Source organism: Rhopilema esculentum, chromosome 18, assembly GCF_057945365.1.
Source record: "Rhopilema esculentum isolate cy_ngs chromosome 18, ASM5794536v1, whole genome shotgun sequence".
NCBI classification, from domain to species: domain Eukaryota; kingdom Metazoa; phylum Cnidaria; class Scyphozoa; order Rhizostomeae; family Rhizostomatidae; genus Rhopilema; species Rhopilema esculentum.
In genome coordinates this window covers 2482471-3633794 of record NC_142832.1, presented here as the reverse complement: position 1 = coordinate 3633794, position 1151324 = coordinate 2482471, and the positions used below count along the sequence as shown (strand labels likewise).

Below are 1151324 nucleotides of genomic sequence, written 5' to 3'. Positions count from 1 at the left end.
GAAAACTTATATCTTCACTTTCCTTTCAAAAATAACTCCCCCTCCCCCAAATCAATGTTGAATGCATGATTTTGAAGGAGAAGTGATAGAACTACAAACCCAACATTGTTTCGGGGGGGGGGAGGAAGGGGAGGATTCGAATTGATTGGGGCGACATAAAGTAGAAAATTTTAGAAATTGCATTTTGTCTCAATAATTATGTCCGGGATTGCAGCTCATTCTTCAATAAAGACGTTTGTCACTTTTCCATAGCTTTCACCTGAAGGTGTGACCCAGGGCAAGATAGCAACATATTGTACTGCACTAATTTCTATAGAAATAACTTTAGTCGTGTATATAAAAGTATTTGATTCTCTTCTCGGGGCTGTCTACTTCTACTGTCACAATATATGTGTTCTGTGACAATATCTCTTGCGCCTTCTGGGTGACCCCATGACACGGTTCTGTAGCATGAAAGAGGTGGTGTGGCATTGTTTGTTCCCCTATTTATTGTATATTCGCTACAGACTATATTGAAACTCTGACGATGTACAGAAAAGGTGAATGTCTGGCCTGCTTGATCAATTTGTAGTTCTTTCAATTCAATCTGCAGCCTTTCTCACGCCCAAATGTAAATAGATGTCAGGGCCAATTTTACATTTTCCAGCTTTAACGATCATGGCAGCATAGTTAATATTCAATGCGTGTTCATCGAACCTCTCGATATTACACTGTCGTTTAAAAACAAGTACCCTGAAGGGCTAATTTCGCTTCTAAATCAACTTGCCGAGAGAGAATAATCAGGAGCTGTAACCAAACATTTTTTGATTATTTTAACGGGACTGGGGGCGGGGCAAGCTCACTGCTGATAGACATAACATATTTGTTTTCCACGACACTTGCCTCGCCTCCACAAAGGCTACCTATTTGAAAATACAAGGCAGTGTCTCAGGCTATCAGTACAAAAAAGACATGCCAAAACCACAATCATTTTGAAGAAAAGTTTCCGGAAAACCACTATGGAGAAAATCTTTTGGATGCATTCTCGAAATATTTTGACAAAAGGCATCTGTAAAAACATTGTTTGAATGATCTACCAAGATTTATGCTGATATCGAGAGTCAATTTGCGTCAGTTATTCATCGACAAACAATTTATATAGTTGTCATAGAATAAAAAAACTCAACCAATTGCGAAAATTTTGAGCAACGAAGGAAACGAAAGTTACAAAATTTTTTGCAAAAAAAATGAATTAGCTAGTCTTTAAGCTTTTTTTATAAAATGGGGAGGATATGCTAGTCTCTTAACTTGGAACCAGAGTCCAGGACTGAAGAGGCGATTGCCCCCTCCAATGTTAGTATGTCAGAAGCGCTATGTTCCACTGTATATCGATTCTAGCGTTGTTGATTGAAAATGTCTTGGATAAAGTTAATAAGTCTACGCCACGGGGCAGGGGGGTGGCTGGGGTGGCCATGCCCCCCACTTTTTTGCGAAGCAAGTAGTTTTAAAGCTGCAGTAAAAGGGGAAAGAAGCCTTGACCCGCCATTTTCAAATTCGTGGCGTAGGCCCTGAAATGTTAACAAGGGCGTATTGATAAGAAAAAGGCAGTGAAATCCACTTTTATAGAGGCAGTTTGAAGCTTTGGGGTCTGGAGCACATGACTCTGCAACTGTGAGCGATCTTCGCCCAGAAGCCTAGGCAAAGTCTGAATTTCCCTGCATCACAGATCAGAGACTTTGCAGTCTAAACATACGAAGGATAGTGGTCACACCGTTATCCCACCAAAGTCAAATAGGCTTTGATTGCTTGCTCTGTTCGGTACCTGCTAATTTTACTTCGATTAGTTGGCAATCCTGATCCTTAGTGCCAATTCACTGAACAAAAACTTGGGTTAAAAAAAACCTACACTTTGCAAAGTGGTCAAGACGCTTTTGCCAACACAGAGACAGAGGCAACCTGGTACGGGAGGCAACCAAGGTCTTGATGATGCAGAAAAATTACCTGATCTTCTAAGTCTTTGCATCGCTCTCCTACAAAAAGTCAGATAAAAAGGCCTTTTGTTTAACTTATAAGTAAATACATGGATAGGTGTCCAAACTTCCAGTTAGAATATTTAAAGGTGTCAAGGAAGGGACCACATAACATATAACGGATTACTGGAATATAAAGCTAAATTTATTTTAGACCTAGCTGAATCTGTTTCTTCAAAAAGTGTTTAGCTTTGCTTAAGCAAGGTGTGGGGCTTTTGAGGTCACAAATATATCGATTTCATTGCCAGAAAAGGAACCATGTTCCGGCGTTTTGATCCCTATGCACTGACGGTTTTTCTTAGTGGGATACAATTCTCCGAGCATAAGCTTTTCATATCGTTTCTTGACTTATTATCAGGGTCTTCTTGAAGATCGCTTGCATAACTCTCAAGCCAATCTAGCAGTAAATGCTACCAACACGATGAAAGTTACCTGTTTTTTAACAAATAATTTAAGAGATAGATAATTATACGAGTATACTTATCGCAAGAAATATAAAACAATGAGATTGATGGCTTCGGCTAGATACTTCTAACGGACTGTGCTGGAAAGCTCGTTTTACATTCTGTGCTGGAAAGCTTGTACTGAACCTACGAAACTGTTAACAATATTAGAGTACCTACAACCAAGGCCGGGGGGATCCAGCTCGGGCCCAAGGGTGATTCAAAATACTGGACTCCTTTAAAAAATTTTTCTGTAGCAACCCCCTTCGGTCTCCCGGAAAATTTCTGTATAAAATTTTCTTAAGGACTTTTCAAAAATGTGCAGAAATATTTTACATGAATCAATAACATGAGGACATAGTTTCCCTCTGCGATAAACTTACAGGCGTTGATTCCATATAAATAACTGAAATGGTAGCTTTTTTGCATTGTTAATCGATCTTATTACATTATTACGGGCCCCATTGGAGCAGTGGCCTCGGATCTTTTGCCCCTCCTAACCCCCTCCCCTACCTCTCGATGCCTCTGCCTATAATAAAACCGTTAGAGCTAAAAACCAAATCCCTGTATCGTAGTGTCTGAACCTAGAATCAATGGTCGTATTAAATCGTTTCGGCACTCACTTGGTATTTGGATTTAACTGCTTAAAATACGAAATTTCAATCTCAAGAGAATGGAGGAAATTTATCATGTTCTTGATAAAACAGAGTTTCCAAGGCAACTTTGAAAAGTATTTGCTTCTAGCTTCAGCTCTTGGCAAACGTTTAAAGGTCAAGATATTTTGGATGTCTCACACTTTAAATGAATAAACTTTGTAACAGATAAAGGGAAAATATTATTTGATTGACCAGCATTTTTGTTACTAAACAATGCAAAAGGAAAGATAAAACTATTGGGAGAGCACCATTGTTTGGAAACAACACGAAAAATAAGTTTTCATGAGATTTTTTGGGGGACAGTACCCCCCCCCCCCCCCAAAAGAAAAAATTGCTACGGCTCTGCTAAAGATTCTTTCACAGCTATGAGTTCAAAGTATTTGCTTGATTAGAGCCAAAACATTGGTTGGCTTTTGCCCCAGACTGTCCGAGAGACAATTTTGCGCTTCTAAAATCTGAAAATAAAGATAAAAGCAGCGCCAATCTTCTGATAATGACGTGAAAGCCAAGTGAATGATGGTTTCATATTTTCAATGTCTCGAATGTATTGTTCCATTGCCCATGTGACTCAAAGTATGATTTTAGTCGGGATCAAAATCAAATTCTCAAAGTTCCCACGTGTTTTCACAACAAAGTCGTAAATACTTCGATGATCTTAATAAGCTCACGTCAATTCTTTTCTTCTTTTGCTTCATAATAACATTTTACATAGCCATACCAACTAAGCTATTTGAATTCATGCCTTTTTCGTTGTTTGTTTTGGCATAACTGCAAAACAAATATTAAAATTAGCCCATTAATCGTCGCTTTCTTTCAAGTAAACCAACGTTTATTGCGAATAAAATCACCTTGTTTAACCTATAAACCGAACGCCTTAATTATTGTTGCATAGTTTTTCAGTTTTTCGCCTGGCAAAAACTTCGACGAATTGAGACCTTGAAGCAGTCACATGACGGCCATATTTTAATTTATTTGAAATCTGGAAGCTTAAGAGTATATTTCATACATGCCAAAGATATAAAGTAGAGATCTAAGTAAAGCAGAGAACTGGAGGCTCAAAGTACTTTTCCCTTTCTTACATTGATAGAAAAATCAGAAAAGTTCTTTAATAATACTTGTGAGCCTTCCCTCTGTTGTCACAAGTTATTCACTCAAAAACACCTTTAGACTGTTTCTAACATAGATATGCAATATGATTTAATTTTTTTTTCATTTTTGCTATTTATTTTCGAATAACTCTTGTTTTGTAAGTAGGTAAAATCTATGGGAAATTATTTTTCGAAAAATACCAAACGAGGATGATAATTGACACCGAGGCTCCACTTAAGGCGGTATATTCAAGATCGAGATTCAAGACAAGTGAGTGTCCTAAAAAAGAAAAATATATTAAAATTAAAGTTATATTTTTAAATCCATTTTCGGGTATATATATATTGTTTGTCAATCGTCAGTCAATATTTCAATTAAAGACCACGAATAGCCAAACTCCTTTCCTCTACCTGAACATGACTATACTGGGAATCAGGAATTTTCCACGCCATATTTGCTGTGGAAACAAACAAAAATTGTTACGATGATCAGCTAACGTTCCTTACACTCATTGAGTCGTGTTCTCTTTACCCATCATTTATATTTCTGGAACAATGAATTTGTACAGCATCAGTTCTAATTACTCCAAATTATAATGTTCCTGTATTTTGTGGATGCATTGAATTTCTGGCAAGGAAGCTTTCCCTTGTAACAGGGAGGATGAGAGGCAAAGAAGACATCAATAGGCTATATATCCTTTTAGTCTGGTTTTTATCAAAGACTTGAATCTTTTTGGATTACGTACAACATAATGTTTTGTCACACCAGAAACCTGTCAGGACTGTCAGGAGGAAGTACCAATTGAAACTTTGGCTAGTGATATTAAATGCTTTTCAGGTCCTTGATATTGACACATTGCTTTCATTTTGTATTTACAGGTCAAACATATGATCAGACCTTACACATATAATGTACTTCTTGGGTCATCATTCAATTGATTATCAATGTCATATTTCATATCTCTGCGAAACTGTCAAAGTATCATCTAACAGGTCAGTTATTATGTCTGTTCCCTATGTTGACTTTGCTATTTATCTGACATTAAGTTTCATATTTATGTAGCCTAAGTGGAGCAGCCTTGGTTTTTGTTTGCTATCAAAGCCTAATCTATATACGGCCAAGTAACTATGCTCAGTCTTGAGATCAAAGAAAGGCCTGTGGAACAGGGCCTGCTTCAGCCCTGCCCCCTGATAATGCCCAGGTGTACTTTTTTGCTTTTCAACCTTTTTGTTCATCAAAACTTCTAATCTCTCATTTATGCTAGCTATAGTTTTAGGACATAAATTGTGTACAGTATATGGTTGAAAATAAATGAATTTGCAGCACTACTAACACTACCATAAAAGGATTTTGCAAATTTTTACCAGAAGGGAAGGTTGGGATCAGGAGGTAGAAAGCAGCAGCAGTTTCTCAGTTTTACCCTTAGAGCATTCATCAGTGCTATTGAGGGGGTCGGTTCAGACCTTAGATTGTTTCTTGAAATTTTCACCAGATACAAATTATCTAATGAAAATTTACTGGCATAAATTTTTGCCATCCCTTTTTGGATCTTGGCTGTGAGAATTTTACCCTAGGTTTGCATGTAAGAAACTCCAGGAATTCATTTTTTAGCTTGAACCCCTTTCCAAACTTCTTATCATCTCATTTTTCTTATTTTAATATAGTCCATATTGTTTATCTTTATTTTTCTCTTTTCCTTCTTTTTGTTTATTTGCTTAGTAAGAAATAATAAATGTATCACTTTAAAAAAGCTAATCGTAATTGATAGATGCCTTTTGTATCTCAAATGAATTTATGACAGGTTTTGGCTTGGTAGCAGATCCCTCTAGTGAACTATTTCACAACACACATCTTTTAAAATTAAATTCGTATTATAAAGTATAGGAGAATCAATTTGATTTCGACCAATAGAAAACTAAGCCATTTGATTCTTTATTTTACTGATATTAAGGAGGAAAATCAAATTCAGTTTAATTTGAAAAATTCAATTTCAATAAAATGTTGTGAAATAGACTTAAGGTCATGATCTGCGACCCTTGTTAAGTTTTTCTTTGTTTTTGGTATTTGCTGTTTGTATAGGATAACATACAAACTATGCCTGGAGAAATAGAATCAATAAACCATCACAATATCGTGACTCAATTTTAATTTCAACAGAATTTATTTACTCCCTTGTTGCTCTTTATTTAAATGCCCCATGCAACAACTGTGAAAATGTAAAGTGAAAGTTATTCAGTGGTGAAGGATGAATGGTGAGGGGTCAGGGCTTTTTGAGTTTCAAATCTTAAAAATGAAGCAATGAGATTAGCCTGCTGTTTCAAACTTACATTTGTTTTCCAGATGCTCTAAGGAACCTACCTAGTCTCTCGTATTAGAGAATATAGGAACAATATCAAAGTATAATAGGGACAATAGAACTTTTTAGGTATTATAATTCTAACGCATTTTGGAGCAAAAATCATTCAGGTACTGTTCTTAATCTATACAAAACATGCACTAAAACCAGCGAGACTAGAGTGATGCATATGTTATACTGCAAAGTGTACACTGGTGGAAAAAATGAGCCTTGATAGAACTAAGGAAGATCACCCTGCCTAATCTTTTTACTGTCACATCTGTCCAAAGCATACTCTTGGCGTTTCCAATTTTGGTTTTTCCTTCCCATTCTTCAAATTTCCCAGCTATCAACAGCTACCCATTTGCCCTTGCCTTTCCAACTTACTCCTGCATAGTATCGTTTCTTGTAATTTTGCATTTCTTCTGAAACTACTAGCACGGCAATGACTTGACTCTGTATAAAATTGATAAATGGATTGAAGGGTAAGCTCTTGTAAAAGGCACGAAAAAGTGTTAGCATAGAACAGTGGTGGATTAAAGAGGGGGCAACTAGGGGCAGTTGCCCCTGCCTCGACCAGTCGAAGCAAGTCTGGCACCCCTTTTTGGAAATTGTGTGCCCCTTGTTTGGAAATTGTGTGAATCAGGTAAAATCCGAGTTTCAAAGTTACGTTGTTTATTCCGAAAATGGATCTGAAATTGTTGTTTACAGCGTACTCTAGTGACCGATCTTTGAAATTTTTCAGCTCCCCCACTACCAACTGCCCCTCCTTCAAGTTTGCTCTGGATCCGCCCCTGGCATTGAATGGTCTATTATTTCTGGTTATAGATAATTCTGCATATTTCGCAGTGTTTGTTTTGTTGGGGTGTGGGATTTGAGTGGCTTTTACCATCCTGACCATTCTAGACTCCGGTGTTAAAATTGTTTTCCGATAGATAAATATAAAGCGAGCACTATTTTCCATTATCATCCTATACCATCTCGTTTGTATGTCTGGGTGGATGATTTATCAGAAATTTTCCCAATACATTCTTCGCAAAAAATCTATAAATACACGCAAACAAACAAGAGGTTAATGAAGAGGTTTCTTCCAAACTGTTCACGGATTTGCCCCTGCCTTTCACTAGTTTTCCCGTAGTTTCATAAATTACCCCTCCCTCATAAGCTTGGATTTTAACGTTTAACGATTTTACCCCCTCCCACTTTTTAAATTCGTGTTTACTTCTGATTTCCTGGATATGTAAGTCAAATTCCATATTTCCTTGGTGATTAAAGATTATCAGGAATTTCTTCTAACTCACTGATTGAAAAATTGACTGAAAGTTTTTTTCATCATTTATTGCCTTAACTTGAGTATATCACGTTTAAATCTAGAACTAGTCCTACCATTCAGCATGATTAATACAGAGAGTCAGAGTGTTGTGATAACATGAGATAAAGTTTTCCGTTTTGATTGTCTTTAGCAAACTTAGTAATGATGTCAAAATAGCTTCTGTCATTGCGGAAAACTAAGAACCAAACAAACTTAATCTAAGTTATTTAATTTATAGAACATCGAATCTGGCCATAAAATACAGGCAGAGTCATGCTTTTTATGCATCAAATGTGACAAATTACTTATTAAATTTCAAAGCTTCCTTGAAACTAATGTACAAATAACGTTTTTCATAGTTTTCAACTACTTGATAACGAATAATGAGAATTTGTTTAGGCAGCTAGCAAAAAAGCTTCAAAAGTTTTCGAAAGGATTTGGGCACTAACTGTGATTTGCACGTCACATTCCACCATTCTCATCTCCTGAACTCCAAAGATGCTCCTCTAACTAATTTTATTTCACTTCAATATCTTTGCAAAATATAGCCACATCAAGAAAGAAAAAACATTGTGCCTCTGTCGTCAGAGCAGGCAATGTTTAAAATACGAAATAATTCACTGCACATTTTATAACATTTTATCTGATTTAATCTTGTGAAATTGTTTTTAGATGTTTGAACATAGGCTCCTGTACCGAGTTTTGAGGGCCAAAAATAGCCTAAAAGTAAAAATTAAAGTCTTTCATATATTGAATCAAGAACATGTTAATACCATTTTAACACGGAAAATTTATGTTTAAGGACAAGTTTAAGAATTAATTCCATGGTTGCAAAATATCGCAATATCGAGTGTTGAAATTGCTTAACAAAATTTTGGAATAAGATTTGGCCTTCCATTCATTTCATTTTAAATTCTGTACCCACCGTAACCCTGTCAGAAAAAAAGACTGTTTTTCAGGGAGGCTTTGCATAAATCCTGCAAATTCGATAAATATTATAGCGCTAAACCATAGCGGTGTTTCTCAAATTTTTTCATATTATATGTCGAATTTTTGTGAACATTTTTATGTAAACGTAAACAATTTGAACATCTGTGAATTTCTATTTGAACACAAAAATAATACTTTGGACAAAGGCTACACAAAATGTTGCACCTTAAAAGATTCTGAATGTGAATGGAATGTTCTTGTAACTGGAGCGAAAACAGGTAGTATTGCATGTTTTGTCAAAAGTTTTGTAAAGGGGCTGGTTTTCAAATATCACGCTATTTTTTTAAATGTTTCAAATATCATAGTTAGTTTTCAAGCATTTTAAATCTAGGCAAAGCCACGCTTATACTGATCCAAGTCAGACCCAAGATGTATTGACCCGAAGGGGGGTGGGTGGGGGTACTCATTTAATTTTGGGATAGAGTTGCTCAGGTTGTTTTTTTGTGTCTAGAATTCGAGCAAAGCGTACCTTTTAGGTCAGTCATATGTACAATTACTTTTATGGGTTTATGAAATTTTAGCTTATTTTTGGGTCTAGAATTTGAGAGAAGTTTAACGAAATCAAAAGGAAATTGCAAACTTTTTGTGCAGGGGGAAGAGAAATTATTTTTGAATCATTTTTTATGCAAGAGATCATTATTTTGGGTTGATGGTCTGTAATCCAGTCTAAGCACCCCTCTCTTAAATATATTTGAGTACTCGCTGGGGATTAAACCAAAAATATTAACGTAGACACAAGTCAGTTAAATTTTTTTGTTGCAGTCCAAGATGTTTAATACATTTTGAGGGGGCCCAACCATTGCCCTAACATATAATCATAGACCAGAAAAATATTACCCTAGATCCAGTTATAAAACACAATTTAGCTAGCATCAATGTCTGTCTTGGATCTCCTTATGAAATGCCTCTTCAATATAATCACTGTAGTGAATAATTGGAATATCAAATACCATAAATCCTCTAATTAGCCCCTTTGGGGGCTTGTTTATTTTTGATATTTTTGGACGGGGGTTTATTCGAGAGGGGGGCTTATACGAAGGGGGGATTATAAAATTATTGTAGACAAGAAGAAGACATTATTAAAAGACCTTGTTTAACTTAGTAGAAATTTCTTTATGAGCATTTAATTAATTACTACCAAAAGTACGAATTTGTCGTGGTACAATCTTTTTTATAAGAACCAGTAAATTTAATTTCAGGCTGACTGTTCTTAATTTTTTCGAAAATCTGAGGCTGGATTGTTCTTAAATTGCTCTTAAATTAAGAGAGTGTAAGCAGTGCTGTTGCTTGCTTATTCAATCTAAGGAGGTGTTCAGGCCTCATTTGCCAACAAAGTGAGTGAGACAGCCTTAATTTGCTGACAAATTTGAATATTCACCAAAAAAGCACCCACACATCGCTAAAAATTCTCAATTTTGAGAAAAACGTTGTTCAAAATTGCCTTTTGCAGAAACTCAGCCTCAGCTTGTTCTTAATTTGTTCTTAACTTTTGACCAGTTTTGAGGTTCGTGTTCTTATAAAATTGTTCTTATAAAAAAGAGTGTAATTCAATAAAACGCCATAGCCAACCTCAGATGGCAAAAACCGTCAAATTGAGGGGTCCAATTCGATAATATACGGTAGCAGTGGGGGCTTATGCGAGGGGGGGGGGCTTTTTTGAGGGTGGAGGGGGGGTGGCAATTCGAGGATTTAAGGTACTTTAGTTGTGGCACTTTCCTGGAGACAATGCCTCCTCACACCTCATATGCTTGATCGATATTGAAATCGGAGTATTTGGTCTGGTAGATTATCCATACGGGTGACGATATTCTCCTCCCTCTGGACTGTAACAATTACCAATTAAAAAGTTGAAATTATGTGTTGATCAGCAAATATGTAAGAATGGGATTGTCTCGTTAGAGGAGGATGTAGTGGCAAGGTTGTAGACGTGTAACACCGGTCTAATACAAGTATGGAAATTGTAATACTGGCATAGTCATGAATGAACTAGTATTCAACGGAAGCAAGGTTTATCGGATAATTTGAACAGTTTAAGAAACAGACGAACGCAACATAGATTTTACGAATGCAACATTTAAAAATTCCCTCTTTTCATATAAGAACCAGATAATTTTTCCAGCGGCTCAGTTTTCTACTTTTTTTTAATTTCCGGCTTGGGTGCTCTTAATTTTGTTCTTACACCTTCTTTTTTTATAAGAACAATTTTATAAGAACACGAGCCTCAAAACTGGTCAAAAGTTAAGAACAAATTAAGAACAAGCTGAGGCTGAGCTTCTGCAAAATGAAATTTTGAACAATGTTTTATCTCAAAAACGAGGATTTTTAGCCATAGTGGGTGCTTTTTGGCTTTTTTACGGTGAAGATTCAAACACGGCGGCAAATTAAGGCTGTCTCACTCACTTTGTTAGCAAATGAGGCCAGAACACCTCCTTAGAGCGAAAAAGCTAGCAATCGCACTGCTTATACCCTATAAATTTAATTACAAATTAAAACAATCCAGCCTCAGATTTTCGAAAAAATTAAGAACAATCAGCCTGAACTCAAATTTACTGGTTCTTATAAATAAAAAGAGCGAGGGGCAAATCACTCCAAGAAGATCTCGTACACCTTTCATGAAAATTCTATTGTTTTATCTGAAAATCTCTAGAAATCCTTTTGTTTCAGGTAAAATCTCGTACGCTATTTGCAAGAGTGAATTGCCCCTCGAAAAAGAGTGTATGTATCGGCCATTTATAGTCGTGATTTTATCAGTTTTTGGGTGAATCTAGCAAGGAGCAGTAATGCCAACGAGCTTATTAATGAATTAAGGCAATCCCGTATACCTATAAACTCCAGTTGAAAATTTTGGATCTTATGGCCCCGACTCAAAATTTCACCCGAAAGATATCACCAGTGTCTTTTCAAGGGGTCTAGGATCCACGTATTCAGAGGTGATTGCTCTATGTCTTCTCTTACAATAGGCAGCTGTCTGTTGAAGGCATTGAAGACTCTCTTCTAATCTTTTTTTCATCATCTAAACGATATTTGCTAATAGGCCCTGAAGTATCAATTGCAAACGTGCGAAAATGATCTCTTATATATACAAGCCCACAGTGACTTACTAATCTTCTTCTCCAGACAAAAGACGCTAAAACAACAAAGTGCTAACCTATCTTCAACCAATGTTTATGTGGATCTGTGACGAGTATTCCAAAAGGCTCATGCGACCTCCTTTTAGAAGCCCTTTGTTAGCCTTGTTTGACATTTTCTTTATAAGCTGATTGCAAAGCTAACAGATTTCTCGACCAGGCCGCATTTCAATGTCGTTACGTGTTTTGATTGTTCAGGCGATGATTTTCACATGTTTTTCAATCGGATGTTTCTTTTATAGGCATTCAATACGGGTTTCCGTCTCGGATTCATTCATAAATTTTGCCAGATTTCCAGAACAATGCTCACGCAAAATCAAATGCCTAATGGAAGTTTCAATTCAGTTCATTAAAATTCAATTCAATTTCATTTAAGAAACAAGTAGCAATTTTCCGTCCTTCCTGATCATAAACAAACAATACATAACTCACACACAATTTTTATAAGAATATATTCTATAAGAATATCAAGGCTCGAAATTGCTGAAATTTAAGAATAATGCAGGGCCCAAGCTTCATCAAAAACTAAGTTTTTGTTTCTTTGAGTTTTTTTTTGGAAAGCAAAACAAATGGGAGTTTCATGCTTTATGTTTTGAAATAGACGTATCTGGCCCCCCTGGAGTCATTTAAACTATAATGCAACGCGGTTGCACCTTGTGTAACTTAATAATAATTTAAGAATAATCTTAGACCTAAAATGAAAAAAAATTAAGAATATTGAGGCCCAGCAAAAAATTAGGTATTCGCAGAAAAAAGTGTGTATACTATTTTCACAAAACTTTAATTATTTTCTGCTAAGTAAAATTGCCTCCTTATATATATATATAAAAGAACCGATTCTTTACGACCTTCGAGGGTGGTTCTTGATGCCTCCTCTTATACGTTTTTCTGCAAGGTTCGTATGATAATAGCGTCCTTTTACACGTTTGGAAAAACTGATTTGTATTAAAATTACTGATTTATTTATATTTCTTATTCACAACTAAGATGGCAGTTTCACTATTACCATAATTCAAAACGTTTGAGGATCTGTAACAGGTAGCTTCCGTGTTGAGACAAGACAATTTTTTGTAAGAACCTCTACGTGCTGACTCAAATTCTCGTCTAAAAAATTCTCTCTTTTTTTTGAAACTTCTATTACTTAAATAAACAAAATTGGTTTTGCAAGAAGAAACTTGCTCAAAGTAACTCGTGTTTGAAGTGATGGAGAAAATTTGCTATACCGAAAAGGGGCACAGTGCCATAAATTATGCGATAAAAGGGTGTGGGGCGTGGTTAGGGGGAAGTGTGTGTTGAACTAGATACGCCAGTTTGTTTGTCGTTTCGAGGAAAGCATCGATATGAGCCTTCCAGGGTTTTTACGGTACTCGAAGTGGCCCAGCAACTGAACAGAAGGAAATTTTTCACAACTACCAAACTTGAAAGAAAGAAAAGTAGGCAGGTGACGTCAGGGCTTTAACAGTATTTCCAATGGATTTAACTACGTGTTTTTGCTCATACCCCTTTGCTGAAGCAAGTAAGCTCCGTGCGTTGCTTTTTAACTGACCTGCTTTTGCAGCGAGTGAATTGGTGGAAACAGTAAAAATACCCTGAGAACCAAGATATCAATCACGCGAAATAGAAATTGCGATACTCTATTACTGGGTGACAACATATCGCTTAGCGCCGGGGTACGGGGTATAAAGTCTGCACCGCAACAAGCAAAAGATAAACACTACGATTTCTAGAGCCGCACCTTTTTCATGATGTCTATTTAGATTAAAGGCTACAGACTATGTTGATAAATGTTATGGAATTCGATGCCTCGTAAAAGGGGATTTTGCCTGTTAGTATAAAGCGTCTGAAGAGAGGGGAAATAGCCTCCCCGAATCCCTAAGTTTTTTGAAAATGCTATTATTTCTTGTAGAAGTTCTTATTAAAATTTGTTTAAAGAAAAAATATCTGACCCCCACCCTACCCCTGGAGGATTGCAGGCATTAGGGGCAGGATCGGGCAGGGTGGGGGCTCCTGACCCCTGAACACATTTTGGGTTGATGATGTGGAAAGGCATGGTTGCTAAAGTTTGTTTAAAATTCAGAAATCTAGTTTGAGTATCATTCATCTATAAGGGAGATCAATTTAGCCCGTCTGTCGCTAGAATACTGCAAATGTATTGCAAAGAAACCTGGTCTTTTGGTCGTTTCTTTAACACCCCCGTGATATTAGATAACCAGCTTGAAACTATTAAGTAACCAGGCGCCTATAAAAATACCCCGAAAGCTTGCCCGCACATGCTAAAAATAATTGCCCACCATGTCTGTCAGCGCTGACAACTTCATCATATTAACACTGTCCGTTCAAATTAGCAATCAACCACTTCGTATGCAAAGGTTTTTGCCCTGATTTGTTGATTCATCAGGCTCTAGGTACGTATAAACTCATCACTTCAAATGTACTGCCCCCTATATATCAGCCCATGCACAAATCGTCCTTTTGGCTTCAAATTTTCACAATCTGAGTTTTCATCTTGAAGACGACAATATTTACCTTTACATGTGTCTGTTGATGTTGCATGTTCGAAGTTGTCTATATAAAACAATATCGTTATTGCGTTATTTATTAGAAATTCCGTCTACTAACTTGTCTTGCTATCTATATTGAATTGTAAATGTTTGTGTCTGTGCACTGCAGGCATACTTGTATTGCTGCAAGGGTGTACCCGAGATTGGAGTCAGTCCCAGGCCCCGTATGGCATAGCCACTACACAACCCTGGATACCAAAAGCTCGAATGAATCGAGTGGAAAAGCTCCATGTATTCATATGTAGATTACTTTACTATGGCTTGCCACCTCGAAACACACAAATGTTGTAGCTGCTAATGTCGTTTGGTACTAATTGTAGGTGCCTCGTACTTTTGGAGCATTTAGAAGGGCCTGATAAGTGCACCTTAAAGAAACTGGTGTTATTTGGTTACCTGTGTTTTTTTCAAAGGAGCCTCGTCGCACCCAAGATCTAAGCAAAAAGTGCTGCACATCCCCATTTCACACAATTTTTCTTAAAGCAGCTTTTCTTTAGTCTGTGGCGTCCTGCAAAAAATATCGGTCTTCTTTCTGCTGAATATGTCAATCTAAGACACAAGAGAACGATAATGCTAGGAATAGTATGAAAACCTCAATAAATTGCGGAAGAAATGTTTTCCAGCATTTGTTTTAAAAGTAAATTTGTTTGGTGATGAGTTAAAAAGATACTGACAAGAAATGTTATCAATTGTAAGCAAAGTGGTTGAGAAGTAAAGAAAGCTAATTTGATCTCTACTTGTCTGGAAACTAGCCTTTGAATAGTGGACTATATGCTTTTTCTCGTATTCAAAGAGCAAGCAGCCTTGAGACGATTGCAGTATTCAGTCAGTCAGGGGTCCGCTAACCAAACGGTGCAAGTTGCAAAATCATGCATGCAAGACAATCATGTCAGATATCTTGGACAGGTCTCTGCTGTTTGTCTCGTGCCCACATGTTGTCACATGACTATCTTCCTTATTCGAATGGAGCCTACGCAGCATATATTTTTTCAACATTGCTGTGACGGAATTCAGATATCTCATGGATTTTCGATTACCCAAGCATCTTCATGTTTACTTCCAACGTTTGCCCACTGCAGCACGGGGGGTGTGGTATCTGGTTACCAAACGATGCGTGCCACATTGCAATACGGTTCATAGTCTGAAACGCCAAGCAATATTTTTCACCACCTAGGTGTCATGGCCAAAGGCTGGCGAGAAATCGTCTTATTCCAAAGATCACGCGAATTTCAAACGATGTAAAACATATCGTTGTCTACAGGTATAGATTAATGCAGCAGCCTTTTGTTGGTGTCTTTTCTCTAAAGGGTAAAATTTTCTTAAATGACAAGAAAGTGCAACTACCTTTGTATAAAATCAGAGAAAAATGTTAAATTAAAAGGTATTACCAAAAAGCTTTGCTCTATTGATCGTGTCATAAATTTTGCAGTAAAACTATTTTTTTTACCTCTTCGTATTTTGGAGGATTACCGTTTTCATTTTTTATTACCCTTATATCCTTTATACTTTCCTTTTTTTCTTTTGGAGAAAAAAAATGCGTGGCATCTTAGACGCAATCATATACGATTTATATACGCATATACAAAGCTGTTTATTAGAAACTTTAAAAACTTTTTAAAACTGGACGAAACTGTTTGTAAGAAACTCTTTCGAAAGAATTTTTTCTTAAAGATTAGGGTATAGGATAAATACACTCTTTTTTATAAGAACCAGTAGATTCAAGCTGACAGTTCTTAATTCTTTCGAAAATCTGAGACTGGATTGTTCTTAATTTGTTCTTAAATCAATAAGGTGTTAGCAGTGCAATTGTTCCAGGGGGTGTTCAGGCCTCATTTGCCTACAAGTTTGAAAATTATCTGGAAAAGCACCCACACATGGCTTAAAATCCTCATTTCAAGATGAAGTTGCTTAAAATTATATTCCACAGTAGCTCAGCCTCAGCTTGTTCTTAATTTGTTTCTTACTCTTGACTTCCTATAAAATTGTTCTTGTAAAGAATTGTGAAAAATCTAGATACAAGGCAGAAAAACATTGGATGTGTATTACCGCAGGTGTTGTTTTTAGTAATATTAGAATAAGTAAATCATGTCTTTTGAAAAATATATCCTCAAAACATTTTTTGCATTTTCATTTTATCCAGCACCTCAGCCACAGATTGTTCTTAATTTTTGCGACGTTTGCGACCAAATTTATGGCTCGTATTTTTATAAAGTCATATTTATTTAAAAGTTGTATTTTTTTGTTAAATTTTATTTGTTTTATTATAACTCTTGGAAACACACTTTTTAAGAACCAGCAAATTGAAGTTCAGGCTGGTTGTTCTTGAGTTTTTAGAAAATCTGAGGCTGGATTTTTCATTTCTTGTTCTTAAATTGTGAGGGTGTAAGTACAATTGCTAGCTATTGCGCTCTAGAGAAGTGTTCAGCCCTTGCACCCCTAGATTGTAAAATCTCCTCGTTTTTGAGATGAAACATTGTTCAAAATTGCATTTTACAGTAGCTAGGCCTCAGCTTGTTCTTAATTATTCTTAACTTCTGACCAATTTTTAAGTTCGTGTTCTTATAAAATTGTTCTTATAAAAAGAATGTACTTTGATAACACATTTAACTGCTCAGCCATAGAACGGTTGTATTATCAGAACCGCACAGGTAACTTTCGGAGTCAAATTAGCTCGAAAGCATATCACATACAGATGTGTTTCTGAATTCCAGCCACTTTTCTAAGATTCCATGTATTTGATAGCCTCTCGGTTGTTGCTATCTTGGGATTAAGTTGGAAACTTGAGATATTTCGTTCAAATTTCAAAATATTTGAATACGGAGTTGAGAAGCTACCCAGCATAAAAGAAAACTAGGGCCAGTTTAGACTTAGAGTTAGGATATGCCTAATCGTGATGCTTGCTATGTTTATAAAACCCCGTCTTGTTAGATAGATGCTAGAAAGCATTTAGAGGTAGGTAGAGCTACCCCCGTGTTGGCGCAATCAAGATCAGGTCACATGACTAAGAGAGTTGACTTTAGACAGCAAGTCAGTTGTCAGGGTTGGTATTAAGAATCTCCGCGTGTTGATACGGCTGCAGAAAACACAGAACAGAGGCACGGGAAAGATTACAAGAAATATGGTTGTTAAAGTGTCTACAGATAGCGACTCCGATCAAGATATGTCATCGTTGAAGGGAGAGCAAGTGGAAAGAACAGGCAAGGACGCTGTTGCCGGTGCCCCGAATGAAAAAGCTCTTCTTGAGTTGATGGAGCAAACTGGTTATCCAATGACGCAGAATAACGGACAACGGCGGTTTGGCCCACCGTCGAATTTCGTTGGACCAACTCCCACACGTGGATGTGAAGTTTTCGTTGGCAAATTACCACGAGATTGCTTCGAAGATGAGCTAGTTCCAGTATTTGAAACTGTAGGGAAAGTTTATGAAATGCGTTTGATGATGGACTTCAACGGTCAAAACAGAGGGTATGCCTTTGTCGTATATTTCACGAAAAAAGACGCTCAAAAGGCCGTTAGAACTCTAAACAACCATGAAATTAGAAAAGGCAGATTACTTGGTGTTTGTCAGTCTGTTGATAATTGCCGACTTTTCGTTGGTGGAATACCGAAGAAGGTGAAAAGAAATGAAATTTTGGACGAAATATCCAAAGTTACTGATCATGTTATTGATGTAATTGTTTACCCATCTGCAACAGACAAGACGAAGAACCGAGGTTTTGCCTTCGTTGAATTCGAAAATCATAGAGCTGCAGCCATGGCAAGGCGAAAGTTAATGAGTGGAAGAATACAGCTATGGGGGCATCCAATTGCTGTTGACTGGGCAGAGCCCGAACAAGACGTCGACGAAGAGATTATGGAGCAGGTATTTGTTTCATTTGCCATGGCCTAAATATACTAGAGATTTCTCATTAGGGACCTGCGATGTGATTTCCAGTTAGTTAACCTCGCGTACGTTTGGTAATAAACCACGGGAATCAGCAGCGCTAACAAGGTCCCACTGCGCTGTAACTGTCACCGCGGCATCGCGTATTTGTACGTTTAGTTATTTCTATTCGTTGATAATACCTAATAAACAATACGTTTCAGCCCCCAGGTTGTATTAATACCAAGGCTTATTAACAGGACTAAATTTCACCACTGAACTGGGAAGTGTTTCGTGTTTATTATCCCCTTGAATGATATCAAGTAACATCACATGTTTGTGCAATATTTCTTGTAGAAAATGGCCATTGACTGAGACCTCGTGCGCTTCCGTGTACAAAGGTCAGTGAAATGCCTAAAGCCATTCAGTAGTGAATATCCGGCACAAAGCGGGAAGGAACTCAGAAATCTGCTCTCCTCTTGCCAATAAATATCGATATATAACACCTGGAAACCTTTTTTTAATTACCTCAAGCTGCATTCACCATATGACGATTCTCCATCAAAATAAAAAATTGTCATATATAAATAATGTTATTTAAGTTGTAAAGGTATGGGATGTTGTCGTTTCCAAATAAAACAGCAAAGTTAAAAACATGTGTAGCATTCCCAAGAAAACCCCAGTTTTGTGATGGGGACACGATTTTCATAATTTTGATTTAATTGAGCAAATTTCAAAATTTTTCTGTTTTCCATTTTCCAAATTTTGTCAAGTTTGCTTCCAGTTTACAAAGTGCAAAAAGTTATATTAGAAACTAAGGAAATGCCTTAATTTTCAGGTTAATAGATTATTTAGAGTTTTTATCAAATTTGTTAATCCAAAAAAAGTAGATGGGAGATTCAATCTTCATTTGAGTTGCTCCATGTGTATATTTCAAACAATCCAAAAACAGAAAACTAAATACACAACGAACTTTGAAATACGTAATAAGTTTTTCTTTTGAAAGTACTTCTTTTGATCCATCAACACGTTCTTGTGTAATATAGTATTTGATGCCATTATTGAATTCGATTCTTAGTACAGACTGGACCATTCCTGCCATAAAACCTTCGGTTCACTGTTTATGATAATAATTTTTGGAGGCTGTACCAGCAAAATATCAGCTGTCATTATTAGCTTCATTCTTATGAACCAGTCTCGTATCAGAATCATATGTTTCAAACTTTCCTCCCAGTGGAACCTTTTCCCTTTCAATGTCCCAACAAATTTTTTTGTTCCAGCAATAAAATTTCTAAAATATTTGAAGAAAGATTGTAACCCTCGTTCTTCAATTTTATATGAAGAATCTTTGATTTGCTCTTCAATAAGTTTTTTTTGAGTTCACCCAATCTTTTCATTTGCTTTGCAAACAGTAGCTTGATGCAGTATCGCTATTTCTACACGTGATGCAAACAGTTTGTCAGACGACATGAAAATACACTAATTGATTATGATCATGCCCTGCCGTAGACTCCCAAAACATAGCGGAAGTAGCCCGTGTAAACATAATGATAATGACCGAAGTTGTTTGTGATGGGAAAATGTAGCTATATATCTAAATGGACAGTTAAATACAGATTGGTCTGTATGAATTGCAGTTACATGCCCGTTCGTTAAAACTGCCGATTAAATACTGAGGAAGAATCAGCTGTTCTGTAACTTGATTGGTTAAAGCAAGTTTATCGTATACGTTGATTGGCTTAGACAAACCTTCTTGTTTCTGCAATACGATTTGTTCAAGCCCAGCTACAACCCCTCGAAGCATGCCACTTGTACAGTCCCACTGCCTTGAAATTAGGATCAAATAGATTATACTTGTGTCAGATAATGGCCATCGCATAGACAGCTTTCTTGTTCAGTACCCAAACTCTCAAAAAATGGATTTTTAGGAAGCAGTTCGAGCGCTTATTTTAAAAAACATCCTTGTTTGAAAATACCTTGCTTGATTTGCACTGGACATACGAAAGGGTCAAAATTTGTTTCGGTTCAATATTGTTTTGGTGAGAACTGGGAGCAAAAATCCCCATTTTGTCTAATGTATCATGGGCTAATCTTCACCCTAAAAGTCCCGCGACATCGTATTTTAGTTATAATGATCGAAAAATTCCTTTGTTCCTATATAGTACATATCTTCCTTGCATAACAAAGCTATTTTTTTTAATTTGCAAAGCAAACAACACTTTTTTACTGCATCGATAAATTTGTGATCATCATGCCACCACCAGCAATGCAAAGCAAATAAACTGAATGTTTGAGGGATGTTTGAATGTTTCGGGCTCGCTAAATGTATGAGGAAACTGGGATTTGCTGGTTGTTTTGCAGATCATATACATGTCACTGTTTGGAGCTGCTGAACGCTTCCTAAAATGGAGCATGTGGAAAGATATTTTAGTTTCCCTACCACCAGCATCAGTTATAACTTTGTAGGTTGTGCTCTTAGCCATCGCTTTGGGATGTAGAAACTAAACAGTATATGTATATGTATGCTTATATACGATTAACTGGTATCAACACTTTCCAACATGAGCATAAACAAATGCCCTTTTTGCCAAAAAGAATAATCCCTCGTAAGAATTCCTGGCTGCAGAATTCCTTGTTTTCTTTCATCTATCGTAACAAGAAAATTTATGTGAAAGTACACTGTCAGTCATATTTCCGTGTACGAAGAAGAGAAAGTTTGTTAAGAACAGCTAGCAGCCCATGAGCAAGGTAGCCTGATAAGATGTTTAGTACAATGCGGGGGACATAAACTACGTTTAGCACCAACAATTAATCCTACGCAGATTTGTCTTGATTTCTTAAAACAAACTCTTGCTTTTCCTAAAATTTGGGCCATTCTCAGTCAACTTTATTTGTAGTCGATAGTTAAAAAACGTGGCAATGAATTATTTATTGGGGCCGAATTTCGAAGCCAGCCACGCTTGTCTCATGACCAATAACACCTTTGTCCCACGAAAAACCCTGCTGACATCCTTGTCCCTCAGAGCAGAGAAGATGGGTCCAGACAGGCCAAACCACAAGTTTCACGTGACGTAGCATGAGCTACCCGTGCACCGATTTTCTTTTTCTTGGAAATGCTGTTAATTCAAAAGTCTCTTGGTAAATTGTTTTCCTTCCTCTCACTTGTTCTCTTTGTTTGAGCAACATTTTTAACCTTGGGGGCATCTTCGCGCACCAAGAACTGGAAAGACATTAATTTTATGCAATGTTTGTGTACTTTGTGCAGTAGTATCCAACTGAAATGACAAAATGCCTTGGTGGATGTCTATAAGAAATCAAATTTGCATTGGACAGCTTCTTGCGTGATGAAGATGCCCCTAAAAATTCTTTGAAGCTATCAAAACAGTTTTCAGCAAGCTTTACAAATTTTCAACAAGGTCTTAGTTTTTGTATTTTTTTCAATTGTTCCGTACTTTCTTTTTGTTGTTAATTGCTTTTTTAACCGATGGCAGCTGGCCGTAAAGGTGGTGCTCTGAATATCCTTGATGAGTATCTTCATATTTTTTCTTGACATGCTTCTTAATTCTTCTTGATTACTTTCTTCCACTTCCGAATAAATCCCCGCACCTCTCCCTCTTTGCTCCGTCATTTGCCCCAGAAATGCCCCTATTTTTCTTTACACCCAAGTTATTATTGACGTGGTATCAAAGCTTCACGTTTTTGGAGCACATTGTTATAAAACAACTTTTGAAAGTGTTTATAAAATGAGTTTTCAAGTCCATTTGGCTGAAAATGGTAGCTTAATTTTTCTGTAACACAATGAAATAAAAAGTAGCTGTAAATTCTGATGTAATGGGGAGCTAAAAGCGATTTGAAAACTCAACCATTTGAGACGAAGAATATCATCCCGCACAGCGAAGAATATTTTTTTCTTAGTGGACAGAGTGGACAGAATACTTTCTCGAAAGCAACCACCTGACTACAGCAGCTGATGTGCTAGCATTTCTCAAACCCGTTGGTTATTAAAATCATTTCCTCGGATTGCTCGTCTTCGCATTTTTTAATCCAGCTTAATATTGGCACATTATTGTGTAGGATTTTCGCCATCTATCTTTGAACAGGCGTGATCTTCTTTTTTATTTCGGCAGTTTTTATTAGGTGAATGTACAGTTGTGTATTTGCGCGTTTTACTGCTATCGCGGTCTCCTTTTATAATACCATGATCCGGACAGCTTCGTTTGTTGACAGTAGATGCTCGGTTCGTGGTTGCCGGTCCGTAAGATTCCTGTCTGCATAATTCCACATCTATTTCTAAAAGATATTAAAGAATAGACGTCATTTCAACTGCAGAGGATTGGATTATCGAATCAGTTCAAAGACCACTTTATTTCTTTCAAATTGTTCTTCATGAGCTCAAATATCTGGAAATCTAACGTACAGCTTTCGATTAATAAAGTAGCAAACGCCAATAGATATTCATGATAAAAAGGAAGTGTTTCCACGATGCTGCAAACACAAACTATTATTCAAAGTTAGTTCCAACTTTTATTTTTAAGTAGCGAGAAGTTGTTTATACCGACAATTCACTGATGTACTCCAAAGACTGAAATAAAACTTTTTTTTGGGGGGGGCAGCCCTGGTAATAAACAGCCATATTTTATAAAGCAAAAGTATGCCCCCCCTGGCCCCCCGCTATCTCGGTCCTCGCTGTACCTATTCTCTCTGACCCCTGAGCCAAACATTTTCCAAAAAAGCAAAACAAATTAGAGCATGTCATGGATGTAGTAGCAGAATTTTTTAGTCTTGATATCATCCCTCGCAATCGTATGCTACACGACTCAATTTTTGTTTCTGCTGATTAACGAAAAGCTGAAAAATCTTCTACTGCCTTTTTTCAGTTATTACTTTTCTGCAAGGCAGCAAAAACAACTCAAATCGTTTAAATAGGCCTTAGCCCCCATATGTCGGCGTTCACACAGTTATGGAATTTTCAGGCAGTGTTGTGTTATTTTACAAATCAGCATCAGGTCTTGCATTCTGGAGCCTAATGTTTGACATAGGCCTGACTCTTTATACGAGTGATTCTCTCCGTGTTTACATAAACACAATTTATTGTTTCTCCAGTTTACACATGACAAAAAGTGTTTTTTCAGCATGATCATAAGGCAATCCTTGTTGAAGCATATTTGCATGTGTTGTTTTTAAAAAAATTCCATTCACTATCCCGCTCTAATGAAAACGGTAATACACTGTGAGGATTAGTGTTACCCCCGTGTGTTTAAGAAGTGATACTGTACTTGCTGAAGGAGCCCCCCTGTGCTATGCAGTTATACTTCAATGTTTAATACCTGTCTGTCGTCATTAACCGTAATGTGAAGAAGCTGCTCAAACGTGATTGTGGTGGCCCTAAAAGATACGCTGGTTAAAATTATAATAGAGTACCGAAGTGATGACGTCATAAAAATATATTTTTAGAATTTTTAAAATTCGTTTCCATAACCTCATAGAGTATCATAAAATACCTCTAAATCTGCAAAATCAGTTAAAGGTATTACGAATTGGCTGAGATATGGCCACATGAGCACAGAATCTTGCCCCATCAAACCTCTATAATTTGGTCTTGGATCATAACTTTATGAACCAGGCCAGAATACCAGTAATCCGTTAGCAAACTTTAAACCTTCCATTGGCCATATCTCGCCCAATTTTGAGCATATCTAACTGATTTTGCATATTAAGAGGTATTTTATGCTGTTCTTTCAGATTATGTGATCAAATCTAAGAAATTCTAAAAAATATTTTTGATGACTTCAAACTTCGGTACTCTATATCCTCGAAGCGATTGGGTCCCAGAAACCCCAGTCCAAAATAGCTTTCAGGGACCTATTTTAAATGGACCTATGTTGAATTTTATTTAGTTTGCCAAACTATGTAACTGAACCGATTTTCTTATTTGTTTCGCCATTTGTAGCATAGTTTTTAAGTTACATTCGCCATTTGTTTTTAGTAGACTGGACTCCAGAATCCTAGTCTAAAAATTGCATTTTCTTTCAAACATTTTCGTTTTGTTTAGATCGGAACAATGTCTTTATACTGTTGCTAATAGGAGGGAAAAACTGTGAAAAGATTGGTAATACTTCACTAATATCAAGCAACGTTAAGACTCGCCAAGTTTAAGAACAATTTTGAAAATAGAGCCTCAAAGTTTTGAAAAATTGTAAGACCAGCCAGTTTTTTTTGTAAATAAGTGTGTAGCTGACTAATTAACTGACTGCGTAACACAAATTGCTAATTTAAATCATATAGAAACATTATTACAACTAAATTATCTACTTCACGAAGAGTGAAATGACAAAAAACAATGATTATGTTAAAGAAATTATAAAACAATAATTATTCTAGAATTTTGTTCTTTTTATTTCTTTTTTATGCTACCTAGCGCTCGAAAGTAGCTTTGGGACACCAAGGAGCTATGCTTATCGAGCAGTGTCTTGTCTTTTCCTCTCGGCGTGCCAAGCCTCGTGATTCCTACGCCTGGAATTACAGAGAGCCGGTGAATCTCCGTTCTAAGTATCTAAGAATCTAAGTAAAAGTTTGGTCATGCCAGGGACTAGAACCATGGACCCTTGGGTCTGTATAGTCTACGAATCTTACCAATGAATCATCCCCACATCTTATCTAAGGCAATTGAATTTGAGTTATTTTCGTATTTTACTAGTTACTTTTCGTATTCAAAGTCCTATTAGAAACTGCATATTTACTGCTGTTTTTTTTTGCTTTAAAGGTGAAGGTATTATATGTGCGAAATTTGCTGCTAGACACAACGGAAGATACGATCGAAGAAATTTTTGGACAATATGCTGAAGTTGAAAGAGTCAAGAAAATCAAGGATTACTGTTTCGTGCATTTTGCGACAAGAGAAGGAGCCAGGAAAGCGCTTCAGGCCATGCAAGGTATTTTTTTATCACGTTAGACTTTTCATTTAACTGATTTTCTTAATTACTAATCAACCTTGCTTGAATCAAGCCTTTACACATAGATTTGTGGTTACCCTGTCTGTCGATAATCAGTGTAGAACAGTCAATAATCAATGTACAATACAGGGGATTTACTTTACATGAAGAAAATTAGTAGATAAATTTTGGACACGCCCAACGGACCTTGTTTAATAAGAGTTTGATTTAACTGACGTAGAAGAGTTTCTGGTAAATTAACCGTGGCCTCAGGGTTGTCAAATGGCTCGGTTTTTCCTGTGATCTGCCGTAATCGGTGTAACTATGTTGTCAGGTCGTTCATGTCCAGGCAGATCTTTTTGCATGTAAGAGGGACGGTTTATAGGGCACTGTTGACAACTGTTATCTTCAACCGATAAGAATTGTTTCAAATATTTCGTTTCATTTCTGGCAAAGGTTCATTCATTTTCATCCAGCCCGCTCAGTTTCACCGTTGGCTCTCTCTAATCATTAAAGTTCATGAGATAATACCTCCTTGATTGGTTAAAGCTTTCGATGCCGTTTGCTGCTGTGTAATTACAAATCAAACTTTAAGTTTCTTTTGATCAGTGATGATAAACATAATTGCTCTTCTCTCAGAGATTTGAAAATCACAATTCATTTGAAGGGACACAGTTCTCAAAAGGCAACTCTCTAGAGCTAAGAAGTCATCTTGAAACGTTAAAATAAGTGGAAAGGTGCCCGTTCGGGGTTAAAAAGTGACTGTTTGCGAAATCTTGTAGGACCATGATGCCCCCCTCCTAATAAAATCTTCTTGTCAAACCCGCCAAAAGAATAAATGATTTGCTTGCAATGCCTTGCAAATGTTCGAAGAATAGATAGAGCAAATATAGGAAGTGATTGCACATTCTTTTATCGATGTCATTAGTTTCTGGTCATCCTTTTATGTTCCAACACTTTTTGGAAAATTAAAAAGTCTGGGTGAGAAATATGTGCACAGTGTCGCATTGAAGTTGATGCCCTAGCCTGAATGGCCTTTTTCATTCTCCAGCCTTTTCTGTGATGATTTATGTAACTCCTTGTGTTTCTTCAACTTTCCTACCAGAACCACAATTTGACATTTACTCCTCTGTTGTTTAAGACGAAATGAGAAAAGATTCAACAATATCACAAAGACCCCATCTCTCATTCGCGCTGTTCTTGAAAGTGGCTTGGCCTTGTCAAGTATTGCAATGAAGGCTTCTTGTTCGTTCAGCGCGTATCATTTTCTTGCTAATGGGGTGTTTACATAGACCTGAAAACCATTGGCTTTTAGGGCGTCCTTTATGTCAGCTCGAGTGGATTTTCAAGGCAGAAGGGTATCCCTAACAGCTGTTGATGATATTCTTGGAGGCAAACGATGTTGTGATCTTTTGAGCAAGTCGTTATGTCAAAGGAAACTTACGATTTATGAAAGGAAAGGCAATGGCACCTCCTTTGGTCACTCTCTCCATTCGAAATCATTGACTTTATAATGACACGTGCCAGATATTGTGATAGGTTTAATATTTCATGGATAGATTCATTTTTAACCAACTTTTAATTCTTTATGATATATTAGGCAACGGTTTATTTTGCAGAGCATCAAATTCTAGCTTTGAATGGTCGGTTCTAGCAACTGTGAGGGTGTGCCTTTGCCATCCATCCACCCAAAAGCGGATTGGAGTTTTAACTGGTATCTACTCGTTGATTTACAAAAGCGAATAGTCCAGTTTCGCCTCTTGGGTGTATGGGTCTAAACAAGCTTTGCTTACTGGAAGTAGTCTGTGCACTAGAGCCCAGGCTGTTCGTCTTTAGGACAGTGACGGGAATGGTGATAATGAAATGAAGTTTGGTGCGCATTGTTTTAGTTCGTATGTACTGCCACATAAAGTTTCAAGAGTTGAGATAGTAACCTTACCTCAATGAAATCTTACCTCAAACTCTACTCTGATATACGACTGTTTCTATAAAGCTCAAAGCCTCCTTTCCCTCAAAAAACTCTTTTATATATGTTGAACTAATTGATCATTTTTAACATTGGTTTGAAGGTATTTTACATTTGCTCCTAAAGGGTTTGTGCTTTGACACCCAGGGAGAAACCGCTGCATGGAAATCTTGTACATCTTTGGTGAAAATCATGAAGTTCTCTATAAATCATTCAATTTTGGTAGAGATTGTACATTGCCCCTCGGAACCTGCCTTTAATTTGTCGACCAAAAGACAACCATTGATAAAAACCCACCTGTAATAAATAAGACTTAAAGGTGAACTGACACGCAAAACTATTTTTTGATATAATGTAGAAAACGATGCATGGAATCTTAATTTTAAGTTTTCGATTAATTATTATTGTCCGTTTTGACGCAATTCCGCTCTAAATTTCATGAAATTATCGTCGAGTGTTCGACCATTGTCGGCATTTCATGTCACCCAGTGCGTGTGACGTCACAAACACCATGTTTTTATTCTTGAATGGAAATCACGCATGGACTGGACAGTTCAGTTCATCTTGTTCAATTACTATTCGAGGAGATCTATGTAGCCTTTGATCCAAGATAATGAAAATTCGATGCTAATGAAATATATGAAGGATATGTGCTGGCTGGTACTGCGTTATATTAGGAGGGAATTTATATTTGGAAGGAATAGGCACTTTTAGCTGCTCGAAGAAATTCTTAATTCTGAAGTCAATCATGCGGACGAATGTGGCAAATGTAAGAATCTTTTCATTTTATCATGAATCTAGCTCCTTTTCGAATAAATTCAATATATATTATTACTTCGATATACATCCATATAAATCATGTACGTTATTTTATTTTGGGTTTGCAAACTCATCGGTTCACTCGAGTTACAGGAGGGCAGCGGCCTGGGAGTTGAAAATTTTACTAAGTTGTTTTCCTGCAAATAGCGACTCGATCGTATCAGGTTCTTAACCCCTGAAAATTTTTCATGTGATGGAATAAAAAATATGCCGAAAATGAGTGAATTAAATTCGAAATATTTACTGCGTATTTGAAGTTAACCATGATCAAAGACCGAAATTAACTTTGGGGGGGGGGGATGGGTGCTGATAAATTAGTCTAACAGCAGCCGTATTTAACAAAATAAAAGTATTTTACTTAGGTTTCCAGAAAATAAAAATCCTGTCAATATATTTATCGCTACCTTTATTGATATGTTGGCCCGCCACACACTGGGTCCTGCAAGACGGAGGAAGGGCCCCAAACGCGTTGAATAATACGATATTCTTGCAAATCTTATTTATGAAAGGGTTGTAAAGGAGTCATAATCTGTTTTCTAATTAGGTTGCCAAAATGGAGCCAAAACCTACTCAATTAATGTATCGATGCTCATCTGCAAAGTCATAAAACTACGGCCTTTCAGACTGTCGTGTTGCTCAAGTGATGTGAACATGGTGTTTGTGACGTCACGATTATGCGGAAGGCTCGGGCAAACTCGTCCGTGCTCGGAAAATGTTCGGTGGCTAACTTTGACGCTCAATAACTCCTAAACTGTGTTGAATATTAAAAAATGATAATGTATCAGTTATTTATGCTCGATATGCTTTCATTTGAGGTCAAGTTAATTTTGCGTGTCAGTTCACCTTTAAGGTGATGTATTAATGCAAAAACGTCACTTTAGAGGATTCTGCTGCATGTTCAAAGAGAAAAGAAGCCGGGGCGATAAAACATGGTAAGAGGATTTCTCAGCCTATGTCACTGCGTAGCTTGTGGTTGATTGGATGCTGCGTTGGAATGTGTCCTTGCAAGTAAAGGTCAGCGTTTGCGCGCCGACTGGATAAATTTCATTTCTGGAAAGCGGGTGGTAAACCTAAGGTACTATTGAAGTCGAGTGCAGAAGACCACACATCTTTGAGTTTAAAATTCTGGTTGGCAGATTGGTCTTCACACTGATTAGTCCTGGTGACTACTGGAAATGATGACGACGGCTGACTTGTTGATTCGCGTGGAGTAAGGTCATTTCTATTGTAGCTACAGTAAAACCCTCATAACTCGAACCTCCAACGGAACTATGAAAATTGTTCGAGTTAACGAATCGGGGGCTCGAATATATCTCACTCTATATACGATGTCTTTCTTGTGCCACCTTGTCCGTGCGAGATCAGCGATATAGCCCCGTCCGGACGAAATCCTGTCTGTCCAACAACATGGCGAATTGGCATATTTTATAATCAAGTCTGTCCAAGGCCTAATTGGCACTGAAGCGTTTGGAAGACCTGAGTTAGCAAATCTCTCTGCTTTTACCAAATTATTTGTCCACACCAATTGGTCAGTATGTAAATGCGCCTTCAAATGTCTCCACTGCAAATTTAAATTCTCTCAGATGTCGCAGCTTTCCATCATCGCATTTTATTGTCAAATAAACGAAATTATCTACGAAATATTGTTTTGTAAAATTACAATTATTTGCTGCACAGGCCCAGGCACATTTCACTTTTTTGTCAACTGTCGTCATGCAAATTAAGATATAAAAAGGTGTAATCCTACAAAACATTTTTCCTCATAGTCCTTAGACGTTAAAGAATCCGAAAAATTCTTCAATTTCAACGCGTCGAAAAATGAAGGTGTCCTTGGAGTGAAGCGCTAGTTCCAGGCTACCTTGAGTTGTCGTTGTGATCTCCGTCATGAATCATAAGATCCCTGCTGACAAGTCTATGAAAATCTACCTGACGTATGGTTTCTCTTCAGAGGGGAATAAAAATTTAAGACGCCTCAGTTCGAAAGCGAAGGGCCATCACGAAAGTTTTTTAGGAAAGGGTTTTTAAGCTCACACTCGTGTGATTGTCTTAAAAAGTTCTTTCAACTTATCCCCATTTTAGAGAGTGTTTCGCACCATCATGATGAGTTAAACAGTTTAAATAGACTTGGTTCATTTGCATCTACAGGTCCTGCCCCGGACTCTCAGTTTCAGACTGATTTTAAATTCGGACCTTCGCTAAGGTGGATGTTTTCCTTACCGCCCTTGATGGTCCAACTTAACGGGATTCAACCGTAGTTAATCTTAACCGGTTACCTCGACTGATGTGGTATCTGTTGGTTTGTGTTCCTGCTGCCATCCACTCTGGACATATGGATTATCACTTGCTTGTGCGATCTACCATGCAAACACGAGCAATGGTGCTAAGTCTGAATGACAACACCAGTGACATCATCAGGCATTCAGCTGAATCGATATTGACTCACATTTGTGGCTATCTGCATTTCCTTGCGATTTGCGGCACATTTAGGTTATGTGTAAGTCTTAATCTTTTCCCATCGGGGTATGTACCAAATCTCTAGATCTTCTTTGTTTTTTTATTTTTAGAGCCTAGAAATGCAAGTAGTCACTTGTAAATCTTTGAATGGGCCTCCATCTCCACTTTCTATAAGCAATCACCTAAACATCTTTGCAAACGCTCATCCTTTGATAGGGGATTCTGTTTGCACACTGTTTATAAGAACACGTAAATTTTTGCAAAGCCACAATATTTTGAAACATATTCCCAGCCTATAATTGTTCTTAAGTCATTCTTAAGTGATACAACGTGTGAATTTGGTAAGAATCTAGAGTATAAGTTACAATACAAGCTTGAGTTTTATTCTTCAAACTTTTTGCATAAAATTCACGCTGAAAAATCTCAGTTGGATAGAGAGTCAAACTGTTGATTGAATTCAAGCCTGGCTATAATTCTAAGTTGATTCTTAAATTCCCCTAATCTTGAGACTTAAAATTATTCTTAAATCTATTCTTATGAAATCATGTCTTTGGAGGTTTGGGTGTCTATCGTCATGGATAGTTGTTAGAAACTGCAATATCGAGTATTATTACAATCGGTTCAAGTTCAGCTACACCTCTGCACAATCTGCTGAGCCCTTGAGCTTAATGACTTCTCTTTGAATGGGTAGCTACATTCATACTAGTTGGCTACATTACTCGTCATAGGCACAAAATATTGTTTTTTGGCTGTTTCAATTTGTATCAAGTGTGACCGTTGCCTCCTTGTAGCGTACGTGTTACTTGCATCTTTTAGTTTTTGCTGCAGGGGGTGTTTGTCCAACCCTTGCCCCCTAGCTCTCTAAAAGCTGCCACTGGCGCTCAGACAAGTCAAATCGCTCGTTATAAATTAGAGAATTAAAGAAAGACACACGATGCCAATGACCTGGATCTAATCATGCATTGGATTTGCTTCTTGAGGCATTTGTAAATTAGGCTCCATTTATCGCTAGTACAGGGCAACGGTTGAGGTAATCATTAGTCAAACTGTTGTTACGGCCAACGTAAAGTCGTCAGAATCTAGCCTCATTAAAACTTGCATTCCTTTACCAACCTTTGCTTTGAATAGAATCTCATCGCGGTTGACACATTACGGGTATGAACTGGTGCTGCTTGAATCTTACCTAAGTGATGATGCAATTTCTCAACTCTAGCAGCAATTCAAAATCTTCTCAACTGCGCCACTACCCTTGATATCCTACACTAAGCTCCTACGACCATCGCTACCTTTGAAGATATTTTCTACTGTAGAGATGCTCATCCTACGGAATGCCTAGCAGCCACTGAAACATGTTCCCCTTTGTTAAATATAGTCGTCATTCAGTAGCCTTTAAGACAAGAGCCAATGACAGCCCTTAGTGGTCTTTTGTCATTATGTAAAGCCTTGTCTCTTCTATGGTGCATGTTTACTTTAACAATAAAACATTAGCCACAGTTTGAATGCACTGCTAAATAAAGGATCAACTCAGAGTAATTACTTCAGTTTGCGTTGGTTCTTATGTTGATCATTTACTTTTTGTTTAATCTCATCTTCGCAATGAAATACGAAAGATTATCCTCATTTAGGCCAGCGTAGGCCTGTTTCATTTTGCCGGCGTCGCTACAATTTTCGGCCTATTTATACTTAAAGCCAGTGTGAAGGTCACTTGATAAAAAAAATGGTAATAAAAAAAGAAACAGGCATGTAAAGATGCACCAAAATTTCTACACTATCGAGAGCAAATGGAAGTTTCGTACAATTTAAGTGGAAATCATTTTGTTTTATCTGACAAACACCAGAAATCTTTTTATTTTGGTAAAAATCTCGCACGTTTTTGCAAGAATAGATTGCCCCATCCATTATACGACAGGTTACACTTTTTTGACAGTTAAAATTTATCATTGCTACCAATTTCAGGTCGCAAGATCGACGATGCAGATGTCGAAGTTACGCTTGCGAAACCAGTCGATAAGGAGCATTACAGGCAACAACGGGCATTGTCAAAGCTCCTGCAAATGGCACAAAATTACCAGAACTATTCGGTGGTACCAGAAATGCCTGCATCTCCCTATGCATTTGGGGGTCAATACCCTTCAGGCATGGTGTACCCACCCGGATATGCCCAAAGGTAAGAGCTACTTGTTTTGTTGAACTTAGAAAATGCCCAAAGAGCAGAAATCTGGTTTTGCGTTGAAATTGTGCAATCTCATGACTGGCTGCCCCTTCATTTGATTTGGTACTTTGAACCCGAATAAATGTGTTTGACGCAACCAGCAACATGTGACTGATTTTAATTAATTTCGCCTTAGCATTTAATCCGTTTGAGAAAATCAGCCGAAAATATAAGGCCATGAAAGTTCCGGTTTCTACATCCCAAAATGTGTTTGTACGGTTAAGTCCTGTTTAAACTATCCAGTATTTCATAGGTGTTGGTTGAAATGATGGATCGTTCAAGAACCGTGTTGGGTCACCCAACTTCCATGTTTCAAATGTTGTTCATGTCAGACTCGTGATAGTTCAAAAATATTAGGTGCTTTAAAAATGTTGGTTTACCAAACGGGGTTAGTCTTTTTCTTGCGTCTGCAATTGGCAAATTCCAAACGTACTCCCCGAAAATTCTCTAGTTCTGCTGGGCTTTTCTTTAAGGAAGAAGCCTTGAATTTTTGACAACACCAACAAATATATCTTTAGGGACGTTTTCTGGTAGCCGTTTCTAGACCGGTTGTATAACTGTACCTCTGCAATGAAGATCTCTAAGAAAGCTATGTTTCAAATGACCTTTTGCGGGTTTTTCTGTCTTACTTTCTTATACATGGCCAAATTTAAGCTTGCCCTCTGTATCTAGCCATAGAATTTTTGGATTACCCCCCATTAGCCAGCTAAGTACGAATTTCTTGGGTTACTGCCTATGGAATATAAAAGGAGTCGTGAAGAATTGAAATTGTATCTATGATGTATTGTGTAATAGTGTATTTTGGCTGTGGGAATAGAATCTATCAGGACTTGGGATACCAATGAAAGAAATAGGAATTAAGTTCACTCGCCTTTTTTAAAAGAGTTTTAACCAAAGCGAGCGAGGTTTATTCTTAAAAATGGCTTTGAAAAAATCAAACATTTTGAGGCATACTAAAGCTTTTCGTCCGACACCTTCGACCTGTGTTCTGACGTTTTATACTCTGAAGAGTGTCAGACGAAAAGCTTTAGAATGACTCAAAATGTTAGCTCTTATTAAAGATATTTTTAAGTTTCGCACCACCAAAAGATTATTTGAAGTTTATTTTCTGCGATCCAAGCGATCTCAAAATACGCATACCTACGCCCGGTGCGCGTGCTAGCATAACGGTCTCTAAGCTTCCAATCTCCCATGTAAACGTTTTCTGATATAGCTGATTGGCTTTCAATGCCTGTCATAAGTCGACAATCTGGCGTGCTATAACCGCAGGATGCTCTTTCTCTTGTCTCATTCAAACTCTGGAGACACTTGCTTCTCGGTGATCGTTTAAATATTTGACGAAGTTGATACCCAATACAAAAAAAGCCATCTTCTTATGCAATGTAATCCCATTTTATGATCTTGATTTTCAAAAGCCACAAAACGCTCTGGTGGTACAAGCACTGAGTACTCGGTAGCCGAGAAAACGAGTAATTTGTCACTGAAAATTAAAAGGGATCGAGGAGTAAGTTTACAGAAATGTTCTGGCTGCACAACGCATCATGGCTTTTGCAAAGTCTGTGATGCTTTATTTTCACCCAAATTCGAGCGGTCTTGTTCGCAGAATGCTGTACACCAACCAGCTATAAGTAACACAGGGTCAGTCACTGAAAGCGTTTATGTCAGAATCGAAGGAAAATTATTTTAGTTTTTAACAGCGGTATTTTCGTAATTAGCAGTGTTGGCAATAGCCGGATTCCACAGTATTAGCACCGTCTTCCGTCTTTGCTGACTAAAGCTTGCGCAAGGACTGGTCGCGAGTAACATGCAAGATCTAGCCTGCGTCACAGACCAAAAACTTCCGTGAAGTTTTTTGGCCTGTGACGCAGGCTAGCAAGATCGAGCTGCTATAATGTATCTTAACTTTACAGGACAGCATGTTGTCAGATGTTTCATAATCTGTATGTACATGAGCAGACAACATATATGATGTGACGATTTAGAGAGAGTTCATATATATCATGTTGCACAATATTGCTGAACAATATTGCTTTAGAACTGGTCTATTGACAAGCTTTCTACGAATTGACAAACCCAATTTTCAACATCAGTTATATAAACTCCAGACTTTGTCCATAGAACTGACATTTTCTGCGCGGAGTATTTGATGCAAGCAATCTGCCAAAGAGAACCACAATCTCGTTCATACGAATCTCTTAGCCATTATGTGTTCTTCAATCCAGGATATTCTCCGAAATTTACATTTTTCTCTTTTTTCAAATGAACAGTCGGGTTTTGAACCGGGCTACCAAATTCCGGATTCGTATTAACGGTGTTCGTTTTCTCTTGCTCTAGGAGCCCAGTTGGCGTCAGGCCCGTAATGCGGGGCCGTGGTAGAACGGCAGCCGGATCAAGATCCGCAGGCGGTCGGGCCTATCTTCTGAATGGATTTTTACCATCACTTACCCCAGTTTCTCCGGGCTATGTCAATGGTCCTAATTACCGGATTCGAAGGCGTCAGGTAATTTAGTTTAGAGATGAAACCCTACTTAACAGATAAGGTATCAATTGATTTCTGTAGAAGGCTTGATTAAACCTGGAAATTTCACATCATTTCCCGTCTGTTATCATGTCTTTTTGAGCTTAGATTACTTTTAAAGCCATTCGACTGTTTACTAAAGTCTTGTTATTCTGAAGAAGTAGCTACTGTTAAATCCGACCAATTTTACTGTTTTTAATAATCAGACAATGATACTCAGGCAAAGATTGATGTAACTTTTGAAGAAAAATGCAGGCCAGAGGCTCCTAAATCGGAAAGAGGGGAATTATTTTTAATAAAAGGATAACATTTTAAGGTTTTTTTATAAGAAGTGGGATAGCACTTCAAAATTAATTGAAGTCGCACATGTACAGTTTTTGTGAAATACAAATTGGAAAACAAACTAATCTTGTGGGTATGGCTTGACCAATTTGCGAAGCTTTAGAAAAAGCAAGCAAGATTTTAGCACTAGAGCAAGATTTGAATGCATCATTTTACTATAAACGGAAAGAAGATTTTCAGTTCCACTTTAATGTGATTCCTCCAGAATGCACCTTCTAAATATTATCGAAATATGGCCAATAAAGAAAACATAACTGGGGAAACTCTAGATAAGATGTTGAATCTGAAGAGCATTCCTCAAAGCTTTCCTTCTATCCAAGCCCAACTTTAAGCAAGTGTTAGCGTTCTTATCTAGTTCGAATACAGTCCTTAACTTTTTAAAAATTTTTAGTGATAGAGGTTGATTTTTACTTGTGCTGTAAGCCCGTTAGTATTACCTGTTTAAATCGACACAGTTTGTATTTGTATCTTGAGATCTCTTTCTTTACTTTATTTCTTTTTGCATTAGGATGGTTTGTATGATTTGATACCTGGCATGGAGTTGACACCCACAAATCCTTTGACTTTGAAACCAGAAACAAATCGTTCACCAATCCAGGTAATTTTTTTAGCTGAATTGTCAAAGAAGCCTTAAGTTGCCCTGTGACTTTTTCATTGAATCTAAAAACGACCTGACCGTATTTCTCGTCTCCTTGTGCTTTACTAAAAACAGAAAAATCCAAAATCCAATTGATATGGAACCAACATCTAAGATCCGGTTTCATGTATTAGGCAAAGCAAGATCATTTTCTGCCTTTGTATTGTAAAGGCAGTCGCATCAGACATCATTTATCCAAGTATTAATAAAATCGCATGTACACCACACATATGGCGTTCCTTGGTGACCCAGCCAAATTACAGGTTATTTTCTGCCCTTATGTAAAGGAATCTCTCTTAGATGAGATTTACCAATGGATCCGTATTGGATTTCCAGACAACCACCATTTTCAACATCACGAAAAGACCTTTATTCCGATTGGTCTTTTTGTAGAACTTTCATTCAATGAAAGTTGAAAGTGCATGCGCAATGAAATTTGATTCATGAATAATGAGCAATCTGTCCATGCAGATTCTGCATTCGAAATAGTATAACGCAGTTTTCAATTACGCGGCACTGATTGGTCAACTTTAGGCACGCGGCACTGATTGGTTAACTATACCGGTCTTGTGCTTGCGTTTTTCTGATTGGCCTATTTCGATCCACAGCTGGGTATATATTTTTCATCATGTTATTTCGGATCCTTATTCTGACGTTTTATGCTCTGAGGAGTGTCAGACGAAAAAGCTTTTAGTTAATATGTTGTGAAATGTTTGCTTTTTTCAAAGCCATTTTCAAGTTATGTACCGCCAAAAAACTGTTATCGATTACTGTTAGAAAGGCCCAATCATAGACAGAGACGTAGGATGCATGTGGACAGGGGAGGAGCACGCCTGTTTCTACCTATTAGAAATGTAACCGCGCGTATAATTTTTCTAAGGAGACCCCTGCAATCAATTTTCGATTACTGTGTTGGAATATCGTAACTGGTCCATAACCTAGAAGCTCATCTGCAAGCACTGCAAGTTTTTCAGTAAATATCTATTCTATATTTAAAATAAATTTAAGTATATACTCAGGGGCGGACGCTTAGTGAAATATTGGGGGCAAGCCTATTCTTTTATTAAGGTGGTCGCCCCCTTGCCCGCCCCCCCAGATGTCCGCCACTGTATATACTGCGTTTTGCCAAATTGAGCCTGTCTTAATGTTTTCCATCATGTACACAGCTGCTTGAGGAACTATGCCAGAAGAACAATTGGGGAACGCCCATTTACACTCTCCACAGCACTGTCATTAGTGACGGCCAGCTCTTCCTGTATAAGGTAAAGAGTTAATATATTCTACTTCAAACATTAATTTAAAGCCAGAAACCACTGTCTTGCAGGTTGATTATTAGCCTCATAAGCTAGATAATTTAAACACAGGTATATTCAATACAGAACGTTAGCTTTAAAATCAAAAGTATTATTACTATTAATAATGCTAGGACTTTATGTTGTGTGTTATAAGCAAATCCTTCCTTAAAGCAGTTCTGCAGTTCTGCAAGGAAAGCTAAGAAATGTTATACCTGATATGCAGCTGCCATCCCCAGAACCCAGATTCTTAATGTCTGCGGTTTCTTTCCACATCCGTTCTTTTGAGTTGCCAGACTTTTAACCTGCTTTAACCTGCTTTGAAAATAGGTCACCTTGCCTCTTCTTGGCACCACGTACCAGCCTCCCAAGTTGTGTCGCACTTTGGAAGATGCAAAAAGATATGCTGCAGAGTATACAATAAGCCAACTTGGTATGTACATTTGATTTTGAACTCAGATTCGTTGCGAAACTTCTGTTTGTAATAACAAGCTAAAACATTTTAAATTATTAAAAGTTGTCACGTTGACTGTTCAGTCACGCCAGCGGTAAGAAGACACCGGTCGGAGAGAAGATAGCGAGTCAAGCATAAGTCAAGACTTGTTTGACCCTCGTTTATTCTGCATTAGCCTTAGTACGTTTAAGTTATCATCTAAAATATCCCAGAGTTAAAAGACGGTACCAATACAACTTGGAACCCGAATGACTTGAATTGATTCACCATTCCTCTTGAACCTTCCTCAGTACATTTCTATTACCTCTATTACTCCTCGATTCCCCTCTTTTACCGGAGCCCCCAGAAGGCTTTAACTTTCCTTCACTCGAACCATTCCCCTTTTCCAATATGCTCGAACATTCGCTAACTTTAAGATTTTTGAGTTTTTTTTATACTGTATTTTATCAAACTCTACCTGCTTTAGATGTTACATTGCCTTGTTTCCTGCGTGACATAGTTTGTCAGTTACTATAATGTGTTTTCAGTTACTATAATCAATTTTTACCTTTAAAAATTGAGATGGCGCCAAAAATAAAAAAACCAAAATCCTGGATGTCAATGTTGCTTCCATTGGCCTACAACGATAGAAATTCAAGTATTTGTGGATGCAAATACTGATTTCTCTTACAACTTTTCACCCTGGATACATTTTAACCCGGCTAAGTGGGAATGATCTAAAACGGATTAAAAACGGGTCGAAGAAAATTGCCGTTTCCATTGACTCACTTTAAAAACATATAACTTTTAACCCGGATATGTTTTAACCCGGGCTAATGGAAAGGCTGCCTTAGAATCGTCCAAATGCCAATGTTCGTGGCACTGATGTGCTGTCCTTGTGAACATAATCCCATCATTTAAGTGTCTAAGCGTTTTCTGACTTTTCAAATCTCGTTTTGATTTTAATCCCCAGGTGAATCAAGTACTTCTCCACAGCTTTCCCCCGTGGTAACCACTGCTCCTTACCAAGTTCGTGCTATTGCACCAGGTACGATGAAAAATCTTTTCTAATTAATCTTAATTAATCTAATATATAAGAAATCTTATTCAACAATCATAGCCTTTGCGTTTCCTATGACGAGTCAATGGTTTGAAGAATTTCAAGGTTTAATTTTTTTTCAAAATATATCAAACCTGGCAAGGGATTGAGAATTTTTGTCCTAATTACTTCGAGGGACAGGAAGGCCCACACTTTATGCAGTATTCAGCACCACTCGCTATGTCAATTGTGTTATGATAGCGGTCATCACCAAATTGACGTTTGCGCCCCGCTCTTTCTCTCAAAAAAGCCATCTTTGTTCTAACCCCCTTTTCTATAATATCCCAAGCAGTCCGGGTTTTAAGAGCTTTACGATGACTCGCACAACTCATTTTACTTAACGCATTGTCGTCTTTCAAGGTCTTGCAGCTGTAACCACTTCAAGACCAAATGACGGCAACTATCCAGCAGGCTATGCACCAATTACAACTGCACAGACAATGGTAGCCAAAGTCTCGTGGCCCGCAGGAATGCCCGCAGGACACGAGGGAGTATTTGGAAATTTTGAGTATCCAGAGCAAGCTGCATACGCAACACAGAATGTCTATTCGCCTTACTGAGGTAATATTTATGCGTTCTTAAATTCTCAAGGACATTATTTGAATTTTTTATATAACTACTCCAAAGGGATGTATGTTTTAGTGTAAAGATATGCATTTGCATTTGATAATGGAGACATTGTTACGTGGCAAGTCCAGATTTACATTGATAATTTTACTTTGTGTTTGTTTTGCCATTTGAAAACGGGGGGAATTTATTGTTGATGCTCGTTGACAAATATATTTACGTATTTGGTCTATTGACCCATGGATGTTATCTTCCTCAACGGTATTGAAGAATTGGCAAAAGTTCCTTAGTTTCAGCATAATTCAAGAAGATACAGTCAGCTTATGAGCTGATTCTAAAACCATCCTTGTACTTAATTATAAACTGATAAGTGAATTAAAACTCAACTAGTTACTTGATCTTCTGGATCCGGATCTTCTCGTTTTGAATGGCACTGCAACCAAGAGGATCCTTTTTGTACTTATCAGTGAGGCAATATTATATACATTTGGCTCATTTTGTCTTGGGAGCCTATTTTGCTATGTTGCATAGCCAAATAGGTTGAGAGAATTAGCCGTTAGAGTAAACAAGACAGGATTAACCTCCATTGAAACTGTAGTATTATTACATTGCCAGGATGTTGAATTTCATTCATTTGGAGTTTATTTACCATTTTTCTTTATTTGTTAAATTATTTTAGCTTACATTTAGGTACTATCTACGCGTCACTCAGTGGTGTTCAAAACTTTAATCAAATTAATCAGACAAAAGCCAACAATTCGATGCTTTTATTTGGATTCCCCAACTTTGTTCACCATATATGCTTTTTATGAATCTGATTTTCATATATAGTTTCCATCATTTTATACTTTAGACACAAAATAGAAATGCCATAAGTATAGCAACGGTATCCAGTTTCCTGTATTTCTAGTTTTCCAAGCGCTTTCTTGTGTCAATCTCTGCCCCCTCCTTCCCCCACCCCCTGTGATCAGTTCTTAGTCTCATTTATAACTCGTTTATGTTTGTCTCTTTTGTGGTTGCCTCTTACTGGCTTTGCCTCCTTTGAAAGTGACAGTTTAGATAGTCTAGCCTATTTTAATAAATGACAAAATAATGCGAATAAATTTGATAAGAGCTTGAACACCACTGTACTTTATGCGTAGGTTTTTTGAGACTTTTAAACTGCGAGTCAGTTAAAAATATGTTGTTTATTTCTAAGACATTTTTGCTTGGAATTTTGAGTGGTGAGACTCTTCGTTATTAGACTTTTGAGATATTTTATTACATAGTTTATAAACTGCAGAGTTTTTCTTGACAATGTTTGGCCGTATTATAGTGTATAAGATTTGTAGTTGATACCAAGGACAAAAAGCCCACAAATTGGCAAAATGTACTGTGATTTTTACAATCTTACGTAGCTGTCGTCTGGAGGGTATGCTAGGCCACTAGATTGGGGAATTTTTATCCGTTTCTATGATTATGATGCTAATTGATTCCATAATCTAAATAGAATCGTGTGCACAACGAGTGAAAAAGAAATTTTTACGTCAGGTTAATTTTAGAGCTAAATTACAATCCCCATTGCTAGAAACCTCATTTTTAAAATTCCTGATAACCCGAACTGTTAATGCATTCACTGCATTGTAAACTTGAATCGATCTTCCCATCGACACAATAGTAACATAAATGATCCCTTCAAGTCACAAATTGTTACGATAATGATACAAATTATCCCATACCCTTCCAGATATAACAAAAATTCATCAAATTGTTTTGCCAATTGGCTTTTGCCCTTTATATATAACATTATTTACTTTATAAATTTTGAACGTAGCAGAATTTAAATATTTCTCTGAAATATTGTGAGTTATTCACTTTTCTTCTTGCTGGTTGAACAGCCTCAGATATTACCTAGAGTATTTTCTTCAACAGCTGATGTATTTGTCACTTATTGCCGTTATTATTGTTAATATTACTATTACATTATTTTTCACATAAATCTCAGTATCATGGTTTATTACGCATCAAGTAACATGTTCGTTCTTTGAACATCATACCCTTTACCATGCTCCTCCACAAGACCCCTATATGACTAGACGTGCCAGGAATTATATCCCTGTGCAGGTAAACAAAAGGCTCCTTGGAGGGACATATTGTCACCTTACTTTCAGGACTTAACTAATTGCTAGTCTAAAATTTTTTAGTTCTTTTCCAAATAAAGTGTTTTCATCCAAAGAAGTGTCTGCATCCAAATAACGATTTTTTATTCAAATATAGTATTCTAATCCAAATATAGTGTTTTCACCCAACCTTATTTCGAAAATGTATTGACTATCTTCGTAGAATCTTTCTTTCACATTTGCCATATGCACGAGGAAACGTTACTTTCCCACGAAAATCTTGAAAAATAGAAAACTCAAATACTACTATGAAATATTTTTATTTATTGATATTTGCTTTTTCTCATTAGAAATCCTTCGAAAAGCGATTCGTTTGTGCTTTCCCGTAGAGTCCATTCAATAATTTTTCGATCGTCACCACTAACGCACAAAAACAGGCTCGACTTTTACTGTGTCAAAAGAGTTACCCTATTGAAAAGCCCAGGAGATTTTCCCCACCACCGTTTTTGCCTAAATAGATCATCCGGTATTTTTGCAATTCACATCACGAAAAATCACCACACGTAATTCAAAGAGTATATTTTTTTCGTTATGCCCCACAGTTCAGCCTTTGTTGTTTGATATTTCAACGCTACGTGGTGTGGTTTTGTAACTAAAAAAAACAGTATGTTCGTCTGTTTTCTTTACTTGGAATCCTCGTATTCTAGCACCCCCTCTCCCTAAAATTTTATAGTAGAAACAGAAATATTTGTTTTTACACGCGTTTTGTTTACATAGCTTTCTACTGTGTAGGCTTAATGGAAAACTTGATTGCTGGACAACACGTAATATTCCACCCCTTAAACTTTGAGTAGATTTATATAGTATTTCGTTATTCCAAGTGTTATTCAAGGGGGTCGTTAAGACTGAGACTTGAAATTTTTTGCCGCTGTCGTTTAAGAGTATGTGTAATACGAGCTGGTTTCTAAATATTTTTGCTTGGGATTTCAAAGAGAATTGTTGTAATAACTAAGCTATATCGTGACAATTTCTTCACCTCTTCTGCCTGGTGTGTTTCGCTGCCTCTGGTATTGTTTGATGGCATTACAGTCAATATCTGATACCATGGCGTAACGCAGTCGAATCGACTCGAATCATCAAAAGTTAGTCTAAACAGAGATAAGGAGACCGAAATTATGAAGCATTCAAAAAAATCAACTTTGGCTTTAACTGTTTTCTGGTATAGTATTGATATTAAAAAGAACTTTGTATTTCATTTTCACTTTCCATATCACTAGAAGCTGTTCGAATGTTTTTATATAAATATGCAATACTTGCGTAAAGGTTACGTACAACTTATATTGTTTAATATGAATAAGTGGCAATATGAAGGTTACCTCTAAATTTCGCTAATTTTTTCATTTAGAATGAAATAAGAATGCAGATATCTCATAACATGGTTAATAAAGAATATTAAACCGTAAAGTCATTTCCATTAAACACAACGTATAAAAACTCCTTCAAATGCCCCTTCGAATAAATGCTTCCGCTAAGCTGAACCCGCTTGGTTGAGTTTAGGAAACTGATAAAAATTTGGAGAGCTAGAATTAGTTCAAAGCTACGCAAACTTCATCCACTGACAATTGTCTTTGAAAACACATGAGTTTCAAAGGTTGAATCGGTCACCCTCCCTTCCCCCACCTGAGGTTATGCTAGTCTACTGAAAAATTATGTAGAAGATGTAGGTTTTTCAATGTAATTTGTCTGATGGTTACCAAAATAAAACTATCAATGGTGCTCTAAGACAAGATGTATTCAGGGAAAAATTGAAAGCTACAGGGTGCTTCGGGTAATTTTGGCAAGCGATGCAAGTGCTGACCATTCCTCCAGCGAGAAGGGGGGAGTCCAAATGTGCCAGTGATTCTTTTCAATCATGGAATAACGAGTAATGGCAAAATGAAATTACACCACTGTGCTATATTGTAGCTTTCAAGAAATCCCTATAATTTTCTTCGTTCCAACAGTGTCTCACAACAAAGAGCTCTGAATTGGTACTTCGTTAGGCAGATCTCAAGGGTGAAGTGCTCACACAAAACAAATTGGCAAAAAACAACAGAAAAGTTATAAACTTGTTCTCGGCATCTACGAGGAGAGCTGAGCCCCCAGCACTACCTTCATGGTCTCTCCAAACACCTACCCCAAAACAGTTGTGGCAGTGCATCGTCTCAGGGTTGGCCTAAATTTACCGTATCAACAAATTCTTGGTTAAGGCCAACAATATGTTTTTACTTGAACATTTCCTACTAGTCATAAGAAAAGTTAGTTTTTTGCTTTTCTACATTTCAGACCAGTTACCTCTTTATTACTGAAAAATAACACATATCGATTTCTCTTTGAACTGATCACACCAAGTATGCTGTCTTTTCTTGAGGCAGTTAGATGATATTTTCTTCGTCTGGGATGCAAAAGAAGCAGATTAAAATGACAAACAGTGCTAGTCCAGCAATGGAGCCAAGGGCAATTCCAATTAGTGTCGATTCAGGCATTTTTAGGTCCTGGGCTCTGATCTTTTTACAGCAACAGCACTTAAACATCAGTACAGAGCTTCATTCATTCTTCTGTAGTATAGAAGTACGTAACAATGACAATTTACAACACTTCTATCATTTGACGACGATTCCGATTTCTAAACAGGTATCAAGCCAGCAACCAATAATTAATAACTTTGCCTTGATGATCCAAACTTTTTTCAGGCGCACAGACTCTTCAAATCAACACATCCAGGTTCCTCCCAACTTGTCTTCTCCGAATGCCCACATTGTAAAACTTTTCGTGATGTTTAACCATTACACTGGAATGAGTCAAAATTTCCCGGCAAAACGCCTTCAAAAGAAACTGTTTGATATTCCAAAATGAACACAGATACGCTATTTTTAAACCTGTAGTACGCAGCTAATGATGTTGACAGCTTTGGTATTGCCAGCCCACACTCTGTCCTCTATATTAACTATCTTTTCATAAATAAATTCCTGCTGGCTGATAGAACGTACAAGGGCACTTGAAGATCTTCTGTGTGTTCTCTATGCAAGCAACCGATTCAATGATAGAAATCTCAAACGATTAGCCTAAACCATGGATTGACAAACCATGGGGAGCGTATCAGTATTCCAGACACGCCTACTTTATATTTTTATCATAATAACCGTAATTCACTGTGCAAGCCAGTTAATTCGAGAGGCAGTTTAATGTTGGCTAACCAATGTAAATTCCTCGACGTTCTTGTATGAATTAATTGTGGTTGTAACAGTTCTCGTTTCAAAATGCCAGCCGAAACTTGAGCATGCTGAAATTCCATGAATACATAGGCAGTTTGAATGTATTTCAAGACAATGAAGTATCTCCTTCTATTAATAGTTTTACTTTACTTCATCCGTTATCAGTTAAGATTATCTAAAAAGGAGGAGATCTCCATACAACTAACTGAAACTTGCTCAAAATCTCTGAATACCCATGTTTGATAAGAAGGATGTTTATTTCAAAGTCATTGAGTGGCTGTAACTACCTTTTTCTGTCAACATATTTCAGCTATCTGACGAGTTAAAAATGATCAAATGAGAAAGTGAAAAATTCAATGCCTAGTTAGAGCTGTTGGTTATATTTACTGATAAGTGTCCAGATCTATACCTTATTCCAGTGGCGTACCAAGGGCTGCAGCAGCGGGAGAGAGGTCTGAGGCGAAGCCCAGAAAATATTTTGGACCACGCCGTTCAGACACTCGCAAATGCGGGGAAACGCCCTTTTTGCAAATTTCCCCCCATTATTTGATTAATGTTATCTACGGTAAATAGCAATGTATTTTATAATTGTTATTGACACAAGCATCCAGTATACTACATACCCCCCACCCCCCAATGAGTTTTATTTCATTTTTGGACAAATCTCGAGGATCATATTTTAGAAAAGTGGGGGGTCCGGACCCCCTATTCCCCCCCTTGGGTACGCCACTGCCTTATTCCTAGTTGCGTAGCTAAGAAGAAGAAAGGGATGTTCAGCACTCCCTCTGGAAAACTCCCACAAAGAGGGTTTGTTCCATCTCAGGAAAAGATACGGTGGAGAAGAGGGGTTATGGTACCTTCTAATAGGATCACAGCGTTCTGCAGAATGTAAAGCCAGTTTTAGGAAACAGTTTTTTCTCGAGTTTTAAATGACGTCATCCTTCAACGTCTCCCACTGACAAGCTTCAATATTTAGATCTTCTGTTCGCCCTAAGAAGAGATGAAATCTTGGCAAGAAAACATGTATTTTGTTCATCAAAATAATTATAAGACTAATAGTTTTGCAAAGCTGCCTTAATCATGAAAGATTCAGGCATGCTCAAGTCCATGTCTAAGTATCATTTATTGTTTTATTTTAGAAATTGGCGACAAGTACTCTGAAGAAACCACAACACCGTTTGAAATTTCTATTCTCTTTAACCCCTTCAACAAAGCTGGTTTTGGTTAAAGTCTTGCAGTTGTTCCTTATTTTCAATGTCTTGCCAAACCTCAAATTCGAGATAGTGCAGGCTATATAACTATTTTCCTGAGAAACTCTGGCTCGTTGCATGCATGAGTCCTCGTGAAAAATTTCAAGCTTGATACGTGTAGGTTATAAATACACTTATTGCTTCAATAGCATAACCAAGATTTATTGAAAGGATTACTGATTTCAAATGTAGATTGTTATTCAATACCTACACTGTGATTCATGTTTAGTAAATACATAGCCAGAGGCTCAATTTTATGGCTCTCACTAAAAGGAAAGGGATGAGTTAAATTTTCTCTTTTGCATTTCTCGCCAAATAGATTTAAAACAAAAATTGACTGAATTGGTAGGGGGTGCTGTCTTATAGACGCACCTTGTCTGGTAAACCCCATCGTACTTCCATTTTATTTACCAATCTTATCTTTTGACAATAGATCATTTCTTCTCTTTTAATTTGTTAAAGTTTGACCCCAATGCTGAAGTTCCTAACAAAAGGCTTATGGCTGGCCTTGAGAAACTCCTGTCTTAAAATTTACAAAGATTTAGTCTTTTTACCTTACCACTGCCTTTTATGCTTTCTAATAATCCGACAACTATTTTACGAAGTGATGGAGAAACTTTTCTAGATACGATAACACCTTATTCCGTGTATATTAAATTCATTAGATGACCACCAACAACCCTTGCAAGTTTTGTGTATTTTTTTAGTTGGTGATGCTAGGGAATGGCCCGAAAGCCTATAGCATTTGTATTTTGTATTTGTATTTGTTCTACTTTAATTCTATTTCTACTTTTGGAATGTTCCAAAGGGTAGAATGTTCCAAAGTCTACAAGATCTGGGGTGGAAGTGTGAGTCATGCTTTAGAGAAATAACCCTTAACGCGCTAGTCTTTATAACTGTAAAAATCTCTGGAGTAAATAAAAGTTCTTTAAAGTAGCAAGTTCCTTATCTAACTTAGCTCCAAACACCTTTCAATACGGAGGGGCTATAGGATCAGTCAAATCTAATGGTTGGTATGGCACCGTGGGGTCCTTTTTGGGTAGTTCCTTTTGACGCGGCCACTCAGAAGGAGCGATATTTCCCGCCACCATTTTGGATCTGTTTACGCCATGTGTTATTGTCACATGGCTGTTCCTTGAAATGAAAGCAAGATGTTTGTAATGATTATTCAAGGTAATTGGGAGACTAAACGTGGTAAGTCTTTACGTAAAGCAATATTTATAGACATTTATCGGAAAATAGCAAAAAAGGGCTAATGAAAACATCCCTGACTATAATTTGCTCAAATGTTTTCAAGAGATGTTTTAGGCCACACACCCCCTAGAGACTTCGGCCAAACTATAATTGAAACTATTCATTGGATTAGGGTTTTGTAGATTAGATCTCTAAATGTCATTGATAACTTTTTAGCTGAAACTTAGTGGCAAATATTACCCGGGACGTAAGTAGCGTAAATAGCGCCCCAAAATAGTGGGGTGGACAATGAAGGTGTGGAGCTGATAAAAGGGTCTGGGTGAGACACTGGTACAACACCGTACGAGAAATCGCGCTCGTTTGTTTTTGATAACAAAGTTTGACATATTTTGAAACCCTCAATAGAAGATTTAAATTTCATAGGCAAAGGTTTACACACATAAAAGCTAATATCAGGGTGGTATTTTTTGGCTAGCAATGGTTTTAAACTTATTAAAGAGGCCTCCATTGTCTAATGTATTTGTTATATCTCGATCGATGCTAATTTGTACAAGGTTTTCCAACCTTTCGTCTGACATTGAGGCTCAAAGGTGAAGCAGCTGTAACAGGTGGGGCTGCAATAAGAAAGTCTGGGTACAAGTTTTAGAGTTTTAGAATTAGTTATTGCCAAAAACCTTTACCAAGGAAGAAAGACAAATACCATGCTGTCACTAAGACCTTAGCACCATAAAATTGTGTTTTATAGATCATCTTCATTTTAGTTTCTCACTATTTATGGAACTGATGATCCAACACACCATACTCTATGTCAGCTAGGATCTGAAAAAATCCATAATAAACTGACCATAAAAATGAAAAAAGGTCCGAACTCAGAGAAGAAAACTAATATCCCCCATATGTTTTAATCCAGTTTTAGAAAAATTAGAAAGTCGATTTTAAGAAAAGTGGGGTGGACATGTCCTGTGGCACTGCCCCAGTTTGAAAGGCACTTTTATCATGACAACTTCTATTTTATAAGTATATTTTTGCTTAAGTGTTTTCTTAATTTAAATGATTGACTCATTAAATGCTGCAGTTATTTCAATTATTTAACCCTATGTTTATGTTATAAGTACAATAACATCTCCATGGCTAAATTTGGTTAGGGGCTGTCTCATCATAGAAAATTGGATGATGTTGTCAAGAAACTTGATAAAGATGGTATTTTGATGATGCACATTATAAATCAATATGGGAATGAGAGAGTGTTAATTTGAACTCAATAGCGTCTTGTAAATGGTACAATTTATTTAAGTAAATTAAAATTTTAACAAAAGCAAAAGAAAAACTGGATTTTTTTGAGTAAGTGAAGTAGGAAATGTTTTAAATATTTCTTGTAAAAGGGCAACTGCATTGGTAAAAAATCAAGCTAAACAAAGCAGGAAATCATCTGAAACAAGTCTTAGGGGCACTGTTCTGATTGTTTCTTTTGTCTCTGTTTACAACTCATAATATAACTCAAGATATTGTGTGACAACCCTTGTCATTAGAATCCATCCGGCCCTATTTGTTCCTTGGTTTCTTATTCCAATTGTAATTGCATGGTTCAAGGGCATTTGTTTACAACTTAATTTTATCCCCATATCAAGCAAAAGCAATCAATGTTTCCCTTCATTTTTTAAACCTAAACCTAATTGCTTAAAGCATTAGCCCTACATCTGATGATTATCTGGAACTGAGTGTATTTCTAAGAAAAACGTTTTTTCCAACAGCCTTGTCATACCACTCCTTGGTAATATAAATTCTATTGAATATCCCAGAGTAGATGATTTTCAGGCATCAGTATGTTTGCTGGCAAAATCTTGATAGCATATAGTTTATAAATATAGATATATATGCATGGTTTTAAATACTAGATCTTTTAGGTTTCAGGACTCCTTTACCATAGAAAAATTATTGGACTTTAAATTCCCCTTACAGGTTATCTTTTCTCATCATTTCATGATTATAACCACTTGCGTTTTCCACATCTGATATAAGGCATTAACATGAACATGGGATATCTGTCCCCATAATTGTCTGTCTTCGGTAACTTATTTCTGTATTCTCTGCAAAGTTTGGTCACCCAGTTCAAAACCATAAAAAGAGAAGATAGAAATGGTTCAAAGACATGTGACTCAGTTTGTAACAAATTATTACTGTCCAAGGTCTAATAAAGGTACTACGAAAAGGCAGTTGAACTGAGAATCACTGGAATCCTGAAGGACCCTTCTCCAGTTAGAATATGTCCACAGAATGTTTACCAATCAAGTTGCCTTAAAACTATTTGACTATCTTGAAAGAAATATTTATATCAATTTATGAAACACTCACTCTAAGAGAACTGCATCAACATTTGATTGCATCAGCACTGTCAAGTCTTTATTCATTTATTCTGCTGTACCAATATGGAATAGTTTACCAGCTAATATAGTTAAATGGACAAATTCTGATACATCCTTGAGCTTATACAATTTGTATTTGTATTTGTTGCTACCTAGCATCCAAAGGTAGTTTTTAGGACACTGAGAAGCTATGCTTATAGAGCAGTGTCCGGGCTCTTCCTCTCAATGTGACCACACCTCGTGATTTTTACGCCTGGAATTACAGAGAGCTGGCGACTCTCCCCACTCTGGGTGAAAGTTTGGTCATGCCAGAAACTCGAACCACGGACCCTTGGGTCTGTAGTCAGCGCCTCTAACAACTGAGCCATCTTAGCACCTTCCCCTTGATGTCATCCTCGCACCTCCCTCGCATGCAGCTTATGCAAGACACTACTCTCAACAAATTAATATTGTTGTTGGCTTGCGTAGACCTCCGAGTCGTTAAATTAAACTTTTAATGAAGATGATGATGATGATAAGTGACATCAGGTTTCCTTCAGTCTGTTGACAGATGACAATTTCCATTACAGTATATCTTTTCTCATTTTTTCATCCTTTGTCTAGCCAACATTTTTTCGCTTCTATCATTTTTGATCTAGGCTACTACCACATGCTTCATATCTTTTCACCAAGCCTTTTCCCTCTTGCATCCAGGTTAAGTGCCCCATAAAATTTTTCATGTCGATTTTTCATCTCCAATTTGACAAATAAAAATATATTTATGTGTAAACCTTAGAATTGACCTACGAGTTATTAATATTTTTCAATTCAGTCTGGCAAGTTATACAAAAATTGTCTATGATATCTTAATTAACTCATTATCTCTTAAACTTGAGTTGTAAGTTTATATCATCCTGAAAATACAATCTATATTCTCATGATTTATATAGTTTCTATTTTATTTCTGGTTATGGAAGAATTTTATATTTTATAATTATGCAATTTATTCTCTTTGTATGATTTTCCTTGCTGCAAAATCTTCTGAAGCTTTCTCTTTTCTGCTGTGTACAAAATCATTTATTTGAAACAAAGTTCAGTGTGCTGGCAGTCATATTTTTCAACATTTTATTTCTAGAAAATACAATAAAGTAGAAGTCAAAAGAAAAAATCACTTGTTTTCAAGCCTCTCAGTTTTTGTTAATCACTAGATGATAAAGAATTAGATTCTCAAAATCCATGCAAAAGTTAAAGTTTTACGTCATCTAGCATGTCTCCTGATATGGGCCTGTCTTCATTTAAAAATTTTATTTGCATAAAAGTAATGGTTGTTGTGTCATTAGAAATTCTTGCAATGATATTAACACTGTAAGCAAATTATATCAAATTTTACACTGGATACATAAATACATCTTATATACGTTAAAGCAGGCTATCACTTGTAGAAGCATATATGCAGATGTTCATTTTGAACTCTTGCTATAACCAGTGGAATAAAGAGAACAATTTGTGGGGCAATAACATTTAACAGGAGATTGGATATTTTGACAGCTCGAACACCAAGTCTTGGTTAGAATGTCGTAGTAGGCTGTTTGTATAAACTTTGGAGAGAATATGAGTGGAATCGATCTAAAAGATTATCAATTTTGTAAATTGAAAGTATCAGGGAATTTTGTCATTCAGAAGATTAGGTATTGTAGCGTACAGTTGTCGCAGAAAAGTAAAGTGGAACAATGATGTTAGATTGGATTTCTCGTTTACCATTTGAAACCATTTTTTCAACAAAACCTCCGACAGGTTCTTTACTTTCAAGGTCTGTGAATCAAGCCATAACCAATTGTTTTAATCTTGAAACTGAAACTACAGCAACCCGACGTCATGACGTAAGCTTTCTGTAATATAATGCTTATTCAATTGGCAGAATTTATAGAGATTCGGGGGGCAATTGCTCTTTCCAATTCGGCATGCCTCGAACTCGAAAAATTTAACTGGAAAGGCTAATGTCTATTGTATAGGAAGGGAAAGGACTGCTCAATCAAGAAAATCAGAAAATACACTGGGCTTGTCCCATCACATATAAGACCAATGCCCGCCACTGGCTACTGCAACTGGTTATTAAATATTTAAAAGAACAGTGGTCAATCTCTGTTGCTAAATTTCATTATTTTCAAAAAAGTATTTATATATGCCTTTTTTCATATGCTTTGTGTAATTTTTTAAAAATGCAATGAGTTGAAATCTCTTTTATTCCATGTTGACGTGTGTAAATCTTTATGCATGTCTGAAGCTTTGATTAATGCATATTTTCTCTTTGCAGCGCTATCATGGCATCACATGGAAATGGGCATTCTCGTTACCCTGTCCCATCAAAAAGCAACTGCGACACAGGACTCCGTTGATTGTCAGCAAACTTGCAGCAACTGCAATGAAAGCCACCAATGTGACACAGGAGATAGTCATTGCTCCGTTGTAAGATTTCTCTGTTTTTTATTTTCATTAATTTTCTTGGCAGTACCTGGACAAGGCGAGCTGAAATAATCCTCTGTTTTTAGCTAGCAGATGTCGTTTTTCTCCACTTTGTCATGTGACTTTTAACTTTCATGGTACCTGAATTCATATCTTCCAAATATATTTCAAACATCTCTACATGTTACCTGTTTATTCCATTCACTCCTTCTTATCCACCTTTCAATCGACCTTTGTTTTTCGTCTGAATTGCGTCGTGCAACTATCGTTAGAGGCTTGAAAAATAATTTTGATAAATGATTAAATCTTTATCTTTTCTCCTAAGTAGATAGTGGTGCTTGCGTCATGTTAATATTTATAAATATTATTTTTTGCTTATCACTTATATATTTTGTTAATTTTACTTACCATATGACTTGCTTTCTTAAATTTGCAAACAACTATTCATCAATTTCCACATGTCTGTTCACTATCTTATAGAATTAAAATTCGGAAAAGTTTTGCCTACAATCGTTCACAAAAATGGTGAAACTGCACTGATTCTTCGCCTGTTTTACAACAATATTGTCGGAATGATTTGAGTAGGATGTGGTTGGTAGATAGCTTCAAACAACGTTGCTTTGTAAGAGTAAGGTCATTAGAATTAATGTCGTTTTAGTGACGTTTAAAAGATTTTTAAGGAGAAAACATTTGAAAAATCTGGTACCTGGGCTCAATATGTTTTGTGAAGAATTGTAGGCACAGTTTAATGCATCTTGAACGAAGCACAAGTTGTGCTAAGCAAGAAAAACTTATTTGATTTATTTGATTATTATTTCAACTTATACTTGTAGAAATAAAGGAAAGCAGTCCTTTGATAAAACCAAAATTTGTGCAATTAGAATTTGTTGCTATTGTTTTGGATACCATAAAATCTGACTAATGGCATGTACAGCATGTGCAATAGATTCATCTCCTGCAAACCATTTCTATTGTATGCCAGTTGACAGTTCACTGCCTGAAATAGTTAGCTTTAACATTTTTCATAGCATTCCGATAGTCTAAAGAGCACGGTTTTGCACTTAATAAGGTGAAAATTTATATTCAGGTGTAGATTGAAAGTAACGTGACGGGAAGAAAAACGCGTTTCTTTCGAGTCACATCTAGGTATGAATTTTCAGCTAATTATCGGTAATTATCCGACGTTTATGCTCTGAAGTGTGTCGGGTGAAAGGTACTTCAATTTGCTATATTTTCGCTTTTTCGTGCCGTCTTCAATTTTTTTCATAATAAACGCTACAGCTAAATGCACTGAAACTAAGCATAGGGAAATATTTACCGAAATATTTTGGACTTCTTCGTTTTTAGTTTTTTTTTCGTTGTCTAAAAATTTACTGAATAATCGATCAACTAAGAGCAGGATGTACTAAGAAAATCCAAATGTAGAGTTTTAATTAACCCATCTTTGCGTCTCAGATACTGATATATTTTTAAACATTTTGGTCCTTATGTCTTTACATTCTTTAAAGGTTGGTAGAGGGTTGAAGAGAGACTAAGAGGAAATTTTGATTAGGTTACAGAACCCAAAACTATAAAGTTAGTTGCAGCAAAAGATTTTCCTTACGCCATCTGACATTGATGAAAACGTTAAACATCAATCAAGTGCAATATTATTTCCTTAATTGTTTTTGTTTTGTTTAACTTTTGTCTTTTATCTATCAAGTGCAACACAGTGCAAAGTTGAGGTAGGCAAACATTCCATAGGGAGAAAGTAAAGTTCCAGTCTGAATCTTGCGAATATTTTGTACCGAGTTAAAAAGTACCACTTTCTTGAAATTGCAAAGACCCATCTGCCTCGTATTGGTCTAGGCATCCATGATGGCCTGGTCTCACACAATCATTGAACTCTCCAGGTTCATATTCATCGTATCCAGAATTCATTCTCTTGCTCATCCAGTGCTCCGAGTGCTTGTATATTTCAATACCATACCTAAAAGGCATTTTTGAGCTTGTCATTGACGTATTCACTCACTGAAATAAGGTAAAATTTAGATACAGGGGCTTAGCTTAGTGCAAAACTGTTTAAGAGTAGCTAGCAGTTTTGAAAAAATTATCTCCTTTGCACAAATAGAGATTTGAGTATTTTATTGAGATTTGAGTGGGAAAGATTTTGATGAAGAGGAAAAACGTTCTAGCCATTTAGGCCTAAAGTGAAATCCTTGGTTCTCGGAATGGGGGCAAGATCAGGAAGATAACCCTAAAACAGACAGTGATTTGTATAGGTTTCATGCAAATTGTTGCTTGCATATAATGTTGCTTACATAAAATGATGCTTGCTTGTATATTTTAATATTATCTAGTGTTTGCTGTTTTTGTATACCAATTAGTCTGAGTTGGCTTTCAACGACCCTGTCTATATTCGTCGTAAAGAAACCCATCAAATGTACTACTTTGTACAAGATTCTCATAATTCTCCACTTTACTCAGTTCAGAAATCGTTTAGCCCTTTGAATCGGAAGCTTCCAGTCAAACTACTTTTTTCCATACTACCCATGGCGATTCATGTTTCTCCTATTTTAAATGTTGTGCCGCTCATTTGCAGTCTCTTTTTCTCGTTTTCTCGGGTGCCTTAAGGATGTCGTTAGAAACATCACAGATAGCCAACCAAAATAAATATTCCTAGAACTAAAAAGTATACCTGTTTCTGGAAACTTTTCCAGGATTGTCCGGTACATTTGCCATCTGCCCTGCAAAGTCGATTTTGGTTGGCTTTTCCCCGTGGAGGATCTTTTGATGCGAGTCAAGTGACTGGCTTCCATACATCTCTATATTCCATCCATCTGCTATAACAAGTATGGACCCGCCAATCTTGGATTCGTTTGATCCAAGACGTGGCCACTCTGAGATGCAAAAACAGAGCTGTTGGTGTTCAGTCAATTTTTTGTTGGAATTAAAAGGACTACAAAATAGATACATATAGCATATTCTGTCTTCCATAACAGACGAAGGAAATGACGTCATCTGTATGAATGACACTTGATATTGTCTCCTAACAAAAGCCTTATGACACTTTAACCGTCTGTTGTTTTTCTGTTATTTAAAGTAGAAAAATGTCTATGCAAGAAAGAGAGTTGATAATCGTGAATTTCTTTATTTTTGTTAGATGTTATGAAATAGCAACATTTGAATTTTATTAAGAAGTTTTTAAAATTCATACTGATAAAGGCAACTCTAATTTTGTAAAACACAAGATCAATACAAAACAAGTTTCCTTAATGGGTAGTCATACCCTTGAGCATAAATTTATTGGTACTTGGAGATTTTTATGCTTAAGAAAATACATTATCAAAAAGCCTTTCTCTGTACATAATTTTAAGATTGCACAAAAGTGGAAACATTTTACTGCAACAAAAAGTTGATTTAGGATATTATGAATCGTCGTATTATGACCAGAAGGTGAGCGAAACTTGAATGTTGCAATTTGACCAATAGATAATTAAGATTTACCAATCTGCTTGTTATATAACGTTTTATACTCTCTGAATACAGTATGCAGTAAGGGGCTATCTTAGTGTGCATTGTGCACCTTCCTTTTCTTCATGCAGTTTAAGGCCCGCTGTTAATTGAATGCCAAATATGTTTAATATATTTTCCAGTACATTTCTTTCTTCCTACAAACATTAAAAGCATACCTTTAATTAAGAATGAGTATCCCTTGTTTTTGAAGTCGTCTTTCAAAGCAATGAGCCTTTCAAAGTGACTAGAAAGAAACAAAATGTCTGCGTCCTTTTCCCAAGGAAGCAGCTTTTGCAATTTCACTGCCCCGAGAAGCGTCCCCTCTGTTAGCTCACAAGAAATCTTGTTTAGTTCACATGTCCTTAATACGAACTTTATGCCTTCTGCAAGGGTTTCTAAGCAACATGGAGGCACCGCCATACCTCTGCCTACCCAGCACCCTGGAGTGGCATCATCATTTTTCCATTTGCAGTCTAACCATTCAACTCTGTCGTTAGGGTCAACAATTTTCTCTATATCCCATTCGTCAGCTACGTATTTGGAGATCAAAGTAAAATCTACAGATTTTGAAACCGTGCTCATGACGTCAGGACAACTGTACACGCTTTTCCCTATGATACTTGTGACCTTCTTACGTTGCTTTACATCTTTGTTAATAAATGTCTTTCTAATATATTTTTCATGTTTGTCACCACCATTCAAATTGTTTATTTTCAAATACCAGTCCTCGTAATAGCCATTCACAAGACCTTCCTTGAACGGAAGATCTCTCAGATATTCTAGTTTTGTCATAAACGGTCCTTCCAAAATATCGCATTTTATGCAGGAACCCTTTGATTCGTGATAGCCTCGCTTGTAAGCGAATTCGTAGTTTTTCAGCCTCGCTTGATAACATCCATGTGACCAGTGTCCATTACGACTGTTTACTAAAGCGTTGCCAACAGCAACAACATCTTCGTTTACCGAAATGAAGTCAACAAGCCTCTCTAAATCTGCATGTGAGTTCCATGTATAAAGATCTCGAGCTAAATATACAAATGGCGTAACAATTTCATCCATGACCTTGTTGATCATTGTAGACCTAGCATAGTTTTCATCATTACTTTCCATTGTCAATACTTCAAGTTTATTATCAAATTTTCTTATCTCTTTTAACAACTTAACAGTTTGCCTTCTAGTCAAATTCACATTGTCAATAATTACCGTAACAGATTCATGCAAAGGAACTTTTGAGCAATTGATTCTTTCAAACTTTCTGTTAAACTTAGGCCCTGTACGTACTTCAGGACAAGAGTATATCGTACTGTTTTTCCTGCTCTCGGCTTTATAAGGCTTTCCCAGGTCTAGTTTGGTCTCAATATCAAGCAACATTCTCTGGAATTTGTCGTATTTTTCTTCGATTTTCTCAGCTGCTTTACCCTCAACCGAAACACGAATATCAATCAAATCTAATACCAATTCCCGCAAACTCTCGACGACCTCATGATTGGTCACACAACTTTTTGCCTTTCTGGTATTTCCATTAAGGCCCTTTTCAGTTATAGACTCGTTTAAAGAGTCATCTCGTAGGTCAGGTATGTAACGCGTGAGTGGATGCTGATAGTCTTGCAGAAGCGTTGTATCCTGGTTGAAATCCCACAAGACTCCTTTCTGTTTATAAGCACACATCAACATTAGTACAGCAATAAGCAAAACCAAGAGAAAGTGCCTCCTATATCTGGTCCTATGAGGCATCGCAATCCATTTCGTACCTTTAAACTTGTGTATCCAAAGACTAAATTACCTTTGAGTTTGCTTCTTGCAAAGAAAGATACCTGTTGATACTTTTCCTGCAAAAATTGTATTTCTACAACATATCAAGACTCTGATATCTTAGGCCGTAAGATCAAAGACCAGCATGCACGGAACTTCTGGTAGGTGAATGAGCAGGTTGTCCGAAAATTTCTGCAATGCCACAAGCAAAGCGAGGCTTTAGCTAATGGCAAGATAGAGGCAAAACAAAAAGGAAATCATTCGAGTAAAAGCAGGCCAAATCTTTATGACTTATTACAACTTAATTTTCTATCTGACCATGTAGGTTTGTTTTCCTGACCATCTCACCGGCCATTTTCTCCACTTCTGACGACCCTGTGCTGTCCTTTCGTACTCTCTGTTGTTTAGGCTAGTCCAGCTTTCAATATTTATCAACCTTTTTTTCCCTTGCCTCGTCCGTCACTGATTCATCTCTTCTAAACCTGTTTCTAGATGTTGTTTTGTTAAATTGACATAAGTACCCATGAATTCTACTTTTGTTCCTATTATTCTCAAAACCTTTTCATTGATAAAGTTCTTTCTACTATATTACCTTAATTTTTTTGATGGTCATTATTCCATGCATGTCCACCAAATGTCTTTGTCGTATAATTGTTCAATAGTTCGTTATAAACTTAATATGTTCTTTGTTATATCACAAACTACTTAATCAGCCACTCTAATTTTCCCCCTTTTAAACATTAGTCTCATTTTGCCACAGCTGTCGTGTTTGCGAGAACTTAACAATGAACAAGTAACAGTCAAATCTTTTTGACCTGGTTAAAGTGAAAATAAGCTTAGAATGTTTAAGGTACAGGGATTTGCTTATGGGGCGTTTTTAGTGGTGAGTTGCACCCGAAAGCATTTCGTAGGTGGACGGTTTAAAGTGATGCATTCCTGTTTTGATTTTTCAAATTTCAGAGTTAAAATGAATCATTTGGCCAATTAAATAACAATAGAAATATGCATTATAAGAATAGACCTAATATCAGCCAAACGAATACAGAAACATTGGCTCATGGTTGAGCGAGATAACGAATAAGATTTTTTTCAGGATTGTGCAGCATGTGACACTTACAAAAATATCGCTACACATACATTGTTTGAAAGTTATGTTACTACAACATATCTTATTTAAACTTTCCAGCTAATGACAATGGAGATTTACTTGGACAGAGTGTTGCCAAAGCTATCTTGATATTGAGACTCCATGAATTTTCCCGGTGCGTTTGTCTTTTTAGAAACATTTTAGAAATTATTTTGTCTAGGGACATCGTATTTGGTTGTTGACTGTAGGTACGATGAAAACAAGATATTGTTTATGTGTCATCTCGCGCATACAAATTTGAATGGAAGAGGTCAAATGACACATTTAAAAAGGGACTTTTGATGTTTAGAAACCGAGACTTTCTTGATATTTTTTAACAAAAAAGGAGGAAAATATCCTGAAATTTAATGACCATCACTTTATTCTATTTTTGTCCTTACTGTTCTCAAAACGTTCTCATATATCATGTATTTTCTATGATATTTCCAAAATTATTTTGCTGGTTTAAATTCTCACCCACATCAACTGAAATTTATATGTTCTTTGTTTTTTAAGAACTAGCAATCCTAATTTTCCTCTTTTGAACACTAGTCTAATTTTGCCACGCGGACTGTCGTGTTTGCAAGTCTTTAACAATAAACAAGTAACAGTGATATCTTTTTGACCCAGTACAAGTGAAAAGAAAATTACTTTGTTTGATATAGATGGATTTCTATTGGGTGAATTTTCGGTGGTGCGTTGCACCCGAAAGCTTTTCGTAGGGGGATAGTTTAAAGTGCATTCCTGTTTTGATTTTTGAAACGTCAGAGATTTTAATGAATCATTAGGTCAATCAAGGAACAATAGAACAAGCCTGTTGAAGATACACTGGCAGTGACTCTTTAAGAGAGGAACGAAGTGACGTCATCAACAAATCTATTTTTAGAATTTTAGAATTCTGACTCCATGTCCTGTAAGAACACCGCAAAATACCTTTGAATATGCAATATCAGCTCAATCTGTTCATAATAGCCTGGGACATGGTCAATATAGAACGCAAGTTTTGCAAATGGATTGCTGTTGTTTCGGTCTGGTTCATAGATTTAAGAACCAGGACCAAATTACAGTGATTTAATGGTGAATCAGCCAGTGCTTATGTGGCAATACCTCGGCCGATTTTCAACAGATTTAAAGGATTTTGCACATTCAGAACTGTTTTTAGTTTATGGGGTCAGATTGCTATAATTCTAAATATAAATTTTTGATGATGTCGCTTTGTTGCTGTATAATCCAAACAATTTCAGGATTGTGTAGAATATGAAACATATAAATATGTCACTGCGCATGAATCATTTGAAAGTTATGTTAATACAAAATATCTAACATACATACGCCTGTAAACGACAAATGAGGTTTACGTGGACAGAGTGTTGCCAAAGCTTTCTGGACATGAAGACTCTTTGAAGTTTCCCGATGCTTTTTGTCTCTTAAAAACCATTTTGTAAATTTGTTTTTTTTCACATTTGGTTGAATGTTGTTTTGTCTAGGTGCATACAGACGGTTTGATTTGAAAAAGATATTGTTTGTGTGTCATATCGTGCATACCTATTTGAATTTGAGGGGTTTAATGAGAAGTTTTAAACTGGACTTTTGATGTTTAGAAAACTAGATTTTCGAAGAAACTTCAGTTGAAGTTTTATGGGTGTGGCGCTCAGTGAGGGGATGTAAAGAGCCAAGTTTTTATATATGGCAGATCAAAATGTGAAGGGGAAGGGAGAACAGACAAGGGAGAAAGGATTTTCTTCCCTCATTTTCCTGGCATAACTAATACGGAGATGGCTCTCCCTTCCTCATTTTGGCATAACCACCGTGATTTACCGAGACTTAGGCAAGTAAGGTTACTGCAAAAAAGCTGCAACAAAACTAATGCTAATTTGTAAAGCAGATGTAGCTAGCAGCACACAGATTAATGATATTTGTGTATAAATCAATAGAGTTATAAAATGTAAAGACACAAATATAAATATATAAATATAGACCAAATAACAGTGATTTCATTAGGAAGAGGCCTTGCTCATGTTGCAATGTCTCTGCCCTTTAGTACCACATTATACTGACTTTGCACATTTAGTGCTGCTCTTTGATGATGCTCATTTCATGATGCTCTTTAATATTATGGGATCAAAATCAAAAGATCCTAGATAAATATTCTTTTGAGACGTCATCTCTTGAGTATTCTGTTTGTAAGAATGTTGATATTCTATAAGTAATATATTTTTAATACTTTTGGCTGATAGACAGAAAAACGCTTCTAAATCAATAATCCTGTTAAGGATATCAGTTATATACATTTTGCTTCAATGAAATATTCTTTTTGTAGCTGTGTGAGAGAAATATGTTAAAATGAAAATGTATTATAATCATAAATAACATCCAGTTTATCATTGAGACTATTCAAATGTCATGGAGCGAGTTGTTGCCAAGGACGCTAAAAGTGAAGCGTCACCAAGGAAATATATTCTAACCATCAGCAGGGTAAGTGTATACAATTAGCAATGGCTTGCAAATGGTCTGATTTCATTAAAATATTAGTGCTTCCCGGTTACCGAAGTATAACAAGATTACCTTCACGAAGGAATTTTACAAGATTAGCGAAAATATTCTAAATTCTCTTTTGGGAATGCGAGTTACCAAGCCACCCTACGTTGTCACTAGGTACTAGTTAGACGGATACTGGGTAATGTTCTAGTGGCTCACAAGGGTTGATGTCCTCGTGTCTCAGTAAACCGAATACGGAGATTATTCACCGGCCTAATCTCTATTTTCAAGTGGCCAACCTTGAGGGTTCATCTGCTCAACTTTTCCTGATGTTGATGTAAACATGCGTATTGGTGTATGTCATTAGTCCATCGTCCGACCTGGCATTACCAATGAATAGTCCATTAATCTTCTTTTCCATTCTTCAATAAGATAAAAGATAGTATCATCTGAACCCTTTAATACCCAGATTTAATACCTCTAGTCACCCTGCCCTCATGCTACTCTGCTCTTCATTCACAATTTTTTCTTTTCTACAGTGGCATTTTTGCCGTGTTACATTATAAGAGTTCATCATGAAGTTCAATGAGCTGTTGTGTGTCTATCTTCACTACTATGATGAGTGTCTGAAAATTTTATCAACTGTATGCCGCAGTCAACTTCTTCTAACAGCCTGAGCAGCAACTCAGGCCATTTTACTATGTAAACATTTTTTCTTTCATAGTTAGAAAATTTCTATTTCTTTGCATAACTCGCTCCGCTTAGAACATGCATGTTTGGAACTTAATTTGTTGATTTTGACATGTAAGCCTGTATTTGAATACATGAAGAAAATTGTGTGCCTTTCTCGCAAACTCAAAGATTTCATTATACGCAAATACGTTGTTATGACATAAAGACTGAAGCTTCTTTAATAGTGCCGTCGGAACGAAATTCATATTGGGAGGGCTGCCCATTGTTTCATTTCTCATTCATTACACTGTTATAAAGGAAACATGCTGCAGTTTGACAATTATTGGGGCCTCCAGCCCCCCCAGCCCCCCGGTTCCAACGGGCCTGCTTTACAAGATTTCAGAGTACTGGGTGATACGTCACTCTTCTACGTGTAGAAGAAATCTTTGACGTTTTCTGATTTCGGTACCGCTTGCGGTTATTCAATAGATATGTTGTATCACAAGCATATTTCCTCATGCCAATTCTTTTCACAGCTGCCACATTGTTTTATACGTTTAACACCTAACACCAGCATTGCTGCAATTTCAAAATTATGCCCCTGTCAGTATTCTGATATTGTATGTAAATGGAAATATCTTTTAGTTGGACGCAATGCTCCAGAGATCCTTTCGATAGAAGCCATCTAACGTTTGCTCTCAATCAATATTGACATCACAGTATTTGCTTAGTTTTCCACCTCAGCTAGTCATCTTATACATTTAGCTCTTGAACAAAGTTTATAGCTTTTAAAGTACACAGATTACTCCACGTCTGCGTAAATTTCTCATCCGTTATCAAATGTCAAGTGTTCGATAAACGTCCGATTTTTCATCCCATTTTAATTTTTTATGTCCCTTTTCAAAATAATGAAAATTGCCAGATTTTATGATTACATCTGAAATATATCATTATATCTGAAAAACGTAGACACAAAAGGAACCATTATTCCATTATCAAGATTTGGCAAGTTCTCGCTGAATAGCGCGTAAAACCGTCTATGCCCGTAATAAATAGAAGTGTGCCTTAAGAGGAGCCTTGGGGTACCACGTATTTGGCATGTTCAGTACAAACTATTGAACAAGCTTCATTGAAAACGGTGCCCAAGTGTTGAAATCTTCAGGTTTTTGATTGAATCTTATCACTACTAAGTATTAATATGAGTCTGTCTTTACCGCATCAATAAAACTTACCAATCAAACCGACCAGCAAGAAAAACAGGCTTTGATTTTGATAAACCTAATTGGTTTTCTGTTTTCTAATCTTTTCACGTGTTGCTTAAGGTACCCATAGTTTAAGGTACCCACGGTGTTTCACGTGTTGCTTAAGGTACCCACGGTGGTTTTCATGTTTTACTTTTTTGACGCTAGCATGCCTGCCAGTAATCATGATTTAGGAACAGAAGCAATTTAATAATCAAAATCTAACAGAGTCGAAATTCCTTAGTCTAAAAATAATGCTTAAATATTATAATCCACGACAGGACACGCAGCTCAATCCCACGCAACAATGTTTCATGTTTTCTGCCTATCTCGTTAACAAGCTTAAAGAAATGCTGAAAATATTATCCTACAGCATCGTTTAGTCTTCTGGATCCCTGCATGGGAGGTCCACGTAATGTTTTGCAAAGAAACATTCAAGTTGATGCCAAGATAAATTTTGACTGATGTTTTATTCTGGTTATTCATTCTTATTTTCTAACAACATGAGGTCTACAATAACTGATAAATAATTTCTTGGTAATGAAATCTGAAAGGCGGACTGTCAAAATAGAACACAAGAATTCAGCATGCACGTTTTTAGCTGTCAAGTCCTCTCTTTCTGTTTTTCTGGTGTTTCTACATATCTTAATGTTTTTATATGTGGTTCGATTTGAATTCTGAGAAGGTAGAAACTTCTGAATGAAAAACTTGTGTGGTTTATCAAGACGATATAAAACTTTTGGATTCTTTGATCATATTTATATACAAGCTAATTTGCATTGTAACCAGAATAATATGCAATATATATGGTGAAAAGTCTAAACGGATCGTCACATATTGCTGCCTCTGTTATTGCTTCAGCAAATTTGTAAGGCGTTTATCTAATTTTCTGGCCCAGCTTTTTAGTCTCAACCAAAGTTTTTTTCCAATATTATGTCTTACAAAGACGAAATTACTAAATTCCCTACTTACGAGATTACTTTAAAACATTGCAAGGGCGATACCAAGGGCGGTAAAACATCATGACTATCTCAATGACATTACGTAATGTGAAGATGGCTCAATGGTTAGCGTCTTTCGAGTCCCTGACATTACCAAACATTCGTCCACAGTAAGGGGAGTTCCAGGAATAGGAATCACGAGGTGTGGTCACATCGAGAGGAAGGACCAGGACACCGCTCGATAACCATAGCTTTTTAGTGTTCTAATACTACCTTCGGTTGCTAGGTAACACAAATATAAAAATAAAAACGATTATATAAAGAATATACAACTAAATTACAAAAAATGTCAACTAAAATAATCTAGTGAAAAAATTGGGTGCAGTTTCACATTTGTTGTCAGGTTAGCATTATACCGAGTTTCAATGATTTTTAATTTACTTCATAAATGATTGTGATCAAACACGAAGCAAGTATGAATATGATTAAAGCCCTCTCGATTAAAGCTTTCCTTGTTATAGGTGTGGTGGAGGAAGTGAATGTGGAGTATGACAGTCCTTTGAAACAAGTCTCGAGAGAATCCACCATTTTTCTACCTAAGGCAAGTTATCCCTTCCTTCAATCAACGATCTACGATTTTCAAAACCATTCTCGATAAACTGTAAAAACAGGGCGTGTCCTGAGTGTAGTACTTGCGATTCCTTTATTTTCAGTGACCTGTCTGTAGGGCATCAGACCTTTGACAACAAATTTTCTGGTCTCTGTCTTGACATTGAATAAGGCGATATTTTAATGCGCAGAAAATAATTTCTTTTTGCAACGTAACAGTTGCAACCGCTGTTGCAAAAACTGACTTCATGTCCAGACGTTTGAATACAGAGTTGAAACTCACAAAACCGCACAGAAACAAATCACTCAAATGAACCGCCTATGACCCGATAGAAAGAAATTTTTAGACGCAAACTCAAATGACAGTCCCTTTCTTTTATTCTAATTACACCGCAGATTTCGTACTTAATGGCACCTTCAACCCCTTTTTTATTTTAATTCTACCACAAATTTGTACGAATTTTCTTACATGATGAGAGATAACCTTGTAAGTTCAATTGAAGTCTTTATCGTTTCTGTTGGGCTTCTGCAAGGAGACGCGCTCGCTCCTCTGCTTTAGATTGAATTGTTTGATGTTCAGTTCAAATATGCTGGCAAAAGAATAACATTTTTTTGTAACAACATTAGAATGGTCAAGTCCTAGACTCTTGGAAAAAGCTTTAAAAATTCTTATTGTGTTCTCAATTTCACAACGACATCGACTTCATATGACTCGATTTTATGTCATCATTTTACATTAGGCATTCACACATCTTTTCCATCCAGTTACTGTAGTGTTCTCATCATTCAAACTATGTCATGTTTTTAGTATTATTGTCAAGCCTAAGCCTTCCCTGGAATTTTTAAGGTTCGCGTTCTTTCAAATTATGTTTTTTTAAAGAAAGTCGCGTTTGTGAGTATCAGTAAGTCGGATAAAAAATCCCAGTTTCATCTGTTTTGCTCAAGATATACAATTTGCCTATGTAGAAGATGTTCCTAAAATTGGCATGTTCTTTTCATCTCCAAGCTTATCGTGACCTATAATATTGTCTTTCACATTTGTGCCTGCTTTTGATAACTTAGCTTTTGTTCGTGGATGAACTTCTAATTGTTTTCCTTATCAAGAAAATGGAAACACAAAGAATAGCGCGAAACGAGAACCCTCGTGTCAGGAGAATTAGTTCCAGCATTCTTTTCAAGGATTTTCCAGAAAATCCTCTTTAATCTGATTACATTGCAGTATTCATAACAACGAGGTTTGGAACGCTGCAACTAAGACGATCGAGTTTCTCACAGAGTTTGTTTTTATATCGTACTAAGTTTAAATTCATGAAGTCAGAAATGACCAGGTCATTCTATTCGAAGTAATTGGCATAAAGAGACCGAGGTATCCTATCTCGTTTTGGGTTTAAGCCTCTCATTTGATGCTACACTATGATTCGTTGCTCTTTTTTCTAGATATTACAACCAGACAGTGATGATTGAATTTTCGTACCTTATCATAAGACCATTTGTCAGTAATCTAATATTTCAATCCTCTCACAAGGTAATCCTTAGCCCCGCTTTGATTTGACCAGCGATTCAAAGATAATTTCATTAGGTACTTATAAGTTGAGTTCAAAACAGAGTTGAATTCAGATCATGTTTTTTTGCCCCTACCATGGGTGCTAGCTCTTCTAGAGGCGAGTCCAACAACAGTGGACGGAAGACCCTCTTCTGTCGGGCCTGCTTAAAAGCTTTGCTCCACTGCTTAGAGGCTCTGATACCCATTGTTCTTGGCCTATATCTAATCATTCTCATTTTCCATAAATGCCACCACAAGCAGCAATTTGCGAGAGTTACTCGAATTATTGTGTTCCCTTCTAGACGAAGTCGCTGTCAACAAGGCATTTTTACCTGCCTCTTCACTGCAGTGCACTCCAAAGCCGGGACTTTGTTTGTAAATACGAACAATCCTGTCGTGAGATCCAAAACTAACGTCCCTTAATAGGTCTAGCTCCCTTTCCAAGCCGCCCAAATTTTCACCCTTTCTCTTTTCTCTAACATATGGCGATTTCCAGCAGGAATAAACATAAGACTTATTCGTGAGTTCTTCCTTTTTCTTTGTTAAGGCCTTTCCCATTTCCTTAGCACGAAACTCTTAGAAGTATTGAAATGTTTTTCATTGTTGTCCGAATTGCAGTCTCAGGAAACCTAAATAAACTTGACTTTACCTTCAAGATGAAGCACATAAGAACAGCCTCTCAGTAGTCTATAATCTCTTCATTGAATTCTTTACGAACGCTGCATTTTTAGTTTAAACAGGTTTATAACGCACGGAAACATGCAACTAACGAAGGACAGCGATAACAAAAGAGTAACAGACTATTTCACGTTTTGGATCAATATCTGGCCTCAGAAGGAGATTATCGTCCTCCCTCTAATCTTCTTCGAGAATAGCCTCGTCAACATATTGAGAGGACGAGGCGGGTATATTATTTAATTTCTTGGGCCATCTAAAATGACTTGGGCAGGATAACATTCTTTTTAAAAACTGTCTTTAGGTTTTAGAATATTCTTTACTAAATACTTTCACTCGAACAAGAGTGGTAAGGAAACGTGATAGTTCATCAGCATTGACCTTTGTTTTATTTTCTTACTTCTAATTATTCTTGACACTTGCACCACTTGTTCGTCTACTGTACCACTTGTTTGGGACTTGCACCACTTGTTCGTCTACTGTACCACTTGTTTGGGAATGGCACCATTTGTTCGTCAACTGTACCACTTGTTTGGGAATGGCACCATTTGTTCGTCAACTGTACCACTTATGTGGGACTTGCACCACTTGTTCGTCTACTGTACCACTTGTTGGGGATTTGTGCCTCTCCTTGTTGACTTGGTCGACATGTTTGTGACTTGCACCACTTGCTTATGAGGTTTACAATTTGTCCTTGCGTTAAGCCAGAATTATGTTTCATTTTAAGTTCTTCTGATTACTAACATTCGAGTAGACGTAATGAGTAAAAACTCTGAAGGCAATATTTTCCTGCCGAAGTAGTAACCAAAACTCATTTTCTTCTTTTTTAACATTCATATGTTTATTTTTAGTTGCATTGTTGCCTTTTTATACAAGCCAAAATTAATATACTGTACCTCTTGCAAAATCGTTTTGTTTACAAACTGACACCTCCAACCTACGTAATACAATAAATTATCTTCCTGTTTCTCCTGATTCTTGATTGATTCGTTGGTTAAGTCAGACTTTTTGAAAAAGTAAAACTTTAAAGCTAATCCCTTTAGGGAAAAAATTCTAATGAAATATATGAATCTATGACGCTACGGCAAATAGGCTTTCGAGATAATCAACGTTATGTTAAGCAGTATTATTGACAGGTCAATCTCATCAGTGGATTTGTTACTGAAGTATGATACGTCGAGGTTTATCGTTTACTATTTCATTACCCTACTTTCTCACATTGAGATCATAAAAGGGGATCTGCAATCCGTAGTTCCAGTCATGTTTTTGAGGACATAAACTTTAATGGCAACACCAATTGGTCAGTCTGTTTTGGTTTGTTGTCTTTCCATTCCTTTTCCAAACCAATCCTACTTTCAGTTTTAGCCTCTCACAGCGTTGACATCTTCCTTGCAAAGAGAACAAACATTACATTTATTTGGCTAAAGTATAAAAATGAATGCCACTATCTCTTAAAACACTCAGATGACGTTGCAATATGAAGCGAAATGTCATTAAAAATAACGAAAACACCAAGCATGGTTCTAAATTTGTTGTCTTTAATAGAAATTGGTGTCATATTCAAATATCGTGAGTTACTACATTTGTAGTTTATGGAATATAGTTTTTCTATCAGATTACTTTGGAGATTGAAATCAGTGGTTAATCTCATCGTGCTCAGTGGATATATCTTTCTATTACTGAAAATTACGCAAAATACCAAGCATGATTCTTAATTTTTCGACTTTTGTAGAAATTTGTCCAATGTACAGTCAGTTTATCCTGCCATGATAAACATTACCTTATTACAAGAAATGTCATTTTGAAGTAGCCTCGGCTAGACTGAAAAACTTTGCTTACGCTACCTGCTTATTCTGATGTTTTTCGTTAAAGTTTTCTTCTTTGAAGCCAAGAAACATTACGTCTGTTTATTAAAAAAAACAACAGTGTTTCCAGGCAAGGCAGAATGATTTTGCTGATAAATTGTGAAGTGTGACTGACACCACACCCTCACTCTTTCGTTCTACTGCAACCTTGCTAAACCGTGACAAGCTTCTATTCTATGTCATGATTATATTTCACCCTTTTTACTGTAGATTTTACCTTTGCTGGCAAGAACTACTTTGTGAAAAATTATACCTTTTTGTCCTTCTTTTCAGAACTTTTAAAACCTCTCTGTTTTGTTGGCATCCTTGTTGTGAAGTACGTAAAAACTTGGGACAAGTACATAACAACTTGGGATTTGAGGTAAGTTTCAAAATCTGTATTTTGCAATATGCTGCAACGTATAGTATAAACAGGGCCCACGCTACGGGAGGGGGGGGCGTTGGGGGACATGGCCCTTTTCTGGTAAGCAAAATTATTCCAAAAGAGAACCTGTTTTGGAGCACTAAATTCAAGTTCGATTTATTGAACTTGTCTCCTCCACCTTGAAATTGGTGGCGTGGGCCCTGATAGATACAGGAGCTTTGGGCTAAGTGAAAGTCGAACGAGAAAGCTATCGAACTTTGAAATAGCCCTGAGTTACCCCTACAAAATAACTGTAGTATAGGTATTCCTTGGCATATCTACCAGTATCTTTGGCCCGAGATTTTGGTTTTCATGAATTTTGGTTATTTTAAAGCAGCTATGAGTTCTCTGGGAGTGTCTGGTCACAGTCAATCTCTGACACTAGGAATTGTGAGTGCCACTCATTGGCATTATTTTCATCATTCATCACTTTCTTAAAAGAGCACCTGAAGGAAATATTTTCATGAAGCATTTTGTTAATGAAGTAATTCGTATGAAGTTGGAAGTTAAGGAAATGCATACGTTCAATGCTGAGAAAATTTGTTCAAAATGAAAAACAGGTAGAAATAATGGGTTAGCCACAAAGAAACAACTTCTTTAAGATTTTCTGTGTGGAAGAATGTTTGTTTACAAAATTTGTAAGCTGGGAATAATCTTACAAAAACCGGCATAAAGAGTTCATGGCGCCAAGACAAGCCAAATGTCTGTAGAATGAAAGGGGGATATGCAACCTAGTTTTGCAACCAAACTTCTGGGAAAATTAGACAATTGTTTCTTGCATCGAGAGGTAGCTCGGGCCCAGGAGTAATTCACAAAACTGGACCCCTTGAGAAAATTTGCCATGCCTGTCAGTTTGCCGTTTGCCGGAGAACAGGGGAAACGCTCTTTTTAGGTACAATTGTGGAGATAAATTTTTAAGGATTTTTACAAGAATGTGCTAAATCAACACTTTACACTTTACATGAATCAAGGGCATGTGGAAATTTCTCTCTGATAAACTTACAGGCATAGATTCCATATAAGTAGCTGAAATAGCAGCTTTTTTGCATTGCAAGTAGATCTTGTTACTTTATTACGGGCCCATCGAAGCACGGGCCCCGTACCTATTGCCCCTCCTAACCTCCCTTTCGACGTCCCTGGTTTCTTGTATCAATAAAAGTGATCAAATCTTTCTCCAGGGTTTTCATTTTTTGCCGTTGACATTAGAATATTCCGCTAATTGAACATTTAGAACCAAAGAAATTATGAGACTGGTCTTAAAACTAAACTTGAATCCATTTATCTCCTAAACAGAAAAATTTAAAGTTCAAATTAGATGCAGTGTACGGGAAGCTTGTTTGTAGTGCCAAATTAAGCTCAAGTTGGGTCTGATACTGCAGCTCAAAGAGGGTTCATTTTAGGGCCTATTCAGTTTCAGAAAATTCTCATCTGTTTTCATCAGGCCTATTTTAGGAATGAGCTTAATGCTGCAGCACCAACAGCACTCGATACAATCCTAACCAAGAGTTTTTGCTTCAAAACTTCACATACTGAATTTATATTTCCAAGTTGGACCGTTCCTTTGTAGAAAGTAAAAATTTGTTTCCCTTGCTCTGTACTTAGTTTCCTTCTTTCCATGGCACCCAGGGGTAACATCATCGTTGCTGGAATCAAACCCTAATTTTGCATAGATTGTATGAACTGCTTGCCTATTGATCGTATGCATTTTTCCAATAAGAACCAGTAAACCTAAGTTCAGGCTGGATTTTTCTTAATTTGTTCTTAGATTTGGAGGGTATAAGCAGTGCAATTGCTAGCCATTGTGCCTTGTGGAAGGTGCTGAGGCCTCTTTTGCCAACAAAATGAGTTAGACATCTTTATTTGCCGACAAATTTTTAAATTCTCTGAAAAAGCACAGTTAGATGGCAAAAACCTCGTTTTTGAGATTAAAAATTGTTCAAAACAGCATCTCACAGTTGCTTTGCCTGAGTTTGTTCTTGATTTGTTTCTAACTTTTGACCAATTTTCAGGCTCGTGTTCTTATAGAATTGTTCTCATAAAAAGAGTTTAGGATACACAAAATGGTCGACAAATATTTTCCCGTAAACTCCTTTTTTATCTCATTTGAATCTTCAAGTCCAAAATGCAAAACGATAACCATTTGATGATGGAAAACGTGTTACAGAAGGATGTTGTTGTATTCCATAACAATTTTTCGTTTCCATGCAAAATTCTATTGGTTGCGTAGGTTATTGTCTATGTTTTGGTTTTATGTTCTATATTTCAATAAATGGGAGGAAGTATCGGAAATAAATAGTGATTCTTCTGTAAATGAATGTTGCTTAAAAGAGGATAAAACACAACGCAGTTTGTTTAAATCTTAAGGTTTTTCTATAACTTGTTTGCTAAGATCTTAATCTGGTTTGTACAATTAATTGTTATAATTAACAGTTTCAATAACCAAGTATAAAGAATTAGAAGTTTAAGCATAGATAATTTTGTTATCTCCTGAATGTTGGGATGTATCATCTCAAATGTGTTTTTGACAAATGAAAAACATATTTGCTCTTAAGAAATTGTTTGAAAGGAACATTTGATTTCCAACGAGCTATATAATAATAACAAAACATTATTGAAACATTGAAAGGATTTTGTTTTAGCCAATGTAACAAATTAACAAGGTTCTTATTGTGTTTATACATCTTTTCAAGCCAATGTTACTTGCATACATTTTTTCCCACCTCACTGCTGGATTACTCACAGTTGATGGTACTGAGGATGTTTTTACCACCTCCGTGAATCCATTCATTGGGGATAGGAAGTTATCATTTGAGATATCAGGCCCTGAATAATGTCTTCGTGTGCTAGATGAAAAGATTTGGATGGAAATTATTTTATTAGTTTCATTTGGTCTCAAAATAATTATTCATCCAAGGGAGAAGCATCAATACAAGATACTGCCTTACAACTTGCCCTGTAAACTAAAAGAAATGGAATAAATTCCCTAATTACAACATGAAATCCAGATCAGCTTTTTAAGGATTAGAAGCAATCTCTCTGTGCTTACATTATTTGAAGATTGCTTGCTACAAAGTTATCATTGCTAAGTATTCGTGCAAAAGACCGGAATACGCGCCTAAATATCTGCTATGACGTCACCAATGCTGCTAAGTGCATATTGCGAATAGGGCACATGTGTACTGACTATAACATCAGACGATAATTGGTTGAATTATCAGAATAATTTGTTTCTTTTTTAAAACAGCTTATTGATGTCTCAACCTATACGGAACTATGTTTGTTTTTATGAACCTATATATCTTATTTTATTGGCTTTGCGCTCTTGCTTTTCAATTTTGTGTTTGAAAATTTTGCACAATTGCTAAAGGCAATCTGTATGTTAAAAAATATTGCTTTTGGTGTCAGTAGAATCTTATTATATCACCTAGACTCACATAAACGAATTAAAGAAATGGTTCCAAGGTACTACTTCCTCTTTGTTTTAGCCACAACAGGTTGTGAACAGTTATTAGCAGAAACATAATTCCATTGCTTTTAAGAAGAATCTGATAAAAACTAACAAGGTAGATGATGGTACACGAAATAGTCGGTAATAACCATTCTAATTCAGTAATTCTGTCCGCGGCTAGCTTTTGCACGATTTCCGAGGTCATATGATGCACAATACACTATTTGCGAGCCCAGGTCAATTCAATTGACGTTTTCAGAAGCATAGGCAGGAGATCAGAATAAATTCACTTAGTTGTTGGGGAGACGAACGAGAAGAAGTTTTCGATGTACGAGGCAACCCTCCGTCTTGGAGTCAGAACGCATGCGTAATAATGACTTAGAAAAATCAAACTTAGAAGCTAATGTAAGAAACTAAGACCCAACAGCTCCTTTATGCAACTTTCGAGCCAGAACCATGAACAATCTGTCTCTTGAAAAAGTAGGGTGCTTTTTGCTGGGAGTTTCTGTTCGCAAATGGATTTCTTGGTCTCGTTTACCATGCGAGGGCTGAGCGGACTGATTGGTCAAGACAAGGAACCAATCAAATCGATAACACTAATTTTCTTTGATTAGCAATTAAGATTATTTTCCGTTCGTTGGTTATTTTGTATTGACCAATCAGCGTGGGCCAGATCCTTACATGGTTAAAGATTGAAAAACGACTTTTTGTGTACAATAGATCACTGCAAAGAAAACAATGCTTTTTCAGGAGTCAGACTCTTTCTGGATCTTGTTTTAAAGGTGCATATGTAAGTTGCTGGGTCCAAGTTACTTTAACTAGGTGCCAATTTTTATGATGATTTAGCTGTCAATTCTTAGTTATATAGATGTCTTCTGGTGACTCCAGATGGTTTAGGATCAATTTTTTAACTAAAATTAAAACAAATTACAAATTTTTATACTATTTTAAATGCTTTTAAGTTACGCAGGTTGATTTAAAGAGTTGGTATTTTTCAAGAATGAACGATAAACAGCAGCAAAATTATTTTGCAAAATCCAAACTTGTTATCACGGAGAAAAAGTCTCTGCAACGATATATCTAAATGTCAATTCTAATTTCTAGACTATTTTATAATCATTATCCTTCCTTTAGAAGGTATGCCTGCCTCAACTCAGTTCTAAAGCCTTGGGGTTCTAGATTTCTATTTTCCCACCAATAGTCACTATCGAATTCTTATACCTTTGCAAAGAGAGGTTTTCATTCCTATTATAATTTGCCGGCATGAATAAGCCAGTGTGATCATTCTTTTTAACCAACTACGATAGAAGACTTTAAAATTAATATCATCTCTTGAACTTGGTTTCGATCAACCTAGGGGCCCATCATATTCCATCTTCACTTGGTGTTACATAATCGAAAATTCCCTGATAGCATTTTATCATTTTCTGTTGGTAACGGTTGAGAATTATTTCGCTTAGTTAAGCTCAACAGGAATAAGAATTTTAATGTCGTAGTAACATCTACATGTATGAAGGTTGGGTATAGTTGCGAAAACTCTGGGATTTTTTCTTAGAGCTAACGAGCCTCTGTGATTTTTTAAGAATCAAATTATGCTATTGAAAACTAGGTTTTTATAGGTAAAATTTTATATAAGGAAATAGTTATATGAAAAGAGCTTTTTGGTTGATTTTAAGATAGTTTACTCATGAAATCATCCCATCAGCAACATTTAAATGGAATTCTGCTTGTATTTTTTTGGATTTCAACAATACCCCTTCTACAAGGTCGCATTCCCATTTTCCAAGGCTGGAACAATAATCGGATTTCTCCTTTTAGTTGTACGAGCTTTCATGCAAAATAACGAGAAAATTAGCATTGAATAAAACTTCTTTATCATCATGTTTCAGAAGTTATTTTATCAATAAAAAAATGGAAATACTCCGAATGTTTCAATTGATAATGTCAGATTAAGGTTGATTCTTCATCCTTTTATATGTGTAACAAAAGTTAGTTGAACATTCTCGAATCCATCATACAATAATTGTTCATCTATGGTCATTCATATTAAAAATGAATTTGTTTTGATTGTGTTTCACCTTAGAAATTGCTGCGGTATCTCAAATCTCGACCGTAATGTTTTTCGCTTAGAAATGACAGAAATGCTTATTCCTGAATTAAAAGATTTAATATATGTTAAACAATAATTAAATTTCACATTAGGAATCTGCCCCACTCTTTTCCTTATATTTGAATCAGAAATCTTCTAATAATCCAATTTAAACCACAACATTTGATTCTATTTGACAAGGCAATCTTCACTGCAATATGCTACGCCCCTTTGTTTTGATATTTATCCACATAGTTCCGTATCTATTTCCAATCAATGCTTTTTCTTCCCTACACGACAAATTGCTTTTAATTGCTTTATTTTATATTTTTATGGATACTTGTTTATCCTGTACTTTCTTACGATTGACTTGTGTTTGTGGTTTCAAACCCCCGGCAATCAAACAAAAAGGGCTAGCAAGCCGGGGCCGGAGTGCCTTAACTTCAGATAGCGTGGTTGCTTGCTAGCCGTTAGTGACTTACTGTAAGTCGGCTATTCTAGAGCTGAGATGATATTTCAATAACCTAATCAATGCTGTATACATGATATGAGATCTTCAAGTTGGTAAGAACCCTGAATACAAGCTGAATTCGAACACCTTCCTGAATTGGAATCATATAGAGAAACCTGTTCCGTGTGGGTTTCACTCTTCAAGTGAGGCAAGCTTTACCGAAGTTATTTCGCATGATTATTTGATCGATAAAGATTAGGATCAGAAATACGAAGTTTTCAATCAGGAAAAAGTCATGTAAACAGCCTCGAAAAGGTTTTGGTTTATTTTTGGAAAATTCTGACTCAAATGGTTCTTGTTCCACGTGCGCAAATCATTCTATATTCGAGAACGGTACCAAACGAACTCAGATTGTGATTGGGTCTTGGCAACAAAGTGTTACAGGTGAAAGGAACTATAAATTGGTTTTTAAAGGCATTGAGTCATGATAAAATGGACTGGGTATACCCCAATGGTATACCCTAAGTGCCAAAATCCGCTGAGTCATGATTTTCATGACTGCGTTGCTACCTTGAACTGGTCACATGAACTCCCCTCGTACTGATTGACAAAACAATTTTCATTAATAGCAAGTTGTCAACAACGGATGCCAATATCACATGAAACAGCAGCGATCACGCCGAAACCAAATGACCCCCTATAGAGAAAGCCTATTTTTCCATGACTCAAAGGTGCACTTTAATACGAAGTTCAAGTGTGCGAAGTCAAGGAAAGAAAATGAAGTTGGCTGTCTTCATTATAATTTCTGCATCAATTGCTTCTCTATGCGGTGAGTTGTTTAATTATTTGTAATGTTATTGAAAATTTCGATGCAACTTCATCACACAACTCAACAGCAATCAAAATTCAGTCAAAGATTGTTTATGTAGTCTCAATATATCCCGCCTTTTCAGCTGTAGGCTTTCTTGAAATACTGTCTCAAGTTGATTATCTAATCTCAAATTTCACATGCTTTTGGATTAACTTTCTCTTGGGTCTAATCGGGCAAAAACCATTTGTTTCAGCTTGAGGCGTATAAATGATTTACTGTCGTTCTAGAAAGGATCTTTGCACGAAGAACAATCTCAGAAACAGTGGCGGATTTAAGAGGGTAGGGGGTAACTAGGGGCAGTTGCCCCTCCCTCGACGAGTTGAAGCAAGTCTGGCGCCCCTTTTTTGGAAATTGTGCGCCCCTTTTGAAGAATGAGAATCAGGTGAAAAAGTTTCTGAAACCGATAGGTTAATTTGCTTCAAGGTGTAATGTTGGCCCTAGCTGGGTTTTGGTGCCATGTCAGTATGTGTTAATTCATTACTTTGATTTGCTGTCCTGTAACTATGTTGTCTAGCTGTGTCTGTACAGTTTGTGTTTGCTATGTTGATTGATGTAAACCAGAATTACATGTTATATCCAACTTTTATGTAAATTGTATTCAGTTGGCGACGTTGCTAAAACGAGGAACTAGCGGAACGTGCGCGGAATTAGCTGAACGACCGAGGAATGATCGCGGAACTAGCGGAACGACTACGGAATGAAGAGAGAACTAGCGGAACGACCAGGGAATGACCGCAGAAGGAGATGATAGGCGGAAAGATCCAAGAACAAAACAGCAATTCAACTTACTTCAACTTCAACATTTATTATCAGTATATTTAAAATAATTACAAGTGATACGACAATACTAACATAAAATATTGTAAGATTAAAAAGCATATTTTACATTTAAAATGAAATACTGAAGGACACGTAGAAATAACTCAGAAGAGATTTCGAGCTTTTGTGATTCTGAAAGTTACATGTTATAAATATAAAGAAACAGAATTAAGGAAAAATGCAAACATGAAGTTTTGTCAATAGCAATAACAGCAAGAATCGATAAAAGAGAGGAAACAACTTAAAGACAGTAAAAGTAAAAATAAAAAAGGAACTGAAATTAAAAGAAAAAGAGAGAGAAAGAAAATAGGAGTGCAATTCGAAAGTGTGATCATAAAATACAAGAGTTTTTTTTTAGGTGCTTATTAAACATTTGTTTATTTTTTGTATTACGCAATTCAAGAGAAAGAGAATTCCAAAATTTAGCAAGCTGATAAGAAATAAATTTTCGACTATAGTCTGTAGCTCCAAGAGGAAGGGAGAACAAACCCAAAGAGGATTGACGAGTATTGTGATGGTGTAGTGACCTATCTCTGACGTAATCATGTCCTCCATCGTCTCACTGTGATTAACACCTTTCATTGCCTCCGTACTCAAGTAACGTTACGCCCAGTTTTGTAATTATTTACTTAGTCAGTAAATTTATTAAGTTAAATTCATCAGTAAATTCGCAACGGTCACGCAACAACTTTCAGGGGGTGGATCCAGTGGGGTGCGAAGGGGCTCGAGCATCCCTCAGATTTGAGGAAAACCTTTTGGGGATAAAAGCTTATTCTACCGCAATTTTGTTTATTATTATTTGAACCATTACCGAGAAGTATGCACATCTCCTGAAATTGTTATATCCGCTTCAATCAATGCCCCGTCTCACAACTGTTCAACATTGTTATTTCAGTCCCAAGGATTAACTTAAGGTGCAGTGATGACCAATTTTTCAGTGATGAATCGAAAATGTGCAGTGATAAATTGAAAAATGTGCAGTGATGAATTACTTCACTTTAGAAATGCTCCAAATACTACTGATTTGGATGTTTTAAGAATAAAGACAAATGAATACAAACTATAATCAAGAGTCAAATGAGATAATAGAATCAATCTACGTGTAAAACTCAACTAAAACCAGCTTTAACAAAAAAATAATATACAGTTAATCACAAACGCACTTCATAATGCAAAAAGTGTTTTTAATAAAATAGAAATATTATTGGAAAAGAAATAGACAAAAAGAATAGTGCAATAAATCCTGTAATTGCTAAGACTCCAAGGAATAAGCCAAGGTCTGTGGGGTCTTATAAAGTAATTATCTGAATTATTTTCAGACTGGAATTAATCAAATGAAATAAAAGCATGTTTAAAATGATTGCAAGAAAATAACTGCTAGAAATATTCTGAAATACATTTTAAGATAGTCTAAGGGGCGTGGTCACAAGATATTTTCTGCTCGCTCCGCTCGCAGGCAAGCTTCTTCTTTCAGATTATCCTAAGGCCTCCGACAACCTGGGATTACTTGCATTGCATGGCCAAAAGACCCAATGCCACTACCACCATCAAATGACGGCCTGTTTCTCTTCTTTTGTATGAAATACAATACGCCACAATTATTGTAGTGAATACCATTTCTATCTTTGTTTTATATTAAGGTGAAAAATTTTTTTGGTTTGGGTATCCATAAAGTTAGCCAGGTATAGTTTTGAAAGATTAGTAGCAGTTACAGATTTGTATCATATAAACAAACCTCATATTACATAAAAAGTATGTAATATCAGCAAGGCTGTGTTTTGGACAGTTCTTAGAACACTGAAATATGTAACATAATTAGAGATCAAGTCCCTAAAAACAGCATTTTATGAAAAGAAACAGCTAGAAACAGTTGATTTGCCTTTTAAGGATCAATCAATAACTGACAAACACAGTAATTGCATTCCACACCATTTCCCCCATTCACAAAGAAATACTATATTGACTCCATAGGGTGGAAATGAAGAAAAAAATTCCCTGTTATCAGGTTTGCTACTCTGTTTTCTTTTGGCCAGGTTTGATATGTTCTGGTAAGATTTATACATAATCAGTAGCAGCTGTAGTTAGGCCAAATTACACTGAAAATAACAATGTAAAACTGGTCCGTCCAAAAGAGGTTCAGTCAAAACTTAGCCACACCCTTAGCCACACCCTATTAGCCCCAAAAATCTGCATTTTACGCTGTTTTGTGCAGTGATGAAAATTCCTTAAATTAATGCCTGTTCAGTCCATGCATTGAAGTGTTATCGAACTCCCCTGGTTGTACTGTATAGCATTCTACAGACTCGGAAAGCATTGTCTCCTCTTATAACCAGCCACTTGAGGAACCGGTGGCCTGTAAACTATACGGGTTTCTGCACCCGTGGAAGTGAATCTAGCCAATCACGGTGTAATGTTGGCCCTAGCTGGGTTTCGGTGCCATGTCAGTATGTGTTAATTCATAACTTTGATTTGCTGTCCTGTAACTATGTTATCTAGCTGTATCTGTACAGTTTGTGTTTGCTATGTTGATTGATGTAAACCAGAATTACATTGCAGTATTTCTTGGCCTAAGTCTTCGGAACCCGAACACGCCACAACGGTGCCAGATCGAGGGGTTCTAAATTTTGGTGCGAGAACCCATGAATTTCAAAAATCCAAAACATCAGTTAAAACGGGCAAGGGACTATTTTTAGATAAAAAGAGGTTCGGGTTTCACAAGTTTTCTTTGAGAATGGCCCGTCATTAGCTACACATTAAAAGATTTTGAGCAGCAGAAATAGAGAACAATCCATCCAATAGATAAAATACACGAATAAAAATTATCACGTGATCTTTTCTCGCTACTATACTAATAATTAAAATGATTAAAAATATGTTGCACATCCATAACAGAACTTCTCAATATCAATATCAATTGTAGGAACATCATTATCAGCGTTCCTATAATGGTATTGCTCACCTATAATGGTATTGATTTTCTAACGAGATCAAGATAAACATTTTATAAGGGATTTGACCGTGATTGCTGACTATGGGCGTGATTTCTGCGGTCAAATCCCTTACAAGTTTTCAAACTTCATTTCTCTGTAAAATCTAAAATACAAGCACAAACAATATGATAAATTATAACCAGGCTAAAATTATGGTGATAATACCAACTCTGAGCTTAAAAAAGTCGTATAATAAAGTTTCCAAAAATTTCCAAAACGAGGCCGTACGTCGAATTGGTGTATGGATCGACCAGACTAGATAAACATAAAAAAAACTTCAATAAAGATAATTATGAAATGTAAGATAAAAAAGAAATTCTGTCAGGGCCCTCGAAATTTTCTTTGCAACAAAATCTTTTGCTATGGGAGTTTAAATTGCACATTATATGGTATGGGGGCTTATTCCAGCCGATCTAAAAAAGTCTTTCATTGAGATCAGCGGGTTGTTCCGCGGTCATTCCCTGTTCGTTCCGCTAGTTCTCTCCTCATTCCGTGGTCGTTCCGCTAGTTCCGCGGTCATTCCTCGGTCGTTCCGCTAGTTTTGCGCACGTTCCGCTAGTTCCTCGTTTTAGCAACGTCGATTCAGTTGGTGATTGAGCTTGCTCTCGATTTTTGTTGAGCGTTGTCGAGCAGTGTTGAGTGTAGTCGAGCGGGGGGTGTTCAAACGCTCTCGACTTTTCACTCGATTTCTGTTTGATTATAAAATCCCTCCTGCGAAGTGGCAAGATGCTGTGAAAGCATACTGACAACTTGGCGCTTCGTTGAGTCCATTTTTCCCCGTGTTTGTTCATTAAGCAAGTTCATAGGATGTTTTTGTTTGTTCAATAAGCAAGTGGAAGCTTTTGACAATAGTTCTTATTGGGAGCTATCTATGGATCGAAGGAATCTGGCCATCTGATTCAAGGCCGCTTTTGAATCGTCTCTACACATGAGATATGAGCCTTTGGTAATTGTCAGCAAGGATTGGCGCCAATTTTTTCCACTGATGCCTCCCATTGTTAACATTGCAAGCAGATCATGAAGATGCTTCTAATTTTGTTTGCCCATTTAGATTTTTGCTAGCAGACAGCATAGAAGCGAGTGCTAACGCGCTTTTCATACTCTTGAAAAGGCAAATCCAGTATTTCCGTTTCGACGAATTCACGAAATGTATTAAAAGCTAGTTTCTTTTCATGAAAAAACAAAATCCTCTGTTCTTGTTTTGTTTCAACCTTTTGCGCACTTAATTTGCGTAAATCTAGTATTAATTCTATCAACTATTCAAAAGTTTGTACAGAAATGTATTTAGAGGATCTACGCCATCTTCCCACAATGCATTGTAAAACTCTAGCAACCGCTGTTCGTTTTTTGGTTGCTCTCTGCCTTGGTTAATTTCAGGATTGATATTCTGCCAAATGTCTTGCGTTTTCTTGCATAAGTATTTGACATAATGAGATTTAGATACGACAAAACAAGGTTATTTTGAACTTGAAACTCAGATAAGACTTCCATCGCAAAAGTATGAGAATGCGTCATCTATTGCTTTGGGTTTATTAAAGATTAAATGTTATTATTTTCTACTCTAACTTGGTGACAGTAAAATCTAGACGCCTGTAAAAGCACCAACGGAGACACCTGTAGGAGCGAGTCGGCCTGTCGTTTGACATTTGCTTACTCCGGCTCTTGGAGTCAGTTTTTACAATGTCTTGTAGTGTAGAAACGCCGACACCCAGAGGTCACCTTTACTCTTTTTTCAGTACTCTTTCAAACATAATGATTTCTCTAACTCCATACATCTACCTCCATTAAAATATTCGAGATTTTGTTTTCCAACTCATTTGTAATGCTGATTTTCTTAAGCCAATTTGCGAAGGAAATATTTACACAATACAATATTGATAAAGTAAATTTATGTTTATTCAATTACAACCGAGGTTTGTCCAACAAAGACCAACTGTAACAGCAAATCTTTCTTTGAAAGCGCTGTTTGCTGTATTCAGAATGTCCCTGTTAAGTGCACCAAAATAAAACGGGCTTTTATCATTTTAAGCAGCTCTGCATGTAGTCGATTCTGGCTTAGAAGAGCTCTTGGTCAAAAAAGTCAGTTAATTCCAATGTCTTCAACCTAAGGCTCTCGCGAAGGTTTCGATGAAATAATTGGCTCTTCCGAATAATTTTATAAAAAGCAACAGTAGTATGTAGAAACTTGTGACCTTTCCGGCCACTGATGGTTCCTCCCCAGCCACTGATGGTTCAGTCCAACCCCCACTTCTTTGACCCTACCAAGTAACATGAACATAGCAAAGGCTTGAATACATGACATCTCTTTAAAGCAAATCTCCAAAGATCGTGAATTGCGAACTTTAAGGCCTTCCTTGTCGTCACTTTAAGGCCTTGTAACACCACTTGTAAGTTCTTTGATTTAAGTAGTAAGATATCAAGAACTTCTTTCTTTCCAAGTCATATTAACATTGACTTTCTTTGACAGAGAGAAGCTTTCTATTGAATCACAGGGGACATTTTGTCACAGCCTTAGAATGATCAGTCTTTAACCTGCATGTTGAACGTTATAAGAGTAAATACCTTTTAAGGGGCTGTTTGCCGAGACCAATGTCAAGTTATTCCAATATTCTTCCCAACATGTCTGCTTAATTAGATATTATATTAAAACCAACGCAAGTACCCATGCCAATGTATTTAGTTGGCAAATTTCACGCTGTTTCGTCGACTTTTGTGCTCCGAAATTCAGATTTAAAAAAAGATACGGTTATTTGATTTATTAGTTATTTCGCCTGCTATAATTAATTATTCTTTGGTTACAGATTGTGCAAACCACAGACCAAGATTTGCTAATACAATTCTTGTGGTACCTACTAAAGAAGGCACACCTGCTGGTAAGTTTGTTGGTCCGTGTTTTGTGCTGGGGTTTGCTTGTTTTAATCTGTTTCTTCTATAGCAGATGTTATCAGCCGAGGAAACTCCAAACTGCAACAGATCGCAAGACTTGATACCGAAATGTTCTTTTCATTTCTTCATATATCATGACTGTTAGGTCTTCCTTGGTAAAAATATCCACATTTCTCAATTATTAAGGTCAAATCATGTAGCATTTATATATGACTTTGTCAACACATAAAGCTTGCGTATATATTCTCAATACTGATATATGCTTATAATCACAGCTCGAATTTGTCCTTAAAATTTTACATAAATCTTTCAACGAGTCTATTGAATGTCTGAATTGAAAAAATTCCCCAATAGACTGTAAATCCAAGTTGTAGTAATTATAAGTAGTGTTTAGACTTGCAGTGTGAGTGAATCACTGTGAATCATGATGAATCACGCAAAGCAAGTGACTTCGCTTACGTCTCCTTTTCATTTTACTTTTACAACGTTTTGGGGTCAAACGCTACACTGATACATATTCAAACGCTAATCCGCTCGACCGCTTTGGATATCGCGTATTTATGGTAGATAAGTAGGCCTTTTCCTTGGAGACAGCAATAAGCCTCGAAGCAGACTTTGTTTTCCCAGCACAACTTTTTGTTTCGATTTTTTGCAACGTGCCTCCTTTGCCTGAGCGGATAACCGAAAGCTTACCGGTGGCGCGAGGTCGAGGTTTAAGGGGCGATTTTGCCTGAATGAATAAGCGTAATCTGAGAAGAACAGCAAATGGCTGTTTTTCGCGGATATCGTTAACCGTCCTAAACCCCTTGTTCAATGTGCCGACGTATAAACATATCTGCTGAAGGGGAAACTCTCTGATGTTACCATCACTGAATTTCGTGCCAAGAGAATTAAAGATGATGTCATTAAATTGCTCCCGTTTGGGAGAACGCAGACTATTTTGTTAATATACTCCTTAAATTAACTACAAAGTGTACTTTAAGTCTGATTCGTCTATCAAACAAACTTTTCTTTTTTAAAACTGCCCCGATTCTTAGATTTTTATGCCCCAGAGTTCACCAGCCACCGTCACTATCAATGATGCTCAAAATGACTTCAAAATGTCATACTTGTGCCTGTTGTGATACATTCACCATAACTCCCCCCCCCCTTGGATGTCCTTTTCTCTGACACCATTCTTGAATTTTCAAGGGTAGCAAAGTTTTTTTTCAATTCAAGCACCCATTTATTAGTATTTCTTTATTGCCCCTAGCCTTTTGTAATAAATGTTTCCAAGCAAGCAAAACTTTCTTCAGATTTCGCCTTCGTCAGCTGAATTGAAATTCTCTCAAGAACCAAAACACATAGTTGATTATCGAGTATGCAGATGAATTGCTATTTTTCTGTATTCTTGTTAGGCTTATTGGTGGAAAACCTTACTTTAGAGACCCTAGGCTGTTATAAAATTACACTTTGCCCTTTATTAGGCTGATCGGATTCTCAATCTAATCTTAAATTGTTATTAAAAGAAGAATACATAAGACTAGAATCTGTCTTAGGCAAGCAGTTTATTGCACCAAGTGCAAATTAAAGTTTTACTTGAGCTGATCTCCTCCAGTCGCTGTTTCCGTATTTTCGAAAACGTAGCATTTCTCTATTCGTGTTGCCATAAGGATCTCAAATGGAGCCCAAAAAAGCAAACTTGCTTTTTTCTTGATTCTGTCTTTTCTAATTTATTTTGGCCTCCCCTCCAACGCAAATAAGTGGCTCGTTTCTAAACACGCCCACGTTGTTGCCAGTGACCCTGAATATCGAAAGGAAACCCGAAAGAAGCTTATCTCTGCTGCCATTAATGCTCCTAGACACTTCTGTGAATTTCCATTTGGATGATAATACCCGAAATCAAGTGGTCCAAACGCATTAAAAACTGATGCACGTCTTTATAGCATCCTTAGTTCTGCTCATCAAAAATTACTTCATAACTTTACTTGACGTATCTTCCTTCAATTGGCCTCAGCTATGGTCTGCTTTTTGAGTTCTTGCCAGGATAATTATTGCTTTCCCACTCTTGGCCCTACATCTTATATTTGACTATATGTGATTGGGGTTTTAAACTGGGAAACAGCATTTTAATCAGCTAGTTTGTTAGGTTGTAAGTTTTATAAAGAGCCGATGCATGTGACACGAGAGCCGTGTTAGTAACTCCCCTTTCTTTGAAAGAACTTTAAGATACTTTTTGAAGAGGCAGGCTGCTCTTTGGTCTTGTTTTGATGGCGCGTATATGAGTTGCTGTGTTAACGATTCTCACATCCGGTCTCTATCTAATTGATGTATGTCGATAATTAACTCTGTTAGTAATGCCTGGCTATAAGGATGTTTCTTGACAATGGATAGTTCAGGTGACAGTGCTGTTTAAAAAAGACCTTACGGTTTTTCAGGCAAAAATAGGTTCTTAAATACAAATTCTTAATCTGAGAATGACAACCTGTAGGTTTTTGAATTCTTAGGATCTTTTTTGCGGGAATTCACTGTAGCCCATTTACATGCACCCTAATCCCTCTCTTGATAAAGCCATTGCTATTCCTCTTGGCCATCTCAAATTACGTCAAATACCTTGCTGTGATTCTCTGGTGGCTTAATAAGAATCTTTTCTGGTAAGCTCTACTCTGTGATGATACCTTGCATGTCTTAATAGTTGATCTATTCACGCTTGACACGGCATAAAAGATTTTCATTAATCATCAATCGCGGCTTCTTATTCATTCTTGTGATTTAAGATTCAAATAATTCCCGTGTGATCATTGCAATTCTCGACGTGTAATTCAGTTTTCTGTTTACGCTGGTGCCTGCGGTGGGTTAACTGAATTGGCATTCTGTTGGGGTTACCACCGTAAGAACTAGTTCTCACAGCTACCATCCCCCGCATATGGCTGAAGATAATTCCCAACTCAAGTTCTGCTAGCGCGATTGACTATTTGATTAATAACAAGCTGAATTGACATTTGAATTGCTGACACCTTTGCAAGCCTTTCTTTCCCGTTGTGTTATTGATGATGCGATGCGATGCCGTCAACCGCATTCGCGTGTATAGTCAGCAAGGCAGATACACAATATTGCTAACTAATACATTAACTCGAAGCAGGACCTCTGATAAGTCGTCTAAACTTAGAGTTTCACTCCATGCTCTCAGTGTGCCTATCAAAATACAGGAAATCTGAGTCATAATTTGACTCTTGTCGATAATTATTTGCTGATGCCATACCAGCCTCGCTTTCTATGTGATATCCCATGCAAGACTATTCTGTAACCAGGGTTTCATTTCTGTATACATTATTTCAATGCTTTTTGTTTTTGATAACTATTTATTCCTGCTATTAAACTTTCCTTTCTTTCTTGTCTTAAAGTACAAATTACAATGCTCTTTACATACATGTAAGCAAACTTTGAACTATTACATCAGTTCGTAATGTGACAAAGAGCTTTGTAACATTAAACAGGTTCCATAGAGCTTTTTTACCATTTATGTCGTTCAATCTAATGGGTGCTTCTTTTATACATTCGAATATTCCATTTTTTATCTTTATCTTTTTAGAATGACTTTTTTCTTACCAGGCTCTAGAATAATGTATACTATTTGTTCCGCTGCTGAGGCATATCTTTTGAAACCTTACTAAGGAATGAAAACCATTTTTCCTGTTCTGGGCGTGATAACTGAGTTTCCTCCTCCAGCTTTCTACGTTTTGATCAACAATGTGCCGTTTTCTGAACTCAGCTTCTTTCTTTGTCTTATTTTGTTATCAACCAAGTTTGCTATGTCTATTAAGGAACGTGGCAAAAGGTATAGAGAGAAAAAGCTAGACAGTGGCAGAATGATATTGAAAGATATTCCTCTGTAGCAGCGATATTTCTGACTGTTGTATTGAGCACTGAAGAAGGCCTCTATATTTGGACGACATGGTGACAAAAATTTCTAAGAACCAAATAATACCCTTTATATTATCCTGGGCACCAGGTCATCAAAAGAGTAAAAAGAGGGATAGGGACGCCCCTTGTTCTACCTGTTACTTTTATGTTATTATTGCATGAAATGAAAGGCTTTGGTACCCAGAGAAAGGCTCTGAGCCAATAGTTCTTGCCATTCTCTATGTTTTTGCACCTAACTGTTAGGGTGCTATTCTAACGTCTATTTGCAGTCCTACGTCCTATTTTCTCAGTACCTTGTCAATATTTTTCCTTTTCCTTGCAGCCTTGGTCACGTTATTCACTAGCAGTTACAATGTTTCTTTCAAAATTACATCGGTTTGTTTGCAATTTACTCTCGAAACGTCTTGTTGAGACAGACACAGGTTTGCACGCTCCATCGATAAGATTATATCCAACAACCTGCTGTCAGTCCACCAGCTTTTCACGGAGTTCTGTTGCTCACGGCTTTGCTAACAATCTTCATTCACACTCGTATTCAAAGGCTGGCCATTACGGTTGTATTTATCTAAATACCTCCATGTGGCTGCAAACACATTTTGTTCTCCAGCCTTTCATATCGTATATAAGGCGGGACTCACAAACTTCTGCTGATGTATATACATGGCAGTGAAATTTGTTTTTAATATTTAATATTGTGGTTAGTATCTGTCATGTGTACATCCCTGAGCTTTCCTATTCAATGTCCATGGAGCCTTCGCCCAAGTGACGCCGGATTCATACCATTTGTCATATACTATCTAGCTAAAATACATTATACTATGGTATCTCTTACCCTGCATCAAGACAAGAGATTATCAAAATTTTTCTCAAATTTGAAATGTTTTTCGGTTTGCATTGAGAATCACGTGATGTTCTGCGATATTCTTTTATCCACGAGAAATGATAATCACAGGGAAACATTGAAATGGTATCATTAGTTCTCGCTCAGTGGTATAATGTCTTGGGTGAATGAAAACGAAAGAAAATCAACTACCAACAAAGGGCTGTACGCACTCAGGCCTGCAGCTTAACGCCACTTCATGGTGCAGGTCGCCTCTTATAAAAAGAAATTCAACTTTATGAAGAAGAAAAAAAATGTGTCCATTGTTATCGTTAATATATTATTTCCTATATTATAAGCAAAAGAAAGAAACTAATTTGCAATATGTAGGATCAATTCAAAGGTTGTAATATCCTTTTTATGGACGCCTTTTTGCAAAGATTTCATCTTGTTTCCCAATCGCAATCAAGAAAGCAACTTTTTCACAATGCAAGTAGAACATTTTCATATTCTCAAGTTTCATGCAATGTTTCCCTTTTTTATTTCAATATATTCAACCCTTCTCTTCAAAGCTCAAAAAATCAATTTCAAAGGAAATCTTTGGTAAGGAGAATTGATTTAAGAGACAAAATGTCGTATATGCGAATGCAAGAGGGTGATAATGATCTGGATTTTTTGGACAAAATGTGCAGATTAAGAGATCAGCTACTCGAAATGGGGGGCTCAATGCCCGAAAATGATTTTTGTGAAATAGTGCTAGGAAAATTGCCTACATCTTATAACAGCTTGCGTACAACATTGGATACCATTGGAGAAATGGACTTATCATGGGAAAAAGTAAAAGGCCTAATTTTGACTGTTGCTGATCGTGCACAAATTGCTGGTAAAGGGGAATCCTTTGATAATGCTTTAACGACTAGGCCAATAAAGAATTGGAAATCAAAATCTGATGGTAAGAAATGTTTTAATTGCCATAAAGTTGGTCATTTGGCTAAGGATTGTTGGGGTAAACCACAAAATCAAAAAGGTCATGCTAAGGGTAAAGGTAATGACAGCAGAAATGTAACACACACCAAGCAGACCTTGGTATCATCAACTATGGCACTTACTATAGATTCCAATAATCTTGAGACTTGGATTATTGATTCAGGTGCAACTCAGCATATGTCATCACAGGATAAAAACATGAGAAATTATGAAACAATACAGGATGGAAAGAAAATTTATCTGGCTGACAATAAGACAATTGAAGCTAAGGGTCAAGGAGATATTACAATGAAATGCATTATACCTCACGAGGAATCTAAAGATGTTACATTTGGAAAATTTTTACATGTTCCAGATCTGCAAAAGAACTTAATTTCTGTTCCATCTAAAACCAAGAATGGAGGATCTGTACAATTTTCATGTGTATAGTTTGAAATTTCTACTCAAGAAGGTCTTGTGGTTGTTGGCCACAAAGAAGGAAATCTATATGTTCTGGATTGTGAAGAAAATAGTTTTCCTGCTACTGCTACTACAGCAAATCTCACAGGAAGTCAGTCTTTGGAAATTTGGCATTTATGTCTTGGACACTTAGGCTATGATAGTGTGAAAGATATGGCAAGAAATGACATTGTCACAGGAATGAAAACTGACTCATACAATTTTGATAGAGACTGTGAGGGATGCTCCTTAGGCAAGCAGGCCAGAGAACCGTTCTCCAAGAAGGGAACAGAACATGCCAGTGATATTCTACATTTGGTACACACGGATGTCTGTGGTCCTATGCAAATTGCATCAGATGGTAGTGCCAGATATTTGCTAACCTTTATTGATGACCATTCAAGAATGACAGTTACATATTTCATCAAGAACAAATGTGAAGTTCTGGAAAAATTTAAGGAATATGTAAGAATGGCTGAAAACTTCACTGGGAAGAAACTGAAATGTCTGAGATCAGATAATGGTGGTGAATACATCTCTAAAGAATTTGACAACTTTTGCAAGCAACATGGAATAATTCAAGAGCCAACTATTCCAAGAACACCCCAACAAAATGGTGTAGCAGAACGCATGAACAGGACATTGTTAGGAAGTGCAAGATCAATGTTATATCATGCGAAAATGCCACTACGATTTTGGGCAGAGGCCATCAATACTGCAGCATATATAAGAAACCGTTGTCCTACAGCTGCACTAAAAGGGTGTACACCATATGAAGTTTGGTTCAAGAGAAAGCCTAATATTTCCAATTTGAAAGTATTTGGCTGTAATGCTTACGTTCATATTCCTAAAGAGAAAAGGCAAAAATTGGATGCAAAGTCCACCAAGTGTATTTTCATTGGATATGCGGATTCACGAAAAGGATACCGGACGAAAAGGAAATCTCACAGCAAATGCTTTTCTGTCCATTATTCCAGAAGCAAGCATTGCAGAGCCAAGATCAATAAAAGATGCTTGGAATGGTGAATATGCAGAGAAATGGAGAGAAGCAACTGACTCAGAGTATGAATCATTGCTCAAGAATGAAACATGTACACTTGTTCCATTGCCTAAGAATATAAATATTGTAGGCTCAAAATGGGTGTTTAAAGTGAAACACAGAGCTGATGGTACTGTAGACAGATTCAAAGCCAGACTAGTGGCACAGGGATATTCCCAACAACAAGGTGTAGATTATAATGAAGTTTTTGCACCAGTTACAAGAGCAAATTCCATTAGAGTAATTCTTTCCATTGCTAATGCCATGAGCATGGAAATCCATCAAATGGATTTGAAAACAGCCTTTTTGAATGGCAGTTTAGATGAAGAAATCTACATGAAGCAGCCAAAAGGTTATGTAGATACAAAGAATCCAGATTATGTTTGCAAATTGCAAAAGAGTCTGTATGCTTTAAAGCAGGCTGCAAGATGCTGGAATAGTGTGATTGACCAGTATTTTAAAGACTCTGGTTATGTTCAAAATAAAGCAGATCCATGTGTGTATGTGAAAAACATTACTAGAAATAACAAGAAGAACATCATGATTATTGCTATACATGTGGATGACCTTATTTTAGCTTGCAATGATGCACAAATGATGGAAGCTGAGAAGGCAGACTTACAAAGAAAGTTTGAGATGAAAGACTAGGGAGAGGCACATCATATTCTCGGCATGAGTATCTCAAGAAACAAGGAAGAGCGTACACTGACCATCTCACAAAAGATGTACTTAGAGAATGTTCTGAAGCATTTTAACATGCAGGACTGTAAGCCAGTAGCAACACCCATTGATCCTAATCAAAGTCTTATCAAGCTGAAGGATGATGAGAAATCCGTTAATTTGCAAGATTACCAAGCAGTAATTGGATGTCTCACATATGCCATGACGATTTCAAGACCAGATTTAGCTACTTCAGTAGGGATTTTAAGCAAATTCATGTCAAAACCGGGTCAGAATCATTGGAAAGCTGTAAAGCGTGTACTGAGGTACATCAAAGGATCTCTAAACGTAGGATTGAAGTTTGATGCATCATGTCAGATATCTGTTGATGTAATCGGTTTTACGGATGCTGATTGAGCAGGAGATGTTGTTGAAAGGAAATCCACCTCAGGATATGTTTTTCAAATTTGCGGTGGTACAGTCAGTTGGCGCAGTAAACGTCAGGAAATTGTTGCACTATCGTCTACCAAAGCAGAATACATAGCTCTTTCTTTTGCTGCACAGGAGCTCATGTGGCTGAGATCATTCCTCAAGGATTTGGGATATGAGCAACAAACTAATATACTGAATGAGGACAATCAGGTTGCCATTGCTCTTTCAAAGAATCCTGACAACCACTCCCGGACAAGCATATTGACGTTGATATCACCAGAGACCTTGTTGAAAAGAAAAGAGTGGAAGTAAATTATTGTCCTACAAACAATAATTTAGCTGATCTTATGACAAAAGGACTTCCTCGTCCAAGATTTGAAGAACTTTGCAAGAAACTTGGAATTATCAAGGTTTGATTAACATTATTGTATGGTTCTATTATTATTATCTTTTATAACTATTATTATCATTGTTCTGTTCAGAAGACTGAGAAAAGACTCAACGAGTGGGATTGTTAGAAATGATGTTTCATCTTTACATGAAGTACTTAACCTATTAGATTTACCTCGTGCTTTGTAAATGCAATATGGCTGATTTCGTTTCATTGTTTAATATGTTGTGTATCATTTTCGCATATCTACAACAATCTTCCGCGTAACTCTAACACTTTCCACAAGATAACGTTTCAGGCGAAGATAAAAACTAAAATTGTTCACGTCATGTTGTTAGTCTCAAAAAGTATCTAAGTCACCGTAATTATATCTAGTGCAGAGCGAAACGCAATTTTCTATTTGAGAGGGGGCTTCTTGTAAGTGGATTTCCAGCTTGACTAAGCAGCACATCTGCCAAAAGAGAAAGCGAGAGATAGCAAGAGTGACGTAAAACCTGTAGTGACAACTTTCCTGTCCATTGCAGAGAGATGTCTGTTTTTGAAGGTTACTCGCACATGTTTTTGAGAGAAGGAAACAATTTAGAAATAGAACTATTTGTGTGCTATTATTGGGTAGTGTTCTTGAACTTACGTTTCTCTATAGATTTTAGAGGTGTCTGCAAAGAGCGTCTGCCATGGTTGTGGTGGTTGTTTTGAAATGGCTGCACCATATTTGTTTAGTGTTTACTTCAATTTTAGTGTCCATGGCATTCTAGATAAATTTACCCTTAGCCTCCTGTTAAAGTTGCCTTACCAACAACCATCAGCCAGGTTAAGCAATATGATTCATTCCTAATATAGTTATCTTTTTCAACATGTGTTTGCTGCAGCAACAACATGTGCTTGTTGCATGTGTTTCAACAAGAAATTAAGCGTTTGCTGCAGAAAGAGATGGAGCCCGATATCATAGAATTTCATTTTGATGCATAAGCATGCTGTAAGAGAGTCTTCAAGAATTTCCCGAGATTTCAGTTGCGAAATCTAAGTATAATGTTGCTTGCAGTAATTGCTAGCCAGTAGAAAGAGAGTCAAAGTCTGATGAAAAGAAGTATGCACTTGCTCAGGGTGTTCTTCATTTCGATTTGAATGGAAGAAATCGATCATTCTTACCTCTGATTACAGTAGGTTCCCGCATATAAGAAACCACTTTTTAAATTGAAGCCTCAAAAAATTTCTTATTTTAAGATACCTTTTTATAATCAGGGTAAAAGTTTCTTATATATAGGTTACACATTTTTTAAATAAGCAACTAAGCTTTAAATGTTGGGTTGCATTACAAAATTTAGGGGATTATTTCTTGGCATACAGGAATAAAGTATGACGGATCTGAAAAAAGAAACATTTCGATTTCAGACCTTAAATTGTTTCTTATAAAAGGAGCCCTTTGGAAAGAATTTGAGGCTGGTTTCTTATACAAGGGGGTTTCTTATTTGCCGGAACCTACTGTAGTTCTACTAAAGTCAACTTGCAACATAAAGAGGGTCTTTTGAAAACCGTAATTTTTTGTTTTCTGATTCCAGGAGCAATTATTGCGATTATCCAGGCCTCAGATTTGGATAATGACGTCATCTCGTATTCCCTGGGAGATGATGCCCGTGGTTCAGGATCAATAAAGACACAGGTGAACTTACTTTGAACAAAGTGCTGGACAGAGATGTGAGTAATCATGCTTTGTCGAACGAAAACCATGGATTTCCTTTTCTTTGCTTGTTATAAACAATAAAGATTATGTTGCAATTATTGTTATGCTTATGATTTGCTTTAAGTTTATTGAAGATTAGTGAAATAATATAATCTTTGCTTGGGAAATTCTGAACATATGGTACTCGGTCATCTTACAATAATGATTTGTTTTGAACACATTTTTATTATACTATTCTAATGCAAACACATTTTTATTATTCCATTTTGATGAAATATGAAACTACGACTTTAGAATGAAAACTGATAGAGTTTTATTGTAAGTCTAGGGTTAGTGCCTGTTAGTGGCCAGATTTGATTTACAATCTTAGAAATTATTCAAGCATCGGTAACTAGAGGAGACAAAGTGCAAGTTCCTTCCACTAAATACTGTTCACAAAAATGCTGATTAATGTTTATGTGTGTGCTTTGTACATAAAATGAGTCACGTCTGTGAAAGACGACTTTTATATAAACTTTAAAAACTGTGTTGATGTTAGTAAGCTGACTGTTCTATACAGCATTCTATGCCTGCCAAAAATACTTAGATCACCCAACAGTCGGAACTTGGTTTTTTATTTGATAATTCTTTTTCTCGAGTACTGCTACTTTATCCACGAATCCTACAGAACAGTGTTAAATGGCGACTCAAATACGATAAAATCACACAAAAAAGGCTCTTAACTCCATTCTTAATCTGACAATGAACCAGTTTTTTTAGACAGGAAAGGGGCTGGCTGAATTCGCCTTTAAAACTGACGTCAGCATACCAAGACCTTTGGCAATGACTGTAGGTCAAGATATTTAAGTTTGCAATTTTTAAAGACTTTATTGAAAAATGTTTGACTTGATTGAATTTACTATCTCTTTTCAGGACATCATCACCTTCACTATATATGCAGCAGACAATGTGGAACCAGATAAAAAGGTACTTTTATCCACTTGATTGTTAAAAACTCATTATCCACCCAGTAAGGCTCATTTGTCAGTAAATTGGAGCCATGTGGAAAAAGAAGGAATAGTAGGATCTGAAGACCATGCTGAATTTTATTTTTATCCAAATTCAAGTGTTTTGGTGATTTATAACATGACCTGTTGATGTCTTATGTATGTCACAGGAATCACAATCTAGTATTGATCTCTTAATTGCTAAAATATACACTTTTTTGGGTTGATCATTTGAATGATTCAATGATTAAGAAATCAGTAAAATCATTATTTAATCATTTGACTATTTCAGACAAGCATTCGTGTAAGTGTACACGTCAAGGATGAAAACGACAATCCTCCAATTTTCACTGGAACACCTTACGTAGCCAAAGTCAACGAGGTAAACTTTTAGCTCAAGCTTTAATGCTTAAAGATATCTGAATTCATTCAGAAAGATTTCCAGACATAAATTCTAGGTAATGGTAGTCATTTTATTCTAAATTTTGCTTGTCATGATTTCATTGGCATTGTTTCTCTCTTTTGTTTATTAGACTTTGGAAATCGACTCATTTATATTCAGAGTAACTGCTTCAGATGCTGATCAAATGCAAGAATTGATCTATGATATTGTCGATGGCAATATTGTGAGTAAAAACATAGCAGTTGTTGCTAATCTGCTGTTTGTTACCTATTCCGTTGTTTGTTATCTTGATTAAATTGTACAGAAATGCGACTAGATTCGTTGATCTCTGATATGTGGAAATCACGAACTCCAGAGTCTAAGGCTCCAGTCCCTGCCTTGACGAAACGTTAGAGTGGAGAGATTAATCTTAAGAAGACACTAATCTAAATGCTCCGAAAACTGTGATGATATAAGAAACAAGTTTATGCCTGAAGCATAATTGCCAGATGAGCATATATAGAAATGCACTTCATTGTTTACTTCAGTTCATCTTTAAAGTGAGATTTGGCTGCAATAGTCAGCCGTGAAAATACAATTTCAAGATTTGGTTATAGAGACATTCTTTTAGATAATGTTTCTAGGGACAGTGTGAAATCATTTAATGGACAGGGTTAGAATTGTTCTGTGTACAGTGTTGAAATTGCTTTAGGAAAGTTTTGAAGCTGGCAAAAAGTCTAATTTGAGATTTTTTGTAAATAACGCGGGCGCTGTTTTGTTTATCAAGCACTAGAGTATGAAACACAAATACAAGCCCATTTAGCGTTGTTATTGATTGATGTAACTAGCTTTTTATGGCACTATGAGAAGCAAGGTCGGTGTCTTCAATAAAACGGCCTAAACGCTGTGATTATCATAAGATTGTTTAGCACCCATTTGAATACAGTCAATGACTATTGACCAGTAGCTTCCCTAAGACGCCGCCGCCTTGAATTTCAACCAATCAGCAGCAGGTACCGTCCTGCAATTGACCAATAAGATTTTAATCCTAATTATCGGGAAAGCATTCGTCTGAAATATCTTTTTAATGGCGGATTGATCATTTTGAGACGTAGATCTTAGCGTTTATATTAGGATTCCTGCAGTTTTAATGGTTATTCTATTTGCAAGCATCTTTAAGGCTGGAATAACAATATGACCGGTTTTGGAGCATAATTTTTCCGTAGCTTTATTCGTTTTTGGAACGTTAAACCCTTGTCAGAGATTTGATTAATTTTTTTATGTTTCTAACTATAAACAGTTTCTGTCGTTTACGAATTTATTCAACAGTTGGAAACTTTAGTAAAAAATTGCTTTTCAATGATGCATCGCATTTAATTTGATAAATTAACATCGAATAAAGATCCCAAGAACAACCAATAAAATGATTTTTTGTTAACAACCAAGGATATTCTTGGTTTTTATCGAATGGAGTTTCAATAACAGCAAATTTTAATCAACATATTATTTCCTATGCATTTGTGACAGTAGCTTTTTTGTACTGGAAAGTGAACAGTGAAAACAGCAATTTTTTTGCAAAATTTTGACCTTTATTCAGAATCATTTGGTTTTTAATAAAGCTTTGATGCGGATGACAGTGTTTTACTGTTTAATCGTAAAGTGATCTTTAATTTACATCCCAAATATTTAAGCAATATTTATTTTACGTTTAAAATGTTTATTTTATGAGTTTGATTTAGAGCATAACATTTTATAAAGTATTCACGAAGAAGGAAGAATATGTCAAATTATAAGTGATTGATTATTTGAAGCCACAATCATTTCAAAATACTTTTTTGTTTTAGGGGAATGTTTTTAAGATTGACAGCTATGCTGGAAGAATAACTACACGAAACAAACTTGATTACGAAAAAGTACAGCAGTATATTCTTAATGTTTCTGTACAGGTACGTTAGTGTGTTTCAAAACTAACATTATTTTATAAAAAATATGCTTTATCTTGTTTGCTTCGAATTTCGAATAGCTATCATAATTTTCATTTTATGGACGTTAATTTAGCATATTCATCTCTTATATGCAATTTGATGTTTTTCCTCACTTTACTCAACCAATTTTTGTTATGTTCTCTGGATCTTAAATATAAAATTGACATAAACAACTATACTTAATTAAAAATATAAACTGGATATTTTATTTCGGAATTTCTTGATAATTTAATCAAGATGTTCTTTAAATACAGGGGAAGTTCGGGAGAGGAGCCCTCAAAAGACATCATTAAGAAAATAACTCATCTTGAAGATTGTGAATTTTCCAGAGTCATAATACTTTACCTTTTTGCTTGTTGCACGGGTAATGCTCATATTTTTCTTTTGTGCGATAACTACCATTAAGGGGCATTAACCAAGACGTGCACTAGTGTAAAACCAACAGAATAAGACGGGGTGAAGATCCCCTACATTAATACTTAGTGATTAATTAAGAGGTTACTTCATAAGGGTTATTTTACTAAGAGTCAATTTTTGATCTATTTGTTCAGGATGCCAGACCCCGTGCTAAGATACGACACATTACATACACTACCCTCACCATCAATGTTCTGGATGCTGATGACAATGGGGCTGCCTTCACAGCATCCAATTTTACATCGCATATCAGGGAAGGCATGTTTAAGGTAAGGCATTGGCAATTATGGAAGAAGCTTTAGGCCGATAGGGGTATCAAACAAATGATGTTACCGATCCTTTTCCCTGGCTACGGTTCTGTTTTTAATATTCCACATTTACAACTTCAGACCCCACTGGTAACTATTCAACTAATACCATCAGGTTTCTTGAAACTTTTTTGCTTTAATATTCCATCACAAGGTTCACCAGAGATGTCTTTGCATCTATAGCCACTGTGTTAAGAGCTGTCTGTTAAGATGTGAAGGAGATAGAACAACGCATGGGTTCGCAACAAACAGAACGATAATTTGATTATTCACTTCAACGGCCTACACACATAACTAACTGTAATGTGAAACTGATAGCATATTATATCTACATGGGTCACATGAGCTAATGCTCCTGCGCATAATGTTTTGCTACACAGTTAGGTTACTACACTGTCTATATGAAACATGATATAGAATATATTTTCACATGTGATATTTTACATCCTCCCAAATTGTCTTCATTGAAATGGCCTTCCTATGTATTTTACTAAAGCTTGTCTATGATTCATAGGCGAATTATAAACATTATTTTCAAATGTTGTATTTTTTTCAGAATTCGTACGTTAATCGTGTTTATGCTTATGACATCGACCGTGACCTGAATGCCCCTGTAACATTCTCCTTGAATCGAGGTATTTTATAATATTTTGCTACTTCAGCAGCATTATCTATGCGAAACCTTTTGATTGCATTTGTTGTTATGAAACTTCATCGTTTATAGTCTCTACTCTCTTTGCAAAATTCCTGCAAACTTTTTCCAAAATTCTATTCATTTGTATAGTTAACTGTGACCAGCTTTTGAATAAATCGTATATTGGGTCTTTTTAGATGCTTTTCATGAAAACACCTCGTCTTGTTGCAGATTATCTAAAATTTCATTGAATTTTTTGGCAGACGGGCCTACAGATGCTCTGCTGCATCTTAAAGTTGGATAAGTGCCATAGGTTTTGGCTTAGCAAGGAAAATAAGTAAAAAGTGTAATCAGAAGTTAAAAAATTCATGATAAGAAAATTCATCATAAGGAAATTCATCATAAGGAAATTTTATATATAGTATTTATCATCTTTATTTGATGTTAGTATATATTTATCTATTATTAATCAGCTGCTTATCAGGTCCATATTCGTTACTCTTTGTTAGGCAACTTTCTATTTCTCCACTTGGCATGAATATTGAAATACTATTTTTAATTAGTTGTTTTGCATTTATTCACAGATAATGATCCCGAAGGCATCTTTAACATCGATCCAAAAACGGGCGTTGTGACAGCTAATGGGAAAGTGGACCGTGAAGTCATTTCAAAATACGTCATCGAGATTTATGTAAGCTGATGTAGAAATTTCTTAAAGCAAAGAAAAACACTAATTTTCTTATTCATACCAATTTACTTTTTTTAAATCAACAGCTGAATACGATTTAGTTTTTCATAATAAGCTTAGGACATTTTTTCAAATTATATTATCAAACTTTATTTTTTAGATATTGCTGTCATATATAATTTTTGTAGTTGGTTTTTGGTTATTGTATAGTCCTGAGCATTATGCTTGGTGATCGTAATGTTCAAGGCAATAACTTTTTTCTAATTTTCAACGATTCTTTGTAGTAGCAGTGAATAAAACAACATTAATCAAATATATATTATTCAAATATCAATTATATACAATTGTTTTAAGATTTTCTCTGCCTTTCTCGATCAATCTTTGTTCAAAATTATTTCTTTAAAATACCGTCTTGTCAGCATTAGCTTTTTTCAATTAATACCCCATTTCAAGAGAACAAATTTTTTTAAAAATAATATAGTGTCGTTAGCATCGGAAGTTTATCACAGGAAATGTGTTTAGTTAACTTCTGTCTACAATCTTAGGCCAAATCGACGCATCATAAACCAGCCAAGGCCTTGCTGATTATTTACATCGATGACATCAACGACTATGGTCCACAATTTGTCAAATCCGCTTATTTTGCTGAGGTCATGGAGAATTCAAACATCGGCGTAACGGTACTGAAGGTCTCTGCCACTGATGCTGATGCAGAGGTAGGAATTCCTAATTTACGAGCAATATGGTGTAACTTGTAGGCTTTGGGACGTAGCCTAGGAGTTACAGGACGAAACTGGTGGGATAGGGACGAAGTTTACGTGTGGAAAAGCGTAACTTGTGGGCTTTGGGACGTAGCCTAGGAGTTACGGGGCGAAACTGGTGGGCATTGGGACGAAGCTTGCGTGTGGCAAAGCGTAACTTGTGGGCTTTGGGACGTAGCTTACGTATGACAAGGCGCAACTTGTGGGCTTTGGAACGAAACTTATGTGTGACAAGGCGTAACTTGTGGGCTTTGGAACGAAACTTATGTGTGACAAGGTGTAACTTGTGGGCTTTGGGACGTAGCTTACGTGTGACAAGGCGTAACTTCTGGGCATTGGGACGAAACAGGGTCAAAAGTTCTTACATTAGGCTCTTGTCATTAGGTTCCAGGACTATTTTGATGATAACTTTGTCAGTGATCCCTGGCAATGTGGGTGTTTGCTCGTGACGACGGGTGGTTTTGGGCTTTAACGGTAAAAGGGCGTACCTTGTAAGATGGTCGTATATTATTTGTGCCAAGAGTCATAACATCTTCTACATTTTACAGGGTGGCGAGAAAAGCTTGATATCCTACGAAATATGGAGGGATGATGGAACCTTTGGTATAAAAAGCGATGGGGTAATTTTTGTTAATGCCACGGTTGATCATGAAGAAAACGCACTTTACAACTTCGTGGTAAGAAACTGTTTGAAAAATTCACTTTGAAATCAAAAGCAACTTTAGGTTTAAGAAAAGTAACAGCTATAATAAGGATGAGAACTAAGCAAAAATTGAAGAGTTAAGAAGGTGTACATGCTAGATTTGATGGAAAGTACGGCAAGTTTTGAGTTGATTAAACTTAATCAATAACAGAATTTCTATTGACATGCGGCATCCATAATGTGCTCGCCTTTCTGATTGGACCTTTTCGATCCACAATTAGGTATATATATTATCTAGCATTTTCGATCATCATTCTAACGTCTTGAGAAGTGTCAGGAAAAATCTTAAGTATGTATAAAAGCTGTTACAAGTATGTGTGAAGAAGTATAAGAAAACGGAAATCATGCTAGGGGCCAGGAAGGTCTAGGTACCTGGAACCAAAAAAAATAAAATGTGTGGTTTTCTAAGCCATTTTCAAATTCTGTACCATCAAAAGTTTTTTGCAAATCATATGGCGTAATGTAAAAGATTTTTCTTAGCAGTATTCCCAACCCTGCTGGACGAAGCAGAAAGTTCTATTATAGGGAAAAAGATCCAAGATTGTCATTTGTAACTTGTTATTAAAATGTTTTATAGCAAATAATTCTACACTTATGTCTCTGCTTTCAAGGTAATCGCCAGGCAGGAAGACAAGCCACCTACTTTCGCTCATGTTACAATTCGTGTTAAGGATGAAAATGATAACAGCCCACAGTTCATTTTCAAAAAGAAGCAGGACAAGGAATATTTTGGCACAATTGAAGAAGGAGCTCAGGCTGATGTACAGATATTACGTGTAAGTCTCCAAAGTACAGACTTTTTTGTTATTAATACTTGTCTACACAATATCAAGACAGTATATTTAAGAAAGTATAATTTATTGATGAGTACATTTAAGCGCAAAGTATTATGATAATGATGATAGTATAATAATAATAATGATAATAGTAGCTTCAACAATTATTTGCTGGTTTCCCTGCTTTTCCTGCCTACAAGAAAAGAAAAAATGTTAAAAACCTAATTTACAATTTGCAGCTCAAATGTGTAAGTAATAATGATAAAATATGAAATAAAAATCGTGTTAAAAGAACTAAAAATTCTGTGATTGCCATTTCCCCTTACTTTGTCATAAAAACACCCCCACATCGTTTGGAATCTGTTTTCTCCCCGACCTCTGCTTCAACTTCAGTAGCACGTAATGTGATCACTCAGAGAAGGGATGCAAATGACCAAGTCAAAAGTCCAGTCATTACCTCATTAAGGCTACAAATAGAATCGCCATAGCGAGGGGCAATTCACTTTTGTAAATAGCTTACAAGATTTCCACGAAAACAAAAGGATTTCCAGGGATTTCAAGATAAGCAATAGGATTTCCAACGAAAGTGTAGGACTTTTTCATGAAGTGATTTCTCCCTCGGTTTTAGAAACACTTAGAAAGGATTTTACCCACTCCCCCCTTCCCCAGACAAATAGATTTTCTTTCCACTGATCGTACCAGCTGATCATTGTGCAAATGAACTTCTGGGTATAGAATATGACATGACAATATGAATAGATTTGTTTTAGCTAGACTAAATTTCAATATATTATTACTTACTTTACCGATATCCGCCAACAGGTTCTGGCAACTGACAAAGATGCTGATGTGAACTCTGTTGTGACGTACAGTATTGTCCCTGATGCAAGTGGCTACTCTAAGAAATTTCGCATCGATGGCAGTACGGGATGGCTGTCGACGGCTGTGTCTCTAGACAGGGAGGAAGATTCTAAAATCAAGTTGCTAGTCAGGGCCACTGACAATGCTAAATGTTTTGAAGATCGACGGTAGGTTTCTTGGCATTAGGTTCAAAGTAACTGAATCCTCAATATGATGATAAACCATTCATAACTCAAAAACATTTCATTCACAGCAATAATTAACTACTACATTTCTATTTAATACTTGAACCACAAATAACAATTATTTTTTACAAAAAAGGAAAACTACGTACAGTAGAAAGTTTGGTATGTTTGCTGTCAAGTGTCTAAAGTCTTCATACAAGTGTCTAAAGTCCTAGGACACGAGAAAGGCTGCTGTTTGAACACATAATATTTTATTGAATGTGTAAGATATACAAACAAATTTGCTGTTCACTATTTTATGCTTCTTCATTTTCATTTAGGTCATTTAGGAACAATGCTTTGAAATAGTTGTTTTTGTTATGCTCTAGATTTGAGTTTTTTGATGGCCTTTGTTACGAAACCATGAATTCAACAAGCTGGAGCTCTGATGAAGTACCGCGTTGAAAACCTTTTCTATTGGTGTCAAACGTTGGGAAAATTATCAATTATTTTGATAAAATTGTTTGATAAAAGTTCTCGACTTAATTAAGCGTGACTTTTGGCAATCACGTAGTTTGCCTTTTCATCAGAGTCATAAGTCATCCCGTGATAAACTGTATTTAAAGGACTTTTTTAACGTCTTTTTACAGCTCTGCTGATGCAACGGTCGAAATAGAGGTTATTGATAAAAATGACAATGCTCCAATCTTTGAAGAGACTAAAATTGTTGTGAGGTTGTTTCAAGATGTCAGACCACATACTGTTGTTGCCAATGTCAAGGTAATTTTTGCATGCAGGAATTCATTCAATTTCAATTCATATTCATTTTAAAAGTTTCTTATAACTGAAATGTATTCAGAAAGGAAAAACACTTCGAGAATAACATCCTCACTATTTTGAATTTTTAAATTATAAAAGAAAACAGTTGTTACCAAAGTATTTCCAGGTAAGATCTCCAGTGCCTATATCTCCAGGGCCTAGAATTTATAAATGTCATCTTGCTACCGTCAGTATAAATATTCAGTAATTGTAATTTTTCATTCGAAATTCTTATTATTTGAAATGTTTTTCCTTTTTTCCAAAAGAGTGGGGGTAATGGCTCTTCTTACATTCCAGGAAACTCTGCTCTATTTTTATCAAACCAACATAACCCTTCTCACTTCAAATTTTTTAGTCATATTTCTCTTTTACGAATATATCAATCATCATCATCAACCGCCATCATCAATCCAATCGAATCAAGTGTATTCTTGCTCCAAGAAACTTAGTTTTTTCCTTACCATACCAATGTTATCCATCCCCTCTTGAAATTTGTGGATTTTTATTCCTCCCTACAATGCCTGCCAAAGTCCTTGGAACACCCTCAGATCTCTGTGAATTCGCGTGTCCCCTTCTATTTCCCATGTCAGCAAGGAGGGTGTTGCCCCCTTTCCCCCTCATACATAGTGGTTCGCTAGCTGAAAACCATAGCTATGTAAAAATGTATCACTTGTACATGTAAGATTATTCATATTTCCGTGGCACAACATTGTACAAGGAGGGGAGGGGATGTTGCAGCTCGTGCACAACGTAGATTATAGCAAGTGTTCCAAGACTTTTGGCAGGCATTGTAGTTTATATTTCAAAAATACCCCCATGATCACGGTCCTCTTTCTCCCTGCAGGCAACCGATCGTGACGCAGGTCGTTTCGGTACTCCAAGATACTACATGATATCAACGAACAGCAGATCATTGTTTCTACTCAATACAAAAACAGGAGCAATAACAGTTGCGTCTTCTCTTATGCCGTACGCTAACAGTACGTTCAATATGGTTATCGGAGCTAGGGATGATGATGGTGGGGTTATGTCGAACAAAGCGAAGCTGAGTGCTACAGTCATCTTCAAGATCGAGCCTGCAAGTGCAGATGTGCTATGTGTTTCACTTATGAGCGCATATTTGATGGAAATTAAGTCAGCACAGTTTAAAAGGTATGTTTATTAGGTATATACGTAGTTTATTAAATAGAAGACTTTAGAGTATATATAGAGTTGTACATGCTTTATGAGTTGAGGAGTAGGCCTGTTTTAATTGCTATGCTGTGTTCAAACCCTGTACGGTTATTTAGTAACCCTCTGAAAGTGCTGATCGAAAAGGCTTCAGACTCAAAGCATAAACACAGAACTCTCCTTGTGAGTATTATTAACTAAATTGTATCATAAGACTTAACTAAAAATCTGGCAACTAAATTTGATATTAAGAATTGAAGTCTTAGATAAGAGTAAAAAGTTATATCAAATGTCACAAACTATTTGTTGGAGTTTGATTATACTTGCAATGTATGCCTAGGAATTGCCAAGTTTTTGTTATAATCTGTGCGTGAGTAATACAATTAACGATGTTATGATATCTTCCAGGAACCTTCAAGAGCTGATTGGTCTGGACATCGAGATTGTTGAGATTCTTCCTCGAGAAACAAAAAAGGGGTACGTTGATGTATTCCTCCCCTCATTTGTTTTTAACTTGAAATTTTTGTATTTTAGTATTTTTAGATTGTGGTAACTATCAGCCGAAAACTCTCACTAGAGTCCGATATTTTGGCAGATTAGCTATTTCAGAGAGGGTGTCCTTTTAATACTTTTAAAAATATTGGACCCATCACTTTAAGTGGGTATCACTCTGCACGAATCAAAATAAGTACATATAAGCTGTAATTTGTTTTAACCAAAACAAACTTTTTCTGCATTTCAGAGGTATTTTAAATTGTACAGAAATATACTATGGTACATATATTTAAATAAGTATAAATACTCTCTCATACTAAACTTTGTTGAGTCTTCTGCAAGATCTTTCTGATTTCTATGTAGCTGTGAAATCAAATTCAATGCTTACAACAAAACCACCAAGACGGTTGTCTCCAGACCTGCTGTCTTAAGGTAAGCTTTTTGATCAATATTTCTTTAGTTATGAGAAACAGATTGGAGGGTGTAGTAAATGAAACATCAAAACGTGCAGAGTCCAAAAAACGTTATGGTTCCACGGCTGTGAGCGGGGGAAGGTTATCAAACGGTGCAATAGTTTGGGAAAGCCAATACATAATGCCGCCGTGAAATTGTTTTGTATGTGAGCAGTATTTGAATTATTTTTTTCAGTAATTTCTTCTAATATACCCTACTAAAATTATACTTTACATGATTTCGTTAAAGGATTTATCACAGTCTTGGGGAGAAGTTAACAGATGAATTCAACTCAAAATGGAACATAACAAGATGGAAAATCCCCGAGTTCTCAATTGAATGGAAGATCTCTCAGATATTCTAGTTTTGTCATAAACGGTCCTTCCAAAATATCGCATTTTATGCATGAACCCTTTGATTCGTGGTAGCCTCGCTTGTAAATCGCTTGTAAACAAATTCGTAGTTTTTCAGCCTCGCTTGATAACATCCATGTGACCAGTGTCCATTACGACTGTTTACTAAAGCGTTTCCATCAGCAACAACATCTTCATTTACCGAAATGAAGTCAACAAGCCTCTCTAAATCTGCATGTGAGTTCCAAGTATAAAGATCTCGAGCTAAATATACAAATGGCGTAACAATTTCATTCATGACCTTGTTGATCATTGTAGACCTAGCATAGTTTTCATCGTTACTTTCCATTGTCAATACTTTAAGATTTTTATCAAATTTTCATATCTTTTTTAACAACTTTACAGTTTGCCTTCTAGTCAAATTCACATTGTCAATAATTACCGTAACAGGTTCATGCAAAGGAATTTTTGAGCAATCGATTCTTTCAAACTTTTTGTTAAACTTAGGCCCTGTACGTACTTCAGGACAAGAGTATATCGTCCTGTTTTTCCTGCTCTCGGCTATATAAGACTTCCCCAGGTCTAGTTTGGCCTCAATATCAAGCAACATTCTCTGGAATTTGTCGTATTTTTCTTCGATTTTCTCAGCTGCTTTACCCTCAACCGAAACACGAATATCAATCAAATCTAATACCAATTCCCGCAAACTCTCGACGACCTCATGATTGGTCACACAACTTTTTGCCTTTCTGGTATTTCCATTAAGGCCCTTTTCAGGTTTAGACTCGTTTGAAGAGTCATCTCGTAGGTCAGGTATGTAACGCGTGATTGGATGCTGATAGTCTTGCAGAAGCGTTGTCTCGTGGTTGAAATACCACAAGACTCTTTTCTGTTTATAAGCACACATCAACATTAGTACAGCAATAAGCAAAACCAAGAAAAAGTGCCTCCTATATCTGGTCCTATGAGGCATCGCAATCCATTTCGTACCTTTAAACTTGTGTATCCAAAGACTAAATTACCTTTGAGTTTGCTTCTTGCAAAGAAAGATACCTGTTGATACTTTTCCTGCAAAAATTGTATTTCTACAATATATCAAGACTCTGATATCTTAGGCCGTAAAATCAAAGACCAGCATGCACGAAACTTCTGGTAGGTGAATGAGCAGGTTGTCCGAAAATTTCTGCAATGCCACAAGCAAAGCGAGGCTTTAGCTAATGGCGAGATAGAGGCAAAACAAAAAGGAAATCATTCGAGTAAAAGCAGGCCAAATCTTTATGACTTATTACAACTTAATTTTCTATCTGACCATGTAGGTTTGTTTTCCTGACCATCTCACCGGCCATTTTCTCCACTTCTGACGACCCTGTGCTGTCCTTTCGTACTCTCTGTTGTTTAGGCTAGTCCAGCTTTCAATATTTATCAACCTTTTTTTCCCTTGCCTCGTCCGTCACTGATTCATCTCTTCTAAACCTGTTTCTAGATGTTGTTTTGTTAAATTGACATAAGTACCCATGAATTCTACTTTTCTTCCTATTATTCTCAAAACCTTTTCATTGATAAAGTTCTTTCTACTATATTACCTTAATTCTTTTGATGGTCATTATTCCATGCATGTCCACCAAATGTCTTTGTCGTATAATTGTTCAATAGTTCGTTATAAACTTAATATGTTCTTTGTTATATCACAAACTACTTAATCAGCCACTCTAATTTTCCCCCTTTTAAACATTAGTCTCATTTTGCCACAGCTGTCGTGTTTGCGAGAACTTAACAATGAACAAGTAACAGTCAAATCTTTTTGACCTGGTTAAAGTGAAAATAAGCTTAGAATGTTTAAGGTACAGGGATTTGCTTATGGGGCGTTTTTAGTGGTGAGTTGCACCCGAAAGCATTTCGTAGGTGGACGGTTTAAAGTGATGCATTCCTGTTTTGATTTTTCAAATTTCAGAGTTAAAATGAATCATTTGGCCAATTAAATAACAATAGAAATATGCATTATAAGAATAGACCTAATATCAGCCAAACGAATACAGAAACATTGGCTCATGGTTGAGCGAGATAACGAATAAGATTTTTTTCAGGATTGTGCAGCATGTGACACTTACAAAAATATCGCTACACATACATTGTTTGAAAGTTATGTTACTACAACATATCTTATTTAAACTTTCCAGCTAATGACAATGGAGAATTACTTGGACAGAGTGTTGCCAAAGCTATCTTGATATTGAGACTCACTGAATTTTCCCGGTGCGTTTGTCTTTTTAGAAACATTTCATGAATTTGTTTTTTTTCAAGATCGATTTAAAATTATTTTGTCTAGGGACATCGTATTTGGTTATTGACTGTAGGTACGATGAAAACAAGATATTGTTTATGTGTCATCTCGCGCATACAAATTTGAATGGAAGAGGTCAAATGACACATTTAAAAAGGGACTTTTGATGTTTAGAAACCGAGACTTTCTTGATATTTTTTAACAAAAAAGGAGGAAAATATCCTGAAATTTAATGACCATCACTTCATTCTATTTTTGTCCTTACCGTTCTCAAAACGTTCTCATATATCATATGTTTTCTATGATATTTCCAAAATTATTTTGCTGGTTTAAATTCTCACCTACATCAACTGAAATTTATATGTTCGTTGTTTTTTAAGAAGTAGCAATTCTAATTTTCCTCTTTTGAACACTAGTCTAATTTTGCCACGCGGACTGTCGTGTTTGCAAGTCTTTAACAATAAACAAGTAACAGTGATATCTTTTTGACCCAGTACAAGTGAAAAGAAGATTACTTTGTTTGATATAGATGGATTTCTATTGGGTGAATTTTCGGTGGTGCGTTGCACCCGAAAGCTTTTCGTAGGGGGATAGTTTAAAGTGCATTCCTGTTTTGATTTTTGAAACGTTAGAAATTGAATGAATCATCAGGTCAATCAAGGAACAATAGAACAATCATCAGCCTGTTGAAGATACATTGGCAGTGACTCTTTAAGAGAGGAACGAAGTGACGTCATCAACAAATCTATTTTTAGAATTGTAGAATTCTGACTCCATGTCCTATAAGAACACCGCAAAATACCTTTGAATATGCAAAATCAGCTCAATCTGTTCAAAATAGCCTAGGAAATGGTCAATATAGGACGCAAGTTTGCAGATGGATTGCTGTTGTTTCGGTCTGGTTCATAGATTTAAGAACCAGGACCAAATTACAATGATTTAATGGTGAATCAGCCAGTGCTTATGTGGCAATACCTCGGCCGATTTTCAACAGATTTAAAGGATTTTGCACATTCAGAACTGTTTTTAGTTTATGGGGTCAGATTGCTATAATTCTAAATATAAATTTTTGATGATGTCGCTTTGTTGCTGTATAATCCAAACAATTTCAGGATTGTGTAGAATATGAAACATAAATATGTCACTGCGCATGAATCATTTGAAAGTTATGTTAATACAAAATATCTAACATACATACGCCTGTAAACGACAAATGAGATTTACGTGGACAGAGTGTTGCCAAAGCTTTCTGGACATGAAGACTCTTTGAAGTTTCCCGATGCTTTTTGTCTCTTAAAAACCATTTTGTAAATTTGTTTTTTTTTCACATTTGGTTGAATGTTGTTTTGTCTAGGTGCATACAGACGGTTTGATTTGAAAAAGATATTGTTTGTGTGTCATATCGTGCATACCTATTTGAATTTGAGGGGTTTAATGAGAAGTTTTAAACTGGACTTTTGATGTTTAGAAAACTAGATTTTCGAAGAAAACTTCAGTTGAAATTTTATGGGTGTGGCGCTCAGTGAGGGGATGTAAAGAGCCAAGTTTTTATATATGGCAGATCAAAATGTGAAGGGGAAGGGAGAACAGAGAAGGGAGGACATTTTCTTCCCTCATTCTCCTGGCATAACTAAGATGGGGATGGTTCCTCATTTTGGCATAACCACCGTGATTTACCGAGACTTAGGCAAGTAAGGTTACTGCAAAAAATCTGCAACAAAACTAATGCTAATTTTTAAAACAGATGTAGCTAGCAGCACACACGTTAATTATATTTGTGTATAAATCAATAGAGTTATAAAATGTAAAGACACACATTTTTTTGGATTTTTTTGACGTAACACTGTGGAATACGTCTAAATATACAAAATCAGTTCAATTTGTCGAAAATTGGGTGAGATATGGCCGATAAAAGATTTGCAAACTGCTATCTGATTACTGTTTTCTGGCTTCGTAAATAATATATAAATATAGACCAAATAACAGTGATTTCATTGGGAAAGAACCCATGCTCATATTGCAATGTCTCTGCCCTTTAGTACCACATTATACTGACTTTGCACATTTAGTGCTGCTCTTTGATGATGCTCATTTCATGATGCTCTTTAATATTATGGGATCAAAATCAAAAGATCCTAGATAAATATTATTTTGTGACGTCATCACTTGAGTACTCTGTTTGTAATGATGTTGATATTCTATAAGTAATATATTTTTAATACTTTTGGCTGATAGACAGAAAAACGCTAAATCAATAATCCTGTTAAGGATATCAGTTATATACATTTTGCTTCAAAGAAATATTCTTTTTGTAGCTGTGTGAGAAAACTATGTTAAAATGAAAATGTATTATGATCATAAATAACATCCAGTTTATCATTGAGACTTTTCAAATGTCATGGAGCGAGTTGTTGCCAAGGACGCTTAAAGTAAAACGTCACCAAGGAAATGTATTCTAACCATCAGCAGGGTAAGTGTATACAATTAGCAATGGCTTGCAAATGGTCTGATTTCATTAAAATATTAGTGCTTCCCGGTTACCGAAGTATAACAAGATTACCTTCACGATGGAATTTTACAAGATTAGCGAAAATATTCTAAATTCTCTTTTGGGAATGCAAGTTACCAAGCCACCCTACGTTGTCATTAGGTACTAGTTAGACGGATACTGGGTAATGTTCTAGTGGCTCGCAAGGGTTGATGTTCTTGTGTCTCAGTAATCCGAATACGGAGATTATTCACCGGCCTAATCTCTATTTTCAAGTGGCCAACCTTGAAGGTTCATCTGCTCAACTTTTCCTGATGTTGATGTAAACATGCGTATTGGTGTATGTCATTAGTCCATCGTCCGACCTGGCATTACCAATGAATAGTCCACCAATCTTCTTTTCCATTCTTCAATAAGATAAAAGATAGTATTATCTGAACCCTTTAATACCTAGATTTGATACCTCTAGTCACCCTGCCCTCATGCTACTCTGCTCTTCATTCACAGTTTTTTCCTTTCTACAGTGGCATTTTTGCCGTGTTACATTATAAGAGTTCATCATGAAGTTCAATGAGCTGTTGTGTGTCTATCTTCACTACTATGATGAGTGTCTGAGAATTTTATCAACTGTATGCCGCAGTCAACTTCTTCTAACAGCCTGAGCAGCAACTCAGGCCATTTTACTATGTAAACATTTTTTCTTTCATAGTTAGAAAATTTCTATTTCTTTGCATAACTCGCTCCGCTTAGAACATGCATGTTTGGAACTTAATTTGTTGATTTTGACATGTAAGCCTGTATTTGAATACATGAAGAAAATTGTGTGCCTTTCTCGCAAACTCAAAGATTTCATTATACGCAAATACGTTGTTATGACATAAAGACTGAAGCTTCTTTAACAGTGCCGTCGGAACGAAATTCATATTGGGAGGGCTGCCCATTGTTTCATTTCTCATTCATTACACTGTTATAAAGGAAACATGCTGCAGTTTGACAATTATTGGGGGCTCCAGCCCCCCCCCCCCCCCCCAGCCCCCCGGTTCCAACGGGCCTGCTTTACAAGATTTCAGAGTACTGGGTGATACGTCACTCTTCTACGTGTAGAAGAAATCTTTGACGTTTTCTGATTTCGGTACCGCTTGCGGTTATTCAATAGATATGTTGTATCACAAGCATATTTCCTCATGCCAATTCATTTCACAGCTGCCACATTGTTTTATACGTTTAACACCTAACACCAGCATTGCTGCAATTTCAAAATTATGCCCCTGTCAGTATTCTGATATTGTATGTAAATGGAAATATCTTTTAGTTGGACGCAATGCTCCAGAGATCCTTTCGATAGAAGCCATCTAACGTTTGCTCTCAATCAATATTGACATCACAGTATTTGCTTAGTTTTCCATCTCAGCTAGTCATCTCTTACATTTAGCTCTTGAGCAAAGTTTATAGCTTTTAAAGTACACAGATTACTCCACGTCTGCGTAAATTTCTCATCCGTTATCAAATGTCAAGTGTTCGATAAACGTCCGATTTTTCATCCCATTTTAATTTTTTATGTCCCTTTTCAAAATTACTGGAAATTGCCAGATTTTATGAATACATCTAAAATATATTATTGCATCTGAAAAAAAGAGGATGAAATATATCATTATATCTGAAGGACGTAGACACAAGAAGATACAGTTATTCCATTATCGAGATATTTTTAGCAAGTTCTCGCTAAATAGTGCGTAAAACCGTCTATGCTCGTAATAAATAGAAGTGTGCCTCAAGAGGAGCCTTGGGGTACCACGTATTTGGCATGTTAAGTACAAACTATTAAACAAGCTTCATTGAAAACGGTGCCCAAGTGTTGAATTCTTCAGGTCTTTGATTGAATCTTAACACTACTAAGTATTTTTATGAGTCTTTCTTTATCGCACCACTAAAACTTACCAATCAAACCGACCAGCAAGAAAAACAGGCTTTGATTTTGATACGCCAAATTGGTTTTCTGTTTTCTAATCTTTTCACATGTTGCTTAAAGTACCCATAGTTAGACGGTTATTTTCATGTTTTACTTTTTTGACGCTAGCATGCCTGCCAGCAATCATGATTTAGGAACAGAAGCAATTTAATAATCAAAATCTAACAGAGTCGAAATTCCTTAGTCTAAAAATAATGCTTAAATATTATAATCCACGACAGGACACGCAACTCAATCCCACGCAACAATGTTTCATGTTTTCTGCCCATCTCGTCAACAAGCTTAAAGAAATGCTGAAAATATTATCCTACAGCATCGTTGCGCCAAACCTGTTTTTAGTCTTCTGGATCCCTGCAGGGGAGGTCCACGTAATGTTTTGCAAAGAATCATTCAAGTTGATGCCAAGATAAATTTTGACTGATGTTTTATTCTGGTTATTAATTCTTATTTTCTAACAACATGAGGTCTACAATAACTGATAAATAATTTCTTGGTAATGAAATCTGAAAGGCGGACTGTCAAAATAGAACACAAGAATTCAGCATGCACGTTTTTAGCTGTCAAGTCCTCTCTTTCTGTTTTTCTGGTGTTTCTACATATCTTAATGTTTTTATATGTGGTTCGATTTGAATTCTGAGAAGGTAGAAACTTCTGAATGAAAATCTTGTGTGGTTTATCAAGACGATATAAAACTTTTGGATTCTTTGATCATATTTATATACAAGCTAATTTGCTTTGTAACCAGAATAATATGCAATTTATATGGTGAAAAGTCTAAACGGATCGTCACATATTGCTGCCTCTGTTATTGCTTCAGCAAATTTGTAAAGCGTTTATCTAATTTTCTGGCCCAGCTTTTTAGTGTCAACCAAAGTTTGTTTCCAATATTACAGACGAAGTTACTAAATTCCCTACTTACGAGATTACTTTAAAACATTGCAAGGGCGATACCAAGGGCGGTAAAACATCATGACTATCTCAATGACATTACGTTATGTGAAGATGGCTCAATGGTTAGCGTCTTTCGAGTCCCTGACATTACCAAACTTTCGTCCACAGTAAGGGGAGTTCCAGGAATAAGACTCACGGGGTGTGGTCACATCGAGAGGAAGGACCAGGACACCGCTCGATAACCATAGCTTTTTAGTGTTCTAATACTACCTTCGGTTGCTAGGTAACACAAATATAAAAATAAAAACGATTATATAAAGAATATACAACTAAATTACAAAAATGTCATCTAAAATAATCTACTGAAAAAATTGGGTGCAGTTTCACATTTGTTGTCAGGTTAGCATTATACCGAGTTTCAATGATTTTTAATTTACTTCATATATGATTATGATCAAACACGAAGCAAGCATGATCATGATTGAAGCCATCTCGATGAAAGCTGTCCTTGTTATGGGTGTGGTGGAGGGAGTGAATGTTGAGTATGACATGTCTCGAGAAAATCCACCATTGTTCATCCTATGGTGACGTTTTTGCAGTGCCCTATAATCTATTTACATCTACAGTTAGCAAGTTCTCCCTTCCTTCAATCAACGATCTACGATTTTCAAAACCATTCTCGATAAACTGTAAAAACAGGGCGTGTCCTGAGTGTAGTATTTGCGATTCCTTTGTTTTCAGTGACCTGTCTGTAGGCCATCAGACCTTTGACAACAAATTTTCTGGTCTCTGTCTTGACATTGAATAAGGCGATATTTTAATGCGAAGAAAATGATTTCTTTTTGCAACGTAACAGTTGCAACCGCTGTTGCAAAAACTGACTTCATGTCCAGACGTTTGAATACAGAGTTCAAACTCACAAAACCGCACAGAAACAAATCACTCAAATGAACCGACTATGACCCGATAGAAAGAAATTTTTAGACGCAAACTCAAATGACAGTCCCTTTCTTTTATTCTAATTACACCGCAGATTTCGTACTTAATGGCACCTTCAACCCCTTTTTCATTCTAATTCTACCACAAATTTGTACGAATTTTCTTACATGATAAGAGATAACCTTGTAAGTTCAATTGAAGTCTTTATCGTTTCTGTTGGGCTTCTGCAAGGTGACGCGCTCGCTCCTCTGCTTTAGATTGAATTGGTTGATGTTCAGTTCACATATGCTGGCAAAAGAATAACATTTTTTTTGTAAGAACATTAGAATGGTCAAGTCCTAGACTCTTGGAAAAAGCTTTGAAAAGTTCTTATTGTGTTCTCAATTTCACAACGACATCGACTTCATATGACTTGATTATATGTCATCATTTTACAGAAGGCATCCACACATCCTTTCCATCCAGTTACTGTAGTGTTCTGATCATCCCAACTATGTCATGTTTTAGTATTATTGTCAAGCCTAAGCCTTCCCTGGAATTTTTATGGTTCGCGTTCTTTTAAATCATGTTTTTATAAAGAAAGTCGTGTTTGTGAGTATCAGTAAGTCGGATAAAAAATCCCAGTTTCATCTGTTTTGCTCAAGATATACAATTTGCCTACGTAGAAGATGTTCCTAACATTGGCATGTTCTTTTCATCTCCAAGCTTATCGTGACCTATAATATTGTCTTTCACATTTGTGCCTGCTTTTGATAACTTAGCTTTTGTACGTGGATGAACTTCTAATTGTTTTCCTTATCAAAAAAATGGAAACAAAAAGAATAGCGCGAAACGAGAGCCTTCGTGTCAGGAGAATTAGTTCCAGCATTCTTTTCAAGGATTTTCCAGAAAATCCTCTTTAATCTGATTACATTGCAGTATTCATAACAACGAGGTTTGGAACGCTGCAACTAAGACGATCGAGTTTCTCACAGAGTTTGTTTTTATATCGTACTAAGTTTAAATTCATGAAGTCAGAAATGACGAGGTCATTCTATTCGAAGTAATTGACATAAAGAGACCGAGGTATCCTATCTCGTTTTGGGTTTAAGCCTCTCATTTGATGCTACACGATGATTCGTTGCTCTTTTTTCTAGATATTACAACCAGACAGTGATGATTGAATTTTCGTACCTTATCATAAGACCATTTGTCAGTAATCTAATATTTCAATCCTCTCACAAGGTAATCCTTAGCCCTGCTTTGATTTGACCAGCGATTCAAAGATAATTTCATTAGGTACTTATAAGTTGAGTTCAAAACAGAGTTGAATTCAGATCATGTTTTTTTGCCCCTACCATGGGTGCCAGCTCTTCTAGAGGCGAGTCCAACAACAGTGGACGGAAGACCCTCTTCTGTCGGGCCTGCTCCACTGCTTAGAGGCTCTGATACCCATTGTTCTTGGCCTATATCTAATCATTCTCATTTTCCATAAATTCCACCACAAGCACCAATTTGCGAGAGTTACTCGAATTATTGTGTTCCCTTCTAGACGAAGTCGCTGTCAACAAGGCATTTTTACCTGCCTCTTCACTGCAGTGCACTCCAAAGCCGGGACTTTGTTTGTAAATACGAATAATCCTGTCGTGAGATCAAAAACTAACGTCCCTTAATAGGTCTAGTTCCCTTTCCAAGCCGCCCAAATTTTCACCCTCCCTCTTTTCTCTAACATGTGGCGATTTCCAGCAGGAATAAACATTAAGACCTATTCGTGAGTTCTTCCTTTTTCTTTGTTAAGGCCTTTTCCATTTCCTTAGCACGAAACTCTTAGAAGTATTGAAATGTTTTTCATTGTTGTCCGAATTGCAGTCTCAGGAAACCTAAATAAACTTGACTTTACCTTCAAGATGAAGCACATAAGAACAGCCTCTCAGTAGTCTATAATCTCTTCATTGAATTCTTTACGAACGCTGCATTTTTAGTTTAAACAGGTTTATAACGCACGGAAACATGCAACTAACGAAGGACAGCGATAACAAAAGAGTAACAGACTATTTCACGTTTTGGATCAATATCTGGCCTCAGAAGGAGATTATCGTCCTCCCTCTTATCTTCTTCGAGAATAGCCTCGTCAACATATTGAGAGGACGAGGCGGGTATATTATTTGGTTTCTTGGGCCATCTAAAATGACTTGGGCAGGATAACATTCTTTTTAAAAACTGTCTTTAGGTTTTAGAATATTCTTTACTAAATACTTTCACTCGAACAAGGGTAATAAGGAAACGTGATAGTTCATCAGCATTGACCTTTGTTTTATTTACTGTACTTCTAATTATTCTTGACACTTGCACCACTTGTTCGTCTACTGTACCACTTGTTTGGGACTTGCGCCACTTTTTCGTCTAATATACCACTTGTTTGGGAATTGCACCACTTGTTCGTCAACTGTACCACTTGTTTGGGAATGGCACCATTTGTTCATCAACTGTACCACTTATGTGGGACTTGCACCACTTGTTCGTCTACTGTACCACTTGTTGGGGACTTGTGCCTCTCCTTGTTGACTTGGCCGGCATGTTTATGACTTGCACCACTTGCTTATAAGGTTTACAATTTGTCCTTGCGTTAAGCCAGAATTATGTTTCATTTTAAGTTCTTCTGATTACTAACATTCAAGTAGACGTAATGAGTAAAAACTCTGAAGGCAATATTTTCCTGCCGAAGTAATAACTAGAACTAATTTTCTTCTTCTTTAACATTCATGTGTTAATTTTTAGTTGCATTGTTGCCTTGTTATACAAGCCAAAATTAATATACTGTACCTCTTGCAAAATCGTTTTGTTTACAAACTGACACCTCCAACCTACGTAATACAATAAATTATCTTCCTGTTTCTCCTGATTCTTGATTGATTCGTTGGTTAAGTCAGACTTTTTGAACAACAAAAAAACTATAAAGCTAATTTCTTTAGGGAAAAAATTCTAATGAAATATATGAATCTATGACGCTACGGCAAATAGGCTTTGGAGATAATCAACGTTATGTTAAGCAGTATTATTGACAGGTCAATCTCATCAGTGGATTTGTTATTGAAGTATGATACGTCGAGGTTTATCGTTTACTATTTCATTACCCTACTTTCTCACATTGAGATCATAAAAGGGGATCTGCAATCCGTAGTTCCAGTCATGTTTTTGAGGACATAAACTTTAATGGCAACACCAATTGGACAGTCTGTTTGTTTTGGTTTGGTGTCTTTTCCATTCCTTTTCCAAACCAAGCCTACTTTCAGTTTTAGCCTCTCACGGCGTTGACATCTTCCTTGCAAAGAGAACAAACATTACATTTATTTGGCTAAAGTATAAAAATGAATGCCATTATCTCTTAAAACAATCAGATGACGTTGCAATATGAAGCGAAATATCATTAAAAATAACGAAAACACCAAGCATGATTCTAAATTTGTTGACTTTAATAGAAATTGGTGTCATATACAAATATTGCGAGTTACTACATTTGTAGTTTATGGGATATAGTTTTTCTATCAGATTACTTTGGAGATTGAAATCAGTGGTTAATCTCACCAGTGCTCAGTGGATATATCTTTCTATTACTGAAAATTACGCAAAATACCAAGCATGATTCTTAATTTTTCGACTTTTGTAGAAATTGGTACAATGTACAGTCAGTTTATCCTGCCATGATATACATTACCCTATTACAAGAAATGTCATTTTGAAGTAGCCTCGGTTAGACTGAAAGACGTTGCTTACGCGACCTGCTTATTCTGATGTTTTTTCGTTAAAGTTTTCTTCTTTGAAGCCAAGAAACATTACGTCTGTTTATTAAAAAAACCAACAGTATTTCCAGGCAAGGCAGAATGATTTTGCTGAAAAAATGTGTAGTGGGACTGACACCACACCCTCACTCTTTCCTTCTAATGTAACCTTGCTAAACCTTGACAAGCTTCTATTCTATGTTTTCATGATTATATTTCATTCTTTTTACTACAGATTTTACCTTTGCTGGCAAGAACTATTTCGTGAAAAATTATACCTTTTTGTCCTTCTTTTCAGAACTTTTAAAACCTCTCTGTTTTGTTGGCATCCTTGTTGTGAAGTACGTAAAAGCTTGGGATAAGTACATAACAACTTGGGATTTGAGGTAAGTTTCAAAATCTGTATTTTGCAATATGCTGCAACGTATAGTATAAACAGGGCCCACGCTACGGGGGGGGGGGGGACGTTGGGGGACATGGCCCTTTTCTGGTAAGCAAAATTATTCCAAAAGAGAACCTGTTTTGGAGCACTAAATTCAAGTTCGACTTATTGAACTTGGATCCTCCACCTTGAAATTGGTGGCGTGGGCCCTGATAGTTACAGGTGCTTCGGGCTTAGTGAAAGTCGAACGAGAAAGCTATCGAGCTTGGAAATAGCTCTGAGTAACTTCTACAAAATAACTTTAGTATAGATATTCCTTGGCTCTTTTACCAGTATCTTTGGCCCGAGATTTTGGTCGTCATGAATTTTGGCTATTTTGAAGCAGCCTTGAGTTCCCTGGGAGTGTCTGGTCACTTAAGTCGTGAGAAAGCCAATGGGTAAGATAGCCAATCTCTGACACTAGGAATTGTGAGTGCCATTCATTGGCATTATTTTCATCCTTCATGGCCTTCTTAAAAGAGCACCTGAAGGAAACATTTTCATGAAGCATTTTTTTAATGAAGTAATTCGTATGAAGTTGGAAGTTATGGAAATGCATACGTTCAATGCTGAGAACATTTGTTCAAATGAAAAACAGGTAGAAATAATGGGTTAACCACAAAGAAACAACTTACTTAAGATTTTCTGTATGGAAGAATGTTTGTTTACAAAATTTGTAAGCTGGGAGTAATCTTACAAAAACCGGCATAAAGAGTTCATGGCGCCAAGACAAGCCAAATGTCTGTGGCATGAAAGGGGGATATGCAACCCAGTCTTGCAACCAAACTTCTGAGAAAATTAGACAATTGTTTCTTGTAGGGCCGTCGAGAGGCAGCTCGGGCCCAGGAGTAATTCACAAAACTGGACCCCTTGAGAAAATTTGCCATCCTGTCATTCTGCCGGAGAACAGGGGAAACGCTCTTTTTAGGTACAATTGTGGAAAGAAATTTTTTTAAGATTTTTTACAAGAATGTGCAAAATCAACCCTTTACACTTTACATGAATCAAGGACATGTAGAAATTTCTCTGTGATAACCTTACAGGCATAGATTCCATATAAATAACTGAAATAGTAGCTTTTTTGCATTGCAAATAGATTTTGTTACTTTATTACGGGCCCCATCGGAGCACGGGCCCCGGACCTTTTGCCCCTCCTAACCTCCCTTTCGACGTCCCTGGTTTCTTGTATCAATAAAAGTGATCAAATCTTTCTCCAGGGTTTTCATTTTTTGCCGTTGACATTAGAATATTCCGCTAATTGAACATTTAAAACCAAAGAATTTATGAGACTGGTCTTGAAAATGACCTTGAATCCTTTATCTCTTAAACAGAAAAATTTAAAGTTCAAATTAGATGCAGTGTACGGGAAGGTTGTTTGTTGTGCCAAATTAAGCTCAAGTTGGGCCTGATACTGCAGCTCAAAGAGGGCTCATTTTAGGGCCTATTCAGTTTCAGGAAATTCTCGTCTCTTTTTTTATCAGGCCTATTTTAGGATTGGGCTTAATGCTGCAGCACCAATAGCACTCAATTCAATCCTAACCAAGAGTTTTTGCTTCAAAACTTCAGATACTTAATTTATATTTGCAAGTTGGACTGTTCCTTTGCTTGCGTTCAGTTAGAAAGTAAAAATTTGTTTCCCTTGCTCTGTAGTTAGTTTCCTTCTTTCCATGGCACCCAGGGGCAACATCATCGTTGCTGGAATCAAACCCTAGTTTTGCATAGATTGTATGGACTGCTTGTCTATTGATCGTATGCATTTTTCCAATAAGAACCAGTAAACCTCAGTTCAGGCTTGAATTTTTCTTAATTTGTTCTTAGATTTGGAGGGTATAAGCAGTGCAATTGCTAGCCATTGCGCTTTAGGGAGGTGCTGGGGCCTCTTTTGCCAACAAAATGAGTTAGACATCCTTTATTTGCCGACAGATTTGAAAATTCTCTGAAAATGCACAGTTAGATGGCAAAAAACCTCTTTTTTGAGATTAAAAATTGTTCAAAACAGCATCTCACAGTTGCTTTGCCTGAGCTTGTTCTTGATTTGTTTCTAACTTTTGACCAATTTTGAGGCTCGTGTTCTTATAGAATTGTTCTCATAAAAAGAGTGTAGGATACACAACGTGGTCGACGAATATTTTCCCGCAAACTCCTTTTTTATCTCATTTGAATCTTCAAGTCCAAAATGCAAAACGATAACCATTTGATGATGGAAAACGTGTTACAGAAGGATGTTGTTGTATTCCATAACAATTTTTCGTTTCCATGCAAAATTCTATTAGTTGCGTAGGTTATTGTCTATGTTTTGGTTTTATGTTCTATATTTCAATAAATGGGAGGAAGTATCGGAAATAAATAGTGATTCTTCTGTAAATGAATGTTGCTTAAAAGAGGATAAAACACAACGCAGTTTGTTTAAATCTTAAGGTTTTTCTAAAACTTGTTTGCTAAGATCTTAATCTGGTTTGTACAATTAATTGTTATAATTAACAGTTTCAATAACCAAGTATAAAGAATTAGAAAATTAAGCATAGATCATTTTGTTATCTCCTGAATGTTGGGATGTATCATCTCAAATGTGTTTTTAACAAATGAAAAACATATTTGCTCTTAAGAAATTGTTTGAAAGAGAAATTTGATTTCCAACTAGCTATATAATAATAACAAAACATTATTGAAACATTGAAAGGATTTTGTTTAAACCAATGTATCAAATTAACAAGGTTCTTATTGTGTTTATACATCTTTTCAAGCCAATGTCACTTGCATACATATTTTCCCACCTCACTGCTGGATTACTCGCAGTTGATGGTACTGAGGATGTTTTTACCACCTCCGTGAATCCATTCATTGGGGATAGGAAGTTATCATTTGAGATATCAGGCCCTGAAACATGTCTTCGTATGCTAGATGAAAATATTTGGATGGAAATTATTTTATTAGTTCATTTGGTCTCAAAATTCATTATTCATCCGGAGGAGAAGCATCAATACAAGATACTGCCCTACAACTTGCCCTGTAAACTAAAAGAAATGGAATAAATTCCCTAATTACAACATGAAATCCAGATCAGCTTTTTAAGGATTAAAAGCAATCTCTCTGTGCTTACATTATTTGAAGATTGCTTGCTACAAAGTTATCATTGCTAAGTATTCGTGCAAAAGACCGGAATACTCGCCTAAACATCTGCTATGACGTCACCAAGGCTGCTAAGTGTATATATATATTGCGAATAGACATTCCAATTGGCACATGTGTACTGAAAATAACATCAGACGATAATTGGTTGATTTATCAGAATAATTTGATTCTTTTTTAAAACAGCTTATTGATGTCTCAACCTATACGGAACTATGTTTGTTTTTATGAACCTATATATCTTATTTTATTGGCTCTTGCGCTCTTGCTTTTCAATTTTGTGTTCGAAAATTTTGCACAATTGCTAAAGGCAATCTGTATGTTTAAAAATCTTGCTTTTGGTGTCGATCGAATCTTATTATATCGCCTAGACTCACATAAACGAATTAAAGAAACGGTTCCAAGGTACTACTTCCTCTTTGTTTTAGCCACAACAGGTTGTGAACAGTTATTAGCAGAAACATAATTCCATTGCTTTTAAGAAGAATTTGATAAAAACTAACAAGGTAAATGATGGTACACGAAATAGTCGGTAATAACCATTCTAATTCAGTAATTCTGTCCGCGGCTAGCTTTTGCACGATTTCCGAGGTCATATGATGCACGATACACTATTTGCGAGCCCAGGTCAATTCAATTGACGTTTTCAGAAGCATAGACAGGAGATCAGAATAAATTCACTTAGTTGTTGGGGAGACGAACGAGAAGAAGTTTTCGATGTACGAGGCAACCCTCCGTCTTGGAGTCAGAACGCATGCGTAATAATGACTTCGTTCCATTTGCCTGCTCTTTGACTCCAGGAGGGAGTCGATCAGCCGTTGCCGCACGCAGCAGAAGACCCACCCTTGCTCATCTCCACAACAATTAGAGTCTTTTGATGTTATTTTACTCTGCGTAGTTTTAAAAGCAACGCTAAGGAAATAAATCTAACAAGTAAACTCACCTATGACACATATTCTTAGGAGGGTTTTTTGTTGGTGCTGAAGTCATGGATTCAACCAGGCATTGAAAATAATTGAGTACCTAATATATGAGTACTTCCAGCAAAAAATCAAACTTAGAAGCTAATGTAAGAAACTAAGACCCAACAACTCCTTTATGCAACTTTCGAGCCAGAACCAAGAAAAACCTGTCTCTTGAAAAAGTAGGGTGCTTTTTGCTGGGAGTTTCTGTTCGCAAATGGATTTCTTGGACTCGTTAACCATGCGAGGGATGAGCGGGCTGATTGGTCAGAACAAGGAACCAATCAAGTCGATAACACTAATTTTCTTTGATTAGCAATTAAGATTAATTTCCGTTCGTTGGTTATTTTGTATTGACCAATCAGCGTGGGCCAGCCCTTTTGCATGGTTAAAGATTGAAAAACGACCTTTTATGACAACAGATCACTGCAAAGAAAACAATGCTTTTTCAGGAGTCAGACTGTTTCTGGATCTTGTTTTAAAGGTGCATATGTAAGTTGCTGGGTCCAAGTTACTTTAATTAGATGCCAATTTTTATGATGATTTAGCTGTTAATTCTTAGTAATAGTGATGTCTTCTGGTGACTCCAGATGGTTTAGGATCAATTTTTTTAACTAAAAATTTAAACAAATTACAAATTTTTATACTATTGTAAATGCTTTAAGTTACGCAGGTTGATTTATAGAGTTGGTATTTTTCAAGAATGAACGATAAACAGCAGCAAAATTATTTTGCAAAATCCAAACTTGTTATCACGGAGAAAAAGTCTCTGCAACGATATATCTAAATGTCAATTCTAATTTCTAGACTTCATTTTATAATCATTATCCTTCCTTTAGAAGGTATGCCTGTCCCAACTTAGTTCTAAAGCCTTGGGGTTCTAGATTTCTATTTTCCTACCAATAATTACTATCGAATTCTTATACCTTTGCAAACAGAGGTTTTGATTCTTATTATAATTTGCCGACATGAATAAGCCGGTGTGATCATTCTTTTTAACCAACTACGATAGAAGACTTTAAAATTAATATCATCTCTTGAACTTGGTTTCGATCAACCTAGGGGCCCATCATATTCCATCTTCACTTGGTGTTACATAATCGAAAATTCCCTGATAGCATTTTATCATTTTCTGTTGGTAACGGTTGAGAATTATTTCGCTTAGTCAAGCTCAAAAGGTATAAGAATTTCAATGTCGTAGTAACATCTACATGTATGAAGGTTGGGTATAGTTGCGGAAACTCTGGGATTTTTTCTTAGAGCTAACGAGCCTCTGTAATTTTTTTAAAATCAAATTGTGCTATTGAGAAGTAGGTTTTTGTTGGTAAAATTTTATATAAGGAAATAGTTATATGAAAAGAGCTTTTTGGTTGATTTTTAGATAGTTCACTCATAAAATCATCCCATCAGCAACATTTAAATGGAATTCTGCTTGTATTTTTTTGGATTTCAACAATACCCCTTCTACAAGGTCGCATTCCCATTTTCCAAGGCTGGAACAATAATCGGATTTCTCCTTTTAGTTGTATGAGCTTTCATGCAAAATAACGAGAAAATTGGTATTGAATAAAACTTCTTTATTATCATGTTTCAGAAGTTATTTTATCAATAAAAAAGTGGAAATACTCCGAATGTTCCAATTGATAATGTCAGATTAAGGTTTATTCTTCATCCTTTTATATGTATAACAAAAGTTAGTTGAACATTCTCGAATGCATCATACAACAATTGTTCATCTATGATCATTCATATTAAAAATATATTTGTTTTGATTGTGTTTCACCTTGGAAATTGCTGCGGTATCTCAAATCTCGACCGTAATGTTTTTCGCTTAGGAATGACAGAAATGCTTATACCTGAATTAAAAGATTTAATATATGTTAAACAATAATTAAATTTCACATTAGGAATCTGCCCCACTCTTTTCCTTATATTTGAATCAGAAATCTTCTAATAATCCAATTTAAACCACAACATTTGCTTCCATTTGACAAGGCAATCTTCACTGCAATATGCTACGCCCCTTTGTTTTGATATTTATCCACATAGTTCCGTATCTATTTCCAATCAATGCTTTTTCTTCCCTACACGACAAATTGCTTTTAATTGCTTTATTTTATATTTTTATGGATACTTGTTTATCCTGTACTTTCTTATGATTGACTTGTGTTTGTGGTTTCAAACCCCCGGCAATCAAGCAAAAAGGGCTAGCAAGCCGGGGCCGGAGTGCCTTAACTTCAGATAGCGTGGTTGCTTGCTAGCCGTTAGTGACTTACTGTAAGTCGGCTATTCTAGAGCTGAGATGGTATTTCAATAACCTAATCAATGCTGTATACATGATATGAGATCTTCAAGTTGGTAAGAACCCTGAATGCAAGCTGAATTCGAACACCTTCCTGAATTGGAATCATATAGAGAAACCTGTTCCGTGTGGGTTTCACTCTTCAAGTGAGGCAAGCTTTACCGAAGTTATTTCGCATGATTATTTGATCGATAAAGATTAGGATCAGAAATACGAAGTTTTCAATCAGGAAAAAGTCATGTAAACAGCCTCGAAAAGGTTTTGGTTTATTTTTGGAAAATTCTGACTCAAATGGTTCTTGTTCCACGTGCGCAAATCATTCTATATTCGAGAACGGTACCAAACGAACTCAGATTGTGATTGGGTCTTGGCAACAAAGTGTTACAGGTGAAAGGAACTATAAATTGGTTTTTAAAGGCATTGAGTCATGATAAAATGGACTGGGTATACCCCAATGGTATACCCTAAGTGCCAAAATCCGCTGAGTCATGATTTTCATGACTGCGTTGCTACCTTGAACTGGTCACATGAACTCCCCTCGTACTGATTGACAAAACAATTTTCATTAATAGCAAGTTGTCAACAACGGATGCCAATATCACATGAAACAGCAGCGATCACGCCGAGACCAAATGACCCCCTATAGAGAAAGCCTATTTTTCCATGACTCAATGCTGCACTTTAATACGAAGTTCAAGTGTGCGAAGTCAAAGAAAGAAAATGAAGTTGGCTGTCTTCATTATAATTTCTGCATCAATTGCTTCTCTATGCGGTGAGTTGTTTAATTATTTGTAATGTTATTGAAAGTTTCGATGCAACTTCATCACACAACTGTACAGCAATCTAAATTCAGTCAAAGATTGTTTATGTAGTCTCAATATATCCCGCCTTTGCAGCTGTAGGCTTTCTTGAAATACTGGCTCAAGTTGATTATCTAATCTCAAATTTCACATGCTTTTGGATTAACTTTCTCTTGGGTCTAATCGGGCTAAAACCATTCGTTTCAGCTTGAGGCGTGTAAACGATTTACTGTCGTTCTAGAAAGGATCTTTGCACGAAGAACAATCTCAGAAACAGTGGCGGATTTAAGAGGGTAGGGGGTAACTAGGGGCAGTTGCCCCTCCCTCGACGAGTTGAAGCAAGTCTGGCGCCCCTTTTTTGGAAATTGTGCGCCCCTTTTGAAGAATGAGAATCAGGTGAAAAAGTTTCTGAAACCGAGAGGTTAATTTGCTTCAAGGTGTAATGTTGGCCCTAGCTGGGTTTTGGTGCCATGTCAGTATGTGTTAATTCATTACTTTGATTTGCTGTCCTGTAACTATGTTGTCTAGCTGTGTCTGTACAGTTTGTGTTTGCTATGTTGATTGATGTAAACCAGAATTACATGTGATATCCAACTTTTATGTAAATTGTATTTAGTTGGCGACGTTGCTAAAACGAGGAACTAGCGGAACGTGCGCGGAATTAGCTGAACGACCGAGGAATGATCGCGGAACTAGCGGAACGACTATGGAATGAAGAGAGAACTAGCGGAACGACCAGGGAATGACCGCAGAAGGAGATGATAGGCGGAAAGATCCAAGAACAAAACAGCAATTCAACTTACTTCAACTTCAACATTTATTATCAGTATATTTAAAATAATTACAAGTGATACGACAATACTAACATAAAATATTGTAAGATTAAAAAGCATATTTTACATTAAAAATGAAATACTGAAGGACACGTAGAAATAAACCAGAAGAGATTTCGAGCTTTTGTGATTCTGAAAGTTACATGTTATAAATATAAAGAAACAGAATTAAGGAAAAATGCATACATGAAGTTTTGTCAATAGCAATAACAGCAAGAATCGATAAAAGAGAGGAAACAACTTAAAGACAGTAAAAGTAAAAATAAAAAAAGGAACTGAAATTAAAAGAAAAAGAGAGAGAAAGAAAATAGGAGTGCAATTCGAAAGTGTGATCATAAAATACAATTTGAAGGCCTATGAATTTTTTTGAGTTTATTTTTAGGTGCTTATTAAACATTTGTTTATTTTTTGTATTACGCAATTCAAGAGAAAGAGAATTCCAAAATTTAGCAAGCTGATAAGAAATAAATTTTCGACTATAGTCTGTAGCTCCAAGAGGAAGGGAGAACAAACCCAAAGAGGATTGACGAGTATTGTGATGGTGTAGTGACCTATCTCTGACGTAATCATGTCCTCCATCGTTTCACTGTGATTAACACCTTTCATTGCCTCCGTACTCAAAGTAACGTTACGCCCAGTTTTGTAATTATTTACTTAGTCAGTAAATTCATTAAGTTAAATTCATCAGTAAATTCGCAACGGTCACGCAACAACTTTCAGGGGGTGGATCCAGTGGGGTGCAAAGGGGGCTCGAGCATCCCTCAGATTTGAGGAAAACCTTTTGGGGATAAAAGCTTATTCTACCGCAATTTTGTTTATTATTATTTGAACCATTACCGAGAAGTATGCACATCTCCTGAAATTGTTATATCCGCTTCAATCAATGCCCCGTCTCACAACTGTTCAACATTGTTATTTCAGTCCCAAGGATTAATTTAAGGTGCAGTGATGACCAATTTTTCAGTGATGAATCGAAAATGTGCAGTGATAAATTGAAAAATGTGCAGTGATGAATTACTTCACTTTAGAAATGCTCCAAATACTACTGATTTGGATGTTTTAAGAATAAAGACAAATGAATACAAACTATAATCAAGAGTCAAATGAGATAATAGAATCAATCTACGTGTAAAACTCAACTAAAACCAGCTTTTACAAAAAAATAATATACAGTTAATCACAAACGCACTTCATAATGCAAAAAGTGTTTTTAATAAAATAGAAATATTATTGGAAAAGAAATAGACAAAAAGAATAGTGCAATAAATCCTGTAATTGCTAAGACTCCAAGGAATAAGCCAAGGTCTGTGGGGTCTTATAAAGTAATTATCTAAATTATTTTCAGACTGGAATTAATCAAATGAAATAAAAGCATGTTTAAAATGATTGCAAGAAAATAACTGCTAGAAATATTCTGAAATACATTTTAAGATAGTCTAAGGGGCGTGGTCACAAGATATTTTCTGCTCGCTCCGCTCGCAGGCAAGCTTCTTCTTTCAGATTATCCTAAGGCCTCCGACAACCTGGGATTACTTGCATTGCATGGCCAAAAGACCCAATGCCACTACCACCATCAAATGACGGCCTGTTTCTCTTCTTTTGTATGAAATACAATACGCCACAATTATTGTAGTGAATACCATTTCTATCTTTGTTTTATATTAAGGTGAAAAATTTTTTTGGTTTGGGTATCCATAAAGTTAGCCAGGTATAGTTTTGAAAGATTAGTAGCAGTTACAGATTTGTATCATATAAACAAACCTCATATTACATAAAAAGTATGTAATATCAGCAAGGCTGTGTTTTGGACAGTTCTTAGAACATTGAAATATGTAACATAATTAGAGATCAAGTCCCTAAAAACAGCATTTTATGAAAAGAAACAGCTAGAAACAGTTGATTTGCCTTTTAAGGATCAATCAATAACTGACAAACACAGTAATTGCATTCCACACCATTTCCCCCATTCACAAAGAAATACTATATTGACTCCATAGGGTGGAAATGAAGAAAAAAATTCCCTGTTATCAGGTTTGCTACTCTGTTTTCTTTTGGCCAGGTTTGATATGTTCTGGTAAGATTTATACATAATCAGTAGCAGCTGTAGTTAGGCCAAATTACACTGAAAAAAACAATGTAAAACTGGTCCGTCCAAAAGAGGTTCAGTCAAAACTTAGCCACACCCTTAGCCACACCCTATTAGCCCCAAAAATCTGCATTTTACGCTGTTTTGTGCAGTGATGAAAATTCCTTAAATTAATGCCTGTTCAGTCCATGCATTGAAGTGTTATCGAACTCCCCTGGTTGTACTGTATAGCATTCTACAGACTCGGAAAGCATTGTCTCCTCTTATAACCAGCCACTTGAGGAACCGGTGGCCTGTAAACTATACGGGTTTCTGCACCCGTGGAAGTGAATCTAGCCAATCACGGTGTAATGTTGGCCCTAGCTGGGTTTCGGTGCCATGTCAGTATGTGTTAATTCATAACTTTGATTTGCTGTCTTGTAACTATGTTATCTAGCTGTATCTGTACAGTTTGTGTTTGCTATGTTGATTGATGTAAACCAGAATTACATTGCAGTATTTCTTGGCCTAAGTCTTCGGAACCCGAACACGCCACAACGGTGCCAGATCGAGGGGTTCTAAATTTTGGTGCGAGAACCCATGAATTTCAAAAATCCAAAACATCAGTTAAAACGGGCAAGGGACTATTTTTAGATAAAAAGAGGTTCGGGTTTCACAAGTTTTCTTTGAGAATGGCCCGTCATTAGCTACACATTAAAAGATTTTGAGTAGCAGAAATAGAGAACAATCCATCCAATAGATAAAAAGCACGAATAAAAATTATCACGTGATCTTTTCTCGCTACTATACTAATAATTAAAATGATTAAAAATATGTTGCACATCCATAACAGAACTTCTCAATATCAATATCAATTGTAGGAACATCATTATCAGCGTTCCTATAATGGTATTGCTCACCTATAATGGTATTGATTTTCTAACGAGATCAAGATAAACATTTTATAAGGGATTTGACCGTGATTGCTGACTATGGGCGTGATTTCTGCGGTCAAATCCCTTACAAGTTTTCAAACTTCATTTCTCTGTAAAATCTAAAATACAAGCACAAACAATATGATAAATTATAACCAGGCTAAAATTATGGTGATAATACCAACTCTGAGCTTAAAAAAGTCGTATAATAAAGTTTCCAAAAATTTCCAAAACGAGGCCGTACGTCGAATTGGTGTATGGATCGACCAGACTAGATAAACATAAAAAAAACTTCAATAAAGATAATTATGAAATGTAAGATAAAAAAGAAATTCTGTCAGGGCCCTCGAAATTTTCTTTGCAACAAAATCTTTTGCTATGGGAGTTTAAATTGCACATTATATGGTATGGGGGCTTATTCCAGCCGATCTAAAAAAGTCTTCCATTGAGATCAGCGGGTTGTTCCGCGGTCATTCCCTGTTCGTTCCGCTAGTTCTCTCCTCATTCCGTGGTCGTTCCGCTAGTTCCGCGGTCATTCCTCGGTCGTTCCGCTAGTTTTGCGCACGTTCCGCTAGTTCCTCGTTTTAGCAACGTCGATTCAGTTGGTGATTGAGCTTGCTCTCGATTTTTGTTGAGCGTTGTCGAGCAGTGTTGAGTGTAGTCGAGCGGGGAGTGTTCAAACGCTCTCGACTTTTCACTCGATTTCTGTTTGATTATAAAATCCCTCCTGCGAAGTGGCAAGATGCTGTGAAAGCATACTGACAACTTGGCGCTTCGTTGAGTCCATTTTTCCCCGTGTTTGTTCATTAAGCAAGTTCATAGGATGTTTTTGTTTGTTCAATAAGCAAGTGGAAGCTTTTGACAATAGTTCTTATTGGGAGCTATCTATGGATCGAAGGAATCTGGCCATCTGATTCAAGGCCGCTTTTGAATCGTCTCTACACATGAGCTATGAGCCTTTGGTAATTGTCAGCAAGGATTGGCGCCAATTTTTTCCACTGATGCCTCCCATTGTTAACATTGCAAGCAGATCATGAAGATGCTTCTAATTTTGTTTGCCCATTTAGATTTTTGCTAGCAGACAGCATAGAAGCGAGTGCTAACGCGCTTTTCATACTCTTGAAAAGGCAAATCCAGTATTTCCGGATCGACGAATTCACGAAATGTATTAAAAGCTAGTTTCTTTTCATGAAAAAACAAAATCCTCTGTTCTTGTTTTGTTTCAACCTTTTGCGCACTTAATTTGCGTAAATCTAGTATTAATTCTATCAACTATTCAAAAGTTTGTACAGAAATGTATTTAGAGGATCTACGCCATCTTCCCACAATGCATTGTAAAACTCTAGCAACCGCTGTTCGTTTTTTGGTTGCTCTCTGCCTTGGTTAATTTCAGGATTGATATTCTGCCAAATGTCTTGCGTTTTCTTGCATAAGTATTTGACATAATGAGATTTAGATACGACAAAACAAGGTTATTTTGAACTTGAAACTCAGATAAGACTTCCATCGCAAAAGTATGAGAATGCGTCATCTATTGCTTTGGGTTTATTAAAGATTAAATGTTATTATTTTCTACTCTAACTTGGTGACAGTAAAATCTAGACGCCTGTAAAAGCACCAACGGAGACACCTGTAGGAGCGAGTCGGCCTGTCGTTTGACATTTGCTTACTCCGGCTCTTGGAGTCAGTTTTTACAATGTCTTGTAGTGTGGAAACGCCGACACCCAGAGGTCACCTTTACTCTTTTTTCAGTACTCTTTCAAACATAATGATTTCTCTAACTCCATACATCTACATACATCTACCTCCATTAAAATATTCGAGATTTTGTTTTCCAGCTCATTTGTAATTCTGATTTTCTTAAGCCAATTTGCGAAGGAAATATTTACACAATACAATATTGATAAAGTAAATTTATGTTTATTCAATTACAACCGAGGTTTGTCCAACAAAGACCAACTGTAACAGCAAATCTTTCTTTGAAATCGCGCTGTTTGCTGTATTCAGAATGTCCCTGTTAAGTGCACCAAAATAAAACGGGCTTTTATCATTTTAAGCAGCTCTGCATGTAGTCGATTCTGGCTTAGAAGAGCTCTTGGTCAAAAAAGTCAGTTAATTCCAATGTCTTCAACCTAAGGCTCTCGCGAAGGTTTCGATGAAATAATTGGCTCTTCCGAATAATTTTATAAAAAGCAACAGTAGTATGTAGAAATTTGTGACCTTTCCGGCTGTTATATTCTCTTAATTCCGTAGGCCAATTCATATAGAAGACACTTCGTTTACTTTCATATTCGAATCCCAAAACACAACTCCCCTAAAATTCCATAACACCCTTATTAATATAACAAAGCATAACAAAACAATTGTTGCACAGGGCAACCAAAGCAAGGTTCAGCATATTACTCATAATAATAATAATAATGAAGGTTCACTTTATGACACCGGCCACTGATGGTTCCTCCCCAGCCACTGATGGTTCAGTCCAACCCCCACTTCTTTGACCCTACCAAGTAACATGAACATAGCAAAGGCTTGAATACATGACCTCTCTTCAAAGCAAATCTCCAAAGATCGTGAATTGCGAACTTTAAGGCCTTCCTTGTCGTCACTTTAAGGCCTTGTAACACCACTTGTAAGTTCTTTGATTTAAGTAGAAAGATATCAAGAACTTCTTTCTTTCCAAGTCATATTAACATTGACTTTCTTTGACAGAGAGAAGCTTTCTATTGAATCACAGGGGACATTTTGTCACAGCCTTAGAATGATCAGTCTTTAACCTGCATGTTGAACGTTATAAGAGTAAATACCTTTTAAGGGGCTGTTTGCCGAGACCAATGTCAAGTTATTCCAATATTCTTCCCAACATGTCTGCTTAATTAGATATTATATTAAAACCAACGCAAGTACTCATGCCAATGTATTTAGTTGGCAAATTTCACGCTGTTTCGTCGACTTTTGTGCTCCGAAATTCAGATTTAAAAAAAGATACGGTTATTTGATTTATTAGTTATTTCGCCTGCTATAATTAATTATTCTTTGGTTACAGATTGTGCAAACCACAGACCAAGATTTGCTAATACAATTCTTGTGGTACCTACTAAAGAAGGCGCACCTGCTGGTAAGTTTGTTGGTCCGTGTTTTGTGTTGGGGTTTGCTTGTTTTAATCTGTTTCTTCTATAGCAGATGTTATCAGCCGAGGAAGCTCCAAACTGCAACAGATCGCAAGACTTGATACCTAAATGTTCTTTTCATTTCTTCATATATCATGACTGTTAGGTCTTCCTTGGTAAAAATATCCACATTTCTCAATTATTAAGGTCAAATCATGTAGCATTTATATATGACTTTGTCAACACATAAAGCTTGCGTATATATTCTCAATACTGATATATGCTTATAATCACAGCTCGAATTTGTCCTAAAAATTTTTACATAAATCTTTCAACGAGTCTATTGAATGTCTGAATTGAAAACTCCCCAATAGACTGTAAATCCAAGTTGTAGTAATTATAAGTAGTGTTTAGACTTGCAGTGTGAGTGAATCACTGTGAATCATGATGAATCACGCAAAACAAGTGACTTCGCTTACGTCTCCTTTTCATTTTCCTTTTACAACGTTTGGGGGTCAAACGCTACACTGATACATATTCAAACGCTAATCCGCTCGACCGCTTTGGATATCGCGTATTTATGGTAGATAAGTAGGCCTTTTCCTTGGAGACAGCAATAAGCCTCGAAGCAGACTTTGTTTTCCCAGCACAACTTTTTGTTTCGATTTTTTGCAACGTGCCTCCTTTGCCTGAGCGGATAACCGAAAGCTTACCGGTGGCGCGAGGTCGAGGTTCAAGGGGCGATTTTGCCTGAATAAATAAGCGTAATCTGAGAATAACAGCAAATGGCTGTTTTTCGCGGATATCGTTAACCGTCCTAAACCCCTTGTTCAATGTGCCGACGTATAAACATATCTGCTGAAGGGGAAACTCTCTGATGTTACCATCACTGAATTTCGTGCCAAGAGAATTAAAGATGATGTCAGTAAATTGCTCCCGTTTGGGAGAACGCAGACTATTTTGTTAATATACTCCTTAAATTAACTACAAAGTGTACTTTAAGTCTGATTCGTCTATCAAACAAACTTTTCTTTTTTAAAACTGCCCCGATTCTTAGATTTTTATGCCCCAGAGTTCACCAGCCACCATCACTATCAATGATTTCAAAATGTCATACTTGTGCCTGTTGTGATACATTCACCATAACTCCCCCCCCTTGGATGTCCTTTTCTCTGACACCATTCCTGAATTTTCAAGGGTAGCAAAGTTTTTTTTAAATCAAGCACCCCTTTATTAGTATTTCTTTATTGCCCCTAGCCTTTTGTAATAAATGTTTCCAAGCAAGCAAAACTTTCTTCAGATTTCGCCTTCGTCAGCTGAATTGAAATTCTCTCAAGAACCAAAACACATAGTTGATTATCGAGTATGCAGATGAATTGCTATTTTTCTGTATTCTTGTTAGGCTTATTGGTGGAAAACCTACTTTAGAGACCCTAGGCTGTTATGAAATTACACTTTGCCCTTTATTAAGCTGATCGGATTCTCAATCTAATCTAAAATTGTTATTAAAAAAAGATTACATTCTACTAGAATTGTCTTAGGCAAGCAGTTTATTGCAGCAAGTGGAAATTAGAGTTCTGCTTGAGCTGAACTCCTCCAGTCGCTGTTTCCGTATGTTTGAAAACCTAGCTTTTCTCTATTCGTGTTGCCAAAATGATCCTTAATTGAACCCAAAAAAAGCAAACTTGCTTTATTCTTGATCCTGTCTTTTCAAATTTATCCTCCCCTCCAACGCAAATATGTTTCTAAACACGCCCACGTTGTTGCCAGTGACCCTGAATCTCGAAAGGAAACCCGAAAGAAGCTTATCTCTGCTGCCATTAGTGCTCCTAGACGCTTCTGTGAATTCCCATGGTTGCTGTCCACAGATGCACCACACTAAAAAAGAACCACGCTTTTTACCTGCTATTCAAACCAGGTTGGATGATAATACCCGAAATCAAGTGGTCCAAACGCATTAAAAACTGATGCACGTCTTACGAGCATCATTAGTTCTGCTCATAAAAAATTACTTCATTACTTTACTTGACGTATCTTCCTTCAATTGGCCTCAGCTATGGTCTGCTTTTTGAGTTCTTGCCAGGATAATTATTGCTTTTCCACTCTTGGCCCTACATCTTGTATTTGACTATGTGTGATTGGGGTTTTAAACTGGGAAACAGCATTTTAATCAGCTAGTTTGTTAGGTTGTAAGTTAGGTTAGGTTAGGTTAACTTATAAAAATGCCGATGTGCTAGGTAATAAAAATGCCGATGCATGTGGCACGAGAGCCGTGTTAGTAACTCCCCTTTCTTTGAAAGAACTTTAAGATACTTTTTGAAGAGGCAGGCTGCCCTTTGGTCTTGTTTTGATTGTGCGTATATGAGTTACTGTGTCAAAGGCTCTCCGGTCCCTATCTAATTGATGTATGTCGATGATTAACTTTAGTAATGCCTGGCTATAAGGATGTTTCTTGACAATGGATGGTTCAGGTGACAGTGCTGTTTAAAAAAGACGGTTTTCAGGCAAAAATAGGTTCTTAAATACAAATGCTTAATCTGAGAATGACAGCGTGTAGGTTCTTGAATTCTTAGGATCTTTTTTGCGGGAATTCACTGTAGCCCATTTAAATGCACCCAAATCCCCCTCTTGATAAAGCCATTGATATTCTTCTTGGCCACCTCAAATTACGTCAAATACCTTGCTGTGATTCTCTGGTGGCTTAATAAGAATCTTTTCTGGTAAGCTCTACTCTGTGATGATACCTTGCATGTCTTAATAGTTGATCTATTCACGCCTGACACGGCATAATAGATTTTCATTAATCATCAATCGCGGCTTCTTGTTCATTCTTGTGATTAAAGATTCAAATAATTCCCGTGTGATCATTGCAATTCTCGACGTGTAATTCAGTTTTCTGTTTACGCTGGTGCCTGCGGTGGGTTAACTGAATTGGCATTCTGTTGGGGTTACCACCGTAAGAACTGGTTCTCACAGCTACCATCCCCCACAGATCGCTGAAGATAATTCCCAACTCAAGTTCTGCTAGCGCGATTCACTATTTGATTAATAACAAGCTGAATTGACATTTGAATTGCTGACACCTTTGCAAGCCTTTCTTTCCCGTTGTGTTATTGATGATGCGATGCGATGCCGTCAACCGCATTCGCGTGTATAGTCAGCAAGGCAGATACACAATATTGCTAACTAATACATTAACTCGAAGCAGGACCTCTGATAAGTCGTCTAAACTTAGAGTTTCACTCCATGCTCTCAGTGTGCCTATCAAAATACAGGAAATCTGAGTCATAATTTGACTCTTGTCGATAATTATTTGCTGATGCCATACCAGCCTCGCTTTCAATGTGATATCCCATGCAAGACTATTCTGTAACCAGGGTTTCATTTCTGTATACATTATTTCAATGCTTTTTGTTTTTGATAACTATTTATTCCTGCTATTAAACTTTCCTTTCTTTCTTGTCTTAAAGTACAAATTACAATGCTCTTTACATACATGTAAGCAAACTTTGAACTATTACATCAGTTCGTAATGTGACAAAGAGCTTTGTAACATTAAACAGGTTCCATAGAGCTTTTTTACCATTTATGTCGTTCAATCTAATGGGTGCTTCTTTTATACATTCGAATATTCCATTTTTTATCTTTTTTAGTCTTTTTAGAATCACTTTTTTCTTACCAGGCTCTAGAATAATGTATACTATTTGTTCCGCTGCTGAGGCATATCTTTTGAAACCTTACTAAGGAATGAAAACCATTTTTTTCTGTTCTGGGCGTGATAACTGAGTTTCCTCCTCCAGCTTTCTACGTTTTGATCAACAATGTGCCGTTTTCTGAACTCAGCTTCTTTCTTTGTCTTATTTTGTTATCAACCAAGTTTGCTATGTCTATTAAGGAACGTGGCAAAAGGTATAGAGAGAAAAAGCTAGACAGTGGCAGAATGATATTGAAAGATATTCCTCTGTAGCAGCGATATTTCTGACTGTTGTATTGAGCACTGAAGAAGGCCTCTACATTTGGACGACATGGTGACAAAAATTTCTAAGAACCAAATAATACCCTTTATATTATCCTGGGCACCAGGTCATCAAAAGAGTAAAAAGATGGATAGGGACGCCCCTTGTTCTACCTGTTACTTTTATGTTATTATTGCATGAAATGAAAGGCTTTGGTACCCAGAGAAAGGCTCTGAGCCAATAGTTCTTGCCATTCTTTATTTTTTTGCACCTAACTGTTAGGGTGCTATTCTAACGTCTATTTGCAGTCCTACGTCCTATTTTCTCAGTACCTTGTCAATATTTTTCCTTTTCCTTGCAGCCTTGGTCACGTTATTCACTAGCAGTTACAATGTTTCTTTCAAAATTACATCGGTTTGTTTGCAATTTACTCTCGAAACGTCTTGTTGAGACAGACACAAGTTTGCACGCTCCATCGATAAGATTATATCCAACAACCTGCTGTCAGTCCACCAGCTTTTCACGGAGTTCTGTTGCTCACGGCTTTGCTAACAATCTTCATTCACACTCGTATTCAAGGGCTGGCCATTACGGTTGTATTTATCTAAATACCTTCATGTGGCTGCAAACACATTTTGTTCTCCAGCCTTTCATATCGTATATAAGGCGGGACTCACAAACTTCTGCTGATGTATATACATGGCAGTGAAATTTGTTTTTAATATGCAATTCATGGTTAGTATCTGTCATGTGTACATCCCTGAGCTTTCCTATTCAATGTCCATGGAGCCTTCGCCCAAGTGACGCCGGATTCATACCATTTGTCATATACTATCTAGCTAAAATACATTATACTGTGGTATCTCTTACCCTGCATCAAGACAAGAGATTATCAAAATTTTTCTCAAATTTGAAATGTTTTTCGGTTTGCATTGAGAATCACGTGATGTTCTGCAATATTCTTTTATCCACGAGAAATGATAATCACAGGGAAACATTGAAATGGTATCATTAGTTCTCGCTCAGTGGTATAATGTCTTGGGTGAATGAAAACGAAAGAAAATCAACTACCAACAAAGGGCTGTACGCACTCAGGCCTGCAGCTTAACGCCACTTCATGGTGCAGGTCGCCTCTTATAAAAAGAAATTCAACTTTATGAAGAAGAAAAAAAATGTGTCCATTGTTATCGTTAATATATTATTTCCTATATTATAAGCAAAAGAAAGAAACTAATTTGCAATATGTAGGATCAATTCAAAGGTTGTAATATCCTTTTTATGGACGCCTTTTTGCAAAGATTTCATCTTGTTTCCCAATCGCAATCAACAAAGCAACTTTTTCACAATGCAAGTAGAACATTTTCATATTCTCAAGTTTCATGCAATGTTTCCCTTTTTTATTTCAATATATTCAACCCTTCTCTTCAAAGCTCAAAAAATCAATTTCAAAGGAAATCTTTGGTAAGGAGAATTGATTTAAGAGACAAAATGTCGTATATGCGAATGCAAGAGGGTGATAATGATCTGGATTTTTTGGACAAAATGTGCAGATTAAGAGATCAGTTACTCGAAATGGGGGGCTCAATGCCCGAAAATGATTTTTGTGAAATAGTGCTAGGAAAATTGCCTACATCTTATAACAGCTTGCGTACAACGTTGGATACCATTGGAGAAATGGAATTATCATGGGAAAAAGTAAAAGGCCTAATTTTGACTGTTGCTGACCGTGCACAAATTGCTGGTGAAGGGGAATCCTTTGATAATGCTTTAACGACTAGGCGAATAAAGAATTGGAAATCAAAATCTGATGGTAAGAAATGTTTTAATTGCCATAAAGTTGGTCATTTGGCTAAGGATTGTTGGGGTAAACCACAAAATCAAAAAAGGTCATGCTAAGGGTAAAGGTAATGACAGCAGAAATGTAACACACACCAAGCAGACCTTGGTATCATCAACTATGGCACTTACTATAGATTCCAATAATCTTGAGACTTAGATTATTGATTCAGGTGCAACTCAGCATATGTCATCACAGGATAAAAACATGAGAAATTATGAAACAATACAGGATGGAAAGAAAATTTATCTGGCTGACAATAAGACAATTGAAGCTAAGGGTCAAGGAGATATTACAATGAAATGCATTATACCTCATGAGGAATCTAAAGATGTTACATTTGGAAAAGTTTTACATGTTCCAGATCTGCAAAAGAACTTAATTTCTGTTCCATCTATAACCAAGAATGGAGGATCTGTACATTTTTCAGGTGAAAAGTGTGAAATTTCTACTCAAGAAGGTCTTGTGGCTGTTGGCCACAAAGAAGGAAATCTATATGTTCTGGATTGTGAAGAAAATAGTTTTCCTGCTACTGCTACTACAGCAAATTCCACAGGAAGTCAGTCTTTGGAAATTTGGCATTTACGTCTTGGACACTTAGGCTATGATAGTGTGAAAGATATGGCAAGAAATGACATTGTCACAGGAATGAAAACTGACTCATACAATTTTGATAGAGACTGTGAGGGATGCTCCTTAGGCAAGCAGTCCAGAGAACCGTTCTCCAAGAAGGGAACAGAACATGCCAGTGATATTCTACATTTGGTACACTCGGATGTCTGTGGTCCTATGCAAATTGCATCAGATGGTAGTGCCAGATATTTGCTAACCTTTATTGATGACCATTCAAGAATGACAGTTACATATTTCATCAAGAACAAATGTGAAGTTCTGGAAAAATTTAAGGAATATGTAAGAATGGCTGAAAACTTCACTGGGAAGAAACTGAAATGTCTGAGATCAGATAATGGTGATGAATACATCTCTAAAGAATTTGACAACTTTTGCAAGCAACATGGAATAATTCAAGAGCCAACTATTCCAAGAACACCCCAACAAAATGGTGTAGCAGAACGCATGAACAGGACATTGTTAGAAAGTGCAAGATCAATGTTATATCATGCGAAAATGCCACTACGATTTTGGGCAGAGGCCATCAATACTGCAGCATATATAAGAAACCGTTGTCCTACAACTGCACTAAAAGGATGTACACCATATGAAGTTTGGTTCAAGAGAAAGCCTAATAATTCCAATTTGAAAGTATTTGGCTGTAATGCGTACATTCATATTCCTAAAGAGAAAAGGCAAAAATTGGATGCAAAGTCCACCAAGTGTATTTTCATTGGATATGCGGATCCACGAAAAGGATACCGGACGAAAAGGAAATCTCACAGCAAATGCTTTTCTGTCCATTAATCCAGAAGCAAGCATTGCAGAGCCAAGATCAATAAAAGATGCTTGGAATGGTGAATATGCAGAGAAATGGAGAGAAGCAACTGACTCAGAGTATGAATCATTGCTCAAGAATGAAACATGGACACTTGTTCCATAGCCTAAGAATAGAAATATTGTAGGCTCAAAATGGGTGTTTAAAGTGAAACACAGAGCTGATGGTACTGTAGACAGATTCAAAGCCAGACTAGTGGCACAGGGATATTCCCAACAACAAGGTGTAGATTATAATGAAGTTTTTGCACCAGTTACAAGAGCAAATTCCATTAGAGTAATTCTTTCCATTGCTAATGCCATGAGCATAGAAATCCATCAAATGGATTTGAAAACAGCCTTTTTGAATGGCAGTTTAGATGAAGAAATCTACATGAAGCAGCCAAAAGGTTATGTAGATACAAAGAATCCAGATTATGTTTGCAAATTGCAAAAGAGTCTGTATGGTTTAAAGCAGGCTGCAAGATGCTGGAATAGTGTGATTGACCAGTATTTTAAAGACTCTGGTTATGTTCAAAATAAAGCAGATCCATGTGTGTATGTGAAAAACATTACTAGAAATAACAAGAAGAACATCATGATTATTGCTATACATGTGGATGACCTTATTTTAGCTTGCAATGATGCACAAATGATGGAAGCTGAGAAGGCAGACTTACAAAGAAAGTTTGAGATGAAAGACTAGGGAGAGGCACATCATATTCTCGGCATGAGTATCTCAAGAAACAAGGAAGAGCGTACACTGACCATCTCACAAAAGATGTACTTAGAGAATGTTCTGAAGCATTTTAACATGCAGGACTGTAAGCCAGTAGCAACACCCATTGATCCTAATCAAAGTCTTATCAAGCTGAAGGATGATGAGAAATCCGTTAATTTGCAAGATTACCAAGCAGTAATTGGATGTCTCACATATGCCATGACGATTTCAAGACCAGATTTAGCTACTTCAGTAGGGATTTTAAGCAAATTCATGTCAAAACCGGGTCAGAATCATTGGAAAGCTGTAAAGCGTGTACTGAGGTACATCAAAGGATCTCTAAACGTAGGATTGAAGTTTGATGCATCATGTCAGATATCTGTTGATGTAATCGGTTTTACGGATGCTGATTGGGCAGGAGATGTTGTTGAAAGGAAATCTACCTCAGGATATGTTTTTCAAAATTTGCGGTGGTACAGTCAGTTGGCGCAGTAAACGTCAGGAAATAGTTGCACTATTGTCTACCGAAGCAGAATACGTAGCTCTTTCTTTTGCTGCACAGGAGCTCATGTGGCTGAGATCATTCCTCAAGGATTTGGGATATGAGCAACAAACTAATATACTGAATGAGGACAATCAGGTTGCCATTGCTCTTTCAAAGAATCCTGACAACCACTCCCGGACAAGCATATTGATGTTGATATCATCAGAGACCTTGTTGAAAAGAAAAGAGTGGAAGTAAATTATTGTCCTACAAACAATAATTTAGCTGATCTTATGACAAAAGGACTTCCTCGTCCAAGATTTGAAGAACTTTGCAAGAAACTTGGAATTATCAAGGTTTGATTAACATTATTGTATGGTTCTATTATTATTATCTTTTATAACTATTATTATCATTGTTCTGTTCAGAAGACTGAGAAAAGACTCAACGAGTGGGAGTGTTAGAAATGACGTTTCATCTTTACATGAAGTACTTAACCTATTAGATTTACCTCGTGCTTTGTAAATGCAATATAGCTGATTTCGTTTCATCGTTGAATATGTTGTGTATCATTTTCGCATATCTACAACAATCTTCGCGTAACTCTAACACTTTCCACAAGATAACGTTTCAGGCGAAGATAAAAACTAAAATTGTTCACGTCATGCTGTTAGTCTCAAAAAGTATCTAAGTCACCGTAATTATATTTAGTGCAGAGCGAAACGCAATTTTCCATTTGAGAGGGGGCTTTTTGTGAGTGGATTTTCCAACTTGACTAAGCAGCACATCTGCCAAAAGAGAAAGCGAGAGATAGCAAGAGTGACGTAAAACCTGTAGTGACAACCTTCCTGTCCATTATAGAGAGATGTTTGTTTTTGGAGGTTACTCGCACATGTTTTTGAGAGAAGGAAACAATTTAGAAATAGAACTATTTTTGGGTAGTGTTCTTGAACTTACGTTTCTCTATAGATTTTAGAGGTGTCTGCAAAGAGCGTCTGCCATGGTTGTGGTGGTTGTTTTGAAATGGCTGCACCATATTTGTTTAGTGTTTACTTCAATTTTAGTGTCCATGGCATTCTAGATAAATTTACCCTTAGCCTCCTGTTAAAGTTGCCTTACCAACAACCATCAGCCAGGTTAAGCAATATGATTCATTCCTAATATAGTTATCTTTTTCAACATGTGTTTGCTGCAGCAACAACATGTGCTTGTTGCATGTGTTTCAACAAGAAATTAAGCGTTTGCTGCAGAAAGAGATGGAGCCCGATATCATAGAATTTCATTTTGATGCATAAGCATGCTGTAAGAGAGTCTTCAAGAATTTCCCGAGATTTCAGTTGCGAAATCTAAGTATAATGTTGCTTGCAGTAATTGCTAGCCAGTAGAAAGAGAGTCAAAGTCTGATGAAAAGAAGTATGCACTTGCTCAGGGTGTTCTTCATTTCGATTTGAATGGAAGAAATCGATCATTCTTACCTCTGATTACAGTAGGTTCCCGCATATAAGAAACCACTTTTTAAATTGAGGCCTCAGAAAATTTCTTATTTTAAGATACCTTTTTATAATCAGGGTAAAAGTTTCTTATATAAAGGTTACACATTTTTTAAATAAGCAACTAAGCTTTAAATGTTGGGTTGCATTACAAAATTTAGGGGATTATTTCTTGGCATACAGGAATAAAGTATGACGGATCTGAAAATAAGAAACATTTCAATTTCAGACCTTAAATTGTTTCTTATAAAAGGAGCCCTTTGGAAAGAATTTGAGGCTGGTTTCTTATACAAGGGGGTTTCTTATATGCGGGAACCTACTGTAGTTCTACTAAAGTCAACTTGCAACATAAAGAGGGTCTTTTGAAAACCGTAATTTTTTGTTTTCTGATTCCAGGAGCAATTATTGCGATTATCCAGGCCTCAGATTTGGATAATGACGTCATCTCGTATTCCCTGGGAGATGATGCCCGTGGTTTGTTCAGGATCAATAAAGACACAGGTGAACTTACTTTGAACAAAGTGCTGGACAGAGATGTGAGTAATCATGCTTTGTCGAACGAAAACCATGGATTTCCTTTTCTTTGCTTGTTATAAACAATAAAGATTATGTTGCAATTATTGTTATGCTTATGATTTGCTTTAAGTTTATTGAAGATTAGTGAAATAATATAATCTTTGCTTGGGAAATTCTGAACATATGGTACTCGGTCATCTTACAATAATGATTTGTTTTGAACACATTTTTATTCTTCTATTCTAATGCAAACACATTTTTATTATTCCATTTTGATGAAATATGAAACTACGACTTTAGAATGAAAACTGATAGAGTTTTATTGTAAGTCTAGGGTTAGTGCCTGTTAGTGGCCAGATTTGATTTACAATCTTAGAAATTATTCAAGCATCGGTAACTAGAGGAGACAAAGTGCAAGTTCCTTCCACTAAATACTGTTCACAAAAATGCTGATTAATGTTTATGTGTGTGCTTTGTACATAAAAATGAGTCACGTCTGTGAAAGACGACTTTTATATAAACTTTAAAAACTGTGTTGATGTTAGTAAGCTGACTGTTCTATACAGCATTCTATGCCTGCCAAAAATACTTAGATCACCCAACAGTCGGAACTTGGTTTTTTATTTGATAATTCTTTTTCTCGAGTACTGCTACTTTATCCACGAATCCTACAGAACAGTGTTAAATGGCGACTCAAATACGATAAAATCACACAAAAAAGGCTCTTAACTCCATTCTTAATCTGACAATGAACCAGTTTTTTTAGACAGGAAAGGGGCTGGCTGAATTCGCCTTTAAAACTGACGTCAGCATACCAAGACCTTTGGCAATGACTGTAGGTCAAGATATTTAAGTTTGCAATTTTTAAAGACTTTATTGAAAAATGTTTGACTTGATTGAATTTACTATCTCTTTTCAGGACATCATCACCTTCACTATATATGCAGCAGACAATGTGGAACCAGATAAAAAGGTACTTTTATCCACTTGATTGTTAAAAACTCATTATCCACCCAGTAAGGCTCATTTGTCAGTAATTTGGAGCCATGTGGAGAAAGAAGGAATAGTAGGATCTGAAGACCATGCTGAATTTTATTTTTATCCAAATTCAAGTGTTTTGGTGATTTATAACATGACCTGTTGATGTCTTATGTATGTCACAGGAATCACAATCTAGTATTGATCTCTTAATTGCTAAAATATACACTTTTTTGGGTTGATCATTTGAATGATTCAATGATTAAGAAATCAGTAAAATCATTATTTAATCATTTGACTATTTCAGACAAGCATTCGTGTAAGTGTACACGTCAAGGATGAAAACGACAATCCTCCAATTTTCACTGGAACACCTTACGTAGCCAAAGTCAACGAGGTAAACTTTTAGCTCAAGCTTTAATGCTTAAAGATATCTGAATTCATTCAGAAAGATTTCCAGACATAAATTCTAGGTAATGGTAGTCATTTTATTCTAAATTTTGCTTGTCATGATTTCATTGGCATTGTTTCTCTCTTTTGTTTATTAGACTTTGGAAATCGACTCATTTATATTCAGAGTAACTGCTTCAGATGCTGATCAAATGCAAGAATTGATCTATGATATTGTCGATGGCAATATTGTGAGTAAAAACATAGCAGTTGTTGCTAATCTGCTGTTTGTTACCTATTCCGTTGTTTGTTATCTTGATTAAATTGTACAGAAATGCGACTAGATTCGTTGATCTCTGATATGTGGAAATCACGAACTCCAGAGTCTAAGGCTCCAGTCCCTGCCTTGACGAAACGTTAGAGTGGAGAGATTAATCTTAAGAAGACACTTATCTAAATGCTCCGAAAACTGTGATGATATAAGAAACAAGTTTATGCCTGAAGCATAATTGCCAGATGAGCATATATAGAAATGCACTTCATTGTTTACTTCAGATCATCTTTAAAGTAAGTTTTGGCTGTAATAGTCAGCCGTGAAAATACAATTTCAAGATTTGGTTATAGAGACATTCTTTTAGATAATGTTTCTAGGGACAGTGTGAAATCATTTAATGGACAGGGTTAGAATTGTTCTGTGTACAGTGTTGAAATTGCTTTAGGAAAGTTTTGAAGCTGGCAAAAAGTCTAATTTGAGATTTTTTGTAAATAACGCGGGCGCTGTTTTGTTTATCAAGCACTAGAGTATGAAACACAAATACAAGCCCATTTAGCGTTGTTATTGATTGATGTAACTAGCTTTTTATGGCACTATGAGAAGCAAGGTCGGTGTCTTCAATAAAACGGCCTAAACGCTGTGATTATCATAAGATTGTTTAGCACCCATTTGAATACAGTCAATGACTATTGACCAGTAGCTTCCTTAAGACGCCGCTGCCTTGAATTTCAACCAATCAGCAGCAGGTACCGTCCTGCAATTGACCAAAAAGATTTTAATCCTAATTATCGGGAAAGCATTCGTCTGAAATATCTTTTTAATGGCGGATTGATCATTTTGAGACGTAGATCTTAGCGTTTATATTAGGATTCCTGCAGTTTTAATGGTTATTCTATTTGCAAGCATCTTTAAGGCTGGAATAACAATATGACCGGTTTTGGAGCATAATTTTTCCGTAGCTTTATTCGTTTTTGGAACGTTATAACCCTTGTCAGAGATTTGATTAATTTTTTTATGTTTCTAACTATAAACAGTTTCTGTCGTTTACGAATTTATTCAACAGTTGGAAACTTTAGTAAAAAATTGCTTTTCAATGATGCATCGCATTTAATTTGATAAATTAACATCGAATAAAGATCCCAAGAACAACCAATAAAATGATTTTTTGTTAACAACCAAGGATATTCTTGGTTTTTATCGAATGGAGTTTCAATAACAGCAAATTTTAATCAACATATTATTTCCTATGCATTTGTGACAGTAGCTTTTTTGTACTGGAAAGTGAACAGTGAAAACAGCAATTTTTTTGCAAAATTTTGACCTTTATTCAGAATCATTTGGTTTTTAATAAAGCTTTGATGCGGATGACAGTGTTTTACTGTTTAATCGTAAAGTGATCTTTAATTTACAACCCAAATATTTAAGCAATATATATTTTACGTTTAAAATGTTTATTTTATGAGTTTGATTTAGAGCATAACATTTTATAAAGTATTCACGAAGAAGGAAGAATATGTCAAATTATAAGTGATTAATTATTTGAAGCCACAATCATTTCAAAATACTTTTTTGTTTTAGGGGAATGTTTTTAAGATTGACAGCTATGCTGGAAGAATAACTACACGAAACAAACTTGATTACGAAAAAGTACAGCAGTATATTCTTAATGTTTCTGTACAGGTACGTTAGTGTGTTTCAAAACTAACATTATTTTATAAAAAATATGCTTTATCTTGTTTGCTTCGAATTTCGAATAGCTATCATAATTTTCATTTTATGGACGTTAATTTAGCATATTCATCTCTTATATGCAATTTGATGTTTTTCCTCACTTTACTCAACCAATTTTTGTTATGTTCTCTGGATCTTAAATATAAAATTGACATAAACAACTATACTTAATTAAAAATATAAACTGGATATTTTATTTCTGAATTTCTTGATAATTTAATCAAGATGTTCTTTAAATACAGGGGAAGTTCGGGAGAGGAGCCCTCAAAAGACATCATTAAGAAAATAACTCATCTTGAAGATTGTGAATTTTCCAGAGTCATAATACTTTACCTTTTTGCTTGTTGCACGGGTAATGCTCATATTTTTCTTTTGTGCGAAAACTACCATTAAGGGGCATTAACCAAGACGTGCACTAGTGTAAAACCAACAGAATAAGACGGGGTGAAGATCCCCTACATTAATACTTAGTGATTAATTAAGAGGTTACTTCATAAGGGTTATTTTACTAAGAGTCAATTTTTGATCTATTTGTTCAGGATGCCAGACCCCGTGCTAAGATACGACACATTACATACACTACCCTCACCATCAATGTTCTGGATGCTGATGACAATGGGGCTGCCTTCACAGCATCCAATTTTACATCGCATATCAGGGAAGGCATGTTTAAGGTAAGGCATTGGCAATTATGGAAGAAGCTTTAGGCCGATAGGGGTATCAAACAAATGATGTTACCGATCCTTTTCCCTGGCTACGGTTCTGTTTTTAATATTCCACATTTACAACTTCAGACCCCACTGGTAACTATTCAACTAATACCATCAGGTTTCTTGAAACTTTTTTGCTTTAATATTCCATCACAAGGTTCACCAGAGATGTCTTTGCATCTATAGCCACTGTGTTAAGAGCTGTCTGTTAAGATGTGAGGGAGATAGAACAACGCATGGGTTCGCAACAAACAGAACGATAATTTGATTATTCACTTCAACGGCCTACACACATAACTAACTGTAATGTGAAACTGATAGCATATTATATCTACATGGGTCACATGAGCTAATGCTCCTGCGCATAATGTTTTGCTACACAGTTAGGTTACTACACTGTCTATATGAAACATGATATAGAATATATTTTCACATGTGATATTTTACATCCTCCCAAATTGTCTTCATTGAAATGGCCTTCCTATGTATTTTACTAATGCTTGTCTATGATTCATAGGCGAATTATAAACATTATTTTCAAATGTTGTATTTTTTTCAGAATTCGTACGTTAATCGTGTTTATGCTTATGACATCGACCGTGACCTGAATGCCCCTGTAACATTCTCCTTGAATCGAGGTATTTTATAATATTTTGCTACTTCAGCAGCATTATCTATGCGAAACCTTTTGATTGCATTTGTTGTTATGAAACTTCATCGTTTATAGTCTCTACTCTCTTTGCAAAATTCCTGCAAACTTTTTCCAAAATTCTATTCATTTGTATAGTTAACTGTGACCAGCTTTTGAATAAATCGTATATTGGGTCTTTTTAGATGCTTTTCATGAAAACACCTCGTCTTGTTGCAGATTATCTAAAATTTCATTGAATTTTTTGGCAGACGGGCCTACAGATGCTCTGCTGCATCTTAAAGTTGGATAAGTGCCATAGGTATCGGCTTAGCAAGGAAAATAAGTAAAAAGTGTAATCAGAAGTTAAAAAATTCATGATAAGAAAATTCATCATAAGGAAATTTTATATATAGTATTTATCATCTTTATTTGATGTTAGTATATATTTATCTATTATTAATCAGCTGCTTATCAGGTCCATATTCGTTACTCTTTGTTAGGCAACTTTCTATTTCTCCAATTGGCATGAATATTGAAATACTATTTTTAATTAGTTGTTTTGCATTTATTCACAGATAATGATCCCGAAGGCATCTTTAACATCGATCCAAAAACAGGCGTTGTGACAGCTAATGGGACAGTGGACCGTGAAGTCATTTCAAAATACGTCATCGAGATTTATGTAAGCTGATGTAGAAATTTCTTAAAGCAAAGAAAAACACTAATTTTCTTATTCATACCAATTTACTTTTTTTAAATCAACAGCTGAATACGATTTAGTTTTTCATAATAAGCTTAGGACATTTTTTCAAATTTTATTATCAAACTTTATTTTTTAGATATTGCTGTCATATATAATTTTTGTAGTTGGTTTTTGGTTATTGTATATTCCTGAGCATTATGCTTGGTGATCGTAATGTTCAAGACAATAACTTTTTTCTAATTTTCAACGATTCTTTGTAGTAGCAGTGAATAAAACAACATTAATCAAATATATATTATTCAAATATCAATTATATACAATTGTTTTAAGATTTTCTCTGCCTTTCTCGATCAATCTTTGTTCAAAATTATTTCTTTAAAATACCGTCTTGTCAGCATTAGCTTTTTTCAATTAATCCCCATTTCAAGAGAACAGATTTTTTTTTAAATAATATAGTGTCGTTAGCATCGGAAGTTTATCACAGGAAATGTGTTTCGTTAACTTCTGTCTACAATCTTAGGCCAAATCGACGCATCATAAACCAGCCAAGGCCTTGCTGATTATTTACATCGATGACATCAACGACTATGGTCCACAATTTGTCAAATCCGCATATTTTGCTGAGGTCATGGAGAATTCGAACATCGGCGTAACGGTACTGAAGGTATCTGCCACTGATGCTGATGCAGAGGTAGGAATTCGTAACTTACGAGCAATAGGGCGTAACTTGTAGGCTTTGGGACGTAGCCTAGGAGTTACGGGGCGAAACTGGTGGGCATTGGGACGAAGTTTACGTGTGGAAAAGCGTAACTTGTGGGCTTTGGGACGTAGCCTAGGAGTTACGGGGCGAAACTGGTGGGCATTGGGACGAAGCTTGCGTGTGGCAAAGCGTAACTTGTGGGCTTTGGAACGTAGCTTACGTATGACAAGGCGCAACTTGTGGGCTTTGGAACGAAACTTATGTGTGACAAGGCGTAACTTGTGGGCTTTTGAACGAAACTTATGTGTGACAAGGTGTAACTTGTGGGCTTTGGGACGTAGCTTACGTGTGACAAGGCGTAACTTCTGGGCATTGGGACGAAACAGGGTCAAAAGCTCTTACATTAGGCTCTTGTCATTAGGTTCCAGGACTATTTTGATGATAACTTTGTCAGTGATACCTGGCAATGTGGGTGTTTGCTCGTGACGACGGGTGGTTTTGGGCTTTAACGGTAAAAGGGCGTACCTTGTAAGATGGTCGTATATTATTTGTGCCAAGAGTCATAACATCTTCTACATTTTACAGGGTGGCGAGAAAAGCTTGATATCCTACGAAATATGGAGGGATGATGGAACCTTTGGTATAAAAAGCGATGGGGTAATTTTTGTTAATGCCACGGTTGATCATGAAGAAAACGCACTTTACAACTTCGTGGTAAGAAACTGTTTGAAAAATTCACTTTGAAATCAAAAGCAACTTTAGGTTTAAGAAAAGTAACAGCTATAATAAGGATGAGAACTAAGCAAAAATTGAAGAGTTAAGAAGGTGTACATGCTAGATTTGATGGAAAGTACGGCAAGTTTTGAGTTGATTAAACTTAATCAATAACAGAATTTCTATTGACATGCGGCATCCATAATGTGCTCGCCTTTCTGATTGGACCTTTTCGATCCACAATTAGGTATATATATTATCTAGCATTTTCGATCATCATTCTAACGTCTTGAGAAGTGTCAGGAAAAATCTTAAGTATGTATAAAAGCTGTTACAAGTATGTGTGAAGAAGTATAAGAAAACGGAAATCATGCTAGGGGCCAGGAAGGTCTAGGTACCTGGAACCAAAAAAAAATAAAATGTGTGGTTTTCAAAGCCATTTTCAAATTCTGTACCATCAAAAGTTTTTTGCAAATCATATGGCGTAATGTAAAAGATTTTTCTTAGCAGTATTCCCAACCCTGCTGGACGAAGCAGAAAGTTCTATTATAGGGAAAAAGATCCAAGATTGTCATTTATAACTTGTTATTAAAATGTTTTATAGCAAATAATTCTACACTTATGTCTCTGCTTTCAAGGTAATCGCCAGGCAGGAAGACAAGCCACCTACTTTCGCTCATGTTACAATTCGTGTTAAGGATGAAAATGATAACAGCCCACAGTTCATTTTCAAAAAGAAGCAGGACAAGGAATATTTTGGCACAATTGAAGAAGGAGCTCCGGCTGATGTACAGATATTACGTGTAAGTCTCCAAAGTACAGACTTTTTTGTTATTAATACTTGTCTACACAATATCAAGACAGTATATTTAAGAAAGTATAATTTATTGATGAGTACATTTAAGCGCAAAGTATTATGATAATGATGATAGTATAATAATAATAATGATAATAGTAGCTTCAACAATTATTTGCTGGTTTCCCTGCTTTTCCTGCCTACAAGAATGAAAAAATGTTAAAAACCTAGTTTACAATTTGCAGCTCAAATGTGTAAGTAATAATGATAAAATATGAAATAAAAATCGTGTTAAAAGAACTAAAAATTCTGTGATTGCCATTTCCCCTTACTTTGTCATAAAAACACCCCCACATCGTTTGGAATCTGTTTTCTCCCCGACCTCTGCTTCAACTTCAGTAGCACGTAATGTGATCACTCAGAGAAGGGATGCAAATGACCAAGTCAAAAGTCCAGTCATTACCTCATTAAGGCTACAAATAGAATCGCCATAGCGAGGGGCAATTCACTTTTGTAAATAGCTTACAAGATTTCCACGAAAACAAAAGGATTTCCAGGGATTTCAAGATAAGCAATAGGATTTCCAACGAAAGTGTAGGACTTTTTCATGAAGTGATTTCTCCCTCGGTTTTAGAAACACTTAGAAAGGATTTTACCCACTCCCCCCTTCCCCAGACAAATAGATTTTCTTTCCACTGATCGTACCAGCTGATCATTGTGCAAATGAACTTCTGGGTATAGAATATGACATGACAATATGAATAGATTTGTTTTAGCTAGACTGAATTTCAATATATTATTACTTACTTTACCGATATCCGCCAACAGGTTCTGGCAACTGACAAAGATGCTGATGTGAACTCTGTTGTGACGTACAGTATTGTCCCTGATGCAAGTGGCTACTCTAAGAAATTTCGCATCGATGGCAGTACGGGATGGCTGTCGACCGCTGTGTCTCTAGACAGGGAGGAAGATTCTAAAATCAAGTTGCTAGTCAGGGCCACTGACAATGCTAAATGTTTTGAAGATCGACGGTAGGTTTCTTGGCATTAGGTTCAAAGTAACTGAATCCTCAATATGATGATAAACCATTCATAACTCAAAAACATTTCATTCACAGCAATAATTAACTACTACATTTCTATTTAATACTTGAACCACAAATAACAATTATTTTTTATAAAAAAGGAAAACTACGTACAGTAGAAAGTTTGGTATGTTTGCTGTCAAGTGTCTAAAGTCTTCATACAAGTGTCTAAAGTCCTAGGACACGAGAAAGGCTGCTGTTTGAACACATAATATTTTATTGAATGTGTAAGATATACAAACAAATTTGCTGTTCACTATTTTATGCTTCTTCATTTTCATTTAGGTCATTTAGGAACAATGCTTTGAAATAGTTGTTTTTGTTATGCTCTAGATTTGAGTTTTTTGATGGCCTTTGTTACGAAACCATGAATTCAACAAGCTGGAGCTCTGATGAAGTACCGCGTTGAAAACCTTTTCTATTGGTGTCAAACGTTGGGAAAATTATCAATTATTTTGATAAAATTGTTTGATAAAAGTTCTCGACTTAATTAAGCGTGACTTTTGGCAATCACGTAGTTTGCCTTTTCATCAGAGTCATAAGTCATCCCGTGATAAACTGTATTTAAAGGACTTTTTTTAACGTCTTTTTACAGCTCTGCTGATGCAACGGTCGAAATAGAGGTTATTGATAAAAATGACAATGCTCCAATCTTTGAAGAGACTAAAATTGTTGTGAGGTTGTTTCAAGATGTCAGACCACATACTGTTGTTGCCAATGTCAAGGTAATTTTTGCATGCAGGAATTCATTCAATTTCAATTCATATTCATTTTAAAAGTTTCTTATAACTGAAATGTATTCAGAAAGGAAAAACACTTCGAGAATAACATCCTCACTATTTTGAATTTTTACATTATAAAAGAAAACAGTTGTTACCAAAGTATTTCCAGGTAAGATCTCCAGTGCCTATATCTCCAGGGCCTAGAATTTGTAAATGTCATCTTGCTACCGTCAGTATAAATATTCAGTAATTGTAATTTTTCATTCGAAATTCTTATTATTTGAAATGTTTTTCCTTTTTTCCAAAAGAGTGGGGGTAATGGCTCTTCTTACATTCCAGGAAACTCTGCTCTATTTTTATCAAATCAACATAACCCTTCTCACTTCAAATTTTTTAGTCATATTTCTCTTTTACGAATATATCAATCATCATCATCAACCGCCATTATCAATCCAGTCGAATCAAGTGTATTCTTGCTCCAAGAAACTTAGTTTTTTCCTTACCATACCAATGTTATCCATCCCCTCTTGAAATTTGTGGATTTTTATTCCTCCCTACAATGCCTGCCAAAGTCCTTGGAACACCCTCAGATCTCTGTGAATTCGCGTGTCCCCTTCTATTTCCCATGTCAGCAAGGAGGGTGTTGCCCCCTTTCCCCTCATACATAGTGGTTCGCTAGCTGAAAACCATAGCTATGTAAAAATGTATCACTTGTACATGTAAGATTATTCATATTTCCGTGGCACAACATTGTACAAGGAGGGGAGGGGATGTTGCAGCTCGTGCACAACGTAGATTATAGCAAGTGTTCCAAGACTTTTGGCAGGCATTGTAGTTTATATTTTAAAAATACCCCCATGATCACGGTCCTCTTTCTCCCTGCAGGCAACCGATCGTGACGCAGGTCGTTTCGGTACTCCAAGATACTACATGATATCAACGAACAGCAGATCATTGTTTCTACTCAATACAAAAACAGGAGCAATAACAGTTGCGTCTTCTCTTATGCCGTACGCTAACAGTACGTTCAATATGGTTATCGGAGCTAGGGATGATGATGGTGGGGTTATGTCGAACAAAGCGAAGCTGAGTGCTACAGTCATCTTCAAGATCGAGCCTGCAAGTGCAGATGTGCTATGTGTTTCACTTATGAGTGCATATTTGATGGAAATTAAGTCAGCACAGTTTAAAAGGTATGTTTATTAGGTATATACGTAGTTTATTAAATAGAAGACTTTAGAGTATATATAGAGTTGTACATGCTTTATGAGTTGAGGAGTAGGCCTGTTTTAATTGCTATGCTGTGTTCAAACCCTGTACGGTTATTTAGTAACCCTCTGAAAGTGCTGATCGAAAAGGCTTCAGACTCAAAGCATAAACACAGAACTCTCCTTGTGAGTATTATTAACTAAATTGTATCATAAGACTTAACTAAAAATCTGGCAACTAAATTTGATATTAAGAATTGAAGTCTTAGATAAGAGTAAAAAGTTATATCAAATGTCACAAACTATTTGTTGGAGTTTGATTATACTTGCAATGTATGCCTAGGAATTGCCAAGTTTTTGTTATAATCTGTGCGTGAGTAATGCAATTAACGAAGTTATGATATCTTCCAGGCACCTTCAAGAGCTGATTGGTCTGGACATCGAGATTGTTGAGATTCTTCCTCGAGAAACAAAAAAGGGGTACGTTGATGTATTCCTCCCCTCATTTGTTTTTAACTTGAAATTTTTGTAATTTAGTATTTTTAGATTGTGGTAACTATCAGCCGAAAACTCTCACTAGAGTCCGATATTTTGGCAGATTAGCTATTTCAGAGGGGGTGTCCTTTTAAAAATATTAGACCCATCACTTTAAGTGGGTATCACTCTGCACGAATCAAAATAAGTACATATAAGCTGTAATTTGTTTTAACCAAAACAAACTTTTTCTGCATTTCAGAGGTATTTTAAATTGTACAGAAATATACTATGGTACATATATATAAATAAGTATAAATACTCTCTCATACTAAATTTTGTTGAGTCTTCTGCAAGATCTTTCTGATTTCTATGTAGCTGTGAAATCAAATTCAATGCTTACAACAAAACCACCAAGACGGTTGTCTCCAGACCTGCTGTCTTAAGGTAAGCTTTTTGATCAATATTTCTTTAGTTATGAGAAACAGATTGGAGGGTGTAGTAAATGAAACATCAAAACGTGCAGAGTCCAAAAAACGTTATGGTTCCACGGCTGTGAGCGGGGGAAGGTTATCAAACGGTGCAGTAGTTTGGGAAAGCCAATACATAATGCCATCGTGAAATTGTTTTGTATGTGAGCAGTATTTGAATTATTTTTTTCAGTAATTTCTTCTAATATACCCTACTAAAATTATACTTTACATGATTTCGTTAAAGGATTTATCACAGTCTTGGGGAGAAGTTAACAGATGAATTCAACTCAAAATGGAACATAACAAGATGGAAAATCCCCGAGTTCTCAATTGAATGGAAGATCTCTCAGATATTCTAGTTTTGTCATAAACGGTCCTTCCAAAATATCGCATTTTATGCATGAACCCTTTGATTCGTGGTAGCCTCGCTTGTAAATCGCTTGTAAACAAATTCGTAGTTTTTCAGCCTCGCTTGATAACATCCATGTGACCAGTGTCCATTACGACTGCTTACTAAAGCGTTTCCAACAGCAACAACATCTTCATTTACCGAAATGAAGTCAACAAGCCTCTCTAAATCTGCATGTGAGTTCCAAGTATAAAGATCTCGAGCTAAATATACAAATGGCGTAACAATTTCATTCATGACCTTGTTGATCATTGTAGACCTAGCATAGTTTTCATCGTTACTTTCCATTGTCAATACTTTAAGATTCTTATCAAATTTTCTTATCTCTTTTAACAACTTTACAGTTTGCCTTCTAGTCAAATTCACATTGTCAATAATTACCGTAACAGATTCATGCAAAGGAATTTTTGAGCAATCGATTCTTTCAAATTTTCTGTTAAACTTAGGCCCTGTACGTACTTCAGGACAAGAGTATATTGTCCTGTTTTTCCTGCTCTCGGCTTTATAAGGCTTTCCAAGGTCTAGTTTGGCCTCAATAGCAAGCAACATTCTCTGGAATTTGTCGTATTTTTCTTCGATTTTCTCAGCTGCTTTACCCTCAACCGAAACACGAATATCAATCAAATCTAATACCAATTCCCGCAAACTCTCGACAACCTCATGATTGGTCACACAACTTTTTGCCTTTCTGGTATTTCCATTAAGGCCCTTTTCAGTTGTAGACTCGTTTAAAGAGTCATCTCGTAGGTCAGGTATGTAACGCGTGATTGTATGCTGATAGTCTTGCAGAAGCGTTGTATCCTGGTTGAAATCCCACAAGACTCCTTTCTGTTTATAAGCACACATCAACATTAGTACAGCAATAAGCAAAACCAAGAGAAAGTGCCTCCTATATCTGGTCCTATGAGGCATCGCAATCCATTTCGTACCTTTAAACTTGTGTATCCAAAGACTAAATTACCTTTGAGTTTGCTTCTTGCAAAGAAAGATACCTGTTGATACTTTTCCTGCAAAAATTGTATTTCTACAACATATCAAGACTCTGATATCTTAGGCCGTAAGATCAAAGACCAGCATGCACGAAACTTCTGGTAGGTGAATGAGCAGGTTGTCCGAAAATTTCTGCAATGCCACAAGCAAAGCGAGGCTTTAGCTAATGGCGAGATAGAGGCAAAACAAAAAGGAAATCATTCGAGTAAAAGCAGGCCAAATCTTTATGATTTATTACAACTTAATTTTCTATCTGACCATGTAGGTTTGTTTTCCTGACCATCTCACCGGCCATTTTCTCCACTTCTGACGACCCTGTGCTGTCCTTTCGTACTCTCTGTTGTTTAGGCTAGTCCAGCTTTCAATATTTATCAACCTTTTTTCCCTTGCCTCGCTTGTCACTGATTCATCTCTTTTAAAGCTGTTTCTAGATGTTATTTTGTTAAATTGACATAAGTACCCACGAATTCTACTTTTGTTCTTATTATTCTCAAAACCTTTTCATTGGTAAAGTTCTTTCTACTATATTACCTTAATTCTTTTGATGGTCATTATTCCATGCATGTCCACCAAATGTCTTTGTCGTATTATTGTTCAATAGTTCGTTACAAACTTTATATATTCTTTGTTATATTACAAACTACTTAATTAGCCACTCTAATTTTCCCCCTTTTAAGCATTGGTCTCATTTTGCCACAGCTGTCGTGTTTGCAAGAACTTAACAATAAACAAGTAACAGTCAAATCTTTTTGACCTGGTTAAAGTGAAAATAAGCTTAGAATGTTTAAGGTACAGGGATTTTCTTATGGGGCGTTTTTAGTGGTGAGTTGCACCCGAAAGCATTTCGTAGGTGGACGGTTTAAAGTGATGCATTCCTGTTTTGATTTTTGAAATTTCAGAGTTAAAATGAATCATTTGGCCAATTAAGCAACAATGGAAATATGCATTATAAGAATAGACCCAATATCAGCCAAACGAATACAGAAACATTGGCTCATGGTTGAGCGAGATAACGAATAAGATTTTTTTCAGGATTGTGCAGCATATGACACTTTCAAAAATCTCGCTACACATACATTGTTTGAAAGTTATGTTACTGCAACATATCTTACCTAAACACGCCAGCTAATGACAATGGAGATTTACTTGGCCAGAGTGTTGCCAAAGCTATCTTGATATTGAGACTCCATGAATTTTCCCGGTGCGTTTGTCTTTTTAGAAACATTTCATGAATTTGTTTTTTTTCAAGATCGATTTAAAATTATTTTGTCTAGGGACATCGTATTTGGTTATTGACTGTAGGTACCATGAAAACAAGATATTGTTTGTGTGTCATCTCGCGCATACAAATTTGAATGAAAGAGGTCAAATGACATATTTAAAAAGGGACTTTTGATGTTTAGAAACCGAGACTTTCTTGATATTTTTTAACAAAAAAGGAGGAAAATATCCTGAAATTTAATGACCATCACGTCATTCTATTTTTGTCCTTACCGTTCTCAAAACGTTCTCATATATCATATGTTTTCTATGATATTTCCAAAATTATTTTGCTGGTTTAAATTTCCACCTACATCAACTGAAATTTATATGTTCTTTGTTTTTTAAGAAGTAGCAATTCTAATTTTCCTCTTTTGAACACTAGTCTAATTTTGCCACGCGGACTGTCGTGTTTGCAAGTCTTTAACAATAAACAAGTAACAGTGATATCTTTTTGACCCAGTACAAGTGAAAAGAAGATTACTTTGTTTGATATAGATGGATTTCTATTGGGTGAATTTTCGGTGGTGCGTTGCACCCGAAAGCTTTTCGTAGGGGGATAGTTTAAAGTGCATTCCTGTTTTGATTTTTGAAACGTCAGAAATTGAATGAATCATTAGGTCAATCAAGGAACAATACAACAAGCCTGTTGAAGATACACTGGCAGTGACTCTTTAAGAGAGGAACGAAGTGACGTCATCAACAAATCTATTTTTAGAATTGTAGAATTCTGACTCCATGTCCTATAAGAACACCGCAAAATACCTTTGAATATGCAATATCAGCTCAATCTGTTCATAATAGCCTGGGACACGGTCAATATAGGACTCAAGTTTTGCAAATGGATTGCTGTTGTTTCGGTCTGGTTCATAGATTTAAGAACCAGGACCAAATTACAATGATTTAATGGTGAATCAGCCAGTGCTTATGTGGCAATACCTCGGCCGATTTTCAACAGATTTAAAGGATTTTGCACATTCAGAACTGTATTTAGTTTATGGGGTCAGATTGCTATAATTCTAAATATAAATTTTTGATAATGTCGCTTTGTTGCTGTATAATCCAAACAATTTCAGGATTGTGTAGAATATGAAACATATAAATATGTCACTGCGCATGAATTATTTGAAAGTTATGTTAATACAAAATATCTAACATACATACGCCTGTAAACGACAAATGAGGTTTACGTGGACAGAGTGTTGCCAAAGCTTTCTGGACATGAAGACTCTTTGAAGTTTCCCGATGCTTTTTGTCTCTTAAAAACCATTTTGTAAATTTTTTTTTCACATTTGGTTGAATGTTGTTTTGTCTAGGTGCATACAGACGGTATGATTTGAAAAAGATATTGTTTGTGTGTCATATCGTGCATACCTATTTGAATTTGAGGGGTTTAAAGAGAAGTTTTAAACTGGACTTTTGATGTTTAGAAAACTAGATTTTCGAAGAAAACTTCAGTTGAAATTTTATGGGTGTGGCGCTCAGTGAGGGGATGTAAAGAGCCAAGTTTTTATATATGGCAGATCAAAATGTGAAGGGGAAGGGAGAACAGAGAAGGGAGGACATTTTCTTCCCTCATTCTCCTGGCATAACTAAGATGGGGATGGTTCCTCATTTTGGCATAACCACCGTGATTTACCGAGACTTAGGCAAGTAAGGTTACTGCAAAAAATCTGCAACAAAACTAATGCTAATTTTTAAAACAGATGTAGCTAGCAGCACACACGTTAATGATATTTGTGTATAAATCAATAGAGTTATAAAATGTAAAGACACACATTTTTTTGGATTTTTTTGACGTAACACTGTGGAATACGTCTAAATATACAAAATCAGTTCAATTTTTCGAAAATTGGGTGAGATATGGCCGATAAAAGATTTGCAAACTGCCATCTGATTACTGTTTTCTGGCTTCGTAAATAATAAATAAATATAGACCAAATAACAGTGATTTCATTGGGAAAGAACCCATGCTCATGTTGCAATGTCTCTGCCCTTTAGTACCACATTATACTGACTTTGCACATTTAGTGCTGCTCTTTGATGATGCTCATTTCATGATGCTCTTTAAGATTATGGGATCAAAATCAAAAGATCCTAGATAAATATTCTTTTGAGACGTCATCACTTGAGTACTCTGTTTGTAATAATGTTGATATTCTATAAGTAATATATTTTAATACTTTCGGCTGATAGACAGAAAAACGCTTCTAAATCAATAATCCTGTTAAGGATATCAGTTCTATACATTTTGCTTCAAAGAAATATTCTTTTTGTAGCTGTGTGAGAGAAATATGTTAAAACGAAAATGTATTATGATCATAAATAACATCCAGTTTATCATTGAGACTATTCAAATATCATGGAGCGAGTTGTTGCCAAGGACGCTAATAGTGAAACGTCACCAAGGAAATGTATTCTAACCATCAGCAGGGTAAGTGTATACAATTAGCAATGGCTTGCAAATGGTCTGATTTCATTAAAATATTAGTGCTTCCCGGTTACCGAAGTATAACAAGATTACCTTCACGAAGGAATTTTACAAGATTAGCGAAAATATTCTAAATTCTCTTTTGGGAATGCGAGTTACCAAGCCACCCTACGTTGTCATTAGGTACTAGTTAGACGGATACTGGGTAATGTTCTAGTGGCTCACAAGGGTTGATGTTCTTGTGTCTCAGTAATCCGAATACGGAGATTATTCACCGGCCTAATCTCTATTTTCAAGTGGCCAACCTTGAAGGTTCATCTGCACAACTTTTCCTGATGTTGATGTAAACATGCGTATTGGTGTATGTCATTAGTCCATCGTCCGACCTGGCATTACCAATGAATAGTCCACCAATCTTCTTTTCCATTCTTCAATAAGATAAAAGATAGTATTATCTGAACCCTTTAATACCTAGATTTAATACCCCTAGTCACCCTGCCCTCATGCTACTCTGCTCTTCATTCACAGTTTTTTCCTTTCTACAGTGGCATTTTTGCCGTGTTACATTATAAGAGTTCATCATGAAGTTCAATGAGCTGTTGTGTGTCTATCTTCACTACTATGACGAGTGTCTGAAAATTTAATCAACCGTATGCCGCAGTCAACTTCTTCTAACAGCCTGAGCAGCAACTCGGGCCATTTTACTATGTAAACATTTTTTCTTTCATAGTTAGAAAATTTCTATTTCTTTGCATAACTCGCTCCGCTTAGAACATGCATGTTTGGAACTTAATTTGTTGATTTTGACATGTAAGCCTGTATTTGAATACATGAAGAAAATTGTGTGCCTTTCTCGCAAACTCAAAGATTTCATTATACGCAAATACGTTGTTATGACATAAAGACTGAAGCTTCTTTAACAGTGCCGTCGGAACGAAATTCATATTGGGAGGGCTGCCCATTGTTTCATTTCTCATTCATTACACTGTTATAAAGGAAACATGCTGCAGTTTGACAATTATTGGGGGCTCCAGCCCCTCGGTTCCAACGGGCCTGCTTTACAAGATTTCAGAGTACTGGGTGATACGTCACTCTTCTACGTGTAGAAGAAATCTTTGACGTTTTCTGATTTCGGTACCGCTTGCGGTTAGTCAATAGATATGTTGTATCACAAGCATATTTCCTCATGCCAATTCATTTCACAGCTGCCACATTGTTTTATACGTTTAACACCTAACACCAGCATTGCTGCAATTTCAAAATTATGCCCCTGTCAGTATTCTGATATTGTATGTAAATGGAAATATCTTGTAGTTGGACGCAATGCTCCAGAGATCCTTTCGATAGAAGCCATCTAACGTTTGCTCTCAATCAATATTGACATCACAGTATTTGCTTAGTTTTCCATCTCAGCTAGTCATCTCTTACATTTAGCTCTTGAGCAAAGTTTATAGCTTTTAAAGTACACAGATTACTCCACGTCTGCGTAAATTTCTCATCCGTTATCAAATGTCAAGTGTTCGATAAACGTCCGATTTTTCATCCCATTTTAATTTTTTATGTCCCTTTTCAAAATTACTGGAAATTGCCAGATTTTATGAATACATCTAAAATATATTATTGCATCTGAAAAAAAGAGGATGAAATATATCATTATATCTGAAGGACGTAGACACAAGAAGATACAGTTATTCCATTATCGAGATATTTTTAGCAAGTTCTCGCTAAATAGTGCGTAAAACCATCTATGCTCGTAATAAATAGAAGTGTGCCTCAAGAGGAGCCTTGGGGTACCACGTATTTGGCATGTTAAGTACAAACTATTAAACAAGCTTCATTGAAAACGGTGCCCAAGTGTTGAATTCTTCAGGTCTTTGATTGAATCTTAACACTACTAAGTATTTTTATGAGTCTTTCTTTATCGCACCACTAAAACTTACCAATCAAACCGACCAGCAAGAAAAACAGGCTTTGATTTTGATACGCCAAATTGGTTTTCTGTTTTCTAATCTTTTCACATGTTGCTTAAAGTACCCATAGTTAGACGGTTATTTTCATGTTTTACTTTTTTGACGCTAGCATGCCTGCCAGCAATCATGATTTAGGAACAGAAGCAATTTAATAATCAAAATCTAACAGAGTCGAAATTCCTTAGTCTAAAAATAATGCTTAAATATTATAATCCACGACAGGACACGCAGCTCAATCCCACGCAACAATGTTTCATGTTTTCTGCCCATCTCGTCAACAAGCTTAAAGAAATGCTGAAAATATTATCCTACAGCATCGTTGCGCCAAACCTGTTTTTAGTCTTCTGGATCCCTGCAGGGGAGGTCCACGTAATGTTTTGCAAAGAATCATTCAAGTTGATGCCAAGATAAATTTTGACTGATGTTTTATTCTGGTTATTAATTCTTATTTTCTAACAACATGAGGTCTACAATAACTGATAAATAATTTCTTGGTAATGAAATCTGAAAGGCGGACTGTCAAAATAGAACACAAGAATTCAGCATGCACGTTTTTAGCTGTCAAGTCCTCTCTTTCTGTTTTTCTGGTGTTTCTACATATCTTAATGTTTTTATATGTGGTTCGATTTGAATTCTGAGAAGGTAGAAACTTCTGAATGAAAATCTTGTGTGGTTTATCAAGACGATATAAAACTTTTGGATTCTTTGATCATATTTATATACAAGCTAATTTGCTTTGTAACCAGAATAATATGCAATATATATGGTGAAGAGTCTAAACGGATCGTCACATATTGCTGCCTCTGTTATTGCTTCAGCAAATTTGTAAAGCGTTTATCTAATTTTCTGGCCCAGCTTTTTAGTGTCAACCAAAGTTTGTTTCCAATATTACAGACGAAGTTACTAAATTCCCTACTTACGAGATTACTTTAAAACATTGCAAGGGCGATACCAAGGGCGGTAAAACATCATGACTATCTCAATGACATTACGTTATGTGAAGATGGCTCAATGGTTAGCGTCTTTCGAGTCCCTGACATTACCAAACTTTCGTCCACAGTAAGGGGAGTTCCAGGAATAAGACTCACGGGGTGTGGTCACATCGAGAGGAAGGACCAGGACACCGCTCGATAACCATAGCTTTTTAGTGTTCTAATACTACCTTCGGTTGCTAGGTAACACAAATATAAAAATAAAAACGATTATATAAAGAATATACAACTAAATTACAAAAATGTCAACTAAAATAATCTACTGAAAAAATTGGGTGCAGTTTCACATTTGTTGTCAGGTTAGCATTATACCGAGTTTCAATGATTTTTAATTTACTTCATATATGATTATGATCAAACACGAAGCAAGCATGATCATGATTGAAGCCATCTCGATGAAAGCTGTCCTTGTTATGGGTGTGGTGGAGGGAGTGAATGTTGAGTATGACATGTCTCGAGAAAATCCACCATTGTTCATCCTATGGTGACGTTTTTGCAGTGCCCTATAATCTATTTACATCTACAGTTAGCAAGTTCTCCCTTCCTTCAATCAACGATCTACGATTTTCAAAACCATTCTCGATAAACTGTAAAAACAGGGCGTGTCCTGAGTGTAGTACTTGCGATTCCTTTGTTTTCAGTGACCTGTCTGTAGGCCATCAGACCTTTGACAACAAATTTTCTGGTCTCTGTCTTGACATTGAATAAGGCGATATTTTAATGCGAAGAAAATGATTTCTTTTTGCAACGTAACAGTTGCAACCGCTGTTGCAAAAACTGACTTCATGTCCAGACGTTTGAATACAGAGTTCAAACTCACAAAACCGCACAGAAACAAATCACTCAAATGAACCGACTATGACCCGATAGAAAGAAATTTTTAGACGCAAACTCAAATGACAGTCCCTTTCTTTTATTCTAATTACACCGCAGATTTCGTACTTAATGGCACCTTCAACCCCTTTTTCATTCTAATTCTACCACAAATTTGTACGAATTTTCTTACATGATAAGAGATAACCTTGTAAGTTCCATTGAAGTCTTTATCGTTTCTGTTGGGCTTCTGCAAGGTGACGCGCTCGCTCCTCTGCTTTAGATTGAATTGGTTGATGTTCAGTTCACATATGCTGGCAAAAGAATAACATTTTTTTTGTAAGAACATTAGAATGGTCAAGTCCTAGACTCTTGGAAAAAGCTTTGAAAAGTTCTTATTGTGTTCTCAATTTCACAACGACATCGACTTCATATGACTTGATTATATGTCATCATTTTACAGAAGGCATCCACACATCCTTTCCATCCAGTTACTGTAGTGTTCTGATCATCCCAACTATGTCATGTTTTAGTATTATTGTCAAGCCTAAGCCTTCCCTGGAATTTTTATGGTTCGCGTTCTTTTAAATCATGTTTTTATAAAGAAAGTCGTGTTTGTGAGTATCAGTAAGTCGGATAAAAAATCCCAGTTTCATCTGTTTTGCTCAAGATATACAATTTGCCTACGTAGAAGATGTTCCTAACATTGGCATGTTCTTTTCATCTCCAAGCTTATCGTGACCTATAATATTGTCTTTCACATTTGTGCCTGCTTTTGATAACTTAGCTTTTGTACGTGGATGAACTTCTAATTGTTTTCCTTATCAAAAAAATGGAAACAAAAAGAATAGCGCGAAACGAGAGCCTTCGTGTCAGGAGAATTAGTTCCAGCATTCTTTTCAAGGATTTTCCAGAAAATCCTCTTTAATCTGATTACATTGCAGTATTCATAACAACGAGGTTTGGAACGCTGCAACTAAGACGATCGAGTTTCTCACAGAGTTTGTTTTTATATCGTACTAAGTTTAAATTCATGAAGTCAGAAATGACGAGGTCATTCTATTCGAAGTAATTGACATAAAGAGACCGAGGTATCCTATCTCGTTTTGGGTTTAAGCCTCTCATTTGATGCTACACGATGATTCGTTGCTCTTTTTTCTAGATATTACAACCAGACAGTGATGATTGAATTTTCGTACCTTATCATAAGACCATTTGTCAGTAATCTAATATTTCAATCCTCTCACAAGGTAATCCTTAGCCCTGCTTTGATTTGACCAGCGATTCAAAGATAATTTGATTAGGTACTTATAAGTTGAGTTCAAAACAGAGTTGAATTCAGATCATGTTTTTTTGCCCCTACCATGGGTGCCAGCTCTTCTAGAGGCGAGTCCAACAACAGTGGACGGAAGACCCTCTTCTGTCGGGCCTGCTTAAAGGCTTTGCTCAACTTCTTAGAGGCTGTGATACCAATTGTTCTTGGCCTATATCTAATCATTCTCATTTTCCATAAATGCCACCACAAGCAGCAATTTGCGAGAGTTACTCGAATTATTGTGCCAAAGTTCCCTTCTAGACGCAGGTCGCTGTCAACAAGGCATTTTTACCTGCCTCTTCACTGCAGTGCACTCCAAAGCCGGGACTTTGTTTGTAAATACGAATAATCCTGTCGTGAGATCCAAAACTAGCGTCCCTCAATAGGTCTAGTTCCCTTTCCAAGCCGCCCAAATTTTTACCCTTTCTCTTTTCTCTAACATGTGGCGATTTCCAGCAGGAATAAACATGAAGACTTATTCGTGAGTTCTTCCTTTTTCTTTGTTAAGGCCTTTTCCATTTCCTTAGCACGAAACTCTTAGAAGTATTGAAATGTTTTTCATTGTTGTCCGAATTGCAGTCTCAGGAAACCTAAATAAACTTGACTTTACCTTCAAGATGAAGCACATAAGAACAGCCTCTCAGTAGTCTATAATCTCTTCATTGAATTCTTTACGAACGCTGCATTTTTAGTTTAAACAGGTTTATAACGCACGGAAACATGCAACTAACGAAGGACAGCGATAACAAAAGAGTAACAGACTATTTCACGTTTCGGATCAATATCTGGCCTCAGAAGGAGATTATCGTCCTCCCTCTAATCTTCTTCGAGAATAGCCTCGTCAACATATTGAGAGGACGAGGCGGGTATATTATTTAATTTCTTGGGCCATCTAAAATGACTTGGGCAGGATAACATTCTTTTTAAAAACTGTCTTTAGGTTTTAGAATATTCTTTACTAAATACTTTCACTCGAACAAGAGTGGTAAGGAAACGTGATAGTTCATCAGCATTGACCTTTGTTTTATTTTCTTACTTCTAATTATTCTTGACACTTGCACCACTTGTTCGTCTACTGTACCACTTGTTTGGGACTTGCACCACTTGTTCGTCTACTGTACCACTTGTTTGGGAATGGCACCATTTGTTCGTCAACTGTACCACTTGTTTGGGAATGGCACCATTTGTTCGTCAACTGTACCACTTATGTGGGACTTGCACCACTTGTTCGTCTACTGTACCACTTGTTGGGGATTTGTGCCTCTCCTTGTTGACTTGGTCGACATGTTTGTGACTTGCACCACTTGCTTATGAGGTTTACAATTTGTCCTTGCGTTAAGCCAGAATTATGTTTCATTTTAAGTTCTTCTGATTACTAACATTCGAGTAGACGTAATGAGTAAAAACTCTGAAGGCAATATTTTCCTGCCGAAGTAGTAACCAAAACTCATTTTCTTCTTTTTTAACATTCATATGTTTATTTTTAGTTGCATTGTTGCCTTTTTATACAAGCCAAAATTAATATACTGTACCTCTTGCAAAATCGTTTTGTTTACAAACTGACACCTCCAACCTACGTAATACAATAAATTATCTTCCTGTTTCTCCTGATTCTTGATTGATTCGTTGGTTAAGTCAGACTTTTTGAAAAAGTAAAACTTTAAAGCTAATCCCTTTAGGGAAAAAATTCTAATGAAATATATGAATCTATGACGCTACGGCAAATAGGCTTTCGAGATAATCAACGTTATGTTAAGCAGTATTATTGACAGGTCAATCTCATCAGTGGATTTGTTACTGAAGTATGATACGTCGAGGTTTATCGTTTACTATTTCATTACCCTACTTTCTCACATTGAGATCATAAAAGGGGATCTGCAATCCGTAGTTCCAGTCATGTTTTTGAGGACATAAACTTTAATGGCAACACCAATTGGTCAGTCTGTTTTGGTTTGTTGTCTTTCCATTCCTTTTCCAAACCAATCCTACTTTCAGTTTTAGCCTCTCGCAGCTTTGACATCTTCCTTGCAAAAAGAACGAACATTAAATTTATTTTGCTTAAGTATAAAAATGAATGCCATTATCTCTTAAAACAATCAGATGACGTTGCAATATGAAGCGAAATGTCATTAAAAATAACGAAAACATCAAGCATGATTCTAAATTTGTTGACTTTAATAGAAATTGGTGTCATATACAAATATCGTGAGTTACTACATTTGTCGTTTATGGGATATCGTTTTTCTATCAGATTACCTTGGAGATTGAAATCAGTCGTTAATCTCATCAGTGCTCAGTGGATATATCTTACTATTACTTAAAATTATGCAAAATACCAAGCATGATTCTAAATTTGTCGACTTTTGTAGAAATTTGTCCAATGTACAGTCAGTTTCACCTGCCATGATAAACATTACCTTATTACAAGAAATGTCATTTTGAAGTAGCCTCGGTTAGACTGAAAGACGTTGCTTACGCGACCTGCTTATTCTGATATTTTTCGTTAAAGTTTTCTTCTTTAAAGCCAGAAAACATTACGTCTGTTTGTTAAAAAAACCAACAGTATTTCCAGGCAAGGCAGAATGATTTTGCTGATAAATTGTGAAGTGGGACTGACATCACACCCTCACTATTTCCTTCTACTGCAACCTTGCTAAACCGTGACAAGCTTCTATTCTATGTCATGATTATATTTCATCCTTTTTACTATAGATTTTACCTTTGCTGGCAAGAACTACTTTGTGAAAAATTATACTTTTTTGTCCTTCTTTTCAGAACAGTTAAAGCCTCTCTGTTTGGCTGGCATCCTTGTTGTGAAGTACGTAAAAACTTGGGATTTGAGGTAAGTTTCAAAATATGTATTTTACAATATGCTGTATGGTATAAACAGGGCCCACGTTACGGGAGGGGCCATGGCCCTTTTTTGGTAAACGCAATTATTTCCAAAGAGGACCTGTTTTGAAGCACTAAATTCAAGTTCGATTTATTGAACTTGGCTCATCCACCTTGAAATTGGTGGCGTGGGCCCTGATATATAAAGGAGCTTTGGGCTAAGTGAAAGTCGAACGAGAAAGCTATCGAACTTGGAAATAGCTCTGAGTTACCCCTACAGAATAACTTTAGTATATATATTCCTTGGCTTATCTACCAGTATCTTTGGCCCGAGATTTTGGTTTTCATGAATTTTGGTTATTTTAAAGTAGCCTTGAGTTCCCTGGGAGTGTCTGGTCATTCAAGTCAATCTTTGACACTTAGAATTGTGAGTGCCATTCATTAGCATTATTTTCATCATTCATAGCCTTCTTAAAAGAGTACCTGAAGGAAATATTTTCATGAAGCATTTTGTTAATGAAGTAATTCGTATGAAGTTGGAAGTTATGGAAATGCATACGTTCAATGCTGAGAAAATTTGTTCAAATGAAAAACAGGTAGAAATAATGGGTTAACCACAAAGAAACAACTTACTTAAGATTTTCTGTATGGAAGAATGTTTGTTTACAAAATTTGTAAGCTGGGAATAATCTTACAAAAACCGGCATAAAGAGTTCATGGCGCCAAGACAAGCCAAATGTCTGTGGCACGAAAGGGGGATATGCAACCCAGTTTTGCAACAAAACTTCTGAGGAAATTAGACAATTGTTTCTTGTAGGGCCGTCGAGAGGCAGCTCGGGCCCAGGAGTAATTTACAAAACTGGACCCCTTGAGAAAATTTGCCATGCCTGTCATTCTGCAGGAGATAAGGGGAATAGCTCTTTTCAGGTACAATTGTTGAACAAAGTTTTTTAAGGATTTTTACAAGAATGTGCAAAATCAACACTTTACACTTAACATGAATCAAGGGCATGTGGAAATTTCTCTGTGATAAACTTACAGGCGTAGATTCCCTATAAATAACTGAAATAGTAGCTTTTTGCATTGCAAATAGATCTTGTTACGGGCCCCATCGGAGCACGGGCCCCGGACCTTTTGCCCCTCCTAACCCCCTTTCAACGTCCCTGTTTTCTTGTACCAATAAAAGTGATCAAATCTTTCTCCAGGGTTTTCATTTTTGCCGTTGACATTAGAATATTCCGCTAATTTAACATTTGGAACCAAAGAAATTATGAGACTGGTCTTAAAAATGAACTTGAATTAATTTATCCCCATAAACAGAAAAGTTTGAAGTTCAAATTAGATGCAGTATACGGGAAGCTTGTTTTGTAGTGCCAAATTAGGCTCAAGTTGAACCTGATACTGCAGCTCAAAGAGGGCTCATTTTCGGGCCTTTTCAGTTTCAGAAAATTCTCGTCTCTTTTTTTATCAGGCCTATTTTAGGAATGGGCTTAATGCTGCACCACCAATAGCACTCAATTTAATCCTAATCAAGAGATTTTGCTTCAAAACTTCAGATACTTAATTTATATTTGCAAGTTGGACTATTCCTTTGCTTGCGTTCAGTTAGAAAGTAAAAATTTGTTTCCCTTGCTCTGTAGTTAGTTTCCTTCTTTCCATGGCACCCAGGGGCAACATCATCGTTGCTGGAATCAAACCCTAGTTTTGCATAGATTGTATAGACTGCTTGCCTATTGATCGTATGCATTTTTTCAATAAGAACCAGTAAACCTAAGTTCAGGCTGGAATTTTCTTAATTTGCTTAGATTTGGAGGGTATAAGCAGTGCAATTGCTAGCCATTGTGCCTTGTGGAAGGTGCTGAGGCCTCTTTTGCCAACAAAATGAGTTAGACATCTTTATTTGCCGACAAATTTTTAAATTCTCTGAAGAAGCACAGTTAGATGGCAAAAACCTCGTTTTTGAGATTAAAAATTGTTCAAAACAGCATCTCACAGTTGCTTTGCCTGAGTTTGTTCTTGATTTGTTTCTAACTTTTGACCAATTTTGAGGCTCGTGTTCTTATAGAATTGTTCTCATAAAAAGAGTTTAGGATACACAAAATGGTCGACAAATATTTTCCCGTAAACTCCTTTTTTATCTCATTTGAATCTTCAAGTCCAAAATGCAAAACGATAACCATTTGATGATGGAAAACGTGTTACAGAAGGATGTTGCTGTATTCCATAACAATTTTTCGTTTCCATGCAAAATTCTATTGGTTGCGTAGGTTATTGTCTATGTTTTGGTTTTATGTTCTATATTTCAATAAATGGGAGGAAGTATCGGAAATAAATAGTGATTCTTCTGTAAATGAATGTTGCTTAAAAGAGGATAAAACACAACGCAGTTTGTTTAAATCTTAAGGTTTTTCTATAACTTGTTTGCTAAGATCTTAATCTGGTTTGTACAATTAATTGTTATAATTAACAGTTTCAATAACCAAGTATAAAGAATTAGAAGTTTAAGCATAGATCATTTTGTTATCTCCTGAATGTTGGGATGTATCATCTCAAATGTGTTTTTGACAAATGAAAAACATATTTGCTCTTAAGAAATTGTTTGAAAGGAACATTTGATTTCCAACGAGCTATATAATAATAACAAAACATTATTGAAACATTGAAAGGATTTTGTTTAAACCAATGTATCAAATTAACAAGGTTCTTATTGTGTTTATACATCTTTTCAAGCCAATGTCACTTGCATACATATTTTCCCACCTCACTGCTGGATTACTCGCAGTTGATGGTACTGAAGATGTTTTTACCACCTCCGTGAATCCATTCATTGGGGGTAGGAAGTTATCATTTGAGATATCAGGCCCTGAAACATGTCTTCGTATGCTAGATGAAAATATTTGGATGGAAATTATTTTATTAGTTTCATTTGGTCTCAAAATAATTATTCATCCAAGGGAGAAGCATCAATACAAGATACTGCCTTACAACTTGCCCTGTAAACTAAAAGAAATGGAATAAATTCCCTAATTACAACATGAAATCCAGATCAGCTTTTTAAGGATTAGAAGCAATCTCTCTGTGCTTACATTATTTGAAGATTGCTTGCTACAAAGTTATCATTGCTAAGTATTCGTGCAAAAGACCGGAATACTCGCCTAAACATCTGCTATGACGTCACCAAGGCTGCTAAGTGTATATATATATTGCGAATAGACATTCCAATTGGCACATGTGTACTGACAATAACATCAGACGATAATTGGTTGAATTATCAAAATAATTTGATTCTTTTTTAAAACAGCTTATTGATGCCTCAACCTATACGGAACTATGTTTGTTTTTATGAACCTATATATCTTATTTTATTGGCTTTGCGCTCTTGCTTTTCACTTTTGTGTTTGAAAATTTTGCACAATTGCTAAAGGCAATCTGTATGTTAAAAAATCTTACTTTTGGTGTCTCGGTAAAATCTTATTATATCGCCTAGACTCACATAAACGAATTATAGAAACGGTTCCAAGGTACTACTTCCTCTTCGTTTTAGCCACAACAGGTTGTGAACAGTTATTAGCAGAAACATAATTCCATTGCTTTTAAGAAGAATCTGATAAAAGCTAACAAGGTAGATGATGGTACACGAAATAGTCGGTAATAACCATTCTAATTCAGTAATTCTGTCCGCGGCTAGCTTTTGCACGATTTCCGAGGTCATATGATGCACGATACACTATTTGCGAGCCCAGGTCAATTCAATTGACGTTTTCAGAAGCATAGGCAGGAGATCAGAATAAATTCACTTAGTTGTTGGGGAGACGAACGAGAAGAAGTTTTCGATGTACGAGGCAACCCTCCGTCTTGGAGTCAGAACGCATGCGTAATAATGACTTAGAAAAATCAAACTTAGAAGCTAATGTAAGAAACTAAGACCCAACAGCTCCTTTATGCAACTTTCGAGCCAGAACCATGAACAATCTGTCTCTTGAAAAAGTAGGGTGCTTTTTGCTGGGAGTTTCTGTTCGCAAATGGATTTCTTGGTCTCGTTTACCATGCGAGGGCTGAGCGGACTGATTGGTCAAGACAAGGAACCAATCAAATCGATAACACTAATTTTCTTTGATTAGCAATTAAGATTATTTTCCGTTCGTTGGTTATTTTGTATTGACCAATCAGCGTGGGCCAGATCCTTACATGGTTAAAGATTGAAAAACGACTTTTTGTGTACAATAGATCACTGCAAAGAAAACAATGCTTTTTCAGGAGTCAGACTCTTTCTGGATCTTGTTTTAAAGGTGCATATGTAAGTTGCTGGGTCCAAGTTACTTTAATTAGGTGCCAATTTTTATGATGATTTAGCTGTCAATTCTTAGTTATATAGATGTCTTCTGGTGACTCCAGATGGTTTAGGATCAATTTTTTAACTAAAATTAAAACAAATTACAAATTTTTATACTATTTTAAATTCTTTTAAGTTACGCAGGTTGATTTAAAGAGTTGGTATTTTTCAAGAATGAACGATAAACAGCAGCAAAATTATTTTGCAAAATCCAAACTTGTTATCACGGAGAAAAAGTCTCTGCAACGATATATCTAAATGTCAATTCTAATTTCTAGACTATTTTATAATCATTATCCTTCCTTTAGAAGGTATGCCTGCCTCAACTCAGTTCTAAAGCCTTGGGGTTCTAGATTTCTATTTTCCCACCAATAGTCACTATCGAATTCTTATACCTTTGCAAAGAGAGGTTTTCATTCCTATTATAATTTGCCGGCATGAATAAGCCAGTGTGATCATTCTTTTTAACCAACTACGATAGAAGACTTTAAAATTAATATCATCTCTTGAACTTGGTTTCGATCAACCTAGGGGCCCATCATATTCCATCTTCACTTGGTGTTACATAATCGAAATTTCCCTGATAGCATTTTATCATTTTCTGTTGATAACGGTTGAGAATTATTTCGCTTAGTTAAGCTCAACAGGAATAAGAATTTTAATGTCGTAGTAACATCTACATGTATGAAGGTTAGGTATAGTTGCGGAAACTCTTGGATTTTTTCTTAGGGCTAACGAGCCTCTGTAATTTTTTAAAAATCAAATTATGCTATTGACAAGTAGATTTTTATAGGTAAAATTTTATATAAGGAAATAGTTATATGAAAAGAGCTTTTTGGTTGATTTTTAGATAGTTTACTCATGAAATCATCCCATCAGCAACATTTAAATGGAATTCTGCTTGTATTTTTTTGGATTTCAACAATACCCCTTCTACAAGGCCGCATTCCCATTTTCCAAGGCTGGAACAATAATCGGATTTCTCCTGTTAGTTGTATGAGCTTTCATGCAAAATAACGAGAAAATTAGCATTGAATAAAACTTCTTTATTATCATGTTTCAGAAGTTATTTTATCAATAAAAAACTGGGAATACTCCGAATGTTCCAATTGATAATGTCAGATTAAGGTTTATTCTTCATCCTTCTATATGTATAACAAAAGTTAGTTGAACATTCTCGAATGCATCATACAACAATTGTTCATCTATGGTCATTCATATTAAAAATATATTTGTTTTGATTGTGTTTCACCTTAGAAATTGCTGCGGTATCTCAAATCTCGACCGTAATGTTTTTCGCTTAGAAATGACAGAAATGCTTATTCCTGAATTAAAAGATTTAATATATGTTAAACAATAATTAAATTTCACATTAGGAATCTGCCCCACTCTTTTCCTTATATTTGAATCAGAAATCTTTTAATAATCCAATTTAAACCACAACATTTGATTCCATTTGACAAGGCAATCTTCACTGCAATATGCTACGCCCCTTTGTTTTGATATTTATCCACATAGTTCCGTATCTATTTCCAATCAATGCTTTTTCTTCCCTACACGACAAATTGCTTTTAATTGCTTTATTTTATATTTTTATGGATACTTGTTTATTCTGTACTTTCTTACGATTGACTTGTGTTTGTGGTTTCAAACCCCCGGCAATCAAACAAAAAGGGCTAGCAAGCCGAGGCCGGAGTGCCTTAACTTCAGATAGCGTGGTTGCTTGCTAGCCGTTAGTGACTTACTGTAAGTCGGCTATTCTAGAGCTGAGATGATATTTCAATAACCTAATCAATGCTGTATACATGATATGAGATCTTCAAGTTGGTAAGAACCCTGAATACAAGCTGAATTCGAACACCTTCCTGAATTGGAATCATATAGAGAAACCTGTTCCGTGTGGGTTTCACTCTTCAAGTGAGGCAAGCTTTACCGAAGTTATTTCGCATGATTATTTGATCGATAAAGATTAGGATCAGAAATACGAAGTTTTCAATCGGGAAAAAGTCATGTAAACAGCCTCGAGAAGGTTTCGGTTTATTTTTGGAAAATTCTGACTCAAATGGTTCTTGTTCCACGTGCGCAAATCATTCTATATTCGAGAACGGTACCAAACGAACACAGATTGTGATTGGGTCTTGGCAACAAGGTGTTACAGGTGAAAGGAACTACAAATTGGTTTTTAATACGAAGTTCAAGTGTACGAAGTCAAAGAAAGAAAATGAAGTTGGCTGTCTTCATTATAATTTCTGCATCAATTGCTTCTCTATGCGGTGAGTTGTTTAATTATTTGTAATGTTATTGAAAATTTCGATGCAACTTCATCACACAACTCAACAGCAATCAAAATTCAGTCAAAGATTGTTTATGTAGTCTCAATATATCCCGCCTTTTCAGCTGTAGGCTTTCTTGAAATACTGGCTCAAGTTGATTATCTAATCTCAAATTTCACATGCTTTTGGATTAACTTTCTCTTGGGTCTAATCGGGCAAAAACCATTTGTTTCAGCTTGAGGCGTATAAATGATTTACTGTCGTTCTAGAAAGGATCTTTGCACGAAGAACAATCTCAGAAACACTGTGCTCGAATTTTGTCCTTGTTCGATTTTACTTTAATAACGTTTTTGATAGCAGCGCAGTAAATCGTAATGCAAGACATCCTGGCTTCCATGCTTTAAGCTTGAGAGAGCTCTATTTTTTTTTCTTATTTTGAAATCTTGATTTTAAGACCTAGCTTTAATTGAAAACAGCCTTAAACTTGACACTAAAAACAGCCAAGACTATACACTAAAAACAGTCTCGTGTTGCAGATCTGTATAGTAGCTACAATGCAACAAAATCATGTTCACTTCTCCGAATAATATTCGAAGAAAGAAACTGTTAATTCCAGTATTTTAGAAGCATTTGCAAAAAGCATTGCTTGAAGAATGGAAAAGGCATTCTCTACATTAATGGGAAGAATTTGCAGTATTGTAAGGAGACTCGAGGAAGCGCTTTCCGTTGAACCGGTTATAAAATAATCATCGATTTTCTTGTTTGAACACGTGGATCAGGCAACTTGAAATTAACTGTACTGATCAGCATTCTGTTTGAATGTAATTCGCAAATAGTTGACTGTTACAAAATGTCCACATGCCCCTGAATTATCAATCATTGTGTTTCCGATATCGCTAGAATGCGAATGTTTGTTCTCGCATATACATGCCGCGCTCGTTTTTCAAAATTGATGTTTGCAAAGATAGGGAACTGTTTGATCAGATGCTGCCCTAGAGCAAGCAGGTCGTTCTAATATACGGCAATTACTTTCCGTTTAAGAATCATCAGCTTTGAAAACAATAATTGCACATAACAATCTTTTGCTACAAAAAACCACATTTCTATTCCCCCACATTTCATCGCTAGGTATCCATGCATTCAGTCTTGCAAAGCTACGGTTACAACTAGCTCTGTCAAATATGGTTTTGCCTTCTTTGATATCGTGACTTCATTTTTTCTTCATGAATATGATCCCTAATGACAAGTCCACAGATGATCAAGAAATTAATGCTACAAAAATGTGAGGCAATATAAAAGCTGATCTGAACGGCAATGAGATTTTTGTTACAAACTTCTCGCGCTAGAAAAAATCCTTTGATTGCTTATTGATAAAACTTGCCAGTTGTCAAACATATCTTAGCCGATGTTTTCAATGAGAATGCATTTTGTTATTAAGGATCTTTCTCAGCTCTGTGCATTTCAAAAAATTCAAAGGTTTGAGGTTATGCGAAACCTTTTGAAGAACGGATTAAGAAGCTCAGACGGACTCCTCTTGGACGAGACTTGTTATTTCCTAGTTGTAAGCAAATTTGCTCATCCGTTATATACTCAGATTATGCTGTTCTATATCGATAGGATCCTGCCTCTAATTTTTGCAATAAGACTTTCTTGAACCTAAATTTAGGTACGTTTTTCAGGATCGTTTCTCAGTTTAACGCGGTTTTGGTTTCAATCAAATATTAAGTATTGATGTTGTTCGTCTCATCCTGAATATAGTAAAGATTGCTTAGGAATTAATGAGTTCCCTCTAGAGTTTTTCAGAGTTTCATGAATTTTTTTCGCTAGAATCAAGTATTTCATAATAAGACAAGCTTATCCTTTTATTTTCATTGAAAGGTAAATAATCCTTTAGAGTGTAAAGGCAAGAATTGCAGTGCAAAGTGAAATGCTTTTGTTCCAACTTTTTCTCGAATAGATATATATATATCTGATCTGATAGTTTTCTCACTTAACATGCCTCCTCCCGGCCCAAAAGCTTAAATAAGTCTACTTTTGGTTCTAGGAATCGATCTTTTCTTTCCTATTTCATCTCTATTGTGAGAGTTTTCATCAAAAATCGCAGATTGTACTCATATTGAGGGAACTGTGATTTTAGAAATAGCTATCGGTTCAAAGAAATTTGAAAATCTTTTGGTATTTCGGCCTAAATTCACCGCTCCAAGTCATTCTGAAACCTTTGTGGTGCTAAGGCTTCTCTAATCTCGTTTTCAAAGAAGCTCCTCCCAACTGGGCTAGTGCTAGCTGTGTTTTTATATTGCTGCAAGTTTGACCCATGTATTTCATTAGCAAGGAATTTTTTTTTCTTTCGGTAGGATTTAAAGATCTAATAATGACTAAAAAGAATCGAATTCCCAACAAGGTTAGACTAATTTTAGGGAATGCTCTCTCTGCAGCAGCTCCTGTTATTGAGTTACTTCAAACAGCTATGGCAAGTTATTTCGACAATTCTATTTTTGGGCCAGAAAAGTGAAATGATGGTACAAAAGCAATTTTGAGTTTAGAACTGAGTCAGATCTGCAAAAGGAGGGCTCCATTTTGCGTTGGGATCTTGATGTGTGTTGAAAATTAATCAAAGATGATTGGTGAAGAAGTTGCGTCGACTGAGTTTATTCACTTTAAAAGTGGATGTTTTTGTTTTTATTACTCTTTTGGCGTTATCTCGTATCATGGTTGTTGTGGCTTGTAGCCATGTGAGCTAATTCCATGCGAGCGACCGATTTGTCGGAAAATTTAAAAAATTTTGCTACAGAGACGGAATTCTAAAGAGAATACTGTCTTCAGCCCCTCCCAAAACTGCCACTTTGCCTCTGCAATTCATTTTGATGTTTTGGGAAATATTACCCAGCGTCGAAAAAGCCGGGGCAGATTTGCAGACAGGCGTAAAACTAAACCGGTGTTAAAAAGGACTGGTGCAGTGTAATCTAAAAATCACAAGATTAGCTCAAAATTGAAGGCTTGGGATAGGAGAATAGCAAAATCTCCGTATAGGATGTTTTTGTTTGTTCATTAAGCAAGTGGAAGCTTTTGACAATAGTTCTTATTGGGAGCTATCTATGGATCGAAGCAATCCGGCCATCTGAATCAAGACCGCTTTAGAATTGTCTCTACACATGAGCTATGAGCCTTTGGTAATTGTCAGCAAGGATTGGCGCCAATTTTTTCCACTGATGCCTCCCATTGTTAACATTGCAAGCAGATCATGAAGATGCTTCTAATTTTGTTTGCTCATTTAGATTTTTGCTTGCAGACAGCATAGAAGCGAGTGCTGACGCGCTTTTCACATTCTTGAATAGACAAATCCAGTATTTCCGTTTCGACAAATTCACGAAATGTATTAAAAGCTAGTTTCTTTTCATGAAAGAACAAAATCCTCTGTTCTTGTTTTGTTTCAACCTTTTGCGCACTTAATTTGCGTAAATCTAGTATTAATTCTATTTACTATTCAAAAGTTTATACAGAAATGTATTTAGAGGATCTACGCCATCTACCCACAATGCATTGTAAAACTCTAGCAACCGCTGTTCGTTTTTTTGGTTGCTCTGCCTTGGTTAATTTCAGGATTGATATTCTGCCAAAAGTCTGGCGTTTTCTTGCATAAGTATTTTCCATAATGAGATTTAGATACGACAAAACAAGATTATTTTGAACTTGAAACTCAGATAAGACTTCCATCGAAAAGTTTGAGAATGCATCATCTATTGCTTTGGATTTTTTAAAGATTAAAAGATATTATTTTGTACTTTAACTTGGTGACAGTAAAATCTAGACGCCTGTAAAAGCACCAACGGAGACACCTGTAGGAGCGAGTCGGCCTGTCGTTTGACATTTGCTTACTCCGGCTCTTGGAGTCAGTTTTTACAATGTCTTGTAGTGTAGAAACGCCGACAACCAGAGGTCATCTTTACTCATTTTTTCAGTACTCTTTCAAACATAATGATCTCTCTAACTCCTTACATCTACCTCCATTAAAATTTTTGTTTTCCAACTCATTTGTAATGCTGATGTTCTTAAACCAATTTGCGAAGGAAATATTTACACAATACAATATTGATAAAGTAAATTTATGTTTATTCAATTACAACCGAGGTTTGTCCAACAAAGACCAACTGTAACAGCAAATCTTTCTTTGAAAGCGCTGTTTGCTGTATTCAGGATGTCCCTGTTAAGTGCACCAAAACAAAACGGGCTTTTATCATTTTAAGCAGCTCTGCATGTAGTCGATTCTGGCTTAGAAGAGATCTTGGTAAAAAAAGTCAGTTAATTCCGATGTCTTCAACCTAAGGCTCTCGCGAAGGTTTCGATGAAATAATTGGCTCTTGCGAATAATTTTGTAAAAAGCAACAGTAGTATGTAGAAACTTGTGACCTTTCCGGCCATTGATGGTCCCACCCCAGCCACTGATGGTCCAGTCCAACCCCCACTCCCTTGACCCTCCCAAGTAACATGAACATAGCAAAGGCTTGAATACATGATCATCTTCATATCAAATCTCGAAAGATCGTGAATTGCAAACTTCAAGGCCTTTCTTTCTTTTACTTTAAGCCTTGTAACTCCACTTGTAAGTTCTTTGATTAAAGTAGAAAGATATCAAGAACTTCTCTCTTTCCAAGTCATATTAACATTGACTTTCTTTGACAGAGAGAAGCTTTCTATTGAATCACAGGGGACATTTTGTCACAGCCTTAGAATGATCAGTCTTTAACCTACATGTTGAACGTTATAAGAGTAAATACCTTTTAAGGGGATGTTTGCCGAGACCGATGTCAAGTTATTCCAATGTTCTTCCCAACGCTTAATTAGATTTTATATTAAAACCAACGCAAGTACTCATGCCAGTGTATTTAGTTGGCAAATTTCACGCTGTTTCGTCGACCTTTGGGCTCCGAAATTCATATTTCAAAAAAGATACGGTTATTTGATTTATCAGTTATTTCGCTTGCTATATTTAATTATTTTTTGGTTACAGATTGTGCAAACCACAGACCAAGATTTGCTAATACAATTCTTGTGGTACCTACCAAAGAAGGCACACCTGCTGGTAAGTTTGTTGGTCCGTGTTTTGTGTTGGGGTTTGCTTATTTCAATCTATTTCTTCTATAGCAGATGTTATCGGCCGAGGAAACTCCAAACTGCAACAGAGCAAAAGACTTGATACCTAAATGTTCTTTTCATTTCTTCATATATCAAGACTGTTAGGTCTTCATTGGTAAAAATATCCAGATTTCTCAATTATTAAGGTGAATTCATGTGCAATTTATGAATGACTTTGTCAACACACAAAGCTTGCGTATAGATTCTCAATACTGATGTATGCTTATAATCACAGCTCGAATTTGTCCTTAAAAATTATACATAAATCTTTCAACGAGTCTATTGAATGTCTGAATTGAAAACTCCCCAATAGATTGTAAATCAAAGTTTTTGTAATTATAAGTAGTGTTTAGACTTGCAGTGTGATTGAATCACTGTAAATCAGGAAAATCACAGTTTATGATGATAAATCACGCAGAACAAGTGACTTCGCTTACGTCTCCCTTTCATTTTCCTTTTACAACGTTTGAGGGTCAAACGCTACACTGATACATATTCAAACGCTAATCCGCTTGACCGCTTTGGATATCGCGTATTTAGGGTAGATAAGTAGGCCTTATCCTTGGAGACAGCAATAAGCCTCGAAGCAGACTTTGTTTTCCCAGCACAACTTTTTGTTTCGATTTTTTGCAACGTGCCTCCTTTGCCTAAGCGGATAACCGAAAGCTTACCGGTGGCGCGAGGTCGAGGTTTAAGGGGCAATTTTGCCTGAATGAATAAGCGTAATCTGAGAAGAACAGCAAATGGCTGTTTTTCGCCGATATCGTTAACCGTCCTAAACCCCTTATTCATTGTGCCGACGTATAAACATATCTGCTGAAAGGGAAACTCTCTGATGTTACCATCACTGAATTTCGTGCTAAGAGTATTAAAGATGATGTCATTGAATTGCTTCCGTTTGGAAGAACACAGACTATTTTGTTGATATACTCCTTAAATCAACTACAAAGTGTACTTTAAGTCTGATTCATTTATCAAGCAAACTTTTCTTTTTTAAAACTGTCCCGATCTTTAGATTTTTATGCCCCAGAGTTTACCAGCCACCGTCACTATCAATGATGCTTAAAATGACTTCAAAATGTCATACTTGTGCCTGTTGTGATGCATACACCATAACTCCCCCCCCCCCCTTGGTCCTTCTCTCACCATTTCCTGAATTTTCACCATTCCTGAATGTGACACCATTCCTGAATTTTCAAGGGTAGCAAAGTTTTTTTTCAATTCAAACACCCCTTTATTAGTATTTCTTTATTGCCCCTAGCATTTTGTAATAAATGTTTCCAAGCAAGCAAAACTTTCTTCAGATTTCGCCTTCCTTTAAGAACCAAAACACATAGTTGATTCTCGAGTATGCAGATGAATTGCTATTTTTCTGTATTCTTGTTAGGCTTATTGGTGGAAAACGTACTTTAGAGACCCTAGGCTGTTATAAAATTACACTTTGCCCTTTATTAAGCTGATCGAATTCTCAATCTTATCTAAAATAGTTATTAAAAAAAGAATACATTCGACTAGAATCTGTCTTAGGCAAGCAGTTTATTGCACCAAGTGCTAATTAAAGTTCTACTTGAGCTGAACTCCTCCAGTCGCTGTTTCCGTATGTTTGAAAACCTAGCTTTTCTCTATTCGTGTTGCCAAAAGGATCCTTAATTGAACCCAAAAAAGCAAACTTGCTTTTTCTTGATCCTGTCTTTTCAAATTTATTTTTGCCTCCCCTCCAACGCAAATAAGTTTCTAAACACGCCCACGTTGTTGCCAGTGACCCTGAATCTCGAAAGGAAAACCGAAAGAAGCTTATCTTTGCTGCCATTAGTGCTCCTAGACGCTTCTGTGAATTCCCATGGTTGCTGTCCACAGATGCACCACACTAAAAAAGAACCACGCTTTTTACCTGCTATTCAAACAAGGTTGGATGATAATACCCGAGATCAAGTGGTCCAAACGCATTAAAAACTGATGCACGTTTTACGAGCACCTTTAGTTCTGCTCATCAAAAATTACTTCATTACTTTACTTGACGTATCATTCTTGAATTGGCCTCAGCTATGGTCTGCTTTTTGAGTTCTTGCCGGAATAATTATTGCTTTCCCACTCTTGGCCCTACATCTTAAATTTGACTATATGTGGTTGGGGTTTTAAACTGGAAAACAGCATTTTAATCAGCTAGTTTGTTAGGTTGTAAGTTTTATAAAGAGCCGATGCATGTGACACGAGAGCCGTATTAGTAACGCCCCTTCCTTTGAAAGAACTTTAAGATACTTTTTGAAGAGGCAGGCTGCCCTTTGGTCTTGTTTTGATGGTGCGTGTATGAGTTGCTGAGTTAACGGTTCTCACATCCGGTCTCTATCTAATTGATGTATGTCGATGATTAACTCTGTTAGTGATACCTGGCTATAAAGATGTTTCTTGGCAATGGATGGTTCAGGTGACAGTGCTGTTTAAAAAAGACCTTACGGTTTTCAGGCAAAAATAGGTTCTTAAATACAAATTCTTAATTTGAGAATGACAACCTGTAGGTTCTTGAATTCTTAAGATCTTTTTTGCGGGAATTCACTGTAGCCCATTTAAATGCACCCAAATCCCCCTCTTGATAAAGCCATTGCTATTCCTCTTGGCCATCTCAAATTACGTCAAATACCTTGCTGTGATTCTCTGGTGGCTTAATAAGAATCTTTTCTGGTAAGCTCCACTCTGTGATGATACCTTGCATGTCTTAATAGTTGATCTATTCACGCCTGACACGGCATAAAAGATTTTCATTAATCATCAATCGCGGCTTCTTATTCATTCTTGTGATTTAAGATTCAAATAATTCCCGTGTGATCATTGCAATTCTCGACGTGTAATTCAGTTTTCTGTTTACGCTGGTGCCTGCGGTGGGTTAACTGAATTGGCATTCTGTTGGGGTTACCACCGTAAGAACTGGTTCTCACAGCTACCATCCCCCGCAGGTCGCTGAAGATAATTCCCAACTCAAGTTCTGCTAGCGCGATTCACTATTTGATTAATAACAAGCTGAATTGACATTTAAATTGCTGACACCTTTGCAAGCCTTTCTTTCCCGTTGTGTTATTGATGATGCGATGTGATGCCGTCAACCGCATTCGCGTGTATAGTCAGCAAGGCAGATACACAATATTGCTTACTTATGCATTAACTCGAAGCAGGACCTCTGATAAGTCGTCTAAACTTAGAGTTTCACTCCATGCTCTCAGTGTGCCTATCATAATACAGGAAATATGAATCATAATTTGACTCTTGTCGATAATTGTTTGCTGATACCATGCCAGCCTCGCTTTCAATGTGATATCCCATTCAAGACTCGCTTTCAATATGATATTCTGTAACCAGGGTTTCATTTCTGTATACATTATTTCAATGCTTTTTGTTTTTGATAACTATTTATTCCTGCTATTAAACTTTCCTTTCTTTCTTGTCTTAAAGTACAAGTTACAATGCTCTTTACATACATGTAAGCAAACTTAAAACTATTACATCAGTTCGTAATGTGACAAAGGACTTTGTAACATTAAACAGGTTCCATAGAGCTTTTTTAGCATTTCTGTAGTTCAATCTAATGGGTGCTTCTTATATACATTCGAGTATTCCATTTTGTATCTTTTTTAGTCTCTTTAGAATCACTTTTTTCTTAGTAGTATATAAGGAACACCGCAACGCGACGAGAATAAACAACAAAAAACACAAATCAGTGATGGCTAATATTTCGCCCCGGCATACGGGGCTTCATCAGAAAAAAAGTAAACGAACTAAAAATTTACAAATTTCAAAGAGACGATGATGGTGTCGGATTGGTTGATGTGGAATGTTCGTGGCCTAGTCCTTTATTTGCACACTTTTTTTTTACCAGGCTCTAGAATAATGTACATTCTTTCTTCTGCTGCCGAGGCTTTTCGTTTGGAACCTTACTAAGGAATGAAAACCAGTCTTTTCTGGGCGTGATAACTGAGTTCCTCCTCCAATTTTCTACGTTTTGATCAACAATGTGCCGTTTTCTGAACTCAGCTTCTTTTTTTACCTTTTTTTGTTATCAACCAAGCTTGCTATATCTAGTACGAAACGCGGTAAAAAGTATAGAGAGAAAAAACTAGACAGTGGCAGAATGTTATTGAAGAATATGCCTCTGTAGCAGCGATATTTCTGACTAATATATTGAGCACTGAAGAAGGCCTCTATATTTGGACGACATGGTGACAAAAATTCCTAAGAACCAAATAATACCCTTTATATTAGCCTGGGCACCAGATCATCAAAAGAGTAGAAAGAGGGAAAGGGACGCCTCTTGTTCTACCTTTTACTTTTATGTCATTATTGCATGGCGTAAAAGGCTTTGGTACCCAGGGAAAGGCTCTGAGCCAATTGTTCCTGCCATTCTCGATGTTTTTGCACCTAACTGTTAGGGTGCTATTTTAACGCCAATTTGCAGTCCTACGTCCTATTTTCTCAGTACCTTGTAAATATTTTTCCTTTTCCTTGCACCTCTGGTCAAATTATTAACTAGCAGTTACACTGTTTCTTTTAGAATTACATCGGTTTGTTTTCAATTTACTCTCGAAACGTCTTGTTAAGACAGACACAAGTTTGCACGCTCCATCGATAAGATTATATCCAACAACCTGCTGTCAGTCCACCAGCTTTTCACGGAGTTCTGTTGCTCATGGCTTTGCTAACAATCTTCATTCACAATCGTATTCAAGGGCTGGCCATTACGGTTGTATTTATCTAAATACCTTCATGTGGCTGCAAACACATTTTGTTCTCCAGCCTTTCATATCGTATATAAGGCGGGACTCACAAACTTCTGCTGATGTATATACATGGCAGTGAAATTTGTTTTTAATATGCAATTCATGGTTAGGTTCTGTCATGTGTACATCCCTGAGCTTTCGCATTCAATGTCCATGAAGTCTTCGCCCAAGTGACGCCGGATTCATACCATTTGTCATATACAATCTAGCTAAAATGCATTATACCGTGGTATCTCTTACAAGATACCACGACAAAACAAGAAATTATTAAAGTATTTTTCAAATTTGAAATGTTTTTCGGTTTGCATTGAGAATCACGTGATGTTCTGCGATATTCTTTTATCCACGAGAAATGATAGTCACAGGGAAACCATGAAATGTTATCATTAATTCTCGCTCAGTGGTATAATGTCTGAGGTGAATGAAAACGAAAGAAAATCAACTACCAACAAAGGGCTGTACGCACTCCGGCCTACAGCCTAACGCCACTTGATAATGAATGTCGCCTCTTATAAATAGAAATTCAACTTTATGAAGTAGAAAAATAAAACTGTGTCCATTGTTATCGCTAAAATATTATTTCCTATATTATAAGCAAAAGAAAGAAACTAAATTGCAATATGTTGGATCAATTCAAAGGTTGCAGTATCCTTTTTACGGACGCCTTTTTGCAAAAGATTTCATCTTGTTCCCAATCGCAATCAACAAAGCAACTTTTTCACAATGCGAGTAGAACATTTTCATATTCTCAAGTTTCATGCAATGTTTCCCTTTTTTATTTCAGTTTATTCAACCCTTCTCTTTTTTCTTGCATTTGATTCATACAAAGAACATGACTTTGCAAAAAAAAGTCGGCTAGCGGACGAGGTTCTGTATATAAGAGGTCCTTGCATAAAGGACGGTAAATGTAAGTTTAAGGTCTATCCGGAATCGAAAGTAGAAGCATTCGGGATTTCTTTTAGAAGAAACAAAGTTGTTCTTAGCTAGTAGAATGCGTCCTAATCGTAGGTCAAACAAAGGCTCGTCCTCAAGCTTCCTACGCAACAGTCAAGAGCACAAACAACTCAACTACTTTGTAGCCAGTTCATAGTTAAAAACAAAACCCCTCTCAACCGTTTTTGCTATTCAGTACCACTTGATTTATCAGTCTCTGTACGCCCCTTAAGGGCGTTTCGTGACGTCATTCTCATGTTTCAAAATAGAGTATAAAAAGTCATATAACATTCTTTCTTTATTCGACATGTATTCTGAGGGCACTATCTTGTCCCTACCTTTGTGCGATTTGTTTTTCATAAACAAATTATATACACAGACATCTGTTTACAACGATGCATGTTGTTTACTTGTTTTTTGTATACATCAAGTAAAATAAACTCTAAAAAGACATAACCAGTTACATCAAACGGTTGCGGGGCCGGCAATTCAAGGTCGGGAGCCGCCATATCTCCCGCCATCGTCGACCTTGAGCCTCAGCTTTACTGGTGGCAGGCTTTCAGGGGGACAACTGCAGTAAATGTTCCTAAAATTGCTTGGAAAATGTCAGATAATTGGGTAACTGATCAAAATTTTAGGTATATGAAACCTATTTTGAAAAGTGATTATAAATATCTGGAAAGATTCTTTCATTGAGGTATTTCTATGAAGAGCAGAAGCTCGGTGTTCTTCAAAAAGACAGATTCGCTCCCTTGCTGCTTAATTAATTTCAATGCACACAAAAATTTATTGATTGCTAGAAGTCAAAATGTGTATTTGCACGGAAATCTTAGAGATTATTGAGTTAATTTAGGTTTGAGCAATTATCAACAATGTTAAAATGTATGACGCCATGCAAACGTCCCAGATACATCTAGATTTTCTTTGCTGTGAGGGTTTAGCGATGGAGCGTGTTCGTGTTGTCGTTCCTGACATAACGCACGTAAACCATTGTTCACGAAATATCAGGATCTGAACAATTTCGTATCGATTTCTTTGGCAAACTATTGCTATATCTTAGAAAATAACGACTTATGGTGTGTTTACTCCTTCGCAGCTGTACAGCCAAATAAAATCACCTGTGCAAACATGCCCATCAAAAACAACCGACATCTCACTGCCATCCATGCCTCGCTCTCTCAGGGTTATTTCAGCAGACCATTTATTCCTGGGAAATTAATCTTTTGTTTACACCCTAAATTTATTTGCTACAAGAATTTTTAAGTTTTTGTCTGATGCACGTTGCTCTTTATGATGTTATCTCAACATCGAAGCCTGCATTCCTGTTCAATCCACTGATAGTTCAATGTATTTAAGAAAGTAAAATGGAGTGATCTTTTAAGCTTTCTACCTAACCACGTTGTTATCATCCAGGTTTTTCCTGTTTTTGAGATAATATACATCTACTTTACAGAGTTTTTGCTATCAGCATCGCCTCTTGAAAGCTTTCAGGGCTGTTTTAAGCATTAAAGATTAACGAGTTGATAAAGTCTAGTTTGATTGTAAATTTTAAAGAGATTTACTTGCAATGTATTGGAGATGGTGTGTACCCAACAGGATTTGAATTTTAACTGAATTTCCACATGATAACGTTTCAAGCGAGGATAAAAAATAAAATTGTTCACGTCATGTTGGTAGTCTCAAAAAGTATCTAAGTCACCGTAATTATATCTAGTGTAGAGCGAAACGCAATTTTCTATTTGAGAGGGGGCTTCTTGTGAGTGGATTTTCCAGCTCGACTAAGCAGCACATCTGCCAACAGAGAAAGCGAAAGCAAGAGTGACGTAAAACCTGTAGGGACAACTTTCCTGTCCATTGCAGAGAGATGTCTGTTTTTGGAGGTTACTCGCACATGTTTTTGAGAGAAGGAAACAATTTAGAAATAGAACTATTTGTGTGCTATTATTGGGTAGTGTTCTTGAACTTACGTTTCTCTATAGATTTTAGAGGTGTCTGCAAAGAGCGTCTGCCATGGTTGTGGTGGTTGTTTTGAAATGTCTGCACCATATTTGTTTAGTACTTATTTCAATTTTAGTGTCCATGGCATTCTAGATAAATTTTACCCTAGCCTCCTCCTAAAGTGGCCTTACCAACAACCATCAGCCAGGTTTAGCAATATGACTCATTCCTAATATAGTTAACTTGCTCAACATGTGTAAGAAATTAAACGTTTGCTGCAGAAATAGATGGAGCCCGATACCATAGAATTTCATTTTGATGCATAAGCATGCTGCAAGAGAGTCTTCAAGAATTTCCCGAGATTTCAGTTGCGAAATCTAAGTATAATGTTGCTTGCAGTAATTGCTAGCCAGTAAAAAGAGAGTCAAAGTCTGATGAAAAGAAGTATGCACTTGCTCAGGGTGCTTCTTCATTTCGATTTGAATGGAAGAAATCGATCCTTCTTACCTCTGATTACAGTAGGTTTCCGCATATAAGAAACCACTTTTTAAAATGAGGCTTCAGAACGTTTCTTATTTTAGGATGCCTTTTTATAATCAGGGTAAAAGTTTCTTATATATAGGTTACACATTTTTTAAATAAGCAACTAAGCTTTAAATGTTGGGTTGCATTACAAAATTTAGGGGATTATTTCTTGGCATACAGGAATAAAGTATGACGGATCTGAAAATAAGAAACAATTCAATTTCAGACTTAAAATTGTTTCTTATAAAAGGAGCCCTTTGGAAAGAATTTGAGGCTGGTTTCTTATACAAGGGGGTTTCTTATATGCGGGAACCTTCTGTAGTTCTACTAATGTCAACTTGCAACATAAAGAGGGTCTTTTGAAAACTGTAATTTTTTGTTTTCTGATTCCAGGAGCAATCATTGCGATTATCCAGGCCTCAGATTTGGATAATGACGTCATCTCGTATTCTCTGGGAGATGATGCCCGTGGTTTGTTCAGGATCAATAAAGACACAGGTGAACTTACTTTGAACAAAGTGCTGGACAGAGAAAAGAATGTGAGTAATCATGCTTTGTCGAACGAAAACCATGGATTTCCTTTTCTTTGCTTGCTATAAACAATAAAGATTATGTTGCAATTATTGTTATGCTTATGATTTGCTTTAAGTTTATTGAAGATTAGTGAAATAATATAATCTTTGCTTGGGAAATTCTGAACATATGGTACTCGGTCATCTTACAATAATGATTTGTTTTGAACACATTTTTATTATTCTATTCTAATGCAAACACATTTTTATTATTCCATTTTGATGAAATATGAAACTACGACTTTAGAATGAAAACTGATAGAGTTTTATTGTAAGTCTAGGGTTAGTGCCTGTTAGTGGCCAGATTTGATTTACAATCTTAGAAATTATTCAAGCATCAGTAACTAGAGGAGACAAAGTGCAATTCCTTCCACTAAATGCTGTTCACAAAAATGCTGATTAATGTTTATGTGTGAGCTTAATATAATAAAAAATGAGTCAAGTCTGTTGGTGTTAGTAAGCTGACTGTTCTATACAGCATTCTATGCCTGCCAAAAATACTTAGATCACCCAACAGTCGGAGGTTGGTTTTGTATTTGATAATCCTATTTCTCGAGTACTGCTACTTTATCCACGAATCCTACAGAACAGTGTTAAAAGGCGAGTCAAATACGATAAAATCACACAAAAACCTCTTAACTCCATTCTTAATCTGATAATAAACCAGTTTTTTGGACTGGCTGGCTGGATTTGCCTTTAAAACTGACGTCAGCATACCAAGACCTTTGGCAATTACTGTAGGTCAAGATATTTAAGTTTGCAATTTTTAAAGACTTTATTGAAAAATGTTTGACTTCATTGAATTTACTATCTCTGTTCAGGACATTATCACCTTCACTATATATGCAGCAGACAATGTGGAACCAGATAAAAAGGTACTTTTATCCACTTTATTTTGATTGTTAAAAACTCATTATCCACCCAGTAAGGCTCGTTTGTCAGTAATTTGGAGCCATGTGGAGAAAGTAGGAATGGAAGGATCTGAACACCATGCTTAATTTTATTTTTATCTAAATTCAAGTGTTTTGGTGATTTATAACATGACCTGTTGATGTCTTATGTATGTCACAGGAATCACAATCAAGTATTGATCTCTTAATTGCTAAAATATACACTTTTCTGGGTTGATCATTTGAATGATTCAATGATTAAGAAATCAATAAAATCATTATTCAATCCTTTGACTATTTCAGACAAGCATTCGTGTAAGTGTACACGTCAAGGATGAAAACGACAATCCTCCAATTTTCACTGGAACACCTTACGTAGCCAAAGTCAACGAGGTAAACTTTTAGCTCAAGCTTTAAAGCTTAAAGATATATGAATTTATTCAGCACGATTTGCAGATATAAATTCTAAGTATTGATAGTCATTATATTCTAAATTTTGCTTTTCATGATTCCATTGCATTGTTTTTCTCTTTTGTTCATTAGACTTTGGAAATCGACTCATTTATATTCAGAGTAACTGCTTCAGATGCTGATCAAATGCAAGAATTGATCTATGATATTGTCGATGGCAATATTGTGAGTAAAAACATAGCAGCTTTTGCTAACCTGGTGTTTGTTATCTATTTCGTTATTTGTTCTCTTGATTAAACTGTACAGAAAAGCGACTAGATTCGTCGTTCTCTGGTATGTGGAAATCACGAACTACAGAGTCTGAGGTTCGAGTCCCTGCCTTGACAAAACGTTAGAGGAGAGATTAATCTTACGAAGACTCTAATCTAAATGCTCCGAAAACTGTTGATACAAGAAACAAGTTTATGCCTGAAGCATAATTGCCAGATGAGCATATATAGAAATGCACTTCATTGTTTACTTCAGTTCATTATTAAAGTGAGATTTGGCTGTAATAGTCAGCCGAGAATATACGATTTCAAGGTTAGGTTATAGAGAAATTCTTGTAGATAATTTTTCTAGGGACAGTGTGAAATCATTTAATGGACAGGGCTAAAATTGTTCTGTGGACAGTGTTGAAATCGCTATAGGAAAGTTTTGAAGCTGGCAAAAGTTTAATTTGAGATTTTTTGTAAATAACGCGGGCGCTGTTTTGTTTATCAAGCACTAGAGTATGAAACACAAATACAAGCCCATTTAGCGTTGTTATTGATTGATGTAACTAGCTTTTTATGGCACTATGAGAAGCGAAGTCGGTATCGTCAATAAAACGGCCTAAACGCTGTGATTATCATAAGATTATTTAGCATCCATTTGAATACAGTCAATGACTATTGACCAGTAGCTTCCCTAAGACGCCGCCGCCTTGAATTTCAACCAATCAGCAGCAGGTACCGTCCTGCAATTGACCAATAAGATTTTAAACCTAATTATCGGCAAAGCATTCGTCTGAAATAACTTTTTAATGGCGGATTGATCATTTTGAGACGTAGATCTTAGCGTTTATATTAGGATTCCTGCAGTTTTAATGATTCTTTTGTTTGCAAGCATCTTTAAGGCTGGAATAACAATATGACCGGTTTTGGAGCATAATATGTCCGTAGCTTTATTCGTTTTTGGAACTTTAAAACCCTTGTCAGAGGTTTTATTATTTTTTTTATGTTTCTAACTATAAATAGTTTCTGTCGTTTACGAATTGCTTCAACAGTTGGAAAATTTTGTAAAAGCTACTTTTCAATGATGCATCGCATATAATTTGATAAATTAACATCGAATAAAGATCCCAAGAATAACCAATAAAATGATTTTTTGTTAACAACCAAGGATATTCTTGGTTTTCATCGAATTGAGTTTCAATAACAGCAAATTTTAATCAACATGCTATTTCCTATGCATTTGTGACAGTAGCTTTTTTGTACTGGAAAGTGAACAGTGAAAACAGCAGTTTTTCTGCAAAATTTTGACCTTTGTTTAGAATCATTTGGTTTTTAATAAAGCTTTGTAGCAGGTGACAGTGTTTTACTGTTTAATCGTATAGTGATCTTTAATTTACATTATAAATAACTAAGCAATATTTATTTTACGTTTAAGACGTTTATTTTATGAGTTTGATTTAGAGCATAACATTTTATAAAGTATTCATGAAGAAGGAAGAATATATCAAATTATAAATGATTAATTGTTTGAAGCCACATTCATTTCAAAATACTTTTTTATTTTAGGGAAATGTTTTTAAGATTGACAGCTATGCTGGAAGAATAACTACACGAAACAAACTTGATTACGAAAAAGTACAGAAGTATATTCTAAATGTTTCTGTACAGGTACGTTAGTGTGTTTCAAAACTAACATTAGTTTATAAAAATATGCTTTATTTCGAATTTCGAATAGCTATCATAATTTTCATTTAATGGACGTTAATTTGGCAAATTGATCTCTTATATGCAACTTGATGTTTCTTCTTACTTTACTGAACCAATATTTATTATGTTCTCTGGATCTTAAATATAAATTGACATAAACAACTATACTTAATTAAAAATATAAACGTGATATTTTAATTCTGAATTTCTTGATAATTCAATCAAGATGTTCTTTAAATACAGGCAAAGTTCGGGACAGGAGCTCTCAAAAGACATCATTAAGAAAATAACTCATCTTGAAGATTGTGAATTTTCCAGAGTCATAATACTTTACCTTTTTGCTTGTTGCACGGGTGATGCTCATATATGCCAACAGAATAAGACGGGGTGAAGATCCCCTACAGTAATACTTAGTGATTAATTAAGAGGTTACTTCATAAGGGTTATTTTACTGAGAGTCAATTTTTGATCTATTTGTTCAGGATGCCAGACCTCGTGCTAAAATACGACACATTACATACACTACCCTCACCATCAATGTTCTGGATGCTGATGACAATGGGGCTGCCTTCACAGCATCCAATTTTACATCGCATATCAGGGAAGGCATGTTTAAGGTAAGGCATTGGCAATTATGGAAAAAGCTTTAGGCCGATAGGGGGATCAAACAAATGATGTTACCGATCCTTTTCCCTGGCTACGGTTCTGTTTTTAATATTCCACATTTATAACATCAGACCCCACTAGTAACTATTCAACTAATACCATCAGGTTTCTTGAAACTTTTTTGCTTTAATATTCCATCACAAGTGTTCACCAGAGATGTCTTTGCATCTATAGCCACTGTGTTAAGAGCTGTCTGTTAAGATGTGAAGGAGATAGAACAACGCATGGGTTCGCAACAAACAGAACGATAATTTGATTATTCACTTCAACGGCCTACACACATAACTAACTGTAATGTGAAACTGATAGCATGGGTCACATGAGCTAATGCTCCTGCGCATAATGTTTTGCTACACAATTAGGTTACTACACTGTCTATATGAAACATGATATAGAATATATTTTCACATGTGATATCCTCCTAAATTGTCTTCATTGAAATGGCCTTCCTATGTATTTTACTAATGCTTGTCTGTGATTCATAGGCAAATTATAAACATTATTTTCAAATGTTGTATTTTTTTCAGAATTTGTACGTTAAACGTGTTGATGCTTATGACATCGACCGTGGCCTGAATGCCCCTGTGACATTCTCCTTGAATCGAGGTATTTTATAATATTTTGCTACTTCAGCAGCATTATCTATGCGAAACCTTTTGATTGCATTTGTTGTTATGAAACTTCATCGTTTATAGTCTCTACTCTCTTTGCAAAATTCCTGCAAACTTTTTCCAAAATTCTATTCATTTGTATAGTTAAATGTGACCAGCTTTTGAAAAAATCATATATTGGGTTTTTTTAGATGCTTTTTAGGAAAATACCCTCGTCTTATTTTGCAGATTATCTAAAATTTCATTGAATTTTTTAGCAGACGGGCCTACAGATGCTCTGTTGCATCTTAAAGTTGGATAATTGCGATAGATATTAGCTTAACAAGGCAAATAAGTAATAAGTGTAATCAGAAGTTAAAAAATTCATGATAAGAAAGACTTATCATAAGGAAATTTTTATAGTATTTATCATCTTTATTTGATGTTAGTATATATTTATCTATTATTAATCAGCTGCTTATCAGGTCCATATTCGTTACTCTTTGTTAGGCAACTTTCTATTTCTCCACTTGGCATGAATATTGAAATACTATTTTTAATTAGTTGTTTTGCATTTATTCACAGACAATGATCCCGAAGGCATCTTTAACATCGATCCAAAAACGGGCGTTGTGACAGCTAATGGAAAAGTGGACCGTGAACTCATTTCAAAATACGTCATCGAGATTTATGTAAGCTGATGTAGAAATTTCTTAAAGCAAAGAAAAAAACACTAATTTTCTTATTCATACCAATTTACTTTTTTTAAATCAACAGCTGAATACGATTTAGTTTTTCATAATAAGCTTAGGACATTTTTTCAAATTATATTATCAAACTTTATTTTTTAGATATTGCTATCATATATAATCTTTGTAGTTGGTCTTCGGTTATATATATTCCTAAGCATTATGCTTGGTGATCGTAATGTTCAAGGCAATAACTTTTTTCTAATTTTCAACGATTCTTTGTAGTAGCAGTGAATAAAACAACATTAATCAAATATATATTATTCAAATATCAATTATATACAATTGTTTTAAGATTTTCTCTGCCTTTCTCGATCAACCTTTGTTCAAGATTATTTCTTTAAAGCACTGCCTTTTCAGTATTAGTTTTTTCAATTAATACCCCATTTCAAGAGAACAAATTTTTTTTAAATAATATAGTGTCGTTAGCACCGGAAGTTTATCACAGGAAATGTGTTTCGTTAACTTCTGTCTACAATCTTAGGCCAAATCGACGCATCATAAACCAGCCAAGGCCTTACTGATTATTTACATCGATGACATCAACGACAATGGTCCACAATTTGTCAAATCCGCATATTTTGCTGAGGTCATGGAGAATTCAAACATCGGCGCAACGGTACTGAAGGTATCTGCCACTGATGCTGATGCAGAGGTAGGAATTCGTAACTTACGAGCAATAGGGCGTAACTTGAAGGCTTTGGGACGTAGCCTAGGAGTTACAGGGCGAAACTGGTGGGCATAGGGACGAAGTTTACGTGTGGCAAAGCGTAACTTGTGGGCTTTGGAACGTAGCTTACGTATGACAAGGCGCAACTTGTGGGCTTTTGAAGAAAGCTTACGTGTGACAAGGCATAACTTGTGGGCTTTGGAACGAAACTTATATGTGATAAGGCGCAACTTGTGGGCCTTGGAAGGAAACTTACGTGTGACAAGGCGTAACTCCTGGGCATTGGGACGAAACAGGGCTCTTACATTAGGCTCTTGTCATTAGGTCCCAGGACTATTTTGATGATAACTTTGTCAGTGATCCCTGGGAATGTGGGTGTTTGCTCGTGACGACGGGTGGTTCTGGGCTTTAACGGTAAAAGGGCGTACCTTGTAAGATGGTCGTATATTATTTGTGCCAAGAGTCATAACATCTTCTACATTTTACAGGGTGGCGAGAAAAGCTTGATATCCTACGAAATATGGAGGGATGATGGAACCTTTGGTATAGACAGCGATGGGGTAATTTTTGTTAATGCCACGGTTGATCATGAAGAAAACGCACTTTACAACTTCGTGGTAAGAAACTGTTTGAAAAATTCACTTTGAAATCAAAAGCAACTTCAAGAAAAGTAACAGCTATAATAAGGATGAGAACTAAGCAAAAATTGAAGAGTTAAGAAGGTGTACATTCTAGATTTAATGGAAAGTACGGCAAGTATTGAGTTGATTAAACTTAATCAATAACAGAATTTCTATTGACATGCGGCATCCATAATGTGCTCGCCTTTCTGATTGGACCTTTTCGATCCACAATTAGGTATATATATTATCTAGCTTTTTCGATCATCATTCTAACGTCTTGAGAAGTGTCAGGAAAAATCTTAAGTATGTATAAAAGCTGTTAAAAGTATGTGTGAAGAAGTATAAGAAAACGGAAATCAGGCTAGGGGCCAGGAAGGTCTAGGTACCTGGAACCAAAAAAAAATAAAATGTGTGGTTTTCAAAGCCATTTTCGGATTCTGTGCCATCAATATTTTTGCAAATCATATGACGTAATGTAAAAGATTTTTCTTAGCAATATTTCCAGCCCTGTTAGACGAATCAGAAAGTTCTGTTATTGGGAAAAAGATCCAAGATTGTCATTTGTGTCTTGTTATTAAAATGTTTTATAGCAAATAATTCTACACTCATGTCTCTGCTTTCAAGGTAATCGCCAGGCAGGAAGACAAGCCGCCTACTTTCGCTCATGTTACAATTCGTGTTAAGGATGAAAATGATAACAGCCCACAGTTCATTTTCAAAAAGAAGCAGGACAAGGAATATTTTGGCACAATTGAAGAAGGAGCTCCGGCTGATGTACAGATATTACGTGTAAGTTTTCAAAGTACAGACTTTTTTGTTATTAATACTTGTCTACACAATATCAAGACAGTATATTTAAGAAAGTATAATTTATTGATGAGTACATTTAAGCGCAAAGTATTATGATAATGATGATAGTATAATAATAATAATGATAATAGTAGCTTCAACAATTATTTGCTGGTTTCCCTGCTTTTCCTGCCTAAAAGAAAAGAAAAACATATTAAAAACCTAGTTTACAATTTTGCAGCTCAAATGTGTAAGTAATAATGATAAAATATGAAATCAAAATCGAGCTAAAAGAACTAACAATTCTTTGATTGCCATTTCCCCTTACTTTGTCATAAATACACCCCCACATCGTTTGGAATCTGTTTTCTCCTCGACCTCTGCTTCAACTTCAGTAGCACGTAATGTGATCACTCAGAGAAGGGATGCAAATGACCAAGTCACAAGTGCAGCCATTACCTCAGTAGGGCTACAAATAGAATCGCCATAGCGAGGGGCAATTCACTTTTGTAAATAGCTTACTAGATTTCCACGAAAACAAAAGGATTTCCAGGGATTTCAAGATAAACAATAGGATTTCCAACAAAAGTGTACGACTTTTTCATGAAGTGATTTCTCCCTCGGTCTTAGAATCACTTAGAAAGGATTTTACCCACTCCCCCCTTCCCCAGACGAATAGATTTTCCTTCCACTGATCGTACCAGCTGATCATTGTGCAAATTAACTTCTGGGTATAGAATATGACATGACAATATGAATAGATTTGTTTTAGCTAGACTAAATTTCAATATATTATTACTTACTATACCGATATCCGCCAACAGGTTCTGGCAACTGACAAAGATGCTGATGTGAACTCTGTTGTGACGTACAGTATTGTCCCTGATGCAAGTGGCTTCTCTAAGAAATTTCGCATCGATGGCAGTACGGGATGGCTGTCAACGGCTGTGTCTCTAGACAGGGAGGAAGATTCTAAAATCAAGTTTCTAGTCAGGGCCACTGACAATGCTAAACGTTTTGAAGATCGACGGTAGGTTTCTTGGCATTAGGTTCAAAGTAACTGAATCCTCAATATGATGATAAACCATTCATAACTCAAAAACATTTCATTCACAGCAATAATTAACTACTACATTTCTATTTAATACTTGAACCATAAATAACAATTATTTTTTACAAAAAAAAAAACTACATACAGTAGATAGTTCAAAGTTTGGTATGTTTGCTGTCAAGTGTCTAAAGTCTTCATACAAGTGTCTAAAGTCCTAGGACACGAGAAAGGCTGCTGTTTGAACACATAATATTTTATTGAATGTGTAAAATATACAAACAAATTTGCTGTTCACTATTTTATGCTTCTTCATTTTGATTTAGGTCATTTAGGAGCAACGCTTTGAAATAGTTGTTTTCAGGGGCGGACACTTGATTAAATATTGGGGGGCAAGCCTATTGTTTTAATAGGATGACGTCACATGTCCCATTGTTCTAGAACGAAAGACCATTGTCCTCTAAAGTATTGGCGGGGGGGCGGTCTCCCCCCCTCGCCCCCCCAAGTTTCATCAGAGTCATAAGTCATCCCGTGATAAACTGTATTTAAAGGACTTATTTTACATCTTTTTACAGCTCTGCTGCTGCAACGGTCGAAATAGAGGTTATTGATAAAAATGACAATGCTCCAATCTTTGAAGAGACTAAAATTGTCGTGAGGTTGTTTCAAGATGTCAGACCACATACTGTTGTTGCCAATGTCAAGGTAAATTTTGCATGCAGGAATTCATTCAATTTAAATTCATATTCATTTTAAAAGTTTTTATAACTGAAATGTATTCAGAAAGGAAAAATATTTCGAGAATAACATCCTCACTATTTTGAATTTTTAAATTATAAAAGAAAACAGTTGTTACCAAAGAATTTCCAGGAAAGATCTCCAGGGCCTATATCTCCAGGGCCTAGAATTTATAAATGTCATCTTGCTACCGTCAGTATAAATATTCAGTAATTTTAATTTTTCATTCGAAATTCTTATTATTTGAAATGTTTTTCCTTTTTTCCAAAAGAGTGGGGGTAATGGCTCTTCTTACATTCCAAGAAACTCTGCTCTATTTTTACCAAACCAACATAATCCTTCTCCTTTCAAATTTTTTAGTCATATTTCTCTTTTACGGATATATCAATCATCATCATCAACCGCCATCATCAATCCAATCGAATCAAGTGTATTCTTGCTCCAAGAAACTTAGTTTTTTCCTTACCATACCAAAATTATCCATCCCCTCTTGAAATTTGTGGATTTTTATCCCTCCCTAGTTTATATTTCAAGAATACCCCTACGATCACGGTCCTCTTTCTCCCTGCAGGCAACCGATCGTGACGCAGGTCGTTTCGGTACTCCAAGATACTACATGATATCAACGAACAGCAGATCATTGTTTCTACTCAATACAAAAACAGGAGCAATAACAGTTGCGTCTTCTCTTATGCCGTACGCTGACAGTACGTTCAATATGGTTATCGGAGCTAGGGATGATGATGGTGGGGTTATGTCGAACAAGGCGAAGCTAAGTGCTACAGTCATCTTCAAGATCGAGCCTGCAAGTGTAGATGTGCTATGTGTTTCACTTATGAGTGCATATTTGATGGAAATTAAGTCAGCACAGTTTAAAAGGTATGTTTATTAGGTATATACGTAGTTTATTAAATGGAAGACTTTAGAGTATAGATAGAGTTGTACATGCTTTATGAGTTGAGGAGTAGGCCTGTTTTAATTGCTATGCTGTGTTCAAACCCTGTACGATTATTTGGTAACCCTCTGAAAGTGCTGATCGAAAAGGCTTCAGACTCAAAGCATAAACACAGAACTCTCCTTGTGAGTATCATTAACTAAATTGTATCATAAGACTTAACTAAAAATCTGGCAACTAAATTTGATATTAAGAATTGAAGTCTAAGATAAGAGTAAAAAGTTATATCAAATGTCACAAACTATTTGTTGGAGTTTGATTATACTTGCAATGTATGCCTAGGAATTGCCAAGTTTTTGTTATAATCTGTGCGTGAGTAATGCAATTAACGATGTTATGATATCTTCCAGGCACCTTCAAGAGCTGATTGGTCTAGACATCGAGATTGTTGAGATTCTTCCTCGAGAAACAAAAAAAGGGTACGTTGATGTATTCCTCCCCTCATTTTTTTTTAACTTGAAATTTTTGTATTTTAGTATTTCCAAATTTTGGTAACTATCAACTGAAAACTCTCAGTAGATTCCGATTTTTTGGTAGATTAGCTATTTCAGAGAGGGTGTCTTTTTAAATCCTTTTAAAAATATTGGACCCATCACTTTTAGTCATCACTTTTAGTGAGTATCATTCTGCACGAATCAAAATAAGTACTTATAAGCTGTAACTTGTTTTAACCAATGCAAGCTTATTCTGCATTTCAGAGGTATTTTAAATCGTACAGAAATGTACTCTAGTACATATATATATATAAGTACAAATTCTCTTTCATACTAACTTTTGTTGAGTTTTTTGCAAGATCTTTCTGATTTCCTTGTAGCTGTGAAATCAAATTCAATGCTTACAACAAAACCACCAAGACGGTTGTCTCCAGACCTGCTGTCTTAAGGTAAGCTTTTTGATCAATATTTCTTTAGTTATGAGAAACAGATTGGAGGGTGTAATAAATGAAACATCAAAACGTGCAGAGTCCAAAAAACGTTATGGTTTCACGTCTGTGAGGGGAGGAAAAATATCCAACGATGCAGTAGTTTGGAAAGGCCAATACATAATGCCAACGTGAAATTGTTTTGTATGTGAGCAGTATTTGAATTATTTTTTTCAATAGTTTCTTCTAATATACCCTACTAAAATTATACTTTATCGATTTCGTTAAAGGATTTATCACAGTCTTGGGGAGAAGTTGACAGATGAATTCAACTCAAAATGGAACATAACAAGATGGAAAATCCCTGAGTTCGCTGCACCAGTTGCTAGATCAAAATCAATTGAGAGCTCAGGCTCGAAGAAAACCAACACCACTTTGTACATTGTTATTGGTGTCTCATGTGCGGTGGCACTCTTTGGCTGCATCGGAATTATCTATGCTTGCATGGCGAGGAAAAAGTACGTGAACTCATATTGCCTCTTACGCTCGTTTTATGTCTTGTGCCACCTGTGAGATCACACCTTGACTTTCTTTTCTTGAGGGAGCAGTAGCAAGAAAAATTACCATTGTCGGGAATATTTTCACCATTATACCCAACCCCGTGCAATTTTATTGGTGTCTTAACGATTTTGCCATCCAATTATAAGTAGGAAAGCCTTTATTAAACAAACTCAATCTATCCCCATCCAATATCTCCTTGGTTCATCCAGAGACCAACCTTTTTGACTACCTTCCAGAATATTTCACGTTGTCAACCTCTAGTGACTTTTTGTGGCTCTTCTTTCTTAAGCTTTCTTTATTTTTGGATCAGCTTAGAGTATGTAAAAATTATGACAGGGAACTTGCTTTTAAATAAGAGATCCTTCATATGTAGCAATTTATCTTAAATTTTAGTCCAAAATGTATCACAGTTTTTACGTTAATCATAAGTTAACGACTATTAACCACCTGCAACCCTATAGCATAGGTTTCAAATCTTAGATGACCGGGATTGAAATTCTCCATACCTTATTGACCAATCAGAATTCAAAAATATAACAACAAATGTGTATCATTGCCAGATTTAGGTCTAACTCCTATTAACACAAATTTATCCGTTGACAGATATTATGGTGAAACTAATTCTAACCAAGCCGAGAGTATGCTGAAATTTAAAAATAATTTCGACAACAACTCATACTGGTAAGCTTTTACATCCTGTTCTTCAAATGTGCCACATTAATGTACCAACAAGTATGTACCAATACCAAATGTCCCAAATGTACCAAGTGTACCTTATGTACCAATTGTACCATATGTACCAGTATCATTAAGTGATTTTTATCGCCGAACATTAAACGAAGGAGGAGCTGATCTGAAAATTATTGGCTCTGACGCCCCAAAATAAGTGTAAATGGCTTTGAAAAAAGCAAACATTCGAGTAAACTAAAGCTTTTCGTCTGACATTCTTCAAAGTTTAAAGCGTCAGAACATAGATCGAAAATTCTACGCTAGGAAATATATATTCCCAGTTGTGGATCGAAATAAGCCAATCAGATTTGTTTAAGTTTCTTTAAAAATAAATGTGGAAGTTTTTTTTTGAGATGGCTAATTTTTTTCACTGATCTTTGAGACTTTTAGTTACAATTTCATATTCTCACTCTTCTATATTATTTTATTTCGGGTTTGAGATAAACGTAAATATTTTTGCAAGTAAATTCATGCTCTTAATTCCATCATAAATGCCTATCCTCTATAACAACTAATCTTAAATTCTGGCTTTTGAAAACACATTTCCCCAAGTAACCTTACGAAAAATGAAAGACCCTTCTTTTTTTTGGTAAATGTTTAATAACATCGCTATTTGATGTATGAAATAAATTTTCTTTCCTTTTTAGGTGTGGAAGTCAAGATGACTTCGCTAACACTTCTCATAGATTGACCATTACGTCAGAGCTGCCTGATTTGATTGAAATGTATGGAGATCAGGATGAGGTAACTTCAGCTTTTTCTCATCTGACCATCTTCACTTGAGTAGTCTGAGATAGGTGCAGCGAATTTATTTTTGTAGCTAAAAAATTATTAAAATCCAAAACACACCTGATCTTAAAATTGGGCAAGTTTGTTCATTTTGGTTAGAGATAATGAATTTCTAAGCTTGAAGAATACTTTTGATTATCTGATGTGACTCTATAGGCGCTGAACACATGCTACCGATTCATATCTATTGCCCTTAATATGTTAAATATGTTTATTTTCTGAAATAGTAATCTTTTGACAAGCTTTAAGTCTTAATCAACCTCAACTCAAACACCTGCATTCCATAACATTCTTAAACATTTAATGATACGTCATTGAAACGGTCCCTTTAGAAATCACCAGAAGTTTGGTCCAACCTTATTGATTCCTTCAAACTCATTCACCATGCATAATCCCATTTCTTAAATACACTGCCCTTTATAGCCAAAATTTTGATTTTATGCACCGTGCACGTTACACCACTTCGATTACATAAGCGGTTTTAGATATCCTCTCTCTCTAAACCAGGACGAACCTTTGGCAAACAATAACACCACAGAAGAGGAGATCGTTATTGGTAAGCAGTTGTCGAGATTCGACTCGAAAGCATCGTCAATACCGTTTGCGAATTCAAGTTGCGGTACGATATATCGAGCTCCATCGCTAGCAAGCAACTGCAGCCAGCAGCAAATAGTTGCCTTGAGCGGCAAAACGTCACGTGGCTCAAGGGGTTCCCGAAGAAGGCGAAGACGGGGTAACATGGGAAGGATGTCGAGGTCAGAGCCACAGTTGCTCGTGCGAAGACTGTCGATAGTTTTAGACACTGATATTGATATAATTGGTGGCAGAAGGTACCCTGGTACATCGAGAAGGTTCTACATGGGTGGTGGAACACAGGGTACTTGCTAGCCATCTCCGGAACGAGCAATTTGGCATCAAAGTGCCAAGGCTGCCAAGAAAATGCTTTAGTGTTGCAGCCCGAAGAGATTTGAATCTAATGCCCCTAGAGATGCTGGGGTGGGCTGGTTGTGTAATTACCACGAGACAGATAGCAAAACCTCTGAATTGTATGCACAGACTCGATTCCATATTGGTAAAAAACATAGACCTTGAGACACTAAAAAGGTATAGTGGTTGATTGCTTTTAAGTTGAAGCTAACAGAGTAGTAAGTTGGTAGTTAAATGTCAGATAGTTTAATTATTGTAAAGAGATGTTAAATAACTGAGAATCCTTCTTCAATTGCAAACATTGCTTTAAGGGCAAGGATCCGAGTTTATTGATCGTTTGTACGGCAACAGACATTTGTTTGAACAGAACACACCTTTAAGTTATTATAACGTTGAGATAGAAGCAAATACATACCAAAGAAAGTAAAAATAACAGTTATTGCAATTGGAAAACAAAGTTTGAGTATTTGGTTGTACCTTCTATTCAATTGTTAATTTTCTTGTTTTTATTGCCTTGTCTATCAAATCCATTCTGATTGGTATTGGACGTAACCATTGATTTTGCTTCAAATTCTTCTCATCCTCAAATAAGGACTAGCTGTGCAGTCTTCCTACGCACTCTATATTTTCAATGTTCGTTTGAAGATTCCCTTTTTATAAAGGAAACCCCCTAACCCTTTGCTAAGCCTTCTTTTAAAGCTTCGCATCGATCTTTAATATAATGTAGGAACCCGGGGGCAATGTTGGCACGTTCCTCGTACTTTTTAGGAATAGAGATAGAGTGCCAATTTGCAGGTCATAGGGGTACCCATATTATGCCTGATGTGCCCCTCTCACGCACTTTTAAAATGTTCCCCACGTCTTTGCCCTTTGATAACTTCTCGACTGCTTCTATTCTGTTTTTCAGTAGCAGAGTCTTGAAATGGTATTCACAGATAAATTTATTTCCTTTAAGTCCAATCCCTTTTAGAAAAGGGTATGATGTTTTAAATTATTGCAAGAGAAGTTTGGAGATATTGCAGGAATATTAATCAAGACTCGATGTAAATATGTATTATTTAGTAGGAGTAACTTTGAACACATTTAATTAAATTTTAATTCAACGCATCTGACGCTTCAACTAACCGAGATATAAAGAGTAGTTTTCGTTTCGATTTGATGGCAGTATTATTCAAGGAACGGTTTTCGATGCAAAGGGATTTTGTATTCAAATCACAATCTAAAGTTATCGAGACGAAGATAGCAAAGTATAACTGTTTGCCAAGACGTTCTTTGAAACTTGATTGCACATTAAAGTTTCATGACGGAAGATAACTTCAATGATGACTTTAATCCTCTCAAAAGCAGCTCGAAAAATTCCTTGAAAAATTTGCCATCACTGTAGATTGTGTAGATATATATTCAAGATGTAAAAATTTATCTTTTAAGTAAGCACATTATCATATGTTCTTGTAAACTGCTTAAAATTCCAAAATGGTTTTCTGTTTTTATGTCAATTGAACGATTGATCGATTGATATTGTTTCAAAATGGATCCGACAAAACTAGTTGACACTTTGTTGACACAAAACTAGACGACAAAACTAGTTGATTGGCGAATTAATTGAGTCGTTGATTAAGCCATTAATCAATCCATTGATCGAGACATTGATTAAGCCAATGATCGAGCCTTTGATCAAGCCACTGATCAATGATTCATTTTATGGTTATTGATCAGATAATGACTGATTAAATGATCCAACTAACAGATGACTTTAAAGTCAAAGAATACTATCAATTTTATTAGCTTGATGTGCATCTTTGCAGATTTTATTAAATTTATGTTAGAGATAGATGGTAACCAAAAAGTGACGATATATTTTTTCTTTTGCCATCAACTTCTGCATCGGTTTCTCTTGTCATCGAGGCTTACTGATAAAATAGCTAGCTGCTAAGATTTTGTAGACTTGCCTTGAAAGACAAGCAGTTGCAAAAAAGGAAGTAAAAATTGACAAAACCGCTAAGAACGCTTAAGTTTGTATGAAACAAAATTGCTTATCGTTTTAGGGCTAATCATTTCATCTATTTTTTGCAAGATCAAAGGCTCTGAAAACTTAAAACTCCGCAGCTAATGTCCATTAAAAAGGGTATGATCGAGTGTGAATGTTTTTTGTGGTTTGCATTTGAAAATTTTTCAATTATTTGATTGTGCACTGTCGATAACAAAAACAGCTATTGTTTCTAAACAATACCCATTGTTAAGAATCACCAAGTGCTCTTGAACTTGAGGTCTTCTGGGGGAAACGCGGGCAGTTTGAACGACCACGATGTTGAATTGTTTGCTTTTGGAAACAGGAGAAAAGTAAAGTTTTGAGCTTCCAGAAACTTAATGAGACATATAGAAAGAAAAAAGATCTTCAGGAAAAAGTAAGTACCAGAACTTATTATTTGCTTCAATTGATCTACAGTTGTTTGGAAGGGTTTGTAGTACTTTGTGTCAGGAGATGACTAGGCCTGTTTTTGTTGCAACGACAAGAACCTAAGCAAAGTGATTCCCATTTTAGGATTGACTCTCAGACAGAGAGTTCAAACTGCTTTTGTAAAGCAAGGAAAATGGCGTTATCTTTGGTATTAAAACTGAAATTTCTTACCCATAAACTGGGCACTAGGAACGAATAAGGATAGCGACTAAAAAGCCTAGCAAAGGCCTAATCATGTTTCAAAACAATTCGTGCCAAATTTTAGATAAATTAAGTAGATTTTGTGCTTCTGTGACATGTTGTTAACATTGTATCGAGAATATAAAAGTTGTTTTGCAATTTAGGGATTATTTGCGTTGCTTGAAGTAAGTTACCCAGGGGTGCAATTTCAAGAGGGGCAAGGTCCCAACCCTGCTTTCAGAAATTTATTTGCAAACGTTTTTCAATATTATTTGAAATCAACTTATTCAGGCAATAAGAATTTTTTCCCATTCTAAGTTATAGGATCTACTGTGATTTTGGAATGACCTCAATTTAGATCTTACGTTGAAAGATGCAATACCTGTTTGTGTAGCACATCTGGTTTAATCTGCAGCATTTTTGCAAGAGGTTTTTCTTTTTTCACAGGTGCCACAATGATCCTAGAAACATGATCATATATGAGATACTAAGTTTATTCTTTTTATGGAAGTAAATCATATTGACTTTACCAAATTTATGCAAGCATGGGGTTGAAATAGTTTTTTGTGGATGCAGTTAAATTTGAAATAACATCCCCTTCAATCTGAAAAATGCAAACAATGAAGAAACCTTTAAAAGGCAAATAAAACAATCTGAAGGTTTTATGAATAACAAAAACATATTTTCATTAACCAGCTTTTTTTGATGCAGATCTCTGCTGCAATATCGCAATATCAACAGCTAGAAGTTAAGGACTGTTTAATTTTAGGGCTGATACTGGGCAATATTTAATTTCCTTTCTATTCGAACATGTAACTTTAATCATTAATTTTCACCTGCATTAATTCGTAGATGCCACTGACCAATCCATTACCATAATACCCTCTCAATGTCCCCTTTGATTTTCAGTCGCTTTTTGATTCGGTCTTGCTGACAAACAAAATTACAGTTTCTCATTTGACATGTAAATGTTCAATCAATCTAATCATTGATCAGTGGCATCTTCTAGCACGTTTTATCCATTAAACTTTTATTTCATTATTTCTTGCACTCTGAGCATTATACCGATACTCGGTCCTGCCGGGTATTAATGTAGATGTAGATGATGTAGAATATTGCAAATTTTTTAACTTTGTAAGTATAAATTACAGTATAAACGCGATCATGTAGGAGTCAATATAAACATATGTACTCCTTTCTCATTTTCCATGTGTAACTCGGTTACCTGATGTTTTCAATTCTACCTCTGATTTAGAAAAAACTTGACTATATTGACATATCGTAACTATACTGCTTTTATTCTTTAATAATATAATAGACACAATTTTAGATTTATTTGAGTACCTTGGCCCTTCTATTATGCTTGCTAGTATGATGGTTTTAATTTTTAGAAATTTTCTTTCACAAATGAGATATTCTTAAATTGTTTGCTTATTGCTGTGGCAAATGCATTCATAATTTAAAGGTAGCTTTGGTATTCAAGGATTGAATTATGACTCAAGACAGGTGATAAGTTTTAAAAGCGTTCAAAAAAATTCGACATTAGTTCAAATATATGATTGTTTTAAAGTCAGAAGTCGATAGGTTTCAAAACCAGCAAATGAAGAACAATTGATCAAATGCTAATAGACCCTATCTTGGAAACGCCCATATAGCGAGTAAATGAACAAAACAAGAAAAACGAGAAAAAATTTTGACGTCATCGAATTCCACATCTATTTTGCAAAAAAATATTATTAAAATTTTGATTGATTATGCTCGACATTATAACAATTTTGACAGGAAATCATTTTAAAATCATCTTGTCTCATCAATTGCTTTTCTGCTTGAGGATATAGTATCATTTAGATCTATCTCTGTATAATCTTCTTTCTAGGAAAAAAAATCAAATGATCAAATTCCATGGAAGATACTATTCGTGTCCTCCTTTTGTGGAAAAAGTTGCAATCGAATGGCAATCAAATCGCATCACGGTTGAAAGAAATACGAAAGAAGTTCCATCAATGATTGTCAGTACCAGGTATTTCTCTTTAAAATTAATTTTATTGAGTTTTACGACGCTCGTTGATTAAATCTGTTAGGCTACCATTTGCGCTTGTTCTACATATAATCAAAACCTCAACTGCATGAGAAACTGCAAAAAATCTACTTTTTTGTATATGACCTTAAGTAATTAACATACTTGTATACATTTCTTATGGCTAAAGAGCTGAAGAGATATTGTGTATGAATAAGCCCCCCCCCCCCCTTCTCTCCAATCTCCCTGAAAAAATGTTTTTGGAGAGCATTGCCAGTTTTCTTAATCAAGTACCAAGGGAAGGGTCAAAGGTGGAAACTTCATTGAGCTTTGAAAGTTTGGGGGCAAAATGTCTATATTGCTCTAGGGATTAGTGAAAGTCGCCCACCAAGGTTGGCGGCTAGAAAAGTTTTGAAATACAACATTTTAAGAAAGGCCAGAAAAGGCATCTAAAATATTTGCAACATCGATAAGGAAGAACTTTCGTAAAGGAAGAATTTTCGTAAAGGAAGAATTTTAATAGTAATCACCCATTGGTTGGATTTTGAATTGATACATTTTCTCTCGTGGAGATTTTATCAGCTACTAAAAGCTATCAATTCATCCGCTGAACCATGCTACTAAAAATGCCATGCAATGCAAAACTGTTATTCAGCAGACGTAGAAAGTATTCATAGTTTGCAGATATAGAAAAATTGATTTTGAATAAAGAATAAAATTAAGAACACCCAAGCCTGAAATTATCCAAAAAAAATAAGAACATCGAGCGTCGGCGAATGTTGTATTGCTCTTATACAGTGTGTAGTGCATCATATATTTAAAGTAGGCAAGGCAAATAATAGCAACCAGTTGTTGATATAGGCAATTAACCCCATTTCTAAAACCAATAATAAACAACCAATTGTCTATACAAAACTGTAACTACAAACTTTATGATAAGAATATAGTCTAAAGAATATTAAGGCTCAAAATTGCTGAACCAGGGTTGGCTTGTGTTTACACAACGAAAATTTGGCCTGGCTTAGTTTTGACTTGGGCTAACCAATGTTAGTTTGTGAAGTTTGAACAGTGCTCTTGTTTGTAGGATATTTGACCGTCTAAATATTATGATTTGCTCGTTCCATGACTTTTCCTGGCCGCTAGTTCTTATCCTGATCGCTTACTCTAAAGATACAAGAAACTCCAATTAAATAATTAGCATAAATTCTTTATGTCAACGCTACATAACCTATAGTCATTGCAAGAAAATCTTGGAAACCTCAATCTTCAACTTTTAATTCAACCAAACCGCTAAGCTAATCCCTATAGATAATTCAGGCTTCGTGTGATGGGACGTGTGATATTAGAAATCATTTGTCAAGTTATATGGCATAGCTGACTGCTCTGTTCTTTTGAACATACTTCAGTTCTTGAATAAGCCGTAGTTAGGAGGGGGGGGGGGGGGTGAAGGGAAGTAGAGTTGGCTGGACTCATAGTCTACAGGAATCAGACTCAAAGTAATATTCCATGGGCATGCCAAGTATTCCACGAGCATGTCAAGTAGTTTTGAGAGGCACTGCAGGTCAATTCAGATGACGAAGCAAATTTTCATTCCGCTGATGTCACAAGTCCTTATCAACTATGCATTTTAAGCAACAGTTTGCTTGCATGATTGTATGCTGTATTCTCTAATGTAATTTTAATGGTTTCCGGAAATGCTAAAAACCCGGCAACCAGTTTCCAGGTAGTGGCTACTTACGTCAATAAACACAATTAAATCGTAAGAAAGAATTGTACGGAGGTGTTCAATGACGTTGATTGCCAAAAGGAACAGCTTTCTTCTAAGGGACTTTGAAATTTTCCTTTTCGGAGGCAAGCTTGTATTGAAAGATAAAATTAGTTAAATCTTAAAAATGTCAAAATTTGGCTTTCTAGCCTTGCGATTTTCTCATCAAATCTAGTTTTTTGTAGTTGGCCTTCCAAAGCACCCCTAAAACGGCCTAAATAGCTGTTGTTGAAGAAATTCATTGATATCTACTGCCAGCAATAAATTGTTATTTCTTCAAATATATCATTGAGAAAACTACTCGTATCACAAATATTGCATAATATTTAACATAATGCAAAGATATTCAGTGGTTACTTAAAAATATGCCAATAATTTCACCAAGATAATCTGGAATAGCAATTGATTAATACTCAAACTAATAGAGAATTATTTAGAGTAAATGAAAATCCTTTGTAAATTGACACAACAATATGTATCTTCTTTCAGATTCAAACATACAATCATTTTATAAATAAAGTAATGATTCATTTGCCTGTGTTTCTCCCATAGCGATAGAAATAGTTTCTCTGCAAACATCATTTTCTGCATTACAGGCGATAGAAACTAAAAAATAAGGAATTAGAAACTATATGGGCACCTGGGACAACTGCTTACTACTTTTTGCAAACTTGCAAGAAGTTTTCTGGTCTCTGGTTACAAGACACACAGCAAACAAGATTTGTTCAAATATTCTTTCAACTAAGCACAATTCTTTAAATACAATCATAATGATCATTAGAATAGAATAGCTGCATTATCTATACGTGTAAGCACTTAGATAAATCATACAACATTTTTTCCTTAACAGTTTAATATTTCAGCTTTTTAATAACATGCAAAGTGCAATATTTCAGCTTTTTAGTAACATGCAACGTGCAATATTTTAGCTTTGTAGTAACGTGCAAAGTGCAGTATTTCAGCTTTTTAGTAACATGCAAAGGGTTATATTTCAGCTTTCGTGTATCGGAAAACGCCTATCGTGTATAAACGCATGATAGTATTCCTCGAAAATTTTATGAGACGTTTATGAGAAAAAGTACTGGTATCTGATTTGCATTTTAAAAGAAGAAAAGGGGTTTATGGCGAAGACTCTAGCAAACCTCTGTCTGTAAATGGGTGTGGCCATGAACCATAGCTTGTCAATCCACTCACCATTTGCTTCAAAATGCTTGATGTTGAAAGTTTTTTTCAGTAGGCAGTAAGTGGTTTGCCTCAAGAGCTGACAGGCAGGGGCGAAACTTCACTATTTTCATTAGGGGGGTATGAAGCTTAGATGCCCGACGAAAGGGCGTGGCATGCTTGATGAAAGGGCGTGTCATACATGAACTTCATTTTTGAAGCACATCGCCTCAAGAGCTGAAATCATCGGCCCAGGCTGTTTGTTTAAAGTCAAGAAATATGCCTCTAGTTTTTCTGGTGTTGGCTATAAACATTTGTTTCCAAAAAACAAGCATTTGTAAGGCCTGTCTTTTTTATAAAAGGTCTAAAAAAAGTCTTCACTTTCTAAATCACCTAGCTATTAAGAGAGCAATTCAAAAAGAGATTGAAGTAGGGTCTCAATTTTATCAAAGTGGAACCAAAACACAGCTTGGAAATATCGGAATTTAGAAACAGCTACGCAGATTACAATGTTTCAGCAAAAAAAGAGCTTCAGTTGCATTTTCTGAGTTTCATTTTCAATTTTCGGTTGCTCCGGAAGCAATTTCAGCAATTTCAACATTTTTAGACACCCAAGCACTAAGTACGTATCTCTAAATTCACCATAACAAAATCCCTCGAGCAAGGGAAAGTTTTTATTGGAGGTATTTTACAGGTACACCTATCATCAAAGCTCAATTTTCGTGTTTTTGTAATCATGGATATTTTTCAGAAATAGAATAAACTCGAAAGTTTTTTGCAATTCATATCTTAACTACAATTTCTTGATAAATTTTATATTATTTCCCGCTTGAACTGATTAAAACTTTCTGTTACTTGTTACGGTTATTCGAATTTTTTTAGTTAAAAAACTTTGGCGTCTGTATGACCATTTTATAGCGAAGGGTGCAATATTTTCGAACCGTAAGTGTAAAACCTTAAGGGAATTTTGGGGCATAACTCCTTATGAATGTATGATGAAAGTTTCATACATTTAGAAAAAAAATTATTGCTTGATTTTTCTCAACAACGTATTTCTAGATGGTATTTCCATAAATTTGCCCGACAAAATCTGCTTTTTTGAAGATTGGGGGGGGGGGTGCAGCACCCCCCATACCCCCCAGTAGTTTCGCCCCTGCTGACAGGAGACAGTTGCTGATAACTACCCTTAATTTTACTACTGGTTCAATGATAATTACATCTGAATCAATGGTAATTATCTTATCAATAGTTCAAATATAATAAGCACTAAAATAAAGAGATCTAAAGATTGTGTTTTCTTAAATCTGAACTTTAATGAACTGTATCATTGAACATTGGAGTTAAACATCAAATTATTTCCGAATATATTATTTCGTGTTTCCAATATTTGTATCCTTATTCCACAATTTAAAATTTTTGGAGTCCTTTTTTTTTAACTTTGTTAAGCATATACAGCGAATTCGTTCGAAATTTGTTACTGAATAGATTAGTATTGTCCATTAAAAAACTACGAGGGTACAGTAAGTATGGGTGATGTACCATCGAAGCGGCGTATATTTGGCGGCATACTGTCTCATTAGGGATGGTTGACGCTGGTCTCTAATGGTGTGCCTTTTTATGCCATTATCTAAATTGTTCATTTGAACAGAAGAAATAAAGCATTTTTATTGCGTTGGTGGTCCACTCATATCCGCGTAGTGCTTTAAAGTATTCAACCTACAGACGTCAAATATATGGAGACAATAGGCCTTAGCTCAACCAGGAACTTAAAGAAAATGTATAAAATGGATTGGTTTGCCAAAGGAATCAGCAGTTTCGTTGCAAGAAGCACAAGTTGCACTTTTTGCCGAGGAAAAGACGTCATCTAAACAGCAAAACTTGTTTTTCAAGGTAAGCATCAGTGGTTAACATTATTTTATGATGCCTTTCACGGTGATCATCATATTTCAAAATATCTATCTTGTTGAAACTATTTAAAGAATAAATCATACTGAGCTGTCTTTTCACTGTAGAATTTAGGTTAAAACCTGTTGCCATAGTTTTGTTTATGTGTATTTTTAAGAAGAATCTTTCTTCTTGTTTAAAAAAATCTACAATAAAGGAATGTTCAAAATATTGGCTTAAAAAGGTACTGTTTTCTAGACATGCGTAGAAAATAGAACAGTGATTGATTGCAAGGGTTGAAAAAGCAATGAAATGACCAAAGGGTTATTTTGATAAAATTTTAATTTAATGAAAACGAACAATTATGAATAACCCTTTTATCTTTTTATATCTTTTTAGACCAATAACCTTTTTAGTAAAATAACAAAAGTGGAGGACCCCATTGCTTTTATCAACTTTTTCACCAGAGTAGAAGAATTCATAAGATTTCATAACCAGTTCTGATTTTGACATGAAAGAGGTTTTGTTCAAAATCCTTCAAATTTTCCTTATCAAAATAAGCTGCAATTATGTTGCAGTCTTCTTAACTGTTATGGGACTCGTTTGCTATGATGTATGAGCTGCAGCCCCCGAAGTAGTCGGTGATCTAGAACCCCGCTCCCTTTCGGTCCAGCTAGCCTGAAAAGTAAGCAAACTGGATGAGTTACGACATTGACAAAGACATATTTTCTTCCAGGAATTTGCAAAGATGTATGGTCAGGTCATTGCACTCCTGTCGCTCATTGCATGCACACAATTCGTCGCAGCCAACTATAGAACATGTATGTGTGATATCCGAACTGAAGATGAGGCAAACGCTCCAGTTCTGACAGCATGGTCGAACAGATTACGGTCATGCGGCCTTTTTTGTGGTTTTCCCGGTGTCCATGTTTCTTGCTCTGAAGTTAAGGGATGGTGCCCTGGCAATTGCTTCAGGGGAGCCAAATCTAGGATTCAAAACAATCACCAGTTGGATAACATGTGCAGAAAACACGGCAAGGTAGTTCACCCTCCCAATGGCATCCGCCTCTATGCATATAGCAAAGTGATGAACAACTGTGGAGGAGCTTGGAACCATTACAACCTACATATGAAGTTGTGCTGTTTTGTCCTGCGCCCACACAACAGATGGATCGGGTATAAGTGCTAGATGACTCAGCGACCAGCCTTGTCCTCCTCAGTGGATGTAAAGTGGCTCTGGCCTTAAGTGACAAAAAAACGAACCGTCTTTCAAAAGACAATTTTTCATTTGATGTTTCATACGTTAAGTTTTGTTAAAACACAAGAGATTTTAAATGAAATTTGTATTTTCTTCTTCCATGTCTAATGTGATATCTTTGTAAAGTCTGTTGTCACCAGTACGTGATAACTCTAAAGCTAATCGGTTTCAGCCTTTGTTGTTGAAATAGCAAAAAGTTTTTAAGCTTATTGGCATGAATGTGTGCTTCAAATATGCTGGGATTGCTGGAGAGCCATTATATTTCCATTTGTGTTAGGAGAGTTTTCTACTCAGTTGATCAGAAAAATAGTACCTCTTTCAGTCACCAACGACACATTAAAAAATGCTACAAAATACCTCTCTTATGACTTTAGGATGGAGACTATATGCAAATTAATGCAATATAAAATCTAAAAGACAGACAATTTTGACTGAAGCTACGATGCAAATTATATCGCATACTCCAGTAGCTTTAAAGATAGAGTCGAGCTCTTCACAGCCGTGTCGTCATTTTAAGACTCGGTTATCTCATCAAACCAAACACATCGTCTAACTAACAGGTGTCAGTAGAGACGTCAGACATTGCAAACAGACTGGGAATATTTTGACCCAGGACAGAGCCTCTATGACAGATACCGTTCCCTAACAAAAGTCCGGGCTCGATTTTTCAAAACTACAGATGGGGGGTCTTATTTGAAAGTAGGGGCTAAATCGAATAATTTGGATATGGCACATATCAACTTTGATAATTCCTTCTTAATGTAACGGAAAAACTTTGTTTAAAAACCTTCCACTTCTTGTAACTTTTTCTTGTCGAATATGGAAAAAATCTGCAGTAACTTGCAAAAGTTTACCAAAAGACTTTAGATACTGCATTGATGAATAAATATATCTTGAACTTTTTCATTTTGAATCTTGAATCTTAAATCTCCATCATTGCTTCAACTCAGTTTATTATATTCTTATGGCTTATTTTCAAACATACTTGTAAATCCCCCATCATGACTCTAAAAAAATTAAGCTTTAAAAGAACAGAGATTTAATGAAATGAATAGAAGTATAAAAGGAGCAGAAGGGAAACATGCCAAGACCCTTTCACCGACCACTTCCTCTTAGAATAAAACGCTCTCTTATTAAATCGCTCTTATACGTTTATGAAAAGCCTTTCCTGCAAGCAGCTGACTCTTAATAACTGTTTACTTTGACTATCTTTAATAAAACGTTATTTACAAAAACTGTTAAAAATAGGGCGTGGTCATGCTATACACTATCATTAAAAGCTATCAAAATGTTATCAGATCCATCGCATTGCTTTTAAAAGCTTCATTTATCTTTGAAAAATAACATGGAGGTGTCTTTAGAGAATATTTTACCATCATTCTATCAAGAACATGGCTAGGAAATTATCCATTAAAGATGTGTGCATTTCTTGAAGAAGTCATTTTGGCCCTTACTTATAGAAATAGTTGCAAATTAAGAGGATTGTCCTCACCCTGCATAATTGTTAAAATGATTTGAAAATGCTGTAGACATAAAGCATCATAGTCGACCTCATATGCCTTATCCCGGAATGCACTAAATAAATATATGATCTGAAAACAACATAAGCTTAAAGAAGATATCAAAAAACTCACATATTGATTATTTCTTGATTCTGTCAAAATTTATTGACCACCAGAATTAATTTTTTGTCAACGAGAACTGTATCTAAAAATATCTATTTACTTGTTAATAATTATTGATTTCGTTTTAGGACCAGGAATCGTGAACAATTTCAGTGTTGGTGGTATCTGCACTCAACTGGATAAATTGGATCCCAGCAAAAGCAGCTTGTAAAATGTCTGCTCTTATATAAAGGAAGCACCTAAGAAAAACATGACCTTTGAAGTTCGTGGAAAACCAGTTTGTTTAAAGGAAATATTGAAGGTAAGAAATATTTGGATTTATTTAGTTTTTTTGTCAGCAGCATTTCTATCGTTAACTTGTAAACTTACAAGAGATCGTAATCTTCAAAAACAATGTTATCAACCTGGACAAGGAACGAGAACTTCATCGATTTTACAAGCAACCGAGCTGCACCCTTAATCAATAGCGAACCTTTTTCCAAGTTAAAAAATAAAGTTCTGTATAACATTGCAAAATATCCCATACAGTAGACTTGTTATAAGTTGTGAAACAGATACAATAAACAAATCTTGGAATCTGCATGAACGAAGTTCTGTATCACTTTCTTGGTATTCGCTTAAATATTGCAACGAGTATTGAAAATATGATACACTGACCCTAAAGGATATCATTTTCCAAAAAGCCTTGATCAAAAAACATAATAGTTTTTCCCTTTTTTAAATAACTGATTTTAAATAAATAACTTCACCATCCTTTAAAATCGTGTTTGTATTAAAGTAGGAGAGGGTAATAGGGGCTCACCTTAAAGATTCAATCAGGACGTTGTTTTAATGTGTTTTTAACGTTGTTCATTCTTCAAAATTGATTTCTGCATTTTCATACTATGAATCGATTTTTCTAAGACCACTAAATAGTTTTTGCATGACTAGTTGATGGAATCTGCTCTGTTTTGTTAAATATAAGCAAATTTTCAAAAAAAACAAGTAAATTTTCAGAAAACAAATTTCTTGTTTTTTATTTTTCGTATGAAGCTGGGCAAATTTTAGGCTTTTTTGTTTTAAACAAGTCGAGTCTTTTTTGTTTTGTGTGTTCTCATAAAGAAATATCATTTACTGTCCTTGTACTTAAAACCAAAAATAATACTGGCGGATAAGAACTTCCAGAGTATGCACAAGTTCCCTTTTCACTAAAATGGTCAACCAGCAAAATATTTTGAAGATATTTCACGTTGTCACCAATCAGGTACAATAAAAATGGGGGAAGGGGTTGTTTGCGATTCGCAAAGACTTTTGAACACTTTCTGAAATAATGAATACCGTAATAATTTAGAAAGCACCCCCCGTCACATTAAATAAGCCCTATCCTTGAATATTCCTCCTTTAGCACTTTTCGTTTAAGTTCCCTTATGAGTTTCCCCTCGTTTGCATAAGCCCCTTTATTACGATCTGATATTAAAAGAAAAGCAGCAAATTGAGTACAGCTCTTGAAGTGTGTTTTTGCAGCTGAACACCTACTGTATAGATAGCTTCATTTAATACAACTTTCAGAACTTTTTACACTCTCCTACTTTTTGTATACATATTATGTGTATGTAAACAAATCAGCCCCAGCCCCTCCCCCCCCCCCCCCCCGTCTTGAAAGGTCACGTTTGATAAGGTTAACTCCTGATAAAGAAGATCAAGCAAGCTCCCTTTTGCAGCATCGAGATTGAATAAAAACCCCCCACCCTCTCCAGGGTCTTATTGGATGATCTACGGAATCAAAATTTATGGCTTCTATTTGCTAACGATATAAGAGCACCCTTTAAATTGTTGATTTTATCTGGATGCAATTCCTGTCAAAGCAGTTTTGTGAACAGTTCAATGTCAGCCTTTCTCTCTTCCTCCAAAAATTGTGGTTGTACATACTTTTCAGAGCTTTGGTGTTACCTTGTAAATTGCTGTTTGATGTTTATCAAAGTTAACTCTACTGCCGACTATTTGGTGAGGAAATGCAATGTCACGTTTTTTAACATAAAAAAATTTGATTTTTTCAAAAGAGTCGTTTAGCAAATAGGTTTTGAAGGATCTGTGATAAGATTTGTACTATTCTTCACAAGATTCATCTCTCTACCATTCTAGCCCCTCCTTGGCCCTGTGGGCTACTTGAATTTTTATCCTTTAACAATGCTTATCATTTAATGAAAGTTTTTGAACGATAGCAAATAAGTAATGAGTAGATACAACAGGATTCTAAATATTGTCCGAATAGAGACAAAATTGCGGAAAAGAAAAAAGTTCCAGGACAACTATGGCTACAACTAAAAAGGAGTGGTCTAGCCTGGCTCTGCATCTTTGATCCTTGTATTAGGAATGTAGAATGACCCTAAACAAAGCTTTACAATGTTTTGCATAAAGTCACCCTTCCTCTTTTCAGAAATTATACGTATTGGAATCCAGTCCCTGTCCCTTTTGTAGTACTTTTGTCTAATTTTTTTTGCCTTTTCACAAAGTACGAATATTTGCTCAGCCTGCCCCCAACCACCCCAGTTAATCATTACAGGTAAAAAATTCAATACATAATGTAATCTGGACCACTGAAATATTTTCTCGGTGCATGGTCATCAGAGAAGAAGAATAAGAAAAAGTACGACAAGGCAGTAAATTAGCGATCTTTATGGCCATAGACGTAGCAAAAGTGAAATTGTTTTGGCAAAAGAGAACCACGAGTAGCATTTTCTAAGAGGCCTGGAATTTTTTTTATTACTTCTTGCTTTGCTCTGTTTTCTAAAACGCTAACTAAGCTCAGATCAACCTACGATCAAGGTTATTTAAAAGTATTTTACAGTGAAATAGCTGATAATATTTTCACTCTAAGTTTGTTATTGCTTGTGTTACGAAAATTTAACACGACAGCATCTATCAAGGATAAAGAATTTCTATTAATTCTTTAAATTTTCTTCGTTAATCCAAACCTGCTAAATTTTTTCATGTTTATTTGGGCTTTTGCCTATGCTATGAGCAGTCTTACCGAGACCCTTCAGAAGCCCAGGAGAAGATAGTTAAGAAAAGGCTCCTGGTGGCAAAGTTCGAACCCGGCAATTCTGAAAATGATATATGAACATTTTTTAAGGCTGATTGTTTTGTCGGGAAAATTTCAAGCACTGTCAAATTAAGCAAATAGAAATCAATGCAGAAAAGTTTCAAATTTTTCGGAGCCTTCTGAACTTGGGGTAAGGATTACTTTGCTCCCTGCCCCACCCTTTCAACAGACATAGCAAATTTTGATGAAACATTTGTTAAAACCATAGAAATGAGAAGCTGAGATCTATTCTGTGGCTGAAACCTTTCTTAAATTTGCTGAAATTTAGGGGCTAAGTGTAGTAACAGCCGATGTAACTAGCGGCTGCGGGAACGTCTCTTCGCCGCTGCTCGTGGTGTTATTCTGGAGACCCCCATGGTAGGGGGCAAGTGGAAAATTGATATCCTGGCCACAAGTCTTGCTCTAATGATAATGACTAGCATCCTGGTTCTTGTATATCAAATATTTGCAATCATAAATGGAGAAAACATTTAATTTACAATCGATCAAAGTACATCGAGTTCTGCCCATTCAAAACATTAGCCATATGATCGCAGTCACGTTATCCCAGACACCTCTCCTTTCTTTTCCAAACAAAACCTTTTGAATTGAATCAAAAGAGACAAGTTTCACGCTTTGTTATTTCGTAAACAGGCCACTCCACTGTCAAGATGAAAACATGTTCCTGAGCTGTATTTTGATACTTTTCATGGACAAGAAAAGGAATTAATCAATGCAAATCATACTGGAAACATTCATCTTTCATGCAAAGGTAAGGGTTTAGTAAATGTGATTTTTGTTTATGCCGCATAGCTAGAGGAACTTTCGTTTGATCAGAGCCCACGTGCTTTTTTCAACAGCCCCGTCGTCGGAATTCAGTTCTATTCTAGCCATCTGATATCCGTACTTGATACTTGATGCTTTAAGTCTTAATATTTTAAGGTAAAAGTTTTTTTGTTGTTTCGTTCTTTCACACCCATTTTTGGTTTTTTTAATTACGTTATCGGCAAGTACACGACGGAGATAAACTGCCGTTTTGTACCTCCGCTGCCTCTTTAACATGAACAAGTTATCGCGATGTTCTTTTGCAAATCGTAAATATTAAAGGTTTTGCATTACAAGTCAAACTAAAATTTGTCTATGTATTTCAGATAACACATTTCGCGGAGTCCTTAGCCGAGCCGATCAAAATGTCGATTCAGTATCGCGTTTGGTTCACTACACTGTCGTTTGCAGTCCATGCGGTTGCTTGAAGAACATTACAAAAAAACTGATAGAACTCTAAATAGTTGATAAAATAGATAAAACAACTGCTTCAACTTGAATTGGTATTTTTAACAGATCGTTGCCTTTGATTCCTTTTAGTATTTCGTGTAATATCACTACTTGGACATTTCTCCGCTTCCGAAATCGAGTTAATAAAGTGCACATTTGACAGCCAACTGTCTTTTTATTTTTATAATCATTCCCTTAGCCGAGCCACTCTAAGAGGTATTATATGAATAGCCAGTTAGGCTTATTTCATCGTAACAGCAGAAACCCCGACCCCCTTTACCGTTATCCATTAGATTACCCCAGTTAACACAACCCCCTGAATTCAATTGTTTTAGGATTCATTTGATACCACTTCACCCCGCATTATATATTGTATTTGCCCTCCACCTCTACTGTATTCTTTGTTCACTGTTGAAAACAACAAAAGATATTGAATTGTCCCGCGAATTTTCATTGTTTAAATGCTTTGAATTTATCAAATTCCCTTAGCCTTTAAATTTTTTGCCTGTCTTCATCCTTAAATAGATTCCTCCCGAGGTTTTATTTTGAATTTGCCCCCATTTTCTACTGTATTCTACTTGAAATTCAAATGAATTCACCCCCGATTTCCTACTGTATTTTACCTTAGATACAGTTCAATTTACCTTTGAATTTCTATTGTATTTTACCTTAGATACAGTTCAATTTACCTTTGAATTTCTATTGTATTTTACCTTAGATACAGTTCAATTTACCTTTGAATTTCTATTGTATTTTGCCTTAGATACTGTTCAATTTACCCCCGATGTTCTATTGCATTTCAACTTCGATACCATTGAATATGCCCCCGATTCTCTATTGTATTTTACCTTAGAAACAGTTCAATTTACCCCCGATTTCCTATTGTATTTTACCTTAGATACTGTTCAATTGACCCCCGATTTTCTATTGTATTTTATCTTAGATACTGTTCAATTGACCCCCGATTTACTATTGTATTTTACCTTAGATACTGTTCAATTGACCCCCGATTTTCTATTGTATTTTGCCTTAGATACTGTTCAATTGACCCCCGATATTTGATTGTATCTTTACTTAGTTTCTATTGAAGTTCCCCCCGATTTTCTATTGTAATTCACTTTTAATTCTATTGAATGTACCCCCGACTTCCTAGGATTTTGATTGTGTTCATGACAAAGACGCTTTGTATTTCTATGGTTATTCCTTTGTTCAATCCTTGAAACTTGGTAAAGATTTCAATGGAAGTCTCCAATAATTACAATGGGAATTCAAAAGAGATTCCCTCGGATTTCTATTGAAAACTCTTTAGAAATTGGTAAAAGAGTTTCGGAGATTCTGGTAGCAAAGTCCCCCGGCTTTCTATTGTCTTCAGCCAAAAATCTTGGCCGCGACCAGTGGCTGAACTAAAGGCGGCTTGGTGCCGCGAATGATTGACAGCTCATTGTTTTCAACCAATCAAAATGCTCTATTTCAGCCCTTTTGGTGGCTGCGGGCGGGAGCCGTCACCTACAAATAAGCCAATTTTTAGATGGCCTATGGCCGCCGATGGCCACCATTGTTTATTAGCCAATCAGATCACGCTATGTTGGCCCCGCTCTATTGTATTTTTGACCAATCAGCATTCGCTATTTCAATTTTTCTATTGTTTTTTGACCAATCAGAGCTTGTTATTTCTTCATTGTTTTTTCATTGTTTAATAGCCAATCAGGTGCTTCTAATTTGCCCGCCTGGCCTCGTTTTCGTTCTACAGAAAGACGGGGGTTCAGTAGCCTCGTTTGTACCAGTAGAAAGACGGGGGGTTGAAAACAATTCAGTTCGATTTTCTCCACTTCATTCAAGCGATCTTACTCTACGTACAATTTAAGGTCTACTCTATGTGCCGAGGAGACTGTTTTCAGTTGGGGTTTGTCTTAGCATGGTGTTTTAAGCAAAGGGTTAACAAGAGGAAAAAGAAGTTCCCCTTGTTAACCCTCTGATTAAAACACCGTGCTAAGAAAACCCTTTCAATGTTGAGTTAGGGGTTATGTAAACATGGCGTTTTAAGCAAAGGGTTAACAAGAAGGACAAGGCCCTCTTGGTAACTCTCCGATTAAAACGCCGTGCCATAACCCCTAACGCAACACCGAAAACAGTCTCCTAAGCATACTACAAACTAATTACAAGCATAATAATAAACTACAAGCATACTAATTACAATGATTAATACTACGTTAAACGAAAAGAAACGGTCTACTCTAAAGACAGATGAGAACAGGCGCCTTGCTCAAATCCATCCAAAGAGTAAACCTTTCCATTCTTACATCGCTAAACTAAGTACGGTTACTCGGCAATATCTCGCAAAATTTAGACTTTAAAAATGCGAATTTATGAACCTAATGATATTCTAATAACATGAAAATGCTAAAATTGAAATTAATGATCGAGGTATGCAAAAGGGGGTATCTGGGCGGCCTAGACCTGGACACGTTAAATGGTATTCTTTAAAACATAGAATGTGTTGGTATCGCCTTATCTAAAGGGTTGGGTTTGCTATGAAGGGTCTTTAAGGTAACTTAAATTCTAATAAAAATAGATAGTATAAACTGCTGGGAAGAAAGCTCTTAGAAAGAGGGTTACTTGGAGGGTCTTGGAGCTACCTCAAAGCCTTGGTTGAGCAAGTGTACTGGGAGTATTATGCTGAAATCCTAACAAGTTCTATCTGAATGCTAAAGAGACTTCGGCCGAGGTATTCACATGTGCTAGGGTCATCGAGTGTGCCTAAGAGATTAAGAGAAACCCTGAAAGTTGAATAATTTTAATGAAGTTTACCTTGGGATCCCTACATCCTCCTGATGTTCTAATCTCCAATTGCACGATGGCTTACTTATCGCCTAAATAATCCTTATCGATCATAAAAAAATCCAGTACTGCGAGATGCTGCCAGTTAACGAATTTTCTTTAATCTACCATAATAATAAGTTCGATTGTTCAAAGAATTGTTCATAAATCTTCAGAATCTTCTGATTTCTGTCCTGCTTCTCATGCCTCCTTCCCCTCTTGTTCTCCAAAATCTGAAACGACGAAACAGAAGCCAGCAAACTCGAACGCAAAAACTTTCCAATGCAAGATTTAGTTTCCAAGTTTCCAGGATATAATTTATGCAAAAAATCTTCAAAGTTTGCGTATGTTTACATAGTGCTTAACGTTCTTGATTTTCTCAATCGACAGAGCGACGAAACCAGCCAAGCCTGTCGTAAACGAACCTTACACTTAATTTCAATGAAGGTAAAGAAATGCAAAGGTATTCAGGTATTGCCTTGCTTGCCTGGCACCCATGGGACTCTCTATCTCCAAGCAAGCCATGTTCTACCCTTAAGAGTTTATTTTGTTAACTCATCGAACGCAAGTTGATTTTGGCTAAACTGTGGTATTGCACAAACAAATAATGATCTGTAGCATTGCAATTTGCAACTAGGTGTTTGCAAGATTGCGATAAAATTTGTAATTGAATGGTTTAGCAAGCATTACTGAAATTATACAATTAAATTTGTAATGCCAGAAAGATACCAAACAGTTATTTTAGAAAACAATATAAATATTTTGAATTTGTTTTTTTGAGTTTCCAGTTCTCGCAAACATGTTTCATGGAAGCCAAAAAAAACGAGCGATGTTAAATGGCAAGCTTTGCGATTGAAGTAAACAAGTATCCCAGGGGCATGGCTCTTTCGCATGTTAACAGAGGCACGGTTTTTGCATCACGCTTTTGTGTACATATCTCTTGGGAATTATGCAAACGTTGAAAACTGCCCCAGCCCTTGAGATGAACAATTTTAGGATAAGTTTGACAAAAGACTAAAGATCAAGCCAACCTGAAGTTTATTCCAGTAAATATGACAACTTATTAGCATAACGATGTAAACTTATTGGCTTACAAAAAGAATTTTTTTAGTGACTTAGAATAAACTTATGATAAAAAATCCTAAACAATCTACAAGCTAATTCTTTTGAGAAAAATTAGCCATTTAACTTTGAGGTTTTTCAGAATTTATTGTTTGAAGAAAGACCTGACGTAAAAAAATTTACAAACTTGGGCGCAATTTAAGATCTGGTTCTGAATGCCAATATAGACAAATGAAATTTGGAAAAGTGTTCACAAACTGCTTGAAATCAAAATGATAAAGTGATTGGTGTAAACCTTTGTTCCTCGCTTGCAGCTTAATGAAGTTTACATTCAATTTCGTTGTCCAGATCAAACCAACCAAAAACTTTCATACCACATCAAACATCAACCAATCAATCAACCACCCAAACAGCCAAATCATCAACAGACCCTCAAAATCACGAACCAACAAACAGTGAATGTAAAAATCAAATAAGCAGCAAGCATTTTATAGAGTTTTTGATAAACGTTTCGGTCAAACCCAGTAAATCAACCACACGAGTTTTGGTGCAGATAATTGTGCCAAATTTCTTATGTTTGAGTTAATAGAAAGTTGTTGACAATTTTAAAAAAGCTCTTAAACTCATTGCTGAGATTTTGGCTTTAAATTTTTGTCTCTATTTGTTGAAAACACCGCAATTTTAAAACATTGACTACCTGCTTATATTGAATAAGCCTTTTGCATAATTTATTTAATGTTCTTGTCCCTGCCCTGTTTCCTGGAGGTTCCTTGTGTCTAAATTGTTTTTATGCCAGTGCACTAATACGCTAATTTTCTTATTTCTTCAGAATTTCTAGCTAGTGATTGCGTTTGCAAAGTCACCGTGAATGTACAGATCTTCGTCTGGCTGGCTTACTGGTATGAATTGTGACATTGAAAATAAACATATTTTTATATAGAAAAGCCTAGCTGTGTTGTTCCATGCACAATTCTATAAAGCGATTTCTTACTTTACAGATGAAGGAATACATATTATCACGGTTTTGCTCAGCACTTTTTAGAAATTATTCCTTGAAGCAATAAGAATTAACAGCTAAGTAATAAAACACCCACCGTTTCAAACCAAACTTTCTTTTCTTGCAACTGCCTACAGTTTACCATCTAAGCCAATCTAAAACAAATACATTTAGAATTGTTCATCTGTTGAAAAAAACTTAAGCATGTATTTAAAATTAATGGTTTTATTAAAAAATGTTTATAAAGCAACATGTGAGTAGAGGTTCATTATAGATGTTAAAATACCTCAAAGGATAACCTAGAAGTTATCTAAAAAGTTTGTAAGTTATAAAAGATAATTTTAAAAAGAAAAGCAATGCCAAGGCCTTTGAATTAGCACAAAGAATCTTTTAAATATTGAAGGAGATTTCATACACTCAATTTAGGTAAGGGATGAAATCAAATAAATCTATGAAAAGGGATTTATCTGTTGGTAGAAAAAACTGTCTTAATATTGCAGAAATCACTCACTTTTAATCTACGATTTTGATCTTTCGCCACATTTATAAGCCAAAAGGCCAAAATTGTTAATAGGCTGAAAAAGACCAAATAAAGTATTAGGGGAAGGAATGTTTAAGTGGAAATTCAAAATGCCATTTAAGATATCATGTCATGATAACTTGTTATTCTTTGTGAAGTTTTCTGCTAACTAATTTGTATATTCATTTCTATTTTGTAGTCAATACCTGAGGGCTGAGGAAAATATTAGGCTAAAGACCATTTAAACACACATTCAAAATTACACTTAAGATTTCATTTTAAATTAATTTGCTTTTCATTTAATTGTATCCAATATTTCATTAAATTAACATTTTCCCAATATTTGTCAAAGCCGTATGTATCTAGCTTCAAACCAAAATAGTTCAACGTTAGGAGAAAACTCACCTATTGCTGAATGTCTTTGTTCTGCAACCTTCTTGAGTTAAAAGCCATGAAAAGGAAAGATTAGTAAGAATTACAGAAAAAAGATAAAAAATCTCCAAAAAAGCATCAAAAAAGCAAGACTGGAAAAAACCATACCTAAAAAAGAAAGAAAAACGTTGGAAAATTCTGTGTACATTGAAAAGAGATTACTAATGAGTGGACTAGAACTAAATTAGCAATATTAGTAAAATGAAAAAGTTGTAGAAATCCAACGAAATTGAAATAATATTAGAGACATGGTGAGTCTGTGGGCTTACTATCTGATCCATACCTATATAAATCCATTTGTGGCTATTCTAATTGATATTTAAATAAAGAATGGTATCTATGCTATAAAAAACGTTTCATAAAAAACAGAATTTAATTAATTTGGAGCCATTTTATGGTAGATTGAAAAGTAATAACATAAAATAAACAACTCACCGATCACTCAAAAAAGAATTTGCAGTTGAATTCAATTTCGAAGGTGTAAGGCTGTAAATCTAAAAACATGTTATGACAAACGTTTAAGATTAAGTCTGATAAAATGTGACATGTGTGAAAAACTTGAAGAATGCCAAAACGGACCTGGAAAAGAAATAATGAATAACTTTAAAAAATAAAAAAACAGAATATAAACACGACTAAATTGAAAAAAGCAACATTCAATTGGTATGATATTCTAGCAATAACTTCTAATTATGTAGAAATATTTTGTGCATTATCGCATTAAAAAAAAGCAATCTTTTAGGTTAAGACCTATGGATCAATTGATGTGAAAATGTGCACACTATTCTCTTGAATTCAAGGTTATCTGTTGAGCTTTCAGCATAAAAAATAAAGTGCAATATTCAGAAATTTTATTCAATGTTTTGACAAAAAGCCAATGGAATGAATACCAATAAGCAACTAGTAGCATAAAACTCACTCGTCGTAAAATTTTCTTTTCAGGAAACGAAAACTGAAAAATGGAAACAAAAAGTGTCAAACAGAGTTAAATAAATGTAAATGTAAAGGGCTGAAAGAAAATTTAAAAAAAGGGCTGAAAGATTGAGAAATTATGAAGCAGGATAAAAGGGCAAATTGAATAATTGGAACAAAAGTTAACAAGCAGAAATTTATTCTATACATGAACTTTAAGTAACCCAACAGCGTGGGTTATCGTGTGAAATAATTAAGCAAGTAAATTAGGTCTCAAACAATAAACAGTAACCTTTGATCTTGTAAAAGTTTCTCTAATTTACACTTTGGTATCCAAACTTGTAAATCCGTTCAAGAAAGAACAATAAAAATAAAATTATGAATATCATCTTTAAAATTGCACGAAACGTCTAACAAGAATTAATTGACCTTAATTTATAGAACCTACAAAAAGAAATAATTAAATCAATCACTCACTATTAATCCATGATCTTCATGTGATCTTTCACCATTGTGAAAAGCCAGAACGCCATACTATGCAAATGCTGAAAGTTATGAAAATAGGAGTAAGTAATTTTTAAGCAGGCATTCATAATATCATCATAAAAATAATGTCAAAAAGTTTGAGATTCTTGATTAACTTTTTGCCAGAATAAATCCTTTATTCACCTCAAGCTTTTAAGACAATAACAAAGACTTGGATTTAATACCCAAGAAAAAGGCCTTGTCAGGTTAACCTATAGTCTGCTTCAAATATAATTTTTAGAATTACATTAAATTTCTAAGCTTGATATTTAGATACAATTTATCAAGAAACATACTCTGTTCAAACCTAAACTTTACCCTCAAACAAGAATTTAATGTATTTAGGTAGCCTTTTGATTCAAATGTGTGTGGATATAATATGAAATACTGAAGACAGTTAGCTTGAAAGCAAAATAAGATTGCAGTACAAGATGATTACAAAAAACTTACTTTTTGATGAATTCTTTTTCATTGCAGCTATCTTGAGATAAGACGCTATAAAAATATAATATCAGCAACAAATAAAGAAAAAGGAAGATCAAAAGTTCTTCCAAAAATCGACTGAAAAACTACAATGCGGTGAAAAAAATTAAGAAAAACAGGAACCCTACCTACAAAAAAGAGAAATATGTTAGAAAATTCAATGTACAAAGTAGAACAATGTCTACTTACAAAGATGAAGTGAAAATTACTAGAACTAGAACTAAAATGACTTTAAACAGTCCAGGCAAAAAGAATAAAAATGGTTTTGCCAAATATGTAGAGAGCAAAGATAAAGATAGGCCAGAATAGAGAATAAAAACAAATAATCTATTTATGACGAGTATGAAATATCAAAATTATAGAAATTATCCACAATTTAAAACAATCTTCGAAATACTGGGATTTTTTATCAAAAATTTTTTAATAAAGTTGTTTGAATAAAGTAGTTGTTTTTCTTTGCTTAGTTGGAAAAAAGTAGCATATAAAAAATATTTTTCTTTATCGCTGTAAACCTCAGATAATAAAGCATACCTTGAAGGGTGCTTTTGAAGCCAGAATAGTCATGTCCTTTCTATCCAATCAAGCGGAGTCTAAAAAGATATAATTGTTAAAATATAGGAGCAATAGAGATGATAATTTCATTCATAAAAAAGGAAAATCAATTTTGTACATAGCTGCTAGAAGATCGATAAAACTTGAAGCAAAGATCAAAATAATGTGATTGCAATCGAAGCAAAGATTCATTATCAAAGAAGTAGATAATGCTATGCGTATATGTTGCTAAACGTAGAAGACCGTTGCTAGACGGTACAAAGATGTATTTGAAAGCTCAATATTATGCAATTTGCGGTCATTCTAATCAACATGTATACAAGGGATGATATCTTTACTATCAAAACATCTTATAAAACAAGAGAATTTCATTACTTTGGAGCTGCTTTATGGAGACTTAAAAAAAACAATAAAAAAGTAAATGACTCACCAATTACTCAGTTTTCAGCTGAATTTTATCTCAAAGCTGTGAATCTAATAATATGTTATGATAAATTGTTTGGAATAAAACTGCTCTAAAATCTGACAAAATGCGTCATGACTGAAAAACGTGTAGAAACGGACCTAGAAAAAAAGAATAGCTTTAATTAAAAAATGAAAATTTTGAATATAAATACGACTAAATTGCTAAAAAGCAACAGGAATTGGTATGACATTTTGGCAATAACTTCACCTTATTGTGGAAACATTTCTGTGCATTATCGGTGAAAAGGAAACAAGCTTTTTAGACAGAGAACCCATGGCTACTTGCCAAAACCAAATCAATTGGTAAGAAAATATTATCTTGAATTCAAAGCAATTAAGTCCAATTAATCCATAAACAAAAGCATTTGACGTGTTCTTTGAGAAAAAAAATTTCGTTATTGAAAAAAACTAACTCACTTTTCTTGATTATAATGTGATCATTCGTCATCGTGGAAAGCCAAAATGCCATAATTATTCAAATGCTGAAAATTATGAAAACTAGAGTAAATAATTTCTAAGCAAACATTTAAAATGCCATCAAAGATATCATGTCAAAATAAGCTATAATTCTCGGCTAAATTTTACCCTGATTAAATGCTTTATTCACAAAAAAATACACGAGAATGAAAAAGCCGAGAATGCAAGTAAAAGGCTTTGACAGGTTAACCCTGGTTTTCTTTAAATATAATTTCTAGAAGCTTGAGTTTTAGAAAAACATTTATCAAGAAACTGTAAATACTATTTCAACTTTAACTTTGACTCTTAGACAAGAATATAATGTATTTAAACATTGTCTTTATCCATATTTGTGTGAATATAAAATCAAATAATTTGGAATTCCCTATGTCACTAGTTTTAAGGCAGCATTGAAACACGATATCAAATGGTTACGAGAAAAACTTACCCATTGCTAAACTTTTTGCTCTTCACCTCTATGAGGAAAAATGCTTTGAAAAGGAAAGTTCATTAAAAATATGGGCAAACAAAGATAAAACGCTCTTCCAAAATCGACTAACTGGAAATCGATGGAAAGATGTAAAAAAGCAAAAAAGCGGAAACCAAACCTAGAAAAGAAAGAAATATGTTAGGAAACATTCAATGAAAAAATTGAAAAAGCTTAACTCACAAAAGCAAATAAAGTCCCCTTTCATTATCACAAAAAATTAGAATTTATTTTTTAAGACAAATTGATATAAACTTAAGAAAAGTGTTAAGTATTTTTCTTACTTTTTTCACATGTTGCTAAATGAAATGCCAAAGGAAAAAACAAAATCTTAATTTGAATGAAGCTTAAATTGTCTCTGGATATGAATATAATTCAAGTTTAAGAAAGCTGACTGGCTATAAATTTTTTCAAAATATTTAAATTTGATTTGCAGTTCAGGAACAAAATGAGATAAGAAATATTTTCACTATTGTGATTAATAAAAAGTAATTTGCATAAATTGTTGCCACTTATATTATTGAGAACCAAGCTAGCAATTTCTAGATTTTGAACGTTTCTTTATAAAAAGAAAATTGTAATGCTTAGAGAGTTATACAAATTCTAAATACTCAATTGGTACTGTTTTTATGCAAGCAAATTTTTTCGTTTATTTTTACTCTCGAAGCTACTTCAATTACTTAAGGCTGCTTGAAGATTGAATAGAGAAACTGAAAATTTGAATGAACCTCAAGACAGAAAATAAAAAAAAGCCTCTAGAAACTCTTATGTTTTGTGAAATAATTCCAAGCAAATTTGCAAGTTGAAATTGGAAGGAAAATTTCTAAGTATTGTGTGAACATTTAGTTCAAAGAAAATTTTTGTATTTTGCTATATGGCTCTACTCAGTTGCAAAGCATTAGTTTCAAAGAGAATATAATTGTATGAAACGTTTAAGCGCAAGTTTGTGTTGAAAATTTCTAATCGTGTTTTTGGAATAGTTGGTTTGAAACAATATTTCACTGATTGGCTCTATAAAATCTCTATCAAAGGCTTTGCTTCCGTTGCAAAACATTAGTTTCAAAGATAATATAATTCTAAAAAAAATTTGAAAGTTGAAAGGAGAATTTTCGAGTTTTGTTTGAAAATTTGATTTGAAACAAATTTTTATAATTTGCTAGATGGCTCTTTCAAGTTTCGATTAAAAGCTTTGCTTCAGTTGCAAAACATTAGTTTCAAAGATAATATTAATGTTATACTGTGTTTTTAAGAGTCGAAACCTGATTTAATACTTTGTCCGAAAGATTAATACTGGGTTTGAATTTGGATTAGCTTCATTTAATCCCCTTGGATAGCTAGAGATGTTTTCAGACCTCAACCACGTCACATCACCACCACATCCTCCTCCTCAACAACAAATCCAACCCAACAACCCTGATCAACCAGCCCCGACAACCACAACCACCACGAAAAACATGCTCAGCTTTCCAAGGAGAGATGAAGCTGTTTCTTACAAAATTGATTGAAATTCTATGTTCTTCATTTAAGCCCATTTGTGGAATGTTTTATTTTTAAATTTTCAATAAGTCAAGAATAAAGAAAGATCTTTCAATTAATACTTCAGCTTCAGCTAGCATGATTCTTTTGTTGAGTTTTAAGGATATTTTTGAGATTTTTATAGCAACTGTTTTTGATAAACCAAGGACATTTGAATAGATGCGAGCATTATGCCTAGCGTATTTAAATGAGTTGCTTTGATACAGAACATGCAAAAATTTTCATAAAAAGGAAATCGACAAAAACATTCTCCCATCTATCGATATTTTTTCATACTCTTGCAAATTTTATACTTCCACGACAACCTTTTACATTTTTCAATTATGGTGCACTCTTTTGCTGCGAAATATGTTCAATATAGGCACATGTTGATAATGCTAAAGATTTTATCATCAAATGTCGTTCTACTTAAAGACTTTAGAAATGTCTTTCTAAACTTCTGAAACAATTTGTTTCTGTGCTAGATTTTCTTTATTACTTAAGTTCTCATATATAAAAGTCATTCGTTAAAATTTTAAGGTTCACTCACAAACATAGGAAATCTAACAACACATTGAGATATTTAATGTCATATAAAAATTAATTGAGAAAGATTGGATAAAAATACTTCTACGGAAAGCTGATATATAATAAATTCTAGCAAAACTAATGCATGCATTTGGGTACTTACATTTTAGCCATCTTTAAATCAGTATTTTGTTTCGTCAGTGAAATATTTCACATGAAATGCTGTAGATAAATAAAACAGGATTTAATGAATGAAAAGTTGCAGTTCAATTAACATCTTTGGTTTTCTATGCCAAACATGAGACAAAATAGAGACATAGATTATTTTATAATGCATTTTGAGCAAAGATAAATACACAGTTTTGTAATAACATGCACAAAATATTGTAGAATGTTCAAAGTAAAAAAAAAGTTTCTAAAGTGATTTTCATAATTCCAAAGGACTATGGAGGCAAATGACTATTTTTATTTTGCTACATATCTCATTAGATATTATTTCAATTTCTTTTCACAAATAGAGCTTCTAACTTTATGAAAAATCCACACATCTATTGAACATGCTAGCATTGGGAAGCATTAAATTTTAGGTACAGAGATTAGCCCTGTGCTATTAAACGCAGGTGGGAAGAAATATCTTTATTATCAAAAAGGTCATGCATTCAGTCCAAATACTTCTTAAACTTTTAATTTTCAAAAAATTTACGGAGAAGCCAATTGCCCAGCCTATCCTCACCCAGTGCACCTATAAAGGTGAAAATACACTGCATCATTTAACGTTATAGCACTTTTTCAGCAGATAATTTTGCTGAAGATCATAAAATGTTTAAGATATCATCGAGCTTAAAATAACTTCTTAAGAGTATGAAAAAACCAACCCCCCCCCCCCCCTACCAAAAAAAGCTTCCCCGACTTTGGACCAACATCTTGATTATCCCGCGCTTAATTTAGTCGGATTTAGTTTTGCTTCTTAAAGTTTTTGGTAAATTTATCTCCTTTAGCACTGGATTAGCGCACATTAATATAAGCACTCTTTTAAGAAATGTTCACATACTTCGACTTGTAGTCAATACCAATCTTAGAAATGATCAATGAATTAAAATAACGACTTACAATGGGCCTTCGAACTAGCGACTGTCACTTTAATATCCCACACCACATGTTTTCGTGAGATCTGCTTGGATTCTAAGTAAAGGAAAATCAAGAATTAGACTATATGCATTTGATGAATTTATGTAGTCACAATTTGCTAATGAAACTGGTTGCCTAAACTTCGTTATGAAGCTTCAATAAATTAGACATTTTGTAAAGCAGAAAATCAAGAATTAGACTATATGCATTTGATGAATTTATGTAGTCACAATTTGCTAATGAAACTGGTTGCCTAAACTTTGTTATGAAGCGTCAATAAATTAGACATTTTGTAAAGCAGAAAATCAACAATTAGACTATATACACGGACGGATAGTAGTTTTAAAACATAAAATCTTAGATTTGATAAATGTATGTAGACACAATTTGCTAACGAACCTGATGGCCTAAAACTTTGCAATCAAGCATGTTACACAGAGGTCATCCTGCAAAATGATCTCAACAGGCAAAGGGCGAATATTCGGCGGGGAAAAGCTTTTATACCATAGCATTCCATTGGGAAATGCATGCTGCTTTGGGAGTTAAACGCACGATCATTGTCTGGTGGGAATTGAGAGAAAACCTCTCATTAAGTGTCACCTCAATAAAGGAGGTTATTTACTTGGCTATTGACATTTCTCAAATGACCAAAGAGGAAACTTTCCAAAAAGGCATTTGAAACAGAGTGTCAATGCTTTAAACGCAAATTGAAAAGTTTGGGCAGCAGCATGAAGTGCAGTCTTGTCACAAAAGATTTGCCTGCAGTATGTTCCTTTGTTTTGCTAAAACGTGGAGCTGGGCTGGTCCTTGTTGATTTAGGCCTGTTTGATATTAAAGGAGAGATATCAAGCACTGGTGCCCAGAAGTATTTTCAAACCTCTTTGTCATTCTATAGACCTGTCGTGTTACTAGTAGCTCGTAGCTCGTTCGTTTTCGTTACAGTCTGGCCTCCAAATCACTTCCAAACACAACTTGTAAAATGCAAAACAAAATATAAAAGCACGATTTATTCGCAAACAGCTGCTGTGTCTCCAAAGCAAGTCTACTTCTTTGAAAATTAAAGAATCAAAAACATCTCCTATCATTTATTTAGGGTATCTTTAGGATAGAAGCTTGATTATGGGGGTAGGGAGGGCTGTTAAGGTTCGGGCTACGTTTGGCAAGTCATGCTGTTAATCTTGAAAAGGCATCGAAGATCGATGGCACAGTTTGAAACTGGATTCGAGGATAGACTTTTAGAACTGCCATTTATAACTGATAATTTCTCTAATGCAAATATTTTTGCCATTGAACGAAAGCCTCAGTTTCTCAGTTTATCGTTACTTGCCTTAGTGATTCCTTTAATAACAAGCCCTCGAAGCTGATTTCCCTGCAAATCTAATGTCTAAAATTTTTAAAATTATCAAGTTGTGAATGATAAGGATTTGCTGCACAGTCAAATGTGAATGGGTTTTGGTCTTAAATCCACTTGAAATGGATACTCAATGATCTAGGGTTTATCCGTTATTAAAAAGAAAGCAATGTTTTTCAAAGAGTCTGTTCACAACTAAAATGTTGCTTTGAAGTTGCAATTATTTTATGCAGTTGGAAAGGGGCTGTTGAGGTTGACAGAAAGCTTAAGATAGATTGTTCCAGCGTTTTCAGGTTTCATAAATACATGACATTTAAATGCTCAAACATCAAGTATTCAACCATTTGTGGATTTTATGGGCAGTATTTCCGAAGTTTTAATTATAAAAAGCTCTAAAACTTCGCAACTTGAGAACAAAAGAAAAAATATGACCTGAGAAAATTAAGATCAGAAACAAGTGTGCTTTGGAGGACATATGGTCGAGAATACATATTTGTTACGTGTATCTTCAAAATTAAAAAATAGTCGAAGAAAAGAAGCAAATCAGCCTTGAATCCCTTCTTATAATTAAGGTTTATTAAAGGAGAATAAGCACCATCATGACTTTCATTTCGTTGTAAGTTTCGGAAACAAAATTTCTATACTTGCTGAGGTTATCAAACAAATATTTACATCGCAAAGTGTAATTCAAGAACCAGCTGTATTCCAGTTGTAATCCAGTTATCTAGACAAGCGAAAATCAAGAATTTATGCTTCCTCGAACCTTTTCTCTCAAAAAACTGTCATAATCACACATTTCCAAGAATTCAAAGTTTGAGTTCGATATGACAGCCTGGTTCATATCCAGAAAAGATTACATGACATGTAAATGCTCAAACATCAAGTATTCAACCATTTGGGGATTTTATGGGCAGTATTTCCGAAGTTTCGATTATAAAAAGCTCTAAAACTGCGAAACTCGAAAACAAAAGAAAAAATGCTGTAGACTTTCTTGATGACCTGAGAAAATCAAGATCAGAAACAAGTGTGTTTTGGTGCACATATGGTTGATAATACATATTTGTTATGTGTATCTTCCAGGTTTTTCACGAACATATTAATTGGCACGAATTACTGCAAACTTGACTCTGTAAAAGGTGGCATTCACCAAAAGGACAACATTACATTTTCGGCTAAACTCTTAACTTCTGATGGCATTTTATATGATCATGTAACATTTTGTTTTAGACATTAGGTTTTAGGTTTTAGTTTTTCAAACTGACATTGTTAAGAATTGTAGATTGTCAAGCGTAACGCTATACAAATTTGGGAGCGCTATACAAATTTGCCTTTAATGTTGATAGCGACGAGGATTTAAAAAGAAGCACATGTATATGGTGCAATAGAGTATTTAAGCCCCATTCAAAGTTTAATCTGCTGAGAACAGATGGGTCACTTTGAGTATATCTAACCCTCCCTCAGAGTTCGTGGACTGGTACCCATGTCAACCTACCCATGTGTATCTAGTACCCATGTCATCTACTACCTATGTGTATCTAGGACTGGTACCCATGTCAACTTACCTACGTGTATCTAGTACCCATGTAATCTAGTACCTATGTGTATCTAGGACTGGCACCCATGTCAACTTACCTACGTGTATCTAGTACCCATGTAATCTAGTACCTATGTGTATCTAGGACTGGTACCCATGTCAACTTACCTACGTGTATCTAGTACCCATGTAATCTAGTACCTATGTGTATCTAGGACTGGTACCCATGTCAACTTACCTACGTGTATCTAGTACCCATGTAATCTAGTACCTATGTGTATCTAGGACTGGTACCCATGTCAACTTACCTATGTGTATCTAGTACCCATGTCATCTACTACCTATGTGTATCTAGGACTGGTACCCATGTCAACTTACCTACGTGTATCTAGTACCCATGTAATCTAGTACCTACGTGTATCTAGGACTGGTACCCATGTCAACTTACCTATGTGTATCTAGTACCCATGTCATCTACTACCTATGTGTATCTAGGACTGGTACCCATGTCAACTTACCTACGTGTATCTAGTACCCATGTAATCTAGTACCTATGTGTATCTAGGACTGGTACCCATGTCAACTTACCTATGTGTATCTAGTACCCATGTCATCTAGTACCTATGTGTATCTAGGACTGGTACCCATGTCAACTTACCTATGTGTATCTAGTACCCATGTCATCTAGTACCTATGTGTATCTAGGACTGGTACCCATGTCAACTTACCTACGTGTATCTAGTACCCATGTAATCTAGTACCTATGTGTATCTAGGATTGGTACCCATGTTAACTTACCTATGTGTATCTAGTACCCATGTCATCTAGTACCTATGTGTATCTAGGACTGGCACCCATGTCAACTTACCTAGGTACATCTTAGCTCAATGATAGGACAACAGGCTACATCTATATCATTAACATCAAATGTAGCTTTTTCTCCAACCATTCCCCAATACCCTACGTACCAGGGTCACAAAATTTCAAGCGCAGAAATTAAAAATAGGAGTGGAGAAGCGGAGGAGCAACGGTCAAAATTTTGCGGCGCTGGTACCCTGGTACCCAGGTTTTGCCATCTCTGTCCAATTCGTTGCATAAAATTCAATTCTTCCCAAGAAACACTATGAAACGCAGATGACTTTTTACACGAAACTCAATTTCTTCGCAACACACAGCGAATTAATTATTCAATGAACTGAGCGGAGACGAGTTGTCAATATTCTTAGTTTGAGGAAATATGAATCGTTCCATTAAACATTTAGCAGTATCGAAACGAAACAAGCTACATCCAACGTGGACACGGGCCATGTTTTTCGAAAAATCTGCCAGAGACCTGATGCTTTCAATTGGAACTCTCTTGACCCATAATTGCTGTTAATTTACAATAATACAGTTCCAGACAGAAACGTGCTACATCCAGCAAGCACGTGGGCAATGTTTTTCGAAAAATCTGCCGTATAACTGGCCGTCCTGTTGAAAATCTTCTAATACATTTTAACAAAAAAAAGTGCTATCAATTCAACATTTAATATCTCCATACTTAATATTTGCTCAAAATCTCAAAAAAACCTTGTGATGAACATGATATATTAAATGGTTACAAAAAAGACCAGAAATAGATGATTCTTTCGATGAAGAAAAAGTTTATTCTTTCGATGAATATCGATAAAGGTAAAGATATCGGTAAAAGAAGCCTGAATATAAATAATTTTGCGACACTATTCAGCGTAAAGCTAGCAATGGGTTTAATCATCTTATATTCAGCTCAAAACAGAACAACATCATTCAATTTTTTGGATAGCACAAAGAGACTAGCTTGAAAATAATACTACTTGACAACAAGTTGTGAGATTAAGTCATTGTCATTCAGTCTGTCTAATGGTTTCGATTCTCTTCAAAACTGATCGTATATCTAAAAATTAAATAACAACATATCAAAAAACATTGAGCGATTAAGTAACTTTAACCTGACTTGAAGCTGAAGCTGGACGCGGCGAAATGAGTGGGGTTGGTGTTGTTCTTTGAAGGAGTTAAACTTGTATAAATACACGAGAAGTTGAGAGAAAGTCTGCGTTTGATAGCAGCAAACGTCTACTCTGTATTGTAAGTTTCAATCATAAAAATTTTCTTCCTGGCGATTAACATGGTTTTGGTCTTAAAGACTGCGTACTGTCTTTTAGCAATGCTTGGGTCTGTATCAATAAATAAGTCCTCGTTTTAGATGCAATTTACCATATTTTGTGAGTGGAAAGAGGTGTTGTGAAAGAATTGATCACATGATATGGATCTATTTGATCCATTTCAGACTAGCTACTTCTATTAACCTCAACAGCAGACCAATGAGATGGTTACCCTCATATGTTGGGAGTCTGGCCCTCTCGCTTTTGAAAGGGCAATCGTCCAATAGTGCAATGTTTGACAAATATTTTCATGGATTGACATATCATGTGATATTACTGAGCCCGCCAGCTGGCTACAATCCATGCCAAAACCTCTTGAAAAAACGCAATACAGCGTTCTTTCTACTTCTCTAGACCCCCTAACGTCTTACACAACAGCCTCCCCCTCGCCCTTAAAACAATGTTGATTAGCAAATTTTCATATTTATTTGATTGCAGCAAAATTTGGCACATCAAAAAGCATGTTTATGATGCATTACCATAAAAATCATCAACATTTCTTCGAGGGAAGAGGGGGGGGGGGGAAGCTGCGTGCAATATTTAGGGAAGATTTCCAAGTGTTTTGGCAAAGATTGCGTGTTATAAGTGAAGTTTTGATAGCTGCAGGGTGCAGAACTGGTGTATATAGTTCTTCTTTTCTACTTTAGGACAACATTATAAGTAGATAAGTGCACGCTCTGCTAACTATCATGAGTATAATAAAGTTATCAATGGTTTAATTAAATATCATTTCTTCGCATTGTTTATCATCCTAATAAGCAACCACTAGTGGTGATGTATCGTGGCAAATTCGTCACACCTGATGATATGCTTGTTAGAGCCATACAAATTTCAAATTATTGCTTGTTTCGGCAGAAGCATTTAAGAGCATATAATAGTTAAGAATATATACAATGACTTCTCGCTACGTCCTGGATAATTGCATCTACAAAGCTGTTTTATTACAATAACACAGTCTTGTGGTGCGGTACCTATCTAATTTGCAGAATGCACTGTTTTCCCGAAGATCTCTAGTCCCCCTATATAAAGCTCGTTCGTATTGGAAGCATTTGGTCCGGTTATTCTTATCCTCAAATAGCGGAATGGACGATGATTCTTTGACAACTGCCAAGATGCTACCATGTACCTAAAAAAGGGTAAAACGACATTATGCAATTTTCATCAACCATGAAATCAACATTGTCTCACAAGACTCAACTTGGCCTTTTAATGGTTGGCTGTTTGTCATATAGAGAAAAACATGAGATTTCATGATTTCTATAAAAATCACCTTACCAAGCATAAAGTTGAAAGAAAAAGTTTCAAAATCCTACTAAAATCAACGTGTCTGGCAAAAATTTGAGAATTCAAGAGCTTAATTAGTCAATAAAGGCTCTTTTTCAATAGAGTGATAATTTGAAGTTTTAACATGATGGGAATGTCGGTTATGACTTACCTGTCATTTAAACTGGTGTCCATGAAATGCTTTTTGAGAATGTGCCAATGGCTTGCGTCTAAGGAACCCTCTAATACCCAGGTTCGCAGGCAGCCATCCCCAGACAGCCAACCATGACAAAGTGAATAGGATTCTGGGATAACTGTGATGTCATGGCCAAAGTCAAGTTGAAACCAAGAATTTTCAAGATTTTCTGTACTGCATGGCTTGGGCTAAAAACGAGGCAAATAATATGATCGAAATGATATTATATTACAAAATATTTTACGATTTGATCTTATATGATATAAAATTTTATGATATTAAATAACCTAATATTTTACGATTTGATCATATATAATATGAAATTCTTAAGATATGATAATATATGATATGATAATATATGATATGATAATACATAATGTGATATAATAAAATATAATATACTAAAATATAATATAATTCATAACATATATGATTTAAGACATGAGATATGATAAAATATAGAATTAAGATGATATTATCGAATTATTTATGAAATCTCATATAATATAATACCTTAATATCGAGAATATCAGAAGCACTGCCAAAACCAGCAGAGCTTCTTGATACCTGCATGATACCAACAGATGCAAGGTTTTGCCATTTTGTTTTTCCATTCTTGGTCGCCAAGTTGTAAATGATACCTTCTTTTAAAGCTCGAAGTCCTACAAAAATGCAGAATGTGGCATTAGCAAATCACCGTACAAGCAAACTTTCTGACCCTTCTATTGCGTTAAGTGGTGCAACGGGGGGGGGGGGGGACTAGGGGGAGCACATCCCCCCAGTTCGCAGTAGAATCGATTTTGTATTTTGTCTTACTTCGATAAGAAAATGTTGTGGAGGGGTAAAATTTTGACACCGTACTTTTTGTGATGTAATCCCATGATTTTCAAACTGCCAATTTTCAAACAAAAGTTAGTCATAGGCGTTCCCTTCGGATAAAATTGGCGTTACCTGGTGGTTAAAAGGGCATGGCTTGAATTTTTTCTATTTATCCCTCCCCCCAGAGCTTTGTTGCTGGCGCCGCCATTGTTGCTGCCCTTTGAAAATATGAAACAATAAAGTGTTATGATAATCATATATTTCATTCAGATCATATAACTCGGGTTGGCACCAATTAAGCTTTAGCTCAATATAATTCCCAAAAAGTTTGTCAAAGCCAATTACTGAAACAGCTTCTCGTGAAAACTTCCAGCCCGCCACAACTCCTTATTCCATTATTGTCTCATCAGCACTCGAAATCCGAAATTGCAAGATAGACACTCACAGAATATGAAATGTCTATTAAACTCCACAGATCATTTTTAGCTATCACAACATGGCAAGCCTATATGACAATAGAAAATTTCCCATAAATTTCACGTAGCTACCATCCCGACTCTACCAGCGAAAATTCCAACCTTATTTAGTTTCGAGTCAAGTGTATGCATACAAACATATTACAAGCATAAAAGCATAAAAACAAAGCATATAATGTTTCTTTCATTGTCATACCTCTGCCTTGCTTAATCTCTTCGTCTTCGTTTCCACTGCTTCGTACTTCGTTTTCTAAGTCACTCATTCGCTGATCCTGGATGCCAATCTTTTCTCTGTAGGCTAGCACTTGTTTCTCTAATCTAGAAATGGCATCTTCTTTCTTTTCCAACTTTATTTTAAGCTCTCCAACACTCTGCGTTGCCTGCTCTAGCTTATCTTTCAGAATATTGACCCGTTTATCTGCCTCTTCTTCGACCAATCTCTTTATTTTCTCGGCATCTTTTGACAGAATTTCTGGATTCTCCATGCCAACTTTTGCAAGTAAAGCTTCATCGTTGCGAAATTGAAAATTTTCTTCCATTACCTTGATATCTGTTTCCAAAATATTCGACTTTTCTAGTAAAATGGCAATCTTATTTTCTGCCTGTTCTTTTTCTTTTCTTTCATGCTTCAACTGGACGTGTAAATCTTGCAATATCTTTGTCGTTTTACTTTGCATGTCTTCAATCTCGATTTCATACTGCTTCATAATTTCTGCTCTCAATTCTCTTTCTTCCATCAACCTTTTTCTTATGACGTCATAAGCTTCACTCAAACGAGTCTCAAGTCTTTCGTATTCTTTCTCGTATTCCATGATGGCGTGGTTTCGCGCTTTCTTTTCTTTCTCCAAATCCAAGTGCAATCTCTTGCTATGTTTTTGCATTTCATCCATTGTCTCTTCTAAAGCGTTTATCTTCGAAATCTTCTCTGCTTTTTCAGTAGAAATTTTGTATCGAAACAGTGCGACATACTCGATAAGAAAATTCAAAGTTGAGATACTGGTATTATCTCCAACATTTTTCATGTTTATATCACTGTCACAAATTTCCTGCAATCGAGAAACCTCAGTTGTCAGAAAGCCAATCACCTCTTCCATATTAGCAATAGCTACAAGCTCGGACTCTTTACCTCCTTTCGAGTCTTGGCCTTCCAAGTTTGGCGTGTTGTTTCTATTTTCTATCAAGGTATTAAAATTCTTCACATCAAGTAATTCTTTAAGTTGCTTTAGCTCAACTTCTTTGGCTTGAAGGAGCTCTTCCTGGCGGGTAAATTTCTTCTGTAACTCTAGTGATTCATTGGCTGGCACTTGGTCTAGTTTACCTGTGTCACTTCGTGTTATAATGTCTCCCTTGCTCGCTTCCTTCTCTATTATAACTTCAGCGCTGCTTTCATCTACAACAGCTTCTTTTTCCTTTTCTATTGGACTTTCTGGACGATATTCTGGAAGTGAAATAGAGCCAGTCTTCATTTCTGGTTCTTGATGCTTCAAGTTTTTAAGGTTCTCGATTCCTTCTGTCAAAATTTCATTTTGTTGCCCTTCTGACTTCCTGACTTTACTGTCATGTTTCTCCCCCAAATAGTCAGGATCTTTCTGAGGCTCAGCAGACTTTTCAGTTCTTCTATTCATCTTCTTGCCTCTACGTCTACCCCGGCTTTTCTGGGCTTGCAAACCAGCTCCTTCAAGAGTATCTAGAATAGCGTCGTCCATTACAGCCTCCGGGGCATAAGCTGCCTGTGAGACCATTTTCTCACTGATTAGCTCTTCATCCATATAATCTATACCCCAAGAAGAATCACCACCAGATCTACCAGCTGACTTTTCAGAAGACACATCCTCCTTCTCAGAAATTTCTTTCAATTTTCTCACTTCCTCGTACAATTCAATATGTTTTATCTGTTCCTTCATCAAGTCATTTTGCAGCTCCCGCTTCTGAGTTCTTAGAGACGAAACTTCTTCACTCAGGTATTTTTCCCGACTCAGAATGTCTTCTAGTGTATTTCTCACATGGTCGTATTTGTTCTTCGTGGTTGCTGCCTCAGCCTTGAGCTCATCGTGTTGCTTGGATACCTCGATCAACCTGTCAATTACACCAGCCACTTCCTCTTTCGGTATCCTTCTCGTTGAAGCCGGCTCCTTCAAACTTGCAACTTCCTTCTCTAGTCTTGCAGAAAATTCCCTTTCAGCAGCCACAATTTCGCGCAAAGCTCCAACCTGTGCGCGGAACAAATCACTATCCTGTTGCAACTCTCGCAAAATCCTAGCATTTCTATTTCCTGGGGCGTGGGCTTTTCTGCCAATGAATTTCCAAAGAAAAGCAAGTATTCCTAGACCAACAAAGATGCTATATGCATACGGTTTCATATCAGGTGCTACAATTTGTCCTTTATAGCATCCATATAAAACAGAAAAGGCAACACCTAATAAAGAAATGCCTGAAAATTTCAAGAAAGCAATTGCTACGGTCCCCAAAACACTGTACTTCGGAGATCTGCTGTTGCTATGTGATCTCTCCTCAGTTAAAAGTGATTCACTAAAGCTACCAATGTATTCTTCTCCAAGAATATTTGACTTTGAATCAGAATGACTTTCAATATTCCACTCTTGCAACCAAATAACTTTTCCTAGGGCTCTTTTCTTTTCTGTGTATTTGTTAATAGCCCTATTGAGTTGTCTCTCAAGCCGTTCTATTGCATTTCTTTGCTTGGATATGATTTCGTAATCTTTGTCGACTAGCGCTTCCAGCTCTTTCACTTCACTAGAGATTTGCTTTTCCTCTTTCTTGTATTCATCAACTTTGCAAAGGAGATCTTGAATCGTTATCTGGTATCCTTTGTTGATACTAAGAGTCTGAATCAACTGCATGTCAGCTCTGTAAACCAAACCAATTAGCAAAGCAGACAGGAATAAAAAGGGATACACTATCGCACTGTTGCCGACTGTCAAAACAACACAAACATCAAGGACGATAAACACCAGAAATTTTGCATACGTCAAACCATTCACTTTAAAAGTAGGTCTTTCGTCTTTATCTTTGCTTGATTTCCCTTCCATTTTCAGATTTCCTTCTAAAGAACTTATCTCATCTTTTAACGATCGTATGACTTTATCTTTTTCTTCCTCTTCTTCAGCCCTTTTTGCTCTAAACTTTTCGATATCTGCCTTCATTTCCTCGTATGTGATATGAATACTGTGATTTTGGTCTTTATACTTCGCCAGTTCCTTTGAAAGCACATCTTTAGCTGCAGTTAAATAGATTACCTCATCTTTGAGATTATCGGACAAACTTGCTTGCTCTTCTGCAAAGGTTTGGTCGATGTACTTTTCATAGGTTTCACTGAACTGCTTAAAGTCATCATCGCCAAGGCGCATAATCAAATCTTGCATTGCTCTTCGCAGGGTTTTTGTATTTGAGTCTGGATACACTGTAGCGCCATTCTTCTGGTGCAGTTGCCTCTGTGGCGATAAGATTCTCCATATATTGATAAACACGAAGTATGCTACAAACATACCTGCAAATGCGTTGACAATTGACACACCAAAGTGGACATGCATTGTCGAAACAGCGACAAATGTCGTTGCAACTAGCAGCAGAATCTTAAATAAGCTGGTGCTCAAACTTAAGAATAACTCACTCCACCGTGGACGACTGTCTTCAATTTCAACTTCAGACGATGTCTGTTTTTTCAGTTTTGCCCTCTTTTTCTTGCTTAATTTTTTCTTCCCTTTTTTCTCCTGTCCAGGAGATGATGCTAGGTCTTCACCAGAACACGACATCTTACTTTCAGGACTTTCATCTTTGTCCAAGCTTCGGGTAGACGTCTCAGTACAGGGTTCATCTACCTTCGAATCTACTAAAGAAGATATACTGTTTTCAGAGTCTCTGCTACTGATATTTTTGTCATCAGTTTCAATTGCATCATAACCAATAATCTCATCATTAGCATCGTCTTTGTCACCAGCATTTTCTTTTGTTACAGCATCGCTGTTCGTGTTATTATCATTTGTCGGAACTGTAGCATCTTTTCGAAGACCACTGAGCCCTTTGACCCTTCCCTTCTCTAATTCTTCACATCTACTGTAAAAAGTATCATATAGCGTAGAGACTTCCAAGATCTGTTTATTCAATTCAGTGTTCTGTTCTCTCTCCATTTGCAATTTCTTCTTTGTTTTTTGAAGTTGACGCGCGAGAGTTTCTTTGGCAGCTTTATTTTCTTCAAGAATATTTTTCATTTCAGAATTTGTAGTCTCTAGATGCTCAATCTTGTCTTCAAACTTCTTGCGTAATTGTTTTGCTTGGTTGTATTTCTCAATATCGGTTGTTGCATCGCCAACCTCGACTGCAGAACTGAGCCTCCTTATCTCATGCTTCTGGTGCTGAATTTCAGCTGACTTTTCTTCTAATGTGGTTTCAAGGTCTGTGACAACACTTCGCTTGTCCTCAAGTATGTTTACTTGCTCCTTTTTCAATTTTTCGACTTCTTCCTTCAACTCTTCGTTCTTTTTTATCAGCACAAAAAGATCATTCATAAGCACTTCCATGTCAGCTTTGTACTCTTCATTCAGTTGAGAATCTAGAAAAATAAATTGAAAGGTAACAAGTTATTATTTGTCTAGAACTACTTTTAAAGTATCATATACAATATAAATGAACAAATGATCACCATAAAAACACAGAATCTTCAAGTAAAGTGATATCAAAAAGAGGTAGCAAGAATGATATGACGTTTTGGCACAGATGAAATTTCATTTGTGAGACCTTAGGCCATTCAAATCAATTGGGGATGAAAGCCATTCAATTCAATGAACAAGATAATCAAGAGCTACTTTGAGCCTTCTCTGAACGCTACGAGACTGTTATTCAGTGGACTTGAAGGCTTTTCAAAGTATGAATATTTCCAAGTAATCTCAATCAGAATGAGCCTCAATGTTGTTTGGATGAACACAGATGAAAAAGCACCTAGCAAAATATGTGCATTGATCTGACAAGCGTACGTTTTTCCACGATAAAAATTCATTTATTATGGTTTCAACAGAAACAAGAACACTTGCTATATTTCTAACATATTCATAGCCAAGAACTCAGTAAAAGAGCACAAAATCAGCAAGAATAATTCATGATTTGAGAATTAAATTAGAAAGGTTTCCTTCTAGGGTCTAATATTCAAGATAAAGTTGGCAGGGTTTCAATCATAATTGTGAGGCCAAACGTGGCTTTCAAGATAGCAAACAATATTTTTTTAGAATGAATTTAATATTTTAGAAGCCAAACAGTCTTCGCAGTATGAAACGATAAGTAGTCACTGTAAATTGAAGATTGTGAAGATTATCTTCCTATGCAGGCGTTTAAGCTTCCTGGAGTATATTTGCATGAGCAAAAATATCTTGATATCTCCATTAATGAGTGTTTAATTGTGTTAGAAATTAGAGGACGCTGTATTGGTGAAAATAGATGAGATATGCAGTTATCCCAATAAGAGAATTTCTAGAAATGCCTGAAGTGATTTTATTTAGCTTTCCATCATCATCTATTCATACTCTTGTTGTACATTCTTTGTAAGTACCATATTTTCAAACTCATGCTCATTGTAGTAAGCACTGAAACTGGCCTTAAATTTCGAAGTTATCAAAACATTTGGTTGCATTACGATTATTAGCATCTAATATCTTAATGATTCTTTAGGTCTTTACTAAAAAATTCAAGCATACCTAATACTTTTGAGTTTTCTTCCTTAACTGGCTTTTCCTCATTTTTAATGTCTAATGTCTTGCCTTCGTTTGCAGTTTCAGCTTGAGTATTTGTAGGCGTTAAAGAAAGCATCGCCTCAACTTTTCCCTTCTTGTTCTCCTCTTCCATTCTTACAATTCTTCCTTGCAACTCTTCAATCTTCTTTTCCAAAAGTTCCCGTTCTTTAATATTTTCTTTACCAACCTGAAATTATGAATTAATGATGGGAAATTTTAACGAGTTTATTTCAGGTAACGCCGCTAGCAACCAATGCTAAATGACATAAAAAAGGACCTATATCAGAAACAAAAGTTAGATGTTTTAAAAACTTTCTTTTTAAAAGGAAGGGAATATTCCAAAAAACTAAAGATTTAAGTTCATATTGCAAATTCTAAGCCCATGTTCAATGATTAAACAGAAACAAAGGCGCTAACTGGGAAGGGGCAGTCTTTTGGGCTCGAGCTATGTTTTGGGAATTTTTCCGAGAGGACACAGCCATCCCAGTAGCTTTTGAAACAAGAACAGATTTCGAGAAAAGGAATAAAGCAGGCCATTTTATGAATCGCAAAATGGCAACTTAAAAACGGTGATGTTAGCTGTCACAATTTTCTACTAAAAGGGCCTATTTGTACATTTACTTGTAAATTGTTTAAGTCAAATTTTTTGTTAACCCTCGGTAAAAAGCATTGAACCTTTTAGAAAACTTCAGTTTTTAATCATGACACACACCTGAGAAAAATAAAAAGTCTGTGTTCATAATGGAAAAGTAAATAGTAAGAAAAGTTTAGAACGATTTATGATACCAATATGAAGGCTATAAGTCTAAAACAGTCTTTGATTTGGACCAGTTGTTCAACAAAAGATGAAAGCTAAATTTAGTTTTTCAGAAAAAGATATTCCAACAACCTACCTCCATTGTCATGTCTTCTAAATCTCGCCTCTGCTGTTTCTCTATGTTTAAAGTTTTCTTAAACATTTCAATTTCACAGTCCTTCTGCTCCAGCACTTTATCACAGGCCTCCGACTGATTTGTCCATTCTTCAATTTGATCTTCAAGGTTGCGAATCTTTGCATCCTGCTCCTCTACCTTGTTTTTCAAATAGTCAATTTCCGAAGATTTTTCAGTGATAATGTTCGTCAAAGAATTACTCAAAATAAGTTCTTCTCGCAATTCCTCTGCCAGAATTCGTATTTTCTCTTTTTGATCTTCTACAGACCCATCGTTATCATCGTTCGGGAGACTTAGCTCCATCTCGGATGCATTGTTGTATGATTCTCCCATTTCTAAATGTCTGATAGACGCCATGAAATAATATTCTAAAAGAAAATAAAGAAAAATTAAGCTTTTTGTACGTCAGAGTAGGGCTATGGTATCTATAAGTAACCTTAGTTTTGTTTAGGGGTTTCTTCAGGGCAAGAAGGAAAGTGAGGCAAAAAGACTGTTTGCCTTGTCTGGTTTATAGTCTTTGTGTCGCCGTAGAATGGTATGGTGGTTGATATCTTGTAATTTCTTGAAAGCTGCTCTAAGTTGATAATCACAAAATCGTGATTATAATCACAAAATAGTCTAGTCTAGTTGATCACAAAATCACAAAATAGTTATAATCACAAAATAGTCTAGTTGATAATCACAAAATCATGATAAAAATAGTCGGAAAGTAAAGATTGGAATAATCGCAAAATCAAGATTACAATGATCACCAAATCATGATTACAATAACAACAAAATCGTGATTACAATAGTCATAGACATTTTTTTTAATATCTAGCATTCAATCTTCTCCTTCATGCAGCATGCCGAAAGCATAAGCAATTGACATAATCATTAATAAATCATTCGAGCAAATTTGTCTATATATCTTGCCAAGCCTAAAAGTTAGTCTGGGAGACAATCCATTTTCAACAGGTACATGAAAGTCTATTGGTGGCATCTTTTCAAACAGAAATGAATGGTACCAAGAGTCCACCTGGTATCACAAAATAATCACAAAATTAGATATGACTTAGCACTGTTGTTTTCCTCTATTTGACTGATCCCTATACAATGGGAGTTAAATTGCAATATCTTGAAATTCAGTTTAAGTAGAAGACCTTAATCAAATAGCGCTCGCCTAATGTCAGCTTATAAAGACAACAACAGAGCTATTATGCTCTACTAAATCACAAAAACTGTAGAGTTACTGATAAATTTGAGATCGACAGATCTCGAACAAGAAAGTTTTCATTTATAATTAATTCAGCGAAATGCATTGACATTTGAAGAAATTCTGAGTTTAAAATCCACCGATTACATAAAAAGGGCAACTACGTGAGGTAAGGTAGTGTTAGAAAGGAGTGTCAATGTAGAAAATTGCGTTTTATTTAAGATTGGGATTAAAGACAGTGATGAAACGCAAGTCACTCAATTCAAACGTCATTGACTAAAATAACGTTTATACACTTGGTATTGAAGACATTAGAAATCAGCAAAAGGAACACAGTAATTGAAGCAAGGATACAGTAACGATATAAAATACGGACTGTGGATGTCAAAAGCAGGACAGCCATACCACAACAATATAGCACAAGATGTCAAACTTTGCATGGGACATCCTAGCATTTTGCACAACCCTAGCATTCAAGCATTTCCATTCATTTGCCATGGTTTAAGAAAACTATTAATACCAAACACATTCTAGCCTTGCTAGCGTCAAATTGTCAACAAAAGCTTATTAATCAAAAGAACAAATACAAAAAAAGATTGCTTTGCTTATCTATCTTATGAGCAGAAGTGATACCATCACACCTCATACAGCTTTAGTTCCCGCCTCCAGTTGACATACTGTCGGAAAACTCCAGCTTTTCGATGCTAACAATACCATGCATCGTGAATACGAATTAAGTTTAATACCATAAAACTAAGGAAAACACTTACTTTATTTGCCAAATTAATGCAGCATCTAAGCTAGAAAGATGTCGTTGAGCTATTTGACAGGAAGCATTGCACGTAAGCCAAATTTTGAAGGTAGACCAGACAGATCTTCTTATGAATGCATATCTCATCAGGCATTTCATTAAGCTTCTCTGGTACCAGTTAGAAGCTCATCAATCTTTCACATTGACATTCACGTCGGCTTGTTTTCACACATAAACACTGCAATCAAAAAATAAGTACGTGCAGAGACCTTCTTCCCAAAAGCACCTTATACAGCTGTATACAGAATCTACTAAACTTTTAACGTATAAGTTTTTTTCAAATTTTCTTGATTCAAATAGAAGCAATACCAATCTTTGGGGGAAATGGAATGACGGTATTTTAAGGTAAAAAGTTTCCTGCATTTTAATAAAAATTTTGCAAAACATAAGCTAAGTTTGAAAATAGAAAAAATTTTGGTTGACAATAAACAAAATATGTTTGAAGTGAGGAATCCAAAGAGCATCATTAGAGGCTAGGTCACACGTTTAATAGATGCAAATCAAACTGTGTGGGTGACAGACAGTGAAGTTCACTTTCGTGACAGTGAAGTAATCCTGTTTACCTCAAAGATTGATGTCAGAATGCACATGGAACCTTGACATGTAGGATCTACGTCTGAAACCAGCTGTATAGGGGAAGCAATCTACACTAAATTCAATAGTCATAATTTAAATATGACAAAAATGGCAAACAGTAACGCGCAATGAATCCAAAGGAAGAGTACCTGTTATTAACGGATAAGCACCATTATTTACTACTGATCTATGTTGAAGGCATTGAAATCTTCGATCAATTTCTTCAATTGTCTGTTAGGAGTTACGTTCTCATTTTCGAGTTTTTGATTGGTCATTGGGCTCTTCTGATTAGCTTTTAGCCACTGTTCTATAGCACGCCTTTCATATGTGAATCCATCACTTAAAATAACAGGATCCTTCATTGTTGTCATTGTAATGGGACATAAGTATTCATTAGGTGGTTCCCTTCTTGTCTTTATCTCTTTGACACTCTCGAGAAACCGTTTACGAGCACCCATAGGAAGCCCAAGCTTTTTAAGGTCTTCTTCGTCAAGGGTATGAGCTTCCTTGAAAGTTATCTTTTCCCGCTTAAATTTTTCGCTGTATTCATCCAACTTGGCCTTTGAAAGCCACTGCTTCATTTTGTTATTTTCCTCTAATTTTCTGTCTATTTGCGGTTGCAGCTGCCTACCTTTCATGCTAGTGGCTCGGTGCGATTTTGTAACAGTCTTCTTCTTGCTTGTTCTACCAACTTCTACATAATTTCTGCTGCCGATATCTCTTGTAGCAGATCTTCTTTCACCATATCTTGACCATTCAGAAACTCGAGGTGTAGAGACTGTGCTTAGTAGGCCACTTTCACCTAGAATATCAAGACCGTCTTCATAGGCACTAGCGTTTGCTCTAATTCTTGATCTCTGACGACCTGAAGGAAATAGCTCCCAATCAAGTGTGCCATAGGCTCTGTCAGCAGTCGTAGTTACATCTTCATTGTCATCTTCATCAAGGGCAAAGTTCCATCCATTGCTGGAAAATCTATTTTCTCGTCCATAAAATCGTTCTACAACGCAGAGTAAAAAACTGGACAATTAGCGCCAACCTTTGAAGATATTTCACATTGCTCAATTTCCAGCAAAAATGTAACTAACATGATACTGATAAATATCAAATCCTTCTACCGATCATCTTCTTTCATACTGTCATGCCTTTTAAACATCATACATAACCCTTCTAACGTCAATAGATTCCAGTTTAAAGTGTCTTAGGCAAATCTTATCATTTTTTATGAAAACCATTAATTCTCAAAAGATAACTTACCCACTCTTTGCAGGTGCTGTCACTCTCATCACACAAAATTTTAATAGAGACTTAGCATTAAAAGAAGACATCAATATGAAATATAATCAATTCAAACAAATGAACAGTTTTTAATTTGTTTTCCCAAACCTTTAAAACAGTTTTGTTTCATTTAAGTTGTCCTCATAAATAAAGTAAAAAAGCTGCATAAAAATTAACCTCAAATTAAATCTGAGAAGCAAATTGTGCCATAACCAAAGCAGACATAAACAGTACATGTTGACATGGTAACATGCGCTTCTCTTAAAAAAAGTTCCAAAATACAAAACCTACTTGATTTTCTATGAATATCATAGGTAGTTAACAAGTCCAGTTCTGGTGTCCTTCGTATTCTTTTCCCGGCACCAGTTTTCATGTTTACCATTTGCATGCAAGTCAGATCCACAGTCTGCATAAAATGTATACTGTCAAGAAATGGGATAGTTTTTTGCCCTGATTGTGATGCTTGCTCAAGTCTTGATTGCTCATCTTTCTCAAAAGGCTGCCATGTTTCATCGTCAGCTTGCCATTCCCAAAGTACTGCTACATTAATAAGACTACTATAAGTATAAATGGAATTAGGAAGTTTGAGTGACTATTAGAGAATCAAAAAACAGTTGATTGAAGTACAAACAAGCAAATAAGCACAGAAACAAGCAAGCTAAACCACAAACCATTGAAAAGATAACAGTAAGCTGAAACAATGAGATGCAATGCAATACAAATAGGTGAAAAAGTGCTTAACACTCCACTCTGATAAATCCCTGTCTGTCTGAGTGTAATGATATTTGATTTCTTTTCAAATTGCATGGTTCCACATCAACACAAAGTTCTTGCTAAGTGTTTACTGTCATCACAAAATTCTGAAATTTCTGCAGATGGCCAATTTAGCTTGCCTTTCTTCTGGTACATTTTGCAAGATGTTATGATCTGATAAACCTACCTAGTTAAAAAATTTCAAAATCCAACCAGTTTAAAACTTTGGAGATTTCCAAAAAATTGCCTGCTTATTCTTAACCAATTAAAAGAAAAACAGCTATAACTGGCTTTTCAAAGATCTTTAAGGGTTGTTTATACAAGACCTGGACCAGATCGGATCAAAAAGTATCCAGATACTTGTGGATCTGATCCCAGGCCCTTCATGGGATCAAATCCAAAACCATTTGCTTTGGCTTTTCAAATGCTGGCTTTTAAAAAATTGGCATGCATCAGACTTTTGTCAAACAACTGAGATGAAAACAAACAGTCCAAACTGAACATGGGGGTGGTAAATTCAACTCTCATTTTATCCTGAAAGAGCTGTTCACAAAAGACAGACTCACAGCAGAAATAAGAATAAAAAACATACTATAACATATTTCTAAGACTTTTGAATTCAACTTATTGACTAACTAACTTGAAAGTCAACTTCATGTTTGGTTTCCTAATGCCAAATCCACAAAGTACCTCAAAATGATAATCATTCTGGCTCAAATTTGAATAAAAAAGGTAAAAGGATCTGACATAGACCAGATCCAACTGTTTACATAAGATCCCGTCCAGATCAGATCCATATGGGATCAACTTTGTTTGGATAGCAGGTCCAAAACTTGATATCCATCAGTTCCTGTGTAAACGCAAGACCTATCTGAGTAGATTGGATCCACTCTCATGTTGTCACTGCCCTTGTGTCCGTTTTTACACAGTCACTTCTACAAAATCATTTAACAAAGGTCTACATGACTTGCAATAATTTATGTAGCAAGTTTGAGAGTTAAAACATTTTGGTAGTTTTCAGAATGATAAACTATAGAATACAAGCAAACCTTGCTTTTGGTTGGCCTTCTGTAGTGGTTTGTCAAAACTTGGCTGCCTTTCTTCTTCTATAGAATCACAAAGATCTCTAAGTCTAGCTCTCTCTAACTTCTTCAAAAGAGGCAAGTTTGATCTGATTCTGTCATCCATTTGACTTGCAATTTTACACTGAAAGCTGAAAAAATGAAAATAAATTGAGATTTGCAACCAGGATGCTTTTAATGAATAACTTATAGTTGCTGTCAAGTGAACTATTGCAAACAATTAGAAATAGAAGGTCACAAATGAAACATGCTTTATTAGAAAAACATTTCGACTACTGTAAATCCTCAAATTGCCTCCTCCCTTGAATAAGCCCCCAAACTAGAACGAACTACAAATTTTCAATAAGCCTCCCCCTTGAATAAGCCCCCACTGCTACTGCAAATTCTCGAATGGGACCCCTCAATTTGATGATTTTTGCCATCTGAGGTTGCCTCTGGCGTATTATTGAATTACCACAACAAATTCATACTTTTGATATTAATTAATTAAATGCTCATAAAGAAATTCCTACTAAAATAAACGAGTTCTTTTAATAATGGCTCTTGATGTCTACAATAATTTTATAAGGCCCCCCTTGTATAAACTCCCCTTGTATAAGCCCCCATTCAAAAATAGCAAAAATAAATAAGCCCCCAGAGGGCTAATTTGAAGATTTACGGCAGAGGCTTTTATGACTTGACACAAGCTGGTCTGGCAGAGCTTATTCTAAGGAATATTTTCGGCTCCACAAATCATAAAAATATTTCTTGGTGCTTTTCACCCTTCAAAGCCACTGAATATTTGTATTTTAGTAGATCAACTTGTTACAAGTGTTGTAAGGGCCGCCAATAGGTTTTGGAGGCTGTGGTGCAGAAGAAAAAGCAAAGGTCCCTGCAAGCATTGCAAGCAAAAAACTTTTGGCACCACACCCCCCCCCCACCACTTTTCTGCTAAACTATGATGTCATAGTTGTGGCATCAAAGGTAATGGTGGCAAAATACGATTTGGAGCATCAAACTTGTCTAGAGCCCCCCACTCAAAAATGTGCTTTGGCATCTCTTGAATACATTTCAGAATTTTTCTTGCAGTCATTTTCTTACATCGTTTAAACGTCTTCCATTCTTAAAATTGAATTTATTACTTTATGAGGCCATATGTCCCACATTTGCAAACAGAGACTTTCCAGCAACAGCCAAAATACAGCCGAACTGTTTTATTCCAATTAAAAAAATAATTGAATAACAAAACATTTTTTATCGTTTTTTTTAATTTTCCAGCTCTACAGATATCCAGTTCCATATTTCGAATTCCAGCTCCATGAAAAGGGCCCAAATCCAGCTTAGGATAAGTATTGCGGTCTGGATTTCATGCTGGCGATTGAGTGGCGAAGAGAAATGGGAACAAACAATTTTAAGGCCATAGAAACAATAATTGGGTTACTATCTCGCAACTGTCTGTATATCAAAGTTAATTGGGTCACTCAATTGTATCAGACTGGCCCAATTAAAATAAACAACGGTTAAAATATTAAGAAATGCTAACCTTGATTATGCTGATCAACAAACTATGGCGGCCATATTTCTTCCGATGTGGTTGGCATGACAATACTCCTTCGCAGAGAACGGAGGGCAAAAGAATACGGGGTTACAAAAATTTCAAGTGACCGAGAAATGGCTTCATTCCCACCACATGGAAAGTCCCTCGCGCAAATTTCATTCATCCATCTTTAGCATGCCTTTCATGGCCAAAACTTCCCATATACTATCCGTCCACATTCTTTTCAATTAATCCGTTGCCCATCTCCTCCCAAACAATCCATCAGCAACATTTATTATTCCCCCCTGACATGGAAAAACCATTTTTTGAGCTACCTGCACTATGCTTTCTCTCAACTTCTCCCATTGCCCCAATGTTTGCACTTTTAATCCTTAATGTCTCTCAAGATTAAAAAAATAAAAATCTCCAGAGGTCCAATGATTAGCAGACTTAAGCAGAGACTATACAATAGAAAGCACTAAATCTCATTCGCTTAATGATATACATCCTAATATCGGGAAATTCGTATAAAACCTTTGTGATTAATCATCTTTGAGTGCAGCCATACCATACCGTAGCTATTGGAAAGTAGCCCCCCCTCTCGTTCAAAAGAAATCCGCATCGAAACGAGGAGTTTTTTGCTGAAATTAAAGCAACATTTATGTAAATGCAAAATCCAAGCGACATAAAGAAGCTATGAATAAAAAGCTTCCCAATTTCATTTATTAATGGTTACGTGTTGGCGACTATCAAAACATATACAATGCGATGCGACCTTCATTAATGATTTCTGCGAGACTTGGGTTATTGTCCGACGTAGGAAGGTGTCCGTAATTAAAATATAATTTTTACATAGCTTTGATGACAAAATCATGGGCAGAAATTCTTTATGTCTATTATTGGGTGTTAATTTTGTCCATGTTTTCCTTTTGTGGGGTTTAGATGTAGAAAACCTGTGATGTGGCAAGCAAGGCTGATATAGAGATAGATGTTTGGTCCATAACTTTATTCGCTATTTTTAGTTTCAGTTTTTTAATTTAGTCTCTGCCATCATGACGAAGCTGTTTTGAAGTATAATTTGTTTTAATTAGTCCACGAGGTCTGTAAATGGTGACAATTGCACCAGCAATACATGCTTTTTATAAGGAACCACTTTATAAGGAACCTACAAGTAGAAGGCCGAAATATTTAAAGAACTTATACTACTAAAAACGAAATCCCTAAGGAACTTTTCGATTTGAAATTTTTTTATAACTGCAAGCATCAAGAACTAAAAAGCTGGTTCCATTCTTTAGCAACCAATACTCGCATAGGTTGTTTGCTATTCGTGTGTCAAGTGCTTCCTCGCCCCTCTCTCTATTAAGTGTTAAGGCTTGTTGTAGTCAAAACAAATTAGGGAACTATTAAGGAACTTTTGGTACTACAGTTTGATGATTCAAAGTCTACGAATAAGGAACTTTGGGAACTAGGCCTTGAGGTAGGTTCCTTCTAAAAAAAGCGTGTACAAAAGTAATAGAAACTTCAGTTTATAATGTTAATTTTATAATGTTAATGCTGTTGAGGCGACATGCCAAAGGTTTACATAACAAAAGAGTCCAGCGCATTCTTATATAAAGCAACATACAAAAGAATTTTACAGTATTGTTTTTAGAAACCTTTTCCTACTTAGAAAGTTAAAAAACATCTTTTTTTAAAATACTGATACGCCAATCCGAAAGCTTTTGATATTTTGTTTTCTAAGGTCATAGTCTTTAAAGTTCAACTTTATAAATGAAAGATGAGTTTATTCTTGCAATATAAAACATTTTTGCTTTATCTACAACAAGTTATTTTGCTTAAGTAAAAAAAATTTAACATGTGATTCTTAGTGGGGTTCAGTTGGGCTTCGATGCCCCCTACTGTACCCTACACATACCTAGAATGCCACGGTGTTGCGAAGGAGCAGTGTTGAAAGGTCATGCGCAGAACGGTATACGCAAGGATCGCCCCTCAGCGAAGGAAAGGAAAAGAGGAAATTGTATGTAATTTTTGCTTGCGGAACCTGCAGCAAAGCTAGCCATTTAAGCCTTCATTATATTTACAGCTTATGCACTATAAAGTATTTGGCAATTTCACCAGAATCGAGGACTTCAGATGCATCCCAGATTAACCAGGCAGGAACAGGCCAGAGTGGAAAGCTAAGGAGCTGTCAATCAGGTTGTAGGCCCAAATCTGAGCCAATCAAGAAACTGGACATTGCCAGAATTGAGTAGACGTTCTCCGTAAGAACTCTGGATCTTTTAAATCAGTTGAAAGAGAGAAGGAAATGGGAGACTCCATGAACTCATATAGGTATAAAGAAAAACAATTATTAGGGCGTCTGCCTAATTGTTCTTTTGTTATTCCCCGCTGGATCATCAACCTTTATCATTTATACCATTAAAGCATTTAAGTGCTCAAGATTATATGAAATATCAAGAAAAAATTAATTACCAACCTCTAAGATATAATCAAATTTTCGGATCTTAAATCTGTAGTGCCCAGTAATGTGATGTAACTGTAATATAAAACTGTAGCGTTTTGATTAGCATTTGTAGTGAGAAAGGTTGTCTCACTGTTATTCCAAAACACTTGCCTTGGAAACAGATTTACCTGAAGAAAAGAACTGACAGCCTAAAAATGTCTCATGTTCATTGCGAACATGGTGTTGATTGATAATAAAAGGTCTCTGTTATTAATTTGTATTATTATCAGAGCAGGAGATCTAGGAGTCAATTCTAAATAATATACACTGATTTTTTCAAAGAACCTATCTAAGACATGCTGTAAGGTTTATCAATAGGCCCAATTCTTTTAGCAAGGTTTCTTGTAGAACTTCTCAGTATTACTTCTTCATATGAAACAATTTTTTTCATCAGGCAAAATATAAACATTTTCATGAATTGAATCTTTAGTACAAATTGTTCTATATGTCAATCTTTGCGCTGACATCAACAGTGTACCAAAATAATCTATTAAGATAATGTTAGGAAGTTTTTGACATAAAATCCCTTCAACTGATTTTCTTTGTTTTCAGAAAAAGATTGTAGGGTAAATAATTGAATTTAAGCATGTGGTAAGAATCAAACCAAGCCACTGCATGTTACACTAGTGATGTTCTGATATTCTGATACTGTTTTGATTCTGCGTATGTTTGCAGATTCATTTCATGAATCAGATATCTTTATATATATATATATAGTTATATATATAGAAATTTGTCTTTTGATACTTCCGTAGCACAGTGCTCAATACGTTAGCATGTAGAGCGAGATATATCATAGATTGAAGAAAGTAAAACTACAGTTATATATATATACATATTTTATTATAGTTGGTACCATGGGAAGGTTTCCAGAAACGAGTGTGAACAACTTTTGAATCAGAGGGATCGCCCAGGCCTGTTCCTTGTCAGGGATAGCAACACAATTCAAGGAGACTATGTCTTGTCTGTCAGGTAAAATGCGGTACATTTGTTGACATACTTGCTATAATTGATGACGGTTTGCTTAATTTGCATGTCACTTCAACAAATTTGCGTAGAGGCTAGGTAACTTTTTGGTGAGAAATCAGCAATTTGCATCCTTTATTTTTGTTTTAATTATTTTTATAAGAATAATTTTATAAGAACACAAGCCTCAAAATTGGTCGAAGTTAAGAACAAATTATAAACAAACTGAAGGATCAGAAGGGTTTGTAAGAACCATCTAGTATTGGGGCAATATGACTCAAAGTCTTTGGGTATGATACTGTAAGAATAAACACAATTTACTGTTTCCTACCTGACAGAAGGTTCTTTTGGACAGAATAAGCACCTATAAATTATTCTTTGATCTTGGGGTGCATACTCAACAAGGGGCATTTATTGGGCAGGGGCAATAATTTAGAACTGGTCATAACTGCAAGTGAATATACAATTTTTAATAAAAACGAAGAATTTCTGACAATTTCTACTACTGCTTCCAGAATAATATGGTATTTATTCAAGTAAGTGCCCCTCTCTTTTTTTGGGGCTGTTTTTTAGCAGGAGGGTGTCTATTTAATCATTTACTCTTAAACATTTATTAATGAAGCAACAAGTGCTTAACTTAAAAACTTTGTTTCTTTAGCAATGTCCAGACTCATCAGAACAAAGACATTGTTTGAGGCATATACCATGATCTTTATATGATCCTATGTTACCTACTGCTTCTAAATCATCACTTTTATCAAAGAAATCTTGAACAGCCCATCATTTGCATAACCTTTGAATGTTTATAAACCACAACAGGACTTGTAAACAATTGAGTGACTTTTTTTTCATCCTTGTAGTGCTAATTACTTTCAAATGTTATTTCATAACTCAAACATGACAAGTTTATAAACATTTTCCCTATTACAATATTTGATTTACCTCATATAATGTCTCTTATAGGGAAGTGGGCAAAGTGAGTCATTATATTATCAATTTTAACCGAGCAAGCAGAGTTTACAAGATTGGCGAACAAACTTTCGATGACCTTCCATCTATTGTTGAGTTTTATAAAAAACATTTTCTGGACTCTACAACTTTGGTTGAGCCTGTAAGTTGTTGTTGAATATACAATAATTTCTTGTGTGCTAACTCAACCAATTTTGAATAACTTAATTCCCAAATATGTATAGTGCTAACCAAGCAGATTAGTTGTTTATACTTCTATTTTGCAAAGTTAAGTTCACTTTTTAAAATGGGGATGTTATTTGACCAGTGTGAGTGACTGTTTAAAAATAATCCAAGCAAGGTATCTTATGTTAGTTTTAAGATTTTACAACATTTGTCCACACAGTATTGTTACTGACTAATCAAGGCATGTTCTGGCAGCTTGTAACTTTTTCATAAAATACTCTCTCTATTTTGTTCTGTCAATATTTATCAGCATTCACACAAAAATAAGCATTTCCTGACATGAAAATGGTTGCCTGAAAACTCATTATTTTTCTTTCAAATGCCTATGGTTCTGAATTTAACATGTTTTGTGTTGCCTTAATAGGCAACTAGACCTGGATTTCAGCCCCCAGGTGGGGGAGGTGGCCAACCCCCAAGACAAGCACCAGTCAATTCACTCAAAGTTAAAGCAAAATACAACTTTGTTGGCAGTGTAAGTACATTAATTTTATACTTCAGCATGCATCAAGTATTTTTGGATCTAAAACTTTGTTTTGAAAAGTAGGTTACATTGTGAAAAACCACTAGAATGGAAGTAGAGACCTAACATATTGATTTGAATTTCTCCTTAACTTCTATGTTGTTTGAATTCATGAACCACGCATTTGTTGTATCTTTGTTTCTGTTATAAAATCTTTTAAAAAGCATATCATTTTAAAATGTTATATAATTTTAACAAGTGTTTATATGAATACATGCTTTTGTGTGTGTATTCACTAAGCTATATGTGATCACACAATCTGCCAAAAATCAAGTAATTTATATATGATAGATCGGTTAACAGTAATCTTTTTGTATTTTAACAATGTTAAATGTAGTTGTTAATTTCATTTTAGGATCTGGAAGACCTTTCATTTAAAAAGGGTGATATATTAACTATTTTGAAAAAAGAAGAGGATGACTGGTGGTTAGCTCGGCATAGCAATGGTCAAGAGGGGCTTATACCTAGACCCTATGTAGAAGAGGTATGCAAAATTCCTTCAAGATCTTTTGGATTCTTGGGAGCAAAGGATTTTATCTACTAATAAGGAATATCATCTTATCTATGAAATTGTGATCAGCATAGAGAATAGGAACCACATGTAAGGAAATGTTTTTATAGTCATGCAGGCCATCCTCGGAAAGTCATGTGATCCATGCGTCCATCTTAGCACAAGCCTTGTTTCCCCAAGATGTGTGGTTTATGGCACACCTTATCAAGGCTATGAGTTTTGATCTTTACAGGAAACATTTTTAGGCCCTGTTTAAATGATTATGTTTTAATTTCATATTGTATTAAGTTTACAATCAAGCACAAAGATTACCTTTTTAAAAAATGGGTATAAATTTCAAATTTTGTACTTCAAAATTCTTCATCATGCTAAAATACAAAAAAGGGCCTCATTACACACTTCATTTTAAAAAGCAGATATATGCCCTAGGAAATGTAATGCAGCAGGATAAACTTGGTCCACTGAATTTTTCTTAGGGAAGTTACTTATGAAACATGCATAAAAGAACAAGTGATTTTCTGTAGCAAATTAAGATGATCCCTTCTGTTATATGTGTGGTTATTATGTCAAAGATGCTTCATTAGTACACATCAGCTTAGGTTCTTAATTTGCAGTTTCTTTTCATTGGTATTTTATCTGTTTATTACTTTCTTCTTAAGATATTTACCCCTTTTTAAGGTCTAGTCTAGGTGCATATATAAAAAAATTCATAAAATGTATATATTGCTGATTTGTGGATAAAATAATTGAAAAAGGCTTTGAGGCAGCAAGAGTGATGGTTGCAAAGGGAATGGAACACTCCGGGGCATTGACACAATTTCTAGATGGCTGCACTTTGTTAAGATGGACAAATGGTGCATTAGATAGATTCAATAGATATGTTGTTGATTCATGTTGATAGTCCACTTCAGTTCATTTGGCTGTTGTGTGCAGCACAGAAGATAGTCAAAGTCTCAGTCAAATTTGAGTTTATTGAAAATTCTTATTTGTTTACAGATGCCAGCAGTGGCTATTGGGCCAAGGATAACGTCTTATCCACCTGTACAAGACCGTGCAATGCCAGATCGATATTCATCTGGACCTGATTACAGTCAGCCAATGGTACTTTTATATATTTTATGTTATGCTTGAAGATAAATTGTTATATATAATATGATATTGTTTTGTATTTTATCTAGCATATTCTATAAGACAATTAAAGTATATAAAAGTTTAAAAGCCAGTCTTCAAAAGATACATCCTTCACCTTCCATTCTTTGATAGAAGTCTGCAGAAGTCAGGTTTAATTGGCATTGCTTGAAAGGGTTACTACTGATTTTATGGCTGCTGCTTTATGCTTATGGTGTCTTCAATTAATTTCATATCAACAAATAATATGCCATTTGTTTATTCATGTTTAAGTTTTGATCAGCTTTAAGCATTTTGCAATGTTTTTAAAGGGTACACCCAATACACGACAACCCCAAGAGCCTTCGATCCCGGCTCTTCCACCTGGTCCAGTAATGGCAAGAGCAATTCAATCCAGGGACCCAAGCTTCTATGATCCCACCGAATTAAAGTTCCAGGTAAGCTTTCAAACATATGTGCGTGTTATTTATACGACCTTGATGCGATTAGGAGGCTTTTCAAAATGGCATCCAGTATGGAGATAGGTGAAAAGTTGATTTTGCCAGATTTTAAGACAAGTTTAGCAATTTCATGGCATGTCCGAGTTTAGAAAAATTAAAGTTTGAATTTTCCTTAAGGATTCTTGCATTATCTCAATGAGCCTCATTGTCATGCATGGAAGTCAAAAATTTACAGTTAAAATTCTGGGTTCAAATTCTGTCCAGTAAAAGCCAATGAAATATCCTTATATCCTTGAAAGGTAAAGAGCGTTTTAGCCTTAGTCCAATAATCAATGATCTAATATAAAATATGTTTAAATACATAATTAAAATGTTCTACAAAGTCTGAACATGATCACTGTTGCATTACAGCCTAGGAAAGCAGTAAATTCTTTGCTTAAAGCTAAAGATTTGTGCAAAATTCTTCCCCCATAAGAAAGGTTGTTATACACAACAAATCAGAGCTTCTGCCTTTAGATTTTATACTTTGTTCTTCCATGTTTATTACATCTGTCTATTACATTTACATCTGTAAATACTTTTGTTTGTAGAATCTGCCCTCCTTCTTATTGATTTTAAAAGTTAGTTCCATTACCACCCCACCTGCTATTACATCAATGTAGGAACAGCCGAGTGTAGAGAACATGAACGAGATTTGTTTGAAATTCGTGAAATTATTCTCCTGAAAAACAAGGCCTAATTTCATTTCAGTACCATTACAGATTTTCAAATATCTTTAACCTGAGACAGCAAACGTTTTTTCTGAATTCTCTTGAAAACCGTGTAACTAAACTAAGCAATTCCATTATTTTTTAAGAAAAAAAATGTTAACTGTTGAAAATAAAATTAGCCCCTCAGCTCTTACTGGAAATCTTTTTTATCCAACATAAATTTGTGTGATTATTATTCAAAGCCGAAACTTTTGTACATACATGCCTTAATTATAAGAAACAGGGACTAAAACGATTTCGCTGGTTGGAAGATTCTTACAGCTAGTTTTTCCTACTTATCTGAAGCAATGTCAGGCGGTTATAATAAATGAATTCTATTTTTATTTGATATAATCACTGCACCAAGAAGCCCTTTCTACGATGATAAGAACTAATTCCAACCATTATCAGTGCTTGACCATCAGAACACGAATGTACTTTTGATGACACCGGAGATAATCGAACTTATAAAGAGGCATAATCTTTGCTTGTTGGTTTGAACATCACATCTAGGCCTGAAAATAGACCAGGTTGTTTGCATCCAGAAATCAACATGCGATCTTTTTGAAACCAGTGTTCTTTTTTACATTTTCAATATGTCCAACTGTAAAAAATATTTATCTGTGGAAAAAACATTGTTTTTCCAAGTAAACTGGTTTGATCTTTTTGGCAATTTTTGTGTCAAGAAAGGGCCCTAATACTGATCGTATAAATTTCGGACACTGGAAGCACTTTTGCCCCCGATTCTTATGATGATTATAATAGCTTTTTAACCAGACTTAAACGTAATGGCCTTCAGGAGCTGTTGATACTCTTAGGAGAAATGTCTGGTGATTCAGTTCTTGAGTTAGGGTGACAATCTATTCAAGAATCTAGTCAGAATACCTATGGCAGCATGTACTGATGTTGTTATCGCTAAGGATACCGATACCAAGGGAACCACGTTCCTTTTTGATGAAGTGCGTATGTTTTTGATGCGAAATGTATGAATAAATAAATAAATTAATAAATAAGAAATGAGTAGACGATAAGAGGTTTCCTCAGTCACTATCATTTGCGTCACGTCGGATTATTTGTCGTTTTTTTCGGCGAAAGCAATGTTTTGATCATTGTTCGCAGTTGGAGTACCAACACATGGAAGAGAATTTTCAAAACATCAGAAATGTACACACACAGTGGCATGCTAGTTGACAAAAACTCAGACTTAAAAACAAAAACCAATGTATGAAAAAAGCAAAAGCCTTTTGTTTGGGCTACATATGAAAGAAAATAGTTATTGATAACATTGAATGTCTATAATGAAACAATAATTAAGTTGGCTTGTCCACTTCGAAGAGTAAGAGTTCTAGGGTGTGTTCAACACGTGCAATTCGATTTCTCGCCATTTAATTGTCTGTTAACGGAAGGGCATATGGCTGAATCTTGACTTGTATGAAACCTTTCAGGCAATCCCGCTAATGTTAAGCCCTGGTCAAACGATCCAACATTTCATCTGACATTTCGTTCGTCATTTTTCTTCGATGTTAGAAAGTGATCCGACGTTGATGGTCAAACGATCCAACATCACACTGAAGGTCACACCGAAGTCTACACAGTAAGATTCGATCAGAGAAAACGAAAGGCAATCGGCGCCTTCCCTATAGATTTTCTCTTCAAGGAAAGCGACTGCAGATATTGTTCATTTTTGTCGCGGTCCTTCAGGACAAGAGTCGAATCTCCCATCAAAACGGTGGCTTAATTTCATTACCCTTCACTTTATTTAAACTCGTCTGTGCTACAGCCTCTTCATTGACGCTTGATGCCTCTTCTTGTGCACAGAATTGGCTATCTTTCATCATATTGTCCATAATTTTAGTGTAAGCAAAGGCTAAAATCGAAACGAACGAAACCAGCCCAAGAAAACAACAACGACGAGATGATTGATTTTTGGCGTTCTTTAACCAACTGCGCGTACGTAGAGCTCACAATGTTGGCTGAGGTGGTGAAACGATCCAACATTTCACCCAACATTTCAAACAATAAAATTGTTATATGTCGGCAGCCAACATTTGTGACCACAGTCAAATTGTATCCATCATCGAAAATGACAATTTTGGATTACCCAACGTGGGGTTACGAAGGCAGCCGGGAACCCTAAAGATTTTTCTGCTCGAGGTCCCCTAATAATAAGCATTTGTAAAACAATATAGACAAACATAAGTTGGGAATGAACATTCTTTCCATTCAATTAGACTGAGATATCATGCTGGGCTCCTTGAAATCATTTATCACATCCAGAACACCAGCTTAACGGTAAAATAACATAAAGGCATTTTTGCTGGTGGTCCCTAAAGGTTGGGGCCCTTAGTCTATTACGCTACTGGTTGAGAGTGGAAAAGATTCATTTCATTTGAGATATCCTGCAATTCGACTTCTTCTTCTTAGTTTGTCGTTATCTTAGTTTGTTGGTATGTCCGGTGTTCACAATATCTGATAGATCATGCCGTCAATCCGTTAACTTTGCATCTCCGCGCGATAGAAATTTCAAAATGCAGAATATTGTTTACTACGTTTCAATTTTTAGAAGATGCAGGTATTCTTTATTTGAGATTATTATTTGCAATAAAATTGTATTGTTGTTCCTTCCCAGTCCAAAGAATGATGTTGTTACTTGTTACTATATTCGTAAATTTTAAATCGAAAAAAAGAAGCATATAAGAAGTGCAAATATGATCTAAACGGTGTTTAAGTCTTGTTGCAGATTCTACATTATAGTACCGAAAAAACTTTTGGAAATCTCAAGCAGGTGTCACTAGAACAAGAGCTGTTATCTTATCAGCTATCTTATCGTTGGCTGCCACTTACAGATTTGTTTAAAAACTCACTGTCAACAGTAATGTCGTGGTTTTGATGCGCCAAACGCGAATTCCTGCTGAAATGAGGAGAAAACTTTGCCTGATATTCTACGTGGGTGGCTTATGATGATTTTCGTCGCTATCTCCATAGCGAAAGAAACTCTATAAATTAATTTCTTTCTATTCATCAACAACAGTGACTAGGTCAGTGGTAATGAATATTTGCCTCATATATGGCCATAATCAACAGAAATATGTTAAAATGCGGCACTAAGTACTTTGTATTCAACTGATTTTGCGAAACTCAAAGCGGAAGTCTTCAGTTTTAAAATGCCTTTTGCCACCATTTCCTTTGTAGGCCAGCGCAGACATTTTGTATTGACTTGCAGCTGTTTAGCCTTTTTTCCAGAATTTCCACCATCGATGAAACAGAACAGTCTGCAAATCTTGCCGAGAAGCTTCTCTGTTAGCTTCTTTTCTAGATTTCATCTACAACACGTCACTCACATGTTTATTAAATTGTAAATGAAAAAGAAAAGGGAATTAGCCTTGCTTGGAATCGCACAGATACCCAGACTTGACAATACACTTCTACCTTTTTACTTCTAAGCATCACGACATTGTCATTTTTGCTAGAAATCGGTACGGATAAGAATCTATAGTTATAGCTGGGCTTGTACCTGTTTTTTAGAAATATTCAATTGTGTTGGAAGGTTTCCTTTTGACCCACTGTTGGTATTTTCAGGATTCGAGTGCAAGAGGGCTCGGGTGACATGCTTCCTTGTTAGTGCCTCGTTAAAAGGATCATATTTCTACTTTTTTTGGTTTTGAGACATTTTGGCCGAGCTTCCCGTGAAGCCTGGTTTCCATATAGCCGTAAGGCTGCCTGCGACTGCCTGCGACTGCTTTCTGCCATCTTCCATCTTCCACCCTTACAGCAGCGCCGGCAAATGGAAACGTTCTGTTTTCAATTGCCTGCGGTATCGGTAACTATGCCGGTAACTAGGTAAAGTTTGAGCGGGAAAAACTGGCGGGCAAAATTCAACAACAAAGCCCTGTTTCAATTGGTTCTTGCACATCACATGATCCGTTCGAACAAAAGAATGCCGCAGGCAGCCGCAGGCAAGGCGTTTCCATTTGTAATTTGTCTGCCGGCGGTACCGGGAGGCTGCCGTAAGAGCCGGGAAAAGTTGAACTCGTTCAACTTTCTCCCGGCTCTCCCGGCAGTCTTACGGCACTTCAAACAGCTGCCTGCGGTACCGTTAGAAAGCGTTTCCATAAAGAATTATCTGCCGGCGATACCGTAGGGATGGAAGATGGCAGAAAGCAGTCGCAGGCAGCCGCAGGCAGCCTTACGGCTATATGGAAACCAGGCTTGAATGTTCATTGTACAACACCCATGAGTACCATGGTACTACTTTGGTAGAGTTGGAAAATCTCGTCAGAGAAAAAAACGTAGATCAAGTAATTGTTCGCTGAATACTAGTTGTCTTGTACATTAGTGATTGAAACCCAAACTAAGGAAAAAGCTAGGTTTGTCGATCAATTCAAAAAACACGGTGCATCAAATTTTATTAAAAAACACGAAGTTCAAAGGAAGGCTGAATTTAAGGAGAAACCATTGAAACTATGCCTGTCTTTTCTTGTTAAGAAAAGTTTCAAGACTTTGATAAGCGCCCTCCAAAAATCATCTGTAGCAAACTGGCTTTACTGGGCTAGATGAGATAGTAGATGGCTCAAACTGTCAAAATTGATGTTTTTATTTTAGTTCTACGAAAACTCTGCCTTTTATGTTCCATCGATAAATTGCTATTTCAAGTTTAGCGCTAAATAAGAAACAGCCAGGAACCATTCTGTTGGCTATGTTTCCGCTACTTCGTGCCATCTTAAAATTTGCGGTACCAAATAATTATTTAACCATTCTGTTCCACATGCCAAAGCATTTGCCGCCATATCTGCACAGCCTCGAGCACTCCTCAATAGACTGGTAAATAGCTGTCGTCATAATTACTCCATTTAACGCGCTTTATGTTTACTTCGTAGAAAGACGATCGAATCAGAGTGCTTAGACGCAATGAAAACGGAATATGGGAAGGCGAAAACCTGGAGAATGGCAACAAAGGACACTTTCCGTTTACGTTTGTGGAAATACTGAAGGACCAGTCGTGACCAAGATCGTGGTAATAATTCGTTCGTGAGAAAGTTTTGCTTGGCTCTCTGTAGTGCAACGCGTCAAGCAATATACCGCCCCTAGCTGATGATTACATTTAATTTTTTGATACAGTCAAAACGTATTTAGATTACTTCTGTTCCTTCCCGTTTTGAGACTACGTGTTGCAATCGTATCAATTGAAAAGTAAGCTTCATGCTCCCCCTGTAACCCATGCTTGGCATTTATGGTACCTCCTCTCGTAAATCCTTGACAGCTTGCCCCTCTCTCCCTACACCCTTGTCCTAACTTAGTTACGAAAAACGTTTTGAGAAAATCATTGGACGTTTGTGTTAAAGATGTTTTTACAGCAGTTTAGTTGTTTACAAGCTGGAGGGTTTTTTAATGAAGTTCAGAAAAGGCTTTTATGTGGGTTATTACGAAATTAGGGATCTTCTGAGGGCGTACCAAAGGATTTACGATAATCGAATGGGGAATTCTCCATGCCAGGGGCTATCTTAACGAAAAATCTTTTACACAAAATGCTTCATCAACTGACTTTTAGTATGTATCTACATGTTATATGTTACGTAACGATGTTCAGTAGTTTTAAAATTCGATCTAGGAACAGGACTCGTGATCCCTAATAAAATTTAGCTAAGACTTGCTTATGAAAGGAATTTAGCTATTCCACTAGTGAAGTGGCAAAACTTCTTTGTGACGGTATATTTCTAGAAATAGTTCTTCTCCACACGCCATCTTTTGAAGGTAACAATTTTTGTATCTTTCTTTTATCTATAATTCCTATGATAAAGTTATTTTGTTGCTATTTGCAAAATAAAATCACATAATATCAGCAGTTTTTGATTCATGGCTAAGGCTTGTATCAGGAGTAATCTTCGAATAAAGATTTATTTTTTACATCTTGCCATTATGTCCGCACCATTTATCTGTGGTGCTTAGAATCTATCGGATAAGAATATCATGGTATATCTCTTGGACAATCTTCACTTTGTTGGGATTTTAAGAAACATTTTCCACAATAAATAACAGCTTCACCCCCAAATTAGTCCTAAACTGTCACTTCACTGCCGTATATAAATCGATTTAATAGATGCATCTATAGTAAAGCTTTTAAACCATTTGACACAATTTCCCTTGATAAATTATACCACTGTAGATTTCGAAGAAATTTCTAGCCCAGCCAGTTGGAAGTGTGCTAAAATGAGCTTCCTATAATCAAATGCTGAAATCATATCTCAAAATAGCTGAGATGGCAATGTTTTGATTTTTGTTCAAAAAAACCTTTGCATCTTGCAAGCTGTGCCTAACATGACATGTGTATCATAAGATAAATAAAAAAACGATTCATCTGAAAACTCGTACACGTGTGATTTGCATTTTATTACAACATTAGGTGGGAAGCTGGCAGCTGGACAAACATCTGATATTCTCGATCATTTTTTTAACATTGGTGAATATTGCATGAAGTTTTATTCCTTTGTAAATCTAAAGACTGTTGATTGAGCATTGAACTTTCGAAAGGGAGTTTCAGAAACTGACCAACCCATTGTTCAATGATAAAATTCAAGGCAAACTTAGTCCAACTCTAGTAATTCTCAAAGTTCTTGTGACGTCATGAACAGTTTTTAATGCAGTTCAATTTTCTTTATAAGACACCTTCAAAGATGTTTTGAAAAGCTGTTAGAGGAGCTCTTGCGCGTCAAAGCATGTGTACTGTAAATCACATCTTTAAACCTTTCCCAGATATTGATGTGCAAAAAATGAAAGTTCTTGAACTATTAATTGAACAAGCTGTATTGATGATTAATGAAATGATAGGTTACAAATCAACGACGAAAATTATTCTTATATAAATGATTCGTGCAGATATTTTGTGATTTGACAACAAATAGTTCGATTGTTACTATACCAGAGACAATATGAAGCAGTGCGTTAAAATCGTTTAATTTTGACGAACATTTTTGTAAAAATTCAAATCGAGGCAGCCAAGAAGCATTAAAGATGTACGGTACCATTGGAAGTCCGCCTTTACATTGTTTATCATAACAATATCCATCTGTCATTTTTCGCAACGATTAATCAGTATTTTCACTATCTATAACGACAATAAGCCCGATGAGGGCTCTCGTCATATAAAATTATATGGAAATTCTAGTCGAGTAGCTTCCCTTTGATTTTTCCGTTATTCTGTCACATTAAGTACTTTTAATCGATACAGTAGGGACAGGTCCGACAGTTTCACTCAACGTATGGTGGGTACGAGCTAGGGGGAACACTCTACGTCATTAAAGTTTTTTCGTTTTTTACCGAAAGCATTTTTGTAGAAACGCGTAATTAGATTATTCTTAATCAGTCTCGTAAATGCAACACACATTATATCTCTGTGTTTATACTTCTACAACGAAATATTGCCGTTGATCAAAAATGACGAATTTTGGTGACTGACCTGTCAGAAACATTGACTACAATACATTCAACGTGATTTGCTCATTCCAAAGCTGCACGCCTTTGGCTTTTGTTATGATTCCTTTGAGCAGCTGATTCCTTTGTTTATGATTCCAGAGTGTCGAATATAGCGGTGTAATGAACTCTTTTAAAGACGCTTCTAATGGTGTTTCGCAAGAGTCATTATTAAGTCCTATCCTTTTTAATATCAGGGTCTATGTAAATTATCTTATAGTTTCTATCACAAACACTCAAGTTTGCTATTTTAATGAAGACATTACAATTTACGCAAGCGGTTAACAATTAGAAGACGTAATCTCCAGTCTCAAAAATGACTTGTGCACTTTGTAGATTGGTTTGAAGGTGATCGTGCTAATATAACCAATAAATTGTCAATTCCTAGCATTATGGGAAACGGGGCCTATCCATGACAACTAAAATTGGATATATATATATATATCTAAAATTGGATATATAGATAAACTGGACAGAACAATTTCATTTAACTTGGAATCAGCTTAGATGTTAAACGCACATTCGAATCACATGATAAAGATGTAGAATTGTACATACCATTTTTCGAATAGTTACTTTCTTCGTTTATTAGCACAAATTGAGATCCGTAATGAAGGCTTTTATAAATTTCTGATCCAATACTCTCCTTTGACTTGGATGTTCCATGGCAGGGAACTAAATAATAACACAAATGAAATCCATGAAAAGGCTTTAAGAGTCACTTCGAAGACAAGCACTCTGTAACCACGCACAACTTAAAATCTATTTCCACGAACAATTATAGACTAAGAAATGGCTGTAACTTTGTTTTGTCAAAGTTAAAAGTGTTCTCTACGGAAGAGAGTCATATTTGAAACTGTTACCCGATTTTTGAAAGTGATAGAAAAAGGACCTTTGAAAATTGTCCACGTAAACTATGCAGGCTATTCACCTCGAATTTGGGCTTTTTATCATTTATGATAATTTATGATAATAATTTATGATAGAGGATTATAAATTTCCTGGTTTTAGATAGTAACGCATTTTTATAATTTACTTGGCGCCAGTTATTGCGTTCTCCCAGACAGAGATTAGATATTTAAGGTTGGGGCTAGTCACATACGCTTGCTGAATCCTGAATTAGTAATTTAATGTTTAATTTTTAATTGCTTGTAATTTTTTGACCCAGAACGGTTTCCTCCTGGATGACTTGTAGTAGTTTTCCATCACATCAAACTTGGCCGCAATGAAGCTGCTATGTTTGTTTATACATTTTCGCGGGCATGTTCACTCTCGCTACCTCGAAGAAGCTGAAGTGCACCTTGCAGTATTGATATCGCAACTTTCAGACTCGGTTAGGCTTTGGAGTGATCATGACCTATGATGAGAGCGAGAATACTGTTTTTCGTATAACGACTGAAACAGATTCGGACTTAGCTTTCTTTATGAGCCTCTGTTTCGCTACTGCCTTACTTCGCAGATGCTAAAACAGATTCAGCGTCAGTTCAAATGAACAGCGAAATTTGTGACTCGTGGTGTAAGTCCGATTCAGACTTAAAAAATGACTTATTCGGGGAAGTCTTTTCCTACCTGGTTGCAATTCTTGAACAAGCTCTGCTTTCCACATTTGAGCTCACTCGAACAAACATTTATTTCTGGTTTTTTTGCTTATTTTAAATCATTTGTCCAGTTAGCTGTAAATGGCTAACAGCTGTGTGTTTGCTGTTGCTTTAACAACAGGTTACGCAAGCCATAATTCGTTTTGCTCATTGCAATCAGCAAGAGAAATTAACTTCAAGGCTTTAAGTTATGTATATATTCTCAGCAGAACTGCATGTACAACAGGAGAGTAAGATTTGGTCCGATGATTGTCCTCGAAACTTGACTCAGTCTCAACGTTAAACCGAGTTGAATTGGAAACAAACATCAGCCATAACAGAGAGCCTCGAAAGCTGAACACGTGATCTGCGAGAAACACCTGCGCAAGGTTCTCTGGAGTTAAATGTATGAATAACATTTTCAAATGTCAGTCTATGTGTAGGCACAGTGTTCAGCAAACGCTATTGACAAAGGTGAAACGACGGGTGATGAAAAATTTCGTGTAGGCAGGAGCGAATAGATAATTCACTGCGTGCAAAGAATAATTGCGAACATTTTAAAAGGAGTAAGTTCAAGGTGCAGTGTTGAGGACAGGCTAGTGAATTGCAAATACACACACGTATCGATTTGCCAAAGAAAGAGTTGGCAAACAAAAAGACATCAATTGGATGAAATTCTTTCTGATTCGTTGGTTTAGTGTTTACAAAGCTGCTGCATATTGCTTGGAAGATCAACGAGAAAGCACAACGTAAATTATCACATGAACTCAAATTGCGTTGAAATATAATGTATTACTAGCGATCCTGTTAACTCTGCTATAATGGGTACCACATCTTCTGTGAAACAGCGTCCTGAAGAAATTCATTTCTCCGCAGATGCAGAGAAAAGGCAAAAAACCACCGTATACTCAGCGCGAAAGACAAACAATGAAATCGAAAGAAGCATTGCCAGGGACAGAAAAAAGGAAAAGGGCACTATGAAGATATTATGCCTTGGAACATCTTGTTCAGGTAAAAGCACGATTCTTAAGCAAATGAAAATCATTCACCTTGGGGGTTTTGCTGATGATCAACACGAGATTCACAGTGATTCGTTTTTGTTTACATTTGTTGTTTCTGCAAATGAACTGTTATCAAAGTTACCGAGCTATGCGTGCGACTTGAAGACGCAAGAAGTTATTCAGAAAATAACGGATTTAACAAACGTCCCTGCACAAGCAATAAAAGAAGATCAAGATGTATTTACAAAGGTATTACCATTCTTTCGATCTTACCAGGGCACAGATATCCTTTCAAAATACGGGCATGGAGAGCAATGTGGAGCATTCCTGGTCTACTTTTTAGACCGGATGGATACCGTCTCGACTTACAAGAAATTCATACCGAACACGGAGGACATTCTGCGTATACGTGTACAGACAACTGGAGTAGTGTTCACCAAATTTCGGTACAAGAAGACCAATTTCTGTATGGTTGATGTCGGAGGACAGAAAACGGAACGACGCAAATGGATACATTTGTTTGATGACGTCAAGGCGATATTCTTTGTAGTCGATCTGAGCAACTTTTTTGGCATGAATGAGAGTTTAGATGTCTTCACCTCGATTTGCACAACTAAAGCTTTAATGGACGCGAGCGTGATCTTGTTTTTCAACAAGGCGGACATCTTTCAAGAGAAACGAAATCTCTGGGAGCTTGCTAAGCATTTCTCAGATTTTATCTCCACTCCCTGCAATCACAGAAACACTGGCTTATTTATCAAAAATAAATTCGAAGAACGTTTTAGAAAGCACCACGAAAAAGGTTCCATTTACTCATTCTTCACTTGTGCTACGGACACACAGAACATTGACAGAACATTTGCAGCTTGCAGTGACATCATCCTTAAAAGGAGCCTCAGTGCCGCTGGTTTATACTAAGTACACAAAGGTGACTAGCGTACATGGGGTTTTACATGATGATACATTTTCATGCAGCTCTTTGAGCTCTTTCAAAACTTACTTTGCGTTGCCACGGACAGCCAGTTTCAGTTACTAGTGGTGGAAACTTGAAAGATGCTTTTGTTCTTTATTCACACTTCGTTGTTTACAAGCGCTGCTAATTTTGGTATTAACTAGTACAACAAAGACCAAACTTCGAGGCATGCGTGTTGAAGTGTCAGGAATAATCTTACACTTAGCTCCTTTTGCGCTAGATTTTCACATTCAATTTCACTTCACTTGTCAGTATAAAAAGCTTTAAATTGCCAAGCTTTACTGAATTTTTCACATAAAGAAATAACAGTCAAACTTGAGGCCTCATAGAATTAGCATTGCCAGTGATCTCTGCAGCTGTTTTTTAGGTAAAGAAGTTAGAAAGTATTCAAGATTTGCTCATCCGGAATGGCTGAGGCCGAAAAGCGGGGATTTAGTTTTATGAAAGAACAAGGAGCCACAGGAAAAATTCTCAAATAACAAAAGCAAGATGTAGAAAGGGGTTACGCTTCAGCATTTAAAAGGCTTGTCTCTACATTTCTGCTCCTGTCTCTACATTTCTGCTAACAAGTTTTCGACGATAATTGTATATCTCTTTGTTTATCGGGACTGCCATGTGTGTCAAAGCCTTAGTGAAAGAGCAGGTCAGTGAAAGCGTTAGTGATAAGGCCCCTTGTCGCCCAGCCCTTTCAATGAGGCACTGGTACCCAGGGTAAGTCGGGACATGAGCTTTAAAAACAAACACAAGATAGGGTCTGCATTTGTTGAAGACCGGTTGTTAAGTCAACTGTCTTGGATACTTTGGGATTCTAAACTTTCAAATGTATGGGCATGCCCATTTGCATCGAAGAAGAGCAGACTTCACTCTCCTTGAAAAATGCAAAATAAGAAATTTGGTTGTACCGATTTAATGAGCCTTGATTTAATCTGTACACAAAGCAAATTCTTAGAATAAACGAGAACTCTTGATGAAATGGTAAGGCGAACTGATATAGAAATTCATTTAAGAAGGCTTGCTCTTCACGTCGCAGATCCAGCTTTTAAGAACTTTTTTTGCTCTGGAAAACACCTGTTCAGCTCTCGAAACTTTAAACTTTTGTCTTGCAACAAGCAACACCACAGTACAGCAGATATGCATTGCGGGGAAAGGCCTTGTTGAGTCGAACACAATGTGCAAAAATTATAGCTTTCTCACGGTATCCCTAGGACTCCTCGGTATACAGCCACAAGCCGTTGTATTACGATATAAAATGCAGCCAGAACGATTTTGCAATTCCCATTTTGAAAACTTGATAAATACAAAGAAAAAAGGTGCCCAAAGGTTGACTCTAAAATTTCGCAAAACGAATCAAAGATGGGTCTTTTGAGGAAAACCTGGAAAGCCAGAATTAAATGCGAGGAGCGTTTGAAAATGAGCGCGGAATAATCCTGATAACTAGAGTCCCCTTAAAATTTTCTGCGTACCTCTCGAGCCTACCCCAATACATCTTAGCCCCCGATAGTTCTAACTCGGACCACATTCGTTAACTCGGACCACTTTCGTCGATCATGGTTGTATTACACTATCCGCTCCTTGCCCCCCCCCCCCCCCCCCCGCTTTAGGAGACACCCACGAGCAAGCAGATTTTTAAACGCCCCCACCCTTTATGTTCTTCGGGGTCCTAGCTTTATAAATGTTTGTATGACCTGTTCTTATGCTAGTTTAATCAAACTCTAAAGATAAATATGAATAAATTTATTTAATCAACATAAATAATCATAAATAAAAAATACACTATACAAGGACATTAACAGGTATCTGGATTTGTATAAATGTAACGTAGATTGCTACAAAATTTCTTCCCAGTAATGGCAATATTGCTTAAGCCACCTGACAATAAAACACTGGCCAATTAGTAAGCGTGTAAGCTGTATGATTCTTATTGATTAAAAAACTATTGCTTGACAGATGACTTAAGCAACTTCAGTATCTCTCGAGGTGCAGTTTACTTCGAATCTAGCCTTCTTTAGCATTGTTGATCATTGGTAAAGACAGTGTTTGTAGTTGAACTTGAATATATCAAATTTTATGTAATCTACTGTACATAAAAAGCTTTGAATACCTTGGGTTGTGTAACTGTTATATATAACGTTAAAATTCTATTTGGAGGTATATTATGAAGATGAGAAAAAGGTACGAGATAAAACATTGATGCTTTTTTTTTCTGCATTATCGCTCTCGTGTTTGGTTCGACCAGCCTATTGAAAATAAATTGCTCGAACCTGTTGGCCTAAACGAAACAACATATTGGCTTTATTCTCGCAAACCAGAGACTTGATTTTTCAATGACATGTTTCTATTCGATACAGTTGCATGACAAATTTAACACACATGCTTAGTCACACCATGGAAAGCTTAACAAATCACATTATTTTTTCAAAAACTTGGCAGCAATTTGTTAGTAGTTCTTAAACAGTAGTATAAGCATTTCGTTCTACACAGATTTGTTGCCTTCAGTAGGATGACATAGAGCACTAGCTATTGCAGTAGTGTAGACATACTCCTTTTCCCATACACGCTTCCAAATATACAGGGACGCCGGAATGAATAGAGGGGCAAGGGGCAGGCTTCAGTAAGGGGGCATTTGATAAATAATTCCCAGCTTCTACTGATTTTTCATAGTTCTGTCTCGAATTTCTTTAGGCATCTTAGAAAAAGCCTTAATTTTGGCACACCAAGTTTCGAGAGATGAATCTCTTTGATAATCACAAAATGCTGATGTCGAGGGCTATTTGTTGAAAAGGGCACTTTGATACCCTCGCCCCTCCTATCAAAGGGTAGAAGAGATGGTTGACCCCAATGTTCCGACGTCTATGAAAACATATCCAGTGATACGCAATTTATCTCATCGCTCCCATTTCTTTGTGAAACCACATTCAGTTTTGCATGGCGAAAATGCTTAAGACACCCTCCTTTCCGACTCAGCTTGCCTCGCAAGTGTTTGATGCCGAATACAGGCCTGGTTGAATTGACTCTGGACTTGGAAATTGAGCTTTCATAATACTCAGAAGCAGCGAGACCTTAGGGGTACAACCCTACAATAATTGGCTAACAGCTAACAAGAAGCACAGAGGCCTTGCTTTTCTCCCAGCCACCCTCCTATACCCCCTACGAATTTCATTCCAGTGGCCCTTAGCCACTAGCACCCACCTAGATAACTGCTTCAACAACTGAAGGCCGATTTCCACTAGGCGAATTCTTTCGCGCATAAATATTCGAAGCGATAGAGTAGGACCGTGATCTACTTTCTGCGAATCGAATTTCTTCGCTGCAAAATCTGAGAACATTACACCACGCATGCTCACATTGGCAAAAATTCGATTCGCGCGAAAGAATTCATCTAGTGGAAATCGGCCTTTACTTTATTATCCGATTATTTTCAGATTTTGGACCAATATCGAGCGTGATAGTTTACTTATTCCAAGCTGTTTAAATATAAACTCAAGTTTGGCCTAATGAACCAACAGAATTTCGAGTAAACCAAACATTGCCATATGTCAATATAAGTGAAGCCAGGAAAGAATAACACAAGAACTCCAAGTCGGAAAAATGTTTGTACGCTTGGAAATTTGAGCATCGTCAACAAATATTTTTCTCTGTTTTTGGGCTTTTGACCACACGCAACAGACGTTTTGGCGGGCAGAATTTGAAAGTGACCCACGGTATGGTTTTTGCGAAATTGCAATTATAAACGGGGTTCTGTTAAAAGGTCTTCATAAAAGATGCCAAACAACCAAATAATCTGACTGATATACATGGACTGCGTGCAAAGAAAAATAAGGTTAAAGGGAAAAGCTGAAATGGCAAAATTTGGCACACGCTGTATGGATGCCAGGGTGCGCAGCCCCCGCTTTTTCAGTAAATTATACTTGCTTTTATTGAAAAAGAAAAGCATTTCTATTAGCCTCTCGCCCCCTTGAAGTTCGGCGTGAAGTTTGTGACAAGAGGTTTTGTGACGTTTCCACGGGCGTTCACGGTTGTGTAGGCGTCGTTGTGCAGGTGTCATTTCTGAGAGGCTTAAGAAATACACGTTCTGCTAAACAGACTATCTACTACAGTATCTTCTGTCACTGGGAAAAAAACAAAAACAACTTGCAGAGCTGCAAAAAGTTGTTGACCTTCCTCCAAACTTGAATCTATGCTCTCAACCTGCCTCATTTTAACACAATATATAATTACTCGAAAATGGCTCGACGGTGTTTTGTGAGCCAGACAAAAGCCTGTAATTAGGGATCTACCCATATCATTTGTCTGTTTGAGCGCAAGTGTCAGGGCTCTAACCAGGCTTTAATACACCAATTCGACTTACGGCCTCGTTTTGAAAATTTCTTTTAATCTAATTATACGACTTTCTAAAGCTCAGATTTGGTTTTATCACCATAATTTTAGGCCGGATGCAATTTTTCATATTGTTTGTGCTTGTATTTTAGATTTTACGGAGAAATGAAGTTTGAAAACTTTTAAGGGATTTGACCGCAAAAAATCATTCGGGGGGAAACTTTACCCCCCTAGTCGCCAATCACGGTCAAATCCCTTATAAAATTTTTATCTTTTTGTCATCATAAAATCAATATCGTGAGCAATACCATAATGAAAACTTCAAAGTATACTAAAATCATTGCTCGCAATTCAAATCTGAGGTCAAAAATTTTGTAAAAAATAGATTGAAAATTTTTTCAAAATGAGGCCTTAAGTCGAATTGGTCTATACAAGGGACGCCACAGTCTTAAGAAAGCGATCCATAAATTGAAATGTATTGGGGCAGGGAAGGGGGAAAACAAAGGGCTCAAGGTAAGAACATCTAAAATCTACTGGGAGTCCAAAAATGTACTCCCGTTTGCAAAATCGCCAAAATGATTCACTTAATTTAAAAACAAATTAAAAGATGAGCTTTGCCTGCAAAAATAATTTTTTTTGATCTACTAGCAAGAGAATGGAATTTGAAGATCTGCATTACGATAAAATTGTGATGATTTTGCAAACAGAAGTACTTTTCTGGGACACCCAGAAGATATTTATTTCTTGATTTTAATGTACAGGCTAACAAGCTAACAAAACATGTCCAAATGCGCTGACCTAATAATTTCATTGAATGTCTGGATTGCTAAATGGTCAGAAAAAAGGCAGCCGGGCGTTTTTCTCTTTTTAATCTAGAAATGACTACCGACTCTGTCTTATTTGCACGTGTGACAAACCTGCCATCAAGTGCTGCCTCTCCTATACGACCAGCTTTATCAACGGTGGACCACTCCAGTGTATAGTATCCTAATTGTTTACTCTGATGCAAAAGAGCTGATACCCAGTACATTTCTCAAAATTTTTCCTCACTGTCACAAAAATGTTTCCTCACTGTCCTCACTGTCACTAAAGTCTTTGCAGTAACTTCCACCATGTCATTTCACTTCAAATATAAAGGACCATATTTTAAGAGCTATTTGTTGGGATTTGATGTGTTGTGCCAGAAAAACCATCATTTTATGTTTTGATGTTCCTTTGAGAATGTTCATACGTTCTACAGTAAATCACTCTTAATTTATAAAAAAAATTAGAAGGTTATTACACATAATAACCTATCATTATGTTTACTTGTATGATTTCTATCCTCAGCTTCCCATGCAGTGATATGTCAGTTGTCTTGCTTGAGTCCTCAATCATTGCTAAAACCTTAATATCTTCCTAAGACCATTGTGCAAAGAATTTACTGTTTAATTTTTTCTGCACTTCAAATTAAAGCTTTACAAAGCTCACTTTCCCTTATTTTTCTTCTTTGATATAGTTTTGGAATATAACCTCACCAGCTGCATACAGTTGACATGATTCTTAATGGTTCTACGTATTTATTGATGATTTATTTTCCACACTTTTAAGAACTATACTAACAATATATAATTTAATTTTTGTCAACAAAACTTTCTCAATTTTTGACTAAAACCTTCCTCCAAACCAGGTTTGTAGGTGTGCAATGTTTTTGCGTCTCTGACAACTTGTGTGTCGAATTGGAGACGCCAGAGCTTACCACGCAGGAATTAAACAAATCTCACAACGCATTTTTGCGCAATATCTGTCTAGCTCAATAGGTGTCTATTGTCATTTGCGTTGCAAGTAATGCGCATATTCACTGCATGGTAATGAACGCAAACGTTTTATCTCTCTTGTGCCGTGAAGCGATCCCACACAAACTTGTATGTTCAAATACAACTATAAAGACATTTGGTCAAGTTATTAATTTAAAGGCAAGTATTCAGGAGCAGATGCAGAGGGCAGAGTCAATTTGTTACTATCCAGGGGCGTATTATCTGGGACTGTGTTACTAAGAGAAGAACAAGAATATTTTCCAGCTAGATTTATTCTGCAACTGCCCTGAAATCCGCCCTTTCTGCGGCATTGATTGCACTTTGCGTAGCCTGCGTTCAGACTCTTAACCCATTAAGGCGGGAGGTTAGGCCAGAGCTTGCCGAGCTGCACGACTCAAGCACGGCACGGTTTCAAGCGTCGAACTTGTCATGTACCGAACTCAATGCATAATTATATTTAGTTTATTTTCCTTCCCAGAATTAATTTCTTTCTTTGAGGGCGCATGCGTTTCAAACAAATATTTGAGATTGCGAGCCTTAACCAAGATACTTCATGTAACATTCCTAAAATCCATTTGGCCCGACATAATTAAGTTCGACGTTGGAAACTGGAGTCGCGCTAACCATGCTCAAGTGTCGCTCCAAACACAGTTAGGTTCGGCACATGAGAAGTGCGACGTTTGGACCAGGCCTAAGACATTGTATGATTCAGGAATCTTCAAATCAACAAGCTGCCATCTGCCATCTGCTATTCAAATCAACAATCTGCCATAATCATCATTTATACGGAAAAACTACGCACTGTAACGGAGCAGGTATATGTGGTACCTCAGTAGTTGGATTCCTTTTTCGCAACTAAGATCCTCCCTTTGTTGTATTTACATTTTCACGTATAGATTTAACATATACAGACTTTTGGAAAGTTTGGCCTTGGCAACAACTAAATTAAAGTTTTTCATTATCTCTCATAAACGCATCTTTCCAATTAATGCCTCACTCCAATTAATATCGGTCTCTCTCTCTAATAGGAGCCTCTCTCTCTCTCTCTCTAATAAATGCATCTCTCTGCTGTAAACGGATATCTCTAATAAATTCTTCTCTCTTATAAACGCCACTCGCTCTAAAAAATACCTATCTCTTCTCTCTCTTATAAACAGATCTTTTCAATAAAGCCTCCCTCTCATAAACGCCTCTCTCTAATTAACACCACTCATTCTAATAAACGCTTCTATCTAACAATTGGATCTCTCCAATAAATGCCTTTCTCTAAAAAACACCTCTCTCTAATAAACGGTCATCTCCAATAAATGCCTCCCTCTGATAAGTAATACTATTCTCCCTACAAAAATAGATGTAAAGCCTTCAGTTATAAATGTCTATCTCTAATAAATTCCTCTCTCTAACAGATGGCCAGATCCATAACTTTCTAACAAGGGCTATTCTGTAGGAAGACTCGGCAACCAGAATGTCCCAACTGCAATTGTTAACGAGAAATCAAGTTGTTTAGTTGCAGTGGATTTTGGAATTTATTTCATACTGAAATATTTATATTTTTCGCATTTATGAAGATAATTGTGGTTGTTCTATCTTTTGTTGCGTGTTATTGTACCATCTTATCCTCATAGCCTCAAAACATTCCATCCGTGAAGGTCACGGGGCTGGGAGCTGCGAGCAAAACACAAAATAGTCGGATGACTTGGTTCAATGCATTTACTTTTATCGTGAAGCACTTTGTTTTGAAATTGAAAAAACCATTATGGATTATGTCTTATTCATGTTGAGAATCAATTAATTATTTTCGTGTATGCCGACGGGTAAATCTGTTTTGAGGTGGTTTCAAGCCCCTCAATAAATTACAAGGCTTCGCATAAGCAGCAGATAAGGAGTAAATAGAAAATCATGGAACTTTCCTTTTTTATTTTAGTGTTCTTGTCGCTGCATTGTATTGGACTAAAGAGTGAAGACAGCAAGAATGAGGTTTGTATAGGAGTTTACAGCTTATTTCGTCGAGCTTCAAGTTGCATTTCTCACAAATATCAACATAATTTTACTGTAGTGTGGTTTGGCTGACAGATGGTAGCTTTCTGAATGTGAATTCTTCACGACTCGCATTTAAACAACCCCAGCTGGCACTCGAATGCACCGAAATAGATATATTCTGTTTGTAAAGTGTGTAATGTGTAAACAGAAAAACACATGTGATACACAATTTCCCTGTGAACTTGTCAACATTATGTTCTAAGCTAAGATAGGTGAACACCAGAACGCCAAAAGTGTTGAAAATAAGCAACTTTCTTCGATTGCTTAATAACTATAACACGTTGAGTATTTAGTTAGAAACGCTTTGACACAACATATGAAGGGTGAGATAAGAATGGGAAATGGCTTGGAAAAATAAAGGTTGCCCATATCGTCCAACTCTTCATCAGCTGCTCATATGAGTACCGTGAATCCTCAAATTGGCCCCCCTTGAAAAAGCCCCCCCCCCCTAAATAAGCCCCCACCCTAGAACTACAAATTGCCAATAAGCAACCCTCCCTCCTCGAATAAGCCCCCACTGCTACCGTAAATTCTCGAATTGGACCCCTCCATTTGATGATTTTTGCCATCTGAGGTTGTCTTTGGCGTTATATTGAATTACCACAACAAATTCATACTTTTGGTAGTAATTAATTAAATACTCATAAAGAAATTCCTACTAAAATAAACGAGGTCTTTTAATAATGTCTTCTTAATGTCTACAATAACCCCCCCTCGTATAAGCCCCCCTCGAAAAACCCCTTATCCAAAAATATCAAAAATAAATAAGCCCACAGGGGGCTAATTCGAGGATTTACAGTATTTCTCACTCACAAAGTATTTCTTTGTATTTGTTGCGAAGCTATGCTACAGATTGATGTTACATAACCAAATTGCTTGGAACTCAGTTTTCTGTGCTAAAACGGTTTCATTTCGCTGCATAATTTCTTAATTATATATATATAAAGGATGATACATCCAGAAACAAAATGATAACTGATAAAGTATGTTCACCGTTAAAAACCGTAAGAAACCTAAATAGAAAATACTGTGGTTCAGGGAAAGGAAAATGTTGGTGTTAAACTAGAACTTTCAGTTTAAAGAAGGCTGCCAATACTAACTAACCAGGGATGCACATTAAATTCTTCACATCACATTAAGGTTTTTGATGAAGCGATATGCTGAAGAGCAATGCTTGTCCTGCAGTAGAGGCACATTTCGTACTTCAGTTAAGCTCTGGTCGTGAAAGTGGTATAGCTACCCCTGCTTCAAACACTCGCATTCGGTTTTGATATCGCTTTGGTATAGGCAAAACTTTTTGATATTTTCTTCACCCGGAATCTCGAACAATTTTCCTTTTCCTGGCAAATATACTTCAAAGTAAAATATGTTCTTTCTGCATGTCTCACATAAATGGGGGCAGGGGTGTCACATTCCAACACCAATGCCGATCATTCTCTCAATTCTGGAAAGAAACAACCGAACCGTATAATTTTGGGGTTCTGTAAGAAAAGACTATAAGTACGAAATTACAGTTTACTTAACGTCAGACGGTAATTTCGCACCCTTCGCCATCGCAGTCAATTCAAATTTCTGCTTTATAACCAAAAATTTGAGGAGCACATGGATGTAGCGATAATAGAAAAACCGGCTGTATTCACAGGGCATGAATCAACAAGGCCCTGTGATTTTTTTTACAGTGGCCACTACCAGCCAGATCCTCCGAGAGCTTTTCTAGGGCCTGGGGCGAAAAGAATGATGGGAGCCGTTATGACGTCATTTAAACTGAGGAATTTTACTCTCGTTGTTAAGAACTCTGTTATATCTCTTCGGGACAATCAGCCCTTGCTCCACCCTCTTGGCGGGCCTGGTACCAACCAGAACCACTGATCAGTGACCAGAACGGACCATGCCTGACTGGATATCCTGCTTCTATCTGTCGATTTTAACAAAAAAGAATTTACTGACTTTTTGCCGACAGACTGGATGGCTGCGGTTAACCTTTACACTCTGTTAAAATTGTGCTTTTAGTAGCTTCAAGCTTGACGAATAGCGATTTGTCGTTTCCGTGTCCTCTGTAGACTGCGTCATGGTCGATTTCGTGTACCGTAAAAAGGAATTTTAAGATTAATTCAAGCTTTTAATCGCGACACTGTGTACCCTGGCGATGCTTTCATTCGATTTACACTTATGCATAAAAAAATCACAGAGCTAAGCGTCTAGAATAATAAAAAACACAGTGAAAAGCTTCCAAAATCGGTCATTTTTCGCTCATCTTCAAGAGGAACTTTGTTAAAAAATTGTAGTACGTTCGAAGACAATTGTTGTAGAAACATTGTTTTCCAGAGTTTCAAGAGTCACCGCACTAAGCTTCAAGTTTGCACAAAAAATGACAAACGTAGCTCAGTATACGTTTTCAGATTCTTAATTTTTTGGTGGTTTAGTATAAGAGAATCTTTGTTAATTACCAACGGGCTAGCCGAAAGCTTTTCCGGGGCCTGGGGCAAAAAAAGATGGGGCAGGTGATGACGTCATTAAAATTGTGATAAGTATTGTTAGTGACTGGATCTCCTTATAACTTTGAAATACACTTTGAAAATCAGAAGTTTTATTTTTGGAAACTAGGATTGGTAGCTTGAATCTGTAATAATTTTATTCATGATGTGAATTAACTATTTTGATCTGTACCGCAAGAGCAACTCGGTTCCTTACTCTAAGGAAAAATGGCGGATAACCTATTTATTTTCTTGTCATTCCCTATTTATCATTTTTTAGGACCCAGAGCAAACCAGAACGAGACTTTACAGATCTACACTAGCAGCCAGGGGAAGTGGGCCCGAGACACATGATCAGTTTGATGTAACGGAAAGGACAGCAGCCAGGTCTCTCAAGCGGCGACTTGGTCGACGAAAGATATCACCTCGCGTATGGGCCTATTTGCTGGCTTGTAGCAACTATTCCTTTTAATTACAATTTACTTATTGTACTTCGGAGTGCCGTTGCTCTTAGCTCAACTAATTCTAAATCTAGAAGTAACAAAATAATTCTTATATGATAATAATTGATCAATCTAAAATTTTCTTGATGATAGCTGCGAGCTAATTAAAGCAAGCCATTAACAGAGATATGCAACAGAAGTGTCCACTGAAAATTATTGGTCAGCGGAACAAAACTTTGTTAAGGAACCCTTAGAAATCTATTGAGGGAGTTCAAGTTTTCTTGCAAAAGAAGTAAAATCTGCTATACACCACGTTAGAAGCTTGGACCAAAGGAAGCCTTTTAAAGGATGACGTAACAATAAAAGTGTCTTTAACGACTGATGTTTTGAGAAATCAATTTGGATTTGCATAGCATTACCCAGATCACATTCAGCTAAAAACGGCAAAGTGAATAGCTTGTACAAGATAATCTGAGAATAAAGCCATATGAGGAATAAGCCAGAATAAAGATAATCAATGATATTTCCTGCACTGATTTACTTCTAATTCAAAATTTTGTTATTTTAGTGCTTCATCACAGGGAGTACGGTATACTGCGATTCTGGACTCAAGGTAGACAAATAAGATTTTAGATCTACAAGTTGAATATCTTTAAGAATGTCGGACGAAAAAACCACTTCAGAATGCTATGTTTCCGCTATTCCATGCCTTCCTCAAATTTTGCAATACCGAAAACTTAGTTTGGTATTTTTGTGTATATTACCTCCAATAGAATTTACGTAGATGACGCAATTATATAATTTCAACTTTGGGCTAACACAAAGTACATGCTCCAGATAGAGGCTCTAATTGATCTATGAATTTTTCGCAAATTAGACTCGTAGCTGGGTGTCAAATGGCCAATTCAATGTAAAACCTTTAGCTTAATAGGGTTTCAGCTTTCGATAAGCCGAGATACAAAATCTAAGCTCAATTGACTGCCAAAGAGGACAATTTAGCAATGAATAAGAAGACATATTGAACTCGGTGTACATAATTTTTTAATAACTTTTAATTTCTTGGCTGCTATGTGACCAGAGTGTAGAACAGGGGAAAACTTAGGAGAAACAGTCCCCTTTTGAGTGCCAGATAGAAGCTCTTACCTACTTTCCGCTATCTTTTCGAGACATTTTTAACGAGGGCCCCTTTGTTCTTTTCATAGCATCATACCCCTGCAAATGACGTATAAATCTAAACCAGCATATGTGCTATAACAATAGCTTTTGACACACGCTTGTATTCCTTTTTTTTCCATTTTCCAGTTTCGAGGTGAAGGTCCAGTTGGAAGGCAAGGAAGCCCTGGCTTGCCAGGCCCAAAGGTAGGTAAGGTATGTATGCACCTCTGCACTTGGCACAGTTAATAGTACAAGAAATTGTCTTATTGCTACGTCTAGGATTGACGATTAAGATGCTTCTAATCCAAATTTACAAAAATTGGCTTTTTTTGAACTTGATGATATATGGCTGGGACCTTAACGTTGATGCACTTTAAAATTTTATCGTAACCAGGATTCAAGTGAATTCTTTTCTTCCCAACATGACATATTCTCAATATCTTTGAATCGTCAATGGCTTCCAGTCAGTGGTGTAGTGCTATCAAAATAACAAGGGGGGCTCTTGCCCAAAATGTTGCGAAAAACAATAGCAAAAGTAGTGATCTGCCAATTTTCGGCATCAACAAGGGGGGCTTAGCCCCCCTGAGCCCCCCTTGCTCTACACCCCTGCTTCCAGTATATTATAAGAAGGCATAATAATCATTTTCTTAGTAAGTATCATGGAACTCAAAGAAATCTTCCCAACACTATAGCACGGGTTGGTCAGTTAATAAAAGCTTTCTCTAGCCTGCGTCACAGGCCAAATCAATTATCTTCGATCTTGATTTGGCTTAATTTAGCTATATCCATAAATGAATTGGTGTGGAGGATTATGAAAACCTGATAACTCTGGTGAAACGCCTCGTTTTCCTTTCACGTTGCTCTTATACGTTTTTATTGTATTCAAATCCAAATTTAAACTGAGCATGAAAAAACCTCGCTTGCTAAATGCACCACTGAAATTGCTCAATCGGAATGTCACAGCTGCGAAACGAGCAGCTTAGAAGCCTAAAAGCAACCAAAAAATAGCTGAAGTTGCTATTTTGAGAAGCAGTAGGAATCTCATTTAGCTTATTCCCTCGTGTTTCTCTCAAATGTCATAAAAAATGCAAAACTACTGTTTTATTGCAAATAATTGAAATATTGTGAATTTGCAGGTGTAGGGACTTTGATCTTAAAATGCGATTTCGTGTTTCACGAAAAAGAAATTTTGTATTCCATTCATTTAGTATTTTCTTGAGGAAATCTGAAACATTTCAAAATTTGTTGGGGTATAGGAGGAGAAGGGCACTGGGTTACAAAAAGGAGCCAACTTTCACAAAGTTCTTAAGACAACGCTCCTAAGAAAAGGGACATATCTCCAAATGTTGGTGGCATGTTTTCCCCGAGGGGTAATTCTCTCTTGTAAAAAGCGTACGAGATTTTCCCCAAAACAAAAGGATTTCTGGGGATTTTCAGCTAAAACAATAGGATTTTCACAAAAGGTGTACGAGATTTTTGTAGAGTGATTTGCCCCTCGATTTTCCCTGTGCCGCATGAGTCTGGGCAGCTTATATGAGGACGAAAAAATTTAATAAAGCAACATATGCTACATGGGTGTTTCTAAAAAGACTCCCGAGGGTAAAAATTAAAGGCATTGAGTCATGATAAATAGAGTAATGATTCCATGACTGCGATGCTATTGGTTGAACTGGAACTGGTCACATGAACTCACCTCGTACTGATTGACAAAACAATTTTCATTAATAGCAAGTTGTCAACAACGGATGCCAATATCACATGAAACAGCATCGATCACGCCGAAACCAAATGACCCCTATAGAGAAGGCCTATATACCATGACTCAATGCCTTTATGTATTTTATGTATGATCATTTCTGTATTAATTAATAAGATGTGTTCTTATTGCTTTAGGGAGACAAAGGATTCCGCGGAAGCCCGGGACGACCAGGACCAGATGGACCGGTAGGGATTCTTCAGTTTAAAATACGAGACAGCGGCAGAAGTCGTGGTGAAACTACAACAAAATTATTTTGTGTAAACAGGACATCAAAATTACTGTTCAAGGTCCTGAAAACAGTCTTCGAAGAGTGAAAGAAAGTAAAAAATAGGGAGGGAAATTGCAAACTCCCCAGTTCTTACTTTCTTTTAACTCTCTGACGCTCTTGTACCAAATGCATATTGCCAAAAAGGACCGCGCACCAGTCAAAAGGCGAGGGGCTAAAATGGGGAGTTTACGATGAAAAATGGGGAGGGGCTGAAAAATATTTGAGGTCACGCCCACTAGAAAGCCGATAAACGCACCTTTAAAAAATACTTGATTATTTCTACTGAATTTTTATAAAGAATCTGGTTTAGAAAAGATATCAATAACTATAAAAATAGACAAAATTATCTTGAGAGTAACAAAACACCAAGCTAACCAAGTTAAAAATACTTCATATCGTTAAACAAGATAAAACTCATAGAAAATGAAAAAAAAGTTAACAGTCAGGAAGAACTGCTAATACAAAGGAGTTACCTATCCAAAGTTGCGTTAGAGTCAACCTTTCAAAAACGTGTCTAGCCTTTTATTGCAAAAAAGGGGGCTTGCTGGTGTGCCACGAGAAATTGTCTGGGGTTTCCAATTTCACCTAATTGGCCTAAAAAGACTTAGGTTCACATTGAGCGAATAGAAATATTTCATCGTATATAAAACTACCTTTTCTTTGTAATTTTTTTATTCTTATCAAGACAATTCGATGATAATAACTTTTTATTGTGAATTTAGGCCACAAAGTTTCATTTGTTAACATTTTCTGTTGGTGTTATGCAGGCCCGTAGACAGTTAAACTGGATTGGAGAGGGGACATTGATAAAAATATAGCTTTTTCTATACCTGCCTTACGAAATACTGTCAGATCAAGCTGCGATAATAAGATCTTCAAACACAATTTTTGCAAATTATTGGGGGCATTGCCCCCTCCTGTCCCCAGTGTCTACGGGTCTGGTGGTGTGCCTCTGGATATTTTGAATGAAAAAAAGGGACCATGGTTGAATAAGGTTGACAAACACTGATCTAACGTATGTTATTAGTTAGTTGTAACTGCATATTAGTTTCTGAAAAACCAAGTAGGGAAAACCACTTTATTCTATGTCTAGTTTTATCCCCCTGCTCTCGAGGTTGGTCCAATTAGAACTTTCAAAGAATGGTATAAACATTGTTTTGTCACTTTGTATAACGAGGGTGTTATCTGCAACTGAATATTGGAGTGTAGAGTGTTTGTCTCTGTTTTTTTTTCTTCAATTAAAAGCACAGAGGATGCTTTCCTCCTATATAACAAAAAGGCAGGGCATAAATACACGCACATCCAGCAAACAAAAATTTTCCAGCATTTTGTTTCCTAGATTTCTTTGGTTTTAGTATCAGGGCACAAATATTTACTTGGGAAACTAAAATCAATCTTTACACTATCGTATAATGAAAACATATCATTGTTAAACTCAATCCATTGTTGCAAATAACAATATATTCTATTCAGCAAGGAGAACGAGGCAAGCGGGGACCTGAGGGCGTTCAAGGAAAAAAGGGCACGAAAGGGGAAAAGGTGAGCTACAAGTAAAATTTATTTTGAATTTTAGCAGCATTCAAAGTTAAACTAGAAGTATCTATGACGCAAGCAATTACGTGGCCTCTTGATTAGTCGTAGCAACCATGGCAAGGCTCTTTCCTAAAGTACCTTCTAGCACGACGTTGGTCTAGCATTTTCAAAAACAGGATGAAAAGCAATGAATAAAATAGCTAAACTTTGAAATCTAGTATTGATAAATTTGAGGGGGTATTCTGAAGAAAAGGGAGTTATTTTCCTGCTTTTCAAAAGGAGGCTCACTAGAGAAGGTTGAATTAGAAGAAAAAGGGATTAAAGAGAAGGCTTGTTTAATACAGAATTTGCGTTGACATCTTCTTAGAATTTCCTGGAAGAACATGATAGTTCAGTGACATTTTCCTTTGCACCTAGGGTGATCGTGGTCGGATGGGGCCGCAAGGGCACCCAGGCATACCTTCAAATTGCCGTCTGGTACCACCAAGAGCTTACAACTGCCCTAGAGGCGAAACCGGGCCTGCTGGAATCAAAGGCTCTCAGGGGATTGAAGGCAACATCGGTGAAAAAGGTGATAATGGGTATACTGGAGGAGCTGGAGATAGGGGAAGCAGAGGCTCTCCTGGCATCCCAGGAGGTATTGGCCTTTATGGAGCGTTGAGATTGAATGGATCGTGTAGGCAGTTACGCTCGCAATGGGTAATCCCCAACCTATCACCGATTGGCCGTTTAAAAACTGAATGTGCCTTTCGGGAGTATCTGTTATCTCTTCAAATTGAAGCAGATGATAAAAATGAAAAAATACGGTACAATTACAAATGCTGCCCTTTTAAGGCATCTGATGTGCGGATGACTTCATTCTAAGATCTTCGATGTTTGTGAATTATTATAACTGGTTAATTCGCAATCGAGAGGTTTGGGTATCACCAAGATGTCTCTTGGACTTGGATTGGAAATCTTCGAACCGATAATGAAGGCTGTGATGCAGTGAACAGTTGAAGGCAAGCTGTGCGAGGAACAGTTGCAAGCAAACACATTCATGGCGTATATAGGATAAAATACTGAGTTCCCATTCTCAGTGGTGGCCTCACAATCATGTTTTGTGCAAAATATAGATGATGAATCTTGATGGAAAATGAAATACAAACAATAAGATTACAACATTTGACTTCGTCATGATTCTTGAAGAGCTCCGGTTGCCAGAAGAGACTTGTATGTTAATGGTGACATTCTTTATTTGCTACATCTCAATTTTCTATTCAGAAACCTTTAAGACGTTTTGACTTAAATCGGCTTTAAATTGTTCAACCGGAAAATGAAAACCAAAGATCAAGTTCTATTGCATCTTTTTATTCTTTCATAACATGGACCATCTAAGCATGTCCGATCAACAATGTTGACATGTCCCATCTATGCACGTCCCACTTAACTATGTCCCGTCGATAAAAGCCCCATCTAGGCATGTTTCATTAAAACATTCCCTAACTAAGCATTTTCCGTTTCAGTATGTTCAATCTAAATTGTCCCATTTAAAAATTTCTAATCCAAGCATGTCACATCTAAGCTGGTCCAATTTAAAACATGTCCTATTTAAGAAGGTCTCATTTAAGACATGTCCCATCTATGCACGTACCCCTTAACTATGTCCCGTCGATAAAAGCCCCCATCTAGGCATGTTCCATTAAAACATTCCCTAACTAAGCATTTTCCGTTTCAGTATGTTCAATCTGAACTGTCCCATTTAAACATTTCTAATCCAAGCAGGTCCTATTTAAAACATGTCCCAACTAGGCATATTCCACCCGAGCGTGTTCCCTCATAACATGTTCTATCTAGCAAGTCACATTTTAAAGTGTTGATTAGTATTCTAAAGTAACAGTAATAGCAATCGATGCCATTTTTTGCCTGTCAAAGGGTTTCGTATGTTTTTTTGACTGGAAGAGGAAAATGCAATCTTATGGTATGTTGATTCCACAGTGTCTTGAAAGAGCCACTGGTAAGATCAAAAATATACCTTAGAAAACTATAAAAGGGCGCCGGCCCAACAGCCTTACGAAACTATTTCATTTCTCGAAACTACTGACAATCATATTGGCATTAATGGGTTTTTGAAGATCCTTCGGCATCTGCTTGCAGGTCCAAATCGGACTAGCTGTGCTACACCTGCGCAAAAAAATCTTATTAGAGCGGCAGGCTTTTCTTGCAAACAACAAAAAGGGTCTTGCTCAACATAAATCGAGGTTGATATTTGCTTCGATGTTAACGATTTACAATAACGTGTGTTTGTACTGCGAAAAACCACCTGAAAGAAACTGCAGATTAGGAGCCTCGAGTATGTTTTTTTGCCAATTAAGCACATTCAGTATAAGAACCATGAATCGACGAAAAACCATTGGTCAAACGGGTTCAATTAGGCCTACTTGGCGAAACAAATCTGCCTTGACCAGGACACGGGAGAGTTTCTTAAGGAGCACTTCTTTGCTAAATTGTTCAAATTAGCAAGATTCAAGAAAACCTTATCTAAAAAGCAAGTTGAGCTTCGAGCTTTTTGAAAGGAGCAAAGAACGAAAGCCAACGTTAAGTTTGAAAATTGAATTTTGGTTTTGAATAGAGAATTCCTTGCAAAATACACAAAATATCGTGGTTGCTACTGGATTTTTACAAACCAGGCAAAATATTTTCGATACAGAGCACTTGTTTCGAAAATTGATAACATTCCGACGTACTTTGGGATAGGAAAGCACCAAAGGAAATGAAAAGTTTTATAAATAAACAGTTTACTGCTTAGGAATTTATCTAATCCTTGTTTTGAGTAAGCAGATCAGGCAAAGTAAGAAAAACATAACAAAATGATAGAAGCTTGTTGTGTGATTTAACTAAAAGCAAAACAATTTGTCGAAAGGCTGTACCCGCTATGGACCAACTGAAAGGAGCCCTTCGACCTCAGTGAATAAAGACACGGACAATGTCAACAAGCACTACACATGAAGCAGATTAGTTGTCAAACGATTGCATTATTTGTTGCTGTGAAGAACCTTATAACTGGTTTCGTTACGCTCCTTTGTCACAGGGAAAATTAGCTCCTGAAATTTGTGGATGGGTTTCTTTTGTTTAGGGACAATTAACAAAGAGAAGTTTTACTCCATATTGGCTTGACTCTTGGAACTCTTCACAACAAATCTTTCTTCTTTTGAGCTTATGCAGTCCAGGATTGGCACGTTTTAAGGACTATTCTTACTGGCCCTCGATTTTTCTAGAAGCATCTCCAGAAAAAGGCTACTAGATTTTCTCATGAACAGCTTCTTACAAACAAAAGAAATGTATTGTTGGTATCACTTGGGTTCTCTGTTATTTTAGGTGACAGGATTAAAAGGGCAGCGACAAATTTACAATCAATTCCTCCGCAATTATTAGAATTCCTCATAGCATTAATTTATTGTATTAGGATGAATAAAAAAAAATTATTCAGAGAAAGAAACCTTTAACCAAAGGTTTGTGTATCAAAATGCAAAAGATGAGCTTGGAAGCGCTTAAAATCAGAACATAAATATCGCTTTGATTTTTGAAAAAATTCTACATGCAAGAGCCATGACAGATTTATCTTGACTTAGGAGCCATTTGGCGCTCACGAGTTTGAAAAATTATTAAATTAAATTCATGGCTAGCCGGATGAAAAACTGCAGAGATCCAGGAACCGAAAAAAATGAACAAGGATACGTATATTTCGATGTTAAATCGTGGACTTTACAGCTTTACTTTGAGTTGAATGCATTTTCCCGAAACATCTAAAGTCTTGTGGTCATACACCACGCTTTAAAAATTGCTATCTATGGAGACGGAGATGTGAAATTTGCGTTTCAGATTTTCAAGCTTTTTTGCGCTTGTCGCAGAAAATTGTTTGAGTATAAAGTAAATAGTAATGAATAAGGGATTTAAGATCGAAACTAAAACAGAACGGCATAGTAAGGCAGTTGATTGGCTGTTCTTTGACCAATCAAAACCCTCTAACCCGTGATGATGTCGAATAGAATAGCCAAACATATGAAATTTCCTGTGCTTCATATTATAACCAAATTTGGATAAAAAATATCCTTAGACATAAACATGACTACTTGGAAATATAAGTGTAATTATTATAATTTGCACATATAATCAAACATTTTGACAACAGCATCGCTGAAAGTGGGCTTTAAAATTTTGTTTAAGAACTCTTCAATTAAAGAAATTTCATCACACAGTGACGAAAACAAATTGAAAGATCTACTCACAGAGGTAAAAGGGCGATCAAATTTCGCCAAAATTCGTGTGGCCGGTTGCCTTTGCATGTGATTGTGCATCCGCTTGGCCAACAAGCACCTTCTGACAGGCGAGACATCGCAATTTGAACCCGCCCAAGTCAGTATATTGTCGATTCTATAACAAAATGTGAAATTATCTTTAGATGATTAGTGGCATAATACCAAATATATACCATCCAAGAACTCACATCATACAAAACATTTTGCTTCCGCTGTCCTGCAACACTTTAGAAGCTATCCGCACGGACTAAACAGGATTTTGGTATAGCCTTTGGTGCTACTGTACTGTTTTTTGTTAAGGTCAATGGGTAGCCATGCCTATCATGCTCCCATTGGCATCGTCTTTGTAATCTTGTTCTTGTAAAATTTACTTTTTTAGACTGTGTATAAAAAACACACACTTTGGAATTTAAGAAAGAAAACTTTAACCCAGTCAAGAAATCAAGGAAATCCTTCGGAACAACGTCTACACGGAGGATGTTATTTCCACTTCTGTGAAGGAAAAGAAACTTTAGTTGAACAGAAAAATTTAGAGCCTAATTTAGATTGGTCTTTGCAACCGGAGCGGAGCCAGCTCACACAAAAGTGGCCATAAAAAAGGGAACCAATCAAACACACAATTCTTCCAATCAAACACACAATTCTTCCAGTCACATCATTTCGATCCCCATCTGGATATAAACGTCTGCTTACATTCAGTCATTTTCCGTTGATTATACTCCGAGGTTTGCTGGATAGAAAGCTACTTAAATATACTATGTTTCCACTTTTGCTTGCAATTTGAGAAGAATAAGGTAGAATGGGTATTGATAGAATGGGGAGGAATTACCCCCAAAAGCCTCCTTGATACTGTAACTGCTTTGCAACTTGATGAAAATCGACAAATTATGAAAATGAAAAGATTGCCTTCATAGAAAGTGGTTATACCAAGGTAATAATGTTGATCGTTTGCAGCATACACCGTAAATTAGATATAAAAGCTGCGAACCCCAGAAGCTGTGATACAATATTAAGATGAAATATTAATGAACCTGTGATACAATATTAATGGGTCATCTTTATAATGGGTAATAAGTCGAATCCTGGGATCACAACATATAAACTAAAAATTGTCTAAATATTCTATCTTAACTTTTGATAGACAATAGTCTCTTCATAAGCTAAATAATCAAATACTCAAAATTATTACAATAAGACTCTTTCAATCAGTCAAAAATGATATTCTTTTCAGGAATCTAGATGCCCTGGTGGCACCCAACGAGGATTTTCTCAGAAGAACTATAGCCTTACGTTGTGTCTGGATTTGCTTGATAAGTTAGACTGTGTGTTCATAATTCCTTAAAATACACATAAACCGATACCTGTCGAGCTTCGCTTGATATTGATAGTGCTTCCACAAGAACTGTGTCGTCATCACATGGAAAGATCGTTTGCACAGGCAAAGTGGGGTTGGTTTTACAGTCCTTGACAAGGGGGTCATAATGTATTCCATCGTATATCAAGAAGACTCTATTTTTGTAATTCTTGTTTTCACCTAGAAGTAGGAAACGTTTAGAAGCAAAATATAGAAAATAGAAGGAGTTTTTTGCATTAATAGAAGAAAATGTATAGAAATATTAAATGAAAAATATAATGATATTTTTCAAATAACAGGAAGCATTGCCTAGAGTATATTTTGACGGATAACCTGCAAGAATCATAAGAGCGTGGACAAAATATTGTTATGAAACAAGAATGAATTTCAAGCAGGAAACGTCCAAAACTTTGTATCTACCCAACTTTCTTTCACTGAGAGATGCAAAAAAGAAAGGCACTTGGAGGATGATCCAGAGTAAAAGGGTTGGTTGTATATACCCCGATCTACGGCTTCGGCAATCGATCAATAATTACTACATCATACAAGAAACTACTTACCAAATTTATCTATTCTTCCTGTTTGTATATCAACAACATCAATTTCAGTTTCGTAGTATTTTGACAAACTAGTTATCTCGATCGCCCCTAGAACAAAAAGCAACTCCACATCATAGTGCTTTTATTTCTACGTTTCATTAAGGGGGCTACAGTATAGAAAATGAAAACACAGTATGCACGATTGGTGAAATTTTTGCTGACATATAGTGTAGATGAAACTACAGGTAAAAATAAAATCGAAATTCAACTTCACATTTATTGTTTGCAATTGCAGACAATTAATAACTAAGAACGATAATAAACAAGAGCAAAAAACAATCAACACTGAGCAGTTGCCAATAACTATTGCGTTATAGCTACAGAAGTCTGTGACGTATACCAAAAGATAAAGTCATCAAATCATCAACCGATCAAGTTGTTTTGGACGAGCAGATTTAGAGAGGCAGTGGAAGAGGAGCAGTAGGGGAACAGTAGGGAGAAGCAAAGATAGAAGCAGGAACCAGAAGATAGCAGTTTAAGTAAGCATTAGGGGGGCTCTGTAGGGGAAGCAGTAGGGGAGCCAGTAAGGAGAATCAGAGGGGGGGGGGTAAGCAGACTAGACCAAAAAGTGGGATTGCATCACAGCAAGAAAAGAAGCTATGGCACAAATTTCTAGCAGGATTTTGGGGTGTTCCAAAAACAATGCAGAATATGTTTTCTTATCGAAAGCAAAAAATCTCAAAATTGCACAAAATTATAAACGTTTGCAACATGCTGAAAGCCCATTTTCGTACCCAGGACGGGATCAAAATCCATAGAGTGGCTTTTATTTATCAGAAAGAGGGACTCAAGTTTAGCAATCTGTTGATGCACCAATTCACTTCTACAGCATTGCATCAGTTGAAACAAACAGCAAAGAGGGGAATGATGGCGAAACTGATGGCTATGATTATTATGGTGTAAAATAGACTATATAATCATGATGATCATAATGATTAACACTATCGGTATTAATTTGATTAGGCCTTCAAGAGATCTCACCTCCCCAATTAGACGGATTTAACAGCCAATCGCAATACTCTTTCACGGGCTTTCCGAGCAGTGCTTCATTGAAGTTAGCTGGATCACTAATGATGCAGTTAGCAGCAAGACTTCTCATCTCCGAAGCAAGTGAGGTATCACCACCAAACAACAGAAAACTACACAGAGACAACAATAACATCTCAGAAAGCTTTTCAAAAATGGTTAAAGCATCTTTGCAATGGGTCTTTGCAATGAGCCTTTGCAAGTAAGTCGAGAAAATTTCGACCAGACTGTATTTGCAGAAAACAACTAAAGAATATATTATATAAACCAAAAGGTTCCTGATACCCCATCAGCAGTTTGGACTTCGACTTTCAGTATTTCAAACATTTCAAAGTAGCAAGAAAAGGGTGCATCTATTCTTTTTGTTAAATTCCAAAACAAAAGGTCAGAAAAACATTGCTAAACTTGAGTTATTGGTCCTACTTGAAAGACTTATGTTTAGCCATGTTTTTCACATGCTAAACAATTTTGGCACCAAGCTTTTCCCAATCTTTGCCACTGTAATGTCTGTGATTTTCACCATTATTATGTCTGAACCCTAGCACCACCCCCAGGCCTTAGCTTGTACAGTATTTTGAGTTTTACTTTATTTTAGCTACATAAACAAAGAATAGGTCCATATGAACAAAGCACATGTTTAAAGACAATTTTTTATCTGCATAAAAACAGGAAAATGTTGCATAATTATTTACCTTAAGCTAGCAAATAAACACGAGTTATCTGCTGGCACCACACTGAAAGGGAAAACAACCAAGCTATAATTGGTGAATGCCAAGTGTATCATTTTGCGTTTGAAATATCATCCATATCATATGATACTGAAGGATCATATCTATGCAGGAAATCAGCAAAGCCAAATACAAAAGTGCTTTTGATTATTAAGATGATAAGTAAGTTATCTACTTATATTAGATAGTGATACAAAATAAGGTGCTAAAAGCCAAAACCAAATGTAATTGTAATATGAAATTAAATGCTGTCCTTTTTTGTTTCATCTTAAAGCTTTATTTGTGAGCATTTTATGTTTGCTGATATCTGACTCTGGGTCAATGTTATGCCTCTCAAAATTCTTAAGTTTTAAAGGGAGAAATAAAAAAATATGAGTGTTAGCAAAACCTTGGTAACTTACTGTCTTCTTAAGGATGATTTTTCGTATTTTTGTTGAGGTACTGGAGAAACTTCTACTACAGCTGGGACCTCTTTATTTTCCTCAACAATTAGGGTGTCACCTGATTTTACCTCAAGTGCCGGAATGGTCTGATTTGTGTCCTGTATCCGCAGTTCCTTTGGAGGAAATCCACATAAAACTGGGGGAAAAGAATACATAATCACATAGAGGATGGGAGAAGTATAAAAGAACAAAATCCCCTTTCATTTTAAAAAGAATTAAGTCCATCTATTGCTTCCAAAAAACACAGAGTATCTTTTCGCAGTAGCAGGCGCCTATGCTATTCTTCGTTGTCAAAAAATCAATTACCAAATTTACTGTCTAATTCAATAATGGGATGCCCGCTACACATCTAGTTTAACTTTCAAGAGTTTCTCCTTTAAAAGATTCTCACTAACAGGCCCCATACTTATTCATATTTCTCTAGTTCTTGACTTAGTACTCTATTGTATTCTATGTTGTGTTCAATTTTTTTATTGAAAAATAAGAAACTGAAACTGAACTATTGACAAGTTAAAAGTATTTTCAGTGCAGTATGAAATGTTCTCTTTGATAACTCATTACACATTTAACACTCTTTTACATGCAATACATATCTCTATAATTCATACCAGCAGAAAATGATCCCATCTTGAATCATTTGATAAATCATTTGAGATTGAATAATTCTTCTGGTTTTAATAAATGCATGAGTATACAAAGACCTAAATTGACATGAATTTGTTGTTTATATTTGTGTGCTATTTTTCATTGAATCTGCTTCAACTTCAACGTCTTTATCTATGTTTAGGTAGTTTTGAGGCCATTATCAAACCCTATTACTGTAGGCCTTTAAATGGGCCTTAATTTTTGTCAGAATTTAAGCGTAAAGTGGGAAGCTTGAACTAAAAAATGTTCAAAAAGACCACACAAAAATTTAGGCTTACTTACTTCTTTGCCTATGTGGTGCAACCCCAGTAATAATAAAAAGCTGCTCCTGCAATTGTGCTATGGATGATTTACTTGTTAAACCACTGACAACTTTTCGTTGGCCACCTTTAAATTGACATCTTAGAACCTAATTCATAAAAAATGAAGAAATTATTACCAGTAAACCAATCATAGGTTAGAATCTTAAAAAAGCTCAAATGGGGAGAAAGATAAGCTAAACACTAGAAAAAATTCAACCTGGAAGTGGTGTTTCTAAACCTCGGCAGTTATTAATCAATTTTAGTGATTGTTGCTTTAAGAATGGTGTTTATAAAGAATGTTGCCTTTAACTGTATTTTAGTTTCTTTTTTCTTACTGTAAGATACGATACATGTAACCTTTATCATCAATTTGCACCTGCATTCATTCGTAGATGCCACTGACCAATCCATTACCACAATGCCCCCTCAATGTTCCCTGTAATTTTCAATCCATTTTTTTCATTTTTTTCAGCTTCTCATTTGACACGAAAATGTTCAATCTAATCATGGATCAGTGGCATCTTCTAGCACTTTTTATTCATTGATCGATTATTTCTTGCACTCTGAGCATTATACGGATAATCTGTCCTGCTCATCCTTCATTTCTTTATGAAGCAAAAGAATTGTGTTGCATTTGCGAATTCTTTGATCTTTATGTCTGACCCAATCCCCAATCCACATTCCTTCCTGTGTATGGGGAAGATATCCTCATCCCCAACATGACTGATTTCAGTAACCCCCATACAATAACTTTTAAAACTCTACCTGTGGCAGTTTCTTATAAAATCATTTCAAAGGTCTCTCTTGCAAAAATTGTGTCCAAATGCAAAAATTGCTATCATATTGGAAATTGGGCCAAAGCTTTCAGTTTATTTAAAGCATTAAAAAGTTTATCCTGTTTGCCTAGCTCTCAAACCATATTTCTGGTGACATTTTTCTTCATAATGAACTTCCCTTCACAAAAAACAAAGATGCATTCTGGTTGACTTTTTAATTCTGACGATTTCAGTAACTTTGTGAGGGATGGAGCTTATTAGCCTTGATAAGATCTATCCACATTGATTTGCTGAGCTTTGTTGATAATATTTTCTTGAAGCTATAACAATATATATGAACAAACGTAAACTAAATGTACCCCTTTCTTTGCTATCCTGATTCCAAGTATTTAGAAGAATAAAATATATTGGTCTAGCTGCTTACGCAACGCATGCTGTTCATCTCTATCGAACACAAAGGCACATATGACATAGGACTTTGTCAAAAAAGCAATTTGTAATTGGAGGCTGTAATGTAATTTCCACTTTAACACCGCCCTCCTCTTCTCTAATTTCAGACTTGTTTTCAAATTCAATTCATATTTAGCAACAATTTACAAAATTAGATGTCAATAAAGCGATTAATATTGAAGTATAATTAGCAAATTACAATAGCATAACAAATTTTAAGTGGCGTGGCGTGGCCATTCTCGCTGGTGGGGGGGGGGGGGGTGTAAGAGATGCAAAACCATATTTTACCCAGAAATTCTTTTGCTTGCTACATTAATATTTTGTTATAAATTTAATTCTACCGACGAGTTCTCTGAAAGTTGAGGGGCTGTACACTTTCCGCACGCTACGCCCCTGCTTGTTTTGCACTCTTTTCTTACGAAAAGTGTATCTGAAACAACATTGTCGTGACTGTGCTAAAGAAGAGAAAAAGTGGCCGAATTTGGGCTTACCAGATTGTCCGCCATTGTTGTTTCTTTTCACTTGCAAAAATTGTTTTTCCCGCCTCGATTTCAAATTTCCGTCCAATAAAAGCAACCACAACAACGAGTTGGAACCTTCAGGGCGAAAACAAACACCTCAACCCACCCCCCTCCCCCATGTAACTTTTCAGAAATCTTTAAACTCTCCGCTTTTATCGACGGCCTTGAAAATCACGATGGGTGTATTTCAAGGGGTCAAAAGATGAAGGCTACAGCATAACTTCAAACATTTGCAGTGGGATCTTTTCATAGATACAGTTCGGATAGGTGCTTGCTTGAGTCAAACATGACTTATCATAATTATGTCTATATTTGGATCACTGCTCTTATCACTTTTTAACAGCTTGACTAGATATGTAAACAGAAAGTAAACTTTTGCGTCTAAAGGAACACGAGTGTTATATTAAACCAAAAACAAAATATTGGTAGCAAGACACCCGATTCATTTGAGCCTCCCATTAGTAAGACCTGGATATTGTTTTACTGGTAATCATATGTTCCAACCCTCCCGATATGACCGGGAGACTCCCGATTTCAGACGTCATCTCCCGACCTCCCGACAATTAAAAAATCCTCCCGATTTTTGAAAAAAACTTATATTAAAAATAAAAAGCTGGTATAAAATAAAGAAGAATCAAGATCACTGTCAACAGTGCAACCTTCTCATAAAGGACGAAACGATTCGATTTATTCACAACATTACAATAGTTACGACATCGGATAAAGCCAGACGCCAAACTGCCAGAAGCCAGACGCCAAACATTTTTACATTTGTTGTTGATTATTCATCATAAAAGATAACCTTTCTTATAATTTCAAACTAATCTAATATCTGATCAATTGATTACGTAGAACTGTTTTTCTACTAACATATTACAAACAGAGAAATTAAAGAATCCTGAGCCATTTTGAGGCCTCAGAAATGACAAAATGTCAGGAGCTTCCGGGGGCTTCGCCCCCTCTACCCCTTCCATCGCGCTGCCCTGGACCCACTGGGGGGGTCAGAGCGTTCCCCAGACCCTCAGCTATAATTTTTAGCTCGCTCCGCTCGCGATGTCTCCCGCTTTTCCTTCTCTACAGGTTGGAAGGTATGGGTAATGTGTATCTGCTTAGACTGCTCCGTACTGAGGGGAGGGACTTAATCACCTGTCAAAACTAAAAAACCTCTTTATAAAATCACGGCGTTAGTTATTTTATCAGGGGCTATAGGAAATAAATCTGGTTGAGGAACGCAAATTTTCCTTGGACTGGTTGAGGATGAGTAAAATGTGAGCGGAGAAATGGGCTTCGGAGAAAACTACTCAAGGGAACTTCTGTGAATTTTTTAGTCAAAGAAACAAAACTTTACAGGAAGAAACTAAGTAGGAAACTGAAGACTGACTTGGGGCAAAAGGGTCACAGCTTGCAATTGTAGGGGATGGAAGGAAACGATAAAACGCTCGGGTTATTTTTGTTTTCTACAGGAGACTGCCAGGTCAGAAAACATCTTTCTGGGACGGTTTTCATCAGTTTTGCTACACAGGGGTGCAATATAAGGAGAGGTGTGGGAGTTTGAGAAGGAAAGGTTTGATAGTGGTTAATAACCAATAATTGTTATCTTGCAGACAAGACAGAAAAAGAATATGGTCTAGTATGTGCTAAAAGGAGCATGAACAATTCAAGTTTTGCTCCGTGAGGTACCATCTTTGACTGAGGCGCAACCTTACTCTGCATGTTGCCTAATGATTGTCCGAAATGTTGGGTGAAAAGGAAAGATAAACGTGAAAGATAAACAAAACAAACCACGATTTCTAAAACAATAAAACATGAGGATGAGGGCTTCAGCTTATCTGATGTCCTATTTTTTATCTCAATTCGAGTAAATCATTACCTACATACAAAGAGATTTTATTACTTTGCATTACATTGCACCATTATGGTGATTTCTCTCTGCAAAATTGATACTTTGCAGAGCAGATTATGTTGCCACCGTGAGAACAGGGAGTGTGGAAACAGTTTGAAATAAAATTACTATGATATCATATGAATACGGCTTGATAATGCCGGTAAACTTGCTTGTATGACTCAATTTTAGTCGTGACATAAAGTTTTAATTCAGAAAAACCAGCAAATGTGATCAAAATAATCGATTGTATCTAATTAAAAAACTTCACTTTAAACGATACATTTAATCCTCCTAAAAATAACCGAAGGTTGAAGGCAATTTCTAAGACTTGTTTTGAAGGTGCAAAGAAAAGCTGCAGGGCTATCAGTTCTTAGCTTTGATTCCCGTCTAAACGGTGCATTTCTATGATAAGTTTGGTTGGTATTGTCTGGCCATAAGGGTGCTTCGTGATAATAAATGCTTTGTGAAAAATAAAAAATATTCGTTGGAGGCAAAAGTCTTCTTCAACGAAAATGGGCTTTGTCAAAGAAAAACAGTCTGCGAATTCTTAAATTTTCAGGATACTTTTGAAAGAATTTACTTTGCGAACGTGTTTACAATAGTGTGTTAACTATGTGAATGTGTTTACGAAGAATTTGGCGCTAATAATTTGCAGCACTGAGAAGAAACTCTCTGTAAATAACTTAAGTTTAGCATGTAAAAACAATATCACGAAATCAGTAAAAAATAACCAAAGTAATTTGAATGATGTCACTAAAAACAAATACTTGAAAACAAATGCCCTGACGAGAGTCATAGGTACCCAGGCCATGTTCATTGAGACGACACACGTAAGGGTACTTGAGTGTTTCATCAAGACAAACACAAACATCATCTTCAGGGTTGTAGCGAGGGCCTAAAAAAGATGCAGAAGGTCTAAGAGGAGAAAAAAGTTTACAGCTTAATTGGGGTCTGTAACAATTTAAATTGGAGAAGTTAAATTGTCCGAAAAGACTTCTACATGCGATTAAAAATTTCTTGTTGTCACGTTTTTTGTACTGAACTGCACTTGGAGTCAGATCTTTTATAACTTGTTCGCGGGTTTGGAATGCTTTCCCTGCCAATTCATGGTAGAGACATTTCCATTAGAAGTATTCCCTGAGTTTAGGAGTCCGTGGGTCTTTTCTTTGTCACCTGCATTTCCAGCATTGCCTTATAGCTAGCTCGAAAGGCATCAAAATTCAGCTTCAGCTCAGAATCAATTGAAACACGCCAATCAAGAAGAGGAAAAATTTATATTTAGAAGCCTACGCGAGTCAGTGAGAGAGAACAGCACTGAGAATCACTGTTCATTGAAACATACTAAGCACTTAAAGAAGATGTATTTAATCATAACAAAATTTTAGAGAAAAGGCGCACTGAGAACCATATCAAAATACCTTTTGCGCTGTCGAACTTGGTGCAAAAGAAAGACTCTAGGTCTTCATATTCATTATTTCATAGTTATTCCGCAGTTAGGTAATTATTTCACAGTCTACGGATACGTCAATTAGGAAACTGCTCCATTCATTCAAACGCATCTATACGTTTACTTGCTCAGCAAAATATAACTTACCAAGGCAAATACTAGTGGGAGATCCCTAAAAAGGCTGATTTTATGAGCAGTTTGCAACTCTCCATGAATTATTATTAGCAAACACGCCAAAGGAATCTTCCATAATAGCAACCAACGCAGTACTGCTATAGCATGATTCTATAAGGGAAATATCATAATAAAACAATGGAATAGTTAGAGAAGAAAAAGATGAAAAATAGAGACTGAAAAGACCAGGCGAATCACAGAAGTTTTTATATACGGGGAGGTCCTTCCGCAGTATAAGTATTAAAAACAAATTCAACAGACCCAAAAATATCAGCTAAGGAGTGTCGATAAGACCCAAAAATACCAAAATACAGAATCTTGCTGTTTAAGCACATAAGATGTGGTATCTTATGTCATAGTTATTAAGACTGATTTCTATAATAATCAGTTTAAACACATCTGTTCTTTGATTACTTTTTGATATTTTTATGTCGTAGTTGAACCCATAACTATCAAAATGGTATGTTGTTAAATCAGGTACCCAAAAGAATCAGATCACAAGGAAAATTCTTATCTCCATTATTAGACCTGGCCTGAAAATAGAAAACCTAAGCATTGAATAACCCAAAAGTACTCTCCATTTTCAGATAAATAGATATACATTTCTTCTTCCAATAATTTACAGTTGTTACTGGAAATAAAACATTTATATGATGGCACACACAATGTAGTGCAAATGGGTTAGAGTATGCAGAGAGGCAGCCAAAAAAGGAACAATACTCATCTGTGAAAAATTGCTACGATTTCAAAAGCGAAAATTATTCTGTAGCACATTGGAATAAAGCCACCCTCTGTGGTGAGTAATAAACGTGGGATTGAAATAAACGGGGAATCATGTGGAGTCATGACAAAGTCCTAAATTTAATAAACAGGGGGATTTAATAAACAAATTGGGTCAATGTTTTTAGATAATCAATTGAGATAAAGTATTGCTTGAACGATCACAAGAAATTTCGAATTTTAGAATTTTAATCAAACATTTCTAACAACTTAATGTGAGGGTTCTTAAAAAATCATGAAAAATTAAATGGGGCCGTTTATTTCTGACCTCAATATGAGATTATGTACTTGATGTTAAGTTTTAGGGGAATTAAATAAGTGATTATCTGCAAAAAGGGAAAATGGCCCTACACATAGTAGAAGAAATAAATAGCAGAATTACCTAAGAAAAGCCCTTAATGTTACCAACAAAGAGATATACCTATAAATATAGAGGTCCTCAAGAGAGAAATTTACCAATGCAAAAAACAGGTGTTACTGATTATACTGAAAAATACATTAGAATAACAAACCAAATTACAAAACTGAAGCAAGCATGGCTTAAAATACCAAATCACTAGCAATTTTAAGAGCCTTTATTTCACATCCACCAGGAGCTATTTAAGAGAGAAACACCTGCTAGCATATGTCTGAAATACAAAACACAACATGGCTCTTTTTTGTGAGAATTGTAATTGGGATACTCTTTCAAATGAAAGCCGAGATTTTTAGAGAGATGTATCTTGTCATTTTGATAGAGCATAATAATTCTGTATACCAAAAACATAAAGTGAGATACCTTTTTAAGTAGTGAATTTATAAGCGAAAGATAAAAGCCATAAGCAGCTGACAGCAACAAGCAGGAAAGTGATCTTGACAACTGCAGTGTGTATGTAGGTGAGGTACAAAGAATCAGCAATTTAACGCCTGATACTGCAATAATGATACCCTCATGGCTTCTTGCTAATGAGCTGCTGCTTGACTGACAATATGTCCACAATATGGCAGATGGAACTGACAGCACTATGAACAGCTAGTGAAAAGAAAATAGAATTAATCACACAGGCCTTGCAATTAACTATGACTTGAAGATACAATAAAAGCTTGTTAGATGAAGGCATTATTAGATCTGTTGCTCCTTTCCTGCACACTCATTCCCTATTCCATTGCTAGTTTTTACAGGTAATAGTAAAGTTTGTTAAAGGGCCTCTCCAGCCAAAAATTGCAATTGCATTTTATTGGCTAATCTAAAGGAGTTGAGCCTGCTGATCACGAATTCGTTATTTTTTTCGATATTTTTTACAGTTTGTGAGATATAAGCTCTTGCATTTCAATAATTGAATTGAATTAACTGACAAAAATTTTTCGGTTTGGTGACACTGTGACGCAATTTTGACGTCACAGTGTATTTCGTTAGTCTCGCCTCAAACCGATTCGAACGTCGGCGATTCGCAAATTGAACACTGCAATTGTTGGTACTCTCAGTTCTGTTCCACCGGCTTTTAGTTTGAGCATTTCAGATATCAATTCTGAAGCCTTTAGTTGTTCATCGTTTCTGGAAAACAACTGAAGTGTTGATTAATTATATGCGAGAGAAGAGCTGGAACAGGAAGCTGGCTTTTGATTCAGTGATTTGATTTTGATTTTGATTTTGATTCGGCTTTCGTTGTTTTTTTCTCGGAATGGTGCAATTTTAAAGCCTTATAACTTCTAAACTAATTGAAACTTTGCAAAAACAACAACTTTGCCATAATACACGCAACCAGATGCTAACTTTTTAGTCAATAACAAAATTTTTTTTTTTGGCTGGAGAGGCCCTTTAACATTTGATGTCAAACGAAACGGAAATTTCCTTTTTATAACGATATTAATTTATAAAAACCATATATCTTGTTATTTGACACAACGTTATTCATAAATGTCCCACTCTTATCACGCGAGTTTTTGCCTGCTTGCGTTGATTTCTGAACGTGAAAGCCCTGAAACCCCCACACCACTATGGTATCTACATGCTTGCAGTTTCATCCCTGTTTCTACATGCATAACATATCTACATGCATAACAAAGGTGGTTAATCACTATATACCCTTAAGAAATCTCAAAACAATCAAGTATGAACTTTGTAACAGTCAAAGATAGTAATTAAAATTCTTACTATTGCTCTGATGAAGCCCTGTATGCCAGGGCAAAATATTAGCCCTTCCTGATTTATGTTTGTTTGTTTTTGTTCATTCCTGTTGCGCTGCAGTGTTACTTATTCACTACTAATTAAAATTTATATTCTAAGCATCTGGAACTTGTTTATTTTGGCATTTGAGAAATTGAAGAAGTCTAGAAAGGAATCTACGAAAAACAAACAGAACTTAATTCATTTGAAAATAGAAAACAAGGACCTACCTCATAGAAATCTGGACAGTGATTGTTACTAGCACTCTCTTTCCAATACCCTCCAATGAAGGCCATTACTAATGATTGGATGATAACTATCAAGACTCTACTTTTATTTTCATGCAAGCTAAAAATGAAATGGAGAACAAGTACCCTTAAAAGGGGAATTAATTAACTGTCACTAAGATGCTATGTTGGTGTTTATAAATACGCAATGAGTGTTGGAATTTTTTGACAATGACAGCTACATGACACTTGGCAGTAGAAAAGAAAAGATTGAGCATCCTTCTGATGTGGCCTTCGTGACGATGTACTGTTCAACTGGTGAAAAGAGAGAAGTTGAAGCATTATCATTGCTTTTGAAAGATTCTGTTACAATTGAGGGCATAACAATTTGAACTAAGACCTTGTGCTGGGAAGGCTGGTTCCCATGTAAAATCATCTGGAAATAAGATCTCATTAATAGGCTGGTTTGGATACTGTATCTATTTGATTATAGACCACCAAAGTAATTTATCCAGATCCTGCCAATCTTTCCTTCTACTTTAAAGCTGAGGGTGATAATGTAGAAGATAAAGAAGAAATACTTCTAGATTGATAATCCCATGCTGGGATTAGAAGAAATATTGATAATCCCATGCTGGAAGATATTCTTGTTGGTTGAGCTTCTAATGTATATTTTTTGGTTTAAGTACACAATCGGGTTTTTAACACTTTTTTCATCTGTCATTTCAAACAAAGTATTGCTGAATGATTTTGTGGATGCGGCTTATAATAAAGGGTGGCTTACATTTTTTATGAACCCAACTTGTTGCGGCTTATAACTGTAGGCAGCTTATAAACAGGGGTGGCTTATAATCAAATAAATACTGTAACGCTTTAGGCAAAAGAATGAACAAACATTTTCCTAATCCAAGCAAAGTATTAGAAGGAGGCCACAGGTTTCTTGGGAGAAATGTCACTAGCATTTGTAAAAAAAGAAAAATTATTGAACCTCGCTGTTTCCAGCTGCACCCACCCCTTGAATTGGATATTTTTTAAAAACGCTCCAGCGCTCTAGAGAAAACATACAGGATCTCGATTCCACTAACTAAGACGAAGCTTCATTTACTAATTAACATACCTGAAAACACTATCATTTCGGCCCTTGCCTTTCATTATTGGAAAAGCTTGGATAATTAAGAGCATGGCTATCGTTTCGCATAATGAAAGCATATAGTAACATTCTACTTTCACTAAATGCTGTAGCCAGTCCACACTGAAAGTCGAAACAAGTGTAAGAAAGACAGTCCCAAAAATGTTCAGCTGCGTTATGTCCGCTCTTTGAAAATTCTTTTCATTCACATCTTCAATGCCAAGGTTGATACTTTCTTCCGTGTCTAACTGCGTCTTCTTCTCGTGGTTTCTCATGCTATAAGTTTCAGTTAATTCCCGCTTGAAGAGTGTCGACATCTCAACAATAGTCGAAGCAAGTCCATGCATAATATTTAAACCATTACTCAAAACAGAACGTGGAAAAAATTGTGATACCATCTTAATTTATTCACATGTTAAAACTTGTTGTTTCCATCTTCCGATTTCGCCATCTTTGCCAATGGCCTCGTTCTGGTGGTTACAGCCTCTTTCGAGAATGCTCACAACAATACATTGCAAGTGATTGCAACATGCAGTGGCAACATGCAACGCTACAATATTTAAATAACCTTGAACTTGAAGTCCATGAAAAGAAAAATTTGCGCAAAATTTACTGTCTTTGCACCCATCTTCTCGTAAAAATATTTTGAGTTTTCTACCGTTTTTTTCTGTTTAGTGTCTTTCGTTAAAAAAAATTTGCATTAAAATGCTGGTGCATTTAAATATTTGTTGAACATGACAAACAATGGAAAAGGAAAACACATCATAAAGAAAGACTCAGGCAAATAAATGTTTGAAACAAGGACTAGAAATTGAAAGAACGAAGGGCTTTAGAATTAAAGCCTAAAAAATTCCGGGTATATCCAATCGCACTTCTAAAATCAGTAAAAACAAAAAATTTTCACAACTTCGAGTGAAGGTTCTCCCAATCAAAAACTATAGGCAACCAATCTTAATAAGAGTGAGTGATTGAAATAAAATACCTTGGTTTTAAAAGAGAGAAACAGCACCCTATTACCAAGCAAGTTAAATTTATGGTCAAATGGTTGAACTAAGAAAAGAGGTTTTATAAACATGGACCACAAAATAAATGGAATAAAGTTTTTAGTTCTATGGAGACAATTCCTGTTTTTCATAATGACTACATCGCGAACACTGATTGGTCAACAATACCGGTCTTGTGCTTGCGTTTTTCTGATTGGCCTATTTCGATCCACAACTGGGTATATATTTTCCATCGTGTTCTTTCGGAACCTTATTCTGACGGTTTATGCTCTGAGGAGTGTCAGACGAAAAAGCTTTTAGTATGTCGTAAAATGTTTGCTTTTTTCAAAGCCATTTTCAAATTCTGTACCGCAAAAAAATTGTTCACATTGCGAATAGTGAAGTAGAGTCTTTTTCTAAGAAAAAAACAGAAACTTTCCAATAATCTAACAGGCTATCTAGATTTCAATTGACAAACAAGCGATTCAACATACAGGCATGCAGAAAACTGTATTTACCCTTCGATATAATGCTAATTATAACTTTTACATAATAGACAAAACATTTTGAATACAAGATTTATCCCACGTGATAACATACAGAAACAATTCTAAGTGCGAAAATATACATCTAGGTATGAAAATGTCGCTATCCCCGATTATTCAACAGCTTCACTTGCTGCAGGTAACTTGGCTGGTTGGCTTTTTAGGAGAGACAGCTCCGCTTTAAGTTTCGCAATTGATTCTCTGATGTTGTTGTACTTCAATAAATCAAATTTGTTTCCCTCTGCTTCTTTGTGGAATCGGATTAAGTGTGCTCGATCGCGTGCATAGTTGTATGTGTATTCCTGGGAAATGTATCAATTGTTTAAGAATAGAGGAACAGAATATAGGTAAAGTCTACCTAACGATGCGAGGGCTTGTACATAGACTTCATTTTTCCGTAACAGAATACTAAAAACCTAACTGACTATTACCCGAAACTAAAGGAGATACCTATACAATGTTAGCACTATACAATTAAAAAGCTTTAACTTTATAGTGACGAAGAACAAAACCCTGAATCACAATGGTCTTTCTTTGAACATCACCAAACTTCCTGTAAACGTAATGAAACTGACAATTGACTTAACTAAACTGCTGAACCTTGTAAATGCTGGGATCGGTTTAGAGTAAACACATGGAAATTTTGCGTATAGCCCAGTCGAAGTCTTAGTATTTGAACTTAAGTCAACCTTGTCCGTTGTGTTCTGAGCCCAGAAAAATTGTGGTCATACGGTCAAAAACCGTGTAGAACGCAAAAGAAAACAACAGAAAAATTAAAAAAAGAAATTTTCTCTGTTTTCTGAGAGAAGTTTCCAAGGCCTCAGGACATCGTCTGAAGGAAAGACAAGAATTTTTTCTGGAGTCTGGTTGGACCATTGTCAAAGTGTGGTTTAACACTTGTATCGTGTATAATCAATGCCAAATTTCGGAAGGATAGGGTCAATTAAAGATAAAATGGGTTTTCCGCTTACACAAGATTGGATTTCTTCCTTACCCAAATAGATTTCAAAATATCCAGAAAAAAAGATTCTTTTGCAAGAATGATTATCAAAATACCTTCCCAAAAAGTAGTACGTTCTTGGTATAAAATAAGCAATGCGCCATGGTCGAGTCGAGGTTGATATTGGTTTTGAAAGAACCACGGCATAAACAAGATTGTGGTTGGCCTTTTCAGTTCGATGGTTAAGCGAAATGGGAAAAATAGGGAGTCACCCAGAGGGAGTTAGGGGGTTAGGTTTGGGTTCAGAGTTTTTCATTCGTAGGTACTGAATTGTATAATATAGTAGGCAGGGATGTAAGAAATCATACGATTTGGATCGATGGAGACAGTGCCATCGCTTGCTAATATGCCAAAAAAGGGGTGTCTAAGTCCCATATGCCGACAAGGCGGTGAGCCATTCCTTATTTGCCGACAAGTTTAAAAATTTGTTGAAAAACACCTTAGATGGTAAAATGCCTCGTTTTAAAAGGTGATTACTTTGAAAGATGGGTTGTCATATTCTCCATGCCCTGTAGCTACAGCCCTGGAAAAAATCTACCTACCTCTCGTGTTAAAACAAAATAGGCATACATTGCGATGCTTGATCCATATGTCACGAAGTATGTTACTGGTTCCATAATATCCCAAGAATACTCCCACCATGTTAAGCGAGCTAAAAATCCAAACTGGGCTGCCATATAAGCCAAGCCTCCCCACACCAATATATTCGTCCTCCTTGCCGCCTTTTGGTCTAGCAATGCTTTTGAGTCTTCTAGTGGCTCTAGCTCAGAATTAAGATGCTCTAGCATTCTCTGAATTTGTTCTTCTCGATGCTCCTGTGGTATAACATAGTAATTTCAGTTAGCAAAAGTCAAAACAAAGAAAAAAGGCAATAAGGAGCATATTGAGACAAACAGATTGCATCCCATCTGCCTATATCATTGCACTGTGTTAATGGATTTTTCCTTTCAATTTAGATTTTAAAGTACAGATAAATTAAAACATTACACAGGCATATACTTGGAGGATATACCAAACAAATAATTTATCACCAAAGCATAAAGTCCACATTTGTACATAACTATATTGAATACTGTCGTTTTTCACTCTTAAGTACAAAGTTGGTTGGGTAAGTCCAATACGTGTCATAGAACAATAGTTTCACTGCATAGACATATGTTTGAACAACTTAACTAGCATAAACCAATCTTATCAAAAGTAGGTAGCCAGAAAGTGAAAAAGGAAGCACACAGAAGCATGTGAATCTGCGAGACTTGGAAAATACTCAATTGTCTATGTCAAATTTCAATTTAAAAAAAAGAGTTTTTCACTTAAATTTCATTTCATTTTTCACTTAAATTCTTCAACTGTGTGAAAAAGTTACAAATATTATTGAAAACCATGGGCCAATAAAAAACAAAATTCATCCTTTTTTGTTATTTTAGAAAAGCAGCTAAATTTTGGCTTATCTTTGGGTCATTGGCTGCAATTATATTCTCTTATCTTATCTATTCGTGAGTCAAACGAAAAGTATTTCTAGCACTCAGTGTTATCATTCTACTTTTACTGCAATTTTCTGCCGTTTCTTTCCCAAATAACTTTATCTTTGCCTAGATCTCCCTATTGCTCCTCAACCAATCTACTTTATAAATAAACTGTAGCACAACAAGTGGAAATAGTTTAAACTTTACTGGTGAGAAAGATAAACATCACCATGAAAGAAATAAAGAGTTGCTCTGGGATGTGCAATGTCAAAATCTTTAAGTACTAAAGAATTTTAAAGCAGAAGTAGGTAAATGGGCATTATATGACTGCATACTTCAAGTACGCTCAATTTATTTGGATAATACAGATTTATTTGTAACTTTCTCTAAGCTTTTTCTACAACAATTATTCTAATCACCAGCTTTCAAAAGCTTTTATTGTAAACACAAGTTTTTTCACCTGATAATGTTGCACATGCAGATCAGAGTGCAGTCTTTGGACAAGGTTGCGAAGTTGAGAGAGGTGCTCTGATGGATCCTCACCAGGAAACTCTAAAAGAAAAAAAGGTCAAAACATGGAGGGAGAACCATAAAAATTTCGCACAAGGCTCTTTAGGACTTCAGCATGGAGCACTTGTCATATTCTGAAATGGTAGACAAAGACAATGTAACCACATAGACATAGGTGAATACTCACTATGGTATGCACAATTAATTCACAAAGAACAAAATATTTCCAATTACACAAAAGCAGTGCTGACTGCACAACTAACACAAGGTCAGTAGCAAAATTTTTGAAATTTTATAAGAATAAATTATTGTTGGTTATCATGATATACCTTTCTATACCTGCTTGATGAATTAGCTATTGTTTTATCTTAACAGCAATTTTATACCAGGTAGAAATTCAGAAAATCTTTTTAGGAATTTCGATTAGTAGCAAGGACTTATTTTGTTTTTTTTTTCAATAAAAAATAGGCATTGGGATTTAAAAAAGGCAACTGATAAGAAGGCAACTGATAAGAAGGCAACTGATAAGGTACTAGCCCTCAACTTCTGATAGAGGAAAGTAATCAAATGTGCATACATTATACAGTTACCTTCTTTTGGTGGTACTACATCATATTCTTTTTCATTCACTAAAATTTTGAAATCATTTTGCATCAAGAACTCAATGGGAGTTGAATTTGAAATTCGAATGCCTTCATTGTTATAAACAGCAGCCCTTTCCACGCCTCCATCTTCATCTTTTATAAACTGAACAAGATCCTTGACAGAATGCGTTATTGGCTTTAATGTGAATTCACAGAGCTCATTCCTTGATGGTAATGGGACTGACAATAGAACAATTCCATGCTTGAATGATGCTGATGCAGAATCTAGATGGAAATATATCTTGGTTCTGTGATAATATTTACATTTGTTCTATCAGTAACATTGTATACATAATATGATAAGCTAAAAAAGAGTAGAGCCTTATGCCTTTCCCCACTGTTTATCTTGTCAATAGGTAGCTGAACCGATTAAAAGATAAAGATGATCTTTCATTAAGAGCTTGTCTAACACCACATTTGATATTAGATACAACAATATGGGAGTAATAAAACTACCATTCTTTGGCATAGTAAAGCATCATTATCAAATGAACACCTGTCAATTTATTATGTCATCTATTCATCTATCAACACATGAAATTGACAGAGAAACAATTAGGAAACCTGCTGATCCAGCACTGCCAAAGTTTCTATTCACGACCAGCTGTAAACTTCCAAGGCTTGCTTTCTAAAAAATCAAAACAAAACAAAACACTTTTAACTAGAAAATGTTGAAGAGCACTGAAAAATGATTTAATGCATCACTTTGAATGCAATTTATATTCCTAATTTTGCCAGACTCAATTTTCTTGTCATATGTCTAAAACTTTTCTTCAAAATCTTATGATAAGTGGAGGCCTTTGTTAATAGCATCTACTCCAGAAACTCTTTGATAACATCTGTAATAGCATCTGATTTTTATCGTTGTTGGGGCAAACATAATGAATCTCATAAAATTGTTGTTTGGAAGATCTATTTTCTTCTATTTTCTATGTCAAAACTGGATAATTTATTGCATGGTGTGCTTCAAATTGCACTCAATATATTCTAAGGTACTTGAAAGATTTATAATTGATACCCTTTGACCAGAATCTTAGCCAGGATGGTAAGATTGGGGGCAAAAAAGTTGAGCAAGGAAAATCTGAAAGTCACCACCCTTTTGAATGCCAGGAAAGGCCCTTTTTCAAAGAGACTTTAACCCATTGGGGGGCATCTGCCCCCTATTGCCTCCCCTTCGCTACACCACTTCTTTTGACCTAGCTGGAAATATGTCTCATAAAAAAACTTACGGATGATGCATATTATCAGGTCTGCAAACTTATCAGGCCTAGCAAAGATTCTTTAAAGAGCAAATAACCTTGTGGTTCTGTGGAAGCAATGTATTATTGTAGGCACAGCTTTTTAAGAATTTTTTTTAAGAAAATTAAATTGATTTTTCCCCTTAATTCTAATATAGATTTGAGGAAACTGGTAAAAACAACAAAGATCATTTGATTGAAACTATTAATTCAATGCGACCATGATCTTATGGACCTTTCGGCATTTGTCTTGCATGAACGAAGTGAAAATAACATACTTTTCCACTGCAGTTAAATACCCACTAACCTAGGCCTTATTTAATTGCCTTTCTGTAAATCTTCCTTTGCAAATTCCTTTTATTCAACCACACCTATCAACTATTGAATTTGTTGTCTACCCGGCCAACCCCGAACCGCAAGGCTGGGCCTATCCCACAAAAATAGGACAGTTCGTATGCTAAAATGAGGCACCCTTATCAAGGCAAATTCCATGCTTGCTTACCGAGGTGTTATAAATAGATCGTGCTGCAACATTCCTTAACATGGACTGGATACAAAGCGCCATTTCTCGAACGATCTTTACCGACGGTTTCCCGCTTACCGAGAGTCCATTACATCCTCATAATGTTTGCAACATTGAAACAATACAACACAACAACATCCAGAAACGGGTAGGATTCAAATCTGCGGACTAGCGCCTCTAAAAAATTAAACGTGGAACATGGACAATAAAAAATTTAATGCTACTGATACACAATGGCTCCTTATTTGTTTCACCATGCAAAATTGTATAATAGCTACTACAGCTTGAGATGATAATCCTCTTTCAAGAGGCAGCTTGTTTTAATGCAGACTGACTTCCATGAGGTGGCTGACTTCAATGATGATCATTTCTTCAATCTGTTTTCCTTTGTCATTAAGCAAAAGCAGTGGTCTACTTACAACCCTAAGATTTTTGACTCTTTTATTTTTATAGGAAAGGAGGCAGAAAATGCCAAGGTCACCAAACATGGAAGATCGAAGGCAGGGACGGATTTTAGAGGCAACGATTGGGGGCGTGTTAGGTAATGATTGGATTTTAGTGCCGCAACTTTCGGGTGATTGGAAAATGACTAAAACACCCATTTTCAAAATTAAGCTTTAACTTTAAGGTAAAGAAGATAAGCAGATAAATAAAGTAATTTTTTGCATTATTTTATAACAGCAGACCACCAAAAATGCACTTTCACGAATCAAAGCAAAATTTACCGAAGGGCCGCGGAGCACATACAAATTGAGGGGGCTTAAAACTTTTGGAAGCAAAACATGCTAAAAACCGAGCGAGTAGGGTGGCCTTTGTATCATTTAAAGTACGTTTTGAATGTTATTGGAGGCTATAACTCCTCAGCCCCCGGTTCCGCGGTCCCTGATGCACCCCTACACCACTCCCGGTATAGACTATATCTATGAAACTATATAAACACATCAATTCTAGAGAAATAACATTCTTTGAACTTTAAAATTCGACGAAAGTTGTTTAAATTTTCTTTTTTTAATCGAGTAATTCAGTCACGGGATTTTAGACTCGGAATCTATAGGTCCGACTGTCCCCTCGAACGATGGCCAGTATTTTCCACAGCTGCATTACAAAGAGGTCGCTCTCCTCCTGGCAGAAAATTGGTGGTTTTCCAGTGACCAGCGAAGTGCTTGGATGAGTTAAGAAATAGGAATATGTCCGTCATGTAGAATACAGGATTGAGCTGCCTTAATAGAGATGAATTTTGCCAGAAGGCCTCTGTTGCAAAGTGTGACAAGGCTTAGAACCTTGGGATGTTATGCTAGGCCAAGGCCTATCTTGTGTGTGGTGAACTCGAATAACTCGGCAAATGATTTAAAATTTGCGAGAATAACATCTCGTTTTGTGACAACAAAGGAAGAAAACCCTCACAAAAAAGGAAGATTCCAAGAAGTTGACGATCATGGATTCCAAATACCGATTGAAGATTCTACTAGATACACAGATGAAGAGAAAGCACGAAGAAAAAAGATGGGTCAATACTACTCTATGCTAATTGCAGCTTTGGTTGGGTTGATTTCTTCTTCGTACCTTTTGTATATAAGAATGGTTAATGTTGAAGCAAAGGCCTTAGAAGATGGATCACAAGAGACATTACGAAATCAAGAGAGAGAAGAACAACAAGTCACACAAGTGAATACAAAAGCGACAGAAAAAGTTGCTCTGCACAAGAGCAAAGCAGGTTTCAGGGAGAGAAAAGTGAGAATGGCACCCTTTGGTACCTTCAGTTTGCGGCATTCTGTAGATCAAAACTTCTTCATTATCCAAAATTAGATCGAGCTTGCCTATTGCAAGATAGCCTGCTCAATTAATCTAGTCAACATTCTCTCCAAAAAAGTCAAACAGAATTTTGTAGTCCATTTAATCAGCCTTGAATAATGTGCCTGTTTTTACTAAAAGAGCAGAAACACAGGCCTGGTTAGTTGCAAGGGGTGGATATTAGGTTAAATGATATATGTTTGGTGGTTGCAAATAATCATTATTTTGTAAACTTGTCATGTCTATATTGCACATGACACACCTAAGAGAGCTAGGACATATGAGTAGAGCTGGGACTCTGTTAATGCAGTGCAGTTGGCTAAAGGTACATGGAAATCCCCAAAAAACAAGAAATTTGTCAACTTCAATCTTTTAGGCATTCCTGTCACCAAATGCCCAATAAAAACTGGAATATGATATTGCCTTTTCAGGTGTATTTGGCTAATCGCAACCCTATTTTAGGAAACGTGCAAGATGCCCTGCTAAATTTACTGCATTAAAAAATTTAAAGGTTATGACACCAGAAGCCTCTTGTGAAATATTATAACACACAATTTTTTCCATTTATCAATAATGATCTGTTTTGGAATTTTGTAGATAATTGAATATGAAAACAGAATCAGAGCTTACAGCACACCAGACAAGGTTTTCCGGTATTTCGCAACTTTACAAGATGCAGAAACCAGCACAATCTATATGAAACCAGAAGATTTTGTAAGGTCTTTGACTCCTGATACTATGCAGCCAGAAGGTAAAAGTCTATACTTCTAGTATGCGTTGAATTCCTAGATATTGATAAAAGAGATGGTTAATCAGTGTGACATTTTTCCATAAACATGGAAAATCTTGCTTTCATAGACTGTCAATTGTTAGCCTTGTTGTCCAAATTTTTCGCTAGAGCGTAACAACTGATCATATTTCTTTGGTTGGTATCTGGGTACATCCATTTCAGTTCTGTGCACCATATTTTTGAGAGATTTTTTCTCTTTCGATAATAGTTGTACTATTTCTCTGACTGGTAGAACTTATTATTAAAATCAAATTTTTGTAAGATCTTTTCTCATATTTTTATTTGAAACATTACCTGTGAACTAGTGTACCCTTTTTTGGCAAACTGAAACTGCTAATAGACCCATGAACATTGGAAGATTTTGAATAAGTATACTGAAAATTTAATTTTAAGACAATGAAGTATTGAAAATCCTAAACAAAGCCAATGACAATGCTGAAAATTGGCATGAAAATGGCTTTTCAAACTTGGCTTGATCATTGATAAGTGATCCATTTTGCTTAATTGTGCTCCCTTCATTTACTTCAATGTCTCTGTATGGTTTGATTATTTTTACAGGCCTTGGACTTGACCAGTTCCATAAATTTGATAGAAAGGTGAATATTGACTCTGATTTATTTTTATGAAAGTCAGTTTTCTTGAGAGAATGCATCTGAAGCATTTTGTCAAAATTTTTTATTCCTACTGTATTTTTAGACACCACTGCACAGAGACACTTTCTTTATTTTGCTATTGTTTTGGCTATTTTTCTTGGTGCTTTGCCCCCCTCCCCCTCAGTGGTAGACAATTTGGTCTTATTGTTCCCCAGGGTAATATTCTATGCTTAATTTTAGGGGGGGGGGGTCAAATTGCATATTTTGAAATTGTTCACCCTCAATAGCATTTTCAATGACCCCTCCCCCCAGATTAAGAATATGTAAAAGACCTCCCCCATTTAATTGTCAACTGCCAGGTAACCAAGTTTTTACTGGAAATATCCACCCTTGTCCCAGAATTCCGTTTTGGGAGACCAAGGTCATATGCAAGGAGACCACTAATACAGCTGCAGCTCTCCCACTGGGGGACCACTTTTTTACAGAAATTGTCTGACAAAACATTTACTATTATCACGTTTTGACTCATAGTATCATTGACTGACACTTTAAGTTAAGCCTTGCTTAGTCATGCTGTAAACACGCTAAATATTACTCTTACGCTGAATATGTAATGTGGCCTAATATTATATCCTGATCGTAGAAGTTGTTTTGTTATGTTCGTTCAACCAGTTTATCTTTCAAGGTACTCTCCGTGAAATTCTAATATTGTCCACCAATGCCCCTGCTTTACAGCACTTCCACCCCTACCCCATTGTCTCTGTTATCATATGTTTATGGCTAGCAAAGAACAATTTGAATGTGCATTCTAACTGTCAAATCATGGACAATTGAAAGTTGCCATGTGTAACAACCAAGTTTTTGGCTTTTGATGAATGAAGCTCTGAATGAAATGGTTAGTTGAGTTCTTGTTTGAGGGTCCAGCCAGTAGCTAAACCTTGAAACCATATTTGATAGAGAGATATTTACTAAAAGCAGAAAATGAATTATTTAAGAATACATTTGCCACTAAGCTTGTTTATATTTCTTGCAGAGCAAAAAGCTTAAATACAAGAGTAAATTATTTGGAGATGAAAGTGTTTTCAAATGCTTTGGTGAAGGTGGCCTAATCTCATTTTCTGATTACGTCTTTCTTCTGACAGTCCTTGGAAGTAAGTTTTCAATTTAACAGCTTCTCCTGTCCTTTTTGTTATATAATTATGACCTTTAACCAGTTCTGTTCTTTTTTTGGGATTAAAAGCACTACATCACAGAAGCAAAGCACCCTTAATTTTGCTTTGCAAATCATTTTCCATTTATATTGTATCATTCCTTGTCATTTTGCGATGTTCTTGCCCACTTTTTGATAAGCATATGGCAGGCAATGAACGATTGCTTGTTGCAGAAAAGGTAGTTGTTTTTTATTTGCTAATGTGTTGGATTAGAGACAATTTATTTTTATTCTCATTGCCTTAACTCTATGCCTGAAAAGATCCTTTGAATTTTAGCTCCAGAAAGGCATGTTGATATTGCATTTAGAATGTTTGATTTAAATGGCGATGGAGAGGTATCTTTGGAAGAGTTCAAAAGGGTTAGTAAAACTTTCTTCATTTTTCTATCTAGTTCTGTATCAACTGCCAGGAAATAGTTGACCTGTGCTTGTGGTTTAGGATAGGATAGTTGCATGGAAAGAATATTTCAAAACATCCTAGCCTTAAGTCAGCCTTTCTGATGGTTAAATAGAAAGTTTAGACTTTCAAGAATTCCCTAGGTGTAATAACATAATGAAATTGTCTTATAAATTCAAAGAAACCAAAGTAACTTTTGCTCATTTTCGAACTGTATAAATCTATATTTTCATGGCTGTTTGCAGGATGCATTTTAAGAGACAGCAGAATTTGTTTAAAAGATTTTATCTACCAGAGTACCTTATTTTTGTTCGTTGTTTCAAGGTCAAGAATGTGTTTTTGTCTATGACAACGACAGGAGCCAGACATCGCGACAGAAGCACAACAGGAAATGTGCTTGTAGAAGAATCTCATTCTGGTATTATGGCCTACTTTTTTGGCGAAAATGGCAAAGGAAAACTGACAGTTGATGCGTTTGTAAATTTCAAAAGAAAACTCCAGAGGCAGGTCATGAGGCTAGAGGTAAAAAATATTTTCCAGGGAAATTTTTATCTTATTTCTCTGCCCCCCTCCCCCTATTTCCATGCCCATTTGAGTTTAGGACCTATATAATGCGTTATTGTTTTTCTGGCAGTTTTATGTCGATAAAACGCAAGTAATTCAAAGCAATCATATGAAAATCAAACGAGAAATGAGGTGCAAGCATGGTACTCTTAACGCATGATTAGGGAAGATACTAATAAAAGAAACATTTACTTCAGAAAAGAGAAGTTTTGTAGATTTCAAGCATCGGTGCATGCTGAAAGGGGTCTTTCTGGACTTTGATTTGATTCAGAGGACATATCTGCAAACGTTTGATATCCAGCCATTGGTCGAAAAAATGTGATATACTTGATAAAGGAAGCCGCCTACAAGAAGAGCAATAACAAATGCGCATAAATTATTTCGTGTTTTGATTTCCTTTTTGCTATGGTGAAACAGGAAATAAACATGGAATTGAATTTGAACTGATAATCAAATACCTTTAGTTTTTCGAAATAATTTGCATTTTTGATATAATCAACCCTTACTAGGATATTTTTTGGGTTAATGATAAATTATCTTAGTTCTTGAAAATAAATTGGTATTTTGCTATAACAAAACCTTTTTCCGACGGAAAATTTATAAATCTCACTAAACTGTTTCTTTGTTTATTGCATATTTGAGTCAAATCTTCTTGCCTTGCCTGTTGAAGCTAATAGAATTGGAAAGTTAAAGGGGAAAAATTTTAAAATATTGAATACCCGTTTTTTCTAGTTTGAGAGCTACAATCCACAAAATAACTGCATAAAAGAAGTTGAATTTGCCGAAATTCTAATGACATACGCAAGTCTGTCTGATAAACAGCGAAAGAAGAAAATAAAGAAAGTTAAGAAGACATTTAGGCCGGCAGAATCTGAGGTTTGTTGGCTCAAACATTTATACTATGCCTCCATGTTTGTTTGGAGACATTTAACATGGAGCTATTCGATTCGGGTGAAAGAGGTTACGGGTACATAGTAAAATGCACGCATCTTGGATAACAAAAACGTTTATAAATCATAACACTGTTCACCTTAAACCCTGCTCAAACTGTTCAAGTTTGATTGAAACTGCTCAAAAATGATTCTACTAGAAACGGGATGGAAATGATTCTTATCAACGATAGAGATCTCCTGTTTAGTTGACATTGATAAATTGAAAGAAAAGCTCCTTGTGACTTTCAAGGTCTTCTTTTTTGGTTTTATATTTCTTCCTTTTCTTGTGTTCGTATGAAGTAGTCCACTAGCATTTTGTATTCAAGGAGCCTTTAAAAAGTTTTTAGTACCTAAACTGGCAAAGAATTTAGAAGCTTAATACTTATCCTAAACTTAGTTTCTTAAAAATGCCTGAAAATGCGTAGCCTTGAGGCTGTTGGTATTTCCAATCTAAGATTGACTGTCCGACAATATTTGCTGCAAAGTTTCTAAGGCCAATAGCTTTCACCAGAAATTATCTATTAACTTATTGACCTGTCTTTATTGTTTTTGGCGTCTTGTCAAGTCATAATTTTGTTGTTTTCAATAGCTTGCCTAGAATGCCAGTGGGTTATTTGGTATAAACGAACTGTACTGGTATATTTTGTCCCATAAGTAGGTATTTTGTCTTAGATGGTCCAAAACTGTGTTCTGATTCAAATTTCTTTAATTAATTTCCAAAGGGCATTCTGTTCAGTGACTACTTGGATTTCTTCAGCTTTCTGATCAATATTCGAGACGTTGACATGGCACTAAGCTTCCATACCGTCGCTGGACAAGCCGTAGATCCAGGTAACTTAGCCGTTCTGTGTTCAAAATGACAAATGAATTGATAGTCAAATCTCTTTACTAATTATACATTCCCAGAGGATAAAAACCTATCACGCTTTGCTTATTCTGTGGTCTGCGTTTTAACTTGATGGAGAATTTTTAATTGAGACATGAATACGTTAAAGCCAGGGCGTTATAGCGATGACCCTGCGCTTGGCTGTAGGATAGAAGGTGAAGCAGGTGGGACAAGTGATGATATTTGATATTTAAAAAAATCAACATTTATATATATCGACGATTATTTGTGGCCAAGTCTTGACGTTTTCTCCAGAGTCAAATTCAATCATTATTCAATTTTATTTTTGCATTTTCGCTTTCAAATTGTACTTCATCTATTTTGGGTCGTCCTCTGACGCTCTTTGTTGCTCCTACCTATCTTTTACTACCTACATGTTCCGCAGATAGGAACCTTTTTGTAACAGCGTAAAAGAAACTTAATTTTGAACATGTTACGTGTCTTTCGAAGATTCTGGCTTTTAAGACACGATTCTTGTTTGAGTATTTTTTCAAGTCTGAAATTCACAAGACGTGTATTCTATTTTGTAATTAAACAGTTCGTAAGGATTTGGCTACAATTTATAAACGGATTGAAATCAGTCTGATTTGAAGGAGAAGCGATCCAGAATGGCCTTCCTACAGCTCATTATCATGTTACCTTCGTGTGAAGATATTTCCAGCGAGTGTAAATTTGTTAAATCAAGGCTGCAGATTTTCCAAAAACTGTTTAATGAGATGTTGCCATAGTCAAATGATCTTCCTTAAGCTTTCTCGTGGTAAATCGTGGTAAACCAATTTTAATGTTAATGGACAGCTTCGAAGGAGCGGAGATTTGGTATAATATAAAAGGCATTTGTATTATATAACCATTTCATGGGAAAAATCATAAAAAGAGCTCTAAAGTTGCTTAAATAGACGAAGAATGCTAGAAAAGTACCCAAGAAATAACCACATTATTTAACAAACATTAATGAAAAAAAACAAAAAAAAATAGGTAAAAAACTTAACATGGCAATCAAAGTAGTCACAAAATGATCATGGATTTTAAAGGTTACGAGTGTAGGTTGCCCTGCGTTTGTTGCCGCGAGCGAGATGTGTCACTTCACAGCCTCAGACGTTTTATTAGGGTCGGGAGAACATATAACAACTCACCTTTTAACGTTTTGAAAAGTCTTTTGGACTACATCCACAATATTGATTGCAGTTCTGAATTTGTTCTGCTGTGACATATCTGTGACTAATCTTTGTAATGAATATAATAATATCTCGCCAAATCGCCAAATCTTGAGACTTTTCCACTTGCAGAAACTTTCAAACAAGTGGCCCAAACTGTAGCTGGTGTGAATCTTCGAGACCATCTCGTCGATGTTGTGTTTAAATTATTTGATGAAAACGGTAAGCCTTTTTCATTTATTAGAATATAACATGAGTTCTGCAATGTATTTTGAGTTCTGTATTGCCTAACCAAGCTAAAGATCAAGGAAAACTGCTGTGTCTTTATGGAAAATCATGCGATATAACGGTTTCATTTAATGCATTGATTGAATCAAATATCCTTACTCTCTAATGCTGAAGTAGAGCTCAAAATTATCAATCATATCAGAAGCAAATAGTGTGAGCTGATGATCAACAATGACGTGAATAGGATATGAGGTTCATTGATTGTCGTATAGATAGGCCAGTTGTCTCTGAAGAAGCTATTCATTGCAATATTTCCTGTGCAACATTTTGAAGCAAAGGTGCATTAGTTGCAATATTTGAAAAGTCAAACTTTCCTCCCAGCCGAGCGAAATTATCTCTTATAAAAACAATCTGTGGATCAAGATTTAACCAACGAAATTTGTATCTGAATATTATGTGCAAAAGTGTTAACAGTCGATCTTAAAAACCTAGGCAACAGAAAGTTTATCTTAAATTCGTGCTAAAAGAACCAGATAGTTTTTTTTGTCTTTTCTCGGATTTTTAACATCATTTTTACATTCACCAAATTTATTTGAGTTTATTTAACCTTTTATCAAACAAAATATCTTATTGATTAATTACGTCACTTCTTTAGGCCTTATAACATTCGAAGCTTACTTGTAGATGATGGTCATCTTAGCAACAAAGAATTCGTTGCTGTAATGAAAGACAAGTTATTCAGAGGATTAAACAAAGTATGTGTCCAAGGCTGTTCATAAATGTATTTTGCGCTGTTGTATTTTTTTTACTAATATGTGTCAAAATATGTCTTGATATCTATACATGATGTCTTTACAAAATTATATGAAATTTAGTCTAATCTTATACAAACCATATCTTTACGGAATGAAGCACATCATTTTCAAACAAGCTCCATTTAATTGCATTTGTTTCACCAAAAACTGGCTCTGAAATTTTTTAAATTATCTGTTTTTGCTGTAGCATTGTTCATAAGGGTTTTTACTAGGTATGGAAAACCATTTAACTATGTTTGGAGCATTTCAAGAAATTTTTCTCCCCTTTTCGAAAGTCACACTGTTTCTTAAAAAGGTGTATATTTTAAAACGTTTTTGCCATTCTGCAAAGCTTTGCTATATAAGGAGTCTCCTGTAACAACCGATCATAAAGAAATTGCAACTATATGCCTATGTAAGATTGCAACATCAATGCAAAAACCGATTATTTTACGCTATTCAACAATTCCAGTGGATAGGTTTGTTTGCTTAAAGGGTTTTTAATTTTTTTAAGTGCAGAAATTATTTCTATATATTTTTAAAAAAATCTTTGTCATGGTTTATATTTTAACTGTCTCACAGCCAGGAATCCTACGAATATAGAATAGAAATTATATGGAATTGAATATCGATTTTGTTGGAAAATTTGATTTGTGTATTTTGTCATGCGTTTCGAAATACCTGTATGAAATACTAAGTCAACATAGCTATCAGTTTATTATACTAATTGAAATGGCGTGTGCTATGTGGATACCAAGTGATGGTGATATTGGCAATGGATTATCTGGAAATTTATCAAAAAGGACAAAAAAAGCAAGCTACATGACCCGTTTTGTGACGCTGTTGCAAATATCCCAGCTTGCCATTGAACTATTTACTGGCATCAGCTCAAGCTTATATTTCAATGATATTTCTTTTTAAAAATCCAATTGCTGGGTTTTTGAACTGAACAATATGTTGCTTAGTATGCAGATTTATGCGTTTCTTGAGTGACTTATAATAACAAAATCTTATTTGTCACCCAAATACAACATCTTTGTATGAAATGTATCTAAAAAGATTCTTATTTTGTTCACAATATTTCGTTTTGTAGCCCAAAGACACTGGATTGACCCGTTTCCTGTCTTCCATACTCATTTGTGCCAAGCAACACATTCCAGATTATTGGACAAGCCCGCCAAAATAGGAACTTATAACATTCAACAGGGTTTATCTTGTTTGTCGCTGTAACCTTGTTACGTAATAACGGGCTGAATGTTAAATGATAGCTAATGTTTTCTGAGTCCTAGCTTTAATTATGACATATGTAGCTGGGGTCTAGACTTGCTAAAGCAGTGTGTTCTTACTTTCCTGTATGATTGCACTTCAACTGGATGTATTATTTAATACTTAAATTTATTCAAAAACGTTTAAATGCTAATAAAACTGTTTTTATCTGTCTGAAACCTTCATTGTCAAATTGATATCGCTTTCAGCTGCAGTGTTTATCTGTCAATCCAACTCAAGCTGATTTCCGCATTCTGTTTTCACGTCTTTTCAGTTTTCATTTGTTACCTCCGCTTGGCTGGCTTTTAAGTCGGCAAGGCTAGCCGAGAGTTTAGGCCCCGTTTACACGGGAACGGATCCGCATAGATCCGTACCAAAACTGGCTACGATAGGCCTTGCGTTTACACGGGCACGGTAGGATCCGTATCTTTTCTGGGAGGGATCCGTACCTTTTTGGGTACGATTCGAAAGCGAATCCATTTGGATCCGTACCTTCATCGGCGCCGTGTAAACGGGAAGATACGGACCCGCAAAGGCACGGCAGTAGAACGAGACTGTTGCTGGGGTCAATGGAGGCTATTTCAATTGTACGCAGCACTCATCATACAACAAAGAAACTACTCTCCCACCCCACTCTTTTTCCACAGTCGACAGCCTTTCTGAACCCTGTCTTCATCTTGTTTTATTTTCTTTTCACCTTTTCTCTTGTAATTTTTTTCTATTTGGAAAGTCCTCTGTTGCTGTTTCTGGATAGGTCTCGATAAATTTAAGTAGAATGTCTTCGTATTTCGACAAAACAGACCCCCAGTCTTCTCCATTCTGCATTTTAGCAGCATTGTAATCCATAACTACTTTCATCAACAAAGCTGTCTCCTCGTCTGTTAATGTAAAAATGAACGCTTATCGTTGCTTGCAAATGACGCCATCTTAGATATTCTCCCGCCAAAATTAACAATTACCTTGTCATTGCGCATGCAAAAAAGCGATTCGATTTTGGTCCGTTCCCGTGTAAACGCTTTATAATTTAGGATCCGATCTCGTGTAAACGCTTGTGGATCGTACCCATATCGTACCTAAAAGGTCCGGATCTTTTGGATCCGTTCCTTTCTCTCTCGTGTAAACGGGGCCTTAAACTTAACCAAGTTACTATCCAATGCTTGGGTTTTTCGATTCGCAGGTAAGTTAATCCTGAATTTATGTTCGAGTTTGGTGCGAGAAGCCTGGTTTTGGCGCAAGGTAACTCCATTGGCGAAATGAACCCCGTACAATCAAAGCAACTCAAGTATGAAATAAAAAAATTGGAAGAGGGTTTGCCCATCAACGGTCTTTCACTTGCCTGGAGTACGTTTAGATATAGCAGGCAAAATATTGCGAGGGGAATCGAAAAGCTTTATACTAGAACTCAAACCTAATGCAAGCAGCTAGGTTACAACCATAATGTCTTCAACTAAAAAAATTATTTCGTTTCAAATTGACGAGCAGTCGCACTGCAGAAGATCTCATTAATCAAATACCTTAGATGGCTTTCGAAGGAGCTTCCGTTTCGACTAATGAAGTCGACTAATATAAAATTTGCACTTACAGCTCTTGTAATTCGCAAGAATGTCCATGAATCTCCATCGGTCACTGCTTTTAGTTTAATCAAGATTTAATTTGATACCATATCTTTCACATCCAATTTATTCAAAGCCAAGCAAATATGTCGGATTGGCTGTTTAGGCCCTAAGGGAAACTCGCGGCGAGGATAAACATAATAGAGGGGATTGATCGCTTTAACCAAGTTACCCAAGAGAGTAAATCATTGAAATCGCAACAACTGCTACATGCCCCTTGGGAATGCAAGGAGTAAGGAAAATAGGAATGTAAGGTGACGAATTACAGGCGAACTCGTAATATCCTGGCCTAACGAACCACATTAAACACTACCCGGCAAATTAAATGATGTTTTATTATATTTAATATGGGGTCAAAATTCAGAAATATTTCGGCTACAGAGGAACCGTTCTTTGGAATAGTGACTAGATCGAGCTTCAAAAATAGCACATTCTCTAGTTACGTTCGAAAATCGGCTCTTAGGACTCTGGTTACGCAGCATTTTTGACTATATTTTATACAAATTATTATCTTTTATACACAGACAGTAGGTATTAGATGAAATTTTATAACTAATATTTACCCAAATTGAGGAGGAGGAGTGATGATAGATGTTTCCGAAAAATCGAATTCGATAGAATCGTTGGATTCAAAAGCTTTTGCTGATATGTACCCAGGGATGCCGGTATGACGAAGAGGCAAGGAGACCGGCTTCAGTAAAAGGGCATTTGTGATATGACTTCTAGTTTCTACTTATTCTGTAACTGTCATTTTATTTCGATGTTCTGTAGGCATATTGTTAATGGACTAACTGCTGTCATAAGAAATTTATTTACAAGATATGAGAAATTTCGTCATGAATAAGGGACTACAGTGATAATTTTATGAGTCCTATCAAAGGGAAAAAGGGCCTGTTGTCCCCGCGCCCCCTCTCCGGCGTCCCTGCATGTACCAGATTATCACGGTAAAGAGAATAGTTAAGCCCGAAATAATTCTGAGAACCAAAAACAAATAGAGCGGAGACAAGAAAAAATCACAGAAAGAAGCAGCAAGTGAGAAAAACCGAAAAAAACACATCAAGATAGAAAGGCCCTTAGATTTTAGAACATCAGATTTATTGGCGGTACAAAACTTCAAAATGGCTTTGAAAAAGCAAAAATTTTACAAGCGAAAAAATTCGGGATAAATACATTTTTCCTTGATCTATCTTGACCCTGATTCTTACGTTTCACACTGTGAAGCGTGTGTGAAGCGTGTCAGACGAAAAGCTTCAGTATGTTGTAAAATGTTTACATTTTTCATAGCCACTTTTAAAGTCATTTTCAAACTTCAGATTCGATTTGAAAAAAAAGCTATGGCCAACATTGTATATGTTTTTTATCATCACTCTATACTTAAGCACGAAACAAAATGATAAAATGTAGATAAAAGAACCTTATGAAGATAATGTACATTCTTAGTTTTAAATTCATATATAGCTTCATACATTTACTTCATCCATGTTTATTTTGCAATATGTGGTTAGTGAATTTAGCGTTCATAATGTGTATAATAATGTAAGTGAAATGTTAATATTATAAGCAAGTATGTACATAAAATTGTGCACTGTTAAGCGAATAAGGTTTCGCATATTACTGACATTGTGTTCCAAAGCATAAAACCCTTAGACTGCTGTAACCTTGGCAACTGGCCCAAGAGCAAGACCTCTGTCCTGACCTCTGCACAGGCTTGGGTTGGGCCCTGGAATTCAAAGCAAAGGCTTTTGTTGAAAGAGAAATGGGAAAAGGTGAAATGAAAAGGTTTGTCTTAAAAACCAAATCGAAATGTGATTAACTTTAAAGAAAACAAAAATGTAATTACAAACTGTAAAATACCTATTCTGTATATGAAACTTATTGTCACCATTTAATCTTTTATAGTTCATAGAAATCTTTCAATTTTATGGGGCTGACTTCATAAACGTGGGCCACCATCAATTTGCAAGCTTTTCTATCACAGAGGGCGACAGATATCCTTGTTGGAGACTTTATAATATGCGGTTCCCAGGGGCGTGGCCATAAGGTGGGTTTTAAACTATTGCTCCAATTTTTTAACTTATGAATAGCGATAAACAAATTTATTCAAATTATGTACTCCATTTCTGCCTTAAAAATTAGCTTAAGATTTCACTTGAAGACGTTTTATCATTGCCTACAGACACACCTTAAAACGGCAATTTTTTTCAGAAAGACTGGAGATCTGCAACCCCCAGCCCTCCCCCCCCCCCACAATTTCTTTTAGCTTTGCCCTTGGCCAATCCCCTATCCTTACTCAACTGAGCTATCGTCTCCATTTTGTTAAAATCTTGTTAATTTACTGATGTTGCACCCAGTCGTCTGTACTGTGAGGTGGGGTCATAAATAAGTATTATCTTGGCTACTGGCGTCTTTATGATACAGAATCCATGGCTGTGACTTACTATATTGTCATCACAAGATACAATTAAATGACGAGGGATAAATCTACTAAGAAAAAATTCCTTTGCTTACCTTGTGCCGCCACACGGCTAGAAATGCGGTGCACTCTGCTATGCGAAAGCAGATCTTTATCATGACCGCGAGCAAGTCTGGAGTCTGGACCATTTAAGGTCACTTCATTTTTCCTAGGTTCAAAGAAGAAATAATCAATCAACCCGGAATCACAGATAACATAATTCTTTACGAAGTTTTTTGCTTAAATACAGCTTAGATTAAGTCATGACTGAGATCTGCTGCGAAAATCGGTCTGAGTCAGTTTGACAGCAACGAAAGAACACGGTCTTCGTAAGAAAGAAATAGCTCGATTTTCCATTTGTACAAGTTCAACGTTAACTATGTAGAACATTAATTACATGACCAGGATGTTGACAGGATGAAATAAAGTGAATGGAGCATCCCTTCAAATATCTATGCATTCATCTTTAGTCACTATTTGACTATTCTTACTCTAATGATAGTACAGTCGCGAAAAGTGTCATCCTTCCTATGGTTAATGAAACAAATCGTCCAAAAGCCCCCTTTAAAAGACAAAAACGCAACCTAGGCGTGAAACTTTAGATGCCGTTGTCTTCAATAACCTTCCACATGGTCATCGACATTTTCAGGTTAATAGATGGGAGTTAAATCCCTTGATTGTCCAAAAGAGGGCGGTTCAACAGAGAGGGGGACCTTAATTTCATTTAGCTGAGGTTAATAAAGCCAATATATAAGAAGAGGCATTTAAAAGAGCCGAAGCCTCCTAAAGAGCATTGACAGTACGTGACAATAAGAGTAGATTAAATGTTGATAAACAAAGTAGTTAAATACGTACTTGCGGAGCTTAGTATCAGGACCCTTGACAAGAAGCTTGTTACGCCCACTGGCTAGCACTAAACTGCCTTTTGCGTAACTTTCCGCTGATGTCTGCGCAACTGAAGTTGACATGCTTGTGTTCTGCCTGTGATAAAAGGAAAATTGTTATTCGTAAGGGTGGTTTCTAAAAATTAATCAAAAATTTTTTCCAAGAAGGGATAATAAAGCTTTTTTTCAGAATTTTTTGTTGCTAGCTAGGCTCAGAAGGTAGTTTTAAAGATGCGCTTATCGAGCAGGGTCATGATCCCTTCTCTCAATGTAACCATACCTCGTAATTCCAACGCCTGGAACAACAGAGTGCTTAGAACTCTCTTCATTCTAAAGGAGAGTCTTGACATCTCAATGATGCAAACCACACACCCTTGGATAAGTAGTTTGCAGCCATAACCACAGAGCCACCTCACACCTTTTTCAGATAATGCCGACAAAGTGAACAGAAATTTAAGTCCAAGTGCGAATCAAAAATAAATGGAAAAGAACATTTCATCAGTTCCTTTTTGACCATTCAGCAACCGCTAACCCATTATGTACTAAAAGAAATCATTTGTTGCCTGTTTTACTTGAAAATGAGAACAATAATGATATTAATTTAATGCTGTAAAAAATAATGTTGCCATTGCTGGTGAGAAACCAGATCACGCTATGGACGGGGTATATTAAATATCGTTCCTTGTTTTGTAAGCTTGAATAGAAAACAAACTTACTTGAGAGCTGGTTGGTCATTTTTAGTACTGAGCAAATTTTCTAGAGCAGCACTCCTGCTTGATGAAGTTATAGCACTTGTGTTTGTATCCAGATTAAAATTTGCTTCAGCGTCCTCAGTTAACAAACCACCCAAGGGGGAATCCACAGAGATGTGGACATCATCTCTTGAAACAGTCACAGCCGTTGTCGGTCGGGATACTTCGCTAGATGATGCGTCGTTGAGCTCCTCCAAATCTTGAGTGTCATCAAGCACGTTTTCTACAAGATATGATTTTAAACCATTTTAGCAACACATTGTCTACCCTAAACTATATAGACTACTGTTTGTCAAACTCCACTACATTTTAGCTTGAAGTGAATGGCGAGCTATCTATTAGTGGCGATCACTGCACATGTCCTTTTCATACCGTTTCTTACTAAAAACCTGCGAACATTATTTAGTTCCGTTAATAATAAAGATTCCCGACTGAGTTTCCTTTTGCCTATACAACATAAAGATTACTTGACATTGACAGCTTTCATAGCTCACTTTAGCACATACTAACGGTCGATCACCTCTAATTATAGTCATATAAAATACGCCATCGATAAAATCTAAGAAACGTTGTCAAAGAAACGAGGCCAAAGCCAAGGCGAGCTAGAACGAGGCCAAAAACTAGGCGAGTTAGAACGAGACCAAAAACTGAAGGTTTAAGAACAAAGCTCCCCATTTATGGCTATGTGCAATGAGACTGCACTGTTACAATCGTTAACTGTCAACACCAGCTCTAGATGCTGCTACGATACTTAAACAGTACAAACCATCAACAACATTGTCCTCTGTTATATCCTCCTCCTCCTCAGTGGTTGCTGCCGTACTGTACATGGCACCGAAATCTGTATTCTGCATTTCAACATAACGCGGAGTGGAACTAATAGCAAATCAGATATGATCAATAGTGTGGAATACAAGCACAAAAACAGATTTTTTCATAAAACAAATTTATAGGGATGTTACTTATTTAGCATAAGAGTATGTTCAAAAAATTAGAGAGGAGACTTTCGACAAGCTTCCCATTTCATCCACTCACAAAACAAACGTCATCGGGTCTAATCGACATTAGGCTAATCCTGTGATCAAACGTGACAAAACAACCTAAAACAATTATGTTTCAAGCTGAAACATATCCTAAAAAAACTAAGACATAAAAAGGAATTTGTAATTCTTCAAGTAATTGGTAGGGTTTCTGGCCTGGACACTAGTTCTTTTTGAGCTCATTAGCAAAGTCTTTCGTTACTTTATCGAAGGTACAAAACTAGAAAAAGAAGAAAAATTAAAGAATGTTTGAAAGAAGAGGTGCTAGCTTGAAGCTTTGGAGCTTTGGAGAATCAAATAATAATCTTCTAGCATTTACAGAATTGATGATTGTCAAGGTTTCTTTGTTTAACGGAATACCTGGAATCCTCTGGCCCAGCATTAGTTGTCCCTGAAGATTCACCCGCTCTACCTGACGATGAGCTGCTTTGCTCTTCAAGGATTGTTTCTGAAAAAGGCGTTGTCGTTTCTTATTAAAAGCATGCAAACATTATCTAGTTCCGTTAAGGATAAAATATAATAGCAAAGGCCGGTGAAATTGTCTGTCAAATCCGCCAAAAATAAGATTCTAAACTAAGTTTCCTTCTGCCTATACAACATAAAGATTATTTGATATTTAAACAAAACGTTATAGTTTTGTAAAGACATCACCAAATATGAGAAAACATTTAATTATAGGAATATAAAAGTTGATATACATCCCCAATCCTCTGCATGGACAGGGAAAATCCATTTCGGTGGCTTTTCGAGAAAAACTTACCAGTCTAATCATTAATATATGGGATGAACTAGTGCAGCCAAGGCATGTCAAAAATAAGACAGCAGACCATCCTCTCTATATTATTAGTGCTTCATTATTGATAAGTTCATATTAAGTATTTGTACTTACTGTATCCCATGCTTCGTAGTAATTCTCTACTAAGGTTCTCATTATAGTCAACCTGAAATAGAAAGCGAAACAATTATACATTTTACAATTAACTATACTATATATAATATCTTATATTGTTTATATAAAAAGATAAAGGAATGATTTCTTCGATTGATTGCATTGAAAAGGATCGCATCCAGCATTAAACTCTATTAAACTCTACTAAAAGAAATTGAATAATATACATGGAATATAAATAAAAGTAATGCTTATCAACCCTTGACCAGTGAAGTAGAGAGGTCAAGTTCAAAAATATCAATTTCTGCTCAGAAGAAACCACTGTAAGCTTTGCAGATAAAACTTTCAAGTAGATCTGATGTTTGCACCCGTTTAATTCTCAATGCATCCTTTGTTTTAAGAAATTTTCATAAAACTTTTCCTGCATTGCAAAAACGATAGCATTACTACAATATCAAGATATAGATGATATTCTTACTGCTTGCAGTGCAGCTTCCAACAGAGTGTCTGGAACATCAAAGTCCTTCATCAGCTTTGTCATCACTACAACATGAAATTTTCACAATTCACTGGTTGTAATATAAGTTGCTTAAGACAAAAATGATAAAATATATAGGTAAAAATAAAATGCATGAATTATACTATTAGCATGACATGAAAAAATATTTCTAGTAAATAAAAAAACTGCTTGATTAACTTTAAAGTCAGAGACAGGGATATATGACTTAAACAAAACCTTTCGAAAGCTGTAAAAAAGTTTTTAAAAATGGTCTAAGAATAACAAGAAGATTAATATTAACAGGTCTGTTGTATAGTGTTTTATACAATAAAGACTGAGCTCTGCATACTCTGCCCACAAATTCATTTACCAATAAAACATAGCCCATATATGTTGCTATTTCGTGCTTCAATGTTAAAGTGACCATCAGAAAAATATTTACATGGCAACATACTAAGAGAGGTTTCCACTAAAAGAATCTAATATTAGTAAGGTTACTGATTATAACTAAATAATTTATGAGGACAACTTCCACTTGACTAAGGGTAGAATAAAGGTTTTTGTCAATGATATCATAGCTATTAGAAACAAAAAATGACTTTTCTCATTCAGTTTATGCCATTCTAATTTTCTAGCCTCACCAGCTTGCTTCTCTGCAGCTGTTTTACCACTAGCTGCACCCTCAGAGAATGATGTGGCTTGCTGCTGTGATTCCTGTATAAAAACAAAGGTTTTCCTATAATAGGTAATTCAAATAATATATCTAGAATTATTTGAAACCAATTAAAACATACAAACAGTGGCAGACACTTTGGAGGACAATGGTCTTTTGTTCCAAAACAATGGGAAATGTGACGTCATATAATTAAAACAATAGGCTTGCCCCCAAAATTTGACCAAGTGTCTGCCCTTGCATACAAAGTATTATCTAGACAGTACTGATATAGTTGACAGGGCCTATGAAAAAAGACATTCAAAGAAATTATTGCAAAACAAGTATCTTTAGGCAAGCAAAGGATTAAGAGCAGGATAACAAAACATTCAAGTTTTGAAACCTGCCAGTTATAATCAATTTATGAAGACAAAGTTTGGCTTTAACTGATACATCCCCAACACCAAAATATTCTCCTTTGGTATGCTTTCTTAATTATAAAAAAATTGAAAATGGAATGATCTGAAAATGAGACCTTTAAAAACAGAGTTGAAATGCCCCCAGAAAAGCTACCAAGATAACTCACACAAAATAAATTAAAAAACTAATTTAGAGAAACAAAAAATTAAAAGAAACAAAAGAGAAAAAGTATAGTCAATTTAAAATGTGGCATTGCATGTGCAATTAAATCATGTCTAGAGAGCTTTAGGCATGTGTGGAGGTGTGCATATTCGATAGCATGCCTAATATGAGCAACATCTTTGCAGGGTTTTCGTTGATTTTTGAAGGAGAAGGCTCAAATTTAAAAGTAGGTGTCTATAGGTTTACTAAAGATTGTGCAGTCTTACTAAAGTGAGAGTGAAAGTAGGTGGCAAAGGTTTAGTGAGCGAGTTTTAGACTTTTGTCGGAATCCCTGTCTTTGAATGTACCCTGTATACCTTCACTTTACTTATACCTCCACTGTACACCTTACACTCTACTTGGACATGTGCCAGGAGAGAGTTTTAAAAAAGGATAGGCAAGGCAAATTTGAGTGTTATCTTGTAAAAATAGCAATAATGTGATAAAAAGTAATCCAGCAGCATGTAAACAAAGTTAAGACCAATGCAATATGAAAAACAACCAGATGATTTCAGCAGAATTTGGTGATTTCAGGGATTTTGGGGATATTATAGAACATACACCATAATCTCAAATCCACAGAACTCGCTTTGCATTGAGGGGAAGACTAGCAAGCTTACTTTGATCTACCTTTCACCATATGGTTGTGAGTATAAAGCCCATTTTTCCCCAATTCCCTCAATATAGCCAAATTTCCAGGGATGTATCTAATTCTAATGTATGGTCTAAGATATCTAGTGTTGTGCGTTGCAATAACAATTATAAAGGAACCTGAGATCTATGTTGTCCCAAGTTCTGCATAGCAATACTTTCCTGCTGTTGATGTCTAGCAGGCTGTGATGTTGGCTGTGCAGGTTGCTGAAACTGCTGTTGTTGTCTAGGGGGTTGTGGCGATGGTTGCCCATATTGTACTTGTGGCTGATGCTGTCTTTGAGGCTGCGGTGATGGTTGTAAATGTGAAGGGCCTGCTTGATGAAATGCTTGTTGAGTAGCTGCTGGTTGCTGCTGAACTCTAGTTCTTGGATCAATCCATGATGTCTCTTTTGTGACATGGTTGATGAAGTAACTGCAGAATATTTTTAATATTATCACTTTATTGCCATATCTTTGAAGTTAATATTTAGTTGTCTTAGCTCATTAGTGCAAAGTTTTTGCAAATAAATCAGTAATATGTTTTCAAATGAGTCTGCAGTGACTATAACTGATTTTTGGGTCTATCAAAAAGAGGAAAACTGTTAGAATAAAATAAAAATTGTGAATAATGTATTAAACTGTGAAGTTGATCCTTTGAAGAAAACATATTTCAAATGGGCTGAAGAGTATGACAATTTCCAACAAGATCTCAGGTGTGCAAGAGTAAAATTTCACAGTGCACTTTGGTATAAACGCACTTTGGTATGCACGTCAATTATGCACATTAGTGCACACAAATATGGTAGAGCCCAAGGATACCAATAAGGAAAGAAAAGTGAAGTGATGATCAGAAAATGAATGTGATTGATAGTTAGTTTGTTATCAATACAAGATAATGTTGATCTAGAGGAAATTTGCCCATAGTAAAAGGACATCTCGTGTCACGCCCAAATCTCAAAATGCCACACTCTTTACAAAGTGTTGCAGGGAGGTTTTTCAGTCTGTTTGTAGTCTTACATTAGTTTGAAGTTGCGTACAGAACATTTAACAGTGGAGAAAATCTGTTTTTAAAAAATTGGAAGAGGGGGTTTGTTAAAATCTTAACACTATCTGGAAATCACCATCTGAAGAGTAAGTTATTTTTCATTCAGTTCTAGTTAAGTTGCGTGGCTGCGAGCCTTAATTTTTTAAGGTGCACATATGAGATCATGTAAAAGACAAACAGATTCGCTTTTGTCGGCCTAAAAGTGATGACACGGCACTATCTTTTTGGCAAGCTTTATCGCAGAGAAGATCAGAGTAGATTTGTTCAACATTCATCACGACAAAGCATCTTACTTACTATCTTTTGTACGTTGGCTCGTATTTTGCTTCCCATCCGGGTGGCAAGGGCTGCTGTTGGAAAGGATGAGCTGCGAAAGCATTTGGATACGCCATGGCAATTTTTTCAACACTCCACCCAGCCAAAATTGCGAATGTTTTGTGTTGTTGTTGTTGATGTTGCTGTTGTTTCGAGATTAAATTATGACTTCGGAATATTAATTTTAGAAATTTTGAATTTTGAAAATTGCTCCGTTTTTAACCTTTATGAATTCTCCACAGGTATGTTGATAATAAATAAGTGGATGATGTTGATAACTCTAACATTTATATGTTGATTGTGCTCTCCTTCAGAAGCATGTTGAATGCAATTAGCATCTACTGGGATTGTGGGGCACGCTCTTTTTGTTATCAACTCCTGTGTGCAATAATAAATTATTTTCAACGCAGTTTAGCTCTTCATCATCATCGGCTTATTAGCTGGGGTGGCCCTGGGTGGCCCTGGGTGGCCCTGGGTGGCCCTGGGTAGCCCTGGGTGGCCCTGGGTGGCCCTGGGTGTACCCATGAATGGACAGTCTGTCTCTATCCTTCTCGATCTTCAGCCATTCTTGTCAGAGTAGAACGAGCCTCCTTCTCCATTCCATTTTTTAAGATTGCCCATCCAATTTCCCCGTGGTCTCCCCTTTCCTCTCCTTTCTTGTATTCTTCCTTCCAGTGGCGGACTGGCTCAGAATTTTTAACCGGCCACAAATATCTAGAGGGGCCCAGGTGGGTGTGGTCTGAAAATCAGGGCGTGGTCAAGTGAGCATTTCATCAAAATCGATCAATTTCTAAGCAACATAACATATGTAGCACTAATAGAAAAGTTGAGCTGTCGATTACAAATGGGTGCTGAGTACACTAATTGAAATTTAACATTAGATAATAAAAATTCTGTCTGATTTGGATTTAAGTAATTTTGCACAAGAGACTTTCTCGAAGAAAGAAAGTTAAAAGTTATAAGAAAACTAACCTAAGATGCATAAAGGATAGTAAGTTTAAATCACAGAATATCTGAGGTGTGAGGAATCTTTACTGAAATTTGAACTAAAGATGGCAGACCTAAAAATAGCAAACTAGAAAGGTAGGTGCACTGATTCGATTTTTAGAAGTTGTGGCTCACATGCGGAATATATTGAACGTCTATTGGGTTGTACAAATTTCTTTCAAAAATTCAAAATGGAAAAACGTGCTCAGCGACAAATACAGCCAAAGCGAATCATTTCTGTATACGAAAATTTGCTATCTTAATCATGATATTACCTAAATCATAGCAAGAAGGTTCCCTGTAGTTTTTGTGTAATCATCCGCTAAATTGGTTTGCTGTCCGTATTTTAGACTTAATACGTGCTTACAAACTACATTTTTCACAAAACTTTTAGGTTTATCATTTCGAAGACCGTTTCAATCAAATGCTACCAGAAATTGCATTTCTTTAATTTTCTTTCCAAGAAACCAGTGATAAGTCCTGTTCCCTTTTTGCATCAACTTTGCCTTCCTTTCTGAGAACCATTTGCGATTCGAAGTTTATTCGTACATTATGTGCAATTTGGCTAATTCTTGCCATTTTATTGACATCTTTTTATGTCAATTTTTCATTCCATAAGGCAAACCTTACCTGTTCGTGTTTTATACTAGACAGTCCAGCGCAAGCAAAAAAACTAGATTATTCGGTAAACGAATCTTTAAGACGATGCAGCAACCCCCGTTGAAGTATCATTCACATCGCATTATCTTAATGCTATGGCTTGAGTCAAAGAAAAAGTTAACGCCGAGTTTGTTACTCAATCACTCCTTACTTTTTTGTAAACTGGCAAAAATTTAAGTGCACTCTACAGTTAATGCCGGGTAGATTAACTGAACCTGGGTCTATGAAAAGTAAAAATTTTCAGAAAATTCCATCATCTTAAAAAGTCTCTTATTAACCTCTCATAACCTAAAAAAGTCATTCTTTTTTTAGCTTCGACCCAATTCATTTTATAACCACATGCTATGTTGTTTATTTAACCTCAGTTTTGATTCGTAATGGGACATCTTAAGGCCCCATATTCCTAAAATGGGGCCCTTTTTCTGCAAAGATGGGGCCCTTTTTGCCAGATTCTAAATGGGGGCCCACCGGCCACGGGCCAGTCCACCACTGCTTCCTTCCATCACCGGTCTAGCTGTCCCGCCTCCCCGTACAAGATGACCAAAGTACTAAAAGTTCTTGGTAGTAAGAAAGTATTTATCATCTCAAAATATATCTCCTTGATAGCGATGACACAGACGACTTTAGAAATGCAGACTGCAATATCAAGCCACTAAAATGGATAATTTCAATTTCAAATATTTAAATACAATACATGTTTATACATTTTATCTCTCATACATTTTATATATTTCACGGTATAATTTGGTTTACTGCATAAATCCCCTGTGTAACAAGCACAAAAATTGATTTTCTGAACAAAATTTGTCTTGGACTTGCAGAGGATGGGTGACTTAACCTGGCAAATGAGGGTTAAAGAGAACTGTTAACGAGAGGGAAACTTTCAAAGGGGGGAGCTTAACACTAGCTGAGGACAGAAAATCTTGCAGGGGATTTTGGGAAATGAAAAAATCCCCTGATAATTCGATTTTTCGAAAAGGGATGCATAAATCCCCTGGTCATGAAATTCTACACATGGTTCGGTTTTTACCGAGCATGTTACACAGGGGTCTTGCATACAAACATATTCACAAATCGTGTTACAAAATTATTTTGTATCGAATTAAAGCAAATTCAACAATATCTCGGAAAATTTCAATCAAAAATACATCCTGATAAATTTGACTAAGCAAATATTGTGTCAATGATGTCATAATTTTCTAGATGAGCGCAATTTTGCATGCTTGATGCTATAGACTATCTATGCAAACTATCATGGTAATTTAAAGCAGAGAGTAAGTACAGGTCTACGACCTTTATGCTTCCTAACACATTCCGTCAGTGGCGCATGCAGATTTTGAAAACTTGGGGGGGGGGTTAATCTGATAAAAATAGGTCCTCAGGAAAATTATATGCAGCCACTTCCTATATAATTCAAAAAAGAAGGATAAAGTGTTGTTGTTGAATATGCTGGAGTAGGAAATCGTTGGGTCTTTGGACAATCTTGTAGGTCATATGAGGGACAAATCTGGGTTTCTTTTCAAAACTGCCTTTCATTTTTCATAAGATATTATATCCCAGAAGAAATTAATCTTTTTATCCAGCTTGATAGAGCTGTAATGAAGAGAAGAGACTGCCAAGTTATTGTTTCCATCTCTTTATTAAATCCTGTTATTCATTCTGACATTCGACCAGGCACTGCGGAGCTTTGAGAAAAGTAGGGGTCTAAAAAAGTTGGGGGCTCATATATTAATATTTTGCATATTTTGCAAAATTTGCAAAAATATATCAAATTTTGACATGTCCGTTGACGAAGGTTAAAGAATGTCTTTGCAACACTCCTGGGTGGGAAATGCATCTCTTTATAGCGCGGTATATTGAAGTCGCTATTCCAAGAAAAGCACAAAATACTTCTAATATTGTAAACCATATCCTGGATATTCAATTTATAACGTGAGTGTGGTACCCAGGGTAGCAAAACCAGTTGAATTAGTTACAAATTCACTGAGACATTTCTAACCACTATGATTTGGATTTGGTTCTAACTAAGAAAACTTGGGTCTTTGTCTGTCATTAGCCAAACGATAGCCAATTTACGACTGGTTAAATATCTAGAGGGTTTTGGCGTCTTTTAAGGTTATGCGGTCAAGTACAAATGTCTAAGCCGAGCCCTTAATGAAAGACAAAGAGATGAATAAAGCAATCAAGACTAAGCTACTAGGAGTACGGTCAAAAGCAGACAAGTTGAAGTTACTTTTTCCAGAAGGTGCGAGTTCCTTCTCATAGGTTATATTGCATGAATTTGATGGACATGACATGATGTTGCACCTTCGATGGCTGGGGCACCGTATGTTACAATTACCACCAAAGCAAAAGACCGAAGCTTCATAGCCACCAACAATTGAAATTTGGCAATAACCAGAAAAGCATAAAATGATACATGAATAGGAGCTGCATGTCATTTGGCAATGCGAGTCACAAGTAAGGCGACATTCCATGGGTGCGTCGCATGTCATTTTCGAGCAGTACCCAACTTCGCAGTTAGAATTGCACTGTAAAAAGGAGTAAACAAATCTTTTAAAAAACAGTTCTTCAATGATAATAAGTGCAGAGAAGTGCGTTTATGATACTGGAAAGCTCTTACCTCAAATCTTATCTAAAAGGGCACTAGTACTAGGTTGATGTTTTTTGCTTAATGCTTGATGATTTTGAATGTCAGTTACGCATCAAGGATGCTTTGGTTTGTAGTGGGAAAACGGAACTTTTAACTCTTCCCTGCGTAGAACCAATTACGGCTTTTACGTATGTCAGGATTTCCCAGAGAGGTCAGTCAAGGGCTTCGGTAAAGCTCGAGACAGATACTAAATACGTATTTTCTTGTACAAGTACAAAGACTATTTGAGGGCATTAAGATCTGCATCATAACTACGCCGCAATAACCCAATTAAAAACTATACGGTACTTGAGACCGAAGAGCTTACCATATTTGCTTTGCATGCCATAACGTCACAGTGTCCTTTAGAGCAGTTTTGGGAACAAATTCTAGCCGAATCACAAGTCATGTTGCATGGAAACCCGGAGCACTCCTGTTTGCAGAAGGTACTCTTGCAGCCCAGATTACAGCTTTTACATGTTTTGTCACTCAACGACGCCAAAGCAAGATAAGGATAGAAAACCAAAACCAAGATGAGCACGGGAAGGGCCTGGTGTAGATGTAGCATATTGTCTTGCTTGTATCTGAAATGACATATTCAAATACCTTGATTATCTTCAGACATCTACCATCTACGACAGGAACATAGTGCGTGATCCCGTAGGGGGGGATTGGCAGGCGCATAAGCCAAAACGAGGTCTTTCTTATCTCTTTCTGAAAAATAGGGGCACATTTCTCTATTAGTGGGGGCACGTTTCTCTATCGATTATATAGGAAACAGGGGGCTATGGCCCAGGCCCCACGCTTTTGATTGCCAAAAGTGGTCCTGCAGACCTGCACCTAAGAAAAAAAACAAGAAATTGAAAATAAAAAGGACCCCCAGCTTCTAAAACCGCCAGATCTATGTGCCCCTTGTCTCCTGGTTCCTACGTCTATGCACGACTAAATCAGCTTAGGATTCCCATTAAAGATTCTTTTTATCCTACCATCGGTTTGTTGTGATCACTTTCAATGTATATGATATGCATAGATAAAACCTTACGTAATATCTTATCATCCTGAAAAAGATGACAGCAACGCTTCAATTAATGCATTGTTCGCTAAATTTCTAAATGCAATTATTTGTTGGGCTCTGAAAATTTCATGCTTTTTTAGGACAATGTGCGAACTTGGTATCTGTTTCAGGACTTACACCCCAAAACAGCTTTCGATGGTCCTATAAAAATTGTACAAATAAACCTCCCAAAACACTATCTTATTAAAGTTAATAAGACTTTCTTTAATATTAGTTTATTTCATCAGTAGAAACTGTAATTAAATGCATGCACTAAAGACCAGGAGAAATGTAAAGCTACTGAAAAGAATAAACACGTGAGTGGAACATCAATGCTGATATCGAACCAAAGAATTAGCGCTGGAGCTATATCGAAACTGCATGACTAACTAAATAACGTACCTTCTTCAAAAATGTATCTCTTTACAGTAACGTTTCCAGGCAGTTATGGTTTTGTCAAAATTCAGATGCTAATATCTGGCTTATGAAAGCCTTCAGTTGTTTAATGTGATATAGCCGTACAAGCTTTTATTCACTTATCTACAAAAACAGTGGCAGTGATAACTCCCATGAAAAACGTACATTTAAAACCACGTGGCTCAAAGGCAATTAAAATTGTTAACTTATTGCTACGACTTTTCATTTAACGCATCCGTTGCTTACTGACGCGTAAGAAAAAACTTTAAAAATTCAACCCAAATCCAACTGACACTTCAACCGTCTCATGTCTAACATCCGGGATTGGTTGTGGATCACAGAATGTGTAATTATTTCGAGGAACCGAGCTATATCACAGATATATGAAACACGCAGAGGCGGAAATTCAAGTTTGTTTCATCGGGGCTCATCATCAGTGATGACTCATGATGACTTTCAAACAAGAAGAAAGAGACAACAAGATATATAACGAATGTATTAAAACCGAATAAACTTTAATAATCTACATTTTTTTAATTAAAATACGATTTGAAGAATTCCTTGCCCACTGAAACCAAACATGGAAGTTTGAGGCATTTGGTGGCGCCGGGTGTAAGTGGCACTCAACCCAAAAAATTTGGGACCACGCCCACTTTATATCAGAGAAACGTAATCGTCATCAATTTTAAAGTTTTAAAATCGGGAAGGCATAATTATCCACTGATCTGGTTAGACCCCCAAAAACTATCGACAGGTTTGGGTTGGTTGCAGTTTAAAGCGGTTCACAGTCCGCGAGCATTTTCAAATTCTTCAACTTTTACGCACGGAAACCAAGGAGTTAATACAGGGCCTCCGACGAAGGGGGGTTGAGGGGGGGGGCGGGGGCCATAGCCTTTTCATTTTTTGCAAAACAATAGAGCTTTTTTCAAAACCTTTTGTTATTAGTGTTATATTTTCCGTTGCCCCCCCCCCCCAACTTTCCATCCTGTGTCGGAGCCTATGAGAAAGCAAGAATTCAAAACTGAATCTGTCCGATTTTCCGATGACTAGCATACTGTCTTTGTAACGGCCATCATGTCCAATCAACTTGTGATACCCAATACGGCATGAGTGAATACTGTAATCCTTTATGTAAATTGCAAGCCTGGGCATGAAAAATAAAGGTATAGTTTTTCTTAACATTTCTCTGTGGTATTGTCATAGATATTGTCCATCATCTCTGTGGTATTGTCTGAAAGGGTGTGGTTTCAAAATGTTAACCTCTTGTGGTCTTGTCGCTAGCAATACTTCCTGTTTATTTTCAAAGTACTTCCGTTAAGTACTCTTTTATACCAGAGACAATAATTATCTCTTTGCGTCAAGAATGAAAAATAGGCGAATATTTCAAGAAAAACATGTTATCTAATTCTATCCATTCTATCCAAGCTGTTGTTTTCACAAAAATGTCCCTGAATTAATGATGTAATATTTGGCCTATTTGTTTCTCGCCAAAAACGTCAGCATTGTTTGTTTTTTTTATACATTTACGTATCCCTGTTCTGTTATTATTGACAACATAAGCAGAGCGAGCTTGCATTGCTATTTTAATACATCAATAACTTGGTTAGCTTTGCTATTCAATTCCACTAAGACTGTTTACTTAAACCCCAGCGAATGCTCAAATAAGCATGTACTCAAATAAAAACATCAGTGGGAGTTCAATGTCTTGATAACCCAAACATGGATTATCATATCTCAAATTAATTACACTTTTTTATAAGAATAATTTTATAAGAACACGGGCCTCAAAATTGGTCAAAAGCTAAGAACAAATCAAGAATAAGCAGAGGCTCAGCTATTGTAAAATGTAAATTTTTTTATAAATTTTCAATTTTGCATGCAAATGAAGGTTGTCTCAGTCACTTTGTTGGCAAATGGCTTATAAAAAAAGAGTGTATCTCGAAAGGAGAGCTACACAAGTCCGCATGAGTACTCGAAGCCAGAAAATTAAAAAAATTAATTGAAAAAAACAAAATGATCCATACTTTCAGGAAATTTCATCAAAATGTTTGGCTTGCTGGCATAAAAATTTAGGCAAAGAGAGTAAAAATATACTTGCCTCATGAAAGTAAAGCATTTATACGGAAGCGAAACACATGACAATGTCATGAACATTTGAAAACTAAAGAAACATCGACGAGTGACAATAATCTAATCTCCTAGCATAAAGAATTACATATAGGACTCTCTTAAACTCTCAAGTTACAATGAGTCTTGAATTCTCCCAACATTTGTTAGCTAACTGTCAGTACTTACCGAGATTGTGACACACCATGGAATGACGTCGGAAAAGTGACAGGTCACTCCACAAAGTAACCCAATTTAACAATACTCCCACGTGTCCACAGACTCAGTTGCCAAACCCAAATTTCTCTCTTCCGATTAAAAATAGTAACGAATTTACTTTCTCAATTTGGGGGTATCGGTATACCGCAACTATTTCTGTTTTAAGCAATTTTTAACAGTTCTAAGACTATATAGCTTCATCAGTGATAGGACAAGAGTGCGAATTACCCGTTGTCCGTGGAGATGACAATTTTAGTGGCTTTTCATAGTTTTGAACTTTGTAAACATTGTCACACTAACGTCACTATCTGATCGGGCCCAGAGGCCTATCCTATCCTATCTCATCGTATGTTGAGTGATGTTTTTTTTTATTCCCTCAGATGTTGTAGTTTCTCTACATACGTGTGATTTATATTTTGAAGGATAAACTGCGTTCAGAATAGCGTATTAAAATATTGTAAAAGGACAGAATTTCGTCAAGGAAACTTTTGCGTGGTTGCTGTTTGAAATTCATTTACGTGCTTGACATTCGTTCACACCTTGACCAATTTCCATGTAACAGCCTGTCTTGTGATCTGCTCCTTTGTTCTGTTTTGCTTGACTGTCCTAATTATCTTAATTGCTGTCGAGTAAAGTATTTGTTGGCTTTTTAAGTAATTCAGTCGTTGAATTTTTGTCGCTAGAGTTTAGACGTGATTTCAGATGTTCGGATAGCCGTTGTTATTTCGAGAAGTTTGAAGCATACCAGTTTTGCCGAAGTGACCCGTTTAGCCGTTGTTGAATTAGATGAAACTATAAGAACCGTCGAGCCAAGGAATCAGGACACCCTTATCAAATTCTGTACTTTCTATTACTGCCGAATCTGCGAACACAAGCCTGTAAAACCCTTGTAAATTCAGTGCTTTTACAATATTGCAGAAAGTCTTTGCAACGATTTTCTAAAACCTTCAAGCTTATATACACGATATACGCTATTCTCGTTAATTTTTCTCCTTTGTTTATCTATATTTGTTCTGTAAAAGTATCCCAATAGATACGATAAAATATACACAAATTTCTACTTTTGCTATTGATTTTCGCAACATTTTGTGCAAGAGCCCCCTTGTTATTTTGATAGCACTACACAGCGGTGTACGAAGCTGATTTTCACAAACCTGAGATTTGGCGATGAATCTGCTTCCAAGAATCCTTGAACACCCGTTGAAGCATCAATCTTTTAACTATGCAAACATGCTAAGGAATACGTATGCTCCTTTTAGACCGGCTCCATTGACAGATATCATATTTAATGTCATTTGTCCAGTAAAGTCATAATCTTTCGTTCTTATGGCAAGATAACCTAATACGCAGGGTCGCACATCTCACAGCCCCTCAAACGCCACAGGCGATGAATTTATGTGACTATTATCTACAGGCAGATTCCAAGCTCCATTTAAGTTTTCAGAAGAATACAAATAAGCTTTTTATTTAACCAAGCAGGGCCCACGCCAGAGGGGGGCCCTGCCTAGGGCATAACTATGAATAAATGGCAAACCAAAAATTTTGATTGGCGATGATGAGGACAAAATAAGATGCTTTCTAGTTTAAAGGAAACTGTTTCACGTTTTACGTGGGTGAAATATAAAATCTTGTCTTGTTTGTATCTTATGCAGGGGTGTAGAGCTGGAGGGAGTTAATGCAGTAGAGTTACCCTTTGCTACAATTTGCTATTGGATTTGAAATTTATTTGCAATTGCCCCCTTGTTCTTTTGATATCACTACTCTCCTGATTTATACAGTTTGCTTGTCCCATGCCCAAAGTGTTAGAAGCAAAGAAGAAAGATCCCCTACCCTCTTTTGAAACTCTTGTCCTTCAAGGAAACTTTGGATATGAGCTAAAATGCGAAATAACTTAAAAATATGATAAGTGCATGCCAGTGATAAGTCTTGCAAGCAGGAAATATATACCAGTTTAAAAACCACACAGTATCCAAACAAACTAAAGGTTTTGATGAGTAGTTTGAAGGGCCTAATTATTATCCGCTGTTTGACAAAAGCTGACAGTAACTAGTTTCTCCTTTCTAGCATGTGTGAATAGTTTTTAAAAAGGTATGAGGGCTTAGCTTCCTGAACATATAGGAAACATATATACGAGCTATGGATAGCATTTATACCAAGAGAAATGCTAAAAGATAAACAAATTTGAAAAGGTTAAAAATGAATAATACCATCAAACCATTATATACCAACACAATTTCTAAAAATAGCCACATCAATTGCTGAGCAACCAGGGTACTATGAAAAAGTTAATTCTGCTACTGAGAGTGTTAAGAGTATGAAAGTCAGTTGTTTCATCCTTTCCAAATCTACAATTCCAACTTCTTTGGCACTTCCCATGTAAAACCAGGTTTGAAATGACCATAAACACATGTGTCTCGGTAGATTGGCTTTCGCAATTCAAGCTCTCTGTAAAGGGAAAGGAAAGATAGAAGTAACAACCACTAGTTAAAGGATAGATTGGAGGATCAACAAATGCATCCAAATTTACCCAACTGAATTATCCCCTTGAAATTAGAGCTGTAATGAATAAATGACACCCTAGTATTGTTCATATGCAACACCAATAGGAATTGGCCATCTTGATGAAGACAGTAAAAAATAACACCAAGCAACAGTAAAAAATAACACCAAGCAACTGTAAAAAATAGCACTAAGCAACACAAGAAGAGCAAAATAAAACAATTTGCTTACTTCACAATAACACCAGGCCTAAGGTCAAAGTTCTTCTTGACAATTCTCAAAAGCTCGCTTTGTGTAAGAGTGGTAGTTCCATAGTCAAAAACAGTGATAGATAATGGATGTGCAATACCAATGGCATAGGAAATCTGGATGAGGCAACGTCTTGCAAGACCAGCTGCAACAATAGATTTTGCTATCCAGCGAGCAGCATAGGCAGCTGATCGATCCACCTGAAGGAGTCATATTTCTATATTTTCATATCTATACCATGTATTCATATTATGTTCTTAATTCATTAAGGTGTAAATTTAAAACTACTTTTTTACAGTATGGTGCTTGATGCCATATAGGCAGAGAAGTTGCCTGATATGTGCAGCTGGAAAATGAGTTGTAACCTATAACTATCCTGTTCTATAACCCAAATAAGGTGTAAATTGCATAAATATTGTCAACATGGAATAACACAGAAAATTAGCTGCTATTATGTGTTAGACATTTGTAGAACAAAGGCCCAAATTTTTTATCTTGGAGCTGGTTCTTAAGAAGGTAGCATTGTCTGTATAAAGATACAGCTTCTACACACAAAATTTTGATAGTTACACTAAAGAAAAATAGGCCTTTCCCGGAGACGCGCAAACCCCATGCAAAAATGTTTTGAGAGGGCTTTTTTCTGCCCACGCAGTTGTTTATAACAACGCTCTCATTGAATCCATTTTTTCTCACTCTCTAATGTTTTAAATAAATAACATCATGTCAAAGAGATATATGGTTTTTATAAATATTGGTATAAGAAGGAAATTTCTGTTTCTTTTGACATCAAATGTTAACAAACTATAGATTTACATGTTACAACTAGCAATGGAATAGGAAATGGTTGTGCAGGAAAGGAATAACAGATATCAGAAAATAGCAAGAATGAGAATAATTGTTACACAACATTGTCAAGTACGAAATTTGTGTTATGAATACACTCATTTTTTATAAGAAACACAGTATAAGAAACAACAACTGGGCAGTTGGAAAGGAAATTAAAAAAGTTTCAGAAATAATTCGTTTTTGCTCTTGACTCTTCAACAAGGTAAGAGATAAGCAGTTGTGATTTGTCCAAAACATAGAACCAATCATATACCCTTTCTGAACTCTCTTGTTAGTTTTCATCCGCATTTCTGCTTCCCTGTATGCTTTGAGGTTTATGTATGTTATTTGCCGATCTTTATCATGTTATTTTTTTTGCTTTTCTGTGCTTTTTTCAGACAAAGAAACTCTTAAGAAAGAAGGAGTACTGGAATTTCCTATACCATTGAGAAACTGGAGTACTTCAAGTCGACCTTCATTTCTTATATAAGAAGTGTGCTTCAGTTATTCTTTCTTGAATTTTAAAAGCGAATCAACTTTATTTTCCATTACCCTTTGAATAACATTGTCTTTCTTGCTCTCTTTCTTTTTTAATAGAGATGAGTTTCGTTAGATACTACTCAATATATCTGTTTTTCTACACAAAACGTTGCCATTTTGCAAAAAAACCAGATATCTCTTTTGTCATTTTAAGGAGTAGTGACGCACACAAAACTGTCTTCTTAATAAATCATAAATCATGTTTACAAGTAGAAAAGATAATTTATTTTTTGGCTTGTATATACTCAAATATAAATAGATAAACAACAAATCCTGCAAGGGCTAAATAGCCCACGCAGCCAAACCAGCAGAGGTCTTTTTTAGCCCGCATGCTTTTTATTCCCGAAGAGGCCTGGAAAAACCTCCCGTATCCACCTTAACAAAAACTATGATCTGAAGTCTCAAAACAGAGGTTGTGCAAGCCCGCATGCCTTTATTCACTAATATGTTTCATGTCACGCAAGCACAAGCTGAAGAAAGTTTTCAAGGTAAAAACTTAATATATTGAACACTGTAATATATTTTACACTTGCCTTGGAAAAGTCCTTTCCTGAAAAGGCACCACCGCCATGAGCACCCCAGCCACCATAAGTATCTACAATGATTTTCCTACCAGTAAGACCAGCATCTCCCTACAAGCAAAGTTAATATCTTCAAACATGAGAATTAACACACTTAGTGCAGGCCCTTAGAGACAGGGCACAAAAGCTAAATCAAACAACTGCTAGTGGGCCAAGAACATTTTAAGAGCTCCACCAGTCTAGTGCAGACCTGGGAATTTTGTTCTGATTATATTTTCCCATCTGACCTACACCACAATGTCATATACTTTTATAAACATTTGTGTTATAACTAGATGTTTCTAATAATCAATAGCAGCTGAAATATATATAGTATAAATTACCCTTTTCCTTTTAGTCTTACCTTTTTCCTCCATAAATCCCAACAGCTCTTTTTAATTTATTTCTTTCCATTACTGTCCATTTCTTATCAATGTTGCTTATTATCAATATTTGTCGTTCTGACTTATGAGAAACAGTCATCCGGTGTGAAGGTCATCAAAGGTTTACAGAACAATGGACTTTAAAGAAAATTTGTTGCGGATTGCAGAAATCTGGCAATTTCTGGACAGAACGAAAGAACTCTAGACATTTGCCGGATGCAGATTTTTTTTTCAAAAATGAAGATTTGGATACAGAATTTTTATAAAGTTTTAAGTGCTTATGGAATTCTTCACCTGTAACTTCACTTGTAAAAACATCTTTGAATAAGAGTCCTATCAACATTTTTAATAAGTTGAATTTTGGCTAAAAATGACCAAAACTGCAGTTTTTTATCCCCTTGGTGGCCTCCTTTTTTGATAGCACTGGTGTTCTGAAAAAATGTTCAGCTAGAAGGCCTTGAGGGGAATACTTGCCCAAGCTTTGAGAATATGTGAATTGAACAATAGTGACATCTGTTGCTAACTTTTCCCTAAGTGTTCTAACTTTCTTTTGCAGACGATTACATGTTTTTTGCAAGGGCAGTCAATAGCCAAGTTAATAATTTGGTGAGGGTGATGGCATGGGTGACCATTTGTGTGGATCGAAAAGGCCTGCTTTAGATTGAACTAGACAACTAATGTATTGAGCCATATTAATTCCTAGCAGTCAATGGGGCTAAGTATGTCAATCATCTATGCTACTGTTCCACTCAAGGGCAGCTAATTTGCAAAAAAGATCCTTACAGCATTTATTCCGCAGACATAAAAAATTCTCCTATCTTTTGAAGTTCATTTCTTTCAAGTTGAAATGAATTTGACAAGAAACATATAAAAGTTTTCTCATTACCTGTTAAGCTTTTGAGTTTAGCAGACTTTATCATATATATCTGTGTTAATCTGAATCAAAACAATGGTTCACCTGTGGACCTCCTTCATGGAAACTGCCAGAAGGTTGCATGTGGTAAATTGTTCTCTTATCCAAGTATTTTGCAGGGATCACAACCTGAAAAATGAGAATAAGAAAGTTTGGTCGTTCAAACTTCAACAACAGATTTTTAGAATTCTAGCTTGTTTCTTTACAAGAAGCTGCATAATAAGCAACTAGGAGAAAAAGATAAGTTTTAAGTAGTGGTTTTTATGTGTCAAAAAATGTTGTTCTAACCCTGAATTATAAAAAGCAGGGCGTAAATCTTGCTTCCACTTATTTTCCAGCTACAAAAAAGGGAGCACTGAGAAGGCTAAGACAAAATATTTTGGAATCATGGTTTGGTTAGTGTAAACCTTCTCACAGTGGCTCATGATATACATTGGGCATGCAATGGCTAAAAAAGATGCACAAAAATTAAATACTTTTGACCCCTTCCCCCTTCATACTTTCGTGGACACACCCTCTGCATGGGTACACTTGTTCAATTTTCTAAGGAAGATACTTGATCATGACTCCTGCCTTGTTTATAGGTTAGTCCTGAGCATTTCAGCCTTTTGCATAGATCAGCTTTCTTGGGGTTCTCTTGTAGTTATGATTTTTGAAATGGAACAAGTCCTAACTCATTACCTTGACAATTTTTTCCATCAACTCTTTTTTAATGTCTTCTAAGGTAATATCAGGGTCTGTTTGAGTAGAAATGACAACAGTATGAACTCTAAGGGGGACGCAGGCTCCATCATCCATTTTGTACTCAACAGTGACTTGTGTTTTAGAGTCAGGCCTCAACCAGGACATGGTTCCATTGCGGCGGTTCTCTGCAAGTTTCTTATTAAGTCCATGGGCTAAAACGACAGTTAAAGGCATAAGCTCCTCTGTTTCATCTGTTGCATACCCAAACATGAGACCTTGATCACCAGCACCAATGTCCTCTTCTTTATGGTTAATGTATACAGCCTCTGCGATTTCCTGACTCTGCTTCTCAATACCAACTAAGACATTACATGTTTTGTAATCAAAACCTGCAAGACAAGAAGTGTTGTGAGAGACATTTTTAAAGAAGATTTTTTGAATGACTAAACTAAAAGAAAATACCCACAAATTGTCTGCACAATTGGATCAGGGCCACAAACAAAAGTAAAGATTCAAATAACTGTGTTCTAATGTCCATAAATATGTCTGTGTTCAAATTATCCAATAATTATCCAAACAAAGGTACAACAAAGCCGAAAGCCCTATAAAATTTACCTTTTGATGAGTCATCATACCCAATATGTTGGATTGTGTCTCTTATTACTTTCTGGTAATCAACTGTAGCATGGGAAGTTACCTCACCAACAACCATAACCATTCCTGTCTTTGCAACTGCCTCTGAATATAAAATTATACTGGTTGTAGATATAAAACAAATGATAATTGAGTATACTAAGGGAAAAATGTAAATTTTCCTGGAAGAAAGAGGCCAACTTAATGCTGCAAGTTGAGTAGGTCAGCAATAGAGAACATAACTAGAGACGCTGGCCAATTCAATAACAAGGGTTACCAGAGACACTGGAAGAGCTGTAGAGCAGGAGGTTAAGTGCAAAGAAAGGGGAAACCAAAATATCAAGGTAAAGAAAATGGCTAAATTTTGCAGTTGCAACAGGGTAACTGCCCCCTGCTTTGGTGTCCCTAAGGGTCATTTAATATGAATGTTGGTATCAGCCAAGGACGACTGAGCACATAACAGATTTCAGGGGCTAAACATGCTTAATTCGAGAGCAAGGTGATTTTATATATGGTTTTAGGTATTATTAGGAGATTATTTGGAGCCCCCTAAGCCCCCTCCCCTCCCCCATGCTTCTATGGTCCATGATATCAACATATCATTGTATCGTGTCATCGTATCATCCTATCGTATCAACGTATCATGTTACAAAGTATCATGTGATCATGTAGGCAACAAATCCGAACAAACCCAAGGAGACTAGCGTGATGAAATCTGATACGAAATAAATCCATGTTTTCATGTTCACACTCTGACAAAGCTAATCACATGACATCTATGACAAGGTCTTCTGGCCCCATTAAAATGGTCACGGGGCATTGACATACATACCGCAAGCAACTTTGGCGTTCGGGTCCTGGGCAAGGTGAGCATCTAGGATGGCATCCGAAACTTGATCGCATAGTTTATCTACAAATAGACATCAAGACTGAATCTTAGCTCAAAACGAATGCACGGTTGTTGTTCAAGCCGGCGCGTAGGAAACTCCCCTTTCGCGCTTTATTCTAAGAAAAGAGCTCGCTTTTTAATTGCGACAGCTACGATGTACGAGGAATTTTCCCCAAAAAGCTACGGAAAATGGCAAAGTCATTTCGAAACCACACCGGCCTTTTCAGTTTACTCGTCACACCTTCTCAACCACGTGCCCACATGCCGGTAAAATGATATGAATTTCATCATCTTTAACTTGTTCAATAACAGTTCGATGCAACTACACCATCATGCAAAACAAAACACTAAATAATAGTTAGAATTATCATAAAATACTTTTCGAAATTGCATAAAGTTGTTAAATTTACGTTAATAACAAAGTGAATAAAAAATTGTAATCTAGTAACAAACGGTTCTACGTAAAGGCACAACAGAGTCGAGTAAAAGTAACTTGTGGCCAACTGTTATACCCTGTAACAACACATTTATAAAAGTAGCTAGCTGAAAAGAACTTTCAAACGTTCAGTCAAGAATATATGCGGTTCAAATAACAGTTATATCAGCATATCAGCGATTTATAAAGCTGCCAAGATACAGCCGCCACATGGAAGACTGTTACAATTTAGCTTAAATAATAACTTGCCTGGGTGGCCTTCACCAACCGATTCTGAAGTGAACAAGAAGGTTTTTTCTGAGTCGTTTTTTGTGTTATTATCCATCTTTCGTGTGTTTAGAGTTGTGTGCAGTTGTAGGTGAGGTTTGTATGTAGGTTACACCTCTCTTGCACCGACCCACCGAAGCCAAGATGCCCTTGGCTTATCAATTTATAAAGCCCTTAAACCGCATAATAAATTATGACATAAATTAGCATGGACTTCTTCATTTGAAATGAAGTGTAACTGTATTTAAATGAGAAGGCGATCACTTTTTGCATTTGAAACTTTGATATCAAACCTGGCTATATGCAAGGCTAGGGAGAGGTTTTGCAAAAGATGATTTTTTTCTCATCAAAACCTATCCATAAGGCCGACACGCATAGATCTTGCAAATATCGAATATGAAAAAAAGTTAATTTTCTGACTTTCATTCTTTGTTCTTGAATCAAAATTGATAGGAATTCAACAATTTGCTTCGTTCGCCTCAAAGTATCACTCTCAGGAAGATTGCAAATTTTAGGCCCTCGTCCATCGAGAAATAGACATGGCGAATGACTTCAGGTGAGAGGTGACTTAATTTGCTTCAATCAAACTTGCCTTTCAATATCTAAAATCACAATGCAAATTAAAAGTAAGTATTTGTTCCTCTGAACATTGGATTTTGATGTGACGGTAGATATATAGAGTTTGTGTAAACCACCCTAGCCCTAACTGCCTGTCATAAAATACAAGACTTCTCTTTTAGAAAATGAAAAGGTTTTGAAAGTAAATACATAATTTTTACCTGGATGGCCCTCTCCAACAGATTCAGATGTGAATAGAAAATGCTCTTCAGGATGCGAGTGGTCTGCCTCGTCCATCTTGTTCGTCAGTCCAGACACCTTCACAGCTTCTAGGCCACGTGAAAATAAGAGAGGCGAGGTCGGGGATGGCATTTAGGTCAGCTTCTTCACGAGATGTCTTTCACCAGGGCTGAAGACAATAGAAACATTTGATGTCCAGTTTTTATTGACGTCCTATTCTATTGATGACAACAAAAACTGCTGATGCCAATTCAAATTGCACAATAGGGTCTCCTATTGGCTGAAAAAGTTCCCGGCACTGCTCATTTGTTTCTTTTATGATTTAAATGTTAGAATATATCAAAGAAAAGCTTCCAACGATTCTTTTTTTGCACCACATGATATGTGTGTTCATTCTAAAAAACAGCATCAACACTTTATCAAATAAAATTTTCTTCAAATTCTAGCCAAAACACTGCGAGTTTAAGTTTTAATGACCAGAATTTCCATAAGATAAGTTTTTAATTAGAAAACTTAGTTAATGAAAACATCCAACCAAACTTTGGCCATAATATTCAAAACTTCCGCCATTTAGACTAAAATATACTGGAATTAACATATGCATTATTGCAATAATCTATGCAAGAATGAAACTTAACACTGAAATTCTAGATTCATACCTAAAATAAAGTAAAACTACTTTGGTTCTTAGTTTCAAGGCAGAATTCTAGAGTCTACGAATAAAGAAAGTCAGAAGCATTCATTCTGCTATTTATATTGATATTAAATGAGATTGTTAGGGAAAATCGAATGATCGGAAGCCGCAACAGTGTCGCGTGTTTAGCTAATTTCAATGGTCTAGCACGACCGATGTTATCAAAAACAAGTTTGACTAGTTTGAAGTCTAGCACAGTCCAAGGTGTGTCCTATTGATTATGGAAGTACAGACCCAGACTCGCCAAACCTGTTTAACCAGAAAGGTCAGACAAGTCCCCGAGAAATCTTGTCTTACTGGTTTGACAGGGTCTTTGATGGACCATTGATCCGTCCTGTTCATCGAAGACCAAAGTCCGACATGAAAACAAAGAACTCACGATTTTCTCATATTTACTTACGGTCTTAAAAATCTTTGCATAATCGCGAATGCTGGTTATAAATAACTCAGTTGCCATGCAATCTTGTGCACACAAATAACAAGCTTAATTTCCTTATGATTCTCAGTAATATTGCAGATTGAAACTGGGAAATGTATATATCGTTTTTTCTCTTAAGAACGCCGCGGCGTTTATTACAAATTCTAAATTTTGGATGCGCCGTTCAAAAGACGCGGCGTTTATCAGAGGCCGGTTTTCAACACAAAATGAAAAGTTTGTCAAGGAAAATTGCAGACTTTAAAAAATGTTTCCTTTTCCCAAAAATACGCAATAAGGATTTTATGAACAATTTTTTAAAGTTCACAAAAGATGTGTTCACGTTATGGAAATGTCAAGCAATGTCAATATCCCTGTGTCCGTCAGAGTCCTCGTCTCATGACAACAACTTTCATTGCTTTCGAATAGTAAGCGTATTAACTATTCGTTACTTCTTGTTTGGTGTGTTTTCTAACGAACACCGCTTTTCAAGATGCAGCGTTCAATAGAGGACGGCGTTTATCAGAGGATGGTACGCTAGTAAATACGGTACGCTAGTAAAATTAGCGTAGAGTTTTCGATTCATATTTGACGTTTTGTTTTCTGAAGAGCGTCGGACGAAAAACTATGCTATACTATGTTTCAAATTTTTCCAATTTTTTCTCTTTCAAATTATTATTATTATTATAAAACACCTTTTTCATAAATGTATCTACTTTGTGTAACTCACAGGGCCTCCGACGAAGGGGGGGGGGGGGTTTATGTAATGGTCTGCAACATTCTTTCTCATTTCTTTCAGAAAGATACAAATTAAATTGTATGCCATGCCATGCCAATATTCTATAAACACGCAGTTTTTCTCTAAGAAACTCGCTATAAGAAACGAATAAGAAACTTAAGTACACGAATAGGAATGGACCCTGAAAAATCAAAAACTGCGAAATTTCGTGAAAATCTATCGATATGATTGATTGGCTTGCGCAAAACTTGAAATACAGAGAATGAAAATATACTTCCTCATTTGAGAACGGAAGTGAAAATCTTGACCGCAAAGCAATGGAATCATATCATTGAACCACAGAATTTATATTCTGTGATTTGAAGAGTCTCATTTTTGCAGCTGCGAACAGGGCCGTCGCTACAGTGACGTGGGGATGTGGTACCCCGTTGGAAAATATTTCATTACAGGGCTGCTGGAGCCAGGGGGCCACGGGGGCACAGGCCCCCCTAATTGTAAAAGTATAAACAGGTGCCCCTTTTTCGATAAATATATTGTGTGTACTTTTTCAATGCCAAATGTTCTGCCTTTAGAAACTAAGTAAAATAACATAACTCTTGGCGTTTTTGGAGGACCATTCACTGAAATTTCCTTTAATTCTGCCTTGGTCTTGATGCAAAAAACTCAAGCTCCTTGAAGGAGACTGCCATTTTCACGAGAAAACGTCCTTAGTATGTCTTCAGCAACAAACGCATTTGTTAAAGTTCCGTATCAAGTCCCTGGCTGGCGCAGTAAGTTGGTCCAATGTATATCGTGTGTGTTCCTGAAAGTAGAAACTGGACCCCTATATCTGATTCTGGGTTGAGTAAAATGTACTCTTTTGTGTGACGTTGCCAAAATTGTGGAACTCTTTTCACTGAGAATATTCAAGCTTGAGCAGGAATTTTTTATACCAATTCATAGTAGAACCATTCCTTTTCTTAAACTTATGTCAAGACAAGTTAAAATGCAGAGTTCACTAAATTTGATTTTAACAACAATCCCTTATTTTTCTTAATATATATTAATAAAATCAGACAGATGTAAAACTATAGCTGCAACATATTGTTTTCTTCACAACACTGTGTTAAATGTTTTTATGAAGATATGAAAAAGTTGTGTCCCTGCAATGAGTACATGCTAGGAAAGACTTAAAAAAGGACTTAAATTTCTTATCTAGGATTAAAACAATTTACAAGACAAGATGTACTACAAAATTTGTTGTACTTCAATTTGCCATTGATTTACCTAAAGAATAGTCTAAAACATCATATCAGAAATTTCATGTCCTTTTGTATACCTCTGAATGATTAAAAAAGCAACCCTATTTTCAAGATTCTATGTCCCAGAATTTCTAGTTTTCAGACCATGCTTTCATAGAGTTTTTCGGAACTCGCGTGTACTACACTTGACCAACTGACTGAGCCCGCCAGGATCAAGTCTAAGGAGTCTAAGGAGAGTTAATAACTTATTTCGTTCATAGTCTGATGAGATAAACCTAATCAATGATGCAAATTAAATTTTGTATGGCAGTGAAAAATGTGCCCAAACCTCCAGCCGATGGCGTGAAGATGACTTAAATTCAAAATTTTGTAGCTTTTAAAAAATATATCATTGAGGTGAACAAATTTATGTGTTTAAGTGGCGATGGGAAGGCGCAAATACCAAGGGAGATTAAATTGTTTAAATATAAAAGAAAGAAAATTAAAATATTTATTCGAAAGGGCTTTCGATAATCATAGAGACTGAGGCCCTGTTCAATCGATAGCGGATTCATTTCATATCGGATTCACTTACCCAATCCGATACGAATATAAAGCTCTGTTCACTTTCAGCGAAGATAGTTCTCACTATGTCCAACGTGTGTAATTATTTTTATAAATGTCTAAATTGACATGAAATCTGTACCATTCTTGGCACTTACAAATATTTCGGAAAAAAGATATTCGTGCCCTTTTTATTTGTTTTGCCCCCCCCCCCTGTTCAAACCTTCGTCCGGCGGCCCTGCGTAGGGGTGCTTCGTTTTTTACCATGTAGGGGTGCTTCGTGAGCAAATTTTCAGATTTGTTGGCAAATGCAGGCTGGTTATGAGTATCAAGCCATTAATATTGAACAAACATTGACGTTGTGTACTCGAAATTCTTTGGAGCCCTTTGGGAAACTTCAATTCTCATTGCTTTTCAGAGCCATTTAAACATGACGTCAATACTTTTAATATTGGGCTCCTATTTTTAGTTCTTCATGCTAAGAAATTTCCAAATAGTAACATTTTGTTGGGGAAAGTTTCCGCAGCTGCAAACAATGAGACACTCCGCTTTTTTGTTTTCATGACAATAAAAAACATTTGGTTCATTTAGTACACTGTTATAAAGGAATTATACTACAGTCTGGCAATGGTTGGAGGGCTCCTGCCCCTCCCCCCCCCCCAGCCCCCGGTTCCAACGAGCCTGTATCTATAAGAATAATTCAAGCTAATTCTATCCTTACATTTAACGAGAAAGTAGGAAGCCAGGCACCCTGACCCCCCTGTGAAGCTGGCCCTGTTCTTGGGGGAGTGGGGAGGCAAAGAGTTGTTACATTTTGCTTTGAGAGTCACTGGTCTCAAAAAAAGACTGGATCGAGCAACCTATTGCTCGAAAGACTGGAGCATGCGATCGTTCGCAAAAAATCAAACCTTGCAAACAGGTCAAAATCGCATTGCGAACGTTCGCGTGCGAATTTCAGACAAAAGATCGCATGCGATTTGCGAATTGCGAATTGCGAATTGCGAATGATGTGGAAATGGGCCTTATCGATCTTTCTCAAAAATGGACTACAACATTGAAATCTTCATCTTTAGATTATTTTATACTGAGAAAGTCACGTTTTTTGGACCGTTCGGTCTACTTTGTTTTGAATATTTAGTTATTTCTTTAGATTTGACCGGAATTTGCTGCTGCAGTTAAAAAACTTCACTACAGCAACAAATCCCTCTGATGAAGCCCCGAATGCTGGGGCGAAATATTAGCCATCACTTATTTGTATGTTTGTTGCCCTTATTGCGATTTCATCCTGTACCGTATGAGGCGTAGCTGGAGAATGTCGACAGGGACACAGCTTGAGAATGGTGAATTTCCTTAATTTTGGTACACTGTCCTAAAGTTTTGATGCAATTAAAAAACCAATGAGTTGAGTGGGTTGAGTGGGTCTGGGTTGAGCCAGGGCTGGTTGAGTGGGCCAAGGTTGAAAGGGCTTGGGTTGATTGGACCTAGGTTGATTGAGCCCGGGTTGATTGAACCTAGGCTGCTTAATCCCAGGTTGAGTGGGCCTGAGTTGAGTCTGCCCGGGCTGAGTGGGCCCGGGTTCAGTCAGCCCGGGCTCAGTCAGCCAGGTTTGAGTCAGCCAGGTTTGAGTCAGCCCATATTGATTGATCTCAGTCTGATTGAGCCCAGATTTATTGGGTCAAGGTTCAGTGGGCGCAGGTTCAGTGTGCCTTGGTTGAGTCAGCCTGTGTTCATTGGGCCCGAGTTGATTGAGCCTGGGTTGATTGAACCTAGGCTAATTAACCCCAGGTTGAGTGGCCCTAGGTTGAGTCAGCCCAATCTTAGTGGGCCCGGGTTGATTGGGCCTAGGTTGTTTTAGCCCAGATTGACTAGGTCTATCTCGGCCCGGGCTGAGTGGGCCCGGGCTGAGTCGGCCCGTGGTTGAGTCAACCAGGGTTGAATAGGCCCGGGTTAAGTCAGCCAGGTTCGAGTCAGCCAGGTTCGAGTCAGCCAGGTTTGAGTCAGCACAGATTGACCCATGTCTAATTGAGCCCAGATTGATTAGGTCTATGTCCAGTGGGCCTATGTGCAGTGGGCCTTGGTTGAGTCAGCCCGGGTTGACTGGGCCTGGGTTGATTGAGCCCGGGTTTCTTAAGCCTGGCTTGATTGAGCGCAGGTTGATTGGGCCTAGGTTGAGTGGACCTAATTTTAATGGGCCTACAGTAGGATGAGTAGGCCTAGGTTGAGTTAGACAAGCAGAGCGCCACTAAAGCCCCCCCCAACCTTTAAAAGATTATTTCTTTTTAAAAAAAGAGTATGATTTTTTAGCTTTCTATCATTTGTCCATTAGGCAAAATCTAACGATTTATATTACAACATTTTTTTGGTCTTCCTACCGTATGATGGCGTTTTCACTTCAACTCCAACTCCTATCACTAGAGTTTTATCATATCTCCTCCCTTCCCAACTTTTCCCAATAAACGATGATCAGTTTTCCCTGAAAAACGTCAGATTGTATAACCTTAGTTGAGTGGTATAGTACTTTGTCAAATTTAAGACAAAGAGATGTACTTCCAATCATAAACAGAGATAGTACTTCGAATTTGCAGCTGCTCCTAACAGAAATATATAAAACCGTAAACAACTTGAATCAGTCTTTTATAGCAAAAATATTTTTTACTAAAGATGTGCCATATGCCCTTCATGGCGGTAATAACCTTGTTTTGCCGAGGGCAAGGACGAATTTATATGGTATTGATACTATCAGATTTATTGGTCAAAAATTGTGGCAGACTTTGCCAAAAGAAAATTAAAGAGTCCCGATCACTGAAATATTTAAAAGAAATATTAAGTCCATCAAAACTTTGGACTGCAGCTGCAAATTGTGCAAAGATTTTGTTCCAAATCTAGGTTTTTGTAGTCAATATATTTTGTAAATTGTACTTAGTACATTTTGGCCTTAATTATATAGTTGGTCTTAATTAGCTAAACGCTTTTTTCTCCGCCAACTCTAAATAAATTGTTTATTATCATATATGATAGATGTCGATGTCTTTCTAGGCAGGGCCGCCGCCAGACCACGCCCTACCTTTGCCCTCTATCGGAAATTGAAGGTGAAAACGGGCTTTATACAGCGCTTTGAAGCGTGGTTATCCCCGCAAACCTTCAGTCTGGTATATCCATGTAAATCTTCCCCGCAAACCTTCAGTCTGGGCTTCTTTTTATACAAAATAGGTGTGATTGACTGCAGTGTTTTGTGTCAATTAAAAGCGAGTGAACTTCTGAGCCCCTCTTTCTCGATATATCCTGTTCAAACTGTTACCCAAAGCCGTGACATATTAAAGCCTTCGTTCTATGTTATTTTGTTTTGACGGACCAACGTTGCTAGCCTGAGTTTAAGATTGTCGAGAAATGAATCAAACATTAACAACACAGAATTACTTTCACATATTTTAACATCAAATTTAGGGCCTTTTGGGGCTCTTTTGGGAGAAAGCATGGAATGACGACGCGTCATCGTTGAAGAATAAAAAAAGATAAATTTCCAATACACCAGTACTTGGGCCCAAGCAGGCACTGCCCCAGCTGTTGAGAGTGGTTCAGAGTTCGGTCCTTGCCTCATTTTCAAAATAATCCAATTCAACTAGAAAACGCGAAACAGCATTTCTTTTGCGAAAACAACATGGCGGTGTCAAAGAGTGCCAATACATATAATCGCCAAAACTGGGAGGAATCGGTAAGCAATTTCCACAATTTACTCATATATCAGCGAAAAAGTAAAATGCTATTTTGGGGTTACAATGATTTACCCTAAGGGGGGTAAGACCAAGAGCCCAGCCTTGCCGCAAGAAAGATGAATTTATGTTATCACAAGTCAATTCAGTTCAGTCCAGTTCAGTTTCATTTGTTTTAAAATTACTAAACATAGAATATTCAACATTGAAGATGAATTAAAACATTAAACACAATAATCATAGGTGAATCTATTTTAAATAACATACAACAATGAAACTCAATTATAATTTTAGTATGTGACACCGACAGTGTCAGTAGCTCATCTCTGTTTCACCGTGAACTCTTCAAAATTTTGTGGGAAAAATCGCATTTGAGATAATCTCGGGAACAAATTCATGTAAAAGTTTACTTATCAAGTCTTCATCAATTTGCAATTCCTGAGAATGTTTTATTCACACTTTTGGCGCGCAAAACATCAGTTGGTTTAAACACCTTTCCCACCCCAAACTTAATTCTGATTGATTGACCAAATTATTTTTTGAATGATATGCCGATTTTGATATGTTTTAAAGGGTGTTCAGCCCCTTAATAGCTTGTTCTTAGGGTGTTTGTGGGGTGTTCTTGGGGTGTTCACCCTGTTCTTGGAGTGTTCAGTCTTTTAGAATCGATGCTCAAATTTATCTCAATATCTGTTTCAATGAATCCAGGAGAAAGAAAATGTTAACTCCCATTTTTGTGGATATTTGATAAAAACCTGATTTGAGACATGAGTGAATTCTACATTTTCCCCTGGTGCTCCTAAGCAAAAAAAGATAATTGCATCATTTTGCTGATGTAGATCTAGGTTGATAGGACAATAAGGCATTCACAACAAAGGTTGTTATGTAATTTTTGTACTTATACATTTACTTATACTTATACAAATTTTGTATAGGCTCATAACTTGTAGCAAAATCCTACAGAGACCACACAGGAAAAATGGAGGGCTGAGGGGCAATTTTTGAAACAATGAAATCCAAGTCAAATGTATCACTTTTACTCAAGCAGAACCTGTCATTACGTTGGAATATCAATAATTTATATATGTGTTTTTGAGAAATACACTAGGGTCTGTGTTGAATATTTTGTCTTTATAATAGTTGTCTATTTGATTCTTGAAGCTGTTTATGCTTGATGCATTTACTATCTCCTCTGGCAAACTCTTCCAGTAATTGTTGACTCTGTTACTATAAAAACACTTATTTTTGCATTTTTATGATAAGGTAAAATAAACTTTATGGATTCGAAGATTAAAGGCCTTGAGTCATAATAAATAGACCTTCTCTAAAGGGGATAATTCGGTTTCTGTGTGATCGTGCAGTTTCATGTCATATCTGCATCCAATGTTGACAACTTGCTATTGATGGAAACTGTTTTGTTAGTTAGTTCTAGATGAGTTCATTTGACCAGATTAAGGTCAACTTGTTGCAGCACCAAAATCATGACTCAGCAGATCTGGATACGTTTGGGTATTATCATGACTCAATGCCTTTAAGATTTCTTGTGGCATTTTCAGGTATTTTGGGTCATTATTTTTGTTTAGGTTGTGGGACCATTGATATTTTTATCATATTATATTTATTTAAAACTGTTTTTAGAACTTATACATTAAGAGTATTGTCATTTTTTTCAGGATTTTCCACTGCTCTGCCAAACATGCCTTGGTGATAATCCATACATAAGGATGGTAAGTGTAGTCAGTATTTTTGTGAAGATAAATTGAGATTAATCAAAAACGGTTGTATAATTTTGTTGATGTTATATTTTGTTTTGCTTGATTTATTGAAAAGTGTCATTAAATTATAAAATATGTAGTTTGGAAAATGTATAAACCTATGATTTATGTCTTTGCTTACATTTCTTGTATTTGAAGGGTTGAGTTTGGATATTAACAAGCTATTAGCTTATAAAACCTTACCTATATGTGTAAAACTCAAGGCCCGCTGGCCACATCCAGCCCAGCCTGTAATCAGGCCTTGCTCTAAGTAAAATGAAGGTGCTCCATAAAAAGAGCCCCTTAGAAACTCTAGGCGCTCTATTTCGCACCTCTAAGTAAATTTCCTTGAGAGCATCCTTCGAGAGCTTTAGGAGATCGAGAGCTTTAGGAGATCGAGAGCTTCATATTGAAAGCTTCGGAAGAATGTTAAATATGAAATTCAACAGTGATACCAGAAAGCACCATAATATGAAATAACAAAACATGCAACAAACACTATGTTAATATAAATATAGAAATATAATAAAACAAAGTCGCAAAATTGTTCAGATTTTTCTAGATATGTAAGTTGCCATCATTCGATGAGCTTTTATCAGTGTCAGTATCACCACTGTTATGTTCAGTTTCACATATTGCTTCATCAAAACGCATGGCTTTGAATCGAACATTTAACTTTGTTTCCTTTTTTCATGTTATCCATTCTATAAGAAACGCTAGAACATCTACTACTCGCAAAAGCAAATGAAAAGCAATGCGAAAATTTGGACGGAAACGTGATCGCTGATTTGCACAGGCGATTTTAAGTTATTAAGAAAAACAGAAAATAATATATACTTCAAAAGAAGATTAATGCTTGTTCAAAAATCAAATAAATCTGCCGGAGAATACGCTTGATGGCCTGTGTCCTTTATGGCTATTAGAGGGTTATTAAATTAAAAATGATATCAAAAACCCAACGTTGAATTTGCTGAATTTTTTCTCAAGGGGTAATCTTACGCAAATCATAATATTGCGGTCTGTTGGGAAGATTGTTTATGCTTGATCAAGTTGATTCAACAAATTCCAAAAATTTATTTTGCTCCGTGTTAATATTGTTTTTACGTTTTGAGGGGCTCTAGTAATCGCTCTCCAATGCTTTTTTTGGGTCCGCTCTAGGCGCGCGCGCTCGATCGAGCGCCTTTCCGGGCAAGGCCTGCTGTAATTATATTTTGCCCGCAAGATCATTTTATATTATTGTGTTTATATAGTGTGTTCAATAAATTTTTACAAGGGAAGAAACACAGAATATGCTGTCTGCTGGATTCTGTGAATCTTTCAATAAAAACAAGATAGAATAATAGAATTATCATTTTATCTTGTTAAATTGGAAAATTGAAGTAATTTTATAGTATATTCAAAAAGTAAATTAAGTTTAATAGATGCTAATATTTTGTCTGACATACACGGCTTCATCAGATTAAATGTGTTCAATAAATGTTTATCCTCTTTGGTCTTCAACTGAGTGTATGTTTTGGAAATTTGGCCCCCTGTGTGATCTATTATGACACCCCTGATCTAACCAAAGAGTTCTCTTTATATAAATTTACAGAATTATTGCAAAATTATGTCATTAGCCACACACTCTATTCCCCATCCTGAATGCCCTCTATGTGTGGACTGTGATGTCAGGGAAGCGTTATATATTTGTGTGGTTTGCATAATTTTCTTGAGACACTTACAATCATAACATTGCATAAAATGAGGTTAAATGTAAAAAGGCACCATTTTGATCTTTTGCCCCCCTCCCCTCCTGTGATCTCATCCCTAGTACACCACTGCCCATTGCTTTCATAGTGGAGCAATATTAACCCAGGGCCAAGACAGTTACATTTCAATCTGTTTAATGTGAAAACAAAGTTCTGTGAGTGGGCCTAACTGGCAGTGTCTGACCAAGATTTGTTTTATCTTTGGGTTTCCAAATGTGTGGTTATCCTCACTTAGTAAACAAAGCGTTTTATATCTAAAGAAAAGCCAATTAACTCCAATAAATAACTAACACAAACAAATAAAAGTAGATTGTAGGTGGCCATTCCCTATGCGTTTGATTCCAGTATCCCAGTTTCTTGAAGTAATATTTATCTTTTCTTCTTGTTGTCCTTCTTGTCCATAGAAGGTAATTTCATAAGCTTTAATTTTTATTAGGATTTATATTCTTTCAAGGCTCTTTTCTTCTTACATCTAATGTTTGTGCCTTCATTTTATCATTTACCCAAAGAAAGTTTATAGTTTTAGCCTCTTTGTATCAGGTAAGCAGGTATTTAAGTAATAATAAAATTATAGTGTGTCTTAGATCTTAGATATATCTGATTATATTTACCTTTATATTTTAGTTGAAAGAAAAGTATGGCAAAGAGTGCAAGGTTTGTATCAATACACTTTTTATATTTCGTTTTATTCTTCAATTCCTCTGCTTTCTAATGCTAAAACATCTTGTTCACACTTTTATATGTCATGCAAAAGGTGCTAGTAGGAAGTGTGAGATAATCTTCTGAAAGTAAGTATGAGATCAGTTCCTTCTGAAACTGATCTTATGATACCACACCTAAAAAATAAGCAGTGGCCAAAAAGCTTTTTTTATCAAGGTACGAAACTGTGGAACAGTCTTGAAAGAGAAACAAAATTGACACCCTCCCTGAAAACCTTCAAAGATGTGATCTACTGCTACTTTTACTTCATTTCCTTTTAGGACAAAATCTTGTAAAATAATGTAAATTGGATTTCTTAGTCCTAATGTTTTTTAACAGGTCAGGTTGAAAAACATGATTTTGTATGACCTGTTTACCTGTTTAATTATTATAAAATGAAATAAATAAAATGAATGATCCAACAGTTGTGGAATTAAGATTAGCATTTGTCACTTTAGAGGAGAATCTCTTTTGAATACAGCAGTTTTTTAATAATGTACAAGGCTTAAGCATGAAGTATATTTGGATACCTTTGCCTCTCTCTATCCATAAGTATTATTGGCCCATAATTATGTGTGCTCTCTCTGACTGCACTCTGCTATATTTTGGGAAAAGTGCAATATCGGTAGAGTACACAGTTGATAATGTTGATAAATATTAAAGGCAGTGCATAATATAATATAAACAACAAACTGACACAAAGTACCTAAAACCTAATTAGGGATATAGGAAACAATTCAAGTGATATATCTCATGTTTTAATGTAGTTAATGGGAAAAGAAGCGGAAGTATTTTAAATTGTGATTTCATTTTTTATTTTGAAATATTTTTTACCAGAATGCCATTCGATTTACATAACTGGTTTATAATCGAATTAAATTTGAAATGAAAAGTTTTCTTTGGTTTAAAAGTTATACCTCTGAATTATTTTGTTGTCTTTTAGTAAAGTAAGCATTTTCTATTGTTTTAGATATGTCAAAGACCTTTCACTGTGTTTAAATGGTGCCCTGGTGCCAGAATGCGATACAAGAAAACAGAAATTTGCCAGACATGTTCAAAGATAAAGAATGTGTGCCAAACGTGCTTGCTAGATTTGGAATATGGTATGTGCATGTGGGACAAAGTTTATAATTTGATGATAAAAATCACCTGATTTTTGCAATCTTGCATAAGCAAAGGAAATTAGGAGCTGCTGGACCTCCAACACCCCTTCTCAAATGCTCCTTTTAAATGGATTTATATGCTTAAATTGTCCTTTGGTGTATAGACCGGGGTGGTTCTAAGTTGCTACTCCAAGTTTCACGCTAAAAGCGATCATCAGGCAATTGTTGAAACCAATCTCTCTATTACAACTAAATTTGATGACACCCCCATAGAGATAGATATATGTAGACATTATTCATTATTCAATAAATGATACCTGTGATTAACTATATCTTCACGTTGATAAATTTTGTTATGAAATTCAGAGGGTCATCCAGGGTCTTTGTGGACAAAAATATGAATCTATTTGAAATGTTCGAATCATGTCCCTAGGTTTGCCAGTGCAAGTAAGAGATACAGCTTTAGCTATCAAAGATGAAATGCCGAAATCTGATGTTAATAAGGAATTCTACACCCAGAATATTGACAAGGAGGTAAGCATACTTTGCTCTTTTTCGTGTTATCAAGGTGTATGTTTTTTGGCCTCTCGAGCTTTTTCAATCTAGGGAGGTGTTCAGGCCTCATTTGCCAACAAGGTGAATGAGACAACCTTCATTTCCCGACAGGTTTGAATATTCACCGAAAAAGCACCCACACATGGCTAAAGATCCTCGTTTTTGATCTGAAGATCTGATTTGTATTTTACAGTAACTCAGCCTCTGTTTGTTCTTGATTTGTTCTTAACATTTGACCAATTTTGCGGCTCGTGTTCTTAAAAAATTGTTGTTATAAAAAAGAGTGTAATGCATACTCTCCAAATGTTAGATAAAGAATGAGTTGATAAATGGTACTACATACGCATACTATTTTAAGCCATATCTCAACAGCGTCGTCTTGAGTTGTAGATGCTGAGAGCCATGGGGCGAAGTGTGTAAATAGAATAAAGAGGCCTCGCAAAAATTTTGTCATATCAAAAGTCATATCAAAAGTAGAAAATAGTTGTATTCTTCTTTAAAGGCGTTTGACACAGGTAAAAGTGGCTTACAGCCACTCGACCACGGGCGGTTGACCAATCAAATTGCACAGAGAGAAAAACACGTGAACAGTTTCAGTCTTTTTGCAATCGGTGAAATCCTAGAGCAGCGCGCAATGGTTTCACGTGAGCGGTTTTCAGTACCTTTCTTGTGCGCGTGCTCTGATCAATTTGGCCTAAGTTATTTTTGGATTCGCTGTACTTATGCATGTCAAATACCTTTAAGAGCTCACTGTAAGCATTGTTACATTTTATGCTCCTGCAAAGGAAGCTCGTTACGCTTCTGAACAGGAAGAAATGTATTGTATCACATAAAAATAACTTCATGAAATACCATTAAGGAGACATACATTTTTGGTCTATGCTGGCGTATTTTTCAACATTCCTCTTTAATTTTTTGTAATTATTTATATATTTTCTGTGTTTATCTCTCTTACGCTTTATATAGCTTGCCAACACAGATGGCACAAATGCTGGTGGTGCAGTTGGCAAGTCTCAAGCTGCAAGCGACCTTCTTATGAAGCTAGCAAGGACCACACCATACTACAAACGAAATAGGCCCCATATTTGCTCGTTTTGGGTGAAAGGCGAATGTAAGCGAGGAGAAGAGTGCCCTTTCAGGTTTGTTTTCTATCTAATTTGTGTGGTGATTGTGTAAGTAATCTACTTTTAATCTAAGACCAAGAATCAAAGATTTTTGTGTGTGGTGGAATAGACTGACCATTGGCCTTTGGTCTCTTGCTATGGAGACAAACACTGTTACGCACGACAAGTAAAATTGATTTTAACAAAACGGACTCAGTTATACCTAAACTTTCTTTTAACCTCTGATACTAAAAGAGGCTCTTTTATTTTACATAAGCGTGTTTTTCAAAATATTTGTATTCTCAGGCCTAATTTACTAATACGATTTATAAAGTCTTGCAGTTCCACAAGCTCATTTCTTGCTATTTTCGTCATTCAGACATGAGATGCCTACAGATCCCAATGATCCGCTTGCAAGTCAAAACATCAAGGACCGATTCTACGGCTCTAGCGATCCTGTCGCTGATAAGTTGCTAAAACGTGCTGCCAGCATGCCGAAACTGGAGCCGCCATCAGATAGGTCAGTTATGACCCTTTATATTGGTGGACTAGATGGTCGTGTAACGGATCAAGATCTAAGGTAAGAGGTGTTTGTCAGTACTTGGATAAGATCTCAGTCTTGGTATAGCGTGTCATTTTGGTCGTGATACTCAACCCAAGACCTCAAATCAGATCAACAGCCTTGAGAAAAGTTAAGACATTGCACTTTGTGATAATCAATGACAACTCTTTAAGTCACGCTATTTTGAGTGAAAATGTCACTCTGGAGGCTCGTCAACATTGCAAGAGGCTTCAGAATTCAACCTCCTCCTCTTCAGAATTAAACTCCTCCCAAGTCTTTAGGCCCCAAAAATTATGGTCACTACAAAGTCTTTGTTTCCTCAATAATGCGTTAAAATTTATGAGTCCTACCAGCCTGGGGAACATTCTCCTTGGGTCTCTGTTTTAGAGAGGAGTCACTAGAAACTGTATGTGCTCAAGAATTCCCCGCAGCTTCTTTGCGCTCTTTCGTGTTTTTCAGACAAAACAGTTGTTGAATATAGCACTAATCTAATTATGTTATGTTTTTTATCCATTGAGAATTAAAGTAAGACATTATTTTGTTCGCCATTTTTCGTTTCCACGAACGACCCAGTACCAACGCAACACTGATTTTTTTCAGGGACCATTTTTATCAGTTTGGAGAAATAAGACAAGTGACAATGGTCACTAGACAAAATTGTGCCTTCGTTACGTTCACTTCGAGACCTGCAGCAGAGACTGCTGCTGAGCGCTCCTATAATAAACTGATTATAAAAGGAAGAAGACTTAAAATATTGTGGGGAAAATCTCAAGCAGATAAACCAAAAGCTGGGAAGGATGGTGGTTTACAGTTGACTCCCGTCCCTGGACTGCCAGGAGGTAGGTTTCTTCAATTATAGCACTGAGTTGTGGATATCAGGGGTCCTCTGCAGAAAGGGGGGGGCTCCCTTGGTATGGTTTCATGTTTTGGTGGCCATTGCTGTTCACAGCTGATTGTTGATAAATTCCGTTTAAAAGTCAGCACAAGGTAAATTTATGTGACCAGTTCCAGCTTCAGTTCCATAGCATGAATATCACGACTCTGGCGTATTCTAGTATGACCTCTCTTTTTCCCATACCAATGCTCTTACTCAATGCCTTTAAAAGAGCCTGTGCAACCAGCAGCCTTTGCGCGCTCGCATTTGTTTTGTTTTTCTAACTGTGTTCTTCTATGCAAGACAAAAATGGCGAGGAGAATTCGATGGGAAAAATTTTGGCATCAATTTAGCGCTTCAGATCGTTTTGGAAGGCTTCTATTTAGTTTCATTTTGCACACAGCTTGTGCTAACAGCTTTCCACCATTTTCGTGGACCACGAAAATGGCCGCCTTCCCAGCTTACGCCCGCAAAGGCTACTGGTTACCCACGCCCCTTTATGATAATGACCGCATTAATTATTGAATGTCTGATTTTGTTCAAAGTATGCAGAAAATTTTGGCTCAGGAATATTTCTTTTGTATATTAATTCATGATAATTATTTTATGGCGTCATGAGGTTTCTTCTTACTTTTGTCTTCCCTCGAATTAATCCTGTTATCACAATATCAAAAAGCGTTTGTTTATAGAAGCTATATTAGTGGTTTATGCGTGGTACGTCAGCTTCAAAGAACATCCTAGTATTCACTCTTGTTTGCTTTTATATTTGTAGCGCTTCCCACACCGCCAGTAAACTTTATCAAAGAGAAGCAAGGTGACGAAAGCCAATCAAATGCCACTGAAACATCATCAACTGATCAGGCAGAATCAAGAACGGCGCCAACATCAAGTCACAGCATTCCCATGCCACCAGCATTGCCCCCTATGCCCCCTCCACCAAGACTCCCTATGCTTCCTTTTCCCCCTCAGCAGGGTGGTCCATCACACAGAATTCCACCCCCAAGGATTCCACCACCACCTCCAAGAGGCCTTCCTCCCAACATGCCACCTCGATTTTATCCCCATCCAATGGGTGTACCACCTCGAGGGGGACCCCCAGGGCCACCTCCTAACATGCCCCCAAGGCCACCTGGTCCTCCACGAGGAATTCATTACCCTTCACAGGATCCGATGCGGATGGGTGCGGGAGCTGAGGGCTAACTTCGGTTGATGACTGCATGAAACTGAGAGTCTGTGATCAATAACCTATAGCAACAGATGGCATCATAAACGATATTTACTGATGAAGCCGTAGAGCACTTGACGGATGCTGCCATCCACAAGAAAAAAGCCACGAGATTTTATATTTCTGTCAAGCCGTGTCTGTTTTTGCTTTCCAGTACAGAATTATTCAGGAGTACATTGGCTGATATCGTGCCCTAATGTCTCTTTTTTGAAACACCGTGTCAACTTCTGTATCATTAACTCTTTATTATTTCAAACTTTTTTAACAGTTATTTTAAAATGACATAGTATCTCCATGAGTTCGAAAATGATTGAAGAAGAAATTTGTTTTATGTAAAATCTACTTAGGGGACAGTTGGAACAGGGTTTTTACCTCCCTCTCTTCCTTATCCTCCTTAATTTTCCTATGCCAGGGCTTAGCTATAATGTCAGGGCTTTTCTCTAACATAACCTAACATTTATCTCAGGTGAAGATGATTGCTTGAAGTGCCAGTTATTCAAGGTAACCCTAAAATCAAGAGCTATTTGCATGGCGAAATTCCAATTAAGGCAAATGACTTAACATAATCATAATCTGGACTTTGTGAAATCCTGTTAGTGCACATTGTCGAGTGATAGCAGAAGAAAATTGAAAGGAAATGATATCACCAATATTTAATTTAGGTTTGATTGCATTGTACCTTAATTTTTTCTTATCTTTGAAATTTTTTTGTCTAAGTATTGAGTTCTGGAAAGATTATATGAAGCTGAGGTCTTGTAGTCACTTATTCGTTCTTCCTGATATTCTTCTGCTGGGATTCAGCTCTCTTGCGAGATTTACGGTGATTTAAGTAGACCCAGACCTCTTCTTATGTGCATATTGTATATTTGGTTGAGTTAACTCATTAGCTAGCAAATGCATCTAGGTGTAAACCCACTTTCTTTAGTTGATTTCCCGTATGTGGTTAGGACCTGTTATAAAAGCAATTAAAAACAAAAAACCACGGTGCATTCCACGGATTTAGAGGCTAAAATGGGGTTGGGGGGGTTTGGGGTAAACATACTAAAAACCAAGAGAATCGCGAATTTTTAAATTTTGAAAATGTTCAGGGAAGTCAAACCCCTTGAGTCCTTTCCCTGCCTTTGCTGTCCCTGAAGTCAACTGCCAGTTGACCATGGCAGGGCCCATGCCACGAATTTCCAGGTGGAGGGGCCAAGTTCTATACATCGGACTTAAATTTAGTGCTCCAAAACAAGGCCTCTATGGAAATGTTTGTGCTTACCAAAAAAGTGGGGGGCCATAGCCCCTCCGGCCCCTTTCCGGTGGCATTGGCTCTGCATGGTACCTAGCGAAAATTCACAGAACAAATGACCTTGCAGGTACTTACATTTTCTTCCTATAAATCGGTCATCAAGGTTTTCGAAAAGCCAATATTTGAATAAAGTTTTACAGTTCCCATCTTGCTCTTATCGCAATCAGAAGTAGATTTGCTTCATCTAAGCAACTATTACAAAGTAAAACTTGCAAAAGCTCAATAGCGTTATCAAACCCATATGTAGATAACCGCTGATTTGGTTTACGAAAGTGACCGATTTAAAAAAAGAAGCACTTTCCCTTAGTAGGTTCGCGCTAAGGTTTATTTTCACGAGAAACATTTATTCATGAGAAGAAATAGCAATTTTTCATATTCAATTCAATTTTTCATGATGACGTCATTTAACAGTTTGATTGAGTTGGATAATTTACGTCCACGAGTTGAATTGGATGAAATAATTCTTCGCTTAGGCCATAGTTAATGGCGGACGACAACAGCAGAAATGACGGCGTTAATGTTTTTCGGTTGTTCTTTTCTTGGTTTTGGACCTGCACTGGCACTGTTTGTATTAACTGTTGCCCCTGATGCACAGCAAGTAATCGTGATGATAACAAGGTGAGTATATTGAATCAAAACAGGAATAGGCTCTGCATGTCGTTTTGAAAATTGTAAAATTTCTTGATCCATACATAGATTAGTTGTTATGAAGTTCCCAACAGAAAACCATAAATAATTAAGTGAGCGAAACTGCGATTGTCTAAGTTGCCTTCCATTTCTATGAATGATTAAGACTTTTTATTAGATTATTTGTAATTTAGGCCAAGATTGTGTGTTTTACCAGCTTGGTATAGGCCTACACATGCTACACTTGCAAAATATGGCTTTTATTCTAATGAAATGGTATTTTTCGTCTAATGAAATGGTATTTTTTCTTGCAGTTCATTCTTTTGGCTTTTGGCTCTTTTTCTTTCCTCACTATTCTGGATAGCAGTTGTACCACTGAAAAGCTATTTGGTTTTCGGTGTTACATTTTCAGTTCTGTTTCAAGAACTTTTTCGGCTGGCATTTTGGAAGATTTTGAAGTAAGTGCTAAATTATAAGCTTTTCTGACACTAACTGTGAGCAATCAATTGCAACTCTTATTTTTCACTTTTGAAGTCCCATGCACACAGACAATTTTTCCTTGACAAGTTTCCTTGTCAGGCGTACTTGTTTGTGTTGATTGGTAAAACGTTTTTTGATAATTTTTGCTTTGCTTGTTTAGGTTCACCCAGCAGAGTCTGTAGCTTTTTTGCAAGAAAGATTTTCGGAAGTTAACACTGTTAACAAACAGGCAATTTTTACTGACTTGCATCATAGCAACAGCCCTGTACTAAGTATCACAGCAACAGCCCTGTACTAATTTTCTATAGAAATTTTAATGACAAAAACCTGAAAGAAAAGGATGTAGGTTTAGTGAAAGGCATTTTGTCATCATAGACAGACAAAGGACTGGTAATCAACATGGTTGAAGAGCTGACAGAAAATTTACCAATTAACTTTGAAGGGAAATTTGTCATGACTTTGGCTGCTCCACTGCAGTGTCAAAATTTGCCTCTCTCATGCAAAAATTGACAGCACTTCGTTGAAAGGAACTGGCAACTGTCTCACCATGTTATTATCTTGTGGAAAATGTCCTTGCTAACAGTCACCATGAGCATGTTCCATGAGAGACAAAGTTGTTTTAGGGGAGTATCCTAGAAACCAAAAGAAATATTATTCATTTATGGTTTTTAAGTAAACCTATTGAAAGTAATCCTGAGGACTAAGCCCCCTTTTCTTCCCCCTCTGATTTTACTGCTCCTTTTATGGAGCATATAGGATCCATTATTACAGCAAGTTTTAATGATCTCGTGATAGCAAGAAAATTCACTATCTTAACCTTTTTCTCTCTTTTGATATAATAGGAAAGCAGAGGAAGGACTCATCTCAATAACAGGATCACATTCTCCTTTGAGGAAATTGAGATTTCATTATGGTAAGCAAGTAACAATCATTCTTTATATCAGATTAGTTTGTAATCATTTGTTTATATTTTTATTATCATCAGGTATGATATATATAATATACATGTAATATGATGTTATAAACCAACTCATATCAGGGGTGGAAAATTCCATTAATAAGGTTGGCTCCTGGTGGGAGACCAGCGGCCCTTTCAGTGGTCTCATGCGTATGGCCTATGGTCTCCTAAAACGGAACTCTGGTGACAATGGTGAATAATTCCAGTGAAAATTTGGTTACTTCTTGGTTACCTAGTGTAACAATAAGTTGTCTTTAGCAGATAAAAACCAGTTGCCCCAGGGGGATGGGAGACTCAATTGTCCAACCCTCTGCATAAATGTATATTGCTACATAGGAAAATATATGTATGAATATATAAATTTTTTTGGGTAGTATTTTTTGCATAATTTTAATAAACCCTTGTTTGTTATCTAACTAGTCTGTGTGACTTATTTTGAAATTGACAAACTTTTTATCATGTACATAAGAGGTGAAGGTGGTCACTACCAGAAATCCAGTGATGGTTCAAAGGCTAGCTTTATTGTTGTTGATAGAATTGCTTAATTATCATAACACCCATGCTAAATAAGATTTTTTAGGCCCAATTTCTCTGATTGAAAGATTTACCATTTTCTAACACGATAACTCTTTCTCTATATATTCTAAAATATAATATATAGAGGAGGAGATTTGATGAGAGGTCCTAAATTCTTGTTTGCCCTACTTATCTTGTTTGCTTTCTATCATCCAAAAAAATTCTGTATCTTCGACAACAATGATAAAAGAGTAAGCATCTATGCAGTATTGAATGTGTGTTAAATGTATGTTTTGATAGATGAGTTTCATTGCTGCAAGCAATGGCAAACATTGGCTTTCCTGAAAAGTCTTTGTGAAAAGGGAAATCCACCAGTGAAGACAAATAGTATTTTTCAAATTTTATCAAACTCAAGTAGATTTTAAAGACTATCTAATGCTAAACAACTGACAGAAAATGGGGATCATGATGGGAACATGATACCTCTCAGATACACCCCTTGTTGCAAGGATGAATTTTTATGTTTTTTTTATAATGATAGTGTCTGGTCTTGGCTTTGGTATCATGAGTGGTTTGTTCGCGATGGTTAATGTAATGGCTGATATAACTGGTCCAGGAACTGTTGGTCTCTACGGAGATTACAAAGATTTCCTTGTTGTGACAGGTTAGTCTTCAAAACGTTTCTTTGTGAAAGCTTTATTTTAAGACAAAGATCTGTGATTTTTATTGAATTTTTCTAGTTTGTAGGTTTGTCCTTGATGAACTTTCTTATTTTTATGTTAAACAATCAATTTATTTGTTGGAGATAGGAATTAATTACTGTAGTTTTATGCTCAAGGTATCAATTTTTTGTGAAGGAATTATTTTAAAAGTGCTTTCATTGACTTCAAGTCACAATTTATTGAGAAAAGTTTCAAATGTGATTTGAATCCCCACATAGGTAGTTTTTTCGCCAACATTTAACATCATACATCCCCCAATAAATGTCAAGCCCTGCATTAAATGGTTTGTTGATAATAATATTTTATAGATATATTTATTGATAGTAAATTTGTTGATAGTAAATTTGTGGATCTATAATTTGGCAAACTTAACTTCAAAAGGACCTTCACTCAAATGATTTATTTAAACCTGATCATCTTTGTTTCAGCCTTGCTGACTAATTGTTTTGTGCTTTTAAACACTTGTTGGGGCATTCTGTTCTATGATGGCTTGGAGAAAAGGTGCTGGTTCCGCTTAACAAGTGTTCTTCTGTCTCATATGTTAGTCTCCTTGCTGGTAAGATTCATTTCTTAATCAAATATATTTTTAATCTTTTGAGATTTATATATTTATCTGTCAACAATAACCATCTGCTGATGTAAATATCTTCCCAAATTTCATTACATTATGATGATAGCTTATTATGCCCAACTAAATTGTGAAGTTTCAGAATTATGTCTTTGGACCCTTACTTTTCGTTGTTCCAGATTGTGGTATAGTATTAACTTGACTAAAACTCCCCTGCCTTGTTTTTTGTTCCATCACTTTAAAGAGTTGTACATCAAACATGCCAGTTGATCTGTATATTTGTTTCAGTCACATGATCTTTACCTAGTTTCTCCAAAATCCAGAAGTTTCTAATATACATACATACATTACATGCATGCATTAATTGATTTGTTTAAGCAAGTTTAAAAATTTGGTGGCAAACATGGACCTGATTCTTGCAAATATACCCACATTAAGCTATTTTCTATGTTCACTATACTTGGTTGTGTTGAACATCGACTGCTACTTTTTTAAATGAGAAGACACAATTATCCTGTGAGATTTGTTCATTTTTGACCATGGGTTCCGACACAGGTTGAAAGTGGGGGGGGGGGAGGGCAAGGGAAAATTTAACACTCATAACAAAAGATTTTGAAAAAAGCTCTATTGTTTTGCAAAAGAGTGGGAGGGGGAAGCCCTGTTGACAGAAAAATAAGCACTAAGGAATTGGAAATCACCTCCACGTTGCTAGATTTTTCCCAGGAAGTAAGAATGTAGAGAAGAATTATAAAAAATAATCTGTTGCATTTTACAAAAGTTGTAAATAGCAAAATTAAGTGTGATTTTTATGAGCTAGAAATGGTTGAGTGGGAAGGGTTATTTCCTCAAACGGGTAATCAAAAGATGATGTGTACCTTAAAGAGCATGCAAAACAGTGCTTTACGATGGATAATTATTTCACAAATGAACTGCAGTTCAGCAACTGTAAGCCATCTATATTAAGCAGAACCTTTCTTCATATGATGCTTTGTGTGTGTTTACCAATTCTAACTACAATTTTCATTTGCAGACCGTATTGAACTCTCGGGGATTGTATCTTGTTCCACTGCTTGTGAATTATGGTGTATTGGTTGTGTATCTACTCTGGGCTTTGAAAGTTGTTGGAGTAAGTTTTGCCAATGTGAAGAAATCGGTTTTCCCTAATTAGAATCATGACTTTTTTATATTGCTATTATGGTAATATCCACAATACTTGACTTGTAAACCTGTAAAAAATGTATGAGCCATTGTATAAATGTAGTTTTATGTCAGATTTACCAAATTCGATCTTATAATTTTCTTATATTAATTGGTGTTTCTTTTATTTAGTTTGGAATCTTTAGGACAAAGTCTGAGTAATTTTAACAGAGAGTTATATGCAATTGCGGAAATAATTAGAGAGCCAGAAAGTATATTTGATTTCTCAAATTTTGAACCAATCGGCTACCACTTATATAACTGTATTTTCATTGTATATATGAAGTATTGACCTTGACACAGTTTGATGATGCGTAACGTAAGTGTGCCTGTCCAAAAGCCCTTGCAAATACAAATTTGCTTGACTAACTGTACCAAAAAAGCAGGCCCCCCATTTTTTCTAGCTTACCCAAATATTTGACACTAGATGTTGGCAACTTTGGACACTACCTTCTCATACCACTAAACTATCCATTTTCTTTTTGCTGACTTGAGTTGGACTCTTTCTGCTTCTTCTATTACTCATACCTGTGCACTTTGAGTTGTTTAAAGAGTCCACTATTATCTTGTATTGGTTCCCAAGTACTTTTTTGCAATTACCCTGTCTTCTTTCATAACTGAAATCAAGAAACTTGATCTTAAATTTAGCCTTTTACAAAGGCCTTCGTAAAGGTCTTCAAGGGCGTAGCAGATGCTAACTGTTTAGGAAGGCTTGGTATGAATCTTGCCTGGATACTTTGCTTCATCTGCCCGAATGGAGCCTGAAATGTGATAAAATTAGACTCAATAGGGGCTTTAGCCCTTCCAGTCCCTTCGTAACCTACGCTTATGCAATCCCCGGGCGTCTTCCTAACATTTTTAGGTACCCACGGGAACTCTTTAATTGCCATTTACAAGGCATAAGCCTTGGCCGTGCCACTCCACTTTCTAGCCCCTCCACAGGTTATGTTACTGGAAATACTGATAAGTTTCTAAGGTAGTTGGGGGGTCCGAAAACATCCAATTTGATCGTAGCTCTTTCCTTAACACTTCAAATAAATAGTTACAGGCATGCTAAAATTAACAAATAACGAACAGGTCAGAGAATATTCTGATGATGACTGTCGCACCTTAACGGAAGTCTATTAAGGAATTTCTACTGTTGGGGGTTTAATGGAAAATTACCTTTTCTTACTGTGACGCAAATGAAAGCAGAAATGAGAACGAAAAAGGGCAATTCTGCACCCTTGATGATAATGGGTGGTGCCGAAAATAGATATGTACACAAGCAAAACAACTCAATTAATTAAAACTGTTTTGTACAAAATACCCTGCACCTTAGCGTAGTATGACCGATAGATAAAAGGGCTTAAGGTGGGGGGTGCCAAAGCCCTTTGGAAAAAAATCCGTTTCGAAAACAGGGAGTCACCCTCTTTGTCAGGAAATGTGATTCAAAGGGAAAACGGCACTGGCAGAATGCAAATCGAAAACAGCTTTACAGGAATGTTGTTGTTGCTGTAAAATCTGCATTATCTTTATATTTTTACAGAAAATTATTTTCTTGCGAGTTCTCACCAATTTTTCACACATCAGTTGTTGTTAACTATAGAAAATATTGCTAAATGCTTGTTTTTGACCACAATGGTGTTTCGCTATTGATGATAAACATCGGATCGACGAAATCACGCGTTGTATTTAGCAGATGTGCAACAGGAAGGATTAGGCCTACTGCAAATAAAGAAGGTAATGCCCTTTTGATTCCTGTAGGTAATCTCTACTAAGAACAAGCCGTCCTTATAGAGTATCACATATTATAAAAAAGCATTAAAGGGTGCAAAGACTGTTTATAAATAATTTTTATCAGTATCTGATCAGGGTTTTAGTTTTCATCATTCATCAATCAGTTTTCATCATTCATCAATCAAGCCTAAATACAATTCTACATAATACATTACACCTAAATACATACAAAATACAGCACTACACAAAGATAAATTAAAATTAAAGATTACAGAAAAAGAACTGTACATGATTGTATTTAAGATTGATTGATCTAGGAGGTTGATGGCATCACTGCAGGGGTGAGATGCTACTGTGAAGAAGGCTGAATTCGAATCAATATTGTTTTTACGTGCTTGCTATAGACTATGTCTGTCAAAGAAGGCAGAGTAAAGATGCCTACTAATGCTGAAAAAGTAAAAGTATAGTTTTTTTGGCAAAATTTTGCTTCTTGATACTTAATAACTTTCTGGGAATGGAAATTTCTAGGCGATGTAGCATCTAACAACATTGGCATTCCAATCACATTTTTGTCTTTTGAATCTATTCAGGGATTAACAAATGAGAATGATGTTATAAACTGAAATGTCTTCATTTTTACCAAGATATGGCTCAATCAATAGCCATTCATGAACTGACTAGAAAAGGAACAAACAAAACAGTGATGGGTAACTTTTTTCTTTCCATAGCTTCAAAAGAATGAAGTAACCTATCACCTGTAGATTGACTTTTCGTGATGGAAGAAGGAGTTCTTGTCTATGATTACAGTGACATTTTGCACCTGCATTGCCAGACATGTTATCAAAAACTTTGTCCAGAACAGCAGAATTGCACCCAAGCAAGGTGCCTTAATTGTGACATACAGATGCATAGCTGTAAAATAGATGACCACGAGACAATCTGTGCAATGATGCCTAGGCCATGCCCAAATGCTTATTACGGCTGCTCCAGCAAAGTTCCAACGCATGAGGTCGCAAAGCACCTGGATACTTGCCCAGCCAATGTGGTCCAATGTGCCATGGAATGGAATCGGTATCCTCTTTACTCAAGGGTAGGTTGTAATTATAAAGATATAAAATGTAAACATACATTTAATATCATGTACTCAAGTAATAAATAGTTTTTACATTAATAAGTAACATCAACATCAATTAGTAAAGCAACATTTGGTTCTGACAAGGTCAAGTTTTTTTTAAGAGAACCACTCCATCTAGAGAATCACATTTGTATTTGTTTCTACCTAGCATTCGAAGGTAGGTTTTAGGACACTGAGATGCTTATGCTTATCAAGCAGTTTCCTGGTCCTTCCTCTCGATGTGACCACACCTCAAGATTCCTATGCCTGGAATTACAGAGAGCTGGTGACTCTCCTCACTCTGGGTGAAAGTTGGGTCATGCCAGGGACTAGAACCACAGACCCTTGGGTCTGTAGTCAGTGCCTCTAACAACTGAGACATAAAGCACTTGGTTTTGGCCAGACTGATTTATTTTCATTTAAGTACATAATAATGGCACAAAGTCCAGTCTAGCAGCTGTTTTTTTCAAATGAACAATTTCTGATGGTAGAAAACTTTTGGTTTATCTAGAACTTGAATACCCAAATCTAACATGTGTCTACTACAATCCTACTGCAAACAGTAGCCATTTGTCTTGAATTTATATCATGTTAGGGCCATGTTATAAATGTTATAGCACTCCAAGAATGGTTAAAAAATGCCTTCAGAATATGGTGCTCTCATCTCATAGTCTTTGGACTAAGATGTGAGTTCTTCCTTTAAAAAATGCCAGACCGCATATTATGCAGATTAGTTATAGTTAGCTAATGTTTTATAATAGCTTTTATTTCTTTCTTGTACTGATGTGTATTACTTTGTTTTTGAGTACAATTTTTGCTCAAAAATATCTTTTGCAATTTATGATTCACAAATTAATTACCATTTTCACACATTGTTTCTGCTCAGAAAATGAAATTTCACAGATTATTAAAAACTCCAAAAATGAAGAAGCAAATTGTAATGATTTAGAAGTCTATACATCTATAAAACTTTGCATTTCACATTGTCTTCCATTCTAAGAGCTTGTCATGCACAGCTTCAATTATATGAATTCTACGAGAAGTATCTTTACTGAAGATCAGCTCGCACTTCTGATTTCCAAAGAACTAAAATAAGTCTTTCTATCATTTGTAGGAAAAATTCACTCTCACAAACCTATATAGTTTTGCTGAAAATAAATTTAAGCAGGTATGCACCTTTATACTTTCTTAGCCATTCACAAATAAACTGATTCTTGTAATGTAAGAGCAGCATTTGATTAACCCAGCAGTACTATAGGAAAATTGAATGATTGTGATTGCTCACTAGAAACAAAGGGTTTTTATTATATTAATTGGGTACACAAGCTCCCTTCGAGAACATTTGTAGATATGGCCTTTACGAGGCAATCTTATTCCAACTTATAGCTTTGCTTATATCACAGGCGTTACTCATTTTTTAACAAGTTCCCCGGTTGGAATCTTCACTGTGTTCTTTTGATATCGAAATGAAAAATTTGTATTAAGTATAAATCATTTTTCTCTAGAAGGTCTTGTGCACTTTTATTATCCTTTACTATCTAATGGCTTTTTTGTTTTAAGGCGATTGAGCACTGGATTCCTTTCCCTGAAATAAACCCTCCAAAAATAAAAGGACAACTCGACATTGAATTTGCTTTGAGCGATCAAAGGAAATTAGCAATGGAAAAGAAGAAGAAAATGATGATAGGGAGATGGAAGGTGTCAAGACGACGTGAGGTAAATAAGATAGATCAAGGCCGTATAGACCAGTTGGCGAGCTTGTTTGCGTCCAAAAACAATTTTGTCACTAACGGCCCCGCTCTTGTTGATTCTGTATTAGGTTCCGAACAATATAGAGAGGAATCTTCAGTGGCCAACAGCAATGAAAATGCGAATAAAGAAGCGGGGCCTGAACAAAATATTTTGGATAAGCCATGTTCAGACGATCGAACTTACACACGGGAAACTCCAGTCCAAGTAAATTTGCCATCCAAAGTTTCATTGGAAAAGCTAAAAGAAGAAAAAGAAAAGTATATAGAAGAAAAATTGAATAGCACTATAAAAGAAAGTAAATCAGATGATTTGGAATTTAACGGTTCCTGGAAGTCTAATCACAGGAGACCGATATTCGAGGAAACTGATTTAGTTGGTAAAGGATCAGAAAAGACGCTGCCAGAAATCGATGATAATAATGAAGTAGAGCTTGTGTTCAGTGTAGATGTACAGTCAGAGGATTTCCATTCCGAGAAAGAAGCGATTTTGATATGTAATGCCAAAAGTGAAGTACCGAATCTTCCCCGACGTTATTTGGAGCATTTGGAGAACGCACGAACGGAAGGTCTGGGTTTGAATGTTGTGATTGAAACAATTCCAAAGTTTCAAAGTACCTACCCTATGTATAGCATTCCATGCCAAGTTAGTCTCAGACGAGATCAGTATTGTTCACATTTTAAAAATGTTCATGATGATATTCATGGTGGCTTGAACTACTGGACGCAGCATCGTTGCCCCCTGGCCCAATACGGTTGTACATACATAAGAAACCGACTAAGGCCAGGTAGCAAGGAGGCTTCTGTTGTCTTTGATCACGATATAGATAATTTTGGTATAAGACCAACGAAAGTGCTTAATTGCGGAAAACAGGAGACTGGTAATGAGTTTGCATTGTTGTGCCTGCCAGTTGAACTGATTGAGAAAATAGCGATGTATCTTGATAGTTTCAGTATCAACCAGTTTTCGAAGAGTTGTAGAACCGCACGTGAAGTTTGTCGTAGTTTGCTTCAACAGAGAGGTATAGTTGTTTTCGACTGGGAACGAGGATATTACCCTGATGGTTCAGTAACTTGGCGTGTTCGTCGAAAGGTGAGTTCTGATTTGCTGAAACTTAGACAGTATAGGACAATGCCAGTCAGGTATTGAGCTTGAAATGCTACCACTGAGAGATGTCTGCTAATTAGAAGCTACAAAATGCGTTAAATCTGAACAAACGGTTTAAGGCATGTTTAAAAAGTGAAGCAGTTTCTTAAACCTCTTGCACTTATCATGAACAAAAGAAAAGTCTAAGTTTGAGAGTACATAATTTTAAAAAGCGTGCTTTCATAAGCATGATTGAGGCAAATCTGAATTAGCAAGCGTATTTTCAGTTATTTGCCAGTGGTGGGTCTTTCTGAAACTTAAACTATCTACCTATCATCCCTGAAAAGTTATTGCTCACGTTTCTCTTGGTTATTTCAGCAAAAGGCTTTAAGTGATGCTCTTTATTAGCGTTAAAGTTTATATTTTATATGCTCTTTATTAACAGAAACCTTTAATTTTGGTATAGACACACTTTTTGATTTACTTTGAATTTAGACTGAGAAACTTGATAACTTTAGAAACCGTGGGCTGAATATCAACTTTGGGAACGCAGAGCCCTTCATAGTGGTCAAAACAGCCTAAATTAAAGTGGCACGCCAAAGTTGCATTATCTTTGGTGTCCAAACTGCACCATTGTTTTTCTGAACGAGGCGTTCAATGTACTGTCCAGAGGAAGGACGAATATTTTCCAGTAATCTTTGGTGAAGATGCCATTCCGTTTTCCTCTTTAAATGAATCCACTTTATCATTTTAGCGTTGGTTTTTCACACCGGCTTTCTCAAAGATTGATACGTGGTGCTTCACTGATGAACCTCCTATTGGTGAACATTTGAAGAAGTGCCAGTTCTACAACAAGGTGTTGAGGAAAAAAGTGCTTAAACTCCCGATTGCTGATCCAGGAAAGATCAAGCTGAAAAGTGATTGGAGGGTTAGTCCTGTTGAGGCCGAAGACTGAGAATTCTAGCTACAATTTTGATATTAAAATGTGTTTGCAGACGAAATCTCTACTGTGGATGTAATGGCATGTCTAACAGGCTGGGGTAGAGTGGAAACCCTACCGTTTTCGAACTTTAGCAACGATTTTGGCTAAATTGCATGAAAATTTAGTATCCGAAAATTATGTTTTCGTAAAAAGATTGAAATTTTTCCACTTGCTTAGCTGGTATTGTATTCGTGCATTACACGATCATTTGGAGCTGAAAGCCGACATCTGCTTGGCTATTCATTAGCTGCGGTCCTAAAAGCCGGCCTTCATTTCTCAGGAATTAAGTCCTACGCATAGGACCCATTGGAAGTTTGCTCGAAGACAATGAAATATATTCTCGAATCCCAAAAAGACCTGACGAAAATACCTGCAACGGGGACCGGGGGCAGGGGGCATGACCCCGCTCATTTTTTGCAGAATGCTTCCAGCTCACCTTTGTCTGTGTTACCTGTTAGCCCTTCTGTTTGGATGCAGCAGCGATTTTTGATAGTTTTTTATGCATTTTTCTATTATTTAATAAAATAGTAATCTTTAATGTGAGTTACGGGACGAAATTTTTTCGGAGATCCAAAAATGACTTTTAGTTCTTAGAATTAAATTTTGTGGCTAATAAATGGATTTTTGCACATGTAATAAAATGGGACAGTTTTTCGTATTCCTTTTTTGATGAGCTGCAGATTTCTAGACTTTTGCGAGGTATATATTTATAAACGGCTAATAAATCTGGATGGCTTATATTTTTTTCTTGTCGAAAGATACTGTTCTCGAGTTGACCAAAAATTAATATACATAAATGAAGACTCTGCCATTTTTGAAGTTAAAAGTAATTTCAATGTTTCGGGCATAACTCTTCATCAGGTAAACAGAAAGTTGTAAAGAAGACAAGGAGGCTGTAGCAGCGACTTGAAGATCCTTTTTACGCCCTACGTTGGTCTGAATCAGATAGGACAACATTTACAGTGCTGTTTAAACTTAAAGAAACACAGTTTTCAACCAAAGTATACTTAATGCCTGCAATGAACACGACCTCTTCCCCCTAACGCACCATAACCTTTTACGCCATCAAATATTTAACACTCGAAATATTCCTTGCAGTTTTGTTGCGTTTGCTTTAATGCAAGTGTATTTACTTTTAATGATATCGTAATTATCTTCGTTGACTCAGTAAATTTTATTTGAATCTCAATAGTTTGATATAGTAACTATGTATAGAAGTTTCTTTGTTTTTAGTATGTCTATAGAAAATTGAATTTGACTCGCATTCCCCGAAAATTTTCAGTCATACAACCTTGCCATTGCCTTTGCCTGACAATTGGATTCTTGTTCATGCACTTCTGTTCAAATAGTATTTGGATACCCTTGAAATTTATTTTTTAAATCCTTTCTCGTTAGTTACGGATATATCTCCATAAAAACTTCATAAGATACTGTTTATTTTTTGTAAAGATATCGGGTACGCCTAAAAATTCGGACCCTAAAAATGGTCGACCCTAAAAATTTTGTAGGTCTTGAAACGTCAACTGGCAGTTTTCAGAAATGAATAAATAACTTACAATAATAACGTGAGAAAGTATCGGTAAAAATGGATGTGAGCCAAAAGTGTTTAGCATAAGCTCTATGAGAACTTCATTGGTAGGCTAAAGACGTTTGCGATGACGAAAGGTCTCATAGGTTTGAAACGTTGAAACATATATAAAGTAGTTTAAAAAAGGTAAATTTGTAAAGCCACGTTTAGAAAGATAAAGATTTTTGAGAGGCAAGAGAAAAATCTCTCACTGATAGACTTTGCCAGACCTACACATTGTCCTGGTAGTATAATCATTGTATTGCCTTCTCCTCGTGTTCTGCGATGTCTTTCGTAAGTTCAGTAAACCACATTTGTATCTCAATAGTTTGATATAGTAACTCTGTGTAGTTATGAATATAGCGGCAGAAGTTTAACTTGCCGAAAGCCCGAATTTTCCGCAAGAACGCTGAATAGGGGAGCTGTAACCCCCCCCCCCCCCATGCCCACATAATTTCCGCCACTGTCCCCCCCCCCATCAAAATTGGAGAGTATTTTTTCAAGTAGCAGCGATATTGATATTGAACCGGGGAGAAGGGATATAAAACCTGGGGATTGAAGTTCACCCCAAGACTCGTTGTAACCTTGGTAACCTGAACCTGATACATCATTGGATATAGCACCACAACAGCAACACAAACAGATATCCAATATGGCGGTTTTGTCAGGAGATATCACGGCAAATCTGCAAAGCCTTTCATTTGACGCTGGTTTAAATGCAGAAGAAAGGTATGAATCCAGAAATTATTTCAGTCCTTTCAAGCTAATTGCTCAAAACATGCTAGGGGCACACACAACCACTTCTCAACTGAGGCTGTGACCAGTGCTATCAAAGTAACAAGGGGGGCTCTTGCACAAATTTTTTCAAAACACAATAGCAAAAGTAGAAAATTGCCAGTTTCAGGCATTAACAAGGGGGGCTCAGCCCTACAGCTCTACACCCCTGGCTGTGACAAGGTACAGGCTCGTCGCAAGGCAAACTGGAAACTTTTTCTTTTGCGCGGACAAGTTTACTTTGAAAATTTGAAAATGTGTGCCTGAAATCATACACTGTTTGTTGTTCTAGGGACCGTTAATCTTAGTTAAGTTAATCTAGGGATTTTTTGCGGCCAATATGTAAAGGCGCGCAGTTTGTGTGTGGGCGTGTCACAACCCACGCCCGACCAAGGTGGTAGTGAGAGTCTCTGGGGAGGGGGGGGGGGTACTTTTTCCTGTGCTCCCTTTGACAAAAATAACCATTGTTCCCGTGTTCCTGTTGAAAAATGTCAAAAATTTCCCCTCATTCCCTTAAACTAGGAAAATGTTCCCATGTTCCCAGTGAAAAATTTAAGTTGTTCCCATGTTCCTGTATGTATACCACTTTTGGCATTTTTGTTCCCTTGTTCCAAAAACCCCTGGGGGCTTCTTGGTAGTGACTTTTCTTAGCTCCCCTTTTCTTGCTCGCCTATTTTAGGTTTTAGTTGTTATCTTCTATGCAGTAGCTTAGCAAGGTGGCATAGGAGGGCTTCAACCCCCCCCCCCCCCCCTTGCTCAGAAGGTTGGTTTCTGAAAAAAAGTGCAAATATGCATTGAAAATAGAGCCTGAGTGGGGGGGGGCTGATATTTTAGACAAAATTAAAACATTTTTAAAGACTGCAAGCTTTTAATGTATTTTGAGCTAATCTAAGGGCGCAGTCGCATAAATTTTTTGCTTGCTTAGCCCAAAGTGTACCCTCCTCTGTACCTCTACAGAAGTTTTTCCCTTCATTTTAGGGTTTATATAGAAAAATCCTTCAAATTCTTTAGACATTCCTGATATAAAAGAAACTAAAATGCTGTGGTGCTTTAATCCTTTAAAAAACTGCTTTCTGAAATGCTTGTCAGGGAAATTTTCACATTTTGCTCCAAGGAGAACGAACTCACTTTGAAATTTTTGAATACTTTTTATTATTTTAAGATATTTGCAAACAACTTTGGAAAATCAGTTTTTACATGTAGAACTTCTTTGCCTTACACAATTCAGAATATAAGCATGAGAGGCAGGGGCGAAACTACCGGGGGGGGTGTGGGGGGGTGTGACACCCCCCCCAATCCAAAGAATAGTCGATTTCCCAGGGCAATCGAAGATTTCGCAGGGCGCCAAGAAGAGCTTTGTTGCCACGCAGAAATGCCACCTATGAAGTTCGTAAAGGGCCGTTCACGAATTTTGAAATGGAAATATTATATTTGTTATAAACCTTCCTTCCTGACATTGCATTTTAGAGAACGGAACAGGTATGTCAGGAAGAGCTCCGTTATTAGCAAAGCGAAAGCATTCCTTACCGAAAGTCATAGCCAATGGATGCAATGATTGATGCATATGTTTATGAGGGCAAGATTGAGTCCATATAAATTAATTTAAGTTGTAAATTATTTTCATGACAAGCACAGCGTCACTGGGGAGGAATAAGGGGCTGAAGTCCCTCACTTTGGTCAAGATAGGATTTTTTTATCATTTTTTCTATTACTTTTTAACAGTCCATGAACTAAAAAACATAAAAAATTGTTAAGATACCGATTTTGTTTCATCGAATTGCTAACTTTTTCACGTAAATTTTTATTATTTTCTTTCATTTGCATTAATTCAGCAAATCATTTTCTGTATCATTGCAATGTTTTAATTTTGGATGTGTAAACATGGCCTTCTTGACACAAGAAACTGCACATTTCTGTTCAGGAAAAAAAAATTCTCCCAATCAAAACAACATCTTCCTCTGTCATTCACAACTACGTGCAATCTGAAACGAAAGGTTGCCGTTTCTTTCCTTCCCCAACGTCTAACACTAGAGTTTTAGCATGGCATCCCCCTTCCTATTTTTCCCAATCAACAATAATATTTTCAATAAACAATCAGTTCTTTTAGCACAATAGTATTTTGCTAAATTTTTGTCTGAAAGATGCTTTTCAGCCCTTTTACAAGGTATAATTTCAAAAAAATTCTTCACGTCGGACCCAACCATGGTGGGTCCTCCTACCTCACTAAACTCGACTTTTAGCCCCACTGGGCTAAATTTCGTTGCGCTGTCTACATCATGTACCCCCCCCCAATTAGCTCTTTATTAGCTTAATTTTGCAAACCAACACTAAATGAAGTGAATATAAAAAAACAATTTACGCTCACATAGAAAAATAGAAATTTCATAGGCAATGAAATTCCAAGTTTGTTTCTATTGCTTAGAAGTTTGTCCTTGGTAAAGACCAGTGTACACTGGTAAAGCTTTCACTAGTAACCTATAGACAAACCGTTGCTACTAGGTCTGCAGGGCACCACTCAGTTTTGCAGGGCAGAAACCCTTTTCACCCCCCCCCCCAAAACTATTGGCCAAGTTACGCCCCTGATGAGAGGAATTGTGAAGGAAATAGACAGTTGTAGAATGAGGTCAGCAACAAAAAGCTACATATGACTGTTATTTTGTTTGATTAGCTAGTAAACATTGCTAGTGAAAAAAGGCCATAGCCTTTCCAAATGCATTTACAAAATGGGGCATTTTCCTGAGTTCATAAAGGTGTGTTCAGCAAAACGAAACCTGCTGTATGACTCCTTGTCTATTTTCAACCTATTTAAAAAAGATACTTTAGTGCCATACTTTGAAAGTTCAACTGCTACAGAAATGTTTATGATTATTCTACTGGGTGAGAAAAGTTCTTCTTTTGCCCAACAAAATTTTTTGTGTGCTGACGGACAAAGTGTTGGGGGTGCAGTGCCTCTTTTACTGGTGTGTATTTATGCTTACCCGAGCTTTTCTATTTTTTTAAGGGATATACTTTACGTAAGGAAACGAAGCCATGCTGTTAGGACATGTATGATTGGTCAAGCGTAAGTTTTTGCCCTTTGTCTATTGTATTTTCTTAGGTTTTATTATTCTTAAAATGATCTTCATTCTTTGAGCATGCAAGTGTCATCTTACTTTTCAGCCTAAAGACCAACACAATGTTGAATAGCTTGAAAATCCTGTTTCAGGAAAGATTCACACTTGGCAATACCTTTTCACATAGTAACAAATGGCCTTTAGAAGATTTCTGGTATCGTTACCAAAATGCCACCAAATTACCATTGACTCTTTAGAATAAGGAGGTGCTCATAAGAATAATGGCTTATCTTTATCTTCTTATAATTCTATGTAGTATAGAAGATTGTTATTTATTTGTATCTGCTGCTTTTATTATAACAGAGAAAGTCCTTTTTACTTTTTTACCGACATTTAATTTGTTGCTTAACATATCTAGATGCTATCTTGTTGCTATCATAAACGAAGGAAAAAGGTTGATATATGAACAAGAGAGCTTGAAGACAAAAAAGGTCAGTTTTTAAAAGAATTTGCTTCTCAGCTTGAATTCTCTACCATAAGATAAAAAATTTTGGTTGTTATGAATCTTTCTGTTGCACTGTTTGAATTCAACAGTTTGGAGTTTAAATAGGAAAGAAAGTTGCATAGATATTATAGAAGGAATATTTGTATTTTGTTATTCCATATCTACAACTCTTTTTCAAAGGAAAAATTTGCTTAATTTGGTTAAAGGCAGTCTGTCTCATATTGTGCTCAATTTCATGTTCACAGGAGTGAAATTCACGCACTGTTGAGCTTGATCGATAATTAAATGATTTAAACCAATCAGAGACAACTTTGATTTCAAAGCTTATGAATCAAATGGCTTTGTCCCTGTTGTAGTGAAGTTGTGGCTAGAAAAAATTTGTTCCCTGTTTTGTTTCTGCGACATATAAGTCAACAGGGAAAAGAAATGCTTCCATTATCATCATTCAATTCCAGTAATTAAATCTTCTTGCCATTTCCAATAGCCTTTTTGCTCACGATCTCAAATGTTGTCCACTGCCAAAGCTAAGCCAGCCAAAGGGAGCAGTGTAATCCGTTAAGGCAGGATAAGCTATTGTTCATATAACCCAATCATTAAAGGGACACACTGCCTTTAAGATAGATATCACGAGAATGTTTGTTTTTTAGAATTTATATTCTGTTAGCAATTAATCACTACAATTAAAATTCCCGATCAAAATTTGTCACAACAGTCATTTATCATCTGGGTTGCGAAACTCCAATCCATTTTGTTTAGCAGGAAAGCCATTATTACTTGTAAGTTGTTTGATATCATGTAAGTCTTGAAGTCTTGGTTACTTGTAGGCTTGCCCAAAACCTTGGAAGGAAGTACCTAAACGAAGACCTTTAAAAATTGGTATTCTAGGATGTGGTGCTATTGGCAAATCTTTGGTTGAGAATTTTCAAAAGTATTGTAAGCCTTATTCTCATTTTTTGTAATTTGCTTGTTTATCAGTAGTTGTTTTAGAATTCCATATAGTAGACTCTGGTTGAGTTACACCAACTCTCTTCTGTCTTCTCAGACTCTGGTAAAGTTCAAGATATTTTGCTATTGAATGATATTAAATTTTCTGTTCCCTCCCCCAACTTTCCAACTTGTGTCATAGCCCATAAGTAAGTAGAGTATGATTTTAACCAGAGTTTTTTGAACAGTTTTGTATTTGGGTCTCAATTTTATGAATGTAAGTGGAAGTGTTGCTTTAAAAGGAATGACTTTAAGCAGAGTCAACTTGTCTTTTAATGATAATCTCTACCTTTTTGTCAAATGGGCCAAATTTTGGTGTCAGATTAGCAGTATCAAATTGGTATCAAATTCATCCCAGATAGATATGTTTTTTATGTGGACACTTTTCAAAATTTGATGGGAGAGCAAACTCTCACTAACTCTATATATCTTTACAACTAAATTAGCATGTTTCCAAAAATGATTTGTCTCATAAATTTATTTCTTGTCTCTATTGTAGATGCTTTTTGCTCTAAACATAGGTAACGGGCATGAAAGCTCTTTGAAAGAGTTAAACTGCCATTTTTGGTCAATTTGATAATTTCTTTATTTAGTTATTTTTCTTGGTTTTACCATAATCTTTTTTCAACTAATTCAGGTTATCCATCAAAATTCATTATCACTTCTTTTTTTTATTTTTTATAGCTGATATACACGCAGAAGAAATTCTGATCTCAACAAGAAGGCCTGAAAATTTAAGTGAATTTTCTGAAGTTGGAATAAGATGCTTCTTTGATAATAAAAAGGTACTTTACCAACACAAATATTAGACCTAGAGTTTGTCATTCAATAATTTTGAAATAACTTCAGCTTCCTGTATGATTTTATTGATATATTTTCACCAATTAGATCTGCTATTATGCAGCGTCCCTTTGCCATGTTTAGTTTTTAACAGATAGTTGAAATTCCCAGGCACCAAAATAAAGTAAATTGAAATTAGATTTGACACGGTATTACTCAGCTTTATATTCTTACATGTATAAAAGGCTTAACAAGTATAAAGAGTAATTTTTGTTTGTGACATTTTAAATAATATCACTTTCTGATGCATATAATGAATTCATAAAGTTTTGGCAATTAAATCAGGTGTGGGGTTTTTGCTACATCTTTCATTCAAAGTTCAAATTCAATTTTGCCAAATTTTATTTGATTAATCTTCATCGAATAATAAGAAAAGTATCATCAATTATTTAAATCATCATCGATGATGTAAATTGCAATGATAAAGATTTTTGTGAATATAGATTTAAAAAGTTAATGTGATCTTCTGTCTTAACAAAATATTATAACTACACACAGTCTTGATGATTTGTTGTGGCAAATTGGAATAAACGCATAAATTTTAGAATTGCAAGGACCTTTTAACAGTTTATGATGTTCTTTATCGTTTCTAGTTGGTTGAGTCAACTGATTTAACATTCATGTGCTGTTTGCCATCACAGATTGACAGTGTAATCGAGGTAGGATTTTGACTAACTTGAAATACCACCAAATATGATTTTTTTTCCCAGAGCTAGTGTTTTATGGTCATCCATTTAAAATAGTCTAATAAGCTATATTTCGTTTGCAGCGATGAAGGACATAGGGTCACCGTGTTGGCACTGCAAACAACACTTACAATATTACGTTACAAGGATTTCTTATAAAGTTTGCTCAAAAAGTGTACACTGCAAAGATTAGGGTGCACGACAGTTTTATGGATGGATCTCTAGTCTTATCTCTGTGGTAATTTGATGGAGGAGATGGTCGCTTCCATAACCGTTTTGTTCACAAACACATTTTCGTTTGGACTTTCACATAGTAGTAATAAGCAAAGTTCTCAGAATCCAAACTCTCAGTGTCAATGCCAGGAAGGTCCCGGAGCTGACCAAGGAGATCTCTACGCTGCAAAAAAAAAGGGGGGGGGGCAATGCAGGAAGAAATGCCCGTTTTCTTCAATTCCTGTGCCACAAGCCCAGATTAGGTCCAAACATTCAAAATTATGCCTAAAATTATGTTCATTTAGGGCACTAAAATTAGATATAGTTTGGACTATGATGCTCAAGAACAACGAATTTGCCCTTTACCCATAAGTTCTATAGACTTTCCTAAAGAACAATACCAATAAGATGGGTTTAAGCGTCTTCGACCATATGACTGCCATGTTCTTTGGGACTGAGCAAAGGGTCGAAACGTTTACAGTCCATAAACATTAGAAATGCATACCAGGACCCTCATTTGCCCAGAATTATGCATGAAAATGGTAACCAATTAATTTTGGAAGTTTTGTTCTTCAGTTTAGTTTTGCAAAGTCCATCCTCCTTCGCGCGTCAAACCCTGTCCTTTGAAAATCAAAAGCATTTCACTCCATATACCAAGTAAACGTTAATCATACTTTATGAAAGAAAAACATCAGCACACAAACACATTGAGGGTGGGGGCAAGGAAAGGACTGCACAGAAAGCAGCATTTCAGAATGAGTGCTAGCGCGATGTTGCAACTGACTATCTGCCTTTTTATTGTACATTTTAACAATATTGACAATATTTCCATGTCTATACTGATATTTTAGTCAATAGCCTACCAAGCAGGTTGTCCCTGATTCTTCTGGTTCTCAATCAGCTCTGAAGTTTCATTTGAACTTTGAATTTTAAGGTCTCATGTTGCTTTCTTTATTTAAATTTTGCAGGATATTAAAGGCAGTATTCGATGTCTCTTATACACATTTGTCGCAGGTGTGTAGCAATTTATTTGATTGCAAGCCTCTCATAATGTTTACATTGTGACAGTCACATCAATGATCTCTTGTGACTGGAGTGAATTCGCGCCAATCACATTTCTCCAGTCTCATTCCTACATTGATAGGAGAGCTTCTCTTGACTGGGTGCTATAATAAAGAGATGAAAGCCAAAGCGTAAAATTGAGCCCAAAACCTGCATTCCGAAGTCAAAAAAATGCTTGAGGCCGAGAACCCACAAATCTATACTAGTCTCCATCAATGAGTACATTCAACCGATTGAAAGTCAGTCCCTACATGGAGACATGTTCGGATACCTATGGAAGCCTAATTTGCAAAGTAAATGGTCTTGTGTTTAGTGGATTAATGTTTTACTTTACGTTGCATTGGAAAGCTTCAAGAAGGTTTTGTAAATAAAACACTAAGCTTTCTGTATATAAGTATATTTTAGATTTCGCTATACAGCTTAGGATATTGTTCCTATACAGCTTAGGATGCGGAAAGGGTCCACGAGATATGACCACATCGAGAGGAAGGGACAAGCAGTGCTCGAAAATCGTTGCTTCCTGATACCAAATCAAACATTCTCTGTATCAGCTAAGTGCTGGGCTAAATGGTGACCGGTGACTCAAGACATCCCAGTTTGGGACCTCTTTGTGGTCACCATACACATCTACACAAACCTGTTGTCAATAACACAAAATCGAGCTTTTCTCGGTTTAGATTTTTAGTCTTCTCAACAGAATTTCTTTGTTGGGCATTTTCTATCTTTGAGAGAGATACTTCTCAACCTAGAGGAGGATTTTCCAATTTGCCATTTTTGGGTAAATTTTGGTACCCCACAACATATCATTTCCTCGTGCCCTTTTTTTATTCTTAGTTGCTGCTAAATCTGGGATCGATCTTCCAGAATGTGTTTTTTATCAATTGCTTTATCGTATTTGCAGGAATTCCACGAATAAAGCTTTGCAAACTTTTGGAGAATAGTAATATAATTAAACCCGAGTTTGTATCCTTGTGTTGAAAATTGCTTAATTGTAAATCAATCTGTCTGAAGCAAGCTTCCTTATTTATATATTTCGATAAAATTTTTAGATAAAATTGAGTATTTGGGATTTTTAGATAAAATTAAAAAACAAGTTTGTTTGAAAATATAAAAACGTTTGAAATCTTGGTGTGATACACATTTGTCTTGAAGTTTGTTTTGATGTATCAGCACTATTCGACTATTTACAGAAAGAATCAAGCAATTATGTTTGACTTGCTTAAAGAAGTAGTCACATTTCATCTCTAATTCCTAATAACATAAATCAAAATACGAAGAGTGATACCAGAAAACTACAGTTCAGATCATATGTAAATTTTTGTTTCAGATTCACCAGCACATTACACTAGACTTCATTGCACGTTCTAGGTTGATCACTGCCTGAATAAGTTACCTCCATCCAGTAGAATTTTCCTTGATGCTTGTAGATAATTGGAGGCAAAGAAGTGACCAAAAAATCCCCTTGGAACTACAAGCAAAGCGTATGTTTTTATTCCATTTATAGCCATCCCATTTGAAGTCACACTGCCGTTTAAAGGAAAACAAAATTCTAATCCAAGTGTACGTGGGAGATCTTTAAAGACTCACTGCTAACAATGAGCCATTGCGCTACGTAAGCATCCCATAATGCATTTTTAGACTGTCTAAAATCAATTACTGCCATTGTTTGGACCGTCGCCACGCTCGCAAAGGCCCATTGTTAGCAATGAGTCTTTAATGAAGCACCTTCCAAATGGATAGGGAAGGGTTTCATAAAAGCGTACAGTCTCGTAGTGAAGGGGAGGTTCATGGAAAAACGAGTGTAGGCTATCAGGTTAGTTTTGCAAGTACATTAACTGAACATGCGAATGCAAAGTTTCCCTGCAAATTTTCAGCCAGCATAAAGAATATCATGTCACATTCTCTTTGTTCGTGTGCATTTCTCTATTAGTAAGCGAGAGATACTGGCCAACCTCAAACTGGGAGTAAGGGGACATCCCATGGGCCTTTGATTCTTCACAGCAGCAAACTAAAAGCCCGCGGGCCACATCCGGCCCGGCGTGTAATTATATCTGGCCCTCGAGATAATTTTAAATATTGTTTTTATAGTGTCTGTTCAAGTAAATGCTTATCCTGTTCGGCCCGCGATCTAACGTGTGTTTTGTAATTTGACCCCCTGTACAATCAAGTTCGACCCCCTGCTTAACAGCGTACGATTTTTTGAGATACCGTTCTTTAGCGAGGTTGCCTTTAGCCTCGTTGTTGAATTTGTTCATAATTTTCAATTTTAGGAAAATTTATTGATATATTTTAGATTTAAAAAAATGTAATTATGAAACTTAAAAATACGTATGAAAACAAAGCTTGAAAGTTTTTATAATAACCTTTGAACAGTTTTTTGGCGGTACAGAACTTGAAATTGGCTTTGAAAAAAGCAAACATTTTACAACATATTGGCTAAAAGCTTTTTGGTCTGACACTCCTCAGAGCATAAAACGTCAGAATAAAGGTCTGAAAAAACACGATGAAAAAATTGTGGATGATATATTCAATAATCTTTGGTTGTGACAATTCTGCTAGACAAGATCAAAAAGTGTATGTTAGGCAAAAGATAGGGAATTGAACTTCTCTTATTTGAATCACGTTTTCCAGTTTCAACTGTAAATACTCAAGAAGTGCTATGATTTTTATGGTTTTTAAACATTTTAGATATCACAGGCTTTGGAAAATTCTTCATTGTGTGAGGTCATTTGTCCAGGGAGTAAGGACGACGGTTAGCTCTATTTCAGATCTTTAACTTATCTTTAGTGCGATTAAAATATCATTTTGGATGAAGATGCAAACAGATTTTTAGTCATACTTATTCAAATCGTATTCAACACTCTAGCCGTCCAAAACTTTTTAAATGAACTCTGTAAGAAGATCAGAATTCACTTGAACTTTTAGTGTTTAATCTTCACTGAAATATTTTAATAAAAATGTAATAAAAATTTTTAAATCGTAAAAAATCAGCTTGAAGATTTGTTTTTAAGGGAATTTCGTAAACAATTTTGAATCATTTAGCTTACATATATATTTGCAGATTAGAAGTTCACAACAACTTACAGCAATGAAATTCTTATGTCTGGCTCATTAAAATCGTTAATGTTGAGATCCAGCTTCAATTTTCCATTTGGAATAGAATTTCTAACAAAATTTTAGCATTTCATTTATCGTAACGACTGCCTCATATATCTAAATTCAGAACTTGTAGTAGGTGCCTTTAGAAAGGGCCTTCTCTCTTGAAAGTATGTCTTAATTTCAGAAAATGCCCTGTGCTGTCATTTTAAATAAAGTTTTAATTAGTTTGAATATTTTTGTTTTTAATGCTTCATGTAAACTATGCTGTATTCTTTTCCTAGCTATCATAAGGACAACAAGCAAGCTCTCTGAATTAATGATTTACGTTCTAATCAACATGCTGGTCGTTAATGGATACTCAAAAAATGAAGTTACAAAGTGAGTTGAATAATTTTCGAAGAATTCTTCATCCTCTTCCCCTTCAAAAAACCTTCAAAAAGGAAATAGGGATTCAGGTCTGAAAGACGTTTTGGGGCATATAAAGATCTTATCTACGTTCAATAAATTGTAAATCTCTAATATTTAAAAGCAAAATAGAAAATTGCATAAGTTGAAAGCTAAAATTATTTGCTATTTGTAAGACTCAGATGTAAAATTATTTATGTTTCTTTTTGCTTAAAGAGTTGTCTCATGAACGGAGACATCCTTTTGAAAAGCTAAAAAGGTTTTCCATTACATAATCTTTACTCAGATCTTCCCGGTTATTTTAAACGTTGGCATCTACTTTTTTCTTTTCAATTTCTGCAATTTCTTGCTATTGTTGAGGCGCCTATGTCACGTGAGTTTTTACTGGAAGGTGCTGCTGCCGTAAGTCTTTTAGATATTTCAAGACGCGAATATTCTTAATGAGGGTCCTTTTTAACGAGGGAATACTTGTTGGAGCTTTATCCTGCATATCGATGCTGTCCAAATTTCGTGTTCTTGCATTCACGTTGGCCCGGTTGATCTCATTTTTAAATGCGCTTAAATATGACCTGGAATTTAATATCGCTTAAATATCTCTGGTTTAAACTGTACGATTCTCAGATATGTCAACTTGGTTGCATTTGGCCCGCCAACTGACGAAAAAAGTACGTCCATCACTGAAGACGACTTATGGCATGATGACGTCTCTTCCATACTCTGCCCTATAACTGTGAATGAAAGGTAAATCTTATTATTTCAGTTTTCTTCGTGAATTCCTTTTTCTAGTTTTGTAGAAGGGGGGGGGGGGGTATGTTGGAAGATAAAAAATTTATCGTTGAAAGATTAAAGGCAGTCTGTCCCCTCAATGATTGGCTAATATGAACAATAGCTTATCCCGCCTTAACGGTTACACTGCTCGCTTTGGCTGGCCTAGCTGCGGTAGTGGACGACTTTTGAAACTGCGAGCAAAAGGCTATCGGAAATGGCAAGAAGATTTAATTACTGGAATTGAATGATGATAAAAGAAGCATTTCTTTTCCCTGTTGACATATCTGTAGTGTAGTAGAAACCAAACAAGGAACCAAATTTTTCTAGCCACAGCTTCACTACAACGGGAACACAGCCATTTGATTCAAAAGCTCTGAAATCAAAGTTGTCTCTGATTGGTTTAAATCGTTTAATTATCGATCAAGCTCAACGATGCGTGAATTTCACTCCCGTTAAAGTTAAGTTGAGCACAATAGGGGACAGACTACTTTTAAGATGAAATTTAGCATTTTAATACTTATATTGATATTATTGTGTTTGTTTCTATTGAAAGTTAGCTAATCTTTTTCAGCCACCTTCCTTTTCTGGTTTCTTAGATATTGGCCACAACTTATTTTCAGCTCTTAATTACCAATCATTGTTGAGAAGAGATCATCATTGGACTCAAATACTTAAGTTTCTAATGAGTCACCCACTAACGATTAGCAGCCAGGGTGAATGGACTTGCTTTTAAAAGATTCTGATAATTTCTTGAATGGTTAAGTAATGGCATGATTAAGAAGTTTCTTTTGTCAGCCAGCTCCCAACTCTCAAAAAGTGTAATATTTACACACTGATATCTTATTAAGTACAGTGAAGAGGCTCGAAGAATTGACGGAATTTTGAAAATTGACATCTATTGTAGTGTAGTTTTGAATTAATTTCACTTTCAGTTACATGTAACAGGGGAGGTATTCACTAGATTTATATTCTCGTGTGCCTTTTACCTACTTCATGCTAACATTGCATTAGGACTGTGTTCTTATCAAAAAAAATTCTCAATAGATAAAACATGAATAAAAATTTCCATGATTTTCTTTAAGGATTTCTTTATTTTCCTTGACAGGACTTTTCAGATTTTCGATCTTGATAAACTTCACTCTTTTACAACCAAAGTCGGGAGTATATTGGAAAGTGATAACAATGTACTGGCAACGAGATTTCGGAAAAGACACGTTTCCCTGTTTGATAAGTAAATCACCTTTTGTTTATTTTTAAATGCACTTTAACTAGAGGAAGATTTGAGGCAGATTAAAAGGGAGAGAGCTTGGTTTCCTAAAATGATGATTTTTGATCTTCTAATTATCAACCAATAGTCGCGTGTTTTCTCAACTCTGTAGATGTAAATCCATTTCTTAAACTTCTTTTCAAGTATTCATTGCTTTTGGGCATGGAAGCTTCATTTCTAGGAAAAATATATTCTCATAATATATTTTCTGTGAATGGCCCAAATTACGGAACAACTCAGAGAGTAAAACCAAAGGAAAATAGTATTATTTCAGATATGGAGTTTCGTGAATGTGGTCAACAAAGATTTTCGTTATATGAAACAAAACATAGAGATTTCGTTCTTTTCCCCAGGCAAGCAAGACAAAATAATGCAAATTTACCTTGTTTGTACTCCAATCATCTCCAAAGTTGTGTACTCAAAAAGCTTTACACAAAAGTTATGTAAAGATTGAAGTTTTTTTATATGTTTTAATCATTACAGATTCAACTCATGGAAAGTACAGTGCGAACTTGTCTAAACCTGATTGTTCGGACATGGTACATGTGTATGTATATAACGGCAGTTTTAGTTATTCTCAAATCGTGTAAATAGAAGTTTTCAAGCATTATTTAAAGGAACACCCTAGGTTACTGGTTTCCTGTTCAGCCTGTCTTCCCGAAAATCTTTCGAATCATTTCATGAGTATTTACAAATCTCATCTATATTGAAATAGATTCAATATTGCTCATCCAAAATAGGTTTATTCTTTCACCATGGAATAATGTCATTTTTAGCTCTTGCTTTATTGTTTATAAATGTAATTTTATGATGTTTATGCTTCATACACGTTTTCCAACAGTGAAGAAGACTTCCGTTGTATCCCTCCACTTTCAACTTCTTAACAGAACTTATTCACATATCCTTGGAGATTTTTTCTTTAAGTTTTCAGTGATGGAGAATCGTTTCATCGTTGTGTCTTGCAGTGGGTACATTTTTCTGCTATAACTTTTTCCATACCTTGAAAGGTTTCTTATCCCAGGGTTCGATGATTTTACCCCCATCCTTCTATGCATGTGCACTGATCCCAATCTTCGTTGCTGCGAAAACCAGGCTTGAAATCGAGACTATCTGATCTCACTTTATCTGCAAACAAACCATATTTGGGAGACGGTCATTTGTTGCATGAGCCATCCTCCTGTCTTTCAGTTATGATCATGCATTACATCAACCTCAATCATTATTGCGCACATTTTTCTACTACAAGCACGGGGGTTGCCAAACGAGAAGACTCCACTTGCCGTCTTCTCAATAAGTACCTTTTATCACAACATACCCAACGGAGGTGAACGAAGTATTGATCTTCTCAGTAATGACATCACAATGCTTACCAAAAGTTTACTGGTGTTTTGATTTCTATCCGTGAAAAGTACAACGCTGATAAACAAGTTTGGCTGTAAATGTAAATCAGCGTTACTTGATTTGTGATCAAGGAACAATTGATGAAAAGTGTTAAAATTTTGATGTACAACAACCTGTCCTTTACTTGTAATTGTGTAGTGTAACGATGTATCTGATGTCATTTAACAGTGTCGTTCCTATATCAACAGAATTTATATGCTTTTGAATATCTGTGTTGCTTTACTTTCATGACACCTTTAGTTCATGCTAGCTGTTCCTAAAATTTTCAAATGAGGCCTCGTTTGGTAGCTTGTTTTAACCTGGATGTAAACTAGTATGAACAGTTTTGAAGTAGCTAGATAGAGATCATGCATCTGCTGATTTCGAGAAACTGCTCACTTATGTACGCTAAGAACCTAAAAAAGGACAGTTAAATATGGTTAATTTATTATAATCATCAGCAGAATTAATCAATCAATTTTCTGAAGACTTCATGGATCTTGTTGACACTAGCTCTTAGTATTTCTTTGCAGTTATTTGCCTGTTACGTTTTGATTCATATAACCAACCCACCCCCTTCCTTTATTAAGATATATGATCTATTAAGATCCTCTCTCTACTTTCTAAATGCTATCTTGTATTGTTGCTATCGCTCTGAATTTTGGCTAGCCAGGCGTAAATACATATTTTTATCAAATGTTTGTTTGAATTAAATGTTTAATGTTTGCAAGAAATGATTTTTGTTTTGACCAATGATCTGTGGTTTGATTTCAACACGGTCAGGAGTCCCTGGTAGTACCCGTTGATTATAAGCATCGTAGAAAATATGCACTGTTTCAGAATAATTTAAATGAAGTATAAGAGTCTGAGACACCAAAATGTTTGTGCTTCTTGAGACGGTAGTAACAGGTTGCCAGCCACTTAACAGGGGGGGAGCTCTGATCATAAAAGATCGATATTACCACCATTAGAATCATGTTAAAATTAAATACTAAATAGTTTGAAATAAAAACTATATCCAGCACCATCATAAAATATTGCACTCTTCAAATTTATACTTTTTTACATCAAATTGTTAAGCCTTTGTGGTTAAATGAAGGAGAGTGTGAACGGTTTGCAGCTACGTTCACCCCCTGTTGAATGTTTAGAATTTCAAAGCTGTAATTTGTATCTAAGTTGACCCTACCGGTTTTTGCTTCGTGGAATCACAAATCTCAGGCAATATAAGAAAGTGTACCGGAGTCAGTTTTGCGAGACGGACACTTAAATAGTTGTGTCGATTATTTCTTCAGCAGAGCAAATGAATCAGTTGTTTAGTTTTCTTTGAGAGAAGGTAAGACTGGTTACATTTTGAGACTTTTTTCTTTGATATTTCTTGTCTATGTTCTGTTTTGGTTATCGTTATCGATAATTGTTTCATATCAAAGGAAGTTATATCTGATAACGTAAAATATATTGAATCTGAAAAGTATTTATGTTTATCAATTCGTAGAATGTAACCTTGAGTTCATTATTGGTTATAGATTTATAAAGAGCTTGAAATATATTAGTGATGTATTAATTGAGTTTTCTCTCACACAAGATTAGACAAGAGAATCGTGACGACAACTCTTCTTTGTGAATTGACAAAGCAAATAAGATATATCTTTAAAAAGATAAAGCAAAGTGCCAAGTTAGTGAAATCCATAAATCAGGGATACTTTCCAGAAATGTGGATTTATCAAATTACATTAAACTATTAATTTTTATTCAATGAACTGTTATTATTTGCTATGAAATAGTGAGTTACAAAGTAAAAAAAATTACTTGAAGAATTTAGCTTCATTCAAACGGTTGTTTCAAGAGTTTACATTGAAATACAAAACTGAATTCAACATAGTTTTTCTTATATTAATATCTTTATTTCAATTCGCAGATCGATTCGCAAGATGGATCTTCTTCGGATTTTAGTCGCAACTTTGTGTCTCACGATATGTTTGGCATTTGAAGATGATAGCCTGATACCGTCTGATGGATTTCACGACATGCTGGGCCTAACACCATTCTGGCTCTTGGAACCTAACGCCAATGGCATGCGCCGGGGCTTGGAAGGTGAGTTTATCTAATTCTTTGAAACGTCTTTTATTAACACATAATATTTAACCCAATGAAGTTATTGAAATTGTGGTAGTTTCTCGAATTCGACAACAATGAAATCTGTTGCTGTTTCATCAGGCTCTTTTCTGGCTGCTTTTTTTGAAGACAAGTTGTTTGAACCTGTCAATATGAAAAAACTGTCAATAAGCCTTGTTTTATGCTGGTATACGCAAAGCCAATTTTTTTAATGTTATTTTACACCAGCATGTGTATAAGAGTGTCGTGATAGACGAAAGTTAGGAAGATGTATTATAAGATTCCATTTCTTAACCATGCTAGCTTGCATAATGTCTCAACGTACGGCAGAACCGTAGAGGTCACGCGAGAATGGGACGTTTTTTTAATTTTTGCCTATTTTTGCCTGTTTTTGCCTGTTTTTGAAACTCTCCAGCGTATAGCAGAATGGGGATGAATCTAAGATCCTCTTATTACGAAACAATTTCTTCTCACATAACCATTTGTAAATATTCAAAGAGAGAATTTAGCCAAGAAGTATATTTGAATTTAGTTATGATTTCTTGATCCCACTAGTATATTTTGAAAAATTTCATCTAAGCATTGTACATTAAATACAACTTTCTGTAACTTAGGCTTTCCTTTATTTCCCAAATTCAATTTGTGCAACAGTTATTTATTACTGAATTTGTAACCTGATAGATATTTGAAATTAAAATGAAAAAGAAATAGAATGATTCTCTTATAAAAAGTGAAAGTTATAAGCATAAGAAGAAATATAAGTTTTAAAGAGGGATAATCATTTTCATTTTCTACCTGGTGATTTGCACATATGCATCTGGTGATTAGGGTATTTTGCTCTTGACAGCATTGCACGCACTTATGGCCAAGCTCCTCAGAATATTTCTAACGCGCAGTTGAATCCCCTTAAGTCCAACCCGGGTGACCAAAGGCGGTGCCACGAGGAAAATGTGTCCTCCCGGATGATCGCCAAGTCGATTTTTTAATTTGTAGAAATCCGTTTAGAAAGTATGGGTGGGGGGGGGGGGGGTGTAAGGTGATAGACAATAAAAATCATTTGTTCATATTAGGAAATCTTTTTTCCACCTTTTTTCAAAAGCTTTCTATGATCTTTCTATAAACCTTCCTCGATTCAAAATTTTACTGTGTTAAGAAGCGTTGTTGTAACGGGGTTGACTTGTGGTCCCTTACATTGTCTTAGTTTAAACAGATATCCTACTTTTGAAAAGGGCATGGCCCCAAGAATTCTATCGTTTGTTCCTCTAGAGCGCCAGTTCTACCCATTTTCCGGGAGTTGGCGCCGCCTCTGCCGATGACTCGGACTATCACTAAGTCGGACTGATTTTCAATCCCTTTAAATGTTCCTATCTAATTCAGAACTAAAGTTGTACTCCGGATGAGTGAGACGTGGCTACGTCAGGCCATCTGTTTACCCATCTCTGAGGTTCTGCTTGACGAGGTTCAACTGCATAAAAATATTTTCTTCGTTTATAACGATTTTTAGATAACGTTATAAATAGTACCTACGACTGCTGAAGTCAAATTTGTTTGTTTGTTCTAGGGGCGAGCAAAAGAAACGCTTTACCCGACAGTTGGTCAAAAGTAACATCAGAATCGACTGGAAAGAAAGTCTATACCATTGCAGGGTTTTGCAATGTTGAAGTGAATGTGGATAGTGAAGGGGCTAAACTGACAGTCAAGGAAGCTGGTGGATGTACTGTGCCATCTTTGAATATCGTTTTTCCTAAGTTATTTCCTTCGGTCAATATTCACACATCAACTGAAAAATTTATTTTGCCGGAAAGTTTTAACGTTGAAGAAATTTTCATAAACAAACAGAAGTTTGCCAAGATCAAGGCAAAAGCAAAAGACACATGGTCAATTACCGAGAGGGAAATTCTCATCAGCAACGGAGAGTTGGAGCTCGGCTTTCATGCCGACAAGCCAGTTGCAGCCTTTAAGGACTGGAGTCTGCATGCTAAAGGTAAGCTTGCTCGTCAGACATGCCAGACTCTTTTCAAGGGTTTTATTTACTATAACACCTGCGTGGTTATACTCGGGCCAAGGCCTCTATTCACTCGTGTCTTCGAACCTGCACCTTTGCCAAAAAACAAGTTGGTGAGTGTGATAATTTGCTCTTTAGATCCACTACGGTTTGACTGGTTGATTGGTTCAACCAACTCAATATCATTGGCTGTGTTTTGTCATTTGCTATGCAAAAAAACGGAAATCAGTGATGCCCCTGTAATTTGGAACTAGCATTATTTCAGTATTTGTGAGTGATGCTATCTGGAACCCGTTCTCAAGCATGCATGTCCGTTATCTAAGCGAATGTTCCTAAAACAAAAATTAACTTCTAATAGCAAATACCTCCCAATGGAGGCCACTTCCCAATAGCGAATACCATCCAATAACAGATGCCTCCTAAATAACTGACACCTCCTAATAACGGACTCCATCTAATAACGGACACGTCCTAATGGAGGACACTGCCCAATAACAGACGCCTCCCAAATAACTGACACCTCCCCAATAAAGGAAATGTCTGTATTATGAACAACAAGTTTGTTTCAAAGGTATTCGTACTATCATGAAGCTTTAGCTATAGATTTTGATACCTAAAAATAGTCATTAAGGACCACTTGTCACTTCACACAGTTACTTGCTTGAGTAGGTATGACTTTAGATATTCCCTCTTCATTCCATTCAGGAGTAATCGGTATCTCTTCCCACTCAATGAACGTGCGTATTGATAAAGATCTAACAAAATCGACGATGAAGATGAAATGGAGCATCGCTAGTGTCGCAATGGCTGACCTGATGGGTTTGTTTGGTATCACGATGGATTTCTTCAAATTCAACGACATTGCCTTTGATAGCACAAAACTTGAAGGAATAACTTTTGCTGGGGCATCCATTGATGGTATTTTGAAACCTGATGAAACATACCAAATGGTTGCAAAAGCTAGCGTTTCCCATTCCAGAGCTTTTAAATCCGGAGACGTCTATTTGGTTTTAACACGAAACGCTGGCGAGGTTACCAAGGCTGCTCTTGCTATCGATATACGGGATGTGCACAACATCGGAGAAGCTTTAGAAAACCTCATCGATCAACATGACTTCATTAGTGATTTTGGACTACTGGGAAGGATTGAAAGAGACTGTATTATCATGCTGTCGAAGGAGGATATAGCGACGGCTGGTGAGAGCATCGATAATTTGCTCTCAGCCTTCATAACACCCACTGCTACTAAAATGATACCGAAAGGAGTCAACGTTAGAGTCAAAATACCTGTGAAAGGTTTGAGATTGTTATTCAATTAATTTTTTTATACACTTCTATCTGAATACTGTCATGATGAACAAAGTAGGTCCACCCAATCATGTTGCAGATATCATCCAAACACGCACCAGATATCACCCAATCATTTAGAGGACATCAAAGAACAAGGTAGCAAAAATCGCCTAGTACTGTAGCATATATCACCCTATTATGTTGCAGATATCGTTCAAACAGGTTGCAGATTTCACACAATCGCATAGCAAATATCGTACAATCACGTAGCAGATATCACCCAATAATGTTGCAGATATCACCTAATCATGCAACCCAATCAATTAGCAGATATCACCCAATGATGTTGCAGATATCACCTAATCATGCAACCCAATCAATTAGCATATATCACCCAATATCGTAGCTGATATCACCTAATCATGCAACCCAATCAATTAGCATATATCACCCAATATCGTAGCTGATATCACCTAATCATGCAACCCAATCAATTAGCATATATCACCCAATATCGTAGCTGATATCACCTAATCATGCAACCCAATCAATTAGCATATATCACCCAATATCGTAGCTGATATCACCTAATCATGCAACCCAATCAATTAGCATATATCACCCAATATCGTAGCTGATATCACCTAATCATGCAACCCAATCAATTAGCATATATCACCCAATATCGTAGCTGATATCACCTAATCATGCAACCCAATCAATTAGCATATATCACCCAATATCGTAGCTGATATCACCTTATAACTCAGCAGATGTAACTGAACGACATAGCAGATGTCACCTAATCATGTCACCCAATCACTTAACAGAAACCACACAAAAAATGTAGCTGATATCACCTTATAATCAAATATATCAATTGCAGATATTACTGAATATCACTTATTTCACGTAGATATTTCCTAATAGTAGCCTAATATATTAGCATATGTCACGCAATCATGTGAATTTGATTTTTTTTAGACAATATGAAGAAGAATTGCAGCGCGGCTGCTAAAATTGAAGGCGATATCCCAGACATTCTTCCTCTTACTATTTCAATAACAGCAGGTGGGCTAGGCTTCGATTTTCCAGAACAATTTAAGTCTGATCTACAGTCAATGCTGAAGTGCTTAGACCCACAAATCACTGCAGAATTACCGGTTCAAATTTTCAAAAGACCAGATGGACCTATCAACATCAAAGAAATCACCTTTGGTGGCAAGAACTACGCCAAAATAACCGTTACTGTCCATGGCCCGCATGAGTTCTTAGGGGGCAAAATTTCGATAGCAGATTTGGACTTGAGTGTTGAATGGAAAAAAGGCGAACCAATTACGTTGAACGCCGCAACGACTATAACTGTTGGAACAATTGCAGTTGCGCTAACCATTGAAAAGCAAGGGAGTGATTACATGCTTGCTGCATATATTGCAAGCTTAAAAGCGAACGAAATTGAAGCTCTTGTTGGTGAAACTGGATTTCTGAGATTTCTGAAGCTTCTTGGCTCATTAGAAAACTTTGGTATTTCTGATTTCAAACTTGTCAAAACATTTGGAGATGATGCAAGACTTAGGTATGATTTTCTCAAACGATATGATTCTGTCCAGAAACTCTTTCCACACCTAGAACTGAACGAACCTACAGCCTAAAAATCATGGATTATGATCCACATCTTTCAGAAGTCCAAAAAACAAGAATAATTTCTGTAGACATTAGATAAAAAACTTTGATATAAAGCTTCGGGCCTCAGATACTCATTTATGTACATATCTACTCTTTTTGTTCTCAGCTTGAAATTCTACAAGAAAGTACCTTTGTAAGAATAAATTGCCTGTGTTTCATTTCAAAGAGTTTAGGCTCGGTGTACCTGATCTGCTGCTTATCCTTAAATATTTTCTGTTATTCATGTAAAGATTTCTTTTAAGAGATAACGCAAATATTCCAGTGCGAGTCAAAATATTCAAAGCCGGAGCCATTGAGGGGCTGGAGATGCTGACCCCTAAATGATCCTCAAGCAATTTTTTTATCCCCGCCTCAAGGTATTGGATGGGTGTATCGTTCTTCTCTCGCTGCTTCGTTGAAAATTAATCAAAAGGGTAGAACATTAAGAAAAAAAATTTTTCACATATCTGTTGAAGGCTTCAATCAAAGGTATAACATCATCTACGCAACAAAGTTTTCCTTTACGAGTGGTTTGTTTCCTTTATGTATATTAGCAACAATTTTTTCTGAAACGCTTTTACCTAGAATGAATCTGTTGGTGGTTTGACTGACCTAGCCGAGTCTAGCTGTATTCTACGAATATTGAATTGAATTGAATTGAATTGTCAAGGAAGAATACATTGTTTTAATCAACGGCCTCGTCCGGGACATTTCACAAAATTCCTTGATATAAAAATTGTTTACCTCGGATGAGGATTTACCATCTAAACATTAGTCCGGCTACAAATTTGTATGCTGTTTTTGCAATATGCACTATATGACAATATGAAGTTCGAAAACTTAAAGGAATCGACGCCAGAATTCATTCTGGCTCTAATATTACACCACAGTGCTGAAAAATATTTTCTTTCACAGAATATCAGGCAAACCGATTCTTTGGGGCTGGGACGGAGCTTCAATCGAAGGGGTCATCTGGAAACGAAGCAGGGGGGAACCACAGATTGGAATGGCACTTGGTCTTGTTATTGAGGGAATACGGCTCGATAAATTGATAGAGAGAGTTGTCGGTAAAGGCTTCTTCAAGGCAGCTTGGTTTTCAGAGATGGTAGCAAGTATGTTCTGCTGTTTTTAAGTCTAAATATTTATACTAATTTGTGCTGTTTCATCCTCAAGATTTAGCATGGTCCATCAGAACAATTATGTTCTTCGAGGAGCAGGCTCATTGGGGCGAATACCCCAGACTTACAGTGGCATTAGGGTACACGCTGTGTATTGCTGTTTTAGGAAGCTTCAAATGTTTTCAAAGCCGATACATAATCTAGTACCACCATAGTCGTTTGAAAGCTCTTATTATATCTATAATTACTTTCGAAAACACTGTTTCTACAAGAACGTAAAAAGTTATGCAATAGATCCGCGAATGACTGATTGGAGCGTCTATGAAGTACGGTTCTAGGAAGCAGGCGTGAACAAGAGGGCTAGGTCCCCTATCACTACACCTCTGGTAGGAAGTCAATCGCAAGACTATTTTCTATTTTCTATTAACCTTGAACTGTTGCCTGGAGGTATGCACTTATTAACTTAGTTTACTGTATCTCTGATAGATGTTCTTGTTGTTTGCTGCATAGTATTCCTACACATTTTTGTTTCTTTTGTGCCTTGCTGTCATAAACACTCTACTCTGCCTAGATTTTTAGAGGGCGAAGGAGTTCCGTGTCTCTTCTTCTTTCAGAATTCAGCAGTAGTCAGCTTGATATGTAAGTAAGGTGTGTAAGCAATCAAAGCATCGTTTGAATTTCTCTACCCATTCTTTGTCCCCTTTAACGTCGTTTTTTCCTCTAGTTTTGATATGTAGCAACGCAGATGCTACAGTGGAACCAGAAGATAAGCCCGCGGAAGGGAAGAAAGCAAGCAACGACATTGGCAATGCTGACAAAGAAATTGGATCTACAAGTTCAGGCTCTTCAAAGAAACACAAGGCAGCTGCAAAGGCCAAAGGAAAGGCCGTGAAACATCGTGAGCGTAGACATGTTGACACAGGCATGCCTCTTAAGCCTATAAGGCGCTTCAACTACTACTCCCAGGTAAAGTCCAAATACCTATTTCTCATAGTTTTCATTTCGTTTTCGATTATACGCAGATCTATACGGAGTGGTGCAAATGAATTCTACAATAGAGTTATCAAGTGATGACGTCACAAAAATCTATTTTTAAAATTTCTGGAATTTTTTCCCATAACCTGAAAGAGCATCATAAAATACCTCTAAATCTGCAAAATCAAATAAAGGTATTATGAAATGGCTGAGAAATGACCAGATGAGCAAAAGCTCTGGCCCCATTTGACCTCTGTAGTTTGGTCTCAGTTCATAACTTTATGAACTGAGCAAAAATAACAGTAATCTGTTAGCAAACTTCAATTCTTCTGTTGGCCATAGCTCACCGGATTTTTGACAAATTTAACTGATTTTGCATATATTTGGGTTATTTTATGGTGCTCTTTCATGTTATGTGGTCAAAATTCGAAAATTCTAAAAATAGTTTTTTTGGTGACGTCACACTTGAGAACTCTATTGATTTCATATGAAAGGTTTCATTAAGTAGTTTTATAAATCTTCTCTCCTATGTAATTTGTCTTTCATTGTTCTTGTTTTGTTTCGTCAATGTAGTTTGTCCTTGTTTTTGTTTTAACATCCAAATTGTAAATGTCTTTAATTATTAGTAATCTGTAACATGTAATTTGCAACATTTAATGCAACCTTAATTTGAATCAAATATGTTTAATGTAATGGCCACAGGGTTGCTATGTATTTCCATGCTCCCTGTGGTATCGTCTTGTAGTTGTCTGTTTTGTAAAATTTTATGAGAATATAAAAAAAAAAAAAACTCTATTGAACGTAGCACTTGCTTTACTATAAATAAGTGGTTAAATTGTTTTATTTGCATTGGAGTGAGTTAAATATGAAATCTGTTCCAATACCTGAACCCCCACCTCCATTTCAATGACTTTAGATTACTTCAAACAGGATATGACTTTCAATGCCAAATCTAGCCGACCTTTCTTTCAGAATTTCTTATAAGTGTTATCAAGCAATAGATTTCTTCTTTTTGTTGCTTAAAGTGTCTCTTGTTTCTTGTTAAAAAGCCGGGTTTAGCAATTAATAGTATTCATCTTGAAATGTACTTACGCTACAATCTTACAATACTGTAATAATTCCACAATCTTATCCAGGGCCTCCGACGAAGGGGGAACTGGGGGGCCATAGCCCCCTCACTTTTTTGCAAAACAATAGAGCTTTTTTTAAAAAAATTTTGTTATGATTGTTACACTTGCTCTTGGCCCCCTCGCTTTCCAACCTGCGTCGGAGCCCATGTTATCATCATAATTTCCCAATCTTCTCTAGAAATCAAAGCTAGAATATAAATGGGTTTCTACTCGGTATTCGCAAGAAGGTGGTCAGCCTCCCTGAGCCCCCTATCTATAGACCCATTCCCCTACTGCGTATGTTGTAAGGCTTGCTGCTTCGTAAAGTGGAAGCTTTCCAAGACTTTTAACTTTGACATCATCAGTGATTTGTTCATATACGCGTTTCTCTGACTTGTTATTAATTCATTTTGCAGACACTCCTGAAACGCTCTAGAAGAGCGGCGAAACAGCAAAATCGTGAGGGCAATCGCAGATCTCGAACCAGAGGAGGATCAGATACAGGACGAACTGGAAGCACCGGAAGCACCGGAACCACCGGAAGCACCGGAAGCACCGGAAGCACCGGAACTACCGGAAGCACCGGAAGCACCGGAAGCACCGGAACTACCGGAAGCACAGGCCAAGGGGATCAAGAGGAAGATGAAGAGGGTGGCGGTGACGATGACGATGAAGAGAAAACAGAGGAGGGTTTCAGATTACCTTTCCTAAGCTCTCAAGAAATTAACCAAGGTGAATTGCCATTTGAAACGCATTGTCTGCCTTTACGCAGGAGACGGCCCTTAGAAATGATTGCTTTAACATGAGATTTTTCTCAAACCGTGAACAAAATATTTCTTATTCTTTATCGTGCTTAAAGCATTAAGACACGGGAAAGGCCTATGAAAAGAAAAATAAATGATAGGTTGAAAATTGTCTTTAGTATTTCTCATATTTTGTAGGTATTACAAATTAAACTTGGAGAAAACTTAAAAACATTGATGAAACTTAGCAATAGCAATTTAGCAATCACGACAAAGTTTGTTTGGGTGTAACAAGAGAATTGCAGTTTTTTCCCTTTAATTTTATATGCGCCCATATTTGCCACTTTTCCTGCCTGTTAAATTTTTAAATCCTACAATAGACCTTTGTACATGAAGAAATTTTTCCAATACATGCAAATTATTTCCAAAGTATTTGAAACGCATCTCGTCTTTCGTCATAGAAATAGTAAGGGTTCACACAATATTTCTGTTGATATTTCTAACATGGTGGTTCTGCTTTTTAGGTTCTGCGTTATTTTTAAACATGGTGGTTCTGCATTTTAGGTGTAACATTTGTTGGTATTTTCAACATACCACAAGACACAGGCTGCAAAGGCGACGCTTTATGTATGTGGCTTGGAGAGAAAGTCGGACGTGATGCAACCATTGAAATAGCTGGTAGAATCCACGACGGTGGTTTTGACTTTAAGGCTAGTTTTGCAGGAACTATACCGCTCATTGAAGGAAAACTGAATATGCAATCAATTTCGTTGGAAATCTCCTTCAGTGGTTTAGATTCCTCTGTCAAGTTAGAATGTGGAATGTACTGGGCCGATCCAGATATCTTAGGAACAAGTCAGCTCCAGTTTACAGGTAAGCCAGCGAGATCTCTATTGTTTTTAGATATTCTGCTAACCTTGCTCAATTTCTGAGAGTGAGTTCTTTAGCCTCTTTCTTACCTTACCCTAACATTCATATGCTTTCTTCTTTTTTCATAATCTCCACATTGTTTTAAACATTACTTCTGTAGCCTCGATCTTCTTTGTCTGAGAATCAATCTGCCTCGTACTTATTTTGCGCGAAGGTTCTTCTTTTGTCGCCTCAAAATAAATTTGACTCGGAAGTCAACGACCGATTTATTACTCGCCAGATTTCCATTTGAACCCGTCCCCGTTTCTTACGCTACTAGCACACTGATCTACTAACATTTTAAAATTAGTTTACTAACACTTCTTGGTCAAAACTAATATTTTAAGGACTGACAGTTATCGAAGATGCTGGATTTAGCGATATGTCTGAAGCTCATGTTCGAAGACCAATCTACAAAAATCTTAATTATTTTGCTCTGATTTAACTCTCATCTAGAGATAACTAGAGCCGTAGATCTCTCTATGCGTATAAAACCTATTCGTACTTACAATAGATTTCAAATGAATTGGAATCTGTTAATTTCATGGTTTTCTTGTATTTTGATAGATTCCGACCAAATACCAATCTGATCTGTCTGGTCCCAAGGTCCCCCGAAGATCCTGCATTTTCAAATATCAATGGCAGCCCTTCCACTAGCCCGGGTTAAAACAAAAACGGGTTAAAAGTTATCCGTTTCTGCGTCGTGTTCCCACTAACCCATTTGAAAAACGGATAAGTTTGAAAACGGGTCTCAGAGTGGGTCAGTTTTAACCCGGATTACTTCTGACCCACTTGCAACAACAGCAACGTTTAGGAATTGAGATGGCGCCAAAAATAAAAAAACAAAATCCTCGACATCGATGTTGCTTCCATTGGCCTACAACGATGAAAGTTGAAGGATTATTGATGCAAATACTGATTTCTCTTACAACTTTTCACCCTGAATACATTTTAACCCGGCATAATGGGAACGATCAAAAACGGATTAAAAACGGGTCGAAGAAAATGCCGTTTCCATTGACTCACTTAAAAAACGGATAACTTTTAACCCGGGCTAGTGGAAAGGCTGCCTATGCTTTTACCATTGTAGAAAATCATTTTCAATCCCAAGAAAAATACATTCTTGCTGTATGTTTATAAAACTACATGCTTCAAGCAGATTATCGTTCTTTTTCAGGAGCAATTGAAGTAAGTCTTACAGGAAAACTGAACCTCGAGTTTAACATGCTTGACATATGGAGAAAGCCTTTCGACTTTCAGTATCTTGCGTTTGGAAATCTTCATCTTGCGATTGGAATTTCAGTTGGTGTTCCATTACCATCCTTTGGTATGTATATGGCATCTATTTTAAACTTTTTGGAACACCTTGAAGTATTTTTATTTCAGGTGCATTAAGACCCAAAGCAGCATAGGAATGTTTAATGACCTCGCCTGCAATACCATTTGGATTGATATCCTAGGTTCCCTACCAAGTCTGAAGGGGTCTGGGGCTGATGACGTAAGAGAGAATTCGTTAAAGGAAAAACAAGTCTAGTGCATAATGATGTTTGATGTTTCTTTTTAGCATCTTAAAAGGAGACCAATAGAAGGCTCTTTAATCTTAACCTAAAGTAATTGATAAATTTTTCAAACCAAAAAACTGTTAAACAATGCAAGACCTCAAGTCTGCTTTAAACGGTCAAAGTTTGCCACAGTCAGGCTTGTATCTTTATTAGATTAAAACCTAAATTTTTCAAGAAATTAATCCTGTTGATTCGCAATGTAGCTATGACTAGATAGTTTTTTAGCTATGGTCATAGAATTTTTACTCGTACTAATGAGAGTGTCACTAAACCTGCTGTTCCCTGTTCGTTATTTAGCATTACTCAAAAGAAGGAGCACATATAAAAGCATGTGTCCCTTTTTCAGTCTGGTTACAGATGAAAGTGCTGTATTGACTGATTTGTGTGCGATTACTCAACCTTATGTCTTTAGTGTGAAGTTCAAAGTTAAATCAAAGTATCTCTTTTATAATTTTCTTTCACTTGCCTTTCATTTGCTTTGCATTTAGAATTTGGAGGAGAAGTTTGGATCGGAAACATAAGGGATGGGACGAATGACCATGCTATCAAAGTTTCTGCATATTTCGGTATCGATCCAAACAGACCAACTGATAACTACATCTATGCATCTCTTAGTTCCTTTACATTGGAAAGCTTTTTGAAAGCTTTTGAGCTTGGGTCACCAACAATGCCAAAATTCGTCGCTGAGAGCGGATTTCCAGATGGGTTGACTGTCGCCTACAGTTCGAGAGGTAAGGCTGATTTTACCATTCTTTTTTGGAGCTCCTTGCATTTTTCTGCTTAAAACAGTTGGAACGCACTAAATAGTGATAAGATAGTGATAAACTTTTATTTCACTTTTGTAATTGCTTCTTCTATCTTTTCCTCTTTGCTATTAAGATGAGAGACACATTTGTCTCTCTGAGTATTTCTATTTACAAGGAGTAAGGATCTTCTGACCAATTAACTGCATGTTTATGATGGATACTATTTGCACTCGCTATTTTGACCTGTCCTATAGATGCTCGAGAGTCCACCTGTCCCTTTGCAGGGTAGATTTATGATCTATTTACTTGGAATGCAAGGAGCAACTTTTTCAAAAGTTAGAGTAGTTTGTAGTTTAAGTAGAAGTTTAATACCTTTAAACACAGGCTCTTGAGATACGTAGAGGTCTAATACTTACAATGTATAAACAAAATTCTTTGTTGAGTTGCAATAGTTATTTTAAAGTCTTGGATGCTTTTTAAAGACGGGTTTCCACTTTATTCGCGCTGGTCGCGCGACTGAGCGAATGCACATTGGGGCATGCGCAAATTAAACTTCCTCATTCGCTGCGAATGCGCGACCATTCGCTTAGTAGTTCAACTCATTTGAACTACTGGGCGACTGCTCGCGTTCGCCGATTCGCTGATTTATTGATTCGATTTCGCTAAGTCGCGCGACCAGAGCGAATCAAGTGGAAACCGGCCTTAAGATCTGCAAAATCCTTGCTTCCTAAGGACATGCGAGTAACAAGACAATCAATAACTATGTTTCTGCAGCTGGCTGTAAGGATGCTTTTCAAATATCCCTTCCCCCTCTCTAAACCAAACCAAAACAGGTCAATAGTGCTGTTGGCCAAAGTGAAATTAATTGAACTATCTGGGATGAATGGCTCACTTGATGACGTCATTAACCTCTTGTAGCAACTTAAGTTAAACCCCAGGATGCTTCAGACAACTCGATAAACCCTGTTTTCATTTGAATTTGACTATCCACTTTAAAAAACATCAAAATATTAGTTTATTTATTTAAAACAAAACGGAAGACTTCATTGCGCTCTGCAACGGCCTCTTTTAGCACAGGGCCCTGGGCGATCTGTCTCATTGTCCCTTTTCCCATGCCCCTCGCTCCTTGTCCCATGCTCCAGATACAGTACCTAAAAAACATTGATCTTATCTCAAAGGGAAAGAAATTGAAGCCTTGGATATCGTTATTCAGCCTGGACTATACCTGAAAGGTACTATAAATTTCCTTGGACTCAAACTTTCTGCGGAGATAGCTGTCAACCCCCCAGAAAGACTATTTGTTGACATAGAAATGTCACCAATCGATTGGGCTGGAGGACTTATTGTTTTACGAAGAAGCAGAGACGACACCAAGAATGGTCCGAAGGCGCTCATCAACATAACACCTTCCTCACTGACTGTTCTGATCAGAGGATATATATCTTTATTTGGAATACAAAGCATGGCCGATATTGATATATCAGACACGGCCTTCAAGGTCCAGTTGGAAGGAAATTTCTGGGGTGTGCTTCAAGGAAAACTACTTTTGGACGCTGCCTGGGGCAATTTAGCGGCTTTGAACTTCAAAGTAAGTTCGTTTTTCCTCTGTATTGGTGATTGACAGTAAGTATTGATGATTGACAGTAAGTATTGATGATTGACAATAAGTATTGATGATTGACAGTAAGTATTTATGATTGACAGTAAGTATTGATGATTGACAGTAAGTATTGATGATTGACAGTAAGTATTGATGATTGACATAATCTAGTTTGTTAGTTACTATATTGGATCTGAAGTGTACTGCGCTCATAGTCAGAGGATGGTGCTAAAGCACTGGCAAAACGACTAAACATTTCACTAAACATTTCACTCAACATTTGTTTAGTGAAGTTGAGCGAAGTTTAGCAAGGGTGGCAAAACGTGACTAAACTTTTGGAACAATGTTTCTCACCTATCAGTACTTCATGTTAAATGTCGTGAAATTTTTTATTTTAAAAGAAAAGGGAACATCAAATGCCTAAAATATGAGTAAATTTCGGCAATATCTTTTCTGACGGAAAATTTCAGAAGTTTATAAACGAATTTTCCGAAGTTAAAAAAGTATTAAAAACACAGCAAATTGCACCTTATGAGGACCAAATTGCACTTAAATCTATACTTCCTTGATACAACAGCAAAAGTCACAAGCGTTCGAAGGAGTCTTCATTAAAAAAATTGCCATTCTCTCAACGAGAACTATGCCTCCTATTTCTAAAGCTGTCTAAATCATCTTACGATTGCCGCAAAGTTAATCGTAGCAGATGAGAAGGTATCTTGCCCACCTTGCAACCTTCAGTAAAGTAAATATTGGGCGAAATAGAAAAGCAACCGCCTCTATTACGGACGCCCCACGGAGCATTGAGAAAAGTGGCTGGTCTAAACAAAGTGGGGGAGGGCTAAAACAGAATAGAAAAAGAGTTGACTGGTGATTCATTGGCGAATTTTTCGCAATTGTGGCAAGAAGTGGGGAGCTAAAGCCCCCCAGCCCCCCGCTCCGTTGTGCCTGATAAAAAAGTGATAAACAAAGCGAAGATAACGATATATGTATGACAGAATACGATATATATTTATTATAAAGGATGATGGAGACTGTTTTTAATGCTAAATGAATTAAATTTAAAGATTTAACGTTGCAGCCAGTTTTTACAACACGTTCCCTTTATATGCTTAAAAGATTTTGAGCCAGACATTTTATCATCAAGTAGTGAAAATTTTGATTTGGTTTCTCTATAGTGCAAAATCTCGGACGCTCCTACTGTCCGAAATTTTTGGCATTTCGTGTAATTATTTTTTCTAAGCAGCAAGAATATATATCGTACCCTCTGACCACATCTGAATTTTGAGTGTGAATGTTTCTGCTACGATGATATAAACGAAAGTCACTGGCTGTATAAAAAAGGGGACTAAATCTTTGAGTAAGAGTAAGAATGTGTTTCTTATATTTGGTCAATTAATTTCGTTTTACTGTATTTAGAAGATTTACTCTTCAAAGTAGTTCATCGTTGGAGAAGTTTATCTATGAGAATTACTTATAAACTCATAATATTGATTTAACTATAGGTTTATTAAATGGTACAATAGTATTATTGTTATTATCCAAGGCTACGAAGAGCCAGAAATTTCCTTACAATTTGTCCTTAAATGTTTGATATCCTATAACATTGGATATCCTCTCAAATTTGAGTTTAATCATTTCAATTGTTTTCTTCTTTTTAGTTCGAGCTACAGGTGAAGATCGATCTTCATTTAAAAGAGTTTGCTCAAACATGCAAGGCATATATAAAAAAAGCTGCGGATTATGCTGATCAAAAACTGAGGTACGCCCAAGAAAGGGTCCAACAAGCCCAAGACTCTTTGTCTCACGCTCAAAGTAAAATGGATGGTTGGAGGAGGTCAATTGACGACTATAAAGCAAGACTTAAAAGGAGGTCTGACGAAATCGAGGAAGAAAAGAAGAAGTTTGCAACGGATTGTAAAGCTGAATGTGGCGAAGGTATATCTTCTTACATCGGGTGTTTGTTAATACAGTCAACATCACCTTATCTTCCTCACAACTATCCCTGTCCAGGCCAATCTTTGATAAACTGTAGTTTCATTAATCCAAAAAATTTAGCTTACCCTCGAAAATTGTGAAACAAAAAAGTTTCGGTTCTCGAACATTGGCTATATTATACCACATTACAAAAGTAAATCAACCTTTTATTCAAGTTGGAAATTTTGATCTGGATTGATTAGCGAACTTTTTATAAAAATGACCTTTATCGTATTCAATAAGGATGTCATAAAACAGAAGATTAAGTTGTTTTAAACATTTCTTGGCATGCAATCTTTGCAAAAATCTTGAAACAAGCTTATAACACAAATCCTCTTTTTATAAGTCTGTGTTCCATTCTTGGACTGGGAACCTGAATGTTTCAAAATATTTCATTGGTGGGTTGGTTGTCCGAAGTGGAATCCCTGTAAATGGAAGGTGGCTAATGTCATCTGCATTGCTGGCTGTGAAATCAGGAAATTTGGAAACAAATTTGTTGCTTGGGCTGAACAGACTGGTATCAAGGTATCGCTTTAATTTCTTGATTGTGTGAAAAGCTCATATAGCGTTATACTGAAGAACTATTTGTACGAAGATTCTGAAACTATAGATACAGGGGCGTAGCTAGCGAGGGTGTCTGGGGTGTGACCCCCCCCCTTATTCGTCATAAGTTGGTCGATAAATCTTCAATTGGCCTTGAAATCCTTAATTTAGAAGTAAAATTACTATTATAGGTGAAATAATACCTAAATTTTTCTTCATAATGTCTTCGTCGGCAAATGCTGCCCTGTAATACCACCAAATGCTTTTTCTTACTACTAGAATTTCGAGTTATCAATGTGGCCTTAGTAATTAAATATGTAGAGAAAGAATAGAAAAATTATTAGGCAGTTGAGATATCAGGCTTTTGCTGTAGTAGTGACGTCAGCATTTCAATTTCAAAACAGTATCAAAAAGCACAAGTAGCACAGAACAGTGGCTTTAATACATCATAGTAAGTTATTAGTTATGCGAAGCAGGTGTAATTAAGTACGTGTTATGTGAAGCAAATGTAAGAAGTTAAGTGTAATCAACAGCTTCAGAACACCAAGCAAGGATTTAACATTAAGGTCGATATTTTTTTGCAAAGACATCTATTCCACAAAACGTTAATGAGAAAGCGTCTAATCATTCTGCGACCCAGAATCAGTGTGATATAGTTTAAGAGATCACTGCAAACTAAGCCAACTATTTCCCTTTCCTCCATAATTTTTTTTATAATTATTTTCAAAAGTAGAATTGCAAAAAATAGATCCCTTTTTTCACAAACCTATATACATAACCGTTTTCCGTTATTTTAGTTCCGAAAATTAAGCATCACTTTTTCAGCCAAACTAGAAATATTGGAAATTTACAGATATTCAAGATAGTCCAACAAAATGACATAAAAGGCTTAGCTCGTCTTGATTATGGCCCAAATTTCAAGCAAAATCTCAATATAAGGATAGTGTGAGTACAGGTTGTAGAAGAAATTGCTTATTTTTATACAAGCATTATTTTTATGATAAAGTATGCATTGTTTTTCAGATAATGATGGGACTCAGTGAAATTGGAAAAGGACTTATCAAAGTTGGCCAAGGATTTGTTTCATTGGCAGAAGGTCTTGTCGCATTTGCCCAAAAATTTTTGGAAAATATTCGACAAATTGTTGCAGTAGGTGCTCAGATACTTAATGCAGGTATCAATTGGATGGGGGAAAATCTTTTCAAGTTAGATGAACTGAAGATTTCGGCCAGTCTTGATAACGATTTTAATGCATGTGCTGGTATAACGCTCAAATGCATGATTCTTGGCTTCGAAATTGACTATGAAGGTATAAGTATTCTTCTGCATTTACTTAAACTTAAAGCCATGTTGGGTGCCACCTTTATATCACTTTTCTGCCAATCAGAGTCTTAGAATGACAGCTTACCCATATTATTTTAATAATAACTTGGTCCACATATGCTTCTACCATGAAAACAGTCTATTTCATCTTTTGACTCTTGTTTTCCACTTGTTTTGGCCCAAATGTGCTGGCAAAAATCATTCCATATAAAGAAGCAGAGAACTATCCCACATTTGATCCGTTTCTATTTTGTTTCATTCTTTTGAAAACTTATCCAGGAAAATATATTCAGTTTCATTTAGTAATAAAAAGGCTGCTTTACAGTTTGTCCTGCTAAACACGTATCTTAATTAAAATATAAACTCTTTTAAGAAAAAAAGAATCTCTAGATTTGAAAAGAAAAAAATAAAACTGACCAACTGTAGTTTTGGTGTATGATTTTCGTCCTGATACATTATCAAGATTTTTCAAAAAGGTCCTTAAGCTTCTTTTTAAAAAAAATTGCCACTCATGGGCTATTTTGATGTCGGGCTCCATTGGTTTCAAACAGTTACTCCGCGACATCAAAGACATCACTGGAAATCAAGAATGAAAACCTAAGTCACCAGAAGTAGCAGGAATGTAATTCTTGGTAGAATAAAACTTTGCCTTACCGCAGTGTATTTTAGGGGAAAGGAGTCGCTTCTTAACTATTTATTTTTCATTGATAGTTTCTACTATAAGAATTTGTAAATTAATGGAAGGTCATGGGAGCAAATCTAGCAAGTTGCTATTTTTATTGCATCCTTCATTATAATGCAAATTGTTGGTATTTATTATTTGATAAATTAGCAAACTGAACATGTTCCATATGTAGGAATTCTTGTTGTCTGGGTTTCGGTTGTTTTACGTCTAACCTCCTCCAACTATTTTTCCCAGGGGAGGCTTGTATCAATTTGGCTTTCTGGGACCGTGTTGCTGAGGACACTGCAGAGAAAAAGTATCCAGGTTTGAAAAAGATGAACCAAGAAATACCAAAAATCGAGGCTCAAGAAGAAGAGTTGAAAAAAGACGAGAATGAACTGAAAAAAGAGGAGACCAAGATCGAAGAAGATGTTAAAAAAGAGACAGCTGACAGTCGAAGACGCCGCAAGAGAGACTACATCCCAAATGCAGACGAGGCCTATTACTGGAAACTAGCCACAGAGAGGCTGCCACCCGTTGTCACCAGAGGCGCAGCGACAGTAGAGGCATTCAAAAGTTCTGCACCATGGGTTTTGATACAAGATTTTGATGCAAAGAATTTCGACCATGCTCCCCATCAGGATGAAGGCGTACCAGCAGAGAAAAGGACATTGGACGAAGGCTGGTTTTTTATTAGATGTCTTTAGGTCTCCTCTTATTCGATCTTTCTTTTAACAAAAAGCTAGATGGTGAATACCAGCTATCTAGCTGTAGCAATTTTTCTAGGGGTCTTGCCTGAGAGCGTTCCCTGACCTAGGTGACCTGTGATTAATTAATGCAGCCAAAAAACTCCTCAACGTGTATGACACGAGGTTGATCGGATTATCCTGACCGGATTCTCAGCTTCGCCGACTAACTCTTACCTTTGCCCAATTTGTGCCAACAAAGCCAGTTTTTCGGGCACCCTATAACCCCATGGACAAAGATTTTCCCGAAAAGGCAAGAATTTTCCTTATTCGATCTCAGAATCGACGACGACAATTGTCATGTGATAATGAACAAAATTCTATATGCAAATTACTAGCATTCCTAAATAGATTTCAATCACATTCCTACAATAATCAATTGAAAAGGGAACCTCGTACCTTTACCTTCATTCAGGCCATTCCCCGATGCCCGATGCCTTTCATTCAGCATTTTAGGAAGGCCTTAATACTAAAATTACTAATGAAAAAATATGCGATAAACACCGCATTTAAAGCTCCGTTAATTTGTTACGAAATTTCTTTTAGATTGGGAAAAGCATGCATCGTCACCTTGCATTCAGTTGAAGAAGGTCATGAATAAATACTCAGACATCGCTGAAGGCCTCGCAGCAACAGCCAGCTCTTTGAAACAAGCAGGAGGCGGCTATCGAGCAACAAAGAGATCTTTGCAACTCCAAGTGCAAAACCTTGGAAACAAGGTTCGCGAAACTGGTATGATCATATCCCTGAATATTATATTGTGATTGATATATATTTCCTCCCTTTTGCTTTTTGTTGAATCTTAACAAGCAATCCATTGACGTAGAAATCATTTTTAAGTTGGAGTGGCACAGGTATGAAGGCAAACTTTATCCAAGAAGAGAATTAGAGAACACGGTGCTCCCCGGATTGGGATGTCCCGAAGAGAACACCCATACATCATTTATACTTGTGAATATTTCAATGTTCGTTTGCTAATGTTTCAAAAGAAATCTGCACAGCATTTGCTCCCTGTATTGATTACACCCAGAAACACTTGCAATCTGGGATGAACCAATCAAATAAGCTGAATCGTTATATCCTAAGTCAAAAACTTCCTCTCCTGTCAATCATTTCAGGTAAGAATCTTTGACAGGTCACTGATCTATACACCTTGTAAATATAATGGGCGAGATGACAGAATTGTTCTTTGATTTTGTATAGAGATGGCTCATAATATGACACACGAAGAGCGTGAAGATCTTTACCACTGGTACAATGAAGCACAGGAAGGTATTTGTTTTCTTGAATATTTAAGCAGTTATTTTGTAATTTAATGGAGCATCTTGGAAAAAATCCTATCCTTGCTTAGCTGTAGCCGCAAAATCGAAAGAAACCCTGATTTATCGTAGTAAACCCTAGAAAACCGTATTAAACAAATGTAAACCGTAGTAAACATAATAAATTACTAAAGAAATGAATAGTGAATATCTTGTAAAACTTGACTGTATCTTAAATATTTGTATGAATGCTTACCACTAACAACCGAAAGCCCCTCAGTTTCTAAAGTAAGGCACAAAAGTTAGTTTGTGCTCGTGCTAAACTTATTGGTAATTTGTGTCCGAAAGAGATGCGCTAGATACTTGCCAAAAAATATCTATTGGAATTCAAAAGAGGTTATATGAAAAATATTGGTTTTCATTGGCTATATATTAGGCTTCAAATTTTTCAATTTTGCTTTCTCAAAAAGTTTGAATGTTTTGCTACCAAGAACATATTTGCTTCCTAAAGGTTTGGATAAATGGGAAGCCAAGGCCGAGAGGATAATGTCTGACCAGCAAAACATTGCCTTGCCAGTATATAGAAGCCAGATTAATCATATCTTGCAAAAAGAGAAGAACACTGACTTCAACGGTTATGTGAACGAGCTCCATGCCATTGGTGAAGCAGCTTACAAGAGATCTAACATCCCCAAGCAGTACCTCAATGAAGCCGTAAATGAGCTGAAAGGAATCAAGAGGGTTTGTAGAGAAACTTCTTCATATATATCATTTGTACTGGCATGAGTCAACACTACAAACAGACATCACCAAATATAGACGCCTATTTTGTTGTCTTTTTGCTTGTAATGGCCACAAGTACATAACAAAATAAAAGCTTTGGCTGTATGTCACATGCTCCCCTGAAATAGAGAAACTTTTACTCACTGCCATTAAGTCTTAAATGTATCATCCAGTCATATTTTTCATAAAAGGGGCTTCAAAAGCAAAATTTTTGCGAAGAAAAAAACCCCAACTGCCTTTAAATTCTCCTCAATATAAAGTAACAACGAAATCGTAAAAGATGCTGGTGACAATTGGTGGCTTAATTTTCGTAGTTGACGTAACTTGAGTCATTTGCTTCTCTCTGTCAATTTGTTATGGCAGTCCTTGCAGCACTAAGAAAAATCATCATTTGCATGAAGTATAGAGAGGCTCAACTGCATCTGGTAGCATTAGTGTAATTTTTGCTCAAATTATAAAACTTTTCATGAAGATGCCTAGACTCATTTAGACGATAGAATGTCAATTCTATTATTCTGAAAATATAGAAGTCCAAAAGCATTCAAAAGCCAAATACACAATAATTTTTCTTACAGCCTTATATATTCCTACTTATGCCTATATTTTCAACTAATAGGCAGAACTTTTTCTTCCTTCAGGATCTTATCTCTTTGGTGAACAGCAACGAAAATGACCCTGTCATTTTCCATGACAACGTGAGACAGCTTAAGGCGAATGTAATGGGTGTCAAGCGATCCCTTGGAAATTGCCAGTAGGAAAACCAACAGTAGCAAGTGGAGGAACATGGGAAAAACTATTTTCAAAAGAATTTAAACCCAAAGTGGGTGAAAAATATGTTAATTGCGTTATAAGCAACAATTACAAATTCTGTCATTTATTGACTAGTTTTTGCATTCAAGAACAAGAAAATATTGATAGTGATGTTGGAGTTTTTTGTCGTTTTTATCTCAATCATAACATCTAAAGATTGGACCATCATATTTTTAGTCCGTTTACTTTTGCTCTGATGAAGCCTCGTATGCCGTGGCGAAATACAAGCCATTACTGATTTCTATGTGTGTTTGTCGTTGTTTATTCTCGTCGCGTTGCGGTGTTACTTATTTACTACTATTTAAAGGCAATCTGTCACAACGTTGATTGATTATAAGAACAAAGGGATTTTTCATTGTTTCCAGTCTTTCCTTTAATTTATCGCATTGTAAAGAATATGGCGGAGCGCTGGAACCGTGTTTAGGCTATTGTTCCAGCTATTGTTCTCGTTAACCAATCCACAACGAGACAGATTGCCTTTAAACGCTGGTTTGTCTGCCCAAAAGTCCTCGAAAGTTTTCAAAATACCTTTGTTACTGAGAATGAAAATAAATGACCGCTGGGAAATGAAGATCACTGCCATCAAGTAGAGAATATGTTCGTTATTTTGATATTTGTATCTTCCATATAGGAATATTTTCCATGACTTTGGTGTTAATACGCTGAACGCTTGGGTTTTTTATTTCTGAAGAAATTTTGTACCAATAAAGGCTTTGATTTGACGAAATTTGGCATAATTCTCCAAATATGATTAAGATCTATAGCATAAAAAAGCAAATAGGCAATCTTGACCGTTACTTTCTTGATACACCAGTTCTATTTGTGATCTCGTTTTGCAAAAATCGCAACTTCTTTGTACTGAATTTTTGACTTCAGATTCGATGAAAGTGCCAGAAACTGTTCGCATGCGCGTTTCTCTGATGCTGGTACGCCTGACATTGATCTTTGACGACAACAATAAAGTTAAAAATATGAACATGATTAGCGATTTTCACTCGGAGCGATTTTTGCTACCAAATCCGACTTAGGTTTTCAAACTTTCTATCATCTTAAAGTCTACATTCCATGACAAGCAATGCAAAAAGCACATCTGGACTCACAATATTGAGGTAGATCTTCATCTTAGCTCCTAAAATCGGACAATAGATATTGTAGTATGTTTCCAGGAAATTGATTGCTGGCGCATTCATTGCCACTTGCCAGTATACTAACGATCCCAGGTAGCGTTTCGAAAGCTCACAGAATAATACAAGAAATTCAACTCTCCCCCTTCTGCTTGTTACTAAAATGAACGTGTTTCTATGCTCCATTAAACCTCTTTAAAACCTCATCAATATAGGAGACTAGGCTGCCCCTGGCAATTTTTGCTGAACTCGCTAGCTCTTTTCAGGGGGTTTGTGGTGAATTTACAAGTGAAAATTTATAAAGATGCACATAACGAGACTCCATAGGCTCAAGAATTTTTAAATCAGAAGAAAAGATTTATAGTTAAGTAAAAATTGCCATTTAAAAAATGGCGAGGTTGATTTGGAGATTAAATGAAAAATATATTTTAAAAAGAAGGTCTGTCCGGTAATTAAAATGGCTGCATCGTTGTAAGGTCATATCTGCTTGGTAATGGAGGCATCCATTTAAGAGGACTTCGTTTTGCTAACTTAAATTTTTAGAGTTTATTAATCATAGTTTACGAATAAATAAACGATCTTGCACTTAGCTCTTCATTGTATTTGCATTGTACGCAACTTAGGAGACTTAAAAATTAAGGAATTCAAAGATGGACTTACTTGCTGCAAAAATAAAAACGATTAATTGCCAAAAACCAAAAAGCATTGTCGTTCCGATCGTGGATCCATGGCTCGTAACAATTAAGAGTCTGAGGACAAGTTCAAAGGACATCTAGTTGGAGCCCAGAATTTTCGGTTGCAATAAATCCGGATTTCTCAAGAAACAGATCCTCTCCTCATCGCTCATGTTGGGAAGGAAAGTACATCTGATGCACTGTTTTCATTCCCACCTTCATTTGCCATCATTTTCTAGACTCTAGACGATTTCCCACACTGTGAATTAGTTGTATATTTATGATCTAGCTAATACTAAGGAAGCTTTCTACACTGAAAAACAGCCTAAATAAAATAAGCAGATTCTATTTGATGATTTCAGTAAGTTTTATATTGTCAACGCTCTCTATATCTTATTGTTAATTAACTTTTTAATTAGTTTTACACCCCTGGTTCAAGCACCCTGCACATTTGCTTCTGCGCCTGTGCAGCAGTCTAGGTCATTCCCTCGCATCCTGCAGGAACAAGTCGTGAATGCTGAACAAGAGCAGGGAGGTGAATTTTTTCTATAAGAAACAATATAAGCATGTTTTTATTGCGAGTGATTATTCTACTTGTTGGTGTGCATTGCTACATTTTTCTTTCTGCGCTTATTTATCATTATCTGGAGCGACCGGGTCAACTGGAAACGGTAAATCACTTGGAGCAAGTCGTGGAGACGCATTTTGTCCCGAGTAGGCCAAAAAAGAGCAAGCAAGAAATTGTAGACGAAATCAAGACTGCTTTTGAGAAAGATGACCAAGTTGAGAAGCAAAGAGCTTTTAAAAGTCTTTGGAAATGCTACCTGTTTTCACTGACGACAATTACAACCCTTGGTAATTAAACATATTTTGCGATTTGCTTGTTTACTCGAGGGGGGAGATGGTTCGGGTGACATTGTTGAGTCTATAATAAACTGTAGTTTTCCTGAACGTGAAGGAGAAAGAAATCAAAGCAATAGTTGTGCAGAGTTTGAATTCTTTTACCAGTGGGTTATGTTTTTCCTCTAGTAACATTTTGTGTATATGTTATTTTATGTGATATGCCCCATGAACAAATGTCTAACTTTTTGTTTATTTCAGTGAACTGTGTTGTCATTTTCAATATTTCTGTTTCAAGTGAAAGTTTTGCTAAGGGCAGTTCTCAATAAAGATGAAAGTTACATAAATAATGCAAATTTCCTTTAAATATGTGCACCACAAAATTGTTGAAAAACAGTACTAGTCTCAAAAGCTGTACATATTTGTTCTGCAAAAAGCAAAGTTTCCCTCTAAGATAGTTTGGCCAGCTGTCTAGATTTCTGGTGTCATACTTGTTTTTATAGGCACTTGCTGCTGTTTGCTCTTTCAGAATTGAACTCAGCTACAAATGATTTTTCAAAAGTGTTATTTGATACCATTGTTGCATTGGCAGGTGGGAAATATGAAGACTCATTCAAAAAGATATTGCTTTAGAGATATAGAGCAGCTGGTTATCAAGGTATCCAATGTAAAAGGTGCTGGGATATACAGCGGACCCACCCTTCTTTTTGTATTCACAGGCCTTCTTTCATTCTATTAAGATTGGGCCAAAAAGGGGAAACAGCATACTGATCAGGGACAGGCACTTGGTCAAATATGGGGGGGGGGGCAAACATATTGTTTTGACAAAATGACATCATATTTTTCCATTATTTAAAAACAAAAGACCATTGTCCTCCAAAATATTGGTTGGGCAACTCCCCCCCCCCCCTCACCCCAGATGTCTGCCACTGATACTGATACCCCTTTGTCTAACACCCTTCAGGTTGTGAGACACTTTTTGATCTATGTTCTGATATTTTATACTCTTGAGTAGTGTCAAACGAAAAGCTTAAAAATGTTACAAAATGTTTGCTTTTTCCAAAGACACTTGACAATATTTTTATCGTCTGCAGTGTAATTTTTTTCTGATAAGTAGGAATAATTTTTGCATTAACTTCATGATCTAAAATTTTCTTTGTACTTTTTAGGCAACAGTGGCTTATATTTACAATCAGATGGAAGTCGTTTGTTCTTCATCTTCACAACTGCTATTGGGATCGTTCTCTATGTCAGCCTGGTTCATCACATTGGAATAATATTGTTCACAATTTTCAAAGACAGTGTTGAGTTTTCAATTAAACAAAGGTTTGATGAGCGGCATTTTATCCAATATAAATCTTTTTCTAGGCTTGCCATCCTTCTCTTTTCCTACTTAATTACATTCATGTCTCTTCTGGTTATTGGACTTGGGGCTGTTATGTCTGGTCATGGCTATCTATTTGGTTTGTATGTTGTCTTTGACTCTGCCTTTGCTGTGGGCAATTTCAGTATTCTTACCTATGTTTACCCATGGAATGAGATTGGATTTGCCTTATCAGTGAATTTGATTATTTTGATGTCTTTAAGTGTTATGTACACTTCAGTCTACCTGACATTCCAATATGCAAGAGGAAGTGATTTTGATGAGTTAGTTAAATATTGGTGGAACTCTGAGGATACTGGACATGATTATAAGATGATCAGCCAAGATGAAGAGAGGCCCTTTAAGAAGTTTATGAGTCAAAGCAAACCAGAGGCAACCAAAGCAAACAAAAAGATAGAGAGTGACAAAGCCCCCCTTATTATGAAGAATAATGAATATGATGGAAACCCCTTTTTAAGTGATGATGATGATGATGATGGTGAACAAGAATGTGGCACAGACAGCATTTCTGGGAAAGGACCAGACTCCTTAACACCAGCATTTCTGAGCACTGTATCAGAGAATGGAGAGAGAAGCAACGGGCTTGTAAAGGAAGCAGAAAGCGGAACAACAGAGGTACCTAGGGACTCACAACACTAAAGAACTATGACTGACTGCTCATTTATTGCAAGGAGTTAGTATTAAAGAACACTGTAAGTGGAGATATCTGAAAGCTATGGCTTTTTCAAGCCTTGTGCTGACCCTAAGTATTGAAAGCAAAGCCAGCCATGATGAACTAATCAAAATAGTATTTTTTGATGTTGCCTTAGATTATGCCAAGATATTATATCCTTCAGTTCTTAGACTTAAAGAATCCTCAAATTTTTAAGACAAAGTTTAGTATTTTCAAGACGAAGTATTTTCAAGACGAAGTATTTTCAAGACAAAGTATTTTCTTTATTGTAGTTTAGTATTAAAATAGTATGTTTCCGTTTTCGGCCTTAGTCGATATTTATGTTAATTTATATATAGTTTTATCAACAGTTTGATTTTAAGGCATGGCCAAGGAAAGCTGATCGTTGGAGAGTGCTGTGGATGAATAATATTATAATCATTATTTTCAATCATGTGCAATTTTATTGCATATCATTTTTGGCCTCAGTATTTAAACTGTGCAATATTTAAGAAATTTGTTTATGAAATTAGAATTTTAATCATTTAATCACATACAGCTCATACCAAAAAATATTTTGCTATTGACATGAATTGTTATCACTGCTTCACAGATTCTGCCATTTAAGAGGAACTAGCAAGGCAACTCTTGTTTTACCAAGTACTATTTGAACTCTTTTTAGAGTATTAAATATTTGGTTTAAAGAGTTTTCTTTATTTCCAGCAAAATATCTATAGGCAAAGCTGTACAATTCCGACTTCCATAACTTCAGTCCAGTTGCCAATAAACTGTTAAGGAAACCTCCCTAGTGGAATCATTTCTTCAAAATATTTGCACTTCATCTCAGGACTTTTCGGAGTTTATAAGTTTGCCTTTGGATATATCTGAAAATAATTGCTGTTATGTGCTCTGCCAGGCTAACAAGGATATTGTTATAACGAGAACCGAAGGGCTATGAATGCACCCAGAGCTTCTTGTATCTGGTGGTGGTAATAAGGACAACGTCGTCCTCCCTTCCTCAGCATGTGTCGAATCAGGGGCGAAGGTTTCATTGATAAATGGTTTTCTTGGCAAAACTGAGCTCCAGTTGCTCATATTAGCTGGATTTGAAATGGGAGAAGTTGATCCAGAACCCACTGTTAGCAAGCTAACTTTCAAGGATGACACAGCAGCTACAGGCAAAGATGGCGAATGTATCACTCCCCTACTTTTAGCGGCCATGTTGGTAGAATACGCGTGCGTCGCATGTCCATTTGAGGACATATTTGATTTTGGGGCATTCGATTTGCTCTCAGCAAAAAAGCTTGTGCCAGTTAGCAAGGTATTAGACCAACTACTTTGATGATCAGGTATAAGTTGAGTCGACGTGCGAGTTTGGTCAAGCGTTTCTGTATTGAAATCGTTTGTTTTGAGTGATTTTCTTAATACATATGACGGTCTTATCTCAGATACTTTGTAACTATGTGTAGTAGCCGTAGCAGCTCCATGGTTGTTTTCCCAGGACGTAAAAAGTGTCAAAGCTGATGCCTCGAGTGTGGAAGGATAATTGCTGTTGGAATCTAGCGCACTGTTTGTGACTAAGCTATAGAATTTCGTTACCGTCGTTCCCGCAAGCCTCAAGGCTGAAAACATTGATGTTTCGAGTGCGGTTACTGAAATGTACGGCTCAGCTTTTGAAACTTGCATATGGGTGTAAGGGTCTGTCAAAATAGATTCTTGGCTGGCTGGTTTTAAACTATATCTGTTATTGTTGTAGGTAACGCTAGAGCTTGCATTAATGGGATTCGTTAAGTTTGACAGACAATTTCTTCCATTCTCCTCACTCGACAAAGTGACTGCAGACGGCTTTTCGTTTTCAAGAAGACAAGATACCCAGTTGACGTAATTTGCCATCTTTGTGTACACCCCATATCTCATCTGTCGGCCGCACCCTCTTCCCCAGCTCGCAATTCCTTGCACTTCCCAACGATTGTTATCATTTGCACTTCTGCAATGTAACGGACCCCCAGAGTCACCTTGGCATGTATCAATGCCCCCTTGGGGGAACCCAGCGCATATCATATTGTTTGTTATTTTCGATCCATAGACATCTCGATGGCTGCAAATTTCCGTGTTTATTATTGGAACTTCAGCCTCCATCAGTAAGTCTGAAGCCCTGCCATGCTCCACAGTCGCCCCCCATCCAGCTACAAGACATCTCGTACCAGCGGAGGGGGCTTGATTTGGTAAACAAAGTGTATTTACAAACTCATTGATCACTGCTTTGCGCTCAAGCTGTACCAGCGCTATGTCATTGTCATAAGTTGTCATGTTGTATTTTGGATGAATTATTATTTTGGATATGTTGATTTCTTGTTCGTATCCGTCTTGTATCTTGATGTTATGGTCACCTACAGGAACAAAGTCATTATTTGCTGAGATCGTCAAGCTAAGATGATATTCAAGTAAATTATCCTTCAATTTGAAGATGAAAACAGAATGGAAATGCTACCGAAAAGTTGGACTAAGATTACTTCTAGTGCCAAAGCAATACGACACAAGTTTTCTTTCTTAGCCAATGACTGTTTATGGAGAGATAATATCTTCAGAATGCTTCAAATTTTTGCTATGATCACTGAGAATGAGTAAAAGTGATACTGTAAAACCCTGTACAAGTTGCACGCTATCGGTTGCGGCTTTAAGTTTGGCAAGGTTTTTAATCTGCGGGCAATAGGAAGCTTCAAGTTGAATTCTGTTCAAATTGTTCTTCTGGAATCTATATGATTGCAATTTGTATTGAAAATTGTATAGAATATATTATATAATTTCTGATGAACTTACCAAGGCGAACTTTGTACAGAGATGCTACCTTCCCGTTCACAAAACAGTGCGCAGCAGTCAAAACCCACTGAGAATCGATCAGGGCTCCACCGCAGAAGAACTTTCCAATTGCAATTCCAGTTCGCCAGAAAAACCCTGCTTGCCATGGGAATTCTCCGGCACTTGCGATTGTCCCTCCGACTATTCTGGTAGTTGTGTGGTATTTTCGACCACATGTTTGGTTACCTTGAAGAGGAAGCAACAACGTATATGTCTGTGTGCTTTTGGCACCAGTTGAACACGCAGGCACCGCGCACCAGTCTAAAAATAGGTAGACTGGGAAGGGTGTAACCGAAATTTTTTTGAGACCACGCCCATTTGAACGCCGAAAAACCCCCTTTTAGAAAGTACTTGCTTTTTTTAACTTATTGTTTTTAAACAGTCTGATTCAAAGAAGATAAAGATCACTAAGAAAATTGATTAACAAGATAATGAACAAGAAAGGTTTCCCAGTCAATGCTACTACTTAGGATCTGTTAGAGCAAAATTTTCAAAGTTGCGCTAGAGTAAACTTTCTAAATATTTGCTAACCCATTATTCCAAAAAAGTGGAGGGGAGGCTATAGCGCCTGCTAGCCCAAGGTTTCTGCGCAGTGCCTGTGAACACCACTGTGTCTACATCAATGTATTGGATCCAGAACAGCCACATATAGATTATTTCCATAAAAATACGTGGGATTATAAGGAGGACCTTTAAAGAAAGACCATTCATAAAGGCCTTTTATTAAGAATGACTTCGCAAGAATCTATATTAAGAATGAATCGAAAAATGCAGTGAATTCCTGTCAAAGTTTAGTAAAAGTTTGACATTTCAGAGAGCTTGCAATTTCTGGAAAGTTTTTGAGAGAATTTGTTTAAAATGGGTCCCAGATTGGTCCAGTTAAATCAAGAAAAATGTTCTTGCAGGAAAAGTAGCAAAAAACATTTGTCTCTACCAAATTAGCAAGCTCATTGTAATGATTAGTGCAAGATGCTGTGAATTTTTCGCACATGCAAAGTGATACATAGACAAATTTGTATGTTAATTTGGCTTGTGCAAGCACCATTTTCAAATATTTTTTGGGCAAACCCTTACTGTCACACTTCATTGCCCATAAGTGTAAAAAGTTTTTACCTTTTTCGCGAGATATTTCGTTGGATGTCCATGTTATGTTAAAACCTTTTCCATTAGTAGAGTCATCTGTCTTAAACTTTATTAAGACTTGCTTGCCATGAAAAAGTAGATCGCTTTTTGGAGGTTTATTGCCACAGAAATTACCTATCAAAAATGCATGTTTTTATACTATTTGATAAATTTTAATAAACTCGATTAAAGTATAGTAATAGAGTGATAAGATTTTTCATTCTATATAGAACTTATGTTAACGTTTATCAATTATTGAAAGGTACAACGTTATATATTTCAGAAAATGCTGGGACACTTTGAAGACAATACATTCATTTTTACTAAACTGAATTATATCCCAGGGTAAATATTTCTAAAGTGAGAAAAGGAAAATGAAAGATTTATTGACGATATTCATGTATTAATTTATTTGCTCTTGTACATGTATTCGAACTTTAACATGAGTCAAGAGAATTACATGAAACATTTTAGAATTGGTGTTTTCAAATGATTATCTAACTCCATCATTCTACTGTTAAAATGTATCATGGCTGCAATTTCCAGAAGTGCAACCTTGCAAAACCTAGAATGGCTGCGAGTTATGAATAGGGCTGCAACAAGTCTCACTGTACAGAAAAGATAATTTTCTTATCTTCAGAAATTCAGATTCAGAAATATCCCTTGCTTTCATTAATAAATGCCATTCATGCATGCTCAGTAGCATATATTACACCTCAAATTAATTGCAATCAGTGTTTAAAGATTTAAGGTTACCTATTAGGGATTTTCCAGTCCGTGTTATATCGTAGATCTCAAGTACGTCGTATTGACAGCCAGCATCGTATTCGATGTCCATTTCAGAAATTCTTAAAGACACTTGGTACCCTGGTGCAGCATGAATACCATAGCTGCAGTTTAGGTTGTTACTGTATGGATGTGGAAACTTCGGACTCGTCACGTATCCGCTTGTTGAATTGAAATCTTCTTTGCCGCAGTCTTTAGAAGAAGACACGTGGGAAAAAGTATTACAGCTAATGCCCTACTTGAAACATTTTGCAAACTTGTGAAGAAAGAGCAAGTGTATAATTCAAGTAGCACTTGATAATTAGGACACTGTGAAAAGAACAGGGGGTTCTCGAGAAAAATCTCTCAATGGCTACTTTTTTGACATGTTCAAGGAGGCTTAGCCCCTCGAGCCCCCCAGCCCTACATCGCTGTTAATAATCTAACAGAATCTTGCTATTTCTCCTTAGCCAGACGGTTTTCTCCGGGAATAACCTGTCCATGATGCATAAAAATTTTAATGATACAGAACCTACACTTCTCGCTATACAAAGCTTAAATTTTATACGGACATATTTTTCTTGAGAAAATATTGAGTTATTTTAGTTCTCTTATGTAAAACCCACGAATTTAGTTTATTCCGAAAGTTCAGGCAAATTCTTACCCTTTTCCTTTGAAATTGCTTTCCATGTCAAATTGAACCCTCGTCCATTCTCGCTGTCATCTGATGTAAAAAGTATTTTGGCGAGATTGGAGTTTGTCTGAAAAGGCTTTGGGACCTTTGAGCCACAGAACTTTCCAGTGGTCTTAAATTTTGACTGCAGTGGTCAAAAATGGACAAAAATTGACAAAATGGACAAAAATGGACAAAAATGGACAAAAATGAATAATTATCTCTAGATTTAATCGGTTTGGTAATTTTGATTATTAGATCAAGATTAATAGTATTTTTTTAGTTACAGATGATTCAAAAAAGACCATTATTAAAAAAAAGATTAGACTTATTATGATAGCAATCTTCTAAGGTTTTTCAATATTTGATACTGAATGCCCTTAAAGAATATAGAAAAATCCAATAGCGAATACAGTAGTTTGCTATTACCTATATTTCAGTAAGGAAAAGGCAAAAATGGAATTCTCAATATATCGTGGATCATTTTGATGTTATAAATTACGGCGGTTTTACTACTGGAAGAAAAAACTTGGATTATTCCATTCACTCTTGCCTTCCTCATAATTTAAGTAAATACATGTTAAAAACATGTTAACAATAATTGTATGAAGAAAGAGCATTTGAGTATCTCACCCCGTCGCTCTTCTCCTGTACAAGTAACTTATCATAGCTGCATCCACTGTCATTTTCAATATCTATGTCTTCAAACTGAAGCAAAATGAATTTGTTTTCATCAACAGTAATTTCCCATGTGCAATCAAGATTTGGAGGATAATTGACTGGATAGTTTGGGGACAATAAAACACCACCGCTTCCTGTGAGGGAACTTCCACAACCTGCAAAAATAAACAGAAAAAATTACTCTAGAATGTTCTATAAGGGCAATGAAAAAAAAACTATACACCCTAAAAACAATCCTGTTAATTGAACAGAATTTTTCTTTGAGGCTATTCCAGAAATGTACGAAATAAAGTATGGTAGCAAAATAATAGAAAAATTGCTTCAATTTAAAACTTTTTAAAAAGAGAACAGCAAGCGAGACAACAACGTGGAGTAAAATGAGGGTCTCCCAGGGGGTGATGGAAGTCTGCTGTTTTTTAAAGGGAACATGGAAACATCTTGTATCTTTAATGGGGACATTTTGCCAAAATCTTGAAAGGGAAGGTCCAAGAAATATGACTGGGAACATTGGAACAAAAATGCACTAGGAGTATCTAAGATAGAACAAACGATAATGAAAAATAGAAGAAATACATGAATAGTAATTGATATACAAAATGTGTCTTTGCACAATGTTTTATGAGGAATTTCATATTTTATTCTTTCAGAAAACATAAGAAAATGACTACTTTGCTGGTTGTGGCAAATATTATATGCCTTTTGGAACCTTCCTAAAGGGATGTGATCAAGTTGAATGTCTATCGATAAGGTAAAGCTCCCGAGTCTGCGCCCAAAACAAAATTTTAACCTAGATATAAAGCGAAGGAAACAGAAATTAATCTGTCAGTCAAACAGAGGCAACTGTCAATCAAACCCAAACTTTCCATGTATTCATATTATAGTCACAAAGTAAATTACAACAGAACAGCTAAAAATACCGGCAGGAGCAGGGACGCTGGGAGTGGTTGTTGTGCTGGAATTCTGAAAAGAAAAGGAAAGAGTAATAAGGCTAGATGGAGTTGCATGACGATGCCATGTTTTTTTGATAACGCATGAAGTTGCTTTCTTACCAGATGTATCCACACTAGTTTATTCAAGCAAAGGTTTTTTAGATCTACGTGCAAGCAGATTAAAAATGATTGTGAATTGGTTGTGAACGTAAGCAGTAGAGCCCTGAACGTAAAAAGAGATGGCCTTTAGTTTTTCAACTAAAACAGCACAACTTTATTTTGTGCACCGTAGACAATTCATCCAGGGTGATAAGATTGGGGATGTTTTTAAAGACATTGTCTGCCGTTTTGGGGGGGGCGTCCGGCCACTATTGCCTCCCCCACACTTTGTTATTTTACTGTTTATATCAAGCCTCCATTTACATCATATTTAGACCTAACTACGCAAAACTATACTACTAAGCTCCATTTACACACTCTGTTTGCTTACTGTCACAGATCTTCAAGTAGCATTTGATGTGACTTGATGTGACTACAACTGGAGTCTACTGTAATACTATCAAAAAAGGCCCTCATAGTACTTCTTAGTTAGAAGAGATGGATAAATTATTATTTCTCTTTCATTCATAAGCTGGATATTTTTACAGCATTAATTTTCAAGGCGATAAGGTATGATTTTCCTCTTCTTTATGTTTTATAGACAATACACAGTCTTAAGTCGAAAAATACTATACAGGCATAAAGCCATTCCTTGCTGTGAAAACAAACTACAGAAGTTGTGGCGATTGTGAAGATTCTCTGGAAAACTTTTCCTTTCATTAATGAGTTCTTATGGTTTAGGAATAGAAATACAAGATTGATGACGAAAGAACTTCTTCATCCTGTTGCTCTGGGTTTTAGGCTAAATATGGTCATAATTGAACGTAAGCCCACTGTTAGCACTGTTCAAGTATTTTACATTGTTTCTAAAAGGTTTCTCGTAAAAAACATCAAAACAAGCTGATAGAGCCTTTTCTTAATATGCATAACTCCTTACAGGCCCTTACAAAATGTACTCTAATATCAATGGTAATAAAGATTTTACCTGGCATCGAAGCAAATCAAACATGGTGTACAGCACTACACACAAAGTAATGGCACATCGTTTAAAATTGGCTTTCATTTTATCATCAATAAATCTAAGGGTTGCATCAAGCCTGTGTTGTCAACATTCATTGCGGTCATACGTCACATAAAATTGCTCTTGCTACTCAATTTACTAAAGGATACACAACAGCTATTCAAACATTGCATACGAATAAAGCCTTCAGCTGCTGAACATAAACAAATGCTTTATGTTGCGATGCAATGCTTAGCAACACTTTTTTGGATAAGAGGGTTGTAAATTGGCAGAAACATGTTAGTTGTTGGCTTAATGATTTCGACACAGTACGCAACACTAATAGCACATCTAAGGTGGTACCGCATTCAAAGGAGAGGTGTTTTTGACCATTTCATGTTCTTTCATGTTCATCCTCGCCTCAAATCTGTTCCAGTGCTGTGGCTGTAATTATAGGGCCGACCAGAATTTATTGTGAATATCTCACAGAAGTATTATGAAGCACGCCCATTGAATCTATTCACATTGGCTCATTCCCAATAAAATCATCAATGGTCTTCCATTTGACTTCTTCGACCAGTGAGTTCTACGTACTTAGGCACAGAGTAGGCAAATGAAAAGGCAAACTGGAAAATATAAGTAGATATTTTGTCAAAAATCAATTAAGTATTTATTTCAGTTATTCTATAGATTCTTATACTTCGTGTGAAAAATCAGTCTGATCAGTTAAAGCAAGTTTAATGTTTTTGAAACCTTTCTAGACTTCCTTTGTTTTTATTTTTATTGCGGCCTCAGTTGGAGATTAGAAGTCTGGGTCGATTGGCGGGCGAAATTCAAATTCTGTCCCAGGGTTCTTCTGGTACATAACGGGAGAAACATCAATGGCGTTGGGTTGACATGTAGACATCTTCTGGAATTTGGTGGAGAAACAGAAGCTTGCTTGTGGATTTTCCGTTTAAGATAGAAGAAATTACCCAACAGAGACTAACGCTGCCATGGATTTCACTCCATGCAAGTCTATGCAAAAAGATGACCTTGAAATCACACGGAATCCGTTCGACAGCCGAGAATTCGATAAAGAAAATCTACCAGCGTTTAGTCCATCAATTTTCGTTGTGTCAGGATGTAGAAGTTCAGAAAAGGTATTTTAGAATGATAAATATAATCTATATTAATTCAGTTTAAACATAATAAGCTTATATTTTCTGCCCAGCAGTCATTAAATCAAATATCTTTGGTAGGAATATCAATATTATCACCAACTAATTTATTTTTCAGAAAAATAAAAGCTTCAGATGGTCCATAGATCAAATAGCTGCTTTGGTGAGTGTTATATTTTAATACAAAGAAAGAAAGTTATACAGAAGAAGAAAACGTTGTGTGTCAGCCTTGCATTCCTTCTTCAATCGATCAGCTTATAAAAATAGGCCTGGTTTGGGCCATTACATGCTTGTTTGTAAATCTGTTAATGAATAAATGTTTCTCTTGCTATTTGTACAAGCAAATGTTGTTATTATGATTTTATTTGAGCAGAAGCCAGCAGAGATTGATGAATGTCCAAATCAAGAGTACAGTGCATCATATGAGAGGTGCTTGCTTTAAATTTGCTTCTCTAACCTTTCTCTGAAACAAAAAAGTTTTACAGGTTGTTGAAACAGGGTATCTTTGAAGGAAATCAGCTTTTTCTTATAAAAAGTACAAATACGTAGGGGAGACATTAGCCCCAAACTCCAAAACGGAAAGTTTGCCACTTTTGGTAAGGTATGCCTAAAGCTCGAAACAAAATTGTGATGCAGAAGATAGGCCAGTTGAAAAATGCTAAAATAAATTCAAGGATAATTGAATTTTTTTAGAAATAGTGTAAATATGATTTAGTAGTTTGGGTGCAGAAAATAAAACTAAATAAGCCTGGATGTTTCGATCAAGCTTTTCAAACGTAAAATACCCTCTAACCTAAAACAGGCTGATGGAATACAATGCAATAAATAGCCCAGGTGCATCCAATTTCTGTGATTTTTCCTATCTTAACTAGAATAGAACCTTTTAAAACTCATGAAATGTGTTTTATGTACCCTTCTTTCCCGATACCTGTTCACCAAAGAATTCATGTTTAGATACAAGTATTTCCTTCAGAAAATGATTACAGAGCTATGAATTTTAGAACATTGATCAGGAAAAATAAAAAGCAGCTTGTCTGATCAGTCAATCACAAAACAATTCTTGAAACCTAAGATATTGTACTTTGAAAATGAAAAGAAGGCCCTTTAGACAATGTCTCCAGGAACAATATCAAGAAATAGAAAGCAGACTCAGCCCCTAGCTCTACCTTGCTGCTTGCAAAATGCATCCTTGTATTTTTTATAGTTTATGTGCTTCAAGCTAATTTTTCAATCTGTTAAAAAAACTTACCAATCTCTTTATTTCAGAGAAGAAGATGAAATTGCTGCACAAAATGCTATAAATGAAGTATGTTTATATCAAATCAAGTTGTCTTTTATTAATATGCCTTCAGGTATTGTCAAGAATTGAGCATTCTCTGTTTGCAAGCTACTTGGATAATTTATGTTTCAGTTTCACCTCAGATCTAGTAGTTTTTTTCAACCAAGGCTTCTATGTTCAATGTGTAACACGAGAAAGTTCTTGGTATAAATTGACATATTAGTCATCATGAAAATATTTGCAGCTGTCCTTTTTTGTTCTTTTTTATTAGAATAATTTTTTATTTCTTTTTATTGCTGCCACCTTCAAATTCATTTCATTTTGTTTGTCTGCAGTCAATTTATTATTATATTGATCTGTTAACAGATAATCAAGTACCATATCTGATTTAGCCAAGTATAATTGAAATAAATTTCCTTATTCATCTTTCTTATCTCATTATAACACGAATCATTCTAATTTTTTAGTATTTCTCAAATGTCATATTACCATCTCCATGGACAAGAAATAGCAAAGAACACGCTTTTAAAAGGGTGACCTTTTCACCCCATCCACCAACATGTAAGTAGTTCAGTATTTAAAAATAAACTTGATCATTGCTCAGACAGGCAAGCAACAGTAGCACAGTGAGGAGGAGCAAGAGAGGTTGGATGCCCCCCCCCCCAATGGCAAAAAATATTTTTGAAAAAAGGCGTTTTCTGATGTTCCAAAGGGTTTTGACCCCCATTTTCCCCTCACTCACAGCACCTTTGCCCCCAATCTTACCACCCTGGCTACCCTACTGGCAAGCAGACCATGCCAAATTTGTCTAAAATTCGGCTTGTGGGTATGATATGCTCTCCATATTTTAACATGTAATATCTCTTTGAGACCTTCAATGGGTTTACTTTTTTTCAAGATAAGCCTATCTTACCTTTGACAGACACTTCATCAACATAAACTTTCATGGCAATAACAATGTTTTGGTCATTCCCTGTACCCAAGCACTGTTCAGCTACTTTTTATTAGCAGGCACTTTTTATTATTCTAGTCACCCTCACCCTCAATTGCCACAGTTTGATAAAAGCAAACAGTTTGATGAAATTTGTTTATAGAGCCAAAGTTATTTTACAAGTCAACTTGTTGAAAATCTGACTGAACTATGTATAGAATTTTTATCCAATGTATATTTCTATTTAATTCTGATTTTCATTGAAGATTTCAAAGAAGCAGCTTATGAGTCTAGCAGCAGTTCCTCTGCCAATAGCAGTCAAAATGACGGTGAAAAGAAATTTGTTGATGGTATGCCATCTTTTCTATTTACTTACAAGAGAAATAATCAAATTTTTAATATTATGTGATTCCAAGAGTTTGAATAAAGTCCTTTTCTTTCAGAAATTTTCGTTAACATTCTACAGATACCTTTTTAACTAATTTTCACCAGATTCCAGAGAGAAGTTCAGAGTTTTCCCCTTGCTTGTCAGAGCATGTTGTCAATTAGAGCGCTCTGGGCGTTGAAGTTTGAATTTCAGTAATCTTATATTGTGGTTGTTGGCAGTCTAGCCACCACTTTTACGGAACTTTGAAAATGTTGCTGGTAAAATTGGATTATCAATTATAAATCAAAGACAAATACGGAATTAGAGCTGTTGTTGGGAGGTGTCCCCTTTAAAGCATTTTGCAACAATATTATCTCTCCTATTTGATGTCCTTTATTGGAAAACCTTACATCTATTGATCATCGCTTCATTGTTGATACAGAATAAAGTCTATGAGCTTGAATTCTGCTCACTGATTCCATACACACACCCAATTCCATAGAGAAGTATTGAAAATAAATGGCAAATAGGTTGTCCCTTCCTTCCTAAAGACTCTTCTTCTCAATGTTCTTCTAATTCTACAGTTACCTGGTTACTAAGCCTCTAGCTCTGCATCTTACTTCTTCAAAATCTCTTTCAGTTTCTTACTACTTCAATTCTCTCTCCCCCCCCTCTTTCCTACTTAAACTGTCAACTCTCGTAATTCTTCCTCGATCTTGTTTTTTACTTAGCCAGTCACAACACAGAGTGTCAGTTTACTAACCTGGCCCTCCTTCTATCTTTCCCTCTAATTTTGGCAAAGCTTTGTTTAAACCCTCTCTTGCTTTCTTGAAGGCTTCTGTTCCGATACTGAGTTCATTATATACCTCTGCTCTTATGCATTCAGTCAATACAGCTCTACCTACACAGTATCGAGTGCTATACCTCTATCACTTTCTGAAGATCAGCGGATCCTGTAACTATTTTATTCATTTTACTTTTCATTTACTGCAGGTTCATGCCAAACAACGTTAACAATACCACCGAATTTCGATTTAATGAAACTTTTAGGTAAGTATTACTTGCTAAGCATTACCTAGTATTTGTTATACAGGAAAACAATCACGTTTTTAATGAAGTTTTGTTTAATCGTTACCATCCTTTCTTGAAACTGACAAACGGAGTTTTTCACTCAGAATTGCCTACTGTGGAATTCTTGACATCTTTTCATTTAAAGTCCTTTTGGTATTATTGTCGTCTAGTATTGATATCGTTTGAAACATAAGATTGTTAAAAAAATTAAAAAAAATTTTTCTGGTTTTTTGCTTTTCTCAGTCAATGCTTTACTCGCTTACTTACTTTGCTTTTAACAACTAACGCTATTTTTTAACATATATATATATACTATTCAAGCAGTAAACAATGGTTTTTGAGCGTGACTGGGGAAAAGAGAGGTAGTGGTAAAAATGGTTTGGTTTTTGCTTCTGATATTTCTGGGTATTGCGAAATTTCATGCCAAATTATGATTTATGTGATGATCTGTCTCGATTCTAGGAGATAAATTTTATACGTATGTAGAACAAGAGAAGGAACCGACTACCAAAGACATCAATGTAAGCACTCTAAGGCGAAAGCTGTTTTCTCAAGGAGAGGTATCACCAACAAGAAATGAGGAAGATGCTAAAGATAATGATGGATTAAAAGCAAGGTAAGAGATTACTGGTTTATGCTTACAGTGGTTGAGAATACAGTAAAACCGGGCTAGATTAGCTGATAAACAGAAACAAAGACAGGGCATTACCATGAAAAACTGTTTTTTGTAAGGTGTGTTTTGCCAAAATGTTTGCTAGTTCATGGAGAGTTCCAGGTTGACTTAAATATTGTATATCTTTGAACCTTTTGAAGTGTTCTCATTCATACAGGAGCAAAGTCCAGGAATCTTTTTTCGTGTAACTGGATAAACGCTCTTCTCAAGAATGAATGTTCTTCAGATCTTTCTGCGTATCTGACTGGAGTGTCATGAATTCCAAGATTTTGTTGCAACGGCAGCAATAATTGGATGAATAGACCAGTTTTTGGTTACAGTGCCAAATGAAGAATTTTGAAATTTTTTAATATTTTCTTTCGTGGTCATGTTTTTTATGGCCAAAGACTTGACTGAACCTTTGCTGAGTATGCCCTGCAGTCGTTTTTACCGGAAAAGTGATGTATTTAGAAAACCAAGATAAAACCTCCAAAGAAAATTGATCCCTTGGCAAAGAATTCTTAATCATAAAATACTAGACTAGATACTTTTCACGAAAATGCTGTTATAATTTGGGAAGCATTACTATTTTACGAAATGAAGATTGGAAGAAAGTTACAAATATGCTTGAAGAACATTTACGTTTGTGATAACGCTGAAGAAACATTGTAAGAAAAAATATACCTCCCAAAACCTTAAAGTGGTGTGAATTTGACAATTTATTGTAAATTTTTTAGAGCTTAGTGATATCAGAAATTTTTTGGTAAAATAATCCAGATTGATTTGCCAATTTTTGCATTGACTTGATTAGCTATTGTTTATGATTTCATATTCTCACATCATAGTATATTTGCAAAATCATTTTATTTATTTGAGTCTTGTTGTCATTCTGTTTTTGATAATATTTTTTGTAACATGATTTCAAGATTTTTGACTTTCTTCACTCTAATGTTGACAACTACAACTTATTTCAATTATTGGAAAAATTTTAAACATAGGGAAGATATCGATCTTATTTACAGATATTTCTTTAATTTTTTAGAATCAAGAGTGGCAGCACCCCGCCAAGAACACCTCGCACTCCAAACTGGGTATGAAATTTTATATGTTTTCTCCCTTTTTGTTTAAGGCTGCGGGCATTATATTTCAGCATCCATTTGCAAAAATTTCCCTTAATTTTGTTATTCTTCTGCAGTCCCTAAGTAGAGCAAAATCCCGATGCACAATTTTACTGTAACGCTTAAGTAATATAATACGGTGCTTCTTATCGAGATGTAGTGATATAAAGTACTTTATACGAAGACCACTTAAGAATAACTTGCATTTGATAAGGCTGATCCCAGGCTAGTGATGGGCTGTGTTTCCAAAGCTTGAAATATATTATCTTTTTATAGTGCTATTTTTAGTTTTTCATACACGAAATCTATTCATCTTAGTGCATTTGTGCCGCATTGATGAAGGTACCCTGCGAGAACATAGATTCACAAGAGAGAGCTCGGTTGTAGCAAATAAACGTGTATGATTGGACAAAACAGTACCAAATTCCCAAAAAATAACAATAATCAGTTTAAATGTGACGTTAAAATTCACATTCATCTGTATGTCAAAAAAACACGTGGATGCTTTCAAGAAAATATAGAAGGGCTGATTTTTGCCTAATCTTAAAAAAATTCATCCTCGATGTATTTTGCCTAAGAAGTGTAACAAATCTCCAAAATGGGAAATTCGTGATCTTTAGAAACATGCCACATAACTCCCATTAAAATCGTTTCATATGACACAAAGCGTAATTTGAAATATTTCCCTGGCTTTGTAGGTGACATCCAGCCCATTTCGTGATGGGACGCCACATAAGGGTCTCACATCAGATAACGACTCAGTTCTCCAGTCTTCTTTCGTCTGCGACCCATTGAACAGTCCCGTGTTGTCACCAATCAAAACAGCAGACGATAACAACAACAATGAATACGACGAAGATGACGACATCGACATCGCCAAATCTTTTACGAGACTCGATTCGTCTGATTCCTCATTTGACTTTTCTATATCTTCGATAAAAAATTCGCCGTTACGCGCAGAAAAGCTCGTAAGCTCGGATCTAGAGCTTTCACCAGGTGATCGTCGAGGTAAAAGTGTCGCATTCCATCCCAAAAGCTTCGCAGTTGAAACCATGTCTGCCGAACCATCAGATTCGTTCGCGGATATAATAGAATCAACCAGAGTTGCGCCCGTTGAGATACCTGGATTTTCGCCAATCAAACGTGAAGATGACATGGATGTTTCGATGATGTCTGCATCCAAGTTCGAACCCCATATGCACTATGATAGAAATTCGATAAAAGAATCGACAGCAAACCATATACATGGAATAACAGGACTGTTTTCGCCAATCAAAGACGGTCGCGAATCTGTTAGAGGCCAAAGCAACGAAAATGATGATATCTGGGAGGCTGCAGGTACTAAATAAGTTGCTCATTTTTTAGAATTATCCTTTATTGTTTAGATTTTAGACAAAAGATCAGTTTGCCTCAGGCCTTTTTTTCGGACCAAATTCCCAGCTTCAGTTTTTATATAAATGTTTTACTTTTTTAATAGCAAAGGTCCTAAAATCCAGTTTCATTATTCTGAATTTTTGATGGCATGATTGTCAATGATGAAGATAAATACTTGCCTTTCTTAGTACAATAATTTATTTGAATGTCATTAATGAATAAGTAAGAAACGATCTATAAGAAGGGTAAAATTATACGACTCTAGAATTGTTCTTTGACCAATAGCCCATTGAAAGCAATGATCGTAAAGAATGAGAGTTTGAAGGTTGCACAGAAAATTGGACATATTTTACGACATACCGAAAGAATTTGCGTCAGACTTTCTTTGGAATATGAAAGGTCGGATAGTGCTGACTTGCTGATAGAAAGTAGCCAGAAACAATAAACGATGAGTTTGATTTGCTTTTAGCGCTATGTTGAAAGTTAGCTGTATGAAAGATTTATAATAAAATTTGGCGATAGGAATTCGTATTAACAATTACAAACAAAATCGTGACACCACACGCTAGCAACCCTTTCCAAAAGCTCTGTTTCCTTAATTTTTTATTTGAGGTGTTCCTCTGTTCTTGATGTCTCCTCCCTTCTCGTTACAGATCACCATGGCAATGCTAATGACGACAGCGTGTATGACGATGGGCCTTTAGATATAACTGACTTAAGTTTACCGCCAGAACTTTCTAACGGAATCGAGAATCATGACAGCCAGGACACAACAAGCGAATCTGACGCGGCCTTCGAAATCGTGGTATCGTCTTTTCCAACACCAAAACGAGGCATCCTGAAACATACTTCGCAAAGAGACACGCCTATAGTTGTTAATCCAAAGAATACCTACGAAAATAGACTGGAAAATATTGAAGAGAAAATAGGCCTTGTGGAGAATGAAATAGAAATTGTAAAAAATAATTGTGAGAATGACATTAGAGAAATAAAGAGGTGTCTCACACCAGCAAAGAAACTCATCAATGAAAGTCAGAAAAGTAAAATAGCGAGTTTTATCTCACAAGATGGCAAAGATGTTGCGTATTTCAATAGACAATCTACTTCGCTAGTTAGGCCGTTAAATGATTTGAAAAGAAATGGATTTAGACAGCCATTGCAAGACTGCACAAATAGAAATACACATTCGGATAAAGGCACCCAGGACCGATCGTTGCAAGGAAGTGATGGCTCAAAGGAAGAGTCGATCGTTCGCAATGGATATTTTGCACTTGATAGAGCAAAGAGAGTGCAACGGAAGATTGACGAAGATTTTGATCTATGTCTTGACACGAGATCCAGAGACAAGAACAGTCCCGTCTTTGATAACAATGACATTGAATCGGCAGAAGTAGCCAAGATCTTAACGGCAAACACCAGTGAGAGGCTGACACGTGAAGGCCATAGGATTGACTTTATTAGGGCCAATAGTGACATCAGAGCACCCATGGAAGGAAAGTTTAGGGAATACAGGTTCCGCAATTTACGAGGTGTGTTGGCTTTTATTATCAAGTCTTGATTGTAAAGCTAGTTCCTACTTTTAGCGTTGCAAAGAAGAGCTTAGATCCCCGGAGATAAGTAATGAATGATTAAATATAAGAAGATTCATTGAAAGAAAATATGAGAGAATATTTGAATCAAAGAATAAAATGAATCTTTCTTTCATAAAAATCTTTTAATCTTCAAGTATCAATTTTTAATAAAAAATGACAGCACATGCACACAAAAAACAATTAGGTACATAATCAATTCATGAAGCTAATTATGTTCCATCACTTTCGCATAAACGAAACTGGTTTTCATGTTTTGCTCTGAATAGCACTCAGACAAATATTTTCTCCGTTAAATTTTCTTCAGGGAATTTTTCATGGTGAAATAATACACAAACATTATTGCCCAGATCACGATAGGTTCGCTATCAAATTTGATAAATTCAACTATCTCGTCCTTCCATCTTCTTCCATACTCTTCTCATCAAGATATCATCAGCCCCTTTTAAAGTTGGTTTTCCTTCTTACCAAGGGTTCTAAATGCCCTCTCCTTTAGCTCTTCCTTAGATTGATAAAAATTGCCAAATTACTTTTGAAGAATTAACACAGGATCTAGTTGCTGCATTTTCCAACTAAATTTCAAACTCTCTTAAAATATTATATTGTTTGAGATTAAAAAAATGTATCGCAACTCTCATTTGCTTTAATTTCCTAGAATCTCTAAACGATTCCTGGGATTTTAAATCCAAAAGAGGATCAGACATTGGTGAGATGGACAGTTCCGTGTTTTCTGTTAGCCACGGAGATAATGGCACGCCTACTCCTATCATGAACTTAGCAGGCCTAAGTATTTACAACGCACCAAAGGATAACAGAACGGCAGGCACATTGCACAAACCTATTCCAATCGACCGGAGATGGATTATTGAAAGTGGCAAAATTGAACGAAGGTTGGTATATATTTGCTGGTTTTGTACTTATTTGTAGCCCCATTTCAATGATAATTTCCTTCAGTAGGCAATGGTACGTAAGAACAGGAAGGTATATGATGGTATTTAAGGCTGTGATAGCCCCAGTTTTTCCAGAGGTTGGTCGGTAAGATTATTATTTGGCTGCTCAAGTCGCCTAGAAGAAGAAAAATCAGCAACAAAATTCCCTTCTTCTATGTCTATCAAAACATTTGTTTTTATGTTACAAAAATTTGTCTTTGTTTCTTCATTTTTGCATAAAAAAAACCTCAGAATGCTTTCCCAAAGGAGCTTGTGTCTAGAAGTGGCACAAATCGAAATATAATCGTTCGATACCGAATACCCTGTTTTCTTCTACATAAATGCATCACCATCGAATCAGTATTTAAACCTGGGCTCCAAATGTGTCAGGGACACTGTGGATTATGTCGAAACATATCGAACCACCTAATGTGTCGAAAAATGTTGTTAGTTTTCTACTTTTCTTCCTAAAGCAATTACTGTGCTCTAGCCTGTTTTGTATAATCTTGTTGAAGTTCTTATTCAAAAGTCTTTCTTTATTTCTATCTTTAGACATACATGGCCTAATGTAAAGCCGTACAAAGCATATTCAGGTAGAACGGTGTCTCCGACTTTTTCATCAAAACATCGAGCATCAAGGGGCTATTCGTTTACGAAGCAAGATGTTGTCAGTCGCTTAAGAGATGAGTGGAAGCTGAGGCCAAACTCTAGAACAAGTGGCTATTCAGCCTCTCGGTGAGAAATACTAGAGTCAAAACTTTTTTGAGTTAAAAAAGAATAGATCTTTTTCTTTATGTATATTTGTGTAATATATTTTCTGTCTTTAAATTACTCAAAGACGAGCAAGATACAAATTTTTCATGTTATATTGAGTTAAAGAGTTTGGTCTACTTTGAAGTAAATATTTGGAATTAAGATTCAATTTTACAATAGCTTTCGTAGAGTCATATGTCTTCGTCAGCACGGAAATGGCTGTCAAGTAAAAGGGGGAAGGTTTAGCGCATTTCTCAATCTCATTCAATCTCATGTCACAAAGTAACTAATAAAACTCGCTGATCTTTCTGACTTATAAATACTTGTGATTGTCTCGAACCCCTAAAAAGGAGATTTTTCAATTGCATCGCACAAAAGCACAGCTTGGATATGCCTCATTTTTAGAAAACCTAAATATCGTAAAAACAAAAAATCTACCGAAGACTGCCTTCCTTCCTTATTCCCTAGCCAAGTCCTGTTTAATATAAATAAGAGAATTCACATAGACTGCCTAATACAGCATTGTAAATGTTTACCACGAACAATTTTTTGTTTAGCAAGGATGCCTTGTATATGTTATCAAGGGGTATATGCATTATCACAGATAAGATGTGCATTCGAAAAATTTATGCCTGAATTTTCCATGTTGCTAGAGAATTATGCAGTTTTATTTATGCACGAACTTAATATTTTCTTCCTGATTTCACTGATTTTTTATAACGTTGTTAACAGAATCAAGTGAGTTGCCTATACTCCCTGTTTCAGCACATATGTTCCCCTTGCTCCTTCAGACAACATAACGAGCTACTCTGCTTTTCTCAAACCAAAAAATACAGTCAACTTATCACACTTCAGCATTATGTAATCGTGGATTCGATTTTATTGTTACAAATCTTTTTGCTACCTATAACGTGTATTTTTGACACAACTGGGTGCGCTTTAAACTACTGTAAATTGAATAATTATTTTTGTTTGGCCTAAAGTATCATGTAATTCAATTATAAGGCAGAGAAAATCAGAAATTTTTTACTCTCTTGCAATACCCAGCGAGCAGTAAGCTTTTTGGCTTCTTGATTTAAGAAACTGCTTTAGTTTTTGTCCTACGCCCAGAAAATTCTGCATGCGTGACGCATTAGTTCCGAGTCCGATGCTCGTTTCTGTATGGACACGTGACCGAAATTGCATATATTTGACTTAATTTGTTTGTGATATGTTTATTACTGTTAATTCGTAGTTACTAAATTCTTTTGCTTTTGTAAATTGTTTGGAAAGAAATGTTGTTAAGTGGAAAATTGTCAATATGAAAATATCTAGTTTTAATTGTTGTTTATTAATTATTGCAGCTCTTGGTTTTTCATACGTTTGTCCAGATGGATGATTAGCCACGTTGCTCAATTGCTATTTTGCTAACCCACAGCAAGCAAGAAATAATCTTAATGGTAGTTTATTGAGGAAGTTTTGACGGCATGTTGAGGTCTCTAAATAATAAGGCTCGTACATTAAAACCAAGAATTTTATGGAAATATGAACATAAATGTTGGTTTTCTTCTAGGGTTAAGGTTTCCAAAGGGAGAGCTGGTATAGAACCATTAATAGTTATATCCTTTGCAATATAGGGCATTGCCCCGTGGAAAATATTGTGCCCCAAGCAATGTTTATTTTAAGGGGAATAGGGGTGTTTCTGAGGGTGACGGGAATCACGCATACCCTTCACATTGGAGATAATACCCTTAATTTTTCATAAATATACCAGATTGCGTGCGGTACAATATAATGCTATAATAACAATGATATGTAAGTTAATTGCACCAGAAAAAGGTTTCTTAAAATAAATAACGACATTTCGAGCATAGCCCGCTATCAAGTAAAATAGAATTACTTGTTACTAAGGTTAATAAATAGGTTTTAAGTTGATAATGTGCTATGCTCGAAACGTCGTTATTTATTTTAAAAAATTTCTCCTGGTGCAATTTACTTACAAATCATTGTTATTATAGTAATTTTTCATGTAAGAGTATTAGGATGTCTCGCAGGATTCTGGGGGAGGTGCGTCGATAAAGTAACTGATATGTTGCAATGATGGGTTGCAATGGCGAAAGTTACGTTGAGATTATATCTGTCCAGGAATAAGAGTAACCAGAGCGATATCTGATTCGCTTGTGTGAGAGTGATAAAACTTATCTAGTAGCTTTGTGAATTAATCATGCAATCGTTGTCGCTTTAATGAAAAATTCGATACCTGTTTAAAAATTTAGATCCTTTACTTTTTGAAACAATTTTTCTTTCAATGAATCTACTTTATTATGTCCTCTAAGTACCTGCCCCTGAAATTGTCCTGATTTTTTTTAAAATCAGCGTTTTAAAATGATCATTATCCCGTGTTTTATCAAAGAAAAAGTTCACCCTTAATAGTGGGGCAAGGGGGCTTTACCCTGCATCGAACACAGTGTTTTCCATTTCCCTCCACCAAACTTCTAACATATTTCTTATTCTTCTAGAGTTGTTTCTCTTCTTTCCTATTTTTGTACAATTTAAAGTTTTTCTTCCGGACTTTTTCACCTATTGATTGAGCAAACTTTTGTTTACAAAATTCCAAACCGCAACTGGCCGGAAACAATAAACTTTTGTAACGAGGAAGTGACTGAATGTAATTTCCATTTACGATCAGGCAGTCTGTAGGCCAACATTGTGGTGAAAATGGAAGCAAATACCCTTGGATATGTCCATGAATTAAAATTCAGAGAACTCACTGCCAAAGGAGAGAATGAATCCATCAAAACTAATGTTTATTCTGTCATCAAGTTGACTAAAACAGGTAATATTTAATTTTTATTACTGGGTGTTAGCTTTTCATCACATTTCGGTCTAGGCCTAACCCAGAAGAGACGGCCGCGGTTGATGTTGGTTTTTAAGATTTCTTGTTTTTATACAAGAAACCACAAATTCGACTTTGAAGGGAATCTAATTTTTATTAAATCAAGAATATAGTGTATGTTTTAGCATCAAGATTTGAAATTTGCATGCTCTTTGGTATAAATAACATTGCTTGTTGCGGACACTTTCAACGTAGTACTAAAACATTTATCGTCTTTATGATTATTTAATTCTAGGTAAAAAGGCTTTGTTGTAGATCAAAAGTATAAACTGTGAGAAGTTTTACTCAGGCAGTTTTTCCCGATCCTCGGAGCAGTCATGATGTATGCATTGCCTCATTAAAAATTTTTAATGATCGTATTCGTGGAGTTCCAAAATTTATCAGGAACTTCGAGAGGAGTGGCCACAATAAAGTGGGATGTGGTACACCAATCATAAATCTCCACAACATAAATTAGCCAATACTGCACTGTTTTTGTCCTGCACAGAAGTGACACCCCCTCTATAACATAATAAAGATCTCTCTGTTAACATCATTATAGTTTTACTGTGAAAATGTTTTATCACGAATGTCAATGTTTTGTCTAATTAAACCCTTTAAAAACCCTGCTAGCAGCAATTGCATCAGGCATAGACAGAGGAGTAGGGGGCAGTGTGGCATTTAACCAATCCATTCTTTTATCTGAAGATGTTACTACTCATTTCAAACGCAAGACTGAAAAAAACAGCACTTCGTATGCTTTTCAAAATTTTGATCGAGGCCCCCTAAATTTAAAATTTAAGGGGGCCCAGGCCCAGTGGGCCCATGGGTAAATGCATCACTGATTTTTGTCAAAGTTCAAATGTCTCATGAGTCACTTAGCATCTTAGACATTATATTAATCCCATTTTCATGCTAGTAATCATCTCTTTCTTTATCAGTTATTTTCTTGAACCTTGAATGAAGTTTGTTGATTTTCCATCTATGCATAAGGTGAAATTATATGAGTGAAAAGGATACTGGTATGCAATCTTGATTGAATATTTTATATTGTCTTAGTCAGTGAATTTTGCCACAAGCTGGCTGGAATTAAGGAGCAGACTGCAGCAAGTTTGAATGCTCTGGTTGAAACATTCAGAAGGAAGACCATAGAGATAAGAAAAAGGTGACTCACTAGAGTAATGATTAAAAAATCTTTAAAATGATGACAGATCCAGAAAGTTTTTGAAAGACCTCATTCCTTAGTGATAACACTGTGATGTGATTCTATAGTGACAGCACAAAATATAGTTTTCCTTATATAGTAAGTCACCAATATCGCTCATGATGATGACTTCTTTAGTGACCCTTCGGGGTCTGTGATTGTGGTTGGTTCCCTTGATTTAGTAGATCATTTAGACCTGCCCATCAAACTGAAAATAAATGCATATATGATAATAACCCATCATTTTTCATAACAACTTTGATTGGTTTTTTGCTAGAAATCAATATATATAAATTGAAGCTGGCTTGTTTTTATTAAATGTGGTACGCCTATGTCCGTGCCCCTACAATATATCTGAAAATCAAAACAAACTACTATTTTATGCAGAATATATTGCAGATTTTTAAGTAGAGCTTAGCTCAAAAAAGGGTTTTTATTGTTAACATTGATGTTATCCATGAGACTGGCCAAATTTCTGGGCTCAATTCAAATATTTTCCCTTTAGGCCAGAATGTCAAAGCAAAACATTTTTAGATGCATGGGATGCTATCCTTGGTGAGGTGGAAAATGAAGCCAAGGTATAGATTGCTATGGCATAAAATGGTTTTCTTTTTGTGTAATGATAGGAGTCATTTTCTTATATTTTAGTTTCAGTTTCTGTTTCATATTTTGAAATTCCACTACATACAATTCTATAAACACTAAGCACTACACAGAGAATAAGGAAAACATTAGAAAGACAATAGGTTAAAGATTTAACTGACTGTATAATTTTGATAAAAGTGAAGTTATATGCAAGGAATTTCTCAGTAGCTAAGCTAATTAAGGAGAGAAAACCCTCCATATTAGTCTATGGAGAAACAAAAAGTAGCAGATGTTAATAAGGATGTGGTCACATTAAACAGAAAATGAAAGAATGGGTGTTGTCATCACACTTTTAACCTGTGAACTTTGATAACTTGCATAGCTAGTCACTGCAAAATAAATTTTATTGTTTACCAAGATTCCCCATTCAATACTTTCCACAACTTTTGTTTCATGTCATGTTATTTTGAAGAAATTTAAATGTTTTAATGACGGTCCTCTAAATATATTGCATTCTTTTTTATTTAGGATCTGACAGAACTTGGACAGCAGCTCCAAAGAAGTGTTGCTTGCCCATTGCTAAGAACAGCAGAAAGAAAAAAACACTTTTGTAAAAAGGTAAACAATCAAAGGTATATGAGTCAAAGGGACCAGGAGGGCTGCAGCCCCGTAATCTGGCAACCTTAATTTTTAGGCTCCATTCTGGCAGTTCCTGCTATGCCTGACAATTATTTTTTATAAGCTGCTGTTTTATAGGGTATGCTCATTAATTAAGGGCTCAATAGATTAGTTGCTAAGGGTACACATTTAAAACTTGAATGAAAATTTTAGTAGGGAACAATTTTTCTAGTTTTTTCATCTTTCTTGTCATCATTATCATCATCAAACCAATTTTGATCCTAGGGCTTCCACTTTGAAGCAGGTGGCTAAATGTATTTATTTCTTGTCTTATTTTTTCTTTTTAAATGGCTTTCTGCCCTCTTTCATCAGACCCACCTTCTTTATCTCCTCTCCCACCTCACCCATCCACATCTTCTTGGGCCTTCCCCCTCCTCTTTGACCATTTACCTTGAAATCCAAGACCCTCCTGAAGATGTTATCTTCTGGTCTTCTAAGTGTGTATCCCAACCTTCTCACTCCAGCCTTTGCCAGGTTGCCATCTTCATTGCCAAATAATTGGACACTCTGTGAAGCAGAGTTTATTTAAAGAAATTTTTGTCACTGCACATATTCAAAACTTTTGGAATTTTGGATTTCACCTTTTGAAGATTTTCATGATCACACCCTTCAATCTAACTGGATTATGATCACTGTTACTGTTATGTTTTCATTTTTAATATTGCAATGCTCTTTTGTAAGCTTTATGTGTCTACTGGCAGTTGCTTCAATTTTGCTTTTTCAATGGCAAATCTCTTTATTTTAGTTTTATCATTGCACAAAATTTTAGTCTATCACTGCACAATAACGATTTACCACTGCACAAATTGGTTATCACTGCACGTTAAAATAAACCCTGCTATGAAGGAAAATTATATCCAGGTTTTGGCGCATGTAGAGATTTTTGAGTGTGTTGAGACATTTTTCTTAAACTGGTACAGATGTTTTTGTGAAGTAGCAATGCCTTGCAGTTTTTAGGAATTGGCAATCTCCTGTAGTTTTCCTGCAGAAGGACTGCTACTGATAATACTTCAGAGCTCACAAGTTGCTTTCAATTTTTAGAGTTTTGCATATCGTGAATCCTACCAGATCCAGATAAGTAAATCAGAAGATGAACTGAATAAGGTAATTTAAATTGATGCTTCATATCACTAATGAAAATAGGAAAAGTTTGATTTACTCCATGTTAAGTCCTGATTTGATTCATAACATCAGAAGATATCTTCTATTTTGTGCCATTTTATAGTCTTAAAATATCATAGTCTTTTGTCTATCATCAAAATGCCCTCTATTTATTGATTTTTTTTAAACATTTGCCAGCCACTCTGAGCTTATTATGATTCCTGTCTGTTAAAATTTCGACTTTTTATTGGCTAGTATGTAATAAAAGTGATGAATAACAAATGTATTTCAATAGTTTGTGATTCATTAAAAACCGTTTTATTCAGTAGTGTAGAGATCTTCAAGAGGCACTGATCTTTTACTGTTTGCCACAAAGAATTATTTCAAGTCATATACTTGAAACATGAAAGATCTTTTATAAATTCTTTCAACTGCCTTTCTTTGTTTTGTATCCTGTTTAGTATGAGAACAAGACTTATTTTGCGGGTTTTAAATAGAGGGTATCATTATAAATATCATTATGATATGTAGCAAATGAGTCAATACAAAAAGATTATATAGGAATGTTAAGCAAGAAAATCCTTTAGAATGGTTTGAGGGGCTGATATGTTTCATGACTTCACCAAAATTGTTTAATGTAAACCAAAAACCACAAAATCCCGATTAAAGACTTTCCCCAAGACCTTTTGTTTCACTAATGCTTCACTTTACAGATGCTGTCTAGGTTCCAATCACTGTTGACCACAAGGAACACGTGGGGTATTTGGAATATGTTGGGGATTTTCTTGACTTGGAAACTAATTAGTGTGTTAATTTGTGTATTAATGTACATATATTATGATAACGTTTTCCTCTTATTTTTCAGAGGCATAAAGACTACTCAGATGCCTGGTACAAATTTAACACACACGAGAAAGAAAATTTAAAGGTAACGTAAATTTCGTTATAGTGATTATTGCCTTAAAACTCAATATTTTTTTCTGAAAAATTGGGTAATACATTTTTTATTTCGTTAGAATTGCCAGAAATCGTCACTTTTTCCAACAGTTTAAGTCACTTTGCCATTCCCCTCAATATCGTCCTACCAAATATTTTTCTTAAATTAGAAAATCTATTTCTAGAGCTTTCTGGCTTTGAATACAAAACTGAAAGAAAATAGATATAGTTCAATGGATATAGATATTCTAACTGATTTTAACCGAGTTTTTCTGTGGTTTTCTGAGTATACGCTTCAAAGTGAACATTTCCAAAATTTGCTATGTTGTCTTTTTAAAGAAAATTAAGGAAACATTTTCTAAAAAAGGCCATTTTTTTGAAATTGCAGTCATTGTATGAATCAAACGATATTATTGCTAGAGAATATGATTTTAAAAAATCAGAGTTGTAGTGTCCAGTTGTTTAGGGTATGAGTAAGAACCATCTTTTTTTGTGACATTCTTTCCGGATTTTCAATTTTCAATTTTATTATCTATTATCGTCTTGCAGAATGAGCAGAATAGTTTGCCAACTGTTGTTCCTCAAGCCTCAATTATATGTCCTCTGCTTCTTCTTATCTTCTTAATATAAGTTTTGCTTTGTAATCAAGATCACTTAGATGCTATTGCATTGGTTCATTCATTTCAGGATCATCATATTGCTGTTTATCACAACGAACACAACTCATTTCTTTTACAACTAGCCAATGTAAACAGTATGAACGAAACGCATTATAAACACACCGTTCCCGACATCCTTGACGTGAGTTTCTTTCATGCTTCCTCTTCAATAGCGTTTCCCTGTAAATAACATGCATTATTGCTAGGCAACATAGAATGGCATAAAGATTGCAAGTGTTTCTAAACCAGCCATTCTTTTGTCTCACTAGGTAGTAACTAAGATCCCAGACAAAAATAATTGAGACTTTTCAAGAAACGTTTATGTTTTCTCATTTCTTACAAAAATAACTCTGTGTTTTCTCTTCCCTCATTCAATGTCGAATGCATGTTTTTGAAGCAAAAATGATAAAATTACAAATCTAACATGGATTCTAGAGGAAAGGGGGATTCCAATTTACAGGGGCAACGTAAAGTAGAAAATTGCAAAAATTGAGAAACTTGTCTCAACAATTTTGTCCAGAATTGGTTTGTATCATTCAACAGATTAGTGATTGGATTGTCTGATAAAATTTTGTTCTGCCGCACATTTTCTCGGCCTAAATAGATTCTATCCCTTTGAAAGTTACTTTATATGTAATATTGACATACTCTTGATTCGAAAGTTTGAAAATACCTTTCTGCTTCTAAATGTTCAACTTAAGACTCAACAGGTAATTTTGTCTTTCTTATGTCTTATTTTGATAAACCACATTGAGCTTTCAAATGTGATTCCTAAACAACCTAGACCTCATTGTTAAAAAATACAGTTGTTACGTTCCCAGCAAATGAGAACTAGTGTCCCTCCATCTAATAACGTGAAGATAAACCTTTTCAACAGATTGTATCGCACTGCGACGAGCATTCAGATAGAAATTATTGTGCTTGATTTTGTCATCTTTGCAGGATGTAGAAACAATACACAAAGATATGAACGATTCTCTTTTGAAATATCTAAAACAGTTTCTTGGCATCCAGAAAGATACGGTAAGTTGACTGCGAAATAACGTCACAACCAAGACGGCCTATAATATTATATATTTATAATTTGAAGCCTCTTCACCAAAAGCTACCGTGATTCTAATATGAACTCGAGAGAATAAAAGTCTCCAACACATTTTTACAACCTTCTTTAGTTTATTTTATGCAGCATTTCGAAAGTAAAACAGTTGCTATTCTTTTGTCAAAATGAATTTCAGTGATAGCTGGCTCATCTTCCTGCCACGGATTATAAACAACTTCAGTAGTATTTTGTTTGTCCTTTCGTAAACTCCTCTAGAAGTTGTCTATTTGTAATTTAACAACCACTTTTGAAGCAAACATAAAAAGACTTGATTTAGTCAGTACTCTTTATATTTTTTGCTTATTTTAACAGCTAAATAAACTAATAACACGGATGGATAACGCTGTCGAAGTTGCGAAGAAAATTGACGTTGATGCGGATATAACAAATTTCGTAAAATTCGCGAATCACAGCTTACATGATCGCGAAATCCCGTTCAGACAGTTCTTCAAACCAAAAGCAACTAAGGAATTCAAGGATCAAGAGACAAAACAGCTAGTGTGTGCCCATTACATGCTTATTTATTCTTCTAATGTGTAGTGATGCCTTCTCAAAATATTGTGAAAATTTTTTGGTCGGTACTAAGTTTGAAATTGGCTTTGAAAATAAACAAACTAAGCATACTTGTCTGAGACTCCTCAGAGTATTAAACGTCAGAATCAGGGTCTAAAAGATCAAGCTGGAGAATATATACCCAGTTGTGGATCGAAATAGGCCAATCATGTGTTGGCAGTTCTCTGATTGGCCTTTTTCGATCCACAACTGGGTATATATTTTCTATCTTGATCTTGTGACTGAAAGCTTTAGTATGTTACAAAATCATTTTAAATAATTTTGTGAAGACTTTGTGCTTTTCATTCAAACCTTTATAACATGGTATCATGATCTAAGGATGTAGTTGGGTGATTAATATGTTTTTCCACTGTTTTCCGCTGTCTTCCAGCGGAAATTTTCACTTTGAATGCTTCAAGAAACTATATTGAATATCCTCCTTTTTGAATCTCGTTCATATTTTTATGCTTCACTGACAAACTCAATCCCTGTCTTTGCTATATGTGCTTCAAAATCTTTTATATTTTAGTTTCATTATGCTCCTTTGAACAGAGATTTGTCTTTAAACTATTTGTTACCAGTATATTTCAAATGACTGTATTAGCAACCCTTCTCCCAGTTTAAATCTTAAGAGAGTTCTTTCTTTGCAGACGTACCTTGACAAAGCCATAATTGTTGACCAATTCACAGAGCCAATGCTTAAGAGAACCGTTGCATATTCAAGAAAACGGGTAGGAATTTTAATTGTTTCATGCAATCCAGATCAGCTTACTTTTTACTTAAAACATAGCTCTTCTTACTGTATCAATTTCATGTTATTGTATTTGTCTACTACTCAATGCGTGAATCCCTAAAGTTTGGACACTTTTTTATCAACAAATTAACCCTAAAATGTCCATAAATTAAGCAGCAATGCTAAAAGTAATGCTTTTTATTTTTATTGATGTTCTCCCTAACATCAACCATAAAATGTATGGACGTGTGTAATTAAAATATATGGAGACAGTCTTAAAGTTTCCTATTGTTTACAAATGCCAGAGAAAGGAATATTGTTCGTAAATTATAGGGATTAAGCAGTGGACCGGAAGCTTTTATAAACTTTCAGATTTGAAATATCGATCTTGGAATTATGAGATGGCTGCACTTTGTAGATTTATTTGAAATTTCGGGAAACTTAGTACCAAAGCTATCATGTCAAATTCAAAACAGTCATTCGGATTGAATTATTGAGAATTTTCTTAGACTTTTTACAAGACTTCTTCTTACAGAACCTTCATTTTCCTGTTTTTTACTTTATGTGTCAGTTAATGACGATAATTTTTTGTGTAAATATACAGATAGCTGAACTTGATGCATCGATGCGAACACTGCAGTCACAAATCAACACATCAAAAGAGCTGCTGCAAAGGTAAAGGCTGTTATTTTGGCCAAAAATTGGGATAAGGCAGTCAATAAAACTGAAAAACCTCTTTTAGCTACTTGATGACTCGATATTAGCACCAGCTGACGTTGTATTAAACTAAGTTTTTTAGTCAAGGAGACTGGGGATGCAATCCTTAAAATTTGCCAAATCATGTCTTGTTACGTTCGCAACATGTGTGTATGGAAGGCAACAGATGCCTTCCACCAAATGAATTCTAACATCTCTGTGTAATCAAATGAATATGGTACAAATACAATGCATGTCTGGACAAGCTGCCTTGGAAAAAGAAGAGGGAGTCTTTCCCTGGACGTGTCTCAGAGTATCCTTTATATTTGAAAAATGCTTGGAGTAATTTCTTATTGGAATGGCCTTTGTGTTTTGCAGGGATAAAGAATCGAACGACAATCAAGAGCCATCGGTTGATGAGATCGAAGTACTTCACAAGACAAATGATTTCAGGGATCAGCGAAGTCTACAAAATACCCTCTACGCTCAGGTAGCCAAAGTTTACTTTCTGTGAAATATTTAGCTGATTACCAATATAGTATTGTAGAAAAAAACGCCATAATGTCATATGGCAATTTAAAGGAGTCCTGGAAAGTAATAATTACTATAAATGGATAAAATGTTTAAAAGCGCCAGGAGAAAGTTCGAAGCTACAATCCTGGCCAAACGTTATTGGACTGGCTGGCAATTGCAACCATTTGAAAAAATACACTCCCCACCCCCCAGCCAATGTCGATACGCTTATTTCTACTCGTTTCGATTGCTGTTACCTGGGTATTTTCCAGAAAACCAACATTGTAGCAGGGTTGGGGAGTTTTGATAATATTATTGGAGTAAAATCGCAATTTTAATGGTTATTTACTTCAATCCACTAACCTTTTGGTCAGGATTGTAGTTATGTTTATCAGTAACCAACACTTTGGAAGGCTGTAGCTGAAGGAGGAAGCTTTTTACTCTAGAGGACGCATTTTGAACGCCATATTGAATGGTTTGACATAATTAAGGAAAACGAGGTTGCCCCATCCTCAGCTGGCACGGCCCAATAATTTTCTCTGTTTTGTCTACTATTTTTCTGTTGCCCCTCTTCACAACACCTTTTCACGTATTTTCCACTGATGTAGGCTGTCGCGGAACGTGTCGTTACACTTTATTTTATACAGCTGTTTTTTCATCTACAGATGACTTTGTTCACAGACGAAATTTTGGAGCAACTGGGCCCTATATCGGATGATTATGCAAACGATATTGGAAAACAGAAAACAATAACAATTGGAAGACCAAATGACAAGACCATACTAACACGAAAAGAAAAACCGCACCAGTTTATAGAACATAACTTTCTCAAACCAGCTCAGTGTCATTACTGCAAAGGAATAATTGTTGGTGTGTTGATCGTTGATTTCAGCTTTTAAAAACAACGAATTTAGATATTAGAACGGCAAAACCATTTAACCCTTGGATTTTCTGTAAGCTTGTGGAGATGCACTGAATAGATTTCATTTTCCCTTCTCTGTTCACCACCAATACCCTTGTTTCAAATCAATTTTAAAGAATCAAATCCTCCCATCACAAAAAATTCGATTTTTAATTGGATGTAAAATCTGATCAGCAAAAGGGATAGGCATCCCATATCAGCAAAAACTAATAGAAACAAAAAACTGAATGTCTGTCAATTCAGATTTCAAAAACGTTTCTGTGACAGGAACCGATGAAATTCATAACAGTGCATCTTAATTCAAGCCTGGAAAACTATGCAGAATTTGCAATCAAATCATTTTCGATAAAATTTCAATGTTGATAAGAACGGAGATCTTTATGAGTGTGTTGTTGTGGGACCTAGTTCTTTTTTGTTTAAAAATTTTCATTCAATCTCTGTGCCGCTGGAAACGTGATTATAAGGTTTCTTGTGTTGGTGTTACAGCTGTGTGTAAGTTAACTGGTTGCTAACGGGTCAAATGTAGAGTAATGTGGGGTTGCTAACGATGTATGATTGACATAGTAATTTGGGGTTCCTTTGTGCTAGCTAAAGTTTGTGAGACACAGAAGCTTCACCTTAAGGTTCATCTTCAATATACCAATAAGCCACTCTGATTTGCCTCCAGGTCTGGTGAAGCAAGGATTAAAGTGCCAGAGGTGTAGAATGAACGTGCACAAAAAATGCAAACGAAACGTGGCGTTCTGTGTCGAGTCGCCGAAAGAATCTGTAAGTTATTATAAAGGACCTTAACTGTGTATTCGGGAAAGACAACGGAGGAATGTCGATCGGTCTCACCAATTATTATCTCGATAGGCTTAACATGACAAATAGTTTTGCTGAAGATTAATTTATTATACAAATGCTTTGGAGTAGTTTATCATAAAGATGGTTATTGGAAGTTGAAGGAATTTTGCAGATTGTGCTGTGATTTTCCTCAGATTATAAGGCCCTTGCCTTTAATCAAAGCGTTCACACTGTAGAACGGAAAACGAGTCATGCTTAGGCTTAGGCTGGCTTTTCACGCCATAAATTCATTTCTACCATGTAATTTGCGAAACTGCTTCTTAAAACGGGCCGAATTGGCAATTATTTCTCCACTGTTGGCATCTCGTGTGTATTTATATTGGTTTTGAAGAATTTGTTTTGGTTGGTATTTATATCAGACTACGAAACATAGGCCCAGTTTTATGTCCTTATAATTTTTTCTATCAAAAGTTATAAAACTGAATAAATCCATATCCAAATTTAAATGTGCCAGTCATAGCGAAAAAAGACAAGGTCATCAAGTTTATGTAAGAAACTTATTATATTAATTTGTGTTAAATACAATAAAATCAAATCCGAGAAAGATACGAAAAGCTGACTCCTTATCGAGTGATGAAGAAACGAATGATAAAAACGTTTGTTGATTGAAGCTGAACGGAAATGCCATAGCCATATCAGCTTCTCTCGAATAGCATTCTTTTTTAATCTTGAGGCCAGCCAGTGCCTCTTGTAATTATTGATTTTATTTGACAGTTCAATATAACCAGTTATTGTATTTGTTTTTGCCAATTTTCTAAATTGAAATTTCAGGATCACTCGAAGAAAGTTTCTTCACCTGTTATAGGGGATGATTCGCTACATGATGGTGGTGAGAAAACTAATAAAGTTTTTGTCATTTGTTTTTTGTCGTTTTTTGCCGTTTTTTGCTGTATGAAATTTTGTCAAACCAACAGAGAAAATAGCTCGTACATCTCAACTTTTATGTCTTTATCAAATCGAAAATTATTGTGCTGACGATTCTATTTTATTGAATATCAGTACTACTAAAATTTGTAATTTTTGATCGTCTTATTTAATAAAATTAAACATGATATAGCTTATAATGTCTAACTTCCTTTTTAAACTTCAGTTGTTAGGCAACTAATTGTTTTAGCAAATTGCTCAATAGTTCTTCTTTAATAATTTGAAATTTGGTCTTTTCTGTTAGAGAGTGTGTATGAGGAGATAGAGCCTGAAGATCTGGAGCGAATCAGAAGAGCATCACGGGTCTCAAATCAAAGTCAAACGACTTCTTCAGCAGATGATGATTATGGTACGTTCTGCTTGCTTTTTTCCTATTTCCATATTATTCTCAAAACTGGGACACTTTTGTATTTATATTTCTATTTCTAACTGTGAAGATAGTTAGTTTGGTACCTTTGTATTTGCTACCTCCAGAGATTTTAGAACACTGAGTAGCTGTGCTTTCTTAACAGTGCCCTAGTCTCTCCCCTTGATTGACCAAGTTTCGTGATTCCTACGCCTGGAGTAACAGAGAGTTGGCCACACTCCTCACTCTTAGTGAGATTTTGGTCACGACTCTTGGACCTGTAGCCCAAGGCTCAATCCACTGATTTATCCTTTAATGGCAGATTCACGCATCCTGCTCAATACGTCGTTTTAAGAAAAGGAAAAAATCATAAACCATTGTGTCGCAATCAGTCGCAAATCCATATATTTTCTCTAAGATTCGTAAATTTCACTGTTGATAGACGCTAAATCTGTTGTAAAAAGTCTGCTCATTATCAAGGTTTTCATGTGGTACTCTCTATGAGACAAACGATCTTCTTAAAAACATCTTTCCTACTATCCCAATTGTTTTATATATATACGCCTTTAAGATATGAACAAGGCAGAAGTGGCAGAATTTTTATTGGCTTTTTTGAACAAGTTTTTTGCAGCCAGTGCGAGACGAATTTTTACAATTACAAATCTCTTCAATATGATAGGAAGCTGTTTCTGCTGTGTTTTTTTGTACCAAATTTTGATAACAATTAAACGTGATATATTAAACTTTGATAGACAGTTAAAGAGAGGAAACTATGTCGTTTATCAGCTCTATGTATAACCCATGATCATTTAATTTGTCTTCATGTTTCCCATTCTGTCAAATATTTAGAGTTGCTTGATCAGAAATATTTCTTCATTCGCTTGCTAATTTTTTATTGCTTTTCTGTACAGAGCTGCCGCAAGATGCTGCAAATCACGCAAACCAGAGACCATTATCAAATGTTGTGTTAGCCAAGAGTTCCCCCAAATCTTTGCCCAAACAGGTGAATAACTTTTCCACTTATACTATACTCTATAGAATTGACTGCAGATAGTATTTTCAATAACTAGTATGTAGGAATTTTAAATTTTTTCAACTTTATCCATGGAATGTTACAAATGCACAGTTGCCGGCCTCTTGATGGTTTACACATATCTCTATGGCTTTACATCATACAAACTTGACCATTTTACTAACTTTTCTATTATGTCCTTTCTTTGCTAGTTTTGACTTGTGACTGCTCTAACTCCTTTATGCTAGAGTTACATTTTGAAAAGAGAAATGTTCCCATCATCGATCTTCCTGTTTTTCTTGCAGAATCTTCCTCTGTGCGTGGCTTTGTTTGATTTCCAAGGCCAAGAGACTCAAGATCTTTCAATGAAGTAAGTTTTCAAAAATTCTTCATCGTAAATTAATATATACTTCACATTCAACTCTGTGTATACTTTTTTTACTGCCTGATTTTATACTCTCCCTACATTTCTCTTGAATAGCCATTTAATTCTATGCTAATAACAAATCCGATCAGGAAATCCTTATTTCGCACAAATATCTCTTTCTTTTATATTGATAGATCAGGAGAGAAAATTCAAATAATCGATCAGTCCGGTGAAGAATGGTGGGAGGTTTGTAAATCATTTAATATTTTGTTTGACTTCTTTCTAAAGACTTGAGCAAAAATTTCATTCTTGCGAGAAAAAGGTAGAATTTTAATTGGAAATTATTTACTTATGTAAAAACAAAATAAGTAAAGAAAAAGACAGCAAAACGATAAATTTTCTGAGAAATCACTTTTTATCAATTAGAGTGGTTTGGTAATAATTTAATTAACGGTTTGATTAACTGGATCATACACTCAAATTCATTCATGCTTCAGAACGCTTCTAAATATTCCATTGCTGCACACTTCTATACATTAGCATCTACTTTTTGTCTATTTACTCTCTATTCGCAAAAGTTTACATAATTTTAGTTCTATTTATTTCTATCTTTTTTTAATGTTGTGCGTTTTTTATGTATCGGCCATGGGTTCGTTATTGTCTTTCGCTCCTCATGGTATCGTTCCCGTAGTGTAGTACAGTAATTAGGGTAGTATAGTCAATGTAAAATTGTATTGTTATTAATTTCTATGAATGAAAAAAAAACTGGATCATAGCAATGGTGTTTGGCAATGACAAAATATGCGTACGGCATTGAGATGCCGAGAAAAGCAAATATTCCTAGATCTTTCGAGATCAAGTATTCCTTTATAAACGCCTCAACAGCTTATTTATATGTTCATTAGGCAAAGAAATTGCTAAAGAGAAGGAAATCAAAGAACAATAAAGTGGAAATAGGAAATTCTTTTTTCGTTGTGAAAAAGCCTGTGCTTTTCTCATTATTCGAGGATATTCTTGAAGTCGCTCATCAACAAAAAAAGCGCCATTTTAAGTGTTCAGCTGCTGACCATTTCGTTTGCTTTTTGGAGTAGTTTAGATGTCTTTTAGAAGTCCAGTTTGCTCTTTGTCTTCAAAATGTATTTGATTTCTTTTCAGGGTATATGCAACGGAAACAGGGGATATTTTCCTTCCTCGTATGTCGAGGTAAGCAAAAAAATCAAACATAATTTGTTATTTGCGTGTTGTAGTTTTAAAAAGAAAACGACAATATAACGAGTGAACAATTCAAGTATCAAATATGAACAAAAATATTAAAACACGACATTTCGAGCATGTGCTCGTCAGCACGAACCCCTTCAAAAGAGCTATGTACCTGTATCCGTGCTCTGTACTGAAAAATTTCTTAGAACAGGAAAGGCTCCGGGGGTTTTTGTGCCCTATCGACAAGCTCGGATATAAAGACACTGGATCTGCTTTTTTTCTAAGCGTGATCCAAAATCATCGTTGAAATTTTTGTATTTTATATTTAGGGCACAAAATAGCATTTCTCTGTTTTTTGGTCCACTTTTACGTCGGAAATTCCTTATTATTACGACAATATTGAAAAAAAACATCTTTTGACGACACAGCTGATCATCTGTACCAAAATTGTGGTCAAACGCTTTATTTTACATGGGAAATAGCGTAGGAAATAGTTTTAATAAAGCAAAAATAGTATGGAGATTTTAACACAATGTTGAAATTGCTTTTAAGACAATGTTCATATCCAGCATTCATATCCATTTTTAGCTCACATATTTTTTACATATTTCTGAGAAAAATGCTTTTGAGAAATTTTTGTAATAACAATCCATCGCTTTTTTTTACTTTGCGTATAGAACAACAAGTTTTTGAAATGACCTATTTGTATTTATTATCTTTGTAGAATTAATGGTTATTATTTGTCTGTATCATACTAGAAAATTGATGAAAAGGACGTCATTGTGAGAATACTGTATGCTTTTGATGGCGAAGAAGACAGCGATGAAATCTCACTTGAGCAAGGCCAAGTAAGCTCCCACACTATCCTCTATTTGAATAGAAAGTAGTTCCTTCTATCTTAAGGTTTTTTAAGGCGAAACCGGATTTCTGGAGGCTATAAGTTACGTTACATAGTGGACTCCTTTTGAAATTTTTTATCATGGGTTACGATTGCTTCAATTCATTGTGGCTAAAAATAGCTACCATGGTTTTTTCTTAAAATTATTTTATTTGCAGTATCTTGAAATGTGACCTTCAGATAAGTTTACGATTAAAATAATGTCGTCTTTTTAGAGAGTAACTTAAAGTTGTAGATGCATGTCTGGACATAAACTATTTTGTTTCTAGATTGTGGTTGTCGTTGAAGATGAAGGAAATGGCTGGACTGTGGGAAGATCAAATGGTAAACGAGGTGCATTCCCTTCAAGCTATGCTAAAAGACTTTGATACCACTGAAGACTAAGATGCAAATCATAAGAGGTCAGGTATTTTTCAAGAGAAACTTGCTGGCCAGATGAAACTCCTCTCCAAAGTTCCGGTCAAACGACTTAACATCCTCTCTAACATTTCGTTCAATGCCATATTCAATAAAAAGATTGATAGCTTGATTTTTAGGCTCCTTGTAAATTTTTCATCTGTAAATTTTTCCAAAATATTTTAAAAACACCTCATAATTTTCTTACTTTTCCCCCGCCGTTCACGACTCCTAGCTGAGTCGTTACTCAGTCAAAAGAAACTTCAGATTTCCCTTTCTTGTGAAAACGTAAAATGTGTATCACTTTCCGGTATTCAGTCATTCAACCCTCATGCTAATGGTCTGAACTCTACAAAGTATTTGATGTTTAGTGCTAGGAAATAAGCTTATAATTATGCATATTATTTTGAATTATTTTGCTTCTGCTAAAGCCCTATTTTAAACAATCGCGATAACAAAATCTGTGGCTAGATATAGCTAAGATCGAAGTAAAATGTGATCATGCCTTTTAAAAGTACAAACATTTTGAAACGTACTAAAGCTTTTCTTCTGATACTCTTCGGAGTATAAAACGTCAAAACATAGATCGGAAACGCTAGGAAGTATATATACCCAGCTGTGGATCGAAATAGGCTTGTTAAAAACGTGAGGAGTATCAGGTGAAAAGCTTTAATATTTTTCAAAATATTTTCTTTTTTCAAAGCCGTTTTTAAATTTTGTACCAAAAAAAGATTGTTTGGAGATAACGAGCAAGATTTATAGGTCATTATGTTTAGGGTAACTTTTCATCTAACTATCTAGGATTTAAGTGATATTAGATATAAAGTTCATCCTCCTGTGAAAATTTAGAATATGTATTAGTTATGTTAATTAGCCAAATGTCGATGAACCTTGTTCAAGTTAAAACCTGTTTCAATATATGTTTCCAAAATCACCCAAATTTTGCAGCACCAAATGAAATTTTTGCTCATTTAGGATTTGTCGAGTTTATGTAACTTATGATATTCTTTGTAGGTTCATTTTAGTTTAGAATGTCCTATGAAATAAGTAATCTATTAAAGATTCTTAGATTGATTGTATTAATGTAGCTTTTTAAACGTTATATCAAGGATGGTTTGTTACTCTGCAAACAAGAATTTCGGTAGCAACAGTAATTAATTATAACATATAATAATTTTATTTTACCCGTGCAGTTTTGTATCTTATAATATTCCAGAAAACCCCCAGTTTCATACATCCCAGGGTTGTTTGTTCTTCTGCAGCCAATCAGAGTTTTTTAAAGGAATCTTAAATAACTAAAATAATTGAAATTGTTTCAAAGGCTGTTAGGATAAAAATGAAGATATGAAACCATATCAACTCTCCTTAACCTTCGAGATATCAGAGTCTGTCCAAGAATACATTTCACGGTATAGGAAAACATTTCTCGAAAGGAACATTTCTCGAAGGGAAAAGAGGGACATGCAACCCTGATGACATAGATTGTTACGAATTATTTTATTTATAAAATCATGTGTATAGTGTGTGAAAATTCAAAGCGAAACGTAATTTTGAGTATTTTTGGTTTGTATAAAAAAATAACCAACGGTGAAATGATCGTTTCTTTCGGAAGTCTGTTTTATCAATTCAGTTCGCTCAATGTTTCCCTCCGTTTTAATTTTTTCCAGGTTATATGTTAGAGACAATCCGAACAAAATTATTGTTTGCAAGAAACAATTCTTAAATTTCATAACTAAAGTACTCATTTTTTACTGACTTCAGAGCCTAAGTAGCATCTTCTATCTCAGTTACTTCCCTTTTTTCGTCTCCTCTTTGTGCTGTCCTTTGCTCCCTAGATCTTCCCGTACAGAGTCTCTCAAAGGTACAATAAAATTTGGGAGGGGGCTGAGGGGATTTAGCCCCCAGTAATCGGTAAATGTTCTCAAACTGCATGCTGAATAATGTTGCCCTAAAGTTTTAGGCCTATTACAGTTTGAAATGCACCCCCTGTGCCTGGACCTGTACATTTCAACTTCGTTCTACCTATTTCTAAAATTTTCATTATTTTCTGACCGTATTTAGCTTCTTTGGGGGTATTTATGTCTAAGAAACCTTTAAAGGTATAAACTATGTAAGTTGTTTGTGGAACTGTATTTAATTAACGACAATATAATGAGGGAATAAATTAAGAACCAAAATGAAGTACATTGTTAAAAATACGACGTTTCTTTAATAGATGCGAGGATAGCTCAGTGGTTATAGTCTGTGGCTCGAGTCCCTGACATGACCAAACTTTCTCAGAATGAGGAGCGTCGTCAGCTCTCTCTAATTCCAGGCGTATGAATCATGAAATGTGTTCACATAAAGAGGAAGGATCAGAACACTGCTTGATAAGCTTGGCTTTTCAGTGTCCTAAAACTACCTTCGAAGGCTAGGTAGTAAGCAATATAATAAAAGGTACTTTTCATGTCAACCCCAGTTTCCTCTTCCTGAGCTTGTCCCATTTAGATGTCGCAAGTCTAGCTAGAATAGTAGATTGTCTCCTCTGTCACCTTCACCTTTTTCTTGGCCATTCGTAGCAACCACTGGTGTCTCTTGATGTTCTTTCAGCCACGTAGCTGCAGGGGGTACAGGGGAAAGGGCTGTGCCCCCTCAAATTTTGACAAGAGCTTGCCCCCTTTGGCTACAGTTTTTCCGAAAGATATTTTGAAGATTTGGCATAACTATAATTCCGTGAAATTAATTAAGTCCACATGTATCTGTTGTTATATATCTGTTTTGTTTCAAAGCCTGCCACCCTCAGGTATGGCTCTTGCTCGAGTGTGACCACCCTAGTCGACGTTTACAGCTACTTGGTTGTTCTCTTTCCTATTTTCATTGCTCGCTCTATCTTAAAAATTCCCAAGATATTAGTTTTGTTTTTTTGGGCAAGCTTGGTGTTTCTTTTAAAAATAGGAAAATTTGATTCAGTGACTTGGTCTTATCGAATATCTTCATTTTATTACGGAAGTTAAATTTTCCAGCTGATATAACATTAAAAAACTATCAAAGCAACGTCAAATTCCAGAAAATTATTATAACTGTAGAATTTACGGACATAATAATTTGGTCTGCATCGATCAAACGTTTGGTGTTGCAAACCTACTTTTGTGCTGATTCTATTCCGCCAGGAGCTATTTCCTTTTATGAAAATTGTCTTTTTTGTGGCCAGCTCTTTTGCTTTTTATGTATTTGAAAATTCTTCTACCTATTTAGTTTCGTACACGAAATGATAAAAATGGGAAGAAAAACTGCATCTTTTGCGGAAATTGTTCTTCTCTGCGGAAGAAACTGCGAGGGAGTTTTTTAGAGTGCCAACTACATGAAGTAGTTACAAAATATTTTATTTGAAAATTAGCTGGCCTAAACTTTGGTAGCATTGGTTAATGAACTGGTGTTTTTTATCGTATTAATTGTCAGTTCGTGTGGTTTAGACATTTGATATATATAAGACAATCTAGAAGACTGTGTTTGAAAGTTTTTTATATCGAGATGTCAATTCTTTGAAGTCGATCTTAAACAAGTGTCTAGAATGTTTATGTCTCCATGGTTGCCGCTTGCAAGAAGACCTGCTCCTCGCAGCCTATAAGGAAGTTGGGTTGGCCGTCTAAACAAGCTGATTATACTAAGCCAATCCAGCAAACCGCTTAAGTGATAAAGGAACAAAGGGATTTTCGAATCATGGTAAGGATGCTTGGCATTATAAACATTGATTTTGGCGTTACTTCCATTTCCACCCATTACTTTCATTTTAAAAACCCTTTGTAACATTATTATGTATCGATAGAAGCTATCATATAGTATCTGTTTCTTCTGGGAAACAAGTAGAAAAACCATCTTCCTCTTTCCTCAATCAAAGCCAAACAAATACAGTCAACAGTAGCCGAATCCCGGTCATTGTTTTGCAGAATATATTCTCATTTTTTAAAAAAAATCTTCAAAAGTTGCACGAATATTCATCCAAAAAACGAAAAACATTTTGCCAAAAAGATGGGGCATTTAGGAAGACTGGAATCTAATCACTCTTAGACTAGATCTCAGGGTGCACCCAGTCTGCAACGTATGTATGGCAGATGCCTGCTTGAGGTTAGTGTAGTGGCCACCAAAGTTTGAGATAACACACCAAATTTACTTTAGCACTATGAAGGAAAAATTTATTTAATTGCATCCCCTGTTGGAAAGTGTGGTGCAAAATGCTAGTTGGATTGTCTTCAGGTGCAAGGAGAAAATGTGCTACACAGTTTAGCAGAATATATTTGAATTGGGATGAGCTCTAAGTTCAGACTGCATGGGCAGGGGCACGTTCCTTGCACAATTATTTTTTCCTCAAATCCCATCTGTGCATTTTTCCAAATTTATCTTAAAGTCAAAATTTTTGATACTCTATTATTTCTCAAGGCAGGGAAAAAGGCAGCAGAGTGTGTCAAAGTTGTTATCAGATGCCGACCAATGAATGAGAAAGAAATCGCTGCCGGTCATGATAGGTTTGAGAGTCTTAATTTCCTATTATTTTCTGTAAATTTTAGTTTGAGAGTCTATTATTTGATAAATCATTTGAAATAATGCAGTCCTCTCAATTTATTGTCAGAATTTTCTAATTCATCAAATTTCTTGGAGAGAATTGAAATGGTTGAATGTCACTAGAAAAGTTGTTTTCCAAAACTTCAGCCTCCTAAATTCTTAATTATTAAAAATTTAACATAAATATTATTTTCTTCTTGTTAATTTCTGTGGTTAAAAAATAAGTGATTAAAGTGCAGAGAGACATATATCTCTTGGTGTGGAAACCAGTGTCACTGCACAAAATTTGTTTTTTTCGTTTTAGTTTTTAAACAGCATTCACAGGCTAGTTGCTCAGTCATTCAATCTACTAGAAGTTTCTAGGGGCATGCAGAGGCGCTGTATCAACTGTAGTACCTTTCCTTGCAAGGCCTGCTTACTAATTGTATAAACTAGAGAAAGTAATGAATAAAATGAATAAAGAAGGGGACCAATGGTTTTAATCAAGAGATGCAAATACATATTTTAGCTCATTTTGTAGGGAGAAAACTACAAGGGGTCATTTAAGTTCATCATCACATGTGACAAGGTTCACTGCGCTGTCAATAATTTTATTTTTGAATTTACTAAATGTGATGCATAAAATGACATTTTCTGGCAAGAGTTTTTGCTTTGGGGAAATAGATTTATAAATGTTTCTGTTTATTTTACTTAGAGTTGTGGATATGAATGTGAAAAAAGGTAACGTCATGCTGAGGAATCCTTCAAAGAAAGAAGAAGCCCCAAGGGAATTTACATTCGATGCTGTTTATGACTGGAAGTATGTCTAGTGTTACTTCATATTTTGCATTGAATGAGATTTCAGAAAATGTAATATCTATGAACAATGCATTAACTGCTTGAGAATTATTTTTGTAAATGGCTTTGAAAAAAGCAAACATTTTGCAACAAAAGCTTTTTGGTCTGACATTCCTCAGAGCATAAAACGTCAGAATGAAAATCCGAAAGAACATGATGAAAAATATATACCCTGTTTTGGATTGAAATAGGCCAATCAAGAAAACGCAAGTACAAGACTGGTATAGTTGACCAATCAGTGCTGCGAGCCTATAGAAAAATTACCACTGGAGTCCAAGAGAGAAAACAAACTTCTTCTGCCTACACAATGGCGGTTTTTTTGTTTGTATGTAGATCAATTCCAAAACTGCTAGACAGAAAGACGACCAGGCTCTGCCAATTATCCATTATAGAGTTTAGCACAATCTGGGTTGTCTAAAAGATGTTGACCGATGGCAGAATCACTTGTTTTAACAGTGTTTCTAGACCTACAAGATTGAGAAGGCTATTCTCTTTGAGGGCAGTTTGGTCAACTATACCAGTCTTGCGTTTTCCTGATTGGCCTATTTTGATCCACAAGTGGGTATATATTTTTCATCGTGTTATTTTGGACCTTCATTCTGACGTTTTTTGCTCTGAGGAGTTTCAGACGAAAAAGCTTTTAGTTAATATGTTGTAGAATGTTTGTTTTTTTCAAAGCCCTTTTCAAGTTATATACCGCCAAAAAATTATTTAAATTCTTTTTGTATCAAATTTTGTTAGTGTATACAATTTAATGTATAAGTTCTGCATCATTACCATATTTTATTCTTTTTGAATATGCTGTTTCAGCTCAAAACAAAGAGATATATATGATGAAACATTTTCACCACTTGTTGACTCTGTGCTGAATGGCTACAATGGTGAGTGTTTTTGTACCTCTGGTCACCCATTTTCTATGCATTTTAAAGTTTAGCTTTCAAAATTTCAAAACCAAGGAATCTTATCACACAGTAGTTCTGTTATTTTTTAGAAAGCTTCCAAATTAAGGCTAGATATGTATATATCAGAAAGCAAGATGACCAAATCTCTGCATTGTCAACATTCCTTGATTATTTGTAATGTACACTGATTCACAATCAACAATTTTGCATTTGCAACACATCTGGTAAGTGTCATGTTTTTGTCTTTCAAGCTGGAAGTCGTAGTGAATTTTGCCAGCTGTTTGTAAATGATGCCATTGTTGAATGCAGTTTTAGGATCAAATGGTATCAATCTCAAATTTGCCCCTGAACTGAAGAATGGTTAATGAAAATGGAAACAATTTTTTTATTATTGATTTTTCCATGCTGTTTATTTTGCAAATGTTATTTCTCAAAAATAAAGATTATGACATAACCTCGGGTTTCCACCAAGGTAAATTTTCAAAAGTTATTGTTTTTCTGTCAATGAAAATCAATTTTATTCTGACCATTTTGGGGCTACTTTAGGCTTTAAGGTCTAAGTAAAATTCTGTCTTTTCTGCAGTAGCCTTGAAAAGGCAAAATCATACCAGCTGTACTCAGCTAATACACAATCCTATTTTGTCCATGTCATATTTTGATATAAAATGTACTTTTTTGGTGGTACAGAAGTTGAAAATGGCTTTTAAAAAAGCAAACATTTTACTACAAATACGTTGCTAACATAGCGATCTTTTTAGGTACAATTTTTGCGTATGGACAAACTGGAACAGGAAAAACATTCACCATGGAAGGTAGCTTGCACATTTCATGATTTTGGAATGACGATTTTTATGTTGTTAGAAAACGTTTTATTCAAGGTTTTTTGTAATTTTTTTTTCGTAGTTAATTAAATAACAGACTAGGTTTTCAATCTTTTAAAGGAAAGTTGGAATCAGGGTTTCTAATTCATCAAAATCCTTGAAAAAATTTGAGTGTCACTGGAGAAGGACTTCTAGACAAACTTTTTATCCTGGCCCCTTTAATATGAATTGTAGGAACAGTTGCAAAAAGTAACATTTTTTGTTGATTCCTGTGATAAAAAAACTAAGTAAATTAAGTTCAGAGAGAGATGACAGTATGCCTCTTGGTTTGAAACCGAATATCACTGATAGCTATCAGTTTCATGCAAGGAATATTCGATTTCCGAGGAATATTCGTCTGGTTTTTGGACTCCTCTACGCCGGTTAATCGAGCAAGCACAGTACTTATTAACTGGTTCAGCTGACGTCCTTCAAAACTAACACTCAAGTATAACTGGCTATCTTCTAGTGACAGAACAACGCATGGCATTGTGAACCATAAAATTAACGTGATTTGGCAACAATGCAAAGTAAAAACAAATTTCTTATCGTTGACACCGTGAATGTATGCATGTCGCTAGCTAAAGTGCCTAAGGGGGTTTCCAAGTCCGATTTGCCAAAGTTGGAAGTTGGAAGTTTGCCGACTAAGCACCCCTAGATGGCAAAAAGATCATCGTTTTCGCAATGAAATTTTTTTCAAGGAAAGTGTCACACCCCACATGCCCCCATATAGCGGCCAGCCTGCATGTATGCTTACTCTGCTTAAACCTGCAGCTACAGTTGCGTGAAATTTTAACCCAGACACACAAAACGATTCATTTCGGCCTAGTTACAACTTTTAGAGAACGTTCGACGTGAAAATAACTCGAGTCTGATATAGTTTATCATTTTATTAGTTCTTCTACTTCATAACTCTAAGGCTTGATTTTAAAACGGTTTAGAAAGTAGCTAAGCTTTTCGGGTAGGTAAGTTTTTAGTTTCTGTATTTTGTGAGTTTTTGTTTTAGGCGTCAGAACAGATCCAGAGCTTCGTGGCGTTATCCCAAACTCTTTCGATCACATTTTTACGCATATTTCTCGAACTCATGACCAGCAATACTTAGTCAGAGCATCATATTTGGAAATTTATCAGGTAAAATATCATTTGGTCATGCACTTGTAAAAGATTTGAATAGAGAATTTGGACCTACACTATATTTCAGTTTGACGTGAACTTTTTGTAGTGGGTAATATGGATCTCTCGAAACCACATAGATGAGTACTAAATTGTACATATTTCCCTTGGTTGAGTGGGAAACCTGAAAAGGCTTAAAATGGGTTCATTTGCTTGATTCTTTATTACTTATATACAATACAATTTTTCGTGTGGTGCGTTAACCAAGGCAGTCCGATACCTTCTACTGGGTGCATGAGTATTTAGCCAACACATTGCCTTCTTGCATGTTGTTTCTTGGCCTATTACGGCTAGTAAGAAAAAGTAATTACAGCTAAGAACGAACATACGTGGAAATTAGAAACTGAAATTTCATATACACTAATAAAGGGCTCTAAATTGTCACCGAAGAACATGAACGTAATCAAATTTGGTAAAGTTTGGTAAAGTAAAGTTTTAGAATATCACAAGAATCCGTTCTCGATTCTCCATACATAGTATTTCAACCTTAGAAATTTCGTGCCCTCCACTAACACTGTTCTTCTTGTGGTTTATTTTTTAGGAAGAAATAAGAGATTTATTAGCAAAGGACCAGAAGAAACGTCTGGAATTAAAAGAGCGACCGGATACTGGAATATATGTCAAGGTATTGCAAGATCATTTTGATTTTTGCTTTGAAAGTTTTTCGAGAAACATTCCAGTCTTGATTGAAATATAGATTGAAATTTAAAATGCATTTTTATCATTTTGTGGCACAAATGCACTTTCTTTTGGCACCTGTAGCTCAGAACCTGTAAGGTATGGTGCGATTTTACCATGAGATGAGCAAATTTTGAGCCTGCTTCGATTAAAAAACAAATCGTTTCACTATGTGCGCTCTTCGTTTTCCCTTTTTCCAACTTGTGTTTATTTTTCATTTCCCTTCTTCGTTTTTTTGTCATCAGCCTTTCTTTGACATCTGCTCTTTTCTCTACAATTCTTTTTATTTTTCAACGTTCAATCCATTGATTTTATCCCGTACCTCTTTGCATTGCATATTTTCCTTTCAGAATAGAATTTAATCCACCCTCACCTGTCTACCAGTTTTTAAGGTTGTTTGTCAAAAACAGAAGACACCAAGTTTTGATAAAGATATATTTCCATCTTATAGGATTTACAATCATTTGTTACAAAAAGTGTCAAGGAAATTGAGCACGTGATGAATGTTGGAAATCAAAACAGATCTGTTGGGTAAATATGACTTTCGAACCTTATTATCTTCAATTAATAGGGTATTGAGCCTATATGTTAGATACATTTTGTGCCTAGCTGACCCAAGAAATTCATAAGATACACATATCACATATCAAACTTTTTTCTCGATATTTTCATCATGGCGATGAACACTTCAAAGGAACTATAATATGTTAAACATTGCTATGATGAAAATATAATGAATAATAATAATTATCTGCAATTAATAAGGTATGGAGCCTATATGTTAGATATGTCAGTGTTGTCAAACACTGTTTTTGATATTTTCATCATAGCAATGAGCGTTTTAAGGGAACTATAATACAAAGACTCTTTTAATGTTAAACATAGATGAAAATATAATGATTGTTAAAGAAATATAATCAGAGAATTTTCACGTTTTCCCTTAAATTGTTTGTTGTAGAGCTTCAGGTCCGCATTTTGAATCATTCCTTGAAATCTTCAATAGATCCGCATTTTGAATCATTCCTTGTCAGAATCAAGTCTTGAATTTTGCCTGTTTTATGATCATCATGTTAATGTTTTAGGGCTACAAATATGAACGAGCATTCCTCAAGATCCCATGCAATTTTTCTTATCTACATTGAATGCAGCGAGGTATGGGTCTGAGATATGACGTCATCAATTGCAAATGATCCCTTGAAGTGTGCAGATCTATACAAAATCAACCAATCAATTGTGCAAAATATGCCATCCATTTGTTTTTTAGAATTCTCTCTTTTTTATCTATAAAATTATTTCTTTCTACTTTGTTGTAAGAATTTGTTGTTTTATCAAAATTTCGTTTTGAAAACAAGCACTAGTGCTGATGAAGGATAAGACTTTGTGAATTTGTTTATAGATGGGTCCAGATGAAGAGACGCACATTCGAGTTGGAAAGTTGAATATGGTGGATCTTGCTGGTAGTGAAAGACAAGCAAAAACGGGGGCTGCCGTGAGTTTCATTCTCATTTGCAACTTTTCATGCATTCCCTATAACAACCTCTTATAGAAATAATACAAAAAATTATAACTAGAGCTTTCAGTCCTAGAATTTACTGCTGACTGGTAGTAATATTTTTATACCCCAGAATATTTTAAAATCAAATTTTATTCCAAAGCAAGTTATCACGCCCCTAGCTGAAAACGAACTCTTATTTTTGTTTCTTATTACCTACGTCACAAAACTACCTGTATAGTTTATTCGATCTCATGTTACAATATTAAAACGTAATTCATCTTGTTTAGTTTTTTCGAAACCAGGACTTTGCTCAAATATCCCGTTTATTAAAATACAGGGTGAGAGACTCAAGGAAGCGACCAAGATCAACCTCTCCTTGTCTGCTCTGGGAAACGTCATTTCTGCTTTGGTTTGTAACCTTTGTATTTTCAATTTGTACCTTAGCTAAAACAAACAAGTAATACTCGTATTCCTTAGAAAGTCAAATTTTTTGAAGGAAGACATCAATTTTGAAAGATGATACTTTATGCATAGATTTTAATATCTATCAATCTAGATGCAAAATAGAAACTAAACATTTATGCAGACGAATCCCTCACGTCACATTTTTCACCTGCTCTTGATATCTGCTTTCAAATTATAGATTTGTATTTTTTATGCTGTTGCTACCTATCAACCAAAGATAGTTTTAGGACACTGAGAAGCTTATGCTTATCGAGCAGCGTCCTGGTCCTTCCTCTCGATGTGACCACACCTCGTGATTCCTATGCCTGAAATTACAGACAGCTGGCGACTCTCCCCACTCTGGGTGAAAGTTTGGTCATATCAGGGACTCGAACCATGGACCCTTGGGTGTATAGTCAGCGCCCCTAACAACTGAGCCATGCAATAGAGTTAATGTCATTGATATATTAAGTTCTTTATGTACATTATCAATATGAAGTCTTATCCCTATTTCTTATGAAGTCTTATGAAGATTATACGAAATCCCTATTTCTTGAAGAATGATTTGCATGGCTGTTTATTTTTAAGGTCGATGGTAAAAGCACACACGTTCCTTACAGAGATTCGAAGTTAACCCGTCTTCTCCAAGGTATTTCAGGATCTTTAAGGATTTTAACATTTTGACTGATTGCATAACACGTAATGCATAATACTTAAGTTTAAGTCGTAGTAATGTACTTGATTGGTTTTGTTTCCACTTTCTTATGTCATTTTGTTTTGCTTTGGCAAAAAGGTTTATTTAAACAAACCATGAAATAACAAAATTTTAGAGTAACCTGACAGAGACAGACTTATGTTAGGCTTTTTTCAAGATGTTTTTGGAAATACCCGGTTGTTTCATTAGACTCTTATCTGATTGGTTCATTTTGATGATGGTATTAGTCGGTGATGCCTGGCATTATGAGGTGCTTAGGAACCAAACCCAGTTCATGACAGAATGTTTAATAGATGAAAGACAGCTAGCTTGCCCTTGAATTCTTAAGTTCTTCTCCTTCTGTTAAGTAAATTGTGCAGTTTTATTGCATACTTAGATGTTAGCAATCTTTGACAATTTTCAGAGGGGAGGGGGGTAATTTCATCTTAACTCATGGCAAAAATTGTAAGAGCATTCAAATGGAATTTCAAGCCCTAAAGTTTGCAGTCATTGCTTCATTGCTCTGTATAGAACCTGAGCATGATTATCTTTAAACTTTTAGATTCACTTGGTGGTAATGCAAGGACTGTTATGGTCGCAAACATGGTGAGTGTTTCTCAACTTTAAACGGTTCAAGGATGCCTATATCACGGGATTACATATGTGCTTCCTTTTAAAAAGTCAGTAAATTGTATCACAAACACGTATTTATCTGGGTAATAAAATATTGAAAATGAAACCCTGAGACACAAACTTTTTTTATATCAAATGGTGCACTTTTGTATCTCGATCTATAGATTATACCCAGTGTTAAACGAAATTGTGCCCGTATCCCAGAGTGTGTTCCTTTCTATTTCTAGTTTACAGCCACCCCTCTTAATTCTACTCGATTGAGTATGTACCTATAGTAAAATAATTTCAGTCCACAACTTAGGTCACAATATGTTGCAGAAAACGCACAATAAGTCTCTAAAAGTAGTTTGCGATTTTTTGGACTTATTTGAACTGGCGATAAACAAACTTTTTTCGTTAAAGTTTTACCAAATGAAGACTTCCCACTATCGTCTTATGCTTGTATTTATTCAAAGCAATACGGTCATACCGATAGAACTTCTCCCAGCTATGCAGTCAATGTGTCGATCGAATGCTGTAGAAACAGTAGTTTGAATGTATCTTATAGGTGGACTGACTCTTAATTCTTCATCTCTATTATTTAACAGGGTCCTGCAAGTTACAATTTTGAAGAATCTTTAACAACATTGAGGTACTATGAGTATATATTATACGCTCTTTAGGGTGCTCAACTGTGTCCGAATGCAATAGACAGTGTATGCGCTTGCTGGTCTGGCTGTTGAAGTGACAATATTCGAAGTTAAAGAATAATTAGGGACTTTGTTTATGAGTGAGAGAAAATGATCTGGGAATGCGTTCAATGTGGAGATAGTAATGAAAATTAAGAGGACAACCAAAATCCATGGCTGATACAAACAAAGTGTGAAATATACAATTTCAAGCGGTAGAAAGCTGTACCATGTCGATCAAATATTAATTTGATATCAATTAAACGTTGCCACAGTGTTCACTTTTGTGAGTGTGGGGCAAGTTTTTTCTGTCAAATCCCGGATCTTCGTCATCCACTTGGTAGCCAACCAACTATTTTGAGGCTAGGCCACACCCTGATACAGTGTAATGCAATGTGTCTTGAATTTGTATTCTTCAGATATGCTGACAGGGCGAAAAGAATCAAGAATAAGCCCAAGATCAATGAGGATCCAAAGGACGCCCTTCTAAGAGAATTTCAAGAGGAGATCGCAAAGTAAGCATTTCATGGCTGTTTTTAAGCATTTATGTGATGTATACATTAGTAATGACTATTCTGCTCGGTCAATGATAGTTTGAAGCAGATTTCAACGTATCTAGATCTTCTGTTTGTTGTAGATTCTGTAGAAATGAGAAATGGTGATCTTTTGTTCAATACCAGGCGAGGCTACTCAAGTTTATTTCAAAATATCTAAAGGAATTTTCAAGGAATCGAAAATTTAGAGGGGATTGTAAGGAATTTTGAAAATTTTCAAGAAAGCTATAGTTTGGAGACAAGACAATTCACATTATGATTATAAACCAAGTTGTACTCTGCATAAGTAAGTCAATATAATTTGCTTATCTGTCTTATAGAATGGTATGTATACACATGCTTAGTCGAAGTTAAATTGTCGATGGTTTGTAACCTTTCTATTGCCAAAGCAACCCTTGGTGACTTTGAATAATGGTCAATGAAAAATGAAAAATATTTTAATGATAAATGGTCAAAAATCAAAACACACCAACTTTAACAAAGAAAAGGATTTACGAATCTATATATTTTATCAAGATCTTGGGAAATTTTCTTGTAATTCTATGGAATTGTACAGAAGGTGAAGTAAATGGCCTTAAAATAAAATCGGTCAATGTCTTTTCAAAAATGATATTGTAAATGTTTGACATGGCTCCTCTACTAAGTAATGATCTGGAATAATATGGCTGACATAAATAATGAAATATAAAATGTGAAAAGAGTTGATTCTATAGATGAGCATCACAATCTTCTTTACTTCTGCAGGCAACTTCTACAGGCTTGGAGAAGCTGTTCTGTTATTTCAAAAAATTTCCTTTTTCAGGTTTGTTATTCGTAAGTAACTTTGAATATTCCTTTGTGCTCAGGTTGAAGAGAGAGCTAGAGAAGAAAGGTGGCCCAAAAAAAGGTCGAAGAAGACGAAGGAAAGATGGAGAACAAGGTAGGATTTTGAAAGCTATTGCAGGTAGAGAATAACAATAATGTCATGTGTAAAGTTTCCTAGATGTAAAGTTTTTTTTGAGGTGTTCAATAGAAAATGTTTGATAATGCTTTTTGGTCTATTTTCCCTAGTGCTCAATTTTTCTAGAGTCGAATTATTTGGTTGGAAAGTTGATCTCTGTGGAAATAAAATTTGCCACACTTGCAACTGAAGAAGTTGTTGCTTATAATAGTGAATTTGTTACTAGCTTAAATATTTCATAGATGGAGAAAAGTTACGTCAAATGTAACATCAAACTTAGAGCTAATTAAATTAAATTAGGGACCTAGTGAGAAGAAAAACACTGCCATGTGTAGCTCTGTTGAAGTTATTTCCTTGGGTTTCCTGTGGAGTCAAATTTAAAATAGTTACTTATTTCTTTGCCATTTTATTTCAGTATTTATTCTTTTATAGGAGAGGATGATGATGACGAAGTTGAAGATGAAGCGGAAAATAACAACGAAGATGTAATAAAGAAAAAACAAGAAGAACTTGAAAAAGAGAAAAATGCGTTGCTAGAAAATCATGGAATTTTAGAGGAGGTAAGGGCAGTTGAAGGAACATTTTAGATGAAGGAAATCTTCAGATGACAGATTAGTGATTCTTTAATCAAAATAAATAGAAACGTGAAATGTACACTATACTTGTCAAAAGATTTGGGAATTCATACCCAGATTTGGGGTTTGAGTGTGCTCTTGCTCTGAAACTTTTTCACCTCCTATGAAATTGTTCATCCCTCCCTGTCATAGCGTTTCATCCTCATTTCTAATTTGTTCTCATAACAACATTTATATTTATCATTACTTCGTATGTTTCGTTGTTAAAAATTGTAGATTTGTTGAATCTTTGTACTTTTATCACGCCATTGGCTAACCCTGAGTGCCAATATAAGAGAATCTAGTCGTATACTTTTTTGCTATAAAAAGACCATCGGCTAATAGTGTTTTAATGCATAGGGGAGGGGGAAATATTCTCTTTTATGTAATCAACGCTCTGAAGCGTTTTGTGTAACATGTTAAGTTTTTCAGTTTTTAAAGTACTTCATTGCCTCATATGTTTATTTAGGATAAAAAGAAACTGCTAAGTGAAATCAATAATCGAGCGAACCAGCTAAAAAAAGAACAAGAAAGATCTGCATTAATTACAACAAAAATCAAGGTACGAAACTTTCAACTTTTTACAAGAATATATATTTGTTTGTTATATAATGGAACACTCATTTATCATGTAATGAAACACTGTTATCTTAGTCAATAACTTGAACAAAATATTATGCCCCCTTCAATTGAAGTTTTACGGGCTCTCTTTTTATCTTTTTAGCTTATTAACGATACAAGATTTTTCAACATTTGAAGGATTTATATTCACGTTAAATTCAAACATTTGCTTCTTTTTACATTATCTACACCGGGAAGCTTATAATTGTTATTGTTTAAGGCAATGGAGAGTAAGTTGCTTGTTGGTGGAAAAAGTATTGTTGATAAGACAACGGAGCAGGAGAGAGCGCTTGAAGAAAGGCGTAAGCAACTTGCGGAACAAAAGGTATGACCAAACAAAAGCTTCTCTATCTCTCGTTGTGGTTGGATGTTAGTGCCTAAGACAGACTTTGCGCTCACTCTACCAAATTAACTGTAGAGGTCCCGGATGTCTTGCTAAATAGGTCAAGGGAGGCTTAGGCAAAGTTATAGATGTCATGTGCTGAAAATTTTGAAATAAAACCAATCTTCAGAAGATGTGATGGTCCTGTTCCCTCTCATGTATCCTCGTACCTCTAATGTATTTATATACATGTTCACAGGGTTAGTTAGATAATAAAATGAATTGGCTTGTCACTTAAAAGTGATAATGGATTATCTAGCAGCCTATACCAGCAGCTGCATGGCTTTAAGACATTGCTATTTTGAATCGCATGAAGATTGTAGTTAGCTTCATGATTGCGTGAAAATATCATTTTACAACACAGATGTATTTATAGAGCTTCAAAATATAAGTTTACAGATTATTTTTCAGTGGTTTAATTCTTTAGAAATAAAAATTAAAGCTACAATCTCCAACTGTTCTTCTATTTCTCTGTTGTAAATAATTAAGAATATTTTATTGAACACTATTAAACAGTCATCTTCAAAAATATTACCTAGTGGCCAATAACTCATTGATACTTAACAATATTACAACCATGATTTTTATTGCTTTATGCTCAAAGTCAATTAATGTTATGTCCTATTTAAAGTGCGTTAAGATTTTTGTATCATTCTGGGTGGGTTTAAGGTCACAATAGATTATATTTATTCCTTTGTTGTGTTTATGTCATCTTGATTAAACTGTGTTCGTTTTGTAGAGAAAAGAACGAGAAATGCAGCAAAAATTGGAGGAACAAGACGAATCTGCTGTTGAAATTAAGGAAAACTTTTCATCACTGCAACAAGAAGTTGATGTGAAAACCAAAAAACTCAAAAAGGTATTTAACCGATGAAACTATGCTTTGGTGGTTCTAAGATGCAACTCCAAGTTAAGCTTAATGCGATCATCAAGCAGCATTTTTTATCAGGCCATTTTGTTCACCAAAACATACACAGCTCTTCCTTTACTGCATATAGCACTACGACAGCCTGGTAGAACCGTAATTTTCATCAACAGATACGACTAACTATATTTTTTACACTGAATTTGAAACTGCATCCAAATCCAGAGAGTAGGCAGATGCTATCCTAGCGAGTAGACGAAGTCATATGAAACCTTTGTAAGGTTTTTCTATGTTTTTCTATGCAATTTTAGAAATATATTTGAATACCCTTTATTATAGGGTATTTTTAATAATGACGTATTTTTAATATTTTCAATATTTTTGATAATAAATACCCTTCAGTATTTTTTAATAATGACATTTATGATCCCGTTTATAGTCTGTATTTTAGGTAGTGTTTCTAGAATTTCGTTGCATTTTGACAGAGAAAGATATGTTGAATTCTTTATCTGTTAAACAGAATTTGATTGACTCTTCGATAATTATTTGTGCTAACCAAAATATGATTGATGTTTCTTGCCTTTTCGTAGCTCTTTGTGAAGCTGCAAGCAACCAAGGCTGAAATACAGGACTTACAAGAAGTTCATATCAAAGAACGCCAAGACTTGGAAAAGAATTTAGAAGATCTTAACCGTGAATTGAAACTAAAGTGAGTTATTCAATGCGATTTTGCTGCCAGATTAGAAGCGTTATCATGACAAATTATATTGTGTTTGTGTATTTTTTTGGACTCCCCCTTTTCTTTTGCTTTATTCGTAAACATATTTTCCCCCACATATTTTCACTATAAAGAAAATAAAGTTCCCCCATAAAATTCCAATATCAAATTTTCGCTCTCTTTATAGTTTTGAAAATCAAAAACTTAATTTCCTCTGTTTGACTCATAAACAACAACAGAAACAAATAGGTTTTACTCAACGTTTAACACTAATCAAAACATTTACGAACCCTCTGCTTGTGTGAGTCTTGCTGCACTGATTATTTCCTTCTCTTAATTTTTTCCAGACAACTCCTTATAGAAAACTTTGTACCTTTGGACGAAAGAAACAAGGTTCGCAATAGAGGGAGTTATAATGATGATACTGGCGAATGGAGCCTGAGGACATTAGCTACAGTAACATCGTATGTTTATTATAAAAACTCCAGCGCTATTTGTATTTCCTATATCTTTGCTTTGGTTTGAGGACACCGAAGAGCTATGCTTATCGAGCAGTGTCCTGGCCCTTTCCCTCGATGTGACCACATTTCGTGATTCCTATGCCTAGAATTTATTGCAATAGTACAGTTAGAAAATTTGTTTTTGCTATTTTTCGAAAAAAAATTTCGTTCTTCGAGTCATTAGAAAATTTTGAAGTCACAATATATGTCTATTTTCATACTCTTTAAGATTTGTTTAGTTCTAATTTAATTTAATCTAATTTGATTTTTAAATTATAAAGAACGAATTCGTAAAACATTAACCTGTGGCAACCCTGATTCTCCAGTATGTGCTGGGTCAATTTTGGAACATGTGATGTGCATGGTTTCCAGTTTCTTTTAATGGCCGCTGTAACGCAGTTTCGATGCTTTTTGCCAGTTTGCTATAGTAATGGGTCCTACTGTACGGGTTTCCTTAACAAAACTGAATATTTGCTACAACATTCAGAATTGCAAGTTTCTGAATTTTATGTCTGATTTCGAATGTCCTTTCCACACGATAAGGAATAGAAAATGAAAAAGATGTATTGGAATAGAAAACTTGAATTGGTAGACACTTATTGGCTTGTGGAACATACTTTTGGCCCAAGCTTCTCATGCAAATGATGCAATGTTTTGGCCCCATATTTTTGCCTGCGAAATCTTCGTATTGTAATTGGTGTCTGTAATATTTTCATCCCAGGAGCCAGCAGATGGCAAAACGACCCGTATCAGCAATGGGAAACAAGAGACCAATCTCAGAATACGCAAGAAGAGCTGCAGCTTTGGGTGGAAATCCACGTTACAAGGTAAATTACCCTCGTTTTGTTTGGCTAAGGTCCAATTTAGGCCTGGTAGACGAAGATTTTTTATCTCAAATTGTGACCGCATTTCGTGACTTGACTGGGTTAGCTCCGCCAGTTTTGATAAAATAAATGAATTTGAAATTAAGTTCTATCGTTTGGTCTAAATCCTGAATCCTGTTTAACAGCTGTCTGTTCCAGTATTTCCATGTTGAATGAAATTGCTTGTATAATTACTAATGTAATTATCATTTCTCAATAATTTCTAGGCAGAGAACATCATTCAGATAGAGCTAGATATGCCTAATCGAACCACTCGTGACTACGAAGGCCCATCTGTGAACCCAACTCTTCAAGCAGTTCTTGAGTCTGCCTTGCGTGGTGAAGACGACCTCACGCTTGATGCTAGGTAAGTGGGAATTTTTCAACCGTAGAGTTTGCACTGAAAAAACAGAAACGCTTTCTTGGCATGCACTAAAGTAAATTTTTACCTTAAACACACTTAGAAGCTTGACTTGCCTAAAAGAAAGGAGGAGCACCTTATGGACTTGATTGACTTTCTTGCAACTAGTCAATGTCCTCTCGTTTACTCAAAGGGTCAGGTGGCGTGAAAGACAATTCTTTCTACAATGGAGAACTTTTGCACCCATAGGCTCGCAAGGCTATTTTGTTTCAAGTTTAGTGTTAATTGGACATCCTATTTGCAAGGTTGTGAATTTATGTAATAGTCTCAATATATTTTCATTTCACAGTGCTTTGAATGCATTCAATACAAAGATAAAAGTCAAAGGCAGGCGTGGGCAGCGTCCAAAAACAGCCAAAGTCGGGTATGTGTAGCTGGCTTTTGTAACTGATAAAAAACAACCAGTCATTGCTTACATATCATAACTTTACACAGACATGAATTTCTGTTGATATAAATTCATAGGCTATGTAATGGAACTTCTTTAGTGAAAGGTTTAAACAAAATCGAGAAATTTATCAGGTTATATCTTGATGTTAAATTTAAATTCCAGCCTTTATGTTATCATGACTTATCAAACTTGAATTTTGTGTAATTCTCTGTGGTTTTCTTAGATTGAGTGTCCTGTGGTAGGTTTTCGTACATCAGAGAGAATACATTTCAGTTTTAAGTATATTTTAGAACGAGGTGATAATAATGAGTTATGAATTGAAGTCCTATGTCTGTTTTTAGTAAATGAGGGGAAGAGTTCATTCATCAAATATAATTTTATATTATGTGTAATTATGTTATTTCTAATAATTTTACAAATCATTTCAGTGGCTGATTTATAGTCAGTTTTTGATGTCCTGATGATTTTCAAAAACTTCTTGATTTTCTAAGGTTTACCCTCAATTTTAGCGGTGGTCGTATGGAAATGAAGAACCCAAAACCTATCTCCAGTGAAGATCAGTCAGAGTTTCCAACAGCCAGAGGTCTTGTATCAACAAAGAAGAGACTTTAATCGGTCAAGGGGATGAACATATGGTGTATTTTAATTCGTGGTTTTTTCATGTACATAAAGATGTAATGTATTTGATCTAGGCTTGCCAATATGGCAAGAATAGGAATATTGTTGAAGAAAAAAAAGGTATGAAAAGACTTTCCTCTACTTGGTCTTGCACTGAATGGTGAATATATTTTACTTTGTAAGGAAACAGAGAAAATGTCGATTGCAGCCAATGGCATGCCAGAGTGAGGGATGTAGGGTATGCCAACCCAACTACACTTTTTAAAAAACCTGTCGATAATTGTTCAGCTTGTTAGTCTGTTCTTGGCAGTTGTGTTATTTTGATTGTTTTTAAGCAATTCAGTGACAAAGAAATTTTAATTCTCTGTCAGTCTGTCTTGAAGTGGCTTAAAAAAAGTTGATTTCTTTCCTATATTTGAATACCTTTACTGTATTACAATAAATAACCTTTCTTTACCTCAGTCTGGCAAACAGGTAGAATTGCATTGGGTGGAGGACAAGGAGGGAAGGGGTGATATTGCTGCACTGTTGTCTCTAGAAACCAAAGAATCTAATTCACTGGATTGAAAAGAGCAATATTCATTGGAAATATGTCTTTACTATCTACTGAATTTATCCAAATAATCTTTTTAAACACAAAGACTAATGATCTTTTGTTACCATTGAATTTAATTCATTAACATAAGAAAAGGTTCATAACATAATGTCCATTAAATGCCTCCTTCTTCACCCTTTGATAATTTTGGAATGCATAAAAATGCCCCCTTTTCTAAATGCCTCCTATCTGAAAAGGGGAATTTATCTGAAAATAAAGATAGCCTCAAGAACAAAACTGGAGTACATATATGGAACTAATAATAGCTAGATTTCAGTTTACTATAAACAAGCAAATTTTGTTACATTATCTGGGCTACATTTGTTGAAAAGCGATTTAAAAAAGATGATGTAACGAAAATTGCTCCTTTATAGTACACTGAATAGAGTATATAATTTGTCTAAATCTAAAGATTTATTGATAAACTGTTAATTTTAGGATGTTTCCATTACAAGGTCATGAAAAATGTTTTGTTGAAATAAATCCCTGTCAATTCAAGCAATTTGACTGTCTTCGTTAATTTAAAAACGAGAGTTAATGTAAATAAGCTTATGCAAAAAGAGCCGGTCGGCACTTGTTGAAGTACTATAATACTTTTCTCCTTCCATATTGAAATAAAGTAATCATTCAGAACACCAAATATTTTATTGGAAGAATGAGTTACAATCGTTTTTTGTAAAATTCCTAGTTATTTTAAGCCCCCGGAGTAATCAAATATTTTGATGTTTGTTTTCAAAATGTTTTCTATCCCTTCAGTTCTACATAATTCCACCATATTTTCAAATATTTTCCAACCCCTTGATTATTGTTATCACTTGTCTGTTCAGAAGTGTGTTTTATTATTTCACCTTAAGTGTTAAATTTTAAACCAATCTTTATTCTGAATTTTATGGTACTTGGTTCATTTCACTTTTGATCGTCCTCTCAAGTCAAAGACTACTTCTTCATCACTTGTGACATAACTGACTTCCTGATCAGTATAACCACCAAGTAACTTTCGTATTTCTTTTCTGATTTTCTTTCCATTCCCATCCTCTATTGATCCTGCCAGATTTTCATATTGAAGTGAAGAAATTTCTCGATTCTCACTGAATGGGTAAAGTGCCAAAAAAGAACAAAGCAGAAATTGCAGGACACTTATAACCATGATTGTGAAGGAGAGTGCATGCCAACCTTTGTGGTACATCAAGGCCAGAGATGCAATTGGAAAAAGCATCTCTGCAAATGCATCTGCAAGTAAATTCAACTTTTTCACCATTGCCTCTGATGTCATTGCATAACTTGAAACAGCATCGTGCACCAGAGGACTTAGTTCAGATGCAAAAAACATGTAAACAAACAAACTCAGTGTCAAACCATTTGTATTGTCAATTTTCATTAAAAGTATGGACATAATGAGGCAGACACATGACTTTAAAAATGCGATGCCAAGACGTCTCTCTACTCTCTCGATTTTGATTAGCACTATATGTTGAAGAATATGTCCAAAAGCAAATGCCACCCAGAGCATCATGACAAGAAGACAAGCTTTTGTTGTGTTTATATCAAATGGCCCAAGAGTGATGTATGAGAAAACCACCAGTTCAGCAATTCTGTAAATCCCTCCATACAAAAGTAGGACTAGAAACAATATGAATCGTAGACCATAAACCTTCCAGCTAATGGTTCCGCTTCCTCTTGAATTTTCGGAGAGGCTTCCAATTTCTCTATTAGAACTTGAGCAAATTACATAACAAATCTGAAAAATAAGCAAACAGCAAGGGATTGTACTAATCCAAAAGGACTTTCCAAAGTCACTTTTCTCTAAGCAGACAAACCCAGGGAAAACTATTAGACCTTCTTTGTCATTGCTTATAGCCAAGCTCCTTGTTTTGTTCAGGCTATTTATGTTTTTTAGCTCCCCTAAGAATGGTGACGATATCAGTGGTGCAACTGCAGCTCCAAGTGAAAGTGCAAATGTAGCTTTGTTAAAACCTCCAGGTTTCTTTAATCCATTTGAATAATCCATTATATTGTAGCCTAAAAGACAAATATTTTAATATATTTCAATAGATTTTCAATCAAGTAAAGGTCATTATTGCAAAAGCTTTCAGGCACACTTTAAAGAATTTTGAGCCTGTTTGATTTTAGATATTTAGATATATTTAGAAAGGTGTGTGATTCTGTATAGCAAGAGCTGTATATGCACAGCTTGCAAATAAATTAAAAAAATGATAAAAATTATTTGTGTAACAATTTCCTTTCAGTTATTTTCTGTAATGATGGAACCAAAGTCATCTTGACAAGAAAAGTCCCCATGGATGTGGAGCACCTAGGCACCTCACAAAAATAAGCATTTCATATATTTTGCTATCGTAGCATCCCCTCCTACCCTGAAGCTTTTCTGGTGGGTATAAAGATTGTTTTTCAAATAACCTCATTTCTCTCAAGTTGTTGTTCCTAAATTTGGAGTAATTAGTTTTATTTATTTCAGGATTTGTTGTATTGTTCCTCCCCTTCTTGAAAGGGTGGGACTTATACAAAATGCATGCAGCGTTGTTGGTCTTTACTCTTAGCACCGCAAAATTCTTGTTCTGAAGAATTCTTGTTATTGATACATTGGTATAAGATAGCTATTAGTACCCTTACCTTCTGCAGCCAATCCATATGCAACTCCTATTACTATCATCACACATGCAGCTCCACCAAGGCTTTTTATTAAAGGGAACACTGCTGTCATCACTGGTAGTATTACCAAAGCTATAGATATTATTCCGTATCCTTTATTGTGATGTATCATAAAGCCAGACACCAGTTTTCCACATAAGGTGCCAACTCCTCTACTGATAAACAGAAGTCCAATATGTTCCAAAGTTGAATTTACTTTGCATGCTATAGCCAAAAGATTTGGACCTGGCAAGGCATAGATGAGGCCCTGGGAGATACAAATGGAAAAATATTAGGGTGGTAATCCAAGCTGCTTGTAATGGTGCAGAAGAAAATATATTTTGAAAACTGTGAGGACTGTGGAGGCTTTAGCAAAATATTAAGAAATGAACCACCAGTAAAGTCAATGCTCGGGGTGCCTGATTTGGGGCTAAAACACCTTCAGCTGGCAAGCTTTTGCAACACCTGATGTGGTAAAATGGAGTTACTAAGTGGCCAAATGGTGCAATGTAACGCCTCTAGTTGTGCCAGTGAATAACAATGAATGGTAAGAAATACGAGGAATATGTTTTTAATTTTCACCCTAAATGGTTTTAAAAAAGAAAGATTAGTTGAATTATGTAAAGGGGAGTGCAAATGAGGGTTGAATTCTATGGTGTACAAGTCGTGTTTAGTGGAGTTTTAAACCTATAACCTCAAGAATTCGTTCACTCTCAAAACATTGGCAAATAAGCAGTTATGCTTGAATTACTTCAAATACAAAATGGGGTGAAAGGGCATATTTTATCCTTACATGCAAAATGCCTTAGCATATATTCAACTTGGGGTGATATCAACAAAAGTTTTCTTACCAAAGACATCCAAGTCAAAAGCATCAATATCTGTGCTCCAATTTTCTTATCATGCTCACTTTGGAAATCAAACATGCCATCCTCTTCATCATCATCAGAATCGAGAAAGCCATTTTGACTTTGGATTTTGGCCTGAGCGCTCTCCATTTCTCTGTTCGCAGCTACAAATATCGCCTGCAATTATGATCGTTGCTTTTAATCATCAGTTCATTCAAGATAATTACGCCTATGTCTTCCTCACCTAGATTTTGCGGCGAATGTTGTTTTGTTGACGCGAAAGGTGTAGAATGCGATGAAATTATGTGAGGTTCTAAAAAAGATCCTGTTGTGAAGAAAATGGACGTAGGGCCATGAAACAATAACTTTATTGTTGAATCAGTTGGAGATGTGGTTAACCTTTATTCCTTGACAGTTTCTTTCCAGCCTTGCGTCAAAACCGGAAGCATTCTCGCTTTGAGAAAGGAAGGGTTTCCGGGAAAATCAACCGGAAATACAAATTGTTGAACAATGTAGGGGTTTCAGAAAAGAATTGTATCTATACTTACTTGACGTTCCTCACTTGTAGTTTTGGGGCCAGAGCCCCAAATTAAAGGTTTTTTGGGAATTCTAATTTTTGAAACGATTAAGATGACTGCTCTGTAGAAAAAGCTTGCGACTTTTTGTCAGGTGTCAGAATTTTTTATCAGTCTTTACTAAATACAGGGCCACAGACTCAACTGAAAGTGATTGGGGGCTAACACAATTAATAAACACAATTCCAAGGTGTTTGACTTTGCAAGGAAATGGTGTGGGGGGCATTTTTTAAGGGTGAAATTACATAAAATATAGAAAATTTGTTGCACAAGATTCGATAAACCTACTTCCTCTAGTTAATGTTTTTAAATCGTTCGTTGAAAATCCGAGTCATGATCTTTCAGTTATTACAACAGTTGAAATATCCAGTACAAATGCTATTTCGTTCTGTTTTTCCTTCTGAAGTGATGAAGAAGCAAAGGTGTTGAAAACTATAATGAAGTGAGCAAACTGTTGATAATGATAAAGTGCATCTAAAAACTACGATCCCAGATAGAAGAAGAGGGTTAGAAAAATCTTTGAATTTTTATTATTCATTTGGAAAAATGAAAAATGAAAGTAAGTCAGACGTTGTGATTATTTCTTTGATTTTACTTAGATACTTAACGTTTAATGTTATTTGTTTTATTCAAATACCCAAAGGAATTGTCGCAAGATTTTTCTTCGGTAGCCGCTTGCCTGCCATTGTAGACGCAACGTCCCAAAGGGCGAATACGGCAGTGTCCCAGGACACTAGTGCCAGGACAAGAAGGCGTGTAATTATGGGGAACTTGAACCATGATCCTCTGGTTGTTCGGTCTTTGCTTCTTGGGCTTCGATAGTGAATGGATCCCCCTTGCCACGCTTTAAAGGTTCAAGCAAACCATGTATGTAAAAATCCGTATTTAGTTTATTCTGCTGTCTATTAGCGCTTTCAATAAGCAACTGTACTATTTTGTTCCGTCCTTGCGACAAAGACATTAACTTATGAGCTCTGAAAGTGTCTAAATATCTACAACTTTCGAAAACAGATAGGCCAGTTTTTATGGGCCTAAATAGCACGTGTTCCTATTTCTCTAAATACAATAAAATATGAGATATTAGTTAAAGGTGTAACCTTATTTTCTACATTTTCCTAATTACGCATTTCTTTATACCATTAATTTGTCCAAATTTGTTGTTTTTGGCAGACACCCAAGCTCATTAGAAACCGAGATTTTATTCAAACTTTATCTCAATTCAAATTAAATTTGTTCTTAGATATTTTAACCTAATCTTGAACAAAATATTCATGCTTTTGCCATGCTTTCAGATATCGATAATGGCAGACAACAGTTGACAAAGCTGCAGTGAAATTCACAGGCTTCTTGGCCTTGAATATAAAGCAGGTATTTACATTCTTATCACATATTTCAAAAAATTTATTATCAATTATGTTTTGAAGATTTGGATCGATTTAACAACATTCGTTTAACGAAATTCAACCAAGAAGATGATATCATTGTTCAACTTCATTTAACTGCCTGGAAATTAGTTTTCGTTTTATTCAAAGTTTTATTAATCCAAAGTGATCAATTTATCAACCTATGAATTAATACATGATAGATGAATATAAAGGAATTTAAAATGTTCACCAAGATTTTTGTCAAAAGTATTGTTTTAAAGGGAAAATTATTGTCCATTTTTTGAGAGAAATTCATGTCATTAATATACTCGTATAAACTTATTAACGTATTTACATATTTACCTATTAACAACAAAATAATATAAGAGCGCAAAAAATGATATTGATAATTAAGAAAATTGTAGCTTTTTAGGTGTGGCAAAACTTTTATTTACAGAGCTAGAACATTTCGGCAAAACAATTTCAATAGTAAGGTTTTGTTAAAAAAAGTATTTGAAGAGTTCTATTCACTTCTTACAACATATTTATTCAGCAAACGTGTTATCTGAATTTTCCAACTAGCAGTTAGTTTCCAACTGATAGTTTCTTCAATGAGACAAAATTTCCTCAATTGTTTTCAATATACAAGATTTTTTCTACTGCAAGATTCTGTTCTGAAAATCATATTTTTAAGGATTTTATTCATTTTTTATCAAATATTTAAGGTACGAATCGTGTTTTCTGAATTTTCCAAATATCAGTCTACTCATATTATTTTTTCGATCACGATAAAAACTTTTTAAGTAAAAATATTTAAAAGCTTCATTAAAGGATTTGAGAAAATGCACACCAATCCTGAAATCCCCATTTAATGAATTAAAATTTCAATGGCTGACAAAACTGTGAAAAGAATTTTAATGGCTGACAAGATGTCAATGAACTATATTAAAAAATGTCATTAACACAGTTTTTAAAGAAAACCTTTGAAAATACTCAGAAATTGGAAAAATTAGCAAAACATTTTCACTGGAAATGTATTTTTGAGAGCAAAAAGAAAAAGGAAGGGTTATATGCCATATTTCTTTGAGTTTAAAAAAATGATTGCTTTATCTACTCAACGTTTGTGCTGCAGATAAATTGAAAAATCTTCGTGACTATAAGTTACAGAAACCATGTTTTATTTCGCAACAACGGCAATGCCGATCAAAAGTTGATTTCTTATCGGTCAAAGACTATAAATTTATAACTGTTCTTTTGAAAAAATGCGTTTTGTAGCTCTTGGAATCACTAGTTTTGTTTTCAGATATTGATAAGGTTCGTTGGTATTGTGCTTTGGATGTTATTGGGATTAGGCAGAGGTATGTTTGTCAGGCTTTATGCTGATGGTGGCAGGAGGTTTGTTTATGGTGGGTGTTGGTGGCGGATGATGGTGGCGGATGGTGGAGATTGTGGCGGATGGTGGGGATTGTGGCTAGTGTTGGCTGCAGCTCCAAAACAATCTAGTGATCCAAGAGGTTATAAATGTCTAAAAATAATTTTTAATGTTGTCGAAAAACGAATTTTGAAAACCTCAATTAATATATTGAATTGGCAGACTAAGATACTTTTAATTGGCAACTGGCATAAGAACATAAGAAGCTGTAAATTTTTTTTGAACGATCTTTCTACTCTGCTAAGACAGACAATTTTCTAGCTTTTGGTCTTAAAAACGTTGGCCGTAAGAGTTTCTTGCTGTAACTAAAAATCGTACCAATCGGCAAAGTTTATATATGTAAGCCTCTAAAACTCTTTACACTGCTTCAACTAATGTCATTCTGTGGAAATGCTTTATTTCAATTAATTTAAATTTTTCATCTGGCTTTACTAACCTAGTTTTTACAAAGCCTAGTTTGGAATGTATATTTGAAAATGATATGAAATGATGAAAAAATTTCCTTCGATTGGATTTCATCATATTCCAATCTTATCGTATGTAATTTAAATTTGAATTTATTTTTGGCATTTCATCTTGTAGCAAACTATGTCAATTACTCTATAATTCTTTCATTATTTGCTTTTTGGGGGCTCAGACATTTTGAGACGAGTATTTCAGACTTAATGACTGCTCATTAGCCAAATCGGGTTACTAGCTTGTATAGCAAATTTACATTTTTGAAACATTTATCATTTACCAGGCTACCTGTGGCTCTTTTAACCGTACTTTTTCTTTTCTAGGCTTGGTTTATGACATCACCATGTTTTTGCTTCAAGAAGTTTTACCATCATTTTTCAGTTTTTTCACTAATCTAAATATTGACGTCTTGTTTCTCAAAATATTTCTTTTAGTTTTCGACCTCTATAAGAATGGCTTTTGGAATTCAAAGTTTAAAATCCCAGTGAGTTTTTTCAGCTTTATTTTAGCTCATTCTATTTTCAAATATCATACGAATTCTTTAAACCTAAAAACTGATTCTGTGAAGCAGCTGAATAGAGAACAAAATAGATTATAGCCAAACCTTGTATTGATTTCCAACGTTATGTTTCATGTTCCTTCTAATGGCATCATATTATCCACCAAACAAAACTTTTATTTCACCTAAAAAAATTCAGATCATTTTAATAATGGCTGTTCGATTATGTGAAGAAATTATCGCTTATGATATACAATATTAATAAAATTTGAGATCAAAGTATGTTCTGTTTTAAAAATGTCTTCGATTTCAAATCTTATCAATATGCTTTATGTTTTTTCTAATTTCTTTGTAGCTGCATAAACTAAAACGATCAAATGGAGCTCACTAATGGTTATACTCTTATTAAAAAGTGAGTTACAAATCTAGTCCAATTTAGGTAGTTTAACGCATTGTTTTAGCAATTTAGCCTTGTGTTTCCTAGACTAGAAAGCTACAAAATGGTATTGCATAGATATTAGAATCTTTAACTTCCATTATTTTATTCTCAAAGCAAAAAAAAATTCTCCAACTTATTTTTGTGTATATAAATGTTTTCTGTATTAACCGATGAGCCTTGGTAACTGTATTTCAAAAATAAATATAATTGACACAGATACAATATTTTTTTCTGAAAGCTTTTATATAAATGTTTAATGAAAATCTTAAAAATGTTTCTTCTCAATATCTTTTATCTATCAGTATAGTTTGACACATTGTAAGTCGAATGAAAAATGAATATAAATTAATGTAGCAAAAGATTGACTCTGTAGATCGAAAAATTAAAATTTTTAACGACGTTCAGGAAATGAAGGGTTACGTTCAAAACGTCGTTACTTTATTTATCTTTTTGATCTACGAAAGTCAAATTTTACTACATAAACTTGTGTAATTTTCCATTTATCTAGCGTAATTATCCTTGTTTGCCTCTTTATCTGATAAATCTTCTCAAATTTCAATGTTTTTATCAGATGAGGTTAAAAACGTATGGATATGGGGCAAGGAGACTTCAACCAAGTGAACCTCTTTCGAAGGTAAGTCTTGATAAAATTATTGCTAAGCATTCTGTTCTTTGTTTCGGCTGTAATTTTTCTGCATAACTGACACTATTTTTCTTTTTGCAGGTTTGGCGTTTTCATCTCAAAGATTTTTTGAAACATTTTTATTTGGAAATTTTTTTAGTGAAAATAATTGTTTTGCTTCTAAGCTAAACTTTTTTCAGAAGGTTGGCTATGTTGTAAAATGGATCAGTTGTTTCTGAAGAACATCACTTCTAACTTCACAATCAAACACAAGTAAGTCGAATTTTTCTTCTTATACTTGCATATTTTTTGTTGGTTTATGTAGAAACTATTATACTGTAAATTTTTAATGACAGATATATACAGAAATATAATACTTAATGTCTATATGAATGTAAAAACATGATGTTTAGATAGTTCATTTGCTAATCAAGTGTTTATAAATCAATCACGATATTAACATGTTTAAAGAGAATATTAATAAATTAACTTTAAAGTGTATTAAAAAATTAAATGTGTATTAAATTGTTTTTAATATGAGCAATATCATAGCTCGTATTTAAACAATTTGTTATAAACTCCTATGCCTTTTCAAATTTTCAAGAGATCTTAAAAATCATTCTTTGAATTTTGCAGATGACACATTGACATCTCGTGAGGGACATTGATGACAGATTTCAGACTAAGATACAGCGGTGAGTTCTGCTAGATACCTTCCGGTGATCATTTTCGGTTCTGTTTACTTAATCCCAATTATCCTTATTAACAAGTTATTTATTGAAGAAACAAACAAAATACAAAGAAAAGAGAAAACATGCATGGTGCTGTAACCTTTAAACAATTTTTTTAAGAAATTGAGAGATTTCACGACCCGTCTTATGTTTATCAACAGTTTTACGGTTATGTGCATAATTTCATAATATCCACAAATTCCTTATTTTTAAGCTTTCTTCCATTCTGGATATTAAACCTGTTATTTTTCTTTTTCAGGAACGATTTTTTGGAGCTTGTCTTTGATGTCTTGGATGTTTTTTCTTTTTATGCCCAAGTTTTCGGTTTTTCTGGTCCTTTTTTCATCAAGATTTCTAATGAATTTATTGCAGCTTTTTTGAAGAAACGATAAAAGCTGAAACTCAAGATTTAAGATCTTGTGAGTATGAAAACTTTCTGACATTTTAAAATTTTATATAAACTTTGTTTTCTGATTGGTAGGTTATGTCAAAACTATATTTATTTATTCACAGCATCGCCAGGATAAGTGAATGATACTTGAAGTCTGCAAAAGATATATGCCCGCAAAAATATTGGTTACATTCTTAAATTGCTTACATACAACATCATCTTTTTTTGTAAAATATACTCTTTTTATCTAGTATTTTTGGTGAGCAAGTGTTATTTTGCTGATTCCAGCTATCCAAATTTGTCTATGTAGCAACCAAATATAAACTGCTATATAAATTTTTGAACATTTTCAGATAGGTATTACATGCTGATAACAGGATAAGTTTAATTTTTTTTAGATCTTTTAATTATTTGTAGTAAATTTTTATCTTGCAGAAAAAGTCGCGATCCTTATTCAAGATTTGCACTGGAACTTTAATGAGTAAGTTTTGTTTGCAAGGTTTTAGAATTGGCTAGGAATGAAAAGGTTTTAGTTTTTTTCCTTAAAACGAGCTCAGCTTGGGACGGGATTCACAGAAAAGCAATTGGTCTAATAGGATTTTGCAGAAAACTGGTATGGTTTAAGAGCATTATTTTCAGAAATGGCCATTTGAATTGAATCAAACAGTTTCAGATATTTATAAAGCTTTTAGCAATCTTCGCATTTTTATTAAAGTGTACAATCTTTGGATTATCAGAGAATGGGAAATCTATTAATAATAATTTTTTTCTTATTTTGTCCTTTTATGTAAAAAGGTTTTTTCAAGAAAAATGGCTATATTTGCATGTCATGAGATGACCCATTTCTAACTAATACATGGCACAGATTATTTTCTTTGCTACTTTGAATTAAATTTTTTTGGTACTTTTTACTTTTTGTTACAAAAACTAGAAGATGTCTAGGTACTTGTCACATATTCCACCCAAGTGGACCTTTTGCACCGACAGAGGTTGACAACTATTGGGTTATCGATTTTCAAGGCACCAATGCTGTTAGTTTTACAATAGATTCTCGAATTTTCTTCAGCTTTCTTTCATATTTGCCGATACTTTTAGTTTATATATAAAACAACATTGACAACTTCATAACAATATAAAAGAATCTACCGCAGACTTGAAAGCCTTAATTAAATTGGTTTTGCTTGCAAATTTCTTTAGCATAAATTTGTTTCATACTAAAAATGATAAGGCCTCTTATGGTCCTGGGGAGTATTGCTTGGGCAAATAAGGAAATCTAAGGGCCTAGTTGGACTATTCTTCAGTAGCTTTCATTCTAAAGTTTTTCATTTTTGCCTTTCGCTAAATTTTAAGATTTATGTCAACTGGTTCTTATTTACTAGAAAATTGAGTTAAATTTTTTCTTAATGTGCTAGGAAGACGAGTTAATTTAGAGAAAACAATCTATTGATGCTTAAAATTCATTGCCGTTACATATAAGCACTATCAAATTCCTACAAAGATTCTTCCAATCGAATAGAAATTATTTTTTTAATTAACTCATCACTTACCTAATGTTTCTCTACAATGTTTACTTGAGTTATCGTCAACGATATTTGGGTAAGAGTACAAAAAATGGGTTTGCTTACAAAAGTTATGCCAGTTTTTATATCATTATTCCACTATAAACTTCAATTGTGTGTACTGTCCAATTCAAAAACCATTTTTCTTCTAGCCTCAAAACTGGATTGCAGTAACTAAGCTGGATTGCGGTTACAGCACTAAATCTACGGTGAGCACATTTCATTTTGCATGTTTATCAAATTTCATATTTTGTATTATAATGATCATTTAAATGTTATGAGGAATTTTGAAATAATATGTTTAACTTAATATGAGTCCTCAACGAGGTACATTCTAGGCAAGTGCTGTAGGATAATTTCGTGTATGATAATTCAGCCCAATAAGTTGTTTCAGTTTACGAATATTTGCCTGGTCCTTCATTCGATGATATGAATTTTCGTATTGAATCATACAATCCAATAATATAGGACGGTATTTCCTTAGAACTTGAGCTGACATTCTAGTAAGGTGTGGAGAAGACACAAGTCAGCCAGTATTCTCTAACCTCTGACTTATTCACATATTTAGAAAACTGGATCCAACCCAAACATATCTGAATTTTTATGTGTTATATTTTCGAATCAATGAAGCAAGTTGGGTTAGGTCTAAGCTTCCAAAATCTGCTTTTTTAAAAATTTTCACACCTTGATTTTGGAAAGGTTCGTTAACGTAGCAAGATTTGTGCTATTTTACTGAAACGAATACTTCAAAATTTTGAGTTTTTATCGATTGGAATTTTTCAGAAAATCTTTTTATCTGTTCATGTTTCAGAGAAATTATACAAACACTGAGATTTCTTACGCACAAAAATTATTTTTTAAAAAAAGTTTTGTTTATTTTCAAAAGAAAAAATAAAAAACTCTTGATATTTTGAAGTAGATTTCTAAAGTGTACCAGATTTAATACAGGCATTTTCCATAGACAAGACAAAAAATTTTAATTAGTCAACATCTTGCAGTTTATTAGCCTCTGCTTTTTCTGCTAAAAAGATCAAGGCTTGCAGATTGCCTTTTGTTGCTGTTGGTTGTTTGACGATGTTGGTTGGTGTTGATTGAGTGGTTGGTTGATTGGGTGATTGACTGATTCGTGATTGGGAAGATGCATGCCCTGCCTCTTTTTGGCAGTGAAAGCAGAGTTCGATTTTTTGCAAGAAAACACACGGTCTAATTTTTTAATAGAAATAATTTCACCAATAAACTCGAAAACTGGAATGAAAAAACTGAAAATGGTTTATGTTACTTTACCTTTCGACAATGCAATCTTGTGGGCATTCTACAACATTTTCGAATTCACAAAAATGCAAAATGAAGAGCAAGAATACCATAGAATTGATAGCATTTCATTTAGAATTCAGGCACAAGAGATTTCATAACAGATAGTAACATATAAGAGCTATTTATGCTTTTAAAGAAAACTATATTTTTACGCTTGTATTTTTAATTTAACATAGGGAAACGATATTTTTAAACGTTTTTACTTTGATTTTTTTACTGCTGCGTTTCTCATAAGACTGCAAAGATCGTGAAGTCTAGAAAATTCCCAAGAGAATTACCCACGCACGTGAAGCTCTGGCAAGGCATGCCCGAGGTTGCCTAGATTGTTACTGGGTCCCCAATGGTACCAAAGCATGCCTGTGAATGTTGTCTCTTAGTAAACAATAAGACTCTTGCGTTAGGCCACAAAGTTTTTTTCTGTGATTAGGCCACGTCTTTGCAAATTATCGGTTCACTATCTTTTTAAAAGAATATCACCAAAACACTTCGCATTTTAAGTTTCTCAGCAAACCAAAACACCAAAAACTCGTGACATGAAGTCAAACTTCTAGTTTTCCTGGCATCTCAAAGCACGAGGGTAGAATTTGACTTGCCTGGAGACCAAGGGTCTCTTGAGCCTTAAAGAAGCAAAGTGACACGGGATTCCATGCGTTTTCTTTCACTGCAGTTTTAGGGCAACGTGGATTGTGTTAAGCTCGATTTGTTCCATCGTTCGATCATTCTTGAAGTAAACAAGTCAACTTTAGAAAGTTTTTTTTGACAAAATTAAAGACCGTTGATGAGAAACTTTGCGTAGATTTTGTCACATTGAATTGTTTTCTTGGTGGATCATTTGCTTCGATATTGCTGGCATTTCAATCCTTCTTTCAGGCAATCAACATTGGTAGAGTGAACCACGTGGGCTAAAGACGAATTTGAAGTCAAAGAGATTATGAAGATTTATGAACAATTTATAGAAATTGGACTTGAAATTGCATATTATTATGATAGAATACAAGTAGTTTTTTGCCGGTATTATCTCGCAAGACTGAAATTTATCGATAGGAGTTGAGATCCCCTTTACAAGAATATGGAAACAAGGATCGACAGGTTTGTTCTGTAGAAAGGAATTATTTATTCGAAATTTACGATCCTCATAAAAGACATTATCTTGCTAGTGTACCCAGTAATGTCCTCCACTAAACCAACCCCCCCCCCCCTTTAGACGTTTCAACAGTTTTGATAAGGCTCATTAGCTCATCTTTAATTTTATCGAATTTAAGACGGTTTGACATGATTATTAATTTCATTTTTACTTACCCTTATTATATACCCCTTGTTAACCGACGGAGCCCTCCCTCTAATTCTCTATCCTTATTTTGTACCCCTTGTTAACCCATGCATCCCTTCCCTTTATTTGTCTAAGGCCTCTGTCAATAGATTGTTTGATAGGCACCTCAATAAGTAAGTAGCGTTCTCTAAGGCATTATCAATATACTTTTCCCGTTGAGTGAAACCCGGTTTTGCGAGAAAGTATCTTAGTTATTCCGTCTATTTATTTGTAAACTAGGTTTGGGCTTATCTTCTAAATGGATGTGAGCAAGGCGCCTGTTCTCGTCTGTTTTTAGGATAAGCCCTTTCGTTTCTACTTAGATTTGTTTGTAATTGTAGTTTAATTCTTTGTATTTAGTTTGTAGTATGCTTAGGAGACTGTTTTCGGTGTTGCGTTAGGGGTTATGGCACGGCGATTTAATCGGAGAGTTACCAAGAGGGCCTTGTCCTTCTTGTTAACCCTTTGCTTAAAACGCCATGTTTACATAACCCCTAACTCAACATTGAAAGGGTTTTCTTAGCACGGTGTTTTAATCAGAGGGTTAACAAGGGGAACTTCTTTTTCCTCTTGTTAACCCTTTGCTTAAAACACCATGCTAAGACAAACCCCAACTGAAAACAGTCTCCTCGGGACATAGAGTAGACCTTAAATTGTACGTAGAGTAAGATCGCTTGAATGAAGTGGAGAAAATCGAACTGAATTGTTTTCAACCCCCCGTCTTTCTACTGCTACAAACGAGGCTACTGAACCCCCGTCTTTCTGTAAAACGAAAACGAGGCCAGGCGGGCAAATTAGAGGCACCTGATTGGCTACTAAACAAAAGAAAAACAATAGAGAAATAGCATGCTCTGATTGGTCAACTAACAATAGAATAATTGAAATAGCGAGTTCTGATTGGTTGAAAATACAATAGAGCGGGGCCAAAATAGCGTAATCTGATTGGTTAATAAACAATGGTGGCCTTCGGCGGCCAAGGGCTAACTCAAAATTGGTATATTTGTAGGTGACGGCTCCTGCCCGCAGCCACCAAAAGGGCTGAAATGAAGCAATCTGATTGGTTAAAGACAATGAGCTGTCAATCATTTGCGGCTCAAAGCCGCCTTTAGCTCAGCCACTGGTCGCGGCCAACTTTTCTGGTTGAAGACAATGAAAAGCCGGGGGACTTTGCTCAATGAATCTCTGAAATTCTGATCCCAATTTGAATAGAGATTTCAATAGAAATCCGGGGGAATGTCTTTTGAATTTCTATTGTAATTATTGGAGACTTCAATAGAAATATCGACTAAGTTTCCGACAGAGTACAAAAGAAACAAGATGAAAATACAATGCAGCTTTGTCATTGATATAAAAGAAATTCTACAAAGTCGGGGGTAAATTCAATAGAATCTAAGACAAATTACAATGAAAAACGGGGGGAAATTCAAAAGAATTTGAGGCGAAATACAATAGAAAACGGGGGGAAATTCAAAAGAAATTTAGGCGAAATACAAAGGAAAACGGGGGGAAATTCAAAAGAAATTTAGGCGAAATACAATGGAAAATCAGGGGGCAATTCAAAAGAAATCAAGACGAAATACAATAGATAACGGGGGGAAATTCAAAAGAAATTTAGGCGAAAACAAAGGAAAACGGGGGGAAATTCAAAAGAAATTTAGGCAAAATACAATGGAAAATCAGGGGGCAATTCAAAAGAAATTGAGACGAAATACAATAGATAACGGGGGGAAATTCAAAAGAAATTTAGGCGAAATACAATAGAAAACGGGGGGAAATTGAAAAGATAATAAGGCAAAATACAATAGAAAACGGGGGGAAATTCAAAAGATAATAAGGCAAAATACAATAGAAAACGGGGGGAAATTCAAATGATTATAAGGCAAAATACAATAGAAAATCGGGGGGAAATTCAAAGGAAAATGACAAAGAAAAATCTGGAGAAATTCAAGGGAAAACGGCGGTGTCCAGTGAACAAGAAGATCGAAACGTTTCGCAACTTTTATAACTAGCAAAATGTAGCTGAAATACTTGTCAAATGCGGCTGAGGGCAGCAAAGATTTGCGTGCTCGTAGACAGTTTTAAGAAGGAAATATAAAAACAAACCGATTCAAAGCATCTCGCTTAATGCAACAGGAATTATCAAGTTAAACGGCGATAAATATTCTAAGGGAACATTCGGGGGTTGTAGGATACTGAATTATTGAATTAAATAAAAATGAATACATTAAATTACATTGAAACTGTATGTCCTCAGTTCTTGAAGATATGTATAAAGTTCACAAGTTCACAAAATGCTTCGTTTCACTCCAACTGCTTGAGGGTTGAAGGAAAGACGTTCTTCGTAAATCTGAAATGCGAGCGGCCAAAGTCTTCCATAACTGACAAAGAAAAATCAAACATATTTTTAATATATTGATCCTTAAATACCAGTGGGTAATCTGACTGAAATGCATTTTGTCGTTTTTGTGGGCCCTCTCGTTACAATGCTGCAATTTTAGGTTGATATTTACAAAACGGTCGAGTCACTCGAGAGCGTAATCCGACGGCAAACATAATAAGTAGCTACACTTTATTGCTATAAAAAAAGGCTGCCCATAGAAGGAACTTCATCCTAATATCAAGCGACAAAATCGTTGAAGGAGACGAGGGTAGGGGAAACGAAAACTTCAGATCGACACGTGACTTCACAAGGGGTGTGGTAAATCGGGGCTGCCAGGTGCTAAACAAATAAAATTTCTACCTCAAATAAAGGGTTTCATAGAAGGGTATCATTTAAGAAGAATAAATTCATACCTTTACTTCAAAAGATATCAAAATTCCGTGAAAATCCACTCGCAAAGTCAGATGTTTACAACCCAACGCAAATTGTTCAGAAAATCCAACCACGCTAGTTGGTGTGAACTCCTTTTGTTGAAATTCAAAGGCACTGTTTAACATTGAAAAGAGAACTTTCAGGAAAACAGACCTATTGAAACATTAAGCAAAATCTTCTAAAATGGCGATTTTACTTATATGAAAATACCTCTGAGGCAAGCAAGACAAATCTGGAAATTCTTTTTCTTAGAACTTGCTAATGATTTCTCAGCGAAATACCTTATTCTAGCCCGGTCTCGCGAGCGCCTCTTCTAGAAGGCAGGCCCAAGAAAAACAGATGAAGTTGAGTTTCTTTAACAGTCGGTAAAAGCTTCGAGGATGTGTGTTTGGGGCAGGGGCGGCTGGGAGGAGAAAGATAATGGTAATAGCCTGCTGAAATTGGGACATAAAAATCGTAAACCTATCTAAAAGGGTCGAAGCTTACATTACATGTTTGGATTTAGGGGCTGGGCAAAAGGACCTGAACAAAATTATTTGAAGTCACTGACCCCTGGTGTCCCCATAGACGCTGATTTCCCTTTTGAAAATGTTCTCCTTAAATTTGAAATTTAGTCATTGGCATATCCACCTAGTTTTGGGTGAATGATGTCTCCTATGAAGTACACAAGGATGATGGCTACGGCAAAGCACGCGAGCAAAATCGTCTTTTGATACAGCGGTTATGTGCCTGGTACTTGAGCCCCCCCAAAGTAATAGCCCCATTCTAATACCACGAGGCTTTTGCCCGCGAGTGAGAACTTCCACTACGATACACCGAAACATTATGGTCGCACGGCCACTGACCGGAGGAAGGTCCACGAAAAACAGTAGAAACTCCTGTGACACACCCAAGCCACGCCCACTTTCTATTGTTTTGTAAGGAAGGTTTGCCTTCTGGGATGTTTTTGTCTGGAGGAAGGTTACAAACTTTTCTCGACTCTGGTATGACTTTAAAATCAAACCAGCGAATTGAAATGACCTCATGACTCTTACTTTTTACACTCGGTGTATGAGTTTTGTCAACCAAAATACCTGTGAAAAGGCGTGACCAGCAAAAGTAAAGATACAATTTTTACAAATCCAAAGGGAAAATTTCCAGCAATGTTTTTCTGTAAGGGGTATGAAATTTTTGTGGACGGGAACGGGGAAAATTTCAGACCAAAGTACATTTCTGATTATTATTCTGGAAGCTTTTCATTTTATACACCAAATAAATTTATTAAGTGAAGGTACGTCAAAAAGAGTCATTAAAAAAAAATCACTTAAAGTGATATTACACAAAGTGATATTACGAAAAACGGCTGGGACCGGGAGTAAATTCGATGCTATTTCCCTGTATTTTAAATAACATGGGGGTACTGTCTCTAAGGGTATGCTCTTAACAAGCCCTTCTGCATTGCTTTTGAAAAAATCTTATACGGCAACAGTCACGTCTAAAAGAGTACAAATTCATAAGATAGACATTTTTTAGCACCTCAAATCTTGCCTGATCTGCTCTCATTCTTGGAAACGTCATTTCTGTCTCTGCTTTCTGGAACACTGGAAACGTATTCGTTAAAAACCTTGAAAAAAACCATAGAGAAATATTTCAAAATTGAAAAACAGTCGTCAAAAGCATGATTGAAAATAACTTTAAAAGTATTAAAAAAATAAGATTAAGGATTATAAAAATAACTATTTAAATGAGTTATGTTGTGGGTTTTGACAGAGTTTTTTTGAAATTCCCAATCAAGTTTAACGATAAAAAAGTGCACACAAGCAACCGACTGAAAATTCTGAACATTATTATAATTCAATTTGGCATCCCTAAAATGAAGAAGCTGTGGCCTTCTGCCCCCTGTCTCTAGGCCCTCCCCCTGGCCACCTTATCGAATTGGGTGTATGTTGACAAGGAGAGAGTGGAAAATGGCGATGCTTAATTTGAGATCTTGAAACCCAGCTTTGAAAAGCAGATGGAGACAGATGGAACGTGAACGTAAAATATAATACAGTTTGGGAGGAAAGCATTTATCAAAAGATTAAAAATGTACAAGAAACAACAGAGATTTTCATGATTGGCTGTCGCTTACCTTTAAACTTCACAGACGGTCGAAAAAACTGGAATGCGCTATACAGACAAACTGAACAGCCCTTTACTGGAAATTTAAGGCAAATCAAAAGATCTTAACACTAAAAAAATTACAGACATGCCTAGAAGAATTATTTTAGCCTATAACCTGCATTCTCTTCTAAATTTCACAAACGGTGGACGAAACTTCTATGGGACCTAAGGTAGTGTAGCCTTTCACCAGAAACTAAGAAGAAGCGATAACGCTCGTAGCACTATCAGAGTAAATACCATCACTTAAAAACATAGCATACTTTTTTAATGCAATTAAGGACTAGCCTACAACCTTTGTTTTCCATAAAACTTAAAAGATATTCAACGAAAGTAAAGGGGCTAGCAAGAATACGAAACTAGCAGGGGCTAAAGAAAAAAATTAATCTTTTGAATAGAAATGTAGAAGCAACTAAAAAGCTCCTCAAACTACATTGATATATTCCAAATTGAAAGAATAATTTAAATGCTATAAAAGCCAAGCATACAATCTTCGCTCTTTACAAGCTTGCACGTGCAATGGATGAAACTAAAGGGGATAAACATAAAAAAGATGTAGCTTTCTACTAGAAATATAGAGGAAATTAAAAAGTTCACGACTCTATGAATAAATATATATGTATAGGCTGATTTCCGTGAATACGACAGAAAGTCAAAACTAGTCGCCAAAAATTGCGTTTTTACTAATGTACACGTCTTTTCAGCTATACAATATATATATATAAATATATTGTATAAAAATCTATAAAACTTCAATCAATAATTAAAATGCTATGAAGGGCTAGCCTAAAACCTTTGTTCTCCATTTGAGTTGATAGAAAAACGACGAAACTAGAAGAAACAAAACGCACAAAAGAGTGTAGCTTTCTATCAGAACAATTTGAAGGAATTAAAAAGCTCCTTATCTTATAAAAATAAAGATCCATAAATTGAAAGATAGAGTACATTCTGAATGCAATGAAGGGATAGCCTAAAACCTCTGCTCTCCATATGATTTGATAGAAAGTCGACAAAACTAGCAGGGGCGAAACTTACAAAAAAGTGTAGCTTTCTATCAGAAAAACTTGAAGCAATTAAAAAGCTCCTTACCATATAAAGATAAAGATTCACAAATTAAAAGATAGGGTACAATCTGAATGCAATGAAGGGCTGGCCTAAAACCTCTGCTCTTCATATGATTTGATAGAAAGTCGACGAAACTAGCAGGGGCGAAACTTACAAAAAAGTGTAGCTTTCTATCAGAACAATTTAAAGCAATTAAAAAGCTCTTTATCTTATAAAGATAAAGATTCAGATATTAAAAGATAGGGTACATTCTGAATGCTTTGAAGGGCTAGCCTTAAACCTCTGCTGTTCAAAAGATTTGATAGAAAGTCGAAGAAACTAGCAGGGGCGAAACTTACAAAAAAGTGTAGCTTTCTATCAGAAAAACTTGAAGCAATTAAAAAGCTCCTTACCATATAAAGATAACGATTCATAAATTAAAAGATAGAGTACATTCTGAATGCAATGAAGGGCTAGCCTAAAACCTCTGCTCTCCATATGATTTGATAGAAAGTCGACGAAACTAGCAGGGGCGAAACTTACAAAAAAGTGTAGCTTTCTATCAGAACAATTTAAAGCAATTAAAAAGCTCCTTATCTTATAAAGATAAAGATTCAGATATTAAAAGATAGGGTACATTCTGAATGCTTTGAAGGGCTAGCCTAAAACCTCTGCTGTTCAAAAGATTTGATAGAAAGTCGAAGAAACTAGCAGGGGCGAAACTTACAAAAAAGTGTAGCTTTCTATCAGAAAAACTTGAAGCAATTAAAAAGGTCCTTACCATATAAAGATAAAGATTCATAAATTAAAAGATCGAGTACATTCTGAATGCAATGAAGGGCTAGCCTAAAACCTCTGCTCTCCATATGATTTGATAGAAAGTCGACGAAACTAGCAGGGGCGAAACTTACAAAAAAGTGTAGCTTTCTATCAGAACAATTTGAAGCAATTAAAAAGCTCCTTGTCTTATAAAGATAAAGATTCAGATATTAAAAGATAGGGTACATTCTGAATGCTTTGAAGGGCTAGCCTTAAACCTCTGCTCTCCATATGATTTGATAGAAAGTCGAAGAAACTAGCAGGGGCGAAACTTACAAAAAAGTGTAGCTTTCTATCAGAAAAACTTGAAGCAATTAAAAAGGTCCTTACCATATAAAGATAAAGATTCATAAATTAAAAGATAGAGTACATTCTGAATGCAATGAAGGGCTGGCCTTAAGCCTCTGCTCTCCATATGATTTGATAGAAAGTCGACGAAACTAGCAGGGGCGAAACTTACAAAAAAGTGTAGCTTTCTATCAGAACAATTTGAAGGAATTAAAAAGCTCCTTATCTTATAAAAATAAAGATCCATAAATTGAAAGATAGAGTACATTCTGAATGCAATTAAGGGATAGCCTAAAACCTCTGCTCTCCATATGATTTGATAGAAAGTCGAAGAAACTAGCAGGGGCGAAACTTACAAAAAAGTGTAGCTTTCTATCAGAAAAACTTGAAGCAATTAAAAAGCTCCTTACCATATAAAGATAAAGATTCATAACTTAAAAGATAGAGTACATTCTGAATGATATGAAGGGCTAGCCTAAAACCTCTGCTCTCCATATGATTTGATAGAAAGTCGACAAAACTAGCAGGGGCGAAACTTACAAAAAAGTGTAGCTTTCTATCAGAACAATTTGAAGGAATTAAAAAGCTCCTTACCATATAAAGAAAAAGATTCATAAATTAAAAGATAGAGTACATTCTGAATGCAAAGAAGGGATAGCCTAAAACCTCTGCTCTCCATATGATTTGATAGAAAGTCGACGAAACTAGCAGGGGCGAAACTTACAAAAAAGTGTAGCTTTCTATCAGAACAATTTGAAGGAATTAAAAAGCTCCTTATCTTATAAAAATAAAGATCCATAAATTGAAAGATAGAGTACATTCTGAATGCAATTAAGGGATAGCCTAAAACCTCTCCTCTCGATATGATTGATAGAAAGTCGACGAAACTAGCAGGGGCGAAACTTACAAAAAAGTGTAGCTTTCTATCAGAACAATTTGAAGGAATTAAAAAGCTCCTTATCTTATAAAAATAAAGATCCATAAATTGAAAGATAGAGTACATTCTGAATGCAATTAAGGGATAGCCTAAAACCTCTCCTCTCGATATGATTTGATAGAAAGTCGACGAAACTAGCAGGGGCGAAACTTACAAAAAAGTGTAGCTTTCTATCAGAAAAATTTGAAGGAATTAAAAAGCTCCTTATCTTATAAAAATAAAGATCCATAAATTGAAAGATAGAGTACATTCTGAATGCAATTAAGGGATAGCCTAAAACCTCTCCTCTCGATATGATTGATAGAAAGTCGACGAAACTAGCAGGGGCGAAACTTACAAAAAAGTGTAGCTTTCTATCAGAAAAATTTGAAGGAATTAAAAAGCTCCTTATCTTATAAAAATAAAGATCCATAAATTGAAAGATAGAGTACATTCTGAATGCAATTAAGGGATAGCCTAAAACCTCTGCTCTCCATATGATTTGATAGAAAGTCGACGAAACTAGCAGGGGCGAAACTTACAAAAAAGTGTAGCTTTCTATCAGAACAATTTGAAGGAATTAAAAAGCTCCTTATCTTATAAAAATAAAGATCCATAAATTGAAAGATAGAGTACATTCTGAATGCAATTAAGGGATAGCCTAAAACCTCTGCTCTCCATATGATTTGATAGAAAGTCGACGAAACTAGCAGGGGCGAAACTTACAAAAAAGTGTAGCTTTCTATCAGAACAATTTGAAGGAATTAAAAAGCTCCTTATCTTATAAAAATAAAGATCCATAAATTGAAAGATAGAGTACATTCTGAATGCAATTAAGGGATAGCCTAAAACCTCTGCTCTCCATATGATTTGATAGAAAGTCGACGAAACTAGCAGGGGCGAAACTTACAAAAAAGTGTAGCTTTCTATCAGAAAAATTTGAAGGAATAAAAAGCTCCTTACCATATAAAGAAAAAGATTCATAAATTAAAAGATAGAGTACATTCTGAATGCAAAGAAGGGCTAGTTTTAAGCCTCTGCTCTCCATATGATTTGATAGAAAGTCGACGAAACTAGCAGGGGCGAAACTTACAAAAAAGTGTAGCTTTCTATCAGAAAAACTTGAAGCAATTAAAAAGGTCCTTACCATATAAAGATAAAGATTCATAAATTAAAAGATAGAGTACATTCTGAATGCAATGAAGGGCTGGCCTTAAGCCTCTGCTCTCCATATGATTTGATAGAAAGTCGACGAAACTAGCAGGGGCGAAACTTACAAAAAAGTGTAGCTTTCTATCAGAACAATTTGAAGGAATTAAAAAGCTCCTTATCTTATAAAAATAAAGATCCATAAATTGAAAGATAGAGTACATTCTGAATGCAATGAAGGGATAGCCTAAAACCTCTGCTCTCCATATGATTTGATAGAAAGTCGACAAAACTAGCAGGGGCGAAACTTACAAAAAAGTGTAGCTTTCTATCAGAAAAACTTGAAGCAATTAAAAAGGTCCTTACCATATATAGATAAAGATTCATAAATTAAAAGATAGAGTACATTCTGAATGCAGAGAAAGGGATAGCCTAAAACCTCTGCTCTCCATATGATTTGATAGAAAGTCGACGAAACTAGCAGGGGCGAAACTTACAAAAAAGTGTAGCTTTCTATCAGAAAAACTTGAAGCAATTAAAAAGGTCCTTACCATATATAGATAAAGATTCATAAATTAAAAGATAGAGTACATTCTGAATGCAATGAAGGGCTAGCCTTAAGCCTCTGCTCTCCATATGATTTGATAGAAAGTCAACGAAACTAGCAAGGACGAAACATGCAAAAGAGTTTTGCTTTGTATCAGAAAAATTTGAAGGAATTAAAAAGCTCCTTACCATATAAAGATAAAGATTCACAAATTAAAAGATAGAGTACATTCTGAATGCAATGAAGGGCTGGCCTAAAACCTCTGCTCTCCATATGATTTGATAGAAAGTCGACGAAACTAGCAGGGGCGAAACTTACAAAAAAGTGTAGCTTTCTATCAGAAAAACTTGAAGCAATTAAAAAGCTCCTTACCATATAAAGATAACGATTCATAAATTAAAAGATAGAGTACATTCTGAATGCTATGAAGGGCTAGCCTAAAACCTCTGCTCTCGATATGATTGATAGAAAGTCGACGAAACTAGCAGGGGCGAAACATGCAAAAGAGTTTCGCTTTGTATAAGAAAAACTTGAAGCAATTAAAAAGCTCCTTACCATATAAAGATAAAGATTCATAAATTAAAAGATAGAGTACATTCTGAATGCAATGAAGGGATAGCCTAAAACCTCTGCTCTCCGCATGATTTGATAGAAAGTCGACGAAATTAAAAGGGGCGAAACTTACAAAATAGTGTAGCTTTCTATCAGAAAAATTTGAAGGAATAAAAAGCTCCCTACGATATAAAGAAAAAGATTCATAAATCAAAAGATAGAGTACATTCTGAATGCAATGAAGGGCTAGCCTAAAACCTCTGCTCTCCATATGATTCTATAGAAAATCGACGAAACTAGCAGGGGCGAAACTTACAAAAAAGTGTAGCTTTCTATCAGAAAAATTTGAAGGAATTAAAAAGCCCCTTACCATATAAAGATAAAGATTCACAAATTAAAAGATAGAGTACATTCTGAATGCAATGAAGGGATAGCCTAAAACCTCTGCTCTCCATACGATTTGATAGAAAGTCGAAGAAACTAGCAAGGGCGAAACTTACAAAAAAGTGTAGCTTTCTATCAGGACAATTTGAAGGAATTAAAAAGCTCCTTATCTTATAAAAATAAAGATTCATAAATTAAAAGATAGAGTACATTCTGAATGCAATGAAGGGATAGCCTAAAACCTCTGCTCTCCATATGATTTGATAGAAAGTCGACGAAACTAGCAGGGGCGAAACTTACAAAAAAGTGTAGCTTTCTATCAGAAAAACTTGAAGCAATTAAAAAGCTCCTTACCATATAAAGATAACGATTCATAAATTAAAAGATAGAGTACATTCTGAATGCTATGAAGGGCTAGCCTAAAACCTCTGCTCTCGATATGATTGATAGAAAGTCGACGAAACTAGCAGGGGCGAAACATGCAAAAGAGTTTCGCTTTGTATAAGAAAAACTTGAAGCAATTAAAAAGCTCCTTACCATATAAAGATAAAGATTCATAAATTAAAAGATAGAGTACATTCTGAATGCAATGAAGGGATAGCCTAAAACCTCTGCTCTCCATATGATTTGATAGAAAGTCGACGAAATTAAAAGGGGCGAAACTTACAAAAAAGTGTAGCTTTCTATCAGAAAAATTTGAAGGAATAAAAAGCTCCCTACGATATAAAGAAAAAGATTCATAAATCAAAAGATAGAGTACATTCTGAATGCAATGAAGGGATAGCCTAAAACCTCTGCTCTCCATATGATTCTATAGAAAATCGACGAAACTAGCAGGGGCGAAACTTACAAAAAAGTGTAGCTTTCTATCAGAAAAACTTGAAGCAATTAAAAAGCTCCTTACCATATAAAGATAAAGATTCATAAATTAAAAGATAAAGTACATTCTGAATGCAATGAAAGGCTGGCCTAAAACCTCTGCTCTTCATATGATTTGATAGAAAGTCGACGAAACTAGCAGGGGCAAAACTTACAAAAAAGTGTAGCTTTCTATCAGAAAAACTTGAAGCAATTAAAAAGCTCCTTACCTTATAAAGATAAAGATTCACAAATTAAAAGATAGGGTACAATCTGAATGCAATGAAGGGCTGGCCTAAAACCTCTGCTCTCCATATGATTTGATAGAAAGTCGACGAAACTAGCAGGGGCGAAACTTACAAAAAAGTGTAGCTTTCTATCAGAACAATTTGAAGCAATTAAAAAGCTCCTTATCTTATAAAGATAAAGATTCAGATATTAAAAGATAGGGTACATTCTGAATGCTTTGAAGGGCTAGCCTTAAACCTCTGCTGTTCAAAAGATTTGATAGAAAGTCGAAGAAACTAGCAGGGGCGAAACTTACAAAAAAGTGTAGCTTTCTATCAGAAAAACTTGAAGCAATTAAAAAGGTCCTTACCATATATAGATAAAGATTCATAAATTAAAAGATAGAGTACATTCTGAATGCTATGAAGGGCTAGCCTAAAACCTCTCCTCTCGATATGATTGATAGAAAGTCGACGAAACTAGCAGGGGCGAAACATGCAAAAGAGTTTCGCTTTGTATCAGAAAAACTTGAAGCAATTAAAAAGCTCCTTACCATATAAAGATAACGATTCATAAACTAAAAGATAGAGTACATTCTGAATGCTATGAAGGGCTAGCCTAAAACCTCTCCTCTCGATATGATTGATAGAAAGTCGACGAAACTAGCAGGGGCAAAACATGCAAAAGAGTTTCGCTTTGTATCAGAAAAACTTGAAGCAATTAAAAAGCTCCTTACCATATAAAGATAAAGATTCATAAACTAAAAGATAGAGTACATTCTGAATGCAATGAAGGGCTGGCCTAAAACCTCTGCTCTCCATATGATTTGATAGAAAGTCGACGAAACTAGCAGAGGCGAAACTTACAAAAAAGTGTAGCTTTCTATAAGAAAAACTTGAAGGAATAAAAAGCTCACTACGATATAAAGAAAAAGATTCATAAATCAAAAGATAGAGTACATTCTGAATGCAATGAAGGGCTAGCCTAAAACCTCTGCTCTCCATATGATTTGATAGAAAGTCGACGAAACTAGCAGAGGCGAAACTTACAAAAAAGTGTAGCTTTCTATAAGAAAAACTTGAAGGAATAAAAAGCTCCCTACGATATAAAGAAAAAGATTCATAAATCAAAAGATAGAGTACATTCTGAATGCAATGAAGGGCTAGCCTAAAACCTCTGCTCTCCATATGATTTGATAGAAAGTCGACGAAACTAGCAGGGGCGAAACTTACAAAAAAGTGTAGCTTTCTATAAGAAAAACTTGAAGGAATAAAAAGCTCCCTACGATATAAAGAAAAAGATTCATAAATCAAAAGATAGAGTACATTCTGAATGCAATGAAGGGCTAGCCTAAAACCTCTGCTCTCAATATGATTTGATAGAAAGTCGACGAAACTAGCAGGGGCAAAACTTACAAAAAAGTGTAGCTTTCTATCAGAAAAACTTGAAGCAATTAAAAAGCTCCTTACCTTATAAAGATAAAGATTCACAAATTAAAAGATAGGGTACAATCTGAATGCTATGAAGGGCTAGTCTTAAGCCTCTGCTCTCCATATGATTTGATAGAAAGTCGACGAAACTAGCAGAGGCGAAACTTACAAAAAAGTGTAGCTTTCTATAAGAAAAACTTGAAGGAATAAAAAGCTCCCTACGATATAAAGAAAAAGATTCATAAATCAAAAGATAGAGTACATTCTGAATGCAATGAAGGGCTGGCCTTAAGCCTCTGCTCTCCATATGATTTGATAGAAAGTCGACGAAACTAGCAGGGGCGAAACTTACAAAAAAGTGTAGCTTTCTATCAGAACAATTTAAAGCAATTAAAAAGCTCCTTATCTTATAAAGATAAAGATTCAGATATTAAAAGATAGGGTACATTCTGAATGCTTTGAAGGGCTAGCCTAAAACCTCTGCTGTTCAAAAGATTTGATAGAAAGTCGACGAAACTAGCAGGGGCGAAACTTACAAAAAAAGGTAGCTTTCTATCAGAAAAATTTGAAGGAATTAAAAAGCTCCTTATCTTATAAAAATAAAGATTCATAACTTAAAAGATAGAGTACATTCTGAATGCTATGAAGGGCTAGCCTTAAGCCTCTGCTCTCCATATGATTTGATAGAAAGTCGACGAAACTAGCAGAGGCAAAACATGCAAAAGAGTGTAGCTTTCTATCAGAAAAATTTGAAGGAATTAAAAAGCTCCTTATCTTATAAAAATAAAGATTCATAAATTAAAAGATAGAGTACATTCTGAATGCTATGAAGGGCTAGCCTTAAGCCTCTGCTCTCCATATGATTTGATAGAAAGTCGACGAAACTAGCAGGGGCGAAACTTACAAAAAAGCTTAGCTTTCTATCAGAAAAATTTGAAGGAATTAAAAAGCTCCTTATCTTATAAAAATAAAGATTCATAAATTAAAAGATAGAGTACATTCTGAATGCTATGAAGGGCTAGTCTTAAGCCTCTGCTCTCCATATGATTTGATAGAAAGTCGACGAAACTAGCAGAGGCGAAACTTATAAAAAAGTGTAGCTTTCTATCAGAAAAATTTGAAGGAATTAAAAAGCTCCTTATCTTATAAAAATAAAGATTCATAAATTAAAAGATAGAGTACATTCTGAATGCTATGAAGGGCTAGTCTTAAGCCTCTGCTCTCCATATGATTTGATAGAAAGTCGACGAAACTAGCAGGGTCGAAACTTACAAAAAAGTGTAGCTTTCTATCAGAAAAATTTGAAGGAATTAAAAAGCTCCTTATCTTATAAAAATAAAGATTCATAAATTAAAAGATAGAGTACATTCTGAATGCTATGAAGGGCTAGTCTTAAGCCTCTGCTCTCCATATGATTTGATAGAAAGTCGACGAAACTAGCAGGGTCGAAACTTACAAAAAAGTGTAGCTTTCTATCAGAAAAATTTGAAGGAATTAAAAAGCTCCTTATCTTATAAAAATAAAGATTCATAAATTAAAAGATAGAGTACATTCTGAATGCTATGAAGGGCTAGTCTTAAGCCTCTGCTCTCCATATGATTTGATAGAAAGTCGACGAAACTAGCAGGGTCGAAACTTATAAAAAAGTGTAGCTTTCTATCAGAAAAATTTGAAGGAATTAAAAAGCTCCTTATCTTATAAAAATAAAGATTCATAAATTAAAAGATAGAGTACATTCTGAATGCTATGAAGGGCTAGTCTTAAGCCTCTGCTCTCCATATGATTTGATAGAAAGTCGACGAAACTAGCAGGGTCGAAACTTACAAAAAAGTGTAGCTTTCTATCAGAAAAATTTGAAGGAATTAAAAAGCTCCTTATCTTATAAAAATAAAGATTCATAAATTAAAAGATAGAGTACATTCTGAATGCTATGAAGGGCTAGTCTTAAGCCTCTGCTCTCCATATGATTTGATAGAAAGTCGACGAAACTAGCAGAGGCGAAACTTATAAAAAAGTGTAGCTTTCTATCAGAAAAATTTGAAGGAATTAAAAAGCTCCTTATCTTATAAAAATAAAGATTCATAAATTAAAAGATAGAGTACATTCTGAATGCTATGAAGGGCTAGTCTTAAGCCTCTGCTCTCCATATGATTTGATAGAAAGTCAACGAAACTAGCAGAGGCGAAACTTATAAAAAAGTGTAGCTTTCTATCAGAAAAATTTGAAGGAATTAAAAAGCTCCTTATCTTATAAAAATAAAGATTCATAAATTAAAAGATAGAGTACATTCTGAATGCTATGAAGGGCTAGTCTTAAGCCTCTGCTCTCCATATGATTTGATAGAAAGTCAACGAAACTAGCAGGGACGGAACATGCAAAAGAGTTTCGCTTTGTATCAGAAAAATTTGAAGGAATTAAAAAGCTCCTTATCTTATAAAAATAAAGATTCATAAATTAAAAGATAGAGTACATTCTGAATGCTATGAAGGGCTAGTCTTAAGCCTCTGCTCTCCATATGATTTGATAGAAAGTCGACGAAACTAGCAGAGGCGAAACTTATAAAAAAGTGTAGCTTTCTATCAGAAAAATTTGAAGGAATTAAAAAGCTCCTTATCTTATAAAAATAAAGATTCATAAATTAAAAGATAGAGTACATTCTGAATGCTATGAAGGGCTAGTCTTAAGCCTCTGCTCTCCATATGATTTGATAGAAAGTCAACGAAACTAGCAGGGACGGAACATGCAAAAGAGTTTCGCTTTGTATCAGAAAAATTTGAAGGAATTAAAAAGCTCCTTATCTTATAAAAATAAAGATTCATAAATTAAAAGATAGAGTACATTCTGAATGCTATGAAGGGCTAGTCTTAAGCCTCTGCTCTCCATATGATTTGATAGAAAGTCGACGAAACTAGCAGGGACGGAACATGCAAAAGAGTTTCGCTTTGTATCAGAAAAATTTGAAGGAATTAAAAAGCTCCTTATCTTATAAAAATAAAGATTCATAAATTAAAAGATAGAGTACATTCTGAATGCTATGAAGGGCTAGCCTTAAGCCTCTGCTCTCCATATGATTTGATAGAAAGTCAACGAAACTAGCAGGGACGGAACATGCAAAAGAGTTTCGCTTTGTATCAGAAAAATTTGAAGGAATTAAAAAGCTCCTTATCTTATAAAAATAAAGATTCATAAATTAAAAGATAGAGTACATTCTGAATGCTATGAAGGGCTAGTCTTAAGCCTCTGCTCTCCATATGATTTGATAGAAAGTCGACGAAACTAGCAGAGGCGAAACTTATAAAAAAGTGTAGCTTTCTATCAGAAAAATTTGAAGGAATTAAAAAGCTCCTTATCTTATAAAAATAAAGATTCATAACTTAAAAGATAGAGTACATTCTGAATGCAATGAAGGGCTGGCCTAAAACCTCTGCTCTCCATATGATTTGATAGAAAGTCGACGAAACTAGCAGGGGCGAAACTTAAAAAAAAAAGTAGCTTTCTATCAGAAAAATTTGAAGGAATTAAAAAGCTCCTTATCTTATGAAAGTAAAGATTCATAACTTAAAAGATAGAGTACATTCTGAATGATATGAAGGGCTAGCCTTAAGCCTCTGCTCTCCATATGATTTGATAGAAAGTCAACGAAACTAGCAGGGACAAAACATGCAAAAGAGTTTCGCTTTGTATCAAAACTTGAAGCAATTAAAAAGCTCCTTATCTTATAAAAATAAAGATTCACAAATTAAAAGATAGAGTACATTCTGAATGCTATGAAGGGCTAGCCTTAAGCCTCTGCTCTCCATATGATTTTGGTAGAAAGTCGACGAAACTAGCAGGGGCGAAACTTACAAAAAAGTGTAGCTTTCTATCAGAAAAATTTGAAGGAATTAAAAAGCTCCTTATCTTATAAAAATAAAGATTCATAACTTAAAAGATAGAGTACATTCTGAATGCAATGAAGGGCTGGCCTAAAACCTCTGCTCTCCATATGATTTGATAGAAAGTCGACGAAACTAGCAGGGGCGAAACTTACAAAAAAGTGTAGCTTTCTATCAGAAAAATTTGAAGGAATTAAAAAGCTCCTTATCTTATAAAAATAAAGATTCATAACTTAAAAGATAGAGTACATTCTGAATGCAATGAAGGGCTGGCCTAAAACCTCTGCTCTCCATATGATTTTGGTAGAAAGTCGACGAAACTAGCAGAGGCGAACCTTACAAAAAAGTGTAGCTTTCTATCAGAAAAATTTGAAGGAATTAAAAAGCTCCTTATCTTGTAAAAACAAAGATTCATAAATTAAACGATAGAGTACATTCTGAATGCAATGAAGGGCTAGCCTTAAGCCTCTGCTCTCCATATGATTTGATAGAAAGTCGACGAAACTAGCAGGGGCGAAACTTACAAAAAAGTGTAGCTTTCTATCAGAAAAATTTGAAGGAATTAAATAGCTCCTTACCATATAAAGATAAAGATTCATAAATTAAAAGATAGAGTACATTCTGAATGCTATGAAGGGCTAGCCTTAAGCCTCTGCTCTCCATATGATTTGATAGAAAGTCGACGAAACTAGCAGGGGCGAAACTTATAAAAAAGTGTTGCTTTGTATCAGAAAAATTTGAAACAATTAATAAGCTCCTTATCTTATAAAAAACAAGATTCATAAATTAAAAGATAGAGTACATTCTGAATGCTATGAAGGGCTAGCCTTAAGCCTCTGCTCTCCATATGATTTTGGTAGAAAGTCGACGAAACTAGCAGGGGCGAAACTTACAAAAAAGTGTAGCTTTCTATCAGAAAAATTTGAAGGAATTAAAAAGCTCCTTATCTTATAAAAATAAAGATTCATAACTTAAAAGATAGAGTACATTCTGAATGCTATGAAGGGCTAGCCTTAAGCCTCTGCTCTCCATATGATTTGATAGAAAGTCGACGAAACTAGCAGGGGCGAAACTTACAAAAAAGTGTAGCTTTCTATCAGAAAAATTTGAAGGAATTAAATAGCTCCTTACCATATAAAGATAAAGATTCATAAATTAAAAGATAGAGTACATTCTGAATGCTATGAAGGGCTAGCCTTAAGCCTCTGCTCTCCATATGATTTGATAGAAAGTCAACGAAACTAGCAGGGACAAAACATGCAAAAGAGTTTCGCTTTGTATCAGAAAAACTTGAAGCAATTAAAAAGCTCCTTATCTTATAAAAAAAAAGATTCATAACTTAAAAGATAGAGTACATTCTGAATGCAATGAAGGGCTAGTCTTAAGCCTCTGCTCTCCATATGATTTGATAGAAAGTCGACGAAACTAGCAGGGGCGAAACTTACAAAAAGTGTAGCTTTCTATCAGAAAAATTTGAAGGAATTAAAAAGCTCCTTATCTTGTAAAAATAAAGATTCATAAATTAAAAGATAGAGTACATTCTGAATGCAATGAAGGGCTAGTCTTAAGCCTCTGCTCTCCATATGATTTGATAGAAAGTCGACGAAACTAGCAGGGGCGAAACTTACAAAAAAGTGTTGCTTTGTATCAGAAAAATTTGAAACAATTAAAAAGCTCCTTATCTTATAAAAAAAAAGATTCATAAATTAAAAGATAGTTTACATTCTGAATGCTATGAAGGGCTAGCCTTAAGCCTCTGCTCTCCATATGATTTGATAGAAAGTCGACGAAACTAGCAGGGTCGAAACTTATAAAAAAGTGTTGCTTTGTATCAGAAAAATTTGAAACAATTAAAAAGCTCCTTATCTTATAAAAAAAAAGATTCATAAATTAAAAGATAGAGTACATTCTGAATGCTATGAAGGGCTAGCCTTAAGCCTCTGCTCTCCATATGATTTGATAGAAAGTCAACGAAACTAGCAGGGACAAAACATGCAAAAGAGTTTCGCTTTGTATCAGAAAAACTTGAAGCAATTAAAAAGCTCCTTATCTTATAAAAATAAAGATTCATAAATTAAAAGATAGTTTACATATGGAATGCTATGAAGGGCTAGCCTAAAACCTCTGCTCTCCATATGATTTGATAGAAAGTCAACGAAATTAGCAGCAGGGACGAAACATGCCAAAGAGTTTCGCTTTTTATCAGAAAAATTTGAAGGAATTAAAAAGCTCCTTATCTTATACAAATAAAGATTCATAAATTAAAAGATAGAGTACATTCTGAATGCAATGAAAGGCAAGTCTTAAGCCTCTGCTCTCCATATGATTTGATAGAAAGTCGACGAAACTAGCAGGGTCGAAACTTACAAAAAAGTGTAGCTTTCTATCAGAAAAATTTGAAGGAATTAAAAAGCTCCTTATCTTGTAAAAATAAAGATTCATAACTTAAAAGATAGAGTACATTCTGAATGATATGAAGGGCTAGCCTAAAACCTCTGCTCTCCATATGATTTGATAGAAAGTCAACGAAACTAGCAGAGGCGAAACTTACAAAAAAGTGTAGCTTTCTATCAGAAAAATTTGAAGGAATTAAAAAGCTCCTTATCTTGTAAAAATAAAGATTCATAACTTAAAAGATAGAGTACATTCTGAATGATATGAAGGGCTAGCCTAAAACCTCTGCTCTCCATATGATTTGATAGAAAGTCGACGAAACTAGCAGGGGCGAAACTTACAAAAAAGTGTAGCTTTGTATCAGAAATATTTGAAGCAATTAAAAAGCTCCTTATCTTATAAAAAAAAAGATTCATAAATTAAAAGATAGAGTACATTCTGAATGCTATGAAGGGCTAGCCTTAAGCCTCTGCTCTCCATATGATTTGATAGAAAGTCAACGAAACTAGCAGGGGCGAAACTTACAAAAAAGTGTAGCTTTCTATCAGAAAAACTTGAAGCAATTAAAAAGCTCCTTACCATATAAAGATAAAGATTCATAAATTAAAAGATAGAGTACATTCTGAATGCTATGAAGGGCTAGCCTTAAGCCTCTGCTCTCCATATGATTTGATAGAAAGTCAACGAAACTAGCAGGGACAAAACATGCAAAAGAGTTTCGCTTTGTATCAGAAAAACTTGAAGCAATTAAAAAGCTCCTTATCTTATAAAAATAAAGATTCATAAATTAAAAGATAGTTTACATATGGAATGCTATGAAGGGCTAGCCTAAAACCTCTGCTCTCCATATGATTTGATAGAAAGTCGACGAAACTAGCAGGGGCGAAACTTACAAAAAAGTGTAGCTTTGTATCAGAAAAACTTGAAGCAATTAAAAAGCTCCTTATCTTATAAAAATAAAGATTCATAAATTAAAAGATAGTTTACATTCTGAATGCTATGAAGGGCTAGCCTAAAACCTCTGCTCTCCATATGATTTGATAGAAAGTCAACGAAATTAGCAGCAGGGACGAAACATGCAAAAGAGTTTCGCTTTGCATCAGAAAAATTTGAAGGAATTAAAAAGCTCCTTACCATATAAAGATGAAGATTCATAAATTAAAAGATAGAGTACATTCTGAATGCAATGAAGGGCTGGCCCAAAACCTCTGCTCTCCATATGATTTGATAGAAAGTCGACGAAACTAGCAGGGGCGAAACTTACAAAAAAAGGTAGCTTTCTATCAGAAAAATTTGAAGGAATTAAAAAGCTTCTTATCTTATAGAAATAAAGATTCATAAATTAAAAGATAGAGTACATTCTGAATGCAATGAAGGGCTGGCCTAAAACCTCTGCTCTCCATATGATTTGATAGAAAGTCGACGAAACTAGCAGGGGCGAAACTTACAAAAAAGTGTAGCTTTCTATCAGAAAAATTTGAAGGAATTAAAAAGCTTCTTATCTTATAAAAATAAAGATTCATAAATTAAAAGATAGAGTACATTCTGAATGCTATGAAGGGCTAGCCTTAAGCCTCTGCTCTCCATATGATTTGATAGAAAGTCGACGAAACTAGCAGGGGCGAAACTTACAAAAAAGCTTAGCTTTCTATCAGAAAAATTTGAAGGAATTAAAAGCTCCTTATCTTATAAAAATAAAGATTCATAAATTAAAAGATAGAGTACATTCTGAATGCTAGAAGGGCTAGCCTTAAGCCTCTGCTCTCCATATGATTTGATAGAAAGTCGACGAAACTAGCAGAGGCAAAACATGCAAAAGAGTGTAGCTTTCTATCAGAAAAATTTGAAGGAATTAAAAAGCTTCTTATCTTATAAAGATTCATAAATTAAAAGATAGAGTACATTCCGAATGCTATGAAGGGCTAGCCTTAAACCTCTGCTGTTCAAAAGATTTGATAGAAAGTCGACGAAAATAGCAGGGGCGAGACGTACAACAAAAGTGTTGATTTGTATTAGAAAAATTTGAAGCAATTAAAAAGCTCCTTATCTTATCAAGATAAAGATTCAGATATTAAAAGATAGGGTACATTCTGAATGCTTTGAAGAGCTAGCCTAAAATCTCTGCTCTTCACATGATTTGATAGAAAGTCGACGAAACTAGCAGGAGCGAGTGAAAGAAAAGAGTGTAGCTTTGGATCAGAAAAGAAAGAAAAATAAAAATGCTTCTGTCAGTATAAAGACAAACATTCATAGATAAAAAGACAGAGTACATTCTTAAAGCTTCAAGGGAATAGCCAATAACCTTTGCTGTCCATATGATTTCATTTTCTGGTAATCATTCTCGTTATTTGCGTGGCCAACCTTGAAACATTCTAATCTGGGATTTGGTTCTCATTTGTTTGAGTCTGCCAATGAATCGTTAAAAGTTTAACGTGTTGAGGTGCGAAGAGGATCAAATCGAAATGAAAATGAAAAGAATCAGAAATACCATCGACTATCATTGATTTTTCATTGTTGTCCATTACTGAGTATGGAGAGTAAACATGCTGAATCTGCCGGGTAAAGAACAGATTCATAACTCTCGGGTGGTTGTCATCCCCCCCCCCCCCCCCACAGTCCCCGTAGTGCAAACCCTGCCTCTGTGAAGTAGGGTTCTTCTTCTTTAAGGACTTGGCAAAATACCAAATTCATAACATTGCGTAAGAGAGTTTTTTATACTTTCTTTAAACAAACCGTTTTAAATTAAAATTGGAAGTCTATTAAAAAATTTCTGATTTCAAAGTTATCTTCTATTCTTCTAATTTTAAGCATAATCTCCTGTTCTCCTAAAATTCCTGATTTCAAAGTTATCTCCCATTCTTCTGATTTCAAACATAATCTCTTGTTCTCCTGATTTTAAACTTAATTTTTTAATAACTTCTCCTGCTTTCAGGAATTTTTTAAAAAATGGTTAATCTTCACTTGAAATAATTTGTTCGATAAAACTTTTTGAAAATCTCTTGCAAAATTTTATGAATATGGTAATTTGCCAAGTTTTCAAAGTCACTGTAAACAATGTTTCTTGTATTGACAAGGAAGATTTTCTTGTATTTCAGCAGCTATCTTGTACTGTAATCCCACAACATATTTAGAATAAGGCTAAGGATGGAAGCAATGATTTCTTTGATCTCATGTATTGCTGGGCACTATATAAAACAATCACATTATTATGTACTCTTGACCGATAGAAAAGGCTACAATATGGTTTGAAGTCAATTTGCTATCATGGGGCAAACATGTGAAAAGATCTTCCAGAAGAAATAGCAGATTGTCCATCTACATTTTCATTCAAAGGATCTGAAAAAATTACATTCAACTTTCCTTTGAATCATTCAATTAAAAATATTCTATTTTGAGGTGTAAAATACATGTTCTGAGTTTAAGGGGGGTGCTCTTTTTTGCTAGTTTTGGAGAACTACATTGTTTACAAGTTTTGGAACTACTAGGGGAGGTCCTCCTTTAAGAAATTCTAGCATGTACGAATTAGACAGAACTTTCTTTGTAAATATTCTAGTTAACATTTGCTACTTTTGTATTTATAGTTAGACTTGCATCCATCATTTGCACAATTCTATTTGTATGCTTAGATTTGCTTGTATGTTGAATTTCAAATAAACAATGAAATGAAAAATGTTGAGGCCAGAGACATGATAAGAATACCTTACGGAACCTGCCTGTTTCTTTATAAAGGTAATTTAAGGCAAATACTGTTGTATTTGTGCAGGGTATATAGAATTTTTAACTTTTTAATCATATTGAAACTCAGCTAATCTTTTAAAAAACCTCTGACTTTTCCGAACCTCAAAGTATCGTACTGTATATCATCAACTGACTTTGATGAAATAGCAGTCTAAAGCAAGATCAGAATAAACAATATCATAGTAAATAGACACAGAAAGGCAAAGCCATATGCAGAAATTTTTGGAAAGTGGTCAAAAATAGCTATTAGGTAATTCCATATCCATTACTATCCTTGTTTTAATGATGCATGCAAGAAAAAACTCACACGAAATCAAATGGCCAGAAGTGGCCCTGTTTGGCTCTCACTGGCTTTAGTTTCGCAACTAATGGTTAAAATATAAATGTGCTGAGAAGCAAAACCGGCCAAATCCAAATAAAAATGATCATTTAAGATGAACACCAAGTTTTTCAAGTAAGCAGTAAAATATGCTGAATCTGCTGAGACAAGAGCCAATTCATGAGTTTAGTGAGGGTGTCAAACCCCCCTTCTGTAGCAACACTCTTGGAAGCTTACAAAAGTAGCCCTCATAGTGTTGAAATATATCCCAAATTAATTATGTTGATGAATGGGTTGTTTTTATTTATCAACAAAAATAAAAATTTTCTACAATCATTGCTCTAAAAAAGCATTATACTTTGTCATATTCATCAAAATTAACAGTCAGGGCTTCGTGCTACACCATGAAGTTTTCTGATAAATTGCTCCAAAAATGCTAATCTGTATGTATGTACATGAATTATAAAAGAGAACTTTCTATTTCAACTTGAACCTCTACTTGTTTGAACTGTAGTCAACTTTGACTTGTAATTAAAGGGCTAAAGTTTTACCTCATTGTTCCAAAAAATCATATCCCCAACCTTTTCTATTGGGGGCCTAAGGGGGCAATGCCCCCTCCAGAATACTTAGTGGGCCCCTTGCTTAACCCCTCAAAGTTACCTTAAAAATTAAGGTTTTCTTCACTAGCTGTGAAATTTTTATTTGCCTTTGACAAAGTACCTCTTCACTACTTGTTTTATACGGTATTTATTGCATTCAATGCCTTATTTCATCTATTTAACAAGCTACGCAATTTAAAAGCATTTTGGCTTGTAATCAGGGGTTGTTTTGTCTTGTTAAAATGTAATTCAATTTTGATTTCTTTACATAGTGACCATCTAACACACCATTTTGACTCAATTTATTCTTACTGTCAGGATTATGACAGCAGATAGCACTTCATCAAGTTTTTTAAACACAAAGTTCTCTTCATAGTTTTCAGAATTTAGAATGGGCAGTTTTTTAAGTGATGGATAGGCAAATGACAACTCGGTTAATGATGACAAAGTCACAAGAAAACAGCAGTGGAAAAAAGCAAAAAATTAAATCAACATAATGCGGTCACCAAAAATTTATTGCAGCCAGCCAACGATGTATCACATTTTTTTATAAGAACATGAGCCTCAAAATTGCTCAAAAGTTAAGAACAAATTAGGAACAAGCTGGGGCTGAGCTACAGCAAAATGCAATTTTGAACAATGTTTTATCTCAAAAAAGAGGATTTTTAGCCATGTGTGGATGCTTTTTTGGTGAATATTCAAACTTGTTGGTAAATGAAGGTTGTCTGACTCACTTTGTTGGCCAATTAGGCCTGAACACCTCCCTAGAGCGAAAAAACTAAAAATTACACTGCTTACACCCTATTAATTTGAGCACAAATTAACGACAATCCAGCCTCTGGTTTTCCAAAAAGTAGTCAGCCTGAACTTAAATTTATTGGTTCTCACAAAAAATAGTACACTGCTATGGACACAGGTTAAAGAGGTTACTTGCTGAAACAGTAAATGTTGTCTGGCAAGCAGGTGATGCTTCTTTTGAAAAAAGGTTTTCAAAAATGACCTGCCTCATTTCAGTCCACCTAGAAATGTTTGTTGATGAGATTGATTCTAGGCATGATAACCATCGCATCAAACTACATTAAGACTTAACTGCAAATTTGAACTAAATTTGATTCTCTTTTTGTTAAATTGTATCTCAAGATACTACACCTGATGTGGGGTACACTGGGAAGGCACCACACCAAGCTCCATTGATATACTCCAAAGAAAGTAATATCTTTGTTAGAAGGCTCAGATTATCCGATACAATTATCTAAAAACATAAATTCGTATTCTGAACTTATAACGACTTTATATTCTACTAAACTACACAGAAAGGAAAAGTTAGCTTTGGGCCCTCTGACTTAAAGCTGGCCCCCTACTAGCCCCTCCCCTAAACCTTTAAGGCTAAATTCGCCATTTTTAGCTAGAATCAATCATTACGGATGGAACAAAAGGAATCTTTCACGGGAAATTATTAAAAAGTTTTGAATTTAGCTATTCTTAGGTTGGATCGTTTGGATGCTATCCTAAAAAATAAAAATGTAAGTACCTAATTTGTGGAGTTAGAAGTTTGAAGAAAAAACGACACTGGAAAATTTTAGGAGACAAGAAACAAAATGAGCCGTTGTCAATGAGGTGTATACACCTCATTGGCCGTTGTAGATATTTAAAAACTTAATAAACTTACTTCACACAGGGATCCTTAATGCCCAGATTGCATTCGCATCCAATATCATTTGCACGAACTTGATTACTCCCGCCATTTTGTGGTGTTCACAAGAAAAGTCAAATCGAGGCCAAATTAAATTGTTTCTAACGTTGGAAGGGTGGGCGGGGGAGAGGGGGAGGGGGTGCAGGCATTGGGCTGCAGGCAAATTTAAAGTTCTCTAGCTCTATGACTATAATAGATGTTGAATTGAAAACTCTCAACTGCCACTTGACCTTGAATCAACTATAAACACACGCAAAGTCATGGATAAAGTTTTGAAATTATTTGCCTTTTTCAGGCTAGGATTCAGATTCTCCCACTTTGCAAGCTGTTTCAAAATTTCCCTTTCATGGATGATGATGATGGTAATAATATTATTCCTGGATCTGCTGAAGAACTTCCTGTAAACTTACAGTCCTGGCAAAAAGCTGAGACACTCGCAGAAAATTAAGCTAGTTCCAAATTATACAGCCCACGTCCCCACCCCCCACCTACCCACCCCCCCCCCCTTTTCAATGTGGTTATTAGTAGTTTAGCACGCTTTATATAAAGATAAGACATTTGACTTCACTTTTCGATAACAAGTTTCAGCTATTTTTTGTCAAGATTGTAGCTTCGGCCCAGGGTACATAAACTCAAGCTGAGGATGAAAAGTTGAGATGGTGGGAATGTGATACAATGCAAGCACTCTTGATAGATGGAAAAGCGCAGTAAAGAAGGTATGGTTTGTGCGTTCAAATTCTACACCAGCTGAGAAAGCTTTTTAGGGGCATGAAAAGCGCATTTTATATGAACAGCAAGCTGTTTTGGAGGAAGCAGTAGAGGCATCTGTAATATTAAAGAGTTGCCTGCTTTTGAAACAGTTTCTTTTTGAATTAATAAATATTGTACGAGTCTGTTGTTGATGCATTCTTACATATTAAAATATTTTGTCTTCATATTATGTTTTAAACAGCTTTTTTGCTTTTTTTGAAAATTCATTCTATGAATAGTTTTAAAGTGATCGAGCAAGAGTTTATTAAAAAACAGGCAACTTTTAAGCAACCTCTTTATAATCTATGGCCAACTTTTCATGAAATTTTGAGTTACTTGTGGATAGCGCTTATATTAACAATGAACAATACATGGTCTTAATCTGAAAATACCTAGCCTTTATTTGAAAATACCTAGCCTTTATTTAAAAACCTTAGTCTTCATCTAAACAACCTTGGTCTTTACATGAAAAACACTAACCATACCCCGAACCTCAGTCGTTACACACAAAATAAGAAAAATATTAGGTAATTAAATTTTTATTTCCCAAGTGATAAGATTCCAGTTTTATTGATACGATTGTAATTCAGATGATGAATATTAATCATAATTTACTAGATACATTTTGAACATTTTCTAAGAGAAATCTTTTTATAGCTGTCCATGCATGCTCCTGTGCCGCAGAATGCTCAATGACATTCCCTCCCCATAAAACATAAACTTTATAATATGAATAGTAAGCAATACGACACGTTGGCATAAAAGGAACATCGATTAAATGCCCTGTGCCAGGATAACGAAGAACAGTTGCAGGCTTCCTGCCGTGTTCATTAAGCCTCCCCTGAATTATTCTTGCACATTCTGACGGATTGGCAAACACGTCATCTTTCCCCGTTATTAGCATGATCTTCCCTTCGATTTTTTCAACTTGAATCTCAATTTTGTGAAGTTCAACAGAGTCAGAGTCAATAGAAACAGCTTCATTCTTTTCATTTATATGGTAATGCTCCCGTTTGAATGACCCAACCAGGCCACTAATCACTTTCCCCTTATGTTTAAGTGGAATAATCATGATGTTAGCCGCAGAAATACCAACAACAGCTTTCACCAGGGAACATTCTGCGCCAATCTGCAAAGCAATCTGACTGCCAGATGAAGAACCTATATATCCAATGCCAGATGAATAAACCCTTTCATGACTTGCAAACCATTTAACAGCCTCGATGAAATACTCCAAATCAATGTTGTTTGGGGTTTTAGGCAGATCTTTGTATCCAAAATAGGCCAATGCAAACGTGACAAATCCATGAGATGCCAAAATGGCTGCCCTAGACTCAATCAGATCCCCATAAATCCCAAACATGTCAATGACACCTGTCATGGCAAAAGAAAAATTGAAGTTTTTATGGCCATGGCCAACGCTCAGGCTGATATATCGAAGCATTCTTCTAGTCACCGTAAGCAAAGGCTTTGGGAAGACATAAAAAGAATCCATAAACGTACCCATATGACAAAATGATTTGAACTTTGAAGCATTATATTCCATGTTATGGACTATCATTGTCCACAACTATAATCAGGGCCATTGCTAAAGGGGGGTATGGTGGAGGGGGTGTGAAACTCCCTTGGAAGAACATTTTATTGTAAAAACAAAAACTTTTAGGCCATTTTGCTCCGTCTAGTCAACAAATTTTAAGATATGGCGGAAAAAATGATAGCTCTAGTACTTTATCGGTAAATGGGATGTGATGGGATGTGCACAAAAGCTAGCGACGACCCAATCTATAATCCTTAGCAGTTGACAGAAACTCCAGCGCATTAACAGTCAAAAAATCGCATATATTGGCCTAACTTCAAAAGAATAAATTGAAAACATACCTGGTAATTTTCTGCGTCCTTTAGGAGCAAACAATGTCCCCCTTATGCGGCCAACACTTATCTCCTTGCGTTCCACATGATCAGCCAGATATGTTCGTAAAATTTTCGTTTTTGCTAGAGGCTCAGGAAGCTTTTCCACGGCTTGCTTCGGGTTATCTGCATTCCCTTGAGACATAACGTGCCTGTCAAACAAGAAAACCCTAAATTCCATCGGTTTAGTGACATCTCCTGCAATAAACCTGGCCCCTTTTCGTTGGCCTGGTACTGCTAACATGCTCCAAAATAAACCCATGTTGTCAATGCCTTTGTAGGTACCTCCAAAAGAAGAATCTCGTGACAAATTCAGCTCGCCATCTTTGTCTGCGATGTAGTGTCCATAAGATTCAAAAAGCTCCGATTTGTCAGAATTGAGCTCAACTCGCAAGGTTACACTTTGAAATGGGCTCAAATTTTTCACTTTAATCTGAATCCTTTGATCCACAAGCACTGGACAATTAGGTGCAATTATTGTCGGTAACATTCTTACTTTCAATTTATCGACCCTACGTAAAGGATTGCCCATCATTTGTCGTTAGACCAAATCCACATCCACACGGTTTCGGATATTTTTGAGAAAGCAATTACTGTTATCCGTTTGAAAATTGAAATGAATATGCATCAACACCATGAGCGTTTTCAAAAATATATTCGTCCACAGAGAAACGCAAAAAAGACGTTTGAAATTCCGCTATGAGCATGCGCAAATTTCTTGGCACCTGAAATCATCTGAAATGAACTGAAACCACCAAAAACATTCATACATTAAAAGATAAAGTACATTTTGAATGCTATGAAGGGCTTGCCTTAAGCCTCTGCTCTCCATATGATTTGATAAAGAGTCGATGAAACTAGCAGGAACGAAACGTGCAAAAGAGTTTCGCTTTGTACCAGAAAAATTGAGGTTATTAAAAAGCTCCTTATCATATAAAGATAAACATTCATACATTAAAAGAAAGAGTACATTCTGAAAGCTCTAAGGGAATAGCCAATAACCTTTGCTGTCCATATGATTTCATTTTCTGGTAATCATCCTTTGTTATTTGCGTGGCCAACCTTGAAACATTCTAATCTGGGATTTGGTTCTCACTTGTTTGAGTCTGCCAATGAATCGTTAAAAGTTTAACGTGTCGAGGTGCGAAGAGGATCATATCGAAATGAAAATGAAAAGGATCAGATATACCATCGACTACCATTGATTTTTCATTTTTGTCCATTACTGAGTATGGAGAGTAACCATAAAAAATGCCGAATCTACCGGGTAAAGAACAGATTCATAACTCATCCTTGTTATTCGCGTGGCCAACCTTGAAACATCGTAATATTAATGTAGTATGAAATATTGCTTTTTTGTGAATAATCAAACTTTTCGGTAAATGAAGGTTGTCCCACTCACTTTGTTGGCCAATGAGGCCTGAACACCTCCCTTGAGCGAAAAAACTAAAAATTACACTGCTTACACCCTATTAATTTGAGCACAAATTAACGACAATCCAGCCCCTGGTTTTCCAAAAAATAGTCAGCCTGAACTTGAATTTATTAGTTCTCACAAAAAATAGTACACTGCTATGGACACAGGTCAAAGAGGTTACTTGCTGAAACAGTAAATGTTGTCTGGCAAGCAGGTGATGCTTCTTTTGAAAAAAGGTTTTCAAAAATGACCTGCCTCATTTCAGTCCACCTAGAAATGTTTGTTGATGAGTTTGACTCTAGGCATGTTAACCATCGCATCAAACTACATTAAGACTTAACTGCAAATTTGAACTAAATTTGATTCTCTTTTTGTTTAATAGTATCTCAAGATACTACACCTGGTGTGGGGTACACTGGGTAGGCCCCACACCAAGCTCCATTGATATACTCCAAAGAAAGTAATATCTTTGTTAGAAGGCTCAGATTATCCGATACTATTATCTAAAAACATAAATTCGTATTCTGAACTTATAACGACTTTACATTCTACTAAACCACACAGAAAGGAAAAGTTAGCTTTGGGCCCTCTGACTTAAAGCTGGCCCCCTACTAGCCCCTCCCCTAAACCTTTAAGGCTAAATTCGCCATTTTTAGCTAGAATCAATCATTACGGATGGAACAAAAGGAATCTTTCACGGGAAATTATTAAAAAGTTTTGAATTTAGCTATTCTTAGGTTGGATCGTTTGGATGGTATCCTAAAAAATAAAAATGTAAGTACCTAATTTGTGGAGTTAGAAGTTTGAAGAAAAAACGACACTGGAAAATTTTAGGAGACAAGAAACAAAATGAGCCGTTGTCAATGAGGTGTATACACCTCATTGGCCGTTGTAGATATTTAAAAACTTAATAAACTTACTTCACACAGGGATCCTTAATGCCCAGATTGCAGTCGCATCCAATATCATTTGCACGAACTTGATTACTCCCGCCATTTTGTGGTGTTCACAAGAAAAGTCAAATCGAGGCCAAATTAAATTGTTTCTAACGTTGGAAGGGTGGGCGGGGAGAGGGGGAGGGGGTGCAGGCATTGGGCTGCAGGCAAATTTAAAGTTCTCTAGCTCTATGACTATAATAGATGTTGAATTGAAAACTCTCAACTGCCACTTGACCTTGAATCAACTATAAACACACGCAAAGTCATGGATAAAGTTTTGAAATTATTTCCCTTTTTCAGGCTCGGATTCAGATTCTCCCACTTTGCAAGCTGTTTCAAAAATTCCCTTTCATGGATGATGATGGTAATAATATTATTCCTGGATCTGCTGAAGAACTTCCTGTAAACTTACAGTCCTGGCAAAAAGCTGAGACACTCGCAGAAAATTAAGGTAGTTCCAAATTATACAGCCCCCGTCCCCACCCCCCACCTACCCACCCCCCCCCTTTTCAATGTGGTTATTAGTAGTTTAGCACGCTTTATATAAAGATAAGACATTTGACTTCACTTTTCGGTAACAAGTTTCAGCTATTTTTTGTCAAGCTTGTAGCCTCGGCCCAGGGTACATAAACTCAAGCTGAGGATGAAAAGTTGAGATGGTGGGAGAGTGATGCAATGCAAGCACTCTTGATAGATGGATAAGCGCAGTAAAGAAGGTATGGGTTGTACGATCAAATTCTACACCAGCTGAGAAAGCTTTTCAGGGGCATGAAAAGCGCATTTTAAATGAACAGCAAGCTGTTTTGGAGGAAGCAGTAGAGGCATCTGTAATGTTAAAGAGTTGCATTACTTTTGACACAGTTCGTTTTTGAATTAATAAATATTGTACGAGTCTGATGTTAATGCATTCTTACATATTTAAATATTATGTCTCAATAATATTATACTTTAAACAATTTATTTGCTTTTTTTGAAAATCAATTCTATGAATAGCTTTAAAGTAATCGAGCAAGAGTTTATTCAAAAACAGGCAACTTTTAAGCAACTTCTTTATATTCGACAGGCAACTTTTCATGAAATTTTGAGTAACTTGTGGATAGCGCTTATATTAACAATGAACAATACATGGTCTTAATCTGAAAAACACCTAGCCTTTATTTGAAAAGCCCTAGCTTTATCTGCAAAACACTAGTCTTCATCTGGAAAACCTTGATCTTTATATGAAAATGAATATAATTGATGCGATCATTTGTTTTCTTTAAGATTTCTTTCTTGAAGCTAGTAACTGTAGGTAATTAAATTTTTATTTCCCAAGTGGTAAGATTCCAGTTTTATTGATACGATTGTAATTCAGAAGATGAATCTCATACATTTTCCAAGAGAAATCTTCTGATAGCTCTCCATGCATGCTGCTGTGCCAAAGAATGCTCAATTACATTCCCTCCCCATAAAACATAAACTTTATAATATGAATAGTAAGCAATGCGACACATTGGCATAAAAGGAACTTCGATTAAATGCCCGGTGCCTGGATAATGAAGAATAGTTGCAGACTCTCTGCCATGTTCATTTAGCCTCCTCTGCATTCTCCTTGCACAATCAGACATATTAGGACACATGTCATCATCTCCTGTGACCAGCATGATCTTCCCTTCGACTTTTTCAACTGGATTCTTGCTGTTTCGAAATTCAACAGGGTCCAGTTTGTCAATGTCTATAGAAACAACTTCATTCTTTTCATTTATATGGGCATGTTCCGGTTTGAATCCCCCATCTAAGCCCCTAACTTCCCCCTTGTATTTAAGTGTAATTGCCAAAATGTCAGATGTAGAAATACCAACAACAGCCCTCACCAGGGAATACTCTGCGCCAATCTGCAAAGCAATCTGACCGCCAGCTGAAGAACCTATATATCCAATGCCAGATGAATAAACCCTTCCATGACTTGCAAACCATTTTAGAGCTTCGATGAAATACTCCAAATCAATGTTGTTTGGGCTTTTAGGCAGATCTTTGTATCCAAAATAGGCTAATGCAAACGTGACAAATCCATGAGATGCCAAAATGGCTGCCCTAGACTCAATTAGATCCCCATGAATCCCAAACAAGTCAATGACACCTGTTATGGGAAATGAAAGATTAAAATTTTTTATGGCCATGGCCAACGCTCAGGCCGATTTTTCGAAGCATTCTTCTAGTCACCGTTAGCAAAGGCTTTGGGAGGACATAAAAAGAATCCATAAACGGACCCATATGACAAAATGATTTGAACTTTGAAGCATTATATTCCATGTTATGGACTATCATTGTCCACAACTATAATCAGGGCCATTGCTAAAGGGGGATATGGTGGAGGGGGTGTGAAACTCCCTTGGAAGAACATTTTATTGTAAAAACAAAAACTTTTAGGCCATTTTGCTTCGTCTAGTCATCAAATTTTAAGATCTGGCGGCAAATAAAGGATAGCTCTATTACTTTATCGGTAAATGGGATGTGCACAAAAGCTAGCGACGGTCCAATCTATATTCCTTAGCATTACATCGCATATATTGGCCTGATGTCAAAAGTATAAATTGAAAACGTACCTGGTAATTTTCTGCTTCTTTTTGGAACAAACAACGTCCCCCTTATGCGGCCAACACTTATCTCCTTGCGTTCCACATGATCAGCCAGATATGTTCGTAAAATTTTCGTTTTTGCTAGAGGCTCAGGAAGCTTTTCCACGGCTTGCTTCGGGCTATCTGCATTCCCTTGAGACATAACGTGCCTGTCAAACAAGAAAACCCTAAATTCCATCGGTTTAGTGACATCTCCTGCAATAAACCTGGCCCCTTTTTGTTGGCCTGGTACTGCTAACATGCTCCAAAATAAACCCATGTTGTCAATGCCTTTGTAGGTACCTCCAAAAGAAGAATCTCGTGACAAATTCAGCTCACCATCTTTGTCTGCGATGTAGTGTCCGTAAGATTCAAAAAGCTCCGATTTGTCAGAATTGAGCTCAACACGCAAGGTTACACTTTGAAATGGGCTCAAATTTTTCACTTTCATCTGAATCCTTTGATCCACGAGCACTGGACATTTCGGTGCAATTATTGTCGGTAACATTCTTACTTTCAATTTATCAACCCTACGTAAAGAATTGCCCATCACTTGCCTTTAGACCCAGTCCACATAAACACGGTGCCGGATATTTTTGAGAAAGCAATTACTGTTATCCGTTTGAAAATTCAAATGAATATGCATCAACACCATTAGCGTTTTCAAAAATATATCCGTCCACAGAGAAACGCAAAAAAGACGTTTGAAATTCCGCTATGAGCATGCGCAAATTTCTTGGCACCTGAAATCATCTGAAATGAACTGAAACCACCAAAAACATTCATAAATTAAAAGATAGAGTACATTCTGAATCCTATAAAGAGCTAGCCTAAAACCTGTTGTCTCCATATGATTTGATAAAAAGTCGACGAAACTAGCAGAAACGAAACGTGCAAAAGAGTTTCGCTTTGAACCAGAAAAATTGAAGTAATTAGAAAGCGCCTTATCTTATAAAGCTAAACATTCATAAATTAAAAGAAAGAGTACATTCTGAAAGCTCCAAGGAAATAGCCAATAACCTTTGCTGTCCATATGATTTCATTTTCTGGTAATCATCCTTATTATTCGCGTGGCCAACCTTGAAACATCGTAATATTAATGTAATATGAAACATTGCTTTTTGGTGAATATTCAAACTTGTCGGTAAATGAAGGTTATCCCACTCACTTTGTTGGCCAATGAGGCCTGAACACCTCCCTAGAGCGAAAAGCTAAAAATCACACTGCTTACACCCTATTAATTTGAGCACAAATTGACGACAATCCAGCCTCTGGTTTTCCAAAAAAAAATCAGCCTGAACTTAAATTTATTGGTTCTCACAAAAAATAGTACACTGCTATGGACACAGGTTAAAGAGGTTACTTGCTGAAACAGTGAATGTTGTCTGGCAAGCAGGTGATGCTTCTTTTGAAAAAAGGTTTTCAAAAATGACCTGCCTCATTTCAATAGATCTAGAAATGGTTTGTTGATGAGTTTGACTCTAGGCATGATAACCATCGCATCAAACTACATTAAGATTTTACTGCAAATTTGAACTAAATTTGATTCTCTTTTTGTTAAATAGTATCTCAAGATACTGCACCTGGTTTGGGGTACACTGGGTAGGCCCCACACCAAGCTCCATTGATATACTCCAAAGAAAGTAATATCTTTGTTAGAAGGCTCAGATTATCCGATACAATTATCTAAAAACATAAATTCGTATTCTGAACTTATAACGACTTTACATTCTACTAAACCACACAGAAAGGAAAAGTTAGCTTTGGGCCCTCTGACTTAAAACTGGCCCCCTACTAGCCCCTCCCCTAAACCTTTAAGGCTAAATTCGCCATTTTTAGCTAGAATCAATCATTACGGATGGAACAAAAGGAATCTTTCACGGGAAATTATTAAAAAGTTTTGAATTTCGCTATTCTTAGGTTGGATCGTTTGGATGCTATCCTAAAAAATAAAAATGTAAGTACCTAATTTGTGGAGTTAGAAGTTTGAAGAAAAAACGACACTGGAAAATTTTAGGAGACAAGAAACAAAATGAGCCGTTGTCAATGAGGTGTATACACCTCATTGGCCGTTGTAGATATTTAAAAACTTAATAAACTTACTTTACACAGGGATCCTTAATGCCCAGATTGCATTCGCATCCAATATCATTTGCACGAACTTGATTACTCCCGCCATTTTGTGGTGTTCACAAGAAAAGTCAAATCGAGGCCAAATTAAATTGTTTCTAACGTTGGAAGGGTGGGCGGGGGAGAGGGGGAGGGGGTGCAGGCATTGGGCTGCAGGCAAATTTAAAGTTCTCTAGCTCTATGACTATAATAGATGTTGAATTGAAAACTCTCAGCTGCCACTTGACCTTGAATCAACTATAAACACACGCAAAGTCATGCAAAGAGTTTTGAAATTATTTGCCTTTTTCAGGCTAGGATTCAGATTTTCCTACTTTGCAGCTGTTTCAAAATTTCCCTTTCATGGATGATGATGGTAATAATATTATTCCTGGATCTGCTGAAGAACTTCCTGTAAACTTACAGTCCTGGCAAAAAGCTGAGACACTCGCAGAAAATTAAGCTAGTTCCAAATTATTCGGCCCCCGCCCCCCCCCCCCCCCGACCCGCATCAATGTCGTTATTAGTCAGAGTAGTTTAGCCCGCGTTCATCCCCAGTTATTGTCCGTATTGACGTCGGAGGGAAGGGGGTGTGGCATGTTATATAAAGATAAGACATTTGACTTCACTTTTCGATAACAAGTTTCAGCTATTTTTGTCAAGATTTTAGCTTCGGCGCAGGGTACATAAACTCAAGCTGAGGATGAAAAGTTGAGATGGTGGGAAAGTGATGCAATGCAAGCACTCTTGATAGATGGATAAGCGCGGGAAAGAAGGTATGGGTTGTGCGTTCAAATTCTACACCAGCTGAGAAAGCTTTTCAGGGGCATGAAAAGCGCATTTTATATGAACAGCAAGCTGTTTTGGAGGAAGCAGTAGAGGCATCTGTAATATTAAAGAGTTGCCTGCTTTTGACACAGTTTGTTTTTGAATTAATAAATATTGTACGAGTCTGTTGTTGATGCATTCTTACATATTAAAATATTTTGTCTTTATAATATGTTTTAAACAGTTTGTTTGCTTTTTTTGAAAATTCATTCTATGAATAGTTTTAAAGTGATCGAGCAAGAGTTTATTCAAAAACAGGCAACTTTTGAGCAACCTCTTTATAATCTATGGCCAACTTTTCATGAAATTTTGAGTTACTTGTGGATAGCGCTTATATCAACAATGATCATAACATGGTCTTAATCTGAAAATACCTAGCCTTTATTTGAAAAAACCTAGCCTTTATTTAAAAATCTGAGTCTTTATCTAAAAAACCTTGGTCTTTATATGAAAAACACTAACCATACTCCGAAACTCAGTCGTTACACACAAAATAAGAAAAATATTAGGTAATTAAATTTTTATTTCCCAAGTTGTACTTTTCCTGTTTTATTGATACGATTGTAATTCAGAAGATGAATCTCATACATTTTCCAAGAGAAATCTTCTGATAGCTCTCCATGCATGCTCCTGTGCCGCAGAATGCTCAATTACATTCCCTCCCCATAAAACATAAACTTTATAATATGAATAGTAAGCAATGCGACACATTGGCATAAAAGGAACTTCGATTAAATGTCCGGTGCCTGGATAACTAAGAATAGTTGCAGACTCTCTGCCATGTTCATTTAGCCTCCTCTGCATTCTCAGTGCACAATCAGACATATTAGGACACATGTCATCATCTCCTGTGACCAGCATGATCTTCCCTTCGACTTTCTCAACTGGATTCTTGCTGTTTCGAAATTCAACAGGGTCCAGTTTGTCAATGTCTATAGAAACAACTTCATTCTTTTCATTTATATGGGCATGTTCCGGTTTGAATCCCCCATTTAAGCCCCTAACTTCCTCCTTGTATTTAAGTGGAATTGCCAAAAAGTCAGATGTAGAAATACCAACAACAGCCCTCACCAGGGAATATTCTGCGCCAATCTGCAAAGCAATCTGACCGCCAGCTGAAGAACCTATATATCCAATGCCAGATGAATAAACCCTTTCATGACTTGCAAACCATTTTAGAGCTTCGATGAAATACTCCAAATCAATGTTGTTTGGGCTTTTAGGCAGATCTTTATATCCAAAATAGGCTAATGCAAACGTGACAAATCCATGAGATGCCAGAATGGCTGCCCTAGACTCAATCAGATCCCCATGAATCCCAAACAAGTCAATGACACCTGTTATGGGAAAAGAAAGATTAAAGTTTTTATGGCCATGGCCAACGCTCAGGCTGATATATCGAAGCATTCTTCTAGTCACCGTTAGCAAAGGCTTTGGGAGGACATAAAAATAATCCATAAACGTACCCATATGACAAAATGATTTGAACTTTGAAGCATTATATTCCATGTTATGGACTATCATTGTCCACAACTATAATCAGGGCCATTGCTAAAGGGGGGTATGGTGGAGAGGGTGTGAAACTCCCTTGGAAGAACATTTTATTGTAAAAACAAAAACTTTTATTTCATTTTTCTCCGTCTAGTCATCAAATTTTAAGATCTGGCGGAAAAAAAGGATAGCTCTAGTACTTTATCGGTAAATGGGATGTGCACAAAAGCTAGCGACGGTCCAATCTATATTCCTTAGCATTACATCGCATATATTGGCCTGATGTCAAAAGTATAAATTGAAAACGTACCTGGTAACTTTCTGCTTCTTTTTGGAACAAACAACGTCCCCCTTATGCGGCCAACACTTATCTCCTTGCGTTCCACATGATCAGCCAGATATGTTCGTAAAATTTTCGTTTTTGCTAGAGGCTCAGGAAGCTTTTCCACGGCTTGCTTCGGGCTATCTGCATTCCCTTGAGACATAACGTGCCTGTCAAACAAGAAAACCCTAAATTCCATCGGTTTAGTGACATCTCCTGCAATAAACCTGACCCCTTTTCGTTGTCCTGGTACTGCTAACATGCTCCAAAATAAACCCATGTTGTCAATGCCTTTGTAGGTACCTCCAAAAGAAGAATCTCGTGACAAATTCAGCTCTCCATCTTTGTCTGCGATGTAGTGTCCATATGATTCAAAAAGCTCTGATTTGTCAGAATTGAGCTCAACTCGCAAGGTTACACTTTGAAATGGGCTCAAATTTTTCACTTTAATCTGAATCCTTTGATCCACGAGCACTGGACATTTCGGTGCAGTTATTGTCGGTAAAATTTTTACTTTCAATTTATCAACTCTACGTAAAGAATTGCCCATGACTTGCCTTTAGACCCAGTCCACATCCACACGGTTCCGGATATTTTTAAGAACGGAATTATTGTTATCCGTTTGAAATTCAAATGAATATGCATCAACACCATGAGCGTTTTCAAAAATATAACCGTCCTCACAGAAACGCAAAAAAGACGTTTGAAATTCCGCTATGAGCATGCGCAAATTTCTTGGCACCTGAAATCATCTGAAATGAACTGAAACCACCAAAAACATTCATACATTAAAAGATAGAGTACATTCTGAATGATATGAAGGGCTTGCCTTAAACCTCTGCTCTCCATATGATTTGATAAAGAGTCGATGAAACTAGCAGGGGCAAAACTTTAAAGCAGGGGCCATATAAAGATAAAGATTCATGAATTAAAAGATAGAGTACACTCCGAATGCTATGAAGGGCTATCCTTAAGCCTCTGCTTTCCCTGAAACTAGCAGGGGCCAGACAAAGAGAAGAGTGTGGCTTTGGATCAGAAAAGAAAGAAAAATAAAAATGCTCCTGACAGTATAAAGACAAACATTCATAGAGAAAAAGAAAGAGTACATTCTGAAAGCTCCAAGGGAATAGCCAATAACCTTTGCTGTCCATATGATTTCATTTTCTGGTAATCATTCTCCTTATTCGCGTGGCCAACCTTGAAACATTGTAATCTGGGATTTGGTTCTCACTTGTTTGAGTCTGCCAATGAATCGTTAAAAGTTTAACGTGTCAAGGTGCGAAGAGGATCAAATCGAAATGAAAATGAAAAGAATCAGAAATACCATCGACTATCATTGATTTTTCACTTTTTTCCATTACTGAGCATGGAGAGTAAACATAAAAAATGCCGAATCTACCGGGTAAAGAACAGATTCATAACTCATCCTTGTTATTCGCGTGGCCAACCTTGAAATATCGTAATATTAATGTAGTATGAAACATTGCTTTTTGATGAATAATCAAACTTTTTGGTAAATGAAGGTTGTCCCACTCACTTTGTTGGCCAATGAGGCCTGAACACCTCCCTTGAGCGAAAAAGCTAAAAATCACACTGCTTACACCCTATTAATTTGAGCACAAATTAACGACAATCCAGCCTCTGGTTTTCCAAAAAATAGTCAGCCTCAACTTGAATTTATTGGTTCTCACAAAAAATAGTACACTGCTATGGACACAGGTTAAAGAGGTTACTTGCTGAAACAGTAAATGTTGTCTGGCAAGCAGGTGATGCTTCTTTTGACAAAAGGTTTTCAAAAATAATGACCTGCCTCATTTCAATAGATCTAGAAATGTTTGTTGATGAGTTTGACTCTAGGCATGATAACCATCGCATCAAACTACATTAAGATTTCACTGCAAGTTTAAACAAAATTTGATTCTCTTTTTTTTCAATAGTATCTCAAGATACTACACCTGGTATGGGGTACACTGTGTAGGTCCAGGGGCGTCACGAGGCAAGCCTTGTAGGGAGGGGGGGTGTCGACTTCAAATTTACTTGATTAAAAAATTTTTGCCTGAATTCTTCAGCTGCTGTGCACAAACCTTTGCATATAGTTACTACCCGAGGGGGCACCATGGTTGCCGCGGTAGGAGCAGGAAATTTTCAAAATTTTGATGCTTCTAGTTCCCTGGAAAATGCACTCTTACAAGCACATTTCACTTAAGCAATCCTCCTAATCCTATTGAAAATATATTTTTTGCAAACAAATTGAACAGCAGATGAAATACTATGTTGTCTTGAGGCCGTGGTCTTGAGAAATACTATGTTGTCAGTTACCTCTGAAGCTAGGTAACAAGCAGCGCTGGTTGTCAATTTAGATCCCTCTTTCCTTCTTAGCATGCCTTTTGAATGTTAAAAAAAATCTGGAGCTCATAGTGAATTGCAGTTGACGCTTCTACTGAAAAACTTTAGGGGAAATGGACACAAGACACAATTTTACCTAAAGAGGGCCTGGATTTTTCGATTTAGTGCCAACAAGAAATCTTCAAAGCTTCAAATCATTAGTTTGTTTACCTTCATTCATATCAAGGAATATCATATTTAACCAACGGAGCAACTACCTTTGCTTGATCCTCTATTGATTTTGTGACATGAAGGTCTCTGAAATACCTAAAGTGCTTCTTCCACCGAGCGGGTTTTACCTGAAATTTCCTATTGAGATACTATTGGGGGGAGGGGGGTGTGACACCCCTACAACCCCCGGTCGCGACGCCCCTGGGTATGCCCCACACCAAGCTCCATTTATATACTCCAAAGAAAGTAATATCTTTGTTAGAAGGCTCCGATTATCCGATACAATTATCTAAAAACATAAATTCGTATTCTGAACTTATGAACAACTTTACATTCTACTAAACCACACACAAAGGAAAAGATAACTTTGGGCCCTCTGACTTAAAGCTGGCCCCCTACTAGCCCCTTCCCCAAACTCTTTGGGCTATATTCGCCATTTTTAGCTAGAATCAATTTTTAAGGATGGAAGAAAAGGAGTCTTTTACGGGAAATTATTAAAAAGTTTTGAATTTGCTATTCTTAGGTTGGATCGTCTGGATGCTATCCTAAAAAATAAAAATGTAAGTACCTAATTTGTGGAGTTAGAAGTTTGAAGAAAAAACGACACTGGAAAATTTTAGTAGACAAGAAAGAAAATGAGCCGTTGTCAATGAGGTGTATACACCTCATTGGCCGTTGTAGATATTTAAAAACTTAATAAACTTACTTCACACAGGGATCCTTAAAGCCCAGATTGCATTCGCATCCAATATCATTTGCACGAACTTGATTACTCCCGCCATATTGTGGTGTTCACAAGAAAAGTCAAATCGAGGCCAAATTAAATTGTTTCTAACGTTGGAAGGGTGGGCGGGGGAGAGGGGGGAGGGGGTGCAGGCATTGGGCTGCAGGCAAATTTAAAGTTCTCTAGCTCTATGACTATAATAGATGTTGAATTGAAAACTCTCAACTGCCACTTGAACTTGAATCAACTATAAACACACGCAAAGTCTTGCATAAAGTTTTGAAATTATTTGCCTTTTTCAGGCTAGGATTCAGATTTTCCCACTTTGCAGCTGTTTCAAAATTTCCCTTTCATGGATGATGATGGTAATAATATTACTGCTGGATCTGCTGAAGAACTTCCTGTAAACTTACAGTACTGGCAAAAAGCTAAGACACTCGCAGAAAATTAAGCTAGTTCCAAATTATATAGCCCCCGTCCCCCCCGACCCGCATCAATGTTGTTATTAGTCAGAGTAGTTTAGCCCGCGTTCATCCCCAGTTATTGTCCGTATTGACGTCGGAGGGAAGGGGGTGTGGCATGTTATATAAAGATAAGACATTTGACTTCACTTTTCGATAACAAATCTCAGCTATTTTTTGTCAAGATTGTAGCTACGGCCCAGGGTACATGAACTCAAGCTGAGGATGAAAAGTTGAGATGGTGGGAAAGTGATGCAATGCAAGCACTTTTGATGGATGGAAAAGCGCAGGAAAGAAGGTATGGGTTGTGCGTTCAAATTCTACACCAGCTGAGAAAGCTTTTCAGGGGCATGAAAAGCGCATTTTAAATGAACAGCAAGCTGTTTTCGAGGAAGCAGTAGAGGCATCTGTAATGTTAAAGAGTTGCATGCTTTTGACACAGTTTCTTTTTGAATTAATAAATATTGTACGAGTCTGTTGTTGATGCATTCTTACATATTAAAATATTTTGTCTTTATATTATGTTTTAAACAGTTTGTTTGCTTTTTTTGAAAATTCATTCTATGAATAGTTTTAAAGTGATCGAGCAAGAGTTTATTCAAAAACAGGCAACTTTTGAGCAACCTCTTTATAATCTATGGCCAACTTTTCATGAAATTTTGAGTAACTTGTGGATAGCGCTTATATCAACAATGATCATAACATGGTCTTAATCTGAAAATACCTAGCCTTTATTTGAAAATACCTAGCCTTTATTTAAAAATCTTAGTCTTCATCTAAAAAACCTTGGTCTTTATATGAAAAACACTAACCATACTCCGAAACTCAGTCGTTACACACAAAATAAGAAAAATATTAGGTAATTAAATTTTTTTTCCCAAGTTGTAAGATTCCAGTTTTATTGATACGATTGTAATTCAGAAGATGAATCTCATACATTTTCCAAGAGAAATCTTCTGATAGCTCTCCATGCATGCTCCTGTGCCGCAGAATGCTCAATTACATTCCCTCCCCATAAAACATAAACTTTATAATATGAATAGTAAGCAATGCGACACATTGGCATAAAAGGAACTTCGATTAAATGCCCGGTGCCTGGATAATGAAGAATAGTTGCAGACTCTCTGCCATGTTCATTTAGCCTCCTCTGCATTCTCCTTGCACAATCAGACATATTAGGACACATGTCATCATCTCCTGTGACCAGCATGATCTTCCCTTCGACTTTTTCAACTGGATTCTTGCTGTTTCGAAATTCAACAGGGTCCAGTTTGTCAATGTCTATAGAAACAACTTCATTCTTTTCATTTATATGGGCATGTTCCGGTTTGAATCCCCCATCTAAGCCCCTAACTTCCCCCTTGTATTTAAGTGTAATTGCCAAAATGTCAGCAGTAGAAATACCAACAACAGCCCTCACCAGGGAATACTCTGCGCCAATCTGCAAAGCAATCTGACCGCCAGCTGAAGAACCTATATATCCAATGCCAGATGAATAAACCCTTTCATGACTTGCAAACCATTTTAGAGCTTCGATGAAATACTCCAAATCAATGTTGTTTGGGCTTTTAGGCAGATCTTTGTATCCAAAATAGGCTAATGCAAACGTGACAAATCCATGAGATGCCAGAATGGCTGCCCTAGACTCAATTAGATCCCCATGAATCCCAAACAAGTCAATGACACCTGTTATGGGAAATGAAAGATTAAAATTTTTTATGGCCATGGCCAACGCTCAGGCCGATTTTTCGAAGCATTCTTCTAGTCACCGTTAGCAAAGGCTTTGGGAGGACATAAAAAGAATCCATAAACGGACCCATATGACAAAATGATTTGAACTTTGAAGCATTATATTCCATGTTATGGACTATCATTGTCCACAACTATAATCAGGGCCATTGCTAAAGGGGGATATGGTGGAGGGGGTGTGAAACTCCCTTGGAAGAACATTTTATTGTAAAAACAAAAACTTTTAGGCCATTTTGCTTCGTCTAGTCATCAAATTTTAAGATCTGGCGGCAAATAAAGGATAGCTCTATTACTTTATCGGTAAATGGGATGTGCACAAAAGCTAGCGACGGTCCAATCTATATTCCTTAGCATTACATCGCATATATTGGCCTGATGTCAAAAGTATAAATTGAAAACGTACCTGGTAATTTTCTGCTTCTTTTTGGAACAAACAACGTCCCCCTTATGCGGCCAACACTTATCTCCTTGCGTTCCACATGATCAGCCAGATATGTTCGTAAAATTTTCGTTTTTGCTAGAGGCTCAGGAAGCTTTTCCACGGCTTGCTTCGGAGAAAACCCTAAATTCCATCGGTTTAGTGACATCTCCTGCAATAAACCTGGCCCCTTTTTGTTGGCCTGGTACTGCTAACATGCTCCAAAATAAACCCATGTTGTCAATGCCTTTGTAGGTACCTCCAAAAGAAGAATCTCGTGACAAATTCAGCTCACCATCTTTGTCTGCGATGTAGTGTCCGTAAGATTCAAAAAGCTCCGATTTGTCAGAATTGAGCTCAACACGCAAGGTTACACTTTGAAATGGGCTCAAATTTTTCACTTTCATCTGAATCCTTTGATCCACGAGCACTGGACATTTCGGTGCAATTATTGTCGGTAACATTCTTACTTTCAATTTATCAACCGTACGTAAAGAATTGCCCATCACTTGCCTTTAGACCCAGTCCACATCCACACGGTTCCGGATATTTTTAAGAACGGAATTATTGTTATCCGTTTGAAAATTCAAATGAATATGCATCAACACCATTAGCGTTTTCAAAAATATATCCGTCCTCACAGAAACGCAAAAAAGACGTTTGAAATTCCGCTATGAGCATGCGCAAATTTCTTGGCACCTGGAATCATCTGAAATGAACTGAAACCACCAAAAACATTCATACATTAAAAGATAGAGTACATTTTGAATGCTATGAAGGGCTTGCCTTAAACCTCTGCTCTCCATATGAATTGATAAAGAGTCGATGAAACTAGCAGGAACGAAACGTGCAAAAGAGTTTCGCTTTGTACCAGAAAAATTGAGGTTATTAAAAAGCTCCTTATCTTATAAAGATAAACATTCATACATTAAAAGAAAGAGTACATTCTGAAAGCTCCAAGGGAATAGCCAATAACCTTTGCTGTCCATATGATTTCATTTTCTGGTAATCATTCTCGTTATTTGCATGACCAACCTTGAAACATTCTAATCTGGGATTTGGTTCTCACTTGTTTGAGTCTGCCAATGAATCGTTAAAAGTTTAACGTGTCGAGGTGCGAAGAGGATCAAATCGAAATGAAAATGAAAAGAATCAGAAATACCATCGACTACCATTGATTTTTCACTTTTGTCAATTACTGAGCATGGAGAGTAAACATAAAAAATGCCGAATCTACCGGGTAAAGAACAGATTCATAACTCATCCTTGTTATTCGCTTGGCCAACCTTGAAACATCGTAATATTAATGTAACATGAAACATTGCTTTTTGGTGAATATTCAAACTTGTCGGTAAATGAAGGTTGTTCCACTCACTTTGTTGGCCAATGAGGCCTGAACACCTCCCTAGAGCGAAAAAGTTAAAAATCGCACTGCTTACACCCTATTAATTTGAGCACAAATTAACGACAATCCAGCCTCTGGTTCTCCAAAAAATAGTCAGCCTGAATTTGAATTTATTAGTTCTCACAAAAAATAGTACACTGCTATGGACACAGGTTAAAGAGGTTACTTGCTGAAACAGTAAATGTTGTCTGGCAAGCAGGTGATGCTTCTTTTGAAAAAAGGTTTCAAAAATGACCTGCCTCATTTCAGTCCACCTAGAAATGTTTGTTGATGAGTTTGACTCTAGGCATGATAACCATCGCATCAAACTACATTAAGATTTTACTGCAAGTTTAAACAAAATTTGATTCTCTTTTTGTTCAATAGTATCTCAAGATACTACACCTGGTATGGGGTACACTGTGTAGGTCCAGGCGCGTCACGAGGCAAGCCTTGTTGGGGGGGGGGGTGTGGACTACAAATTTACTTGATTAAAAAATTTTTGCCTGAATTCTTCAGCTGCTGTGCACAAACCTCTGCATATAGTTACTACCCGAGGGGGCACCATGGTTGCCGCGGAAGGAGCAGGAAATTTTCAAAATTTTGATGCTTCTAGTTCCCTGGAAAATGCACTCTTTCAAGCACATTTCACTTAAGCAATCCTCCTAATCCTATTGACAATATATTTTTTGCAAACAAATTGAACAGCAGATGAAATACTATGTTGTCTTGAGGCCGTGGTCTTGAGAAATACTATGTTGTCAGTTACTTCTGAAGCTAGGTAACAAGCAGCACTGGTTGTCAATTTAGATCCCTCTTTCCTTCTTAGCATGCCTTTTGAATGTTAAAAAAAATCTGGAGCTCATAGTGAATTGCAGTTGACGCTTCTACCGAAAAACTTTAGGGGAAATGGACACAAGACACAATTTTACCTAAAGAGGGCCTGGATTTTTTGATCTAGGGCCAACAAGAAATCTTCAAATCTTCAAATCATTAGTTTGTTTACCTTCATTCATACCAAGGAATATCATATTTACCCAACGGAGCAACTACCTTTGCTTGATCCTCTATTGCTTTTGTGACATGAAGGTCTCTAAAATACCTAAAGCGCTTCTTCCACCGAGCGGGTTTTACCTGAAATTTCCTATTGAGATACAATTGGGGGGGGGGTGTGACAGCTTTGGGCCCTCTGACTTAAAGCTGACTCCCTACTAGCCCCTCCCCCAAACTTTTAAGGCTATAATCGCCATTTTTAGCTAGAATCAATTTTTACGGATGGAAGAAAAGGAGTCTTTTACGGAAAATTATTAAAAAGTTTTGAATTTGCTATTCTTAGGCAGGGGTGTAGAGCAAGGGGGGCTCAGGGGGGCTGAGCCCCCCTTGTTGATGCCAAAAATTGGCAGATTACTACTTTTGCTATTGTTTTTCGCGGCATTTTGGGCAAGAGCCCCCCTTGTTATTTTGATAGCACTACACCACTGTTCTTAGGTTGGATCGTCTGGATGCTATCCTAAAAAATAAAAATGGAAGTACCTTATTTGTGGAGTTAGAAGTTTGAAGAAAAAAACGACACTGGAAAATGTTTGGAGTCAAGAAACAAAATGAGCCGTTGTAGATATTTAAAAACTTAATAAACTTACTTCACACAGGGATCCTTAATGCCCAGATTGCATTCGCATCCAATATCATTTGCACGAACTTGATTACTCCCGCCATTTTGTGGTGTTCACAAGAAAAGTCAAATCGAGGCCAAATTAAATTGTTTCTAACGTTGGAAGGGTGGGCGGGGGAGAGGGGGAGGAGGTGCAGGCATTGGGCTGCAGGCAAATTTAAAGTTCTCTAGCTCTATGACTATAATTGATGTTGAATTGAAAACTCTCAACTGCCACTTGACCTTGAATCAACTATAAACACACGCAAAGTCATGCATAGAGTTTTGAAATTATTTGCCTTTTTCAGACTAGGATTCAGATTCTCCCACTTTGCAGCTGTTTCAAAATTTCCCTTTCATGGATGATGATGGTAATAATATTATTGCTGGATCTGCTGAAGAACTTCCTGTAAACTTACAGCCCTGGCAAAAGCTAAGACACTCGCAGAAAATTAAGCTAGTTCCAAATTATACAGCCCCCGTCCCCCCCGCCCGCATCAATGTTGTTATTAGTCAGAGTAGTTTAGCCCGCGTTCATCCCCAGTTATTGTCCGTATTGACGTCGGAGGGAAGGGGGTGTGGCATGTTATATAAAGATAAGACATTTGACTTCACTTTTCGATAACAAGTTTCAGCTATTTTTTGTCAAGATTTTAGCTTCGGCCCAGGGTACATAAACTCAAGCTGAGGATGAAAAGTTGAGATGGTGGGAAAGTGATGCAATGCAAGCACTTTTGATGGATGGAAAAGCGCAGGAAAGAAGGTATGGGTTGTACGATCAAATTCTACACCAGCTGAGAAAGCTTTTCAGGGGCATGAAAAGCGCATTTTAAATGAACAGCAAGCTGTTTTGGAGGAAGCAGTAGAGGCATCTGTAATGTTAAAGGGTTGTATGCTTTTGACACAGTTTGTTTTTGAATTAATAAATATTGTACGAGTCTGTTGTTGATGTATTCTTACATATTAAAATATTTTGTCTTTATATTATGTTTTAAACAGTTTGTTTGCTTTTTTTGAAAATTCATTCTATGAATAGTTTTAAAGTGATCGAGCAAGAGTTTATTCAAAAACAGGCAACTTTTAAGCAACCTCTTTATATTCTACAGGCAACTTTTCATGAAATTTTGAGTAACTTGTGGATAGCGCTTATATTAACAATGAACAATACATGGTCTTAATCTGAAAATACCCACCCTTTATTTGAAAAGCCCTAGCTTTATCTGAAAAACACTAGTCTTCATCTGGAAAACCTTGGTCTTTATATGAAAAACACTAACCATACTCCGAAACTCGGTCGTTACACACAAAATAAGAAAAATATTAGGTAATTAAATTTTTATTTCCCAAGTTGTAAGATTCCAGTTTTATTGATACGATTGTAATTCAGAAGATGAATCTCATACATTTTCCAAGAGAAATCTTCTGATAGCTCTCCATGCATGCTCCTGTGCCGCAGAATGCTCAATTACATTCCCTCCCCATAAAACATAAACTTTATAATATGAATAGTAAGCAATGCGACACATTGGCATAAAAGGAACTTCGATTAAATGCCCGGTGCCTGGATAATAAAGAATAGTTGCAGACTCTCTGCCATGTTCATTTAGCCTCCTCTGCATTCTCCTTGCACAATCAGACATATTAGGACACATGTCATCATCTCCTGTGACCAGCATGATCTTCCCTTCGACTTTTTCAACTGGATTCTTGCTGTTTCGAAATTCAACAGGGTCCAGTTTGTCAATGTCTATAGAAACAACTTCATTCTTTTCATTTATATGGGCATGTTCCGGTTTGAATCCCCCATCTAAGCCCCTAACTTCCCCCTTGTATTTAAGTGTAATTGCCAAAATGTCAGCCGTAGAAATACCAACAACAGCCCTCACCAGGGAATACTCTGCGCCAATCTGCAAAGCAATCTGACCGCCAGCTGAAGAACCTATATATCCAATGCCAGATGAATAAACCCTTTCATGACTTGCAAACCATTTTAGAGCTTCGATGAAATACTCCAAATCAATGTTGTTTGGGCTTTTAGGCAGATCTTTGTATCCAAAATAGGCTAATGCAAACGTGACAAATCCATGAGATGCCAAAATGGCTGCCCTAGACTCAATTAGATCCCCATGAATCCCAAACAAGTCAATGACACCTGTTATGGGAAATGAAAGATTAAAATTTTTTATGGCCATGGCCAACGCTCAGGCCGATTTTTCGAAGCATTCTTCTAGTCACCGTTAGCAAAGGCTTTGGGAGGACATAAAAAGAATCCATAAACGGACCCATATGACAAAATGATTTGAACTTTGAAGCATTATATTCCATGTTATGGACTATCATTGTCCACAACTATAATCAGGGCCATTGCTAAAGGGGGATATGGTGGAGGGGGTGTGAAACTCCCTTGGAAGAACATTTTATTGTAAAAACAAAAACTTTTAGGCCATTTTGCTTCGTCTAGTCATCAAATTTTAAGATCTGGCGGCAAATAAAGGATAGCTCTATTACTTTATCGGTAAATGGGATGTGCACAAAAGCTAGCGACGGTCCAATCTATATTCCTTAGCATTACATCGCATATATTGGCCTGATGTCAAAAGTATAAATTGAAAACGTACCTGGTAACTTTCTGCTTCTTTTTGGAACAAACAACGTCCCCCTTATGCGGCCAACACTTATCTCCTTGCGTTCCACATGATCAGCCAGATATGTTCGTAAAATTTTCGTTTTTGCTAGAGGCTCAGGAAGCTTTTCCACGGCTTGCTTCGGGCTATCTGCATTCCCTTGAGACATAACGTGCCTGTCAAACAAGAAAACCCTAAATTCCATCGGTTTAGTGACATCTCCTGCAATAAACCTGGTTCCTTTTTGTTGGCCTGGTACTGCTAACATGCTCCAAAATAAACCCATGTTGTCAATGCCTTTGTAGGTACCTCCAAAAGAAGAATCTCGTGACAAATTCAGCTCACCATCTTTGTCTGCGATGTAGTGTCCGTAAGATTCAAAAAGCTCCGATTTAACAGAATTGAGCTCAACACGCAAGGTTACACTTTGAAATGGGCTCAAATTTTTCACTTTCATCTGAATCCTTTGATCCACGAGCACTGGACATTTCGGTGCAATTATTGTCGGTAACATTCTTACTTTCAATTTATCAACCCTACGTAAAGAATTGCCCATCACTTGCCTTTAGACCCAGTCCACATAAACACGGTGCCGGATATTTTTGAGAAAGCAATAACTGTTATCCGTTTGAAAATTCAAATGAATATGCATCAACACCATTAGCGTTTTCAAAAATATATCCGTCCTCACAGAAACGCAAAAAAGACGTTTGAAATTCCGCTATGAGCATGCGCAAATTTCTTGGCACCTGGAATCATCTGAAATGAACTGAAACCACCAAAAACATTCATACATTAAAAGATAGAGTACATTTTGAATGCTATGAAGGGCTTGCCTTAAACCTCTGCTCTCCATATGAATTGATAAAGAGTCGATGAAACTAGCAGGAACGAAACGTGCAAAAGAGTTTCGCTTTGTACCAGAAAAATTGAGGTTATTAAAAAGCTCCTTATCTTATAAAGATAAACATTCATACATTAAAAGAAAGAGTACATTCTGAAAGCTCCAAGGGAATAGCCAATAACCTTTGCTGTCCATATGATTTCATTTTCTGGTAATCATTCTCGTTATTTGCATGACCAACCTTGAAACATTCTAATCTGGGATTTGGTTCTCACTTGTTTGAGTCTGCCAATGAATCGTTAAAAGTTTAACGTGTCGAGATGCGAAGAGGATCAAATCGAAATGAAAATGAAAAGAATCAGAAATACCATCGACTACCATTGATTTTTCACTTTTGTCAATTACTGAGCATGGAGAGTAAACATAAAAAATGCCGAATCTACCGGGTAAAGAACAGATTCATAACTCATCCTTGTTATTCGCTTGGCCAACCTTGAAACATCGTAATATTAATGTAACATGAAACATTGCTTTTTGGTGAATATTCAAACTTGTCGGTAAATGAAGGTTGTTCCACTCACTTTGTTGGCCAATGAGGCCTGAACACCTCCCTAGAGCGAAAAAGTTAAAAATCGCACTGCTTACACCCTATTAATTTGAGCACAAATTAACGACAATCCAGCCTCTGGTTCTCCAAAAAATAGTCAGCCTGAATTTGAATTTATTAGTTCTCACAAAAAATAGTACACTGCTATGGACACAGGTTAAAGAGGTTACTTGCTGAAACAGTAAATGTTGTCTGGCAAGCAGGTGATGCTTCTTTTGAAAAAAGGTTTCAAAAATGACCTGCCTCATTTCAGTCCACCTAGAAATGTTTGTTGATGAGTTTGACTCTAGGCATGATAACCATCGCATCAAACTACATTAAGATTTTACTGCAAGTTTAAACAAAATTTGATTCTCTTTTTGTTCAATAGTATCTCAAGATACTACACCTGGTATGGGGTACACTGTGTAGGTCCAGGCGCGTCACGAGGCAAGCCTTGTTGGGGGGGGGGGTGTGGACTACAAATTTACTTGATTAAAAAATTTTTGCCTGAATTCTTCAGCTGCTGTGCACAAACCTCTGCATATAGTTACTACCCGAGGGGGCACCATGGTTGCCGCGGAAGGAGCAGGAAATTTTCAAAATTTTGATGCTTCTAGTTCCCTGGAAAATGCACTCTTTCAAGCACATTTCACTTAAGCAATCCTCCTAATCCTATTGACAATATATTTTTTGCAAACAAATTGAACAGCAGATGAAATACTATGTTGTCTTGAGGCCGTGGTCTTGAGAAATACTATGTTGTCAGTTACTTCTGAAGCTAGGTAACAAGCAGCACTGGTTGTCAATTTAGATCCCTCTTTCCTTCTTAGCATGCCTTTTGAATGTTAAAAAAAATCTGGAGCTCATAGTGAATTGCAGTTGACGCTTCTACCGAAAAACTTTAGGGGAAATGGACACAAGACACAATTTTACCTAAAGAGGGCCTGGATTTTTTGATCTAGGGCCAACAAGAAATCTTCAAATCTTCAAATCATTAGTTTGTTTACCTTCATTCATACCAAGGAATATCATATTTACCCAACGGAGCAACTACCTTTGCTTGATCCTCTATTGCTTTTGTGACATGAAGGTCTCTAAAATACCTAAAGCGCTTCTTCCACCGAGCGGGTTTTACCTGAAATTTCCTATTGAGATACAATTGGGGGGGGGGGGGGTGTGACAGCTTTGGGCCCTCTGACTTAAAGCTGACTCCCTACTAGCCCCTCCCCCAAACTTTTAAGGCTATAATCGCCATTTTTAGCTAGAATCAATTTTTACGGATGGAAGAAAAGGAGTCTTTTACGGAAAATTATTAAAAAGTTTTGAATTTGCTATTCTTAGGCAGGGGTGTAGAGCAAGGGGGGCTCAGGGGGGCTGAGCCCCCCTTGTTGATGCCAAAAATTGGCAGATTACTACTTTTGCTATTGTTTTTCGCGGCATTTTGGGCAAGAGCCCCCCTTGTTATTTTGATAGCACTACACCACTGTTCTTAGGTTGGATCGTCTGGATGCTATCCTAAAAAATAAAAATGGAAGTACCTTATTTGTGGAGTTAGAAGTTTGAAGAAAAAAACGACACTGGAAAATGTTTGGAGTCAAGAAACAAAATGAGCCGTTGTAGATATTTAAAAACTTAATAAACTTACTTCACACAGGGATCCTTAATGCCCAGATTGCATTCGCATCCAATATCATTTGCACGAACTTGATTACTCCCGCCATTTTGTGGTGTTCACAAGAAAAGTCAAATCGAGGCCAAATTAAATTGTTTCTAACGTTGGAAGGGTGGGCGGGGGAGAGGGGGAGGAGGTGCAGGCATTGGGCTGCAGGCAAATTTAAAGTTCTCTAGCTCTATGACTATAATTGATGTTGAATTGAAAACTCTCAACTGCCACTTGACCTTGAATCAACTATAAACACACGCAAAGTCATGCATAGAGTTTTGAAATTATTTGCCTTTTTCAGACTAGGATTCAGATTCTCCCACTTTGCAGCTGTTTCAAAATTTCCCTTTCATGGATGATGATGGTAATAATATTATTGCTGGATCTGCTGAAGAACTTCCTGTAAACTTACAGCCCTGGCAAAAGCTAAGACACTCGCAGAAAATTAAGCTAGTTCCAAATTATACAGCCCCCGTCCCCCCCGCCCGCATCAATGTTGTTATTAGTCAGAGTAGTTTAGCCCGCGTTCATCCCCAGTTATTGTCCGTATTGACGTCGGAGGGAAGGGGGTGTGGCATGTTATATAAAGATAAGACATTTGACTTCACTTTTCGATAACAAGTTTCAGCTATTTTTTGTCAAGATTTTAGCTTCGGCCCAGGGTACATAAACTCAAGCTGAGGATGAAAAGTTGAGATGGTGGGAAAGTGATGCAATGCAAGCACTTTTGATGGATGGAAAAGCGCAGGAAAGAAGGTATGGGTTGTACGATCAAATTCTACACCAGCTGAGAAAGCTTTTCAGGGGCATGAAAAGCGCATTTTAAATGAACAGCAAGCTGTTTTGGAGGAAGCAGTAGAGGCATCTGTAATGTTAAAGGGTTGTATGCTTTTGACACAGTTTGTTTTTGAATTAATAAATATTGTACGAGTCTGTTGTTGATGTATTCTTACATATTAAAATATTTTGTCTTTATATTATGTTTTAAACAGTTTGTTTGCTTTTTTTGAAAATTCATTCTATGAATAGTTTTAAAGTGATCGAGCAAGAGTTTATTCAAAAACAGGCAACTTTTAAGCAACCTCTTTATATTCTACAGGCAACTTTTCATGAAATTTTGAGTAACTTGTGGATAGCGCTTATATTAACAATGAACAATACATGGTCTTAATCTGAAAATACCCACCCTTTATTTGAAAAGCCCTAGCTTTATCTGAAAAACACTAGTCTTCATCTGGAAAACCTTGGTCTTTATATGAAAAACACTAACCATACTCCGAAACTCGGTCGTTACACACAAAATAAGAAAAATATTAGGTAATTAAATTTTTATTTCCCAAGTTGTAAGATTCCAGTTTTATTGATACGATTGTAATTCAGAAGATGAATCTCATACATTTTCCAAGAGAAATCTTCTGATAGCTCTCCATGCATGCTCCTGTGCCGCAGAATGCTCAATTACATTCCCTCCCCATAAAACATAAACTTTATAATATGAATAGTAAGCAATGCGACACATTGGCATAAAAGGAACTTCGATTAAATGCCCGGTGCCTGGATAATAAAGAATAGTTGCAGACTCTCTGCCATGTTCATTTAGCCTCCTCTGCATTCTCCTTGCACAATCAGACATATTAGGACACATGTCATCATCTCCTGTGACCAGCATGATCTTCCCTTCGACTTTTTCAACTGGATTCTTGCTGTTTCGAAATTCAACAGGGTCCAGTTTGTCAATGTCTATAGAAACAACTTCATTCTTTTCATTTATATGGGCATGTTCCGGTTTGAATCCCCCATCTAAGCCCCTAACTTCCCCCTTGTATTTAAGTGTAATTGCCAAAATGTCAGCCGTAGAAATACCAACAACAGCCCTCACCAGGGAATACTCTGCGCCAATCTGCAAAGCAATCTGACCGCCAGCTGAAGAACCTATATATCCAATGCCAGATGAATAAACCCTTTCATGACTTGCAAACCATTTTAGAGCTTCGATGAAATACTCCAAATCAATGTTGTTTGGGCTTTTAGGCAGATCTTTGTATCCAAAATAGGCTAATGCAAACGTGACAAATCCATGAGATGCCAAAATGGCTGCCCTAGACTCAATTAGATCCCCATGAATCCCAAACAAGTCAATGACACCTGTTATGGGAAATGAAAGATTAAAATTTTTTATGGCCATGGCCAACGCTCAGGCCGATTTTTCGAAGCATTCTTCTAGTCACCGTTAGCAAAGGCTTTGGGAGGACATAAAAAGAATCCATAAACGGACCCATATGACAAAATGATTTGAACTTTGAAGCATTATATTCCATGTTATGGACTATCATTGTCCACAACTATAATCAGGGCCATTGCTAAAGGGGGATATGGTGGAGGGGGTGTGAAACTCCCTTGGAAGAACATTTTATTGTAAAAACAAAAACTTTTAGGCCATTTTGCTTCGTCTAGTCATCAAATTTTAAGATCTGGCGGCAAATAAAGGATAGCTCTATTACTTTATCGGTAAATGGGATGTGCACAAAAGCTAGCGACGGTCCAATCTATATTCCTTAGCATTACATCGCATATATTGGCCTGATGTCAAAAGTATAAATTGAAAACGTACCTGGTAACTTTCTGCTTCTTTTTGGAACAAACAACGTCCCCCTTATGCGGCCAACACTTATCTCCTTGCGTTCCACATGATCAGCCAGATATGTTCGTAAAATTTTCGTTTTTGCTAGAGGCTCAGGAAGCTTTTCCACGGCTTGCTTCGGGCTATCTGCATTCCCTTGAGACATAACGTGCCTGTCAAACAAGAAAACCCTAAATTCCATCGGTTTAGTGACATCTCCTGCAATAAACCTGGTTCCTTTTTGTTGGCCTGGTACTGCTAACATGCTCCAAAATAAACCCATGTTGTCAATGCCTTTGTAGGTACCTCCAAAAGAAGAATCTCGTGACAAATTCAGCTCACCATCTTTGTCTGCGATGTAGTGTCCGTAAGATTCAAAAAGCTCCGATTTAACAGAATTGAGCTCAACACGCAAGGTTACACTTTGAAATGGGCTCAAATTTTTCACTTTCATCTGAATCCTTTGATCCACGAGCACTGGACATTTCGGTGCAATTATTGTCGGTAACATTCTTACTTTCAATTTATCAACCCTACGTAAAGAATTGCCCATCACTTGCCTTTAGACCCAGTCCACATAAACACGGTGCCGGATATTTTTGAGAAAGCAATAACTGTTATCCGTTTGAAAATTCAAATGAATATGCATCAACACCATTAGCGTTTTCAAAAATATATCCGTCCTCACAGAAACGCAAAAAAGACGTTTGAAATTCCGCTATGAGCATGCGCAAATTTCTTGGCACCTGGAATCATCTGAAATGAACTGAAACCACCAAAAACATTCATACATTAAAAGATAGAGTACATTTTGAATGCTATGAAGGGCTTGCCTTAAACCTCTGCTCTCCATATGAATTGATAAAGAGTCGATGAAACTAGCAGGAACGAAACGTGCAAAAGAGTTTCGCTTTGTACCAGAAAAATTGAGGTTATTAAAAAGCTCCTTATCTTATAAAGATAAACATTCATACATTAAAAGAAAGAGTACATTCTGAAAGCTCCAAGGGAATAGCCAATAACCTTTGCTGTCCATATGATTTCATTTTCTGGTAATCATTCTCGTTATTTGCATGACCAACCTTGAAACATTCTAATCTGGGATTTGGTTCTCACTTGTTTGAGTCTGCCAATGAATCGTTAAAAGTTTAACGTGTCGAGATGCGAAGAGGATCAAATCGAAATGAAAATGAAAAGAATCAGAAATACCATCGACTACCATTGATTTTTCACTTTTGTCAATTACTGAGCATGGAGAGTAAACATAAAAAATGCCGAATCTACCGGGTAAAGAACAGATTCATAACTCATCCTTGTTATTCGCTTGGCCAACCTTGAAACATCGTAATATTAATGTAACATGAAACATTGCTTTTTGGTGAATATTCAAACTTGTCGGTAAATGAAGGTTGTTCCACTCACTTTGTTGGCCAATGAGGCCTGAACACCTCCCTAGAGCGAAAAAGTTAAAAATCGCACTGCTTACACCCTATTAATTTGAGCACAAATTAACGACAATCCAGCCTCTGGTTCTCCAAAAAATAGTCAGCCTGAATTTGAATTTATTAGTTCTCACAAAAAATAGTACACTGCTATGGACACAGGTTAAAGAGGTTACTTGCTGAAACAGTAAATGTTGTCTGGCAAGCAGGTGATGCTTCTTTTGAAAAAAGGTTTCAAAAATGACCTGCCTCATTTCAGTCCACCTAGAAATGTTTGTTGATGAGTTTGACTCTAGGCATGATAACCATCGCATCAAACTACATTAAGATTTTACTGCAAGTTTAAACAAAATTTGATTCTCTTTTTGTTCAATAGTATCTCAAGATACTACACCTGGTATGGGGTACACTGTGTAGGTCCAGGCGCGTCACGAGGCAAGCCTTGTTGGGGGGGGGGGGTGTGGACTACAAATTTACTTGATTAAAAAATTTTTGCCTGAATTCTTCAGCTGCTGTGCACAAACCTCTGCATATAGTTACTACCCGAGGGGGCACCATGGTTGCCGCGGAAGGAGCAGGAAATTTTCAAAATTTTGATGCTTCTAGTTCCCTGGAAAATGCACTCTTTCAAGCACATTTCACTTAAGCAATCCTCCTAATCCTATTGACAATATATTTTTTGCAAACAAATTGAACAGCAGATGAAATACTATGTTGTCTTGAGGCCGTGGTCTTGAGAAATACTATGTTGTCAGTTACTTCTGAAGCTAGGTAACAAGCAGCACTGGTTGTCAATTTAGATCCCTCTTTCCTTCTTAGCATGCCTTTTGAATGTTAAAAAAAATCTGGAGCTCATAGTGAATTGCAGTTGACGCTTCTACCGAAAAACTTTAGGGGAAATGGACACAAGACACAATTTTACCTAAAGAGGGCCTGGATTTTTTGATCTAGGGCCAACAAGAAATCTTCAAATCTTCAAATCATTAGTTTGTTTACCTTCATTCATACCAAGGAATATCATATTTACCCAACGGAGCAACTACCTTTGCTTGATCCTCTATTGCTTTTGTGACATGAAGGTCTCTAAAATACCTAAAGCGCTTCTTCCACCGAGCGGGTTTTACCTGAAATTTCCTATTGAGATACAATTGGGGGGGGGGGGGGGGGTGTGACAGCTTTGGGCCCTCTGACTTAAAGCTGACTCCCTACTAGCCCCTCCCCCAAACTTTTAAGGCTATAATCGCCATTTTTAGCTAGAATCAATTTTTACGGATGGAAGAAAAGGAGTCTTTTACGGAAAATTATTAAAAAGTTTTGAATTTGCTATTCTTAGGCAGGGGTGTAGAGCAAGGGGGGCTCAGGGGGGCTGAGCCCCCCTTGTTGATGCCAAAAATTGGCAGATTACTACTTTTGCTATTGTTTTTCGCGGCATTTTGGGCAAGAGCCCCCCTTGTTATTTTGATAGCACTACACCACTGTTCTTAGGTTGGATCGTCTGGATGCTATCCTAAAAAATAAAAATGGAAGTACCTTATTTGTGGAGTTAGAAGTTTGAAGAAAAAAACGACACTGGAAAATGTTTGGAGTCAAGAAACAAAATGAGCCGTTGTAGATATTTAAAAACTTAATAAACTTACTTCACACAGGGATCCTTAATGCCCAGATTGCATTCGCATCCAATATCATTTGCACGAACTTGATTACTCCCGCCATTTTGTGGTGTTCACAAGAAAAGTCAAATCGAGGCCAAATTAAATTGTTTCTAACGTTGGAAGGGTGGGCGGGGGAGAGGGGGAGGAGGTCCAGGCATTGGGCTGCAGGCAAATTTAAAGTTCTCTAGCTCTATGACTATAATAGATGTTGAATTGAAAACTCTCAGCTGCCACTTGACCTTGAATCAACTATAAACACACGCAAAGTCATGCATAGAGTTTTGAAATTATTTGCCTTTTTCAGGCTAGGATTCAGATTCTCCCACTTTGCAGCTGTTTCAAAATTTCCCTTTCATGGATGATGATGGTAATAATATTATTCCTGGATCTGCTGAAGAACCTCCTGTAAACTTACAGTCCTGGCAAAAAGCTGAGACACTCGCAGAAAATTAAGGTAGTTCCAAATTATTCGGCCCCCAACTCCCCCCCCCCGACACGCATCAATGTCGTTATTAGTCAGAGTAGTTTAGCCCGCGTTCATCCCCAGTTATTGTCCGTATTGACGTCGGAGGGAAGGGGATGTGGCATGTTATATAAAGATAAGACATTTGACTTCACTTTTCGATAACAAGTTTCAGCTATTTTTGTCAAGATTTTAGCTTCGGCGCAGGGTACATAAACTCAAGCTGAGGATGAAAAGTTGAGATGGTGGGAAAGTGATGCAATGCAAGCACTCTTGATAGATGGATAAGCGCGGGAAAGAAGGTATGGGTTGTGCGTTCAAATTCTACACCAGCTGAGAAAGCTTTTCAGGGGCATGAAAAGCGCATTTTATATGAACAGCAAGCTGTTTTGGAGGAAGCAGTAGAGGCATCTGTAATATTAAAGAGTTGCCTGCTTTTGACACAGTTTGTTTTTGAATTAATAAATATTGTACGAGTCTGTTGTTGATGCATTCTTACATATTAAAATATTTTGTCTTTATAATATGTTTTAAACAGTTTGTTTGCTTTTTTTGAAAATTCATTCTATGAATAGTTTTAAAGTGATCGAGCAAGAGTTTATTCAAAAACAGGCAACTTTTGAGCAACCTCTTTATAATCTATGGCCAACTTTTCATGAAATTTTGAGTTACTTGTGGATAGCGCTTATATCAACAATGATCATAACATGGTCTTAATCTGAAAATACCTAGCCTTTATTTGAAAAAACCTAGCCTTTATTTAAAAATCTGAGTCTTTATCTAAAAAACCTTGGTCTTTATATGAAAAACACTAACCATACTCCGAAACTCAGTCGTTACACACAAAATAAGAAAAATATTAGGTAATTAAATTTTTATTTCCCAAGTTGTACTTTTCCTGTTTTATTGATACGATTGTAATTCAGAAGATGAATCTCATACATTTTCCAAGAGAAATCTTCTGATAGCTCTCCATGCATGCTCCTGTGCCGCAGAATGCTCAATTACATTCCCTCCCCATAAAACATAAACTTTATAATATGAATACTAAGCAATGCGACACATTGGCATAAAAGGAACTTCGATTAAATGTCCGGTGCCTGGATAACTAAGAATAGTTGCAGACTCTCTGCCATGTTCATTTAGCCTCCTCTGCATTCTCAGTGCACAATCAGACATATTAGGACACATGTCATCATCTCCTGTGACCAGCATGATCTTCCCTTCGACTTTCTCAACTGGATTCTTGCTGTTTCGAAATTCAACAGGGTCCAGTTTGTCAATGTCTATAGAAACAACTTCATTCTTTTCATTTATATGGGCATGTTCCGGTTTGAATCCCCCATTTAAGCCCCTAACTTCCTCCTTGTATTTAAGTGGAATTGCCAAAAAGTCAGATGTAGAAATACCAACAACAGCCCTCACCAGGGAATATTCTGCGCCAATCTGCAAAGCAATCTGACCGCCAGCTGAAGAACCTATATATCCAATGCCAGATGAATAAACCCTTTCATGACTTGCAAACCATTTTAGAGCTTCGATGAAATACTCCAAATCAATGTTGTTTGGGCTTTTGGGCAGATCTTTATATCCAAAATAGGCTAATGCAAACGTGACAAATCCATGAGATGCCAGAATGGCTGCCCTAGACTCAATCAGATCCCCATGAATCCCAAACAAGTCAATGACACCTGTTATGGGAAAAGAAAGATTAAAGTTTTTATGGCCATGGCCAACGCTCAGGCTGATATATCGAAGCATTCTTCTAGTCACCGTTAGCAAAGGCTTTGGGAGGACATTAAAAAATCCATAAACGGACCCATATGACAAAATGATTTGAACTTTGAAGCATTATATTCCATGTTATGGTGTATCATTGTCCACAACTATAATCAGGGCCATTGCTAAAGGGGGTTATGGTGGAGGGGGTGTGAAACACCCTTGGAAGAACATTTTATTGTAAAAACAAAAACTTTTAGGCCATTTTGCTCCGTCTAGTCAACAAATTTTAAGATATGGCGGAAAAAATGATAGCTCTAGTAATTTATCGGTAAATGGGATGTGATGGGATGTGCACAAAAGCTAGCGACGACCCAATCTATATTCCTTAGCAGTTGACAGAAACTCCAGCGCATTAACAGTCAAAATATCGCATATATTGGCCTAACTTCAAAAGAATAAATTGAAAACATACCTGGTAATTTTCTGCGTCCTTTAGGAGCAAACAATGTCCCCCTTATGCGGCCAACACTTATCTCCTTGCGTTCCACATGATCAGCCAGATATGTTCGTAAAATTTTCGTTTTTGCTAGAGGCTCAGGAAGCTTTTCCACGGCTTGCTTCGGGCTATCTGCATTCCCTTGAGACATAACGTGCCTGTCAAACAAGAAAACCCTAAATTCCATCGGTTTAGTAACATCTCCTGCAATAAACCTGGCCCCTTTTCGTTGGCCTGGTACTGCTAACATGCTCCAAAATAAACCCATGTTGTCAATGCCTTTGTAGGTACCTCCAAAAGAGGAATCTCGTGACAAATTCAGCTCACCATCTTTGTCTGCGATGTAGTGTCCATATGATTCAAAAAGATCTGATTTATCAGAATTGAGCTCAACTCGCAAGGTTACACTTTGAAATGGGCTCAAATTTTTCACTTTAATCTGAATCCTTTGATCCACAAGCACTGGACATTTCGGTGCAATTATTGTCGGTAACATTCTTACTTTCAATTTATCAACCCTACGTAAAGGATTGCCTATCACTTGCCGTTAGACCCAATCCACATCCACACAGTTTCGGATATTTTTGAGAAAGCAATTACTGTTATCCGTTTGAAAATTCAAATGAATATGCATCAACACCATGAGCGTTTTCAAAAATATATCCGTCCACACAGAAACGGAAAAGACGTTTGAAATTCCGCTGAGCATGCGCAAATTTCTTGGCACCTGAAATCATCTGAAATGAACTGAAACCACCAAAAACATTCATACATTAAAAGATAGAGTACATTTTGAATGCTATGAAGGGCTTGCCTTAAACCTCTGCTCTCCATATGAATTGATAAAGAGTCGATGAAACTAGCAGGAACGAAACGTGCAAAAGAGTTTCGCTTTGTACCAGAAAAATTCAGGTTATTAAAAAGCTCCTTATCTTATAAAGATAAACATTCATACATTAAAAGAAAGAGTACATTCTGAAAGCTCCAAGGGAATAGCCAATAACCTTTGCTGTCCATATGATTTCATTTTCTGGTAATCATCCTTATTATTCGCGTGGCCAACCTTGAAACATTCTAATCTGGGATTTGGTTCTCACTTGTTTGAGTCTGCCAATGAATCGTTAAAAGTTTAACGTATCGAGGTGCGAAGAGGATCAAATCGAAATGAAAATGAAAAGGATCAGATATACCATCGACTACCATTGATTCTTCATTTTTGTCCATTACTGAGTATGGAGAGTAACCATAAAAAATGCCGAATCTACCGGGTAAAGAACAGATTCATAACTCATCCTTGTTATTCGCGTGGCCAACCTTGAAACATCGTAATATTAATGTAGTATGAAATATTGCTTTTTTGTGAATAATCAAACTTTTCGGTAAATGAAGGTTGTCCCACTCACTTTGTTGGCCAATGAGGCCTGAACACCTCCCTTGAGCGAAAAAACTAAAAATTACACTGCTTACACCCTATTAATTTGAGCACAAATTAACGACAATCCAGCCCCTGGTTTTCCAAAAAATAGTCAGCCTGAACTTGAATTTATTAGTTCTCACAAAAAATAGTACACTGCTATGGACACAGGTCAAAGAGGTTACTTGCTGAAACAGTAAATGTTGTCTGGGAAGCAGGTGATCCTTCTTTTAAAAAAAGGTTTTCAAAAATGACCTGCCTCATTTCAGTCCACCTAGAAATGTTTGTTGATGAGTTTGACTCTAGGCATGATAACCATCGCATCAAACTACATTAAGACTTTACTGCAAGTTTAAACTAAATTTGATTCTCTTTTTTGCTAAACAGTATCTCAAGATACTACACCTGGTATGGGGTACACTGGGTAGGTCCAGGGGCGTCAATTCAACTGATTTAAAAATTTTTGCCTGAATTCTTTATTGGCTGTGCACAAACCTCTTTAATGCATTTTGCCAATCTAGCTCTGTATATAATTCGCAACTTTCTTTTTAATTTGATAATAACGGAATTTTACTAGTAGTTTTGCCAAATCTCTATATCAGAACAGACAAAGGATATAGTTACTACCCGAGGCGGCACCATGGTTGCCGCCGAAGGAGCAGGAAATTTTCGAAATTTTGATGCTTCTATTTTTCTGGCAAATGCACTCTTTCAAGCACATTTCACTTAAGCAATCCTCCTAATCTTATTGAAAATAATTTTTTTACAAACAAATTGAACAGCAGATTAACACAACTGGTACAATTTCGCCGTGGTCTTGAGAAATACCATGTTGTCAGTTACTTCTGAAGCTAGGTAACAAGCAACATGGTTGTCAATTTAGATCCCTCTTTATTATTCTTTAGATCCAACTTAGGCTCAGATTATCCGATACAATTATCTAAAAACATAAATTCGTATTCTGAACTTATAACGACTTTACATTCTACTAAACCACACAGAAAGGAAAAGTTAGCTTTGGGCCCTCTGACTTAAAGCTGGCCCCCTACTAGCCCCTCCCCTAAACCTTTAAGGCTAAATTCGCCATTTTTAGCTAGAATCAATCATTACGGATGGAACAAAAGAAATCTTTCACGGGAAATTATTAAAAAGTTTTGAATTTAGCTATTCTTAGGTTGGATCGTTTGGATGCGATCCTTAAAAATAAAAATGTAAGTACCTAATTTGTGGAGTTAGAAGTTTGAACGACACTGGAAAATTTTAGGAGACAAGAAACAAAATGAGCCGTTGTCAATGAGGTGTATACACCTCATTGGCCGTTGTAGATATTTAAAAACTTAATAAACTTACTTCACACAGGGATCCTTAATGCCCAGATTGCATTCGCATCCAATATCATTTGCACGAACTTGATTACTCCCGCCATTTTGTGGTGTTCACAAGAAAAGTCAAATCGAGGCCAAATTAAATTGTTTCTAACGTTGGAAGGGTGGGCGGGGGAGAGGAGGGGAGGTGCAGGCATTGGGCTGCAGGCAAATTTAAAGTTCTCTAGCTCTATGACTATAATAGATGTTGAATTGAAAACTCTCAGCTGCCACTTGACCTTGAATCAACTATAAACACACGCAAAGTCATGCATAAAGTTTTGAAATTATTTGCCTTTTTCAGGCTAGGATTCAGATTCTCCCACTTTGCAGCTGTTTCAAAATTTCCCTTTCATGGATGATGATGGTAATAATATTATTGCTGGATCTGCTGAAGAACTTCCTGTAAACTTACAGTCCTGGCAAAAAGCTGAGACACTCGCAGAAAATTAAGCTAGTTCCAAATTATTCGGCCCCCAACTCCCCCCCCCCCGACCCGCATCAATGTCGTTATTAGTCAGAGTAGTTTAGCCCGCGTTCATCCCCAGTTATTGTCCGTATTGACGTCGGAGGGAAGGGGATGTGGCATGTTATATAAAGATAAGACATTTGACTTCACTTTTCGATAACAAGTTTCAGCTATTTTTGTCAAGATTTTAGCTTCGGCGCAGGGTACATAAACTCAAGCTGAGGATGAAAAGTTGAGATGGTGGGAAAGTGATGCAATGCAAGCACTCTTGATAGATGGATAAGCGCAGGAAAGAAGGTATGGGTTGTGCGTTCAAATTCTACACCAGCTGAGAAAGCTTTTCAGGGGCATGAAAAGCGCATTTTATATGAACAGCAAGCTGTTTTGGAGGAAGCAGTAGAGGCATCTGTAATATTAAAGAGTTGCCTGCTTTTGACACAGTTTGTTTTTGAATTAATAAATATTGTACGAGTCTGTTGTTGATGCATTCTTACATATTAAAATATTTTGTCTTTATAATATGTTTTAAACAGTTTGTTTGCTTTTTTTGAAAATTCATTCTATGAATAGTTTTAAAGTGATCGAGCAAGAGTTTATTCAAAAACAGGCAACTTTTGAGCAACCTCTTTATAATCTATGGCCAACTTTTCATGAAATTTTGAGTTACTTGTGGATAGCGCTTATATCAACAATGATCATAACATGGTCTTAATCTGAAAATACCTAGCCTTTATTTGAAAAAACCTAGCCTTTATTTAAAAATCTGAGTCTTTATCTAAAAAACCTTGGTCTTTATATGAAAAACACTAACCATACTCCGAAACTCAGTCGTTACACACAAAATAAGAAAAATATTAGGTAATTAAATTTTTATTTCCCAAGTTGTACTTTTCCTGTTTTATTGATACGATTGTAATTCAGAAGATGAATCTCATACATTTTCCAAGAGAAATCTTCTGATAGCTCTCCATGCATGCTCCTGTGCCGCAGAATGCTCAATTACATTCCCTCCCCATAAAACATAAACTTTATAATATGAATAGTAAGCAATGCGACACATTGGCATAAAAGGAACTTCGATTAAATGTCCGGTGCCTGGATAACTAAGAATAGTTGCAGACTCTCTGCCATGTTCATTTAGCCTCCTCTGCATTCTCAGTGCACAATCAGACATATTAGGACACATGTCATCATCTCCTGTGACCAGCATGATCTTCCCTTCGACTTTCTCAACTGGATTCTTGCTGTTTCGAAATTCAACAGGGTCCAGTTTGTCAATGTCTATAGAAACAACTTCATTCTTTTCATTTATATGGGCATGTTCCGGTTTGAATCCCCCATTTAAGCCCCTAACTTCCTCCTTGTATTTAAGTGGAATTGCCAAAAAGTCAGATGTAGAAATACCAACAACAGCCCTCACCAGGGAATATTCTGCGCCAATCTGCAAAGCAATCTGACCGCCAGCTGAAGAACCTATATATCCAATGCCAGATGAATAAACCCTTTCATGACTTGCAAACCATTTTAGAGCTTCGATGAAATACTCCAAATCAATGTTGTTTGGGCTTTTAGGCAGATCTTTGTATCCAAAATAGGCTAATGCAAACGTGACAAATCCATGAGATGCCAGAATGGCTGCCCTAGACTCAATCAGATCCCCATGAATCCCAAACAAGTCAATGACACCTGTTATGGGAAAAGAAAGATTAAAGTTTTTATGGCCATGGCCAACGCTCAGGCTGATATATCGAAGCATTCTTCTAGTCACCGTTAGCAAAGGCTTTGGGAGGACATTAAAAAATCCATAAACGGACCCATATGACAAAATGATTTGAACTTTGAAGCATTATATTCCATGTTATGGTGTATCATTGTCCACAACTATAATCAGGGCCATTGCTAAAGGGGGTTATGGTGGAGGGGGTGTGAAACACCCTTGGAAGAACATTTTATTGTAAAAACAAAAACTTTTAGGCCATTTTGCTCCGTCTAGTCAACAAATTTTAAGATATGGCGGAAAAAATGATAGCTCTAGTAATTTATCGGTAAATGGGATGTGATGGGATGTGCACAAAAGCTAGCGACGACCCAATCTATATTCCTTAGCAGTTGACAGAAACTCCAGCGCATTAACAGTCAAAATATCGCATATATTGGCCTAACTTCAAAAGAATAAATTGAAAACATACCTGGTAATTTTCTGCGTCCTTTAGGAGCAAACAATGTCCCCCTTATGCGGCCAACACTTATCTCCTTGCGTTCCACATGATCAGCCAGATATGTTCGTAAAATTTTCGTCTTTGCTAGAGGCTCAGGAAGCTTTTCCACGGCTTGCTTCGGGCTATCTGCATTCCCTTGAGACATAACGTGCCTGTCAAACAAGAAAACCCTAAATTCCATCGGTTTAGTAACATCTCCTGCAATAAACCTGGCCCCTTTTCGTTGGCCTGGTACTGCTAACATGCTCCAAAATAAACCCATGTTGTCAATGCCTTTGTAGGTACCTCCAAAAGAGGAATCTCGTGACAAATTCAGCTCACCATCTTTGTCTGCGATGTAGTGTCCATATGATTCAAAAAGATCTGATTTATCAGAATTGAGCTCAACTCGCAAGGTTACACTTTGAAATGGGCTCAAATTTTTCACTTTAATCTGAATCCTTTGATCCACAAGCACTGGACATTTCGGTGCAATTATTGTCGGTAACATTCTTACTTTCAATTTATCAACCCTACGTAAAGGATTGCCTATCACTTGCCGTTAGACCCAATCCACATCCACACAGTTTCGGATATTTTTGAGAAAGCAATTACTGTTATCCGTTTGAAATTCAAATGAATATGCATCAACACCATGAGCGTTTTCAAAAATATAACCGTCCTCACAGAAACGCAAAAAAGACGTTTGAAATTCCGCTATGAGCATGCGCAAATTTCTTGGCACCTGAAATCATCTGAAATGAACTGAAACCACCAAAAACATTCATACATTAAAAGATAGAGTACATTCTGAATGATATGAAGGGCTTGCCTTAAACCTCTGCTCTCCATATGATTTGATAAAGAGTCGATGAAACTAGCAGAGGCAAAACTTTAAAGCAGGGGCCATATAAAGATAAAGATTCATGAATTAAAAGATAGAGTACACTCCGAATGCTATGAAGGGCTATCCTTAAGCCTCTGCTTTCCCTGAAACTAGCAGGGGCGAGACAAAGAGAAGAGTGTGGCTTTGGATCAGAAAAGAAAGAAAAATAAAAATGCTCCTGACAGTATAAAGACAAACATTCATAGAGAAAAAGAAAGAGTACATTCTGAAAGCTCCAAGGGAATAGCCAATAACCTTTGCTTTCCATATGATTTCATTTTCTGGTAATCATTCTCCTTATTCGCGTGGCCAACCTTGAAACATTGTAATCTGGGATTTGGTTCTCACTTGTTTGAGTCTGCCAATGAATCGTTAAAAGTTTAACGTGTCGAGGTGCGAAGAGGATCGAATCGAAATGAAAATGAAAAGAATCATAAATACCATCGACTATCATTGATTTTTCATTTTTGTCTATTACTGAGTATGGAGAGTAAACATAAAAAATGCCGAATCTACCGGGTAAAGAACAGATTCATAACTCATCCTTGTTCTTCGCGTGGCCAACCTTGAAACAGCGTAATATTAATGTAACATGAAACATTGCTTTTTGATGAATAATCAAACTTTTTGGTAAATGAAGGTTGTCCCACTCACTTTGTTGGCCAATGAGGCCTGAACACCTCCCTTGAGCGAAAAAGCTAAAAATCACACTGCTTACACCCTATTAATTTGAGCACAAATTAACGACAATCCAGCCTCTGGTTTTCCAAAAAATAGTCAGCCTCAACTTGAATTTATTGGTTCTCACAAAAAATAGTACACTGCTATGGACACAGGTTAAAGAGGTTATTGCTGAAACAGTAAATGTTGTCTGGCAAGCAGGTGATGCTTCTTTTGACAAAAGGTTTTCAAAAATAATGACCTGCCTCATTTCAATAGATCTAGAAATGTTTGTTGATGAGTTTGACTCTAGGCATGATAACCATCGCATCAAACTACATTAAGATTTTACTGCAAGTTTAAACAAAATTTGATTCTCTTTTTTTTCAATAGTATCTCAAGATACTACACCTGGTATGGGGTACACTGTGTAGGTCCAGGGGCGTCACGAGGCAAGCCTTGTAGGGAGGGGGGGTGTCGACTTCAAATTTACTTGATTAAAAAATTTTTGCCTGAATTCTTCAGCTGCTGTGCACAAACCTTTGCATATAGTTACTACCCGAGGGGGCACCATGGTTGCCGCGGAAGGAGCAGGAAATTTTCAAAATTTTGATGCTTCTAGTTCCCTGGAAAATGCACTCTTTCAAGCACATTTCACTTAAGCAATCCTCCTAATCCTATTGAAAATATATTTTTTGCAAACAAATTGAACAGCAGATGAAATACTATGTTGTCTTGAGGCCGTGGTCTTGAGAAATACTATGTTGTCAGTTACCTCTGAAGCTAGGTAACAAGCAGCGCTGGTTGTCAATTTAGATCCCTCTTTCCTTCTTAGCATGCCTTTTGAATGTTAAAAAAAATCTGGAGCTCATAGTGAATTGCAGTTGACGCTTCTACTGAAAAACTTTAGGGGAAATGGACACAAGACACAATTTTACCTAAAGAGGGCCTGGATTTTTCGATTTAGTGCCAACAAGAAATCTTCAAAGCTTCAAATCATTAGTTTGTTTACCTTCATTCATATCAAGGAATATCATATTTAACCAACGGAGCAACTACCTTTGCTTGATCCTCTATTGATTTTGTGACATGAAGGTCTCTAAAATACCTAAAGTGCTTCTTCCACCGAGCGGGTTTTACCTGAAATTTCCTATTGAGATACTATTGGGGGGAGGGGGGTGTGACACCCCTACAACCCCCGGTCGCGACGCCCCTGGGTATGCCCCACACCAAGCTCCATTTATATACTCCAAAGAAAGTAATATCTTTGTTAGAAGGCTCCGATTATCCGATACAATTATCTAAAAACATAAATTCGTATTCTGAACTTATGAACAACTTTACATTTTACTAAACCACACACAAAGGAAAAGATAACTTTGGGCCCTCTGACTTAAAGCTGGCCCCCTACTAGCCCCTTCCCCAAACTCTTTGGGCTATATTCGCCATTTTTAGCTAGAATCAATTTTTAAGGATGGAAGAAAAGGAGTCTTTTACGGGAAATTATTAAAAAGTTTTGAATTTGCTATTCTTAGGTTGGATCGTCTGGATGCTATCCTAAAAAATAAAAATGTAAGTACCTAATTTGTGGAGTTAGAAGTTTGAAGAAAAAACGACACTAATTTACGACAAACAACAACGACAAATTTTAGTAGACAAGAAAGAAAATGAGCCGTTGTCAATGAGGTGTATACACCTCATTGGCCGTTGTAGATATTTAAAAACTTAATAAACTTACTTCACACAGGGATCCTTAAAGCCCAGATTGCATTCGCATCCAATATCATTTGCACGAACTTGATTACTCCCGCCATATTGTGGTGTTCACAAGAAAAGTCAAATCGAGGCCAAATTAAATTGTTTCTAACGTTGGAAGGGTGGGCGGGGGAGAGGGGGAGGGGGTGCAGGCATTGGGCTGCAGGCAAATTTAAAGTTCTCTAGCTCTATGACTATAATAGATGTTGAATTGAAAACTCTCAACTGCCACTTGACCTTGAATCAACTATAAACACACGCAAAGTCATGCATAAAGTTTTGAAAATTATTTGCCTTTTTCAGGCTCGGATTCAGATTCTCCCACTTTGCAGCTGTTTCAAAATTTCCCTTTCATGGATGATGATGGTAATAATATTATTGCTGGATCTGCTGAAGAACTTCCTGTAAACTTACAGTCCTGGCAAAAAGCTGAGACACTCGCAGAAAATTAAGCTAGTTCCAAATTATACAGCCCCCGTCTCCCCCGACCCGCATCAATGTTGTTATTAGTCAGAGTAGTTTAGCCCGCGTTCATCCCCAGTTATTGTCCGTATTGACGTCGGAGGGAAGGGGGTGTGACATGTTATATAAAGATAAGACATTTGACTTCACTTTTCGATAACAAGTCTCAGCTATTTTTTGTCAAGATTGTAGCTACGGCCCAGGGTACATGAACTCAAGCTGAGGATGAAAAGTTGAGATGGTGGGAGAGTGATGCAATGCAAGCACTCTTGATAGATGGAAAAGCGCAGGAAAGAAGGTATGGGTTGTACGATCAAATTCTACACCAGCTGAGAAAGCTTTTCAGGGGCATGAAAAGCGCATTTTAAATGAACAGCAAGCTGTTTTGAAGGAAGCAGTGGAGGCATCTGTAATGTTAAGCAGTTGTATGCATATGACACAGTTTGTTTTTGAATGAATAAATTTTGTACGAGTCTGATGTTGATGCATTCTTACATATTTAAATATTATGTCTCAATAATATTATACTTTAATCAATTTGTTTGCTTTTTTTGAAAATCAATTCTATAAATAGCTTTAAAGTAATCGAGAATAAGCAAGAGTTTATTCAAAAAACAGGCAACTTTTAAGCAACTTCTTTATATTCTACAGGCAACTTTTCATGAAATTTTGAGTAACTTGTGGATAGCGCTTATATTAACAATGAACAATACATGGTCTTAATCTGAAAATACCTAGCCTTTATTTGAAAAGCCCTAGCTTTATCTGAAAAACACTAGTCTTCATCTGGAAAACCTTGGTCTTTATATGTAAATGAATATGATTGATGCGATCATTTGTTTTCTTTAAGATTTCTTTCTTGAAGCTAGTAACTGTAGGTAATTAAATTTTTCTTTCCCAAGTTGTAAAATTCCTGTTTTATTGATACGTTTGTAATTCAGAAGATGAATCTCATACATTTTCCAAGAGAAATCTTTTTATAGCTTTCCATGCATGCTCCTGTGCCGCAAAATGCTCGATTACATTCCCTCCCCATAACATATAAACTTTATCATATGGGTAGTAGGAAATGCGACACATTGGCATAAAAGGAACTTCGATTAAGTGCCCGGTGCCTGGATAACGAAGAATAGTTGCAGACTCTCTGCCATGTTCATTTAGCCTCCTCTGCATTCTCCTTGCACCATCAGACAAATTAGGACACATGTCATCATCTCCTATGACCAGCATGATCTTCCCTTCGACTTTTTCAACTGGATTCTTGCAGTTTTGAAATTCAACAGGGTCCAGTTTGTCAACGTCTATAGAAACAACTTCATTCTTTTCATTTATATGGGCATGTTCCGGTTTGAATCCTCCATTTAAGCCCCTTACTTTACCCTTGTATTTAAGTGGAATTATCAAAATGTCAGCCGTAGAAATACCAACAACGGCCCTCACCAGGGAACATTCTGCACCAACATTCAAAGCAATCTGACCGCCAGCTGAAAAACCTATATATCCAATGCCAGATGAATAAACCCTTTCATGACTTGCAAACCATTTAACAGCCTCGATGAAATACTCCAAATCAATGTTGTTCAGGGTTTTAGGCAGATCTTTGTATCCAAAATAGGCCAATGCAAAGGTGACAAATCCATGAGATGCCAAAATGGCTGCCCTAGACTCAATCAGACCTCCATGACCACCAAACATGTCAATGACACCTGTTGAGGGAAGAGAAAGATTAAAGTTTTTATGGCCATGGCCAACGCTCAGGCTGATTTATCGAAGCATTCTTCTAGTCACCGTTAGCAAAGGCTTTAGGAGGAAATAAAAGAATCCAAAAACGGACCCATATGACAAAATGATTTGAACTTTGGAGCATTATATTCCATGTTATGGTCTATCATTGTCCACAACAATAATCAGGACCATTGCTAAAGGGGGGTATGGTGAAGGGGGTGTGAAACCACCTTGGAAGAATATTTTATTGTAAAAACAAAAACTTTTAGGCCATTTTGCTTCGTCTAGTCATCAGGTTTTTAGATGTGGCGGCAAATAAAGGATAGCTCTAGTACTTTGTCGGAAAATGGGATGTGACGGGATGTGCAGAAAAGCTAGCGACGACCCAATCTATATTCCTTAGCATTTGACAGAAACCCCAGCGCATTGACAGTCAAAATATCGCATATATTGGCCTGACTTCAAAAGAATAAATTGAAAACATACCTGGTAATTTTCTGCGTCCTTTAGGAGCAAACAATGTCCCCCTTATGCGGCCAACACTTATCTCCTTGCGTTCCACATGATCAGCCAGATATGTTCGTAAAATTTTCGTTTTTGCTAGAGGCTCAGGAAGCTTTTCCACGGCTTGCCTAGGGTCACCTGCATTCCCTTGAGACATAACGTGCCTGTCAAACAAGAAAACCCTAAATTCCATCGGTTTAGTGACATCTCCTGCAATAAACCTGGCCCCTTTTCGTTGGCCTGGTACTGCTAACATGCTCCAAAATAAACCCATGTTGTCAATGCCTTTGTAGGTACCTCCAAAAGAAGAATCTCGTGACAAATTCAGCTCGCCATCTCTGTCTGCGATGTAGTGTCCATATGATTCAAAAAGCTCCGATTTGTCAGAACTGAGCTCAACTCGCAAGGTTACACTTTGAAATGGGATCAAATTTTTCACTTTAATCTGAATCCTTTGATCCACGAGCACTGGACATTTCGGTGCAATTATTGTCGGTAACATTCTTACTTTCAATTTATCGACCCTACGTAAGGAATTACCCATCACTTGCCGTTAGACCCACTGCCACACGGTTTCGGATATTTTTAAGAACGGAATTATTGTTATCCGTTTGAAAATTCAAATGAATATGCATCAACAACATGAGCGTTTTCAAAAATATAACCGTCCTCACAGAAACGCAAAAAAGAGGTTTGAAATTCCCATATGAGCATGCGCAAATTTCTTGGCACCTGAAATCATCTGAAATGAACTGAAACCACCTAAAACCTAGCTTTGTGCCAGCAAAATTAAAGTAATCAAAAAGCTTCTTATCATATAAAGATAAACATTCATAATAAAAGATAGAAGACATTCTTAATGCTATGAAAGGCTATCCTAAAATCTTTGATCTCCATATAAATTTGAAGAAAGTCGACGAAACTAGCAGGGGCAAAATGTACAAAAGAGTGTAGCATTGTACCAAGGAAAATAAAGTATTTAAAAAGCTCCTGACACCATAAAGATAAACATGAATACATCGAAAGATAGAGAACAATCTGCATGCTATAAAGAGCTAGCCAAAAATCTCTGCTCTCCATATGGTTTTAAAGAAAGTAGACGAAACTAACAGGAACGAAACGTATAAAAGAGTGTCCCAGCAAAATTAAAGTAATCAAAATCTCCTAACCATATAAAGTTAAACATTCATGCATTAAAAGATAAAGTACACTCTGAATGCTATAAAGAGCTAGCCTAAAACCTGTTTTCTCCATATGATTTGATAGAAAATCGACGAAACTAGCAGGGGTTAAACGCACAAACGAGTGTAGCTCTGAGTCAGAAAAAATAAAAATAAAAATGCTTCTGACAGTATAAAAACAAACATTCATAGATAAAAAGATAGAGTACATTCTGAAAGCTCCAAGGGAATAGCCAATAACCTTTGCTGTCCATATGATTTCATTTTCTGGTAATCATTCTCGTTATTTGCATGACCAACCTTGAAACATTGTAATCTGGGATTTGGTTCTCACTTGTCTGAGTCTGCCAATGAATCGTTAAAAGTTTAACGTGTCGAGGTGCGATGAGGATCAAATCGGAAAAGCTACTGTCATTCGTTGCTGTCAGTTAAAACAAGAGAGGGGGAGGAAATATAAACAATAATGGCCATACCAAAGAGGTAGGATAACTGGCACTTCTATGGCCGTGTAAGCAGGGCCGTACTTCCCACTGGGCCAACAAACAAATAGGATCCCGAGAAATATTCGGGAGTTTTATACGGTGTCATAGGGTTCTCTTACACGAGTCAAATGTTTTCGAAGAGAATTGTCTCCGCAAGGCAGACAAAATATCTACGTACAGTTTTTAGAATGATTCATGGGATGGTCAGTCCCAATTAATTCATCGGAATCCAACGCATGGTTTCTCAAGGATGCAAATCATAACTATTTTATGAAAATTGGTCAATGACCCTTTCGAATGCTGATACTGGGTCAAAAACCTATTGGTCACTAATAAACAAAGTTCTGAATAAAGCTAAGATTCCGGTAATACCCCCTTTTTGGGAAATGACATTTTTGTGCTGGATTTTAAAACAAAGGCACAAATCTTTAATGAATACTTCATTCTTCAGTGTACTACTATCGATACAGGCAGTGAAATTCCTAACATTGCTAGAAGTAATGCCCCTGCATTGGTCAATATCCATATCTCCGAGGAGAAAATACTAAAAATCATTCGTTCTTTAAACCCTAACAAGACAAATGGTTGGGATGAAATCTCAGTACGTATGATAAAGATTAGTGATGATGTTTTGGTGGCTCCACTAAAAATGATATTTGAAAGTTGTATCCAAAATGGCATTTTCCCAGAAATCTGGAAAATGGCCAATATCGTCCCTGTCCATAAAAAACAGTAAAAATTTAAAACAAAATTATCGCCCGATATCCCTTCTTCCAATCTTCGGGAAAATTTTTGAGAAAATGATTTATGATACCCTTTACGAGCATCTAACTGCTAATTAGTTACTAAACCCAAATCAATCGGGTTTTCGTCCAAATGGCTCTACGATAAACCAATCCATCCCTAGTTCGGTCCGTCTATCTTGACATATCCAAAGCATTTGATAGGGTTTGGCATGTATAGACTTATTTAAAAACTTCATCGTTGTAGTGTTTCTGGAAACTTACTTTCACTCATCAAAGACTTCCTTGCAAATCGAAAACAGCGCACAGTTTTGAATGGTAAAACGTCTGAATGGGGTTCAGTCACCGCCGGCGTCCCTCAAGGCTCTATCTTAGGCCCACTTTTCTTCCTTGTGTACATCAACAACCTGACGGGATAATCTTAAAGACTCGTTGCTAACAATGAGCCATTGCGCTACGTAAGCATCCCATAATGCATTTTTAGACTGTCTAAAATCAATTTTGGTTTATCTGTAAAAAATTAATGTCGTTGTTTGGACCGTCGCCACGCTCGCAAAGGCCCATTGTTAGCAATGAGTCTTTAAATGTACCTCACTCTTCACCATTGTTCATAATCCTGATCAGCCTGCTTCAGACATGAATCATGATCTTGACATTATCAAAAGCTGGGCACATAATTGGCGTATGATTTTAATCTCGATCCAACTAAACAAGCAGTTGAGGTGACTTTTCAATAAAGAAGATTTCAGCCGATCATCCACCAGTTCTAATCAATGACATCCCAGTCATCAAAATGAATGAACATAGACATCTTGGCATCATGCTTGATTCTTGTGCGTAATAATAGCACTTTGCTTCTAAATTGGCTGGCTAGATAGTCTTAATTATTTCTAAAGGGGTCTGGCTAGGCCCATCGTTCCTCAATACGAGCATCAACGCTAAAATCTACTCCCTAATCAACAAAAGCGCAGCTTAATTCAACTCAGCATCCTAAAATGTTAACTGTCAATCAAACGTAAAACAATAGTTCTTCTCAGTTTCCGTGACAATTCTAAATTGTCTTGTATAAATTGTATGTGCGGCCACACTTAGATATCGGTGATGTCATTTACCACATCCCACCCAAAAAATGCGATTTCAGTCAAGATACCTCACTGAAAAATCATATGGAAAAACTTGAGTCAGTTCAATATTCTGCTGCACTAGCAGTGACTGGAGCATGGAAAGGAAGATCTCGTGAAAACTTTACGACAAATTTGGTTGGGAATCCCTAAGCCTATGACGTTGGAGCAGACGCCTCGTTCTTTTTTACAAGATTGTCAACGATATTACCCCTGACTACACAAGATACCCTATTCCACAATTACCACAAGCTGTGTATTCTTTTCGTAATGCAGATGTAGTTGGGCAGGTAAGGGCAAGAACAACAAGATTCAAGAACAGTTTTTATCCGGACTTTTTCTCTGAATGGAACACGCTTGACCCAGAGATTAGGTTATCACCCTCACTAAATATTTTTCAAACAAAATTATCGAAACTTATCCGACCCACTCCTTAACTAGTATACGGTATTCATGATCCAAAAGGTCTATATATTCTTACTCAGTTACGGGTAGGACTGAGCAAACTAAATTATCATAAATTTAGGCATAACTTTAGAGATACATTCAACCCTTTGTGTCCCGCAAATGATGGGGTAGAGGACACGGAGCATTTCCTGCTGCTCTGTCATTCGTATAACTGGCCTAAATCTGATCTTCTCAATAGTGTGAACGCAATATGGCTCCCTCGTGGTTTTTCGTCTCTTTCAAATGAAGTTTTACTCAAATTCATTTTATATGGTGACGAGCAATTAACCATTGACACAAATAAGAAGCTACTTCAGGCAACAATTCATTCATGATTTAATTGCTGCACATTCCTATACATTCTCTATGAAAAACTTTGGTCCGGGGCTAGAAGGCACTTTCTTAAAATTTAGGGCTTTTTTGCTACCAAAAGCCCCTTATTGGCATGCATTCTTCTTTTTTCAAAACTATTTTATAAGAACACGAGCCTTAAAACTGGCCAAAAGTTAAGAACAAACAAATTAAGAACAAGCTGAGAGTTAAGAACAAATTGAGAACAAGCTGAGTCTGAGCTACTGTAAAATGCAATTTTGAACAACGTTTTATTTAAAAAACGAGGATTTTTAGCCATATGTGGGTGCTCTTTCGGTGAATATTCAAATTTTTCGTCTAATGCGAGCAATTAAAGGTTGTCTCACTCACTTTGTTGACAAATAAGACCTTTTTATCCCCCTTTTCAAAGTAGATGGCTTTTGATATCTCGTGACCTTTTGCGAGGCCCTATAAGAGGGGACAACATTATCTCATAATTCATGATGATATCTTACAATTAATTCATATTTCAAATTACCAAAGCGAAGTATTTCGAAATTGTCAAATGTTCCATTCTACCCCCAAAGTAGAAAGTTTTTAAGGAGATGTCAGGACACATTGGACCGACTCACATAAAAAATGGACTGAGTCTTCAAAACCAAACTTTGCAGATAAAAATATTGAAAATGTATTAAGAATATGTTCAGGAATAGCCAAAGTGCCCCGTACTTAGGTAAAAATAGGGAATTGATTCTCTTTGGAACTGTGGCGATCCTTTGGCGCTTTTAATGGGAATCTAAGGACACTGGATGAGAAATGAATCTTTGTTTTGCTCAACTTGCTTTGGGGAACAACTAAAGAAACTCGAAAAACACACATGTATAAAAACTGATAGTCTGAAGTCTTCTGCGTGGAGGGTACAATCTGAAGGGGCCAGTTATAGACATGCCTGGGAGAGACAATTAACTTGGAGGATTTTTGAACTTTGAATTTTAGGACATCTTCTTTGGTTCTACTAACCGCCAAGAGCCCTAATATAACAACCAGTAAATTCAGTTGTTTAATCGATTCTTCATACTACAGTAATGCGTTTATTTCTAGTCCCTTACAGTCTTAGATGCAAGAGATAGCAAGAAATAAAGGTAAAATAAAGTTCGTGCAAAGCTAAAACTAAGCGAAATCCACTCTTCCGATGTTTTTAAGAAGAAATCGTTATAATTACTAGAGATTGAGTACATGTTTCTAAAGAGTAGATAATTAAGGGGTACTCATCGAGTGTGAAAAAACAGGAGCTGTAGTGGGCCAAATTTTCTTTACGGTTGCGTTCACGTGGCTTTTCATAATATTTCCTTGTTTGATAATCCGGTTATAACGTACTTTAAGGGACCGGTGGATTTAGAAAGTTATATCCGAAGTCCGTTATAACCGGGGTTTAGAAGAATTCGACTAAAAAACCAAGTTACAAACAAATTAACTATTTATCATCCATACTTTCAAGAAAACTATTAGCTAGAGGTTACATGGTTTGAAAAAGTCTGTAACGCGTTTCTGGATAGTTTTCTTACCCAAATATTGTTGATTTCAGCATCAATTTTGCTCAGCATCTTCAATGCTTCATCTGCATTAGGCAAATCCGAAAACTCGAAAAACCGTTGTAAAAGTTGAACGGCATTCGCCCCATCAATAGCTGAAGAAACTGGATCAGTGCCATCTTCAGTTGGCGGAGATTGTCTTTGATCTTTAATTTCTTTTGCAATCTCAGAGCTGCTCAAAATTGGAGAGGTCCGTGAAGTCATTTACGATATGGTTGTCATAGGCACTGAAATACTGGATCGGCAAGGTGCTGAAAAAGATTACCCAGATTCGTTTCCTGTGTATCTGCCGTCTCAGATTCATCTTGGCCTCCACTTAGTTCCTTTTGAAAACCTGCCTTTTTAAAGCAGTTGGCAATCGTTTTTTGGGTGAACCTATTCTCCCAGACTGACTTTGACCAGCGCAAGCACTCCAAAACATTCACAGTGAAGTCATCTGAGTTTTTTTCTTCAATTGCTCTGATGAGTTTTGACAGTAGGCGCTTGCGATAGAAAACTTTAAGGTTTTTGATGATGCCCATGTCATATGGCTGTAGTCGGCTGGTACAGTTTGGGGGCAAATACTCCAATTAGATTGACTTGAGTTTTGTGGCAATGTGTTGGTCGTGTGCACTTCAATTGTCGACAATAAGAAGCACCTCTATTCCTTCCTTTTAAAATTTTCTGTCGAGGTTCAGGACCCATTCTATAAATATAGCAGATGTCATCCATGCTTTTCTGTTGGATTTGTACTCAACTGGAAGATGTCTTAAATTCTTGAAGCAACGTGGCTTAGCTGATTTACCAATAGCTAGCAGAGGTAGCTTTTCCGAGCCATCATCAGAGTTATTCGCTCCTTACTTCTCTTACCACCATGACAATTATCGCCTTTGGAGATATGATAATTTACGAGTTGCGAGTTGCCAGTTGCGAATTGAAATTTGACAAAGAGTCAAATTATAGGGAATCTAAGCATAAATAAACATTTGATGAAAACAGCCATGCAAAGACACTGGCCTGTGACATGTGCCACGCCATATTTGGGTAATCTTATCAGGGTCAACAGGAAGCACTGATATGTGATTGTGATTGGCTAGAGCAGCAAGTGGCTTGAGCCAAACTTGAATTTTGGAACAAAATGTGAATGAGGAGCAGGATGTCAATCATTTTGCAAATGAAAATTCCCTCAGACAACTTCAAATTAATTGCCATGTTCAGTTTTCACAAAGTGCTCAAAATGACAATACAGCATCTCAGAGAATAGTTCAGCCTTTCAACTAAACTGTGATACAAAGCATCTGATTTCAGATGCCCCCTCGATTTTACCATTAAGAAGTACCCTTTTTATTTCAAGAAGCTTCAATTTTGAGCTTACCGTAAATCCTCGAATAAGCCCCTGGGGGCTTACTTGCAAAAATGAATTTTGGGTGGGGGCTTATTCGAGGGGGGGGGGGCTTATTCGAGGTGGGGGAGCTTATCCGAGGTGGGGGGCTTATCCAAGGTAGGGGGGCTTATTTCAAAGTTTTGATGTTTGATGTTTTTTGTCCCAGTCAACCCAACCCATTTAATATATTTGATGAAATATCCACTCATTATTTTCATTGTTGAAAGTTACAAATTTACATCTGGTAATCTCTAAGATGAGCTGTTTCAGTGATTGATGTTAAGCCAAAGAATGTAATTAGAAAATAGCTACAAATGTTGGGACAACAGAAGCAAATTGCATATGAGTACTCATTTTCAGCAAAATGTGTCAATCTCAGAAGTAGTTTCCTGTAGAAAAATAAAACATATATGCACCAGATGTCCAAATATGATATGAATTCTCAGCTTTTCCTGGATCATATACTGTAATGATCAGTCATAATAATCAGTTTGTAGCACTAAAATCAACTCAAATGTTAACTCATTCCACTAATATAATTTTGCCAAGTGCTTTTTTAAAACAAATGGCACCAAAAAGCGGTGTTAAACCAGATACCTAATTGTAACACTCTTTATTGATTTAAATCACCTACATAAACTTCTTGTACTGCAAACTATGAATATATGCCCTTTCAAGTAATCTTTTTTGAACAATATAGGAATTCTGCATTACTCTCAGCTGTTGAGCAATTTATATTGTTTTTCTTTTCTTTTGTAAAAACTTTTCATTCAAAGATACCTATGGGGGGACCATTATGGAAACAAGATTGCACTGATCTTTTAATTCCATCCCTGCCATTTACAACTGGGGGAGTTTTCAAATTACATTTTCTAACTTTTATATTTGTATTAGATTAAACACTTGTCATTAAACTTTTTCCTTATTCTTTGATATATCTATTTTTTGAATGTATGGCAAAATTTTACTTCATCATTTAAACCTGCTAAAAATTTTATTTAAATGAGATTTTCCTCTTGAAAGAACTGAAAAATTCAACTGCACAGTGTTTTGAAAATACTTCAGCGCAACTGATTAATCATTTCCTATTTCTAAGCAGATTATATAGAAAGGAAACTAGGTTCTTAAACAAATATTTCAACTTCTTACCTTTCCGCAGCCAGCCTCCATTTTGAATGTTGCTAGGAGAAAAACAGGCACGTGGGCGCGGAAAGTGGCCTGGGGGAAGCTCTTGGAGCAGGGGACGGTCGGGGCTCAATGGATGTCTTTTTGCAAAAAACGCTTTAATGTCCAAGGACAACATATTTTTACTAACTGAAATTCTTTGCGCACAATGAGGTATAGCTGTTATACTTTGGGGTAAAAAGAATGAACTGACATGATGAAAAACCAACTCGCAACTGACAACTGACAACTCGCAACTGACAACTCGCAACTGACAACTCGCAACTGACAACTCGCAACTCGCAACTGACAACTCGCAACTCGCAACTCGCAACTCGCAAAATATAATCCCGAGGGGCAAATCACTCCAAGAAAATCTTTCTGGGAAAATCCTATTGTTTTATCTGAAAATCCCAGGAAATCCTTTTGTTTTAGGGAAAATCTCGTACGCTATTTGCAAGAGTGAATTACCCCTCGGGTCCTATCAGGAAGCAGCTTAAAAAAGAGTCCTGTTTCATCTACATTGAATATATCCTTTGGGTCATATTCTTTCAGAACACTGGTTAGTTTGTTGCAAAGCCAATCATTAACAATGTCTTTGGATACTGAGTTTGCTTCACCACTAACTATACAAAATGTTATTGCTCTTCTTTTTTTGAATCGGTCAAGCCAACCATCGCTGCATTGGAAACCCTCGTGGTCAAGTTCTGTGGCTAATTCATCACCTATTTTACCCTATCATTTAACGACGTATTCGGTAGAAAATAGGTCAAGATTGAACATTTCAAAGTTTTCCGACAAAAATTTCATTTGGAAGGGGCCGTAGACGCAAATTTACAAAAGTATCACGTGACCGCATGACGTACAAGTTGACAAGCGGAGACAGGCCTACGCTTGAAATGCATAGGCTTCTCGCTACTCGCGCGCAAAAAGTTGATTTATTTTGCAAAAATGAGTAATTTCGAAATAGATTTTTTGTCACTGGATGTTGTTTTGGGATGTCGTACATTATAGTTTTGAACCAAAAAACGGAAAACGCAGCACATGAAATAATTTAACAACGAATTCATCAAAGGAAGAAAATGGACGTAGTGGTTGGGAAAACGGGATGAAGTTAGAGCAAAGGGAATGGAGATACTGAGTGGGAAGTTTTTTACTCGTTAAATGGAGAAAAGATTAGATTTATGAGTTATTTGCGGCTTTCCACTCTCTCTCCTTCATCCTTTTTCGGTTGAAATTTGGTTTGGGTTGGAAGGTTGCTTGAGCAATTTTTTGTTTTTTGCTTTGTTTTTATCGTCTTATGGGCTAGTGAAACCTGAGAATAGAAATTTTTTTACAAAAGTTTTTTTTATTCAGCCAAGGTGAATTAGAGTTGCCTACCCGCTAAATGATTAAATATTCGACTACCACAACGTCCCATATACCAGTAACATAACTGATTCTTTTCAACTCACTTAAAGTAATTTACTAAGAAAACACATATTTCAGACGGCAGCTACTTTTTTGAGATACACTCATTCCCTGTTCGACCATTTGGCTGTGCTCCGGCCTACGATCTCCGACAAGACAACATTTTGGATGGGCTTCCCTTTACGCCACATTGAACATTTGTCAAATATCCACCGAAAGCCGGAATTTTCCTACGCGAAAGCCTTAGCCCCCTGATACCAATAATGTCCTCTAATGAAGATAACAAGCTTTTGAGTCCCTATAAGGGGTGTTTGAAATATGAAATGATTGAGATCTTCGGAATGCAAATATAAATATTTAGGTTTTTAAGTCTTGAAATATGAAATAACTTTGGTTCCGAGTATGAAATATGAAACAACAAAATAACTGAATACCTCTTAAAATGTTGTGTGAGAATTATATACTTGATAACAGCATTGACTTTTTATACATTCTAAGAAGTTACCCAACAAGTTACTGTAATACCTTAACTACACGCTACTTTACATACACTACAAAGACGATACCCCGGGGAGCATTAACTCTGTCTACCCCGGGGCCATAACATAGAGAGGAAAAAAAATGCACGTTTGTAATTACAAATACTTGAAGATATAAGAGACTATTGATCTCAAGCATTGACTCAAGTGACTATTGATCTGTAGACCTGTTAAGATACCAACCATATTACACCTGGGTTGTTCTTTAATCTTTTCAATCTTTCTAGGGGTTAAAAAGGCTTTTCATACTTTACGTATAGGAAAAATACCAATAGCATATAATATACCGCAAATACTTTTGGCTTATATTATCTCATCGAAATAGACGAGAACATCAAATAATATCATAAACATGTTTTTATCTATTGCTTGTTCCACATATACTTATTAGGAATTCTTCCTAAGACCACTAAACCACTTTTTGTAAGCCATTTAAGATTTGACTTGCTGATAATAATATTCAGAAAAATGTTGTTCATTCTTCAATTTTTTTATCTAGAGCTAACATGTTCACCGAAATGTTATTCTTATCTTGAAAATGTTGTTTCTGACCATATCTGAATTTTAGTATGGCGCCAAGAAGTAATGCTAAAAAGAATTATAATTTACGCAAAAAGATAAAATAATAAGGCAATATTATGAAAAGCCACAAACACGCAACCGCAAAAGGGAATTTGGTCCACTCCAACTGTTTTTTTTTTCAAACTCGATGGAAGTTTAAATCATAAAAATAAAGGCCACTGATCATTTTAAGCCTTGCAAACATTCTGGTAATTGACCAGAAGTCGCTTAACTGGAAGCATGAACAATGCACGGTCAGCAAAATTGCAACATTCGAATTTTTCAAATCTGATGATACCATCAAACAAGCTTGTAACGTGGACATGACTTCCCGTCTTCTGCCAGAAGGTTCCCAAGGTTTAGCTTCGCATTAACATTATTTTAGCATTATTTCTTTCTATTGAATGCACCTAAGACTAGAAATATAGTGACTAGAATTAACAGTATGACTGTAATATGAAAAATCCATTAAACAACTGAATTTACTGGTTGTTAGGGCCTTGGTGGCTAGTAGAGCCAAAGAAGATGTTCTTAAACTCAAAGTTCAAAAATCCTCCAAGTTAATTGTATCTTCCAGGCATGTGTAGAAAACTAGCCCCTTCAGGTTGTACCCTCCACGCAAAAGACTTAAGACTATCAGTTTTGGTACACGTATGTTTTTCGAGTTTCTTTTTTAGTTGTACCCAAAATATAAGTTGAGCAAAACAGAGATAGATATTTCGTCCAGTGTCCTTGGATTCCTCTTTAAAGTACCAAATGATTCCACAGTTCAAAGAGAATGAATTCTATATTTTTACCCAACTACGAAATCCATTTGATGTGTTCTGCACCTATTCTTTATACATTTTCAATATACGTAGCTGCAAAGATTGGTTTTGAAGACTCGGTCAATTTTGTATGCGAGTCGGTCCAACTTTTCGTGACACCTGAAGGCAGAATGGAACACTCGACAATTTCGAAGTACTTTGCTTTGTTAATTTTGAAATATGAAATAATCCCATCCCCCCTTATAGGGCCTTTTTTGCTATCGCAGCCGCGTCGTCGTTTTTGCGGCTTTTGGTCCCCCTATTATAGGCCCCCTTTCGAAATTTCCCATTTATGGATGATGATGGTAATAATATTATTGCTGGATCTGCTGAAGATCTTCCTGTCAACCTAGCTTCGGTCTAGGGTACATAAATTCAAGCTAAGGATGAAAAGCTGAAATGTTGGGAAAGAGATACAAGCATTCTTGATAGATGGAAAAGCGCAGTAAAGAAAATACGGATTGTGCGATAAAATTCTACACCAGCTGAGAAAGCTTTTCAGGAGCATGAAAAGCGCATTTTAAATGAAGAGCAAGCTGTTTTGGAGGAAGCAGTAGAGGCATCTGTAATGTTAAGCAGTTGTATGCTTATGACGCAGTTTGTTTTTGAATTAATAAATATTGTACGAGTCTGTTGTTGATGTATTCTTACATATTAAAATATTTTGTCTTTATATTATGTTTTAAACAGTTTGTTTGCTTCTTTTGAAAATCCATTCTATGATAGCTTTAAAGTAATCGAGCAAGAGTTTATTCAAAAACAGGCAACTTTTAAGCAACGTCTTTATATTCTATAGGCAACTTTTCATGAAATTTTAAGTAACTTGTGGATAGCGCTTATATTAACAATGAACAATACATGGTCTTAATCTGAAAAATACCTAGCCTTTATTTGAAAAGCCCTAGCTTCATCTGAAAAACAATAGTCTTTCTCTGAAAAAATCTTGTCTTCATCTGAAAAACCTTAGTCTTCCCTAACCATACTCCGAAACTCAGTCATTCCACACAAAAAGAAAAGTATTGGTCTGTCACAGTAATAACGGGAAAATACACCAGAGGAGGAAATATCAAAAAACGCGATCATTTGTTTTCTTTAAGATGTCTTTCTTGAAGCTAGTGACTGTAGGTAATTAAATTTTTCTTTCCCAAGTTGTACTTTTCCTGTTTTATTGATACGATTGTAATTCAGAAGATGAATCTCATACATTTTCCAAGAGAAATCTTCTGATAGCTTTCCATGCATGCTCCTGTGCCGCAGAATGCTCAATTACATTCCCTCCCCATAAAATATAAACTTTATGATATGCATAGTAAGCAATACGACACATTGGCATAAAAGGAACTTCGATTAAATGCCCGGTGCCTGGATAATGAAGAATAGTTGCAGACTCTCTCCCATGTTCATTTAGCCCCCTCTGCATTCTTCTTGCACAGTCTGACGAATTAGGACACATGTCATCATCACCTGTGACCAGCATGATCTTCCCTTCGACTTTTTCGACTGGAATCTCGATATTGCGAAGTTCGACAGAGTTGAAGTCGATAGAAACAACTTCATTCTTTTCATTCATATGGCAATGCTCCGGTTTGAATCCCCCAACAAGGCCCCTAATTTCCCCCTTATACCTAAGTGGAATTACCATAATGTCAGATGTAGAAATAGCAACAACTGCCCTCACCAAGGGACATTCTGCACCAATCTGCAAAGCAATCTGACCGCCAGTTGAAACACCTATATATCCAATGCCAGATGGATAAACCCTTTCATGACTTGCAAACCACTTAACAGCTTCGATGAAATACTCCAAATCAAAGTTGTTTGGGCTTTTAGGCAGATCTTTGTATCCAAAATAGGCCAATGCAAACGTGACAAATCCATGAGATGCCAAAATGGCTGCCCTAGACTCAATCAGATCCCCATGAGAACCAAACATGTCAATGACACCTGTCATGGGAAAAGAAAGATTAAAGTTTTTATGGCCATGGCCAACGCTCAGGCTGATTTATCGAAGCATTCTTCTAGTCACCGTTAGCAAAGGCTTTAGGAGGAAATAAAAAGAATCCAAAAACGGACCTATATGACAAAATGATTCGAGCTATGAAGCATTATGTTTCCATGTTATTGTCTATTATTGTCCACATATTCAGGACCATTGCTACAGGGGGGGGGGGGGGGCAGGCACAGATCCAGACCAGTTCCACAGGTTTCAGAAAACGGGGTAATTTCTCAGTGAATCCTAAATTTTTCTCTAAAATTTCAATTGCAACATTACTGCTCTTGTCACAGGCTGACCAAAGTTCCTTTGTTTACAGACTGAATTACACACAATTCCTAATTTCGTAAGAACAGCTCTCCCTTGTTGCAAAGATTCCGACAGAGTTTCCTAAAACATCTGTTATCCCAAAGTATCCAAGGAATTCACAATCGAGGAAATTAGTGGCCACTCGGAGCGACAGTTTGGAGTATGCTATCTATGCTCAAATATTGAAACCGGTGGCTATTGTTCTCTTAAACCCTGTGAGCACCAGTGCCCATATATTTTCCTTATGCGAAAAATCCCGGTGGCTAAAAAGGACATTTTATATCGATATCCATAGCTCGAAAGTGTGGACGCTCGGTAATCATCTGTGGCAAATACAAAATGAAGTTGGAATGAAAATGAGAATCTGAGGTCTTGTATTAAGGGACTAAACTTTCTTTTTCGAAAAAATTCATGGAAATTCAAATCGAAGTTGCAAGAAGTGGATCAAAGGGCATACTGAAAAAATTTCGACATTTTAGGGAGCAGTCTTAAAGTAACTGCTATATGTGGGTGGACGATATTTGCAAAAGGCCATGAAAAATTCTGCCAAACCTGTATGGGGATATGAAAAAAGTCGTGCCCATTTTGCAGAACTATTAAAATTTAATTGTATGGAATAATAGTTTCCAAATATACAATTGAATATTGCGGACTGATGCTAACAATCCTATGATAGCAAGAGGTTTTTTGCAATTTTGCTTCGTCTCGTCATCAACTTTTAAGATCTGTCGGCAAATAAGGATGGTTTACCCTCTTTATCGGCAAATGGGATGTGATGGGATGTGCACAAAAGCTAGCGACAACCCAATCTATATTCCTTAGCATTCGACAGAAACACCAGCGCATTAACAGTCAAAATATCGCATATATTGGCCTGACTTCAAAAGTATAAATTGAAAACGTACCTGGTAATTTTCTGCTTCCTTTTGGAACAAACAATGTCCCCCTTATGCGGCCAACACTTATCTCCTTGCGTTCCACATGACCAGCCAGATATGTTCGTAAAATTTTCGCTTCTGCTAGAGCCTCAGGAAGCTTTTCCACCGCTTGCTTCGGGTTATCTGCATTCCCTTGAGACATAACGTGCCTGTCAAACAAGAAAACCCTAAATTCCATCGGTTTAGTAACATCTCCTGCAATAAACCTGGCCCCTTTTCGTTGGCCTGGTACTGCTAACATGCTCCAAAATAAACCCATGTTGTCAATGCCTTTGTAGGTACCTCCAAAAGAAGAATCTCGTGACAAATTCAGCTCACCATCTTTGTCTGCGATGTAGTGTCCATATGATTCAAAAAGCTCCGATTTGTCAGAATTGAGCTCAACTCGCAAGGTTACACTTTGAAATGGTTTCAAATTTTTCACTTTCATCTGAATCCTTTGATCCACGAGCACTGGACATTTCGGTGCAATTATTGTTGGTAACATTTTTACTTTCAATTTATCAACCCTGCGTAAAGAATTGCCCATCACTTGCCTTTAGACCTAGTCCACATCCACACGGTTCCAGATATTTTTAGGAACGGAGTTATTGTTATCCGTTTGAAAATTCAAATGAATATATGCATAAACACCATGAGCGGTTTCAAAAATACATCCAACCACACAGAAACGTAAAAAAAGACGTTTGAAATTCCGCTGAGCATGCGCAAATCACTTGGCACCTGAAATCATCTGAAATGAACTGAAACCACCAAAAACAGTCATACATTAAAAGATAGAGTACATTCTGAATGCTTTGAAGGGCTATCCTTAAGCCTCTGCTCTCCATATAATTTTAAAGAAAGTCGACGAAACTAGCAGGGGCGAAACGTGCAAAAGAGTTTCGCTTTGTACCAGAAAAATTGAGGTGATTAGAAAGCTCCTTGACATATAAAGATAAACATTCATACATTGAAAGATAGAGTACACTCTGAATGCTATGAAGGACTAGCCTTAAGCCTCTGCTCTCCCTGAAACTAGCAGGGGCGAGACAAAGAAAAGTGTGTCGCTTTGGATCAGAAAAGAAAGAAAAAAAATGCTCCTGACAGTATAAAGACAAACATTCATAGAGAAAAAGAAAGAGTACATTCTGAAAGCTCCAAGGGAACAGCCAATAACCTTTGCTGTCCATATGATTTCATTTTTGGTTCTCACTTGTTTGAGTCTGCCAATGAATCGTTAAAAGTTTAACTTGTCGAGGTGCGTAGAGGAACAATTCGAAATGAAAATGAAAAGAATCAGAAATACCATCGACTACCATTGATTTTTCACTTTTTTCCATTACTGAGCATGGAGAGTAACCATAAAAAATGCCGAATCTACCGGGTAAAGAACAGATTCATAACTCATCCTTGTTATTCGCATGGCCAACCTTGAAATATCGTAATATTAATGTAATATGAAACATTGCTTTTTGGTGAATAATCAAACTTTTCAGTAAATGAAGGTTGTCCCACTCACTTTGTTGGCCAATGAGGCCTGAACACCTCTCTTGAGCGAAAAAGCTAAAAATTACACTGCTTACACCCTATTAATTTGAGCACAAATTAACGACAATCCAGCCTCTGGTTTTCCAAAAAATAGTCAGCCTGAACTTAAATTTATTGGTTCTCACAAAAAATAGTACACTGCTATGGACATAGGTTAAAGAGGTTATTGCTGAAACAGTAAATGTTGTCTGGCAAGCAGGTGATGCTTCTTTTGAAAAAAGGTTTTCAAAAATGACCTGCCTCATTTCAGTCCACCTAGAAATGTTTGTTGATGAGTTTGACTCTAGGCATGATAACCATCGCATCAAACTACATTAAGACTTTACTGCAAGTTTAAACTAAATTTGATTCTCTTTTTTGCTAAACAGTATCTCAAGATACTACACCTGGTATGGGGTACACTGGGTAGGTCCAGGGGCGTCAATTCAACTGATTTAAAAATTTTTGCCTGAATTCTTTATTGGCTGTGCACAAACCTCTGCAATGCATTTTGCCAATCTAGCTCTGTATATAATTCGCAACTTTCTTTTTAATTTGATAATAACGGAATTTTCCTAGTAGTTTTGCCAAATCTCTATATCAGAACAGACAAAGGATATAGTTACTACCCGAGGCGGCACCATGGTTGCCGCCGAAGGAGCAGGAAATTTTCGAAAATTTTGATGCTTCTATTTTTCTGGCAAATGCACTCTTTCAAGCACATTTCACTTAAGCAATCCTCCTAATCTTATTGAAAATAATTTTTTTACAAACAAATTGAACAGCAGATTAACACAACTGGTACAATTTCGCCGTGGTCTTGAGAAATACCATGTTGTCAGTTACTTCTGAAGCTAGGTAACAAGCAACATGGTTGTCAATTTAGATCCCTCCTTCCTTCTTAGCATGCCTTTTGAATGTTAAAAAAATTTGGAGCTCATAGTGAATTGCAGTTGACGCTTCTACGACACAATTTTACCTAAAGAGGGCCTGGATTTTTCGATCTAGGGCCAACAAGAAATCTTCAAATCTTCAAATCATTAGTTTGTTTACCTTAATTCATACCAAGGAATATCATATTTAACCAACGGAGCAACTACCTTTGCTTGATCCGCTATTGATTTTGTGACATGAAGGTCTCTAAAATACCTAAACCGCTTCTTCCACCAAGCGGGTTTTACCTGAAATTTCCTATTGAGATACTATTGGGGGGGTGTGACACCCCTACACCCCTCGGTCGCGATGCCCCTGGGTAGGCCCCACACCAAGCTCCATTGATATACTCCAAAGAAAGTAATATCTTTGTTAGAAGGCTCCGATTATCCGATACAAATATCTAAAAACATACATTCATATAATGAACTTATAGGCAACTTTACATTCTACTAAACCACACACAAAGGAAAAGATAGCTTTGGGCCCTCTGACTTAAAGCTGACCCCCTACTAGCCCCTTCCCCAAACTTTTAGGCTATATTCGCCATTTTTAGCTAGAATCAATTTTTGAGGATGGAACAAAAGGGGTCATTCACGGGAAATTATTAAAAAGTTTTGAATTTAGCTATTCTTAGGTTGGATCGTTTGGATGCTATCCTAAAAAATAAAAATGGAAGTACCTAATTTGTGGAGTTAGAAATTTGAAGAAAAAAACGACACTGGAAAATGTTAGGAGACTAGAAACAAAATGAGCCGTTGTAGATATTTAGAAACTTAATAAACTTACTTTACACAGGGATCCTTAATGCCCAGATTGCATTCGCATCCAATATCATTTGCACGAACTTGATTACTCCCGCCATTTTGTGGTGTTCACAAGAAATGTCAAATCGAGGCCAAATTAAACTTTTTCTAACGCCGGGGTTGGGCGGGAGGAGGGGGCGGGGGTGCAGGCATTGGGCTGCAGGCAAATTTTAAGTTCTCTAGCTCTCTGACTATAATAGATGTTGAATTGAAAACTCTCAACTGTCACTTGAACTTGAATCAACTATAAACACACGCAAAGTCATGCATAAAGTTTTGAAATTATTTGCCTTTTTCAGGCTCGGATTCAGATTCTCCCACTTTGCAGCTGTTTTAAAATTTCCTTTTCATGGATGATGATGGTAATATTAATATTGCTGGATCTGCTGAAGAACCTCCTGTAAACTTACAGTCCTGGCAAAAAGATAAGACACTCGCAGAAAATTAAGGTAGTTCCAAATTATACAGCCCCCGTCCCCACCCCCCACCTACCCACCCACCCCTTTTCAATGTGGTTATTAGTAGTTTAGCACGCTTCATATAAAGATAAGACATTTGACTTCATTTTTCGGTAACAAGTTTCAGCTATTTTTTGTCAAGATTGTAGCTTCGGCCCAGGGTACATAAACTCAAGCTGAGGATGAAAAGTTGAGATGGTGGGAAAGTGATGCAATGCAAGCACTCTTGATGGATGGAAAAGCGCATGAAAGAAGGTATGGGTTGTACGATTAAATTCTACATCAGCTGAGAAAGCTTTTCAGGGGCATGAAAAGCGCATTTTAAATGAACAGCAAGCTGTTTTGGAGGAAGCAGTAGAGGCATCTGTAATGTTGAGCAGTTGTATGCATATGACACAGTTTGTTTTTGAATGAATAAATTTTGTACAAGTCTGATGTTGATGCATTCTTACATATTTAATTATTATGTCTCAATAATATTATACTTTAAACAATGTGTTTGCTTTTTTGAAAATCAATTCTATGAATAGCTTTAAAGTAATCGAGCAAGAGTTTATTCAAAAACAGGCAACTTTTAAGCAACGTCTCTATATTCTACGGGCAACTTTCATGAAATTTTAAGTAACTTGTGGATAGCGCTTATATTAACAATGAACAATACATGGTCTTAATCTGAAAATACCTAGCCTTTATTTGAAAAGCCCTAGCTTTATATGAAAAACACTAGTATTTCTCTGAAAAACTCTTGTCTTCATCTTAAAAACCTTAGTCTTCCCTAACCATACTCCGAAACTCAGTCATTCCACACAAAAATAAAAGTATTGGTCTGTCACAGTATTAACGGGAAAATACACCAGAGGCGGAAATATCAATAAACGCGATCATTTGCTTTCTTTAAGAGGTCTTTCTTGAAGCTAGTAACTGCAGGTAATTAAATTTTTCTTTCCCAAGTTGTATCATTTCAGTTTTATTGATACGACTGTAATTCAGAAGATGAATCTCATACATTTTCCAAGAGAAATCTTCTGATAGCTCTCCATGCATGCTCATGTGCCGCAGATTGCTCAATTACACTCCCTCCCCATAAAATATAAACTTCATGATATGGAAAGTAAGCAATACGACATGTTGGCATAAAAGGAACATCGATTAAATGTCCGGTGCCTGGATAATGAAGAATAGTTGCAGACTCTCTGCCATGTTCATTTAGCCTCCTCTGCATTCTCAGTGCACAATCAGACATATTAGGACACATGTCATCATCTCCTGTGACCAGCATGATCTTCCCTTCGAATTTTTCAACTGGATTCTTGCTGTTTCGAAATTCAACAGGGTCCAGTTTGTCAACGTCTATAGAAAGAACTTCATTCTTTTCATTTATATGGCAATGTTCCGGTTTGAATCCCCCATTTAAGCCCCTAACTTCCCCCTTATATTTAAGTGTAATTGCCAAAATGTCAGCCGTAGAAATACCAACAACAGCCCTAACCAGAGAACATTCTGTGCCAACATTCAAAGCAATCTGACCGCCAGCGGAAGAACCTATATATCCAATGCCAGATGGATAAACCCTTTCATGACTTGCAAACCATTTAACAGCCTCGATGAAATACTGCAAATCAATGTTGTTTGGGCTTTTAGGCAGATCTTTGTATCCAAAATAGGCCAATGCAAACGTGACAAATCCATGAGATGCCAAAATGGCTGCCCTAGACTCAATCAGATCCCCATCAGCACCAAACATGTCAATGACACCTGTTATGGGAAAAGAAAAATTGAAGTTTTTATGGCCATGGCCAACGGTCAGGCTGATTTATCGAAGCATTCTCCTAGTCACCGTTAGCAAAGGCTTTGGGAGGAAATAAAAAAATCCATAAACGGACCCATATGACAATATGATTTGAACTTTGAAGCATTATATTCCATGTTATTTTCTATCATTGTCCACAACTATAATCAGGGCCATTGCTAAAGGGGGGTATGGTGGAGGGGGTGTGAAACTCCCTTGGAAGAACATTTTATTGTAAAAACAAAAACTTTTCGGCTATTTTGCTTCGTCTAGTCATCAAATTTTAAGATCTGGCGGGAAATAAAGGATATCTCTACTACTTAATCGGTAAATGGGATGTGATGGGATGTGCACAAAAGCTAGCGATGACCATGACCCAATCTATATTCGAAAGAAACCCCAGCGCATAAACAGTCAAAATATCGCATTCATTGGCCTGACTTTGAAAGAATAAATTGAAAACGTACCTGGCAATTTTCTGCTTCCTTTTGGAACAAACAATGTCCCTCTTATGCGGCCAACACTTATCTCCTTGCGTTCCACATGATCAGCCAGATATGTTCGTAAAATTTTCGTTTTTGCTAGAGGCTCAGGAAGCTTTTCAACGGCTTGCTTCGGGTTATCTACATTCCCTTGAGACATAACGTGCCTGTCAAACAAGAAAACCCTAAATTCCATCGGTTTAGTGACATCTCTTGCAAGAAACCTGACCCCTTTTCGTTGCCCTGGTACTAACAACATGCTCCAAAATAAACCCATGTTGTCAATGCCTTTGTAGGTACCTCCAAAAGAAGAATCTCGTGACAAATTCAGCTCACCATCTTTGTCTGCGATGTAGTGTCCATATGATTCAAAAAGCTCCGATTTGTCAGAATTGAGCTCAACTCGCAAGGTTACACTTTGAAATGGGCTCAAATTTTTCACTTTAATCTGAATCCTTTGATCCACGAGCACTGGACATTTCGGTGCAATTATTGTCGGTAACATTCTTACTTTCAATTTATCAACTCTACGTAAAGAATTGCCCATCACTTGTCTAGACCCAGTCCACATAAACACGGTGCCGGATATTTTTGAGAACGCAATTACTTTTATCCGTTTTTCAATTCAAAAGAATATGCATCCACTCTGTGAGCGTTTTCAAAAAATATGTCCGTCCTTACTTCTATAACAGACGTACGTCATCAGCAGATCAAGGGGACAAGTTTGAGGCCAACAAATATTACTTTTCCTAATTCAAGATTTTCTCCATTGAAATGCTAATTCTGCAAAAATGCCACAGAGACCTGATAACATCGCTGTAATCTTTAAGTGTAACTCACTACTCACAAGATTAAAATACTCTTGAATTCCACATTAGATGCACGGAACCACATAAATCGCTTTAGGCCTATTGCTGTTGGTGCTAAAGCCAGCGTTGTAATTTCCGATGATAGAATTCTGTTGCCAGTCAATTAAATGCCTGTTGGTGTTGGCTAATCTAATATTCATCCCTTACTCGTAGCATTTGGCTGTGAAATGTAATGTATGCTGCCTCTTTTTCCCTTCTCAGGCAAAATTGACAAGAAACTATTGGAAACTGTCCTTCAAATGCTCTTGGTGACTCACTGAACTATAGCAATCAAAAAGGATTAGGAACGAAAGGTCTTCTGGGCATTTTATTTCCCAAAAATTGAACATGTTCAACTTTTAAAATGGAAACTTCGGAAAGTTGATAATTTGAAAATGTATGGCAATAATTAGGCAACCTCTACGAATACACTAGGCATTTTATTGCGAGTCAATTAAATGCCTAGTGTATTCCAGCCTTAACGATTTAAAGTTTTGAAACAACCACAAGCATTCCTTGATTCGTAAAAAAATCTATTTGGTCTGTTCGACAATGGCATATAATATATCTTCCAGCACTTCATTTCTGGCACCAGTTTATTTCTTGCAACATTTAAATGTCATTATTCCTCACCATCGTTCTCGCCTTCGTCCTCAGCCTTGTTTTCGCTTTCGCTTTCGCTTTCGCTCTCGTCCTTATACTCGTCTAAGTTTTCGTCTTCGTCCTTGTCTTGGTCCTCCTCTTCATCCTTGTCCTTGTCTTCTTCCTCGTCTCAATACTAATCCTCGTCTTCTTCTTTGTTGTCCGTTTATACCTCGTCATTTTCTTTCGCTTTCGCTTTCGTTCTCGTCCTTATACTCGTCTAAGTCTTCGTCTTCGTCCTTTTCTTGGTCCTCCTCTTCATTCTTGTCCTTGTCCTCTTCCTCGCCTCAATAGTAATCCTCGTCTTTTTCTTCGTCTGTCCGTTTCTACCTCGTCATTTTCTTTCGTTTTCGCCTTCATTTCTGTCTTCTTCCTCTTCGTAATCGTCATTGCAGCTACCGGCATCAGTGGCGGATTTAAGGGGAGGGGGCAGTTGCCCCTCCCTCGACGAGTTGAAGCAAATCTGGCGCCCCTTTTTGGAAATTGTACGCCCCTTTTGAAGAATGGGAATCAGGGGAAAAAGTTTCTGAGACCCATAGGTTAATTTACTTCAAGGATTACCTGAAAGTTATGTTGTTTATTCTGAAAATGGATCTGAAATTGTTGTATACAGCGTACTCTCGTCACCAATTTTTGAAAATTTTTCAGCGCCCTCACTACCGACTGCCCTTCCTTCAAACTTGCTCTGGATTCGCCTCTGGCCGACACCATCACTGTTTTTCGACTTAACATCGGCTTTAAAAGCCAGCTATTGACGCAGACTTTCTATGGGGGTAAATACCTGAAAACAATATCTATAAAGCATTGCATCAAATAAAACTACAAAACTGCCAAAGTGAAAGCCCTATCAAATGTTCCTGACAGTAGACCGCTACTGTCAAACCGCTACTGTGTAGACAAAAGGAGTTTCACCTTAGGACTCCACTGGTAACATTCTCAATAGGCAAGCGGCACTGATTGGTCAACCTCAACAGTCATTGCTCGTGTTTCTGATTGGCCTATTTCGATCCACAACTGGGTATATATATTTCCTAGCGTAGAGTTTTCGGTCTATGTTCTGACGCTTTAAACTCTAAAGAGTGTCAGACAAAAAGCTTTAGTTTACTAAATGTTTGCTTTTTTCAAAGCCATTTCTTCATTTAGCAAATGGAAAAATTGAATGATGTTTTGATGACGTCATAATGGCGTCATAGAATTAGTTTTTGAGATGGGTCTGAGTTTAAAAAAATCACCATGTCAAATTCTATGTGTGCCAAATTGCATCCTTTTACCTCACAATCTACAATTCTACCATTCCTTTACACCATTCTGCTGGACTAAATAAGTCTCTTTTTAAAAGAAACAAAACGTGTTCGGTCTGCAGGAAACTGACGATTCAGCACGCAAAAACTTTATTGAGTTCGAATTTGAGCTTATTGCAAAGATTCTCCTTGCTATGGCGATGGATATTCAAAGAAGAGTTGAAAATTTTATTAAATCGCAAGACCATGCAGCTTTGAAGGAACTTTTTGTGGACGAGCTGTCGAAGCTTCGCAAAAGTATGCCTAGTTTCATTTGTCAAGAATTTTATCTGGCTAAAGATCATTGTGCGGAGATCCTCTTGCCTGACTATGTCAAGGTCAAAAGTTGATCATTTGGATTCCCTGCCAGATAGCTTATCTTTTATTAAACATTTTGTTAAGGTTTGTAACCCGTAGGTTTAACAATTTAACTCAAAGCCACAAAAGCATACAAAAAATGTCTTCTTGCACTTAATTGTTGTATATACTTGGAATAATGCAAGAAATTATCCCTGTTGAAAATGTATAGCTGTTTTTGAATTGCACTTCTTTTTTAAACTTGTTTCAAAAATGTTTTTTTTTACTTTTGTGGTAGAAAATGCGTATAACAAAACAGTGTAGGTTTTCATTCACTTGCCGATTGTTATCCTCAAAGATTGTTATCTCAACAGTGATCAAGAAACTAACCTTATCAGTCTGTGTTGTTTGTACTCTGGTTATTAGGTTTAATGTAGTCTACTGTCAGGAACTTTTCTAACCTCTAAAATGATTATTTACATGTTAGTTAACACTATTACATCTTAATTATCTCAAAATTCTCTGAATGTTCTTATATGTTTTTGCATAACATGATAAATTTTTCAACTGCTAAAGCTTTATTTCTTGAAAATTGAAACATTGAACCTGAAAACTAAGATAACTTAAAAGGATCATATTTCCTAAGAAAGCCAAGGTCTCAAGTTTGTTTAAATTTTTTTTAAACTACCTTTTATGCATAAAAAGATGTTGTAAAACCATATAAACAACTTCTTCTATTGTTACGCAGAACAGTTAAACAACTTTTTTTGCAAAAAATACAGTTAATTTCAACGTTGAATTTTATGTTTAGTTCATGAACACTGACAGTTCTTCTACTTTGAATTTTTGAGTAAATTTGAGCTTTTCTGTGCTGTCTGTGTTTTATTTTAGTCTTGTAATTTGGACATAATACATACTATGTATTCATCTGAAAGCGTTTTGAGTGTAATGTAAATATCCCTTCATGCAGAATCAAATCTGATGGGAACTGTCTGTACACTGCAACATCTTTGTTATACTTGCATTGCAATTTCTATGCCTCAAATCAGCATTTTTCTTCCATTTTCGCACAAGGACAGAAAAGCAGTCTCTTAAAGACAGTGTTTTCTTCTTTTCTAACCTATGTACCTTCTAATGTTGTTCACACAAGCTAGAAGATTATTCTGATTTTACTGGGCAGGAGGCTCTTAATGATTGCCAGGATGACAAATGGAGACCATTTATTTGCATTCTTGCTTTTTCAAGTGTATTAGGCATACCAATTTACTCTTATTTTGCAAACATTGCAAAAGGCACTGTTGCATATGATTTATGTAACACATATATCGAGCCAAGAGAGGATACTGACCCTGCTAAGAAACCAATTCATCTCTTCTCTCTCTCTAGGTACCATGCCCATCATGGGCGTTAGTGGTCATGGCCTTCCACTTTCTTTGATTTTTTGCAGCATGTAGCATGTCATTTGTTGTCATGATATAATTTTCTGTCATGGATGGTAACATCATTTGTCTCTGCCTTTCTCTCGCTTTCTTGCCTTGAAATCATCTCTCGTGGTCATCAAATAACCCTGAAAATGATCTCTTTCAGCCATTTATTCAAGCCACATTGCTCAAGCTTTTTTCAAGAACAAAAAATCTGTATCTGTACCATAAAAAATGAAGCAGTCAACAACTTCTTTTCAAGTAGTTTCTAGCAGGGTGGTTAATAATAAAGCAGACTCAATTATTTCGATCAAGAAACCTGAAGATCTTGTCAGTACAGCTGATGATTCTCTTTCTGTCATTGATAATTGCCAGTATTGTTTAATGATAAAACAACAGGAGCAGTGACAACATTGCGCTAAAAGTGACCATATTTTCGGCATAAAAGCTATACCTGTATCTGTATGCTGAGACTGGGAATTTCCGAAAGACTAGGAGTTCATTTTCATCTTAGGACTCCATTGGTAAAATTTATAATAGGCAAGCAGCACTGATTGGGCAACCTCAACAGTCATGTGCTCGCGTTTCTGATTCACAAATTTACACAAATTGTATGATTTCTGTTCTATTGAAAAAAATTATAATCATAATTTACTAGATACATCTTCAACATTTTCCAAGAGAAATCTTTTTATAGCTTTCCATGCATGCTCCTGTGCCGCAGAATGCTCAATTACATTCCCTCCCCATAAACAATGAAGTTTATAACTTGGAAAGTAAGCAATACGACACATTGGCATAAAAGGAACTTCGATTAAATGCCCCGTGCCTGGATAATGAAGGATAGTTGCAGACTCTCTGCCATGTTCATTTAGCCTCCTCTGCATTTTTCTTGCACAATCAGACGTATTAGGACACATGTCATCATCCCCTGTGACTAGCATGATCTTCCCTTCGACTTTTTCAACTGGAATCTTGCTGTTTCGAATTTCAACAGGGTCCAGTTTGTTAAGATCCACAGAGACAACTTCATTCTTTTCATTTATATGGCAATGCTCTCCTCTGATCTCCCTAACAAGGCCTCTAATTTCCCCCCTATACTCAAGTGGAATTATCAAAATGTCAGCTGTAGAAATACCAACAACAGCCCTCACAAAGGGACATTCTGCACCAACATTCAAAGCAATCTGGCCACCAACTGAAACACCTATATATCCAATGCCAGATGAATAAACCCTGTCATGACTTGCAAACCATTTAACAGCCTCGATGAAATACTCCAAATCAATATTTTCTGGGCTTTTAGGCAGATCTTTGTATCCAAAATAGGCCAATGCAAACGTGACAAATCCATTAGATGCCAAAATGGCTGCCCTAGACTCAATCAGATCCCCATGAGAACCAAACATGTCAATGACACCTGTTATGGGATAATAAAAATTAAAGTTTTGGCCATGACCAATGCTTAGGCTGATTTATCGAAGCATTCTTCTAGTCACCGTAAGCAAAGGCTTTAGGAGGACATAAAAAGAATCCAAAAACACACCCATTTTTGACAAAATGATTTGAACTTTGAAAGCATTATGTTTCCATCTTATTGTCCATTATTGTCTTTACCTATTATCATGACCATTGCTACAGAGGGGTTTGGTGGAAGGGTTGTGACATCCCCTTGAAGAAAATTTTATTGCAAAAACAAGAAGTATTTTGCCGTTTGCTTTTTCTTGTCATCAAATTTTCAGATCTATCGGCTAATAAGGAAGGCTCAACCTCTTTATTGGCAAATAGGATGTGAGGGGTTGTGCACAAAAGCAAGCAACCGTCCAGCCAATATTCCTTAGCATTTGGCAGAGACTCTCCTTTCTCTCCTTTCTCTTTTCGTTACATAAACGATTTACCAAATTATTTCTCAAAACTTCTATTTTATTTGTTTGCAGCTGATACAAATATTTACTTTAAAGGTGAAAATTTTGATGTGCTTCAAGAGTAGTTAGGAAAAAAGCAAAAAAAGATAGATAATGCATTGCTTGATTTGAACAAGCCATCATTAAACTGCAAATTATTTTGCCAATGTGTTCATAAAGAAAACTTACATTGTTATTTTTAATTCTCCCAGACATTCCTCTGAAAATATAACCATTAAAGTTTGAAGGCAACCCACAAGACAAACTAAGAATGTCAAATTCCTTGGTATAAGATTTAGATTAACATCTTAATTGGAAATATCATTTGCTTGAACTTTCCAAAAAACTATCTAGAACTTATGGCACCTCCTTAAAAAATTGAGAGGGCTTCTCCTTAAGAAATTCCCTGTATGCTATAAGTTAACTATATTTTTTCTTACATCCCTTTTATTGTTTGTTGTCATATTAATTTACAATTAATTAGCTTATTTTGAAAATGTTTGTATTTAGTGGAATTTTAAAATTATAAGCTGAACTGAACTGAACTGAACAAGACACCGTAGCGCATTAACAGTCAAATAATCAGTCATCGCATATATTGGCCTGACTTCAAAAGTTTAAATTGAAAACGTACCTGGTAATTTTCTGCTTCCTTTTGGAACAAACAATGTCCCCCTTATGCGGCCAACACTTATCTCCTTGCGTTCTACATGATCAGCAAGATATGTTCGTAAAATTTTCGTTTTTGCTAGAGGCTCAGGAAGCTTTTCCACGGCTTGCTTCGGGTTATCTGCATTCCCCTGAGACATAACGTGCCTGTCAAACAAGAAAACCCTAAATTCCATCGGTTTAGTGACATCTTCTGCAATAAACCTGACCCCTTTTCGTTGGCCTGGTACTGCTAACATGCTCCAAAATAAACCCATGTTGTCAATGCCTTTGTAGGTACCTCCAAAAGAAGAATCTCGTGACAAATTCAATTCGCCATCTCTGTCTGCGATGTAGTGTCCATATGATTCAAAAAGCTCTGATTTGTCAGAATTGAGCTCAACTCGCAAGGTTACACTTTGAAATGGGCTCAAATTTTTCACTTTAATCTGAATCCTTTGATCCACGAGCACTGGACATTTCGGTGCAATTATTGTCGATAACATTCTTACTTTCAATTTATCAACCCTACGTAAGGAATTACCCATCACTTGCCTTAAGTCTTAGTGCATTATTATGTCAAATCACCGCAGTTGTTCACCTATAAAATTTGCAACATAAAAGCTAGGAATACGTTCTAGACTGTAGGGTCATTAAGGTATCGGCACCAGCAACAGCAACAGCAACAACAACAGCATTTGACCTTTAAAGGCAGTAGGAGGTGCTAGATATATTAGGATACGCGGGGGAACTTTGTAGGGTAAAAGGGCATGTAAAATATTACATTACCGGAAAATATGAAAAACTAACACGCGACAAACTAATATGTCCTAAACAAAGAGAAGCATAAACAAATATAGGCATAAACGCAAGACTGACCTAAAATAAAATAAGTTCCTATATTACATATTGACAAAAAATAATAATCATAATTTACTAGATACATTTTGAACATTTTCCAAAAGAAATTCTTTTATAGCTCTCCATGCATGCTCCTGTGCCGCAGAATGCTCAATTACATTCCCTCCCCATAAAAAATGAAGTTTAAAACGTGGATAGTAAGAAATGCGACACATTGGCATAAAAGGAACTTCGATTAAATGCCCGGTGCCTGGATAATGAAGAATAGTTGCCGGCTTCCTGCCATGTTCATTTAGCCTTCTCTGCATTTTCTTTGCACTATCAGACGTATTAGGACACATGTCATCATTCCCTGTGACCAACATGATACTCCCTTTGACTTCTTCAACTGGAATCTCGTTTTTGTGACATTCTGCAGGGTCGACGACTATAGAAACAGCTTCATTATTTTCATTTATAAGGAAATGCTCCAGTTTGAGTCCCCCAACCACGCCTCTAATTTCCCCTTGATACTGAAGTGGAAGTATCATAGAGTCAGATGTAGAAATACCAACAACAGCTTTCACCAGGGAACATTCTGCGCCAATCTGCAAAGCAATCTGACCGCCAGCTGAAACACCTATATATCCAATGCCAGATGAATAAACCCTTTCATGACTTGCAAACCATTTAACAGCCTCGATGAAATACTCCAAATCAATGTTGTTTGGGCTTTTAGGAAGATCTTTGTATCCAAAGTAGGCCAATGCAAATGTGACAAATCCATGAGATGCCAAAATAGCTGCCCTAAACTCAATCAGATCCCCATGAGTCCCAAACATGTCAATGACACCTGTTATGAGGAAAAAATATTACAATATTTAATTCTACCACAAATAGCTTGTTGGAGAGACGAACTAGCATTGTCTGAAGGTTATAAGCAAGTATCAGATCGAAAGACGAACAACGTTTATAGAAAAGTTTTTCATGAGAAGTGTAAGAATGAAACTCTGGCATATTTGAGTTTACTTTGATATAATAAAACTTTGAATAAATGCTGTGAGGTGCTACAAGGTGTAAAATCTGTCTATAAACCGTCACCCTAATGAGCAAGTGCATATGATTCACTCACAGCATAGGGCTGAAATCTTGATTGGCTGAGAGCTTGCGCTAAATCACGTGACCTCTCTCGCCGCTAAGCCAATCACAGCCCCGGAAAGTGTAAACATACTTTCACCCTAGTTCAAATCGAAAACGCGGAAAATGCGGAATTCTCATTCCTTTACAAATAAGGTCTTATATTTCAATTCTTGAAAGAGCACTTTTTCTTTGTTTATGAATTTCTATTCCAGAAGCTTGAAGCAAAATTTCACTCTTCTGCGTGTTCCGCGTTTTCGACCTGGCCGATATATGACTGACTTAATAGAAATTTATGATATGTAACTTAACCTTGGAAATCTAAATGTAAGACCTGTACTACTAAAACAATCTCATCATCTGACTTAAATTGATGTTGCAGTTGTCATTGGTTTCTGGTCATTTCATCATTTAACATTTCATGATTCATGCTGGAATTATATTTTACCACTTATTTTCATTTAAATTAGAGGTAAAAAAGGTGATCCGGAATCACCTCAATTTATTTTGATGTTTTGATGATTTATTTCGTCAAAAAACTGTTAGGTTTGAATGGCGTTAAATGCTCTTGCAGCCACAAAAGCTGTGCTAAACTTTATAAAAGGCTTAAAAACTCATTTTATACCTCTCTTGTCATCAAATTAGCAAATATAATTGGTTATTAAAGGTTTCCGCGTTTTCCTCGTTTTCGATTTTCACCCTCGTTCGAAATCGAAAACGCAGAAAACGCGGAAATCGGTCCCAGCCGATTTCCCGAGGGGTTTTCCTACACAATTTTGTCTGTGCTTGATAAGAAAACAAATCGGGGACATTTCATCATTACATTACTGGTCTAACCGGTGAAAAAGGTGGAAGATTTGTGCCAACATAAGAGATGTTTATGACAAACTGCGTTGTTGCTCTTCCAGCCACAAAATCTGTGCTAAACTTAATCAAAGGCTTTATAACTCATTATATACCTCTCTTGCCATCAAATTAGCAAATATAATTGGTTATTAAATGTTTCCGCGTTTTCAATTTTCACCCTCGTTAGAAATCGTCTGCGTCTGCTGCTCCGATAATTCAGAATCTTGGCTGGTTAACCATCAGAAATCTTGTAAGAAAGGAGACAGCCACGCTAACTTACAAATCTCTAAATATGCTTGCACCAGACTATTTGAGAAAATTATTCGAAAAATGTTCGGATGATAGAGAACGGTTTCTGCGTTCATCAGAAACTGATCTTAAGATACCGCTGCTAAAAACAATAAATGGCCAAAAGGCTTTTTCTTATCGCGATCCAAAACTGTGGAATAATCTAGAAAGGGCTACCAAATTGGCCCCCTCCCCGAAAACCTTCAAGGAACAACTATAGTCGGGGACAACTTTTATTTCATCTTTACGTTCACTTTTTATAGCCTTAGTATTATTAGATATTGTAAATTAGGTTTAATTGGTAAATTTCTTTTGTTACTAGTATTTTAACATAGTTATTAGCTCTTATTTTATTCTTTTAAACAGGTCAGGTTGAAAAACATATGTATGAACCTTTAAACTGTATAAAAATTATAAAATGAAATGAAAAAAAAATCGAAAACACGGAAAACGCGGAATTCTCATTCCTTCAAAAATAAGGTCTTATATCTCAATTCTTGAAAGAGCTTTGTTGCTTTGTTTATGTCTTTTCATTCCAGAAGCTTCAAGCAAAATTTCACTTTTCCGCGTGTTCCGCGTGTTCCGCGTGTTCCGCGCTTTCCGCGTTTTCGACCTGGCCCCTTTTTCTTTGTGTCTCTGTCCTAGCTTTCCTGAAATTTCAGTCTCCCTTTCTCAGAGATTATGCAGACGCCAAGGGTTTATCCAGTTTTACAGAAACTGTGACTTTGAAAGCATAAATTGAAAACGTACCTGGTAATTTTCTGCGTCCTTTAGGAGCAAACAATGTCCCCCTTATGCGGCCAACACTTATCTCCGTGCGTTCCACATGATCAGCCAGATATGTTCGTAAAATTTTCGTTTTTGCTAGAGGCTCAGGAAGCTTTTCCACGGCTTGCTTCGGGTTATCTGCATTCCCTTGAGACATAACGTGCCTGTCAAACAAGAAAACCCTAAATTCCATCGGTTTAGTGACATCTCTTGCAAGAAACCTGACCCCTTTTCGTTGCCCTGGTACTAACAACATGCTCCAAAATAAACCCATGTTGTCAATGCCTTTGTAGGTACCTCCAAAAGAAGAATCTCGTGACAAATTCAGCTCTCCATCTTTGTCTGCGATGTAGTGTCCATAAGATTCAAAAAGGTCCGATTTGTCAGAATTGAGCTCAACTCGCAAGGTTACACTTTGAAATGGGCTCAAATTTTTCACTTTAATCTGAATCCTTTGATCCACGAGCACTGGACATTTCGGTGCAATTATTGTCGGTAACATTCTTACTTTCAATTTATCAACCCTACGTAAGGAATTACCCATCACTTGCGTTAGGTCTTCGTGCATTACGATGTCAAATCGCCGCAGTTGTTTAACTATAACGTTTGCAACGTCAAAGCTACGAATAGGCAGGCTGCTTCTTTATGCTGCTTCCAAGAGAAATCAATAACGTCTCAGCGTAATCAATAGGCCGATTGACCTTTGTCTGTGCCTTTGTCTTAAAACCCTTAATATTTGTACAATAACTGAATAATCCGTTTGCAGGACTCATAGATCAAATTCTATTTCTAAGCGGGTCCTGCGGATAGACAGGGAAATTTGCATAACCACCTAGCAACCTGCCTAACTGGAACAAGCCCAGTGCGAACCCACGATGAAGGGGGGCAGGGTGCCATGGCTCCCCACTTTTTTGCAAAACAATATAGCTAGCAAAACAACTCTTTTGTTATTAGTGTAATGTTTTCCCTTGCCCCCCCTCCCCCCCTCCCCCCCCTCACTATCCAACCTGCATCGGAGCCCATGCAGTGCTCAATCATACAAGAACTTCCTCTTTATGCTCAAACGATTTCCTGAAAAATCCTTATATTTTTTTAAAATCCCTTCTAAAAAACGAAAAATCATCCCGGTTTCCCTTTTACATGATTCATATGGATTAATAACCTTTTTCCTCAATTTTTAGTTCAAGTAACTAAAGAAATTTTCCTTGTGTTGTCTTGAACATACGAGCTTTGATTAATTATTTTCATTTGCTCAGTTTCGAAACGTTTCCCTCGCTAGTTTTGAAATTATTTTGGAAGCTTTTTGGAGCTTACGAAACGTTAATGACTGGTGGGTATCAACAACAGAGATCTGACATCGTAAAATTTACTGCTAGAACATTTAAATTTGGCAACCTAAAAGTACACCACGATATAGAGTGACGTCGCCCTCTTGGTGCACCCGTAAAAATCTGCGTCATTGGAATACCTCTTGTAAAAATGTAAATAATAGTAGACTGGGCCTAGCTCCTGGCTCCAATGTAGCCCCACTTCCTGCCCCTTCAACAGAAAATCTCCCTAAAGAGAGAACAGAAGGAAAATTTATGTTTGAAGTAACATTGTCTTTTACACCTGTAGTTGGACACGTGCACTACATTTGGAGATTTTGTCACAATATCACATAGATTTATATTACCAAAGTGTTTGCAAAACTTGACTATTTTTCGTCGAAATCAGGGCTAGAAAGGCAATTTGCTGCCTTTTCGAACAGAGTAGGTCAATATGCAAGCCTTCTGAATTTTCTTCTGGAAAATCTGCCAGCATTAGGTCTATAAGGTGTGAAAATCAGGCTAGCAGCAAGTTCAAATGGCTGGTTCCGTCATAGTGTACAAACTTTCGGTGCCACATAAGCTGTGGGATAGCTACACAGCTGAGTGACGTCACATCGTTCTACAGGAACCAAGCAGCTTTTTCGTTCGAGTTGTTTACAATATTGTAGCCACTGCAAGGCATCGTTTAACTTCTATGGAATTTCATATCTATCTTTTAATTGAACAAGCTTCTGACTCTACAAGTTCATTTTCTACCTCATCATCTGTAATCATAACAAAAATTTTCTCATTAGTTGTTCTTTATAAACGCAGCTTTTCGACGGTTGCTCGACTCGACTCGGCAAAAACAGATTTACTAGCCTTGTCACATGACCACGATAGCCGCCTTGTATCGGGCCTGTATCCTTTTCTTTTTTGTAAGTCTCAAAATTCCTTTATTCACTGATTGGGTAGCCGTGTCAAGGGAAAGTGATGGAGTTGAGGTATTTTTCTGAGCAAAAGAAAGCAAATCACTCTTAGAAAAGGGCCTGGACAAAAAGAACATATATACATATTTAACGATAAATACAACACAAAAAAACCGGCACAACTCGGTACAACCATATTGACAAATCCTGCGGCAGGTTCAGCATGAAAAAGAGATCACAAGATTTGTTGGGGCTTCCTTGAGGTTAGATTAGATTGAGGTTAGAATCCCTAAAAGGTTAGAATAGCGAAAAGGGTTCCAAGTAAACAAAAAGTCATCTACTTAAATCTAATATTACGTAAGATATTTGGGTGTATTAAAAGGACTCTATGAAGATTGTACAAAAATTGAAGTGCAAATGTTCAAGTTGCTTCTTGCCTTATTAAATTCAGCATATCAATTTCTCTATCCCTCTTTTTCTTCCTTTTCTTTTTTCTATCTTTTGTTATTTTCTGCCATGACAAAAATTTTCCAACTAATTGACTGTATTTACCCTATTTTTTATGTAAACTTAGAATTATAATTTTAAATTAGTCATTAAAGCCTCAAATTGTAAAAATGTTGCTGAATAATAATTTGAATTAGTATTTAAAAATCATTTGAAAATTTTCATAGCTGTTTATATTATAGTGCCAGCACCACATGAGCTTTCTAAATTTCAGAATTTTCTACACAAATTGTATGATTTCTGTTCTATTGAAACAATAATAATCATAATTTACTAGATACATTTTGAACATTTTCCAAAAGAAATCTTTTTATAGCTGTCCATGCATGCTCCTGTGCCGCAGAATGCTCAATTACTTTCCCTCCCCATAAAAAATGAAGTTTATAACGTGGATAGTAAGCAATGGGACACGTTGGCATAAAAGGAACTTCGATTAAATGCCCAGCGCCAGGATAATGAAGAATAGTTGCCGGCTTCCTGCCATGTTCATTTAGCCTCCTCTGCATTCTTCTTGCACATTCTGACGCATTGGCACCATCATCATCTCCTGTAATCAACATAATCTTCCCTTCGATTTTCTCAACTGGAATCTCGTTTTTGTGACATACTGCAGGGTCGACGTCTATAGAAACAACTTCACCATTTTCATTTTGAAGGCAATGCTCCAGTTTGAATCCCCCAACCACGCCTCTAATTTCCCCCTTATACTGAAATGGAATTATGATATAGTCAGGTGTAGAAATACCAACAACAGCTTTCACCAGGGGACATTCTGTGCCAACATTCAAAGCAATCTGACCGCCAGCTGAAACACCTATATATCCAATGCCAGATGAATAAACCCTTTCATGACTTGCAAACCATTTAACAGCCTCGATGAAATACTCCAAATCAATGTTGTTTGGGCTTTTAGGAAGATCTTTGTATCCAAAGTAGGCCAATGCAAATGTGACAAATCCATGAGATGCCAAAATAGCTGCCCTAAACTCAATCAGATCCCCATGAGTCCCAAACATGTCAATGACACCTGTTATGAGGAAAAAGAATTACAATATTTAATTCTACCACAAATAGCTTGTTGGAGAGACGAACTAGTATTTGTCTGAAGGTTATAATCGAGTCTCAGATCAAAAGACGAACAACGTTGATAGAAAAGTTTTTCATGAGAAGTGTGAGAATGAAACTCTGGCATATTTGAGTTTACTATGATATAAGAAAACTTTTATTAAATGCTATGGAGTGCTACAAGGTGTAAATTCTGTCCATAAACCTTCACCCTAATATGCAAGTGCATGTGATTCACATTTCCATTGGTTCACACAAATGGATAGAATAATAGCCCCAGACAGTAAGAATTTAGACTCGTCTCCCCAACAATACTGCAATATTGATGCTTTGTTGCAATAGGCATTAAGCCTGGTTTTCATATTTATCATAATTCGTGTGCGATGATCCCAGGTGCGATTCCCCTTCCCTGATGTTTTGGACACCAATGATTTTCCACGATTGGCAAATGTGCACCCTACACCTCATGTCAGCTCAATTGCTCAATTTGATTGGTGACACAGCAGCTAAATGCTGCCTCCAAGTTGTTGCATTCTTGTCACTGGTAGAGAAAGTGTATTTCATTTTCCAAATTGATATCAAGAGCATAACAATGATCTTAGGAAACGTGCTGCTGTAGAGACATTTCTTTCAAACATAGAAGACTTTCTGTGTTGTGGTATTCTAGGCAACTAGGCAATATGAGGCAAAATGAGACACATAAGAGAGCACATTCAATATACTGATAAAATAAAGTTGGATTAAACATAATCCTTTTTTTAGACAATTTTTTGCAGTTGGTTTCTGGTGGAGAACAGATGCAATTTCAGTTTCCGGGCAAAAATTTGTAAATGTAGTAGATTGTTTGATGACGCAGGGAATGTTGTTCCAGGATCTGCATATCTAACTGATCTTAAACCATATTGCAGGGTATTTTCTTGAGTCATAAAAATATCACCTTTGGAAGCTTGTCTTGTATCATAGTGATGAACAGATGTCAAAGTTGCAAAAAAATTGTGATAAAGGCGAGGAGAAACCATGTTTACAGATTCATAAACAAATGTAAGCAGCTTTAACTCAAACAAGTCCTTCAGTTTAAGAATTTTCAAATCAGAAAATATTGGCCTAGATGGAGATGAAAAACTCTTGAAGGCAATAGCTCTAACAACTTTCTTCTGCAGAAGATGGATTGGATTTGTATGCACTTCATGAGTAAGACCCCAGGCAATGACTCCATAATGGAGAAATGAGGAAAATAAAGAGTTATATAAAGAGATTAGGACACTAGTAGGTGAAAGATACCTTACTTTGAATATACCACAAGTTCCTGATAGCTTTTTGGAAAGTTTGCTTATATGATATTTCCAACTTAAATTTTCATCCAAAAGGAATTTGACATATTTAGCCTGTTTAACATGCTGATTACCAATTTTTAAATTGATACTGTGATTCAAAGGGTTTTGAGGTGAGTGAAAAATGACAACATTTGTTTTATATACATTCAAGGCAAGTTTATTAGCATCTAGCCATTTTTTGTCTAAGCCCCTTGTTGACCACTTTTTGAAGAGTATTTAGGCTGTCTGATTCAAAGTAGATGTTTGTATCATCAGCAAAGAGATAGAAATATAGTTTGGAAGATGAACTGGGAAGTTCATTTATGTAAATTAGAAACATAAATGGACCAAGGACAGAGCCTTGTGGTACACCACAAGTAATATTGCGATGACTGGAGTTGTAGCTATTTACTGAAACATACTGACTTCTGTTACTAAAATAAGAGGTAAACCTGGCTAAAGCTGTGGCTCGAATGCCATAATGATGAAGTTTGTTAAGGCGAATCTGATGATTAACAGTATAAAAGGCTTTTTGTAAGTCAAGGAAGATTCCACATCCAAATTTCTTATTATCCAGAGAATTCTTGTTGTTTATAAATTCAACAAATTCCAGTTTGGCCAAATCTCCCTGTTTTTCTCAACAAAAAATGTGAAATTGCTATGTTTTGAAAATTTTAGGAATATGCTACAACTGCAAACATTTTCATTTATTGATATAAAAAATAATATAACACAATTAGTGATACTGTGTACATGCTGTTAACCAAGACTGATGATAAATATAACTGACTGAAACAGATATATGATATGTAACTTTACCTTTGAGATCTAGATGTGAGACCTGTACTACAGAGGCGTCACTTGGGGGGGTGACCGCCCCCCCAATACTTTGGAGGACAATGGTCTTTTGTTCTTAAACAATGGGAAATGTGACGTCATCTTATTAAATAATAGGCTTGCCCCCCCAATATTTGATCAAGTGTCCGCCCCTGCTATACTACTAAAACCATATCATCACCAGACCTTAAATGATGTTGCAGCTGTCATTGGTTTCAGTTCATTTTTTCATTTAACATTTGATGATCCATGCTGGAATTATATTTCACCACTTATTTTGATCACCCTTTTTACCTCTAATCAAAAAGTATAAACTGAGAACGTACCTGGTAATTTTCTGCTTCCTTTTGGAACAAACAATGTCCCCCTTATGCGGCCAACACTTATCTCCGTGCGTTCCACATGATCAGCCAGGTATGTTCGTAAAATTTTCGTTTTTGCTAGAGGCTCAGGAAGCTTTTCCACGGCTTGCCTCGGGTTATCTGCATTCCCTTGAGACATAACGTGCCTGTCAAACAAGAAAACCCTAAATTCCATCGGTTTGGTGACATCTCCTGCAGTAAACCTGGCCCCTTTTCGTTGGCCTGGTACTGCTAACATGCTCCAAAATAAACCCATGTTGTCAATGCCTTTGTAGGTACCTCCAAAAGAAGAATCTCGTGACAAAATCAGCTCTCCATCTTTGTCTGCAATGTAGTGTCCATATGATTCAAAAAGCTCAGATTTGTCAGAATTGAGCTCAACTCGCAAGGTTACACTTTGAAATGGGCTCAAATTTTTCACTTTTATCTGAATCCTTTGATCCACGAGCACTGGACATTTAGGTGCAATTATTGTTGGTAACATTTTTACTTTCAATTTATCAACCCTGAGTAAGGAATTACCCATCACTTGCCTTAAGTCTTCGTGCATTATGATGTCAAATCATCGCAGTTGTTTACCTATAGAATTTGCAACGCCAAAGCTAGGAAATAACGTCTCAGCGCAAGCCATAGGCCGATTGACCTTTGTCCGTGCCTTTGTCTTATCACCCTTAACCTTTGTGTACAATAACTGAATAATCCGTCTGCAGGACCCACAGATCCTATTCTATTTCTAAGCGGGTCCTGCGGATAGACAGGGAAATTTGTATAACTATCTAGCAACCTGCCTAACTGAATAATTAAAGTTTAAATTATTAAAAGAACAAGCCCAGTGCGAACCCACGATGAAGGGGGGCAGGGGGCCATCAGTGGCGTACCCAAAGGAGAGAATAGAGGGGTCCGGACCCCCCCCCACTTTTCTAAAATATGATCCTCGAGATTTGTCCAAAAACGATGTAAAACTCATTGGGGGTGTAGTTTACCGTATGCTTGTGTCAATAACAATTGTAAAATACTTTGTTAATTACTGTAGTTAACATGAATCAATTAATGGCGGAAAATTTTTCAAAAAGGGCGTTTCCCTATATTTGCGAGTGTTTTGGAAGGCGTGGTCCGAAAAATTTTCTGGGGACTTCGCCCCAGACACCCTCACTACTCCGGCCCTGGGTACGCAACTGGGGGCCATGGATCCCCAGTTTTTTGCAAAACAATAGAGCTTGCAAAACTGATTGATTGTGATGTTTTCCCTCGCCCCCCCCTAACTTAATATTGTAAATGTCATTATGAAAGCTTCTGACTCTACAAGTTCATTTTCTACCTCATCATCTTTAATCATTACAAAAATTTTCTCAGTTGTTGTTCGTTATAAACGCAGCTTTTCGACGGTTTTGCTCGACGCGACTCGGCAAAAACAGATTTACTAGCCTTGTCACATGACCACGATAGCCGCCTTGTATCGGGCCTGTATCCTTTTCTTTTTTGTAAGTCTCAAAATTCCTTTATTCATTGATTGGGTAGCCGTGTCAGGGGAAAGTGAAAAGGGCCTGAACAAAGAACATCAGCATCAATTTCAAACGTTCAATCTTATACAGAGAAGACAAAGAACATATATACATATATAACGATAAATACAACACAAAAAATCCGGCACAGCTCGGTACAACCATATTGACAAATCCTGCGGCAGGTTCAGCATGAAAAATAGATCACCAGATTTGTTGGGGCTTCCTTGAGGTTAGATTAGATTGAGGTTAGAATCCCTAAAAGGTTAGAATCGCGAAAAGGGTTCCAAGTAAACAAAAGATCATCTACTTAAATCTTATATTACGTAAAGAGATTTGGGTGTATCAAAAAGACTCTATGAAGATTATACAAAAATTGAAGTGCAAATGTTCAAGTTGATTCTTGCCTTATTAAATTCAGCATATCAATTTCTCTATCCCTCTTTTTCTTCCTTTTCTTTTCTCTATCTTTTGTTATTTTCTGCCATGACAAAAATTTTCCAACTATTTCATTGTATTTATTTTTATGTAAACTTTGAATTATAATTTTACATTAGTCATTAAAGCCTCAAATTGTAAAAATGTTGCTGAATAATAATTTGAATTAGTATTTAAAAATCATTTGAAAATTTTCATAGCTGTTTATATTATAGTGCCAGCACCACATGAGCTTTCTAAATTTCAGAATTTTCTACTCAAATTGTATAATTTCTGTTCTATTGACCAAAATAATAATCATAATTTACTAGATACATCTTGAACATTTTCCAAGAGAAATCCTTTCATAGCTCTCCATGCATGCTCCTGTGCTGCAGAATGCTCAATTACATTCCCTCCCCATAAACAATGAAGTTTATACATTGGAAAGTAAGCAATACGACACATTGGCATAAAAGGAACTTCGATTAAATGCCCTGTGCCAGGATAATGAAGAATAGTTGCAGGCTTCCTGCCATGTTCATTTAGCCTCCTCTGCATTCTTCTTGCACAATCTGAGGCATTGGCACTGTCATCATTCCCTGTAATCAACATAATCTTCCCTTCGATTTTTTCAACTGGAATCTCGTTTTTGCGACGTTTTGCAGGGTCGACGTTAATAGAGACAACTTCATTCTTTTCGTTCATAACGAAATGCTCCAGTTTGAATCCCTCAACCAGGCCTCCTATTTCCTGAAGTGGAATTATCATATAGTTAGGCGTAGAAATACCAACAACAGCCTTCACCAGGGGACATTCTGCACCAACATTTAAAGCAATCTGGCCACCAGCTGAAACACCTATATATCCAATGCCAGATGAATAAACCCTGTCATGACTTGCAAACCATTTTAGAGCCTCGGTGAAATATTCCAAATCCAAGTTGTTTGGGCTTTTAGGCAGATCTTTGTATCCAAAGTAGGCCAATGCAAACGTGACAAATCCATGAGATGCCAAAATGGCTGCCCTAGACTCAATCAGACCTCCATGAGTCCCAAACATGTCAATGACACCTGTTATGAGGAAGAAGAATAACAATTTTTAATTCTACCATGACTAACTTGTTGGAGACATGAACTAGCATTTGTCTGAAGGTTATAAGCAAGTTTCAGATCAAAAGACAACAACGTTTAAAGAAAAGTTTTTCATGAGAAGTGTGAGAATGAAACTCTGGCATATTTGAGTTTACTATGATATAATAAAACTTTTATTAAATGCAATGGAGTGCTACAAGGTGTAAATTCTGTCCATAAACCTTCACCCTAATAAGCAAGTGCATGTGATTCACATTTCCATTGGTTCACACAAATGGATAGAATAATAGCCCCAGACAGAAAGAATCTAGACTCATCTCCCGTACAATACTGCAATATTGATGCTTTGTTGCAATAGGCATTAAGCCTGGTTTTCATATTATCGTAATTCATCGAGAATGATTACAGGTGCAATCCCCCCCCCCCCCTGATGGTTTGGACATCAATGATTTCCTACAATTAGCAAAGGTTCACCCTACGCCTCATGTGCTGCTCAATTGCTCAATTTGATTGGTGACACAGCAGCTAAATGCTGCCTCCAAGTTGTTGCATTCTTGTCACTGGTATAGAAAGTGTATTTCATTTTCCAAATTGATATCAAGAGCATAACAATGATCTTAGGAAACTTGCTGCTGTAGAGACATTTCTTTCAAACTGATCATGTTACAAAGCAATTCAGCAGCGGACCATCGTTGTGGCAGAGAAGCTTCCGCCATGACTTTCCTATATCTGAAAACGTACCTGGTAAATTTCTGCCTCCTTTTGGAACAAACAATGTCCCCCTTATGCGGCCAACACTTATCTCTGTGCGTTCCACATGATCAGCCAGATATGTCCGTAAAATTTTCGTTTTTGCTAGAGGCTCAGGAAGCTTTTCCACGGCTTGCTTCGGGTTATCTGCATTCCCTTGAGACATAACGTGCCTGTCAAACAAGAAAACCCTAAATTCCATCGGTTTAGTGACATCTCCTGCAATAAACCTGGCCCCTTTTCGTTGGCCTGGTACTGCTAACATGCTCCAAAATAAACCCATGTTGTCAATGCCTTTGTAGGTACCTCCAAAAGAAGAATCTCGTGACAAATTCAGCTCGCCATCTTTGTCTGCGATGTAGTGTCCATATGATTCAAAAAGCTCCGATTTGTCAGAATTGAGCTCAACTCGCAAGGTTACACTTTGAAATGGTTTCAAACTTTTCACTTTAATCTGAATCCTTTGATCCACGAGCACTGGACATTTCGGTGCAATTATTGTCGGTATCATTCTTACTTTCAATTTATCAACCCTGCGTAAGGAATTACCCATCACTTACTTGCGTTAGGTCTTCGTGCATTACGATGTCAAATCACCGCAGTTGTTTAACTATAACTTTTGCAACGTCAAAGCTAGGAATACGCAGGCTGCTTCTTTTTGCTGCTTCCACGAGAAATCAATAACGAAATCAATAAATGCTGCCTCCACGACAAAGGCAAAGACAATACAGACAGACAGATTGACCTTTGTCTCTGCCTTTGTCTTATCACCCTTAACCTTCTGCAGGACCCACAGATCCTATTCTATCTCCATGCGGGTTCTCTCGGATAGACAGGGAAATTTGTATAACTATCTAGCAACCTGCCCAGGGGCGCAAATGCAAATTTTTTTAGGGGGGTGTTCTTTGAAGGGACCGAGTTTTCGCCACGATTGACCGATTTTTGCGATATAGATATTGTCGGGGCCGCTCTCCAGGGCCGTCGCGAGGCAATAACGTCTCAGTGCAAGCCATAGGCCGATTGACCTTTGTCTGTGCCTTTGTCTTAACACCCTTAACCTTTGTACAAGTGCTTCCACAAATGACAATGCGGGTTTCCTTAAACGAGGCTGAAATTTCCTCAGATTTCCTCAGACGTCATTTGAAATTTCCTCAGATATTTTCTTGAAAGTTCGAAACTTAATTTAGAGTGAACATAACAATTTTCGGTAAATTGAAGTTTTTTTTCAGCTATAAGCTTATCGTTCATGTCTATAGTGCCGAAGGGGGCAATATCAAGTCAGGGTCCATGTCCAATCATTTTAAGCGCATCAAACTGTACTTTTTTGCAAAGTTTCATACTGTTGTACCAAAGTACAACTGAAATACGATAATACCGTCTACTCTGGGGCAGTGTACCCCAGTCTGAATATAGAGTAAGGGGGCAATTTTCAGATGGTGTTTAAATCCTATCATTTTCTGCGTATCAGATTGTCACCTATTGCAAAGTTTCCTGGTATTGTACCTACTTTCAGCAAATATATCAAAATAACATCGTTAGTGGAGTCATGCGGTAAAATACCCGAGTCTAAAAATAGCCAAAGTGGGAATTTTCAGCCAGGGTCTATATCTTATCTTTTTCAGCATATCAAACTTATTTTGCAAAGTTCCATGCTGTAGTACTTAAGTACGACTGGGATGCGACAACCCCGTCTTTAAAGGTATCGAGCAAAGTACCCCAGTCTAAAAATAAAAAAGGGGGCAATTTTAGTTAGGTTCTGTACAGGCACGTAAATTATAGGGGGCGTGACGCCCTCCCCCTAAAGGTTGGAAAATCCAATTACAGTTGGAAAACTTGAAAGTTAACTTAAAATGTTTTCTAACTCTAATGACCAAATATGTGAATTTTATAACTTAGGGATTTTGGGATATTAAATGTTAAAATCTTAGACATTATTAAAATTCGAACTCTGGAGCAGACACATCTTCTAATCGTTTTAAATGTGAAGCCCTGGATCTCAAATTGCACCATTACACCGTTCTGTTTTCTTATTGACAGGGGTGAAGTTAAGTTGGATTATTTTGAATAGGCAAAGTGAATTTCTGGATAAGAAGTTTAAATTTTACTATCAGTATTGATTGAGCCTGCAGTTTTGAAGAAATCATACCCTTTATTGATCAGAACAATTGAAAATGGGATTTTTTTAAGAAACTACGAGTAGTCAATTCATTTAAAACATTAAAAATCTATCATTGCAAGTTCTAAAAGCTTCTTAACGAGTGTATGCTAAGCTACCCCTGTACTTTGTAGACCAAATTAAATCTTATCATAAATTGCTATGATAAAACTGATGAGAAGACACAAAACATTGATCAAAGAAGCGGCAGTCGAAGTATTTGATCAAAGAAGAGTGTTATATCTTACGAATTGGGCACATGCACTCACCTTCTGATCACCCTTTTCAGTTGCAAAACACAAAGGACATTCAGCCCTCTGAAAATTGTAAAAAGTTTCCTTCGATCAAGAACAAAGATGAAATTGTCGATTCCTTGATGCTTCTTTATTGTGAAGAAGACATTTAATATAAAACTGATCTGCAGCAAATAGCTTTAAGATGAGCAAAGTAGAAATAGAATGGAATCGCTGTTAATTGACTTGAAAGAATATTACTTTTTATAGTTAAATATATCAAGGATCTTATACTGGTTTGACTTTTATGTTGCTTTACTTCTTACGAAAAGATAAAATTTTCGTTTTACGTTAATCAAAATTTAGAGATTTCTTTTATCTTCATAGTGCTTTTATGCTTAAGACTAATTATTACGAGTAAAATGTTGGTTATAATACAGAAACTAGAAATCGGGAATGAGGCTATTTTCAAAAACCAATTCAGTAGGCTCAGTAGATTAACAGATCGAGAGAAAATTTTTTCAAGTGAAGTTGAAATTTTCATTCTTCCACGACCCCCCAAAATTATCCACTTGTTTACGTCCCGTTCTGTATCCTATCTTTTGAACCGTATCAAACCGCTCCCTGTTGTAAAGTTTCGTGCTATTGTACTTACTTTCAGAAGAGATATTGCAATAACGCCATTAGGGGCTTGGTGCAAAGAAACCCGGTATCAAAATAGCCAAAGGGGGCAATTTTCAGTTGGGTTCTATATCCTGTCTTTTTAAGCGTATCAAACTACCCCTTTTTGCAAATTTTCATACTGGTATTGCAATTTGCACAATTGTTTGACTAACAGCCCTGACTAAGTGGGATAGTGTGTTTTCGTGACGACGGAATCAGCTGCAACTGCAAATTCTTCGTGGTTTTGCAGAATCAGTCCATTAGAGGAACAGAGTCTTCCTTTGTATTTTACGAATAATCCATAATTTAAAACCTGCATGTTTGATGTTAGTTTTCCTATTGTGTGATTAGTATTCAACCAAAAAATTTCTTTCTAGAGATTTGCTACGCAGGCTTTACTAGTTCCTTAAGGTGAAACAGCCCCTTCAGGTAAAAAAGCCCCTTAAGGCCATGAGACCGTTGTACTTCGTTGATTCGGGTGAAAAATATTGAGGAAAACGATAACTACTTGTTGTACTACAAAAACCCCTACTACAAAGTCTTCTATGCAAAATAAGGACCACGGTGCCCCCTTTCCAATGGTTTACTTTTTGAAGTGTCCTAGAACTTATAAATGAAAAATACAAAAAGGCTGTGTCTTTAAAATCAAATTTATTTTCAGGATACTTTTATTGCTAGCAAGCAGGGGTGTAGTGCTAGAGGGTTCATGGGGGCTGGTCCCCTTGCTATTGCCGAGAAGTATCCCAATTCTACTTTTGCTATTGTTTTTTGCAACATTTTGCAAGAGACATCCCTTGTTATTTTGATAGCACTACACCTCGGCTAGCAAGGCAAAAGTACAATGATGCTTTGCTAAAAAACTTCTCTTTAGCATATGTTATTGACGGCTAAAGTAACAAATAACCATTAATAGGACCTTGAGAGGTTTTATATTCAGGCATAACCACGAATAAAGAAGTGAATGTAATTGGTGAGCGTTATAACAAGCTACCTAATTGGACAGCTGTTGGTTTTCTTCGTCCAGTCATCTTCAAGGAAGATGATTTAGTCTTTTTACCATTTACAAAAGATGTTCCAGGATGCTTTGCGATACAGCATCAAGCGGCGCTCATATAAGCTACTAAGAACACGCCTCTTGTGGTTAGTAAAATTGACGGAGTTTAATCGCATGGCCATGTTCCTTAGTGCAATGCAAAACATGCCAAGTCTCTTCCCTCACTTGGACGAAATGCAACAATTGGCACACACTAGCAGCGACATGTTTATGCATATTAAGAGATATGCCAAACAACATTCTGTTTGACTTTTGAATAAGAAACTAAAATCAGCAAGACTCTTTCAAGCAGCTGTGTATGTGCAAACTGTTTCATTATGGTGCAATGCCGCAAGCGAACAAATTCCATTAAAACAATCATTTTATGCATATTATAACTCCATATTTAAACTGATGCATCAAAACATACCAGACATGGTTTTAAAAAACCTAGTACAGACGATTAGCATTATAATTAACACAACAAGATAATGGAAGCATTCCATTGTATGCACAGGTATCTGGAAAAGCTCGAATGAAACTATTTTCCTTAGTTCGAAAGTAAGTTTTCAGGGATGTTATCTAAGTTTTCAGGGGTGGTATTTAAGTTCTCAGAGATGGTATTTAAGTTTTCAGAGATGGTATTTAAGTTTTCAAGGGTGGCATTTATATGGAGAATGGAGAGCCAGCCTATTCACCCAAGCCTCTGTTTTCTAAAAGCAAATGATAAAAGATTCTGAGTTCCTGTCTGCCTAAAATTCACAAAAGCTTGGCCTGCCTTAGATACACTAATGTCTAAATAAATGACAGATAAAAATGCCTGTTTGTCTGTACAAAAAACTGTTCTTTTTACTGCCCCAAAAGTCAGAACTGGTGAGCCAGTGGTTTGCCACTATGAGAAACTGATCCCTCAATTTTCTTCTGTTGTATAGCATTGTGAAAAAATGTGTCTGTAAAACCAACAAAATAAAATATTACCAAAAAACTATATTGAGAAATATAAAGTTTTTATCTTAATCTAAGTCTCTATAAAATTATGATACTGTTGATTGTAGTTTGGTAATTCTTTCGGTTAACATTACTATATAATACTTTTGCAATGCTACCGTAATCATGGCTTTTAAAACAGTTGAAATTAGCAAATAAGAAAATGGTGGCACAAAAACTGTTACTTATTTAGATAACTAATAAATCCTAGATAATTATAATATTCACATATTTCTTCACAATGCGATACGAAAGGTAAATGAAATGCGAGCAACACTTACAACTTTGGCATACATACAACAAATTTCAAATCAACTCAAATTGCTTTGACCTTTGTCAGTATTAAGAGCAAATCATTTCGAATTACAAGCAGTCCTTGCAAGCTCAATCTAGCACCTCCACAGGTGACTTAAAAATGCTTTGAGCGGACCAATTGAGCACTAATTCCATTATAACATGTTCTCTTAAATTCAATTTATTGAGCAACACAGAAATAAATCTCAATTTCCCAACTATCACTGAGTGATAACGGAACTAGAAAGTTTTTGGATTGAACCAGAAACCTTTTCCTAGGCTGTACTCTGCACCTAGAAATTTCATCTTGACCCTAATTTCAACAAGCACCAATCTTATTGTTCCACCCAAAGCCGGGGCCTGACAAGCATGCTTTGCCAAATATTTGAATGTGCATTCTGTCTTATGGGGACACAATGTTGTGGAAAGAGTTAAACATCAGGTTTAGAGGAATATAGTGAAAAGATAAAATTCAAATTGACATACATGCACCGATAGTCATCTATGAAATGTTTTGGGTACTTGCCTGATAAACACTTTATTTCTTGGCAAAGGAGATGCTCATTGCATGAGTTGGCGTGATTTTAAATCCCTGCAATGTTTCTCTTGCTTGACCAGCAACAGACTCGTTGTCAAACTCCACAAAAGCAATATCACTGCGTCCTGGAACCAATCTGACTTCTTTGAACCCTGGAAACCTAAAAGAATGATTCCCCCTTTTACCAAGCTGAAAAAGTGTCATATAGTTCAAGAAAGGGCCTTATATATTTTTACAGAGAAGCAACATGGCTGGTAATACTACATGAAGCATATACTCTACAACTAATACACCTGCAGGGATAAAAAGCAGCAACAACTTTGCATGCTTTGGATGGTAAAAAATGGCAGTGGTATGTTCAGTAAGAAAATACAAACTAAAACTGCTGATATGAACAGATCCAAGGTTATTTACTTACTGTTGGAACAGCATAGAAAGCATCATTTCGGTTGTTTCATCTGGGAGATTTGTCAAGAAAAGAATTTGATTTGGCACCTCTGGAGCTTGCTGAGTTGGCACAATAACTGGTGGAGCTACAGACAAACAAGACTTATTTTACAACAAATATCTCCAAATTTGCAGATAAGAAACTTGATTATAATTCAAACACTTTGACAGCAATATGTCAAAACTTATGTCAAATATTTCAAAACTTGGCTAATTACAATACCCTCTTCCATCTTTTCCAGACAAGCACAACTTTTGGGGTTATCTGGGTCATCAGGATGATTATGTAAAGTTTTGTCTCAAGGATATTTTTTTTAAAAAGGACACTGCATTTGAGGCAAATTTTTGGCAAAGAAATCAGTATTTCTTATGAGGATGTCTAGAATTTAAAAGAATTTCTTATAAGGATGTCTAGAATTTAAAAGACAAATGCTGTAGGCATCAATGCATTGTACCTATTCTTATTGCTCATGATTAACTGCACTTTAGCTAAGGTCAGTGACAACAATAAATGCAATAATCCTAATCAATGTAACTGTTCACATGGATGATTGTCCACACCCTCACCAATGCCCTGGCAAAATTATTGGCACAGGCTAATGACCACCCTCACAAAAACATGTCTCGGTCGCAAGAGACAGGAGGAGCATCTACAGAAAAATTAGTTCCTATAAATTGCAGAATTCCTGGTTGAAATGTCAAGTTACTAATGAAAACTGAGCATTGTGGCTTCATTATCCATGGTGCAGTAACCATGGTGCAAATTTGCAGTAACCATGCAGATAGAAAACCAAAAGTTAGGCAGTTATAGGCAGAGCCTTTCATCCTTTGGTACAATTTTGAGTATTTTAAATCAAAGGAGCATTTGGTAAATGATGTACAATCAAAGGTGTACAATTGGTTAACCAATAAATATTCTAACTGATCATCAAATAATGACATAAAATAAAATCTTTGAAGTAATAGATGGAAGTATGTCATGCGGTTTATGGGCTAATTGTTAAATTTCAAGGGTCCTCAAAATTGAAGAAGCGCGAGGAATTGGTAAAGCTTACCAATAGCATGTAAGAGACTACTTTTGTTAAAAGATGAAAACCCACTAAAACAGAAACTTTCCTTTGTTTTGGTAAGTCAATGGTGTGACATACTGCCTTTAGGGAACACAATGATTTGTATTAAGGTAACAAAATACTCCACCTACCTGTCTGAATGGGTGCTTGGACATTTTGTGTAGCAGGAGCTGGCTGCCTCTTAGCAGGTTTTGCTGATTTTTCTGTGAAATTAAAATTTAAATGCTTGTGAATTTTGCTTGGAAATCCCATATACACACCAAACTACACAAAAAGGTTTTAGCACCCTCAGTCCATTGATCTGTAAAAATCCTAGTTTCTTGATATGATCGGATTTTGGGAAAAAAAAGCCTAAATAAAATGTTGCCCTCAAGTGTTAATAAGTGGTGTCAAAGATTTACGAAGCACCTCAGCCAAGTTGCTTTCTCATAAAAACAAGATTCTTTAGGATTCACGCTTACAAAAGATGTAATACAGCTATGTCTTAAAAGCAGAAATCCTGTGCCTTACATGCAGTTAAATACAGCCATTCCTTTACATAATATAAATTTCCACCAAATTTGATTGAAAATCTATAAGGTGTATCATTTTTGCAATAGGAACTTTGGGGGAAAACCTGTTTCATTATTGTTTGGCAAATAAGTTGCATGGAAGCATATTTCATTGCATATTTCACATTTTGATTGCATATTTCATTCTGGATTTTGGGTGAATTTTTCCACCCTCAGTCACTACTCATGGCCATACTTCTTACAAGAATTTCATTGTCTTAAACCCAATACCAAGAGAACTAGCCATGAAAATTTAACTGTAGTCAAAACCTCCTTTGCTTAATCTGATTCTGAAGTCAAATGTTTAGTGCAAAGAAATTTTAAGCATTTTTCAAATCATGGTTGTAACTTGAATTGGTGTATTTAGATTCATACCTTCATCCGCTTTTCTTTTCTCTTTTTGCTTTTTCTCTCTTGGAACAAATGTACCTTCTACTTTTAATATTGCTTCTGATCTTGACTTGGCATATGCTATTCTCTACAAACAAAATTATTTAACTTTATCACAGTGAAAAGTGACAAACAAGATGAGCAATGAAACTTCCATGATTATGACAGGTCTGTGTTAAATATTTGGGAGCAGTTTTGTTTCTTACTTTGTCCATTTGTTATAGAGCACATTTGAACAGTTTCAGCCCATTCAAAATTTATTCAGTATTTCATGCATAATTCTCTCTTTCTTGTTATTACATGCATATTGTCTTGTAATTCACTTCCTAAACACAAGGGTTGAATGGACCAATCAAGGTCTTGAACTCACTGCTATATCATGATGATGTGTGACGATGGTAATTATGATAATGATTGTGATGATGAATGTTGTTTATTGATTAAATATTATTGAGTCATAAGATTACTAAGGATGGATGATGTTATTATAGTTAATTGATGTGACAGGCACAGTTTATGAAAAGTACATACCATTGGTTTTTCATAGAATGGAAACCCTTGCATTGATCTTAACGCATTTGTTGCACTTGCAATATCTTTGAAGACAACAAATGCCTGTCCCCTCATCTTCAGTGTTTTGAGGGCCACAATGTCAAGAATGGGCCCAAACTGTGAGAATATTGCATACAGTGATTTCTTCAACTCTAAAACAAAGATATTTTGCTGTTTATATATAACTACCCAAAACAGTTTAAATTCCATCATGAGTTCTAACCAAGTGGTAAAAACTTCCATATGCAAACAACCTAATAAATATATACCAAACAAATTGAGACTTGTGTCTATATTTTCTAAAACCATGATCAAGCTTGACTGACTCTCCTCGCAAGGCCTGTTCATATATAAATTAACATATATATATAAGTTTATCTTTTGGCTTATAGGGTAAAGATGTTTGTTGACCTCTGGTTATTATAAGGAAACACATTTAAGATTGGATTTTAAATTTCTCTAAACCAATCAAATTCTAAAAATGCAAGTATATACAATATAAATCATCTTAATAGTTGAAGCATTTATTGTTTTTTCAAACAGTTCACCCAATAATGGATCATGCTAAACCAGCTGGTCTAGAAATTTTTGTGCATCAGGTTCTGGTTGTGTATCCTTATGTTGGGTATTTGAGCATGCTGTGTGTAAGGTTGCGGGAGGGGGTTGAAAATACTGACTGACCAACCATTCTTTGCATCTCACTCCAGTGGAGGGGGGGGGGGGGGGCAATCAATTTGGCTAAAGCTAAACATTAACTGTTGGGAAATTTTTGTGGGTGAGCACATGCCAGACTGGAAACATTTTTGCATACTGGCAATATACTGCCTGCACACACATCTGTATCCTTTTGCGTATTGGCCGTGCAAAATAACTAGATAATAACATTTACCATTATTAACTATAATAATAACTAAGAATTTATGATTTCAGGTGGGCAGTCTCAAATTTTCAAAGTAAACTTGTCCGCTCACTAAACAAAGTTTCCAGTCTGGAGCACATGTGATGGTCTGTGGATAAGGGATCCTTTTCAGACAGGGCGCAAGAAATCCAGCATAGCTCCAGTGTGGAGTCCATTTAGCTTATGCCCGAGATACCTGGTGTAGACTAATGGATTTCCATTGTATTTCTATTGTTTATACGGCATGAGATTGACATGGATTCCACCCTGGGCATAGGGGTGAAGACTTGCAAGTTTCTCAGCCAGGGTAAATTGAGGGAGCACGTGAAGAAACACTTTGAGCTTTGTTGCACACATTTTTGCCAGCTGCCCAAGAAATCAAGTCTCTTCTTGTCCCAAACACTTCATCCACCCGTGCCCAAAAAGACTGTTTGACTGGCACCTTGTGCATAATTTTGCTGCCTTTGAAAATAAATAGGCCTGGACGTAATTGTCACATTACAATTGTGTTAACAATGACACTCACCAAATAAGGAGAACAGTATTGAAACAAAATAGATCGATAGTGAACATAATAAACCAACCTTCTTTTTTCACCTTTTCATTCAAGTTGTTTATGTAGATAGTTTCCTTAGGTGTAACGTCCATTTTGTGTACTTCCGATACGAAAATTTATTGTTCACAGCCACATGAAACTCCAAAAAATATTTCTCTTTACCTAGCTTTCATGTACAATTTGATACTCTCTGCGATTCCACCGATAATTAGTGATTGAAATTGTGAACGATTTGCATTATTTCCCCGCCATTATAGTCTTAGAAAAAAGGCCTAAATGCGCCAATACGAGGCATATTACCTCGCATTACCTCATCCCGCCATTTAGAGTTCAAGGCATTCCGCCCACTGATCTCGCCCGAATCCCGAATTCTTATGACAAAGTCACGCCCATTCCATGATCACATCCCAACTTACTGCTGACAATTGCGCCCCGAAAAATAAAAAATATTAAAAAATCATTTCATGCAGCTTCAACTTGTTTGTGAATTGTTTTTTATGTACTTACAAAAGCTTTGTCAATCTTTAATTCTTGTTCGGGATAGCAATCTCGGAGACAAACTTCATCGAAAATATTTTTGGACCTTTCTCAGAGTTTATGGACCAATGAAATGTTACGGACCAATCGACTTTTTTTTTATTTGCAATAATTCCTGTAAATGCTATTGGATATCGATAACAATATCTCCATTTATTTTTACTTCTCCTTATTCGTTTCGCTCCGTTTTCGTTGATAAAAATGCTGTCCGTTCACACTTGTCCGTTATCAAATGAATACGATTTTAATACGGCAAGTGTTCATACTGCTCCAACAAAAACGCTGTTTGTAGCCCAGGGGGGGGGGGTACTCATATATATTTAGGATAGGGGTGCTCAGGTTACTTTTTTGGGTCTAAAATTTGAAGGAAGGTTATTTTTTGGGTCAGCCAATTATCCAACTGCTTTTTTGGGTTCATGAAATGCCGAATTATTTTTTTAGGTCATGAATGTGAGAAAAAATTTAAAAATAGAGAAAGATATGGTTTACACACTAAACATGATTTATTTTTCATTAATTGCAGATGAAAATCATAAGAGTATTCAGAATGATATAAGGAACTCCCAAAAACTTACAACTGGCTGAATCAAAAAAGAGTTCCGTGTATTTGATTTCTATGTGTCCATATTTGTAGCTGAAGGAATACTCTGAAAATTCGAACCCTTTTCAAGTTATTTGCTCAATTCTTTTAATTGGCAGTGAAACTAAACCAACCAGAAAAATGGAATGTATATTCGACAAATTCTTCTTTTAGCTACATGTAAAACTTTCAAGACGTGATCGAATCATGGCGATACATATAAAACTTCCAATAAACGTGATCGAATCACATGGTTTTGATTCCATACTGATAGAACACAGGGAACCTTTCTTGACTCATCCATTATTATAGTTATATCAGTCTCATAAAACGTTGGAATGCTATTAAAACTTTTCTACCCTGGGTACCAAACTCTGGTTCCCGGGGTAAAATTTCAATGCACAAGGAAAATATGTAATCAACTGGTTCTTTTTCGAGGCTTCTTCTGTGGACAATAGTGAACAATTTCAAGCTTTAGAGCAGCATACACAAACAAAGAATCAATACATCATTATCTTTTCCTTCCTTGAGCATTCCCATTTTTATCACAGTGCCAAGGATGCTAAAAATAGGACAAACGGGAGGGAGCTTAGTCACAAGGTAAGGTCACATCTGCACAGCTGGTATAGTTAAATACTCCAAAATTCTTCGTCCAAAGTATTCTTGGAAATGCTGTGGGTTTTGCCCTAAGTTGTTTTGCCATTGATAATCCTTCACTCATTCAATTTCATATTGCATAGGTGTTCTTCGTGAGATCTCGTCTGAAGGATAATGGAAAGGTGAAATTCGAAAGTATCCGTCTTCATTTGCGTTTTCAAACGACTCCGTTTTCATAGCAGAGTAGTGTGAACGCAAGGCAAAAACGGATTAGTTTGACTCCGTTTTCATTTAAAAAAGGAGTAGTGTGAATGGGCCGTAATGATGAGGGATGAGGGGGTCCGTGGGCCAGTGTGAATAACGAGCCTCCTTCCTTGTTTGGTACCCTATTTTTGATAAAGAGGCAAGTTCCTTCGGAGAAGTAATAAAGTGGTAAAGTTGTTGTTTGCATAATTATACTGGTTTGTTTGTTATTTTCATGCTTTCTCGCTTTTAAGTGTAAACGCCTCTGTGAAAGCCGATCCAGATCATGCATAGCCTGAATGGTATGTCATGTGCCACTTTATATTGTTGTAGAATTAGTGTTTCATTTGTGGGGACTTGATTGAGGTTTCGCCCGCCTTCTATCTCGAGTCTTTTCGCTAATTCTTCTGACCACGTCCTAAAATTCACCTGCCGTACCAACAAGATTTTCCAGCCGCATTTCACACCTGGCATTTCAAGTTTGCAGTTTTGTATTAGTATACTGTATCCTCCATTTAAATTTTATTTTCAACTAACGTCTTTAATTTCTAAAATGAATATAAGTTTCGCGTCCTTCACGCCGCCGCGGAGGAAAGGAAGGTGACAAAACATACAAGTTAAGAAGCTATACACAGGCACCACGCAGCCATTGGGCTAGCAGGGGCTATAGCCCACCCACTTTTTTGCAATAAAAGGCTAGAAAATTTTTTTGAAGGTTTACTCTAAGGCAACTTTGGATAGTTTACTCCTATGTAGTAGCAGTTCTCATTGACTGGAAACCATTTTTGTTCTTTTTCTAGGTTTTTCATCTTGTTTAATGATATGATCTATTTTCTAAGCTAATTCTATCTATTTTTATAGTTATTGATATCTTCTCTGAACCAGACTGTTAGTAAAAATTCAATAGAAATAAGCAAGTATTTTCTAAAATGGGCGTTTTCCTGCGTTCAAGAAGGCGTTGCCTCAAAAAATGTTTTGTCACATCCATTCCAGCCCCTCCACTTTTAGAGTGGTGCGTGCTCCCTGGCTTTACATTGTATTGATCATCTAAGGACTTACTTAGGAAACCTTGTATCTCTGTAGAAATAATTACAAGTATCAAGACCTCTCTTATCACAGTAATTTTTTGTGTTATATTTAGGAATTGGGCTATTTGAATCAAATTTCGACGGATACAATGTTTGATGTTTCCTGAAAAGAGTGGTAAGATCAAAAGTGTGGGGAGAAATGGATAAAATGCCAGAAGATCAAAAGGTGATGAACAATTCTGATGAACAAAGGAAAAATCAGTCTTCCCCTAACAGAGAACAACCAATTCCTCACCTTTTATCAAAGTTGCCATCGGATGGAAGTGGCAGGGTTCTTAGGTTCAAATCAGGAACCTCTTCAAAATTACAACCAATAAAAAGGACAGAAACTCCCTCTCCATCAGACGAGTCTGAGGTTGTTTTGTCAAATAATGGGAGCAGAAGAGAAGAATTCATGCCAGTTAATGAAAGAAGTATTTTGACTAGTTTTCAAAGAGAAGATACTGCGGCAGTAATAGAATCAGAAGACCAAGAACAGCCAAGCTCTGAAGATACCTTGATGGGGCATCTAACAGTTGACAATCAATTGACTGTTGGTCCAGGTACCCATCATTATGCTGTATTTGTAGTTGGAGATTCATCTGATGACAGTGCTTCAGCTTCAAACAGATCTTCAGATTACAGTGATTCTAGAGCAACAAATTCAGCTGCCAACATCCCGCCTCCACCTTCATATGATTCAGCTTGTAGAAAGATGACTACTCATTTAGAGAGAAATCCTTCCTCCTTAAGTGTAGTGAGCATTCAACCACCTTCTTACAGAGATGCAGTTGGTGCAAGAAGATTTCTAGAAGGTTAGATTTACTTCATAATTATCTTTTTTATAATTTCAGCTAATTTCTTGATATAAATTTGTCCAGCTGGCTTAAGGTGCCTATAGTCAACTCAGCAACAAGTATCACCAAATGTTGTATACTTTTAAGGAATAAAATTATAATACACTAGTATTGTCTGTTGCTGTCCTTCAATATCACTAAATTTGTATTTGTATTTGTATTTGTTGCTACCTAGCATCCGAAGGTAGTTTTTAGGACACTGAGAAGCTATCCTTATGGAGCAGTGTCCCTGGTCCTTCCTCTCGATGTGACCACACCTCGTGATACCAAATGATGTATAAACTTTTAAGTTATAAAATTATTATTCACTAGTATTGTCTGATGCTATCCTTCAATAGCTTTTCTTAGCTGTACAGTCAAACTCATATAAGTTGAGTTTCACTTAGTCAGAATATGGTATAATTGTAAATTTTATCAGTCCACTATTAAAGGGCATATGTGGCATTAGCAGTTGGCTAATAAGACAAAAGCGTTTGGAGTGGAATTCCATTGTTTCGTGACGTTTCATTTCTTCTCAATTAATATTTACTGCCGTAAAAATTCACCCTCGATTCCATGCTTTCTACTAAACAAAAAGATAATTGTATTGCATTAGCCAATCATGTTCACGACACATGCCCTTTAACACCTGCTTTCATTCAGTCAATGCTAAATGTTACAATAATCACATATTGTCAAGAATTCATCCTCATATTACACCTTAAAAGATAACCCTTTTTTAAAATGTTGTCAACAATTCATTACAACATTTCCAAAACAGTGTCGTCAGCAAATGCCTCTTGAAATAATCCTTAGACATTTGTGCATTACATGAAAGTACCTATCCCTTGCAGGAAATTGATTGTTTGGATTTATATAGAAATTTATTCCTAGATGCACCACCGAACTACCATGCCTTGTTTTCCAATTCTGTATTCAGAATGATTGATTTAAATGGAGATCATAATGGCATTGGAGATGATCTGCCAATGAGTTTTACTGCTTGCATCATTACCTATTGCATTATCTCAGGTAACTAAGAATTTTTTTAAAACCATAGGTGCCTACTGCCTGTAGACGTCTAGGCTTGCCTCCATACAAAGGGATTTCAGTTACCCCTGGCTGCTTTTAATGTAGCAAAATACAGTATAATTATTTTTTCCATTTATGCAGCTACAAACCAAAGAGATTGCTTCCAGTAGTTAAGATTCTTGATCAAAAGAAACCTATTATGCTTTTCAATTGTTAAATCATTGTTTAATAAAATGAGCATTTCTCTGTATTTTTGGTAACCTTAAGCCACTCCTGAGAAAATCAAATATCAATGCATATGCTTTTAAATCTGTAAAACTCAGCAGAGATTTATCCTATGAAGAGATTTAGATACATTTGAAGAAAAAGTTGGCTTTTTAGTTTGCTGAAAGTTACACAATTGTGTTTGTAGAAGATGGCTTTTTAGGGAATTATCTGTTTTACACTTTAGAGGCAGTTTAACTGGTTTGAAACACCCACCAAACACCAAATTTGACAGCCTTTAACTAAGATGAAAAATCTACTTTGAGAGTTGCCTGTGATGCAAACTAATCAGATGAGAAATTGATAATTAAAAATAAACTGTTTCCATTGACAAAAACGTGCCACCAATTTCTACAGTAAATAGGGGTATCACTTTGTGAATCTTCCCTAAGGATGATGGGCAAATGTTATGCCACTGTTTGCTCATTGACTAGGTTGATCCATATTCACATTTCCTGATAAAGCTTTGTATATATAATATTTCTTAGAAATAGCACAGATGTAACAAGATTGTTTTCTTTTTATTCACAGCAGTGATAATATTTGGGGCTTGCATGGCACTTTTCCTTCCCTTGGCTATGATAATTATTGGTATGTATGGTCATCATTAACTTTTATCATGTTGTGTTTACTGTTTTTTAGGAGTGCAGCAACAGGCCAGGAAACCTGGCAAATCCTAGGGCTCTTAGCATATTTTAGAAATGAGAGCCCCAATAGCTTCGAAAGTAAAGGGTGTCCCATCCTTGTCTTCCCAAGGAGCCCCAGTGTGCTTATTGCATCATCGTCTATTTGCATCAACTAGGAATGATCAGAATTAAAATGCTTTTAAATTGGCATCTGTTTTATTTTCAATCATTCAAAGCACAACAATTATTTTTATGATGCTGTCCATTTCAGCTACTCTTTGTGATATTATGCAAACACAACACCCCATGAGGCAATACTCAAATATTTATAAGGTGTTGTTTCACTGCACATGTCTTCTAAAAACTTGGCACCTATGCCTAACATTAACATTAAATTTTAGCTGAGTTAAATTACCACAGCATAGCTCTCACATTCCTTTTTGCTGTATGTGAATGTATTGTATATCTAAATATTGCACAAAACAGTTGTTGACATATTGTTATAACAAGCTTCCTGTGCTTTCTTCATATATTTATCTCTATTAACTGTTTATTTTATTTTTATCAAAAACCTTTTTCTTGCAAAGCTTAATGAGTTTCAGTTGCAGGTGTTTCTATAGTTTTTAAATTAATATAACTCTTTTTGAAACTTTGATAGCAGTGTTAATCTTTTGAACATCAATAAATTCCCTTGCAGGTGTTGCCCATCTTCATAGCTGCCCAGCTCAGCCTCGCATCCCAGTCTTCCTAACATCAATGGGTGTTTTCCAACTGCTTGAATGTTGTGGTAGATGCTCCATGTATATATACACAAAGCTAAAAACTCAAAACCAACGAGAAGAAGTAAGGTACAAATCAAAAGATCCTTTTGTTTACTTCATTGTTGTATGGTTTGTTGTTGGAAGCATGTGGGTGTATCAGAATTACCCCACCTGTCATGATTTCATTCAGAATCCTAGTCTACAGAGAGACATTATAAAGGATCCAAAATTTGCCAAGCCAAGCAGGAATTTGACTATTTCCAATACTCGAGATACTTTGGGAAAGTACCCACACATTTTCAACACAAAGCCTCCTTCTACAAAAGACTCATCAAAAAGTATAAATTCAGCTGATGACGGAACTCTGGCAACAAACAGACAAACAACAGAAGGAACGACATTAAGTTTCTCCAAAATGATGCCAACAAGACAATCAGCATCTACATTGATAAAACCAAAATCAAAGCCAAAAGCTGCATGCTGTGGCAAAATAGTGTACTTTTTCACATTTGGAGTGGTTACATTGTATTACTCAATGATTGGCTTATGGTTCATGCTTAATCTCTGTTGTACCTTTTTCAAGATGTTTCACAGGTGTAGGGATGATCAGCACTGTCAATAACCAAAGCTACTTATGAAAACCACTCCTTGGCCAATATTCTCAGCTAAGGGTCAAAGTTTGCTGTGAATTTGTAAGAGTTACTTATGGTGATCATCTTTGGATACATAAAGAATTCTATCGCTGTTTTGAAGTTTTGAAATGTTACAGCTCAAATTAAATCCTATTTTGGACAGTGATAAGTTACTTCATTTTCATGGTCTTCAGGGTCTGTCTCTTCAGGAAATACTTGCGTGTGAATATTTGAAAGAACCCTTATACTGTTTAAGAAGCAAACTCCATTCTTGCCAAGTTGTCATCCAAAATTGTTTGCCATTTGAAAGTCTCATCTTTATCCATAGTTTTTGCAGAGCTACATTTCAATATTCATACAAAGCAGGTCATTTTTATACTAAAGAATCTCTGGACCTTCAAAAGACAGAACTTTGTCTTTTGTAGACTTGCTCCATACCCCCTCTCTAATCTCTCTGATTTTACACTCCCTTACCCATGGAGGTAGTTAAAGGGGAAAGAAAGAAAATAAGGTGGGTAAATAGAGGGAGGGTGCAAGACTCAAAGGAGACATGGAGATTCTTTTAGCAAGTCCAATCCTTTGTTGTACCTAGCATTGTCACCAGTTACCATTTAAATCCATTTCCCTTTTAAACTCCCTTTATACTCCCTTTTAAATCCATGAAATATATCTTTCCTAAATTGCTATAATTGTGTCAAATATAGAAGCACTTGTGACTCATGCCCTACTTTCATAATAAAGGAACATTCAAACCTTTTTTCCCGAGATATGCACAAGTCTCATCCAGGTGTCTTTACATAAAATGTTGGTATTAAAAATGCTATTTATATCACTCGTAAATCATTCACTTGCAGTGTTTTAACAGTGCTTGAATCTCAAAACTTCAGGGGGTATTTATTTTTACCCATTTTATCTTATCTTATTATGAAGAAAGAACAAACCATTCATATTTGTATTACACATGCATTTCACAAAGTCTATTTCATTATATCATTCATCATAATCATCAACCTTTCTACATTTACAAGGCAAACCAGCAGTGGCATAAGATGGGGGTCAGAGGGTGTAAGAAAACCCCCCTGTGAAATTTTTATCCAAGTATTACATTTGAGAAGAAAGATTTTAAAGCTGAATATAGTGACTTCTTTCCTGTTTCCGAATCAGATTGGCAATCTCTTTCAATGAGGTATGTTACTTAAAAATGCCTATTTTGAGGGGAAGAACAGAAAAATTTTCAATTCGTATAATTTATGACACTTAAATTCGAATAATGATAAGACTTTATCTCTTGTTTTATTTCAGTTCTGATGTCATTATGTTTCCTTCAAATATAGGGAAAAATTAACATGCTTATTAGATTTTTGTCAGAAAATCTAAATTTCTCGCCCCTTCAGTGAGTTTTCCTATCTACGCGACTGCACACAAGACTAAGAAAGCGTTTGCAAGCGTGAGCAAATTATTTGAGAGGTGCAATTATGACTGGAGTTTTTAAGTGAAATTTATCTGGATCTCCTAACGATAATTGTTGTGAGCAATGAAACAGGATTTCTCTTTAAGAGGTTTCAGTCTACAACTGGTCCCAAACTTGAAAGAATAATCGTATATGTGCCGAGTGGGGAGCTTACAAAAATATAAAGAAGTTGCCACTTTGTGTCAGATTGCCAGTGCCTGGGAAAACTGTTTTTGAAGCTAAGAATCTTAGATATGATTCAAATATACATTTCGTTTGTATAGTAATTTACCTGTTTTCTCAAGGCTTCAGAATAATTTTCGCTTCTCTCTGTTCGTAGCCCTTTCCCCTTCAGGCTGAAGCCCTGAAAAGCTCCTCATGCCAACGAACCTCATTATTAAGCTCAACAATATTGGGACCTCAAGATCCTAAAATCCTCTAAAAAACCACTATTACTATACTGTTTAAATTTCACCATTAACCAGTCATTGGCTAATTTGTATCATGTCATTTGATAGTCATTTGATCTTTAGGTATGTAATGTAATTTATTTGTATAATTGGTAGAATTGTCGTTGGAGCTGTTAGAGTTACGCACGTGCTGACATTGTTTATGAATATATAGATTCATATACATTTGTATTTAAAACTTAATAAGCATTATTGTATTTATGGCTGTTAATAAAACTCTTTTACGCTAATTCAGGTGAAAAATAATGAGATAAAATTATTATTACTTCTTAGAGTAAAGCCAGATTGGAATGTTTGTTATGTGCTCAAAGTGAAAAGTTAAAGATTTAAGATACGCACTTAAAAAGTGATTTTTGATGCACATCAAATTTGTTTACAAGAGCTGTCACCCCGACAACGCTTGTAAAGTATCTGTAAAGGCACTTTGCAAGCCTCCAAATCTGGTGTTTACTTTTGATGTTTACTTTATAATTAACTGGTGTAAAGTCCTTTAAGTTAAATCCATCTGCGGTGATCATTTGTAATGCTAAAGTTAGTCTTGCAGTTGCAGTTATGATACCTTTTCATCCCCGATTAATGATTTGCAACAACATGTCTTGGATACTCGACTCGATTCTCTTTTTTCGTATTTGACCCCATTTTAACAAGAACCTGCCTAAGCAGCTAGATGTGACGATGATGAATTTTTAAGTAATGAGTCGTTGAAAACTTCACCATATATGTATAATTCCCTTTAAGTTTCATTTTCCATTTAATACATAACTCACTTTGATAAGGTGTTCGCATAAGCAATTCTTACAGCTAAAAGTCATTTTCCAGTCTCTGAAAAAGATCTTCTACTTGGCAGATGTATCTCCTTTGATTAAACTTTAAATTAAACAAATTTCTATTCTGGCATATTTGTTAGAAGATAATATGTGCCTTGTCGAAATCATTCGTCGAAAATGCCATTTTTTACTATAATATACAACGCCTACTGACTCTAATGTAAATTCAAGACAAACATATCTTCTGTTCAAACTATAAATGTTAATTTCGTAATATGGTAAGAATCGCGTTGTTGATTAATGTATGATAGCATTGTTATTTAATTATGTTTAAAGTCATTGCAAAGTTTATTAATTTAAAGTATTAAGGTTAAAGTAAACATTGTTTTATATTAACGGTATTTCAACGTTGATATGGGAAAAGAATCATTTTTGAAAAGTACTTTTATTTGGGTTATGCCCTTCTGAATTAATTCTCTCAATCTCTCAGAGATCTCGAGAGCTCTCAATACTCCATGCCAGTTCTAGTTAATGTAGCCTGTGCTCCAGACCCTTAACCTGAAGGAAGAGGTCCAGACCTCTTCCTTCAGGTTAAGGGTCTGGAGCACAGGCTATAGTTAATGCTATTCATGCAGAAACATAGAAGAAAGGTGGCAGCAATTGTAAAACCATACTCATTAATGGTGGCTTATCATCATGATTAATTTCCTTTTGCCAATAGGTACCCCCCCCCTTTATTGATTAGTGCAGATTAATTAAAAACTAGTTGGTTATCTATCATGGAAAGCAACAATAATTACTAAACAACTTTTTTAGATCCAATCAAAGAAAAATAAAAGCTTTTTTATCGAATAGAGCCTAATATCTATTATCTTGAACGGAAAATTTGGCCAGTTGAATTACAGCCGCTACCCTGAGGACAGACAGAGCCAAAATATCTCTTCAAAAAGTGAGGGGTTCTTCTGGAAGCCTTACATACAGTTTTGGGTGTGGCTGAGTTTAATAGCGTGTCAAAAGACAAATATTAAAAGCTTTGGCATTATTTGTGTCTGTTGCATTGCCCAGAATTTCTAGGCGTTTTCCATTTCCCTAAAGAGCTTTCGAGGTCTAATCTTTTTAAATGTTCAAACAATGGCAATTGTTTCCAGATATTAATCGATCAACTAGCAACTGCCATTCTATTTTTGAATACCTAATTTATCCGTGGGTTTGGTTTTAGATCTCCGATGCGCAGCAGATAATACACAATGGTCTTTAAAGTTATGTGGCCAATAGCTAAACGTTATGAAAAGATTTTCTGTTATGACATCACACTTTAGGAAGTCAATTTGTTGCATCTAAAATCAACATGTGACCAAAAAGTGAAAAGAAAGGAGCGTCCGGGTTTACCGCATAACCTTGAAGGGTAAAATTAGTTATATCTGTTGCAAACTGACTGAGATAAAGCAAGTGAAAGAACTGGGTTTGGCTAACGAATTCCTGTTGTTTTGGCCTGGTTCAAATGTTTTAGAGCAAAGACCAAATAACAGTGCTTTGATGGGACAGGAGCCTGTGCACAAGTGTCCACATCGTAGCCTATATTAGAACCTTTAACTGATTTTGCATGTTAAAAAGTAGTTCGTTATGCTATTTCAAGCTCTGTTGTCCAAAACTGCATTCTGGCGAAATGATGCTTTTCATTAATAGTGTATCTTGATGATACTTTTATCAAAACTGTATTCTGACCACTGCCCAGATCACCACTATTCTAAAATACAGTAAATCTTATTGTACAATACATTACATTAGATTACATTACATTACATTACAATACAATATATTACATTACATTACATCTCAAATGAAATTTGAAACAGAAATTCGATGTTTTACCCTTCATAATAACTTTGGAAACAAAGTCTAGCTTGATTAATGCTAACTAACAGGTCCCCTTATTTTGAAAACCTATATTACGAAAACATCGCTGTGAAGTGGCGGATTCAGGGGGGGCAACTAGGGGCAGTTGCCCCTCCCTCAACGAGTTGAAGCAAGTCTGGCGCCCCTTTTTGTAAATTGCTCCCCTCTTTTTGAAGAATGAGAATCAGATGAAAAAGGTTCTTGGACCGATAGGTTAATTTGCTTCAAGGATTACCTCAAGGTTATGTTGTTCATTCTTAAAAGGTATCTGAAATTGTGTATACAGCGTACTCTCTTAACCAATTTTTGAAAATTTTTCAGCGCCCCCACTACCAACTGCCCCTCCCTCCTTTGCTCTGGATCCGCCCCTGAGGAGAGGCAAGGGGGCCCAAGGGACCTTTTCATAAAAGTGCCCTTGTTCTCGGTCTTTTGCAACTATTAAAGACATGCACATGAAATTCTGAAAAAATTCTGAAATTCATGGAAAAAATTCCTCCAAACTTGCACAAAAATTTCTTATGACTGCAGTTGGCCCAACTTCAAGATACCTAAAGAGAATCTATGTAAAATGACAGTTACAAGAGAAATAAGTTGAAACTAGAAATTATATCACAAATGCCCTTTTACTTATGCCGGTCTCCTTTGCCCTTTTGTCGTTCCGGCGTCCATGGAGAGTTCCCTATTGTGTGGAGTCAATTCTCAAGTGTTAAAACGTGTAGCCCAGAAAAAAGTTTATTGATCGAACACGATTTATTGATACCATAAGGATTACATTTCACAACAATAATAACATAAGTAAAATAGATAATATTTTTAATTCGCTGGCTTCTAGCAGCAACCACGCCCTTTTTATTAACCAAATCTCGAAGATGAATGAGCCTCTCAAATTTATAAGATGCATTTGAAAAGTTCTTTTTTCTTTTTGATTTCTAATTCTGATAAACAGAACGAAATTTTAGCTTTTTTCGTTAGTTTTATGTATAGGTTCGCAACATTGGTATCGGGGGTTCGCAACGGAAACTCCATCCACAGCATGTCAGCCATACTTGTCACGTGATATGGTTGTCTGAATTAGACTTAGTGTTGCAGAGGCTCGAGGGTCAAGATGGTGGACAAACTGGGTGAGTCAAAGCAATACTTGTGATCATTTTCAAGCTTCGCAGCGTGTACATCTTCTAGATCATGGGTTGCTGTAAGCATAATGTAATACAAAGAAATGAAATCGTTTCACGATTTACTTCAATGGATCTATAAGCCCCTGGGTCTTGGTGCCTTCCATAGACTATGGAACAAGGAAGAAAACCTTTGTTCCTTGGTCGATAAAGATCTATCTCTTGCTATCTTTTGTGGACATTATGCATTGGGTGGCAATTCTGTGATTAAAAATTTACCTTGCACAGAAATCTTCAAAATAATACACTCTCTGAATTCAGCATTCATCCAAGAAATTTTCAATTTCAAAACTTCAACTGGAAGTATAAGATGTATGGCATGATCTATCTAGTCAGTTAGATTAAACAGCATAAGGTCCAAGGTCTCAGTAACAGCGTTAGGCCCAAGGCCTATAGTAGTTTGCCTTTACTTTTTTAATGGGAGGAAAACTTTGAAGATTTTACAAAGAAAGATGAAATTGTGACAGGGTAATCTGCAATGATGATCTTGTTATTTCTGAGAATCTTTTACTAATTGCTAATATCAGTCGATTTAGATTTGTTTACATTTTGTAAGGTTAAAATGAAATGCTTTTTGTATAGTTTAAACTTTAAATAAATGTACATCCTTACACAATACTGCCTGACGTGTGTTAGTTAAATCACAGTCAACTATTGTTGCAAGGCAAGTGATCCATAAACAACATGATAATTGTTCAATTTTAGAAATAATTCTTTCAAGCATCCATTATTTGAAGCAAATACTTGACTGCCGGCATTTTTCAAGAATTATGCTATAGTCTATAGATATCACAAGAACCATAAGAAATATTTTGCCTGATATACTAATGTACATGATGAAATGAACTGAGCAAATTGAAATCCTAAATGCAATTATTCTAAATGGCAATGTATTGACAATGTTGTATATGTATGTCATCTTATTTTTTCAAAGTAAACAGCAAAGCAAATGTCAGAAGGATAAAAAATGTTGAAGACTGTTTTGGTAGCTCAGGGGTGGTATGTTTTGCTGATTTTCCTGTAACGTTTGTAGTGACTTCTATCTTTAAAACCATACTCACCTTTTCAAGCCTATTTCAAAGAGTCTCTTTTTATGCTCACTTCAAGTTGTTAATACGGTTCATCTAATAGTTTGCTTATCTCAGGTTATTGTGTGACATATGCCAATGAAGCACAAATAGTTTTCATATTTCACATTTCTTCAGTTGAGATTTGATTGTGGTAGAGAACATCCTTTCAAAAGCCCAAATTCATAGCCAGTCCTGGTAATATGAAATTTTATTAACAGATGCAATGATGTGGGATGATTGACTGTAGACCTTACAATTAGCCTTTAAAGGTGATTTACTTAGATTGTAAAAAGGCTTGAGGGGTGTATCACAGTTTGCAAAGTGTTTGAAGTTTCCCTAATATTACCAGGACTGCATAGGCTAACAGGCCTCTGAGTATATCATATTAATGTCTATCGCTTGTCATATTTTGTTTTTAAGACTCCTTTTTCTTTATAAAACCTTCTTCAGCAACTTTCAATAATGTGGCTCTCTTAAGGCCCATTTCCACTTCAATCACAATTGCAAATATATGTGAATTCCATAGACACTTCTTTTGATCAATTGCAATGCAAACCTGGTTTGAGAACAGTGATTTGGCTAATTTAACCAATGAGATCACATGCTTCAAATTTGCATATGGCCTCCTTTCTTGTCAATTGTTGTGAAAATTGAAGGGGTTGGTGTTAACATTCCATGGTGATAAATTTTTCTAGTAGCTCATTGCTTTGCTAGATGCAATTCGCAAACATTCACATGCAAATTTCAAACAAAAGATCTCATGTGAATTGCAAATGAAGTGAAAATGGGCCTTAAGTATCAGTTGCCCCCTCATATTGTTCATTTTTTACAAAATCAGGTAGGTGCTGGTTTTTGAAGAACTTCTAAAAATTTATCAAATTTGCATGCTGGTTTTTCTAACCATGCTTTTTGGAAATTAGGCATAGGAGTTTTTTAAAGGCCCTGCCCACGACCCATTATCTCTATACCCTCCCCTACTCAAGCCAAGCAGAAAGCCATTTTTCAATTTGCCTTCAAATTTGAATTGGTTTAGCAAAGTTTAATTTTCTGTTTCATTTAAAATATTTTTGTATCTTGTGGCCCTACCAACCTCAATGTATTCAAAAGATGAAATTAAAATTGGATAAATCGTTTTAATTATTTTTTTAAAAATTGTTCATTTGTTATTTGTTAGTCTTTAAAACATATGCACGAAGTCACGTGTTTAGTAATTCAGCCTATAGAAATGATATTTGTAATTGATATTTTTATTTTAGCAACTTTCCAAACCTGGTAGAGTTTTGGTAGGAGAAGGTGTTCTAACAAAAATTTGTAGGAAGAAGCCAAAACCCAGAAAGGTTAGAAATGCCTAAGTTTTCAAATATCTAGCTGTTAGGGAGAGATAAGCAATAGCCTATCTTCCAGTGACTAAATAAAGTCACTCCCTATCCACCTGGCTTTTAGGGCATTGGTTTAAATTATTTTAGGTCATTGTGCTCTTTGATTGGTTTAACTTTGATTGGTTGTGCTCTTTGAATCTGTTTATTTATAATGGTCAAATTTCAAGATTCTACCAGTTTTCAATAAGGTGTTCTTGTACCTGGCTAGCAGTGAATGCTTACTTTTCTGTGATAACTTTTACTAAGAAACTTTAAATCAACTTAACTGGATAAAAATTCCTAAAAACTCTTTCTTCTTCTGCAGTAGTTTTCTTGTTTGCTACAAAGTTTATTCTTGAAAGAATACTCCATTTAGGATCTGGTTACTTAGGACAGCCAAATTTTTTAAACATTATTGTGGGAGTTGATGAAACTTTGGGAGTGACAAAGTAAATACCAGGTATGAAAGGAAGTAAAAGTAATATAAAAGTCTTCAGTTCTCAAACCCTTTAAGCTGTTTCCAGAAAATTTGCTAACAGTTATGTCTGTTTTAGTTTTTCCTTTTCAATGATGCGTTGGTTTATGGGAATATTATCATAAATGAAAAGAAAGTGAGTTACATTTTCCATTTTTCAAGATAATAAATCATCATTTATCCTTCTATGTTTGGTATATACATTTTATATTAGTGCTTCCCAAAAGTGTATATCAAATATTCCATATCAATTAATTTACTGCTACCTGGTGTTGAGTATTGTTGATTGTAAGCAATATTTTTAAAAAGGATGAGGATTTGAAATCCAGTTATCTTATGAAAATGACAAGGATGATCTATAAAGCGAATAGAAACATTTCTAACGTTTTATATCTTCGTTCACTGTACCGCATCTTGTTTCTCCTTGTTTATTTAATAGCAACTGCCATTTCACAATACAGTAACAAAATGCATTAAAACTTCAAATTCTTCTTGTAGTACAACAAACAGCATATCTTACCATTAGAAGAACTGAAGATTCTTGGCCTAGAGGACGAAGATGGCACGTGATTTTTTGCCTTTTTTTGCACATAGTGAAAGCCACTCTGCCAGTTGAAAAAGGGTGGTGGTGCAGCTAAGAAATGTTTTCAGAAAAATTCTGATTGGTTTTCCAATATTTTAATCATAAAGCCATTACTTGGAGCGGTTGGTTGCCTTTTCTATCTGGAAATATGCGCGATTATTTCAAGTGTATTTATAATTCAATAATTTTAAAAAGGGAATTGGCATTACGTGGCCGTTTGAAGTCACCTAAACCTCTTCCCAGAACGTGATTCGTGTCCCCGAAACCTCATCTCGCGATCGATGCCTCTGCACCCCCTCCTGTTTTCATTCAGAATCATAGATGCTTAGCTTTTGTAGGATTCTTATTCCGAATTTAACGTCAATTATCCCTTTTTTTCTTTCTATTTCAATTGAATTTGCACAATTGTTAATAGCTGTTTTTTTACTCTAGCATTACGCAATGGCTGGCAAATTATTAGCCCTTGTAAATCGTTCGCTGTTTACGCTGCAACGGGCACTGAGAAGGCTGAATGGATGGCCCACATCAATAAATGTATAGACGATCTGGTGGCCAAAAGTAAGTATCATGATTTGCTTCTCTCGCTATATTTCAGAGGGAGCTGTTTCCCTTATCCGTTTTTCAACAAAGACGAATGGAAATTTATCCATTTTTGAATATATTTATCTAGACTAGATAATGTGCTAAGTGGAACAGGTAGTCCCGATGAGTCCCGAAGGTCCGGTTTTACATATACCTAAAGCCATTGGAGATTGCCAAAGACCAGCGGGAAACCGCATCGACGATAATTGCCGATAATTTACTATTTGTGAAAAAGACAGGCTAAAGCAACACACTGCAAGCATCCTGTTCTACATAAGTTAGGTTTGTTCCGGAGTTCCCCGGCCGGGTTTTTCGTTCTGAGATGGTATATTGATCATTATGTTCATTTTTTTAGCTGGGAAAAAGTCAACAAAGGAACACGCAGCGGTTTGGGTTCCGGATTCAGATGCAGCTAACTGTATGCACTGCCAAAAGTCGAAGTTTACCGCAATTAATAGAAGGGTGAGGCTGTTTGCATTCTCTTGATTACGTTTAGGGTGAGAATTTCACGTGTTTGAGCACTAAGGGTGTAAAAAAGAAGGGAGGACAAACGTCATAGTGATTGTTATGTGAATTAACTAGATTTAAAGTCATTTTCTCCCCAAATCAATTGGAGAGCGTTCTGGCAACGTTTAGCTTGAGACAACAACAACATACATTTTAATTTTTTGCTAAGAATATTCCATTCAAGATAAAAAATATTCCATTTGAGATAAAAAATATTCCATTTGAGATAAAGGACTCAGCTACCCTTCATTTGCTGCAACTTTTCAGAAATAGCTTTACCCCTGCATAGATTTGAATTGGGTGAGGTTGGGTAAAAGTTTGATCGTTCTTTCTTTGGTTGTAAACAACGGATTTTAAATCATGTTTTTGTGTTAAGCTCTCTTTATTAATTGATAACACGCATTAATCTATTTTCATTTAGCATCACTGTCGTCGTTGTGGATTGGTAGTTTGTGGAAACTGTTCGTCTAGGAAATTTTTGTTGCCTCACATCTCGTCCAAACCAATAAGAGTTTGTGACACTTGCTACGAAAAACTGTCTTCTGGAACTGCGAAGCCTACTGATCAGATAACACCGGAGGAGAAGGCCGCTACTCTAGCCGCGGCGCAGGCCAAATCTGGTATGCTCACGATATGCTTTCTTACTCTCTGTAATGAGTTTTTATTCTAATATTTTTGTTCTGCGCTTATTGACAACCTATCCAGCAAAAAAAGCCTCCCTCAAACCCAATTTAGTCTCCCTCAAACCCAATTTAGTCTCCCTTAAACCCAATTTAGTCTCCCTTCGGCTCTAGTAGCGTCCTCATGAAGCAGCCACCTCATTTTTGTTAATCTATTATTAAGTAGATACCAGCGAGGCATTACAGAAAGGGATATCCAATATTTTTCTTAAATCTTTTTTGCTGTAAGAATACGGTGAACCCAAAAAATAACCAGTCAGCGAAGAAGAAATCGGCCTTAATTGAATTTGCCTAGTTGATGATGTGTCTCAATCCAATATAAGGCATGGAATGCTTTTTATATTGTGCAAACAGTGTTTCATATATTATCGCGTTTTTCTTTTAGGTAATTTCTCGTCGTTGTCAAGAAAAGAATCAGAATCTCTTGCAGAAAGCGGCTCGTCCGGAGACGAGAGAAGTGATGATGAAGACGGCAGTAGCAGTATTGGAACAGAGGTTAATTTATGTGTATTTTTATCATAATAACCTCTCATTGGATTTAGACCATCTTGAAGAGAATAGAATAGAAGCCTTTTCGTAATTCATACTTTTCACGTGGAGTGTTTTTGTCACGGTGCCAAGAAAGCACGAGAACGAAAATCTAACAAGTAAAACCTTACGTATTGAAGTTTTTTTGCCTTCTATATTTACATTTTCTATAAACTAGTTTTCAATGAATGACTTCTTTGTGATTTTGGACCTATTTTCTCCTTTCAATCTTCTTTCTAGATATTTCTGCATAAATTATCCAGTATATGTCTAAGATATTTTATATCGAATGAATATTTATCATATCGCTGTTTTGTTTAAGAATTGAAGATTTGAAAATTTATTCCTTATTATTATTAGTGTTGCTGTTTTTTTATGAAAGTTTCTAAATTTTAAGTAATTGTTCACCATTCTCTAAACAGCCTACTTTCTACGAACAAGTGAAGAGATCCGAAGAGCCAATGGAAGATTGATTAAAATATCAAATTAGTTAGGGGATGGACTTTTAGGTGCTCTGGCTTGATGAAACGATATTTGCAAGCGATTTTTGATAGTGTAAGAAGATTTTTAATTTGCAATAGAGCGCATATTATCACAAATACTATAGAAGTCAAGAACTATAATCTCTCCGACCGCTCTGTTATCACTAACTATTTTTTAACTCGGTTAACAATGTTTTTTTTTATGGTTTTTTATCTTCTGCAGTTTCATCCCTCCTGCTCCAATTCGTATAAACGTCACCCCAATCAGCATTGTAAGGGCTTAGAAAAATATTACAAATATGTCCTGGCAAAGAGGAGTACAGCGGACTTCTCAAGACTTTTCAATAGAAAAAATATTTTGTGAGTATTGTTTCTCCCTGCAACACTGAGCCCTTAGTCAATCGCCCCCTTCTCCATCATTCAGTGTAATTGATCCTGTTAGCAATACATTCTCCTAACAAGCAGTTAAAGATAAAACTTATTGTGGGTATTTATTCAAGGAAGCCAACCTTTTTCAAATAAGTATTGAATTTTGTCGAGCAACAAAATTTCCCTTATAGCTTATGCATTTGGTTCAAGGCACTGGCATAGAAGGGCCTAGGTTTAACTGTAACGAGATAGTTAAGCAGACAAAAGTTTCCACCACAAACTCTTCAAAGATTGATTTCTGCAGTGTGTTAGCACATAGGCAAATATGCATTTGTTTTGCTCTTTACCCTGTAGTGGTCAACATTCTGCAGTTTATTTTGGCGCAAAATATGGAACTAAATCCATACTTGATTTCCGCATTCTCATTTTCTTTTGGCAATCTGTGACTGAGATTTGGCATGAAATAAAATCAAGCAATGTATTTTCAAATATCTGTGATATAATCAGTGCTTCAATTACAGATATCGGAGAAACCAATCCCAAATACGTTTATTTTTCTATTTATTTCAACTTTGTGGATAATCTTTGTGTGCATGTTGCATGATTTTCAAGTATATTTTTTGTATATTGCAATGTTCTTTTCACCTTTGAATTAGATAATCAATTTACTATTTGCTTGATTAAACTTGGTGTCATTTTTTCTCTTTGTCTTATAACTGTTTTAAAAAGTTGTTTTAGCTTAGGAAATATTATTTCAGTTTTTGAAAGTAGCGACTAAGTGACCCTTTAGAAAAGAATTTCCTAGCCTCGTTCGGGGATTGGCGCGTAATTTTTCTATCACGTCAGCAAACTTCACAAGAACAAAGAATGTTGAAAGACCAGAATGGTTTCTTCCGAGCGATTAATATCAACTTTGCTGAAAAATAAGGTCAACCTTAAGTATTTGCAGACCAGTGCAAAGAATTTTCGAAGAAATGTTTATGGAGAATATGATTCCATCAACTCCTGAAAAAGGTAATGTCGTTTGGTTCTATAAAGTCTTATTTGCATAAAGTAGGTTCTTTAAGAAAGTAAGTCGTGAAATGAAGTAAGTCCTATAAATTGGGCGTATTCCAATACCATGTGCCTGTCATTTGAAAATATAGGACAAGGATTTTGAGCTATTTCAGCTGTGCTTGCCTAAACTGGCTGCAAATTGTTACTTGTTTCATAGGCCTAGTAGTAAACAAAATTCGTGATTCGTCAAAGTTAGTAGGTATCCTTCACATCTGTTTAAATCCAGGCCACAAAAAAATAAATAAAGGCTAGCTATTCTTCAACATGATAAAGATTTAAATGATTATGTTCTGCAGAAGAATACGTTGCTTATATAACTTTATATCCTAAATAATATAAGGAAAACCTGGAGACATTATCATTTTCAAATTTCTTAGGATCTTTCTTGAGCTTAACTTTCCTTAACTTCTAGAATATATAAGCAAATAATAAAAAATGAATTTAAACAAAACAAATTTGGCCACGACAAAATTTGGGGATAGAAGAAACCTCGGCATAAAAACCAGCAAGAAGAAAACATCGATGCTTAAAAATGTTTGTAACTTTAACCTACTGGGTGTCCACAAGAAAAATAACAGTATGATTTTCAGCTGATGCTGTTCTTTATAATAAGCGAATTTAGAATTCAAATGAATACAAATCTAGCATGGCTATAGTGAGACCCACAACTTTACTTTCCATTTAGCGGTGGAAAACTCCAATGCAAAACACCTGCCAAAAGTCTCTAGAGTACCATGTAGGTATTTATTACTTCCATTAACGTTGTTGCAAATAAATCAATCAGCGCAACCCCCTTCCCCCAACGAAGGATGCCTCAGATGATTCTGTCATATGTTGGGTATCAAAAGGCATCATTGAACTGAATTCAATTATGAAGTTGATTAAATGCCCAGAAACTATTTCCCAATTTCACTAGTCATTTTTAAAATAGGGGGTGCTCTCTCCTCGATTAGTCTAGCTACTGAGAGAGCCTCTCCTCGAGAAATTCCCCTGCATGCAATTCCTTTTTTTTTCTCAAATTATGACATATTTATATTGTAGTTTAGTAATATTTGTTGTTGTTAACTTGCTATCAAATTGTATGTTGTGGAATTTTGAAATTAAATGAACTGAACTGATTGAAGTTCTAAAATCATATTGTTTGAGGAGAGGGAGGACGTCTGCAACAAAATAACAAAACCTTTAAGATTTGTACCAAGACTTCTGGCAGGCATTGCAGTTTATTGTATAATATTCGATAACTTTAATATGCAAAAATTAGATCGACAAGTCAAAAGATTTAAAAACAATGAAAAACTGGATTAGATCTCTATCTGCCCCTTCAAGATCAAAAGCCTATGACCCCCTTAATTCTATGGAGAAGCCCCTTCTTAGTTATGATAATGGGGAAGAGGAGATATCAACCACCTTATGTTTGTTAAGCTCAGACTAGGCAGCCAGCCAAAATCATACTTATTGCTAATTAGTCAAAGGGATTTGATATGTGATATTAAACTCGAAGATTTTGATTCAAAAACTTAAGACAATGAAAACTAGTAGATCTGCACCTTTAGAATAAACCTATTCTAGGAATTTTAGTATTTCTAGACTTCAAATTTTTGTAAATGATGAGTTAAAATGGAAAATAAGAAGATTCCAAGAATGGTGAATTTAGAGAAAAGGCATAACGATATTTTTTAGATATGTTATATTTTTCGGGGTTTGAAAATTTACTGCACACCAACCAAGCCGCGTAAGCATGACGGTACCCTGGGGTTTAACAAAAGGAGGACGCTGGGTGGAAATAAATTAAATGATAAAGCCTACAAAAATTGAAGATATCATTTAACACAAAGCTTCGATTTTAAAATAATGGAAAAAATGATAGATTTGCATCTTTTATATTGACAGAAAGTAAATAACAGCATATAACACTTGAAGCTTTAAAAGCAAAAATAAAAATGTTAAAATAAGTTTTTAATTCAAGCCTCTAAATAAATTTGTGACGGTCCAATTTGTGACAGACATAATAAATACCAAACTTGAATGAACTAACCGTATATACCACCATAAATACTCCAAAGATTTTTATCTGACTTTTACTTAAAAAAAGTTAATGCATGTCTACATGATACAAACACCACATTACGTGAAAAACTTTTGCACAGAAGACGAATGAGCACAATTACGAAATAAAATCAAAATTATTAGACATTGAGTTATTAGATACCAAAACAGTATATTCTTACTCAACACTCAGTGAAAAGTAAAAATACGATAGAGTTGAATGAGAGGGGCTGGCGAGGAAACGCTTAGAGCTTAAGGATATACTTAAGGAAAACCTGCAAGGAAAAAAAGGATGCGACCTGCAATCCGTGCCAAAAGACTTGGAACACAGACATCAGTTTCCAAGGTCAAAATCAATCTCCCCCCCTCTCCCCCACGGAACAATGTTGGTTTTCTTTGAAACGGGTTAGGGTTTTAGGAAGCACTTTCTTTTGCGCTTCTTTTATGATACTTCTCTAAATTATGAACATTGTTTTAGGGGGAAGGGGTGGAAATAGTAATTTTTTAGGAAAGCGAATGAAGAAATAAAATGCAACGCAAATTGCTAAGGGTTCCAAGTACTTTTGGCAGGCATTGTGGGCAACTATTGAAATGCAATGGCAGTTTGGTTGACTGGAAGCAAGCGCGAGTCGAAACTAACGATATAAAGGAATAAAATATAAAACAATGTTATAAATAAGCAACGTTCTCTACTTCTAAGACTAGGACAGCGCAACTATTATATTTGCACTGATGTGGTACCAAGAATGTGGCGCTCCAGGTATTCATTCAGGAACATGCCGTTCGGATCAAGGCTTTTGCGGATTTCCAGAAATTTCCCGAATTCCGGGTACATTTCACGTAATTCGTCAGGTACAACTTTGTGAGCCTTGAAAGAATAAAATGGTTCAATTTTGCAGTGTTCCACACTCTCAAATCAGTACAGTTAAGAAAAATATTAAGAAACTGAGTTGTCTTGAACAAAAGTATAACCAAAAATATTTCTTCTCCATCTTGAACAACCATATTTCTGAAAACTGGGTGTTGTCTCGAAAATTCAAACTATAAAGATATATCGTGTTCTTTCATAAAAAAGAAATAGCAGGCTTTACTTTTCAAGACTTGGAAGGGAAAGAGGCAGGTCTCTCTTTCTTTTGATGTTTACCAAAAGGCTGAGAGGGGTTAATTTTCAATAGGAGTACAACCAAAACTATTCGTTATCTTTCCTAATTTTAGGACTTATTGTTCCCATCGCCCTTTGTCAGGGAAACATGTTAACCTGAATCCTTTCTTGCGGTAGGAAATCCTTATGATGAATCCAAATGATAAACGGCAATGTTCGTGGTTTTGGGGTATGTGAACCATTTCCCACTGAGAAGATTGAAGACAATTGGAGAAATGAGATCCACAAAACGTTTCACCCTCTGAGTCAAAACACAAATACGATTTACAAAGGCAAAGGAGATTTTCTATCATGATATTAAATACCTTTGCCCAGTGTGGTCTTCCTCCGATTGATTTGACGATAGATTCGTAAATAGCCCAATATCTTTCTTTTCCTGGTACATCTTTGTAGTACGGCCTAGTTATCAAGAAAGCGAAGATCGGTCATTAAAAAACGACAGCCTTTGTCATTCAAAAAACAACTTTGTCATTCAAAAAACAAGATGTCCTTGTAAACATAGGAACCTGTGCCCCCAGTTTACAAAAAACGGTGAATTACATAGGCGCAACTTACGGCGGTGTCCCTTTTTGTCTATATGTGCCCCCCCCCATTTTTGAATTGCTTCTTACACCTAGGCTCATGAAGGAGGTAGAAAGGAAGAGAAAAGGGGGGGGGGTATATTAGATGCCTGGCTATAATATAATGATGGTATGTTTATTCAACTAATGTAGAGGTATATGCATCTAATTGTCACACACAATTTTTACAGGAAAAGATAAATGAAGAAATCCTGGTTAATCAATAGCAGCTGGTGGAAATACAAGTTGGTTACGCTATTACATATTCTGTAAGGAGTTTGTAAGTAATTTCATTTTGATTTGCTTGTGATAAGGTCTTTATAATAAATATCGTGTTCTCCATGGACAATAAAATAACTCAATATAAAGGGTGGTTTCAACTTAAAAGAGGGACAATTACCCTTCAAAATGACTTTCTATAACAATTATATTTAGCTCAAGGTGCACTGCCTTCTCAAAAGACTTCGACTCATGGCGCACTTCCTTCTCCAAAGACAATTTCTTTAGAAGAAAGAGTCAGGCCAATTCTAAAGAGGGCATCTCATAGGACCCTCACCTCGTAGAATAAAGGTCATTGTTATAAACAAATAAGTTTTGCCAAAGTTGCAGTTTTTTCTCACATTGTTTTGAAATGTGGTATAAAATAAATAAAGGATGCTCTAGGCATAACCTGTTCTAACCCTACCTGAACATAAGTATATTCATGAAAGTCACATCTCTTTTGTAGCAGGGGCTCAAGTAAATATCATCAGCTTTACCAAATCTTATTTCAACTGCAATGCAATGAAGAGAACAGCTTTAAAAATTGGCTTAAGGAGAGAAGTACTCGGCTCTGAGAAAGTTCAGAAAGCCTGTATTTGCATAGGCGTAGGGGATATAGGGGCTATATCTACTCTGAGCAGACAAATTTTGTCACATTACATTTCACGCTCCATTTGGGCAGTTTTATTAAAAAGAAGCAATGATATTCGGGTATTTTAAAAATCATACTTTTGTCAGATTACGAGCTCAAATTTATATATTTAAAAATATATTGCAAAAATGATTATTATAAAACAGTTATCAACAATACAATTAAAATGCACTGTCCTTGCCCTTAAAGGAACAAGTGCAAACTATTCTTACATATACAGATACTTTAACTCGAAACAGCTAAAGTTTGTTAAGATAGCCTTTAGAACTTTCATGGATTTCAAGGAAACTCTTTAGTTTAAGTACTGATATCACGGAATAGTTAAGAGTGTTCCAATACATGAGCGATGCTATTTATATCGAAAAAGCATTTAACCAGACCAGTCTTAATGCGATATTGTCTCTCTTTGAACTCACGTTACATAAAAACTTGCTTGCATAAAAAACCGCCAACGCTGAAAACCACAACCCGTGGGCCAGCTCCATTTAACTGGTAGCTGATCCTATTCGTCAGAATAAACCATCAGTGAATGAATGAACAATTGCAAACTGAGTTTCTAGTTCAGAGGCTAAATATTTCACAAAATGAAAGATACCTGGCAAGTGAACGTGAAGATTTTCCTTGCTAATAGCATCTCTAAGGCTTCGGAGGACGTAGCCTGTCTTTTCTCTAAGGTGAGAGAAGGATAAAAAGTGAATCGCTTTCATCACTTTTTTGGCACACGTTGCACCCTTTAGGCTAGATGTGGCACCCTTTTGGCTCAACGTAGCATCCATTTTTGGCTGGACGTAGTACCACTTCGATTAGATAGGGAGCCCCTTCAATTAGATAGGGTACCCTTTCGATTAGATAGGGTACCCTTTCGATTAGATAGGGTACCCTTTCGATTAGATAGGGTACCCTTTCGATTAGATAGGGTGCCCTATTCGTTTTTGCTAGATGCGGCACCCTTTAGCTGGACACGGCACTCTTACTTTCTGTAGAGTGCCATGAATCACAGCCCTTGGAATCTGTTTCTCTTATATACCTGAAATGACCAAAGTACTCCTGATTACCCCCCCCCCCCCCCTCAAAAAACACTGGTAAGGACAGCCAAGGTTTAGAAAAAAAACATCATTATTTCAACATGCAAAAAAGGTTTCAAATAATTAAGCAGAGACACTTTTTGCAAGTATGATCTTTACAACTATAATAGCAAAACGCTGCAGAAACAAACCTTGGGAAGGACCATTCGGAGACATACTGTGGAAAAAGGCAATTGAAGTGGAGAATCTGGGGAGAAATGAACAAAACAGTAACCTCAAAACAGTGATTTCGCAACAATGTAATTCTCTGAGGTAAAAGAACTGGAGCAGGTAATAAGATCCATAATTGTCCTAAGTCTTGAGATGATAGCAACAAAACTTTTGAGAGGACAAACCGGAAGAATATATGAAGCCGGAAGACAATTTCATTTCATTTCATTTCATTTTCAAATCCCGCTTGCATTTTAATGCACTTTAGGAACGTTCCAGAATGATTAGCTAATTGGTTAGAGGAGCAAAATGATACCTTTTTTGAACCTAAGGATTATTTTAAGACTTAATAAGCATAATACCTTGTGTGGTGCATTGCATCTTTCAGTTGGATTTCTGAAGAACATACTGTGGTAGAATCTATTGATGACGTTGACCAGATGTGGGAAAAATGACCTATTAAAGAAAAATCAAGTTTCAAGAAATCTAAAAATGAAAATATCCAGGATTTCGAACAAAAATTGAAGTCAAAATATCATTGATTAGAGTTTCAACACGAGAAAGTTTTGAATATCAACCTCTAAAACATAACCGGTCAACATTTTTGTTGAACAAAACTTGAAGTGTTTGTAAATGATCAATCCATCGAAATTGTCTCATTAATTCGTAAAACTTAAGTGAAATACATGAAGTCCTTGAATAATAAAGCAAAGGCTATTAGACAGCATTCAAATAGAAATTTATTGATATTAACGATATGTTTAAAGCACTCACGCAATGTACAAGAGAAACTGCAACATATGAAAGCCGACAAAGCTGTCCCAAAACCAGCTCTCCCCTGGATCAACGACAGGCTAAAAAACAGTCGATGATTTTCTTAGTAAAAATGCACCTGCTACAATGGATTGTTGTGTAGTGGGATAGGTTTTCTAGTCGATAGAAAATTCCATCGAAATTAAAACACCAAGAATTTGTGTAACATTGGGCAATGCTGAAATGAAGGCTTTTGTGGCTCTTGTTTAAATCGATTCTTCGCTCACAATGTCACATACTGCTGGTAGGCGAATCAACAAAAATATTCCCTCCTAAAATTGATGTGTCAAATACCTTAATACATTTGAAAACCCTTTTTTAGTTAAAAAGTTGCCATTACTTTATTAAACCACACAGACATGGGGAAATAAAGGCTAGGACACTTGATACTTCATGAAGTCCTCTATCAAAACTTGATATCATAGGTTGTTTTTATGTGCAGACGTTTTTAATAATCTTGTTTCACGTGCAGAGAACATGGGGCTGGTAAATGACGAGGTTGTGTGAATGTTGACCATTCTAAAAATGTAAAAATTGGGCTTATTAAGATAAAACAAGCAGGTGCTCAACCTTGTTGTTGACTGTGTGACTGTGGATACGAAGATCATGTGAGGTGTATTTGATAGATATAAAACGAAGGCAATAATTACAAATCAACAATGGTTTCTAAAAGTGCTCTATAAGTGTTGGATCACAGGATACTGACCTTGTCACTTCTTTTGATATGGTATTTCACACAGTTGCCTGTATGAGGGTGGTACAAGAATTTGAAATGCTCACTTTTCTTTAAATCATCTTCAAATGTTGCCAAAGTCTAAAAGTAACAGAGCTGTCATGCAATTTTGTACAACACAGGTACAAATTTCAAGGTATGCATAGTTCTAAAGTTTTTGCATAGTCATTATGCTATAAGCATAAAATCTTCACTATCAAATTATTCATAAAAGAAAATGTGCAGGTGGTTAGTCTTAAACATTAAAATTGTGAGAAAAACAGACAATAGAGCAACATACCCTTGCAAGTGGGGTCTGGCAACAGTTTTAGGTTGAAATAATGTTTGGCTGATCAACATGTTATTGAACGATAATGGTGTAATTCAAAAATTAGCTATCATGATTTTCAAAATAAATAGTTTATTGCCAAAAATCGATGAATTGCGTCTCATTGCTAAAAACTCAAATGCTGCTGTCATTGGAATTACAGAATCAAAACTTGATGACACAATATCTGACAGTGAAGTTAAAATTGACGGAAATGAACTGAAAAGACCTGACAGAAATAGACAAGGTGGGGGTGTTGCTTGTTATATCAGAAAAGATCTGTCTTTCAATTTAAGAGAACATTTTTCAGCAGACCTAGAAAATATATTTCTCGACATATTTTTGCCAAAATCGAAACTAATCCTAGTTGGCATCCTTTACAGAACGCCCAACTCAAGTGGTTTTCTTAAAAAACTAATTGTAGCAATTTCAAAAACAGAAAATTTTGATAATCAAGAGGTTTTTGTCTTGGGAGACTTGAATATTGACTTGATAGACAGTAAAAGGAGTAACTCTAATGGAATCAAGCGCTACAGGGAATTCTGCTCCCTTCACGGACTTAAGCAACTAATCCAAGAACCAACACGCATAACTGAGAAATCCGAAACTCTATTAGATCATATAATTTCAAATTCAGCTCAAAAAGTTTCTCAGCACGGTGTTCTTAACCTAGGCTTATCTGATCACCAAATGATCTACTGTACAAGGAAAAGTACTTGAGCCAAAAATCATGATCATAAATATATCAAAATCCGTTCAATGAAAAATTACAGCAGAGAGCGTTTTCTAAAAAAACTCAAATTACTTGAGTTCCTAAATTACTTTGAGTTCATTGATATCAATGCTGCCTATTCTCACTTCTTACAACTGATTACTTCCTTCATCGATGAGATAGCTCCATTAAAAGAGATTCGCGTGAGAAGCAACACTCAGGAATGGATGGACGAGGAAGTTCTTGAAGGGATCAGAATTCGACACAAGCTGCTTTCCAAATTTAAAAGGACAAAAACCCATACAGACCATGCTAATTTCAGAAAAACCCGAAGTAACGTATTGTCACTTACAAAAAAGAAGAAGAGAAATTGCGTTGTTAGCAAACCAAATGAAAATATTGGCAAGCCAAAAGAATTATGGAAAAGCCTAAAATCACTTGGTCTACCTTTCAAACAAGATAAGCCCTCAAAGATTTGCCTAAAAATGGACTGGAAACACTGTTTTGATGATAAAACTCTTTCCAAATTTCTTACGATAAGAATAAGATTAGATAAGAATTTCTTTCCAAATTTAGCTACAGAGCTTGTAAAGAAGCTACCTAATCCACCTCGTAGATTTGGTATAGAAAATGTTAAAAAATACTACAAAAAGCTGAATCTTGAAAATGAAAGATTCAAACTTCACCACACCAACCATGATAACGTCTTTAAACTCCTGGACGGAATAAATCCTTCAAAAGCACTGGACCCGATAATCTTGCAGGGAAGTTCCTCAAGGAGGGTGCATCAATACTAGCAACACCAATTACCGAGCTATGCAATCTTTCAATTTCCCTAGCATGTTTTCCCGACGATTGCAAACAAGCGAAATTGAAATCTCTCTTTTAAAAGGGGAACAAAGCTGAATCAAGAAAATTATCGACCAATCTCACTTCTGCCGCAAATTTCTAAAGTAATTGAAAAAATTGTCCACGAGCAGATACAAAAATATCTCTATCTCTATATTATCTATCGTTACCAATCCGGCTTTCGTCCCTACCGTTCAACCGAAATATGTTTATCATATCTCAGTGACAAAATAGTTCAGGGTTTGTAGCAAACGCACTAATTCAGCCCCATTTTGACTATGCAAGCAGTGCTTGGTTTCCATACTTAAACAAAAGACTAACCAAAAGAATTCAGACAGCTCAAAATAAATGTATCAGGTTTTGTTTGAATCTAAATAACAGAGCACACATAGGAATCAAGGAATTCACAAATATCAATTGGCTCCCCACGAAAGAGAGATTTGAACAATGTATGACTGCAAAGGTTTTCAATTTTTTTGATAATTCAGCCCCCCCCCCCCCTTTACATGTCATAGATGTTCTTACCAGTTGGCCAGAACAGAATCACTCGAAGATCTAAAAACAAACTGAATCAACCTTTCCGAAAGAAAAACATAGGGCAAAATTGCCTGTCATATCTTGGTCCCAAAATTTGGAACAATCTACCGTCAAAACTAAAATCTGCAAAGAACGTCAATAGTTTCAAACACAAGATCAAAGATAAATTCTTTGATGATCTACAAAGTCAGTGACATATTTTATTACATATTTTATATTTTATTACATATAGAGGATAGCCCTTTACATATTTTATTGAAAATCCAAATTCAGCCAACGAAAAGGTTCTAGTTAACATTTTTCCAGAATTACTTTTTTCCTAGTTGGATACAAATCAATTTTTCATGAACACATTTCTTTTTTATAACACCTCTGGAGGGACCATTATGGAAACAATATCGTATTGACCTTTTTGATGCTATCCCTGCCATTTTAACCTGGGGTGTTTTTAGTCTACGTTTTTAATTTCTATCTGTAAATTTTATATATCTGTAATCAGATCTTTTTCATTTTCTTAATTTTAAATTGTAACTTTTTTGATGGCAAAATTATACATACATACATATAAATACTACCGACCCTTCTATTCTCCTATCTATTGAGCACATTTTTTGGCTTTTTTCTCCATTTCCGTGGACATCAAAAAACTAGATGATCATTTTGCTTGAATTCATGAATGGAAAACTGGAGGGATGGAAAATTAAGGGGAACAAAGGCAAAGCCAAACCTACCTCCTCAACAGGGGCAGACTCAGCTGTTTCATGTAAGCGGAAGGCAGGCTCGCACTGTAAAGTCAAACTTGTTACAATCCCAACACAGCCAAGGCTTAATAAGGCAGCTTTGAATATTTCTGGATTTGATTGCCTACTGCAGTAGATTATTTCTCCATCGGCTTTCATCAATTCAAGGTCTCTCACCTACAAAAGACAACAAAATCTAGTTCCACTGAAGATTTGTACCTCAAAAACACCAAACTAACAGAACCACTTGTTACTAAAAACTCTTGATATGAACACAAATGTTATTTTTGATTCATCTGACAAAACACCAACATGATACTAGGTGGTCACTGGCTCCAGGTTTCCACTTTCCTCTCCCACAATGCTCTTGACAGCAAATGTAATTTTTTCTAACGCTGTTTGTTCATCATTAGCTAAACAAATATTATCTGGGTCACATCAGCAATCCTTTTTGGTAGAGCTTGTCTGTGATCTTTCAAGACAGGTATTCAAAAAAGTTAACAAAAAATAACTATGCACATTAGGAATAAATAAAAGAACATTTATTAACAAAATTTTCGAGTATACATCGCTATCAATTATATTGTACAGCACATAATCTAATAAATTAGCAAAAGTTGTCTTTTAGATAGGTTACAAAACTAGTCTGTTAGTAATAGTATGTAACACTTTGTTTTTGCTGTGATCAACTGTTTTACTGAATACAGCCACTTACCAATGTTGAAATAATGCCAAAATTCATGCCAGATCCATGTGTCCCAGTAGCAATGATTCCCCCTATGGTGATGTCATCAATGGCAGGGAGGCTGAAAAATAATATCACTCATGATAAAAAACTTGCCCTTGGGCGAGCCGAAAATGCAAAGTATAAGAAGTACAATAACAATCAAATGAGAAATCCCTTTTAAAAATCCTGAAAGTTTAATGGCTTTATATAATCTCATAACAAGGAGGCATCAAGTAATATTTACTTGATCCACTTACTTGCACATGGCCATACCATTGTTTTCTAGAATGGTGTTAAGGTCCCTCAGCATCATTCCAGCACCTATCTTGATAGTATTTTCATTCTTATCAAGCTGAAAGAAAATTGACCCATTAAAGTGAAGTACAAAAAAAAACAGTTAAATATGGATACAAGAAGCTAATGCTTATAACAAAAATATGTATCAACTAAATCTCAGGGGGGCAGCATCTAATGTAGGGGCAGGGGCAGCACAAATGGAGCATTAAGTCAAAGACCTCCACTCTCCTTTGAGAGAATTTTTTTTCTGTGCTTACTCCCATTCAATAACTAAAGACCATAAACAACAGAAGAAAACCTTTCATCAGTGTGGCTCCTTTGTGTGGCCTTGTTGCAGAATTTAGAACTTTCCCCCTCTTTCTGGCTGCTTTATACCTTCAGAATGTTTTCCACCTTCAATACTTATCGGCCCTTTACTGTATCTTAACTCTTGTTTTGCAAATTTCATAATAATTTAACTAGGATAGCTGATGCCCTTACAATTGAGTTTAGCAAAAAAAGACTGGGGCATGAGAAAGGCTTTTGGCCTTCTGCTGGAAGTTTAATTGACAAACATACAATTAAGACTCAAGGATTTACTGATAAAGTGCACTTACATGTAGAACTTTATTGAATTTGAAAAGCCTTATCATGAAGTCATTAGTACAACAGATGTCTGATGGAGAGTGTCCGAATCCGATGACTCTGACTCGCTTTTTTTCCGCTGATGCTTGTCTCAGTATCTGTTGATCAGAGCAATAGATAGCATTTTTTTAATTTCCAATAAACAGAGAGGTCAACTAACAAGAAAGATACATGTGTCAGTCACAGGCTTTAAAATTTTATTGTAATGAATCAAAATGCATATGTTGGAAAACATTTTGGCAAATGAAGGCCATGCAATTGTTATAATATGGTTTTCCAGAAATATTTCATCACAGAAAGGAAAAATGGATTATTGTCATAATGAGGATAGCACCTGTTTATCATATCATAATTATTCAAAAGCTTAAAATAAGAAGAATGTCTTAAAAATAACTTATAAATCTCTCATCTCAGAACCAAATTTGACACTTGTTCCATTGCCATCTAAATCCTTTAAACCTACCACATGCTTGTTGGAAGTATTTTGTTTCGGACTGAGTAAAGGAGTATTTGCTATTGTTAAAAATTGAAGGATCACAAATTTTCAAGCCCATGTTGCAATTATTGACAAATATCTTGAGGCAAGACCATTCTAGATAATGAAGTAAAAAATTACACAGAAAAACTTTATCAATCTACATTACATGTAATAAAAATATCCTCAAATAAAACAAAGACAAAAGTTTAATAGAGTTATCATAAGTACACAAAGTTTAAAGTGATTGCCTACTTGAGCCAATTCCTCTACAGTTTCTGGTTCAAAAAACAGCTCTGGTTGGCAAGAGTAAGTTTTAGCCCAGTTGGTGAACCGGTAGTTACTGATTCCCTGAAGAGCCATGTCTGAAAATACTTTGGGTAACCTGCAATTGAACAGCTTAAATATCAATACAGAATAATCTGGTTATAATGTACTTTAAGGGACCAGTGTATTAAGTATGTGATATCCGAAGTACGTTGTAACAAGGGTAAGTAAAAATTGACTAAAACAAAGCACACCTTTTGCCGGGACCAAGCACACCAGTACGTTGTATCGGAAAGTACGTAATAACCGAGTATGTTATAAAGGCCAAAGCATGAACCCTAGTATATAATTTCTGTCAACATAAGAATCTATTCAGCTGTTTATGGTAACTTGTTACTATTGTGGGAAAAAAAGCATCTTGACACAAAAGCTTTTCCGTAGACCACTAAGACTCAAATGAATAATAGATAATGTGCACTGTTACCGCTTGCACTACACTATTAATGTCAAACAGGTGGTTAGGGCAAAGCATTACGTATGAGAGTGTTTGCTGCGTATGAGAGTGCAAGCTTTTAAAGCATAGTTAAGACAGAAAAACAAAGATAATGGAGTAAAATAAATATTTCATGCTCCATATTTTTATCAAAGACAGCTTCTCTATTTGACTTGCCAATATTCATATACAAATAGTCGTGTTGAACAAAGTTTGATGGTAGTTTCGTGATTGCCCCTGGGCATGGCAGGGGGCTAATGCCCATGCGTCTCTCCTGTTTGAAAATATGCTACTTACGGGTAACGTTATGTAACAGTTTATGGTTCTCGGATGTAGAGTTTAAATCCAAAAGGTCAGAGAGAACGCTTGATTTTGCTTGATTACGCTTGTTTAGATTTGGTCAGAGAGAACACTTGATTGTGTTAATTTCATATTATTTACCAAGGGAGCCCCAAGAACTTAGGGCTCGGGAGTTGGATAATTTCTGTTCTTGATCTGAATAACTAAAATATAATGAGACTGTGAATACAAATTTTTATTAATCTATCAGATAAAAACAACCATAATGAAATGGAAAACAGAAACTACATTCAATGCATTTTTTCAATCCAATTATAAACGGTGCCATAAGTTCGCCCCCAAAAAAACATATGGTTACATAATAATTAATAATGTGATAGGTATAAATAAAGATAATCGCCACTTTGGAAAACAAAATAAATTTCTTAAGAACGTCGCTAAAAATTGTAGGCGAACTAATAGAAGAATTACCTTTAGAATAGATGATTCTATCTGCGCAGAAATGGTAGACTTTTCCACTTCCACGTGGGAGACTAACTAGAACGACCACGCTTTGCAAGAATCCGAAGAAATTTTATAATTGCTTCGCAGCCTCCTATTGGCTAGGAGGTCCAAGGCTCATTTTCTCAGATCAATGATTTGGCAGGGCCTAAAATAAGAAGTTTTTACAGATCCACATTTTTTATAAAAATTGGGCGTGATACTTTGCTGGGATTGGCATCATGGGGGTGGCAAATATAGAAACTGCCTTCATAGTGCAAATAGCATGTCCTAATTGGGCAAATTCTTAAATGAATGTAGTATAAGCAGCAAAAGCTGATTCTTTACATTATATGGATTGGGTTAATAAGAAAATTAGCTACATATAGCGATGTCTTAATATGTGAGTGGAAAGTTATCGAAAGAAAACTCCTTTTCTTGGTTTGTTCGGGTCTCTGTCAAAGTTATTTTGTTTCCTTTCACCTTCAAGAACTCCCTTAAATCAGCCTTGCTTCCCAGACTTTGGTATTTTTTGGTTTTTTGGAACCATATCTTTGCAGCTTTTCTCGGAACTCGAAACTTGCGAGATCAAGCATATTAATTGCAATATTTTATCGATAAGTTTTCTCGAGCTATGCTGCTTTCCCCACCTGCTTCTATCTTGTTATAGGTGGGAATCAGCCTCTCTGCATCGACAGAATTAGGGATTGCTGCGATGTCCGGGACAAAAGCTGGGTGAAGCTTTCTTAAGTCTTGTTTACTTAAGGAAAGTTCTTAACTGCATTCAGCCCATCAAATTCTTTGCCATCAAATCTGTTCTTCAAAATGTTTTGATACTATAAACAAAAACCTCGTTACAGATGGCAAATAAGTTCTTCTCTCACCGATGTTTCTACAAATTGTGCTTGTTTCTTCTTATTCTCTTTTCGCCCAGTTTGAAAGCATGATTTTTACCCCCATCTTGTTTGTAATGCAGAAACCACGCACCAGATCTCAATTTTGGAATTACGCCAAATTTGCCATAAGATTGTGCTAGATTTGCAAAAATTATGCTAGATTTCAAATCAAAGCAACCCTGCTCGAGAAAGAGGCTAATGCATGCTCAGAATATCAAAGTGGCCAGAGTTGCAATTTGGCCATTTTGATAACCCAGTGTACTCATTCTTCATAAACAAAAAGGCAATTTAGATCCATGGTTTGATGGCCAATGACTCCATTTTGGCAGTTTCTCAAAACCCCTTGGCCGTCATAAATTGATTTGGCTGAAGAAGCAACATCTGGCTGAATTCTGGCAGCATGTTGCAAAAAACAACGAAAATGCAAAGGAAACAAACATTTTTGCACAGATAATATTAAAAAAATTTTAAAATAATTTCAAAATTGCAAATGATGAATGATGAAACAAAGCAAAAGATAACAGACAGTTTTAGATCAAAGCAAGTGAAAACTTTTGTAACCTCAAAACAAATTTTGATTACGGTATCACTCCCAATAATTAGCAAAAATTTAGGTTTTTTTAATACTGCGTTTAGCTGGCTGCATTAAGCTGCCAACCACAAATATGTGGCTGCCAACCATTCAAAACAACTGGCAATATCCTGAAGGTAGAAAGTCACAATTTACTCCCAAAATGAAACCACAGATGCTGGTGCAAAGTGTTTGCATTTGGTAATGATAGACAATGGATCAATGGGAACAATGTTTCTTCTAAATAATATCAGAATTATGCCAGAGTTATGCTCGATTCCAAATTATGCTAGATTTTATGCTAGATGACAATTTTTGGCCAATTTCATGTTAATATTACGCTAGATCAGGTCACACTGGCACCAGCCCCCGGCGCGCAACCAGGAATTTCAGAGTGCAGGGGTCCAAGACAAAAAAAGGGCACTAAGGAAACTTTATTCACGTTCACGTTCAACAGAAGAGATGCCAGGGTGCATTTCATGTACGCCGAAGGTCTATCGGGGAATTTGTTTAGGTACACCAAAAATATGAGCAGTTAGTATACCTGTAAATATTGTGCGCCAGACAAAGGAAACTGACCAATAGAGAAAAATTGTGATGTACATACAAATAAAAAATATATATATATTATAACGATCAACAAAAAGTAGCAATCAACACAGAGTGCTTACTAAAGTAAAAGAGAGTGTATGGAGGCATTTTAATTGAGTGGGTGAAGAGGATAAACATGGTACGGCGTGTATATTTTTTATTTGTATTTTCTGACCTTGGCAACCGTGATCCTGGACGCAGGATTGCGAGGGGCGCCTACGAGAAATGGACATTCCGAATTAAAGCCCCGAAATGTCCCTCGTGGGTTTCTGGCTGATGAGTTGCTTTTTTATCATTTTCTGCCCACTTACAAGCTAATTGCTTAAAACATACAAGGGCACTTACTTTTATTCACATATTGGTTTTTTAGTTTTTACCTTCTATGCCTATAAAAGCAATTTTTTCAAAAGAAGGGCACTTTTCCTCCTTTGAGAAAAAGGGCAGGGGACTGGACCCCCAGGACCCCCTGTAATTGCGCGTCTGAGCCCACAAGGGAGTGGCTGGAACGGGACTAGCAGGCTTGCCCCTAAATTTTTTACGGCCACGCCCTTTGAAACACCGGAAACCACTCCTTTCAGATAGTATTTGCTTTTTTCTGTCCTTATGCATAAACATAATGACTTAAAGAAGGTTTCAATTAACATAAATATACAAAACAGAGTTAGATAAAATACAAATTTATCGTTGACCACCCAAGAAAAAGCACCATCAAAAAGAACAAAAACATGTTCCCAGAAGAACTGCTACTAATGCATTCGTTAGCGTTAACTTTCAAAACATTTCCTGTGCACCTCTTCCGTATAGAAAAAGAAAATTGAGACTCTTCCCTTTCACAACTTACAACCGCAGCCACTTTCTTCCCTTGCCAGCAGTTGTGCGGCATCTAACATAGTGTTTACAGACTTTTCGTGCCGCACAAATACGTGAGAGCTTGAATTTTGATTGGCGAGATTTGGTAAAAAATTTGCATAACAAAGAGCCCTGCATATTTGTGCGGCACGGGCGACATGCTTAAAAATCATACTGTTAACGGTCTGGTCTTTGAATTTCTTCTATAATGAATTAGATCGTAGCATTGTGTGTGAGATCGACCAAGTTCGGTCCTGTGTTTATTGTGTAAAGAGAGCAAAATGTATTTTCTGTAAGGAGGGAAATAAAATATTGTGTTTTCAATGACTGAAGACTAAAACTAAATTCTGAAAATCTGACGCTTTTCCGTGCGACCTGTGCGACACCCTAAACGTTGCCAAGGACACTGAGGTAAACACGAAAAGTTTTCGTGCCCAGTGCCCTTCCTGGGTTGATTACAAATACAAAATAACTTGTTTTATAAAATGTAATACACTTGTACATGAACAATATTAAGATTTAAATTTTTACGTGATTTGAACTGTTTAGTATAAGAAACAGTAACAGAACAAATAAGAAAAGGGAGTAAAATTAGAAATGAAAAAGAAAGAAAAAAACAACTAGAAACTAACACGGTAGAAAAGATAGGGGAGGGAACACTGCAGTTAGTTTCAAAAATGGTTTGCATTGGAGGGGGTTAAGCTTAATATTCACGTAAGCTTAATAAGGGGGAATTGTTGGGTCCCTATGGCGACCAGCATCCGTTGGGGAGGGGCGAGCATTGAAAATAAATCTTTCTATGTGGTTATGAAAGATCTAAAAAACTCCGACTGTCTAATTCACAGTCTCTTTCATTACAGTAGGCTATGAAAAAACTTTAAAATGATTAGTCATATCAGCTCCAACGTCAAATCAAAATATTTGGAACAATTAACACATCAATTTACAGCAGAACCCCATAAGCGTTCTACCCTCTTTATAAAAGGCGGACAAATTGCTGCCTTGACTCCGAATACTTTGGGCAACCATATTTACAGACGTGCCACAAGGCTCTGTGTAAGGTGCATTGTTTTTCGTTTTCCCATAAATGATATTCTTGATTGCAGAAATGACCTTGAAGATACTTTGAAACTCAAATATAGTATCTTGCTTGAATAACCTGTCAATATAAATATTGCACACAGGGGCAATTAACACTTTGGTGGAAGTGCTCATACTCTTCCTAGCGCAAATAAAAACTGTATCAAGTTATACATCAGCGACAAATTATCGTTTAAATAGTAACCAGTGTAGTACAACGCCAGATAACAACGCACAGAAGTGAACATAAGTTATTGAACTGGCCTCAAACGTTGTAATATGGGGAATTTGCATACGTGGACTTTGTATATCAGCTATGTGTTTGTGAATAACTGTATACGAAATGGGGTAAACGTTGTTTTGTCTTCGCTTTGAGAAGGAAATTTGCTTTCAAGAGGCTATAAAATGCTATAAATTGTTACTATTTACGTTTGGTTATTCGCAATCATTATTGTAGTAGCATAAAGTTTGATTTATGTTATAATTTATCATGGACTTAAATCATGTATTGCAGAATTTGGCATGCTAGGGCAGGGGCTCTTCTTATGCGAGGTTTTTATGATCCCTGTATGATGGAAACTAAAGGTGCAAGACATTTATATGGATGAGTAAAGGCTTCTTTGATTAGAGTGAGTGAACGAACCAATACGTGTTCTTCACGATAATAAATCAATACCCATTGTGTAAGTTGTTGATGTACAGAGCTGCTGCGTTCGACGAACAAGTCTTGAACTGTGTCCTAAGAACTATGAATGTGTGAATGAAGAAAAGGTCACTGTAGCAGGCTGCTCGACGGGCTCCAAGGAGTTCTTGCGGCAAAAAGTGTATACAGCTTGCTTGAAATCATTTTCAATAAACAGTTTTTTTCTGACTTTCAAATTTCAATGCAGGATTAGGGATACTTTTCATTCCAAAGACAGTGTTAATAAAAATGGTAATATAGAAAACCTTTATTATTCCTCAACAATTGATGACCCGGAACTATTCTACTTTGAATTATCCAACACTTCCATTGAAAACGGTTATCATTTTGGTATGGCTCTTTTGGCCCAGGAGATAAGAATACTTTTAAGATTAGAACTCCAGCATTGTTTTTTGGATCCGTTGCGTCAACTTTTACATCCCAGCATTTCTGGACACAAAATAATTTGACATCCTAATTTTGACATAATATTGACAGAACACAATTCTCTCTCAATTTTGCAACAATTTTTATCGCAAATTTTAAAGCAGAAAACATTTTGCAATTTCATTAAAACACGTGCCTCCAAATTGGTCAAAATTTTAGAACAAATTAAGAACAAGCTGAGGCTGAGCTACTGTAAAATACAATTTTGAACAGCGCTTTATCTCAAAAACGAGGATTTTTAGCCATGTGTGGGTGCTTTTTGGCTTTTTTACGGTAAAGATTCAAATTTTCGGCAAATGAAGATCGTCTCACTCACTCTGTTGGCAAATGAGGCCTGAACATCTCCCTAAAGCAAAAACCTAGCAATGGCACTGCTCACATCGTCTCAATTTAAGAACAAATTAAAAACAATCCAGCCTCGGATTTTCGAAAAAATTTAAGAACGGTCAGCTTGAGCTGAATTTACAGGTTCGTATAAAAAGAAAAGAGTGTAAGAGACAACCTTCCGAGCTTAATTTTACTCAGGGGCTGAAAATATCATCCAAGATTGCCTCAGGTGACAAATTAGGTTCGAAATTGAATTTTGCATTTTGGTGCGAAGTAAAAAGCACAACTTCATCCCTGCTTAGTGTTTAATGCTTTGAAGATTATGAAAACACGAATCATGTTCATTGGCTAAGACTATGTTTTTGTCTTCCTGCCTCGTGCATTTTAACTGAGGATTTTTCTATATTTACCAAGCTCTTTGTTACATTATATACATGATGAAAACGGACAATGTTTTCACTTGTTAATAGTTTTAATCAGGATTGTGTGTTTCTTCCCTTTACAAAATTGTTTCGTTTCATACGATTTCAATCCATATGTAACGACAAGTGAAACAAATTAAAATCAATGTCCAACATGCAACTCTTAGAGAAGTGTCACCTGTACTTGCCGCAGGGCCAACATCACCAGGGGGACCGGAGGATCCATGCCCCCCACTTTTTATGAAGCATATAGCTTTAAACCTGCAGTAAAAGAGAAAAAAGCCTTGGCTAATTTCCTACGCTTCTTGTTTGCTAAAAGTTTCTTATCTTTATATTAGCGTATCTTAAATAGTGAAAATTTTAACATATCAATGTTAGTAGAAACTTGTCGGGGGTCGGAAAGGGGTTTCAACATATAATCTTTTTGCAGAAACTTTTTAAATCCTGGTGACCTTTTCTGGCGAATGTTGAACTTGATTAAGGAGGTTTGCTTTTCTTGTGTCTGAAATTCTATTTCATGCCAACCACCCAATCGCATTGACATATTTCCAAGAGATTTTGAAGTTTTAGGTTTCTTTAAAATTTTTTATTAATTTTTTGCACGGAAGACTGAAATTTCTACACTTTTTTCTTATTGTCCAGTAACAATTTCTTATAGCAAGTTACTCAGTGCAATTTCAAACACAGTCTTGCAGGACTAACTTCCCCTCGCATTCTGAATTATAAGAAATAAACCCCTTAGAGCGAAATTTATAAATGTGTGCCACAGGCTACGCAAAGATACAGAGAGATAGCAAGATTCTTCAGTTCAATTTTTAGAGAAAGAATCGTTTTAAATGTATCTACTTTGAAATCAGAAGCAACTCGTTTTTCTTCTAGTACAATTCAAGGACTTTGGAAGGTTACTGATTTGCACAAGATGAGAAAAAGGAGATCATCTTAATCACGACAACAAAGGGGATTCATTATAAATGAAACATTAATAATAATAGAACTAATGAGAAAAATGAGCTATAAATCAGTTTATGGTGCAAAGCAAAGAAAGGATAAATACAGTAAAACATATGAGAATATGAACATTTAAAAGGGCAAACTGAATGAATTGCTGAAATCAGGGCCTTTTTTAGCATACTAACTAGGGGGCAATTGCCCTTGCAGTTCCAATGACTTTCTATTGTTCTAAACAATAGACCATTGTCCTTCTCCTAAAATAAACAAAGGCAGCTTATTTCCCTTGGAATAGGCTATGGCTGAAAGGTGGAATATCCTATAGGATGGTTTTAACAGGAATGTTTAAAAAGGAAAGGTTTCTTACTCTACTAAAAAAAATCCAATTACCTGGTATTCAAAGACTCATTGCTAACAATGGGCCTTTGCGAGGGTGGCGATGATCCAAACAATGGCAGTAAACTTCTACGGATTAACCAAAATTGATTTCAGACTGTCTAAAAATGCATTATGGGATGCTTATGTAGTGCAATGGCTCATTGTTAGCAATGAGTCTTTAAGGTTGACCCTATTAATCTTTAGAGATATTTAATTAGCATTCTAATTTGATAGTACCTAACTTGAAATTTAGAAAAACTCTGGTTTTGTTGGTCTGTCATAAATGCAGTGTTGCACACATTGCTTGATGTTAAGCATGGAACTTGGAGTTGCAACTTAAAATCATTCTGTTCTATAAATCATAAGATGTAACTTGGTGGTTAAATACAAAATCTCATTGACATCACAAATAAAAATATAGACAGTCTGTTGTGACAAAATTGCAAAAATTTCAATAAAGAGAAAAGAACAAAAAAAGGTGCAAGTGATTCCAAATAGAACCTGATCCAAAAATTTATACTCAATAAACCAATGGAAATGTCATTATTGAATTCTAAATCCCTCAATAGCATGCTACAAGATTTAAAATTCTATTTCTTTTATAAACATGAAACTACTACCAACATAGAGGTATACTTTGACAAACAATGTGAAAAGCTAAATTTTAACAATGTCCTAATGCTCAATTTTTGTAAAATAAATTATGAAAAGCTTATGTCATATTATGAGTTGAAAATATCTGCAAACCAAACCAAAAAGTGAGCATAATTCAAAAAGGTATAAATTGAGAATTACTATTAATGATGATTCTAGGCATTTGCAGATGTAAAGAATGGAACTTGTTGGCTATTACCAGAAATATTCATCTATCTACACTGCAGATTGATGCCAGGCTGAACCATAAAAGAGACCACTTTGCAATAGTTTTCTGGTAACTGATTTATAAAAAAATGACTTTTCAAGTCTGAAAAAGATGATTTGGTATGGCTTCTATGATGAACATATTGAAACATTGATTGAAAAACTTGTACCAAATGAGGAACAGCACTCCAGCACAGAACAAGACAATACTTCAAAATATGAATTCAAATTGTGTTAAATACATGGAAATATCAATTTCTGTTTTGTTTCTTGGAAGTTCAAATAACTTTGAAGTTCCAAATAAAGCTTAAAGTGAGTAACAGTTAACTGCAATGAAACCACTTTTGATAGGAAGCTCGGTAAAAACATTCTCTACATAGTTAAAGAAAGGAGTGACTTAATTCTTTTCCATGCGAGTCTACAAAAGCCTCTATACTAATTTGCAAACCCAAGCAATCCTAAAAATACTTGTTTTTATTTCATGAAAACATTACTTCTCCTATCTATAATGTGGAAAAAAATCCACAAAGTATTAATCTAACACATTGATATGGTAACATTTATTCCCAGATTTCCATTATCAGCAAAAAGCTGTGCAATGCTGGTGTCAAACACCAAACAATCACTGTTCAAAATAGCTGACTGGATCCCATCATGTATGCTTCTTGGCGTTGCTTCCCATGCTAAGCGTCGCCTGTGGCCATTTAACTCAAGTCTATATGCAAAGTTTTCTGCCTGTTTACGTGATCCTATTAATTGTACAACAGCGAAAAACTGTTGATGTCCTTCATATTTCTCTTGTTTCTCTAATACAAGCATGAAGTTGTGACCAAAACAAGATTGCATCATAACCCAGTCAACTGCTCCTGGTAAGTTTATATCTGTAGCTAGAAAAACAATATCTTCTCCTTGTAAAGTTGTAATAGATTTATGTGCATGCATTAGGTGCGGCATCACAGAGTCTAAAGAACCCTGCCATTTACAGGAGGCCCCAGGGCAAGGACAAGTGTATGGTCTAAATTCACAAGATTCTTCATGGTCCGTTTTTTGAGTATGCTGTAATGTTACCGAACAGCCAGATGAATTATATTTACATGGAAACAAAACTGTATTTGCCACTTTTTCCATAGCTAGGTTCCGAATGCTTCCGAGAGGCCCACGACATGTTGGACAAATTGTTAATTTAGGCCTACAGTTTGAGCAAACGAGATGGCCACTACTGCATTGAAAAATTGGTGGAAGAACGTAATCAAAACAAACTGGACATTCAAAAAGGCTGGCTAAGTCGTTATTTGTAGGTGTGCTTGCAGAAATGCTTGCTGTAGCTGTAGGGGAAGTGAGACTTCTGTTGGCCTGCATAATTGTTGCGTTACCACTCTTCTGTGAGTTCATAATGACGGATGGAGGTCGACTCATCTTCCTTACCTGTCTTTCAAAATGGAAGTTAATTAAAGACGAAGCTTAATGTAAGCTGGTCCTATCGTACATCAGTTCATCTTGGACGTGCGTCGTTGACATTCGGACAATTTTGTTACGTTGTAAACCCAAAAGAAAGATGGAAAATGTCCGTAAATACACCCATCTCTCGCTCGCCAACCTTCACAACAACCGAATTTGTTTGTCTTTGAATGGGAATGAAAGTGCATTTTTTAATGCGCACTCATATTTGGTATATCAAAGCCGCTGACTATCGGAAACGCATCGCACTCCTCCGCACCATTACCGATAGACAGCACAGCGTTATTACTGCTATCTACTGTATGACTTCTGTCCTTTATTCGCAGTAGGAAAAATACGCCAATAGTTGAAAGCAAATACAAGCCTACTATATTAAAATACCTATAAAGTAGATAAAGATAAAGTAAATGCATCCAGTATTATGAACAAATTCCTATAAAAAATATCAATATTTAAAGCATTTTTCGGACTAGTCAACCGCATCATGAGATTGCATTAATTTCCATTCCATTGCTTTATGGTCTAAAATTCTCTTAAAACAGGGGCGTCGTGGCTGGGGGGCATATAGTGATTTCTACCATATAGTGATTTGCTCCTTGGGTATTGTCAGATAAAATCCGAATCTTCAAGGGCCAAATTTGGTTATAGAAATTGGTCAATATTGGTCATAAATTATATCCAAATTTGATATTGAAGACCGAGACACTGTTAATCTGAAAATTAGGAAGATCATGGCAATCTGAATAATGGTTCAGAAATGGAGAGCTGTTGAACTTTTTAGCAAAAATCGAGCCTATTAATGGAAAGTTACCATCTTTGAGTCAGTATTAAGCTTTGCTTTCAAAACAGTAAACGCCAGTACACAAAGATGATCAGCTGTGCATTCTCACACTTTTCAGACGATGGGATTCTGTAATGACGCAGCTGATGGTGACGAAAATTTGCTACACCTGCCACCATAGACGTACATAGGAACAGGTTAGGGTTTCGGGTGGGGGTCTCGTCCATAGTAAATGTACCTGGGGAGGTGCTGCAAGCAAGGGTATAAATTTGTTGATGTCTAGTAATAACGACAATTCAAAGTGTAGACCAGAGCAACCAAGGAAGATAAATGGTCTAAAAATAGCGTTTCTAAATATAGGCTCCCTCAGAAAACATAGACATGAGCTTAGCGAGACGCGGCTTGACACTGAAGTTAGCATTAGTGGTTACAACATCTTTAGAAATGACCGTGATGTTAATGGTGGAGGTGTTGCAAGTTTGTTAATTTATGTCAAGGCAAGTTTACCTGAACCAACAGTGAGAATTAAAAGTGAAAATTTGGGATTAATCTCGCTTGAAATTGCACCTAAGCATGCAAAACCTTTTCTCATTGTTTGTTGGTATAGACCCCCAACAGCAGAAGATGCTGCATTCAAAAACCTTTGGAAAGTTTTGAAAAACTTAGTTAGAGACAGCAAAGAAATTATTTATATAGGGGAAACAAACTGCGATCTCAGAAATAACCAAAGCTCAAACGCAAAAAAAATTGACGGCAATTTACTCGGAGTACCAGCTTGAACAACTGATTAAATGCTACACTCGAGTAGCTGTAACAACGAATAAGCGCTAATAGACCATTTCTCAACAACTAACTCAAAATATATATTGAAGGCAGACGTTCTAGAGTTAGGGATGGTTGACCACTATCTCGTGTACGGAATAAGAAAAGTGAATGCCTGGTGAGTCAAAAATAAAAAACCAAAAGTTTTGGAGATTCGCTGTCTGAGCAGTTATGCCAGGGCATTGTTTCACAAATTTTGAGCTTAGATATAGAGGGGAAAAAATTTACAAAAGAAAAAGATATTGCTGAAGCACTTAATCATCACTTTACCTCCATAGGACCGTAACTTGCTATCAAGTTAGAGCCTAGGCCTGATGACGATTCTCTCAAGCATATCAATGTTCAGCAAAACAAAATGATATTTGTACATATCGATGAAACATATGTGCTAAATGCCATCAAATAATTAAAAAATGGTAAGGCACCGGACCCGAACAAGATCTCCAGTACGCTAATTAAAGATGCCACAGACTTCATTTTGAAACCACTAACCATGATTTTCAACTCGTCTTTAAAGTATGGTGCTTTCCCAGATATCTGGAAATTAGCAAAAGTCACACCGATTTTCAAATCAGGCTCAAAAAGGGATGGAAACAATTATAGACCTATCTCTGTCATCTCAGTTTTCTCTCGACTGTTGGAAAAAATAGTTCACGATCAGCTTGTTAAATATCTCATAGCGAACAAAGTATTGACCCCAAATCAATCTGCTTTTCGAAAACTGTATTCTACTATAACATCCTTGATAAATGGTTCTGACTATTGGTATGGCAACATGGACAAAAAACAGCTCAACTTGACCATATTTCTGGATTTGAAAAAGGCATTTGATACCATAGATCATGCAATACTGATAAAAAAGTTAAATGCACTCGGTATGAGGGGAATCTCGGGAGCATGGTTCACATCCTTCTTAAGTAATAGAAAACAATTCTGCTCAGTTAATGGACAACAGTCGGGGGCTAAATTGGTAGCATGTGGTATACCTCACGGATCATGCTTGAAACCACTCCTGTTTATCATCTACCTAAATGACTTTGAAAAAGTGCTTAGAAATCTCTAAGGCTAGTATGTATGCAGATGACACACATTTTACATTAACATCTAGTAACATTGAGGATCTACTTACAAATGCCCACAAAGAACTAAGAAACATCTCGGAATGGATGCGGTTAAACAAACTATAAGCACAAACCCGAAAAAACCGAATACATGATTATTGGCCATCCACGGAGGACAAATAAAGTTGAAATCTCAAAACCACTGCCCCTCAATGATTCAGAAATAAAGCGAGTTGCGAAGACCAAATCATTAGGGCTTATGGTGGACAAAGGGCTAAACTGGGATGACCAGTTCAGCAAAGCGAAAGGAAAGATTAAAGGCGGTCTGGAGAATCCTAGCGAAAATTTAGCCAAGAACCCCCCTGCCATCAGAGCCTCTCTGTCACCTTGGGAAGGAGCTTTTGGTGGACGGTGCAATGCAACTCAATGTCTTTCTTGCCAAGTGCCTTGTCTAGATACGAAATTTCAAATGAATTAGCTCAAAAATTTAAGATTATTGTTTTAAAAGGGGAAAAAATTATCGAGGAATGAGTCTGAAGGCGTTTGACATTGTTCCTGTTCTCGATCGAGTGAGCCTTCCAAATGAGAAGAGCAAGTCTTTGGTATGTTGTGTGTCTAATGAGGATCTTGTAATCTTTTTGCAATTTTTCAATAATCAAACTTGGAAAAACATGCACTGACTCATCTTGCATGTGGATTTAATAACGCACTGTAGATGTCTCCAATCTGGTATGTTTTGGATGTTAAATTAGGTCGAGTATGATAGAATATGATTCTGTGCCTGTCATGATTGTCCATCAGCTGAGTATGGGTGCAAAACCAGGGTGGGATCCAATGTGAAGCTCAGGCCAGACATACGCCAATAAACAATAGAAAGACAATGGGAAATCGTTAGTCTACACCAGATATATCTGGCATAAGCTTCATGGATGCCACACTGGGTGCAAAAGCATGAGGTCCATGCAATGCTGCACGCCGAAATTTAGAGCAGATCTTTACTTTAGTTGACCTGATGCCTTTAAAAGGAGGTTTGCATGTCAAAATGTGTGCCTGATATTATGTTGCAAGCCAGACTGGAAACTTTGTCGCACGCCAGCGATTGCCCACACACTCAAATTTTCCATCCGTGCACTTTTGCATATTGGCCACGCAACCACTTTTTGAATATATTTCACATTGTTAACAATACAAATTTCTTAAAAGTGCTTGATTTCAGGCACGCAGTCAGGTGCATGAACTTGTCTGTGCAGGAAACAAAGTTCCAGTCTGGGTTGCAAGGGTGGGATCTTGTTGAAAACAGCCATACTCTACAGCCTGGAGGATGGTTTTGATAAACTAGTTATCCATAGACATGTCAAATTCATATTTAAAAGTATACAACTTAACACAAAAATTCAATAAAGCAATTTAGTTACCTTTTCACACGTGAAATCTCTATTGAAATGGCCTTGTTTTTTATTATTGGTCTCTGTTTTCAATTAAAATAGAGTCTTTATAACAAAACCATTTCAGGGAAGCACATTAAGTAAGAAGTACCATGTACTATGTACAACTTTTCTCATACAGTCATATCATCAAATATATAGAGAATAAGGTAGCACTTTACAATGCACTGAAGACTGTTTGTGTTAGAAAAGTGTTTGCTTTTTGAATGGTTTGAGCTAAAAATACATTTAGAGGGATGCAAGGATTTTGAGGAATTAAGCCATGCATATTTCTTAATTTGATTTAAACTTTGCCAAATTATTTTTGAGTGACAGTCTTGTGTATCTCGTGTGATTTTATTTTACTTTCTGATTTTCATAGATAACATGTATAGATTGCTCATTGAAGAACTTGTATATTGGAACCTCAGATTGGTATGATACTTTGCTAAAATTGATTATTCACTAAAAACGAGTCAAGGATTTTACTTCACGCTCCTTCAAATTTCTATAATCGTTTCTTTTCTGAATTCCATCAACTATCAGCAAGCTTTTTGGTAAAAACATTTTAACAACGGTTTCAAAATACCCAGGTGGATGAGCTAATAAAGGCAATTGACTATTCAACATAAAGGAAGATTTCTAAATTCATGACAATTTTTGGACAAACTGCCACTTTTTAACAAACTGTTTGATGTGACATGAATAAGGAAGCAATGATGCTTCTCTTTCGTTCGCAACTTTACCTTTCCTTAAGGAATATTAGATTTATAGAAACTATCTTTTAGGTAACTTCTCTTCCTATCTCTAGAAGAAAAGACCATGTTTTTGCAAGCACAGCCAATAGCCAATGCTAGGTACTAGGTAAGGGTGTTGGCATGGCAGGAGATGATTTCCCACATTTCTAAAATCTAACAAAGATGTCTATCAGAAGTAGTTTGCAGTAGTTTGTATGTTATTTTTCTACATTGAGGCTCTCTGAAAATAATTGACTTCTCTGTTCTAGTTTTGTTGTCCATTATATTGTTGAAAAAGAAAATTCTGCTGGGGGAAAGGTAGTTTATCAAACCACATTGCAGAGGTACAAACAAATTGGCTTGGTAAGTTTTTATTTTAGCCGATATAGTAAGGGTGAAGTCAAATGGTTCACAAGAAGCACAAATAATTTCTCCTTATGATTATGTTGATAATGTTATATTCTTTGTCGTGCATATAATGACAAGCTCATGCAATGCATTTTCTTGTACATTTTCTATATTCTATGACATATTCTATGTTTCTTTTACAAATAGCATTGATTGTTCCTTATTAAATAAATGATTATCACATAAGGATAAGGTAGAGTTGAGAATCAAATGTTTGGAGACTTATTTCTGGATGTCAAATGAGGACTTTGAAATTTTGTTTGAGATTATTTTGTAAATTGTTTTACATTTACATTTGCAGATAATAGATTGAGCTGTTAAGAAAAGTTTTTTTTTAAAAAAAAATTTATTTTTAGAAAAAGTCAATTCAGCAGATTCTAACATGCCCTGCTGCCTCCAAACTACTTGTGCTTTGTGATGGTGAGTGTTCAACTTTACTTTTTTATCCCTGCTATTCATCTGTATAGTTCTTTTACCAGAACATGTTGAATTGTTTGATAACTTAGTTAAAGGTTTTTATTTATCAGAATATTTTATTTATCTTATGTCTATTTGCATAATTTACCTAGTCATCTTCAGCACAGATTTTTTATTTTTTCATTCATGTGTGTGACAGAAATGTATCAAATTGTTTTTTCTCCACTCTTGCAACTTAGCCAGGTTATACCTTGTTTCTTAATTTTTTTCAAACAGAATTTACCTGCATTCTCAATTATATTTTGTATATTTATCCATTGCAGGAAATCTTTTCATGTTGACAATGATGGGGCTTGAGGTATGATTTCCTTTTAATTTTTTGTGAGTTTAAGAAAGAAGAGGCACCTGATTTCCTGAAAAATTGGTTACGTCTCCAATAAGAGACTAACAATATTACTATTATAAAAGGAGGGCCTGACAAAAAATTTACTTAAAATAAAAGCATGAAGTAAAATCAGTTATTGGCATTAACAAAGGAGCTCAACCTCCCTTAGCCCTCTGACTCTATACCCCTTGCTAACAGGTTCGTCAGTAATACAATCAAATCCTTGTATAACAAAATATAAAGGCCTCAAACAGTAGAGACTCTCCTCGGATGAAGTTTGCTCTGATTCTGTACCACTAACACTTAGCATGTGCATGCTGTTTACTCAAATTCAAGTTTACAATTGGTGTATGACAGGATTAGGCTGCAAATAAAAGGGGTTTCAAAGGACAGGAAATTGAAAAATAAGTCAAATTTGACAGATTCATTGTATTTGAGTGGAAATCTTTTTTTTGGAAATATAAACCTGCAAAATGCTTGCTTGGAGGTAATTTCAATAAAAATGTCCTGCTAGAGTGGCCACTGATTTTTTGACTGACAAAGTTATTATAAGTGACAAAGTGGTTTTGAGATGTAGGCTAACTTGATGCATTTTACTAGCATTCTCTTTCCAACTGTTATTTTTATAAAACACTCTCTGAATGATCCTCTGCAGATGAAAGTTGAAGCCTCAAAAGAAATCATGAAAGGGGTAATGTTGAATTTATTTCATGCAAATCTTTCCTAGGAGAATCAAATGTTATATGGTTGCATAACAAGCTACACTACCAGGACATATGTATTGCAACACCTGCGAAGGCGGTTAATGGCGGATCATGCAATAACTTTTGTTGTTTTCTGATTAAGCTATTGTTTAGTCAGCCAATGGCGTGCAAATAAAACTGCAAATTCAATGAAGCATCAATTCAAATATTCTATTTTTATTTTTCAAAATTTTAAATCAGCAATTCAAATGACTTTCGATTAAAACAAACATTTTGTGGAGGTGCTTCTGGTTCTGATAAGTGCGGAAAATTGCTTTGGAACTGATGCACAAAATCTGTTGATGAAATGCGCTGGAATTCTGTTTCATTCTCAATAAACTCTCTACACCAGTTCTTGTTTGGACCTTAGAAAACTTTGTGGACCTCAAATCTGATCATTTTTATTGGCATTCGCTTATTTTAAGGCTAGGTCTTTGTGATGGCCGTTGAAGGACTTTGTGATGCAGATTGATCTTATAACTGTATAATTTCTTACATTAATATTGTAATTTTAAGTAATTCGAAGTCCTCAATAAATTTCAAAGAATTTGATTTCTGGTTTAGCATGATTTTGTTTATTTTTGAGGGGAATTTTTCAGTGTAAATTTTTAAGTTTGCAAAACTTCAAATTTTTTGGATGCCATTTGGATTAGGGTGTTGCAATACTTTTGTCCTGGTAGTGTACAAACAGCACACAGTGTGAAGGGCAGCATCACTTAAATCATGTCTTTTTTTATTCCTCTTTCTTTAAGCTTATATTTTATAAGGGATAACAGCGCTAGAAACATTAAACAGTTTATTGTGTCCCTCTGAAGTTCATAAAAGCGTTTATAAGTAGCAAAAATTTGTAGTCTGGCATTTCAATGAAATTTATCACTTTAAGATTTCATATAAGAATTTTTAGGATTTTCTTATTTTCTTTTTAATTTAATTCATTTTGCTATTACTTACAAAATTGCCAATTGCAAGGAAAAGTGAAGAGTAGGAGACATAATGTTAGACTTCTTGCGATGTATGACTTTAGCATTCGTCTGGATCTAGATTAAATCTGGTTTTTGTGGGATAAAATTTGTAAAACAAAAAGTAAGCATGGAAGTTGAAAATTGCAATAGATTTATAGTTTCCCTAGCTGTATTGGCAATATTTATGTAGCTGGTATCAATACAACATTCAAGATAGCTGCCAGCAGCCTAGTTTTGGTTAAAGCAATTCAAATACACACCTGTGTATGAACGATTTACACATGTTGCAGAAAAAGATTTTACTGTGCTCTGATTTCAATTTTGTGATGACAGTGAAATCTGATTATTTTTTTTATCCAGGCTACTGTGATGGCTAAAAACAACAGGCCAGTTGATATGAACCCTTTCTCTGTTGAAGTAAGTACCAAATTTTATCTTTTTGAGGAGGTCTTTTCAAAGCTCATCTCAGCTATAAGTTAAGAAACCAACACCAATTTCATCTGATTGGGGAGTAACATGCAGTGCTGGGTATTACCATAGGTGCCATGCCTTGATGGTTGAGAAAGCGAATTCCTATCAGTCCTTTTCCTCAAGGTGCATTTTAGGTGCAAACTGGTAAATATCAATCACCAGTGAAGGTGTGAAATCAATAAATGTATTCTTTGGTATTTTTGAAATCGTGGTGCTTCTTCCCAAATACTGTGATGTGAAATCCGAATATTTGAAATACCCTACTCGAATAAGGCTGAAATTTGGTCCACTCAACGAGCTTGAATTTGGAATTAATTTGATTCCCTAATTCTTATGTGTGTAAGTAAAGCCAATTTGTACTTTTATTGTACCATTTTTATGATTTTATCTGCCAAAATCATACGATTCCAGGGTTTAAATTAGGCCTGGGAAGTCGATGTATTGTATTCCTAATCAGCAGTTCTTGATTTAATGTAATATCATACAAACACGAGCTTTATACAGAAATGAAAAATACCCGGTAATAGTAAGCCATCATCTCGAAGTTGCACCTTAGTAGTAACAAGTTGATAATCTCAGTTTTGATAATCCGTAGCCTCATTAACTGTCATCGTACAAGATGTATTTGTGTTATTATTCACGTCTTTGATAAACCCATCATCTTAAGCAGCAGCACCAATAAAAATTTCAACCATTATGTCGATTTTTCGTAGGTATGCATCGGTACTCGGAAAAGATCCATACAAATTTGGTCCGTTGATCGAGACAAGATAACAGTCATTAAGGAAATACATGTCAACGAGATACCGTACTTGTTGGTAGGTTAATGTCGCTGTTCTTGGTATTATAATGGTCAAAGGCAAAGTAGCTGATGAGGCTGCCAACTCTCTCAAAAAAGCGTCAGGGGTGCAGCGGGGAGTGCTAGATACGTACCTTTACCTTAGCGTAATTGACACCATTCTTACTGGAAGGGGTAAGGTAGAAATGAATCTCGAAAATACTCCTAAAAAATTGTGCTTAAATTCAGTAGTCGTTACTGACAAAGTAATCAGTTTGCTTGGAGTGATAATAAACCATTCACAAAACCCTCAATTCCACCTTCAGGATGCTCCCTCCAGTGCTGTCCTTTAAACCTAGAGGCTCGTTATCCAAAGCAGCATTTTTGTTTAGCCACTAGTTTGTTTTTTGTTTGCTTTTGTTGGATCAACAGGTTTAGAATAAATTGATTTGACAAAGTAACAATTCTGAATAGAGAGAAGAATGCTAGATTTGTGATAATGCTAGGAGATGATGCGATGTATTCTTTTTTATAGATTCATCCTTTCTGGGGGTTTGTTTTTCTCTATTCATTATAAGAGGGCTTAGTCATAACTGAACCCTTATTTTCTTTAGGCAATCGATGGTCAGACCATTTGCACAGCCCTTGGAAACCAATATTTCCTTGTTAATTTTTCAACTGGTAAGGTGAGTGGACAATAAAGAATATTCATACATACTGTTAATTTTTCATTACTTGAACTTGAAAGAAAACTTAATTCAAAATAATAGCCATGGATTTGATTTTTGTTTTTAAAATATAGTGATTGGTCGATTTATTATTCGTTATCGTGGATATTTAGTTTTTGATACGAGTTTCTTTCAAATTTGTATGAACGACACATGTTTTAATTTTTTACTGGTCGTTTTTTCATAAATTTAACACTGAACCTTAAGCTTTAAGAAGCACAGCGTTTATCGGCAAATACAGTAAGATTTTGAGAGAAAATGGCTCACTGTACAAAAGCAAAGAAAGGTTTATTTGCCATTTTCTTTAATCTTATCGCATTAAACCAGAAATCTGGAGTTGTAACTTAAGACCGCCCTGTTTTGTACACCAAAGCATGTAATTTTTAATCTGTGGAATATTTATTTCTAGATTCAAGAGCTTTTTATGTACGAAGCACACAATACGAAGCCACTGGTTAAGGTCGTAGGAGAGGTATGTAAGGTTTCAATTTGGTATGCTAGGTGTCTAATGGTAGAAGACATGTATGTAGGGTGTCTAAAGTACACTTCAAAATTTTTTGTTCAAAGTTTCGTTTTATCCTCATACATTGTTTTCAGAGACAGCGTGAGTCTGTGTGTATGTGAAACGAAGATTTCCTTAACATTCTTGCAAATTTGTGAAAAGCTCTACCATCAACCCTTGCTCTACAATGAAGGTTTTGACTTAAAACTATCAGCAAGATACAAAATGCTAGAAGAGTGTTTAATAGCTTTAGGCAAACTAAATATAAAGGATAGAATTCAAAGTTTGGTATGCAAAGATTTTTCACGTCGAGAAGTCCTTTACAGAAACTTAAGTAAAATAACTTAATTCGACAAATTATGCTTGCATTGTCTTGATGAATGTTGACAAAGACTGAAAGAATCTTTTTACTTGCTGTTAAGATCGATTTTGTCACTTTTTGGTCCTTTTAGGATGCCGCTGTTAACTAGCTGTACACTCGATGATTTTAATGAAATCGAATAGAATGTATAGGACCACCACCTCCCGAATGATCAGTTGTAAAATCCGATCGAGTTTCTTTTCACATTTTATTACATTGAAGAAGCAAAATTATAAAACAATGTTAAAAATAAACTTATTTCTTGCTTCTCACAGGAAGAGTTTCTGTTGAGTGGACCAACTAATACGATGGGGATGATTGTCACTTCAGAAGGCCTATCGCAGCACCAACCGTTAAACTGGGCTGATGGACTTTCTGCAATTGCTTATTCCTATCCATATTCCTTGGTTCTTGGTAATAGTACCATAACAGTACACAGGTAAGAGAAATAATTATTTAGGTAGGTTTGAATATTTCCATTTGTCAACATCATTTAACCTTTTTTGTTATTGCATCTGACGACCAAAGTCTGACAAACTGAGCTTCAAAGGGTCCAAAAAATAAGAAACCCTAGAGCTGATCTCTCGAAACCTCAAGAAACTGCTCGAAATCCTTCTTTTAAAGATGAGATGGAAATGATTTCTTTGGAAGTTTAGGCACCTTCTCCCTGTTAAAATGACATAGATAATAAGAAGGAAGAGAACCTTCTGATTTATTAGGTTTTCTATTTCATTTACTCTCATGTCGCATTTATGTGCTTTTATAAAGTAGCTCTTTATCATTTGATATTTCAGAAACCTTTAGCTCTGAAATCAGCAAAAAATAAAGAAATTTTGTGCGCATTCTGAACTTTGTTTCTTATAAAGAATGAGTGTACCTTTTTACCTTATGTTTACAAAAATTTTAGTAAATCTGTTTTTCATTTAGCAGAAAATTTTAGTTAAAGGCAAGCGACAGATGTTAAATAAACTTAAACTATCTGTCAATCAGTATTAGCCAATCATTGAGTGTGTGAGTGGAACCACAGTCATTGATTGGTCAATCTTTGATTGTGGCTCGAGCCCCTTTAGAATCTGTCCATTGCCTTTAAGCATTAGAAAATGCCAAAAAGGTTTTTTTCGCAATTCAATGATTGTTTATCAACGACTTGCAATTTCTTGCTGATTCTAGTATGCTGGATCAGAGGCAGAAACAAGCAATTGCTTTCCAGGTAATTCATTTGTTTCTTTGTTCATGCAATTAATATTTAGTGTGTAAGAAGGAAGAACCGCAGGATAGCTGTCCGCCGGATTCTGTGAATCTGGCAATGAGTAATAATACGAAAGATATTCAGGAACAAAGCAATACGACGACGATAATCCAATGTAACGAGATAAAATTTTCAAAATAAATTAAATTTAAGGAATACTAATATTTCGCCCCGGCATACAGGGCTTCATCAGAGTAAATGAGTAAGTAAATTAATACTTAACTGGTTATCAGCATATCTCTCCTTTTTTCGTTTCATTATTAAATTAATACAATTGTGCAACCTGATTGCTTATAGTTAAACGATAGAGAAGACTTGATGCCTTAATGTTGCTTCACTTTTCTTGGTTAAGGGTGGGATCTTCATTGGCGATTATGAGAACAACAACGTCTTTGTTTCTTCACTGAAAGCTATATACTACCTCGTTCCACTGCCGTTTGATAAACAGGTAAGTCTTCTATTGAGGCTGCACACTCCAAACTTGATACTGTTTAAGCACCTCTACGATTAACTCCCCCATCTTTTAAGTGCCCCTTCACTGAAGCGCCCAGTCCTAGAATGTAAACATTAAGAAGCACCCTCTCGAATAAGTGCCCTCATCTTTTAAGTGTCCCTTCATTAAAGCGCCCGGTCCTAAAATGAAAACATTAAGAAGCACCCTCTCGAATAAGTGCCCCCATCTTTTAAGTGCCCTTTCATTAAAGCGCCCGGTCCTAAAATGAAAACATTAAGAAGCACCCTCACGAATAAGTGCCCCCTCATTAAAGCGCCCGGTCCTAAAATGAAAATATTGGTAAACACTCTATCGAATAAGCGCCTTTTCTCTAGGTAAAAATATCATGAAAAAAATCCTCTTATTGATCGCGAAGTGGAAAATGTTACAATAAAAAGAGTAAAAAGAGAAACACAATTTTTACACCATGTGTTGTTACAACTTTTTATCCTATCATAATGTTCAGAGCGTTTATTATTTTTGTAAGAAATATATCAGACATTTTTTTAAGATAGCATTTTCTCGAGTTGAGTGTTGCGCCTGTAAAAATGAAATTGCAGAAAATAAATTAATGTCCTGGGCAGTACTGTTGTTCTGCTTATCCCATAATGTGATTTTTGATAGAATAGACTATATTGCAAAATTCTCGAATTATCCCAAGGCAGTCTGTACCCTGTTTTGTTAAATTTTATTTTCATTTGAGTAAATATCATGTTTGGTTTAAAGGAAAATATTACTAATTATGATGTATAATAAGCGATAGTAGCCTCTCAGATGTGACTTTGGATGGTTCAGAATTCATTGATGATATCAGCGTTTTACTGTAGGGATAGCAAAGTAAAGCACTTATAAAGTAAAAGCCATTTCCTTTCGCAGATACAAATGTTGCTAATTGAAAAGCGAGTTGAAGAGGCGATTGAATTAAGCAACGTGGCACACACCTTAAAACCATCTGAGTATAATGAAAAGGTAAAAAATCTAAAACTCATCATTCCCAAAATACATTATTCATCTGTCTTGTTTATGCATGCTCAAAGTGTCGAAACGTATTTAAGGTATTTAGTAAAAAATGTTGGCTTTTAAGTCTTTCTTCATTTATTCATTACATTTTTCTGGAATCTCCTTTCAATTTACTTCTTACTTTTTCAGTAATCACACAATAATGTTGGGACTTTGAGTGACATTTTCCCCAGCTTTATACAGGATTTGTTTTCCCGGTTTGCCTCTGATCAAAAAGACTCCCCGAACTTATACTCTATCTTGATTTTCTAAAAGGAGCAGGTCTATCGCTTTTGTGGGGTGCGTAGGGCATGACACCCCCCTTGAAAATTAATTCCATTGCAAAAATGAGGTTTTTGCCATCTAGGAGTAGTCGGTAAATTTCCAAACTTTTCGGCAAATACAGGATGGCTCGCCTACTTTGTCGGCAAATGAGACTTGGAACTCCCCCCCCCCCCCCCTTGAGCACAATAGCTAGCGACGAGCCTAAATGGAGATGGCTTCTTCACAAGTTTTTAGCTGGCATATATCACTTTACGGAAAGTTGAAGTATGGACTACCCCTCTCATCTTTTTTCTTTTGTCTTAGTTTCTGGCAGGCATTCAAGTCCAAGCTGGTTTCGTCTACTTTTCCCAAGGACATTTCAGTCAAGCTTCAGAATTATTTCTAGAGAGCACTGTCGACGTCCGTGAGGTATGTTCTGGCCTCAATTCCTCTTATGATCTTCATCGTGACCAAAACTGTACAAAGTGTCTATATATGTGTAATGATTAATGCTTGTATACTTTTCTATGAGTTAAGGACATCGTTTGCCCCATGTCATCTTGTGAAATGGCGCTAGGCTGCGTTAGTGGCGGTATCAACTGCTAGAGAGCGGGAGAGAAAGAAATGAGCGTAGCCATCAGAAAACTCTCTTGAAACAACGCCATTTTTATACAGGGTCGCCCCCTTTTGCAACATTGTAGTGGTGCATTCTACTTCAGATTTCACCTTCCCCTAGCCAATAAATTTTTATCCACTTTTAGTCTAATAGGGTAGGCCATGCTTAAAAAGAAGTTGAAGCGGTATTCATTCATCTTTGTCTTTAATTCTCTCAAGTTTGATTTTTTTACATTTCCCCAATATTTTCAAGCCAACCAATGTTTTCGCACTGCCCTAAATATATGGCTAGAAAAGGTGTTTACACGAATAGTTTATACATTGTGGTTTTTAATAGGCTGACTCGAGGCTTTCACTGATTTCCAGTTGATGCGGACCAAACTTTTATATGTCTGTTGGCTCTTTATTTTTGAAACAACTTAACTGACTACATTAATTGAAGAGTTCGAGGTCGAAGACACTGTAATGGCAGAATTTTTAGAATCAATTAGATTGGTAAATCTAGCTTGCATTAAATTTCCTAAAATTTCTTAAATGTTTGCTAATTTTCTGTCGAATCTCCCTAGGTCATTTGTCTTTATCCACTACTGATGCCATCGAACATTATATTCCAAGCTGCAAGACCAACTTTACACAATATCAAGGATTTGAATCAAGTTGGTGAGTTTCTCAACCTAAAGGAATTGTAAAATTTTCCATGTGCCGATTGTAATCATAATTTTTTCGATTTTAATGGGAGCAAATTATTGTTTCTGTCAATCGTCGTGTTTTAAATGTAGCGATTACAGTCGAGTGAAAGATTAAAATGTTAAACCACATAGATTTTCTTCGATATAACTGACTTTGTCACATTAACCACCTCTTTTTGATTAAGATTAAGCACATGCGTTCGGTTGAAGTCAATTCCTTCATAATCACCTCATATCAGGGATTTCAATCTGACATCTGAATTTCAGCGTTGGATCTAAACTCTGTCAGTTACGTCATGAAATAGAATATCTTTATAGGCAGTCTGTTCGTCTCATTTTAACATTAATTCGCCAGTTTCGGATAAAATTCCTGCATGTCAGTTTTCATATCTTACGACAGTATTATGAAGGAATCTTTACTTTTTGCAAACGTTTTGTCAACCGTTAAAGCACTAGTGCCTGAATGTAAATTAACGGTGTGGTTTTCACTTTCTCCTGCTTGAAACTGTTTTCTTCATATTTCATCGTCATCAGAAATATATTGAATATATTTATCTTGGTTGATAATTATAGTTCTCTCAGTTTTTCTTAACTTCGACGCATTTCATATTAACTGACCTGTTATTCCTGCGTTTCTAGAACACAAAGAATTCAAGTAGTAACACGCTGTGATCTTTTGATTACTTGTTGATCCAAAAACTATTTAGAATATCAAATGTCCTATCTGTTAGGCCTATTTTTATCAACAACGCCTGAATCTGGGTCATGAAAGCTAGAGCCTTCAAAAATATCAAGACTTCAGATTCTAGTTGTTACAGTTGTGATAAAACTTGCAGTGACAGTGAAGTTACTTTGCTTTGATCTTCAAAACTGTCTACGTATGTTATCGTCCAGATTTTCTTGGAACTTTAAAGTTTCTTGTATTCTGTTTCCTGAGTGCTGAAAGTATCTTCAAACCCATTCTTATCAAATAAATCTATGACACTTGTTATTTTTGTAGAATATTTTTATAAGGCCTAAAAGTGTGCGTGATAAGGAAAGGCTATCCAGGCCTCCCGATCTTTTTTTCAAAAAATTCTCCCATTCTTTGGTGGCAGTAGCCATTTTCTAAAACCTACCCAGTTTTAGTTAAGTGTGTGAAAAGATATCTTCCAGTTATTTTCTAATATTGATTTGCAAAAATTTGCAAATATCTTCGACTTTTTTTGTATTTGCTAATTTTCTTATATTTATCTTGGGCCATATTTCAAAACACCATTCCATCCCCACTATTCATCTCACACACTTTTGTCTCATTGCTGTCAGACCCATAAATTTCGATGCAAAAGTCTAAAATCCCATTAACTTGCAGTTAAAGGAAACAAGCCGCTGATTGCTGAGGCAAAGAACTTTCTTCTCAAGCTATTAGTAAGTTGAATTAATTTTTGGATTATTTAAGCTTTCGTCGCACTTTATTGTTACTAACGTTGCTTCGTTTATCATTTTTAAAGACCTGGCTTTGCTTGATATTTTTTGAAGATTTACGAGTTTGTTATCTCCTCTATTTTAACAATGTCTAGGCTGTAAGTGCAAATTGAAATATTTGAATATTTCTTACGAAAAGAAAGTATTTGATTTGGTTTTCAGAGCAAAGTTGGCATTTCGCATTTTCGGGGTTATGATAAGGCAAACATTTAAAGAATCCACTTGAATTACCTCTGACCTGCTGCTCTCTGTTAAGCTTCCTGTATACTGAGCTGTTTCAGAGAGAAAATCGATACTTTTCGATAGGAGATGATGTTTTGGTATCCAGGGAAACTGCGCTACTGAAAGGGCGACAAGAATTTTCCCACACCATTTTAGACAGTTTCCAAAGATATGTTTGGTCTAGGAATATAATGTGCATTCCATGGAAAGCAGTTGAAACCTACCCCAGAAAAGGCTTTTAGGCGTCAATAGGCCATTTCTCCAAGGGTTGGCTCAAGGACATTTATCATATTAATGAGAGGATAAATTATTTACGCAAAGATTTGGAATTGAATATAAAACTTTTTGCGGTTGAAGAACTCTAGAATTTTAAAAATTCCTAGTAAGATTGGAAAATCCAGAATTTCCCAGTAAGTGAAATGTGTTCGCCAAAAAGGCTGTGCTCTAGCTTCATAAAATGCCAATGCATTCTGCTACGTTGTTTGGTTGTCATCATTTCCTTTAGTTAATACTTCTTCCATATCACTGCTCTTTGCGTTCCTGACGTTTTACTTTGTAATGTTATTTGTTAGGAAAATTGCAGAGGGATGCCATTAGCGTACAACAGTCAGATGACCGTAAGTTTTCGGCTTTATTTTAGGATGGTTATTGTCTCACTACTTTCCCGGTTTTATAGTTGTTATCGTCACATCTAGTGTGCCTAGTGTTGGAAGCATTGTCTTGAATTGGGAGGGATTTTTCATTCAAAGAACTATCAGTGTGACAATCTGTGGGTGTTGAAGCGATTGTTTTGGTAATGATTTTCAAATCCTTTAAAAATGTTCTTATATTGAATGTTCTAGGAAATCGATACTGCACTACTAAAGCTTTATGCTGAATGCAACCACAATTCGTTGCTAGATTTTGTGACAAGCGAAAACAGCTCTTACTATGACGACTGTGTTGCTTGTTTGAAGCAGTACAAGGTAAGCTTTGATTGCAACACTTCTGCCCCAAACACCAACAAAAATTCCCAAAACCTTTTTGTATACAGTAGTGCTTATACATAACGGAAACCTTGCGGAACAGTGTAATTCTCCGTTATATAGAGGTGTCCGTTGTATAGAAGTTTCTTTAAAGTGTTTGGGCCATTTGGGACAAAAATATCTGTCCGTTGTCGAAAAGTTTTCGTTTTATAATGGTATCCGTTTTGTAGATGTCCCTGTAAGGGCGTTTGGGCCTTTTGGAACAAAATATCTGTCTCTTGTATAGAAGTTCCTTTCAGATTGTTTGGTCCCGTTGGGAAAACAATATTTGTCCGTTGATGAAAAGAAGTCCGTCATATAGAAGTGTCCGCTAATGGTGGTTCCAATGTATGTAATATAAAAATCTACCGCAGCAAAAATTGCACATTTATACCAGGGCACTGTTTGTCTTGCAGTGCATTGCCTTAGAACTGTGGTTTAGTAATAGTCAAAGATGGAATTTGGAAATTTGGTAATCTCTTGATAATCTATACCATTTCGTAGTTTAATATTATGTTATTAATTTTCATGATAAGACCGACTGCCGTTTAAATATCAAGCAATAAAAATCAAATGTTTTGGAATGAATAAAAATATAACTGCCAGATTTCCCTTGTGGTCGTATACTTAAGTTTATTTGAACTCTATATTGCTATTTTTGTTTATAAAACCATCGTCATTCTAAAGTAATTTTCTGTTAAAGTAGCTCTTCGAAAATTTTCTGGTCTTTGAACCATAAAAATGACTCATGAAATTAAAGCTAATGTCGTATTGCTGTCATTATTCCCAAAGCAAACAAACTACTGGCTTTCCCAAAAAGAATTCTAGACAGAGATCAGTTTGCCTACAAGAACTATTTTTTTTACATTCGTGTACAATTCGTCATTAAGAATTTCTTTATGTCTCTTATTTTAAACAATTTTATATCCTACGCGTTACAATTGAAAAAATCTTGGAGGCACCTTTTGCAAAACAGTTTGTGCTCGCAGGTACAAAAAATTTTAGGGACGTCTGAGTGGTATTGGAACATTAGAGTAAACATTCCGATACTCGCGCATTGGCCAAAGAAATGAAATAAATCTCATCACGCTAAATCTTTTCCACTCGATCAAGCTGTTTGGCTTTTCCTGGACTATTTCTTCTCAGTGAGCCTAACGCAAACAAACATGACATATTCTGCAATATCGCTTGACACAATTTAAAATAAACGTAGGCATCAAACAATATTTATCTTGCCATGCTAATCCTAAACGCAACGGACGTATTTTCTACACAAGCTCGTTGTCAGACCACTTGGGTTGAATCCCAGCTTTTCTCTTTTGTACCTGTTCTGTTTTGATAAAAGCATTACAAACGTATGCTTTAATGCGTGCAATAGAAATACGTCAACAAATTAATAGAAAAGCGGAAAAAACTACCCACGGATTCTTTGTGTGGGTAAAACGATGCTCCTCCCTTACTGCGATTGACGTGAAGCAATAACATCAATTGTTGTACACACAACTTGACAATAATGAATAGAAGAGGAAAATGTCAAAACTATTTGTATTACGAAGCTCCAAATTTGAATGAAAATTCGATGCTGAGATAAAACAAACACTATTTTTGGACACAACAAAAGGGAAAATAGAAAGGAAATGTAGGCGAAGACAGGGATGTTTTGCATTCAATATGGAATTCCTTGATTTGCATATTTGTTTGGGCTGTTGGAGATTGGAAATATTAAAAGATACCAACGGAAATAGTTTTAATTTAGCACAATACTCCTGTTTTTTGTAAGCAATAAGATTTTACTTAATTCTGTAGACGTTAAAAAATGTGAAAAAGCCAAGAAAAATGCTAATTTATGTTATATCCTTGTTGTTAACTTTTGTGAAAAGGCCAAATTTTAGTTACTGGAAAATACAATTTGGTGTTGGAAAGTGTCATACCTTAGTATTTTATATCTATCTTTAACTATGTTGGCTCAGTGAAATTTATTGTGCGTGTTTTTCGTGTTTTTATTATTATATCTAGTTTTGAAGCCAGCTTGAAATAGATATTTAAGCTGCTATTAAAAGAATCGTGTTTGGATAATTCATTTATTTAAAATATCAAATTTCCAAATAAATTTTCAATAAATTACACTTGTATGAATTAATAATGGACTTGTTGTTAATGAAACTTGTAAGCTGTTAAAAAGCTTACCTTTTCATGACATCTGTCAAAGTAATAATGACAAACAATATTGTGTTTTAGCGATATCATGCACTGGCAGAGTACTATTGCTGCCATAAAGAACCGGACAAGGCATTAGAAACTTGGAAAAGGTAGTTTATTTTTGAATTAGGCAAGTAAACATCGAAAACCTTATTGCCCTCAAGTGGCGTGTTCGTCGATATGGGAACCTTTTTCAAATTTTAAAGTTATTTTTTTTATCTCTTTTCTTTGGTATAACGCAGCTTCAGACAATCTATGTATTTCAAGTTTGGTAGCACAATCTTTTGTCTTTAATCTTTTCTTAGCCACCATAAATATTCTTAAGAAAATTCACTTCCCCTGAAATTATTCTTAAATGTTTCGTAAACGACGTAAATTTTGTAAGAATCGAGAAAGAAAAGGTATAAACTTTCCATTTGTCTCTCTTTGGCACAAAAATATCCAAAATGAGTGTAGCTAAAGCTTTTTTTATGCTTTGTATTGTCTACTAGAAAACCGCATTTAGATAAGGTGTCAAGGCATTAGCAAAATTTGAGCCTAGCTATTTTACTTAATATTAGTTCTTAGATTTCACCAATTGCAAGCCTCAATAATATTACAAAATTGTCCTATTATAAGAAAGTTTGTACACATTCTTGTGGTGTTGAAATGGTTGTGTTAGACATATTTCTCTGTAATATTCAGTTTTTCATTCAACCCTTTCAAATTAGTCTTTCATTCTCTTTCTCTTTCTTTTGTAGAATAGTTGATGGTCAAGACATTGATCTCAATTTTCCTGGATATGATTTCATAGTAGAATTTATTTCAAAGTAAGTGATTGAAAGTTGGTTTTCTTTTCTTAATATCGTGATATCATGTTTGTGAATTTAAATAGAAGAAACAAATCCAAACTTTTATTCGTAAAATTTAACTGCATGCAAATTCTTTCTTCACTTTTTCTCTGTCATAGCAACGCATATGATTATATTCAAAATCGGGTAACATAATGTCCAAGCAGTCGTGGCCGAGTGGTTAAGGCGACTGACTAGAAATCAGTTGGGGTCTCCCCGCATAGGTTCGAATCCTGTCGACTGCGAATCTTTTGCTTTTTGTAAGGAGAGTTCCCATCCCTTTATTTGTTTTTGAATTAAACTAATTAGCGAAGAGAAAAACCCAGGGTTAAGTAACAGTAATCAAATTTAGATTTTCCCGGGAGATTTTCAAATTAATGGCCTAGCTAGTGGTACTGTTTGTCAGTGCTAAGTCACACTGCTTGGATTTTCCCGGTTGTCATTGTCCTGATGAAATAAGAGCTGTTAAATACACTTATTTTGCAAGAAATGAAGCGAAAACTTGTACGATTTTCCTTTTTTTTCTTAAAATTTCCCTCTGTTTTTCAGTAACTCGTGCGATGCAGGTTATATTTAAATTATTTTACATCTTGTGACCAGTAAGGTTTGGCGGGATGGCACCCCATGGCACATATTCAGGGGTGGAATGTTAAGGGGCACAAGGGTCAGGGGGCCCCGCTTGCTAATACCAAAAATTAAGCAGTTTCTTATTCTCAGAAATTAGTTGCCCGGCCGGCACATTTGTGCCCCTATATAGCAGTATCTTGATTTAACTTTAATTGTTTTCCCTTTGTCAGTTAAGTATGTATTGCATTATTGCTAGTTAAGTGTGTATTGTATTATCGTCCACAAACATCTTCGTAGGCTAGAGGATCATGAACTAGTTTGGACATATGCACCTTGGATTTTAGAAAAAGATTCTACAATCGGTGTTAAGGTTAGTAAAACATTCTTTGCTTCTGGGAATTGTAGTTGATGAAAAATATGTCATAATAGAGACTGCAATTACTTGAGACATGCTTAAGCTTTTCGCCTGACACACTTCTGACTTAAACGTCTTATAGTCTGAAGAGTGTAATTATCTTAAGTATTTCTGAAATGATTAAATAGGTTTTAAAATGTTTGCTTTTTTCAAAGCCACTCTTTACCATTAAATATTGTTCGTAAAGAATCTGCCTGGAAAGAGTAGGTGATGCTTTTTGTGCACTCTTTTATAGGTGCACGAGCCTTTGTGAAAAATTAGGAAAAAATCAAAAACAAGCTTAGGCTGGGCTACTGTAAAATGTAATTTTGAACAATGTTTTATCTCAAAACGAGGAATTTTTGTCATCTAGGGGCGCTTTTTCTGTGAATTTTCTAACTTGTCGGCAAATAAAGGACGTCCAATTCACTTTGTTGGCATACGAGGTCTGGACACCTACCAGCAATTGCAGTGCTTACACCGTTATAATTTGAAGACAAATTAAGAACAATCCAGCCTCAGATTTTCGAAAAATAAAGAACAGCCAGCCTGAATTTCAATTTACGGGTTCCAATAAAAGAGTGTGTTGCTAGGCACGTAGAGGGAGTTGTGATGTAGAGGTTGCATTGAAAAGAAGCTGACAAATTATGAAATATTTATATTTCAAAGACAGTGCTTCTCCTATAGTAAAATCTTATTGAAACTGGTCTACCAAGTAGGGGCGGGGGTGGGGGGGGGGGGGAGGTTAGGTGATGTGGTGCACCGTGCACGAATTCCTTTGCATACAGCATTGACTATGCATACAGCGACGTCCCGGATGATATCATACAGTACCGTATTAAAATCGAGGCAGCCCATATCAAGCCCTTCCAGCTAGTTCTTGAGCCTAGTATGAAACGGTATATAAGCTTTCGTGTGTCCAACATTTCTCTCTAAGGAGTTTTGAGAGATCCCGCATTACCCTATGCGAGAAATAGTGAGAAAAATCGACCCTTTGAATTACTTTGCAACTAAAATATAAACAGTTCCCTCCTATGGGCGGCTCACATTTTGCTTGTATTCCTTACTTCTTAGCGCCGTATACCTTGCTTTACTTAAAATTTAATGCAACATCCATTCAATTTTCAGATATTTACGACCCGGCCAGACAATGAACCTTTGAGTGACAGGCTACGCCCTGAGGCCATCGTTGAATACTTGATCAAGTTTCCTAATGCAATGAGAATTTACCTGGAATATCTTGTACTGGAAAGAAACATTCAGGTATGTACTGTCCGTTGTCACTGTATCATATTTAAATCTTTTTACTAAATAATTTTTCCGAAATTGACTCTTTGGGTGACTAACCTAAAGATATGGGTTGGAGAAGGGGTGTGTTTGGTCAGAAATATATTAAAGTACTTGCTTGTTATACAAGAGAATTGCTTTTAAGATTTTGACACTGTATATGACAGTAACATGCAAAATGTGGTAGAGAAGAATATTCCATTTCATATAAAAAGCTCCTAATAACCATCACTGTCAACTGTTCTGAACAAATGCCTCAGTGTTCATGGTACACTTGTACAGTACAATGCCTGCCAAAAGTACTTGGAACACCCACCAATTTACGCTGCATTTGATATCTTTCATTCCTTTCATGAAAAATAATTTGCTACGTCCGCCCCCTTCCCCCTAAAACAATGTTGATGATTTAGAGAAATATCATAAAAGAAGCGCAAAAGAAAGTGCTTCCTAAAATCCTAACCCGTTTGATAGTAAACCAACATTGTTCCGTGGGGGAGAGGGGGATGATTGGTTTTGACCTTGGAAATTGATGTCAGTGTTCCAAGACTTTTGGCAGGCAACTTTAAAGGAATGCCAATATTTATTTATGTTTGTAGAAAGATTTTATGTTTCCTTCAGGCTCTACTTGGTTAATGTTAGTCTGGACAAACGAGTACTTGTTCATTTTAACCAATTTCCAAAGGCGCGTTTGTTCGCAAAGTTTCTACTCGAAAAAATATAAAGTAAGGATATACAGTTCTAACAAAACGATGACGGCAAATAAATTCCCCTTTCTCTAGAATACAATCAACTGTTCTTGCTCTCGCAGTCTGCTCGTCCTCCCCGTCCTAGCTTCTTTTCCAACTCTCTCCCACTATCTTCCACCCTCTCTCTGCCGGGGGTTCTGCCTGAATAATATGAAAATGCTAATAATAGAATTGAAGTTAAGGGGGCTCTAAGGGAGCTCTCAGATCAAACTTTTTATTATTTTTAAATATTGAAATATTCCTTGGCAATTGTCATATCCTTTAGTCAAGTAATCAAGCAAGCCTGAAAAAACAAAAACATTTTTTTCAGATCTGTAATATTTTTATAAATTGAGACTGACTTTGTTTTTTTTGGCAAATCGGGCCCCGGTGCTCTAATGAAGTGCGTTCTTACCAAAAAGAGTGTACTCTTGTACGCTACTCCGCTTCTCTGCTCCTATCTTCTATTTCCGTGTTTGAATTTATGTGGCTCTGGTGCCCAGGGTAGTACACTTATACAGCACAATGATCTCAATGATGTTTTCAATTTCCAAAGAGGGTTCCACGAAAAGCACTCAAAGTATACTTGACGGGCCAGAGAAAGAGAAAAGGGGAAAAAAGCGGCTGATGACTACTGCTGCGATCACTTAGAATTTCAAACATTGATTTGTGCTGATTTACAAAGATTTTTTATGCGATGCTTTTTAGGAAATTTCAGTGACAAAGACCGTATTTCCTTTAAAAGTACGCTGCGGTGTTGATTACAAAATCCAATTTTTTGATGCGGCATTCAATAGAGGGCGGCGTTTATCAGTGGGTAGCGTTAAGTGCGATGAAGTTCACAAAAGATGTCAAAGAATGTCAATCTCCGTCCTCGTCGCTATGACATAACAACTTTCATAGCAAGCGTATAAACTATTTGTTACTTCTTGTTTGGTGTATTTTCTAATGAACGCCGCTTTTCAAGATGCGGCGTTTAAAAGAGGGCGGAGTTTATCAGGGGGGCGGCCTTCTTTACATATGGTTGGCTGAAGGTGCGGCGTTCAGGGGGGGGGGGCGGCGTTTATCAGATGGTGGCGTTCATTAGAGGAAATACGGTAACTCGCTGGATTTTGTTGTTTATCTTCATAATAAACAAAGAGACGAAACAGCGAACTACATCATAAAAATATAGAAGGTCATATTATGGAACGAGCTTTTTTCAGCTTCCTTATCTCGTACCAAAAAAGAATGAGTTCATTGAAAATAAAATTGCCTCGCAAGCAACTGCCAGGATTTTTTCACCCAATCAACGTTTTTTTCGGTGGCATTCTTTAAAAATTTCATATTATAATGAAGGCGTTTAAAAATCTCGATTAGCCTGAATGTAGACTCGACTGGTTTCTCTATGGATGGACTGGTCTTTTAAAAGGCCAGTAGTAGCCCGGACGTAAGGCCAATCCTCTATTTAACGCCCCGAAGTTTTTGCTCCACAAAGGAGGGGCGTTATATAAAGGCGACAGGGTACACAAAGCGTCCACTTTTTTCCTAGTAGGTACTAATGATGTTTAGACTTTTTTCGACCATGGTAAACGACGAGTCTTTTATTCGCAATGATATTTCACGAGTGCTTCCTCTATATGACAGTTGTAGGTATCATTTCACCAACAAATTACCCTCACGATTAAAATTTTTACTTCCTTATAAATACTGTCAAACTGTTAAAACTTTGTGCACACAAAGCTTCGATTATTCGCATTTACGTTCCAATGCAGCACCTAACCGAAGATGAAACAACAATTTAAACTGTTTTTGTCATCTTTCATCAGTATACATTTAATCTCTAAAAATCTTTAAAACTACAATACGAAATACGAGTATACAAAACTAATAGGTACAACAAACATGTCCTTCCTCCAAGAGGACATTCAATGTTCCTTCCCCTATCTACATCCTGGACAAAAATTGTTGAGATTTTAAAAGAAAACAGCCCCCCCCCCTGCCAAATAAATTCACTCTCTATAGCGGGGCGTGATAGTTTTTACAATTACCAAGTCACTGATTTTGAGCAGGGGGCTTTGTTCCTTCAGTTTGATTTTATTAAAAAGCTGCATCTGAATTAGTGTCAACAATATTGTCCACGTCTGCAGTTTGCGGAAGTAGTTAAAGGCAGTTAATGATTTATTATTCAATTCAAAGCTGGGTTATCAGAACACGTGGAGCGTATAGCTCGCCCAAATCACTTCATAAATGTGTACGGGACCTGTCGTTTTTATGGGAAGTGTATTTATGTTGTACAGTGGGTATTGTGGGTGATAAATGTGTGGGTGTGTAAATTTCATGCGATACAACAACAAGAAACTATAAAGGCAAATGAAAAAGAACTTTGGTGAACGTGTGTACAATAGTAGGTCGGCATGACAGCTAATACCATTATTGCTCAGAACACGATATGGATGTTCCTTTAGATAGTTTGATTTGTGTTGTTAAAAGGATAAACATTAGAGCAAACAACAATCGACAGTCTTACTGTTCTAACTTCACCCTTTTTGGTTGGACACAAATTTTCGGTGCTTTTTCATCACTATTTGTTCCGTTTGTTGTCTCTTGTTCCATATCTTCAACGACAGCTTTTCTTTTCAGCACTTCCATATACCAAATTGTAACAGCAAATCTTCGTGCATATGTAGGAAGTACCTCGTGTATCAGTTTATCAGAACGAAAGATGACTAACTTTCCTAGTTCTGGAACAACATCGATGCTGCCAGATTCCTTATGTACTCGAAGACAGCCGCCATCTTCCGATGTAAACTTCTCGTTTAGATAAAAGATAAACGTTAATTTCAGGCTGCCATCGGTGATGCTATCGATGTGACGTTTGTACGATGCACCCTTGCCGTCATAACATGATGCCATAATTTTTGATTTGCTTATTCTGTTCATAGAGATGTTATGAACGTGGTATATTGACAAAGCAAGTTTGTTCATCTGTTTGGCTACTTCCGAGGTAAACGGTGTTTCTTCCTTTGACCCATCAACCCACATTACAGAATCTCCTCGTACCTTCTCTAGGCTTCCAATTCTGTTCATAGCCCCTTTGCCAAGTTTTCCTGGTTTGAAATTGTCAGCTGTTTCATGAAGCTTTTCGACTTCGCTGTACATTTTTCTCGCTGTCTCCAAAGGTACAAGATTTTTTACCACACAAAAGTTATCTTCTTTTAGTCTTTGCAGGACAGAATGTAAGAAGTTTTTTGGCTGCATTGTTTTTCTGTCAACATATTCATCTTCAGCATTTGTAGTAAATCGACTGAATATGCTGCCACTAATCACGTCGCGTTGGCATTTGATACACATATAAACATCCCCACATTGATGACACAAAGGGGCACTTGACTGGTGTATGTGGGTCCCCACAACTCTTTCGTAGAATGGCATTTTCTTTGACTGTATGTCAATGACCTACTATTTACCTTCCTCTCCTGTACTTGATTCCAGTCTTCGCCTTTCCTGAAAAGGTTAATTTATCGTGGTCTTTGATTCTTACTAAAGATTATGTTTCCACACCAACAGACTGAACCTTACTAAACGTGTTCTGAATGACTCAAAGTGCGAACATCACCCACCGCCTTGTAATTGAATCTCAGCTGAAGTAGTTTGGGCGTCCTTTTATATGGGACATCTCTCACCCCTGACAGCGCGTGTCCAGTAATTTGTTATGAACTCATTCAAAGACAAATGCGCCTTCGCTCTGCCTCCGCAGATGCTAATGTCGTGATTGCAAGCACGAGCGTATCTTGGCGGCTACTCAAGACAAAACCTCAGAGATTTTCATGTTTCACCCTGGAGGAAAGTGCAAATCTCTTTGGCAAATGTAGCATGATATGCAAAAAGTTTTGATACACGGAACAGCAACTTCTGTATTTTTACCGCGTCATGTAGTAACAAGTTTGCCTTTTACAATGCTATTTCACCTGCCTTTCACCTGCCCTGGCTTTTTGCCCATAAATGCATAACCACAAATCCGAGATGCACCTGGTATCGTGACAGTTCATTCGTGCGGTAAGAGGGCTTGTTGTCATTATCTTTTCGTTGCATGAAAGTACGCATAAAAAGCTCAGATGTTTGATATAAACGAAGCCAAACTAACTTCACGCGAAATGTGAGCCCTCGATTTTGCCCTAACACTAAGGAATTATATTTGAAATACTTCCTTGCTTTTCCAGAATTCAGCAAATTTAAAAGCCAAAATGAAAGAAAACATTGACGTGTAGTGATCTGAATTTTTCTGAATGGCTGCCCACTCAGTTGATTGATTTCAATCTTTAGTATTTCGTTGTTGGCGAACCAACCAACGTTATAATGAATATTTTTAGGATTTATATCATTTTGGGAATTTATTCACCTTGGCATCAAGAAGTGATTTTTGAAAAACCTCAAACCTATTTGAACAGTATATTGACATGAAAAGTAGTTCTCCTAATTTTTCTTATATCAATGTCAAAAGCCGTGGCCTTGTCTTTTGACCCGAAATTTTCCTGTACATTTCTACACGGCCATAACTGCAACCTTTAACCTGTGCAATCCGACGAGCGTGATCTGTCGTTTTTGACTTTTGTACTACGAAAGCTTCGCAAAGTTAACTGAAAAACGTGTTTCCTCCTGCACATCCTGCTTTGCGCAAATGAAATGCACCGTGTACGATCACACGATGTACAATGAAATACAACATTGGCTGCACATGCAATCAGACACGTAATTCTGACTCACGCGTAAACAAACAAGGAATCGGCCACTAAAACTGGGCGCTAACAAAGTTCCTTTGTGCTTCAATAATTAATGGGTTTTGATGACACGCATGCAACGCGGCTAACCTATTCAAAACAATTTTTATCATTTTTATTATCCTATTTATGTATGAAAGAAAAGGAAAATTGATGTAAATGGGACAGGGCTATGTTATCTTATTTACCCCGAGTTTCGTGCATGTGTGCAGTCATGTACAGCATAATGTACTCATGCTTCGTGCATAAAAACTGTTTGGCTTGGGACAGCTAAATGGAATTTTTATCTCGTAAATAAGAACCTACTTTCGTAAGAACATCAAATATAAAATGTGTTATTTTAGGCCACTTTGATTACCATCTTATTTACTCTAGTTTTCGAAAATGTTAACAATTAATAATTGAATTCATTTTTCAGCCTATGTATCAGAAAATAAGAATTCAAAATTCAAAATAATGACATACCAAACAATTGAAAAAAGTATTAAGAAAGCACGTTTCCAAAGTTGCTATCCGAAACGAGACGGTTAAATTCAGAATATTCTACCTTCTGCAAAAACTACGAAGGGTGTTTTGGTGAGCTTGTTGAAAAAAAATTAGGCCACTAAGCTGCACTACGATTTTGCGCCTACACGTAAACGGCAAGTTGTCAAATTGTTGCCTTCCATATGTTCGATTAAATTTTCTTCTTGAGGACATAATCGTAAAACGATCTTATTTGCTCTTATTGAAATTAAAAACTCAATCTTTTGGAAACCTGTCTGTGTATACAGGGCCTCCGACGAAGGGGGCCGGGGTGGCCTTGGGTGTTTTAAATTTTCCCTTGGCCCCCCCCCCCACTTTTCAACCTTTGTCGGAGCCCATGGTATATATTTATGTTAATGAGATTATGGGGGCATCTAGGGCATAATTTATGGCCTGAAAGGCTGCCCAAGATTGCTGGGGACATCACAGATTGCTGGGCCCAAGGGGGAAGAGCAGGGTTGCCGTCCTAAAAACATAAGAAAAGGGATGTGCTGTAGGCAAATTCATAAGACCACACCCATGACCACACCTTATGTACTTGCATCAAGAAACCATTAAAACTATTCAATGACACAAAAAGACGTATAAGAAACTGCTCATTCATGAGGTTGCCAACAGAGAATTCGTCCAACCAAATATGAACTCACTAGTTAAGGGGGGCTGGGACCCCCGAAATCTCTCTGAATTTTTAAAAGGGGGGCCGAGGCCCTCTTCACGGCACCACTGGGGCACTGATCGGATCTGCAGACAAAGTAGCTGACCATCCTTTATTTGCCAACAAGTCTGAAAATTTGCTGACGAAGCACCACTGCATTGCAATAGAGTTGCAATTCAGTTTTTTATAAGTGGGGAGCCGCAACCCACCACATCCCACTGTAGTGAAGGGCTTTTTCTGGAAGCTTATGTTCCTACACTCTTCGGTATGCTGAAAGCGACCTTTTTGTTTACTTTTCTTAATTTTGATTTGCCATTGGTTTTGAATTAATTTATTGTTGATTTTAGCCTTTCTTGGACATTAAATTTCGGACCAATTGGGGAACCATCCTCTTTGCCGCCCACCTCACTAAGCAAGTGGCTATAAAAAACAAACAGGTGATATTTGGAAGGATGTATAACCATTTATTAATCTTGTTTACAGAAAGAAAAGTTCCATACTCATCTTGCACTTATTTATCTTGATGATGTTCTAAAGCTGATAAAAGAGAGAATACCAATGCCGGAGAGTCTCCTTGCTGCAAGGTTTGTTGCCACACAATGCCTTTTTAGGGGTAGCATTTTATCATTCTTTAGGAGCGATAGATTCTTTAGAAATTGACATCGTAAAAATAACCCTTCTGGCTTTTAAAATTGTTAGATATATCGCTTTCTTTTAGTTATATCTAGCACTACTTATAGCACTGCATATAAGACCCAAGACTTTTATTTGAATTTTTCCGACCGAGGGGCCTGATCGGATCGAGAATCTGAAAATTGAGAATTAAATGATTCACAAGACAAAATCTAATTACAGATTGTAAAGTTTATCTATTATCCGGTCTCTTTCCGAAGTTGTTCTTTATTCTCGAAGGTTCAATATTTTTGGGGGTAAGGGCATATCAAAACAAAATACTAGGGGTTTTGCAAGGGTCCTTTATTCTATTAGTTGGTAAGGCCCTAAAAGCATAGCCCCTGTTATTTCGAACCCCCCTTTTCCCCCGAATCAATGTTGGAAAATCTCGTCTATTTTTCTCCGGGATTGTAGATGAGTTGAATGAACATTGTCAACACTATGTACCCCCATCAGGGTAACTCAAGGGAGCAAAATCACGACAAAGGACAAAAAGAAATCGCCTTTAATGCCCCCACCAAGCAAATATTTTTTTGGATGACTCCTCTTTCATGGTGGAGCTACTGTCAACAGTGCCACCGATGTCCAGAAATGGGCTAAAAAGTATACCATTATATACAGGCAGATTAAGTGGGGATGATTGTTTTGTTGCCCCTCTGTCTGTCCAACACTGTAGGAAAGTTATGAACCCCCCACCCCCCGTTTATGCAATGTACTACTTGTTTTTGATACATTGGTATCCCATGTAGAAAAGAAAATATGAGAGTTCAATGTGAGTCAAATGAGAGATCAAAAGTATAAAGGTGAAAAGATATGGAGCGATAAGAAATATCAACTTTATTGAGTCATTAATGAAAGGTTTTTAGAGAGACATGGGGAGAAAAACAACTGAAACTTCATATGCCAACATGCTTTGACAGTTCAACATCTTCCCCTAACCCCCCACCCACCCCTTAAAAATCTGGCAAAAAGGGCCCTGTCTTTGCACAAAAAGCGCCCCATTTTAGGAATATGTGGCCTTTGGAATATGAGGTCCCATTACGAATGATAAACGTCATTGATTACATCAAAACGGTTGAATATAGCGTCATTGCATGCTGTTGTAAAAAGGATTGGGTCAAAATTAAAAAAGTATGACTTTTGTAGGTTATGGAAGGTAAATAGGGATTTGGAACTTTCAATATGATGGAATTTTCTGGAATTTTGATTTTTCATAGACCCAGGTTCAGTTTATATCCAAAGCATTAGTTGTAGAGTTCACTTAGATTTTTTGCTAGTGGCGAGAGTCGAAGCTAGCAACAAAGTAAAGAGTTGTGATTCAGTAGTTTACTTAAAAAACAAACTCCGGTGTTAACTTCTCAAGATAATGCAATGCGAATGATACTTCAACGGGGACTGCTGCATCTTCTTAAAGATTCGTCTACCGAATAACCTAGTTTTTTGCTTGCGTTTGACTGTTTAGTGTAAAACATGAATGGGTAACGGTATTGCCTCATGGAATTAAATATTGACTTAAAAAAGATGGCAAGAAAATGGCAAGAATTAGCCAAATTGCATATAATGGACGAATAAACTTGGACAAAATTTTTGCAAAAAGGGGACAGGCACTGCTTTCTTGGAATAGGCTTGGTGAAACAACTGAGCACAACGAGCTTGGTGCTAGGTAGTGGCGGCGCCAGCTGCTGCAGAGTGGGAGGGTAATGGGTGTTACTCGTGAGACCACGCCCTATTGGCCTCGTTTCAGTGATTTGTATCAGGTCAAATTTCCTTAGGAAATATGATCTACCCCTACCTAGTGCTTTTTAATCCGTTTTTAGACGAAATATGTAGACCATGTTTCGACAAAAGTGGGGAGGTAATTACCCCCCATACCACCCCTTGGCGCCGCCACTGGTGCTAGGTATAAGCAAACTATTATTTTGAGTTGTTGATTACTTTGGCTTTATTTGTCGCTAAACAAGTCTTTTGTATTGTGGGTTTTTGATAGAAATTTGGACAAATCAATAAGCGTTCAATGTATTCCTAATGGGAATAACACCTTCTACAAAAAGAATCAGTATACTTTCCTTTGTAGTTTGCTATTAGGTCTGCCAACTTTAGTTCAAATTTCAGTAGGGATGAGGCTTCGTCACACCTCAGGTATTCTTTCATTTAAAACTTCTTATGAATCTGAGGTTAGTTTTCTTATTATTTTAACTTTGTTTTTCACAAGAATGTATCTTGCGCAAATTTACTGAAATGCAAATTAGAACGAATTTTCATTATTTAATGTCAAATTTCAATTATAGTATTCTGCACAACTCATTTGTAATCAACAGCTCAACTTTGCTATTCCAGCTACATATGTTATGTTGCTTAGAAATTGATCGATTTTGATGAAGTGTTCACTTGATCGCGCCCCAAACTACATCAACCTGGGCCCCTTTCAGTTTTTAATGGCCGGTTAAAAATTTTGAGCCAGTCCACCACTGCCCCCCCCCCCCAATACAAGAAAAGAGCTTATGTGTTTGAATAGCAGAAATATATTTTGGAATTGAGACTTGTCGGCCGAAATGGCCCATCGAAAACAAAACCATAAAGACAAGTTAAGATCAAACAGCTAATACAAAGTAAAAATAGGGAACAACTAAAACAAATGTGAGGATATGTGCGAATATTTTATGTTATATAAAAAACATTTAGTAGATATGCTCATATGAGCACATAGCACATAGAACTCTTCCTAAATGATTCTCATGATTCAAAAGCCAGCAGTATAAAATTAGCTATTGATTGATTGTAGACTATTCTCTTGGCTCAACAACCAGGTAAATTTATCACAAAGATAAAGGGATGGAAATCCAAGGAAATTTTGAATAAATAACATAAAAATTCTTTAGTTACAGGGCTACAGAGTTTTAAAGACTTCTAAATCTGCCAAGGATGATAGGTCTCAGATGGTAAAATGTAAAAAGACAATTTTTTTTAGGAATAAGCTAAAGGAATAAGTTTCCTATGTTGTAAATAGTTCTTGTAACAATCTGATAGTTTCACCTTTTACCCTTCCTAACCCCTCTCTTGACACTCCTGCTCAGTCAGTAAGTGTTCAGGTGGCAGGCAGGAAAGTTCCACTTTTTTCCCATAAAGTTGCAGAATATATTGGTAAAACACAGAATGCATTAATTTGATAAACTTTGATTAATTTTTTAAATTTTCAAATTCCCATTAAAATCATATTTATATCATAAATTCATTATCTTTTTTCAGGCAGAAGTTACAAAACTTGCTAGAACGCTCCTCTTTGTATAGAGTGAATGTTTTGCTCAGCAAAATTGGTAACCTTGAGTTGTTCAATGAAATTGCAATATTATATGGCAAGGTAAGAGATAATGTAAAATTCTTTTAATTGCAATGCACACCAGGGGGTTTCCCGGGGAAGCATCCCTCAAAGTTCTTGATATACTCTATAAAAATGTCCTGTTAATTTTAATCTTAATAAAACATCAACCTTTAATTTTCACAAGAAAAAAATTTGGAGCATCATACCACAATGAATGGATTATATATGGACAAGCCCCTGTTTTCCTTTGATTGTCTTCCATACTTTCCTACTCGTACAACTAAAGTATTTTCTAAGACTGCGTGGAAGTGTTGAAATATTTAACTGCATGAGCGGAAATTATCCTGCAAAAGCTGTACTTAATTATTCTTCAAAATAATTCTTCAAAACAATTATTCTTAAAACAATACAAAAATAATGTTACCTTTGGCCTTTTGCATGGTTAGCTCCCCCAAACTTTTGCATGTCAAGCCCCCTTCTCATAAATGTCTAAACCCCCTTTGAAATTCCTATCTATGCCACTATAAATCTTGCTTATTAACACATATTGACCTGTTCCTGTCAGTATTGGGTTATCTTAGGGTCTGTGGCAAATCTAATTTTTCTGCAATTTGCACCTGCGCACTTGGTTCTTGTTACATTTTGCAGTTAAACAAGAGGTGGGCTTAATTTGCACCACATTGACTTGCATTGTTGCTAGTTAAAGGGCCCACACTATATCAAGAAAGCTTAAAAAAATATCTGTCTACAGAGGATTCTCTGTCTGTTGGAAGTGCATCATGAAATTCTGTCTGTGCATTCTGTCTTGTGCATTGTTTGTTTCTTTAAGCATGGTAAATCATAATCATATGGTGAAGTGATTCCCCAAATCTAATTTCTTTTCCATCAACCACTTCTTTCTTTGCTTTTTTGTCAATTTGTTGTAATATTTTTTCCAAATCTTCTGCAGGCATCTTCCTTTTTAAGGCACTGCAACCAAGAATGTATCCAAGTTTTTCTATACCTGCGTCAGCTCTATCCAAAATATCTGTCACATATTCTTTGTTGTATTTGCTAAAAACTTTGCAACCCCATCCTAGCTCTACAACTTGTTGTGACAATGCATTATTATCCAAGGTTTGGCATGGCTCCCCTAAAAATGGAAATATATTCATGAACTTGTTTTGTATTAGGTGACCAGAAAATGATTACTAACAAAAAGTAGCAAGAGGATTTAAAATTTTTTCTAAAATGATCCTTGATGTACCGATAGGCTATGACACAAAGTCTGAATATTCTTACTTTTTACAAAATGTATGCAGCCATGGGGGGTTGATAGAAATCCATGCTCTTCCCTTATGGCTAGTAATCAGGGCGGCTACTAGCAATTGTACATAAGGGGGGCTCCCATCCCATTTGCAAAAAAGTGGATGAGCCATCATTTATTTGCTAACAAATCTGAAAATTTTGCCAACGAAGCAACCCCACATGGCGAAACCCCTAGTTTTTGAATTAAATTTTTCCAGGGGGTGTCACACCCCACAAAATCCAGAGTAATGGCCTTGCTAACAATTTATGATGAAATCGAAATTCATTTATTGAAAAATCTCTCTAAATATCAAGAGATTGTCCAAAATGTTAATCTTGTAGACATGGAACTTGCAAGTGTGACCGTTTTTTACAAGATCTTGTGCATGCACAATAATTTCAGGCACATGGGGAATTTGTCCACAGCCGGAGAAACTTGGAACACATTCCTCAATCATGCACCAATTAAATTTCTGGAAAGTAACAATCATATCTTGGTGACACTTCCCTTTAAATTCTCACCTTCTGTTCCACCTACAGACTGGCTGGCATCAAAGGCATCCCCTCCTTCAAAAACCTTCATTATTGAATTCATGTTCTCAAACATTATATCTCCAAAAAATTCTTCTTTACTGTCATTATACATGGTGAAAAAAACACCATCTTTGGCAAGGTAGTTTCTTTTAAGCAAATCAACAACGCCATCAAGAGGTTTATCCATAACAAAGAGAGAATACATGAAATGGATCATGTCAAATTGTTCTGGTGGTTTGCTAAAATATTGATTCACAGTCATAACTTCCCATTTGAATTCGATGTCTAGGCCCATGGTGCTCAGGTTTTTCTTGCACATCTCGACTGCTTCTGGATCAACCTCGACAACAGTATATGTAATTTTAGGCCACTTGCAAACCCTTAGCTCTTCTTCGATCAAATTCAGCAAACGCTTATCGACCATCCCAGTGCCAGAGCCTACAGCCAATATTTTGTAATCAACTGAATGGCAGAGTTTCTTGGCGGCAAGGGGCATCACTTCCTCTTTCAACCATGGCATAATTTGATCTGTAGACTCACTTGTGTACCCAGGATGAAACTGGTACAGACATCGAAACCATTTCTCTTCTTGCTCTGCCATCCTAAATATCTAACTACAATATATCTTGACCGATTACACTTCAATGCCCTGCCCACCTCACTGTTAGGCCTTCAGGAAGAGATCCAGCAAGGAATGTTCAGGCGTCATGACAACATGGGAGATTCCCCTTCGTAGATTTTCGGAAAATATGTTATGTGTTCCAGAGTTTCTAATCTTGTGTGTCATTTTGACACATTTGCTGACTATCTAAGTTTTGTCAAATAGCCCACCAACACGAATAGAGATTTTTTGTAGCACGGGCAAAATAAGCATACTTTATTGTGACAAAAATAGACATTTTCTTTACAAACACTCCAGGCGCAGGTATTCACTTTTTCCGGAGGGGTGACCCACAAAAACAAGCAAATTTTCCGACAAATGACAAAATTTACCGACAAGGATCTAAAAACTGCACTTTAGCAAAAGTGCTCGCCCACCACCCTCTCCCCACCCCACACCCCCAATCACCCCTATGAGTCTGCACGTGCTACTTTCCTAACAAAAAAGACTTTTAAACTTTCACATGGTAATTTTAATAAAGAGGCTTTTAAACTTTCACGTGCTGCACATTTTGTATAATCACTGTGAGAGTAATTAAAATTTTTTTTGCCAAAATTGTACTCTGGATCCTCAACGACCTATTTCCTCGACGCCCCACTTGCTCCACTGGACGCTCTTGAACCCAGAGTACCAAGGTTGATATTCAGTTCGTTTTGTTCGAAATAGAAATGCTCAGCGAACAGACAAGACCAATCTGTCTATTTTGTAGGTGGGCATGGTATGATAGTATAATACTGACTACGCCCATTGCTTGTATTGTTTCAACAAAGAGTCTGATTTAATTATACTGGCTCGAGAAACAACCATTTCTTTGCACCTAAAGCTTCAGCAAAACCTTAATTAGTTATTCTAATTTGTCTAGAATTTGGAATTGTAGTTAAATTGTTTGTTAATCTCTAGCATATGATACTTATCTGTATCAATATGTTTTATAATCTAGCTAGACAATCATGAGAAGGCATTAGAGATTTTGGTTCATAAGGTCGAGGACCCGTCAGCAGCTGAAAGATATTGTATCGTCACTTCTGAGGTATGAAGCTTTGGGTTTTTAAACCACTTTTTGCAGATTCAATAGACCTTTCAATAAACACGAGTTCTTTATTTACCTCAAATATTTCCTCTTTTGCTCTGCTGATTGTTAATGGGCATGGAGGATACTGTTTTCCAACATCTAATACGAAACATTGCCACTCAAGCTGTATAAAAAATGACATGGAAAGTGCCCAAATCGCGAAAATTAAAGTGACATTTAATGACATAAGGGGGTACTTTTCCAGGAAGCCCTTTTTTCAAGTTTCTAAGAGAAAAAATGGGTTCTACGTTGGCCATTCTGAGTACTGAACAAAATGAATCCGATACAAAATTAATATAAAACTTGTTTTCAGGGAAAGGACCCAGGGCTTCGAAAGAAACTCTTTCATGCACTTTTAGCTGTCTACCTCCGATCACCCGGCAGGTATGTTGGCTTATTGAATAATTTGAAGAAATCCTTTTTGATAACGAAATAACTCAGTCGCTTTAATGATTATGCTTAGGGAAATTGTAGTGATATGTTAGGAGGGGCAAGGGAGAACTTACCACCGATTACAAAAATTTTTGAAGAAAGCTCGACAACGGCTAATGCCCCCGGTCCTCTTTCGTCAGAGGCCCTGCTGTGATTTAGAGCAAGAAACAGAGAGGAAGCTCTTTTAGAAGTGAAGTTAAGTTTAGGAGATACAATTAAGTAACTCGGGTTGAGAATAAAGAGAGAAAGAAGAGATTTCACGTTTTCTTTTTTCATGTTAATAGGCAGCACTTGAGAGAAGTGCCATGAGATGAAGTTGGGAGGGGCATGTTGGCAAATTCTACATGATTTCACACGACTATTTTCAAAGGTTACAGCAAATGTGTCTTAATTTGACAAGATAACAAAAATAGCACTTTTAGAAAGTTGTTTCGGTTAAACGTCATGACTTTTTGATACAGTGAGGTATGTTTAGTCCCAACCTTTCCAATGGATTCGCCCATGTCAAGGTCACTTTCATCATTTTCTGAGACCCCCTCATTAAAAGTCTTATGTACGCGTCATTACTTCATCCTATCCTTTTTAATTATTATTCTTGTACCAGGTCCCGTTTCATAGTTCTTTTTTAAGCAAGTCGGTAAACCCAAGCTACCCCGATTGAACACTGTTTTTGATTTCATTGATTTCCAAATTATTTGATCCTTGTCTCTACTATAAATGCCATTCATTTCAAAGCGGCGACGCAGAAATAGACAGAAAACCAGCTATGCAGCTTCTCAACACGTACCAGGCTGATTTTGATCCTTTAGAGGTATGACCCTTCGGCCTTGCTTAGCCCATGCAACCATTGAAATATACAGTAACTAATCTTTTGCATTATATTAATGGATCTTAAGATTCAACCAGATAATGTCTTGAGGGTGTTTATCATTGATACTATTTTAGTTCTCCTGTATTGGAGACAATTATTCTTATCATATCATCTTGATATAGTCTAGAGCTTTGAGGTCCGTGCGAGGATAATATTGTCGTCATGCAATCAGTGAGTAATTCTGAACGGGACACAGAATTACAGTTTGCTCTCTGCTGGGATGGGTGGCTTAATGAGATTGGTAGGACTAACATCTTGATAATGTAGGACTAGGCTTTTAAGCCTTACAACTGAAACTGCATTAGACAGGAGAGTTGGTTTTACAAACATTGAGTCTAGGTCAAACTATTGCAGTCATAACTTTTATTATATCATTTCCCAGGCAAAGACCGTCTTCAGTAGTTCTTCAATAGCATATTTTCCCCAAAATATTTAGTGAATTTATTTCTTTGTCTCAGTACTGTTTTCATGATATTTCACCGCTTTATTGCCGCATTGGCCATTTTTTAATACTGTCAAAATAATTGCAATCCCTCAAAAGTTGTGGAAAAGTCTCTTATTAAACCATAATGTTTTTCCTATTCAATTAAGTTCTTACGAGTTAGATATTCTACATGCTGTGATTCCCCTTTTCTGAAACTTTTACTTTACGATTGGACACATGTTTTATGATTTGATCAATTTTACATTATACCATTGATGATGTGATGTGATGTGATGTGATGTGATGTGATGTGATGTGATGTGATGTGATGTGATGTGATGTGATGTGATGTGATGTGATGTGATGTGATGTGATGTAATAATTGTATTCTAAGCCAAAGTTGATTTTTTAGGTAATGCAAATTATTCCTGATGGCTGGACGGTTGGTGAAATATCAGGTTTTCTCTCAGGCGCAGTTAGAAAGAGCTTACACACTTCAAGGGATAAGAAATTAGAGGCCAGTTTATCTAGATCTGTCTACGTAAAGGTACGAAACAAGATCAATAAGCCTCTCTTTTCACCTTTCCATCCATAGATTAGATTTCCATTTGTTTTGTCTTTCCCTTCACCTAAGGATCATTACAACATTTTTTGAAAATGATAAAAACAGGGCTCTTCAAAAGCTCCATATTCAACTCTAATCTTCTTTTAATAAACTAAAGCTTTTCATCTGACAATCTTCAGAGTTTAAAACGTCAGAACATAGATCGAAAACTCTACGCTAGGAAATATATATACCCAGTTGTGGATCGAAATAGGCCAATCAGAAACACGAGCACATGCCTGTTCAGGTTGACCAATCAGTGCCGCTTGCCTATTGAGAATGTTACCAATGGAGTCCTAAGGTAAAAACGAACTCCTTTTGTCTACACAGTAGCGGGTTTTTCGTGCTTATGTAGATAGATTCCAAAACAGCTATAGGAACGACGATCGGGCTTTACCAATAATCCGAATCATGTCGCCATTATAGTTTTTTGCACAATCTGGGTTTTCCAGTAAATGCTGCCCGATAGCAGAATCGCAGGTTTTAGTTGTAATTTTAGAATCTTCTTTCCTCATTTCTTTCAAAGGTAGATAGGAGTTCAATCTGCTCCTATCTAAGCCAAGCAGACACTTCTGCTAAGGTTTGTTTCAAGAAGGAGGAAAATATCTTCACCCGAAGTAGATAAATTAGTAATCACAGACTGTTAATTGTTTTTTGTTTAATCTAATTTGCTTAGAAAATTATATTTTTCTATCCATGTGTCTTTGAAATCAAATTTCGTTTATTGCATTAACATGTCGACTGTTGGTCTGAAGTTGTATTCTTATCTTTCACTTGTTTTCGTAAAGTTTTTAGGCCCTTATCAGTTCAATCCGTAAAACCCAGTTTGTTCATTCGCCAATGCATTAAAGTATGATTGTACTTATAGTTTTTAGAACAGCTGTTTCCTTCAACTGATTATATCAGCTCTACTTAGTTCTCTTAGGTCATCTCTAAAGAAATTGACTTTTTTATGTCTTGCAAATCACCTACTTTTGTTTAGTTTGCTTAATCAGTGAAAATTAAATGTTTTGCTTGTGCTCTCGCTGTTTTCATAACCACTTTCTGATTCATTTATTTTTTAAAGAGTTTTAAAGTTACAGGAAATTCAAGATAGCATTTGCGAGGATGTTGAAAGACATTTAATATCCGAAAGAACTAAAATATTGTAAAACCGAAAATCCAATAAACTTATAAGAAATATTTGAAAAAGATTTTTACATCTTTGAGACTTTCTCCCAGCTTGTGGATTGATCTCTGTTTTTTCCAGCTTCTTTTCAAATATACTCGTTTAAATTTCTTCCATGTGAAAATGCTAGATTCGTTTTATTATGATTCACAACATTAAACGATGCTCTTTAAAACATATTTCATACACTGTTTACGTTGAAGCTGCCATAGCCAATGCTGCTATACATCAAACAAATTAAAGTTTGATTTTGGAAGATTGAAGATTTATGGCATAATTCATATTTTTCATTGTGTCTAATCTACGAAATTTTGAGTAGTAATTTCGGAGTTTGAGTAATAATCTGATTAAACAATTTCATAAAGACTTTTTGAATATACATTTATCAATATATCATACAAATTTTTGTAACTTCTTCTTCATATAACTATCTTTTTTTAAATCTCCTTCGAAAAGAACTCTTGCTAAAAGATCATATTTTATTTGCAAGTTTCAGCATTATATTTTCTAGCAGATAGTTCTTGATTCCTTTACTTAATTACGCATTACTTTTCCTTATGCTCTTTCTTCCTTTCTGCTAAGTACGCACAAATTTGAAATGCTTGCCGTTTATTTATAGAATCGTGGTCTTTACATTGGCTGTCAGAATGGAGCAATAAACGTTACTGATGAGAGGCAAGTTCAGAAATCTTACGTTGGCTTAACAGTTAAAATGCTTTTATACCACGTACGATATTTAGCCCACAGAGCCCCCGTCTTTGTCAATTCTCTTACAAAGCACCTTGTTTCTTCTACATAGGCTATATCGTGTGTTAATAAGGGGTGGTCGTTTTGCTATGGATTAATTTATTCTTTTCTAAAATTTTCTAGCTTTTTTAGATTGCCCTATTACATTAGGGCTGTATATCTAGATCAGTGCTTAAACATTTTGTTGTAAGAAAAGTTGATGCTAGAAAGGTTATTTGCTCAAAATTATACCTATTAATTTATTGGAATTATTGTTTGTCAGTTTGTCAAAAAGTGCCCGATGCTGTATAGTCAAAGCTCTACTAGCTTTTCGTGATGATCGTATTCAGCAGGAGACTCGGAATAGCAACTTGGAAACTTCTTTTTTACACACCAAATAGCGTGTTTATCTATGTATATTCAATTTTTTACTATATTATTATGTTTTATTTATTAAAGATCTTACTTTGTTTTAGGACGTGTGCTGTTTGTCGCAAACCATTTCAAGAGCCAAACATCGCGCAATACCCAAATGGGACTCAATGTCACGTGCACTGCATTGACGACAAAAACGTATGTCCGGTAACTGGAACAAACTTTTCAAAGCGAGTTATTGTAACGAGGTAATAAATAAATCAATCATTCAATACCTGATTGGAGTTATGGTAATTAGTTTTTGCCATGTAAAGTGGCAACAGGGCAGATTAATGTTAAGTTTCGTGATAGAAAATTCCCGTCTAGAATTTGTTAATATTCCCAGGACTGACAAAGAAGGGATTATTTTTTTCCTTAATGTAATTTCTGGCATTTTTGTTGGTTTGAAAAGGGATTTCACAAAAGTGCTGTCATTGAAGCCAGGGCTATAGTAGCCAATGGTCTGAGTTTCGTACAGATATTTCATGTCTCAAAAGTAATTTGCCTTGTGCCATAGTCTAAGCATAGATGTTCCACATTAGTGTAAAAGTCCTCATTTTACTGGTAGTGTAAAAATTTTGAATATAGAAACATATTAAAAACATAGTTTGAATGAACCAGAAAGTTCTTTTATGTTTAGAGGCCGGCAAAAATGAGGGATTATTTTTTGTCTTCATGTATCGAAGGCTCCTGAAATTACTCACAATATTTAGATAGATAATAAAATTACCTGTAAATAATATACAATAATTGATTATAATTTTGTTATCATTTCAAGCAGAACTTTTTCGTATGTATTGGAATGCACATCTTGTTATTTTTACACGCTCTCAATTTTAAGTACCAAATTGCAAATCGCAAAGTGATTGCAGATGATGTAACATCCCCCTGAACAAGTTTATTAAAAATGCAAGGAAATTATCTCAGTTCTTGCATAAATTGATTAGCAAATTTATATAAGAATCTGTCTCTTGGGCCTTTTAGCTTTAGCATTGTTTAAATGTCATGTTTTGGGGACAACTATTGCTTTGAATCCTCACTATTTGAAATACCTTCGCCAAGTGTCTTTTATCTTGCTACAAAATCTAGTTTGGCTCTTTGTATTATGGAAGGGAAATTTTACCCAGTTTCTTTGCATTTAACAGTTGAAAATTGACAAGCTTACTTGCAATGAGCTTAATGAGCTTAATTATCCATTCTCTCCAACGTCATTTTTTCTAAAAATACCAAAAGGTTTACTTTTAGTCCTTCTTTCATTTTATTTTCACGGATACTGATTGCCAAAATAGAATTCTTAAAATAAGGAAACCACAATTTGCTTCTCTTTTTATTTTCAAAAATATAAATGACAATTTAAACAGCCTCACGTTAAGTGTAAATCTCTCATAAAATATTTATTTTTTAAATATACAAACCAAAATAATTGTAAATACCAGTTTTCTTTCTCTCGATATTTCATTTATTTCATTTCCACGTTTGTTTTTCCGTTTGATTTCAATATTTCTACGTAACAATTGTTTCCCGTTCCATTAAATGAAATCCTAGTACAGATTTTCTTACTTAAAATATAATGTTTCCGCTTAAGCTTCTAATTAATTTCTACAAAATTTTACCTTCGTAAAAGCCAGGACTAGAATGCAACTCTGATGGGGTATTTTACATCTAATGTTTCTTTACATCTAATGTTACGCCTTCGTGTGAAATCTGTGTTTTTACTTGTTAAATAAAAACTTCCCACATTTGAAACATGGAAGGAACATCGAAGAGACATAAATACAAGGAAGGGGCATAGACGGGTGTAACCTGGGATGCAATTCACGGGGAGAAATCTTCAAAGGGTTATAAGTCGCTAAACACAAGATTTTCTTCGTAAAGAAAAGATCATACTTAAAGTTTTAATGTTATTTCTGAGAGAAACTTTTAAAGTTTCTTTTAAATGTATAATAACTTGTTAATAAAGCCCTATTTATAAATATCCGTTTGTTAGAGATCTCAATTGCAAAAGATTGCAGAAGGATTAATTTCCCTTACTTTGGCTATGCATCATGTTCTGGCGTCTATTATACAGTTAACTGCACAATATAAAGCTATATACAAAAATACAGGGCATGTAGGCCAACCGTAAACAAATAATCTCCGTACGAAAATCATTGTTGCTTCAGTGCTAGTCAAGAAAATTACGTTCGATAATATCAGAAAACCAACTGTTACCGCGCCACCTGCTGCGCATATTCTGCGATATGTCTGCGGGGTTATTTTAGCAACAAACCGTTTTGATACCTCAAGCTTCATTATATTAGCAGCAATAGCTTCCATAGATATGCCCAACCAATTTGTCAGCGCCCATGCGATGTATTTTTCTGTACCTCCGTGCCAGAATCCAACGAATGCAAAGCTGGAAAACGAGGCCAAAATTTGCCGCACTATTCCATAACGAGATCCTCCAATTGGAATGTAAATGTAACGACGCAGAAATGCATATAATCCCTTATCGAAATATCGCCACATATCGACATAAGTGTAAAGGTTCGATATGCAGCCGGGCTGTCCTGGGGGCTCCATACCATCGATTTTGGCGAATACTCCAGCGAAACGATAAAACACGACATATTTCAAGTAAAAGAACTGGAGAAGCGACCAGATCACGCCTAGAGTCTCCCAGCAATTGAGTTCAACAAGAATGTGCATGTGTTTTGAAATGCATGTGGAATACAGAAAATGGAAGGATATTTCGATCAAGGCGAAGTACGCGATACAGGAAAAGATTTCGACAGCAAGCGACGCTACGGACGGTTTTTGAACACGTGTTTTCATCTGAGAATGAAATTTGTCGAAAGTCAGAAGTGGCCCATTCAAGAATAATGGAAAATAGAATACAAATGATAGAAAATCTATAATGTTAGGCGCATTTTCAGATGCCTTAGATCTGCTTGATTCGGAAGTTGGTCGGCCAATTCTTGCAGCCTCCAAGGCGAAACTCAGCAATCGTAAGTTGCACATCATCAAAGCGAAAATAACCAGGCTTCGTATTGTATCATCGTTTGCGAGTGGCGAAATTATGTAGCTTAGGAATGGATCGAAATTGACGGCGTAAGTGGCAGCTAAAAGATGAATCCATATAGCACAAACTGATTTGGTCTTTGCTGTGATGTAAACAGTAAGTGCATGGCACAAAAGTATCGCGAGTCCCGTTACACTAAGAAGCATCGATAATGCGATGAAAGAGACTGTAATAAGCGCTATTTTACGAGCCATTGTCGATAATTTTGACATAGTGTTACTAAGAGTTGAACTTATAATGCAGACGATTGTGTAAAAGCTGAAAAATTGTCTCCAAAATGTCCACTCACCATCTGCTATATCTTTGAGTCTGCCATTAAAAAGAGATGTATCGGCGTCGAAAAAGCCCTCGTGAAGTTGGTACAGATACCTATTTGAAATCTCGTATGTGTACCAAAATGGCACAGCTACGCAAGGTAACCAAATACCCCAGTGTAATTTCGTTTCCAGTGAAGTTGCTGGAACAAAATCAAGTCTTGCTGCCATTTTAGGCTGCCGATAGTTTCCTTCAAGTCTCCTGTTTGTACCCCTCTATACTCCGAATCCTCACGCCAGTTCTAAATTCTAATCTAAGTTCTTTCACTTTAAAACCTTCTGTCTCCGCTTGTAGGAATTAATGTAGAACAGTAGATCTTCCAGGTAGAGCTCTTTTTCCAACGGTGAATTTTTACAAATGTTCACAGCACTCCTTAATGCACTTCGCATCCTCGTGGAATCTGTGTTTTAAAAGCGATTCCTCCCATCATCTTCATCCATGGAAAACACATTACAGTTTTATATTAACAAGGAGATCTGGTGCGCTGATCTTTGCCTATTGTTCTATTGTTTCATATCACATTGATGTAAACACGTGTGCGGGTAAGCCATTTCTGTGTAATAGAAAAGACAAGCAATTTTACATCAAACAGCTGGTTAAACACTATATTTGTGAAGCTTTAACGCAGTTCGTTATAAACAGATATACTAATACCACAGCCCATCAAACATTTTTGTATCGTATTTGATCAGGCAGTTTCTTCTTTGCTGCCCATATGCTGAGCTGGGTGCAATTCTCATCAGTTTTGCACTTAGCCCAGAATTATCGAAACAGCAAGTTAAAAACTGTGGCACACCATCCCCTTAAAATACTGTTTACATTCAACTTGATTTTGGAAACTTTGAAACACCTAAAATTTGAATGTCCTTCTTATTAGAACTGCTTTTGTCCCTGTGCTAGTGATCTAGCACGACAGTTTACACAGCTTCAGGCGTGTAGGCCCCCTCATGCCCGTCCACTGCTCGAATCCATGGCTCACATTTTCTTCGATTATTTTTTCCATAATTTTTAGGACTGTTTTTTCTCAGCTCGTGCAGCTTACTAAGACAAGTTTATTCAAACTTCATAGCAATTCAAGTGATTATGGCCTGATATTTCTGTCAAATATTGACTGTTAAATTAGATATATATTAAACTCGTTTTGTTTACTCTTGTCTCGGGGTTCAGGGAAATCTGCCCGCGTCCCTCTTTGGCGTATTTAAAGCTGAATTGAATCTCTAAATCCATGAGTGTATGGGGTTGACAATTTTGAAATTTAACTGTAACAGTGACCATCCGGAGACGTTTCTCTTCGTTAAATGTACCTCCTATTTTATGAAATATGAAAATATTCGTTTGAAAATGATGCATGTGTCGAGAAATGCGGAGCTCAAACGCCTTTTTTTATGCAGTAACCCATGCTGATCAGTATCACTACGATGCAGCCTTATTAAAGATTGGCATCATCCTTGCCTACAAACTTTTCTGCTCCCATTAAACGTAAGAAACCACCCCATATTATGTTATTATCCAATGTTTTAAATGTCATCCTTTATTTTGGCATATGGAATATTTTTTAAAGACACTGATCTTCTTTTCATTTGAACGATTTCTAAGCCAAAAAGCACAGTTTTTCTCCTCATGCCTGTAACAAACAGATAATTGCATTCATGGATGATATAAAAATTTCAAGATTTTGGCAGCTTTTTCAAGAAATGACGGAAGCTATTTAGAGCAATGGCGGTAATGAGTGGGTATGTCAAAAAAAACTCAGGATAAAATATTGCAAAACTGATTTTTTCGGAGAAAATATCAAAATATCAAGCCAGCATTCCCCCGAGCTCCGGCGCACATAGATCAGACTTTTGAAATATTTTGATTGAAATATTTTGATATCACTCTGGTTTTTCAGTATTAGATCACAGGCGTGTGTACCTGTTATTTGATTAATTCCATTCCTTCATTATTGGAACACCAGCGACAACAGGTGTTCGTCCTTTGATGCCGAAAAAGGTAAAATTGAACAAAGGTGTCGAGCATCCGGGACGGCATGGCAGTAAATGGCCTTTTGACAAAAGGAAAGTCTGCCGATTGAATAGAATCCTTGGGCACACAGGTGGGGCATTTGATTGTCGCCTTGCTCTTTTCAAAGTCGGGCTGTCCCTATTTACATTCTACGGAATGGAACAAAAAAATGTCGAAATGGCATGGCTACTTATGTTTTCTTAAAAGGAATGCAAATTGTCGACATAATCAATCATCATATTCGCCATCATCAGTTATCAACAATCATCAACCGCCTCCTACTTGTAGTCAGCATCATCATCATCATCATTATTATTATCATCATAATCATCATCATCGCCAAATTTGATATTTTTGAAGACATTTTCTTTCAGTTTACCTAGTCAGCTACACTATTTTTTTCATAAGAACACAATTTTTAAGAACACTGAAATTTAGAAAAATAGAATTTTAGAATAGAGGAAAAATAGAGGTTTTTGCAAAATTATTTCTTATGTTGAAAATCAGAGGAGAATCAGTATATTTTAATGTAGTTTGCCTGAAGTGCCAATGAAAATTTTCATTATCCTCATTGATCAATGCCGATATAACGATAAACATTATGTCTCATTCTCAAAATACTTAAAATTTAGTAAATGTAGGCTGAATTCAAATCATCGTTAAGAATTGATGCTTGTTTTGTTTGGATTTTCTTGAACGACATTTGACCTGCGTGTCTTCTGTACCATCAATTACAGTACTTGAATAATAATTTACCTCTTTCCTTCAGCGAGACAGATAATAAATTTGTAAGCGTGATTTGACAAGCCCTCGAAGTTTTCTTTCACTGCAATCTTTCAGTCTTTTTCTACTGATGATACCACACAGGCCTGATGTTCCTTCGTTTCAGTTCTAAATAGAATCGTCCGAGTGACGCCAGCTGAAGTAGATTTATCTTCACTATATTTTGGTCTTGAAGTTTCACTTGTTCGTGAGGTTGGTCAACTATTTGTACGGCCGTCGCCTGAACAAAGAAATTTTCACAGCTGATGGACTTTCTTTTATTCCCTATATAAATAAGACATTTTCAGACAGGCGCTCATTCAAATAAACTTCCTCAGTTAGCGATATTGTTTCAACTCTATAATGTGTTTATCTACAATTTACGACTTTCATTCGCTCTATCAGGATAATACCAGAAACTTGATTAAACTCATTACCGCCATACACATTTTTATTTATTTTGATTAAAAAAAGGTAAAACAGTCAGTGCCAGAGTGGCATGCAAATTTCGAGTCAAGGAAGTCTTTGCGTAATTTACAATTAGTTGAGTTATAAGAAATTTTCATATCTGAGATTTAGCGTTCCATGATTTTTCAGTGTGCTTGCATTGGAAGCTAGAGGGGTTCTATGGGGCTACAGTCCCCAGCCAGTTGCAGTGCTTACAAATTTCAAATCTGCTGGCAAGTTGTACCAAGTTTTAGGCCCTAGTATGGATAAATCCTTGAAGTCTGAGTTGGTTTTAAATAAAGGGCTTTTTTCTTTTGATCTTCTTGTGGAGTGATGCCACAGTGGATTGTTCTGTTGTAAAGTCATGTTGTAATTTTGATTACTGTTAGTGAATATTTTGTACAAAGCCTCATAAATTTATGAAAGGATAATAAATTAGAAATTATATGAATTAACTTTAAGACATCAGTTCAATCTAAATACCTCTTAAAGCAATTTTGCTTTATTGAGTGGCCGGAGAATATCGCAGATTATGTATGTATCAAGTTAAATGTATCTCTCTATGTTGAAGAAAAATGAACTCAGTTGTGAGGCTTGAAGCATTCCGAAAAATATCACCTATAATTAGAGTACTATTTAGAGCTTCGTAAGTATGATTATTATACTGGTGACATTATAATATGCCGATTAAATATTGATCCTTTATCATCAAAATATAGCTTATTTTACTTATAGAGATGTTCTTGAAGAGACTCAAAAGAATTGAGAAATATAATATTTTCTTCTTAGTAAGCTCAACTATTGAGAAAAGTCCTATTTTAAGAAATTCCTTGCATAAAAATTCTTCTAAAAAGCTGCTATTGTGTTGTAAAAAGAGAGGAAAAGACAATGGAGTAAGTGATTGTAAGAATGCTTCAAATGTAACAATTAATCATGTCCTGACGTTTTTTATAATGGCCTTTTTGAAGATGTAAAACGTGCTCAAAATCTGTATTGTTTGTTTGACCCTATTTTGATGGCTGGCATTTCCACGTTGCTAATTGTTATTTTGATGTAGTACTGTGATTCTCACCCAATAAATAGCTTAAAAATTAAAAACCCATAGGCTCATTTCTTTGATTCAGCACCTTGTATTTGAGAGCCTTTTTACATGTTGACGAAGGTTTTAAGTTTAGTATTTTAAATTGTATCTAATTTTCTAAAAGATAACTTAGCTGGTTTCGCTTCCAAATGTAAGAGTATACCCTTTTGAATACGAAGTTTTGACCCTGAATTGAAAATATGCCCCGTTTGAAATTAGAACCAAAATAGTCTAACTCTTGAAAAAGTTGGTCTTCTTTGCTGTAGCATAAGTGTGTGATAAGAAGTAATTTTTCTGTATTCTATAGTACTTTTAACGGCATTTATATGCAGTTTATGTTTAAAATGAAAAAATTGGTTTGAAATATAATTTTCCTGATATACCATTGAGCTATTGAGCTGAATTCTCCTCTAATTTATTTAGCCTTGGTATCGACATTGCTAGAGTGTCACCTAAGAGAATTAGCCAATGTCTATTTATAGCATAACCTTTGGTTAAATCATAAAACTTTTGTCCTAAGGAAATTTGATAATGAATGTTTTTGGTTATTATATGTAGATGTGATCACATAACTGTTTTGGGTGCTGGCATTACATTTATTGAGCTAGTTCTAGCATAGTTCTAGAGATAAACTTTTGATAGAGTTATGTCGAGATACTAAAAAAGAATGTTATTTTTATTGACCTGATCGAAATTTTAATGTCTCAAACGTTATGGCCACTTATCAGCACCAGACGAGAGACACGTCCCCCTTGGCTCCACAGAACGACTGCATTCCTTGTAAATTAGATTCCAGACTTCCAGCGCTCAAACGAGACAGGAGACTTCTGTGAATCAGAATTTCGCGGAGTACCAGCCATTTCCTACTGATCAAGTTAGTTTTTTGAAGATCAAGGAATTATTGAAAAGGCATGGCAGCCTCAGGAGAGATAGATGAAACTAATGAAGTAACATCGAATATCCAAGTAAGCATTTTGGGAAGTTTAAGTGCTGGTGTTTCAAAACGATAGGCTGGGAGAAGCAGTCGAATGGCTAAGCTTTTGGAAGTCATCTGTCAAAAGGATATTTTAGGGGCTGGAATCGGGGAGGAAATTCTTCAGCTGAGTTCAGTTTATAACCTTAAGAACTGTTAGCTACAATTTAATGCGAAGAAACGGAAATATATTTTCTAAGAGAATTTCTCTGGTCAGCTGCCAATTCCAGCTGCACAGTGAAGGAAGAGAAGTGAGATCTGCTATGTGTTAAATGGCGTTTTCAAAGAAATCATCAATTTGACCAATTCGGTGCAATAGAAATTTATATTGTGCAGTTTTAGTATGCAGAAAATTTCGAAGTCGTTTTCTTTCCTTTATTAAAATTTTGTTTGAACGAAAATGTGGATTTCAAGAGACACTGCAAACGGCTGACTCAGCCTTTATGCACCTTTGGGAATATGACAAATTACATCATGGTCCATATTGTCTGATCAGGCCAAGTGCTCCCGTTTCCATTTATCCATTATTATTTATTCAAAAAATTATTATTGAAGCAAGAAGTGGCAAAAATATTATATTTTATCAGCTTTTGTGTCAAAAATTTACATTTCTCCAATCCTTTGAAGGATCTTATGTCAACCAATTTCTTTAATTGAGCGCACGTTGCTTTTTCGACCCACGCTTTCGATGACTCAGCTACTCAAATGTTGCTTTTCTTCGGAAATCAAAAACGTAAATTTATATATGAAACTTTTAGTATAGGAGCATTTTTAGCTACTTTAGAGGGAAATTACTCGCGCAAACAGTTGGAGCTGAAGGTTTGAAATTAGTTCTCTCCCCACGACATCTTATTGGAGTTGTTTCGTAATATCTACTTCAAAGATACATTGTTTGAAAAAGCTCACGTATTATTCAACTTTTACTTTGTGCAGAAAAATGTAAATCTGTCTTCAGCCTGACAGGCGTTTAGTGAAAAACAAGGTAGTTTTGCATTGAAGTGTGAAGTGATCAATGCAATGTGAATTTTCACAGAAAAGTAATGCCCTAAATTATTCAACATGATGGATAATGACAATATAAAGAAAGAAATAAATATAGGGAAGCAGAAATAATCTTTATGCCTATATTTATGTTTTTTGACCACCTGTTTATATTAGTTTGTAAGTAAATTATTAGCTTTTGGCAAAGTTAGCTTGCTTTTTCAATTGCTTTTGAAATTCTATCACCAGATGAAATCGGTGTATAACTAGGAAACTTGGTCAACCAGGGCAAGATGAAGAATTACAAAGAATCTTATATAGATAAAAGTGAAATCTTCAAAACCCTGAATGTAATTCCCCTTGGATCTCAATAGGGGGTTGACCTTGACTATGGAAAATTTGCCTCATTGACTTGTGGTGCACAATTGTGTTAAGGGCAGCATAGGTTCCAAATCTTTGATTGGCTGAGCGACCAAAATTCTGCATACCCTGTTAGCCAATCAGAATTTAAGAATATAACAACAAACGTGCCTCGCAGCTAGATTTAGGCTTATTTTGGATGCTTTTACCACTGTCCACAAAAATAAACATGTAAAATGCGCTGAAAGATAACCTGAATTTCCTTTCAAAAATTAAATCTTTGACAAATTTTTGAAAAATCTGCCCTTGTACTCAGTAAAAATTGTTCTGCGATCGTCAGCTACGAAAGCTTCAAACTGTCCTTTTTGAATCCTTATAATAGTTGTTTTATCCACATAATTAGTTTTCAAATTTTAAAAGTTGTTTTCTCCATGTAAGATACAAATATGAACTTACCTTTACAAGCCACTGTTAAAATATTTTCTTGTCAGCATTGATGTTTGTGTTAATGACAAAATAAATCACTAAATTCCCCTGAGAGAAAATGCAGTCCACCTTTCTCTTAAAATAACTACAATTGTACAATTTCTTTTGCGCTCAGGTACCTTGTATATTCATTTTAAAGACTTGTAGATCGATAAGAAGCTCACATCCACTGATGTTCATTGCTATGGCTGAGTAAAAGCTGACGCAATTCGTCAACGTTGAAAAGGGCTGGAAAATGAAATATGCATCATTTTCGAACATCTAACATTATTGTGAACATCTAATTCAAAATATGATAATTTTATTATTCATTATATTGCTTTTGTGAATTTTCAAGACACATCACTTTTTAGGTTACTCAAAATATAATTTTCTCTTGCAGCAAAAAGAAACCACCACAGAACTTACACAAGAAATTGTGACAAAGCACCCACTTCAAAATAGTTGGAGCTTATGGTTCTACAGATCTGATAAAAGCAAATCATGGGCAGAAAACTTGAGAAAAGTCATCACTTTCAATACTGTATCCTCTTCTAAGATTTTTCAGTTGGTCTGAAACAGATTGTATTTTTATATTAATACTTAAATTCAGAATTTCTCTGACTTGTTGGTTAATTGCTGCAAACTGTTTTGTTCAACCGCAACTGCTGCTTTTGCACAAGTTATTTGCAAAGTCTTGCCCAAGCAACAACCGCATGAAATAAAATGGTTGATCATTAACAGGAGCATGCTTATTTTTACATTGTTTTCTGATCCATTCCCTTAAATCACCCTAATTTCTCAAAAGTTCAACTTTGTTTGGTGAGCAATCGCCCTGATATGTCTATTAAATTAGGCAATTATCACATTTATGAAGATGTCTTTTCAGAAAAGCCAAGTTGATCCTAAGTCTTCCTTGTTCATGAATGCCCAAGTATCTAGAAATTTCTTATCTTCCAAATTTTGTGTTATGATTTGTTTGACAGTATTGATGTATCTTTCCCTAACTCAATAAATATTTACAGGTTGAAGATTTTTGGGGGTAAGTGAATATTTTATATACTCTCAAATTGTACTCATGGCTGAGAATGCGAGACGACAATGCTCTTTTTAGCAAACTTTCCTGTATCCATAGAAGCTTTAAAATTCTCTTTCCTGGTTTTCCTCTTAGCCTTTAGAACATTTCAAGATGTTTTTCCTTTTATTGCAAAAGGATGAAGCATGGTGCATATTTTATGAATGCAGGAATTTTATGATCCCCTGGCAATGCATATATTCAGGATTTTACCTCTGTCATTAGAAGTAGCAACGTTAGATAAGATATGGTCAATTCTGGTATGTGAAACAAGCAGACCAAGAGATAAAACTATCATGAACATTTCAAATTTGGGTTGTTTATTAGAAGAATCCTTTTGTTATTAATCAGCTCTTAAAACCACATTTCTAGTGAGGAGTGAAGCAGAAATTTATAAACAAAAGATCTGCACATTATAGCAAATTCCTACTTCTGCTCTAGTCTATAGTCTATCTGCATGTGTTAAATTTCTTTGCTTTCCACTTCCCAAAGGGTCTATAATCATGTGCTGTTAGCAAGTAAACTGCAGTCAGGTTGTGACTACTCTGTCTTTAAGGTTTGTTTCAAATTGTCAGTTTTAGTAAAATACAGTGTTCATTATTGCAGGATGTTTTTTTGTTCATAGATTTTCTATGTGAAATCTCTGTGAATCAATGACTGTTTTTGTTTATTTCTGTGATGTTGGTGTATAAAACAGGACAGTTCTAGGTTGTTACAGTTCCTACTAATTTTTTCTTTATTACTTTTTTATGATTTACCTATTATTCAACACCAAAATTGAAATACTGCATTATTCATCACTAAACATAAATTTAGAACCATTAAACCTCACTTTTTAGCTTTGTCCGAACGTTTTCTATAAAGATTATATATGTTTTGTGGTTCAATACAATGAGCACACACCTGCTTGTTTTTGTCTTATGTGATGCCCTCTACATTCTCACCCTTCACACCAAAGATCTTTGGGTCCATATATAGTTGCTTGTGTATTTAGGCATAGTTTCCTAAAACTTTTTCCTATAGTCATTAATTGGTGTGAATGTGTGACATGGTTTATCTCATAACTAGAAGGTCTGGGAAATCTTTGGCAGAAAAATGTTATGGAAATTTAGAGGAGTGTGTTTTGTTAATCACTGTTTGGTTAGTGGCATCTATTTAACTATTTGACTAGGAAACGGTTGTTCTTTATTGTTTTGTAGGAAGGAATAGAACCAATGTGGGAAGATGAGAGAAACAGACTTGGTGGCAGATGGCTGATAAATGTAAACAAGGGTAACCGTAATGCAGAACTAGATAGACTATGGTTAGAATTGGTATGTATTTGCTGTTATTCATCAGATTATCATGCCTGTCTTTTGGTTTGATATTCTAAGCAAAAATAACATGTCAATGTAGAATAAAGCATTGAAAGTATAAATTGGCAATTACGATGTATATTTATTACAGACAGTGCAAGCTTATATAGGCTGTGATCTCCAATCTTAGTTAGGTACATTAAATCAATTCTGTATAAAAGCATATCAAGATTCAACAATATTTGAAAGGTTTTGTAGCAATGTTTCTATAAGAATTTTTCAGAAAACCAGAAAATCTAGGGTTTAAGAAACAATAACAGCAGTTATCATGTCAACAGAAAAGCCTTTGTTTTGTACCAAGCGAGATTTTTATATAGACAGCTAGACCCTCTCTGAACTGTTGTCTTAGCAACACACTCCTTTTGGATACTCAGAAAAGCTACTCTTAAAATCGAGTTTTAAAGTGTCATAGCTATACAATTCTTGTTGTGGATCAAAAGGATTTTACCCTTAATTCTCTTAATTACAGCTGCTGATCCTTGTTGGAGAAGCATTTGGTGATGATCATGATTCCGTTACTGGTGCTGTTGTGCAGAAAAGAAATAAAGGAGACAAAATTGGCCTATGGACTTGCAAATCAGACGAGCAAGATTCTATCTTAAGGATAGGGTACGTTAATAGGCTTACAAATTTTCCATTCTCTAAAAGTTGACGTCATACACTGCATATTTGTGTCACCAAATATGATGAAGCCTTTTTTGACTGCGTCTCTATTCCATTTAGTTTCTCTATCACCCCTTTTGGGCTGTTTTTCCCACTTATATATACAGTCAACAGTTGGAATTTTTCTTTGAACTTCCGTCGTTTTTTCCCTTTTTTCAATTTGCTATTCTTTTTAGTCAGTTTTTGTGTTGGATGTCAATATCAAATTTTTGTTGTTGTAGTCTTCTGTACAACTGTTTTGTTTTTTGTATCTGAAATAAGTATAATGTAAAATTCAAGGAAATGAATTTGATGATAAGCACATATTTAAGAAGCATTCACGTTACTAGCAGAACTTTCAGCCTGCCGAATCAGTTAACTATTTCTCTCCAATGAGCTTTGAGTCCTATGTCTCATGAATTTATTGTTTGCTGTAGGAAATTTGTGAAGGAAAGACTGTCTTTGACAGGTAAAAACTCCATAGGATACCAGGTAAGCTATTCTTAAGATTTAAAGTCAAGACACTGCTAGTGTGGACAGTTGTTCCCATATTGTACTTTTTATTGAGATTTTATTATCATTATGTTCATGAAAACTATTTGTTGGTTTAATTCGTGAGTGATGATGTACAATCCTAGATAAATATCGTGTTCAGAGCTTCCCTCTAGAAGAAGCTATTATAGTAAGGAAATTAACTAGCTGGTTACTGATTTTTAAATGGAACTAGATTTACGATGTGTTTGCATCGACAAAATTGTTTGCACCCAAGGCCATCAATGTTTGTAATCAATTGATATCTAAACCAGTTATGGCAGTTATACCTATAGGCAGTTATAAGCCCTTAGCTTCTCGGTTTCACTAGCAAATGCGCCAACGGGGCCAGAAGAATACCATTTCTCTCAAAAGTTTGCTATATCGACTTCGTAGTTAGCGGGGTTTGTACATTGTATTTACGCATTGCTGGTGAAAGATTGAATCTAGTATGCGTAATGTAGAGAATATCTATACAACAGAACTTTATTTCTAAAGTTTGTGACAGATTTTGGCGATCTAAGCTTTTGAATAAATATAATTGATATCACGTTTATTTTATTTCTAGTCTCATCTAGATACAGCTGGCAAAACTGGATCCACAGCCAAAAATAAATTTACTTTATAGTAGAACATAGAGCTTAGATGGAATTTCAAAGCATGAAATTTTGAAAATTGGAACACAACAGGAGGCATTATCTGTGACATCCGTAAAATTCTGAAGAGGGAAGGTAAATTTCGAGTGATTGGAACTTCGACTGGGGAATTTGATCTCTGGGTACTTGCCAATTGTTGGAGAGTGACTGTCAATAAATCTTATACGAATTTTCTTAAATGTGAACATTAAGGACCTATTGAGTAGAAAACATTATATACACTGCTTGCCATTGATAAAACGTAAACCTATTCAAGTAACATTATTAGACCCATCTTTCCGTACGAAGAGAAGCATATATGCATATCGCTTTCATACATAAGCCGAAGTGCACGCTGCATGTATTGCAATAACCCATGCCAAAGCTCGTTGATACGGTGGAATGTTTACTAAGATTTTGTGTTAATATATTAACCCAACAATTTACCTAGCGCTTAAAACCCTATACAACGTTGACGGTCTCATTTTCATGTTTTTCCTAATATTCCAACTTGTTTTTAGAATTGATTCCTAAAGGTGTATTAAAAACATAGTTATTTGTTAAGGTTTTCAAACGTCTCCCCACCAGAATCATCGGCTGCGTCTTCTCTGTGTTTTGAAATTGTTTGTGTTTATAAAGTAGATTTAAAGCTTCTACTTTTGTTCTAAATCGACACTTGAAATGGCGTAGATTGCTGTTTAAACCCTGCCATATATAAAGCGTTCTTAATATGCAACTGCAGAAAGTAAAGGGTTGAATCAAATGAAAATTGAAAGAAAATTAAACGAAATAATTTTTTATTACCCTGCACATTTTACTTTATTTTAAAATCTACAAGCTCGCACAATGTTTGTGTTTGTTTCCCAGTGGTAGGTAGAGAGCTATCCTCCTAACTTTTGCCAAAGTGAGATTTTGTTAAATAAGAAAGGATGTCTCTGTACACCTATATGTTATTATTTGATAAAGTAATCTATTGTAATGACGGTTTTTATAGCAACTATATTGCAGCTTTCTGGAGAGTCGGAAACTCTAAAACAAAGGGGCCTAAGACAGAGAGCAACGCAAGGTAAACGATTCTTCCAGGGCTGGACATAGGCCATTTCCCTTTCAGGCACAACGGAAACCTTTCTGCAGAATTTAAATCAAATTTGCCATCCCCTGCTCCATTTAGGTGTTGGCCTCAGAAGCAAATCGTTACACCTTTTTATTGCGTATTAATGATTTATTTTTATTTGTTTATCGATTTAAAATAGCAGCAATTTCTCCTTATTAGCAAATTATTGTTCTAGTGTTACTGTGATATAACTGTCAAATTTACAACATTTTCAATTAATGGGTTGAATCGTGAGACCTTCATCGAGTTAAAGGATAGTTTAAAGCATAGTACCCTTATCAAGATAGCGGCAATCGTTATAAGGGAAGAGCTTTTTTGCTTGCTAACTTATACTCTCCCGATATACAAGGTTGGTGTACCATGTTAAGTTGCTCTCCATCGTCTTTACTTGTGTTTTAAACGTTTTTTATTTTTAACCGTTGTGTATTGCCATTAGGTTCGCTGTTGTGTGTAGATGTCGTAGTTTGAGAAGACTCAAGTAAACAGGTCGTCATCGCATTCACTATCTAGTAGACTTGTCAATAACTCGTTTTTCGTGAAAGATGTTTTCTCTATTGACACTGTACTTTTCTGCCCCCGTACCTATGAGAATTCCAGCCTTATCTGGGATGTCTTGGTCATTACTCTCGATGTCACCCCACTTCGCAACGTGTGAAATCAGAATCCTGACCAGACAAGGGAAGCGTGTCAAAAGTTGGAGGGCAAAAGGAAAAAGGGACACTTTGTCTCAGAAAAGGATTACTTTTCCAGAAGCTGGGTACTTCTGTGAAAAGGGGGATTTTCTCTGGGGGCACATGACACCGGTCTATCCAGCTTTAAAGTCCCTTAAAGTCGAATAAGATTTGCAAGAATGGGGATAGCCAGCCATCGTGGCTGTGTTCCCGTTATTTTCTAACTGCTTAGGGATGCTGAAAATTATATCTGGAACTTTAGTGACAAACTTGTTTTTGGAAGATCATTGCTTTGCCTTTTGACAAAAACTCCACAGAGCAATTATAAAGATCAAAATACATTTTTCTTAACATGCAAAGGGAAGTTAATTTAGTGGTTTGTTTTTAAGAAACCTTTCAACTCTAAAATGAGCAAATTATTTAAGAAGGAAAGTACTTCTCTCCTACTTAGTTTGAACGAAATGGGTCTCCATGCGTTATTAATAATTAATTGGTCCTATCACTAAACTAATTAATTGTGTCATAATTCATTTTTTAAGGGAAGATGCTTAAAAAATCTTATGAAAAATAACGCAGACTTTTGAATAAATTGAAGCGAAGTTTAAAGTTTTTTGGCATATCTTTTAGACAAAGAGAATAGAGCCGCATGTGTTTCTGCGAGGGTGCCTATAGCCTCGATTCGATTTCTTGCCGGTCAAATTCAAAATGGCCAGAATAATGATAACAAGAAGAGTAACCAGTGAAGTTTTGTTAACCTGTACTCGACGTTGGATTACATCGTACTGATACAAGGGTTAGTTGCAAATTTTTTTGAATACTGCCTTATCATTTCAATGTACTGCCTTATCACTTCAACTGGAGCGCTGGCTGAAAATGGTATTAATCCTATTCCTGAGTTAATTTTTCTTTTTTTAATGCTCCTTGAGTAAATGCTCCAGATTGGTTGTATAGCCCTTAGGAGTTAACGATTGAAGATTGAAGATGTTTCTTTGTATTTGTGGTGACATTGTTTGCCATCATCTACATTAAGTGAAGTGCCTTTTGTTTTAGTTTTAAATGGTTGTGATAAAAGTAACTAAATTTTTCGAATTTAGCAGACCCCTTTTACTTTTTTTGAATATCCGAAGAGCTATTAGAGATCATAATGCAAATAAGGATCATTTAAATCTTCATATAAAGCTATGCTTCTGTCTGAAAACCTATAATACCTACCAGGAGGCAGGAGGTTTGACCAAAGCAGGAATTAGTTTTAAAACATACATAAACATACCCTGTAAAACTTTTGTGATGGGCATACCATACAGCCAATGAATAAAGTTATCACGAGAAATTTGTTCAATAATTTGTGTTAATTTTGATAAACTTTTTTTGTTAATTCTTAAAAACACTAATAAACAATTTTGTCATCAAGGAAATCGTTTTGATCATATGTGTTATTTTTTGGGGTACAACAATTTGAAATGGCTTGAAAACAAGCAGAAATTTTAAATATACTTTAAATAGAAATAACATAAATTAAATAAATAAGCTTTTTGTCTGACACTCTTCGGTGTATAAAAATTCTAAGCTAATTCTATTTTCTAGCTAGGAAATATATATATACCTATTGGTTAATCAAAAAAGGCTAATTAGAAACTCAAGCACATGACTGTTGAGGTTGCCCAATCAGTGCTGCTTGCTTAAAGACAATGTCACAAATGGAGTCTAAGGGTGAAATCAAACTTCTTCTTTCTACACAAGTGCTTTTTCCATTTCCATTCCACTAAGATTCCGTAAAATCTCGAATGTAGACCTTTGGCTCACAACAGTTCAAAGGCCATTTTTTGAGGGCTCCTAATTCTTTTTGGGGGGTGGAATAATGATAACAAGAAGAGTAACCAGTAAAGTTTTAATAACCTGTACTCGATGTTGGATTACATCGTACTGATACAAGGGTTTGTTGCAAATTTTTTTGAATACTGCCTTATCATTTCAATGTACTGCCTTATCACTTCAACTGGAGCGCTGGGTGGAAATGGTATTAATCCTATTCCTGAGTTAATTTTTCTTTTTTTAATGCTCCTTGAGTAAATGCTCCAGATTGGTTGTATAGCCCTTAGGAGTTAACGATTGAAGATTGAAGATGTTTCTTTGTATTTGTGGTGACATTGTTTGCCATCATCTACATTAAGTGAAGTGCCTTTTGTTTTAGTTTTAAATGGTTGTGATAAAAGTAACTAAATTTTTCGAATTTAGCAGACCCCTTTTACTTTTTTTGAATATCCGAAGAGCTATTAGAGATCATAATGCAAATAAGGATCATTTAAATCTTCATATAAAGCTATGCTTCTGTCTGAAAACCTATAATACCTACCAGGAGGCAGGAGGTTTGACCAAAGCAGGAATTAGTTTTAAAACATACATAAACATACCCTGTAAAACTTTTGTGATGGGCATACCATACAGCCAATGAATAAAGTTATCACAAGAAATTTGTTCAATAATTTGTGTTAATTTTGATAAACTTTTTTTGTTAATTCTTAAAAACACTAATAAACAATTTTGTCATCAAGGAAATCGTTTTGATCATATGTGCTATTTTTTGGGGTACAACAATTTGAAATGGCTTGAAAACAAGCAGAAATTTTAAATATACTTTAAATAGAAATAATATAAATTAAATAAATAAGCTTTTTGTCTGACACTCTTCGGTGTATAAAAATTCTAAGCTAATTCTATTTTCTAGCTAGGAAATATATATATACCTATTGGTTAATCAAAAAAGGCTAATTAGAAACTCAAGCACATGACTGTTGAGGTTGCCCAATCAGTGCTGCTTGCTTAAAGACAATGTCACAAATGGAGTCTAAGGGTGAAATCAAACTTCTTCTTTCTACACAAGTGCTTTTTCCATTTCCATTCCACTAAGATTCCGTAAAATCTCGAATGTAGACCTTTGGCTCACAACAGTTCAAAGGCCATTTTTTGAGGGCTCCTAATTCTTTTTGGGGGGTGGAATAATGATAACAAGAAGAGTAACCAGTAAAGTTTTAATAACCTGTACTCGATGTTGGATTACATCGTACTGATACAAGGGTTTGTTGCAAATTTTTTTGAATACTGCCTTATCATTTCAATGTACTGCCTTATCACTTCAACTGGAGCGCTGGGTGGAAATGGTATTAATCCTATTCCTGAGTTAATTTTTCTTTTTTTAATGCTCCTTGAGTAAATGCTCCAGATTGGTTGTATAGCCCTTAGGAGTTAACGATTGAAGATTGAAGATGTTTCTTTGTATTTGTGGTGACATTGTTTGCCATCATCTACATTAAGTGAAGTGCCTTTTGTTTTAGTTTTAAATGGTTGTGATAAAAGTAACTAAATTTTTCGAATTTAGCAGACCCCTTTTACTTTTTTTGAATATCCGAAGAGCTATTAGAGATCATAATGTAAATAAGGATCATTTAAATCTTCATATGAAGCTATGCTTCTGTCTGAAAACCTATAATACCTACCAGGAGGTTTGACCAAAGCAGGAATTAGTTTTAAAACATACATAAACATACCCTGTAAAACTTTTGTGATGGGCATACCATACAGCCAATGAATAAAGTTATCACGAGAAATTTGTTCAATAATTTGTGTTAATTTTGATAAACTTTTTTGTTAATTCTTAAAACACTAATAAACAATTTTGTCATCAAGGAAATCGTTTTGATCATATGTGCTATTTTTTGGGGTACAACAATTTGAAATGGCTTGGAAACAAGCAGAAATTTTAAATATACTTTAAATAAAAATAATATAAATATAATAAATAAGCTTTTTGTCTGACACTCTTCGGTGTATAAAAATTCTAAACTCAAGCACATGACTGTTGAGGTTGCCCAATCAGTGCTGCTTGCTTAAAGACAATGTCAAAAATGGAGTGTAAGGGTGAAATCAAACTTCTTCTTTCTACACAAGTGCTTTTTCCATTTCCATTCCACGAAGATTCCGTAAAATTCAGAATATAGACCTTTGGCTCACAACAGTTCAAAGGCCATTTTTTGAGGGCTCCTAATTTTTTTTTTTTGGGGGGGGGGACTATCTTAAGGATGGGCTGTAATTGAAATTAGGCAAACAAATTTTCATGTTGCTGCAAGAAAAATGGTGTTTTAATGTTTAATTCAAATTATAGAAGTGCTAGGCTTATACTTTGGAGGACTACATTCAGAAGCAAGTTTATATCCAAGGAATTGAGGGCTTATATTTTAGAAAACTAAATTCAGGGAAGACTATATTCTGAATTTTACTGTAGATTCTAAAACTGATGGATGAAATGACAAACAGCTTCTCAATGATAGAATCATGTGCAACCTTCTCAAGCACATGAAGACAGCCTACTGATAAATGCAGCCCTCTGATAATGACCCCCTCGATTGAATCCCACACTTTTATCCAACCATACGTAATAAACACCCCCCTCTGATAAATGCCACCCTCTTTTAAATGCAACATCTTGGAAAGTGGCGTTTATTAGAAAACAGACCAAACAAGAAGTAACCAAAAGTTTATAGCAAAAGCTTTGAAAGCCTTTCTGTTATTAGAACAATAACACAGACAGAGACAGTGGTATTAACATTCCTTGACATTTCCATAATGTAAACATATCTTTTGTGAACTTTAAAACATTTTTCATGCAATCTTTTTTCTGTGTTTTAGGGAAAATAAAACATTGTTAAAAGTTGGTTTTTATTGTTTTTATTGCTCCTTTCTTGTTTTTTTATTTGATAAGCACTTTTCATTGTACTAAACGCTGCCCTCTGATAAATGCCACCCTCTATTAAATGCCACCATCTATCAAATGCCCCATCAGGTGGATCTTGTAATAAACATGGTGGCGTTCTTTAGAGGAAATACGATCTATTATAGAGTGTCTCTTCCTTCTAACATACTGTCTTTGCTTTTGAATTTTCAGTGATAATGGTGTATCTATCTGTTTGCCGTCAAATTTTTCCAAGAGAATATTATTTTCTTTCTCAGGTCTTGTATGTCATTATATTCTATTTTCTTGCAGACTATGGATAATTTTCTGAAGAGTGGTCTTGTCCTCAGTCCCTATTTGACATATGAAAGGTAAGATGTAGCTGTAGCAAACAAAAGTATGAAGTAGTAAAGGGTTGCTTTTGGTATAAGCAATGGAGTTTTTGGTAATAGATGTTCGTTTATTCTTGCTAATAGTCCCTAGAATCTAAATGACTAAGATTTTTCATAGCTTTTATCTAAGACCCATCTACTTAAGGCAATTTATGATAGACTATAGGTTGTCTGTTGCCTAAGAAGAGCTATCATCTTTTCTTGAGATTGGATTTAAGTTACAGCCCATGTAATTTCTAACCCTTCTAAAACTGGGTTTACTTCACCCCTCCCCCCTCCTATGAAATAATTTTATGTTGCTATAATCTTGGCAAAAAATAGCTGAGACATATGATCGAAAGGGGAATTTGCGTGCTTTATCTTCATATAATGTGCAATGGTGACCTAAACCCCCTTCCTCCTGTGGTCAATGTTGTTCAGGATGGTTGCAGAATAAGTGGGGATTACAACATTAGTTACCAATCCAATCACAACATTGATTTGGGGGGAAAGGGGGTGGGTGATTTGTAAGTAGTATCTTTTTTTGCAAGTGTCTCAGCATTTTTTGCCAAGATTGTAGTTAGAGAAAGTACAAGTTGTCATTGTCGACTGGTGAATATTGGAAGGTGGGAACCAATGGGATCCCAAAGCCCAGCTCCCACCTCCTCTCAAAATCGACTCTTCCTTGTGAGTTATTGATGCTTCTCCCTGCTACATGATTGAGATCAGGGTTGCAAAACTCTTAAAACTGCAGAATAACATCGAGCTCAATATTACTTTTCAAATATTTCTATGCTATTTTTTCTTGTTTTTGCAGAGAATGGACATAGCTTATAAAGTGTCTATGATAGCCCAGGACATAATGCTCCAAGACCCAGGGCCAGTGAATATCTCAGTCAGATACTGTCTATGACCATATTATAAGTGACAAATCTGGAATTTGAGGCACTCAATTCTCTCTGAAAGGTAAGTTATTGAATATACTTTGCTCGTCCCTTTCTGTGTTGTTCTCTAAATATCTGTGTAAATTAGTCAGTCATTCTGATGTCACTAGTAAAGCTATTTCTCGAAGCTATTGATGCTTGGTACATGACAAAGTTAGACTTTTGTCGCTATGTATATTTTCATTGACTTTGTTCATCAGCTCATTTCTAATTTTCTTTTCCAAATTGCTTCCAAAAATGTAAGAAATTTTTTTGAAGATAGATGCTCAGACACCAAACGATACAACAATCTGCGATTTCGACACGATGAAACTAAACAACGATACCTTTCCCTTTGCCTTTAAGATTTATCCATGACTTTGATTTATTCTGCAAATATTAATGGCTCTACTTTTGCACTCTCGCAAGCTTAATTATTGCTCCTATTCCATTCTTACTTCGTTGGATCTTTCTTAAACAATTTTGAATAAACTTTTCTGTCGTTATATATGTTAGGGTTGCCTTTTTTAAAAGTGAAATTTTTGTTTCCATCATAAAACTCAAAATTCAAATCATATTTGAATAAAACCAAAGACACAAAATTTATGTATAAAATTTACGGTTTTTCTATCCCAATAATCCTTGCATATTTCTCTCGATTTCGCTTGACTTTGAACTTCTCCAACTTTCAAGATATGTCCTGCATAGATAGGTATTTATATTTTTATACTCTCATAAACTTTATTAACCTTTTTATTCAAAGTACAGCTAAAAGATATTTACCGTATTCAGCTCTATTCCATTGTCAGCTAGTTAGACCTATCTTAATCACATCACTATTTTTCTGTCTTTAAACACTTTAAGGTTGCCTTTTTTAAAGATGAAACTTTTGGTTCCATCGTAAACTCAAAGTCAAATCCAGTACCATTATTTAGATGAAACCAAAGTCACCAGATTTATGTATGTATTATATGAGTTTGCTCGATCCCATTAATTCTAACACGTTTCTCTTGATATCGTTTGCCTTTTAATTTCTCCAACTCGCTAGATTTATTTTAAAATTGTAGGTATCTTTAGTTTAGTTATCTTAAGTAGTATTCAGTTCTATTCCATGCTCACTTAGTTCGATCTATTCTAATCACTTCACTAATTTTTCTGTATTTGAACATCTTCTGAGTTGCCTTTTGTATATGTGAAATTGTTGCTTCAATTTTCACAGCCAAAGACACCAGATTTATGTATGTAATTTATGGTTTTGCTTGATCCCAAACCTTCCACTATTTCTTTTGTCTTTTAATTCTTCCCTCTCTCAAGATAAATTCTGCCAAGATAGGTCTCTAGTTACACATGCTCAAAAACTCAACGTCATCTCGAATAGTAGTATTAAGATACAACCGATGTAACCATATTTATAATGTAATTCATGATTTTGCTTAAGATATGGGTATCTCTAGTTCATCACTCTCATAAACCTCACTAATCTTTTCAACTAAAAGTAAAGTTGAGCTTTTTTCATCGTATTTAGCTCTATTCTATTCTCAGATAGTCAGCCCTATCTTAATCAGTTCACTTTTTTAAACTTAAAACAGAGTTGGCCTGTTTTAGTTATAGTGAAGCTAAGCTTTATTCATCGTATTCAGCACTTTTCCATTCAACTCTCAGCCTCTGTTTTTATCCGACCTTAGAATAGGATATGGACACAGTTATCTCTTTCTTTACTCCAAGCTCCTTTCACTCAGTCGACAGCGAGATAGATAAATGCTAAACCTCCATTTGTGAATTCATAAAAACATGAATTGCTATTCCCTGTTTAAGTAACACGAAGGTCGAAGATCTTTATGAAATATATCTATTCAGATGCTTTTAGCTAAGATACTTCTACTGATAAAGGCCTTTTGTTGCAACTTCTTAAAGTTCTTGTTTCAAGTTTAGGCTAGGGCTAAAACGATATAATAAGGATGTGATTTTCTATACAGGCTCCTTTTTACAGTAGGAAGCTACGGGTTTTTTAACCAGGGGAATTTTTTGTTGTGTTCCCAATGTCCCCTTCAGCTACTCACAAGAAACCAAGTAGAAACAACCCTTTAAGTTAATTTTCATGTCACGGTTTCTTTTAGAATGGGATCTATATCATCATCATTTCATCTATATTTTCACAGACTATTAAATTTTCTTCTCAGTAGCCAGGCTTGCCCTTTAACCAAACGACACTAGCATCACAATAAATTTCAATGTAATTGAACATGAAATGAAGATCAAGTCTGTTTATTCAAGTCTGTAGACATTTTATTTTAAAACATTTTCCTCTTACGCTATACCCTTGTATTTATGTTAGTTATATTTCAAGACCACTGGCATATACTTACTCGCACTATAAACTATCCTTAGAGTAAAAATTTTCCTTGGATCCCTAATTTGTTGCTAATATGAGTTTTTCTTTTTTCTTAAAGCTGTGACCTTTCTTCTCTGTAGTCATACAGTCGAACTGGCTGAGCGCCCCTTCCTCTTCCTTTCTAGAAAAGATACGAATTTTTGTTTTCTTTTTAACAAAAGTTGTTGCTGATCTTTTTATAAAAAAATTCATCCACATTTCCTTTGCTGAAATCAAACACTTCAAAGATTTTTCTTTTACTTTATCAAGGCCTCTAGAAATGAGATATGCCACTAGTTACCTACCTGCTGTGCAAAAATGTCATGGATCCTTTCTCTCCTATTTTTATTCATCCGTATCTTTTCCCCTTTACGGAATTTCAAGCCATATTCTTGCTTTAAAACCCCCTTTTTAACTATCTAAATATGAATCTAATGCAATGTGTAGTGAATCAAAATTTTATGTTGTTTTAGCCTCTTATCAACACGTATCTGTTACTCAAAGAAAAACTTATGATTTCAAGCCCTGCTTCCTTCAAGTAAACTTTGCCTCAATCTCTCACGCTTGCCTCAAATTTTTAAAAGTTTTTATGAGTAGATATTCTGCTATTTTATGGGCACTAAGCTTGGTCTTTACTGAGAAGTAGTTCTCACGATCAAAAGATCATAGTCATAAAATCATCATAATATGATATTATAAAATCAGGTAAAATTTAATCAGCAAATGTTAAATGTAAAAAATTAAATCCGTCTTACCCCGATGTCATTAATTTCAAAAGTTTTTTTCTGTGTTTTGAACTATGAAACTGAATTTGGATCGTCTTGTCATTCTAGAAATCATTTATTGCTTTATTTCAATATCTCTATATATTTTCTCTATTTTAGAACTATAAACTTTGGTTGTTTTCCACAAAATAGGTCTTTGTGAACTATTTTCGCTCACTCCTGCATTTCTTCCATAGTTGTGAAACAACAATTATTTAACCTATGATTAACTAGGCCACTTTGTGCAGCTTATCTTTTCATTTTTTATCATTTCATTTTCGTTTACTACCTTTTTGTATATTTCAAGACTTCAAGTCACAATGTCTCTAAAATTCCAGTCAGTACCTACTGAAAATGCCAGTTTTTTGCAGCCAAGCAAATAATTTTCTGGTACAGTTGAGTAAAGAATGTTTAGACTATTTTTTGGGTTTAGAATTTGGTTAAAAAATATTTATTAGGTAAGCAACTAGGTGAACATACATTTCTCGGTTCATGGAATGCTTGAATATTCTTTTGGTCTGAAATTCTGCAGAATATCGATATAAGCTTATTTGCAGACAGAAAAAACAGGAAGAAATCAAACAGCTTTTTGGTTGCGTTACGAAAAAATGTTTTTTTGGTTCTTTTCGTTTTAAAAGATACTTTTTTGGGTGAATGTTTGTGATCCAACCTAAACAACCCTATCTTGAGTATAAACGAGTATCCCTGGGCCTTGTAGCTTCATCGTGATGTTCAATCTCTTTGAATTCGGTTACAATTGTGTTTTTCATAGAATTTTCTTTCCGGCACTACTATACTTTCATTGCTGACCTTAAAGATATCAAAATACTTTTTCTCTCAAGTCCATTTTTTATACGCCAACAGGAATGCAGCAAGTTATAAGCATTATAGTTTATGGAAAAAAATCAAATAAATTTTTCCTGTCATGTTTGTGTTGTACTCTAGTATATGCTTTATTTTCTCTAGCTGCTAAAATTATTTTCTCTTTAAGGTGCAGCATTTGCTAAGCCCATTTAAAATCTTGAAAGTTACTTCCCGTATTCCAATATGAATTGTTCTTCCATGTTGATTATACTGTCTCAAGAAAGATTATGTAGGCTTGGGGTTTTAGCCTCCTTGATAAAATTCTCAGGGCAGCTTTTGGGGCTGAAACCCTTTCCAATTAAACGTATTTTTTGATCTAGCATAGGAATCTTAAACGTTTCAGACCATTGCCTCCTTCCCCACAGGCATGTACAAATATACATCATCAGTAATTAAGTAGATATGCAGTTTTAGATTCAACCCTTCTCCCCTCTCACAAGCCCCCAAGGCATGTGTACCAACCCCATAATCTTTATTTTCTATAGATGTACTGAGTTTCGGGCTATCTAGAAAGAATTAATTCTGTTTTGTGCAGCTATTAGTGCAGTTATTAAAAATTTGCCAAGGGCCTTAAAGAAGCATCCAACCCAATATCGTAAATTTTTGGGATCCAACCCAAAAACGTCACGCTCTTATAGAGCCATTTTATGATACTTTCTTGTAGCTACAGTATCAAGATCTATTTTTCTTGTTATTTGAAGATTATCATGTTAAATCTAAATCAAAATAAAAGCCTATATTATCCTTTATAGGTTATAAGTTTTCGGCTTTCTTATATTGCGTAGAGAAAAATTAGTTACTAGTGTGCATTTTGATTGAAGAGTAGTTTATTTCTAGCTACATTAGAAGTTCTCTTGAAGTCGCTGATTCAAATTGTTCCTCAGTGATTTTATTACTGCAATTCCTTGAAGAAGCCCCTACCTTCGAATCAGCCCCCTTCGAATAAGCCCCCAACCCAAAATATTTAGCAAAATAAGTCCCCGGGGGCTTATTCAAGGATATATAGTATTCATGATCTTTTCTCTTTGAATAATATGGTTGCAGAATAAGTAGGAATTACAGCATTAGTTACCAATCAAATCACAACATTGATTCGGGGGAAAGGGGGAGGGTGATTTGTAAGTAGCTTCTTTTTTTGCAAGTCTTTCAGCGTTTTTTGCAAAGATTGTAGTTAGAGAAAGTACAAGTTGTCATTGTCGACTGGTGAAAATTGGAAGGTGGGAACCAATGGGATCCCAAAGCCCAGCCCCCACCCCTCTCAAAATCGACTCTTCCTTGTGGGTTATTGATGCTTCTTCCTGCTACATGATTGAGATCAGGGTTGCAGAACTCTTAAAACTGCAGAATAATATTGAACTCAATATTACTTCTCAAATATTTCTATGCTATTTTTTTCTTGTTTTTGCAGAGAGTGGACATAGCTTATAAAGCGTCTATGATAGCCCAGGACATAATGACCCAAGACCCAGGGCCAGTGAATATCTCAGTCAGATACTGTCTATGACCATATTGTAAGTGACAAATCTGGAATTTAAGGCACTCAATTCTCTGTGAAGGGTAAGTTATTGAGTATACTCTGCTCGTCCCTTTCTACATTGTCCACTAAATATCTGTGTAAATTAGTCAGTCATCCTAATGTCACTAGTAAAGCTATTTCTCAAAGCTATTGATGCTTGGTACATGACAAAGTTAGACTTTTGTCGCTATGTATATTTTCATTGACTTTGTTCATCAGCTCATTTCCAATTTTCTTTCCCAAATTGCTTCCCAAAAATGTAAGAATTTTTTTTAAGATAGATGCTCAGACACCAAAAGATACAACAATCTGCGATATCGACACGATGAAACTATACAACGATATCTTTCCCTTTGCCTTTAAGATTTATCCATGACTTTGATTTATTCTGCAAATATTAATGGCTCTACTTTTGCACTTAACTTAATGGCTTAACTCTCGCAAGCTTAATTATTGCTCCTATTCCATTCTTACTTCCTTGGAACTTTCTCAAACAATTTTGAATAAATCTTTCTGTCGTTATACACGTTAGGGTTGCCTTTTTTAAAAGTGAAATTTTTCTTCCATCGTAAAACTCAAAGTTAAATCTTATTTGAATAAAACCAAAGACACAAAATTTATGTATAAAGTTTACGATTTTCTACCCTAATAATCCTTACATATTTCTCTCGATTTCGCTTGACTTTGAACTTCTGCAACTTTCAAGATATGTCCTGCATAGATAGGTATTTATATTTTTATACTCTCATAAACTTTATTAATCTTTTTATTCAAAGTAAAGCTTAAATATATTCACCAAATTCATCTCTATTCCATTTTTCAGCTAGTTAGACCTATCTTAATCACATCACTAATTTTTTTGTCTTTAAACACTTTGAGGTTGCCTTTTTTTAAAGATGAAATTTTTGGTTCCATCGTAAACTAAAAGTCAAATCCAGTACCATTATTTAGATGAAACCAAAGTCACCAGATTTATGTATGTATTATATGAGTTTGCTCGATCCCATTAATTCTAACACGTTTCTCTTGATATCGTTTGCCTTTTAATTTCTCCAACTCGCTAGATTTATTTTAAAATTGTAGGTATCTTTAGTTTAGTTATCTTAAGTAGTATTCAGTTCTATTCCATGCTCACTTAGTTCGATCTATTCTAATCACTTCACTAATTTTTCTTTCTTTGAACATCTTCTGAGTTGCCTTTTGTAAATGTGAAATTGTTGCCTCAATTTTCACAATCAAAGACACCAGATTTATGTATGTAATTTATGGTTTTGCTTGATCCCAAACCTTCCACTATTTCTTTTGTCTTTTAATTCTTCCCTCTCTCAAGATAAATTCTGCCAAGATAGGTCTCTAGTTACACATGCTCAAAAACTCAACGTCATCTCGAATATCGGTATTAAGATACAACCGATATAACCATATTTATAATGTAATTCATGATTTTGCTTAAGATATGGGTATCTCTAGTTCATCACTGTCATAAACCTCACTAATCTTTTCAACTAAAAGTAAAGTTGAGCTTTTTTCATCGTATTTGGCTCTATTCTATTCTATTCTATTCTATTCTATTCTATTCTATTCTATTCTATTCTATTCTATTCTATTCTATTCTATTATATTCTATTCTATTCTCAGAAAGTCAGCCCTATCTTAATCAGTTCACTTTTTTAAACTTAAAACAGAGTTGGCCTGTTTTAGTTATAGTAATGCTAAGCTTTATTCATCGTATTCAGCACTTTTCCATTCAGCTCTCAGCCTCTGTTTTTATCCGACCTTAGAATAGGATATGGACACAGTTATCTCTTTCTTTATTTCAAGCTCCTTTCACTCAGTCGACAGCGAGATAGATAAATGCTAAACCCCCATTTGTGAATTCATAAAAACATGAATTGCTATTCCCTGTTTAAGTAACACGAAGGTCGAAGATCTTTATGAAATATATCTATTCAGATGCTTTTAGCTAAGGTACTTTTACTGATAAAGGCCTTTTGTTGCAACTTCTTAAAGCTCTTGTTTCAAGTTTAGGCTAGGGCTAAAACGATATAATAAAAAGCGTATAAGGATGTGATTTTCTATACAGGCTTCTTTTTACAGTAGGAAGCTGAGGGTTTTTTAACCAGGGGGATTTTTTGTTGTGTTCCCAATGTCCCCTTCAGCTACTCACAAGAAACCAAGTAAAAACAACACTTTAATTTAATTTTTCATGTCACTGTTTCATTTAGAATGGGATCTATATCATCATCATTTTATCTATATTTTCACAGACTGTTGAATTTTCTTCTCAGTAGCTAGGCTTGCCCTTTAACCAAACGACACTAGCATCACAATACATTTTTAAGTAATTCAACATGAAATGAAGATCAAGTCTGTTTATTCAAGTCTGTAGACATTTTATTTTAACACATTTTCCTCTTACGCTATACCCTTGTATTTATGTTAGTTATATGTCAAGACCACTGGCATATACTTGCCCGCACCATAAACTATCCTTAGAGTAAAATTTTTCCTTGGATCCCTAGTTTGTGACTAATATGAGTTTTTTCTCTTTTCTTAAAGCTGTGACCTTTCTTCTCTGTAGTCATACAGTCGAACTGGCTGAGCGCCCCTTCCTCTTCCTTTCTAGAAAAGATACGAATTTTTGTTTTCTTTTTAACAAAAGTTGTTGCTGATCTTTTTATAAATAAATTCATCTACATTTCCTTTGCTGAAATCAAACACTTCAAAGATTTTTCTTTTACTTTTTCAAGGCTTCTAGAAATGATATGTGCCACTAGTTACCTACCTGCTGTGCAAAAATGTCATGGATCCTTTCTCTCCTATTTTCATACATCCGTATATTTTCCCCTTTACGGAATTTCAAGCCATATTCTTGCTTCAAAACCCCCTTTTCTTCTATCTAAATATGAATTCAATGCAATGTGTAGTGAATCAAAATTTTATTTTGTTTCAGCCTCTTATAAACACGTATCTGTTACTCAAAGAAAAAGTTATGATTTCAAGCCCTGCTTCCTTCAAGTAAACTTTGCCTCAATCTCTCACGCTTGCCTAAAATTTTTAAAAGTTTTTATGAGTAGATATTCTGCTATTTTATGGGCACTAAGCTTGGTCTTCACTGAGAAATAGTTCTCACGATCAAAAATCATAGTCATAAAATCATTATATTATGATATCATAAAATGTATAAAAATCAGGTAGAATTTAATCACCAAATGTTAAGTGTAAAAAATTAAATCCATGCCTCTTACCCCGATGTCATTAATTTTTGGACTAAGCACTGTTCCATGATTTTCTTTAGCTTTGACAGTTTGGGTTAATCTATTGTTGACATTCACTTTATCATCGTTTTGTCATTCTAGAAATTTATTATTGCTCTATTTCAATACCTCTATATATTTTCCCTATTTAAGATAAGCTACTTTGTGCAGCTTATCTTTTCATTTCTTATTATTTCATTTCCGTTTACTACCTTTTTGTATATTTCAAGACTTCAAGTCACAATGTCTCTAAAATTCCAGTCAGTACCTTCTGAAAATGCCAGTTTCTTGCTGCCAAGCAAGTAATTCTCTGGTACAGTTGAGATAAAGAATGCTTAGACTATATTTTGGGTTTAAAATTTGGTTAAAAAATATTTATTAGGTAAGCAACTAGGTGAACATACTTTTTTCGGTTCATAGATGCTTGCATATTCTTTTTGCCTGAAATTCTGCCGAATATCGATATAAGCTTATTTGCAGACAGAAAAAAACAGGAAGAAATCAAACAGCTTTTTGGTTGCGTTACGAAAAAATGTTTTTTGGCTATTTTCGTTTTATAATATACTTTTCTGGGTTAATACTCATGAGTACCCCTATCTTGAGTATAAACGAGTACCCCTGGGCCTTGTAGCTTCATCGTGATGTTAATATCTGTTTGAATTCGGTTACAATTGTGTTTTTCATAGAATTTTCTTTCCGGCACTACTATACTTTCATTGCTGACCTTAAAGATATCAAAATACTTTTTCTCTCAAGTCCATTTTTTATACGCCAACAGGAATGCAGCAAGTTATAAGCATTATACTTTATGGAAAAAATCTAATAAATGTCTCACGTCATGTTTGTGTTGTACTCTAGTATATGCTTTATTTTCTCTAGCTGCTAAAATTAGTTTCTCTTTAAAGTGAAACATTCACTAAGCCCATTTAAAATCTTGAAAGTTACTTCCCATATTCCAATATGAATAGTTCTTCCATGTTGGTTATATTTTCTCAAGACAGATGATGTAGGCTTGGGGTTTTAGCCCCCTTGATGAAGTTCTTAGGGCAGGTTTTCGGGCTAAGGCCCTCTCCAATTAAACGTATTTTTTGATCTAGCATAGAAGTCTCCAACGTTTTAGACCATTGCCTCCTTCCCCACAGGCATGTACAAATATACATCATCAGTAATTAAGTAGATATGCAATTTTAGATTCAACCCTTCTCCCCTCTCACAAGCCCCCAAGGCATGTGTACCAACCCCATAATCTTTATTTTCTATAGATGTACTGAGTTTCGGGCTATCTAGAAAGAATTAATTCTGTTTTGTGCAGCTATTAGTGCAGTTATTAAAAATTTGCCAAGGGCCTTAAAGAAGCCTCCACCCCAATATCGTAAATTTTTGGGATCCAACCCAAAAACGTCACGCTCTTATAGAGCCATTTTATGATACTTTTTGTAGCTACAATATTAAGATCTATGCGGCTTTCTTATATTGCGTAGAGAAAAATTACTTACTAGTGTGAATTTTAATGGAAGAGTAGTTTATATCTAGCTACATTAGAAGTGCTTTTGAAATAGCTGATTCAAATTGTTCCTCAGTGATTTTATTACTGTAATTCCTTGAAGAAGCCCCTACCTTCAAATCAGCCTCCTTCGAATAAGCCCCCAACCCAAAATATTTTGTGAAATGAGCCCCCGGGGGCTTATTCAAGGATATATAGTATTCATGATCTATTCCCTTTGAATAATATGGATTGGAAATCATTATATTTTATGTTTCTGTGTTATTTTTAAAAAGGTTCGACTCTAAATCGCTGCTTTCAAAAGTATTTGGTTCGTATATTTATTTTACATTTGATTTTATTTCAGGTCTTTTAAGTTCATGAATTCCATGACGGTGCGGAGATCAGGAAAAATATAAGGTACCAATAAAAATGTAATGTATTTTTTATCGACAGTCTTCTTGAATTCTGGCTATTTTCACGAATAAAGTTTTGTTTTCCTAGAAAGGAAGTCAAAAATAATGAAATGAAATTGTTGTAATGACTTTAAGGCTGCTTAAGTGATATCTGACTTAGTAAAGAGCATACTTGTAGAGATAATATTCCTTCCCTCGTGTTCTGTTATTTTTAAATACACTGAAAACGAAGGAGATATTAATTGATTGCAATCCCCTAGACTTCACACACAATTGACGCTCAGAATTATCAAAATTTCTATATTCGAGAAACGCAATTATCACCAGTTTGGGTGTATTTTTGTGCATAATAGATAAAATTCAAAACAAAAGTTATGACATGCTAGTCCACAATTTTCCCCCATTTCCAAAAATTAGTCCAAGTGAATACAAAAACGATTTCGTTCCTGCTTTGCTGAAGGATAAGAGAAGAGACCCTGTCAAGTTTGATTTTGACTGAAGTCTGCAATTTGAAGCAGTTGTGACCTAGAATTTTTTCCGCTTAAGAATTTTTCTGCATAATATTTAAAGATGTTGTCCTGCAAACTTTAGAAATTAATTTATTATGCATTCGAAATCCGGTGCTCTTTCTTGTGAAAAAAACACTAAACAAATCAGAAAAACACAAAACACAAAACACTAAACACTAAAAGCACTAAACATTGAAGTTTTCTGATGTGCAAAATATCATTAACAGTATTCTTTTATGACTCAAGTTTTCCACTATTAAAAATTTTAATTGAAGATCTCCATTGCCACTTCGTGTCCTACTTTCATTTAGTCTGATTTGGTTCTCGTTAGAGGCATTACCTAATTTGTAACAAACAGCTTTTCGGTCTCTCTCGTATCTCTTTTAGTGGAAAAGCTCTGTCTGTCCTTCCTGAACGTCCGAGGGAGCAAGTAACAAAAATTTCTACCCTCGCCCATATAGATAATTTCTGACATTTGTATGGTTTTTACCAAATCTGGGACATGAATTATTGAAACTTTTGAAAAAATAAATCAGAAGGACGAAAAAACGGGGCCACTCAACAGGCCAGCATTGGTTTTGATCCGAGTAAGAGGTTTATCAGCATAATAAAAAAATTGCGGAGTATGTTCAAAAGGATTTTAGACTTCTTGTATACCAAATTTATTCGTGGTGGGCATTAAAATAATAGGGTTAAATATCTGTTTGATGTTCATAGATATGCAAGTTTGATTGAAGAATGTCTGAGAAAGCGGGATCGTTTTTTATAGTCACGAGCATGGGTGAGTGTCATGTTTGTGTCGTCCATAATACTCGCTGGGGCTGAAAAGCAGCCCCCAATTGGAAGCATTCATAGATATGCCTGAGCAGCCTGTGCAAATGAAAATGGAAAATGCCCCAACAGTTTCGGGGTTTCGGTGATTCAATTATAAAATAAGATTATAAACATTTGCGAGCCCTTATTGCAGAAGATTTTGCCTTTTGTTTTGCAGTCAGTTTTTCCTGAACGTTCTCTTTTCAATGTTAAACAATACCTTTGAATTTCAACAAAAGGAGTTCACACCAACTAGCGTGGTTCGATTTTCTGAACAAATTGCGTTGGGTTGTAAACATCTGACTTTGCGAGTGGATTTTTACGGAATTTCGATATCTTTTGAAGTAAAGGTATGAATTTATTCTTCTTAAATGATACCCTTCTGTGAAACCCTTTATTTGGGGTAGAAATTTTATTTGTTTAGCACCTTGCAGCCCCGATTTACCACACCCCTTGTGGAGCCACGTGTCGATCTGAAGTTTTCGTTTCCCCTACCTCGTCTCCTTCAGCGGTTTTTGTCGCTTGATATTAGGACGAAGTTCCTTCTTTGGGCAGCTTTTTTGATTATAGCAATAAAGTGTAGCTACTTATTATGTTTGCCGTCGGATTACGCTCTCGAGCGACTCGACCGTTTTGTAAATATCAACCTAAAATTGCAGCATTGTAACGAGAGGGCCCACAAAAAAGATAAAATGCATTTAAGTCAAAGTACCCACTGGTATTTAAGGATCAATATATTAAAAATATGTTTAATTTTTCTTTGTCAGTTATGGAAGACTTTGGCCGCTCGCATTTCAGATTTACGAAGGGCGTCCTATCCTTTAACCCTCGAGCCGTTGGAGTGAAACGAAGCATTTTGTGAACTTGTGAACTTTATACATATCTTCAAGAACTGAGGACATACAGTTTCAATGTAATTTAATGTATTCATTTTTATTTAATTCAATAATTCAGTATTCTACAACCCCGAATGTTCCCTTAGAATATTCATCGCCGTTTATTTTGTAAACTTGATAATTCCTGTTGCATTAAGCGAGATGCTTTAAATCGGTTTGTTTTTATATTCCCTTCTTAAAACTGTCCACGAGCACGCAAATCTTTGCTGCCCTCAGCCGCATTTGACAAGTATTTCAGCTACATTTTGCTAGTTATAAAAGTTGCGAAACGTTTCGATCTTCTTGTTCACTTGACACCGCCGTTTCCCCTTGAATTTCTCCAGATTTTTCTTTGTCATATTCCTTTGAATTTCCCCCCGAATTTCTATTGTATTTCGCTAAAATTTCTTTAAAATTTTCCCCCGTTATCTATTGTATTTCGTCTTAATTTCTTTTGAATTGCCCCCTGATTTTCCATTGTATTTCGCCTAAATTTCTTTTGAATTTCCCCCCGTTTTCCTTTGTATTTCGCCTAAATTTCTTTTGAATTTCCCCCCGTTTTCCTTTGTATTTCGCCTAAATTTCTTTTGAATTTCCCCCCGTTATCTATTGTATTTCGTCTTAATTTCTTTTGAATTGCCCCCTGATTTTCCATTGTATTTCGCCTAAATTTCTTTTGAATTTCCCCCCGTTTTCCTTTCTATTTCGCCTAAATTTCTTTTGAATTTCCCCCCGTTATCTATTGTATCTCGTCTTGATTTCTTTTGAATTGCCCCCTGATTTTCCATTGTATTTCGCCTAAATTTCTTTTGAATTTCCCCCCGTTTTCTATTGTATTTCGCCAAAATTCCTTTTGAATTTCCCCCCGTTTTCTATTGTATTTCGCCTTAAATTCTTTTGAATTTCCCCCCGTTTTCCATTGTAATTTGTCTTAGATTCTATTGAATTTACCCCCGACTTTGTAAAATTTCTTTTATATCAATGACAGAGTTGTATTGTATTCTCATCTTGTTTCTTTGTACTCTACTGGGAACTTAGTCGATATTTCTATTGAAGTCTCCAATAATTACAATAGAATTTCAAAAGACATTCCCCCGGATTTCTATTGAAATCTCTATTCAAATTGGAATCAGAATTTCAGGGATTCCATGAGCAAAGTCCCCCGGCTTTTCATTGTCTTCAGGCAAGAAAGTTGGCCGCGACCAGTGGCTGAACAAAAGGCGGCTTGGAGCCGCAAATGATTGACAGCTCATTGTCTTTAACCAATCAGATTGCTCCATTTCAGCCCTTTTGGTGGCTGCGGGCAGGAGCCGTCACCTACAAATATACCAATTTTGAGCTAGCCCTTGGCCGCGGAGGGCCACCATTGTTTATTAACCAATCAGATTACGCTATTTTGGCCCCGCTCTATTGTATTTTCAACCAATCAGAACTCGCTATTTCAATTATTCTATTGTTAGTTGACCAATCAGAGCATGCTATATCTCTATTGTTTTTCTTTTGTTTAGTAGCCAATCAGGTGCCTCTATTTTGCCCACATGGCCTCGTTTTCATTTTACAAAAAGACGGGGGTTCAGTAGCCTCGTTTGCAGCAGTAGAAAGACGGGGGTTGACAACAATTCAGTTTGATTTTCTCCACTTCATTCAAGCGATCTTACTCTACGTACAATTTAATGTCTACTCTACGTGCTGAGGAGACTGTTTTCAGTAGGGATTTTTCTTAGCATGGTGTTTTAAGCAAAGGGTTAACAAGAGGAAAAAGAAGTTCCCCTTGTTAACCCTCTGATTAAAACACCGTGCTAAGAAAACCCGTTCAATGTTGAGTTAGGGGTTATGTAAACATGGCGTTTTAAGCAAAGGGTTAACAAGAAGGACAAGGCCCTCTTGGTAACTCTCCGATTAAATCGCCGTGCCATAACCCCTAACGCAACACGGAAAACAGTCTCCTAAGCATACTACAAACTAAATACAAAAAATTAAACTACAATTACAAACAAATCTAAGTAGAAACGAAAGGGCTTATCCTAAAAACAGACGAGAACAGGCGCCTTGCTCACATCCATTTAGAAGATAAGCCCAAACCTAGTTTACAAATAAATAGACGGAATAACTAAGTTACTTTCTCGCAAAACCGGGTTTCACTCAACGGGTAAAGTATATTGATAACGTCTTAGAGAACGCTACTTACTTATTGAGGTGCCTATCAAACAATCTATTGACAGAGGCCCTAGGCAAATAAAGGGAAGGGGTGCATGGGTTAACAAGGGGTACAAAATAAGGATAGAAAAGGTAAAAAAAGGAGGGTTCCGTCGGTTAACAAGGGGGTATATAATAAGTAAAACTGAAATTAATAATCATGTCAAACTGTCTTAAATTCGATAAAATCAAAAATGAACTAATAAACGTCTTGTGGGGGGGGGGGGGGTGGTTGGTTTAATGAAGGACATTACTGGGTACACAAGCAAGGTAAAGTCTTTTATGAGGATCGTAAATTTCTAATAAATAATTCCTTTCTACAGAACAAACCTGTCGATCCTTGTTTCCATATTCTTGTAAAGGGGATCTCAACTCCTATCGATAAACTTCAGTCTTGCGAGAAAATACCGGCAAATAACTACTTGTATTCTATCATAATAATATGCAATTTCAAGTCCAATTTCTATAAATTGTTCATAAATCTTCATAATCTCTTTGACTTCAAATTCGTCTTTAGCCCACGTGGTTCACTCTTCCAATGTGAATTGCCTGAAAAAAGGATTGAAATACCAGCAATATCGAAGCAAATGATCCACCAAGAAAACAATTCAATGTGACAAAATCTACCAAAGTTTCTCATCAACGGTCTTTAATTTTGTCAAAAAAACTTTCTAAAGTTGACTTGTTTACTTCAAGAATGATCGAACGATGGAACAAATCAAGCTTAACACAATCCACGTTGCCCTAAAACTGCATTGAAAGAAAACGCATGGAATCCCGTGTCACTTTGCTTCTTTAAGGCTCAAGAGACCCTTGGTCTCCAGGCAAGTCAAATTCTACCCTCGTGCTTTGAGATGCCAGGAAAACTAGAAGTTTGAGTTCCTGTCGCGAGTTTTTGGTGTTTTGGTTTGCTGGGAAACTTAAAATGCGATGTGTTTTAGTGATATTCTTTAAAAAAAAAGTGAACTTATAATTTGCAAAGACATGGCCTAATCACAGAAAAAAACTTTGTGGCCTAACGCAAGAGAATCCTATTGTTTACTAAGAGACAACATTCACAGGCATGCTTTGATACCATTTGGGACCCAATAACAATCTAGGCAACCTCGGGCATGCCTTGCCAGAGCTTCACGTGCGTGGGTAATTCTCTTGGGAATTTTCTAGACTTCACGATCTTTGCAGTCTTATGAGAAACACAGCAGTAAAAAATCAAAGTAACAACGTTTGAAAATATGGTTCTCCTTTTTTAAATTCAAAGTACAAGGGTAGAAATTTGGTTTTCTTTAAAAGCATAAATAGCTTATATATGTTACAATCTGTTATGAAATCTTTTGTGCCTGAATTCTAAATGAAATGCTATCAATTCTATGGTATTCTTGCTCTTCATTTTGCATTTTTGTGAATTCGAAAATATTGCAAAATAATCACAAGATTGCGTTGTCGAAAGGTAAAGTAACATAAACCATTTTCAGTTTTTTCATTCTGGTTTTCGAGTTTATTGCTGAAATTATTTTTATTAAATATTAGACCGTGTGTTTTCTTGCAGAAAATCGACCTCTGCTTTCAGTACCAAAAAGAGGCAGGGCATGCATCTTCCCAATCACGAATCACTCAATCACCCAATCAACCAACCACTCAATCAACACCAACCAACATCGTCAACCAACCAACAGCAACAAAAGGCAAACTGCAAGCCCTGATCTTTTTAGCAGAAAAAGCAGAGGCTAATAAACAGCAAGACGTTGACTAATTAAAATTTTTTTGCCTAATCTATAAAAAGGCCTGTATTAAATCTGGTACACTTTAGAAATCTACTTCAAAATATCCAGAGTTTTTAATTTTTTCTTTTGAAAATAAACAAAACTTTTTTTTAAAATAATTTTCGTGCCTAAGAAATCTCAGTGTTTGTATAATTTCTCTAAAACATGAACAGATAAAAGATTTTCTGAAAAATTCCAATCGATAAAAACTCAAAATTTTGAAATATTCGTTTCAGTATAATGGCACAAATCTTGCTACGTTAACAAACTTTTCCAAAATCAATGTGTGAAAATTTTTAAAAAAAAACAGATTTTGGGAGCTTAGACCTAACCAAACTTGCTTTATTGATACGAGAATATAAGACATAAAAATTCAGATATGCTTGGTTAGAGGTCAGGTTTTCTAGATATGTGAACAAGTCAGAGGTTAGAGAATACTGGCAGAATTGTGTCTTCTCCACACCTTACTAGAATGTCAGCTCGATTTCTAAGGAAATACCGTCCTATATTATTGGATTGTATGATTCAATACGAAAATTCGTATCATCGAATGAAAGACCAGGCAAATATTCGTAAACTAAAACAACTTATTTGCTGAATTATCAAACACGAATTTATCCTACAGCACTTGCCTAGAATGTACCTCGTTGAGGACTCGTATTAAGTTAAACATATTTTTTCAAAATTCCTCATAACATTTAAATGATCATTATAATACAAAGTATGAAATTTGATAAACATGCAAAATGAAATGTGCTCACCGTGATTTAGTGCCAAATTTGAGATTCAAGTGTTGTTACTGCAATCCAGTTTGGAGGCTAGAAGAAAAAATGGTTTTTGAATTGGACAGTACACAAAATTGAAGTTTATAGTGGAATAATGTCACAATCTATATAAAATGGCATGATAACTTTACTTATACATCGTTCTGTTTTCAGTTAACATTTGATATACATTGAAGAAAAGCGTTAGGTTAGTTGGTCAGTTAATGAAAATAATAATTTCAATTAACTGTAAGCATCGTTTGAGAATAGGCCTGAAGTAGTATGAAACAAAATGAATTTGAAGCTTCAATTGATCACTTTCTGAATTCAAAAAGAAGAAACATTTCCTCACTAAATTATTAGGAGCTGACAGAATATGCAAAAGGACACTTATGGAACTCACCAAATATGACAGACGAGGATATAACCGTTTGCAATAAAAGGCTAATATTTTCTATGAGTAATTTCAAGAATCTAATCAATATTTTACAGGTATATATCTTTGCAGCCTTTGGATCAGTAGATAAAATTATCGTTCACAATTCTGGTGATGTTATAAACAAATAAATATGATTTCCAAAGTAGGTTATTCAAGACACGATTCAATTATATTTATGACATAAACTTCAAAGCAGAGGATGCAAATTTTTAAAAGAATCATTTAATCTGATAGATGAAATCTGACAAAAAATGTTACTCACAAAATTCAAATGCTTCCATTTCATCGTGTATCTTTTCTACAAGAGATGCTAAAATAGACTAAATACAGTTAAATCTAAAAAAGTAATAAAAAGAAAACATCAAGCCCAAACACTGCAGATAGTAAAATACACTATCCAACCTGAAAATAAAAAAATAAAATATTAAACATTTAGAACGAATGAAAGCTTAAAAATAAACAATTTTCAGATATTATGAAATAATAGACAAAAGCATCAAACTTCTGATAATCAAACATGGATTAAGAAATGTTTAGCTTTCTTTAAAAGGAATTATTTTAAAGACCTTATACATTTAAATGATAGCGAAGTAACTAGAAGAAATTTACAAGAAAATGCGTGTTCTTCTGTTTTATCTTGTTATAATTGTAGTTTGCCTCTTTAATAACGTGTTACACAGTTCTAAGGATAATAGGGAAGAAAAAACATTGTAAATGAATCAGCGGATGACATTGACTAAAGCTCACCTTTCTGTCGTCTGAAATTGGTCATCAATATTTCTCGCAAGGTAACAATGGTTTACGTTAAACTTGGAATTCAAAGAAAAATACATACGATTTCTTCAAACATAGGAAAAATCATATGAAAAAAGCATAAATCTAAATTCATTGTCTAAATATTAGAAATATTATTTGATTACTAGGTAATTCGTCAAACTATTTAAACTTTTTTATATCAAGGTTGCTCTAAAAAATGCCTTGCAAAGTAACTTATTAAAAAATAAATACGCCTACACTGAACATCATACTTAATTAACATGCCTATTTGTATTCATACATAATCCAAAACTTACAGTTTATGCATTATATGCATAACGAATTCAATCAGAAAAAGAATGAAAGTATAAGAAGAAAAATAAGACTCACTTGATAATGAAGTTACAAGTAATCTTCTTCAGTAACAACCTAGATATTCTACAACTCAACAAATCTTTTAGAAAAAATTTGGCTTAGAAGTGAAAAATAATTCTTTTGGAGAAAGAATTCTTTCAAAAAACTTCAAAATGTAAATACCAAACCTAAAAAATAAAAATAAGACTATCAGTTATACAGAAAAAGGACAGATGAAACGAGGATGACAAGAAAAAGCACCTAGCAATAATTTCCCCAGAACTCACCTAGAAAATTTTGATGCTTGATCGACGTTTTGAGCTCCACCTAAAAATATATTCCAAATTTTAGAAGGTTTATCAGATACAAAGGCAAGGTAAGAAAAACTATCTTGATAAGAAAATTTTGGATAGAAATCATTTTAAATTGTACTAAAATCTTAAAAAATTAAATTAAACGCTGCTATTATAGCTGTCAGAAAAAAATGAAATTCGTCTATGTTGATTAGATTAATGTTCCAAATACAAATACCAAAGTTCACCGAATAATACTGAAATCATTCTTTTACACCAAAACTACTTGAAGAATCTTGCTTTAATGTTTTACGAAATACATTGCCCTTCCAATATCATTTTGTAATTTTCTATTCTGGGTAAGGCAGGGTTAAACTGCTTATATTGGCAAGTTCGAGTTACTTAAACAGGCTTGCTCGTTTTGCTAGATTAATAACTCACCCGTCAATGAGTGTAGGGACGTTGTGCTCTATTCGATCAGTTTATCTTGTGCAACTGCAAAGAAATATGAAAGAAACATAAGTGACTTTATTGAAACCCGAAGAATGTATATACTTTTTTAAAAGAAAGATCTTTGATATAAAATATAATTAAAAAAATTTAAAATAAAAGCATGATGTCTTCACAAAATTGAGCAATAACTCTTCTAGATGTAATAACAGACTTCATGTTTTAGTTGATAAAGAATTAGCGTCGTTAGAACGGAAATAAAGCATAACATTGGAAATTAAGGACAACTTGGACTATAATTAAAACTGTACATTTGCTGACAAACATAGACGGATCATGAAATGCTTAGGTTTCGTATTTTAGGAAACAAGTATTTTAAGGAACTTATACATTTTTGCAATACAGCTGACATTTCTTTTTACAAGAACATGTATGTTTTCTTTTATTTCGTTGTTTTGTTGTTTGTTTATTTGTTTGTTTTATATATAACTCTTTATCTAGTTCTTTCGTAACAGGGATGAAGAAGACCAATAACAAACAATGTAGATTGTATCAACGGAAGCTATCAGAACTTACCGCTCTATATTTCGCCTGAAGCTGGTCACCAGTGTTCCACATGAGGTGTAAATGTGTAACATTCAACTGCAAAGTTCAAAGAAAAAATTTCTTAGATCTCTAAGAAATTAGAAAAAGGGTTGGCAAATTAATGACAGGAACATTTGAAAAATTATCTGGCTACTAGATAATTCGTCGATCCACTTAAAAAGGTTAATTTCGTGGCTGGTTTGAAAACAAAATATGAATATAATCTTATACTGAAAACTATGCTTGATGTATATGCATGTTTGTATTCATCGATAATCCAAAGCTTACATAACGCATTTAATCAGCAACTGTATGAAAATATAAGGAAGAAAACCAGACTTACTAGATTGTGAAGTTAAAAGTGACGTTCTTCAGTAGCAACTGGGGCATTCCACAATCTGTTTGAAAGCAAAAAGATTATTGATTCTGAAAACTTGAGACACTGAAAAAAATTTCCAAATAAAATCTTTCCAAAAATCTTTGAGATGAAAACGCAAACCCTGAAAAAAGAAAGAAGACTATCAGTTATGGAGAAAAAGACAATCAAAACAACAAACATTTGGAACAAAATCCAGCAAGGATGTTATTGGAACTTACCTTTAAAACTGGCTCACTTTGTGGAAGTTCCGTTGTCAAAACCTTTCAATCTTCAAACCACACCTATATATTTTAAGCAAATCTATTTTGACCAAATATATTTTGAGCAGATTTATCAGATAAAAGGGCTATGGAAGGATAATAATACTGAATAAGAAGAAGTGGAATAAAAATAATTTTAAATTGTTTTGTTATGTCAAAAATTCAAGTAAAGAATACACCATAGTTATAAGAAACAAATTGATTGTGCCGACTAGATTCATTTCAAAATAACATAACAAAGGTTCACAGAATTCATGCATTTACACCAAAATAACTTGATGAATTCTCCTTTGCTCTAAGGATGAAAAACGATTTTTACAAAATCTAGCACTTTCACGATATAATTTCATATTTTTCTTTCTGGGTAGCAGAAAATTAAGCTGTTTCAAGTGGATATAATAGAGTTATAACTTACCAACAAACCAGTGAAACAACCATGAGCTCCATCCGGATTTTTTAGTTTGTGCAACTACGAAGGAATTGGAAGTGATCTTAAGGCATTTTTGTCTGAAAACTTGTGGACATTTAAGGTACAACAAAATTACTTCAGCTTTGATCGATTGAGAAAATCATAGTTTGACTGTCATCAATTTCGTGTTTTCTTCATTGGCCTTGAAAAACCAATTTCGAGATTGAATGATTTTACAGGGCAGCTGAAGTAAAGTAGAATAAAACTTTGAGAAACTCACCAGGTTTTCAGTCTTGAATTCTCAGAATCATTCCTTTTAGAGGTAGAAAGCTAGAAGTGAATTAGTTAGAAAAACAAGACTTCAAATATTTAGACTGATAGAAAAACTTGAAAAAGCTACTAAAACTCCACGAGGCAAAAATATGGTGATGTCAAGAACCAAGCCTAGAAAAGAAAAGAACCAAGCCTTAAAATTGCTAAAGGTAGTTTGGTAGATAACAAATAATCCAAAAGTGTGCATTTAAAGGTAATAAATTCATGCAAATATTGAAATGGAACCACGGACTCGTATCGATGTAAACAGTGTAAGAAACCTTGGAGGGTCAATTAATATATTATACCTTTTGCGACAAATGCTGCAAGGAATTTTTTCTCCTTTTATGCAACCCAATGCTAGGGCACTGTCATAGCAATGTAAAAAGACCGTTCAATAGAATTTGCAGTCATTATTATCTTTCTAATTTCTTAAGTCAAGTCGCTTTGTAGAAAATAAAATATAGAAGCTGTGGTTTTTTATGTAATAAAGCATAACGGAACATTTTTATTTTTCTAAAGCCAAACGTTTTGTGTACAAAAAGGCTCAAATAAACTGCGAAATAGATATTTGAAAAAATTATAATCAAATACCTACAAAATAGTGTTTCTGATTGCTGCGTGATCAGGTTTTTTTTAGAAGAATGTAACTTATTAAAGAATAAACAATCAAATATTGTTTTAGTTTTATGGAAATGCAATTACAGTAAATATGAAAATTGTTTTCTCCTGCCAATTCAATACATACAAAAATATTTTCAGAAATTGTTTTTGGACAGCATTAGAATTTGATTCGGATTTTTTTTATCTCTTGGATCACTAGATTGCTTTCCACCACCACCAACACCCACCATCATCACCCACCACCATCATCCGCCATTACCACACGCCATTACCACCCGCCACCACCACACACCACAGTAAACACCTCTTATCACCATCAGCAAACAACCTGACAAACATACATTCGCCAAACCCCAAAAACGGAAACCAAAACACAATACCAAAGGATCATATCAATATCTGAAAACAAAACTAGTGAATCCAAGAGCATTTTTAAATAAGCATTTTTTAACAGAGCAGTTATTAAAATATAGTATTCGAAAGATATAAATCGATTTTTCAAAGATTGTGTTTTGGTTTGTGAAATAAAAACACAGTTTTCTGTAGTTTATAGTTTTTAGTTTTAATTCATTAAGAATATAAAGCCTCGAGTAATGAATGAAATAATTATTTTCAGACTCAAAGAGATATGACATGCAGTCGTTTTTCCCCTCTTTTCATTTTCATGAAAATATTTGCACTGATAAATAAGACTGGTGCTAATATTTACAAATTCTCTAAATTTCTTTAAAACATTTCTTTAGAAAGCCTTCAAATTTTTTTCAAACTTTTAAATATTTTTTCTGATTTGAGAAACTATCAGTTGGAAACTAACTGCCAGTTGGAAAATTCAGATAACACGTTTGCTGAAAAAATATGTTGCAAAAGTGAATAGAACTCTTCAAATACTTTTTTTAACAAAACCTTACTATTGAAATTGTTTTGCCGAAATGTTCTAGCTCTGTAAATAAAATTCTACCACACCTAAAAAGCTACAATTTTCTTAATTATCATTATCATTTTTTGCGCTCTTATATTGTTTTTTTGTTAATAAGTAAATATGTAAATACGTTAATAAGTTTATGCGAGTATTAATGACATGAATTTCTCTCAAAAAATGGACAAAAGTTTTCCCTTTAAAACAATACTTTTGAGAAAAATCTTGGTGAAAATTTTGAATTCCTTCATATTTATCTAGCATGTATTAATTCGTAGGTTGATAAATTGATCACTTTGGATTAATAAAACTTTTAATAAAACAAAAACTAATTTCCAGGCAGTTGAATGAAGTTGAACAATGATATCTTCTTCTTGGCTGAATTTCGTTAAACGAATGTTGTTAAATCGATCCAAATCTTCAAAACATAATTGATAATAAATTTTTTGAAATATGTGATAAGAATGTAAATACCTGCTTTATATTCAAGGCCAAGAAGCTTGTGAATTTCACTGCAGCTTTGTCAACTGTTGTCTGCCATTATTGATATCTGAAAGAACGGCAAAAGTATGAATACTTTGTTCAAGATTAGGTTAAAATATCTAAGAACAAATTTGATTTGAATTGAGATAAAGTTTGAATAAAATCTCGGTTTCTAATGAGCTTGGGTGTTTGCCAAAAACTACAAATTTGGACAAATTAATAGTATAAAGAAATGCGCGATTAGGAAAATGTAGAAAATAAGGTTACACCTTTAACTAATATCTCATATTTTATTGTATTTAGAGAAATAGGAACACGTGCTATTTAGGCCCACAAAAACTGGCCTATCTGTTTCAAAAGTTGTAGATATTTAGACATCTTCAGAGCTCATAAATTTATGTCTTTGTCGCAAGGATGGAACAAAATAGTACAGTTGCTTATTGAAAGCGCTAATAGACAGCAGAATAAACTAAATACGGATTTTTACATACATGGTTTGCTTGAACCTTTATAGCGTGGCAAGGGGGATCCTTTCGCTATCGAAGCCCAAGAAGCAAAGACTGAACAACCAGAGGATCACGGTTCAAGTTCCCCATAATTACACGCCTTCTTGTCCTGGCACTAGTGTCCTGGGACACTGCCGCATTCGTCCTTTGGGACGTTGCGTCTACAAAGGCAGGCAAGCGGCTACTAAAGAAAAATCTTGTGACAATCCTCCCGGGAATCTGAAAAGCATAAACAACCTCCAATGTATTAATTCAGCTGGAAATATTAAATAAGGTTTATAGGTATATGATTAACATAAATTACAGTCAAAGATGGATGTTGCGAGTTCTGTAGGCTTTTGAGTCAATTTATCATTGTTAAAAAAAAGCGAGCTAGAAAACTAAAAGGGAAAAACTTGTTGGACCACGCCCTTAAAGCACTCGCAAATGCGGGGAAACGCCCTCTTTGCAAAATTTTCCCCTTTTATTTGATTCATGTTAGCTACAGTAAATAGCAAAGTATTTTATAATTGTTATTGACACAAGCATACAGTATACTACACCCCCCCAATGAGTTTTACATCGCTTTTGGACAAATCTAGAGGACCATATTTTAGAAATGTGGGGGGTTCATACCCCCTATTCCCCCCTTGGGTACACCACTGTTCCAAATTTATAGAAAAAGATTAGCATAATGCCCATTTTACACAGGTCAAAACAAATATTCAAGCATATAATGGCTTTCTATAAATTTACTAAAGAAAAGAAATGGAGGAATACTTCAGCAGTACTGTTTTGCTACATAATGTAAAAGGACAAAATTTCGTGAAGGAAACTTTTGCGTGTTTGCTGTCTGAATTTCATTTGCGTGCTTGACTTTCGTTCACACCTTGGCCAATTTCCATTGAACATCCTTTCTTGTGATCTGCTTCTTTGTTCTGTTTTGTTTAATCATCCTAATTAGCCTAATTGCCTTTCAGTAACGAATTTTTTGGCTTTGTAAGTAATTCAGTCGTTTAATTTAGTCGCTAGAGTTTAGATGTGATTTCAGATGTTCGGATAGCAGTTATTATTTCGAAAAGTTTGAAGCATACCAGTTTTGTCGAATTGAGCCATTTAGTCGTTGTTGAATAAGATGAAACTATAAGAACCGTCGAGCCAAGAAATCAGAACACGCTTATTGAATTTTGTATTTCCTTTTACTGCCGAATCTGCGAACACAAGCCTGTAAAACCCTCGTAAATTCAGTGGTTGTACAATAAATTGTCAAGAGAGTCCAGAGGCTTGGCCCGGGGAAAATTCATAAATATAAGTTTTTACTTTAAGATAAAGTAAATATTTTGCATTATGTTGTTACTACTGACTACTACCAAACGATGCTTTATACCAAACAAAAATTTTTGGGGGAAGGGTATCGCACCCCCGAAATTCCTGGTAAATCCACCCCTGTTTTTAAAGAGTCACAAGCGTGAAGCTGTAACTGTTTTTCTGTAATATATTTGCAACATGTTTTTTTGAAAATCACTAGAAAAATAAAATATTAGGTGCCCAGCGTGAGAAGATTTTTCGCCATCATCCAGTTGCCTCTTATTTTTGCTTCGCAGAGGCAGTGCCTGTGACGGTCAAAGGTCGTTGTGTCGCAATGTTGCAAAAAAATTGTTGCTAATTGTGGGCATGCATTGCATAAAGACGACCGTAGCGTTCTAAGATGGAGAAAATGTTGAAACAGCCCGAGATTATTGCACCCAGTGGCCCAGTTTTGGTCGATCAAAGGATCGAGATTCAGGTTAAAAATCTTAGGCCTTTTCAACATGTCACTTTGCGAGTCGAGCTCAACTCAGAAAAGCCAGTATTTTTTGAATCATACGGGCATTACATCGCAGACAAAGATGGAGAGCTGAATTTGTCACGAGATTCTTCTTTTGGAGGTACCTACAAAGGCATTGACAACATGGGTTTATTTTGGAGCATGTTAGTAGCACCCGGTCAAAGAAAAGGGGCCAGGTTTATTACAAAAGATGTAACAAAAATGATGGAGTTTAGAGTCTTTTTGTTCGATGGACATGTTATGTCGCAGAGCAATGCAGAAAGCATGGTGCAGGCTTTGGAAAAGCTTCCCAAAGCACTAGCTAAAACAGCAATTCTACGAACTTATCTGGCAGAAAATGTGGAACGCGTGGAAATAAGTGTTGGTAGGATAAGGGGAACTTTGTTTGTTCCTAAAGGGAACAGGAAATTTCCAGGTATGACAAATTTGTTCTTTGTACGTTGTATTGTATCAATACAGTACATAATTCTATTTTATTTTATTGTGTTGTACTGCGTTGTATTGTATTCAATCGTCAGAGCTCCTCTTCTAAATTTTCAAGTTTTATCTGACTGTTTCAAGTTCATCTTTTCCTCGTTTGTGAATAGTAAGGTTATAATGACTATTGCAAGGGTGAAAAAGTTGTAAACATTCTGAAGACCTCCAGTAGAGAATCGCGAACTACTCATTGCAAAGCTTGAAGCTTACGGTTTCAGTAGATCTGCCCTAAAACTGGTTTATGACTATCTTTCTAATAGGAAGCAGCGAGTTAAGATCAACGGTTCATTCAGTTCCTGGCAAGAATCAATTAAGGGGTACCACAAGGCTCTGTTTTGGGGTCCCTCTTTTTTAATGTATTTATAAACGACCTTTTCTTTTTGATGGAAGAGACTGAAATTTGCAATTATGCTGATGAAACAACCATCTACGGGTGCGGTCATGAACTAGAACATATTGAATGTAGCCTTAAAACAGATGCTCAGAAGCTCCCTACGTGGTTTCTTGATAACAGTATGAAACTGAATCCTGAAAAATGTCATGTTTTGATTTTTGGGGAGAAAAACACTGACGTATCAGTACAGATTGGTGCAACCACAATAAGGGAATTTGTTGAAGAAAAACTAACCTAGATTTCAAGAACCACATAAACACATATTGTGAAATAGCTGGACAGAACGGGCATGCGCTTGCATGTATTTCAAACTACACTACCAGCACAAAAGTATTACAACACAATCAAAATGGCATCCAAAAAATTTGTTGCTTTTTTTGCGTTAGAAGTTTTGCAAACTTTTAACCTTACGCTGGAATATTCCCTTCAAAAATAAGCATAATCATGCTAAACCAGGAATCAAATTCTTCGAAATTTATTGAGGATTTTGAAAAACTTAGAGTTACAATATAAACATAAGATATTTTACAGTTATAAGAAAAAGTATCTGCAGTGGTAAATTCAAGATATTGACAAGATAAGGAACGAGTAGTTGTGATAAAACTTCGTGTAACTGGTCTCTCGACTCTAAAGATTTTGCAACTTTTTATAGAAAATGATAGCAAAATAGTGAAAGGAAACAACAAATGAAGTTACAGTTTCTTTGGCAGAATCAAATTAATGCTAGGAAAATAAGGAAGGCTGTCTTTTTCATAAAAAGCAGCACATCCCCCTTACAAGGCCATTTTTACTCAAATTTACCTGAAAGTCTGCAAACTCTATGTCTTTCCTCTGCCATCACAAAGACCTAGCCTTAAAATAAGCGAATGCCAATAAAAATGATCAGATTTGAGGTCCACAAAGTTTTCTAAGGTCCAAACAAGAACTGGTGTAGAGAGTTTATTGAGAATGAAACAGAATCCCAGTGCATTTCATCAACAAATTTTGTGCATCAGTTCCAAAGCAATTTTCCGCACTTATCAGAGCCAGAAGCACCTCCACAAAATGTCTGTTTAATTAAAAGTTACTTGAATTGCTGATTTAAAATTTTGGAAAATGAAAATGGAATATTCGAATTAACGCTTCATTGAATTTGCAGTTTTATTTGCGCCTCATTGGCTGATTAAACAATAGCTTAATCAGACAACAACAAAAGTTATTGCGTGGTCTGCCATTAATGGCCTTTGCAGGTGTTGCAATACTTTTGTCCTGGTATTGTATATGGATGTTGAGAAACAGAGGGTAATGATGAACACCTTCATTGTTTCTTAGTTTATCTACTGTCCACTTATTTGGATGTTTCATGATAGGTTCGTTAATAAGAAAATAATCAAATTCATGAGAGAGCTTTGAGAATTGCATACAAGGATAGCTGTTCAAATTTAGAAGAATTTTTGATGAAAGCAGACACAGTGTCCATTCACCACAAAAATTTGCAGTTGCTTGCTACTGAAATTTTTAAAATTCAAAGGAATCTGAATCCAAGTTTCATGAATAAAATCTTTATGAAGAAAGATACTCCATACACCCTTTGTAGTAGCAGAAATATTTTGGCACCAAAACCAAACACGACAGGGTATGGTCTTGAAAATGCATGTTTTCTTGGAGCGAAGATATGGTATACAATGCCATTATCCTTAAAAGTGTCCCAGACTTTGAATTGCTTCAAAAGAGACATTAAAAACCATCAGTTTGATTGCAACTGTAGATCCTGCAAACAATTTGTTGAAAATTTAGGGTTTTTATGATAGTAATTTATATCCTCTTTGTTGATAGATTTATTCTTGAAATTTAGTTAAAAAATAGCCTTTTTAAATAGCCTAATTAAGTTTTGGTTAGTATTAATTAGCAAATAAATTAGCTATTAGAGAAGCCAACCTAAAATAAAGAAATTATTATTATTATTATTATTATTTTTATTATTATAGAACAAAGAATATTGTCCTCCAAAGTATTAGGGGGCAAATTCACTTGCTCAGGTGTCTGCCACTGTGGTATATGTATATCAGAGCTTTGTTTACCCCCTATAAGGCTTTGATAAAAGTTACTTTAAACAATACTGCATGGATTTCTAGCATTTCCCCTGACTTTTATACCATTTAAAGATATGTGTTGTTGATTTAGCTCGCCTGAGAAACTGAGGCGAGCAATTCACAGCTCACCTGCAAAATATAAAAGCCAGGCCTGCTCCAATCCTCCAACCCCTGTGCTTCCAATGGTTTTGGTTGGTGCATATGATTAAGTGTGTTTCTGTCTTTCTACAGGAGTTATTGACATGTTTGGTAGCCATGGAGGTTTGCTTGAGTATAGAGCAGCAATTCTTGCATCACATGGCTTTGTCACATTAGCTTTGGCATTTTTTTCCTACAAAGACCTTCCAGATGGTTTCTTCAATCTTGAGCTGGAGTATTTTATGGAGGCTGCCAAATGGCTTGCAAGTCATGATAAAGTTTTCTCATCTGGCATTGGGTACATTGGTGTGTCATATGGTGGACAAATTGCATTGCATGTCAGTGCAGAATGTCCTTTTGTGAAGGCTGTAGTTGCCATTTCTTCGCATAATGCAATTGGAATTCCAGTAAAGTATAAAGGGAAAATTCTCGGTTTTACAAAAATATTTTCTAGAGAAGACATTGTTATTACTGAAGACCAAATGATTATAACACGTGATTCATTTGAAGAATATGCTGAAGAACTTCATAGCATAGAAATCCCAATTGAAAAGATTAAAGGGAAAATAATGATAGTTGCAGGAGAAGAAGACATGTCCACCAATGCACCAAAATGTGCCAGAAGGATGCAAAGTAGGCTGAAAGAATATAGCAAAGAGCCTCCAACTGTTCTTATTTACCCAGGTACTGGACATTTGATTGAAGTTCCTTACATGCCAGTTTGTTCTGCATCTTATCATTCTGTTGTTGGACATTTGATTGTATGGGGTGGTAATATAATTGAACATTCTGCAGCACAAGAGCATGCATGGCACTATATTAGGAGTTTTTTGTTTGAAAATATCCAGGATGTAACTAGCAAGTTATAACATTCTTTCAAAACTTCTTAGCTCCAATTTAAACAGATTTGCTACTATTTGTAATCTGTTTTTTTTCTATTCTGAAACACTCGACTACAATAATCAGTGGCCTAGCAATTGATCCCCTGCAGATGTCACCTATTTACCATGATTCAGTTCCTTTTAATTTTTTGGAATACATAATAGAATTTTGTATATTGAATAAATCATGTTATTGCATATGTTTATAATTATGTTTCTGAAGTAATTTATTGGATGGGCCTTGTTAATGAATTTGCATTTGACCATGTATTGTTTATTTATTATTCTGATCAGCTGCTTTGTTTGATAACTTAAATGGACATTAAGCAAAACTAACTGAGTAATGTATTAAAAATGGTGGCCTAAACAACACACACATTCACTTTTGGAACCAAGTTTTGTAGAACATACCTGAAATTGTCCCAGCGTATCATTTTAGCATATAATTATATATATTTAATATTGTAATATGATATAATTTAATTTATATTGTGATAGGTACATTTAAAGGCCAATCTCCACTGGGCGAAATTTTTTTGCTTTTTCGGCGGCGAAAGGTTACGAGCATGGGTATTTGAATTTTTTCGCTTCATGTGCTGTGCACGACGTTTGCCTTGAAAGTTCAAAAGCAGCTTCGTGTTGGATGAGGAAATAAGAAAATTTCTTTGTTTCCTACGTTGAAAAGATAAATTTATTTCTTTGAAAAAATAAAGCAAAATCAGAATATTTGTATTCTCATCTGACATTTTGAAATTCTGCTTTCTATTTGGCATGCAAAGCTACTATGAGCTATGCAGTTTTCGCTTTTCGCAAGCGCAAAAGCGAAAACCCGTATACCTCCACACGCAAGGGTATCATTTTTATCAAAAAAAGATTCCTACCTGTACTTAAAACATACAGCAAATTAGAAAAGACTATTATTAAATGGTGCAACTGAAGAGGTGAAAAGAGAAGAACCCAGGGACTCGTTCTGGACTCAACCCAGGGAGTTGAAATGGAACAGTATTAGACAAGGCCGCCTGTAAACGAGGTTACAAGATCGTTTGTATTTAATGTAGCTCTATAGACATTAAATATTTAATCATTAGACTTTCAGAACTTAGAATCAGGGTTGCCAGATGCTTGAAATGGTTAGTGGCCAAATATTTTGAGCTTGAAGGCCTAAATCGGCCAGCCAAACAAAATATACAAAATGCTACATTTTGACTAAATCTTTAGAGTAATAGTGTAATCAAAATTGGCTTTGTTTGTTACAAAAGCTCCAACTTGCTTTCAATTTCAATTTTCTGTTATCTTTTACTTTGTTTCTTGCTTCGTCATTTGCATTTTTAAGATTATTTAACAAAGTGTTGCATATTTTCTGTGCAAAGTTGTCGTTCTCTTCGTATATTTGTGGCTTTCAACATGCGGCCAAAATTCGCCCAATTTTTGCTTTTTCGACCAAATCATTTTTTGACGGCCAACAGCTTTAAAAAACGCCCAGATTGGAGGAATTTGGCCGTTGAAACGGCAACCCTGCTTAGAATAATTCAGGGGACAATATTACAGAAGCAGTTTTGGGGCCTAGAATTGCCAACTTTTTGATGAATGGAAGGTTTTTTAATTCTACACAGGCCAAAACAGATATTAAAGCGAATACTGGCTTTCCGCAAGATAAAGCTATTCTCCTTTTGACCCCCACCCCCAACCCCTATAACCTCCTTATTTAGCTCATCAGATATTTGAGATTATAAAATATATCAGGTAATAAGTTGAGTGACCCTTGTCAAAAATAGAGCAAGATTCAGACTTTCATACGGTGTTTCATTTTATAGGCATCTTATTTACAAACTATCAGAACAGTGATTTATAATAACGTGCAGCTTAACTTAGAGTTAAAAAACTAATAATTACAAGACTGACATATCAGTTTTGATTGAATTTAAACATTCTCTGAAAATATTGTGTAAACATTCTAATCGCAGTTAATTTGGAAGCAATGCGAAAATGGTTCAGTTATCGGGGTTTCGAGTTATCGGGGTTTCGAGTTATCGGGGTTTCGAGTTATCGGGGTTTCGAGTTATCGGGGTTTCGAGTTATCGGGGTTTCGAGTTATCGGGGTTGCGAGTTATCGGGATTATACAGTAGCTCTATTTGCGGCATCACAGCAAAAGACCAGCCGCGCAAGTTTCCATAAAGCTTATCTTCTGTTTACCCAGATGCTGAGAATACGTTCATAAAATAATATTCAGGATATTGAGTTTGGTGAAACAGCGAACTTGGAGCAACACAGCAGATGGGCTTTGTTTGCTAGCTTTCAAATGCCTGTTTACTAAAGATGTCATGCACATTTTGCACGCATAGCAGAGTATGAAATTGATATTTTTTTACACATTTGCCTATTGCTCGTTTTATAACTGGTGCAACGTTAAATGGTTAAATTTTGTGACAAAATAATATGGCAACAAGGCTTGCTGCGACACTTCTTGTTATTGATTTTAACAAGAAATAGAATGAGAAAGAAACAAGGAGAATTTTTCATGTTTCATAAAAGAAAGAACTTTGATCTATGTAAATGAATGAATTTAGTTTCAAGGGAACAAAATATGATTTTCTCTTTGTAGTTATGCACTCAAATATTGTGAATATGCCGCTGATTTGAGCAAAGAGCACCTGCATCTAAGCGGGGAAAGGGACAATATCTGATTATGTTACATTTAAAAGGTGACTTAAACAGTGGTCGACTTGAAAGGTTTCTTTTTTGAGCTATTGGGTAATTTTTGGATAAAATGTCTCCTTAGCGTGTTTTTGCCCCTTTGCCATTTATATTTACTCTACAGGCACCCCTTTTTAGGGTGACAAAGTTCTTAAGCTTTGAAGAATGGGAATTGTATTCACCAAAAGACATCATTGACTTTAATGTGCATTTTTGATAGTGGGCCTGCTAGCAAAGTGTCTTTCCACAATCTGTAGATCACCAGCAGTGAAAATGCAGTCGCTATAATGGCACAGCTCTATACGCGCCCGACCATATGACGTCATTTATGCAATGCGGTGTCCATATACCGATGTTGATGATGCATTTCCGTGTCCAAATTGATTACTGCTTTTTCTTTCCTGGAAGAATAGGATTGTTACATTAAAAAAGCATTTTTAAGCAAATAATTTAATACTAATCCATCGTGATGATGGTGATGGTCACTATGAGGATTTATGCTGATAGTCATTGATAGTGATCGATGATGGTGATTGTAAGTGATTGAAGATGATTGTGGTTGATAATGGTGATTGATAGGGTGGGCTGATGGTGATCAATGACAGTGATCGATAATTGATCGATGATGATTGATGGCGATTGATCGACGATGATCGATAGTGATTGATAATGGCGATCGACGATTGTGGTAGACGAAGGGGATCAAAAAAAATAATCATGATTAAGATTTTGGTGATGTGAATCAATGTTAAATTATTATCATTTCATTGTAATATATATTCCACAAAATGGAGTTTGAAAAACCATTGCCAGCATTAGTATGTTAATATAAACTCCTCAAAAATCATCAACAAGACCAGGGAAATTAGCAATCATAAATGTTTTCGATCCGTGGGAAAGTAGGGGAAATTGGAGAAAAGGCATTAGGAATTATCTTGGTAGAAGAAAATATGTTTTGAATTTCTGGATTAGCTTTCTTAAAAAAACGGGCGGGCCTTTACAGGTCGTAATCAAACAGAACCAAGGCAGGTGTGAGGTTGATACCAAGCAATTTATACAAGCTTTTGGGTTGATTGAGAAAGCTGCTGTTGACAACCAAGCTTCAATAGCGATGCGCACATGCTAATGAAGATCATGAATTACATCTTGTAGAGTTCATAAATAAATAAAGCGTTTATAAGTTTAGATCAAATAGACAACAGCCCGATGAAAAATCTGTATTTGTTTTCGCTTGGTATCTTATATCAATCAATATTATCAAGTCTTTGTCGCCACACTCGAAAGCCTCGCGAGGAAAATAAAAAAAACTAAAATGAGGCGAAATCAAGAGGTTTGATTTTAAGAAAGCGGCAATTACTCGTATTTGCTTTGGAAAATCACTCTAATCGGGAATTCCACAAGCCCATAACCCTTAACTGGCTATAGCAAAGTTTAACACTGAAAAAAGTATATGAATTCAATTAAGGGAGACCAGTTTCCCATACAAGACGCCTAACTGGGCGTATTTTCATATAAATCTACACTTTCATAAAATAACTTGATGTTCTCATTCTTTCTAGCAAATATTGGTCAATTTTAAAGCAGTAATGGGCACATTCAGACGATCTAATAGGATCTTTATCTTGCTGTATTTGCAGTTCTTGCTTGTTATAGTAAAAGTTTTATTTTTGTCTATGGCCAAATCGAATATCAGAATATCACTGATAGCTAACTAAAGACATTAAGCTGATAATTTTTGTTGCTAAGTTCTTAGAAGTTTCGTTAGTTTTGATGAAGAAGTAACAGGAGTCTCAATGCAACATGCAGTTAACGGTATGATCACTTGTAGATCATTGTTATAAAACCAGGTGCATGCAACGGGACAAAAGTAACTACGGGCGACGCATCAGGGAGACAGCTGTACAAGCCTTGTGAAATTTCCTCTTCAATTTCATGAATATTTTCACGCAGTAAAAGTCCATACGTTTTATTAAAATAAGAAATCGTTGTGATTTTTACACCTCAGTCATTTAATGGGCAGTTAATGATTAGAAAAGCTACAACTGTGCCCAACGGAATGGTTCTGCTCACGTAAAGGAGATGCCTGTCTTGTTCCAAAACGCAAAGATTTTTAAGACAAGGGTGCTTTTTCCATGATGTTCATATAAAAACATCAACAATGAGAGTCCGAGTTTTATCAACTAGGCTTGAAAAGTCAAAAGTTGTAGCCTTTTCAATCGGAGGTGCACACCACTTGGACATCAAAAATTCCCAGCTCTCTCTCTCTGTGCTTGGTATTGGCCACCATTTTGAAACAAATTTTAGCTGAATTCACCATAAATGGGGTCTGTAAAGACCGTTGTTGAAGTTGGATGGTTTAGCTTTCTGATTTCAAAGACTTGGCATGTAAATATTTCAACATTAATTTCTTCAACATTAATTAACGCACCACAGCGCCCAGAACAGATACTTTATAAATCTGCCATCCACTGTAACTAGGTCAAGTTTATGTAACGAATTATGTCTGAGCTATCCTCATTCATAGACTCAATCATTACCTTCGAGAACAAAACATCTGGTTGAATAAATTGTGAATTAAATTGAAAACTACCAAAGCTTTGAAACGAAAAAAAATTGCTGGGAAGTTAATAGACAATTAAAAACAAACTTACTGCTTCGAAGTGACAAAGTGGTCGCTTTTCGTCTTCTTTTCTGCTGTTGATACGAAGGGACCTTTTTCGTTCTTTCTCTTATCAGGCGCCTTCTTTTCTTCTCTCTTTCTAAAAACTGCTGTTGTAGCTCTTCAGAAGGTACTAAACGAAAGAAAATCCGAATCACTATTAGAAATCAAGAAAGATCAATTATCAATGACTGCAATTTCCATGAGGATGGAACCATTTATGATATGAATCAAGCAATCAACGAATAACAACCTGACTGATCGTATGCATCAGAAGGCCATTACCTCCAATCAGTTCTTCAAGTCTTCAAAGAAGGTGTTATTAATATATCTATATAAATATAGCAGACTAATCAGTAACGTAATCATCTAATCGATTAAAATGTAATCACTTAATCACGACGGGTCACTTAAAAAATTCTTAGAGAAGAATAATCTCGACTTAATGGGTTATTTTGAGGCTAAAAACCTGTTATTACGACATATTTAACTTGAATAGAACAATTACCAATTTATAAAGATGATTTAGAACATTTTAAATATTATCTTCATCATTTTGCCAGATTGAAGAGTTCAAATTAGAAGCTTGAAGTTTTTAGAAAAGCTTCAAAACGAGGCAACTGCAAAAGGTTATATGCGACAAGGTCAGGTGCATATTTGATAGAATTCCGCATTTGGAAATTTCAAATAACGGTATAAAATATTCGTAACTGAAAGGTTTTCATAACAAATACGACTACTAATCTAGGCATTTCAGTTAATTCTCAGAAACCCTACTCTCTCAAAGCAAATATTCTTCCCTTCAAAATTTGTACAACAGAAACTCGAAGAGTCCTTTCTACATATAGAAATAAAAAACGATTCAAACATCCTCTTGCTTAGTGACACAGCCCTAGAGAAGTAGAAAGGAAGTCAACAAAGCACATCTTGCGTCCCTGCTGTTAAACAAAGACAAATAAAGTTTTGCAAGAAATTTTCTTGCGTAAAAAGATGACAGCTGCTATGATCAGCGGAAAAACTTGTTTGCCAAAATAAGGTCAGTTCGTGCGAATCGTTTTGAATATAGGGAAATTTGATAGTTTAATACAGATTACATGGCCAAAAATAGCGAAGGGGAGTTGATATCATACTAAAAATTAATGTGTCCTCTTCAAATTCTCGACAAACAGAAGGCCTACCTTGATGTAAGTTTGAAAGAGTCCTCTGCAGCTGCGCTATGTAGTTTATTGCTTCTTCGACGACCTCGATCTACGAAAGTAAACAAATCGTGTCATTAAAACTAGAAACTAGAGAAGATATGACCAATTAACCAGTTTAAAATGTCACTGCAGCTCATGAGTATCATCTGATAAGACGATGACGTAACATTGGTGAAATTTTAGGTGAAATTTGGGCGCTAAGGACTCCACAGTGAAATGCCCTAGACAGGTTTTCCTAATATGAAGATTTCAGAAAAAATTTTCATGAAACAGCTTATTCTGCCTGAAACCAACAAAGGATGAGCATAGGCGTATATAAAGTTCTGTTCTCCTGAATGCTGTTGCTGGGGCACTAAGAAACCTTCTGCATAGAAACAGTAAAAAGGGGATAGAAAATGCCCTTAGGTTCCAGCAAGTTACCTTATAAGAGAATTGAGGTTGGGTAAGCAAATATTGGTGGTCCAAGACATGAGCAATTATGAATAAATTGCAGGACGTACAGAGGCTTAAGAAAACTTTCTATCAAGTAGTTAAGTACGTGTAAACAATGAGAAAACTTATTTTTGTTTGTGATTTAAGCTCATCTAACAACCCAATATCAATTTGTTATAATAAAAAATTGCTGTGAGAAAAAGATCGACACTAAGGTCTATGTTTGATAAACATAGGATAATGAAATATTCTTAAGAAGGCCAATCAAACATTAAGTCATAAGTGCAACGTGAAATCTTACTTTTGATACAGTATGCTTGGCTGCTAGCTGTGGAATCAACGTCCGTAACCGTTGGTACTCGGCAGCATCTTTCATCAAATGATTCAGCTCTGATAAATCACTCTTCGTGGGCTTGCTACATAAATCCATGTCTTGCTAACCAACTAACTGTGCCTTGCTTCTTCTATAAGTCCAGTGTTGTTCCCTGACACAAGCTTTGACGCTTATATGCAATCTTGCTCTGTGTTGTAAGCTAGGCCCCCTTTTCAGGTAAGTATACTTAGTGAACAGCTCACTGTAGCCTTGAAATAAGCAAGGCAAGAGGAGAGATACCCTTGAGAACTTCTATCGTTAACAATTTCGTCGGAATAATGTGTAAATTAGGCGACTTTGGCCTTTCCACTTTTAAAGTAAATTTCGAAACAGGTGTTTCGGAGGTAGAAAAACTTTCAATCCATTATTATTTTAAAAAACCCGCACAACCAGCCGGCTTCAGCCAATCAGATTCGCAAGATGCTCGCAGCTGACCAATCGAGACCTGGTACCAGTTAGCCGCGCGTTTTGCCAGCCGGCGCTGCCAAGATTTGATAAAGGTGCAAGCAACGTGACTTCATTGCCCCTGAAACTATACTCATAGAGTGCAGTGAATATTTCGAAGACTGCAGCCATCACCGTGGATACACGAATACGAACGATATGCGTTTTCGAATGTATCACACGTGCAGAGAACATTACATGTAGAATGATCGAACATAATAGCATTGTAGTAAAGTTGTGTTTTGAAAGGCGCATCTGGTGTCTTCCATTCGCAAACGCAACTGTACAAATACCACAAAAGTCGAAGCGAATTTTTGCTGTGAAGTTTTGATAACTAGGTAATAAGCCGTTGCTTCTTCTCATTGTGAATTGTAAGGCTGGGAAAATGAAAACATTGCAGTTTTCTTAACACGTCTCTTTTTCAATGGAATCAAAGTGGAGCTCGTTATTTGAGAGCTTTACAATAGTAATGTAAATCATAGCAAAAGTAGTCTAAAATACTACAGTATAATAAAAAATCTTACAGTAACATATATTCATCCTTAGCTTCTTCGGGCTGTTTTAGCTACAAATGCGTAATCAGTCATGTTAGGTTTGAGGAGCACTTTCTGTCAACATCTACCCTCGAAATTCTAAGGGATATTTTCTGGATCCCAGGAAGAAAACACTTTTATTATTTGAAACGGTGATCTGGTTGGAAATATTTAGAAATTACAACCGATCTATCGCAAATTACTATTTGTCTCAAAACAGATTTCTCATATTGAGAAACCATAGTCATAAAAATTACCCATCTCGGCCAATCTCCTGCCATGTGATAAGGCTACCAGTTTTTAGTCAGAGGAATTCTTCCAGTTTTATAAACTAAACGGCGTCCTTACAGTGAAATACACAGGGATCGCTGTGTGTTTCCTCTACGTACAGTAAACTAACCATTATAGTAAACATAGAATACAGCGACTGAAAAAGGGAAGCTGCCTTGCCTTTGCCTTGAAACATGCATAAAAAACCCTTACTTTAAAAAGCATTTAATTGCTCTTATGTATGGAAATGTGGCATCCATGACTACTCAGCTGATAAATACACGCAAGTGTGGACTGATGTACAAGTGAAAATAGAGCTTGGTTTTTGTTACCATTTGGTTTTTGGGAGTTGACGGAAGAGGTCGACATGCATCGAGTCAAACTGGGGGCAGTGCAGGAGAAGCAATGTTAGCAATGTTATGGTAGCAATGTTATTGCTACTTTTGTTGCTACTTTTTGTTGCTTCTTTTTTTGCTACTTTTGGTTGCTACTTTTTCCAGTGCAGCAACCAAAGGATCAGGCTTAGGCACTCGTCAGTAACTAGACTTCTATTCCACGTTTGCCTGACCAATCTTTAAGGCCTGACCTAGTACTGAAGAGAGCTCATCTAATTTAGGTTCATACACTGTAGTGAAACAAGATTTTGGCTATCAGAATATATATCGCGGCATTTATTCAAATATTATAAATGATTATATACTAAAAAATAGAATATTTCAAGAGAAAATTGAAGGAAACATGGAACAAGCAGGGGCTCTTAATCCTACAAAAAGACCACTTAAAAAGCAGCCTAGCTACGATTTTCAACTTTAGTGCAGAACTAAATATTTAGTGCTCGCAAACAAAATAGGCTAAAATCTTAGGTAATTCAGGCTGGGACGTATTTGTCATTGAACGATTCAAAGAGGTTTACTTTTGTAAACTTTTACAACCCTGAAAGGGTCACAAGAATGTATATAAGACATATATATATATAATTGTACCACCCCCTCACATCGAACTGATATTCTTTTCCCATTGGCTTTTCCTACCTTACTCAAGTCAAAAAACGTACCCCGGATAGGTCGGACATTTACTAAATCAGACCCGTTTCTTGCACCCTTTGAGGGTTCGACGGGATCCTCATTTCTCCCTGAGAAAGTCCTTTTCTCTTACATCTCAATGTCAGTAAAATCTATCTCTAATTCTTACTGTTTTACATTTTATTTGCATATCGAACTATTGTATAAGAATTACGAGAGATGATGGACGTGTATCACCAGTAGATGAAAGATGACAGCTAAACGTACACAGGTCACCAGCTAAAAGCATGCGGCCTTGGTTCATCTGTCTTTCGACACAAGCCGTGTAAAACATATTTACTAAGGAATTTCAAAGACAGGTATCAGTAGGAAGAAAGAAAGGTGTCCCTTTTATAACATGCAGACGGAAAGAATAGAGAAACCAGATTGTAAGCCAACAACAGACAGAGATTTCTCACGATGAAATCATTTCAGTGTGATGTAAGCCTGGTCTAATAAGCCAACATAGTTAGAACATAAATCGAGATCTTTTGCTATCTGTTACTCTGAGTGGAAAATTTTGATTCTTCTAAATATTATTCTAGCAACACTGTGCTCTAATGATATTTGGCTGGAATTGTTACCGCATTTCAGAAAAAAAGTTTGATTCACAATCGATTGAAAGAAAAAATTACTTTCAATAAAAACAAAATTGGCAGTAAAGCAGCTAAGCAAATTGGCAACCATCTTATAAACAACTTTTCCTACTGGACAATCGAGGCAAAGTTATCTTTAGACAACCAGAATTCATATTATATCCGTTCATTCCCTTTAAGTTTAAATTGATGGTTGCAGGACCATCAATTTACCCCATTTACATTTACCCCTGACAAATGCCCCCGTTCGATCGCACCTATTTCTTTTAAATTTTAATATCGCCTTATTTAACTAGCCATCGTCTCTGAACTTACAAAATCCGAGAAAAAAGAAGATGAGCTCTAGGTGTTGGAAAAATCATTTCGTTTATAAGAAACTTTCACGGAGTCGTTCGCGTTCAGCCGTAACTTTCTCTTGACTTTGAATGCATCAAAAACAGCAAGGAAATGAAACTTCTTAAGTCGTGAGAAAACAGTTCTCGATTCACGAACTATGCTGATGAACAAACAGCTAGGACATGTTCTTTAACAAAAAGTCGAGGTGTAAAGCTTCAAAGAGTTTTTGTTGCCAATTAGTGAACTATTATTTGAACATTTAAACCGATTTAAATCCCTTTAAGCAACAACAGAACATCAGAAACGCATATAAGTGGCAGATTTCTTAGCAGGGACTCCTACTGAAATATCTAATTAACAAAACTGAATTCGACTGACATATGCCTGCTTTGATCGCCAGACACCGGGCTTAGATATAATACAATAATAGAAACGCGTGTTCGGATGAATGGAAAACAAGTGAACAGCATCTGGGTGATACTATCTGAAGCAAATGAATAGGTTTGCTTTGAGCAAAGAAGCCTATTGAAAATTTGTAAACCGTTTATCAAAGTAACAATAGAAAAAAGGATGGCTATTACAACTGGTGTTCTCTGCTAGGCCTTGGAGACGCACACGCACGGCACGCGTGTCTGCAAATTGCTACGGAGATACGCGAGATACACGCAGGACCTGCACCGGAATTTACCTATTGAATGCTTTCTAACAAAACAGTTTCTCAGAATTTACTTTAATTATCATCTCGTTGGGTTTTGTCAGGATGGAAAAATTGATTGAAGAAATTTGAGAGAATGGTGCGCAAAGAGGATTAGCTTTGGGTAAGAAGACAAAACGGAGAATGATTTTTATCATTGTGGCTAAAGAAAAAAAATTGTAGCAACCATTGATGAAAGTCAAAAGATTTTTTCTACATAGAAGGGTTCCTTTATAAAAAGATACTTGTTCAGGTATATGTAAGCTTCCAATTAGGCTATTACATTCTAACACTCATGTTGGACTTGAAAAAACTCTAATTCATTCTCCAGAAAGCGCGGAAATTGGCAGCCACAAAAGGTGCACGATAAGTTGAAAAAAGTTGAACATTGAAACTGGAAAATACAACTTGAGAAAAAATGAGCCTTAAGCGTTGATAGTTTTGAAAACAGCGATCAAAACGCGAAGGGGTAGCCCTTTCGATGCAGCAGCTCCAAAACTATGAAACAGGAAACTGTTTCCAACAAAAAATTCATAACATTGAAACAAATCAAGCTTAAAACATCTTTATTTGCTACTGCTTGTCAGCGATTTTATTCACATTTCATTTGACATTTCTTTGAAGCATTTGGCCTGAGTATTTTTAAGTAAATAAACCAGGATTTAACTTCTTACTTGCAAATAAAGTTATCTGCCCCATAACATATTCTGTCAATGTTAACGCCATCAATATACAATAAATAGATTCAATCCATAGATAATCGCATCAAGCGTGAAACTTCGAATAGCAGCTTAGAACTTTCTTCTTCTGTACATCAAATAGCGTGCACAGTTCTGTATCGCCCATACTGTATCGAGCACTTTATGACTGACCGGTAAACAGTTTCATTTCATATAATAATATCATAATTGAAATCCATGAAAAGTCATATTTAATAGCGACGATGTATAAAAACAAAAACTGGCAAGAAACTGATGATCGCCAAAGTATGCTGTGCTCGGTCTTCATGGTATCGAGCGCTGCATGGCAGATAGGTATTTTCAAGCGCTGCATGGCAGATAGGTATTTTCAAGCGCTGCATGGCAGATAGGTATTTTCTGCACTGGGATTATTAGAGCATAAAAGTAAAGAGTTTTGCGGCTGCATTCTGCAGGATTCGAAAGGCAAGCTTTGAAATGAAAATAAATAAATAGGAAGATTGCACGAAAATTTAGCAAACCGTCATGAGCATAAATTAACATACTTTTAAATTATCGGTATGAAATTTAAAGCCGTCCAGTTTAAAATCTTTGTTCTTCAACGTACTTAAAGTGTTCCATATCCTTAGTTTCCTATTTTTCAAAACTTTGAACGCGATGATCTTAATTCCAAAAAACCGTCTATGAACTGCAATAACGAATCTCGCTTATTTAACATATTTACCCGCGGGCTTGAAGCCACCTGCGACTTGCTGCGTGAACCCGAGCTTCTACTTGCACCAATGAACATCTAGCTTGGTATTTGGCCATCAATTCTTGAAACAGCATTTGATCAAACGAATGGGTAGAAGAAGTCATAGGGTGCCTTTCCTTCGAAATTGGGCTTCGGTTTCATTTGCGCTTCAGGAGTTGTCGATACATCGATAAAAGAGACCGACTGAGACACTTCAATTTGCTGGGTTTGAAGATTAGAGGATCCTGGCTGACAGTACGGACCAATGCACTAGAAATAATGAGATGGGTTATCGAAACTCGTGAAAATTTCACTAGCACAATATATTGATTGCCTGGGATAAGGTTAGCAGAAAGTAGTTGCAGTCGTCGTACATTATGGTATTACAACTTTTTTTACTTTTCACTTGTTCAGTTCTAAGTTGTACATAATTTTCTTCTTTGTTTCCACAATCCCTACTAAAATTTCTGGGGACGTCCTGTTGCTTTGGTTTTTTTCTTTAAAAAATTAAGTACTTCATGTAGCAAGACCAACATCTTACGCCCACTCCTCCAAAACAATATAGGTTTTAGATTTCAACATCACTGTAATCTGAAATGAATCCATTGGACCATACCGAGCCTTTCTAGCTTTGTATAAAACAATATTGTCCAATGAGGGAGAGGGGGAAGCAGTAAAAATGGTATAAAATTTAGTGTAATGTCTGACTCTTTTGGCAGGCATTTAAGTTCTTTACTAGCTTAATTTTTCGAAAGAGTTGGCAAAATAACTCCTTCCATCACCAAAAGATGATAGGTAGAGGATGGTTTTTATTATTTTGCCTAATTATATCAAATCGATGATCACCAAAATTCTCAGTGGATGAGTAATACAATAGGTTATTGTCAATGTACCAATCAGAGCCAAGAGTTTGTCAATTTCAAACCTGTTGCATAACCCAGTGAATAGTACACTGATTAGATTTTCTTATAAGAAATTCGGATAAGCACTAAGTACAAAAAGTTTCTTAATTTGACATCCAAATTTGGTCCTTTTAGTAATGAAAGTTTCTTAGTCGGTTTTTTATTTCGGAACCTAAAATTGTCTTATTCCCACTCCCTTATTGTTTTGAAGTTGAGCAACACAGATCGCTATGAAAAACGCAAGTAGGAATGATATTTTTTCCATTGCTATTATTGGAAAAATGCTATTTTTTCCAACAAAAAATTAACAAGATAAAACTTTGGACTCCTTTGATGGAAATTTTACAGTTTCTTAATTTATCTTGAGCCTACAATCCTGGCCAAAAGTTATTAGACTAGCTGGCAAATTGTAGAATTTTTGGAAAAATACGCTCCCCGCCCCCCACTGTCAATGTTGATACGCTTATTGCTACTCTTTTCGATTGCTGTTACTTGGGTATTTTTAAAAAAACCAACATTGCTGCAGGGTGGGGGGTTTTGATAATATTTTTGGGGCCAAGTTGCAATTTTAGTGGTTTTTCACCAGTCCACCAACCTTTTTGCCAGGATTGTAGTACGAAAGTTTCTTGAATTTTTGGCCATCCTGGTACTAGATTCTCATAAACCAGTTTCTCACAAATAAATAAAAACGTGTATGTCCATTCTTTTTACACATACAATGCCACGTTACGATAATTGGCTTGCGGTAAAACAGCATTCTGAAAGTTGGTACAATCAATTTTTTCTATAATTAAATCGTTTAGCATGCAACATGGGACAGATATCAAAATGGCATATATGCATAAACTAATCTCTTAAGCAGGTTTGCCACTTATATTTGAATATGCAGATCATAAAAATGAAATGCCATTGAAAATACCAAGCATTTACATTAGATTTTAAGCTGATTGCGGCTTTCAAGCATACGAGTCACCACTGTGCATTCAGCCCTTGCTGGTTTGCTGTTTGTAAACTTCACTGACTCTTATATTGGTTAATCGATGCAGACAAGACAACGTCAGCTGCTTTATAAACATGTTTCGCCATATGTTCTCAATTAAACTTTCACCGGCAATATTTCAGAGGATTCTGAAAACCTTGTTTAGAGTTGAGAGTCTACAAGCTGATGGTTCTTTCTATCTAAAGATCAGACTAGACAGCACGTTTGGTGTCATTGTAATGAAAGAAAAATAAGTAAGCATGAGTCTTGGAGAATCACTCGACAGTCTTTTTAACCAACATGACCTAGAACCGCACCGCACCACTGACAACTCAAACAGTCGGCTGAAGGCCATAGTCGCCCATCAGTACAAGTAGCGTCGCTGGACCCTCAAGACAAGGAAAGGGGGGAGGGTCATCAATAGAAAATTTATAGACGAAGATATAGATGGAGAAGGAATTAGGTGCTAGTTCACCTACTGGTAGATGATTTTACAAACAAACTAAGGGTTTTGTAGACAAACTGAAGATTTACCGGCGAGTTTATGAAGAAGGGGGGGGGGTGTTACACCCCCCTACATCCTTCCTCTAGCTACACCCCTGATCAGTACAGCTAGACTGAATGAGGAACTGAAGCCGACCTAGGGCAGTACTTAGGATGTTAGAGACAATACATGTGGGGAGTAGTATTGAAAACTGGAAGTCTGAAAGTCTATTAAGCTTCTCTACACCAATGTACATTGTAAATCAGAAAGTAAAATAGAAATGAATTTGAATCGTTTTAGAAAATAAAGATATACGTACAAGAAAACTGATCGTCTTTGGAGAGTCATACTTCACTCGGAAACCAATGACCTGCAGAAGAACATATTCATCAGTGTGTTTATTGAGTAAGGGAGAGCAATACGAAGGACACACAATCAATGGTAGGGGCAAGATAGTGAATAAGGCACAAAACATTTACCAAATATTTTCTTTTTTTACTTTGTATTTTCAAGGAACCACTTTCCTCCGTTCTCCTGTCCTTAAGTAATATCAATAGAAGCATAAATTGTCTGGAACTGGATCATTAATGCAAAACTAATAGTGCAGTGCAAAAATAAATCTCAACACAGAGCTTTACAAAATGTTAACGACTCATTTCTTGTGGAATTGTCTAGCCTTTCTCCAGTTAGCTGTCTGATTGGATGTATTTCATATTGGTCTTTGGGCTGGTGTCACAAGTGTAGAAAACGTTCCTTGCTTGACAGGAAAGGTTAGCAAGAACAGAATGTATTTCAGTTTAATCAACAATATGAGCAAAGCCTCATAGATAGGACTTTTCAGGCCTCAAAATGCAATTGTGCAAAATGCAATTGTTGATCTAGGCTCAACATAACAGCCTATCAATTGATGATAACAGCCTATCAAAACTATGCTAGACAAGGAAAACAAAAGCTCTAAGGCATAAATTTGAATGCATCAAAAAAAATATCTTCATTTTATACCCTTTTAAAGAATGTTTTCAGGATCAACCTAAAGATTCATATATTGCAAAATGGTGCTTCCTTTGACAAAACCAGGTCTGATATTATTGTAACATGGCTCTTCAAAGCCTTTACAACAACATCAACAGCATCAAATCAGTATAAAATGCAGCTTGCTCTCAAAAACCTGCCTCTGTATCTGAAACAACATCTCAACAACTAAGATTAAACTTAATTGCCAAAGAGGTTCTGAAAGAGAATACATAGCAATTTTAGAAGTTAACTAGCGTACCCTTGACTGTGGGTTTCCAAGATATCCAGTGCTGCCATGGAGGATCTCAAAATGAACACCTAGTATCATGTTTGTGCACTCACCGTTTACAGAAGATGGCTGAAAAGAGAGAATGCAGAGAACATTTAATGTTTTAGTAAGATTGCTCATTATATCAGTCAAAGTCACATTGATTCAAAATATTCTACAAACAAACTGCTAAAATGCTGCTAGAAAAAAGTGTCAAATGCAACAATATATTTTTTACGACTTTATTATAATATTCAATATCAAATACACTTTCCTTCTCCTCAAAGATGACGAACCCCAATCGAATTAACCAGGAGTGGAGTGACAACTGGTTCAAAATTTATTTCACTTTAATATAGATTTGCGACAAAAAAGTTTTTCTTCCAGCCCATAAGCTAGACACATTCAATAACTTAAAAGGGGTGCCGATATCCTCGAAATTTTGCACGAAAACGACCTTGACTTTCTGTTCATACTTTTATACTAGATACCACTGTACTTCTATTCTATATTAATTAAGATTTAATGATCTAATACTGTCTCGAAAGGGCCTAGGGTAGTCAGAAACTTGGTAAATAGGCCTTTGGAAAAATCAATTTAAAATTTGTCAGTTACAAAAGTCTGAATTAATCACATTGCTTCTATCAATATTAAACTGAATTGACGTCACAAAGAATTGCTTCTCAGGTTGCAAGATTTAAATGCCACAAATTTCACCTACAACAACAAATGATTACCGAAATATCACCCTCTGATGCCAAATTACTTATATATGTAAATAAAGAACGATGTAAAGAGCTTGGTGGGAACTAAGAACGATGTAAAGTTTCTTTATCAAGATAAAATCTTTGGCCATTCGCTACTTTGGAAATCCCTATGAACACATCTATCTTTTTGCGTAAGAAGATAATGCCAACGTCTTGTACTTACAGGTGTTTGCGGCTGGCTATTGATAATCGGCACCCAGTCAGCAGTATTTGTAACAGCAGAATTACCGTACATTGCAACGTGAGTTGGGAAGGTGCCCAACAGGCTATTGTAAATGTTGCTTTGAAGCAGGCTGCATTCTTGGTTAGTCATTACTCTTTTGATGCTGAAAAATACAAAGAAGCATGAGACCTAGGGAAAAGTATGCTGTGAAAGATCTTATGACGTCACGATATATTATTAAAGAGGCTGATGCCATTTGGGTGTGACATTTGATGGAAACATGGCGTTTAACAAAAAATCAAATGACCTTGAAATCCAAAGAATAATACATCACTCCTGAAATATGAAAAGAATCTAGGGCCACACGGAAAGCAGCGGTATATAGAGAAATTATCCCCTTCCCCTAGGATTAGATCAAATACTGGTACAAGAAAAAACACATGATCCAGAATGTTTACTAACGGTCGAGGCTACTGATTTCGTATTTTGTTCTAGATCGAGTAACTACCTCTGAATCTCGAGATAAAATTAAAGTACCACCATGTTTCGGCTGTGAAATAAATTATTAGATAACTGGTTTTCAATAACCAGAGATAAGCATAGCTTCTCAGTGTCCTACCTCTCAGAATCTACCTTCAGAAGCTACAATCCCGGACAAAATTATTCAGACAAGATGCAATTTTTGCAATTTCCTACTTTATGTAATTATTGCCCCTGTAAATTCGAATCCCCCCTTTTCCCCGAATCAGTGTTAGGTTTGTAGTTCTATCATTTCTCCGGGATTGTAGGTATCAACAAGATAAAAAATAAGACCAACAGTAAATCCTCAATTAGTGATGCGAAAGAGCCAAGAATATATGATGATCCGAGCCTTCCTAAAAACCATTCAGTCGTAACATGATGGTAGAGTGTCTGTTCTCTTTACATTCAAAAGAGTTGCATGACACATTTGTTAAAAACAATGTCACAGTTACGGCAATGGTGGAATTTCCCTCGGATGGATTCAACAAGCGGGTCAGTCTTCTATCTTAAGAGGTGAACGTTTTTCTGTATAACATTTCGATTGCTGGTGAGATTGTCATCAAATTTATAGGGGTTTCTCTCATTCGACTATATCATTGTTAAAAACACGAATTATTCCAAATCAATGTACTGGCATGAGACAAATCCAAATATTCAAGCAATATCAACACTTTGTGCCGAATGGTTTTCTAAAAACGATGCCTAGAAAATTTACCAAACTTGCTCGAAACATACGTAAAAATAATCAAAAATTTACATCTTATATTGACGCAGATGCTCATACCACAGAGAAAAATATCAAATCAATGTACTGGCATGAGGCAAATCCAAATATTCAAGCAATATCAACACTTTATGCCGAATGGTTTTCTAAAAGCGATGCCTAGAAAATTTACCAAACTTGCTCGAAACATACGTAAAAATAATCAAAAATTTACATCTTATATTGACGCAGATGTTCATACCACAGAGAAAAATATAAGTAAATGAATACAACTGAATAATTAAACATTTTATGACCGTGAACTCACCTGATAAAACATCCTGTCCTAATGTTGATGCCAAATTTAACCGACATCCTTTGCGAGGTCACACCACAAGCATCGGACGATGATTTGATGACAGTTAACCATTTATTCGGATCTTTATTTAAGATTATAGCTTCTCTGTTTTGGCATAAGTTAAAGGAAACCATAGTCATTAAAACAGTTTATTTACTTTTCTTCAATGTGTACTATTTTTTAAGTACCATTCATTTGTTATGAGTCAGCTGCGTGCAAAGTGTCGCTTGTGTAAATCACACTTAAGTAAAATTCGTATAAGAGAATCTACTAATTTTGTAATGGCTCCTATTTTATAATATGTGGTTTTTATATAGGAGGCGCTTTTCCGTAAAAAAATCAACCTGGAGGTTGCACTAGTCCGCAGAGGACTCTCGTCGACGCACTTTCATCTTACACAGAGGCATCCTTCACAGCAACTGACATTTTATCCTACGGGTTCAGACAACATTAAAATTGAAGAAAATTTTGCTAAGTATTAAAATGAAGTTAAAATTTTGGTTTGTTTCAAGCCCCCAACAATTTAAAATGGGCAGAAAAATTTACTGAACATCAGTTCTTAATGTGTTACGAACTACCTTCTAATCGATCGGAATTTTCATCCTCCTGTGCACTTTTGAAGGTACTCGGTTAAGAACGTCTTTGGGAATTTAGATGAAACAAGAAAGAAGCTCAAAATAGGGGCATGAAATAGAGCAAACTAAACCATGTCCTTTCTTTAGCATTGAAATGCTCTGTGTAGCATTTGTTTTTATGTAATGCTTGCTCTAAAAGATTAGTAGCAGGTTGTTTATAGAGCTGAGCTGAGAATACGATTCCTCAATGAAGAAGGCCGACCACAATTAAAAGAAGATAACAGGATGCAAATGTTTCCAAATGACACCAAGTGACCATGTGTGTCCTTTACTAATTTCGGATTTTATTTACTCGTTGGAAATAGAAAAGGAAAACCAAAGAAGATAACCGATGATATAAAAAGGTTTTTGATATTTTGTGGAGCGATAGGAGACAGTCACTTGCTAGATTTCTGTTCTAACGAGAAAGGGACACAGTCACAAGCCTGATAAAGACACAAAAGAACTATTTGAAGCCGAGAAATAATCAGGAAAATATATTTGCTGATTATTTTTAACATGCTCGAATGAAAGTCAGCTTTAAACTAGCAGTGGTGAGAACAGGTGCAGATAAGAACTCTAATAGTTTATGTTTCTAGAGTTGTGATTGTAACTTGAGTAAAACTGACAAAAAGCTTGGAAAATTAAAGGCAAGGATGCAAGGAAAGATGGCTGGCCTTGTTTGAGATACCGACACTGATTATCATGAAGGAGGCCCAAAAAAATACAGAAAGCTGGTTTGTCATTTGCAAGCGGCATGCTCATCGAAGTAGCTCAGCACCTGTCTCAGGCGTTCCCGCCCACACTGGGTTTGGCTTCATTAGCTTGATTGCAAGTACTTAAAAAGAATGCACCTACACAAAGACAGCTCATATTCAAGAGCAATAATCAGAAAGGGAGATAAATTACAAATAGAACGGAGGTTGAGATATGCAACGTGGAGAAACATGCAATCACTGTTGTTGCTAGCGTTACTGAAGAGACCGAGCCAATAATGGTTTGTAACAGCTAATCCACACGGAAGGACTAAATGTTGCACCACATACCAGATACTTGACTATCTATTAAAGCAAGATATTGTTTAGCTACAACGACAAAAACAACCAAGCAGGAGATGGCGTTCTCAAAGGGAACAGGTCTAAACAAGGATTTGACCGGTGGCAAGTTTCGAAATTAAATTTAGGAAAGAAACTTTTTCCAAAATGTGACATTCGGAGCGGACTGTGTTACCTGGTGGTGGTAAAAATGGAATCCTAAGTGACAAGGATTGTCCCCTTTTTAATTCTAGAGCATACTGCTCATGGCACTTTTGCAGTACTGATCATGAAATCATGTCGAAAGCAAGGATGTGCCCTTTATTTGATATTCCCCCCTGTCTTATGTCCTTGAATAACTTACTGCTCAAATGGGCAATATCCAAGCAGTAAATGATTGGTTTAGGGACCGGGGGGATTCTAATCACATATTCATTTTAGTTGAAGCAAAAGGATACTTCTTCTGCTGTGTGTTTGTCTGTAGCGTGCCAGCCAAAATTGGACGTCCATGAACGTAACCAGGATTGCCGCTTCGAGAAAATGTAGATTGTGATCCAGCCTATCAAAAGAAGACATAGTTACTTTTAACCATCTCGAGGACTCTCGCGGTGTTTGAAGGGTTCTCGAGATTTCTCGAGGTTTCCAGTGAAGTGATATTACCAGTGAAGTTAGATGAGAATGAAAGGCAATAGAAATATCTGGATTATTGGGTTAAATCTTGCTTATTTAAAACGGACGGTTGACTATATCAGAGAGGAACTTTGTAAAGGCCAGGTATATCATATACAAAGGGTAGGGCATCTTAAAACAACCCAACTGGAAAAAGTTTCTAAAAAAATTAAATTTCTGATATCATTCAAACAAATTTTATATATATACAATATCTCAGGATCAATGAAGCATTGTGATTACAACTACCAAACTCCAGAAAAGTTGCTTAAGGCACAAATATCAAATAAGCATACATTTAAAAATTCCCATTGTAATTGTAAATAAAATACTGAAAACATTCAATACTTTATCCATAAGATTACCTTTTGGAACCGGATTGAGAATTCTTGCTTGAAAGATGACATCGTTGATGGTATATCGCCCATAACCAAATTGACGCTGACCGAAGAGATGTTTAGAGCTGTTGAGTTCGTATCGTAAAATACGATGTATGATGCCTGCAATAAGAAGTTGCAAATAATACATTAAAGGTCGTTAAATTGAAGCAAAGTAAACTATTTATAAAAGTTAGATCTTTTTGTGGATCTGGGACATCCGTTCTCCCCTAAAGTATAGAAAAATAGTCACCTGATTATAAATAATTATACTTCCTAAAACTCAACAATTCGACCAAGAAATTTTTTTTTCTTGAAGTTTCAAACATATTTAAATTGGATTTGTGTGACACTTAGTGATGGGAAAAAGTAAATCCCAGGCGGAAAAATTAGATGGTAGATAGAAATTCAGAAAATGGTTTTTTGAGATAAGTCACATAAGAAAAAAACGCCTGCCAAAAAGGATAATAACGATAAAAATTAATGTTTTGTATAAATGTTTAAGGCAAGAAACATTAAATGTGAAACCTGGTAAGGGTCCAGGAGAGTCCTGCTCTGCACACTAAAGCAAATTATACGTTTACTGCTTTAAATCCAAAATATCTTATTGTTCTTCATTCCATTTTCGACTTCAAAAAAAGAAAAACCTCTGTACTTTTTACTAAATCAAGCCAAGTAATATTAAATGTGACATTTTGAGAAAGAAAATTCACTATGTATTTAACTATAGGAAAGAGCCGTGTCATATACGAGAATTGAGGTCCTTGGGCTACAACGATTACAAGCCCCACCCCCAAATGCAAAGGATCCTTTACTCTTTGATTAATTGCAGAAAAATCACTCACCTTCAACAGGACGTTCTGGCAAACATTACTAGTGAAGTTGTAAGACGGTTTCGAAGGAGCGACAAATGAACAATTTCCTTGCACCCCAGAGGTTGTTTGGCAAACAATAGGCTGTTGCAATGACGCTGACACAAGCAAAGGGTCGTTGTATGATACCAAGGTATATATGGTTCTCGTTGTGGTCGTTGTGGTTGTTCCAGTGGAGTTTGCTACAGGACTGGGAGACGGGAATACTGATGATGCGGTTCTGTTTACCGAAATACCGGCATTGGTTGCAACCGGTGTCGGTTGAATGATGCTTGTTGTGATAGTTACGTTCTCTTGTATATACAATACCCTTTCTGCAAGGAAGGACGGTCCCTGAAAGGTTTAAATTTTTTGTTTCAGCAGTGAAAAAAGGAGTATATTGATATTCTTAACAATAACAGAAGTATACAATTTGGAAACAAGTCTTAGTACTGGATTAATCTGTAAGAGAGCGAAGGGCGATTGAATCATTGGAAACAAATTGAATGCAAGGTTATGACAAATTATTAGTGATAAATGACAAGAGAAGAGAGAAACCGGCCTAACTTTAGTCAAAATTTATGTACGCAACTTGCAGCAGAATAAACACTTCGAATGAGAGTTACATTTAATTATTTCCATCCTAGTGAGAAAGATATCGAAAGAGCTGAAGTACTCAAAGGGAGGGTAGCCTGGGTAGGTAGAAAGAATCGAAGAAAAAAATAGTAACACTGGTATCCAGAAAAAAGTCAGTTGAAACAATGTTTTATATCTCATTTGATCAACATGTTATCATGTTAAGATTTAGGACTCAATACCCTTTTTAAAGCGCACATAGATTAATGCGATCAGTCCATTTTGTAACAACAAGTTAGAAATTAAGATATGTGGCGTAATAGCAGAAAGGTCATTGAAACTTCTGGATAGGAAAAGCCTCTCAGTCTTCAAAAATAGAATTTCAAACTACCTTTCATAGCTAAGCATAAAGGAAAATAACGAGATTTGAACAATAAATGTGCGGAATTGTCTAGTTTCCATACTGCTCGACCTGATATTCATAAAGGGTTAGGGTTAGGGTTAGGGTTAGTGTTAGGTTAGGTGTTAGATTTATTATTAGGGTTAGGTTTAGGGTAAACTAATTATGTCATCAGGTCGAGCAGTATGAAAACTAGACAACTCCTAAATGTGCTACAAAAAGGCGAAAGAGCCTCGCATCTTGCAGTTTTACATGGAGTTGTCCCTGTACATTTGTTTTAAATTTCTCATTAGAAGTCAGTTGAGATAAAAACAATATTTTCACAAATCAATAGCGTGAACAACGTCCACTATCTAATAAATTATGATCTTTTCAATATGTAGAAACTTGAACGGCTAAAATTTCTTAGGAAAACGAAGACGAGCCTTAGATTTATATTTAAACAGTGGCTATCTAAAATGATAAGAAAGACATTATTCCATTAAAAACGATTGTAATAAGACGCCTAAGAAAAAATGTTTTTCGAAAGTGCAATAAAATTCGTCACAAGAACATCGTATACAGGAAGAAACATGAAAATATTTGAACATGATCACTGGTAAAGCTGGAAATTTTGAGAAATATCAAATGATAACAGAACGGAAAAAACTTTATCAGGAAACATAACAACAATATATTTATTGTAAAAGAATATGCTAGAATTTTTATTTTTGTATGAAGAGTTGATTGAAATATTGCTAAATCAATAATGGGAAAGATTGCCTTGAAAAACATGTATCTTTGTCAGCAGAAATTTATATCCAGTTGTGGATCGAAAGTAAAGTGAGATGAAAAATAGCGATTTTGATTGGTTCTTGCTTTTGGCCAATCAGCAAACGCTAATCTCTTACACAGTTGCAAAGTCAGTTGCAAAGAAAGAGGAATGCAATTTGGGCCTCAGTCAGTTCTAGGAACATTAGTCGCAAAATATGAGAATTCTTAGAAAAGCACTTACCGGAAGGAACTTGAACTGCGTGTAATAGCTCAGCGCATCAAAGCTACTGTCGCTGATGCATTGTGAAGCAAGATCTCTGATATATCTCGAGCACGCTGAGTCCTCGTTTTTCATAAACCCTTGAAATAAGCCATAATACAAATAAAAAACAGTTGGGTTGAAACATAAAAATTAGGTATATACGAAGAATTGGGTGAGTCCCTGCCTGTTAGAGAGGAATCTTTATCTTGGGTCACATGGGAGGTAAGAGAGAGTTGACGAGTTTCTTTCAACGCTGCATTTGCCCTAATTATGTTGCCATTGGCTAACCATTTGCTGCAGGAGTGGACAAAGCCAAACGACGATGTAATGGGTCCAGCTAAGGCTAGTACCCGTTTGGTGAAGCCTGCATCCAAATTTAGTTGCAGCATTGGGAATTATTCAGGGGGTGAATTTGCTGATAAAAAGTAGAAAGCTATCTGCATTGGAAATGCTGCAAGGGTCATTAACGGAAAGTGGGAAATATCATCCATCATCCTAGGGGGCTGTAGCCTGCGCCCAGATCCAATATTCTGAGAAAGAAAGTTCCTCCTTTCTTCCTGTTATTGACTGTTACTGAAAGAACGGATTTAAGAAAATTATACAAAATATTTGATGTTTTCGGAAAATACATTCAGCCTGAGCATGCTACACATTTAAAAAATTTAGCTCCTATGTTTGCAAATACCACGAGATGTTGCTGTTTGTAGGAAAACAAGCATTTTAAGAGGAGTTTGTCCACAAGATTTTATCCACACCAGAAATCTGACGACCTCCAAAGGTTTATTATGAAATGGATATGGGACTTACAAGTTTACAGTTCGTGAATTTCGCCACACAGAAAGATTATTCTAAGATATTGTAGCAACCAAAGAACAAAAATTGACAGCAATTCACCAATTAACAATAATTGACAACCATTTGCATAAAAACCGCATTATTGCACTTACCAGCTGGGTTTTCATCATCACATTCTGAATTGCCAACATTAGGTTTTGGAAATGCTAAGTAACCTTGAACATTGCTTTCAAAAAGGAGAAGAACCGGGTCGCCATACTGAAAAAAAAAACATATCATCAAGGCTCTATCATCAAGTTGCATTTAGTATTAATTTTTTAAAGTTTTGTTTTGCTTTGGGTGAGAAAAATGAGCTGTTAGCATTTCACTATGATGTGATAATTCTGTGGACGTATTGTCAGAACTGTGGATAAACAGAACATAATATGATATATGTTATTGAGAAATATGACCAAATAATAAGATTATATAGATTTTCTTTTTGTTTAAGGTTTGTTATGCATAAATACATCAGTGCAGAGGAGAGGGTGGTCAGAGGGGTCACTGACCCAGGGGCCCATGGAAAGAGGGGCCCATAAATCCTCTCCGCAGCACTGAATACAATCACTGCCAAAAGTTTTGAAACAGTAATGTTTGTTCTTTTTTTCAAAATCAGCCACCCTATCCCAATCATTAGGTTGCTATGAAAATGATAAACTAGGAAGGTACTAAATAAAAATGATATACCAAACATATTAAATGAAACAAGGGAGATTCTCTATTGGCCAGCCAATAACTGTGTGAATGGTATTACCTCTATTGATTTTCGCACTTTAAAGTGACTGATGGCTTAAGCCCTTTAGTATCTCCTAACTGCCTTACTATCAAAATTGCATTGGAGGAGTGAAGTGAAAGCAGTTGTATTACAAAAAAGAAAATAGGAATAAAGAAACAAGACTTGAGCTTATGGGTGATCAAGTCATTTTGGCAGGCATAGCAGATTCTTTTCTAATACATCATTTTGTCTTTCCAATTGCTGCCAAAGTACACAAATCACCATAATGGAAGCAAACATTCCTGCACAAAAACTTGCGTACAATATGTGTTTATACAAAGCCATACCTTGTATATTGAGGAAGAAACATAACTTCTTGTAGGCAAGGGTGATGGTACAAAACTGGTTTTTCCATATGTTTTAAGCAGCTCATCAAACCTAGAGATAGTTGTTGCAGTTTGCACAGTTGTGTAGAAGTTCCTTGCTGCAACTGGGAAACAGTTCAATTTTGATATTCAGTAATAAAAGAAAGGAGATTTTCGGTTTGAGAAAAGCAAATTCTGAAACAAAGACTCCTGTAGGTGAGGGAGCAAATCCCAAGATAAGCAGCAAAGGGGTGGACAAATATAAATAAGAACTTTTATCAAAATACAACTAAATTTCAGCACAAAACTTGATGATATGATACTGAACTATAACATATAATAATAATTTAAATGCTTAACTTTTCCTTCAAAGACTGACAAAAAAGTTTTTTGCTATCTTAACTTTGGTGTAAAATTTTACAGCCTACTTGTGCACTTGTTTAATATCTGAAAACAGGACAAGCACTTATTCATTCTTCCCACTGGTAACTGCAGAATGTCTTTTACTAGCATCTCAAACACAATCACAAATATAAAAAAAATTATAGCAGTGCTTATCAATGGCAAAATATTGCTGATAAAATAATGGCATATTTCATTGGATAACTATTTTGAGCATGCAGGCAATTTTATGCTAAGATTTAGAAGCATAAAGTACAGCTTTTCAGCTAATCAAATTCAAATGAAAATATAACATAAATATTCTCACAGTTATCAGTGTGGATACAGAACAATCCAGATCCAGTAGCAGATGTCCTGTACTTAGCATTAGCAAATTCAATAATCTGGTTTGATACACAGACTCTGTCATCTTGACTAAAAATAAAACACAATACAAACTAGAAACATCTAAGTATCACAGCAAAATGTATTTTTATTCACAAATTCTAAAAGGTAGTTTAAGGACACTGAGAAGCAATGCTTAGGGTGCAATTTCTTGTTGATTTTTCTTGATTTGACCACACCTTGTGATTCCTTTGCCTGAAATTACAGAGAGTTGGGAACTCTCCTAAATCTATGTGAAAGTTTGGTCATGGAAAGGATTCAAACTGTAGACCATTGGGTCTACACCCTGTGACCTTAACTACTGAGCCATCCTCACACTAACAGCAAACTGGAATTTTATGAACACTAAATTAGTGTATTAAATATAATTCATCTCCTTGCTAGCTCATGCACAAAATAAACCATACAGTACAATTGACAATTGAACCCATATAAAATCCAGGATGCAGGTGCATAGACATAATAAAAAATAATCTGAAGCTCTATTTGTCATTTTAAACTATTTGATAACATAAAATGATGGTTTCCTAAAGTGCAATCAATATAAGGAGCACAATACTGATATCGTAAGATCTACAATACAAAAGGATATGAGAGGGGATGGTCAAACAGAACATAAAAAAGTTGATATGCTTACTTCAAGTCAACATTCTTGCAAAATGTGAATGAAGATCTGTCAGCAGCTGTGCAGTCATTATCACAACAGCAATTTGGATCACAGCCATTTTCAGTCAAGTCACATGCACAGGCTAAGCAGAAAAGAAAACAACTTTATCTAAGGGTATTTATCTATATTCATGTTGTCTAGCAGGGAAGGCTGGCACCAGAAATAAACTGTAATTAGTTGAGCAAAGCACTAGCAGTGTGGAGGGCCCCTCTCTCTTCCTACAAGCATAATTTGGGCTTCCAGAAAAGGAAAATAAGGCAAACTTGGGGCGAAAGTATAGCGGTGGTTTTGATAGCCATAAAAATTTCTTCAAAACTACAATCACTAATTCTTGGAAATAGCAGTACCAAAGGCTTAATCCTCAATTTTCTTCAGGCCAATCCAAAAACAGCATCTCAATGGCTATCCGGCCCACATATTCTCAACCACTTGTATTCGAGGTATGTTTCAAACAACAGGAAAGGAGCTGCTACAACAATCCATTCTCAAGGCAAAGCTGACCGTCAATTCCTCAGGTGTTTTATCAATGTGGCCGTGCATCAACATTTTCAGCTACTCTGTTATTAGAAAAGGGTTTCTAATAACAGGGCCATTGAAGAACCATAAAAGGAACAGACCTCAGAACACACAAACCTGGAGTGAGTTTATTATGAAGGCTCTAAACAATACTTTTAAAAAGACTTGATAATTTTACTTTATGAAAACCTTCTCTCACAAAACATGGCCAAGAAAAATAAGTATCTTTTATTTCTTCCCTGCAAATCCATGGTGAATGCCTAATAAACACTGTAGCAATCTTTTAGAGAAGTCTTGGGGCACGACCTTACATCATTTTATAAGTGTAAAAGTTATGTGTTAGACTTTCACAGGTTGAAAATACAGTAAAAACTTGAGAAACAACCCATTGATCACAACCAATTTGATTCACAGTAGTAATTTGTTCATGATTCAGTTTCACAGAATCTGCAGCCAATATCTGGAAATGCGTATTAGATTGAGGAGGCTAATAACATGCCAGTAAAATACAATGGCATTAATCCCTGTTTTTTATGACATAAACCTCACATTCACTGGAGTAAAAACAAAGGCATTAGTAGAAATGTCATTCTAACAAAGGAGATGTTATTGACATTTTCAAAGGAAGGTGAAAGAATTTCAATAAAAGACTATTGATGTGCAAAGCCTAGATCATGAATACAAATCAGGGTCTACAAAAACAAACAGTGAGGGCAGCTATGCCTAAAACTTTTTTTAGACTAATAACACTAATAGCACCGTAAGCCACCCCTGTTGTCTAGTATTAGTGTTCATTCCTGATCTAATCAGTCCACTGAGGTATGGAAAAACTTTGTCTTCACTTTGAAATCTTTAAAAACTTTTTGTAACAAAAACTGCAGAAAGAAATTTGCCTTCTTAATTAAATATGTTTTTATGGCATATGAACCCTGGCATTCAACTGGTCTATCATTTGTTAACCTTTGGTGTAAGGTTTACATTGGAATGCACTTTTCAATTTGAACCAGATATAGCTTTCCCTCAATCCTCTGCTTAATATTTTTTTGTATTTTTTTAAGAGGACAGCAAATTATTGAGTCAGGGTATAATATAAAACTCTTATCCAATATGCCTACTCGTTCTGCATCATGGCCACAGCAAATCCAAGATGCAGACATGGTACCACCAGACTGGAAACTTTGTTTCTTGCAGGCAAGTTCAGAATGGAACTTTTTTATCATATCAGTTCGCTTCAAAAACAAGATCAGATTTGAAGTCCCACTGCAATTTTAAAGCTAGAAACAACAGGACATTGGTTGTCAAACATCAATACTGCATGAAATCGAATTCATTCATAGAAGTAGTTCTCCCACTAGGCGAACTAATCTTGTTTATAAATTTATTTACACTCACTTGCCGCTTGCCCTGTAGCTAGGCCAACTTTACCAAATAGAATGACATGAATCAGCAGCAGCAGTAGCAAACAAGATTTATGAAAAACCATGATGGTTTATAGGTAACTCATTCTCGTCTTTCTATTGCAATATGTCTTTGCGCTAATAACTTCTATTAAATATAAAATATCGACATTTTACTTGTTACCATGCAAAGTTGTAAACCTTCCGCGCTTATCTCGTTTTGATGATCACGAAAGAGAGGTAAGGTGGTTCACCTTTATAAGGTGGCCTCCACTTTCCATAGGATGCCCAAACAAAAAAAATTGCAAAACAAAATATTTGCCTCTGGACAGATCATAACATGTCGGCATGTACCAAACCAGCTATAGTGCTTAGGTAACCTTATCCAAAAGTTTGGTGTATCATAAACGTGTGCCTTGACAGTTTAAAGGGCATAGGTCTCACGGAAGAAGATACAACCCCTGTGGAAACAACAGTTTTCCGAGAATTTCTCTCGAGCGTCAAACATGGAAGTAAATGATGTTATGGAACAATCTTTCTTAAAAATCCTATCCGATGGGAAAAGTTATTATCTTATTACGCAGTGTCCAAAACAAGGAGATGCATGCCTCAGTTTAACAGCTCTTGATGAATTGCAAGTTTGGTCAGGTCAAGGTACTAAATTGTTTCTGCTAAAATTTACGTTTGATGATGTAATATGCAACAATCTAAAGCCGCATTGGTGGTCAGTGTTCACATTTAATACATCCTCTGGTATTCGGTACACATTTATCTCTACTTTCAACAATTTTTTACACTATTATATTGGAAAACTTTTGGCCCAAAAAGTAATAACTGGAACTTTGGGTGATACAGTATCGACCGATAAGCTCTCACTTACGGATATAGGTGGTTTATAATGTTTGTAATCTTAAAATTATATAAAAAAAAATGCACTTTTTTAGTTAAAGCATTTCCTATCAATAGAATGTTTTTAAAACAAGGATAGTAGACAATTCTGAAGACCAAATTCGGATGTTTAAGACCATTTCCTGGATTAACAAATATGTCTTGTTTGCTTATTTTTTTGTAGAAATGCTACCATTTAAAGTGTTTTTCAGTTAAAAATCAATTGAAATTAACAATGTCAACTCTTTTTGCAAAAATGTCTCTAATTTAGATTTTGTAGCACCAAGAGTCAAAACCTTTTCATCAATGTTAATTAATCTACTTTTTTGACAAGAAGAGGGGTACATATTGATATGCCATTTTAAATCTTGTTAGCATCCCAGGTTCTCTCTCTGTTTGCATTTTGGTACCTTTATCGTAATACTTTACTTGCCCACATAGAATTAGAAAACTAGTGCCAGAAATGTATTGTCAGTTCCTAAAGTAAGCCCAGTTTTTTAATTCCAGTGAATCATGAAAGTTTAAAAGACCAAGCAGTTTCTGCAGAGAAAAGTCTTTCTGACTTCCTTTCTGAGACTAAATCTGCATTTGCATTGAACAGCACCAAACGTATTGAAGAATTCTCTCTTGGCATTGAGATTGAAGACAACACTGCTGTGGTAAGTGTTGCAGTTTTAAGGCTATTGCCTTTCATTTATCACAACTTTCTGAGATTTTTTTTCTTGCATTGATTCCAATCTTCAAATAAATCTTTTGTTTAATATAGATCTCGTGGAAGAAAGTGCTAGATCAAGATTTGAAGGTATATCACCTGTTTTCCTTCTGATTTCTGTTAGATTGCTAGAAAATTGAGATTTGTTGGTGTTGCAGTGGGATTTCAAATTCCACTTGTCTATGAAAGCTATAAAAAAACTTAAAATTTCAGATTGGTTTTTCTGCTTATGCAATGCAAATCACATTAAATTTTTATATGCAATTTTTAAAACAAAACATGACTCCTTTAGAAGAAGTAAATTAAAGTCAGTAAATGGGAAATCTGTTTGGTTTTGTCACCTCAGCGTGCCAAGCCTTTATAAGTGTTCTTTGAAATCAGCCAAGCATTATATATTTACTGTCTTTAAACTGTAAACCTGATATTTTCAGCACAATGGAGATCCTTCCAAATTTACTGCCTACTTTAGTAAAGGCAAAATCTTTTTTCATAGTTCAAGCTTGGTACAGCAAAGTTACAAAAAGACAATGGTATAAATGCAAGTGAATTTCTTGATGTAGCTGTTGGCCAGTTTATGAAAATGAAGGTAACATATTCTGAACATGTCATAAAACACTGTCTAGTATTGTAATAGGATATTGACTTTAAACCAGTAGCTGCTTCTTTAACTTTCATCTACTTTGATGTTTATCATAATTCCTATGAGACTGGTAGTGATCTAAATATGATTATGATTGTGGCTGATCTATTGATTGACTCATTGATTATTTGAATAGACAGTTTGTTACTAACATTTTAATTTATTGAAATATTTCTCATTTTTTCTAGGATGAAATTATTGACTTGTCTTCCACAAAAGAAAAACTGCTAAGAGAAAGAGAGAAAACTTTGAAGGTTTCCGTTTTTATATTCTATAAAAATGTATAAACTTAAAATGTAAAGAATAATGAATGTCCTTATGAAGATTAACTTCAAATCCAATTAATTCTTAAAGAATTCTTAAATTCATATTCTTTCTTAGAGGCTGGAAGGGTTTGTTCATGCAAAAGACGAAATTGAGAAAAGTTTGTATGAAAAAGTAAGTAAGGAAAGAAGTAATTAAAATATAATGATATATAGACATTCATATTTGGTAGAAAAGTAATCAGCTTAAGTCTCCTTAGGGCAAGGTTGGAATCTCTTTAGCACATTGGGCAAAACCAAGTTGTTTTAACTGAAAAATGAAAAAATGCAAGTTTCAGTTTCAGTTTTCATTGACAAATATACCTAAGTACATTTCAATACAATAACAACTGCAAGAATTGTGCCCTTTCCAACAGGTTGGGGCCCTAGATGTAATTTCTATCTGCAAATTTTTATTAGTTCATATTATATAACTATAGTTTTTTGAAATCTTCCTTGTTATAGTTATGAATAGCATTACAAATTTAATTATTTATGAATTTACATTGTTATAGAGAACCTTCAACTTTTTTGCAGTTTGCTTTAGTTTTAAATGCAAAGAAAGCAAAAATTAGAGAGCTGAAGGAAAAATGTATGTCCTCTTTTTACTCTTTCAAAAACATTATCTTTTTAAATTTGTAATTTGAATTGATTGCCACTTGGAAAATACATTATTTTTGTCACACTGCTAAAAGTAAAATTAGTTTTCTGGTCATAAACACATAAAGCAATAAGCATGGTAGAGCAGTTTAATTTCATTTTTTTAAAAGTGACATCAAATGATATAAATTTTTTTTGGAATACAATGATTACATAACGCTAATTATTGATTGATTATTGATGTATTAACGATAACATACATTATCCACAGGTGAAGAATTGGAAAACAGTCATACAAATTCACAAGTAGGTAAGTGAAATCACTATACCTTGTTTCTATGAAGCAAGTGTCAAATCATGACATTTGGTTTTTAAAGTTAGTGTGGCAGAATAATTTGATTCAATTATTTCATTCAAATGAAGTCAAACAACTCATTCTAAAATTTTTTCCATTTTGCAGGTCGAGGAAATACAACAACAAGTAAAAGATCTCCAAGGTATGTAAATGTTACTTTGCTGAGTGGCTGTTTGAAGACACTGGAGGAATATTAATTTACTTATCTTTTTTTATACAATATAAAATTTTTACAAAAACGAGGTCCTTAAGACTATACTTTACAAACTACTGGACTACATAACAAGGACGATGACCCTGGGAAGCAAGAACCCATGACTATCCCAAGAGTCATTACATAAAACACTAAACTAACTTACTGACAAATATGATTAAATACGGTTAAATACGTTTAAATACGGATACATACTAGGATCTGTTTCACATTGGACATCAGGCCAGCACAGGCAACAGTGCTGGGATGTAGCAGCCCCTGTAGAGAGAACACCATCCGACAACCACAGTCGCCGCAACTGTCCTCCCCCAAAAGCCCCCACCACCCATAAAACCCCGCACATGTGCTGTCACAATATTACGGATATTACAGATTTACTTCTCTGTTATTAGGAGCATAAGATCTGTTATTAGGAACATTAAAGATGTTAACCGTATTCTAGCATTTTCCACCTTCTATGTCAGTATGATAATAAACAAAGACAAAATCTGAATTTTCCTGCCTGTCTGCTTGAAATTTAAGCCAAATTGTCAAATCTCTCATGTTTCAGCAGTCTCCAGCATTCTTATTTTTAGTTGGTAATGCGACGGATAAAGGAAGAGCATTTGAAATTTTACAAGATATAGTGGGAAGGGGGGGGGGAAGAGTTGTGGGACAAAGTTAGTGAATTTTGCAAAGAGACTTTAAAAGGCTGAGCACTAGATAAGTATCTGGTTATATATACATGTCTCAGAGCACAGGGTTTATATCTCTGATCTCCTGAGAGCAACGTTTGTGGCAAATCTATAGAAAATTGAGAGATCAGCGACTTCACGGTGGAATAAAATGATGAATAACAATTGTGCAAAACAATAGATCTCCAGCATTTTAAACCTAAGAAACATGACTAAAGTTATTTTAATTTTTTTTATAACTATTTCTTAAAGTGATAATTATGATGAAACAACAGACGAAGAGCAAGAAAAGGTTAGCTTGGAAAATTGTCTTTTAAAGATATGTTTGTATTATTCCTTTATTGGTCAATGGTTTTTTTTGTCAGCCAATGGTTTTAACTTTAGGCATTTCTCTGTTGTGTTTTTTTTAAAGATTGCTTTTAGATTATTTGACCTTCCTCGCAATCATCCAATTATATATTCATGTAGAGATTCATTGTACAATCCCTGACTGATTGTACAACTTAGTCAAATACAAAGAAATCTTGAATCCTCAAGTACTTGGCCAAAAGTAAATAAGGCTATAAGGCTAGCTTTTAGAAATGAAACAAAGTTGAATGTAAAATATTTTGACATAAATTATTGTCCTAGTGTTAAAATGTTATCTCTAATTGTGTCAGTAGATTAGAAAAAATATTCTTTGCCAGTAGACATAAACTCTAAACTTGAGTCACAGAAACCCAGAGAAACTGAAGGTTCTTAAAGAGGTTATTCTATCTAAAGGATTAACTTTTCATTGCTTTAGCTTGTTTTGATTTCAATAAGAACATAAAATTTTTAAAATATTTCTAAATAAATGAAAAATGACCAAAATTTCAATTCTAATTGAAGGATGAGGTGACAAAAACATTGAAAGAGGATAAATTGCCTGCCTTGTTTGACGATATTGATATTGAAGAGGCTGCACCACCACCAGCAAAAAGGTACATAGTTTATTAACTGTATATCAAATTCAGTCACATCAACATTAAACTGAAACTGAGATTGTTTTTTGTTTTTAACCCATGGTGTGCTTAGTAGCTTGTGGCTTTTGCAATTTATGTGGCTTGCTTTGTTTAACATGAATTTTAAGCAGTTTGCAGTTTTTATGGGTGTGAACTGCCTGTATTTGCTGACAGGTTTGAAATACCTAATAAGGGTAATGAAGAAAGATTCTTGGTTGTCAGAGATAAACAGAAATCTTGCAGAAGATATAAAATTGCAAAAAAATTAACAGTATGGATACAATTATATGTTTATTGTGACTGGCAATTTTGACCATCTGTATTAATTTTTTATGGTTTATAGTCCCCCTACAAAAAGCTTCCAACCCAATGAATGAAATTCATACATATTGAAACATAAACAAAACAGTTTTAAGCCCCTTTATCATTAAATTTGATTCTAGTGCTGATGTCGTTTTCTAAAGTTTTGGTATTGAAAGTAAATATTATGGTAAATGCTTTCCTACATTAAAGGAAAACCAGAGGCCGACATCAAAGAGACAACAAACCTGCAAGAGTGCCAAGGAAGATTTCTCTACCCAGGGCAGTGACAAAGGAATCACTGAACCTTGAACGAAAGTATGTCTTTTTTAAATTTCAAAGCAAAATAAGTAGTGCAAATCTTGATTTGTTTTTTCCTGGACAAAGATGTTATGGAGCCGGTGCAATTTAAGATTAAGAAAAAGGAAATTAGGAACACTGCAGTGCACTAAGGTTTAGTGATAAACAAAATTTTATCTGCTGACATTTCACTGGGGTAAAGAGTTTGACCTAAAATCTAATTTATAATAGATTTAGAAGCTAGATTTTCATAGAAAAAACATAACATTTTATTAATCAATACACAAGTTAATCATGTATTGTATAGATTTAGGCACAACTTAGATTATTTTTTAAATATAGCCAGAAACTAGACAAACCATCCTTGTACCCTGTAAATCAAACCATCACCCTATCGACAAATACATATTAACTGATTTTTAATTTTTTTTTTGAACTTCTTAATGTTTTTGTCCACTAGCACAGCACTGAATGGTATCTTTTTTTCATTCAAACAGATCCTCAAGACAATCTTCAAACCTAGAGAGCTCATCTGATGATTTTGACAAGCTTGTTAATATGATGTAAGCCAGAATCATACGCAGAAACAAAGGGACTGGAAAACAATGTTTTGACAAAATAGCTCTTTCTGTGTGGAATATAAATTCTAAGAAGAAAGCATATTACAGCTATTGATGAATTTAGGACTAGTGTGTTAAAAATTTTAAATACTAAAGGGTATTTATATTTCTCCATGCCTTCTTGTATCTTTTATCAATATAGCTGTCTTTCTTGACATTTCCTGCTTTTGTTTTTAAAAATGCTTTTTGAAATTTTGAAAATGGAAGATAGGTAGTTTTTTCTAAAGAGGATTTCCAGAGAAAAATAGAAGGAAAATTTTGGACCTAAAGAAAATGTAAATACTACTTGATGTTCCCTCTTACTAATAAGAGAGTAACAATAATACACAAATGTTTTGATGCTACAGTCATAGTCAGCCAACGAGGGATGTGAGCTACATTCCACCACATCTTGGTGTCTAAATCAACAAATATTGTCACTACAAAAAGCAGCCATGCCAGAACTTTTGAAAAATAGAATACCTCATATCCACCATAGAGGCATATGCCAACAACCAAAAATAAAGCAATAAATATGAAGGTAGTAATGGTTCCACCAGGTAGATGTGATGAATGAACTTTAAATTCTGTGGGGCTGTTCCAAATGATGACAGCATAGATGAATGAGTACACACCAAGTAACTGCATTCCGGTTAACAGGAGTCGCCTATGTCGCTGTGTACCTCTTTCAAAGTCTGATAAACCTCCGGCTACCATCAAGTAGCAACCCATAATAGCAACATTTCGAGATATTTGACGAACCTCAAAAATGAAAAGTTCAATAATGACATAAGGTGAATCATATAACTAAAGGGCATTAAAGATTTTTGAAAGAGGGGAAGCCCAAGACCAGGTTAAAAAACCTATATGACTTTGGCTACATGCAGCTGCAAGCAACAAAACACACTATCAGCTGCAACCTGAGAGCAAATGTGTTTGAGATGCAAGCAGCAATAATCATAAAGAAACGACTACAGCATATTGTGCATTAAGTCCAGCATAGCTGCAAGCATATGCAAGTTGTCCAGCCTGAGCCATAGAGTTTGGCTATCAGTTAGTAACAAAATCATTTACTGAATGTTAGGGCAGGGTCTCCCAGTGCAATGACAAGCCCTTTGACAGCTTAGACAGAACATATCCCCTCTCAATACATTCATTTAGGGGGACTCACATGCTAAAACAAGTTTGGTTAAAATTGTATTTTTTGTGGCAAGTAAATTTTTCAAAACGTATGTAAAGTACAATTGTCTTCAGCAAATTAAGAATTTGGGCCTCTAGAATGTTTTCACGTAGATTGCAAGATTGCGTCTACGCCTTAATTTGCAATTTTATTTACAAAACTTCTCAACTTTTTAAAGAAACAATACGGGGTTCGAGCCCCTTTTTAAATATAAGCTTAAAGGTTATTTCAAAGTAGCCGGTTCGATATGACCCAGACACAACCATGAATGCTAAAAATAGGTCCTAGCAGACTCTCGTCAGGTGCTATTAATTGTTGCAAACCTTATCACTTTTTCAATCTGAAAATGAAAAACAGTCTGTATTTTGAGTTAACAATATTGAATACTTACAAGAAGAGTTTCCCTTTTGCTTTTATCCAAGTAATCTTCGACTGATGTCACAGCATATTGTGCAACAGTTAACAATGCAAAAAATCTCTTTGTTCCAAATAGATTGAAAGACATTGCAGTTGCCGCAAAGAAGAACATCCCTATGTGGCCGTATGACATGGTCAATTTATTCCGGTCCACAGATAGCGATGTCTTGAGCGATTCACCAGTGCTCAACATAAGCAAAATTGCTGATGCATAAGGAAATCTTGCTAAAATAAAGGCTGCAGAAACATATACTGCCTCTAAAACCTTTTTCTTCACATCAACGGAGACTCCTTCGTATTCCGCCATCTTGCCGCTCGATTGACAGTACAAAGACGTTGTTGTTGTTGTCATAAAGGGAGAGGTGGGGGTAACAAGAAAGCTTTGTTCTATTCAAGAAAGCTTTGCTTGTGTCTATTGCTGCAAATCAATTAATTCAGGGGAAGGGGCCCGTGAACTTTTAAGTGAAAAATAAAAAATCATAACCATAGTGTATGCACGTGTGTCTCTGGCCTGAAAATATTTTTCAACGTGTCAAGTAGGTGATGAGGGGCAATTCACTCTTGCAAATAGCGTACGAGATTTTCTTTAAAACAAAAGGATTTCCAGAGATTTTCAGTTAAACCAATAGGATTTTCACAAAAGGTGTAGGAGATTTTCAAGGGTGATTTGCTCTCGGTGGGTGAAGTTCTGAGAAATACTGGATGAAAATTTTCGGGTAGCACTTGTGTGTAGCTCAAGATCTACCCTCTCTCTTCACTTAAAGTTGACACAAAAGAGATATCAACATAAGATTTTATAGTTTGATGCCAATCGATGTTAAATTGTGCACGCAAGAGCCTTGAATTATCGAGAGAAGTACACGACAAGGTTTTTCCTTGTCTCAATTGTTTTATTTTTATACTCTTTCTTATAACAAAGGGTATGCTGGAAACTGTGTCAAATGAAAGTTTCTCCAATCGAAAAGAAACCCCACGAAATGTTGTTGCCTTGAAATTATTATTACTCAATTTTATGGCCTTTGTGGTATTTTCTTTCAGATGCAGTCATCTGGCTAATGATTGCATAATTTTGCTTGTTTAATTGTGGCTTATTAGAAAAGGCAAACATAAAACTTTTAACATGAAAGGTTTTACTGACTACAGTGGCGTTGTCACGGTAGTCCACCCCGGTTTTCCCAGAAGTCAATTTTCTAGTTTCTCAAAATCCGTTTAAAAACCTGGGGGGGGGGGGGGGGTGGAGTTGGGCTGATCAGATTGATTTAGATTTTTGCACTGGCAAAAAAACGACCGTTACAAAAAATGCTGCTTGAGTAAGTTGCTTTTCCAAAATTTGAAAAATGCTAAAAAAAGGATTTTTTAAGAGTATGAAGTCGAGAGAATATGTTTTTGTCCTCCCCAATTTTTTGAAGCTGGCAACGCCGCTGACTGACTAGGTAAGCTATGTGACTAGATATAGCCACAGAACCTCAAATCTTAGAACAAAAGTGTATGGTATACATGGTGTAAAATATCACTAACGACTAGAATTAAAATATGTAGCGATTACTATTTATAAATCAGCCAGTATATGTCATAGCCTAGTTTTAATGCACTTGTGCTATATCCATCCCTGCTTTTAATTCTGAGTTAAGGTTTACGAGTTTTGAGTCATATGTGACGAGATTGAATGAGTTAACGTTATTGTTAAATTTTTTAAAGTTAGTGTTTTTGTGGCATCAAAGAAAATGGTGAAAAAACTACTATAAAATCTATCCAATTTGTCTAGAGCCCCGCCTGCCCTCACCCAATAAGTATTCCGTCGTCCCTGTTATAAGACTTGATTAAACCTTTAGAGTTTTTGGACGAAACAGCTTTCAGACAAAGCCAGATTTCTGACGAGAATGTTTGATTCTCGATTTTAATTTTAAACTTTGCATAGAATTTCATATAGGATCTTAACAAATTTCTTAATAATGTTGTATGATCAAGCTATACGAATTGTCAAAACTACACCATCTAGAAAGGCATGGATTTAGAACTTTGCACGTCACTTCGAAAAAAGAGCTGCTTATTGCTGTGTAGCAGAAATCTGTTTTTGAAAGATTGCTTCTCTTCTTTAAAGAAATAAATCGCTTTCTTTTTTGTTTATGGAAGACTTGGTGTTACGTTGTCAATGTACGAATGTAAAATTACACCGTGCATGTCAAAAGAGCGGTGAAACAACGACTTAATTGACGATTTTCCACTTTTGCTTATTTTATATAATCAGGATGCATATATAATGAACAGAAACTTCATTTTGATGAATTGCTTATCGACTGCTGGGTCACACAGCCATTGATCCTGCAACTTGACTGGGTCACCTTTGCGAGGACTTCATAAGGATGTAAATTATTCAGAGGGCACTATTTGAAATTGCGGTCAGGGCATTAGTTTTTCAAGTACGGTTCTTAATAGACGTTCAACAGAGAGTGGTACCGAAGACGATTCTGTTTACAGATTAATTCGCCCTACCTCATTTAACCAAGACTCGGATACAAGCTTAGAAAAACCATCTTGAAAACCCCGATGCGCACATATCGTACTCACAAGGAATAAACCGATTTCGCAAACGAAGAATTTTAGCCACATTGAGCAGCAAAGTGCATCATATTTACTGTGATCGGATTGCAGATAGATTAAACTGAGGTAAGGAACATCAGTAAAATGTTTAATACCATAACACTGAATGATTATCTCGATACCAAATGATTTAACCGTGGTACATTCTAGCATTCTTTCAGTATTTACTGTTTTAAGTTGTACTTATACATTTTTGCAAGATGACCTAATATTTTACGCAAGAGAATGAGAAGAGTCTTGTACCACCAAGAAGAAAAACAGAAAAGAAACTTTCAGGGTAGGTTTATGAAATTTTCAAAAGGGTCTTGTGAAGAATCGGAATATCCGCACTGTATGCATAACTTTCTTGAAGGAAGGGCGACAGAGCACGAATTGAGAATACGGGAGCGCAAAAACTGTTAGGCTAAACAGTTTCACTTTAGTTTCCGCTTCATTGTCCCCTAAGAGTCTTTTTATAATACATATTGCTAAGTTTAACAACTATAGAAAAAATGACTAAAGTTTATATTAACAATATGATAACTAGTGACAGTCTAATGAAAAGTCACACACAACAAAATAGGAATATTCTTATCTTTTTTAAATAACTTTTTTCTAAACATTTAATAACATAGAGGTCAATATTTTTACCGCACACTCGATCTTTTTTGTAGTGAATAAACGAATTTAGTCACTTTATCAAATTGGCTGAAAAAGTTACCATGGTTAGCATTATCAGAAAGAAACATGTATAAAAAAATTTTAAGTGGAAATTAGTCAAAAATTCCAAAAACTATGGATGCTGGATCTAAAATTAAAGATGCTTGCAATTCCTTTATTGAAACTATCAAATCTCAAGAAGGCAATTTAAAGTTACTAAAGAGGAAGTTATCGATCAATTCAAGACACGTGCAAAGCAAACTAATGAATTTTGGAGATTTTAACTCATAATTCGTGGCCTTGATGTTTGGATAAATAATGCAAATAACTCGAATTCAGTAAGAATGATTGCAGACACTTGTCTATAACGTGTCCAAACAGCTTTGGATCTCGTTATGTCTTTGTCTCAAAAAACTGTTTACAAAGCTTTTAAGTGAAAATTGAAAAAATAATACATTCAATGAGAAATGTATCGTCGTTGTTTTCTCTTGATTTATGCCTATATACAGTAGCTTTTCTTTAGGAATCATCTTGAGACATTCTTGAAAACACGGGTATTCGTGCCCAAAGCCCAGACCAGTCTTGGTAACAAACAAGCGAATCAATTCTCAAACAAACAGATAATATACAAATGATAAATGTTTATCGAAGAATTTAAAACTTGAATGCCGCAGCTCTGATTTATATTTTTAGGAAAAGGCCTTTTCTTTTGTTTCCTGAGATTATTAACTTGAGAAATCTTTAAACTTTGTCATATGCCTAGCCAGCTAACTGTGCTTTGGTGAAACACGACACCCTTTCGCTTGCCTCGTTTGACATTTTGTCAGGACAAGAGATGATCCTTAATTGATTCTTTCCAGAAATTGCTTGTTTTGAATTTTGTCAGAAATTTCAACTTACTTGAAAAGCTTGAAGTAGGTTCTGTATCGATCACCCTCTCTCGTAACATCTTGTCTTCCTGAATTGGTGATAACCTAATGAAAAGGAAGTTTACATTCACACTTAGAAACAGTCTCTCATTAGGTGAAGATTATACTCCATGAGGGTGCTATCTGACGATTTTTTTCTGTATAAAGCAACGGGTTAAAATATTCGATTGTACCAGATAAAAAAATCAAGGTTTGCTAGAATTCACTTAATCGTTTCAACGTAAAACTGGTCTTTTTATCCGAACTAGATAATTAATATTTAAAAAGCAGCCGTTTCATAAGTATCGTTTAAAAATAAAGACGACACCCAGCTGCCATCAGAAATCGAGAGAAACTCTGAATATAGTTAGAATAGCAGAAAGGAAATAAAAACAGAGGAGAAAAGCCTATATTATTCCAATCAAAAATCTGAACCAAAACGGGGCTAGGCTTGTTGTCATAGTAATATATTAGAAATGGCGGGTGATCATTTGGCTCAGCTTGAACAAGATTTTCAAACTCCAAAATGTGAAACCACTGTTAAATCTTTAAGGTAAAGTTTCCTTGAACTTTGAATCATTTGAAGGAAAAGCTATTAAAATTCATTCGATGTGGTTTGACTGTATTTGTAATTAGGTTTTGTAGGTTTGCTAACATGTATTCGCGATTATACACCACGCAGGTAGATTTCTGGAAGGAATCTTACAAGGTAGACGCTGAGTTTAATTGGAAGTTTGAAAAAATCTAGAATACTAGCCTCTGATTTTATTACCTTTAGGTTTTAGTGAGAGGTTTAACTGGCCACCGAGTAATGCAATGTCTGCTCCAGAGAAGCCAGACCCACCAATTGTTGGAAAAGTAACACACAGCTCAATTGAGCTTTATTGGGGCACTTACCGAAAAGATCCAGAACATGTTGGTCTTCCAGCAACTCGGCTAGACAATCGTCTGCACTATGTCGTACAGGAGGAAGAAGTTAGTTCAGGTCAACGCAGCTATGGAACAGTTTATAGTGGATTCTCATCTAGGCATGTGTTTGAAGGTCTTGAGCCAAAAACATCGTATAGATATCGACTGAGAGCTGCAAATGACAACGGTGCTAGTCCATGGAGTGCTGCGATTGAAGTGACAACGACAAAAAAGCCACCATCCAGTGAAGATCTTCACAAGGCAACAAACAGAAACGATATCGAAGCTGTTGAAAGATTGATCAAGGGTAAATTAAAATTTTGATGATATTGATTTTTTCAAAATCTATAAGCAGCTCATTTGTATTCAATTTTTCCAACTGGGATCTCAGAGCACTTCAAGCTTAGAGCCAATAAAGTTTCAATGGTACCAGCTGTGTGCTGATCAAGCAGTCAGTTTGGGTTTGAAAATGTATAACTAGAGTTGGTCCACTGATTCAGGCTATTTCATGAGAAAATTTCCAGAGAGTAATGGACTGCCCACATGGCTTACCTCACAAGGTGAAGCTCTCAAGGTTGATCACTTTTCCAGATAAAGTAAATACCTTAAACAAAATACAAAAAGCTCTTAACTTCTCAAGTAGCATGTAAGACTCACAATATGCATTCACATTGCTCCTTGCTCATTTTGGTTTCGGTTTTACTTTTATCGCCATTCTGAAAACACTTTCAGTCTATAGAGGTTTTTAAATCCAAACACTGTAGTGTATGTATTTTTTCTGATCACTATTTTGTTGCAATTAAAGTTTGGGAGAGTGGATTTTCAACCTTCTATGGTAAAATTTCAATTTGTTTCCAGGTTTTTTTGTCTGTTCCAAATCAGTTTAAGGATAACATTTTCTCTCTGAATATAAGATTAGCAAATGACTTGCAAAGATTTTCCTCTAATCCAGAGGCACCATCACTCCACTAAAAAGTTCAAGGTTGACCACATAAAGGCTTTTAGACTGCTACTTTGCACAAAGCAGATTATCAAAACAGCAGTTAGTTGAAAATCACCCAGACAACTGTCTTACCAAAAAGGAAATAAATTCTTCCCCAAATTTATACAGCATGGTTCGCAAGGTTGCTTTCTTCTTCATGTTAATCCCCTTTATGGTATTTTTGTAGTTGCATGTTTTTATAATGCATCTTACCAATATGAAGGATGAGAATCTTTCCAATGCTAAGATGCACATAAAAACTTAATCCATTAGCAAGATTGTACAGGTAAATAGCAATTCATGTAAATTATTTATTAGCCCTTTCATTCACAGCTCTAAGAGAAATCACTGTATAGATTGTTTCTGGATAAAAGCAACAAGAAAGATGAAACAAAATTTTCAAACATGATCATCCGTAGTTGAAATGTAGCTTTATTTGGTAGTTATACAAATTTAGCAATCATTGAGATTTGGGAAAAATTTGAATAAATTTCGGCAGTAAAAAATTCAATAATGTCTTTGAAAAAAGCAAGCATTTTGAAACATACAAAAAGCTTTTTCCTCTCACAATTCTCTGGATATAAAGCATTAGAATAAGGCCCTGAAAGAAAGGATGGAAAATATACCCATTTATTAATCAAAATTGGCAAATCAGAAAAAAAGCAAACATGTAGTTCAGTTCCAAAACTGTTTGATGAAAAAACAATTGGGCTCTGCCGATTGGAAATTTTTTTTCATGTTTTTCAATGGATCACTGTACAACTATATTTGATTCTATTTTGCAATGTTGGACTTCATGTTTCACACTGTTCTAAATTGATGTTTATTGTCTCATTTCTTTTTGATAATTTATGTTTTTCTGCCTTAGAATTGAATAAAGAACTTATAAATGCACCAGACAAGTATGGTTATTCTCCTTTGATGATAGCTGGTAAGTTCCTTCAAGTACCTACAAGAAGACATCTCAAAATTTTCCATTGGCTTTAGATTATTCAAAAGGGGATCATATTTTTCTCGAGGAAATTTCCAACCCCCCACTCTTATTAGGACGCCCTCTAAAATTTTCAATTTTTGTAGGAAGGCCCTTCAAAAAGGGTGAACAACTGAGGTTGAGTTGGTTGATAAAAGTAGTAGGACATTATTGTTCCGTTCTGTTTTTAAACTATCATCTTGATGTTTGACGTTTTCCTCTAACACTGCTTAGTACTATTTTACACCAATTTTTTCACCCCACCCCCCTGCTTATTTCGACCCCCTCCCCCGCTTATTGGATTTTAAGAAATTTTTGAACCCCCCCTTGCTTATTAGAACCCCCGCTTATTCGGGATCAATGGATAGTTGAAATTGCATTATCATTTCCAACATCGCTGTTCAGTTTTTAACAGCGATATTTTTGAAAACCATTATTTCAGTAGGTACAAAAATGCTAAGCTATGCTCAATCTCAAGTATCTCAGAAAACAAGCTGACAGAACTTTCTAAAACATTGTCATTGTTTTTGTATTGTTTTGTATTGTTCGCCTCTAGCGTCTGAAAGTAGTTTTACAATGCCTGCCAAAGGTCTTGGAACACTGACATCAATTTCCAAGGTCAAAACCAATCATCCCCCTCTCCCCCACGGAACAATGTTGGTTTACTATCAAACGGGTTAGGATTTTAGGAAGCACTTTCTTTTGCGCTTCTTTTATGATATTTCTCTAAATCATCAACATTGTTTTAGGGGGAAGGGGGCGGACGTAGCAAATTATTTTTCATGAAAGGAATGAAAGATATCAAATGCAGCGTAAATTGGTGGGTGTTCCAAGTACTATTGGCAGGCATTGTAGGTCACTGAAAAGCTATACTTGCTGAGCATTGTTCAGGTCCTTCCTCTCTATGTGACCATACATCGTGTCATTTCGAAATTAAGCCTTTTGAAGGCAGAAATTAAAACTGTTCTATTTTACTTTCATTTCTAAGTTCAAAAGGGTCATAAGGAAATCATGGGCTTGCTGATAAAGAATCATGCAGATGTGAACTATCAAAGCAGCAGTGGCAAAACTGCCCTTATGGTTGGGTGTTACGCAGGTAACGAAGTTTGTGACGATTCTTTTGAATATGCTGCACATCTTAAGTGTAAATATATTGAAATGAGAGAAAGGATGGTGTGTTCGATTGGTAGTTTCTTTGCATTCTTCTCCACCTGGATATTAACTTCCATTGAGCTTTAATTATTGTCCGAGTTTAATACTTCAAGTTCGCTGATTATCGCGCGAAAACTATTCCTTAGATACGAATTATTCTCTTCTGCTTTTTCGTGCTTTTTTGTCATTTTGTGACTTAGTTGGTATCATAATTGACCTGATGTAATGTTTGTGTTTATGATTGTTATATATTGGAGTTGTCGATATAATATTTACATCAAGGTTTAGAAAGTAAGTTATCTAGAAGCAAGGAACACCAAACTTTTCTAAAATATTAAAAGTAGTGACAGCGATTCTCAATGTCATATTCAACCATTGCATCATAATTTTTTTTGGGAATTGGGGGCAAATTTGTGGTTTTTTGTGAAAAGATGAGAAAAATATAAAGATGAGACACATTGCTTCGTGTCTCAAGAACTCTTGACAGGCATTGTAAATCCTTGTTTCCTGATTTTTAAGACCGTTGTTAAGTTGTTCTAGCTGAACATGATTAAATGAGAAATGAGTTACAGATTCTACTATATCTATAGGAAAATTAGATGCAGCTGAAGTCCTCTATGATCACAAAGCTGATCTGGGGGCTCGCGACAAGACCGGGTCAACTGCTCTGCATTGGGCTGCTGATGGGAAGAGCTTTGAAGTCGTGCGGTGGTTGGTTAGCAAAGGAGTTGAGGTAAACAAGTTGGAACATCCTCATTCAAAGATAACTAAGCCTCTTTCGGTTAGAAGCTTATCTTAGTTCACTGGTGGCCTTAACGCGATGAAAAAGGTTGTTCAGATATTTTTAGTGTACTTCGAATACCAAGGTTGACACTAAGGAAACATATGTATTTTCAAAAATGTCTGAAAAACACCAAAGTTTTGATTACCTGCTGGATTTGGGATTTATAAGAAATGTTTATGCAACTTTTTATCAATAACATGTTTGTTAGTAGCAAAAGGATATTGACATTTTGTAGCTTCATTGTAAGAGGGAAATGTGGAACAACCGTTTGTTTGGTCTATATATTCCAGAAAATGTTTTGTTAATTGTTTGATAGATTAGTGACAGAAATAGGGTTGCTCATTAATGTGTTAATTTAGACTTTCATTTAGCCACAGGATTCTATTAAATCACAATGAATTTATTTTTTCTTTTTAATTACTTTCTAAATTCTTTATACGTTGCATTTTATTCAACTTTATTCTGTATATTGCACACGCCGATCCATATTGGAGGTTAATATGGGAAGAATTAAGGAAAATGGTGGGGCTAATGAAGGCAAAAATGGGGTACCCCTGTAGGCACTTTACCTCCGTTTCTAAAAAGTGAGGGGACACGTGCCCCCGGTACCCTCCTGTCTCACGTCAATGGATATAAACATAATTTCATCGCTGATTGAATCAAATGCTTCTATATTTCCATGCTGTGGATTTTCGACTAGCTTCCCTTCGTGTGTGTCTTTTCAAAAAAATGTTCTTGCTCTTTTTTTAACTATATAAGGTAATTAGAAGTCAACCAGGATATTTTAATTCTCTTCTGTTGGTCATACCTGTCAAATCTGCTTTTGAAATTCAAATTGCATTTACACTTTTATAATTAAACCCAAAATTATATAGTAGGAGAAATCAACCGCAAATATGAGAAAATATTAAGACAATGAGGGTTTTGAAAGCCAATAAGGAAATCTAGAGCGTTTTGCAAAAATACGATTTATGTTAAATACCTTTTTTTCAAAGGAAACTAAATAATTAATTCCTGAAGCATTTTAGTCCGCCCAAAACACTAAATAGGTTATGAAATTATGGTTAGGCTTTATTTGAATGTGTATTGCAGAGAATTTTCTTAAGATGTTAAGCTCAAGCCAAAAACATTTGAACTTTAATTTTTATTCTGTGTTCGTTATTGTTTTGGCTAGTTTATTTTATTGTCTTTTCTTATCATTTTTTGTCTTTTTGAATTACTTCTTTTTAAATTACTTTTTTATTATATCTTAATGTAACATTGCAATATTTTCAATATCATTTCAATTTTTCTAATACTTATATTCTCAATTATTTCTATAAACTATAGATTTTTAAACAATTTTTGAGATTTTTGCTTATTTAAACAGTGTCTTAATTATCTAGGAACGGTATGTGGTTACAATCGGTTTTTTACACGTTTATTCATAATCATCAACCAAAATGAGCAACGTGATTTGGCAAAAATGCTAAGCATAGCCCAGACTAAGACTTCAAATGAAAACTTTTCTAGAGAATAAAATAAATTACAATTTTTTGGTTGAGTAAAACGGAAAAATTGCTTTAGAATAGCATACAATTTTAGATGTACTAAAATGTCGTTTGACGCTTTTCATTTACTTACATTTTTGAGTGGCCTATTTCGATCTTCATCTGGGTAAGTGATAAATCGTTCGATTTATGTAGTGTATTTCAGCCTTGAGTCAACATTTGCGATCATTACTCTGACGTCTTAATACTCTGAAGAGTGCCAAATGAAAAGCTTTAGTTTGTCTTAGGAAGTAATTTTGTAAAATAGGTAAATAGATTTAAAAGAAGCAATTTTCTTCTGCATAAAGAAAAAGCAAGCAATGTTGAATTCAGTATCTAATATTGCAAAGTGTTAAACAACGAGAGGCTGAGCTCCAAATCCCGTGTTGTTTTTAAAAAAAACTTTTACCATATGATGAAGCTTGAAAATGTCCGTACATGTCTAGGTTTAGTGTGTTTTTGAGAAGAGACGTTTTAGAACAGCAAAGACAGCAATGCAGTGTTATTTCTCTGTTTTCTTGTTGTTTTATGTTTTTTTTGACGAATACTTCGAATTGTTTGGAAGTAATATTTTCAATAACCTAGGTATTGATATTTTCATGTTGTGCATTTTTAGTTGGATAAAAAAGACTATACATCTGGTTGGACCCCTCTTATGAGAGTTGCCGCTACAAGTGGGGATGAAAATATTGGGAGAATTTTGATTCACCACGGATCGGATGTTAATTCTGTTGATGTTGATGGGAAGTCTGTTTTGATGATGGCGGCGTTAAATGGTCATATCGGCTTGGTGCGTTTGCTCATAAGCAAGGGAGCCAACATTAACAAGAGATCGGAGCATGGGAAAACGGCTTTGGACTTCGCAAAGTCATTTGATCATCGTCAGGTCACCTTGTTTTTGGAGGAAGAGTTGAAGAAGATAAAAGCTATAGAAAAAGAGAAGCGATTAGCCGAATCGATGAAGGAGCAAAGGAGCGGCTATGACCTCAAAGAAGCGATTAATGGTTGATTCATATGTTTAAACTAGCTGACCTTGCTCGGATTGTTTACGAATTTCACTGCAATCGTTGATTCTGTATCTAATTTCAGAACTATTTGTCTGCTGTTCATTATTGCATTTATTTTTAAATGCCCGTCCAAACAAGCTTAGCACGAGTGGAATATTAAGAATATGCTTGAATAAAATTGCTTAAAGCATTGTAAATCCGTGATTGGTTTTTTGCATATTGCATGGACGAGAGGCATCTATAGTAAACCTCGTATGCCATTTAGTGGCAGGTATAAGGCGAAGCTGAAGAATCCGGTCAGAATAGTCCGATTGACCTCATGTCACACAAGCCAAGGAGTTTTTTGACTGCATTAACAAATCACAGGTCGCCTAGGGTCAGGGAAGGCGCTCCTAAAAATATGACATCCAGCAAAACGTGAAAATTATCCGGATTCTTCATGTCTGCCCAAGTAAAAAATTAGCTTTGTATCATACGTCTGCGCTTTTAGGCCACTCCAGTCGGGCTGGCTCAGTTGTCAAGAATTATTTAATTACGCAGTGGAGTCCCAAGTAGTTTGTTATGACGGAAAGGTTATTGAACTGAGGATTCTTTCAACCGGGAAACTTTGTTAATTTAATTTGTTTTACCGGTAAGATAGTTTCAATGAATTCTTGATTCCACTGTTTTTGGATAGCTTTCGAAGAAAAAGGCATAGTTTTTGCTGAGAATGCACATATTAATGGTCACTGTGCAATCCCTTCAGCTGCGATGACGAAGCATAACTATGGTATAAAGGAAAATACCCGAATGAAGCAAGGGTATTAGAATCCATATATGCCAAAAATCTTGGGTGCCATGAGGGTAATGGTTTTATTAACTGAACAATCGATTACCAAATTCCTTTAATTTACCTTATTTTCAAGTTATTTGTTGGCAATTATTAGGGAACTTCAGCCCCGAGCCCCTTAACAACTTTGAGGCAGGCCCGTCGGAACCGGCTTGGGGCCCCCAATAATTGTCAATCTTTAGTTGGTTTCCTTTATAACAGTGCAATAATTGAGAAGGAAAACACTGAGCAGCCCCCTCAATATAAACTTCGTTCTGACGGCACTGTGAGGTATTTGAAGTTTCGTTCATTACTTCAATGCTTTTTAAGAAAAAAAAACCAATCGGTTTTATTGATTGTTGCTTATCAGCGTCTTATCATTTAGAAAAATATCGTTTTGTTATTATTATATTCAAGATATTGCTTATTAATAAACTATGTGTAGAATCAATAACAACATTTCTAAATGCTTAAAAGCAAATGTTTATTATACACTGAAATGAAATAGCACAAGTGCATAATCAAAATTGTAACAATTCTCAAACTCGGTATCTATAATTAGAATCGTCATTTACATTATCATCATCATCATAATCACTGTTTTTTCATCCTCATAATTATCATAATTATTATGATTATTATCCCCAAAATTATCATCATCAACACCAAGCTAAAAAGTAGAATCAGATACATAAAACAGGTTCAGCAAATCTCACACCCTGCTCAAATATGTAAATGCCCCTGTGTTGTTCCATTTGAAGTCTCCTTATCAGTGTGTTCCAACAATGACTATATCGATTATACGACAATTTCATTAGTTAGCAACTTAATATTTTGTAGTAAAGTTGGTCATGATTTTAAGTCATTTTGTTGTGGCACAATGCAAGAATGTTTTTAAATATAAAATTGAAGAAAAAAGAAAATTGTTCATGTATAATTATTAATTTGTCCCTGTTTATCAGTAAACTTCAGTTTACTAGTTCAGTTCAGTTAAAATATGTTTTGATCGTCGCAATTTCAATGGAATTTTAACCGAAAGATGGTACTACACTTCAGCATGATTCCTTCTCTTCTCCTTTCCTGAAAAATCTTCCTCTACCCCAATGAGATTCTTTATCGACCAGTAGAATTTTAAAAAAATTTGGCTTACACGTTTCTAACAAGAAACTTGGGTCAGCTCTTTATACTAAAAGTTTCTTAATTTGCCATCAAATTTTGGCGTTTTAGTACTTAAAGTTTTTTAGTTGGTTTGTTATTGACGGAACCTTAAATTCATGCAGATCAAATTTTATCTGTTAAAATATGTTTTGTTTTCTATATTCCTAATCATCAGATAGACTCTTTTCAAAAAAATTAAAATTTTACAGTCTCTTAATTTTTCTTGAGCCTAGAATAAAAGTTTCTAAAAGCTTTGGCCATTCTAGTGCTTGTTTCTGATAAACCTTTTTCTTTTTAAAAAAGAAGGCTTGATTTTTGACAAATCATTTCGTCAGAGTCAGGGTTTGGTTGAATAACTTTCTTGGAACAAAATTTTTTATATGGCGTGTTATGATTAGGGTCATGACCTCCAAGTTGTTCGCTTATTCGAATAAGCCAAACCAACCGTAATCTTTAAACCCCCAGCCCCCCCCTGTGGTATTGAAACAGCTGATCCAATTATTCTTTCTAATTTTCAAGCTCCAGAGGTTCGATTGTACCAACACCATTATTTGCACTATAAAAATTAACACATATAATTCTTATTTAACTGAAGATGAGACAAGCTCATCTTGAAAAGAAAGCTCATCTTGAAGATGAGACAAGCTCATCTATAAACAAAGAAAACAATGACACAATCTAATAAACTGGGTTCCTCTTACAAACAGTGTCTGATATGTCTAGGTTATTGAAATTAATATTTTGCTAGACTGGAATTTGACTTTCCCGAAAGGAAGCTCAATAAGTTCATCATGGAGCTGAGCTTTCCAACAGATTTTTGCAGCTCATACGTTGAAATTTACTATGACCAGTCCCTGCTTAAACATACAAGGAAAATGAAAATAAAACCCTTTATTAATAATGTCATTTTGCATCATGCATTTATGCAAGCGGAAAAACTTTGAATTTCAAGACTAACTTTTATTAGTCTCGGTTGTCAAAGGCAAGAAGTTAACACCAAATGGCAGACTTAATCGGTCTAATATAACGACTCTTCTAAAGAAAGAAATAAGATCACTAATTTAAAGTTTTTGATCAAATGGTGATTTTACATCCTTGATATGTCATTTTAAACTATTTCTATTTGTTCACACAAGTCAACATAAAACAGTTTTGCTCCAAAGTATTGTTTGGGATATGCAAACCCTCAATTTAATGAAAACATTTTATGGGCTATGTATATCGTGCTGTCAAAGTTTCGTGATCAAAATTTTCACTGGAATAGCTTTTAAACAAAAGTTCCATCTACGGTATTAGGACACACCATTCCTGTACAGCAATTAAAATATTGACACCAAATAAAAGAATCAAAGAAATCAAAGATGCAAATGTTTTTTGAAGTTGAATAATAAATTGGAGAATTGCAAGAAAATAATCGACCTATTTTGTTAGTGTGCGAACAAGGAACGTCAGCGTACATATGAAATCGTTCAAAAGTTTACTCTTTTACTCCTATCTCATTGTAATGCCTCTCCGCAACTTGTTCAATATGCTGTTCCTCTTATACCAGGAAAAATACATTGTACCAGGAAAAGATTTTTTTTAAAATAATTAACGACGTTTCAAGCATAGCCCGTTATCAAGTAAGATTGAGAAGCGATGATGAAACTGAAACTTGGAATATTTGTTTTGCAAAGTATTAACGTAAACTGTGTTTGACCATGTTAACTCCTTTCCCTGCAGTCAGGTCTGTATATTGGCAAGATGTAGGTTAAAATCATGCTGAAGTTCAAGAAATAGCCTCAAGGAATGCCAAGTCGCAGAACCGTTGTCAAACAATAAAATTTCCTTTTTAAGAAAAATGTTAGATCATCTGTGTAGATTAGGAACAGAAGTGGACCAAGACAGGAGCCCTTATGGACACCATATATTATATTGCCGATACTAAAGAAGCTAGAATTGGCAAAACAGGGAATGTTCAATCTGGAAAGTAAAAAGAGGTACCTCTCAAACGTTCAGGCTTAAAAATAAAACAAATATTGCCGATTTTACTATACCTTTTAGAGTAAAGCACGTTATGACTGAGTACAAAAAAGAAAACCAGACAGGTACCCATGTGCCTATTGCAATAAAGTTGATTATGTACATTATTCGAAAAAACGAGACAATACACGCATGCTTTGCTCTTGATTGAATGCTTGAAGATTAAGTGCAATGACGTCATAGACAAGAAAACTTAGCATACAAACATAGAAAGAGCCACGTATAGTCTTAACTATCTTTTTCTAACTATCGCTGCATGATTTACTGGAGTAGCTTTGAAGAAGGCATTTTTATAGAGCATTGCCAATTTTATACTCATTGGAAATGAGTGACTGGGATATTTTTGACGTGTTTTTTGTCAGTCTATTTCAATTGATACAGACATGAATTTCGATTTATTATCTTTGATCCACCGGCATCCAATGTTCAGGAATACGGAAAACGGTGTTCAAGCTTTCGTTATTGTTGATTTGGCCTTCCATTACTTTGTAATTACCCAATTATAAGATATTTCCCAAAAATACTCTTCTCTTAGCTGGATTGTTTACATGAATACGAACTTCCTTATGATCGACATCAAATGGGCGTATTTGAGTCTGACTGCCAGGGTGTTCTACACATCTCTTGGTTTATCAAGTTGGAGAAACTGTTTATTGAACAGGACAGGTCTTAACCTGTCTGGTCAATTAAGGTGCATGTTTATAAAGCAAACACATATTTGAATTGCTGCATTAGCATTGGGCACTTTATCCTCCCAGCTTCCTTGTATTGCAGAATTTACAACTTTAAAAACCCACATGGAAAACCAAGTCAATTACTACAAGAAAATCCCAGATGCCGATCGTGTTGAGAAACAAAAGACGTTCACGAGGGTTCCGGGCAACAGAATCCTGCAGACGTAGGATAATCTTGCACCTTAGTAACAATCGTAAGCTTGTTGATTATTAACCAGATTAGAATCAAAAAGATACGTTTCCATTTATTCTAAGAAGATAAACATTAACCTCCATACAGGTAAGTATTTTGAACTTGACAGCTGAATGAATTAAGCTCTAACTTATGATGTTACATACGAGGTTTAACAGCATTAACATTTTCTCGTTTTATCCGCTTGTGAAGTGATGGTCTTCGTTAATTCTTAGCTGTTTTCTTTACTCCAAAGCGTGTCCAAAGAGTGGTATCACAGTTTTAACAAACCATTTCTTTCATTATTGTTCAATGATTATAGATCAAGCGGAGAGATAAGCAAAGAGATGCTACTTCTGTATCATTTGTGTCTCACATCTCCCCCTTCACGACCCCGAAATATACCGAAATGCCTGAATAGACATTGGCAAAGTCTAGTGCTTTTGAAGCCAGTGGCTACTATTTCCCCTTTCACCCCATCGAAAGACTCTTATCACCACAAAAGGAATAATGCAAAACCAATACTTGAGCCCCTGGATGATTTAACTATAGCCTTTGCTTAAACGCTCTGAGAAATAAGACGCTCTATTCGTATGTTAAAAAGTCAGTTTAGCTGTTTATTAGCCAGATAAAAGCAGCAAATGCTTTTATCCTCTGTATTTGTATATGATTTTCACTTTAATTTTCGATTACCGTTCATTGTTTCTTTGAGTTTTTAAAAAAGTCAGTTTAGCTGTTTATTAGCCAGTTCAAAGCAGCAAATGCTTTTATCCTCTGTATTTATATATGATTTTCACTTTAATTTTCGATTACCGTTCATTGTTTCTTTGAGTTATCAAAAGCAGTTTTAGATTCAGCATTGCTAATCTGACCCAGCAAATAATTAGGAGAAGGGAAAATATGATAAAAACAATCCCTAGGTGGAACCGTCTTCTTTCTCTAATTCAGAGATTGAATGATACTTTTGCTTATTAAAAAGCTTACGTTACGGTGTTAAGAGAGGTTAAATGACTGTCACTTTTGTAAGACAGATAAATCGTAAAAGATCTACGAGACAGATAGAAAGATTCAGATAATTTTACTTAAAAGGCCAAATTAGGACACTAGACTTACCTCTAATTGGGTAACGACCCTCTTTCATCCACATAGATCCTAAAAAAGGAAATCGTTTCTAATTGCACTTGTGCACTTTCGGTCTTACTTGATACTGTGAATAATACAACCCTCTGAACATCTCTTTTTGCGATTCTTCAGTCTCTAGAAAGTAGTTAAATGAAATAATGATTTTCTCTATTAAAGATCAATACTTTTCCATCAAAAAAGCCATGAATTGAATCAAACATGGATGTTGGAAGCATTCATGACTTTGAGCTACGACTTTAGGAAGGGCACTGATCACGGTCACCAGTCAGCAAGAAATTGACAGCAAGAATTTCAACTAAAAATTTCACTTAAACCTCGGGACGAGGTTCTTGCGCTCTTGCTCCCTGGTTTATACGTCTCTGAATCTTCACTTCCTTTAAGCTGTGCCCGATTGCTAATGCTAGAATGATCAACTAGCATTAGCGATCGCTATATTACTCAGATCTTTTGGTTTTACATTCTGCTTTACTCCTTTCTTACCATGCAGTTTTAAGTGGATTAATGTCAAAAGTATTAAGCTCATAAGCAACCCAAAATTCAAACTTTACGACAGTATTATCTCTTTTTAGGCTTGCGTCACATACCAAAACATGGACATAACCCTTTTAAAACATGATAAACGGGTGAGTTGAAAATTTCTTATCTAAAAATTCCTTCTCCTAAAGTCAGCGGTTAATATCTGACTATATGCGCCACCAGCTTATGATAAACATCCTGGATTCAGAACTAAGATGCTTCACTTCTTCACGGCTCGCTCATGCTCTCTTCTATTGCATCATTAGATTAAAATTGTCATATAATTCCACCAGCTGGATCATCATCCATCAAAACACTTTTCCGCTAGCAAAACAATTTGCTAATGTTTTTGTATGTATCATATGTTTCCATTATATCCACTATTGCTTTTTCTCTCATTCTGCACTCGTTTTTGTAACTTACAATGTCAAAAAAGTAAAAAGTTGGCCACACCTTTAGATTAGCGCAATCTGGACCTAAATATTTTATTTCTTTGCCAGCCTTTCCTGGTTCAATGAAACAAGTAAAAGCCCTCTAGTCTCCTTGTTTTTTGGAACGATAGTTTCTTTGATACTATTCCATTTTTGTACTGACTTGGCTCAATTCTCATATATTGATGATATAAATTTCGTTATAGACTTTTTCCGTCAGCATTTTCATACGTTGTATTCAAAATTCCAGCATCATATTCCAAGAGAAAGTCTATTATTAGAATGATTCATGGGGCTGCAGGAATTCGGTAATATACGTTTATATATCATTCTACACCCTTATATTCCAAAAACGAGAAACTATAGTCACCTTTTTATTCTCTGTACAAGAAGAGAAGACTGTTTATGTCTGATACTGTATGCAGAACCTAGAATAAAGAGAATCAAATTAGCTTCGATTTTAGATAAGCCCCAGTCACGCCCGCTACGCGAGCATGCTGCAGCCCTTTTGTCCACGAGAATAAAACCTGTCCACGAGAGATATATCAATTGACACAAATGACCAAACACATCTAGGGTGGCATAGGTATGTAGTGCACACCCTCGCACCCTATCTGCACTCAGTATTGAAGAAAATTAAGTGATGGCATAAAGAAATATTCGGGAAGGGAATTGTCCCCCCTTTCTTTTCCCAAAGCATGGTTTAACTTATTCCGTAAATAATGAATAAATATATATTTTTTGGTGCTTGAGTATATATTGGGGAGGGGGATTTGTTAACATTTTCAAAATTCTTACCAAAAAAAGCAGTTTTAGAAGGTTGTAGCTCTAAAGCGATGCAAAAGGCGTTTTAGTGATGTAAGAAGTTGTGCACTTTCCGAAGGCTACGCCCATAACCCTACTACTATCTTCTTTAGCAGCTTGCTTCACCAGTGACCATATTCATGGGAAATTACATTGAAGGTACTGGGTAGAATCTAATCTTAGTAGTATCTTTACAGAATTTTAGTGAAAATTTTCTTCAGCACTTATTAATTTCTAATGACGCCTCTTATACTTTTGCTATTTGATTTTGCGGGGTAGTGTGGGGGCGTCACAGCCCACAACTAGCATGTGGTTGAAAATGAAATATTTCAAGCAATTGGAAAGTTCCTCTGTGAGCCAGTTAATCTATAGAAGTGATTAAAGAATCCATTGCGGTTGATGAGAGCTAGTTTTAATAGTCTCTGATTCAAATTATGATTAGAAAATTGTTTGAGTAGGATTGATAAAATTTGGTAAGTTCATAACAACAATAAATTCTGCAGTAGTTTCATGCGTACTGAGCAGCATGAAATATGCCAAACAAATCTCGATGGAGAGATGATCTAAGAAAATTAAAAGGGTATCAAGGAGGCGGAGCAGATGGAAAGTTTGCAGTGTTATGCAGAAGCAATGAGCCTCTTGCAAAAATTTATCGATTACCATTGGATAACGCGACAAAAAGTTGAGTAGTTAGACTGAATGAAGTAGCCCAGTATTCTTCAATGTTGCTTTCATTGGTACATACAAATAGGGGTGCCTTATCTCTTCGTTTTGAAGAGTTTTTGTTTTGTCAAGTATGCATGGTTTTGCAAAACAAACTCATGCTGAATTAATAGAGATATATCTTGACGTTCTTCAGCATTATGGAAAGAAGATTGGGCCCTTTGCAGGTCTACACACATTGATAAATAATGCACTGCATTGATCGTACCCTTTTAACTATTTGAAATTCTATTATAGGCTCAAAGTATACAAAGATGTATTCCAAGAAAAAATAAGGTGACATCTCCCTGTTTACAACAATAGACAAAGACCCCTCCCCCCCCCCCACCTAATGTTCCTACACAAGCTCCGTATCATACAAATGTAGCCAATTATGGAACTCAATTCCAAATGAGATAAAGTACTCCCCTACATTATCAATTTTCAAGAAAAAATTCTCAGAATTTACATCGTTTAATTGTACTTGTAATCTTTGCAAGGAATATGTTAGTAACATCGGTTATATTTGATTTATATTATATTTAGCGTTGGTAATTTAAATTAGTTGGTTTTAATTAGCTTGTATGCATAGCTAGAAATTGTACCAACTTTAAATAAAGAAAGAAAAAAATAAAAAGCTGGAAAACCTGAACCCCAGGCACCCGACCCACATAAATTTGAACGTGAAAATAGAAGAGAGTAGACAAGAATAGTAGAAGCGTCTAGTCTAGGTGGAAAGATGGAAAATTTGGCTCTGGTTTAACCAATGCTCAGCCTTGTTTCAAATTTTCAGCTTCAGTTTAACCAGTAAAGCCACTTCTACTTTTTCTTCGTTCCAACTGTGAGCTCCTCGACCTCTCTGTATCTTTGTTCTTCTATCTATATTTCCACATACAAATCTATTTGGCTCTTTCCCAAAGGCAGAAAACTTTTGGAGTAGATTTCCCTCTTCCTTCAAGTTGGGGGTTTGGAGCACGGTCTAGAAAACCTCTGATCTATAACGCACTTCAAACGGGAAGTTACCTTCAACCTGTTTAACCCAACGACATTACCCGCGCCACGAATTTTTAAGTGGAGGGGGGCAAGGCTAGAAATTTAGGGGTTCAAGGCTTCTTACCACTTTTATTGCAGTTTTAAAACTACTTGCTTCGCAAAATAGTGGGGGCCATGGCCACCCCGGCCCGCCCAGTGGTGCGGGCCCTGAAAGGAATACTTGGTTCTGGGTTAACCGATGCGTAACCTTGTTCCAGATTTTACGTTCATCAGTTAAGTCACTTCTACTTTTTCTTTGTTTTAGCTGTACATGCATCTGCTTCTGCTTTTCTGTTCCTCTCCTTTTTTCAATACACCAATTGTCTTGGCTCTTATGCCAAGGATAGAAAGTCTCTCATATATAACGAACTTCAAACAGTAATTCAGAATCTCTTTTCATGCGCGTTAATCTCAGTATCATAATACATCACGGGCAACCCTTTTAAAACCGATTTGCGACAATTACCTTTTTTATCAGGCTACACCTAACGGTAGAAGCCTGGGCACTAAATTATAAATTTATTAGCTAAGTGTACCCTTGTGTTGCAATGACGGTTCCCAGTGAGGGGCCAGCTTCTGCAGAGGAATAGGGTAATCGGCATGACCCATGAGACTACACCCCATTTTTTCCCTTTATCATGAATAATACCAGGCGTATTTTCCTTCAGCAAATAAAAAAACATAACCTACCCCTACCCTATGCATTTTTCAATTTTTTAGAAAAAATATGAGGACTATGTTTTGGCAAGAGTGGGGGTAATTACACCCCAATACAACTCCTTGATGCACTACTGGAGGTTCCTATCTACACAAAGAACAGTAAATTGCTGCTATGGCAAAATCCATTGAAGGTTCAAATTGAGCATTGATGAAGAGTTCTGAAAGGGTCTTACATAATCTCAATTGAATGTTTCAAAGAGCCCCTGCAAACTATACAGGTATCGAGCAGTTCGAAGGGGTTACGGGGTGGGGTAGCTCCTTCCATCTTCATCATATCCCACTCTTTCTTCCTCCTAAGATCTTGTAATCTTTGGAATGCTCTAAACTCTTCCTGTTTTCCAGACTCTTACAACCTGTCTTTATTCAAAACGAAGGTAAACAAACTTGCTTTTTCCTCTCTCACTTCCTAATCCTTTCTCTATTCCTTTGCTAGGGCTTTAGTATAGGCTCATGAGCCTTCCCCTAACATCGTCAACTAAAAAAATATACAGTGGCGTGGCTTTTAAGAATTTTCTATTAAACAGGCTATCCAAAAGGAAATTTCCAAGTACAGATATTCAAGGACGAACTTTAACAGAATAATATGCGACATTAATGGATAGATGAATTAACCATGAGATCTGGTTCATTCATTTTTACTTTCTTAGCGTTGAAGTAGAAATCGCTAAATGCAACAGTCCCAATTTTGCTGTTGTTTAGGAACATATTGCCTCGAGACATCGGAACATATTGGAACATATTGCCTCGATTGTTGTCTTAATAAAAAAGGAAAAGATATTTGCAGATACTTTCAAGCTTAGATATTGGTTAAGTAATAAGGTAGTTAATCCTTTTGTAGAGAATTGGATGAAAATACATTTAAGATCTCTGTTTATACATAGTTGCTATAGTACGTTTACTGTTACTAAGGCGATGAAATGAGCCTTTTGATCAAGAGATTTGAATCTTTTGGGCACAGGAGGTCGCTAATCCATATGCCACCATCGTGAACCCAAATGAGGAAAAGAATAATTAATTTTAAGTTAGCTTCCTAAAAGAAAAGTATTTGCTTGGAAAATCGTCTAGCTCTGATATTAAGTGTTTGCCAAATCCCTTAAAACTTTTTGGACTAAAGGGAAACACTAATCTTAGAAGATTGGGGTTTGACCAAATAAGGGCAAGAAGCTACGCCCTCTTAGCTATATAGTTATTAATATATCCAAATTGTTCCTTCTCTATGCTGTTAAAGGAACGAAACTGCCGTACTAAAAAGCCTCTGATTAACAAAAAGAATTTAGGGTTGAAATTTTAAACGGCTATTTTTTATGCAAAAATCTGCAATGCAAAGAAGAGAATCATGAAAATAATTTTTTAAAGTAATTGTTCTTTTTAAACAAAGAGAAATTTGACTAATTGGTACAAGAAGTTGCGTCGAATGCCAGAAGGACGTATCATCTATGGACGCTGATAGCTGTTTTGTACTTTTGCAAGTTTTTCTAACTTGCTGCTCATTAGTAAAATTATCATAAGCTCGAAAGCCTCAACGCCAATTATCGGATAAGACCTTTACAATGAACGATAACACAAAATAGACAGATTGATATAATAGCCTTGAACAAGTAAAATCGAATTGACGAATTGCTGCAATTATATTCTAAATGATTTTAAACTGTTTATGTGTATTTTCTGACCATGCGTGTGATAGTGATGGCAAGAACTGGGCAGTAGTTTAATCAAGGGTGGCAATATCTATTGCGAAAGCTAAAATGTTTGTGACGCAATACCAGCCATTGGCAAAGTTGCAGCTGTTCAGGGGCTGAAATGAACCAAGTAAGGATCACCGACACAGGAACTTTTAGATATTTTCAGTTCATTTTTTGAATAAAACAGTTACTAAGGACTCACTGGAGATCGTTATCGACTACCTTCCCCCATTCATTTGATCGTATAACCAACATATAACCGAGGTCATTGAACTAACATGTAACCGAGGTCATTAACTAACATCAAGATACCTAACTGAACTGTCTCGATAAGTCACTGATAATCTCACGCTCAATAGCATAACATTTGAAAAACGCTAGAAGTTACTGATGGCATCCAATCATTCAGTTACTTATTGAGACAGTTCAGTTAGATATCTTGATGTTTCTTGATGTTAGTTGATAGCAGAAGTAATGCCATCAGTGACAATACGGTTGTCAAGATGTGAACTAGTTTCTATTCTGCTTAAAATAAAACTTGGAAAGAAAAAACACCCGCCTTGGTTCATCTAAGCATATGATCTCACTGAATACCCAAATTTTAATTTGTGCTGGAGAAACTCCCAAGTGAAGGAATGGCCTTAACCCAGAGATCAAATAATCTAACTGGAGTATAGGATAATTTCTCTTGGGCTTCCTTCCTTCTCTTGGGCAGGGGGTGTCAATATTCCTATGCTGCATCGTCCTTGTCTGAAGACCGTCGTTCTTCGTTTGTTCGTCGCAGTCCAGAAAAGTCAAAAATTGGAAAACCTTCCCCCTGAAAAACAACTATAACAGGGCGTTTCAAAGCAATTAGATGCATTTGGTCTGGTAACATACAGGATAGCCAGCCACTGCCACAAAATATTTTCATTAAATTGTTCAATCGCGATTGTCAAGATGTAAACTAGTTTCTATTCTGATTAAAATAAAACTTGGAAAATCGATTAGATGAGATCAGTGCTGCTTTCGAAAGCGTATCTTGTTGCATTCCTAGTTCTCTGTTCTTACTCGTAATGGTTATCAAGAGTTGGTTTCAATTGACGTCAAAATGAAAGCTTTCTTGAATGATTCAATACTTCTACTGATAATGATTATTAATGGTGGGTAGATGTTGCGAGATATGCTGAAAAGTTCATTTGTGAGGTTACTTCAAGATGTAGATAAGACCAATGGTAATACCCGAGCTCGTTGTTTCCATGGTCTTCTATTATGTATCGGTGAAAATTGATATTGCAGACAAATACAAATTCTAATACGGATCTGTTGCTACAAACAACGACTTTAATCTTTATAAAGGGTTTCCTTAAAGAGTGAACGTGCGTCTCGAGCTTGAAGGCCATTTGAGGCAGTGACGGAAATCATCAATGCCTTCGAGGTCAAAGAGGCTTTAGTTTCAATATCTACTGGAAAATCACCCCCTTTATTCCTTTTAAGTAATTCTGCCTTTTACTTAATGCGTGCTTATTCCGAACACAATTTAGCCGGGACTTTGCCTAATAAAACTTATTAATACAATGACTATAGACAGTGGTTTAAGAGGCCTTTGGGTGGATGTTCAACACGAATTTGCACGCACAGAATGATCACGAATTGAGTGACGAGCAGTCTTTTGGAAGATAACCCTTAAGCCAATGCACTGGGCATACCCCCGAAAATTATCCTGGTAATCTCACTCCATAACCCTTTACCTTCTTTTTCATATATAGGAGATAAACGTTAGTTACTGATAAGTTTCTCATTATCTCTCGCTCAATAGCACAAATTTTGAAAAACGCTAGAAGCTACTTATAACCCCATGTTCAATAGCAAAATATTCAATAATCGCTATAGGTTACTGATAATCCCATGTTGCTCAATAGCATAACATTTGAAAAACGCTTTAGATTACTGATAATCATATGTTCAATAGAAAAATACTCGATAATCGCTATAAATTACAAATAGTTCCACGATCAATAGCAAAATATTCAATAATCGCTATAGGTTACTAAAAGTTCCATGTTCAATAGCAAAATATTTGATAATCGCTATAAATTACTAATAGTTCCATGTTCAATAGCAAAATATTCAATAATCGCTATGGGTTACTAATAGTTCCATGTTCAATAGCAAAATATTCAATAATCGCTATAGGTTACTAAAAGTTCCATGTTCAATAGCAAAATATTCGATAATCGCTATAAATTACTAATAGTTCCACGTTCAATAGCAAAATATTCGATAATCGCTATAAATTACTAATAGTTCGATGTTCAATAGCAAAATATTCAATAATCGCTATAGGTTACTAAAAGTTCCATGTTCAATAGCAAAATATTCAATAATCGCTATAAATTACTAATAGTTCCATGTTCAATAGCAAAATATTCGATAATCGCAATAAGATACTGGTAATCCCATGAGCAGTAGTGAAAAATTCGACAAATGATATAAAAAGGAAGAATATAGAGGCTGAGATGGCCGTAAAGAGAACAAGAGGGAGACAGAGATTGAAGATATTAGACTGGTTCATGAAGATGTAGGGAAATAGAGATGAAAAACAACTAGGCGAGATTGCAAGAAATAGTTCTTCTAAGAAGATGGAAGGAGGACGCACCACCATGATCTGTCTGGGGAATCCGATGCCATGACACCAGAAGAAGAAAAACGGCCATAAGTCATTGATAATCCCATGTTCAATGAAATAACATTTGATTAACGCTACAAGTCACTGATAATCCATATTAAGAGAACACGTTTGACAAAAGCTATAAATTACTAACAATCCCATGTTTAATAGTAAACCATTCGATAAACGCTATTAGTCATTGATAATCCAATGTTCAATAGCATAACATGTGAAAAACTCTGATAATCCATGCCTAATCGAATAATATTTGATAAAAGGTGGACTGACTATTCAGAAAAAGCTGACAAATGCGCTGTCAGACAGTTAAGTGAACTAGCCAATACGCTGAAGGCGATTCCCACAGCGAGAAGAAATTATGTTACGCAAGACAACTTTATTTTCACCATCCCTGAGCAGGGAATGAAATAAAAACAGAAAAGTTATCAGAAATTACACAAAGCAGAATGATATCGAGTTTAAAGAGAAATACAAAAAGGTACAGAGCTACAAAAATAATATTTATAAAACATCAGATCGTTATACCATGTATGCCTAAAAATTAAGCTAAATTAAGAAAACACAATCTTTTCTTTGCAATACATTTAACCATGGAAGTTTCTTCCTTTTGTTCTAAGAAGAAACAAACTGAAAATGTTTATTGTGGTACACTCTTGTTTTTCAATAAGAATACTATAAAGTTTTCCAAGCCTCGATCTTTGTAAGAAATTGCTGCTTTCTTTCGAAAGAAAGAATAAATGTTCTTACATTTTCAAATCTGATAAGGTTTTAAAGGAACATCACCTGCTCTTGAATAAAAACCACGGTTTTGTAAAACGAGATATTTCAGTCCTACGATATCCTTTTATGAACATCCCAAAACAGGCAACTGCTGGAAATGAACTGAGGCTGAGCAACATTCTTATAATATTCTTAAAAATTAAATGATTCGGAGCCTAAATATTTTTATAAACAGTCTTTCTATAAAAGAAAAAGTGTATATTCAAAGAACAAATAAGGGTTAGATGTTTGCCGAAAGTTTGTTAGTATTTCATTAAACTACTAAAGTATCTTTGTGTTGAAAGGGGATCTGACAAGTTATCTGCGTAAATTGCCCAGAAACACATAAAATATTCGTCGAATAGTTTTATCAAATACACTTCTTTTTCTTTATAAGAACACTCTCTTGGAACATCCAGACTCGATTCGCACCAAATTCAGAACAGCGTAGAGCGTAAGAACAATGTGTTTCTGTCATGTTAGCAGAACAGAGCAGATCTTACCAGCTATTAAACTGTGCAACTGAAAGTCCGCTAAAAACTGTCCTTTGGTTGTCTTAAGAACAATTTCTAGTGAAGATCTAGGGCGATGTTTTACACAGAAACTCAAAAAATGCTTGCATCGGAATCTACTAATACACATATTTACAAACCCTGGTGCCATAGCAATGGCTTAAGTTATACTTCACGGTATGAGGAAAAATGTAATCTTTCCAGAGTTATTACCCGTGAAACTTTCAATTACTTAGAACTACAAATAAAAAAAACGGGATTCAGAATTCCTATTGAATACTTTGCAGAAATGTTTGCGAAACTATTTAGTAATGTTCTGTAATCTAGCAGGATATTTCCTTTCATGTAACAGGTTGCAAGGAAGAAAGTTTTTTTTCAGCCATATCAAAATAATGGGGAAAATAAGAGTGAACGCAAAGTAGCCTAAGTTGTCCAGTGCAGGCAACAATACATCAAGAGGGGGTGAACAACTGAAAAATGAAATCAATCGCTTCTGTAAGGGTTTATGGGGGAATGGTGCCCAGAGCACACGACAGTGAAAAGCATGTGTCCTGCATTTTCGTTCTCGGAAACAAAAAGGCATTTAACATGGTATTTTACGCTTTCAAAAAAGGAATGGTCTTTGCATTGAATGAAGGCAAGGAGCTTTAATTAAAGTTTGTTAATAAAAAAGGCGTTTATAGTAAATTTTGTGCACGGGATGGTGCAATAGACTGTATCGATTGACATGTACCGAGGAACGAAATTATATCAATAAAAATTATTCGATTTAATACAGGCGAAAAGCCATGTCATATTAAGAACAATTGCAATGGAATGCAGCACTGTAGCTGACTCAAATTACAAGGCTTAGACAAAACTCTGTGAAAGTACAATTCACACTCCTTTATAACTTAAACTTTAACCCTACTATGTAACAGTCGTTGGTTCTCTACCCAGTTAATTGTTCTGTGTTTTACCTGTGGTAGAGAGCATAACTCTTCGAGGTTCATCAGTTTATCTGAGACAGGTTTTGTTGAGTAATATGGTTTTTTACAAGCCCTGTTCTCAATCTCCAGCCCTGCGCCAGTCTTTCGAATAATTGTGAAGATTTGACTGTTGGAAAGGACACCACAGCTAAGACCCACAAGTGGCAGTCGTTCTTTGATATCCGTTCTCAATGTCTTCATGGAGTAGCTTCTAGATGGCAGCAGCTCGTATAAACTGCAATCGTCCTTTGTTATGTTCTCTGCTGAACAGCCGCTAGATTTGGCTCTCTTGTATCTTAGTTCTTGAATATCATCCTGAGTTGTTTGCCCCTTTTCAGAGGCTGGCTGTCTCATTCTTTTATCAACCATATGTGATTCGAGATTATGGCTGGATTTAGCCGTGTTGTTCAAACTAGACACTCCAATGCTGCATCCAAGGTTATATGAACTTGGTTCAGCACTCACTGTTTCTATTATGCTTCTTTGACTCTCAATGCACTTCTCTGTTGGTATATTCAAGAGCTGTTCGTTATGAGCTTTTCTAAATGACGGCACTGTTGGCTTTCCAATTGTTGTCATTTGAATAGCAGACAATTTATGATGGTGATGACTGGGCGTTTTAGGTCCTTTTGTTACACAACTGAAATCTTCCATGCTTTCGTCTTTGTTACGCTCATCGAACAGCCAACTGTGAACCTTTTCTTTAGATCTGTTTAGACACCTGCATTCACTTAACTGTAAACAAGAAGGCTTATTCTTCCCTGTACAAGTCACGTTGCTGCGGTATTCGTCCCACCTTCTAACGTTGCTTCTAGCTTGTTGTTTACATTCATGGTCCAGAAAGTCTTCACGTTTTCCGGATAGGAATCCTTCGAATATATCGTCATCTGCGTCAGTTCTTCGCTTTTCTGTGTAATTATTATTAAATAGGTTGCTTGCTGGCAGTTCCGGGTCATCTCCGCCTGCGTTATGACCTTGCGGAGCTTTTGCGTAATGTTGATCTTCGTCTCCCAGAACATTTATAACTGGTACTTTTACGTATCTTGGGCCTTGGATAGCGTTTGCGTCTTTGATTTTATTTAACATGGTTTTGAACGTTTGGTTATCTAAACTATTTGAAACTTGACTGTTTGTTTCGTTAGCGTCGTCTGAAAATAAAGAGTTATCCAGCCTTTGGCTTTCGTTAAGAAATTTTCCGGACGAAAAATTGTCGGCGTTTATTTGCATGTCATCTTTATGGTTCCTTGATCGTAGTAGTCGACTAGATTTTTGAGGAAGAAATTGTTGATGCTCATTCTTGTGGTCGCAGCAGAGAAGTGTTTCAGCTGAATTCGACTTGCAAACATCTGAACGCTTCGTTAAGTGTTGATCATTTGATGTCTTGTTCGAAAGTAAGTCATTCTCGCTCTTGGTAACGTGTTCATAAATTCCTTTTCGATAAGCAGTCAGCAAATCTTTACGCCGATATCCGCAAGCCTTTCGTCGTGCGTGTTCGTTTTTACTTTCCATTCCATGAATATATTTTCTTGAAACATGTCATACTATGTGGGTGAGTCGTCTGTGATAAGTCATCTCGTCTTGCCAAAGACACGTCTACTCGAATAATTCCTTCACTCTCTCTGCCTGCTCTTTTCCAATTACATATTTGCTTCCAAACATTTCCCTGGACAGGTGACGTAAGGTCTAGATAGTCAGGCGGCCGATTGCTTCCGCGACGGGGGTATACCATCATAAGCAATGTCGCGGCACCTGGCCTCATTGTCCAAGCCGAGAAGATTGTGCACGTCCATGGTCGGACAGACAAAAATTGCTTTTAGGTGAAAAATTACAAAAACACCATGAGCCGTGGTCATTTTAGATAAGTACTGAAGGGGCATTTAGCCTGGGTCAGGAGCAAAGTATAGGGGCAATTCTCCTTACAGCCCCATTGAGACTTCCTTGTATTCAGCCACAGCTCATTGCCCGCTTTTTTATAAGAGGAATGGCTTGGTCCCCTTAATAAAGTTGAAGTCTTTTAAAAGAACCGATTGCTGGGATCAAACAGAAAACATATTTAATGGTTTTAACCCAGCGTGTCCGCTCTCACTCATTTGCGTACCCAAGCTCACCTGAGAGATCTAAAAAAGTCCCCTTTCCTCTGAATTCTATTTGAACTTTTATTACCTTTCCACTGAGATGTTAATTATGAGCTTTGTACAAAAACAAAATGAACAGAATTCCTGCTCTGTTACAAAACTGCCAATATTTCCATTTTAGGCTAGGTTGCAAACGACCTTTATACTTACGAAAGTCTTCCCTTTCAAATCTTGTATTAAATCAAATTGAGGTGGTGCTCATTCTAAAGAATCTTTCGGTTTCATAATTATATTAATGGGTAAATTACAGTCACACATTTGATTCTATGTATCAGATGCTGTGATATTGTCAGCAAAGAGGAATCTTGGCCTTGATTGGTTGTAGAAAACACCATATTTCGGTGGTTTTTCCAGATTCCAAAAGGCACCCCTTTTTCTAAGTTCTCCGGTCCTACGTTTGAGGGAAAGACCGAGGGGCAAATCACTCTAAGAAAATCTCGTACACCTATTGTGAAAATCCTATTGTTTTATCTGAAAATCCCCAGAAATCCTTTTGTTTTAGGCAAAATCTCGTACGCTATTTGCAAGAGTGAATCGCCCCTCGGGAAAGACCACCTCTTCCTCAGAGGTTTTCCGGATGATCTTGGGTACACCTCTGATGAGGGTGGACAAGCTGGGGTTTTTGGCAAGAATCAGATTGAGGCTACCATGAAAACAGGTTGGGAAGATAACTCTTTTACACAATTTCTAAAAAAATAAAAATAGATCTGCTACGGCTATTGCTATGGCTGCCGCCGAAGCTACAGCTCTCTGCAGAAAGGATGGAGGATGCTTGAAGTAAAATCTAATTCATCAAGGCTGAACCACTGAACTGGGAAAAGCTTAATTTTGGAGGAACAGACAAAACAGCACAGAAATGGGCTTCAGTCGAGGGGTAGCACCTTTGCTCTCAAAAAGGGACAGCAAAGTCTATTGTCTAAAACAAAGAAATGTCATCGAGAGAGGAAAGGTCTACTCGTTCCTTGTTCAGGGCACTTTTTCATGATAACTAAAAAGGCAATTGTCTCTTTAGCCCCAGAGACATTTCGTTGTTTAAGATAACAAAGGGAGTGTCCTCTAAGGCCTAAAAACCCATCTGTAGCAAGGGTTCAGTATTAGGGGGCACGGGGGGCACTTTTTGATGCCAAAAAGTAGATAATTTTCTCTTTGGCTATTTCTACTTAAATCTTTTCTCAATGTTTAGCGCAAGAGCCCCATCGTTATTTTATAATCCTATACCCCTAGGTTTAACTCCCAACTTAAAGTTTCTTAAAAACACTTTACCCATGTTAGCACGTATAAAAGGGCCTTGCCGATGACCCTGATACCAAAATGGACATTACTCAAATAAGAATTGTTCTATTCCTTCAAAATAAACACCGAACAGCCACACGTACCACCAATGAAACACTACGTACACTGCATTCCATTCCATATGACGTCACTGCGGTCGACTTATACTCAAAACGACCTCCGTCTTTAGACTTAGAGTCATATCTGAGAGTGTTTTCTTTGCATTGTTTTCGGCCTTCAAAGATTTAATTCATAACTCAAGGACATTTAAATTGAATCCATGGAAACACATATCAACTGTATTGTGAAGCAGGTCAGTCGGAACTGGTTGCCATCGAAATTCATGACTTCAAAGCTAGCCTTTCCTACTTTATGTTCGTATTGAGATGTACGCATTTATTTGCCGCCATCTGAGCATATAAATGCGTTATATAACTGAGCATATGATCTGAGTAAGCACCTTATAATCAAACCAATGATCAAAGTCGAGCTTTTCTTCAAGGTAGTGCTTCGAAACTGCTACTTTGTGCTCCACTTTGTGAAAGAGACGGGTCTAGCAGCAATAGAGTGGCAAAGCGGCGTCATCAAAAAGCCTATTTTTAATAAATTTAGAATTCTGACCCCATAACCTGAAAAACGCTACAAAATATTTCTGAATATGAAAAGTCATATGATTTCAAGAGCAGGCGATGTTCTCCTGAAAACGTGTCAGATTTTAAAAATGATCATACTTAAAGAATAAATCCAGGCTCAAAAAGAAAATTATTTCAAAACATCAAGGCTGGAAATATTTATAGTATTCTCATCAAAAAGACTGTACTGCTGTTTTGGCCTGGTTGGTAAGTTTCAGAACAAGGGCCAATTTACAAATGGTTGATGGGAAAGAGCCCCTGCTTATTTTGCAATATCTCGGTCGATTTTCAACAGCTTCACCTGATTTCGCAAAAATTGAAGGTATCTCGTTGTGTTCCTTCAGGTTATGGAGTTAGAATTCTGTCCTATGCAGTTCTGTCCTATGCAGTCCACTTTGCAATTCTTGCAGCGCCCTTTATAATGTTTGGCTTTGTCATTTTCATTGGGGCAGACCTCAAAACATACACAACCCCAAAGCATACCTTCAAGCAAAATTATATGGCATCTTTTTAAATCTGCAAGGAGGCTAGGTCTCTGCATAGTATATTATCTTCCTGTATGAGGATCATGGCAAGCAACAATGGCATCTTTATGTAATTAGAATTGAAGAAGGGAATTCTCTTTTACAGAACCAGCTATGCTCAACTGCAGGTTTTATATTTTATTATGATAGGCCAAAAATCTTATTGCAAACTGTTTTGTTAAAAAATACAAACTCTATTTCCGAAACTTCAATCTTAATTGTGATTTGCATAAAGCATTCTTATCAAAATGCTAGCTCTGTCTGAGCTGCCGTATCTTTAGTTTCCTTGCATGTGCGAGCGCTATTCAGCTATCTTCAAGTTATGTAATTTTCAAGACACTAGAATAGATAGCTTTCATGTGAAGATTTCAAAATAAAAATATGTCGCTATGGGTACCATACTTTTATTCAGTTGCTTTGCTTCTCATTAAATAAAAAGATCTACAAAGATAAGATCCTATACTTGGATAAATACTTGCTTGTCTAGTTCGGAAGAATTTATTGATTTGATGAAACATCACGCAGTAACACACTTGGTCGTTCTATAACCACTTCCCGGAGAGGATTCTTGTGAAGATTTATTTCAAGTAGGGGGGCTTGTAGATACAAACTGAGAAGCTCCGAAGTTTCAATAGCTCAATCATACAGCAAACATGTACTTCTAGGTTTCCATATAAAGCAATATTTTCGTGAAAACTAACTCATCGCATATATCCGTATATATTCACGGATTTATTTCCCCAATTTAAGTTAAAATTATGGGGAATTTTTTTCTCGCTGATGTTGGTTAACTCAATAGCAAGAACGTTAGCCATATTTGAGCCACGAACAGGTACAAAGTCGACATGAAAGATCACACATCTGCCCCTCAGCACCCCCCCCCCCCACTAGAATTATTTGTGCCAAATTCTAGAGGAAGCTAGAGCAAACATTGAGACCTCCTCCATCTCTACTGGTTGGATTATCTCAAAATGGTGGCCTTAACTCACATAGTAGTGCAATAAGGTTTTCAGAATTTTGTTGGAGCGTTAGAAAAGGGACTAGCATAGAACTGAGGCCAAAAGACTGCTTTAGTGCGAGGAAATCAGCTTGATTTTTCCAGCAGATTGCTCGAATTTAAAAACAAATTATAATCATAAATTATAATTTTCTTGTTCAAAATGCATATACCTACCTTTCTGGATGCATCCGAGGACAAACTCTTTGAACATTTCTTCTTGAAAGAAGTTGAGCATAACATTGTCTCAATTTCCACAGCCATCTCAGAGACACGATTCGAATTTGTGCATTATCTATAAAACAAAGAAGCAATAAATCAAAAGCAAGGCAGTATTATATGCTGCACAAACTATAATGATGATGTTAAATGTCAAATGCAATGTGGTGCAAAAGAAAAGATGAATATTCAGATTTGAACTTTAAAAAGCGTTTGTTAGGACTTTAAAATGAGTTTTCTATATCTGTATTCTAGATCCTGTGGTCTCAAGGGGAAAATTTCGAATTTAATTAAGAGACATCCAATGCTATAGGCAGATCTGAGTTTTTTATTTTTAAAAGAGATCTCGGCAAGACAAAATTTTGAGCTCTTTAAAAACTGCAAGCAGGGGAGTAACTAGCATTTTTCTTGCAGGCTGCTATGATCTGATCATTAGATATGATCTTAACCTAAAGACTAATTTATCTTGTGAGCAGACCTCAATAAAGGTGTTGTTGATAAGCTAAAAGGTATAAATTGCAAAGGAAAACATCAACCAAATATAATCAGCGATATGACGTGTAAATAATTCGTATCGTCTAAAATCAGCAAAGTATTTCCGTAAAAAGTTTGAAGTTTTCGAATGACCGATCTTTCGGATATTGCTGGTTACAACTTTTTATAATGTTTCGTAAATACAGTTTGATATTCGAAATTCATGCTTTATTGCATTAAAAATATTTGGTCATATTAACTATTACTTCTTGTATTTGCGATTAATACTTGTATCCGAGAATTCACGTCATTTGGGGCTAATTGCTGGAAAGCCATTCTATAGCAATAATGTTTATTTGATTCGTGTAATTTTGCAAACTTTATTGCAGATTTTAGAATTATGTCTAGCTAATTTAGCATCTTTTTACAGTAAAGACTCGATAATGCCGGGAACATACAAGAAAATGAAGAAAAGAATGAGTTTTTGGTATTCAATTATAGACAACAATTTTAAAAATTCGAATTTTATAAAATTGTTGTATATAAATTTTGCTTAATAGTGGAAAGGCTCCAGTTTTGTGAAAAATTTGTTAAGTTCGAATAGTCCGGCTAAAGCTTGTCACTTAAACCAATCGCCCTGGAGACTGCGGCAGAAGCTCACTTAATTTGTTCCTTCTAGTCCATTGAAAAGTTGTACAGCAAGGTATTTCAATTTTTGTAACAGCCTGGATTTCATTTTTGCAAATTTTCAATTGGTGCCGATTCTATGTTTTTGTTTTATAGTGTGAGGATGTGAGTAATGAGAGACTGGAACGAGAGTTATTGTTGTTGTGAATAGTGAGCGAGAGAGAAGAGACGGAAGTTGAAGTGAAGATATAGGTCGGATAGGTAGCAGAAGATATTGTAAAGTTAAGTTGGAGAATATTGAAGAAGAAGAGAAACTGAAATATTGTTTATATTTGTTTTCCTTCTTGCATGCTTCATTACAATAGAGACTAGCGAAGAATATGTTTGGCTACATAGAGTGAGATTTTTTTTACCTGGTGTCCACATCTCCAGTCGCTTATGATAATTTTTAATACCCTCGTTCAGCTGAATTATATAATCAAATTGAAAACACAGACTGGTTAGCAGACATGGACACAGCAGAATTGTTAAGAGCGCAAGGGGTGTCATTGATGTAAGTAAGGGTGACTAGAAAGCCAAGGCATGATCCTTGTAGAATTCCCACCTCACAAAACTTTCCAAGATTCATGAACATTGTTTATCAAACTCTCTTATATCACATGTTGAGAATCTCATTTATTATTTTCGAGTTTCGAGTTAAACTTTATATTAATATTCAAAATATTCTGTTACTTGGGTAAATGGAATTCAAATGCTTTTTGCCACTCTCTGTGTTGCAGTCATATTGAGTATGTTGTGGACGCTCAGAAGGAGCAAAACAAATCAAGGCAGCAACAGCAACAAATATGGTACCATTTCTGTCCAGAAGAGTTTGATGGTATAACCTTTCTTCGTAAAGTATCTACAGTCTAGCAATGCTCCCATCCGGTATTTTGAATAGCTCGAGAGCTTTCTTATTAGCTGTTTGTTTTCTGTTTATGATTTCACAAGCTTTTACCGTGTCTACCGATTCGAATGAAAGTGAAAAGAGCCAAGACAATGTAGGCCGACAGACAACAGTTTTACTGTTTGGTGCACTGGGAGATCTTGCTACAAGATACCTGTGGCGAGGGTTTTTCAAACTTTATAATCAAGATTACAGTGAAAGTAAAAGTGACAGAAAGCTTAGAGTTTTTGCAGTTGGTCGTACGGAAGAATCAAAAGCTACCTCTAAAATGACTGAAATCCTTACGGGTGACTTCTTTTGTAAATCAAAAAGTGAAATGTGCATAGAAACTTCTCGAAGGTTTTTTAGAACTATATCATATCACAAGGCAAAGTCAGAAAACGATTATGAAGCATTGAAGGAGAGAATGTTGTCAGAAATTGACTTGAAAACAAAAGAGGCCGTCAGAATTATTTATCTCTCTGTCCCCCCATTCGCATATCCAGCCATCTTAGAGATGATACACATGCATCTTAGACCTAAGGATGAAAAAACATCATTGAGAATTGTTTTTGAAAAGCCCTTTGGTCACGATGCTGTCTCATCTGGACTTCTCCAAAATTTAATTAGCAAATATTTCATAGAAGATCAAATCTACAGAGTAGATCATTACTTGGGCAAGCAAACAGTTGCAGATATCATAAATTTCAGGATGGAAAATAAGGAACAACTTTCAAAAATATGGAATGATAGATACATTGAGAGTATTGAGATTGTTATGAAGGAACGCATTGATTGCAAAGGAAGGACTGAGTTTTATAATAACTATGGTGTTGTACTTGATGTTATACAGAATCACTTAACAGAAGTATTCTTAAGACTGGTCATGAAAATCCCATCTGATTCTAGTCATAGGAGTTTTGCTAAATCAAAGCTTGAAGCCCTTAAATTGGTAAAATCTCCAGAAGTCAAAGAAATTATCATTGGACAATATGCTAGATATCAAGAGCATTTTACAAAAGAGATGCAAGAAAAATCAAATGATATGTCCTTCAATGTGGCTAGAACTTCTACACCAACATTTGCAGCTATAAAAGTAAACTATAACTCATCAAGTTTTGCCAAAACTCCATTTCTTTTTATCAGTGGCAAAAAGCTAAATGAGAAATCAAGCTTTGTAAAAATTAATTTCAGACCTTTACACAAGTACAAAGCAGAGGATTCAGATAATTGTCAGGACAAGAAGCCTGAGATTAGATACATCAAGTTTTGTATTCATTGCAGTTTGGTCAATGGACCTGCCATTGAAGTGTCCCCAGGCTTTGAGTTCCTCAACTTGAAATTTCCAGATGGATGGAAAGAGAAAGCTTATGGTAAAAGGAAGCTAGTGATACCGCCTGTAATAACTGATGCATATTCCTTTCTCATTTGGCAAATAGATAAAGGAAATAAAAACCTGTTTGTAGACAGTGAATCATTGTCTGAGTCTTGGAGAATTTGGGACAAGGTTCAGGATTTGGTTAAATCTGGGAGCATCCCATTGATAAAGTATGATGAGCAGAACTTTGATAAGTTAAGTTTTTATTATGACCCATTTACTGATGGGTTAAGAACAGTTCAAGATCATTTACTGCCTAATTTTCCAGTCAGTGAATCTTTTCAAGCAGACGGGGATGTCCAGTTTTCATCAATACAAGAAATGCATTTTCTAAGCAGTAAGCTTGTGACTGGGACAATAGACCATGTAATTGGAAAATTGGTAGCTGAGATTGTTGAAGGTATCAATGACGCCGAAAAGAAGGGTAGATTTTATCACATTGCTTTACCTGGTGGAAGTAGCATTTTACCACTTTACAAGAAGTTATGCATGGTGAGTTCAAGCTTCAAGAAAGAAAATTTGCATGTTTGGTTGGTAGATGAGAGGTGTGTGCCTTTGAACCATACAAAATCTAATTTTAAATTGCTTCTTGATAATCTTCAGTCATGCCTACAGTTATCATACCAAAATCTACACCCACTGCTAACAGGTCATAGAAAGGAAACATGCACAGAAAGCGATGCTGTTGATTATGAAGAAGATATCAAAGCATGGCTACCATTATTCCAGTTTGATATGATAGTGTTAGGACTGGGAAAGGATGGTCATATTGCTTCCATTTTCCCAGATGATGAGGAATCACTTAAATCAACAGAGTTTGTAATTGTTAATGAGAGTGGCCCAGAACAGGACATAAAGTCTCGTGCAACTATGACACTTAAGTTGATAAACTATGCACAAAAAATATCAGTCATTGCAACCGGTAATAAGAAAAGGGAAATCGTTCAGAGCCTGAAAGAACAGAAAACTGATATGTTAAATGTACCTGTTTTGATGGTAAAATCGAATAGATCATCTGTTACTTGGTTTATTGATGACAAAGCTTATCATTAAGATTCTAGTTTTTATTAACTACACTGGTAGAATATGCCTATTTAGTATCGCAAAAATAATTGTGTCAAGTTGGCTTGTTTTCAAATTGAGATTTATAAGATAAAAACATTTTTACAGGAGGAATTTTGGTGTCATATTAGTTTCTTTGCTTTCTCAAGTGAAATGACTTATTTGTGGTTGTATTTTACTAACAAAACATCAAATTTTTGTCTAAGAATATCGCTACCTCAAGAGCAAATACTTGCTTGTGAGTGATATTGACCACCCTCAGTTACCTTAAATTTTGTACCTCAGCAACTTTGCACCCCCCCCTCCAATTGAATTCTCTGAATTTCCTCATAAAATAACTTTCAAAGTTCTTGCTTTATCATTTCAAATGCTGATATAGTGTATTGGCCTCTCTTGTACTAATAGAGATTAAGCTCTGATTATCATAGCTGAGAATGTGGCCGCAATACGTTGTCTTTTCCTTTCAAGTAAAGACTTTTTTCGAGTCTACTTATAGAGATTTCTCATCAATTAAATTATAAAAGACACTCCCCATTGGTGTAGCTGGGGGTTCTTCTAAGAGGAGGGGGGATTGAATGCAGTTAAAGCACTGGGCTTGCCGACTTCGCCGTTTATCTGAAACTTTCTCTCGCCCCTTCGACTTCTGTTGTTCGAAGCAATTTTCCAGTCCCATCGCCAAAATTCCTCATCCAAATTTTCTTTTATTATCTTTTTCTGGCAGCAAAGAAACAATACAAAATTTAAGGTTTGTAGATATTTGTTTTTAAACCTAAATAATTTCTCTAAAACCTGTGCCAGCTTATCTGTTAACTCTCTTCTTTACCCATTCCACCACACCTTCCTTCCATAGTTAATTAGCCTCCCCGTCGCTGTATTAGAGTAAGTTGTTAACTGCTTTCAAGAAATATAATGTTAATTCACAAAATTTTCACTTATTCCACAAACCAGATGCCTTTGTGAACAACTACTGCATACTTGTTCTTTTTAGGATTATGTGACAATTTCTCTCCAACAAACTATCCCAGTCCCAACTGAAAATTGTCTCCAACGGCTATGAAATTGGGTTCTTTTATCATGCTGGTCGAGAAGGAAGTATGGGGTTGACTTGGCTTATTTGACCTAAGTGCGTTAACCTCCACGACTCTTTGCACATCCCTTACCAACGTATTCTTTCCATTTGGTGCGATATTTTGCTTTACCCTCAAGATAGGGCAATGGAATTTCAAAGTCTTCATGAATTTGGTCCAACATTTTTAGAATATTCCACGTTTTCTCTTCCCTATAATCTCTTCTTCGTAGACTCCTTTTAGAAAGCTTGTGTCATCACTTCTGGTTACGTATCTAGACTATTTGAACCTTCTCTTTTTATCATGTTCAGAATATCATCTTTCAATGCTAGAATTTTCGTGATATCGTTCAATCTGCACTTGTCCAGACGTGTTTTTCCAACCATAGTTTGAAGACAGTCATTCTCAAACACTTCCAATCTTAAGGAGTCATCTGTTTTGAGCATCTAGGTCTCTCTGAGGCATATATAGCTATGGCCACAATCAAAGCATTATAAAGTCCAAGTTTGGTTTGATTTGATTTGATTTGATTTGATTTGTTGACCTGTTTGATTTAATTTGCTTTGACATGTCTCTTCTAGACTAGATGTTTTTTCTGAGTCTACCAAATTCATCCCTGGCAAGAGGAAGAGCTACCCTTTTTTACGTCATCCAATGCAATTTGAACATCTGACCCAAGGAATACAAAGTCATTTACTTTCTCGTCAGGATCACCTTCAATCTCAATATTGCATTTAGGCCCCTGGGAGATCACTTTTCACTTTTCACTTAATCCCCTATTTTGCATGCAATCCAATTCCTTGCTTGGAAACCTGAAGCTTTCCTAATAATATAGATATCAGAGTGATGCTATCTGCATACCTAACATCAGAAGACAGACTTTCCTCTAAATGAAAATCCAGAATCATCCATCACGAACTCCAGAAAGATATTAAATAGTGCTGGAGAATGGTTGCACCACAGATTGCTAGAATTACAAACTATGGGCCTTTTTAGTTACAACCAATACTTGAAGGTTTGGTAGTCGGGGGTAAACTATGCCTAATTTTGGACGGGGACGTGCCATTTTGGTTAAAATTTTGGACCCATAACTCCGCAAATGTCTAAAAAAAATGTGACCCATCATTCCGCAAACATGATGAAAACTATACCCATAATTCTGTATGTTTCTTCAAATGGCACCCATTGTTCAACACAAATTGCAAAAACTGATACCAATAATTGCGCACTTTTCAGAAAAAAGGTACCCCTAAATAATGGCACGTATGTACCCCCCCCCCCCCAAGGTTTGGTAGCAATTGTGAATAAACAATTATAGAGATATCTATTAAGTTTAGGTCTTTTCAGGGGATACTACTGGCTTTCGGAAATCTCAGTCTCTCGCAAAAATGTTAAAGATGTCTCTGGCTACATCCATGAAAATAATGTTCAAAGCAGCGGTGTAGTTGGAAAGTAACGAGCCATTATACACGCGGGAGACTGAGATTTCTTGAAATACATTCCGCTTATTGTGATGGACATAGTAACTATGGGTCAGGGCACAGTCAATGGAAAATAAGATCAGGGACCTAATGACCAGAAAGCTGGGCTATTTGAATGATTTGTTCCCACAATAGTTTTACTACTTTTTTAAGCCTGATTTCAATGAAGATTGTACAGTTAGAGACGCATTAAATAAGGATAAATCAAGTTAGAGATGTGCATAAAACTTAATGATACTAGCTTTATATATACTCTTTGCATCTGGATAATAATTATTTGATTTGTTTGTTTCAATGAATTATTATCTAGCATACACTCATTTTTTTTAAAAGAAACTGGCTATAAGAAACGAGTACTGGACAGTCAGAAAAAATCAAGAAACTTCAGTACTCGAAGCAAAAAAATGAAAAAAATATTAAATAGTGATAAAACTGAGAACAACGAAATTTTGCAAAATCCAAGAACAAGATTGCCCCGAAGGCCTAAAAATTAAGACACAAGGGATAAAAATATACTTTCCTTGTCTAAATACAGCATCGGAACGGAAGCGAATCTCTTGACGTGAAAAAAGGTCACGAACATTTCATAACATCATTCATGACATCATAATAAAGAAACTTTTAAGAAACAGTGAGTATTAAAATTTCCAGAACATTAAGAAACTGGAGTACTCAACATCGACCTTTGTTTCTTCAAAAAATGAGTGTAGTATCGATACATGTATTTGGTTGTTAGTGTTAGGCCGATGTAACAAAACTGGATTACTGGTAAATGTGTCGCTTAGGACCATAATCATGCAAGGATTATAATTTCCTATTGAGCAGAAAAATTCACCCAAAACCTTTGAGTATGTAGATACTTTTCTTGATTTTACTACTGGACACCAAAGAATTCGTCTGTGATATGGATCGATATTTGGCGAGAATCGACTTTGTCTATGAGGCACAGTATATATCACATCAGCTTAAAAAACTCTTGGAGTTAAATTTAAAATTAATATATTAGATATTAATATAATAGAATTACTTCAGACAAGGGAATCAAAGTATAAATAAACAAGCCCAAACTCCCTGCAGAGAAACGACCCCCAACAACCCTGCTAATAAACGATCTTAAAAAATTTAAATAGCCTACAAATGATTATGTTTAATATTTGTTGCATACAAGTGAGACGCAGATGCATATATCCATATTTCCTTGTAAATCCCGATACACGCCCTTCATTATGAGAAGTGTCCCTCAAAAGGCTGTTTATTAGCTATTTCAACAAAGTTGGATTTTCCCGCCAAAAAGCCTCTTTTTGAAGTTTGCTGAATCAGAGCAATGACATATAAGCGACGGAGTCGCTAGATGTCTAACTCTATTGTTCTCAAGTGAGGCAAAATCACTCATGCGGTAAAAGGGCAAAAAGACGATTCCGCATAAGGGCTCAGTATGGGAAATTCCGAAGCTGGCAAACGAAACCAAAATTTTTAGAAAGTCTATTTAATTTAGGAAGGTAACATATATTTTGTCAGCTTACCGTATGCATTTAGAAGGTTTTAAGCCACAATTTTTTTTTGTACACGGGTTTTGAGATTTTTAATTTTTTTTTACCGTGGCGTTGATAATGGCACTCTGGTTTAGAGAATATTTATATTTCTAGGAAGATTTTTTTGGGCTTATTTACAAAAATGTCGCGCTTATACAAAAATCTTGTGTTAATTTTTTATCGTAACATTAAGGAACCGTGGTAAAAGAGGTCATCTTCAATCCTGGTTCAGCCACGCCCCCTTCCTACAACATCCTGATGTCCGTAAATAAAAGTCTGATTTGCTGATGAATATTAGAGGGAAGGTCTTGTCATAGGAAAAACTTGAAATGGATATTTATAGTAAAATTTTTCACTCATTACATCTGAAATTTTTACTAGAAGTCATATGCATGGGGTTGCCGAAGTAGGGGAGTGTAGTGTTCATTTAAAAAGTTGTCATAATGATATAAGACTAAGAGTACTTGCTTACATCTACCCTTCAACTTATAAAATACAAAATAAAGCCAATTTTGAAATTATGTTTGGTTTTTTGCAAATAAACTCGAAAACAGTCTACCTGAAAAGGTAAACATTGCCTAGGCCAGAGTGGACCGTGCGAGCGCCGCAGTAATAAATATTTTGAAAATCTTGAAACCCTATTTAACAACACAATTTATGGCTTAAAACTTTTGAAATTAATACGGCAAGCTAGCAAAATATAACTAACCTTTCAAAATTATGCTAACTTTCGATAATCTTGGTTTTTCTTCGTAAGACTTGCAATGTCCCGTACTGAGCCCTTATGCGGAATCGTCTTTTTGCCCTTTTACCGCTTGAGTGATTTTGCCTCACCAGCTCAACGGGCAATTATGCCCAGTTAGACATCTAGCGCCTTCGGCGCTTCTACATATATATCATTGAATATCATTGAATCAGAGAAAAAGAATAATTGCAATGGTGTATAAATGTTCATTGAAACATGGGTATTCTTCCATTAAGTTTCAAGTTCTTCTTTATCTCAATTTTATTTCTTGAAACGGTAAGTGAAGTTAGCAACAAAGCAAGGGAAGATAGTTCCTGTGTTTGTCAAGACCAGTCCCTCTGTGCTGCGATTAAAGTTGGTCCACGACAGGAAGTGTATGGGTTTTCCACGAATACCGAGAACTGGAAACACTGGGACTTTGATAAATTAACCACAGTTTCAATATTTGGAGAATGGGATAAAGAGCTTTTATGCTATGCTCATTCAAAGGTATCTAAAGAATCGTCCTTGTATCTGAGTGTAGCTATCTGAGTTAGATACTAGACAGTTTGATAATTGGAGTTCCCATTCTGGTTGCTTAAAATTGTTTGTTGATTGAAGTTGAGTTGCATTTTGTAAGCAAAATTATGCATATTATTATAGTTATAGTTACAGTTTCAGTTACAGTTAAAGTCACAGATATTGAAATAGTTTAGTTAAAGAAGTATCGTTTATAGTTACAATTATAAAGGTGCATGCCACATGTTAAAATTGGCTTTAATGCCTTGAAAAACCTAGGATCATTCAAAACATCACAAGGGGAAAGTATCTATTATAAATACAGTTAAAGTTACAAATATTGTAACAGTTACTATTATAGTACTCAAAAACAGCAAGACAAAAGAATCAACAAAAACAGTACTTGGACAGCTAAGAAATACAGTGATCTTATCAAGGAATTGAGCCCTGCCTATCAACGTGTTATCTTTGTTAACCTCTCCATGAGTGCCCTTAGCATACTGGGAACCTCATCTATCTCTCCCTCTGACACGCTACATAAACTCAGTTTTGACTCCAGCCAAACTAAATCCATCTTGATGAAACTCATGAACATTTCTATCCGCTGCACCTACTATGTCTTCTGTCGCGGAAACAAACCACAGCTAAGTTCTGAACTGATTGACAATACTAATGCAAATAAGCCTAATTATATGATGCCTGTAGAAGCGAGTCATATGATTGTAAATTTAACCTATATTCAATGAAAATGAGATGTTTAAGAAGAAGTTATTGTTGTAGTTTTGTAGTTCAGTAGTATTTGTGCTCAGAATTATTGATTTTTTGTTGCCCTTTGTCGCTATTTGCATGCTTAGAATAGAATAGGGATCCTGGGGATGGAGAACAGACCAAACAAATTTTCTAAATGTGAACTTGCTCTTGAGCTGTGCATGGTATTGTTATTAGAAACATTAACCTGACTATCATGGAAATGTGAATAGAACTCATGGCGGTTGTGTCTATCTTGAAAGGCATATTTTCTATTTCTTATTAAGATAACAGTGTAGAAAAAACACAACTTGTATCTGAACATAACATGAAGAAGTAATTGAGAACAATACAAATTCTAAAAGTAGATATATCACTGTGCAAGCGTGAGAGTCACAAGACCGGAACTACGCAATAGGCATAATATAACAGAACAATAGTAAACAGCGTGATAAGCAACAAGTATATAGCGGTGATGGTGATAGATAATAATGAGTTCTTAATATTTCTTCAATAACTATGTCATTTTAAACCCTTTGAAAGGTTCAGTAGCTTGACCTAAGATGGTAGATGTGGTAGTTTGCTAAAATGAGAAGAGAGAGGACAGAGAAGGTTTAAAAGTTAGTTAGAAGTCTTAAAAATTTAATTACAACAGTGTACAATATGCATTTCATTTCTTATGCTGGATATCAGAAATAGTTTTATTTTTCCATTTTTCTTTCCAGAAAGTAAGGCTGACATTAAAGATTGATTTCCCAGTTGAGAAACTGCCAGATGAAAGCTTCAGAAAAGAACTAATCGCAAATGCTACTAAAAATGCAAAGAAATTATTTGCAGATGGACTCAATATTGACATTGAACAAGCTGTTGAGAAAGGATCAAAAGAAGATGAAGCACTGACATTGTTTTCAAAAGAAATAACAAGTGCCTTCCATTCAGAGATTCCAGGATCACAAGTATGTATCTATTACAGAAACATTGTTAAAATAATTTTTGTGATGTGATAGAGGCTAAGTTTGGTGATATTGAAAAGGAAAAAGAAATACAAAATAGATGATAATTCAAAGTATACAAGCACGTAAAACAAGAAACAGTTGAGTTTTATTAATTTAGAAATATTTCAATCTATAGCTTACAGTACAGCAAGTGTAAAATGCTGTTCATGTATGTTTATAAGGCTCATGCTAAATCCTGCAGATCAAAAGAAATGACCAGCAGCCAAAGTTTTTTGGTTCTCAGTCATTTGCACAAAAAAGGGAGAGATGTGGTGGTTTGAATTTGAATGCTACAGAAAGTTACATTTCACTTCTTCTCTTCAGGTCAAGTATTGGTGTACTCTCCAATGCAATCTTGAGCACCTCAGGTGGACATAAGAACCATATTCATGGCTGTGTATGCAATGAAATACCAGCAACTCAGCAACATCAGGCTTAAAGTCAAAACGCTAGGCCCATGGTCACTTGTTTTGACCTGCATGAATTTAACCTGCATTACATGCATTTTACACCTGTCATTGATTATGACTGTTATGAAATTGAAAATGTCTTCTTCTGAATAAGGTTCTAGGGGCAGTGACTTTGTGATCTTGCTTCTTATTAAACTGCTTATACATTTTCAATTCTTTTTTTATTGCAATACAGCATCATATTTTTAACAGCTGCATAATTCCAGATTGAGAACATATCCAGATCCATGATTATGGCAAATAACAAGCCTGTTTCTTAATTAGTATCAGAACTATGTCAATTTGAGTTGTTAACACTGTAAAGGTACAGCCAAAATGTACAGTGTCTGCCCCCTAAAGACCCCACATATTCCTATTCTTGTCAGGTACAAAAATCATGCAGGAAAGTTCTGGTCTACTTTTGTGATTGTTAAAAAGACAGTATGTTAAAGGCATTTTTGTAGCTGACCCAGAGTAACACACTATCAAGTAATTGGGAATCTTTGTATTGTTTATGAAGTATCTCCTCTATCTTAGGTCACTTTTGATGTTGCATGGTCTCCTGAATGTATTGATTCTCGTTGCTATGACTACAAAGGTATTGCTAGTGTGACAGACTTCTTGATTGTTATGTCCTATGATGAGAGAAGTCAAATATATGGACCTTGCATTGCTGGTCCTAATTCAGCATTTGGCACAACATTTAAGGGTAGGTTGAATTTGAAGCCCCGTATGCGGGGGTGAAATAATAGCTACATTTTATTTACATGTGTTTATTGTTGTTTGTTATTGGCACTTTGCAGTGTTCCTTATTTGCTACATATTTATCAACTTTTCACCGCAAGAATTCCATTAGAGTCTGTTGAGTAGCCTGCTTTTGTGACCTTTCCTTTATTTACACACCTGTATTTAAACTGCTATCTTTATCTACTTGACAACTCCAAAAAACACACTCTCTAAATAGAGTGGGGAAGTGATGATGTAGTTATAACCAATCATACAATATTTGGGTTTTGACAACATATCCTCTGAAAGAACATCGTGAAATAGCTTTAATGCATGAAATCATCCTAGATTTGTTACAAACTACCTGAATTCCCATTTAGTTGCTGTAGTTTGACATTGTTTCCCAAACTTCTGAACCATGTCTGGTCTTTCTGTGACCATACTTTACTGTTTTTGCACTTTCAAAAGGTATTTTGATGATGTAATTACTTTGCATAGCATTTGAGGAATACCAAAGTAACATAATTTTTAGATTAATGACAGGCATTGTGTGAAGAAATTGAAAAAACAGTTTTTCAAAAGATTTTCCTATAGTTACATTATAATTTAAGAAAAAGTATTGCGCTGAAGTCTCCTTTTCACAACAAAAATCAAAACAGCATAAATGTTTTGTTGATATCTTTTGCCCAGAGCAGGTGCAAATGCCTTATAAGGAAATATCCTGTTCATCAGAGGCGGATCCAGACTACAGCTACCTATGCAGAAGCATGAGTCAGATTTTAACAACAAAAAATAAAATAGAAACTATCATAAATTTGTAATTAAGAGTTTCTTTGGCAAATTCTTAAGCAACGTCTGTCTTAGATCTGCCTCTGTTGATACGAACAACCTGCAGATGACAGGGTATATATTTTGCTGACTATCTTTTGACCTGTGCACAGAAGAGTCATGAGGTGATTCTAGGCATTTTTCTGGTCCGTATTTTCTGAATCTAGAAACTTTTTTGTCCCTCGCGAGCTAATCGCCGCTTGTTTGAACTATGCAAACATCTTGTAAGCCAATCAGAGTGTACTTCACCTCTGCAATCTTTGGCGGGAGCATAGCTGAGATTTGATTTATCAAAACAGAAGCTGAGCTTGCCTCTACAGTGGTAAAACCAACCAATAGGAATCAGAGTTGGCTGATGCAATTGTTTACAGTGGACCTATGCAATTGTTGGTTATGACCAATGAGATGAGAATTGACTATCACTGCTTCACCCCTGCTAAGGAACTTTTAGCTAAGTCGTTTCTAGCTAAGTCGTTTCCTTAGAATTCCTTTTTGGAACCCACCATTCAATATCAGTGATACTGATTTTATTCAGAAAAATTTGGGCGTTTCCCCGAAAATGGGCATGACTTCTCTTTCTGACAACCTTTGCATAGGTCAGAATTTAGGCTGGATCTGCGCCTGTGTTTATATTCGGAAAAGCAACTTATTTGTCAGAGCTATTGAGCTAAGCTTCAAAGCATATGAAGTGGAGGTGGATTTCCTGCTAGAATTCTTCACATGGCTCCAATTTCTGAGATATTTAAAGAAAAGAACAGGACCTTATTCTATTGTGTATGATGAAAGCAAGCAGCTGACTGAATAGAATGTCACAAAGAACTTCAGAAAGATTTAGGTTCTTAGCCAGTATCATTTCACCATGAATGTCATAATTTTTTGGTGACATCTGGTTCTCACAGCAGCAGAAATAACATGTTGATATTGAGGAAAACAGCTATTTGTCAGAGCTATCGAACTAAGTTCAAAGCACTTGATGCCAAGGAGGATTTCCTCTATCTAGAATTTTTGTGGGCCTCCAAGGTTTTACCCTAGGTATCAGAGCTACAAAATTTTGAGCGTGTAAACAGATCAAACACATCGTTTTAGGCACATATCAGGAATAATGATCTGTGCATAAATCGCCCAGTTTTCAATTTGTTTTGCCACAGAGAGGAGTTTTTTGATGGTGTCTTGGCTGCTTTTTTACGTCACAACACGTGGAACCATGGAACATGCCAAACAAATTTCTGTTATCACTGTAATGTTACAATGAAAGCAAGGGACTCACCGGTCATCAAACTGGCTGCTTTTACCGCTTGTGTCTTATTGAATGTGTCGTTTAAATGTATTTTTGTCATGGTTTTCATGTATATGATCTTTCGACTTGACAACTGTGTCAGCAGTTTTCGAAATTCCTTCCCTGCTGATGTCAGATTTGCCGGAGCGATTCCCGCGGGTTTTAGAGTAGTGCCCAGGCTCCAGTTTTATCGAGGAGGTGAATGTTGATGGTGAAATGTTGGCTGTTTTTTGATGAATTTCTATATATATCATGAATAAGATTTTAAACAAACACTTTTAATTAATGTTGTATAACCTTTTCAAATATAGGACAAAAGTTCGACAGAGTTATTTTCAAATACCCTTTACCTAAGACAAATTCAAAGAGAAAGGCAGCAAAGTGTTTCGAAAGTTTTTGATATTGTGTTTGAACAGATAAACAAACAGTCAATGACTTATTTGCATTCATTCGTTCATTCTACATTCCTATTACAAACATCTAGTAGACATTTTTGCGAACATAATGACGTAAAACACTCGAATTTCTGGTGAACGTAAGGTGGAAGTGGCTTGTTAAACTGACGTTAAGAATTGTTCACTTTGCTTGCAAATATCCACTTAAACACTTTGAAACTCCATTTTGAAAGTTCCATATTGCGCAGCAAGCTGCTATACTGCATGTCATAAGAGGTTGTAGGACAACCTGATCAATCATCTGCAACATAGACCTCAGTAGGCCATTTACCGTTTTTTTTTGCGAGCTTGCTTTTTAGTAAAACTATGCCTTGGTTCAAGTACTCACATTACACTGTATTCTAGATAGAAAACGAAAATCGTGAATTAGTTCTTATTTAAAATAGAGATGCTGCTAGTTGTAATGAAAACATATGGAAATTGCGTAGCAACATATATCATATTTATAATCGCCTGAAAGTTTCGTCACAATTGTTTTTATGATTCAGTTGTTATCTTTTTCGCAATATCAACAAATAACCAAACTTGGATATTTCTAGATGAATTAAAAATTGCAATGTATTTTTAAGGGATTGATAAATACCGTAAGCTTGGAATACCTGCCAAAAAGTTGGTTCTTGGACTGCCATGGTATGGATACAACTACCCCTGCACAAAGTTTGAAAAAAACGTCTGTGCAATTAAAAAAGTTCCATTCAGAGGGGTCGAATGTAGTGACGCTGCAGGGACACAGTATTGCTACTCCAACATAATGTCGACCTATTTGCCAATGGCTATCGACGGAAGACACTTTGACGAACAGAGCCAAACTCCATTTTTCAATTACAAGGAAACAAGCGGTAAGATTCATCAAATTTGGTATGATGATCCTGACAGTCTGGTAAGAAAGTATGCACATGGAATTAAAGATCTTGGTTTGCGTGGATTGGCATTCTGGAATATCGATTGTTTGAATTACACTGAAAATGCACAAGCTGAAAAGGAAACTAAAAAAATGTGGGATTCTGTTTTTGTTCATTAGATTGTTCATTAGTTTCTAAGAAATTGCCAAATAAAAATTTGCTTGTTAGATTTTGAGAATTCTATACGTGCTTGAATTTGCATGCTGAAATACTGCGCTAAAATTGTAAAATTTGTAAGAAAGAGATGAAATTATAAACATAGATATCAAATGGAGCAAAAAAGAATGCAATTTATGTTTTCTTTTACATGTTTCACTCCTTATAATGGCACTTCTTTTGGCGCTCTTGATAGTCGCACGACAAACGAGGGCAATTATAATAAGCTATATGACTAAGACTTGCCATATTTGCACGGTAACACTTGCCATAAGGTCACTTTGCATTCCATTACTGTACTAGTTACATTACGTATTTTGATCCTTTCAAAAACATTTAAATTTGACTCCTGCCATTTAGCGTCAATTACCACTCTTGCTGTGTTCAGCTTGGTATAGGCCAGCATGTCGTCAGTGATAATTATAAAACTTTTATGCGACTAAAGGGCTTTATAAGACTACCTGGTAATTATAACACCTAAAGCAAGGTATATTATGAACTGTCGAAAACGTACCTAACGTACCGTATAAAAATTGGTCATTGGAAAAGAGACAAGAGGTGCAAAAACACAAACATTTTTATGAGGTTCATACAGGCAGGCGTCTTGGACACAACTTTATATATTAATCAAATCTACAACTTTATTGTTTCCTCTTTTACACCAGGCTCCGAGGAAACATATTAACTTAAATTGAATTAGTTCATTAACAACAATTTCCTCCATTATACAAGCATAACTTAAAATTTCACTACTATGAACATACTTACAATAAAGTTCTCTAGTCGTATTTCTGTACGGATGGTTGACCACAAGGATATATTTTTGCTCCTTGGTTTACGCAGGAGCTGTGGGTTTACTTGAGGCTACGGTGCTTACTAAAGACTGCTTAATTTGTGAGGCAGCTGGGGTATCCTGGGGGCTATTTTATGGGGGACTGCATAAACGGCTTAGGGTTGTGGGTTTGAAGGGAGCTGTGGGGTTCTGGAAACTACAGAGTTTATTGGCGCTGTGGGGTTTATTGGAAGTCGTGGGATCACTGGGGTACATTTATTGTATTTTGTTGGGCTCATTGAAGGTTGTTAGGCTTATTGGAGACTATGAGGGTAACTGGGGCTGTCTGAGTTCTGGAATATAAATAAGATTTTGATTCCTGATTAGAAGATTTAAGACCATTTTTCAAATGTAATCAACTCAAGATATTTGCAGTGTTTCAGAGCCTGATAACATGTAGCACCTTGGCCTGACAACCAGTCCATTTTTCTAAAGGAACAGGTCTTATCCCTTTAGAATAATGGGCTGGTTATCAGGCTAGTAGCACCGGACCACAGAATAGGGAAATAACTTGGCCGTCGAGTGCTTGTATAACATACAATGACGTATAGCTAGCTAATTAAGTACTCGTGTGCTTAGGCGATCCCTGCATGTTTTCTAGCATATTTTTGCTAATCATGTATTTTGAAAGCAGTAGCTATAACTTGCATTATCTCTGCCCGAAACATTTAATCGTTTAAGTATATATTTATCTGCGCAACATCCAATTATCCCGTTGAACTCACAGCTCATCCGCATCTGCTTATTGCCTTGATAAATACGAAGGTTCTGTTATCCTATGGAAACCACTTGTGCATTTTCTCAAATGAGTGGTTTTACGTGACACTATATTTGCAAATTAAAACATAAAAGATTTAAAATCCTTCTCAGTCCAGATTACCAAAACATTCAGAGCTTATGCCAAATGTTAGAGCTTCGAAAATGCAATGATGACAAAGTAATTAGCGAAGCCTTCAAAACTCGTTTTAACTTTCAAGAAAATTCAAGCACATTGGCTTTGTCGTGTTTATATACAAGAAAATTTATACTCGTTCACGAATAATTTCTCTGCAAACAGCATTCTTAGTATTTTATCCAATGTTTGGTTGATTAAGCACGTGATCAATTAGTCTATGACATATGACGATGTCACAAAGCCTCCGCTGCTTTGATCGTTTAATACAAAGTTACATATTCTCAAAGTACATTGGCGTTGTTCCAGCCACTTGCGTTTATGATATCATCACTCAACTTTGTGCTCATACATCAGTTTCGTCTTAGCATCTCCCATCCTCACCAAACTAGTTGTTTCTTTATCAACATAGCATGTAAAGTTTCTCAGCATCATTTCTACTTTCATGAACAATGATTTATCTATCAATTAATCAACCTTCATAGAATCAATGATCAAGAAAAAACCAGCGCCCTCATTGCCACTGTTGATAACTCTGAACCTCTTTAGTGAGTGGCTCATTTTCTACGTCATGACTGATATGCCCTACTAGTTTATCTACTATAGTATATCTTGATGAACCGCGCGGATATTCTCTTATCTGCTACGACTCAGCAATATTCGAGCGGCGCGAATAAACCCTTTGAGTTGCCAACAATAGATAATCGGGTTGAGAGTCGAGTTCATGAGCGCCAGAGTTCCAGTCCAGCCATGTGCAATGTGAAGAGATGTTGTTGGTTCGACAAGTAGATATAGTATCACGACAACGCCATGTGGAATGTAACATAGATATTGTGCGCCTATAATTAGTGCGGTTACCTTTATAGCGTTGAGATTGTCTTTCGCCTTTCTTTTTATCTCCCTCAACTCCGCACGGGCAGTCTCTGCAGTCTGCACGGTATACGCGCAGCTTCCATCAGTTGGTTCAGAAACACACTGACTTTCGAAAACTGACGTCTCAGGCTCGACTGTTGAGTGGTTCGTCGGACGGATTTCTCTCAGAATTTGCCGCGTGATGTTAAGGATTTTGCCTTGGGAGTAGACACTCCAAATAAGCAGAACAAGTAGCGTAATGGCAACAAATATCGTATAAAGCATGAAATTTGGCGTGAAAAAACTGCCCGCGACGAAGACAAGGGAAACAGCCCACGCTAGAAGTAATGCATATAGAATATTTCTTCGCGTGCAGGTATACATCTCGTATTCATACGGATGAAAGACAGCTATGTATCGGTCTGTGGCTATAAGCACTAACGTAAGGACTCCGTTGTGTCCGAAGAAGTACCCAACGAAATTAAGTGTCAGTCGCAAGGCACATGGCGTCTTTGCCGCGCTAAAATAGAAGTTTAATGTTGCGTTCAAAGGAAATGTTATAAATCCGGTACACAAGTCACATGTTGCAAGTCCAGCAATGAACATATTTGAAGAGGTATGCAGAGATTTTGATTTGTATATTACTACTAAGGTGAACAGATTTAGGGTGCTTGTAAGGGCTGCCAAAATAACATCCAAGAGACCGACTGAAAGGAAGCTCCATTTAAAGGCCGAACTATACACATATGTTTCCCTGAAGAAATGACACCTTGTCTCGAATACGAAAATGGTGCTGTCTGTTTGGCTGATTGAAGTATTAGGCCATGTATTGTTCATGATCAATGTGCAGATGCTCTACATTCCTAGCAGTTGTAGCAAATGTCGTTTCTTCTTCTTGAAGTTCCAGAAGTCAGATGACAGCTCAGCAAAGCTCTTACAACAACGCTTGACAGCTGAGGGCCCTGTTGAACTGCATTTCTACTAGAAAAGAGAATTTATATACATAAGTAAATCGGAAAGCCAATAGACTGGATCGATGATGCCATAATTAGCGAACAGGATTCGACAGACGCGTGCTTCTTATCAATTAGAGGTGTCATAAGTCGTCTACGAAAGAAGAAACATTTTTAATTTTTAAAGAGTTGTATTTCAAGATTAAGGTGAAATCTTGGCTCATTATAGCCCAAAAAACATCTCAAATCAGACGAGTGCATTAAGCGTTATCATTGTGGGGATCATGGTGAAATTATCTAAATGTATGGCTGTATTTAGGCCAGAGCTTTATCTTATGTAGCGGGTATTGCAATATTCATCACCAGTAAAGTAATCTATAAATTGATCTGTTTGTGATTTTGTCACTTTATACCAAAAATGTCTTTCTGTGACATGAAGTGGTTTATCAGGTTGAAAATCCGTTCAAACTTTCAATAAACGAATATAGAAATTGACAACTGTAGGAGATAAGAATAATTTCAAAAAAATTGGCTTTATTAAAAGAAGCAAATTTTCTGTTTATCGCAGCGAAGTCACATACAATACTTTTCATGTAAGCTAAATTCTCGTTTACAACCAGGCGACAAGCTAGTTATATGTGTCAGATTTCATTAAAGAAAGAAATAAATGAAGCGAACAATGATGTCACGAGGCTCTTTCTTGGTGAGTTAACTTCGAGGCTCTTCAAGCTCTTTCAAGAAAGATGATTTTTGAGTTTGGCCACAGAAGAGTTAATAATTTGTAATTCTATGTTTAAAGAGAGCAGGCCTTCTGAACCCTAGTACCAAGTTAACTTGTTTCATTTTCACTTTACACTTTTGTTTAAAAAGTCTTCCCTTACATTAATTTTTTTGAATTTCTTTCAAAGTGAAGTAGACATTTGACATACTCTTTCAACAAGATGACCATTATATTCACTATATCTTGATTTTGTAACCATCTTTGAGTTTTACGTATGTGAGAAATAATTATAACTAGCTATTACAACTAGGTATTAAAAAGCTCTTTTAAAGAATATCCTAGATGTGGCTTTTACATCTAAAAATCTTCTCCAAAGGAAAAACGCAGCTGCAAACTACACCTTCGTTTGTTTACCATATTGGCATGTCCTGAAGAAAGATTTACAAGATAAAGTAAAATGTTAAGGACATCTGATACCCAAACGTCAATGTCAAATTGACATTCCTTCTGGAAGCAACCATGTCTAGCCATCTAAAAACACATTGGAAGCTTGCTTTAATAAAACATTTGTTATTTATGAGAATTACCGGTCTTTCATATAGTGCTCGATGCCGTTTAGGCAGAGTTGTGCATGCTCTGGTGTGCTCTTTATCAATAGTTTAATAGTTTAACATTTGCTATTATATAGCATCTCCCCGTTTAGTCCGCTCTGCGTGCAACATTTTCCTTACCTTGTGCAAGAGTTCCTTGGTTTATAAAGACTTATGCAATTATGGAATCTAACTATTAAACAAACTTCTACTTATGACTGTTTGTAAGTTCAATTCTGTTGAATCGCTATAGAAATACCTTTACTTTAACTGCAGTCTCTTTTACCGCACGAGCGCTGCCGTTGGCTGTTGATCTCGTATTTCTCGTCGACTGATTTTAACTCTAACTAAACAGATTTGGTGATCTTAAAGATCAGCATCTTATAACCGGAAACCTTCTTGGGAATCTTCTTGGAAGAATTAATTTCTGTAACAAAATGCCAACGGGAAGCAAGAATGCATAAATGCACTCCTAGCATCATTTATTGGAATTCGTTATACAAAAACTTGGTGAAAAACTGTGAAGTTCTATTTCTTGAACTCGGTTGTCTCCTGTTGCATGCTAGAAATTAATTATGCATCAAAAGAGACACGGCGAGGCGTAGAAATATTAATAGAATAGAGAAGAGGAAATGGGCAGTCCGTTGTAACATTTATGAATAAGTTTTTAGATATAACAGCCATTTTATGCTATGCCCTTTTCAAAAGCTAGGAACAAATGATTTTTAAAAACTGGATGCTGGGAATCAATTCGTAGCAAGATTCAAAGCAAATATGGCTCTATCTTTCATTCAAAAATATTTTATTCAATAATTTTAAGAGAGAACATTTTTCTAAGAAAAAAGGCCTTGCTTTTTGACTTATTTTTTGTGGACACTATCTCTAAAGAAATTTCCAGTTTGCTAGAATATTTATTGTAATAACCAGTAGCAACAGATGTTAGCAAGTATTCTAAAAAATCCCAGGAAAGTGAAAAACATATTTTACTGAAGTTAACTGTTCGTCCATTTTGCCTCAGATTAAACAAATTCAAATAATGACCCAAAAGTTAGAAAAAATGTACTTTTTGATATTTATATGCAGTTACAAATCTGAAGTTACGTAAAATGTGTTTGATTGGTTATACATTCAGATCTCTCTGGGGCCAAATAATGCTTTGAAACCATAGACTACAAGCATTTAAAGCTTGCCTTCTCCCTTATCTTTTTCATTAGATTCTTATATATTTTCTTAAAAAAACTTTTTCTTATGATTTCACAATTATAGAGTCCAGAAAACATAACGGTTCTACGGCTGTGAGCCGGAGGAAGGTTGTCCAATGATACTGTAGTTTATTGGTCTTTAAAGTGAATGGAATTTACTGTTTCCTAGAAGTGTACAGACCAAACTTTAGATGATTTAACTCAAATTTCTATTCTAAGAAACTTCCATTCAAAAGTTTAAGAAAAAAATTTGAGGAAGGCAATGTGAAGATGTTGTATTGTGATTTGATATTGTAAAATAGGCTATAAGAGAAAAATGAGATGAAGGCGTGCCGGATGATAGTTAAAGGCTTCAGAGTAAAGTTGAGTAGAAGAAAAGGTGTTTGAGAAATTAAAGGGAATATTGAGGAGAATTCGCGAGGTTTTTTTGTGTGTTATTCTTGCTAAGTCGGACACCCGGAGGAAGGTTGAAAATTTAATTGCCACGGATGGAAATAAACGCATGCATCCAATCTAAGTTAATTTAATTTTCTGCCCATTGAGCAAAAAAAGCTAAACTCGAACTTCAAATGATCGATTTTAATGATATCTTTCTACAATATTTAGGGAGTTGCCATGAACCTTATGTCATGTGGCAAAGTTCCCACATGCCTTGATTGGGAATGCCATTTAATACTATAACCAGGAAATCCACCGATTCGTTTAATCCAAACATGCGAGGCAAGATTATCTGTGTAAACGTCTCGTATTTCTTCAATTGGATGAAAAAAGCTTTTCTTGCTAACATTCCCCAAAATTTTCAAAGACCACACAAAAATTTTCAAAGGCCTCATATGTCCTCTCTAGCCAATATACATCTATCATTTGACACCTGACTAACACATTTTGCATTGTCACGTTCCTTTTTTCGTCAAGATTTAATCAAGAAACATCATTTTATAGAATATCTGGCAATTTATATAACTTTATCGGTCAACGGTTCTGATTAGTAAACAGGCAACTAATATACGCCACTATATTAATAGAGGCAACTTTATACAATTCCCTAGCACTTTTGGGATGTTTATTATTGATGTTTCCTTAGCCAAGCTATACCTTGATGTAAATCAAAATCATCGTTATCATCTTTTATCCTTTAATAAATCTATAGTTGTCTATAAAAAATGTAAAACTCATGAACAAAAGCCAAATGACACAAACTACAATATTATGTTTTTGCAATATAAGCCAATGATAAGGTGACAATGCAATCGCTTTGTTTTTTGCTAATTTTTGAGCTATCAATATTATAGTTATTCTTGAATTGTATTTTATATCAAGAATTGTAACCGATGTCAATCGAAAGTACACCATTTATACTGTACCGTGATAACACTGTCGTTAGATTCGCGATAACTTAAACTTACTGTTGCTGGGAAACAACATAACAAGCATGGTACGATTAATGTTTCTTTGTATGCAGCCACCATTTTGAGAATTAAGACTTTTTATATAACATAACTGAGATTTAAAATCGTAATGATCGTTTAACTTACTGCCTATGGAAATAGCAACATACTAAAAATTAAGCAATTTTAAGCAATACTGGGGTAGTCAAGTTTCAATTAGACATAAATTAACAATGCTCTAACGTACCTCACAAAATTTTCATCTAAGAAAGAATTCAAAAGTCTTCAGCTATATTCAAGTCATTTCAAGTGGTTAACACACAATCTACAGCAAAAAATGGTAGCTAAATGTCTACTTGATTAGCAAAGTTACTTTCTTCGCACCTGCAATTATAAAAATGCCTTCCCTTCTTCAAAAATGTGTCACGCAGCTAACAGAACCCAGCCAGCCTCTGAACAGCGTTTGTGACGGAACTAATAATTTCAACTGTTCGAGCTCTATCATAAACGAGGTCATAACAGCGAATCTTTGAGTAAATTTAAATTTAGGAAGACACTTGCTCCCTATTTGACAAGAATTCAAGTTAATACATGGCTTAGTGGTGAATTACTAAACCATCCGAGTTTTAGAAAAGAGCGAGAATGAGCTAATGGAATTAATTAAATTTGCTTTTGGTTCATTTTCAAAGGATTCAGAAAGTACAGTCCAGAGTATACTGAATATTGATGGACGTAGTATTGAACTATACAATCTAATAAGAAATGATGTGTTAAAAGCATGGACAGAGAAGAACTAAATTAAGTTCGCCATTATCAATCTAGCGATAAATACACAAAAATGAACTGTACAATAGATGACACTGGAAAAAACAACTTTGTTTATGACGTCAAACAAGATCTTCCTGCAAAAAGATATTTTTTTCTACTTTAGCATGCCCAGGGCATTTGTATTTTGAAATGATACATGAACTAAATGGAAAGATTGATTATGTTGTCTTCATTCTTTTGCAGCGTACTCAAGCTTGCAAGATACGACTGTTGGTAATAGTTCGGATTTCTCAATAATTTTAAAACGGAGAAATCAGAAAAAGGATGCGTTATTTTTTACCTTTAATTGCTGAAATATATTTGTTTTAAAAAGCCATTGCTGGACAAGATTCGTCGACAGCAGACGAAGCATTTGCAAAGTAACCTATCTTATCATGTCAAATAGTCAGCTTTCGACCTCTGCCGAGTCATTTGTCATAAAAAACGTCTAACAAGATCCAAATACTTGACTCAGGATCACATAAAAACCTATATTTTGACAGTTGTTAGCTTGAAATGTAGGGCTGTAATTAGGGCCTTTTTCCTTTGATAATTAATAACGCAGGCAATTAACTAACTTGAAATATTACAGATAACTTTAGAAAGATTTATGTACTTCAGATAGTTACATTTTTCCATCAACATCATGAATGTTTGTTGACATTAGGTTCCCAACGCAGGTGCCACGTTCTTATAGCGAAATAATATGCTCATGTTGAGCAAAGCCACTAATTTGTCAAAACTGCCGAGCTAAGCTTCATTACAAATGACGTCAAAGTGGATTTCGTGCTAGCATTCTTCATGTGGTTCTTATGTTTTGAAAAATACGAAGAAAATTTGATCACGCAACTGACCTAGCAGATGGCTCTCTTTCTAACCTATGAAATGAAGAAATGTATTTTGGGCATTTTTTGCTCACGATTCAAATTAAAGTATGATTAGATATATGCTAAAAAAATAAATTTATAAAAAGTATATTTTTCTTTATAGAATATTAAAGTTACTGAATATCCTTCACATATATTTTAAATAAGCTAGATAAATTCAATTGAAAGATTCCTTGTGTCTTCTAAGTTACTTAATGTTCTTCTAAGTTTCTTTACATGACATTGAAAATTTTGCAAAAGTAGAAATTTTGACAATAAAAATAGCTATCTTTATGATATTGTTAAATATAGACGCATCTGGGTTGTCTTTAGATGGAATGTCAGTCGAACTTTTTCTGAGCCATGCATGACATGTTGGTGCTAATTAGATGTTTGTTAGCTATTGTTGTGTAAACCAACTGTAAATAAAATGAATAAAAACCAGACAAGGACAAAGAAAAGAGATAAAAAGGCAGAGTATGTTTTTCAGTTTCTCTTCACGGTTTTAAGAAGAAGAGAGAATCTATTAAGATCTATCCAAATCTAAGTGTCAGTGCACTGTATATGTTCATATATTTGTCCGCTATTTTAATTGCTTAATTCAAAAGACCTATACCGAATAGGACGTAAAAAAGTACTAGCAAATCATTATGCATCTGTCCCATTTCTTGTATTAAATTCTTCTCGAGTATATTGCAGCCAAATAGATTTTATCAACTGATTGTATGGAGCATTACTGTGGTCCACACCATAAAAAATTATTCAAAATTTACTCAAACGTTACATCGGTAATAACGTCGACTGACAGTCTTTATAAAATATCTAAAGAATATTGATATTTGAAATAAAGAATTTTTAAACAATAATGATAGCGCTTTAACTCATAGTTGAATTCTACATTCTAAGATGTTAAAAAGGGGTGGAAAACCTGCTTAAAGCTATGCCCTGACAAAAAACAAGTTGCATGAAATATCTTTATTGCTAACAAACAATTGAGCTAGAGTTTCATTCAAATGCTCATAACTTTTCTACAATTAATTGAAATGTATGTATTATAATGCGAAAACGCACTTGGCTTTCAATTTTATATTTAGTAAAATGATATTTGATGAAAGGCAACCAAACTGATCATAAAATCACTCGAACAATGAAAAATTTGCGCCAGTCAATAAGAACTATGATAATTCAAGTTGTATATGCTTCCTCATTGAACTTGTAGATTTGATTTCCGAAAACATATATTAATCCAATCCTATTTCTAAGAACGTGTAACTGATAACTTGGTTTAACATTTAGGGCCATGACGAATTTGCGCCAATCAATGAGAACTATGACAATTCAAGTTGTATATGCTTCCTCACTGAACTTGTAGATTTGATTTCCGAAAACATATATGAATCGAATCCTATTTCTAAGAACGTGTAACTGATAACGCGGTTTAACCTTTAGGGCCAGGAACAAAAAAAATGTCAATTAGTGCTGTAAATGCAAGCTTTAAATTTTGCCGTTACTACTTACGTTAATTATACTGAGAGTTGCAACTCAGCTCTTGAATTTGCTATGGAGCTGCTTTTCGCCAAACAGCTGTGCTACTAACTATTTTGCACGGTCTGTATTTTATATACTGTTATGCAAATAGGTCCCTTGTTGCTCTTCCCACGGACTGACCACGAGAACTTAAATATTAAACACTTTTGGCTGTTAATTGATTCAAAATCGTCGATTTTTCTTAACAGCCTCAAAAAATTGCATGCTATGCATCCACTTTAACATTATGATAGTGAAAAAGCAAAAATTTGCCTGCACTCCATGCAGAATCACAGTTTTTTCCAGGGAATTGTTGATCGATGGAGGCAAAATACTTTAAACTACGTACCCATCGAGATTAGGTTGGACTTTTCAGTTCGATTGATTTAGGTTCACGAAAGATTTCGTCGAAAAAAAATTGCTGCCAGAGCAGAGAAGGGGAAACTCTGATTTCACAAAACCTCTCTCAGCTAATATTTACAAGAAATCTAAAAGGCTTAAAAGCTAATTACAAATGATAGGCTTATTTATGCTTACTAGAAATTTTGATTATATAATGCTAACGAAAAAGAAAAAATATATGATGATGATTATAGAAAACTATGTTAATCTGACACCATTTTCACAGCTCTGCGAATACTAAGAAAACAGCTGTTACCAAGAGATTGACTGGGGTGTATGTTTTCTTTCCAAAATGTTGGTTAGAAAATTTAAAAATGTTTTCTCCTTCCTTTTTAATATGGCTTTTAGATTATTATTTGCTCTTTAATCCCAAGTTTCCTAGCAGCATATACACTTGCAAAAGAATGTTCTGGTTAAAAAAGTTTTTTTGCAGTGCAGTTTTCACTTTCAACTCCACGCTCTTTCATGAAATTAGAAATTAGAAAACAGTTTTGTAATCAACCATAAAATCTGTCAAAACATTATATGGCATCCTATCTAAACAAATAAAAGACATAAATATGAATAAATCCCGCTTGTTTGAATGCACACTCAACTAGAATATCTTAGATATAAGCCAAGATGTCTACTATTCCATCTGTTTAAGACGGCTATTGATAGATGATTCCGATCAAATGTAACGTTAATGTTACAAATGTAAAGGTGCGAGGATGGCTCAGTTGTTAGAGGCGCTGACTGCAGACCCAAGGGTCCGTGGTTTGAGTCCCTGACGTGACCAAACTTTCACCTAGAGTGGGGAGAGTTGCCAGCTCTCTGTAATTCCAGGCGTAGGAATCACGAGGTGTGGTCACATCGAGAGGAAGGATCAGGACACTGCTCGATAAGCATAGCTTCTCAGTGTCCTAAAAACTACCTTCAGATGCTAGGTATCAACAAATACAAATACAAAAAAATGTTACTTACTCAAAAAGTTTGTGAACGAAGAAAAAATTATTGTTAGGGCGTGTCTAGCATGCCTTTTTATCAGGTTAAAGAACAGGGAGAGTGAAATTTGAAAATTGAGTAGAAGTGTAGAATTGAAGGATTGGGTGTATATGACGCGAAAGTTAAGACTTACAATGCAAAACAAGGTGAGAAGGATGCCTAAAAAACAAGAAAGAATCAACATGAGATTGAAAAATATGATGCACCGTATTTTTTCTTTTCTCAATCTAACGTTTGAATAAATGTGACTTATTTATTGAAGCCATATATCAAGTATCACATATCTAAAAGAAGATATCTAGATGATTGTTACCATGGGTACCAGAGCTTCAGGGAAAGTGACTGTCAAGGCTCTTTCACCGATCCACTATTTAAGGCTCTAGCACCCAAGGTAGATGATTGCATAATCTATACAGTACAGAGGAAAAACACAGTTGCTTTTCTTGCAAAAGGTGGACCGTTATTGACTCATTGCAATCACCAATTGATAAATCTTACCCTGCAGTGATGTACAGCTATCGGACGATTACACACGTACTAAAAGAGTATTGATAGTGTGTAACAATTGGCTGTGGACACTGCAGCCTAGCCTTATACGTAATAGACAGTGATAATTTCCTTGTATTAACGATCATTATATATACTTAGCAAAAAATAAATAAAATCATATACTTATCAGGCAGAAATAAACAGTTATTTGTTGACTCGATAAAGAATAAGATTGATTACAAAACTTGTCAATCATTGATGTGTGGCTATCAGTTTATCAATTCGTGTAGATCAATTATCAGTACTAATGCATAACCTTCAATGATAGGCAATGATCAATTGATCATAATAATCAAATGCTTATCGATAGGCAATGATCAATTGATCATAATAATCAAATGCTTAACAGAACTGCCCTTCATCAGATAACGACGATTAACCTAATTGTTGGTAAACTAGACAAAAGAACGAAAGCCATCAATATGCATTTTTAAGAAATGACATTGGTAGAAGTTTCTTCATTTAAGAAAATTGGCGCTAAATGTTTTACTGTAGCTATTACAGAAGCACGCCACCCTTGGCAGTCAGCAAATCTTTGGTACAGTAACCAGAAATTAACCTCGTAATCTTATTCTATTAACCTTGTAATTAGTACAACACGCACAATTTCATTGATTACCAGAAATTAACCTTGTATTCTTCAGCCTATTTCAGAGATCTATTTCCCTGGCCGCAACTATCATTCTTTTGGTGTACGAAGAATGAGTACACTACGTGGTGGGTCGAGGGGAACGCATACATGTATGTATGTATGTAAGTATATATATGTATATATAGACGCTTTTCCTTTACTTTTTTGGTATGCAAGGTATGCTCGTTCCCCTGTGATTTCAATAAGCAATCATTTTTGCTCTATTGTTTATCCCCGAAGCTACGCTCACAATTTATGTTCATTCAGAGCTGCTGTATTAGTATGACATCATTAAGAGTCTCTTGACTGGCCTATATTGCTTAAAAACAATAGGCCATGCACATAATCACGCAAACGGCTCCACGCTGACCACATTTTATATTTTCTTCCCAATAAGACATCAGTGCTTTGGGTTCCCACAAATGCACATTAGCCGAAAGCCTCCTACATCCAAATACAGGCTTGCCGACAGTTAACCTGTGCCCGTAAGGTAGAATGACCAGTCATAATGATATGTAAATACTTAAAAATTAATTAGCGGCTCGTGGCTGTTCAAAGGCAGATCAGTCATAGATCAGCCAAATAAAATTACATGGTCAAAAATCTATTAATTTTTTTGAATATTCTGATTTAGTTATGAATTATGAATGAACGATGATCGACAAGAGAATTTCTTTAGCGTAATATAAGGAGTAACAAGTCACGGATGTATTAAATTTTCAACTTTAGATACTCCTTCTCCTAAGTCCTATATGAGGGAGAGGGGCGAAAATTCAACCTTCTTGATGATTTTATTCTTAATTTGTTTTGCAACTAGAAATCTGCCATCTTTGGCATCTTAGTTATCATAGCAACATCCAGTACAAAGAAGTAGCATCCTTCCAATGTACAAAGTATTTTTTCAGCAATGACTATGTTATGTACAGTATTTCCCAACTCCAAAACTCCAACACCAAATAATGTGTCTATATTGATAAGTTAATTTCATAGACGCCCACGTGTCGTTTCATAGAAAGTATATGTACCTCAATTTACTTTAACCTCCTTAAACGACGGCCAAATTTTCAATAAATAATTTTTATAAAATGGTAGTTTCTTGAAGGTTTCTTAAACAGCTCAGTTGCAATATGAACCCAGGCACAGTCTTTATGTCAGTATGCTCTAATATAAAGAAAATTCAGAGATTGTGCAGTCTATATGTTAGGTTATATCACTGTAACAACATCCCTGCGAAGAATTTACTGTTTGTTTCTTCTACAAGGAACATCTTTTATAGCCGTGCTTTGCTTGTAAACTCGCCGTGTAACAGGCACTCGCACAAGAATCTTCGTGATTTCAGTGACTTCAAAAGCTGTCTTGTTCCGGTTAACATTCAGCTAGCATTCACTTGTCTATTAATACCTAGATCTCGAAAAGTGGTGATTGCAAACAGACGAAAGCGACAAAATCTTGCTAGTTTGCGGATCCGATGGCTAGTTTGACGCTGTGGATAATTGCTCGAAATGTTGTGTTTTGTAAGTAAACTTTGTGAAAATTCTATTGCTATGAAAAGTATGAAAGCTCAGCTTCTAAACATAGGATTGAATTGTTTTAAACCATACAATAACACGTGTCGCAATCTACGCAGTTTCATTATGTCCAGTTTTGATACGTCGATGCTTGTGAATCTAATTTTGACAACAGTACACTTGTACCTATTTTTCTTTACCAACCCCAAAATAAAGTAATACTGTTTCGCAGATTAGCAAAATTTGAAGTGAAAAAGTATGGCACACCAAATCTAGTGAGGATCTCACTGGGTATGGTCATGCCTTTGAACGTATAAATATACCAATACAACAAAATAAACGCATACCTTTATTGAAATGATAATATGCTTATAAAGCAGAAATTTCTTTATTCTTTGATACGAGTTATTCCATTTATGCACTAGCTAGCTGCTTTCTTCTGAGCAACACGCTTCAGGATTATGACACCAGCTTTCAAAAAGACTTGCAACAAACATTTTAAAGTGAGGAGTAAGCTTTCGGTTTTAATTTTACACAGCTGCCCATAACCCTCAAGTTTGTTATCATGTGACGTAATTTGCAAACTCGGAAAGCTTTTCTTGCGCCGTTTTATGGCACGAGCATCATTCGGATTACGAAAGCAGGAGATTCCAGACAAGGAAGAAAAAAGCCTTGGTTTATACTTGTAACTCGAAATACCGTTAATATAATGCGTAAGCAACGTGTTTTCATCATTGACTATATCAACAGCAAAAAATGGTATTTACTACGTTAATGCGTCAACAAAGAAATGTGCTTGCAGCCTATTTCCGACTGCAAACCATATCCTCAGTAAGTCACCAATTAGGCATCATAACTGGCCTTTTTGACATTGTAAGCAGTGTCTTTACTGCTTTCAAAAACATCTCTTACAAAACTAGTTTGTGTCTAAATATTTTCAATGCTATAGCAAGCACTCACACGAAATTTGTTTAGAAACTCTAAACATTCAAGTTTTTTTGTTCAATTTTTTAGATTGCTTATTAAAAGAAGATCAGCTAATTTCCTTGATCGGTATCGACCAATATAGAATGTTGCTGGAGACACTTGTCTCTTTCGAATTTGACCAGAAAAGCTAAAGTTTAAACTGCGTACAGACTCTAGGCAGTTGAAGGGAGGAAATCTTAGAAGACTCGTTTCTTTCTTATCTCTCCTCCACAGTATCTGTGAGTCGGATCTATGCGTTTACGAGCCAATGAAATGATCCGGTACGCTCCCATACCAAATTCGAAACAACTTTGTCCACAAAGACGATATGGAACATATCGGAGATTCAAGCATTGTCGTCTATTTTGGTAGGAAAAGTGATCCGATGCAAAACAGATCTAGTATTGGCAACATGGTCTTAGATTCTGTTGAAAAGCCACGTGTGATACCTTAAAAAATGTCCTATGTGGATGAAGTTATATGATAAAAAGCTTATAATTATGCATTCAAGAGACACTCGCGAGAATTTCCTTTTTTCAACGAAAATCTGCTTTACCAATCTTTAATACAACGTAAGCAATCTAGTGACTTGCATTTTGAGCTGCTTTTTGGGAGTCGTGTCGAATTCATTCACTTTCTTCCGGTTTTAACTGACATGAACGTAAATTACAAACCGAATTATACACTTTAATGCTTGAATTTTGCGTAGTTAGCATCAGGGGGCAAAATTAATCAGGACAAAATGAAATTCCTATGGGTTTAAAGGCTAGATGTTAAGGCCCGGCCAAACAAATAAAACATCCGTTAAACATCGTCAAACATTTTTGTACCAACACTGCTGGACAATGTTTTATGACCTGGCCAAACGAGTCAAACAAATGTTAAAACATCAGTTATGGTTAAGCACTGCTGCACAGCGTCCGTCAGTTACTGCGTTGTATTTGTCGAATTTTAACCTACTGAGCTTGCGTTAGTAAAACAAATGTTTTAAGGGGTGGCCAAACGAACGCAACATTGTTGATCAAATATGAGAACAAAAGCGATGTTTTACGAAATGTTTGATGGAAATCAAATTTTGCAAAACATCATAGAACATCGTTAAACATGGTTGTCAAACGAAAAAAACATGTTTTATGCAACAATGTTGGATAATGTTTTATGTCGTTGTTTTATTCGTTTGGCCAGGGCTTTAAGCAACTTTAACAAATACATTCAAGTAGCTTTTCTCGCAAAAAAGACAAGTAACCGTAGCTTGATGCAGTACCAATGGATCCGTAGGAACGTTGCGAGCAATTGTGACGTAACGCCCAGTCTACCATACCATACGACGAATTTTAATCGCAAAATTTGCAGTGCTCCAGTAATTGTGAAGCATCACATGAGATTTCTGATTATAAAACCAAGCTTTCGACCAATATCGCGATTTTTGTCTTTTTTCAACCAAATTGACTTCATTTTCGTAAAGGAATTGCAAAGCTAGAATCTAAGCTAAACTTGTTAATTCTCGAGGTTACAGAGACGTTAATTAGCTACTAAGGCGTTCCCTCTACAGCTGTCCATGTTCCATTATCTTTATTTATCTTACGACACGAAGTTTCTGTATTTGCTATCTCTAGATTGCTTTGAAATTTCATAAATTACCTTATTCTTCTTAGCATCCAGCCAGTTTTTCATAAGAAACCTTCTACAGGATATTTTTGGTGTCATTTTCTGTACCTTGTTACTTCAATGTTTTAGTTTTTTCAATTTAGCTTCAAACTGCACATCAAGGAAATATTATTCCAAAACTCCCTTACTAAAGGGCTTACCAAAGGAGAATGTCACATTTTGGCCTGTACGGATACCTGATATATGGGTGACAATGTTGCTGCTGGAATTTTGCTGAAACTTTTAACATTCAACAGCAACTTTTACAGTAGCGTTTCTTTTTGAAAAAAAAAAAGTAGAAACTTCAAATGATAGCAGATTTTGGAAGACTTCTTTTTTCCTAGAAGTTTACGAAAATTGTCAAAGTCTTATTCATACAACGCAAAGCTAGATGTTCAGTCATTTACACAATTGCCTGATGATGGCCCTGAGTGTGAAACTTTAACTAGCAATTTAGAACCGTCCTGTTCTATTCACCAAAAGCATGAACAGCTTTGCCTATTCGGCATCGAGCACTTTATGACAGACCGGTAAACAGTAATTTTCACGTTCAGTTATTATGTTGACCATCCATTTCATTTATCATTGTTTACGCAGAGTTGCGGCACTGGTGTAGACTCACTGCAAGAAGACGTATGCTCTTTGTACTAGACATGAGATGAACACAATGTGTATGAAGAAAATACTTACCTTTTTATCTAAAGGAAGTTCCTTATCGCCATTGTTATGCAGTAATACAACTGTTGTATGTTCTGTTCAAGGTTCCATGTGACAAGGAAGTCTGCTCTTATGATCACACTGAGACGCCGATCGCATCTAAGCCGCATGTTTCCAACACTACTAGCGATCAGTCTATGGCTCCAATGTTAACAGGGATCTGGTGATGTGACGTCAGCATTAATTTTCTTCACTTTTAAAATGGATGAAGATCATTAATCCACACGATCTGCCAGCAAATACCAGATCACGCTAGAATTCACCTGGTGAAATTGTTCAAAGATGATATACCCGATTGTCATCGAATTATCCTTAATCATAAAAACTTAGAAACCAGAACAAAATGAAATAAAAACACTATTATAAAAGAGCAAAATACACTACAATGCCGGCTAAAGAAAACCCAGCCGATTTATCTTCAAGTAACAAAACTGTTTTGAAAGCGCATCGGCCCTCATTCGAGGAAAAAGAAAATAATTTTATTATTAAATAGGATTTACAGGGAAGCGTGAAAAGAACTGATGTTTAAGAATAGATTGTTAATGCATGTTCTTTCCCAAACGATTATGATATCAACGCAATTTTCCGTGACGAGTACAGAAGTATGTTTTGTGATGTTTTAGCATCGAGCTAAATATGTATTCGAGGTTAGAAAGTTCTTTTGAATGAAATAAAAGGTGAATTTTGCTAAATAAAGACAAGCAGCAATGGATTGAGTAGATTATGCTGCTAAAATTGTTCGCTTGAATAACGATGTTTGAGCTGCTGAGTTTTCGGTTAATTTATGTTTGAGCAGCCACAATGATAACGAACACTTAGTATAAACGAAGCAAGTAAGCTAAAAGAAAAAGCATCAGAAAAATAAAAACAGAATAACCAAAGCCAAAGTATAATGACAGAATAAACGTTTGTACATTCTTTCTGTTTTCCCAGTACGAATTTGATTAGTTAAGAAGTCTTCTGTGAAACTTTTTCTCTTGTGAAAAATGCCTTAGTCGCTCTAGGTGCATGGCGCCTGCAAAAAGATACACCTTCCAATGATCAATTACCAGGTTTGATTTTTCTATGTAGAGGTTTTAGCCATATTGTTTTAGTTTAAGCCACATTTTTATGTTTTAGTTTTTTAGAACCTATGGAGCAGCAGATTGAGAATGGCAGAAAATGCTAAATCCTCTAATTTCAACAGCTCAGGTAAGCAAAGTTAACTTGCTTATGTCAAGCTTTGGTTGACATTTTTTTACTAACGTTGACCTTTAGGCCTAAGGCATGTTTAAGTCCCGGTTTGTGAATCGTTTCAATATTTATTTTAAAAGCTTCTTCAACATGATTTTTAGAATTTTAGGCTCTAGTAGTTTATATTTAACATATATGATTAATCAGAAAGTTATTTAAAAGATTAATATTTTAAATACCAGACTATTGTTATATGGGATGTTATTAAAATAATTTTTTGCAGCAAGGCAGGTCATGGGTATCGACATTACAAATCGCATAAACATAAAAATAATAGTTAGGTATTAATTTTGGATGTTTGGGATTAACGCTACATGGTTTTGCCAAACATCCAGCCAGGCATGCAAAGCTCAGTTCTATTCGACAGTATGTTTCACTTGCCTATCTTATCAAAAAATGCCAGTTCTGTGTGATTTGCAAACAAATGGTTTGAGAAAATGAATTGAAATTGATACTGTGTGGCATTTATTGAAGATAATTATGATTCCTATTTCTAAGCCATAGTTGTTGGCCGAGGAAGTTCAATAAAACGCTGTAGTCTGGACTATTTTCGTGTACTTAATTAAAGTATAACTTGAGCCTTGAATACACTTGTAAAGAAAGGCTAATATTTTATGAACGGTGTTATCTTTAATACCTTAAATCCCCTTCTTTTATTTCATTTTATTCGCTACAGAATTCGCTACATTTAGCATTTTAATTTTAAGTTTCTCAAAAGAATGACCACACATACAAAAATCCGCTTAAAATTATTCTTCGTCTGCAAATATTATAGGTCACCATGGCAGCAGTCTGATTAAACCTCATTGCAGTCTCGAGGCTTGTGCTGGATATTACCGCCCAATAAATCAAACGTACCGTATAATGTTAGCACTTGATAACCCTAGACATTAGAACCCTATGTCGTGCTTCCAGTCAGAAGAGATGTTCAAAAAGAGCATTAATATTCATATCATGAATCGAAAAAAGATGCTTCTAAAAGTAAATGAGTTTTTATTAGAGCTTTATGGTATATCTTCTCGAAAAATATTAATTTGGAACTCTAAATACCCGTTAGGGTGGGAACTGAAGCCAAGCCCCCCTTTACTTACTCTTTCTTGATCAAGAAAGCAGAAAATAACATTAACAGCATCAGTATCTAAAGAGTATTTAACGGGTTTCAAAATTAAGAATAGAGTATCAAGATTTTGGTACAATCTTTCAAGAACTAAATGGACCAATAAAGTGTAGAAAAAATAATAAGGCAATTTGAAGACCGAAAACCGAAAATCGGTGTTATAATGCGCCTGCAAGAAGGAGGTGTCCTTTTCGGCGTGTCTTTTTCTACCGCGCTAAAATTTGGGCATAAAAAGATTTTGAGTCCCATCGCAGTCCCACCACATTAACTTCGGCATTGCATCAGAGTCCAGAAAAGTTGTTAACCTTCCTCCTGACAAAAACATCCCAGAAGGCAAACCTTCCTTACAAAACAATAGAAACTAGACGTGGCTTGGGTGTGTCATATGAGCTTCTATTGTTTTTCGTGGACCTTAATGTTTTCTTGACTCTGAGTAAGACAGTTGTATATTATTGTGTATGCAATTTTGATTAAACGTGGTATGCAGGTAATTTAGCATCAAAAATTACTCAGGCAATGTTTTCACATTCTCATACTCCCTTGAGCTTGTGCTGCATCTTTCTATGGTGTATCGTAGTGGAAGTTCTCATTCCCGGGCAAAAGCCTCATGGTATTAGAATGGGGCTAATACCTTGGGGCTCAAATACCAGGCACATAACCGCTGTATCAAAAGACGATTTTGCTCGCGTACTTTGCCGTAGCCATCATCCTTGTATACGTCATAGGAGACATCATTCACCCACACCTAGGTGGATATGCCAATTTTGTTGCTGATCCAACGAAAAAGAAAAATGTAACCAAAGCAGTCATATGAAAACATGATTGCTTACAACTGAAAACTTATTATATGACAATGCAAAAATTGATTTTTTAGCTAGTCTTATGATACAGTATATATGTAAAAAGGGAATGATGTTATCAAGAGGAGTGGAAGATGTAAAGAGGAAAAAGGAATGGAGCAAAAAAGACATTTTAATAGATTGGAAGCAATTTTATGCCAAGAACGCTTCGTAAAACATTTCATTAACTGTTGTTTGTAACGTTTTCCAAAAGCTGTTTTGTTTGTCCCTATGCGAATTTCTGGGGTGATTTTCTGTCAATTTTTTACAAGAAATCATGGCTGCTTTACCATTATTTTTCCTTCCACTTGAAAGCTCCAGTGTCCTTTCATAGGAATTAAGTAACGGTTGAAGTAAGTCATAATTCCGATAAACATGGTGAGTGTTAGAGAAGCCTTCAAGTTAGCCGAAAACTGCTGCATTACCCAATAAACGATCAAGTTCGCCAATTCGAATTTTCAGTCTATATCTCATTATGGAATTCTGGCCAATGATAGATCTTTAACGACATTGTCAATCCATAGTCAAACATTGAGAACATGTCTGGTGACGATATTTCTACCGAATGGACAATTATTTGCAGAACAGACCTGTTAATCAATGCATTTTCATATTTTGGTTTTGATCTTTCGCTGAAATCAGTTTCGTTTTGACGCAGCTGATAAAATTTGAGGTAAGAAACAACAAATTTTTCTTTACTCTTCTCTACAACACGCTTTTAGTACAAACAAGAAGGAAATGAATTATTAGCGAAGGCTTTAACTGATCCACCAGTAAACCCTGAAATTCACGACTCTTACAAAAACTTTGGTCCTGAACCCTATGTTTGATAGTGGCTCCTTCGAGCTTTCTTCTCGCATTAAACTGATGTTTGAAAACAAGCTTTGCTGGTTGAATCAGAAAAATCATTTCTTGTTATTAGAAAGCATATCATACTTTCCACCTAGGTTCAGACATGATTTTTCAGAGTGAAAAGCTAGAAATTCTATGTTTGATTCTGCCCTTCCTCGGCAAGACCCTAATGATTCTACTTCTGAGATGGAACAAAATCAAATATATCCTGCCTTAATCATCCACAGCAATTCTAAAGCTATTGCAGAGGGTTGGTTTGGATATTGATATATGCTGAATTTGAAATCAGAAGAATATACACTTTGTGTAAAAATGACCCACTTCATCAAGAAAGTTCTGCGAGTTAAGCTCCCCCCCCCCCTCCCCCCTTTCCTGGAACTCTTTTAGAGGATCCTGAAGTTGAAACTACTGTTAAACAATTTAAACAGTTAAAAAATTCTCTGTAGAAAGCATTGCTAAAGATATTTGTAGGAAAACATATTGATAGAGGCTCCGTCCTTGTTGGATTTTCTTGCTATTATATGAGACGTTTGTCTCATGATAGTCTACTACAATATTGATAGGAAGACAGTTTGCAATACTTTTGAAGTTTGTAGATGGAGATCAGAAGCTAACTGCGATGATGAGCTACCTCAATGATTAACAGACTTTTCCAATGAAGAAGAGCATGTATCGAACTTCCAACGAAAAAATATTCAAGGGCAGATATCAGAGACTTTAGGTACACATTTATTCGCTAATTTTTCCATGATTTTTTCTTCATAATAGTCTGGTTTACTATAAAGTTGTTAAAACCATGTAATTTGACCTTTGAAGAGGTGTTGAAGCAAATGCAAAAGTTGAAGCAAACGATTTCATGTATTTAAGCCTTAATGTGATAGCCTTCCAAGTTATCTCATTGTAAGGATTATCTCAATGTCGTTCTTTATACCACAGCTAGCCATTCCAAAGGGATTTTTTAAAAAAAATTTCAATGATAATGATCTTAGTTACATACCTTGAAGTTTTTTGCAGCCCGCTGGTTGATAAATCCTCGATACATGCGTACGGACTAAACCACACGGAGAAATGCATGCATATACAGGAATATTTTTGCAAAACAAGCACATGTATCAGCGAATGGTGGGAATCATTGCCACATCAAGTTCCGAATATAGAACTCCTATCGTTTTCGGATGACCCGAACATGAAGTTATGTTTTGACTAAGGAAAATTTCTGAGACAGCATCGAGTGCATTTTCCTTGAAGTTTTATGAGAAAGTTTATATTTTACTACGAGTGTTGTGAAAATATTCGGGCGGGCATCCACCTTCAATACATCATTTATGCAACCATTAATAATGTACAATAAAAGTAAATTAATAAGGAAACCAGCTGATTAACGTTACCCGCTACAGGAACTTGCAATCAATAGTTTCTATTCTAAAACCGTACCTTGTAATTATGTCAATTTATCCTCCAGGAAACAAGTGCTTAGGACCAAAAGTAGTCATTATCTTATACATAATTCACAATGCTTGCGTTCCTATGTTTTACACGTCTCGCATATGCACAAGTCCAAAGGTCCTACGTCTCAAAAAAGGGAGCAACGTTCAAAAATATATAATAATTGAATTGGTCTGCATCATCGTATCCTCCTTCCCTCAATTTCTTGCTTCACTTTTTCGTTAGATGTTGATACCCAATTCTTTTTTACTTGTTTTGTTGTATTAATTCAAATTCGGTAATTTTTTATACCAGAGCCCAGACCAGTGTATATTAACATAATAACATGTTATTATACTTCGTCGGGTACAGACTGCCTGTACCCTACGAAGTATAATAACAGTTCTAAAAATAGTAAAAATAAACCTTTTGTTCATTGAGCTTCTACCAGCCGCTGGTCGCATTTCTATCAATTTTTATTGACTATTCTCTATACAATACAGTAAAGATACTTAGCTCAGCATTTCAGCATGCATTAACATAATTAACATAGAGAACTTCGCTTTAAATCTCTTAGGCTATTTCGGTGTTATAAGCATTTCAGCATGCATTAACATGATTAACATAGAGAACTTAGCTTTAAATCTCTTAGGCTATTTCGATGTTCTTAGCATTTCAGCATGCATTAACATAATTAACATAGAGAACTTAGCTTTAAATCTCTTAGGCTATGTCGGTGTTCTAAGCATTTAAGCATGCATTAACATAATTAACATAGAGAACTTCGCTTTAAATCTCTTAGGCTATTTCGGTGTTCTAAGCATTTCAGCATGCATTTACATAATTAACATAGAGAACTTCGCTTTAAATCTCTTAGGCTATTTCGGTGTACTAAGCATTTCAGCATGTATTAACATGATTAACATAGAGAACTTCGCTTTAAATCTCTTAGGCTATTTCGGTGTTCTAAGCATTTCAGCATGCATTAACATGATTAACATAAAGAACTTCGCTTTAAATCTCTTAGGCTATTTCGGTGTTCTAAGCATTTCAGCATGCATTAACATAATTAACATAGAGAACTTCGCTTTAAATCTCTTAGGCTATTTCGGTGCTCTAAGCATTTCAGCATGCATTAACATAATTAACATAGAGAACTTCGCTTTAAATCTCTTAGCCTATTTCGGTGTTCTAAGCATTTCAGCATGCATTAACATGATTAACATAAAGAACTTCGCTTTAAATCTCTTAAGTTTACGTTGGTTTACTAGGCAGCACATATTTATATCTTGTTAGCAGGTAAATCTCAAATCTCAAACATCCACAGCAATAAAGTAGCAATTGGTTACTTTCGGGTTTAACAAGAAGGCTGGGCTGGGCTAGGCTGGGCTGGGCCCCTTAGCCGTATCAACTAAGAAGCTCGAGCAATCTAAACCTATCAAAAATGAGAACCACATGCTATGGTACAGATACCGTAGGGTGCACGGGTCAAAGAATATGGGCAAAATTACCTATAGAAGTGAAAACTTCTGTCACTTTGACTGTTTTTAAAAAACATCATGTCAAAGAAAACAAAATGCAAACATTGCAACTGTAGGATTTGCAAAACTTTTATATATGGTTTAGGTTTTTTGTAATTATTATGTTCTTCTTTTGCATACACCTTTTGTAATACACATACACATTATAATAATAATAATAATAATAATAATAATACACCATTGCTTGTTAGCAATGAAATATAAACGTTATAATAGCAATATAATTAATAAACTTCTTTCATCTTACACACTAAATTTCACCATTCATGTTGGTTGTTAAATTTCAATTAATTTAACTTGGGAAGTCGCTTTAGGGAAGCATTCCGCTTGAAAATTGTTCATACGTTTCATTTCAAAAAAATTGTCAATGAAATAAATTGTTTTAAGGTTTCCATCAGAAAGTGTTGTAATAAGAAGGTGTATTGCTAGGCCACTTGTCACTTTTGGTTCCAAAGTTTAGTGGCGTGCTGGCATCAAGTTGCAAAGTTTTGAAGCCAGTTTTTGGTGTCTGTTTTAGATAGGGAAGTTGGAGACAAGGGCAGTAGGAGCAGGCTCCTCAAACGCTTAAGAATTATTATTCATGCCCTTTTTCTCCCCGTGCCCCAAACTTTGAAATGCCATCGCAATAAAGTTATTGGAACACATTTCAACATTAACTTAGATTCTGTCGTTTCATAGCATGCATTTATTTTTCCTCTTCTTTCTTACCAACGAAATAATTCTCGAACATTTGTTTTGTCTACCAACAAGTTATGCAACATTCAAGAAAGTTTGAAATAGTAAGAAAGCGACTAGTGATTGTGCAGCTTATGAGAAGATAACCTGCAATGTTTGCACTGACAGTGTACGACGACATGGCCTAAGTAAAGCAACAATTGAATTAATAATTGTAGTTGATTAGAATAAATAATGAGAGATCGAAGGAAGTTTCAGCAACAATCATTGAAATTACCTTATGACGTATGAAGTGCCAACGTTACCCGATTAACATCAATGTCGATTAAGCGATTAAGTTTAAATTCTTATACAAACATAAAAGTCTTTATTAATATTAGTCTTGCCAAAGTCTGCAAGTTTGCATTGATTCAAAGAAAGCTCAAATACACATACTTCACTTTTGTTTTCTTTACACTGTACAAATTTTGGGGACAATTTACAGAAACAAATGCATGGTATTAGGTCAAACATAGCGGAAAACGAATTGGTAGAATTATGTTAAAGTTTACAAACGGTTTGAAACCTTGCTCTGAGAAATCGTACGGAAAATGAGTTTCTAAGCTGCAAGTTGTGTTTTGATCCAATGCGAAGAACAAGGTGTTCAGTTCAGTAATAATTGAGATCTACATCAATGTCATTAAGAATTTCATTTTTGTTACTGCGGCTGTTTCAGTTACCGCGACCAAAAGAGACAGACAGTCCCCCAAAGGGGCAATAGTACACTAGGGAGGAAATAACACCCTCAAATGTGGCCTATGCATCCTCCAAGTAGCATAAGCGGTCAAATAGTGGTCATGTAGATGTCCCACTTTTTTCTTATCTTTGTAGAATATTTTTATCCTCGGAATAACTTCCTCTTTGGTCACTTTAAGAAAATAATTAAAGGGCCACTCCAGCCCAAAAATGGTCAGTAGTCAACTCATAATGAGGAAGCTGCCATTACTACTGGCCCCGGGGCCCTACGAATTTTTGCAAGTTTTAAATGGTGTCCTAGGGTTTCCCCATATAGATCTCTGTGTGTTTCTCTTCATAATTCGTATAATTCGTTATACACCTATTAAAGCTTTTTACCAAACTTGGTGTATCTCAGTTTTTGCAAATGTATGATATGTTGGGAGATTTCATTCCAGTTCATTTATGCTTGCTTGGATCCGGGGTCTCAAAAAAGATTGTGCAGCCCTGGGGACGAAGTCCGGTCCGTGGAATTTTCGGCATTTCTCAGCAAAGACCCCCAGTTAAAACAAAGTCCTTGCTAGTTGTCCCTTGTGTTTGATCTTCATTTTGATTTAATAAAGCTTTTCTCATTTTGTTCTGAACCAGACTCCAGCAACCAGACTTTGTTTACAGCACCTGCAGGTCGGTCTCAGCCCCAAGTCCTAAAATAGACATCATGCTCGGACATGGCGAACATTTAACTTTTGGTTGGGCAAACGCAGTGAACTTCCAAGTTTCTTGTTTGACCTTTATTTCTTCTTCAATTTCCAATACAAAAAGTATCAGAATTTTTCTTCTTATCCACTTTTGAGCTATCTGCGGACTTGGTGAGAAAGAGCGAGCATTAGATTCTGTAGAAATTAATTATCAGTTATCAAAAAGATTAGTTCATCCTAAAGAATTCCAAAACATCCACAAAAAATTCTTGAATGTTATCAAGTTTAGATTAGCAGCATTGATGCGATTATCATCAAAGATGTCATCTCTGGGCGGTACAAGCATGATTGGATAAGATGATAATTTAAAGCCAAGTGATTGATTAAAAAGATTAATTAAAATTGTAAAATTGAATTGATAATCCTTATCAATAGCATTTGTTTCAAGTGAGAAGACAGCATGTCTATGCATTTCTAATTTAAAAATTCACTGCTTTCTTATCTTTTAAGAATACATAATGAAGCATTTATATCAAAGTTTTCACCAACCAAATGAACTGGAATGGAAAAGCAGGTTGTCTTACATGTCCTTTCAGAAATACTCTTCTAGACAATTCTTCGCCGTATAGACAAGAATTAATGGATATTAACATAGGAAGCACAGCCTACTATGTGGGAGCTGCTCATGCGAGTCTCCATAATATTTACAGTAGATTAAAGCTCTAGCATTAGAGCTTGGCAAAAAATTGGAAAGAATTCAAAGCTAAAATTAAACAGACGGATCTTACTTGCTCGTGGAGACTATGCACACCATATATTTCTAATATTGGATACTTGTAATATTGCGATTATTTCTTAGTTATATTTGTTATTGTTACAAGTTGGTGTTAATTAGCTGTTTATTAGCTAATATTTTGTTAACCAACATTAAATAAATGAATAAAAAAATCCCAACTATTTATTCTTATCTTTGGATACCCCAAAAATTGCCCTGAAATGTTTTACTTACATCTTCAAACCAAGTTTTTAATGCTACATATACAGTCAAATCAAAAGCGTTCTGACAGAAAAATTTTGTCACAAACGTTAATTGTCCGATATCCTGTTTTGAGTAATATTCATTTCTGAAAACTTGCTCAGTCCTTTGTAGAATTTGTTTGTTGATGCTCAGCAATTTCTTTCACATTTCTTTCCAAATTTCATAGATAATAAGGTTTTCTTATTGAAGCTTACCTAAATAAACGTGGCAAGCGATTCATAGCCCAACTGGCAATAAGCAAACATCAAGGTCTTATAAAGAATTTAGCACATATGTTATATCAAAAAATATATTTTAAAATGATTTAGTCTATCTAACAAAGCAGGTCAGATTTCGGCAGACAACAAAGTTTCAGTTGTACAACTTGCGTAGTCATTAAGATTTAGTGCGATAGCCAACAGTGGACTAGGTATAGGTACCTCAGTCTAAATAAATCCCTTTGCGAGGTTATAAAACTAGGTATACATTTCATTTTATCTAGCACTTCAGATTACTTCAGGAAAAACGTTTCAGTGGTATAACTTTCATAGTTACAAGGTTATAGAACAAAACATCAATATAGGACTTAACACAAGTACCCTAGTCTCAAAATTGCTTTTGTGGAATTTTTAAAGGTGTTTTTGCATCTCATTTTATTCAGCACGTCAAATAGCGCCAGACAAAATGTTTCAGTTTTATAACTTGCAAAGTTAAAAACTTGCAGGGTACCCCAGTCCAAACATAGCTTTCGGGGGGCATTTTTGAAGCCTAATATGGATTTGGAAAATTCTCAACGGCCATAAAAGTTTTACCTATAGAGCAGATCACATTGCTTTTTTGAATCTATTGCTCAGTTTTGCAAGCTCTTTCTGGTGATATCATCAAGTTGACTCGAAAAAGTCGAAAGTAGAAATTTTGCTGACCGTGCATTTTTCATGCTCCCAGAATCGTGACTTCCGGTTATTTCCCAGAATGTTCCCACAGAATATATATTCTCTTATGTTCCCAAGGCTTAAGATTATCAGTGGCCTGGCTTGAGTCATGCACAGCGTTGTGTACTTGTGTTTAGAGTTGCCACTGGTCACTTTACAATGTTGTCACATTTTGTTTGAGAGTGTCAACAGAAACAGAATCCGAATAAAAAGATAAAGTCCATTCCCTATTGCTATTGGCTGCTCAAAACCAACAGTAATGCCACTTTATTCAAAGAAATCCACAATACTTGTGTTGCAAACAGGTATCTTGTTCCTTAATTTAGAAGACCTGTTAAAAACAGCACGTTCTAACATCAAGCAATGGCCAGTGAAACTGTACTTCGATCGATAGCAAGCAGGGTTTTGGCTAGCAAAGCAGGTCCACTGCAACGGCTCATTGGCAGTCTTGATATCAAAGGCCAAGGTACTGAACATTCCTTGGCAGATGTGGATCCAGTAATGCTTTGTGATATCGGTGTCTTAAACGGCAAAGGATTGCCCCCGTTTGGAATGCACCCACACTACGGTCTTATTGCAGTTACAACCGTCGTTGAAGGGTGTTTCACGGATGCTGACAATCTGAATGGCGTGTCAGACCAACTCATTGAAGCCTTTGGTATCTATGCTGCATCTTCTGGGAGAGGCGTTTGCCACGAAGAGACGACAGCCAAAGAAGGGCGACATGTGGCAGTTCAAGCGGTTTTTAAAATTCCAGCAGACAAGTTAGACTTCCCCCCAGAAGTGATCAGAGTGGGCAAGGATGATATACCAGTTATGGATTTAGAAGGGGGCAAGTTGAGGGTGAATGTTGGTAAACTTGGAAATGTGGAGTCTCCAGTGAAATTGAAAGCATTCCCAAGGGCAGTAATGGTCAGAGCATTTGTGGATCAAGGGAAGACGATGGAAGTGCCATTAGATGGAGATCTTGAGCAAGGCTTTGTGATTGTGATAGAAGGAAAGAGTAAAATTGGAGCTGAGAAAGAGCAACTTGAGAAGGATGGAGGCTGCCTTGTTTTTGGCAAAGGTGGATCTCTGTTGATTGATAACAGTGAGGGTGAGCATGTTTGTGATGCCTTGATTGTTGCTGGAAAGCCTCTAAATGAGCCATGGGTGAAACTTCTTGGCAGAAATGGTTTTATCATTGCCAAGGATGAAGAAGAAGCAAACAAGGTGATGGATGTTATACAAAAAGAAGAAAATGATTTCAGTTTCAAGAAGATGTCATGATGGACCATGAAACAAAGCACTGGCTTATTGTTTAAATCAGCACTAACTAAGAGCCAATCAATCTCCTCTTTTACTCATTTAAGACTATTTTTGCACCAAAAGGTATGATGATGCTGCTGGGAATTTTTCTTGCTGCTGTGGTAACATTCTAGGCAATTGTATGAAAGCAATTGAAAGATTCTTAATATACACATCTATGTGTCTAATGTCTTTCGACCACTCTCTATCATTCAGCACAAACTTGTCATGCTAGAATTTCTTTGGCTTCTCTTTTTATTATCTACAGTAGAGTACGGTTCAAAGATTCCCAAATATTTATCCTCATATTTTGAGTACTTCACTAATTGGCCTGAAACTTATTGCTTACATCTTAAAACTAGGTTTTTTTTTAATTCTAGATATACATTAAAATCGAAAACATCCTGACAATCAAACTCTGGGATAAAAATTTGTGGTAAACATTAATGCAAAATGTTGTTTTGTCCGTGTTTCCAGCGAAAATTTCGAATACTTGTGCAAGCTTCTTACAGAAAATTAGGATCTGAACCAGCGCAGAAGCTTTTTTTAAATTCTGAGATTTTTCCTTGCTCAAAGATGCCGGAACGACCGAGGGACAAAGGGGGCAGGCTTGAGTAACAGGGCATTTAAAAGAAAACTCCCAGCTTCTATTAGATCCTTCTACTAACTGCCATTTTATTTCGATCTTCTGTAGGTATCTTGAAAATTGTCTAACTTTTAGCATAAAAATGTCGAGGAATGTTGTCATGAATTAAGCACAAAAATCAGGATTTCATATCATATGAATATCTTTTATTATTGCAATTGGCCGGCTTCGAGGGCAATTTAATTAAAAGGGCACTCTGGCCCCTCTTGCCCCTTCTATCAAAGGCAACAGCGGTCGCCCCCCCTACCCTGGGTACCAGACTCACTATATTTTATTTTACATATAGTGAGTCTGGTACCCAGGGTACCCCCCCTTCTATAGCGTCCCTGCTGGCACTAAAATTTTCTAGAGGCATTAAGATTTTCCAATGTATTCAAGTTTAATATACAGTATAAGCTAAATCTATTAGAAATAATCATGGAGGTTGAAAAGGAAAGGGGCTTGCTGCCAGAGAAGAAACGATGTTTCTATTGTTGTCTTGATTCTAACTAAACTCAATGACATACAAATTAAAATAATTACATAAAAAATAAAAATGCTGACTAATGATGAATTAGGATGCATAAAGATGATAGATCTAGGCACAGGACGGGAAAAGCTGAGTCATCGCGGCATAGATGAGAGGATTGAAAACAATTGTAGAGGGTAACGGTTGCTACTGGTCGCTTGACAATGGAGCCTAATTTTTGTTTGTAATGTAAACAGAAACAGAATCCGAATATAACAATGCAGTCAATTCGTTCTTCAAAGAGAGTTTTTGCTATTGGCTGCTCACTAGTAATGCCACTTTGTTTCAAGTAATCCTCTATACCTGTGTAGCCGGCGGGTAGCGCAATTCATACCTAGTCCTCCTTGCCTGACAGAACAGAGCAGAGATAAATAGATTTTGCAGTTCAGTAGTCCTGTTATAGCAGCATATTCCAACATCTAGAAATGGCCAGTGGAGCTGCACTTCGATCGATAACAAACAGGGTTTTGGCCACTAAAGCTGGTCCGCTGCAACGTCTCGTTGGCAGTCTTGATTTCAAAGGCCAAGGCACTAAACACCCCTTGGTAGATGTGGATCCAGTAATGCTTTGTGATATCGGTGTCATAAACGGCAAAGGACTGCCCCCATTTGGAATGCACCCACACTATGGTCTTATAGCAGTTACAACCGTCGTTGAAGGGTGTTTCATGGATGCTGACAATCTGAATGGCGTCTCAGACCATCTAAATGAAGCCTTTGGTATTTATGCTGTATCTGCTGGGAGAGGCGTTTGCCACGAAGAGAAAACAGCGAGAGAAGGGAAACATATGGCAATTCAAACGATTTTTAAAATCCCAGCAGACAAGTTAGACCTTCCCCCTGAGCTGATAAGAGTGGACAGGGATGACATACCAGTCATGGATTTAGAAGGGGGCAAGTTGAGGGTGAATGTTGGTAAACTTGGAAATGTGGAGTCTCCAGTGAAATTGAAAGCATTCCCAAGGGCAGTAATGGTCAGAGCATTTGTGGATCAAGGGAAGACGATGGAAGTGCCATTAGATGGAGATCTTGAGCAAGGCTTTGTGATTGTGATAGAAGGAAAGAGCAAAATTGGAGCTGAGAAAGAGCAACTTGAGAAGGATGGAGGTTGCCTTGTTTTTGGCAAAGGTGGGTCTCTGTTGATTGATAACAGTGAGGGTGAGCATGTTTGTGATGCCTTGATTGTTGCTGGAAAGCCTCTAAATGAGCCATGGGTGAAACTGCTTGGCAGAAATGGCTTTATCATTGCCAAGGATGAAGAAGAAGCAGACAAGGTGATGGATGTTGTAAAAAAGGAAGAAAATGATTTCAGCTTCAAGAAACTTGCATGAACATATTTAGCTTCAGGAAGATTTCATGATAGCCCAATAAACAAAGCACTAGAGCGATTTCAATTTACTGTTTAAATCAGCTCTAACTTCCATCATCCAGTCAGCACATAATACCAACCCATCACCCTATTTTACTCAGTTCAAACTATTTTTTGCACCAAAATTTATGATGATGCTTCTAGGAATTTTTCCCACTGCTGTGGCAATAATGTTGACAATTGTATGATAACAAGAAATGACATTATGATGAAGAGTATTTTATAATTTGAAAGAATTTTAAAAATATTTATCTGTTTATTTCAGTTGTTTTTATTTAGTGAAAGGAAATATTTTTATCAAGAAAGAAGTGTAGCATACTTTGATTTTCTGTTGTTGTTTTAAATTTGTTTTGAATTATTTCATTAAATCAGTGGTAGATTTTATTATAATGGGGCTATCTGTGATTTGTCACTAAACTATTTTCAGAACTGTACAAAAAGATAGGACATAGTATGAGACAAGTATCATGCAGATCTGCAAGTATTTAAGAAGCACAGGTAGTCTTTCTTAGTACCAAAGAGCACTATGCTCCCAAGTTTTGCAAGTGCGATTTCAACAGGGGGAAAGTGCCCCTTTGAGTTGAATTTTTTGGCAGAATTTATTGATGACCTGTGACCATGTGATGTGACCTTCAGCAAATGAATCACCTCAAAATGTTTTATAGGTTTTACTAAAGTTGTATGGTTGTAAAATTAACTGTTTTCACTCGAAGTAGAATAAAAAATGATTGTCATAATGTTTGAAATGCTGTGTCCAGTAATGCAAATGGATACAGTATGACAGCTGCAGTAAATTTTTGATCCAGACTCACTGTTAACTACCACTTTGTATGTAGTGGAAGTATGGTGTGGTGTGTCCCAACAGAGCTCAATACCCCCTCATCTAACTTCTCTGTCACTGAAAAAAATGAAAATTTGGTGGGGTAAAGAAGATTCCTCCTATGAATACAGATAAATTTTGTCTGACATTTTTCGATTCAAATTGGTGGCTTGGCTGCCAATTTCCACAAACTTTGTCCTTATCTTTGCAAGAGCCTCTTTATTGTTATTCTGTGAACAGCTGTACTTAACAGTTTTGGTCAAATGTTTTTGCCTTGTTGACAGCTCAAGAAATGAATGGAAAAGACAGTATAAAGGGGCCCAAACTTTTCAGACATCGATATTTATACTTTAAAAACAGACCTTTCTTCTTTATGCCCAACATTTCGATAATCAAAAAACTGTCCCTTAAGACACCTTTTATTGTTAATAACTGCTGTTATATTGGAAAAAGAGCTTGAGTCGTAGTTGGGGAACCATGTAGCACAATTGGCATGTGCCCTACTTTTCAGAAACAGATGCAGTGCCTATTTGCAGCCCTTTGAGGTTTATCTGAAGGTTTATCTCAGAGGTGTAGTGCTAGGGGGGCTAATGCCAAAAAGTAGCCAATTTCTACTTCTGCTATTGTTTTTCCCAGCGTTTTGTGGAAGAGCCCCTATAGTTATTTTGACAGCACTACGCCCCTGGTTAATCTGATATCGGAAGGCTGATCTAGATAGTAATTTGAGCGAAAAAGTGGGGAGGCCATCTAGCCCCTTCCCCCTGCGTCCCGGGCCCTGATTTCTCCTTTGGATCCACACAAGCTATTCTGTCACAACACCAACAACGACAAAAAATTTCAAGCTCACTACACGAAGTAAAGCTAAGATTTTCAATTTTTCATTTGGTAATGGCGGGCTCTCACAACGAGGTACAAGTGCCTTTCAGTTTTGAAGGTGGGCGGCTTTTGGAGCTTGCTGTTCAATCAGATGTCCGTATTGAAGACAACGTAGATGAAAATATTTCCCAAGACAGAGCTGGTGCATTTTCTTACAAGCATTGTCGCCATTACAGTAGGACTACGCGAAACCGCTCGATTTTTTGGTGAGTTACGTTAGGCCCATGCCTATTTTCTTGTCTACCGGACTGGAAAGTTTGTCACGCGCGTGCAATATCTTGCTAAAACAGAGAATCTGTGTCCGCATAGCTTACTACGTGAATTTTCTGCGCAAAATCTCTAAATGTTGTTTTGGCCGCCTTTCTGAGTTTGTCTAAGAGGTTGCACGTAGCCGAAATGCACCCCCCCCCCCAAAAAATATGGCTCATTCTTCAGACTTGATGTGGAAAAATTATTGTAATTTACCCTTCTATTTATGCAATTCTCTTCACAGAATACTTCAATGACTAACTCACTTGCATTTTCTCTTGTACATAGGCCTAATAAATTGGTTCTGCAGTTTTGATAACATAAATGTTTAAACAATCTTTTGGTGGTACAAAACTTCAAAATGGAATTGAAAAAAGCAAACATTTGAGTAAACTAAAGCTTTTCATCTGACACTATTCAGAGTTCAAAACCTCAGAACATAGATCTAACGCCATAAATGTTTAAGTTTATATCAGTTCAAGGAAACATTTATTGAAACATTAAGAGCATAAACAAAAATTGTTCAATTACATTATTGTATCTTTGCTCAATAAAAGTGATTAGTGGCTTTAGGAGGCCAGAAACTAAAAGGACCTATGCTTCAACCTGGTCAACTTGGACACACATTTTTTAAAACAAAGGGGAGCATTATGAAAAAGATGATCCATTGGAAGAGTTTGGGTCATTTCATAGCAAACAGGGGCATGCATGTAACCTAAATTCTAAGAATTCGCTTATTTTTGGTGGAGAAGTGGATAATCACAAGATAAACACAAATGAAAAATTCAAATATAGAATGCCAAGAAGCTTAATTTGTATGTGAATACCATTTCTTATAGTTTGAAATTTTTTTTTGAGATTTGAAACACAAATAAGATCTCTTTATTTGCAGGAAAATCTCACAGAATGCTGTTTATCTAACTGAAGTTTCACAAGATCTTCACCTATATGGAAACCAAATTTGTTTGAGAATAAAAAACCTAACATTCTTGCCCTGTGTCAAAGTCCTTGAAAATGCAAATGTTGTTACTGTCATTATTGCAACAGCTCACTCAGTTCACAGACTTACTTGGCATCACCCTACCAAAGAGAAACAGGTATGTATATATCTGATGTATAAGGTATAACATTGAAATTTATCTGTATATCTGTATATTATCTATATAACAACTTTCTTATCTTGATAGATAGATTATATCTTTACTAAAAGTATATCTTTAAGTGTAGAGGTACAAATTAGTATTACTTGATATTACTCAAGTCTGGATCAACAAAACAAGGTATTATTAAACAATTACAAGATACATACAATAATTCCAAATGAATAGGATAAGTAGGAAATAGTGTCAATGTGTCTACAATTGTTGATTTCACTTCATTGATTTTTTCAATTGTAAATATCAGCTTGTACATTGTCTTGTAGGGTGCATACATTTCGTCCAGTATTGATGCATCTTCACCGTCCATATTTGTAAATAACCCCACTGGTGTCACTGCAGACTCATGGTGTTTTGCAGCATTGCCTAAGAAATGTTTGTCATTCTCTGCTGAGCTTTCTTCTTCAGGAGAATGCTTCATATCATTAATAACAGTGGAAGGATCTCTTGTCTTTGTTACACTGCCAGCATTTAACAGCCAGAGTATGTATTCAATTGTTTGACAATTTGGTTCAGAATCATTTATGAACATTCTCAAAATGTTACAATAAATTAAGAGTAAGTGGTTATGATAATTATAGATTTGATTTGCTTTTTCAACTTAATAGAAAAGATGCCCCAGAATATAGTTTCCAGCCAACTGGGCAATACATTTTTTATAAATCACAGTTTTTGTGTTGGTTCTTTTGTATGGCTGTGTAATCTTACTTGATTTTTTCCAGCCTTGCCACAAATATCCGAGCTCAAGCAAACAAGCATCATGAAACGACTATGGACAGGACTTGTCCCAACAGTTCTGAGGTACCTAATATTGTTAGTTATTCTCCTTCTAACTTTTCAGTCTTTAGCTCTTGGTTTATTAGCAAACCAAGTGTGATGTTTCAATACCATTTGTGATCTAGAGGTGTAGCAGGCCTTGCAAGGAGAGGTACTTGAGTTCCATCAAACGCCTCTGCACACACCTAGAAAGTTCAAGGAGCTTGATTGATTGAGTACCTAGTGTGTTTATGCTGTCTAAAAACTAAATGCCAAAAACCAAATTTTGTTATTGATGATATTTGATGATGCTCACCTAGAATGTTGAAGGTGCCTAGTTTGTCAAGCACCTGCTTTTTGCTCCACACAAGGCCTGAGGTCTAGTAGTCTTGATTAATTGCTACTATTTTTTAAGTATTTGTTCATTTTTAGTTGTCACATTTTCCCCTTATCTGTAATTTTTATTGTTGTAGTCCTCAGTGCCTCATGTTGCTTTTTTAAGTCCTCTTCTCGTTTGAAGCTTGAATTTACTTCATTCATTCCACAGGGGTGATAATCTTCCACATGATAGTGTACAGTCATGTGAAATCCACACTATAGGGAAAGAATGTTTTATCTTTGCACTCTGCAAAGATCTAAAGATACGGATATGGTCCTGCAAGGTATGTTACAACAAACTTGCACACAAATTTAAACCCAAATTTGGCATGATATCTTTTCAGAATTTTGTTGCATTTATATATAGTTTAAGATTCTTTGTGTAAAAAGGAAGAGCCGCAGGATAGGCTGTCTGTTGGATTCTGTGAATCTTGCAATGAGTGTTGTTACAAAAGATATACAGGAACAAAGTAATGCGACGACGAGAATCCAATTTCACGAGATAAAATTTCCAAAATAGATTAAATTTTAGGAATATACTAATATTAATTTGAAGTTACAGTTTGCCCACTTGCAGAATATTTACATTGGATTCTTGTGGTCGTATTGCTTTGTTCCTGTATATCTTAAGATTCTTTCTTCTGAATTGTGTTGCATTCACAGAAGGCAGTTCATACACTTTTTGTTCTAGACTGTCTTTTGTAATTGGGGTTATGATTTTAAATTTTGAAATTTGCCATAATTATAAATCAACTTGAATGCAATATTTATATCAACCAATCCAGTCCAATCCAATCTTTTTCCAATACAATCTAATTCAATCCAATCCATTTTTCTTTAAACATGTTTATATATAGCCTTTCTGCTTAGATGTCTGTATGTGGCCTTTCTGCTCAAATGTCAGTAGAAATTTATACAATGAGCTAAACGAACTTCATTCAACCAGACACGGTGATAGGAAAATTCAAATGCAAAAAAAGTTAAATTCATTATACCAGGATATTTTCTGTAAGAGAGTTTCATTAAATCAAAATTCCACTGTTGTTTGTAATCATGTTCAAACATCTAATTCTACGTTTCTCGTTTGGTATTATTTTGGTTAGGATAAAAAGATTAATACCGCTGTTTACATTTGATTGTAGACTCTTGAATGTGTTGAAGATTATGACCTTTCACCGTTGCTGCCAGATGTTTTGGATGTTCAGTCTGGAATAGGTATATATTGTTTCTTAAAACTTTCCTTTTTGTTTTATAAGACCGGAAATTATTGAGTTTGTCTTTCAAGTTTACTTCATAGTGTTTGGGTTTCCTGTTGCATTTGAATCTGGTAAAAGACTCATGGCGACGATGATGCTTTTAGCCTTGGTTTTTTCTTTGCTTTTTGTTACCAGTTTCAGTCATAGCAGATAGAGTGCCCATCACCAAAATTGCTGCAATCACTCCCCTGTGCATTTGGTAAAGAGGGGGAGCGTGGCAGGATTTGAAAATGTTTTGGTCAGGAAGCGGCGTACAGTATCACTGATCGCAGGTTCAAGTCCTGCCCTGGTCGTTTCACTTGCTCTCTTCATAAGTTTCAGTCTTGTAGGACTCGTTCCTCATTATCCAAGACAATGCAAGAGGCAAAAGGGGGGAGAGGGGGTAATGCAAGAAATAAGTGTTTTTTTCAAATACTCTCAAAGCCAACACAGATACATCGTTCTTTTGCATACATAATATTGCATACATAAGTGTTTCTACAGTTTCCTGTTAACCCTCTGTTTCTGTTAAATCCGTTTGAGATCTTTACTGCCTTCTTCAAATCCACAAAAATCAATCCTGTTCATTTCAGCACAAGCCCACATGATTCGAAAAGCAACTGATATCGAGCAAGGAAATCATTTTATTGGTGTATTCTTAAATTTCAGATTTCAGTCTCAGGTAACTGTCATTTTACTCTTTTATAACATAATTTATTCACAAAGTTATATGCATACATTAGGGTTAGGGTTAGGGTTAGGGTTAGGGTTCATAATAAGATCTGGCTTGTGCGTTTATGTTGAATGCTTCAATCACAGAGGAAAGTATTTTTGTTAGATACTCTGAGCATTTTAATAAAGCTTTTCAGAATAAATCAATTATAGATTGGCACTTATAATTTGTTGCAGGCTGTTTTTTATCTAGACACCAAAGTACCATATAAAGTCCCTCTCTCTCTAAGTCCCAAGCTAACGTGAACCTTTGTCACTTTTCAGCTCTCCCATCCCACTTTGAGTGAATGTTACCATATTTTCCTTTCAGTTTTTTGCCTTTGAGATTATTGAAGATGAAGGTGACGTGGAGTTGTCGCTCCTTTCGTCTCATTTCACAAAACAGGTACACTTTTTTCTCCTATTGCGTAACAACTTATCACCTTAACTTTTTTCATAGCCACATAGAAACACCAAGTTTAAGGTGTATACTTCTTTGTATACTAGTTTGGCAAATAATGTTGCTTGAATGTAAATGTGCAGAGACTTCATTTCTTTTTGACAATCATTTGACTTCCAAAGAAGATATTCGCAAGAACATGCTCCCAAAATTTACAAAATATTCCAAATTTATCTAATATGCTATATGAAGCAGGAGGACATCACGTTCTAGGCCCATTTAACTGTAGCAAAACAATGGTATCATGAAATTAGTATAGGTTTTCAGTGTTGACTAGAGGGATCCTATAATGCTAGTTATCTTACATCGTATTTTCTCAGTGAGTAATTATTTTTCTAAGTGAGTCAAGTATTTGAATACGCTGTTCATATCATAAAGACACGTGATTTGGTTTAGAATAAAGAATATTTGCACCGTTGTTGCCAAGGTTTTAGCAAGCGCGGAGGCCATTCTCTTGTGCAATTCATTGTCTGGTTAATTTTACAAAGAATAATTCTGAGTAAGTATAGTATAGTTTTGATGAATAAAATACTGCATTTTCAATGACATAATTTTGGCAGGCATTTTTGTAAAATAGATCGTTCCCAGACACTAATATACGTCCTGCTTGCTGGATTGGGTGCCAAGTGTGCACAAAGTAACCATGTTTCTTCGAATTCTTTTCTTGCAGACATGTTTAATGGATTTCGCGTTAACCCACAAATACATCTGGGCATTATGGACCAACACATCCGGCGATTCGGTATTGCAATATGCTGCCATTGAAGAGTAAGTGTGATACACCTTCGACCACTGAGCCCTTCCTGGCTCCCCAAGGGCCCAAGTATCTATCCTGTTCTCTGTAACGACAGCAAGATGTTTCGGGCTCAGTGGCAAGGAAATTCTGTTGAGCTGAATATGTTTGGTGATGTAGATCTTAAGAACATTTTACGAATATTTTTCATTGACCAAAATTTACGAACATTTCACAAAAGGGTTTTTTGGCTAACGCTTATTTCAGTGACAGCTTTTTACAGTCACAATTTGAAAGCAAAAACATTCTGTGTTTTACTGTAAAATGGATGGGGGATGGGTGCTGGTGATTTTATTTGCTATGGCGATTCGGTATACTGCCATCAAAGAGTAAGTGCAGTACAGAGTCTGAAACTGTCTATTTAGCCCTTTTACTCGCTCTCAAACTTAAAAAAATAATCCTATTCTTACTAACAATTGAAAATTTTTGGGTTCCATTTCAAGGAAATTCTGTTAAGCTGAATATGGTTGGGTTACGTAGCTCTTAAGAAGATTTTTACGAACATTTTATTTTGACAAAAAGTTATGACCATTTCACGAAAGTGTTCTTAGACTAACGCTTATTTCAGTGAAAGCTTGTTACAGTCATAATCTGAAAGTTAAAAACATTCGTATTTTCTTGTAAAATGGATGGAGGCTGGTGAAAGAATTTCTATTCGTATCATGATCCACTAAAACCTGATTCCTTGACAATAAAATTTTTATTTTGATTCGATGTATTCATTGTGAGTTATAAGAAACTCTACTCTTACATAAATGTTTTAATGACATGTTGGATAGTACGTCATCAGATCATCTGTGATGTTAGTTCGGGCTCTCGATTTGAACTTACCATGCTTCCTATCATTCATGCTATTTTGAAGAATTTTTTTATTATAAATTATTCAAGCTTTTTTTTAATTGTATATTGCATTTTTCGTAGGGCTAATGGGTTGGGTATAGGCTGGAATGACGTCACGCTCCAAGTCGATCAAGATTCCACCGTGTTTGTGCATCACTCAATCGAACCAAATGTAAGCTTTCTTGTCTAATTTCCGATTACAAAATCATGCATTACTCAAACTGACAATCCGTTGCGTTTAGCTCCTTGATATAAGCCACATGAAGCTCCATTGCTCGAAATTAACGGGGACTAAATTATGATAAGATAAAACATTTTGAAATATTCAACAAAATGTAACTGTTGAAAAGCAGCAGAGGCTGTCATAGAAGAATGTACTTGACTTGATAGTTGATGCAGCTATGTACATTTGTACATTTGAAGCTGTTCATAAAATTTTGAATACATTTTTTCGTTTTGCTAGCAACAGTTTGTTAATTTGTTTTTATTCAAAGGCGTTACCATATTAATTATTTTTATTCAAAAAGGAAATCTACTTGTGCAATTTATTCGTACCTGGGAAATTTTCAAAAAATGTTTTATTGAAAACAATCGAGGTAAGTGAAGCACCAGTGATATTTCATATATATACATCCAAGTTAGTTATTTATTACGTAAAATAAAAAATGACAGTGCTATTTAACTTAAAATTGACTAATAAAATCTAAAAAATCTAAAATTGACTAAAATCGAATCTTTTTCAAGTAAATATCAAACCTTCTTTTTTCACTTGTAAGATTTTAATCCGCTATGTATTTGTCATCTTTCTGGTCAGTGCTGCTAACCGTATACCTTGTTATTCATGCAATATGAAACTTGTTTCCAATATCTTTCTCGCAGATGACATTGAAGTCTTTCGATGAAGAAATTGATCTAAACGTGTCAAGCAAATCATCCTTTGAAGAACTTAAGGAAGCTGTAGAGAGGCTGATTCAATACGAGGTTACTTTCCTTCTACCACATCCTTATATTAATTCGATAAACATTTTTTGTGACAAATAATCAGTAATGTAATATCAGTGAGATGCAAGAAGTTAGTTCAAAACAGTGGTGGACACTTGGGCATAGGGGACTCCAGGGTCTAAAAGATCTATAAAACTCTCGCTTTTAAGCAATCAGAAAGGCAGTGTAATGGTTTTCAAAAGCCTTTGCTCATTAAAAAGTAACCATTTCGATTGGTCAGAAATGATTCTAAAATTCATATAAATCAATTAAATACAGACTTCGTAAAATTGGAATCAGTCAGGAGCATCGATACATTTCTGACATGACCTCATTTTGCTTGAAGGTTAGCGTTCTATCTGTAATAGAATTATGGATATCTCTCCTCCAATCAATGGTTCGTTCTCTGAGCGAATTTTCAGTTACAGTGAAGGGGCTTTCCAGTTCTCCGCCAATCCATGTTTGGAAATTTGCTATGCTTTGGCCTTTGTCCAAAAAGGAATTGTCCCTAAATGTCCTTAAACGTACCTTTTTGCCATCTTTAAAACAATTGGCTTTTTTGATCTTATCTGCAGATACAAAATTTTATGCTGGATAACGAGATAGACCAAGAAGAATTTTACAACTTACAAATGCAAAGTTGGAGTAGATTTTATGCATCAGCTGTCCAGTATGATCAGGTAGTTAGAACAGTGGTTTTTTGGTTATGATATCATTTTGGGATAATAGTACAGTAAGGGTTTTCAACATTTCAATACTCTATAAAGTCCAGGTTTTTTAAAGATATATGCAAAAAGGATATGAAGGTCAAGAGATCTGAACACATCACTAACACAAGGCGACAACGATTGCAGGTTACTACAAAACTTGACATGTTAAAATAGGCCTGGTATGTTTAAGGGTTGGCAGTATGTAAAATAATTACAGCTGCCTATGATCCTAGCTTATAATGAAACGCTGTTTTTAACTTTCTTATTATTTTAACATTTTTAGAATTTTAGCTTACTATAATAATCCTTCCTGTTTGAATGTAAAATTAATCGTTATTTGTAACTTATTTAATCGTTACTGTTCCACACTAGCTATTACACGACCCATTTTTTCCTATTCCTAAAATTAAGTTGAACAAGACATAGTCCTTTCATAAACACAGCATATACGTATCGTGCTTTAAATGCAGTTCGGTTGTACGTCACAAAACCTTGCCCAGACTCCAGCAAACATGCGCGGTTTGGTGAAAATTGGGCCCTATTTGATGGCAATTTTATCCTGTTTTCAAGGCGTAATAACGTTTTTATAGCCATATTCGTAATAAGAAGGACCAAATTGCGCATTATAAGCTTGTTTTAAGACTTGACAATAGTTGAAAAGATTTCAGTCGTATTGCGGATCTCAGTAGATTATACTTATTTTTAAAAGGAATATTCTTTGTTTGCTCTAGGTTGAGCGGAAACCAATTGGCCTTCATTCTGATGAGAGTTCTGGCTTAGTTTCTATCATACGTCAGGTATTTTTGCTCTTGCTAAAAAATTATTATTACATATCCGCATAAATTATACTTAACCTCGTTTTCAGTAGACACGTGTTGTTAGTTAGCCATTTTTAATCAACCTTATCGCTAGAAATTTTGTTTACGGACAAATGTCTTCAAAATAACAAAAACAATTATGAATTTTTTATAAAAGGCTTCTAGTTTAAATTTGAATAAGTAGTTTATCTCATGCGTTGAAATAATGAACAATGAATACCTTTGTTCACAAATTTTTGCTTGTGTGAATTATTGCACAACTTTTCTTACCTTTTTAAACAAAACTGAACTGGCTTCTTGTGTTGTAGAAAACATGATTCTAAAGTTTAACGATATTCTAGCGAATGTGATATATTTACTTGTTTGGTTGTAGTTTCAATGAAGACCTAGGTCTATTCATTTGAAACCGGATCAATCAACATTGCTTCGAGTTTTCTGGATGTTTGTTCTATGCATATGATATTTTATGTTATGATAAACTTGATACCTTTTTAATTGATGGTTTGCTTTTTAGAACTACCGTGGATATCTCGTGTCAAATTCCTGGTTGGAGATGTTGTATTTAAAGGACCAACATTCTCATGATAACTGTATGAGGTATCTACACAATGAAGCTGGAATTGCAGGTACTAATGCATTTACAAGCGATTTTTCACATCAAAAAGAAGTTGCATCCCCCTATTTTCAAAGAAGGAACCGAATTCTTTTGTTCTTAGCTGGACTTTCGAATGACGTCAGGGGCTAGAAATCGTGTTTCGAACTATTTCATGTTAATCTGCTATTTAATGGACTTAAAAACAATATATAGTATGTAGTTATAGAGAAATCACTGCATGTAAAAGAACAACATTAAAAAACTCCAGAGCCTCAAATTATTCTGAAAAAAGGACATTGAGCCTCGGCAAAAATTAACTGGTTCTCATAAAAATCGAATATAGACAACGATTTGGATAAAGACAGCTATTCATTTGTTAAAGAGAGTCGAACGAAATAGTCCCTTTTACTTTCAATCAGTCATTTTAGTTGACCTTTTTGTGCTCTTTTGCCATGTTATGTGTTGCATCTGTTTGTAGCTATTGGTGAAACTCTAAGTTTATTTTTACATATTATTCAGATACTGACGTTTGCAGCAGCATTTTGGAGCTAGTTGACTGCTTAAAATCAATCTCTCTACTGGTAAGTAACTTTCGCATATTCTTTAACGTCTTGGCGAAACATGACTCTGTAGGAATTCTGCTAACAAATGTAAATTTTGCATCACATGCTTACATACATGCATTTATTATCAAATTTTGTAATTTATTTACCGTTTAAACTTTTATGAAGACCGTTACTTTCTCACAGGGCATTCTTTTTCCACATATGTAAAATACCCGCGTTTAAACAAGTTGCAATGTTCGTTTGCTCAAATTTATAGGAAGTACCGTAATTAAATTTTGTTCTTTTACCCTTAAAAGACATCATGCAAATTCATTGTTAGTGGGAAAAATTTCGTAGTTTGGAAATCCCCCAAATGCTAAAAGCTTGAGGTTATTTCAAAAGGATCTTAAATCCATATTATTATTTACTCGAATTAATTTTTATTTACTAAAGATTGGAAGAGCACATTGATTTTCAAGCACAACAGTGTTCGCCATATAGCATTGTACAAAACATTCGCATTCACCTGTTTGTGTTGCGTCTTAAACTATCCGCGAAATTTCTGTTAAAATTTTCTGTTGAATTGATGCGATTTATTTTTCAATTTTTAACAGTTCACTGAAACAACGTTAAATAATATAGAGAGCAGTATTGCTACGAATGAGGACATAAAAGAAATTTTTGCTTCGTTGGCAAGGGATCTCTTAACAGATGCAAGGTAATTTATTGTTTCAAGAGTTATTTCATTTGCTTTGCTTTTCATCTTGACGCACAGTACAATGGGTTCTGGCCTACTGCGTAAAATTAGTCTGAAAACATGAATTTATAGCCAGGGAGATCCCCGAGACTTGCCTAAATGTTTAAACGCATTTTTATTGTGAGGTTTTTTACATCAATTTACATCAAAGCAAAGCGAAAAAGCGGCCATTGTGTAGACAGAAGGAGTTCGTTTTCTCTCTTGGACTCCATTGGTAATTTTTCTTTAGGCTCGCGGCACTGATTGGTCAACTATACCGGTCTTGTGCTTGCGTTTTTCTGATTGGCCTATTTCGATCCACAACTGGGTATATATTTTCCATCGTGTTCTTTCGGATCCTTATTTTGACGTTTTATGCTCTACGGAGTGTCAGACGAAAAAGCTTTTAGTTTGTTGTAAAATGTTTGCTTTTTTCAAAGCCATTTTAAACATCAATATTTATAATGTCCAACTCATTCTCGCAATGTTTAGGACTTGTTCGAAATTGAGAAACTAATTACAAATATAATCGTGTGAAAATGTTCTCAAACGCTTAAAATTATATGGGATTCACGCTACTTTAATACTGTAGAAGACAGGAGGCGTTATAAACAGGATAATGAAACCTGTGGGCTGGCGATTGTTGATTGTCCCTAAGCAATAGAAGAATAAACACGGGTCTAACTCTAAGAACTTTGCCGTCGAGCAGCCATTGCATTCATTTCTGGTTGATAAAATATGCCACTGATTCAGACTTTTGAAGTGCATCCCAATTCTTTTACACTTAACATTATCGCCTTTTATAAAATATTAGCAATCAAATTTAAGCCAGCATTTTCTTATCATTATTACCCAGTGCCTAACTTTTTATCATTCATTCGACCACTATCTGATATTGGTTTTCATTGTGAAATTTTCGATGTTTTCTGGATGCTGTGCTAATCGCTTCATTTTACGCTTTGATAAAGAATGTTTTGATAATTTTTGTTCCTATGGTAACGCTTTAATACTGTTGCTTTGTAAAATTTATTCAGATAGCAATCTGACTGTGAATAGCTGGATTTTTTTACACAGTGATTGTATAAGATTTCAGTAAAACTATAATTTTTTTCTGTTATCTTCTCATTTTGGTTTGTACTTGAAGCAAGGTCTTTTGTGCTGGACACGTTTTTAAGAGATAAAAAATCTAGAGATTTATCCAGTATGATATTTTATCACTTCAGTTTGAGAAGGTCGTCTTGATCTTGGCAAAAGTTGAACAGTTTATCTACGATATTGTACCAAGTTTGTTCATTTTTGAAATCTTCTCCGATATCAGAAGTGGACATTAATGCATTTCAGATTCGTTTTTCTTAAAATCAATGTTGTTAATTTGTTTCCTTTGTCTGTTGTTTTAGCAATTCTTCAGATCTTGTTGGTGATGCAAGATTGACTGATAAGTTCGTACGGAGTCTCCAGCTTAAGTAAGTGAATACTAAGTAAGAGGCTGTTATAATCCTTTTGGAACTTCGGGTTCGGATATTTTATTTTGTCTGTGTTGAAGTGACATTAATTGCACGACTCCTGCTACTCCTATTTCAACTGCTACGATATGCTAGGCCCTGCATAACCTGGTACCAGAACATTCTTGCTTTATCTGTTCATTCCGTATCGCCAAATGTAGTTAATAAAAGTCTTTATAAAATAAGGCTTTCGTCAAGAACTGCCTTATCAAGCTTTTCTTGCCATAATTGTTGCAAAACGAATTTTACTGACTATAAGCTAATAAAGAGACAACAAAATAAACATTATTTATATTTCTGAGGCCGAACTTGACCATGCACAGTTCAGCCTATGTTTTGTCAAGCGAAGCAGAGCCTTTTGGCACACCCCCCCCCCCCTTCCTTCGATTCTGCTGCCATAATTCTCGAATAGATACTATTAAGATCTGTTTTCCATTATAGTGAAATGAAACGCAGTTTTAACATTTTTGTGGTAATGCTTTCAGCTTTAGCAAATATTGTTTTATCTTTTTTTAATTCGCAAAGGCTGAAAGATCTTCCAGACATTCTCGGTGCAATTTCAACAATTGTCGATACACTGGACCCTTCAAAATGGCTTCCAAACGACTTCGAAAATTTGGATGAAGGTGAATACGTTGTTAACCATCATGTGAAAGAGCAATTTGGCTTTTTGTTGCATATCAAATCTGTCTTACGAAGGGCTAGGAGGAAGGAGGCATTGACAAAGGACCCTAAAAAAATTGGTTTATGGTACGCTTTTAATAAGCAAAACGTGAATTGTGCATATTTTTTTATTCAAATAATCGAATTTCGGTTTCAATTAAAGTTTTGATGACGTCATCTTCGATCTTCATACCGTCAGATAGATTTTTGATGTTTTAAACGTCTTAATGAAAGGTTTTATCACTTTCGACAAGCTTGTTGTTTCGTTAAAACTTTCCTCCACGGATAATTATGATTATTTTCAATCATCATCTGCATAATTTTCATAGGGCTTCAAGCATTCTCTGTGAACTCGAGCCATTCATTCAGCAGCAAGGAAGGTAGAGCAGTGATCGTCGAAGCCATTTCCAGGAAAGCGCAAACCAGCATGGAAATCTGCAGAGACTTGTTGCTATTAATGAACTCGATGATTTGCCTAGGTTCCTCGGTTCGTAGTTCTTTCTTTTGTCATTTACTGACTCAACAATAAGAATACAGTGTTGGTCTTTCTACACTACATTTGTGTACATTTGTTTTACTTTGCCCATAGGTTGGATAAAGGGCTAGCTACATGTGAACAGCATTCCTTTCTTGTCTCCGCTCTACTTTTCCGTTGTCCCTTATCCAGAAAAATAGATATAGACTTGCAATGCAGTCATGCCCCTCTCCAAGCTACGGGCGAGAGCTGAAAGAAGAGTTGCAATCAGGCGGTCACATTTTGTCACTATCAGCATCATATTTTTTAAAGAAGATAGTATTTTGAAAAATCTAGTTCTAAAACTAGGGTTCGCTAGATCTAAGTCCACGGCTCTCAAAAGTTTTTGCTCATGTTTTCATAATAGCTCATTTGCATCCCTGGCGTTGTTCGACCAAGAGAAACTGTAGAAAACACCATCTAATTCCATCTCTCAGTTGCCTTGTTTCTCTATTGCTAAGTTGCCATGTTTAAAATTCATTTGAAGGCTGGCATCTTGGACGACAAAAGAGCTGTTCTTGTCGCTGAGTGTATTCCAAAAGTATTGGAGCTGTTGAAATCTTTTTTCACGATTATTTGGTTGCGAAGGAATACTTTTACCACCGACAATGCAGATTACGTGTAAGCTGTACCTTAAAATTTGAATCTTTTTTTGAAAGTTAATATTTATGTTTGTACTGAAATTGTAGGTATAGCAAAAACATTTTGTTGCTTTTTATCGGCAGAAAATATTCAGAGAATTGCAATCTTTCCAACAAAAACTTTCTCCTGTTTGTTTGAAGTAAGTTTAGATGTTGCCCACTCGTTTGTTTTAAAAAAACAAGGATCACCTGTCAATCAAATGGTGGTTTGGGGAAAGCCGGGGGGCAATCACCGTTGTATTTTTTGCTTAGAGATAAAAGTTCACTGCTATTTGACTTTTCGGGTAGAGGTGGCAATACCCCCTTCGCTCTGTTTCAGCCAGCAGCCAGTTCCAATAAATCTTAAGATCATTGACTGTGTGAGTGTGATGTTTTTTTTTATTTTGTGATAAAAGAACAACACTGATCACAGACAAAATTCTCATTCAGCGAATACAATGATTCTAATAATTGTTATCAACAATAAACAGTAAATCTACAGAACAGCTCTTCATCGTAAATATTTCATTGATACGTCCATTTGCTATAATAGATTCAAGTTTTTATCATTGTAATTTGTGCCTCGTTGGTAATTAAAATTTAGCTAAAAGCTGGCTATAGCATTTATCATATCAGTACTTGTATATATTATCTCGCTGCTGATGCCTTTTTGATGTCACTTTTTAGGGAAAACAGTTTGAAAAAGTTTGCTGCTTTGGAACTTGTAGACATGAAAATTTCATTGAAAAAGTCAAAATGGGAAGGTAAGTTACTGACCTAGGAAAATATTGATTGAATTTGTATTGATAGACAAGCAGATGCGTATCGCATACAAAAACAATCTGTTAGATTTTGATACTCTCCTTATTGAAAACAACTGTGTCTCCATACACAAAGGAAACCTTCAACTACTAATGGTTGAGATCTACAAAACTGTACATAAACTCAATCCAAGCTTTATGAATGAAATGTTTATACAAAAGAGCAGCCACTACCATCTTAGAAACAGTAGATTAATGAAAATCCCAAAAACTCGAACCATCACTCATGGAATCGAAAACTTGTCCTATTTAGGATGCAAGCTTTGGAACAATCTACCAGAAAACTTGAAAAACCTAAATACTCTTAATACCTTTAAAGTAAAGATCAAACAATGGAAAATATAGGCAGATGAGTCTCAGTTGTTTCGAGGTATGAACTTCCACGATTCAAATAAATATCATTTTGGCATTATGGAATGTCCTTTCTCACGTGTTGATGCAAGTTGTTCTGTTAAGATAAAAATCAATGCCTTTTTATTTTCAAGGATTCGCAAATCAGTCCATACTTAATGCTTTTGTGTCGCAAGTTGGTCTGTCAAACAGTCTGAAAATATTTGCCAGACTACCAGCAGAATCGCAGTCAGGATCAGCAAGAAAAGCCACACGATCTTGGGACTATGATTTTCAAATTATATTTGATATGATTTTCAGATCCATGTATCCTTTCCAAACAGCTCGTGATATTGTGAGCCAAAAAATATGATTTACCTGCTGAATGTTTTTATAATAGTCAAAAAGAAGGGCTAGAGGGGAAAAATGCCGTTAATGTTCAAAAGATGACATGGAACGAGGGATCAATAGAAACAGGACGAAGTGTAAGAAGAAATAGAGGTGTTTTTGTGATGCACGATATGGATAGAAAGATATGTAGTTATGTAGTGACTAAGAGAATAATCTAAGTTTAGCCGTGGGGAACATGAATGAAAGGAATGACATGTATAAAGAAAGAGTCTCGACAGGCTAACGAGATGTACGGAACGCGGTGGGGACAAGGTTTGATGAAGGAAAAGGAAAGGGACACAAGGAAAGATGACAGGAGAGAATGGGAGATTGGAAACGGAGGGTGTGTATCTCTTTGTACGTCTCAATTTTCACAAACCAATATAATCGAAAACACCCTTAGAATACATTAGATTGTGCTTCAAAGCAATTTCTGTTGATTTATCAGTTTATTATCAGCGTTTCAGGTAAATCCAAAAAATTTTAGCTGGCCCCTTGACTCTCCATTAGATGGCCATTACGCTTTGGTACACAACTTCCAGAGTTCCTTTTGGCACAAGGTCAGGCAACGCTGTTGATAGAATATTTGGCCATGTGCAGCGACTGGTGCTCAGCAAACAAAGGATCGAGAGAATTTCTTTTAGGCCAAGCATATTTACAGAACGGCGAGCATGAGAAGGCAAGACAACATTTCTTCAAGGCAACCAAATTCATAGGTATGTGATTTGATTAGGAATTGTTGTGGAACATCATTTGACGTCATTTTTCAGCACTGCTCTTTTCAGTTGAAATTCGTCTCAATTTTCATGGAAATAATTCACTTGCACTGATTTTCTTGTCATTATTTTTCATTGTAGCTGACGGAGAAGACCTTCTTTCACGTCTTATTCCAGAAGATGCAACTGAAAAGCCAAACATGATTGTGTTTTACTTTATTACGGTAAGCAAGTGTCTCTATCTTTTTATAAAGCCTAAAATGATAGAAAAGTCCCTAAATACTGTCACCAAGATTTCGTTTTCTTTAATTTTTCTATATAAGTAAATGTCCTTTCAGATGTTGCTAAGAGCTAGGACTTATGATTGTTAAAATTTTAAGACATCTCTTTTGAGTAAGCTTAAGGGTGAAGGGTTTTCTTTCTAAGATTTGAAGATGAGCGAAAAGGTTTCTTTGATAACTTGTTCTCGATTTTCGTTTGATAATTACAAAGAACTGCTAACTCTGAAGCTACACGCTTTGAACAGAAGCTACACGCATAGAACAGAAGGACTCTGCATTATATGACATATCGATGAACCAGTAACTTCCATAACTTTAATGCTAGACTAGATACTGCACATACTGCGCATATTTAAATAGTTTGATTATTAGAACCCGCTGATTCACGCTACAAGGCCAAATACTGTTAAAATCATTGATGCCCACATGTAAAATGATGTTTGCCAATCCGTCGGTAATTTTTATGCTCATCACCGTCCTTTCTGTGTTCGTTTACCCATTTTCCAAAAATTCTTTCTTTTGCTTTAGGTGATGAGGTTATTTGAACAATTTGATAATCCAGAAATGATGATCATTGTTGCAAAGGCCGCCATCTTTCTCGCTAAAAATGCCAAGTCCAAGGAAGTTGTGAGTACTATTATTTTTCCTATTTTTGAGTTTTCCATGCAGATAATAAAAAAGTATCTGTCCTGCCCCTGGACAATTTCCTACAATGTTCTGCAAACCTTCATCAGAATACAATGAAAACAAGGCGTGGCTTTGGGCGTGGCACTTCCTTTAATTCATTTTCGCTGGCCATCCTTACGGTTTGTGACCCTATTACCACTGTGTTAGCTGACATCTGTTCCTTTACTTTCTAACAATATTCTTTTAGATCTTTGTTACAAAATGATTCTTACAACAACATTCTTCTTGGCTTCGCTACACATTTTAGAGTTTTTTCTGTACTATAGAGCTGCTTGATGCCTTTCATGACCAATTTATTTCAATTCTAGGCAATGTTATGGTCAAATATTTTCAAATGTCATTTACAACTCGGCCAGACCAATGAAGCTTACCAGGCGATTGTTCTCAACCCAGATAAACAAAGGTATGTTTCTGCAGTTCGAATATTTATTGACTTAACTTCCTTGGAAGCTATTATGAACCGACCCCAGAAAGGCTGCATCATGAGACGAACATTTTTAAAAGCTACTTAGAATGAGACTGTTGCATTTCATATCGTTTGTTGACATTGTTTTGTAAATGACAAATGGATCTAATAATCCTGAATATCTTTAAACAACTAGCAAACATTTTCTTACTTGCTTAGGCCAAAAATTTATATAAAAAGCTATTAGGCAATTAACTTCTTTCCCTAATGGCCAATAACTTTATCAAGTAGTTCTAAAACAAAGCAATTTTACGCTGCCTTGGTTATTCATTATATAAAGTTCCAATATACTGAAAATGTGTTTTGTAATTTATTTGCTATTATTATTAATTATATCGATAGGCGACGCAATTGCCTGCATAACTTCATCGTTACTCTATGTGAAAGAAAACAGTTACAAGAGATATGCAATTTCTCTTACTCTTCAATGGAGGATGATGTAAGTTCCTTCAAATCCCTTTCCTTTCGAAATGTCTGATGTTTTTTTCTTTTTTTAAGAACTTTATTTTTATCACAGAAAAAGCACCCAGAATTTAGCATGTAGATTTTTCTCGAAGATTTCTGCTTGTTGCAAAAAACCAAAAAATTCTAAGACCATGGTTTGCAAATTTGAGAATAGTTGAGTATGTACCTCCTGAATAAGTCTATTACGTCAAAAGTACCTGTAGAAAAAATCGGACCTTCATTTCTTCTTCAACATTAGTGATTTTCTGACTGAACCAAAGTTCTCTGTAACTAATTTTGGGCTAGTTGTGAATTATTTGAAATGATTTTTTGGAAAAGTTTTTACTTTTATCTTGCCGTTGTATACTGGGCTCCCTCCAATTTGATATTGTCATTTGTTTTTACAAATTTTCCTGCTTAGGCCTAATGGCCTAACGACCTTTGCTGTCCCTATATGAAGCCCAGTGTGCCAATAAAGCACCAGACAGATGTTCAAGTATGAAAGTGGTCTTAACAGCGATTGCATCATTTCTTTAAGGTTGTCAACATAATTGAAACAAGAGCAAGAACAGTCGATATCACCATCAACGACTATTACGATCTCTTGTATGCATTTTATTCATTCAGAGGAGATATGCGAAGAGGTGTGCAAATATTCAAGTTGCTTTCTGCATTTCTCATTTGTTAGCTCTATTATAAGGATTGCAGGATTGTTAAAGAACAGAAGTATTTTGATTATATCTGGATTGAAGAATATTGGCAATATTTTTATTTTTATCTGTTACTACCAAGCTTCTAAAGGTAGCGTTTGGGACAATGCGCTTATCGAGCAGTGTCCTGGTCCTTCCTCTCCTTATGACCACACCTGGTGATTCCTACGCCCGGAATAACAGGGAGCTGGCGACTCTCCTCACTCTTAGTGAATATATCGTCATTTCCGTGACTCATTTCCCAGACCCTTGGATCAGTAGCCCGGGACTCTAACCTTTAAGTCTTATCGAATTTGACTCAGTTCATTGCACTATGGATAATTTGACCCACGCTACTGAACGATTTTGTGAACACGTAAATTGCTATGCACTTTCTTCCCGCCAACATCTATTTTTTTGTAATATTTACTTCTTTCCAATTTTTCCTACCAGAAGTCAAGCTTTGGCGCATGGTTTCTATAAAATACGTAGATCTGAAAACATGCCTAGATTCTCGAAAGATCAATAATCAGTAAAATGCTCGCACTGTTTGAAGGCTTTGAAATGCGTGTTTTTGTTTCAGCTGCTACAACTATGTACGAGTATGCATGTCGACTGCGGACAGAGATGCATGGGTTGGAATCATTGCAGCAGCAGGTGGGAATCCCTCTTTAATGCCAGTCAGCAGTAAAAAACGGGCACCCCTGATCACAACAATTTTGATTTGTATTGGGAATAGTGTGATATTATACTGAATAAATCCTTGAGGTAGATTTCAGAACAGGAACAAGTTTTATTTGACCTGCTTCCATGTATATCTTTTCTCAATACGTGTGTTTCTTCTGTTTATTAATAACCAGTACCCAAGCTTGGAAATACTGCTATTCAATATAAAATGGAAGATGGTTGGCAGGGGCAGTCTTTGGCTTAATTTTGCCAGTGAGCTAACAACTTTTTGTATTTTTACTTTAATCCCCTAGATCTCTACAATTCTCTCCTAGCTATGCTGGACATTCCTCTTTAATAATGTGATTGAATTAGAACTAGTTCTTATAACAATGTACCCAATTTGTATTCCAGGCTAAATGTTTTCTTGCTGCAATAAACTGCCTAAGAATTTGTGATCAAAATTATGCGTGGATTGTCAGACCATCTCAAGAGAAAATCGATGTTTATGATATTGAGGTAATGTGATGAAGTTTTGAATACTTACGTAGCATTCCTTTGCTGTTCTGTACTTTGGCTCTTTGCGTTAATAGAGGTACAACTTAAGAAACAACTTAAAGCAACTTAAATCAAACATCTCCAGGACTTTTTCCAACCGTTTTTTTATTCTGTATGTTTTCAAGTTTGCAAATATCCATATAATTCTCTCAAATAGGGTTGTCCTGTCCGAATTGATTGTGTTTCAAGGCAGTCTTGAAAAGACAGTCGCACGTAGACATATTTGCACTAGCTTTTTAAATTGACCTCGTTTGAGTCGAATTTATGTACCAATACTCTGTTTTCTCTAAAGCTCAGATAATTTTGCGTCCACACGGATGACGACAGGGAAACTAGTGTAAACAATGGCATTTTATTTGCCACACCAAAATATTCCCTTGTTTTTACTGTTTTGTTTTGACTTTTTTTATGACTTGTTGTTCAGGGGAAGAATAAGCTGGCTGTCTATGTTTTATAATGGATAGTATATCGTTTTGTAGGATGACTTTGCTATGCAAGGGAGATCCCCAAAGCGAAGCGAAGATGGTGAAGAAATTGCAGTTAACATTGTGGACATAAAGAAAGCTACCAAAAAGACAGTCATTGTTGAACTGTCAGACCTTGAAAAGGAATACCTACTTATTGTTGCAAGGTTAAATTTGGTGCAGTTCGACAAAAATTCATCAACCGCTCTTGGTATGTATTTTTTGTGCTATTTTGTTTTGAAAAAAATCAAATTATTTATTATTCGCAAACAATTAGTCTATTGTTAAATGTACTTTTTTGCATTCCTCGCAGCGTCAAATAATGACATCATGAAAATATGTTAATACAATATTTGTAACTCTAGCCCTAAAGAACATCTAAAAGACCATCATTTTTGTTCTTCAACAGGCCCACATCTGAGTGCCAACGAAATAGTACCACTTTTGTCTCAGTCTGGCCTCTTTGACAGAGCATTTTCCATCGCCATCGCATTCAAGCTAGATCTGGATCCAATTTTCGAAGGAATTGCATCCAAGTATGTTGCATTTCAAAGGCATTTCTTTCAAATTTTTTACACCACATCTGTTTACACCACAAAAATACTATTTTATCCAAATGTTAACAAGTTTAAAGTTTTGAACTTTTAAGTTCATATTTTAGAGCTGCTAACGGTTAATATCTTAGCTAATAACTAATAGACCATTTATGTAAGAATTTTGAAGACTGAGTACTCTTTGCTGAAATTTTGTGTTGATGTCAACAGTATAAAGGTTAATCAGTGTTGAGTTTTAGACACTCCAAAATCCCAAGTTTTCCATATCAATCATGATACATTAGTAAGGTGGCAATAAGGTATTGTTGTATCTCAACTCCAGTCTAAGAGTTATCAGCTTGCCAAAGCTCCCATGCAATCATCTTGCGAAAAATCTATTGCAGATGCTAATGCAGCCTTAAGACTCCACACCAGAGATTTGACACTGCCTTAGAAAACCCACCACAGGGCACAGTGCTTCAGTCCAAAACGTCACTTTATTGAAAGGCAAAATAATGCACACAGATATTGAACTATGTACTCTCTGCTTTTTTAGCCTCTGTTTTACAAAATGTACTGTACTACACACCAAAACAAAGTTCTTTATTCGTAATTTGTATGCTTTTTTGCAGGTGTGTGAGAGTTTGTAATGATGTTTCAAAAGGGTATTTCTTGCTATATTTTATTATTTTATCCTCGACTTTGTCATAGTTATGACGACAATTGAGTTTATTGTATGAATGCCATTGAAGTTGTGAATCACCAGATGGAGACTCAATGCATGAAGGCAAACTTTGGAGTAGACTATTCAGTGAGATTAAAACTGAAATCCGCATTTCATATCAAGGGGGTTCTGAGGTTGTCAATTTTAGAGTGGTTAGTAAATGTAGAATTGAAATAGAAAACACAAATTTCAATATTTTTCTTTTTGTGATTTAATTGTGACACACTTGAATAAAGCTGAAAATTTTTGTGCAGCAATGTTATTGTGACAATTTTTTGTATGCTTTGCGCCTTCTTCGATTCACTGTCTACAGTTGGGACAGTTAGTTACCATGACCCTAGCATCTCTGTGTTGAGTCGCTAGACTGGATCTTAAGGTTTTGTGATTCTAATTAAACTACCATTTGTTCTAGTTTGGCAATGGACCAAGCTTTCAACTGGTTGACTGCTAATGACACTGGTTTGACACAGAGCATTAATGATGTCAGGTATTTTACTTACTTGTGTAAAGGCTTTTCTTGTATCGTTAATTTGCTATTTACATAACCTTGTTTGTTTCTTCTTGGAATAGATTTTTTCCTACCCTTATTTAGCACATCAATCACTGTTCTGGTTTTAAAACAAATCTTACACGTAAATTGCATGTCTCATGTCTCAATTTATCCTAAAAATTTCTCTCAATTTATCCTAAAATGCTAGTCTCAACTTTTTGAAATTTTTAAAGTTTTTAGACTCATAGAACTAATCAAATACTCAATTTCAAAATGAATGTAAATTGACAGAGAATGGTTGTGCTGAAAAATACCTACACAAACAAATTAAAAAACTGTTCAGGAAATTTTATCCATTGTTAAAAACTTAATGTTGTTTAGTTTATGAGTATTCTTTACAATACAGTAATACTCTGAATCTCTTTTGAATCTCCTTAAACAAGTGACCGTGCAAGTTTCACTGTCTATGAGACATCTACAATGTGATGTTACCATGTTTGTTTGAAATGTTCTTGCATTGATAGATGTTTGTCGAGCTAAACAATATATATTTGTTTTTACTTCCCTGTGGAGGCTCTTCTTTGTAGAGTTCCGTTTAATAGTTGTACATGTCTACCTATTTGAGGAGAGCCATATCTCTTGCTCCCCTCCAGGCTCGTCTAAATTGCTGTAAAAAGCGAATTGCTCGCCTTGGAAAAAAATAAATTGTTTTATTGCTTCTTTTCTTATTCATCTACAAAAAGCTTTCCTGGCAATTACTAAAATCGTAGGGCCAGATCTGTTCTCCTAACGTGTAGTCTTTGCAAGTAAATCTTCAAACAACATTTTCAGACCCTTTCGTGAGTGTCAATTGTGCTGTACAAATAAGTGTTATCTGATCAATTATGATTAAATTGCAGCGAACAATATTTCATCATTTCCCTTTTTTTGTTTCCTCTAGTGCAGTAGAACAAACATGGAGACTTCTCAGGAGCTACCTCGACAAATTCACAAAAATAAATGGGCCGGTGTATCACAAATCAGTTGCTACAAAGCTCTTGTCCTTAGGGTACAGTCTTCCAACTTGGTTTGTACATGACTACAAACAGAGAAATGCTGCAGAACTTTTGCGAATTCTTATTAACTTTGATTTGCTCGAAGAGGCTGGGGACCTTGCTGTTGAGTATGTGAATGCAGTTTTAGGGGTTGGAAAAGAAAACTTTGGTCTAAAGGTAGGTAATCAACAGTAAAATACTCTCGTATAAAGAGGAAAAAAATTTATAATGCATAACTAAGATGTATCAATGGCAATCAACACATACTAAAAATGCTTAAACCACCTGTCAATCAAAATTGACCAATCAATTGGCAAAATAGCAATCACATGTTTATTGATTTGTCAATAGATTATTGACGGATGACTTAGGCCAGTTCAGTGTCTGTCGATTGCCTTAACAAGTATTTTTAATTGTTGGCAGTGCTTTTTTACAAGGTGGACTGACTTAAAGGAACACATACGAAACAATAAAACTGTCTTCATAAGTTTTACAGGGCAATCTGTGACATTGTCACATAGGGTCATTCGATATACAATGAACAATTTCAATCTCATCTGTCCAGATGTTAATAAAATTTTGTGAACAAAAAAAAGTCTTAAGACAACAGAAAATCGTAAGATTGCAGAGTTATCAATCTTTTTGTACCTCTCCCTATGAATTTTAAAAAACTTGTTGAGATCTGTTCATAGATTACTCAATTACTTGATTATTCACAGGATGCATTGCATGTGAATTCTCCAGCTGTTTGGCTTCCATATTCTGCACTTGATCATCTGGTTGTACTTTTGAAAGACAAATATGGCGACTCCAAGTTGCGACAGGTAATAAAACTTTTAACTGTTAATGTTATGCATGCTCTGGGTCAAAAACTCTTAAAAAAGGGGTTTTGATAAACTGAATCAATGAAATATTTAAAGGGCACTTGCCACAAACCAGATCATGTTTTGGCCTAGTAAACGGTAGAAACTATTTGAATAACTATTACAAGAAGCGAATTATAAACTATATTTGACTTGTTTTATGATATAAAATTTTAAAATGAGTCTTTTTTAATAGTCAAGGGTCAACATTTAGTCAGTGTATATGAAGTATGTCAGCGAAAAAGCGGGTCTTTTTTAGAATTATAGACACGCGTAAGGGTCCTATTATGTGTTCTTTGCAGGGCTATAGAGGTATCAAATGAAAGGAGAACCTAGATGTTTGTGCCAACATTTCTTCAGTTTTCCTCGTCAGCTCAACTCCAAACGAAATCCCATAAACTTGCTATGAAATGCCTAGTATGATATTTCTCTTGAACATGAATGCCTAAATCTTGTGTTTTGCATTGCAGGTTCATCATAACTTGTCAATGAAAATGAAACAATATTTTGAAACTGTGGAAATGGTTTCACATGACAAAGTTGGAATAACACACAGGACCTCTCGAATGCAAGCAATTAAAATTTAGTGAAACTTGAATTTTCTGTAAGATATCTCGCTACGAAGATCAGTGACTGAATCTTGTTGGTTTTTAGCTACAGGCTGCAAGAAAATTCCTTTTTATAAATAGATTTATATATTAAATGATAATCATCATACACTTTTTCTCAGCACCGGACTTTCCTCATTGCCATAATTTGCCTTTTAGCTAATTCTGAGAATTTTTAAGATATCCTTATGTCGTTTTTGCACCTTAATTGCTTCAGCTTTACTCAGTGATCATGGAAGCAGACGGGGCTTCAATGCAAATACGACGTCAAGTGCCCATTTTTGGAACCCTTCGTTGGAAACTTATGTTGAAAGCTCGCTAATTATTTGGCCTTCTCTTCGTTATTTAGGTCCCAGACTTTTAATCGTTAAATTTTCTAGACATTCGCAAACCTAAAGCAAGACAATGCGTAAATTTGCTGACGCTCAATAAAAAAACCAGCAAATTTAGAGTTTTCTGAGTTCATTCATTCAGAGTAGCATCTATGCGGTCAGTAGGTCGCTAGCCATTTTTGTCCACCAAGCCCTATCATTAGACAGTTATTTCAGCATATCATTGTTCCAGATGTTCGCCCACTCTTTTACATCATCTATCCATATCCTTCTGAGATATTCTACCTGGAATAACCTCCCTACGATGTTACAAAGTCCTGTGCCACTTGATCCTTTCGCAACATGTCCTAAATAGGCAGCTTTCCTTTTTGCAATGGTGTCGTTCAGTTAAGGGGCTGTGTGCATTTTCTGTAATACTTCCTCATTTCTAATTCTATCTGTCAATTTGATTTAAACATTCTCCGGTAACACAACACCATAGCTCGAATGCGCGTATTATTTCTTTTATCACTTTTCCGATGGTCCATGCCTCACATCCATTAGTTAAAAATGTAGGCACGTGGGATAATTTTGAGGTCTGATAGGCCTGAGGGATGTTGTCAAAGATCTTCCAGGTAAAGAAATTCTCTTTAAAGTCTGATGGATGCTATTTAAGATTAAGTAGGTTTCAGGATGAAGTTTTTCATACGATGCTATAAAAAATCAAATGTTTTTATTCAGGATAAAGTTCCCTATTAAAATTGCCATTTGAAAAAAATGTGTAGCAAGTCTCAAGAAAAAAAATGTTTTATGCAAATGAGAAGGCAAAAGCAAAAAATTCTTATCCTTTACAACACCTTGTATTTAGGAATCAAAGAAAGTTTAACATGTACAATAAATTCTGCTCAGCTTGTCAAGCTTACACATCCATTGTTATTATCAATCAAATTTTTACTGATTTTAACTAACAATCTTTTTTGGAGAGACACCTAATTCATTATATATTGACTGTAGTCTTTCAAATGCAGGTTCATTCAACTCTGGTATTAATGTTGTGACCATTCCTTCTCTCCCCAAACGCCCAATTCTTCCAGCTAAATGCAAATATTCTTCTGCTGATCTTGGCACGTTGAAAAGAAACACATGGTCAAGTTCCTTGAAATCCAATCCACGAACTTCTTCTTCTGATGCCACTACCACAGATATTTTCCCTTTAAGATCAGAGCAGAAAAAATCAGAATCATCATCAAAAGTCATCACAAGTCATCACCATCATCACTCATCATTATCAAAAATACAATCACTGTTATCACATCATCATTAATCATTTTAATCATAAATCAATATCAGAAATCGTTGTCATAAATTATTAACATCATGAATCACCATATTGCCAATGATCATATCACCATCACAAATCATCATTTATCACAATTACAACCACACTGTATCATCAGCACATAAATTAGAATTAACAGCATATTAATATATCAATCATACTTAATTATTAGTGGCACAGTTTGTTTGCAAAGATGTTGAACTGACTTAAAAATTCTTGAATAAAGAACCAGCCTAAGCCACTTAAGTTGTTTCTTTTCAATATGAAAAATTTCTAGCAATATCTTTGATAGTCATGGTTAAGTTACCATATTAATCTGATGTTATTCTCACTTGAAAATCTGCATTGAATACGGCACAAGGACACCACATAGCTTGGTTGTTAGTAACAAACACTTAACATAATTTGTACCTTCTAACTTGGAATTACATGGTACAAACCTGTTCTGAAATCTTGTAAAAATTGCTTGATGCTTTGAATTTGACCTCCTAAAAGCTCCTTGTAAAGGGCAACTGCATTCAAGTTGAGGTCTCTCATTTCAGCAACATAGTCACTGGTTGAATGGTCTTTATGTACAAACACCAATACTGGCTTTTTCCCAGTTTTGATAAATACTCTAAAGACAAAAAAAAAGGTTTTACAGTGATGAAAATCTTCCCCAATAGAATTTATCTGATATGTTATTGCCTATGTATTTGCCTACAAGGTGAATTTTTTTTGTATTTGTTTCTACCTAGCATCCGAAGGTAGTATTTCGGACACTGAGAAGCTTATGCTAATTGAGCAGTATCCTGGTCCTTCCTCTTGATGTGACCATACCTCAAGATTCCTATGCCTGGAATTACAGAGAGCTGGTTACTCTCCCCACTCTGGGTGAAAGTTAGGTCATGCCAGGGACTTGAAACACTGACTCTTGGGTCTGTAATCAGCGCCTTTAACAACTGAGCCATCCTCGCATGTGAGATTGGTAAATATATAAAAAGTTATATATGTTCTAACTGGCATTGCAGCAGTAGTATTATTGCCTTTGGGGCCCAGGGCTGAAAACATTTGCAGGGCCCTTTTTCTTTACAATTTTTAATCGTTTGTTAAATTTCATTAAAAGTTGTCATTCATTTCTTTAGGAAACATTGGACCATGTCAAACAAATCAAAATTTCAGGAACAATATTATGATCTAAGATGTTATATAGTGATCAGTGCCTCAAAAAAGAACCATATACAGTTTTGATTCTAAGTACAAACTAATTCCCATCTGTAATAGTGATAATCAGGCATTCTCTGTAGGTGTTATTATATTGGTGGTTATGTCCCGGGGGGGTGGGGTGGTAAAAATTTCCCTGCTTGCGGGTGTTGAAAAGGAGTTATTATAGACTTGTGGCCAAATAGCAGGAATTCACTTCAGTTTCAGCATTTAGAAACAGAAATCTTCCAATAATTAATGGTGGCACGATTTTCTTCCAAACAAAGTTTAGATTTTTCAAAATAGGCTGCCCCCTTTTGCTGAATATAGCACTGTGATGTTTTCATAAACTTTGTTTTTGATTGATTAATGAAGATTAGAATGATGTTGTTTAAGAGTATTTTCAGTTAGTTTAAAAGTATTTTCATTTGAACATAAGTCTCACTTGGAAAGAGCAGCAGCTTTTGTGTCATAGCTTTCATCTGGTATCATCAGATAGTTATGCTTGATACATTCTGGTACAACTGCTGATCTTTCATTGCACTGATCAGATTTAATCACCTTGAGTCCAAAGCCCCATCCAATGTCCTTTAGAGTATCAATCATTTGTTGGTTGACAGTTGCAGAGCAAGCTATATGTTGTACTCGTTTCTATTTTAGACAGGGGAAGAAAATTTTTTACAAATATTATTGATACAAGAGTAACTTAGAAGATGTACAGAGTGTAGCCTGTGCATAATTATAAATGTTTTAATGAGTAGGTTCTTAAACATTTGAAATCAAGCAATTACTTTGACTGAATATCATAATTGCAGTGCATTGTTATTTTTGAAACTTCACATCAAACACAAATGCATCAAATTACTAAAATTACAATAAATACAAACTATGAATTTGTAATTTTCCTAAATCCTGTTAAATTTTGTCATACCTTAGCAATTCCTTGAATCACAGCAAGAAGTACAGTAAGTGGTTTCGGGCTTTTCTCCCTTCTTCTCAGCAACTTCTTAAAACCCTTTGGCAGAGGTGGTAACATTTTATCTATTTCATCAGTGACGATCCGTCTTACATTGGAAAAGAGGTACTCGTGATCCCTTATTATAGACAGAAGTATTTTTGGTGTTCCTATTACGATTTTTGGTGGTTTCTGCTTCAGGTTTTCATACTCATTTTCAATGCCAGGCTTTGATACCTAGGAATGCAATCAAGATATTGTTATGGTTGCTTACAAGTTTGCAAGGAGTAGTCAAAATACTAAAATTTTAATGTTGAAAAGTTGACAACCATATGACTAAACTACTTTCTCAATACATAATTGATTATGCTAAATAATTCCCCCACTTCATTATCAAGGACTGATTTTTCCATTACAAAGAGTTTATCTGTCCAACGCCAGTCAGATTATCACTAGAAACCAAGCAACATTGGTATTTAGCTTTGTAAGGGGAGGGGGAACAGCTAGGTAAAGCCATCAAGATTCTTTGAAGGTGTTCCAACAATTTCGGCCAGGATTGTAGGACTTTTATAGTGCTTGCTATAGTGTGCATCCCATCTATTTGCCCTACAGCTGCCATCAGATAGTTCCTGTCTGAGACACTACAAATTTGTAATTAGGTCAGAACTTACACCAATGACACAGGCTTCGTTCTTTGGAAAATTCTAGTGAGTACTGATTTCAGTTTCCGTTTATAGTTTATATTTGATCTAGATTTTATTTCCACTGAACCGTTCCATAGGGAAATATATATACCATTGGCACCTGCAATTTAAAAAGCATGCTTTTCTAATAGAAAGTTAAAACTTACATAGCAAGCCAGGTCACTTTTAGGCGTAAGTTTTCTTGCTTCTATATAAACCTGGTATGCAAGTTCTCTTGTGGGTACTGCAATTATTGTATGGCAAATGTGTTTTGCTTGTTGAATAACTGGCAGCAAATAAGCTAATGTTTTTCCAGACCCAGTTTCAGAATGAATAACAACATTTCTATACACTGATATTGCCCTCAATGAAAGTGACTGGATCTCAACTGGCTCTGTTATTTCAGATTCATTCAGTCTATTTACTAATTGCTTCGAAACTCCTAATGAAAGAAACTGGGACTTTTCAAGATCTTCGATTGTACTTTCTCCAGTTCCATTTGAATCTTTACCCGTAGCAGCTTTCTTACTACTAACATTTCTTGCTGATATTCCACTCAGGCTGCACAAAGTCCTCATTTTCTTAGGGCCCCTAGTTAGTGAGTTCTGTCTCAGAGAAGCAACTCTAATTCTTGAATGCTGAAGAGCCAAAACTCGTATTGGCTCGACGAGTCTGCAGAAAGTACTTTCGACAAATTTTTGCTTGCAGAGACAATGCATATTGGCACGCGGTACTGTAGAAATAAACTAGCAAAGCATCAGCCAAAATGTTTATCTCTGTGGTGTGTGTGTTGTCTGCTGGTGATGCCGATGATCACCAGGGGGCAATTTTTACTAAAAAACAACAAGAGCTAAAAGCCATTGCAATCCCAAGCACTTAAAAACTTCTATTCACTTCTATCAACAATTGCTGTGTTTCGCTAATGTCAAATTGCGAATTTTCCCTTAGCTGTCCGCCATGTTTCCAACCCCACATGTAGCAAAATAATTTGAAGGAATGCAATGATATTGAAGCGCCGAAGGCGCTAGGAACTCACAGGTCCGTTGTGAGGCAAATTTGTTTACTTCCGCCATTTTGAATAGTGGCAAAAAGGAACTTGCTCCATAACCGAGCCCTTATAAATTTGGTAAAAGAAAGGATTGATTTCGTTCACTTCTCTTTCGAAAATCGATGTGAAATTTGGTGAGTGGCCTTATATTGCACTTAAATTTATGAATTGATGTTAATATTGGAAAAATAAGCCGTCGTTCTCAAATTCCAAGAATTTACAGTCGCGGTGCTCCTGTCTGCAGAGTATGGCAGTTCTCGACGAGATCTCGCGCGTGCAGTACTCATTCACGCCATGTTTTCTGCGTGCAAACCTTTCTTTACTGATCATTTTGCGTGCAAATCTAAGTTTTTTTAATAGCGCTATAGTAAATTTGATGTTCAATCAGAAAATTTTGGCGTGCAGCACTATCCTGACCTCGCGCGTGCGTCAGCCACACACTGCAGACTGGGCGGTGCTTGCTGCGGTGTTTTCTGTCTCGTCGAAATTCCAGAAAATAATGATTGATCTGTTTTAAAACGGATCCAGCAACAATGTTTAGCCACTCAATGCATAAATTTCTTAACACATTTGTACAAATATGTGATTTCTTTGTTTGTTTACAGAAACTGCTATGAAATATCTAGGCCAAAATCTAGAAAAAACCGAAAATGGGTTTTAATTCAATGCTTGGATATTAATAACAGAATCTAAATTTTTGATTTTTTATAATCCTTGATATTTTTAAACTATTTCAAAACCACACTCAGGGGCGGTCTGGCGTCAAAATCGAATTAAACTGATTCCCAGCTAAACAAATTTTAAAAACACAATTTGCTTACCCGACATCTGTCCTTGCCATGTGCAAATTTTTGAGCCATTCGATTAGTTCCTTGGGTACAAAATAGCTTTTTTCGTACCTGTATGTAGAGGAGTTGTAAGTCCGTAGCAACAAAATTTTACTATTCGCACTTGCAAGCTACACTCGTAAACCACAGTGAAATCCGGGTCAAGTCACTTGAGGCTTTAAGGTCAATAAGCCTGTTGGAATAATCACAGTCATACATTGGATACATGGATATGCCATGCGATATTGTAAATGAGACATGCGACCACAACCGCAAAGCAACGATAATCGGCTTAACAACGATAATCGGCGACCTCAACTAGTAGTTTGATAAAGAAGTTATGGAAACTTCCGTTTACATGGAATTTTTTGCAATTTCAAAACTTCTGCTAGTTTCAAACATGGTTATAATTGTGTGCCTTAAAAGTTCGGCTCTAGAAAGTGGAGAAATCGAAAAATGGTTTTGTCCACAAAACGTTTACCGTAACCTTAAAGTCTAATAGAAAGCACAAGCTGTGCGAAAAGATGCAGAAAAAATTTGGCGCCTTTTCAATTCGCAACCTTATTCCGCATGCGTAGTAGTAAAGTTAACAGGGCTCAACCCTCTTTCGCATTAACAATACATTATTTCAAAACAAGGGAGTCAGGGCCGAGTCAGCCCGGGCCGAGTCAGCCCGGGCCGAGTCAGCCCGGGCCGAGTCAGCCCGGGCCGAGTCAGCCCGGGCCGAGTCAGCCCGGGCCGAGTCAGCCCGGGCCGAGTCAGCCCGGGCCGAGTCAGCCCGGGCCGAGTCAGCCCGGGCCGAGTCAGCCCGGGCCGAGTCAGCCCGGGCCGAGTCAGCCCGGGCCGAGTCAGCCCGGGCCGAGTCAGCCCGGGCCGAGTCAGCCCGGGCCGAGTCAGCCCGGGCCGAGTCAGCCCGGGCCGAGTCAGCCCGGGCCGAGTCAGCCCGGGCCGAGTCAGCCCGGGCCGAGTCAGCCCGGGCCGAGTCAGCCCGGGCCGAGTCAGCCCGGGCCGAGTCAGCCCGGGCCGAGTCAGCCCGGGCCGAGTCAGCCCGGGCCGAGTCAGCCCGGGCCGAGTCAGCCCGGGCCGAGTCAGCCCGGGCCGAGTCAGCCCGGGCCGAGTCAGCCCGGGCCGAGTCAGCCCGGGCCGAGTCAGCCCGGGCCGAGTCAGCCCGGGCCGAGTCAGCCCGGGCCGAGTCAGCCCGGGCCGAGTCAGCCCGGGCCGAGTCAGCCCGGGCCGAGTCAGCCCGGGCCGAGTCAGCCCGGGCCGAGTCAGCCCGGGCCGAGTCAGCCCGGGCCGAGTCAGCCCGGGCCGAGTCAGCCCGGGCCGAGTCAGCCCGGGCCGAGTCAGCCCGGGCCGAGTCAGCCCGGGCCGAGTCAGCCCGGGCCGAGTCAGCCCGGGCCGAGTCAGCCCGGGCCGAGTCAGCCCGGGCCGAGTCAGCCCGGGCCGAGTCAGCCCGGGCCGAGTCAGCCCGGGCCGAGTCAGCCCGGGCCGAGTCAGCCCGGGCCGAGTCAGCCCGGGCCGAGTCAGCCCGGGCCGAGTCAGCCCGGGCCGAGTCAGCCCGGGCCGAGTCAGCCCGGGCCGAGTCAGCCCGGGCCGAGTCAGCCCGGGCCGAGTCAGCCCGGGCCGAGTCAGCCCGGGCCGAGTCAGCCCGGGCCGAGTCAGCCCGGGCCGAGTCAGCCCGGGCCGAGTCAGCCCGGGCCGAGTCAGCCCGGGCCGAGTCAGCCCGGGCCGAGTCAGCCCGGGCCGAGTCAGCCCGGGCCGAGTCAGCCCGGGCCGAGTCAGCCCGGGCCGAGTCAGCCCGGGCCGAGTCAGCCCGGGCCGAGTCAGCCCGGGCCGAGTCAGCCCGGGCCGAGTCAGCCCGGGCCGAGTTAGGCCCAGTCAACTTAGGCCCAGTCAACTTAGGCCCAGTCAACTTAGGCCCAGTCAACTTAGGCCCAGTCAACTTAGGCCCAGTCAACTTAGGCCCAGTCAACTTAGGCCCAGTCAACTTAGGCCCAGTCAACTTAGGCCCAGTCAACTTAGGCCCAGTCAACTTAGATCAACCTTGGCTAGGTAACCCTGTGTTTGCACTACAGAAAATATTGCTTGGGTTCATTCTACCCATTACCCAGGCTGAAACAAGGATCGATAGTATAGTGTAGACAAGATATTTGACATTCATAGCAGGGTCATAAATGATATCACCTATAATTTAAAGATTTTTAGGCCCCTGTCCTCCTGTGTCACCACCTCTCTGAGCCCCTCTATACGTCACTTCTCACACTCTCCTCTCCCAGCCTTTCGCTCTACATTCATTTGAAAAGGAGAGCAAAAATTTTAAAAAAATTTTGCAGATCTAAATTCGCGAAAATTATATTTTTAAAAACTTGCGAACATTAAAACAACTCTGAAAGGTACCTTCTAAAGCCGGCCTAGTTCGGGATTTCTCCAGGCTCTGAATTCCCAGGAAAATTCTTTATTTATGCTTCTTTTGATGCAAATTTTCGTCCATAGTTTTGATTCATGTTTTATCTAAGTAATGAGTCAAAAGATACCCGGGTAAAAGCTGACCCACTTTGAGACCCGTTTTCAAACTTATCTGTTTTTCAAGTGGGTTAGTAGGAACGCGACGCAGAAACGGATAACTTTTAACCCGGATGTGTTGTAACCCATGGGTCAGTTTTTACCCGGGTATCTTTTGACTCACCTGCGAGTTAATGGAAACGCCGAACCCGGATAACTTTTGATCCACTTGCAACAACAACAACGTTTAAAAATTGGGACGGCGCCAAAAATCAAAAAACAAAATCCTGGATATCGATGTTGCTTCCATTGGCCTACAACGATAGAAATTGAAGGATTTTAATGCAAATACCGATTTCTCTTCAAACTTTTCGCCCTGGATAAATTCTAACCCGGCTTAGTGGGAACGATCAAAAACGGATTAAAAACGGGTCGAAGAAAAATGCCGTTTCCATTGACTCACTTTAAAAACGGATAGCTTTTAAGCCGGGTATGTTTTAACCCAGGCTAGTGGAAAGGCTGTCAAGAAAATAGCCACCCTGGATTGAAAACACATTTTTGAAAAAAACGGTATTCAATTTGCTTCTGAGTACCCTAATATTCTTAAGAAATACTCTCAAAAAAGAATTTACTAGGATTCGAGGGGCAAATCACTCCAAGAAAATATCGTACACCCTTTGTGAAAATCCAATTGTTTTATCTGAAAATCCTCGGAAATCCTTTTGTTTTAGGGAATATGTCGCACGCTATTTTCAAGAGTGAATTGCCCCTCGCTAGGATTGGTGACGACGTTAACCTTTTCGATTGAAGAAATGTAGAAACGTGAGTAATGTGGGAGGGCTGAAAAGGGCGTTACTGAAAAGTTTGTAGGCCACGCCCTCTAGAACGCCAAAAACTGCCATTTAGAAAATGCTTGCTTGTTTCTTCTGGGATTTTATAAACAATCTGGTTTAGAGAAGATTTCAATAGCTATAAAAATAGATAAAATTAGCTTGGGGATAATAAAACGTCAAGAAAAACATCTAGAAAGTCAAAATGATAGATTCCCAGTCAAAAAGAACTGCTACTACTTACGAGTATACTATCCAATGTTCCCTTAAAGCATAGATTCAACTTTCCAAAAAGTTCTCTAACCAATTATTGCAAAAAAGGTGGAGGGGCTATAGCCCCTGCTAGCCAAATGGCAGCGCGGTACCTGCTAGAAATGACAGGAAAAAAGGAAAAAACCCAGCGGGTTGGCAAGATTCCAAAGGCATATCGATTTACATGACACACACACCATTTTCACAAAATACACACACACACATCAATTTGTAACACACGATCCCAGCGAAGTCCACCCACACACAACAGTTTCACAACCGAGGGGTCGCACACGAGAATGTGAACGTACATGCACAAGAATTTATTTTGGTTGATACACACACATATTTGTTATTATGTTCAGCAAAATTTACAACTTGGATACACAATTTTTTGAATGTGCATTCACAATTTAGTGCCGTCGGAACGAAATTCATAGTGGAGGGAGGGGGGGGCTGCCCATTGTTTTCCTTCGCATTCAGTACACTGTTAAAAAGGAAACATACTACAGTTTGACAATTATTGGGGGGCTCCAGCCCCCCACAACCCCACCGGTTCCGACGGGCCTGCAATTTTTTGAATGTGCATTCACATTTTTTCTAAAACTGCATGCACAAAAACTAATCATTTTTTGCCGCAACGGTGCGCCATAGCCTAAGCCTTATCTCCTGTATAATTAACAGTGTACTAAGTGGAAATAAATACAATTAGCAGCCGCCCCTCCCCAAACAGGGGCGGACTGGCTAATTTTTTTGGCCCGGGCAAATTTTGATCAAACCGGCCCACAAAAATAGCAATTAAAAAACTCCTCGGAAAATGCAAGTAAATGTTAGTCTGTAAGGAAAACAAGTTTTTAAATTCAGTAATTGTGTGCATGGATGAATGCTGGTTAACAGAACATGTTAAATATGTATTTTGCTGACTAAATAGTAAATAAACAAAAATTTTAACTCATTGGTTTGACTTTCTTAATATACAGTAACTTAGACCCCGTTTACACTGTCCAGTGCAAGTTTGGAACCGTCACAAAACTGTCGCGGTTCGCCCTTCCGTTTACACTAGCACTGTGGAACCGTGACGATTTTGCTCTGCTATCCGGAACAGTTTGGACCCTGCTTTGAAAGCGAACGAATTTTGTACCGTCACGGTTCCGTTTTTGAACGGGACAGTGTAAACACCTATCCGAGACGATTTTGTCACGGATTCACAAAGAGGTCTTTTGTATGGCTGTTTCAGGTTGTGAGGCTTTGATTGTGGCCTAACTACGTTCTCAAATTCTGAAGAAAAGGAAATTCTGAAGAAAAGACGACCACAGAAAAGGCTTGTAGTGTTTCCCAGTCCAAGCCTTGATTAGACTTAAATAATACTGAAAATTAAAGCCACCTTGTCGTTCGTCCAAGTAAAGTTTTTATCGGCCTTCCACTCCATTTTAACTCTCAATAAAAATTCGATTGTTGACTTCGGTGGCAAAATAAAAGCCTTGGTTGACTAAATACAGCTTCTTCTAAAAAATGTTCTGCCATTAAATTTTGAAGCCATTACACTGTACCGGTACAGTGTAAACGGAACGGCTAAACGAAACAATTTGGAACCGCGACCGCGACAGTGTAAACACTTGCGAACCGTAACGGTACAAAATTGTCCCGGGACAGTGTAAACGGGGTCTTATATGTTGATAATGTGATCGTTCTAGATGTCATCTAACAGTTGTTTTTCTAAGAACATTAACATGAAGGACTCTAGGTTTGGCTGCGAAAAATTACCACGTAATCTGTTCTTTATATATTTAAAGTGGAAAAGCTTCTATCACACTCAACTTGTGACAGATAATTTTCTAATCCTCCGGAAATACACAATAATTTTCAGCAGCCCAAAAATATCGATTTGTCAATTTCTGACCCCAAAAAGAAAACATGGGCACCCCTGTTGGCATTTTATCGTGTAGCACCATACCCCTGTTGGGCGGGGGGTCCATTTGACTTATGATAGTATATGCCTAAAATATTTACCATAACTTGTATGAGTTTATTGAATGGAGCAAGAACAAGACCCTGATGTTTTTTGTGACGTTTGTGGCTTTTGCTTGATAAAAAAGCTTTGTATCGTAGTTGAATTCTTTTTTAAGTCTCGCAGCTTTTCCTCACGAAATTTCTGTGCACCACCTTTGGTTGTTGGAGTCTTCTTGCTCTTCCCTTGTTCTACGTATGTTCTCTTTATTGCTTCATATCACAGAGCAAATCGCTTAGTGAACTCTAATTTTTGCACTTTTAAATTTATTACATTTAGCAATAGCTTGTGCTTAGGGAAAAACATGACCAGCTTCAAGCAAAAGCTAAGTAAAAAGACATCGGGGCAGGTTAAAATCTTGCCAGCGTAAATGTTGCGTCGTTTTGCCATCTTGTCCAGTCTTGTTCAGCGATGTTGAATTTGTTCAGTCGATTTTGAAGGCAGCCAAAAATGTTCAGTGGACAGGATTAAATTTATTTTGTTCACTGACGTTGTACAGAAATTGTTCAGTCGTTTTGCCACTCTACTGAACATTGTCCAATTCACGCACGCGCAATCGATTAATGGTTTGGATTTGGCGTCAATTTATTTCCCATTTTCAAATCTTCAACACACTTTCCTAGTCAACACCGCGAACGAAATGGAAACAACAGGAAAATTCAATTCGACCAATAGCAGAAAAAGGCATTAGTAATGACGAGTCTTCTGATCAGATTAGCTTTAGTTCCAATAAGGAAAGTGATGTCAGAGAGCACGAGGACGGTGATTTTTAAGGAACCTAGCAGTCCTATCCACTTTTCAATAATACACTCTAATTCATACGATAACACGGTTAGGGCTATGAAAAGTGTATTTTCAAAGGTAAAGAGATGCCCTGTTGCCAGTTTTCCCACCCGCATTCTTCAACAGGGAAAAAGTTCACTGGACAATGTTCAGTCGTTTTGCCACCACCAATATTTTCTTGATGTCCATACTCTGAACCAGGGGCGAAAATACCGGTGGGTGTGGGGGGGTGACACCCCCCTAATCTTAAAAATAGTCGATTTCGCAGGGCAATCGAAGATTTCGCAGGGCGCCAAGAAGAGCATTGTTGCCACGCACAAATGTCACCTCTGAAGTTGGTAAAGGGCCGTTTAGGAATTTTGAAATGGAAATATCATATTTGTTATGAACCTACCTTCCTGATATTGCATTTTAGAGAACGGAACAGGTATGTAAGGAAAAGCTCCGTTATTTGCAAAGCGAAAGCATGTCTTACCGAAAGTCATAACCAATGGATGCAATGATTGATGCATATGTTTATGAGGGCAAGGTTGAGTCCATATAAATTAATTTAAGTTGTAAATTATTTTCATGACAGGCACGGCGTCACTGAGGGGAATAGGGGGCTGAAGGCCCTCACTTTAGTCAAGATAAGAACTTTTTTACCATTTTTTCTATGAATTTTTAACAGTGCATGAAATAAAAAGAGAGTAAACTGTTAAGATGCCGATTTTTTTTATCTAATTACTAACTTTTTCACGTATATTTTTCTTTTTTTCTTTTATTTGCATTAATTCAGTAAATCATTTTCTGTATCATTGCAATGTTTTAATTTTGGATGGCCTTCTCGATACAAGAAACTGCACATTTCTGTTCAGGAAATAAAATTCCCAACAACATCGTCCTCTGTCATTCACAACTATGTGCAGTCTGAAACGAAAGGTTACCGTTTCTTTCTTTCCACAACGTCTATCACTAGAGTTTTAGCATGACATGCCCCTCCCTATTTTTCCCAATAAACAATAATCAGTTTTTTAGCACAATAGTATTTTGCTAAATTTCAGTCTGAAAGATGCTTTTTAGCCCTATTACAAGGTATAATTTCAAAAATTTTCTTCACGTCGGACCCAACCATGGTGGGTCCTCCTATATCACTTAACGTGATTCTTAGTCCCCCCGGGCTCAATTTCGTTGCTTCGCCCATATACTGCACCAAAAAATCATATGCTACGAGATAGAAGCTTTATTATCAAGGGAAACCAAATTTGACATTTAATTTACGCTCACGTAGAGAAATAGATATTTCATAGGCAATGAAGTTTCAAGTTTGTTTTCATTGCTTAGAAGTTTTTCCTTGGTAGAGACCAGTGTACACTGGTGAAGCTTTCACTAGTAACCTATAGAGTATAGACAAACCTTTGCTACGAGGTCTACAGGGCACCACTCAGTTTTGCAGGGCAGAAACCCTTTTCACCCCCCAAACCTACTGGCCAAGTTACGCCTCTGCTCTGAACAAGTGAGCAATGTCCAGTGTGCAGGGCCGTCGAGAGACGGGCCGGGCCCCAGGGCTGGGACTGTCATGGGGCCCCACCGTCGAAGGCTGCAAAAACCTTTTTTGGATTACGCCCTTAGCAATGCAGTTAGATGGACTGTAAAAGGCATGAATTTTGAAATCAACGCCCCTGGAACACTTGAATTTGTATTTTAAGGCCTTTAACAGAACATGTAATCAGTGACTATATAAAAAAAATCATTAAAACAAATCAGTTTAAAAATCAGAGTTAATTTAATGTTTGAAAAACTGCTTTTCTTGCTTTCCTCATGGCGAAATCCTTAATCTTTTCCCACAATCTTTTCCAGCTGTCGTTCGCTCCCCAATCATCAGGAGAAGCCAATTTTGATTTTGAACCATTATTAATAGTGTGCTCAAAGAACCTGCATGGCAAACAATAGAGTGCAGCCTTTGTAGGACTGAAAACAAGCCAGCTTCTTACTTCCCCATTTTGCTGCTTCACATTTAGGACCGTTGTTGGAAATTTGTGGCCGTCGCAATCTTTGAGAAACTTTGGAGAATGAGGCAAATGACCAGTTCTAACAACCTTTTCTAACTCCTTTTTCGTTGGAAATCCGGTCAATGTGCCGACATCAAAACTAGATGATCCACTATGAACAGTATTTTGATTTAATGACAAATCGGTAGTGCTTTCTTTACTTTCTGTGGTGTCATGGTCTACCGAAGCAGCCAAGCCGTCTGTGTCTTCTTCTTCTTCAGCAATGCTTTCACCAGGTTTATTTAAGGTTGAATCACCTTCCTTGTCTCTTTTGTAAGCACCTACCTCAAACAATGTGCGAGAGGCCTTCTTTGCTTCTTTTTCTCGTATCTTTTTTTCCTGCCTTTTCTGAGCACCAGACTTGTGCCTGTAAGATGACATCGCAGGGGTTGCTTGGATCGTGATCCCGTTTAGTGATTTTGATAAAGACTTTTATAGCGTTTGGATTTGTCTTGGTTCTTCGCATGTGCTTTCTCTCTGATCTACACCGTGAATGGAAGATTTACTTTTACGTTTATAGGAAGTACACACAAGGAATAACTAAAACATCTGACCTAAACATGGGCTCCGACAAAGGTTGAAAAGTGGGGGGCCAAGGAAAAATTTAACACCCAAAACAAAAGATTTTGAAAAAAACTCTATTGTTTTGCAAAAAAATGGGGGGGGGGCCAAGGCCCCCCTGACCCCCCTCCTTCGTTGGAGGCCCTGCTAAAAGTAGATATATGTAAGTGCAATCGAATTTTTCGGCTTCCGGAGAAGTATATTATGATCGTATCGGCAATCGACAAGAAAAGGCCCTCGTCATAGACCAGCTTGTTGATCCCATGTTGAAAGATTAAATTTCGAATATCAATCGGGTCATGGGCCCGCCCTGCCAATGCTGCTAATTGAAAACTCATAGCCAAAAATACATACCTTATTTTCTACGGGCCCCTTAAGGCCCCGGGCCCCCTGGTAACTACCCTGGTTACCCCCCCCCCCCCCCCTCTCGACGGTCCTGCCAGTGTGTGACCAGTGCAAATGTCCAGTCGTTTTGCCGGGGCATTATGTATCGCATTGAAACTGGGATGTTACAGTATAATATGTTGCCAAAAAGGAAATACCGTCAAGAGAAAATATAACAAAATGTCAATAACATGTTCCCTGAAGAAGTGTGTTTGGGCTGCGGTGACAATAAAGAATTCATAATTTTCATGGTTTTGGAGTACTCGCGTATATGTTTATTCTTTCCCACAAAGTCTCTGAAAATTCAAGGCAAACAGATCAACGCGTGGGTATACTTTTTTGCCTCGCATTCACTTTTAAAGCTAATTTTTTTTGCACTTTTATCAACCGGCCCTTAAACCGACCGGCCCTTCGGGCGATCGCCCGAATAGCCCGACCAGCCGGTCCAACCCGCCAAACATGAATTTCGTTCCCATAGCACTGTCTCTGACAGTCAGATACCCTGGGCATCAGAGCCACATCAATTAGAGAGCGGAAATGGAAGATAAGAGTACACTCATTCGCTTCTCTGCTTGGCATTCTGTTTACGTGCTCGAAATTTTGTGGCTCTGGGACCCAGGGTACAAGTAAGATTGAACACGTGACTGAAATAACGGAAACCAGGGTTTGGGTGGTTTGAAGCGCATGTATTGGGACTTTAATCGCAATGTAATCAGTCAAGGGCATTAAGTATTTTACAGTAAGTTAAAAAATTTTCTCCTACGCCGAAAGGCCCGTAAATTTTTTGTACACAGGGCCAGGGTGGCGATCGCCACTTTGCCACCCGGGCCAGACCGTCCCTGACCACACTCGTTGCTTGTAATTATTCTTCAGCACAATGCGTCCCTCCCCGTACCTTTAGGCCTATAAAAAAACTTCGGGTTACACTTTCACGACAAAGATTTCTAATTTGGCCTTACCAAGAAAAAAGAAATTTGATTCATATCGTTCCCCCCGTAACTGCGTAAACTAAAAGAGCCATAATTTTTAAAATTCTCTTTAAAAACCCCAAAAAATTGTTATGTATTGTTGATTTATATCTCCTCTAACTACCTGCATCAGAAAAGGCACTGAAATAGTTGTGAGCCATGAGAAAATCATTCATTAAAACAAGCAATTTTCCATACTGAACCCTATTGCAGCTCACTTTTTGCCATTATTTAAAATGGCGGAAGTTAACAAATTTGCCTCACTCGGCAGTACGCAGCCTGATCAGTGAGCCTGACCCGAGTTAGACATCTAGCGCCTCCGCGCGCTTCTATATCATTGAAGATCATTGAAGGAATGAGATTCGAACTGAAATGAGGCTGTTTCGAAATGGATCTTTTAACAGTAGTTGAAAACAAATAATTTGTAAGCATGGGTGATATGGTTGCTTTCGGAATAAAAGCATTGTTTGTCAAATCTGCTATTTATATTAGTTTGTATGTATATCATTTCAATTTTTATATCAATTTAAATTGAATTTGGTAAAATGAAAATTTTAATCGAAAGGTCCAAGTCAGTTTTATCATGCTCTGGGTATCGTCGTTGTAATCTTTGTTTTTGTTCAACATACTGTTTTAGAGTGTGTATTGAAAAAAAGAAATGGAATTAAGAAGGAAAACAGAGGGAATGTAAAAAATGCACTGGAGAATCTTCATCCTTTTTTCGTGCACTACTTACAGGAAGAAACAGATCCTACAGTTGCATTGAGAAAGACCCTACAGCTTCATGTTTTCCTTATGGGGCAAGCATGTTGTTGATTGTCCATACTTTTGATTTGATTTTGATTGGGGGTGTATTAGATTTACAAAATTGCATGGTGGGACATGATGAATTTCAACGCCCTGTTGCTGAAAAGCCCTTTACACACATCATACTTCCTAAACTAAATTTTATTTGCTTCCATCATTAGTTAATTTGGCTTCAAACAACAAATGAATGTAGTATTGTCATCACCAGGTACCATCTTCTATCAGAAGGTTGGCTACCATGACCCTCCTACTATCCCAAAATCTGAGTTTTGGTTTGTTTTCATGGTCATAGATAAAACTAAGGGGCTAATAGTAGAGATGGGCCCCCAGAACCACCTCTACAGTGTTTTTAAAGGGACACCATCCCTCTTTCCAGGAGTTCTTCTGCCCAAAGCCTTTGAGCCCTGGAGTTGTAGCTCATCCACCCTCCTTGCCAGTCTCCTGCGGAGTTAGCCGTTGGCCATCGCTCGTGGCCCTGAGCTAGGGAGCCCTGCCAGGTGGTACCAGTCGGGTCAGGCTGGACCTGTAAGCTAGTGGAGGGAAGGGACGCTTTAATTCCCCATTCATGTCCTGTCGGAGCATGCCACTGCCCTGTAGTATTGTACAGTCTCATAATTTCTGGATGATATCTAATTTTTTCATATAGCATTCCACCTTATTTCTCATACAAGTTGTAATAAAATAGCCCTTCTTTTGTAATAGGTTTAGATTTTCAAATCTCCAAGAGCTGCCTTTCCCAAATTCATTCATCAACCCAGAAATTGAAGCAATCCAGCATCTTTGGTAGGTTACAGACTTCCTTGCATATTTTTTACTAAAATTTTACTATCAAATTTGGTATTGCACCCATCTTTTCATCCACACATTTTGCATTCCACAAGTGTGGTAGCTAGGTATACAATTATTGTTAATTAGTTGCCATTAATGGACACCAAGCCGAAACACAAAAGCCCATGCTAATACCAGATGTGTAACAAATTACTCAGTGATTTAGCAATACTTGAAATTTTGTGCTTAAGAAGCTGTTTATGCCAGGGACTGATCTAAATCCAGAATGATCTGATATTTGAACTTAAATTATGTTTTTTTGTTTACCTTGTCTAGTTAGTCTTATTTTTCAAACTAGTAAATCAGAATTATTGCTATTCTGAAAATCCACAAAATAAGGAATATTTTGAGCTATTAGCAGTCTTGAGATTTGCACTCTGAAAAAACATTCTAGGCAGAAAATCGCATGGTGAATTTGTTTGTGATATTGAACTGCAGTCAGGCTAAACAATTCAGTAATTGTTTTAGCAATTAATTTTTAAATTCTGTTACCCACAGGCTACCTAGTAAAAGCTCTACTAAATTTTAGGGATGGTTTTTCCAAAAGAGAAATTAAAGAATTCAGTGACATAAAGAAGCCATCATATGTGTATTCTTTACCTGATCACAGTTGATTCATTTCAAGGTATGTCAGCTATAATTGTCAACATCAAAATTAGTTGCAACTGTACTTGCGGATGAGACACCAAGGGCTTTGGTTAAGGATTTCTGAATATCTAGGATTTAGAATGTGCCAGGATTACTTTCCACAAGCCTGTAGCCCTTGGACCAACTAAGGTTTCCAAATTTTTAGGATGATAATTGAGTACCCGTGCTATTTGTTCTAGGATATTAATCTAGGGACACAAGCAAATAAATCTTGTTTATTTACTTCCTTACTTGCAATTAACTGACAGTGAACTCTTACAGAGGAGGCTGCCAGAGGGCAGCAAAAATTCTAAGAGCAAATTATAATTGTGTATGTGTGTTTTATTTAAACAAGGTAAAGGTACCAAATTACCTAAATCTAACTTGTAATATAACACACAGGATCCAATCAAATCATCGGCCAAGAATACCAGTGATTAAAAACAATTGTTTTCATTTAACAATTTCATTAAAATGGAACAAACATTGAAAGGATTGAGAAATCAACTTATTCAAGAAGGTTCTTATCACAATTTAACTTCAAGAAATGGTTCTTATGCCAGGAGACGGGGCTGTCGAGAGGATTTGGAAGCCCTTGGGCAAAACTCAAAGACAGGACCACGCTCTTTGTATTACGTTAAGATGCATTTCAGAATACTTTTTACAGTCATTTGCTTGCAATCATTCAAAACTCATTTTATTTATACATTTGTTATGGTTCCTTAGTTCAATTCTTATATTAGAATTTATTACTTAATGTTGCCTCATAGACCTTGAGGCCCTGAGATAATTGGCTACCCTTGCCCCCCCCAGCAGCCCTGCTAAGTGATGATTGTTCAAGGTGGGTATTTTATTGATAATGTATAATAATTTCAAGTATCAAAAATATTTATAGTTATCAATAAATAATTTTCTGCATCTGTTTTTCATGTCTAAGAAATCTACCGATGCTTTGGATTATTATTTGCCTGGTGTTTTGAAAATTCTTTGTAATGCTTTTTAACTATTGTAAAGCAAGATTTTCAATGGTTTTTATAAAATAACAAAACTTGGTCACAACTCCAAGTTTGTAAATATGCAAATGATATCTCAAAGTCAAGTGATATTATTTTTCTCTTTTTTAGCTTTTTAACAGATGAGGTAAGAAGAATAACATGTACATATTATTAATTATTGCAACAGACTTGTTTTGGAACACAATCTAACATTATATGCAAAGCATAGTATATTGTTCTATAATTGTTCTGCATTCAGTAATTGAATGGATGAAAAAGTTTGGTTATTAGGAATTAGCTTTGGATTATGGAAAAAATGCTGAGCAGGTTTTAGTACAAAATTCTTCTTAATTTTGTTAGGTATTATATGTTAAAGACAGCAGAGATTCCTCGTCACAAGTTCTGACATTTGCTAAAGGACATGGCCTAGACGGCCCTTGGGGAATAGCTGTTGGTATGTCAAGTTTACGCAGCCATTGTGTATCATAATGATGTATTTTAAGTTGTTTGATTAGGAAACTTGTGATATAATCCTAGATGAACTCAACACTTAAATTTCTTTATCAGAGAAAGAGTCAACAGTGTATTAAATGTTGAGGGAGCATTAAGGCAGGAATAGATTCTGTTTTTTTCAAAGATTTTTTGGTTAGCTTTTATGTTCATAAACTCTCTTTAATCTTTTTTTAAGCAGTGATATGGTGATTTTTTTGTGCAATAATTATCTAGAAGAAAATGTCACCATGAAGAAAATTCTTCTACATTTTCTTTTAATGAGAGCTGGTTATAGTTCCACTAGGATAGCAGAATATACCATTTTCATACAGCTGTGAAAGATTGTTAAAAACAGCGTGGCAACTAGACACTCTAAATTTGTATTCCTAAATTAAATGGTAAGACCAAGGTTGATATATTCAACTGTCTGTATAATCTTTTGCCCTTTGATACAATCCTTCATTTTAAAATTATTATTTCTAACTTGAGTTCCTCTTTATTTTTTGTCTTGCTAGATTCAGACTTTGTTTATATCGCAAGCTTTACCACTGATCAGATTCACAAATATGAAAAAGTATCTGGCAGGTAAGCAGTTTTCATTATCCTTCTATAAATTTTCGTTTTATGTTGATATTGAATTCTTCTTGCTGTCAAGATATTTATCACTTTTCTTTGTGAGTTTTTCTTAGTTTAAAAGAACAGTCCTAGGAAGCACAACTTTGAAAAAAATTTTATAGACTATACAACTTTTATGTCAAATGCAACATATGAATATTATTTCCTTTCAGCTTAAACATTTTTTTAATACAACACAGTTAGAGATTCATTAGTCTAGATTATATTCAAATTATCTATTTTAATTGATGTACTTTATATCTTCATAGATTCATATCAGTTTTTGGCAATGAAAATGAGCTGGACTGTCCAGGTTTGTGAAGAGTATCCTTTGAATACTGCTAAATGTCATTATTCTTTCAACTCCCACTTTTAATCTAAAAATGAATGTAAGCCTTTAATCACTGAAAATATGTTTTTATAAGTGGATGTGCTTTTTGGTGTATTTTCTGTTAATCTATGAAGAGAAAGTTTTGATCGTTTGACAATTTTGCTTTCAACTGAACAGTCAAATAATATGTGCTTTATACTAGCCCTCTTCTTTATCAATGAATCAAAATTCATTTGTTGCCAATATTCTATTTTCTGTGTCACAAAAGCCAATCTATTTTAAGCATTATTTTTTGTATGTTGTATACATCTCTCCTTTGTTTACAATTATTTGTAATTTCTTTGCCTCTGATGAATCCCTGTTTTGATTGCAGAGGGAATGGCATTTGGTCCGAATAAAACTCTCTATGTTGCAAGTTTCCTGAATGATCAAGTTGTTAAGTACACTCAGGAGGGACAATATCTTGGAGTGGTATGTAATTATGATTCATCTAGCCAGGCTTAGATTTTTTCTTCTCCAGTTATTTGTAATTTGATAATGTTGGTAACAGGGATGGATTTAAGTGGCAAGGATTGGGTTCGGGGTGTTGGATAATGATTGGACTTTGTGCCACACCGTTTAGGTGATTGGAAACGCCCAGTTTTAAAACTCGGTCTTTAATTTTCAGGTAAAGAAGATAAGAAGATATAGAGAGCAACTTTTCTACATCATTTTGTTACTACTGACTACCAAAAATGTGTCTTTACCAATGGATTTAAGTTTAAAAATGTTTGGTGATCAGCTGCTTGTTCAAATAATTTTCCTGCGTTTTTAACGTGCACCTTGGCTTTTTGGTTTCAGTAAAATGTTTCTAAACTTAGCAAAATGTAGCTTAAAGCTAGACTCAAGTGTGTCATGTTTCGATTTACCTCTCTTTACTCTTCCTTGTCAGGTTGCTGATCAATCAAAAGGACTCAAAGGGTAATATGTTAACAAGAAAATATAGTGTCTTGATTCTCACACCAAACAATTCATTTAGCATTTTACAATGGTGTATATTGATAGCAAGTATTAAGCCCCCATCCAAAATCATCTCAGCATTATAACCCTACAGGTGGCTGATTCGAAGTATTACGGTAACTTTGTATGTTTCTTTCACTTTGTATGTTATTTTTTTGACGTTTATCGGGTCTGAAGTCGGAATCATTTGTTTTTGTAAATCACGATTTTTATTCTTTTCCACTTGAAAGTGTTTTCGTATCCTTCTAGCCCGGAAGGTGTTGCATTCCTAAGAAACGGGACGCTGTTGGTCAGCAGTCATTACACAGATAATGTCATCATGCTTGATCCAGTGACAGGTGACGTCATTTTCTTTGCATAATCTCTTGTGAAAGTTGGCCTTATTAAGGAAAAAATTGGTTTAAAAAGTCTTGAAAAGATTTAGTCACTTTTAAAAATTGTTTGTCACCTTTCCGCGACTATTCAGGCTAACTGTAGAATTTTTATACCTAACTAACAACCGTTAAATATTCGATAATCGATAGTGAGGAAAAAGTGAGTCTAAAGTGAGGAAAAAGGTGCTCAAACGGGGGAAAGTAAGGGAAATTACTAGCAGGGTAGAGAAAAACCAGGGAAGATATAATTTGAGGAAAAATTTGGTAAATTGTGAAAAATTTAGTCGCTTTTCAGACTTTTTCCTTGTATTATTCATGCGTTATTGAACATTACGAATTACATCTCATTCATTCATTCAAATTGTTTGCTGTGAGTCAATACCGTATTTGATCAAATGCAGAAATTCAAGAAACATCAACAAAGTAAATAATTTTTGCATTTCATTTCTGTTCAAAAGAAAAATTGTTTTATTGACAGTTTTTTAAAAATCTTGAATTTTTTGTATGTCAACAATTCTTTATGTGTTAAATATGGTGTTTAAGATTATGAAATTTGAAACACATCAAGTTCGATGAGATCTTTTCATGTGAGGAGAGAGACCTCTTCGATCTTGTAGGTCTAGAAACACTGTTAAAACAAGTGATTCTGCCATCGGTCAACATCTTTTAGACAACCCAGATTGTGCAAAACTCTATAATGACGACATTTTTCGGATAATTGGCAGAGCCCGGTGGTCCTTCCATCTAGCAGTTTTGGAGTCGATCTACATACAAACGACAAAGCCGCCATTGTGTAGACAGAAGGAGCTCGTTTTCCCTCTTGGACTCCAGTTGTAATTTTTCAACTACACCGGTTTTGTGCTTGCGTTTTTCTGATTGGCCTGTTTCGATCCACAACTGGGTATATATTTTTCATCGTGTTCTTTCGGACCCTGATTCTGACGTTTTATGCAATGAGGAGTGTCAGACGAAAAAGCTTTTAGTATGTTGTGAAATGTTTGCTTTTCACAAAACCATTTTCAGAGAGCATATTGTTATTTCAAGGCTTTGTAGGAAGAAAAGAGAGTCCAGAAATGCACACGGGATATTGTGAAACACTGTCTAAGAATTATGAAAAAAGATTTCATTATTGCTGGAATCTTTCAAAAGCTCTTTCTGTTTTCCTGGAGCAATTCTAACAAGATTTTATTAGAAAGAATGTTTTATGCCTAAAAATCTGTATGAGCGTAAAGAATTTATGTATGATAATAAAGTTTTACCCTTTTGATATCTTGATGTTGTGCAGGGATCTTTCTTGGTGAATTTGCACATGTGGAAAAACCAGTTGGAATAATCACCGGACTCGACGGGTATTGTTTTTGCTATTATGAAAGGCACAACACGCAATATTTTTTTATTAGGTCTGGGTTTTCTGTATGTCATGTCCACCAAGCAGTTACATTATTTTATGCCGAAGAGTGGTGTCGACAATTAACATTTCAGAATAAAGTCAGTTTCTAATTATTTGAACTTCCAAGGGGTTTTCAAGTTACCGAAAGTCTTCTGGAGTTGGCCTAAGCATGAATAATTTTGTTTGTCTGTTTTAATCCTGAATAATATTATCATTTTTAGTCTGTTTTCGTAGTGTTTTTGCCATTCATTTTGTTAATGACTTTAAAGATATCGTTTTTCACGGTTGCAACTTGTTCTTGTCACTTAAATTCGTGAACTTCATTCAACAGGATGGCCAGAATCTTTGTTACAGTATCAATAGGCACTTGAGCATTGAATGCTGTTTCTTGTCAGCCTGGCCAACACTTTGAAGTTTACTCATTCCAAAGTTTAGTTTCCAATCAAAGAATATCGTTCTCTCGATGCCGTATTTTTATCTTTCCCTTTTTTGCAGACACGTGTACGTCACTAGTTATGTCACAAATAGCGTCATGCGATTTAATGGCAAAACAGGTGACTCTCATTTGCTCATTTGGCATACTTTATCTGCAACGAATTTGTGCTGGATGATGTTCAGATAAACCTTTAACTGTGTTTCTTAAGACAAACCTCTTAGGCCACATTTTAATTAAGCTGACAAGGCAATGTTCATTCTCACAGATCAATATTTCTTTACCAGTTTCATCTCAGATTGGGCTCTTTTTCTTTTCGACAAATCTTTTCCAAAAAGACAACCAATCCTACTTTTTCCATTTTTCTACGAGATCAAAGTCTGCTGTTTTTGCCCTCTTGTTCTGCTAGCAACTGAAGAGCATCTAATCTTCAACATGATCCCCATTTTTCCAGGACCATTTATAATTTGTTTGTTGGCAGCCGTAGTTTTTAAGAAAACCTTTAAGACCCCTGCAGAAAACACTACTTGATATACGAAGCAGAAAACAATATAGAACTTTATAGAAGACAAGCGGACTTTACTAGAAAATCTATATAAACATTTCCTGAAGAAAAAGACTTAGTTCTAATGGATGTTTGAGAATCAAATTAGAAAAGGTTCTTTACAAAATAGCTCAGCTAAAATTTGGGCAGGCCAAAAAAACAGTTGGCATTGAAAATGAAATCTATCATTTCATTTTCTCCACTATGATGATTTTTTCTCAGCATTCTGTGCTGCTTTTTAGGAAAATTCATTGACGTGTTTGCATCAAGTGATGGCTTGCGTGGCCCTTCAAGCATCAGGTAGATCATGATCTTCATATTTTTGCCTTTTGTTTATTCTAGCGCAACAAACAAGGATATTTTCAAGTATTTATTGTAAATTTAACGTTTTGTGCTACCTATATCCATTGTAACTTTTACTGCGTTTGATAATATTTAACAACAATTATTTTTTATTTTGGAAATAATTATAGGGCTCTAGAGTTCAAAATACGATTGTTAATGTAATGTATTTCATGCTTTGTTTTATAATTTATATTATATTTTATCTTTCTCTACCATATTATATTACTTTACACTGTCCAATATCACATTCCTCTTAATTACACAATATTTCGTTTTCCCTATTGTAATGTAACATCATGCAACACCACACTCTATTGCAATGATTTTTTTTGCTTTATCATTTTTGTTTCGTTCCAATTCATCAAATTTCGTTCAATGAAATTATTTAATTATATAATTATTTTCAGTTTCGCTGATAGCCGGTCTTTGTATTGTGCAAGTTACGACAACGACAAAATCATACTGTTTAACTCAACCTCTGGGGTTTCTCTGTCCCTCTATAGCAAAGAACTCAAACCACGAGGTATTTAGTCTAGTCAACTTTCAATTGAAATATGTTTATACGGACTGAAATATATATATTTATGTTAGAATTCAAATATAATGAATTTGTCTCTTCACTAAAGATCTTTTATTTTTTGTCAGAAACTTCGTTTGCTGCTGTCACCGTACAATCATTTCGGATGATGTTAGATACCCCTTTTTAACTCGTATAGCAGTCTTCATTTATAATCAGTCCCCCTTTTGACTCATACAATCCTTCAGAAGATTTTTAAAATGGCCGACTGGGAATCCCTAATATATGTTGTTGCTTAGGAAAACACACAGCCATTAGCAATGATATCTTTCTTGGCGTATAATCAACCGAATCTCATCGCTAAGATGCTTGAAAACTAGGATAGGAGCTCTTGATTTTAAAATGTTTGCATAAGTGCTTGGCTGGAATATTTTCTCGTTTTAAATATTGATACGCGTGTAGGAGAAAGGAGATGCAATCGTAAAAGGGGTCGTGGGGGGTCGTGGAGAAGAGGGTCGTGGGGGACAACCACCCATCTTTTCCTTCGATATGAGGGGCAAAGGGAGCAAAGGTGCCTTTGACATCGGCCTTTTGTAATAACTAAATAGTTCATTTGAAATCCTTACAGTAGTGCTTTATTAACGGCAAAATTTCTCAAAACTCGCTCATGACAGCAGTTAGCCCATTCACAAGTTGCCTACAGAATATCGAAACACGATCAGGTTCTACAAAAGATTCTATAAGAGATTTAGTAGAACCTTTTTTCATATACCTTTTTTATTGAAACCTGTCCCCTTTCCCCCTTGGTCGTTCCGGCGTCCCTGCTGCAACCCCCCTAAGCATCCCCCACACCCATGTATCTGGAATGTGCGGTATACAGTTCAAGCCGAAGCATCTTTCATGATACTGTTTTTTAAGGCAAAAATTGTTCGTATTTTTTTAAGAAAGCTAACTGTTCTAAAATCAATAACAGCTGTAGGGAAGTTAAACGACACTGTAAAAAGCCTTTACACCTTCATGACAAAATATTACATACTTCTATACCACTAGCATACAAAGGTAGAACTAAATAGCTGTTTCTTTTTCTGGTTTCTCCTCTGCACCTGGAAATGCGTATGACTGGAAATGATAAACCATGTCATCATCATCATCATAACTCGCAGAAAGCTCTTTCACTGGGTTTTGCTCGCAAGGCATTAATTCAGGAGTCTGTCTCACTTTTTTTGCCTGTTCATAATTTGACTTCTCTTTGTCCGCTCCTCTCAAGCAAATTAGCAAAGGCGATGTTGACAACATGAGGTCGCTCATACGTAATTCGTGATCTATTTCCAGGCAGTCAATCTTCCTAAGGTAACTTTTCAGGGAATCTGGGATCTTTGATATTGGATTCTCCGATAAACAAAGTTCTCGAAGCTTTTTCAACTTTGAAAGTTGCTTTGGTAGCGTTTGTAAGTTGTTGTCTCTGGCGCTCAATGTAATCAGGTTATGCAGGCTGAAAAGTGCATCAGTTAATTGTCCCATATTGTTGCCGTCGATGTTAAGAGCTTCAAGTGACTGCAGAAAATGAAGACTCTCTGGGAGCATTTTGATATTATTATAGGCGACATCCAGCACTCGCAAATTCTTCAAATGCGATACGGAATATGGTAGCATGCTAATCCTGTTGTAGCTTACATCAAGTACTTGCAGACTTATCAACGCGCATACTTGTGCCGGCAGGAATTCGAGGTTGTTATTTTGAAGGTACAACTCTTCAAGGTGTCTCAGTCGTGTCATTTCAAATGGTATCGCGCGGAGAAAATTTCCGTTTAGTTTCAGTATTCTCAAATCTGAGTCCTTGAAAACCTGTTTTGGAATAACTTCAAGCTCTTGTACACTCATGTCTAAACATGGCCTACCATGGAGGTTGACTTTGTCTGGAAATGCCAGGCCGTCTTTCGATGTTTTATTCTCAGTTCTTCTGCTTTCGTTCCGGGACAAGTTATATGTTTCCCGCTGCATCATATCCGCTATCAGTTCTCCCGCTTTTCTCAGTTTGTTATTTATTGCTATCATGATGAAACAACACAAAATACTTTCATAAAGCTTGTTTTAATCTCAAATTCCCATTCTTGTCTTTACATTTCGTCGTGTTTAAGTCTTTCTATTCCATGCTGCAGTCCAACTTCTGCAAACAAATTTACCTTTTCTTTTCGTGAAATGAAGATCCTGCAGCTTTGCAAATGCTGATTTCCATAGACACTCACATTCAACTGTCAACGTTTCTGCTTGTGCTAGGAAGCATTGAGAATATTATTGCCTTATAATACTTAATACATTATTGACACGTTTATTTATATAGCAACATCCCGTATCATGGATATTTCGTATATTAATTAATTCTTACGCTCTTATCATTATCAAGTAAGATTTTACTGATACAATAATTTTTACATAGGACAAATGGAGTATATTTCATGGCCACATGACTACAAACAGACAGATTTTATCACGTGAACATAAATCATTTCACGCAAACATCACTTCGTATGAAGTTGACGATCATTTGAAATCTCTTCCTCTATTTCAGAAATACTCCTTTATTTACATTTGTATTGCATCTCTTCCTTACCGTAATCTCAAATATTTTATTTTGTTTTCCACCGAATTAATTGACAAAAACATTACGAAAACTGACACCACCGTCATATCAGGAACCTTGTATATGTTGTCTATCAGATTATTAAGATGCCTCGGGAACTTTATAATGCTCATCCTTAAGATTAAACGGGTTTAAGAAGCAACATAAAGCTAAAATTTGGTTCTTATGAAATCTGCTAACTTGCTTCTATCTGTTAACAACGATATCCGTTTGAAAGTCGAATACAGAAAACTTTTTCTTACTTGTTAGGCCATTTCACAGCTTACAAATTGTGCTGTTTCCTAAATGTTTAATCAGTTGACCCAGTGTTTATCTCTAGAAATGTTGCGATTTTCTTAAATCTATGGAGGATTTCTTTCAAACGACTTCCTTACAAAAAGTAATGCTTAGAATCTAATATGGCTACTTACCAATACACTGATCTTAAGGCGGGCAATCATAATGGCGTCATCAAAACATGCGAGGCTATCTGTCGTCTTTTAATGATTCTAACCAAGGTAACAGAGTATAGTATGCGACTTCGCACCAAATACAAAAGGTGAACTGGTTGTATATTTTGCCTTGCATGAATCATTTATACGATTTGAGTTCTGGTTGCATGCTATTTAGAGACGTCCTGTCGGCTATTCATGACCAGAATACAACTTGTGGTTTGCGTCTCGATCATTTATACATACCCCCCGAAGCGTCTTATACATTAGTTAATTAGCTGAGCTGGTATACACATAGACCCTGATTCATGATATTACTGGCTGTAGGAGATAAGGTACAAAAGACGCTTTATGCAATTTACAACTTGAAATCACGAAATTTTTCCCCTTCTCAAGCTCCCTCTTACCCCAGTCCCCCCCCCCTCAATTTTTCCAAGAAATAAATTTTGTTTGTCTGTTTTTGTCTATTTCTCTTATAAAAATGACTGTTTACCGGTTTGTCATAACGTGTTCGATGCCGTATAGGCAAAGCTGTACACGCTATTTGGTGTTTAGAACAGGACGGTTCTAGGTTGCTACTCCTAGAAGAACAGAAGCTGCCTTTTTTACCTTACTTCCTTTCAAATCTATTCCATTTTCTATTAAGATTTACACATTCATCCATCGATTTGTAAAAAATGTGCTTTCCATAGCTGAGCAAAAGGGTATTTGATTATTTCGCATTTTTGGCACTTTGCAATGGTATAAGCGAAAGTTTTGTTTTTAAGTGAGAGTTAACTGGTTGAGCGCCGTGGTCAAGCAATTTATGGATTGCTTGCTTATATTATAATTTAAAGTTTAAATTGCATTTAATGGCTTGGGGTTGCGTTTCATAAGGGAAAGGTTTAAACTATTGTAGCATAGCTTGTTCGCTATCGTTTATTTGGTATAAGCAATTTTGATAATTTTGCGCCTATATTTCCAATGGTGTAATATTTCTGGATACTTCTGAGAGGTTAGAATTATCTGTGCAATGTGCAATGGAAATGGAAAAAACTGTGCAATGGAAATCAGCTTTATAACTTATGTTTTTAGAAGTAAGTTAATCTAGGACTTCTGTGTTTTCGTACACGGTGTTTGACTAAATTCTTAATTCATTCTTCAAGGCTGAAATAGTATTGAATTTCTCAGAATTCCTTCAAAATACAGTATTAATTTTTTCTTTTTGTTGGTTAATGCTCCTATTGATTTGTCACAAAATTAAGTTCTCGTTGGCAGCATTTTCTTTAACTACGAAGAAAGTTTCAAAGAAACGTTACTTAAAAAGAAGCTTCATGTTATTAGAAAAAGTTGTTAGATCACCCTCTCTACCATTGGGGAAGGCAATTTTACCCCTGAGCATGCCATCTTATAAGTTTACAGAGAAACCTTCTCTTCTGCAGGCCATTCAATGCTTTCAACAACATCTCTCTATAAAAACCTTTTAAATCTGTTAAAAGTTTTCAAGAAATCTTAAACGATAAGTTAATGGAGCTACTGAAATTTATTATCTGAGTGGTATATTGAATCAAAGTGAAATAGAAAACATATCAGGCCGGTAAACTCTCTTGCTCGGTGAAGACTAAAGTTTAGATATTATTCTATAGTAGACAAGTAGAAAAAATCTTGAAGGTTTAGGCCATTAGATAGATGACAAAATGGCTTTAATTATGTTTCCTCCATTTTTGCTTCTTTTGTCACCCTGTTAAGATTCTTGGAAATACGGTGGAACAAACAGAGCCCTTTGGAAAGGAGTGTTAGTTTTTATTTCTGATTTATCTTAATAATTATCAATCATGGATGTTATCTAGTTGTTTATCGAAATATTTTTACTGGATTGGTTATCAAACGTATTGTATTAATATTCTTAATTTTTTGTATGTTTCTGTAGGCTAGCGGAAATTTGAAAATTAAATCCATCTCGCCGCATCACACATCAGAGAGCATTCTGAACTGAGTAGATGAATAGCCATGCTATTTTCTAGATTCATCTAGATATTATTGCAGTTTTATTGTAGTAATGTAATAAGTAAGAAGTGTTATGAAGTGTGGTGTCTGGTGGTGAACGAGGCTGTCCTCTTTTCTCGGCGGATTTCGAACGAGAAGATCGAAAATGGAACGTTCGTTGTGACCTGTGACGAGACTCTTTATTTTCATTGACTTCTCTTTGGAAAAATTGCACGTTTAGGAAAACTCTGTCAATTGGACATATAAACTTTACCGTGGTGAGTAAACATTGCATGATTTGCTGCTATAGAAGTTGTAATTATGATTTGAGATCAACTTTTCCTGGAAACATAATAATTTTCAGATACGTTTCACAAAAGCTGCGTCTCTGCAGTGACGTTATGTTGCTGTAAATCAATACCCTATGTTTCGAAATTACAACACAGATAATATTTCGGGCTAGACTGCAGGCGTCCCGTATTTCGTTTGCTATAAAAAACAATTTTAAAAATCTTTACCTTTTCTCTAACCAAACTGTATGCTGCAACACAAGTTGCTCTGTAACCATGCTAGGGGAACGAAATTCTATAATTGTCTAGTGAGTGACTTAAACTAGAGTTTTAAGAAATCTTTCTAGAAATTGCTAGTCGACCATCCAAACCCTACAGATTTTTCGTAGGCCTACTTTAATGATATTGTAGTGTATAATCCCACCACTATTGTGTTAACCTTTTTTTTCGATTTTATTTAAGTGGTATTCGTTTCATCTAGCTAATTTTGACAATCATTTCAGTGTATCCTTTTTTCATACATAGGCCTACGTAGTATACAGATTTTACCCTTAATATACCCAAAACAGTTTATTCGTTGATGACGTAATCATATTTCGTTTTTCCTACATTCAGAAGCTGCAAGAAAATCTTATCATTAAAGGTTTCCAGATCAACAAATGGAAATTAAATATAAAGCAATCTTGGTTGCTTTGTCATTCCTACTATCCCAAATAAATGCAGAAAACCTTTGCGAAAGTATGTTTTAAAATTTTTAACATTTCTGTTCTGTCGTATTTAGACTTTTCTGTTCGAAAAACTGTATCGTTGATAACAAGCATTCTATCAGAACTAAGCTGATCTATGTTCCATTTTTATGAAAAATTGTTTGCATACTGTTGGCTATTAACTGTTCGACGATAATAGTTATTTTGAAGTTCATTAGGAATCATCAGCAACAAGGCTTAAATTAATAAATGTTTGGTTTTTTATTATCGCCATGTTTTTGAGGAACCTTGCATCAACCACAATCCTTACCAGAAGGCTTGATGCATTACAGCATTTGTGCACACTGTCGATACCTCCGAAATGTTTTAGGTGTACGGTGTCTCTAATTTTTACACTAAATTATTGATCTTATTCAAGGAACCCAAGAGGATATTCAAGTCCAATTTCTCGACACAGTAAATAAATCATAGTTTATTTGCCGACAAATTCAAAAATGTGTCGATTAGGCATCCCTGGATTGAAGAAATCAACTTGTTTGTAATGGAATCTTTTTCAAAGGGAATGTGACGCCCCCAATGCCCCTATAGCTACGGGTTTTAAAAGAATGGGGGAACAAGGAATTCCAAGGACTTTCTTGGCGGACATTGCACGATGATTCAGACTTTATTCAGCCTTTGGCAAGAACGAAAAATAATTACAACTCTGCAAGCAAGCCAAAACTAGGCAAAGAAGAGGATTAACAAAGAATAGGGAAATGTGCGCGCGATGATCGTCACTATTTTTTGTGATAATCAACAGTTTTCGTGTATCAAAGTTTACCTTTTCTGTTTTCAGAGAGTCCTGGGTTTGGAAAGGTTCCTTGTTGCCCAAAAGAATATGCCCAAGATTGCTGTGGAAAAGTAGATGCTTGCGATTCATCTTACACAGTTGGTCGTACACCCGCCGAAATGTACGGGCCACTGAAATACAAAGCACTTTGTTCAGAGCCCCTCAACACAACCTCATGTATAGCTGGTTTTTACAGGAATGCCACTGGTTTCAGCTTGCCCTGTCCTCCAGGTATGTTTTATGCTTGATAGGGATGTGCCTGATAGAAGCTGTGAAAGCAAATTCGTCAGGCTTCTTTGCGTTGATGGCTTTGGTTACATTTAACTTTCTTTGCAGTTTAAAGTGAGCAGACGTGAATTGTTATGGAACACAAACAAGGGCTCTTGCAATTATCTCTAGAAATTACAATGCCAAGAAGTAGGAATTGAGTAACTTTTGATAGAATGAGAACCAAGGGAAGATTGGCCCTCTCCCCCTAATTAGTCCCCTCCTAGAGCTCCAAAGAGGAAGAAGAACTCCGTGCAAAGTCTAGCTAGTAACTTAAGCAAGGAATTTTCTTTACGATACTTTTAAAATAGACATTTACTGTAGAGAGTAGATTTGATGGTCTAGAGAAAGAAACATAAATTCACGGGTTTCACCATTTTTTCAAATTTTGAAGTGTCATTATATTCGATGTTGCTGACATTGTGTGTGCTTGTATGTGCTTTTTGACTTAGTGCTCTAATACATTTTTAAACCTGTTTAGGGTATGTCTGCCCAGAAGATGAAACCTGTATTATTCCATGCCCCAAGGGATCATTCTGCAGACCATACGAGCTGGTGAATGTCACTGTAAGTATTCTTGCTTTTAAAATACCCTCAACTGCAACCTGCCCCTTTTAGCCCTTTCCCCAAATTACGTCATATATGCGCGCGGGCGCAATGCATTGTTGGTTTTGTAGTCACGCATTGCCTTATTGCTTTTGTTTACATTGACCTAGTAATCTTGACTGCTTTAAACATCTACAAAAATGCCATTGAAAATGTATCAAAATGTAAGAAATGAAACTATAAAAGTTGGAAACCACCGCCTTAGTTGTTTTTCAAAACTCTTGCCCGGGCTCTGGTGACATGGAAGGTGCAGTGGAAATACCAGGCTTGGAAATTACCAAATTGTTGGTCGAAATAGGCCCTTTATAGGTGTCTTTCACTATACCGAGCGAATGGTGCCCATTCCTTTCATGGGTCTTGATAATCTTTTTGTAGCGAGGATACAAATCAATGTGCAAGCGCCTCGGTAAGTGCTGCAGGAGTGAGACTGGTGATACCGCCACGCCAGTGCTAAATGAAGACGGAAGCTATATGTGTCCTGGCGCTTTTAAAAATGAGCCATGTCCGAGAGGATACTTCTGCGAGAAATCAACAGAGAAAATCATATGCCCTAAAGGATATTATTGCCGAGAAGGAACAACAAAAGCTTATAAGTGCCCGGTGAGTTTACAGTCAAAGTTTTGACTTGCCCAGCTGTATAAGATGAATATAATGATTACTTTTTCTAAATTTTCCGATAAATTATTATTGCCGATAAAGTTTGTTTTCATCTATGATTTTCCCCTTCATACCTCTCCCCCGACGTTAGAAAAAAAGACGATAGAAGAGCAAAGTTAATCTGTTTTCTTTTGCTGCCAAGTTGAGCTGCAACGGAACTTCTACGTCTCTCCGAGGATACCACAACCTATTTTGCGCCCAGATTCATTATAGTATGCCAGTTTGTTGCAACGACGACGTGAGGTGATCTGGCCCGCATGAAGCAACTTGTCCCGCAAAAATAATTCTGCCCGTGGAAAAGAAATTTGCCCGCAGAAAAACTTTTTCCCGAAGAAAGTATTTCGGTGCTTATAAGCAACCTGGCCAGTAGAAAGTTCTGTACTCTGTTTTCTTAAAGACATTTCCTTCTAGAAAGTAGCTAGAATTTCATAAAGCAATTTGGCCGGGAAAAAGTAATTCTTCTGCCAAAGCTGTTTCCTTTCAAAAAGGTTTCATCTCGCAGAAAGTAATTATCTTCAGTGTCACTCAATCACTTATTTGTCTTCTTTTTGTCACATGCAGGCATTTTCAATTTGTAAGGAGGGTGAGTCTGCACCGCTGCAAAATGCGATTGGTCCAGTTGTCACAATCGTTGTTATCATGTTCATCATTGGCACGTATGCTGTTTTCGAACATTTCCGTCTGCTGAAATACTTTGCTAACCATTACTGGAGGGCGATTACAGGGGACTTGCATTACAGTGTTGAGGATGGCATAAAATATCTGATAACCACAATGGAGGATTTCGCATGCTCGACCGATGCTCAGTTGGAACCAAAAGATTACACCATAGATCTGAGTTTTTCAGACCTGTCTTTGACACTGAAGGGCGTGAGTTGAATTAGAGCACTGAATTCTTTTACTTTAGATTTATATTGCCAGATTTATCTTATTTAGACAAGGAGAGTTCGTTTTCTGTCTTTGGCTCTTCAACTAGGTAATAGGTTAGTTGCCATCGATTGGTTAAAAATCAAGGACCAATCAAAGGCGTAATTCTTCCTCCGATCTGCAACTGGATATAAATATTGTGCTTACCTTTGGTCATTAACCGACGTTTGTACTCAAGTAAGGTAAACTATCCTCTAGTGTGCCATGACAAACTTTAGTATCCTATATTTCCATTTCTTCGTGCTATCTTCAAAGTCTCCATACCAAAAGCTTGTCTCCTTTTAAGTCACCAAGATCACTTGTACCTGGAGCTTTCTTTCAGGGAAACTCTTATCAGTTAAGAAAATTTATAAAAAGTTTAAGTCCAAAGAAACATAAGCTAGAACAGTTGTTTGCAAAATATCTAAAATTTATCACGACAAAGACATTTTAGGGAGGACAAAGACAATCTTTAAAAAGTTTGCATGTAATAAAGTAATTGTGATTAGTTATTTCAAGAATAACTTTGGTGATAAGATATCAAGGTGCCAAGGTTAGTAAAAGAAAAAGTTTCAAATACTGGCAACGTAGCATCCTGTTGATATGTCTTCAAGAATTATTTTAGGCAAATGTCCAATGAAATTATGTTAAAAAATCTCTTAGATTATGCCAATGAACGGTTTGGTTTTCTGCACATATCTGACTCGAAGACATTTTCGATTACTAAAGCACCAAAAACCTTTCTTTTCAGAGTTTTTAGACTTAACATTTCCTTATTTTTAGAGTGGCAAACTTGTCCTCCAAGCTGTAACCGGAGAAATTCGAAGCGGCGAAGTAACTGCGATTATGGGTCCTAGTGGAGCTGGGAAAACCACATTGCTTAACGTAGTCAGTGACAAAGCTTTCTACGGGGTATGCATGCTTTGTTTTTTGCTCTATATGTTTGATCGAAGTATAATGAGGCTGGATTTTGAATCAGCATTTAGACTATGTATATATACCATACTAGAGAGCAGATGCAATCGAATATTCCCTTTGCTCAAAATAGATCAAGACGATTCAGTCAGTAGGGATTTCATTTTGACAACACAATCAAGATTATGTACCATGAAAAAGGGAATATCTGAAACAATTGAAGCTTTCCTTTTCTGAAACTAAAAACAAGAATATTTATGTTGCCAATTTTGTTTTGTGCTTTAACTTGGGTTTGTTTATCTTTTTTGTAAATTGGCTAAGAACAGCAAAACGTCTGGTACACTCTTTTATAAGCATCAAAAAATTTCAGCCTAGGCTGAATTTTTTCGCTTGTTTTCTAAATGTTGTTCTTATCTTTTCGCACTTTTTCTTCTACGACGAAACGCTGTAAGTTTTTCTGGGACAATTATATAGCAGAATTCTTTCAGTTTTTCATTTGATGTCGGTCATGTTCTTATATTTTTCCAATATTTTTGCAAATCTTATAAAGTGTGTTATTGTAAAAGAGAAAGTACTTGAACTGATTTCCTATCTGCCCTTTTATGAAGTAAGAAACTAGACAAAGTTTTTTAGAAGCGAAAAACGGCAGGGGAACCATGGATCAGCACAACTGCTTCATATGTCTAAACTAAAATAGCATTTGGCATGCCCTGAATTCATTTAGCTACGTGATGGAAAGATAGATTATGTATAACAGGAAATAATCGTTTCATAGAATCATCTCTAATACATCTTTATACTTCGTTTTCGTTTATACTTTAATATTGTAAAATTGTTCAATTTTTGTGTCTATTGCCTTTCTCTAAATCAAGTGTCTCGTGAAACTGAAGCAATGCTCGCATATTCTCTCCAAGCCCAGATTTATATACAGCGTTCTACCTACATGCTTTATTTTAAACAATTGTTGTATCCCATTCTCTTACCCTTACATTTTCTTGCTCGTTCATCAATCTCTGAAGCAATTCTATAGTTAAGCGGCTCATTTTTCTTTTTTTGTTTTCGTAGAAAATGGAAGGAATTTTAAGAGCTAATGGTGAAGTTATCGCAAGTTTGAGAAAGTTTAAGAAAATTGTTGGGTTTGTCCCTCAAGAAGACACGATGCATCGAACACTAACTGTGACAGAGGTTTTGACCTTCCAAGCCAATCTTCGACTACCCCCTATATTTACAAAGAAGGAAATAAGCCAGAAAGTCAGCCAGGTCAGCTCATCCACTTGGTCTTTGATTCTTCTATTTAGCAGACGAAATGTACAAATTCATTCCGATGTTCTGGAATAACAACCTCAATGGTGCAAAGATTTATTTTCCATCATGAAATATCAACAAGTTCCACTTTAGGCCAAAACAAAGCAATGAACATTCTTCAGTTAAGGATTTTTGACAATCAATGAAAATATAGTGGTTTTATCCTTTCCTTTGGTGTACATAGAAGCGTTAACAGCGCTTCGAAATTTCCAACCCTGCACTGAGAGTTTCTAAACTGCTCGACAGCTTTGTACGGGATTATTTTTAAATTGTTTTTTTGTAAAAAACTGTGCGTTGTAGTAATATTATTAGGCTATATACCTGAAGTGAATCAATCAACATTTTTAGTTCATGAATTCAGGTAAATTGTTTCCCTGATAGACACATGTTGTTTGCAAAAATTACAGCGCACGTAGCACTGGCATTGCAAAAATAAAAAAACATGTGCACCCTCATTGAAAACATGTTAACCCAATTCATTCTGCCTTCTCTGCAATGCCACCATGATATATTTTGCGCCAGTTTTGCCTGATAGAATTGTCTCACCAAAACTTAGTTCTCACTGGTCTAGATCAAACTGTCGTTATTTCTAGTGTGGTGGCAAAATGATTCTTACTTGACAGTTGTGCCAGTTAGACCATGCATTCACTCCCATTGCATGCTCAAATTCTAAAACTTTTGATTTTTCCACCCATTTTTCTTGGTTGTATAGTAAGGCAAAGGTAAACTACAGAAAGTTGAACTAGGCTAGCAAATACTTAGGTAAAGTACCAAAGCTGGTGAGGCATTTTTGACGTTTGCACAAGTATAGGCCTTCTCTTCGAGGACTTTTTTTCACCCTCCTGTTACCCCAAATTTTACCACCCCGCCTTTTGATAACTTTTACCTGATGATGAAATCCCATCGTTTAGTTTTTCCAATGTATTCATTTTTTAGACACTAAAACTCCTGGAGATATCTCATATTGCAATGTCTCACATTGGAGATGAGGTATAGTATCATTTTTGCATTTTTAAATCCTCTGCCTCAATTTTGTTGATTCGTTGTTGTTTGTTAACCCTTTGTGTACAATGTTTAATCAGCTGCCAATATTTGTACCCGAAACTTCTTATTTCATCGTTAAATATATATATGTATGCATATATGCAACTGTCTGTAGAACGGGCTGGTTTCAAGTAATTTGAGCTGGCAAATGTTTGGCTTTTGCCAGCATATTCTGTTTGACTGCAAATGAATCAAGGCTGTTATATAAATTTACGCCTCCTTGGAAAGAAAACAATATTTTGAGAGCTTCTCTCCTTCAAAACCTGTATGAAGAAACGGCAAGTAATGAGAGAAGCTGCAGGTTGCGACGAAAGATGCTTGTGTAAATTGTTTGTTGCTCATAGAAACACAAAGTATGCCTCCTTCTTGTTTGACTGTGGCGCGGGACTGGTTTGCCAATGCTATAAACACAACGTAGCTTTAGAGATCAAATATCGATGCATTTCTGTTGTTGATGATGGGTAACTCGTCCTTGTGTTTTCTGCTATTCACAGCTCTTGATGCTTCAGCGTATACAAAGCTTCTTTATAACATCATTCCTAGTTTGGTAACTATTGTGGGCCTCACATCAAATACCACTTTCATTTACTGTATGTGGAAGACTGGTCAGACGGTCAAAATTTCAAACAAGTTCGTTATTTTGATGACTTCGTCAGATGTTGTCATCAGTATTCTACTGCCTGTTTATTTCTCGTTGGTTGCAACGAAAGACGGTGCCTTCCATTTTTGCGTGCTAAAAAAAGTAATAGAGTTCGTCTTCTTGACTGCGTGTTATTTTTCGTTCAATATTTTTTGCTGCATAACCCTGGACAGATTTCTCCATATCAAGAAGCCATTGACATACAGTGAATTCATGAATGGCTTTCGATTCAAACTCCTCGTTGCTGTTGGATTTCTTGTTGCTTTATTGACAGTCTTTGCACTTGTAATTTATCCGTCATTTCCAGTCTTGGTAGGGTCTTGTCTTTTTTCGATAATTTGCATTATAGCGATGGTTCTCGCTAACATTACGATGGCACATTCTCTCAAGTCGTACATGATAGGCAACCACACCCTTCAGGTAGGTAGTCAAAGTCAGGCATCATCCACCTTCTCCGGCAATAAGGATTCAACAAAAAACGCAAGAGACAGTATAATGCAGAATTCACGCCCAGTCAAGACCCTCAGATTGCTGACCGTCGCCTTAGCTGTTTTCTACGTTCCATATGACATTTTCACGATTATCTGGACATATTATTTGGTCTATTCAGATACTGGACCCAGCCTTTCCATGAGTATTGCACTATACTGCTCAGCAATTCTTATAATGTCTAACTCATGGGTGAATGCATTTATACTGATTCATGGCAATAGTAAATGCAGAAGATACCTCAATATGAAACTCAGCAGCAATGGCAGATTGGACTCTGCTACATCTAGACAGTAATGATGCTAGTAGGAATATGAGTGCCGTGCCAATGTCTCGGATTGGAGCCTATAAAAGAATCGTTCGGAATTTTAAATCTCCATACTAAAAAACCCTGCATACTGCAAAAAGTATAGCCTAGTGATGCGTCCAAGGCAGGGATCAAAACCAAGGGCAATGATAGTCGTTGTTGTACATCGTTGCTCTGCCAACCAGTAGCGATTACTAATCCAAACCACAAGTCGTGCCACTTACCCCCACAAACTTATAGTTTTATTTGCAGCCAAAAAATTACATAATTGTGATTAGCTGTGTTAAATTAAATAATGAATGTTTGAAAGCTACTTATTTTTGTCTTGCCTTTTTGTGTCGTGTTATCTTCACCCCTCTAAGCTTTTCATGCCTGTATTAAGTAGTTAACTAAAAGTATTATCCACGAACCATATCACTTTTTCAACTATTCACGAACCAGATTTCTTTCTCTAAGACCCTCGCTAGATATTGTTCTAAAGGGGGTTTGAATGTCGCATTTGCTGACAACGTAGGTAGACCATCCTTAACGTAGAAAAGGGTTAAATTCGAATTTAATTTATTTTCATGTTTAGGGTTATTTTCGTGACATTTAGGTTATAATTTTGATTGTCAAGTCTAAAACTGGATTGCGTACAGAGTATCGAGTACAGTAATGTTTCTTAAAGAATCGATTGGACTTTCCGTGGAAGATAAGAGCAGCATTCTAGGCACACATGTTAATGGGGGCAGGTGTTGTTAAACGACCTGCTTCCACTTGACATCAATTCCTTAATGCAGGAAATTTGCATCAATCAGTTTACTAACAAACTAGTGCTAATATCTTTGCATAAACAGTTTGCGTAGAATGTTTACTTTCAAAAGCAGCGCAATCCATGTCTGTGTTTGCCAAAAAATCTAATCAAAAGTCACTAGAAAATAACTTTGAAATATATCATACGGGAACTCGAGAAATCCCCACATCTTCAATATTATACAGATGGTGTGACTTGTTTTAAATAATTGATTACAGAGCGCGCATAAGTCTTTTGAAAGCAGGCAAGAACCTAAGTTTAGATACAACCATAATTATCTCAATTTGAACTGTAATATTTTCTGAGTTCTATTACTCTTTGGAGCTTTAGCCATCTTTTTCTCCCTTTTTCGTCACTTCTCCTTTTCTGCTTACAGATTTTATCATATTTTATATTACAGATATACATATCATATTTCAATTATTTCCAGGAACAACGAGGAATATCCGGTGGTCAGCGGAAACGTGTTAATATCGGAATGGAACTTATTGCTGACCCTACCTTACTCTTCCTTGATGAGCCAACCAGGTTTGTTTTTGATATGTTTCTTTCAATATGATACCACATCTGGAAAATACATCAAACTCTGAATGTTTAAAGATCCAAAATCACCATGGAGTTGTCCGGAAATACACAGCTTTTAGTCAAATAAAATTATATGTTAATTACAACCATCGCCATTTTCTATAGGAAATTGATGTATTCAGAAAGTTCTTGATATATTTGCTTATTTTCAAACATTTTCTGATGGTCGGCTAAATTTACGTCAGTAATTTTTGCTCACTCAATAGAAAGTGTGACGACCTTTCATGAAAATCTTAGAAATTAAAAGCACGTGCCAGCTCTGGGTAATAGGTCAATTCTATGTCTTTCAATCTTATGATATAACCATCCTTTCTTTGCTCATGTATATGGATCAACATTTCAGCTTTCTCCAACATTAATCGGAACGTTGCCGGAACTAGCTTCTAGATTATAAATTTTGCGGTTTTATGCTACTTTCTACCTGTAACTTAACGTATAACATCAATCACTTTGCCCTCTTAATGTCAGGCTTCTTGAAGTAACAGTCAAAAAATCTACGTAAAATAACAAATTACTTATTTTGTTAAACCATATACATTGAAATTTTATTTCTCAAGATTTTTTCAAGGTTGAGTGTTGTTTTTTCCAGTGGGCTCGATAGTACTTCAAGTTTGACTGTCCTAAATGCTCTTCGAAAAGTCGCCGAGAAAGGACGATTAACTGTCGCATGCGTCATCCATCAGCCGAGATACGAAATATTTCGTATGTATAACGTTATGTGTGCTTTATGATGCGATGTGCTTTATATTTTGTATTGCGTGTTTAGATTTCTCCATTTTTTATTGCAATGTCAACTCAATGTTTTCATTATTGGAAGATATGTTGTTTTTCATTCGGCGGTTGACTGGCAAGCAATGCTTGGAGGCGATTGCTCTCCATGCCCACCCTTCCACTTTTATTCACTGGGCCTTTTTCTATTGGCCATATTATACACAGGCGCTCCCTCTTTTGTCATAATACACCTCTACAGCAGCATCCCTGGGTATTCGAAGCGACTTCCCCCCTTGTTTCCTATCATAATCTCAAAGACGGCTTCAGGAACTCTCTCCTCTGCCTATATTTCACACAGCAAGAACCTGTAGGAAGAACTTTTTGTCGCTCTTCCATCATCTGATCTAGGTTGTTTTTTCTTCTCCAACAGGAATGTTCCACAACATATTGCTATTGGCACCTGGGGGCCGTACTGTGTACCAAGGCTCAGTCCCTGATGCAGAGACCTACTTTGCGTCCCTGGGATTCGTCATCCCGGAACACGCCAACCCAGCAGATTTCTACATGGATGTCATTGGCGGTGCTACAGGCGGCAACTTCTCTCATGATCCGGAGAAGCTACCGCATTACTGGATCGAGAAACGGGACAGCTTTGGGGCGACTAGCGTCAAGGTGGCGATGGCCGGGTCATGCGGAGATTGTGGCAAAGAATTCCGCAGTTAGGAACATTTACGTACCTTCGTTGTCGTGTCTTGCTATCGTTATGAACATCATCCTTATTATGATCGATCATCAATTATGATCAGCAACAGCAACAACATCAACTTCATCATCAAAGGCAATGACGACGAGGAATCATAAATTATTAAAGTCAATGGTTATAACTAATTTTCCTTGAACTCACCCTTATATGACAGCATTGTTAGTGTTAACATGGAGATACACACAACTTGCCTGGCTTTGCTCCACCCTCAGATATACACCAATAATAACTGTTCGCTCTTTTGATAGTTGTCATTTACAAATGTAGGCCTCTGATCCGCATGTTTTACTTAAGATTACACATGTTTTATCCTAAATGCTATGATTACTGTAAATGACATTCTTTGCTCTTTTTCAGTATCAGACCGTCCCGAACCCAACATGTTTAGCCAGTTCTTCAGCTTTCTCATTCGGGAGTTCATTCTTCAATTTCGCCAAATCAAAACAGTTCTTCTCGACACATTCCTTGTTCTTCTGGCTGGTGGTGTTCTTGGGAGCTTATACAGAGAGGTTGGTTTTTATGAATGAGGAATTGCTTGAGACAACCCTGTTTTATGATATTTATCATTAAAGTATATCTTTTCATCAAGACTTCGTGAGGTTTCTTATCATTGGCGGATGAGGAAAACTGTAAGCTAAAATTGTATAGCTCTCTATACAGGGCCATACTTTTAAACACAGACTATTAGTTATTGCCACAAGCTTAAAATAATGATTACCTTCAGATAATAAGTATGCGTTTATTGCCGGTTTTTGTTGTTTAGATGCAATAACAGTACCAATGTTGCATACCCAACCTCTCCCCTCTCAATGCTTACTCTCCATTTTATGTTCTTCTTCAGTTTCAAAGCTTGTTGGTAACCCAATTCTTATATCCCTTAGACAAAACAAGGTTTTTTGGTTTTAACGAAATTTTGTATGAAAGTAATGGTATGGGGGAAGAGTTTGGTAAATGCTTTGTACTCTGAGGCTTAGAAGTGAATGACGAAACAATGTCACATTTAAATCTTCTCTTTGCTACGTCTTTCAGGTTAAACTCAACCAGTTCCTCACAATGACAACAATGAGCGGTATGGGCATTGGTCTAGTGGCATGCATTCCAGCACTGCGTGTCTTTGGACAGTTGCGCCCAGTGTTTTGGAGGTCAGAGTCTTGAAGAATATTTTGCAATATGATAATCTAGATCCAACATATCTTTCATTCCAGGTATGATTAAGAGTTTCATCCTGCAATCAAATTGGATAATATATTGCTCAATTGAGACGGCGTAGTAGAAGAGGGAGGGAGGGAGACAAGGAGAGAAAGAGGAAGGAAGGGAGGAAGGGGTTATGGTGTTTAAATTTAGTAGAATATGCTAAATCTACCTTTTATTTTCCTCAAACTTTGCTTTGCATTATATTTCCAGAAATCCTCTTGACTTGTTTTAGACCAAGTAAAGTATGTTTTGGTTCACCAAGTCATGAATCTGTTTGGCCTCAAGAATGGAAGGGCGTGCCCAAAAGTAGAATACGTAGACAACATTTTCTCCTGCTACTTATACATATATAGCACTAAGCGATCGCAGCTGAGCTCGAGTACCCTTCCCAAGATGCAGTACATCAATAGGCCTCAAGTAAAGAAGTGTTACTTAAGAAGTATTTGTGTTGACACGATACACTCGCAGTAGAGATTATTTATGTCTCTTGGTAAACCATAGAAAAAAATGATTTATAGTGAAAGAGTGTAGAAAATTTGGCATATGCAGCTGTTTTTGTTTTGTTTCAGAGAGGCAAGTGTTGGGATCAATAGGTTCAGTTACTTCATGGCGGGAAATGTCTCCCAATTACCACAGATTGCTCTGATGCCCATCATTTATCTCTCCTTACAGTACACTTTCACGGCTCCTCGAGGTTTGTAACGCATTATTCAAATTTTCTTGGCTTTGCAAGGGTCTAGAGAAGCTCATGCAACCTACAAAACGATATTATGCATACAGAGATTTTAACAGAATATTCAATAAGAAATACCAAAGCCTTTCAATTTGCTTACCTTCAGTAACTTGTGAAAATATAATTTTTTTAGTGTTAGGAAAAGGGCAATGAATTCCCATTTGCTATTTTGAACAGCAGCATTTTTTCTTTTTCATTTCTCTGTGAACAATATAAGTGCTTTAGGATTATCGAATTAGAAATGCAGTTAACCCCCCCCCCCCCCAACCCAACTAATTTCCTTCTCTCTTTCTCATTCTTCCCAAATATGATACGAAGTCATGGGGGACATGAACTGTGGCTTTTTGCTTCTAGAACCTCCATCTAAGGCATATGGGACATGATAAACGAGCTGTGCACCTTTTTCCAAAAATTTGTCAGCTTGAATTGTGCCTTGCTTGTCACATAGGAAACATCAACTTCATCGGGACCTGAATTCTTCTTGAGGATCATGTAAACGGATCATTTTATTTTCCATATTTAACCACTGTACACCAACTGCTGCTTTTCTTGTAGGGTATCTGAATGATCACTATCTTGTCTCTCTGGCTGCTTGGTTCGGTGTATCAGGCTTTGGGTATCTCATTTCGTGTGTTTTCAACCCGCGTAATGCTCAGATGGCCACCGTTCTTTTCATACTCGTCTCTTCATTGCTTTCAGGTATGTTCTTCAAAAACAGTAGACTCTTTAATACTATTTAAATGGATAAGATTTGCAACTCCCTATGTGATATCAATTAATAAGATATTAAGTTAGCAAAGTTGAAATAATAAAATTCAAATAATCGATAGAAAACGTCGCTTGAACGTTTGAACAAAAAGCGAAAAAAGGGGATATTTCATATATCTTTGGGTTATTCTGAGAGCATTAGGTTCATGCAGGATTATTTCTTGTATTGAGTTGATGAACGTTTAGTAAGCAATTTTCCTCTTTCGAAGACCTTAATGGATTCTATATTCTCGCTGCAAACCTTATTCCATTTCAGGCTCATCACCAACCCTTTGCAAAATGAATGACTTGAAAGTCATTGGTCCTGCTTTCTACAGCCTCTCGTACGCTCGCTGGTATGTCGAGGCCCTCTTCGAAGCTGAGGTCAAACACTATGCCGCAGTCCACCAAAACGACATCGATTATTTCGCATTTAATCGAGATTACGCGCTGGACAAATACTGGGTATGCGTTGGTGTCTTGTTTGGGTATGGTTTCGTCACAAGAATAATAGCATTTTTGTGTTTGATTTTCATGAACAGAGGCAAGCAACAGTAACTAACTTTTTGGACACATTTTTTACTATGATATGTATAAGAAGACTTATTGTTTCTGTAAAAGTGGTATGAACTAAATAGACATCAAAGCTGTTCTTAAAAGTTGGGTGTTCCTCCAGTTTCATTACTTGTGTCATTGGTGCTTCTGGTATTATCTGAGTTTATGTAAGTAAGTGCCAGTATGTGGTGTTAAAAGGATTTGAAATACCAATAAAAAATGGTTTTCATAGCTAACATTATTTCTTATTGAGTACTGTAAGAAATTGAGAACAATTTTGCCTAAGTTTAGATTCCTCAGGTCGTTTTTTAAGGTTTGTATTATTTGTTAGTAAATGTTCTACTTCAGTACTATAGAAACTGTTTTTTGTTGTGTTTGAATTTTCCAGAATTTTTCATCGATGTCATTAACGTTTTGGTAAATTAAATCCCAATGTATAGTATTTCCCAGTTCAACAAATAAAAACATCCACCATAGCCAAGGTCAATCAATTAGACCATTTTATAACGTACTTCATCCTTTTATGCTTTTGTGACAAGTGATGATAAGAAAATGATTAAATTAGGTCTTAAAGAAATAACCCTCAAAAAAGCTGAGCTTGAAAGAGTAAATTGGAAATCATTGATTGATGATGATCTTGTTTTCTTAAGACTGTCAATACGTTGCATGTCTTCAAGTAAATATTTGTTGCAAGTAATAAAAATACGTTGCAAGTAAATATTTTTCGTTCATAAATAGTTCAAAAGGTTACAAGTAATGATGCAATCCCAGAGCATTATGATCGTACCAGGCCGTTTCATTTCTGGTCAAATTGTCGGTTATGTATATGAAGGATATTTTTAGAAGTCATATATTATGCTGGCTAACAAACTGATCTCCCAGGCGAAGCATTTCAATGCTGCTTTTACCCGGCTGTCCCCTCAACTCTGGATACAGGAATGATGTAACATGTTTGGTACTATAAAAGTCACAATCATGATGTGAAATATTGTGTACCGTAAAAATATCGTCGAATTGATATACAAATACTGTTAAAGCTCTATTAAGCCCAATGGAGGCATCTTATTTTTAAATGTTCGATGAGAAAGGGTCTCATTAGGGCTTATTAGAGAAGGGAGCTGTTTGAGACCTATTAAAAATACTTTTGTTGTTGTTATGTTTCAAAGTTTAAATGCCTTTTCAGATGCCCTGTGTCTTTCGCAACAGTGTCTAGCAATTTTTGTGAATTTTACGGTTGTTGACGGTTCTATTGTGATATAGTTGTTTGAAGGTCATGCGATCATACTTATAATTTTATTTGTTTCAGTCGTTTTGATCGTGAGAATTTCACACCTTTGTGAATTGGTTTATTAATATCACTTGGTCTCGTATTTTACTCTTGTTAGAAGGTCGGATTTCCTTTCTTGTACTTTAGATGGATTATAACACGGATTATTTGGTTTCATTTATAAAACTAGTAGTTGATGTCTGGGGATGGAAGATATCTCTTTGCTCTAGATCTGAAATTTAAACGACAGAACTCCAGGATTTTCTGAGCATTTGTGCTGGATAATTTCGAACTCATGCCAGGTCTACTCCCTTCAGGGTCCAAGAAGGGACAGGAGAGCACCCCTGTGTAACAAACCAGGCGTCATGTTTTCTTAATGGGGATAGCAGGTCAAATGGCAGGGGCAGCAAAATTTTACTTGTACTGGCAGGGGATGGGATGTCGTATCTACTAAGTCTGTACAGTACTGAGATGTCTGTTCATAGATAGGGAAGTGTCTATCCTCTATCTTTAAAGTTTTTGCCAACCTGTTAACAAATTTAATCAAAATTTCGGAGTTCTGGGCTTTAATAAAATGCAATTGTTTCCTAATTTTTTGTTTAATTTTTCTTTTGTCCAGTGTTGGTTTCTTATCCAAATAAATGTATTTGATCTGGAAAAAATTTTTTTCGTTTCATTTTGAGATTTGAACAAGCTTCCACATATTAACTTAACAAAAACAAAAAATATGGTTTCTCGGGTTTGTGGTTAAAATCTTTCAGCCTTTTTAGCATAAAAAAGTCCACTTCATGAATTCAATCTTATGATTGGAAGGGGTGTGAACTGGGCCGAACCATTTCCGTGATGCTTTTGCAACAACCACAACAAAATACACTGTCAGCGGAACCTGCAAAATGGCTGCCGTGAGATCTTTACTAGGTAAGAAAATTCTGACCAATCTCACGATAAGCTACATGAGTTATGATTCAGTTGCTAGGCTAGATACAAAGCTAATTCAAGTTGGTAAATTAGGGGTTTGCAACATTAAGTTTTGTATGTCCAGGCTGACACAACTTTTCATGTTCATTCAACTTTTAACAACAGCATTTCATTCCGCTGGAGTCTTGCACTACAAACAGACACTTCGCCTAACTAAGAATAAATTTTGGTTAGAGCTTAAATTTCTAATTATCCATAGAATGACAGGCTGGCTTTTCGCAAATTTAGTGTATGCGTAGTGCAGTTGAAATTTATGATAACAGATTTCTATGGTTACCATTTTTGCTGTAAAAATCGAACTTATGTTATGCAAAGATTGTTGTAGTTTGGATGCCCCTCTGATGTATCATGCGAAAACAGATAAAAAAATTGTATAGATCTGTAGTAAGAGTAGGTGCCATGGCTAAACTCTTTGAAAACTTAGCACAATCATAGTTTTTTCCTCCACTTACTTTAATTTCATAACCCTTAAGAAAATAACAGCATTGTTAATATGCTGATAGGTTATCCTGTACAAATATATGTGTTAATTATAATTATTAACACAGTTCAATAAATGGATCAATATGTATTGAAGATGTAAACAAATGGCTGTAATGCATTGTTTTGACAGTATTAGTTGCAATCGTGATTGCCCTTGAAATATATGGATAAAAACATAATAGGTTTGCAAAAATAAAGCCATTGATCGTTTGAATAGGTAAAAACAATTTAAAAGGTAATTTATCTCTTACTCAGAAATGAATAGCATGCTGTTACATGCAGTTTTGGCAAATGCCAAAAAAAAGTTTCCTCTCTACATATTGAACCGGAATTATCTGATATGATCATTTTTGTCATCTGTTAAAGAGTGATCTTCCCTAACTTCCAAGCTCTCTTTTTTATGTTGTAACAGGATAGTCTTCAATATCATAAAGTAAACCTCCAATTTTTTCATTTGATGGTAAATTGTTTATTCTGGATCTTTTTTGGGTTGCGTAGCTTTCAAAACAAATTTGCACTATTACAGGAATTCTTGTGAAATATTCAAGTCAAACTCTGTACAAATGGAACCTTGAACTCTGTATGTAAGTCAATTTCTCTGAATGTTGCAGGTGCAGCTATGCTGCGAAAAAGCTTATTGCGCCTGCAGAAAAGACATATGTCAGGTGCAGTTTCATCAATGAAAGAAATTCTCTCAAATCAGCTTAAAGCAATTGAAGATGCAGGGACATGGAAATCTGAAAGGGTCATTACATCACCTCAGGATGGAGCTATTAATATTGAAGGCACAGAAAAGAAAGTGTTGAACTTTTGTGCAAATAACTATCTGGGACTTTCAGTAAGTTACTTTTAGAGAAAATTATGTCTGTCACTCCTGTAGCAATATGTTTTGTATGGTTGATATTGTGTGCTTATTTACAAAAGTGCTATTATGGGAAATGGGGCTGCGATGGCCCTTCTGGTGTGGGCAGTCCTCTCTCACCCTTCAGGTTCTCTGCACTTTGTGATGGAGCTGCGATGGCGATGCGGGTAAATTAGTCGGCCTTGGGTGATGGCTTGAAAGCACGACCCGATAGCTCAGCAGTAGAGCACTTGACATTAAGTCAGGGGTAGTGAGTTTTAGCCTTGCTTGGGTCGGTTATTTTCCCGCACTCTATATTAACTATCTTTAAAATCCTGTTGCCAAGTTTATTTTTTCTGGCCAAATATTTTTTATTCTTGCAGAATAGGAATAATCAAAAATACCTTCTTTAATAGTTTTCCCTTTATTCCAATAGGCTCATCCTGATGTTGTACATGCTTGTGAGAGTGCCTTAGAGTCACATGGTGCTGGGCTAAGCTCTGTGAGATTCATTTGTGGCACACAGGTGATTGATCTTTTTCCATGATTTTAACTGAAAGAGATTTGAAGGAAAATTTTATCTCAACATGCCAAACACATAGAATTATCAAACTATTGGTGATATGTAACCAATTTTATAACACAAATAAAAGCAATAGCTATATATTGTGATTTTATAAAAAATGAATAAAATATTATTTAATATAATCATTAAGGCACTTTAAAAACTTTTAAAAACTATTAGAAATGCAGGATTGTTCTGCCCTTTGCTGAAGAGATTAAACCTCCCAAATTATAAGTTTTGCTTAAGTACTGTGTTTTCTTCCATTCTTCCTCTCACTTTTCTTTTGATCTCCATATGGATATAAATCTCTGTTTTTCTTTAGTCATTATCTGATCTTTAAGGGCTTCAGCCAAAAAGTACTGAAGTATGCCATGTTACTGACAGTGGTGAAGCTGGACTCTAACTGATGGTTGTGCCCATTGTAAACTGCACAGTAAAAATGCACCCCTGCAGTAACATACCAAAACATATTTCAGTGGTCTCAAAAACACATACAGCAGTTGCATGGCTCTGCAATACTTATATGTCAAACTTCAATTGAACTAAAATGAAATGTATAGCAATTGTCTCTTGTCTCCTTTGTCCCTTGGTGATACTGATATTTGTTGTGGGGGTTCAAGGCAACTTTTTTTATTTTTTGAATTTTTCAGCCAGATATCAATGCACTAGAATAAAATTTTTAACCTACAATGTTTTATTAATCCGAATAAGTTTTTAATCTGGTTTTGCAAAGGAATTTCTGAATACCCTTAGTTTGGTAATTAAGCAGTTCATCAAAATTCAAGACAAGTTTTGGCTTGCTTAAATCCTATCGCTTTTGTTCTTGTTATCATTATTGAAAATAGCTTTGATCTTCCAAACCTACTGTCTCAATACTGTTATTGTTTATTTTGTTACCCCTTGCACTATGCCCAGGATGGCATTTTTTTCTTTCTCTTTCTTTTTAACACTTTTCAGCACATTTTCAGGTCTGTTTGTATTCCAAGCCTTTCCTACTTTGCACTCTGCCTGTTATCTAATATATTTAAAACCATTCATTTTTGAACTTTCTTTTTTACACTGCAACTTTCCCTTCTTTGAACTTATTCTGTTGACTACAGTGAGCTTTACTAGGCTCAACTAGAAGTAAATTTCAGACCATTTTGGGTATGGTTCAGTTAGAAATATCCATATGGTTCAAAATCCCTTGATAGATTTGAGCTCCTTGTGGCATTTTTAAACAATTATTTCCTTCTTGTTTTGCGAGGATCAACCTTATACAATCAGATATGACAGATTAAGATTAATCAGTGAGTCAGTTCTGTTTACTTTTCATTGTCTTTTTTCTTGATTTTCTTTGTATCTTGATTTTCTTACATCAATAGTAACCATTTTGAAAAAATTCTAGAATATTCATAAAGATTTGGAAGAGAAGATTGCAAAATTTCACCGACGCACCGATTCAATACTGTACATCAGTTGTTTTGATGCCAATGCTGGTTTGTTTGAGGTATTGCTCACACCTGAAGATGCTGTTATCAGTGATGAATTGAATCATGCCTCGATTATCGATGGCATTCGGCTCTGCAAGGCAAAGAAGTTTCGGTACAAGCATAAGGATATGGCAGGTGAGGCATAGACCCATCTGCTTGATGGTGACCGAAACAGGAGGCCAAGATTTTTAAGTAGAATTGTGAATGCTAAGTCGAATAAAAAATAAGTTCTTTCTGCCGTTAATTGCTTTTATTTTATCACGTTTACAGCATAGATCTTTGCCTGAATTCTACAGCTTTTCCCTATTTTTGTGTAGAATATTTCTACGTAACAAAGTGTTTTGTCAGCAATTTTCTGTCAATTAATTTTCTCTTTCGTGTTTTGTTGCCAGTGTTTGAAGGAAAACATATTTTTATTTAAATGGGCACCACCAAATATTTTGAAATTTGAAAATGTCTTAAAGCGCTCTACACAACCTTGAAATAACAATTAAAGAAGGCGTATTTGGTGTAAGAATATATTGATTTCACGAGGAATTTTAGTCTTTTAAATGATACATGGTGCATTTCATAAGACATAACTTTTAATCAGTGTTTGCTTGAAAAACTCAAGAGTAAATAAAGAAGACTGACATTTCATATCCTGCTGTTTTACCAGTGCATGTGACACGTGATGGATGTGATGGGTGAATGTGATGGATGAATTTTTCTGTGCAAATTTTGCTGTGCTACGGGCGAAAACCGTGAATAATTAATATGAAATCACATGTTTTTGACTAAAATTTGTGTTCTGTTGCAGATCTTGAGGCAAAATTGCAAGAGGCAGATGCTGCTGGAGCCAGAATGAAGCTAATCGCAACTGATGGCGTTTTTAGCATGGACGGAAATGTTGCCCCCCTCGAGTAAGGAAGCTCAGTTTTGCTGAAAAATTCAGAAGATATGCGAAAGACATTCTAGATCAGTTGTCAAATCCACAACCTGATATCAACTGAAAACAAACTTGCCTTCTAATGCCTGTCTCAAACGTACTTTCAGTTACCCTCTGTGATAAGATTGACGTTAATGTCCCAAGGTAGAGATTTTGGCAGAAATTGCAATTTTGGACAGCAACATATTTTTCTCCATGTTGTATCTGAAGGGGTCAAGCGTTCATTAACCATAGACAACCCGTGATTGGCTAATACAGGCAAAAGAATCCATGTCCGGTATAAAGACAAGGTTAATCGGAGTCTTTATAGATAAGGATTTCAGAGAAGAAATTAAAAATTGTTTGCTTCTTTCTATTAGTTCTCAGGTTTTTGAGCAAATGAACTCTTTGTTTGCAGTCAAATCTGTGACCTTGCTGACAAGTACAACGCTTTAACGTTTATCGATGAGTGTCATGCTACTGGATTTTTCGGAGAAACTGGCAGGTATTCCTATTTTGTGTCTGTCTGTTATAAGTTTCTCTCTATTATCAACGCTGTAATGCTCTTAAGGTTTTTAGAGGTGTTTAAAGCTTTAGGCCAATCTGCAATTTTTCGCGCCTCTATCCTCTTTTTTGTGTATTTATGCAAGAGAAAACCCAACTTACTTGTATTTAGTTATTTAGTTACCAAGTTTGAACTGCAATTTATGTTTCTTTTTTAGAGGAGATTAGTAAGGCAAGATCACCCAGAGTATCAGAGCCATAAAATTTCTAGCTCCCTAGTAGAATACCAAGCGGAGAAGCGGATGAGCGTCTACCGGATTATTTTTTTTTTCTTCTCAGATTTTTCTTCTCCGCTCCAGTATTCTGTTTCCGCTCTCAAATTTAATCGCTCTGGTACCAAGGGTAGGCCAAACTTCAAGGTCACTTAGGAAAGCTTTCGATTCTAACACATGTTCTGAAACCCCTTCCAGATATCTAATTTAACCTGATTGAGTGACAAATGATGTCATACAGTGGGATTAGACTGATAATGTAGAAAAATCTATTTTAACCGGATATTACCAAATTTTTGTTGCAAAAACTGCATTTTTTATTGGGACTGTTTTTAGACCTTTAGAAGAACATGGTATATAGTTTTGTTAATGGTTGTCTTTTTAGGGGAACAGAGGAGCACTTTGGAATGGTTGGACGCGTAACCATAGTAAACTCAACCCTTGGGAAGGCTCTAGGCGGGGCTGCGGGTAAGTCAACCGTCATATAGATATCTTTTAGACCATTTCTGGCTTCTGTTACCCCTTGATTCTCATAGATGCTAAATACAAAGAGGCCCGTTATTAAGGGGCCCATAATGACTTGTTCACCACATTTTGCCATCTTCCTCTAATTAGAATCTTTTCAGAATAAGATCTGATGGCTACGTTTGTTTTAAACTCTGGGGGTAAAAATTAATCCTGAAAATCAATCCAAACAGTGAGGAAAGCTGAAAGCAATGACGAAAGAGTGAATGTATGTATAGGCACACGTTCAAAGACAGTTCTAATGATGTCAGTTCTAACTAAAGCTTTCCATTCCATTGTTGAGAAATTCAGGGATTTTATCCGGTGAAGTGGGTTTTTATAAGGTGCAATTTTTTACTTCTTAACGAATTTTGCTTGTTTTAGGTGGCTATACAACCGCTCCAAAAGAATTGGTACAGCTATTAAGGCAGAAATCTAGGCCGTACTTGTTTTCAAATTCTTGTCCTCCTGCAATAGTTGCAAGTGCTAGCAAGGTTAGTGATTATGCAAATCGTCGTCAGAACGTGAGAAATATTGCGGTTTTCGTAAAGTTAAAGAAGTGATAAATTGCTGATAATCCGTACAGAACTGAGATATTCTATTGGCCAATATTTTTAGGAGTGTTGTTTTAATGTAACAGTAGCTTGTCTTTTTGTTTTTCATAAGAAGACGTATTTGGTTTTAATGCCACTTTTGAAGCAGGGGGCAACGGCAATGGCGGCATTTCGTTCAGTGGTTTACAGGGAAGTGTGTTTCAAAATAATTTATATGCCCATCTTTAAGCCGACCCGCTATTTCCATTAATAAATCATGGTTTTTAGGTAGTGCTGTATTAACCACAGGACACTGTGCCCAGGACATATAGCATTAGAAGACTTACTTACTTAGTTCCGCCCGTGCATTTCTGCACATCGGGCAACAAGCAATCTCCATCCATGTCGATCCCGGGCTTCCTCTTGAGCATCCTCCCATGGCACGTCCAGATCCTTCAGGTCACTCTCCAACGTTCTTCTCCAGGTGTTCCGAGGTCGTCCGATTTTACGTCTTCCACCAGGTGTTATCCTGGTGGTATGGTGGTATCCAGGTGGCCCCCCAAAAATTCTGGCATGGTCAGGCTTTATCTGGAAGTATCTATTACACGATCAAATTCAATTTTTTGGGCAAAAATATCTTAGTTCAGGCCCATTTGTTAAACATTCATAAAACATCCACACCCATTTGTTAACAATAACACAATCTATGATTTGTGTTGCTTATTTTCTAAATGCTTTTAAGGTATTTGATATGTTGATGGATGGCTCGCCTCTCACGAAGAAAGTTATGACAAATACAAAGCGCTTTAGAGAGAAAATGACCCAAGCTGGATTCAACGTTATTGTACGTCCATTTTAATTTCTCTCTTTTAAACTGTTTTTTTGCGAAATTATTCCGTTCACTTGTCTGTTCATTAGAAAGTGTTTAGAGCATATGTTTTCGTTCCTGAAAATCATGGGCTCCAATCCATTTCGATTTGATTGTCGACTTCTGTCTTCTCTGAATTCAACATACTTGTGATTTAGATTCACGAACGTTTGAATCATATTCAAAGCTATACGGATTGGCATTTAAGAGTCTTCCCTTATGTTGACTGGAGCCTGCAGAAGATTAATGTCGTCGTTGTTCTTGTTGTTGGTCGGACAGTGCAATCATTTCTATAAAACGTCTTTATTTATTTTGTGAACACGTTGATTTGTTAGAAATTTGTCATTTGGAATGGCATATTCGTTGAAAATAACAAAATTGGTGTCTCTAGAAAGTTCTTTGCAATACACCAATTCGACTTACGGCCACGTTTTAGAAGTTTCTCCAAACTTACCTATACGACTTTTTAAGCTCATGATTTTTGATTTGGTTTTATCGCCATAATTTAATACCGGATACAATTTTTGACATTGTTTGTGCTTGTATTTGAGATTTTACGGAGAAATGAAGTTTGAAAACTTGTAAGAAATTTGACCGCAAAAATCATTCCGGGCGAAACTTTGCCCCCCAAGTCGCCATCACGGTTAAGTTTAGTTTTAAATTTTAAATAGTTTAGCATTGATTCTTTGTGATTATGCAATTCTAAATAGTTTGGCATTGATTCTTTGTGATTATGCAATTCTAAATAGTTTGGCATTGATTCTTTGTGATTAATCAATTTTAAATAGTTTAGCATTGATTCTTTGTGATTAATCAATTTTAAATAGTTTGGCATTGATTCTTTGTGATTATGCAATTCTAAATAGTTTGGCATTGATTCTTTGTGATTAATCAATTTTAAATAGTTTGGCATTGATTCTTTGTAATTAATCAATTTTAAATAGTTTGGCATTGATTCTTTGTGATTAATCAATTTTAAATAGTTTGGCATTGATTCTTTGTGATTATGCAATTCTAAATAGTTTGGCATTGATTCTTTGTAATTAATCAATTTTAAATAGTTTGGCATTGATTCTTTGTGATTATGCAATTCTAAATAGTTTGGCATTGATTCTTTGTAATTAATCAATTTTAAATAGTTTGGCATTGATTCTTTGTAATTAATCAATTTTAAATAGTTTGGCATTGATTCTTTGTGATTAATCAATTCTAAATAGTTTGGCATTGATTCTTTGTGATTAATCAATTTTAAATAGTTTGGCATTGATTCTTTGTGATTAATCAATTCTAAATAGTTTGGCATTGATTCTTTGTAATTAATCAATTTTAAATAGTTTGGCATTGATTCTTTGTGATTAATCAATTCTAAATAGTTTGGCATTGATTCTTTGTGATTAATCAATTCTAAATAGTTTGGCATTGATTCTTTGTGATTAATCAATTTTAAACAGGGCGACGGCCACCCTATTTGTCCAGTGATGATGCCAGATGAACGCACTGCAGTTGCATTTTCAGATGCAATGATTGGTGAGAATCATTTTAGGCCACCGCTGTATCGATTTACTGGCGTTCTGTGCACCGAGTCTTGTTTTATTACAAATGTTTTTACATGATGAATGCAAAGATATTCATTGGCTTGCTCGTAACAAGCCAAGCAAGCATTAAGCTTTTTAGACGACAAAAAAGCAGATACCAGGGACTGTGTGACTGAAGATACTAAGGAAAATGGTTGAAAATCATGGAAATTTAAGTTCTTAAAATGAAATTTTTCATGATTCTTAATGTGGGTTCGCAAAAACTCTTATTCTTTTCATCTTGCTCGTCTTTAATTGTGTTTTCTTTTATTGCTCTTCCATTTTTGCAGTAAGGATATTCTGAAGCATTTGTGAAATTATTTGTCATCAGAGTTGGTGTTTATCATCAGAGTATGCTTTTCATTATTTCTTATTTCTAGATCGAGGAATTTATGTCATTGGTTTCACTTTCCCGGTGGTGCCAAGAGGTATTTTTCATTACATTCCTTTTTCCCTTGAATGAAAAATTTTACTCAAAGGCTATTTGCCAGGAAAATTTAACTTGTAGAAACGTTTTAAAGCTTATTGTCAAAAACTGTTCTATATCCACAATCGCAGACTGAAACACTTGGAAACTTGTGTTTATAGCCATCGGAAATATGAGCACTTATTTCAGTTTATTTTGCTTCTTACTTGTTTGAAAATTGAAGAGTTTGAAAATGGCCGTAAGAGATCTAAGATAATATTCGAGGAAAGAGCCATAGCAAAAGCCTCTTGTTTAGTGCAATCCTGATCACCTTCCGCTCTCATTCTGCCCCAAATGCAGCTGGAACATCGATTGCTTTTTGACGGTATCTAAAGCTAGGGCTTGTATACTTGAAGAGAGATTTACACTGCTCTTAAGTTGTCATATATAAGAAATTCATGCTGATGCACAGCCTTGCCCTACCAGTCATACGTGCATTTTCTCTAACACCAGGTAGAGAATTGTTAATATTTTATGCCTTGACTCAAACCTTCATTATAGGCAAAGCCCGTATTCGCGTGCAAATGTCTGCAGCCCATACAACAGAACAAGTAGACGAGTGTATCAATGCCTTCATCGAGGTTGGTAAGGAGATGGGTGTCATCTAAAAGTCGGAATGTTTTCTTTTCAAGAAAAACTTCTGCACACAGTCATTTTAACTTGATTAATTAGTCTGTGAATTAGTCATTTCGTGTGAAATAGTGTTTTATTTCTCTGGCTTAATCTTAATCCTATCTTTAATCGTCCGTTTTCTATCCAGAAAACGTTTAAGTATTACTGTTTACCAGGTATTGAAGTCCTTGCAGGGTCAGTTATTGAAATATAAAACTGTAGAGATCATCAAGTTTAAAATAAATTCACGTTTTAATTAAAAAAATTTCAAAGGGAGCTACATTTCCAAAAATATGCTATTGATTATTAATATAGATCATGTGATCCTGCATATTTTATTTTTGAAATCTTGAGATATTGGCACATTTTTAAAACTTTTTCTGCTTTATTTATTTGTACTTAGCCCTTGTTTCTATATCTATTTAATCACAAAACACTTCCTTATTTATAAGGTATTCATTTGTTTTGACAGTAAATCTGTAAAGGCGTGAAATATTTAGAATAAATTTTATAGAACATCTTGTTGTTGGTCTTTGTTTTCTCTTTATTCTTTTAAGTGAGGAAGTTCAAGTTAGCGTCCCAGGTCTAGGAAATTTGCTGCAAAATTTATAAAAGTAGAATGAATATGGGGGGTTGTTGTCATAAAAGGTGTAATGATTAAGTTCGACCAATATTAAAAGGTTTTGTTGAAGTTGGCTCTTATGGTATATTGGCTTGATGGTTTAAGCAGCACTCCAATGTATATCGGGTTGATTACAAGAGAAGCACCGTTACAATTCGAACATGGACAAAGTAGATTTGAACTGACTTCTTTTCAGACAGTTTAGAGTAAATTAATGTCCAGTTAAGCACGGACGAAAGCAGTAAATTGCACATAGATTTCGTAAGGGGATATACGAAAGCATTGTTTTGTTTCTAGCGACCACCTTGTCTTCTAAATGGTAAATAAATTGGTTTATCGTGGAAACCCACCACAGACATTGCTCAGGCAAATCGAGACTGACATTTTGAAGTTATTGCTTCATTATTTGTCATGTTTCTTTATGTATCAATTTCTTAAAGGGAGGGGGAAATGAGCGCGGGGAACGAAACAAGGGAGAAAAGGAAAGGCAAAATAAAGGCCAGAGAAAAGACAAATGGAGGATGTAAAAAGTACCGGAATGTACTTTGAAGTCTGCCAGATCACAATAGGATGTCTCAATGGACCGAAAACTCAGTGCTTTAGTGGATTTGATATTCCCAAAGCATTTGAAGAATAGCTCCATTAAGCAAAGCTTGGCATTCTGTGAAGTGAGCCGAGAAAGCAATGATCTAAAGGTTTGGGAAGCAAACTTCTGAGCATGGTAAAACATTTTGAGAGCTTCGCTTCGGTTTCATTCGTTTTTGAAGTTACCACGTTCTGTATAATGTGTATCTCTAAACGCGTATCTTTCAGGTACTCTGATGTTGCAACTTTGTTGCCGATGAGGCACTCTAGAATGGAAACATTCTAAGCAAAGATACAATAAAGCTCCCTATTGTCTAATACTGAGGTAGGTCTCTTTTTTTACATGTGCTATCACTTGCCGTATTCTACATGTTCAGAGATGTTTTGCTTGGAGAAGCATCAACAAGAAACATCAACGTGTGCTAAGCATTGAGCATCTTGTTTTAGCAAGCAGAAACAGCTAATTAGATGCCTTTCCAATTTATGCCTTTCCAACTTTTGTCGATAAATTTCATTTATTTGCTATTTTGGAGCTTGTTTGGTGTATCTTATTTACTTTGTTGTCTCTGCGAAGCGAATACCAGAAGCTGTTGGAATTCGTGTCAGGATAAATAAGATTATACAAAAAGGCATTCCCCAGAGACCGTGAAACCGTGCACCAAGAATCGAAAATTTCGTCAATTATGCAAAACGGTATATGATGAAAAGGGGTTGCCAGAGCTCTAATTCGTTGAGTCAAAGAAATTTTCTAAATAAGAAATTCATTCATTCATCCATTCATTCATTCATTCATTCATTATTTCTTTAATTCATTCTTCTATTCCCTCATTCATTCTATCGAGTGATCCAACCTCCTCCTCCCTCCTTGTAAACAATATCTTTGCAAGGTTCTGTTTAGTTTTGGATGCCAATCAATAGAATGGTAGCATCATTTTTTTGCCGCCAAATGATGTAATTGTTTACTATAACAATTTGGTTGCACTAAAAATAATAACATACAATAGGAATTCGACAAAAGGTAATTTGGTTCAGACAAGAAAGTCTCATAATTTGAGAATGTGCAGAATAGAAAGTCTCGATACTTGTGTACATTAAAAACATGCAGAATATTAATCAGAATGAATAAACACAAATGTGCTAGCAATTTCACTTTTATAATCGTTTATTAGTTCTTTACAATTAGTAATTTATATTTTGATATAATAAGTCTGTAAACATATACATGCGGTGTTGTGCTAGGGGCCCAGTGTTTACTTGTTATTGTTTTAGGCCATCTTTGTTAAAGCCCTATGTGGTCTTCTCGTAAAATACATCCCTTTATGCACCAAACTCCACTTCAATTGTAACCAAAAAGAACAACTAGATATCACAACCTTAGCACTAATATTACTATTTGCACTAGCATAAAAAAATTGAATATCATCTAATTAATACAAATGGAAAAGATGAAAAACAAGGATGGAAAACTAAAGTTTAGATATCAAAGCTTCCATCTTGAGTTTCAGGATTTTTCCATCATGACGTTGTTGAAAAAACTCTCATTTTTGTTAATGTGTTATCATCCAATTAAAACTTTATTGAATTTCAAAACTATCAACAACAACCAATGACCAATAGGCACACAACTGAAGGACATAGGTATAAATGTTGGGGGAGGGGCAATATTTGAATCTTTGTAATTTGATTTAGGGGTAGATGTACAATATTAGTAGAACGTCATACACAATGCCTAGAAGGGCATAAAATAAAAACCTTTTACCCCCTTCCCCCACACACTAGTCTTGATGGTGGTACTGCCATTACAGATAGCCTGAAAACCTTTTCATATTTGATAGCCGCTGATGTAATATTTTCGGAAAGGCCTGGCTATCATTTAAAGGTATAATCATTTACTACAAAAATGTCATTGCATATGCTAAATACACCGGTATTGAATCATAAATTATCAAAAACAAAAAATTATTAGACATTGTCTTTCCTAAATGTGACCATCCTTGCAACTGTTTTCAATTTGAAAGACAATGAGCTGTAAGGCAGCATCACGGAACCAGAGAAGTGCACACAAGACTAGTAAGTGCCACCACTGATGACTGCAACCAATGTAGTCAAACCAGCCTAGGTGGCAAAATATAATTTGTTTATTGAAAAAAGAATTTATCAGACTGTCAGCAGCTTAACACAGAGCTGTAAAATTCTTGTGCATAAAGCTTTTAGAGAGCGCAGAAAAAATGGCAGCAATATGGTCAAAGACAGCAGAGAAACAGACACCATAGTACCATGCCCAAACCATTCCCTATTTTCCTTTTTATTGAGGGAGGTTTCCAAAGCTTGAAGAAAGTTTGAGAGGTAGGATAAAAATTATATACTTTGTATATAATTTGCTTTCAAACTTCTAAAGTGCATATTTCCCTTTTAAAAATATTCTGCAAACTTGGTGTTTTGAGCCCTTTAAACAACATTTTATCAAATTTTTCTTGTGACAATGATCACACATTCTATCGATGTACATTAGATTTCACTGCACTTTCTACTAGCAAAGAGGCCATACCTGGAAAAATTCTCTCGGGGAGCTTAGAAACATAAACAACAAGTCCTGAACATCCAAGTGCATACATCACCATCAATTTTGGCATGAAGAGCTAAAATTAATTTGAGCACATTTAATATTGAACTATAATATTCGAAGTTAATTACACTACATCAACTATCAATACTTTGGTTTCAAAGGAATTAAAAGCCTGTCTTTAAAGTATCAAACTGAGCCTCTTTTGCAAGCATGGCAAAGGTATAAGGTCAGAGCAAGGCTAGTAGGCTCAATAATTCAAGACAGGGTAAATATGTTATCAAAAGTGAATTCATTGCTCAATTTAATTGTGTGCTACCCTACCCTGATTTGTACTCTAAAAAAAATACTTTATTTAAAAAAGGGATACAAAATAAACAATACGAAGGGGAATTATTCTAACTTTATCTGAAATAATTAAACATCATCTAGCAAATAATCTAAAACCTGATATGATTTTTAGCAACAAAAATTATGTTCTAGGTCAGTTAGGAATTCCCACCTTTCAAAATTCAAGTTGTTGTGCAACTAACAAACTCACCCTAACCACAGAACTTGACCATCCACCCATCAGAAAATACCAATGTGTTGCTGGGATAACTCCAAACAAGACTAGGCAAGAATATAAGATGATTCTCTTTTTTGCCCAGTGTGGAGCCAAGAATTGCTCTTTTGTGTGCAAATATGTGCAAATGATAAGAAATGCACTCACAAGGCCAGTGTAGAAATATTGACACCTCTAGAATAAGAAAATATTTTGTATCAGTACACTGTACAAAGAATATTTGATTTACAAGAAAGTAATATGATAAAATTGAAAAGTGGAATAACGGAAGTAAATTGTGCACCTTGGTTAAATCTTATAAAAATAAATTTGATTCTGTCTTGCAAGTTGACAGGATATTTGCCATGCAAAGTGTGATTTTACCTTTATTAGACCCTAGCTTTTAAAAACAATTATATAGCTAAACTCACCCAGTTGCAATAGAAGCCATAAAACAGGGAAGATATGTACATTCCAACTAGACTCATTGAAATTCCAGCAAGATCCAATGCAAGCCACCTCTTATAGGACAAGGCTGAATGACAGCAGAATGTATGAAACCCAGCAGATAGAAGCATGCATGCCTAAAAAAAATTACACATTCAATTGATAGAAAATTTCTTGGGAAAATAAACCCAATGATTTCATAATAGAGGAAGGAACTCCTTCCATAACAAAAATGAGAGGGCAAAAACAAAACGTTTCTTTTGAAAATAAGTTACAATTTTATGTTCATCTTTATCTTTACAAGTAAATAAGCCTGCTAAAGTTTTTACATCAAGGTGTAGAATAGTATTTCATTTTCAGCATTACTTAGAGTAGTCAATATGTTTTTGGGGAAATGGGAATCATCATTTTTTGGTCGGGATTCTGGAATTGATGTAGTTAAGTGAAGAATCTGGAATACTGGTGTAGTTAAGAGCTTGACTCTCTTCTTTTTAAGATGTTAAGAGATAATTTCCTCTCTGCAATACACTCTTTGCATAATTTTTTTCAATCATCTACTAGTAAGCCTTCAGCATAAAACAAATGTAGCTTCCACTTTGATATAGGACACTTACAGCAAAACAAATATTGATTGTTGTGACAACCAAATTGTCTTGAATGGTTCCATCAATTCCAGGTATGGTGTAAATATTGTCATAAATTATCATAAGCAAAAACCATAAGCCACCAATTAGATGAGTCCAGATGTTAATACTTTCATTGGTCCACATAAGAATACTGTTGGTTTCAAAGAGAAAATATGTCAGTAATCTTGTGGCTTTCATAAAATGTAACAGAAAAAACTTTAAAGACAGAAAAAATAGCAACAAAACAAGCTTATGAGTAACAAATTAGACTAAAGATATCAATTAACTATATCAAAATGATACTCATGTGTTTGTGATAAAGCATAAAGTGAAAGTTTGTTTTAGTTGAAGCATAAGTGACTTGGATGACAAGGGGTTAGCTTTAGGTGAGATTTTAAAAATTTCAAAGAAGAAAATAAATCATACCAGGGCTGATGGAAGTAGGGTTTATCTGTCTATTTAAAGAATACTGTACAAAACCCAAAACATGGATAATACACACAATATGATTGAAACAGGAAATGAAGTAAGTTTAGACCAATGTAGTGATTAATTTGTGCATATTATTGTCAAGCTGTATTACAAGGTTCATTTAAAACTCCTTTATTCTATGTACATTTTCCCTTTCAAATATTCATTTTTATCAATAATAAGAGGCCATACATTGGCCTACATTATTCAAACTGTAGTTGGGGGTTAGTTTGGCAATCTTTTGTGAATTTTGAGACAATATTATTTCTATCCATTTTTTTTACTCGAAGAACGATTGTCCTATCATTATTAACTTTGTTTATTCGCACAGTTTTCCATTCAAATATTTATGTCGACACAGACTCTAAGAGACATTTTATACAAAAGCTTTAAAGCAAAATAGAAAAACTGTTTTGGCTGGGACAAAGCATCACCTTCTAATGCATTGTGAGTAGGAAAAATTCACCCGATATCCACGCAAAATCCATAAGTTGCCTTGCAGAAAGGATGGAATTTCATGATAGCAGTAAATTCCACAATAAGAACTGTGATCCTCCTCTCCAAGTTCGACCCTTTCCATTGTTTGTAAGTCAAGTTTGCTTAAGAACATCCTCCCCGAGAATGTCTTATACTTAGGCCAAGTATCATCACATATGCAGTCCTCATAAGTTCAGTGCGATATTTGACATGATTGACGATTCAAAATTTTCTGCTCTTATTCTAATGCATCTTTCAGTATCTTTTATAATATCATTATTAAATCAGATTTATCCAAAAATGCAACTTTGAATTTCCATTTTCCAAGCTGCTGATAGCAAGGGATTTTCCTTGAGAGTTAACGCATGCTCGCAAGCTTTTCATAGAATTGATGTCATGGCAACAATTACTGCAATACTCAGCATTTTCGTAATGAGATAAGTGAAGAACGCAGGACCTTCCTCCTACGGGGACATGGCTACAGTTTTGCAACGCAAAATAGCTTGGGTTACTCTTGCACCCGTTTTAATTTCATTGGAAGCCCTAAAATGTGTAAAACAAAATTGGTCCTGGAAAGAGTAGATGGGCTTTTCTGTTTCGAGTTAGCGTAGTCAACTTTTGTTTCATAACTGCCAATAACAAATAGATCAGAGAGTTCGCTTTTATATACCGTTGTGGTTAGTTCTTTATCTCAATAGAAGTTGCATGCTCCTCACTTCTCAAAACCATATCACAGTATTATTCAAGGGGAAGACTTCTTTGATGGGGAACTTGTTAAATATACTTCAAAGTTTACCCACTATGGTTTACCAAAAGGTTTTAACATGAAATTTTAAACTTTAATTAGTCAACTTCTTCCAGTAATTGCATAAATTCTCGCTGCACCGAGAGTGGGACAAAAAATGACAATTTATTAAATGCATAAAGAGCGAAGGAAAAGATAAAATGTTAAGAACATTTAACAGAATTTCGAAAAACAGGAGAAATGGAGAGTAGAGAGGGGGAAAAGGTGAGGAAAAGAGCCGATGATTTGTATATCATTTTTGCCAAAAACATAAATGATTTCTTTACTTTCAGGCTAATAGCCAGTATTTTTCAAAAATCAAATAACCCACCACGGGAGCTTATTTTAGGGCAGGAGCTCAATTGAATCTTTATGGGAACAGCAATTAAAATTTCAACATCGAATTACAAAATGTTCACAAAATGCTCTTATTTGTATCAAACTTCCGAAAAATGCTTTTTAAGGACATTTCTTGCTAGAATTAAACTTGGAAAGAAGTTCGTTACTCTGAAAACTTTTAGTTAATAATCAATCCTTAATATGATCTTTTTCTACAAAAAGTATCCTCTATCAACTCCATTACAAAACAGTGAATAACAAAAAACAATAATTTCAACAAATCGAATCTAACTTTCAACTAACCTTTTAAAACAGTCTGTATTAGATAACTCCACTCTATAGCCTTCAACTATGTAGGAATTTTGCTGCAAAAATTTGGGCAGGTTCTTATATTCATAAACGAAGAGCTTCATAGTTCTTTAGATTTTAAAATGCACTTGCTTATGCAACACAAGTCTTTGACTGTTCAGTTCGTTTCTAAAGCATTTGACCGTTCAACAGCATTTTCATCTGTTCGTTTTCCCACTGTTTCCTCGTGACACAGCTTCAATTGTTCTTCCTTTTTTTGTAGCAGTCACAGTTGTTGCTCCCATTATTCACTCAAATATGAAAATAATTTACAAAAACTCGGGCAAGCTGTTACCAAATCTCATTTTTCTTTACTTGCCGTGGCTTTGTGTTGGGGCAGTAATAAGCTTTTAAAATGTTAAATATAATATTTAAAAGCATGAATTTTGTAAAAAGATTATAAGTTTCAAAAATTGTACGAAAACGTAGAATTTTTAAGAATGTTCAGCATTTATCAAAATTTCTTTACAATATATATCCGACAGCACAACGAACAACATGTGGCCTGAAATTGGCGGCCTAGAAAATCAACATTCCTTCGTGGATATCTAACATATACCATCTTAACATTGCATACTATAGTTATTTTTATTTTACTTTATTTTTTATTTTAAAATTCTTTATTTTAAAATTCTTTACCCAGGGTTACAATTCAGTTTTCATAGCATTTTACAATATACCCTGCAACTTAAAATAAAAGTAACTAAAAATCACAATAATCGTCTAAACCTATAAATGTATAAATACATAGTAATAAAAAATTAGAAAAACGAAAATTAAAACCAGCTTTCCTTGAATATTTTCAATTATGAGCTTGAGTTTGGCTTCAAATGACTGGATGGAAGGAGCTAACTTGATATCAGAATGGAGTTTGTTCCATGTATCAAATCCGCGGAAAGCAAACGAGCTTTGACCTTAAGCTGTTCTCATTGGAGGTATAACTAGATCGCATTTCGTAAGATCCGATTGTGAACATCAGACAATCGGCAGAATATCTGACATACAATGCCTGCCAAAAGTACTTGGAACATCCACCAATTTACGCTGCATTTGATATCTTTCATTCCCTTCATGAAAAAAAATTGCTACTTCCGCCCCCTTCCCCCTCAAACAATGTTGATGATTTAGAGAAATATCATAAAAGAAGCGCAAAAGAAAGTGCTTCCTAAAATCCTAACCCGTTTGATAGTGAACCAACATTGTTCCGTGGGGGAGAGGGGGATGATTGGTTTTGACCTTGAAATTTGACGTCAGTGTTCCAAGACTTTTGGCAGGCATTGTAGGTTGTCAGGAGCAAGTCCATTTAGGGATTTATATACCATGGTAGATGTTTCCCTATGGATAAGCCTATCAACCGAGAGCCATCCTAATCTTTGCAACAATGGAGCAGCCGATGAATCAGAAGGGCAGCCCGTGACAATTCTTGCAGCTCTGTTCTGCAATTTTTGCAAGGTTTTCAGTTTAGTATCGCCATAGCATCCCCATACTGAGCAACAATAGCTGGGGTGGGGCTCGACGATACTTAAATACATGTTCCTTAACATCTCTTCTGGTACAAATTGTTTAGCATATTTCAAAAGAAAGCCCAAGGGCTCGTGAGATTTTCTTTTGAAGGAATTTTGCCTGGCTTCCCCATTTCAAATTTTCGTCAATCATGACACCAAGATATTTAGTTTCATGCACAAGTTTGATATCGTTCCCGTTAACTTGGAAGCAAGGGGTGATTACTGATGTTTTGTTTACCTGCCCCAGCTTTTGGGCTGAACCAATTATCATGGCTTGTGTTTTGACGATATTCAAGGAAAGCTTATTGCCCTGCAACAATTTCTCGAGGCAGGCAAGTTCTGCTTTGACAACAACGCCAATTTCTTCGATTTTATCCGAAGAGTAGGAAATCGCTGTATCGTCGGCGTACATAGTAGCGTGTGCCTTTCTTAAAGCGAAAGGAAGATCATTTATATAAAGCAAAAATAAGAGAGGTCCAAGGCAAGATCCTTGTGGAACCCCAATATTAATTTCAGCTGTATCCAGTGGCGAAGCCAAAGGTCCTGCTGGTCCTGCTGAGCAGGACCAAGAACTTCCAAAGATAAGATTTACTGTTAACAATAAACAATTTCTTCTTTGCAAAAAGGAAGTTTCAAATTGTTTTTGATAAACAGTCCCCAGTTCCGCCAGCTGATACAGGCATCCCGTGCTAATCTCAAGGTCCTGTTCTCTTCTACGGCAGCCCTGTATTTTGGTCCTGCTCATAGCTATGATACCCTATGTTTGGTCCTGCTTCACAATGGGCTTTTGTGAATTTAGTCCTGCTTCACAATAGTCTAGAACAAAGAGCAGTCCTGCTCAGTCTCGGGAGCAGGACCTCGTCGGAATGACCATCATAACATTTCGTAAGCAGTTGTGATTTGATTGGTCGAGGGCTCACCTACGTAGGTCAAAGAGCATTGTTTTGAAAACCTTTGGTCCTGCTATTTCTGAGAGCAGGACTGCAAGAATTGCCCTGTGCATTCTCGTTCTGCTATGAGATACTAGCAAGGAGGCCAGTTCAAGTATTATGGCGAGGCGATGTGAATGCGGATTTTCTGCTGCTTTGGCAATACCAATGATATTATTATTGACAGCAAAACTTGCCTCAGTTGAGCTGCATAAATTTTATTTGTAACAAGACAGAGTCCAAAGTTCGCAAGAAAGAAATGTAAACAACAAGAATTGGCTGTATGAGGCACTCTGATTTCGGCCTTTGCACGATCGTTTGAGGCACGGTATATCATGGTGGCCTAAATAAAATTTTCTTAGACTTGGACAAGGACGATGAAAGCATAATTGAATTTACTGTTGTGTGATTGAAAGTTTTGAGTTGGAGAATAAACCAATTTCAGCGGAATTTGCATTTTTCTACCTGAATTGTTTTCTCGTCTAATGGTTTATCTAATAAAGTTGTTTTAATTGATAATGCGACACATTATTGGATTGTACCTCTCTTTATCAGCTGCAGAATAATTGTTCTGCAGAATATGTGAACTTGCCCCTACAGACTTTAAACTCTGTTGTTTATTAAAATTTTTTTAATAGAGTATCTAGATTTGTCAGGTTTATAAGACCAAAATCTGGAATACCACAAATATATGATATGCAACTTCAAATGCCACCCCTACCCCCTTTTATCGTCAAATTTAGTTATCACCAATTTGAACTTTTACTTCAGCTGTAGAGGCTTACTACAATTTAACATAGATTTGTTTGAAAAGTAAGCACCCTAAAGCACGTCTTTAAGTATGGGTTTATTTCTCAAAAGATAGACATCGATTTAAAATTTGCTTTTTACTGAATTTAAGAAAAAATTCATCTGCAAAATAGAATTTTTGTCCATAGGCCTTTCCAATTGAATAAGGGCGTGGCCCTGTCCATATAGCAGGACCAACAATTTTTGGCTAGCTTCGCCACTGAAAGAATCTCATATTCATGTCGTAGTCATATCGGGTATCACATTATAGCTAAGTTGTAAAATGTTACGTTTGAACTCGCATGAAAGTCGCTTGATGCTTTTACCAAATCAATTTTTTATCGTGAAAGAACTCACACAGTTGGGGAATTTCCAACAACATGTTGTTTCGCCATTATGATGACGTCAACACATCTGCAATTGTCTATTACTCACTTTCTGTAAAAAAAAATCGTTGTTATTAATATCGTTTTCTTTAAGCATGTGCTGTACACGACTAAATAGAAAAACTTTGAAATGAATCACTTAAATTAATCATTTCAATCCCATCTTTAAAAACTTTTTCAAACTTGAGCCAAATTAATACTATTGTTTCTTTCATCTTGGGGGTCACTTTGCTTTCAGTTTTAAGGACATAATTCGAGTTTCCATGATGGCTGTTATCAATGACGTAAATTCAAGCAAAACTTAAAAGATGTTTTCATGTAAGAGTGTCTAATTTTAGTTTTAATGTTTATAAGAAAGATATCATAGCTTTATTTTTTTCTCGTGATTGGCTGTCCTTGTACCAAACATCCAGTTAAATTGTATGAAATAATACTTTCGATAAACATCTCACACCATAACTCCTTTAGTCTTTTATCAATATTTGTTAATATACGCAGACTAAAAAAGCAACAATTGTATTAAAAGCTAAATATTGGTTTCTTTAGCTTGATCTATCATTCGAGAAGGAAGATGTTTATCAGGGAAGTCGCTTTATGGTCATAACAAACCTGTCGTTAGCATTACTCTCAACTCTTGTGTCAAATCAGCTGCGTTCGACTTCAAGAACTTTTCATTTCTTCATTTACATATGGGATGCATAACTCGATTTTTATTAGATAACTCAAGATTCTACATCAATAGTTTGTAATCCCACGACTTACGGGCTGTTTACCTGTTAATTATGGAGTTTGAGGAGGAGTGACATGCGTTTTCTTGGATGCTTGAGAAGGATTGCAACAAAAGTGATCGCAGATGCTTAAGGAGTAGCCAGTAGCCTACAGTCATATCTCTGAATACACAAGATCAATAAAGTTTATCTACTCCAGAATAGGCTGCAAAAACGACATCAACTTGATGTTTGCTGGTCTTCATCTACAATCGAACACGTTTCAATGAGTTTATAGTGAGATTTGAGCTGCAATGACTTTTTTATTCTTATTGAAGATGGGGGAAAGCTTGGTTTTGTCGTTTGGATGTTTATAAAGGTAAGCTATTTGCTGATACACATAACAACATTTTATTCAAGGTATGGCACAGCATCTTTAAGGATTTTTAACTGTTTAGACATTGGTTCCATGAGCTTTGCTTTAGAAAGAAAAACGGATAGTGGGCCGAAATTGCGACCATGTTGGATTGAAAAAATGATTTTGCCCAGTCGTGGGGTGGGGGGAGCATACTGGGGCTAGCGGGGCAGTTGCCCCAACCCAGCAGCTGGCATGTTAAAAGATGCTTTGACATAAAGGTATTTATAAGGATCTAGAATGAGCCTTGCGATAAGGGTCATCTAAGGGTAATTGCTGTCTGGTATTTACAAAAAGTTACAACCTATGAATGCATTTTCATGTTGAAATTAAGTTAATGGAATATTGAAAACATGGACAAAATGACTTTTATCAATGTAACTGGAACTGCCTTTGGCTTGAGACTTTGGCTTGGAATTAGAGCGCAAAACTGGATCAGTTGTAGCGTTACAGTTAATTTGAGTTGAAAAAAATTCGAAAACAGTGTATGTAACACCTTGCTTGCAAATTTGATAAATATTGAAAAGCTGAAAGTAATCTTGAGCAAAAAATCTATCACATTTCTGAAAAGAAGACAATTGAAACACTTATAAATGTAATAAATGCAAAACGCATTAAATATATGCGAAGTTCTATTTTACAAAATCATTCAGATAGATCTTTATCTTTGTTACCTTCTTTTTTCTTTACCTTTCTGATATCTACAAATCCTAAACCTTTCTGCTTCTAAAGACATTATGCTTCTATTTGCGCGTAAACTAAAGTTTCAGTGTAATCACATCTCTTGTTTTTGCACACCCATTTTTAAAAGTAAGTTGATGCCTCCGAACATGATATGTCTTTGTAATACCTTTACGTCATTTTGTAAACAGACGACAAAGTAACATCAATACCAGACTTAGCGCCTACAATTACATTGATCTTTCTCATAGCAATTAAGCCTATCTCCCTGTTTCTTTGAATTGGTTCAGCAAAGGAATCAGATACAGCCAGATTCAGATAGCGATAACTGCCTGAATAGTCGATCATTTATGAGAAGCCTGGCTTGTAGCAAGTAAAAAGAGATTTCATTGTTGCGATACAGTCAAACTGATTTGATATATCTTAATATTTTCTCTTCCATAATTTTAACGGCTAGTTCAACTTTTGATTACCTGAGTCTTACAGGCCTTCATTGTGTTTTTCTGCATTTTGATATGCAGAGCTGATGGAATTCTTTTTTATAGCAGGTTCTGTACCAGAAAACCTCCAGCCTAGCCAAGCTCAGCAATAGTCAATAAACACATTTAGACCAATAAATGCATGTTTGAGAGTGATGCGATGAGCAATTAAATGGCTAATATATCTGGTAAAGGATGGACTGAGAAAGAATGGGCAACAGTGGGCAAATCATCCTGTTCCGTTCATGCAGTTATATATCTCGTGGTTCAAACGGTCACAATCGTTCTCAATCTTGTAGCTGTCGTTTTACTGTCAAAACTGAAAGGATACAACAGAAACACGTGCCATCTGGTAGTTCGAGTGCTCGTTGTATCGGATGTCTTAGGGGCAGTATCTAACTTGATACCCATAGCACTCTCTTGCTCTGGGTATAAACTGACCAAAACTGACATATGTCAGGCATTTGGTTTCATCTCTACAGTGCTACTGCTATGGGCTGCCCTCATCGTTTTATTAATGTGTGCTTTGAGATACTTTTGTGTTGTGAGGCCCTTGTTTTACAGAACTCATATAACATACAGCATTGTGCGTTGGATCTTATTCGGTTTGCTTCTTTGGTCCGCGATTCATATACTACTTCCCCTGTTTCACATTGGTAGATTCAAATTCTACAGCAAGGGACAATATTGCGCATTCGAGATTCCACCGAAGACGAAGAAAGATTTTGCTTTGGTACACCTGGTAGTCTGGGAGGGTTGGTGCCTAATCATTATCCAAATATGGCTGACGACAAGGATGATCCGTGAGCTAAGAGTAAAAAAGAAATGGACATCGAGGTTATCGTTTCAACAGAGACGTGGGGTTCACGCAAATGGAATTCTACAGAAGGGATACACAATGATGACTGTCATAATTGTGTCGATATTCCTTATATGCTACATTCCTTTTTTGGTAAGTACCATAAAACCTTTCTGTGACGTTATTAGCCTCGTATTTATGTTATGTTGGGCATGCGCCCGGTTGGTTATGTTATGTTATATTATGTTATGCGTGAGAATATGAAATGGAGTATTGAAGTTCGAATTTGGGTGCTCTTTCGTTGTTATATACCGGATATTCTTACACTTTCATTTGTTTTGAATGAGACTGCGACAGTCGTGAGTCATGCATAGATACTTTAAAAATATCGTATCGTAATACTTTTCTGCAACCAAATACCGTATTACTTTGGAAAAATGCCATGGGTGAACTACGCCCTTTTATAATGCTTTTCTGAGGGTGCTTATTCAAAAGGTGCGTTGAATCGTGTACATAAATTACAAACTTAACTCTAAGTTGTAAATTGTTGTGTGAGGTTATTATTAAATGTTTTTAATAAGTAAAAATGTTTTGAAGTGAATATCAATTTCCAAATACTATTTTGCCTCGAAAAGACGTACAGTTATGATGAAAATCTTTCGAAATCGCCAAGTCAGGTGCTCTTGTGTTATCAAGTGTTGCGAATGAAATATTAACACGTGTAAATGTTCGAAAGTCTTCAATCAATACCACCTCAAAAGGATTCTATTTTGAAGTCATCAGATGGCCCAGTGTCTTAAAAAGTTATCGTCGCTTCTCTTATCTTTTTTCTACGTCATCTTCAGTTCCAGTTATCTTTTCTTCCAACTATTTGTACTGGAGATTACATTTTTATTTCAGACATACAGGGCTTTGACATTGCTGAAGTTACCTGTAAACGAATCCTATCACTTCTACTTGCATCTGCTGGCTCATATCAACCCAATGCTTAACCCAATATTGTACGTATCATGTAATCGAGGCTATAAATCGGCTCTCAGATCGATGTTGGGAAAAGTCTGTAGCTGCCTCGCAGAGCCAGTTAGACGGCTGAGCATTACCAATTCGCTCAACATGTGTAAGTTGATGTATATTGTATTGTTAAATTGTTTTGTACATGCATGGTCCAAAGACGGCCAAATACACAATTACTATGAAGGTTATGCTATTGTAGCAAAGGGGACCAGAGCCTCAGGGAAAGGGATGGTCCAACAGTGGTCTACTCTTTCACTCTGGCACACAGGGTAAGGGGAGGTGTTCCAAGCCCCAGCTCTAAAAAAGTACAAACCGTTTTGCATAATCGTTCTGGGTATTTTACGGATGGGTTTTCAGATAATGAATTATAAAAGTTTTCGAGGCTTCACTACTTAAAGAAGGTATGGTCTTGTCTGTTGCTCTAAAGGATAGAATTTTGGGAAATTTCTCCACTTTTCTTCACCCTTATTTTCCTCCAGGCCAGACCCTGTATTTAGAGGGTCTCAATTCGAACTGTTGCCACGGGCCCACAAAATCTTCTTGCTTGGTGACCGTAGATAATTTTTAAACAATGCTCTAACTGGATATTTTATTTTTAGCTGTATTTTCATATGCGTCACGAGAAGGGACGTTGTCAAAGCTAACAAGATCAAGAGCTGGGACTTCGACGACCTTTCTTGAAGTACCCGGCTCGAAAAGGTTCTCCCTAAAGGACGAATCGGAGGGAAAAGGAGTCAAAAGGCGAAGAGGAAAACGGAACTCAATCGATGTCTCATCAGTAGGAAGTCCAACAAGAGGACTAAAAAAAGAATTTCTCTTTACTAAAAGTCGGAATGGATCAATTATAGAAGAGGTATTTGAAAATCAACACACTAGTATACAACAGGATGACCCACCGATTATAAGTGCATATTTAAGCTCTTCCTGCCCAGTTCCAGCTGCGCAAGAAAATTCATATGTTTTTGACAACTTGAAACTAGAACAAGAAAGAAAAATGCGTGGTGTGAGCATTTCTTCCATTATCTATGCAGTGGATACCTTAACTGTACATAGGGCTCCCTCGCCAAGCTCAAATGACGTCACATTGGTAAATGCTGGAAATAATGCAGCGATTGATGGAGACGAGGAAGATGACAATGTATTTCTTGACAATCAGGGGCATACAATTTCTCCTAAACAGTCTCGGTAGCTTTATTGCTTATTTCAGATCGTAGAGCCGCTAAAAATGAAAGTTCCTCGATGTTATTTCTTCTGATTGTATATAAAGGTCATTGATACTGTTATTTTCTTCGGAGTAGGAGGGGGTAGGGGTGGGCCTTTTGATATTCTTTTATGGAAAGTTGTTGTGGTTTTGAGTGTATGGCCTCGCCTCGCACTCTTTGCGTTTGAAGAATTCCCCACCGGCTTCACATCCTATTCTATGTTTATTTAACTTAGACATTATTGCTACCTCTCTGCTTTAATTAGCTACGTAGGATTTAGAATGAAGTATCCATAATAAGTGAAATGGTCAAGAAATGAGAGCGCAGTTTGAATACTGTATTTAAAGTTTCAGTCTTGGATAGTTGGAGCATCGCTAAATTCGATGACACACCTTTGTTCCAGGGAGGGGCTTTGACATCAACATGACTCCTATAGAAACAGTTTTTTAAATCTCATAATAACAAGAAAAGGCTTTTTGTTCATTGTATCTTATAGGTGTGAAACTATCAGGAAAATTAAGTTATCTAGCAGAAACGACTTGATAACAAAAACAACCTCTCAAGAATTCACTATCATTCCTTCATACCATTTGTTTTCTTTCATATTATAGATAGTGAAATAAAAAGAAACCTTCAAAATCCCCAAATTCATAATTAATAAATAATTCGAAGAATTCAAATTCAATTGTACTCTATATTTGTTATATTAAACAGCTAATAGTGAAAAAGTTTTAAGCAAATTTTTAGCAACACCATAATTTAATTTTAGTAAAAACTGTAGCTTTAGATAAACTCTACTCAAACTAATCTGACAACGAATATAGCGACATTTAAACATTTCCATCTTCTAATACAATGCACTAATCAAAGATTGAATATTTCACACTCTTCTGAAAAAAAGTAAACATTTTAAAAATAAAATATGATGGCTGTAAAAAAGGGAATCGACCCTGTCTGTATGATTAACATTATAATGAGTTTTCAGCTCAATCTCCCATCTTCTAATGAATAATTCACGTTCGTCTGTGGGTGCCTATCTTCGCGTCTGTTTAATTGTGAAAAATCATTATAATGTTCCTATGGAATTTTATCGTCAGTAACCATATTCTATTTAAAATTTCCATTAAACTTAAATTGAACAAGGGGCTTTATTCATAATCAGATTCGGTCATGAAACTCCTTTTTCAAACCTGTTGACTTTATACTTAGGGTTTTCTTTCGATTTTCGTCCACCTCCATTAAGCATAGAGTAAAATGTATATTATCTCGATAAAATAAACTATTAATCCTTTAACAAAATACCGTACTAATTATTGTGGAACATTCTCTTTATTAGAACAAGTACAACACGAATCATGTTACGTGAATGCTTATCATATTGTAGAAGGAATAAAGCAATTTAATTATATTACGCAATATAATTTTGTTAAGCAATATAATTTTGTTAGATTGCAGTGTTCTTTATTCTCCAATAATCTACTTGGTGATCTTGGTTTATGGTGCATCAAGCTTCGTGTGTTACTGCTTTCACCAAATGTCTTGGCTTGTCAACCTGCCAAGAACGTCTTAGTGAATGATACGAACAATACTATTCTTGAGTAAGACGAATATCGTTACATATGATAATCAAAAGGAATCTTCGTTAATGAAAGCTTTCCTGGTACGCTTGCAATTAATTATTGGTAGGTCAAGTTCTCAAGAAGAAAAAAAAGTCAGATGAGAAAAGCGAAGAAACTTCGAAATGTAATAATTTCGGTATCCTTTGAACATGAGAATTGATACATTGACTTACTGCAACGCCTGTGTAAGTTTATTACTATGCATTGAACGATTTAATGTTATTCGTTGCCATTCATATTATTAGCAAAACTGATGAATTTTTGCAGGTTATTACGATTAAAGGGATATTGCACGGCTCATCATGAAATTATTTATAGGAAGTGACAATAGCAGTATCTTCACAATAGTCAGTGTAGTCAAATAAAACACACGAAATTATGGGATATCCTTCCGAAGTTTACAAATGAAAATTGCATATTTCATCAAGGATTTAATGGTCGCAAATTACATTATATTGACTAATGAAACGCTGCTTTATATTTTGTTCTACTCGCACAACCACATATCATTTGCACTGTTTTAACGTCTTAAATTTTCTGAATCTAAAACTTTGCATACAGATTTGTACATCTTCAGAATAGCTCATTGTGGCGATGAATTTCTAAGCATGTATTTTAAATTTCCGTCCCTCGCTGTCATTGGCTGGTGTTTCGGAGGGAATCTCCTAGAGGACTTAAAATATGTTTTAATGCCTCTAGATTTTAAAAAGCTGCATCTTTTTCAAAAGGGTGGAAATCTGATTTTTGATCAAATTGCAGCTTTCTAACTGCACTCTTTCGATTTTAGCATCTGCCCTTACACCCTGATTAATATAAGAATACTGGGCATTGACTGAATGCCTAAATACTGAATCAAAAATCTTGAAGGTCACTAACTGTTCATAGGGGGACTAACAATTGTCAAGATCCAACATCAGATGACGGGATCTTGTGTTTTTCTCAGTCATTCTCTTCATTCAGGCTCTTACAAGCACTATCATCTGCAAGTTTTTGCGTTCTCTTCTTCTTCTTTCTTTTATTGGATTGTAAAATGTTAAATTGAAAGTGCCGTTTGCAGTTGGACCACATGACGCTATGTTTTTTCCACTGAAGGCGACATATTTAGATATTTAGCTGCTTGTTGAAGTTTATTTAATCATTGATAAGAAAATAAAAAAAGATGACGGGAGATGCAAAGCATCCCTTTTGTCGTTATAATATTGTACTAAAATTCTACTTTAGTCTCAGCAGATAGCTATATAAACTAATAAACTGATAAATTATTCTTAGTTACTTACATCATGTCCCCTGTTTTGTGCCATATACATGCTTAGCATCTGCAATGGTATTATGTTCAAGCAAGGTTGCAAACAATCCACTGTTTTTGGAATTTTAATTATCCGTGTTGCCATTGTAGATAATTCACAGTCTTCGCTGCATAATAAAATTGGCTGCCCCTGTCATGGAAATATATCTTTACGTTATTTACAAAAAATCCACAGCTAGTATTGGATTCAATCACACCTTCGAGCAATTTGATGCATTGAAATGTAGAGAAAATATTATGATTAATTGAAGTGTAGCACGGGCCTTTAGAACAAACTAACTGGGGGGGAGGGGGTTGGTTGCGACGAGGGGCAAATCACTCTAAAAATCTCGTACACCTTTTGTGAAAATCCTATTGTTTTATCTGAAAATCCCCAGAAATCCTTTTGTTTTAAGCAAAATCACGTACGCTATTTGCAAGAGTGAATCGCCCCTCGGGTTGCGAGTCCAACTGCGGTAAAATATCTTTGTTTAACTTTTTATTCTTACAGCGGCTTATCCCTCACAAGAAGGCCCTAAAAAACTATAGGAATATTACCAACATCAAATTTGAGGGAAGATGAACTGGAAATGGAAACAGGGAAAGTGCAACAATAAAAAACATGTTGATAGTTGAGGTACTTGTATGTTCTTAAATTAGGGCCTAAAATACGGAAAGGTTATAGATTTTATTCATAAGTGACAGAGCTGTTTGAATAACAATGGACCAAAATGTTTTTGGAAAATTCACCCCAATTAGGACTTTTATTTATTTTCCTTGGCATTATACAGCAAAATCAAAATGAGCTTTGCTCGTTGAGGATACTCTGCCCCTTGTGCTAAAAGGGGGTTTCCAAGAGACCAATCTATTTACCTGAAACATTTTAAGAAGTTAACTTACGTGTCTAGCAATAACTTGCTGTAAAGCATTGATACATTTCTACAATGAAAAAAGATACGTTTAAGACTAAGAAAAAATGCAGTAGTTTCATTAAGTATGCTATCGTAAATGTAGCTCAAAGTTTTGACAGTTTTGTTTTGTTTTAGAACAAGCCATAAGCTGAAAATGAAAAAAGATTCAATCGAAGGGGTCTTGATTTGCGAAAGATAATGAGGAAATACTAGGAACAAACAACTCAAGATGCATAAAGGTATGGTTTCGCATGTTTGTCAGAGTTTGTTTAAACTATGGGTGTATTGTCAGAGTTTCAGCTGCCAATGCTATTTAAGGAGTTGTAAAAATGTTCAAGTGATCGTGTTTTACAGCTACCAATAGTCACGAAATCAAAGCACAAAGGCACAAATCGGTGCAGTTTGGAAGGAGTGGGGGAAATCTCCTCAAGGAAGGTCTCTACTTTGATCTACATTTTATTTGTTTTCAGATAGAGCTTTTTAAGTTACAAAACGAGAAAATGACTGATTTTTGTTCAAATTTCTCGTCAATAGCCCCAAGTCTGTGGCCATAATCTGGTTTCAAAGAAAGTGTTCCTTAGGTATCCCCTTTCGAAACGCTTCACTAATGAATACCCCTCCAAAGGGGATACCACTCTTGGTAGAAATGTTAGGGGTGTATAGGCTTATTAAACGACATTAATTTTTTCCCAAGCCATTCTTATACTTGGGACAAATGATAAACTACAATCAAGCTGATGTCATTTACCTTAAACAGAAGACTAAAATGCAAAAAGTGAAAGCGAGAAAAGATGTAAAAATTATGAATTTTCTTACATCATAAGTCGAATCCTTCGAAATGACCATTACAATCGGCATTTCTTTGTCAATCAGTGCCAGTGGCCCATGCTTTAGCTCTCCGGACAGAATTCCTTCTGAATGCATATTTGCGAGCTCCTTCACTTTCTATAAGGTCAAAAACTAGACGATCACTTAATCGAACGATCACTCAAATCAACCAATCTCGTTGGTATCTCGTTATATTATAGAAAAATTATTTGTTAGTTTTGCATGTAGCATTGATGGGAGGAATGTATTTCCTCTCAACGGCTGCCCCTGTACGCTTAACAATTACCCCAGTACTCTTGGTTAGATATGAGTCAATGAGGAGAGAAAGTCACTTACAAATGCACCCTCAAGACATGTCGCATAGTGGTATCCTCTTCCCATCACCAATAAGCTTTTCATTCCACTCAGCTGCTTTCCGTATTTTCTCAATTGATCTTGGAGTTCCAACACCTGTCTCATTTTTCCTAGAACATAAACAATAGAGATCTACAACTTTACATTTTCTGGATATCTTTCCATTTCCCAAAGATACACGAGAAAATGGGTTTTATCAAGGAGTAAGGATTCAGAAACCATTACTTACCTGTTTCAGAAAGGCAACTTACCTGGGAGCAAGGGCGGATCCAGAGCAAATTTGAAGGAGGGGCAGTTGGTGGTGGGGGCGCTGTAAAATTTTCAGAAATTGGTGACGAGTGTATGCTGTATGTATACAATAATTTCAGTCCTCAACTACTGACAGAAGGCTCTCTATTCACTTTGGAAGGGAATTTTCACAATAATTGTTGCATACTTTGAGATAATCCTTGAAGTAAACTAACCAATAAGTCTCAGAATCTTTTTCACCTGATTCGCATTCTTGAAAAGGGACGCAAAATTTTAAAAAAAGGGGCGCCAGACTTGCTTCAACTCGTCGAGGGAGGGACAACTCCCCCTTGTTGCCCCCCTTGAATCCGCCACTGCTTTGGAGGGACAGAAAGGGGGTGTTATCTTCATAAGGATCGAAGGTTTTTTGAATCCATGAAAAATGAAGAAATAGATTAGTTTTCGTGTAATGTATTTAATCGAGCGTTAAACGTAAAAGCTTGCATACTGAAAATCAATAATCGAGAAATCGAGTAAAAAAATGCACAAGACCTGAAAATATTTTATCGAGCAAATTCTACTCCATTAGCGAAGTATTCCAGAACTTCGTGAAAACAGCGAACCCCCCTTTTCCCCCTCACCTGGTAATTCCTTTAGACCGTCGATTATCTCCTTTACTCGTGGCTGCTTAATGCGACTGTCTTCTGCCATCATCAGAGCAAGCATAATGAGTGCTAGGATTTGACTGGTGTAGGCTTTTGTGCTGGCTACACCTGTCTCTACCCCAGCATTTGCATGTATCCCGCAGGATGTTTCTCTTGACAATGTGCTGTTAACTATGAAGAAAGATAATTGTGTAGATTGGAAGTACCTATATGTAGTTCTATGCAGAAAGTAAAAAAGGGTAGTGATGAAGGGGGGGGGGGGGGGGCTTTTAGAAGATCATCTAATATGAATAGGGGACTGAATAACAAGACACATCACGCTCATAAAATTATGTGCAGAAAAGGTTGGAAGCATACAGAGAAAGTTAAATATTTCTGGAGTTGTAAAAAATTTGCCGTGCTAAAATGGCTCAAAACATTCATTATCCAATGACCCAAAAACCCTGAAAATTATTTTTAAAAAACCGATCATATTAAAACAAGAAGATGAATGAGAAATGTTGAATTACAGGTTTTACATGAAACTCACATAAGCTTTAGACCGAGTATCTTGTAAGTGTTCCGTAAAGGGGAAAATTGCTTGCTATTATTCTAATCATCGCTATTCACACAGCAAAATAATCTAGCTTTGGTCAAGTCGCATTGTCACTCTTTTTAACACTGAATTAAAATTCCTAAATAAAAAATTTCCAGATAAGCACAGAAGATCATAAACCCTAAAAAAGATTTGCAACGTTTAGGGTCGTACCGGTCATCGTTTGCAATCATCGACAATCACACGATAAAATTATTTGCTATTTAAGAAGAAAGTATCTAAGAAGTAATCATATATGCACATATACCAGTGTTAGTTATTCCCATAACTAAAGCATCTCTTTCTTTACAATACCGTAGTGCCTCTAAGGTTGAATATGTTTCACCTGACAAAACAAAGAGACAAGTCACAGAAAGGCCTAAACAGAAACTCGATGAGACAAATCAACAAACAGACTTTTAGCCAAGATACACTTAATGACACTTTCAGCGTAATAAATTTCACCTTTGTTAGAAAAGTAAAAAGAAGTTTACTCGTATTTGGAAGAGTAACATGGTGTAAGAAAGGTTGTGACACCTTTGGTATTTTGACAATTTATAATCATGAAATTCTGATATACCTGACTGGCTAATGAATATGCAAACATCGTCCCGGAAAACCGGGACTTCTCGATCCATGAAATCACTTGAAAGCTCTGTCATAACTGGAACCTCTGTTAGTTGTTCTATTATTTGACGAGTCTGAAAGTAGAGATGTTTGATGAAGAAGACTTTAACAACACTCCGTAATTAAGACAGAATTTTTGAAAAACAATGAAAATTGATTGGAAAGGCGTATAACAGGAAATATTATTTTTAGAAAAGAGTGCCCATACGAGGTAGCGAAAGAGAGGCACAGTTACAAGTCTTGTTGGTTTGGAAACTGTTTCGTTAAGAGTAAGCCAAAAGGATCTGACTCTTCTGTTGATGGCGCACCCACTGCATGCTTGGGTCCCCTACCCCTGCCCCCCCAACCCCCACAAAACAGGAAATGTTGGCAGTTATGGCCTGTGACGCAGGCTAAGACCCTCATACCGATCATTCAAAGAAAACACGTTACAAAATGATGACATACCGCAACAGCAACATGAAAACTGGACCCTGCACCAATCATTATCAATCTTCTGCAACGCATAATTTCCTCCTTGTGAGGCTCGATCCCGCGCAGTACCACTTTAAAAACAATTTAAATTATAGAATTATAACCTTTGAAATAAATATATGCTTTAACGTATCATGACCAACGATAACGCTAACGTTAACTTTAATGCGTCATTGCCTATGGTCTCGCTTTCAACGCGCCTCATATCATGTGAAGGCAATGCATTATTTCCTCCTTGTGAGGTTCGATTCCACGCAGTGTCACTATAAAGCAATTCGAAAAATAAAAATCATAACCTTCAAAATGTTTTACGCAGTAAATCTCTTTTACCTTTCGAAAAATTGAACTATTATCAGGGGCAAAAGGGGACAAAAAGGGTGTGAAGCTCCCAGTTTAATCACTACACACTCAATTAGTTGGTCGTTATAATCTTGAGTTGGTCGGCAAATCATTTGCCAGTTGGTAAAATATGAACACAATTTTACTTCAGCTGTATTTTCGTTGGTAAAATTTACCGCAACTCAGTTTTGAAGGACAAGTTAGACTCCTGGATACAAGGAATAGATCGAGGGGTTCTCAAGGTGCCACTGGAATGATTTTGATAATTTTCTTGAATAAAACCTAAATATTTAATACCTAGATCTAAATATTTCGAAAAAAAGAAGGTCTCTTCCACGATACAAGTGATCCGTTATAACGATAAAATAATTACACTCTGTTTTGCTTGCCATCTTCGTAAAATCTTCTATTAGAAATTTAAAAATAGGCAAGCAAATAGATGACTTACCTTTATGATTTTCGAAATCCACCCTTCCTTTTAAAGTCCGTTCTGTGCTGTCTGGCTGTTCAAAGATCTCCTTCTCCATATATGAACTGCACTCCTCTGTTAACATTCGAAAGAGATATAGCTGATGATAACAAAAGTTTTTACAGACACTTTACTGCCAAGATTATTCTGTGGTGTAGTGCTATGAAAATAATAAGGGGGTTGGCTCGCGAAAATTGTTGGAAAAACAACAGCAAAAGCAGAGATTTGTCATCATTTTCAACGTTTTCAACATCAACGAGGGAGGCTCTAATAGCATAACATTATGCTAGATCTGGTCCCTTGCCGCCTCTCAGCCCTCTAGCACTACACCACTGTTTCCTTCGGATTTAACTATATATATATATAGAATCACTATAGAAGTATTTTCTGCTAAAACGCAATAAATGGTAGGCACCGCGGAGCAAATGCAAAAAATTAACCAATGAATAACTTGTCAAGACACTTTTTGTTCGATTTTAGCACCATCTCTTTTTTAGACCCTCCACATTTATCAACGCTCCGTGGTGCCTGAATGGGAGAGCTAAATGAATTTGGGGATGAGATTATGAAATATTCAATTTTAGAAATAAAAAGCTCTTCTTTTCTAACATTTTCCAAGTGCCCCATTCAGATTGCAGTGGCTCAAACAAATCATATGCTATTGAATACAGCCTTGTTTTTCAATTCGTAACCACGGCCTCAAATGACTGATGAGCAAAAAGTCCATGCCCCCAACTTTTTTTAAAGATATAATGTTTTGCTATAAGCCAGTAATTAGCCTTGGCCCCTTCCACTTTGACACTTGCACAACGGCAAGAAACAAACAGACCTTAAAGAGTCTCCCACCTTTGTGAGTTGTGCCATTTGCGATTATTTCATTTGACACTTCTGACGTCATCCTTGATATTAGGTCGAAACTTGATATTTCGTTACCCTAGAAATGAAATACGTAAAATCATTTTCTGAAGAAATTGCAAGTTGACCTATTTAAAAAATTATGATAAATTTCCAATCATTCTTCCAAGTCAGCTTGATCCGTTCTCCTCCACAGCATCATTTCCAAGACAGTCACGTTTTTTCCAAGAACACAGATGGGGCGTGTCAGCAACGGACCTTTGACCAATCATGGAGTTTTGGCCAAAAAAGATATGGTTCTGTTGAATTTCTTCTTCAAAGATTAAAATTTTGGAAGATCTATTACACATAAAACTCTTTTTTACTACAGCCTAAACTAGCACATTTAACAAAAAAAAATTTATACGCAGGAGAAATTCCCAAAGTTTACGTTGCATGGCTAGGTACTTTTCAAAGGGAACCGCAAGTTTTAACTAAATTTCAACCTCGAGGTCTTTTTCGTGATATTCGTCATGCGGTCTTTAAATCTTTGTTATTCTCTTAATGTATTGCAAGGGTCGTCAGGTTTTGGGAATGCTTTCGACTGCTATGCATTTTTATAGGAAAATAAAATGAACCTAGGCGTTCTAAATTCCCTTATTCTGCCATTCTAGGTGGTTTGCATAATTTCAGCAAAACATGGCGAGGAAGTTTTTTAACTCAATACCAGGAAATAATAAATCTATAACATACCAAAGAATGAAACTTTTGGCAAGGCCTAGCCCATTTTACGCTTATCAGCTTGTGATACTTAGGCAAATTGACGATTTTTGTAGTTCATTCTGTTATTTTGAAAATGACAAAAACATATAATGATATTTGTATGCTATACCTTTATATTTTCCATGTTGAAGCTTCAGTCAAAAAAATCTGTGCATCGGTTTAAACAAGAAATTGTGATGTGGCAAAACCATAACATTACAAGAGAATTGAAAGTTGCAAGGTGGACAATCAAAAGCGTGCTCGTACCTGCCTATGCTTTGTACTCAGTCTCTAGCCGATTGGATTGCTAAAGCTTCAATTTTTTCTTTAACTTTAAAACGCCCAGCGTGGGGTTAAACAGGAACTACTTTCACGTCAAAATTGACTCAAACCTTTCCTTCAGAGTGTTTGCATGACAATCAAACGAAAGGTGATTCCCTGACACCAAACCTCGTTTGAATATCTCGTTGCAAATCACACGTTACCTAGAAACCAAAATGCCAGGCAGGCGAGAAACTTGGCTCTCAAGTGTAAGCATTTTGTTTGATAAAAGAACCTGGTGTGTTTTGGGATGGGATATGGTGTCAAATTTTTTCATAATTTGATGTATGGTTTACAAAGCATCATACGAAATGGGAATACCAAAATTGATGTTTATATTTTGTGAAATAAAGGCTTGATTGTTATTTAGTACTTATCTGATTACAATTTGACCTGGCTGAATTCATTTTGATAAATAACATCCAGTGGCGTCACTTGACCTTCCTGACTAGGGGGGTGGAGGGTCATCAATAGAAAAATTTACCGACGAAGGCATAGCTGGAGAAGAATTTAGGTGCTATTTTAGGTGCTAGGTGTTAACGAATTTTCTAAATTTCTTAAAAAATGTTCAAGAACAAACCATATCTTCATCTCAGCTCAGTTTCAGTTCAGTTTTACTTTTAAAATGTTTTTACATTTTTATATTTTAAAATGTTTTTACATCCTTCTTTAATATGTTTTTGCAAATACAACGCTTGAAATTCCCCAGAGATGCAAGATGTTCCGATAAGAGCTCGCTATGTAGCTTAAAAAAGAATCCATTATTTTGCTGTCTTACTTATTAGAATTTCAAATTTCTGTCTTACTTATTAGAATTTCAATGAGTATTATGTGTATGTACATATTAAAGCAAATGAGGATTATATACTTCCACCCAATTCATCTGGATTTATCAATTTGTTATGCTTTCACATAACAAATCTTTATCTGCTTTCACACGTGTTGATGTGCGTGTTTTTCACACCCTTTTAAACCAACAATGAATATGCGTATTTTGAAAACATAAAAGGGAGCAACAATCTCATTCCCAAACCACTGATCATATGTTACGTACATTCCGCGGTGGGCAAAAAGTATTTGTTATTGTTTTGGACAGTTTACAATATTGGTCTTAGTTTAATTAATTGCTCCAAATTGTTCATTTAAACATTCTAGATTGCACTCAAATGTAAAACTTGAGAGATTTTCCTCAATTAGTAATTGTCAAGGTACTTTTTGTCACGAGGTCTAAGGAAACTTAAGGAAATCAGTCCACGTTTGCTCGGTTTTATTGCTAAGTGTTACCAAGTTCATAGAATGGAATCCTTTGTTACTTGTGTGGCAAATACTTCGTTGTTTCTAGGGCTGTGATTGGTTGTCTGGTCAAAGGTGATGTCCTTTTCGTAAGGGGATGTCCTTCTGCCAACGTTGCAGGTTCTGTCACAGGGTTGCCAGTTTGGATTTTTCTAATCCAAATTCCAGAAATTTGGATTTATGAAAATTTGTTTGGCTTTCAAAATATGATTTGGATTTGGCCCAAAATTTGGCTTATTTTGGATTTATATGAAAAATTCTCAAAATTTTTCCGAACATTTGAATTTTTAAAAAATATTTCGGTTAACATCTGTTTCAATTTAATTGGATAACACCTTTTAGTCCATTTCTCTGAGACTTTCAGGTTTCTTTTTTAAGGTAGAACATGATGTGTGAAGTGATATAACATGTTTATCCCTGGTGCGATGAAATTATGTAAATGTGAATACTTTTATCGTCGCTGTTAAACAAGCTTCTGATGGATCACAAAACGCTTTTTGCAAGTTATGTCACTAAGCAATTGCTCCAAAAGCATCTAATCTGTCGAACCACGAGAAATCAGAAAGACATGCAAAGAATATGAATTCTATTAATTATACCTTATTTTTGAGAGCAATTCTCGGATAATTTTAAATTAACATTAATTTGCAAAATCTTTAGATGCCTCGTTTTCATTTCTTCGATTCTATTGTTCTAAAACCTCGTTTTCATATTTGGCTTAATTTGGATTTTTGACACACAAGATTTGGCTTTGGCCAATTTTGAGACCTGGCAACCCTGGTTCTGTCAAGTTGAACGAGGTTGAGAAGTCGTAGTTTTGTAGTGGACTTTTGCACGTTAATTAGAGCAAAGCTATCCGGAAGAAGAAGATGTGTGGTATGCATTTTAATTTGTTTCGTCAGATTTTTACCATACTATAAACTATCTTTAAATGATAGGTGCTGGGCCGCAAATGTAGCTTTTACAAGTTAAGTTTAGATTTAGGCCCAACCCAACCTAGCCACTAATACAATTCATGTAATGACAACATGATAAAAGCGACTTGCAGTTTTGTATTATTCTCACAAACCTATGTTAAAATGAGCTGTTGTGGATTTTTCCCAGTTTGTCATGTATTGATCGTAAATTTTTTTCACACCTCATCTAGTTCCAAAACATTTTAACGAACATGTTCCATTGTTCAGTTCAGTTTTTATATTTTAGATTCCACTACTTAAAACTTATCCATAATAGCTACTATTGCAAACAACTAAACTACAGGAATTACACAACAATATTACAGTAAATCAATACATCAATCAATACAGAAAATTAATACAATAGTACAAAACATAGAAACAAGATAGATTGTATGAAGAGAATTACTTAAAGGAGGAGCTTTCTCAAGTAACTAATCGAGAATCTTTATTTCTTTTATTTATATCATGATTATTTCTTTCTAGGGATTTTTGCATACCTAAATTTTAGAATCAAAAGAGATAGGAAACATATATTGGATACACTGATAAAAGGCCTCCAGAGACTTGAATATAGGGGATATGATTCTGCAGGTTCGTTTTTTGTTTTTATAATTTTTCTATGCTAAATTTACAAGAAAAAAAGGAACTCTTTTTACCAATTTAGCAAGGTCTTAATTTGCAGGAGACAAAGCTAAATTTCTATGTATGTTTATAAAGTTTGCAGGGCTAGCTAAGCCACCCAGAATTAAAGAACTATTTCTACATTTAACACCTCAAATGCTTGAATTGCTCCTCTTTATAACCCTGCCCTCATATAAAGCCCCTTCATACCAGGCCAATCCTAAAATTAGCCCTAGCATTGAATCAAACACTGTTTATAAACACTTTAATAAGCCTCCACTCTAGTATGCCATTTTTAATGATACATGATTTTAATAAATGAGAGCTTGTAGAAAAATGAAAAAACTGAAAAATCAAGCATTTCACAATGTTTTATTATCAACATCAATTTGTGAAAGGTCATGTTCCTCAACGTAAACTTGGAAAAAGTGGAAAAGCTTTGAATATAAGCTATTTGAGAGGCAATCTCAAAATATTCAAAAGAACAAATAACAAAATTTAAAGTTTCAGCTGAAACTAATGATATTCAGAGATTCCTGGTTGGAAAAATTGCACCCATTCACAAATTAAAAGTTGCAGTGCAAATTTTATTAGTAACACCTCAAGAAATACTTAAACTAAAATCACAATATATCATGCCAGGCTTGTCTCTTCTCCTCTTTCAGCTCATTCCATAAAAACTAACCCTGTTTATCTGTCCATATCTAAATCTTACGAATGTCTTTTTATTGGCAGTAGAAAAAAACCTGTTAGGTATATGTTGCTTAAGGGAATTCTTTGTTTATGTATGCTTTCCTTTTGAATTTTGTATACATATTAACATTATTTACTTAACATTATCAGGACTGGCAGTAGATGGGGATGATCTTATATGTGAAAATGAATGCATCTTTAAGACATGGTATGATATAATGATTTTGCAATAACTATTAGTGGTTAGTTAGTTTATTCTTAGTTATCATTAATTTATAAGTTTTTGATTATGCTCTTATTTATATTGACTATTAATAAGAACACAGCCTCAAAACTGGTCAAAAGTTAAGAACAAAGTTAAAGTGAGGTACTGTAGATTGTAATTAAGAACAATTAAGAAGAGATTAAGTACAAGCTGAGGCAGAGTTACAGTAAAACATTTTTTTGATTGTTTTTTCAAACCCCCTTAAAGACTCGTTGCTAACAATGAGCCTTTGCGAGGGTGGCGAATTATCCAGGTGACAATCCAAACAATGGCAGTAAACTTGTAGGGATTAACCATAATTGATTTCAGACTGTCTGAAAATGCATTATGGGATGCTTGCGTAGCGCAATGGCTCATTGTTAGCAATGAGTCTTTAAAATTTGATCTGAAATACGAAGCGATTTTTGCCATCTAGGGGTGCTTTGTCAGTGAATTTTCAAACTTGTGGGCATATAGAGAGGAAGGCACACTGACTTTGTTGGCTAAAAGAGCCTGGGAACTCCTCTTGATTACAATAGCTAGAGTTTGCACTGCTGACTCCCTGATATGTAATTAAAAACAAACTATGAACAGTCCATTCTTAGAGTTTTTATGCTTCCTTTTTTTATAAAAGTATCATGTCAAAATTACTACTAACCTAATAACATTACTACTACCGACATATGTATGATTCAAGAAAAGATTTACAAGTCAGTTCATAGTTCTGCCTTTATTTTGAGAGGAGAGACTGACTGATGCTTAAAACATTTTTTTGTCTTCCTGATTTCAAAGTGATACCAGCTTATAATAGCCCTTCAGCAGACTGAAATTCGGGGATATATTTTGTAGTTCTAAATTTAAGTGACATAATTATTTCATAATATATAAGGCTGTTTGTTAGGCTATTAGATGCTATTTGTTATTTTGTTCTTAAAATTTCTATTTTATAATCGGCATTAATTTTCTTTGAAGTTTAATCAAGCAAAGAGGAAAAGTTAAAGATTTACAAGCTTCAGTGGGTAAGAATTCTAAAGGACATTTGGCCCTTTTTAATATTATACTTCCACTTACAATCTTGCTTTTTATAGAAAAACATTTACTGAAGCGTTCATTTTTATAGAAAAATGCACTTGGGAAGATTTGTTTGATTCAGGATCAGCAATTGACTAATATTTTTTATAGACGCGACCACTGACATTTATATCTTTCTTTAGCAACTCTGTCTTAGTCCAATTTGGTCTAGCTAATTTTGCTTAATAGGAATTTATCTACAATTTAGCATCCTACTTAGTCCAAACATTTTAGACCATTGTTGACTTTTTCCTGGTTGTTTAATGTCTTCCTGTTGGTATTTAAGTTATAGTATAATATGCTTAGCTATATTTAAAATTTTTATCAGTAAACTTATATTTTATACAATTTTCTGTAAGTTATCAAGCTGTTACTTCTTGACTGCTATTTAAGAAGTTACAAATAGCTCATACCTGAATATGTATAAAGATAGATCAATATTTTTGTACAGACAGCTCAAACTTGAAAAATGAGTTACAATTTGACACACACTTGGGTATTGCACATACAAGATGGGCCACCCATGGAGAGCCAAGCATTGTTAATGCACATCCACACAGATCAGATGAACAGAATGGTAATCCCCTCTTCTAGATATTTTGAGAGCTAACACTAGATAAATCCTCTCATTAAGGGGCAATCTACTTCAACAAAAGGACTAAAAAGTTGTTTAATATAAAATCAATAAGCCTTGCCTAAAATAGAATCAGATTTTCTTCTAACTAGGATATAACTTGTTTGGCTTAATAGCTATCCCTCCTACTGCTACACTTGTGGTGCCCCTGAATGTTTCTCTCTTTTATCCCATTGAAATATGTTGCAAATTAAATAGGTTTTAGCAATAATTTAGTTGGTTCATTATTTCAACGTTCTAGTAAATTATACAGTGGTGATAAACAAATTTCATCTAAAGAAGCACTAGTAGGTTTATCTAAAAAAACAAGTTATCAACAAATTATAAGTAACATCAGTGCAGTGGCAAAACCAAAAATATTTTCAGAGGGTGCATAAAATGCTTTTTGCCAACAAAAAGGAGTGTCATAAAATAAATAACCTTATATGCTGCATGTGTCTCTATTTATACTTAATTATTTGCATATTAATTATTCAATCAATACATAAATTTTTTATTCCTTTGTAACTGACAATTGAAATTATCACAAACTGTTCATGATTATAAATATGGTTATCATTTATTTAGAAGGTTTCTGAAAGTTGTTATGTGTATTATTAGCTTTTTTAAAAGCTTAGTTTTTTATAGAACTTTCTCTGTTTTGTTAATTTTTCGTGTTCTTATGACTTTGTAAGTTTCACTTTGGAATTCTTCTTTCTTATTTAGAATTTGTAGTCGTTCACAATGGAATTATTGCAAACTACAAAGAACTGAGGCAGTTCTTGGTAAGGAAATTATACCTTTTTATTTTTAAAATTCAGCAACACAGATTACTTATATCATTAAATCTTATGTGAATGATGTTCTTTTGCTTTGGTCATCACATTTTTTTCTTGCTTAAATATACATATTTTCAAAACTTCTTGGTGGGTTGGCTCAATTTGGCACTTTTGTCTTAGTTTGTTTGTGATTTTATATATTTTTGATGTCCATTCCAGGATGGAGAATGGGGATTGACTGTATTTTTGTAAGATAGATCTGTGGTTTAAACACTGCTTGACATATTCCATTTCAAAGTTTTCAATGTCATGCTAGACTTCAAAGAACATGCCACCAGAATCTGAAACTGACACTGAATGCATTGTAAAACTTTTGAAGTATGTATATGAAAAGGATAAAAAGGTATGTTAGTCTTTCTACATTGTTTTGACCACTTGTTAGAAGAATTTATAGAACAAGATTTTTTAGACTCCAGATTTCCAAACACACTACAAAGCATGTATTTTTGTAATTAAATTTAAAATATAATGAGATTTTCAATGATTAACAATCTGTGTTTTTATTTCTTTCATTTATCATAGAATAATTTTAGGTTGCTTTTCTTGTGTTAGAATATAGGCTTAAACCCAAATTTGTAAAGCAGTCCAGCGCAAGTTACAGTATTTTGCTGTTGTGTTGCTGCTTTCTCGTGAAATTTTATGAAAATGCTTCATGATATTTTCCCTAGTCTGGAAGAAAACCCAGCAGCTTTCAAGAACTTGTTGAGAAAGTGGTTGCTCAGCTGGTAACTATAATCCAAATTTATCTTTAAATGTATAATACAAATTTTTTGAAGTAATTTTGAAGGGAATCAAAGTTTGACAAAGTCTTTTTATTAGGGATAAAAGATGCAAGTAAATGGCGATGAAAAAGAAAGGTCTTAAAGCACTTGTTTGCACCAGTTGTTGTTTCCTTCTCAGCTAATTTTCAAAATATAAGAAAATATTATGAATAATTTAGAAAGAATATTTTAATACTTAGATATCAGTGGATACCTAATATGATTATATTCATTTATGTATACCCAGATTGTTAATTCAAAAATATGTCTTGGAAAAGTATAATTAAATCTCTTTTCTAATCCACACATTCTGTAGTTTACTCTTTCTTTACAAATTTTTGTTTGTTAAACTTCAGGATGGAGCCTATGCATTAGTGTTCAAGAGCAGTGCTTTTCCAAATCAATGTGTGGCCACAAGGTATTTTTTCGTTATATAGCAGTTTCTTGTGCAAGTTTATTTTAGCTGTAATCTAGTGTTATCTAGTTACCCTATATTTAAATCCCAATTTCAGATTTTCTATATTGATGTATCCCTATTACCAGTAGAACGTACAGAAAATTTTTAAAGTAACGCTGGGAGTGGAAAATTTTGTTTGCTAAAATTTTAGGTAGGTCATGCCCAAAAATGATGAAAACTTTGATTTTGGTGTAATTTTATTTTCCATATCTGCTCCAAATGTGGATCACAAAATTTTTTAACTTCAGTTCCTTAACTATATCACAAAGTGTTTCAAAATACAGTTAAATCGTTATAATAGGCTATAGCCTTAATAAATGTTGAATGATTCTAACAACAAGACAAAGCATTGGCTACTAGATTTTAAGAGACTTTGGTATGAGGGAAATATTAGGATGAGCCTTTCTGCTCCTTTTTCTATCTTTTATTTCATTACTTGCTTCCAAAGATGAAACGGCCAGACCAGACCAAATTTCCACTTTCTTGAACCATCCTTCACAGTCTTACTTTCCGTACAACAGGGGCTGTTCGCCTGTATGCTATGTCATAATTATAACTAATCCAATGTAAATACACTAAAATATGAAAATAACTGCTTTCGGGTTTTAGATTTTAAAGCTTTCCCTTCATTCTTTTAATGAAAAAAATCGTTTTTATACAGGAAAGGAAGCCCTTTACTGATTGGTGTCAAAAGCACGAAGCCAATTACCTTGGACCAAGTGCCTGTAACCTTCATGTCTCCTTGTAGTGGTGGTAGGTAACTTTGGTTAACGATTCGTAACCAAGTAGATTCTTAGTACTAGATTATTCTAACCATCAGTCTATTGTTTGCGCGCCTAAAGGCCCTTTTTCAGTTTTTAAAATCGAAATATTGATGTTTTACAAAAACACTCCAGAACTTCTTTTCCAATGTCAGGGACAAAGCTTTGAACTATCCAACTTTTGTATTTTTTGTGTGAAATTTGACAAAATGTTAGCAAGAATATTAATGCTGTAGATGAAAAGTATCATGAAAGTTTGGACTTGAACTGTGAGGCTTCGTCAATGCATCAACATTTTCATAAAGTTATGTATGGTTTTATGGATGTTTTTCGTAGCATGTTTGAAACCCAATCTGTCTCGTAACACAATGTTATTACCATTCTTATGCTTGATATAGAGCAACAAGATCCATCGAGAGATGAGAAGTTGGGCAAAAGAGACGATGATGAGAAATCGTTTACTCAATTCAATCATGCCGATGATGCATCGATGGAGTATTATTTTGCTTCAGATGCCAGGTAATTACAATCCCTGCCAGAAGTGTTTGGAAAACCCTATAGGCAGCTAAAGATTTTGAAAAACTATGTTTTCCGACTGTAAAGTATATAAATTCGTCAATTTCATATTGGCGTAGAAGACAGAGGCTTATTGGGAGCTGCAGTTTTATCAGGCAAAATTTATCAAATATCAGGCTCTTTCGGGTAGCTCTATAATACTGATGCAACAACATTCAAGCAAGACCCATGCTCCCCCATATAAACGCTTAACCTCCGCTACGCCCATGTCCATTCACCTCAATTGATACTGGTTGAAAAGCCGTTACCTCACATGATGCGATAAAGCTATATTGAACTGGAACTGATGCTATTAAACATTGTTTTTTGGGGGAGAGAATATGCTGGTAGAATTATGCGAAATTATATCGTAGTTTACCAAGAATTTTGGCAGCTAATGCCAACATAAACTGCTTTTAAAAGATATTTCCTATACTTAAGGCAAATAAGAACATCGAATGTAGCTATGATTTTATATAAGCAGTTCCTAGACACGATTCTGTGAGAAATGAACATTATATAATTAGCCATGATTTTCTTCTAGTGCCATAATCGAGCATACCAATCGTGTCATATTTTTGGAGGATGATGACGTAGCAGTTGTTATTGATGGAAGTGAGTAGATTCGTTACATAGAAGATATTGTTCATTTTTCTACCAAGCTGTTCGTTTAAAAAGCCATAAGTTTGTATAAATAAGGGAAAATGCTTCTTCAGCTATTTTTTCATTGGTTGGTTTTACCGCAATATTTATACCCCTGCAATTAAAATATATCGCTCTAGCTTTAAATAGGGGAGGAGAAGGGGATGGGAAGAGGAGGGGAAGGGTAGGGGAAGGGGAGGGGAATAGATGGGGCAGAGAGGAAGGGGAGGGGGTTAGATGTTTGGCTTTACAGCCTTGATACCGGGCATGTGCTCAACAGTTCTATCAAAGATTGTAGAAGGGTATCACCGTACACCATTACAAAATGTTTATAGGCCCCTTTTCGCAAGGCACAAGCTTTGACCCCGCTACCTGTACTTTCTCGACGCCCCCCTGCCAGTTGGGAACGTCAGTGCACGACTCTAGCCCTTTGATGTCGAGTTGCTAGTATCTTTAGTGTTTGATTGTCGCTTTTTGCAGATCTTTCTATAAGAAGAATGAAGCATGATGGTGCGTCTTTGACAAGAGATATCATGACTCTACAGATGGAACTGCAACAGATTATGAAAGGTGCTTATCTCATTGAATAATTTTTCAGTTTCAATAAAAATGTCTGTTTTGTTTTTTCTTTAAATTAGATCTTGTAAGCATCACTGTGTAAGGACCCCTTGGAGACTCACTGGCATAGCCTATTACAGGGGAAATTAGCTGCGGGGAAAACCTTTGTTTATATAAAGAGGGAGACAATTGCCTATTGTTCAAAACAATGGAAAGTCATGGGGGGAGGTTAGTATGTTATAAAGGCCCTACTCACTGGTGTGTTACCTAGAACCCAATCAAATCTCTTACGTAGAACCCACTCAAATGAAATTTCTTCTCTTACTTGGAGAACCAACTCGAAGAACAACTTCCTGTTGATTCTGTTGTCAGCCCATTAAAGCAGCTAGGGTGCAAATTTACAGAACATTATGAGTAGGGGTTGGCCCCTCCCCCTTCTATTGCTATTATTCCTGTAAGAACTTTCCTTCCCATATTGATGCCACCCTTGTGAAAACGCTTTAACATGAACAATATTTTTTCTGCAGGAAGCTTTAGTTCGTTTATGCAAAAAGAAATCTTCGAGCAGCCGGAGAGTATCTTTAACACGATGAGAGGACGAGTGAACTTTGAAACTGGTAAAGTGACCTTGGGTGGCCTACAATCGCACATGGCCTACATTCGAAGATGCCGAAGACTCATCTTCATTGCATGTGGCACAAGCTACCATAGTGCTATCGCTGTGAGTTTACTCTTTCCTATTTTTAGTTGCCCGCTTTGTTGCTTGGTATCAAATAAACAACGTGACAAAATTCAAAGATCTAGATATCAAAGGTGACATGCTCAAAAGCGAAAGTTTTGTACGAATTCTAGATCCAAATACGAATTTTATTCATCTCTATTACTGTTATTTTCTAGACGAGACAGCTGATTGAAGAACTCACAGAACTACCCGTCATGGTTGAGCTGGCAAGTGATTTCCTTGACAGAAACACCCCAATTTTCAGGGACGATGTGTGCTTCTTCATCAGCCAGTCAGGTACTGCAGTTTCTTCCTGGTTTGAAAGCTGTTTATCTTTCTTTTACTTTTTACCGTAAGTCCTTGAATAAGCTCTCGGGTGCTTATTTTATTTTCTAGCCTCAAAGGGGAGCACTTTTTCGAGGGGGTACTTATTCGAGGATATATGGTACTCTATTTCCCCCTCCCCAAAGCAGACGTAAATTAATTTCTTAATAGATTCAGGGTAGATGTCTGCTTACCTAATTATGTCTCGTTTTGAATTTGACTCAAGAAAACGGGGCAGTTTACCTGCATTTCTCAAATCCAATTTTTCTCTAACACACATTAGAGCTAATAAACACTTGATAGTAGCTTAAACATGATTGGGTAAATCTAAGCCAATCACCGTGACTGTCTTTCCTGGCTTTTTGCAAGCAGCATCTTACTATATACGTTCCTCACCCCTTGAGCTGCTAGCCAAAATCCTAAACAAGGATTGGTTTTCAGCCAAATTGCATTTGTCCACGTTTTCGTGTTATTAAAAAGTTTTGCAGAAAGCAATAGCTGTTTGGGTGCCGCTTTTCTCTTTAACATCAAATCAGTCCACTCCAATCTTTGTCTACCGCTGTCTACTCCATCAAATCAGTCTACTTCAATATATTATATTATATATACTTTCTTGTTAATCAATGAAGCTAAAGAGAACAAATCAGAAATGGATATTTAAATCTTTTTAAGCTGTATTGTTTCGTTTGAATCGCATAGTGAGTTAAGGGGTTTCTCTATAAAGGTGAAACCGCGGACACTTTGCAAGCGTTGAGGTACTGCAAGCAACGTGGGGCGCTTCTTGTTGGCATAACCAACACAGTTGGAAGTAGCATATCAAGGGAGACGATGTGTGGTGTGCACATTAACGCTGGGCCTGAGATTGGAGTTGCAAGCACAAAAGCCTATACCAGCCAGTTCATTTCTTTAGTAATGTTTGCTGTAATGATGGCTGAAGACAGAATATCTAAACAAGACAGGGTCAAAGAAATTGTCCAAGGAATGAAAGCGCTACCAGGTTTGTTGTTAGTTTATAAGAACGTTTTGATCAATATAAACGAAGTTTGGTTATAGAATTATAGATTTAATTGTTGTTTTTGGCTTGTTGTTGCTAACAATCTGTAACATAATGGATCTTAGACTTGCTAAACTAGTATTCAAGGTGTGGATACCAAGCCAAGATATATATTACGGTTAAGTTGTTGTACAGCAGGACATCCGGGGGGCAATGCAGGTCTAGGTTAAAGTTGATTAAAATGACGGTTGATCGGTTATGCTGTGTAGTAAGGGTGACAGGGGCGTGACTATTTTCTAACAAACAGAAATGCTTCGAGGTAGGTTCTCTGGCATAATGTTATTACTCGAAGTTTAACATTGTCACAGTTTAGTGTTATGCTCAGTGCTGCATATTGTACAATCTGCAAGTCTTGAATGTTTCCAAGACAAGTGAATTGTCTTGGGATTATATAGGTGCTTAAAAGCAGAAGCATGTTGATTTTGGTTCTCCAGCGTCATTTCCTCAACTGTTGTCTTGCATCCTCTGTAACGTGTCCTGTCATTTATAAGAATTGCTTTGAAAATTTTTAGACATACCAAGGCTTCTCACCTGACACTTTTCAATGCATAAAAGTCAGAAATACTCGGAGAATCTAAGAAAAGAAGTATTTATACCCAGTTGTGCATCAAAATAGGTCAATCAAAAACGCGATCACATGACTGTTAAGGTTACCCGATCAGTGCTGCTTGCCTGTGGAACTTGTTGCCCATGGATTCCAATCGGTAAAAAAGAAATTACACGACAGTGCCTTTCGCCTACACAACAATGTCTTTTCGTTTTATTGTTATTGATTTGGCTAGGGTTGCCCCGATGTTTTAGTATTTCATCTTTTTCTTGTTGATGGCTATATCGGTGTTCTTTTTCAATTTTTTGAGATTATTCTCTATAGTACCATCGATATAAAATGCGATATAAATCAATTTTCGATATAAAATCTACATTTCATGTTCATTGACGTTGATTAATCTTAATCTTGCTTTAGATAAGATTAGAGAGGTTTTGAAACTGGATGAGCAAATCAATTCCTTGGCAAAACAATTTCACAAAGAAAAAAGTTTGCTGGTAATGGGAAGAGGGTATCAGTTTGCAACTTGTTTGGAAGGTGCCCTGGTATGTCTTCCTGAATTTGAATAAAACTGGATAAAGATAAAGCATTTAAATAAATGTTTTGAAATTTAGTCTAAGGTTATACGTTATTGTTAGAGTAACATTGAAATAATCTTATTACGTTCATTTTAGGTTAATATTTTTTGCTTTTTTGTCATTTTCTATTAACGATATTTAGCTTGATCAACTAAATATATTTGCAGTAACTATTGCGCTTAGGCAAAATTTCCCCTGGGGGCTGAAGGGGTAGGAATATCGAGCCTAGACCTATACAATGAAGCATCTTGCTTTTGGCTTTCAGCAGGTTGAGCTTTCAAAACATTTTAACCCCCCAAAAATTTTAGCCCCCAAACAAACCGTTTAGTCCCCTCCTAATCCATATTTTTCTCTGCAGTCCTTGATACAGAGAACCTTTTCTCCTTCTCTTCATTCAGAAAGTCAAAGAAATAACATACATGCACTCTGAGGGCATACTTGCTGGTGAGCTAAAACACGGACCATTAGCTCTTGTGGACAAGGACATGCCTGTTCTTATGATTGCTATGAGGGACAAAACCTTCCCGGTAAGTTTAGCATTTTGAATAATGACAGATTTCTTCAGACAATGTGTCTGATAAAAATTGCTTCCTGCACATCATAGGCTCTCTAAAACAACATTGTAACTCTCAGTTAAATTCTGCGTCTGTTTTACTAGTGCCGTTTGCTGCCAATGGTGAATTTTTAGCTCCATTATATCTTCGTAAATTTCTGTGTAGTGAAACGACTTGAAGCCGTCGCTAAGCATCACAAAGTTGTTATAGCGGAATTTTGTGATAAATCAAGTTTTTATTTAACAAGTAATAGCAGAAAGGGATTTCTACCTGTTAAGTTTAATCTGTCTTAAGGCAAACGTCTTGTGTATTTGTGTACTCTGCGATTTTATAATTTGTGTATATCTGGACGTAGGTTTAGGCCCTTTTAGGGAATCCTTGATCGTAGAAAAGTATTTTTGTACATGTAAAAATCCTTAATGGCCGTTGATTCCCGTTTACTATGTGAACGGGGGGGGGGGCGTTTAAAAAACCTCTAGTTTTCACATTACCGATGCCAAACGTGCTCCGTACAATTTTTTGCATAGAGAAAAGTAGTTGCACAAAAAGTAGTTTATTTACATATGTCAAAGTCTGCTACCGCGTGTGAAATTTTCCTGTTGCCATTCAAGGCTCGTATCGTCCCATCAGGGGGGTAGGGGGGGGGACATTCCACAACCTCGAAGAGTAGACCCGTCTTATATCCCAAAAAATTATTAACTTTCCATTGAAATGATTTAATCTTCTTCTTAACAACAAGAATATATCATAGTATACAATGCTGAACAATAATCCTGTAATGCATCGCTAATTTTGCCTTTTCGTTGACCTTTAGCCGTCATGGTGTGTGCGTATTGTATCTAGAAATACGTTGCTGTCTTTCTTTCTATGTTGATGACTTAATTTCAATCCTTATAGAAATGCATGAACGCCATCCAGCAAGTAATTGCAAGACATGGTCGCCCAGTGATTATATGTTCTCAAGGTGACCAGGAAATCAAGTCACATGCTTATCGGACGCTTGAAGTACCATATATTGTTGACTGTTTGCATGGCATCCTCACTGTTATTCCTTTGCAACTGCTGTCCTACCATCTCGCTGTTTTGAGAGGATATGATGTAAGTTACTTGAATTTTGTCGCTACTTGAATTAATTATTAGTATGTGTCGGGGTGCCAAAGACAGTGGAGCAAACAGTTTTTGAAAAAGCCCCCCCCCCCCCCGATCCATAATCGTGGATTATTTTCATGCCCTTTTATTCATATATGAGAAGTATATGAGATGGCACATGGCATTCTAATAAGCATAATTTCCGTACCCTATATTAATGAAGTACTTTCCTTTCTCTGTAAATGTCTACAATAGTTTTGTATACTTTCTGTTCCTAAACTGGCCCTAATGCAGCTAAATTGCTTGAAAAACAGAGTTCTTCGTCGATTGTTCTCCCACGTGGTCTATTTTGTATCTCTTCAGCTGCCTCTCTCCAGTAATATAGACATTGTAGCACGGACTTGAATCGTACAGCCATCTCCATCAATGCAGTTAAGGAGTATGGGCAGTGACCTAAATGGAATATCGTTATTTAATCGTCAGTTCCTTTTTATAGCTTGATTTTGATTTTCTTTTTCTAGGTGGACTTTCCCAGAAACCTTGCAAAGTCTGTGACTGTCGAATAAAGATCAATATTTTATGGTTTCAATAACGCTATTGGAACGATTTAAAGCACTATTTTGTCATGTAAACTTTTAGAATCTGAAAGTCTTTAAGTAGTTCTATTTCTAATAATCTAACTTTATTCTCAATGAAAGATATGCATAACCAATGATGGATGCAGGGGTTTTGAAAAAGATGTATTTTTAGGGAGACATGTCCTCAAATGGGATCAACCAGCCACGGAGCTGCAGGGAGGATGACAATTTTGACAACAACCTGCCCCTTCTTGCTATAGTTTTTCCAAATGCTATTTTGAAAAGTTGGCACAATTATAATTCCATGAGCTTGATTTAGTCCAAATATATCTGTTTATCATATATCTGTTTTCTTGTTTTAAAGCCTGCCCCCCCCCTCAGGTATGGTTCTTGCGCAAGTTTGCCCACCCTAGCCGACATCTATAGCTACGTGGTTGGGGTCAACTCTCGACCAGAATAGGCAGACTTTCCTTGCTACTGGAATATCAACTTAGATACCTAGAAACGTTCCTTCGAGAAATTATGCCTCGTTTGATTTATGTTGTAGTTCCTGGGGTTAGTTTGGTTGGAAATAACTCAGACAAAGAGTATTAATAGCCAAGATTTATAGACACCAACATTTTAAGTAGCCAAAAATGTCCTCCTGTCAGTAATTTATTCCCCCCTTGATCTAGATAGCTGCTCTTATCATTAGCCTTGCAGTAAGTAAAAGGTTTAGACTGCAGCCTTATAGATACATTCAAATGACAAAATTATCCCGAGTTTCACTTTTGTTTCGGTAATCTTAACCAAAGTTAATGATATAGTTTTGAGTAAATTAAATGATATTTGTACTTCAGAATATTTTGCATCTAATTAATAAGAAATTAAATATGATGAAGGGATCTGTTTTTTTTTGCAACTGCATGCCGCTTAGGATGAAGGACTTGAGACAAGACCTTTGGATACTATTCTGGCCATTCTTTGAATTGCCTTATCGTTGGAGTTTGAACTTCAATTAGCTGAAATTTAATTTGTGTAAACCCATTTTTATATAAAGGTTCTTTATGATAAACGAAGGTTAACATTTGAGTATCCAGTTTCTTTATGATAAGGCAAAGTTGGGTATTCGCTTTGATCTTTTAGTTTTGCCTTATCTTAATTTCATTAGTTTTAACGTTTGTGACCGGTATTCTTTTTTTATTCCGGGAAAACGTTTTGATTTGATATTGTTTATGTTCTAATAAACGCTTTGTTGTAAAGAACAGGGTGGTTTCAAGTAAAATTAGAAATGAGATTGAAGATTTTGAGTTGACTTCAACTCAAGAAAAGATACTTTCGTCATTTCATTATCGCTATTTGAAAATAATCAATAGAAATTGAAGCATAATTATGCATGTGAGTCAATCGTCAATGCAAGAAGTACTAGAGAAGCTTAGCTTGAGGGTAAATTTCAAACAATTATTTACAAGATCTTTCAAGCATAAAACACAGACGACAAACATTAGATCTCTGATTTGGCTTCCTGGCAACAGAACAGAAATATTTATGAGTGTAAAGCCTGGTTTCCATTAAACCGCAAAGTGTCACAGAGTGTCGCAGAATGTTGCAGAAGATTGGATCTGCGACACTCTACAGCAATCTGCGATCAGTGTCGCAGAGATAGAAAGATTTCTATGTCTGCGACACCCTGTCGCAGAGAGTTGCAAAGTGTCGCAGAGTGTAGCAAACCAAAAGGTTCTGCGACACGCTACGACACTTTGCAACACTTTGCGATTTAATGGAAACCAGGCTTAAAGCTAAACAGCAAACTGGCAATCGACATCAGATCAATGAATATTTTTAGCAATAAGAAGAAGCATTAAAGAAGCATTTTATAAATTTGTAACATGCATGGAGCCTTTTATAATCATTGTATTTACCTGTGTATGTTTGATCAGAGATTTAATAATAATAATAATAATTTACCATATTTATACAGGATAGCCTTTTCAGTAAAGATAATACTGCTATCACTAAGGGCCCTGTTAAAATAAAAGTTTGTAAAGTAAAAGGTTCAAAATTATAAGAGATTGAAGTTAAAGCTTAAAAAAATTTAAAAGGTTAAAAAAGTTACACTACAGAAGTTAAAAAAGTTACATTTATAGTTTTTCTCTTTTTATTTCTTTTTCTTCTTTAGAGTATGTATTGAGAACTGCATATATTGTCATATATAAGTATTATTTCATATAAGTTGCAACTCTGAGTTTCTCGCTTTATGCGATCGTCAAGCAATTGTAAACAACTGACTAATAATGTAAACAAAGCCACAAAAGATGAAGTTGGAAACAATTCAATTGTCCCCTACGGAGGCGGATTTTATGGTGTTCGTTGAATTTGCAGCATGATTCTTGTTAAGTTTATTTGTAAATATAAGGAGCCAAACTAAACAAGTATTATCAATGAGACAGTTACAAGGTATGCTAGATACGCGAAAAAGATGGCACTCATAGCTTATCATAGCTTTTCGTGACTTGAGAAGGACTTGTGATTTTTCAGGCAAAGCCAAAATGGTAAGTCAACGTTGCTCATTTGATCTTCCGACATCCCATCCCGACATCCGTCAACACAACCGGCCTAAATTTTAGATCGGCAGATTTTTATCGAATTGATCGAAGTATTTGGTTCAAACAACGCATTCGAGAAATTAAATTGATCTGTGAGCCTAGGTCAAACAGTATTTTGTTCCGATTTTTCATGCGGGACTGGTTTTGGAAGATGGTCTTCGTGATGACTCGAAGACTAGTGATGACTCGTGAAAGTTGTTTGATAATCAACATTTAAATTTTTTTTTAATTTATTAATCAACAGTTTTCTTGGACAAGAACTGTTTTGCTTTTTGCAAGGGGTTCCGGTGCTTAGGGACTTTGTATTCCATATCTGTACGACAGAAATATTAGATTTAATTTACTGTGATAAGAAAGCTTCTCTAACGTTAGAAAGTTGTACGAGTCATAAAATTTTAATGTAGAAATGTAGATGTGTTCTCAAACCGATGAATAACATCTTCATGTCAATAATGCCGCGCAATGCAAAGTCCGAAATGCGAACGTCAGAAATATGTTAAGTGCATTGTTGCTATGTTCTCACCTACATAGAGGATGAGTAACACAACGGGTCACACACCGAGCCGAACAAAGAAATCGAAAATGATATTTTCTTACATAATCATACTCATGTCGTAATTTTTTTTCACATATAGTAAGGCTGACTACTCCGTGACATATATATTTCTCTTTTCAACATCGTGGTTGATGATCATTTGATTCAAAGCTAAGAACTGTCAGAACTTCAAAATATGAACAGCGAATTTCTTCATCAACAAAGCTCTGATTTTGAGCTCTATTTACATATAAGGTTTCTGTCAATGGTATTTTCAAAAGTTCTTCAATTTCTACTGTAAGTCTCTACAGAATATGAATTTGCATACTAATTTTCAATTCAGTTTTTCAAGCATTTTGAATGCAGTTTTAACCAGCTATGATATAGTCAATTTTTAAAATGTTGTTAATAATGATTCAGAATTGTTAACCCATATTCCATGTGCACATTTTTATAACAATTAACTACATGTCTAAAGCATGAGCATAGAAATTGAATTATTTTGCAATTTAGAGCCATGCCTAGCATGAAAGGAATATCCCCCCTTGGACCCAAAAAATGGGATTATGTATGTGTCTTTGCTTATAAGCTACCCCTGCAAAACATCAGCCATTGTCATCCCCCAGCCATTGCTTGCTATGGTTCAACTATGCCCAGGAATGAAATTCTACAAGTTGTAACCATTATCAAATACCAAGGTTAGGCCTCATAATTATTTCTCAGTGGCCTCTGGTGAGACTCATTCAAGGCAGCTTCTTAACAAACCAGTAATTGCATCTCAGGGTAGAGCTTCATCAAAATGATTGCAAGTGATGATCTAGCGAAGATTACATGCCTTTGAAGCTAAATTGTGAAGCTACTGTTACTAATACTGAAGATGATAATAAACATGAAGGTCAACTTTGTAAAAAATAAGTTAGAAGATGCAAATAAATAGTTTGAATGAAATTCATAGTACATTCTGAAATGGGTACTGCTTAAGATATATTTCTGACTGTGAACAATTTTGAATGAAACATTGCATATGTTTTAGGGTAACAGTAAGGATTTGTTTCAGTTCAGTTCATGTTATTATTTAGACCGTCAACATACAATTTTGAAAGATTTTAAATGTTACCCCGATAAACAAATACAGTAAAAACTCCCTTTTGTGCCTTTTTTCAGATTATGATTATGTATAGCACATATTTTAAAATTCAATTTCTATTTTAGGAGTCTGATGATAAAATTCTTGGTTTGTCTCCCATCAGGAGGTATAATACCCTTGATACCCAAAAGCAACCAAAGATGGAAGACTTTTCTTCATATCGAAATACATTGACACTGTCAGACCTTCCACAGAGGTCCAGATCAATGATGAACCTATCTTCTGCCCATCACTATAAAAGAAACTCCTGGCTTCTTCCAGAGAGTCCAACAGTATCTGAGAAACAATCTCAGCTGACTAAGAGGAAAAGTCTTTCAGGAGCTCTGTTGTCACCTCCTCCAAAAACACCAAGTGTTGAAAGATACCTAGAAATTTTCTCAAGACTAAAATCTGCCTACAGGTAGGATGTTAATTACTCATAGTGATTAAGCATTCAATAGAGATGCATATATGCACATTTCTGCCCTCATTCTTTCTGCCATATTATCAATTGATAGATAATATTATATTAAGGCTTGCTGTTACCTAGAATCATTTTTAAGCTATAGCAAGGAGCTCCTTTAAACAATATTTGTTATTTCAAGAGTCTTTAGTGTCTAATGGTTGCAATAAGCGTGAAACTCTGGGTTTCCATTTAGACCTACACTGTTCTATATTTACTAAAGTGTGTACAGCTCTGTCTGAATGGCAGCAACAGGGTGGACAATTCAATCTCCCACGCACCAGAGGAAACCAGTTTTATATGTGAGAGAATGCAAATTTTTGCTGGAATTGTCCACCTTTTTCATCACAGTTCCCTATTGGGAAGACACACAACATATGTAGGAGACCACAGGGAGAGCTTCCGGGTCTCCCACTGGGAGGCTACTCTTTTTACTGGAATTGTCCTTTCCTGCATCAAGCAATCTATGAAATTTACCAGAGTAATTTTCATTATAAACTTACATATTTTTGAGTTTCAAATGGCCCTTGTCTTCATTACCTAATTTTTTGCATTTGGTTTCAATTGAAATTATTGTGAATTTGAAGCAATGCTACAGCTTTGGTGTTTACCCTTTGGTATTATTTGCATTAATTTCCAGCATCTTGATGCTTCTTTTGCAATTCTACCAATTTAGCTGGATTTCATTTATTTTCTTTAAGAAATTTCTTCTTCTAGGTCATCTTCAGCAATGTTGTTTTTTTTGTGCAGAAAATAGGGAAGCTCTTATTGTAGCTTACCTTACACCTTTCTTGTTTGTTTATAATCCTTTCATATTTTCTAAATGAAGAAATTTTTTGCAGTGCCTTTCTTGATGCCTGCAAGGATGTTGATTTGTCAAACTTTTCTGTAAGTAAATTTTTAGATATCAAATGATAGAATTTAGATATTTCGCTATAAAAAAATATATGGAATTTTTTGCAAATTTGAATTTTCTTTGACTTTAAGCAAAGAATGAATGAAAATGCTATTTCTTTTTTGTTTCAATACCTGGTATCTTATTGTCATGTTATTCGCTTTTTAGATCAAAGAAAAATTGTATTTTGAAAAGTGTACCAAGTATGTTCTTCGTTACTTTTATATTTCAACCTGAATATGTAAAACAAGTTTGAGACCTTCCCCAAGGATATAATATTAAGCACAAATCTATATTTTCAATGGTTTTCAATTCCACGGTGAAAGAAAAAATGGGAAATTGTATGTTGTTTTTATGAAAAAACCTCAGCAGTAATTTAAGAAATTATTAGATAAAATATAGTGCTATGTCAGATTTGATTTGTATTTATGGCCTATTAAAACAAAGTCTTATTGTTAAAAGATTTATTATCATGGTTGTAAACAGCAGCTTTGCAGTTGTTCTGATTGTCTCTGGTGTTTCTTGGTAGTTTGTTGTGACAATGAGGAACTGCAATAGAGGATCAAGAGAAGCAAGTCTGAATCAGTTTTGCCTCATGTCAGCTTTAAGGCATTGAGTCGTGGTAAAAAGACCTTCTCTATAGGTGCTCATAGGCTTTGTTGTGATTGCTGCAGTTTCATGCGATATCAGCATCTGTTGTTAATCAGTAAGAGGTCAGTTCATTTGACCAGTTTCAGGTCAACCAATAGCATTGCAGCACAAAAATCATGACTCAGCAGATTTGGGTTTGTTTTGGTATACCCTCTGCTTTTACCATGACTCGATGCATTTAAGCAGACTTATAGATGATCATAAAATGTTGAAACTGGTTTATCTTTCCCAATCCAACCATTTTTTCTGATTTGCTTTAATGAAGTAAATCATTGACTGCTATGTTATTGGTAGTAATAAGTTGATTTAAAACATGCAAAATAATTCTGTTAAAACTGTTAAATATGTGTTGAGTTGATGCTTAGGAATGTTGGTTGCTTTTAAAAGAAAAATGATCAAAGTCTTGCTCTTTTGTCAGGAAATTGGATACAAAGTTACAAAAGGTTTGGATATTTTTTATCATAGATGCTTCAAATTGATCACAATATTTAAAATTATCAGAATATGCAACTTTATGGACCACTTTTCACAGCTATCTGTAGGCAGAATGGAGGGTAGCTTAACTTCCATTTAATCTACTGAGCCAGCATGAAAAGCTCAAACTTGATGTATCAAGAACATTGTTTAAAAACTTTCATTTTTCCTTTGAAACCAAGGCTTCGCATTCATGAATCAACTTTGCTACTGTGGGTAGCTAAAAGTACTTAAGATTTCTTAACAGATAACAGGTTGCAAAATAAATAATCTAATTGTTGGTTTCCTTGAAGTACTATTATTCATAAAGCATATTTTGCAGGTTGAAGACCTAAATGAACTCTACGTTCACCAGGAGCATATGAGAGAAGGTTGAATAAATTTTGTATAGATTTTTTATTAATGGGAATTATCAGAAAGACACGAGGTGGTATTTTCCACAAATTCACAATTAAATGTTGCTCTTTGACAATACAACATCATCCAAAGATTATTGTTAGAAATCAACAGTTTTATTTACCATCAATGTATCTTCCGGCCCTTTTAATGTCAATGGGTCAGTGCTTATTAACCAAATCTTAGTAAGTTGATTATGTTTGGTGGCCTAGAAGTTCAACGATGAAAGTTGTTTTAAAATATCTTTCTCCGTTTTTCTCTCGATACTTGTCAAGATTGAAGTTTAAAAAAGAGATTTTAAAGGAGAGAATTCTTAGTACGATGGATTTTTAACGGCATAAGAGCTTTAGCAATTGTGGGGAATTTTTGTTTCCGAAACATGCTTTCCGCATTAACTTGCTTTCATCAGGACTTTATAATCGGGCTTTTCAGTGAATTTGAAATGAATAGTTTTAAGAGATTGCTTGTTTGATTTATGTCATGAGATTTTTTAATACAGGTATTCAGCAACCAATTTTTCCACTTCTGCCAAATATTTTGTCATACCCATTTTATTTTCTTCTTTGATGATAACTTTTAATTTCAGGTGCTAATAAATTGTTGAAAACGATGGAAAAGGAAAACAGCAAAAGAATTAAAAATGGAATTGATTATTGTAGAAGCAACCTGAAGAAAAATGTAAATGTAAGTAGCAAGCAGGACGCAGGATAGTCCCAAACGTCGATTATCTACTAGGGGGTGTCAGAGCTATGCAGAGATCTGTCAATCAGGATGGTGCCAGGGGGTGTCCGAGCTATGTAGAGCTCCTTAAATCAAGATAAAACTTGCTTTCAAAAAAGACGTTCAACCCCCTGTTATAGTGGCAGCAGGATTTCTGGTGTCACCCCTGAATAGATCTATCTTTCTCCCCGTAAGCATTTATCGAGTTTTTCTTCCTTGTTCCATGTCAAGTTTAGGCCATTTTTTACTGAATGTCAAAGGCGATCTGGTCTAATGTTTTCAACAGCTGCTGAAACACTGCTTATCAAATAAAACGACAATGCAGTTTAGCTATTGAAGTTTAAGTAGATGCTCAACGTTTTCTGTGATTAAGAAGCGTTTACATCTGCAACCAATATATGACAGCTTATTTCACTGCAGCTAAGTAGTAATTTGCTCTTGCTTCTAACTCGTCTCGCTTAATTTGTTTCTGACAGCGTCTCTGTGCAGTTCAAGATGAAGTAAACGACATGGCTGGCAGCATGAGAATCGAAATCGTAGGTAGGGAGAGATGAACAGCTTTGGCAGCTGTAAAATTTCAACATTTTTTTCTTTCATTTTTTGTAATAAAAGTACAGCTGAATTTTCTTACCATGCAGTTGCCAGTCTCGTCGGGAGATATCATATTGCTTCGAGTAAAAATTCCATCGACGGAAAAGGGTATTTATTGGAAAATGTAGAGAGAAAAAAAACACATCTAAGAAAAAATTTCAGTTTAGCTTTAAAAGCTTTTTTCTGGTACCTTACTCAGAAATTATGAAAAAACGCTTCCAATTTTGAATGCCCTCACTTTTAAACTCCTCCACTAATAACCCCTCCCCCCAGAGCACAAGCAATGCCGCTGGTGTCTTCTGGAAGTATTATTACGGTATAATCAACTTTCTTATCTTCAGGCCTTTCCATTGGCTATAGCGTTATGTTGCCCTAACAATAATGTCAACAAGGATGACGTCATTATTTTATTCATGTCTTAGGCCTCATTGGTTTTGCACGATTGAGTTCTGGTGATGTCTATAGCGTAAGATAATTTTGATCTTTCAAGTACATATTTTGTATGTGTGTTTTCGAGCATCTGATGTCTAATTTGTAAATTGTCTGATGGGTTTCAAGATAGAGATGATCTTGGTCGTCTTCTCTAAATCATAATAAAACTTGAAAATCTTTGGAGACAATGTTTCTTACTGTTAACTGCTAGCGAATTCACATACGTTGCCTACTGCAGCTTGTAGCATTTATATAATTCACCACAGTGATAACAATTATTCACAATTATTTCAAAGCCCTGTTTTTTCTCTTTGCAAAATGTATGTCGTATTTCTCAAGAATTATGTTATTAGTGTTTAAGTTTAGCGTAAAGTTTGTCAAAAGATACCCCTTATTTAAAAGCCCCCTCGAGTAAACGCTTCCACAAAAGTTTCATTTAGAGGTTTATTGTTTTGTATTTTGGAAGGGCTCAAAGAGTTCTTCTGAATCCTTCACGGGGGTGGGAGTTAATTAAGCCTAATTTTGGACGGGGACGTGCCATTTTGGTTAAAAATTTTGACCCCTTAGTTCTGTGCATGTCTGAAAAGATGTGACCCATAATTCCGCAGACACGATGAAGAATTATACCCATTTTCCGCAAAGGAAATAACATTTTTCAAGCACAACAAAATCATCAAACAAGTGCTGCATGTCTTTTGCTCGAAATTATCAATATTACACATATTTCATACTTTCATTTCTAACTGGACATTCATTTTCTCAATGCTAAATCTCCCTCCTAATTTTTTTGCAATATTTTCCCAAAATGTTACCCATAATTCTGCATGTTTCTTCAAATAGTACCCATAGTTCCGCACATCTTTTAAAAACTGATACCGATAATTCCGAACTTTTCAGAAAAAAGGTACCCCTAAAAAATGGCACGTCCCCGTACCTTGGAACATGTCAAGCAACCCCCTCCCCCGAGGAATCCTTTGAAATTATTCTGTTGTACTTGTGTTTGAATTCGTGTATGATTTGCGTAATAGTGTCCTGTTTGACTACCTCGACCTTTGAATCGTGCGTGACATTAATATATAGCTTCCAACTTTCTATTAACATTCAGTATTAATCTTGGTTACCCAACTTTATTTATGCTGCGAGGGCGTTGATACATTGTAGACTTTGCGGTCCATAAGTGTTTATATGACTTTGTTTTGATAGTCGAATGTAACAAAAAAATGTTAATGTCCTTTTTGCATCTCTTCAACGAGAGCAGAATAATATTTGGATACTTGGCTCCGCTTATACTCTTTTTCTATCAACAAGAAAATTTAATTTTCAGAATATGTAGGACTCTATAATCCTTTTTTGAAATCTTTCCAAAGCAACCAGATGCTTTTGTTATGGGAAATAAAGAGAAGGCAAGATAAGCCGTGAAAACTGAAAGTTAGACAAAGTCACAGGGCACAAGCGAGTAGTTACATCTCAGAACACAAAGTGGTGGTTGCTTGGAAATTGCCAATGTCTAATTGAAGAGGTGTTTTTGTATTCCGTAAAAAGCTGCCTACTTAAAAAGGAACAGCTGGTGGCTACCTCTGCCCCCACTTTACCCCCACTTCTACTACCCCCCCAATCGCAATATATAATGTAATGATCATGGATTAACCCTAGGTTCATTTCAAGCACGGCTATGACAAATTTACATCAAAATGCAAGGTTGTTGGACAAGGACAGAAATGGACAAATGCTCAGGTAGTTTTATCATTCATTTGAAAATTCCTACTGTTGTCTACTGTAGGCTCGTTCCACGGAACTCTTCTTCAGCTCAGTTCATTTAAGTTCAGTATATATATTCAAATTCCTCTTCATACACTGCAAAATTAGATAATAGTATTGTTTAAACAGACATTAAAATATTACATTACGAAAAATTAATACAATTTGATTACGCAATAAAACTTATAGCAATAAAATAAAGTGAACTGCATGCAGGGAATTACTTAAAGGAGGATCTCCCTCATTGGGTAAACTGATCAAGGAGGGCGCCTCACCCTACCCTAGGATTTGATATTTTATCTGACATTTTCTTTCATTATCTTTATTTTTATCTAAACTGCAACGAATTGAACTTGATCGCTTAAAAAGTTAGCATTTGTATGCCATTTGAAATACGTTATCTTCAGTAACCCAGCAGCAATCAGTGCAAAGTGAAATTTTGTCACCAGTTACTCTGTTTTCTAAGCAATCTCTGTTTATTGGAGTTCATATTTTTATGTATGCTGGAAATTTTCTTGTACCAGAGCTGCCAGTATTTTGATTTGCAAAAACTATTGTCTGAGATCACAGACATATTAATATATAAAGTTTTTCTCTTCCCAAGTGTTCTAAAATGTTGCTTGCAACTATAGCTTTTATTCGCAATGTGCCTTTCAAGTTACAAACAAATTATTGATAAAACCAATTGATATATTTATTCAGGTAGCGCTGAAAATAAATGCAGCTCATGATATTATAATAAAGGTGAGAGAAATATTGTTGTATCATTACAAAGTATACTATTACTTTTTTGTGTTTCAGTTGTTTGATTGTGGTCTTATAAAACTAGTGCCTTTCACTTATGCACTTATAAACTAGATTTTCAACTGGGATGTTAATTTATTTCCATTATAGCAAATCTTACATTATAAGATCTAAACCAGCCACCTAATTTGTGTTTTGAAAGTATGGTCTTCTTCAAGATATTTTCAACATCTCAATTTTGTAAACATCAACTTTTTGATTTGTTCAAAGTCGCCTGTAACGTGTTTTTGTCTTTTTTAGGTCCATGAAGTACGGAAAATTAACACAAATTCCGTGGGAGTTGTCACTTGCCCAATTTCAAATTTTCTTTCTGCAGATGGACAGGTAGGACAGTTTTTGCATATTTTTTGCTTTATTTTAATATCGATTTTCGATATTTTTTCTAATGAAGAATGATTTTTCAGAGGGAACGGGTTAAACGCTACAGCAAAAAGTCAACCAACCCTAAGGAAATTTAGGGAAGATCTAATAAATTCCAGCATTGCATGAGTCGCAATAGTGTTTTTTAAATGCTAATTTTTGTTTTGATCTTGTTTCTTTTAATCTTATTGTATTATACTGTATTTATGATATTTATTTTAACTTAGAAAGTATTTAAATGCATGGCCCCCTGTAAATCAGTTTTTCTATAATTGAGGAGCTACCATGCCTAAAAAATGAATGAAATGAAGTGAAATGAAATTTGTTTGCAGGTCGATCAATGGCGTTCTGTTATTGTTTCTCAAAAAACCAAATCTTTTACGTAATTATTCATTCCATCCAACCTCATTGCATTCCCTAAGCCTTCGTTTATAATGTTTTCTCTTCTGTATTACAGAGTACCGTCATCATCATTACATTTACATTTAACAACCCTTTGGGTCATACAAATGTCTGCCCAGTCAACTACAACATTAAAATTTTAAAATTTACTGAGGTGATTTCGACATAGGTTGTAAAAGGTATCCGAATTTGCCTGCATCACAATACTGTCTGGCAGGCTATTCCATACAGAAACGATTGAATAAAAAAATGAAAACCTAACAGCATCAACCGTCAATTAAATTAGTTGAATCAGGTATCAATATTATTGTGAATGGCTTTGGTAAAAAGCAAACAAATTTCTACGTTCTATAAAACGTCAGGATAGGGTCCAAAGAACAGAATGGGAAATATATACCCAGTTGTGGGTCGAAATAGGCCAATCAGAAAAGCGCGAACACATAACCGGAAATGGCTAATATTTCGCCCCGCCATACGGGGCTTCATCAGAGCAAAAGTAAACCAAAAGTAAATCTTTAGTATGTAGAAAAATATTTGCTTTTTTCAAAGCCATTCTCAAATTTTGTACCACCAAAAAATTGTTTTTGACAAGATCCGATATTAGCGATAAGCGAATTTTTAATTAAAGCAACGTTTGACATCATGGCGGTTCAACGATAGTAAACTGTTTCTTTTCATTTTTAGGAATTTGTTCTTCCAGTGAATAGCACGGGCTCTTTGAAATTGAAAATCATGGCTTTTTGGAGGTAGGTATCCTTTGTAGTGATTGAGATTTCTGAACACAAAGTTTGAGTACAGCAATCGCTTAAAAATTCATCATCTCTTAACAATTTAATCGTTCACATCAATGTTATATACCATAGAATTAGTGTATATCAAGTGAATAAGACAGCACGTTTGTTCGTCAATGCTGTAAAATAACAACTCTTACACTCCCATGAGATCTATTCTCTAAGAAGTGTGTTACCAAATGTGTTCTTTCCTGTTGCTTCTTAAAGGAATAATTTGGAAATTATTTTTTCTGAAGTCTCAGTCCTGCAACCATCGTGAAATCTTTCCTTTTAACTCCTCTGTTAATATGTTTCTTCTCTCCATGCATCGAATCAACAGCTTTTTAATGGAAAACGTTATATCCACAGTCCATTTGTTAACAAGGAGAGTAGCTTTATGGCTGGGAAGATCAGTATGCCGGATGAGTCACGGCTTGACACTTTGTCGGATACCAGTGGTACACAGAGCCCATGCTCAACACCAAAAAGTGGAACATTGTCATCAATGCCAAGCTTATCCACTAACAATGGTACTTTGACATCGATGAGAATTTCTGTTAGTGGCACATACCTGTCTCCTCAAGCACGGTGGGTACAAATCTGTTTTTTGTCAAGATAAAGCTGCAAACTTCAGAGGATGAAAGGTTGTAAATACCAGGGAATGCAGGCACCCATGACGCTGAAGGGACTTAATTCCTAAAATGTTTCTAAAACCAAACAATAAATCACCCTGCTTTTGCTTTTAGCATTTTGATCCCCGAGAAAACATTTAAGCCCCCTTCCCTGTATCTGTTGTATTCCCTGCCGTCCTTGATGAATACCCCTGATTTTCGCCTGGTACATTCCTAATGAAATTTAACTAGTATAAAATACTTATTATTAACGATACACGTAGGATTTTATGACTTACTGTGGCCTATGAATTAAGTATAGATATTGTAATAGCGGTAAAAACAAGATTTTGTTCCATTCGTTTCCTTTGATCTACTGTAGCCATTTATGTCTCCTATCCTTTCAGTGTATATTAAGTTCCCTAAACTTCGAAGGTGACTACATGGCACTTGACTGCTAATTTTTTAAAGAGAATTTGTTACGTTTATTGAAAATAATGATGTCTTTATATAAATTAAATCCTTTTATTTTAAGTAAACTATTGTAGATTTAATTATATATCCTTCTCATATCTTATCCTAGTTCTTTATAGTCTTGTTTTTGTAAGCTTTGATGTAATCATGGAATTTTCAAATTTTTAGTGTAATCAAACATTCAAAAGCAGATGGAGGAAAAATGAACATCAACGTATGTATCAACAGCATTTCATTGAATGTTAATTTTGTTAATAAAAGACCTTGAAAAGGTAGCATAATTCAAGGAATAACGATTTTTCACATTTGGTCATATTAATTTTGAATGTTTTTAAAACCCGAAGAGGCACTCTAGAACGTATTTTACCCAAAAACGGCAATGCAAATGTCTTCTGTATAAATTTTTTTATTTTCACTGCTTGTTTATACTGTCTGTTGTCAGGTACACACATACACGCAAATATTCTCAAGGTTCCTTTGCCATTAACTACAGTGGCTTTTATTTTGTCTTTAAGACTCGCTTTAGTCCATGTTTTTTGTTTTCATATTTCACAGTGGCCCAGTTGTTTTGGGCAGTGTCCTAAGATCATCTCGCTCTTGACTAAAAATCTGTTGAAAACAAATCTTATTTGCAGGGATCAGTTACAAGCAACGATAGCTCATCGTGGGTCGCGTCTGTTCGAGCGAACTCATTGCCAGATATTGCAAAGACTTTCGAGAACACTGGTGATGCTATAGACAATTCGGATAGCCAAAGCACAGTGAATGTTGACAATAAAAGCGTTAAGCATAGCATTAAACACGCTTCATCTTGTGATTATTTGAGCGAAAACGTTGTCTTGCGAGACACTGCGCCAAAAGAGAAGCGGAAGCCAAGGCCGATTACATTAGGCCCAACTTTCACAAATGGATTTTCGTCACAGTCTGATTATGAAAATGTTGTTAATTTGATAACTACTTCAATTATCGGTGAAAAGCCTGACGTTATCCCAGATAAAGATTCCTTAAGAAGCAAAAAGAGCCAAAGACCTAAGTCAGTCGCCCCGTCGTTTATGCCGACTCCGTTGCCTGATTACCCGACAAATTTTTCGCCAAGGTCGTCAACGGTGAGTCAGCCGATGCATATAATTCTAGAACCAGATTACTCGCCTCCTTACGAAAATTCAGATTCTGCCAAAATTAATGAACTTGAAAAAGAAGGCTCGGACCCCGAAAAGCAAGGAGCTGCACATGCATACGAAAACGTGACGTTGAATAACAACACTGAGACCGAAGACCTTGCAGCTGTTAGCATGGAAAGAAACTTGCCAGAAGTCTATACAGACAATCATTCAAACACCGCTAGCCCCGACTCGGACAATGAAAATATGGAACCGGATCAGAGTATTGAAAATGATGATACAGTACCGGAAGTACGAGCAATGTTGTTGGATATAACGGTCCGGCTAAGCTCAATACCTGAAGGTACGCGTTTTTCTTCTGTTATTTTCGCTTGTGAGTCTTGTGCGCTTCAAGAATCTGGCAAAACCAGATTCATTGCACCTAATGACTGCTGCTCCACGTAAACCAGTGGGAGGGACATTTGAGAATGTTCTATATGTTAGCAGTTGTTCTCATTTCCCCATTTTATGAGATAATAGGAAGATTATTATGGCCAATGTCGATTAATCGCTTAAGCATTTTTAATATCAATCGATTTCCTTTACTCTTGTTACGCTTACACGTGTCTTTAAAAGATTCCAACCGCTCTACTTTTGATGAATGATTAGTAACCCTTTACTTTGTTTCAACAAGTTTTAATTTCAACATAATTATGCAGGACAGCAATAGTCTAGTCCTACCTGCAATAATTTATTATTATTATCAGATTCTCGATTTCTTTTTTCAGCCTATTCAATAAGAGCAGAAAATTTAAAGGAGGTGGTAAATGTACTTCTTGAACTACTTCAGGTGAGCGATTTTTTGATTTACTCAAAAGCATAGAAAAATGCTGCAGAGAACCGAAAGTCATAACCTCTGCCCTTTTTAATAGCAATCGACAGATGGTAGAGTGGTTTAAAGACTCATTGCTAACAATGGGCCTTTGCGAGCGTGGCGACGATCCAAACAATGGCAGTAAATTGTCTTCAATGGCGGTAAATTGATTTCAGACTGTCTAAAAATGCATTATGGGATGCTTGCGTAGCGCAATGGCTCATTGTTAGCAATGAGTCTTTAAGAAATTTGCCAATCAGTTATTGGTCAATCAATGAGTGTGTGGATAGTATCAAACTTATTGATTGGCCAGTTGTTGATTCACAGATGTCTTGTTGATTGACAGACGTCATGTTGATTGACAGGTGTCTTGTTGATTGACAGGTGTCTTGTTGATTGACAGATGTCCTCAGCCACTTTTGTAAATGCTTTTAGACCTTGATGAACCACTTAATGGAAGTCCAAGAAAGTGTAGAATCGTCATTTTTTAGTTTAGATATAATATTGTCCTGTTTTAACTCATTGCTGTTTTTACCTTTGATTGATCAATGCACATTCAGAGAAGAATTAAAGCGTGAGTAGCCGTAAGCATAACATAGACATCTTTAGATTGAGTAAGACTGTATTAATTAGTGATAAAAGCTTTTCCATATTGGAAATCCAGGCAGCAATAGATGAGGATTGGCTAGGATTGTGCTAGATCTCCACACAAGGATACAAGCCTCGGCAAACCTTCGAGTAACCTCGCTCTCGATTTCAATATGCCTCAATCGAACTAGCCCCCATCCTGTCATGCAGATTTTTAGATCCGTGATTTAGTCCACGATAAATATTATTATCAACTTTAAATGAAAGAGTAAAATAATCAAAACCTTTTCACAATGTTTTCGTTGTCATCAACGGTTTGTGGAATGTTTCGTTTGTCCAACTATAATCTCAGAAAAGGCTTTTAAAATGAACAATTTTGCAAAAACACTCCCCTATCCAATAATTCTCAAAGTAGCATACATCCAAAACTACCATTTGAAAACTCAAAGTGTCCTTACTGATCATGCCATTATATTTTGTGTGACAATAACCACAAATTTTAATCTCTCTGCAATGGTGCTTTTTTATGATTTACATTGAAAAATCTTTAATCTTGATTTACATTGATCACCTCTCACTTCCACAAAATACCATTCCTGCACTCGAATCTTTGTTGAAATAGCCGTCCTGCAAAGGAAGGACGATGTTTGCTCTAACAATGCTTTTGTTAATCATTTGCTTCATCCAATGATAAATGACGGTCATTGAGAACCTTAGCTGTATATTTTCTGTATAGATTTTTCTGCACCGCTGTTATTCAGTTTGTTCATCACCGACTGATATCCTGTTTTTATTTTTTAAGTTAGTCATTTTAACACCTAGTTGTTTGTTTTCGAAAAAATTCATAATTGAATAGTTTGCATTACGTTTCTGTCTGTTTCATAGGAAAAGAAGAAGCCAATTTCACGAACCGAGTCAATAGAGAATGCTCTGAATTCAATTGATAGCGCATTCGACTTTTTGTCCGAGCACCAAACGCTGAAACCGGACCGGCCGCTGGTTGTGACCGAAAGTCGGATATACCCCGGCAGCTGGAGAATCTTGAAAAAGGTTTCCATTTTTTTGATACAGCTAAGTTTAGTGATATTTTACGCTATTACATGGGCTCCGACGCAGGTTGGGAAGTGAGGGGGGGGGGCCAAGGGAGATTCAACACTCATAACAAAATAATTTTAAAAAAGCTCTATTGTTTTGCGAAAAAGTGGGGGCCATGGCCCCCCGGCCTCGTGGCCCCCCGGCCCCCCTTCGTCGGAGGCCCTGTATTACTGAATACAATGCCTGCCTAAAGTCTTGAAAACCAACAGCATTTTGGTCATTCACATTGGCAGCTTCTCCTCTTATTACTAGTGACAAGAATTTATCATTATGAGGTACGTTGATTGTACGTGTTACTTGATGATAGACCCATTTTTGTTGTAGGCACTCGTGTGTCATCTTCGCTGTTGTCAAAATTTGCTTCAGGTAACGTTATCCACTCTCACATTTGTCAGTAGTTTAGATGCTTGTCAGGATAAATTGCCAATTGCCGTTTCTCTTAATAAATGGCCAGGAGTGGTCGAGAAGGCTGCCAGGTAGCTGCAAGGGGGCTACAAAAGACTTAAGCCCTCCCAATATACTAGCTAGTTCCCCATCACAAATCTGTCTAAGTAAAGTAGATCAGTAAAGGCATTCAACGAATCGATATATTTGGGCATGAATTCACTTATAGTGGATAAACACTCTTACACAATGTTTAGGGTGAGCGATCACTCTTTTTGCTGGTGTACGCACGTTGCCCCTTTGCCTGAGCATACCTGGTAGCTTGCCTTCAAAATTTGCGAAACGCAAAATTAATAATCTCCATAGGAAGGCTCAAAACGCGAGATCTCTCGAGGTTTCGCCCTCAGGACCTCGTATCTAATTTGCTTTCTGGCAATGAGCTTTGGTGCCACCGAGTACTATTTCCTTAGCCTCTTGTGGCCAAAAAATTTACCAACCATATGATCCTTGCTTTTGTTTTCTTATTCAAATTACTCACAGCTTTTATGCAGAATTATTTTGCAGTATAGATTGTAATAAACTGTGTCTTTTTTAGCAACTTGAAGTCATGAACAGTCCACTAAAAATAAAGGTAGTTTAACTTTTTCTAGTAGTGTTAATTATATTTTGTCGAATTTCCTTGGGAAGATGCAACTTAACGCTACATGTACTCGTTTTCGAACAGTGTCTCCCACAAATGAAAATCACTTTGGGAATGTAACTATAATAATGAGTCATACATACAGAATAGGAATCCGTTTTGTTCTTCATCTCGAACGCACGTGCAACCGTATTAAAAAATGGCAAACGAATTTTAAAGCATTTATTTTTATTTTCTAGCAACAGAAATGCTTAGGCAAGCTACTTGTACAAGCTAAATCGATCGATGAAATATTCAAAAATTTGACTAACGAACCGCCTATTTCTCCAGCTTCAGGTAAGTTTGTGTCACTTTGATTAGCTTTGTTTATAAGCTGGATTAGTATGACAGCTTTGTTTTATATTAAATCTACCGTTTAATTTGTTTATTATCTGCAATTGCCAAACCGTTAAAGAAGTTAGTTGAAAGATACATTTACTAAGAACCATAATGTTTTGTTTCCTTTATTAATGATTCTTCTTTTATAGCTAAAAGCCATTTCAACAAAGAGGTATTTTGTAGTTACTTATTGCTAAAAAGCAATTTCGAAACGACATGAAAAAGTGGAACTCAGTTGTACTTGTACTCTCTATATGCTGTATTTCTAAGTTTATCATCAGGTAAATAACAATTTTTTCGATCATATCTGTCACTTATGGGAAGTATTTGTTTCACCCCCAGCTTCCCTTGCAATAGACATTAGTGGACAGGCTTCAAAATTATGGCAGAGTCATTTCTCCAAAGCCGTAAGTTATTTAGTTTTTCTTAACCTGCCAGAAACTCTTACATTGTGTGAGGATCTTCTAATACCGTCGTTAAAAGAAGTTGGATACGATACAAAGAATGTCAGTTGTGAAACATTATTCATTGGTAGCGGAAACAATTTAGTTGTAATCATTTTTAATTGTAATATGTAACTTGTAATTGTTATTCGTTTTCACTTTGTATTAGATTTTTTAGGTTTTAGGCTATCTTTACCTGGGTGCCATTGTTAAAAAATGCACATATTTATCCCAATTTGAAGTTTGGTTTTTCTCTTCCAACACCTTCCCTTCCCCCCTACATCCTCACAATGATTATCATTTCTCGCATCCTCACAACGATATATTCATTCTAGCAAGATACTAGTGGACTCATTAAGTATAGTGAAGGTTTCACTGATAACGTTTCCCTTCCATTGTCTCGTTTGTTTTCCAAATAGGCATTCGAATGTAATGCTGAACAATTGACAGTTACATTAAGCGAAATTTTGAAGAAACAAATCACTAAAACAGGTTTGTAGCAATTTATTTCGTTGTTGGTTTTTCAATATCAAATTGTCTCTTGTTAACGATTCATTTTTCCAAATATAAAAAATTATCGTTTTCAATACCTATATTCTTACAGCCACCTTTGAAAATAATATGGTACTTTGAATTCAGTACAACGATAGGCATAAATGAAGCAAAAAGGATGGCACAAGGTATCTTTCATTGTGCCTAGAGGTTGAAATGAACCATTTTTAGTGACTTTTACATATTTCTGTCCAAGCAACTTTTACATATTTTTGTCCAGCGAAGTTTAGGCTTGAATTTTTCTTAATAACACAGCCAGTCCATATGGCTTTTTAATCTGCTTCTTTATGTGCTTGGAATGTCTTTTTTAAGATGGACCCCCAAATGCATATTTTCAAAGCTACCAACCATCAAAAGCTCATGAAAATCTCAATAGAACTGTTATCAAAACCATAGTTTTTTTCTGCTTCTGCACCATAGAGTCGAGTGTATTTATGCAAAGGATTCAAGATATGGATTCTGATCAGGATGAAGTAGAAATGATCACCGTCTTCCAATTTGCCAATTTCTTGTCAAGGTTGTAAATCAACTTATTCGCTCTAATCTTATTTTGCTCAATGATATCTTGAAAACAATGACCTTAAACCAAAGTTTGTCTTCAGCAGTTTTCAATCTCTGTCATATATTGTTTTGACCTTTTGGCATATAAAATATAAAAAATTTCCTCTGTTTTGAAATTTTATTGACGTTCCATCATTTGACCATGGCAGTCTGATGCATATGGTTGTAAGGGCATCAGCATTTTGGATCTTCGTTATTAACATTACCCCCCAACAAGAAACCTCGCCGTTTTGTTGATATCCTTAATTGTCATATTATCTAAACGACCTTCTATTGTGGCTGATTATGTGTCCGGTTTATGATAACTTACCGGACTGCGCGGAATCTGTGTTTCATTGGATCATTGTCTTTCTCAAACCCGTACATTGCTTTATACACCAGTTATGACTTATAATAAGCCCTACCTTTCTGCGATAACTGAGCAAAGTTAAAAAATCAAGGCAATGCCCTTTGTTCTGTCAGAAAACTCTTTTTTACCAACAGGGAACGCTAGTTTTACTAATTGCAAACACCCACGACTAACATTTGGTTACATAAAGGCAGTTTCAAAATCATAGAACCATGTCATGAAAATATCACCCCTTCCCAAACATTTTCACATCGAATTTAGACGAAATACAAAATCGTTCCTTTAAAGGAGTGTGGGGGGGGGACGTGTTCGCTACTGAATTTTCAACTATCTGAACCGGCATTCTTACGTAACTAGAAGAGCCTAGCTGCTACATAGGCTACTATCCGTTGAGCGCGGTGAGACAAAGAAATAATGTTTTTTTCGCCTATGTCCCCCTTAAACCACAGATTTTCTTCAGAACTGGCAAGGCTGTTATTCATATTTTATCTTGAGTATTTCACTAAAATCTGGTTATTTGCTTGCTGAAAAATACGGATATTTGTTTCGCAATGAGATATTGGATGTATGAAAAAATTGATGCTTAGCTAAAGGTGACAAATTCTCTCAAATTGTTATTCCAGGCACCAAAATCTGGCTGGTTATTACGAAAGTGTTCGTAAGGAAGGTAGGTATCAATTAATGTCGTTGATTTATTTTTCTACGTTCGTCAAAAAAGCAACAAGGAATTGTGTTTTGTTGTAATAAAAAATGCTTTTTTTTAGAGAGATTGCTCAAGATTTTGACCCAAGATGACGATTTGCTGGTTATGTCAGCGGTTTGTTTCTAATTCCTTTTTATGATTTTTCTATTAAAGATATGTCTTTTCCTAATTTATTAGGCTGTATCTTATTTCTTTTGTGTCAAGATTAAGTCTGGACGCAATCTGTACTTTCTATCCTCTTTGAGAATGACTGATCCTTGCTTTGGCCATCGAGAGTCTGGTTTGAAATCTTATTTCATAATTAGTAAAGTTGCGAATTGCGACTTGCTGAATTCCGAAGTTGCGAAAGAGAACCGTCCTGTTTTCGCACCAATGTCAAATGTCCTTGTTAAGAAACATTGATTTGTTTCCTCCTCAGAACCTTAACGAGCATTTCTTAGGTGTCCCTCGGAAAAAGAGTAAAAATTTTTCCATTTGCGTCACTCATTTTTGTGTAAAAATCACACATAGAAAAGCAAAAACCGACGTTTGAGATGTTGTTGGGACAGCATTGGTTAGTTCAAGATTTTTGCTCTGTGTTAACTTGACATATTCAGCAATATGTTGATTTCCCTTCAAAATCATTTGGCGAGGCTCGTTCTAGTGATGGCATGACGTTTGAATGAGTTTAATAGGAATTCGACTGCAGTCAAATCAAATGAGTCAATCAACGTGTCTTTTTAAGAAAAGCAAAATTTTAAGAAAAACACAATTTACAAGCTACAGATGCGTTTGTTCACAGTTTGTGCTTGTCCTTCTGAATCGACATTTCTTGATAGTAATACCCTGTTCGTTTTACTTTGATTGGCAAGGGTATCAGTGGCGGAGCTATTGGGGGAATGAAGGGGACTAGTCCCCCCAATTGTTCAGAAAGTGGGTCCTTGAGATTCTTGCAAACCTGATGAGAAAACTTCGGGGGGAAGGGTATGTACGTTATCTAGATCGTCACATGTAAATGACATTTCTTGGGAGACAACAGGTGTTTCAAACAGGGGAAAAGGGCGTGGTCCAAAAGGGCGTTGTACCTGACACACCTTTTGCCCCCCCCACTTATCCAAGGCTGGAGCCGCCACTGAAGGGTATCCTATCTCTAGCCTGCAAGCAGTCACAAATTAACATTGAAACACTAGCAATTACTGGAGGGAAGAAGCTTTTTACCTAACAGCAACCCCGCTCTCCCCTCCTCCTATGGCCAGTCTTCAAAAGTCCGATTTCAGTCGCCAAGCCTATCTTTATTGAAATTCGCGACAGTGATATTTTTAAAGAAAATCTTTTCTCCAGACTTAATTGTTGTTCTTATTCAGCTGCAAGACAGAAAAGCAATACCCATTGTCCCCAGTTGTCTGAAACTCATTTCACAGAAGCTTAGCACAAGAAACAAGACAATGCAAAGAGTTATTGGTATTTATATAACTTTTGTCTGTTTTTCAAGCTAAAAATGACGTAGCGGAACAATAGTTCCATGAACGATATCTATGTTGGTTTGAAATTCCATTCTGGTTTGAAACGTAGTGGCCTTTTCGTATCAGAGTCATTGGTTTTCGATTTCAGGGACTAAAATTTTGTATAGGCTTTTTGTGTCTCTGCACTGGTTTATTACACTGTATATAATTGTTGATTCCATGCCTCTTTACTTTCGTATCTAGTTTCATATTTGATTAATCTTTGAAGCATTTTTCTAATGGTCTCAAATCAATTACCTTTTCTTAAATAATTGCATTTTGGTTCAAAAAATTTATCTAAGATCATAGCTATCAGGTTTTGTGAATTTTGAAGCTTGCATCTTCATTTCAAAAACAAAAAAATATTTTTATTACCTGCGCAAAGTTTCCAAGGCTCTTGTGCAAACGGCACGCTTTGCCACTATAATTCAAAGAACCGGCCTAATATTGTATTGCATGAAAACACATAACACAGTCAACTTCTCAAAACAACTGCCGCTAAGCATGCCGGTTACACAAGCGCCTTTAATTGTAAATTCCGCATTGTTTCGTTCGCCAATGCTCACAGTTTGTCCCACATTGTTTTTAGTTGACTTTTTAACAAAACTGGCTATTAAAAGTAAGGAAGAGGTGAGTTGGAAGTTTCTTTTGAGAGACCACCACTAATCTATTACATTGTTTGGTGTAGGGCATTGCAACATTTTTGTATATATTATATATTGTGTATATGAAACGTTTATTGAAAAATTGGAAAAATCCATGGATCATTAACATCCGAAAGGTTTAACATTGCGAAGAAAGTTATCAAGCCAGTGTACGTATCGTGCTACATTATCATGTCTTTTCTTATACTCCCTTTGTGCCAATTTGCTACACTCACTAACTAGATGACTAATAGTTTCCGCTTTCTCTCCGCACATTCTACACATAGGAGACTCAGAACTCTAACCAATATTGAACTTTGTTTAATTTGTTCTTAAAGCTTGTTCTTGAGCACTGCAAATCAATGCCTCTGTACATCCCTTCATATCTCCCCTTGCAATCCATTGCCATGACCTGTCCCAATCCACCCCTTCTTTGTCCCTCAAAAACTGTCCATGCATTATCTTTTGTTTCCATTCGTCTTCTCTTTTCTGGCTATTAGACCTTTTATACTTTGGTTCAATTGCTTCGGCAACATTAACTATGCCTGTTTCCCCGACCTTTCTCAAAAGTACCTCTCTACCAGTGGCGGACGCTTGGGGGGCAAGGGGGGGGGGGCGACCGCCCCCAATACTTAAGAGGACAATGGTCTTTTGTTCTAAAACAATGGGAAGTGTGGCGTCATTTTATTAAAACAATAGGCGTGTCCCCCCAATATTTGGTCAAGTATCCGCCCCTGCTCTCTACTGTTCAATATGTACCAACTCAAACTATTTTCCTCCCCCTTTAAACAACTTTCACAGCTTATAAGACATCTTCCCCCTCTCCTTCTTGATATATTCTTGCAACGTCGCTTCTCGGGTGAAGTTCCTTGTTTATTGTCGTGATTTTTCTTGTTTTTCTGTCAAGCTTTTGAAACTCATTCGTATTACATCCAAGTATACCTGCTCCATGTCTCACGAGTGATACTGCCCAGGTGTTAACTGCCATTATCTTATTCCTACCGTTCAATTTTGATCTCATTATTAGTTTAGTGCGCCTTAAGTATTCTTTTGAAAATATTACTTTCATCTCATTCTCCTTTATTTTGTCAGCCTCTAGAATACCCAGGTATTTGTACCCTTCAAGCTCGATCTCTTTAATACTTTCTCCATTATCTAGGTTTATTTCTTTACTTTCGATTAGTTTTCCCCGTTTCATGATAGCAATACCACACTTCTTTACTCCGAATTCCATTCCGATATCATGGCTTATCACTTTTACTGTTGATACAAGACTATCAATTTCAGTTTTGTTCTTTGCAAATATCTTCAGATCATCCATAAACAACAGGCGATTGATTTTCACATCTCCAATCATGTACCCTGCTTTTTCCTTCCGTAACACCTTTGATAATGGTATTATGCAAATCACAAAGATCAGTGGGGAAAGACTGTCTCCCTGAAAAATGTCTCTTCTTATATTTACATTTCCGAGTGATGTACCGTTAGAGGTTAATTCAGTTTGCCAATTAACCATAGAGCGCTGAAGGAAAGTTGTCATATTTATAATAATTATTATTATTATTATTATTATTATTGTTATTATTATTATTATTATAATTATTATTATTGGATTTTAAGCATTTCTGCACTGGCTGGTATTATTGCCGTTTTTCTTCCTGTTAGGCGAGTCATAGCAAATGACTAAAGGCTAACAGATGTCCTTCTCCTTTTAAAGTTCCAGCACTTTTCTCAGTATTCTTGCTGTCCCCAATAAAGCAGTCTTCTGCAGTACTCCAGCTTCAGGTACAATGTCCATATTTTCAATCCAACATTCAAGATCTTTTGTAACGCTTCCGAGGGCACCAATCACTACTGGAACAACTTTTACACTTCGCAGTTCCCACAACCTTTTTATTTCCTTTTTCAGATTTTGATACTTTTCTACCTTCTCTAACTCTTTTTCTGCAATCCTCGTATCCGCAGGTACAGCAATATCAACTATTAGAGCTTCTTTCTTTTCCTTGTGAATTACTATAATATCTGGTCTTCTTGCCTGAATGACGTTATCACACTGTACATTGATATCCCACAAAATTTTCACGGCCTCGTTCTCAACAACACCCTCTAAAGTGTGTTCATACCACTTAACTGAATGCTCAAGCCCATGCGTCATACACAAATCCCAGTGTACTTTCTTTGCCACGTTATCGTGACGTCTTTTGTACTCTTTCTGGGCTAATTTCTCGCTCTCTGAAACAATATGTTGTATGCTTTCACCTCGTTTACCACACATTCTACACAGTGGATTGTCGCTGCTCTTATCTATTTAGTGCTTCACGTACTTATTGCTTTGGCTCTTATTGCTTGCTCTTGTGCAGCACATAGAAGAGCTTCCGTTCCAACCTTCAAATCACTCCTTGACAGCCATTCCCAAGATTTAACCCAGTCTACCTTTTCTGGCATCTCTCTAACGAATTGCCCATGCATAGCCTTTCCTGTCCATTTCTGTTTGAGCTCTTCTGCCTTTCTCCTATAATAATTATTACTAATAATAATAATTATTATTATTATTATTATTATTATTATTATTATTATTATTATTATTATTATTATTGTGTGTGAAAAGTGACGCATGGAAAGGTAAAGAAAATATAAAGAATGTGATGAAATGGTGCTCAATATCATGTATAATTGGAGGAAACTATATCTGGAGGAGCAGAGTTTAAAATTTATTGGGACAATAGTTATTAGTAGTAAACGGATTTTAGCTGATTAATTCCTGGGAATACGGCAACACACCAGTTTTTAGGCAGTTTTTGCTTAGCATCTTGGTCAAGTAGTTCTTATTATTATTATTCTTGCTATTGAGAATTAGAAATTCAATGCAGCGCTGTAGCGTGGACGTGCGTAGGGTTCCAATCACATGAAAAACTGAGGCTCATTAAGGTTGGGTATTGTGCAAATCATTATAGATCAAAGGAATTCTCCTTATGGATGTTAAAAACGCATTCTCCAGAGCAGTACACCGGAAATTATGGTTGCTCTCTCTGTAATATATTAAACGCTTTCATGGGTTAATTTACAAGACCAATTTTCATTTTTCCTTTAAGTCCCTTGTTTTTTAAGTTTTCCTGGCTTGTCAGTGAATATATTTATTTATTTTAGGCCATTGATGTTTATCTTGAAATGCTGGATGATGAAGACGAAGAAACAAGGTTATCTGCTTGCTACGCATTGAAATACCTCGAGGTATAATTTTATTTATCTGGTTTTGTTTTCGATAATAAGCAATCAAACTTCGATTTGAAAATTTTTCAATTGTATTTGTCGTTTTAACAAGCTTAACGTTTATGAGTCTCGCATTTATAAGTCTCGCGTTTATGAGTCTCGCGTCTATGAGTCTCGCGTTTATGAGTCTCGCGTTTATAAGTCTCGCCTGTAACGAGTCGTAGAATCACAATTTTTTTTCGAACCGTATTATTTCGATTTTTATTGTTGAGCAATGGCTTTTTTGTTACGAGCTGCACTGTTAAGGGCTCTCTTTTTTTATTTGTGACTACCAAGCTTCTGAAGGTGGTTTTTAGGACACTGAAAAACAGTGCTTATCGAGCAGTCTTCCTCTTGATATCTCCCTGGAAATGTAGAGAGCTAGCAACTCCTGCTTCTCTCGTTCTAAGTGAAAGTGTTGACATTGCGGAGATTAGTACCCTAGTGTCTTGGATCTGTAGCCCTCGATCCTTACCACGGAGCCCCTTTGTTATGGCCTGTTCTGTAACTGTTGATCTTGTTACGAACTGTTTTGTTGCGTGATAATTTTTTACGAAATGATTTTTAAGGGCCAGGCCAGCAGTAAAATGAAGCTTTCATGTTGATACGTGTCCAACTTACTGGATTAAGTCGTTTTCCATTCATACCGTATTGGACAGGGTCTTCATTTCATACCGTATACGCGGTAATAATACTGTACCAATGAAAAAACGCCGATGTGACATATTGTGTTGTATTGTATTGTTTGTTACCTGGCATCTGAAGGTAGTTTAAAGGCACTGAGAAGTTAATGCTTATCGAGCAGTATCCTGGTCCTTTCCTTTCAGTGTGACCACACCTCGTGATTCCCATGCCTGGAATTACAGAGAGCTGGCGACTGTCCTCACTCTGGAAGTACGTCTAGTCATGTCAGTGGCTCGAACCACAGACTCTTGGATCTGTAGTCAGCGACCTTAATCACTGAGCCATCCTCACACCCATGTGACGAAGATACCTAGATATCACGTTCTGAAGTTTGTTGTTAGGGAAAACCCTTTGGAAAATGAAGGTATAAAACCTGCATGTTTTTGCACCGCAAGTGGTAGCACTACTACACATATAGAGATTTGAACTTGCAAGGGGGCAACGTAAAGTAAAGAATCACCAAAAAATATTTTTCTCAACAATTTGTCTGCCCACGGATGTGAGAATATTTCTTATTTAGGCCAACTTACTTTAGGTTGCTACATTTTCTTGATTGATCAGTTTCGTTGGTTTTACCGTGAGATGATTCCCCAACTTCCATTGCTTCCATTATCATCAAAATTATAGTGTAATATTTTCAACTCCAGGGGTGCAAAGATTGTGTTTGGAAATAAGTTTTGAAATTGTCATTTATAAAATCGTAATGCAATCTGTGTTTTCATTTTTGGAAGAAGTTGGAACAAGCCTTACTTACCGTTCCATCCACATGTTAGTTAGTTAGTACAGATATGACAAATTTTATATTACACATTTATTATTAGGCATAAATAGCGAAGCTGGATAGGAAACATGGCTTATTGGATGTCATATTGTCAGGAAAGCCGCCCCTAGCCATTGGCCACTGACGATTCGCTAGCAAACTCGGTTAACCATGACACAAGGTTAATCGAATAAGCCTGTAATTGTTTATAACCTTCTCCTCTAGCAGATGGGTGTGGGGACTTGCAGACCGGCGGATTTGGGGGGGGATGCAGATTAAGGAGATCTAGTGAAAATCTTGTAGATTCTGGATCGAAAAGCAGGGGCGTAATTTTTGTGAGGATGAAGGGTACGACAGTGCAAAAATTCTTGAAACCTGCCATCCAATTTGTGGAACCTTCTAGATGGATACGAAATTTCTGACTGACAGTAAGCCAATTGTAATTTTGTGCTAAGATTATACAAAACCTTCACTTACAGCACATCGAAATACTACGGTTCTATCATTTTCTTTCTGATTTGAGAGAGTACTCTGCATTATCGCTGTGTAATGTTATTCTCTGATGTGAATAAGCATTGGAATTACTACTGCGAATATAACATCTCACGCAATTATTACTGCATGACGCGCTTTACAATTCTACCCCATTTTTTTCTATTTTGTGTTCCACTAATCTATTTAATGTTTGGGTTTTTTAGAGAGATAGATTTCCGATTAATCGCAAATTTTCCGACTAATTCTACTAGGTGCAGACTTACGGTTAGAAAGTAGATCAAGTTACTTCAATATTTTAATGCAATATTTTAATGCAACATTACAATATTCTTCAGCATTTGTTTATTACTGAAATTTATGGGTCACAGTTGCCCTGCTTACTTCTTGACTGTATCGTCAATTTTTTTCAGCATTGTTTTGAGCCCGTAAAATATGGCATCTTCTTTCATCTTCTTGCATAGTTCGGCATTTTCAGAGATGTTGCTTGGTAAATTTCCATATCGAAAGAAGTCGAAGATATGTTGAATGCCCTCTGAACGCCTGTCGATATGATATTTCGCAGACATCGTTTCGCTGCGTTCTCTAACTATCCATCGATATACACCGTGCAGCAATGAATCCTCATCAGCTTTTCCCAACACATCAACACTGGTCATAATACTTCCACCATCATTAAAAATTAGCTTTACCTCTCCTGTGCTCAGACTTTCAATTTCTGAGGTCTCAGGCTCATTCCTGTGCTTCAAGTAATTTTGCAACTTTTGAATCTGATAGTAATTCGCCTCCTGTTTTATGGCCTGCCATAATTCATCGTTTGCTCCATCGGGCGGTGAAATGCGGTTATACTTTAAAAACTCTAAGACGTACTCGAAGTTGTCTGGGCTCCGATCAATGAAATAGGTGTGGTAATCTATACCGTAACCTACTTTTAGCCCCAAAAGGCGCAGAGGACTACCGGTGGGTGCGTTCAAAAGAGTTGCATAGCTTGTTGTAAACCGTGTTCCTCCAACATTCAATCTAATTTCACCAGCCATTGGAGCTATTGACTGCCGAAGCGTTGCCGGGGTGTCTTCAGCCATTTTTAACGTCCTCTTCGTATCCCTGCTTTATGTTTATACCTACAGGTAACCTAGAAAACGAAACGATGAAAGAAATACAAGAACTCACAATATTTCCTCTTTCTGAGAAACACAATTAAACAGGAACTTCCTCTTTTCCAAGAACTCTCGTAGCTTAAAGCCCGGGTTCCTATAAAGAAAACATTACCATTGAGGTCCAAGTGCGAAAACGAATTTCTTTTATCTAAACAATAGCGGTGCAACAAAATTTTCACATATTTCATAACGTAATCAATTAACTATTCTTTAACTTTGTGCTTGTATTATCTCGACACTATGACAACGATGGGCAGCAGCGCAAGAACAGAAAGAAAAATGATAGGAGAATATCATCTAACCAGGAAAAAACTCTCTGTGAATTCAAAGACCGCGGAGTATATAACAGATTGAGGGGGCTGAAACGTTTTTTTGGGGTGGGGGGCTAAACATTCTTAAAGCCAAAACAAAGGCGATTTTTTGTATTTTTTTAAAGTACGTTCTGGAAATTATTGGAGGGGCTAAATCTCCCGTGGCCCCTCCCCCGCTGCCGCAGTCCCTGTATGAATTACATCTCACTGTGATTTTGAGTCAGTTGCAAAATATGAGAAGAACCAATGCAAGATTTTCAATTGCAAAATTTTGAAAGAAACAGAAATTCATTATGAAAGATATACAGGAACAAATTAATACGACGACGAGAATCCAATGTCACGAAATAAAATTTTCAAAATAAATTAAATTTAAAGAATATACTAAATTCAAAAATAGAAATTCATTAGCTACCTTGAAATCTGACATGTAGCAATGTTGTAATAGAAGGCGTGTATCTGCCAAGGAATACTGCCGCTAACAGAATACTGTAAAGAATTCTCGTAGGTACTTTTGTTTTCGTATTTCTTTAGGCTGCAAAGGCCCAAGACTTCATTGCCTTTCTTTGGAAGAATGACACTGATGTTGTGAGAAAAGCTGCTTTTGATGCACTTAAAGTGGTCGGTGAGTGACTGTATCTAGTCATTTTTGTTTTACTGAAAGTGAAATTTTACTAATAGTTAGATTCACTACTGGCCAAAGTTGTTAGAATATCTACACAAAATCTTCAGAGTTTTTAAAAGTTTTTTTGCCTCTTACCACCCCCTCTCCCCATTACAATGTTGATTAATGCCCATATTGCATGATTTTTAATGGCAATCTAACTAAGATTTGAAAGATAAACACTTCTACCAGGGGAATGAGCATCAAACGGAGGAGGGGGAAGAAGAAAGCAAAAGCACTGATTCGAAGGGCAGTTAAATCCTTTGGTTCTCAACTTTTGAACGTTGATAGTGTAGTGTTCAACTTTTTTTGCAGGTATTGTAGTGTGTACTTCCATGTCAAAAGTTACTTGAGTAGTCCCCTTTCAAGAGGAGCTTTCTACTGTGTCAAAGTTCTAAATGGGGTTTTCGGTTTTTCAGGTTTCCCGCCTGGAATGGAGTTGTCAGTTACTGAGAAAAAGCTTCAATACAGTGAAGTCTCAACAAGGTTGTGAGCTCGGCACATTGCTATTCATTCAGATTGCTATGTAACCCACGCACCTAACATGCTAAGAATTTGGTATGAAGAGATAATGGACGTTGGTATGCTTAGACCTGTCGTATATGTTGCTGTATTTCGTTTTGATTGCACACTAGGTCCTTTCGGATGCATCCAACTATGGCTGCGTTAGAAACGTACTCCAAACTCAAACGCAAGTAACATTAATTGCGATAGCTTTTTTAGGCAGCTGAATTATTTTTATGATTTTTTTAATCGTTTTAGCGCAAATTTAAGATACCCTAGGAGACTAACCTGCCCTGTGGCTGCTTCCTGTCCCAGAGCAATAATCTGATGTTATACAAATATTTTGATATTTTTTAAGGATTTTAGAAAATATGAGTTTTGAAAATATTCTATCCCTGTGCTGCAATAATAAGGTTTTTTTTATCCGATTAATTTGATATTGTTTCACTTGTACACAGAGAAAGTCTTGATAATACCTGTTATTTGTCCTACGTTGTAAATGTGTAAACTAAATGTGTACCACACTATTAGTGTACCAGATGAGTGTCTCTGTATACCCGCTATCAAAGAAACGCTGAATATTCACAACGGATATCTATGTTGTTAATAAATAAGAGTTTTGATGGGACTGGAGAGTCTTGATGAAGAGTAAACGGAAGTGATTATCAGTTAGGCCAGTCAATGATAAGATAATTCTGTAAGGTCAATCAATGTTAAAGGTTTAGATTAACGTTGCTTTAGAAAATTGAGACCCCTTATACACGGGTACGTTTTCAAGTGAGGACGCAGTCATTTTATTTAGTGTTTACCTCATGTTTACATAAGAATGATGCACCTCTGGCGCAAATGTTTATACACACCGTCCGAAAGGAAATCGTTTGTAAACGCAATGATTTGGAAAGGCATCATTTCGATGTACACGCAGAGCTTTTGATTCGTTTTCATATGAATACCCGGTATTTACTGGTCCATCGAGACGAGGCGGAAGTTCTGTGACCAGGCCTAAGAAGGTTTTTGATGGTATAAGCAATAAGGAATCATCACTTGTGGTTTTAGAATTTTGAACTGTAATTCTAGGCGACTCAATTATCGTAATTTCAAGTTTCCTTTATTTCTAAGCTGCTTCTTCAGAGCATAATTCTATTGACTATGTTCTGAACAGCCCCATCTTGGGTTAATTTTAGTTTTTCCTACATTGATAAAAATATATAGATATTCGTGGTCTATAACGATAAAATATACAACGGTGGTAATTCGTTGTCTTTTACTAGAATTTAAGACCCCGTTTACACTGTCCCGTGCAAGTTTGGAACCGTGACAAAACTGTCGCGGTTCGCCCTTCCGTTTACACTAGCACTGTGGAACCGTGACGATTTTGCTCTGCTATCCGGAACAGTTTGGACCCTGCTTTGAAAGCGAACGAATTTTGTACCGTCACGGTTCCGTTTTTGAACGGGACAGTGTAAACACCTATCCGAGACGATTTTGTCACGGATTCACAAAGAGGTCTTTTGTATGGCTGTTTGAGGTAATCGAGGCTTTGATTGTGGCGTAACTACGTTGTCGAATTCTGAAGAAAAGGAAATTCTGAAGAAAAGACAACCACAGAAAAGGCTTGTATTGTTTCCCAGCCCAAGCCTTGATTGGACTTTGCAGTTTTGTAGTCTAAAATAACACTGAAAATTAAAGCCACCTTGTCGTTCGTCCAAGTAAAGTTTTTATCGGCCTTCCACTGCATTTTAACTCTCAATAAAAATTCGATTGTTGACTTCGGCGGCAAAATAAAAGCCTTGGTTGACTAAATACAGCTTCTTCTAAACAATGTTCTGCCATTAAATTCTGAAGCCATTTTGGAACCGCGACAGTGTAAACACTTGCGAACCGTAACGGTACAAAATTGTCCCGGGACAGTGTAAACGGGGTCTAAGTATATATAATTAATTTAACATGGTTGACTTATTTAGAAAGTAGCATTTTTTGCCTAGTTTAGATTTTATTTTGCAGATAAATTTGTAACTTTTGTATGTGATGAACCACGGCCAGGATAGTATATCTAGAATTCTTATCTTGCAAAAGTTTGTCTTTTAAAGTGTTTTCATTAACTTATGATTTTCGTTTATCTTAGAAATAAATTTAAACCCTTGAGCATTGTTGTATCAACCGTTTTTGTTTTGAAATATATTATATGCCTTTTGGTTGGATATACGATCAAATGTACCGCATTGAATGGTGAATTTGTGAATAACCAGTTTTGCTTAAATAGAAAATGTCAGTTACTGTCGGCTTGTTGAATAATATGCATAATTTGAATTTTCTGTCCAGGTTTACATCGACACGATCAGACTCGTAAAAAGTAGAAGCAGTTACGTATATGCTATCATAATTTGTGGAAGGTTAAATCAGGTGCCCAAAATTATGTCTTACTTCTGAAGTGCTTACTTTTGATGTTGAAGCAGCCAATAGGCTTTGTCCGTTTTTATGTGCGAAGAATGAGGACATTAAGTTGGAATGTGGGGGATAAGTTATTAGGGATGAGGGGGTGATCAAGGATTTAGGGCTGTGGGGTCGTACTCCCCCAAACACCAAGCCTTCAGACCCCTCTTCCTTATCGATTATTTGACATTTACTCTGATGAAGCTCTGTATGCTGGGATGAGATTTTATTTTGAAACTTGATTTATCTTCAAGTTATATTTGACAACTTATCTGATTCTCGTCATGGTTTTGATTTGGTCCTGCCTATCACTCTTTACCACACTTTATCACTCTTTACCACATCACTCATTGTAAGATTCAAAGAACCCGGGGAGACAGACAGACTACCCTAGTACCTTCTTACATATACTCGATGAGTATCTGGTCTTATCAGCTTCTTGTACAGCCTCTGAAAAACTGTTTGCTCTGCTTCCAAGTGGGATATATTAATATTTGTAGTGGTAAATGTAATTGCTGCTGTAAATAAGTACGCTTGGCGCTACATCGTTGCGCCAATTTTTTTGTTAATTGACTCGCATATCACATTATTTTGTATCCATTACACGCCGGGAACAATCTTCAGATAACCTGAACCAAATGCAGAGCGTTTAACTTGTAACCGATGAATCTCAAACTCGTTAGTAACGAAGACTTAATTAGATAGGTTTCTTATTTTTGATTGCATATGAATTAAAGATTGGTAATGAATTATAATTATGTACGATGTTTAGCCGTTCATTTGTATCTTGACTCTTTTGTAAAGCACTGCCGTTCTCCAACCACTGGTAAAGTTGTGAAATTTGATTTGATATCCATCTAAAGTATAATTAGTGAATGATTTGAAATTATCGACCCACCTACCAAACCAAGAAAATATTTTCTAATATTATCATATCTGTAGGTTTCTAAAATTCCCATTACATCATGGCTAAGGGCCGGGATCGGTTTCAAAAGGTGGGAGGGGGGCTTCTGTTTTCTTAAATAAAGTAAATACTGCAGCCCAAAATTATGTCCTTCGGTTACGTATGTATAAGGTCCTTATACAAATAAAACTGTTACACGGTCATGTCATAAAAGGAGAAAAACTTTGTCATTTGATGTTACGTTTTTGCATTTTATTTAACAGAACAGCTGTGTACAAGCGGTGAACACATGCTGGCATAAAAAATTTGTGGGGGCTAAAGCCACTGTCTCAGATTTGGGTCATGACCCCCTTCGAATGATTAAAACTGGGGTGTTGCCATTTTCTGTATAATTAGAAACTTATTTTTATTAATGCAAAGCGCTTTACCTTATCCAGAAAAACCAGACTTTAATTGACAGTATCCCTCGACTTTCGAAAATTGCGTTAAGTGAAAACCATTTCTATGGTGAAAACCCTGCCCTCTTGGCCTCGCTTCCACCAAAGAGTGCACAACCCCGCAACGAGGACTGCTTCCAAGAACCCACTTTACGTTAGCATCAAGTTATTCGATCAACAGGTTGAAAAATCAACTCCCTTCAAGGTGTGTGGCAGCAGTCATGCTGAGCTTGAACTGCAAAACAAAAGCCAGGTCGTGGAAGAGTACTCTAATGTATCTGCTGACAGAATGAAGAAAGTATGTCTCAATAGCGAATAGCTGATGCTGAAAAATGGCGGCTGATATGTTGACTATTGTCATTCACTGTTTCGTTGCTTGCAGTTTACCGTTATCTTTGCTCGCATCATCTTCGTTTTTAGGTATGTATAGCTTTCAATATTTTCTATAGCATCTTAGCAATCTGATAAACTTGTAAATTTACTAAAATATCAAGAATTGATTTTGATAATGCTTCACCTGTCATGGCACTACAAGTATATTGCCATTTTATGAAACGTATATAGACTAAGGCATAATCATTATAGCAAATGGCTCTTGTTGATTTCTTAAATCGACTCAAGAGTTTGTCAGATCCTTCTATCAAGAATTACTGTGTATTTGAAAGAGTTCCTTCAATTCTGCCTGTCTTTTTTCTTTCTGAATTGTTTAGCTTAAATCCTATCACCAGGCAACATTTAATTCTGGTCCCTATTTTATATATGTTGAAACTGATTTGCTGCAGCTTTTTATTAAGGAGTTAAATTAGAATCCAAAAATTGATGTTTCTGAAGGATTTTCATTATAAATTGTGTGTAACATATACATTCTGATGATATGTGGTGATACCGCATTTCAACATATATTAACAGGGCAAAACTGCTAGGGGATATGGGAGGTGCTGCACCCCCCAATCTTCAAAAAAGGCAGTTTTAGTCAGGCAAATTTATTGCTGCCAGTATATCGGCCGGGCAAATCTGGAAATGTTCTTTATGTCACACTTTTATTGCTACTGTTTGCCCTAGCTTGATTTTTGAATTCATGGTCATATACATTTCTGTCTTTTGTCCACTGATCAGCACTTTTGTGTCGAGCTTGACATGCACATGTCTATCTTCGCCTCGAGATGAAGTCTGAAGTATTGATCGACATCAAAAGTATAGACGGAAAGTAAAGTGTGTTTGATGCAAGAAGGAAATGAACACAGGGCATACCTCCCCTCCTACTTTTTGCAAAACAAGAGAGGTTTTTTCAAAACCTTTTGTTGTGATTTCTAAATTTTCCCTTGACAAGCCCCCCCCCCCCAACTTTCCATCCTACCTCGGAGCCCATTGAACACAGACAATTTTAGAAGCATGATAAATCAAAGCATGATATACCATCTCGGAATATGTTGTTGAGAAAAATCAATCAATACTTTCTTTTCCAAATATATGAAACTTTCATCATACATTCATAAGGAGTTATGCCCCGAAATTCTATGAAGGTTTTACACTTACGGTCCGAAAGTATTGCATTCTTTGCTAGAAAATGGCTGTACAGCTGCCAAAGTTTTTTAACTTAAAAAAATTCAAATAACCGTAGCAAGTAACAGAAAATTTTAATCAGTTCAAGCGGGAAATAATAGAAAATTTATCAAGAAATTGTAGTTAAGATATGAATTGCAAAAAAATTTTGAGTTTCTTCTATTTCTGAACAATATCCATGATTACGAAAACACGAAAATTGAGCTTTGATGATAGGTGTACCTGTAAAATACTTTCAATAAAAAAACTTTTCTTTGCTTGAGGAATTTTGTTATGGTGAATTCAGAGATACTTACTTTGTGCTTGGTTGTCTAAAAATGTTTAAATTCAGCAAATGCAACTGAAGCTTTTGTTGAAACATTGTAGTCTGTGTAGCTGTTTCTAAATTCTGAAATTTCCAAGCTGTGTTTTGTTGTTCCACTGTGATAAAATTGAGACCCTACTTCAATCTCTTTTTTGAATTGCTCTCTTAATAGCTAGGTGATTTAGAAAGTGAAGACTATTTTTCTTTTATAGAAAAGACAGGCCTTACAAATGCTTGCTTTTTGAAAACAAATGTTTATAGCCAACACCAGAAAAACAAGAGGCATATTTTTTTGACTTTGAAAAACAGCCTGAGTCTGAAGTCCTAACATACTTAGTGACCCTCTCTCGGGTCCCCAATGATTTCAACCCCTGAGGTGATGTGCCCTTACAAGGATGTTCAGGCATGACAGGCCCTTACATCCAGCATGACATGCCCTTTCGTTGGGCATCTAAGCTTCATACCCCCCTAATGAGTATAATGAAGTTTCGCCCATTTATATTAATATTACTTTTTCACTCATTTGACACTTTTAAGTTATTTTAGGATCACATAATAACACCTATTACCTTGGGGAATACCCTAACCGTAAGTTGATGGTCGCACATTAAAACTACCCAGCAGTTGGGGCCCAGTCCACGGAGATTTTTACAGTCAAAGTCAAATTTCACAGACAAAAAACCCTGGAATTTTACTGTTTGATTATTTTAACCACCAAAATCCAAAACAACTAATATAACCTTCCTCAAGAAAGTCATCGTTGGTCTGAAATATTATTTCCATGTCTTGAAGTGTTTTCAAAGCGTTTGGGTTCAAACTGTGATTCATCTTGCTAAGCAAGAACAGATGATGTGCTGTATCTATAGATGGAAATTCACATACTATCTAGCTGATACATTTTGATCAATGAAACGTCTCAATCAGATGTCCCTCTCTTTAAGGGCAGAAGTTGCAGTAATTCTCAGGGTGGCATCGGGACTGTGCAAATTTTTCAAAGTTAAGCCAGCTCTGAAATATTCAAATTTTTCAGTTCATCAAGCATTTCTGCCTTTATAAGGTTTCCCAAATTTTTCAGCAAATCCAAAACGCAGTTTTGAACAAAATATCTTCAGATCCAAAAGTGTACACCTCCTGTACACCTCTCTCTATAGATAAAGGAATTTGGGACTCTTCTCCTTCACAACTTGCAACCTCATCCAATTTCTTCCCATACCAGCAGTTGTGTGGCACAATAATCTAGCAAAGTGTTTACAGCCTTTCGCGCTGCACAAATATGCAAAAATTGGAACCTTGATTTTTGCAAATTAGTGGAATATTTGCATAACAAATAGCTCTACTTATTTGTGTGGCAAAGACCATGCTTAAAAATCATCCTGCTCACGGTATAAAAATCATCCTGCTCACTATTGTATTCACTTGAATAGGTAGCATTGGGTGCCCTGGTCAGTCCAGTGCTTATCAGGTAAAGAGAGTTAAATGTATTAACTGTAAAGAGGAAAATAAATCATGATTATTTTGAAATGATTGCCTAATTTTGATGACTGAAGACGAAAATTCAATTCTAAGAATCTGATGGTCTTCTGTGCAACCTCTGGGACACCCTTTATCTGCTCCTGCCTATGACATCAAATAGTTGCTACAATCCTTGCCAAAATTGCTCGAACACTTGCGCAAAGCTGAAGCTTTTTTCTGAAAAATCCTCCCCCCCCTACCCCCCATTACAATGTTGTTCAATTGGGCTGTTTTGATCCTGAAGGTAAAAATTTTTTTCACTGAAAGCTGTATGAAAGTATCGAGAAAGTAAATCAACATTGTACGGGTGGAGGGGGTAGAAATTTTTGAAGCGGCAGTGATATTTTGGTAAGGTAGTTTTAGACTTGCTTTGTTTATTTGCATGCTGCAATGGGAAGGAGTTCCAGTTATTTTTGGCAAGGATTGTAGTACAAAGGTAAGATCAGTATTTGTGCTAATGCGTAAAGTCAGTAAGATCTACTTCCAAAACATGAGGTAGAAGTAATGTCAAAAAAAATGGATTCATCATCATTTTCAGCACATGATATATCTTAAATATTTGAATCACTATTCACCAAAGCATTGGCATTTTTATATGCTCTGTTTGATGACAGATGTTAACAACTCTAAAGGTTATTGTTTTATTCCTATATTTATTTTATATTAGACATTTAGATATTCATGATAATAATTATATGGTAGCTGCTTTTGATGAACTTAAATTTGTATAATAGTTTCTGATCATAAGTTGTTTTACTTCAAGGCAAATTTTTACTGGGTTTTCCTCAAGCAGGCACAAGTTGTATTTGACAAACCTTCTTGGCATTTTCAAATAGTATTGCATTTTCAAAATATTCCACTCCCAAAAGGGATTTCCAAATCTTGTGGTATATAAGTATAATCTTGCCCTATCGATACACTACAGTGTGTTGCATGCTATGATTTCGTTTAATGCTTTTCTTTATACAGATGACTTAACGATAAAAACCCCAGAGGTTGTCTGGATGCTAGTTGGAAATCACTATGCAATAAACTGTGAGCTTACAGGAAACATTTCAAAGGAAACAGTGAAGATGTTTTGGGAGACAAATAATAAATCCATTGCAGATCTTCTTTCAGCGAATATAAAGGAAATCAGGATAAGTAGTTCTCATATTCAACTGAAATTTCTCAATGCAACTTTGGCAGAAGCTGGACACTATGCTTGCGTAGCTGAGAACCAGTATGGAAGAATGCTAAGTTCAACAACGCGTGTAAACATTGGAAGTTAGTGAAAACTTTTTGTTGAATTCATGAATCTTGTCAATCTAACTAATGTATGGTAAAAGTTTGCCTTAGTAAACTGGCCTGTGCTAAAGTCCCTGAAATTGTGCCATTCGAAACACATTCATGGTACGAATGTACAGTTGAAACACACTAACAAAGAAGTTTTCATTCAAAAAAATCATTCTTGTGCCAGTCTGGAATTTCGATAACCATTCCAGCTTAAAAGCAGTTTGTTGCTATCTCTTATTCTTACCCATCAGTATGGAGGAGAGAACAGCCCTGCTCTTCACAACAAAGTGTCAGTTCAAATGTATGTGATGTGTTATTTTTCTAGGGTCACCAGAAAAATTTCAAGAATACAAATGCTCATATGATAGGAACAGCAACATTGTTGAATTTACCCCAGTTTTACCACAACAGAAAGATGTATCAGAGGTAGATGTGAAATACTGCCAAAGTCTGTTTAAGAATAATTTTTGTCGGAATAATGAGAGTGTATGGAAAAATGCCACATGCAGCAACAAAACACTTTCTTGCTTGATGAAAGTTTCTAGCCTTTCAAGATACAGCTTGCAGATAGTCCTCAAAAACCTATTTGGTAGCACACCTGCTGTTACAATTCCATTCAACTACTTTGGAAAATGCACTGGTATGTTTCTTTATATATTTCTTTGTTTGTTTGTTCTTGGTTTTTTTGTCTTTTTTCTTCTTTATTTGTTTTTCTGTTTTATCTTTTTTGTTTGTTTTCTGTTTTTGTTTCTTTTTAATTTGTTTTTCTGTGTTTTTCTTTTTTGTTTGTTTTCTGTCTTTTGTTTCTTTTTCATTTGTTTTTCTGTGTTTTTCTTTTTTGTTTGTTTTCTGTTTTTGTTTCTTTTTCATTTGTTTTTCTGTGTTTTTCTTTTTTGTTTGTTTTCTGTCTTTTGTTTCTTTTTCATTTGTTTTTCTGTGTTTTTCTTTTTTGTTTGTTTTCTGTCTTTTGTTTCTTTTTCATTTGTTTTTCTGTGTTTTTCTTTTTTGTTTGTTTTCTGTCTTTTGTTTCTTTTTCATTTGTTTTTCTGTGTTTTTCTTTTTTGTTTGTTTTCTGTTTTTGTTTCTTTTTCATTTGTTTTTCTGTGTTTTTCTTTTTTGTTTGTTTTCTGTTTTTGTTTCTTTTTAATTTGTTTTTCTGTTTTTTCTTTTTTGTTTGTTTTCTGTCTTTTGTTTCCTTTTCATTTGTTTTTCTGTGTTTTTCTTTTTTGTTTGTTTTCTGTCTTTTGTTTCTTTTTCATTTGTTTTTCTGTGTTTTTCTTTTTTGTTTGTTTTCTGTCTTTTGTTTCTTTTTCATTTGTTTTTCTGTTTTTTTCTTTTTTGTTTGTTTTCTGTCTTTTGTTTCTTTTTCATTTGTTTTTCTGTGTTTTTCTTTTTTGTTTGTTTTCTGTCTTTTGTTTCTTTTTCATTTGTTTTTCTGTGTTTTTCTTTTTTGTTTGTTTTCTGTCTTTTGTTTCTTTTTCATTTGTTTTTCTGTGCTTTTCTTTTTTGGTTGTTTTCTGTCTTTTGTTTCTTTTTCATTTGTTTTTCTGTGTTTTTCTTTTTTGTTTGTTTTCTGTTTTTGTTTCTTTTTCATTTGTTTTTCTGTTTTTTCTTTTTTGTTTGTTTTCTGTCTTTTGTTTCTTTTTCATTTCTTATTCTGTTTTTCTATTTTAATTGTTTTTCTATTTGCTTTTTTTTATTTCCTTTTATTTGAGTTTTTTTCTGTTAATTTTTTTGTTTTTTTATTGTTTGTTTACTTTTTATTGTTTGTTTATTTTACTTATTTCTCTTTTGTTTTTCTGTGGTTTTTCATTTGTTTGTTTGTTTCTTGCTTGTTTTTCTTTTTTCTATTTGTTTGTTTGTTTGTTAATTTGTTTGTTTGTTCGACACTCCCAAGGAGTTATCAATATGCTTCATTGTTATTCTTTAGAGCTATAGCTGATTCTTGTTAATAATTTTTGAGCATTTTGATTTTAGATCAAAAGCCAGTTATCAAAAACATGTATTTTATCAACTATAAAAAGATCCAAATTTCATGGAAATTGCCACCAGGATACATTATGGCTGTTTTAAAAGTGAACGAAAATCCAAGTTCTGCTGTAATTGCCGAGGTTGGTATTGATTTTTTGTAGTTTTTCATTTGTTATTCTGTCTTACAGCGTTTCCTCTGCTGCACACAAACACAGCATCCGCACCTTATACTGTCTCATACAACAGGCCTGACCATATAGTCTTGTAGAGTCTACACTTTGGTATCGTTGGTATCATCTTATTGCAAGTCACTACTGACATAAACCCCCCCCCCCCCCACCCTCCCCCACTTAACCAACGTGCAACTTTCGTGTTAAAATTGATTTCTCAATGGATTCCTATATATAATGGTGCTCAATCCAAAAATCAATGTTCCCGAGCAAAAATATTCCAGGAAACATCAGTTCCCGGCATGCACTGATGCCTTTGATGCCATATAGTATCAAAACAATACAAATCGATAAGCTTTTACTTTTTAACATATTTTTAGGGCGCAAATAATTTATTTGAGGTACTGAATATGAAAAACAATGCTCCAAGCAAAAAAACCAGGAGACTCTAATGTCCGGCATGAATTGATGTATCTGATGCCAAAATAGTATCAAAATTGTGAAATGTATTAGGTATACACCTTAAACTTAGTGTATAGTGCAAGACCTAGTGAGAATCTGTCTCTTAAATTGAAAATTTTTAAATACTATGAATTTATTGCATTTCTTGCAGTCATTGATGACACAAAAACTGAGTTTTAACCGTAGTTTGAACCGTTTAAACCGTTTTGACAAATTAGTGAAAGGACAGTTTTTCTCTACCTTAACAATTCTATGTCGTCTGTGAAAATCATCTCCCATAGCGCTGATTTTTTCACCTGGGCTGTTAGGGTCTCCAGTCAATGTTCTTTACTGCCCAACCAATTTTCAGAAAGTATCAAACTCAAATGGTTCCAAGAACACGTTTGATTGTAGGATTAAGAAAAAGCGAACAACTTTGATATTTCATTTAGGTTTCGACTAGAAAGCGAGAATGTTAAATTTTATGCACAGATTTGCCCAGCGAAATAACAACTCCCTCCTCCCCCCCCCCCCCAACTATTAATCTCCCTGGTTATTGTGTAAGTGCAGCTTAGTAAAAGATTTTTTGGGGTGGTGCCAGGTAGGTCATGATTTGGTCTATTTTAAACCAGACTGGGGCTTGTGGGATGTTGTTTTCTGGATGTTGTGGGGCCGTGGGGTCTGAATCCACTCATCTGCCTCAGCAGCAATTAAAGCACGACCCCTTGGAAGAGCAGCCTTGTAGGTTTTTAAACTTTTGTTCTTTATATTAAACTATTGTAATAGCTGGTAGGGCATCGTGCCTAAATGTTTATATGATATGATATATGATATGATATGATATGATATGATATGATATGATATGATATGATATGATATGATATGATATGATATGATATGATATGATATGATATGATATGATATGATATGATATGATATGATATGATATGATATGATATGATATGATATGATATGATATGATATGATATGATATGATATGATATGATATGATATGATATGATATGATATGATATGATATGATATGATATGATATGATATGATATGATATGATATGATATGATATGATATGATATGATATGATATGATATGATATGATATGATATGATATGATATGATATGATATGATATGATATGATATGATATGATATGATATGATATGATATGATATGATATGATATGATATGATATGATATGATATGATATGATATGATATGATATGATATGATATGATATGATATGATATGATATGATATGATATGATATGATATGATATGATATGATATGAGCAGGACAGCTAGCTAGACTACTGAAGTGATTGAAATCAAGATCAAGAGTGGATGAAATAGTATTTAGGCCATTGCTTTGAAATAGAAATTCTTGGGCAAGTCTCTTAAACTGTGAAAACAGAGTGACCTAAAAGTGCTTTGTAAGTATTTGTAGAAACCATTCTTTCTTGCCAATTAGTTCTACAAGTATTTAAGTATCAGTTTTCTATTTTTTAGGCTAATGCTTTTGTCAATGAAGGATACAGAATTATTGAAGTCGACCTTAAGCCTTGCACAATATACACCACTTGCATCACCTTACTTAAGACACCACAAATCAAAACATGCAAAAGTAAACAGACAGAAATGAGATGCAAGTATACTTTTTTGCTTTTGTTTACTATATGAACAGTGGTGTTTTTAAGGGGGTCCAGGTCCATGGCCCCATGCCCCGCGCTTTTGATAGCCAAAAGGGGCCCTACACCTAAGAAAAAGATAGAAATTGTAAAGAACAAGATCCCCGCAGATGTTTTTGGCCCCGGGCCCCACAGTCCCTAAAACCACCACTGTATATGAATAACAAATTACATTAAAACTCACTAATGTAGACTCTTGCCATTGCATCATCATACGTGATTTTATTCATAAGACAAATTTCATTACTAGAAGCCAACAAGAAGCCTTCTTCCGAACTTGTGATGTCTAGAGTCGTATTTCATTTCAGATCTTGCTTTTTTGCTTTTCCAAATGGAATCTCTCGTGAACTATATGAACCTACATAATATTTGAAAAGAACCCTTCATGAGAAACTTCCACGAAAAAGCTTCTTGTATCGAGATCTGTAGATCTTCTCTGGATAAAAGATCCACGTAAAAGTTTTCGCTACAAGGGTAGAATATCTTATGTGATATCCTATTTTTGTGGACAACCTCTTGAGACCCTTTGGTTTGTTATTCCCTTTTTTGCAGTGGATGATAAAACTATAAGAATGAAATATATGATGTTTGCAACTATTTTCATTTGTACAGTGATAAATGATCACATAACTACCAACCTGTGATTAGGGGAGGCAGGTAGATTTTTTGATGATATATGTTTCCTACCCGTTATCTGTAAGGCATTTTCTAAACTTGATTATTTGTATTATCACTCTAAGTATCACCCAGAAGTAATCAATATTCATGGCTATTTGCATTCATGAATTAATACTTCCAGTCAATGCAAAGCAATGCAAAGTTCCTTTGTGCTGAAATGACCTCGGACTTTGACATCTTAGAGTAACCTTTGACATCTACGAAGATGTCAAAGGTTACTCTAAGGGAAGCCTAAGAGAAATTAATTTTTGGTGATTTGGTGACCTGCAGTACTAGTAAATGTTTATCCTTTAGATAGAAATATAGCACAGAAAATGTAGGATAATGAAAGCTCAACACACAAACACAGAACGCATTGCAAGACGTTGTAAATTGAATCAAAAACGTTTATCGTCTAGCGAGAGAATCATTTCAAGACCATCTTTAGAAGAATAATTTCGAATAGTTTTTCAATGTTGCGGGTTATCACTACTATGGTTTCTTAATTTTTGTCCCACCAAAAGGCCGGGTTTTTATAGACAGTATTTATTGTAGATGATATCCCAATAATGAAGGATATTCAGATGGCTGACAATATCGTCATGAAGACGATAGAGATTCGTTGGAAGGTATGAAGCTATACACTTCTCATTCGTTGCATCTAGCTTTCCAACGTTTTGTTCACTTGGAAAAGACAGTTGGAAAGTTACCTTGCATACTCGTTTGTTCCTACTGCAATTTTTCTGGAAATCTATTGTTCTATTTCTATTGTTCTTTTCTATTGTTCATTTCTATTGTTTATTCTATTGCTCTGATCCTATTGTTTTTTTCTAATAGTTTTTCTATTGTTCTTTCAATCCAAAATGCTGATGACTTTATCTCTGCGTGGGATACTTGAAAATTATGGAGGCTGACACTCCTGCTTGCTCTTCTTATTGTTATATTTGACAGCAGGGGTTTAGAGCCAAGGGGTTTGAGCTGCCCTTGTTAAAGCTAAGAAATAACCCCTTTCTACTTCTGGCTTTTTGAGAATTTTTGCGTAAGCCTCTATCATTCTTTTCCTAGCACTACCCCTTGGGGCAGGTTGAAGTGGATAGTCATTCTCAAATAATAACGTGGTGTTTTCAAAGGATGTAAAATAAAAGATGAAAATTCTTGCCAAATCCTTTTTTCAGCACTTTTCTCTATTTAGTTTGAGATCATCTTACTATTTGTATCGTCCAATATATTTGCTTGTTTTTGTCTTTCATTCGCATTCGAATCTGTTCAGCCACAGTTTCACAACTAGCTTTTATTGCTCTAGCAAATGTTCAAGTCTTGTTAAGCGCTAAAGCTGATTGAAGACTGTCCATTTTCATTGCCAATGATATAATATTCGTAGTATGGGAGGTGCATGCATGAGCCCAGTCTAGTATTTTGGGTCGCTGACTGCAGATCCAAGCTTCTGTGGCTCGAGTCACGGACATGAGGAACTTTTGTTCTGGCACAGGAATCACGAGATGAAGTAAATTCAAGAGGAAGGGTCAGGACAGTTCTCGATAAGCTTAGCTACCCAGTGGCCTAGAACTGCCTTCGGAAGCCAGGTAGCAAATACAAATACAAATGCTGCAGGCTAAAATTTGCCACACCGAATCTACATAGCAGTATTATGAAGAAAATTCTGTATGCACCCATGTGAAGGAGGTTTGTATGTTGAAATGTTGCTCAAAGGGTCATGCATGTTCGAAATCCTCTCAAGAACGTCCATAGTCTACAGACTGGCCCATGATACCATTCCTGCCATTTAAAATGTTTATCAAAATCCAACGTAAAACTTTTTAAAATTTGCAAGATTTTAGAGATCTTTCACAACTTTTAAAAAACTATGAAATTATGGTTTTCCTTGACGAAGTTTTCCAGAATTTAGTCGTTAGCTTTCGTTATCTTTTCAAAAGCCTTCTCTCAAACCTCATAGTTTCCTGCATCGAGCATGAAGCTACCTTTGTTTTGTCTTAGGACCCTACTGAAGACACAAAAGGCCCTTTTTATTACAGATGCAAATTGCATGTTGTCAAGGAGTCTAAAACGGTTGACACAATATTGCGTAACACTACTCTTGCCATGTTATCTGTTCCAAGGCCACTGGGAACTCAGATAATTTTCACTATTCAGAAGTGCACGAGCTGCGCCTGTGCGTACGGAGTTACAAACATTTTCCCGCTGTCCAAGAAGCAGAAATCTTCTCCGCGAGTGGCAAGAGAGCCTAGTAAGCATAGTTATATCCTTGTTTTAAAGTTCTTTTTTTCAATTCAATGAAGGCGAAGTTGCAAGGTAGCTAGCTAGGGATCTTCATTGTAGGGATGAAAGCTGTTTAATGCTGCGGCTCGACCAATGATTCGGAAGCTAGTCTCCTGTCCACCAAACCTTGAACTTGAACTCAGTGGCAACACTCTCGGGGAGGGGGTGGGGTGTTGGTTTGATGCGCCTAGGAATTTAATTTGCTAACCTACCTCACCATGATGTTTGTACAGAAAAAGAGTCCTTCCTTACAGCCACTTCCCAGTTGTACGGATCATAAATGGAACACAATTTTGTCTGTACGTTTAAATTCCGTGCAAAGAAGAGACTTTTGTTTATTAACCAAGCCACAGCAAAATACCTAGAATGATGGGCCCTGCAAAGGTCTATCGGACATTGAAAAGCCAACCTTACTCACAGTTTTGTGTGACCCTCGTGTTCATGGGTAAAATTGAAATACTTTGTGCCAATATTTAGCTATGCATTTTTCAGCTTGAGCTCTAAAATCTATTACTCAGCTTATAAAAACGAACAAATTTTTGTAATAGTTGATGAAAATATCAAACTCATATTTTTAGATGCGCTTATCATTCCTTGGGCTGTTGGTGGAGCAGCGCTATTTCTGGTAGCAATGGTGCTTGGGTATTTCTTTTATAGACGCCGAAGGACCACCAGGTTAGTTCCAAAACAGAATCAGCACCGTTCAGGTTCTTTGAAAAATGACTTGGGTTTTAGGAGGTCCACCCTGGGAGTACTTCGTCTAAACATGCCCGGGAAACAAAATGTGCTTTTATTATGATTTTATAGTGATGATGTTATAAATCAAACTTCATTGAAAAATGCACTGTACCTTATTGACAAAATTGCGATTGTGAACGAAACTTATTAGTCCTACTTTGTAATTAATGTCGTACCTGTAAGAAATGTCTTACATAACATAAAGCACGCAGCTCCTACCTTATAGATTAAACATGATAGCGATGTCTTCATAATCGGTATATTTAAAGGTTCAAATATGATATATTATTTCTTTTAAAGTTTCTTTGGTCAACTTCTAGGTTGATTCTATTTTCGGAATATAAGCCTTGATATTTGTTATAAAACCTACAAACATACTTATCATTGAATTAAATCCAATTTTAGGACCCCACCAGAAGATTCCTTTTGCCAAACCGTCACAGAGGATCCAGTGAGTTCTCTTTGAATATGTCTATGAAAAAACCTTAATCAGTTTGTATTAAAGCTCCGATACCATGCTAATAGCTGTAAAAAGGTCCCCACAACTAAGGTTAAAGTAATGTTTGATACTTTGGTTTATGAATGCTTCGTGTATCGATAGTGTTTTGTAACAAAAATTTTTCAGAATGTTTTGGAGTTATATGCTATAGGATTGTGAAAAGCTGCCTGTAAAAAGCAAATGAACATATATGTGACATTTTGAGACATTTGGTACACTCAATTACCAATGACCGTCTCCTTAGATCCAAGTTAGCTGGTCTGACCCTAGTTATTTCATGACTTTCCTCTTTATAATGATATATTCGTCTTTGTAACCTTATTTGCCCTCGGTATAGAAATTTGTTTCACCCAATCCGATCAACCACTTCACTTCAACTAATCAATCATTACACTTCAGTCCAGGACCCACGCCACCGGGGGGCGGAGGGGCCATGAACCCCTAACTTATTTGCGAAGCAAGTAGCTTTAAAGCAGAAGTAAAAGGGGAAAAGCCTTAGCCTCCTACCTTTTGCTAGCCTTGCCCCCCCCCCCCCCCCCACTTTCAAATTTGTGGCGTAGGCCCTGCAGTCAATCAATCTTGATTCGATTCGAGAGAAGAATGATGATTGATCGATTCTTTGATTGTTGATTCAAAGGCTACCTCATTACAGTAAAAGACAGACTGAATGATTACAAAGAGCATAATGATTGGTAGACTGAAGTAATTGATTGGAATGCTCAATCATATTGATCTTTTCATATAAGTATCTAATAAGTATCTTTTCATTGTGTATTACCGTGTGGTATTTCATCCCCAGGGGCAGATTATGCCACTCAACCATCATTACGAAGAAGTTATGTAAAGCTGCCTCTCTGGTTGCAAAAAGTATGTGATATTTTATAAGTTTGCGAACTAACTGTTTTTAAACACTGTTGGAAGACGAGCCATTATTGTGTAGATACCCGTGATTCATAAACTCGTCTGTTCAGAACTCCACGGTATTAATTTTTGTAGGCTTTGTCGTAGATGCCTACTGCGATGTCGATTATAACAGATAACAGATTAAGTTTTCTTAAGCTTTTAAGACTATTGCAAGAGCTTCTTGATATCTTCGACTAAGCGCTTTAATAGCAGAGATTTTACGCTACCCAGTGTGCCATGTGTTCAGATGACTTTTTCGAACCATGTCCTTGTGTTATTTGAACCAATTGTCCTGCGTGGCAAGTAAATTTTCCTGCTTCCCCGTTTCCCCGTTGGAGGGCTGTCTTTGCCCATTCATACCTCTGTCCCTTGGCCACATCTTGTAATATTGCATTTTAATATCTTTCCTTTCTGAAATGCAAAGATAATTGAAAACCTTTTAAAGAATTTGAGTTTGTTTTTGGACAGTCATGCCTTGTCTGCTTCCAAATTCATTTTAACATCTGCATCGACGATCGGGTAACATCGGTAGGCAGTTTTGCTCAAGTGTTTGGAACAATTTTGAAATTTCCCCCTCTATGAAAGGTTTTGGATTGATGTACACTTACGTTCAAAAAGTATTGGGACAAATATTAAAATTTCTTAGACATTTTACGCAACAAATTTTGAAAGACTTTTTTAAAATCTTTCTCATTAAAAAAGTACGGCCGCTATTTCCATGAAATTTTCACAATGTATTTTGATATTGTATGCAATGTACTTTGTTGATCATACTTTGTTAATACTTTTAAAATTTCCATCCTTCCCACTTTGATTTGAAAACAGCCCCCTGTGCGCTCGTAAACGAATAAACTTTGCTTCATGCTACATCCATGTTTTACCTTCTCATAAGTGTTTTTATCTCCTGCATCATTGTGCCTTGCGGTGGCAACATATCAGAAAGATTTTTAACATGCCAAAGCTTGTTTATTGTTAATATCTGTTTATATCTCATGTTGTCGCTTATTCTTGTAAATAATTAGAAATTAGATAGGTCTGAAGCAGATCTTCAGGGTTTGATATTTTAATCTTTATCCACGCTATCATGTTTTTCCATCCGCTTGAATCCCACCAGTAGGGCAAAAATCTTAATAGACACAATGGCGGCCTATATCATCGAGATTTGTAAATTCCCCTGCAGCTCATGCAAGGTTCATTGTTAATCAACGAAACTCAGATTTCCATTCTAAAAGTATTTTTCTATATTCTAAAGAAGTTTTACTGCCAAAAAATGGAAAAAAAGCCTGTATCCATCCACCATGAGTTTTTCGCTAGTATAGCACAATAGAATTCCATCCTGGCGTTGCGAACTCGACTTGACCATTAGCCTTTGATAGATGATTAGTTACTACAGCAACTAAAACCCTAAAGACATATAGAGCAAAGCTGGGGTTTGAAGCATCTGCTTTTCGACAGACGACAGAGAAGAATTTCTTAAAGGCAATCAACAGAAACTAGAGGGGGGGGTATGCCCCACAGTTCTGGACGCAAGCATCTTATTAACTTCGTTTATCTCGTGCGATTTTTATTTCACTCCTCTTATTTCTTATTTTATTTTTTGTATTGTGCGTTGTTTAAATAGTAGTTTTGAGCTAGAGAGAGAATCAGCATACTAAGAACATAATAAAACTCATTATATTTAACTTAGAATCGCCTGGCATACTGCACTTTCAGTCAATGCTTTAATTTTTTTGTAGTTCATTGTAATGAATGTACTTTTCAATCATTTAGGTATGTTTTCGTGAAATTGTATAATATCTTAAGCACATTTTCCTGAATATCAATCTTAGCCCAACTTTAAAAAAAATGTATCTTTTTGGCAGCTTCCCAAATAATATGCATCGAATACCCATGATTTAAGCAATGGTTTGTTTAGCTATTATATGACTGAAGAATTTTTTTGCAAAGGATCATGGGGGATATTTTACGATAAGGAAAGGTAAGAGGTCACTGATCGCTGGCGCTAAACTTCCAATTCAGTACTGGATGTTGATTTAATCTTTTAGCCCCCCCCCCCCTTCCCCATCCTCTACTTATTTATCAGCTTAGTGGTTTCAGATATTTCTCCTTCAAAAAATTCACCTAAAATGGGCATAGTGTATCTGTTGTAAGAAATTTTTTCGGACAGAATCAACAGAATCAACCAGGCTTTATAAACAATACAGTTTAGAGAGTGCTGATTGGTTAAAGTTCAAGTAATCCTGTGTTATTTTCTTATTTGAGTCCATGAACATGGTAGCTTGACTTGCAGTCCTATACGAGTGAAACATATATATTTTGTTTAAACTAGATGCCCTTTCAAAAAGAATCAATAATCTTATGTTTAAAATTTTAACTTATCTTGTATTGCCTTTTTGATTTCTCCTAGCTGAAGTTGGTCACCCATTGCTTTCTTATCACTCTTGCTTTATTTGGTAATTAACAATTATGTGTTGAAAGGAAACTTATCTTTGCATTTAGTTCTTATTCATCTATATTTTGTCAATGGATACCCTAACTGCATATCCGTGATCCTGAAGCTCCGTAGAAAAGATTTACACAAATCATTCTATGAAGTAGAAGCGAAGGAATCTCGGACCCAATTTTTTTAGAAACTGGGCCAAGATGTTTAGTATATATGGATTATGTTAGTCATTTTGCAGAACCAGCCGATGATATAAACTATGATAGCTTCAAAGTTTATCTTGCGAGCATTGTTTAGCCTCCTTGGTGTATATAAACTGGAACCAAGAAGTTCAACAGGATTGAGTTTCGACTTCTGTGGTCTGTTACAAGGTGAGCTGAAGTCAGCAACATTTTTCTCTTTTCATTAAATCTTGGAGAAAGTAAACGTTTCCTTTTCTAAGAATTATGTATATTTGTTTTATGAAATTGCAATGTAGCTACGTTCGGGCTAGAGCCCCCCCCCCCCCCCCCCAATGATTGTCAAACTGTGGCATGTTTCCTTTATAACAGTGAACTCAATGAGAAGAAATACAATGAGAAGGAATACAAGAAATAATATGGATTTCGTTCCAACGCCACTGTATAATTACAAGCAAAATCATGCAATATTTGTTAAGTGCTATTTTTTTCGTTTTTTCTGCTTTGCACTCCTGGATTCTTTTTCAATATCCTTCGTTTTGCAGCCTTTTAAAGACATTGCTGAACTCATTTCTGAAAGATAATGTGAGTATTCGGCTATTTTCTACCTTTCTCGGAGCTCGAAACGCTACATGTGACCTCAAACAGATGACTTTTACACACCAGTTTGCGTGCTGTACAATATAATCGAATAAATAATATTAATTAATGACGAATCAAGCATATCCCATAAGCCTTGGTATAATTAATGTTCATACACATGATAATCAATAAAGTTGTTTCTACATATCTATTAATTTAAAACAGCAGAACAAGTCGACTGTATAATATTCAAGAAATGTATGCTACAAAACTGGATACAATATACGTATTCCAAATATTTTTCTGTTATTGTATGTTGCTCATTATTATACCAAATTTTGACGTTTCGACAAGTTTGATGTTTGGGTATCATGATAAATAGAAATGTATTTTGGTAGGTTAATAGCACAAGGCGATTCTCATGATCTTAGAGGCGTTGCTAATTAGAGAAAGCTTTATAACACGTTGATGAATAGAGAGGATTCATAATCGAAATAAGAGCCACTTGTATTTATTGTTATTATTGTATTTTCGACCAATCAGAACTCGCTCTTTTAACAATTCTATTGTTTTCTGGCCAATCAGAGCTTGTTGTTTCTTTGTGTGATGTAGGATCTACCAAATGCAAAATGGAGACTTTGGTCTGAAGCAGTTTCAAGTCATCCTTGCTATTTATTTCATCTTGCAAAAAGGTGCCATTTATGATTAGCTCTTTGTTCTTATTTATTTCCAATACAATCATCTTTTATTTTGCTTATTTCTTTGCTATATTTTATTTACCAAAAATTCCTAATTGTTTGATTTTTTTGTAGAATTTGCTAACTAAATTAATATGCACCTTGAAGAACCTGGATCCTCTTCTACTTCAGAACAAACGTCCGTATTGTATGTACAGAACTTATCAGGTGTGTTCTCAAAATCTAAGAGTAACAGCGTTTATTAACAAGGCAATTGCCCAGCCTTAATTAACAGAAAGAGAGTGAACGCGAAAAGACACCCCCCTCCCCACGGAATGAACGAATTCTTAATATATTTTTCCATCTAACATGGCCAATGGAAAATTTAATAGGCTTATCATTAAAGTTTAGTTTGCTATTTGTCAGCTAGAAATGGGTTATTGGCTAACTGTTTTTTCATTCTCCACTTATTTTTATTCTTTTTGAATACACTCTCGTGTTCCCTACTGATATATAGTTCTTAGCTCTAAACAAAAGCAAAATCTTTTTGCACCCACTTTTCGGGCTTCTCGAATCCGCAATATTCTCTGCCAACCCTGAAATATAATCAAACTGATTAAACTGATCAATAGTCTTCTTTTTTCTAACTGGCAGAAAATCTGCTTGTCTTTTAAGCTTAGTATCCCTAGTTTACTTCCAAGAAATATGAAGAAATGATAGTTTCAAAATTCTTATGTCATCTAATTTGTAGTCAGGGAGCTGAGCTTTTGACATGGGAAGTTGATATAGGCTTTGGTTTTTTGGAATGATAACTTGCTCCACTGGCCGTTGGTTAAAAAATTGCATGGCCTCTCGTGTAGTTTTTTTCAATTGGTTTGTGGATATTAAAGAAAATCATTGTCCCTCCCCCTCCTGCATCAATGCCTATTTCCTCAAAACTTTGGGCTTCTCTAAAGTTATATCTAACTCCAGCAGCGGTCGTTTCAAAGGCTGAGGCGACCGGGGTCAAAAGCGTATGAGAGGCCCCTATATCTTTGCAGCTTTCATATTTTTTCCTTTGGAACGAGTAACCTTCTGGCTAGCATATGCGCCACTGAACTCTTTTTGTTAACAAATAAAAAACAACGCTATGCGAAAGTTTCCTGCTATATGTACTTGTTTATTATAATTTTTTCCAGTGTTTTCCATTTGAAAAGCGCACTGAATTTCCTTTTCAGAGCCAGAGTGTTCTTTTGAAATGAACACAAAACATTTTCACACCTAAAAACGTGGTCTGGTTGATTTGATCAAAATGGCTGTAAATGAAGTCGATGTGCGGCCTTTATGGAGATTTTTCGAGTTTTAACGAGCCCTATTGGTTGATTTTTCTCTCAGAGCACACATCATTGTAAGTGTTTTGTATTTTCGAAGTTTTTAAGTTTTTCTATGATTATTCAACGAAACTGAAGCGCCGTTTAACTTTCGTATTTGGGAAGCGACCCATGCTCAAAATGAACCAAAATTATCACAGCTTTTGTTCCTGGCTTATAGGTTGCTCAGTTTGAACCACCAGAAAGACTTCGAAATATTTTCAATTTATCAACTTGTAATCCATCGTAATAATTCTAGGCCGGGGTTACAAGAAAACGTAGCATTGGGGGGTGCATAAGGGGCACCGTGCCCTCTCAATATTCTTGAGACTGGCAACCGTAACCCATGAGCTTAGTTTCTTGCTCATAATCTTTACGTCTGTAAGTGTGCTTTGAGCTCACAAATCTCTTTTCTGGAACATTTGCCCCCTAGATTCTTTCATTTTATCAAGATCTCGACCTCTGTCGCATTTTGCTTGTTTTGAGACCTTTATTTACTAGTCGAGGGTTCCTTTCCACCAAATTGATGATGTTAAGATAAATTGCCAATATTTAAATCAATGTTATGATTTGCAGCATAAAGTTTAATTAAAGGTTTGGCATTTTGTTGCAGGTCATAATTTTAGACCGCTGAGAGTGCCATGTGATATTTGCGATTCTACTTGACGACTGTCTCAGAATACTCGAAGCCCCGACGAACTGAGAACATTTCAAGTATTTTAAATTGTATTAAGAAAAGACATTCGTTATTCCTAGGTATCGTTTTAATCTTCGTATTTAAATCATTAATTGTTGCTTAAACTTCCCCCCCCTCTCCTAAGCGTAGCATCTAAGATTTTTTCAAGATATACAGTACCTATTTAGATTTTCCCACTGTATTTCTTCTTCCGTTATTTTGAATCGCCCCCTGTTTTTCAACTGTATTTCACGTAAATTTCTTTTGTATTTCCCCCCGTTTCCTATTGTATTTGAAACGAATATCTATTGAATTTCCCCCCGTTTTCTATTGTATTTCACGTAAATTTCTTTTGAAATTCCCCCCGTTTTCTATTGTATTTCGTCTTGATTTCTTTTGAATTACCCCCTGATTTTCCATTGTATTTCGCCTAAATTTCTTTTGAATTTCCCCCCGTTTTCTTTTGTATTTCGCCTAAATTTCTTTTGAATTTCCCCCCGTTTTCTTTTGTATTTCGCCTAAATTTCTTTTGAAATTCCCCCCGTTTTCTATTGTATTTCGCCTAAATTTCTTTTGAATTTCCCCCCGTTTTCTTTTGTCTTTCGCCTTAAATTTCTTTTGAATTTCCCCCCGTTTTCTATTGTATTTCGCTCAAATTTCCTTTGAAATTCCCCCCGTTTTCTATTGTATTTCGCTCAAATTTCTTTTGAATTGCCCCCTGATTTTCCATTGTATTTCGCCTAAATTTCTTTTGAATTTCCCCCCGTTTTCCATTGTAATTTGTCTTAGATTCTATTGAATTTACCCCCGACTTTGTAAAATTTCTTTTATATCAATGACAGAGTTGTATTGTATTCTCATCTTGTTTCTTTGTACTCTACTGGGAACTTAGTCGATATTTCTATTGAAGTCTCCAATAATTACAATAGAAATTCAAAAGACATTCCCCCGGATTTCTTTTGAAATCTCTTTTCAAATTGGGATCAGAATTTCAGAGATTACTTGAGCAAAGTCCCCCGGCTTTTCATTGTCTTCAGGCAAGAAAGTTGGCCGCGACCAGTGGTTGAACAAAAGGCGGCTTGGAGCCGCAAATGATTGACAGCTCATTGTCTTTAACCAATCAGATTGCTCCATTTCAGCCCTTTTGGTGGCTGCGGGCAGGAGCCGTCACCTACAAATATACTAATTTTGAGCTAGCCCTTGGCCGCAGAGGGCCACCATTGTTTATTAACCAATCAGATTACGCTATTCTGGCCCCGCTCTATTGTATTTTCGACCAATCAGAACTCGCTATTTCAATTATTCTATTGTTAGTTGACCAATCAGAGCATGCTATTTCTCTATTGTTTTTCTTTTGTTTAGTAGCCAATCAGGTGCCTCTATTTTGCCCGCATGGCCTCGTTTTCGTTTTACAAAAAGACGGGGGTTCAGTAGCCTCGTTTGCAGCAGTAGAAAGACGGGGGGTTGAAAACAATTCAGTTTGATTTTCTCCACTTCATTCAAGCGATCTTACTCTACGTACAATTTAATGTCTACTCTATGTGCCGAGGAGACTGTTTTCAGTTGGGGTTTGTCTTAGCATGGTGTTTTAAGCAAAGGGTTAACAAGAGGAAAAAGAAGTTCCCCTTGTTAACCCTCTGATTAAAACACCGTGCTAAGAAAACCCTTTCAATGTTGAGTTAGGGGTTATGTAAACATGGCGTTTTAAGCAAAGGGTTAACAAGAAGGACAAGGCCCTCTTGGTAACTCTCCGATTAAAACGCCGTGCCATAACCCCTAACGCAACACGGAAAACAGTCTCCTAAGCATACTACAAGCTAATTACAAGCATAATGATATACTACAAGCATACTAATTACAATGATTAATACTACGTTAAACGAAAAGAAACGGTCTACTCTAAAGACAGATGAGAACAGGCGCCTTGCTCAAATCCATCCGAAGAGTAAACCTTTCCAATCTTACATCGCTAAACTAAGTACGGTTACTCGGCAATATCTCGCAAAATTTAGACTTTAAAAATGCGAATGTATGAACCTAATGATATTCTAATAGGAGGAATATGCTAAAATTTGAAATTAATGATCGAGGTCTGCAAAAAGGGGTATCTGGGCAACCTAGACTTTGACAGGTTAAATGGTATTCTTAAAAACATAAAATGTGTTGGTATCTACTTACCTAAGGGGTTGGGTGTGCTATTAAAGATCTTTGAGGTAACTTAAATTCTAATAAATAATTAGTTTTAATTGCTGGGAAGAAAGCTCTTGGAAAGAGGGTTACTTGGAGGGTCTTGGAGCTACCTCAAAACCTAAGATAGGCGACTGTAATTGGAGTATTATGCTGAAATCCTAACAAGCCTAATCTGACTGCTAGAAAGGCTTCGGCCGAGGTATTCACATGTGCTAGGGTTATCGGGTGTGCCTAAGAGATTAAGAGAAACCCTAAAAGTTGAATAATTTCAAAGAAGTTTACCTTGGGATCCCTACATCCTCCTGATGTTCTAATCTCCAATTGCACGATGGCTTACTTATCGCCTAAATAATCCTTTTCGATCATAAAAAAATCCAGTACTGCAAGATGCTGCCAGTTAACGAATTTTCTCTAATCTACCATAATAATAAGTTCGATTGTTCATAAATCTTCAGAATCTTCTGACTTCTGTCCTGCTTCTCATGCCTTCTTCCCTTCTTGTTCTCTAAAATCTGAAAGAACGAAACAGCAACCAGCAAACTCGAATACAAAAACTTTTCAAAAAAAGATTTAGTTTCCAAGTTTCCAGGATATAATTTATGCAAAAGATCTTCAAAGTTTGTTTATGTTTACATAGTGCTTAACGTTCTTGATTTTCTCAATCGACAGAGCGACGAAACCAGCCAAGCCTGTCGTAAACGAACCTTACACTTAATTTCAATGAAGGTAAAGAAATGCAAAGGTATTCAGGTATTGCCTTGCTTGCCTGGCACCCATGGGACTCTCTATCTCCAAGCAAGCCATGTTCTACCCATAAGAGAACACAAATTGTAAACGCATCTAAAGCAAGTTGATTTTGGCTGAACTGTGGTATTGCACAAACAAACAATGATCTGTAGCATTGCAATTTGCAACTAGGTGTTTGCAAGATTGTGATAAAATGTGTAATTGAATGGCTTAGCAAGCATCACTGAAATTATACAATTAAATTTGTAATGCCAGAAATATATCAAACAGTTATTTTAGAAAACGATATAAATATTGTGAATTTGTTTTTTTGAGTTTCCAGTTCTCACAAACATGTTTCATGGTAACCAAAAAAAACGAGCGATGTTAAATGGCAAGCTTTGCGATTGAAGTAAACAAGTATCCCAGGGGCATGGCTCTTTTGCATGTTAACAGAGGCACGGTTTTTGCATCACGCTTTTGTGTACATATCTCTTGGGAATTATGGGAACGTTGAAAACTGCCCCAGCCCTTGGGATGTTTGACACTCAATTTCAAACAATTTTAGGATAAGTTTGACAAAAGACTAAATATCAAGACAACCGGAAGTTCATTTTAACAAAGTATGACACCTTATTCGTTAGAGGGGACGTTTTGCTGGCTTGGAATAAACTTATAATAAAAAACCCTAAATAATCTAGAAGCTAATTTTTTTGAAAAAAAATTACCCAGTTAATTTTGAGGTTTTTTCAGAATTTATCTTTTGAAGAAAGAGCTGACATATAAAAAGATTTTGGACTTGTGCTCTAAAGGCCAGTATTGACAAATTAAATTTGGAAAAGTTTTTCCAAATTAATTGTTATCAAAACGATAAAAATGATGGATGTGAACATTTGTTCCTCGCTTGCAGCTTAATGAAGTTTACATTCAATTTCGTTGTCCAGACCAAACCAACCAAAAACTTTCATACCACATCAAACATCAACCAATCAATCAACCACCCTAACAGCAAAATCATCAACAGACCCTCAAAATCACCAACCAACAAACAATAAATGTAAAAATCAAATAAGCAGCAAGCATTTCATATAATTTTTGATAAACTTTTCAGTCAAACTTAATAAATCGATCAGATGAGTTTTGGTGCAGATAATTGTGCAAAATTCCTAATTTTTAAATTAACAGAAGGTTTTTCAATAATTCTTAAACAGTTCCCTTAACTTTTTGCTTAGATTTTGGCATTTTATTATCGTTTTTGATTCATTGAAAGTATCGCCATTTTCAAATATTGATTGAATGCTTATCTTACCTAAGCCCATTATCAAAAATTTGTTTCCCTGTCCTGATTTCTAAAGATTCCTTGTGGCGCGCAAAAACGAAAGTTTTCTTGGCTCTAGCTGGTGCTTATGCTTGCAATGTCGACATGAATGTATAGATAGATCTTCGTCTCGTTGTCTTACTGGTATGAGCAGTGACATAAAATCAATAAATATATCTTATATCGACAAGCCTAGCTTTGCTGTTCCAGGCACACATTCCAAGAAACAATTTCTATGTTTACATATAAAAGAACAAATAATATAAAGATTTACTTAGCACATTTTAGAAATTATTCCTTTAAGCAATAGGAATTAACAGTTAAAAATTAAAACACCCACCGTTTCCAGACAAATTTTCTTTTCTTGCAACTGTTTACAGTTAACCAGAATCTAAAACAAATGTATTTCAATTTTTCATCTGTTTAACGAAGTTAAGCGTGTATCTGTAATTGATGGTTTATTCAAAAGTGTTTTTTCTAAAAAGATGATCTAAAATGTTCGTAAAATATATAAGATAATTTTAAAAAGAAATGAAATGCCAAGGCCTTTGGAATAGTATAAAAAATCTATAAAGTTTTAACGGAGATTTCATACACTCAACTTAAGTAAGGGATTAAATCCAATAAAACCACAAGAACTATTTATTTGTTGGTAGAAAAAACTGTCTTAATTTTGCAGAAATTACTCACTTTCAATCTACGATTTTGATTTGATCTTTCGCCACATTTATAAGCCAAGACTGAAAAAGCTGAAAAAAGCCAAGAAAGTATAAGGGGGAGAAACATTTAAGCAGAAAATCAAAATGCAGTTTAAGACACCATGTCATAGTAACTTGATATCCATGTTGCATTTTTCTTCTAACTAATTCTATATTCATAGTCAAAGACTTTGGAAAATATTAGGCTGAAAAAAATTTAAGCAGACATTCAAAATTACATTTAAGATTTCAATTTAAAATAATTTGCTTTTCACCCAATTGTTTCCAATATATCGTCCACTAAGCATTTTTCCAATAATTGACGAAACCGTATCTAGCTGGCTTGAAACAAAAACATTTCAACATTACGAGAAAAAATTCACCTTTTGCTGAAAGGCCTTTGTTCTACAACCTTTTCGAGAGAAAACGCTATGAAAGAAAAGATTATAAAAGTAAAAGAAAAACAACTATTAAGATATCTTTTTAAATAGCATCCAAAAAGCAAAACTGCGAAAGACCATACCTAGAAAAGAAAAAAAAGTTAGAAAATTATATGTACAATGAAAGGAAATCCTAATTACAGAACTAAGTAAGGGGGAAAAACGTAAAGTTCCAAAATAGTGGACTGGAGCTTAATTAGCAATCCAAGTCAAATGATTCGGAAAAACTTTCAGAAAGCAGAAAATAATAGGCCAATCACAGAGAAGTAAAGAAAACAAATCAGTTCAATATGACAAATGCAAAAGATGTAGAAATCGAAAAAATTTAGATAATATTAAAGACATGTCTGTGATCATTCTAATCCATATGTATATAAAACCATCTTTGGTCATTCTAATCAATTTAGGGATGATATCAAAACTATTATCTTTACTATCAAAACCTTTCATAAAAATAGAATTTCGTTACTTTGGAGATGCTTTTTGGTAGATTAAAAGATAATAACACAAAGTAAACGACTCACCGATCACCCAAAGTAGAATTTGCAATTGAATTCCATCTTAAAGGTGTAAGGCTGTAAATTTAAAAACATGTAATGATAAATTTTTAAGATTGATTAATCTGAAAAAATATGCCATGAGTAGGAAACTTGTAGAATGCCAAAACGGAACAAGGAAAAAAATGAATAGTTTTGAAGAATAAAAAATAAGAACAGGGTAACGGCTAACTACTTGCAAAAAAACAATAAATCTTATGATATTAACAATAACTTCTCATTATTGTAGAAATTTTTCTGTGCATTATCGCATGAAAAGAAAGCAATCTTTTTTATAAAGATCTCATGACTAAATTTATGAAAAATATGCAAATTTTCTAACTTGAATTCACAGTTATCTGGTAAGCCTTCAGCATCTAAAATAATGTGCAACATTCAGAAAGTTTTTACAATGCTTTGACAAAAAGCTAATTGTATAGGAAAGGCCAATAAACAACTAGAAATATAAAACTAACTTGGAACTCGCTGCAAATTTTTTTTCAGGATAAGAAAACTGCAAAAAGAATGCAAAAAGAATAAATAAGAGTTGAAGAAATTGAATATTTCAAAAGGGGGCTAAAAGAATGCAAAATTATGAAACGAACCAAAAAACCAATGGATAAGTAGAACAAAAGCTAGCGTGCAGAAATTTGATTCTATAAATGAGCTTCAACTGACTCAGCACCTTTGAAAATTTCATCAAGTGAAGTAATTAATGTTTCGATGTTTTGACAAAAAGCCAATGAAATGAATACCAATAAGCAACTAGAAACGTAAAACTCACTTGTTGTAAAATTTTCTTTTCAGGATGCGAAAACTGAAAAATGGAAACAAAAAGTGTCGAAAAGAATTAAAGAAATTGCAAAAGGGCTGAAAGAAATATTTCAAAAAGGGCTGAAAGATTGAGAAATTATGAAGAAGGACAAAAAACCAATTGAATAGTTGGAACAAAAGTTAACAAGCAGAAGTTCAACTCTATACATGGACTTTAAGTAACCCAACAGATTTGTAAATTACAAATCGTGTGAAATAATTAAGCAAGTAAATTAACAAGTAAAGGGTGCAATATGATTGGATTGGTAGCTGAACATGTCAGTAAAGGTCTCAGACAATAAAAAGTATCCTTTGTTCTTGTAAAAAATTCTCCAATTTTTCATTTTTATATCCAAACTTGTAAACATGGAAGTTTATTAAATTGAACCAGTAAAAAGAAAAAATTAATTCCAATAAATCCACAAGCAATGCTTTTAATCTGTTGTTAAAAATAAAAGTCTACATATTGCACAATTTACTCACTATCAATCCATGTGATTTTCATGTGAACTTCCCCCATCGTGAAAAGCCAAAATGCCACAATTATGCAAATGCTGAAAAAGATTAAAAACGGGATTAGGGAAAAGCATTTCAAGCAGACATTCAAAATGTGATCAATGATGCAATGTCAAAATGATTTGCTATGCTAGGCTAGTTTTTCGCTGAGTCTTAAGAAATTGCTTGAGATTTAAAAAGTTTATTACGCAAGAAGAGGGCCTTGAAAAGTAAACATACGGTTTTCGTTAAAGATAATTTGTAGATGACATCTTCTTTTCAACTCTAAATTTGACTCTCAATCAAGAATTTAATGTTTTTCAGTAGCTTTTTGATTCAAATGTGTGTGAATATAATATGAAATACTGATAGCTTGAAATCAAAATAAGATTGCAGTACAAGATGATTACAAAAAACTTACTTTTTGATGAATTCTTTTTCATTGCAGCTATCTTGAGATAAGACGCTATAAAAATATAATATCAGCGACAAATAAAGAAAAAGGAAGATCAAAATTTCTTCCAAAAATCGACTGAAAAAGACTGCAATGTGGTGAAAAAAGTTCAAAAAACAGGAACCCTATCTACAAAAGAGAGGAATATGTTAGAAAATTCAATGTATAAATTAAAACAATATCTACTAACAAGGACGATGTTAAAAATGAAAATATGAAATTAGCAGTGGACTAGAACTATAATGGCTTTAAATAGTCTAGGAAAAGTGAATAAGAATGATTCTGCAATTTTGCAGAAAGCAAAGATAAAGATTGACCAAAAACAAATGCCAAAAACGGACCTAGAAAAAAGTTTTAATTTAAAAAAGGAATGGAAAAAATTGAAAGTTTTGAATATAAATACGACTAACTTGCTAAAAAGCAACAGTAATTGGTATGGCATTTTGGCAATAACTTCACCCATGGCTATTTACTACAATAAAAATAAATTGGTAAAAATATATGCAAAACTATAATTTTGAATATACAGACAAAAAGCCAAAGATATTAGATTAGCGAGTGAAACTACGAAATAAAGAACTCACTGGGCTTTCATTGTGAAGTTTCTTTTCAGGATAGGAAAACTGAAGAATAAAAAAATAACATGTCAAAAAAGGCAAACAAAGAATGAAATAAGGCCAATAAATTCATAAAAATTATTTCAAGATGTTACTAGAAACAAAAACTTAGTAATTGCAGAAATAACTCACTTTTCTTGCTTATCATGTGAAATTTCACCATATTGAAAAACCAAAATGCAATAACTATTTAATTGCTGAAAATGATGAAAATTAAAGTAAATAATTTTTAAACAGACTCATACTGCCATCAAAGATATTATTTCAAAATAAGCTACTATTCTTGGCTAAATTATGCCCTGATTAAATTATTTATTCACATTTAGCTTTAAAGGCGATATGCGAGATTAAAAAAGCCGATAAGGCTAGTAAAAGGCCTTGACAGGTTAACTCTGGTTTTCTTTTTAGAAGCTTGATATCTAGATACTATTCATCAAGAAACTGAACGTAATCTTTTAAACTCTTAATTTCACTCTCAAGCAAGAACAGTGGCGTACCCAGGGCCGGAGTAGTGGGGGGTCTGGGGCGTAGTCCCCAGAATTTTTTTGGACCACGCCCTTCAAACACTCGCAAATGCAGGGAAACGCCCTTTTTGCAAAATTTCCCGCCATTATTTGATTTATGTTCAACTACAGTAAATAGCAAAGTATTTTACAATTGTTATTGACACAAGCATACAGTATACTACACCCGCCCCCCAATGAGTTTTACATCGTTTTTGGACAAATCTCGAGGATCATAATTTAGAAAAGTGGGGGGGGGTCCGGACCCCCCTATTCCCCCCCCCCCCCCTTGGGTACGCTACTGAGCAAGAATATAATGTTTATAAAATCAACTTCTTCATCCATATGTGTGTGAATATGATATCATAGAATTTGGAATATCACATTTAGCTAGCTTCAAAACCAAGCAACATATAGAATTATTAAAATAATGATTACAAAGAAACTTACCCATTGCTAAATTCTTTTTCTCTTCAACCTTTTGAGAGAAAACGCCATGAAAAGGAAAGATCGTCAAAAACAAAAGATAAACAAAGGTAAAACGTTCTTCCAAAAATCAAAAATTAGAGTTCTGCGAAAAGATATAAAAAGCAAAAAAGGTTGAAACCATACCTAGAAAAGAAAGAAATATGTTAGGAAACATTCGATGAACAAAGTGAAAAATTTCTACTTTCAAAAACAAGTTAAAGACACATATGATTTTCACAGAAGTTTGAATTTGTATTTTTAGACAAATTAATACACAATTAGAACAAGAACTATCTATTTTTCTGACTTTTCACATTTTGCTAAAACAACTGCCAAAGGAAAAACAATATCTTAATTCTAAAGCATAAATTACTTCCGAATATGGATACAACTCAAGTTTAATAAGGCTTATGAAGGCTACTTCTAGCTCATTATGAAGTTTTTTAAAATATTTTATTTTGATTTGCAGTTCAGGAATAAAATGAAATAAGAAATATTTTTACTATTGGGAATAATAAAAAGTAATTTGCATAAATTATTGCCACTTATATTATTGAGAACCAAGCTAGCAATTTCTAGATTTCGAACGTTTCTTTTTAAAATTATCTAAAACTTGAATACTCAATAAGTAGACTGTGTTCTATGGTAGCCATTTTTCCATCTGTTTGTTACTCGAAGTTACTTTGATTATTTAAAGCTGCTTGAAGATTTAATAGAGAAACTGAAAATTCAAATGGTCAGAAGCTAAAATAATATAGCCTCTAGAAGTTCCTATGTATTGTGAAATAATTCTAAGCAAATTTTTAATGGTCAAATTGACGTTAAAAGAAAAACTTCTAAGCGTTGTTTCAACATTTGGTTTGAAATTTTTTTTGCTATATAGATCTATCAAGTCTCTATTAAAAGCTTTGCTTTCAGTTGCAAAATATTAGTTTCAAAGATAATATATTTCTAAGAAAATTTTCAATTGGCAAAATTTTGTTTGAAATTTTGGTTTGAAACAAATTTCTATTTTTTGCTAGATGGCTCTATAAAGTTTCGATCAAGAACTTTGCTTTCAGTTGCAAAACATTTTATATTTCTAAGAAAATCTTCAATGGTCAAGTTGACGTTGAAAGGAAAATTTCTAAGCGTCTTTTAAACATTTGGTTTGAAAATTTTTTTTGTATTTCGCTAGATGACTCTAGCACGTTTTAATGAAAAGTTTTGCTTTCAGTTGCAAAGCATTAGTTTAAAAAAGAATATCAATTTTATACTGAGGTTTTTAAAAGTCGAAACCAGATTTAATGCTTAATTTTGACAGAAAAGTTGCTACTAGTTTTGGATTTTGATTAGCTTCATTTAATCCCCTTGGATAGCTAGAGATGTTTTCAGACCTCAACCACGTCACATCATCACCACATCCTCCTCCACAACAACAAATCAAACCCAACAACCCTGATCAACCAGCCCCGACAACCACAACCACCGCGAAAAACATGCTCAGCTTTTCAAGGAGAGATGAAGCTTTTTCTTAGAAAATTCATTGAAATATTATATTTTTCACTTAAGCACATGTAAATATTTCCTTTGTGAAATGTTTTTTGAAAATGGCTTTGAAAAAAGCAAACATTTTACGACATACTGAAGCTTTTTCGTCTGACACTCTTCAGAGCATAAAACGTCAGAATAAGGTTCTGAAAGAACACGAAAGGAATGTTTTTTAAATTTTGAAATCTTCTATTTTCAATATGTGAAGGAGGATTTTCATTTGAAGAAACAGCATGCTATAATCATATTTTCATCTTCTATGGGGTATCATTTGTTTGTTAAATTTCTGCTTTCCAAAAAGGGAATTAAAACTTTTTTCGATCGGCAACCATAAAGAAAGTTACGATATTTTTTAGTACATTTGCTAGTTCATTATAATAAACATGATCAAAATCAAGAAAACATAAAGTCAATAGAAGAATTCCTTGCAATTTGTGATGTTGTGTTTCAAGCCATTATAGTTTTGTATATATACTCATTCAACCACTGACGCTGACTTAATCAAGTACTTACTTTCGGCTGTCCTTAAGAATTTATCTATACAAAGAACATTTTAAATCTTTTACACAGTTGTTTTGTCTTCAAAGATTCATTAGTGCTTGAAATTAAATGCAAAATGTTTCACCCGAAATGGTTAATGATTATAGTTTCTAAGTGTTTTCTTGTTACAATGAGCTTTGCAAATTAAGCAGATAACAGTTCACAGAAAATGCAGGAAAGAGGTATCAACAAGATATTTGTTTGCAATCGAAAACCAAATCTTTTTTTGTCTTGACCCAGCTTCCTTCAGGCTCAATAGGCAACCCTTAGATTCAAATGCATTTTAAGACTATGATATTTAAAGTACACCTTAAACTTGGCAAAAATAGATGTATACCACATATTAACAACCAAGCTGAGTATAATCGTCGGAAATTGCAAATTATATGTAAGCCAAATATATTTCAACTCTTGATGAAAGAAAATGTTAGTACTTACATTTTTCTATATCGCGAGGCAAATGTTGATGATGAATTCAGTATCTTTTATGGCATTATGGCATCAGTATCTTTTCCATTGCTTTTCCTGTTTATAAAAAATGTGACATGTTCAGGCGGTCATTGTAACCACTGGAAGAACGAGCCAAAAACTAACGATTTTGGGACCTGGCTTTTGGCAAATTATTTATAATTTCTCAGCTGATACGAAACGATTCATAAATTGCATTTATATGTGTAAATTATATAGCATTGAATATATCAATAAGCAAACGAAATATTCCGTCAATAATACGCTATAATGATGTTAAAATAAAATTATGAATTTAAATAAAAGGAAAATAAGATTGGAGACTGACATCATAGTTGGCAAGTTCTAAATTCACATGACGTAATTGAGTCAAAACATTTATTAATTTGCCTTTAGAGATATGCTAAAATAATCGGTTTTAATAAATTATAGAATTTCAAATGATATCATAAATTTTATAAACTTACAGTTATTTTCTCAAATAAACTAAAATGGCAAATAACAAGCAATCATTTTATGGATATTATATAATGTAAAATTAAAGTCATTTTTGCAAATTTCTTTCTATTTATTTACTTAGTTATATATATTTATCGGTAGTTTTGATGAAGGTTAAACATAGAAACGGTTAGCGAAGTTATATCAACTTGTTTCATTATCTGTCAAAATAAGTAGAAATTGAAATGTTTTAGATACACTGAAAAATCCCGTTTCTTTGAAAATTGATTTGAAGTTCTCTAATTATAGTATATGCAATGACTGGCTACAACTGGAGTCAATTACTGCGTCGTAAGATTGACAGAATGCAATTGACAATAGTATTTTAGGCCGTACCGTAGAAAATAAAGAATAACTTGTTTATAGCTCATTAGTAAGCTTAAATAAACCTTTATATCTATCAATACAGTTACTGTATATTAGCCAACGGTATGGTAATCACGACAGGTTTGAAATTGTTTAGAATGAAAGGCTAATTCGATAATGTTGTTGCCTGACTGATAGATGAAAAGATGGTTAAAGTCTGCTCAATGAATGAAACATGGGCTCTAATTCTATGGAATATCGATGCCCATATACGGACAAGAATAAAGTCCTTCATATTTAAAAATTCGGCGCCAATAAAGGATAAAGAGATGTTTTCTACCTCGACTAGATAAATTCCATCGTCAATTTTGCAACGGAGTCCCTTCCTTGAATCGAGTCGAAGAGGCAAAGGACGAGCATCTAGAGAGCCAAAGCATTTATACCCCAGCAGTTCATGAAGCACGCTTCGCAATCTTTGATAAACAAGAAAACAAAGGAGTTTGGTTCCTTTGAGAGTCAGAATGTACATATGCAGTCTCAAGAGTATCTCAAGAGTAAATTTTGCAGTGGAATATAAAAGGAAAAGCCCAAAGATATTTTCCACGCTTAAGTTTGTTATTAAATTCAATACAAATGCATCTGCGTTTCACGCCTCTTTGTTTGAACAATATAACAAATATATTGATTTCGTTAACTCTAAAGATTACAATTAACAACTTATTACATAAACAAACATAATCCTAAGGTCGTATTTTTCACTATCAGCAGGAACGTCGCGAGGCAAACCTTGTTGGGAGGGAGGGGTGGGGGTTGGGAGGGAGAATTTCAAAATTATTGCCTGAAATTCTTTGATTGCTATCACAAATCTTTGCAATATATTTTGTCAATCTAACTCTCTATATAATTCGCAAATTTTATTTTTATGTGATAATAATGGACTTTCCTAATAGTTTTGTCAAATCTCTATATCGGAACGGGCAAAGGATATAGTTACTACCCGAGGCGGCACCATGGTTCCCGCCGAAGGACTAGAACATTTTTGAATTTTGATGCTTCAAGTTCCCTGGAAGCTTCAAGTTCACTAAAGCAATCCTCCTAATCCTATTGAAAATAAAAAATCTGGAGCTCGTAGTGACATGCAGTTACGCTTCTACCGAAAAAACTTTAGGGAAAAAGACACAAGGCACAATTTTGTCTAAAGAGGGCCTGGATTTTTAGATTTAATGCCAATAACAAATCCTCAAATCATTAGCTTGTTTACCTTTGTTCATATAAAGTAATATCATATTTAACCAACGGAGCAACTACCTTTGCTTGACCCTGAAAATGCTTCGTTGCTGTTTTGTGTATAAGTTCAGCAAAAGTTTACTTGGAAATGGGGAAGGGCTGGTAGGATATTCCATATTATGAGCAAAAACGACTTGGTGAGAGTATCAAATATACATCAAACCCTCGGCCTACAACACTCAAATGTCTTAGTGTGATCTTTTGTGTCTTTTTAGACAAATTCAAAAGCAAGGCTGAAGTTAATAGTTTAACAGTCTTTGATCCTTGTATGGTGGTGAATGTTAGCCTGGCCCCCGCCCCTCTTTGTCGGAGGCCCTGGTTAGTCCTTTAGGCTGTCTGAATGGCTAGCAACTCCGCAATCTCGACAAACTTCCTGTTACTGCAAAAACACGCGATATTGCTTCAGGTGATCCTCGACCGTAAATTTCAACCTAAAATTTTTTCCTAACTTTTTGCTTTTTTCATTTTATAATGCCTAACGTGTTCTTCTTTCTTTGTGAAATGCACATACGGACCAAAAATGGGCCATAAATCGTGGTTTTTCAAAAAGCAATCACAAATATTTTCATTAGCAACGAAAAAGTTGGTTGCTAGGGTAGCTTCTCAAAGCTTTTCTACCAAGGAACATGATTAAATATTTTCTATTGAGTTGAATTTGTTCTAGTGTAGTAAATAGCACGACAAAGAGACACATTTTACACTGCTATTCTCATCAAACACTAATATAAAACGACAACGCCTAACTACACTCTATTTTCTACAAAGCGCAATCAAGGCTCGAAGTTAAGTGGCTCAATTTACATTTCCTTTTACCTACAGCATGACAATAAATAAATCTAAAAACACAGTGCGAGAAGGTAGGCATCAGAACAAGGTGAGCACTGTGCACTCGAAGTGTTCTACTCGAAGTTAAATAATAAGTACATAAATTAAAAAAGTAGATATCCTTTAAAGTATATGAAGCATATACCTTTTTTGGATATGAATTAATGTTGAACGAGTTGAATGACAGTTAAAGCGACCTAACAGAAATTGTGCAATTATTTGTTTGTACTATTTAAAAACTTGATCGCTAAATATCTCTACATTTCATATTTACATTCAATTAGTTTTTAATTATTTCTTCAAGGTTTCAGAATTGTATCGAGTCCTAAACATAATTCATAAAAATGGTAAAAACGACACACTGCGCTAATATTGATACATTAATTCCTGCTTGAATATCTCGATAACACCAATCTATAAACTTCATTTTAAAGGTCACATATTGAGGAAATACAAAAAACGAAAAAGGTATTAAAACTGAAAAAATTAGATTTTAATATTTTCTGCATATATAGCCAACAAAAACATTGCAGAATAGCCAAGGATGATAGCAATATTAACGATGATAAAATTCTTGATTGTCTCTTTCTTTGAAGTCGCACTTATTGTAACTTGCATGCCTGTTGCCTCAGGAAGCTGAAAGAGGAATATATCAATTTTGAGTGACTAGTCAAGAAAAGCAGTTGGAACTACTGTGTAAAGAAACGTTAAAGACATTGCTTCTATCAATGACTCAAAGCCAGAAACTTGAGTCCAGCATTGTCAAATTGAAGTTTGATCGCACATTGTTATTTGCAGTACTGCCACTAGACACTTTAAGGATTGACAAAGAGTAATCTAATATTGCTTACACTTTGAAAAAATGCAATACCGCACCAATGAAATTTGAGATTTGTTCACGTATGCTATTCTTAATGCAACAATACAAAAGAGGCAGAGGTCTTTTACAGGCTTGTTGAGTCGAGATCATAAGTCATTAGGCCCATAGGTCAAGTCAAGATCATAGGTCAAAAGCCAATAAGTCAAGTCGATATCATAAGGCTCATAATAGGTCAATTCGAGATCATAAGGATCATAGATCAAGTCCATATCATAAGGCCCATAAGTCAAGTCCAGATCATAGGTCAAAAGCCAATAAGTCAATTCGAGATCATAAGGCCCATAAGTCACGTCGAGATCATAAGGATCATAGGTCAAGTCGAAAGACCATAAGTCAAGTCGATATCATAAGGCTCATAATAGGTCAATTCGAGATCATAAGGCCCATAAGTCAAGTCGAGATCATAAGGATCATAGGTCAAGTCGAAAGACCATAAGTCAAGTCGAGATCATAGGTCGTAAGGCCCACAAGTCAAAAGTAACGACAAGATCAACAGGCCAGATCAACAAGGCCTATATTCTGTACACGTAACATGCACACAAAAACCACGAATAGCATTCATGATATTTTGGGAAGTAATCTTCTCATGCCCTCTTATATTAAGATGAAATGAAGTACAATTTATGTGCCAAGGCTAGGATAAAAATCGTTACCCCATTCAACAAATAAAGAGCTATAAACAAGAGCAATAAATGCCTTGTTTTAAATGCTGTGCCTTTTCATACAAAATATAATATCAATAATGTTTATATCTTGAACCAAATGTACAAATTATTGGTAGAGCAAAAAGTCTCAGGTACAGAAATTTCATTGTTTATACCAATACTCTCAAGTGTCCACTTAAAAAATCAGCCGGTTTTAAAATTTAGTCAAAAAAGATTTGCTTCAAGGAATGTATGTCTCAATATTATAAAGGCATCAGACTCTGTATAATCTGATATCTGATAATTTTATCTCAGAACTTAATGATAAAAGTGTTTTTGTTTGAAGTTTCATGAATGTATTAAATTCAGGAAATTTTTTGTCTTTCTCATCTTAAATGGCACCGGGGTGGACATAGCCCTTTACTCCTCTGATTATTGTCCTAGATCTGCTGTGGAGCATTCTACTGTAAGCAATTTACTTCACAATATGAATTTGTAGACTTTTATAGAATTGTTTAAAAAATAAAGTAGACTTTAGGCCTGTAAAGTCTAAATTTAATTTATCTTTTTATCTTCTATAGTTAAAAATGGAATTATTGTTAAAACTGGGCGTCGGACTACACTAAAATAATAGGCTTATATCACGAATATGTCTCAAAAGTTCTAAATCCCATACCATGTCCACAAGAGAAATATACAAAAACATTCCAGCTGCCAGGGCGTAGATCCACTTGACAATTTGGGTGGTGCTGCCAAGAACAGTTCCTATGACCATACCGATGTAGCACGTACATGCCGAAAGGAAATTGGCGATGATGGCTTGCTTGTACGACAAACCAGAGTTGAGCAAGATGGCAAAGTCACCTGAAATAAATCGTAAAATCACTTCGTTTACATAACATCAACTTAACATATAGTTCAAGAGCACCAGGAAACTAGAGAAACTAAAGAAGCATCTATATTTGGTGCAAAAGCGTATGTACTGCTTTTTTATGGGCAGCATGCCTTATATGGTAAAAAAGGGGTTCAAATATTGATATTATTTGTCAGAACAAAAAATTTTCAAGAAAAAGTCACTGAAAGCAACGTTTGGGCTGCAAAAGTGAAAAGAGTATATAGACTAGCATTTTGGTCGCTCAGCCAATCAAAGATTTGGATCTTATGCTATAAGCTACATTAGAGCTGCACAAGTCATAAACAGTGTTTTACATCCTCCACCAAAATGTTACTTACCTTTTGCCCTTCTGGGCTGAACAAATATTATGCTGGTGAAGATTCAGTGTATACATTATGATCCACCCTTCTAATGATATGCAGCATCAAGATGATAAACAGAAGTCATAACAGACAAATATATTTTACTGTCAACTGATATGTTATACAGCGCTGGATGCCCAATGGGCAGAGCTGTGTATAACCACATATATTATATTATCAAGTGAAGTATTTTTGACAAGTTTCTAACCAACGGTGCAGTGGTTGGCTCAAACTAGATTGTAACACTCAGCATAAACCAGTTTGAACTAGCAGCATTTGATTTACTGCCACTTTCTAACTCGCACTTATTTCATATGCCATAAATGTTCTATTGAGCCCTCCGTCTCCATTAGGCCCATTTCCCTGCATAATTCAACAACAAGTCATTTTTTTCTATTTTCAATACCTAAAAGTCATGAGCTATGTTTAGCAAAACTTATGTGCACAGCTCGGTCTAAATTCCATTAGCAGCACTTGAGACTAAAGCAAGCAGGAAGGGTTCCCCAAAAAAACCAAAAGTCATCATCACGCCTGTCCTGTCTCAGTTGATGTGAATCAGAGGATATTGCATCATGTGGGAAAAAGGAAAATAACTACCTGTTTGGCAAATATCATTTTAATAAATACGTTCTTGATGTTTTAATCCATTTTAATACATTTTAGAAATAGGTATCCCCTTCAAAAAGCCCTTTCTCCAATCAACCCCTCTACTCTAAGCCCTATTAACAACCTCCAGAATCAAATAATCCCCCTTCCTTAAAAGAGCTTTTAAATGATAGCATCATAGATAATGACTTAAAAAGGGAAAGGGTAAGAAAAGCAAAACTAGAAATCCAAGACAATAAAACAGGCTCGATGACTTACCTAGCTCGTGAGGAAGCTCTTCACAAAATATTGCTAAGCTTGTACTGATTCCTTCGACAATGTCATTTGTGAATGACACTCCAATTGCCAAGCCATCAATGAAGTTGTGCAGCCCATCTCCAAGAATAATCATCCACGCAACTGGTGCAACTCTTTCTAAAATGCTAAAACCCTTGTTTGAATCACCATCTTTGAAATACTCGCTAGCATTCTTTTTGTTTATGCAGTGATCTCCAGCCATGTTCAAACTATCAACGCCATGTTCATGCTGGCAATTTCTATCAGATACATGGACACTGTCAAGTGCATGGTCTTCGTGAACGTTGTCAGTGGCAACCAAATGACACAATTCTTTCCCTGGTGCCTCTTCATTAATACTCAGGTTTATACCATTTCTCGAAATTTTCCGTCGCTGCAAGAACAAATATTCAACTTTTTGAATAACTAAGAAAGATAATCAAAGTATATCAAGAAGAATCAAATTAGAAATAATTCCAACAAAAATAAATTTGGACTGAAACATTTCAGTATTTTGTACTTCTTTCCTAAATTCCATGATACATTTACAACTGTGTTTTTCTTTTCTGTATTCAACATGGAAAAAAGCATGGATCTCTATGCAAAACTAAAAAGAAATAAAGGCAATGAAAGTTTGAGGTTTTTCTCTTATTCCAGTATCCTGGAGATTTTAGAAGGAGAATTTAACCTTATCATTTTATCTGTCGCATTGTATGTTCCATCTAATTAATCTTTATGCAAAAAAAAGAAACAGAAAATTGCTTCACAATTTATCACATCAGGGTTTGGAGGCCACTAATTGATCTAAAGAACCCTTCATTTCAAATGAGGACCAGGCTGTTATGCTATTCTATACACAAAATCCTGTACAGCTCTGCGAATACGTCATCAGGCACTATATGACAGACCAGCCAAACAGCAATTTTCATAAAAAATGCCTAATAGGCAAAACTAAATACCTAATAGGTACATACAGGCACTGCAGAGCATGAGGCTGGCTCCTACTTGTTATAAAAAATGTAGAGAATCAGGAAATAGATCACCAGGCAAGCCTCTTTTTTATTTGGATTTAGTCCCCATATTTGACAACGCTCAGTGGCGAAGGAAATCAACTAAATCTGCAGATAATTTGATCAGTCTGTTTGAATGTTTTTAAACATTCCCACCAAATTGCTCATCTATAACCAATCTATCAGAATCAATTAAAAATCCCCCACAAAAATTAAAAGAAATGACCAAAGGTTAAAAATTGCTGCATTCATGGTTGCTAGGGTTCTTCCAGACCTTTAAATAAATAGAATAACTCTTACCCTCCATTCAGCAAACCGGATGTAAATCTTCATTATATTTTCTGTGACAAAGAAAAAGTAAATTCCACCAACGATAGTACTACATTTCCAAAAATATGTCTTGCCTCCATCAGCACCCATGCCAAATGCCTGAAATAATACACAGGCATCAAAATCAAAAAAGTAAATGGAAGATAAAGACTTCTATACAAAAAGAAAAATGATGAAAAGAAGTCAATTCAAAATAATCTCTTTTATTCAAACAATTTTACAATAGGGGCAAAAAAGTACTTTTCTGAATCAAAAAGCTTGTAGTTGAAAAGATTCGAGCATGCAAATCAGGCTATCCTGGAAAAGGCATGCGATCGCACGCACACACCTTGGCACATCCCTCGTTTTCCCAAGAAATGCATTTCATCCTTGGCCTTATCAAGGCTATGAGTTAGCACATTAGGTAACACACCTAGGGCACCCAGAGCATGTTTTATGGAGCATCTACTGAGGGCCAAAGTAGTGATCGCCACTTTACCGATTGGGGCCAGACTGTGCCTGATCGGCATTCAGCAAAATTCACATCAAAACTTACATTAGGTATAAGATGAAAAACGCCACTTCCTCCTAAAACTCCAACTGCCAGTGACACCATGAATAGAAGAAGCTTCTTGTAAAGTGCTTTGTTCATTAAAGGGACAATGAATGCACCCAACATTGAAGCCAAGCTGATAATTGTAACTGACAAGATTCCAAAGCCCCATGCTGAAATGAAAATGAAGATTTTTCAGAAACCCTCAACACAGAGACACTTTCCATTTATAAATAGCCATGGCAAAAAATAGATTAGGGACAAAGGTTTACATAATAAATCATTGTTGCAAATCTTAGATCCACTGCTTTCTGCCTTTTTTGAAAAATCCTTAGCCTACATCTGAATGAAGCTCTTTAAATTTTACCAATCTGAATTAAGTTCTGATAGCGATAATGACAAGGAAACTAACTTTAGAACATTTCATAAATTAAAAAAAAATGCATGTAGTGCTTGGGTTAAAATCTCTTGCACAGGACTTTCTGTTCCATAAATTAAGATAGAGTCTCTAAAATCTCAACCTCAACTTTATTTTATTCACGTGCAAAATTGACTCTAAATAGAGGACTATGCTTATAAAACCTGGCATGCTCTTATAATTTCTAAATATTGTAATAAATTTTGATTATTGTAGGTGAGATGGAGGTTAATTTGAAAATCATGAAGTGATTACCTTTCATGGGCTTTATAATAGATTAAGTCTACTTAATATAATTGCATCATTTTTCAGCAATCTAACCCTGAGTGCCTCCTGCCAGAGGACCATTATTGTTTAAGAAGGACAAAGATCCAAAACCACGAAGCCATACCAGGCTCTTAACAGAGTAAATATACTAGATTTTGTGTTATACAATATAATGATATAATCACTATGAAAATAAATAAATTGTACCAGGAATAAATAATTGATTTAATGAATAACAACACTTTTAGCCTAGCCCGTTATTAAGTAAAATTGAAAAGCGATGATAGAACTAAAAAACATTAAAGGAATGTGGGATTCGACAGATGGAATAGAACGACAGATAGAAGAGCATGCAAAGCAACAAACATAATAATAAAAGTTAGCAGAGTGTCTGCCTAAGCTTCAATTGTTTCAAAATTTGCACTAAACAATTTGCTGATGATCCTCTTTTTCTTTTTGAACTTGAAGGCATTTTTAAAAACTCAGTGGGCAGCAAAAACTTGCACTTCAACGAGGTAGCTTGTGGGCCCAAACACCCATTTACATAGCACCTGCAAACATTTGCTCTATGTTCATCAAGCAAAAGAGCATCAACATGATACCTTTTTATGTGCAAACAAACTGTAGCAAGTCACTTTGGTGCTGGTATTGTGTTCAACAGTTAACTTCAAACATGAAGTACAACAAGAGAGTTGAAAATAGTCTTACCAACCTTTACCACTTTCAACTTTGCGTCTTGGCTTGTCTGAAAGCTCAACATCATCCATAGCATTACATGGTTTTTCAATGATTTGCTGCAGCAAACTTGGGCATATTTTTTCAAATTTTGCTTTGTTCAGATACCTTTCTTTCTGGTAACCATTGGAGTTAAAAACTTCATCTGGTGTCAAGCACTAGAAAATGACATTTGAGCAGAGGTAAGTTGACTTAAATGTAGCAAATAAGAAACACCACAATACTCCGAGAATAAGTTGACTTGATTGAGTATTCAAGGTAGAAATTAACATTGAGGTGTCTAAGGGTCTATGTTGCCTATGCTTTGTTTTGCTTATGCCAATATTAAAAATAAAACTTTCAGTAATATTTGAGAGCTATTCTTGCTAATAAGGAAGATAAACACTTGGAAAATACCGGCAATCACAATTAACAGCACGATAGTTGGTACCAAATTCAAGTCAACGACAAACTCCCAAACTTGAGGGATGACGATTTTCACTAAAGCAAAACAATTTTTAGAGAGTGATACATAAAAAATAGAATTTCCACCAAAGGTCTGCGTCATTTCGATGGAATGAGTTGCCAAACTTAATTGATCCGGATTTATAAAGTTGAAAAACTTAAGTTTACACTTAAGTTTAGCGTAAACATAGAATTTTGTGCTCGTGTACCTTTCTGCAACTACGATCTTCTACTTCAATTACATCTTTACCACTTAGCGCGTCGATAAGTGTTTTAAGTTCACTTCTAGTAAGGCTTCCATTCGTAGCAAAATGTTTATAAACAAAATCAACACCACAGCTTGGGACAATGCTCTTTCGTGAACGGGACAGCTCACTATTCGGACTTGGTGGGCCTAATTCCAAAAGGCTGTTGGTACGAGCAGCTACGATTCCATGACAGATAAAAAGTAATGATGCACTAAGCAAGTTTAATAAAAACATCTTGACAACAGCACTATTCTCGTCACGTTTTGTTTGAGTCTGTTTGCCACGCAGAACGTTTACGCTTGGTACAACTCCATCAACACCCGATTCCCCAACAAAACCTTGGCCTCGTTTGCAACATCTCTCACGCATGTGTGGAAAGAGAAACCCGAAAAGCTGCACGTTCACAATCGTGTAAGTGGAAGTGGGTTCTGAAAAGACAAAAGGGTCAAAAAACTGATATTGGGGTCATAACTTACTTTTGAAATACACGATAAACGCACAGTCCTCAAACTCCTTCTTTTGGTAGTGCATATTTTTGCCTCTTCGTTCAAGGAATGTGGATGCGGATGAAATGGAAGAGCACTGAGCAAGAATGACTTTGGGTATGGTTAAGATCTCAAATTTCGAGCATCAAATGACAGATCAAGTACTGAATAGATATCCGCAGTGGCTGTAGTAACTACAGGCATTGTGTTTGTAGTATCTACAGGTTAACCGATATGAACATTGGACTTAATTAAATCTGTTACTTAGCAAGAAATGTGAATTAGCATTACTCAAAGTGTGAGATGATTGCTGAAAGCAAATTTCGAAATGAATGCCTTCTGTTTTACCACAGAAAGAATTGGTTTCCGGTAGCAGATGAATGCAACAATATTATATCATACCTCAGCAATAAAATGAGGGGGCAACAGCCCCCCAGCCCCTCCCGCCGAGATATTCCAATGCCGTGCCGACACCCCTGCCAATAAAAACAAGCTACATGCAGAATATTGTCACGATCGATAATCTCCAAAAAGAAAAGTTTTTTTTAAAAGAATTTAAGAATATCTATTAAATACTATCCAGCGGGTTGGCGATTTAGTACATACATTGTCCCTAACCATGTACTTTCCTTTTTTTCTGTTTCTAATCACATTTTTCACTCTATCTTACCTTCAGTTCTTTTTTAAATATACATTGGATATAATTATTACTAAACTTTCTCAAGATAAAAAATTATTTTTAGCATATCGACATTTTACCATATATATCATGCTATTAACTTGTAACTTTATTGAAATGTTCAGCTTTATTTGATACAAATACGTCACAAAGGCATATGGATCAAAATCTCTTTAGAGTTATTTTCATAAAATTCTCAAAACGTCAGCATTTTTTTAGTTACAAATAAATTATGATGTAACTTCCAACAATCTAATTCTATCTTAATGTTTTTTCTTTTTAAATATAGCATCTTTAAACGAGAGAACAGGGTTGGCGAAACATATTTGAAAGTGGAGGGGCCAAAAATCAAGGTTTTGAAAGTGTTAGGAAAGGCCGCCACCATGGTTGGAGGCAAGAAAATTTTTAGAGATATGGTATCTAAGGAATGACCAGAAACTGTATCTGAAATGAATTTTGACTGAAGGAAAATCCGAGGAAATATTTTCCAGCTTCCTTTTATCAATGTGTTGTAGAAAATAGCGTTTTGTTACTGTTGACGTAAGATCACGTGATCAAGGGAGGTAGGGAGTAAGAGTTTGAGAGAGTCACACGCGTTTTTTAGAAAAAGGATTCGAGTTAAGTTCGGCCATCGTTTTTAAATCGATATAGTTGGAAACGGGTTCTGCAACATAGGTAGAACATCCAGATTATGTTTGAGATTGTGGCCCTTCAAGCCGTTTAATCACACGAACTTTTTGAGCATAATAATTGGCAAGTCAGAGTGACTTAGGCCAGCATTTTCCCCACATGTATCGCATAATTTCTTTTATTGTAATGTTTACATGTAATAGGAGAGGTCCTGCAAATTTTTGGAATAGCCGTTTAATTTTAGCTCTTAATCCAGCTTTTTTAGATTTAAAAAGGAGCAAACATGAAATGGAGGTGAAAGATAAATGAATCACGGTTTAACAAAAACATTAACATTGAAATATCAACAGAAGCACTGTCAACTAAAAATGATAGATTGAGCAAAAAGGGTCTGAATTTGAAAACTTTCAAACTGGACTGGTCAAAACGAGTTTTGATAGAATTTATAATAACGTCTAGATTTTTTTCCTTAGTAGGAATGGATTATTGATACAATAAATTTTGAAGCTTTCTCGATGATCTGCCGATTCTTCATTTCTCATATTCTCAAAAATTTTCTTTCCAGCAGTTTTTTCCTTTGAAAGCTGATTTCTCTATTTTGTAACGATTTTGAGAAACTTTCCGTCAACAAATAGATTTTTGGAGCCAAGTTTAGGCCATAGGAAAAACAAGACCCCATCATTTGGTGCAGGCACCGAGTTATTCTGAATCGAGTTTCTCGAATTATTTCATTAGCCAAGCTGTTACTCGCTGTACAACTTGGACAATTACAGATTTTTTTGACCAAATTCCCATTTTCAATTTTCTTCTTTGGTAAATACATAGTTACCAAGCTTAAGCTAAATTCATATCTAAGAAAATACTAAGCACAGTTACTTACAGAATGGTAGACTAGATTTCTTTCCACTTTTGCCTAAAAAAATCATTTTGCTCTGCAAAAAAGCGGAGGGGCCATGGTCCTTCCAGCCCCCTGTTTCGCCGGCCCTGGAGAATAACAGCAAATGACGAGGCAGTGAGGCAATGCACTGTCAGAAATGAGTTTTTTCCCCAACCATCACGCAACTACCCTTTTTTCCCCAACCCTCACGCAACTTCCACCACAGATGCTAAATATCAAGTAGATTTTGTTCCGGGAGCTGTTGGCTAAGATTCAATTACTCAAAAAGATAATGCTGATGAATAAATTTGACGCTAAAGAGATGGGCAATGATGGAAGATTTCTGCTTCGAGAGACAATCAAGATATTGGTTCCGAAAGAAGAAGATAGAAAATATATACCCAGTTGTGGATCGGAACCTCATTCTGACATTTTATACTTTGAGGAGTGTCAGACAGAAAAAGCTTTAAGTGTGTTGTAAAATGTTTAATTTTTCAAAGCCATTTTCAAATTATGCACCGCCAAAAAATTGTTCACATTTTTCAAGCAGAGGTACACTAAAAAGGAGATTGAGGATCTCAACCTGAAGAAAACTATGCAATCTGCAATGTTTTGCTACTGACATCAAATCAAGGTCGACCAGTTGCAAAGAAATTAAGGCAACTGTAAATTTTAATCATAATATCTTCATCTGATAAGATCTACAGACAAAATGAAGAAACAACAAGTTATGTCCAGGCAACAATAGCGTTTTCAGTTTTCTTTGCTCTTTTTTCTCAAGGCTCTGGCGCGAACTTTCATCATCATGCTGAAAGCATTTATCTGGGTAAAGAAGTAAGGCAAAAGACCGGCAACTGAAGCCTGTATCTCATGAAAGAAGTAACCATGGCTCCGATCAGCATTTCCAAGTGTACCAAGTGCGGCTTTAACATAAGCAGTTGGCTCGGGTACAAACAGACTAGGCTTCATGGCTGCCAATTTCGTTGCAACGAAGAAAGGACAAAGACTCTGAAAGAAAATAGACCACATATAATGAAGTATAGTGTTGGTATTAAAACACAGGGGCGGAAATTCAGGCTTTCGTTTGGGGGGGGGGGGGGGCTGAGGCCCACCATTTTCCGTCAATATAACGTCTTGGATAAAAAATTTCGGGTTTTCGTTGGACAATTGACAAAACTAGTAGAGAAAGCCCAAAAATTCCGACGAGAACGCTGATTCGGGGGGCCTGAGTCCCCAATGCCCCATATTTTCTACCACTGCTAAAACATGTTACGTAACAAAAAAAAGTATATCGGTCTCGAGAAGAGCATGATGTATTAAGTGTTGACCGAAATTTAGGCATTTTCCGATTACGATGACATCTGGGGCTACTTTTCGTTACTCCTTCAACTTTTGGCCCATTAATAAAAGCTGAAAATTTTGTCCATGACAATGGTATTTACAAAAACTTTAAACTTTTTACTCTGAATGGGTGCCCCATGAATAGTGAGGTCTACTAACTAGCATTGATGTGAAGGTTCTTATCAAAATGCTTTCGATTAGTCCCTTGATAATTTTAAATGTTACATTATTCCAGGGCCTAACTTATTGATAAACATTGCTATTATTCCTTCGAATAGGTTAAGCATGAACCAAGCAAAATCGGACCTAAATATGGGCATTATAGGGTTCCTAAACAACACATCTTGTAAAAAGCTGGGGCTGTTTAGAGAGCATACTGTTTACTATATTGAAGATTTATTTATGAAACCTTTAAGGGTGTCAAATTGATAACTTGACATTTAAAAATAATGACAGTTAGGAAAGAACGCAGTAAGAGGAAAATTAAAAATCTATACTCTGTAAACATAAACCAGCCATAAATCGATCGTATTAAAAGAAAAAAGGTTTTTATTCAAAGTACAGTGCCTCACCTGGCAGATAATACCTTTACAGCGATACTCAGTCTGCAATGCACGACCAAAGAAGTCCATAAATGCCTGAAAAAGATACAAAGACGTTGTAATCTAACCACGTATACGCAACAGCAGGCACTGCAGGATTCAAGAGTGATATGACAAACATGTTTCAAACTTAACAGTGTTGTAGGAAAATGACGAAATACTATGAGAAAAATAGTGGGGGACAGTGGTGGTTTTAAGGGGGGGGGGGGGTCCAGAGGGCCATGGCTCCAAGCCACACGCTTATGGTAGCCAAAAGGGGCCCCACACCTAATAAAAAAGATAGAAATTGTAAAGAACAAGGGGCCCTGCATATGTTCTTGGCCCCGGGCCCTGCAGGCCTCAAATCTTATAAAATTATACTTGGATTTATCTCATGCATTTCTAGAGGACATCAGTGGCGTCACCAGCCAGAAAAAATTGGGGTGGACAAAAAAAACGTTGGAAACGCCTTCTTTAGTATTTTTTATTTATTTCTAAGTTTCTTAAGCAGCATTTCTCGTCATGGGGGCTTTTTCAATCAACCACCCCTAGAAAGGTTTTTCAACGGATTTTGAGTAATCTTATCACAGTGCAATAAAAACCATACAAAAATTAATAAAATATAAATAAGTAAGAAAAATATGGGAAATAAAGAAACAAGAAAAAACAAACAAAATTTCTTTAATTGGATTTCAAAGTATTAACCAAACAGATATCGTTTAACTTTAGATAGCCATACCTTACTGGATGAATACTCAGAGAGCAATGGAATTGGAACATTGGCTGACGCAGAAGAAACCATTATCACAATTCCTTTCTTCCTGTAAAAGGCAAAAGGAAAGGGCCTAGTAAGATGTCATACAAAGCAAAGTGCCCTATAGCAACACTGACCTCTAATTAAAGCTAAAATATTAAGGATTTTGACACTCGAGTACATGAAAAGACCATTTACAAGTGACACCCAAAAACATATTATTTGGTAATCCTTGACTTGCGCTGAAAATGATTGAAAAGAAAGTACAGATTGAATAACAGAACTGAAATGCAGTACTTGTTGCATCAACTTTTGCCATTCTAATCCATTTTTATGTTGGCAAACCAGTTGTTATTCTAGGTTTTCTTCTGGTGCATTTTTATGAAATGGGGTTGGGTAAATTTGATTCTTTGTTGTTCAGTATGACATGGCCGAACCATTTCAATCTCCTTCATTTAATTCCAGGAAGAAGTTACTCGTGATTTTACTGTTTTTTGTGATACTTTGGCTTTAAAAATTCTTATTTGTTCTATGTGCAGTGTACAGTATTTCAAGAATCATTGTTATCAATAAATTCATCTTATTCACATGAATTGTTTCAATAGCCTGTGAAGATTGACTGACAATGATAGATGATGACATATGTACGGGCTTGTTTTATTATGGAACATAAAGAAAAGGGACGAAATGGCACAAAGTGGTGGTTTGGTTGCACCACCTTTCGGGCCTTGAAACTTTGCATGTTAGATAATCAATAATTAAAATCCTTAAATTGACTTTCATATAAAGGTGGAGGCATCTACTTAAGAACATTTTTCATAGTAATTAACTACACTGCCCAGGTTACTCAGGGATACTTTGAAAGGAATACTTTGAAAGGGAGCCATTGACCGTCACCAAAGAGATTGTAACAAGTGGATTTGAAAGAAAAAGGAATAAAATCACCTTTCAACCATGCCCTTGAGAACAAAATGTGTCATCTAAAATAGGAAAAAGAGGCAACTTAAGGTCAAGGCAAATTAACTTTACCAACAAAGGGAACATAAAAACAGCCACCTAAAATTTATTGCCAGGATGGGTGAATGTACTAACAAAAAAAAGCATCTGCATAATTGATAATATAATATAAGGATGATATAAATTGGCTAGATTGTGCAAATATGCAGGAGTCATCCAAATGTTGGCAGCATGTCTTTAAATGGAAAAGACATTATCAAATAGACATTTATAATGTAAAGCCCTAATAAATAATATTTGAAAGCAATAACAAGTTAGTTACGATAAACTATTTTTAACTTGTAACACCACACAAACACACTGGGCAGACAACATAACGAGACAAAACTTCACAAACCTTGACTGCCGACAGAATATTAACATAGACCATTTTCTCAACAGTATCAGCGGATACCTCAGCGAAATATTCTGGATGCTCGTATGACATTCCAACATTATTAACTGAAATGAAGAAACAGCTTAACATTACAACAAAGAAAGGTTTGTACTTGGAAATCAAATGATAATACTATGGTACTTGAAATAAAAACAATAAACATACTTGATATTAAATATCAATCAATAAACTTACCAAGAACTCCTATTTGAAGTCCAGAAAGTGCCTCTTGAATTACTTCATACCCTTTTGGGTTTCCAAAATCATAAGCAACTGTCTTTGTCTCTGTGCCACAGGCTTCCTCTATAGAAATAAAATCATCAAGTGGAATATCACAATAATGGCATTAAATACTATACTTCCATTGTTATTTATGGATTATTCAAAGAATATTCAGTGAGCCCTTTCAAACCTGTGGTGAGATATGTCCCACCTAGTTTTATTGGATACAAGGGCAAAGAGGACATTTATCATTAACAAAATCCTGCAAACTCAGTATATAGTCAAGAGTTGAGAATAGCTTCTAGTAGTTTTTGATAAGGCATGTACAAGCAAGCTAGCGAAACAAAACAACAAACAGCAGGAAACAAATGTTTTTGCTCTGATGAAGCCCCGTATGCCAGGGCGAAATATTAGCATTTTACTGATTTACATGTATTTATTGTTGTTTATTCTTGGCGTATTGCGGTGTTTCATATTTGCTACATCAGCAGAAACAAAGTTGGCTGTAAATTGGCTGTACAATGAAAAATGTATTTTATTGGCCTTGCCCGCCCCTGTCCTGCCATTTTTGACAGAGAACCAGACAGCACATTTGTTCCAGATGAATTCCTGGAACCTGGGGCTAACAAAAACCTGAGCAACAATGTACAGTATCATTGACTGATGAATCAACTTCCCTTTCAGAATGCAATCTTCTTTACAAACAAGCATACTGCATGATAAAAAGCTCCAAAACTGTAAAAAAGCAAAGTAACCAAATACCATACTTATTTCTGAAGCAACTTTATCCAACTTGTCTTGAGATCTACTAATCAGCACCGTTTTTACACCTAGCCTTGCAAGCTAAAAAGAAAGTTATTTTATCAATTTCTATCAAAACAGCACACTGCAAATTTCAGGTTTTTTTTGCAACATAACAACCACAAGGGCAATAACCCCCTTTAGCTCTAACATTATCCTTTACTGTATTAAACATTTCATTTAATCCTTTAAACAAGACACTATTTTTTTTAAATTATCTGTTATATGTGTGGTAATTTTAACATAAAAATTTAGAATTAGTTTCTTATAGCATACAGACACATACCTCCATTGCATATGCTTTGCCTATTCCATCTGTGGCACCTGTTACGACTGCAAAGCAAAATATTTATAAAAGATAATGAAATCTACAGCCAGTCATAAAAAACCAGGAAGCAAACACCCACCCGTGAAAAATCTTGTAGGATCCTATCTTGAAAAGAATCTTGAAAAGAATAAAAGCAATCCTTAAAAGATCTTAATAGGGTCTTGTATTTCCTGGATCTAGGATCCTGTATAGGATCTGTGTAGGATCCTGTATAGAGTCTGTTCAGGGACCTGACCTGACCAGATGGTAGTTCTAGAAGTAGATATTTTTAGAAGTAGATCTTTATCTGCTTATCTTACGGATATCACCACACCCACCAGGCCTCACACCATCAATGTCAGATTAAGTTGTAGCAGGGGCCACTCTGGTCTGCATTCCTTTTCAGGAAAGGCAGCAAATACTGAAACATAAGAAACATACTAATTTTCCTCAGGGTGGGTTGGTAGAAGAATTTCCATTTTAAGAAGCATTTTCCCACAAGGTTGCTTTTATATGTAAGGGGCTCTTTTTATGGAGCACATATGGGCTCTTTTTCAGGGGATTATAAAGTTTTGCCAAAATAAAAACTTTTTTCTTTAAATATGACTAGACACTTTTGACTGACAGAAGCTTTAACTGTTTGGTTTTAAAACTGATTACATGTATCCAGATTTTGAACAACTTCCTAAGTGTTTAGAATTGTTGCATTTTTTCTATTCTATTCTTGATTTTTGGGAATAAGCCCTAGTGAGCCTGATCTCTCTATAATATGTGGACTAGCTCAGTAGTTTGGTGCTAGAATTTAGGCATGGAAATATATTTTGGGATTCAGGTGGCAACTGAATATCAATCATAAGGATAACTAATTCAAACAATTAAGATTAATAATCAGAAGTTTGAGTTTGAGTTCAGAATATTCTATTCAGGGGTTCGATTTTTGGAATTTACTGGTATTTTTCTATATTCATAGTTCGTAGTTTTGGGCTCAGATTATTCCAAGAACAATAAACGATACCTCTTTTCACGCCTTAATTTTTTTACTCTTTTACTTTTGCTGCAGCAAGATGTGACATATCACAAAAGGTGAATGAAGTATTTTGTACTTTTGGACCTGTCATGCGATACCATACGATGGTAGTACCACAATGGTGCTTATAGCATGTTGTGAGCCATGGCCTAGAAATAGTGTTGCAAAACTCTAAACTGCTTTATTGAAATCCTTTGTTGCTTATATATAATACTAGAAGCTTCAAGGACATTGCAACTGTCTTGTCACACATATGCGGAACAAATTTTGCTCCAAAAAATAGGTCACACTCACCGGCCCATTCTCCGTAGGACTTGATGTTTATTTTCAGACCTAATCGTGGCAGAAAATACGATCTGATGAATCTCCAAAGAAGGAAAAGGAGCTTTGCAACAATGTAACCAGCGCAAAGTTTTCCAATCAATTCCCACATGGTTGTCTTTCACGATATTCGCTACCAAGTGTCCTTCAGCTTCGTCGGAGGCCCAGGAAAGAAAGCGCCTACGCAGATGCAGGGCGTTTACTTCACAGCAGACCCTCACAAAAATCTATTTTTAGAATTTTTGAAATTTTTTCCCATAACTTGAAAAAGCATCATGAAATACCCCTAAACCTGTAAAATAAGTTAAAAGTATTGAAAATTGGCTGAGATATGACCAGATGAGCAAAAGCTCTGGCCCCATCAAATCTCTGTAAATTGGTCTCAGTTCATATCCGTTAGCAAACTTCAAATCTTCTATTGGCCATAGCTCACCAAATTTTTGACAAATTTAACTGATTTTGCATATATGGGAGTATTTTATGGTGTTCTTTCATGTTATGGGGTCAAAATGCGAAAATTTTAAAAATAATTTTTTGTGACGTCACACATGAGAACTCTATTGGAATTTGAGCAGCCTTTGCGCTTTTGCAACGTATGGGACACTTCTTTACAAGCTTCTTCCGTTCCATCCTTATCGAATAGTATCTACCGTATTTACTAAATCAACGCCGGACCTTTAATTGTTGTCTGAAAATGGGACCAACAGATCAGCACAATCCCGCACAAAAATAGTTGAGAATTTCAAGGAAAGTTGATGCTTTCTCCTTTCTTTGAAAAATAACATTCCCCTCCCCCAATTCAATTTTGAATGTAAGGTTTTGATTGATTCTGAAACCAGATGGCCTAAGTTGAAAATCAACGATGATATAATAAATATGTTTAATGTAGGTATATATAGACCGGTTTTAATGTAAATATCAAACTATATAATCGGATTGTAAAAACGTTAGCAAAATTCCCTTAAAACATGGTTTATTTTCCAGATACCTGATCTATTTGTTGACTAATTTTTTAGAAAATTTCTCGAAATATACTGAGTGCACCAATACATAACAGCATTCACACAGTGGTGCCGTCGAGGGGGCTTAAGGGGGGCTCAGCTCCTTGTCAAAACTCAGATAGATTTGGGGGGCTTAGCCCCCCTTAACAAATGAGTACATATTTGGTTGGACAAATTCTGTGTAGGCAACATCATCATAACGATATCAATTTGATAAAATAACACGAATTCTTTGCAGTCGTCCATATAGATTTGTGAGACAATATTATCAAAACACTAGACAAATAATCCGATTACAATAAATAATGAAATGATAAATGAAATATAAATGTTATCAGACTAAATCGATTTCAAGTAAAAAGTATGTTGGGTAGTTGGCTGAGCATCCTTGTAATGTAAGAATACACGGAAGGTCCTGCCAGGGACCGCGCACCAGTCTAAAAGTGGAGGGGCTGAAATGGGTGTGACCGAAATTTTTTTTAGGCCACGCCCTCTAGAACGTCGGAAAAGGCCTCTTTTAGAAAATACTTGCTTATTTCTTCTGAATCTTTATAAACAGCCTGGTTCAGAGAAGATATCAATAACTATAAAAATAGACAAAATAATCTTGAGGGTAATAAAACATCAAGCTAACCAAAATAGAAAAAACACCATATCCAGTCAATACACCATATACACTAAAAAAAATTTCCAGTCAAGAAGAACTGCATAGGAGTAAGCTATCCAAAGTTGCGTTAGAGTAAACCTTTTAAAAAAATTTCTAGCCTATTATTGCAAAAAAATGGGGGGGGGGGTCTGTAGCCCCTGCTAGCCCAATGGCTGCGCGGTGCCTGGGTCCTGCGCCCTTAGTTTCCAACATTTACGACGATTATAAATATCAAATCCAGTTATAATGATTGAAAGATTACCAACTAAACAAATTCAACAAAGTATCTAATATTCATCCTCAGAAACCAATCTTTGGTTAACATTGTGGCGTAATGAAAAATAATACTTCAAGTATTGGTAACGATTGATAAAAATTAAGCTTTTAGAGACAAAAAAGTACCTTTTAGAGTATCAATAACTTCAGACCATTAATAACATTTCATGATTTTTGATAAATATACAACCTATGCAAATCTGCATTAAATAGAGGATGCCTTTATAATAAAAAAATTACACGCAGCAATAAAAAATGGTATATTGGAGCTAAGAAGGGCAGAAAAGGAAGGTTGATAGCTCATCTGGCCAAGTGAAATTTACCATTGGTCACAATAGTCTCTACCAGCATAGATTTATAAATTGAATGATCATTAACCATCTATGCTGCTCACAAATAATATCACAGGGTGACTGCTCCCCTGGAAAAATCTAGGTCACTTAGATGGCTGGTTTGGTCCACTTTGGCACTTACAAATTTAATAGGAAAAAAGTTTTAAATTCTAGTCTTTCCAAGGAAATGGGCTAAGAATGTGAAAGTGTAAGAAATGGTGTAAAATGATATGTGCTCGAGTCATCATCATCAGGTACCATCTTCTATCAGAAGGTTGGCTACCATGACCCTCCAACTATTCCTATGTGCTTGAGTACTATGCGTTTAGCTCTCACAATGTGCTTGAGTACTCTCAGCTAATAGTGAACCGGTTGTGCTTTCTAATTAAAAACAATTAAAAAGTTTATACATGCTTGCTTTGGGCATCACGGTGCTTGGAAGGACTGTACCTGCTCTTCTTGCAGATTTTCCATCTTTACCAATAGTTCCAATAAGCTAAATAAAAATATTTTTGTATTGATGATATCGTATGTATATTGGAGGCGAGAAATCAACTCAGATATTCATCAACTTAAACAAACCCCCAAACAAGTGAAAATTGCAAATAATAAAAATTGCCTTTCATTTTCGGTAGATGTCAAAATACACACATATTCTGTGATTAACATTTTGGGCCATCAGCATTTGAGAAAAAATCGTGCTTGAATGTCTCTCGTAGCCACGAAGAGCTGAAGAGAAGAAAAACGCAAACAATCACCCTAGGCGAGAAGTTTGCTAATTGCTCGTGGTTTATAACTCCAGCTCAATTGAACCAGCTAGGCCTTTGGCAAGCTCTTTTTTAAGACACCCAAACGCCTTAGAGGGTAAACTTTTGGAAATTATTGAAAAAATCGGCATTGAAAAAATCGGCAGCTAATCTTAACGGCCCTTGCACAGTCGGCATGCTTAGCGACGTTGTCTTGAGAAAAAAATTGTGTTTGTATTTTCATGGAGTATGATATTAGGCCGGTTTTGAAAATAAAGTCGCAAAGCATGGCGGTTGCGCAAGAGCCTTTATGGTTCTTGCTTGAAATTGAAAGCCCTTACCTGTGAATTTTCTGGTTGAGATAGGTTTTGTTTTTCAGGTCGTTAATCCATCTAGATGGAATGCCGTTGATGCCTAGTTTGCATCCAAGCAAAGCTCCTGCAACAGCACCGTTTGTATCTGCATCTCCTGCCTGGAAATTGGCATTACAATGAAACAATGTATTGGGGCCAACAAAGCTAAATGTATTTGGCTGGCTTTTAGCTGGTAAAAATAGTTTCATGACAGCTAGAAATAACACAAATATCACTGCTTGATGAATTTGATATCCAAGTTATATGTAATAACAAACAGAGGTACACCACCAAAGACTACATCAGAAAATGAGAGAGGACAAATCCATAGAATGTTAAAAAGTTGTGTTCATTGGAAAATGTTTTCAATTTTAATTAGTCAGCAGTAGCCAATGTTTGAAAAAAGCACAAAACTTTAGCAACTGAAAAAGTCCCTTTAATGGTAAAATTCACTGCTTCAGGCACATCTGAGATGAATGACTCATTCAAACATATTTTGAAAATGTTTAGCGCACTGGGCAAATAATATAAAATTAACCCAAAAATTTAAGCAAAACTCCAACCAGTAATTTCTTATCTCATTCAGTCATCTACGTTTTGTTAGATAGACAGTCATATATACTCCAAACTAGACATCTATTGCAAACGATATAAAGTACAAAACAAAGCATTCATCCTCCGAACCGCCAAAAAGTAAAAAGAAATCAAAAATAATTCTCGATTAGGACCGAATAGTAGAACAATTATTTGCAGGAGATAGGATGTTCTTAAAATGATAGCTAGGGGGGCATTTTTCTGCCTTTTAAACATCTTTGGGCATAATGATATGCTGTTGTTTCTTTCCTGTGAAAAAGAGACTCGAGTATCCATCTGAAATTGTCAAGGTAAATTCAAATTTATGATAAATGCATGATCATGCCAGCAGGGCCCGCATACCACTTTAAAAGTGGATGGTCTGAAATGGGTGTGTCCTAAAATCTTTTGAGGACATGCCCTCTAGTACGCCGGAAAAAGCCCCTTTTAGAAAATGTTTGCATATTTCTACTTAGTTTTTATAAACAGTCTGGTTCAGAGAAGATATGAATAACTTTATAAATAGATAAAATTAGCTTGAGGGTAAAAAACACCAAGCTAACCAAGTTAGAAAAATACATCATTAAACAAGATAAAACACCTAGAAAATGAACAAAAAAGGTTTCCAGTCAAGAAGAACTGCTACTACATAGGAGTAAACTATCCAAAGCTGCGTTAGAGTGAACCTTTCAAAAAAATTTCTAGCCTATTATTGCAAAGATAGTGGGTGGGCTATAGCCTCTGCTAGCCCAATGGCTGCGCGGTGCCTGCATGCCAAAACTTACTTCCATGACAATAGTTGTCAAAGCCTTTTCAAAATCATTCTGTCTCAACGCCCAAAAACCAGCTCCAAGGGTTTTTAGGGTATAGCCTATCTTTCCATACTCAGAGAGTTCAAGACTTGAAATCCGTTTTGCAAACATGGCCGCCTCCAGCTCCCTTTTCTATAAAAAAGATAAACATAGTTGATTGCAACGTGAAGGAATAAAAATGATGCAGTTGTTTGAATTGTTACCGGATAATATTCTGACTTCTTTGTAATTGCGGTACATATAAAGACCTTAGAGAGAGGGTTACAATTATTTTTTCATAAGAGACAGGGTTACACTTATTTTTTATAAGAAGACTATAAATTGTGTCCAGCCTCAATATTCCTGAAAACTTTTCGCTTTGAGGCCGAATATATAAAAGAATATAGAATATATGGGAGCTTTCTCGTTTGTTCAAATCTGATATGGTTTCAAGGAAACATCGCTCGCCTTCAAATAAAAGCAACTATGAGCATCGCCAAATGGGTTCGGCTAAAAAATGAGATACAAAAATGAGAGCTGAGGCTGAGCAACATTTTTATAACATTCTTAAAAATTGCATGATTATGAGCCTGAAGATTCTGATAACAATATTCTTCTAAAAGAGAGTGTAATGTATCTATCACGCAGATATTTCTATCGTCAATGTAGCAATGATGATGGTAATAATAATGATAATGGTGATGAAGATCAGCATGAAAGGACCTCATGAATCCGACTTCCGAAGATCCCTTTGTCAAGGACATAGCATAGTTTGGTGCTGTCTCTTTTCTCACAGGATTATCAGGAACAGGGCCTCCGATGAAGGGGGGGGGGCCGGGGGGGCCTTGGCCCCCTCACTTTTTTGCAAAACAATAGAGTTTTTCAAAATCCTTTGTTATGGGTGTTAAATTTTCCCTTGGCCCCCCCACTTTTCAATCTTTGTCGGAGCCCATGAGGAAAGAAGAATTGGGAAAGGACAAACACTTGATGATGAACACACCTGGTCTTCATTCTCAATATAAGTCACTGCATTCTCATATGCAAATTGTGTTATCGCAGAAATATCAAAATCGCCGTTAGCAAGTATGAATTGGTCTTCTCTTCGCAGCATTGTAGAAATGGCAGTTGTCACTGCAACACATGACGCTATGCATCTGTTGAATATAATATGCCTCTGTAATTTTTAATGTTGAAAACAGCCAAACACATATAAAGTCTTATTCTTAGAAAACATATACAACTTTAAAAACAAATCTCTGGACTATAGATAAAAGAAGGACGGTTGCATGGATGTTACATTGCTTTTCTACATCTAAAATCGAGATGTAATCGATATCAAAAAAGACAAATCAACGTTTCTCTCATGAAGGTGGATAAACATTTTCTTACTTAAAGGGTGGAATAAAGAGCAATTCTAATGACGAATAAAATGGAGGTGATGCTCCACAAGAAGGTCTAAAAATGGTAGGCCACAGACAGAAATCCATGCCTGCGCTTTTTGTGAAGATTCTTGAATCATCTTTCAATAGATGATCTTGTGTTAGGGAATAAAAATCTATCGCATTTCTTCAATCAATTTCTGTCAGAAAGAGATAGGATTATAGAAGGCTGTTTGGGTAAGCTGTTGAATAAGAAAACGGTTGGGGAATTCAGAGTCGAACAGCACCAACAGGAAAAGGTTCTGAAAATAAATGTAAAACGCACCAACACAACAAAGATACGACTGTTTTATCGATTGAAAGACTGCTTAATTCCCTGTTCTACAGTACATACTTTTTTCTTCACAGTGGCTTTCTTCCTCACATGGACTGGCAGGGAATGGTTTGTGGTGCCAAAATTCTCAGCTTGCAGGGGAGAAGGAAAAATACCCATATATCGAATTTGGCAAGGGATCTCCAATGTCAGAAAATTTCTCACTGGGGACCGCTTTAACCGGGCTTGTTACACGTTTTAAATGTTCTTGGTGCATGCGAGTAAATCTAAAAAAAGACAACACTTTCCACCCTCCCGACTATGCTTTAAACATAGCCCGATTATAGGAGATTTAACCTGACTGAAAATATAGGTTATGGGGTCCATTAATCTTGGAAATTAAATTAAATGAGATTGAAAGAATCATGGGAATCAAGAAGGGGGGGGGGGTACAAGGGGCCTTGGCCAATCCAATATTCTAGAGGGTCCTCAAATAAAAACGTTTGCAGATCGTACAGAGTTTGGAAATTGTTCGCATGCTACCTCCTAATCCTCTCTCCCATGATTGTGTTGGTTTGTACATGTTTGCGCAATACTTCTGTATATTATTTAGATACAGTCATTTCTATATGTTGGTAAAAAACTTTTGGCTCCCCTCCCACAATGTCCAAGTCCTAACTACCCCCACGGAAAGAATTCGCACTAATTGCAATGTTTGCAATATAAAAGTACCTTGGATCAGCATGGGAGCATTTACAGACGTTAACAGTATTCTCTTTAACTTTTTCAAGAGACATGAATTCATGGATACCCAGTATTGAAGTCCGCATAACTGCACCATTTGGTGCAATATTCCTTTGTGAAGAATCCCAGACCACATATGCAGCCTGTAAACAGATAACAGGAAAAATGTTTGATAATAATGTTTGTTTTTGGTTGGTATGAAATGCTTTGAATAGATTGTTACAGAAACATTTTATGAATCTCAACATAAATTACAATATATATATTATCAGACATAGCATTGTACCAATATGGCTTAACAGGATGGTTCTTAAGACCTTACACACAGACAGTGTTTGGAAGTTAAAGAAAGTTGATCAGGGATACTTAAAAGGTTGACATTACAACTGGATCAGTAGGTATTTTATAATCACAATTTTTCTTTACAGAGTTACCTGCAATATATATCTGATTAGTCAAGGTTGAAAAAACGTTTCTCAAACCTGAGGCATTTAAAAAAAACAATTTGAGCAATAATTGATCAACAGTAAGTAGAAAAACATGAATAAAATGAATTAACCATCAGATGCATTATTGCATGCAAGATTTCAAGTTTTTTACAGACTTTCAAAAGAATGGTTTAAAAAAAGCAATTTTGCATTTGTTTTCATCCAATCTTTATCATGTAAAATGTCTGGCACAAATTTAATTGATAAGTTATCATCACCTTATGGGGGTCAGAAAGATATTCTGGATGTCTTAAGACAGTCCCAGTTGATCTCCCCAAACCCATACATCTCTTTTCCAATTCAGGTATCCCATGTTGTATCCATCCATGCAGCTTCTTCCCAACATCAAGAACATCAATCTATAAAATAAATAACATTAAAAGAAGCTTTGCTTCTACATGAGGTAAATTTCTATAATTAACATCCAATACCTGATAATGCCAACTTAATGGGAATAATATTTATTGGAAATTTAACTGTAAATGTTGATAAAGCATATTGCAAAACAAATCTTCTTGATGCTAGCAAACAATGAAAATGATTTTGTGAACTGACTAATCAAGAAATCTAAATTGCTTTTGTTTCAAAAATTCCAATTCATCGTATAGACAAATAAATTTCCTCTTACTAAGCAATTTGAAAATTTGTTACCATTAAAGTTTTATGATAACTAAATACTATACTTTGCCATTCATATCAAGAAGAGACTGCAAAATGCACAGCATCTGATCAGAGTCATCTGTCCAATCTCCAGTTTGCCATCTTTCTCTATGGAGATCAGGTACTTTTAGCTTATACTCCAACCCATTTTTGATATGTTGTTTGTAATACTGAAAGAATAAATTACATTGCATATAAAGATATATTTGGTAAAGACTTGTTAGATAGTCTTGATGTGCATCTGTTTAGTTTTGCATATAACTTGTAGAAAAAATGAAGCTGTTCAGCAAACGTTTTTCCAACATATTTTTAATATCCCAATTTCTTGCCTTGTAAATCAGGCAAATTCATGCAAACAATTCTCTCACTGAAGGGATTAATACAAAACCCTGAATTACCCAGTTTGTCAACAAGAACAGCTATTTTGGATTCGGAATACACTATTTTTAGATCCCTCTACAAATCACATTACAAATTGTCTGTAAACCGCTTTGGCAAGTCTCACTATTAGCTTTACATGACAGTAACATTACATTACGGGGACCTTTTCTAGTTTTTGAAATACCGGTTCCTAGATGCTTTAGAAAGCGAGACAAAGCTGACGCGGAAGTGTGTACACAACCCACCTTCTTTGCTTCTGCTTTTATCATGAACTCGGTAAGCAGCCCGATTGCATCTCCAATGCATTGTCCATAGATGGTTCCGTATATGTGGCTGACAATGCCTTCAAATCCGTGCTGTTTAGATTCAAATTGCCCCATCCTTAAAAACAAGCCGGTACTGTCCACCATGTCATACCCCTTCCTCTTCTTCTTCCAGAAATTGTTTTTGTTGCGAACTAAAACGAGGCACATTACAAATCGTCTCTCTTTCACGTGAGAACGTCAAAGAAGCGCCGAAGGCGCTAGATGTCTAACTCGGGTCGGGTCATGCTGCGTACTGCCGAGTGAGGCAAATTTGTTAACTTCCGCCATTTTAAATAGTGGCAAAAAGCGCGAGCTGCAATAGGGTTCAGTATGGAAAACTGCTTGTTTTAATGAATGATTTTCTCGTGGCTCAGAACTATTTCAGTGCCTTTTCTGATGCAGGTAGATAGATATAAATCAACAACACATAACAATTTGTTGGGGGTTTTAAAGAGAATTTTAAAAATGATGGCTCTTTTAGTTAACGCAGTTACGGGGGGAATATGGCAGTGGCTTGTCGTGTTTTTATGAGTTGAAAAAGTATGTGTTTGCAATTTTTATCTTCATATAGATTAGAAAAAACTTTTTAAGTCTATTATCTAATAATATAGACCATTTTAGATATATAATTCTTGAATTTTCTGTCTGCCGCAGGGCCTCCGGCGAAGGGGGGCCGGGGGGCCTTGGCTTTTTTGCAAAACAATACAGCTTCTTCAAAATCTTTTGTTATGGGTGTTAAATTTTCCCTTGGCCTCCCCACTTTTCAACCTTTTTCGGAGCCCATATGTCGTTTAGAACCTAATATGGCATATGAGTAGGACAGTGCGAATGTTTTATATTTAGTTTCTCAAATTGAATTTGTAGAAAAGAAATTTTATATGAATCAAGTTTCTTTCCTCTTGGTAAGGCCAAATGAGGAATCTTTGTCGTGAAAGTGTACCCCGAAGGTCATTTATAGGCCTAAAGATACGGGGAGAGACGCATTATGCTGAAGAATAATTACAAGCAACGAGTGTGGTCAGGGGCGGTCTGGCCCGGGTGACAAAGTGGCCCTGTGTGTACAAAACATTTACGGGCCTTTCCGCATTGGAGAAAATTTTTTAACTTAATGTCAAATACTTAATGCCCTAGACTGATTATATTGCGATTAAGGTCCAAATACATGCGTTTCAAACCACCCAAACCCTGGTTTCCGTTATTTCAGCCATGTGTTCAATCTTACGTGTACCCTGGGTCCCAGAGCCACAAAATTTCGAGCGCGTAAACAGAATGCCAAGCAGAGAAGCGAATGAGCGTACTCTTATCTTCTATTTCCGCTCTCTAATTTATGTGGCTCTGATGCCCAGGGTATCTGACTGTCAGAGACAGTGTTGTGGGAACAAAATTCATATGGGGGGGGGGGGCGACTGCTCATTGTATTTATTTCCACTTAGTACACGGTTATACAGGACATAAGGCTTAAGCTGCGATTATTGGGAGGGGTGCTTCAGTAAATGAAAAAAACGTAAAATTAAAAACAGGGAATTTAGAAGAGAGATGACAAGGGGTCGTCACTATCATCTGGTTACAGAGATCTGTATCAGGATTTATCAGGATTTAACAATGCTAAGATAACTTGTTGACACAAAGGGAAAGCAAAAGAGCAATAAAAGCCTTTTTCAGGATTTCAAGTTCATAGAATGTCAGAATTGCTGGCATTTGCAAATTTCTACCAGCAGCTTATCGATCAAGTGAAAACAACAACTGGTGGAAATAGAGATCCTGAAAACAGATGATCTCAAGGAACAAGCTCTTAGAGAAGAAACATATGGAGAGGAAAACTGTGACTTTCAAGATGGGGATTCACAAAGAGAGAAAGGACCCCAAAGTCGACAACGACACCCTTTATCAAAAGGGTAAAAGCTTGCATACCCTGCGCATTCAGAACTTTGTACCGACGCTCATTTATACTTTTTTATATATATTTAAATCTTTTATCATATATTACAATTTTAAAAGAATATGAGCATCAAAACTGGTCAAAAGTTGAGATCAAAGGAACAAGCTAAGGCTGAGTTACTGTTTAATGCATGTTTGAACAATATTTTATCCCAAAACGAGGATTTTTAGCCATGTGTGGTTGCTTTTCGGTGAATATTCAATCTTGTCGTCAAATGAAGACTGTCTCGCTTACTTTGTTGGCAAATAATGCCTGAACACCTCCCAAGAGCGAAAAATCTAGCAATCGCACTGCTTACACCCTATTAATTAAAGAAAAAATTAAGGACAATCCACCCACGGATTTTTGCGAAAATTAAGAACAGTCAGCCTGAACCTAAATTTACTGGCTTCTATGAAAAAATTAGTGAATACAACATGCACCTAGCAGTATACCCTTTCCTCTACAACGCGTATAAATGCTTGATGACACTTAGCTACACCCAAGTTTCCTTTGAAAGATTATTCAGCGCTACTGATAATTTCAAAAGAAAAGAAAACTTTCCATTTGATTACGAGCAAGTCATTGGCCAATTTGCTGATTCATTTGCACTTCTTCGAAAAGAGTTGAAACTCTGAGAATTTAAATAAGTTTTGATCTTGATTCTTAATTCTACATGGGATTTTAAAGCGTTTACACGAGAGGAAAGTTATGGATCCAATTGGGTCCGAATTTACGAATTTAAGTCGATATACTGCTGCTGTTTAGCGTATTGCTTTGTTATCAATTTTTATTGAATCAATCGTATTCTAAGCCACATTTTTAGTGGGTGTGGCTCAATTTTGCCCGCTACGCCCTAAACCGGGCCCTTGAGTTTTCTAGCCACCCTGCGATTTTGACGCCAGACCGCCCCTGGTTTCGAAGCTGCTTATATCTTGGCCATAGTGCTGGATCTCTCTCAGCCCGTCTCTTAATATGGTCTCTCGCACATCAAATTCTTGATGCTTGGAGAAATCCATGGTACATGTGCATGCGGTCTTAGCGGTCCTTTTTTCAACGGGGCATGCACATCCAAGACAGCGAGAAGGAGATCGTAGAAATTGCTAGCCATCCTATTAGGGTCATCCGATATTAAGGAAAGAGTCACGGGCATAATTTTTCAAACTGCGTGACTCGGTCTTAAATTTCACGTCATTGACATGAACTCTAGCGTTTAATTTTCTTATACCGTATGTCATATAGTGGTCTGTAATACCGATTTTTACGACCGATACATTACAGAGGTTGTTGGGTCTATTTGAAAAAAGATGATCTATTAACTAAATAGTTTTATTAGGCGCTTTATCTTTATTTTAGTTAAGTTAAGTGAGCTTCTGCTAGATGCCCAGAGCATGATAGGGCAACTGATAAATTATTAATGAATGGTTTATCCTCGACAAGATCAAATTACGAAATTTACAGCAATGTTGACATTTACAGGAGATGTTTTGTTTTTGGTTCTGGGCATTTCGCTTTGTTTTAAGTTTTGATAAGAGAGTCTTTCCGATGGTTATAAGAGAATTACAATACATGAACTCTATATCGGAGTGACGAGGAAAATTCAAATTTTGTGAACAAAGCAGGAATCTGGGATAGCCGCAAAAGGACATTTTCACAAATCTCAAAATTCAATACTGAACATTGGAAAAATCCTCTTCTCCCTAAATTATCATTTAATTTGCATCATTTATTGATCATTATGACCGTAAACATTTGTGTGAACCCCCTCCCTCCATCTTTGATTAGGTAATATGTGAACGTTCTCATACCCAACTGCCAACGCATCGATAATCTTATCCAGATACAACCATTCTGAATGGAAAGAACATAGGATTGTACTCAGTTAATGCTTCAAAAGTGAGAACCCTCTCAGCTATTCGATATCAGGCATTTGAAATAATTCGCATTAGTCATAAGTGAAGAAACTAATTTGCGTTAATCATAATTCTTGGTTAATCAGAAGTCTTGGGCGTTTTTGAAGATATCGGAAAACTTTTCAATAAATTGTACAATTACGAGGAATTGGCAAAAAACTGGTGGAAATTTGATACATCATTGATATAGTTTTTCTCAATTTAATGGTGAAGCTAAACTAAACTATAAAATCTATGACGCCGAAACCATAACCACGGCGAACTTTTTATGCAAACGTTCTTTCGAGAGGTCAATTGATGGTTGTAATCAATTTTAGTTCTGTGCGAATATTGATAATTGCCTTTCGAAAGTTGTTTGAAAAATATAACTCGAAGCAAGGGCGTACCGGGAAATTTCGAAGTGTCCTGGTGGGCCGAGGAGCGATGGGTGGAGAAAAACTGTGGATAATTTTTTGCAGGTAGAAAGGCCAAAATTTGATGTATCCTACAAAGCAGTGAGAGATCGCTTCCAGAATATTTTCACCAACAAAAAGTCCAAAAATAGAAGAGAAGAAAGTGCAAGTGGAATTAATCCTGAGCACACAGAAAAACATGTTCTCCTTGCAAGATAAGGGAGCTTTTTGATGTAGCAATTGCTGATCAGCAAGCAGCATCCCAGCAAGTTAAAGAAAGGGAATCAGTAGGAAATCAGTAGAAACAATTGGAGAAGGAAATCAGTAGAAACAATTGGAGAAAGCAGGAAGAGAAAGGAAGGGGAGGTAAAAAATGTAAGTGAAAAGGAACGTAACGTTCGGCAGAACACCTTTCAAAATTATTCAAGAAAGAATCAGAGTTGACAGTTGACTCAATCCGGGCTGACTCACAATTGCGTTTGGAAACCAAGTTTAGACCCACTTTCCGTTAAAAAAAAAAATTGAGCAGAGTTTACCCTGGGTGAACTCAACACGGGTTAAACCCGGGTAGCTTTTTGTAGTGTAAACCGGGCTTTCGATTGGAAATAATTTCACTTGCTTTCATTATTAAATTTTGCTTTCAAGTGAATTTTGTTCCACTTTTTCGAGGTATTTTGAACATTATTTCTTCCTTGTACTCATATTGTAATTTCTAAATGTATTATCAGTCATTCTATCAGTTCAATTTTGCGTAGACAGAATATACTCAATGCATTCTAAACAACAGGTTACACCATTCAATCTTTTCCTCTCTTGGGTACAGTTAAATTTTAGCTGTAAGTCAGCGCTGTGAGATATATTTCTCCGATCGCAGTAGCTGCCTAAAAATTTCATCATATCTATGAAACGCGTTCAGATTTGTAAGAGTTGTTAGTTTCTATAGACTAAACACTGAAGCAACCAACATTGTAGACAAATCAGTTTTGTTGATTTTCTTGATTACTTAGATAAAACATGAATCAAAACTATGAACGAAAATTTGCATAAAAAGAAGCATTAATAAAGGATATTCCTGGGAATTCGGAGCCTGGAGAAACCTTTCGGAGTCTGGAGATACCTTTCGGAGTTGTTTTAATGTTCGCAACTTTTCAAAAATATAATTTTCGAAACTTTAAATCTGCAAAAAAATTTTATAAAAAAGAAGTTATGCTTTTTTGCTTTGCTCTACTTTTCAAATGAATGTATAGCGAAGGGTGGGGGGGGGGGGAGAGTGTGAAAAGTGACAACATTGGCAATATAATAGAGAGGTTCAGAGAGATGGTGACACAGGGGGGCAGGGGCCTAAAAATCTCTAAATTATAGGTGATATCATTGATGTATGACCCTGTCATGAATGTCAAATGTCTTGTCTACACTATACTATCGAACCTTGTTTCTGCCTGGGTAGGGGGTAGAGTGAACCCAAGTAGTATTTTCTGTAGTGCGAACACAAAGTTACCTAGCCAAGGTTGATCTAGGATGATTTTGCCCGACGGACTATGTTGACTGGGCCTATGTTGACTGGGCCTATGTTAACTGGGCCTATGTTGACTGGGCCTATGTTGACTGGGCCTATGTTGACTGGGCCTATGTTGACTGGGCCTATGTTGACTGGGCCTATGTTGACTGGGCCTATGTTGACTGGGCCTATGTTGACTGGGCCTATGTTGACTGGGCCTATGTTGACTGGGCCTATGTTGACTGGGCCTATGTTGACTGGGCCTATGTTGACTGGGCCTATGTTGACTGGGCCTATGTTGACTGGGCCTATGTTGACTGGGCCTATGTTGACTGGGCCTATGTTGACTGGGCCTATGTTGACTGGGCCTATGTTGACTGGGCCTATGTTGACTGGGCCTATGTTGACTGGGCCTATGTTGACTGGGCCTATGTTGACTGGGCCTATGTTGACTGGGCCTATGTTGACTGGGCCTATGTTGACTGGGCCTATGTTGACTGGGCCTATGTTGACTGGGCCTATGTTGACTGGGCCTATGTTGACTGGGCCTATGTTGACTGGGCCTATGTTGACTGGGCCTATGTTGACTGGGCCTATGTTGACTGGGCCTATGTTGACTGGGCCTATGTTGACTGGGCCTATGTTGACTGGGCCTATGTTGACTGGGCCTATGTTGACTGGGCCTATGTTGACTGGGCCCGGGCTGACTGGGCCCGGGCTGACTGGGCCCGGGCTGACTGGGCCCGGGCTGACTGGGCCCGGGCTGACTGGGCCCGGGCTGACTGGGCCCGGGCTGACTGGGCCCGGGCTGACTGGGCCCGGGCTGACTGGGCCCGGGCTGACTGGGCCCGGGCTGACTGGGCCCGGGCTGACTGGGCCCGGGCTGACTGGGCCCGGGCTGACTGGGCCCGGGCTGACTGGGCCCGGGCTGACTGGGCCCGGGCTGACTGGGCCCGGGCTGACTGGGCCCGGGCTGACTGGGCCCGGGCTGACTGGGCCCGGGCTGACTGGGCCCGGGCTGACTGGGCCCGGGCTGACTGGGCCCGGGCTGACCAGGCCCGGGCTGACTGGGCCCGGGCTGACTCGGCCCGGGCTGACTCGGCCCGGGCTGACTCGGCCCGGGCTGACTCGGCCCGGGCTGACTCGGCCCGGGCTGACTCGGCCCGGGCTGACTCGGCCCGGGCTGACTCGGCCCGGGCTGACTCGGCCCGGGCTGACTCGGCCCGGGCTGACTCGGCCCGGGCTGACTCGGCCCGGGCTGACTCGGCCCGGGCTGACTCGGCCCGGGCTGACTCGGCCCGGGCTGACTCGGCCCGGGCTGACTCGGCCCGGGCTGACTCGGCCCGGGCTGACTCGGCCCGGGCTGACTCGGCCCGGGCTGACTCGGCCCGGGCTGACTCGGCCCGGGCTGACTCGGCCCGGGCTGACTCGGCCCGGGCTGACTCGGCCCGGGCTGACTCGGCCCGGGCTGACTCGGCCCGGGCTGACTCGGCCCGGGCTGACTCGGCCCGGGCTGACTCGGCCCGGGCTGACTCGGCCCGGGCTGACTCGGCCCGGGCTGACTCGGCCCGGGCTGACTCGGCCCGGGCTGACTCGGCCCGGGCTGACTCGGCCCGGGCTGACTCGGCCCGGGCTGACTCGGCCCGGGCTGACTCGGCCCGGGCTGACTCGGCCCGGGCTGACTCGGCCCGGGCTGACTCGGCCCGGGCTGACTCGGCCCGGGCTGACTCGGCCCGGGCTGACTCGGCCCGGGCTGACTCGGCCCGGGCTGACTCGGCCCGGGCTGACTCGGCCCGGGCTGACTCGGCCCGGGCTGACTCGGCCCGGGCTGACTCGGCCCGGGCTGACTCGGCCCGGGCTGACTCGGCCCGGGCTGACTCGGCCCGGGCTGACTCGGCCCGGGCTGACTCGGCCCGGGCTGACTCGGCCCGGGCTGACTCGGCCCGGGCTGACTCGGCCCGGGCTGACTCGGCCCGGGCTGACTCGGCCCGGGCTGACTCGGCCCGGGCTGACTCGGCCCGGGCTGACTCGGCCCGGGCTGACTCGGCCCGGGCTGACTCGGCCCGGGCTGACTCGGCCCGGGCTGACTCGGCCCGGGCTGACTCGGCCCGGGCTGACTCGGCCCGGGCTGACTCGGCCCGGGCTGACTCGGCCCGGGCTGACTCGGCCCGGGCTGACTCGGCCCGGGCTGACTCGGCCCGGGCTGACTCGGCCCGGGCTGACTCGGCCCGGGCTGACTCGGCCCGGGCTGACTCGGCCCGGGCTGACTCGGCCCGGGCTGACTCGGCCCGGGCTGACTCGGCCCGGGCTGACTCGGCCCGGGCTGACTCGGCCCGGGCTGACTCGGCCCGGGCTGACTCGGCCCGGGCTGACTCGGCCCGGGCTGACTCGGCCCGGGCTGACTCGGCCCGGGCTGACTCGGCCCGGGCTGACTCGGCCCGGGCTGACTCGGCCCGGGCTGACTCGGCCCGGGCTGACTCGGCCCGGGCTGACTCGGCCCGGGCTGACTCGGCCCGGGCTGACTCGGCCCTGACTCAATGTAAAAGAGGGTTGAGCCCTGTTAACTTTTCTACTGCGCATGCGGAATAATGTTGCGAGTTGAAAGAGGCGCCAATTTTTTCTGCATCTTTTAGCATAGTTTATGCTTTCTATTAGACTTTAAGGTTACGGTAAACGTTTTTTGGACGATACCATTTTTCCATTTCTCCACTTTCTAGAGCCGAACTTCCAAGGCACACAATTATAACCATGTTTGAAACTAGCAGAAGTTTTGAAAATGCAAAAAATTCCATGTAAACGGAAGTTTCCATAACTTCTTTATCAAAACTACTAGTTCAGGTCTGAAAATCTCTTGACCTGTTAAGCCGATTATCGTTGCTTTGCAGTTGTGGTCGCATGTCTCATTTACAATATTGCATGGCACATCCATGTATCCAATGTATGAGGCTTATTCATCTTAAAGCTTCAAATGACTTGACCCGGATTTCACTGTGGTTTACGAGTGTACCTTGCAAGTGCGATCAGTAAAATTCCGTTTTCTACGGACTTACAACTCCTCTACATACAGGTACGAAAAAGCTATTTTGTACCCAAGGAACTAATCGAATGGCTCAAAAATTTGCACACGGCCAGGACAGATGTCGGGTAAGCAAATTGTGTCTGAAATTTGTGTAGCTGGGAATCAGTTTACTGCGATTTTGACGCCAGACCGCCCCTGAGTGTGGTTTTGGAATAGTTTAAAAATATCAATGATTATAGAAAATCAAAGTGAGTGGCTAAACATTGTTGCTGGATCCATTTTAAAACAGATCAATCATTATTTTCTGGAATTTCGACGAGACAGAAAACACCACAGCAAGCATCGCGACTGTAAATGCTTGGAATTTTGCGAACGACGGCTTTTTTTCCAATATTAACATCAATTCATAAATTTAAGTGCAATATAAGGCCACTCACCAAATTTCACATCGATATTCGAAAGAGAAGTGAACGAAATCGATCCTTACTTTTACCAAATTGCTCCAAGGGCTCGGTATGGAGCAAGTTCCTATTTGCCACTACTCAAAATGGCGGAAGTAAACAAATTCGCCTCACAGCGGACCTGTGAGTTAGACATGTAGCGCCTTCGGCGCTTCTATATCATTGGTTCCTCTGAACTCTCTGGCCTAGGCGATACAGATGTGCAGGTTTTGAATAGTTATTTGAAAACATTACTGCAGGCTTTCGAGTGGGAGTGTTGGTTATACTTCATTTTTTATTATATGTAACTAAGACCATCTACGATCAATTGTGCACAGTATAAACCAACCAAACCAACACTTAAAGTGTGACCAATCGCCAACAAACTTACAAGTAGGTTTCAGAAATATTATTTTAAAAAAGTATGTACTGGTTACACCAATACTGGTTACATCGGTAAAGTGCTGTGATTGACTTTGACACAGTATTTTGGTTTCTTTCAGTCATAATGCCATATTATCATAAAAACCTGATTAATCAGATCTGATCATTATTATTTATCAAGGCAGATTTTTCAAAGTTCTATACATGAATTGGTGCAGAAAAATTAGGCCATTGCAAAACATATAAATTTTAGGACAAAATCTTTATTGTACAGTGACCCTCAGATGGTCATAAGCTTCAGCGTTAGGGTAGGGAGCATTGTTATCAATTATCAAAATTATATCTGTCTCAAAAGGATTAATTGTGCAAATTGTGGGGCTAGCAAAAAAACCAGCAGTTTTTCTGATCATTCTTAATTTTTCTGGAAGAATCACTTTATGATATACTATTTGACTGTTTGTTTATTCTGTTTCCAATGAAGGAAGAACCATGGAACTTCGTCATTTCATCAAGTATACACCTCCACCAGCCCACCCATCAGATTGTGAGTCTTGTCCTAGTGATCTGAATGATGAGATTCTGGAATGGAAAGAGCGGATGAAATATATTCATGAGGACATGGACTGGCTGTTAAGGCTTGGTACTGAAGAGTTTTGGAAACAGGTTAGTTTTCAATTTTAAAGATTAGTTTCATTTAACTTGATAACAATGAAAGCATTCCTAGTGTTGGTCTGGCAAATTCAAGTAAAATTTTATTAAAACTTGAAAGTATGATGTTAGCTATTTTGCCTTCTTTTTGTGAACCAAAAAGTTTTATTTAATCTATAGTTTATGCATTATATGTACCTTAAACGCTCTATTAAGCCCCCTCTTTCTATCAAGCTCCTCTCTATTAAGCCACTCCTTATCTAGCAAAAACTTGAAATAAGCCCCCAGTCTCTATTAAGCCCCCCCCCCTCTTTAGCCTTTGTTGAAAAACAAGTCAAACATACGCATTTAGTGGATCTTTTAACAGGTGTGATGATAATAAGATCGTTTGCATTAAATACTGCCCATGTAAAGACTTACTTGTGCCCCTAAGAAGTCAATCAATATTTGTTTAGAAGATGTCCCAGGGCTATCAATTAATCCTCTTGATTCTGAAGAAGATGAGGCCTTGTATTTGATTATTAGACTTTCGAGGCTGCAAGCAAAGTTTTCTGAGAACATTTGTATGACATTTTTATAACAAAAAATAGAAAAGGGCATTTTTAAAACATTTTTGATTCAAATTTTTAATAAGCCCCTCTCTCTAATAAGCCCCCCCAGTGGCGGACACTTGGGGGGGCGAAGGGGGGCGACAGCCCTCCCAATACTTTACAGGACAATGGTCTTTTGTTCGAAAACAATTGGAAACATGACGTCATCTTATTAAAACAATAGGCTTGCCTCCCCAATAATTGACCAAGTGTCCGCCCCTGAGCCCCCCCTCTTTTAAGTCTCCTCTTTAGGACTAAAAAGAATAAATAAGCCCCCTGGGGGCTAAATAGAGCCTTTAAGGTATATGCTATTTTAAAATCACCATTTTAAGAATGAACATAACAGGTTGTTGTTGCTGCATCATAAATTATCTGAGATTCTGTTAAAAAGCCATTCATAAGATTATTTCAATTTCTCTGTTGAAATTTTTGCTAAATGTGTCTTTTTTAGATTACACAAGATGAAACTTTCAGCCATAGCTATGATTCTTTTTGGCAATGCTGTCCAAGGTATGAGCAAATCATTTTTGACAGTTTCCTTTCAAGTTCTTTTAAATTATTAATGTGGTGCAATTTTTTTTGTAAAGTGATTTTTCCTATAAAACCTTTGCATTGTAACTAAATTAAAATCTTATCAGGTGCATTTTAGTACTGTTTACTCTAGGTTAGGTTTGTGTTGCCAACTTTGTGTTGCCAAGACTCCCTTAAACTTACATCTTCCTTTTTAGGCCATATGATTTGCAAGATGTTCCAAGCCAATGTTTAAGGATTCAAGATGAAATCAGGAAACTATCCTTGCTACTTTTCCTAAGAATCTGTGATAGTACAAGTGTGAGTACTTCACTTTATTGCTTTGTATTTTGCCTTACTCAGGCATATATGATGTGCCATACAACTTAAAAATTTTCCTTGCTACAAATTTTATGCCATCTCAAGAGCTGCTTGTGTGCAAAAGTCTTTCAGTCCCATCACACAACACAGGTCTTTTTCACAGTTAATAATAAATGTTGGGGTACTTTCTATTTTGTTAATTGGAAACTCTAAAGTAAATCTCTATCTTGCTTTATCAATTTTATTTAATTTCTTTCTGTTTTTTGCAGAAATCTGAAAGTGAAACCATGTTTGGTCAAAGTAAAAATTATTTCATACTCAGATTCAAGTCATAATTTGGATGTTTCCCCCCTGCCCCCTTGTTGGAAAATTAATATCCTGTAGCAACACAAGGGGGGCTAATGATGTTTTTGGAGCAAGAAATTGGGACCTTTTCCTTGTGATGTTATTTAATGTCCTTGTGATTTCAGAATAAATGTCCTCTTTGATAGGCACTTCCTTCACATGAAGAAAATATCTATACTCTCTTCTTATTTTCTTCATTCTTTTATCTTAAAGACTCATTGCTAACAATGGGTCTTTGCGAGCATGGCGACGATCCAAACAATGGCAGTCAACTGTCTTCAATGGCAGTAAATTGATTTCAGACTGTCTAAAAATGCATTATGGGATTGTTAGCAATTGTTAGCAATGAGTCTTTAATACAAGAGTAAAATGAAAATTGCTTGTTTAAAGCTAATCAATCGAGTAAACAAAATGTCCTTATCAACTGACATATAAGCATCCTTAACTGACGTCTTGTTAATTTATATCAAAACTACTACACATGTTAAGAAACTTTAAGCATCAAATCCTTTCTTCCAATAGCTTCCACTTAATTGTTGATATTGAGAATAATGAAACATATTTTTTCTAGCTTGATGGAAAGGCAAATATTTCCCATGCTTCCTTGTTATACGATAACTTTCTCCTGGATGTTCCAAAAGTCATAGATATTTGCAGCATTTACAACAATGTTAGTGCTGATACCAAGCATCTTATATCAAATCCTCTTGAAGCAGCTTTTAAAAAACAGCAAGGGTAAGACAATAGTATTAATTCTACTAAAATGTTATCCAAAACAAATTTATCATTCGATGTTTGTCCTTTAAAAAGAACTTGTTTTCCATGTTGTGGTATTCAAATAGCAAATGCTTGTTTTTGAATTTACTTGATGTGAAACACGATAGATAATGTAAGTTTCTAAGGACTCAGTCCAGGAAGATTATAAATATTATTATGAAGAATATTTACTTGCATTAAATCATTTTTAGATGTGGTTAAGACCTGTCCTCCATATTGGAAACGATTTTGCAGTATTTTCCCAGTGAAGTGGGAAGCCTCTTTAGCCAATGCCCTCTTTATATTTTTGCAGTTTTGAAAAAGGTCAACCTTTCAAACGAGAATATGTTTCCCTTGCTTACTGGCTTCCTGCTTAAATTTTCTTGTTTTATTTTGATTATTCAGTAAGGAATAAATTGCTTGGCATTGGTACAAAGATTATCAGGCAAAATGGTAGCATGATCAAGTAAGGAAACAAAATATGATCTAATGGCTACGGTATTTGAATGAAGAATTATTATTTTCAACATCTTTTTTTAACAGCTATTGGAATGATTTAGATATTGCCATTGACACGATCTTCCATACATTTGAAAGCATTGCAGAGAGATTTACTCTTCTTGATGATGACGATGATCACCTGCCAAAACAGATCTCTACTCAAGGAAAAACAGGGTATTCATCCGATGACGTCATAGATGTAATCGTGTACTTGTATGACACGGCTAATGCACTTTGGTCTCTTGTTTCCATGTGTCCCTTTACATGCCCTATACTTCTTGACAAAGGATCTTTAAAAAGGTAAGCTAGACTGCCAAGGGGTGTTTGTAATAAAGTTGGATCGGACTAGACCTATAAATTTTTCCTCTCCTTCGAGAATATGTTTGAAACAATAAAAATCTACGACAATGAAAATTTACAACAATAAAAATTTACGATAAAAGCTGCTAAACTTAGATATATAACATTGATATGGTTTATCATAGGTCTTTATTCTTTGTTAGTTCTGATACCCTATATTTTAGCGAAATGTGTATGCCACAAAATGTTTATGTAGAATTGCCACTCTGAAAAGTGGAAGACTGAGAGACTCATGCGTGTTTTCATAGGGTGAAATGAAGATTTTTGAAATTGGTGTTAGTCTTTCCACTTTTCTCAATTTATCTTTGTTCCTTTACTGTATTCCAAAAGTTATTTAACATAGCTGTTAAACATAGCAACCTGTGAATAGCAAAACATGGGCTCATTACAACAGGAAAGTATTTTTTCCTGCGCTATGAATATGTAAATGTGATTTATTTCTGTTTCTTTCAGGATTTCAACAATAGTCGACAAGTTTCTTCCGCGCCTAAAAGAACTTTATGGCAAAAGGCTGAGTGAAGACCAGAGAAAATATTTTCACAGGACGAAGAGGCAACTGCTTCAGTTTAGCCACAAAATTCTGAGCGAATGCTTTTTCAGCCGTGCTTCAGCATTGTAAGAACTTTTTGTTATATGGTATTATCCAAAGACATCGATACTGGAACAGTGTCTCAACTGAACGGAAGAAATGACCTATTTTCTTCTTGATCTAGTCTTTGTTACAAGAATCTTTTATTTCAAGCTAGGGCAGTCACTTGCTGTGTGGAAATAATACAAAATATTTAGTAAAGCAAAAAAGTTTTCAGAAATTCCACTTGTTACGTCTTGAAATTTGAATTGCTTTTGACGTCCCTAGCACCCCTTGGTGCAATTTTTAATGTTCCGCAACTTTGCGCCAATAGTCCAAGCTAAAACGATTGCATGTTCGTATCTCTTTGCCAAGAAACTAATATGTTAAGTACATTTTCTAATTCAAATCTAATCAGGGTTTTTGAGAAAGAATAGTTTTTGATACATTCAGCACGTTTCTAAAGGCTCTATCTGTTCTCTCGATATAGCTACTTTCTGTACAGTCATGCAAAATGTTTTACGAAGAACCTTTTCAAATATTTGAGAATTATAATCTTTCATTAACCTCCTTCATACGAGATTCACGAGACCCCCCTCATAGACCATATTTTACCCTCACGTTTTTTACATTTAGTTTCACAAAAATATTTTCTGTAAATAAGGCAAGCTCTGTCAACCGTCTTTAATCACATGCTGTCTAGGCTTTAAGACTTGCCATAACTCAAGTTGATTTTTCAAGTTGTAACTCAAAAGTTTGGTATAGTTTCTCATTGTCCGATGGTTGCATCACAAAAAACCCAGACATTTGCTGCTTGAAGCAGTCTCGTTCTACGAATAGATTTAGCACTGCTCTAGTTATTGTCGTATCGTACATTTTGTGGTACACTGCGTAACATGATTATGATGATGCACTATACATGCTTTTTGCCTTTAACATTCATTTTTGTTACTAATTCATTCAGTCAACTGTTTCCATTCTTTAGTTCAACAGACAAGAAGCTCCTTGAAGATCTTCTTAGCACTCTTTCGCATCTTTTGTCTGATACAAGGTATGGGTGCCTCATATTATTATTATTATAAATGTTTTCTATCAATGGGCCTGTATAAAGGCAAGTATTTCCCCATCAGTGTATTCCTTGCCACTGGATCGTATGTGATTCGTGAATGAGTCGTTGTCAAGTCGTAACTGACTCATAAGTGCGTTTTTTCAATGCAAGAGGCTGTCTCCAGATCACAGGTCAGTTGGAGGCAACGGAATAATGGTGTCCGTTGTTGTTTTTCAAATCATTTCCTTGTTACACTTGCTTTCACTCATTGAATTAAATGACGCCAAATGAACTAAAATCAGCTAAAATAAAAAAAACGACGGGATGGTCCTAGCTGTAAATGCAACGTTTGCAAATATGACGATATCCTGTAAATTTTGTCCATTCATATCAAAGTTGCTTCAAATATTTAGCTTATGAATGTACGTATTTATTTCCTTAGTCATTTCCTTTTTATTTGTTATACAGTAGATTCGATTTAGATTAGTTGTATGTGTATATATCCATATATATATGTATAGCTAGAAAAAATATCGAATTAAAATAAGGTTACAAACAAACAAAACAAACAAACAAAACAAGACATAGCAGAAGTTTCGTTCATATAGTGCTAGACGCCATTATAAGCAAAGCTGTACAAGCTTTGGTGAACATAAATAGTCAGTTCTAATCTGCAATTCCGACTTTTACGTTTACCCTTACTGCGATCATCATGTAACTGTTCCGGGTTCTATAGTGGTATGGTTTTGCGACATCTTAATGTAACCTTTGCTGTTGCTTGGACGTCAATGCATCTCATACAGTATAATCCGGTTATAACGTACTTTAAGGGACCAGTGTATTGAGTTCGTTATATCTGAAGTACGTTGTAACCAGGGAAAGTAAAAATTGACTCAAACAAAACACTCCTTTTGCCGGGACCAATCACACCAGTACGTTATATCCGAAAGTACGTAATAACCGAGTACGTTATAACCGGGATTCTACTGTAGGTGGTTTACATCCCCAGAAAGACATTACCATCAGGACCTTAAATTACTTTTTCAAACGAAACAAAGTTTTTAGACCACATTAAAACCATTTGAGTCAGTGATGAATGATGGTGACTTTTTTCTTCTAAGAATCTGCCTAAGTACCCAACCTCTATAGAAGCACCAATATTGATTCTGTCTCCAAAATCCTTTTATTTATGCGATTGCCTGCAAATGTTATGTTTAATTATCAACGGTTTTTGAATATTTAACAGTAATTTTTGATTTAGTTTCCCGTGCTTTATTTCTATTCTTGGTATGTAGCATTTCTTTTCTTTCTTTTCAGGTTTATTGTCAATTATGAAAAGTATTTCAAACTCAGTGATGAGCTTAGCAAAATTGAGATGAAATCTGATGGTGATCATGTTGAAAATATTGTTTATATAAAGCAAATCATACAGAGTATGGTGCCGCAGACACTACCTGAGAGCAAGGAGGAAGTGCAAGAGGAGGAGGTAACAAATTATGCTTTAGAGACTTAACATTGATTTTAACTAAATAGCATTTCAAACCCGTCAAATCAAACCCTTGTGCATATTATGTTGTATGGTGACAAAAGATTTTCACATGATGAAAATTAAAAAATTTTGGAATCAACGCTAAAATTCATTCATACATCAGAACGTTTCTTGTAGCACCAGAAAATACCACAATTGTTTAACTTATCTAACATTTCATCCTTCTCTGTTTATCTTTTAGCATTAAATGTATAGTTATGTAGAATCAGCACTAAAGACCAAACCAAAATCTTGTCCTAGTTTTTATCTCCTTTTTCAAGTTATAGCCCCTTTGTCTTTTGATCGAACCAGCTATCCGCACGGACTAAACAGGATTTTGGTATAGCATTTGGTGCTACTGTATTGTTTCTTGTTAAGGTCAATGGGTAGCCATGCCTATCATGCTCCCATTGGCATCGTCTTTGTAATCTTGTACTTGTAAAATGTACTTTTTTAGACTGTGTAAGATAAACATTGATTTTGGATGGCTCAGTGGTTGGGGCCGCGGACTCCAGATCCAAGGGTTCGGGATTTAAGACTTCTAATTTTTTAAAAATTTAACGTATAAGTAGTGGAGCAGAGTCAATTTTGAATTCTAGGTTAACCTCTTAGACAAGTGTCTTGTTTTGTTAAAGTTGGTTTTCTTATAGAATATTTTTGATGAGAATGAATGTATAGCCTTGATTCAAATTCATATAAGTCCAGTGGAATGCAGCGTGGAAAGGCGTTTGGTTTAAAATAATTGTGGACAAATTTGGTGTGTTGATAAGGCTCAGATCAACCGTTAGGCTCAGATAGACCGTTATTCTAGAATTTAAATCATATCTTGTTTAAGTTTTCTTCTTAACTACTTCAAATTTTTGTAAGGCTGGTGCAGTTGCCGCTGTACCAGAAGACAAAATCGAAGAGTTAATCACTCAGTTGAAAAGCATGTTTCCTAACGAGAAGAATGCGTTTCTGCGAGCCGCCATTATTCACTTTGATGGCAACCCGGAAAGGGTTGTCAATAATATCATCGAAAACAACTTCCCACCATATTTGGAGGAAATACGACATGAAGAATCTGCTCCAATGAAGCCACAACTGAAGGAAAAAGAGACAGACGGTGCATTGCCAGGCCAATATTATTTGAAAAGTGACGTTTTGAAGAAATCAGAGATTGATGAAATATTCACAAATACTGCAACCTCTAAAGATTTTCTCAAGCATCTGAAATCATCGGACGGGGGTTCGGCTGCATATGATTCAGCTTATGACGATTTCGCCTATGACGAATACAACGATGAATATGACGATACGTACGATTCTCATAATGTCGGTGTAATGGATGCTGATTCGGGCGATGAGCTAAGGGATGTTACTACACGAAGGTAAGGCTTCTGCAAAACTGTACGAGTTATTTCGTCATCCTTATTTCAGATCGTTTTTGGTACTCGAAATATCTTAAACACCCCCCTTTTCAAAGTGGTCATCGTTTGGTTTGGTTTTGCTAATGCAAGTGCTGATTAGATAATGATATTGCGCAAAATGAGTATTGGAAGATAGTAGGAAGATATGCTGATTGTTATCCTAGCAGTGTGGACGTCATTTGGGGTTGAACAGTAGCAGGGGTATAGAGCTAGATGAATCGGGGGGCTTGGCTTTCTTTTTAATGCCAAAAAGTAACCCTTTTCTGCTTCTTGTTTTTGTTGAAAGTTTTTGGAGGGTTCCCTTGTTTTTCCATAGCCTTTAGTAGGTAGGAAGGCCAAATCTGGGTAAAGGGTCTGTGGGGTTTAATGATTTTAATATGTTAATAGGTAGGGAGTGGAATGACCGCAAATTATCTGAAAGTACCAATATCTTAAAGTTTATAGGTAATAAATGCTGTAAGGATATTTAAATGATCCACAAAATTTAAATGTTACAAAGGACTTCAAAAGTTGTAGAAGGATTTGGAACTGTTCTAATTTTGCAGTGATAAAACCCTCATTCAACGTATTATGGAGACCAGAGGTGGCGCCAGAAATCTTCCGACAGAGGGGTTTGAGCTTCCGACAAGGGGGCTAAAATGACTAAAATATGCAATTTTTGTACATTACTTTGTCAAATTTGCTCCGACAATAACCCAAAATTTCCTCCGATAGGGTTCTAGATACTTCCAACGGAGGGGCTATAGCCCCCCCTAGCCCTCTCCTATCGCCACCACTGATGGAGACATGAATTTGCATTATCCTTTCATGAAACAGAATTTGGCGGTTATATGTGATGATATTTGTAATGTCAAATACTTATCGCTGTTTAGAGTATTTGTAGGACTGTTCTTAGTTTCGAGGCAGCATCTTGTGGAGCAGCATGCCTGTTTTAGTAAAGAGGGCGTAATCAGTAGCTATATTTGAAGAAACATCAAATTTTAAAGTGGAAACAAATGCAATTGCCCGATTTTTAGATAATGGTTATTAAGATTTTATATTGCATTATATTGTCTATGTCTTTTTCTTTTATAAATTTTAAATAGCTGATGTAAATTACTTAAAATTAATTTTCAATGCAGAACTAGGACTTTAACCAACTTAAAATAGATTGATCAGTATTATTTTATTATTGATGTTATTATAACTACGAGTTTCACTCTTAATGCTATTGTCAGGAAACTTTGAAAGCAAACATGTGAATGATCAAGATTTAAAATAGACTCGTTGCGGGTTGTTATTATCGCAGTTTGTCTGGATCAATTGATAGAACGACGTATAATTTTGTTCTTTTTCAGAGCATTCGTTAAGCCCAAAGTCCTGCGAGCTTTAGAGAAGCCTTCGGCATCAGACGAGGAGCAGGGAGGTAGCAGTAGTGAGGAGGAGGACAACCAAGATCAGGTTTTTATATCTTCCTTTCTTTTTAAGGAAGAAAGTTTCAAAATCAATATCGTGTGATCGACTCTTGTACTGGCTTTGAATTTACACAGGATCAGATAACAGAAAATAAGTTGTTGATTTTCATTTTGGTTAATTAGTTTTCAATTTTTTCTGCAGCACAGATATTTTGTCATTCTCCTATATCCCTTCGTTCAAAGGCTATTGTTTTTCTCTTCTTGAGAATTTTTGTACTAGAATGTTCTGGAAAAATGCTATGTAATTTCGCCGGTAAGGTCCATGATATGAATATTGTGAGTGTGTTTATTCTTCAGCGATTAGCTCTCGCAAAACTGTTATCTTACTTTAAATCTTTTCAAGAATGAACAAGGACTTTTCGAATCTGGATGGAATACATCAAATCGAGGGTATGGTCGTGGAAATGCTTCATGGAGAGGGAGAGGATATGACAGAAGACAGCGTTATAACGAAGGAGCTAGAAATGACACTGAAAGAAATCGAAGGGGAGCTCCACGTGGTGAAAATGAAAGGGGAAGACCATCAAATAGAGGGCACAGAGGTGGACCATCTCGCCCTCCTAGAGGTGGACAGTCACACCCCGCTAGAGGTAGGGGAGGAAAGAAAAACAATCATAAATCTTTGGCTTTGAAGAAATCTGCTAGAGGAATGGCAGGAATTTAGCAATTTATGTTTTATAATTTGAAATTAGTAGAACTTTAAGTATCAATGCATATCTGACTGTTCGCCGGTCACTGTTTTCGTTTCATTTGAATCAATTTTTGAGCAAATATAGGGTAGGCAGGCTGTGCTATAGCACATTCAATGCCTGCCCAACTTCTGTCAGTAATTACTGATTGCTAGAAGAAATTCATTACTTATTTTTGAATGAAAATCAAATGTCCTAAATCAATCTAGACCTCATTTTCATATACTGCCATCGTTATCGCGAAGATGTAAATTTAACTGCATTTAATTATATCTTAAGCCTACAAACAATATTGGATTTTTAACCGAAGTAGGAACGATATCACGAAGAGAGAACGATATCAAATCCAGGTGTCTCTCCTGTGCAGCTCCAACCCGTTGGTCTCTTTTTAAATTTCCTGGCATTGAAAAGATAGCAAATGAAAACAGCAGAATGTAAAGTTTCATTCCACTCTTGCTTGTGATGTCCTTGTAGAATGAAGGTGTATCAAACATCCCATGAAAATCAAGATATATTAACAATTTTTCTGTGTTAGCTCTTTGCTTGAGAATAAACCTCTTAAAAAATGGAATGATTCCCCTTATTTTTTGCTTCGTTAACGAATGTTCGTGTAAGATGTATAAAAATGATTTTCCTATCAAGCTTAGATTATTAATTTTCATCTAAATTCGGGAAGGTTACGAGAATTTGTATAAGATCAAATTTTAAAAATTATAGAATAATATACTCTTTCACTATGCTACATTTATGTTTCAATAGAATGAGAGTCAATTTAGACAGATTTTGAATTCAAATGATCTTTGATCAAATTGATATGATTCAGATTTATCCTTTCTCTGATACAGATACTTTCAATTTTATAAACTGGTTAGGTATATGGGGTTTATTTTCTGATACAGACAAATCAAACTTTTTGATATATATATTTTGAACATCTGAACGATAGTCCAGTTTCATTATCTGCTGCAGGTATCTCAAGCTTCACTCATGCCATAGATCCCCATATGCACATCTCTCTTTTGGAAAACGCTTCCAAGTGTATTGCTTGCAAATGGTTCTTTTGCGTCCTCCACAAGGCGCACCAGCTTGTTGACGAGTTTGCTCTCGCCAGCTTCTGGGCTCATCCAACAGACCCATTTCAATGGTGCTGTCATAATTCTGTATGCACTTTCATTGATGATGTGCACTGAAGCGTGGACACCGTTGACAATGATGTGATGGTTGTCAGTGAGTGGATGGATCACATTTCCAACGTATGGTAACACTACTGAGACTTTTTTGGCAACCAATTCTGAATTCTCCTGTACCCATACATAATCACCTGAAATGATAAATTTTTTGAAGATTTAGACAACTCTGTGGCAAAATACTCGGGCTTTGTCACTACAATTTTTACAAGTGTTTGATACACGATTCTTCTCCGTCTTCTCTCCAGCCTGCTAGCATCCCTTCGGTTCTAAACCGTAAATTCCGAGTAAAACACGCAATGTTACTATACAAACAACCATTTCAGTCATATATTTTGTGTTTTTCCAAAATTACTTTTAAGGTTACCTTTGCTGAGTTGCGAAGCCATGACGGGCTTGGCTTTCACTGCATCGAGTTCGCTGTCGGCTTTGGTAGCGTAAATAAGATGGCGCTCACTTAGGCCAATGCTCTCCATTTCAGGTGCGTTTCCTTCATAATAAACTCTCAATAACTTAGCTCGCTTTTCTCCATCTCCGTGAGCAATGTAATAAACGTTGCTGAACACAATGTTGCCATTATCATCAACCGATTCGACCTGGTCTCCCACTTTGAGATCGCCAATTTTCTTGCTGTATTTGTTTCCCTGCCCGTCTTGTACATTGACAATTCCCTTCACGTCAAAGCAGCCACGAGTCTGGAAAAGACAAAAAAGTAATTTAAGTAACAAGCTGCATATATAATATAGATCTAGTTAAAGGCTGGGCTTTCTAGGCTAGTGGATAAATGTTCTGCTAATTCAGCAAGCAAACATATGGACCCAATTGAAAACAAAAGCTTTGAAAATCGGACTACCCACCGCTCTTGTAACCTTCAAGGCTGGTGTCAATGCAGCCCTGATTTGTCCAGCTTTGCCTCCTACCCTTGACATGTCATCAAGATTCCTGTCATTAGAGAAATACCCAATGGCAGCCATTGACGCAATATTGATAATGGCACTCAGAGCTGCAAACACGATCGGGAAGATGATGATTCGTTTTGCGGACTTCTTGGTCATTGCACCAGCTGCTTGACGACCACCTCTGTCGAGCGTCTCCATATCATCGATATCCTTCACTTCCTTGTGCCAGTCAAGGCCAACGTCGATGGCCAAAGCAAGGGTGTACTGTCCAGGCAGCTTATTGGCATTCTCTTTCATCTTGTCATAACCGCAATAGAAGAAACATTCTGGATCTCCCCTTGCGTATGCCTTTGCTATAAACTGGGCATCACTTGGTTGGCAATTCTTGATGTTCTTCTTCTTACAGAGACCGATCATTGAGTAGTAAAATTCGACTGCCATCTTGCGCCTGTCTTCGGGGCTGAGGTTCTTCCATTCCTGATTATTATGGATTTCGGTTGTCGGGTTTGTTATGTCATAATCGTCAACATCTCCCATGTCTATTTCATTGCCTCGGCGTGCTATTTCTGCCCGAAGCTTTTGCTAAAAGAAAAATCCAACAGTCAAATAGAAATCAACGAAAACTAAGAAAGTAGAAGAGTTCAACACGCTAAGGAGGAACACCCATGGCTAAAAGGCTCGTTTTTCAGGCATTTATTTCATGTTAATGGTATTCTCTTTCGTAGACCTCGTGATCAAAGAATGTTTAGAAGCTGGTACTAATATCTAGAGACCATTTAGCAGGCTGAAATGCATGATGGATCTTAGGGGTTTTCATGAGATGGAACCTGACAGCAAGTTTTATAGAAGCAGAGGCCTCTTTGGCCGATCCATTTTGTTGTTAATTCCCTTTTTTTTCGCATGATGAAGGATCTGCAACAAGTGCTAGAAAACATTTCGTTTTTAGATGCCAGAAAAGGCTTTTTCTTTCTATTTAATTTTATCTAGGATAGAGAGCCCTTTAAAGATAAAGGAGAGAGGGCTTTGCTGAAAAGAAACGAAGTTCTATTTTTTGCTCTTATTTTTGAGAATGTTTGCCTCTACGTTAATTTTTACAACACCACACCCCTGATCGTACTTAATGAATCAACCTCTACTCCTTAAAAAAAATTTCAATAAAATCTTCGCATAATTGTATTCAAAGCCACATACCTCATCCTTTTCCGCGAATGCAAGTTGAGCCGCGAAGGCAAATAGTGCGAAGAGACACAGCTGACACTTCATTTTGCAATCCTTCTGCAAATGACAAACAAAATTGTGATACCTAATGACATATATTATTCTATGTTAGATTTTTGCGATGTCGATTTTTTAATCGCCAATCCCTTCTTCCATCTTCCATCCGTTGCTAAATCAAGCATCATGATTAATATAAAGGTGCGAAAAGCTGTTTCTATATGCAGATTTTAGTTTGAAAGTTTTTCGTGCATAACAGGCCATCGTTCAAAAAAAAGTCATAGTTTTTATCGCGTCACTGCAACAGCTTTAGTGTTAGTGTCATTAAAAAGTTAAAAAAATTATAAGAAAATTTACAAAAATTGATGTATCAAAGAAAGAACATTAAGTTAAGTCAAAAGCCATGAAGGTAATGAACATTAAGTTACTTTCAAAGATAACACTGAAACATAGGTAGCATACTTACTTGTGCAAGATGAATGGAAAGATTTTTTTCTAGATGTGTTTTTATATGCTCCAATAAAACAGTTGGTTGAGTAAAGTAAATAACCAGTAAAATTGGCACAAACAACCCGTCAACTAAACACTTGTTTTCGGTCAAAGCTACTGAGCTTGTACCTACCTGTATGTATATTTGTATTGATTGATTTTAGTCGTATTGGATGTAGTAACAAACTAGAGGTTACACAATGACCACGGAGAGGGTTATGGAAAAAAGAATTTCGGTTGCTGTGCCCCACCCAGACCACACCTTTTTGGTATTTTTATAGTAAGGCATTTAAAGCTTTAGCTCCATTGGCAGTCCCTACTAGGACGTCATTTTGTCATAATATCTTTAAAGGCACGTATTTATATCCTGTAGCTCCTAGTTGTAGATACAATCTTTTTATAAGATCCAGTACATTTAAGTTCAGGCTGAATCTTCTTAATCTTTTCAAAAATCTGAGGCTGGATTGTTCTTATTTTGTATAAGCAATGCGATTGCTAGCTTTTTCTGTCTAGGGAGGTGTCCATATTGAGTGAGACATATTGAGTGAGACAACCATTTGCCGACAAGTTTTGAGTATTCAGCAAAAAAGCATATTGCTAAAAATTGACCAATTTTGAGGCTCGTGTTCTTATAAAAGAGAGTCTACACTCGACAATTTGTTGTTGTTTCTTCATTGACAAAAACGTCCTATCTCTTTGTATAGAAGTAGGACTTGCAGATAGCTACTGCAGGTTATTGAAAGTCATCATCGCAGCACTGAGGTTGGCTTTGTATTGAATCGTGAAGTGAATGAGTGTTATTGTACAAATTGTGCACTAGTAAAAATTGCAGCATGGCTCTATGGTTTTATCGTGAAGTACAATTTTAAAAGGTAGCATTTGTGCTCGTAAATGCATCCTGCAGCGTTTGTATTTTGGACTCACCACATTGATGACTAACGTACTCCCTAGTTAACATGGAGCCTGGGATACCTGAGATTCCAAAGTGCCAAGCACGATTTTCTCAACAGTATTGAAAATGGAAGTCGATGTCCAGCTCGACGTTTTGCTAAGATGACCACAAATTTCTTGAAACAGAAGGATTTACTAGGAAGCTTTGGCTATTTTTTCATTTTTCACCCCCTCCTTTTCTACCACAGTGATGTAATTCAACTTCTTGAATATGATCTATTAATGCAAATAAAACATAAAAAGCAACTTTCTCGTGTAATGGTTTGGACTGTGTATTGATGTGAAATGGATGCCTGTGCATTCACTGGTTCTATGCTTATGAAGCTCTCCTCGTTGGACGATAAGCTATTTAAACATAACTTTTATTTCAATTTACTTTGTCAGTTTTTTTCTAAAATAGCGGAGTCGAAAAATTTCTAAAGAAGAGTTTAGCAATTTTTCTAGGAAAACCCAAAAACAAGAAACATTTTCTAGATAGGTATTTCTTGGTTTTTTATAGAGATGCGTGTAATTAAGATCCGAGGGAAACAGATATTCAGGGGAAGCTTACAAATCTAATCAATGTGTTTTCCTAATGAGTAGAACTGGTGGTGATCGATACAGATCAGTTCCAAGCAAATACTCATGGTGTTTACTGGGAAAACAACTCTGATGATCAGCTTATTACCAAGCTCGAAATGCCTAAAGATCACAATTTGCTTGCAAGCAAACTCATTCAACAAAACAAACTACACGGTATTAGATTGTTTTAGAATTAAGAACGTTCTATTAATTATATTTCTGATCAATTTCATGAACTGGTGCTGTGTTCTCACGTACAACATAACGACTATAAACTTCATACTTAAAATATATTTATGATATTGTCTAGTTCTATTACAAATGAGTGTGTATCTTAAAAACTCCAATTTTGCACAAAATTCTGTTTGTAGGATATCGACAAGCATGTAATTGAACTATTAACTAGGCAATTCAAGTTATTATTAATTAAGTCTTTACCTTGCAGATAATCTGCAATGTGTGCTAGCTCTATAAACAAAGTGTACTAGAAAAAATAACTGCTTATTTTCAAAGTCTTATATATTTTGAAACGTTTTGTGACACCAACAGAACCTTGGCTTTAATTGCAACAGAACCTTATTAGTGTTGTTTAATTGCTTTCACAAAATTTATCGCTTCCTTTAAGCCCAATTTTTTCAGTATTTCCTTGTTTCAGATTTTGTACAGACCCTTTCTATTATCTTTGCATTGGCTGCTCTAGAGATTCTTGATTTCACATGATTATTATGCTTCTCGATAACAGATATTGGTTTAATTTCTTGTCAAAGCTTGCATGTGCATGTGTATATGTAAAGCTAAGACTCTTAGTTTATCAAAAATCATCAAAAACTCAATCGAAATTTTGCGTTAATCTCATTTTACAAAGAGTTCTAACCAGTTTGCCATTTTCATTTTTTCATTGTACTGATGAATCCACAAAATGAATGATAGCAGGTTGACTTCTTATCAAATTTGATGAGCCAACTGCAGTTCAAATTCCAAAATTTGAACTGCAGTTGGCTCATCAGGCTCAACTTAAGTCACGCCAATCATAGTCAATTGAAAAAGACTTTTCATGTGCATGTGAATGCCATGAATAATAATTTTCATGGAATCCTGAAAATATTCGTCGTTCTGTTTTGGTACTCCATTTATCTTTCTTTTATAAAAGTTTTTAGGAAAATGTATAAACTCATTGTAGATTATTATTTATTTTTTCATGGCGTATAGATGGTTCATGGATATTGAGTTGAATTTCATGTGACCGGAGCATGATCACGAAAAAGAGGCTTCTTCGCAAGGCAGAGAGGGTTCTAGTCAAGATATTCAAGATTTTTTGTAGAGTACCTTTCTGAGCTAAACATGACTGAGGTTTGTATTGAACTTTTATAACCATCAGTCTTTTCTTTAATATTGTATGCTTAAGGTTTGTTTGTTTACAGTGAGTTGCAAATAAACATCCTAAAGGTCGTCGTTGGACACATAATAAGTGAAGGCCTAGGCCTATATCTCACATTTAATGTAAGTCCATTTTGGTCGAGGTCTCGAGCGTACAAGACATTCCTTCAAGAGTTTTTAAGTTTGCATACAAGTTTCGTTTAAATGTCGGGTTTGAAAATGCCTTTGCAGACTTGATACGTACATCCAGCAAGTAACACCGATTGGAAAGTTGATAGATGCATAGCGGAGATATTTTTTAAAAGTATCTTCTCACAATTGACAAAATAGGTGTGTCATTTTGCGAAATTGTAGCATCTACAATTATAACATAATGGATTTGGTAGCGGTTTTGTTCTGTTTGGTTCCTGACTTGCTGCTCTACCTCTGAAAAGAAGACAGTGAGGCAAATAACTTTAATAACCCAAGCATGCCTTTAAATTACAATCTTCATGGTCCCCCTTCCTGAGATCTTGGGGACATGGTCCCCCTCCCTTAGATCTTGGGGAAAAGTGCCCTACTTTCCCATGAGGAGCAGAGTGATTGTGGGTTTTAATCCACATTATTGATTATAACTTAGATTTCAATTTGGTAATCTAATACTGGAATTGTTTTGATGACATTGATCATTATTGGTATGGGTTATGTTTATATATAATCTCCAGGTTGTATTAACCCAGTGTCAAGAACTCCATTAAATGCTTTGATCTTTACAAAACTCTTACCTTATTTGTAATAAAGAAATAGAAAGGCCATGGTATCCAAACTGTTCAAAAAACTCCAAAATAATACTTGTGGTGAAGTAGATAAATAAACGAGAACATAATAAATTGAAATGTAACTGATTTCATTTCTTTTCTGTTTTAGGCTCTGCACAGTTTTTTCCACGAGATGTTAGAGAGGTTAATATAACATGTTTATAAATGGTGGCAATGTTTTTGTTATGTTTGTTTGTTTGGTTATTATTTATTTAATGTATATAGAGCTTAAGAGGATGAAGATTTGAGCTATATTTTATTTGCATTTGTTGAAGGGGCCTCATAACACCAGCTCCTGCTAGTATGAGAATCGTTATAATTTTCTAGATCTACCAATACATTTAAAGACTGTATTCAAATTTTTTCAAGCTTCATGCAAAAAGACCCCAAATTCTTGGTCCACGAAATTTCAGACCCCTAATGTTTATGTTGCATGAAAATGCAGGAAACAGTATGCAAGATTTAGGGTAGAAACTTTTACCTCGTGAAATTGTTTGTGCTTAAATGTTACAGTTCTCACAATTAAATAATCAAGGAATATATATGTTAACTTTTATTTATACATGCAATGTTGGGTTCAACATCTGGGTTGGAGCTTTTGCATCAAGACATTTTGTTATTTCTCTATATATGGTCAATCAGTGTGCTCTGGCTGCAGGCAGACAGCTCTTTTAGTTTGAATCAATAGCATTGTTATTTGAATCATAGCAAACATTTGGTTCAGCAGCATATAATATAAAATTTCATAGGTTTCTAATAAGATTCTAAAAAATTAACTTTTCCTTGCTTTGTGGCCAATGGAGCCCAATTCAACTCCTTCTCTCATTTCCTGGAATCTGCAAAGAAAATCAATCATTTTGAATTTTTGAAAAAGATGTGCCTAAAGTTTGATACCAATTTTGATAGCAATCTAGACCAAGTTAGTGGACACAGAATGTAGTGAAGTGCAGCTGGTGTGGTTTAATATAATGTTTGAAATTTTTCAGGAAGAAAAGAAAAGCACAAAACCTTGTTATTTCTTTGTTTCAGGGCTGATGGGTTGTTAGCAATAATGGTGACGGACAGGGAAGGTGTGCCTGTTATTAAAGGTATTTAACTGATCTTGCAACTAGATTATCATTTTATCATTAGAAGTGCCATTAGACCTTCATATTAACAGTAGAAAGATAGAAACATTTGCATTTTTATTGGAAGATTACATTTGTATAATTAGAGGCTAGAGCCTTGTTAGAGGCTAGAATATTTTACAGTTAAGGCTCATTTCCTGTTAAAATTTTAACCTCTCTGCCCTTAGTTTACTAGGCAGATGGACAATGTCCCCATTTATCCCAACTTATTATCATTTCAAAATGCAAAAAGATATCGAATATACATAATATCTTAGGAAATTCTTGGGACACTTGCCTTGCCCCCATTATGCCCCAGTTTATTGACTAGTCTATTGATAATTAATTTTTGTTTCCTAGTTAACCAATCAAATTGCCCAGAGCTTGCAACAAGAGGCAGCTTCCTAGCAACATTTTCAACTGCAACAGAACAGGTATCCAGCATTCAGATTAAGCCTAATCTTGTTCCTAAAATTGCATTTTCCTTCACTGTTGAAGATTCCACTCAACATTGATAAGTAGGATGACCTTTTCTTTCAAATTTTATCTTTTTGCTGCAATTGCACCACATTGTTTTAGCCATTATTTTTCAACTGCATTGAAACTCCCAGAACAGAAATGTATGCAACAAAATTAATTATCTTATCCTCTCTGTTTTTTCTGTTTGTTAGCCTTTAAGAATGACTTCATAAGATGACTATTTTTGCTTTTGGGGAACCAATAAATATGTTTATTTCCTGTTCCATTTCTATGCTTGCTACCATTAAAAAGCTTCTGGCATCTTGGAAATCAAGATTTTAACTTGAATCCAAATCTTTTTTAATTACTTTTCATATGCAAAGTCATTTTTACCTGTTTATTATTTCAATTATGCCAGAGACCATGAGATTTAATCATTCACCCTTCACTTGTTTTCTTTCTGAATCTTTATCTTTTCAAGTTTTTACACTTATGAAATTTTTATCTTACACTCCCTGTACAGTTTTCTAATCTTATTCAATAAGTGAGACTCAAACAATTGTAGGTGCTTAAAATTATTAATTTTGATATAAGAGAATTTGATTGCACCAGACAAGAAGCAAATTTGGAATGTATCATTGGAAAAAACTTTGTGTGCTTCAAAAGTCTGCTTTCTTCTTAGTTGCTTGCCATAGCAGAGCTGCATGACTGTCTAGCATGACACTGACAGGAAAGCCTTGCACCTGTGCTGACTCCTTCGTAATAGACCATCTCAGAGACCATGACACCATGACACAAATGGGGCAAAAACCATAATAAACACTATGGCAGCCTAAATCTTCAAGATTTGTAGCTCAAACAGGGTCCCTTGTTAGTCAACAAAATTCAGATTTTCATTCTAAAAGTATTTTTCTCTATTCTAAGGAAGTTTCATAGCCAAAAAATTTAAAAACAGCCTCTATCTACCATGAATCTTTGGCTGGTTTGCCTCACCTGAGGGATTGGAATTTGCTATAGAACAATAGAATTCTATCATGGCGTCATGAGTTCTTAGTTGGTCTATCCTCAATCCATATTTGGCAGAAATATGCATTGTCTGTCTTTCATTCCAAATTTTATAAAGTTTTTGATGAATTATGTTTTTTACTAATGTTATTTTTCTATGGTGGTCTCTATTTGTATCAACTATGGTGGTCCTAGGAGAACCATAAGATGGTCATTTTTCTCTTTCAGAAGCAAATTGATCTTATTTTGATAAATAATCTTTCTATCTGGCTAATTAATACAAATAGAGATTGGTATAAATGGTTTTGTAATGTACGAAATGAGCTTTTTTGTTGTGATTTAAAAAACTATTGAATTCTTTTGCTATAGGCTAGCAAACTGGGATTATCAAAAAACAAAAACATGATTTGCTTGTACCAATCATACCAGGTAATTTTAAATTACTTCAGTATGTAGGTCCCTTCGTAACAACAATTTGTCTCTCGTTCGACAGACAGTAATTTCTGAGTTGTCTGAATATAACAGCAAAGTAGATTTTGTTTGCATAGTTTTGCTATTTTCTTTAAATATACATAAAAATGTGAAATGTTTATTGATACCAAAAAGTTGACTCAAGACCTTGACAACAGTGAAAATAAATATTAAAATACCAGAGCGATACATTTCAATAAGATTGACGCAGTTTGTATCCTTGATCCTTTTCAATGTTATCTCTTAAAATTAGAATATTTTTCATGGACACAACCACAGTTACTATTCCTGGTAGAGAAAAACTAAAAACCTAAGACCTTTTGGGCGGTTTTATCAGTGTCCATGTCTCAACATTGATCATTATCTAAAGGTTTTGAATAAGAAGCCAAAATGGTCTGGATTTCTGCTCCATTCACGGGGCTTTGAATTGATGAGAGCAATGGGCCTTTCTGCTATCCAACTTAGCCTTTGAGTAACGGCAAAGAGAAGATATAGGTTGCAGTAATCTTCAGTAACCCCGTTCCCCCTATAGACATTGTCAATATTTGATGGTCCTGAAAAAATGTCTTTAGTCCTGCAATCAACATAGGCGAAGGACACAAAGGGATGCAGTCCCCCTGGTCAGGCAACATCTATCATATTTCAGGCTCCAATCTCGCTAAGAATTATTAGGATAAGGAAGCATTCTTTAACGTCCACTTTGCCGTAAGCATTCTTTGGAGTCCATCCAGCAGTCTTGATACCGTGACCTTTATTTTCTTACATGATATCATATTTAATCTTCCTGAGAAAGGCGTATAGAAACGAAATCTTCTTTCTTAAAAGTACACATTACCTTTGTCTTCTTTGTAGGCTCCCTTTGCATAGTATTCCTTTTTGTTACAATCTTAATTTTAGCGGCCCAGGCTCTTTAAGATTTACTTTTCCAGGGTCGCATAAAATGCAAGTATAGCTGGATGTTTTGGTTGCATTATTTGAAAAAAAAGTCATGATATTGCTCAACTCGTGATGTTTTTCTCTTAGATTATAATGTTCAATTTCTCACCGCTGGTAGTCACAGTGATTGCTAAGGGCTCTGCAAACACAGGTAATTCCTAATCGTTTCAGAGTTTTGTTTATGTACTCGCCCTCAAGCTGTATTTCAGATGACGACCTTGGCTGAATTAAACAGCTTAGCATCTTCAAATAATGCTGCTGAAGATTTCATTAGCTTTAATGTGACTGATTGGGGGTGTATAACAAAATGCATTTAAACATGAAGTTTGTCAACTGTCTGCACCTCAGGAAGATAATAATCAAGAATTATAGATCCGCAATTGTATCTTGTGTTTAATATAAAATTTTGCACAACGGTCCATTTTCACTATGACGTCATGCGGTGTAAATCTGCGACGCGCGTGCATTTGCTTTACCCTTATCTGTCGCTCTCACTAAAGGACAGACAAAGCATAAAGATTCCTTGATAAATAAGCCTCCAGAAGTAGGATTAGTTATCGCTCTTGTTGCACCTCCCTTTTTATTAAGAGGAATAGGTTAACTACTAATTTCGCAAAAGTTATGCTTGGTCTGAGGCAAAGTACTCAAGAATTTTTTTATCAATTTGTCTTAGTCTGAAGTGTGGTTTTAAAAACTCACAACAACCATTAACATTTTTTAAATTAAACAAGACCGCCGAAAGCGTTGTAGAGAGACATTTGCTCTCTAGCAAACCAAACATATTTGCATGTACCAGTTTTCTTTGTCTGCAATGTAACATGTGGATCAAAAATATATATTGATTTTCAAAAACAATAGATTTTGCCTAATGAGCAGGGCCGCTGAAAAGTTTTGGAGAGAAAACAGAAAGATAAGGCCCCCCTGCGAGCGGAGCGAGTATAAAATTCTTGCAACCACACTCTTCACATTACCTTAAAATGCGTTTCAGAATGTTTTTTGCAATGTCATTTCTTTCAGTCGTTTAAAATGTTTTAAATATACTTTTGCTACTGTTGATAAATTCCATTCGTAAAAAGGAATTCATTATTATGCCCTAGAACTCACTGCCTTGGCGCAATTTGTTTCCCTTGCCCCCCTCTCGGCAGCCCTGCTGACGAGTTGCCTAACAGTTGCTTGGTAATCGCATTAGGCGTGTAACTCAAGGAGCAACTCCATACCGTCCTATCCTATAAACCAAGCGTGTACAACCCTGCCTAAACTGTATGAGCACTCCCTGAAAGACCGGTAAACATATGCAATTTTCGCCGCTGCCTACTCCAACCATTTTTAAGTTGTCATGAAATATGTCTACTCTTAAGTTGTCATGAAATATGTCTATAAATTGATTTAAATAGACTTCGACATTTCAACTTTAACAACAGTTGAAGCATAGTATCTGGAGCACAGGCTTAGTATCACTAACTTTCCATCGTTGTGTCATCGTAGATTAAATGTTTGAGATTATAGGGCCAATTGCCACCCCTCCCCTCCCTAATGCAACACTACTCGGATGAATGACCTCACGAAAATTGAATGTTTCCTGTCAAGGAAATATAAGAAAAAGTTTGCACGAACAAGAAAATTGCAATATTGCTCTTTCGTCACGACTTGAAAAGGTTAATTTTCCTTTCTATTGGACGTCAACGTTTATTCAGTGCTGTACCAACATTTCAGCACAATAATTTTGCACCCATTATCGATTACGTCTAGATTTTGCCTCTAGGTAAAATAAAGCATAGTTCTAAGCGACTTTTTTTGTTTTTTGTTTTACAATCACCTTTTTTTCTAAACATGGCCTTACCCTTATGCGTGTAAGGGTAGGGGTTTGGGTTAGGGAAACTGCTGCCACTATAGTTCAGAATAATCACGATTTAAAGCCATTTGAGCAAAAAGATAATCGATTCTCAGCCTAAGATCTGAAACCGCGATAGGTCTGAAACCTCTACCCGCACACCCACGGCCACACCTTGGCCCCTGGACACAAGACGAGGTTAGCGCCACACGAGGCTAAGCTAGATAATTGTATCGCCTTGAGAATGACATTTAAAGATAACATTTAAAAGAATAACCATCAGTTTCTGCGGGCTAAAACCAAAGTTCCTGACGGTTGAAAGCGATAGTCGTTGCAGTATCAGCTGCTAATAAAGTGGAGACTCGCTAAGCCTTTTAAACAACAGAAATTTCAAGTTGTGAATGGTCAGAATAATGAAGTGTAACACGCAAGGCGTGATTTATAAGTAACTGTTTCGTAAGCTGAAGCCGCAAGATCGTTCCTGTTGAATGAATGATTTACACTGTTAAACATTTCATGATTGATTTACTATTACGAGTCCTTCTGTGGGTCTTCCAGGGGTTTTCGGAAACAAGGGAACATAGCAGCGAAGGTACAGGAACACAGAAACAACTTAAATTATCTACTGGGAACATAGGAACATTATTACTGGTTTAAGGAACGTTTTTTTATTTTTCAACGGGAACATTGGTTGTTTTTTCCAAAGGGAACATGGGAAAAAGTATCCTCCCCCCTGGGAGACCCTCCATTCTCACCCTTCAAACCTATCTTTGCTAATGAGGCTGTTAGAGATTATTTTTATAAGAACATACTTTACAAGAGGCTCGATTTGCCAAGAAATAAACGACGTACAAAGTTACGACGTACAAAGTAATGGAAAAATGACATTTAGTGATTTAAGAAACAACTTATAGAATTTTGTTGTAGAAATATCAATGTTGAAATGAGAGCGTCATTTAGACCACCCAAGCTTCAAATTATCCAAAAGTTTGGACATTGAGCCTCGGCAAAAATGATCTGGTGTTTTTTAGAAAAGAGCTTTTAGAAAAGAGGTCCAGATAAAGGATTGAAACTACAGTGATATATAGAAAAAGATATATGAAATCAGGAGATGCCTCTTTGAGTTAGGGAGAGTTGAATAAATTTAGACCTTGAAATTTTATTGCAAAGGTATCTCCGGAGAATTTATTGAATTTCTTTTTAGAATAATTTCACTTTTGAAAGAGTGTAAGAATATGTCGCAAAGTGAAAAGGCTAAGAAAGGTTTATGCTGACCCCATGCCCCCATTCCCACAATTAGCTATCTAGTGAAGCTCTTAAAGGTTTTATGGTTATTCTTAACTCATTCTTTGTATCCTCACTGACTAGATTAATCAAGAGCTTCTAATTTTGGCATTTTCAGCATTCAAGTGATCGTTGTTGTCTCGTTTGGTTTTCTCAGAATGTAAAAGAGCCATTCGTTAAGTTTATTAAACTCGAGATATTGAAGTTGATGGGGACATGTTGTAACCCTGAGTAGATACAAAAAGGCTGTGACCCTGTCTACAAAATCATCTCTCCCAGTACAAAATCATTCCATTCGATGCCATGTAGGAAACATTTTAGTAAAATAAGCCAAAAATCTTTTGGCAACCTTCCATTTGTCATTGCTGAAATGTATGAAAAGACTTATCTTTCCTCGAATTTCACCCTTATGAGTATTGTTAGATGGCTTGCCCAATTTTAACTCTCTCTAAAATCATACCATAGTATTTATCGCCAGTTGTGTTAACATTTAACTTGTTTTCCACCATTTTAGGTATGATTCTCTCGCTTGAAGATGAATTCTCGGAAATACTGAAAGACTTAAGCAAGACTGTAGGTAGCACATAGTCGAGATAGAGGTCAGTTATAAATAATATTGTCTTCTGCTCTGCTTTTATTGAAAAAAAACCCGACCTCGTGGGCTTATCATTGGCGCTTGCCCCCTGAATTTCTCTATGGGAAATTTGTATTGCTAAATTTATCTTTTCCAGTATTTAAAAAATCGAATGACTCTAGTATATCCTCAAAGTATTCGATGGTGCAAATTTTTTTTCTAACTTTCATGTTCGAAATTCAACTTTTTCGTGCTGCACAGTTCAAGAGTTAATCCAAAAACAAAATTAAACTTAATTTTTGTTTATGATGCATTATGATGCATCAAACTTATTTTTTGTTAGCTAGAGCCAGCTGAGTACACTTCCAGTTAGTGAGGGTATAGATGTTAAGACTCCTTGATGTAAGTTAAGAATCAAAATATGCGAATTCAAATTGAAAATATTAGGCATTGGTAGATAAAATATTTGTAAATGATTTATACTGATGTATTTTTGTTGTGCTAGATTTTGTAGCCGTAGAAAAAGCTTGATTTACGCTTACAGTAAAAGGTAGCTGAAGTATTTTTTTTGTTCCGGAGAACTTGTTTCTATAACCATGTTGCTGTGTCGGCGTCTCATCTTTCCAGGAAATCTCAATGATCATCTATGTTTTCATTAGATAACAGATGTAAGACTTCTTTACAGGGGATCATGACGCCTAGGGGTGTGTGGCCTTCCGTTTCTCTAATGCTAACCAGGTGTATAAATCAACTCGCAAAAGCAATCTGTTAGTTAATACATTACGGATTTGGCAATTTCCTGGGGTTAAAACCCGTAGCATTGATTTTTTCTTGAAATTGCTCAGCTGAAAAAATTGTTAATGTTTGCAAATAGCTTGACCACTATATATCGTTTTATTGTTTGCATATAGCGTGAAAATTATAGTTGTAATACTGTACTGCCGATTGGGCAGTACTACGCTTCGAAAATGATAGATTTTGTTCATCAGCCCTCAGCATAGACCGTATCATTCTTCCTAATGCGTTGCCGTACAATCAAATGATTAGTTGTTAAATCGGATGAATAACACCACACGAATGAGTTTGTTCTCTTTGCGCTTGCAGACTACACAACGCTCTTCAAAAGGCACCTGGCTTTTTATTATTTCTCTATCTTTTCCCGATAAAGGCTTCTTTCATCAACTTTTCATTCTTTCACTTTATTTCTTACATGCCAACTAAACTGTCCCTCTACTGCTTACAGTTACAAAGTTGCCAGTTAGCTTGCACACCTTCCTCAATCAAGCTATACCTCTGGGCTTTAAGGAAGATTTTTCAGAATTCATTAAATCTTTTTTCAACATTATTTCTTAATATCCATCAATTTGCTTTCTCAAGTGATTCTATTTTTTATTGTACAAGTGCTTGTTTGTCAGTCTAAGCAAAATACAAAACGCTTTTTTCTGCGTATCACACTAGATTTGAGCTCTGTTCATAAGACCACATCCTTAGCTCCTGGCTTTTAAATACCACTTTCTATATAGAACAAGGAGTAGCCAGTCAATGATAAAATCATTCACAAAAGCCATGTCATTTTCTGATTATCTGATTGACCAAATTGTGACCTTTTGACTGTGATGAATTTCAAGCCGTTTAAAATATTTAAGGATGGGTGTAAAACCAAAGTAGATTTGGTCAATAAAATACCACGAAAACGTCACCTTCTTGTCTGGCGGGCTGATCTTCTTGTTCATTGTTTCCCAAAGTCTTTTCAAGCCTTTTTGCTACCCAGTTTTATGCAGGTCACGCCTATTCTATTTAGTATCTGTGTAACAAGCCCGGTGAAATGCACCCCGGCGATAAATTTCTCGACCTTAGAGTCCCCGCTCGAAAAGTCAAGTGATCCAGGTAATTTTCCATTTCCCCGCTTCCTTTGCAAGCTGGGGTTTTCTACCCTCAGTCTGTCTTAAGTTTCCTCTTCTGCATGATATTCCACCCCGTGCCAGTTCAAGACAGATTTTTCTGCCCCTGCCATATTCACCTGCTATTCCCCGTGAAAAAATGCCTCGCCTTTATAACCCTAAAAACATTTCACATATTTTGCTGCGTTTCAGCGTTTAAAATCATCACTGACTATGTCTTCATCAAGTTTTTAACCTTTCTTTAAACTGCTGTTCGTTAAAATTGATTCTTTGAAATTTTCATATATAATATAACTATTGGTCATCCGGAAACAAGTGCAATAAAAAAATTTCTGTGTAGGATGTTATTGTCATAAGCTTTTCTAAATCTTTAAGTCTATTTAAAACCCCTTAGGCAAGGTGTGACTTCAATTGAAATGAAGGGGATAAATCTTTTTTCTAGAATTTGACAGAAAAAAGTAATTGCATAGGTTTTATTCTTTAGAACTCTATCGAGAGATTTACTTTACACCCAGAGAAAATGATTTTAAGCAGAATTTTAAGAAAATTATATTTTCTATGACCGGAATTGAATGCATGAAACTTGAAATTGTTGATGTCACCAAAACTGACATATGTGTTGCTATCTCTGGGTGCAGCAACACCCGATAATGGCAGCTCTCTCGTATGAAAATGAAGTACTTGCTGCCTGAATTTTGGTTACTAAAATGGCAAGAAATTGGTTAGAAAAGACCATGAAAAAATAAGATATATATCAACTGTAAACTTCTAATTTAAAACGTCATACTTAGAAGAAATACAAGTTGTGCAAAAAATGTTGGACAAGAAAAAGAAGAAGAAAAATTAAGAATTCTCTTCTTAAGCATGAAAATTTCTAAAAACGAAATCACACACTTTTAAGACTTGCATTGATTTGCAGTTCATATTCATTGTGAATAAAATCAACTTGAATTATAAATAATTTATACGTTGTTACAAAATTCGATCCCATTACTTTGTGCTCTTCAGGGCTCGAAATCTGTACAAGCTCTTGGCATCAGAAATGCGTCCTCTAGGCATCACAAATACTTCATCTAGGAATCAGAAATACTGCTTCTAGGAATCAGAAATACTGCTTCTAGGCATCCATAAGGCATCTTTTGCACCTGGTCCGTAGTGTCAATGGTCTGTAAATCAGCGTGTCCGTCGACCTTCTCCTTTTGACTTGGATATAGAACACGTAGGATGTACAAGGCCTCAAGCCTTTAATTGTTCTTGTGAAAATGGCCTTGTGATTTTTGCGAATGCGCTTATTGATACAGATGATCCTACGAACCCCAGAATCAGACATTGGTTTAAAGCAGACGTTGCCTAATTTCTGGTATATTTTCGTGCTAAATCGTCCAATATACAGACAAAACTGTTGCTTTCCTTTTGCTGCTAACCAGGCAATAGTGACACTTGTGCATGTGCGTAGCATTGGCCATTCTTTGACACCTCTGCCTTTTGGCAGTCTTGGGAAAGGCCCCCAACGTTTGCTGGAAGACAAGTGGATTCTTAGGTTTAGTTCCCCGTCTATTTTTTTGTTTAGTGTCACAAAATAGGTTCCCACTGGAGCAGCTTTGATTGTGTTGGTCTTTACACCGTAGGCTTGGTATTTCCTCAAGACTCTTGATTCATGAGTGATAGTAACAAGAACTGGTCCTTCACAAGCGATGACAGTAAGGCGCGTCGTACCCTGCCTTGCCACCTCGAATTGAACCACATGGTAGCCTGTTTTCGGATCGATTTTAAGATTAAGCGTTGAATCCTGCCTAAGGCGACTTGTAAGCGAAGATCTGTGCTTAGGTAGCGTTAATCCAGCGTATGCTCGGCTTCGATTCGAATGCGGATTGACAGCAAATACGTTCACGTGATAGTTCACATCGCTACTTAAGTGCTTTCGTAGATTAAACTGGTTTCGACCACGAACACAATAAAATATAATTATGTCTGATGGGTTTTTTTTCATCAAGTCTTGGGCTTGGCAAAGACGATCAAAGTTTCTTTTCGTGTTAACAGAGACACAATAGTCGATATTCGCTTTGGTGTTTTCACTCTCTTTTTCCGTCATTTTTGCAGGTTCCCAATACAAGTTAACATAGCCATTCGCTAAATGTGCCACCGATAATATTTTGTCAGGTGGCAGTTGGGGCATTCCTAATTCTAAGCTGCCACCCACCAGCACCGAAACTCCAACGACCTGCGTAAAGCTTGTCGTGGATCGCATCTCTATTTTGTAAAATCCTTTAGGTGCTTCATGCAGTGTAAAAAGTTGAGAGTCCTTTGTTTCGTAGACGGCTAAGGCAACAGCCACGTTGTTGGAGTCGAAATTTTTCACATGTAAGAATGTTTTAGGTCCTTTTTTGTTTCTTGGCATATCGATCTCAACTCTTTTCCAATTGTTCTGCATAATGTCGCTGTAATCAAGATAACTGACAGTCCACTGTAAGCTGGCAAAACACATCAAATCGATAAAAATTGCTAAGGACGATTTATTCTCATGCAACTCAAAAAAGGCTTCATCAGCCGCCCATGGAGGCAGCGATACTGGGCTTGCAACACCGTTCGTCTTGACTTGAGAGCTTAAATTCATGGCCACCGAATTTCCAATTAATTGAATAAGCCTCTGCTTTTTCTCGTCCATTGACGGTCTTTGTGCTGCAAACGATATGCGCAAGTGACTAAAAACCAGAATGCTGATTATCAGTTTCATTGTGGTGAGAGACTCCATCATACCTCGCTCGTGGCTCAACGTTGACGGGCAAAGGACAGGACAGTTAACCTCGCGAGTTGTTACGACTCGTTTATATACTTAACACAAGTAGCAGCATGTCCTTTATGGTTGGTGTTTCAAAAGACTCGACACAATCTAGGCGAAACACACCGTTTACTATTCAAGCTGGTGACATATGAAATACCTGCAGGTAACCGCAAGAGTCCACTGGGCGAAGTCAGTGGCAAGTTAACATAATCATTTTATCTGGTTAAATCCCTTTGATTGTCTGTAAAGATGAAAATCACAGTGTCTCAAAGGATCGTCATGCTTTAGTTTCGCGGTAACTGTGCTAGTGGTTCAGAGAGCACTTCAAAATTATTTACTTTTTACCACAGAGGCCACCACATTCGAAATCCCCGCTGTCCTCCAAACTCCATTCAATGTATTTCATATCTTATCGTGCCCTTCTTTATTTCTTCGGACCCTTTGCGACTTCTGTCTGGTGAGCTTTTATGTTTGCTCGAACTCGTTGACTCAGGAACCAAGACGTTCTTTTAAACAAACGCTAATTATTTAACTGGCATGCCCTTCTTTCTGTTAAGAGTGTGAGAATGTTTAGCCAGACGTAATCCACTAGATCACAAGGTTGAGCGAAAATTTACATTGGTTCAGTAGTGAGGCTAGCTAAAGATCTGGAGCCAATTCTATTAAAGTCCATACATATTTGGCTTGCAATGGGAGCGGCTCAGAGTAGGTTGTGGACACGGCCATGGCGGTAGGCTCAGATATTGACTAGATTAATCATGGCCAGTTAGAATGTAAGTGAAGTCGATTGAAAATTCGCAAGCAGTGGGTTGCCATAGTTTGCATTTAGGACAACAGCCTCCTTTAAGACTAAAGAGCGAGGCCGGCCAACAGCTTTGGGGTTCTAGGACTCTTCTCCTTAATCAATTTTTCTACCGCATCCTGCGATTTAACAGGAAAAGCACTCTTGGTTGTCGGAAGCCTTTCAAAATTTTAGGGGCACAGGTAGGAAGGGGTACTATGTCACAGAAATATGAACACTTTCCAAAAGTTCTCAATAGTGTGACGGTAAGAGTTGATTAGCCAGTAATTTGATGTCTATAAAAGCGAGTCGTATGGTTAAAAATTTGAAATATACTCATAATATATTTTATCAGAATACTATAAAATTTTTCCAGTCTCGATATTCTTAAGAAATTTCTGTTTCGAGCCTTAGACCCCGTTTACACTAGAACGGATCCAAATGGGTACGGATCCATTTGGATCCGTGCTAGTGTAAACGGGGTCTTAATATACTCTCAAAGTATTCTTATTTTTCAAACCTGATGTGGTCTTAGGGGAACATCGCTCGCTCTTCAATAAAAAGCATGCTTTTTTAAAAACGAGAAATACCGGTTTCTGCGATTTTTTATAATCCACGCCGCAAAACACACATCTGCCAAGAAACGAAACACAAATTTGCGAGCTAGGGCTGAGCAACATTCTTAAAATCTTCTCGAAAATTTGATGATTCTGAGCGAAAATATGATGACTTTTACAAACAATAATTTTATAAAAAAGGGTGTATGCATTAAAAATAAAATGCGAAAAAAATATTATTACCAAATTTCACATCAACCAGTCAGCATTTTAAATTCCTACTTTGGCAACTTGAAGTATGTTGAAAAATGAAGATCGAATATCGCATAATCTTGAAGGATGGGACACATGGGGTTGTCCTTCGGGGATTGAAAGAGTTGTGGTACCCCCTTAAGTTTTCCAAGAATTGGACTGAATTTATTTGTTGGTCAGTATATCTGGAATGTCAAACTATGCCTCTGATTAAAGAATGTTAAAAAGGTATCTTCTTCCTTTTTTTAAAGAAGAGTTTAAAACCTTCCACAGGGTTATGATTTCGCGACAGCCTCATTTTGTAGAAAACCGCTTCCGGACCGCTGTTGCTGATTTTCAAACATATCTGCTCACATCAATTTTATCCCAAAACACAAACTTT

General features: G+C 36.0%; 81 protein-coding genes, 10 long non-coding RNA genes and 1 other non-coding gene across 141 annotated transcripts; 43 read left to right on the top strand and 49 right to left on the bottom strand.

Annotated features, from left to right (window-relative positions):
- The first annotated feature begins 17526 nt into the window (after window positions 1-17526).
- On the top strand, window positions 17527-42768 carry LOC135680887 (putative RNA-binding protein 46). Its single transcript, XM_065195107.2, has 9 exons — window positions 17527-18382; window positions 25146-25314; window positions 32510-32720; window positions 35100-35265; window positions 36134-36223; window positions 37429-37524; window positions 37885-37987; window positions 38961-39035; window positions 39447-42768. Exons 1-9 carry the CDS (start codon window positions 17639-17641, stop codon window positions 39644-39646), a joined length of 1854 nt encoding a protein of 617 aa, XP_065051179.1. The 5' UTR covers window positions 17527-17638; the 3' UTR covers window positions 39647-42768.
- Window positions 42769-47333: 4565 nt separating this feature from the next.
- Window positions 47334-105946, top strand: LOC148958081 (cadherin EGF LAG seven-pass G-type receptor 2-like). Of its 9 annotated transcripts, none has more exons than XM_089113849.1 (22): window positions 47334-47450; window positions 52107-52258; window positions 68926-69013; window positions 82525-82596; window positions 88483-91298; window positions 92839-92974; window positions 93873-93926; window positions 94239-94328; window positions 94480-94572; window positions 96173-96274; window positions 96865-96999; window positions 97595-97673; window positions 98257-98363; window positions 98906-99076; window positions 99670-99798; window positions 100436-100600; window positions 101423-101628; window positions 102276-102405; window positions 103289-103596; window positions 104023-104091; window positions 104473-104541; window positions 104812-105946. In XM_089113849.1, the coding sequence occupies exons 9-22, from the start codon at window positions 94534-94536 to the stop codon at window positions 104924-104926; spliced, it is 1824 nt and encodes a 607-aa protein (XP_088969975.1). In that variant the 5' UTR covers window positions 47334-47450; window positions 52107-52258; window positions 68926-69013; window positions 82525-82596; window positions 88483-91298; window positions 92839-92974; window positions 93873-93926; window positions 94239-94328; window positions 94480-94533; the 3' UTR covers window positions 104927-105946. The 9 variants fall into 9 exon arrangements, with proteins under 9 accessions (XP_088969975.1, XP_088969972.1, XP_088969976.1 ...); XM_089113846.1 differs by having other exon boundaries at window positions 87905-91298; XM_089113850.1 differs by lacking the exon at window positions 88483-91298.
- On the bottom strand, window positions 51145-57927 carry LOC135680886 (uncharacterized). 2 transcript variants are annotated; one of them, XM_065195106.2, is made up of 4 exons: window positions 55927-57927; window positions 54933-55134; window positions 54043-54224; window positions 51145-52530 (listed from the first exon to the last, which is right to left on the bottom strand). In XM_065195106.2, exons 1-3 carry the CDS (start codon window positions 57482-57484, stop codon window positions 54047-54049), a joined length of 1938 nt encoding a protein of 645 aa, XP_065051178.1. In that variant the 5' UTR covers window positions 57485-57927; the 3' UTR covers window positions 51145-52530; window positions 54043-54046. The 2 variants fall into 2 exon arrangements, with proteins under 2 accessions (XP_065051178.1, XP_088969977.1); XM_089113851.1 differs by having other exon boundaries at window positions 51145-54224.
- An 18010-nt stretch (window positions 105947-123956) lies between the features above and the next one.
- LOC135680888 (cadherin EGF LAG seven-pass G-type receptor 2-like) lies at window positions 123957-154788 on the top strand. Its single transcript, XM_089113841.1, has 19 exons — window positions 123957-124827; window positions 131735-131806; window positions 142111-142250; window positions 143150-143203; window positions 143516-143605; window positions 143757-143849; window positions 145451-145552; window positions 146143-146277; window positions 146873-146951; window positions 147520-147626; window positions 148168-148338; window positions 148933-149061; window positions 149700-149864; window positions 150686-150891; window positions 151540-151669; window positions 152552-152859; window positions 153286-153354; window positions 153727-153795; window positions 154066-154788. Exons 1-19 carry the CDS (start codon window positions 124719-124721, stop codon window positions 154178-154180), a joined length of 2343 nt encoding a protein of 780 aa, XP_088969967.1. The 5' UTR covers window positions 123957-124718; the 3' UTR covers window positions 154181-154788.
- Window positions 154216-157025, bottom strand: LOC148958080 (uncharacterized). Its single transcript, XM_089113858.1, has one exon. It carries the CDS (start codon window positions 155140-155142, stop codon window positions 154216-154218), a length of 927 nt encoding a protein of 308 aa, XP_088969984.1. The 5' UTR covers window positions 155143-157025.
- Window positions 157026-172244: 15219 nt separating this feature from the next.
- Window positions 172245-203114, top strand: LOC135680974 (protocadherin-like wing polarity protein stan). 2 transcript variants are annotated; one of them, XM_089113840.1, is made up of 22 exons: window positions 172245-173439; window positions 178448-178519; window positions 187128-187273; window positions 188128-188181; window positions 188500-188589; window positions 188740-188832; window positions 190428-190529; window positions 191051-191185; window positions 191762-191840; window positions 192410-192516; window positions 193058-193228; window positions 193732-193860; window positions 194491-194655; window positions 195480-195685; window positions 196279-196408; window positions 197013-197320; window positions 197747-197815; window positions 198211-198279; window positions 198549-198776; window positions 199423-199500; window positions 200196-200292; window positions 200823-201005. In XM_089113840.1, exons 1-22 carry the CDS (start codon window positions 173388-173390, stop codon window positions 200865-200867), a joined length of 2625 nt encoding a protein of 874 aa, XP_088969966.1. In that variant the 5' UTR covers window positions 172245-173387; the 3' UTR covers window positions 200868-201005. The 2 variants fall into 2 exon arrangements, with proteins under 2 accessions (XP_088969966.1, XP_088969965.1); XM_089113839.1 differs by having other exon boundaries at window positions 172247-173439; window positions 200845-203114.
- A 127-nt stretch (window positions 203115-203241) lies between these two features.
- LOC148958079 (uncharacterized) lies at window positions 203242-214144 on the top strand. Its single transcript, XR_016144892.1, has 3 exons — window positions 203242-203669; window positions 205779-205922; window positions 213741-214144. It is a non-coding gene; the product is annotated as an uncharacterized LOC148958079 (long non-coding RNA).
- Window positions 214145-219102: 4958 nt separating this feature from the next.
- LOC148958078 (uncharacterized) lies at window positions 219103-224426 on the bottom strand. The gene is made up of 3 exons (XR_016144893.1): window positions 223750-224426; window positions 223336-223399; window positions 219103-222979 (listed from the first exon to the last, which is right to left on the bottom strand). It is a non-coding gene; the product is annotated as an uncharacterized LOC148958078 (long non-coding RNA).
- A 739-nt stretch (window positions 224427-225165) lies between these two features.
- Window positions 225166-226783, bottom strand: LOC148958077 (uncharacterized). Its single transcript, XR_016144850.1, has 3 exons — window positions 226679-226783; window positions 225664-226286; window positions 225166-225233 (listed from the first exon to the last, which is right to left on the bottom strand). It is a non-coding gene; the product is annotated as an uncharacterized LOC148958077 (long non-coding RNA).
- An 8772-nt stretch (window positions 226784-235555) lies between these two features.
- LOC135680975 (uncharacterized) lies at window positions 235556-247501 on the bottom strand. Its single transcript, XM_065216340.2, has 7 exons — window positions 247285-247501; window positions 245281-245687; window positions 244352-244574; window positions 238843-243216; window positions 237865-238013; window positions 237328-237539; window positions 235556-237018 (listed from the first exon to the last, which is right to left on the bottom strand). The coding sequence occupies exons 2-7, from the start codon at window positions 245674-245676 to the stop codon at window positions 236868-236870; spliced, it is 5505 nt and encodes a 1834-aa protein (XP_065072412.2). The 5' UTR covers window positions 245677-245687; window positions 247285-247501; the 3' UTR covers window positions 235556-236867.
- An 8-nt stretch (window positions 247502-247509) lies between these two features.
- LOC135696823 (uncharacterized) lies at window positions 247510-254389 on the bottom strand. The gene is made up of 4 exons (XM_065216341.2): window positions 252537-254389; window positions 250982-251145; window positions 249471-249719; window positions 247510-248901 (listed from the first exon to the last, which is right to left on the bottom strand). Exons 2-4 carry the CDS (start codon window positions 251118-251120, stop codon window positions 248081-248083), a joined length of 1209 nt encoding a protein of 402 aa, XP_065072413.2. The 5' UTR covers window positions 251121-251145; window positions 252537-254389; the 3' UTR covers window positions 247510-248080.
- Window positions 254390-254515: 126 nt separating this feature from the next.
- LOC135680898 (crk-like protein) lies at window positions 254516-267917 on the top strand. Its single transcript, XM_065195120.2, has 8 exons — window positions 254516-254861; window positions 255883-256005; window positions 256963-257110; window positions 257558-257665; window positions 258069-258197; window positions 259221-259325; window positions 259664-259789; window positions 265419-267917. The coding sequence occupies exons 1-8, from the start codon at window positions 254836-254838 to the stop codon at window positions 265542-265544; spliced, it is 891 nt and encodes a 296-aa protein (XP_065051192.1). The 5' UTR covers window positions 254516-254835; the 3' UTR covers window positions 265545-267917.
- LOC135680894 (ubiquitin thioesterase OTU1) lies at window positions 254571-298598 on the bottom strand. 3 transcript variants are annotated; one of them, XM_089113857.1, is made up of 10 exons: window positions 298457-298598; window positions 296720-296846; window positions 295751-295928; window positions 295314-295355; window positions 294577-294734; window positions 293557-293643; window positions 293004-293176; window positions 292472-292510; window positions 291613-291757; window positions 254571-268683 (listed from the first exon to the last, which is right to left on the bottom strand). In XM_089113857.1, the coding sequence occupies exons 1-9, from the start codon at window positions 298469-298471 to the stop codon at window positions 291629-291631; spliced, it is 948 nt and encodes a 315-aa protein (XP_088969983.1). In that variant the 5' UTR covers window positions 298472-298598; the 3' UTR covers window positions 254571-268683; window positions 291613-291628. The 3 variants fall into 3 exon arrangements, with proteins under 3 accessions (XP_088969983.1, XP_088969982.1, XP_065051187.2); XM_089113856.1 differs by lacking the exon at window positions 254571-268683 and having other exon boundaries at window positions 279877-291757; XM_065195115.2 differs by lacking the exons at window positions 254571-268683; window positions 292472-292510 and having other exon boundaries at window positions 279877-291757; window positions 298457-298544.
- Window positions 270407-271504, top strand: LOC135680896 (guanine nucleotide-binding protein alpha-16 subunit-like). Its single transcript, XM_089113785.1, has one exon. It carries the CDS (start codon window positions 270407-270409, stop codon window positions 271502-271504), a length of 1098 nt encoding a protein of 365 aa, XP_088969911.1.
- Window positions 279398-288684, top strand: LOC135680897 (uncharacterized). Of its 2 annotated transcripts, none has more exons than XM_065195118.2 (7): window positions 279398-279649; window positions 282467-282616; window positions 283198-283242; window positions 283932-283988; window positions 285678-285728; window positions 287285-287350; window positions 287762-288684. In XM_065195118.2, the coding sequence occupies exons 1-7, from the start codon at window positions 279572-279574 to the stop codon at window positions 288206-288208; spliced, it is 894 nt and encodes a 297-aa protein (XP_065051190.2). In that variant the 5' UTR covers window positions 279398-279571; the 3' UTR covers window positions 288209-288684. The 2 variants fall into 2 exon arrangements, with proteins under 2 accessions (XP_065051190.2, XP_065051189.2); XM_065195117.2 differs by having other exon boundaries at window positions 279399-279649; window positions 283932-283997.
- A 1503-nt stretch (window positions 298599-300101) lies between the features above and the next one.
- LOC148958076 (uncharacterized) lies at window positions 300102-307552 on the bottom strand. Its single transcript, XM_089113854.1, has 5 exons — window positions 306263-307552; window positions 305149-305266; window positions 303551-303784; window positions 301966-302103; window positions 300102-301266 (listed from the first exon to the last, which is right to left on the bottom strand). Exons 1-5 carry the CDS (start codon window positions 306670-306672, stop codon window positions 300982-300984), a joined length of 1185 nt encoding a protein of 394 aa, XP_088969980.1. The 5' UTR covers window positions 306673-307552; the 3' UTR covers window positions 300102-300981.
- A 140-nt stretch (window positions 307553-307692) lies between these two features.
- LOC135680978 (calcium uniporter protein, mitochondrial) lies at window positions 307693-313318 on the bottom strand. The gene is made up of 6 exons (XM_089113855.1): window positions 313160-313318; window positions 311984-312047; window positions 311366-311644; window positions 310726-310817; window positions 309345-309617; window positions 307693-308104 (listed from the first exon to the last, which is right to left on the bottom strand). The coding sequence occupies exons 1-6, from the start codon at window positions 313220-313222 to the stop codon at window positions 307916-307918; spliced, it is 960 nt and encodes a 319-aa protein (XP_088969981.1). The 5' UTR covers window positions 313223-313318; the 3' UTR covers window positions 307693-307915.
- Window positions 313319-314262: 944 nt separating this feature from the next.
- LOC135680893 (calcium uptake protein 1, mitochondrial) lies at window positions 314263-323944 on the top strand. The gene is made up of 11 exons (XM_065195111.2): window positions 314263-314911; window positions 315569-315722; window positions 316320-316357; window positions 317388-317505; window positions 317842-317924; window positions 318286-318483; window positions 319258-319401; window positions 320180-320288; window positions 321630-321719; window positions 322410-322480; window positions 323613-323944. The coding sequence occupies exons 1-11, from the start codon at window positions 314411-314413 to the stop codon at window positions 323703-323705; spliced, it is 1599 nt and encodes a 532-aa protein (XP_065051183.2). The 5' UTR covers window positions 314263-314410; the 3' UTR covers window positions 323706-323944.
- Window positions 323945-326735: 2791 nt separating this feature from the next.
- Window positions 326736-335321, bottom strand: LOC135680979 (uncharacterized). 2 transcript variants are annotated; one of them, XM_089113852.1, is made up of 11 exons: window positions 335163-335321; window positions 333959-334253; window positions 332556-332628; window positions 331894-331958; window positions 331416-331467; window positions 330887-330974; window positions 330253-330362; window positions 329451-329709; window positions 328706-328831; window positions 327907-328019; window positions 326736-327118 (listed from the first exon to the last, which is right to left on the bottom strand). In XM_089113852.1, the coding sequence occupies exons 1-11, from the start codon at window positions 335255-335257 to the stop codon at window positions 327042-327044; spliced, it is 1353 nt and encodes a 450-aa protein (XP_088969978.1). In that variant the 5' UTR covers window positions 335258-335321; the 3' UTR covers window positions 326736-327041. The 2 variants fall into 2 exon arrangements, with proteins under 2 accessions (XP_088969978.1, XP_088969979.1); XM_089113853.1 differs by having other exon boundaries at window positions 332556-332631; window positions 334004-334253.
- Window positions 335322-335458: 137 nt separating this feature from the next.
- LOC148958075 (uncharacterized) lies at window positions 335459-345296 on the bottom strand. The gene is made up of 3 exons (XM_089113859.1): window positions 343029-345296; window positions 339788-340043; window positions 335459-339358 (listed from the first exon to the last, which is right to left on the bottom strand). The coding sequence occupies exons 1-3, from the start codon at window positions 343082-343084 to the stop codon at window positions 338966-338968; spliced, it is 705 nt and encodes a 234-aa protein (XP_088969985.1). The 5' UTR covers window positions 343085-345296; the 3' UTR covers window positions 335459-338965.
- A 139-nt stretch (window positions 345297-345435) lies between these two features.
- On the bottom strand, window positions 345436-353072 carry LOC135680899 (S-adenosylmethionine synthase). 2 transcript variants are annotated; one of them, XM_065195121.2, is made up of 8 exons: window positions 352913-353072; window positions 351374-351451; window positions 350524-350646; window positions 349906-350297; window positions 349270-349353; window positions 347902-348000; window positions 345986-346203; window positions 345436-345700 (listed from the first exon to the last, which is right to left on the bottom strand). In XM_065195121.2, the coding sequence occupies exons 1-8, from the start codon at window positions 353061-353063 to the stop codon at window positions 345601-345603; spliced, it is 1245 nt and encodes a 414-aa protein (XP_065051193.1). In that variant the 5' UTR covers window positions 353064-353072; the 3' UTR covers window positions 345436-345600. The 2 variants fall into 2 exon arrangements, with proteins under 2 accessions (XP_065051193.1, XP_065051194.1); XM_065195122.2 differs by lacking the exon at window positions 352913-353072 and adding an exon at window positions 352116-352288.
- Window positions 353073-360181: 7109 nt separating this feature from the next.
- Window positions 360182-370645, top strand: LOC135696778 (pre-mRNA-splicing factor RBM22). The gene is made up of 9 exons (XM_065216291.2): window positions 360182-360275; window positions 361947-362000; window positions 364400-364429; window positions 365445-365577; window positions 366011-366111; window positions 367099-367271; window positions 367615-367815; window positions 368398-368636; window positions 369444-370645. The coding sequence occupies exons 1-9, from the start codon at window positions 360222-360224 to the stop codon at window positions 369869-369871; spliced, it is 1413 nt and encodes a 470-aa protein (XP_065072363.1). The 5' UTR covers window positions 360182-360221; the 3' UTR covers window positions 369872-370645.
- Window positions 370646-371645: 1000 nt separating this feature from the next.
- On the top strand, window positions 371646-376382 carry LOC135696780 (gamma-secretase subunit APH-1B). Its single transcript, XM_065216292.2, has 6 exons — window positions 371646-371805; window positions 372129-372272; window positions 373137-373207; window positions 374310-374432; window positions 374919-375046; window positions 376089-376382. Exons 1-6 carry the CDS (start codon window positions 371693-371695, stop codon window positions 376224-376226), a joined length of 717 nt encoding a protein of 238 aa, XP_065072364.1. The 5' UTR covers window positions 371646-371692; the 3' UTR covers window positions 376227-376382.
- A 133-nt stretch (window positions 376383-376515) lies between these two features.
- Window positions 376516-383553, top strand: LOC135696777 (F-box only protein 30). Of its 2 annotated transcripts, XM_065216289.2 has the most exons (5): window positions 376516-377977; window positions 378703-379064; window positions 380203-380256; window positions 380649-381929; window positions 382678-383553. In XM_065216289.2, the coding sequence occupies exons 2-5, from the start codon at window positions 378750-378752 to the stop codon at window positions 382876-382878; spliced, it is 1851 nt and encodes a 616-aa protein (XP_065072361.2). In that variant the 5' UTR covers window positions 376516-377977; window positions 378703-378749; the 3' UTR covers window positions 382879-383553. The 2 variants fall into 2 exon arrangements, with proteins under 2 accessions (XP_065072361.2, XP_065072362.2); XM_065216290.2 differs by lacking the exon at window positions 380203-380256.
- A 1421-nt stretch (window positions 383554-384974) lies between these two features.
- On the top strand, window positions 384975-400254 carry LOC135696668 (NADP-dependent oxidoreductase domain-containing protein 1). The gene is made up of 15 exons (XM_065216142.2): window positions 384975-385201; window positions 388248-388307; window positions 388718-388790; window positions 389629-389737; window positions 390473-390573; window positions 391222-391287; window positions 392496-392541; window positions 393491-393552; window positions 394017-394070; window positions 395278-395341; window positions 395970-396066; window positions 396715-396834; window positions 397967-398092; window positions 398612-398675; window positions 399317-400254. Exons 1-14 carry the CDS (start codon window positions 385125-385127, stop codon window positions 398646-398648), a joined length of 1092 nt encoding a protein of 363 aa, XP_065072214.2. The 5' UTR covers window positions 384975-385124; the 3' UTR covers window positions 398649-398675; window positions 399317-400254.
- Window positions 400255-400713: 459 nt separating this feature from the next.
- On the top strand, window positions 400714-423548 carry LOC135696653 (uncharacterized). Its single transcript, XM_065216121.2, has 20 exons — window positions 400714-400841; window positions 401424-401599; window positions 403182-403604; window positions 404331-404921; window positions 405900-406491; window positions 407496-407692; window positions 408423-408664; window positions 410199-410514; window positions 411090-411398; window positions 412612-412761; window positions 413485-413727; window positions 414921-415330; window positions 417001-417277; window positions 417663-417841; window positions 418883-419168; window positions 420102-420527; window positions 421139-421324; window positions 421796-421864; window positions 422363-422592; window positions 423273-423548. Exons 2-20 carry the CDS (start codon window positions 401437-401439, stop codon window positions 423387-423389), a joined length of 5406 nt encoding a protein of 1801 aa, XP_065072193.2. The 5' UTR covers window positions 400714-400841; window positions 401424-401436; the 3' UTR covers window positions 423390-423548.
- Window positions 423549-425719: 2171 nt separating this feature from the next.
- On the top strand, window positions 425720-428690 carry LOC135696667 (uncharacterized). Its single transcript, XM_065216140.2, has 2 exons — window positions 425720-426097; window positions 427252-428690. The coding sequence occupies exons 1-2, from the start codon at window positions 425809-425811 to the stop codon at window positions 428103-428105; spliced, it is 1143 nt and encodes a 380-aa protein (XP_065072212.2). The 5' UTR covers window positions 425720-425808; the 3' UTR covers window positions 428106-428690.
- A 189-nt stretch (window positions 428691-428879) lies between these two features.
- On the bottom strand, window positions 428880-436386 carry LOC135696655 (mannan-binding lectin serine protease 1). The gene is made up of 8 exons (XM_065216124.2): window positions 436232-436386; window positions 435136-435178; window positions 434171-434373; window positions 433529-433682; window positions 432856-433077; window positions 432091-432234; window positions 430939-431163; window positions 428880-430508 (listed from the first exon to the last, which is right to left on the bottom strand). The coding sequence occupies exons 1-8, from the start codon at window positions 436307-436309 to the stop codon at window positions 429019-429021; spliced, it is 2559 nt and encodes an 852-aa protein (XP_065072196.2). The 5' UTR covers window positions 436310-436386; the 3' UTR covers window positions 428880-429018.
- On the top strand, window positions 436380-449340 carry LOC135696654 (uncharacterized). The gene is made up of 13 exons (XM_065216122.2): window positions 436380-437388; window positions 437525-437569; window positions 437780-437835; window positions 438673-438712; window positions 439153-439246; window positions 439883-439966; window positions 440977-441033; window positions 441517-441670; window positions 442749-442797; window positions 443523-444162; window positions 444852-445727; window positions 446443-446677; window positions 447269-449340. Exons 1-13 carry the CDS (start codon window positions 437242-437244, stop codon window positions 447453-447455), a joined length of 2664 nt encoding a protein of 887 aa, XP_065072194.2. The 5' UTR covers window positions 436380-437241; the 3' UTR covers window positions 447456-449340.
- A 170-nt stretch (window positions 449341-449510) lies between these two features.
- On the top strand, window positions 449511-468041 carry LOC135696666 (uncharacterized). The gene is made up of 22 exons (XM_089113781.1): window positions 449511-450284; window positions 451383-451488; window positions 452033-452105; window positions 452641-452730; window positions 453832-453894; window positions 454757-454819; window positions 455515-455628; window positions 456429-456509; window positions 456898-457083; window positions 457788-457868; window positions 458475-458545; window positions 458945-459056; window positions 459745-459949; window positions 460669-460769; window positions 461619-461676; window positions 462016-462120; window positions 463029-463120; window positions 463435-463499; window positions 463691-463742; window positions 464652-464699; window positions 465455-465544; window positions 465864-468041. The coding sequence occupies exons 1-22, from the start codon at window positions 450167-450169 to the stop codon at window positions 465960-465962; spliced, it is 2073 nt and encodes a 690-aa protein (XP_088969907.1). The 5' UTR covers window positions 449511-450166; the 3' UTR covers window positions 465963-468041.
- Window positions 468042-469343: 1302 nt separating this feature from the next.
- On the top strand, window positions 469344-489910 carry LOC135696656 (kinesin-like protein KIF3B). Its single transcript, XM_065216125.2, has 26 exons — window positions 469344-469692; window positions 470407-470492; window positions 471224-471328; window positions 472177-472247; window positions 473027-473080; window positions 474135-474259; window positions 474843-474926; window positions 475431-475510; window positions 476062-476131; window positions 476376-476468; window positions 476812-476883; window positions 477507-477567; window positions 478175-478218; window positions 478833-478876; window positions 479333-479428; window positions 480313-480386; window positions 480840-480967; window positions 481491-481583; window positions 481863-481967; window positions 482764-482883; window positions 483480-483598; window positions 483955-484071; window positions 484829-484934; window positions 485198-485337; window positions 485681-485755; window positions 486292-489910. Exons 1-26 carry the CDS (start codon window positions 469690-469692, stop codon window positions 486392-486394), a joined length of 2268 nt encoding a protein of 755 aa, XP_065072197.2. The 5' UTR covers window positions 469344-469689; the 3' UTR covers window positions 486395-489910.
- LOC135696657 (uncharacterized) lies at window positions 486985-490907 on the bottom strand. Its single transcript, XM_065216127.2, has 3 exons — window positions 490493-490907; window positions 489624-489909; window positions 486985-489014 (listed from the first exon to the last, which is right to left on the bottom strand). The coding sequence occupies exons 1-3, from the start codon at window positions 490637-490639 to the stop codon at window positions 487897-487899; spliced, it is 1551 nt and encodes a 516-aa protein (XP_065072199.2). The 5' UTR covers window positions 490640-490907; the 3' UTR covers window positions 486985-487896.
- A 3438-nt stretch (window positions 490908-494345) lies between these two features.
- LOC135696670 (uncharacterized) lies at window positions 494346-496622 on the top strand. The gene is made up of 4 exons (XR_010517385.2): window positions 494346-494803; window positions 495174-495230; window positions 495829-496152; window positions 496516-496622. It is a non-coding gene; the product is annotated as an uncharacterized LOC135696670 (long non-coding RNA).
- Window positions 496623-496651: 29 nt separating this feature from the next.
- On the top strand, window positions 496652-500882 carry LOC148958074 (uncharacterized). Its single transcript, XR_016144877.1, has 4 exons — window positions 496652-497029; window positions 497437-497482; window positions 498713-498769; window positions 500745-500882. It is a non-coding gene; the product is annotated as an uncharacterized LOC148958074 (long non-coding RNA).
- A 1647-nt stretch (window positions 500883-502529) lies between these two features.
- LOC148958072 (uncharacterized) lies at window positions 502530-536884 on the bottom strand. Of its 2 annotated transcripts, none has more exons than XR_016144876.1 (3): window positions 536681-536884; window positions 505511-505598; window positions 502530-503561 (listed from the first exon to the last, which is right to left on the bottom strand). It is a non-coding gene; the product is annotated as an uncharacterized LOC148958072 (long non-coding RNA). The 2 variants fall into 2 exon arrangements; XR_016144875.1 differs by lacking the exon at window positions 536681-536884 and adding an exon at window positions 526944-527294 and having other exon boundaries at window positions 502533-503561.
- On the bottom strand, window positions 527628-530504 carry LOC148958073 (acyl-coenzyme A amino acid N-acyltransferase 1-like). Its single transcript, XM_089113766.1, has 2 exons — window positions 529596-530504; window positions 527628-529091 (listed from the first exon to the last, which is right to left on the bottom strand). The coding sequence occupies exons 1-2, from the start codon at window positions 530158-530160 to the stop codon at window positions 528322-528324; spliced, it is 1335 nt and encodes a 444-aa protein (XP_088969892.1). The 5' UTR covers window positions 530161-530504; the 3' UTR covers window positions 527628-528321.
- LOC135680732 (bile acid-CoA:amino acid N-acyltransferase-like) lies at window positions 532928-536671 on the bottom strand. The gene is made up of 2 exons (XM_089113767.1): window positions 534566-536671; window positions 532928-534099 (listed from the first exon to the last, which is right to left on the bottom strand). The coding sequence occupies exons 1-2, from the start codon at window positions 535125-535127 to the stop codon at window positions 533345-533347; spliced, it is 1317 nt and encodes a 438-aa protein (XP_088969893.1). The 5' UTR covers window positions 535128-536671; the 3' UTR covers window positions 532928-533344.
- Window positions 536885-536983: 99 nt separating the features above from the next.
- Window positions 536984-543238, bottom strand: LOC148958071 (bile acid-CoA:amino acid N-acyltransferase-like). Its single transcript, XM_089113769.1, has 2 exons — window positions 539316-543238; window positions 536984-538851 (listed from the first exon to the last, which is right to left on the bottom strand). The coding sequence occupies exons 1-2, from the start codon at window positions 539875-539877 to the stop codon at window positions 538097-538099; spliced, it is 1317 nt and encodes a 438-aa protein (XP_088969895.1). The 5' UTR covers window positions 539878-543238; the 3' UTR covers window positions 536984-538096.
- A 515-nt stretch (window positions 543239-543753) lies between these two features.
- Window positions 543754-545734, bottom strand: LOC148958070 (acyl-coenzyme A amino acid N-acyltransferase 2-like). The gene is made up of 2 exons (XM_089113770.1): window positions 545221-545734; window positions 543754-544754 (listed from the first exon to the last, which is right to left on the bottom strand). Exons 1-2 carry the CDS (start codon window positions 545402-545404, stop codon window positions 544000-544002), a joined length of 939 nt encoding a protein of 312 aa, XP_088969896.1. The 5' UTR covers window positions 545405-545734; the 3' UTR covers window positions 543754-543999.
- Window positions 545735-545847: 113 nt separating this feature from the next.
- On the bottom strand, window positions 545848-553431 carry LOC148958069 (bile acid-CoA:amino acid N-acyltransferase-like). Its single transcript, XM_089113768.1, has 2 exons — window positions 550889-553431; window positions 545848-550422 (listed from the first exon to the last, which is right to left on the bottom strand). Exons 1-2 carry the CDS (start codon window positions 551448-551450, stop codon window positions 549668-549670), a joined length of 1317 nt encoding a protein of 438 aa, XP_088969894.1. The 5' UTR covers window positions 551451-553431; the 3' UTR covers window positions 545848-549667.
- Window positions 553432-553491: 60 nt separating this feature from the next.
- On the bottom strand, window positions 553492-559171 carry LOC135696824 (bile acid-CoA:amino acid N-acyltransferase-like). The gene is made up of 2 exons (XM_065194880.2): window positions 556602-559171; window positions 553492-556135 (listed from the first exon to the last, which is right to left on the bottom strand). The coding sequence occupies exons 1-2, from the start codon at window positions 557161-557163 to the stop codon at window positions 555381-555383; spliced, it is 1317 nt and encodes a 438-aa protein (XP_065050952.2). The 5' UTR covers window positions 557164-559171; the 3' UTR covers window positions 553492-555380.
- Window positions 559172-561214: 2043 nt separating this feature from the next.
- On the bottom strand, window positions 561215-562881 carry LOC148958068 (acyl-coenzyme A amino acid N-acyltransferase 2-like). Its single transcript, XM_065216342.2, has 2 exons — window positions 562362-562881; window positions 561215-561858 (listed from the first exon to the last, which is right to left on the bottom strand). Exons 1-2 carry the CDS (start codon window positions 562879-562881, stop codon window positions 561215-561217), a joined length of 1164 nt encoding a protein of 387 aa, XP_065072414.2.
- LOC135696665 (acyl-coenzyme A amino acid N-acyltransferase 1) lies at window positions 561373-592492 on the bottom strand. Of its 5 annotated transcripts, XM_089113764.1 has the most exons (4): window positions 592015-592492; window positions 582213-582244; window positions 573805-581452; window positions 567326-573299 (listed from the first exon to the last, which is right to left on the bottom strand). In XM_089113764.1, exons 3-4 carry the CDS (start codon window positions 574364-574366, stop codon window positions 572545-572547), a joined length of 1317 nt encoding a protein of 438 aa, XP_088969890.1. In that variant the 5' UTR covers window positions 574367-581452; window positions 582213-582244; window positions 592015-592492; the 3' UTR covers window positions 567326-572544. The 5 variants fall into 5 exon arrangements, with proteins under 5 accessions (XP_088969889.1, XP_088969890.1, XP_088969891.1 ...); XM_089113765.1 differs by lacking the exons at window positions 573805-581452; window positions 582213-582244 and adding an exon at window positions 588751-588932 and having other exon boundaries at window positions 592015-592491; XM_089113763.1 differs by lacking the exons at window positions 567326-573299; window positions 573805-581452; window positions 582213-582244 and adding an exon at window positions 561373-567318 and having other exon boundaries at window positions 588751-592482.
- A 60-nt stretch (window positions 592493-592552) lies between these two features.
- Window positions 592553-595331, bottom strand: LOC135696661 (bile acid-CoA:amino acid N-acyltransferase). The gene is made up of 2 exons (XM_065216132.2): window positions 594746-595331; window positions 592553-594244 (listed from the first exon to the last, which is right to left on the bottom strand). The coding sequence occupies exons 1-2, from the start codon at window positions 595329-595331 to the stop codon at window positions 593490-593492; spliced, it is 1341 nt and encodes a 446-aa protein (XP_065072204.2). The 3' UTR covers window positions 592553-593489.
- A 4561-nt stretch (window positions 595332-599892) lies between these two features.
- On the bottom strand, window positions 599893-602517 carry LOC135696663 (bile acid-CoA:amino acid N-acyltransferase-like). The gene is made up of 2 exons (XM_065216135.2): window positions 601787-602517; window positions 599893-600668 (listed from the first exon to the last, which is right to left on the bottom strand). The coding sequence occupies exons 1-2, from the start codon at window positions 602346-602348 to the stop codon at window positions 599893-599895; spliced, it is 1338 nt and encodes a 445-aa protein (XP_065072207.2). The 5' UTR covers window positions 602349-602517.
- A 150-nt stretch (window positions 602518-602667) lies between these two features.
- LOC135696659 (bile acid-CoA:amino acid N-acyltransferase) lies at window positions 602668-606547 on the bottom strand. Its single transcript, XM_065216130.2, has 2 exons — window positions 605662-606547; window positions 602668-603493 (listed from the first exon to the last, which is right to left on the bottom strand). Exons 1-2 carry the CDS (start codon window positions 606245-606247, stop codon window positions 602727-602729), a joined length of 1353 nt encoding a protein of 450 aa, XP_065072202.2. The 5' UTR covers window positions 606248-606547; the 3' UTR covers window positions 602668-602726.
- Window positions 606548-606828: 281 nt separating this feature from the next.
- On the bottom strand, window positions 606829-613402 carry LOC148958067 (bile acid-CoA:amino acid N-acyltransferase-like). The gene is made up of 2 exons (XM_089113761.1): window positions 611946-613402; window positions 606829-609431 (listed from the first exon to the last, which is right to left on the bottom strand). Exons 1-2 carry the CDS (start codon window positions 612529-612531, stop codon window positions 608668-608670), a joined length of 1350 nt encoding a protein of 449 aa, XP_088969887.1. The 5' UTR covers window positions 612532-613402; the 3' UTR covers window positions 606829-608667.
- Window positions 613403-613545: 143 nt separating this feature from the next.
- LOC135696660 (bile acid-CoA:amino acid N-acyltransferase) lies at window positions 613546-617471 on the bottom strand. The gene is made up of 2 exons (XM_065216131.2): window positions 615736-617471; window positions 613546-614973 (listed from the first exon to the last, which is right to left on the bottom strand). The coding sequence occupies exons 1-2, from the start codon at window positions 616295-616297 to the stop codon at window positions 614219-614221; spliced, it is 1317 nt and encodes a 438-aa protein (XP_065072203.2). The 5' UTR covers window positions 616298-617471; the 3' UTR covers window positions 613546-614218.
- A 2274-nt stretch (window positions 617472-619745) lies between these two features.
- Window positions 619746-626392, bottom strand: LOC135696669 (U1 small nuclear ribonucleoprotein A). Its single transcript, XM_065216143.2, has 7 exons — window positions 626140-626392; window positions 624637-624809; window positions 624091-624193; window positions 623296-623367; window positions 622066-622180; window positions 621636-621807; window positions 619746-620778 (listed from the first exon to the last, which is right to left on the bottom strand). The coding sequence occupies exons 1-6, from the start codon at window positions 626201-626203 to the stop codon at window positions 621648-621650; spliced, it is 687 nt and encodes a 228-aa protein (XP_065072215.1). The 5' UTR covers window positions 626204-626392; the 3' UTR covers window positions 619746-620778; window positions 621636-621647.
- A 608-nt stretch (window positions 626393-627000) lies between these two features.
- On the top strand, window positions 627001-636412 carry LOC135696658 (uncharacterized). 2 transcript variants are annotated; one of them, XM_065216129.2, is made up of 5 exons: window positions 627001-628370; window positions 629210-629950; window positions 630866-631003; window positions 631802-631858; window positions 632591-636412. In XM_065216129.2, the coding sequence occupies exons 2-5, from the start codon at window positions 629296-629298 to the stop codon at window positions 633274-633276; spliced, it is 1536 nt and encodes a 511-aa protein (XP_065072201.2). In that variant the 5' UTR covers window positions 627001-628370; window positions 629210-629295; the 3' UTR covers window positions 633277-636412. The 2 variants fall into 2 exon arrangements, with proteins under 2 accessions (XP_065072201.2, XP_065072200.2); XM_065216128.2 differs by having other exon boundaries at window positions 627005-628370; window positions 631799-631858.
- Window positions 636413-638895: 2483 nt separating this feature from the next.
- LOC135696685 (pleckstrin homology domain-containing family F member 2) lies at window positions 638896-646360 on the top strand. Its single transcript, XM_065216170.2, has 10 exons — window positions 638896-638990; window positions 639976-640040; window positions 641368-641448; window positions 642024-642080; window positions 642443-642506; window positions 642960-643085; window positions 643465-643571; window positions 644038-644236; window positions 644682-644791; window positions 645247-646360. The coding sequence occupies exons 1-10, from the start codon at window positions 638975-638977 to the stop codon at window positions 645295-645297; spliced, it is 876 nt and encodes a 291-aa protein (XP_065072242.1). The 5' UTR covers window positions 638896-638974; the 3' UTR covers window positions 645298-646360.
- A 951-nt stretch (window positions 646361-647311) lies between these two features.
- Window positions 647312-662026, bottom strand: LOC135696677 (L-gulonolactone oxidase). Of its 4 annotated transcripts, none has more exons than XM_065216151.2 (15): window positions 661886-662026; window positions 660993-661170; window positions 659717-659861; window positions 658959-659084; window positions 658323-658417; window positions 658054-658144; window positions 657330-657515; window positions 654167-654274; window positions 653422-653501; window positions 653010-653103; window positions 652629-652684; window positions 652008-652081; window positions 651185-651272; window positions 650245-650338; window positions 647312-649645 (listed from the first exon to the last, which is right to left on the bottom strand). In XM_065216151.2, exons 3-15 carry the CDS (start codon window positions 659822-659824, stop codon window positions 649496-649498), a joined length of 1350 nt encoding a protein of 449 aa, XP_065072223.2. In that variant the 5' UTR covers window positions 659825-659861; window positions 660993-661170; window positions 661886-662026; the 3' UTR covers window positions 647312-649495. The 4 variants fall into 4 exon arrangements, with proteins under 4 accessions (XP_065072223.2, XP_065072222.2, XP_065072224.2 ...); XM_065216150.2 differs by having other exon boundaries at window positions 659717-659846; window positions 661886-662025; XM_065216152.2 differs by lacking the exons at window positions 660993-661170; window positions 661886-662026 and adding an exon at window positions 659983-660922 and having other exon boundaries at window positions 659717-659846.
- A 6690-nt stretch (window positions 662027-668716) lies between these two features.
- LOC135696684 (E3 ubiquitin-protein ligase SIAH1) lies at window positions 668717-670697 on the bottom strand. Its single transcript, XM_065216169.2, has one exon. It carries the CDS (start codon window positions 670467-670469, stop codon window positions 669591-669593), a length of 879 nt encoding a protein of 292 aa, XP_065072241.1. The 5' UTR covers window positions 670470-670697; the 3' UTR covers window positions 668717-669590.
- A 2912-nt stretch (window positions 670698-673609) lies between these two features.
- On the top strand, window positions 673610-720851 carry LOC135696671 (transforming growth factor-beta receptor-associated protein 1). Its single transcript, XM_065216144.2, has 31 exons — window positions 673610-673777; window positions 674982-675034; window positions 675606-675699; window positions 676101-676164; window positions 676485-676519; window positions 677202-677237; window positions 678612-678668; window positions 679436-679540; window positions 680115-680186; window positions 680638-680700; window positions 681367-681530; window positions 682262-682301; window positions 682693-682788; window positions 683710-683802; window positions 684421-684525; window positions 685278-685371; window positions 686752-686807; window positions 687659-687703; window positions 687929-688051; window positions 690329-690399; window positions 691030-691098; window positions 691984-692056; window positions 693209-693343; window positions 700516-700616; window positions 703951-704062; window positions 707446-707535; window positions 707891-707961; window positions 708745-708820; window positions 709717-709851; window positions 711696-711751; window positions 712279-720851. The coding sequence occupies exons 1-31, from the start codon at window positions 673703-673705 to the stop codon at window positions 712427-712429; spliced, it is 2610 nt and encodes an 869-aa protein (XP_065072216.2). The 5' UTR covers window positions 673610-673702; the 3' UTR covers window positions 712430-720851.
- On the top strand, window positions 691283-691364 carry Trnas-aga (transfer RNA serine (anticodon AGA)). The gene has a single exon. It is a non-coding gene; the product is annotated as a tRNA-Ser (tRNA).
- On the bottom strand, window positions 703238-706544 carry LOC135696683 (uncharacterized). The gene is made up of 2 exons (XM_065216168.2): window positions 705833-706544; window positions 703238-705155 (listed from the first exon to the last, which is right to left on the bottom strand). Exons 1-2 carry the CDS (start codon window positions 706443-706445, stop codon window positions 704848-704850), a joined length of 921 nt encoding a protein of 306 aa, XP_065072240.2. The 5' UTR covers window positions 706446-706544; the 3' UTR covers window positions 703238-704847.
- LOC135696676 (protein-cysteine N-palmitoyltransferase HHAT-like) lies at window positions 714260-715762 on the bottom strand. The gene has a single exon (XM_065216149.2). It carries the CDS (start codon window positions 715760-715762, stop codon window positions 714260-714262), a length of 1503 nt encoding a protein of 500 aa, XP_065072221.2.
- LOC135696687 (eukaryotic translation initiation factor 4E) lies at window positions 720711-728575 on the top strand. Its single transcript, XM_065216173.2, has 8 exons — window positions 720711-720851; window positions 723069-723209; window positions 723691-723707; window positions 724233-724296; window positions 724940-725053; window positions 725565-725704; window positions 726175-726229; window positions 726837-728575. The coding sequence occupies exons 1-8, from the start codon at window positions 720798-720800 to the stop codon at window positions 726894-726896; spliced, it is 645 nt and encodes a 214-aa protein (XP_065072245.1). The 5' UTR covers window positions 720711-720797; the 3' UTR covers window positions 726897-728575.
- Window positions 728576-729490: 915 nt separating this feature from the next.
- LOC148958066 (uncharacterized) lies at window positions 729491-747946 on the top strand. Of its 2 annotated transcripts, XR_016144840.1 has the most exons (5): window positions 729491-731763; window positions 733727-733785; window positions 734603-734751; window positions 740116-740264; window positions 745331-747946. It is a non-coding gene; the product is annotated as an uncharacterized LOC148958066 (long non-coding RNA). The 2 variants fall into 2 exon arrangements; XR_016144841.1 differs by lacking the exon at window positions 734603-734751.
- A 787-nt stretch (window positions 747947-748733) lies between these two features.
- LOC148958065 (uncharacterized) lies at window positions 748734-754155 on the bottom strand. Its single transcript, XR_016144866.1, has 3 exons — window positions 752998-754155; window positions 752294-752350; window positions 748734-750321 (listed from the first exon to the last, which is right to left on the bottom strand). It is a non-coding gene; the product is annotated as an uncharacterized LOC148958065 (long non-coding RNA).
- Window positions 754156-754576: 421 nt separating this feature from the next.
- LOC135696688 (uncharacterized) lies at window positions 754577-758264 on the bottom strand. Its single transcript, XR_016144839.1, has 6 exons — window positions 756502-758264; window positions 756228-756281; window positions 755771-755833; window positions 755517-755571; window positions 755165-755230; window positions 754577-754633 (listed from the first exon to the last, which is right to left on the bottom strand). It is a non-coding gene; the product is annotated as an uncharacterized LOC135696688 (long non-coding RNA).
- A 2372-nt stretch (window positions 758265-760636) lies between these two features.
- On the top strand, window positions 760637-777824 carry LOC135696678 (bile acid-CoA:amino acid N-acyltransferase). Its single transcript, XM_065216153.2, has 2 exons — window positions 760637-761284; window positions 764044-777824. The coding sequence occupies exons 1-2, from the start codon at window positions 760750-760752 to the stop codon at window positions 764817-764819; spliced, it is 1311 nt and encodes a 436-aa protein (XP_065072225.2). The 5' UTR covers window positions 760637-760749; the 3' UTR covers window positions 764820-777824.
- LOC148958064 (uncharacterized) lies at window positions 766614-772259 on the bottom strand. The gene is made up of 4 exons (XM_089113583.1): window positions 772118-772259; window positions 771364-771433; window positions 770178-770318; window positions 766614-767927 (listed from the first exon to the last, which is right to left on the bottom strand). The coding sequence occupies exons 1-4, from the start codon at window positions 772244-772246 to the stop codon at window positions 767911-767913; spliced, it is 357 nt and encodes a 118-aa protein (XP_088969709.1). The 5' UTR covers window positions 772247-772259; the 3' UTR covers window positions 766614-767910.
- LOC135696675 (tectonic-3) lies at window positions 777654-794767 on the bottom strand. The gene is made up of 14 exons (XM_065216147.2): window positions 794526-794767; window positions 792588-792699; window positions 791874-791980; window positions 791147-791289; window positions 790198-790303; window positions 789230-789348; window positions 787254-787613; window positions 786397-786531; window positions 785821-785921; window positions 783685-783819; window positions 782132-782294; window positions 781193-781291; window positions 780239-780289; window positions 777654-777824 (listed from the first exon to the last, which is right to left on the bottom strand). The coding sequence occupies exons 1-14, from the start codon at window positions 794614-794616 to the stop codon at window positions 777654-777656; spliced, it is 1893 nt and encodes a 630-aa protein (XP_065072219.2). The 5' UTR covers window positions 794617-794767.
- A 38-nt stretch (window positions 794768-794805) lies between these two features.
- LOC135696681 (DNA repair protein XRCC4) lies at window positions 794806-801255 on the top strand. The gene is made up of 13 exons (XM_065216167.2): window positions 794806-795184; window positions 795926-796077; window positions 796185-796220; window positions 796624-796716; window positions 796959-797024; window positions 797152-797208; window positions 797610-797664; window positions 797944-797982; window positions 798133-798169; window positions 799168-799207; window positions 799786-799877; window positions 800412-800516; window positions 800996-801255. Exons 1-13 carry the CDS (start codon window positions 795037-795039, stop codon window positions 801063-801065), a joined length of 990 nt encoding a protein of 329 aa, XP_065072239.2. The 5' UTR covers window positions 794806-795036; the 3' UTR covers window positions 801066-801255.
- On the bottom strand, window positions 800079-803042 carry LOC135696686 (transmembrane protein 101). The gene is made up of 2 exons (XM_065216172.2): window positions 802669-803042; window positions 800079-801859 (listed from the first exon to the last, which is right to left on the bottom strand). The coding sequence occupies exons 1-2, from the start codon at window positions 802999-803001 to the stop codon at window positions 801401-801403; spliced, it is 792 nt and encodes a 263-aa protein (XP_065072244.2). The 5' UTR covers window positions 803002-803042; the 3' UTR covers window positions 800079-801400.
- A 1922-nt stretch (window positions 803043-804964) lies between these two features.
- LOC135696679 (fibronectin type 3 and ankyrin repeat domains 1 protein) lies at window positions 804965-815909 on the top strand. Of its 2 annotated transcripts, none has more exons than XM_065216155.2 (6): window positions 804965-805361; window positions 807621-808058; window positions 809602-809664; window positions 810692-810799; window positions 811446-811588; window positions 813785-815909. In XM_065216155.2, the coding sequence occupies exons 2-6, from the start codon at window positions 807659-807661 to the stop codon at window positions 814175-814177; spliced, it is 1107 nt and encodes a 368-aa protein (XP_065072227.2). In that variant the 5' UTR covers window positions 804965-805361; window positions 807621-807658; the 3' UTR covers window positions 814178-815909. The 2 variants fall into 2 exon arrangements, with proteins under 2 accessions (XP_065072227.2, XP_065072226.2); XM_065216154.2 differs by lacking the exon at window positions 804965-805361 and adding an exon at window positions 807271-807395.
- A 209-nt stretch (window positions 815910-816118) lies between these two features.
- Window positions 816119-852473, bottom strand: LOC135696689 (uncharacterized). 4 transcript variants are annotated; one of them, XR_016144836.1, is made up of 4 exons: window positions 851587-852473; window positions 836744-836861; window positions 821530-821587; window positions 816119-820326 (listed from the first exon to the last, which is right to left on the bottom strand). It is a non-coding gene; the product is annotated as an uncharacterized LOC135696689 (long non-coding RNA). The 4 variants fall into 4 exon arrangements; XR_016144838.1 differs by having other exon boundaries at window positions 816119-820221; XR_016144837.1 differs by lacking the exon at window positions 816119-820326 and having other exon boundaries at window positions 821092-821587.
- LOC135696673 (GDH/6PGL endoplasmic bifunctional protein) lies at window positions 838722-841381 on the top strand. Its single transcript, XM_065216145.2, has one exon. The coding sequence runs from the start codon at window positions 838801-838803 to the stop codon at window positions 841240-841242; it is 2442 nt and encodes an 813-aa protein (XP_065072217.2). The 5' UTR covers window positions 838722-838800; the 3' UTR covers window positions 841243-841381.
- On the top strand, window positions 846194-853242 carry LOC148958063 (di-N-acetylchitobiase-like). Its single transcript, XM_089113581.1, has 4 exons — window positions 846194-846565; window positions 848047-848277; window positions 849303-849474; window positions 852620-853242. Exons 1-4 carry the CDS (start codon window positions 846293-846295, stop codon window positions 853069-853071), a joined length of 1128 nt encoding a protein of 375 aa, XP_088969707.1. The 5' UTR covers window positions 846194-846292; the 3' UTR covers window positions 853072-853242.
- A 437-nt stretch (window positions 853243-853679) lies between these two features.
- Window positions 853680-876319, bottom strand: LOC135696680 (5-hydroxytryptamine receptor 1B). Its single transcript, XM_065216156.2, has 3 exons — window positions 876181-876319; window positions 871116-871405; window positions 853680-856665 (listed from the first exon to the last, which is right to left on the bottom strand). The coding sequence occupies exon 3, from the start codon at window positions 856519-856521 to the stop codon at window positions 855469-855471; it is 1053 nt and encodes a 350-aa protein (XP_065072228.1). The 5' UTR covers window positions 856522-856665; window positions 871116-871405; window positions 876181-876319; the 3' UTR covers window positions 853680-855468.
- A 6230-nt stretch (window positions 876320-882549) lies between these two features.
- On the top strand, window positions 882550-883455 carry LOC135680982 (uncharacterized). The gene has a single exon (XM_065195234.1). It carries the CDS (start codon window positions 882550-882552, stop codon window positions 883453-883455), a length of 906 nt encoding a protein of 301 aa, XP_065051306.1.
- Window positions 883456-885052: 1597 nt separating this feature from the next.
- LOC135680983 (uncharacterized) lies at window positions 885053-885958 on the top strand. The gene has a single exon (XM_065195235.2). It carries the CDS (start codon window positions 885053-885055, stop codon window positions 885956-885958), a length of 906 nt encoding a protein of 301 aa, XP_065051307.2.
- A 1637-nt stretch (window positions 885959-887595) lies between these two features.
- On the top strand, window positions 887596-912826 carry LOC135681093 (nuclear pore complex protein Nup160). The gene is made up of 38 exons (XM_065195390.2): window positions 887596-887898; window positions 888834-889038; window positions 889365-889581; window positions 889821-889899; window positions 890402-890516; window positions 891375-891447; window positions 892061-892149; window positions 892510-892584; window positions 893309-893406; window positions 894353-894443; window positions 894799-894867; window positions 895151-895252; window positions 895828-895932; window positions 896694-896759; window positions 897295-897406; window positions 897895-897956; window positions 898535-898638; window positions 900054-900119; window positions 900684-900784; window positions 901151-901308; window positions 901823-901956; window positions 902643-902719; window positions 903262-903433; window positions 904007-904212; window positions 904354-904436; window positions 905022-905120; window positions 905489-905583; window positions 905989-906085; window positions 906629-906734; window positions 907363-907436; window positions 907860-907964; window positions 908483-908678; window positions 908877-909003; window positions 909633-909665; window positions 910137-910211; window positions 911155-911425; window positions 911968-912072; window positions 912582-912826. Exons 1-38 carry the CDS (start codon window positions 887705-887707, stop codon window positions 912696-912698), a joined length of 4353 nt encoding a protein of 1450 aa, XP_065051462.2. The 5' UTR covers window positions 887596-887704; the 3' UTR covers window positions 912699-912826.
- Window positions 912827-913871: 1045 nt separating this feature from the next.
- LOC135681094 (uncharacterized) lies at window positions 913872-919201 on the bottom strand. Of its 2 annotated transcripts, none has more exons than XM_089113580.1 (5): window positions 919059-919201; window positions 916483-916743; window positions 915997-916202; window positions 914810-914985; window positions 913872-914241 (listed from the first exon to the last, which is right to left on the bottom strand). In XM_089113580.1, the coding sequence occupies exons 1-5, from the start codon at window positions 919095-919097 to the stop codon at window positions 913991-913993; spliced, it is 933 nt and encodes a 310-aa protein (XP_088969706.1). In that variant the 5' UTR covers window positions 919098-919201; the 3' UTR covers window positions 913872-913990. The 2 variants fall into 2 exon arrangements, with proteins under 2 accessions (XP_088969706.1, XP_065051463.2); XM_065195391.2 differs by lacking the exon at window positions 919059-919201 and adding an exon at window positions 917357-918196.
- Window positions 918269-938787, top strand: LOC135681095 (uncharacterized). 3 transcript variants are annotated; one of them, XM_065195392.2, is made up of 14 exons: window positions 918269-918371; window positions 930892-930972; window positions 931547-931642; window positions 932769-932784; window positions 933000-933093; window positions 933647-933716; window positions 934016-934059; window positions 934451-934548; window positions 935009-935037; window positions 935326-935414; window positions 936736-936799; window positions 937336-937394; window positions 938060-938117; window positions 938570-938787. In XM_065195392.2, the coding sequence occupies exons 8-14, from the start codon at window positions 934456-934458 to the stop codon at window positions 938691-938693; spliced, it is 516 nt and encodes a 171-aa protein (XP_065051464.2). In that variant the 5' UTR covers window positions 918269-918371; window positions 930892-930972; window positions 931547-931642; window positions 932769-932784; window positions 933000-933093; window positions 933647-933716; window positions 934016-934059; window positions 934451-934455; the 3' UTR covers window positions 938694-938787. The 3 variants fall into 3 exon arrangements, with proteins under 3 accessions (XP_065051464.2, XP_065051465.2, XP_088969708.1); XM_065195393.2 differs by lacking the exon at window positions 918269-918371 and adding an exon at window positions 929745-929877; XM_089113582.1 differs by lacking the exons at window positions 918269-918371; window positions 932769-932784 and adding an exon at window positions 929745-929877.
- Window positions 937579-940734, bottom strand: LOC135681096 (uncharacterized). Its single transcript, XM_065195394.2, has one exon. It carries the CDS (start codon window positions 940732-940734, stop codon window positions 939745-939747), a length of 990 nt encoding a protein of 329 aa, XP_065051466.2. The 3' UTR covers window positions 937579-939744.
- Window positions 940735-942167: 1433 nt separating this feature from the next.
- On the top strand, window positions 942168-960712 carry LOC135680985 (uncharacterized). The gene is made up of 17 exons (XM_089113575.1): window positions 942168-943994; window positions 944622-944744; window positions 945549-945773; window positions 946291-946376; window positions 946791-947015; window positions 947634-947942; window positions 948762-948890; window positions 949959-950153; window positions 951135-951188; window positions 953902-953999; window positions 954646-954758; window positions 955198-955485; window positions 955888-956039; window positions 956560-956672; window positions 957294-957418; window positions 958013-958156; window positions 958482-960712. Exons 2-17 carry the CDS (start codon window positions 944666-944668, stop codon window positions 958760-958762), a joined length of 2616 nt encoding a protein of 871 aa, XP_088969701.1. The 5' UTR covers window positions 942168-943994; window positions 944622-944665; the 3' UTR covers window positions 958763-960712.
- A 129-nt stretch (window positions 960713-960841) lies between these two features.
- On the top strand, window positions 960842-971121 carry LOC135681097 (2-amino-3-ketobutyrate coenzyme A ligase, mitochondrial). The gene is made up of 12 exons (XM_065195396.2): window positions 960842-960944; window positions 962099-962325; window positions 962765-962854; window positions 964281-964500; window positions 965165-965267; window positions 965691-965777; window positions 966434-966516; window positions 966937-967046; window positions 967828-967929; window positions 969405-969480; window positions 969908-969955; window positions 970495-971121. The coding sequence occupies exons 1-12, from the start codon at window positions 960920-960922 to the stop codon at window positions 970599-970601; spliced, it is 1278 nt and encodes a 425-aa protein (XP_065051468.2). The 5' UTR covers window positions 960842-960919; the 3' UTR covers window positions 970602-971121.
- Window positions 971122-971250: 129 nt separating this feature from the next.
- LOC135680905 (uncharacterized) lies at window positions 971251-987836 on the top strand. Of its 6 annotated transcripts, none has more exons than XM_065195129.2 (5): window positions 971251-971948; window positions 972041-972137; window positions 984372-985254; window positions 986002-986218; window positions 986715-987836. In XM_065195129.2, exons 3-5 carry the CDS (start codon window positions 984475-984477, stop codon window positions 987302-987304), a joined length of 1587 nt encoding a protein of 528 aa, XP_065051201.2. In that variant the 5' UTR covers window positions 971251-971948; window positions 972041-972137; window positions 984372-984474; the 3' UTR covers window positions 987305-987836. The 6 variants fall into 6 exon arrangements, with proteins under 6 accessions (XP_065051201.2, XP_065051202.2, XP_065051200.2 ...); XM_065195130.2 differs by having other exon boundaries at window positions 984369-985254; XM_065195128.2 differs by lacking the exons at window positions 971251-971948; window positions 972041-972137 and adding an exon at window positions 982971-983106.
- Window positions 972948-983931, bottom strand: LOC135680909 (progestin and adipoQ receptor family member 3). 3 transcript variants are annotated; one of them, XM_065195135.2, is made up of 8 exons: window positions 982794-982933; window positions 981992-982072; window positions 978367-978662; window positions 975981-976143; window positions 975351-975503; window positions 974917-975114; window positions 974361-974451; window positions 972948-973927 (listed from the first exon to the last, which is right to left on the bottom strand). In XM_065195135.2, the coding sequence occupies exons 3-8, from the start codon at window positions 978474-978476 to the stop codon at window positions 973791-973793; spliced, it is 852 nt and encodes a 283-aa protein (XP_065051207.2). In that variant the 5' UTR covers window positions 978477-978662; window positions 981992-982072; window positions 982794-982933; the 3' UTR covers window positions 972948-973790. The 3 variants fall into 3 exon arrangements, with proteins under 3 accessions (XP_065051207.2, XP_065051208.2, XP_065051206.1); XM_065195136.2 differs by lacking the exons at window positions 981992-982072; window positions 982794-982933 and adding an exon at window positions 983817-983931; XM_065195134.2 differs by lacking the exons at window positions 978367-978662; window positions 981992-982072; window positions 982794-982933 and adding an exon at window positions 976898-977324.
- A 120-nt stretch (window positions 987837-987956) lies between the features above and the next one.
- Window positions 987957-997734, bottom strand: LOC135680907 (glutamine--fructose-6-phosphate aminotransferase [isomerizing] 2). 2 transcript variants are annotated; one of them, XM_065195133.2, is made up of 12 exons: window positions 997554-997734; window positions 996537-996624; window positions 995670-995765; window positions 994856-994953; window positions 994362-994482; window positions 994050-994127; window positions 993184-993378; window positions 992297-992424; window positions 991949-992077; window positions 991122-991160; window positions 990214-990372; window positions 987957-988869 (listed from the first exon to the last, which is right to left on the bottom strand). In XM_065195133.2, exons 2-12 carry the CDS (start codon window positions 996586-996588, stop codon window positions 988822-988824), a joined length of 1143 nt encoding a protein of 380 aa, XP_065051205.2. In that variant the 5' UTR covers window positions 996589-996624; window positions 997554-997734; the 3' UTR covers window positions 987957-988821. The 2 variants fall into 2 exon arrangements, with proteins under 2 accessions (XP_065051205.2, XP_065051204.2); XM_065195132.2 differs by having other exon boundaries at window positions 997417-997557.
- A 1429-nt stretch (window positions 997735-999163) lies between these two features.
- Window positions 999164-1013995, top strand: LOC135680904 (glutamine--fructose-6-phosphate aminotransferase [isomerizing] 2). The gene is made up of 20 exons (XM_065195124.2): window positions 999164-999776; window positions 1000343-1000450; window positions 1001324-1001381; window positions 1002390-1002436; window positions 1002940-1003065; window positions 1003828-1003886; window positions 1004197-1004283; window positions 1004609-1004665; window positions 1005058-1005119; window positions 1005820-1005911; window positions 1006318-1006438; window positions 1007019-1007089; window positions 1007597-1007686; window positions 1008202-1008395; window positions 1008572-1008692; window positions 1009444-1009716; window positions 1010738-1010865; window positions 1011297-1011425; window positions 1012350-1012550; window positions 1013063-1013995. The coding sequence occupies exons 1-20, from the start codon at window positions 999770-999772 to the stop codon at window positions 1013105-1013107; spliced, it is 2076 nt and encodes a 691-aa protein (XP_065051196.1). The 5' UTR covers window positions 999164-999769; the 3' UTR covers window positions 1013108-1013995.
- Window positions 1013996-1014757: 762 nt separating this feature from the next.
- Window positions 1014758-1047983, top strand: LOC135680903 (uncharacterized). Its single transcript, XM_065195123.2, has 31 exons — window positions 1014758-1015650; window positions 1017452-1017786; window positions 1018671-1018716; window positions 1018892-1018926; window positions 1019793-1019817; window positions 1020171-1020219; window positions 1020831-1020928; window positions 1021441-1021504; window positions 1021978-1022021; window positions 1023641-1023721; window positions 1024448-1024489; window positions 1024790-1024873; window positions 1025996-1026057; window positions 1026451-1026669; window positions 1027335-1027380; window positions 1027802-1028630; window positions 1029055-1029116; window positions 1030614-1030778; window positions 1031148-1031189; window positions 1031803-1031838; window positions 1032087-1032183; window positions 1032568-1032632; window positions 1033088-1033160; window positions 1033641-1033737; window positions 1034754-1034797; window positions 1034895-1034947; window positions 1036177-1036273; window positions 1036904-1036944; window positions 1040106-1040189; window positions 1044146-1044236; window positions 1044695-1047983. The coding sequence occupies exons 1-31, from the start codon at window positions 1015648-1015650 to the stop codon at window positions 1044766-1044768; spliced, it is 3183 nt and encodes a 1060-aa protein (XP_065051195.2). The 5' UTR covers window positions 1014758-1015647; the 3' UTR covers window positions 1044769-1047983.
- Window positions 1047984-1048128: 145 nt separating this feature from the next.
- Window positions 1048129-1069325, top strand: LOC135680906 (uncharacterized). Of its 3 annotated transcripts, XM_089113577.1 has the most exons (15): window positions 1048129-1048973; window positions 1052902-1053198; window positions 1053533-1053847; window positions 1055185-1055318; window positions 1057313-1057448; window positions 1058704-1058777; window positions 1060144-1060393; window positions 1061004-1061100; window positions 1061569-1061614; window positions 1062462-1065379; window positions 1065733-1065772; window positions 1066382-1066461; window positions 1066582-1066674; window positions 1067664-1067833; window positions 1068409-1069325. In XM_089113577.1, the coding sequence occupies exons 1-10, from the start codon at window positions 1048886-1048888 to the stop codon at window positions 1062504-1062506; spliced, it is 1482 nt and encodes a 493-aa protein (XP_088969703.1). In that variant the 5' UTR covers window positions 1048129-1048885; the 3' UTR covers window positions 1062507-1065379; window positions 1065733-1065772; window positions 1066382-1066461; window positions 1066582-1066674; window positions 1067664-1067833; window positions 1068409-1069325. The 3 variants fall into 3 exon arrangements, with proteins under 3 accessions (XP_088969703.1, XP_088969704.1, XP_088969705.1); XM_089113578.1 differs by lacking the exon at window positions 1066382-1066461; XM_089113579.1 differs by lacking the exon at window positions 1067664-1067833.
- Window positions 1069326-1083051: 13726 nt separating this feature from the next.
- On the bottom strand, window positions 1083052-1091214 carry LOC135680830 (metal cation symporter ZIP8). Its single transcript, XM_065195032.2, has 7 exons — window positions 1090792-1091214; window positions 1090116-1090296; window positions 1088722-1088891; window positions 1088157-1088285; window positions 1086829-1087240; window positions 1085384-1085571; window positions 1083052-1083819 (listed from the first exon to the last, which is right to left on the bottom strand). Exons 1-7 carry the CDS (start codon window positions 1091197-1091199, stop codon window positions 1083670-1083672), a joined length of 1638 nt encoding a protein of 545 aa, XP_065051104.2. The 5' UTR covers window positions 1091200-1091214; the 3' UTR covers window positions 1083052-1083669.
- A 2865-nt stretch (window positions 1091215-1094079) lies between these two features.
- LOC135680928 (very-long-chain 3-oxoacyl-CoA reductase) lies at window positions 1094080-1100433 on the bottom strand. Its single transcript, XM_065195170.2, has 9 exons — window positions 1100222-1100433; window positions 1098880-1098926; window positions 1098560-1098635; window positions 1097766-1097873; window positions 1097532-1097635; window positions 1097123-1097157; window positions 1096163-1096244; window positions 1095415-1095480; window positions 1094080-1094509 (listed from the first exon to the last, which is right to left on the bottom strand). Exons 1-9 carry the CDS (start codon window positions 1100358-1100360, stop codon window positions 1094255-1094257), a joined length of 912 nt encoding a protein of 303 aa, XP_065051242.2. The 5' UTR covers window positions 1100361-1100433; the 3' UTR covers window positions 1094080-1094254.
- A 145-nt stretch (window positions 1100434-1100578) lies between these two features.
- Window positions 1100579-1118513, bottom strand: LOC135680926 (uncharacterized). Of its 4 annotated transcripts, XR_016144894.1 has the most exons (9): window positions 1109177-1109634; window positions 1108574-1108720; window positions 1108109-1108249; window positions 1107391-1107545; window positions 1105967-1106120; window positions 1104961-1105119; window positions 1103591-1103721; window positions 1102853-1102999; window positions 1102729-1102745 (listed from the first exon to the last, which is right to left on the bottom strand). XR_016144894.1 is itself a non-coding variant. In XM_065195167.2 (8 exons), exons 1-8 carry the CDS (start codon window positions 1109402-1109404, stop codon window positions 1102930-1102932), a joined length of 1185 nt encoding a protein of 394 aa, XP_065051239.2. In that variant the 5' UTR covers window positions 1109405-1109633; the 3' UTR covers window positions 1100579-1102929. The 4 variants fall into 4 exon arrangements, 3 of the variants coding, with proteins under 3 accessions (XP_065051239.2, XP_088969989.1, XP_065051241.2); XM_065195167.2 differs by having other exon boundaries at window positions 1100579-1102999; window positions 1109177-1109633; XM_089113863.1 differs by lacking the exons at window positions 1102729-1102745; window positions 1102853-1102999 and adding an exon at window positions 1118414-1118513 and having other exon boundaries at window positions 1103591-1104445; window positions 1109177-1109388.
- Window positions 1117949-1129727, top strand: LOC135680920 (activating signal cointegrator 1 complex subunit 2). 4 transcript variants are annotated; one of them, XM_065195156.2, is made up of 12 exons: window positions 1117949-1118101; window positions 1119282-1119463; window positions 1120490-1120548; window positions 1120767-1120869; window positions 1121786-1121949; window positions 1122514-1122771; window positions 1123285-1123446; window positions 1124385-1124450; window positions 1125765-1125933; window positions 1126843-1127345; window positions 1128722-1128824; window positions 1129182-1129727. In XM_065195156.2, the coding sequence occupies exons 1-12, from the start codon at window positions 1118095-1118097 to the stop codon at window positions 1129500-1129502; spliced, it is 2097 nt and encodes a 698-aa protein (XP_065051228.2). In that variant the 5' UTR covers window positions 1117949-1118094; the 3' UTR covers window positions 1129503-1129727. The 4 variants fall into 4 exon arrangements, with proteins under 4 accessions (XP_065051228.2, XP_065051230.2, XP_088969988.1 ...); XM_065195158.2 differs by lacking the exon at window positions 1117949-1118101 and adding an exon at window positions 1118537-1118643; XM_089113862.1 differs by lacking the exon at window positions 1117949-1118101 and adding an exon at window positions 1118586-1118838.
- Window positions 1129728-1130308: 581 nt separating this feature from the next.
- LOC135680923 (uncharacterized) lies at window positions 1130309-1140924 on the bottom strand. The gene is made up of 5 exons (XM_065195162.2): window positions 1140880-1140924; window positions 1132805-1132888; window positions 1131572-1132195; window positions 1131082-1131409; window positions 1130309-1130848 (listed from the first exon to the last, which is right to left on the bottom strand). The coding sequence occupies exons 1-5, from the start codon at window positions 1140907-1140909 to the stop codon at window positions 1130502-1130504; spliced, it is 1413 nt and encodes a 470-aa protein (XP_065051234.2). The 5' UTR covers window positions 1140910-1140924; the 3' UTR covers window positions 1130309-1130501.
- On the top strand, window positions 1136068-1145222 carry LOC135680929 (ragulator complex protein LAMTOR3-A). The gene is made up of 7 exons (XM_065195171.2): window positions 1136068-1136179; window positions 1137113-1137147; window positions 1138033-1138091; window positions 1138470-1138543; window positions 1139943-1140002; window positions 1141068-1141131; window positions 1144610-1145222. Exons 1-7 carry the CDS (start codon window positions 1136171-1136173, stop codon window positions 1144681-1144683), a joined length of 375 nt encoding a protein of 124 aa, XP_065051243.1. The 5' UTR covers window positions 1136068-1136170; the 3' UTR covers window positions 1144684-1145222.
- Window positions 1145223-1147687: 2465 nt separating this feature from the next.
- Window positions 1147688-1149322, bottom strand: LOC135680922 (protein NDNF). Its single transcript, XM_065195161.2, has one exon. The coding sequence runs from the start codon at window positions 1149320-1149322 to the stop codon at window positions 1147688-1147690; it is 1635 nt and encodes a 544-aa protein (XP_065051233.2).
- Between the last annotated feature and the right edge of the window lie 2002 nt (window positions 1149323-1151324).

Bases quoted from the DNA above. Each gene is read 5' to 3' on its own strand.
- LOC135680887 (XM_065195107.2), top strand. From the start codon at position 17,639: ATGGTTGTTAAAGTGTCTACAGATAGCGACTCCGATCAAGATATGTCA. The intron at 32,721-35,099 runs GTAAGAGCTACT...CTCTTGCTCTAG, and splicing joins CCACCCGGATATGCCCAAAG to GAGCCCAGTTGGCGTCAGGC. The intron at 37,988-38,960 runs GTATGTACATTT...TTTAATCCCCAG, and splicing joins GTATACAATAAGCCAACTTG to GTGAATCAAGTACTTCTCCA.
- LOC135680886 (XM_089113851.1), bottom strand. From the start codon at position 57,484: ATGCCTCATAGGACCAGATATAGGAGGCACTTTCTCTTGGTTTTGCTT. The intron at 55,135-55,926 runs GTATGCTTTTAA...TTTGCATCTCAG, and splicing joins ATACTCATTCTTAATTAAAG to AGTGGCCACGTCTTGGATCA. The intron at 54,225-54,932 runs GTATACTTTTTA...AATGCCTTTTAG, and splicing joins GGAAAAGTTTCCAGAAACAG to GTATGGTATTGAAATATACA.
- LOC148958081 (XM_089113842.1), top strand. From the start codon at position 93,837: ATGTTTGACTTGATTGAATTTACTATCTCTTTTCAGGACATCATCACC. The intron at 93,927-94,238 runs GTACTTTTATCC...TGACTATTTCAG, and splicing joins ATGTGGAACCAGATAAAAAG to ACAAGCATTCGTGTAAGTGT. The intron at 97,674-98,256 runs GTATTTTATAAT...ATTTATTCACAG, and splicing joins AACATTCTCCTTGAATCGAG to ATAATGATCCCGAAGGCATC.
- LOC135680888 (XM_089113841.1), top strand. From the start codon at position 124,719: ATGACTCAATGCTGCACTTTAATACGAAGTTCAAGTGTGCGAAGTCAA. The intron at 124,828-131,734 runs GTGAGTTGTTTA...CTTTGGTTACAG, and splicing joins ATCAATTGCTTCTCTATGCG to ATTGTGCAAACCACAGACCA. The intron at 143,606-143,756 runs GTAAACTTTTAG...TTTGTTTATTAG, and splicing joins ACGTAGCCAAAGTCAACGAG to ACTTTGGAAATCGACTCATT.
- LOC148958080 (XM_089113858.1), bottom strand. From the start codon at position 155,142: ATGCCTCATAGGACCAGATATAGGAGGCACTTTCTCTTGGTTTTGCTT.
- LOC135680974 (XM_089113839.1), top strand. From the start codon at position 173,388: ATGAAGTTGGCTGTCTTCATTATAATTTCTGCATCAATTGCTTCTCTA. The intron at 194,656-195,479 runs GTAAGTTTTCAA...ATCCGCCAACAG, and splicing joins CTGATGTACAGATATTACGT to GTTCTGGCAACTGACAAAGA. The intron at 198,280-198,548 runs GTAAGCTTTTTG...ATTTCGTTAAAG, and splicing joins TCCAGACCTGCTGTCTTAAG to GATTTATCACAGTCTTGGGG.
- LOC135680975 (XM_065216340.2), bottom strand. From the start codon at position 245,676: ATGGCGTCTATCAGACATTTAGAAATGGGAGAATCATACAACAATGCA. The intron at 243,217-244,351 runs GTATGCTTGAAT...TTATTTTTCTAG, and splicing joins AGAAAACTCAAAAGTATTAG to ATTCTCAACTGAATGAAGAG. The intron at 237,019-237,327 runs GTAAGTCATAAC...ACCCTTTTTTAG, and splicing joins GACACCAGTTTAAATGACAG to GTACATGGTAGCATCTTGGC.
- LOC135696823 (XM_065216341.2), bottom strand. From the start codon at position 251,120: ATGGATGACAGAATCAGATCAAACTTGCCTCTTTTGAAGAAGTTAGAG. The intron at 249,720-250,981 runs GTTTGCTTGTAT...TTATTAATGTAG, and splicing joins GAAGGCCAACCAAAAGCAAG to CAGTACTTTGGGAATGGCAA. The intron at 248,902-249,470 runs GTAGGTTTTGTA...TCTGCGTTGTAG, and splicing joins TGATATTCATAGAAAATCAA to AACGATTTTATGGACGAGAA.
- LOC135680898 (XM_065195120.2), top strand. From the start codon at position 254,836: ATGGGAGACTCCATGAACTCATATAG. The intron at 257,666-258,068 runs GTAAGTACATTA...ATTTCATTTTAG, and splicing joins AATACAACTTTGTTGGCAGT to GATCTGGAAGACCTTTCATT. The intron at 259,790-265,418 runs GTAAGCTTTCAA...TTTACTTCGTAG, and splicing joins CCACCGAATTAAAGTTCCAG to AAAGACGATCGAATCAGAGT.
- LOC135680896 (XM_089113785.1), top strand. From the start codon at position 270,407: ATGGGTACCACATCTTCTGTGAAACAGCGTCCTGAAGAAATTCATTTC.
- LOC135680897 (XM_065195117.2), top strand. From the start codon at position 279,572: ATGGAACTTTCCTTTTTTATTTTAGTGTTCTTGTCGCTGCATTGTATT. The intron at 283,998-285,677 runs GTATGTATGCAC...TTATTGCTTTAG, and splicing joins CAGGCCCAAAGGTAGGTAAG to GGAGACAAAGGATTCCGCGG. The intron at 285,729-287,284 runs GTAGGGATTCTT...TATTCTATTCAG, and splicing joins GACCAGGACCAGATGGACCG to CAAGGAGAACGAGGCAAGCG.
- LOC135680894 (XM_089113857.1), bottom strand. The intron at 295,929-296,719 runs GTAAGTAAGCCT...CTTTTCCCCCAG, and splicing joins TGCACCACATAGGCAAAGAA to TTTTATGTGGATTTCCTCCA. The intron at 293,644-294,576 runs GTGAGATCTCTT...TTTTTGTTCTAG, and splicing joins AAATCCGTCTAATTGGGGAG to GGGCGATCGAGATAACTAGT.
- LOC148958076 (XM_089113854.1), bottom strand. From the start codon at position 306,672: ATGGTATCACAATTTTTTCCACGTTCTGTTTTGAGTAATGGTTTAAAT. The intron at 302,104-303,550 runs GTATCTCACTTT...TTTCCCTTATAG, and splicing joins TAAATTCACTACTTAAAAAG to AATCATGCTATAGCAGTACT. The intron at 301,267-301,965 runs GTAAGTTATATT...CATCTTTTTTAG, and splicing joins TCCCACTAGTATTTGCCTTG to GCCCTCGCTACAACCCTGAA.
- LOC135680978 (XM_089113855.1), bottom strand. From the start codon at position 313,222: ATGGCGCTTTGTATCCAGTCCATGTTAAGGAATGTTGCAGCACGATCT. The intron at 311,645-311,983 runs GTTTCCTAATTG...ATTTCCATCTAG, and splicing joins TGGCAGTGCTGGATCAGCAG to ATTCTGCATCAGCATCATTC. The intron at 308,105-309,344 runs GTAGGTAGATTT...TACATTTCCCAG, and splicing joins ATTTTGTTTTAACACGAGAG to GAATACACATACAACTATGC.
- LOC135680893 (XM_065195111.2), top strand. From the start codon at position 314,411: ATGAATTTTGCCAGAAGGCCTCTGTTGCAAAGTGTGACAAGGCTTAGA. The intron at 320,289-321,629 runs GTAACTTAGCCG...TTCCACTTGCAG, and splicing joins TGGACAAGCCGTAGATCCAG to AAACTTTCAAACAAGTGGCC. The intron at 322,481-323,612 runs GTATGTGTCCAA...TTCGTTTTGTAG, and splicing joins TATTCAGAGGATTAAACAAA to CCCAAAGACACTGGATTGAC.
- LOC135680979 (XM_089113852.1), bottom strand. From the start codon at position 335,257: ATGGCGTATCCAAATGCTTTCGCAGCTCATCCTTTCCAACAGCAGCCC. The intron at 334,254-335,162 runs GTAAGTAAGATG...AATATTCTGCAG, and splicing joins GAGCCAACGTACAAAAGATA to TTACTTCATCAACCATGTCA. The intron at 330,363-330,886 runs GTATTCCGTTAA...ATTTGCTATTAG, and splicing joins GCTGGGCCAGAGGATTCCAG to TTCCACTCCGCGTTATGTTG.
- LOC148958075 (XM_089113859.1), bottom strand. From the start codon at position 343,084: ATGTTCATGACATTGTCATGTGTTTCGCTTCCGTATAAATGCTTTACT. The intron at 340,044-343,028 runs GCAAGTATATTT...ATGTCATTTCAG, and splicing joins AAATGCTTTACTTTCATGAG to ATACAAGCAAGACAATATGC. The intron at 339,359-339,787 runs GTAAGCTCTTCG...TCCTTTTTACAG, and splicing joins TGGCATGCAAAGCAAATATG to TGCAATTCTAACTGCGAAGT.
- LOC135680899 (XM_065195121.2), bottom strand. From the start codon at position 353,063: ATGCCATCCCCGACCTCGCCTCTCTTATTTTCACGTGGCCTAGAAGCT. The intron at 351,452-352,912 runs GTAAAAATTATG...GTCTATTTGTAG, and splicing joins TGTTGGAGAGGGCCATCCAG to ATAAACTATGCGATCAAGTT. The intron at 346,204-347,901 runs GCAAGTGTAAAA...TGACTCCTTCAG, and splicing joins CAGGAAAGGACTTTTCCAAG to GTGGATCGATCAGCTGCCTA.
- LOC135696778 (XM_065216291.2), top strand. From the start codon at position 360,222: ATGGCGGTGTCAAAGAGTGCCAATACATATAATCGCCAAAACTGGGAG. The intron at 367,272-367,614 runs GTTTGTTTTCTA...TTCGTCATTCAG, and splicing joins GGAGAAGAGTGCCCTTTCAG to ACATGAGATGCCTACAGATC. The intron at 368,637-369,443 runs GTAGGTTTCTTC...TTATATTTGTAG, and splicing joins CGTCCCTGGACTGCCAGGAG to CGCTTCCCACACCGCCAGTA.
- LOC135696780 (XM_065216292.2), top strand. From the start codon at position 371,693: ATGACGGCGTTAATGTTTTTCGGTTGTTCTTTTCTTGGTTTTGGACCT. The intron at 371,806-372,128 runs GTGAGTATATTG...TTTTTCTTGCAG, and splicing joins GTAATCGTGATGATAACAAG to TTCATTCTTTTGGCTTTTGG. The intron at 372,273-373,136 runs GTAAGTGCTAAA...TTGATATAATAG, and splicing joins GCATTTTGGAAGATTTTGAA to GAAAGCAGAGGAAGGACTCA.
- LOC135696777 (XM_065216289.2), top strand. From the start codon at position 378,750: ATGGAAGAAGGAGTTCTTGTCTATGATTACAGTGACATTTTGCACCTG. The intron at 379,065-380,202 runs GTAGGTTGTAAT...TATCATTTGTAG, and splicing joins GGTATCCTCTTTACTCAAGG to GAAAAATTCACTCTCACAAA. The intron at 380,257-380,648 runs GTATGCACCTTT...TTTTGTTTTAAG, and splicing joins CTGAAAATAAATTTAAGCAG to GCGATTGAGCACTGGATTCC.
- LOC135696668 (XM_065216142.2), top strand. From the start codon at position 385,125: ATGGCGGTTTTGTCAGGAGATATCACGGCAAATCTGCAAAGCCTTTCA. The intron at 390,574-391,221 runs GTACTTTACCAA...TATCGTTTCTAG, and splicing joins GCTTCTTTGATAATAAAAAG to TTGGTTGAGTCAACTGATTT. The intron at 396,067-396,714 runs GTGAGTTGAATA...TACGATTCTCAG, and splicing joins TCAAAAAATGAAGTTACAAA to ATATGTCAACTTGGTTGCAT.
- LOC135696653 (XM_065216121.2), top strand. From the start codon at position 401,437: ATGGATCTTCTTCGGATTTTAGTCGCAACTTTGTGTCTCACGATATGT. The intron at 401,600-403,181 runs GTGAGTTTATCT...TGTTTGTTCTAG, and splicing joins CATGCGCCGGGGCTTGGAAG to GGGCGAGCAAAAGAAACGCT. The intron at 417,278-417,662 runs GTATATCTTCTT...TCTTTTTATAAG, and splicing joins TAAAGCTGAATGTGGCGAAG to TCTGTGTTCCATTCTTGGAC.
- LOC135696667 (XM_065216140.2), top strand. From the start codon at position 425,809: ATGTTTTTATTGCGAGTGATTATTCTACTTGTTGGTGTGCATTGCTAC. The intron at 426,098-427,251 runs GTAATTAAACAT...TGTACTTTTTAG, and splicing joins GACGACAATTACAACCCTTG to GCAACAGTGGCTTATATTTA.
- LOC135696655 (XM_065216124.2), bottom strand. From the start codon at position 436,309: ATGAAAGCCAATTTTAAACGATGTGCCATTACTTTGTGTGTAGTGCTG. The intron at 435,179-436,231 runs GTAAAATCTTTA...TTTTCTTTTCAG, and splicing joins TTGATTTGCTTCGATGCCAG to AATTCCAGCACAACAACCAC. The intron at 433,683-434,170 runs GTGAGATACTCA...TGACCACTGCAG, and splicing joins TACAGGAGAAGAGCGACGGG to TCAAAATTTAAGACCACTGG.
- LOC135696654 (XM_065216122.2), top strand. From the start codon at position 437,242: ATGGATTTCACTCCATGCAAGTCTATGCAAAAAGATGACCTTGAAATC. The intron at 437,836-438,672 runs GTGCTTGCTTTA...TCTTTATTTCAG, and splicing joins TACAGTGCATCATATGAGAG to AGAAGAAGATGAAATTGCTG. The intron at 439,967-440,976 runs GTATGCCATCTT...CATTTACTGCAG, and splicing joins TGAAAAGAAATTTGTTGATG to GTTCATGCCAAACAACGTTA.
- LOC135696666 (XM_089113781.1), top strand. From the start codon at position 450,167: ATGGAAGCAAATACCCTTGGATATGTCCATGAATTAAAATTCAGAGAA. The intron at 453,895-454,756 runs GTAATTTAAATT...CTTATTTTTCAG, and splicing joins CAGAAGATGAACTGAATAAG to AGGCATAAAGACTACTCAGA. The intron at 464,700-465,454 runs GTAAGCAAAAAA...GTATCATACTAG, and splicing joins TTCCTTCCTCGTATGTCGAG to AAAATTGATGAAAAGGACGT.
- LOC135696656 (XM_065216125.2), top strand. The intron at 476,132-476,375 runs GTATGGGTCTGA...ATTTGTTTATAG, and splicing joins TCTACATTGAATGCAGCGAG to ATGGGTCCAGATGAAGAGAC. The intron at 482,884-483,479 runs GTATTTAACCGA...GCCTTTTCGTAG, and splicing joins AAACCAAAAAACTCAAAAAG to CTCTTTGTGAAGCTGCAAGC.
- LOC135696657 (XM_065216127.2), bottom strand. From the start codon at position 490,639: ATGGAGAGCGCTCAGGCCAAAATCCAAAGTCAAAATGGCTTTCTCGAT. The intron at 489,910-490,492 runs GTAAGAAAACTT...TGTATCTCCCAG, and splicing joins TTTTGACTTGGATGTCTTTG to GGCCTCATCTATGCCTTGCC. The intron at 489,015-489,623 runs GTAAGGGTACTA...TTTGTCTTTTAG, and splicing joins ATATGGATTGGCTGCAGAAG to GCTACAATATAATGGATTAT.
- LOC148958073 (XM_089113766.1), bottom strand. From the start codon at position 530,160: ATGATGGGCAATCCTTTACGTAGGGTCGATAAATTGAAAGTAAGAATG. The intron at 529,092-529,595 runs GTATGTTTTCAA...TTGCCATGACAG, and splicing joins AGGACGCAGAAAATTACCAG to GTGTCATTGACATGTTTGGG.
- LOC135680732 (XM_089113767.1), bottom strand. From the start codon at position 535,127: ATGGGCAATTCTTTACGTAGGGTTGATAAATTGAAAGTAAGAATGTTA. The intron at 534,100-534,565 runs GTACGTTTTCAA...TTCCCATAACAG, and splicing joins AAGAAGCAGAAAATTACCAG to GTGTCATTGACTTGTTTGGG.
- LOC148958071 (XM_089113769.1), bottom strand. From the start codon at position 539,877: ATGGGCAATTCTTTACGTAGAGTTGATAAATTGAAAGTAAAAATTTTA. The intron at 538,852-539,315 runs GTACGTTTTCAA...TTCCCATAACAG, and splicing joins AAGAAGCAGAAAGTTACCAG to GTGTCATTGACTTGTTTGGG.
- LOC148958070 (XM_089113770.1), bottom strand. From the start codon at position 545,404: ATGTCACTAAACCGATGGAATTTAGGGTTTTCTCCGAAGCAAGCCGTG. The intron at 544,755-545,220 runs GTACGTTTTCAA...TTCCCATAACAG, and splicing joins AAGAAGCAGAAAATTACCAG to GTGTCATTGACTTGTTTGGG.
- LOC148958069 (XM_089113768.1), bottom strand. From the start codon at position 551,450: ATGGGCAATTCTTTACGTAGGGTTGATAAATTGAAAGTAAGAATGTTA. The intron at 550,423-550,888 runs GTACGTTTTCAA...TTCCCATAACAG, and splicing joins AAGAAGCAGAAAGTTACCAG to GTGTCATTGACTTGTTTGGG.
- LOC135696824 (XM_065194880.2), bottom strand. From the start codon at position 557,163: ATGGGCAATTCTTTACGTAGGGTTGATAAATTGAAAGTAAGAATGTTA. The intron at 556,136-556,601 runs GTACGTTTTCAA...TTCCCATAACAG, and splicing joins AAGAAGCAGAAAGTTACCAG to GTGTCATTGACTTGTTTGGG.
- LOC148958068 (XM_065216342.2), bottom strand. From the start codon at position 562,881: ATGTTACCGACAATAATTGCACCGAAATGTCCAGTGCTTGTGGATCAA. The intron at 561,859-562,361 runs GTATGTTTTCAA...TTCCCATAACAG, and splicing joins AGGACGCAGAAAATTACCAG to GTGTCATTGACTTGTTTGGG.
- LOC135696665 (XM_089113764.1), bottom strand. From the start codon at position 574,366: ATGGGTAATTCCTTACGTAGGGTCGATAAATTGAAAGTAAGAATGTTA. The intron at 573,300-573,804 runs GTATGTTTTCAA...TTCCCTCAACAG, and splicing joins AGGACGCAGAAAATTACCAG to GTGTCATTGACATGTTTGGT.
- LOC135696661 (XM_065216132.2), bottom strand. From the start codon at position 595,331: ATGTGGACTGGGTCTAGACAAGTGATGGGCAATTCTTTACGTAGAGTT. The intron at 594,245-594,745 runs GTACGTTTTCAA...TTCCCATAACAG, and splicing joins AGGAAGCAGAAAATTGCCAG to GTGTCATTGACATGTTTGGT.
- LOC135696663 (XM_065216135.2), bottom strand. From the start codon at position 602,348: ATGGGTAATTCCTTACGTAGGGTTGATAAATTGAAAGTAAGAATGTTA. The intron at 600,669-601,786 runs GTACGTTTTCAA...ATCCCATAACAG, and splicing joins AGGAAGCAGAAAATTACCAG to GTGTCATTGACATGTTTGGT.
- LOC135696659 (XM_065216130.2), bottom strand. From the start codon at position 606,247: ATGCACGAAGACCTAACGCAAGTGATGGGTAATTCCTTACGTAGGGTT. The intron at 603,494-605,661 runs GTACGTTTTCAA...TCCTCATAACAG, and splicing joins AGGACGCAGAAAATTACCAG to GTGTCATTGACATGTTTGGG.
- LOC148958067 (XM_089113761.1), bottom strand. From the start codon at position 612,531: ATGCACGAAGACTTAAGGCAAGTGATGGGTAATTCCTTACTCAGGGTT. The intron at 609,432-611,945 runs GTACGTTCTCAG...TCCTCATAACAG, and splicing joins AGGAAGCAGAAAATTACCAG to GTGTCATTGACATGTTTGGG.
- LOC135696660 (XM_065216131.2), bottom strand. From the start codon at position 616,297: ATGGGTAATTCCTTACGCAGGGTTGATAAATTGAAAGTAAGAATGATA. The intron at 614,974-615,735 runs GTACGTTTTCAG...TCCTCATAACAG, and splicing joins AGGAGGCAGAAATTTACCAG to GTGTCATTGACATGTTTGGG.
- LOC135696669 (XM_065216143.2), bottom strand. From the start codon at position 626,203: ATGGACGTTACACCTAAGGAAACTATCTACATAAACAACTTGAATGAA. The intron at 624,810-626,139 runs GTTGGTTTATTA...TCTTTGTTTTAG, and splicing joins TGAAAAGGTGAAAAAAGAAG to AGTTGAAGAAATCACTGTAT. The intron at 621,808-622,065 runs GTAAGTAAATAA...TCATTCTTTTAG, and splicing joins CTTTCTATGCTGTTCCAACA to GTTTCCAGGGTTCAAAGAAG.
- LOC135696658 (XM_065216128.2), top strand. From the start codon at position 629,296: ATGGATAAAATGCCAGAAGATCAAAAGGTGATGAACAATTCTGATGAA. The intron at 629,951-630,865 runs GTTAGATTTACT...ATTTATTCCTAG, and splicing joins TGCAAGAAGATTTCTAGAAG to ATGCACCACCGAACTACCAT. The intron at 631,004-631,798 runs GTAACTAAGAAT...TTTTATTCACAG, and splicing joins TACCTATTGCATTATCTCAG to CAGTGATAATATTTGGGGCT.
- LOC135696685 (XM_065216170.2), top strand. The intron at 643,572-644,037 runs GTGAGGCTGTTT...ATTTTCATTTAG, and splicing joins TTACCGCAATTAATAGAAGG to CATCACTGTCGTCGTTGTGG. The intron at 644,237-644,681 runs GTATGCTCACGA...TTTTTCTTTTAG, and splicing joins CGCGGCGCAGGCCAAATCTG to GTAATTTCTCGTCGTTGTCA.
- LOC135696677 (XM_065216151.2), bottom strand. From the start codon at position 659,824: ATGGCTCTTCAGGGAATCAGTAACTACCGGTTCACCAACTGGGCTAAA. The intron at 651,273-652,007 runs GTATCTTTCATT...ATTGCATTGCAG, and splicing joins TCTTCACGTTCACTTGCCAG to TTGAAATAAGATTTGGTAAA. The intron at 649,646-650,244 runs GTATTTAATATC...TATTCTTTCAAG, and splicing joins GAAGACCACACTGGGCAAAG to GCTCACAAAGTTGTACCTGA.
- LOC135696684 (XM_065216169.2), bottom strand. From the start codon at position 670,469: ATGAGTCGACCTCCATCCGTCATTATGAACTCACAGAAGAGTGGTAAC.
- LOC135696671 (XM_065216144.2), top strand. From the start codon at position 673,703: ATGAGTCTGAAGGCGTTTGACATTGTTCCTGTTCTCGATCGAGTGAGC. The intron at 690,400-691,029 runs GTAGTTTATTTT...TTTCTTTTGTAG, and splicing joins GCATTAGAAACTTGGAAAAG to AATAGTTGATGGTCAAGACA. The intron at 691,099-691,983 runs GTAAGTGATTGA...ACATCTTCGTAG, and splicing joins ATAGTAGAATTTATTTCAAA to GCTAGAGGATCATGAACTAG.
- LOC135696683 (XM_065216168.2), bottom strand. From the start codon at position 706,445: ATGGCAGAGCAAGAAGAGAAATGGTTTCGATGTCTGTACCAGTTTCAT. The intron at 705,156-705,832 runs GTGAGAATTTAA...TTCCATTTTTAG, and splicing joins GTCTGTAGGTGGAACAGAAG to GGGAGCCATGCCAAACCTTG.
- LOC135696676 (XM_065216149.2), bottom strand. From the start codon at position 715,762: ATGGCAGCAAGACTTGATTTTGTTCCAGCAACTTCACTGGAAACGAAA.
- LOC135696687 (XM_065216173.2), top strand. From the start codon at position 720,798: ATGGCAGCCTCAGGAGAGATAGATGAAACTAATGAAGTAACATCGAAT. The intron at 720,852-723,068 runs GTAAGCATTTTG...TTTCTCTTGCAG, and splicing joins AAGTAACATCGAATATCCAA to CAAAAAGAAACCACCACAGA. The intron at 726,230-726,836 runs GTAAGCTATTCT...TTTTATTTCTAG, and splicing joins AAAACTCCATAGGATACCAG to TCTCATCTAGATACAGCTGG.
- LOC135696678 (XM_065216153.2), top strand. From the start codon at position 760,750: ATGGAGAAAATGTTGAAACAGCCCGAGATTATTGCACCCAGTGGCCCA. The intron at 761,285-764,043 runs GTATGACAAATT...GTCTTTCTACAG, and splicing joins AGGGAACAGGAAATTTCCAG to GAGTTATTGACATGTTTGGT.
- LOC148958064 (XM_089113583.1), bottom strand. From the start codon at position 772,246: ATGGATTTATGTAGCAAGCCCACGAAGAGTGATTTATCAGAGCTGAAT. The intron at 771,434-772,117 runs GTAAGATTTCAC...TTACTTTCGTAG, and splicing joins CCAAGCATACTGTATCAAAA to ATCGAGGTCGTCGAAGAAGC. The intron at 770,319-771,363 runs GTAGGCCTTCTG...TCTTTCGTTTAG, and splicing joins TCTTTCAAACTTACATCAAG to TACCTTCTGAAGAGCTACAA.
- LOC135696675 (XM_065216147.2), bottom strand. From the start codon at position 794,616: ATGGTTTTTCATAAATCTTGTTTGCTACTGCTGCTGCTGATTCATGTC. The intron at 785,922-786,396 runs GTAATCTTATGG...TTCTTTTGATAG, and splicing joins TCTCAATCCGGTTCCAAAAG to GCTGGATCACAATCTACATT. The intron at 780,290-781,192 runs GTACGCTAGTTA...GTTCTTCTGCAG, and splicing joins TTGGAAACCCACAGTCAAGG to GTCATTGGTTTCCGAGTGAA.
- LOC135696681 (XM_065216167.2), top strand. From the start codon at position 795,037: ATGGAAGTAAATGATGTTATGGAACAATCTTTCTTAAAAATCCTATCC. The intron at 795,185-795,925 runs GTACTAAATTGT...TTTTAATTCCAG, and splicing joins GCAAGTTTGGTCAGGTCAAG to TGAATCATGAAAGTTTAAAA. The intron at 799,878-800,411 runs GTACATAGTTTA...CCTACATTAAAG, and splicing joins GCACCACCACCAGCAAAAAG to GAAAACCAGAGGCCGACATC.
- LOC135696686 (XM_065216172.2), bottom strand. From the start codon at position 803,001: ATGGCGGAATACGAAGGAGTCTCCGTTGATGTGAAGAAAAAGGTTTTA. The intron at 801,860-802,668 runs GTAAGTATTCAA...TTCATTTTTGAG, and splicing joins GCAAAAGGGAAACTCTTCTT to GTTCGTCAAATATCTCGAAA.
- LOC135696679 (XM_065216155.2), top strand. From the start codon at position 807,659: ATGTCTGCTCCAGAGAAGCCAGACCCACCAATTGTTGGAAAAGTAACA. The intron at 808,059-809,601 runs GTAAATTAAAAT...TTTCTGCCTTAG, and splicing joins TGTTGAAAGATTGATCAAGG to AATTGAATAAAGAACTTATA. The intron at 809,665-810,691 runs GTAAGTTCCTTC...TTCATTTCTAAG, and splicing joins TTCTCCTTTGATGATAGCTG to TTCAAAAGGGTCATAAGGAA.
- LOC135696673 (XM_065216145.2), top strand. From the start codon at position 838,801: ATGCTCCCATCCGGTATTTTGAATAGCTCGAGAGCTTTCTTATTAGCT.
- LOC148958063 (XM_089113581.1), top strand. From the start codon at position 846,293: ATGGGTATTCTTCCATTAAGTTTCAAGTTCTTCTTTATCTCAATTTTA. The intron at 848,278-849,302 runs GTATGTATCTAT...CCTCTATCTTAG, and splicing joins CAGAGATTCCAGGATCACAA to GTCACTTTTGATGTTGCATG. The intron at 849,475-852,619 runs GTAGGTTGAATT...TGTATTTTTAAG, and splicing joins ATTTGGCACAACATTTAAGG to GGATTGATAAATACCGTAAG.
- LOC135696680 (XM_065216156.2), bottom strand. From the start codon at position 856,521: ATGAACAATACATGGCCTAATACTTCAATCAGCCAAACAGACAGCACC.
- LOC135680982 (XM_065195234.1), top strand. From the start codon at position 882,550: ATGGCCAGTGAAACTGTACTTCGATCGATAGCAAGCAGGGTTTTGGCT.
- LOC135680983 (XM_065195235.2), top strand. From the start codon at position 885,053: ATGGCCAGTGGAGCTGCACTTCGATCGATAACAAACAGGGTTTTGGCC.
- LOC135681093 (XM_065195390.2), top strand. From the start codon at position 887,705: ATGGCGGGCTCTCACAACGAGGTACAAGTGCCTTTCAGTTTTGAAGGT. The intron at 897,957-898,534 runs GTAAGTAACTTT...AATTTTTAACAG, and splicing joins TAAAATCAATCTCTCTACTG to TTCACTGAAACAACGTTAAA. The intron at 901,957-902,642 runs GTAAGCTGTACC...GTCACTTTTTAG, and splicing joins ACCGACAATGCAGATTACGT to GGAAAACAGTTTGAAAAAGT.
- LOC135681094 (XM_065195391.2), bottom strand. From the start codon at position 917,908: ATGCATTGTCTCTGCAAGCAAAAATTTGTCGAAAGTACTTTCTGCAGA. The intron at 916,744-917,356 runs GTAAGTTTTAAC...TTGCATTCCTAG, and splicing joins AAAGTGACCTGGCTTGCTAT to GTATCAAAGCCTGGCATTGA. The intron at 914,242-914,809 runs GTTTGTACCATG...CTGATCTTAAAG, and splicing joins TTTACAAGATTTCAGAACAG to GGAAAATATCTGTGGTAGTG.
- LOC135681095 (XM_065195392.2), top strand. From the start codon at position 934,456: ATGGCATTTGGTCCGAATAAAACTCTCTATGTTGCAAGTTTCCTGAAT. The intron at 935,038-935,325 runs GTAATATGTTAA...GTATCCTTCTAG, and splicing joins CAATCAAAAGGACTCAAAGG to CCCGGAAGGTGTTGCATTCC. The intron at 936,800-937,335 runs GTATTGTTTTTG...CCTTTTTTGCAG, and splicing joins ATAATCACCGGACTCGACGG to ACACGTGTACGTCACTAGTT.
- LOC135681096 (XM_065195394.2), bottom strand. From the start codon at position 940,734: ATGATAGCAATAAATAACAAACTGAGAAAAGCGGGAGAACTGATAGCG.
- LOC135680985 (XM_089113575.1), top strand. From the start codon at position 944,666: ATGGAAATTAAATATAAAGCAATCTTGGTTGCTTTGTCATTCCTACTA. The intron at 944,745-945,548 runs GTATGTTTTAAA...TTCTGTTTTCAG, and splicing joins TGCAGAAAACCTTTGCGAAA to AGAGTCCTGGGTTTGGAAAG. The intron at 946,377-946,790 runs GTAAGTATTCTT...ATCTTTTTGTAG, and splicing joins ACGAGCTGGTGAATGTCACT to CGAGGATACAAATCAATGTG.
- LOC135681097 (XM_065195396.2), top strand. From the start codon at position 960,920: ATGGCTGCCGTGAGATCTTTACTAG. The intron at 964,501-965,164 runs GTGAGGCATAGA...GTTCTGTTGCAG, and splicing joins CAAGCATAAGGATATGGCAG to ATCTTGAGGCAAAATTGCAA. The intron at 966,517-966,936 runs GTAAGTCAACCG...TGCTTGTTTTAG, and splicing joins GGCTCTAGGCGGGGCTGCGG to GTGGCTATACAACCGCTCCA.
- LOC135680909 (XM_065195134.2), bottom strand. From the start codon at position 977,073: ATGTTCTTAAGCAAACTTGACTTACAAACAATGGAAAGGGTCGAACTT. The intron at 976,144-976,897 runs GTGATGCTTTGT...TGAAACCAACAG, and splicing joins TACTCACAATGCATTAGAAG to TATTCTTATGTGGACCAATG. The intron at 975,115-975,350 runs GTGAGTTTAGCT...TTCTTATTCTAG, and splicing joins ATGGCTTCTATTGCAACTGG to AGGTGTCAATATTTCTACAC.
- LOC135680905 (XM_065195129.2), top strand. From the start codon at position 984,475: ATGGCTAATATATCTGGTAAAGGATGGACTGAGAAAGAATGGGCAACA. The intron at 985,255-986,001 runs GTAAGTACCATA...TTTTTATTTCAG, and splicing joins TATGCTACATTCCTTTTTTG to ACATACAGGGCTTTGACATT. The intron at 986,219-986,714 runs GTAAGTTGATGT...TTTTATTTTTAG, and splicing joins TACCAATTCGCTCAACATGT to CTGTATTTTCATATGCGTCA.
- LOC135680907 (XM_065195132.2), bottom strand. The intron at 994,483-994,855 runs GTATGTCATCAT...CTCTACTTTCAG, and splicing joins GTTTTCATGTTGCTGTTGCG to ACTCGTCAAATAATAGAACA. The intron at 993,379-994,049 runs GTATATGTGCAT...CTTTCTTCATAG, and splicing joins TATGGGAATAACTAACACTG to TTAACAGCACATTGTCAAGA.
- LOC135680904 (XM_065195124.2), top strand. The intron at 1,004,666-1,005,057 runs GTAACTATAATC...GTTAAACTTCAG, and splicing joins AGAAAGTGGTTGCTCAGCTG to GATGGAGCCTATGCATTAGT. The intron at 1,012,551-1,013,062 runs GTAAGTTACTTG...TTCTTTTTCTAG, and splicing joins CTGTTTTGAGAGGATATGAT to GTGGACTTTCCCAGAAACCT.
- LOC135680903 (XM_065195123.2), top strand. The intron at 1,026,670-1,027,334 runs GTGGGTACAAAT...TCAAATTTTTAG, and splicing joins TACCTGTCTCCTCAAGCACG to TGTAATCAAACATTCAAAAG. The intron at 1,033,738-1,034,753 runs GTTGTAAATCAA...TTGTTATTCCAG, and splicing joins TTTGCCAATTTCTTGTCAAG to GCACCAAAATCTGGCTGGTT.
- LOC135680906 (XM_089113578.1), top strand. From the start codon at position 1,048,886: ATGGCGGCTGATATGTTGACTATTGTCATTCACTGTTTCGTTGCTTGC. The intron at 1,058,778-1,060,143 runs GTATGAAGCTAT...GTTTTGTCTTAG, and splicing joins CGATAGAGATTCGTTGGAAG to GACCCTACTGAAGACACAAA. The intron at 1,060,394-1,061,003 runs GTAAGCATAGTT...TCATATTTTTAG, and splicing joins GCGAGTGGCAAGAGAGCCTA to ATGCGCTTATCATTCCTTGG.
- LOC135680830 (XM_065195032.2), bottom strand. From the start codon at position 1,091,199: ATGCGTGAGAGATGTTGCAAACGAGGCCAAGGTTTTGTTGGGGAATCG. The intron at 1,088,286-1,088,721 runs GTAAGTTTTGAT...GTATTATTTCAG, and splicing joins TTTTTCATCTTATACCTAAT to GCATTTGGCATGGGTGCTGA. The intron at 1,083,820-1,085,383 runs GTATGGGATTTA...TTCCTCTTTCAG, and splicing joins ATATTTCTCTTGTGGACATG to CTTCCTGAGGCAACAGGCAT.
- LOC135680928 (XM_065195170.2), bottom strand. From the start codon at position 1,100,360: ATGTGGGAATTGATTGGAAAACTTTGCGCTGGTTACATTGTTGCAAAG. The intron at 1,098,636-1,098,879 runs GTATGTGTCTGT...CTTTCTTTTTAG, and splicing joins GCAAAGCATATGCAATGGAG to CTTGCAAGGCTAGGTGTAAA. The intron at 1,097,636-1,097,765 runs GTAAGTTTATTG...TCTTCATTTCAG, and splicing joins ACTTCAAATAGGAGTTCTTG to TTAATAATGTTGGAATGTCA.
- LOC135680926 (XM_065195169.2), bottom strand. From the start codon at position 1,109,404: ATGTGCCTCGTTTTAGTTCGCAACAAAAACAATTTCTGGAAGAAGAAG. The intron at 1,107,546-1,108,108 runs GTGATGATAACT...ATCTGTTTACAG, and splicing joins ATCTTTCTGACCCCCATAAG to GCTGCATATGTGGTCTGGGA. The intron at 1,105,120-1,105,966 runs GTGTGTTCATCA...TCTTTTTTATAG, and splicing joins ATATTGAGAATGAAGACCAG to AAAAGGGAGCTGGAGGCGGC.
- LOC135680920 (XM_065195156.2), top strand. The intron at 1,120,549-1,120,766 runs GTATGAGCAAAT...CTTCCTTTTTAG, and splicing joins TTTTGGCAATGCTGTCCAAG to GCCATATGATTTGCAAGATG. The intron at 1,124,451-1,125,764 runs GTATGGGTGCCT...CTTTCTTTTCAG, and splicing joins CATCTTTTGTCTGATACAAG to GTTTATTGTCAATTATGAAA.
- LOC135680929 (XM_065195171.2), top strand. The intron at 1,140,003-1,141,067 runs GTAATTTTAAAT...TTTTTCTCTTAG, and splicing joins GCTTGTACCAATCATACCAG to ATTATAATGTTCAATTTCTC. The intron at 1,141,132-1,144,609 runs GTAATTCCTAAT...CCACCATTTTAG, and splicing joins TAAGGGCTCTGCAAACACAG to GTATGATTCTCTCGCTTGAA.
- LOC135680923 (XM_065195162.2), bottom strand. From the start codon at position 1,140,909: ATGCAAAGGGAGCCTACAAAGAAGACAAAG. The intron at 1,132,196-1,132,804 runs GTATGTGGCTTT...TTTTTCTTTTAG, and splicing joins CATTCGCGGAAAAGGATGAG to CAAAAGCTTCGGGCAGAAAT. The intron at 1,131,410-1,131,571 runs GTGGGTAGTCCG...TGTCTTTTCCAG, and splicing joins CCTTGAAGGTTACAAGAGCG to ACTCGTGGCTGCTTTGACGT.
- LOC135680922 (XM_065195161.2), bottom strand. From the start codon at position 1,149,322: ATGGAGTCTCTCACCACAATGAAACTGATAATCAGCATTCTGGTTTTT.